The sequence below is a fragment of the Macaca nemestrina genome, chromosome 14, assembly GCF_043159975.1.
Source record: "Macaca nemestrina isolate mMacNem1 chromosome 14, mMacNem.hap1, whole genome shotgun sequence".
NCBI lineage: Eukaryota > Metazoa > Chordata > Mammalia > Primates > Cercopithecidae > Macaca > Macaca nemestrina.
In genome coordinates this window covers 64,282,171-65,363,729 of record NC_092138.1, presented here as the reverse complement: position 1 = coordinate 65,363,729, position 1,081,559 = coordinate 64,282,171, and the positions used below count along the sequence as shown (strand labels likewise).

Sequence of the window (1,081,559 nt, the reverse complement as noted above, 5' to 3'; positions counted from 1 at the left end):
GGCTGTGATTCAACTCCAGCATTTGCAGCTTCTGGAGAGAGCCATGGAGAGACTGGGAAACATTACTGACAGCCTCATGGAGATGGAGAATAGGTTTTGTTGTGAAAGACTCACCTTGAAAGGCCCCTCACTAAATGTTCTCCCTTCGGGATGGACTGTTAAAGGGCAGCACCATAAGAATAAGGGCAAATCAGAAGGAAACAGACATTTACCAATGCTGTAGTTCCGCTTCATATCTTCTCAAGCTCTGAAATTGAATTGAGGTGATACCAGAGTTTTGGTGCTCCCAAATGCCTCACAGAAGCAAACATAGATCCACTTTGGAGGAAGATAATATCACCCCAGTCTCTAAATCATTTCTACAAATAATTTTGCAAACACAACATCTGGCACACACTAAAAAAGAATAAGGCACACAAGGAGACAAGAAAACAAATCACAACTAACAGAAAAAAAATGACAATAGAAAATAAAGTGTCTCTTGGGGCATGTAGCAGCCAAGAGGATAGCTCTAGTGACACTTGCCGAGAGAATAAGCCCAGGCCACCTTCACACCTCTGGTGCCAAGGTCTCAACATTTGGTTGATCCTTTTATGCATCTGTGGCAGCAAGTAGTCCCCTATGCCCCATGGCCAAGTTGAATGAGAGTTCCGACTGAACCTCCCCTGTTCTTTTCATTCTCCATTGCCTGCGGCCAAGGCATTAACTTGTTCCTGAGACTCTTCACAGAACGTTGGGTCCTGCTCTGCTAGCTTTTTTTTTTTTTTTTTTTTTTTTTAATGGAAAGGTTAAATCACTCTTGATAAAAGATTCTCGGATTTTCCAAACTTTGGCCAGGCACCTGAACCTTCTTCTAGGTCCATCTGTGTACTTGCTTATAAAATTCAGTTTCAGCAAAAAGCCCTGCTAAGTCAGTTCAGCAAGAACCCCCCCTCCTCAATATCTGATCATCCTCAATATTTGATGAGGTTCCTCATCCTCCACCATCCCCAGGTAATGTCTGATTACCGTGTCCTCTCTTCAGCAAGAATTCTGTTAGGTACATTTAGCCACAATCCCCTTTACCCCCGATGTTTCTTCTTAGTAATTTTCCATCCACTGACCTCCAGCCCCCTCCTTGGCTAAAAATTCCCACTTGTGCCTGCTGTATTTGGAGTTGAGCCCAATTTCTCTCCCTTACTGAAAATTCCCATGGCAGTGGTCTCTATACCTTTTGAGATAGTCCTTAATAAAGTTGGATTTGCCATGCTTTAACAAGTGTTGATGAATCATTGTTTCCTCAACACTCCTCAGACTTCAAAGTGCTCCTCAAACTACTCGAACTATGATTTGTTCTGGACCAGTAAAAAACTTGTAGGCAACTGAACAATATGGTTTTATTAGCATTGTATCTAAAATACTTACGAACCTCCCAGATATCTATCTCTCCAAGAACACTCAGTAATCCAGCCCCCTCCTCTGCTGTTGCAGGGATGCTTCCTGCCTAATGAGCTCTGAGATACTCCTATGTTGGTGGTTAGCACATTACAGCTGTGACCAAGTCAGTGCCCTAATAATTCAGGTCAGGTTAACATTTATCTATTGAGCATCTACTTTGGGCCAGGCATAATTCTAGGTGCTGATAAAAAAGAAAAAAAGAGCTCAAATTCTAGTGGGGAAATAGTCATGCAAACAAATACTTTCATCATCATCATTATCATCATCATCATCATCACTATCATCATCATCATCATCAACCATAACAATTACTTGAATGCTAAGGATAACAGGTCTTAGGGTCTATTTAGTAATTGCTCCCTTTCTAATGCAGAAAGCCCCTTTCACATTCCTGATAGTCCTAAAACCTAGATTTGACTATCTGAATAATGTGAGGTTCTTTATCTTCTGGTAAAGCTCACTTCATTTTGAAGTAGTTACTCTGTGATATTGAGCTGAAATCTGCCTCCATGCAACTTCTACCTGACCTTGTCTTCTGGAGCCCCTAAAGGCAGTTAATCTCTCTTCCACAAAACTGCCTAAATATAGAGAAATAGCACGGCTTCAGCATGAAGATAAATAAGAATCAATCTCCCTTTCTCTCTTAAGGTCTTAAAAAAGTAGATGTATCTCCTAGAGGCAAAAGAATCATCCAGGAGCTCACTACAAAGGCTGACACTGAGAATGGTCCCTACGCTTGAGGATGACTGAGGTGTCCGAGACACACTGCCACTGCGACGTGTATGTTGGGCAGTGCATCTGTCCCCAGCTGGGTTTCTCACTGTAGGTTGATCAGCCAACACTCAAGAACTTGCATCAGATCATATGAAGAAAATATTCCCTCTACATCATCATTATCAGATCCAGAAACATGCTTATTATTATTGCCAGACTTTGTATCTAACTCTGAAGTGAGAAAGAGCCCAACAGTTTTTATCAAGAAAGTACAACCAATTGTGAGAAGAAGACTACTAGCTGTATGGTCCCTGGCAAGCGCCTATTTCCTCAGCATGATGACAGGGTGAGGCCAGATGAGCTCAGACATTCTTGCAGGTTGAGGAGGTCTATTTGATTTTGTGAGAATAATATCATACCAATGAAATGGCTTCACATCAGCCATCCTCAAGCCCCCATTCCATTACAATCAAGTCTGATGATAGAAATGTAACCAAGCTGTTGATTAATGGGTGAAAATATATGGTTGGATCAAAGGAATAAGACCTAGTGTTCAATAGATCAGGAGGGTGACTATAGTTTACAATAAGCTACTATACCTTTCAAGATAGCTAGAAGAGAATAATTCAAATATTTCTAGCATAAAGACAAATGTTTAAAGTGATGGATATCCCAACTACACTGACTTGATCCTTGCAAATTATATGAATGTATTAAATTATCACATGTACCTTAAAACCATGTATATCTATTATATATCAATAAGAAACTGTTTTTTAAAAAATAAATGTAGCCAATGCTAATGAAAATTGTGGAATTCCTTTCACCAAAACTTGCCCTTACCTTTATAAAAAAAACATCGTGAGCAAGAAGGATCAATTTTCCAACGGTTGGAAAGAGGCTATGTGTCAGAAACAGAAACACTGGGTCTGAATGCCAGGGTGAGGGCCCAGGGTGAGGGCCCAGGGTGAGGGCTCAGGACATGCGACAGGTGAAGGGTTCTTTCTGCTTCTCCTGCCTCATGTGCTTGGGGCACAATCTCCAAAGGACTGGCCATCACCCTTAGAAGATAATTTAAATTGCAATTTATTCTTTGGGACCACTGTAGTCCCTGAAGTCATTTAAAGTTTGGAAAGTGAGTTGTACTCAGTTTAGAAACTTTTTATCCTTCTGGGATAACATCCCCAAGAACCAATTATGTTGGCAGCACTGGAGGAAGTCAGCTGTCTGCTTCTTCTCCCCCTCCTTCTCTCCCTTCCTCTTTCTCTTCCTTCCTTGTCTCCTTTCTTTCTTTCTGAACATCATAATCCCATTAACAGGGTCCAACAACCTGTGGGTCAGTGATTCCGGGATTCATTCAAACCCCAAGTGCTTTCTCCTGTGCTGCAGCCAAGCCCCGTCATCCTCAGTCTATGCTTACGCAGTGGTTTGGGGCATCTGGGTGAAAGACCTATACTCTCCCTCTAAATGTTCATCTCATTGGATTAAACACCTTGAAGCAACCTGCTGTGTTCTGCCTCAATTCTTAGTGGGCACCCAAGTCACTGTCCTTTCAGCTTCTTGTCATCTGTGCATGTGCTCCCAGCCCTCATACGAGTCATGGACAGAATGTAACCCAGGACAGGGTTGAGTCTAGAGAATGGGCACATTCCTTTATTCAGCAAACAATTATTGAGCGTATGCTCCTTAAAAGGCAGAAATGTGTAGAGTAACCCAGGGTACCTGCCTTCTGGGAGTGCACCCTCTAGCGGCAAGAGGGAGGCACATGAAAAAAATACAGTTGACTCTCGAACAGCGCAGGAATTAGGGTGCTGATCCCCATTGCAGTTGAAAATCCATGTGTAACTGTTAACTCCTCCAAAACAACTACTAATAGCCTATTGTTAGACTGAACCCCTAACCGATAACATAAACAGTCGATAAACACATATTTTGTATGTTAAAGGTATTTTTATAGTGTATTCTTATAATAAAGTAAGCTAGAGAAAAGAAAATATTAAGAAAATCATACTGGGTGCAGTGGCTCATGCCTGTAATCCAGAACTTTGGGAAGCCGAGGTAGGCGGATCGCCTGAGTTCGGGAGTTGGAGACTAGCCTGGACAACAAAGTGAGACCCTGCCTCTATGAAAAATACAAAAATTATCCGGGTGTGGTGGCACGTGCCTGTGTCCCAGCTACTTTAGAGGCTGAGGACGGAGGATGGCTTAAGCCTGGGTGGCAGAGGTTGCAGTGAAACAAGATGATGCCACTGCACTCCAGCCTGGATGACAGAGCCAGACCCTGCCTGTCTCTCTCTCTCTCTCTCTCTCTCACACACACACACACACACACACAAATCACAAGAAAGACAAAACATGTTTACTGTTGGTTAAGTGGAGTGGGTCATCATAAAGGTGTTCATCCTCCTTGTCTTCACATTGAATAGGCTGAGGAGAAGGAGAAGGAGGAGGGGTTGGTCTTGCTGTCTGAGGAGGAAGAGGAGGAAGAGGTGGAGGAGGTAAAAGGGAGGCAGGACAGGCAGGCACACTCAGTGTAACTTTATAGAAATACATGGTAATTTCTGTATGATGTTTTAGCTTTTTCATTTCTCTAAAAATGTTTCTATCAGTACCAATTCTTCTACCATTTGCTTTAGTTTTAGTTTTATCAGAGAAGGGCCCATATCACAGAATAAGTCAACAGCAGCCTTGAATACTCAGAGCCCTTCTGCGCGATTGTCTAATGCCAATTCATTTCCTGGCACTGCTTCTTCTATGTCTTCTTCCTCATTGTCTGGCACTGGTTCTGAAGCACTCATGCCCGTCAAGTCATCTTCTGTTAATTTCTCCAATGTGGTGTCTATTAGATCTTGAATTTCTCCAAGATCCATATATTAAAATCTATCACTCCTGGCCTTTCTTCTGCCATCATCGCAATCTCTTTCATGATATCCTTGATTGGCTCTGTGAAGTCATGCACATCTGGACACAGTTTTTTTCCAGCATGAAATAATTGTTTTGGACTTGATGGCCTTCACAGCTTTTTCTGAAGTAACAATGACATCTTCCATGGTGCCTTTATGATGTTCTCTCTATTGGGGTTCTCTTCCACAGTGTTGACAATCCTTTTCATAGAGCACCATGTGTAATGAGCCTTACAGGTCCTTATGACCCCAGGAGCTAGAGGCTGAATTAGAGATGTGGGGGCGGGGGGGATGAGTAGACACTTCATTGCCTTCAGTGTTGAACTCGTGGGATTCTGGGTGGCCGGAGGCATCATCCAGTATCAAAAGAAATTTAAAAGGCAGACACTTAGTGGCAAGGAATTTCATGACTTCGGGGACAAAACAGAAACAGAACCAATCCAGAAGAAGGGTCTTCATTGTCCAGGCTTTCTTGTTGTGTTTATCTCTTCCCTTCAAGGATTAGGGGCTAGCAGCTTTATAGATAAGGGCAGCCCTGACCATAAACCTGACTGCATTTATACAAGGCAGTAGAGTTAGCTTACTCCTTCCTGACTTAAATCCTGGTGTTCACTTCTCTTTCTTACTAATAAATGTAACATTTTTTTCCCACCTCAATGATTTTCTTTCCTTTCTTTTAGAGACAGGGTCTTGCTCTGTTACCCAGGCTGCAGTGCAGTGGTGCGATCCTCATTGATTTTCCTAATGGCGTCTGGGAACTCGTCGGCTGCCTATTGGTCTGCAGAAGCTGCTTTTACTATTATCTTGATATATTTTTTTAAAGCCAAATCTCTTTCTAAAATTAGCAAATGGCCAGGCACGGTGGTTCACACCTGTAATTCCAGCGCTTTGGGAGGCTGATTTGGGAGGATTGCTTGAGCCCAGGAGTTTGATACCAGCCTGGGCATTTAGTGAGACCTCGTCTCTACAAAAAAATTTTTAAAAATCAGCTGAGTGTGGTGGTGCACGCTTGTAGTCCCAGCTACTAGGGAGGCTAAGGTGGGAGGATCCTTTGATCCCAGGAATTCAAGGTGGTGGTGAGCTATGATCACGCCACTGCACTCCAACCTGGGCAACAAAGTGAGATTCTTTAAATAAATAAATAAATAAATAAAATTAGCAAACCATCTTTTTTTGGCATTAAATTCTCCAGCTTTAGATCCTTCACCTTCTATTTGCCTTACGTTGTTATATAATGATTTCATTTTTTTCTTGAACATACTACATTCTATAGATATGCCTTTTGTATAGCAATCCTGCATCCACTTAAAAGCTGCATTTTCGGTATGAGATAAAAAGATATTTTGCAAAAAGTGTAGGGTTTTGGCTCTTGGCACAGCTGGAGCAACAGCTTCATGAATTTCCCTTTCTTTCTCTTTCTCTTCCTTCCTTCCCTTCCTTTCCCTTCTCCTTCCTTCCTTCTTTTTCCTTCCTTCCTTCCTTTCTTCTTCTTCTTCTTTTTTTTTTTTCCCCAGTGGTTCTTATACTGCATTCACTTATTTTGAAATGGCAGGCAGCCACAGATGCAGACCTCAATGTATGGCACATATCAAGCAATTCAACTTTTTTTTTTGGGAAGGTCATAACATTTTTCTACTTCTTGGGAGCACTTCCAGCATCACTAGTGACACCTTATATGAGTCCCATGGTGTTATTCAAGGTTTACTGTACTGTTACAGGAAGAGGGCCCCAATTCAGACCCTAAGAGAGAGTTCTTGGATCTTGCACAAGAAAGAATTCAGGGTGGGTCCATAAAGTGAAAGCAAGTTTATTAAGAAAGTAGAGAAATAAAAGAATGGCTACTCCACAGACAGAACAGCCCCAAGGGCTGCTGGTTGCCTATTTTTATTGTTATTTCTTGACAATATGCTAAACAAGGGGTGGATTATTCATGCCTCCCCTTTTTAGACCATATAGGATAACTTCCTGACATTGCCATGGCATTCGTAAACTGTCACGGCGCTGGTGAGAGTGTAACAGTCAGGATGCCCAGAGATCACTCTCATTGCCATCTTGGTTTTGGTGGGTTTTGGCTGGCTTCAGCTTCTTTACTGCAACCTGTTTTATCAGCAAGGTTTTTATGACCTGTATCTTGTGCCAACCTCCTATCTCATCCTGTGACTTAGAATGTCTTAACCTTCTGGGAATGCAGCCCAGTGGGTCTCAGCCTCATTTTACCCAGCCCCTACTCAAGATGGAGTTGCTGTGATTCACACGCCTCTAACAGTACCACACTATATGTGATAAAAAGTATCCAAGAGCTGCAAGAGATCACTTTTTACTGGGACACTCAATTTACTGGAGAGAAGAACTGCTCTCCTGGAGATGATTAGCATCACACAGCATTTTAAGCAGACATTTGAAATACCTAAGCTCACTGCAACAGCAGCAGGAGGTGGCTATAAAATTATTACAGTTGCACAGTGTATACGATAGTGAATTTTATGCAGTTGTGGTTTGATACTGCATCTTTACATTTGTTTATATTTCTCTCAACTGTGAATGGTGCCATGTATGATCTGTGTTTGTTTGCATAAGTTTTGATAAATTTTAAGTTTTTATAATAGATTTGTGTATATTTTATGGCAATAGATGATAAAATAGATGAGCATGTACATGTGCTTTATGCATTCATGACATACCTAACTTTTTCTTAATTTTTTTTTGATATTTCTAGGCTACACAGTTTGTCTGTGAGTGTTTTCAAGTTGTCGCAAATCTCCAAAAAATTTTTTCCAATATACTTTTGGAAAACATCTGCTTCTAAGTGGACCCACACAGTTTAAACCTGTGTTGTTTGAGAGTCAACTGTAGTTACCGAGCCAGGAAGGCAGCACGGGAGCAGGTGAATTTCCAGGCTGCGGTGAAAGCCCAGAGGGAGGCAGGGGTTAACCTTCCCAGAAAAGTGATCTCAAGGCCTGCAGTGTGCTAGAGCACTGGCCCATCAACTAGCACATCTCCCAATTCCCATTCGGTAACTTCATGGGTAGCTGCAGTGAGAGTATTTACACCACAGAAATCAGGAAGTGCTACAGATCAGGGCTTTTTTGACCTGCAAAGTTAGTTGTTAAACTTCACTAGCACATCATGGGAATGGATGAATGATACTTTGCCTGATAAAAGGAAGTGAGGAAGCATCCCAGGCAGAAAGGGCTGTGTAAACAAAGGTACAGAAATGAGAAAGAGCCAGGAGTAGGGAGAGACCAGCAGTGCAGTGTTGCTGGCTCATAAAGGGGGCAGGTGCTGCTGATGGAGAGGAAGGCAGGCGCCAGACCTGGGGGTGGTCTCTTTGGGCATCCTAAGAAGTTATAATAGAACTTTCTCCCAGGGGAGTAGAAGGCACTGAGGGGTTTTAACTAAAGGCCCAGTGAAATACCATTTGCATTTTAGGTTGATCATTTTGGGCACAGTGTTGGGGGAATATTGGGAGCAGAAGGATAGGAACTAAAGAGATGGTTCTTGAAGGCAGGGGAAGATGAGGATATGAACTGGAGAGTTACAGAGGGATGGCTAAGGCAGGAAGATTCAAGACATATTTAATAGATGAAAATATTTGAGTTTGGTTGTATATAGCAGGCAGGGGAGGGGAGAGTCAATATTATTAGCTCAAATGATGGAAAAATGAGGGTAGTACCACCAACATAGAGAATATCGGCCAAATTGCTGGTTTTAGAAGAGAAGATAAATTCAGCTTGAGGCGTGATATGTTTGAGGGGCCTGTGGAACATCCAGGTAGGGATGGAGATGTCCGAGCTGGAGATAAAGGTTTGTCACTCATCAGCTTACACATCATGTGAGGAGAGTGGCTGGAGCCCTGGAGATGTTGGAAATGCTTGGCTGTCTCTCAGTGTGACTCCAACGGCATCGCTACTGGAAATTTTTGGAGGCCTCCTGAAATGCAGATTCCTATCTGTAGGATTTTCTTGACCTCTGGGCCACTAAGGCCCCAGCTGCTCTGTTACAAGAATCCTCTGAGGCAGCAGATCCTGGGGATATAAAGGAGGTTCCTTGCTGACAAGGGAGACACACTCCAGAGATCAGGGACCCAGAGGATGTCAGCAGAGGTGTGGGCAGTCAAGGGTCAAGGGTTAGGGGTTGGAGGCAAAGAAGGAGTGAAAGAGCAGCAAAGTAACAGGCAGTTACTCCAATCACTTATAAAAAATATCCTTCCTTCACTTGTGGTACCCTACCTTGTTTTAACCTGAACTGACTCTCCCTTAGCTAAGAGAGCCAGACAGACTCCATATTGGCTCCTTCACTCGCAGCCCCCTACCCACTCCCCTTCCTCAAGGACTTAACTTGTGCAAGCTGACTCCCAGCACATCCAAGAATGCAATTAACTGATAAGATATTGTGGCAAGCTATATCGGCAGTTCCCAGGAATTCGCCCAGTTAGTAGCGCCCAGAGCCCCTGTGTTTGTGTCCGTGTTTGTGTCCGGTTGATAACGCCCAAAGCCCCGTGCCTATCACCTTGTGATAGATTTAAAGCCTCTGCACCTGGAACTGTTTGCTTTCCTGTAACCATTTATCCTTTTAACTTTTTGCCTGCTTTACTTCTGTAAGACTGTTTTAACTAGACTCCCCCGCTCCCCTTTCTATACCAAAGCATAAAAGAAAATCTAGCCCCTTCTTCAGGGCCGAGAGAATTTTGAGTGCTAGCCATCTCTCAGTCACCAGCTAATAAAGGACTCCTGAATTCGTCTCAGAGTGTGGCGTTTCTCGGTAACTCACTCGGTTACATTTGGAGGCGCCAGCAAGATTTCACCACCGGGTGAGTGCCGGACTCACTCTGGGATCCCCTGGACAGATGGTGGGCTTATAGGGGAGGCACCACCTGAGATGTTCCAGGGCCCTGTAGGCCACTGTCTTCTGGAGGGGAACGGATCAACAGCCGGTGTGTGCCCACCAAAATCAACTCCTGAGTCCTCCGTCTCTGGTCCCAGGAAGGTAAGTCAGATCTGACTCTGTTTCTCTAGGAGGGCAGCGGCCCTGATGAGGGCACCCCTCTGACTCTGTCCATATTCCAGGACGCTACAGGACAGAGTCCTGGTTTCTGGTTTCTGTCTGATTCTGTTTCTCTGGGAGGGAAGCAGCCTTGAACCAGGGCATCCCATATTCCAGGATGCTGGAGGACAGAGTCCTGGTTTCTGTCAGGTCTCTCTGTAAGACTAGTCACTCTTTCTCTATCTCTTCTTCTCTTGTTCAGTTCTCCTGGAGACCTCTGTTTTAGAGTGGGAATAAGAAAATTGTAATAAACTCTGTGTGAATGAGTGTGTGAATGTGGAGTTCAAGGGCTTGCACTTGAATTTCCAGTTTGTAGCCCTACGACGAAAGTTACGGAGTTCGAGTGGGCCCTCACCTGTGGTTCTGTGGCGACCTCATAAGGCTTAAGGCAGCATCGGGCATAGCTCAGTCCGAGCTGGGGGTTTATACCGGCCTGCCAATGCCAAGAGGAGCCTAAGTCCCCTCTGGGGAAGCGGCCAGGTGGGCATCTGACTGATCCCGTCACAGGACTCCCTCCCCTTGTCTGTCTATAAAAATTGTCATAATTGTTTATATACCCCAGTGTCTCTTGTCCTATCTGGTGTCTAAGTTTCATATGTCAGGTCATCAATATTGCCCAAGACGACTGGGCAAGGACTTCTTCAAAGTCCTGAGTGCAGATTTTCTAACACAGGAGGTCAAATTTCTCATCAGTCGTTTGGGCTGGCCTTCCCAGTCCTGCCTTTTCTGTTAGAAACAAATCAGGTGGTGTTATGGGGAGGGGTGTGGGAAACATTCGTCCATGTGAGATTTCTGGCACCACAAAGGTTGCTGGCATTTGGATTGTCATACCCCACACCCCAACAACGGGTCCACCTTCTCCATAGACCAGTGGTGGATCCAAAATAGCCGCCCCGCTGACCTCCTTGCTCACCTTTTCTGTCATCCCGTAATTTTTCCCGTGCCCTTGGATAAGGCACTGTGCAGAGAAACCTACGCCCGTGCTGCTTTACTCCGTCTGGACTCTTATTCTATTCCTCTGTGGCTACTCTCCTACCTTAGGAATGATCCGAGTGGCCCCTTTCCTCTTCATCCCCATCCCTTACCCTGCACATCTCGTTTTCCTGTGTCGCAGCAGGCCCAGCGCATCCAGGACTTGGTTTATGTCCTCTCTTCTCAAACCCTTACAAGAAATGGCCAAGTTTGAACTTTTTGCCTTCGAGTCATGGAGACACCAACAATATTTGGGCTGTAAGTTAAAAAGGAGGGGGAAATCACATAAGTCCCACTGGCCTCGGATACGCCTCTTGTCCTCTCCCTAGATCTCAAAGCTTGAGGAGACAGGCCGTATGTGGCAAGAAGCATTGGCTATAGTCATCTTCCTACTCCTTCTAGTTATACTATTTCTGTTCTTCCGATACACAGCCCCCCGAGGCTGTGAATTTCTCTGTCCGTGCTGGGTTTAACAATTCAGCTCAAACCTTGTTAATTGTCTCCAGAATGGGAAATTCTTCTTCCCAGCCCCGTAAAGATTGGAGCCCTCTCCAATGTATGTTACAGAATTTCTCTCTGGGCTTCTCAGATGATTATGGAGTCCGCCTTAAAAAAGGCAAACTCCGGACACTCTGTGAATTAGAATGGCCAAAGTTTGGAACCGGGTGGCCCCCAGAAGGGTCACTAAACCTCACAGCTGTTCAGGTTGTATGGTGGGTTGTTGCTGGAACTCCTGGTCACCCCGATCAGTTTCCCTATGTTGATCAATGGCTGAGCTTGGTCTGGAGCCCTCCCTCTTGGCTCCGCTCATGTGCCATTCATGATCCCACCTCCAAGGTCCTTTTAATCCAGACCACCCTTTTGTCCCGATCCTCAGCTCCCTCAGCTCCTCCTGTATTGCCTCCCTCCGAAGAAGAGGAAAGTTTTTCTCACACAGTTCTGCCACCTTGTAACCCTCCTGCTCCCTCAGAATCTTCCCTAGTCTCCTCAACTACATCCCCTGTGGGCTCTCCGCCTATAGCCTCCCGATTGTGGCAGTGGCAGGAGGAGGTAGCCCCCCTCCTCCCGCTAACAGAGGCACAAATCCCTCCAGGTGATGAGCGCTCAGCCCCATTCTTGGTTTATGTCCCCTTCCCTACTTCTGACCTGTACATCTGGAAGGCTCATAATCCCCCTTCTCTGAAAAGCCCCAGGTTCTGACCTCACTGATGGAGTCCATGCTCTGGACTCACCGGCCCACCTGTGATGATTGTCAGCAACTCCTTTTAACCCTCTTCACCTCTGAAGAGAGGGATCGTATCTGAAGAGAAGCCAGAAAGTATTTCCTTACATCAGCTGGTAGACCGGAGGGGAGAAGCCCAAAACCTCCTTGAGGAGGTTTTTCCCTCCACCTGGCCTAATTGGGATCCTAACTCCTCTGGTGGGAGGAGGGCTTTGGATGATTTTCACCGGTATCTCCTTGCGGGAATCAAGGGAGCTGCTCGAAAACCCATGAATCTGTTTAAGACAACTCAAGTTGTCCAGGGGCCCGATGAGTCGCCTGAAGTGTTTTTAGAACACCTCTAGGCCTATCGAACTTACATCCCTTTTGATCCGGCAGCTCCCAAGAATAGCTGTGCTATTAATTTGGTGTTTGTGGCTCAGGCACCTCCTGATATTAAAAGAAAATTACAAAAGCTGGAGGCATTTGCTGGAATGAACATTAGCCAGCTTTTAGAAGTAGCCCAGAAAGTTTTTGACAATAGAGAGTTTGAAAAGCAAAAACAAGTAGCTCAGGCAGCTGAAAGGGCTGCTGACAAAGCATCCGAAAGACAAGCGAAAATCTTAGTGGCGGCCATCCAGGAAGCCAGAAAGGAAGGGCCCCCATTACAAAGCACTAGCCAGGGGACCCCGGATCCACACCAGAAAGGCCAGAAAAGTGAGCGGGGTTCCCTGCAAAGAAACCAGTGTGCTAATTGTAAGCAGATAGGACACTGGAAGAAGGAATGCCCATTAAAGCCAGAGGAAAAACCAGAAAAAAGAGGTCCTCATCCTCCCCACAGCAGAGGAATCTGATGATTGACAGGGCGGGGGCTCCCTCTCACTTGGACCCTGGGAGCCCACGGTGACCACCACAGTAGAGGGGCATGGCGACATCCAGTAGCCTACTTGTCTAAGAGGCTAGACTCTGTGGCCTCCGGGTAGCCAAGTTGTCTGCGAACCGTAGTGGCAACAGCAAACTTAATCCAAGAGGCTAATAAACTGACTCTAGGCCAGAATTTAACCCTTACAGCTCCTCATGCTGTAGAGACATTGCTACAAAGTGCTTCTGGCAAATGCATGTCAAACGCTCGCATCCTGCAGTATCAGAGTTTACTGTTAGATCAACCTCGTTTAACTCTCTCTCCCACAAGGTGTTTAAATCCAGCTACTTTACTCCCTGATCCAGACTTCACTACACCTGTCCATGACTGCCAGGCACTGCTAGAGACTACGGAAACTGGCCAACCTGATCTCCAAGATGTGCCTTTAAAGGAAATGGACGCCACCGTGTTTCCAGATGGTAGCAGCTTCCTTGAACAAGGAATACGAAAGGCTGGTGCAGCTGTTACAACAGAGACAGAAATACTGTGGACTCAGGCATTGCCGGCAGATACCTCAGCACAAAAGGCTGAATTGGTTGCTGTCACTCAGGCTCTCCAATGGGGTAAGGACAAACGTATTAACATCTACACTGACAGCAGATAGGCTTTTGCTACTGTACATGTACACGGAGCCATCTACCAAGAGCGAGGACTACTCACCTCAGCAGGAAAGAGTATTAAAAACAAAGGAGAAATTCTGGCCCTGCTTGAAGCTGTTTGGCTTCCTCAACAGGTAGCTGTAATTTACTGCAAAGGACATCAAAAAGAAGACATGGCCGTTTCTCGTGCTAACCAAAGAGCAGACTCTGCAGCTCGGGGAGGCAGCTCGGCTTCCAGTCGCGCCTCTGACCCTGCTGCCTGCAGTGTCCTTTCCGCAACCTGACTTACCAGACCACCCAGAATACTCCTCAGAGGAAGAAAAACAAGCTTCAGATCTTCAGGTTAATAAGAATCAGGAAGGCTGGTGAATTCTTCCTGATTCCAGAATCTTCATGCCCCGGGCCCTCGGGGAAACTTCAGTCAGTCGTCTGCATTCTACCACCCATTTAGGAGGAGTAAAACTGTCCCAGCTTCTAAGGAGCTGTTTCAAGATCCCCACCTTCAAGACTTAGCTAACCAAGCAGCTCTCCGGTGCACGGCTTGTGCTCAGGTAAATGCCAAGCAAGGTCCTAAACCCAGCCCAGGTCACCACCTCTGGGGAGGCTTGCCAGGAGAAAGGTGGGACATTGATTTTACAGAGGTAAAAATCACACCAGGCAGGGTATAAATACGTCCTGGTACTAGTAGACACCTTTTCCAGATGGACTGAGGCATTTGCCACCAAAAACGAGACTGCCACCTTGGTAGGTAAACTTTTACTCAATGAAATCATCCCTCAACATGGGCTGCCTGCTGCCCATAGGGTCTGATAATGGACCGGCCTTCACCTCATCCACAGCTCAGTCAGTCAATAAGGCACTAAACGTTCAATGGAAACTCCATTGTGCCTAACGACCCCAGAGCTCTGGGCAGGTAAAACACATGAACCGCACCCTAAAAAGTACTCTTACAAAATTAATCCTAGAAACCGGTGAAAACTGGATTAAGCTCCTTCCTCTAGCCCTTCTGAAAGTAAGATGCACCCCTTACCGGGCTGGGTTTTCACCTTTTGAACCATGTATGGGAGGGCTCCGCCTATCTTGCCTAAGCTAAGGGATACCCATTTAGCAGAAATCTCACAAGCTAATTTATTATAGTACCTGCAGTCTCTCCAACAGGTACAAGACATCATCCAGCCACTGATCCGGGGAGCTCATCCCAACCCAGTTCCTGACCAGATGGGGCCGTGCCACTCTTTCCAGCCAGGTGACCTGGTGTATGTTAAAAACTTCCAGAAAGAAGGACTCACTCCTGCCTGAAAAGGACCTCATACTGTCATCCTTACCACACCAACGGCCCTGAAAGTGGACAGCATTCCGACTTGGATTCATCACTCTCGCATCAAAAAGGTCAACAGAGCCCAGCAAGAAACACGGGTCCCCAGGCCTGGGCCAGGCCCCTTAAAACAGAGCCTACGTCGAGTGAAGCCATCAGATTAATTCTTTTTATTTACCTCTGTTGTTTGTTTCTGCCTATTATGCCCTCTACTCCATCCTACTCTTTCCTCCGCACCTCTTTCATGACAGGACGTGTGTTTGCAAACACTACTTGGAGGGCAGGAACCTCCAAGGAAGTCTCTTTTGCAGTCGATTAATGTGCTTTGTTCCCAGAGCCTTCCTGTGCCCATGAAGAACAATGCAATCTGCCGGTCATGGGAGCGGGGAGTGTCGACCTTGCTGTGGGATTTGGACACTCCGGAAGAAACTCCAAAGGTGCAGAACAAGAACTTCAGAATGTTGACTTTTACCTCCTGGAAATCACCCTGACTCTAGTTGTTGAGATTCTTACCAGTTTTTCTGCCCTGACTGGACATGTGTAATCTTGGCCACCTACTCTGGGGGATCAACCCGATGTTCTACCCTTTCCACAGCTCGTGCTTCCTGACCTAAACTGTGTATTAAGAGAAATTGTAATCCCCTTACTATAACTATCCATAACCCTAATTTAGCTCAATGGTATTACATCATGTCATGGGGATTAAGGCTTTATATCTCAGGATTTGATGTCAGAACTATGTTCACCATCCAGAAGAAAATCCTGGTCTCATGGAGCCCTCCTAAGACAATCGGGCCTTTAACTGATTTAGGTGACCCTATGTTCCAAAAACACCCAGACAGGGTCGATTTAACTGTCCTGCTACCATTCCTGGTTCCCAAACCTCAGCTGCAATGACAGCACCTCCAACCCAGCCTGCTGTCCATTCTGGGCGGGGTACATCACCTCCTCAATCTTACCCAGCCTAAACTAGCCCAAGATTGTTGGTTGTGCCTAAAGGCCAAACCCCCATGTTATGTTGGATTAGGAGTGAAAGCCGCACTTAAAATTGGCTCTCTTTCTTGTCGTACACGCGCCCATGTCCTCACATTAGGAGACGTGTCCGGAAATGCTTCTTGTTTAATTAGCACCAGATATAACTTATCTGCTTCTCCCTTTCAGGCTACCTGTAATCAGTCTCTACTTACTTCCTTAAGTGCCGCAGTCTCCTACCAGGCACCTAACAATACCTGGTTAGCCTGCACTTCAGGTCTCACACGCTGCATCAGTGGGACTGAACCAGAACCTCTCCTGTGTGTGTTGGTTCATGTGCTCCCCCAGGTCAACGTGTATAGTGGGCCAGAAGGACAACTTCTCATCGCTCCCCCTGAATTACATTCCAGGTTTCGCCGAGCCGCCCCACTCCTCGTACCCCTTCTGACCAGCCTTAGCATAGCCGGATCACAGCCGCCCTGGTTCAGGGAGAAACTGGGCTAATGTCCCTGTCTCAACAAGTAGATGCTGATTTAAGCAATCTCTGATCAGCCATAAATATACTACATACCCAAGTAGAGTCTCTAGCTGAAGTAGCTCTTCAAAACCGCCAAGGCTTAGATCTGCTGTTTCTCTCCCAAGGAAGGTTATGTGCCACTCTGGGAGAGAGTTGTTGCTTCTACGCCAATCAGTCTGGGGTCATAAAAAATCCTCTCCAAAAAATTCAAAAAAATCTAGATAGACGCCAACAGGAATGGGAAAATAACACCCCCTGGTACCAAAGCATGTTTAACTGGAATCCGTGGCTAACTACTCTAATCACTGGGTTAGCTGGACCCCTTCCCTTCCTATTGTTAGGCTTAGTCTTTGGGCCTTGTATATTAAATTGGTTTCTTAACTTTATAAAGCAATTCTGTCAAGCTTATGTATCTTAAAACCCAATATAACCCCCTTGTTATAACTGAGGAATCAATGATTTTATTCCCCAAAAACACAAGTGGGGAATGTGGTACCTTACCTTGTTTTAACCTGAACTGACTCTCCTTTAGCTAAGAGAGCCAGACAGACTCCATATTGGCTCCTTCACTCGCAGCTCCCTACCCACTCCCCTTCCTCAAGGACTTGTGCAAGCTGACTCCCAGCACATCCAAGAATGTAATTAACTGATAAGATACTGTGGCAAGCTATATCCGCAGTTCCCAGGAATTCGCCCAGTTAGTAGCGCCCAGAGCCCCTGCATTTGTGTCCGTGTTTGTGTCCGGTTGATAACGCCCAAAGCCCCGCGCCTATCACCTTGTGACAGATTTAAAGCCTCTGCACCTGGAACTGTTTGCTTTCCTGTAACCATTTATCCTTTTAACTTTTTGCCTGCTTTACTTCTGTAAGATTGTTTTAACTAGACTCCCCCGCTCCCCTTTCTAAACCAAAGCATAAAAGAAAATCTAGCCCCTTCCTCAGGGCCGAGAGAATTTTGAGTGCTAGCCATCTCTCAGTCACCAGCTAATAAAGGACTCCTGAGTTTGTCTCAGAGTGTGGCGTTTCTCTGTAACTCACTCGGTTACAACACACTTAGATTCCTTGAAAGGAATAACTGGAACTCCAATCTTAAGAAAAGTCTGGTTAGATCAGTGCTTCCCAGACGTTAGTATGCCTCAGAATCTTCTGGAGGACTTATTAAAACAGACCGAACACACACACACAACACACACACATATACACTCACATGCACATATACACACACATACACATACATACACACACACACACACACACACACACACTGCATTGCCGGGCCCCATCCCAGTAGGTCCAGAGTGGGGCCCAATAATCTGCATAACTAACCAGTTTCCAAGTGATGCTGATGCTGATGCTGATGCTGATGCTGATGCTGCCTGTCTGTGGGTCACGTTTGAGTAGCTCGGGGCCGGATTTCTCACTCACTGTGTGAGGACTCCGGGTTTTGAGATTTGGGGTACTGCTAAAAATGTCTCTTCTTCTTTCTCCTTACTGCCTAGTGAAGTGAAGCCTCAGAGAGATCAGCCGTGGCATATTTGAGTTTTAATTGGTCAAGACAAAGCTTTGTGTGTCAGAAATCTCCGTATTCCGTGTGTGTGAGTGTTGGTATGTAAATGTGAGTCTGCCAAGGATGAGTGGAGCTGACCAAAGGTGTAGTCTGCACCCCAGCAACCCCAGCACATCCTGCAGAGACATCTGTGTTAATTGTGGCTTCCTCAGGTCAAATGTGGACCGCAGAATTCACACAGTCTTTGACCAGGTCCCTGGTCTAGGAGCTTTGACCCTCCTCAAAGACTTAGACATTCTGTTGGGAATCATGGGAAACAGACTGTCCTCAGTGGAGGAGGAAAAGAACCACCCCCATTTTGAGATGAAACCAGCACAGGAATCAGGTACTATAAGATCAGAGAAGCAGAACTTCTCTGAAGAGGGAAGAGGAAAGAGGAGGGAAGGAGCGGTTGTCTCCAGGCAAGGCGAGGAGGCCAAGCTTTGCCTCCTGGCGGGGAGACCGCTCCTGCAGGCAAGGAGTGAGTATAATTCCTGAAGTCCGAATGCTGGGCTGTCCAGACAAGCTGGTTTGTGGCTTCATTTCAGGAAGCCTCACTTACCTGATATCCCCACATTCTCCTTCTGAGAAGTTCTGGACATTGTTTCCATGCTCTGTACCATGAGGCACCCTGGTCACGAGGACCCACCTGACTGAGCCAGGTGGATGCCTGACCCAGGGGTAGTCAACACACAGGTTAGCCAGTGCCACGAGGTGGCCTGTGGACTTACCAAACCCCTCAGAGCTGCCTCTCAGTGAGCGTGAACTCATAACAGGGGGACACAGTCAGCAGTTGGTGTGAGGAGAGAAGGGAAGGAAAGAGAAGGCAGAGTAACATGAGGACAGAAGGCAGTGAGCAGAAGCCTGATCTGTGGTGGCTGAGGCCGCAGCATAAACAGGAAAGGAAGCAAGGCCAAGGTGGCTGAGTCTCCAAAATGGCAAAGCCCCTGAGATGGGGACACAAAGCCTTGCCACAGAGGAGCCAACAGGAGCCACTTGGATCCTGACTGACATTCCAGGGCCCGTTCAACTGTGCCGAGGCCCGACTGTACCGCTGTTCTTCCATGAACCCCACAGTATCCCCCAACTCTTAAGGAAATGTGGGTGGATGGAAGGGAGCTGCCTGGCACATAGAGGGCAGAGGTCAAATATGGTAGACATCATGAATGCTAGGTGCTCTAGCCCAGTGTGGGAGGTCACACAGTTGCTCACAATCCAAGTATCCTTCTACTTCTAGGATCTGTTTTTGCTCACAACACTTCTGACATGGAATGTGTGGGGTTTTCCCCACACCAATTAATTCTCCAACACTCCAGACCCCAGTTGGGTATCCTATCATTTAATTCTGATGCTAACTACCTAGAATTAGCACAGACCCCACAGGTTAAGGGCTCAGTTCCACAAGACTCCCCAACTTCCGATGCCCATCACAAGTCCAGGCCACCCATACTTTTGACCAACCAGCTATGAAGTTAGAGGTGTTCCCACAACCCCTCCCTTGGGTTCAATAATTTACTGAAAAGGCTAAAAAAACTTGGGAAAACACTTTACTTTCATTTACTTGTTTATTATTATATATACTGTTATTATATTACAATTCAGGAACAGCCAAATGGATGAGCTGCAAAGGGCAAGGAGTAGGGGAGGGGCGTGGAGCTTCCAGAGCCTCTCTGGGGTGCCACTCTCCCAGTGTTCACCAACTTGGAAGCTCCCTGTACCCCTTTAGTTTTGGGCTTTTTATAGTAGTTCCATTATGTAGGTACGATTGATTCAATCACTGACCATTGGTGATTGAATGCAATCTCCAGCCCTCTGTCTCCCTCCCTGAAGATTAGGGGTGAGGCTGAATGTTCCATCCCTTTAATCACATGATTGATTCCTCTAGTAACCAACCCCTATCCTGAGCTATCTAGGCACCCACCAAGAGTCACTTCATTTGCATACACTCAAGTATGATTGAAAGCGGCTTATGATGAGTAGTGAAAGATGCTCCCCTCACTCCTAGGAATAAGGAAATTCCAAGGGTTTTAGGAGCTCTGTGCTGGGAACTGAGAATGAAGACCAAATATATATATATATGTTCTATTGTATCACAATATCACACCCTCATACTTACGTCAGAGTTGTTGGGAGCCTTAGATAAGACAAGATTCGGAAAAGAGTTATTAATTAATGGCAACTCTTATTAATATTAATCCCTCACCATTATCTCAAATACAATAAATCCAATTGACTGTAAACTCCTCAACAGAAACTGTTTCTTAGTCATATCTTTATTCCTAGTAACCAGCCTAGAGCTAGGCGTGATAGATGTACAGGAACTGTACAGTGAAATGTCAGAAACAACCCCCTAGTCCCCCGACCCTGGCCCCTACAGGCTCCCCTCCTTACTCCATCACTGACTTTCTCCTAGCTTAAGATTTGGTGTGTAAGGGAGGAAAAATGTCTTTTCCTTCTACCCATCTTATTAGGTTCATTGGCTGGGGACCCTGTAAGAAAAGACAGATGAAGAAGAGAAAAGCAAACAAATGTATTCAATATAAGTTTTTCATGACACAGGAGCCTCCATAAGGAAATGTGGACCTGAAGAAAGTTAAATCTAAGTAATTTTTTTATTAGTGGGTTTGAATGGAAAGTAGTGAAGGATGTTAGGGCAGAAGAATGAGCTAAATGTAGCAAATGGAGGGAAATAGCCAGGCCTGTTGTTCAGATTGCTCTTGGCCTCCCTGTCTTTGGAGATAGGGATGGTTCCTTTGCTCTGGGTAGAGGGAGGGTGCCTCTCACATGAGGGTCTTATGACCTGCATCAGGGGAAGGTCAGAAAATCCTTCCTAGGTTTTATAACTTGCCTCAGGGGAGGAAAACAGGGAAAGGTCAGAGAGACCTCCCTGCACATACTGTTTCCCAAATTCCTTCAGCTTAAAATGTTCAATATGCCGGCCCAGCGCGGTGGCTCATGCCTGTAATCCTAGCACTTTGGGAGGGCAAGGCGGGCGGATCACAAGGTCAGGAGATCAAGACCATCCTAGCTAACATGGTGAAACCCTATCTCTACTAAAAATACAAAAAATGAGCCGGGCAGGGTGGTGAGCGCTTATAGTCCCAGCTATTTGGGAGGCTGAGGCAGGAGAATGGCGTGAACCCCAGAGGCGGAGCTTGTAGTGAGCGGAGATTGTGCCACTGCCCTCCAGCCTGGACGACAGAGTAAGACTCCGTCTCAAAAACAAAAACAAAAACAAAAACAAACAACAACAACAACAACAAACACCAAGGTGCTATATTTTCAGGTAGTATGCCCTGAATCCATCAGGTATCTTGGCCATTGTTGATTCTTCTCCCTCCTGTGTCTCCCACCTGAGATCTCTCTCTAAATCCTACAATTTCTTCCTTTTTCTTTTCTTTCTTCTTTCTTTCTTTTCCTTCCTTCCTTTCTTCTTTTTCCTTTCCTTTCCTTTCCTTCCTTTCTTTTTCTTTCTTTCCTGTCTCTCTCCCTTCCTTCCTTCCTTCCTTCCTTCCTTCCTTCCTTCCTTCCTTCCTTCCTTCCTTCCTTCCTTCCTTCCTTCCCCCCCCCCTCTCTGTCTCTCTCTCTCTCTCTTGACTTGACAGAGTCTCACTCTTTTGCCCAGGCTGGAGGGTAGTGGCGTGATCTTGGCTCACTGCAACCTCTGCCTCCTGGGTTCAAGCAATTCTTCTGCCTCAGCCTCCCAAATAGCTGGGATTACAGGCGCGTGCCACCATGCCCAGCTAATTTTTGTATTTTTAGTAGAGACGGGGTTTCACCATATTGGCCAGGCTGGTCTTGAACTCCTGACCTTGTGATCTGCCTGCCTCGGCCTCCCAAAGTGCTGGGATTATTACCAGCATGAGCCATTGCGCCTGGCCAATTCCTTCCTTCTAAATGTCTCCCAGTGCCACTCTCTTCTTCATTCATGTTATTTTCATCCTGGGCTAGTTCTGTACACTCCTCCAGTACCCAGCCTCCAGGGTGGCTTTGTGGCATTCTTAGTCCCGCCTTAGACTACAGACAGTTCCATTCTTCCTGGTATTCTCTGAAGACAAGCACCCATTTCTGGTCATTGTGTCCTCCCCATCCAACCACTCTTTGGTGCCTGGCACATGTGACATGTTTGTAGCATAGAGAGATTCAGAGTGAGGGGCAAGCCAGTAGCAGTGAGACAGAGAGAGAGGAGAGAGAGCTGTGTTACTGGGTGAAGGGGAGGAGATACCTGAGTGGCTGGGGAATCTATGTGACCCGAAGTTTCTGGGAATATCTGGATCACTGAGGCACAGCTCTTCTTGCCTTCTAGGCTCTTTGAGGGTCAGTGACAGTTACCTTGAACTAACTGCTGTGATCAAAGCCCAGGAGAATGCTGAGTACCTGGCACCAGCAAATGTTTTGAGCTGAGGTTTCCTGATAGAGGAGAATTTTGGGTAGATTTCCACAGTGTTGCCTAATTGGGTCTATCGGGTGAAGTCTAAACTCTGAGCCTCTTGCCAAACTTTAAATTGCTTCTGGGATAGGACCTGGCCCCAAAGCAACTGGTCCTAAATTCCCAAGACAGTCTCTATGGGACTCTCTGGAGAGAGTGTGGTGTACAGAGAAGAGAGGGAGCTGGGCCTGGTGCCTGGGCATGGCTTCCCAGCCCGCCCTGGGGTGCAGCCCCTCCAGGCTGGGGCTCCTGGCTGAGCCTCCAGTTTGAGAGCCAGCCTGTGTCTCCTTGTCTCACTGAGTCCCAAGGTCAGGCAAAGACTTCTGGGGCTGCAGTTGCACCTTAGAGCCCTCTACACCCAGGGCCATTTCGAGACACCAGGACAGGAGACAGCAGTTAAAGAGTACATGCCCAAGTCGAGAGTGTGCACCTGTGCTGCCAGGGCAGCTCTGAGAGACATGGCCTCTTGGCCTGCTTGGTTTTTGGCAGGGTAGCACTCAGAAGGACAGGTGAAACCAGAGCCAGTGACATGTCCTGACCTCGGTAAACTGGCAACCTCCCCACTCCACCGGCCTGCCTTCCTGCAAACAATAGATGCAGCCCAATAGGATCCCAGACTGGACCCTAAACTGGGTAAGTGCTAGGGGACCTCTATGGCCAGTTCTTCACCAGCTGGGGGAAAGAGGCATGTACAAAGAGGTCTGTGCAAGGGGAGGGCTAGGGGTAGAATTGGGTTTGGGGATGAAGCAACTAATTCCAAAGCTCTGAAGGCTGCAAGTGTGTCAAGGAATCAGGCAAGTCTAACAAGAAGAGCCCATAAGGTAGGCTTAGGATTAGTGGAGGAAGGGAAAAGTTAGAAAAAGGCAGATTTCAGGTCCCTGAAGAGCTCTAACCACCTGGGCTTTCTGACAATGACATTACCTTGAGCCCCTTGTTGTCCTAAATGTTTAAGCAGAGGCTGAGAAATCACGTATTGAAGAGAGGATCCTATGGCAGGTGGCTCAGGGGTGGGGACTGGATTGGTTTAATATCTGAAGATTCTGTCAAGCCTCAGATTCTGCACTTCCTGATACCGAATGGAGTTTTTCTCTAAAAATAGTTCCCCGTCCCTTAATTCCTAATATCCTGAGATAATCTTTTTTGGACATTGTATCATTACCATTTAGAACAAAGCACCCCCACTCCCCTTCTTCAGAGGCGTGTGCTGCTCACAAACATCTTCCCTGACCTCAGCTTCTCCACTTTTGAACTGAGAAGGGTTGAAACAGATTAGTGATTCCCAAGACCGGTATACATCAGAAGTACATGGGGGAGCTTTTATTTGAAAAGCAAAGCAATGAACAAAAACAGATTGCTAAGACAATCTGCCAAGGTAGGATCCAGAAATCTGTATTTCTAACCAGCACTTGGGTAGCTATGAGGCAGTTGGCTTTTTGTCATTTTGGGCACCCTGTGTCAGGACCTGATGACATCTGGTGTTCCAGATCTCTTTGGAGATGAAATTGTGGTGATAATCCACAGTGCAGATTTTTGTATTCTAGAAGCTGGAGTAGGTTTGTGTGTGAGCATATCTGCAGATCTTCCAAATGGCATTAATGGGATGGCGTTTCTCATTGAACTTGATGTGGGTGTGATTCAAGGCTTCACCCAACCCAGGCTGGGGGTGTGAATTATGAGTGGGTTCCCACAATCAGGCAAGGCAATATGCCACCAGTCTAGTCCTGGAACAGCAAAGAGGCAGGCAGGTCAGACATGGTTACTGGAGGAAACACATGATTCCTTCTCCCCAAACCAGAATTCTGAAGCCTTTGGAGGGGACTCCATGTTATAGGTTCCAGAAACTCTGTTTTGTCAGATTTTGTAGATCTGGTCAAGATCAGATGAATTGATTTATGCTAACTAAACTCACAAAAGATAGAACTGCAAAAAGATACTGAGTAACAAATAAAACTGTTAAAGAAATAAGAAGTTTTATGTTTTGAAGCCAGCACATTCTCTCCCTGTAAGACTGTCTGTATGAGAAGTTAAATTATAATAGAAACTTGCTGGGTGAGGGGGAGCCAGACACAGAGGAATGGGTCATGTGACCTCAAGGGCCAGGGTCACCAAGCCATGACAGCCTGAGGTCTCCAATTATATGGCAGAGGCAGAGTTGCTCAGAAGCCCCTGATTTCCTACAAAGTGCTACAGACAGCACATGCAGTCGTGTGATATTGCTTTTGGTATATTAATATCATTGTTTAGGCAGAAATGTCCTTCATTTTTTTCATTCAAAGTTTTATTAGATTTCCAAGGTCTATTCTTCCAACGCCTGCTACACAGCCTGGCTTTTAGATAACTTGGTTTTTTACAGTTGAGTCTAACAGGATAAGTTTGTTTATAATTTTAGAGACATCATACTGTAATTCCCATGAATTGACTCAAGCGAGCCGTCAAAAAATAAACATGTATTTTCTGCCTTCATTATTCCTAGGGATGAAAGAGAGAGTTTGAAATGGAAGTATCTAACCAGTCTTCTGTGACAGAATTTGTCTTGCTCGGCCTCTCTGCCCATCCAAAACTAGAGAAAACGTTCTCTGTGCTTATCCTGCTGACGTACCTGGTGATCCTGCTGGGCAACGGGGTCCTCATTCTGGTGACTGTGTCCGACTCCTGCCTGCACACGCCCATGTACTTCTTCATTGGGAACCTCTCCTTCCTGGACATCTGCTACACAACCTCCTCAGTCCCTCTGGTCCTGGACGGTTTCCTCACTCCCAGGAAAACCATCTCCTTCTCAGGCTGTGCAGTGCAGATGTTCCTCTCCTTTGCCATAGGAGCCACAGAGTGTGTTCTCCTGGGCATGATGGCGTTTGATCACTACATGGCCATCTGCAACCCCCTTAGGTACCCAGTAGTCATGAGCAAGGCTGCCTATGTGCCCATGGCTGCCAGCTCCTGGGTGGCTGGTGGAGCCAACTCCTTGGTGCAGATCTCTCTTGCAGTACAGTTACCCTTCTGTGGGGACAATGTCATCAACCATTTCATCTGTGAGATCCTGGCAGTTTTAAAGTTGGCTTGTGCTGACATCTCCATCAATGTGATCAGCATGGGGGTGGCCAACGTGATCTTCCTGGGGGTCCCAGTCCTGTTCATCTTTGTCTCCTACATCTTCATACTCACCACTATTTTAAAGATTCCCTCAGCTGAGGGGAGGAAAAAGGCTTTCTCCACCTGCTCTGCCCACGTTACTGTGGTGATTATCTTCTATGGAACCATCCTCTCAGTGTATGGGAAGCCCAAATCCAAGGATTCCCTAGGGGCAGACAAACAGACCTTTCAGACAAACTCATCTCCCTCTTCTATGGACTTTTGACTCCCATGCTGAACCCCATCATTTACAGTCTGAGGAACAAGGATGTTAAGACTGCTGTGAGAAGCCTGGTGGCTCAGAAATGCTTGACTCAGTGATGAGTTATATCCCATGATCCATGCACTCTGATGGCTCTCACTTGAGAATCTCAATTCCAAGCAAAGCTAGGTGAGGGGCAAGCTCAGTTTAGAGCCATGCTACTCACAATGTGGTCCATGGATCAGCAGTATCAGCATCACCTGGAAGCTTATGAGATGTACAGAGTCTTGGGACCCATTGCAGAACTCCTGAATTGAAATTTGCATTTTAACAAGTTCCCCCAGGTGATTTGTACGGATGTTAAACTTTGAGAAGTATCGGTTAAGGGTCTGTAGTGGATGCTGTGGTGTGCTGCCCGGATTCCTGTTCACTCCACCTAGCACTGAAGCACTCATGAGCCCTGTGAGTACTGATGGTCAACAGCATTCAATGGAGTCTCTCTGCAGGGTTGCCTTTGACTAAAGAGTACTACCTCACCCAAAGTCACATGCCCTTCTCAAGGTCAACTCATACACAATGATATCAATGTCAGTATAAAGACCCAGTCCTCCTTGCCTCAATGGGGTTATCTCTAAAGGGTCATCCCAGCTGGAGAGCTTTCCCATGGTAGTTCCAGCTCTCCCTCTGCCTATCCCTGCTTCTTCTATCTGCTCACATCCTGTACAGGTGTCGATCTTTTAAAATTTTTATTTATTTTAATTTTTATGAGTACATGGTAGGTGTAGATATTTATGGGGTACATGTGATATTTTGATACAGGTATACAATGCGTAATAATCACATCAGGGTAAATGGGGCACCCATCACCTCAAGCATTTATCTTTTCTTTGTGTTACAAACAATCCAATTATACTCTTCTAGTTATTTTTAAATGTATAATAAATTATTGTTGACTGTAGTCACCTTGTTGTGCTATCACATACTAGACCTAGTATCACATACTAGATCTTATTACTATATTTGTGTACCCATTAGCCATCCTCACTTCTCCTCCCCACCAACCTTCCCAGCCTCTGGTAACCAGTGTTCTACTCTCTATCTCCATGAGTTCAATCGTTTTGATTTTTTGCTCCCACAAATCAGTGAGAACATGCAAAGTTTGTCTTTCTGTCCCTGGCTTATTTCACTTTCATAATGACCTCCGGTTCCATCTATGTTGTTGTAAATGGCAGGATCTCATTTTTTTGATGATGAATAGTACTCTATTGTATATATGTGCTACATTTTCTTTATCCATTTGTCTGCTGATGGACATTTAGGTTGTGTCAAAATCTTGGCTACTGTGAATAATGCTGTAGTAATCATGGGAGTGTACATATCTCGAATATGCTGATTTCCTTTCTTTTGGGTATATACCTAGCACTGGGATTGCTGGATCATATGGTAGCTTTATTTTTAGTTGTTTTGAGGAACCTCCAAACTTCTCCATAATAGTTGTACTAACTTACATTTCCACCAACAGTGTACCAGGGTTCCCTTTTCTCCACATCTCCACCAGAATTTGTTATTGACTGCCTTTTGAATAAAAGCCATTTTAACTGGAGTGAGGTTGTATCTTATTGTAGTTTTTATTTGCATTTCTCTGATGATCAGTGATGTTGAACACCTTTTCATACACCTGTTTACCATTTGTATGTATTCTTTTGAGAAATGTCTAGTCAGATCTTTTGCCCATTTTTTCAGTCAGATTATAAAGCTTCTTTCCTACAGAGTTGTTTAAGCTCCTCATATATTCTGGTAATCAGTCCCTTGTCAGACAGGTAGTTTGCAAATATTTTCTTCCATTCTTTGGGTTGTATCCTCACTTTGTTGATTGTTTCTTTTGCTGAGCAAAAGCTTTTTAACTAGATGTGATCCATTTGTCCATTTTTGCTTTGATCCTGTGCTTGTGGGGTATTACTCAAGAAATCGTTACCCAGTCCAATGTCCTAGAGAGTTTTTGCAATGTTTTCGTTGAGCAGTTTCATAGCTTGAGGTCTTTGATTTAAGTCTTTCATTTTGATTTGATTTTTGCAGAGGGTGAGAGATAGGGGTCTAGTTTCCTTCTGTATATGGATATTCCGTTTTCTAAGCACAGAGGTTTTGATCTTAAAAGCACTTCTCAGTAAATGTTCTGCATGAAAATCTTCCCATCAGCACCAGCTTCCAGGGAACCCAACCAGTGACAGATAACAACAGTCAATCTCAGCACAGGTGTGTGAACCGTATGTATGTACACGCCCTTCTCAGGTGTTTTCTGTACTTCCAAGGACAGTAACTTCTTGAATTCTTTTTGTTTAAAAATACCAGTTGTTCCCTAAAATGTTTTTCATAAATTAAATTCCTCTAATTTTCATTTATATACATAAACTTGATTTGTGTTTACTATGTAAGTATTTTTACTCCTGAACAGAGGGTGCAGAGAGTAAACAGGGCTGTTTTAGCTACAGGGCAGGAGGGCTCAGTAGCCAGGTCTTTGACATTTTAATCAAGGACAAAGATGTTTGAGCTCTGGAAAACTTGTTAGTCCCTGACTACAACAAAACAAAACCAAACCTAAAAAAAAAATCTTAATTAATTATTTACATAAGAGAGAACATAATGTTCTCTCTACAGAAGGGAACATTATGTAATCTTCAATATTAAGTAAACTCTTTTATTCATGCATCATTATTTTAAAACAATCTGTGGATTAGACACTTCTACTTTGCAAGAATTCCTGCATTTTCATAGTTATTGTTGAGAAATCATAGAATTGTAAATTAAATGAGCCACTTATAAGACAAATAATTTTTAGAAGTAGAAAAATCATCTCAAATTTACCACAAAATTATACATAAAGTGGAATACATGTTCATTTTGACATGATGTGGGCTACGACCTCTAAAAGTAAGAGTGCCCAGGCCTGGAACAGCCATGAGGGGTACGCGATAGTTCCAGATCATATTTGTCTGCAGCACCTGGAGAAGTCATTAGCATACAAGTGCTTAAAAAGACACACAACTGTCTTTCCCCTAGTGTCTTTCAATCTCTCTTGCTCCTACTCTTGTGCTCAGAGACTTGTGGCATGTGTGACTGGTAGACTTCTACGGAGGGCTTAAGTGAGGGCTCAGATGGGTGAAACTTTTTCCTAAGAGAAAATCCAAAATATGCCAGTCTCTAGCTTAAGGTCTGGGGTAGTCTGTGGGCATGGGGACTCCAAACCAGGGAGCTTCAGAGCTTCTTTTCCTCAGTCTTCAGGGAAATGACAAAAGCATCAGTGGAGATGGCCACACCCACACATCGTAATGAGAACTCTGCGCATGTCCCCCTGCAGTGACGTGTGCAATGACATCTATAAGGATGCCAAAGATGGTCAAAGAACTCTGATACCAACTTCCTTTTCCTTCTTACCAAGGCATAAGTAGTACCCAGAGTCTTTTATTAGCAAATCATTCTGTATCGCTACATGGCCATCTGCAACCCCCTTATATACCCCAGGGTCAAAAGCAAGGCTGCCTACTGCCCATGGCTGTTGGCTCCTGGGTGGCTGGCAAAGCCAACTCCTTATTGCAGATCTCACTAGCCATACAATTACCCTTCTGTGGGGACAACATCGACTTCACTTTATTTATTTATTTTGAGATGGAGTTTTGCTCTTGTTGCCTAGGCTGGAGTGCAGTGGCACGATCTCAGCTCACTGCAACTTCCGCCTCCTGGGTTCAAGCGATTCTTCTGCCTCAGCCTCCCAAGTAGCTGGGATGACAGGTGCCTGCCACCACGCCCAGCTAACTTTTTGTATTTTTAGTAAAGATGGGGTTTCACCACATTGGCCAGGCTGGTCTCAAACTCCTGACCTCAGGTGATCCACCCACCTCGGCCTGCCAAAGTGCTGGGATTACAAGCATGAGCCACTGTAGCTGGCCTCAATTTCCCTTTAACACTAGTCTTTATTTTATGTTTTATTTTGTTTTTAATTGACATATAATAATTTTACATATTATATTCATATACTGGGGTACAGTGTAATGTTTCAATACATATATACATTATGTAATGATCAAATCAGGATGATTAACATATCTATCATGTTAAACACTTGTCATTTCTTTGTGGTAATAATATTCAAAAATTATCTTTTCTACACAATATATCCATTAACAAAATTACACTCGTACCCCACAAATTTATACAAAAAATGAACAACCACCCCAAATCCTCCCTTCCAACTATTTTGAAGTATACAATGCATTATTGTTGGCTATTGTCACTCTACTGTGTAATAGAACACCAGAACTTATTCCTCCTATCTGTAACTTTGTAACCATTCACCAACCACTCCCCATCCCTGGTGACCCCACTCTCCCCCCTAGCCTCTGGTAACCACTATTCTATTTTCTACTTCTATGAGATCAACTTTTTTAGATTTCACATATGAGTGACATTATGTGGGATTTTTTCTTCTGTGTTTGGCTTATTTCATTTAACATAATATCCTTTAGGTTTATCAATGCTGTCAAAAATGATAGGATTTCATTTTTTAAAGAGCTGAATGGGATTTCATCGTGTAAATATATCACATTTTCTTTATTCATTCATCCATTAATGAACACTCAGATTGATTCCATATCTTGGCTATTGTGAATAGTGCTGTGATAAACGTGGAAATGCTTTTATCGCTTTTAACATACTCATTTCGTTTCCTTTGGCTAAATGGCCAGTAGTGGGGTTGCTGGATCATATGGTAATTCTATTTTTAGTTTTTTGAGGAACCTCCACACTGCTGTCCATCATGACTGGACTACTTTGCATTCCCACCGACAGTATATTAAAGTTCTCTTTTCACCACATCCACACCAGCATTTGATATTTTTTATCTTTTTGATAATAGCCATCCTAACTGGGGTGAGATGATATCTCATTGTGGTTTTGATTTTCATTTCCCTGATGATTAGTGATGTTGAGCTTTTTTTCTTGTATGTCTTTCTTGAGGAATGTCTATTCAGATCTTTTGCCCATTTTTAAATCAGATTATTTGTGTTTTCTGGCTCTAGTGTTGTGTGAGTTTCCTATATATTCTGGATATTAACCCCGTGTCAGATGCTTTGTTTGCAAATATATTGATTGCTTTTGATAGAAATTAAGTTTCAACCCAAGGCTCATCACTTACACCCTCTCCCCTCATCCATCCTAAGAAAAACTTCACATCCTCAGGCCCTGCTAAGCAGGCACAGCCATATTCCATATTAACTGATTCTCATATCCCTGGCCCTATTTGAGGTGACTTGAAAGATTCTCTGCCCCTTGTTGTCGAAGATTCCTAACCAAACAGGCCTTAGCAAAATGCTAGTTACCTGCCTTGCCCGTGATACCAGAGCTGCTTCTATCTAAGGCTTGACCATGTTGCTCCCTCAGAGCTCTCTCTTGTCCTCATTTCCTCTGCTTCAATCTCTATGCTATCCTCTTGTAATAGGGAGGGTAGTGTCAATACCTCTGGCAGAAAGAGTCCCTTCCTAATTGGGATCCAAGCTGCAAATAAATTCCCCATCATCTAAAATTATGGATACCATGACACTTACTATAGGATACCATTTAATGTCCTCTCTGGTCGCACTGGCACAGGGCCTGGCCCTGTTTAATTAATTTGATTAGTTAATTAATTTGATTATTATTTGATGAATAATTTTTTAGTTGTAAGTGGTAAAAACCCAAAGTCGAACCAGCTTAGGCAAAAGGTTGAATTTATTGATTTATGTGACCAAACATTGGGAGGTAAGAGAGGAAGTAAGGTATAACAAGGGACTTGAATGCTGCCCAGACATTCTCTATATTCTCTTTTGTGTGTGTGTGAGCAGAAATTATTTATCCAGTTTTTTGTTTTTGTTTTTTTTTTTTGAGACGGAGTCTCACTCTGTCACCCAGGCTGGAGTGCAATGGTACAATCTCCGCTCACTGCAACTTTTGCCTCCCAGGTTCAAGCGATTCTCCTGCCTCAGTCTCCTGAGTAGCTGGGATTACAGGTGCGCGCCACCACATCTGGCTAATTTTTAATAGAGATGGGGTTTTGCCATGTTGGCCAGGCTGGTCTCGAACTCCTGACCTCATGATCTGCCCACCTCGGCCTCCCAAAGTGCTGGGATTACAGGTGTGAGCCACCGTGCCCGGCCAGATACTTTTAAAAAGACATCACAAGAGTAACCTTTAAATTTTTTTAATTGACAGGTAAATATTCTATGTATTTATGTTGTATAACATTGTATTTTTGTTTTCTTTTTTAAAGATAGAGTCTCGCTCTGTCACCCAGGCTGGAGTGCAGTGGGGCAATCATGGTTCACTGCAGCCTTGACCTCCCAGGTTCAAGTGACTCTCCTACCTCAGCCTCCTGAGTAGCTGGAACTATAGACACATGCCACCATGCCCAACTAATTTTTTAAAATTTTTATGTAGAGATGGGGTCTCGCTGTGTTGCCCAGGCTGGCCTCAAACTCCCGGGCTCAAGCAATCCTCCTGTATTGGCCTCCCAAAGAGTCAGGATTATAGACGTGAGCCAGTGTGCCCAGCTATAACACTATGTTTTGATATATGTATACATTGTGGAATGGCTAAATCAAGCTATTTAACATATGCATTACTTCACATACTTATTATTTTTTGTGGTGAGAACCCTTAAAATCTACTCTCTTAGCAACTTTTAAATATGTAATATATTATTATTAACTATAGTCACCATGTTGTACAATAGATCTCTTGAACTTGTTCCTTCTGTATAACTGAAATTTTGTGTCCTTTGACTAATATTTTCCTATTTCCCTCACCCCCTCCAGGCTCTGGTAACTACCACTCTCCTCTCTGTTTCTATAACAGAGTTTGACTTTTTTAGATTCCACATATAAGTGAGATCATGCAGTATTTGTCTTTCTGTGCCTGGCTTATTTCACTTAACATAATGTCCTCCAGTTTCACCCATGTTGTTGCAAATTTAGTATCTCATCTTCTGTTTCTTGCCTCCGTTTTGTTTTCTCATATAGGCATCTTCCACAAGGCTGGCAGTATGGTCTCCAACAATTTTGAAGCTCACCTGTTTTGCTTCAGTCCTGTCTACTTTCCAATGGATTTATAGAATTCCAAGTTAATAAATCCCAGAGGAGGTGTGTGATTGACTTGGCTTAGGATAGTTTCCAATCCTGGTCAATTAGAGTTACTGCAGGTTTTGGAGCAGTGGTATCTATTTAGGAAGTTACCTTCCATTTGTATAGTATAGTTTAAATAAGGGAAGGAACATTTCCTGAAAGAAGTACATATTTCACTGGGCACAGTTGTGCACACCTGTAGTCTCAGCTACTTGGGAGGCTGAGGAAGGAGGATCGCTTGAGCCTTGGGCAACATAACTAGACTCCATCTCTAAAAAATGAGTAAAAATTATTTTTGCCTGGGCACAGTGGCTCACACCTGTAAACCTAGCACTCTGGGAGGCCCAGGCAGGTGGATCACTTGAGGCCAGGAGTTTGAGACCAGCCTGGCCAATATAGCCAAACCCTGTCTCTACTAAAAAGAAAATACAAAAATTAGCCAGGTGAGGTCGTGCATGCCTGCACTCCCAACTACTCAGGAGGCTGAAGCATGAGAATTGCTTGAGCCTGGGAAGTGGATGTTGCCGTGAACCAAGATTACGCCACTGCACTCCAGCCTGGGTGACAGAGCGAGACTCCATCTCAAAAAAAGAAAAAAAAAATTTTTTTTTTAAAGTAAGTACATATTTCAAAAGCAGAAGAGTCCTTAGAGAGGAGAAAATATGTCTCTTACATGTTTTAGACCTAATGTCATTTACCCTGTCTGTATTTATATATATGGTCATTGCAACAATGGTTTCAAATCCCTCCCTGTGTCCAAATCACTGTCATGGAACTCTGCACTGCCCTCCCGTTTGGACTCTGGCTCAGCCAAGAGGCTTGCTTCAGGTCAATGAAATAATGGTGAGTGTGACACAACCAGAACCCATATTGGTGGTTGCTAGGGGCTGGGGGTGAGGAGAAATGGGCAAAAACTTCTTCCGGGTGCAGAGTTTGATTCTGGAGTAATGGAAAGGTCTGAAACTAGATAGAGATGGTAGTCACCCAACATCATCAATGTACAAAATGCCACTGAAGTATTCACTTCCGTGAATTTTATGTTATGTCAATAAAACCTCAATCATTTTTTAAAGAATCTAAAAAACAACCCAATTAAAAATGGGCAAAATATTTGAATAGACATTTCTCCAAAGAAGATATTCAAATGCCCAATAAGCACATGAAAATATGCTCAATAACATTAGTCATAAGGAAAATGCAAATCGAAACCACAGTTAGATGCCACTGATACCACTTCATTCTGATGAGAATGACTGTAATACAAAAGATGAACAATAACAAGTGTTGGCAAAGGTGTGAAGAGATGGGAACCTTTCTAAACTGCTGGTGGGAATGTAAAATGATGCAGCCACTTTGGAAGACAGTTTGGCAGTTTCTCAAAAAGTTAAACATAGAGTTAACCATATGATCCAGCAATTTCATTCATATATACATATACACACACATATACATCCAAGACAATTAAAAACACATAGTCACACAAAAACTTGCACACAAATGCTCATAGCAGCACTATACATAAAAGCCAAAAATGTAAACAGCTCAAATGTCCATTGACTTGTGAATGGATAAACAAAATGTGTGTGGTACAATGGAATACTATTCAGTAATGGAAAGAAATTAAGTACTGATACATGCATGGAGGAACTTTGAAAATGTTATGCTAAGTGAAAGGAGACATACACAAAGGACCATATATTGTATGATTCTGTTTGTATGAAATGTCTAGAATGGGCAAATCCATTGACAGTAGATTAGTGGCTACTGAGGACTGAAAGGAGGGGGAGTAAAAGGGAACAGTTGCTAGCTGGTACAGTGTTTGAAATTTGTTCAGATATTTTAAAATCCTGGAATTAGATTGTGGTGATGGTTGCATAACCTTGTGAATATACTAGAACCACCAATTGTCTATTTATTTTTCTTTTTTATTTTTTAGTGATACAGTCTTGCTCTGTCACCCAGGCTGGAGTGCAGTGGGACAATCATAGCTTACATATCATAGCCTCAAATCCCTGGGCTCAAGCAATCCTCTAACTTCAGCTAGATTACAGGTATGCACCACTAAGCCCAACTAATTGATTTTTGTTTTTTGCTTTGTAGAGATGGGGTCTCGCTCTATTTCCCAGCTTGGTCTTGAACTCCCTGGCCCAGCTGATCCTCCCGCCTCAGCCTCTCAAAACACTGGGATTACAAGTGTGTGCCACCATGCCCAGCCACTAACTGTATATTTTAAGAGTTAATTTTATGGTATTGAATTACATCTCACTTTTTTTTCAGTTCAAAACATTACAATGAGCTTGTTTTTAAGGTTTATTGAAGTATAATTCACATACGCATACACCCTTGGAGTGTAAAAGAAACCCACCTTTTTAAGGTATACAATTCAATGAGTTTTGATACATACTACAGTCATGTAACCATCACTGAAATCAAAAAATAAAATATTTCCTTTATCCTAAATGTTCCTACATGCCCTTTTGCAGTCAGTTCCCTCTCTACCTCTAGCTCCTGGAAACCACTGATCTGAATTCCACTCCTATAGTTTTCTCTTTTCCAGAAAGCCACATAATGAGTCATTCAGTATGTAGGCTTTTCTAAGTATCTTACAATGGACTTGGTTTTAATGGGACTTACCTTGACTACCATCCAGACCCAGCAGTCAAACAACAGGGCTACTTCTCTCTAGAATCCAAGGTTGCATACAAATAACAATCAAATCTAAGCACTTACTTTACAGAAGGCAATATATCATAGCAGTTAAAATCACAGTATGTAGAATTAGACCAACCTGGGTATATTAGTCTGTTTTCACACTGCTAATAAAGACATATATGACTGGGTAATTTATACAGGAAAAAGGTTTAATGGACTTATAGTTCCACATGGCTGGACAATCATGGCGGAAGGCCTCACAATCATGGTGGAAGGCCTCACAATCATGGCAGAAGGCCTCACGATCATGACAGAAGGTCTCACAATTATGGTGGAAGGCAAGGAGGAGCAAGTCACGTCTTACGTGTATGGCAGCAGGCAAAGAGAGAGCTTGTGCTGGGAAACTCCCCCTTATAAAATAATCAGATCAGCTGGGTATGGCGGCTCATGCCTGTAATCCCAGCACTTGGGGAGGCCGAGGTGGGCAGATTACCTGAGGTCAGGAGTTCAAGACCAGTCTGGCCAACTTGGTGAAACCCCATCTGTACTAAAAATATGAAAATTAGTTGGGCATGGTGGCACGCATCTGTAATCCCAGCTACTCGGGAGGCTGAGGCAGAAGAATTGCTTGAACCCGGGAGACGGAGGTTACAGTGAGCTGAGATTGTGCCACTGCACTCCAACCTGGGCAACAGAGCAAGACTCCTGTCAAAAAAAAAAAAAAATCATCAGATCTCATGAGACTTATTCACTGTCATGAGAACAGCATGAGAAAGACCTGCCCCCATGATTCAGTTTTCTCCCACTGGGTCCTTCCCACAACATGTGCAAATTCAAGATGAGATTTGGGTGGGGACACAGCCAAACCATATCACTGGGTTTGAATCACAGTTCTAAAATTTCCTGTTGTGATAAACTTCAAAAGTTTACTTAAACTCTCTAAGCCTTTTCCTGATTTCTACAATGTGAATAAAAATACCTATTTCATTGGGTTCTTGAGAAGATTCAATTAAAAAGAGAGAATGAATGTCCACACAATGCTCAGAACATAATAGGCAACTAACAAATAATATCTATTATTACTTTATTACTATTATGATTATTACTGATTGGCAGAAGGCATATGACCTGTAAGGACACTTAATTCCTTATTTTCACACAGTTGTCATGCCTTAGAGACTTCCCTAACTATCCCTCCAGCTTCAACTCGCCTGAGTACATGATTTTTGTTCTAGTCTTGTATATCTCATAGCTTCTAGGTTATTTCTATTTCACTAGAGACCTTGGGAAAGTTTATTAATCTCTCTAAGTTTTAGATTCCACATCTAAAACAAGGGATTGATAATATTACTTACCACATAAGGTTGTTGTGAGGTTTGAAAGAGGAAATGTACTTTACCTAGTGCTTGCTACTTAAGTAGAAGAGAAGCCCTCTTACCTGCTGTAGTCAGGGCCAACATTTGGATAGTTAATTTAATTAGTTTTTTCAAAGTTGATGAAGAGGGGGCAGTATTATCTATGTTTACATCTAGTCTTAAACCAATAGTTCTTAAAATGTGATCTAGGGACTCTGGAGAGTCCCTGACACACTTTGATGGCTCCATGAGGTCACAGCTATTTTTCTAATAATACTAAGATTTTATCTGCCTTTTTCACTGTCATTCTCCCACAAGAGTACAGTGGAGTTTCCCAGAAGCTACATGACAAGTGACAATGAAGCAGATTGACTGCAGAAGCAGATGTGAGAATCCAACTGTCTTCTCTTAAACCAGACATTAAAGAGACTGCAAAAAGTGTAAAACAATGCCACTCTTCTCACTAAATGTTTTGGAAAATATAGTTATTTTTAAAATATTTAAATGTTTTAATTTATATTAACGTTTAATGTGTTTATTATTGTTAATTTGAAACATAATAACAAATAATTTATCAGTTTTAATTTCTAACATGGTAAATATTGACAGATATAATCCACATAAATAAAAGTTCTTTGGAATGCTCAATAATTTCTAAGAAAGTAAAGGGGGGGTCTTTTGGTTTCTGGTCTGGCATGTCAGGAGCTTGAAAGTTGTCATTCCATTCTAATAACAAGTGAAAAGCTGAATCAACTGAAAAATCAACAACTCTTCTTAGATCTGTCAGGCAGACACAGAGAATTACAATTTACTGGAGCAGAGACCCACAGGCAAAACCTCCATTGGACAGTACCAGGGTGGGAAAACATGAACTGCAACTAACAAATTGCTGGAGGCTCAGTGTGGACAAGTCTCAGAGTTCAAAAGCCCTTGTGGGGGAGGGGGGGGTGCTCCCCATACTTTATAGTAACCATTTTGAAATACAACAAAGCTTTTTTTTTTTTTTTTTTTTTTTTGAGACAGTGTCGCTCTGTTGCCCAGGCTGTAGTGCAGTGGCACTATCTCTGCTCACTTCAACCTCTGCCCCTGCCTACTGGGTTCAAGTGATTCTCCTGCCTCAGCCTCCTGAGTAGCTGGGACTACAGGCATGTGCTACCACATCCAGCTAATATTTTGTATTTTGAGATGGGGTTTCACCATGTTGGTCAGGCTTGTTAAATACAGTAAAGTTCCTCTTCAAAGACACAGTATGTACAACTTTCTTGTTCTTTGTTCTGCAAGTAATCTTTCCTGCCTTTGCCGTGCTTAGACATGTCCACGCATGCCTTAGCTTTAGTCAGTCTATAACTCACGTCCCTTTCTTTATTTGGGAATGTGTTAGCTTCCTAGTTCCCCCAAAAGTGACCTCCTCCTTTCCTTTGTTCCTCCATTGCGCGTTTACCTATTTAGGAAAAGTTTAAGATCCTGGCCAGTTGGGATCAGTTTAGCATGTGTGGTCCAGTTCCAGCCAATGGAAGCAGGACACAGAAGTAGGGACAGTGTCAGGAATAAATACCCCTGCTTTCCTTTGTTCCTTGTGCTCTTGCAGCAACCAAGAGCATGAGCAGCACCCTTCAGCAGAAGTAAATTTGCCTTGTTGAGAAATCCTTTGTTTGAGTGCTCATTTTCTTTGTGACTCCAAGCAATTGTTTGCAACAGGCTGATCACGAACTCCTGACCTCAAGTGATCCACCTGTCTCAGCCTCCCAAAGTGCTGGGATTACAGGTGTGAGCCACCATGCCTGGCCCAGAGCATTCTTTTACCAAGGTCTAATCTACTGGGGTTTTATCAGAGCCTAACTGACCCAGCATAAGAGAAATGCCTAACTCTAGCAAGCTCCAGACCTTCTGTCCCATCTAAAGGGGAGAAAAAAACTAAGAGGCACTTGTACTGATCACATTCCAGTGACACAGGCTTCCTAAAAGACTGAGACCCAATCATGGGGTTATAGAACACTTCCCACCACCCATCTCTCCCCACCCTACCCTCTACCGCCACATTACAAAAGGCCCATTTACTGCGGGTCCTTTTACCCACTACCTCATCTCTGGCTTTCAACAAAAACTCACAAGGCATATTATAAGGCAAAAAACATAGTTTGATGACAGAACAAACATCAGAACCAGACTCAGATATGGCAGAGATGTTGGAATTATCAGACTAGGAATTTAAATAACTATTATTAATATGCTAATGATTCTCATGGAAAAAGCAGACAACATGCAAAAACCGATGGGTAATCTAAGCAGAGAGATGGAAATTCTGAGAGAGAATAAAAAAGGAATGCTAGGTATCAAAACCACTGTAACCGAAATGCAGAATGCTTTTGATGGGCACATTAATAGACCACATATGGCTGAACAAAGAATGTCTGAGCTTGAGAATCTGCAATAGTAACTCTCAAAACTGAAAGGCAAAGAGAAAAAAGACTGTGGGAAAAAAACCCAGAAAGAATATCCCAGAAGTGTGAGACAAATACAAAAACTGTAACATACGCAAAAGAAGAATAGAGAAAGGGACAAGAGAAATATCTGAAAAAAAAGGAGTCTTGAGATTAAGAAAAAGTTTGAGAATCACTACTTTAAACATTTTCGAGAAAACATACAACTGTATTTATTTTCCAATCTTTTGACACAGAGAGAGGATATTTTCTTGTGTGTGAGTCCACTAATTGGACTCTTAAATAAATCACACCCATGGCACATTGTCTACAATTTTCAATTTAAATTTCTTAAAGCAGAGTAAGAATTTGAAGATTTTTGCAGAAGAATTGTGGTGCGGGATCTGTCTCGATTTTAACAATTTTCTCCCTGACATCTAATATGACAGCAATTTATTTTACTATGAATCTATCCAAAGCATTCAACTTAATTTTCATAAAGACAACACTTTCCACTCTCTTTTTAGGTCAGTTTGTGTAATTTAAATTAACTTAATACAACTACAAGATTAACAATTGGCTTGAGTAGGCTGGGAAATAATCATAACTACCCTTGTGTAACTCCCAGCTACAGGGAGCAGGCATTTTGGGCAGCCAGGAACCTGACATGGGTGCTGGTCCCCACATTTTGCAGTGGGAATGGAGAGTATAAGTTAATCTCGGTAGCCAGGTAAAGGGAGATTGATTAAAAGCATTTTGCAAAACGTGGAAACCACTATTAATATTAGTGCCCGACTATTAACTCAAACCCTCCTTGCCCACTAATCCATAATCCTCAATTATAAGAAAGACTTCTTATTTTCATCCTTATCTTCAGTAACCATCACAGTGGGGATAACTTGGGGAATATTTTGATACCAAGTCTAAACAACCCTTCAGTCCCCAGTCCCCTATGCTAGTTTAAATATCCTCTCCTTTGTATCTCCTCTGTTTTTTTATTGTTGTTTTTGTTTTGTTTTGTCTTATTTCATTTTCTTTCTCTTTCTTGGTTTTAAAACCCTGCCCTTTGCTCAACCTTTCTCTTTATCCCTGATCTGTCCCTAAGCCCTGCAATGTCTTCTGCTGACAGGTCTCTTACACTGGACCCCCCTCATGCCCTTTTCCCTGACTTTCTTCCTCTGACTCTTCCCTGACCCCAGGCTCTCATATAAGTTAAGGGCACTTGGCAATTATCTCACAGAATGTAGCTGTCACCAGGAACATTCTGGAGGCCAGAGGCCCTATCCTTGTCATTTCGCTCTCTTTCTAGCATCTGGTGCTGGCCCATGGCACATGTCCCTTGCTTCCTGATTTCAAGGGCAGGGGCCAGGGCTGGTCAGCTCTGGATGTGTGCTGAGGGGCTGCAGGGGAGGCCATGCTCAGGGCACATGTAGATGACCAGTGTGTCTGTCTCAGCAGAGGCAAAGTTTTTCCCTCTTGTTTTGACAGTTAGGGTTGCAAAGGCAAGTGGCACAGCCTCCTCAGACAGACATAACATTGTGGCCAAAGCATGGTCAGAACTTAGTTATTGCCTCTACTTGCAGGAGTGCCAACAAGGACAGGATAAAAACTTTTTAATCCAAGGAACATTTCTTTTTTTTCTTTTTTTTTTTTTTTTTTTTTGAGACGGAGTCTCGCTCTGTCGCCCAGGCTGGAGTGCAGTGGCGTGATCTTGGCTCACTGCAAGCTCCGCCTCCCGGGTTCAGGAATCCAAGGAACATTTCTTTGCAGCGAGAGTTAAGATTTACATAGAGTTGTCCGCAACTTGTATAATTGGGTCTGTGGGACGCACACCCTAAACTCCTGTGAGGCCCTTCACCAAACTTTAAATTGCTTCTGGGATTAAAACTGGCTCCCAAACAACCAAGGCTCTAAACTGCTCCATGGCTCCCTGATAGAATCTCTGGAGAGCAGGTCTGGGTGAAGGCACAGGGTGCCCACCCTGAGCATGCAGGCAGGGCATGACTGCAGAATCAGCGGGAAGCAGCTCCTCGAGCTGTCCTTCCTCTTGGCATCTCACCAGGCATGGAGGTGAGGAAAGTTAGCAGGAAAGTTAGCAGCTAGAGCCCCTTCAGCTATGGCCAACCCCACATTCCCTTTACCTTGCTATGAAATTTGAAGAAATTGTTTAGTTCCAAGACAGCTAAATAGAATTTGCTATATGCTTCCAGGCACAGCCCCAACCGATGGGGCTAGCTGGAGATGGTCAATGTGGGCAGTTGGAACAATCACTTCTCAAGCCTGGAGACCTTCCAGCATCATCCCCTGCTATGAGACCTTTTGTCCAGGTAAGTGCCTGTCTCCATCATGGACTTGTCTCCACACTGGATGTAGACTGGGTTCTCTCTGTGGCTAAACCTTCTTCAGGTAGGTGAGCAGAAGAGCAAAGGTTGTGAGTGGGAACTTGGCCATAGCTTCCATAGGGTCTTTTATAAGGGAAAGGGAGCAGGCATGTTCTGGGAGTCTAGGCCTGTGTGGGGATGGGGCAGAGTAGGGGGAAGAATGGGGGATAACATTAGAAGGAAGCTTCTGCCCAGTGTAAGGAAAACCTTTCTAGCAATGGAGGCCATCCGACAAAGGAATGGGAGGTATGAGCTCTACCTACCTTAAGGTGTTCCAAACAAAAATTGGAAAATTGTGTTGCATGGAAGGTATTCGTGCAATGGAGGGAAGCGAGACAAGACCAGTTACTTTACAATATCTCCGCCAAGTCTAAGATTTTCCAGGCAGCAGTGCTAGTAACTCTAAAGACGGATCTCTTTTCCCCACATATTCCTGATGTTCACAGTCAATCTCCTCTGATAACTGCATGAGGATGGCTTCAAACTGGGCCCAGTTTCTCCCACCAGATCTTTTGCAGCCAGCAACAGTGTGATAGTTACAGATGGAATGTGTGGCTCCCAGGGACACCATCCACCCCCACCCAAGCCCTGACATGAGGCAGAGATCTCGGAGAAAGGTGTGATACCTCTACTCTTCATGAATATCCTAGGGAGAGAGGATAATCAAGACTTCATAGTCGATTCTTTAGTGCTTGGTAGTTCTACTCTGGCACAAATGGACCAGCAAGGATCTAATCAGAGTGGTAAGGGAAGGAGCCTTGGGGAGAAGGTGAGGAGCCACCTGGCCCTGTCCTTGCTGCCTATGCTCCTTTCTGAGCCTCAGCTTCCTCATCTTAACATGAGAAGTCAAGGCTTGAGGTTTTCTTTCTTTTTTTTTTTTTTTTCTTTTTGAGACAGAGTCTCGCTCTGTCACCCAGGCTGGAGTGCAGTGGCATGATCTTGGCTCACTGCAAGCTCCGCCTCCTGGGTTCACGTGATTCTCCTGCCTCAGCCACTCCAGTAGCTGGGACCACATGCGCCCGCCACCATGCCTGGCTAATTTTTTTGTATTTTTAGTAGAAACGGGGTTTCACCGTTTTAGCCAGAATGGTCTCGATCTCCTGACCTCATGATCTGCCCACCTCGGCCTCCCAAAGTGCTGGGATTACAAGCATGAGCCACTGCGCCCAGCCAAGGCTTGAGGTTTTCTCTAGTGTGCTGGATCTATAGGTCTGCGGTGCCACTTTCAGCCTCCTTTGAGCGATCCCTCTGTAAGCCTGGGTGGAATTGTCTGCTCTTCCGTGGAGAAACCATTACCATGACATTGCAGTGGTTTAATGGTCAGCTTGGATATAGAAAGCCCTGAGTTACGAGCTGTGACATAAAACTGCTCCCAAAGCACAGAATCTACCCACAAACTCACACTGGGAGGCATGAGGGACACTTGTCCTTGGATTCTATTCCTGCTCCTTCATGGGTCTGGAGCAGACTGGGAAACAGCAGTACTGGGAACAAAGGCTGGTTAGAGGGGATATGGAAGTGCTTCTGTTAGTGTCTCCAAGCTCTCTTGCTCAGAAACTCCTCATTGACAGGGCAGCCAAGGGAGATCCCCAACCAAACTCACGAGAAATGAACTAGAAACCAGGAATCAAGTAACAAATGTAAATGCTGGATAGACCCTAGTTTTCCCGATCTCTGCTCATCACATACTCCCTGGGAAGGACTGTATTTGGAGCTGAATTATCATCAGAGAATTAGAGCCAGGGGAGTGGGTGGGGTGATGTCAGTGGCCAGCATCACTGAGTGTGACAGCCTGAAGCCTCCAAGGACACTGCAGGGACAATTCAGGGACAAGCAGGGCTGGCCAGAGGAGCCCACTTCCCTGGTCAGTGTTGGAACCATGCAGCATGCCCTCAAAGGTCCTCTTTTATGGAGCTTATGCAGATCCTTCCTTGCATATCCATTCCTTCAAGTGTGTTAATACCACTGATCTGATGAAAATTCTTTCATTTATCATGGTTTGATTAGATTTCCAGGGTCTGCTTCTCCTACTTTTGATCTGACATGTCCTGACTTTTAAGGTAACTTCAGTAGGCAGTGAATTTTATCTGTTAGCTGCTGATATTACAGTTTGGCATCTCAAAGGGTAAATTTGATTATATGTTCTAGAAGCATCTCATTATAAATACCACATACTGATCTTTATAAACATGTTTGCTGTTCTCAGTTTCCCTAAATGGGGAAGAGAGAATTTAAAATGGAAGTGGCCAACCAATCCATTGTGGCAGAATTTGTCTTGCTCGGCCTGTCAGATCAGCCAAGGCTGGAGAAAACATTCTTTGTGCTCATCCTGCTGATGTACCTGGTGATCCTGCTGGGCAACGGGGTCCTCATTCTGGTGACTGTGTCCGACTCCCACCTACACATGTACTTAATGGTCCCACACAACATGTACTTCTTCCTCGGGAACCTCTCCTTCCTGGACATCTGCTACACAACCTCCTCCATTCCTCTGGTCCTGGACGGTTTCCTCACTCCCAGGAAAACCATCTCCTTCTCAGGCTGTGCAGTGCAGATGTTCCTCTCCTTTGCCATGGGAGCCACAGAGTGTGTGCTCCTGGGCATGATGGCGTTTGATCGCTATGTGGCCATCTGCAACCCCCTTAGGTACCCAGTAGTCATGAGCAAGGCTGCCTATGTGCCCATGGCTGCCAGCTCCTGGGTGGCTGGTGGAGCCAACTCCTTGGTGCAGATTTCTCTTGCAGTACAGTTACCCTTCTGTGGGGATAACATCGTTAATCATTTCACCTGTGAGATCCTGGCAGTTCTGAAGTTGGCCTGTGCTGACATCTCCATCAATGTGATCAGCATGGGGGTGGCCAACGTGATCTTCCTGGGGGTCCCAGTCCTGTTCATCTTTGTCTCCTACATCTTCATACTCACCACCATCCTGAGGATCCCCTCAGCTGAGGGACGGCGAAAGGCCTTCTCCACTTGCTCTGCACATCTTACTGTAGTGGTGATTTTCTATGGGACTATTCTTTTCATGTATGCAAAGTCCAAGTCTAAGGACCCCTGGGGGCAGACAAACAGGGTGTTTCAGACAAGCTCATCTCCCTCTTTTATGGAGTGTTGATCCCCATGCTCAACCCCATCATCTACAGCCTGAGGAACAAGGACGTGAAGGCTGCTGTGAGGAGCCTGGTAAGTTAGAAATGCTTCACCCAGCGATAGTGAGAGGAAGCGGTGTGTCTTTTGGTTCTGTTTACACAAGGGGTCTACTCAGTAAGCACAGACTTGCTTAATGGTCCCACACAACAGTTTCCAAACTGATGTTCATTGAGATGGGGCTTTCTTCGTGATGGAAGATGGAACACTAACTCTTTAGAATGTGCTAAATTACCTAGAACCGAGAATAAGTGACTATTAAATTTTCTTTGTATTTTTATTCTGAAAAAATAAGCAATAAAAATTAGAACTTTGTAAAACAAACACTTATTTCTTTGTTCATGTGCAGACCAGTTTCAATTTGTATGTGACAATTACGTTGTTTTCTGTTGTATTGTGTAATGGGGAGCATGACAGTGAGGAAAAGTCACTTTTTTTTTGAGAAAACCATTTTTATTATCATCACCACCCAGGTTATCTGTGCTAAGTTATGTGCCAAATGGCCAGATCTTCTAAAGAACAGCTACATAACATTTCTTTCATGTTTCAAGAGATGAAAATAACTGTACAAGATTAAGTACAAAAGTACACAAGACAGTAGACACGAAAAAGATCCATGTGTGAGATTTTTATCCCACCTACAGCTTTTATGTATTGAAAAGTAGAATTCATGATCTAAAAAATATTGTCCTTCTATAGTCCTGTCAAGTTTAGTGTAAGTGGGTTTAACCTGATTACAACACTAACACCAGTGTCACTTATCTGATATTTATAAAAATTCATATTTTTCAATAAATGAAAGTCAGTGTAACACCCATGCAAGCTAGAATGCTAGCTGTTTGGTGAACAAGGACCTGATATCAGAACAAGAAGTATATAAAGTCCCAAACTTTAAAGTATGATCTTTTTCAAACTGCATCCATTCCTCACATTGAAGATGTGAAACCCAAACCCATTCCTCTTTGTGTGTGGATTTGTGATCTTGCCTTTTCATACGGAGCATCTAAACTTCTAAATACTTCTTCCTATTGCTTCAGAGTCTTGTAACTTTCTTCATCAACTGAGCTACATCGAGCTTCATCTTCACTCTTAATACCCATCAATTTCCTAAATTTGACATTTTGGTCCTTGTTTCCAAAATTCAATTTTTCGCGTATTTCAGCAGATTAAGATTTGTCCTCTTCTTTCTTGCCCTGCCAAAGCATTTTCCTTTTTTTCTCTTGTTCAGCAAATTTCAATGGATTCACATGGAAATTCTGCTGGGTTATAGTAGCTAGGTACAGCTATTCCTGTCTCTGCCAAAGCTTTAGCTTGCAGGGCTGCCATTTGAGCTGTCATGGCTATCTGAGGTATTACTTGCATTCCTGATGCCAACAGGGCAGCAACATTGAGAACAGAACCCCCAGTAGCTGCAGCTGCTGCAGTTATTTCTTGTTGTTTTTGTTTTTCAACCATTTTCTTGTATCGCTGTTCTTATAATTTCTTTGCCCTTTCCAACCTCCTAGCTAAAGCTTCTTGTGTGTCTATTGCTGTGTTTCTGCTTCTGAAGGGAAGTGGACTCGGAGTCCAGCTTTAACTTCTGCTAAATCTTCTCGGTTTTTCAATTCTCTTTTTTCTATCTCGACTCCTACTCTTTGTTCTACTCCTGCTTCTAGTCCTATGCCTGTGTCTCGATCTTGAGCAGGAATGAGATCTGATATGCCCTTTTCTTTCCCTGCTTCTGGATCTTGATTTCTTCCCCTCTCTGCTTCTAGGTTGAGACTTCTTCCACTCCCCACTCCTGGATCGAGACTTCTGCTCCAGCCTGCTTCTACTACGATGGCGTCTTTCACGAGACCTAGATCTTGAGTGACTTCTGCCTCTTGATGACTTTCATTTTTTGCATTTGTGCTTGTCCTCACTATTTTCAGATTAATTTAGTTGCTCTCTTTCTTTATCAGAGGAATGTTCTTTGTCATTATGTTCCTCAGATTTGTGTTTCTTAGAGGATTTTTCTTTGGATTCATGTCTTCTTGCCTCTTTGCTTCTGTTCCAGCTCCTGTGTTTTCTTCCTTTATTACTTGACTTTCATTTTCTTTCTCTTGACCTTGATCGTGATCTTGAATAATGATGTTTTGAGGCTCCAGGAGGAACAGATACATCTGACTACTCTTTTTTCTTATCTCTATCTGGTGATGTCCTTTGTGGGGTTAGTCCATCTCATTCTGTATCACTAGCTGCCACAGTTCAGAGTCCTGGCTGCTAGGGCCGCACCTCCACTTGCTGCTTTCAGCAGTTGGAAAAGTCACTTCTTAATTGGCATCCAAATTGAAAACCAATCTGCTATTTTAGAAAATTGCCAATATCAAGATGCATCCTGAATGACATCATTTAACCCCTCTTTGACTATAGGAGCTCAGAGTGTTGTCTGTTTAATTATTTCCTGCTTAATATCCTAGAGAAAATTTTGGGTAACTCTTTTTCCTCTTAATATACATAGAGCATGTCTATTTTCTACCCAAAGTCACTGAAGAGTTTGCTGCAACACCACCAAACTAGATAATACAGCCCAAGAAGAGAATCTTTAGCAGTCTTCCTCTAGATAAATCATTACTACAATATGAAGTTTATATTCACAGTCCATTTCATTTCTTTATGATTTTAGATTGGATGCTGGCAATAATTTCCAAGCCTACTAATAATTACCCTTCTGGCTAAGAGCATAGACTTTGCAACCAGACTAACATGGAGTACCTCTGCCTGCACACTTCAGACCTGTTTAGAAAGAACTATTTAATCTTGTGGACCCTTAGTTTCCTCATTTGTAAGATGGAAATAATTAAACCAACTCCATAGAGGTGTTGTGAAGATCAGTATGTGTATATGTTAAAAATGCATAGCGGGATGGGGCGCCCAAGATGGCCGAATAGGAACAGCTCCAGCCTCCAGCTCCCAGCGTGAGCAACACAGAATATGGGTGATTTCTACATTTTCAACTGAGGTACTGGGTTAATCTCACTGGGGTGTGTTGGACAGTCAGTGCTGGTCAGTGGGTGCAGCCTGACCAGTGAGACCTGAAGCAGGGCAAGGCATCGCCTCACCTGGGAAGTGCAAGGGGGAAGGGAATTCCTTTTCCTAGCTAAAGGAAACTGAGACACACAACACCTGGAAAATCAGGTAACTCCCACCCTAATACCGCGCTTTACCAAGGATCTTAGCAAACGGCACACCAGGAGATTATATCCCACACCTGGCCCAGAGGGTCCCACGCCCACGGAGCCTCCCTCATTGCTAGCATAGCAGTCTGAGATCTAACTGCAAGGTGGCAGCGAGTCTGGGGGAGGGGAGCCTGCCATTGCTGAGGCTTAAGTAGGTAAACAAAGCCTCCAGGAAACTCGAATTGGGTGGAGCCCACTGCAGCTCAAGGAGGCCTGCCTGCCTCTGTAGACTTCACCTCTGGGGACAGGGCATAGTTAAACAAAAAGCAGCAGAAACCTCTGCAGATGTAAATATCCCTGTCTGACAGCTTTGAAGAGAGCAGTGGTTCTCCCAGCACAGAGGTTGAGATCTGAGAACGGACAGACTGCCTGCTCAAGTGGGTCCCTGACCCCTGAGTAGCCTAACTGGGAGACATCCCCTACTAGGTGCAGACTGACACCTCACACCTCACACGGCTGGGTACACCTCTGAGACGAAGCTTCCAGAGCAAGAATCAGACAGCAACATTCGCTGTTCAGCAATATTCTATCTTCTGCAGCTTCCGCTGCTGATACCCAGGCAAACAGCGTCTGGAGTGGACCTCAAGAAAACTCCAACAGACCTGCAGCTGAGGGTCCTGACTGTTAGAAGGAAAACTAACAAACAAAAAGGACACCCACACCAAAACCCCATCAGTACATCACCATCATAAAAGACCAAAGGCAGATAAAACCACAAAGATGGGGAAAAAGCAGTGCAGAAAAGCTGGAAATTCAAAAAATCAGAGTGCATCTCCCCCTCCAAAGGAATGCAGCTCTTCGCCAGCAATAGAACAAAGCTGGATGGAGAATGACTTTCACGAGTTAAGAGAAGAAGGCTTCAGTCGATCAAACTTCTCAGAGCTAACAGAGGAACTACATACCCAGTGCAAAGAAACTAAAAGCCTTGAAAAAAGAATGGATGAATGGATAACTAGAATAATCAATGCAGAGAAGACAATAAACGAGCTGACGGAGATGAAAACCATGACACAAGAACTACGTGACAAATGCACAAGCTTCAGTAACCAACTTGATCAACTGGAAGAAAGAGTATCAGCGATTGAAGATCAAATGAATGAAATGAAGCAAGAAGAGAAGTGTAGAGAAAAAAGAGTAAAAAGAAATGAACAAAGCCTCCAAGAAATATAAGATTATGTGAAAAGACCAAAACTACGTCTGATTGGTGTGCCTGAAAGTGACAGGGAAAATGGAACCAAGTTGGAAAACACTCTGCAGGATATCATCCAGGAGAACTTCCCCAACCTAGTAAGGCAGGCGAACATTCAAATCCAGGAAATACAGAGAATGCCACAAAGATATTCCTTGAGAAGAGCAACTCCAAGACAAATAATTGTCAGATTCACCAAAGTTGAAATGAAGGAAAAAATGTTAAGGGCAGCCAGACAGAAAAGTTGGGTTACCCACAAAGAGAAACCCATCTGACTAACAGCAGATCTCTCGGCAGAAACTCTACAAGCCAGAAGAGAGTTGGGGCCAATATTCAACATTCTTAAAGAAAAGAATTTTCAACCCAGAATTTCATATCCAGCCAAACTAAGTTTCATAAGTGAAGGAGAAATAAAATCCTTTACAGACAAGCAAATGCTTAGAGATTTTGTCATCACCAGGCCTGCCCTACAAGAGATCCTGAAGGAAGCACTAAACATGGAAAGGAACAACAGGTACCAGTCACTGCAAAAACATGCCAAAATGTAAAGTCCATCGATGCTAGGAAGAAACTGCATCAACTAACAAGCAAAATAACCAGCTAATATCATAATTACAGGATTAAGTTCACACATAACAATATTAACCTTAAATGTAAATGGACTAAATTGTCCAATTAAAAGACACAGACTGGCAAATTGGATAAAGAGTCAAGACCCATCAGTTTGCTGTATTCAGGAGATCCATCTCACATTCAGAGACACACATAGGCTCAAAATAAAGGGATGGAGGAAGATCTACCAAGCAAATGGAAAACAAAAAAAGCAGGAGTTGCAATCCTAGTCTCTGATAAAATAGACTTTAGACCATCAAAGATCAAAAGAGACAAAGAAGGCCATTATATAATGGTAAAGGGATCAATTAATCAGGAAGAGCTAGCTATCCTAAATATATGCACCCAATACAGGAGCATCCAGATTCATAAAGCAAGTCCTTAGAGACTTACAAAGAGACTTAGACTCCCATACAATAATAATGGGAGACTTTAACACCCCACTGTCAACATTAGACAGATCAATGAGACAGAAAGTTGACAAGGATATCCAGGAATTGAACTGAACTCTGCACCAAGTGGACCTAATAGACATCTACAGAACTCTCCACTCCAAATCAACAGAATATACATTGTTCTCAGCACCACATTGCACTTATTCCAAAATTGACCACGTAGTTGGAAGTAAAGCACTCCTCAGCAAATGTAAAAGAACAGAAATTATAACAAACTGTCTCTCAGAGCACAGTGCAATCAAACTAGAACTCAGGACTAAGAAACTCAATCAAAACTGCTCAACTACATGGAAACTGAACAACCTGCTCCTGAATGACTACTGGGTACATAACGAAATGAAGGCAGAAATAAAGATGCTCTTTGAAACCAATGAGAACAAAGATACAACATACCAGAATCTGTGGGATACATTTAAAGCAGTGTGTAGGGGGAAATTTATAGCACTAAATGCCCACAAGAGAAAGCAGGAAAGATCTAAAATTGACACCCTAACATCACAATTAAAAGAACTAGAGAAGCAAGAGCAAACACATTCAAAAGCTAGCAGAAGGCAAGAAATAACTAAGATCAGAGCAGAACTGAAGGAGATAGAGACACCAAAAACCCTCCAAAAAATCAATGAATCCAGGAGCTGTTTTTTTGAAAAGATCAAAAAAATTGATAGACCACTAGCAAGACTAATAAAGAAGAAAAGAGAGAAGAATCAAATAGACACAATAAAAAATGATAAAGGGGATATCACCACCGACCCCACAGAAATACAAACTACCATCAGAGAATACTATAAACACCTCTATGCAAATAAACTAAAAAACCTAGAAGAAATGGATAATTTCCTGGACACTTACACTCTCCAAAGACTAAACCAGGAAGAAGTTAAATCCCTGAATAGACCAATAGCAGGCTCTGAAATTGAGGCAATAATTAATAGCCTACCAACCAAAAAAAGTCCAGGACCAGACGAGTTCACAGCTGAATTCTACCAGAGGTACAAGGAGGAGCTGGTACCATTCCTTCTGAAACTATTCCAATCAATAGAAAAAGAGGGAATCCTCCCTAACTCATTTCATGAGGCCAACATCATCCTGATACCAAAGCCTGGCAGAGACACAACAAAAAAAGAGAATTTAAGACCAATATCCCTTATGAACATCGATGCTAAACTCCTCAATAAAATACTGGCAAACCGAATCCAGCAGCACATCAAAAAGCTTATCCACCACGATCAAGTGGGCTTCATCCCTGGGATGCAAGGCTGGTTCAACATACACAAATCAATAAACGTAATCCAACATATAAACAGAACCAAAGACAAAAACCACATGATTATCTCAATAGATACAGAAAAGGCCTTTGACAAAATTCAACAGCCCTTCATGCTAAAAACTCTCAATAAATTCGGTATTGATGGAACATATCTCAAAATAATAAGAGCTATTTATGACAAACCCACAGCCAATATCATACTGAATGGGCAAAAACTGGAAACATTCCCTTTGAAAACTGGCACAAGACAGGGGTGCCCTCTCTCACCACTCCTATTCAACATAGTGTTGGAAGTTCTGGCTAGGGCAATCAGGCAAGAGAAAGAAATAAAGGGTATTCAGTTAGGAAAAGAAGAAGTCAAATTGTCCCTGTTTGCAGATGACATGATTGTATATTTAGAAAACCCCATCGTCTCAGCCCCAAATCTCCTTAAGCTGAGAAGCAACTTCAGTAAAGTCTCAGGATACAAAATAAACATGCAAAAATCACAAGCATTCTTATACACCAGTAACAGACAAACAGAGAGCCAAATCATGAATGAACTCCCATTCACAATAGCTTCAAAGAGAATAAAATACCTAGGAATTCAACTTACAAGGGTTGTAAAGGACCTCTTCAAGGAGAACTACAGACCACTGCTCAGTGAAATAAAAGAGGACACAAACAAATGAAAGAACATACCATGCTCATGGATAGGAAGAATCAATATCGTGAAAATGGCCATACTGCCCAAGGTAATTTATAGATTCAATGTCATCCCCATTAAGCTACCAATGACTTTCTTCACAGAATTGGAAAAAACTGCTTTAAAGTTCATACGGAACCAAAAAAGAGCCTGCATTGCCAAGACAATCCTAAGCCAAAAGAACAAAGCTGGAGGCATCACGCTACCTGACTTCAAACTATACTACAAGGCTACAGTAACCAAAACAGCATGGTACTGGTATCAAAACAGGGATATAGACCAATGGAACAGAATAGAGCCCTCAGAAATAATACCACACATTTACAGCCATCTGATCTTTGACAAACCTGACAAAAACAAGAAATGGGGAAAGGATTCCCTATTTAATAAATGGTGCTGGGAAAATTGGCTAGCCATAAGTAGAAAGCTGAAACTGGATCCTTTCCTTACTCCTTATACGAAAATTAATTCAAGATGGATTACAGACTTAAATGTTAGACCTAAAACCATAAAAACCCTAGAAGAAAACCTAGGTAATACCATTCAGGACATAGGCATGGGCAAGGACTTCATGTCTAAAACACCAAAAGCAACGGCAACAAAAGCCACAATTGACAAATGGGATCTAATTAAACTAAAGAGCTTCTGCACAGCAAAAGAAACTACCATCAGAGTGAACAGGCAACCTACAGAATGGGAGAAAATTTTTGCAATCTACTCATCTGACAAAGGGCTAATATCCAGAACCTACAAAGAACTCAAACAAATTTGCAAGAAAAAAACAAACAACCCCATCAAAAAGTGGGCAAAGGATATGAACAGACACTTCTCAAAAGAAGACATTCATACAGCCAACAGACACATGAAAAAATGCTCATCATCACTCGCCATCAGAGAAATGCAAATCGAAACCACAATGAGATACCATCTCACACCAGTTAGAATGCAATCATTAAAAAGGTCACGAAACAACAGGTGCTGGAGAGGATGTGGAGAAATAGGAACACTTTTACACTGTTGGTGGGATTGTAAACTAGTTTAATCATTGTGGAAGACAGTGTGGCAATTCCTCAAGGATCTAGAACTAGAAATACCATTTGACCCAGCCATCCCATTACTGGGTATATACCCAAAGGATTATAAATCATGCTGCTATAAAGACACATGCACACGTATGTTTATTGCAGCACTATTCACAATAGCAAAGACTTGGAATCAACCCAAATGTCCATGAGTGACAGACTGGATTAAGAAAATGTGGCACATAAACACCATGGAATACTATGCAGCCATAAAAAAGGATGAGTTCGTGTCCTTGGATGCAGCTGGAAACCATCATTCTCAGCAAACCACCTCAAGATGGAAAACCAAACACTGCATGTTCTCACTCATAGGTGGGAATGGAACAATGAGATCACTTGGACACAGGAAGGGGAACATCACATACCAGGGCCTATTGTGAAGAGAGGGGAGGAGGGAGGGATAGCATTAGGAGATATACCTAATGTAAATGACGAGTTAATGGGTGCAGCACACCAACATGACACATGTATACATACGTAACAAACTTGCACGTTGTGCACATGTACCCTAGAACTTAAAGTATAACAATAAAAAAAAATGCACAGTGACTATCAAAAAGTAACCTCCCAATTAATACATTAACATTTTTATTATTAATGAAATATGTTAAACAACTCCCCAAAGGAAGCCTCATGACACTTGAAGACAGACTATAACACCACACTTAACTGAGTTAGTTCAGATTTATCACTGTAGCACATTCGGGGTGGCTTTCCAGTTTATGACCTAACCATCTGATTTCTCTGAGCATTTTCTCCAGCCATCCTTCTTCCCCATCCACAGAGTGAGTCACTCATGTTTGCTCTGAGTGACACTGACTCTCCCTAGAGCAATCAGATTCTTTCTGCCAGGTTTCGAGAATTGTCATTAGTACCAGAGAGTGAGTCATTGGATCCATAGCATGCAAACTTGGGAGCTGTGAGGTAATCATGTTTGACTATGTGGACTGGAGAGGTCAAGAGTAACCATGTCTGCAAAGAGAAAAGAGTAGCCAAAGAGAGAGAGAGGAGCAAAGTTGAGAGATGGTTAAGAGTATGGACTTTGCAGCCAGACTAACATGGAGTGCCTCTGCCTGTGTAACTTCAGGCCTGTTTTAAAAAAAACTGTTTAATCTTGTGGACCCTTAGTTTAGAGAATCCTCATGTGTTCCTATTTTTTCATTTCCATTTTTCCTAAAACCTGGCTACATTCACATTCCTGAACTTTTGTTTCTAATGGACAACCCTTTATAGTGGATTCTGGTTTTTGCTAATCTAAATTAAGTTGCTTTCTTAGGAGGGGGAGCAACAAAAGTCACAACTAATATAATTACTATCTACTAGCTTACGTAAAATATATATTCCTTTTCATAAGCCTCATGCACACAGTACCACGTTATCATGCCTGGCACAAGTCTTGGAGAAATCAGTTCTGAAACAATTATTCTGGACTCAACATGTAGTGCTTCTTGTAATCAAAGACTCCCTTCCTGCTACTGGGACTTTGCCATTTGTGGTTTCTATCACCTGTAAATCTGGAACATGTCCAGGGATTGATGTTATTCAAGAGGTCTAGTGTTCAAGTCCCTGCCCTCCCAACATAATGTTACAGGATCATTGAGGTGTTGCTTCACCAGGCAGCAACCTCTGTGGCCAGTGTTGCCTTTGCCCAAGTTTTGCTCAGGCCCACTGGGCCCACTTGGCCAGGCAGGCTGCACTCAGCTTACACTACCTGCCTGGATCCCCTGCCTGCCAGTGAGCCAAGTGGTGAGGGGTGAGCGAGCCGAGTGTAGGGTATGGCCTCTGCGTACATCCAGGCACGCTGACTGTGGCAGGGCAGACAGCTCCAGGTGCCAGCATGGGTGCCAGCTCCCTGCAAGTCTGCAGCTGGACCAGGCATACTGCAAGCAGCTTCCATGGCTGGCATTGGGGAACATGGTGGTGCCTGGAAGCTTGAAGATGCCAGGAATCACAGAACCCTAAAAAGGGTGTCACAGCCCTGGCTTGGGGAGCTCCTAAGTCTGGGTTCCCTGAAGGGCTGCAGCTCTTCTCTCCTTCTTGTCATTTGCAATGTGGCAAGCAAGGGGCATGTTTCAGCCCCTCCATTTGGTGGGTCTTGAGTTCTTGTCCTGCACCCTGGAAGAATGAGCTACATGGACAAGTGAAAGGTGAGCAAGGTGAAGAGGGGCTTTATTGAGTGATATAACAGCTCAGAGGAGACTCACAGTGGATAGCTCCTCTCCACAGTGAGGGTGTCCTGACAAGTGTTCATCCTTCAGCAGAGAGGAGACCCTGGAGTGGGTAGCTCCTCTCCATAGCCAGTTGTCCGGACATTTGCTCAGCTCTCAGCAGAGAGGAGACCCTGGAGTGGGTAGCTCCTCTCCACAGCTGGTCATCCCAACTTCTTCTCAGCTCTCAGAAGAGATGAGGCACTGGAGTGGGTAACTCCTCTCCACAGACAGGTCCTCCCATAGTCTCCTTGAGTCTGGCTGAGTCCTGGGTTTTTCTGGGCTTCAGAGGGGAGGAAGTGCATGCTGATTCGTCCATGGCTGGCTATGGCTGGGCCCAGAAAAAGCACCATAAGTTCCCATTCTGGTCTGTCAGCCTGGCTCCCCAGTTTCAGGTTGTCCCTAACTTGAAGATGGGGCTTCACTGGGGACCTACCCTTTCTGCCCAGGAACATCTCTGGCTCCTGCCATTACCCAGGCTGTTTGTGCTGAGGGACGCCTGCAGGCAAGCCCTGAGCTGCTCTCAGTGCTCCCACCTCAGCCTCCATCCTATGCTCATTGGTGCCTCAAGTCCAGAGAGGTGGCAGGAAGCTGGCATGTTGGTGCTGCCCCAAGTGTGTACACACCCAGATGGGTCACAACAGCACCCTGGCTCAGCCTCAACTCTGCTCCAAGACTGGAGTGGGCACCAGCAGAGGAGAGAGGCCAGGTAGTGGGAGCACACACCTCTAAGCCAGTAGGGGACAGATGCCGGGGTCCACAGCAAAATAGGTGTAACTGTGAGCTCACAGTCCTTCAATATACTGCACCATCCAGAAGCAACTGGCCCAAGAGAGTGACATAATGGCCGTTTGATAGCACAGCTAAGCCACCAGCTTAGAAATAATGCCAGGTGAGAAGGGGGCACCTTCCTCCAGAATGCAGTATGTACTCTAAATCAGTGATCATTTTATGGTGCTGTGCCCCAAATAAGTAAAATACAGGGTGGTAGAAAGAGTCACTCTGATTACCATCACTTCCAGGGACCTATTTGGGAAATGTGTGCTTCCCATCCCTGCAACTCTATCTAGGCTTTGCAGGTCTAAGGGTCCTATTTCAGTTCCCAGAGAACTGACTATATCAGGGGGACACAGAAAGAATCCAAATAAACATTTTTAGCATTTTATTGAGGTATATCTTATATACCCAAAAATTCATCCCTTGTACAAATCAATTATTTTTAATAAATGTATACAGTTATGCAATCATTACCACCAAATGATTTTAGAACATTTACATCACTTCAAAAACTTCCCCCATGCCCAATTGCAGTCAATCCCCACCAGAAGGCCTGGACAACTACCAACTTACTTATTTCTAGAAAGATTTGCTCTTTTACAAACTTCACATGTTCCCACTTATTTGTGGGAGCTAAAAGTTAAAACAATTGAACTCATGGAGATAGAGAACAGAATGATGGTTACCAGAGGCTGGGAAGGGTAGCCTTGGGGACCAGCCTCAACACCACCCGTAGGGTACCCAAAGTCCGGTGGTGACGAAGGAATGAGAAGAGACAGGTTAAGATTGCATAAAGAGTGGGGGCCAGGGGGCCAATTGCAAAATGGAGGCTGCAAAAGGCTCAGAGTCCTGGTCTCCACACTTTATTAAGTATAATCACTTAGATTTAAGAAGCAGACGTTCAGAGCAAAACGGTGAAAGGAAGGCAGTACGTCATACGCGTAACCTATAGCAACAGCGGTTTAAATGAATCTCCTTTGCGCTTAAACAGCATGTCTTTAACTTATTGGAGAGTAGCTGGTGGGAGCGGGCTTAACCAGGAGCCTGCACATCTGTCCACATTCCAATGCTTCAAAGGAGTATCTTTCTCCTTGAACACAGCGTTTACAGATAAGAGAGCAGTTCTTGCTCTGAGAATGGGAACATAATGGCGATAAGAAGGCTTTTCCTCCCCAGAGGCCTGTTGTGGCTTTTCACAACTTACTGTCCCATATTTTTATGACCAGTTTATTTAGACCTAAATAAATAAGGCACCCCATAAGCCTTTTTCCCAACAGGGAGTGGGTAGCGGGGTTGGGGGGAAGTAGGAATAGTTAATGGATACAAAAAATAGTTAGAAAGAATGAATAAGATCCAATATTTGATAGCACAACAGGGTGATTGCAGTCAATAATAATTTAATTGTACATTTAAAAATAACTAAAAAGGTATAATGGGATTGTTTGTAATATAAAGGATAAATGCTTGAGGTGATGGATACCCCATTTACCCTGATGTGATTATTACACATTGTGTGCCTGTATCAAAATATCCTATGGAATATTTTGGTATATATTATGGTATATAGCCATAAATATATACACCTACTGAGTACCCACAAAAATTATAAAATAAATAATTTTTTTGGAAAGGTTTGGTCTTTCTAGAGATTTCAAATAAATGGAATCCTATGCTATCTTTTCATCTGGTTTCTTTCGCTTGGTATATTTTTTGAGTCTCATCCAGTGGTAACATGTATCAGTAGCTTGCACTTTTTTTATTGTGAAACAATATTTATTTCATTGTATGGATATACCACTTTGTGCACATTGTGTTTATCTATTCACCCACTAATGGACATTTGTATTGTTCCCAGTTTGGGGTTATTATGGATAATGCTGCTATAAACATGCATGTACACAGTTTTGTATGGAGTTGGTGGGTCATATAGTAAGAATGTGTTTAACTCTAAGAAACTGCCAAACTGGTTTCCAAAGTGGCTGTATCATTTTTAATTCCCACAAGCATGTATGATAGTTTCTCCACATCCTCCCCAACCCTTGTATTATTAGTCTTTTAAATATAGCTCTTCTAGTGGATGCATAGTAGTATCTCATTGTAGTTTTAACTTGCATTTTTATGATGGCTATTTATATTGATTATCTTTACATGCTTTTATTAACCATTCATATATGTTTTATGGTGACAATATTTTAATTGTGTTGTCTTTTTGTTATTTAATTGCTTAGGAGAATTCTTTATGTATGATGGATACAAGCCCTTTATCATATATACAGTTTGCAAATACTTTCCCACAGTCCCTTTTTTTTTTTAATTTTCTTACAGTGCCATTTGAGGAACAAAATTTAAAATTTTATTGTCAAATTTATCAATTTTTCCTTTGATGAATTTTGCTTTTGGTGTCTTATCTAAGAAATCTTTATCTAAGCCAGAGTCACAAAGATTCTGTCCCATGGTTTTTTTTTTTTTTTTTTTTGAGACGGAGTCTCGCTCTGTCGCCCAGGCTGGAGTGCAGTGGCGCGATCTCGGCTCACTGCAAGCTCCGCCTCCCGGGTTCACGCCATTCTCCTGCCTCAGCCTCCTGAGTAGCTGGGACTACAGGCGCCCGCCACCTCGCCCGGCTAGTTTTTTGTATTTTTAGTAGAGATGGGGTTTCACAGTGTTAGCCAGGATGGTCTGGATCTCCTGAAGTCCTGATCTGCCTGCCTCGGCCTCCCAAAGTGCTGGGATTACAGGCGTGAGCCACTGCACCTGGCCCACTTTTTTTTTTTTTTTTTGTATGGTATGAGGTAAGGGTCTCATTTTCTTTACACATAAATATCCAATTGTTTTTAGCATATTTATGATAAAGTAAAGATAAAATACTTAGGAGTAAATTAAGTACGTACAAGTCCTCTACATTGAAAAGTACATATATTTAGACCTAAATAAATAAGAGATATATCATGTCCATTGATTGAAAGACTCTATAGGGACACATCATAGTAAAACTGCTGAACCCCCCCCTTTTAATCTATAGATTCAATGTAATGTTAATCATAATCCCAGTAGGCTTTTTTTTTGCAGAAAATAAAAATCTGATTCTAAAATTTACACAGAAATGTAAAAGAAATACAAAACAGTCTTAGAAAAGAAGAACAAAGTTGTACCTAACTTCAAGACTTAATATAAAGCTATAAGAATCAAGCCTGTATGATACTAGCAAAATAATGCAAACAGATCAAAGGAATGGAATAGATAAATAGATCTACATTTATACGGTCGTTTGATTTTTTGACAAAGGTACTAAAGCAATTCAATGGGGGAAAAGAAGTTCTTTTCAATAAATGACACTAAGACACCTAGATAACCACATTGGAAAAGATAAATTTTAATTGCATAAACAAAAATTAATTTACTGTAGATTGTAGACCTAAATAAAAGCTAAAACTATGAAACTTTTATAATAAAACACAGAAAAATATCTTTGTGACTGGGAGTAGGCAAAAGTTTCTTAGGGAGGATTTGGAAAATAATAACTAAAAAAGAAGGAAATTGATAGAGTTGATCAAAATTTAAAATCATCTGTTTAGCTCTCTCGCTGTGCCCCCCTCCCCTCATCATAAGAGGACACAGCAAAAGGCAGCTGTCCATAGCCTGGAAGATAGTGCCCACCAGGACCCGAACTGGCTGGCAGCTTGGACTTCCTAGCCTTCAGAACTGTGAAAAATAAATCTCTGCTTTTTTAAAATCTGCTTAGCAGAAAACACTATTAAGAAAATGAATATGCAAGCCATGGACTGGAAGAATATTCACAACATAATACCTGACAAAAGACTTGAATCCAAAATATATAATGAACTGCTACAACTCAATATTGAAAAAAATAAATAATAATAAATAATTTGAACAGATAATTCACAAAGAAGATAGATGAATGGTCAATGGGCATATGAAATAAAAGCATTCAATATCATTAGTTATCAGGAAAATACAAATTAAAACCACAATGAGAAACCACTACACATCAACCAGTGACTAAAATGAAAAAGACTGACGATATCAAATGTTGACAAGGATGTAGTGCAACTAGAGCTCTCACACATCATTGGCCATAGTGTAAAATGATACAAACATTTGGCAAAAAATCTGTCAGCTTCTTATAAAACTAAGCAAAACCTACGGCATGACCCAGCAATCAAATTCTCAGATTATTTAGCCAAGAAAAATGGAAATATACGTCTACAAAAAGACTTGTATGAGACTATTCATAATAGCTTTATTTATATCAGCCAAAACTGAAAAGAGCCCAGACGTTCATTAATAAGGAAAATGGATAAACAAACAGGATGTTCATACAATGGAATACTACTTAGTAATGAAAAGGAATTGTAGTGAATTCTTATAATTTTATGTTGCCTCAGCACCTGTTTTGAATATATATTTATCTTTTTCATACAAGAAACAGGGCTTAGCTCCTTAAAACACAGTTTCCAATTCTCTGCCTCTTCCCAGTTCTTTAATGTGGTCAATCCAGATATCTTCTTTATACAAATGCCTGCTAGTGACCACCTTCCTATGGGATAACTAGATATAGTCTACTTGACTTGCCCTACTGCCCCCCACACCCTGCGTGTACTACATAGAAATGCCACAGTGATCACATCTCAGTCACAGTGTGACTCCGTAGAACTTATGCTTGCTTTCTCTAAACCCATCAATTAGAATTCCGCGTGGGAAAACTGCATGGGAATAACCTGGATACCAACAGATCCCTCGCTTGGTCTCTCTTGCTTTCCACCCACTGGTTCAGTGTGCATGTCCCGGATGGCTGTCTCTCTTCCTGTTCACCTTGTGAGGCTTGCTGCCATCTCCTCTTTAGATCTGTAAGTAATACACTGCTTCTATTATTTCATGTGTTTTGCTGAGTTGCCTCCTCTGTGTCTCACCTTACCAACACACCCAAACCTAATTTCTTTCTAGGTCAAGACTCTCCTAAAGAATGGCTATCTTGGTAGGAACAAACTGGACATGGGTAAGACAAAACCCATAAAAATCTGCCAGTATAAACAAGTTTCCTGTGAGAGGGACACTTGGTCACAGGTTGGACACTTAGGCTTTAGGCCATCGGCCAGGATAAAGAAGTATCCCATGAAAGGTGCACTGTAAACATTCATGACTAAATCCCTAGAGCTAGGGCTATAGTTTATACCCTCACTCCTAAGAGAGACCTCAAGACCAAACTGGAGGAAAATACAACAGGGATATTCTGCTAAATCATGTAACAACATAGATGAATCTCAAAAACATTCTGAATCAAGACTCGCATGAAAGAATATGAATGATTCTATTAATATGATGTTTCTGAAAAGGTAGACATATATGAAGGTGAAAATATTATAACAATGGGGATGCTCTGGGCAGAGTGGTATTGGGGATGAACTGGGAAGGCACATGAGAAAACTCTTTGTGGTGATAGAAATATTCTGCGGCTGGATTGGGTTTGGATTACGTGGGTCTGTATATTTGTCTAAACTCATTGTATGATGCACTTAAGAATTGTGCATTTCACTGTAAGTAAATTTTATCCAAAATGTGAGTATCTATATGTCTATCTAAATGCAAAAACTTGTCATAATAACTGCCATTGGCAAGCCATACATTTGTCTAGTAAAATTTCTAGCAGTCTCAATACAAAATACAAAAGGACTTTTTTTTTGCTTGTTGCCTGTTCTTATATACGGTTACCTTGCTCCTAAATAGTAAACAGCTCCTCTCTCCAGTAGGTCACCTGAGGGTCCAAGATTCTTTGTGCCTCTTGGACTCATGGCAGAGATTGTTTTTCCAGGATGGCATCCAGTCATGATTTTATCATATATTTATTGTTACTATTTATATGTGCCACTGTCTCAATTGCTTTGAGAATTGATTAGCAATCATGACAGACAGTCTAAACTAGTACACAAGGGTAAAGAATATTTCCCAAAGTGTGTTTGGTCATTGGGATGTGCTTGAGTGGTGATGTGGCAGAACTTGGAGGACTCTTCATACTCCCTAGTGTACACCAGGCAGATGTCAAACACTGAATTCAGGAGGGAAGTCAATGAACCTGCTGCCCTGAAGGAAATGTTTCAGAGTTGGTAGAGTGTTCTAAGATTTCTGAGGCCAAATACAAAAGTAAAGATATAAAACTTCTTTGTGTAAAAGATAAGCAAAACTCCAGCTGATCTGTCAATATCTGACATACCTGTCCTAATTGGAACAAGCTTTTTACCAACTAAGGAAGCTTGCAGAGAACAATGATTTCTATAACTGTGGCTCCTAAGTGGAGAGAGAGAACACAAGGATGTTTCTCAAAGCTCCATTATTCTGCAGGGATCATCTAAGACATTAGAATTTACTGTGGACCCAAGGGGTATGATTCTAGAGACTCCCATGAGTAGCCACAGAATGAAAAAATGAAGTAAGGAAGAAGCTAACCATGACAACAAAGTGTTTTCAGTTCAAGAATGAGATACGGGGTGAGTCCGGGAAACTGAGCTCACTAGTCATCATTTTGATTCCTGCTCTTTGCCACTATGATCATAAGTCTAACTCTACTATGGAGAAATGAGGAACATAGTTGAAAGAACTATTGACAAATAATGTCACCACTGAGTTTCCATCCAGAATGAAAATAATGAATGCAGGTGAGTTCTGGAACATCAATTAGACAAACCAAGGGGGATTCAAACATCAAGATTCAAGTTCATGATTCACCAGGAAGCCTATTAGCATTTCATCTTGGAAATGGATACCACCAGATCCTTGAGGCTGAAGAGAAAAAGAGTTACAAAACCACCTATATGTGCATACACACATTAAGCATATGGATGTGTGAATAGAGCTATGCATATGGACACACCCAGAGAAAATGAATTATACAAGTTAATTTCCAGAGTTCAGAACAAAACTGGACATCCCAGGGAAGGAAGCTTTTAAAGTTTAGAGGAGAGAGAGTTCTGTGGGCAGAAATTGCCGTGGGAAATTTCCTGGAGAAGATGATTCTTTGCCAAGGTAAGCCAAAGGGATCTCTGACACATTGACAGAAACAGTGTTCATAGCAGGCAGTAGAAGGAGTAGTGTGCCTAGTTCAGGGCCGTATCTTCCGTGTAGCTGCACATATCTACAGTGATTTATTGTCTTTTTGTCTCTGAAGGGCTGATACACAAAAGAGGAAGTGATTATGTCCCATGTAGCCAAAGGCTAAGTTAACACCCAGGATAGAGGTGCAGGGAGATAAGCAGACTTTGACCCAGGATGAGAAAAAACTTGCTGAACACTGATGTCCTCTGGCAATAGGAAAGACTTTTGAGGAAGTAGAGGGCTCCCTTTCACTGAACCACTGTTTTCTAGATATTTTGCCTCTTTCTTTCCTTGGCTTCTTCCTCATAGTTCATAACCATCCTCTACATAATAGTTATTTATTATTGTGTAACAAACAACTTCAAAACTAAATGGCTTAAAATAACACACGTGCTGTCTCACAATTTCTGTGGGTCAAGATATGATTATAGATTAACTGGATCCTTTGCTTCAGGGTCTTTCACAAGGCTATAACTAAGGTTTTGACTAGGGGTGGGATCTCATTTGAAGGTTCAACTGGGGAAAAGTTTACTTCCAAGCTCACTTAAGTAGTTGGCAAGATTCAGTGCCTTGAGAGTTGTTGGGCTGAGGTCCTGAGTAAGTTGGCCAGAGACCTCTCTCAGTTCCTTGCCACATTTGTCTCTCCAATCTGGAAGTTGGTTTCACTAAAGCCAGCAAGTGAGTGTATTCTTTTGAAAATCAAGTTACTCCAGAGGAGAGGACGACACAAAGCCATGAATACTAGGAGACAAGAATCACTAAAGCCAAATTATATGCTGCTTGTCCTACTCCAGATTCTACCAACATAGAATGTCTTCCCTGGACTCTATGCTATCCCTCCTGTTCCATGAAGCTGTTCAAACAAATGCTTTGTTGAGGTTGTAGAAGAAAAAAGCAAGCCCAAGAGCTGTGCCAAGGTCTGTCTCCAAGATGGTCTTCTCCTTCCTCCCATCCCTTGCCTGTCTCTTCATGTGTAAATTCTCCCCCATTGTTCAAGGACTTTCCAGAGACTGAATCCCCAGTTCTCCCCAGGGCTTTATATAGAAGTTGCCCCAAAATGTCCACAGCCATGCCCCTGAGCACTTGATTTGGAATCATTGTGCCCACACCTGCTGGTCCCATAGTGCATGAACAGAAGGCATTCCTAAATAACATTTAGCTCTCCAGTTTCTTTTCAAGAATTTTTAGCATTTCAAAGTTTGCAGAAATTCAAAAAGGACATGAAAATGCTTTTTCTAACATCCCTCAATAGTCTAAGTGTGGAAAGTTCCAACAGGAAGAAAGGAAGGAGGAAAATAAGTCTTCCTAGAGTGCTTTTGGCATAATTGGATCTTGGGGACATTGTCTCAGAAGTATAAAAAGTTTCCTGACTTTGTACAATTCTACTTTCAAACTTTTAATCACTTCAGGGAGCATAATTGTCCCAATTGCAGCACTGATTTCAAATTGCCTTTTTCATGTTCTGGTTATTCATTTGGAAATTTTGCTTAAAACATAAAAACAAGACTGAGTAGGAAGAACTAGCTTTCACTCTTTTCTTCAAATCAGAGGTGGCCATCTCAACCTGAGTCTTTCAAGCTAGTGCTGCTATTTCTGGCCCACACACTATTCCTAAGCCATGGGCACATTTTCTTAGTAGGCTCCTGACAAAGGTAAGTGAGGGTTCTTACAAGAGTAATACTTAACCTTTTTATTAGCACAGTAACATTTCTAACTTCTGACTTGATATTTCAAAGGGGTTGGGACTTGAGAAGGGAAGGAATGAAGCGATTTCAGCGCTATCACAAAGATTGAGGCCCATGCAAAACTCTTTCTTCATGGGACAGAAAATCTAGATGGCAAGGAGCCTATGAAACTTTTCAGTCTTAGGTCATGGACTTGCCTAACTTTAGAGACTCCCCCAGAAATAAGATGGTCCTATGGTTTCAGAGCTTCTTCTGTTGACTTCACAAACTCAGGCAATTCCAGAAGGAGGTGAAACCACCATCACATGAATGAGAGAAACTCAGAAGGCTGCTGGCTTGGTTTAGAATAAAGAATGTTCTGACACTTCAGAGCTCTGTAAACAGGAAGCAAGCTGTTTGGGAATGTAGTGAGCTCTTCATCACTAGAAAAGATCAAGCTGAAAACCCATACATCAGTGTTCTGCAGAAGAAGATCTAGAATTGGACAGAGGGTGGGACTAGATTTATTTGGGGGGCATAATCAGTGTCAGGGTCTACATCTGGTTGACATATTTAGGTTCAAGAACTCTTGATTCCTGTGTAGACACTCACCCCGACTGCCTTAGTTACCAAAGAAAACTAGAGTTCCAGAAATTGTGAGCCACTATGCATTTCTGGGGCCAGCCTTCTATTTATCTTCATGAAATATCAGATTCAAATATTAGAGACATATTGAAATTTCCAGAGCATGAAGTTACCTTGGAACCATCTCCCCTTTCCCTTGCATCTCTCCATGTCCAGTCTCCTCTTTTCCTGAAAGACCCAGCTAGGGCTGGAGTTTCCCATGAGAAAGATCTCAGGCAACAACCGGAGTTTGTTTTACATAAAAATTGTCTAATGAGAAGAAATCGTTATAAGGTGAGGATTCAGAAGTAATCAAGTCACTAGTATTTGGCACAAAGTTGGGGGACCATAGAGCAAACTTTAAGTCACTTTTCTGATCAAAGTTTAACGAGGTAAATTGCCTTGTAGGATATAGCCCCCCTAAATGAATGCGTTATGTGTTTTTGTCACTGATCACGTGTTACATTATCAGAGTCATCATTTTAAACCTTGTGCATTTGCCCTGTGTCCCTCAAATAATTTTTTATTTTGTTGTCTCTTTTTTCTTGGAAATAAATAAATATTGTGGACTTTCAAAACTATTTTCTAATCTCTTAACCAGACTGGAACCCCAGTCCAGATGCACTGTTCCTATGCAAGGCAAGGAATGTTGAGTTTGGACCTCTAAGTATTTCCTTCAGTTGACAGAGATACACCATGGTAAGTGCCAACCAGACAGCCTCTGTGACAGAGTTTGTTCTCCTGGGCTTCTCTGCCTATCCAAACCTGGAGAAAACATTCTTTGTGCTCATCCTGCTGATGTACGTGGCAATCCTACTAGGCAATGGGGTTCTCATCCTGGTGACTGTGTCCAACTCCCACCTGCACACACCCATGTACTTCTTCCTGGGGAACCTCTCCTTCCTAGACATCTGCTATACAACATCCTCAGTCCCCCTCATCCTTGACAGCTTCTTGACTCCCAGGAAAACCATCTGCTTCTCAGCCTGTACAGTGCAGATGTTCCTCTCCTTTGCCATGGGAGCCACAGAGTGCGTCCTCCTGAGCTTGATGGCATTTGATCGCTACGTGGCCATCTGCAACCCCCTTAGGTACCCTGTGGTCATGAGCAAGGCTGCCTACGTGCCCATGGCTGCCGGCTCCTGGGTAGCTGGAAGCACTGCTTCCATGGTGCAGACATCCCTTGCAATGAGGCTGCCCTTCTGTGGAGACAACATCATCAACCACTTCACCTGTGAGATTCTGGCTGTCCTGAAGTTGACCTGTGCTGATATCTCTGTCAATGTGATCAGTATGGGAGTGACCAATGTGATCTTCCTGGGGGTCCCGGTTCTGTTCATCTCTTTCTCCTATGTCTTCATCATTGCCACCATCCTGAGGATCCCCTCAGCTGAGGGGAGGAAAAAGGCCTTCTCCACCTGCTCTGCCCACCTCACTGTCGTGATCGTCTTCTATGGGACCATCCTCTTCATGTATGGGAAGCCCAAGTCTAAGGCCCCTCTGGGGGAAGACAAGGAAGACCTTGCTGACAAACTCATTTCCCTTTTCTATGGGGTGGTGACCCCCATGCTCAACCCCATCATCTACAGCCTGAGGAACAAGGATGTGAAGGCTGCTGTGAGGAACCTGGTGTTTCAGAAACGCTTTGCCTTTTGATGTTTTGGGGGAACAGATGTCCCTGTAACTCTTTGCCTCTTGGCTGCTTTTACCCACAAATCTCAGAAGAGAATGTTCCCTAAAGAAGATACATGTGAAGAATGACTACCGGAAAATTGAAGTACTTATGTAACAGAGCACTTCAGCTGTGATTGGACCCAATTAAAATGTTGAAACCTAGAACCCAGGGGAAGTGTGGCTTGAGGGGATGGAAGCAGAATGCTGCTGAATATACAAGGAATGATTTTTCTGTTTCTCCATTGTTCAAGTCTGAATTCACCTTTGTGTGCAGATGTTTCCTCTGTTTTGGGAAAAACACCCTAGGGTACCTCTGTGTTACAAAAATGTAAAGCCAAGATTCTACTCTTGAAAGGAGGCACTGAAGACACCATGGGACAGAACTTCATGACCCTGCCCACCTCCCTAGCACAGTGCTTCCCAACCTATGTCTTGCCTTGGAGCACATAGAAAATAATGGGATGTGTAGGCACCCTGGGGTGAGTGGATGAATCTTTTCATGGCTGAAGGCAATTCACCTGGGGGCTTAGGTCACCACAGGTTCTGCTTAGTAATCCCAGGAGGATTCCGACCTTCGTAGGTCTGTAGCCTGTGGCACATTCACTGAAATGTTCTGCCTGAAGCAGAATGTGTCTTCCCTTAGCCCCTGCTGAGAGGACAGTCATGCTCTCTCCTTTGGCTACAGATAATTGGCGAGTTGACCCAAACTGGGCAAATCATATTTTCTCTCCAGGGAATTTGCAATTTGGACATAGAGACAGCTCATAGTTGGCACAAAGCTCTTGAACTGTTAGACCATGTAAAGAGGGCACGAATGTGGCCCTGTGTCTAGCAAAGAAGAGAAAGCTGGTCTGCAGAGAGAGATGATAAAGCAAATGCACAAAGAGGACCAGACCTACATGAAACAGAAATAAAGGCTGCAATATTTAGGCTAGGTATTGGAGAAGGTTTTTCTTTTATTTTATGGGAAAATTTAATCCTGTAGAAAGAATAACAGGTATTCATCTTCCAGATCCAAAGATGATCTGCTCATGGCTGGGGTGTGTGTGTGTGTGTGTGTGTGTGTGTGTGTGTGTGTGTGTGTGTGTGTGTGTGTGCAATTTTTAATTTTTAAAATTTTCCTGGGTACACGGTAGCTATATATATTTATGGAGTATATGGGATATTTTTATACAGGCATACAATGTGTAATAATCACATCAGGGTAAATGGGGTATCCATCACTTCAAGCATTTATCCTTTGTGTTACAAACAATCCAATTATACTCTTTTAATTATTTTTAAATGTACAATTAAATTATTTTTGACTATAGTCACCCTGTTGTGCTATCAAATACTAGTTCTTATTTATTCTATTTTTTGTACCCATAAGCCATCTCCACTTCCCCTCTACCCTCTCATCACCATTCCCAGCCTCTGATAACCATCATTCTACTCTCCATCTCCATGGGTTCAATTGTTCTTTTAGCTTCCACAAATAAGTGAGAATATGCAGTTTTTCTTTCTGTGCTGCTTATGGCCAATCTTGTTCTTCTGATAGCCCTGTAGATTATTTCTCCCTCTCCTCAATTATTCTAAAGCAAATCCCAGATGGTAATAACGTTCCATCTTGAAATATTTTGGTATTTATATCCATAAAAGATTAGTACTCTTGTAAAATTATAAAGTACCATTTAATATTTAACATATAAATCACCTAAAACTCAATAATTCCTTGATATCAACAATTATCCAGCATTTATATTTCCAGAAATGCCTTATAAGTTATTTATTTCAATTTTTAAATTGAACCAGGATCCAAATAACAACATACATTGTGATTTGTCTCTGATATGGTTTGGCTGTGTCGCCACCCAAATCTCACCTTGAACTGTAGTTCACATAATCTCCACGTGTTGTGGGATATCATGGGAGGGACCTGGTGTGAGGTAATTTAATCATGGGGGTGGTTACCCTCCTGCTGTTCTCATGATAGTGAATGAGTTCTCATGAGATCTGATTGTTTTATAAGGGCCTTTTCCCCCTTTTGCTTGGCACTTCTCCTTATTGCTGCCATGTGAAGAAGAACATGTTTGCTTCCCCTTCTGCCATGATCGTAAGTTTCCTGAAGTCTCCCCAGCCATGCTGAACTGTGAGTCAATTAAACCTCTTTCCTTTATAAATCACCCAGTCTCAGGTATGTCTTTATTAGCAGTGTGAGAATGGACCAGGACAGTCTCTTTCAATCTTCATTTCCCCCTCCCTTTTTCTATATTTCCCTCTATCTCTGTTCCTACCACCAGCACCCTGCTTTTAGGCTAGATTTTTTTGGGAAGGAATAGTTTCTCATTATAGGAAACTATAAAGTTTACCACAGTCTGATTTTGCTGATTGCAGTTCTGTGGTGTCTGTCTTTGTGTTTCCCATATATTGGTGATTAGATCTAGTTACTTAAGTTTTTTTTCTTTTTTTTTTTGGTGGAGTTATGAGCTCATGGCTCCTGAGACCTTTTGCATGACACTAGTATCTTTGATGACTTCCTGCTATCTGTATGTCAAGATATTACAAGCTCAATATTCACACTTCCTTCCCAGACCTGAAACAACTATTTTGTCTAAGGAGCTCCTTTTTTCCTTTAATGGGGAATGGTATTTAGAAGTCATAATCTGAGTGCTAGGGTTACTATTGAGTTTCCCATGGTTTCTAAATGTTTCAGTGGAAAGAGCTATGAAAAATATATATATAATAATTGAATTATATGTATGCATGATATATAAATATATATTTAGATTTAGATCAAATACATAAATCATACATACATACAATTCAAATTAAGAGCTATAGATTTTTTACCTAGCTTCATTGATTTTATACCTATATCGCCTTCTTCTATATACTGTCTCCTCATTCCAGAAATGTTTGGAGATGCCTTGAAGTTATACACACATAATGATGTCAGGAGTTAACATTGAGCACAGCTTCTGTAAAGGGCAGAATTCAATCAAGCTGTCCAGTGGTGTGTGTCTGGGAGTACCGGGGCTGATCATAACAGTTGAGGTGATGATGTGGGCTGTGGGCCCTTTTCTCTTGCTTGTTCCTGAGCTTCCTGCAGGAGATCTGAGTCTGGGAGTGAGGCACTGGGTGGCGGTGGGCTAGGAAATAGTTGCAAGATAAATTCAAGCCTGGAAAAACAGATTCCAGACTGGAACCTCAGGGCATCTTGCAGCTTGGGAATGACTTTCCTAAATCGTGATGAGGGCAGTCACAGGGCCCTGCTCACCAGGAGACTTTGGCAAAGAAGGGCACATGATGCAGTCAAGAAGGAAGCTGGCAGATCACCTCTAAATGGGGTCCAAAGTCCTGAATTCTGCATGCCTGCTCTGCTCAAAATAGACGTTTCCAATATGTAAGAGCCACTTAGAAAAAAGAAGTTTGTTAAACATTTGGAAGGATGGAGTCACAGTCAAAAACTACGTATCTGGGGTCCATGGTCTCCAAGATTTTAATATCATGCTTCCTTACAATTTAAACTGTATTTGTTTATTGATTTATAAAGTATATAGGTATTCTACTGTACCAATATGTTATGGACATTTACAACGTTTACAAAAATAGAAGTTCAAAAAGATAGGACAAATATAAAGTAATTTTTTTTAAAAAAAAGAGCAAACATTGGACAAAATCAGAGGAAAATGAGAGTAGGCCACACATTCATTCATTCATTTATTCAGCATCTATGTATTGAGAGTCAGTTGTGAGTGAGGCCCTATTTTTATACTAAGGAGACATCTGTGAATAATACAGAAAAAAACTTACCTCTGTAAAACTTATATTCTAACAGGAGAGAAATAAGCAATAAACAATTATGAAAATAAATAGGATGTTAGAAATTTTATGGACTCAAGACTGCATAAAGGATAACTGAACACATGCATCTAATTTCATTCCTCCTAAAACCCATAAAAACTATAGTCTTTCTTTCTTTCCAATAAAATCCACAAGGTTAGGAGAAGAAGTAAGACATCAACAGTGAGAACACTGTGAAAGTTAGGAATTGTGCTAATTGCCATAGCAGATCTGACAGAGCCAAATCCCAAGCCAGAAACTTGGAAAGGTAAGTGTCTTACTCCATTTTCTGCTGCTTTAATGGAATATCTGAGACTGGGTAATTTATAAATAATAGACATTTATTTGGCTCACAGTTCTGGAGGCTGTGAAGTCCAAGAGCATGACACTGGCATCTAGTGAAGGCCTTCATGTTGCATCATCCCACAGCAGAAGGTGAAAGAACAAGCAAGTATATGAAACAAGGAGAGAAAGGAGGCCAAACTCCTGCAGTAACTCACTCCTACAATAATGGCATTAATCCATTCATGAAGGCTGAGCCCTCTTGGCTTAATCACCTCTTAAAGGTCCCATCTCTCAGCCCTGTTACCATGGCAATTAAATTTCACCATGAGTTTTTGAGGGGGCATTCAAACCATAATAATTGGCAACAACTAGATTTGTAGCACAGAGTAACTCACTGCACCAAGTACCTCTAGGACCGGGGTGAAGGAAGCACTGCTAAAAAAGGAAGACTAGGTGACAAATATGTAAGAAACAGAGTCCCTACACCCCTTCATTCATTCCATGACATTAGTCAACTATCTCTTGCCCACCCCAACAAAAGTTTTATTCTCTATAGAGGGTAAAATCATGGCTCTCTGGACTGGCAGAAAACAGCCACAGTTGAGAGCATGGATTCTTTATTTTTTCATGGAGTAAAAAAAAATTAGCATAAAAGATCAAGAATCAAAATGGCTTCTGATTGCACCAGAATTACCTTCAAATTCAGAAGGAAGATGATTTCCAATAAGTTCCTAGAATTCCACACACTACTGTGATGATTAATTTCATGTGTCAACTTGACTGGTCATGGGGTGCCCAGATATTTGGTCAAATATTATTCTGGATATGTCTGTGAGGGAGCACCTGGATGAGATTAACATTTAAATGCATAGATTGAGTAAAGCAGATTGTCCTCCCTAATGTACTAAGCCTCATTAAATCAGTGAAAGGCTTGAATAGAACAAAAAGGATGAGTAAGAGGGAACTTTTCCTGCCTTTGAGCTGGGACATTAGTGTTTTCATCAGCTCTCCTGGCCAACCAGCCTGCTGACTACAAATCTTGGGACTTGTCAACCTCCATAATCAGATAAGCCAGTTCCTTACAACAAACACACACATACACACACACACACACACACACACACTATTAATACGATTCCTCTCGAGAACCCTGGTTAAGACACCCACCAAATTATCGGTCAGGAGGTTAAATAAAAATATGTTCAGACACATAAGATTTCAAAAATGTGTATACAATACACTTTTTCTCAAGAAGTTATTCAAGGCTTGGTGAGTGGCTCATGCTTGTAATCCCAGCACTTTGGGAGGCTGAGGTGGGTGGATCTTCTGAGGTCAGGAGTTCAGAACCAGCCTGGCGCCCATGGCAAAATCCCGTCTCTACTAAAAATACAAAACTTAGCCGGGTGTGGTGGCGTGCATCTGTAATCCCAGCTACTCAGAAGGCTGAGGCAGGAGAATCACTTGAACCAGGGAGGCAGAGGTTGCAGTGAGCCAAGACTGTGCCACTGCACTCCAGCCTGGGTGACAGAATGAGATTCCATTTCAAAAAAGAAAAAGAAAAAGAAGTTATTCAAGAAAGTGCTCTATCAAAATAAGAGATTAAACCAAGAAATAGAAAGAAATTGACAAAGGAAACAGAAGTTCCAACCCATAAGAGAGGTGTAAGGAGTCCCCGGGACAGTAAAAGGAGATCCTGGCATGACAGTTGTACACCCTGCAGAGAATGCATCCAGCCCAGAGGGCAGCCCTACGACTCCAGAGACTGGTATGTCAAGGGCTCTCATTCATAGACCCCTGCTGCCTATGGTGATTAACTTGAGGACAGAATGCCCCAGTCAGCCTGGCCCACATTCTTTCCTGCACTGGCCTTATCTTGGCCATGCATGTATAAAATGCCCTCTTCTCTCTCCGTGTCTCGCTGACTGGGTTAGCGGAGGACACTCATTCCACTCCAGAGAGTATTCTGCTTTGATCTATTCCCAAGAGTGGGAAGAGGGCCATACTCAGAGCTTAGAAGCAGGAAACATAAAACAATCCACTCTCTCTGATGATATTTCTGCCAGATGTCTGGTACCTGGCCACACTACAGTACTGTCTGACTTACGCAGAAGGGACTATTGAAACTGACAGCTTAGATTCTCCGGTGAGTCTTCCCCAAAATAGTGGCAATATTTTTTTCAATCAAAAAGCTAGATTTGTCAGCCAGAATGACTATTATTAAAAAGTCAAAAAATAACAGATGTTAGTGAGGATGTGAAAAAAGGGAAATATTTATATATTGTTGGTGGGAAGGCAAGTCAGTACAACCTCAATGGAAAACAGTATCGAGACTTCTCAAAGAACTAAAAATAGAACTACTGTTCAATCTACTTTTTTACACAATGATTTTTTTTTTTTTTTTTTTTGAGACAGAGTTTCGCTTTTATTGCCCAGGCTGTAGTGCAATGGTGCAATCTCGACTCACCGCAACCTCTGCCTCCTGGGTTCAAGTGATTCTCCTGCCTTAGTCTCCCGAGTAGCTGGCATTACAGGCATGCACCACCACACTCAGCTAATTTTTGTGTTAATTATGTAAAAAATTAATTATGTAAAAAAGATACCCGCATTGGTATATTTATTGCAGCATTATTCACAACAGCAAAGATGGAATCAATCTAAGCATCTATAGACAGATGATTGGATAAAGAAAATGTCATCTATATACAAAATGGAGTACTCTTTAGACATAGAAAAGAAGGAAACCATGTGTTTTGCACAACATGGATGGAACTGGCCATGTTGGATGGCCAGTCTTTTAAGTTATGCAGCCCGGAAACAGAAAGTCAAATACCAGTGTGTCCACATGGACATGAAGTGTGGAATAATTGACACTGAAGACTTGGAAGTGTGGGATGGTGACGGGGGCTGAGGGAGGAGAAATTACTTAACTGGCATAATGTACATTATTTTGGGTGATGGTTGCACTAAAAACCCAGACTTCACCATATTCAGTATATCTGTGTAACAAAACTTCACTTGTACCCCTTAAATGTATTGTTTTAAAAGCTAGGTTTGTAATTGTTACTCCATTTTTCAAAATGGAACAATCCATTGTATACTAGTACATTGTAGAAGGTCAAACTGTGAAGGAAATGAAGGGAATACATATTAGCTTTCTCTTGCTGCATAACAAACCACCCCACTATCAGCAGCGTGAAACACCTCATTAGTAGCTCACAGTTCCGGAAGTGAGAAGGTTGGGTGAGTTAGGCTGCGCTCTGAGAAAATGTCAGCTTTCAAGCTCATTGCTATTGGTGGCAAAATTCAATTCCTTGTGTTTTTTAGACTATGGTCCCGGTTTCCTTACTGGCCGTCGCCAGGGGTCATGCTTAGCTCCTTGTGGCAGCTCTCTGGTTCTTGTTCGAGGCTCCCTCCATCTCACAATCAAGAAACAGCATGTGGAATCCTTCCCACACTTTGAATCTGGCTTCTCCTTCTGCTACTAACCAGAGAAAATTATTTTTAAAGGGCTCACTTGATTAGGTCAGACCTTGCTGGACAATCTTCTGATCTTAAAGACAACTGATTTGGAACTTTAGTTACATTGACAAAATCCCTTCACAGCAGTACCTAGGTTAGTATTTGATCACCGCACGAAGGGAATTGTGTGATCATGTGGGGGATCACTAAGATTCTGCCTACCACAAAATGATTTCCATAGAAGTCAAAATAATGGTCACTTCTGGAAGGGAGGGAATAAGGAAATATAATTGGATAAGAAAATAAGAGGGGCTTCTGAGGTTCTGGAACATCCTAATTTTAACCTGAGTGGAGGAGGGGGACATGGTAGTATATTTTCTTATTTTTTCTTGAATGGTTTACATATGCTTTTTACTCTCTTTTGTATGTATATCTCACAAAAAGAAAAAAATTCAATGCAAGACAAAATGGCTTATGACTATGAATGTGGCATGTACTTGATTCTAGGAGTTTTAGAGCTGGAGTATAAGGCAGGCATGTTCATTTGTGAAAGAGGTGGTCAGGATTGCCCAAGCATTTTTGCTAAACTGGGCAGGCTCTTCTTGCACACCAAGAACATCTGTGGAATGAGAGCTCATCACATGTGCCACCTACCATCTCCGGTATTAGAATTAAATGGGAAAGGGAAAACTGGAATGTGATTAAGAAACTATAGTGTATCAGGAAACAGTGATCCACATTGAAGATGCTTCTGGTTGCTGCCTGGGCAGTCACAGCTCTCAGTTTTGGATCTCAGAAGTGGAGGTTACTAGATCCCAGTGATAAATCAGCACTGCTCTCACAAATGCACAGATATAGTATACTCATGCACACACACACACACACAGGAAAGGACTGAGCTGTTCGCAACAGGACACCACTTCTGTGATCAACTGCTTTTTTTCAAGTCCACAGCTGCCTTGCCTCTGAAACTCTCTGGTAGAAGCCATGACCAGATTCACTTATGACCCTTTAAAGGTCTGGTCTGGGTAGGAACTGCCTAACAGAACCTATTTGGTGGGATGCAGACAAGAGATCTTCTAGGTCACTGGCTTTCATCCAAACCTGAGATCCTAAACCCTTTGAATTTGTAAATGGCCAAGGGGACTAACCCACAAGGATTTGTCCTGTGTGGTTTCACATTCCCCCAGATCTATCATGGACTCTGGTGACAGTTCTCATGGACTGGGGGTTCTTGTTAATTTGGGGAGGGCTAGGGTGATCCTTTCTCTCTAATACTTTCCAATAGCCCAGCAAAATGGGTAGGAAGAGAGGGAAGAGAGAAGAAAGTATTTCTGGAGAAACTTCAGAGTAATTGGATCACAGGGACATAATCCCAGATGTATAAGAAGTTTCTTGACTTGGTAACTTGAATTTCCAAACTTTAAATGACTTCAGGGACTAGAATAATCCCAATAGCAGGATGGGATTTAAGTGGCTTTGTATGAGCAATGAATGGTTTCTGTGGATTTTACCAAAACACAGAACAAAGACAAGAAAACGTTCACCCATTTCAGGCACTAACTCATATGGCTGCTGCTTTCTGACCAGATTGGCTATGTCTGGCTTCTGGACTACTCTCAGAGCCCAGAGAAGTAAATTTGAATCAACACATTTGTTGAAAAGGTAAGTGAGCACTTTTAAAACAATATAGAAACTCTTGTGGGCCCAGCTCCATCCCCGGTGGCATACCTGGTGACTAAGTGGCACAGAGGGAATTTTGAAGGAAATAGAAAAGGATGTCCCCATGGTGCAGCAGTCCAAGAATGAGAAATCCATGAGACCATTTAGTCCCTGGGATGGAATATCTCTGATAATAATCTATTCCAAAGTAAGCGTCAGGAAATGAAGTTCCAGAGAAGAAAAAGAACTTCACGATTCCCGTGCATTGATTGGTTGGCAAATGCCAGTCCTGTTAATACGTGCTCCAGAAGAGTCTGGCAAGTGAGTGAGTGAATGGACAAATAGCCCAGGGCTCCGTAGATCTCGGAAGCGATCTAGAAAAGAGGAGGCAGAGAGCATCTTAAAGTGCTCACAGGCCGGGTGCCGTGGTTCACGCCTGTAATCCCAGCACTTTGGAGGCCAGGGTGGCAGGATTGCTTGAGTCCAGGAATTTAAGCCCAGCCTGGGCAACAAAGTGACACCTCGTCTTGACAAAAAATTAAAAATTAGCCAGGTGTGGTGGCCCAGGCATGTGGTCCCAGCTACCTGGGAGATTGAGGCAGGAGGATCGCTTGAGCCTGGAGGTTGTGGCTGCAATGAGCTGTATTTGCCCTACTGCACTCCAGCCTAGGTAATGGAGTGAGACTCTGTCTCAAATAATGATAATAATTTTAAAAAGTGCTCACAGAGCAGAATGGTCAGGGATTGGGGATGAGGCGTACCAGTTTTTTCTACCAGTCCTAGGTCTCAAGGGGAAAAAACATACAAATTGAATATAACATTTCTTGCCAAAATTGAGCAAAGTGAATCATCCACACCTGTAACTTGAAGTAAATGTGTGATGCCTGTCTTAAATATGATGAGGAAAATTAAATCTAATCAGGTGACATTTGAAACCTCTCTATGGGGTGGCCAAATACCACCAAGTAGATTTTGATCAAATTTCCTGCATTTTATTTAAAGCAATATAGAAAACCCTTTGAATTGTCAGAGATGTTCTCCAATTGCTCAGCAAGTCTGGGCTTCCTCACTGGCTGTCTGGGCACTTTAGGCATCAGAGAATCATGGAGCTGGCCCTCTGAGTTTGTGCAAGTGACATAGAGACACAATGGTCAGTTCCAATCAGACCTCCCCTGTGATGGCGTTTGTTCTCCTGGGCCTCTCTGCCCATCCAAAGTTGGAGAAGACATTCTTCATGCTCATCCTGCTGATGTACCTGGTGATCCTGCTGGGCAATGGGGTCCTCATCCTGGTGACCATCCTTGACTCCCGCCTGGACACACCCATGTACTTCTTCCTGGGGAACCTCTCCTTCCTGGACATCTGCTATACAACCTCCTCAGTCCCACTCACCCTTAATAGCTTCCTGACTCCCAGGAAAACCATCTCCTTCTCAGCCTGTGCAGTGCAGATGTTCCTCTCCTTTGCCATGGGAGCCACAGAGTGTGTTCTCCTGAGCGTGATGGCGTTTGATCGCTACGTGGCCATCTGCAACCCCCTTAGGTACTCTGAAGTCATGAGCAAAGCTACTTATGTGCCCATGGCTGCCAGCTCCTGGGTAGCTGGAAGCCTCACTGCCATGGTGCAGACATCCCTTGCAATGAGGCTGCCCTTCTGTGGAGACAACATCATCAACCACTTCACCTGTGAGATTCTGGCTGTCCTGAAGTTGACCTGTGCTGATATCTCTGTCAATGTGATCAGTATGGGAGTGACCAATGTGATCTTCCTGGGAGTCCCGGTTCTGCTCATCACTTTCTCCTATGTCTTCATCATTGCCACCATCCTGAGGATCCCCTCAGCTGAGGGGAGGAGAAAGGCCTTCTCCACCTGCTCTGCCCACCTCACTGTCATGATCGTCTTCTATGGGACCATCCTCTTCATGTATGGGAAGCCCAAGTCTAAGGACCTGCTGGGAGCAGACAAACAGGACCTTGCAGACAAACTCATTTCCCTTTTCTGTGGGGTGGTGACCCCCATGCTCAACCCCATCATCTACAGCCTGAGGAACAAGGACGTGAAGGGTGCTGTGAGAAGCCTGGTATTTCAGAAACGCTTCCCACAGTGATGGTGGAGGGGTCCTGATGGCTCTGTGCTTTCTGATTGCTCCCACCTGAGAGTCTCAGAGGACAAGGTGAAAGACCAAGTAGATCAAAGGTTACATAGGTAACCTCATTACACAGAATCTCATTACATAGAAGGGCTCTGTAGGAACAGGAAACATTTAATGCATCTCCACCAAAGTATGTTCTTGTTTGTCTAATCTTGTAGTTCTCATTCTCCGTGATAGATACCGAACGAATTGATGTCAAGCAAAAGTAACTCTTCACATTTTTATTGTTGGATGAATGAAAAGCTCTAGTCTGTAGGTCTTTGATTCAATTGCTCCATGGCTTCTTTCTTTGAACATATTTGAACATATTTGGCTGCTGCTTTCTGACCAGATTGGCTATTTTTGGCTTCTGGACTACTCCCAGATCCCAGAGAAGTAATTTGAATCAACACATTTATTGAAAAGATAAGCGAGCACTTTTAAAAGAATATAGAAACTCTTGTGGGTCCTTACTTTTATGTTACCTTTCAAGCTCTTCCTACTCCATATTAAATAATAGTTTTATTTTTCTCTTCATTGTTTTTTTTTCTCCTTGTCATATAAATTATTTAAACTGTTTGCTGAATTTTTCTGTCTCTGTATCTTCATAAATTAACCTGTAGCTTTGTCTCTCTCTCATCCTCACTCAGAGTCCTCACCAGAAAATCATTCATGGTCTTGGAGAAGAGAGGGGAGTAAGGAAGGTGTGGCAAAACTGATGCAAGGGTCAAGGGCACAGGCCTCTTTTCTTTTTCCTTTTGGAAGATATCATTCATCCCTGGGCTCTGTCCTAGATACCAGTGGCCTCTCATGAGCCATCAGAGTAATGCAAAAACCGAAAAAAGTCCAGGAGGATCAAATAAATTGTATTAACCACCTGACTTGGCTTAACCAAGCATGCAGCCAAGTGGCAGCCATCACTTGTTTTTCACTGAAGAATCCCTGAAGCCACATAGTAGTCAGAGGAAGATAGAAACAATGCCCACCAGGGGCATCTAAGAGTCACCCACATGATTGTGAGGAATTCCAAGTCGGCTCCAAATAGTGATCAGTCTAGAAGTCCAGTTAAAAGGATCAGCAGAACAGAAAATTTCTGACATAAACTTTTAACCCCATAGAAACAAACTGACAATTAAAATAAAGATCCTAGTACTTTGGGATGCCAAGGCGGGCAGATCATCTGAGGTCAGGAGTTCGAGACCAGCCTGGTCAACATGGTGAAACCCCTATCTCTACTAAAAATATAAAAATTAGCCGGGCGTGGTGGCGCATGCCTGTGATCTCAGCTACCTGGGAGGCTGAGACAGGAGAATCGCTGGAACCCGGGAGGCAGAGGCTGCAGTGAGCTGAGATCATGCCACTGCACTCCAGCCTGGGTGGCAGAGTGAGACTCCATCTCAAAAACATAAAAAAATAAACAGCCTTGGCTGGGCGCAGTGGCTCACGCCTGTAATCCTAGCACTTTGGGAGGCCGAGGAGGGCAGATCACGAGGTCAGGAGATTGAGACCATCCTGGCTAACACAGTGAAACCTCGTCTCTACTAAAAATACAAAAAATGAGCCAGGCGTGGTAGCGGGCGCCTGTGGTCCCAGCTACTCGGGAGGCTGAGGCAGGAGAATGGTGTAAACCTGGGGGGGATGGAGTTTGCAGTGAGCCAAGATTGCCCCACTGCACTCCAGCCTGGGCGACAGTGTGAGACTCCATCTCAAAAAAATAAATAAATAAAATAAATAAATAAATAAATAAACAAACGGCCTTTGCTGGAAATCAGTTAACGTGGGGAGATGGTGAAAATGTTAAAGAAAATTTTCAGTAGTTTTATCAATGGAATTAAAGAGGCTTTTGAATCAATAAAACAAGAGTTGTCTATAAAAAAAAGAGGCTAGGAGAAAAGATATCTGAGCAATAAGAACATTTTCTTGGAAAAAAAAAGTTCACAATTATTGAACAAATACAATTCAATAGATAGTATTTAAGACAAATCTTTTTTTTTTTTAAATTTATTTATTATTATTATACTTTAAGTTGTAGGGTACATGTGCATAACGTGCAGGTTTGTTACATATGTATACTTGTGCCTTGTTGGTGTGCTGCACCCATCAACTCGTCATTTACATCAGGTATAACTCCCAATGCAATCCCTCCCCCCTCCCCCCTCCCCCCTCCCCATGATAGGCCCCGGTGTGTGATGTTCCCCTTCCTGAGTCCAAGTGATCTCATTGTTCAGTTCCCACCTATGAGTGAGAACATGCGGTGTTTGGTTTTCTGTTCTTGTGATAGTTTGCTAAGAATGATGGTTTCCAGCTGCATCCATGTCCCTACAAAGGACAAAAACTCATCCTTTTTTATCGCTGCATAGTATTCTATGGTGTATATGTGCCACATTTTCTTAATCCAATCTGTCACTGATGGACATTTGGGTTGATTCCAAGACTTTGCTATTGTGAATAGTGCCGCAATAAACATACGTGTGCATGTGTCTTTATAGCAGCATAATTTATAATCCTTTGGGTATATACCCAGTAATGGGATGGCTGGGTCATATGGTACATCTAGTTCTAGATCCTTGAGGAATCGCCATACTGTTTTCCATAATGGTTGAACTAGTTTACAATCCCACCAACAGTGTAAAAGTGTTCCTATTTCTCCACATCCTCTCCAGCACCTGTTGTTTCCTGACTTTTTAATGATCGCCATTCTAACTGGTGTGAGATGGTATCTCATTGTGGTTTTGATTTGCATTTCTCTGATGGCCAGTGATGATGAGCATTTTTTCATGTGTCTGTTGGCTGTATGAATGTCTTCTTTTGAGAAATGTCTGTTCATATCCTTTGCCCACTTTTTGATGGGGTTGTTTGTTTTTTTCTTGTAAATTTGTTTGAGTTCTTTGTAGGTTCTGGATATTAGCCCTTTGTCAGATGAGTAGATTGCAAAAATTTTCTCCCATTCTGTAGGTTGCCTGTTCATTCTGATGGTAGTTTCTTTTGCTGTGCAGAAGCTCTTTAGTTTAATGAGATCCCATTTGTCAATTTTGGCTTTTGCTGCTGTTGCTTTTGGTGTTTTAGACATGAAGTCTTTGCCCATGCCTATGTCCTGAATGGTACTACCTAGGTTTTCCTCTAGGGTTTTTATGGTATTAGGTTAAGACAAATCTTAAAAGGAATTTTTAAATTAAAAATAACTTTTTGGCCAGGCCCGGTGGCTCAAGCCTGTAATCCCAGCACTTCGGGAGGCGGAGGCCGGAGGATCACGAGGTCAAGAGATCGAGACCATCCTGGCTAACACAGTGAAACCCCATCTCTGCTAAAAATACAAAAACTTAGCCGGGCGAGGTGGCGGGCGCCTGTAGTCCCAGCTACTCAGGAGTCTGAGGCAGGAGAATGGCGTGAACTCGGGAGGCGGAGCTTGCAGTGAGCCGAGATCGCGCCATTGTACTCCAGCCTGGGCAACAGAGCGAGATTTCATCTAAAAAAAAATTAAAATAAAAAAACAACTTTTTAAAAAGCTTTTATTTTAAGTTCAGGGGTACGTGTGCAGGATGTGCAAGTTTGTTACATAGGCTGCTCTCCTAGACTTAAAGGGGAAAAAAGGACAAGGAGGTTTAAATTGAGAAAAAATTAGAGGCATGGAAGACAGAGCAGAGGAACCCATTATGAAATTCATAAGAAGAAAACAGAGCAGATGAAAACAAATAATGTTTAAAACCAAAAAAGAAACATTTCCTCAAACAGATGTTTTAGGTCAAAGATACTTGCACACGCATGATTATAGCAGCACAATTCGCAATTGCAAAATTGTGGAACCAACCCAAATGCCCATCAATCAACGAGTGGATAAAGAAACTGTGATATATATACAATGGACTACTACTCGGCCATAAAAAGGAATGATTTAACGACATTCACAGCTACCTGGATGAGATTGGAGACTATTATTCTAAGTAAAGTAACTGGAAAACCAAACATCGTATGTTCTCACTGATATGTGGGAACTAAGCTATGAGGATGCAGAGGTATAAGAATGATACGATGGACTTTGGGGACTTGGGGGGAAGGGTGGGAGTGGGGTGAGGGATAAAAGACTACTAATAGGGTGCAGTGTCTACTGCTTTGGTGATGGGTGCACCAAAATCTCACAAATCACTAAAGAACTTACTCATGTAACCAAACGCCACCTGTACCCCAATAAACTATGGAAAAATTAAAGAAAAACAGAGAAGTTTTAGGTCTTTTGTTCATAAACGGTTCACCACCAGGTAAGAACTGTGGCAAAATAGATACCTTATCTAGATCCAAGGATATGTTTTGATTTCCATATGTAGCAGGATATTTCTAGACTTTTCCATAGAAGAAAACAGATTACCTAACAAGGAATAAGGATCTGACTGCCACTGGCCTTCTGCTCTTCAGTCCTGTATGTAGAAGTCAGTGGAACAATGTTCACAGAGCTCTGAGGGAAATGGGTTAAGGGTCAGAAGTTCTACACACAGACGACCATTGCACAGGCCTGAAGGTTAAAAAGACATTTGCCATTATGTGAAAACGAAGAAAGTACACACCTCTCTAATTTTGTTTTGAACAAGAAATTTGATTTAAGAAATTCAACAAAGAGTTAAAAATAAATGACTGCAAGAATGAGGGAGACACAGTGTATGTATACAATGCAGTGAAAAATAATGAACCGCAAAGACCCGTAAAGTCTAATTAATTCTTGATGCTGAATTGCTGATTCCATTACCCATGGAAAGTTGAAAAAATGGTCAAAAACATGACCCCAAACTTTCAAAGAATGGATGATTTCTGTGTTATCTGTGGTTTTCATAGGATAAAATAATATGGAGACCTTGCCAAATCATTTTCTGCATAACAGCTCCTTGAGGACAGTAATTACATCTGTCCTATTTATTTTTCTACTCTTCATAGCAATTACAGTGCTGGGTACACACTAAATACTCAGTAGGTATTTGCTGAGTATGGAATGAGTATTCTGACACCAAAATTTAATAAAGACAATGCAAAAAAATTGATATAAATGAAAACATTTTTAATGTGTATTAGCTGATGAAAGCCAATGTGTATTAAACAAATAACATACATTACCCACCGGCGTATTCTTAGGAATAGCACATGGCACAACATTAGAAGAAGTCTTATTTTTAATGTTTTTATAATGGAGAAGTTCAAACCTCTATATGAAAATTAGAAAGAATAGATCATTAACTTCAGGTATTTTTATCCAGATTCAGTAATCACCTTGTGGTATATCTTGTTCAGCCATGCACCTCCTCACTTCTCCTCACTTGCTTGAATTATGTTGAAGCAAATCCCAGATCACGATAGCATTTCTTTTTTTTTTTTTTTTTTTTTTTCCGAGATGGAGTCTCACCCTGTTGCCCAGACTGGAGGGCAATGGCGTGATCTCGGCTCACTGCAACCTCCACCTCCCAGGTTCAAATGATTCTCCTGTCTCAGCATCCCAAGTAGCTGGGATTACAGGTGCACACCACCATGCCAAGCTCATTTTTGTATTTTTAGTGGAGACGGGGTTTCAACATGTTGGCCAGGCTGGTCTCAAACTCCTGACCTTGTGATTCGCCCGACTCGGCCTCCCAAAGTGTTGCGATTACAGGCGTGAGCCACCACAGCCAGCAGCATTTCATTTTTAAATAGTTTAGTGTGTATCTATAATAAATGGTAGACACTCTCTTTTTCTCTTTTTTTCAAGATAAGGTCTCACTCAGTCACCCAGGCTGAAGCTTAGTGGCATGACCACAGCTAACTGCAGCCTCAAATTCCTTGGGCTCAGGTGATCCTCCCACCTCAGCCTCCCAAGTGGCTGGGACTACAGGTGTGCACTACCACACCCAGCAAATTTTAAAGTTTTTTTATAGAGACCAGATTTTGCTGTGGTGCCCAGGCTGGTCTCAAACTCCTGGACTTGAATGATCTGCCCACCTCAGCCTCCCACAGTGCTAGGATTACAGGCATGGTCTTTTAAGCAAATTAAATTACCAGCATCACACTTTTTAAATATTATGTTAATATCATACCACCAACTCTTCACTCACTATTCACATTTATCCAAATGTCCTTTTTTTTTTTTTTTTTTTTTGAGACAGAGTTTCACTCTGGGCAATAGCCCAGGTTAAAGTGTAATGACGTGATCTCAGCTCACTGCAACCTCCACCTCCTGGTTCAAGCGATTCTCCTGCCTCAGTCTCCCAAGTGATTGGAATTACAGGCATGCGCCACCATGCCCAGTTGCTTTTTTTGTATTTTTAGCAGAGGCGGGGTTTCACCATGTTGGTCAGTCTGGTCTCGAACTTTTGACCTCAGGTGATCCACCCGCCATGGCCTCCCAAAGTGCTGGGATTACAGGCGAGAGAGCCTCTGTGCCTGGCCCCAAATGTCTTTTAAATATATTTCTTTTTCAATTTGTTTAACTTAAGATCTTTAAAAGGTCCATTATAATTAGTGGATAAATCTCTTTTAATCTATTTTTCCCTTTATTGCCTTTGTTTCCTTACTGTGTGTGTCTGTGTAAGAAACTGAGTTGTTTGTGCTGGGGAATTCCCCACGGCCTGCATTTTACTGATTGCTTTCCTGTGATATGTGTCTCCTTTTCCTGCATACCAGAGGTTAGATGCAGAAACTTAACAGTTTTTTGTTTTGTTTTGAGACAGAGTCTCACTCTGTGACCCAGGCTGGAGTGCAATGCCACAATCTCAGCTCACTGCAACCTCCACCTGCTGGGTTCAAGTGGTTCTCCTGCCTCAGCCCCCCACGTAGCTGGGATTACAGGTGTGCACCACCACACCTGCTAATTTTTGTGTTTTTAGTAGAGATGGGGTTTCACCATGTTGGCCAGGCTGGTCTCAAACTCCTGGTCTCAAGGGATCCACCCTCCTTCCTCTCAAAGTGCTGGGATTACACGTGTGAGCCACCACACCTGGCCAAATGTTTTCTTTTAGCTGTAGCTAATGACTCATGATTCCTAAGTCCTTTTCACATGCCGCTAATAGTCTTTGATGGCTTCCTTGCTTTCTGGGATAAGAAGATGATTCAGGTTCAACTTTTCTGTTTCCTGTGCCAGCCTGGGAATCAGCGATTTCTCCAAGAGCTCTGGTTCTTTTATTGGAAAATGATGTTTAGATACCATAATCTGAGTGCTAGAGGTGTTCCTTGCTACTGAATTTGTCATCATTTCTAATCCCTTTTCATGGAAAATGTTAGAAAATATAGTTTTGTTCTTTTTTTTTTTTTTAAGGTAAACTATGACAATTTACACTGATACTTCCACCTTATATTCAGGTCTATAGTTTCCAGATAACCTCAATAAATATACATTTGTAGCTTCTCAATGTATCAAAAATCTTGATACTCAGTGACACTAACATAATTGATCATTTGATGTACTCCACAAATATATACACAAAATAATTTTGGAATAACAATACTAATACTACCTTCATCAATAGGAATACTAAAAAAAAAAGAAAAAGCTTAAGATTCTAAAGAACTTTTCCTCTTATTCTTGTTTTTTATTTTTTGTTTTGTTTTATATTCCTTTTCTCCTTAGGGTAGTTCCTGCTAGATATGTACAAATTATTGATTTTTAAAGTTAGTTGGGATAATTCCTCTCTTATAGTTATTTGGTTTATGTATTTCATTTTGCTTTTGAATTTTGCTTTTTTCCATCTTCTAATTATAAAAATGCATGGCTCTAAAGTCAAATCTAGTCGAGTGCGGAAGCTCATGCCAGTAATGGCAGCACTTTGGGAGGCTAGGTGGGAGGACCACTTGAGCCCAGAAGTTCAAAATCAGCCTGGGAAATATAGTGAGACTTTATCTGCATAAAAATTTAAAACTTAAGAAAAAATTCCTCAAGCATGGTGGCACATGCCTGTAGTCCCAGCTACTTGGGAGGCTGAGGTGGTAGGATTGCTTGAGTCCAGGAAGTGGAGGTTGCAGTGAGCCAAGATTGTACCACTGCACTCCAGCCTGGGCAACAGAGTAAAATCCTGTTTCCAAAAAAAAAAAAAGAAAGAAAGAAATAAAAAGAAAAAATAATTTTAAAAAATCAAAGTCAAATCTACAAGAGAAGGTATATTTAATGAAATCTAACATTTATCCTTGTCCCCTTTGTCCCGTTACCTTCCTCACTTACAGATAACCACTTCTCAAATTTAGTGGTTTATCTTTCCATGTAAAAAATATAATATATGGATATATTCATATTCTCCCACTTAAAAGATAGCACACAATACACGCTTTCTCCACATTGCCTTCTTCACTCAATGGTAATTCCTAATGATTACTCCATAGTTGTACATAGAGATGGAGAAGTCACATTTGAGTAAGTTTGGGGAATGTAATTACTACAATATATTATTCACCAACTCACTTTCTCTGCCCCAGCCCTTTTCACTTCAGTAGATTTGCTCCAGACTTCTAACATTAATAAATTGTGAATAGGTCCAAGATTTTATGAGAGGCAATATCAGAATAATTACGTTAGAAGTTAAGTTTGGATGCTGAGCCTGGCTCTTCCTCAAATGCCCTGCATTGTCCAGGGCAAGACCCTTCCTCCCTGACTCACAGTCTCCACAATTGTACAGTGATCTCAGATTATTCTCAGCTCTTAAATTATCTGATTCTCATACAATATCAATATTCTCTTCAACTATGGGAGAATCACCAAGCAGCAAGGGGTGGGGCTAAAGGAATTTGAGCCAAGTAATGTCTCGCTGTAAAACTGCAGCACAGACCACGCCTTCCTCCTCAACAGTCTATTTGCACACTGCACACTTTCCAGCAAGTCTGAGGTGTATCTTTGCCGACACTATGGCCACCACGGTGCTTACTTGGGCACAGACAAAACTGGGTTCTTGATGGTCTCATTATATTTGAAACAGGCAAAAGATGTAACTTCTGTCATCCGAAGTACTCACCCTCAGGGCCTCTGGAGGGAAACCTAGAGTCTTTAGCTGAACCTTTAAGATCTTCCAAAATCTTCATAGACCACTAAATTCCTTCTTACATCCTGTCCTCTAATTATACTACCCCAGACCTTATTATCTACATCAATGACCAACCATACATTTTCAAACACCTTGCCTTTGAGCTGTTTTGAGTTTAGAATGCCCTCTCCTTCTCCATTTATTACCAGTGAAAATGCTACTATTTGGAGATCAGCTTAAATATCACTTTTTCTGAGAAGACTTCCTTGACTCTAAGTGAGGGCTAATGACTCCTTCCTTTGCCTGCCTATAACATGTTGCTTCTAATGCAAAGTTAGCACTGACCTTACTCAGCCTTATTTGAATTATGGACATACCAGTCTCCTCCTCTAAACTATGAGCTCCTTAAAGACAGGCTACATGTCTGGTATACATCTATGCAATCGCCCCAGTTGCCCACCATAGAGCTTGGCACACAGTAAGAGCTCAACAAATGCTTATTAAAATGAAAGAAATGTATCTCAGAAATCCCAGTTCTTGCTATATAAGCAAGAGACATAAGGGTAAATTTCTACCAAAAAACACATACAAGAATGTTTATAACAGCTTTACTAATAGCCAGAAAATGGAAATAGCACAAAAGTCTATCAACAGTAGAATGAATACATAAATTCTATTATACTTATTTAATGGGATGCTGCACTACAATTAAAAAAACAAGCTACTGATTTCTGCAGCAAAACTTGCAGTACATATGAAAACGTGATACATCAACAACGTGAATGTATCTCACGTTATGATGTATAAAAAGATACACACAAAGGATTATATACTATATAATTCCATTCATATAAAATTTTAAAAAAGCAAAACTAATAGATGTTAACAGATGTCAGAATAGTGTTTTCCTCTAGGAGAGAGGGAAGAGAGGGGAATGTAATTGAGGAGGGAAGTAAGAGGGGTTTCTAAGGTACTAGAACATTCTAATTTTTGACCTGGGTAAGGGGTGCATGGTGTGTATTTTCATATTTTTCCTTGAATGGTATGCATATGCTTTTTTTTTTTTTTTTTTTTTTTTTTTGACAGTCTTGCTCTGCTGCCAGGTTGGAGTGCGGTGGTGCGATCTTGGCTCACTGTAACCTTCACCTCCCGAGTTCAAGCAATTCTCCTGCTTCAGCCTCCTGAGTAGTTGGGATTACAGGCATGCGCCACCACACCCAGCTAATTTTGTATTTTTACAAAACACAAACCATTCTGTTGGCCAGGATGGTCTCTATCTCTTGACCTTGTGATTCCGCCCGCCTCAGCCTCCCAAAGTGCTGGGATTACAGGCGTGAGCCATCGTGCCTGGCCTGCATTTGCTTTTTATACTCTTGTATATATAATATATCTTACAAAAAGAAAAAATTCAATGCAAGGCATAATGGCTTATGACCATGAATGTGGCATGTATTTGATTCTAGGACTTTTAGAGCTGGTGTACAAGGCAGGTGTATTCATTTGTGGAAGAGGTGGAAAGGATTGCCCAACTCTTATTTCTTGCTGACACTGGGCAGGCTCCTCTTGTACACCAAGGACATCTGTGGAATGAGAGCTCATCACAACAGCACCAGTATTAGAATTAAATGGGAAAGGGAAAACTGGAATGTGATTAAGAAACTATAGTGTATCAGAAAACAGTGATCCACATTGAAGATGCTTCTGGCTGCTGCCTGGGCAGTCACAGCTTTCAGCTTTGGATCTTAGAAGTGGAGGTTACCAGATCCCAGTGGTAAACCAGCAATACTCTCATGAATGCACAGATAGAGGATACTCACGCACACACACACAGGAGAAGACTCAGCTGTGCACAACAGGATGCCACTTCTGTGACTGACTGCTCTTTTTGAAGTCCACAGCTGCTGTGCCTCTGAAACTCTCTGGTAGGAGCCATGACCAGGTTTATTTATGACCCTTTAAAAGGCTGGCCTGGGTAACAGCTGCCTAATAGAACCTATTTGGTGGGATACAGACAAGAGATCATCTAGGTTGCTGGCTTTCATCCAACCCTAGGATCCTGAATTTGGAAATGGTCAAAGGGACTGAGCTACAAGGATTTTTCCTGTGTGGTGGGCTTCACAGTCTCCCAGATCTATCATGGACTCTAGTGAGAGTTCTCATTGACGGGGGTTCATGTTAATTTGGGCAAGGCCAGGATGATCCTTTCTCTCTAATGTTTTCCAACAGTACCACAGAATTGGTAGGAAGAGAGGGAGGGAGGGAAGAAACTATTTCTGGAGAGACTTCAGAATAATTGGATCATGGGGACATGATCCCAGATGTATAGGAAGTTTCTTAACTTTGTGACTTGAATTTATAAGCTTTAAATCACTTCAGAGACTAGAAAAGACCCCATTACAGAGTGGAATTTAAATTGCTTCATATATGCAATGTGTGGTCCTTTGTGGCTTTTGCCCAAACACAGAACAAAGACAAGAAATGTAACTTTCACCCATTTCAGGTGCTAACTCATCTGACTGCTGCTTTCAGACAAGATTGGATATTTATAGCCCCTTATCAACATGTTTTATGATAAAAACAAAGGGGGCAACTTTTTAAAGATTTGTAACTCTTTTTTGCTCATAATTCGAACTCTTCTTGACTCAGCCCCATCCCTGGCCTCAGATACAGTGGCACACGAGGAAGGACAAGAAAAAAAACACTTCTCAGTGTTGCAAAAGGAAGTCCAAGAGAGAAATGTATGAGAACATTTAGTTCCTGGGATGGAATATTCTGTAAAATAATCTATCCCAAAGTGAGCAATGTGGAAATTGGGGCCCAGAGAGGAAAAGGGACTTAATGATTTCCATGCATTGAGTGATTGGCAAATGCCAGTTTCCCCAGTGCCTAAGTCTGATATCTTCCTATTAACTTATAATCCTTGAGTGAAGCTGAACCATCATCACATTCACAAGGGCAAACCTAGAGATTTCCCTGCCTGTGTCAATATGAGGAAACACTTTCTGGCAGTCAGAACTGTGCAAAGAGAAAAGATGAACCTGGGCAGGCAATGAGATGCCTTCTCAGAAAGAGATCAAACAGATAATAGGAAGGCAAGTGGTGACAAGCTGGGATGTAGTCAGAGAGTCAGAATAAATGACAGGAGGTGCCTTCCCTGCAGATAAGACATGAGAAACAACTAGAAATAAATGAAAAGACATAAAGACAGATAAGTTCTCCTGGGAAAGAGCCAGCTCCAGGAACAGGTGACCAACATACTGCATTTACCCTGGATGAGAGGTGAGAAAAAACATTGCTCCAGGCACACAGAGGGCCAGACTCTCCCAAGGTGAGCTTTGCTGTCTTCTCAGGTGAGGCTACACATTATTATTACTCAGGCAGACCAACTCCAAACTGACAAGAATGGCACCTGTGGTTCCAGGAGATGACGGCAGCTTCCCATTCTTGTTTCTTCCCGTATAGCCCTTCCTGTCCTTCAAGTCATTCCCTGAAAAGACTTCCTGATCCCATTCACCACCCAAGTCACTGTATATAATCTTTTGGGTCACCCATCTCCCTCCCCAAGCACCTAGGAGCCTCCCACACTCTGGCCAGGTTGAAGCCATCTCAGTCCCTTACAAACACTGTCATGGCTCCACACACCAAGTGCTTCAGAAGAGTTGGCTGGTGAATAGACAAATGCTTAAATACTGCTGGGTTCTGTCTATATTGTGAGAGAGAACTGAGGAAGAAGAATAGTTCAGTATCTAAAAGTAACTGGAGCTAGTTGCAGTGGCTCATGCCTGTAATCCCAGCACTTTGGAAGGCCAAGGCAGGAGGATTGCTTGAGGTGAGGAGTTTGAGACCAGCCTGGGCAACATAGTGAGACCTCATCTCTACAAAAAATAAAAAATTAGGCAGGCACAGTGGCATGTGCCTATAGTCCCAGATACTCTGAAAGCTGAGGTGGGAGGATCACTTGAGCCCAGGAGGTCAAGGCTGCAGTGAGCTATGGTCTCACCACTCTACTCCATTCTGGGTGACAGAGTGAGACCCTGTCTATAAAAAATGAATGAATAAGTAAATAAATAAATAAGAAAAAAATAAAATCTCCTATTGAATGATAAAAGACAATTGATAGATGCTATTACTTAGAATTATCTGAGAATGATTTTTAAAGGAGTATAATAGAAATTCCTCAACAAACAATTATAAACATGTTTGGGACAAAAGAAAAAAAGAGAAAGTCTCAGCAAATAAATAGAAGATATAAAGAAAAAAGCAAATGGACATTTTAGAATTGAAAAAAATGCAACAACTTATTTTTAAAACTTAATAGATAGGCTCAACAACAGAATGGAGGGAAAGGATTAAAGAACCAGTGAACTTGAAGACAAAACTTTGGAAATTACCCCAATCCCAACAACACTGAAAAAATCCACTGATAAAAAAATGAAAGGAGCCATGAGACCTGTAGGATTATAACAAAAGATCTAATACATGTGTCATCATAATATGGAAAGGAGATGAGAAAAGTGGAGCTAAAACAGTATTTGAAAAAATAATGGCTGAAAATTTACCAAATTTTTCAAAATACATAAACCTCCCAGTCCAAACTCCAAATTGGATAAACCCAAAAAATCCACATCAAGATACATCACAGTCAAACTTCTGAAAACTAAAAGACAAAGAAAAAATATTGAAGCAGTGGAAGAGAAAGAACACTTCATCCACAGGGAAAAAACAATTTGAAGAACAATGAATTTCTCACAAGAAACGAAACAGGCTCAAAAGGAGTGGTGCAACATTTTTCAAGTACCGAAAATAAAGAACTGTCAACCCATAATTCTATGTCTAGTGATGTAAGAATTCAGTCCTTCAGGAATGAAAATGTAATGAAGACATTCTGTGATGAGGGAAAAGTAAGAGAATTTGTAATCAGCAACTCTACCCTAAACTAATGGCTAAACAAGTTCTCTAATAGAAAAAAAATTATAAAATAAAGTAACCTGAAGCACCAGGAAGAAAGAACAATGGAAAGAATAAAATATGAGTAAATGAAAATGAAATCAGTAAAGGAGCAGGATACAAAAATTAATACCCCAAAATCAGTAGTGTTTCTATAACACCAGTAACAAACTAGCTGAAAAAGAAATCAAGAATACAATTTTATTTACAATAGTCATACCAAAAATACCTAGAAATAAATTTAACTGAGTATGTAAAAGACCTCTACAAGGAAAATTATAAAATTACCACACTTACTCAACGTTGTACTGAAAGTCCTAGCCAGAACAAGCAGGTAAGAGAAAGAAATAAAGGACATTCAAGTTAGACAGGAGGAAGTAAAATTATTCTTGTTTATAGAAGAAGACATGACCTTATACAGAGAGGAACCTAAAGACTCCACCAGAAAAAAACCCACTTAGAACCAAAAAATGAAATCAGTAAAGTAGCAGGATACAAAAATTAATACACAAAAATCAGTAGTGTTTATATACGCCAATAACAACTAGCTGAAAAAGAAATCAAGAATGCAATTTTATTTACAATAGTCACACCAAAAATACCTAGAAAAAAAATTTAACTGAGGATGTAAAAGACCTCTACAAGGAAAATTATAAAATTCTGATGAAAGAAATTAAAGTGGGTCCAAAACAATAAAAAGACATCCCATGTTTATGGATTGGAAGAATTCATACTGTTAAAATGAATGATCATACTACCAAAAACAAACTACAGCTTCAATGAAATTCCTATCAAAATATCAATGACATTCTTCACAGAAATTTTTAAAAGTCCTAAAATTCTTATGGAGCTACAAAAGGCCCTGAATAGCCAAAGTAATCCTGAGCAAAAAAAAAAGTTGGAGATATCACACTATGTGACCTCCTACTGCAGCTATTGTGGCCAAAACAGTATGGCACTGGTGTAAGAAAAAATATATAGAACAATGAAACCAACTGGGTGGGGTGGCTCACGCCTGTAATCCCAGCACTTTGGAAGGCCAAGGCAGGAGGATCACCTGAGGTCAGGAGTTTGAGACCAGACTGGCCAATATGGTAAAAACCTGTCTCTACTAAAAATATGATAATTAGCCAGTTATGGTGGTGGGTGCCTGTAATCCCAGCTTCTCAGGAGGCTGAGGCAGGAGAATTGCTTGAACCCAGGAGGCGGAGGTTGCAGTGAGCTGAGATCACTCCATTGCACTCCAGGCTGGGTGACACAGTGAAATTCTATCTCAAAAAAAAAAAAAAAAGGGGGGAGGGCCAGGTGTGGTGGCTCATGCCTGTAATCCCAGCACTTTGGGAGGCCGAGGTGGGTGGATCACGAGGTCATGAGATCGAGACCATCCTGGCCAACATGGTTAAACCCCATCTCTACTAAAAATACAAAAATTAGCTGAGCGTGGTGGTGCATGCCTGTAGTCATAGCTACTTGGGAGGCTGAGGCAGGAGAATTGCTTGAACCCGGGAGGCGCAGGTTGCAGTGAGTCAAGATTGCACCACTGCACTACAGCCTGGTGACAGAGCAAGGCTCTGTCTAAAAAAAACAAAAAAACAAACAAAAAAAAACAGTGAAACAGAATACAGAACTCAGAAATAAATTCACATATTTATGGCCAACTGATTTTTGACAGAGATGCCAAAAACATTCATTGGGGAAAGGACGGTCTCTTCAAAAAATGGTGTTGGTAAAACTGGATACCTATATGCAGAACAATGAAACTAAGATACCCATCTCTCATCATATACAAAAATAAACTAAAGATGAATTAAAGACCCAAAGTTATGAAACTACTGGAAGAAAACATAGGGAAAACACTTTAGGACACTGGTCTGGGCAAATATTTTTATGAAGAATGCAGAGACAACAAAACCAAATGCACAGGCAACAAAACCAAAAATAAACAAAGAGGATTATATTACACTAAAAAGCTACTGCACTGCACAGGAAATGATCAACAGAGCGAAGAGACAATCTGCAGAATGGGAGAACATATTTATCTGACAAGGGATTAATATCCAGAATATACAAATAACTCAGTGGCCAAAAACAACAACAACAAAAACACAGTTGGCCCTTGAACAGCAGTTTGAACTGTACAGGTTCACTTATACATAATCTTTCTTCTATCTCTGCCACCTCTGAGACAGCAAGACAAACCCTCCCTTCTCTACTTCCGCCTCCGCCTACTCAACATGAAGACAATAAGGATGAAAACCTTTATGATGATCCACTTCTACTTAATGAATAGCAAATATATTTTCTCTTCCTCATGATTTTCTTCATAGCATTTTCCTTTTCTAACTTACTTTATTGTAAGAATAGAGTATATAATACATATAACATACAAAATATGTGTTAATTGAATGCTTATGACATTGGTAAAGCTTCCAGTCAAGAGTAGCCTATTAAGTTTTTGAGGAGTCAAAAGGTGTCATGGATTTTCAATTGTGCTGGGGGTTGAAGTCCCTAACCCTCACATTGTTCAAAGGTCAACTATAATATGATTTAAAAATTGACAGATGATCTGAATAGACATTTCTCAAAAGAAGACATGCAAATGACCAATGGGTATATGAAAAAATGCTCAATATCAGTAATCATCAGGGAAATGCAAATTGAAATTGCAATGAGACATCATCTCACCCTGGTTAGAATGACTATTATCAAAAGAGAAAAATAACAAATGTTAGCAAGGATGCAGAAAAAAAGAGAATGCACACATTGTTGTTGAAAATATAAATTACTGCAACTATTATGGAAAAGAGTATGGAGGTTCCTCAAAAAACTAAAAATAGAATTACCACATGATTCAGCAATCCCACTACTGGTTATATATCCAAAGGAAAAGAAATCAGCATGTTGAGGAGATATCTGCATGCCCATGTTTACTGCAGCACTATTGACAATAGCAAAGATATAGAATCAACCTAAGTGTCCATCAAGAGATGAATGGATGAAAAAAATGTGGTTTATATACAAAATAGAATACTATTTGTCCACAAAAAAGCATAAAACCTGTTATTTGCAGCAACATGGATGAGCCTGGAGGACATGTTAAGTGAAATAAGCCAGGCACAGAAAGATAGATATGACATGTTTTCACTAATATGTAGAAGTGAAATAAGTTGATCTCATAGAAGTAGAGAATAGAGTAGTGATGACTAGAGGCTGGGAAGTGGGGGTTGGGGAGGAGGGAGAATTTGGCTAATGCATGCAAAATTATAGCTAGAGAAAAGGAATAAGTTCTAGTGCTCTTTAGCCCTGTAGGGTAACTATAGTTATTAATAATTTATGCTATATTTTCAAATAACCAGAAGAGGGGTATTTTGAATGTTTCCAACAGAAAGAAATGCTCAATGTTCAAGTTGATGGATATGCTAAAAAAAAAAAACCTTGATTTTATCATTGTACATTGCATACAGATATTGAAATGTCACCTTGTACCCCAAGTGACAAATAAAAATTAACTCACAATGGATCACAGACTTAAATTTAAAGTGTAAAACTATAACTCTCCTAGCAAAAAATATAGGAGTGAAATCTTTGAAACATATAGCATGGTGGAGAGTTCTTAGGCATAACAACAAAAAAGCAAAATTCATAAAAAAAAGATAAATTTGGATGTCACTAAAACAACTTTTAAAATCTGACAGTATAAAACAACAATAATAATAATTCAATTAGAAAATGGGCAAAATACATGAAGAGACATCTTGTCCAAACAGGATAGACAGTGGCAAATAGCAACGAAAAGATGTTCAACATCACAAACCTTTATGGAGATGCAAATTAAGACCATAAAGTACCACTTCACACCTATTGGAACAGGTAGAATAAAACATGTTCACAGCACTGAAGTTGGCAAGGATTCAGAGAAACTAGATCTCTCACACATTATTGGTGGGAGGTGTATATGACACACCTACTCTGGAAAACAGGCAGTTCCTAAAAATCTAAACGTATGCTTACCATATAACTCAGCAATTACACTAAACTAAATAATGCTCTGGCATTTATCCCAGGAAATCAACATTTATGTCCACACACACACAAAAAGCTACTATACAATTGTTCACGGTAGCTTTATTTGCAATAGCCAAAAATTGGGACAACCAAAATGTCCTAAAATGGGTGAATGAATAAACAAACTTTGGTACATCCATGCCACAGAATATTACTCAGCAATAAACAGAAATTAACTACTGATACATTCAGCAACATGAATAGACCTCACAGCATTACACTGAGTGAGAGAAAGTCAGTATCAAAAGATTACATAGTGTATGATTCCATTTCTATAACATTCTCAAATGACCGAAGTTTGGGGATAGAAAACAAATTAGTGGCTGCCAGGGGTTATAGATGGTGTGGGAGGGAGTAGGGATGACTAAAAAGGGATAGCATAGGGGAGACCTTTGTGGTGACAGAATAATACCGTGTCTTGATTGCACTGGTGGTCGTATGAATCCACACATGCAATAAAATGAAATAGAACTATACACATACACATTGCACCAATGTTAATCTCCTGGTATGCTATTGCATATTGAATATTGTGTATTTAGGTAAGGTGTAACAAGCAGATGAAACTAGCAGAAGGATGCAAGAGACATATTTGTACTACCTTTGCCACTTTCTATGGATCTATAATTATTTCAAAGTTTAGAGGTTTTTAAAACAGGTAACAATAATTCAATGCCTTTTCATAATAAATATTCTTACCCAACGAGGAACAAAAGGGGAATATTCTTTTGAATGTTATCTATGAAAACCTCTGGCAAATATCATACTAAATGGTGAAAATAGTGAAAGTATTCTCTCTGAGATGGGAATGAGGTAAGGATGTTTGCTATTGCCACTTTTCATTCGGCGTTGAACTGGAGGAACCAGCTTGTGCAGCAAAGCAAGAAAAAGAGACAAGAAGTCTAAACTTTATGAAGCAAGAAAAACTGTCATTATTCACAGATGATATTACTGTGACCTACGAGAAAATTTAAAATAATTTACAGATATATTATAAGAATTGAAAAGAGTTTATGAGAATATATTGTGAGGACAGATTTTTTTAAATGAAAATACATTTTAAAAGAAATAGAAAATAAAAATTTCATTTTTTTTAAAATAGAAAAGAGAGTTTAGCCAGGTCACTAGACCCTAAATTAATAGTAAAAAGAAATCTACTGCATTTCTACATTCCAGCAAGAGATAATGACATTTTTTTAAAAGATACCAAGAAATATACACTAACTAAGGGTAAGCCTGGCAAACTGCTCCAAGATCTTTAGGCATGAAAGTATAAATTATAAAAAATTTTGAATAAATATTAAAATAAAGCAAAAACTAATTTATCAATCACAGGTGAGAAAACTCAATGTTATAAAGATGTTAGTTCTCTTCAGCTTCATCTATAGAGTCAATGCTATCCCAATTTTATTTATTTATTTATTTATTTATTTATTTATTTATTTTAAGACAGAGTCTCACTCTGTTGCCCAGGCTGGAGTATAGTGGCGCAATTTCAGCTCATTGCAGCCTCCACCTCCTGGGTTCAAGCGATTCTCCTGACTCAGCCACCTGAGTAGCTGGCATTACAGGCACACGCCACCATGCCTGGCTAATTTTTATATTTCTAGTAGATGGGGTTTCACCATGTTGGCCAGGCTTGTCTCGAACCCCTAACATCAAGTGATCCACCCGCCATGGCCTCCCAAACTGTTGGGATTACAGGTGTGAGCCACCGCCCTCAGCTCTATCCCAATTTTTAAATCATAGAAAGAAATATTGTAGAATTTAATAAGCTGGTTGTATAGTTTATGTAGAAGAACAAAAGGACTAACAACAGCTACGACATATTTGAAGAAGTATTGGGTGGAGATGAAAGGATGTACCCTACGAGAAATGAACACATACTGTAAAGCAATCAATGAGGGCAGTGTAGTGATGACACAGGAATAGACAAGTAAACCAATTGAAACAATTAGAAACGCCACACACAGATCCATTCCTATTAGGAGACCTGATGCATGGCAGAGATGGTATTGCAGATCAGTGGAGAAAGGATGGGTTGTAAATTCAATTAGGAAAATCAGGAATATGTATGTATACCAGGAGAAATGTACAACCCAATTATTCATCAAAGTAGAATGTATACATAAGCTGTGCTGCATTCATTTAATGGATTTTAACAATATAAATTAACAAAGTTAGCTACATTCATAAACATAGACGAATCTCACAAACATAACAATATTGAGTGAAGAAACAAGTCAAAAACAATACCTACGACTGATACCATTTATCCAGAGTTTAGAAAGAGGCAAGCCTAAATTATACTGTTTAAGGATGCATACATAGATGACAAAATTTAATAAAAGCAAGGAAATGGTTATAACTAAAACCAGGAGTGTAGTTATCTCTGGAAGGAGGGAAAGAGGACTAGGATCAGAAAGGGATACCCAGGGAGCCTCAAAGGTACTGGCAATGTTCTATCTCTTAAATTAGGTGGTAATTGCTAATATTCTCTAGATTAAAAATATGTTTTATATACTCATATTAATGTGTATATGTGTGCTATATTTCACATTTTAAATTATTACAAATACCAAAAGTTTCAAGTACCAAGTTTTAGATACTATAATGCCATATAATTTCCCACCTATCAGATTGGCTAAGACCAAAAAGCCCCAAAGGCCAACACACTATGTTGGCAGAGTGTGCAAAGGGAGAAACGTGTGAATTTGACAATCTCTATCAAAATTACAACTGAGCATAAAACAGATATATTTTCACCACATGTGCTAAATTATGACTATGCGATGGTATTTGTTGTAGCATTGATTGTAATAGCCCAAGGCTGGAAAATCAATGACCATCAGTGGCTGGGTGCAGTGGCTCAGCCTGTAATACCAGCACTTTGGGAGGCCAAGGCAGGTGGATCACTTGAGGTCAGGGGTTCAAGACCAGCCTGGCCAACATGGTGAAACTCCATCTCTACTAAAAAATACAAAAAATTAGCCGTGCATGGTGGCACATTCCTGTAATCCCAGCTACTTGGGAGGCTGAGGTGGGAGAATCACTGGAACCCAGGAGGCAGCAGTTGCAGTGAGCCAAGATTGCACCACTGCACTCCAGCCTCGGTGACAGAGTGAGACTCTGTCAAAAAAAATAAAATAAAATTAGCTGGCGTGGTGGTGCACATTGGTAATCTTGTAGACTGAGGCACGAGAAACGCTTGAACCCAGGAGGCAGAGGTTGCTGTGAGCCAAGATCTGTACTCCAGCCTGGGTGACAGACCAAGACTCCGTCTAAAACAACAAAAAAAAAGGCCACCAGTAGCCAACTGGCTAATTAAAAGATGGCACACCCATCCTTTAACATATACAATGGAGTATATGTAGCCATTTAAAAGAATGGGGCAGCAATTTTTTTTTTTTTTCAGGAAAACTCTCCAATGTATATTTTTAAATGAGAAAAGGAAGATAGTAAAACAAAGTATATTTCTGCTTAGTTTGTCTCAAAAATATCTATTAGTATAGAATATCTCTGGGGAAAAAAAAATCACAAGAAATTGCTAATATTGCTTGCCACAAGACAGAATGACTGGGTAATTGGAGAGTGAGGCTTAATTTTTAATATTTCCACTTCTGTATCTTAATTTTGTTCCAAGTCAAGTAATACCTACTAATAATGATGACAGTCGTGGTGATGACGATGATGACTACAAGTGATGAAAAAGAAAATCAGGTGTATCCAGACTGAAATCCCAGCTCTGCCACTCAGGAGTGATCATTGGTAAATTGCTTAACTTTTTGAAGACTGTCCCCGAAAACATCGGGGGATAATACGAATCTTCTGGGCCGACTGAAAGTAGGCGCTCAACACACATGCGTCACATGCATACCATGTATGTACGGTGTTTGTCGTGTGCCCGGCACATGGTGACACTCCATAGATGGAGCTTGCGCTGCTGCTGCTGCGTTTGGAAGGCATCTGTCTTGTCAACCATTCTGGATCTCTAGGACTTCAACTTGGGGACAAGGTGCTCTTCCCTGAAGCGAGCACCGTCTTTGCTCCTCTGACACCTGAGGGAAAGCTCAGGGGGGAGTCAGCATTTTTGAGGTCTCCTCTCCATGTCCAGTAGTCTGGGCCCCTGTCACCACCTCTAATTGGGATGGGGTGTGGTCCCTGGAGCTCCCAGGTATGCATCGACCTGTGTCCTGTGCACATGTGGCACTCCAAACTTTAAATTACTTGTGGGATTAGCAGGGCCCTGGAGTAACTAAGGTGTCAGGGGCCCCCTGGAGTCCGCGGTGCGGCTTGAGAATTTCTTCGGCTGCTGGGGAAAACCAACCTTCGGGATTTCTGGGCCTCAGGCCAGGATGCCAGATCCTCTTCATGAAGAGTCTGGAGCTGGGACACCAGCACAGCTGAAAGGAATGAAGTGTGAGAAACACCACCAGAGGCTAAAGTCCCCACACGATTTAGGAGGAAAAAGAAGAAAGAGGGTCTCCCAGGTAAGGCAGGGGCGTGACGGGGGTCTTTCTCTGGCACAGTGTCTGGCCGGAGGCTCAGGGAGGAACTGAGAATTGCGTGTGGGATCAGAAGACTCAGAAGCGGCCATCGCACAGGAAGCAGATGGGGAGAGCTGGGCTGGGGCGGTGGCAGAGATGGGGCCTTGCCTCTTGCAGGACGTTTCCCTCAGATGCGCTTTCCTCCTCGCCGGCCTCTGCTCCCAGAAACCTCCCAGCTGCCACTGGTCCTAAACAGCTGCTGCTGGCGCAGAGACGAGCTGCTGGGCTCCCAGTGCCCTCCAGGGACCCCTTGAACCAAGTCCCCTCCCTGTCCTTGCTGCTCTGTCCCCACACAAGCCGCAAGGGAGGCTGGCAGGGCTTCCATCCCACTCCACAGGTGAGGAAGGGAGGCTCAGAGGAAAAGCGGACTCCCTCAGGGTCAGGGGGCGAGAGGCAGGTGGGCCGGCACCAGCCCTGTCTCTAAGCCCACTCTACGGCTAGCGTTTTCCGTTTTTCTCACCCTCCTCTGAGAAATATTGAGATTTTTTCTGAATACAAAACAACTCGTACCATGGTATTCAGAGAAAATTTGGGAAGTACTGAAGAGACACCGAGGAAAGCCCTGCCCCTGTGGATTTTGCTATCTTTTCTTTCCAGTACCTTTTTTTTTTTTTTTTTTTTTTTTTTTTTGAGATGGAGTCTCTCTCTGTCACCCAGGCTGGAGTGCAGTGGCGCGATCTTGGCTCACTGCGACCTCCGCCTCCCGGGTTCAGCCTCCCAAGTAGCTGGGAATACAGGCACGCGCCACCATGCCCTGCTAACTTTTTTTGTATTTTTAGTAGAGACGGGGTTTCACCATGTTAACCAGGCTGGTCTTGAAATCCAGACATCAAGTGATCTGCCTGCCTCGGCCTCCCAAAGTGCTGGGATTACAAGCATGAACCACTGCGCCCGGCCTCCAGTCACTTTCTATCCACATGACTGTTTGCGTAATTGACATCATAATAGTGTGTGCAAGTTTGACCTTGCCCTTTTAATTTATCATTATGCTATAGTAATATTAGCATGGAGAAAATTACCAATAGGACTATAAGGTCTGTCTAATATTCCATTATGTGAAAAGCATGATTTACTTAAGCATTTATTGTTGGAGAGCTGTATTGTTTCCTATTTTCATTCACAAATACTGCTGTGATAAGTACCTTTATTGAGAGATCTTGGCCTCCAAGCTCACTGATTCTTTAAAACATTTCCTTGAGGGAGAATGGCTGAGGTGAGGAGTAGGCAGGCTTTCTGAATTTTTCCTTTTTCTAGGCAAAGTCTCCTCCAGAAAGGCTGCCTGACAGTGCATGGGGCTCTTTCTACAGCACCACGTTGCTTCCTGCTTCTCATCTGCCTGCTGGCTCCAGAACAGGTAGAGACAAGCCCATGAGCCAAGCCAGGTCCCTGGGACAAACTGAGGCTCCATGCCTGCAGGAAGCGGCCACCAAGCCCAAAGCTTCCCCTCTTCCGCTTGCTCTCCCTGGCTGTCTCCCACCTCCCCGCTTCTCTCCCTCCTCTTACGGGGCTGCAGGTACCAGACCTCTTTGTTTGCTTTCATTCTGAATCCCTTCCAAAACCTGGCATAGCTCGACTAACTGTTGAATGTTTCTTGATGGACAACCAGGAATTCAGATCTCCCCTTCACACAGACACACACAGACACATACAGACACATGCACACACACACACACACACACACACCTCACATTCATCACTGTGGGCAGCCACCTTCACCAAGGACTGCTCCCGGCTTGCAGAGGTTGGCGCTGGAGAGTCCATGACAACCCTCAGAGCTGGGATGCCCTGGGAAGCAATTATTCAGCCTTCTCATGGAGCACATGGGGAAACTGAGGCCAAGGGAGGAGAAGAGACTTGCTCCAGCTTGAGAGAATATCCATCACCCAGGTAGGGGTAGTTCTACTAGCTCTGATCTCAGAGTGCAGAGTCTTCCCAGCTCTACAGTTCATTTCAATTAAACAAGTGTACTCAGCAACTTTTCATGAAAGACAGAGGCTTCCACGAAGGCAGCTGTCAAGGAGGCCAAATCCCACGCATCATTCATGCCCACAGGATGTTATTCATAGATAGAAACTTCTGTGTGCATAGATTTATCTTGTGGGAATGGGCAGTGTGGCTTCCCTAACAGAAATCATTTTCCTTGGCCTCTGCAACCACAGCATCTGCTTGAATCTGGTTTGTGGCACTGAATGTAATGTTTGCTTTTCTTCATTTTCTGGAGTGGGTGACAGGTGCACTAGGAGGAACAGGAGATAAGCTGGGGTGGAAGTTCAGGGTGGGGCACTCAGAGGGTGTTGGCTTGCACTGAGCAACCAGGAACACCCTCCTGTGCGTGTGAAGGAATGGGAAGAGGGGAATTGGATTGCACAGGAAATACCTTGAGACCCATGGTTGTGTAATGGGGAAAGCTTCTTCTGGGTTAGACCAATGGTTCCCTCCTGAGTACAATTTTTCGCTGCCCCCCCAACCCCTGCCCTCCCCCCCCCACCCACCGTCTTTCCCCTGGAAGCATGTGGCAGCATCTGGAAACATTTTGGTTGTTACAACTCAGGGTAGAAGATGTTATTGGCAACTGATCAGTGGAGGCCAGAGACTCTGCTAAACATCCTACAATGCACAGGACAGCCCTCACACCAAAGGATTATCCAGCACAAAATGTCAATCGTAAAGAGTTTGAGAAACCCTGAGTTCCATTTAGGATGGGAGCTGCACTGCCTGACAACACATCTGACATAAACCCTCCCCATGACTGAAGAGAGTATTGGACAGACGGTGAGACTGGCCAGAGAATACACAGTGCTGACTGAGATCAAAGCAGTGTACAAGTTTGACTTTGTCCTTTTAATTTATCATTATGCTATAGTAATATTAGCACAGAGAAAATTATAAATAGGACTATCAAGTCTGTCTGATATTGGAGGGACAGAATCTTTTGCAAAGCTGTGCACCAAAAGAGAAAAGCAGCTGTTTCATGAAAGAAATCAGTACTAGGGCTTGGGATCCAACTCCAGCTCTGCCATTCAACCCCAAGGAGCAAATTTATCCTCTGAGCTCCAGTTACTTCACCTGTAAAACCTGAATGATAATATCTTCTCCATGAGCTGTTTCAATGAATATGGCACAGGGTAGATTCTCACTAATGTTAATATTAACCACTCATCTTCCATCATCCACCCACTCTTATACACACCCATAGAGCCACTGTCATTAAGAAGGAGCTATCAAAATATTATATATGAGTACTTTGAATTTAGAGTCAGGGAAATTGCAAGTAAGAGACTAGATATCCTCTACACAAAGGCATATAGGTCTTCCTAAAAGCCAACTGCTTGCATAGAACTCAAGAATGGAGTCAGAGAGTCAGAAGATAACACAAGAATAAAATGCAAACATAAAAGGACAAAGAAAAAATGTTCTTAGTCAATCACAGTTAGGAATTTCACAAGCATCCTAATGAGATGGGATCAGAAGTTAATGCCATATACTCTACTATCGATAACTGTAGTTAGAGTGTGGTTGTTAATATTGCATTAACTAATTGGTAAGCTGCACAGTGTTGTGAGTTCAGTCACTCCAACAAATCCATTTGTTGGCTTCATAAATTTCCCAGCTATAGGACCTCCCCATGTATAGAAATAAATCCATATTTCAAATAGGCAGATCTATTCTGTCAATGCTCAAGCCTGTGTCACTAGACTGAAGAAGTAATCCTCTTTATGGTTGAGTATTAACTAGGCTGGTTTCTGTGTGAATGCAGTTGAACAATTTTGCACAATTTCCTCCCACGTGTAATCAAAGTTCAAAGAAACTTAATCACTTTCTAGGTCCAAGAATTGCATCTTCTTGGGAATTTTCCTCTCTGAGAATCTAAGAAAGCCCAGATCAAATGAAATTGTTGTGGATTTACATTAAAGAGAAATAATTCATAGCATTTCCTAGTACTTAATTATAATGCAGAGGAAAAACCCACCTTGGGCCAGGGATATGCTCTGCTGGGTTCAAGTCTTGTCTCTGTCACCAACTTGCTCAGAAGATTTGGACAGGTCACTTCTCCTCCCTAGGCCTCTATTACCTTTGTGGACACCGAGAGGGTGCAGCAACATCAGAAAAATCCCTCAGGCACAACTGGACATTTGAGGCCCTCACCCACTACCTGTTCAGCTCTGACCTTCTGTCTTCTAAGATACCCCCTACTGTCTCTTTTCATCATTTTTCTCTTGCACAGGTATGTTCTTCTATTATGCAGTGGAACTTGACCACATATCAGATGCCTAGGACTCTTTCCAAAAAGCCTGATGTGCTGCTCAGTACTTTGCTGATGGCAGAGGGGATATCACATGGAAAGAGCCAATGAGACCTCCCCTGTGATGGGGTTCACTCTCCTGGGGCTCTCTGCCCACCCAGAGCTGGAAAAGACATTCTTCGTGCTCATCCTGCTAATGTACCTGGTGATCCTGCTGGGCAACGGGGTCCTCATCCTGGTGACCATCCTTGACTCCCGCCTGCACACACCCATGTACTTCTTCCTGGGGAACCTTTCCTTCCTGGACATCTGCTTCACTACCTCCTCAGTCCCACTGGTCCTGGACAGCTTTTTGACTCCCCAGGAAACCATCTCCTTCTCAGCCTGTGCTGTGCAGATGGCACTCTCCTTTGCCATGGCAGGAACAGAGTGCTTGCTCCTGAGTGTGATGGCGTTTGATCGCTATGTGGCCATCTGCAACCCCCTTAGGTACCCTGTGATCATGAGCAAGGCTGCCTATGTGCCCATGGCTGCCAGCTCCTGGGCTATTGGTGGTGCTGCTTCCGTGGTACACACATCCTTGGCAATTCAGCTGCCCTTCTGTGGGAACAACATCATCAACCACTTCACCTGTGAGATTCTGGCTGTTCTCAAGTTGGCCTGTGCTGACATTTCCATCAATGTGATCAGCATGGAGGTGACAAATGTGATCTTCCTGGGAGTCCCGGTTCTGTTCATCTCTTTCTCCTATGTCTTCATCATCGCCACCATCCTGAGGATCCCCTCAGCTGAGGGGAGGAGAAAGGCCTTCTCCACCTGCTCTGCCCACCTCACTGTGGTGATTGTCTTCTACGGGACCTTATTCTTCATGTATGGGAAGCCCAAGTCTAAGGACTCCATGGGAGCAGACAAAGAGGATCTTTCAGACAAACTCATCCCTCTTTTCTATGGGGTGGTGACCCCCATGCTCAACCCCATCATCTACAGCCTAAGGAACAAGGACGTGAAGGCCGCTGTGAGGAGCCTGCTGAGACCAAAAGGCTTCACTCAGTGATGGTGGAGGGGTCCTCTGTGATTGTCACCCACATGGAAGTAAGGAATCACAATCACATCAGCTGCCATTCAAAAGCCAAGTCATGTGGCATATAATGGTCTCTCACCCTAAGTCCATTTGCAGGAAATGTTAAACTTTTCAGATGATATCTCCTAAGTTTTAGTCCTGTGTCTGACAGCTTCAGCAGACACCAGACTCAATAAATAATCAACTGTGATGAAGGCACTCTGAACACATGGTAAAACCACACAAGAGAGCAGCCACGAAAGCATGATGCATGGCCCTTAGAGTATCTCAGCTCTAGATTTAGAACAGGGACGTGGGAAGGTTCTCACAGCAACTTACCAGCCCTACTGGATTCATCAGGGAAATCAGAGGAATAAGGAAGGAGTGGAAATTTTCATTGAGGCTTTAGTTTAATGCACTCAGTTTGCCTGAATGGCTAAGAAAAGATAAGTTCTTCACTTAGAGAGCTTCTGGTTGTGAATAATCTATTTTAATGACTGGATATCTTTTTAGCTATGAGAAAATTTAGGCTATTTTTTCTTGATGCACTGCAGATGATTAAACACCGCCTAGTAAATTAAATAAACTTCAAGGAGTAATGAGTTCAAATTTGACATTCTTACAGAATTTCACAACAGGAAAGCTTGTATTCTGATAGATGCCAAGTCATGTTCTACAAAAAAGATGATGATAAATAGATAGATATAGATAGAATTAGACAGATGGTGGCTATACATGTTTTGAAGACTTTGGGTCTAATTTTTTTTTTTTTTTTTTTTTTTGAGACAGAGTCTTGCTGTGTCGCCCAGACTAGAATACAGTGGTGCAATCTCGGCTCGCTGCAACCTCTGCCTCCCAGGTTCAAGCAAGTCTCGTCCCTCAGCTTCCTGAGTAGCTGGGACAAAGGCATACACCACCATGCCTGGCTAATTCTTGTATTTTTAGTAGAGACAGGGTTTCACCATTTTGGCCAGGCTGGTCTCAAACTGCTGGCCTCAAGTGATCCATCCGACTCAGCCTCCCAAAGTGCTGGGATTACAAGCGTGAGCCACAGTGTCCTAGTCTATGGGGCTAAATTTTCATAGGTTTCTTTGTTCTAAGACTTCTCAGAGCTTTTATTATGCAAAGGTCCACTGTGAATGTTCAACAGGGTATAAAGTTGTAGCATTTCCTGAGCCTCCAAAATTCAGCACAATAAAAATTGGAAAGCTTTTTTTTTTTTTTTTTTTTGAGACAGAGTCTTGCTCTGTCACCCAGGCTGGAGTGCAATGGTATGATCTCGGCTCACTGCAACCTCCACCTCCCAGGTTCAAGCGATTCTCCCACCTCAGCCTCCCGAGTAGCTGGGATTACAGGCACCCGCCATCATTCCCGGCTAATTTCTGTATTTTTGTAGAGGTGGGGTTTCACCATGTTGGCCAGGCTGGTCTTGAACTCCTGACCAAGTCCAAGGTGAACTCCTGACCAGGCAGAGGTGATCCGCCCACCTCAGCCTCCCAAAGTGCTGGGATTACAGGCGTGAGCCACCGCACCCAGCCAGCATTTTTTTTACTTAAGGGTTTGGACAAATTCCTTAACCTCTTTTGCCTGTCTATTCACAGACACAGAAGACAGACAAGAGGTTCAGAAATTGCTGTGGATGAAAAGCAGCAGTTTTATGGCAAGTTATATCAAAGTCTGAGAATATCGAAAGACTTATTTAAAAGGAAACTTTAGAAAGTGAATCCGATTTTAAGAATAGTTCTTGGAATATTTTTGCTTCAAGTGATATATTTAAGTTTTCTTATACTTGTTAAAAATGAATTGGATCACTCAAGCTCAGGAGTTCGAGACCAACCTGCGCAACGTAGTGAGACCTTATCTCTATTTAAAAAAAAAAAACATTGAATTGCATAAGATAAGGATGTATATTTTGCTAATAAAATTTCACTGTATTGTGTTAGTCTAAGGTTCTGATTTCTTTTTTTTTGAGACGGAGTCTCACTCTGTCGCCCAGGCTGGAGTGCAGTGGCCGGATCTTGGCTCACTGCAAGCTCTGCCTCCCGGGTTCACGCCATTCTCCTGCCTCAGCCTCCCGAGTAGCTGGGACTACAGGCGCCCGCCACCTCGCCCGGCTAGTTTTTTGTATTTTTTAGTAGAGATGGGGTTTCACCGTGTTAGCCAGGATGGTCTCGATCTCCTGACCTCGTGATCCACCCGTCTCGGCCTCCCAAAGTGCTGGGATTACAGGCTTGAGCCACCACGCCCGGCCTAAGGTTCTGATTTCTACTTGCCCTGGAAGAGAAACAATCTTGCTACTACAGATACACAGAGTGACATCTAGTGGCCACACAAGCCAACTTCAGACATTTACAAGCCGGGCGGTGTTTTTAGAAGCAGCTGTACAGGTCTCTTTCTTCATCCCTAACTGCATAGTTCATAGTTCCTCTCCAATATCCCTGACCCCACTCATCCAGCATCTGCTTGGATACCTCCAGTGATAGAGAATTAACACTTCCAGGTTCTAGCTGTTTCATTCAGCCCTACTAGCAAATTATTCCTTGAATTGTGCTAACATTAACATCTGTCTCTGATAGCATCTTCCAGTCCTAATTCAGCTTCGTGCCTTTACATGAAATACACCTTATCTCTTCTTTCTTCTGATATATAAAATTGATCTCCTGGTTCCTGGGTCTTTTTCCCTCAAGCATAAACAGCCCCCATACTTCCACCTGTGCCAAAATCACCCAGTTTACCCAACTGACAGGTACTAAATTGTGTCCGCAGTATCATCTGTTTAATTCCAGTGTGATATTTCTTTAAATACCTTGGGAATAATAATGATGGTGCTAAGCTAACTCTGTTTCCCCCGGGCAGTGGAGATCTGTCTGGCAGAGAGAGGTGCTTGAACAAGTCTGTCTTCTTGTGAGGTGTCCTCTACTCACTTTCTCTTCCTTGAGGGATGGCAGTCATATGCACTTATATTACAGATTACATTATTATAGTGTAACTGTTGAGTCAGAAATTACATCGCTTCCTCTAGGAACAGTGGCACCTTTCACTCCCACTCTCTTTTGGGTGTCAAGGGGAGACAAAACTATTATATTATTATACTTAATCATACAGACAAATGTATTACTTTTAAAATCACAGTTCTGGGTTAGTGGGTGCTTTAGGCTTTTGTTCTAGTGACCAAATCCTCTATGAAATCTTTTAAGTTAAAACTCCAAATATAAAGTATATCTACTTTGGTTTAAATGGAGGTGGGGAGCAGAATAGATGTGGGGGGCAGGGAAGGGAGTTGGGCTCCCTCTGCTCAGCCCAGTCTTCATCCCCATCCCCAGGGTCCCCAGTCCACAGGCACCACCAAACACTAATCTGATCCAAACCACTGGTGCCAAGAAAAGTAGACATTTTGTAAGGATATTTTGTTCCACTCCCAGAAAGAAATGTGAAAATTTTGGGGGGAAATTTATATTCTAAGAAAAAATAGATTACCCAATTAACCATTAAAAAGATAGACAACTTAAAATACCAATTACCTAAGAAGTTGAGAACTTGTCAGTTACCACCTTAAGATGTTCTGGGCCACCTGTTTCCACAGATGAGTGGTAATAAACATTCAAGGAACAAAAGGTTTTTAATACTGTTTAAACAATTTCAGAGAATAAAGTGAGAAAGATATCTTCCAAATTGCTTTAACCAAGCCAGCATAACATTGATACCATATCATTAAAAACATAACAAGGAAGTACAGGAAAGGAAAATACCACCTTTTCCTTTCCTATCTCACCTATTTACATATGTGTGTATGTATGTAGATGCATGCATACATATAAAATAGAATTCAGCAGCACATAGAAAGAATATTAAACCATAGCCTAATGGACTTATTTTTTAAAAATAAAGCTAGAATAATTTAAGGATATTTATTGGTACAATTCACTACGTTTATAGGTTAAAAGGGGAAAAATGATCATCTCAATAGATCCTCAAAATTATTTGAAAAAGTTGAAAATCAATTTCTTAGTTTTAAATTCCTTCTAATAAAATAGGAATGGATGTGTTCTTTAATAAAATTAAATTTATGTCTCTAATGAAAAGTATGTGTCATGCCTAATGATGAACTGAATCAAATCTGTTACACTTTAACACTTTTCTGGATATACCAACCATTTAATTAGAGAGTAGAGATAAATGAATAAAAGGTGAAACTAGAAGAAAGGTAAGGAATAATACTATTATTGTTACCTGATACACTCATAATTTTATACCTGGACAAAACAGTAAAATCAATCAAAAGGTAATTTTGCAAAACAGAAGGAGAATTCAAGACGGAAGCTGCATGCAAAATGAATATGCAAAACTCCAGGTTCTAGAGGGGAAAGGGGGTGAAAGAGGGAGAGGAGAGAGAGGGGAAGAGAAAAAAGACAGAGGAAGAGAGAGAGAGAGAAGGAGAAAGAGAGGGGAGGAGATTTGGGGGAAGAAAAAGGAGGAGAGAGAGGGAGAGACAAGGAAAGAAGAGAGGGCGAGGGAGAGAGAAGGAGAGAGACAGAGAAACCGGTTGTCTTGGACTCTTGAGCCTTCGGCAGCAGCCATCACCTTCCTCCCTACCAGCTAAACAGGGCCTTTTCTCATCTTCTGGCTTGAGGCAAAATCTGCCTTTTTCTCCACAGTGATGTCATAAGAAAAGATCACAGTCACAAAACTAGTCCCCTTTCCAGCAATAAGAACCTGCATATTTCTTTCGGGGGAAAGATATGGAAGAATTTTTATAGAGACTACGCAGCAAGATTTTGAAATAGAGATTTCAAGTGGTTTATCATAGACGGTATCTAGAACACAATCCTATAGGGATTTCATGGATCATTATCAATTCTCTCTCCGTCACTAATCAGATTAAACTGTGCTGTTGAGAGAAGGGGCGTATGGGTTATGCCACAGTATTTTGACAAAAGAAAATAAACAGGCACAAATTTATACTATTCCAAGTAATTCAATTAGAATGGGAAGAAATGGAAAAGAAACGAAACAGGAGCTCAAGGTTGGTTGATAACACTGATTGCTCTTGGTATAACTGAGATGGAGCAGGGACTCTTCCTAGGGACTTGAGGGCACCAAAGCATAGAAATAAAATAAAATCTTGAGTTCCTTTGAAGGAAATTCCAGGGACCTAGCTAGCCTTAAGAAGTGAATGAGCAACTCGATAAGCTAGAAGGTAATAGTAGCTTAAAACAATAGCCAAGGAAGTTAGAGTCAGGAGAACGTAGAGATAACATCTTAACATATGTCCCTGAGTTGTTTTTTTGAAACCCAGATTCTTACCAAAGGAATCCTGTGGCACACAGACCTCTGATAAGGTGGAACTGAGGACTGAACTCTACTGGCTGTCCTTTGTTCTAGATTTCTTCCTGAGAGGCCTGGAAGAGGTCAGACCCATGAGCCAGGGCTAACATTCTTTTCTGTTGATAACAAATTTTTAGACAAAGCCTCACTTCCTTAACCAAGTCAGAAAATCAGCAAATCGGCAGAACGCGGTGGCTCATGCCTGTAATCCCAGCACTTTGGGAGGCCAAGGCTGCAGGCAGAATCACCTCTGAGGTCAGGAGATAGAGACCAGCCTGGCTAACATGACAAAGCCCCGTCTCTACTAAAAATACAAAAATTAGCTGGGCGTGTTGGCACATGCCTATAATCCCAGTCACTCAGGAGGCTGAGACAGGAGAATCGCTTGAACTCGGGAGATGGAGGCTGCAGTGAGCAGAGATTGCACCACTGCACTCCAGCCTGGGTGACAGAGGGAGACTCTGTTTCAAAAAAAACACAAACAAAAAAGAAAATCTTCTAATCCTCCTATGACCTGTGGGCCCCTCCTAATCACCCCCTAACACACATACACAAGCTTTGAGATGTCCTGCCTTTTTAGGTTAAACCAATATATTGATTTATGACTTACCTGTAACCTGTGCCTCCTCACCTTTATTTTTTATTTTTTTATTTTTTTGAGATGTAGTTTCAGTCTTTTTGCCCAGGCTGGAGTATAGTGGCGCGATCTTGGCTCACTGCAACCTCTGCCTCCTGGGTTCAGGCGATTCTCCTGCCTCAGCTTCCCTAGTAGCCGGGATTACAGGTGCATGCCACCACACCTGGCTAATTTTTGTATTTTTAGTAGAAACAGGGTTTCACCATGTTGGCTAGGCTGGTTTTGAACTTCTGAGCTCAAGTGATCCGCCCGCCTTGGCCTCCCAAAGTGCTGGGATTACAGGTGTGAGCCAACGTACTCGGGTGGAAAAGTTTTTATTATTACAGTTTGGATGGTGCACATTTGAAAATGATCAATTTCCCTGCTTTCTTAAACAGAGCTTATTTGTTATAATGTTACATTGTGAGTGAGTCACAGTCAGCATTTATGATTACTGTAAGGTAATTGTGCAGGATAAAAGTGGCATCTCCCAAGGGACACACTCGGGGTCCAAAAGAGGCTACCTGGAATTGGCACCACTGGGGGTCAGGATGGCTAAGACGAACCCGTCTCAGTTCAGATGGTGGCTCTAGTTATACCAGCCTAGAACAGGATGGAGGAGAGGCTCCTCAGTGCCATCCTGCTGAAAAACAGAGTCCAAGAGTTAGCTCCCCTTCTCTGGGACAAGATAGTGTTTTGTCCTAAATAATAATAATAATTGCTTTGGAGAGATGTGCTTGCTCACAGATAACTTGAACGGTTACGATTCTTGCTGGTGGAATTGGGATCTATTCCTCACACTTCAGAGTTGACAGACTTGGGCAGAGGGGAGTCTCCATTAACTTTTGGGCAAAGCCTGAGCTCTGGAGTTTTCCACTGAGAGGCGGAAAGGATAGAGTTCCCAAAGTAAGGGATGTGTGGCTTCTGGGCATGTGACCTGCAGAGGAGCTGTTAGGAGCAGAAAGGGTGTGAGGAGGAGATAGAAAGAGGTCAGGAGAGAGGGAGCCTCCAAATGTCTCAGCCTGGAGTTTCCTCTCCTTAGCTGCTAAGACCAAGGTTCTCGTCCTTCCGCTGCTGTGCTCTGAGACACCCACCTGGCCCTTCCGTAATTCAGCTGGTCTAGGGAGACTGGGAAGCTTGAGACAGGAAGGTATTTGCCTCCTGATTGCCACAGGCTGAAATGGAATTCAGCATCAACCACCTTCTCTCCCCTCCTCCACTCACATTTTTAAAATATCTGTGGCAGTGCCACCCCTGAGCACTAGTGGCCATGGACAGGTGACATTCCAGGCCTATAAGACTGAGTGGCTTGTTCTTGATGGTTCTCAACCTCCCTGCTCTACACATTCACCCTACGACCTAGTAAAGATCACTTCCCAGGGCTGCGAGGGAGGGACTCACCTCCACGCCCACACTAGAGTACTATCTGTTCTCCGTTTCTGGTCTCCTCCCTCATTGTCAAGCTGTCAGCAGTACATTCCAACCTGTTTTTATTAAAAAGGAATGGGGACACTTATGTGGTTATTTTAATCATGATGAGACATTGCACAAACCCCAATTTTATAAAACACCTGGCCTGTATTCCTCAAAAATGTCAATATTATGAAAGACAAAGTATGGCTGAGGAACTGTTCCAGATTAAAGGAATCAAAGAGATGTGATGAAAACATGCAACATATCATCCTGGCCTGGATACTGTACTGGAAAGTGTTGCTATAACTATATTGACTGTAACTGTGGCAACCAATGTGAACTGTAGATAAGATAATCGTATTGTAATGACGCTGAATTTCCCGAGTTTGATCATTGTAGTGGAGTACAGTGAGAGAATATACTTGTTTTTATGGAATACACATGAGATACACAACCTACCTTGAAATCGTTCAGAAAAACTATGTATACATACACACAGAGAATAATAAAGCAAAGCAAATGTAGTAAAATGTTAACAAGTTGATAGACTGCATATGGGTTTTTTATATGATTATTGCAACTTTTCTTTAAGTTTGGAATTCTTTCAAAGAAAATGAATGTCAAAAAGAAAGTGAAGAAGAACTCCAAAAAAATCGTGGAAGGACTATTTAAATATCAGCAATTCAAATAAACATGAAAAAGCTCAACATCACTAATAACCCAAGTGGTGCAAAATGGTACTATTAAAAATCAAATCCTATTAACCTACTGCAGAAAAGGATAATGTAATATCCATCATGGATCAGTGACACAGGAGCCCTTGTCCTTGCTAGTAAGTGGACACTGTTTTTGAAAAACCATTTCAGACTTTAAAATGCTCTTATCAGGCCAAGTATGGTGGCTCACACCTGTAATCCCAATGCTTTATAAGGAGGTCAAGGTGGGAGGATCATTTGAAGCCAGGAGTTGGAGACCAGCCTGGGCAATATAGCAAGATGCCATCTCTTTAAAAAAAAAATTTTTTTTTAGGGCCGGGTGCAGTGGCTCATGCCTGTAATCCCAGCACTTTGGGAGGCGGAGGCAGGCAGTTCACTGGAGCCCAGGAGTTTAAGACAGCCTGGGCAACATGGCAAAACCCTGTCTCTACAAGAAAAAATAAAAGAAAAAAAATTAGCCAGATGTGATGGCAAGCACCTTTAGTTCCAGCTATTCAAGGGCCTGAAGTGGGAGGATCACTTGAACCCAGGAGTCTGAGGCTGCAGTGAGCCGTGATCATGTCACTGCATTCCAGCCTGGGTGACAGAGTGAGACTCTGTCTCATGAACAAATAAATAAAATGTTATTTTTCTTCTTCTTTTTGAGACAGGGTCTGGCTCTGTTGCCCAGGCTGGAGTCCATTGGTATGATAATGGCTCACAGCAGCTTTGACCTCCTGTGCTCAAGCAATCCTTCCACCTCAGCCTCTGGAGTAGCTGTAACTACAGGCGCACACCACCACGCCTGGCTAATAAAGTGCTCTTATACTTAGACCTCATAATGGAATTCTTAAAAATTTACCCTAAAGAAAAAAAAATCAGAGATGGAGATAGAGATTTTATGGCCAGGCGCGGTGGCCCAGCCCTGTGATCCCAGCACTTTGGAAGGCTGAGGCGGGCAGATCACAAGGTCAGGAGATCAAGACCATCCTGGCTAACACGGTGAAACCCCATCTCTACTAAAACATACCAAAAAATAGCTGGGCGTGGTGGCAGGTGCCTGTAGTCCCAGCTACTCGGGAGGCTGGGGCAGGAGAATGGCGTGAACCCAGAGGCAGAGCTTGCAGTGAGCCGAGATCACACCACTGCACTCCAGCCTGGGCGACAGAGCGAGACTCCGTCTCAAAAAGAAAAAAAGAATAATCTCTATGATGTGACTTACCATGGAGAAAAACAGCATAATCTAAATGTCCCAAAATAGCATAATGGTTAAATAGATGATAGTATACCTATACATGAAAAAAGCCAGTTTTTCATACAGACCCTTACCAAGAAGAAAATATAATAAGGAAAAAAGTGTTCCTCTATATTAGCAATAAAATGGAGGGAAAATGCCTTAGAATAAAGTTAAGAGTCCACAGTATGTACATAAATAAGAACTTAATACTCTATTGTGATAACTCGAAGAAATATTTTAACAAATTGAAAGATATAACCTGGATAAGAAATCTCAAGGCCAGGCATTGTGGCTCATGCCTGTAATCCCAGCACTTTGGGAGGCTGAGGTGGGCAGATCACTTGAGGCCAGGAGTTTGAGACCAGCCTGGACAAGATGATGAAACCCTGTCTCTACTAAAATTACAAAAATTAGCCGGATGTGGTGGCACGTGCTTGTAATCCCAGCTACTTGGGAGGCTGAGGCAGGAGAATTGCTTGAACCTGGAAGGCAGAAGTTCCAGTGAGCTGAGATCGCCATCTGGGTGACAGAGCAAGACTCTGTCTCCAGAAAGACAAAAAAAAAAAAAAAAAAAAAGAAAGCAAGAAAAGAAATCTCAAAAATGTAAACTTTTCAAGTCCTCTAAATTAATAGATAAATTCAATGCAACCTCAATCACTAACAAGCTAATTCTAATTCACATAAACAATTATATATAAATTAATTAATATAGAAAACTTGTTTTGGAAAATTATCAGGAGGGGAAAACTAGTCCCACTAGATATCAACATGTACAAAAGGTACAGTGATAAAAAGTTTGGTACTGGTAAAGAATAAATAGATCAATCATTGGTACAGAATAAAGTCTAGAACTAGACCCAAGGACATATGGCCATTTAATTTGTGATAAAGTTAATGCGCTAATCATTAAGCTATTGTCCCCCCCCCTTCTGAAGTATGCCTCTACACTCAATTCGTGACTTGACTGAGACTCAAAATCCATTTCTACTTTGACTCCCTGTAGACCGACCCACAGGGGGCGCAAGAGGGAGTGGGGAGGACCAGACGAGGGAAAAGATTCCTTTTTTCTCTCTCTCTTGGGAAAAGAGGGACGAGCTTCTTGCTCCTTCCGGTTTGCTTCCTGTTCCTGTCTGCTTAGCCCCGCAGTGTTCGTTGGTTGGTCCTCTATTCTGCTTTCTCCACACTCTCAGAACCAGGCTCATTGTTCAGGATCTCAGTTCCAGAATGCCCTTTCTCAAACACCAAAATGAATTCCAGAGAGACCAAAGATTAAAATATTAAAAAATATATTACAGATTCTAGACGAGAGGGGTAAGGAGGAGTCTGGGAAAATGGCAGTTTGTTCTATGACATCCACAATGCATCCCAACCCAGCTGCAGCCCAGCTGCTCTGTTCTCCTAAGCTAGGGAGCTGCTAAGGCTGAAAGGTGAGGGCAGTGCCAGTGGCTCGGGTGGGGGCATATAAGACAGGAGTGGAACAGGAATTTCTACCTCTGTGCCAGAGGAGATCCTGGAAACAAGCCTCAAAAAGTCTTGGGGCAAGAAAAAGGAGGAATACTGTGGTATCTAGGAGTCAATTTGAACAGGCCATGGGCCACAGAGGGGCAGGTCTGTGACTTCCATGTCAGTGTTGCTGAAAGAGCTGGAGGTCTGGGAGGATTCTCCCTGTCCTCAAGGAGGAGCTGAGTTGTCTCTGTCCCCCAGCAGGGAATGTCCTAGGTGTTAACAGCCCTTGCAACTCGGGGCCTATTAAAGAATTGATAACTGGCCAGTGGCTCACACCCCTATCCCCATGGACAGACTATGGTGTCTGCCTCTCTCTCAGGATAGCCGCTCCCTAAAGACCTCTAGCAGCTGGGAACCCAGCAGCCAGACACAAGAGCAAACAGAACCAGAGAAACATGTCTCCTAGTGTAATTGAACTGCTGGAGGAACCAGAACATGCCGAGAGCACTCAAGGAGCTCTAAGTCCAGTACAAAAAAAAAAAAGGCTCTCTGATAAGACAGCAGGTTGAACACTTGCATATAGTGAAGTTAGCTAAGAAGAGAAGACACTATGTGATGCAGTTCAAGGGGAATGCGAGGGCAGACGAGGACTTTCTTTGGGAAGTAGTCGTGCAGATAAGAAAGGCTTAAAAGTGTTCAGAGAAGGAAATGTGGGGATTTGAATCCAACTCTAACTCCAAAGCCCATGCCCTTTTGTCTCTGACAGCACTTTGCTAGGACCTGGTAGGGCCCAGAAACAAGTAAGAATAGAGCTTGCGCGGCTGGTATTTTAGAACAAACAGAGACAGAGCAAGCAGGTGAAGGTCAGTTATCCCATTCTTCTCCCAGAGGGGCTTTCACTGCCCAACACAGCTCAGGTCCTCCTTTCACAAAACAAACTCTCAGGTGGACTCTGGCTGGCAGAGGTATATCTCAGTCCTGTTCTTTAAAAGTCACTAAGTCAATAGCATTTCGGTAATACCTACAGCAACTTCGTGGAAGTACTAAAACTCTTCTCTACCCACACCCCATGTCCCTCAAGTCTGACTGAAAGAAAACAAGAGAGATTTGAGGCCCTGGGGCCCTTGGCAAAAAGCCTATGTGTGGCAGAGGTTCGTCTGCAGCTTCCCTGACTTTCGCCACACCTACTTCATAAAGACTTAACTCACTGTCTCAGAGTAAGACCCTAAGAAGAGAATTTGAGGTGTTGACTCTTTCTGACCCCTGTCATCTCAACTACATACTTATTCACATAATAACAGCTCAGTGACAACTTCTTGCCATTAGGGCTTTGAAAGCTTCTACTACATCCCAGACAAGGACTCCTTTTTCTCCCCCAAGTGTAACAATGTTTTTACCCAATGACATATGCTACAAGAATATTCTGACTTTCTGATTTCAGGCAAAGACACACTCACCAACTTATTACTTGACATAGCAAGTCCCAGTCAGAGAATATCATATGAAACAAATAGGAATTATTTGCAAGAATCCAAAACATAGGCTGCATCCCCAGCCCACCGCCATGGCCACCTACAAGTTAGTATTGATCAGGTGTGTTGACAGCACGTGGAACCTGGAGAATCACTTCAGCAGCTGGTATGATGCCAACCTAATCCCGGTAGGCCATGAGGAGGCAAAGCGCGGTGGGCAGGCTCTGCGAGATGCTAGCTATGAGTTTGACATCTGCTTTCCCTCTAGGGAAGAGAGCGATCAAACCCTCTGGACGGTGCTAGATGCCATTGATCAGATGCGGCTACCAGTATTGAGGACTTGGTGCCTCAAGGAGTGGCATTATGAGGGTCTGACTGACCTCAATAAAGCAGAAACTGCTGCGAAGCATGGCGAGGCCCAGGTGAAGATCTGGAGGCGCTCCTATGATGTCCCACCACCTCCGATGGAGCCCAACCATCTTTTCTACAGCAACAACAGTAAGAATTGCAGGTATGCAGACCTCACTGAAGATCAGCTATCCTCCGGTGAGAGTCTGAAGGAAATAGTTCCTCAGATCAAAGAGGGGAAATGGGTACTGACTGCAGCCCATGGCAACAGCCTTTGGGGCATTGTCAAGCATCTGGAGGGTCTCTCTGAAGAGGCTATCGTGGAGGTGAACCTGCCGACTGGTATTCGCATTGTCTATGAACTGGAAAAGAACTTGAAGCCCATCAAGCCCATGCAGTTCCTGGGGCATGAAGCTACTGTGCATAAAGCCATGGAAGCTGTGGCTGCCCAGGGCAAGGCTAAGAAGTGAAGGCCAGCAGGCATGCTACTGTCCCTGGGAACACCCTCCCTGGCCATCCCTTCCTCTGCCCCCTGCACATGTCACACTGACCACATCTGTAGGCATCTTAAGTTGTAGCTGCAGATGGGGACCAGTGGCTCACATTTTCATTTTAGCCATTTGTCTCCTGCACCCACTCCTTTCATACGATCTAGTCAGAATAGCACTTCTAGGGCACAGGTTCTCAGTCCAAGCTGAGGAAAAGCTCCCCTTGTCCAAGAGAGTTGAAAGGTAGTGACTTGGGTTTTTGCCAGTGCTTTGTTTACTAAGGACTTGTGGGGAGGAACCATGCTAAACCATGACCAATAAGGAGACACAAGAGCGCCTATCTGCCCCCAGGAGCCAGTTCTCTGCTCTTCTGCAGTCAGACCACTGCCTGGGGGCTCTAGTCATTCCAGTGGAAGATGAATGTAACTTGCACGGTGATGTGACAAACAACGTTTCCTCCCTGACCCCAGAGGAGCTGGCTCTAGAAGGTTGGGATCAGTCCTGAATTTAGTTTATGTGTTACATTTACTTTTACCAAAAAAAAAAGTATAGTATATGTAAATAATACAAAACAATAACCCTTGTGGTGTTTCTTGTGGTGGTTGAAATAGTCCCACATGTGGTCATCAGAAAATAAGCCATCCCTCACACCAAGATGGAATAAGCTCTGAGGGGTAGGAGTGCCTCCTGCTGTGTGTTTTAGAATCCTTCACCTGCCTTGTTTCGTGGCAGTGAAATGCCTCTTCGTCCTATCCAAGTGTGTCTTTCACTGACTGATTTCTGAATCATGTTCTAGTTGCTTGGCCCTGCCACAACAGCCCAGTGTTCATTTAAGCATAACTGTACGAAATCCTTTTTCTGCGCATGCCTGTAATTCCAGCTACTGGGGAGGCTGAGGCAGGAGAAACGCTTGAACCCAGGAGGCGGAGGTTGCAGTGAGCCAAGATTGCACCATTGCCCTCCAGCTTAGGCAACAAGAGCGAAACTCCGTCTTCCAAAAATAAAAATAAAAAATAAAGGAGTGATGTGCAATCCAATTTTTTAAAAAAGAATCCCAAACATATTGCCATGCAAGGGGGATGAAGAGATAGGCAGCATCTTCTGTGATATGTCACTGGGCTGTGCACGTGCACTATTTTTTACATTATTTGAAGCACAAACATACCTAGTTTTTGTTTTGTCCTACAAGTATTTTTTGTACTATGATATTATTTGTGGTGCCCTTTGAGTGCAAGATGATTATGAAGCCTCAAAATGTTGAAAAATTGTTGAAGAAAATAGTACAGAAAGAACACTGCACCTGCCAAAGAATGACCTCTCCAATCCCTTCTCTACCAGCCCACTCACATCTTTCTTCCTCCCTTGAGAGTAAAATGTGCTCCATTATAGTATCTTTCACATATAAATGCCTTTTACCTATGTACTTCGACCTATGTACTTTCTAATTATTGTTTCTTACATAGACTTGCTTTCATTGTTCAGTCAATAGATTTTTCTATATGTGAATATTGAGGATATCATTGGTCAGAATGAAATGCATCATATGTTTCCCGTTGAAATAAATGGAAATATTTTTCCATCTAATGATTTATTTTCCCCTGAGCAGCAGGGTTTTTCAGGAAAGAATTGACATCTTTAAGCAAAGGAAAGGTGTCTTATTTTTGTTTGTATATGTGATGCTCCCTACAGAGTAAAAGTGAAGTCACATTGCCCCCATGGAGCTCATGGCTACTATTTCCGGAATCAATTGAAGCAGCTGGAAAACTTAAGTCCCTGGAATGACTAGACATGTCCCTATTCCTTGCTGCAGGCAGGAAGACAGCATTCTCAACATGTTGCATTTGTGATCAGAGGGACCAAGATTTAGCCTCTCACCACTAAGAGGAAGTGACCTAGAGACCCACGGACTATGCCCCATGAAGTCAAGTTAACATAAGGGAAAAGGTGTGCATCAGCAAGGATTAGGCTTAACTGAAAATAATAGAGTCTCACAGAAGCACTGTTTAAACCAGATAGCAGTTTATTTCTCTGTCCTGTGTAAAGACTGAAGCAAAGGCAATCTGGGACTGTGGTAGCAGCTCTATTCCTTCAAGTCCTCAGGGTCTCAAACTCCTTCTAGCTTACTTCTTAATCATCCCTATGATGTGGTCCTTACCTCACAGTCTAAGAAGGCAGCAAGAGCTCCAGCTCTCACACCACATTTTAAGCAGTAGGATAGAAAGAGTGACAATGAGGAAGGGATGCAAAGGCCATATACCAGCTGTCCTTTAAGAAAGGTTGCTAGAAGCTACCATGCTTTAATTCTGCTTGTAACTCATTGGCCTGAACTTATTCATGTGGCCACAGAAGATGCAGTTCACTGCAGAAAATGCTGAAAAATAAAGCCTTCATTCTGGGCGACCATGTGTCTTAGTCAGCTTGGGCTGACTATAGGCTTAAACAACAGACACTTACTTCTCACCGTTCTGGAGGCCTAGGAAGTCCAAGATCAAGGTGCCAGCTGTTTCCATTTCTGGTGAGGGCTCTCTTCCTGGCTTGTAGATTTTGAGATTCTTGCTGCATGCCTTTCCTGGGTGTGCAGGTGTGAGAGGAGAAAGGGAAAGAATGGTCTTGATCGGAGAGAAAGAGCATGATCAGCTCATTCTTTACCCTTGAGTCTCACTCCGGTTCTGATGAAGTGGACAACATAATTGTAATTTGGATAATGGGTACTATTTCCTTATGTGCATCTGAAATAATAAATTATGTATTTATGTGTGGACTTGGATTCTTTCACTGTTTCCAGACAACGAGAATGCCTTTCATCTTTTGTGACATGTTCCCAAAAGTCATGACAATAAAATTCTCACTTTTATATCTCTCAGAGAAGATGAGATGTTTTTACGATTGTTTTCACAATTCTCTATCTTAGGAAATGGGCTTTCTAAGATCTCACTGTGTGTTGTTCTGCATCCAACATGCAGCCAGATGACCCACGGCCTTACAAATAAGGCAGTATGCTGGTTTCATCTCCTGTTCTGCAAGCTAAGGATCAACAGCTATGACATACATTTGCACATTCATGTTTCAACTCAGGCCCCAAAGCATCACTGCAGAATTCACACATTATTAATTTCCTAAAACCTAAACACATAACAAATTCCAGTGAGAGAAACAGTGCAGGTGCCAGTGGAAAGATACAGGCCGTCGTGACACAGACAGGGATGCATGACCAACACTCCGTAGCTAAAGTAGCCAGAGTTCTCAGAAAACCTGCGTACAACTAAGAACTGCCTTCCCTCACAACTCTGTCAGCCCTTTGAGGGACAAACTGCCTCTTTGCAGCTGATCAGTGCACTCAAGGACAAACAGACCATCTGGAGGTTGTTTTTTTTTTCAGATGGAGTTTCGCTCTTGTTGCCCAAGCCGGAGTGCAATGGCACGATCTCGGCTCGCTGAAACCTTGACCTCCTGGGTTCAAGAGATTCTCCTGCCTTAGTCTCCCGAGTAGCTGCAATTACAGGCACATGCCACCACGCCCGGCTAATTTTAGTAGAGACAGGGTTTCTCCATGTTGGTCAGGCTGGTCTCGAACTCCTGACCTCAGGTGATCCGCCCACCTCGGCCTCCCAAAGTGCTGTGATTACAGGCATGAGCCACTGTGCCCGGCCAGGTTTTGTTTTCATATACTCTGCCTTTACCTTTGTCCAAGGAGATGATCTATGAAACCCTTGTCTTCTCCGTACAGAAGTAAATCTTCAGCTGTACTCTAACTAAATGCCTGAGTTGCTTTCCTCCTCATAATGTTGCTATTGTAATAGCATAAAAAACACTTTGGAACAGAATCGATTTCACCACTAGTAAAACACTGGCATTCCTCCACTTCAGCAACCCTCACAAATAGTCTTCAAAGTGCACATTATGGCTCAACTGAATCTTCTGGTAGAAAATCCCGTTACAAGAGACAGCTGGGCCTGAGGCTTTAATTAACCCCATTTCACCAAACTCACTGGGTAAGGGTGCTACAGGAACTACCAAGTGGTGGTTTTTGCTTGGATCACACAACTATCATCTGCACAAACCACTCTCATATTTTTTATCACTGTGACAGTTAACCTGAACGATACAACTCCAGCAAAAACCCTGCAACATTAGGCCAGACAGCCACAGGCCCACATAATACACATGGTGGTACAAATCAACACCATCCATTTCAAAATACTGAGGATTGAGAAGAGGTTGACTCATCCCACAGGTGCTGAATGTCTGTAGTTATGGTCCACCAGCCTTACTAAGGGCTCCTATTCTATCTAGATTTACAATCCAGATTTAGTTTTAAAAGTCCCTAACCCTAAAGTACCTCCCTGATCTCTCCCAAATCCTCACCGCTAAGGGAACACAAAGTTCTCACCAAAAGTTTCCAGTGACTTCACCTTCCTGGACTGTAACAGGGATACTTGGGGGGCCAACCTCTGTTTCTCTTGGATGATCACAGGTTTTAATGCCCAAGTGACAGGCCCTGGAAAGTGCTGGGCCCTCCAAAATTCTTCTGTGGGTTGACCACACCTGGGATTTGACCTGTGGGGCAGGCAGACACTATGTTGCAACTGTAGGGGGAGACAATAGCCCTGGCCCTACGTGCATCTGAGCTGGGGGACCCTGGGGCATGAGCGCCGACAGCATCCTGCCCCTGCTTTTTACGGGAGCCGTTGATACACCTTGCTCATGTGTTCTGTTTTTAACCATTCTGAACTGAATGAAATTTAAGAAGTTTTTAATAGCCACCATCATCCTTGTTTAAATTAGTTTAAGGAAGTAGCTTTATAGTTTCATAGGATTTTTTTTTTTTTTAACTCAGAGGAGGTCATGCATAAAAACATTTTTTTTTTTTTTAAAGAATAACAGGATTTCAGATACATAATGAGAAAGTCACTTTATTTTCTGGCTAAAATTTTCAGACAGTTTAAAGGAAAACTTTCCATTTTGTGGGTTACATTGGAAACTGAGGCTTGGGAGGTTATCAGGTCGCCAGGGTCTTTTGTTTTGTTTGTTTGCTTGATTCTACACAGAGATTAGTCATAGGAAGAAACTTAATTTTGTTTGTTTGTTTGTTTTTTGTTTTGTTTTGTTTTGTTTGAGACGGAGTCTCGCTCTATCGCCCAGGCTGGAATGCAGTGGTGCAATCTCGGCTCACTGAAAGCTCCGCCTCCCGGGTTCACGCCATTCTCCTGCCTCAGCCTCCGAAGTAGCTGGGACTACAGACGCCCACAACCGCGCCCGGCTAATTTTTTTTTGTATTTTTAGTAGAGACGGGGTTTCACCGTGTTAGTCAGGAGGGTCTTGATCTTCTGGCCTCGTGATCCACCCGCCTTGACCTCCCAAAGTGGAAACTTAATTTTTTAAACAATTTTTCATCTTCCTAAATTTCGTAGTCTGGTTACATTGACATCTGGGGCCAAAGTAGACAGTCCAAGGCATGTAGGCTGCGCTGCTCCCCAAGACTTGGGCGCCTTCTTCTTTCTTCCTGCTCCACCCTCCCCTATAGTGTTGTCCTCATGCAGATGATTAAATCCAGCTCACCACTTCCCTTCAAACTGACCAGCCCAAAGAAAGGGGGACAGGGAAAGAATGGATAGTTTTTCCTGAGGACTTGACTTGGAAGTTGAATGCATTGTTTTTGCAAACATCTCATTACCCAGAAGTTAGTCATGTGGCCGTACCCAGATGCAAAGGATTGCAGGACATATCATGTCTATCTGTGAGGTCATGTGCTCAGCTAAAATGTAGAGGATTTTATTCGTGAAATGAGGAAGTGAAAAATGGATATTGAAAGATTAGTGGTCTCTGCCACAGTGACATTTGTTTCATGGATGATTGGTGGATCATGGCTAGTGGTTAACTTGGTGATTGGGAGAGCTTAGGGGAAGAGGTATGATCAGTTTTGGGGGAATTGATTACTTTGGAGGATGTAATGGTTTCTAGGGGTTTAATTAGGTTTAGGGCTGTGTGTTAGTCCATTTTTCATTGCCATAAAGGAATATCTGAGACTAGGTAATCTATTTTCAAAAGAGATTTATTTGCGTCGTGGTTCTGCAGGCTGTACAAGCTTGGTACCAGCATCTGCTCAGCTTCTGGTGAGGCCTCAGGAAGTTTCCACTCATGGCAGAAGACAAAGAGGGACAGGCATGTCACATGGCAGGACAGGGAGTGAGAGAGAGGGCATGGAGATGTCAGGCTCTTTAAACCAGCTCTCACGTGAACTGACACAGCGAGAACTCACTCATTGCCATGGGGATGGCACTAAGCCATTCAAAAAGGATATGCCCCCATGACCCAAACACTTCCCACTAGGCCCCACCTCCAACACTGGTGATCACATTTCAACCTGAAATTTGGAAAGGACAAAACATCTAAACCATATCAGGATGATTAGGCTTGAGGAGGGAACGACTGTTGAGTCTGGATTGAAAGTGATTGTATTAATATGTAGTGAGGCTGACTAAATTACATGATTATATTAGAATTTAAATAATATATATAACTCCTGGATTAATATCAAAATACAACAGAAAAGGTTCAGCTATAGTAAATTTGGTGATTTTGAGATACGACTTTTCGCTTTGCCAAATACTAAAACTTCTATGTAGAAGTTAGTTAAGTATAACAAATTAGTTTTTTTTTTTAATAAAAGTGTCTAATTCTCCTCCTTCTCCCTGTGCACTATACTGCAGGGTAAATGTTCATTCCATTTAAGGCCCATTTGGTCTCCTGGAAAGCTGGCCACAAATAGCTTTCAATAGCACCTCTGGGCATACACCAAAGAAGTAAATCTGACTCTCAGTAAAATCTTATAGCTTGCCAATATTTTCACCAGTTAGGAATTATAGGAATTCAGCCATAGAATTTGAAAATAAATTGAAGTCTCCTTTTAGCCATTTTTTGTTTTTAGTAGAGACTAAGATCCCATTCATTGCCAAACGTTTTCATAGGCATGAATGCTTGTGTTTGATCCAGGAATAATAAATGATTGACTGTTACCCAGCAGCAGGGTGGGGTGGGATTCCTGGCACTTTTTTTTTTTTAAGCAAAGGAAAAAACAACTGAGCAGACATTTGCTCTTTCAACAGCATGTTGTGAAAATGTAGATTAAAGAGACTAGCTTTTTAAAATTATTTCCATAATTACAAATGTGACTGTGGAAAGTCAAGGGCAACGCTGTTTTAAGTCAATATGAGTTATCTGACCTAGACGTCGCCATTAGGGCTGTCAGCTAACAAGGCATCTTTAGTTTGCTAACTTTTTTATCTTAATGAATTCTGAATTCAAGTGTTTTCTTTTTAAATATAAATATTTGCTTTTGCTAAAGGTGAGTTGAAATTCTTGAGTGTTGAGTATGTACAGAAAAGATCAGTTTCACTGCCAGTAACTGGGAAATCCATGGCTGGAATTTAAAAACAGCCAACATATTATACATCATTACATTTCATTGTACACATTCCTATAATATAGAATACAATTTAAAATTATTTTTGAATGAAATATTGATTCTAGGAATCACAAGAGAAAAGTTTGCCTCATTTAAGAAGTGCTCTAAACTAATAGCTCTCAAACATTTTGCCCTGCAGGTTAGCAAAAATGAAAGGACTAGTCAGACCTGATATTGCTAAGTGTATAAGAAAATAAGTAGAGTTATGCGTTGTTAGGCCGAGATACATTCTGAGAAATGTGTCATTAGACGATTTCATCATTGTGGGAATATCACAGACTGGACTTGCACAAACCTAGCCCAATATACACCTAAGCTATATAGTATGGCCTATGGCTGCTAAGCTAGAAACCTGACCAGCATGTTACTGTACTGGACACTGTAGGCAATTGTCACACAATGGTAAGTATTTGTGTATCTAAACATAGAAAAGGAGCAGTAAAAATATGGAATCATAAACTATGGACCATTGTCATATATGCAGACCACACATCATTGGCCAAAACATACATACTGATCAAAATATCATTGTGCAGTGCATGACTATACACAATATTTGGTGCTAATTTAAACTGGGCCAATTTTTAAAATATAATGCTATAATGTTAGATAGATACACAAGAAAAGCAGGCTGAATAAGGAAAACTCAACCATATTCCAAGAAAGAAAACTAAGAGCCTAAAGGCCAAATAGTCCTCAGTTTTACAAGTTGAATCACCATACATTTAATATATTTTTTAAATTTTTATTATTTATTTATGTATTTTTGTGTGTGTGTGTGTGTGTGTTTCTTTTCTTTTCTTTTCTTTTTTTGAGACAGAGTCTCGCTCTGTCTCCCAAGCTGGAGTGCAATGGCGCAATCTCGGCTCACTGCAACCTCCGCCACCCGGGTTCAAGTGATTCTCCCGCCTCAGCCTCCCAAGTAGCTGGGATTACAAGTACTCGCCATCATGCCTGGCTAATTTTTTGTATTTTTGTAGAGACGGGGTTTCATCATGTTGGCCAGGCTGGTCTCGAATTCCTGACCTTGTGATCCGCCCACCTCAGCTTCCCAAAGTGCTGGGATTACAGGCGTGAGCCACCACGCCCAGCCAAACAATACTTAGTATAAGCATGTCTATATACTTTGTGTCATAGCTATACTTTTAAAAAGTATTCATCGTTTATCTGAAATTCAGATTTTACTAAGCATCCTGTGTTTTCTCTGGCAACTCTAATTTAACATAAAACAATAATGATAACAAGATAGGAAAGTTTTATCTTAGATTGGTGGTAAAATTCCTGCCCCAAATCTCCTCTTTCACATTGTCCTTTACCCAGGGTATGATTTTCCCAGGTTGGAAAATCTGGCAATCTTGTTACTTTATCCTTATCCTTAGATCCATCTTACAATGTCCTCCAGTATCTCTTATTCATTTTTTTCTTTCTTTTTCAGTCATAAGTCTTTTCATTTTCAAGTTGCTGTTAATAGTTCCAGGTACATTCAGAGACAATTCTTTTACCCATCTCAAAACTAGGCATTACTCAATTTTCCTGGAGAAGAGTAAGAAGAAGCCAAATCCAGAACAGAGAGTACAAGTAATTAACAGGCTTAATCTTTGGAGGGTCTCAACTGCAAAGGAGCAACTGTTTCACTACCTACTCTTGTTGCTTTTACAGGTGAGCAGATAGGCTGGAACAGACAGGCAAGGAAAAGATTGTTGAAAAGATTGTTTCAAGTACATGAAATTTAACTGGAGTCCAATTTGTACAAATTCCATTTATCTTGGTTTCAAACTACCCCTCTCTACCACTCAGCTCTTTGGAAGCTTAAATGGCTAGTTACATTTTAAAAAATACAATCAAATAAAAAAACTATACAGGAATTTAGATACCAACTTGATAGTTAATTATACTACAGACTCATTGTGAAATGTTTTGGGGCATAAGAATGGTATTGTGGTTATGTTTTTAGTAAAAGCCTTTATCTTTTAGATACATCCTGAAATATTTGCAAATTAAATTATACTCCTGGAATTAGCTTTATAAGGTAGGGGATGGAGTGGATGGAAGTATAGATAAAGCGAGTTTATTGAAGCTGGAGAACGGGTATCTGGGAGCCCATTATACTATTCTCTGTGTTTTTATGTGTCTTTGAAATTTTCCATAATAATAATTTTTAAATAATTTTTTTAAAAATAAATTTTTAATAATTTTTAAAGTAAAAATTATTATATGTATACGATGGAATGTTATTCAGCCTTGAAAGGTAGAAAATTCTGACATATGCTACAACATGGATGAACCTTGAGGATTTTATGCTAAGTGAAATAAGCCAGGCACAAAACAGCAAATACTGTATGATTCCACCTATATGAGGTACCTGGAGTTTTCAAAATCATAGGAACAGAAAGTAGAATGGTGGTTACCAGGGGCTAGGGGGAGAGGGAAGTGAGGAATTATTACAGTATTTGGTTGATACAGAGTTTCACTTTGGGAAGATGAAGAAAGTTCTGGAGATAGGTAGTGGTGATGGCTGCACAACAGTGTGAATGGACTTAATGCCACTGAGCTATACACTGAAAGATGGTTAAGATGGTAAATGCTGCATTATGTATATTTTACCATGGTGAAAAAATATATCAATTTAATTTTATAAATAAAAAGTACTACTTTTATTATGGATAGCACAAATAAAAATGAAAAATAGCAATAAAATCTGAATACAGAGGATTAGAAACTAACTTTTATTCTTGAAGAAAAAGTACATATTCTTTTCAAAAATAAAAAAAAAAAAAAAAAAAAAAAAAAAGCTTATCCTCTTAGTCTTCCCTGATGGCAATTTTAGCTTTCTATATATTTATTTATTTATTTTTTTTTTTTTTTTTTTTTTGAGACATAGTTTTACTCTGTCACCCAGGCTGGAAGCACTGGCATGATCATGGCTCACTGCAGCCTCCACCTCCTGGGCTCAAGTGATCCTCCCACCTTAGCCTCCCAAGTAGCTAGGACAACAGGCATGCATCACCACACCTAGCTGATTTTTTTTTTTTTTTTTTTTTTTTTTGAGACAGAATTTCACTCTTGTTGCCCAGGCTGGACTGCAATGGCGCGATCTTGGCTCACCACAACTTCCGCCTCCTGGGTTCAAGTGATTCTCCTGCCTCAGCCTCCCAAGTAGCTGGGATTACAGGCATGTGCCCCTATACCCAGCTAATTTTGTATTTTTAGTAGAGACGGAGTTTCTCCATGTTGGTCAGGCTGGTCTCAAACTCCCAACCTCAGGTGATCCGCCCACCTCAGCCTGCCAAAGTGCTGGGACTACAGACGTGACCCACCACACCTATCCCTTTTTTTTTTTTTTTTTTTTTTGGTAGAGACAAGGTCTTCCTATTTTGCTCAGGCTCATTTTGAACTCCTGGCCTTAAGCAATTCTCCTGCCTTGGCCTCCCAAAGTGCTGGGATTACGGGCATGAGCCACCGTATCCCATCTTTAAGGTTTTTTGTTTGTTTGTTTGTTTGTTTTGAGATGGAGTCTCGCTCCGTGGCCCAGGCTGGAGTGCAGTGGAGCAATCTCGGCTCACTGCAAGCTCTGCCTCCCAGGTTCACACCATTCTCCTGCCTTAGCCTCCCCACTAGCTGGGACTACAGGCGCCCGCCACCACATCCAGCTAATTTTTTTGTACTTTTAGTAGAGACGGGGTTTCACCGTGTTAGCCAGGATGGTCTCGATCTCCTGACCTTGTGATCTGCCCACCTCGGCCTCCCAAAGTGCTAGGATTACAGGTGTGAGCCACCAAGCCTGGCTTAAGTTTCCTTTTAAATGTATTTTGTCTTTGAATTTACATAATAAAAAGAAAATAGAAAATGAATAAAGATTATCATAGAAAATACAGCAAGTACTACCATCAGACAACTTTTATTTGAACAGTTCAAGTGTGACAATTTCTGTAAGCCCACACGTCCTCCTGTTCCTAAGAACCAGATCACAAAAGCGGGCTGTGATTTTAGCAGGGCGCCCTCCACAGCACATTCCAGTTGGTTTTCTACACTCATCTGGCATCCTAGGGACCATTGCATGTAATTCCAGCCCCTTTGGCCAAATCCCAGAAGCTTTCCCGCAGGAAACAAAACCAGAAAGAGCATAAATTGACAGAGCAGCCACCCTTCAGCAATTCTAAGACAATCTAGGCTCGAAGTGCCCTAGGTGGGCTCATAAACATTAGACATGTCATGTTTACATTCACTGTTTTTTCTTTTCTATTGCCTTGAAAAATAACTGGCAATACTTGGTTACTTCTAAAATGTCAAACCCCATAGAAGTAACCTAATTCTTGCACTGTTTCCCATGCACCAACCCACCACATATATCTCTAACCCAAAGCAAGTACCATGGGCTAAGAACTGAGGATTCTATGGGTCCTCTGACCTGGGCCTCCCCGGGTACCAACCTTCCAGGGACCTCACCCTTATATAGTGACCTGGCCATACTGACAGCCAACCCCTTCTGCATTCATATACCTAAGGCAAATTGTCTGGTCAATGAGCTACACATAGCACTATATGTAGCAGGCAAGACCCTGACTCGATGGGGCTGTAGCCAAGAAAAGAAGGTGGACACTGAAGACATAAGTAACTGTCAGTGTGATGAGTCCCATGAAGGAGTGTAGAGATCACTTTAGAAGCTTAGCATAGGCTATGTACTCTAGCCTGGGGTGGCAGTGGTCAGGGAAGGCTTCTCTGACAAGACACAGAATAAGGGGATCAAAGTTACAGCTCATTGTGGAGAGGAATCTTTCAGTGAAATGGCCTGACTCAGAAGGTGTCCAGACAGAAGACAGAGCACACGTGGGGGATGCTGAGGAGGACATTTCCTGCCCTAGGTGGATTGGAAGGATGTAGAGGAGCAAAGTCATCAAGGGCACAGGCTCAGGGAACAAACAGCCCTCAGGTCCCTTTCACCTTCATCACTTACTAGCCACAGAAACAGACAAGTTGCTAGACCTCAACATTATGCATAGTTTTAAACATACATAAAAATAGAATAATTTGACTAACAACCACGTTCTATTCATCACTCATCAATGACCAACTCATAGCCAATCTTCTTCCATTTATAACCTTATCCAGCTTCTACAACTCCATCATTATTTTGAGGCAAATGGCAGACACTGCATCATTATACCCATAAATATTTTATTATACCCATTAAAAAGGTATTTCTAGAAGATAATGACTTCTTTTAACATATTGCACAATACTATTACCAAGTGTAAATGTTAGTAGTGTCTTATTGTCATCAAATACCTAGTCATTTCTAAATTTGAAAATTATAATTGTCTCATAATGTCCTAATGTTTTTTTTCTCTCTCTCTTAATGGTATCTTTGTTTGAATTAAGATCTAAATAAGGTCCTCTCATTGCATTTGGTGCTTTGCCTCTTTAAGCCTTAATTTCCTCATCTAACTGAAACCTCTTACCATACCCTTAATTTCAGAAGGGTAAGGCAGTAAAGACCATAACTAGAGAAGAGTGTCTGTCTGAGGATTAGCTAGGTAGTCACTTGCAAGAAGTTCAAGGATTCTTTCCTTGGGTTCCAGTTGCCTGTTGCAATGTCCATAGCATCCACCATAGAGGAAGGATTGGGGATGGGTCCTGTGCCCTATTGATGTTGCCCCTTATGTTCCTCAAAGGTCTTGGCAACCTTTGTTCTCAACCCTGGCTGGTGCCCAAGCAGTTGCCCCTCTTTCAGTCTACCTGGGAACCTCTTGACTCTAGCCTTCTTCCTTCACTACTAAGCTCCAGCCCTAAGCCTTGTGGGCTCTTTAAACTCTCCCCCCAACTCACCTTTTCCCACTGGGGCCTTCTCCTTCTCCCATGCATCTGTCCATGGTGGTCAGTCACTGGGTTCCATCTTGTTTTCTCCTGAATGGAGCCAGAGATGATTTCAAATAGGTGAACATGAAGGAGGAGATGAAAGAAAACAACCCAAGCCTCAAGCACCCAGAGACATTCAGACTCTTAGCACAACCCCAGTGATTGTCTCATAGTACGTCACTTAGATTTACACTATTATGCCCCCAGCATCTCTGTCTCTCTCTGAGCTTTGAGTTGTCTTACAGAAGGCAAACTTCTGTTATCCAAGCTTAGTGTGAATCTCACTCATCCCAAAAGCAGGAGTTGGTGTGCGTCAGGCCCTACAAAAGGGAAATTCTGCCACATAACAATGAATTTAATAACTCCACTACACAGGTAGATATTGGTGGAATTCGTGAATAAAATGAGTAAAAGGCATCAATCCTGACACTTGTGAATTTTCACTAAATATAACTATAAAACAAGTATTATTATCAGGTGATCGCTGAGGTCTCTCCCATCTAACTACCAAGCCCTAAGGCACGAAGGAGTCAAGACTGGGCTCACATGTCATGGACGCTGGAAGACTCACCTCCTAGGGGACCCTGGACACGAGCCCAAAAAAGCTGTGAACTTTGCTCCCCTTCAGTTTCCTTCCTGGACTAACTGTGCTCTTCAGGAAGCAGGACATCCTGGAACTCTGGGGCGGACACTTCACATTCCAAACTTTGAACTGCATCTGTGATCAGCCCCTTGACTGACATAACCACTGAATCTTTTCACCAACCCCAAGGGGGAGACAGGGCAGGATTCCTGTTCACATTTTGCAGGTGAGAAATCTGAGGCTTAGAGAAAGAATGGCATTCCCTCTGCTCAAAGCGGGAAGGAAGGCAAACCAGGACTGCAGGCCCAAATCCCAGGCCAAATCTAGTTCTATTTTCCAGTTTCTTTTTCATGGTCTTCAACCCAAATGCTGGATTTTTTTCAGAATACTAAATGATACATGCCCATGATAGGAAGATTGGACAAAATATAAGAAGGAATTCCATCCCTTGTGGTATAGCTCTAAACATTTTGAAGTCATTTACCTCTGTCTGGTCATTTTTATACATGTGTATTTTTATGTAATTGAGATCATACTATATGTGCACATTTATATCTTATGATTCATTTAATTTTCTATCATAACTATACCTACCATGTTACTAAAAACTTGTTGCCATCATTTTAATGTGTGAATAATTTTCCATTTTATCAATATGCCATAATTTTTTTTTTTTTTTTTTTTGAGATAGAATCTTCCTCTGTTGCCCAGGCTGGAGTACAGTGATGCGATCTCGGCTCATTGCAACTTCTGCCTCCTGGTTTCAAGCAATTCTTCTGCCTCAGCCTCCCGAGTAGCTGGGATTACAGGCACCTGCCACCATGCCTGGCTAATTTTTTGTATTTTTTAGTAGAGACAGGGTTTCGCCATGTTAGCCAGGCTGGTCTTGAACTCCTGACCTCAGGCGATCCGCTTGCCTTGGCCTCCCAAAGTGCTGGGATTACAGGCGTGAGCCACTACGCCCATCCTATGCCATAATTATTGATTCTACCATTTATTGGTGGTTACTCTGTTTCCAATGTTTGTTTTACAAATAATGATGAGATGAACATTTTTGTTGAGAAAATGATCCAGTCTTTGATTATTTCCTTAGGGTTGAATTCTAGAAAGAGACTGTTGGCTCAACAGGTATCTGTACCACAAAGCTCTTACCAGTGGATCCTCAAGGAAAGCTCTATCATGTTGATACAGCTGTCATTCAGAAACAAAGTGACTTCTAAACAAGCTAAGTAAATTCAATAGAAAATCATATTCTTTAACTTTTCAAAATATACTTTCTGTATTTTGAAATGTATTGGTCTAATGTCTGATAGTTTCAGTAGATGTAGAATTTAATAAATATTCCAGATGTAATGTAGTGAAGATATTAGGAGATCATGCTAAATTTCTAGGTGCCACTAGAATAAGTTAAATGGCTTCTATTGTATCTAAGCTGACCAGGCAGCAGAGATCCACAAGGATGGGTCTCATAGCAACTTTGCCAGCCCTAACCCATCCTTCTTAAGTTCAGACTTGAATAACCACCTGCCTATCTGACATCTGTAATTGGATGTGTCATAGAATCTTCCAATTTAATTTAATATTAATCCAAAACATTTACTCTTAGTTTCTCAAGTCTCCTCTTCTAATGTATTCCTTCCCAATTTTTCCCATGGAAGTAAATAAAAGCATCACCACTCACCTGGCTGCTCAGGACAAAACTCTGCAGAGCATTCTACATTCCCCCATTTTCTACATGTAATGCATCAGGTAGTCCTTTAACATATATCCTAACTGGGCTGGGCACGGTGGCTCACGCCTGTAATCCCAACACTTTGGGAGGCCAAGGGGAGAGGATGACCTGAGATTGGGAATTTGAGACCAGCCTGACCAACATGGAGAAACTCCATTTCTACTAAAAAAATACAAAATTAGTGGAACACAGTGGCACATACCTGTAATCCCAGCTACTCAGGAGGCTGAGGCAGGAGAATTGCTTGAATCCAGGAGGCACAGGTTGTGGTGAGCCAAGATCCTGCCATTGCACTCCAGCCTGGGCGACAAGAGCGAAACTCCATCTCAAATATATATATCTCCAAATTGAACTCATTCGGTCAGTGTACCTGCTTCCCTACAGGCCAGACTTCACATTTCATGGCATGTCTCTCCCCAGCTCAAAACCTTCCAGTGGTGTCCCATCACACTTGAGAATCAAATCCATACTCTCATATAATCTGCATCCTGTCCACCTCTTGAAATTATCTCCCACCCACTCACCCCACCTTCCCTGCCCTCCAGCCACACTGATGTCACTGCTGATTCTCAAATAGCCAAGCTCCTTTCTGCCACAAGACTTGGAATGTGCTTCCTCCAGTTCGTCACACTGTGGCGATCCTTCACATTGCCCAATTCTCTGCATGAGGGCTCCTTCTCATGTCCCTAAGATCGACATCCTCCCATTGCTTCCCAGCTCCTACTGTTTTATTCTTCCCCATAACACTCATTACCCCCGACAATCTATTTATTTATTTGTTTATTGACTAACGCCCCATTAGAATGTTCATTCCATGGGGGAAGGGGGTCCATCTGTTGTATTCGTACCTAACACACAGTGCCCAGCAGCACAGAGCACAGTTCTGTGCTTAACACATAATCATGCTCAGCAAATATTTTGTGAATAAATGAATGAGGTAGAAAGCCTTCACTATGAAGAATGTGCATTACATTCACTTTGGCTTATCACAGAGAAGGACAATGAGAAGGTCATTCTCTGCTACTTGAACTACCATTAAGGGGAAGTAAACTATAAGGGCCTTGTAAAGCATAAGTCTCTAGACAAATGGAAATTATTATCATTACATTAATGTGGTGGCATGCTAGATGCTCTGTGCTCTGTAAAAATGGACAGGACCAGGCCAGGAGTGGTGGCTCCCGCCTGTAATTCAGAACTTTGGGAGGCCGAGGCAGGAGGATCACGAAGTCAAGAGATCGAGACCATCCTGGCCAACAGGGTGAAACTCTGTCTCTACTAAAAGTACAAAAATACAAAAATTAGCCAGGCATGGTGGCGTGAACCTGCAGTCCCAGCTAGTTGGGAGGCTGACCTCTGGAGGCGAAGGTTGCAGTGAGCCAAAATCGTGCTACTACACTCCAGCCTGACAACAGAGGGAGACTCCATCTCAAAAAAAAAAAAAGAAAAAGAAAAAAAAAAAGGACAGGACCCAGTCTCTGCTCACGTGGATAAAGACATCAGACAGTTTAGATGCTCACAGAAGGCTTTTACCAGAGAAATAGTTCGTTGTAGGTACACTAAATTTCTGAGAATATTGGAGGATTATTTAAAGAGAGCGTTTAGAAAGGTCATCATTGCCATTTTGAGAATAGAACTTTGAAAATTAGTTTTGTTTTTAAATGCAGATAGAAAATTCATGTCTATCAAAAAGTATCTATATGTGCCTAAACTGAATACTTAGTCAATAAAGTTTAAGTTACTGTAAGCAAGTGGATCACATTACTGGTTTCTCTGATTTGTACCGTGAAATTATCTAGTTGCTATAAGTACACAAGAATGGCATCTAGTAGACACTCGAATGAACTACAAATCCTTGGAAGGTCAATTCAGACAAGCAAGTGTCATCTCGTCCATATTACCATATGGTTACCAGACTTCCGGATCTTACAGCCAGTGTAAATTTTAATGGAATTATATAGGATTGCCAAGATTTTATCTTGTCTAATTAGGATGTTAAACAATAATAGCTAATACCACCTACTACTAAAAAAAAAAGACATTATAACACCTCCTGAAATAGAAAGAACACAATCCTGGAATAAACAAAATGTACTTCAAATTGCAAATATTTAATTTTATTTTAAAAATGTACCACCACATTGCCTTTTTTTCTCATTTAGAAAATGAGTCCTGGATTTTTTTTTTTTTTTTTTTTTTTTTTTTTTTTGAGACAGCATATTGCTCTGTCACCCAGGCTGGAGTGCAGTGGCACAGTCACAGCTCACTGCAACCTTGACCTCCTGGGCTCAATTGATTCTCCTGCCTCAGCCTTCCAAGTAGCTGGGACCACACGTACACACCATCACACCTTGCTAATTTTTAAATTATTTGTGGAGACAGGGTCTCCCTATGTTGCCCAGGCTGGTAACTCCTGGGCTCAAGAGATCCTCCCACCTCAGCCTCCCAAAGTGCTGGGATTATAGGCATGAGCCACCGTGCCTGGCTGAGACCTGGAAAAATTTTATAGACAGGTAGGTACCAATACATAGGCTGGTATATGGGAACTGCTGCTCAGTTAATGATTCCTTCTGCATCCTTTGATTGAATATTCCCAGCAGTGGAGAGGTTCTATCAAAAAGCTACCTCCTTCCAGTTCTGATGGATAGGAGGTTTCTCTTTAATGTAGGGTAAAGTTGGCAGCCTCCACCTTTTGGTTCTGGTTTTGACCTAGAGCCCTCCATGAAGAAGGCTAAATCTTTTTTATTTACATGTGTAAAAGCAGCTCTCAAACCCAATCCCAACTCCTATAAGTTCTTCCTAGACTGAATCCCCAGTTCCTTCAGCCAGTTCCTAAACCATTCACTGGCAGAGCAGTAAGGTACATGTTCTAGCCTTTGAGTGGTCTGGTTCCTACAAACTAAAGATCATAGGCATAGAGGGTGGGCGCAGCGGCTCAGACCTGTAATCCCAGCACTTCAGGAGGCCAAGACAGGTGGATCGCTTGAGCTCAGGAGTTTGAGACCAGCCTGGGTAACATGGCAAAATTCTGTCTCTAGAAAAAATACAAAAATTAGCTGGGCACGATGGTGTGTGCCTGTAGTCCCAGCTACTCAGGAGGCTGAGGCGAGAGGATCGTTTGAGCCCAGGAGGCAGAGGTTGCAGTGAGCCGAGATTTCACCACTGCATTCCAGCCTGGGCGACGAGAGTGAAACCCAGTCTCGAAAAGAAAAGATCATAGTCATTTGTGAAAAGACCTTTGAATATTAAAAATCTGAAAACTTCTTTTACCAACTTAGAGCAGTATAAAAGCTTACTTATTTATCAGCCTTCTTGGCAGCTGGGAAGACAGGCATGCATGAAACCACAGCCTCTTCTATTCCAAATGTATCATCCATTATCACTAGATGCAGTTGCCTCCCCCACACCCTCTGAGTCACTGGGTAATGCTACGGTCTTTCATTTTCACCTTCACTACAAACCTTTCAAGGATTCTTGCTAGTGGCCTTTGCTTTATCTCATTCTATGAAATAGAATGAGTATTCCAGTGAAGTGGGCAGAGAAGTTTGGCTTTACGGATAAAAGAGGGCTGAAGAAAGCAGAAACAGGGAACAAAAAGCAGATTGGTCATTTCAAAGCTGCTTTGCTTATAGGGTTAAAGCAGAGGGCACTTATTATTGTGCTGATTCAGGGTGATTGGAATCTCCTGTGTTTTTGGAAAACTGCCTCATTTCAAAGTCCAGTTTGATGACTTGGCAGTTAGCACAGGTGACTCCGTTCTGGTTTGATCCGGTCTGCTGGGGCCAGTGTAGGAGGCTCGTCCAAAACAACGGCCTCTTCTAAACTATTTAACAGAATACAATGCATTGGTATGCTGTTTAATTTGTTTCAGCTCTGAGTGATAGAAAACCACATATCAATAGTGGTTTAAATAAGACTGTTTTGCTTTGGTATAAAAGCCTGGAAGAAGTCTGTATAGGACTGATATGGGCTCCCACAGTATCAGGAACCCAGGCCCCTTTTATCTTATTGTTCCCCCAAATGTGGCTTCTACTCCCAAGGCCACTCTGTTCCAATCTGACTTATGTGGCTCCAGCCATTATATCCACATTCTGGCCAGATGAAGGAGAAAAAACAAAGAAGAGTATTCCACCTCTATTTAAGGACATTTCCCAGAAGTCACACACCACTTCTATTGGCCATTCCTAGTTCCAAGAGGGCCTGTGTTGATGTTATTGTTGTTTTCTAATAAGGAAAAAGAGGAAAACTGAGGTTAGGAGGCAGGTAGCCCCCTGTGCACAGGGTCAGAGATAAAGTCAAATGATCACTGATGCAGCTCTGCTGATCAGCCCCTCTGAAAAATCACCAAACTTAACACCATATCCTAAGGACTCCAGACCTACAAGCCCCTAAAATGAAATCAATGAAAATGAGCAGTGGCCAAAATTGGGACCCGTGAGAATGTATCCAGTAGGATCATGATCAGTCAAGCAAATGGGTTTAACTTGGGTTTCCTGGATTTGTGTTTTGTTTTGCTTTGTTTGAGATGGAGTCTCCCTCTGTTGCCCAGGTTGGAGTACAGTGGCACAATCTTGACCCACAGCAACCTCCGCCTCCTGGGTTCAAGTGATTCTCCTGCCACAGCCTCCCGAGTAGCGAGTACTACAGGCGCGTGCCACCACGCCCAGCTAATTTTTGTCTTTTTAGTAGAGACAGGGTTTCACCATGTTGGCCAGGATGGTCTTGATCTATTGACCTCATGATCCGCCTGCCTCTGCCTCCCAAAGTGCTGGGATTACAGGCGTGAGCCACCGCTCCCGGCCGGATTTGTGTTTTTATGCAGGAATTCCTTCCCAGCATTTCTCGGAAATATTATGTTTTTCCAAATGTCAATTTCCGAGAAAAAGAAGATAGGTTTCTAGATAGGAACCTGGTAAAAGTGTTCTCGTGTGCTAATTAAAGCTTAGCAATCAACATGTTGAACTAGATGTGACTAGTTCAAAGGAATCCACTGACACCAAATCAAAAGCGAGAGTAGAAAATACTGAGGCACCCATCGGAAAGTTAAGTTCTGAATGGAACTGGGGAGTAGAGGAGAGAAAAGGCCATCATCTAATCAGTCTTCCGAATGCTGTTGCCTGGGTAGAGGCAGTGCTGGGCTAGAGCTGGCTCAGGAAGAGCCAGTTGTGTGCCGCTCTTCCCAGCTCTCAGTGACATCACCTCAGTACCTGGGCGTTGACCATCGTGGGAGCAGTTATGCCTCCCCTCAGAATCTGGCAAACCCTACATATCAGGGCTTTTTTTTTTTTTTCCAGGAGAGTCAGTTTACCAGCACACACTGGTTACAAGTGTGTGTTTGTGACCTAGTCTGCTTCTAATGGTAAGTCATTTTTGCAAATAAAACAAATATTGATAAGTTTGTACACATAGGATACTTATACAAGTCCTATGAGCAGTGTCGGAAAAAATAACAAATTTTGAAAGCAAAATAAGTCCTGAAATTGGCAAGTCCAACAAAGTGATTCTGTGAACTTTATTAGTGAGTCTGAATGTTAGTTATTTGAACACTTCCCAATAATGATTGATGGCATTTCCACGTGTTGAATATTCTCTATAGGCTAGAGTTCTTTGTAAATACTTTAACAGAAGAGATGCAAAAAGAAGACATTATTGCTGTTGTAGAACACTCCAAAAGGAAATCAGAAATTGCTCTAAAATATGAATTAGTAAGAGCAATATTGATCTCAATGGCAAAATCAAGACCAGAATAAGCAGACCAAAAAGTAAAAATAAAAATAAAGCATCATTTAAAAAGGAAATCAGCTTCTATGAAGCAACATGTACCCTAATGGCTAACTTGAAGACGTTAGGGGCACACTCAACCAACATCAATGAAAAATGAATAAAAAAAAGTTTTCTACATTTAGAATATTTGTCACAAAACAAAGATCAAAACTATCAGATGGAGCAATTAAAGTTTTGTGTTTTAAAAGTTCATTTTAAAAATAATAACTTTTAACATTAAATGTTTGTGCTATTATTTTTCCATTTTAAGTAATTTTTATCTGGCATTTATTTTGCAATAAGTTTCCCTCCTTTTTAATGTGTTCTATAGCCAGTGCCTATATCAGGTGGAGATAATTTTTACGTTATTGAAATAATCTTGTCACAACATATTGGTTCATAATAATAAACCACAAGGAAAAAGTCTGAAACTTTTAGCATCAATTTGTCACTGACAATTATTAACTGTTTATTATTCTGGTCACTCATTATTTAAAAGCATGTAAATATGTTATAGAAAATATGAGCCAGGCACAGTGACTCACACCTGTAATCCCAACACTTTGAAAGGCTGAAGCAGGAAGATAGCTTGAGGCCAGGAGTTCAAAACCAGCCTGGTCACATGGTAAGACCCTGTCTCTACAAAAGAAGAAAACAAAATAGCCAGGAGTACCCTAATGGCTAACATGAAGATGTTAGGGGCACACTCTACAGACATGTACCTATAGTCTCAGCTACTCGGGAGGCTGAGGAAGGAGGGTCACTTGAGCTCAGGAGTTCGAGGCTGCAGTGAGCTATGATGGTGCTACTATACTCCAGCCTGGGTGACAGAGTAAGATCCTGTCTCAAACAAACAAACAAAAAAATGTAGCGTATAATTTCAGGAATGCTCATGAATTCCCAGAAATTTCAATTTCTCATTCCTGAATACTGAACAGAAGTATTAGTTGGGAATTTGGAAACATTATTCTGGAGCTTTCAAACCTTTTAAAGCAGCAGACCCCTTTTTATCAAGCAAAATCTACCTGGGGAACAGAAGATATAAAAGAGGCAAAAAGGAGGCTCTGGCTGAAGGAGAGGGGAGAATAAGGTCCCGTGCTGAACTTCGCGACCGGTTTGTTGAGTGACTTGTGGTGGGTGCGTCACTTTTGCATCTCTAAGTCTCGGTTTCCTCATTTGTAAACTACGGTTAATTCAGCCTGCTCTACTGGGCCCCGAGCCTTGTTATGGGAGACAACTGAGAGATGCCTGGGAAAGAGCTTTGTAAACTTAGGACTCCCTGAAGGCCATTATGTGCCAGACAGATGTCAATGTCGCTATTCCGAAGCTCTGCACTGACCTCAGAGGGTTTGCAGCCTCACTGAGGAGAGGGGACGTCCACACACTGGATACAACCCTTGTTATAGGAGTCAGATGGGCAGAGCTGGGACTGGAGCCCTGAACTCCAGTGCCTCCTCCCGGCCGCTCTCCTGGGACCATCTCTCTGCCAGTGTTTGTCTCTTTTACAGGCTGGGGCTACAGGGTGTAAACAACACCTTGAGTTTAAAGTGCAGTCATTCTGTAAGTAGCCAGGATCAGGCTGTAAAACAGAAAATGTTATCCCTCACATAAAAATTATGGATTATGAAAAACGGAGTGTGAGTTTTGAGGAAGTTCAAAGTTCATTGAAATGGAGGCCAGAAAGTTATATTTTAGTCTGGAAGTGCCATAAAATGTAAAGGAATATGTCAGTTCCCCTTTCAGAACTTCAGCTCTCACCTCCGTAGAAGCCAGCAGGGCTTGAATGACTCCACTTTTCCACTCAGAAGATCCACAGCGTCTCATTCCCCAGATGAGCTCACGCAGAAAAAGAACTCAAGTTGGTCCATCTGTTTCCTGAGTGGCCTTGCTAAGTGAAGCTCTGGTCTCCCTCAACCCAGGGAGTCCTTTTTGCAAATAACAGTTGTTTGTCACAGAACAGGATAGTCAAGTTTGCTTTCTTAACCTGTACTATCTTAACATTTAAAAAGTTATTATGTGTTAAAATAGAAGGCCATTGATTTGAATTAGGCTCCTTTATTGAGCCCAGCAGACCAAACCAATATGAAGCCATCACGCTTAATGAAACTAATTATTTTAGGAATGTGTTCTTGCAAATGGTCGAGGTTCAGTAAGTCGCACAGCTGAACTTCATGAATTACAGTAGGTCAGCTGAGTTGAATAAGGTAAGATGTTTAGATAGAACTAATCAACCAATTAAGCTGTAACCAATTAAGCTGTCTCTGTAATTCACTTCTGTTCTCTATCTACAAATGTTGCCTAATCATGGTGTTGGCCGGAGTTCTCTGAACCTGTTTTGGTTCTGGGGCTGCCTGATTCCTAAATTGTTTTCTGTTTCTCTTTGTTTTGAATAATTTTAATTGCTCAAGTAGATTGTTGAACTTAATTAGTCTAAGGATTTTTCCTTTTAACATTGTAATTAAAAGGAACACATGCTTGTTCAAATAAGGTCGAACAGGACAGAAGGATGTGAAGTAAAACGTAAGCTTCCTCTTTCCTCCAAGCCTGTCCCCCAGAGGCCATCACATCCTTCCCGACGTTTTCCTAGGTTCACACAAACACATATGCATATGTGTAATTTAGGAGTTTTTTTTTGTTGTTCTTATTTTTGTTTTCTTGAGAAGGAAAAGTGTTTTTTGTTTCTGTTTTTGTTTTATGAGACCATTCTGTAACTTGCTGTGTTTTCTCTATGTATAGAAGGCAGTTTCCAAGTCAGTACATTTTTGTAATGGCTGCCTATTATTCCATTTTTTTGTGGCTGTATCATGATCTTTATATCTTTCCCAATTGATGAGTACTTGGATTTTTATAATGTTTTGCTAATAGAAACAATACTATAAGAACATCCTTGGACATACATGCTTGCACACTTGCACAGGTGCTTGTGTAGGGTAAGGATAAGGATGACTGGGTTTGCACATTGCCCGACACCTGGTACAGGGCCTGACAATTGCCACATTACCACTCTCATCCTACTCAGAAAGAAGTGTAATTTCCGACTCCCATCCCTGTCTCTAAAGTGGTCAGCCCACCCATACTCCAGACCCAACAGCCTTCTTCAGCTCTAAGACCTGACCCCCTCAGACGCCACCTTTCTCTTGTTTCTTGGTGGCCAGGAATAGATTTAACTAGAGGAGCTAATTCAAGGCTAAGTCTTTGTGAGCACTAATGGTTGAGCTAAGAATACTCTGTTGCTATAACAACTTAGCATAAATATAGTGGCTTAAAACAACACAAATGCATTATCTTATAGTTCTGGAGATCAGAGTCCAAAATAGGACTCACTAGGCTAAAATCAAGATGTTGGCAGGGCTATGTTCCCATCTGGAGGCAACTGGGGAGAATGCATTTCCTTGTCTTTTCCTTTCTGGTTTCTAGAGACTCACATTCTTTGGCTGGTGGCCTGCTTCTGTCTTCAGGTCTTTCTTTCATCACCTGCCCTGACTCCTCTGCCCCCCTCCTCCACAGTGAAGGGACATTTCTTACTGCAATGGGCTTGCCCAGATAATCTGGGATAATCTTATTTAAGGTCAACTGATTAGCAACTGTGATTTCATCTGCAATCTTAATTCCCCTTTGTGAACACATTTTCTCAGCTTCTAGGGATTAGGACATGGACATCTTTGAGGGACCATTATTATGCCTACCACAGATAGCGAACTCTGAAGGTGGGAACAGAGGCCCACCCAGTAGCCCTCTAAGGAGTTAGGTCTGTGTCCAAGAAAGAGCCGTCTGGCAGCTGGGTGGGCAGGGGTGAGGTGAGGCCAGGGAGGCCCCTGAGGAGATGACATGGTGAGGTCTGCGCAAGGACAGTGACAGTGGGGATGATGGAGGACATGGGGTGGGCCAGTTGACTGGCACCTGAAATAGGAGGCAGCCACCCCTTGCCTTGGGCCAGGCCCCACACCAGGGCTGTAGCTGTGCCTGTATCTCAGGAGGATGAGGACAGAGGGACCCTGTATGGGCCACCACAGCCCTGGCTTCCTAAGTGGGTCCATAAGCAGCTGACAAGGCCTCAGCCTGGAAGTCATAGGTGGTTGCCAGGAAGCCCCTCCCCAGCTGTGGACCCTACTGTCTCCCTCCACTGCTGGGATGGGGAAGAGTTGCCTTGGCAGGCTCCTTAGCCTTGCCGGAACGGGGACCCGGGATTAGGAGCCTTACCTGTTCCAGGAGGTGCAGGCTGGGTGTGGGTACAGCCAGGCCTCTCACTCAGGCTAGTGAGCCCCAGGCCGCTCCCTCTACTCTCCTCAGCCCACCCAACCTGCCCAGAAGCTCCAGCAACAACCCCAACTCCCAGAGTCCAGTGTTCCTGGAAACTTGGTATACCCCCATGCCCTGCAACTCCCCAGCCTTGCCTACCTCAGCCATGTGAATTAGGCAGAAGAGGGGTGCGTGTGCATGTCCTTATCATTGTATCTGTTCTGAGAAATTCATCTGCCCCCATTTTTGTGTCTGTGTCTGACTGTGTTTTTGTATCTCTATCTTAAATTGGAGTTGGTTTGTTTTATAATTTTTAAAATCATTTTTGTTCCTTTGTTAGGTTCTTGCTTTCTTATTCAAGAGCAAACCATTCATTATGAGAAATTCAGATAAACACAAAGGGAAAACATTTAAAATGCACAAATAGGCAAGGTGGCTCACGCCTGTAATCCCAGCACTTTGGGAGGCCGAGGTGGGCAGATCACCTGAGGTCAGTAGTTCGAGACCAGCCAACCAGGCCAACATGGTGAAACCCTGCCTCTACTAAAAACACAAAACTAGCCAGGTGTGTTGGTGCCTGCCTGTAATCCCAGCTACTCGGGAGGCTGAGGCAGGAGAATCACTTGAACCCAGGAGGCAGAGGATGCAGTGAGCCGAGATCGTGCCACTGCACTCCAGCCTGGGCAAAAAGAGCAAAATTCTATCTCAAAAAAAAGTAAGAAAATAAAAAATAAAATAAAATGCACAAACAATCCCACCCACCTAGAGACAATGGCCTATCAACACCTCGGCATACAGCTCCTCCACATCGTCTTCTATGCATCTAAGTGTGCAGCCACATTTATAGTCCTCTAATTTCCTTTTAATTTACCAATACATCATAAATGCCCTTTCAAGTTAATGAGTTTAGATTTACCTCATTGTTGTTACGCCTGCCTAGCGTTTGATTCTGTGGCTGTGCTGCGATTTGCCAGCCCAGCCTCCTGCTGTTGGTGTCGAGGTGATTTCTAACTTTTCACTATTACGAATATGCTGGATGGAGGCACTGGGCAGGGGGTGCAGGTCTCTGTCTTCAACTGAGTCTGCCTTTTCAAATGTCATGTCCTCAGGGAAATGGGGACCTGGCAAGGTACAATGACCCTCTTCTACTGCCTGGAAAAACTGGTTTCCTTTAAGGAAGGTACTTTTCCGGAAAACATGTTATTTCAAGGCCTCCTAGATTCCGGAATAAAGCCTGTCCCAGCGAGAAACGCCACCCGGGTTTCAGGTCCAGGAATGCAGAGAAAGAGCAGGGCGAGGGATGGAGGTGGAGGACGGGGGGCAGCGGGGCGGGGCGGACCTCTTTCCCTTGACCGCTCCTCACAGCTGTGTTCCCAGGATCTTCACTCTCACACATCCTCTAGACAAGCCAGGATGGGATTCTCATCTTCTCCATACAGCCAGGGAAACTGAAGCCCAGCAAATGAGTGGCAGAGGTGGGGCTTGGATTAGCCTTTCCACATCCCCGTGGGGGCTGGGATGGGACTGAGCAGGGTTCTCCCTGCCCTTTGCCCCATGTAGAGCTGACAGAAGCCCCAGGAGGTGAAGGGGAAGCAAGACCCGTTGCTCAGAGAGGCACGACCTGTATCTCTGCAGGTGCAAAGCCTTAGGAAGGCCTTAAGCAGGCTGGGTCAGGACTGATGTCTGTTAACCCTTAATTCCAGCCCACCACAGAAGTTTACTCTATGGGGGAGGCTTCCTGGACTGTCCATTAGAACTGTAGAGGGCAAAGACCTGCTTCTTCTTCAAGTCAAAGATGCAGACGGGGCCGGACGTGGTGGCTTACACCTGTAATCCAAGCATTTTGGGAGGCCAAGGCCAGTGGATCACTTGAGGCCAGGAGTTTGACACCAGCCTGGCCAACATGGTGAAATCCCGACTCTGCAAAAAAAAAAATACAAAATTAGCCAGGGGCGGTTGTGTGCACCTTTAATCCCAGCTACTCAGGAGGCTGAGGCACGAGAATCGCTGGAAACCCGGGAGGCAGAGGTTGCAGTGAGCTGAGATCGTACCATTGCACTACAGCCTGGGCGACAGAACCAGACTCTGTCTCAAAAAAAAAAAAAAAAGCAGATGGGTAGGTGCCAGCAAGGCTTTTGCTCAGGTGAACCTGGGGCAAATCAGATCCCCTGGCTCCCTTCCTCCTGAAGATATGAACAGGGCCCCTGAGAATTGGCTGGGTGCAGATATCACTTATGGAGGAAAATGACAGCTTAACATTGTTCTGCAGATTTGGTATTCGCCCAAAGTGGCTCACAGCCTGGGGGCTCGGTTCCCTCATCTGTAAAATGGAGGCGATGGAGTTGCTGTAAACACTCATGAGAGGACACAGAGGAAGCACGATGTGCCTGATGTGTCATAAAAGTCCAGTAAATGGGCCGGGCGCGGTGGTTCACGCCTGTAATCCCAGCACTTTGGCAGGCTGAGGCAGGAGGATCACGAGGTCAGGAGATCGAGATCATCCTGGCTAACACGGTGAAACCCTGTCTCTACTAATACAAAAAGTTAGCCGGGCGTGGTGGCGGGCGCCTGTAGTCCCAGCTACTCGGGAGGCTGAGGCAGGAGAATGGCGTGAACCCGGAGGTGGAGCTTGCAGTGAGCCGAGATCGCGCCACTGCACTCCAGCCTGGGCGACAGAGCCAGACTCTGTCTCAATAAATAAATAAATAAATAAATAAATAAATAAATAAATAAATCAGTCAGTCAGTCAGTCAGTCAGTCAGTCCAGTAAATGGAACCAGCAAGAGAAGTAGAATGAATGGAGAGAACGCTCGGTTTGGAAGCTAGGAGGCCTGAGTGCAAGTGTGGCTCCGCCCCCGATTCCAGGGTGACCTTGCACAGCCGCTTCCCTCACTGCCGCCAGATAAGCACTCCTGGCTTTGCTGCATGTTGGCGCCAGCCTCAGTCTTGTCCCTGCACGGCCACCTCCTGCCCTTGGGGACAGTAGAAGAGGCCACTGTCACAGAGAGAGGCTTCTGCTGCCCTGTTGCTGGGCCCCTCCCACTTCTTACACAGCAGGATGCACTGGGGAGAATGGCAGGAGTACCTGGGACCAACAGACACCACAGCATACAAAAATACACACACACTCACTACACACATACAGCTTACACACACACCACAGCATACAAAAATACACACACTCGCTACACAAATACAGCTTACACACACACCACAGCATACAAAAATACACACACACTACACACATACAGCTTACACACACACCACAGCATACAAAAATACACACACTCACTACACACATACAGCTTACACACACACCACAACATACAAAAATACACACACTCACTACACACATACAGCTTACACACACACCACAGCATACAAAAATATACACACTCACTACACACATACAGCTTACACACACACCACAGCATACAAAAATACACACACTCGCTACACACATACAGCTTACACACACACCACAGCATAAAAAAATACACACACACTCACACATACAGCTTACACACACACCACAGCATACAAAAATACACACACTCGCTACACACATACAGCTTACACACCACATACACATCATACACACTCAAAACACACTACACACATAGAACACACACATCTTACACATATATACCATATACACACTTATACCGTATACACACCACATACACTCACGCAAAACACACTAACATACAAAACACACACACTACACACATACACCTTACACACACACCACACATATCACATACACACCACACACACCACAACATGCACTCACACTACACACACTACACACAGTTTATGTACACACCACACACACACCCCACATGCACATCTGGTGTGAACGTGTGTAGGGGGCTGCCCACTTCCCTCCACTCAAAGTGTCCTCATCACCATCACCCCTCACGCTGCAAAGTGCAGGAGCCTCATCTCAGCTCTCCTGACCAGCCCCCTGTGCTCTTGCCCGGCGGGTCTGCCCTCTCCGAACCCTCTCCCCCTCCATAGGGTTGCCAGATAAAATGCAGGGTGCCCAGTTATACTTGAATTTCAGATAGACAATGAACAATGTTTTAGTGTAACTATGACCCAAATGTTGCATGGGACATATTTATACTAAAACGAATTCATTATCTGTCTGAAATTCCAATTTAACTGGATGTCCTGTCTTTTTATTTGCCAAATCTGGCAACCCCACACCCCCAGTTCTCTGCTCCCCACTCTCCCCACCTTCCTGTCTCAACTCCTGTTGCTTTTCCTCGGTCCCTCTCTTTGTCAGCCCATTCCAGGGTGCTGGCCTTGGCAACCCTCTTTTTTCAAACTCCTGCTTTCCTGGGACGGCTTCTTCCACCCCTTGGATCCACCTCCACATGGGGCTGGCCTCACTAGCATCCTCCGAGGACCTTCTCTCCAGCTCCGGATACAGGAGCCGCCCTCCCTGCAGCGACAGCATGTTGCCACACTGCAAGTGCCTCCAGAGGCTGGGCTTGCCAGCCTGGCGAGCAAGGCTGCGTCTCTGCTGCCTGCGTCATCCACTGTCCGGAAACATGCTGGCCAGATGTGGCCAGAAGCGCTTCCCCAGGAGCCGGCTCTTGTCCAGCCTCATCTCCTTGTGCCTGGCCAAGCTGAGCTGCTGACCTCCTTCCCCAACATGCGCTCAGAACCCCCATTCATGCTGTTCCTCCTGCCCGCAGTACCTCCCCCAAATTCTGCTTTCTGAAGTCCCCTCTCTTCTCCAAGTCCAGCTCACAAGGCCTCCTCCTCCCAGCTCCGCTTCCTTCCCCGAGCACCTATAGTGTGTTATCTGCAGGCTTATCTAGGTGTCCACGGGGTCCAAATGTCCAGTTGACCCCCACGTTCCCTTGGCAGGGCTGGGTACACAGTCAGTGCCCAGGCAGTGTTTACTGAATGGAGGAGTGAATGAATACGTGAATGAATGCATGGGTAAGTGAGGCGGCATCTACTCCAGGAGGAGACGGATGGGTGGGTGGATGGGTGGGCAGATGGGCCAGTGAACAAATGAAGAGCATGCCGGGCTTGGCAGACAGCATTCTCCTGCAGAGGGAAGCCAGGCTCCCTCCCCATGCCCACTTCATCAGCACTTTGTTTCCACGGCCCTGTGATTCCAGCCTGCAGACCCTCCCGGACCGACGTAGTGAGCGCTGTGACCACACAGTACAAGAGCAGAGCCCTGGGCCTGGCTCCTGGTGAAGGGTGCCTGAGCTGGAGCAGAGCTGACTCTGGCTGAGGAGAGGGGGAGACTGAGGCCCACTCTTCTCCCTTCCAGATCTTGCACAGCCGTCTCTCCCATCACGAATCTCCTGTGCCCAGGTTTTTCTTTGTGTCTGGACACACTCACCCACCTCTGACCAGTCCAGGTTCTTCCAAGAACAGGACCCCACTGAGTTCCTATGGAGATGTGCTGCCCAGGTCCCCTTTAAAGGAAGGACTTCGGCCAAATGCAATGGCTCACACCTGTAACCCCAACATTTTGGGAGGCCAAGGTGGGAGGATCACTTGAGGCCAGGACAGTTCGAGACCAGGTTTGGAAACATAGTGAAACCCCATCTCTACAAGAAAAGGATTTTTTAATTAGCTAGGCATGGTGGCATGCACCTATAGTCCCAACTACTCAGGAGGCTGATGTGGGAGGATTGATTGAGCCTGGAATTTGAGGCTGCAGTGAGCTATGATCACACCACTGCACTCTGGCCCAGGTGGCAGAGTGAGTGAGATCCCATCTCCTAAAATAAAATAAAAGAAATAATAATAATAAAATAGAAAGGAAGGACTTCGAGGCCTGCCTCAGCTGCAGAGAGCTGCCCTGGCTGAGGTTAGACCCTGGGGGAGGGGAGAAAGACTCAGAGATGGAGCAAAGCTGTGGAGATATTAATGACCTGCATCACAGTTTGACTTCTTCCTCTACCCAATCTTGCTTCTTCCTTCTTCCCCTTAAAGGTGATAAATATCTTGCACCCAAACTTTGTCTCACTGTTGCTTTTAGAGAACACAGCCCTCAAAAGTTCTCTTCCCTCCATCTCCAGGGCCTCCCCACACGTGCCAGTTCCCTTCTCTGTGCATCTCTGAGAGCCCTGTGTGCGGGGCTGGCGTCAGGAGTGTCCAGAACATGGTCCCAGGACCTCCTGGACCTGGGCTGAGCCCCGCCCACCATGCTCCTCCCCTTCCCTCTCTGTCAGCTTCACTCTCTCCCCGCCCCTTCCTGCCCCCCTCCCCCCGTCGTCCCAGCTCCCACACCTCTCCAGCTCCAAGCCACTCTCTCTGAGAGCCCTTCCCGTGGCAGCCACATGGCAAGGGCAGCCTGTCTGAACACCCTTAGAGGCCAGAGCCCCCCTAAAGCTCAGTCCTGCCCTCCTCAACAAACAGGTCCTGGGAGAGCCATCTATTCAGGGCTGGACACAGACATAAGAGCCAGGAGGCTCACAATTTTGCACCCTTCAAACCAAATTCCTTAAATATAGCACAGCATTTATTCCATGGCCACGGGAGAATGGGTTTTCTGTTAATAAAAACTGAATATCTCCTTATTTGTGATGAAAACAAGAGCTCTGAATGTAACATAACATTTTAACTTGTCTGGAATTATCTTTCGGTTCCTGATTTTTCTGTCACTCTGAAGTGACACAAGTCATTCACATTCTCTAAGAATAGAAGTGACCTGTTGGAATATAGCAATAAAGTCTCATTAAAAATATGTTTTAAAAATCTTATTTCTGGCTTTCCTGTCAATAAAACATATTGTACTTTCTGTGGCTCTTATTTTCTCTTCTGTTTCCTTTTGTGGTTTTTCAAATCAGATTTGGAAAGGCCCATAAAAGGATATACATTTTCAAATCTAAAGTAAATCACTTGTTCCCAGGAAGCACCTCTTTGGTTTCAGAATTTTAGGGCTGATTTCAGGCAACTGGCAGGGAGCAGGCCTCCAGGTTGGGTTCTGTGCAATGTGCAAAAGTAATCAATTGGGAGAGCAAGTAAGAAGCGGTTTCTAAAAATGGCCACTCGAGGGTGCTGCGTGCTCAGGTGGGAGTCATAGGCACACCGTTTACAATACATTCCAGTGATATTTCAGTGGCCGGTGTAGATCGCAAAGCCAGCCGACTGTGCAGTCCGGCGCTGTGTCTGTTCACTCACTCCTCAGACCCCTCCTAAGCCCCATCCTGTGGGTCGACCCTGGCTGGGCTGTCAGGGGTCCCAATAACAAGGATCCCCAAGCCTGGAGGGCAGAGAAGGCTGGAATGGGAGGAAACAGGAAGTTCACAGTACAGGAGGGGAAGGACAGGGAGAAGGCCCTTGGAGGAAGGGAAGGCCTAGGAAGGCCTGCTGAGGGGTGGGTGAGTCTGACCCATCAGCACAGCAAATCCTGGGGACTCAGGCCTCACATGAAGGTCCAGAAGTCCCGGGCACTCGGCACTGGCTGGGCATGGCGACCAGGCCCTGTGAAGAGAGAAGCCTCCTGGCGAAACGTGGCCACCGTGAAGCTGCGGCCAGGGCCCCCCTGAGGATCCTGGGCCCTCGAGTCACAGCTGAAGCAGCAGAGGACGCAGGTGATGGCCACAGTCACCACGAACAGCACCACCACCACCCCAATCACTGCCGTTTCCATGGCCCGCTGAGCAACCTTAGGTCCTCTCAGAGCCTTCGCTCCCATCCAGAACAGGAGGCTCTTGGCGATCACAGGTGCCCGGTGCTCCTCCAGCGGCTCTCCCTCTGTCTCCTAAGAAGATGCTGCTCCGAGTCCCTGGGTTGCTCCTGCTCCAGGCCATCGGCACCACCACGTGGCCCCACTGCTCAAATCTCAGATGATCTCTATTTTCTAAGCCTCAGGCCAGGCCTCCAAGAGCTATGGTCAGCTCCATGTCAGCTTCTAGAAGAAGCACTGTCCTGGAAGACGTGAGCACAGACTCCCTGGACACAGAGGAGGTGGAGAGGAGGGGTCAGAAGACGTCGCACAGAGACAGCCTAGCCAGCCCTGGCCCTCCCGTGACGCCTACGGATTTCAAGAGCAAGTTACACTCAGACCAAAGACAAAATACTCCCCCTACTGTGGATGCAGGAGTATCCCGGCTCCTCCCCAGGAGGGACCTTGGGCCAGTCCTTCAGTTGGCCTATCTGCTGCCTCCCCAGCCCGTGGGGGCAGGGACATGAGGAGGGAGGAAGGCATGCGCCAGCTCTGGGCAAGGCAGGGGACACTCACGGGTCACCCCAGGTGCCAGGGCCTTCAGCGGGGGCTGGAGGCAGGGGCAGGTTGCATTTGGCCTCCTTTTCTGCATGGCGCTGGGATCATGCAGTTTAGATAGAGTATCGTGTTCTTCCCCGGGAATCCCTGCCCTGTCCATGACTGTGGGGCTGTTTACCCAGAGGTCCCGGAAGAGCCTTCTTAGGTGCTGGCCTCACCCGCCCTCTTTGCTGCCTGCTCAGCCCGTTGCTCACACTCTTGTACTATGAAGACTTACCCTGGGCTTCCCAAGGGCCAGCCCTGGCTGTACCTGGTGCTGCGACCTCCTGGACTGGTGGCTGTCCCAGGGACCTTGGCGTCCCTCCCTGGGTGCTGCAGCCTCCGTCCTACTTGGAACTTGGCTCCAAGATGTCTGAGCAACTGTGAACACTTCCTGAATTCTTTCCTCCAATTGTGAGCGAGGGCCCAGGACCCGCACTGCAGCTGTCCAGCCCCCGCTCAGCAGTTATCCTGCCCCACCAGGCGCACCCCAGGCCATTTCCACCCTGCTCCCTGCCAGGAGGTCAGGGGAATAAGCTAGGCCCAGGCAACTGAGTTAGTCTGCCAGGTCAGAGCCCTTTCACACCCAACACCTCCTGAGACCCCCACCACTTCTAGAAAGGAGACTGGACTATTAGCCCCACTTTGTCCCTATTCTGGGAAACAGAGTCGTGAGAACAATAACTCCAGGCATGGGACCTCACCAGACATGATCTCATATAACCTCCCCAGCACCCCTGCATAGCGATAGCAATACAGCCTCCATTTTATAGATAAAGATCCTGTGGTCATAGAGGTTACATGACCTGCCTGTAGCCCATTCTGAATTAGCCATGTTAACAGAAGCAGCAGTGGCTGAGGAGGGACCGCCCTCCCTCCACTCCTAGCTCAGTGCACTTTCCAGTTACCGTCGCTCCACAGAGCGACCATCTGATTCTGTGATTTTACTGATCTGGGTGCAAAGTGCCAGAAAGGGCAGAGGGCTGGCCCAAGTTCACACAGCCTGGGGCCTTTTCAGTTTCTCCAAGGCCCAAGGGAACTTGCTTTAGAACCAGTATTAGGAAACTGGCACTTTGCACAGAATGGGAGAGCAGCTTTTCAGAGCAAGCGATGGCCTGTCGTATTCTCAATCTGTCCCTTTTCTGAGATGATGAGACCAGCTGGGCCGTGGGCTCCTCCTCCACATGGAGCAGGCTGTGGGCTGCAACAGGAAACCAGTTCCTTGGATTATTTGTATTAACTGGGATGGCCAGAAGGAAGGAGACGATGGGCAGATCTGCAGGGCCTGTGGTTTCAGATTGAGTTACCAACATCACCTCCTTAACTGGGGTGATAGAGGGCACCAGGGGACTATGCCTCAAGCTTGAACATATGTTCCTTTGACTTCTCATTGCCTGTTCTTCCTGTGTGCATGCAGCTGTAGGCCACCTGCAGATTGTCTGAGTGGTTCCTCATTTTTAAACTGGAATAAAGTCCGATTGCTCAGCAGGTTGTCTCCTGCCCTGCATAGGCTTCCTTTCCTGTTTCCGGCTTTCAGGGAACCTCCTCTCCATCTTTGATTCATCTGTGAAATCAGCCTGGAGATACTTGGGAAAGGGGCAGGGCTGCAGGGAGCAGCCAGAGGAGTCGTGGCAGGAATCCAGGAGGGGGATGAAGGGGGCTGGGCTAGGCAGGGCATGGGAATGGAGAAGGGGTTGGATTTGAAGGACACTGCAGAGAAAATCAACGCTGCACCGCAGCCTAGGGTCCACTTTCCCAACCCAGAAACCTAAGGTGGAGGAAATCAGTGTGAATTTGCCTCCTTCTCTCTCTCACACCCTCCTCCTCCAGCCCTCACAGAGAATCCACTGGGAAATAGAAAGGAAAGAGGACATTCTGTTCCCGTGAGTCACCAGGCCCCTGACTCTCTGGCTTGCTCTCCAGCCCCTCCCCACTGCCTCTCCTGGCCCCCAGTCCTCATCTCCCCCAACTTCCCACCTCATCTCACAGGCACAGGCTGAAGGCCTCAGAGCCAGACTTCCTCCCTCGCTGTGGATCCCACCAGTTGTTCACAGAGCATATTCCAACGAGCCTCCAGGCTTTGGCAAGGGGGCATCTCTGTTATCCAACCCATTGCAGAGAAGAGGACAGTGAGACCCCAGCATTCTCCCAAGGCCATCCAACACCCTGCACCCCAGCACCACAGACTCCACTTTAAAAAACTCCACTCGCTGCCTCCCAGCCCTCCCACCACGCACAGGCACCAACTGGGGCAGGATGGCTGAAGACACAAGGCTTGGAGAAGAAACCCTGACCCAGTTACCAAGGAAAGTGGATTCAAGGCAGCCAGTGGATGGGGCTTCCTCGAGTTTCAGAGCTCAGTCTGCCTCTGACATGGGCTGAAAAGAGTACGGGGCAGAGCCCTGGGAAGCGAGCCTCACAGTGGCTCCAACCTTCCTCTCCCCAAGGCCCTGAACTGTCCCATGGAAGGCCAGAGCCCTGCTAGTGCACACAGGACCTGCTGTGGACAGGGTTTTGTGCAAACCCTGAATCCTCCCTCAGAGCTCAGAAAGAGCCCACCCAATTCTTCCCACTCCACAACCAGCCCCTAAGACCCAGACAGAAGCCGCCTGCTCCAGGCACACACTTCCCATCAGAGAGGGAGGTCCCAGGGCAATGAGGACACAGGCCGGGCAGCTCCCTCCCTCCCGCTGCAATCAAGAGCCTCTTCACAAAAGCTTCTTAGTGGTTTTTATTTTCTTGGACTAAGGCACCGATGAATTGACTGTGCAGCCTCGTACTGCCTTCTCCAAACCAAAAGGACATTCTCAGGGCCTCTCCCAGTGCCCCGCCCGCCAGAGGCCTTTCAGCGGCCTGATGAGGAGGTCAAGACGGGCACTTCACATCCACTTGTGTGCTGGCTCTGCCAAGACACCCTTGTCACTTCTGGGGCTCACTGGTAGTTACAGTCACAAGGTGGGCTGTCCAGCCCCAAAAGAGCACCCTTACTCTCCACTCCCCAAACCCTTCAGCACTTCAGGCCCCAGTGTTCTTCAGTTCTCTGCGGCCGTAGTACACTGGGGCATAGCATGCAAATGCCGCCAGAGCAAGCCCCAGGCCATTGTTCCCCTCATTCACCCCAGAGACGCATCCTTCCACATGGAAACATGGGGTCCACTTGTCCTGGGAACGGATGGCAGGGCAGGGGCAGCTGCTGTCCACAGGCACCGGCGGCAGCAGCCTCAGCGAGCGTGGCGGGGGTGGTGGCGGTGGGGGTGGTGGTGGTGGTGGTGGTGGTGGAGGTGGTGAGGGGTGTGGCGGGGGTGGTGGTGGTGGAGGCCCACATTCGGCACGTGAGATACGTGGCCAGGATGATGGTGATGGTGGAAGATTCCCAGGTGGCCCCGCCGCCGGAAGGGCCAAGGCTGGGCCCGGCGGACTCGGTTTCCCCCTGCAGCTATACGGTTCCTCTCCACGTCACAGTCCTGCCGTCCATGGAAAAGGCAAGTGGCCAGCAGCAACAGTAGCAGCAGAACCGCCACAGCAGCGCCTGTGATCCATCCCACGAGGGCCGTGCTCCCCAGGAGGCCCAGCATCTGGGAGCCGGACAGTCCCTCTCTCCCCAGCAGCTCCTCACTCCTTTCTCCCCTTCAGCAGCCTCCGCTCAGCCCTCTCAGTCACTGAACTTTGTTGTCTCCGCTGCGGGCTGGAGAGCAGCCAGGGAATGTGGGCGAAGCCTGTTTGGACTTGCAACTGCTGGCCAAGAGTGAAGCCAGGCTGCTGTTAACTCTGAGGAGGCCTGGCAGGGAGGCCGGGTGGAGACAGAGGAGCTGTCAGGATGGATCTGGTTGAGGGAGGAGCCCTGAGTCTAGAGGAAAGAAACCCTCCTGGTCCCTGGCTCAGTGACTTTCCCTCTCCGGGTTTCAGTCTCCTCTCAGAGACTGTGTGGAACAGAGATGAACAACACGGGCTTTGGAGCCAGACAACTCACTTGCTGTGAGATTGTGCACAATTAACTTAACCTCTCTGTCCTCTGTTTCCTCTTCTGTAAAATGGCTGCTAACACTTCCGTCCTTAATAGGGCATTCTGAGAACTAAAGGAGTTGAGATGCATAAATCAGCAACACCAGCTCCTGCACACGTTTGCCATTGATATTACTGCAATGGACTCCATGGCTCAGGAGACATTGTCATCTGAGAGTCTGTGATTCCCTGTCCTGCAGCCTGCAGAACCCTCCGGGGCTGAGTCAGGCTCTGTCAGATGAGCCATCCTGAGCTCAGTGAGCTTGAGAAGCTCAGGGAGGCACCGCAGGCAGATTTTGCCATCCAGGGAGGTCCTCCATCCGGCTTGTGCTGGGAGGCAGGAGGGTCTGGGTGTCCGCCCAAGTTTGCTGGGAGGCAAGAAGGAGGCCACTGAGCTCAGAGAGGGCAGGCACAGGCCCAGCCTCCTGGTTCCCAGTTCAGCAGTCTCAACTGGCCATAAATGGCATGTTCCTTGCTCTGTCACACCCTCCCTGCCCAGCGGTGGTGAGTGCCATTCCTACCCAGTGGAGCATTTACAGAGCGGCAGGATCTGAGCAGTACTGACTCTCCCTCCAAGCCCACCCGCTAGGCCCAGATCCTCTGTGTTCCTCCTGGGAGGCGCCGCCCCATCCTGCTGACAGGCCTCAGCCACAGGTGCTCATTGTCTCTCTGGCAACCCTTTCTGCTGTGGGCATGCTGGGCTGTTCTCCAAGCTCTTCCTCACATGCAGCGGGGCTCCCCAAAGCCCCAGCTCTGTGTCTGGCTCTGCAGGGTCCCTCCAGGCTGAGTCCCCAGCCCCTCCCTCCAGGCTCACTTCCCCGCCGCCTGGAGGAATGTCAGCAGACACCGCAGGGCTGGTTCTCTGAGTTCTGGCGGCACCTCCACCCTGTGATGTTGGGCAAACCCCTCGCCCTGACCCAGCCTGTCTCCTCTGCAGAACTCCCAGGGCAAGAAGTGACCTCCAGGGACCCTTCCCCCTCTGACCTCAATCTGAGGTGAGTTCTCTCAGGGAGGCCTGAAACCCTTAATGAAAACCCTCAGCAGATGAAAAGGCTAAACATTCCCTTCAACCAAATTGGGCTCAGGGGGCAGCAGGTTTAATGAATCCTGGCACTTCTTTGGCCCTTGGGGGAGCCACTTGAACTTTTAATGATGCTGGAATAAGAACTCCTCCTGCAGACTCCTGGGGCCCTGGGAGCCTGGCTGCCTTCCCTAGGGAAGTTAAGCAGGGAAGTCTGCTGTGAGGAGGAGGAGGAAGCCAAACGGGATTTTCGTCCTCAGAACTTCTCCAAGAAGACTCCCACCCCACACCAGCCGCTGGCGGCGGGGCAGGACCTTACAACTATGAACCTGAAGAACTTCAATCAGCAAAAAGGGCCCCTTGGAATCACCCAGACCCAGCCTTCACTGACAGATGGAGAAACTGAGGCCAGAGAAGGGAAAGACTTCCCTAAGTTCCCCCGGCCTTGTGTGCTAATCTACACAGCAAGTACTCAACAGAGTACTGTCCCTGCAGTGAGGGAGCCGTCCAGAGTGAGAGCCTGAGATCAGCAGGGCCTTCCACAGAGACAGTGGGAAGATGAGGTGGAGATGCGAATAAACCTGGAGGGCGCAGGGGTTGGGGGGCCCCCTAACACATACACATACACATGACATCTGTTTCATTAGGTGCAGGCTCACTCCCCATCTGGGTAGTAGGATCCCAAAGTGAACATTTGATTAGATGCTTTGGGCACTCATGGGGGCAATGAGGGACAGCCATTGAGAATACAGTCCTCCGTGACTTAACCCATTTATGCCTAAGGTTGCAATTTTTTGAATTTTTGCAATCAGACCTTGGCAATGACCTTGATCAGTAGGATAAAAATAACTCCCACATGCTTAGCGTTCCAATAATGGAACACCAGGCATAAATGTTAAGAAGTGACACGGCCAGGTGCAGTAGCCTGTAATCACAGCATTTGGGGAGGCGGAGGGGGGTGAATCATTTGAGCCCAGGAGTTCAAGACCAGCCTGAGCAACATGGCAAAACCCTGTCTCTTTAAAAATTACAAAAGATTAGCTGAGCATGGTGGCACATGTCTATAATCCCAGCTATTCAGGAGGCTGAGGCAGGAGGATTGCTTGCGCCTGGGGAGTTGAGACAGCAGTGAACTGAGATCATACCACTGTGCTCCAGCCTGGGCAACAGAGCAAGACCCTGTCTCAAAAAAAAAAAAAAGTGACAGAGACCTTCTTGGAGGCTTGACTGTACACTGTACACAAGGGTTTGCAGGACTGATAACTTTAAGGACACTGTGGCTGTATTTCCAGATCCCCCGCCTCAGAAAAGCTTGTCATTGTATTTCTTCCCCAGGGTTGGGACTTCCTAGCCAAGGAACGGGAGTTCTAGACCACACAGCTGATGGGTAAGCTTTTCAAAACTCATATTATTTAGCTTCATGCCCATATTTCCAGGGTACACAGACTCATGCACATGCTTGTAAATCAACATTGCTCTGTAGGAAAACTCATACACCAATAATTGTGTGTGCACACACACATGTAAATATGCACAGGTGAATACAAGTTCCAGACAACTCAAACTTGTGCTTGTAGTAGCTGCAGGTGGTTCTTGGCAATCTAGCCATAGCAACCACATTGTTTTCACTAATTGGTGGCACCACCTAGTGGTGACACTGTAAATAAATCAGTTTTGTATTCTGACCTGTCAAAAGTTACAGTATCTGATGGTTGTTTATAGATCATAATTTGTACCCATGCATTTAAATCCTCTCTATTCCAAGTTCCTATTAAAATAGACAAAGAGGCAAAAGAGGGAAAATCCTATTCCACACCAGAAATCAATAAAAAAAATCAAATTATTGGCCCACAAACTTTAAGGAATTTCAACAAGATACAGTACAAATGGAACCAAGCTGATGGGTGTATTGACTAAAGAAGGACATTCCTGGGAAATAATGGAGGATACGCCCCAGGAGAGCCTCCCTAAAGCCCCATAGTAGACAGCCAGGACTAGGAACAAGGCTGAGATGGGCATAAGCGGGAAACAAATTGAGCAACCTTGGGAACTGCGAATGCCTACTCACAGAGAAGGTAGCGAAGGCTCAGCTCGTCTTTTGGTTTGCACAGAAAAGTAGGGACATTGGCCAGCAGGTTTCTAACCCAGGTGCTCGTGCCAGTTAGAGAAGGGGGGACATTCTTCCAGCCAACCTTGGACTACCTCAACAAATAGTGAAAACAAGTTGCAGAGCAGAACAGCAAATTTCTCTCCTGTTCTCAGAAGCTCTCCCTGCCCTAATCATGGTCGATGGGATCTCCCAATCTAGAAAACTAAACTATAAATATTCCATTTTTCTTCTTTTCCCATTGCCTGGAACCAACATGTTTGAAAATGATCTATATATCTTTCAGAGGGCCCATTTCAAATCTCAATTCCAAACATATGTAGATCTAGGTCCCTCCATAAAGTGAACAAATATGTAATAATATCTAGACATACAAAAAAAGATGTAAGTTATTGTATCTTTATCATTAGGGTAACTAGAATCTAAGAAACAAAAACAGTAAAATTCCGTAATGTATATTGTAAATACAATTCCAAAAGTCAGTCTATGTATGAATATGGAAAATATGCAAAAACAGGAAATTTATTTTCCAGTTAAAAACCAAATCTGGAAAGATTGCTTCGAGAACCTTCTGTATAACTCAGAAATAAATAAATAGATTAAAAGAGAGAGAAAGAAAAGAAAAACCCAGAAATCAAATACACCTATATAAGAGGCATTCCAGAAATAGAAAATAGAGCCCATGGAGAAACAATCATGAAAGAAATATAAAGAAAATTTCCTGACTTGAAGAATTAACTCCTTAGATCAAAAAGTGACTTAGTACTCAGCAAACTATCTATCTATCTACCTATCTATCTATTTAGAGACAGGGTCTCATTCTGTCACCCAGGCTGGAGGGCAGTGGCACAATCACAGTTGGCTCACTGCAGCCTCGACCTCCTGAGCTCAGGTGATCCTCCCACCTCAGCCTCTCAAGTAGCTGGGACTACAGGCGGATCCCATCATGCTGGCTAATTTTTTTTTAATTTTTTTGTGGAGACAGCGTTTTGCCATGTTGTCCAGGCTGGTCTTGAACTCCTGGGTTCAAGCAATCCTCCCAACTTGGCCTCCAAAGTGCTGCGATTATAGGTGTGAGCCACCACACCCCGCTTAAGGAAACTATTTAAAGAGGCCAGATCATCTAGTTATATCCAGGTAAAATTTTAACATTAAAACAATAAAGAGAAACCAAATGGTATAACCATCGTGGAAAACACTTTGAATTTTCATATAAAACTAAACACACTCTACCAGCTATTTACTGTTTCTAACTATTTACCAGCACTCACACTCCTTGGAATTTACCCAAATTAGCTGAAAACTTTTGTTCACACAGAAATCTGCATGTGGATGTTTATAGCAACTTTATTCATAATTGACAAAACTTGGAAGCAACTGAGATGGTGAATGGAAGCAGCAGGTGAATGGAAAAATAAACTGTGGTACACCAGACAATGGAACAGCATTCAGCACTAAAAAGAAATGAACTCTCAAGTCATGAAAAAACATGCAGGAAACTTAAATGCATATTGCTAAGTGAGAGAAGCCAATCTGAAAAGGCTACATATGTGTGATTCCGTCTATTTAACATTCTGGAAAAGGCAAAACTATGGAGACAGTAGAAAGATCAGTGGTTGCCAGGGGCTGGAAGGAGGCAGGAGGTAGAGCACAGGGAATTTTTTAAGGCAGTGAAACTATTCTATAAAACTCTATGATAGTGGATACATGTCATTTCGAAATTTGTCAAAATCCGTAGAATGTACAACACCAAGAGTGAACCCTAACGTGAACGATGGCCTTTGGGTGATGACGTGTCAACATAGAGTAGATTACAGCAAATGTACCTCTGTGTTGTGGAACGCTGGTAATAGCGGAGGGGGGATTCATATGGGAAATCTCTGTAGTCGCCACTCAAATTTCCTGTGAACCTAAAACTGCTCTAAAAAATAAAGTCTACTTTTTTAAAAAACAAAAGGAGTAAAGAAAATAATCCTACAAACCACAACAGGAGCTGTTTGAACTGTTTCAAAAAATAAAGAGACCATTTTTTATTTTTTAAATTCATATAACTTACTTTATAAAACTAGCGTAACCTGATACCAAGTATAAGAATCATATCACAAAAACACTACAAATCTCAGAATTTTTTTTTTTTTTTTTTTTTTTTTTTTTTTTTTTTTTAGATAGAATCTCGCTCTGTCGTCCAGACTGGAGTGCAGTGTCATGATCTTGGCTTACTGCAACCTCCGCCTCCCGGGTTCAAGCGATTCTCCTGCCTCAGTCTCCTGAGTAGCTGGGACTATAGGCACATGCCCCCACATCTGGCTAATTTTTTGTATTTTTAGTAGAGATGGGGTTTCGCTGTGTTAGCCAAGATGGTCTCAATCTCTTGACCTCGTGATCTGCCTACCTCAGCTTCCCAAAGTGCTGGGATTACAGGCGTGAGCCTCCGCACCTGTCCCAAATCTCAGAATTCTAACAAATTTATGTTATATCCCTAGCAGAACATTGGGAGACGAACACGCCATAAAATAAATTTATTCTAGGAATGTGAGGGTGGTTTCATATTTTAAAAATATGTTGCAATTAATTATATTAATAGGTTAAAAAAGTAAAACCATATGATCATCTCAACAGATGTCAAAAAGTAGTTAATAAAATTCACTATGCATTCCTGATAAATACAGGGATACCTCATTTTTATTGTGCTTCACAGATATTGCTTTCTTTTTTTTTTTTTTTTTTTTTCCTTTTAACGTATTGAAGGTTTGGGCTGGGCTCAGTGACTCATGCTTGTAATCCCAGCATTTTGGGAGGCCCAGGTGATGGATCACTTGAGGTCAGGAGTTTGAGGCCAGCCTGTCCAACATGGTGAGGCCAACCCCATCTCTACTAAAAATACAAAAATTAGCCAGGCATGGTGGCTTGCACCTGTAATCCCAACTACTCAGGAAGCTGAGGCACAATAATTGCTTGAACCCGGGAGGCAGAGATTGCAGTGAGCTGAGATTGCACCACTGCACTCCAACCTGGGTGACAGAGGGAGACTCTGTCTCAAAAATAAACAAAAACAAATTGAAGGTTTGTGGCAACCCACTTCGAGCAAGACTTTCGACACTATTTTCCAACAGCATGTGCTCACTTCATGTCCCTTTGTCACACATTTTAGTAATTCTCACCATATTTCAAATGTTTTCATCATTGTTATATCTGTTATGGTAGCCCGTGGTCAGTGATCTTTGATATTACTATTGTAATTGTTTTGGGGCACCATGAACTGTATCCATATAATATTATTCAATAAATGTTGTGTGTATTCTGGCTGCTTCACTGACTAGCCCTTCCTCCATCTCTCTTCCTCTCCTAGGGTTTTCCTATTCCCTAAGACACAACAATATCAAAATAAAGCCAATAAATAATCCTATAATGGCCTCTAAATGCTCAATGAAAGGAAAAGTCACGTCTCTCACTTCAAATCAAAAACTAGAAATTATTAACCTTAGTGAGGAAGGCATGTTGAATGCCAACACAGGCTGAAAGCAAAGCCTCTTGCGCCAAGCAGTTAGCCAACTTGTGATTGCAAAGACAAAGTTCCTGAAGGAAACTAAAAGTCCTACTCCAGTGAATACATGAGTGATAAGAAGGCGAAACAACCTTATTGCCGGTATGGAGAAAGTTTGAGTGGTCTGGATAAAAGGATAACCAGCCACAACATTCCCTGAAACCAAAGCCTAATCCAGAGCAATACCCTAACGCTCTTTATTTCTATGGAGGCTGAGAGAGGTGAGGACGCCGCAGAAGAAAAGTTCGATGCTAGCAGAGGCTTAAGGAAAGAAGCCATCTTGATAACATAAAAGTACAAGGTGAGGCAGCACTTGTACTTTTGTGATGTTGAAGCTACAGCAAGTTATCTAGAAGGTCTACCTAAAATACTCGATGAAGGTGGCTACACTAAATAACTGATTTTTAATGTAGATGAAGCAGTCTTCTATTGGAATAAGATGGTATCTAGGACTTTCACAGCTAGAGAGAAGTCAATGTCCGGCTTCAGAGCTTCAAAGGACAGGCTGACTCTCTTGTTAGGGGTTATTGCAGCTGATGACTTTATGTTGAAGCCAGTGCTCACTTACCATTCCCAAAATCCTAGGGCCCTTAAGAATTATGCTAAATCCACTCTATTGATTTATAGATGCCTGTGCTCTATAAAAGAAAAAACAAAGCCCAGATGACAGCACATCTGTTTACAGCATGGTTTACTGCATATGTTAAGCCCACTGTTGACACCTACTACTCAGAAAAGAAGATTCTTTTCCAAATATTACTGCTCATTGACAATGCACCTGGTCATTCAAGAGCTCTGATGGAGATGTATAAGGAGATAAATGTTGTTTCCATGCCTGCTAACACAACTTCCATAATGCAGTTTATGAATCAAGGAGTAATTTCAATTTTCAAGTTATCTTATTTAAGAAATGCATTTTGTAAGGCTATAGCTGCCATACAGAGTGATTCCTTTGATGAATCTGGGCAAAGTAATCTTTTGTGAAAGGAAGGCTCAATCGACATGGCAAAATTTATTAACAACTTATTTTTAAAAATTGCCACAGCCACCTCAACCTTCAGCAATCACCACCTTGGTCAGTCAGCAGCCATCCACGTGAAGGCAAAGCCCTCTACCAGTGAAAATATTACAAATCACTGAAGACTCAGGTGATCATTAGCATTTTTTAGCAATAAGGTTTTTGTTTGTTTGTTTTTTTGAGATGGAGTCTCACTCTGTTGCCCAGGCCAGAGTGCAATGGTGTGGTCTCGGCTCACTGCAACCTCTGCCTCCGGGGTTCAAATGATTCTCCTGCCTCAGCCTCTGGAGTAGCTGGGACTACAGGTGCATGCCACCACACCCGGCTAATTTTTTGTTGTTGTTGTATTTTTAGTAGAGACGGGGTTCCGCTATGTTGGCCAGGCTGGTCTCGAACTCCTGACCTCATGATCCACCCGCCTCAGCCTCCCAAAGTGCTGGGATTACAGGTGTGAGCGACTGCACCCAGCCAATAACGTATTTTTAAATTAAGATATGTACTTTTTAGACATAATGCTATTGCACACATAACAGACTACAGGATAGTGTAAGCATAATTTTTTATGCACTAGGAAACCAAAAAATTGATGTGACTCACTTTATTGCAGTGATTTGGAACTGAACCTGCAGTATCTCCAAGGTACTCCTGTGTTGCAAATGAGTAAAACAAAAAAAAAAAAGTGTACTATTAGGAGGATACTCTCTTAACATTATTAAAAGGAAAATATCTCAAACCAGTAGTCAACATCATGATTAATGGTAAAAAAAAAATAGGCCTGTAATCCCAGCACTTTGAGATTCCCAATGAAACCAGGAACAAGCTAGAATGCTTACTTCCACCATTTTTAGTTAGCTTAATACAATAACAACATATAATAAAAGGTAGAAATATTGGAGATGATCTGATTATGTATCTAGAAAACTTGAAATAATATGCTGGAGAACTATTAACACTAATAAGAGTTAATTTAAACATTCAAATTTTTAAATAAAACTTAATTTAAAATTTTTACCAAGAGCAGTGGCTTATGCCCACAATCTCAGCACTTTGGGAGGCTGAAGTGGGCAGATCACTTGACGCCAGGAGTTCAAGACCACCCTGGCCAACATGATGAAACCCCATCTCTAAATAATAATAATAATAAATTTAGATTCTAAAATTAAAAAAATACAAAATCAGTGATTTTCCTACATAACAGTAATAACTAATTCAAAAACAGAATGAAGGCATTACTGATATTTAAAACAAAAAATATAAAACTTCTAAAAACAAACAAGAATAAATTTAACAAGAGATGTGGAAGACCAACATGAACAAAAGAAAAAGCAGCTCTTCACTGGCAGCTATGAAAGAAGACCTAACTGAAGCGCCACACTGTGTGTCTGAAAGGGAGGAGCCCGTATTATAGTCCAGGCTACACTTCAGTGGATATGGCTCCTGTGAGACTTGCAAACAACCTGCCACAAGCATCTGTTAAATAAATTCTTATATGCTATAGAGGTAATATTTTTGAAAAGTATTAATATACTTTTTTTGAGATAGAATCTTGCTCTGTTGCCCAGGCTAGAGTGCAGTGGCATGATCAGAGCTCACTGCAGCCTCGACCTCCTGAGCACAAACAATCCTCCTGCCTCAGCCTCCCAAGTAGTTGGAACTCCAGTTGTGTGCCACCACGTCTGGCTAATTTTTTTATTCTTTGTAGAGAGGTGGTCTCGCTATGTTGCCTAGACTGATAACCTGCTTTTTAAAGTTACTTTTCCAAATATGTAAGTTTCTTCCTAGTTGTTGCAGAGCATTCGCCTGGAGAGAGAGTTGAATTATTACAAAAAGAATGTAAGGAGAAGGAGTTTAATATGCATGCAATCTTTGACCTTCAAAATTGGCCTTTGCCCTGCAAGTCAAGCCAGTTTCCTAAGAGGATTTTCCAAATTCTTTTTTCTCTCCTTTTCAACATACTGAATCAAGAACCAAATAAGGACCCAGCCCATGCAGATCTCCCATAATGTAGAAAGCTCCCCTATTCCACATGCGACAGCCATGTAGCTGAAGTTTGAAGCTCTAGGGTAGACGGAGGCCATGATATCCAGGCCTGGGAGAAGCCTGGTTCCTTCTGGCCCCAAGGGATGATGGGAAGGAGAGAGAAGAGAGGCATGAAGTACAAAATGTGTGTGGCAGCTACTAGGGAGCTTCAAAAATAAATGGAGAAGGCTACAGGAAGACAGGGCTACAGGTGAATACACTGAGGCACTGATGTTATTTGGATGGGGAGTATGGTCTACAAAATCTAGGTATTCATGAAAATGTGACCTCATTTGTACATGCAGGGCGGTTAGTGCTGGCAATGTTTGTGTTACACATATAAACACACACAGACAGAAGTCTGAAGAGCTACATGATGCAATCTTAACAGGGCTTCCTCTGAGCAGTGAGTTTGCAGGTGACTGCTTTTTATTTGGCATTTCTACATTTCTAAAACTTGCAACAATAAACATTTTACTTGTATAATAATGAAAGCAACAAAAGTTATAGCACCTTTAGAAAAATATTCAGAAAGCACGCCCACCAAGTAGAACAGGTCTGCATCCCAGCCAAGTGATCCACCCCATTCACCAGCAAAGAGAGCAGCTAGACCCCAGAATAATAAGCTTCATTGGTGTCATTTTAAAGATGCCGACCGGGCGCGGTGGCTCATGCCTGTAATTCCAGGACTTTGGGAGGCCGACGGGGGCGGATTGCCTGAGCTCAAGAGTTTGCAACCAGCCTGGGCAACACGGTGAAACCCCGTCTCTACTAAAATACCGAAAAATTAGCCAGGCGTGGCGGCGTGTGTCTGTGGTCTCAGCTACTCGGGAGCCTGAGGCAGGAGAATTGCTTGAACTCGGGAGGCAGAGGTTGCCGTGAGCCGAGATTGCGCCACTGCACTCCAGCCTGGGTGACAGGGAGAGACTCTGTCTCGAAAAAAAAGAAAAAAAAAAAGATGCCAACAAGTGGAAGAGGTGTCCTAGATTCGCTTTCCTTGGGGATGTGTGGGAGCTGATTAATGCGAGGGGACTGCTTCTCCCACCCTCCCTGGACAGCGTGTCCATGGGCTTTGAGACATGTACATACAGTAAATGCAGTGAACTTTCTTGAGCCTAAGTTTGCCCTCATGCACAAAGAAGGAAGAACTGGAGAGAGATTGAATCTGTGCAGTCTAAGGTTTATTGCTCTCTGGATTTTCAAGTCTCTGTAATTTTCTGAAATCATTATCTAAAGATAATTGTGACACTTAGAATTATATTCATTGATGTGACTAACATCTGTTGAACTAGACTCTGTGCCTGGTGCTGAGGCTGGGTAGAAAAAAGACAATCCATGCCTTCCAAGAGCTTTTTACCTAGGACTGGAGACAGAAATGTAAATTATTACAACACACTGCGTAAATTCTGGGACCTAAGTGTTCACAAAGAAAGCACAAAAGAAGTCATTTATAAGCAATAATCTCTTTTCCTTTTCCTCCCTATTTTAATAATTGCTAGAATAATTACACTTTCAAATGTATCTCATTTAAATCTCACAACAAACGTATTGTCCTGACATTACATAGGAGGCTTAGAGAGTTAAAGCTCTCACTGTTGCCGGGCACGGGGGCTCACACCTGTAATCCCAGCACTTTGGGAGGCCAAGGTGGGTGGATCACGTAACGTCAGGAATTCGAGACCAGCCTGACCAACATGGCGAAACTCCATTATCTACGAAAAATACAAAAGAATAGCCGGGTGTGGTGTCCGGCACCTGTAATCCCAACTACTTGGGAGGCGGAGGCAGGAGAATCGCTTGAACCTGGGAGGCAGAGGTTGCAGTGAACCAAGATCGCGACACTGCACTCCAGCTTGGAGGATACAGTGAGATTCTGTCTCCAAAAGTAAACAAATAAATAAATAAAGCACCCACTCTGGGTCACGCAGTAGTAAACGACAGAGCCAGAATCAAGTGCAGACCTGCCTGACCCCAAAGCCTGCCTCTAACCCAGAACAACATTGTGCTAGACTGAGAGATGTAACTGAACATGATGCTTCACTCAGAAAGCTTGCTCTCTGATGGGAAAAAAAAGTCATGTCTCTGAGAATCCACAGGAGAGAAAATCAAAACACAGGCATAAGAGGATAATAAAGAGGAAAAGGAGAGAAGCTTTCAAGTTCTTTTGTCCTGAAATTTGAAAAATCTCCTGATTAAACTTTTGTAGAACAATGTTCAAAGAGATAATAATTTCCTGAGTGGGTTTTCAACCTATCCTACACACACGTAAAAAGAAACACTTCTAAAAAGTAGACAATAATAAAAAAATGTTATGGGGAGATGGTTGGATAGACAAATTGATATGTGATAAATGTAGCAAGCAGTTAGCAATTGTAGAGACTAGTGTTAAGTATACGGCTATTCAACTGTACAATTCTTTCAACCTTTCTGTGTGTTTGAAATATGTTTGAACTTTTCCCTATGTTTCAACCTTTCTATATGTTTGAAATATGAAGAAAACACACAAAAAATATTGGGAGAAAAAAGTAGACAATAGTTGTGGGAGAAAGTAAGTGAACAGAGCTTTCTAGTGCTGTCCAATATGGTACCCACTAGCCACATGGCTATTGGTCACTTGAAATGTGGCTAGTCTGAGTTAAGATTTCTGTAAGTTCCAAGTCTTTGCTGTTGTGAATAGTGCTGCAATAAACATACGTGTGCATGTGTCTTTACAGCAGCATGATTTATAATTCTTTGGGTATGTACCCAGCAATGGGATGGCTGGGTTAAATGGTATTTCTAGTTCTAGATCCCTGAAATGCCAACAATGATAGACTGGATTAAGAAAAAGTGGCACATATGCACCATGGAATATTATGCAGCCATAAAAAATGATGAGTTCATGTCCTTTGTAGGGACATGGATGAAGCTGGAAACCATCCTTCTCAGCAAACTATCGCAAGGACAAAAAACCAAACACTGTATGTTCTCACTCATAGGTGGGAATTGAACAATGAGAACACTTGGACACAGGAAGGGAAACATCACACACCAGGGCCTGTTGTGGGGTGGGGGGAGGGGGGAGGGATAGCATTAGGAGATATACCTAAAGTAAATGACAAGTTAATGAGTGTAGCACACCAACATGGCACATGTATACATATGTAACAAACCTGCACGTTGTGCACATGTGTCCTAGAACTTAAAGTATAATAATAAAAAAAAAGATTTCTGTAAGTATAATATACACTCCAGGTTTCAAAGACTTAGTACACAAAAGAATGTAAAACACGTCATTAGTAACTTTTAAATCTTGTCTACATGTTAAAATAATCGTATTTTTGATATATTTAGTGAAATAAAATGTTATTGAAATTCATTTCACCTGTTTCGTTTCACTTTTCTAGTGTGGCTACTAGAAAATTTTAAATTCTGTTGCTTGCATTGTATTTCTACTGAACAGTGGCACACCTCACACCTAGATGAATCAAATGTAGACACTGATCTCAGAGAGCAGAAGGTCTAGGTCCTGTGGACAAAACAAGCCTAAAAATCATCAGATGACTTCAGCACACTGTAATCTCAGTGACTTTCTTGCTTGTGGATGTCCACTAGGTGTGTTTGGATTAGGCTTGGGGCATAACTACCTTCCTAGAGAATATTTGGAAATATGTGGGGGCATCTGGCGTTATTGGGATGACTGGGTAAGTATTTAGTGTGCAGGATCCAAGCATGACAAATATCCTACAATGAGTGTGATGGTCCCGTTGGAGGAAGACTTGTCCTGCCCAAAACATCAGTAGTGCATCTGCTGAGAAACCCAAAAGTAGAGGGAAAGTAACACTCCCCTTTCTTTCCTCTGGTTGAGGACTCTGAGGTCTGTTCTCCATCCCACATTGGGGCAATATTATTATTTCTTTTTATTTATTTATTTATTATTTTATTTTATTATTATTATTATTATTATTATTATTATTTTGAGATGGAGTCTCGCTCTGTCCTCCAGGCTGGAGTGCAGTGGTGCGATCTCGGCTCACTGCAACCTCCGCCTCCTGGGTTCAAGCGATTCTCCTGCCTCAGCCTCCCAAGTAGCTGGGATTACAGGCACCTGCCACCACACCTGGCTGACTTTTTTTGTATTTTTAGTAGGGATGGGGTTTCACTATGGTTGACCAGGCTGGTCTTGATCTCCTGACCTCAGGGGATCCACCCACCTTGGCCTCCCAAAGTACTAGTATAGCAGGCGTGAGCCACCGCACCTGGCCAGCAATATCATTATTTCTATGGAGTCAAGAACAAGGAACTTCTTGGGATACTGAGTCACATAATCCAATTCCATGCCTCCTTAAGGGTAAGAAAAACACCTGGGACAGTCAGGAACACCCAAGGGATTGACTTGCAGGAAACCTGTCTGATTATGGAGATTGCCAATAGCAAGTTTCAATTAACCCAGACTAATTGGGCTTCTGGGAGGCTGTCCCCAGAGCTCAGCATGCCAGCCTCCAGCATCAGACCCTAAAGTGCCACGGTGGCAGAGCATTTCTGGGGATGGTACCCAATGAAAATGAGTCACTTCTCTGGTCTAATCTCAGGAGCTGGAGCTATGGGAGTTGGAGAGTGTGTGGGTGTCCCGTGTAACTCAGGTTGAAGGACTTGGAGTTCCCAAACCTCAGGAAATCCCAGAAAGCTTTGGTTGGGGAACAAGTAAGGGTGTGAGGACTCAGACAGGAGAAGAGGATCATTGTCAGCTTGTGAAAGGATCAGAAATCCATTCCCAGGAGGAGGTTCAGAGGTCCAGGCAAGAGATGATGGATACCCATGTCACAGCAGTGGCAGAGAGAGCAGCAGGTGGAACAGATTTCAAATCCATATCTATTTTTGAGATGGAATTAAAAAGACTTTCTGAGTCATTTGATGAGGAGAACAGAAGCAAGAGCCAAGCATAATTCCTACGTATCTGGATTGGGCAACTGTGTGGTAAAACAGGCAGGAGTAACTTTTGGAGAAACTTGCCAGTGCAGGCGAAGAGAGAGATGAGGCAGCAGCTGAAAGAGAGAATTATGCCAAAGATTTTTACTGTAAAGGTAAAGAAGATTGAGCTTTATATTCTCAGTAGAGTCACCAGAGGAGAGGGTCAGGACTCGCAGAATGAGGTCCCCAGAGAAGGGAGAGGGATTAGAGTCAGGGAGAGGTGGAGTAGGATGTTTTGAGGTTGATGTTTTGTCTCAGTACCCAATGTCATGAGTCTCCTGTTCTCTAGAACCTTGACACGACCCTCCTTGGGCCTCACTTCTCTCTCTCTTTATACCCATATTAAATTTTTGTTTTCTTGAGACAGGGTCTTGCTGTGTCACCCAGGCTAAGTGCAGGGGCACGATCATGGCTCACTGCAGCCTTGACCTCCTGGGCTCAAGCAGTCCTCCCACCTCAGTCCCCCAAATAGCTGGGACTACAGATGTGTGCCACCATGCCTGGATGTGTGTGTGTATGTGTGTGTCTGTGTGTGTGTGTATGTGTAGATAGGGTTTCACCACATTGTCCAGGGTGGTCTCGAACTCCTGGGCTCAAGCAATCTGCCTGCCTCGACCTCCCAATGTGCTGGGTGGGATTACAGGCGTGAGCCACTGCACCTGGCCAAAAAAAAAAATTTCTAAGCCTATGTGCTATGTACTAGAAAAGTCTAAAACACAAGACTAGTTACAGAAAAGTGGAAAGCAAACGGATACAAAAGATATATAATGTAGGCTGAGTGCAGTGGCTCATGCCTGTCGTCCCAGGACGTTGGGAATCTGAGACAGGAAGATCACTTGAGGCCAGGAGTTTGAGACCAGCCTGGACAACATGCCAAGACCCTGTCTCTGCAAAAAAAAATTTTTAATTAGCCAGGCATAATGGCATATGCCTGTAGTCCCAGCTACTCAGGAGGCAGAGGTGGGAAGGTTGCTTGAACCCAGAAGGTCAAGGCTGCAGTGAGCCATCTTCATGTCCCTGTACTTTAGTCTGTGCAACAGAGCAAGACTCTGTCTCAAAAGAAAAAAAAAAAGGAAAGAAAAGAAAGAAAGAAAAAGAAAAAAGGAATATAGAGCAAATACTAATGAAAACTGGTATAATTATATTAATAACAAACAAAGTAAATTTTAAGGCCAAATGAGATAAAGAGAGTCTGTATGTAAATATAAAAGATAATTTTCACCAGGAAGCTATACCAATTCTAGTCTCATATGCACCGAAAACATAGTCTCAAAATATGTAAAGCAAACACTTATAGAACTATCAGGAGAATTTCACAAATTCACAATGAATAAAAAAATTCTAACACATATCTTTAAGTAATTCAGAACCAAAAAGTCAGTAGATATTTAGATTTAAACAAATTAATTATAAAGTTTGAACAAATGAACATATACACAAACATTACCCTCAACAAACAAGATACATTATTTTCAAGCACACAGAATATATTTATGAAAAATGACCAGAAATCAAGTCATTAAGCAAGAATAAAAATGTTTTTTCCTATTGCTGCTATAACCAATAACAGAAAGAAAAAAACTTTTTAAAGATGGTATCATACAAACCACATTCTCTGACCACAAGGAAATTACATTAGAAATTCAGCTAAAATCAATTTTAAAAAGTAAAAGGTTTACACAAAAATATTATTTGTTGAGAAATTAAGAAATAAACACTTCTGAAATAATTAAAAGAAGTAACAGCAGAAATTAGAAATTACTTGGAACCTGACAGAAACAAAATACTATATGTCAAGCTCATAAGATTAAATGAAATCATCATTTATATTGAGAAAAAAGAAAGTCTGGGATTTAATGAGTTTAAAAATTGAAAAAAGACAAACAGAATAAATACAGGAAAATAAAAGAAAGGAAATAATTAAAATAAGAGCAGTTAACAAAACCAAAAATTGATTCTTTGAAAAGACTAATAGAATTAAGAAAGTTCGGGAAATATTTATTAAGAAACAAAAAGAAACCAGGCACAGTGGCTCACATCGATAATACCAGCATCTTGGGAGATAGAGGTGGGAGAATCACTTGAGCCCAAGAGTTCAAGACCAGCCTAGGCAACACAGTGAGACTCCATCATCACAAAAAAAAATTTTTTTTAATTTTTTTAATTAGCTAGGCATGATGGCACCTGCCTGCTGTCCCAACTACTAGGGAGGCTGGGGCAGGAGGATCATTTGAGCCCAGGAGTTTGAGGTTGCAGTGAACTGTGATCATGCCACTGCACTACAGCCTGGGTGAGAGAGCAAGACCTTGTCTCAAAAGGAAGAAAATAAAATAAAATAAAGAAGGAAAGAAAATAAACAAAAAGAGTGAAAGCACAAATCAAATTTTTTTTTTTTTTTTTTTTTTTTTTTTTGAGACGGAGTCTCACGCTGTTGCCCAGGCTGGAGTGCAGTGGCGCGATCTCGGCTCACTGCAAGCTCCGCCTCCTGGGTTCACGCCATTCTCCTGCCTCAGCCTCCTGAGTAGCTGGGACTACAGGCGCCCGCCACCGCGCCCGGCTAATTTTTTTTTGTATTTTTAGTAGAGACGGGGTTTCACTGTGGTCTCGATCTCCTGACCTTGTGATCCGCCCACCTCGGCCTCCCAAAGTGCTGGGATTACAGGCTTGAGCCACCGCGCCCGGCCAAATTTTTTAAAAAGGATATCACAGATACTTCATATATTTTAAAACAAATGAAAAGATATAGCAAGAGGAAGGAAGGAAATAAACACTGGAGTAGAAACTGATGAAATAGAGAATAGAAAAACAATAGAGAAAATTAACAAAATCACAAGTTGGATTTTTTTTTCTTTTTCTTTTTTTCTTTTTCTTTTTTTTTTTTTTTTTTTTTTGAGACAGGGTCTTACTCTGTCACCCAGGCTGGAGTGCAGTGGCACAATCTCAGTTACTGTAACCTCCACCTCCCAGGCTCAAGTAATCCTCCCACCTCAACCTCCTGAGGAGCTGGGACTATAGGCCTACAACACCATGCCCAGCTAATTTTTGTATTTTTAGTAGAGACGGGGTTTCGCCATGTTGGCCAGGCTGGTCTCGAACTCCTGACCTCAGGTAATCCACCCACTTCAACCTCCCAAAGTGCTGGGGTTACAGGTATGAGTCACCGTGCCTGGCCAAGTTGGATATTTTTTAAAATTAACTAAATTTCAAATCTTTAGCTACATTAACCAAGAAAAAAAGAGAAAAGACTCAAATTACTAGAACCAGAAATGAGAGACATCACTACCAATCTTACAGATATAAAAAAAAAAATTATAAAAACACTATAACGATTGTGTACCAAAAAAAAGTAGATAACTTAGATGAAATGGACAACTTTCTAGGAAGGAAGAAATTACCAAAACTGACTCAAGAATAAATTAAAAATCTGAATAGACCTATAAAGGGTAATTTAAAAATTACTTTTAAAAGCTACCCTACAAAGAAAAGTACAGGCCTACATAACTTCACTGGTGAATTTTACCAAACATTTAAAGCATTAATATGAATGTTTCACAAACTCTTCAAAAAATTAGAAGCAGATACCAAGAACATTTAATGGAAAAAGAACAGTGTTTTCAAGAAATGGTGCTTGGACACCTGGATATCCAAATGCAAAGAATAAAGTTGGACACTTACCATACACCAAATACAAAAATAGAATGAAAGTCTAAATGTAATAGCTAAAACTATAAAATTCTGGGAATAAAACATAAGCTCAAATCTTTATGATCTTGACTTTGGCAATGGAATCTTAAATATGATACCGAATACACAAGCAATAAAAGAAAAACTAGATAAATTGGACTTCATTAAAAATAAAGTTTTGTGCTCCAAATACACTATTAAGAAGTGAGAAGAGGCCGGGCATGATGGCTCACATCTGTAATCCCAGCGAGGGATATTTCGGGAGGCCGAGGAAGATGGATCAACTGAGGTCAGGAGTTCAAGACCAGCCTGGGCAACATGGTGATCCCCCATCTCTATTAAAAATACAAAAATTAGCCAGCGAGGTGGCATGTGCCTGTAATCCCAGCTACTCGGGAGGCTGAGGCACAAGAATCGCTTGAACCCGGGAGGTGGAGATTGCAGTCAGCCAAGATCATGCCACTGCACTCCAGCCTGGGCAACAGAGCGAGACTCTGCCAACAAAAAAAGAAAAAAAAAAGTGAGAAGAGAATCCAAAGAATGGAAGAAAATATTTGCAAATAATATATCTGATAAGGGACTTATATGTGGAATATGTAACTGTTACAACTCATTAATAAGAAGACGAACAACCCAACTTAGAAACAGGCAAAGGATTTGAATAGACATTTCTTCAAAGAAGATATAAAAATGAACAATAAGCACATGAAAAGATGTTCGATGTCATTAAACATCAGGATGCAAATCAAAACCACAATGAGATACCACTTCACACCCATTAGGATGACTAAAATCAAAAAGTCAGGTGATAGTAAGTATTGACAAGGATGTGGACAAGTCAGAAACCTCATACTGTCCTGGTGAGAATGTAAAATTGTGCAGCTGCTTTGGAAAACAGCCTGGCAGTTCCTCAAAAGGTTAAACAGAGTTACCACATGACCCAACAATTCCACTCCTAGATATACACCCAAGAGAAATGAAAATCTGTGTTCACACAAAAACTTGTACACAAATATTTATAGCAGCACTATTTGTAATCGCTAAAAGTGGAGACAACCCAAATATCTATCAACTAATGAATAGATAAATAAAATGTAGTATAGCTGTACAATGAAATATTATTCAGCCATAAAAGGAATGAAGTATTGATACATGCTAGAACATAGATAAACCTTAAAAACAACATGCTAAGTGGAAAATCAGTTACAAAAAAACATATATTATATGATTACATTTATATGAAACTTGAAGAATCAGCAAATTTATAGGGCTAGAAAGTAGATTAGTGGTTGCTTAGGGATTGGAGGATGGGGGCACAGGAGGATAGCTACAGGGTACCAAATTTCTTTTTGAGGTGATGAAAATGTTCTAAAGTTGCTTGTGGTGATGGCAGTTCGACTCTGTGAATATACTAAAAATCTTTGAATTATACTCTTTATTTTATTTTATTTATTTATTTGTTTGTTTATTTTTGAGATGGGGTCTCACTCACTCTGTTGCCCAAGTTGGAGTGCAATGGCGCAATCTTGGCTCACTGCAACCTCCGCCTCCCGGGTTCAAGCGATTTTCCCACCTCAGCTTCCTGAATTGCTGGGATTACAGACCACCATACCTGGCTAATTTTTGTGTTTTTCTTTTTTTTTTTTTTTTTTTTTTGAGACGGAGTCTTGCTCTGTAGCCCGGGCTGGAGTGCAGTGGCCGGATCTCAGCTCACTGCAAGCTCCGCCTCCCGGGTTTACGCCATTCTCCTGGCTCAGCCTCACGAGTAGCTGGGACTACAGGCGCCCGCCACCTCGCCCGGCTAGTTTTTTGTATTTTTAGTAGAGACGGGGTTTCACGGTGTTAGCCAGGATGGTCTCGATCTCCTGACCTCGTGATCCGCCCGTCTCGGCCTCCCAAAGTGCTGGGATTACAGGCTTGAGCCACCGCGCCCGGCCATTTTTGTGTTTTTCATAGAGACAGGGTTTCACCATGTTGGCCAGGCTGGTCTCGAACTCCTGATCTCAGGTGATCTGCCCACCTCAGCCTCCCAAAGCGCTGGGATTACAGGTGTGAGCCACTGCAACAAGCCCTGAATTATACACTTAACATGGCTGAATTGTATGGTATATCTCAATAAAGTTTTTCCTCCCCAAAAAAAACAAAAAAGAAAATATAACAAATTAACTTGAAAACCTAGATGAAGTAGAAAAAGTCCTAAAAATACATAATTTGCCTAAACTGATTTGTGATATGACAGAAAACTTATAACCATTTAAAAAATTGTCAGTAGTTAAAATCCTCCCACAAGGTGAACACTAGTTGCAAATAGGTCCAACTTGCACAAACTATCCCAGTATAGAAAAATATTATAAGCTAGCATAACCTTGAAACCAAAACCTGACCAGACCCTATAGAAAAGGAAAATTATGAGACAACAGCCTTTATGAATATATATGTAAATCCTGAAAACATATTAACAAATTAAATCCAGGAGTGTATGGAAAACCTTATAAATCATGACAAAGACAGATTTCTTCCGGTAATACAAAGGTGTTAGAAAATCAATTAACATAATTCATCATATTAAAAAAAACAAAGAAGAAAGATTACATTATCATCCCAATAGATGTGAAAACTAGTGGACAAAATTTAACATTCATTTATGATTTTAAAACTCTTAGAGAAAAAAATAAAATGAAGAACAGTAATATATTATGTCTTCATTTGGGTGAAAAATAAAGGGAGAATGTGTGTGTGTGTGCGCGTGTGTGTGTGCGTGTGAGTGTGATGACTGTCGTTACAGTGTCCAGAGCGGAGAACTAGGTTATGAGGTGACCTGAGTGGAAGGGAGAGTTTGTCTACATATCCTTTTCTGCCTTTTGAATATTGCGTCGCAAAAATGAACAGACTATTAAAAATAAATTTTAACTTAACAATTAAATTACATTTGTAAAAAATGCTTAGCAAATTAGGAATTGAAAGAAACTGTCTTAACCTGATAAAGAATATCTAAATCAAACATCACTGATATTTGCAGCTGGGCATGCTGGCTCATGCCTGTAATCCCAGCACTTTGGGAGGCTGAGATGGAAGCATCCCTTGAACCCAGGAGTTCAAGACCAGCCTGGACAACATGATGATATCCTGTCTCTACCAAAAACATTTTTTTTTTAATTAGCGGGACTTGATAGTGTGTGTCTGTAGTCCCTGCTGCTACTCAGGAAGCTGAGACAGGAGGATCACTTGAGCCCGGGAAATCAAAGCTACAATGAACCATGATCATGCCACTGCACTCCAGCCTCGGTGACAGAGCAAGGCCCTGTGTCAAATAAATAAATAGACAGATAAATAGATAAATAAAAGATACTTGAAAGCATTAAAGATCAAGAGCAAGACAAAACTGTAATCCCAGCACTTTGGGAGGCTGAGACAGGCAGATCACCTGAGGTCAAGAGTTTGAGACCACCCTGGCCAACATGGTGAAACCCAGCTCTACCAAAAATACAAAAATTAGCCGTGTATGATGGCACATGCCTGTACTCCCAGCTACTCAGGAGGCTGAGAGGCAGGAGAATCGCTTGAACACGGGAGGCAGAGGTTGCATTGAGCCAAGATCACATCATTGCACTCCAGCCTGGGTGACAGAGACTCTGTCACACACACACAAAAAAAAAAAAAAAAAGCAAGACAAAGATGGCTGCTCTTACCACTTCTTTTCAACATTATTCTCAAAGATCTTAGCCAGCACAGAGGCATAATAAAATATGTAAAAAGGAATACGGATTGAAAAAGAAGAAACAAACCTGTCATTATTTGCAGATGATGTTTGTCTACAAGAATATCCAAAATAGATAAATTACTACAATTAATGTGATAGTGGAGCAATAATCCAGGTCTTAAAATCAATAAACAAAAATAACAAAAATTAATTGCATTCTAGTATAACAACAATAAACCCTGAAAATGTTATTTCTAAAATTGATCCTATTTACAATAACATTAAAATATAAAAAACAGCTGTTCCAAAAATAACAAATGTACAGAACCTTTTAATGAGAAAATTTTTTTAATTTAATGAAATACATTTAAAGAAAATGAAAGTAAAAGGAGCAATATACCATGTTTATGGACTGGAAGACTCAATATAAAAAAGATATAAGTTATCTCAAAATTGCTTTATAGATTCAAATCAATTCCAATCAAATTTCTGAAAAGTTTTTTTAGAATTTGTCAAGCTAATTTTAAAATTTGTAAGCAATCATCAAAGCATTCTTGTAAAGAGAATACGAAAGCAGGGATATTTGCCTTACCAGATAACAAGAATTATCCTAAAGCTCTTGTAATCAAGACGGTACAATATTGCTGCAATGATAGACAAATCGCCCACTTTAAACAAAGAACTCAAGGGCCAGGCCCTATTCTTTCCATTCTATCCGCTTGGAATTTCTATTATCTGGATTTGAAATGATGAATATATCTTTCACATTATCTAACATTTCTTTCCATATATTTCCCTTTTTATATCACATTTGGGAGTATTGGTCAACTTGACCTTCTGGCTTGATAATCTACTCCTCAAGTGAACACATTTGAGGAGTGTATTATCATTAGAGGAACTAATTCACTGAGGTTTTTTGTTTGTTTTTGCCTTTATTTCAACAATCAACAGAATCTCTAATTGGTTTTTGTTTTCATATGAACTTATTGTTCCATGGATGAAAAATCCTTTCTTGTCCTTCCAGTGGTATAAATCACACTTCTTTCAAAGTCTTGTTTACTTTATTCATGGTTTTCTTCAACGTTAGTTTCTCTTTGTTGGATTTGGTTTCTCACTTTTATGATGTTAGTTTTCCTTCGGCGTGTGCTTATTCTTATTGTCAGGTTTATCTTTTTATTTAACGTTCCATATTGGCCTGTCTGTGGATGTGGTTTTCATTGACTATCTTCAGAAATTATAAATGGGAGGATATTGTTTGTGCCCCTCATCCCTTCAGAGATTTCTCTGAGTTTCAAGTTCAAGCATTGGCAATGACTGACTCCGCTTAAGGGCAAATATCTGTCATGCTCACTGCTTCAACCTGCCCACTTGCTGCAAATTAGAGTCCCTAACCAGCCATCATGACGGTTGCCCCAGGTCCCTCCTTCTTTTCCTTGTAACTGTTGCCTCTGAACTAAGAACGCCTCCAGAACCACTCCCCTTATTGCAGTAATCCCTTCCTTACTCTGTTTGGCTGTGGTTTCTTCCAACATTTCAATCTCATCTGCTTACCATTTTTCAGGAATTCCTGAACATTTCTTGTTGGCTGGTAGCACTTTCTCTTGCTTTTCAGCACTGTTAAGAATTTATTTTCTAAAATACCTAGGAATAAATTTAGCCAAGAAGATGAAAGATCTCTGCAAGGAAAACTATTAACCATTGATGAAAGAAATTGAAGAGGACACACAAAAAATAGAAAAAAAACCTCATGTTCATGGATGGAAAGAATTAATATTGCAAAAATGACCATACTACCAAAGCGACCTACATATTAAATGCAATCCCTATCAAAATACCAGAGACGCAAGATCTTACTTTCTGGACCAAATTTGGGACATAAGTTTCTGATTTATAAGTTTACTGATATGAAAAGCCATCCAAATTCATAAAAGTGAAACGACATTTGAGGGTTTCCCCTCATTGAAAATGACATAAAGATAATTATAAAGCTTAGAGAAAGGGACAAGTCAGTGAATGGACTGCTGGATTCTGAGAGAGTAGATTCTTTTAACATACATATGGTCTCTTTCCTCAGGGTCTCCTAGCAAACAGAAACTAACAGAACCCACAGAGGCAAAACAGATGGTTACATAACTCGGGCACACAGATTTTATGTCTACCAGATTCCTAGATCTGTGATCCTGCTGCCATAGGGAACTCCCTGGGCCTGAGCCCTGGAGCCCAGGATTTCACAGCTATTCCAAACCCCATCCCCAAAGATCACAGAGAAGAGCCTGATGGCCACCAGGGGGAGCCCAGAAGCTGATCAGTTCACCTGAAATCAATCCAGCATCCATGCGTGACAAGAATAAAACATAGGAAAGAAGAAGGGTTTATCCCAGAAATAAAAAGATAATTCAACATTAGGGAAAAAAAAAAAACACGTTAATATAAATCACTTTATTAACATATTGAAAGGAGAGGAGCCATGTGGTCAGGACAAAATAAAAGACCTGAATTGATGGAAAGACAAAAGACAATGTTCTTGGATGAGAAAACTTGATTTTGTAGTGATGTCAATTCTGTCCCAAATTAGCCAATAAATTAAAAGCAAAATCCCAGGAGAATCTTTATGAAATGTGACAAGCTGATTGCAAAATTTATCTGAAAAAGAAAATGTGCAAGAACAGCCAAGAAATGATTCAAAAAGGCTGGTAAGAGAGGATTTGGCCTAGCAGATATCAATATAAAGCTATAAATCACTATAAAGCTATAGTAATTAAAACAGTGTGACATGAGGACAGAAAGAGACAATAAAATTTCTTTAGAACATAACACTGGGTCCAGAAAGAGACTAATAAATTTGTAAGAAATTCATATATGAGAAAGGTGGCATTTTTTAAATCAATGAGAAAAGAATGACCTTCATAATAAATTTTATTGTGGCAAGTAAATAAGCTTACTTATCCTACCTCAGTGACTCAATAAGTAAATTCAAGATAAAATAAAAGTTAAATTGAAAAGTAAAACTTTTAAATCATTAGAAGAAAATACAAAAAGGAGACTGTACTTAAAACCTTGGGGATATTACACAAGAGACAAAAATGAAAAAGAAATTTGCTACCCCAAATAATTAAACTTCTATATAACAAAAGATATCATACACAAATAAAAAAGGTAACTGAAATAAAATGTTTGCCACATATGTAATACACAAAGAAACACTATAGAGAATATATAAAGAACTTCTAGAAATCAATATTTTCAAAATTAGAAAAATGAGCATAAAATATGAAGAGATAATCAACAGAAGAAAAATGTTAATAGCAAAAAATGACAAATAGAATTATTCTTAACATTTTTAGTGATCAGGGAAATGTAAAATAAAACAGCAAGATATCCTTTTTCACCCATTGTAATACAAAATGTAAAAGACTGAGGCCGGGTAAGGTGGCTCAAACGTGTAATCCCAGCACTTTGGGAGGCTGAGGGGAGGAAAATCACTTGAGACCAGGCGTTCAAGACCAGCCTAGGCAAATAACAAGACTCCATCTCTACAAAAAAATTAAAATAATCATCAGGGTGCACTGGCAAGCTCCTGTAGTCCTACTTATCCTACTTACTCGGGAACTGAGACGAGCGGATCACTTGCGCCCAAGAGTTCAAGGTTACAGTGAGCTATGATTGCACCACTGTGCTACAGCCTGGGCAAAAAGGCAAAATTCTGTCTCCTTAAAAATTTGATTTAATTTAATTTAAATTTTAAAATAAAAAATAAAAGACTGATAACACCCAGTATCAGTCAGGATATGGAGAAATGGGTACTGTTGTATTCTTGGTGGAGATTTAAATTAAGACAGCATTTCTGAGGGCAATTTAGGGCATCTTTCAACAATTTTAATAAACATACCTTCAATCCAATAACTTGCTGTCAAAATATCTATCCTAGAGAAGTATTTGTACATGTGCCAAAGAGTCATGTAAAATGATATGATTTGCAGCATTGTTTGCATGGCCAAAGGAAACATTAGATATAACCTAAATGTCTAACAACAGGAAATACTCAAATAAGCTATAATATATTCACACAATAGAATATTACATGTAACTTTTTTCTGTTGCTTGTTTTTGAGACGGAGTCTCGCTCTGTCGCCCAGGCTGGAGTGCAGTGGCACAATCTCAGCTCACTGCAAGCTCTGCCTCCCAGGTTCACACCATTCTCCTGCCTCAGCCTCCCAAGTAGCTGGGACCACAGGTGCCCACTACCACGCTCGGCTAATTTTTTCTATTTTTCAGTAGAGACAGGGTTTCACCGTGCTAGCCAGGATGGTCTCGATCTCCTGATCTCATGATCCGCCCACCTCGGCCTCCCAAAGTGCTGGGATTACAGGCATGAGCCACCACACCTGGCCCTACATATAACTTTCAAAGAAACAATTACATAAAAATATCTACGGTCAGGTGCAGTGACCCACCCCTATAATCCCAGCACTTTGGGAGGCCGAGGCAGGTGGATCACCTGAGGTCAAGAGTTTGAGACCAGCCTGACCAGCATGGTGAAACCCCGTCTCTACTAAAAATACAAAAATTAACCAGGTGTGGCGGTGCATGCCTGTGGTTCCAGCTACTTGGGAGGCTGAGGAGAATTGCTTGAACCTGGGAGCCAGAGGTTGCAGTGAGCCGAGATCACACCACTGCACTCCAGCCTGGGTAGCAAGAGGGAAATTCCATCTCTCTCTCTCTCTCTCTCTCTCTCTCTCTCTCTCTCTCTCTATATATATATATATATATATATATATATATATATATATATAGTGTGTGTGTGTGTATGTGTATAAATATATATATATATAGAGAGAGAAAGTGTGTATGTATATATATACACAAGACATGGTATATTGTTAAAAGCAAGCCTCATATATTAAAGAAAGACACAGAGGATTTTAAAAGACTCAAAACTTTTAAAAATAAAAATATACGATTTTTGAAATTAAAAAAATCAAATGGATGAATGAATATGATATCCTGGATTGGATCCAGGAACAGAAAAAGGATGTTTGTGGGAAAACTGGGAAAATTTGAATAAGCCTATAGTTTAATTAATAGTGCCAATTATGTTTAGTTGTGCCACTGCTAATTTCTGAGTTTTGATAAACATTTCATGGCTATATAAGATGTTCACATTAGGAGAAGCTGGTTGAAAGTTATACAGGAAATCTACATCCTATCTTTAGAACTCTTCTGCCAATCTAAAATTATTTCAAAATTTAAAACAAATTTCAAATGTATTAGATGACATTAATAGCAGACTAGAACCTGCAGCAGAAAATATTAGTAAACTTGATACCATAGCAATATACATTAACCAAATAAAATAAAAATATATATAAATAAATAAAGTATCAGTGAGCTTTGGGACTTCAAGTAGCCTAATATATGTACAACTAGAATCTCAGGAAAAGAAGCAATGGACAGAAAAAAAAAAATGGGAAAAAAATGATCAAAATTTTTCCAAACTTAAAAAAAAAGCCTACGAAATCATAGATCCAAGAATCTCAACAAAGCCCAAGCAGAAGAGCATGAAGACAGCGACACCAAGGCAAATTATAATACGATTGCTTTAATCAGTGGTAAAGAGAACATCTTAAAAGCAATCATAGAAAAAGACACGTTATATACAGAAGAACAAACATAAGAATGACGGCAGTCATTGTCAGAAACAATGCAAGCCAGAAGACAGTGGTGCAGTAGCTTCAAAATGCTAAAAGGAAAATTCAGCTGTCAGAATTCTATACTGAGCAAAATACCTCTCAAAACCGATGTTAAATAAAAATATTTTCAGACATACAAAATTTGAAAGACTTTATTACCAACAGACCAGATCTATAAGAATATTAAAAAGAAGTCCTTCAGGTGGAAGAAAAATGTTATCAGAAGGAAATACCTATCTATACCAGGCAATAAAGAGCTCTAGAAATGGTAAATAGGTGAATAAATATAAAATATTTTTACTCTAATTTTTAAACCTTTTAAAACATAACTTGGATGTGGCCAATAAGAAGCTAATAAATTTTTTAAAGGAAGGAATATATAACATAGTTGACTATTGGAAGCAAAAGTAATAAGGTATTATAGAATTTTAACAGATGTGGAATTACAATATATAACAACAATAGCTCAAAACCCAGAAGAGGCAAAGTGAAAGTGCACTGTTGCAACATTTATATACTATAGGTGAGGTGGTATTATATTAATTAAAGGTAGATTAAAAGGGGAACAAATAACAGATGGAACAATAGAAAACAAACAGCAAGATGAAATATTTAAATCCAACTATATCCCTGGTCATTTTTAATGTAATTTGTGTAAGCATCTAAATTAAAGGACAGAGATTGTCTGATTAATTTTTTAAAGATCCAGCCAGTCACGGTGGCTCACGCTTGTAATCCCAGCACTTTGGGAGGCCAAGGAGGGCGGATCATGAGGTCAGGAAATCGAGACCATCCTGGCCAACATGGTGAAACCCCGTCTTTACTAAAAATACAAAAATTAGCTGGGCATGGTGGTGCATGCCTGTCATCCCAGCTACTCGGAAGGCTGAGATGGGAGAATCGCTTGAACCCAGGGTGGAGGTTGCAGTGAGCTGAGATCGCGCCACTGCACTCCAGCCTGGCGACATAGCAAGACTGCATCTCAAAAAAAAAAAAAAATTAAAGATCCAACTCTATATTAATAGCAAAGTAGATATTAGAGCAAAAATATTAACAGGGATAAAGAGGGTTAGTTGAAAATGACAAAGATGTCAATTCGTCAGGATAACGTAACAGTCCTAAAAGCTTATATATCTAATGACAGAGCCTCAAAATACATAAAGCAAGACCTGACAGAACTGAAAGGAGGAACAGACAAATCTGTAATTGCAGCCAAAGATTTCAACATCCCTGTCTCAGTAGTTGAAAAATAAGTAAACAGAAAATTAGTAAGAATATAGGAGACTTGAACAATACTTTCATCCAACTTAATTGATATTTATAAAACCCTTCACCCAACAACAGCAGAACACCATGGAAAAAGACAGCTAAGGAGAATTCTCCTGAGGTCAAAACAAACCTCAAAGACTGGCCTCAAAAATACTCCTGCCCAAATGTAATTGGATCAGACTGTGGTGCAATGTATTCCCCAGCACATGATCAAAAACAATAAAGCAATCAGATGACAATGTGTGGAGCCTAACACTGGGTGTGATACCAGCAGAAGTAGATACTTTTACAAATAGATCAGGAAAAGCGACAGTCAAATGGCTCTGCTAAAACCACTGTTATCCCAGGGTGAATGTGCACATATGCAAGGCTACAGTCTCTAAGGAAAGACAGAGGCTTCATGCTGTGGGATAATAGACTAAATTAAATAGTCTAGCCAAGTCAGTAGTAAAGAAGTAAAAAATAACAAAAGCAAGCTACAAAGAGGGGTGGAAGATCGATATCTAGAGTGGCTACCATATATTACCAAAAATATAAAGTTTCAACAAAAAAATTATGAGTCATGCAAAGGAACAAGAAAGTATGCACACATGAAGGGGGAACACAGGCAAGAGAAACTGCCAGCCAAAGGCCTCAAGTCATATTTAGCCAATGAAGATTTCAAGCATCCACTATAACTATATTCAAAGAATTAAAGGAATTCATGCTTAAAGAACTAAAGGATCTACATATTTAGTGCAACCCCTATCAAAATCCCAGTGATGTTTTTGCAGAAATAGAAACATCCATCCTAAGATTCGTATGGAATCTCAAGGGACCTTGAGTAGTCAAAACAGCTTTGAAAAATAACAAAGCTGAAGGACTCACACTTCCTGATTTCAAAACTTACTACAAAGCTACAGTAATCAAAACAGTGTGGTACTGGCATAAAGACAGACACATAGACCAATGGAATAGAATGAAAAGCCCAGAAGTAAACCCTCATATCAAGTGATTTTTGTCAAGAGAAATTAGACTATTTATTTAGGAAGGGACAGTTTTTTTCAATAAATCATGCTGGGAAAATTAGATATCCACATGCAAAAGAGATTCTTTTGTAGTGCCAAATACAAAAAAAAAAAAAAAAAAAAAAATCAAAATGGACAAAAGACCTACCAAAAACTATCAAACTTTTAGAAGAAGTCACAGGGCAAAAACTTCATGAATTTGAATTTGGCAATAATTTCTTGGATATGACTCCAAAGGCAGAGGCAAAAAAAGAGAAAACAATCAACAAATTAGACTTCATGAAAATATTAAAATGTTGTGCATCACAAGACTATGTCAACAGAGTAAGAAGGCAACTCACAGAATGGGAGAAAATATTTATAAATTATATATCTGATGAGGGATTCACATCCATAATATAGAGAGAACTCTTAAAACCCAAAACAACAACAACAAAAGAAAAACAGTGCTATTAATAAAAGGGCAAATAACTTAAATAGACATTTCTCCAAAAATCTATACAAATGGATAATAAGCACATGAACAAATGTTTATTACTAAATCATTAAGGCAATGCAATCAAAACTACAATGAGATAAGATAGTCCATCTCACCCATTAGAATGGCTGCTATAAAAAAAAAAAAAAAAAAAAAAAAAAACCAGAAAATAACAAGTGTTGGTGAGACTATGGAGAAATTGGAACCCTTGTGCACTGTTGGTGGAAATATAAAATGGAAAACAGTATGGCAGTTTCTCAAAAAATTAAAAATAAAATTACTATATGATCCAGCAATTCTACCTCTGGTGAGGGGTGGGGGAGTAAAGGAAGCTATGGTGACAATTTCTCATCAAATAGAGAATATTAATAAAGAGATAGAAACTATTTTGAATGGAAATTCCAAAATTAAATGTACAATAACCAAAATGAAAAATTCACTTAGAGGTGTTCAACAGTAGATTTGAATTGGCAAAAGAATCATCAAACTTGAAGATAGATTGATAGAGATTATATAATCTGAAGAACAGAAAGAAAAAGGGATAAAGAAAAATGAACATAGCCTTAGGGAAATGTGAAACACCCTTAAGTGTACTAACATATGAGTGAGATAGGATTACCAGGAGAGAAGAGAAAGAAATGAACAGAAAAAGTATTAGAAGATATAATGATTGAAAACTTCCCAAATTTGTTGAAAAACATTACACATTGAAAACTTCCCAAATTTGTTGAAAAACATTACACATCCAAGAAACTCTACAAACTCAAAGAAACCCACCCCAGACATATAATAGTAAAAGTGCTTGAAAGACAAAGAGAAAACATTGACAGCAGTAAGAGACAAATAACTCATCACATACAAGGGAATGATAATAAGATTAGCAGCTGACTTCCTATCAGAAACAGTGGAAGCCAAAAGACAGCAGGCTGACATATTCAAAGTACTGAAAGAAAAGCCTGCCAACCAAAAATATTAAAAACAGAAAAACTATCTTTCAAAAACCACGGCAAAATAAAGACATACCTACATAAACAAAAACTAAGAGAATTCATTGCTAGCAGACCCACTTTACAAGAAATACTAAAAGAAATCCTCTAGGCTGAAAGCAAGCAAATACAGATGGAAATTCAAATCCACGTGATAGAACAAAGAGCACTGATAAAGATAACTATATGATTATAAAAGGCAGTTTTAAGTGCATATTTCTTATTTCTTCTCCTATTTTTTAAAGAAATTATATAAAACATTATATATATAATTATATTCTTGGAGAAAATGTATACTCTAAAAATTACAAAATATTGTTGAAAGAAATTAAAGAAGATCCAATTGGCTCATCGGCACGGTCATGGCAGGTGTGCTGAGGAAGACCACTGGCCTTGTGGGATTGGCTGTATGCAAGAGTCCACACAAGACAAGCAGCTAAAATCAGTCTGCTAAAATGTAAGAGGCTAAGAATATTGTACACAAAGATCCTTGATGTTCTTAAGCGAACACCTAAAAAAGCAGCATATAGAAAGTATACAGAACAGATTGCAAATGAGAAGCTGGCTATAGTTAAAGCAGAACCAGACGTTAAACAATCAGAAGACCAACTTCAAGGTGTTCAAATAAAAGAGGTGATTCTTCAGGTTGAAAATGAACTAAGTCTGGCAAGAAAAATGATGCAGTGGAAACCATGGGAGATGTTCATGGAGGAGCCGCCTGCCAATCAATGGAAATGGCCAATGTAATTAATAAATGACTGATGGGTTGATGGGAAACTGAGATAATTAAATATTTTGTTATATTAAGAGCATATCCATATTATTGACATTTTATGATCAAGAAAAGAAATATAGAAAATATTTAAGAGACTTAAAATTGGTGATTATGGTAATACAGTCTTGTGAATCAATTTTTGATTTAAAAAGTATTCACACAAATTATTACAAAGGTGATATTTCTTAGAACAGAGAGGTCATGGAAAGATTTGAAAATTAATTTTTAAAAATCCTACAGATCTTCAGTGCAGAGGCCATAATCCAAAAGTAAAGTTTCTTTAGTAGTATCTTCAATACATCATTAATTTTTTTATCATCCTAAAGAAGAAAAGGTCCTTAATTATTATTGTCTAAACAAATTTATAGATCACTGTTTAAAGTAAATAGTAAGAGTGAATATTTTCAAATGTGATAAAATAGCACATAAAATTTGAAATTATAGTTAACCTCCTTAACTGTGATCTTACGTATGTAAAGTAAAATTTAAGTATATAATTAGGCCAAGTGCGGTGGCTCACACCAGTAATCCTAGCGTTTTGGGAGGCCAAGGCAGTTGGATCATTTGAGATCAGAAGTTCGAGACCAGCCTGACCAATATGGTGAAACCCCCATCTCTACCCAAAATACAAAAAAATTACCTGGGTATGATGGTGTGTGCTTGTGATCCCAGCTACTCGAGAGGCTGAGGTGGAAGGATCACTTGACCCCAAAAGGCAGAGGTTGCAGTGAGCCCAGATCACACTACTGCACCCTAGCCTGGGTATCAGAGCAAAACCCCATCTCAAAGAAAAAAAATTAAAATTAAAAATTAAAATTAAAATAGGCTAAAGAGCTGAATATACATTGCTCCAAAGAAGATATACAAATAGCCAATAAACACTTGAAAATATGTTCAACGTCATTAGCCATTAGAGAAATGCAAATCAAAATCACAATTAGATACCACTTCACTCTTACTATGACGGCTATACATATATAAATTTTTTTTTTGAGACAGGGTCTCACTCTGTCACCCAGGCTGGAGTAGGGTGGTATGAACATGGCTCACTGCAGCCCTCAACCTTCTGGGCTCAAGCTATTGTCCTGCCTCAGTCTCCCAAGTAGTGGGGACTACAGGCACATGCCACCACGCCCGGCTAATTTTTGTATTTTTTGTAGAGACGAGGTTTCACCATGTTGCCCAGGCTGGTCTTGAACTCCTGGTCTCAAGTGATCTGCCCACCTCAGCCTCCCAAAGTGCTGGGATTACAGGCGTGAGCCACCACATCCGGCCAAGACGGCTATAATTTAAAAAGCAAATAATAACAATTGTTGGTGAGGATGTGGAGAAATTGGAACCCTCATGTGTTGGGGAAATGTAAAATGGGAAAGTAAAATGATACTTTCCATTTTGGAAAATGGCAGTTCCCCAAAAATCTACACATAGAGTTTCTATATGACCCAGAAATTCCACTCCTAAGAAAATATTCAAGAAAGGCCGGGCACAGTGGCTCACGCCTGTAATCCCAGCACTCTGGGAGGCCGAGGCGGGCGGATCACAAGGTCAGGAGATCGAGACCACGGTGAAACCCCATCTCTACTAAAAATACAAAAAATTAGCCGGGCGCGGTGGCGGGTGCCTGTAGTCCCAGCTACTCAGGAGGCTGAGGCAGGAGAATGGCGTGAACCCAGGAGGCAGAGCTTGCAGTGAGTCGAAATCGCACCACTGCACTCCAGCCTGGGCGACTCTCAAAAAAAAAAAAGAAAATATCCAAGAAAAACGAAAATATACATCCACACAAAAACTTGTACACAAATGTTCGTAGCAGCACTATTCATAATAGTCAAAAAGTGGAATCAACCCAATGTCTATCAACTGATGAATGGGCAGATGAAATGTAGTATATCCATACAATTGAATATTACTTAGCAATAAAAAGAAATTAAGTCCTGATACATGCTACAATATAGATGAACCTTGAAAACATTAAGCTAAGTAAGAGAAACCAGTCACAAAGGGAAACATATTTTATAATTTCATTTATATAAAATGTCCAGAATAGGCAGCTCAATAGAGACAACAAGTAGATTTCCTAAGACTGGAGGAGGTTGAGGGGAAAAGAGGAGTGACTGCTAAACAGTATGGGCTTTCTTTTGAAAGTGATAAACATGTTCTAAAATCAACTGTGGTGATACTCAAAACTATTGCATTGTACATTTTAAATTCGCCCATTGTACACTTTAAACTCCCCCATTTAAAGTGTACAATGCAACAGTTTTGTATTTGAATTGTACATTTTAAACGGCGGAATTTAAATGGGCGGCTGCATGGTGTTTGAATTATAGCTCAATAAAGATGCTATTTTTAAAAAGAACTAACCATTGATTCGCACAACATGGATGACTCTCAAAATAATCACGCTGAGTGAAAGAAGCCAGATTTTAAAAAGAGTACATTCTGCATAATTCCCTTTATGTAAAATGCTAGAAAAGGAAAGTAATCTGCAGTTACAGAGAGCAAATCAGTGGTTGCCTGGTTGGGGAAGAAAGGAATGGATTACTAAGGAGCATGAGAAAAATTGTGGGTATATTAGATAAGTTCATTATCTTGATTGTGGTCATAGTTTCATGACTGTATACATTAAAACTAATCAAATTATATTATTTAAATATAGTTGTACATCAATCATCCTTCAATAAACCTGCAACAAAAAAGCATACTAAAAAGTCACAAGATTATTTATATGTATAGATATACATATATAATCACAAGACCTATTTCTATGTATAGATATACATATGCAAATGATCAGAAAAGTATCTGGATAGATATACACAAAACTAATAACAATAGTTACTTTTGGAAAAGTAAAAGTGTAAATTTATTTTGTGTAAATAAATAAAATTCTAATAAACTTCCTTTTACTTTTAAAATAGTGAAATAAAAATCTAACAACAATACCTAGTTCCAAAATAAAATGACCCTAATTTTTTTTTTTTAATTTATTTATTATTATTATACTTTAAGTTGTAGGGTACATGTGCATAACGTGCAGGATTGTTACATATGTATACTTGTGCCATGTTGGTGTGCTGCACCCATCAACTCGTCATTTACATCAGGTATAACTCCCAGTGCAATCCCTCCCCCCTCCCCCCTCCCCATGATAGGCCCCGGTGTGTGACGTTCCCCTTCCTGAGTCCAAGTGATCTCATTGTTCAGTTCCCACCTATGAGTGAGAACATGCGGTGTTTGGTTTTCTGTTCTTGTGATAGTTTGCTAAGAATGATGGTTTCCAGCTGCATCCATGTCCCTACAAAGGACACAAACTCATCCTTTTTTATGGCTGCATAGTATTCCATGGTGTATATGTGCCACATTTACTTAATCCAATCTGTCACTGATGGACATTTGGGTTGATTCCAAGTCTTTGCTATTGTGAATAGTGCTGCAATAAACATACGTGTGCATGTGTCTTTATAGCAGCATAATTTATAATCCTTTGGGCATATACCCAGTAATGGGATGGCTGGGTCATATGGTACATCTAGTTCTAGATCCTTGAGGAATCGCCATACTGTTTTCCATAATGGTTGAACTAGTTTACAATCCCACCAACAGTGTAAAAGTGTTCCTATTTCTCCACATCCTCTCCAGCACCTGTTGTTTCCTGACTTTTTAATGATCGCCATTCTAACTGGTGTGAGATGGTATCTCATTGTGGTTTTGATTTGCATTTCTTTGATGGCCAGTGATGATGAGCATTTTTTCATGTGTCTGTTGGCTGTATGAATGTCTTCTTTTGAGAAATGTCTGTTCATATCCTTTGCCCACTTTTTGATGGGGTTGTTTGTTTTTTTCTTGTAAATTTGTTTGAGTTCTTTGTAGGTTCTGGATATTAGCCCTTTGTCAGATGAGTAGATTGCAAAAATTTTCTCCCATTCTGTAGGTTGCCTGTTCGCTCTGATGGTAGTTTCTTTTGCTGTGCAGAAGCTCTTTAGTTTAATGAGATCCCATTTGTCAATTTTGGCTTTTGCTGCCGTTGCTTTTGGTGTTTTAGACATGAAGTCTTTGCCCATGCCTATGTCCTGAATGGTACTACCTAGGTTTTCCTCTAGGATTTTTATGGTATTAGGTCTAACATTTAAGTCTCTAATCCATCTTGAATTAATTTTCGTATAAGGAGTAAGGAAAGGATCCAGTTTCAGCTTTCTACTTATGGCTAGCCAATTTTCCCAGCACCATTTATTAAATAGGGAATCCTTTCCCCATTTCTTGTTTCTCTCAGGTTTGTCAAAGATCAGATGGCTGTAGATGTGTGGTATTATTTCTGAGGACTCTGTTCTGTTCCATTGGTCTATATCTCTGTTTTGGTACCAGTACCATGCTGTTTTGGTTACTGTAGCCTTGTAGTATAGTTTGAAGTCAGGTAGCGTGATGCCTCCAGCTTTGTTCTTTTGACTTAGGATTGTCTTGGAGATGCGGGCTCTTTTTTGGTTCCATATGAACTTTAAAGCAGTTTCTTCCAATTCTGTGAAGAAACTCGTTGGTAGCTTGATGGGGATGGCATTGAATCTATAAATTACCTTGGGCAGTATGGCCATTTTCACGATATTGATTCTTCCTATCCATGAGCATGGTATGTTCTTCCATTTGTTTGTGTCCTCTTTTATTTCACTGAGCAGTGGTTTGTAGTTCTCCTTGAAGAGGTCCTTTACATCCCTTGTAAGTTGGATTCCTAGGTATTTGATTCTCTTTGAAGCAATTGTGAATGGAAGTTCCTTCATGATTTGGCTCTCTGTTTGTCTGTTACTGGTATATAAGAATGCTTGTGATTTTTGCACATTAATTTTGTATCCTGAGACTCTGCTGAAGTTGCTTATCAGCTTAAGGAGATTTTGGGCTGAGACAATGGGGTTTTCTAAATATACAATCATGTCATCTGCAAACAGGGACAGTTTGACTTCTTCTTTTCCTAACTGAATACCCTTGATTTCTTTCTCTTGCCTAATTGCCCTAGCCAGAACTTCCAACACTATGTTGAATAGGAGTGGTGAGAGAGGGCATCCCTGTCTTGTGCCAGTTTTCAAAGGGAATTTTTCCAGTTTTTGCCCATTCAGTATGATATTGGCTGTGGGTTTGTCATAAATAGCTCTTATTATTTTGAGGTACGTTCCATCAATACCGAATTTATTGAGCGTTTTTAGCATGAAGGGCTGTTGAATTTTGTCAAAAGCCTTTTCTGCATCTATTGAGATAATCATGTGGTTCTTGTCTTTGGTTCTGTTTATATGCTGGATTATATTTATTGATTTGCAAATGTTGAACCAGCCTTGCATCCCAGGGATGAAGCCCACTTGATCATGGTGGATAAGCTTTTTGATGTGTTGCTGAATCCGGTTTGCCAGTATTTTATTGAGGATTTTTGCATCGATGTTCATCAGGGATATTGGTCTAAAATTCTCTTTTTTTGTTGTGTCTCTGCCAGGCTTTGGTATCAGGATGATGTTGGCCTCATAAAATGAGTTAGGGAGGATTCCCTCTTTTTCTATTGATTGGAATAGCTTCAGAAGGAATAGTACCAACTCCTCCTTGTATCTCTGGTAGAATTCAGCTGTGAATCCATCTGGTCCTGGACTTTTTTTGGTTGGTAGGCTATTAATTATTGCCTCAATTTCAGAGCCTGCTATTGGTCTATTCAGGGATTCAACTTCTTCCTGGTTTAGTCTTGGAAGAGTGTAAGTGTCCAGGAAATTATCCATTTCTTCTAGATTTTCCAGTTTATTTGCGTAGAGGTGTTTATAGTATTCTCTGATGGTAGTTTGTATTTCTGTGGGGTCGGTGGTGATATCCCCTTTATCATTTTTAATTGCGTCGATTTGATTCTTCTCTCTTTTCTTCTTTATTAGTCTTGCTAGTGGTCTGTCAATTTTGTTGATCTTTTCAAAAAACCAACTCCTGGATTCATTGACTTTTTGGAGAGTTTTTTGTGTCTCTATCTCCTTCAGTTCTGCTCTGATCTTAGTTATTTCTAGCCTTCTGCTAGCTTTCGAATGTGTTTGCTCTTGCTTCTCTAGTTCTTTTAATTGCGATGTTAGAGTGTCAATTTTAGATCTTTCCTGCTTTCTCTTGTGGGCATTTAGTGCTATAAATTTCCCTCTACACACTGCTTTAAATGTGTCCCAGAGATTCTGGTATGTTGTATCTTTGTTCTCATTGGTTTCAAAGAACATCTTTATTTCTGCCTTCATTTCGTTATGTACCCAGTAGTCATTCAGGAGCAGGTTGTTCAGTTTCCATGTAGTTGAGCGGTTTTGATTGAGTTTCTTAGTCCTGAGTTCTAGTTTGATTGCACTGTGGTCTGAGAGACAGTTTGTTATAATTTCTGTTCTTGTACATTTGCTGAGGAGTGCTTTACTTCCAATTACGTGGTCGATTTTGGAGTAAGTACGATGTGGTGCTGAGAAGAATGTATATTCTGTTGATTTGGGGTGGAGAGTTCTATAGATGTCTATTAGGTCTGCTTGCTGCAGAGATGAGTTCAATTCCTGGATATCCTTGTTAACTTTCTGTCTCGTTGATCTGTCTAATGTTGACAGTGGAGTGTTGAAGTCTCCCATTATTATTGTATGGGAGTCTAAGTCTCTTTGTAAGTCTCTAAGGACTTGCTTTATGAATCTGGGTGCTCCTGTATTGGGTGCATATATATTTAGGATAGTTAGCTCTTCTTGTTGAATTGATCCCTTTACCATTATGTAATGGCCTTCTTTGTCTCTTTTGATCTTTGATGGTTTAAAGTCTGTTTTATCAGAGACTAGTATTGCAACCCCCGCTTTTTTTTGTTCTCCATTTGCTTGGTAAATCTTCCTCCATCCCTTTATTTTGAGCCTATGTATGTCTCTGCGTGTGAGATGGGTCTCCTGAATACAGCAGACTGATGGGTCTTGACTCTTTATCCAGTTTGCCAGTCTGTGTCTTTTAATTGGAGCATTTAGTCCATTTACATTTAAGGTTAAGATTGTTATGTGTGAACTTGATCCTGCCATTATGATATTAACTGGTTATTTTGCTCGTTAGTTGATGCAGTTTCTTCCTAGCCTCGATGGTCTTTACATTTTGGCATGTTTTTGCAATGGCTGGTACCGGTTGTTCCTTTCCATGTTTAGTGCTTCCTTCAGGGTCTCTTGTAAGGCAGGTCTAGTGGTGACAAAATCTCTAAGCATTTGCTTATCTGTAAAGGATTTTATTTCTCCTTCACTTATGAAACTTAGTTTGGCTGGATATGAAATTCTGGGTTTAAAATTCTTTTCTTTAAGAATGTTGAATATTGGCCCCCACTCTCTTCTGGCTTGGAGAGTTTCTGCCGAGAGATCTGCTGTTAGTCTGATGGGTTTCCCTTTGTGGGTAACCCGACCTTTCTCTCTGGCTGCCCTTAAGATTTTTTCCTTCATTTCAACTTTGGTGAATCTGGCAATTATGTGTCTTGGAGTTGCTCTTCTCGAGGAGTATCTTTGTGGCGTTCTCTGTATTTCCTGGATTTGAATGTTGGCCTGCCCTACTAGGTTGGGGAAGTTCTCCTGGATGATATCCTGAAGAGTGTTTTCCAACTTGGTTCCATTTTCCCCCTCACTTTCAGGCACCCCAATCAGACGTAGATTTGGTCTTTTTACATAATCCCATACTTCTTGCAGGCTTTGTTCATTTCTTTTTCTTCTTTTTTCTTTTGGTTTCTCTTCTCGCTTCATTTCATTCATTTGATCCTCAATCGCAGATACTCTTTCTTCCAGTTGATCGAGTCGGTTACTGAAGCTTGTGCATTTGTCACGTATTTCTCGTGTCATGGTTTTCATCTCTTTCATTTCGTTTATGACCTTCTCTGCATTAATTACTCTAGCCATCAATTCTTCCACTTTTTTTTCAAGATTTTTAGTTTCTTTGCGCTGGGTACGTAATTCCTCCTTTAGCTCTGAGAAATTTGATGGACTGAAGCCTTCTTCTCTCATCTCGTCAAAGTCATTCTCCGTCCAGCTTTGATCCGTTGCTGGCGATGAGCTGCGCTCCTTTGCCGGGGGAGATGCGCTCTTATTTTTTGAATTTCCAGCTTTTCTGCCCTGCTTTTTCCCCATCTTTGTGGTTTTATCTGCCTCTGGTCTTTGATGATGGTGATGTACTGATGGGGTTTTGGTGTAGGTGTCCTTCCTGTTTGATAGTTTTCCTTCTAACAGTCAGGACCCTCAGCTGTAGGTCTGTTGGAGATTGCTTGAGGTCCACTCCAGATCCTGTTTGCCTGGGTATCAGCAGCAGAGGCTGCAGAAGATAGAATATTTCTGAACAGCGAGTGTACCTGTCTGATTCTTGCTTTGGAAGCTTCCTCTCAGGGGCGTACTCCACCCTGTGAGGTGTGGGGTGTCAGACTGCCCCTAGTGGGGGATGTCTCCCAGTTAGGCTACTCAGGGGTCAGGGACCCACTTGAGCAGGGAGTCTGTCCCTTCTCAGATCTCAACCTCCGTGTTGGGAGATCCACTGCTCTCTTCAAAGCTGTCAGACAGAGTCGTTTGCGTCTGCAGAGGTTTCGGCTGTGTTTGTTATTGCCCTGTCCCCAGAGGTGGAGTCTACAGAGACAGGCAGGTTTCCTTGAGCTGCTGTGAGCTCCACCCAGCTCGAGCTTCCCAGCAGCTTTGTTTACCTACTTAAGCCTCAGCAATGGCGGGCGCCCCTCCCCCAGCCTCACTGCTGCCTTGCCGGTAGATCACAGACTGCTGTGCTAGCAATGAGGGAGGCTCCGTGGGTGTGGGACCCTCCCTGCCAGGTGTGGGATATGATCTCCTGGTGTGCCTGTTTGCTTAAAGCGCAGTATTGGGGTGGGAGTTACCCGATTTTCCAGGTGTTGTGTGTCTCAGTTCCCCTGGCTAGGAAAAGGGATTCCCTTCCCCCTTGCGCTTCCCAGGTGAGGCAATGCCTCGCCCTGCTTCAGCTCCTGCTGGTCGGGCTGCAGCAGCTGACCAGCACCGATCGTCCGGCACTCCCCAGTGAGATGAACCCAGTACCTCAGTTGAAAATGCAGAAATCACTGGTCTTCTGTGTCGCTCGCGCTGGGAGTTGGAGACTGGAGCTGTTCCTATTCGGCCATCTTGCTCCGCCCCCCAATGACCCTAATTTTTAAAGAGCCCCTTGACTGGGCGCAGTGGCTGACACCTGTAATCCCAGCACTTTGGGAGGCCAAGGCGGGAAGATAACTTGAGGTCAGGAGTTCGAGACCAGCCTGGCCAACAGGTGAAACTGTGTCTCCACTAAAAATACAAAAGTTAGCCAGGTGTGGTGGCGCATGCCCGCATGCCTGTGGTCCTAGCTACTCGGGAGGCTGAGGCAGGAGAATCGCTTGAACCCAGGAGGCCGACGTTGTAGTGAGCTAAGAATATGCCTGGGCAACAGAGGGAGACTCTGTCTCAAACATAATAATAATAATAAATATAAATAAATAAGTAAATAAAGAGACCGTTAAACCTGCAGAGACATGGACTCTGAAAACTGTCGAGAACCTCATGGAGGAACCATCAAGATGGATGCTCTGAGCACAGGGAAGAGGGACCAACTGGAGGAACCCAGTCACTGGCTGCCTGGGCAGACAGGCTTTGCATTGACTGAGGGAGATAGGATTCAAGGGTGGACAAGTCAGTGTCAGAGTTAACCCAGGGCCATGCTCCTGCCTCACTAGGTGGTGCTGAGCTAACCCCTTCACCCCTCTAGGGCAGTTCTCCCCCTGGACAGTGAGCATGGGTTATGATAGCCTTTAAGCACTTTCCTGCTCTGATAGTCTGTAATTCTGCTGTGCTTCTTCATCCAGTTCAGTTCACTCCCCTATTCACTTTCCTAGATTTTGCACTTTTGTAAGATCCCTGTGAGAGTTGAGCCAAGACCTCTAGCTCCTCACCTGGAAAGCAAGTCTGCCTATCATTTGTTCACTCACTCATTCATTTATTTTTACATTTATTTATTCATTGAGAATTGCTTATGTGTTCATTTAATTGCTCATCATCCATTCACATATTCATTCTGTAAACATTCCTGGGTCAGCACTGGCTGGGGCCTGGCCTAAGAGGATGGTTCCTGTCCCTTAGCCACTTTCTCCGACTTTTCCACACCAATTAAGATTTCTAAATAGATTCTTTGTAATTGGGTCTTTGGGACATTATCCCTGAGGCACCCCAAAGTTTCTAAGCTGGGCACATTTCCTCTTTTCCCTCTAAATTTCCTCAGGGATTGCACAGTCCCTTGGTGCACAGAGTGCTTTGAAAGGTGCCACCTCCATATGGCTTGCCTGCTCCCCAGAAGCTGTCGGCTGAGATGGAGCTGGGCGCTACCAGGTCAGGGGGTCCCTGGCTGCCCACAGTAACCTACTGGCCTCTCCGTTTCCTAATTTTACCAAACCTGACACATTGCCAAGAAACCCACTGAATTCTAAGCAGTTTGTGTAATTCTGCCAAATTCCAAAAGTTCCGTTTAATTCTATCGAGTTGCAAACGCTTTGCTGAATTCTATGAAAGTTCAGGCATGTTTTCAGAGTTTGGAAAGCTGGGCTGGTGTGAAACTCCATGTCCTGTCCACCAGAATTCTCTATGTTTAGGAGGCTTGGGCTTCCTTCTTTGAACTGTGTCCCCCTGGCTCCAGAGAGAAAAGGTCCCTGGTCTCAAACCCTCTGAAACATCCTCCAGTGAGCCAAGGAAATGGATCCAGAGAGCCTGAAGGTGAGTGAGAAATGGGGATGTGAAGGCAGAGGAGGGAGTCAAGAGCCTGAGAAGAACAGGGGCCTTGGCTTCCCCCTCTGATCGACTGTGCAACACTGGGCAAGCTTCTTCGCCTCGCTGGGCCTCGGTTTCTCCATGTATAACAGGGGGGCAGTCCAGTTGATCTGTGAGACCCTTCCCAGCTCTGCCAAGGTGTCACCTAGGCAGGGACCAGCCCATGTTTGGCATCCAGCGGCTCACTCCCAGTTTGCCTTAGCCACAGAACATCACAGCAAGACAGGAAGTCAGCCGTGGCCCGGCTGGCAGTCTCAGCTTGGCCTTCAGAACCTGGGAGAGGAGAGGAAGGGTGACATCCCTGCAGGCTGGCTGGGATAGGAAGCAGATAAGAAGTGAGGGAGAAAGGTGGGCATTATCCAAGAGGTCCAAACATAGGGCCACAGAGTGAAAAGGAGAGAAGGCTCGGCGCAGCCTTAGGGAGGACACAGGAAGGCTCCCTGTGGAGGTGCCATTTGAACTGGTTTTTCCGTAGCATTCTGCCAGGAGGGAGGTGGGGGCAGAAAGAACATCATGGGCTCTGCAGACAAAGCTTTCTGGCCCTGCTTTGGGAACCAGAGTCCACAGCATCGGTCACGTTCCTCCTCCTCCCGCAGGCCCCACCCCCCGGCTGAAGGGCAGAAGGAAGAGCGGGGGGGCCCAAGTCTTTTGCGGCTTGCCCCTGCTCCTGGGCTGCCGTGTCCTTCTGGGTTGTTGTAGGCCGGGTTTGCTCCCTTCCCTCAGAGCTGCCCCTTCCTAGAGATGCCCCTGCTGCCCCTCCTGGCCGTGGTTTCCACACGCCTCCTCCAGGGACAAAGGCATCTGCCCAGCCCTCTGAAGCACCCTGGCCCCGGATTCAAGGGGATGCACTACTGGAGCTGGATATGTGTGTGCACACATATGTGTAAGAGACAGTGAGCGGTACCTAATGTGTGTACGCTCATATGAATGACAACACAGGTACACACATGAGCCTATGTGTGGCTTATACTCACAGGCACACATTTGTGCACCTGTATGTCACACAGGTATTTGTGCATTCTCCTGTAGGTGAGTGCACATGCGGTGGCCTGTATGTATATTCCAATAGGTAGCCAACACTGCAGATGCTTCCTTGTGACTTTTGGGAATAAACTGTAGTACCTGGAACCACGCAAAGAGGAAGTGGTGCCTAGCCAGCCACTGGGGCCTCATGATGCCATCTGTGTCGCACCCCAGCCCTGGCACAGTGCTTGTTTCTGTTTGTGCCCTATTAAATGGGGGTCCCTCTCCAGGAACCCAGCCTCAGAGTTTCCCTGCTGGAGACTCCAAAGTCTTGAAGGAAACTTGTGGCTCACATATACCTGGGCCCATGGTGAGTCTGGACACAGTCATGTGAGACAAGACTTTTTCTCTCAGGCCCTAGGACTGGATCAGAGATCTTGCTGAAAGGCACCCCCGAACTCCCTGAGGGAGGGCCTCCGTGTGTGGGGTTAAGCTCTGAACCCTACACTTACACTCTGGGAGAACGAGTAGCCATAGGGGCCACCCACCTGGAAACCTCATGAGTGGTGAAGGCCCAGTGAGACCCAGAGAGACTCCACTTGTGACCCTTCAAGTAGCCTGACAGCAGAAAGAAAGGAAGAAAAATATGTACAGGAGTAATGAGCTTCCTGTCACTAGAGGGAAGCAAACAGAAGCAGGATGAGGCTGGGTATGGGAGGTGGGGGGAGGGTGAGGCTGGGTATGGGAGGTGGGGGAAGGGTGAGGCTGGGTATGGGAGGGTGGGGGGAGAGTGAGGCTGGGTTTGGAGGTGTGGGGGGAGGGTGAGGCTGGGTATGGGAGAGTCAGGGAAGGGTGAGGCTAGGTATGAGAGAGTAGGGGGAGAGTGAGGCTGGGTATGGAAGAGTTGGGAGAGAGTGAGGCTGGGTATGGGGGAGTTGGGGGAGGGGGATGCTGGGTATGAGAGAGTGGGGGGAGAGTGAGGCTGGGTATGGAAGAGTTGGGGGAGGGAGAGGCTGGGTATAGGAGAGTCGGGGGAGGGGGAGGCTGGGTATGGAAGAGTGGGGGAGGGGGAGGGGGAGGCTGGGTATGGGAGTCGGGGGAGGGGAGGCTGGGTATGGGAGAGTTGGGGGAGGGGGAGGCTGGGTATGGAAGAGTTGGGGGAGGGGGGGCTGGGTATGGGAGTCGGGGGAGGGGAGGCTGGGTATGGGAGAGTTGGGGGTCCTCTCTGCCTAGGAAGGGTTTGCACTCAGCAGCCTGGGAGTACACCTGTCCTCGGTGGTCCCTCACATCTGGCACCACCTGGCATGTAGTAGGTCCTCAGTCACTTCCGGGTTCTGGGGTGAGTAAGTGAGGGAGGAATAAAAGATAGAAGTGGTCTCCTGTAAGGGAGGCACTGAGAGGAACTGTGCTCGGCCCAGGCTTTGGCATCATGTCCCATGGGAATTATGACACCATGCCAGATACCCTGGAACACTAAAGAGAGGTGACTCATGCTCTTTTGCTGGTGAGAGGATAGTGGCAGCATGTGGGGCACAGATATCCATCTAGAATAGTAAAAGAACAAGCATTGTTTGAAACCTAATAGAAGCATACACCCACTCTGAGCATGGTGTATGTTGGGAGGGCTGGATTCTAGCTTCACCTCACCAGAGACCTGTTGTGTGACCTCAGCATCCCCATCTATACAATGGGAGATCCAACAAGTTGGCCTCTGGGCATGTTCCATGCTAATACCCTTGGAGTTCATGAAGTCAAAGCAACCCTGGCTCTGGCCCACAGAACAGAGGGGTTTGGAGCTGAGCCAAGAGCTCCATCAGATTTTAGCTGGGATACCCACAGGAAGGCAGATTATGAAGGTCCAATCCACAGAGGGTAGCTAATGAAACAGGCCCTGGGCAGGGGGCAGGGGAACATGCCCACCAACAGCCTTCAAGGTCAGCAGCCCCTCTGACACACAGCATGGTGTATGCTTTGTTCATGGACACTACAGTAGGCCTGAAGAGACAGGTCAGACCACTGCAGGCCGAGGACATTCCAGACAGTGGGAATAGCAAATGCGATGGCTCAGAGGCTTCCTTAAAGCCAGGAGAATCTCCACCTGCTCAGAGACCATCTAGCCCAATAGTTCCTCAAAGTGTGGTACCTGCACCAGCAGCAGAAGCATCACCCAGACCCACTGAGTCAGAAACTGGGTTTGGGGCCCAACAATCTGTTTTAAGAAATTTTCCAGGTGATTCTGGTGCATGTTAAAGTTTGAGAACTGTTGATCTAGCCCACTGTTTCCCAGACTATGTTCATAGAACACTTATCTGCAGTAGGTTAACGGGTGTTCTGTAAAAGGGGATCCATGATCAAATAAGTCTGGGGTACACATGTTCTACATTGCTTTGTGGGAGTCATAGATCACATTAGCATTTAAAGGCTCTGAGAAGTCCTGCAGTAAAGAGCTTTATTTTTTATTAATCAAATGTTGTCTCAAATTGGTTTTTCAGATTGCTTACTAATATTCTGATTAACATTCAGGGAATGCTGATCTAAATCAATCCTCACTTTTCACATGGAGAAACTGAGGCCTAGAGAGGGTAAAGGGATTGCCCGACATCACAGAGAGCAAGTGTGGTAGTGCTGGAAAAGATCCTGACAGTCCATCTCGTCCCAGAAGGGGCTCTGTGAGCTTCCCCGCGCCCCGTACCCTCTCTCCTTTCATCCCAACTGTGGATCATCCCTTCAGAACTCTGCAGCATGCAGCCGCTCAATGGAACAGGGGTGTCCACATTCTTTCTGAAAGGATTTTCTGGCTACCCAGCCCTAGAGCACCTGCTCTTCCCTCTGTGCTCCGTCATGTACCTGGTGACCCTGCTGGGGAACACAGCCATTGTGGCAGTGAGCGTGCTAGATGTCCACCTGCACACGCCCATGTACTTCTTCCTGGGCAACCTATCCACCCTGGACATCTGCTACATGTCCACCTTTGTGCCCCTGATGCTGGTCCACCTCCTGTCATCCCGGAAGACCATCTCCTTTACTGGCTGTGCCATCCAGATGTGTCTGAGCCTGTCCACGGGCTCCACGGAGTGCCTGCTGCTGGCTATCATGGCCTACGACCGCTACCTGGCCATCTGCCAGCCACTCAGGTACCGCGTGCTCATGAACCACCGGCTCTGTGTGCTGCTGGTGGGAGCTGCCTGGGTCCTCTGCCTCCTCAAGTCGGTGACTGAGACAGTCATTGCCATGAGGCTGCCCTTCTGTGGCCACCACGTGGTCAGTCACTTCACCTGCGAGATCCTGGCGGTGCTGAAGCTGACGTGCGGTAACACATCGGTCAGCGAAGTCTTCCTGCTGGTGGGCTCCATCCTGCTGCTGCCTGTGCCCCTGGCATTCATTTGCCTGTCCTACTTGCTCATCCTGGCCACCATCCTGAGGGTGCCCTCGGCTGCTGGGTGCCGCAAAGCCTTCTCCACCTGCTCAGCACACCTGGCTGTGGTGCTGCTTTTCTACAGCACCATCATCTTCATGTACATGAAGCCCAAGAGCAAGGAAGCCCACATCTCTGATGAGGTCTTCACAGTCCTCTACGCCATGGTCACACCCATGTTGAACCCCATCATCTACAGCCTGAGGAGCAAGGAGGTGAAGGAGGCCACCAAGAAGGCGTGGGGCAGGAGCTGGACCTCCAGGTGAGGGACGGTGGGGCTCTGTACAGATGCAAGTTTCAGGTTAGTGGCTGAGGCCATCATATGCCAATGCCAGTGAGGATGTGGCAGGGCTAGGGCTACCGGTCTGGTATCTTCATCCCAGCAAGGCAGCACCAAGTCCCGCCGATCCTGCCACAGAACAGCCCTCAAATCACCCTCTGCTCCTGCCCCTGCCACTGCCATAGGTCAGCTCTCAGCATCACCCTGGCCTTCACACCCGCCTCCTGGCTGGTCCCAAGACTTCAGTCCTGTTCCTCCCTACAATCTTTCCTTCATGGGGCATCTTTTTGAAATGCACATGTGATTGTATCACTCTTCTCACTGAAATCCTTAGGTGGCTCCCCACTGTTCTCAGGACAAAGTGGAAGCTCTTCAGTGGGGCATTTGAGGCCCTCACAAGCTGGTCCTGCCTGACTGACTCCCCAGCCTTCCTCCCCTCCCACCCTATCTCCCTCCTCACAGCCTCACACACCAGCCAGATGTGACCCCCACATGCCCTGCACCGCCCAGCTCTGTGCTCTCCTTGGGTCCTCCCCACGAAGCAGCACCCCCTCCCCCATCCCCAGCACACTACTCCATATGTAAAAGGACTGACTGCCCGACCCTTCAGGCCCAGCTCAAACACCACCTCCACCAGGAAGCCACCCTGCCTTGCTCCTCTTGCTGTGCCTCTGTGTTTTCAGCATTACTCCAAGAGCAGGGAGTGTCAGATTCTTCCCTCTCCCAAGGCCCAGCCTTGCCCAACCCTAGGCCCTGCACAAGTGTCTTAGAGATATAAACATGTCAGTGTAGGGGTGACAATGGCAGAGCCTGGAGTTCTTCCCAAATCTGAGCAGAGCTGAGACGGAGTCCACAGATGACGGGAATGGCCTAGCCTCCCTGGCAGGTGAAAGTAGAGGCAGCGATGAGGCCTGTATTAGTCACGGTTCTCTTAGAGGGACAGAACTAATAGAAGATATGTATATATTGATATATATATATAAAGAGGAGTTTATTAAGTATTAACTTACATGATCACAAGGTTCCACAATAGGCTGTCTGTAAGCTGAGGAGCAAGGAAAGCCAGTCCAAGTCCCCAAACTGAAGAACTTGGAGTCCAATATTCAAGGGAAGGAAACATCCAGCACGGGAGAAAGATGTAGGCTGGGAGGCTAGGCCTGTCTCTCCTTTTTACAGTTTGCTGCCTGCTTTCTATTCACTGGAAACTGATTAGATAGTGCCCACCAGATTAGGGTGGATCTGCCTTCCCCAGCCCATTGACTCACATGTGAATCTCTTTTGGCAACACCCACACAGAACACACCCAGGATTCATACTTTGTATCCCACAATCCAATCAAGTTGACACTCAGTATTAACCAAAACAAGGCCCAAAGTCCAAGATTCCCAGACCTGTCAGGCCCTGGGACACCAATCATCCAGCCAGAGCCTGGAGCCTCACCATTCCTCCCACCTCACCCCGCCCAGCAGCAGCAGCAGCAGCTTCCAGTGCCCCCTTTCCTGGGATCCAGGCCTCACCTGACTTGAGGGGGCTTGTTCTACCCATCCTCACCTCATGCCCTGGGACCCTGCCATAGCTGTCCCTGCCTGGTGCTCAGCCTCTTCCAGCTTTCCTTCCTGATGACTCAGTGGACAGGCAGTGGACATTGACCCAGATTCACAGAGTATTTCCATTCCCTGCCCTGCCCTCGCCTCTATGGTACCATCTGTACAACAGGAGCAGTGGGGTTGGCCTGTGAGCAGCAGTACCTTTCCTGCCCCCGGCTATAGGTAAGCACAGCTCCTGCATGATTCCCCTCCCAGGGCTTTCTCCCTGCTTCCTCTGCTGGCCAGAACAGAGGCACAGAGAAGCACAGCTGGAGGAGTGAGAGACACCCAAGCCTGCCTGACCACGCATGAGAGAAGGTTGTCAGCAGCCATGCCAGTGGCCATGCCATTCTGCTGGGCCTTGCATACATGACAGGAGTTTGGGTTTTATTCTGTGGGCTCTGGGGGTTTACAATCAGATTGATTTTTAGCAAGGTCACTAATTAGATACCATTCCCTCTCTTGTGTAACACAATGTCCACTGTTAGGTACTGTGTAGTGAGGTAGGCAGTGTCATACACTGCTGGTGGAAATGGGGATAATTTAATATGAACTTCCTAGAAAGTAAGTTGGAAATATGAATCAAGGGCCTTTAAAACTTCCAGACCCCTTGACCCAACACCTCTACTTCTAGGAATCTAGTCTAAGTAAATAATAAAGGGCACAAAGATTTGGACATAAGGATATTAATAACAGCATTATTTGTAGTAACAAAAAAAAACTGTAATAATCTTAATGTTCAACCATAGAAGAATATTTAAACAAATCCTGGTGGAGTCCAGTGGTAGTATGTGATGGAGCCATTAAGCATCTTTTTTTTTTTTTTTTTTTTTTTCAAGACAGGGTCTCACTTGTTATCCAGGCTGGAATGCAGTGGTACAATCTTGGCTCACTGCAGCCTCAACTACCTGGGCCCAAGCAATTCTCCCACCTCAGCCATCTGAGGAGCTGGAACTACATGCATGCACCACCACGCCCAGCTAATTTATTTTTAATAGAAACAAGGTCTCACTATGTTGCCCAGGCTGGTCTTGAACTCCTAGGCTCAACTGATCCTCCCAGTTCAGTCTCCCAAAGTGCTGGGATTACAGGCGTGAACCACCATGCCTGGCCAGGAATCTTATTTTTTGAAGGGTATATGATAATGGGCAATGCTCATAATGTAACTAATAGAAAAAAAAAACAGAACACATAACACTGTATTTTAGTATGATCTCAATTTTAACTTTTTAAATATTTTTCTTACAGATCTCTGAATAAGTGGGTATCCAGGAAATACTGGAAAATGATGACCAAATATTAACTAACAGTTGTTTCCTTTGGGTGACAGGGTTACAGATAAATACTGGTTTTTAAATTATTATTTGTAATATTGTCCAATATTTCTATGATGACCATGACTTTGAACTTAAAAAATAATGGTATATGGAAGACCACCTTGCCCATACTACAGGACAGATGAGAAAGGCTTCCTCCTGAGGGCAGGGATGGGAGGAAGCTGCTGCAGGAAGCTGCTGCAGTCACCCAGTCCCTCAGTGAGGCCTGAGCCAGCTGGTCAGTAAAGGAGAGGGTGGCCCCAAGAAATATTGGGGAGATAGATATAGATGCAAAATAGTATTTGGGAGCTAGAGATACAATTTTTGGGATTACAGTTAACCCCTGAACAATACGGGAGTGAGGGGAGCCAACTCTCCTCATAGTAAAAAAAATCCATGTATAACTTTTGACTCCCCCAAATCTTAACTACTAATAGCTTACCGTTGACTGGAAGCCTTATCAATAATATAAAAAGTCGATTAACACATAATTTGTATGTTATATGTTTTATGTGCTGCATTCTTACAATACAGCTAGAGAAAAGAGAATGTTATTAAGAAAATCATAAGGAAGAGGAATAGATTTCCTATCTATTAAACGAAAGTGGATCATCATAAAAGTCTTCATCATTGTCAACATCACGTTGAGTAGGTGGAGGAGGAGGAGGAAGAGGAGGGGCTAGTCTTGCTGTCTCAGGGGTGGCGGTTCATCCGAAAGTTTTTTCAAACTGTAGCAAATCTCAAAAAAATTCCCAATATATTATTTGAAAAATACAAGTATAAGTGAGTTCATGTTGTTCAAATCAATGTTATTCAAGGGTCAGCTGTATATATGTGTAAAATACTATTTGGGAGAGATATTTGGGATTATAGAGGTGGAGGAGGAAGAGTGAGGACCGTAGGTTGGTCCCGGGTTTCTGATTTATTTGGGGTGGACTAAGACACTGAGTGGGGAGGATGAGCACAGTAGATGGGGGAAGTGGGGAGATGGTGAGTTTGTCTTTGACCTGCTGAGTTCAGGGTATCCATGGGGGCAGCAAGAGGACAATATACTATGAGCATATAGAAAATAAACAGTAACAACCTTTCCATTTTTTACTTCGACCTATGTTCTTGATAAAAAATCCAGAAGACAAATCATAGCATCATAGGAAACTTTGCAACTTCTTATTGAAGGATGACTTTTAGTCTCTAAGCTGTGTCAAGTTGTTATTGTTTATTGTGAAAGGACAGGAAGGGGAGGGAAGGGAATAGGAATAAAGAAATCTGTAAAAACTTCCCTGACCTAACAAAGTCCCTCGCCTGTACTTGGTGTCTCCTACCTTACAAAGCAATTTACTTTAAGCTTCGATGAATCCAGGTCCGTACGGCAATCCTGGAAGGAGACACCCCATTCTACAACCCAGACACCCAGGCCTAGTGAAGCCAGGCTCATGGGCCTGGAGCCTATGGCATCCAAGGGGCAGAACTGCAATGTGACCCAGTCTTCAGATTCTCTGTTCACTCTCTCTCCTCTGCCCACTTTACCTCAGCAGGGCCCTCCTGGGGCAGGCCAAGGAACCTGGAGTCTCTGAAGCCCAGGTCCCACAGCTGCCAAACCTGCACCTTTGTGTAGTTGCAGAGTTTGAACTTTAAATTGGACAGGGACCGTGAGTTCCCTGAGAGCAGGGAGCAAGCAGACTGTCTACGTGGCAGGGGAACAAGGGGCAGGTCTTGGGAGGCAGTGGCAGGGTGAGGTAGGGGGAACCTAGCCCATCCCAGCACCGTGCACTTGCTGGTAATGAACTCGGCACTTCCCAAACCTCAGCTCGCCTCACCTGGCTCCAGCTCCCTACAGACATTTAGGCCATGGCCAGTAGGTGGGAGGTAAGGAGAATTCATCTGACCCATTTCTTATTCTCATGAAATCATTTAAAACATTTAAAAGCCAAAATATTTGCTGGGGGACAGGGACAGGATGGGAATAATACCATCTACCGCTCACTGACTATTCACCAGTGCCAGGCTCTGTTCTAAGAGCTTTGCATGCTTCCTCTCACTGGATCCTTAAAACAAGCCCACAAGGAGATGCTGCCATCTCCATGGTACAGGTAAGGAAGCTGAGGCTGAGAACATTGTTAACAAGTGGAAGACCTGGGGCTTGGACCCTGGTCCTGTCTGACTCCAGGGCCATCCTCATCTTCTCTGCCACACAGCCAGAAAGCAGTGAAGCAGGAATCCCGGATCCAGGCTCTTCGGGGAAATTGTAACTGAAGCCTTCTTCTTATTATGCCCCTTTCTTTTCTTTTAAAATAATTTGTGAAGCCTAAAATAAGTATTAAGTGGTTAAAATTAGATTTACCAGACAATGAGACTGATATGACAGTTAGCTTGCAGAGTAACCCTGGGTCTATCAGACCTTAGGTTGGAAGTTGCTGGAAACATATGAGGAAATGTTTCAGAGATTACAGCATACCAGAGATCGCCTAATTGGCTCCACTTCTCAGAAGAGAAATCTGACCAAAGTCATACAGCAGAGGAGGAACAAAGGCCCCGATTCAAACCTGGGACCCGCCCTCCCAGTCCAGGGCTCATTCTAGGCATCACTCTGCCTCTTAAGAGACGTAAAACTGGGGAGTGAAACCAGGCAGTTATTTTCAGAGACACCCCAGGTCCTATCCCTCTGCGACTCTGATCTTCCAGGCCATGACCGAGCATGACACTGTGTGACACTGGTAGATGGCCGCTCGAGTAGCTTTCTGAGAGTCGTAAGACGCCATTGCACCCACACGCAGAGGGGCTGCTCAGCAGTAATTCTGGTTCTCTTCCTTCTGGGCAGGTGGTAGGATGTCACAGGGCCAGTGGGCTGTGGGCAGATATGACAAATGTCTCTTGTGGCTCAGAGCAGTGAACTGGTATGAGAGGCTCCAGTGTGTCCTTCCCCAGCCATAACCACTGGTGACGTCCCACAGGGTGGAGCCTTCATCTGCCAGCGGCTCTGAGAACTCTGAGCCACCTGGAAAGCCACAGTAGACATGTAGCATGAGAAATAAAACTTTGTCATGCTAGCCACTAAAATGACGAGGTTGTACGTTACTGTGACATAATTTAGCCCATCCCAACCCACCCACCAAGGGAACCAGCTCCTCTCTGATGTCCCAGCCTGTGCCCATGTTACAGGCAAAGCTGTTGGCAACGTGGTAAAATGGCATTTTCTGGACATAGAGTTATTTCCTTAGGGCCATAAGCCAATGGTTTCGTGTGCTGGTTCTAGTTTCCATGAATGTGTTACGATCAGACTCTTAAGTTGAGGAAAATCCACCATGTTACTGACGTAGCTCTTCAGAAAGAGCGGGTGTTTCTGCAAATAGGAGACTGGCACCCCCCAAAGCCCTTCTCCTAGCAATCACAATAGCTGCATCATTCTGTTGCGGTATATGTGTTGGAGGCGGAAGGGGGAATGGATTTTGAGGCAAGACCTTGGGTTCAGCATTCTTTGTTTGCTTTTTTAGAGAAAAGGACTCACTCTGTTGCCCAGGCTGGAGAGCAGTGGCATTATCATAGTTCACTGTAACCTCGAATTCCTGGGCTCAATCCTCCTCCCACCTCAGCCTTCTGAGTAGCTGGGTGCACAGGTGCAAACCACCATTTCTAGGATTGGGATTTTTGGCAGGACAACGCGGGATGTCAATAAACAGTTCAACTCAAATGGCAACCACTGACACCTCCTGGCTGCAGGTCACTGGAGGGTGACAGTGATGAAGGACACAGCCCTTTCACTGCAATAGCTCATAGTCTAGTCAGAGAGAGATATACAAGAAAAAGGAACTATAATGAAGGCAAAATGAATGTAAACTCTGCTAAAAGCTATGTGACCATCCTGTTGTCCGGGTAGTCAGTTTGTATGAAGCCATCTGAGAGAAGGCTGCGTGAGACAGTGGTGTGTGAACTGAGCCTTGAAGGATGAGTAGAAAAAAAAGGCACTCCAGCCTGAAGAAACTGCCCAAGAAGAAGGACGGGACTGGAGCACGCAGGCTTTGTCCAAAAGACGGGGAGTGGCCTGGTGAGGCTGCAGCAGTTGTGCGTGAGGGATGCAGTGGAGGCAAGGCAGGAGGATGGGCCACAGCCTACACACAAAAGCCCTCAAATGCCTCCGCCATGCCCACTTGGTCTTACTGTTAGAGGTGTGAGTGATGAAGAAAAATGCAGTCAGGTGGTTTCCCACCCTTCACCTGCTGGAAACCCCCACATCTGTGTCCATTGTCAGAATTTGAGATGAACATAGTTCTTTCTGTAACAACACACCCATCAAAAACAAAGATCTTACAGTTCTGCTTTCCAGATTTCAGGCTTTACTTTGTCTTTACATCCCAGACGCAGAGAGAATCTCAGAGATCTAAAGCCCGGAGAGAGGAGGGGAGGTGTCCAAAGTCACCGAGTGAGTAAATGAATGACTACAAATTCCACGAGGGCAGGAGCCAGGTCTGCCTCTGCTGTATTCCCAGTACATAGCCCAGGGCCTAACACATAGTAGGTGCTCAATAACTATTTGTTGAATGAGTGAATGAATGAGGCTTCACACTTGGGGAATTCTTTACTTTTTGCCAAGCCTCGCCAAGAAAAACCCTAACTATAGATGTTCACGTGGATCATAGTTAAAGGTCAGTTACTGACCAAGATTACCCAAGTGCCCCCTGTATGTTCCTGAAACTGTCCTTTAAGAATCACCCTGATTGACCGGGTGCAGTGGCTCACGCCTGTAATTCCAGCACTTTGGGAGGCCAAGGCGGGTGGATCACAAGGTCAGGAGATCTAGGCCATCCTGGCGAACACAGTGAAACTCCATTTCTACTAAAAATACAAAAAATTAGCCGGGCGTGGTGGCGGGCGCCTGTAGTCCCAGCTACTCGAGAGGCTGAGGCAGGAGAATGGTGTGAACCCAGGAGGTGGAGCTTGCAGTGAGCCGAGACCACGCCACTGTACTCCAGCCTGGGCGACACAGCCAGACTTTGTCTCAAAAAACAAAACAAAACAAAAAAAGAATCACCCTGATTCAGGGTAGAGGAAGGAAACCTGCACAGGTCCTGGAGAAAGCTGGTGTCATGGAGGACACTGGAGCCTTTGTCCAGGAGGTGGCTAGTACAGATGGAGCAGGCACCTGTAGCTGACGATGGATGCCGTCCTCCATCCAGCCTCAGTGACAGGTCATTGCACCCCCGGGGCAGCACCTTCAGGTGTATGTTTCCTCTGAGCTACACAGCATCCCAGTCTTCAAGGAGGAAGCTGAGTCTCAGAGAGGTCAAGTGTCTTGGTCAGTATCACACAGCTGGTCTGAGCTACAGCCAGGAGGCAAAGCTGGGTTTTGGAGTCATGCATTCACTATCTGTCAGGTGCCTGCAGTTCGCAGCACTTGCTGCGTGAGGTGCTGGTAGGAAGGAGGCAGACTCCTGACTTTAAGGTGTAGTAGGGAAGACAGGTGCACCACACAGCACACAATGACACGGAGGGATGGCCAAGGGCGGTGGGAGCACAAGATGGGAGCAGGTAACAGCAAGGGGAAGGAGGGGGAGGAAAAGAGACGGTGCAGCACTGGGCTCTGGAGAATGGGCAGAACACTCCCCACTGGGGATGGGAGGAAAGACATGCCTCCATCTAGGACAAAGGTGCGGAGCTGGGAAAAGAGATGATTTCTTCAGGAAAGGGTGAGCCCTGCAACTCGAAAAATGGTGGAAAAAACGAAACAGGAGGAATAAGAGAAAAAAGAAATCTAGCCCGGAAGGACAGACAAGGCTCCATCGCTGTCGCAAAGCATTGTCCTCACAACCAATCCAGGAGCGGGAGGGGAGAGGTGAATTATATCTTCTGAGTGATAGAAGTTCACACTCAGCTCCTATTTTTCCTTCAGACCAGGGACCACCTGGCCATAAGACGGTTTTCCAGTCCTAACAAGACTACTGTTCTCTGGGGACACCTGGGCTTCCTCCTATGAACACCTGACGCTGGCCTTTCCCGAGAAGTGAGAGCAGCTCTGCATGGCGATGGAGGTCACCTGGGAGAGACCACAGCCTCGCCCACTGCTCCCTTTGCAGAGCTGGTCACGACTGACCGCACCTCCACCAGATTCGTGTCTGGCTTCCCTCCTCGTGTGACATCATTGTATCATGTCTCCTACAAAGCAATATGGAAGCCAGAAAGTAAGTCACCTGGCTTTCATGACCAGAGTTCAATCCTGTGACCAGTAACTCTATTGAGACATGTATGTTCTTATGTGTCCTTTTAAAAAAAATTAATGAATAGTCCATGATTCCTTAAGGAGAGATGACCAGAAATCAAGCTTACATATCCTGTGGGGCTGAAATATTTGATCTTCATGGCCCAAAGGAACACTAGGTGAGCGTCATCCATTACCCACCTGCCTTCCGGAGCTCATCTCACTTGACTCAGGGAGTGGGGCAGCGCCTGTGACAGGTGTGGAATCCTTTTGTCCACTTATTTTCCTTACTGCTATAGCCCCAGCACCTGATACCTAGCATAGAATAGGTACTTAATATTTAGTGGATGGATAAATCTGAAATTCTATGGCCATAACTTGGTCATATGAAGCCGTAATGTAGAAAAGTTGCTTCCCGTTAATGGCCAAAAACACTTTGGATTCCAAAGGATCATTTTAAACATGAATCCTTCTCTGTTGTCTCCTCTGACCCCATCCTGGGGAGAGCGAGAGGAACCTAGGGAACTAGAATGTGCCCCATCCTCCCCTCAGTGATGTCCGCAGAACCGCAGCACTGAGAAGGCCAGCATGCAGATCTGAAGTCCAACTCCCTCATTATACAGATGGTGAAACTAAATTACGGAGAGGGAGGCTGACCTGCTGCAGCTCAGACATCAGGTCACTGGGCTCCCAGGCCACTTGCAGCTTTTTCCAAAAAGCTGGGTGGTCCAGATGGAAAAGGAGAGAGAATGAGATGAAGGGGGCAAACCAGACAGCTGTGACAGAATACGTCCTGCTGGGGCCACACAAGCACTGTAACCTGGAGGTGCTCCTGACTGTGTTCTGCCTGGGCATCGACTCCATGAATGTGCTGGGGAATGCCCTCCTCATAGGGCTGAATGTGCTGCACCCTCACCTGCACAACCCCACGTACTTCTTTCTCAGCAACCTCTCCCTCATGGACATCTGCGGCACCTCCTCCTTTGTGCCTCTCATGCTAGTCAACTTCCTGGAAACACAGAGGACTATCTCCTTCCCTGGCTGTGCCCTGCAGATGTACCTGACCCTGGCGCTGGGATCAACAGAGTGCCTGCTGCTGGCTGTGATGGCATATGACCATTATGTGGCTATCTGCCAGCCGCTTAGGTACCCAGAGCTCATGAGTGGGCAGACCTGCATGCGGATGGCAGTGCTGAGCTGGGGGACAGGCTTTGCCAACTCACTGCTACAGTCCATCCTTGTCTGGCGCCTCCCCTTCTGTGGCCACAACGTCATCAACCACTTCTTCTGTGAGATCTTGGCAGTGCTAAAACTGGCCTGTGGGGACATCTCCCTCAATGCGCTGGCATTAATGGTGGCCACAGCTGTCCTGACACTGGCCCCCCTCTTGCTCATCTGCCTGTCTTACCTTTTCATCCTGGTTGCCATCCTTAGGGTACCCTCTGCTGCAGGCCGGCACAAAGCCTTCTCCACCTGCTCAGCTCACCTCACAATGGTGGTGGTTTTTTATGGGACAATCTCCTTCATGTACTTCAAACCCAAGGCCAAGGACCCCAACATGGATAAGATTGTCACATTGTTCTATGGGGTTGTGATGCTCTCACTGAACCCCATCATCTATAGCCTGAGGAACGCAGAGGTGAAAACTGCTGTCCTAGCTCTGCTGAGAGGAGGTCTGCTCTCCAGGAAAGCATCCCACTGCTACTGCTGCCCTCTGCCCCTGTCAGCCGGCATAGGCTAGGTTGTGCTGTGGTCATGACCTCAAACCTTCAGAGGCTTAAAGCCATTAAGGTTTGTTTCTTGCTCCTGCTGCAGGTCCACCAGAGGCTGGTGGGGCTTCTGCTCCACATCATGGTCTTCACCCCTCTGAGACTCAAGATGACAAAGCAGCTACCATTGGGAACATTGCTGGTCACCATGACAAAAGGAAAAGGGAAAGTAACAAAGCCTGCACAGACTCTTAAAGCTTCTACTCAGAAGTGGGTGTGTTGCCTCCACCTACATTTCAGTGGCCAACACAATGGCAACAGGAAGGCACAGGACCACACCTATTGTGAAGGGGGAGAAGCACGCTATCGTGTCTGGACGGCAAAAGAGAGGGACAGAGAGATTTGTGAATGGCCTAATGACTACCACACCAGCTGACAGTGTCAACCCAAGAGCTATTGGAGGTTTGGTTTTCTTTATCCTGACCATCTATCCTTCACAGGTTGCTGCCAGGTTAATCATCCCAAGAAAGCTCTGGTTAGCTCACTTGTGGTAGCTTTATACTGAGTCAACCAAACTAGGTTAGAGGGTCTGGGTTAGTGTTAGCCACAGAGAAGTCTGCATGAGATTTGGAAGGCAAAAGTGGGCCAGCTGTGGTGGCTCATGCCTGTAATCCCAGCACTTTGGGAGACCGAGGTGGGCGGATCACCTGAGGCCAGGAGTTCGAGACCAGCCTGAGCAACATGATGAAACCCTGCCTCTACTAAAAATACAAAAAATTAGCCGGGTGTGGTGGTGCACCTGTAGTCCCAGCTACTACGCAGGATTGCCTGAACTTGGGAGGTGCAGGCTGCAGTGAGCTGAGATGCCGCCACTGCACACCAGCCTGGGTGACAGAGCAAGACTCCGTCTCAAAAAAAAAAAAAAAAAAAGAAAGAAAGAAAGAAAAAATGGAACAGCACCAGACACAGTGAGGGCACTCACATGTCGCTAATCTGCTGGCTCCCCGTTAGCACAGCCTGTCCAGTCCCCACCAGGACACTTCCTTCCACTGTGCTGAGTGCTGGACCAAGTGCAAGCTCCATGGCAAAGGTGCCAGCTTCTCCTGCAGGTCACCAGTCACTGAGATTGAAGGCACAAGGGCCAGGCACAGGTTCCAGTTTGTCCTCCTGGATTCTAGTGTGCCCTTACTGCCCCTCACTTCACACTCAGCCTTCTTTCCTAACTGCTGGCCCAGCTGAGCAGTAACAGCTTCAGGCCCAACACCAAATGCAGAGGTTAACAGTTTTGCACAGATTTCTCCAACTGCTCCCATGACTGTAAAGTTCTCGTGTTTTTATCACTCATAGTGGTTCTGTTACTTTGGTCAAACCCGGATTGATTCATCACTTTTCTGATCAAGGACTTTTGACAGCTCCCATTACCATTAAGTCCAAATTCTTCAGTTGAGTCCTCAAGGCCCTCCAGAATCTGCCCCCACCTGCTTCTTCAGCCTGATTTTCCACTACACCTTTCACATGGCTGTCCGCTCGCTACACTATCTGTACTGCCGCACCCCCATGTCTTTGTACCCTTGCACGTATTGTGCTGTTCTCTGATGATACCTGGGACTAGTTTTCAAAGCCAGGTTAGACATCATCTCTTTCATGCATCCTTTCCCATTGCACTTTAAGATCGTTCTCTTTACATCCTACAGCACTTTGTCAGATCTTCCACTTCACACTTGTCCCACCAACTCGCATTCATGACACTTCACCACCGTGTGAGCTCCTTCAGGGCAGGATTCAGTCGGGTCTGGCTCATCTCTGTAGCTCCCACAGCACGTTCCCTGTGGAAGGGTTGCGGGACTGAATCATCACTCAGAAGCCTTCAGAACATCACCCTGTGGGGATTGAGCCCTGTGCTGCTGAACATGCCCCAGGCAGCTGCAGGTGCTCAGAAGTCTCAGTCCAGTCGTATGTACAGATACGTGCAAGGGTGCAGCAATATCTGCCAGCCACAGCCCTGTATTCAAGGCAAGGAAGGGCTGTTTGAATCTTGGGATCTCTCCCACTGAGACAGGTCAGGAGACAACCAAGGATCCCCATTTTGGAAGCCTGGAGACAGGCCTGGTTCAGCAGCTACGTCCAGCACTGTCATATTGCTGGCCCCTTTCCCTCCGGGAATCCCACATGCACCTCAAACTGTCCAAAGTGGAGCTTATCGTCCCCCGACCCAAAGTGGTGTCACCATCTCAGGGAATGGCACCACCACCCCCAATCAGAATATTACCATCATCCTAGGCTCTCTCATACCTCACCGCCCCACACATCCAGTCACCAAGTCCTAAAGAGTCCCTTCCTTTCCACCGACATTGCATTAAGAAGGCTTCACCATTTCTCTCTCAAATGTTCCAATAGCTGTGTCACTGTACTTTGTCCTCCAAGGTCTCCCAAAGTCCATCCTCTGCCCCAGCCATCAAAACTCCAATCTGATCATGTTACTCTCCTGCTTAAATCTCTCCAGTGGCTCCTCATTTCCCATAGACTAAAGACTCAACCTCCACTTACCTATCCAACCACACCATTGGCTGCTTACCTCCACTATCCCACTCCACACACAAAAGCATGCGCACGTGCACCGGCCCAGGCACACTGAACTATTCAGTGCCCAGAGTAAATATCAGTCTTTCCTGCCTCTGCATGCCCTCTTGCTGTTCCCTCTCCATGTCCAAACACTTGGTGACCTTAAGCTAACATATGTTGGACCACATCACATACCAGACTAGGCACTATACAAGTGTTCTAAGAGCTTTACTGACTGAAGACCACATGGAATGATGAAAATCTCAGGGGAGGGATGCCATATGGACACTGGTGACCACAAAGAACACTCTTCCATTATCTTGGCATCATGGCAACTCAGTTAATCCTAGTTCAAATGTCCCTCTTCCAGGATGCCCCTTATGACCCCCCCTCACTGGGTGGGATGCACCCCAGCTCCATCTCCCACTTCAGAGCTTTCTGTACTCTCCCGACTCCGTCCAGAATCCCAGCTATATGGGTTCAAGCATCCCAGTGACGTGGCTCTATACATCTTAATGTGGTATTTCTGATGTAGGAACAGTATTTTCTAAAATAGGAACAGACACGTAGCTCATATCCCCTTACTGCTTCTCACTACTTACTTGGCCACACCATTCTCTGCTCAGTGCCCCATGGAAGAGATGTGATTGCAGAAAGCAGATAACAAAGGCATGTTTGCCTGGCTTTTGGGGTTCAAAAGCCTAGGTCCTGAAGGGAACAGAAAAGGCTTAAGGCATAAATAAAATATTCGGGCTAGGCCGGGCGCAATGGCTCACGACTGTAATCCCGGCACTTTGGGAGGCTAAGGCAGGAGGATCCCCTGAGGTCAGGAGTTCGAGAGCAGCCTGACCAACATGGAGAAACCCCATCTCTACTAAAAATACAAAAATTAGCTGAGCATGGTGGCGCATACCTCTAATCCCAGCTACTCGGGAGGCTGAGGCAGGAGAATCGCTTGAACCCGGGAGGCAGAGGTTGCAGTGAGCTGAGATCGGGCCATTGCACTCCAGCCTGGGCAATAAGAGCAAAACCTCTGTCTCAAAAAAAAAAAAAAAAAAAAAAAAAAAAAAAAAGATTCAGGAGAAAACATTAAGTAAGGCTTCCTCACCTCCAATATTAACAAAAGGGAGAAAGAAGAGAGAAGGGGAGAGAATGTAGTGAGAATACTGACACAGAGGGTACCAAAAGGGAGGGTCCCTGAGCCCCACATCCCAGGCTAAGATAGATTTGCAGGTTTTAAAAGATGCAGCAACTCATGCCTTGTGAAAACCCAGAACAGAAATGGCTTCAAGGCGTGTCTGCATAGCCAAGGCCTCAGACAACTTCACAGTTCTCCACATATGGCCCAGAAGTGGCAGAGAGAACCTTAGGACTGAGAGGGTTATGCAAATGGGAACAAGAAATCTCTCTGCATCCCAGATGAACTGTCTGGACCTCTGACTGGAGACCAGATGGAATGATGGAAATCTCAGGGATGGATGAAGTATGGACACTGGTGATCAGTAAGAATGCTCTCCCAACTTCTTGGCATTATGTAAGACCCTCAGAACTCAGCTATGACCCTCATGGGAAGAGAAGGAATCCCGAATAGACAAAAGATCTTTTCTGGCACTCAGGAAAAATGGGGGCTCAAAACAGAAGTCACATTCTTGTGATATTTCTTGCACACCTGAGATGTGTACCTGCTATTCCAATTTCCTGGGATCTCGGCTTCCTTCTGTGTTGGGTGTGGGCGTCATGAGGAAAGTCTGTCTCGCTGATTTAAACCATCTCAGCGTATGCATACACACACACACACACACACACACACACACACACACACACACCCCTCTCAGCTATTGCAAACTGGGCTCAATATGAATTGGGGAATGGACATTAGAAGGTGTTTAGAAATGAATGCAAGGCCCAGATGAGCGTGATCAGACTGTGTACATGGCATGACAAAAGCCTCCAGCAGTAGCTCCCATCAGCCCTGCTGATTCCCTGAGGGGCCCTCTTTCCCCCATTCCCCACACCCCTGACCCCAGGGGTAAAAAAGGCAGCACAGAACCATTCTGAACCAATCATTCATTGGAGACACACAGACTCCACCTGTATCAAACGAGGATACCAGCCACCCAGACAGCCCCAGTCCCAGCTTCATCCATCCTGCAATCCCTCCTCCGCAGCACAGCACAGCCCAGACGCTGCCTCTGGAAAGGGAGCCTGAGGCCAGAGTTGCTGAGCCTCTGGGAAAATCTGGAAATTTGGTTTCCCCAAGATAGACTCCACCTCCTCTGGAATGATCCGTGTTCCTGACAGGGGTTTGTCTCCCTGGGAAGGAATCCATGTCTTGGGAAGGCTCCATATCCCAGGAAAGGCTGCACACCTGCAGGAGGGACTCCTTGGTCCTGAGGGGCTCTGTGCCTGCATAGGCTCCAGTCCTTAAGAAGGACTCCATGATGCAGGGGGACTCCAGGCCCTCAGGAAGTTCTCCATGTCCTGGGAAGGGCTCCAGGTCCCTGGAAGAGTTCTGTGTCCTTGAGAAAGACTCCATGTCCTCAAGAAATACAGCCTGTCTCCTTCTAAGAGGGCTCCACGCCCCCAGAAAGAACTCTAGGAAGCGTCCATATCCCCCCAGGGCCAGGCCCAAAGCCCTTCTCAGCTGGCACAGATGCTGCTGACAGTGGCCCCTCCTGGGCCCACGAGGCCCAGCTCCTCCTGCTCGTTGATGCATAGCTGGTAACCACAGCCCCGGGCCCGGGCTCCAGAGGGGACCCGGTGGTCAGTCTTGGCACGAGGGGGCAGCAGGAAGCCCACACTGCCCGCAATGAGCATATGCCAAATGCTGTGAATGTAGAAGTAGTTGTCCCGGGTCTCCACAAAAGCATAAAGCAGGACGGCGCTGCCTGCAATAAGGCTGCCCGGGCACAAGTAGAAAAGCCAGCGGCGCCACGTGGGTGGGTAGCAGTGCCGGCGGCGGACGCTGCGTACTGTCTGGGGGAGACAGAGAAGTGGGGCTCAGGAATTCCAAGCCCTGGGACCCAAGCCACAGTTGGTCACTCTCAGGTTTCCTCTTTAGGTTGTGACCTAAAGACATCTTCTAAGACTGGAGCGGACACTGCCAGCAGCAGGTGATGATGACAGAGCTAAGCCCACCTTAAACTGGGGACCAGATACCTGGGGCCCCACACCCAAGTCCTGCTAGGACCCTCCCCCAACGTCCCTCCCCACCCTTACCCAGGCTGTGGCCAAGATCCCCAGGGCGAAGAGACTGGGTCCAAGCAGGTTCCAGAGTCCATGTCGGTCAAGCTGCAGAGCCATGGACAGCAGCATAGCTCCCAGCAAATACAGCACCTAGAGAAAGAGACTCCAGGGCTGGGCTAGGGCCAGGTGACAGACAGCACTCCAGGGGCTGGGTCAGAATCATGAGAGGCACTTGGAAATGCTCCCAGGGAGAGATCAGGAGTGGATTTCAAGAAGACTTGGCCATGGCTGTTCCCCAGGGCCCACTCTGGACTGACCTGCTTGACCACGGGCTGTAAACGAGCCATGGCAATGACAGTGACCCACACGGACATTAAGGAGCCCAGGAAATCACAGAACTGCAGCACATCGTAGTCCATGATGCAGAAAACCACAATGCCTGGCTGGTCACAGGCATGATAGAACTGAAGGAAGAAATGACAGGCATTGAGAGAACGTGAGGCAGAGGTCCAGGTCTACAAAACTGGAGGGGGTGGGCCCAGGGGTGGTGTGCTGCTGTCAGAGCAGCAGAGGTGAAAGGTCACAGATGAGAAGATCTGGGAAATGCCTGACTCCCCAAATCCTGAGAAGAATGTGGTAAGGAGGTCCAGTCTGCTGCATAGCTAGTATGTATCTGGCAGCCCTGACCCTGGTCCTGACCTTCCTAATCTTCCTGCTTCTGGAAGGTATTGTGGAGAGTGCCCTGCCAGGGGGTTCTGATATCCTCAAATTGAAGCCAGTCCTGTCCCCATCTCCTCATGCTCACCATGGATCCCACCTATAATCCCCATCCCTGGCCCAAGCTCTGGGCTACCCAGAATCCAAATCTCCCCGCTATGTCCCAGTTTCCCCTGATAGCTCAGACTCTGAACTGGGCTTCACTCTCAGGCCTTCCACCAACTGACCCTCTTCATCCCCTCCCAGCAAATGTGGGGAGTGTGTGGCAGGTAAGAAAAAAGGCAGTCCCTAAGGCCATGGAGAGAGGCATGGCACTTCACACCATGGGGAAGAACATGGAGAGGGGACAGTGTCCACCCATCCTACATTCTGGAGAACATAGTGAAGAGTAGACTATTGAGGAGGTTCAAAGGGGATGCAGGGAACAGAAGTGGAATTGGATCAAACTCGACTGGACATCCTAATTAAGGAACCAAGCAAAGTCTGCCACTAGCTCCCTTGTCTGTAGTCCTGACCCACGTCCAGATTGTCTCTCTGGACAATGCCATGGCTTCCAGCATTCTGTGTTTCCTTATTTGTGAAAAAAGTTTTCTAGGGATAACTCTTTAGTGGCAGAGATGCCACCAAAAGAACTGGAAAACATACTCAAAGTCAGTCGCTAGAGACAAAAGATGAAAAAGAAATCGTTGTTTCCTTTGACCCTACTGAAGATGTCATCCAGTCATTCAAATTGCAAAAATTACAACTCCAACAGACAAATATGGAAAGGAAGAAGCTAGGATCTAAGAAAAAGAAAACAAAATGAAGAAGAAAACCTGGGATATGAATTGGCATCGGGAAACTTTGGGTTTGATTCCTTTAAATTTTAAGCTGCAAGACTCAAGCTTGTCTATCTATCTTCTTTCTTTTCCTTCACTTTGGAGGTAAATAATTTTGTTCCTGCAAGAAGAGACTGCCTTAGGATGAACATGTTTTAAGTGAGTGTTCCAGGCTTTCAAAAGGGCTTGTTATTTTGGGGACATGGTTCCCTTTTAATATACTGTTAAATTGAAAAAGTGAGTTCTTACTGGGAAATTTTCAGAGACTTTTCATGTAGGTCCATATCAACATTAGAATTATTTTTTTTAGGTTGGATGCAGTGGCTCACGCCTATTAATCTCAGCATTTTGGGAGGATGAAGTGGGTGGATCACTTGAGCCCAGGAGCTCAAACCAGCCTGGGCAACATGGTGAAACCCCCATCTCTACAAAACATACAAAAATTAGCTGGGCATGGTGGCGTGTGCCTATAGTCCCAGCTACTTGGTGGGGAACAGGGAATTGGGGGTGGGGGCAGAAGGGGCTGAGGTGGGAGGATTGCTTGAGCCTAGAAGGTCAAGACTGCACTGAGCTATGATCATGCCACTGCACTTCACCCTGGGTGACAGAATGAGACCCTGTCTCAAAAATAAATAAATAAAAATGGTTAAGTAATTAATGTTTGAATATGTCTAAGAGACTGGCTTATTTTTCAACTATTTATATGTGCTGATTCATTGGCAGTTAATTTAGTTCCTAAACAAATCAATATTTTGGTCTTTTTCTATTTTAGTTATAGGACATTGATTATTCTCTGCCCCCAAGACCAGACATAAGTACTATAGGCCACTAAATTACCCCAATACTGTTTTATGACTTGGATTTTATTTTAAAGCACTAATTTTACATCCAGGCTTAACCAAACACTGGCTCCATATGCTTCACTTTCAAGTATATAGAAAGAAATGCCCAGAAGTTTCTGGAAGAGGGATTTGTACTATATTTCAGATAAAGGAAGATATATATCAGCAGAAAAAAGGCAAAGCTGAATCACTAAACACTGAAGACACATCTAGGGGAATAATTAAGGGCTGACTTTCTCCTAGGAGTTTGCACTAAAGGAATAAAGAAAAATGGAGATACTATCTCCAGAGTGGAGAGGATTTGAAGAAATCATCTCACGAATATTTTACGACTGATTATCTTCCAAGTATACTAAAAGGTCAAAGAGATTGTTTTAGGTTGTGAAAAATCCACAGGGATAGAGTTAAATTAAAATTGTAGCATGAGGGAATTAGTCCACTAAAAATTGTGGACTAATTTTTAGATTGGCATTTGTTTTGTCAACAGCAATAAAAAAGTAGAAGTGACACAGAAAAATCAGGGAATTTAAGAAAAAAAATTAGACTACAAACTAATCTAAGTTGATAACTTTCTCAGTTTTGGACATTATTTATGAAGCAATGTAGGGAAATTATCCTCACATTTTTTTCTGTGGAATTTTACTTTTTTTTTTTTTTTTTTTTTTTTTGAGACGGAGTCTCGCTCTGTCGCCCAGGCTGGAGTGCAGTGGCGCGATCTCGGCTCACTGCAAGCTCCGCCTCCCGGGTTCACGCCATTCTCCTGCCTCAGCCTCCCGAGTAGCTGGGACTACAGGCGCCCACAACCGCGCCCGGCTAATTTTTTGTATTTTTAGTAGAGACGGGGTTTCACCGTGGTCTCGATCTCCTGACCTTGTGATCCGCCCGCCTCGGCCTCCCAAAGTGCTGGGATTACAGGCGTGAGCCACCGCGCCCGGCCGGAATTTTACATTTTTATAACAGTACATCTAATGCTCCAAAATGGGCTATCCAGGTACTGCAGAATGTGGACTATAAATGCAAACATAGTTAATCCATACCAATACTGGGATATAACGGAACTCGCTATTACTCCCTTATTTCCTGTTTTCTGCTTTCATTTTCTCTTGGAAAGAGTTACGGGATTTTGCCAAGGGATACTGAGAATGACCTGGGATGGTCTGAGGGATGTAAAGGGTAATGAGAAGGTGGCCTTGTAGCCAGGATGTCGGCAATCAGCAAGGACACCTGCACAGCCCCAGAATGCCAGCTCTGTCTGGGTCTTCTGAGATCTAATTATAAGGATTCAAGGAACACTGTGACGGATACACAGTTTGAACAGTATGGGTTCAAATTGCACAGCTAAAATTTTTGATATCTTTGCCCTGATGGTTTCTTATATTTGGCTTAGTTATATTTTCAGATCTCTTGACTGGCTCCTATCTTTTAAGAATTTGGGGCCGGGCGCGGTGGCTCAAGCCTGTAATCCCAGCACTTTGGGAGGCCGAGACGGGCGGATCACGAGGTCGGGAGATCGAGACCATCCTGGTTAACACGGTGAAACCCCGTCTCTACTAAAAAATACAAAAAACTAGCCGGGCGAGGTGGCGGGCGCCTGTAGTCCCAGGCAGAGCTTGCAGTGAGCTGAGATCCGGCCACTGCACTCCAGCCTGGGCGACAGAGCAAGACTCCCTCTCAAAAAAACAAAACAAAACAAAGAATTTGGTGAGAACTACTAAACTGCGGCCATGCCTTTTTCTACATACTCCAGGCCTTAGGAGAAACTGAAGTCAGGTTAAAAGCATTTCAATGCATGCTCACTGCCCTAGTGCAAAGGGAGCAACATAGCTCATCTGTTACTTGCTAGGGATCTGGAGTCAGGCTCACCCAGATTCTAAGGTAGATACTCACCTTCTACCTCAGGCAAAATATTTAACTTTCCCTTATCTACAAAAAAAACGATGACAAGAATAAAAGCATGTATCAACTATTACAGTACTATTGTGAGGATTAAATTAGCAGTGTCTGAAACACAGCACATATTCAGTATATGTCATTTTGTTGTAAACATTACCTGAATTGTGTGCCTATATACAAAAATCAAATGCTAAGTTTGTGGCCTGTTTTTTTTTCAAAACATATTTTACATCTGTAAACTCCTGAATCCCTACTGTCTGCTCCTATGTCCCAGATAAGAATGAATTACTACTCCCAAGTGTAGACTGTCCTGGATTATTTGAAGACAAGGAAGATAACTGTCATCTCCTGTCCTAGTACTGACAACTGCAATTTGACCAATGGGCCCTTAAATGGACACTGCTGCAGAATGAAATAAGTCTAAGAATGGCAAGGAGGGACCACAGAGAACCTACAGGGAAAAGAGAAAACACAGCTTTATGTTCTGGGCCATGTGGAAAAGAACAGGAGTTAGAGCAGGGCTTTAGGCAACACCTCAAAGCCAGCAGCTTTTCCTTATTGCCTTACTTAAGAAAATGGGAGCTTTTGGCCCAGTGCAGTGGCTCACGCCTGTAATCCCAGCACTTTGGGAGGCCAAGACAGGTGGTTCATGAGGTCAGGAGACTGAGACCAACTTGGCCAACATGGTGAAATCCTGTCTCTACCAAAAATACAAAAATTAGCTAGGTGTGGTGGTGTGCACCTGTAGTCCCAGCTACTCAGGAGGCTGAGTCAGGAGAATCACTTGAACCTGGGAGGCGGAGGTTGCAGTGAGCTAAGATCGCGCCACTGCACTCCAGCCTGGGCGACAGTGAGACTCTGTCTCAAAAAAAAAAAAAAAAAAAAAAAAAAAAAAAAGGAAAGAAAGAAAGAAGGAAAGAAAGTGGGAGCTTTTTATGTGACTTGAGGCTCTCCCTGCTACAAGGAAGGTCTTTTCAGGTTGACAGACACTGTATCCAGATAAGGAAGAATCATCTAGCACTGAACACTCTGGAGCCAATCAGGATGCTTGTGTCAAGTCCAGAGAGTGAATATGCTCTCCCTACATGCTGCAGGCTCCTGACACACTTAGGTAGGCTTACTAATTATGAATCACATTCGATCTGCATGTAGCCGAGAGTGGGCTGGTGGAACAGCTGTTGCTGGAGGATTTGGTGAGCCACAGTAGAAAGGGCATCTGGCAATACGAAAGAGAAACAGTGTCTAATATAAAAATAGAATGAGGCACTGTGGGAGCAGGCCTAAAAAGGGGCCAATCAAGCAAAACTGGGGTATGTGCTTCTCACCCAGCTTAAAGAGCCAAGATCTCTCTCTGCAGCATGGCTGCAGCCTCTTCTTCCTCATCTCTGGATGAATCTCCAGCAGGACCCAGGCCCCTCAGTTTCAGCACATTTGCCCCTGCTTTCTCCCAGATGAGAGGTATGATTTTTCTAATTTAGACATATGTCTGACCTAGTAATGCTGGACGCCAGGAAGGCCCGTTTTGGTTTCTGTGATATCCTTGCTGCCAAGGCCTGAGAGTCTGAAACCATCTAAGAGTTTTTGCAGTGCTCACATGCATGTCACATGGTGTCAAGAGCCTAGAGATGAGTTGAAAAGATTCCCAGATGTGACACTTCAGGGGTTAAAAAGTCTACTTGGGGGTTAAGTCATATCAGCAGGCTCATTTCTCTACCTTTCCTTATAGTTTCTGGACACTTGCTTATAATGAACTTTTCTGATTATGGAGGAGTGGGGAAAACACAGGAAAGAGATTGTGGCGATTCTGCAATGGGAATGGAGGGGTTTTAAACTATATTAATTTTCATCAAAATGCACTCCTTTGAGCTGGGATGTGATATGATACTGCCACATCTGACAATGCCTCAGGACATAGTTGAGTCTGTAAAGCTTCTCAGGACTCTGAAAGTCAGACTGTCCTATAATCCCCCAATACAGAGATCCCCTCTATCTTTCCAAAGTTCCCATGAGAAATCAAGGTGGCACGGCGACTGAATGGGGACACCATTTCAGACCACAGGAACGAACGTGCTAACAGTGTAGAAGTCCCCAGTGTGATGGAGAAGGGGAGCTCAGAGTAGCTAGGTCTCACATCATGGAAGAATGTGGTGAAGATGAAGACACTCCATGCAGAGGTGTGGGGGAAAGCACAGATTTCCTGCCCCCATACACAGAACACGGTGACTGTGTAGACACAAATCCATACTGTAGGCCAGTTTCTTGGCCCATGTGTTGAGTAAAGGTCCCCTCAGCCTTCAGGGTGGACAGAGTGTGGAACAGCTGGAGGCCCAAACTTACTTTATTAAGTTGCGAACAGTTTTGTTCATTTCCTCCAATGTGCCTTACAAAAACGACCCTTTTCTATGCATGATAGGTTGGGAAGCACTGCTGTCTCTGTCTGTAGAAGACACAGTGAAGGCACGTACATTCCCAAACCTTTGGAGAACATGGTGGAAATACAGACTGTGACCCACCACCACTCACAAGCACCCAGTGATAAGATGCAGACACAGCCGCATACCGTGGAGAAGAACATGGTGAAGGTGTAGACAGCAGCTTCCAGCACATATCGACTCCGAATGGCCAGGACCACAGGTGGCAGAAACATGAGGTTGCTCAGGCAGAGCAGGAGTGTGGACAGCAGCTGGAATCCATAGGTGAGCGCATCTGCACTGTCGGTGCAGCCCCAGCCTCTCCACCCTGCGGTTGGGGAGGGAACAGGATGGAAGAGGACAGACGGCAGCCATGGGCCTATGCCACTGCCCGTGGAGGGTGGTCTCACCCTGGCTCTGCCAACGCCGTCCCCAGTTCAGGCTGTGCACTCCCCTACTCCCGCCGCCTGCCCACAGGCCCACAGGTCCACCTCCAGTCCACCGCAGCCCGCTCACCGGCCTTGCACTCGCAGGCTGCATACAGATAGTTGTGTGTGCGCAGCAGCTTGCACTGGCCATAGGGCCCGCAGTCGTCCACGCATGGGGACAGGAAGGTGCGCATCCGCACCTCGGCCGTCGCGTTGCGGCACCGCACGAACCTGCGCACACACTCGCAGTCACCTGGGGCCCCGGGCCACCCCCGCCGAGTCCCGGTCCCAGCCCTGGCCCTGCCCCTCCCCGCTCACCGAGGCCCCACCCCGCACAGGGAGCGAAGGGCCAGGAACCAGGTCCCCGTCTGCGGGAATGGGATTCGCAGCCTGGCAACCCTGGTAGTGGCACTGACGGAGAGGAGGAAGCCGGCCAGGGACTCTGAAGGGAGAAGGAAGGGGTCAGTGAGAGGAAGGAGGGGTCAGGACCCAAGAACCCTCACCCACCTGCCCCCACTTCCCGGAACCCTGGCCTACCATTCCTCCACTCCATCCCTCCCCGCCTTCACCTCTGCCCGCCACCACCACCACCACCCCTACCACACTGCAGCTTCCTCTCCTCCCCCATTCCTCACCCCACCTTTGGAACAGGTCACTGCTGCATCCCCCAGACTCAAGGGCACCTCGTGGGTCAAGCATCCAAACACCGTCACGTTTTCCTGGCGCACGGAGCTCTGGGGAGGGTAGGTATGGAGGTGAGGCCGCCACATCCTCCAGCTCCACCCACAGCCACCCTCGAACTCCCACCCCTGTTAACCCACACCTTCCAAGGACAGCCCATTCCTGCCGGCGCTCTGCACGCCAAAGCTGCCCTCTCACCTCCATTCTCAGAACAGAAAAACTGAAAAACAACAGATCCTCCACAGCAGAAATCTTTCAAGGACTGATGAGACGACAAGGCCCAATTCTGAATCTGTTCTTTGGGCAGAAGTGTTTCAATTCTGTCCGAGCAAGAGAGAACACCCTCTTTTTCAGTCCTATCTAGCTCATTGAGGGGAAGGAGGGCTGTTGCCAGTTATAGAAACTAATTGTGGACAAAGGCAATTGTAAGGTTTTCCATCATCTTCACCTGGACCCCAAGACAGGCAGAGCATGAAGACACTCACTCCAATTCAGGTGAAATGATCCTAGGTACTGAACGGTGGTAACAGAATGCCCAAGAGATTAAATGTAGCAACATGGCTGGGATTAAAAGAAACCAGATAATCTGCAAGAGTAAATGTAAGGGGTTGTCTACAAGAATAAAGGTAACAGGATGCCATAAGCTCACCTCATTCAAGAAGGATTTGAGGCAGCTTACATAAAATAGAATACAATAAATGCCTGAGGGAAACTTAAAAATCAGGATAGGAAAATAAAGTCTGTCCCTAATGTAGGCCATATATTTGATACTGACTTCCAAGCAACCAAAGCAAAGGAAGTATAATGAGTTACCAGATTTGCAACTACATAATATAAAAGCTAATCAGAGTCTCTGGAGAATCACAGCATCCAAAGGGGAAGTTCTGAGATAAATTCTCATCAAAGCAGCACTGTGTGTTGTCATGCATCCTGTCCTCAGCCACAAGAGTGAGTTTCATACAACTTGCTTATATAACTTCCTTCAATGCAAGCCCGGGGCAATATGCCAAAGTATTACTCAGTGAAAGTCTTTCTAGGAGGGAGCCAAAGAAAAAAGTATATGCAGTTCTCTGATCCAAATGTCCAGTTCTTGATCCAAGGGGAGAAAAAAAATCAAAATATTTGAAGGAAATACCTTTCAGAATAAACAGAACAGGCTGAGGTGGGTAGCACGTGTCATAGAATGCAGATGATGGAATGTAAACAGATGCTCATTAAAGTGAATGGATGGGAATGCAGAGAGGGAAAGGGCTAGGCTTCTATTCTCAGGGTACTGAGGAAGAAACAACAAGTATGGGCAAGGCTGTCCTCTAATTCAGGGTCTACAGTTTCAAGGTCTAATCAAGATCTCACTGTCATTGCCCAGAGGCATGGCAATAAGCAAACACAAAATACATACAGTCTTAGCGAGAACAAAGAGAGAATTTGATTATTTAAATGAGAAATATATTCAGGGTGAATAAATGACTCTAACAGGACCACTAGAAAGTTCTAAGCCATGTCCCATAAAAGGCCACATGAAGCCACAGACCAGGCCTCAGGTTGGCTGATGGGAAAGTGGTCCCTGCCCTCAGAGCTGGAGGATAGTAGAGTTAAAAGGATCCCTGGCTGGGGGAACAGTATGTAAGTTATTGGATCAAAGCTAAGCTGAAGATATTCTCTAATGGGCCAGCATAGGGCTCCGCCCTCATCTCAGTCTTAATGCTGACAGTAATGACTAAGAAGTACAAAAAGTTGGCTTTGCAAGTGTGTGAATTACACAAAGTGGAGAAGGCCCGAGTCCCAAACCAGTATTAGACAATGCCTCAAGGAGGGACATAAATTCTTCCATTCAGGTTCAAAAATTCACTGCAAAAATACAATATGCGAATTGGCACCAAAATGTGTATGCCCCTTGATTACAACTAGAGAAACAAAGCAATTAATGGGGAAAAGAAATGGGAGGACATAAACCAAAAACAGCAGTGGGCCAGGCACAGTGGCTCACACTTGTAATCCCAACATGTTGGGAGGCCAAGGCAGGCAGATCAGCTGAGTCCAGGAGTTTGAGACCAGCCTGGGCAACATGGTGAAACCCAGTCTCTACTAAAAATACAAAACATTAGCTGGGTGTGGTGGTGCACTCCTGTAATCCCAGCTACTCTGGAGGCTGAGGCACAAGAATCGCTTGAACCCGGGAAGCAGAGGTTGCAGTGAGCCAAGATCACACCCCTACACTCCAACCTGGGCAACAGAGTGAGACTCTGTCTCAAAAAAAAAGTTAAACAGTTGCATTAGGGAGATATTTTCCCCTATTTTCCAAAGTTTGTATGTGATCCTATTACTCTTATAATTTAAAAAAAAAAAATGTGTACAACTGGTTTGAAGAAAATACAAAGGAAGGAAAAAGACCCAGGGATCTCAATTCACCACAAGCCCTAGGTGATCCCACAGTGTAATGCAGCTGCTGAAAAAAGTAACTCAATCTCAGGCAGCACAAATGCAAGTCTTGTTACCTGCCACCTCGATCAGACCACCTCAGATCACTTATTTCAGAGACACAGTGACTGCTAGAAGTATACCAGGTGAAACAGTGAAGGAAGGGGAGAGATCCAAATACCAAGACCCCAAAGACACTGAGGTTCTTCAGCTTTTGGGAGGTTGGAGGTAACATCTGAAGGGCTGTAAAAATAGGACTGGGATGCAATAAATGTATCATACTAATGTAAGATATTAATAATAGGGAAAACGTGAGAGAGTGGGTATATGAGGACTTTGTGCTTTCTGTTCAACCTAAAACTGCTCTAAAAAAAATTAAGTCTATTGCTTTAAAAAAGAACAAGACAGAGACAGATTTACTGGAAATGGCTTCTGGATATGGCTTTTACCCACTGAATCAAAGATGAGTGGGTAAAAAATTCATGGAGACAGATTTTGATGGGATGTCAGGAATGCCTCTGGCAATCAGCACTATCCAAACATGAACTGCGTGGCCTCAAGAGGTGGTAAACTCCCCATCAAAAGAGATTTGCAAGAAAAGGTTAACAACTGCCATAGTGAAAGGCCAGTAATGAGCAGGAGGTGAGCCTACAAAACTGGGAAACCCCAGACACTGAGTCGACCTGGTTGACCTGCCCATCTGTAGCAGAGTCAATACTGCGAACATGTTTGTTGACCAGAATTGGGCTAAGTCATGGTCTCTAATTGTCAGGATGGGAGGGAGCAACCTGGATAGGCTTTTACCTCCTGGAGGAGGTAAAGACCCCAACACCCCTGGCACCTTTCCCTGCAAGCTCCCCGGGAGAGCAACCTCCCCACTCTCCATAAAGAGTACCGCGTTGAGCTGGAGCTCCAGGCTGAGGACGCCTCCACTGTCCAGCACTGGCAACAGCCTCATGGCGAACACGGCTGGGCGCTCAGGGGGAAGGGCCACACTGGGGCCAAAGAAGATGTAGAAGTGGACAGAGAAGGTGTCCAGCTCGTTGCGCAGAGTCGGGCGCACTGGCCAGCAGTGCTCGGGTGGGGATGTGGTCCCAGGCCCCTCCGCAGGGGTTCCAAGGGATGGTGGCTCTGGGGGCAGTGGCTGGTTGCCCAGTGACTGGGGCATGTTCATGGCAGCTCCAGGGACCAGGGCTCGAAGCAGGCCGGGCTGTGGGCACTCTGTGGGGCAGAGGAAACCAGAGCTTGGGCCTGCAGCCTTTACAGTCCTGAACTTACTCATAAACAGATCTGAGCTAGACAGGATTTCACAAAGATTGGGGAAGGATGAGAACTAGAATGCAATGTCCCTTGGGAGTGTGGGGCATCCAGGGTCATAGGGGTTTCCTAATGGTGACAGCTAACACAATACCACACTGGAGGGAACCGAGGTCATCTATCCCTCCCTAAAGGCAGTGAAGATGCTATTGAAACAGATATTAAGTATGACAGCCTGTCTCACTGACTTGCAAGGGCTTCGGCAAGGACAGTGTCCCAGAGGTCCTGGATGTCTCTGCCTACCCCAGGAAACTGAGAGATTAAATCAAAGAAAGTAATGAGGTCTTTTAGTTGTCTCAAGTCAGATGCAAAAAAAAAAGTTATCTAAAAGCCTTCCAATAACTTGGAGCTCCAAGCGGGATGGCTTCAGGGAGTGTGAAGGAGCCTGGGTGGGGAAGGGGAAGTTGCAGGGATGTGGCAGAGGGCCACTGAACAGAGCCACCCCAAGTCACGTCCCAGCCACGGATATCTGCACAGACTAGGGCAAATGCAGGGGTTCTGACCTTGCAACCGCACACACAGCTGGAAGCGGATGGTCCTACCAGGGCCCCGGGATGATGTTTCCACACGCACGTAGACCCAGTGCCCCCAGGGAGGCAGTGCCAGCTCCAGCTGGCATCCCGAGGCACCTCCACAGGACACAGAGCTTGAGTTGTGCAGGGGTGGGGCTTTGGGACGCAGACGCAGTGACAGGGGGCAGGCAGATACCCCGCGGCCCCCCACACACGCCAGCTGTGCTGAAACCCTGTAAGTGAAGCTGGGCACAAAGACCCTGGGCAGAGGAGAGGTTGGGGGTAAGAAGGCAAAAACAGAGACGAGAGGAACACAGGGCAAGGGAAGCACTAGGAAGGAGGGGGCGTGGGGTGGGAAGGAGGCCTGTTCAGGTCTCCCGCTCTGTTCTGGGAGGGAGGGAGGCAGGGATCCCACCCAGGGACCAGGCAGGTAGGCGGAGAAGAGAGAACCCTGCAGCCTATTTGAGGCCAGAGAAGTGGGAAAGGACCAGGTGTGGGGAGTCTTTGACTTACTTGTAGAGTGCTGAGCGATTGTGTGGGGAGAGGGTTTGCTCTGAGGGCCGGCCAGGAACCAGTACAGCAACGTCCAGCAAACGCCGGACAATCAGCTGGGGCTGAAGGAGGTACTGACACTCATCCTGGAGACCCTGGGACAAAAGCAGGGGTAGCAGGAGAGGGAGAGACAGCAGGGGCGTGACTAAACCAAGGCAAACAGAACCTGCTGGGTGGGCCAGGGAGAAACCCCCACCCTGGCCACCACTCCCAGGACTCTAACCCAGGTCTCTCTAAACTCTAGGTCCTTCTTGCCTGAGCAGTCATTTCTGGTCATCTCTGTCCCACCTCAGTCTGCAAGGTCTGCTGGGATCCTCAGCACTGGCTAAGGTTTTGGGATTCAAACCCAGGCCCTCCTGACAATCAGGCCTGGCTTGCCCCTTCTCCCAAGCTAACCTCTCCCCCTGAGCATTCTGGGCCAGCCCAGCAGCACTGTGATCTCCAACCAGCCCATTCCCGACCAGGCTCAGGAACTTAGAACACTGGCTCTTTTAGGCAAAGTGGGGTGGGGTGGAAAGCTCCTTCAAGGCCTCCAATCCAACCCCCTCACTCTCCCCGCCACCAATCTCAACCTTTAATTTCCTCTAGTCCCCACCCTGCCCCACTCCCACATGCTTGTCCAGCCTCTGCTTTCACACTCATTACACCCAGGCAATGAGCAGCCCTGCATAGGTAATGAGTGCTGGGCCACTCATTACCTTCCAGGCAACCTCAGACTATAAGCAGCTTGAGAACAGGAACTCTGTCCTATTTGATTTTTGTTCCTCTAGACACAGGGCCTCACATAGAGTGCATACCTCACAGATAAATGTTTGCTGAATTAACGAATCAGTAAATGGATCACAACATCTGGGGGAAGTGCTGACCTTGCTAAAGCCAAATCCTGTCATTTTTGATGCCCCTGCCCCAACTCTGCCTTCAGGAGACCCACTAGTCTGGTCCCTCAGCCTCAGACTGTGTTTCTTCTGCTGCTAAAGGATATCAACCATGTCTCCCCCAGTTTCGCTTCTGGAGAAAATCCCCAGCTCCTTCTCTGTTGACACCCCCTGGCCCGCACAGCCTCATCACTCTCCAGTGAGCACAGTCCCGTTTGTCGCAGTTCCTCTTCTGCAGCACGTGCAGCTATATGAGCCCTACAGATCTCACAGTTAAGGGGAAGTGGGGGCTCCTAATTAGGTCATACCTTCAAACTCTGTTCTGTGACAAAAGTTCCAGGCCCTGACATCCCACTGAGTTCCATGGCTCAGAACAAGCCAGTCAAGGCACTGACTTCCAGCAAAACTCGACAAGGCTAGAAGGTCTGTGCCTTTTGCATCCCCAGTGTCTAGTACACCATCTGGCACATACTAGGTGCTAAAATAGCTGTTAAAGAATGGGTGTCAAAAAGGGGGTCCCTTCAGAGAGCTCCTGAACCAACCTAGATGTTCAGGTTTGGTGTCAAACCCTAAGAACCAAAAGACTCTCACAAGTCACTGCATTGACCCCACCTCCTAAGGCAAGAATTACCACCATAATAATCTTGTAGTGAATGAGTCCCAAGGGTGGGGGCTCATGCTCCAGTGGTGGCCCATTTCCTTGCTAGACAGTCCAGGAACGCTTTGCTCCACGTTTTGGAGTTTTGCTTGTGTTTGATTCAATGAAAGATCAGTGGACATGACCTGTTTGGTTAAGATGTGCTCCTTCCTTCAACTGTGTAACGTGCCAGTCCCCCCTCTTCATGCGGAGGGAGTGTTTAGTCAGTGGAGACCAGGGGAGATGCAGGGAACCGTCACCCAGTGATGGGGCCAGAGAAAGAGCACCAGAAGTCAGGTCCTCAAGAGCTGCCAGGGCAGATGCCAAGTGAGAGTGTCCCAACTGAGCCAAGAGGCCAGAAGAACATCAGCAGTCGGGGAGGCCCAGGGCCCAGGCAAGGAAGCTCGAGAAATTAGGAGAGGCAAAAGTGAGACATAGATGGGCTACAGGCTGAAAGATGCTGGAGTGGAAGGCATGGTAGGTAGATTCCTAGAATGTCCTCATACGTATGGGCTGAGTTTCTTCAGAAAGACCTGAGCGGGGTGGCCAGTGCCAGACTCTGGGTGGGGCTTGCAGACTGAAGATGCCCAAAGACACTTAGTGTTCTCTGCGGGAATAGCGAGTGCACAGCTGAGCCCATGCCCACAGTCAGAAAGCACCCAATCAGTGTAGAAGCAAACGAGTGTTCAACAGACTTCAGGGGGCAAGGGTGAAAGCAGGAAGACCATTTATGAGGCTACTGTGGTAGCCCTGCAGAAAGCAGAGAAACTGTGCTGGAAGTGGAAATGAAGAACTGTAGATGCGTTCAGGGCATGCCTCAGAAGTAGTGTCAACAAGACTTTTTCTTTACAGATTGGTTGTGAGGAATCAGAAGAAAAGAAAAATCAAGGATTTGGGGCACTTAATTTGGGGCTTGAGCAATGGGTGGATGACAGTGCAATTTCCTGAGGAAGATCACAATAACTACAGAAAGCAGCAGCATGGACTGGGAGCAGTGAAATAGAAATTAAGGAGTTTTATAGTTTTAGCTTCACTTTGATTTGGTTTTATTAAATACTCTTTGAGACATTTCTTAGGCATCCAATTGGAGATGTCAAGTAAGCAGTGGGATATAAAGTCTGGGATTCAAAGAAATTAGGACTGGATGAATACTCTTGGAAGCATTAACATACAGACGGTATTTTAAACTATTGTGCTGGAACACCACGCAAGAGAATAGAAAAGTAAAAAAGGAGCTGTTCCAGGACCAAGCATTGGGCCACTACAACATGGAGATCAAGCAGAGGAGAGGCCAGGAAAGGAGACAGAGGAGTGGGCAGTGGGAAAACCATGACAGTTCTGTAAAGTCACAGAGGCCAAGAAGGGAAGGTGTTTCAAAAAGGAAAGAGTAATATAGGGAACTAGTTAACAGCTAGTTACTAGTTAACTCTGGGGAGGGGAATTGGAGACTGAAAGAAGGGAAGAGGAAAACTTACTTTCCACTGTATGTCTTTTGTACCTTTTGAATGTTGTACCAGGTGCACAGATTGCCTATTCAAACTATAAATAAAATAATTTAGGAGGAAGAGGAAAAGCAGCCGCACTATTAGCAGATTCTAACCACCTCTGCTGAGATATTGAGTCACGTGTGGTCCTAGTTGGTGGATTCAACAGAATCCTTTCTCCTGTACAACTGACTTCTTCACTTTCCTTGTAGTTGCTTTCATTATTTTACCTACTTTTTCAAATCTTAGACACAGGAAGAGGAAGGATAAGAAGAGAACCTGTGCTCTAAAGACATTTAGGAGTACTTTCCCCTTATGAGCCATTTGGGTGCCAAATGGTATCCACAACCCAAAGGCCAGCCCCTCAGAGCAGACTGGCAACTGGGCACCTTAGAATGAACACAGGATCCAAAACAGGAAAGGCAAGGAGATGGAGGCCAGGGACAGGACAGAAGTGGCTGGTAGGAAGAAGGTGACAGGGAAAGGTGGTGAAACAGCATCATGTGCCAGACTCTGCACTGAAGGCTAGGAATACATAGTAAATAACACAGACACAGGGTCTGGCAGAAGTGTGGGACTAGAGCTCATGAGGGTGGCCCAGATCAGGTAAGTCACTTCTTTTTCACAACCTTTCAGGGCTCCCTATCACACTCAGGATACAGTTCCAATGTCAAGGCCCTTCATGATCTGGCCTCTGCTCATCCCTCTACCTTCCTCACCACCCCAAAACCAGCCCACACTGAACCACTTCAGTTCCTTCTAAACTTTGGGCCATGCTACTCCCACCACCTGGTATGCCCTTCCCTACCTTCTCAACCTCAGGCCTCGCCACTTAACAGTTTCCAATACCACCTCCACCACGCTAAGTTAGCCATCTCCCCTTTATCCTCCTAAAACATCTCCTGTATCTAACATGCATCTTATTTATTTCTGTGTCCCCAGCACACAACCCAAGGCCTGGCACAAAGCAGGTACTAAAGGACTGAGGCTAAAGGGAGATCTGAGTTCATCCCCAAAGCTGAGAAGGGCCCTAGAAACCACTGCCTTCTTATCGCTGGGACTCTTCAGTTCCCACCAAAGGATATCCTTAAACCCACATAAATTCCTGTGTTCGCCAAGCCTCACAGGAAGCATACCATAGTAGCAGGAGGAAACAAGTTGAGAAGATGGAGGAATGCTCTAGACAATGAACCCACAGGCTGGAATCCTGGAAATTAACCAGGATCTGGAGAGCTGAAGAACCCTTAGAGGACCATATAAGATTACAGAAGTTAATCTAATTCTTAGAAGGACCGACATAAGATCCTTGCCCCATCAACCTCTCAAACAGGCCTGGCGGAAGCACTACATCTCTCATGGCATCCAGACCCACTGCTGCTTGTGGGCAGAGCGGGATGGTCCTCTTCTGTCTAGCCTCACCACATACCTGGGGGAGCTCTGACCAGGATTCCAGTTCGGTACCAAGTTCCCCAGGCCCCACTTCCCATGTCTAGATGCAAATGTACTTGTCAGGCCTAGTTCTTTTCTCACTGCCCAGCTCCCCCTTGGTCTGGGTACTTGAATCACCCTTTAGGGTCTGATCAGCTTTTCTCTGCACTACTATCTCCGTTCCCCACTGTCCCAATCTGATAGCCATAAGCAATCCTGACCACTTCTAACTGGGCCTCAGCTCCCACAATCCCAGCCCAGGCCTAGGCCCTAGGTTCCTGCTTACCTAGAAAGGTTTTTGGATAACTACAGCCAGGCTTCAGGAGGATTTTCCCTGTGAGTTCTCACAAAGTGGGTCAAGGATCAGAGTTAGGATAAGGAACATCCCTGTTGGGATTTTGCCAAAGACCTACGAAGAAGTTCCTTCTAACAGAAGAACCCTCAGTTCTGATGAGAGTCAAGGCCTACCTAGAACCTAGGGCCCCTTCCAAGCTAGCTCCCAACATGCTGTCTTTCAGCAGGCTCGCAGGCCTTGATGGGGAGTTCTTTTGCACATCCACATCAGTCTCAGGAAAAATGGCCGTCACTGAGGCCTAGAGACACTACCTCAGCCCTACTTCCCATCTCTGACAATAGCAGTTCCAGCACCCTTGTCCTTATGTGAGTCTCAGCTCATTCAAAGGCACTATTCACCACATTTCTGAGTGCTAGAGTCCTGTTCTTTAAATCCTCGCTCTGTTCTTGCTCATTTATTCACCCTCACCACAGGCCCCATGCACATGGTCATCCCACGCTGACAACAGCCAGCTCAGTACACCCCCTGCTCCTCCTCCAGTGAACAGGAGTAGGAGACCTGTCTGGCCTAATCCATGAGAGTGGCAGGAAAACATTGTGGCATTTCCTTTCACTCCAAACCAGAGAGGCGTCTGACCTTTGAACCTGCCCTTCAGTCTTTAACAACCTCTGTGAAATAAGTGCTTGGGGTGGCTGATATTTGGAGAAAAGTGAGGCAAAGGCCAGGATGGACACCAGCTGCCCAAAGCCTCCTTTTAGCAGGAAAGAGCTTCTCTTGTGGTCTTCTGAAGGGTGTAGGAAGCTGTCTGAAATTATGATGCAAGAGGAATGCATTCTCCCAGATGGATTAAAGGCTGGGCCGTGGGCTAAGAGAGTCTTCAGGGCTATTGTCAATCAAGATGTAGAATAAAACCAGTCCTGGGTGTGTGCAGCAGATTGGACCAGCCCATAGTTGGCTTCTGCTCACCTTGATGAACACTTGTGCCTTCCACTAGGAAGCGGCACTGCTCCCCCATGCCAGAGCCTCTGACTCCAGATTCTCAACTTTCCCTTCAGCTTACCTGGACCCAGCATGTCCTCCTGGGTCTCCCAAGTTGCCTCCTCCAGATCATGGCCTCTGACCCACTAGGTGACCTGCTGGCCTTTAGCCATGCCCCACCCCAGCCACCCTTGTGCTGCTGCCCACCCTGACACAAGGCTGGCATGCCAGGGAGCCTGTGGGGGGAGTTCAGCAAAGATGGAAGGGCAGTTCTAGACCCCCAAGCCTGGGCAACATTAACCCACCTTGACAGAGATGTGGCCATGGGCCTGGGGAAGGTGGGCAGCCAAGAACCAGTCCCCAGGTAAGGGGCTGCTGACGTTAAAGATGCCTGAGGTGCGGTTGGGCAGTGTCCAGCTGAGGGTCAGTGAGAAAACCCCAGGCACAGCTGTGTCCCCTGGGAAGTGTGTATGCAGGGGATTGATGACAGGGGGTGCCCCGGACCGGAAATACCTGGGGGACCAGAATTAGGAGAGGAGAAAAGCAGGCAATGGGGTGGGAGGCAGGAAATGGAAGAAAGAAAGAACTGTCACTCATTACCGGTAAAACAAATAGATTCCCTATACTGACACATTCAACAAAGTGGTTCCAGGTCAGGGGCCACGGGTGAGAGATCAGCTCAAGCACTCGCACAGTCATACAGTAGTCCGGAAGTGGTCATGTGACAGAGGTCATGGCCCTCACTCAGTCACACTTCAATCTGGACACGGGTTGGGGTCAGGGTCAGTTAAAATCACACTTTAGTCTGGAAAGTGGTCAGGGGTTGGAAGTGGGGTTGGGAAATTAACTCAGACACTCACACAGTCACACTTTGGTCTGGGCAGTGGTCCCCAAAGGTTCCCCCTTGCTCCTTGAAGATGATGAGGTTCCAAACAGCCAGGAATGTGTCCTCGGGAACATGGAAGTGGAAGAGCTCGGTGCTGGCAAAGGAGCGGAAAGGACTCAGCTTGCGGGGTGAGCAGGTGGAGTAATCAGTCAGGAAAAGGCCTCCTGGGAAGCAGGAGAGAGAGAAAGGAGCAGGGCAGGACAGAGGGCATTTCCATTAAGCAACAGGCATGCCAGTCCTCCTCACTGATAGCATCAACTCCACAAATGCTCTCCTCTGAACCAGGAACTAGGTTTCAGGCTGCAGATCTGAAACCTAGCCATCATCTGGTTTAATCCTTACCTTAATCTTATTTAAAAAAAAACCCTCCTTTTACAGATAAGGAAACTGAGGCTCAGACCTAGATCAAACTGAGGATGCAAATCTAGCTCTCTCTAAATCCAAAACTAAGACCCTTTCTTTGATTTCACAGCTGCCCCTCACTTAGGAGCCATTTTCTCCACTTACCAAACTTAAAAAAAAACAGATGTGGGGAAGGGGTGTGTGTGTGTGTGTGTGTGTGTGTGTGTGTGTGTGTGTGTGTGTGTGTGTATCTTGGCATGGGCTCTTAAGCCACTAAGCAGGCTGGAACTCCACCTGTGGGGCTTGGGAGTCAGCATGGAACTGTGTAACTTCCTTGTTGATTTTCTTCCCTTCTCTGTTCCCCTGTGGTTAGGAGCAGTAAAAACCCTCAGCAGCCTCACAAGCGCTGCCTGTATACTGGCTCAGGGCAGGAGAGGGGAGGGGAAAGTGTGGTACGGCTGCCAGGGGCCTGCTTGGGTGGCAGAAGGACAGGAGTTGGCAGGCCACCATGAGAGTCCCCAGGAAAGGAGACTCATCAGGCCTCCCGGGTCAGAATGTACAGCTAGTAGGTGGGGGCGGGGGGAATGTTCTCCCAAAGGGAGGCCCAGTGAGGCAGTAAGTTGGTGACCCAGTGGATTTCAAGCCCCTTGGGAATCTTCAGAGCAGGCTGAGTTGGCAGGTGGGGAGGAAGTGGTCATCTCTCATTAAAATGCCAAGATACCTGATCATGATTGTCAGGAGCAGAGCCAAGGTAAGCAGAAGTCGTGTCAGCAGCTAGCCAGGCAAGGGACTAGAAGAGCTGTCACAGTGGAGGCAACCCAGTAGCAGACAGGGGAAGAGGGTCCCAAATGGCAGGCAAGGTCTCTCAGAGTAAACCTTTGGGGAATCTGACTGCTCTGGAGACTTCGGACCAGCCTGAAAAGAAGCCCAAGATGACACCTCTAGGACAGGTGAGAAGGTGGGGAACTCAGCAGCTTCAGGACACACCCGGGGCTGGGGTACCGACTACTCTGGAGGGGCATTTTCAGCCAAGCAGGAAATACCCTTAGGGCTAACCTAGTCCAATTATCTCCCTCTCTGGAGATGGGAGAGATTAACTCCAAAAATGAGGTGTTTTTGAAATAAAAAAGAAAGGGAAAGGGAGGCTGCTGAAGGAGGAACGCTGAACCAGAGCAATCCCAGGAGTCACCCCAGAGAGCTGCCCTACATAGGTGGGGGCCATTGGAGGTCATGGTTACACTCAAGGACTAGTCTGTCCAGTTCAGACCACATGATCAGTTTCAACTGTCAAGAAGGAAAGCCTGCCACCTTGCAAGCTAAGCACTGCCCAGGAACCCAGAGAGGCTACCAGTGCAGCATTCAGAGAGTGACAGAGATGCATCCGAGAGGGATAAAGGTTACGGAACCCACTGATGGGGGAGACAGGTTTCCTAGGAACCCTCGCTGTGCTAAGTAGGAGGCAGAAGGCTAAGAGGTGAACAGCCTGGATACTATTGTTAGAAGAAATCAGAACTCTAGCACGCCTTCTGATGGGGTTAGGGAGGGGCTGTTCCTCCTCAAAGCTGGTACCAGGGATGGGTCATCTGATCAACCATTGCTACTGTTAGGAGAAATGTTGGTCAGTCTCTCAGTGCAGACCCTCAGAGGGCTAGTGGTGAAAAGTTTAATGACCTCTGGGAAACATGGACAGACAAGCACAAAGATGCTTGTAATTCAAAGGACCACGGTATGGCCTGGAGAACTGGGGAACTAGCTAAGCCATCCCCACGTGGCCAGGGGCTACAGAGGTCACAGAATAGGCCTGTGAGATAAAGGAGTGAGCAGCAGCTGGGAATGCTAGGAGGAACTTGGAAGAAGTTCTGAGGGCAGATGCTTGAAAAGGGTCCACAGCCCCATTCACTCCAAACTTTGGTTTGTGGTTTGAACAGGGCCTTTCAGAGCTATGTCCAGAGGAAGCATGAGTAAGGCCCTTACCGAGTTCGGATGAACTTATTCCAGGTTCCCCAATATTTCTATGATGAAGCTAGGGTGATTCCGACCATCACCCACACCACACACGCACACCCCACACAACACATAGGCTGAGGCTAGCCCTGCTAGTAACAGCACTAGGTAGAATAAAAGCCCATTGTTTTTTGACTAGCAAGGCATGTGTGGGTCCTCAACTAAGCCCAAGGAAAAGATCCAAGGATCAGGAATGGGACCACTAGACCTAAGAGATAACTTCCATTCCTGAAATGAAACCGAAGCAACCAATAAGCACTATGCAGTCCTGTGCCATGATGATCCTATGACCCTGCCAGCCTCTTCTCAGACAAAACCCATCGCGACCATTAGGTCACAGAGCACCCTGCACTTAGGTCCAAAATTGCCAAGGCATTCACTATTAACAGCACTAAAGGCAGCCCTGCCTCCCTTTGGGTGGACTGGTACTCCTTTCCAACTTCATTACAATTCTCCCCAAAGCACCTGAACCCGCTTCTGGGCAACAGTATTTTTATCCACAACTTTCAGCTGTATATGCTCTGTGGCCATCAGTCACCCTGCTCTCCTCACCCGCCCAATGCTTGCTCAATGGCGCATGAAGCAGCCATGATGGCAGGGGATAGAAGCTAGGAACTTGGCTCAACAGCATAAACTCCCCGTTACCAAAACTGAAAACCTGACTGGCTACTGCATCTGCCCAGTGCCCAACTTGACAGCAGCAATAATCAACACTGAGTGCCTCCACGGCTCCTTCCTTCAAGGGGACTGGCTGGGGGTGGATGGATAACTTATATTCGTTCCGGGAGGCACCCAACACTGCCCTCACCCTTGGAACTGTTGAGAAAGGGTCTCCAGCCCCATTCACAACTTTAGTGATCTGCTCATATGACGAGCAGGCAGAGCTGAAGAGGAATGTACATGGGCCACAACATGTCCCCTCCCCTTCATACCGTAACACAGGCGCTCAGAAGATACACTGGCTCACATGCACCCCGCACACATGCATGTGTCTACACTCACCAACACACAAGCATGTACACACGCTGCCAGCCTTCCCACAATCCCTCAGTTACACACATAGACACGTAAGTGACCAGACATCTCTGCAGGGGCTGTGACCTTTCATGTGCATTCATCTCCTTAAGTTTGTACACTGAACCAGGCCCCCAGAGCTCACTCATACCCACTCTCCACCCCTAGCTGCTCTGTTGGCTGTTATTTCCTAAGACTCCATCAGGCACATCTCCATCCTAGAGTGACACACACCAGAGGTGGCTATGGACTTGGGCCATGAAGACTAGAGTCATTTCATGATGTAGCCATCTTCATGGCACATCCCCTAGACCAAGACACCCCCTCCTCCTCCCACATTCCACCCATTAAAATATTGGACCTCTCTCCTGTCCAAGTCACTTCCCCACTGGAGGGTGGCCCTTGACTGATGCCCAGCAAATAAGGAACAGTTTGTGGATAAAGCCCCCTTGTGGGCAGACTGGGGAGAAGGGAGGTTACGCTTTGAGCCTTTCCCCACTTGGGTCTGTTTTTCTATTAAGTATACATTGCAGTGGAGAGAAAAAAAAAAAAAAAAAACCCACTAGTATGAGATAGGAATTAGGAAACCTTTTTTCTAGCCCCAGCATGCAGCCTATCACAAGCTACCTGAACTTGGACAAACTGCTCCCTCCCTGAGCCTCAGTTTCCCCATCTGTAAAATGGCCTCCGAGTTTCAGCCCTGCTCTAAAAGTATCAGGAATTATTCCTAGGCAAATCAATCTTCTTTGGAACAAGAATCATTACAAGAAGAAAACTCATTATAATGGCAATTAATCCATATTCATCTGTTTGCTATATATTATCTTTAAAACTCTTCTTCATGCTGTTTGAATGCATTCCCAATATCTCAAAGGTTTAGGCTATATATTCCCAGACTGCACTAGGGGCTTCTGGTGTGGGACTGTCTCTCCCCCATCAAACTTTGTGAGCAGGGGCAAAGCCCACAAGATTTCCCTGGAAAAGCATGAGTCAAAGTGGGGTCAGGACAGACACCAGAAAATATCTTGGAGTCTCTGTCCTAGAAACTGTAAGCCACCTGCTGAGCCTCAAACCCAATTAATTACCACTCTTTTGACCCTGCCAATCCCTCTGTTCTGTAAGACTTCTCTCCTCTCTATTTCTCCCACTTGCTCCCCAGTGATCTAGTTCCCCAGGTCCCACCACTCCTGAATCTCTCCAGCCCACCCCTCCCTGCCGGAACCCCATTCCTGCCTCAATCTTCCCTGCTTCTGCACTCACCAGCCCCCGGGCCAAGGACAGAGAACAGCAACAGCAGCAATAGGGCTGGCGGCAGCTGAAACCCAGACTTGAGTCTAGGCTGGGAGAGGGGCAGAGTATAAGAGATGGGGGGGACTAGCGGGAGAGACTTGGGTAAACACAGAGATGAGGGCAAAAGCTGAGATAATGGGTTGGGCTGGGCTGGACACTGGGGCTTGAACAAGGGCAGGGAGTGGGATGGAAGGAGGGGCTGTGATGGGGACTGCAGCAAGGGACGGGGTTGAGCCAGGGCCTTAAGCAAACACTGGGAATGGGGTTGGGACAGGCCCTGGGCTGAGATTTGTGACAGGGGGTGGAACGAGGGCCGAGGCCGGGATGGGGGCCAGGCCAGGGGCAGGGACTGGAAGGGGGTCCTGGATGGAGACCCAGGCAGGGGTTGGGGCCGATTTGGGAAGCGGGGCGAGGGCGGGACTGGGGGCCAAGGCGGGGATCGGGATAGGACGAGGGGCCGGGACAAGGGCTGGGCCATGGCCCGGGGCGGGGGCGGGGCCGGACAGGCCAGCGCGGGGCGCTCGCAGAGCTGACCCGCGGCTCCGCTCCCCACCCCCGGGGGGTGACCTCCGGTGTCCTCACGGGCCCGGAGTGGGGGCCGGGGATCTGGGTGGGAGTTCAGGCCTGGGCGACTCCGGGCTGCGCTGAACCGGCGATAACCAGGCCCCGCGGCGGCGGCCTCGGCTTGACGTCAGCATGACGCCCCGCCCCCCCGGCCGGCTCAATTGGTCCCTGTCAGTAAAGCCCGCCCCCGCCCTACTCTATTGGTCTCCAACTTAGTCCTGCCGGGCTTCGAGGACACACAGACTCCGCCCCCGCCCCGCTACCCAAGACCCTGCCTTTCTCACCCAAGCACAGAGCCCGAGGTCCCCTCAGATCCTCACAGCCCCCAACGACCGGCCCACAGATGTCTCAAAGGAAACCTATCCTCACAATCCCAGACTCCCCCGGATATACGCACAGATCTCCGCAGATCCTACCCAGACACTCGCTCACAGAGATCCCGCAACACACACCCCACTTTTCAGAAGTAAACCCCCTGGGCTCGCCCCCTCGAGGCCCAATGCAAGCTCCTCAGGAGACCGCACCCACCGGGGAAGTGACTAGACCGCCGTTGCCACGGAGACTACTAGGCGTTCCAGTTGCCCTGGTGACCTGTGCCTACTCTCCCGGCCCGGGTTCCGGAGGCTTCAGTCAAGCCCCTCCCTCATTGGCCCTGGACCCCTTGTCCCTACCCACTTCCCCAGGTCATGCCAGAGCTCCTTTGCGAAGTTCTGCAGATAGCCAAGTCCCCTCCCCAGATAGCAGACTTTCAGGCAAGGCATTTCAACACGCAGGGCCTGCAGCTGGGGCACGTCCACAACCAAGAGCTTTCCCTCCCTGAGGATCAACACCTCCCCCTGTCATCCTAAGGCAAGGTCTTGACCTAAGGACTGGTAACAACCAAGCCAAAACCCAGAGGTAGGTAATTTCTCCAACAGCCCTCCCCCTCCTCCCCCTAAGACCTCTGTCTCTCTCCCACCCCTCAGTCCCTTCACATTCTGTACTTCTTGTTGTCGTTTGTTGTTGTTGTTGTTGTTGTTGTTTGAGACAAAGTCTCGCTCTGTCCCCCAGGCTGGAATGCAGTGGTGTGATCTGGGCTCACTGCAACCTCCACCTCCCAGGTTCAAGTGATTTGCTTGCTTCAGCCTCCCCAGTAGCTGGGACTACAGGCACGGGCCACCATGCCCGGCTAATTTTTGTATTTTTCGTAGGGACGGGGTTTCACCATGTTGGCCAGGCTGGTCTCGAACTCCTGACCTCAAGTGATCCACCCGCCTTGGCCTCCCAAAGTTCTGGGATTACTGGCATGAGCCACCATGCCTGGCCCACATTCTGTACTTTTCATCCTTACTCTCCTCCTCCACCCAATTTCCTCCTCCCCTTCTCTTTCCCCTTCCTCACCTTCCATCCTCTGGTTCTCCACCCTTAGGCCCCTTTACTCTCTAGCTGACTCTGGTCATCTTCCTCCCCATAATCCTACCTCTGCCCCTAATTCCCTTCCCAAACGTCCACTTCAAAAAGGCTCTGATTAGTTTAAGGAGTGATATATCTAGTCTCTCTGGAACATGGGGGGAAATTAGGGAGCATGGAAATTTAAGGCAGGAATCCTCAGGCTGTGTTGAAAATGATGACAGGCCTTGAATGCCAGGGCCAAGAAATTTGGACTTAATCCTTTAGACTGAGTCATGGAATGTTTTTAAGCCACAAAGTGCCAGTGTTGGGTTTGCACTTTAGAAAGATCCTGACTGGGTCAGGAAGGAGGACTACATCCTTACAGGATAAATTAGGTATATCCCCCTCCCCACAGTATCCTAGGCTCACCCCAGCACAACATCAATTTATTTGTATTGCCATTGTTGGTTATTCGGTCTTTCTCTCAGACTCAGCTCAATCTAGAGCTTAGCACAGTGGCTCAGTAAAAGCATCAGATTAGGCTCTTTGTAAAAGTATAAGTTACATAAATCCATGAAAGAATGGGTGAATGGATTAAAATGCTGTGGATGGAAGTAGAGGGGCAAAGTTGTCACACAAAGGCTGAAGATGATGAGAACTTGAATAAAATTGGAAGGGAGAGGAGAGAATGCATTTGGGGAATATTTAGAAGATAGGAAATACAGTTATTGGTGCCTGTTTGAAGATGGAGTCTAAGGGAAAAGGAGAAGACTAGGATAATTCCCAAAGTTCAGTTTTGATGCCTGTGGAAACACTCAGTTAGAAATGCCCAGCAGGGGCCAAGCATGGTGGCTCACTCCTGTAATCTCAGCACTTTGGGAGGCCAAGCAGGGCAGATCACCTGAGGTCAGGAGTTCAAGACCAGCCTGACCAACATGGTGAAACCCCGTCTCTACTAAAAATACAAACTTTAGCCGGGCATGGTGGCACATGCTTGTAATTCCAGTTACTCGTGAGGCTGAGGCAGGACAATCACTTGAACCCAGGAGGAGGAGGTTGCAGTGAACTGAGATTGCGCCACTGCTCTCCAGTCTGGGCAACAGAGCGAGACTCCATCACAAAAGAAAAGAGAAGGGAAGGGAAGGGGGAAGAGAGAGGGGGAGGGCAGGGGAGGGGACAGGAGGGGACGGGAGGGGAGGGAAGGGAAGGGAAGGGAAGGCCAGCAGACAGGTGGATATGAGTGTGAAGTACAGAGGTTGAAAGAGGTCTGAGCTAGAAATTTGAATTTAGGAGTCATTGGTACACAACTGGAAGTAGTTGAAGCTTTGAACATGAATGACATCATTAAGGGAGGAAGATGTGTGTGGTGCTTAGACAAAACCAGGCTGCATGCAGAGTCTTGCCTTATGCGACATAGCATTCCCCTGCACTCTCAGGAGCCAACCCCAACTTTGGCTTGGTATTGCCAGTCTCTAAAACTCCATGGTCTGACCTCCAGGGTTTTACGAAATGCCAAGGACCCTGCTCTTGGACTGGCCAAGTGGCGGTGTTCAGACTCCCTCCTGGGACATGGTTCTCTGCTACCATCTACTGATGAGATTCTAACTACTTCAGTCTTTCAATCTTTAAATTCCACCTCCCTAACAAGCCACAGCAGCATGCCATATGAGGTCTGGACACATGGGTGAACCTCCTGGCATCACACTCTAAGACCCAGAGTTCATGTTGTTTCCCTCTGATATCTCAGGTGCACTGAGAATCTTATCCAAATTCCATAATGCACTGCGAACCCTGGGCTGTGCCCTGACTTACAGGCCCTCTATTTCCAAACTAATGAAGCCTGTACCCTGTTCTACCACTAGATGGAAGCAGATGAGATCACAGAAGAGCCTCATACCACCATGGATGCAGAGGAGCACCCCCTTTCAAAGGACCCCTCTGCTGAGGACTTACAGGAGAACCGTATCTCTGAAAGCTTCTTGGAGCCTTCCACCTCTGAGACCCCCTTAGAGCCCCATACCTCTGAATCCCCTTTGGTGCCATCCCCTTCCCAGATCCCCGTAGAGGCCTATTCCCCTGAAATCCATCAGGAGCCTTCCATCTCTGAGACTCCTTCAGGGACCCCTACCTATGAGGCTTCATTGGATAGTCCCATCTCAGTGGTACCAGAGAAACACCTTACTCTTCCTCCCCAATCACGAAACTATGTCTCTCTGTCTTCCTCTGATACTTTGAAGGAAGACCTCTCCTCTGAGTTTTCTTCCAATGAGGTCCCATGGACAAGGAGGTCTACCCATTTCTCTGAATCTGAGAGCCTTCCAGAACACTCTCCTTCAGGCCCTTCAGCCCAGGTCCAAATGGACGCATCTGAAAAGCAGGAGGAAGAAGCAGGAGAGGTTGAAAAGGGAGTAGATGCCAGTGACAGCACTGATCACACAGCCCAACCTGGACACCAACTAGGCAAGAAGAAGAAGAAGAAAGGAGTTAGCTGTAATTGCACCTGTCCTCTCCCCTGTCCTGTTCTCACTACTGTTCACTGTTCTTGACTTGCCCCAGGAGGAGGAGACTGGGTTACTCTTGGACACGGCCCCTTCTCTTAGTTTTAGGGCCTTCTCACTTCCCCCTGGTTACTCATCCCCTCCCATCCTAGGTTACACAGCCCGCCCAGTGGTCCCTGCTAAGCAGACAGAGCTGGTGGAAGTGGCTAAGGCAATGCATAGAGAGGAGTTTGGTGCTCAGGTGAACAATCTTTTCCAGTGGGAGAAGGATGCAGCCCTGAATGCCATCCAGACAGGTGAGCCCATGTGGCCTTACCGAGGCCTGTGACAGGCCCATGGGCATCCTCTAATCCAAAAGATCTGGGAACCTGAACATTCAGCAGATAGCTGCCCCTTTTGGAAATGGCAGTACCACCTGTGTGGAAAAGAAGCAGGCAAGTGGGCCAAGGAATACAAGGGTGGATGCAGACAAAAAGTGGGGAGATTCATATAAAGCCCAGGTAGAAACAGGTAGCTGAACTAAAATTATTAAAAACAGAAGGGTCATGGGCCCACCCCAGATATAGGGCCTAGAGAGCCTACAGACCCTAAAGCAGAGATGGCCCAGGACCCTGGACAGTCCCCAGGAGACTTGCTGTTCTGACATGACAAAGACCTTAGTCCCTTTGGTGGAACTCCATTAAAAGGCTGACACCCCTGCATGCCAGGCCCATGCTGGGTGCCCAAAAGCTTTGAGTTCTGTTACCAAAGGGGAGAGCTGTGTCCTCTGGCCCTGCTGATTCCAAGCCACAGCCTACGATTAGTCCTCCTGAAAGTCCTGTTAGTGGCATGCTGCGTACAGATGAACTTGTAAAAACATGCCATCCTGTGCATGAGCATGTCTACCTGTGTTATGGAAATTCGTATCTATAGGGATTACCTTCAGTAAGAGGGCCACCCTGACCTGCTATAAGGATTCAGGTCTTTCTAGACTGAATTCAATAGATGTTATGACATTTATTTCGGTCCTTCATACTTCCTTTCCCTTTATGATGGGAACAGAGCTCTGATGACAGGCCTAAAATATAAAGACAACCAAGTAATTCTAAATGCTTATCCCTCCTCCGTGAAATTTACTTTCCCCTTTCCCATGCAGGAACCCTCCACCTCCCTGCCCTTGCCCCCCCACCCCCACCCCGCCCTGCCACCGAGCCAAGAAAGTCATAGTGATCTCATTTGTTTCCCAGTCTCAATTCAGGCATTGAAATGGCTTTGTTTGCTATATTAACATATTCGGTTACTCTTATTTTCTTGCAAATTCTGGCTGGCAAGGTTGCTTACATCTGTAATCCCAAAACTTTGGGAGGCTGAGCCAGGAGGCTCACTTAATTGCCCAGGAGTTAAAGACCAGCCAGGATAAGATAGTGAGACCCCATCTCTACAAAAATAAAATAAAATAATCCAGGCATAATGGTGCACACCTGTAGCCCCAGCTACTTAGTAGGCTGAGGTGGGCGGATTACTTGAGCCCAGGAGGTCAAGGCTGCAGTGAGCCGTGATTGTGCCAGTATATTCCAGCCTGGGTGACAGAATGTCTCAAAAAAAAAAAAAAAAAAAAATGCAGGATGTGTTCAGTTCTCTCATTCCCCTTCTTAGAACCTCCTGTCTACTCCCCACTCCTCAAGGCCACTGTATTTCTTTTTCTTCTTCAAATTGAACTTCTTCATCTTCCTGTTAAACAGGAAGTTTTATAAAGAAATTCGTGTCATTCAACCCTGAACAATTATATTCGAGGTCCCCTCCTAATAGTGGGGATGTTGAGTCCTGGGTAGTCCATAACAGTATATGTGATGTGTACAGAAATATCAAGTGTAACCTTTGTTTTTATTCATTCAACAAACATTTATTGAGCACCAACTATGTGCCAGGCATTGAGCTAGCTATGGAAGTGGTAATGCTGGTGGGGGTTCAAAGCCAAAATACTTGGCACTCTAATGAGAGATACCAATAAGTATAAGGACAATTATAATTCACTCTAATAATTGCTATAATCAAGGTTATCCTAGACTGCTGCGTGAGCAGGAAAAAAGGGGCATCTTATCTGGAGTGCTTGAGGAATAATAAGCCTTGGAAGGAATGACTTCTCAGCTGATATCTGTAAGATGAGTAAGAAGAGGTGGCCAAGTAAAGAGTGCTGTAAGATGAGACATGATAGGGTAAGGCACAGCAGGAATCTACAGCAATGCACTATGCCTGATGCATAGAGTGGTGGGGGAGAAGAGCCAGCTCTGCTCTAGAAGGGCAGAATTCTGTAGGCATTTCTGTGCCAAGCTAAAAGCTAGAATTATATCCTGAGGGCAACTGAGAGTCACTAGAAGGTTTTAAGTAGGACAATAACATGAGCGAATTTCTGTTTCTGAAAGATCACTCTGGCAATAGGCTAGACCGGAGAAAGACAAGACTGGAGTTGTGAGGCTAAGAGAGGAGGTATGGAAAGGCAAGTGAATACATTGTGAGGCACTGGTCATAACCAGGTAAGAAGTAGATGGGCTTAGGAAGTAGACAGGTTCAAGAAATGCTAACAGGCTGAGCATGGTGGCTTGCACCTGTAATCCCAGCACTTTGGGAAGCCAAGGTGGGTGGATCATCTGAGGCCAGGAGTTTGAGACCAGCCTGGACAACATGGTGAAACCCTGTCTCTACTAAAAATACAAAAAATTAGCCAGGCATGGTGGTGGGCACCTGTAATGCCAGCTACTTGGGAGGCTGAGGCAGGAGAATTGCTTGAACCCGGGAGGTGGAGGTTGCAGTGAGCTGAGGTTGTACCATTGCACTCCAGCCTGGGCAACAGAGCAAGACTCTGTCAAAAAAGAAAGAAAAGAGAAAAGAAAAGAAAAGCTAACAAAGTGAAACTGACCATTGGAACACTGGATGTATAGGATAAGAGAGAGGGAAATGCCTGGAATGCCACCTAAGTTTTGGCATAAGTAAGTGGTAGGATGATGGTGCCATTAACTGACTGCCTGGAAAAGGGTAGATGCTTGGTAGGCATGTGTTGGATGAACAGAGGACAAAGGATGAAAGCCAGGTTTGGAGGGAATAATTGGGCATAAGACATTTGAAGCGCTTATGAAACATGCTGGCCCAAGAATCTAGTAGACAGCTGGCCATACGGGTCTGAAGCTCGGGAGAAAGGGCTAGGCTGGAGACATTGTTCCTGTAAAGACAGCTGTGTGTTTTATGGAGCCATACTATGCATAAAGAGATGTCATCATGCAAATGTGATTATGTGATTGTGGAACTGGACTGTGTTAGACAGAATCAAAACGGCATCCCAAACAATGTCTCCTCCTCCGCCAGGCCTTGTCCACCCACAACAGGAAGGGAGTTTGGAATCAAGACAGAGAGTAGAGGGTCCCACTGGAATCCACAGCCACCTTCCAATTGTCCCACTTTAAGAGCACTAACACTTGTAACAGAATCTGAAGTATAGTCACCAGTCTCCCTGTTCAAACTCCAGTCTTCTTCATCTGAATGCTGGGCACTGATTCCTACACTAGTGCTTGGACTTGACTCCCCCTCCCCGGGTACTCCGAGCAGGCCTTGATCTATGGGCCTCACCTCCTGTTTTTTTAATGTATCCTGCTACTCCAGACAGAATTCAGAACTCCTCTAGTGGAATCCTGGCTCCCGCCCACCCGCATTGTGACTGCCTATACCCTGCTCTCTCAACAAAGCCTCCCTGGTGTAAGGGGGCAGTGGCACTACAGGCAATCAGCATCGAGACAGAAGCAGCAAAGCCAAAAGCCACATCTAGACAGGCTTTAGATCCTGACAGACTATGGGTAAGACAAGAAAACTTAATCTGAGGCACGGAATTGTGAATTGTGGCCCTGACCAGAGTCAAAGACCAGACGATGCCACTCTTCTTATTCGTGTTACGGAGCCTCAGGGTTATGCCTGAATACTGGCTCTCTCTTCCTCTTGAAGGAATGAGCTCATTTGTTTAATCAGGCGATCTACATTCTCTCAGCAACCATTTTGTGCCAGGCCCTGTACTAGGATTAGAGATATGGGTGAAAAGACAGCTCCCTTGGAGAACTCATGGATTAATAGGAATACAAAGGAATGGTCTATTATAATGCACTGTACTGCGATGGGAGTAGCACAAGGAGCTACGGATGGCAAGAGGAGGAGCCCAGACAGACAGGGGAAGTCAGGGACACCTTTTTAGTGGAGGTGACATTTCAGTTGAGCCTTTAATTGGGACTAAGAATCCTACACCTGGAGGTCCACTCCATGGGGCCTCATACAGGATTCTTGGCTAGAAGTTGGGGTACTCTCAGCTCTCATGGAGAATGAGAAAATCTGAATGGTGAGGAGCACCACCCTCACCTCAAGACTGGTCACGAAGTCAGGGATTCAGACCTCACTGCTGAACACCAGCTCTCAAGGGTTGTGACCTCTTACTGGTGCCTACTCTCAGGGACACTTCTTAGCCTCACTTTCCTTTCCACGCCTCCTTGCTTAGCCTCACAACGTATAATTTTTGGTCTTCACCGCTCATGACTGCTACCTACCCCTTTCTCCTGACCCTTGAAGAACCTTTGGCAGCCCTTCTTAGGTACATAGAGGGCACTGGGACAATAGCACCAGGAACACAGAGGGAGGTATTAAGGTACCAACCTGGAGACTTGAGAGGAAACCCTCCACCTACCTTCCAGCACCAGGGCTATCCAACCTCCTCCTCCTCTTCGGGACCTAGGAGCCAATCCCATTGTCCATACATCTGGCCAATCATCTTCCCTTTCCCTCACCTTAGACACTTCAAGAAAACAAAGCAAAGTTCAATCCCATTGTCTGTACACTTGGCCAATCATCTTCCCTTTCCCTCACCTTAGACACTTCAAGAAAACAAAGCAAAGTTGGGCTTTAGTGGGATCAGGAGAGGAGATGAGAATCCCTGTGGTCACAGAGAACTCAGTGAGATTCATGTTCAGCCTCAAACAAAATTTCATCTATAATCTTCCTGCTCAGAAACCAAAGACTCTCTTGAGTCATCTCTGGCAGGCTGACAGAGATGGAGTGGATCCTGTGTAGAAAGAGAACTGAAGACACTTGTGGGGTAATGAGAAAATCCCAAGGAAAAAGAAAATCTAAGGGGTAGAGGTGAGGACTTTCAGGTGGAGATAAAGATACCTGGGGGTGGGAGAGGTAAGTTCCCCCCACCCCCTCACCCCCATCAAGGGATAGGTAAGAACACTTTGGGGGAGCTTAGAATTTTTTTACTTCTCACTTTTCCTTATTAATCCTGCATACCTAGGTCTCTACATTGGCTGGCGCTGCCCCCATTACCTATGGGACTGTTTCCGGATTGGGGATGAGTCCAGATGCTTTTGTGGACACTTGTTGAGAGAGCACCGGATCATCTCAGGTAAGGGAGAACTGACCAGCCCCTCTTGAGTGTGGAGGAATAACTGTACTCTGTCATGTCTTGGGAAGTATGAGAGAGAGCATGTGGCTGGGCGCAGTGGCTCACCCCTGTAATCCCAGCACTTTGGGAGGCGGAAGCAGGCAGATCACAAGGTCAGGAGATCAAGACCATCCTGGCTAATATGATGAAACCCCGTCTCTACTAAAAAAAAATAATAATAATACAAAAAATTAGCTGGGCATGGTGGCACGTGCCTGTAGTCCCAGCTACTCAGGAGGCTGAGGCAGGAGAGTCACTTGAAGCCAGGAGGTGGAAGTTGCAGTGAACTGAGATCATGCCACTGCACTCCAGCCTGGGTGACAGAGCAAAACTCTGTCTCAAAAAAAAAAAAAAAAAGCATGTTTGAGTGCATGGGGGTGGCGGGGATGGAGGATGGGGTTGGCACAAGAAGGCAAGGTCCTATCAGATACTGGTCTAACCCTACCATCCATCCCCAATCCCACAGACATATCCGTGCCCTGCAAGGTGAGCAAGTGCCGCTGCCTCATGTTCTGCTTTATCCCATCACGCCCAGAGGAGGTGGGTGAGTTCTGGCTCAAGAGACGGGCCACCTTTGACCCCAAGGCCTGGAGGGCCCAATGTCGCTGCAAACACAGCCACGAAGAACATGCAGCCACTGGGCCCCATCCCTGCAGGCATCATGGTAACTTCTAGGGCAAGAGGCATATTGGGAACAGGGTAGGTGGGGATAGGATGCAGTCTGGGGATAATGATGGGGAGCGAGTATGAGAGCCTTGGGCATGCGGTCACTGAGGAAGAGATGAGAATGTGATCAGCTCCTGGGGATACCACCATTTCCTAAACTCTTCTTGGTTGCAATTTTGCCCCAGGCTGTTGCTGCGGCTGTTTTGAGTCTAATTTCCTCTGTGCGGCCTGTGACCGGCGCTGGGAGGAACACGGGACTTTCTTTGAGACCCAGAGGACCCGGCGACGAGGAGGGAGACCTCACGGTGAGGCAGAAACCTGGGACAGGGGGCCATTCCGGGGTCTGTAGTCAGAAGGCCAGGCAGGAAGGCACTCCCATCCTCGACCATCCCCTCCAGAACTAGTGCGCTCCCTCAGCCCACCTCCCCACCCCCCACCTACCTGCATCCCACATCTGCACTGGTTTTCACCCCCAGGAGCAGACTATGTACCTTTTGCAGAGATGTCTGTGCTCCGAGAAGCCATCCTCAGCAACTCTGACTTCGAGGCCCTGCCGATACAGGGGCCCTCTGGCCTTCCCAGCTCCCACCCTAGTTCCCCGGGACTCCCTGCCTCACACAACCTCCAGCCTGGCCTTCCTTCTGACCCCCATACCTGACCCTTTCACCTCTGCTCTTCCCTCCTCCAGGGACAGACACTGTCAGCAACTGGCACAGGCCTTTGTGAGTCTGGCCCAGATCAGCAATAAAAGAGGAGTCACTGGAACCTGACTTGGCTCCATATGGGGCAGGTAGATCCCAGCCCAGGGAGAGACTGCCTAATAACTTAGAGTTGACACCTATTAGGCACAGGAGAAAGCCTGGATCTGGCCATCTGCCTCCATCACACCCACATTTAAGCTGCCTGCTTGAAGGAAAGTGGCTTCAAGGAAGCCAAAAGGGAGGAAGTTTCAAGAAGGATAGAGTGGGAAGTGATGTTAGATGCAGTTGGGGCACCAATAAGATAAAGACTGAAAAGTATCCATTGGGTTTTGCAGTTAGAAGATCTCTGGGAGCTTCAGAGAGTGCAGTTTCACACTGGTGCAGTGGAGGCAGGAGTCAAACAGCAGTGAGTTTCAAGGAGTCTCTTAAAGAAGCTTAAGTCAGACAATATCCAGAGGGAGTTGTGGAGTCAAGGAAGCACTTTCATAGACAGGAAAAGGGAAAGAGGCCAGTAAACTAAAGGACCTTGAAGGACCCAGAAGAGAGAGAAGAGATGCCTGGTGAGACAAGATCCCAGAGATGGAGGAAAGGGATGAGGTCAAAGCAGAGGTAAAGGGATTTGCTCTGGACAGGAGAAACACTACTTCCTATGACCAAGAGGAAGGAAGAGGATGGAGCCTTCCCAGAGTTTCAGGGAACAAGAACCTGTGGAAGTTCCCCTCTGATGGCTTCTATATGCCCTGTGAAGTAGGAGATAAGGCCAATGGCTGGGGGTCCAGGGGGAGAGGGATAAGAGTAGGGAGTAGGAGACAAGAGAAGAAAGGGGAAGGTTTGGGAAGGCTAATGTAGGGAACTGGAGAAAAACCTGATCAGTGGGTAGTTTAGGATTTGGGCACAGTTGGAAGTGAGAACCTAGTTAGAGGAGCAGAGAAGCCAAATATTTAATGGGTTGATGATGTGAGGATATCAGGGAGGATGATCAGGAAAACTAAGCAAAAGAAGGCGTGAGGATGTGAAGGGAGCATACGGTACCAACAGGGAAAGAAAGTGATGCCAGGAGGCAAATGTCAGATTGAAAAAGGGAGCAGTCGGCCGGGCGCGGTGGCTCAAGCCTGTAATCCCAGCACTTTGGGAGGCCAAGACGGGCGGATCACGAGGTCAGGAGATCGAGACCATCCTGGCTAACACAATGAAACCCCGTCTCCACTAAAAATACAAAAAAATTAGCCGGGCGTGGTGGCGGCGCCTGTAGTCCCAGCTACTCGGGAGGCTGAGGCAGGAGAATGGCGGGAACCCGGGAGGCGGAGCTTGCAGTGAGCCGAGATCGCGCCACTGCACTCCAGCCTGGGCGACAGAGCGAGACTCCGCCTCAAAAAAAAAAAAAAAAAAAAAAAAGAAAAAGGGAGCAGTCAAAGGAAGAGAAGTCTCTAATGAGGTACAGTAGCAGATACAGGGGCAGGGGTTGAAGTACAGGAGACAGTGTTCAGAGGCTGCAGAGCATAACATCTTTCAGACGAGGGCAACTGTAGGTGATAAGTGCTTGGAGTAGAGAAGACTGTGGGCCAGGGATCAAAATCAGTGAATGTGGGAAGTGACTAGGAAGTCCATAGATTCTTATGGGAGTAGGAGATTCTAACACTAATAGGCTCTGTGACCCCACGCAAGTCACTGTCCCTCTTTAGGCTGAGTTTCTGAACCTGTAAAATAGGAATAACCTCTATGTTGCCTGCTTTCTATGAGAACCAAAGAAATAACTAATTTCAAAGTGCTTTGTATCCACCTATCCTCCAGACTGGCTTCCTTCCTCTTCCTAGATCCCAGATCCACTTATCTCTTGCCCTTCTCCAGGACAATTCTAGGGTCTCCCAGTGTCCCAGAGGCACCACAGAGAACTGCAACCTCTGGGGCCCAGAAAAGAGGCCATTCTACATTTCCTCACAATTAGGGGGGCCATCTGTTCCTCCAAAGGAAGGAATGTAATCTGGACTGCTAGGATCCCTGGGGAAAATCACAGAATCAAATGTCTGCCCTTTGGAGGAGAAAGGACTTTCTAACAATAATACAGCTATACAAAAGAGATTGTACTATCTCTAGAAGAGAGTTCGCGACAGTAGTTATAAGCGCCATGATAACCATTCACCTAAAACTAATTCAACTAATAGTCAACAATAGAGTTAGGATTACTCTATTAATACTCTATGATAAACTCATTGAAGGAAATAACAAGCAGCTAATACAAACTATATTTACATAGACTGTACAAATATGAAAAATTGATTACACATGGGTTAGTATCATATGCAATACATAGTATTACATATTGTGAAAAAATGACAGGAAACACCAGATGTTATTCATTCAACAACTACTGAGCACCTATATGTATCAGGCCATGTGTTAAAAAAAAAAAAGAAAAGAAAAAAAGAAAAACCAAAGAAACACAGTGGTAACTTGTTCTATGTGATGTCATACTAAAACTTACTTAGTGTCTGAGAACATTAGTATTTTGTGACCCCCACGTTTCTTATGTCAAAAATATATATTCCAGCAGTGCAAACCTGACTCATTGAAAACGCCAGGCACCGGCCGGGTGCGGTGGCTCACACCTGTAATCCCAGCACTTTGGGAGGCCGAGGCGGGAGGATCACGAGGTCAGGAGATGGAGACCATCCTGGCTAACATGGTGAAACCTCGTCTCTACTAAAAATACAAAAAAATTAGCCAGGCGTGTTGGCGGGCTCCAGTAGTCCCAGCTACTGGGGAGGCTAAGGCAGGAGAATGGCGTGAACCCGGAAAGCGGAGCTTGCAGTGAGCCGAGATCGCGTCACTGCACTCCAGCCTGGGCGACAGAGCAAGACTCCGTCTCAAAAAAAAAAAAAAAAAAAAAAAGCCAGGCACCGAGCTAACTGTATCACACACCTTTTCTGATTAGAAAAGAACAATGAATACATACTCCTTTGCTTATTATAATACTTGTGCGGCAAGATAGGACACTCCTATCTCCGCCTGCTCAAAAAAAAACAAATGCAAAAACCACAGAATTTTTAACCTATAGAGTGAATGCGTTAACAAGAACATAGAATTAAGGAAGAATTTCCCTTAGATAAGTACATTAAAATCTCCAAAATGCTCAAGGGACTAAAACTGCCCTTGTGGAGAAAATGCTGCGCATCAGCCCCGCCAGTTAAAACAAATAAGCAAAAACAAAAAAACACACCTCATCCCCGTTCACCTTTAGCCCCATCCCGGGTGGTTCTTGGAGCCAATAAGCGCCGGATGTCCCCAGAGCCCCGCCCTCCTCCTGGCCAAAGCAGCGAGAGGGTCTAAAATAGCCCTTTCTGCAGCAGGTGACGGAGCCACGCCCCCTTCCTCCCCGCGCACCAATAGGAACCAGACCTGAAGAGGACGAACCAAGAACGAAAAGCCCCACCCACTCGGGAGCCGCAACCTAGAAGCCAGGGTTGTGTATCAAATCCAACTAGGAGAAAATCCCACCTCCAGGCTCCTTAATCCTTCCAATGGAGCGGAAGTTTCGCTCACAGCGAAACTAGTTAGGGGATCCAATGGGAAAAGAACGTTCACACGGACTACAAGACGAAGCCAATGGAATGGAAAATTGTCCTCGCGTTGGTAGAAGCAGCCAATGAGATGAAAAGAGCCCGCCTCCAAAGTGGCTGCAGAGCCAATGGGACGAATCGTGCCCAGGGGCGCGCTCCAATGGGGTAGCAGGGCTCGCCCGGCCGCCGCTACCGCGCTTCCCCGCTCCCGGACTCCCCACCCCCGGCCGGCCGCGGAGCCGAGTGCTGACCCGGGTGAGAGATTCCCGCGGCTCCGGGAAGATGGCGGCAGTCGTGGTGCTGGCCACCGGGTTGCGCGCGGCGCGCAGAGCCGTGGCGGCCACGGGGGCGCGCGGGGGGCAGGTGAGAAGTGGCGCGGGAGCGAGTAGGGGGTCCTGCGGGCTCCGAAGCCATCCGGGGCCAGGGCTCCCGAAGGCGCGCAGAGCCGCGCAGAGGTCCTGCCTGTGGCCTCTGCCCCTCCGAGGCACAAGCTCCGGGGCTGTGCGGTGAGGTCGAACTGGTGGCTGCAGAGAACGAACTAGTGATGATCCCCGCCCTGCGCAGGCCCGGTCGCCGAGGTCGGGACAGGGTCACTGCAGCGGCTGCCGCCTTCTTTCCACTGCCTGCAGCCCAGCTGGCCCGGTGCCCCCTGCAGGAAATGAGCTTTCTCTTCATGGAGCCAGTGCTCTGCCCTCCTCAGGCCTCTGGCCTCCTAATGAGCACTAGTGTTAACTTCTCTTCTGCACTTGCCAGAAGTGGCTGGGAGGTCAGAGAATTCATTCCCTCCCATTCTCCCCCAACGTGATGCACTGACGTCAGCCTTCTCTGAATCCCCTGGAAACTGGGACTGCCTTACCCGCAGTCCCCTGGGGCTAGGGAAGCAGAGATCACTTAGCTGAACTCTTACCTCCACTCATTCAAGGGACAAGAGTTAAAATTCAGAGTCACATGTGACACCCAGATGAGGGGTCAACTAGTGTCAAACAGGGCGATTGCATTAAAACCTAAATAAAACAGGCGACAAGGCTTAAAGATCAGAAAACAACGGAAATAAGTGGAAATGTACTAACAAGGTGAGAGTGGAAAGAGATTCAAGCCATCGTAAGAGATTATGGAAACCACCCCTTTATTTTAGAAGCTGAGAGAAGGAATTTATCTGAGGTAATTCAGTGGTGTGGTAAGATAGGAACTGAGACCAAAATCCCCAGTATCTCATTCTAGATCCTTTCCCTAAACAGTGCTATATTTCATAGACATGTGAGCAGGAATCAACTGCACTGCTGAATCCTGGATAATAATACTGCCTGTTATCTAACCAGGTCCAGCACCATCTGGCCCTACCCTTTGCTGCTGGTGCTCTGAAATTCAGGAATTTTCCTCCTGGGTGGGAACCACAAATAGGTTCTTAGAAGGACGAAGTTAACAAAACCAGATCACAGGTTCTGCCAGCTCCCTCCTTTGAATATGGTCGATCTACCTTCAGGTCCGAGGAGCTGCAGGTGTGACTGATGGGAATGAAGTGGCCAAGGCCCAACAGGCAACTCCTGGGGGAGCAGCCCCAACCATCTTCTCCCGGATCCTGGACAGGAGCCTCCCAGCTGACATTCTTTATGAGGACCAGCAGGTGGGGTGCTCTTAGGACCCATCCCCTTAGGAATGTTGTCGATACCATCCACCCTGTTGAACTAATGTGGCCTCTGGCCTGTCACTGCCCCCAGTGTCTTGTATTCCGTGATGTGGCCCCTCAGGCTCCTGTGCACTTCCTGGTCATTCCTAAGAAGCCCATTCCTCGGATTAGCCAGGCTGAAGAAGACGACCAGCAGGTGGGAAGAACAGGGCCAGGGTTTGACTGGGAAGAGCCCTGGACCCAGCTAGAGGTCTTGCTCCCTATGAATGAAGCCACCTATGTCCCTCTGCTCTCCCTATAGCTTCTAGGACACCTACTCCTTGTGGCCAAGAAGATAGCAAAGGCTGAGGGCCTGGGAGATGGATACCGACTTGGTGAGTGACTTTTGGCCCTTGGTCCCTCACCTATGAATTCTCATTCCTACTTCTCAATATGATCTTCATTCTTTGACCTCTGCCGTGATCCTGACTCCCTAACCCTAAGCTCAATTTCAGTGATCAACGATGGGAAGCTGGGTGCACAATCTGTGTATCATCTGCACATTCATGTACTTGGGGGCCGGCAGCTCCAGTGGCCTCCAGGTTGAACCTGCCAATTGACCAAAGGACACCAGACTCTGGATGCTTGGATGGAAAGGGAAAAATTGACCCTGTGATACTAATAAAACTGTTATCCTTTAATTATGCTCTTTTGTCTTTAATATAAAATTTTATACCACAAAGGGGAAAGAAAACTGATTCAGGGCTATGATGCCCCTTGACTGGTCTGAGTGAAAGACACTGAGGAGGGTCCAACCTGTGGTTAAAGGTTGCCTGCAGATATGTAAGTCTTCTTGACAAGTGGTCCACCCTAGGTCAAGCTTCTAGAAAAGTTAACAGTAGGAATGAGCCTAAATGAGTAGGAAGAAACTGAAAGCCAGAAGAAACTGAAAGCCCATCCTGGCCCTTCTTCATAGGTCAAACCAGGTTCTAAGGGGGCTTAGGAGGAGGGCTGTCAATATGAGGATCTTTTATTAGAGGAGGAGTAATCACCCAAACAAAAAGCGGCTGCCTTTTCACTATTCCATGTCTCCCATTTTGCTCAAGCTAGTTTATTTTCAACCTTAACATTTGTTAAAGACCCTACTCACTTTTGAGAATGAACTAAGCAAACTAAAGGAAAGCTACTGTTGCGTCTCTGCAAACACCAAGTAGGCTGTTACCTAATGCCACAGGCCTGTGCCTGTTTACAACATATCCCCATAAAGCATCACCTTAGAAAACCGCAAAGACTGTTCTGTTCGGGCGTGGAGGGGGAGGTCTTAAGCCAGCGGAACCCTAAAACCCAGTCTGAGGCGGATTGCCGCCGGGACCGGAAAGCGGTCCTCCCTGACAGCACTAGGCTGAAGACTTCCGCCCCGCAGAGGACTTGTCTCCACCCCCACCTGCAAGTCCGCCTAGCTCTACTTCTGCGCAGGCTCCAGGAGTTGTTTGCTGTCTCTATGGCAACCCGGTAGCTGGAGTCTGAAGATGGAGACCAACGAGTCTACCGAGGGATCGCGGTCGCGGTGAGAGCCGCAGCTCTGGCTGCAGGCAGAAGGGGACGAGCAAGGTCAGCGGACTTCCTCTGCTGCGCTTTTGACAGCCTTGTCGTGTTTGCTTTCTTTCAGATCTTTAGACATACAGCCCAGCTCCGAAGGACTGGGGCCCACTTCGGAACCGTTTCCTTCTTCAGATGACAGTCCTAGGTCGGCCCTGGCAGCTGCAACCGCAGCAGCTGCAGCGGCTGCATCAGCTGCTGCAGCTACCGCAGCCTTCACCACCACCAAAGCAGCTGCATTATCTACAAAGACCCCAGCGCCCTGCTCTGAGTTCATGGAGCCATCCTCTGACCCCAGCCTTCTTGGGGAGCCCTGTGCGGGACCCAGCTTTACCCACAATATAGCCCATGGGAGTCTTGGCTTTGAGCCCGGCTATGTTTCCTGTATTGCTCAGGACCCTTGCACTACAACCGACCATAGTTCTAACTCTGACCTTGTTCCAGGCTCTAGCTCTGGGCCTGTTCTTGGCTCCAGCTCAGATGCTGGTCATGGCTCTGGCTCTGGCTCTGGTCCTGGTCATGGCTCTGTCCCTGGCTCTGGCTCTGGCTCTGGTCCTGGCTGTGGCTCTGTCCCTGTCTCTGGCTCTGGTCCTGGTCATGGCTCTGGCTCTCATCCTGGTCCTGCCTCTGGGCCTGGTCCAGGCACTGGCCCTGACTCTGAGCTCAGCCCCTCTATTCCTCCAGGGTTCAGAAACCTGGGGGCAGATCGAGTCCCTAACTATACCTCCGGGAGTCAGCACTGCCCCTGGGAGCCCCAGAAACAACCACCTTGGGAATTTTTGCAAGTTTTAGAACCGGGTACCCGAGGACTATGGAAACCCCCAGACATTAAAGGGAAGCCTACGATTCACTATGAAACATTGCCACGGGGCCAGTGCCTCCTCTACAACTGGGAGGAAGAGGTATTAAAGTTTTGGCCTGCTCCCTTTTCTTGAAGGCTGCCCTCAGTTTCTTAGGGGAGGCAGTAGTTCACATAAGGGTGGGTACCAGAAGGGATATTATAGTCATTCAACTTGGGATCCACAGAGAGCCACCAACCACCTGGATCAAGTCCCAAGCATGCAGGATGGCTCTGAGAGTTTTTTCTTCCGACACGGACACCGGGGACTGCTGACTATGCAACTAAAGTCACCCATGCCCCGCAGCACCACCCAGAAAGACTCCTACCAGCCACCAGGAAATGTCTATTGGCCACTTCGAGGTGTGAAATGTGAAAGAGTGTAGGCCAGAACGAGTCCAATAGTCAGAGGGAAAAAGAGGAAGGAATTTCTGGTGGGGCTGTGGATTGTCCAATGGATATAAGGGCAGAACCCCCAAGGTCTTTCTTCCTTTTCTCAAGTTAGTTTCTTCTGGGCCTCCTTCTTAACCAGACCCCACCCTGCCCACCCCCCACCCTCTCACAGGGAAGCGTGAAGCCATGCTGGAGATGCTTCTGCAGCATCAGATCCGGTAAGGGATTGGGTAAAAGGGAAGAGGGAGGGGGAGGAGAAAAATTGGGTGAGAATGGCCTTGACACCTCTCGGGCTACATAGTAAAGAGGTACAGGCAGAACAGGAACCCACAAGGAAGCTCTTTGAGGTCGAGTCTGTGACACACCATGACTACCGAATGGAGCTGGTGCAATCAGGGACTCCTGCCCCAGCAAAGGTGAGAACCCACTCCCCACCCCCTGCCACTTGCACAGCTGGGCTCTGACAGGCTGTGGTCAATTACCGGGCCCAGAGGTTGAGAGAGAGGGCTGAAGGCCAGGAGTTACTCAGTACCCTCCCTCACAGCCTCACGACTACCGCCAGGAGCAGCCTGAGACCTTCTGGATACAGAGGGCACCACAGCTACCGGTGTGTGAGGGTGACTAGGTATTGGGGGCAGAGCGGGGCAGGAAAGGTAGGGCAGAGTTGTTTTGTTCTGGCTTGGGGAAAGCGAGATCCATCCTCATCCTGGCACTCCTCCAGGGTGTCAGTAACATCAGGACATTGGATACACCTTTCCGGAAGAACTGCAGCTTCTCAACACCAGTACCCTTGTCTCTGGGGCAACTTTTGCCCTATGAACCTGAGAATTACCCCCACCAACTGGGAGAAATCTCTTCCCTTCCCTGTCAGAGAGGAAGGCTGGGTGGTGGAGGGGGTGAATGACTCCTGTCAGGGGTGAGGAGGGAAGTGGGATATGGAATATGGAATCTATTTCTGTCTGCACTAGAGAGGTCAGGAGGAAGTTAATTCTCACTGTACTTGAAGAGGCTTTACATAAAGGGTTCTCTCTCATCCCAAGACTGCTAATTTAGTGATTCTGTGAGTCACTGCGTGCATACCCCACAACCTTTCCTTGGGATTGCCCCATCCCACACTATGACATCAGAACTTTTTTTATTATTGTTTTATATTTGACCAAAATATTCTGGTTTAGATACAGATATTTACAGAAAGTAGGGAGGAAGGGGACCAAGCCAGAGAGGGACAGGTATATGTACAGGGCTGAGCTGCAGAGGGCTACAACTTCCATATAAGGTAGGTTTTTTGTGGCTGTTTTCCATTACATATGAAAATGTCCATTTCTGGTGTGGGCAGACATGGTGGCCACTGCCCACCCAGGTACCAGCAGCAGGAGACTGTCTGACTTGGGAAGAATGGGGGTTTACAGGAGTCCAGGAGGTCCTTTCCGCTCTCCTAAGAGCCAGTATGTTCGCATCTTTCCTTTTCCCTGGAAGTGGGAGAGTGGACAGGATTCAGATGCTTCAGCGTTAGTCCCTTTGTCTCCCTCTCTTTCCCCATGATTCCCATAATCACTTTCACCCCCCTTTCCCATGCCTCCCTCCCCATGGCCTGCTGTCACCTTCATTTCCACATCCCCCCGTAGCTCTAGCTGGAAGCATCCTAGCTCATCTAGGGCATCCTTGGTGGTAGAGGAGACATGGATCTTCAGCGCTGGGGTGGGTGGGATAGGGAGGATGATGGAAAAAGGAATCAAAGAAAAGGCAAAGAATTGGTGATACTGTATAGCACCGTGCCCGACCAACCATTCCAGGGAAGCTCCCAGACCTCCCAATGCATATCTATTAGAACCAAAATATGCCCAAGGATGCAACACTAAGGAACGGTGGTCTCTCAGATTAAGAGATTGGAGGAACTATGAAAAGAAGAAAAGGGCAAGATAAATTGAGGCCAACAGTGGGGTTGAGGGCTAGTGTCTTACCTTGACCATTAGACTCCATTCGAGAAGCAGTGTTCACTGTGTCTCCAAAAAGACAATAACGGGGCATCTTCAGGCCAACAACCCCAGCACAGACTGGCCCTATGAGAAGAAACAGGTTGGGAGAGTCTGGGAAAGGTGGAGATTAGGGCTGGAGTGAGACTCAGCCTTACCAGTATGGACCCCTATGCGTAGCCTCAGCTGGTCATGGGGTCGGTGGCGGATGCGAAAGGAAGAAACTGCATCTAGTAATGCTAGGGCCATACGAGCAATTTCTGGTGCATGCCGTTGACCATTTCGGCCTGGGAGGCCAGATACCACCATGTAAGCATCCCCAATCGTCTCCACCTGATTGAGAGGGGGATTAAAAGGTCACCTCTATTTGTATCCATGGGGATGGGAAAGAGTAGAGGGAGACAAGCTGGACATCATCCTGACATCCTGGAGGCCAGAATATTGACTAGAAAATAAGTGCCATGGTCCTGAGAGTCTAGGGGAGACGAGATGTCAAGGGAGTCTTTAAGTCCTCTTTCTCCACCCAGCACCTGGTGAATACTCAGTACACATTTGCTGAATGAATGAACACCCTGTCTGCAGCAGGACATGGACAAATAGGCTCTGCCATCAGGAAATGGGAAGCAAGACAACAGGCTAAACTCAAGAGGACAGAGGCTGGTAAGGAGGTAAAGCAGGCCCAATGAAATGACCAGACAGCCCAAACTGTCAGGAAGAAAGCAGGCATTTGATGCTGGTAATTGTACCAAAGGTATGTAAGAGAATGAATGTCATTGTTCTGCCACATGCCAAACAATGTTAGGCACTTTCTATACAACAAATCTATTATTCCCATCTTACAGATAAAACAACTGAGGCTCAGGATGATTCTGTTACTTACCTATAAGGCCACATAGTAACAAGCCAATATTCAAATTCAGATGATTTTTACTCCCAAAGACAATAAATCCAACTCAATGACTTCAACAAAAAGTTTTACTTTTTAAAATATATTTTCCCTCACCCCACTAAATCAGTCTGGACCCACATCCTATATGATTCTTCCATGTCTGGAGAGGACTGGAGAGAAATGTTGGATTGGCTGCATTTATACTCCAGGGAGATAGGAGCTAAATCTCATGATGGTTCTAATTAGGGAAGCCAAAGGATTCACAAGAAATTCGACTGGAGTGTACAATGACAGTGCTGGAGCTACATCTGTTTACAAAGTACACTCCAGCACCAGGATGCTGGGACCCCTGGAGGGAAAGCTGATCATGGGGTGGGTAAGGTGTGTGGGGTTCAGGGAGACTGGCTTTCAAAGGGGGTCTCTATTAAAGAGTCTTCTATTGAAGAGCCACCCCAGCTCTCACCTTGTAGACATCAAAGTTGTCAATTATGGCATCAAAGCAGGTATACAGGTCATTAAGAAGTGTCACTACCTAAAAGGGATAGAAAAGCAGAGGCCCTGAAACTTGTACCCAACTTTCTAAGAATTCTTAACCCACGAGCCATCACAAGATGTGGGAACTCTAGAACAAACTCATCTTCCCTGTTATCAATGAGGCTTCCCCAGGTCCCTACCCACCCGACCCCACCCACTACCTCTCACCCATGGCTCTCACCTGCATGGGGGTGCTCTCTGCTGACAATGCTGTGAAGCCAACAATGTCACTGAAGTAGATGGTAACACTGTCAAAGGCCTCAGCCTGTACAGTCTCTCCCCGTTTTAACTGCTCTGCCACTGAACTAGGAAGCAAGGGTGCTGTGTGAGCCAAACTCCAAGAGAGTAGGAGCAGAAGAGAGAGGGAAGGTGCATGTGGCTGCAGCAGATATGAGCTGAAACAAGAAAGCTGGGCTTTGCAAGTGGGAGGGAGGAAAGTGGCTGGGAAGACATTACAGTCAAATGCAAGGTAAGGCGCACAAGTGGCAGGGGCTTTTGAGGAGATTCCTGTGCATGGGAGCTGTCTCAAGTTGGGACTGTTTTACATACACTTGCTGAAGCAAGGGCATGGTAGAGCAGTGTTGTAAGAAGGGATGGGAAGCCAGTAAGAAGGCAGCACAGCTGATGCAAAGACAGAATGACAGCAAAAAATCTATAGCCAGGGGGACTCCCTGTGGCCAGCAGCGTTCTGAGGGTCGGGAGGCAAGTTTGCAGGTGCCTGATGAGGCAGAGCCCAACAGAGCAGAATCCCAAAGGAAAATTCAGGAAGGGGGACAAAGTCTCACTGGGGTAGAATTTGGTAGAGCAAAGCCTCAGCCTTGCGTTTTTCCTCCAGATAGGCCTGTGTGCGTTCCTCCACCAGCTTCTCCAGGTTATTGGCATACTGTTCCATGCGCAGCAGGAGATTGTCCAATATGCTGGTGCCACCCTCCCTGTGGGGAGGCCAGGATATGGCACTTGCTCTAAGATTCTGAAGACTCCCAGGACTTCCTATCCAACCCACCCTCTGGTCCCACCTGCCCCACTTCATGCACTAGGACTAATGAGGCTTCTATCCCTGGGAAGCCCCTGCCCTATAATGCCCTCTCACTTGTTAAAGCGTCGAATGAAGCCCTTAATCTGTCCAAAGTCTGGCCGCTCAGCTGGGTCCTGAGCCCAACATCGCTCCATCAGCAAAACTAGCTCTTCATTCAGCTGGGTCCGGTCAATGCTTGGTCGGAAATATGGCCGCTGACCATTTCGTACCTTCTGGACAATCTCTGAGGGTGATCAAAGGTTTGGATGAGGAACTGAGTTCCCCCAGGAAGAAGAGGCTGTGGGTAGTGGATTGACTCTTACCTTTGGGGCTGAGGTCCAGGCCCTCCAAGTAGAAAGGACCACTGCGAAGTGCTATCTCCTGCAGGATGATCCCAAAGCTATAGACATCAGCCTTCTGCATGCCTGTGGTTGGCAAGGGGTTCCCACTGAGCAGTTCTGGGGCAGTCCACAGCTTCTCTGAAAAGAGGAAACAGGCTGGCCAGGTCCCCCAAAATGGGGTACCCCCAAGCCCACCTGGGCTCATCCCTATATTACTGTCACTCCACCTCCCTCTCCCACCATCCCTAGGTGGAAAGAGCAGCAATATATAAAGTGGGTTGTGGGGGTGGGCCTCACTGGCATAGAGGGCATGGCTGTCATCAGGTTCAGCAGTTGATCGGAAGCTGGCCAGGCCATAGTCTGTGATTTTGAGCACAAAACGACTATCCACCACACAGTTGGAGGACTTGAGACTCCCATGCGATGAAATAATGCTGTTGTGGAGAAAGGCCATGCCCTGCAAGGTACAGATCAAGTCATGGGACTAGATCATATCTGGCTTAGAATACCCTCTCTCCATGAGATGGGCGCTGGCTAGCTGTCTACAGATCTTAGGTCCACAAAAATAATAAGCTGATTTTGGAAGGCATCCTTTGCAGCTTCCTTTATCACCAAGGAAGCAGGAAGAACAGAAGAGTCATCTCTTCCTGGTATCATAAGCAGGACACAGGCACCCAGCCACCAGGGACAGGGAAAATGCTTAAAAAGATGGATAAGTGGAGCTACCAGTGACTACCCTGGAAAGGGCAGTCAATCTTGATTAGTGAAGAGAACAGAACTTGGGTGAAGACCAAAATGATATGACACCCATGGTGGCCTCAGATACCTGGCTACTAATTAGAAAGACATGACTTGAGACCCAGGTATCAAGAGTAGCTGGATATACCAAGGAAGACCAGTTGTAAACTTTAATGCATAACCATGTGTAGGTGGGCAAGTCCGGGTAGAGGAGGAATAAGATCTACTAGAGGGAATGCTGGATCAGAGAGAAAGTACAGAACATCATAAATCAGAAAAACCTGGAAAATGGACAAAATCTGCTAAGCCAGTGCAGAAGTCTAAAACTGCTGGCTCCGTGGGTCCACAGAGGGAAGAACATTTGCCTCTGAAGAGCTGAAAGACGGCCTTAAAGGCCAGGCTCAGTGGCTCATGCCTGTAATCCCAGCACTTTGGGAGGCCAAGGCTGGCAGATTGCTTGAGCCCAGCAGTTCAAGACGAGCCTGGGCAACATGGTGAAACCCCATCTCTACCAAAAATACAAAACTGAGCTGGGCACGGCAGCACACGCTGTGTTTCCAGCTACTCAGGAGGCTAAGGTGGGAGAATCACTTGAGCCCAGGAGGTCAAGGCTGCAGTGAGCAGTGATCTAGCCACTACACTGTAGCCTGGGCAACAGAATAAGACCCAGTCTCAGGAAAAAAAAAAAAAAAAAAAAGTCTTAATGATGCTCCCCAAAAATGAAACCCTAGGAGCCACCCAAGTCAGTTCAGGTGAGACAGAAAGAGGATACAAGGTTCAATATGCTAATGAAAAACATTTTTGTCTAAATGTTTAGCTCTGGACTTAATTCATAACTCTAATGTCTAATCTCTAATCTCTATGAACTCTTCCTTTTTATTTCTTTTGGTATCAACAAAACTTTTGGGAATCTCTGAAGTTGTGAATTTACTTGTGTGGAAACTGTGCAAAGGATGCCTTCAAAAATCACAGGATTAGGCTTCTGGCTTTGTTGTAAATCACTTTTCCACCAAATCACTATTCTCTCAAGAGTCATGTTTTTCTTATATTTATCATCACTCCTCTAGTTGAGCATGACATTGGCTTTACTAATATTTTATCTCTCACTTGATAGCAAATTTTCACACACAAAAAAATACTTTTTAAATAATTTCATGAGAAGTTAGCAGAAAACCAAAGCTAGCTTCAAATACAGCATGGGGTGATCCACTGGGATGCTCACTGGCTATGAGACTTATTTCAGAAAACCTGTCCAACTCATGCAAGATTCTATTTTATGTTCCACAAATCCATGAGCCTCTGAGTCATTTGAATATAGCTGAAACCTAGTATAACAGAAGAGTACCAAAGGTTTTTAATACACTCTTCCTTGGTTTCTCTTAGTTCTACTAGTAAAAGTTCCTTTTTAAAATTTCAGTTTTCTGAACAAAAGGGCAGACATGCCCAAATATTGGTCAGAGAGTAAAATAATGAGAGGAAATATAGGAGATAAATATGTTCAGAGACCCCACTCATTTTATGAGCTCTTCGAGGTAAAAGAGATGATGGAAAGAGACCTGAGATATTTAAGACAGAAAGACAGAAACTCTCTACAGGGACAGGACTCCTTGTGGCAGGTAAAACTCACTCTCCCAGTTATGAGTCCCAGACTCCTTATTTACCCATTATTACCCCCCCCCCATGGGAATAAGGGGAGATGAGAGAACAGGACTTTCAGAGGACTAGAAGGAGAAAAACCACAATCAAAGAACAGTGGAAGTGATTTAAAAGTGGATGAACTTTTAAGGAGTGGGGAAGACTCACCTTAACAAGGTCATTAATGAGTGAATAACGAAACATCCAGTCCAAGTTGATGCTGTCATTTTCTAGAATATCCTGGTAAGTGACATGGAATAGATTGTCTGTCCTGGTCCCACTAGCTATCACCTGACATAGAGTCAGTATAATTTTGGGTCTATCCTCCCCACCCCTGCCATAATCTCCTACACCTATCTCTCACCTGTAAACTCCCACGAGGACAATATTCAGTGACAATGCAAATGTTAGGAGGGTCTATGCAGGCGCCAATGAAGCGAGTGAGGTGGTTGAACTGAACATCTCTCATCTGGCAGAAAAAAACAATGGGAAGGATAAGAACATTGGAAGAGTTAAAAATTAGATACAGAAACTTACCACTACATACGAGGACCTTTCTCTTAGTTGTATCTACAATTTTAAAATCATTTATAAATCAACCCCTTGCCCGTCCAGCCAATTTTACTATTTCGTAGTTTTCCCCACTCCTCTTCCCCATCCCTGTTTACCCCTCACCCTCAACCCATCCTCCGTTACATACATGTTTGAGTTCGAACAGAACCTGCCGGGTTAGCTCAATGCGCTTCTTATTCACGTGTTTGATGGCGACAACATTTCCCTGATGGTGGGAGTGAAAGGGGAAAGGAAAATGAATATCGGAAGTTCTGGGTGCAAGGAAATGCTAGAGAGCAGTGGAAGCATCCAGGAGCTCAGCTGGGCACAGAGAGGGGGGTATGAGGGGCAGAGGTGCAGGGGCAGAGGTGGCAGATGGGGATGAGAAAGGATGAAATGGTGGGGACCAGAACAAGCAGATGACTGTTCACCTTGAAGTGACCGGTGTTGGCAAAGATCTGGTATTTCCCATGGGCTGTCATGAGCGAGCCGTAACTGGATCCCCGCTGGGGCCAAGGGCAACATGGAGGCGGAAGGATGAAAGGAACATTAGATGATGGTGGTAGTGCAGGGGCTATCATTACAAGCCAATGTGCTGGGAGAGATCCAGGGTAAGAAGGGACAGGAACTCAGAGGGAGGCAGAGGGACAGCTGAGACAAGGGCTCACCAGCGACAGTGTGAGTCGACTGCCTGCACCTTTGTGATAACGCTCTGAGTTGCCAAACTGCAGTTCTTCCCAGCGAATGCGCCACAACATGCTAGCCAGCTCCTTCTCCAGCATCAGCTTTCTGTAAGGACTGCACACCTCAGTTGACTGGCAAGCCAAATCCTGCCACCCCCAAGCCAACAGCGGGGTTGCAGGGGCTTCCCTGCAGCTCCTGAAGCTGCAACTGTTACACCTAAGAGATAGGGCTGGAAGATGAGGCTGCATTCTCGGCATATCTGGCACATGCCCTATGCTCACTAACAAACACAGAGATTGGGGGTGAAAGTTCTTTCCTAAAAGAAGACCAATGGAAAATTCACCTTTGATCTTAACCCCACTGAAAAACACTAGTTAGTATATCCAGTCTAGAACCAAAAGTGGAACAAACACCTAGGCTAAAAGACAACTAAAGAGAGAGGCTAGAGAGGAAGACACTGTTGGATCTAAGAAACAACCAGCAAATTAAGAAACCTGCTACCCTATCCCACATTATAGTGACCACCTGGCTTCAGCCAGAGGCTGTGTGGCAGTGGGGGTAGGGAGTAGGTCAGCGGGAAACACAGAACTCACCGGAAAATTAGGAAGCTGGAAACACCAAACATGATGAAGGTGATTCCTGTGCCCAGAGCCACAATTGCCAGAGTTGAAAGTGGAGCTGAAGGGGAGATAGAGACCCTGAGGAAGACTGTGTGTGGACTTGGCAGAATGGAGAATGGGGTGCATAGGTGCATAGACAGATTCCTTGGGAGTAGGAAGAAATGAGGGAGGGATGCAGACGTAAAGGCAGAAGCACAGTTAAGAGTGGAGGGTCAGTGAGGGTGGAGACCACGAATGGAAAGCAAAGGGAGGAAGGTTGCTCCCAGTCCCTGCACACACCCACTTTTATCACAGGATGGGTCGTCCAAGTCAAAGGCACAGGGGGGATTGTCCGAGGGAGGAGCCCCCTTCACCCAGGGAATAGGCCGTCCCGTCCACCAAATCTGCTTCTCAGCTCCCGAGTAGTGGGCTGCAGGCTGTAAGGAAGCAAAAAGCTGGGCCCACAGGCCTACTCCCACCAGCCTCCTCCCCAGACCCCAGCTGTTTTGCTGCTTTTCTCCCCAGCCTACCACCCAGCCAGGATGCAGCACCAGCAGATAAAACAAGTCCCTCCTCTAGTACTTTTGGTTCTGCCCCCACTGAACCCTTGAAAGCTGAATTTTGCAAGGCCACACTCTCTTCCCTGCCTCCTCCCCCATCACCTGAAAGTCCCCAGAATCCAGGTCTCCCATGGCCCACAGGACAAAGTCAGTCTCCCGGTCATTGTTCTTGTCCATGACAACCAGTCCAGTTACACCTAAGATAGAAAAGAGTGTCCTTACTGTGAGTTCTACCCTGGGCTCCTCTCCCACTCACCCATGCCTACGGCTCCCTCAGAGTCTGCCCCTCCCTGATCTTGAGGTGTGGGCACCTCTGCCACATTCACTAACCCCCACTAAAGCTGTGGTGACCCTGACATCTGTTTCATCTTCAGCCCACTCTATTCCTGACGTCAGCCCTCAGACCCCCATCGACCCCTCTTCATTACCATGGTATCTTCGTCCCTGCATCTTCTCCACAATTCGAAGTCCATCCTCCCGGGTGCCTCCTTCCTGTATTGTCTCGTTCAGGACTTCAGCATATAGCAGGATCCCATCATAGAAACAGCCAGCGATGAGGTTCATCTGGGGGTGGCAACTTCAGCAGTACTCTCCAAATGTCCTGCAAGGCCCCTTGCCCACTCTCTGGGGTCTCCCTTCTACCTAGTCTCTCTACTGGTTTGCTTTCTTCCCTCCTCTCATTCCTAAAGTGCCATCCCTTCCTAACTACTCCCTAGAGCAGAAGGAAAAATCCTGGATGGAAGTGGATACCCCCCAAAGTTGGGCTTGCTCCACAGCCAAGACTTGATGCTGAGTTTGGGAGAGAAGCCCTTCCCCAAAGCCTGGTCTGACTCTCAGGAAGGGAGAGATCTACTTACCAGGGAAGGGCCCAGCTCCACACCAAAGTCTTCCCGGGCTCTTATCAGCAGACGATTCTGGAATTCCTGATACTCAGGATTTGGGGGTTCTCGGTATGTGATCACCAATACAGTCTGTACCAGCAGCATATGGGGAAGAGTGAACAGGATTCAAGATAGGCATTAGGGGAAGAGAAGATGCAGGACAGGGAAACTTGGTAAAATATACACAATATAAAATATACACGGGTGTGTCTGAAGGCTTTGAAAGGGCTACTAACCTCTGTGTGTGTGTGTGTGTGTGTGTGTGTGTGTGTGTGTGTGTGTGTGTGTGTGTGTGTTGTGTTTCATACATCTGGGAAGAGGGAGTGGCACTCCTCCTGAAAGGTAGATAGGACTGGTTCTGGGAAGGTGGAAACTGGCAAATAATAGTCAACCCCATCCCCAAAGCCCAGCCCAACATCTTCCAGAGCTCCCTTCCAGCATCCACGTTCCCGCCAGGCCACCACAGCTCACATTGCTCCTCTGTCCCATGTTTTCTGGGTATCTGCTCATGACTAAGGACAACACCCACCAACAGCTCCTCTCTGAGGTGTTAATCACTGTTAATGTCATCAGTAAAATACTGACATTGTCATTGGGCCACTTGAACACAGTGTCTCTGCCCAGTGAATTAAGAGAGATTTCAGGCCCTATGACAACTGAGGGAGATCCTTTGAGACAGTTATTCCACCTGTGAAGAGCTGTGTGCTCATCCATTTAACATGTGTGGAACACCTACCACAAACAGCACTGTCCTGCTCACTGAGTAACAGATGTGTCACAGTCACATGCCCACACACATTTCACAGGTAAGCAAATGACACGTGATCTCAGCCATGCACACATCTCACTGGAGCATGAGTCAGCATCTCTGTCTCTCACCGAAGTGCCTGCTTGGCTCCCATTAGTCTCACACGTTTCTCCTGCCTGAGCTGCTGGACCTCCCAGCCTCAGGCCCTGCCTCAGGCCACATAGTCACTGAGACCAACCTCTGCTCCAACAGGAAACTGGCATCACAACTTCAAGGAAAGACTTCAGTTCAATATATTTTGTGAAACGTGACTTTGTGAAATGATAATTTAAAATCTGGTCATTTATCCCAGTTTTGTTTATTCTTGTCGTAGAAAGTACACATGGACCATAGAGGTACGCTGCACTAGACACATCACATATGGCCTATTATGTATCAATTCATTTCAGATAGGAAATAATAAAGTCTATTTCTAATATGCATTCATTACATTAGACTGCAGCTTGCCTCAAGATATCATTATTCTTACTAGAGCATTTGGCTCCCTGATTACACACTTCTAATATTCTCCCAGTCTCAGGTAGAAATTTTTTAAAAAGACAAGGGAGGCCGGGCACAGTGGCTCACGCCTGTAATCCCAGCACTTTGGGAGGCTGAGGCGGGCGGATCACCTGAGGTCGGGAGTTCGAGACCAGCCTGACCAACATGGAGAAACTCCGTCTCTACTAAAAATACAAAAATTAGCCGGGAGTGGTGGCACATGCCTGTAATCCCAGTTACTCGGGAGGTTGAGGCAGGAGAATCACTTGAACCTGGGGGGCGGAGGTTGTGGTGAGCCGAGATCATGCCGTTACACTCCAGCCTGGGCAACAAGAGCGAAAAAAAAAAAAAAAAAGACAAGGGAACTGAGGAAAGGGTTGAAACAGTTCATTCAGTAGCACCTGTTCCAAGAATTAAAGAAAGAGGTAGAATATTTTTGACAAGCAATATAAAACGTTAGGAAAAGGCAGGGCGCGGTGCCTCACGTCTATAATCCCAGCACTTTGGGAGGCCAAGGTGGGCAGATCACGAGGTCAGGAGATCGAGATCATCCTGGCTAACACGGTGAAACCCCATCTCTACTAAAAATACAAAAAATTAGCTGGGCATGGTGGCGGGCGCCTGTAGTCCCAGCTACTTGGGAGACTGAGGCACAAGAATGGTGTGAACCCGGGAGGCAGAGCTTGCAGTGACCCAAGATCGCGCCACTGCACTCCAGCCTGCGCGACAGCGAGAGTCCATATCAAAAAAAAAAAAAAAAAGTCAGGAAAAGAGCGAGAAAAGATCAGGTTCAACACAATTTATATTTCAATAAAGGCCGATGAAAAGTTTTTAACATATTTTTAACACAATTCTCTAGGTTGGCTGGTTTGCTAGGCTAGCAGTTATCAAACTTTTTGGTCTCATAATCACTTTGCACTCTTAAAAATTATTAAGGACCCCCAAATAAAGTTTATTTATGTGGACTATATCAGTATTGACCATCTTAGAAATTAAAACTGATAAATTTTGAAAATGCAAGAACACACAAGTACACCTTCTATAGCTGTCCAAGTGATGACATCATCATGCCATGTAACTTCTGGAAAACTTCACTACACAATCACAAAAGAACAAGCATGACAGGCAGATAAGATCTTAGTATTATTTTTAAATAGTTTTGACCCCATGGTCCCCCTAAACTGCTATGCTAGAACTGTTTTTGCTGTGGTTACTAGTTATAGTTGTAGTACCAAAAGACAAAAATGAAAAACAAACCAAAAAACCCCAACCTCAAACAGTTTCTGGGCTTGCTCAGGGGCTTGAGATTGTTTAGATTGTTTAGGATAATTGTGTCTCATTTCACAGTGGACCCCAGGTGGAAAAAACAAGCAAAGGCCACCACAAATGGGTGCAGTAGTGGGTGGGTGCCAGCAACACACCTAGGAAATGTACACCATCAGGAGGCACCTGCCTCTACCTGCGGACCCGCCCACTGAGACCTGCCCTGGCAACGGTAGGAGGGTGGTCAACGGTGGCCTGACAAGACGAGTGATCTCCAAGCCCTTGGTTTGGTGCTTTCTTCCATTCTTGCCACTGGTGCTCCCTGCATGTAACCCAATCTCATGCTGGTCATGTAGGTTATGACCTATGCCTGGGTTTCTAACCCTGCAGCCCTCCATTGACCAGCCTGGGCCTCTGGATCCTCAGAGCCTGGTCATTGCTTATTTAGTTCCACTCAATCTTTTCTTCCCTATCCTGGTTGATCACCTAGTTTACATTACTTGCCAGCTCTACTCCTGTCTAGATGAATCCCTCATCCTATCCCCCTCTCCCCAACACACACCTAATTCAATTCAGCAAATATGTGTTAAACACCTACTACATACTAGACATATGGAATATGAAGATGAGCATGATCCCTGCCCTGGAGCAGCTAGCTCTAAATGGGACAGAAAAATCATATCAACATACTTGATTTCAGAGCTCTCTCCCCAGTAGCCAGTATCAATACAGCATGAGCTAGGGCCTTTCCTTGAGCATGATACCCTCCTGGAAAAGCTGTGGGCATCTGTGTCAAGGCCTCCTTTCCTCTATTGCCACCTTTTCCAGGCTGGCCTGGTCTGGGACCTCAGAGGGCCAGTGTCTCTGGGAGAAGGGCTCTTGCTTGGCTGGAGCTAACTGCCCAACTTCCCTCAGCCCCTCCCCTGCTTCCACACTGGAAGGTGGGGGGGAGAGGCGGGGCACCTCATCACCCCTCAGCCCCACCTACCCAAAGCCTTGACCTTCCTGTCAGCATATTCCTGGCTGCCTAGTTCCCTTCGCTTGTGTTGCAGCAAAGGCTCCCTCTTTATTTCTGTCTGAATAATGCCCACAGTGAGGGGGAGAACTGAGAGTTAATTGATATAACTGATTATTGGATGACTAGATCCCTCCTCTCCCTACCCTTAATGCTGGGGACCCTTGGCTGGCCAATAATTCTCACAGAAGAAAGCGAGGCTTTTCTTCCACAAATAGAATACAGCCAGCAAGGCGCAGTGGCTCACGCCTGTAATCCCAGCACTTTGAGAGGCCAAGGCAAGAAGATCATTTGAGCCCAGGAATTTGAGACCAGCCTGGGCAATATGACAAGACCCCATCTCCACAAAAAATAAAAAATTAGATGGGCGTGGTGGCATATGACTGTAGTCCCAGCAACTCGGGAGGCTGAGGTGGGAGGATTGCTTCAGGCTGGAAGGTCAAGACTGCAGTGAGCAGCTGTGATCACACCACTGAACTCCAACCTGGGCAACGGAGTTGACTCAAAAAGAAAAAGGATATCACCAGGAAGGTTATGGAGTGCTCCCATCTGAGAGGGCCACAGATCTTCTGAAGTCCACACCAGCTGAGGTATAATCCCCTCGTTCTTCTCTTCATAGCACTCTATTCCTTTCCCCTTTATGTTTTAGTAACACATCACAATATGTTTCTACATTTGTATTTATTTTCTTACTTGTTTACTGCCTGCCCATCCTACCAAATGTAAACTCCAAAAAGGCAGGAGCTAAGTCTGGTATGCTCTCCCTTGTATGCCAGTACCTAGCACAGTGACTGGACATGATAGGTGCTCAGTAAATACTAATGAAATGAGTCAGCCTTCAAATAAATCAAACACTGACTGAATAATATGGTTAGTTCTATCATAGATGGAGTTAAGCAAAAGAGTAGGAAATTCAGTCCCACTTAGGGATTCTGGGATCATTTCCTAGAAGGGAAAATAACTGGTATGAATCTTAAAGAATATGGAAGCATTACCCAGACAAAGGTGAGAAGATTGTTTTAGGAAAACATTATAGCATAAACAAAACCTGTCCTGCCACTGCCCATATTCAAGTGTGACGATCACAGACTCATTCTCAGGCATGTAAACAGCTATGTCATCCACAGTCAGACACACACACTCGTCAGTCGCAACCAAATATATAATCACAGCCACATAAAACCTTACTCACTGGAGAAGAATGGCCACCCAGGTCCAGCCCTTATACACAGCTACTTAGGACCAAATAATCCCAGAGTTTAAAGGACCTTAAGGTTATCCCATAAGCCACCTCCCATCCTTCTTGGTAAAAAGGAGGGATATGGATAAATACATGGGAAACACTTATATGAGGGAAGGAAGAGCATTCCAGACAAAAGGAAAAAGAACATAAAGGCATAGGAGCAGGAAGGCCCTGGGGTTGGGGGAACTCAGAGAGGCCTGGTGGTTTGCAATTCTCAGCATGAGGGTACCAGGAGGTAAAACTGAAAAAGTGGTTTCAGAACAGACTGCAGAAGGTCTTAAATGTCACAATAAGGAGTCGGGATTTTATTCTCTAGAACACAAGTCACTGAAAGTTTTGAGCAGGAGTGAAATGAACAGAGTCATGCCAACATTCCCCACAAATTTTCTGAAATCTGAAATGCATTTCTTTCCATTCCTGCTATCATCACACTAGTTCAAGCATATCACCTCACCCCCTTCTAACCTGTTACAATTGGTCTCACTGCCCCAGGTCTCCCTCTCTTCTAATCCTGAATTCTGTCACTACTGTATATTTATCTCCACACACACACACACACACACAAAAAGTCAAGGACCCCAAATTCAAGTCCTAGTGCATTAAGACTTAGAGGTCTCCTTAATCTGATTATACCTTTGCAACTTTATTTCCTGTATCTTCTTTAAGTGAACCCCTCATTCTTGTCAGGTCAGTATCTTCCTGCTCTCTCAAACACGCCCATTCCTATCTTTTTCTCTTTGCTCAGGATGCCTGGATCTCCTCTCCCACTCTAACTATGAATATGACATCTATCATTAAAGTCACAATAGGGTCTCACTTTCTGTATAAAAGTTTTCCCTAAACACAGCCCACATTGACTCTTCCTCCTCTGAGCCACTAAAGTTCTTAGTGTCTGTTCCAGGACACATAATCATACCCTTTCTCAAACTTTGTCTAACTGTACCAGAACGATGCCTCACCTCTCCATAAAGAGTGGAAGCCCACCCAAGGGTTAGGATCAAATCTTTTCCTGAACTTTTCTCCCCCACAATATAGCCTACTACTGGCACTTAGGAAAGTCAGTGTTTTAGGATTTTGGAGGCAGCCAAAGTCAGTCTTGGCAGCAAGCACACTAAGGGTCACAAAAGTAGAGAAGTAAGAAAGGGTGACACTAGACTCAGAACGCCTCTGTTCATTTTACTCCTGTGGCTCACAATTCCTCCCTGGTTCGTAGGGTTTCTGTGGGGTCTTGTGAGAGATAGGGAATTTCCAACGAAGCACCTCTTCCCCCTCCTCCTTCAGATTTGGCTCAAATGATACCTGAAAGGCCTCTCTGAGGGCCTGGGCCTGTTCCCGGGTGCGATTGTCCTGCCAGGGCCGGCCTGTAGCACGTGTGGGGCCTGCACGGAGACTCTCCCCAAAGACATCCAGGTAAAAGAAGACATAATCCCCATTGGTCAGATTCTCCCTCTGGGCCTGAAGCAGGATCTCATGCAGCATCTCCAGAGGGCCGCAGATATACACAACTGGGAGCAGGTACATGACAGAGGAGCACCCTGAGAAAGTATCCAGGTCCCCCACACAGCCCCCTCTCTGAATCACTGGGATGTCCCTCTTCAGCAAGAAAGAGAGTGCCCTAACCTATCAACCCCAAAGCAGATGCTCCACAGCCTGTACCCCTTGGAGTCCACCATAAGTACCCTGGGACCATATGGACCATCTGGCAGAAGTCAGAGCCTGTCCAGACCCCAGAGGAAGGGAGCTGTCACTCTCAAGCCCCTCCCTTTCCCAGAGCTTCCCTTGCTGCTCCCCACCCAACCTGCCTCACTCCCTGACTCTTCCCTGCCCTTCCCTGGGCTCAAAGGCACTGACAGCACAGATTTCTCAGTATGAGCTTTACCTGTCTTTCCCAAATCTGCTGAGCCTTGAGCCCGTTCATGGAGCCCTCATTATTTTTACACCACCAAGGGGTCTTGGCGCCCAGTCTGGGTGGTAGCTCTGATCACAGACAGGGCACATTTCAGAGTGGCCATCAATCACATTCACTACTCTAGGGCGCACACATTGCTCCTGAAACTTAATATCCCCTCATTTTCACATTCCACCTTGATACAAGCTTCACCCCTCATGCTCTCTTTTGCCTTGTTTGCATCTGCTTAGGGTGTTCACGAGCTCCCATCATGAAGCCTTGGCCCTCTCACAGGTGCTCTGTCCATGTGTGCTTCTTGATCCCAACCACCACATACAGCTGCTCAATGCTTATCTCCATCTACAGTTCCCCAGTGCTGAGCTTTAAGGACACAGCGACCCTCCTCCCCTGACCCTAAAATAGCCCGGGCCACACTCACTGCGCCCGTTGGCCCGGATGAAGTGGGTGGCCTGCTCAGGGCCCCCTGGCTCTCGGGCATACACCTGGTGCTGCACACTGAGGTTGCTGCCCTGCAGGGCCTCAAAGACGCCCTCGATGGTGAAGTAGTGAGGCCGGTCATCTGTGCGAGCATCCAGGTACAGCAAGGCAGCACGGGCAGTCCAATTGAAGTGCCCGTGCAGTGTCACCACAAACTCACCCAGCTTGGGAGCAGAGGGGCCAGTGCGAACCAGGGTACGATAATGGTCATTCTTAGCCGAAAAACCAGAGGCCACAGCACCCGCAGTCAGCAAGGGAAGGCGCCAATGGGAGGCAAAGCGGGCCACAGAGGCAGCAGGGTACACGCAACCAGGGCCTAACAGCAGGTCGGGGTCATGGTACAGCTTGAGGTCCACAGCGCTCAGTGGTGCCAGGTACTCAGAGCAGGCGCCTTCCAGTTCGGAGCTGACAAACCGCAGGTCCACGGGCAGTGCCCGGCCCAGCGCCTCCACAGCTAGTGCCACAGCGGGTCCCACCCGTGGCCAGGCCCAGGCATAGCTCAGGTTGTGTTCTGGCAGCACCACCGCCAGCGTCAAGTTCCGCGCCCCGGGAGGACGCACCCCACCTGCCAGGGCTGCCACCAACAGCAGGAGTGATGGCAGCGCCATGGGGATAAAGCAGCAGCCCCACCGCCCCCAGAACTTGGGGCTGCTCTGGCCTACAGGGGAGACACGAACACCCCCCAGCCTGGAGCCTGGGGAAGAAGGCCAGGAAGAGAAGGAGGAGTAGGCTAGGTAGGCTGGGATGCAAAAGGTGCTGGGGGCCAGGGAGAGGATAGAGAGATGGGAGGAAGGCGGGGGGCGGGCAAGGAGTGGGCTACCAGCCTAAGGCAAGGACTGAGGACTGAGAGCGGGGTGGCAGGGGGAGGGAGGCGCCGAGGGGTCCTGCGGCCGGGATGGGGACAGTGCGAGGTGAAGTAGCCTGATGAATCCAAAGCTGAGAAGGAAAAGGGGATCTGGGACTGGGATGGGGTGGGGGTGGGAGGCGGGTGGTTCAAAGAAACGGCCTGGGGGAACCTCACAGCTGAAAGGGCCGGGAGGGCAGGAGGACGCTGCGACACATAGGACCAAGGGGGTAAGGTGGGAGGGTGCCCGCGCCGCGGAAGGACGGACTGGGATCATGGGCAGGCGGGGAGCGAAGCGAGGCCTGGGCCGGAGGGCAGGGGAAGGCAGGGGTAAATCTCCCTGTGAAGACTTCTTCCGAAGCTCCTGCTTGGACTAACGGGCCCGGGCGCTGGTCCCATCCGGAGCTACGGCGGCCCCGCCCGTGTCCCCGCTCCTCTCTGCTCCGCTTCTCCTGGGCCCCGGTGGCCGGCCCTGCCCGGCGCTTCCTCCCGCCCCCCGCCTGGGCCCCGCGCGCGCCGCTCGTCCGGGTCAGGTCGCCTCGGCCCGGCCCGTCTCCGCTCGCTGCGCCGGCGGCCGAGTGCGACTCCCCCGGGCAGGCCGCCCGCCCCCGCCCCTCCCCCGCTGCCCCTCCTCCTCCCTCCCGGCCCCACCCTCCGGCGCCGGCTGCCTTCCCCCACCCCCCACCCGGGCGCTCGGGACCGCCAGGTCCCAAACCCACCCCGGTGAGCACTTGGGGGCTCCGCACCAAGGCCTCGCCGACCAGCAGGATTCCCGGGCGCTCCCTCACTCTCAGGGCCTACCCCGGTCTCCCCCACGCCCCTGGTCCCCCCGCCGCCTCTCCTTCCATCTCACACACGCCGGCGACCCCAGGGTTTGTCCTCTTCCCCTCGCTTAGCCCGCTCTTCTTGGGTCTCCCCTGTGAACTCCCTGAGTCCCTCAGTGGCTCCAGTCTCCAGGAAGCAGTCGAGGATCCCCAGACGTGTGGTGTCCTCACCAGCCCCCCCACCTAGCAAACCATAGCGCCCTCCCGACGGCAGTGCCGCTTACTCCACCGAGGACCATGCCCGCTCCCTGGACGGGCCCCTCCAGCAGCCAGGGGCCCCTGCGCTACACTTCCCACCAGTCCTTAGAAAGTCCACGAGGCTCCTTCTTGCTTAGGACTCAACCCTAGGCCCCCCGCTGTCTCCATGACCCCCTGCCCTCCCCGTGTCCTCAGAGGCCCACCGCAGCCCGACCGGCTTCCTCCACACCATCTGCTCAGTCAGGGCCTCGATTTTCTTTTGTCTCCTGCACAGCGCGGGCTGGCGCCTGGGGAAAGCCTGTAACGGACGGGCGGGACACCCCCCCGCAGTGGAAGCCCATCCACCCTCTCCTGGGGTTCCACCTTGCTCCCAGGCTTCCAGCCTTAGGAAGCTCTCCCCGGGGCCCCCATATCTGGAGTGCCAATCTGACCCCAAGAACAGCTTGTGAGGGATGATCTCATGGTGGCTGAGAGGGACTGCTATGGGACCTTGGGGATTTTCCTCCAACTGTCATAAAGGACATGCACATAAGCCCATTCTCTGCCCGCGCTGAGAGCCACGGTTTCTCTCCCCCTTCAAGCTATTTCTCCAGAAATCACCAAGAGCGCTCTTGGAGCCCTGGAGTGGGGTGGGAGTGTATAGGGCGAGGATGGGCATGGTTTCCCTGAGATGAAGGCGACACCTAGTGGTTTGGGGGGGGAAATTAAGGACAATGCTACTTTATCCTTAGGCACGGTATTTATTGAACACAGGCTGCCTAGCACAAGCTGTAACTGTGAATACAAAGAAAGCCGAATGATACAGCCCTTACCTTTGAGGAACATACATTTGCAATCCCTGGGGCAAGAGGCCAAGAGCAGACCGCCCCTGACAATGTTCTTGCCTCAAGCCCAGTAGAGAAGCCTCAGGACAGCTCCTTCTTTAACTCAGAGGGGTGGTAACTCTAGTTCCAGGCTCCCAATACTGTAGTGAAAAGGAATTTGTCCTATCTGGCCAAGGCAAAAAAAAAGGAACGGTCAAAAGAATGACGAGACAACATGAGAAATACTTTAGACCAAGTCAACCAAATGGAATAATTGATTTTTAAGCAACTACTCACTGTTTTATGAGACAAGCAAATCCAAAATGACAAAATTCCTGAAAGAATTACAGAATGGCAGGGCTAGGAGGAATCATATAACTATATTGTTTAGCCCTCTCATTTAAAGATAATTGAAAACCAAATCCCAGAGAGGAAAGTCGCAGTGTCCTTACTTGCTCCTCTCCCCCAATCCCATATGGCTTTTTAGTTGCAAAAGAGAGACTAAAATGCAGGTTTCATGGTCTCCAAGGAGAGGCTCTTTACAGATATTTTGCTGACTCATGGAACTTACCACAGAAAGCTGTGCTTACAGTATAATAGCTACCAAATACCCAGGTGAGCCTCTCTGGAACACCTGCAGCCCTCAGTGAGGATCAGCCACCACTACCACTGTCACCCCGACTCCTAAGCAAGTACAAGTGCATGATATGTCATTATTCTGAACATTAAGGACAATTCATTATGTTAGGGATTAAACATTCAAGCATCTTGCCTTTCCCTCTTCCTTCCAGTTGGCCACTTAACTAGAAAGTAGGAAGGGGCCAGGTGCAGTGGCTCTTGCCTGTAATGCCTATAATCTCTATTAAAAACCAAACAAATCAATCGGATATGGTGGCATGAACCTGTGGCCCCAGCTACTTGGGAGGCTAAGGTGGGGTGATCGCTTGAGCCCAGAGGATAGAGGCAGCCTGAGTGACAGCAAGATCCTGTCTCCAAAAAAAAAAAAAAAAAAAAAAAAAAAAGGAAGTGGAAGGAGCCTGGTGCAGTGGCTCACACCTATAATCCCAGCATTTTGGGAGGCCAAGGTGGGAGGATCGTTTGAGGTCAGGAGTTCAAGACTAGCCTGGCCAACAAGGTGAAACCTCATCTCTACTAAAAATAGAAAAATTAGCTGGGCACGGTGGCGGGCACCTGTAATCCCAGCTACTTGGGAGGCTGGGGCAGGAGAATCGCTTGAATCTGGGAGGCAGAGGTTGCAGTGAGCAGAGATCACACCAGTGTGCAACGGAGCAAGACTCCATCTCAAAAAAAAAAAAAGGAAAAAAAAGAAAGAAAGAAAAAGAAAACACAAGTAAAAACTAAAAATCAATTTTAAAAGACAAAAGGGAAGTGGGAAGGAGTGGGGACATAAAAGATAAATCACCTAATGAGGTTTTTTATTAACATACAGTGAAAGGCTTTTGGTATTTATTTTTTCATGTTTGAGGGGAAGCTGAAAATATTAGATAAATGAGACCTTCGGTTATGTATATATCCCACTATCCAAGCTATCACTGCTCTCATTGATATGGACAATAATATTTTGGCTGTATTTGGTGACCCTGCTGCAATACATAGAAAACCTGGGAAATTTAGATTCTACTGGCCTAAGCAGCAACCAGCTAGGGTCCAACTTTCTCTTTGTAGCACTGTCATGGCCTTCTTCTACTTCACAGACAGATACCAGCTATAATTTCTTCTGGATAGGGTCAGTCAACACCTTACCTCTTTTTTTTTTTTTTTCTTTTTTTTGAGACGGAGTCTCACTCTGTTACCCAGGCTGGAATGCAGTGGCACAATCTCGGCTCACTGCAACCTCCACCTCCCAGGTTCAAGTGATTCTCCCGCCTCAGTCTCCCAAGTAGCTGGAATTACAGGCACCCGCCACCATGCCTGGCTAATTTTTGTTTTTATTAGAGACAGTGTTTCACCATGTTGGCCAGCTGGTCTCAAACTCCTGACCTCAAGTGATCCACTCGCCTCAGATTCCCAAAGTGCTGGGATTACAGGTGTAAGCCACCATGCCCAGCCCCAAACACCTTATTTCTGATGCAGAACTAAACTGCAGAGCATCAAATTGGCCAGCTGCTAGAATCTCCTATGGTTTCCAAGCTGCCCTGTTCCTTCTTCAAAAGAAATCCTAATTCTGGTTTCACTCAGGCCAAAGGTGCCTTAAGACCCTAGCTGAGCTCTGCAACCACCATGGGATTCAGGCTCATGCTAATCTTCATGACAGGCTCTGATGCCCCAAACTGACAGCATTAAACGTTTTATAACTGACCTATATGTGCAGCTGAATCTGGATCCTCAGGTTTATTCTACACCAGATCATGCCTCCTAGGCCTACAGAAATCCAGAAAACAAAATATCTTCCAGACTTCTCTCTGCTGACCTGACTAGCAGAAATGGGCTTTGACTCCATGCAGTTTTCCCCTGCACACAGACAGACAGGTCCAAGAGAACCTGCCAACAGAGGGCAGAGAACAGCCATGGAAAGGTAGATCGAATAACGCAGGAAAGATACACTTCACAACACATCTCAATAGGAAAAGGAGAAAGTAATGTAGAAAAAGAAATGTCGTAAAGTATATAGAAAGCAAATACAGACTTTATTCAAATTCTGCATTCTTTACTTTAGCCCCATAAGGGAGAGACAGAATCCTGAAATCAGGTCAAACCTCTAGTTCCCCTCCAACTCCTACTTCCCTCCCAGCCATGCAGCAGTGCACAGTATGGTTGGAGATCTAAGATCCAGTTCATCTTCTCACAGATATTCAACAGCCTCAAAAGGCTGCTGTGGGCCAGGTGTGGTGGTTCATGCCTGTAATCCCAGCACTTTGAGAGGCCAAGGCAGGCAGATCACCTGAGGTCAGGAGTTCAAGATCAGCCTGGCCAACATGGCAAAAACCCATCTCTACTAAAAATACAAACTCCAGGCGTGGTGGCGTGCACCTGTAATCCCAGCTACTCAGGAGGCTGAGGCAGGAGAATTGCTTGAACCCAGGAGGTGGAGGTTGCAGTGAGCTGAGATCGCACCTCTGCACTCCAGCCTGGGGGACAGAGCAAGTCTCTGTCTCAAAAAAAAAAAAAAAAAAAAAAAAAAAAAAGCAGGGGGATGGCACTGCTGTGATTGTTTAAAGGGTCAAGGGTTTTTACTTTGAATTCATACACATCTTTGTAAGTTCAAAATGTTTTCAAATCAGATCCCAGCTTCCAACTTACCTGAATAGATATATGTTTTAAAAGACAAATAGGTATCATATTCTAAGGACCAGAAATATCAGCTTTGTGAAAATAAAGTCCAAACAAGTCATTTTCCCATGGAAATTGTTTCATAGACAGCCAATGATTCCTTAGAGAGGAATTTGAGAATCGTCAGGAGAAGCAACCACAAACATTTATTTTCTTGATGATTCAAGCTCCAGGTGAACCATATTTCACCTGTCTGCTCCATCCGGGCCTGGACCGGCACCTCTGTGAGTCTCCAGGAAGGCCCTGGTGGTCTTCTCTGCCGTCTCACACTTGGCCCATCTTCCTAGGTATATAGATTGTTTCCCTATTTTCCTATTCCACCCTTTGTCATTATTACCAACCCCAATAGTTATTTACGACCCCTTGGGAGCGTCCGATAGCATGAAGTCTCAAATATAATATTCCCTGAAATAATCTCCTCCCCACTCAATTTGAAATTCCACTTCACAAAATCTTTCACTGAAGAAAAAGTGTTAAGAGGCAAGTGGCAAGAGGGAAAGGTGTCCCCTTGCCTTTTAAGTCCTGCTAACTCCACAAATATCTGGCATAAAAAGAGGCAAAGGAAACATGGTTGTCACTGCTTCTAGAGACTGGAAATGCACTAGTCACTATTTTAATCTTCTGCTCTGTGTAGAATTTTCTATGGAAGCCAAAGACTGGGAAGAAGAGAAGAAATCTGAAGTAAAAATGGACAAAACTGTACTGCAATATGTCATGAAGAACAAAGAGAAGCTAAGCAGTAGTGATGTAAGATTGGTGGGCAGACAGACTGAAAGCAAGAAGAACCGTGAAGAGGTTCCTGGAGAAACCCAAGCCTGAAATGCTAAGTGCCTAATCTAGGATGATGGGATAGTAATGGAGAGAGGAACAAATCTAAGGTAATTAGAGGAAAGAAACAACAGGATTAGGTGGCCAACTGGATATCCAAGACGAAAAACAGTCAAAGGCAGGGGTTGCAAAGGCAAAGGTGGTCATAGGCCAGGCAGGAAATGCAAATGGGAGAAGGAGCTGAGTGGAGACTGGCAAGCCATGAACCCTGGCTCCATCTAAAGTGGATGCTGGCCCTGGGATGGAGCCCAGAGTGGCCAGTTCTTACTCCGTGTTCTCTCTGGGTCTCCAGTCTCACTTCCCTCCAGTCCAGCCTCCACGATATGTTCAGGTGCCAAGGCGACCTTTTGAAACAAAAACCTAATTATGTCATGTCACTGCTTAAAATCTTTAAATGGTCCCCCTTGGAGGCTATGTTTTTCACACTGTTATTTTTAGCAGCAAAACTATTCCTTCAGATGAAAACGTACACGTAAAACAGAAAAAAGAAAAAAAAAAAACCCCAGCTGCTCCAGATGAAACAGTGGGGGTGGGCCCAGAAACCCTTCGCCTTCACCTCATTCTCAAACAGAACCCCTGAGGCACCTTCAGGGAACCTCTGGGCAGCAGCCTTCAAACAGTGGTAGCACAAAAAGGCTTTCCAGGGACTATGTTTGTGCAGATAGCTTTAAGGGAATCCATCTCCAGACCCTGAACTTCCTTATGTACTCAGTCCCAAAACTGATCTGCCTGAGAATGACCTGTGCTCACAACAGTTGTGCTGACAACAACCCTCCCAGTTTACAACAGAAAGGCATGTCCCTCCCCTAAGCCAAATTTTATTATGATGAATTATTCTAGGGTGTAAAAACTTTTGGAGCACCAAGAAAAAGGATATATACATCAAGTATTGGTCTAGGGAAATTTGTGAAGATGAATCAAAGTGCCTTCAATGAATGGGGCTTCCTGTCTTTCCCCACCATATCCATGTTCTGTGAAGAGTAAAGCTTGGCATTAAAATGGGGTGTTTTCAACTGAGCGGGGTGGTGTGTGCCTGTAGTTTCAGCTACTCAGGAGGCTAAGGCAGGAGGATCTCATGAGACTAGGAGTTCAAGTTTAGCTTGGGCAACATAGTGAGACCCTGTCTTCTGTTTTAAAAATATATAGAGATAAGGCAGGGCACGGTGGCTCACACCTGTAATCCCAGCACTTTGGGAGGCCGAGGCAGGTAGATCACAAGATCAGGAGTTCAAGACTAGCCTGGCCAAGAGACCAGCCTGGCCAATATGGTGAAACCCCGTCTCTACTAAAAATACAAAAATTACCCAGGTGTGGTGACAGGCACCTGTAATCCCAGCTACTTGGGAGGCTGAGGGAGGAGGAGAATCACTTGAACCCAAGAGGCAGAGGTTGCAGTGAGCCGAAATAGTGCCATTGCACTCCAGCTTGGGTGACAAGAGCAAAACTCTGTCTCTAAATAAATAAATATATAAACATCCTATCTCTCACCACTTACAAAAGTCAACTCAAAATGAATTAAAGACAAATGTAAGGACTGAAAACCATGAAAGCACTAGAAAAAATTTCAGGAAAAACCCTTTATGACATTGTACTGGGCAAGGATTTTTTGGATAAGATTTCAAAGGCACAGGCAACCAAAGCAAAAATGACAAACGGGATTGGATTGCATCATATTAAAAAGCTTCTTCACAGCAAAGGAAACGGTCAACAAAATGAAGAGGCAAGCTACAGAATGGAAGACAATATTTGCAACCTATACATCTAAACGGTTAATACCTAGACTATATAAGGAACTCAACAACTCAATAGCCAAAAAAAAAAAAAAAAAAATCCCAAATAATATGATTTTTAAAATGGGCAAAATAGACATTTCTCAAAAGGACGCATACAAATGGCCAACAGGTATATGAAAAAATGCTCAATATCACTAATCATCAGGGAAATGCAAATCAAAACCTCAATTAGATATCATCTCATCCCAGTTGGAATGGCTATTATCAAAAAGACAAAAAGTAACAAATGCTCATAAGGATGTGGAGAAAGGAGAACTTTTATACTAGTGGGAACATAAATTAGTATAGTCATAATGAAAAACAGTATAGAGGTTTCTCAAAAAATTAAAAACAGAACTACCATATTATCCAGTAATCCCACTAGTGGGTATTTATGCAAAGGAAATAGTATGCTGAAGAAATGTCTGCACTCCCATGTTTATTGCAGCTCTATTCACAGTAGCCAAGATATGGTATCAACCCAAGTGTCCATCAACAGATGAATGGATAAAGATAATGTGGTATATTTACACAATGGAATACTATTCAGCCATAAAAAAAAAGAATGAATTCCTGTCATTTGCAGCAGCATAGATGAGCCTGGAGGACATTAAGTTAAGTAAAATAAGCCAGAAAGACAAACACCACAGGATCTCACTCATATGTGGAATCAAAAAAAAACAAACAAACAAACAAACAAAAAAAAAAAAAAAAAAACCTGATCTCTTAGAAGTAAAGAGTAGAATAATTGTTACCAGAGGTTTGGAAGCATAGGTAGGAGGGGTGGATGGGTTGAGGTGGGCCAACTAGTACAAAGTCACAGATAGACAGGGGGAGTAAGTTCCAGTGTTCCATTGCACAATAGGGTGACTTTGGTTAACAATATTATTGTATTTTTCAAAATAGCTAGAAGAGAGGATTTTGAATGTTCCTACCACAAAGAAATGATAAATTTTTGAGCTACTAATTGCCTTAATTTGATAATTAAACACTATACATGTATCAAAACATCACATTGTATTTCATAAGTATATATAATTATTGTCAATTAAAAATAAAATAAAAAGAGAAAATTAAACTGAAAAGTTTTACAAGCCACAAAAATACTTCAGCTACATTGAATAAAATCCATGAATAAAAAAATTAAGGGCTGGGCCGGGCGCGGTGGCTCAAGCCTGTAATCCCAGCACTTTGGGAGGCCGAGACGGGCGGATCACGAGGTCAGGAGATCGAGACCATCCTGGCTAACACGGTGAAACCCCGTCTCTACTAAAAAATACAAAAAACTAGCTGGGCGAGGTGGCGGGCGCCTGTAGTCCCAGGTACTCGGGAGGCTGAGGCAGGAGAATGGCGTGAACCCAGGAGGCGGAGCTTGCAGTGAGCTGAGATCTGGCCACTGCACTCCAGCCTAGGCAAGAGAGCCAGACTCCGCCTCAAAAAAAAAAAAAAAAAAAAAATTAAGGGCTGGGCGCAGTGGCTCACACCCGTAATCCCAGCACTTTGGGAGGCTGAGGCCAGCAGATCATGAGGTCAGGAGATCGAGAACATCCTGGCTAACATGGTGAAACCCCGTCTCTACTAAAAATACAGAAAATTAGCCGAGCAAGGTGGCGGGCGCCTGTAGTCCCAGCTACTTGGGAGGCTGAGGCGGGAGAATGGTGTGAATCCGGGAGGCGGAGCTTGCAGTGAGCCAAGATTGCACCACTGTACTCCAGCCTGGGGGACAGAGTGAGACTCCGTCTCAAAACAAAATTAAGTAACTAGCCAGGCATGGTGGCTCACGCCTGTAATCCCAGCACTTTGGGAGGCTGAGGTGGGTGGATTACCTGAGGTCAGGAGTTCGAGACCAGCCTGACCAACATGGAGAAACCCCGTCTCTACTAATAATACGAAAATTAGCCAGGCGTGGTGGCGCATTCCTGTAATCACAGCTACTTGGGAGGTGAGACACAAGAATTGCTTGAACCTGGGAGGGGGAGGTTGCAATGAGCCGAGATCCACCATTGCACTCCAGCCTGGGCAACAAGAGAAAAACTCCATCTCAAAAAAAAAAAAAAATTAACTTATTTCATAGTTGGTGTACTTTATTCAATAAAATAGTTAAAAGTCTACCTTATCTGGCCTGGCGCAGTGGCTCACACCTGTAATTCCAGCACTTTGGGAGGCTGAGGAGGGTGGATCACCTGAGGTCAGGAGTTTGAGACCAGCCTGACCAACATGGAGAAACCCCATCTCTACTAAAAATACAAAAAGTAGCCAGGCGTGGTGGCACATACCTGTGATCCCAGCTACTCGGGAGGCCGAAGCAGGAGAATCACTTGATTCCAGGAGGTAGAGATTGCAGTGAGCCGAGGTTGCGCCACTGCACTCCAGCCTGGGCAACAAAGCGAGACTCCGTCTCGAAAAACAAAAACAAAAACAAAAAATCTTGTAATAATAAAGTTAGATTTCAATTTAAAATTGTGTGAGTGGGTTATTATTTTAAGGAGCTCATGAACAAAAATGTTTGAGCTCTACAGCTCAAAATAACACTTTGAAAATCAGTGACTAAACAATGACTCTTGATGCTACCAAACCTAAATCTTCCTTCTAATAATTATTTTCTAACGGCACCTTTACTAACTTAAAATAAAATGCATAGATAATACAACCTATCTCTACACATAATTTCAAAACATCAATAAAATGTCCTAACTGTAATATAGAAGAGAAATAATAGCCAGGCATGGTGGCAGACGCCTGTAATCTCAGCTACTCGGGAGGCTGAGGCACAAGAATCCCTTGAACCTGGGAGGTGGAGGTTGCAGTGAGCCGAGATCACGCCACTGCACTCCAGCCTAGGCAACAGAGTGAGACTCTATCTCAAAAAAAAAAATAAAACTAGAGAAATAAAAGACAATAACTTATTTTTAAAAATAGGTATTTCAATATGTAAATGGTTGCATATAACTGTGATAGAACACCAAAGGAGGCACTCAACTAATTGTAATTAGATGCTTCCATCATCTAATTACAAGGAATGAACAAATTTTGATTTAAGAGATCAGAAGCCACTCCATAAAGAAAGATACGGCATTAAACACCAGTGTTAGGATAAGCAATAATAGACCAGATGTGTTTATATATAACACCCTACACAACTGTTTGGTGCAATATTTGAAGACTCTGCAGAACTCAGGATCTCTAAATCATGCCGAATGCAGGACATTTATTTGACACCTAAAAGGTATTGCCAGTGTCAAGGTACAAGGATTAACAACCAAAACAAGATAAAATTCCTTCTCTCATGGAATACATTCTTAATTATGTGGAACTGTCCTCACATTGCAGAGTCTAACATCTGTGGCCTCCAACTACTACAATGCCAGTAGCACCCACTCTCATCACTATAGCAACCAAGAAAATGCCCCCTTCCTCCCCACCAGCTCCCGCCTGCCCTCCTCCCTCCTCCCCCCTGCCCCCACTACCTCCTGCACACCCACCACCTGCCAAAGTGCCCCTCCAGGAAAAGTACTACTGCTGTTCAGAGCCACTAGCCTGCAGGGTGGAGAACAAGAATCTCAGCCCACCAGGTGGTCCTGGCTCCATCTTCCTCTCCAGCCTCCTCTGCAGCCACATATGCCTTCTAAACATATAGAACTATCTATAATCCTCTAAGTGGGCCACGTTATTCCGGCCCATGGGTTTTCTGTCAGCCTGAAATGTTTTCTCTTCCCTTGCGTTCTAATTACTCTTCTTTGAGGCTTAATCAGGCCACTTTTCAATTTAATTTAATACATTGGTTTTAAAGTAGGTACTTTCTACCCCATTAGATTGTGCATTCCATGAGAAGGAATTTTATTGTCCTTAATCTTTGTACCTCACATTGGCAACACATTTTAGAATTCAAATAAATGTTTTCTTAATGGATATATGAGTATGGATGAAGGGATTCACTTTATTTTTATTTTTTTATTTGTATTTTGAGATGGAGTCTCACTCTGTCACCCAGGCTGGAGTGCAGTGGTGCCATCTTGGCTCATTGCAACCTCCATCCCCCGAGACTCAAGCAATCCTCCCACTTCAGCCTCCCAAGTAGCTGGGACCACAGACACACACCACCACACCTGGTTGCTTTCTTTTTTTTTTTTTTTTTTTTTTTTGTATTTTTGTATTTTTGGTAGAGATGGAGTTTCACTACGTTGCCCAGGCTGATCTTGAACTCCTGAGCTCAAGTGATCCACCCTCCTCAGCCTCCCAAAGTGCTGGGATCACAGGTGTGAGCCACTGTGCCCAGCCAGGAATTCACTTTAAAAGAAAAAGAAATTCCTCTGAGACTTCAGGGAAAGGTGGGACAATGGATTCAGGGATAGATTTAGTGATGGATAAATTGAACTTATCTGTTGAGCATTGAGCTTGGTCAGGTATAAACATAACCTGCCACTCATCACAGTCTTCATCTGTGCCATGACAAATGTCTCTTTTGTACCTCTTCACAACATCATGGTCAGAGTCCATAACACTCTGCTCCCTTTTGGTTATTTAAAAACTCAGTCCAATATGGCTTAAAACTCCAGTCTCAGGTCCAATGCAGAACTCATCGTAAGCCATGGCTTAAGGAACCTGCGGTGGAGAGGAGAATATGATCCCTTCTATTGATTCTGCTCCTCCTCTTCTAGTTCTCTGGAAGGTTCTCCTGAAGGGTTTTAGCTCCTTGGTGGTTGGGAACTAAGACGAGGGAAGGGAGGAAAAGAACAACTCTCTTTTTATTTAACAAGCTAGTTATCACAAACCACTGTTTGCTGACAGTCCATGCCAAACTGCTGTTTGGCAGATGTCAAAATGCTATCTTTCTTGGGCACGGTGGTTCATGCCTGTAATCCCAAGGCATTGGAAGGCTGAGGCAGGAGGATCACTTGAGCCCACGAGTTTGAGACCAGCCTGTGCAACATAGGGAGACCCTGTCTCTAAAACAATTTTTTTTTTTTAATTAGCCAAATGTGGTGGCACATGCCTGCAGTCCCAGATACTCGGGAGGCTGAGGCAGGAGGATCACTTGTGCCCAAGAGATTCGGGCTGCAATGAGCCATGATCACAACACTACACTCCAGCCTGGGCAACAGACCCCATCTTTAAAAAGGCCCCCAAAGTTCTGGCTTCTAAGTTACCCTGACCCTTGCACTTCCCCCACTTCCCGCAGCCTAGGGATGACAGAAAGTTCCTAAGGTTGCTAATCTTCCCCCGCATTGCCTCACCTTCCCTTGAAAGGCTTCTCAGCTCTTCCACCACATTCACAGCCAGCTAATTCTCTGGATTAAATGCCCTCTGGTTTAAATGCTCAGAGTGAGTTCTGTTTTCCTGTTTGGACTCTAAATCTGGCAGCTAAATAAATAAAAAAAAAAAAAAAAAAAAAAAATGAATTTACTGCACTGAGAGCAAAGACTCTGGCTCCAAAACTGCCAAGTTCAAGGTTCACTGCTATCAGTGTGGGTCCATCCAGATGGAGTAATATAGAAGAGTGAAGAGACAGATCTAATTTCCCTTTTCTCCCAAAGGAACACAGGAGAGAAAATGAATTTGGAGAAAAGAGAGAGAAAAGGGCATTATAAATTTCCTGCTTCCCAATCCTCGGGACAATATGGGGAGGGGGTTACTTAAAAAGACAAGGATGTGACTGAAGCCCCCACCACCAAAAGTTGGGATGAGTCAAAGAGGGGAATTGACCTATATAAAAACCAAAAACACTAAAAAGATTATAGTACTCCCTTCCTCCAAACAAGAAATAAAAATAAAATCAATAAATTCAAATTTCCCCATAGCAACTACTTCCTTGTTTTTTGTTTGTTTTGTTTTGTTTTGTGTTTTTTGGTGGTTTGTTTGTTTGTTTTTTGAGAAGGAGTCTCGCTCTGTCGCTCAGGCTGGAGTGCAGCGGCCCGATCTCGGCTCACTGCAAGCTCCGCCTCCCGGGTTCACGCCATTCTCCTGCCTCAGCCTCCCGAGAGAGGGAGTCTCACCATGTTAGCCAGGATGGTCTTGATCTCCTGACCTCGTGATCCGCCCGCCTTGGCCTCCCAAAGTGCTGGGATTACAGGCGTGAGCCACTGTGCCCGGCCAACTACTTCCACGTTTTTAAAAACACATCAACATCCTTTCCTGGGCCGGGCGCGGTGGCTCACGCCTGTAATCCCAGCACTTTGGGAGGCCGAGGCGGGCGGATCACAAGGTCAGGAGATCGAGACCACGGTGAAACCCCGTCTCTACTAAAAATACAAAAAATTAGCCGGGTGCAGTTGTGGGCGCCTGTAGTCCCAGCTACTCGGGAGGCTGAGGCAGGAGAATGGCGTGAGCCCGGGAGGCGGAGCTTGCAGTGAGCCAAGATCGTGCCACTGCACTCCAGCCTGGGCGACAGAGCGAGACTCCGTCTCAAAACAAACAAACAAACAAACAAACAAACAAAAATATTCTTTCCTCCAAATCTATTTAGTACCACTGCTTTGCTGAGCCCCTAAAGGCACACACTTAGTCTGCCTACCGGGTCATCCAGCAAAAGGCCTGTGCAGCCTGCCCTGACCAGAACTCAGCACAATCAGTCTCTCAGGGAGGGAGGCGTTTGCTGCCAAGGGGGAGTAAGGTGCTGAAGCTAAGTCTCCTGAGGACCCAGCAGTGTTAGAACTGGGGTATGACCCCTTCAGAGTCCCATGTCCATTCAACCAAAACCAGAATAACCCAGATTAACCATTCACTTCATTCAACCAAATTATAATAATTTTTTACTGTTTTAATGAAATTTATCATCAAAGAATAAAGTTTTTGCACCAATACACATGTTTTTAAAGTGGCTTTAAAACTGAAATAACAATGGACTACTTTTTCACATTAAAAAAAGATCTTCAGAAATAATAATATGGGCCAGGCGTGGTGGCTCACACCTGCAACCCCAACATTGGGAGTCCAAGGCAGGAGGATTGCTTGAGCCCAGGAGTTCAAGACCAGCCTGGGCAAATAGCAAGACCCCGTCTCTTTTATTTATTTTAAAAATTAAATAAATAAATAATTTTTAAAAAGAAACCTGGGGTTGGGCTTGGTGGCTCACTCCTGTAATCCCAGCATTTTGGGGGGCCGAGGTGGATGGATCACCTGAGGTCAGGAGTCCAAGACCAGCCTGGCCAACATGGTGAAATCCCATCTCTACTAAACACACAAAAATTAACCAGGCCTGGTCCTCCCAGCAACTTGGGAGGCTGCGGCAGAAGAATCGCTTGAATCCAGGATGCAGAGGTTATAGTGAGCCAAGATAGCACCACTGCATTCCAGCCTGGGTGACAGAGCAAGCCTCCATCTCAAAAAAAAGAAAAAGGAAACCTGGAACAGTATAAATCAAAACGTTCAGAGTGACTGTCTCTTTAGGAACAGTATGTGCTAGAATATATATATATATATATATATATATATATATATATATATATATATATATTTATTTATTTTCTTTTCTTTTCTTTCTTTTTACTTAAGACAGGGTCTCGCTCTGTCACCCAGGCTGAGGGGCAGTAGTGCGATCTCGGCTCACTGCAGGCTCAACCTCCTGGGCTCAGGCAATCCTCTGTCTCAGCCTCCCGAGTAGCTGGGACTATGGGCATTCACCATCACACCTGGCTATTTGTTTTTTATTTTTTGTAGAGACAAGGTCTCACTATGTTGCCCAGGTTGGTCTTGAACTCCTGGGCTCCAGTGATCCTCCTGCCTCAGCCTCCCAAAGTGCTGGGATTACAGGTGTTAGCCACCATGCCTGGCTGTATTTTTCAATAATTATGTATTACTTTTGTAATAAGAAGCTACATGTGGGTTTTTTAAGGTACCACAAGGATGAAAGAATACCAAAGGAGTTTTTGTGAATGTCACTGAAATAGGTCTGTAGTCTCCACTTACCGAATACACCAGTAAAGTCTGAGAGTTTTACATATAAATTTGCAGCATATTTGTTTATAAAGAAATATCACTTTAGGCCGGGCGTGGTGGCTCAAGCCTGTAATCCTAGCACTTTGGGAGGCCGAGACGGGCGGATCACGAGGTCAGGAGATCGAGACCATCCTGGCTAAAACGGTGAAACCCCGTCTCTACTAAAAAATAGAAAAAACTAGCCGGGTGAGGCGGCAGGTGCCTGTAGTCCCAGCTACTCGGGAGGCTGAGGCAGGAGAATGGCCTGAACCCGGGAGGCGGAGCTTGCAGTGAGCTGAGATCCGGCCACTGCGCTCCAGCCTGGGGGACAGAGCAAGACTCCGTCTCAAAAAAAAAAAAAAAAAAAAAGAAATATCACTTTAAAACACAACTTTATAGCTCTTTTATACAACCCCACCACAGTTAGTATGCAGCTCAAAAAATATTTGTTGAGTAGAATTGAGTAGTCTAGTATAAAATTTTTACAAATGATCTAGCTGAAGAAGAATACAGTGGAGTTGTTAGTTTGCATATGACAGTAAGTTCCTCCAGTTACACATCAGTCACATTTGATGTTACTGTCATCTACTTAAAACTCTTACCATGGTTTCTATAATAGCTCATACTCGTAGTCATCCTTCCATCTCAATATCCAGCTGATGTCTCCCCATGATGAAGATCCTCTTCTTCCTCTGAGCTCGAAGCTCCCAATCTCCAGGCTCTAGTCCTCAGATTTCTGCATTCTTCTTTCCACACTCATTTCCTTGGTGAGTTAATCCATAACCATGCCATCACCCGTCACCTTGATGCATATAACTGACAGTAGAAAATGACCTTGTTTCACTGGGTGTGGGCATATGTGTCATTGTCACTACATATGTAAGGTATCTCAAAATTGCACAACCGTAATTAATAGAATTTTGTAGTACAACTCCCCAAGGAAAAGACTGCTTGGAAGATTTGAGGAAGAGTTGTTGGCACAAATGGCAACTCCTGCCTCCCCTCCCCCAAAAGCAAATCAAATAAAAATAATACATAAATAGAAAAAAAGTGAGCAAAGTATGGGTTTAAAATTCTCAGGTTAATGGTGTTATACCTTGTTTGGGGAAGGAAGGAAGGAACTATGTAAATGCAATAATTGGCCAATGGAAGGTAGAGAAAAAAGGTCTTAGAGTCTACATTTTTAAAACTCACTTACATGAACAAAGTACCCATTTTTATCAATCACATCTTTGTTTTTTAATTTTTCTAGCAGTCAGTCCCAGCCAGCTGATCAGATTACTCTCGTGTACTCAGCTTTAAGGCAAACCTAACTGCCTCCCTTCTCTTCCAATCAGATTTCTCCCCTTAAGCTTCTCCTACATATAAATTACAAGCCACCACTTAAACCCAGGGTATGTTAAATTTAGGTCCTGAAATAAGCTAAGAGCTAGCCTCAGACCCAATTCATAGAACATAAAGATTATAGATTTTTGGAATTAGAAGACAGCAATTTTGGGCTAATTTTTCATCAATCTTAACTGAAGGGTAGAACTACTAACCTTAACATCTAGCTAATAAATATGTTTCAGACAAGCAATACAGGAGAGAAGGAGATGGTTAAGGAGAACAGAACTTCCAAGGCTCAGAACCACTAACACCTCCAGAAGGGGTAAAGGAAGCATCTAATCATATCTAGGCCAATAAAGCTGGGCTGTGTTCTGGGATGACTGCTTTTTAGGGCAGTGCGTAAGGACACAGATTCCGGGACTTGCCAGCCAAGCAGAGGAGTTACTGTAAATATTTGTTATGGAAGTTACTCCTCAGAAAAGGGGTGCTAGCCAAACTAAACCAAGATCAAGAGCCAAGGAGAATCAACTGGGCTAGAGAATCAGAGGGGCAAAGATAGAGGCACAGACACAGAAAAAAGTAAGGTCAGCTTCTAGGAAGTGATAAGAGGGCAACAAAATGAATGGGATGCTTCAGATCCAGAGACTGAAATTCATTCTGATCCTACCAAACCTCACCAGGTTAAAGGTTTACCTTGAAGGTATAATACACCTGTGTGAGCACCTGCTCTTTCCTCTGAACCCCTGCTACTTCCTGGAGTTCAGGTTTTCTTCTGATTTGACAGGCAGAAGGTTGCTGTGTTTATTAGGGAGAGGCTTAGGGGAGGCTGGGAGCTCCAGGTGTGCTCCTCTGATCCTCTGTAGCCTACCCACTCATTCAATTATTATAAGTAACCTGAGCATCTCCAGGAGTGCAGCCAAACACTCTGACACTCCCCTACAGCTGACTGTAGTGGTACACCCTCCATGACACCACACTGTCCAGGTTTTTTCCAACCACCTGGCAGCTGTTTCTCAGTCTCTTACCGATTCTTCCTTCTCTACCTGCCCCTGGGTTGATTGATGATCCTCAGGGATCTATTCTAGATTTTTTTTCCACTCAACTCTCTCTGTCTACGGTAATACCTAGGCCTGTTGCTCCAATAACCAATTTCTGTATGCCAAGAATGAATCGCTAGTCCATTTCTATCAGCTTTCAAATCATATATCTAATTGTCCACAGGATATCTTCACTTGATGTCTTGCAAGAACTTCGAACTCAACATCCAAACAAGACACATGATTTCCCTCCAAAATATATTCCCACCCAATGTTTTCCTACTCAGCAAAGGACACTATCATCCACATAGGTGCTCAGCCAAAAACCTCAATTATCCTTGAATTCTCCATCTCCCTCACTACTCTCCACATCTAAGCCTTGCTGGACATACCTCCAAAATATGCCCCAAATCTATCTTCTCTACTACCTCTACCCTATGCAGTTCAAACCACCATCATCCTTCATCTGGACTAATGTAACAATACCTTAACTTGTCTCCCAGCATCTAGTGTTGATCCACTCCAATCCACACTATAAACATTCAAAATGCAGTGCTGGTAAGAATCTTAGGCAGAGAAACTGAAGCAATCCCTGCCCCGAGGCTTGGCAGTGAAGGAGCTGAAATGAACCAGACATGCAGATTTGAACTATATTAAAATTTTTTAAATTCTTTTTTTTAAAATGCAATGCTGGCAGTCACTCCTCTGCATAAAACCCTTGAATAGCTTCCCATTGTGCTTAGGATGAAATATAAACAACTGATCCTGAATTTCAAGGTGCCCCATGGTCAGGTCCCTGCCTCTCTTCAGCCTCGTCTCACGTCACATCCCTCTTCCTCACCCTCTATACTCTAGACACACTGAACTTTCGTTCCTTTCTCTCTCATCTTTGCACATGTTGTTCCCTCTGCCTGAAACTTTCTTTGCACTTTTCATCTGATTACCTCAAAATCATTCTCAGGTCACAGCACAAACCTCCCTACTTCCTTTACAAATTATGTTCCCCCAAAAATGTGTACTCCAATAAGACTCTGTATTTTCTCAGTAACATTTCTGAAGCTTAATATTGTTCAAACTTCATTGTATTCGTGTGTGTTTATTCCCTTACCTCTACAAAATACTGTGTCCTCAGTCCCCAGCACAGTGTATGGCATAACAGACTCAATAACAGAATGAGTGAATGAGAAAAAAAAAAAAAAAAACGAATGACAAAATCAGGATGGGTTGAGCTCCTCAGGGTGAGGAGAGATAACAGTTGGATGCTGATGGAAACAGCATCAAGGACAACAAGACAAGAACCTGTCTTCCCAAGTCTGACAGGGCCAGGTACAGTAGATGTGTTTCAACCACATGGTTCTTTCTTCCTTGGCAATGGGTGCAGCCAGGGCTGTGACACTGGTGGTGCTGAGGCAGGTACACATGGGCACGCAGTGCCCCTGCAGCTGAGTGCACCTAGCTCCCTGCTCAGCTAGGCCGCTTGCTACCTAACTTACCTCAAATGGACCCAATCAGTCCCCGTTGGACACTGTAAACAGGCATGCCTCATTCCACATTCAGTCCTGTCTCACTTTATCGAAAGTGGTGGGTGAGCTGAGGGCACCCTCTACTCACATGAAGGTCTTGTGCATCTTCACAATTGCCTACATTGTCCCTCATAAGCCCCAAACCAGTTTAACATAGTCCTATCTGATCAGTTAATGTCTTTTTAGGTACTGCTCAGACTCTCTTGAATAAAAATTGCTCAGTCTCTCAGATAGCAACCCCTCTCCTGCTTATCTACCTGAGATGGATCTGGATATATCAGGGGAAGGGGACTTCATAGCAGCAGGAAAAAGTTGCAACCCTTGAGGAAGTGCTCCTCCAGCTTCTTAAGATCTCCAGGCCAATGTTCCTTTGCCCCTGTTTGCTGCTTACTCTGCAGGCAACCATGGTCCAACTCTGTGCTAGTATAACTCTAGGGTCTCTCTCAGCCTGGAGACAGCCTGAGTGGTACCCTCTGGCAGAATAAATTGCACTGTCTTCCCCGGAACTATTTTTTCTGAGTGCGGTTGTGATCCTATTGCACCCCTCAGACGCATGCAACAGAAACCCTTCATAGTCTCTGCGCCAAGGGCTTCCCTGTTGCACATACGGAATGCCCCACATCTTCACCTCCAGGGTCAGATATCTCCATAAAATCTCACTGATGTCTCTTTCAAAATAACCTCTCCACGGTCAGGCACAGTGGCTCATGTCTAATCCCAGCACTCTTGGAGTCCAAGGTGGGTGGATCGCTTGAGCTCAGGAGTTCAAGATCAGCCTGGGCATCATGGTGAAACCTCATCTCTACAAAAAAGACAAAAATTAGCCAGGAGTGGTGGCACATGCTTGTGGTCCCAGCTACTTGGGAGAGTGAGGTGGGAGGATGCAGTGAGCCATTGCACTCCAACTTGGGCGACAGAGCCAGACCTTGTCTGAAAAAAGAAAAAAAAAAAATTCTGGCCAGGCACAGTGGCTCATGCATGTAATCCCAGCAATTTGGGAGGCTGAAGCGGGCAGATCACCTGAGGTCAGGAGTTGGAGACCAGTCTGGCCAATATAGCGAAACCCTGTCTCTACTAAAAATACAAAAACTTAGCCGGGTGTAGTGGTGGACGCCTATAATCCCAGCTACTCAGGCTGAGGCACAAGAATTGCTTAAACCTGGTAGGCGGAGATGGCAGTGAGCTGAGATTGTGCCACTGCACTCCAGCCTGGGCGACGGAGTGCAAAACAACAACAACAACAACAACAAATGTCCACTTAATGTCTACGTTTCTTTTCCTATCATCTAGTTCTAGTCTTACCAGGCTATGTCCACGCTCAGCAAGAAAGAATGCCATGATGAATTTAATGATGTCTGTTAAGGACAGATGATAAAGGAGTCAAGCCATGAATAGTGTATTTGCTGATATCATCTGTTTCCTCAAATCCATCAATATAAATTAATCTGCCCTCTTTATTTGTATCTACTAAAATCCTACTCATCATCCAAGACTAGGTCATACAGCTCATCCTGCTCTGACTTAACACCATTTATTATTTGGCTATTTAATACTGGTATTAGTTTATAAAGGTTAATAGTAAATAGAACTTATTTTTAATACTTGAAATGGCTTGAAGAATGGTGGTATCACTAACACAAAGTATGACTTGTTTTAAGGAATACATGAATGGCTAATTATAGAAGGTGTCTGGTCCTCTGGCTATCAGAAAAGAGATCTAAGAGTTCTCCAAAGATAGTATTAATGAACTCTTCTGGAAAAAAAAATAAAATAAAATAAAACCAATTCACTTAAACCAAAGAAAAGAGCATTAAGTCTGGTCATTACACCTCAATAGTAACAGGAACATGAGATCATTTGATATGATTCTGCATCCAGTACTGCTCTACCACATGACACATTATATTACAGTTGGTTGTATGCAGCCCAAGATTCCCTTTTCTCTGCAGATCAGTGACTCTTCATGGAAAGAGGTTCATGCTCTATCACACAATAATATTAAGAAGATTACCATCGGCCGGGCGCGGTGGCTCAAGCCTGTAATCCTAGCACTTTGGGAGGCCGAGACGGGCGGATCACAAGGTCAGGGGATCGAGACCATCCTGGCTAACATGGTGGAACCCCGTCTCTACTAAAAAATACAAAAAATTAGCCAGGCGAGGTGGCAGGCGCCTGTAGTCCCAGCTACTCGGGAGGCTGAGGCAGGAGAATGGCGTGAACCCGGGAGGAGGAGCTTGCAGTGAGCCGAGATCTGGCCACTGCACTCCAGCCTGGGCGACAGAGCAAGACTCCGTCTCAAAAAAAAAAAAAAAAAAAGAAGATTACCAACAATGCTTCCTTCAATTGAGGATTTGAGAAACCACAGAGAGGCAACAACATTTTTCTTGACTTTAACATATATACAATGGATGCTCGTTATAATAAAAACACAATTTTAGGCCGGGCGCGGTGGCTCAAGCCTGTAATCCCAGCACTTTGGGAGGCCGAGACGGGCGGATCACGAGGTCAGGAGATCGAGACCATCCTGGCTAACACGGTGAAACCCCGTCTCTACTAAAAAGTACAAAAAACTAGCCGGGCGAGGTGGCGAGCGCCTGTAGTCCCAGCTACTCGGGAGGCTGAGCCAGGAGAATGGCGTAAACCCAGGAGGCGGAGCTTGCAGTGAGCAGAGATCCGGCCACCGCACTCCAGCCTGGGTGACAGAGCGAGACTCCGTCTCAAAAAAAAATAAAATTAAATTAAATTTAAAAAAATAAAAACACAATTTTGCCCACTCCAATAAAAACTCCAAGGGAGCAAGGACATCGTCCAGTGTTTTCATTACTGTAACTCCAGTGCCTGACTCATAGTAGGTAATCTATATATATTTTACTACTGAACAGTTACTACTTAATAAATATTAGATGAAGATAATACACAGAACAAAAGTTTAATATTTCTATTCTACAACCTGTCTGTCATTTGAAAGAGGCAGTCATCTTTATTCCAGATTCTTCCTTTCCTACTGTGTCTTTTGTGCAGTGAGAACAAAATTAAGCATGCAATCAAAATGGATCATAGACATAAAAGACCTAAATGTAAAAGCTGAAATCATAAAACTTTTAGATATATGAGAAAATGTAGGAAAAAAAAATCTCTGTGACCTGGTATAAGGGAAGATTTCTTATGCAGGATACAAAAAACACTAGCCATACAAGAAAAAAGCAAAAAATTAGACTTCACCAAAATTTAAAACTTCCGCTCCTCAAAAGACACTATAAAGAAAACAAAACGGCAAGCCACCAAGTGGGGGAAAATATCTTTAATTCATATACTCACAAAGGACTTGTATCCAGAATATATAAAGAACTCTTAAAACTCAGTAACAAGAAGCCAAACATTCCAGTTTTTTAAATGGGCAAATAATTTGAATAGATTTCACCAAATATGAGATACTGATGACAAAAAAGCACATAAAAAGATGCTCCAAGTCATTAAACATTAGGAAAATGCAAGTTAAAACCACAATGAGGCAGCACTACACATCTACTAGAGTGATTTTTTTTTTTTTTTTTTTTTTTTTTTGATAAACTGACGATACTAAGGCCGGGTGCAGTGGCTCACGCCTGTAATCCCAGCACTCTGGGAGGCCAAGGCAGGCGGATCATGAGGTCAGAAGATCAAGACCCTCCTGGCTAACACAGTGAAACCCCGTCTCTACTAAAAATACAAAAAATTAGCCAGGTGTGGTGGCGGGCGCCCATAGTCCCAGCTACTCAGGAGGCTGAGGCAGGAGAATGGCCTGAACCCGGGAGGTGGAGTTTGCAGTGAGCTGAGATCATGACACTGCACTCCAGCCTGGGCGACAGAGCGAGACTCTGTCTCATAAAAAAATTAAAAAGAAACTGACAATACTAAGTGCGGGCAGGGATGCAAAGCAACCAGAACTCCCATATAATGCTAGTAAGTGGAAAACTGTACAGATGCTTTGGAAAACAGAATGGCACTTCTCTTTTTAAAAAACGTATCTTATTTTATTAATAAATTAGTAACTTTTTTTTTTTTTTTTTTTTTGAGACAGGGTCATGCTCTGTTACCCAGGCTGGAGTACAGCAGCAAGATCATGACTCACTGCAACCTCCGCCTTGTAGACACAGGTGATCCTCCCACTTCAGCTTCCCGAGTAGCTGGGACTACAGGCCTGGGCCACCACACCCAGCTAATTTTTGTATTTTTTGTAGAGATGGGGTTTCGCCATGTTGTCCAAGCTGGTCTCAAACTCCTGGACTCAAGCAATCTGCCTGCCTTGGCCTTCCAAAGTGCTGGGATTACAGGCATGAGCCACTGCACCAAACTGGCAATTTTTATTTATCAAGTAAAACATTCACTTACAACAGGACCTAAGATTTCACTTCTAGGCATTGATCTTAAAAAATGCAAACATATGTCCACAAAGACTTCAATGTGAGTGTTCATAACAGCTTCCAAAAAAGTGGAAAACAGCCCAAATATCCATAATCAGATGAATGAATAAACTGCTGTATGTCCATACAATGAATTATTGCTCAGCAGTAAAAATGGACAATTTTTTTTTTTTTTTTTTTTGAGACAGAGTCTTGCTGTGTTGCCAGGCTGGAGTGCAGTGGCGCCATCTTGGCTCACTGCAACCTGTCTCCTGAGTTCAAGAGATCCTCCTCCCTCAGCCTCCTGAGTAGCTGGGACTACAGGCGTACACCATCACGCCCAGCTAGTTTTTGTATTTTTAGTCAAGACAGATTTTCACCATGTTGGCCAGGCTGGTCTCAAACTCCTGACCTTCCATGATCCGCCCACCTCGGCATCCCAAAGTGCTGGGATTACAGGAGTGAGCCATCGTGCCTGGCCAAACTATTAATATACATAAAAACATGAATAAATATCAAATACAGTGTGCTGAGTTAAAGAAGCCAAATGCAGCCGGGCGCGGTGGCTCAAGCCTGTAATCCCAGCACTTTGGGAGGCCGAGACGGGCGGATCACGAGGTCAGGAAATCGAGACCATCCTGGCTAACACGGTGAAACCCCGTCTCTACTAAAGAAATACAAAAAACTAGCCGGGCGAGGCCGGGGGCGGTGGCTCAAGCCTGTAATCCCAGCACTTTGGGAGGCCGAGGCGGGTGGATCACGAGGTCAGGAGATCGAGACTATCCTGGCTAACATGGTGAAACCCCGTCTCTACTAAAAATACAAAAAACTAGCCGGGCGTGGTGGCGGGCGCCTGTAGTCTCAGCTACTTGGGAGGCTGAGGCGGGAGAATGGAGTGAACCCGGGAGGCGGAGCTTGCAGTGAGCCGAGATCACGCCACTGCACTCCAGCCTGGGAGACACAGCGAGACTCCGTCTCAAAAAAAAAAAACAACAACAACAACAACAAAAAACTAGCCGGGCGAGGTGGCGGGCGCCTGTAGTCCCAGCTACTCTGGAGGCTGAGGCCGGAGAATGGCGTGAACCCGGGAGGCGGAGCTTGCAGTGAGCTGAAATCCGGCCACTGCACTCCAGCCTGGGCTACAGAGCGAGACTCCGTCTCAAAAAAAAAAAAAAAAAAAAGAAGCCAAATGCAGAATGCAAAATACATACTCTGTGACTCCATTTACATGAAACTCTACAAATCTACAGTGATAGAAACCAGATCAGTGTGGATTGCAATGAGTGGGGAGTAAATGCAAAGGGTAATAAGGAAATTTGGGGGCAGTGGTGGGGTGGTGACAGAGATGTTCTATATCTTGATTGGGAAGATGATTACACAGGTATATACATCTGTTAAAACTCACTGAATTGTACATTTTAAATGGGTACATCTTCTTGTATATAAATTATATTTCAATAAAGTTGAAAAAAGTATTTTGAAACGGTTATTTAAAAGTATTTTTTGTTATCAATAGTAGCTGGCCAACAAATCATTATAGAGATTAAGCAGCCCATTGGTAATATAAGGTTATCCTTGCTCCATTAGCCTTCTGAAACATACCAGAAGAACGAGTTCTCTATCAGTGGAAATGGAGGTTAATTTCTTATTCAATTCACAGAAGTTAAAGAGTGTGAATATGCACACTTCTCATCATTAGCTTAAGTCAAATTTTAAAAAATCAGACCAAGCAATAAGAATTAAAATTAACCTTTTTCCATTGAGGGAAAACTAAACACTTTTCTTCTTTTCTTTTTTCTTCTTTCTTCTTCTTTTCATTTTATTTTATTTTATTTTATTTTTGAGACAGAGTCTCACTGTTTCCCAGGCTGAGTGTGGTGGCATGATCATGGCTCACTATAGCCTCAAGCTCCTAGCCTCAAGCCGTCCTCCCACCTCAGCCTCCTGAGTAAAAAAAGGAAGTCTCTCTTCCTCACCTCCTCTCCTTTCTCAATCTCTCTTATCAGTTAATGTCTGTCATCAGTCTGATGTGTTTTCTCTTTTTTTTTTTTTTTTTTTGAGATGGAGTCTTGCTCTGTTGCCCAAACTAGAGTGCAGTGGCAAGATCTTGACTCACTGCAATCTCCATCTCCCAGGTTCAAGCAATTCTCCTGCCTCAGCCTCCCAAGCAGCTAGGATAACAGGCATACACCAACACACTCGGCTAATTTTTGCATTTTTAGTAGAGACAGGGTTTCGCCATGTTGGCCAGGCTGGTCTCAAACTCCTGACCTCAGGTGATCTGTTTGCCTTGGCCTCCCAACGTGCTGGGATTACAGGCATGAGCCACTGCGCCCAGCCTAATGTGTTTTCTTCCAGGCAATTTCTATATATTCATTCTTGTTTTAAAAAATGCATGCATGTGAGATATAAATAGGATTATATTATTGGTATTATTATGTAACTTGCTTTTTATAGGCTGTGATTTTCTATTTCTTTTGTATCTTCTTGTCATGCCTGATTAAAACCGTACACATGAAAATCCTGCCAAAGGTGAAGTCTAGGAATAGGGAGGAACTCAGTTAATCTCACTATTATATAGCCCATTAATTACTCATAATAGGATGGATTTAGGCTCACATTCAGCTGAACAATGAGGATCCTAAAGAATGCTAACACAAGGCTAGCCTGAAAAGTTCTTATAAGAGATAGGGAGAAGGTTCTTAAACAGGGAAATCTCAGGATGAAAACAATGTTACAAGAAGAATAAAATGGCAACAGTATATATAAAATAGAATTGAATTAGACAGCAAGGAGACTAGTTAAGTGGCTAATACAGAATAGTAGATTAGAAGAAATGAGATTCTGGATTACAGTGGTGGCCAGTAGAATGGAGAGAAGCTTTTACTGAATTCTAACAAGGCAGACTTGTAGAGCGGAGGAAACAAAAGATTTGAACTAGAACAGCTAGATTTGAGTCCCAGCTCTGAAATTTACTAGCTGTGTGACCTTTGGCAAGACCCTTCTTCCATATCTCAGTTTCCCTGTCAATAAAAGGAACATCTTGAAATATCAGAGCCTTTAACTTTTTTTTTTCTTTAACAGCAGAACTATTTTTTTTTTTTCAGTTAAAAAGAAAATCTTCAAGGAAGCCAGTACATTTAATTTGTAAAACAAATAAAAGCAAGATTGTTCTGGTTGAAGCATAGGTAAAGGGCTCAGAGCCTCAGCTAGCCTTCATTTCAACCTTGTCAGCCACTTCTGAGGCATCCTTCAGAAATCTCCAGAGGGCTGAGGAACAAAGTTTGAGAAATCTCTAAAGACTTTACTATCAACTCTATTATCACTTACTTAAGGGGGTAAAATTGACAGAGGTGCCTAGAAAAGTAACAATGAATTTAATAGTGCCACAGAATCACATGACAGAAAGGGCGAATTGACTTTTCCTAAATCTGCCTGCTTCTTCTTGCAGGTTGAACCCAATTTAATGTCTAAAACCTTATCTAACCCTTGTGCAAACAGTCATCTAACCCGTATATAAACAATATGGACACAATTTACTGCCTAACAATTCAGCTCATTCCACTTCGGGGTCCGCAAATGAGTCAGAAGTTCTCCTTATCAAGCCAAAGCTTGTCCCCCATCACTAAATAAGTTCTTTATCTTCTGGAACTAAACCAAGTAAATCTAATCGCTTCTTCATCATGACAGTCCTTCAATTGTTTGAGGAGAGCTATCACATCTGCCTTATTTCCCTGTATTCTCCCTTGCTCTGGCATGGCATGAATGTCCCAGGGAGGCAGCCTGCTCCTGTTTTGGATCAAGTCGGATTTTTTTTTTTTTTTAAACAGAATCTCACACTGATCTCAGCTCACTGCAACCTCCATCTCAGGTTCAAGTGATTCTCCTGCATCAGCTGGGATTACAGGCATGTGCCACCATGTCTGGTTACTTTTTTGTATTTTTGGTAGAGATGGGGGTTTCACCATGTTGACCAGGCTGGTCTCGAACTCTTGACCCCAAGTGATCTGCCTGCCTTGGCTTCCCAAAGTGCTAGGATTACAGGTGTGAGCCACCACGCCCAGCCTGAGTCAGTATTTTTAAGCATCTAAGCGCAAGTAGGTTTTCATTTATTCATGGCTTTAAAGAGACTTAATTAATCAAGCCAGATGATCCTCCTTTAAAAAATGACTAGCTGGCTGGGCACGGTGGCTCAAGCCTGTTAATCCCAGCACTTTGGGAGGCCGAGACGGGCGGATCACGAGGTCAGGAGATCGAGACCATCCTGGCTAACAAGGTGAAACCCCGTCTCTACTAAAAAATACAAAAAACTAGCCAGGCGAGGTGGCGGGTGCCTGTAGTCCCAGCTACTCGGGAGGCTGAGGCAAGAGAATGGCGTAAACCCAGGAGGCGGAGCTTGCAGTGAGCTAAGATCCGGCCACTGCACTCCAGCCTGGGCGACAAAGCGAGACTCCGTCTCAAAAAAAAAAAAAAAAAAAAAAAAAAAAGACTACCTTTGATAAGTGTAAACAGAACCCAAATTCATTATTTGTTTTTGTTGTTGTTGTTGCTGTTGTTGTTTAGACAGGGTCTTGCTCTGTCACCCAGGCTGAAGTGTAGTGGCACAATCATGGCCCACTGCAGCACTGACCTCCCAGGCTCAAGTGATTCTCTCACCTGAGGCTCCCGAGTAGCTGAGACTACAGGAGTGCACCACCACACCTGGCTAATTTCTGTATTCTTTTTTGTAAAGACAGGGTTTTGTCATGTTACCCAGGCAGGTCTTGAACTCCTGGACTCAAGCAATCCACCTGCCTCATGTTCCCAAAGTGCTGGGATTACAGGCATGAACCACTGCACCTGGCCCTAAAAATATTGTTTTCTTGCTAAACATTAGCTGCTTCCAGTGTATTAGAAGTAGATTGCCAAACCTTTTGGCCCAAAGCAAATTGTAAAGAAATTTAGCTAGGGATGCAAAAACATCTAAGACTCAAGGTCCAGTGAAGTAGGCATAAATAACATAAATAAAGAGAAGCATCCTGATTTCAAAGCTTGCATCTAACAACCAACTCCCAGGGAAATGTAGTTCTCATGATTACAAATTCAGTTATCACCAAAATGCCATGAAATATCAATGCTAGAAGGAAAGCTTCATTCACCATTCCCTATCCCACCCACCCCATAAATCTACTACCAGGTCTGTGAAATCAGGATCTGTGGCTTGGGCCTCAGTATCTGCCAGTCTGGGTAGTTTGGGGGATAGGGAAAAGGAAGTATGACTGAGTCCCTAAGGAGAAAGCAAGCCAGCATAGCCACAGTCCGTGATGCCTGTGGGAACACTGAGCCTTTACGGTTTCCTGTGCTCCAGTTGTCTTGGTAACCTGAGGCCTCCTTATTTGTGTTGGCATCATGGGGCCAAAAGCGGAAGCAAAGCTGGAACACCAGGAAGACTTGCAGGGAAAAAAAATGTAGATAATGCAGCAGTTATGCCATAGGAGGGTCAAGCCTAGGGCAGAAGAATTACCTGGTTGGGGGTGGGAAGGTAGTGTCTTGTAAAAATCAGATCTGGGTTCTACCTTCAGCATTTCTGATTCAGTAGGTCTAGGATACGCTCAGGAACCTGCAATTTTAAGAAGCTACCACCTACCAAGTAAGTCAAAGACCACACTTTTAAAACTCCAGCTACAAATCAGCAGTTAGGAAGAGAAAGTATAACCATTTAATCAATTTCAAAAAGCTGATATTCTAGCACAGTAATTCTCAACACTCGGGTAGAGGGCATATTTTGTCTTCCAGGAACATTTGGCAGGATTTGGAGACATTTTGGTTGTCACAACTGAGATAGTATCACTGGCATCTACTGAGTAGCTGCTGAGCATCCTACAATGCGCACAGGACAGCACCCCACAACGAAGGATTATCCTCCAAAATGTTAACAGTGTCACAGCTGAGAAACTCTGTGCATGAGAATATTCCACTCTCCCAACAACCACCCCCTCCCCTCGCCCATTAGCCTCAATCTATTGGAAATCAATGCTACACAGTTTAGGTCACAATGCAGAGACTTATGTGAGATCCCCTGAAAAACTTTTGAGACCCCAGAAATCTTTTTCAAAATAGTGAATTTCATTAAACAGATAGATATGGAGAAGATTAGAACAGACAATAAAGGAAAGTAAGTACGGGAAACAAGGGTGAACCAAAAAAAGAATCAAGAGAGGCTGAGGCACTGGGTGACAGCAGCGGGAAATCAATGCTGCCCCTCAGTGAATGCAGCCCATTTGTAAAGAGATGATAAACCCATGAAAAATAACATAGGCACAAAAAAGGAAAAATGGATAAAGGAACTGTGTAGAAGTAGCTTTAGGATTTGTCAAGTGTAAATCTGGATGAAAAAAGGACATTAGAGATTCTTCTGCAAAAGAATGCTTAAATAAAAATTCTACGGCAAAGACAACAGGACTTCTAGAAGGAGGTCAAGAATTATATCAGAAAGGAAAAAAATTCTAGGTATTTACAACCCTCTACTCCTAATCACCCCCAAGATAGGTGGATTCAGAAACTGCACCTTGGTTTTACTGAGCAGAGATCATGAGAGGGAAGGGAAAGTGGAGAAGCAATTGCATATCAAAGAATTTTTTTTTTTTTTTTTTTCTGGAGACAGGGTCTCACTCTGTCACCCAGGCTGAAGTGCAGTGCAGTGGTGCAATCTTGGCTCACTGGAGCCTCAGCCTCCTAGGTTTCAGTGATTCTCCCATCCCAGCCTCCGGAATAGCTGGGATTACAGGCATGCGCCACCACGCCCAGTTAATTTTTGTATTTTTAGAGACAGGGTTTCACCATGTTGGCCTGGCTGGTCTTGTACTCCTGGTCTCAAGCAATCTGCCTGCCTTGGCCTCCCCAAGTGTTGGGATTACAGGTGTGAGCCACTGTGCCCGGCCCATCATCTATTGTCTGTAATAATTTAGAAAACTGGCACCAGGATTATGAAATTAACTATACAGTGTCTGGCATAACACCAAGCTTAAATGGTCACTCAGTAGACTTCACAATAATGGCCACTTTATGCTTCTGGATGCAAAACGTTGGGAGAGTTTGAAGTGGATATGAATTTGAGAATGTGTTTTATTGTAGGAAAAGTAATGGAAACATAAGCATCTTTTTCTAATCACAGGAAAGTTTAAGGTTTTGGTGAAAGCAAGCATAACTGAGTTTAAAAACAGTCTAGAATAAGAAAAGGGTAATAGAAGAGGAAGGAAGGCAGAAGTGGACCATACAGAATAAACAATCAAGCCTAGCTTTTAAAAAAATCTGAGGTCTTACTAAAGAGAAAGGAGGAAAAGGGAGGATTTCAACATAAGAGTGTTAAAGGTGGAAAAGAGCCAGAAAGGACTGTGGGGCTTTAAAAAAAAAATCAGTGAAGCAGTAATGGTGTATGTTGGCGAAGAGAAGTGTAGAGTTGAGAGAAGGGAGAGAATTTATAGTAGAGGAAGTTAGTGTGAAGTTTTCCTCTCAAGATGCCCAGCAGAGCAAAGAAGGAATGAAGGCAAAGGCCACTGGGAATAGGGTAGGGCTGGGGCTAAAACAGCATGGGAGAAAGCAACAGGGCCCAAAGCAAGACATTTTTCTTTTTTTTTTTTTGTTATTATTAATTGACCCAGATTTGCTTGTTTGGGACCAAAGGCAATGCAGAGTTTAAGGTTCTTTATAATTTATAAAGTAATCGCCTTTGGCCCAACACAGATCATAAGGATCATGACAGAATTAGTGTCTCTGAGACAAATACAAAATACCATTTTAGTGTTGATTTTAGAAGAGAAGTCAGGCTAATAAATTGCTGTGTTGTAGAAATACTATGGTGAATTAAACAGCTTTAACTTTTTCTGTCAGCCACAGGATAAATACAGAAACTGTATAGTTACATACACATCCACAGAAGATAGTAGCCTAACATATATGCTAAAACTGTGAGTTGTTTGTCTTTGTATACTGTAGTCCAAGGCTCCCATTCCAAGAAATGTTTTACTTGGTTCAAAATGTATAGGGCCTGTTAGAGGGCTACACAGAAAAAAGGTTAAAAATAAAGACAGTAAAATGAGGGAGAGGAAAAGTGGAAGTGCAGCACTACTGATCCAGAAAAACTGAGGCATCAGTCACAAAGAATTCAATCAAGTCAGTGAGGGGAAAATGGCAGAAAAGTCAAACAAGAAAAAGGCTCAACACCATATTATTAATCTGAGAGCCTCACTTTGGGTTTTAAGTCAAATATTGAATTAGATTGTGCAACTCTTCTATTTTTATTTTTAAATTTTTTATTTTTTAAAAATCCAAAATTACCTAAATCGTTTGACAAATAGAGTCATACAATTTTAAATGACTATAAAAATGTGCAGATCAGTGCCAAATTTTTTGGCAAAGGCTGAATGGCAGACAGTAATCCAAGACGCAGACAACCTTGCTTTTAAACCATCCGTTACACGAGACCAGCAGGCTCCCTTCTACCTATGAGACCAAATAATCCCAAAATGTACCCAAATAATCATAACTCCCCCTACCCCCTAAAACCTACCCTTCACTGTCTACGCCAGCCTCTGGACAGACCTGATGCCTGGGGTTTAGCCATTTCCACCTTCCCACCTGATGTTGGTCTCCCTCCTCCCTCCTCAGGTCCCTCAGTTCTCCCAGGCCTAACTTGGCGTGTTTCCTTCCTCTGTCACCCCAATCAACCCGGCTCCCCTGCCCTTTCTGGGCCTCGCCATCTGCCGGTTTCCCCTTTCCTCCTCGGGGGCTCCTCCTTGCCCTGGGGTCTGCTCTCGGTCCGCCAAGTTCTCCCAAGGGATCCCTCCCCACCTGCCTCCATTCAGTCAGACTGTGTTCAGTGTCCGTTTCGCGCCCGTAGCGACATCAGGACAGAAGCCCACTAAGGGACCCTCTGCTCCCAGAAACCCTCCGGGGCTCTGGCCCGCAGCTCCCCTCCCTCCGGCGGCGGGGGTCGGCGGTGACTCACCGGAGGGCCGCCGGGGTTGGGGGTGGGGCCGGAATACTCTCACTTCCTCGCCGCGCACCTGCCCCGAGGCTGGAGCGCCGCCCGGCCGGGCCTCCGGCGGATGTTTTCCTTGTCCCCATGCGTGCGGTGCTCGCCAGCCGCCCCCTCCGGGCCCTGCGCGCCAGCCACCGAGCCCCGGGGACCCAGCGGGCCTGGTCCTCAACGACTCACCCCCTCCCCATCAGGCATGCATGCGGGCTCGACCCACACCTCTGCGCCGCCCCCCAACTTCTGGGAGAGGACTCCTGGCTCAGCCCAGCCTCTAGCTTTCCAGAAGCCCCTGTATGCCTACCTCATCTTCGTTACAGGCGATGAACCCTCACTTCTGTCCCCGTTTCTGCACACGCACCAATCCCCACTAGGGCTCCCTTCCCCTTCAGCATCACCCCCACCTTCATGCGCCCCTGCTACCCACTCACGTCCGCCCCCTATTGGGCTGGCTCTAGCTTGCAGAAGATGGCCCACAGTCCAGCCTCCTTCCAAGGTGTCCACTGGACCCCCTCTCTGGGAAAGGCGGCAGAGCTACTGGCCACTGACAAGACCTTTGGGTCCTCGTGCTAGACAGGCCTTCGAATCCACCTGCTCCCGCCCAGAGAGCAGGCCCAGGCCGTGCCTCCCACACTGCAGCCGACCTCACAGCACCCTGCTGTGCAACTGTGAGTTTTTTCTTGGCACTCCTCTGAAACAGAAAGGGCATCAGTCCTGACTAGGGCGAACGTGAGGTCCATTCTGCATCTCCATCCACCTTAGCTGTCTCCTTGGAAGAGGACAGGAAGGCAGTATGAGGTGCACTGACACAGTCATTTCTGAACAATGAAGAGATGACAGGTAGGGCGGCCCCCCTTGAAAAGTCAGCGGGAAGTTGTATCTGATGCACTAGGTGGCAGGAAGTGAGTCTTGGAGTAAACGGGACTGAAAACTTAGAAAAATCAAATAAACGCCAAAGAAATTGTCCTTATGGGGAATACGTGGAACATGGGTCTTTGAAGTATGGAAAATGAAAGAAATCCAGTTTGACCAGGGCCTTTAGTGCCAAAGAGATGGCTAGCAGGAGAGTGGTGAGAAAGAACTGGAGAGTTCACATGAGCAGAGATGGGAAGAAATGGATCCGAATCCCAGTGAGAAAAAGCAGGAGACTTAAAAGGACACCTTGTCCCATGGTAGAGATAAGGGTGCAGATCTGGGGGAAGAAGGCTTATTGGGAACAGTTTTTCAAACTAGACATTCAGAAGTCAATACAAGGGCCAAAACCAAAATGCTCCTGGAGGTACCTGTTTTTGAAAGAGGTGGGAAAGGTGACATGGAGCAGGGGTCTCCATCCCCCAGGTCACAGACCAGTACCAGTCTGTGGCCTGTTAGGAAGCGGGAGCACAAAGCAGGACATGGTCCACGAACGAGTGAGCATTACCGCCTGAGCTCCTCCTCCCGGCAGATCAGCAGGGGCATTAGATTCTCAGAGAAGTGCAAACCCCACTGTGAACTCCACATGCAAGGGATCTAGGCTGCCCGCTCCTTATGAGAATCTAATGCCTGATGATCTGAGGTGGAACAGTTTCACCCCAAAATCATCCCCTCACTGCTATCCCCCTCTATCCACTGCTGGAAAAATTGTTTTCCACAAAACCGGTCCCTGGTACCAAAAAGGTTGGGGACTGCTAACATGGAGCATGAGTGTGAAAGGGGCAGAGGTCTATGCCAGGAGACAGCCATCCCCAACAGAAGCCCTCAGCTATGCACAAACTGCTTAATGTCATTCAAAGAAAAGGATGTCACCCATTTTGCCTCTGAGCTTTAACCCCAATCACAGCAACTGCTATTTCCTGATGCTTACGTACCAGAGATGGTGATAAGAGCACTGCATGCATTATCTCATTTAATCCTCATAACAGCCCGATGAGTTGGCATTACTATCCCCAATTTATAGATGAGGAAACAGGCTCAGAGAGGTGAAGTAATCTGACCAGGTTACATAGCTAAGTAGAGTCAGGATCTGAATCCAAGAAGATTGTCTCTGCAGCCTATGCTCTCAATCATGCATCCTGGGCTCCTCCAGAACCTGTGGGAAACTCAGAGGATGCCAAATGATAAATTCCTAAAAACCACACTTATTACATATGGGAGGAAAGAGAGGACACCTCTGTGAACCTGGAGTGATTCATCCTATCAGGGCACATAGCGATGTTCCTTTTTGAAAGGGGGAAAGAACCATCCCTAGAGGTGGGGTGATCCCACATCTGCTGTATGTTTGAGGGTGATAAGCAATGGACAGTTCACCTCTGGAATGCCTGAGGAAAAGAGACCCTCCCCACCATCTCTGAGGGGCAGCCCTATTTCTTGGATACATTAGGGAAACCCTGCCCCAGGATCTGAGAGAAACACAGTCTCCATTCCAGGTGCCTGCTCACTCTCCTGGAGCCTCTGGCCGTCGCACCCTATTGCAGCTCCTGGGTTTGGCTGGGGCACAGGATTAACCATCCCCAGGAAATGCCTCCCTCCGGTCCAGGCAGGGATCCCAGCGTACACACCCCTGGTGGTGGCAGTGGGGGAGAAAGGGGGAAGGTGGAATGCTTCCTTCTCTCCAGGTCAGGGAAGAGATCTGGGGACCACCTGGGGGCCCTCACCCCTCCTGCCTCCTTGCTGGGGAAGTGCCCAGTCCAGTGCCCGCTCCATGGCCACCTCCCTCCCTCTAGCTGTGCCGGGGCATGAATCAGCTCTCACAGCTTGTTAAAGCTAGACCTCTTGTTTTCATGCCCTCACCTCAGGAAACAGAGTTACAGCTTTTCCAGCTCTACTCAGCAGGGGGCCAGGGTCCTCACTTTATAAACATCCCCAGCCTGTGAGAGCAGAGGGCAGGGAGATAGTGTGAGACAGGAGCCCAGGGGAGAAAGAAAGAAACTAAGACTCAAGGAGCAACGCAAAGCAAAGTCAAGGAGTCAAGACCAGAGTAGCTGAGCAGAGGCCAAGAAGGGTCCGAGAGGGCTGTGCAGCAGTAATGGCCCTGAGGATGCTCTGGGCTGGACAGGCCAAGGGGATCCTAGGAGGCTGGGGGATCGTCTGCTTGGTGATGTCTCTACTCCTCCAGCACCCAGGAGTCTACAGCAAGTGCTACTTCCAAGCTCAAGGTAAAGTGGGGTGAGGCATTAGGAATGAAGGAGCAGCAGAGAGGGCACAGGGAGGACGGGGCCTTAGAGATGATCCCATGTCAAAATACCCAGGCTCCCTTCAGCTGTGAAAGAGGAAAGACAAACTAAATACGGATATAGTATGTACTTACCGTCTCCACCCCAGACCTGAAGAGACTCTGCCCACTCCTACACCCACTAACATTTTCCGTTCTTCCCTAGCCCCCTGTCACTATGAGGGGAAATATTTCACCCTGGGTGAGTCTTGGCTCCGCAAGGACTGTTTCCATTGCACCTGTCTGCATCCTGTTGGTGTGGGCTGCTGTGACACGTGAGTGACCAAAGATAGCCAGAGAGAATGACTCTGATGTGAATGACTGAGGGATGACCAGGGAGGGACTAGATTGCTGTGATGTAAGAATGAAGAGAAGAGCAGTACAAGATGGGCCGAACATGAAGGGCCCAACACTAGTGTGAAAGATAAGGCCTCAGGCTATAAATCAGGGGAGGTTGGGGTGTACCTGGAGAGAAAATACTCCTGTTATAAAACAAAAAGGCCCACATATGGTAGGTGAGAGCTTAGGAGGACCAAGGGGCCACTGAAAGGGGCTCTAGTGGAGAAAGCTGTGAGAGAGGGAACATGTGGGCAGGGATAAAGGCAGCCTTTCACTGTGCTGATTCCTTCCCCCATCCTTGGTTTCCCAGGTCCCAGCATCCCATCGACTTTCCGGCTGGGTGTGAGGTACGTCAGGAGGCAGGAACCTGCCAGTTCTCCTTGGTGCAAAAATCTGACCCTCGGCTGCCCTGCAAAGGGGGAGGGCCTGACCCAGAATGGGGCTCAGCCAACACCCCTGTTCCTGGGGCTCCTGCTCCCCACTCCAGCTAAACTCAACTGATCACCCATCTGCTGACTGCTCACTGCTGCTGCCACTTCCAGGGAAACCACTAGCAGCTGCCAATGTATTCTGAATAAATAAATTAATGCTATAGCTGAAAGCCTGACTCTCACTGTCCACGACATTGGACCCCAGGTGGAAAAAGTGGGTTCCACTAGAGTCCAGGTGCTGAGTTCTCAGTATTCGCAAGGAACTAGCGCCAGGGTGGGCCAGTTTCAGATGGTTATGGTGCTGGTGCTAGGGCCTGGGGCAGCATATGAGGCCAGGGTGGGGCTGGTAGGCAGCACCTTGATGGGGAGGTCCCAGCTGAAGGTGTCTACAGGTACTTGTTCAGGACCTGTCCAGGTGGTAGGTTCGGGCTGTTCCACAGGGGGTAGGAGTACCAATCCTGGTTCTCGGGACGTTACAAATTCAAAATGCAATCTCCACTTCAAGGACACTACGGAAGAAAAAGATTAAGGTACAAGCATTAGAAGCCAGCGGGAGTAAAGGCCAATGACAGGATATAGTTAGTGAATGAGAAAAAAACAATCTGTATTCAGGAAGACAGGCAAAAGTCACAGAGCAGGGAGCTGTGATTAAGGGTTTTTCTGAAGCAATTGGGTAGTCCCATAGATGTCAGCTGAAGATAGCAGAATGAAAAGAATACCTAACATAGCAGAATAGAATACCTAACAACCCAAGAGTGAGGCAGTGAAGTCTAGGTAGTGTGAAGTAATCAAAAATCAGTGTATCACAAGCTCCCAGTAGGTAGGCATTGGGAAGGAGTTCTATCAAGCTGTTAGGAGTTTAGGGGTCAGTGCATCTAAGAAACGGGAAGAGGCTGAAGGTCTGAGAAACTGTTCAAGGTCAGAGGCTAGATGTGGGTATGTCTGGGAGTGTGTATAAGGAATCAGGATGCATTACACCCCCCCTTAGCACAGCATTTTACTGTCCCCTTCTCCCTTCTCCAGTAACAGTGAGGGTCTCACCAATGGCTGTACAGAAGCCTGGGGTGGAGCTGAGAGGGATTGGGAGGGAGAAGCTGGTTCTGGTTGTATGCAGGCAGGATTCCTGGTGCCGGGCATGAGTCACATGTGACACAGAGGGGACACCCCCTGCCCCACGTCGCCGCTGGTACTCAGGCTGTACACGCTCCTCGGTCTGTAAGCTGACTGAAAACTGGGAGCAAGAGATGTGTGCTAACAGGAAGTGCTGTCTGTAGGTGAGAGGACAGCCCAACCTCAAGCTGTTTTACAAAGGGACCCTGGATGACCCCACTATCCCCTTCTACATGCCACCCCTCTTTCTACAGGCCTTCCACCCTAGCCCTTCAACTCCAGCACCCAGCGGATAAGAAGCTCTGTTCCCTTCTTACCTGCAAACAAGCTACAGTTCCTTCCCCTAAGTTTAAGGTCCCCACCACGTCCTCGCCAAGTCTGTACACAGATTTGAAGATGCCAAACGTCCCAACTTTCCCTCGGCCATCACTGATATTATATAGATCTGGGGAGAATAGGACACTATAAGCCTGGAGTCTACACACTGGGGAACGTCTAGGACTGGGCACCACAGGCCAAAAGGTGGGGCTTTTCTTTATAATTGGAGGTGTGAGGTATCAGTGGATCCACAGAAGTGTGTGGTGGTTAGGAGACTGTCTGAGATGGGAATACAATGAGGGGAAGGATGGGGTAGGACAATTCTGAAAGAATTCTCACGGAGGCTGCGGCAGGATGTGGCAGCCATTAGGCGCTCCCCAGCCAGCTCAGCTAGCCATGAATCCTTCTTCCCACCTTCATCCTCCTCCAAGAATGGACTGGATGGGGCTACAGCCTCATCCTGGGGAAACCGGACATCCTGAAGGCCTAGAGAAAGAATGAGTGGAGAGGTAACGCTGAGAGGGAACAGAGATGACAGTAGAGGTTAGGGTTTTACATTCCAACGTGAGACGGCTGAAGGTAAGGGGCGCCAGAGCTGAGGTGTACATCTCTATCTCCAGAACCCTCCCTTCCTTCCCAACTCCCGAGCACCATCACTGAGACCAGGAACTTTCCCTGCAGCCCCTCTTGCAAGTCCTCTAAGACAATTTCTGCTTTGACAAGGTCCTTCCCCAGCCCTTCCCTCCAGGAGCCCTTGCTTACCAGTCAGCACAAGAACCCTCAGAGGGACTCTGAGTAACGTGATGGGGGAGTTGACACGCTGGCAGCCAATGGTCAGTTTGTAGACGTACTTGACTGACTGACCCCGAAAGGAGGGTGGTCCCTCTATGGGCAGCACTTCACTGTAGGAGTCTGGTTGGGAAGTAGTTGTCAGGGCAGCCAGAGGCACCAGAGGAGTTCTCCCTCCAGGAGGCTTAGAAGGCAATTCAGGGATGGGGACAATCACTCACATGATTTGGACTCTCCAGGATCTAGCCTCAGGTCACAGAATAGAATTTTTGGTGGAGTAGAAAGGATACACTGACCCCTCTCACCTGAAAAAGGTAAGAATGACTAATTTAATGACCCATTGTCCAGTACTGAACAAGACTAGCATGGCAAGTGGAGACAGTGAAAAGCTGCCAGGCCCTCTTTCCCTGCTGTGAAATGAGAATAGTCTTCTACCCCTACAGAAATAGTCATGCTCCCCAACATTCCCAGCACAACAGGGACTATAAGAACAAGAACAATTAACAACTTCACCCATGGGTGACAATGCCTCCACACACACCCCCCACACCCCACCTCTCCCAGGCAAATGCCCCTCTCTAACCTCGGTGTGGCAGAAAGACGGTCTGGCTGTCCGGCTGGACATCTGGCTGACTAGAGTCAGGGGGAGGCAGTGCTACTCGACTCTCACTGGCATGGAACTGGCAGTGGATTTGAGCACTGGCCCAGGCCAGGGCCTCACTGTGGGAAGAGGAAAAGGAGGTATTCGAGGTAGTTCCCGACCTCACAAATGCTTTTCCAAGCTCCCTATCGCACTGTCTTAACCAACAAGGTTAGATGACTGTCCTAGTGATCAGGAAATCCAGAACTCCAAAGAGAAACCATAAAGAGTAGTAAACTGTGGGTAAAACGGGGAAAGGGGGAGGGGAAGGAAAGCGCACAGCTATGTCATCCACATCTTCTGTTAAAGAGCCCTCTCCTACAATGAGAGCACAATGAGCAAAAGGAGGTAGTGTCGCTACAGGACAACCTGAGCTCTGCCTCAGCCCCAGAGATAATTCTGGCTTCTTCCCAGAAGGGCCACCACCTTCAGTGCCAGCATCCCCACCTGGATGCAGAAGTGGCCGTGGGGGGAAGGGGGTTGGTGACGGTCACTACACACTCCAGCGCCTCCCCAGCCAAAAATACAGGACCCCGGCTCAGCTCTGCTACCACTTCAATCATGGCAGCTCCGGAATCAGATCTAGAAGGAAACAAGGTGGGGCGGAGGTCAGCACCGTGACAGGGAGGAGCGTTGCGGTGAGCACCTAGGGCTGAGGACAGGGGTGGTCAGCACCGTGGTGCCCGAGGGAGCGCCTGGATATAGGAAGGGTAAGCGGGTGGCAGGGAGGCGGCTGAAGACTCAGTACTGCCCGGGGGAGGACGTCGCTCTGGGCCCTGGACCCCCGCCCCTGTGCGCCGGGTTCTTCTCCCTGGGCACCCCCGCGGAGTTGCCAAACTGGCCTCCGCTCCTCCTTTCCTCAAAGTTCCACGTCCCAGCCCAAGATCACGGCCGCCCGTCACCTCGCATAGTCGACACTAGGGATCAGGACCCCCAGGCCTCACCTGCCCGCCCCTCTGGGTCCCGGTTAGGTGCGCGGCAGCGGCGGCGGCGACGTTGGCGGCAGCGTCCGGGGGGCGGTAGAGGCGGGACTTCCCTTCGGTCCTCCACCCTCCGCGGAGTCCCTTCCGGCCGGAAGCGCCCGGCTGGCCAGACCGGAAAGGGCTCGGGTTGTCCCGGCGCCCAGGGTCACCTTCCCACGGGCTGGCACCTGGGCGCGGGCGCTGCCCCGGAGCCGGCCTGCGGGACCTGGCGCCCAATCCTGGGGGACCCGGTGCCGTGGCCCAGGGGCCGGGCCGAGGTCCTGGGGGCGGTGCCTTCCGGGCCCGTCCCGGGGCGGTGCCTGGTGGGCTGGCCCCGCGGCTCCTCCCCTCTCTGCGGGCCCAGTCGCCCTTTGGCCGGGCGAGCTGATCATCGCGGCTCAATGACGACGAGGCCCGACCCTTCCCGTCCAGGACCTACAGAGACAACCGAAGGAGAGCCCAAGGCGGCTTCATTGCTGTCGCCGCCGCCACTGAAGCAAGAGCTCCCCGGCTCCACTGAAACACCAGCTCATCTAAGCTTTCCCCAACGCCCGGCCCTCCGGGACGATACCTAACAACCACCGGCGCCCACATTTGGAATAGGCTGGCCAGATACTTAGTATCCGAGGGCTCGGAACTTGGGGCCATCGAGGTCATGGGGACCCAGGATCCAGGAAACATGGGAACTGGCGTCCCAGCCTCGGAGCAGATAAGCTGTGCCAAAGAGGATCCACAGGTTTATTGCCCTGAAGAGACTGTAGGCACCAAGGATGTGCAGGTTACAGACTGCAAGAGTCCCGAAGACAACCGACCCCAAAAAGAGACGGGCTGCTGCAATCCGGAGGACTCTGGGCAGCTGATGGCTTCCTATGAGGGTAAAGCTATGGGCTACCAGGTGCCTCCCTTTGGCTGGCGCATCTGTCTGGCTCATGAGTTTACAGAGAAGAGGAAACCCTTTCAAGCTAACAATGTCTCCCTAAGGAACATGATAAAGCATATAGGCATGGGCTTGAGGTGAGTAGACCCCATTGCCTAGAATGCCTTTGGCTTCACTTTGTTCCAGCTCAAAACTAGCAGAGGTGGGAAAGGGCAAGAAAGCAGTTGGGCTTCTTGTCCCAGTGAAGCGGCCCTTATCCCTGGCATATTTTAGGCCTATGGTTTTGGACCATGAGACCAGGTCCCATCTCTTTGCAACACCATTCCCTCCCAGTGTTTTGTCTTTTCAGAAGGAAACAGTAGGAACATTTGGTCATGCAGTCAGCCTTTCCCATTCAGGCTCCTTCTCACATACTGGTTTCCAATGACTTCCCTTTGGGATTAGCTATACTTTGTGGCAAGGTAGGAAAGGATAATCTGGCTGCTGTGATACTAACACAATGTTGTTTTATTTGGGGGTGGGGAGTCTCAACCCCTTACTTCCTGCAAACAGCTGGGGCATTCTCTGTACCTCTTCAGGCACATTGTTAGAGTCCCAACACTACTGCTTCTTTCCTCAAGCTTTAGCTCCAGGGAGTAGGTAAGAGCCTCCCTGCCCTCAACTCTGAAGTGATGAAAAGGTGCCGTCATTCTATTCTGGGAGAGAGAGCTCTTGATATTAAGTCATTTATCAGAGAGGCACTGCCATAGATGTAGAACCCGTCTAGATCCCCACTGAGTTCAAAGGCTAGTGATGAGGAGCCAGACCCACTAACAGGAACAGGTGGATGTGAGGACAGAAAGCATCACCCTGAGGTCATCCTGACTCAGTCTACACAATAAACACAGAACTGTGGAGGGAGGCATAAAGCTTGGGAAATCCTGCCCTGACAGCTTCTAGAGTAGGAGACCCTTCATTTCCCCAGTAAGTGCTGTGGGGCTGTGATGGGGAGGTCAGTTATCTAACCCCAGCCCTGGGGAGTGGGAAGGGCCTGACGCTGCCTGCACATCTGGCTTTGCTGGTGCCTGTGGGTGGCCTGCAGCAGAGAAGAATCATCCCTCCAGGCTGCTTCTGAAATCAATTCAGTCCAAGTTTGACCCCAAAAGCTTTTGGGTCAAAATAGGATCTAGTGTACAGAGAGAAGTACACTGAGTTGCATGTGGTGGGAACAATGAGATCAAGAAAAGATGGGCATCCTAGCCTCTTAGCCCTTAAATATGAACTGAGTCATAGAGGCCTGAAGCTGTGCTCAACCCCCTGGACCCTGGCTCCCCATTCCAGGATAGAGTAGGGGGGACTGATACAAGGTTTTTGGAATAGGATGAGTTCCTGTGAGGAGAAAGCACAGGTGAGACAAGAATTCTAAGTGATAACTCTTGAGGTTGAAATTGTGGAGAAGGCCAAATAGGTCAGGAATGGCCAGCTACCATATTAAGGGAGTGAGAGAGCTCCTAAGACGGAGCTGAACTGGGGACACTCTGACCAGGAGCTCCAGCAAGACAGAGTTCTCTGGGCCTTACCTCGGTAAGAATTCAATTTCAATTGTTCTCCCTTCCAGCCAGAGTCCACTCATTCAATAAATATTTATTGAGTGCTTCTTCCGTGCCAGATAGTCCTTTGTTCTGCCTATCCTCATAGATTGCAGTTACTCTCCCTGGTTGCCCTAATCCTCGGCCGCACCCTCCCTCTACCAGTCCTTTCTGGCCTCTAGTTTCAAAGTCCAATTTTCTCTAAGCTGGCAGAGAGGATTCTCTGCCTTCTTGTCATCCCATCCTTTGTCTTCCTTCCCTCTTCTTTCCACCCCTAGAATGTGCTGTCCCTTTTTTTTTTTTTTTTTTTTGAGACAGTCTTGCTTTTGTCACCCAGGCTGGAGTGCAATGGTGCGATCTCAGCTCACTGCAACCTCTGTCTCCTGGGTTCAAGCTATTCTCCTGCCTCAGCCTCCCAAGTAGCTGGGATTGCAGGTGCCCGCCACCACATCCGGCTAATTTTTTTGTATTTTTAGTAGAGACGGGGTTTCACCATGTTGGCCAGGCTGGTCTTGAACTCCTGACCTCAGGTAATCCGCCCACCTCGGCCTCCCAAAGTGCTGGGATTACAGGTGTGAGCCACACTGCACCTGGCCGCTGTCCCTATTCTTTAATCACATTTCTCCTCCTCTGCTCCAGTCTGTCTGTTATCTCTCTTGTGCCCCATCATTTGTATGTTCATTCATTTGTAAATTTGGCAAATATGCATTGACTGCAGACCATATGTCCTGCCCGGTGCTTGGACCTGAGGGTAATATTCAACTAGTCTTTGTCATTGTCTCTTTCCCCAAGGAACTTAAAAATATGTCAGCCTCACATGAGGAACACTGAAATAACAAGGCAATGTCTGATTAGGAATTGAGATAGCAGTTTGTATATATGAGTAATAATCATACCTGTACTTTATGGCTTTCTTATCTATTATGTCATTTGATCTTTCAACCATTTTATTAGGTAGCTAGAGCAGGTGGTATCCTCATTTTGTAGATGAAGAAACTGGGACTTAGGGGTTACTTACCCAATTATTTGGCTAGAAGTGGTGTGACTGAACAGTAGGCATAATGTGGTTAGGTAGGGAGGACAGTGGAAATGGGAAAGAGCCTGGCAAGGCAGGGGCTACTTGGTGAGGACCCATCTGGAATGAGAATTTGTAGGAAATAAGATTAGAAGATAGGCTGGGACAGATGTCAGAGCCTTGAAAACAGAATCATTTGCCTACTGAAAACAGCCTCAATCATTTGCCTCTTGGATACAGGGCTGTAGCAAGCCCAGGAAAATGTTGGGATTTTTTGAAGGCTTTACCGAGAGCAAAATCAGAAAGCTTCACGGTTTAAATGCTGAATTAAAAAAAAAAAAAAAAAAAAAAGACTTGAGAGGAAATGCCCAGAAATAAATATAAACACTGATTGTCTGTGGGTGAGATGGTTTTTTCCCCCTTTCACCTTTCACAATTAGAAAGAAAAATGATCATTTTAAAAAGAAGAAAGGCCACAAGCGGTAGCTCACGCCTCTAATCCCAGCACTTTGGGAGACCGAGGCAGGCAGATCACCTGAGGTCAGGAGTTCAAGACCAGCCTGGCTAACATGGTGAAACCCCATCTCTACTAAAAATACAAAAAAAAAAAAAAAAAAATGTGCCAGGCATGGTAGTGGACGCCTGTAATCCCAGCTACTTGGGAGGCTGAGGCAGGAGAATTGCTTGAACACAGGAGGCGGAGTTTGCAGTAAGCCAAGACTGCGCGTCACTGCACTCTAGCTTGGACAACAAAGAATGAAACTCTATCTCAAAAAAAAATAAATAAATAATAAAAATAAAAATAAGAAAGTTATCCCCAGCAGTCTATGCCTGTTTTGGAGGTAGGGGATTGGGGGTGGAGGCTGTAGGCCAAGAAACCATAAACGGTCCTTTCAGCACCTCAGACAGAAGCTCCTGATGTTGGAAGTAAAGCAGTGGTGGTGGCACTAGAGAGATAAGGAGAGATCAGAAAGCCCCTTCTGAGGAGAAAAAAGGAGAGAAACAAAGCCACTCCTACACTTTAGCTGGGGTGACTGGGAAGATGAAGGGACCTTGAACTGTATAGAAATCAAGAGGAAGAGAGATTTGAAAGCAGATGTCCTTGGGACATTTAATGGGAGGTCACAGAGACAGGCAGGTGACAGCCTGTGAACAACTGCCCACCTGCCCCCTTCCACTCACATTGCCTCTTGCTCCTCAGGTACCTGCAGTGGTGGTACCGGAAGACCCAGGTGGAAAAGAAGACACCTTTCATCGACATGATCAATTCTGTACCCCTAAGACAGATTTATGGTGAGCCTCACCCCATCTGTGCTCTGCTCAGAAAAGGCCCAGCCTCCAGGTCTACCACAGTTAGGCAGAGGCTTCCAGTTTATGCAAATTGCACTGTTCCATTCCCTAGGTTTTCAGAAGAACCAGGCTTTATAGTCTAGAAAGTTAGAAATATGCTTATTTTCCTCTCCCAATACCCCACTAACCATCCTGATTTCTCTAGGTTGTCCCTTGGGTGGCATCGGGGGAGGCACTATTACCCGTGGCTGGAGAGGCCAGTTCTGTCGTTGGCAGCTTAACCCTGGAATGTATCAGCACCGGACAGTCATCGCTGACCAAGTAAGAGCCAGGAGGTGGAGAGGCCAGGACAGTACCTCCCCAGGCCAAGAAGGAAGGACCTCTTGGCTAGTGTAGGAGGTAGCAGTTAGATGTGAATATGATTCAATCCAGTAAGTACTCTCAGGATGCTTCCTGTGTGCCCAGCCCTGTGCTAGGATATACTGTAGGAATAAGACACACACAGAGCACACATTCCTTGAAAGAGTAAACAGACTTGGCATTTCTCTAGCAAATGCCTCCTGTCTACCTCACTGGCCCAACCCAACTAGCTGAGGCAGCCCCCAACCACAAAGAATGCAGAGAATTCCCAAATCACTTAACCTGGCTAAAAGAAGATTTGGTAGGACTGGAAGGGAGAAGAAAACCCAAAGTCTATAAACTCATGGGAAAAAAAGACATGTAGTACAAGGTTCCTCACCCTGATTGAGGAACCTTCACCAAAGTTCAGCTCCTCTGCTGATCACTTCCCTGGAGGTCTCTCTGGCTTAGGATCTAAAAAGCTCCTTCTCTCCCAGGCTTAGATCTCTAGCCTTCTTCCCTCTTCTGAAGCTTCACTTTTTTCCTTTTGCTCCTGCATCACATCTGGGCCTTAAATTGCCAGAAGTATGTGGCCTGCCTTTCATCATATCTCTCTAGTTGACCACCCCTTTAGAGTTGTCTAGGAAGTTCCTCTTTCCTGGCTCCAGCATTCAGCCTCATCTTCAAAGGAAAAATGACTAGCAAATCTTTAGTCCAATTAATGACAATGCCCTTCCTGGTTCAGGTTTACCAGCCCTGCCCATGTTCCAAGATCCCTCTCTGCCTCATCCCTTAGGTATCCTGAGGGGAATGGCTTCTAGAATTGTGACTCTACAATTAAAGTAATTATTGCATGCTTAACATGTGCTAGACACTGTTCTAGGCTCTTTGTATACTGTTTAATACTAAAAACAATCCTACAAGGGAAGTACCACTATTATGCTCATTTTGCAGATGAGGACACTAAGATCCAGAGAGGTTTAGTAACATGCGCAAGGTCACAAGGTTGGTAAACGGAAAGGTTGGGATTCAGAACCATTTCTTTCTGTGGTGAAGAGCTTGTGGTCTTAACCATTATGTACCATTCCAACAAAATGAAAAAGTATTTTATATAGTTGTCCCTCAGTATCCATTGGGGGTTGGGCCCAGGACCCACTATCCGAGGATGCTCAGTCTTTGATTTGAAGTGGCATATAGTATTTGCAAATAACCATTGCACATCCTCCTATATACTTTAAATCATCTGTAGATTACTTATAATACCTCATACATTGTTACATAAACCCTTGTCATACCGTACAAGAAATAAAGTGTGTGCATATTCGGTACAGATGCAACTTTTTTTCCGCATATTTTAGATTTGGTTGGTTGAATCCACTGATGCGGAACTCACAGATACGGAGAGCCGACTGTATACAATAAAAATATTTGGCATAGTTTGAACCAGGGAAAGGGATATTAATCCCTCATAGCTCCTACCCTCCAAGAGCTAAAACTTTTTTTGAGAAAACAAGACTTAGGGGAAATGGAGACAGAGACCACATCAGTGCTAAAAGAAGAGAGGTGGATAGTATACTGCGGAAAAAGGGACGGCGCTGCAGATTTCACTCATTCCCTCCACATACACACCAACTCTGAAGAATGGTGCATCAGTGAATTAGAAAATGTACCTACCCTCAGAAGAACCCATAGAGCAGTCAGGGACACAGAATGGTCAGTCAATACATTATAAGATAATACACCAAATGCTAGAATAGAGCGGGAGGGGGGCACATATAATGACTCACTGCTGGAGGAAGGAGAGGAAGAGGAAGAGATGGCTTTTGACCTAGGCTTTGAAGGATGAAAGGTTTCACCAGATAGCGAATAAGTATGAGCACAGGCATGGAGGAGGGAATGTAGTGTGCTCAAGGAACAGTGAGTATTTTTATATGAGCAGAATATAGGTGCTTGAAGAGGTGATGAGTCTGATGGTCAGGGAGAGGCCAGCTCAAGAAGGGCCTTGAAAGCCAGGCAAGAGTTGAGACTTTAGCCTGAGGGCCATGGGGAGTCACTGAAACATTCTAACCAAGGACGACATATCTAGATTTGCCTGTGAGAAAGATCACTCTGCTACCCAGATGAAAAAGGCCACAGAAAAAGCAGGAGATTGTTTGGGCTTAAATGAGATGCTAACACCACCATAGTGGAGAAGGGAGAGAAAGCTTGGGAGATAGATGGACGAGGAGGTAGCAGGACTTGGTGATTCACTGAGCCTGGGGGATGACTTGAAGCTGATGGTGCAGTGGTAACAGCTGCAGGCTCTGAAAGGGGAGGAGCTGATTTGAGGAGAGGGAAGACTTAGTTTGTGGTGCCTGTGGCTTACCCCGTTCCAGCTTATCTGCCCTCTTTAAGTTCACAGTGTGCCTACGCCGGGAAGGGCAGACTGTGTACCAGCAAGTCCTGTCCCTGGAGCGCCCAAGTGTCCTCCGCAGCTGGAACTGGGGCCTGTGTGGGTACTTTGCTTTCTACCACGCCCTCTATCCCCGAGCCTGGACTGTCTATCAGCTTCCTGGCCAGGATGTCACCCTCACCTGCCGTCAGATCACACCCATCTTGCCCCATGACTACCAGGTGAGGCCCCCATGTCTGTATTTTCCATTGCCCTCCCTTCCCCAGGACCTTGCCTCTGCTAGAAACTGCATGGCCTGCCAGGCTCCACGGTGGCTCACGCCTGTAATCCCAACACTTTGGGAGGCCGAGGCAGGCGGATCACGAGGTCAGGAGATGGAAATCATCCTGGCTAACGCATGAAACCCTGTCTCTACTAAAAATACAAAAAAAATTAGCGGGGCATTGTGGCGGGCGCCTGTAATCCCAGCTACTCGGGAGGCTGAGGCAGGAGAATGGCGTGAACCCAGGAGGTGGAGCTTGCAGTGAGCCAAGATCATGCCACTGCACTCCAGCCTGGGTGACAGAGCAAGACTCCGTCTCAAAAAAAAAAAAAAAAAAAGGAAAAGAAACTGCATGACCTGTGAAAGGGAGATTGAAGCCATCACACTGGCTTCCCAGAACCACCGCCCGATTGGTTCTGGTCTTCTATGTCCCGATAGGCAGCTTGCCTGGGAATACAGGGAGATGCAAGTGGACAAAAGAAGAGTATACTGAGGAGTATTTGAGTCAGGTCCTGTGTGCGCCCAGGACTGATCCTAGGAGAGTGGGGTCAGGAGGGGCTCTACTGGGACCGTCTGAGTCTAATGTTCTGCCCCCAGGACAGCAGCCTGCCTGTAGGAGTCTTTGTGTGGGATGTGGAAAATGAAGGGGACGAAGCTCTAGATGTGTCCATCATGTTCTCCATGCGGAATGGACTGGGGGGTGGAGATGATGCCCCAGGGGGTTTGTGGAATGAGCCCTTCTGTCTGGAGCATGGCGGGGAAACTGTCCAGGGGCTGCTGCTGCATCATCCAACCCTTCCAAACCCCTACACAATGGCTGTGGCCGCACGAGTCACGGTAAGGAAAGAGCCTGCCCTATACCTTAGCCCCTGAACCCCATCTCCACCCCACCATGGTCTCTTCATCCACCCTCATCATACTCCCGTAAGCCCCTAGGTCTGGGTAAGAGGAGCTGGGGAGCTAGCCGGGACCCAGTGTACTCGTGCCTGCCCTCACAGTCCCTGGCCCCTTCACAGGCAGATACCACGGTAACCCACATCACAGCCTTTGACCCTGACAGCACGGGGCAGCAGGTGTGGCAGGATCTACTTCAGGATGGACAGCTGGACTCTCCTGCTGGTGATGGGGGGTCTGACTGGGAGATGGTGGGAAGAGAGGTTGTCCCTGTCTTGGGACCAAGGGTGGGAGGCCTGGCAATAAGTAGGCCTTGTTTCCCTGTTAGGGATCCCTATCCCTGGGGTTGCAGGGGCTCCTGTCCTGAATTCTCTTGTGCTTCTCTCAGGCCAAAGCACCCCTACGCAGAAAGGAGTAGGCATTGCTGGAGCTGTGTGTGTTTCCAGCAAGTTGCGACCTCGAGGCCAGGGCCGCCTGGAGTTTTCACTGGCCTGGGACATGCCCAGGATCCTGTTTGGAGCTAAAGGCCAAGTCCACTACAGGTGAGGGGAGCAAGAAAGTGTAAGGATCCAAAGCTCTGACCTGGGGCTTGTGTTCATCCTTCCCCTTCCCACCCCAGGCGGTATACAAGGTTCTTTGGCCAGGATGGAGATGCAGCACCTGCCCTCAGCCACTATGCACTGTGCCGATACGCAGAGTGGGAAGAGAGGATCTCAGCTTGGCAGAGCCCGGTATTGGATGACAGGTGCCAGTGGGGCCCATCTCTTGCCTTTCTCCTAGGCACTCACTCCGAATGGGACTCCTCGATTTACTCTCCACCCACCAAAGTCAGTAGACTTGCACTGGGATTAATTTGATGCTTCTACTCTGCTGAACCCCCAAATCCTTTCCATCTTGGGAGATGCATGTTCCTTAAACCATTTCCTCCTCCTCACTTCCCAGATCACTGCCTGCCTGGTACAAATCTGCACTGTTCAATGAACTATACTTCCTGGCTGATGGAGGCACAGTATGGCTGGAAGTTCGTGAGGACTCCCTACCAGAGGAGCTGGGCAGAAACATGTGTCACCTCTGCCCCACCCTACGGGACTACGGTCGATTTGGCTACCTTGAGGGTACAAGATGCTGGTGGGCTGGGATATGGCAGGCCATGCCTAAGCCAGGATGATAGATTTGCCTACCCCAGGATATTGGTTAGGGTGAGGGGGTGATGGATGTGGACTAGTGACAGTGCCCCACTTCCAAATCTAGAGGACAAGCTACAGAGGGGTTTGAAGGGGAAGCAGGAATTCTGGCAACAGTGTTTCTCATTCATTCCTCCAGGCCAGGAGTACCGCATGTACAACACATATGATGTCCACTTTTATGCCTCCTTTGCCCTCATCATGCTATGGCCCAAACTTGAGCTCAGCCTACAGTATGACATGGGTGAGGATCTCTTTTGTGCCTCTTCTGCCCTCTTGGCTCCCCATACCCCTGAACTTCTGTGGTCCCTCAGATTGTCTCTTCTTTCCCTTCCCTTTATACATATCTGCATGCTGCTTACTGGTTCCCCACTGCGGTCACACACATAGCTCTGTGCCCCTCCTCAAGCATGCCCATTCCCTGCCTCCCTTCTGTGTCTGCTCCCGCAGCTCTGGCCACTCTCAGGGAGGACCTGACACGGCGACAGTACCTGATGAGTGGGGTGATGGCACCTGTGAAAAGGAGGAACGTCATCCCCCATGATATTGGGGACCCAGGTAAAAGTCCACCCCAAGGTCAGCTTCCCTCCCTCAACTTTTGTACCCTCTACCCTACCCACCAATGCAAATGACCCAGGTCCCCGCCTCTCCCACAGATGATGAACCATGGCTCCGGGTCAATGCATATTTGATCCACGATACTGCTGACTGGAAGGACCTGAACCTGAAGTTTGTGCTGCAGGTTTATCGGGACTATTACCTGACGGGTGATCAAAACTTCCTGAAGGACATGTGGCCTGTGTGTCTAGTAAGGGATGCACATGCAGTGACCAGTGTGCCAGGGGTATGGCTGGTGTCTGGGAAGAGCCTAGCTGGTTGTTGCCTTTCCTCGGTACCTAGGTCTTCAGCATCTTGGTCCCCTCTCTAGGCTGTGATGGAGTCTGAAATGAAGTTTGACAAGGATCATGATGGACTCATTGAAAATGGAGGCTACGCAGACCAGACCTATGATGGATGGGTGACCACAGGCCCCAGGTTAGTGGGTAGGGGTTTCCAGGAGGCCTGAGGTGGGAAACTGGGCACCAAGGGATTGTAGGGCTCAAGAAAAAATGACTCATTGTCTGTTACACTGCATGGGAGTAGCTGGAGCTGCCAGTCTGACCCCCAAACCCATGTCCCTGATCAGTGCTTACTGTGGAGGGCTGTGGCTGGCAGCTGTGGCTGTGATGGTCCAGATGGCTGCTCTGTGTGGGGCACAGGACATTCAGGATAAGTTTTCTTCCATCCTCCACCGGGGCCAAGAAGCCTATGAGAGACTGCTGTGGAATGGTGAGTTCGGGGAGCCTAAGTAGTCTTAAAGCAGCTGAAGGGACACCAGGAGCCTTATTTTCTCTTCCTCGACTCCAGGCCGCTATTACAACTATGACAGCAGCTCTCAGCCTCAGTCTCGTAGTGTTATGTCTGACCAGTGTGCTGGACAGTGGTTCCTGAAGGCCTGTGGCCTAGGAGAAGGAGAGACTGAGGTGAGACTAGGAGGAGGAGCCAGAGAGAAAACTGGGTTTTCCCTGAAGGTGGGAAGTAAGTATATGAGACTATGTTCCTGCCATTGCCCCTCCAGGTGTTTCCTACCCCACATGTGGTCCGTGCTCTCCAAACTATCTTTGAGCTGAACGTCCAGGCCTTTGCAGGAGGGGCCATGGGGGCTGTGAATGGGATGCAGCCCCATGGTGTCCCTGATAAATCCAGTGTGCAGTCTGATGAAGTCTGGGTGGGTGTGGTCTACGGATTGGCAGCTACCATGATCCAAGAGGTAATACACTCCCTTTCCCATCTCTCTACCATCTGTATCCTGGCCCAGAAAACTTCCTCAGCCACCAAATTTCTTTAAGGCATAATCCAATGCCATCTTATCCATCTATAAAGCCTCCCGCTTTTCCCTGGTATGCATTCTAGCTCCTGCCTTCAGGCTTGCCTGTGGGTCACAGTTACCTCCTCTACTTCCTTCCCGCTCCTTGAAGGCAAAGACTATACTGCCTCCATCTATCCAGTGGAAATGGCTATTCAGAGGGTGCAAGTTAGTATGTATGACTGTCATCTCTCCCAACAGGGCCTGACTTGGGAGGGCTTCCAGACAGCTGAAGGCTGCTACCGTACCGTGTGGGAGCGCCTGGGTCTGGCCTTCCAGACCCCAGAGGCATACTGCCAGCAGCGGGTGTTCCGCTCACTGGCCTACATGCGGCCACTGAGCATCTGGGCCATGCAGCTAGCCCTGCAACAGCAGCAGCACAAAAAGGCCTCCAGGCCAAAAGTTGAACAGGGCACAGGACTAAGGACAGGGCCTGTGTTTGGACCAAAGGAAGCCATGGCAAACGTGAGCCCAGAGTGAACCGTCTGAACTGTGGGAGGAAAGCACTAATAGCCCAGCCTCCAGCCTGGCCTTTCCTCCTTCCCCTCTGAACCTTCTGCAACCCTGAGCCATCAGGACAATCATACCCCTTCCCTTCTCCCCACCCAGTTGTGCCAGTAAATGGGGGTTGAGGGTGACCTAGGCAGCATTAGAATCACTTATTTATTTCTTTCCTCACCCGTTCCCTCACTGCATGAAATGTTCAGGGAGGTCAGTTGATTTCCCCAGGTACATTCATGGGGTGAGACACATGGGTACAAATAAAAGACCCAGAAAGCCAGTAAGTGTGGTGTGTTTGAGCCCTCAGTCCTCCTGATAGGGCATAGGAGCTGCAGCCAGCCCTCGCCCACCCCTTTTTATTTGGACACAGATGGGGAGCCCCACAAGCTCTTGCTGAGACCCCCCCACATATCCTCATATCTAGCCTGAGTATCTGTCCTGCAAGATGACAGAGGGGCTACCGGTAGGAAGCCATCCCCCCTTCCTTGTGAGATTTGCCTGCAGGGGGAGGATGGGACCTCGGCAGAGAGGCTCTGAGAAGAGGTCAGGGAATGGCCACTCCAGGGGAGGCTCTGCACTGGGAGCCTGAGGCATGTAGTACAGTAGGCAGGAAGAGTTGCCAGGGGCCTGGAGTACGTGGTCTGAGCTGTCCAGCCACTGGTGTGTGCTGTCTTTTGGCACCTCTGACTGCAGGGCAGGCAACTCCAGCTGGTACGGGTTCTCACTGGGGAGGGCACGAAGCTGGCGGGACAACACTGAGGAGACAAAGAATCTTCAGAGGCCAACCCAGGCCTCTCCCCTTGCCCATGTCTGAGAGCTATCCTTAAGCCTCTTACCTCCATGCTCAGCTGGCAGGCTCCCCCTTGTGTCAGAGGAGTACATAGCAGGTACAAGGAGGAGGCAGAAGGAGACTAGTAGGACCTACAGCAGAGGAAAAAGGAGATGAAGAAGGGCTCTGGATTGCACAACTGTCCCCAGCAACTGAGAAAAGAATTTCTCCCCTCATCACTATCCTCACCAAGATGCAGGTGCTGCTACTGCTCGTTTTGTTTGATATCTCAATCACCATGGCCTGGAGTTTCCTCAGTTGATGTAGAAGGGACCTAGAGGAAGAGAGGGGCCAATGGTGAGCATCCCCTGGCCTAGCACCCTGAGACACAATGAAACTCCTGTTCAGGCCACCTCCTCCATCTCTGCACTGGATCCTCTCTCTTACTTTTCATTCTATTTTTGCAAACGACTTCTTCCACTCTGGAAAAAATGCCTGAAGTTCCTCATTAAAACAAACAAAAAAAGCAAAAACAAAACAAAACAAACACTTCCAGGACTTAACCTCCTTTGCAAATATCATCAGTAGTTCCCCATTGTCTGATCAGCTATGCACATAATCCTCACCGGGCATTCTCTACGTTCTCTACCTTCTGTCCCAGCTCACATGTGTTCCAGCCCAAGAGGACTATGCTGGGCTAATCCTCTTGCCTAGGATGCTTTCTCTCTGCCTAGAATGCTTTCCCAACCCAACCCCAGAATCCTATGAAAGCCCATGAGGTCTTTCTTACCCCCTTTCTTTTTCTAGGTACTTAGCTTATTCTTAATTACTTATAAATATATTCCCCACTACTGTGAGCTTCTTAGAATCAGAGACCTAGTGAAGGCAGCCACCCTGTTAGAAATCAAATGTAGGGCAGGGGAAAGAGTGAGAAAACATTAAATGAGGAGCGTAGGAAGGGAATGGTTTGGAGGGATACTTACAAATTCTGTTCCTCCAGAAGCTGTACTTTGTTCTGAAGCTCCATATTCTGGGCTGTGTATTTCAAGACCCTGGGGGAAATAACAAAGATATGGGGATATGGCCTGTGTCCTCCCTTCAAAAACCTAACACTTAAAACTGAGTCCCTCTCCCTTTCATACCTGCTCTCTAAACCCCCAACATACACCTTCTTTTTCCTGCGGCTCTCTTGAGCAGATCTTTTATTTCGAATCTTCCTCCGCACACGTTTCAGAATTTGTTCTTCCATCTGAAAGGAAACAAGGAAAGGGGTATCATTAGAGGGACTCTAGAACAAGAAGTTGAAAGGCAACTGAGATCCATCTCTTTCCAATACAGAAATCCCTTCTACAGCTTCCCTGACCAATAGGCATTCACATTCTTTCTGAATGCCTCCACGGACCAGGTGTTAACCCTAACAAGCCAGACCATTTTAAACTATTAAAAAAAAAATTGGTCAGGCAATATTCAAGTGACATGGCTCATGCCTGTAATCCCAACACTTTGGGGAGCTAAGGCAGGACGACCGCTTGAGCCCAGGAGTTTAAGACCAGCCTGAGCAACACAGTGAGACCTTGTCTCTACTAAAAATAAATTAGCCGGGTGTGGTGGCACATGCCTGTGGTCCCTGCTCCTCAGGAGGCTGAGGAAGGACAATCGCTTGAGCCTGAGAGGTCGAAGCTGTAGTGAGCCATGATCTCACCACTATTCTCCAACCTGGGCAGTAAAGCAAGAATCTGTCTTCAAACAAAAACTTCCTTATCCTGAACCAACAGCTGTCTCCTTATAATTTCTATACGTTGGACTTACCTAGTATCTCTGGGGCCAAATAGAATGAACCCTGTTTAGCTATTTTCAGGCATTTGACATTTCCTCAGAGAAAAAAAGTTCAAGAAAAAAACAGCTTAGACAAAAATTTTAACTCATCTTCTTAGGATAGACTGCATCTTCTTAGTATCTGTCAAAGATGTGCTCTAGCCAGTATAAAGGAAAGCAAGATAGTGACTTGTGGAGACAATAACTCTTGCTACAGTTTCCAAATCCCATTAACTTTCCTAGTAGCCACATCGCACTGCTAACTCATCTTGTACTTTGAAGGAATTAAAATTCTTTACTTTTGGAGGCCAAGGTGGGTAGATCACTTGAGCACAGGCGTTCAAGACCAGCCTGGCAACAAGGCAAAACCCCATCTCTACTAAAAACACCAAAAAAAAATTTGCCGGGCAGGGTGGTGTGCACCTGTAGTCTCAGCTACTCAGGAGGCTGAGGTGGGAGAATCACCTAAGTCCAGAAATTCAAGGCTGCAGTGTGCCATGATCACATCACTGCACTCCAGCCTGTGCAACAGAACAAGACCTTGTCAAAAAAAAAAAAAAAATTCCTGGAACCTTTCTATTAATGAGCACTGATTTCATCATAGTATCCCAGTACTCTGCTTGTGAAGTTGCCACTGATTGCTTAAAACTGGAAACTAAGGATTTTGCATTTATTCATGTACTGCTTAGTCCAATCGTGTTGAACTCTCTAAACAGTTCTACCATTCAGCAAGAGGTGGATTACTATGAAGCCAATGAAGTGTCAAGGCCCTTCACTTACACAGTCCTTTCCAAGGGCCAATACTAATGTTGCACTGATAATTTTGAGGGTTTTTTTTGTTTTTTAACAGAACACCAAAATTTGTGTAAGCCCAACGAAAATGAGGATCTGCCTTGCATCTAGCATATTGGGTACCTGCCTCAACTTCCTATTAGCAATAAATCTGCTAAGTTTCTCACCTCAATCCTTTTTTAAAGTTATTGATATAAAGTTAACAGAATTGGCCTACTTGAGACTTTTAATCCCTTTTCAGCCTTTGCTCAACTAACGAGAGTCTTACCTTAGTGAGAGGAAGTGTCTCAGGCAGAATAAGCCCCTCCTTCTCCAGTAGACTCTTCTCCTCATCTGTCAGTACCAGCCTAACAATATCCTAGGGTAACCAGAAAGTGGGCGGCAGTTGCATGGGGATGTCACAGAGGAATGGGGAATCCTGCCCCCACCTGAGGAATGTGAGAGTAATCTTCCTGAAAATCAAGTCAAGTACCTGCTCTGCCAGCTCCTCCATATGCTGTGGAGTCATCTGGGTCCCCTCTTTTCTACAGCTCTCACTCTCTGCAAAAGGGAAAGTATGAATAGCCAGGCCCATGAACCCTGTCCTCCCCGCAAACTTATTTCAGACTCACCTAGATCCATAGAGACAGGTTCTCGTGGGAGAGAGTAGGTGTGGTCATGGTGGACAAGGCAGGGGTTGGAGTTGCTGAGAACGTTCAACGACGACGCTGGGGGACTCAGCAGGGAGCTCAGCAAATCATCTACCTCCCAGTCGCTCGGTACCTGCGCAGGGTTCCAGTGAACAGGCCTTGACCTATCACCATCCCCTGACCTCATGGACATCCCACGCTTTCCCCAGTCAGAACCCCAACGCACCTCAGAAAGCGGCAGCTCCCAGTCCAGTGGGGCCCTCACGGACTCATCGGGCGCCGTCCTCAAATCTCCACTTTCCTCTAGCAGGAAGCCCAGTAGGTCTTGGTCACCAGCGTCCAATTCCAGCTCCATTTGGGACAACTACGGAAAGGGTGGGCTACCGGGCCCCAACGTCCGAAGCCCAGACACGAGCCCCAGGCCAGCTGTAGGCCTCGGGCACCTATCCACTGTCCCTCTACGGCCGGGTTTCCCGGCCGGGGGCTTTCCGTAGCCCTCTCCGGACCCGCCTCCCAGGCTCAATTCTCCTCAGCCTCCAACGCAGCGAAAGTGACGCACCCCACCCCGTGGCACTGTGGGACTTGGAGTTCCCTCCAACTGAGAAGAGCCCTGGGTGCCGCGCCACGTCCCAGGGGCTATGCAAATGTAGGGGACGGCCCTGCTGCCGCCTCGCACCCCGAGGGCGGGGGTTCCGGGGCTCCGGCTCCGCCTTCTCCCCCAAGCTAGAAAAAGGAAGAGTTCTGGCCTGAAAGGGAACTCGGGCGTCGTCTTGGCGTTCTCTCCGGATTGCGCCGCACCCTCGCTTCCTGCCAGGGAGGGGCTGCCGGCCTTTGGCGGCCCCCGAGCATCGAGAACGCGGCCAGAGCAGCTTCCTGCCTGCCCCCCGCGACCATAGAGCGCTGCCCCAGGGCGCCGCCCGCGGGTGGGGGACGTTCCCAGGACGGAAGTGGCCGAGAGAGTGTCGAAGGGAGGGCGAGGCCGGAGCCCGAGGGCGACCCGAGAAGCGGCAGGGCAGCGGGCCGGCGGGCCGGCAGGCGGGGCGCAGAGCCGGGCAGCGCAGGTAGGCCATACCGGGCCGGGCGGGGGCCTTAGGGTGGGGCCGCGGAGCCTGGCCCCGGGGGCGGGCGGGGCCCTGCCTCTCCTGCGTGTCCGGTTCGGGTCCTGTTAGTTGGAGAGGTCAGCGTCCAGCGCATCTCAACTTGGGCTCATCGTGAAGTAGGCCGTCTTAGGGGAGACAGGCCTCTCCTGGGGGCAGTCCTCTGCCTGGGATAGGCTTTAGGGAGCGTGAGGAGTCGGGTGGCAGCGGGGCGCAGGACGGGGACGGGCTTTGGTGTTATCTGATAGCGGCCATGTGGGTAGGAAAGCTTTGGGTGAGTTGGGGATTAGGTGGGGTCCGTTTACGAATCAAGGGTCGCTATAGGAGTTAAAAGCTGGGGTTAAAACTTAAGAGTTAGTAGTGTGAGTCAGGTCCGTTTTAGGTAGGTAAGGTTTAGATTAAGGTCATTATTTTGTTTGCTGGGATGGCCATCATACGTCATAATTTGAGTTCAGGGTCGGGTTAAGGGTCAACAACAGGAATCAGGTTAGAGCCTGTTTGAGGGATTAAAGAATGTTGACATGGTCGGTATTAAGGATAAACAGTGAAAGCGTGAGTTAGGAATCAAGTTACAAATGAACTTTAGGCTTAGGGGTCAACATTTAGGGTTAACATCAGGCGATTTGGTGCTAAAGGTAAAACTTAGATCAGTATCAGGGATCAGGGATTGGATATGAGTCTCTGCTGGGAAAGGGATGAATGTCCAAGCCGGTAGTGGGAATCAGGAAACAAATTAGAGGTGGGGTTAATGTTAGGAATTTGGGGCAACTTTAGGGGTTGTAATTGAGGCTAGCATAGTTGGCCTTGAGCAGATGAAATTTAAGAGGTTGGCAGTAGGTAAATGCCCTTCTTTTGTAGGGAAGTCCTTTATTCCTGTGTAGTTACAGGGGCTTCTTTTCACCCAGAGAGATAACAAACTAATTTCAGGCTAGTGTTCTGGCTTATTGCAGGCATCTGGGATTCCAGCATCTTTATTCCATTCTCTAAGCCTAAGGCCCTTGCTGTGGCCACCACAGTTAGGGGACAGAGATTCTGGACTATGTTGTTTACATACAACATAGGTGGGAAATAGGGACCCAGGATGTACAAGGCCTAGTCACAAGTTGGAGACTGCCTAGGGAAGAAGGAGCTGTTGACTATGGGGGAAGCTGACCAAGGAATCACTGTTGCCACGGGAGAAGGGAATAACTGAATCCCCTGAAAGTTTAGCTTTGCTGTCTCCCACTTCACTTGTTCTCTAGGTATTAAGGCCTCCTCTCCAACTCTCATCCCTGACTCTGCATTTCACATCCATCCTGACTATCCCCTTACAAAATACTTCCCTTGCCTTTAACTGTCCCATGCTCATCTTATCATCCGTTCCCATCCTCAGTTCTACCTCCCTCACCAACCCTTAATCCGCACATCCTACCTGAATTTAGCCTCATCATAACCTGAGCTTTCCCATCATTTTAAATTACTCTCCTACCATTTTCACCCAGTCATGTACCTACATTCCACCTGGTCATCAGCTGAATACCCTACTCCCAGCCCCTGCTGTGTGCCACCCCCTAGATCTAAGCCTCTTTTAATTTCTTGGACCATTTGTAGATCCCCTTCCCCCACTCCCCAACAGAAAAGAGGAAACGAGACCCAAAGAGGAAACTGGGTCTTGCTGATCCCACGCCCAGCCAGGCCACTGACCACACCCCCATTTCACTCCCAGCCTGACCCTGCCACTGACCACAGCACTGTCCTCTACTCAGCCTGACCCAGCCACTGGCTATACCCTATCCCCCATCCCCCATCCCAGCTCCAGTTTACTTAGACATTGACAATGTCCTTTCACTTTCCCACCCCCACCCCAGTCTAATTTAGCCACTGACCACAGGCCTATCTCTTCTCAACCTCCTATAGCCTGACCTGGCCTCTGACCTCACCCCATCATTCCCTGACTTAGCCACCATCTATGTAATCATTCCCCTTCCCCCAACCTGATCCAATGACTGGTCATATATGTATCTTATGTATAGGTATTTTTCCCAACACCGTCATCACCAGCATCCTTTTTCTACACCCTGTCTTCCCATCCTTTTTCTACATCCTGTCTTCCCTATTCCCAGCCCGATGCAGTCACTAACCCAACCCCATCTGCCCCTAGTGGCTACTAATCATATACTCATCGGCTTTTTCCCACAGCCTAACCACATCCCCTAACCATAGCCTCATCCTCACATTCTCTGCCCAACCTGATCCTTTCCTCTCTTCCCAGTTCCTCACCTAAACTCAAGCTGCCCCAGCCACTAAAGTGGCTGCTGATGATAGGAAGCTATGGGACCCTAACCTGACTACCTTAGTAGATATCAGGTCCTGTCAATTCTACCTCCCCAAACTTCTTCTGAGTGACATCTTCCTCAATGCCATTCTAACTCTGGCTTGGTTACCTTTATTTTGTACTAATACAGTATCCTTCTAACTAATCTCCAAGGTAACTGCCGGAGTTATTTTTCTAAAATCCAGTTCTGGTTATGTCTCTTCTCTGCTCAAAGACTCCCTTGGCCTCCTTTTGTCCTCCAATAAGTAAAATTCCTCATACCCCTCTCTAGCTTTCCTCTGCCTTTCCATCCTAACCCTGACTTCCCCACCACTGCTCCCTTGCAGGTACCCTGTGCTTCAACCAGCCTGCCTGCTCACTTCCCTGAATGCTCCTCCACAATTTACTGCTTCTCCATCTTTGCTTATACTATTTCTCTGCCTGGAGTGAAAACTGCCCCTGACACATCTCCAGCTGGCTGGCGTAGTGGAGAGAGCTTGGGTTTTGCAGTCAGAAACCTGGGTTCGGATCCTGGCTTCACAACTTATTACTTGGAGAAGTATTTGAACAAGTATTTAACATCTTTGAGTTCTGTTTTCTGATCTGTAAAAATGGAAATAATGGCACCTACTGTAAGGATTAAATGAAATTATGTATACAGTGCAAGTGACATAGAGTCAATAAATGGCAGATCACTATTATTTTTTATTATCTCTATTTTTTAAAATTCTAACTTCAGATGATACCTATCATGGAGACTTTTTGGTTCCCCTTCCCTAACCTAAAGGGATCTCTCTGAGCACACACTTTTTGGCTCTTACCACATCCTGCCCTCTGTTGTGATTCTGTACTTGGCTTATTCACTCACCTCATGGACTGGGAGCCCTTTGAACACAAAGGCTAGGTCTTACTGATCTTGGTCCCCAGCCGCTGAAAGTTTGGCCCAGGGTCTTCCCCACAACTGGCCCTCAAGGAATGCTTGCTGGGTGAATGGAGAATGTCTACGTAATAGGAGGAGAGACTTTGGGTGCCGGGTGTGCTTGTTATGGAGGTTATCTATGCGAACGCCGTGTGCGTAGGATGGGCTCCCTAGAAGAAGGTAACGCAGTCCTGATGGGATCTGTGTAGGGGCTGTGTGATTGAGATAATGTGTATGTAGAGACAGTAAGGTAGCTTTGTGGGAAAGAGCTCTACATAGGCTGGGGTGCATTTGGGGAGAATGAGTGTGCATGTGGGTGTGGAGGGGCTATACTGGGGGAAGTTCTGTGCAGCCCTTCAACTAGCTGCCCAGTCCAGCTTTAAATGAGCCTCCAGCAGCCTGAGGCCGGATATGTCAGTCTCACCCACAGCCCTCCCCCGCTGCCAGTGGTTGCGGACTCAGAGGCCAAATTTGGTAACAGACTGAGTGTTACTCCCCCATCCCTCTTATATTCTGACTGTCTTAGGCTCTTTCCTTTTGTCCCTCTTTTTGTAACTCCCTATCTTTCTCCAATTCCCCTTGTGGGTATCTGCTCTGCCTGTATTCTCCAAGTACCCCAACTTTCTTAGCCCCAATACCCTTACATTCCATTCCTTGCTGGGATTTGACCTCCTGTCCTCCATTCCCCCTCTCCAATTGCCCAACTCCTTTGGAATGCATCTCAGGAATGTATTGAGGGAGGAGGAGTTCCCTGGGAGGGGGACACTGCAGTGGGGAGTTGCTGTTCCATAAAACACGATGGAAAGGGGAGCAAAGTTCTCAGGCCAAAGCAGGAATGAGCTAGCTTCTACTCATACTTGTAGCAGCCTTGTTATTTGCCACCATCACCTCCAATTCACTGATCAGTTCTTCACGTCCGCTCACCCTCTTGTAGCTGTGTGAATATCTACTCTAGACCAGCTCGGGAGTAAGGGTGGGCATGACTCAGCTCCCTTATCGGGGTCTCACCAGAGGCTTCCGTGCTTGAGGAAGAAGGGGTGTGTAAGTGTCCGGAGGAAATGGGGGGAGACATGCAGTTTCAGCTTGGTATGAAGGGTCCCTTCAGTCCTGCTTCTCGGCTCCACAGACTCCTCCAGCTTCTCGGATCCTCCAGCCCAGCCCTCATTCTTTCATGGTCAGCAACCCCATAGCCAGGTCTGTCCAGCTGGGACACCAAAGCGGATAGTAATAAGGTTGGGCAAAGTGCCCCAGGAGTGGGGAGGGGGGCAGAGAGCTGGAACTGGGGAGACTGGGAGGGTCCTCACTTATTTGGGAGTAAAGACAGAGAGCTGTGGTTCTTCTGAGACTCTGGACTGCTTGTAAGGTCAGAAATTGTCTATCTGCCGCTCGGTACCAGACCCCTGATCTACACCTTTTTCACACCTGTGTCCTGTCTCTTGTTTCTACTTAGATTTTCATTTCTCCTCATCCCATCTCTCCTAACTTCTTTACCCTCTACCCCTTAACTTCCCTGGCTTTCAAATGCCTTCTGTATCCTAACACCCCCATCTCTGCTTTCCAGCCTTCCCCTCTCACCCTGCTTTTCCCCACTTGAGGCTTGTAGTTTGCCAGAAGGGGAATGGGCAGCTTGTATTTGCTCATTCTTTTAGTTAAGAGGCACCCAATCCCTGTACCAAGCTGGGGCACATCATCAGCTGCTGGGCAGACTTGTCCCCTTGCAGCCTGTGCGCCGCCTGCTGCCTCCAGTGTCTCCTCTAGCCGCTGAGAGGGGGTGCCAGGAGGGTGGAACAAGGTAGGGTAGGACTAGTATTCTGAGCTGCACTGAAAATACTGTCAGGGGAAGTGGGTGAGACAGAGCAGAATTTGAGACAGACTTGCTGAAGAGGAGAAATAGGAGGAGTTGCAGGACTGAGTATTGGTGACTTGGAACAAGCAAGGACTGAGTTACAGGAACTGGGGACTTTCTCTGGCCTGCCTTGAAAATGTTTCCTGGCCACCCAGAGTCTATTTCCCCTTCTCCAAAACACAAGAGTTGATCAGATAACTTCTGAGATAGACCCTTTTGAGTTAGAGAATCACATTTCTAGCTTGACTGCCTGGGAAGCCCAGTACAGGGCTAGGCTCCTTGAGAAGGCCCTCAGCATCTCAGGTTAGAGAAAAGCTGGGGCAAGAGCGGACCTCTGGATGGCTTGAGCAACCAGTATTTGGTCTCCCTGACAGGGAGCCCTAGGGAATTATAACATCTTCATTTTGCAGAGAAGGCAGCTAAAGCCATGAGAAGGAAGGTCACGTGGTGAGAAGAGAGCTCGGAAAATCCCAGACAGGGAAGAGCCAGCAGGACACAGCAGGAGACAAAGAGAGAAAAATACTGAACCAGGCAAAAATGAAAACAAGCAGGAGTAGGGCTAAGAAAGGTGATCAGGGACAAGGGGCAAGAGAGACACTTGGATGAAAGTAGGGAGGTACAAGTTCCAGTGGTGGGGCAGGGCAGTGTCCTCAGGTAGCACTGCATTTCAGACCTGCTGTTGTACCTTGCAGACCAGCTTCTCCTTTCCCTCAGACGTCTTAAATTGTCAGGACTCGGCCAGGCGCAGTGGCTTATGCCTGTAATCCCAGCACTTTGGGAGGCCAAGGTGGGTGGATCACGAGGTCAGGAGTTAGAGACCATCCTGGCTAACACGGTGAAACCCCGTCTCTACTAAAAATACAAAAAATTAGCTGGGCGTGGCAGCAGGCACCTGTAGTCCCAGCTACTCGGGAGGCTGAGGCAGGAGAATGGCGTGAACCCAGGAGGTGGAGCTTGCAGTGAGCCGAGATCGCGCCACTGTACTCTAGCCTGGGCAACGGAACGAAACTCTGTCTCCAAAAAAAAAAATTGTCAGGATTCATTCTTTTGATGTAAATAATTTTTCACTCTTTAAAATTATTAAATACAGTGAAAACAACCTTATTACTATCTACTTTGGTGAGTCCCTTTCAAAAACACTCTTCCCTGGGACTCCACCATCTGGGGGGCCTCTTCTCCCACCAGAAGAGTGTATTCTAATGCCCTGATGCCATGGGCCAGGTATAGCCAGGCTGGAGAAAAGCTGCCACCATGGTTGCACTTTCGCTGAAGATCAGCATTGGGAATGTGGTGAAGACGATGCAGTTTGAGCCGTCTACCATGGTGTACGACGCCTGTCGCATCATTCGTGAGCGGATCCCAGAGGCCCCGGCTGGTCCTCGTGAGTCTGACTCCCCAGGTGGCTGGAGTGGGAGTCTTCAGTCCCTTCTTGTTCCCAGGCTCTCGGCCTTGAGAGTTGACCCCTTTGTCCCCTAAGACTACTCACCCCTCAGGTCTGTGTTCCCTCCTTCTTTAGGCCTAAGTTCATGGGAGAAATAGGGGCAACATGGTACAAGCTGTTCAGCCACATTGGAGTCTTCATAAGCCTAAGGTGATCCATCCTCTCTTTTAGCCAGCGACTTTGGGCTCTTTCTGTCAGATGATGACCCCAAAAAGGGTATATGGCTGGAGGCTGGGAAAGCTTTGGACTACTACATGCTCCGAAATGGGGTAAGTATCCCTTCATCAAGGACCACTACATCCCCTTCCATCAGCTTCTCCCTGTTCCACCTCCTGTTTTCAGCACCCACATCTGTTGTCTCTTAGCCCTCCCCATGCTTTCTTCCTATTAACAGACAGTCATAATTCCCTGCTTTTGAATGAACCACCATAGTCTTCCTTTCAGTGCTCCACTCTCTCCCCTCAGGCTGTGTAAAGAGGAAATAATATCCTTAGCTCAGAGTAGGCCCCTGTCTCTTCTTCCTACCCTAACAGGACACTATGGAGTACAGGAAGAAACAGAGACCCCTGAAGATCCGTATGCTGGATGGAACTGTGAAGACGATCATGGTGGATGACTCTAAGACTGTCACTGACATGCTCATGACCATCTGTGCCCGCATTGGTAAGGGGCCCCAGTACAGTTGAAGGCCTGGGCCAGAAGGCCTCAGCTCTCTCAAAAGGCATTGATGTAGTACCTGGGAAGCTAACAAGCCATCTCCTTCCCCAGGCATCACCAACCATGATGAATATTCATTGGTTCGAGAGCTGATGGAAGAGAAAAAGGAGGAAGTGACAGGGACCTTAAGAAAAGACAAGACATTGCTGCGAGATGAAAAGAAGATGGAGAAACTAAAGCAGAAATTACACACAGATGACGAGTGTAAGCAGAACCAGAAAAAAGAGGGCTTTTGAAATGGGAAGGGTGGGAAGGGGCTTTAGCCTTCTGTGCTTCTGCCAGGCACTGTTTTACACCCTGGGGATACGTCAGTAAGAAAACAAAGTCCTACATTCACAGAACTTACATTTAAGTAAGGAGAGGTAGGAAGTGGAGAAGTAAACAGAGACCAGACAACACAGGGGCCATGGCGGTTTGGCACTGAGGGGACTGTCTGTATCCCAGTGAACTGGCTGGACCATGGCCGGACACTGAGGGAGCAGGGTGTAGAGGAGCATGAGACGCTGCTGCTGCGGAGGAAGTTCTTTTACTCAGACCAGAATGTGGATTCCCGGGACCCCGTACAGCTGAACCTCCTGTATGTGCAGGTATGCAGAGGACTTGGCTGGGGTGGGGCAGGAATAAGGAGGGGTCGGAAGCACAGTGTGCCTGTCCCTGCACCCACACACAACATTTGCCTCCTTGCCCTGTGCTCTCCAGGCACGAGATGACATCCTGAATGGCTCCCACCCTGTCTCCTTTGACAAGGCCTGTGAGTTTGCTGGCTTCCAATGCCAGATCCAGTTTGGGCCCCACAATGAGCAGAAACACAAGGCTGGCTTCCTCGAGTGAGTGACCCATATCCTACACCCTCTCAGGGCCCAGCACTCCCTGCCATTGTGACCCCAGTGGGCCTGTCTCCATTCCAAGCCTGCTCCCCCTGTTTCTTCTTCCGAGGTACCAGGGTTTGACTGACATAGGTACCCTTTTAGTTGCCATCATCCACTGTCTCTTCTCTACCTCTGGAATATGAATGTAGTTCAGTATCTCTGCCCCTACCCCCATCTCTGAAGCAAGCATGTCACTTTTTTTTGAGATTGTCTGAAGAATTTTGCTGCAGTAGCCAGAGGGAAACAGGGTAAAATTTTCCCTATAGGGAACGTGGGTTAAAAGTCTCACAAGCCTCATCTGCTGGTGTTTCTTGGAATGCAGAGTTTGGCGTGGCTTTCTCAGCTTCCTAAGTGCATGGTCATCCTTCTGGAAAGCTCTTTCTCGTCTTGATTCCCTAAAATGGTGCTCTAGACCCACTTTCCCTCAGGGACTGAGCCTCTAACTTAATTTTCCTCAGTCCCTTTCCCTACAGGGAGAGACACAGGTTACGTTAAGAATTCATACTGGCCAGGCGCAGTGGCTCGTGCCTGTAATCCCAGCACTTTGGGAGACCGAGGCGGGCAGATCACCTGAGGTCGGGAGTTTGAGACCAGCCTGATCAACATGGAGAAACCCCATCTCTACTAAAAATACAAAATTAGCTGTGTGTGGTGGTGCATGACTGTAATCCCAGCTACTCAGGAGGCTGAGGCAGGAGATTCACTTGAACCTGGGAGGCAGAGGTTTTGGTGAGATGAGATCATACTATTGCTCTCTAGCCTGGGCAACAAGAGCGAAACTCCATCTCAAAAAAAAAAAAGAAGAGTTTACACTAAGTCACCTCTATTTCAGAAGATAATCTAGACTCTATTCCCTAAGAGTCTGTTTTCTCCCCAAAGATAACACTGTCGTAGGTATTTCCTCATACCCCCAGGCCCACAGTTCATGGCCCACATGTCCCCTGATGCTGTCTACCACATGCTGACCCTCCCTTTTCTGGTGTAGCCTGAAGGACTTCCTGCCCAAGGAGTATGTGAAGCAGAAGGGAGAGCGTAAGATCTTCCAGGTGAATGTGGGTAGGGGAAAGTATTTGGGATGACCGCGGAGCTTTGCTGCTTAATCTTACTGACTAAATGGCCCCCCGCCTCCTCCCTGTCTCCCCTAACTCAGCTTTCACCCACCAGACTGTTATCCCACCTCACCTCTGCCAAGAAAGAAGATAACCTGGGCTTTTAGTCTCAGCTCCATCCCTGCTTTTGCTGTGCAATTCAGTTCAATATTCTTGTATTCTTTTATTTCTCTCTAATTTGGGATAACAGTATTTGCCCTGTGTAGGACTGATAGGAGGATCAAATGAGGTAGCATAATCTGAAATTACTGTGGAAGAGTACAGTCTTTGTCCATGTATAAGATGTTACCCCCTACTCTGAATACTCAGCCCAAAAGGCCTTCTCTTTGCCCTTCTGCTTCCGAACTCTGTTCATATCTCCAGAATGTCTACAAGTTCCTTGACTGTATCCCTCGACTCATTGCTTCTGCATAGCCCTTATCAGTCTCCATCCCGTTGCGGTCTCATTCTCATATCTTGCACTCCTCAACCTTTCCAGTCTCCCCATAATTCTCTCTTGTTGTAATTAGCATCCAACCTTAATTCCTTAGCTGTGATGTTAAACTATTTGCTAAATTCTTCCCCGTTTTATGCTCAGGCACACAAGAATTGTGGGCAGATGAGTGAGATTGAGGCCAAGGTCCGCTACGTGAAGCTAGCCCGTTCTCTCAAGACTTACGGTGTCTCCTTCTTCCTGGTGAAGGTAGGTTATAGACCCTTTTCACTGCCCTCCTTGTTTCCCACTCTTGCCCTTTTCTGTCTCTGAAAGTCTCTGACCTTGCCCTCAGTCACATTTCCCACCATTCCCTAAGATTCCTCATTCTCTTCCTTGCTCTGACCTCATGAAAACCTGCCTGTCATCAGCCCTCCACCACCATTTCCCTCCCTACTCTGCATTTTCCCTTGTCCATTAGCCCTCCGGGCCACCTCAACATCCCCTATGGCTGCAAGCTGATCTGATCATTCATCTCTCATTTGACCTCTGACCTGTAACACCAGCACCAACCTCTGCCTCATAGGAAAAAATGAAAGGGAAGAACAAGCTAGTGCCCAGGCTTCTGGGCATCACCAAGGAGTGTGTGATGCGAGTGGATGAGAAAACCAAGGAAGTGATCCAGGAGTGGAACCTCACCAACATCAAACGCTGGGCTGCCTCTCCCAAAAGCTTCACCCTGGTGAGTCTGGGGACTCCAACAAGGAAGTGCTTTGGGAGTTTCAGAAAAGGGGCAGCTGCAGAGGTCTTTTCCCTCTCTTGGGGTAAGTATACTGAGTATTACTCCAGAAAAAAAGGAGGTTAGAGTAGATAGAGAATCTTCCTCTGGGAGAGTGTGAGGCTTAAATGAAATGGGTGACGGACTTATTCTTTAAAATCAGCAGAACAAAAATCTCATCAGCAAACTGAGATCACTGGAATTCTTAGGGGGTTGGTGAAAGGAAAAATGTGATAACCTCCCTGTTGCAGCAGCAGCTATGTACAGTGAATTTTTGACTTTATATTATAGGGTTATGAATTGAAAACTGATACCAACTTGATGAAGTACCCCAATGACAGAAATAGAAATTATAGGAAATGCTGTTTTTTCCCTTTTGGATACTGCAGCCAACCTTAAAGTGTGGCCATTTAATGCCAAATATTATATCCTCCCAATTTTATCATCAGAGCAAAAATAAGAGACTTCCTAAATATGTATTTGAAACCATGTAGTGTAGAGGCCACTCCTCAGAAGTAAAAAATTTCCCTCCAAGGAGGAAAATAAAGAGGAGGTTCAAGAAAGGTGGGCATCTTCCAAGAGGGCTGTTGCACGGGAAGGCATCTCATCAGCTCAACCTTGGGCCTCCCATCCTAGCCATTTCCATCCTGGATAGATTAGAGCTTTGCCACTGAGTCCGCCACCTTGTCACCCTAGGATTTTGGAGATTACCAAGATGGCTACTACTCAGTACAGACAACTGAAGGGGAACAGATTGCACAGCTCATTGCTGGCTACATTGATATCATCCTGAAGAAGGTGAGCACTGCCTGCCCCAGCCTTCCCCTTATCTCCCCTTGCCCTCTCCACAAGCCAGTCCTTTAGAAATGGGCACTCAGAATGCTTGAACCTGGGAGGCGAAGGTTGCAATAAGCCGAGATCATACCTCTGCACTTCAGCCTGGGTGACAGAGCCCTTTTTTGTCAAAAAAACAAAAAATGAAATGGGCACGTAGCTTCTGGAAAATGGCTGGTTGTAGAAACAAGAGGCTGCCTTTTCTCCACTTCCCTCTTCTTTAAGTATCCCAACTCTTGTTCCTTTTTTCTTCCTACAGAAAAAAAGCAAGGATCACTTTGGGCTGGAAGGAGATGAGGAGTCTACTATGCTGGAGGACTCAGTGTCCCCCAAAAAGTACGAAGGGAGTTGGGCTGATCCCATTTCCCAGGGGTAGAGAAGGCAAGGCCTGACTCTAAGGACTCTTGGGAGGTGGGGAGTCCTTAAAATGGTTATTTAACTAGTTGCAGGCTGTAGTGAAACCTCACACACCTGCAAAGGTCGTGTAACCGGGTGGGAGGGGTAGAGATGAGGAGTCCTCTGTGAGCTCAATAGTTCACCCCTCTACAGGTCAACAGTCCTGCAGCAGCAGTACAACCGGGTAGGGAAAGTGGAGCATGGCTCTGTGGCCCTGCCTGCCATCATGCGCTCTGGAGCCTCTGGTCCTGAGAATTTCCAGGTGGGCAGCATGCCCCCTGCCCAGCAGCAGATTACCAGCGGCCAGATGCACCGAGGACACATGCCTCCTCTGGTAAGTGTCCTATGTCTACCATGGTGCCAGGGCCCTTCTCTCACCCTCAGCTGGGCTGAGCCAGGAGTTAGGCAGTCTTTTCCCAGGTCCCTATTTGTATTCTCTCCCTAGCCCATGGTTCTCTTTTACCTTCTCTTTTCTCCAAACATCCATTCCAGTCCCTGTTTCTCCCCATTTGTCTTTAGACTTCGGCCCAGCAGGCACTCACTGGAACCATTAACTCCAGCATGCAGGCCGTGCAGGCTGCCCAGGCCACCCTGGATGACTTTGACACTCTGCCACCTCTTGGCCAGGATGCTGTAAGTATGGGATGGAGGAGAGGCCCGTGGTACTGAAGCTGAGACTCCAAGGAATAGGGATGAGGTGAACCAAACCAGGGCAGATCCTGAGGTCTTTTCCTCTCTCTTTCAGGCCTCTAAGGCCTGGCGTAAGAACAAGATGGATGAATCAAAGCATGAGATCCACTCTCAGGTAGATGCCATCACAGCTGGTACTGCGTCTGTGGTGAACCTGACAGCAGGTAGGCCGGATGCTAGCTTCCGGGTGTGTGATGGGGAGAGAGGATGCGAGTGTGCACAGGCATGCATGTGACTGGCTGTGTATGACTGTGCCTTGACTCATTGTGGAAGGGACTGTGTGTGTGCGTCTCTCCGTGGACGTGTGTGTGACTAACTGGGTGTGACTTTGCTCCTTCCCCAGCCCTTTGTCTGGCCTGCCCGTCTCTCATGTTCCTCTTTCTCCTTTTCCCCTTAGGGGACCCTGCTGAGACAGACTATACCGCAGTGGGCTGTGCAGTCACCACAATCTCCTCCAACCTGACGGAGATGTCCCGTGGGGTGAAGCTGCTGGCTGCCTTGCTGGAGGACGAAGGCAGCAGTGGCCGGCCGCTGTTGCAGGCAGCAAAGGGCCTTGCGGGGGCAGTGTCAGAACTGCTGCGCAGTGCGCAACCAGCCAGTGCTGAGGTCAGGGGCCACAGGGTTGGGCTAGGGCGGAGACAGGGTTCAAGCCCAAAGAGAAGGGACAATCCAAGCCACAGGATGGAAACCTGGGTCCCATGGGCCTGTGAGATGTACAGGCATGTGGGCAGGGATTGGGCAGCTTCTGACTGGTGTTCACTCTCCACAGCCCCGTCAGAACCTGCTGCAAGCAGCTGGGAACGTGGGCCAGGCCAGTGGGGAGCTGTTGCAACAAATTGGGGAAAGTGATACTGACCCCCACTTCCAGGTTGGTGACTTACCCAACCCCCCAGAACCCCAGAATCTAGGAAGTAACTTCTGCTCCTGAATCTAGTTCCTAGTCCTGGCTTCTATGAATTGACCCCTAAAAACCAATATGATCCTCTATTTCCGGGGGATGATACTGGTAACTTCTGATCTCTTTTAGGGGTTAGAATTCAGAACCTCTGAATCCAAACTTAACCTGCTGGTTTACTATTGGCCCTCATTTATTCTTTAGCCCCTTGTCATCTTTTCCCTCTCTTCCCCATACATAGCCCTTGCCCCAACTTGAGGACCCCCACAATGCTATAGACCATGCCACCCTGAGGATAGTGTTCCTCTAGCTCTCCCCCTTCCCACTCCATGCCAATATCCTCAGCTGACTTTTCACCCTGGATTTCCCGTGCAGATATGTGCATCCGGAGGGGCTGGGGTTCGATCTCCCCCCGATTCCCCTACGGTAACAGCCTCTGGCCTGGGCCTTCCCAGCTTTGTCCTCTCTGAGCCGCATACACTCGTTTCTGTACTTCTCCCTCAGCCTCCTAGGGGACCAGAACTTGGTGGGAGATGAAGAGGCCTGGCGAAGGCAGGCTTTGGGAAATGGGATCAGGTAGGGTAGTACAGGGACTTGCTCCCAAGATTCCAGGATGACCACTTCCAATCCAAGATCAAGAAGTGGAGTAAAGAAGCTGGGGGTGAAGGGATCCCAGGAGATACCTCCTCTCCTCACCCCATCGTAACAGCGCCACCCCGTTCTTTCCCCATCATCATCGAGTGTATCCGCCTCATGTGTGTCTCCATTTGGTGTAGGCTGTATTTCTCTCGGTGTGGGTTTGTTCTTCAGTGGAGGTTCTGTCATGCTGGGTGCTCAGGGCAGTGGCTCGGGGTAGATTCTGATTGCTTCTGCGTGTGCTCTCCTTTGATTGGATTAATGGGAATAATGAAGCAGCTTACGCCTCTGAGAAGTGTCTGTGAATCCCAAGCCTGATCTCAGGTCATGCTAACTGCTGTTTTCTTACAGGATGTGCTAATGCAGCTTGCCAAAGCTGTGGCAAGTGCTGCAGCTGCCCTGGTCCTCAAGGCCAAGAGTGTGGCCCAGCGGACAGAGGACTCGGGACTTCAGACCCAAGTTATTGCTGCAGCAACACAGTGTGCCCTGTCCACTTCCCAACTAGTGGCCTGTACTAAGGTGAGCCCCAAAGGTTGCTCTAGTCTGTGCTGAGGGGTGATACTACCACACACATGTGAGCCTCTCATTTTATTTCTTTGGCTCTGGAGGCCTCCTCACTCATCCCAGTTACTGCTATGAGCAGCACACTCTACTTCCTTTCCCTTGCCTACATCTCTGACATTCACTTTACCTACAGGTGGTGGCACCTACAATCAGCTCACCTGTCTGCCAAGAACAACTGGTGGAGGCTGGACGACTGGTAGCCAAAGCCGTGGAGGGCTGTGTGTCTGCTTCCCAGGCAGCTACAGAGGATGGGCAACTGTTGCGAGGGGTAGGAGCAGCAGCCACAGCTGTCACCCAGGCCCTGAATGAGCTGCTGCAGCATGTGAAGGCCCATGCCACAGGGGCTGGGCCTGCTGGCCGTTATGACCAGGCCACTGACACCATCCTTACTGTCACTGAGAACATCTTTAGCTCCATGGGTGATGCTGGTAAGACACCCACCCCCAGGAAAACAAAAAACCCCACCAGGGTTCCCTAAGCCCACTGGACATCATCCCCTTGCGGACCCAACCACTTTACCCCAAGAAACTCAGCACAGTGTGGGCTTGCCAGCCACACAACCATAGGCTCATCATTAAAGCTCTCTGAACCCTCTGCTTCCTCTTCTGTAAAAGGAATATTAGGCCGGGCGCGGTGGCTCAAGCCTGTAATCCCAGCACTTTGGGAGGCCAAGACGGGCAGATCACGAGGTCAGGAGATCGAGACCATCCTGGCTAACACGGTGAAACCCCGTCTCTACTAAAAATACAAAAAAAACTAGCCGGGCGAGGTGGCGGGCGCCTGTAGTCCCAGCTACTTGGGAGGCTGAGGCAGGAGAATGGCGTGAACCTGGGAGGCGGAGCTTGCAGTGAGCTGAGATCCGGCCACTACACTCCAGCCTGGGCGACACAGCGAGACTCCGTCTCAAAAAAAAAAAAAAAAAAAGGAATATTAAGTTCTCTACCTTCCCTGGAGCATTTAAAGAATATACCAAAGTATGCACAAAAATATATAGAAAGTGGCATGAAAGTGGTATAGCCTTCCCTACTGTACCCCTGACCCCAAAAGTTTTCAGAGAGTGTCTCGTCTTCTCAAGGCTACTGACTGAAAATACCCATTGGAGACTGTCCTCCCATAAGAACCCACTGGAGAATCTGTTTTTCTCAAGATCCTAAACGCAGAAAAAAACCCCAAAGAAATCATGCAAGAGCTTTTGGCAGTCTCTTTTCTGTCCCTAAAGCCCCCGTCTACCTTGTCTACACCACTTTTCCCCACCTTTGTCCCCACCCCTGACACCTCAGTATCTCTGGCTTCCTTGCCTGACTATGCCCTGTGCTCTCAGGGGAGATGGTGCGACAGGCCCGCATCCTGGCCCAAGCCACATCTGACTTGGTCAATGCCATCAAGGCTGATGCTGAGGGGGAAAGTGATCTGGAGAACTCCCGCAAGCTCTTAAGTGCTGCCAAGATCCTAGCTGATGCCACAGCCAAGATGGTAGAGGCTGCCAAGGTACAAAGTCTTCTGTGCACACCCCCAGACTGGGCCCTGGAGGGAAGTACAGAGGTCCAGATGGTCACCCTCATCTGATAGGGGAGACCCAGGAAAAGCAGAAAATACAAGAGGACAAGTAGAGGAGCACTCAGGAAGTGAATGAGCCCTAAGGCTGCGGGTGAGCCATGGCCCAGGTTTTTTTTTTTTTTTTTTTTTTTAAAGAGGTAGTCTCACTATGTTGCCCAGGCTTGTCTCAAACTCTTGGACTCAAGTGATCCTCCCACCTTGGCCTCCCAAAGTGTTGGGATTACAGGCGTGAGCCACCGCACCTGGCCTAAAATTATTTTTTAATTGACATAATTTTACATATTCATGAGGTATACAGTGACATTTAAATACATACATAGTAATCAGATCAGAGTAATTAACATAGCCATATTTATCCAAATATTTATCATTTGTGTTGGGAACATTCAGTATTCTCCAACTATTTGAGACTATATAATATATTATTCTTAATTTTAGTCATCCTACAGTAGTGTAGAACACTAGAACTTACTCCTATCTAGCTGTAATTTTGTGTCCTTTAATAAATCTCTCCCATTCCTCTGTAGTAGGCAACCGGATCCTTTTTCTTTAAGTCCAAGGTCTTCTATTCCTATTTTTACCTTCTTTGCTGCTAGCCTGCCTGGGATTCCTCTCCTTCTTGGTCTCCCCTGTGAATACACATAGGCATTCAGTCTCCGGGGCCTCTGCTGCCAGCCGTACAGAGAAAGACAAGGCAGTAGGACACTGAGACACCAGGATGCAGAGAACCATCAGAAAGAAGCCCAGATGATTCCTAGGCCCCCTGGGCTCTGGGGCTTTTCAGTTGGCAGGAGTAAGCAGGTCCCCTGCTTTAGTATTCCTGAGATGCCTGCTCTAAACTGAGTCCTCCTTTGCCCAGGGAGCCCCCCTACTCACCTCACTCATGTGTGGTATTCCCCAAGGAGGGGAAGGCAAAACAATTCCACCTTAAGAAAGGATTTCAGCATCCAGTGGGAATCCTAGCCCCCTGAGATTTCCCACTGACCTTCATGAGGCAGCTCCTCTCAAAGGTGATTGTTTTTTGGTGGGGCCAGTTAGAGATGACTTCAGGAAAATACGTGAATTTTAAACCGAGTCTAGAGAAGTGAGAGAGGAGCTTCTTTAGGATCCACAGGAGAGCTGGGTGATGACTCTCTTTCCACCTCTCCCACAGGGAGCAGCCGCCTACCCTGACAGTGAGGAGCAGCAGCAGCGGCTGCGGGAGGCAGCTGAGGGGCTGCGCATGGCCACCAATGCAGCCGCGCAGAATGCCATCAAGAAAAAGCTGGTGCAGCGCCTGGAGGTGAGGCTGGGAGTTTCACCAGGAGCAAGAGAGAGTGTGGGTGCTGTGGGAGGCATTAGCTGGAAGGGAGGTGCGGAGAGTAAGTTCATATGTCCTTGGGGCATAGTCTGGGCAAGGTAGGCCAGGGACTGGGCATGGATATCCATGGGCTTGGTCTGACTACTCTGTCTTCACAGCATGCAGCCAAGCAGGCTGCAGCCTCAGCCACACAGACCATCGCTGCAGCTCAGCATGCAGCCTCTACCCCCAAGGCCTCTGCCGGCCCCCAGCCCCTGCTGGTGCAGAGCTGCAAGGTAAAACTCTAGGAAGCATGTGGGAGTGGGAAGAGGGAGACTTGTGCGTCTCTTATGACATTTTTCACCTACAGGCAGTGGCAGAGCAGATTCCGCTGCTGGTGCAGGGCGTCCGAGGAAGCCAAGCCCAGCCTGACAGCCCCAGCACTCAGCTTGCCCTCATTGCTGCCAGCCAGAGCTTCCTGCAGGCAAGGCACCCTCTCCGCACTTCTCTGACCTGACCTTCCCACCTTTCTAAGCCTCCATCTCCCATAGTTTGAATCTCTGCCAACAGCCTCTTTCCCAATACCAAGCCCCAGTGTTCCCTACGTCTTGATCATCATCAGTCCTTGTACCCAAGCCCAGAGGGAGGATGGCACGCTTCATCCACCTGCCTATTCCCCAACAGCCAGGTGGGAAGATGGTGGCAGCTGCAAAGGCCTCAGTGCCAACGATTCAGGACCAGGCTTCAGCCATGCAGCTGAGTCAGTGTGCCAAGAACCTGGGCACCGCGCTGGCTGAACTCCGGACAGCTGCCCAGAAGGTATGGAAGCTGGTTGTGGCTTTGGAAGATGAGGCTGGAGTCCTGTAATGAGAGGAAATCTGTGCAGAATAACCCGATACGTGGATAATTGTGTGATCAGAGGCATTGGTGAGACACAGCAGGACCTCCTACACCCAAAACCCCTTTCTTATAGGCTCAGGAAGCATGTGGACCTTTGGAGATGGATTCTGCCCTGAGTTTGGTACAGAATCTAGAGAAAGATCTACAGGAAGTGAAGGCAGCGGCTCGAGATGGCAAGCTTAAACCCTTACCTGGGGAGACAGTAAGTATGTTTAAGACCTCATTCTTACTCAAATCCTAACGTCTTCCTTCCCCTCCGTGCCCCAGAGCTGCTCAAAACCTTTCCTCCCTCCCTCCCTCCCTTCCTTCCTTTCTTCCTTCCTTCCTTTTTTATATTCTTTCTTTCTGTCGTTTCTTTTTCTTTTCTCTTTCTCTCCTTCCTTCCTTCCTTCTCTTTCTTTCTTTCTCTTTCTCTTGTTTCTCCTTCCTTCCTTGTTTCTTCCTTCCTTTCTTTCTTCCTTCCTCTCTTTTTCATTTCCTTTCCTTTCCCTTCTTTCCTTTCCTCTTTCCTTTTCTCTTTTCTTTTTCTTTCTTTTATTTCTTTTTTTTTTCTTGATGGAGTCTCGCTCTGTCGCCTAAACTGTAGTGCAGTTGTGCAATCTCAGCTCACTGCAACCTCCACCTCCTGGGTTCAAGCCATTCTCCTGCCTTAGCCTCTTGAGTAGCTGGGATTACAGGCATGCGCCACCATGCCTGGCTAATTTTTGTATTTTTAGTAGAGATAGGGTTTCGCCATGTTGCCCAGGCTGGTCTTGAACTCCTGACCTCAGCTGATCCACCTGCCTCGGCCTCCCAAAGTGCTAGGATTATAGGTGTGGGCCATCGCACCCAGCCCAAAACCTTTATTTAAATTGCCACCTGTCCCCAAGTACCTTCTCAGGTTCCTTCTCACCTCCTCCTTTCTCAAGTCCAGTTCTTCCCCCTTCATCCTTAGATGGAGAAGTGTGCCCAGGACCTGGGCAACAGCACCAAAGCCGTGAGCTCCGCCATCGCCCAGCTACTGGGAGAGGTTGCCCAGGGCAATGAGAATTATGCAGGTATGTGGGCAGAGGGCCAGGCATGGGGCATATTGTGAGGGAGGTAGGAAAATGGGAGCTGGATGAGGGATGGGACTGACAGAGGAAACCACTGGAATCAGGGCCTGGCAATGAAGGCACCTTCCCTTCCCTCTTCTCCTCATCTCCCCAGGTATTGCAGCTCGGGATGTGGCAGGTGGGCTTCGGTCACTGGCCCAGGCCGCTAGGGGAGTTGCTGCACTGACGTCAGATCCTGCAGTGCAGGCCATTGTACTTGACACGGCCAGTGATGTGCTGGACAAAGCTAGCAGCCTTATTGAGGAGGCGAAAAAGGCAGCTGGCCATCCAGGGGACCCTGAGAGCCAGCAGCGGCTTGCCCAGGTCAGGTATTGGGGAGGGGCCGCTCCCTCCCTCTCCCTCTCCCCCAGGTTCCTTCATAAGGCCCACCCTGATTGAGGCCAAAGCTTCTAAGCCTCGTCCACACTGACAGAGCGATGTCTTCTCGTGTCTGCTCTTGAGAGCCCCTCTGTGGATTCCACCCTTATGTTCTCTTGGTCTTTTATTTTTTTTATTTTATTTTATTTTTTGAGATGGAGTTTCGCTCTTGCCCAGGCTGGAGTGCAATGGCGCAATCTTGGCTCACTTCAATCTCCACCTCCTGGGTTCAAGTGATTCTCCTGCCTCAGCCTCCCTAGTAGCTGGGACTGCAGGCACGTACCACCACACCCAGCTAATTTTTGTATTTTTTTTAGTAGAGAAAGGGCTTCACCATGTTGGTCAGAATGGTCTCGATCTCTTGACCTCGTGATCCGCCCGCCTCGACCTCACATAGTGCTGGGATTACAGGCGTCAGCCACCGTGCCCAGCCCTCTTGGTCTTGTAGAAGTGTCTCAGTTGGATTCAGTCATGGGCCAAGCTAAACACCAAGTTTGGGGAAGTTTAATTACTGTCACTTGAAAGCCTTACCTCAGCCTGTTCACCTACAATGCTTTTTTCACTTTCAGAGGCAGTAGAGCTAGTCATCTCCCAGGTCGCATGAATGGAGGCGATCACTCAAATTTTTTTCACTTGGGTAACCCTGTCTCCTTTCTCACCCCAGGTGGCTAAAGCAGTGACCCAGGCTCTGAACCGCTGTGTCAGCTGCCTACCTGGCCAGCGCGATGTGGATAATGCCCTGAGGGCAGTTGGAGATGCCAGCAAGCGACTCCTGAGTGACTCGGTAGGAGGACAGTAGGGGGTGGGGGAACGTAGGAGTCAAAGAATGCCAGGCCTCTCCTTCTTCCCTCTCGGTTGTCCTTTGACCCTGACTTCCCAGATCTGTCCCCTGTCATTACTCCCAGGCTATGTGCCCACCTTTTCAGCCCTCCTTTACGAAACTTCTCCCTGCATCATTCCCCATTCTTCTCTCTGACTTCCCCTCTCATCCTGCAGCTTCCTCCTAGCACTGGGACATTTCAAGAAGCTCAGAGCCGGTTGAATGAAGCGGCTGCTGGGCTGAATCAGGCAGCCACAGAACTGGTGCAGGCCTCTCGGGGAACCCCTCAGGACCTGGCTCGAGCCTCAGGCCGATTTGGACAGGACTTCAGCACCTTCCTGGAAGCGGGTGTGGAGATGGCAGGCCAGGCTCCGGTATGAAGAGGCAGAGGGTCTGGTTGAATGGTTCCCACTAAGGGTTAGATAGGAGGCAGTTGGGTGACCAGTCCTGACTTGCTCCTGGCTCCCTTCCCTCCCCAGTCTCTAGCACTACTTGAGTGTCTGGGAAAGAAGATCCCTTTTAGAGACAGATAAGAAAGGACAGGACAATGCATTGACCTTGTCAACTTCAACAGAGCCAGGAGGACCGAGCCCAAGTTGTGTCCAACTTGAAGGGCATCTCCATGTCTTCAAGCAAACTTCTTCTGGCTGCCAAGGCCCTGTCCACGGACCCTGCTGCCCCTAACCTCAAGAGTCAGCTGGCTGCAGCTGCCAGGTAAATAGTTACTGACATGCCCAGCCCTGGACTGTGTGAGAGACACTGGGGAGCAGGCAGTTCATGAGAGCTTCCCAGCTTAAGAGTGGCTATAGGCAAAAGATAAATACTTATATAGGACCCAGAAATGATGACCTATTCACGTATTCACTCAACTTTCTGTCCCTCCCAGGGCAGTAACTGACAGTATCAATCAGCTCATCACTATGTGCACCCAGCAGGCACCCGGCCAGAAGGAGTGTGATAATGCCCTGCGGGAATTGGAGGTAGGCACATGGCAGGCTGATGGCATTGAGGTTGAGGGAAGTGTTCTGGTTTTGGGTCTGAGGGAGGTGTCTTGGATCTCACTTTGCCCTCCCCCTACACAGACAGTCCGGGAACTCCTGGAGAACCCAGTCCAGCCCATCAATGACATGTCCTACTTTGGTTGCCTGGACAGTGTAATGGAGAACTCAAAGGTCAGCACAGCCAGGAACTCGGAGGAGAGAGGGCAGTAGGATGGAGCTAACCAGATGCTGCCCTGGGGTTCTGAGAACACGCTGTGACTCCCCTGATGTCCTGTTCCTCAGGTGCTGGGCGAGGCTATGACTGGCATCTCCCAAAATGCCAAGAATGGAAATCTGCCAGAGTTTGGAGAGGCCATTTCCACAGCCTCAAAGGCACTTTGTGGCTTCACAGAGGCAGCTGCACAGGTTATTTTCCTGAGATGGGTTCCTTGAATGGCCCCTACTTTCTTTACCCTGTCTCCTCTCAGCCTGACATATCTGTAGATAAATCAAGAAGTTTATGTTTGCAAAGCCAGCTCTGTGGTATCTGGGTTGTCCTTCTGAAGTGGAGACACTTGTCAGCAATTACTGAACATCAACAGTTCTGATTGCTGTAATTCCTGAACCCTGGTACTTTGGTTAGGATTACACTGCCCAACCATGAGGCCTTTTCCAGCTGGCTTTCTCAAAATATACTAATTAGCTTATACAAACCATTTTTTCATCTAATTACTACTTTTTTTTTTTTTTTTGAGATGGAGTCTCGCTCTGTTGCCCAGGCTGGAGTGCAGTGGCCGTGATCTCCGCCCACTGCAAGCTCTGCCTCCCGGGTTCATGCCATTCTCCTGCCCCAGCTTCCTGAGTAGCTGGGACTACAGGCACTTGCCACCACGCCTGGCTAATTTTTTGTATTTTTTTTTTTTAGTGGAGACGGGGTTTCACCATGTCAGCCAGGATGGTTTCAATCTCCTGACCTCATGCTCTGCCTGCCTCGGTCTCCCAAAGTGCTGGGATTACAGGCGTGAGCCACCGTGCCCGGCTGTAATGACTACTTTCTTAAAATAGTACTAGTGACAAAATTTCTAGTTACTTGAGTCATCACTTAACTTTGCCTTTTTCCACATTATCAAGTATAAAACTACCTATTAACTCTAAAGTATTTTGCTTTAGTATATGAATCCTTAAAACAAACTGGCATGAGAGTTCGCCTCAGACTGTTTTCCCTGAAAGCCTACCATCCTAGCCCTCCATCTCCACCACCTCCCTGTGCCCTGTCAGAATGGGTCCCTTGCTCTAAGTGGCTTGAGTTTTTTTTTTGGTTTTTTTTTTTGGTTTTTTGTTTGTTTGTTTTTGTTTGTTTGCTTTTTGAGATGGAGTCTCACTCTGTCGCCAGGCTGGAGTGCAGAGGCACAATCTCGGCTCACTGCAACCTCCGCCTCCCGGGTTCAAGAGATTCTCCTACCTCAGCCTCCCAAGTAGTTGGGACTACAGGTGTGCACCACCACACCCGCCTAATTTTTGTATTTTTAGTAAGAGGGGGTTTCACTAAACCTCTTTGTTGTTTGTTTGTTTGTTTTTTCCCCCAACTTGTGAAAATGCATAGAGGAAAAAGCAAAGCTAATGTGTATTGATTGAAGTATGAATCAAACATTAAGATGTTGTTTCCATCATAAAAACGGCTTTTTAATCCCTCCCTTCCCTTTCCAAAAATACCTGCTGCATGGAGGTGCTGTAAATGTGAATTAGCCTAATAATCTTCATCAGTTTTGAACTGTCTTTAAAAGAGGCTTTGCTTGTGTGCATGAAGGTGTATATTTGTATTTCACTCTTAAACTTTTTACTGCTACTTAAAGTAAGCCATACTTTTTACTCTAAGACCCAGCATACACAAACATATCTAAATAGAGATTTGATAAAAACCCTTGCTATATAGTTTTCCTTTTGATTAACTTTTTTAATCTTCTGAAATGCTTGAATATACTTAATGAAACAGGAGAGTATTTTTTTTCTTCTTTACAGTATAACCATAGTTTGCTAATGTATCTCCACTCATGGAGAACTCTGAAAAATAAGCCCTGTTCTCTAAACTTACCTCTGCTCTCTTTTGTCCCTGCTATCACTATTCATTTCCCACCTGCAATCTTTATTCCTCACCCCAACCCCCTTTTCTCTTCCTAGGCTGCATATCTGGTTGGTGTCTCTGACCCCAATAGTCAAGCTGGACAGCAAGGGCTGGTGGAGCCCACACAGTTTGCCCGTGCAAACCAGGCAATTCAGATGGCCTGCCACAGTTTGGGAGAGCCTGGCTGTACCCAGGCCCAGGTAACTCAAGGGAATAGGGACCACAGGCAAGTCTGGGAAAGGGCAGACCAACCCCGTGGAGTAGAGGGAGGTGAGGCATGTGGGAAAGAAGGCAGGGACCCATCTCTGACCTTGCACACACGGCTTCTCTTTGAGTAACTATCTTTTTCTGCCATGGGTCTCATCATTTTTCAGTTACTGCTAAATTCACAACTTCTCTGTAGATGTTCGAGCTTACTCTCCCACCAGCCCTCTTATGGCTTCTCCGTTAGTATGTCTTTCCTCTCCCATGCCCAGTTCATCTTTGAGTGTCTCTGTCTCCTAGATCTTGACTTTTCAGGTGACTCTGTTTTTCCTGTTTTGACTCCCCAGGGTATTGCTCTCCATCCTCTGACCCTAAAATGGCTCCTCCTTGGGTATGTACACCTCCTTCCTGCCCTCATTGTGGCTCTTCCACGTGTCTCCTCAGGTGCTCTCCGCAGCCACCATTGTGGCCAAACACACCTCTGCACTGTGTAACAGCTGTCGCCTGGCTTCTGCCCGTACCGCCAATCCTACTGCCAAGCGCCAGTTTGTACAGTCAGCCAAGGAGGTGGCCAACAGCACAGCTAATCTTGTCAAGACCATCAAGGTTCCCAGTGCTTGAATTCCCAGCCTCTCCCTGACCTGTCCGATCTTCTCTCCCGAGTCCCCCAGTTATTCTCTGAGGCCTTCTACCAAATCCCCTCTGCCTGAGCCCAAACTCTTTCTATCCAGACTGACCCCCTAGCCTCTCCCCAAATCCTTTAAGTCCTGGGAAGGAGACCTGGACTTCACTTCCTATACCCCCTATGCCTGCATCCCAAGTCCTGAGAGCCTCTCTGTCACTTCTAGGCGCTAGATGGGGCCTTCACAGAGGAGAACCGTGCCCAGTGCCGAGCAGCAACAGCCCCTCTGCTGGAGGCTGTGGACAATCTGAGTGCCTTTGCGTCCAACCCTGAGTTCTCCAGCATTCCTGCCCAGATCAGCCCTGAGGTGAGGCGATGTGAAGGGGGACCTGACAGGCCAGCTTATCACCTCATCTTCCAGGGAATCCTGAGACTTACCTTCCTGCCTCCCCTCTCCCCAGGGTCGGGCTGCCATGGAGCCCATTGTGATATCTGCCAAGACAATGTTAGAGAGTGCTGGGGGACTCATCCAGACAGCCCGGGCCCTCGCAGTCAATCCCCGGGACCCCCCGAGCTGGTCAGTGCTGGCCGGCCACTCCCGTACTGTCTCAGACTCCATCAAGAAGCTAATTACAAGCATGAGGTACTGAGGGGTGGAGAACCAGTGTGGCTGGGGGGCACACATTGTGGCAGAATGGAGGATGGGCACTTAAGTGCAATTAGATGGGATGGTGTTGGGAGGATATAGGGGAAGGATAGGCTGGCCTTGCACTAGGGGATGTTCTTGGTGTTGGAGCCCCTGATGTGTCTGCAGGGACAAGGCTCCAGGGCAGCTGGAGTGTGAAGCGGCCATTGCAGGTCTGAACAGTTGTCTACGGGACCTAGACCAGGCTTCCCTCGCTGCAGTCAGCCAGCAGCTTGCTCCCCGTGAGGGAATCTCTCAAGAGGTGAGGGGGAGAGGGTTATCTGGAAAGATGTGTCTAGGAAGAGAAATGTCAGACTCAAAGAAGCTGGGGGATCATGGAGTGGCTTCTTAGGGACATCAAAGGGCTAGGATGTGCCAAGGAGGGTTAGGGTATTCAGTATGAAAGGAAGAGCAGTCCTGTGTAGCCAGAGGGTCCTATTGCAGGTCACGATCAGGGCTAAAGTCCACTTCCTCCCCAGGCCTTGCACACTCAGATGCTCACTGCAGTACAAGAGATCTCCCATCTCATTGAGCCACTGGCCAATGCTGCCCGGGCTGAAGCCTCCCAGCTGGGACACAAGGTACCTATGGAGACTCATGGGAAATCCCAGGGAGTAGGGTGAGAAAGAGGGGACCTGACCCCTAGTCCAACCCCTTGCCTCAGGTGTCCCAGATGGCCCAGTACTTTGAGCCGCTCACCCTGGCTGCAGTGGGTGCTGCCTCCAAGACCCTGAGCCACCCGCAGCAGATGGCGCTCCTGGACCAGACTAAAACATTGGCAGAATCTGCCCTGCAGTTGCTATACACTGCCAAGGAGGCTGGTGGTAACCCAAAGGTATTGAGGGTTGGGAGGGAGGAGCTGTTACTAGCAAGAGGCTGGAGAAACAGGAACAACAGAGCTCTTCTTCTCTCCCCACAGCAAGCAGCTCACACCCAGGAAGCCCTGGAGGAGGCTGTGCAGATGATGACAGAGGCTGTAGAGGACCTGACAACAACTCTCAACGAGGCAGCCAGTGCTGCCGGGGTCGTGGGTGGCATGGTGGACTCCATCACCCAGGCCATCAACCAGGTTAGAGTCTTGGGGTGCCTGTAGACACTGAGGCTACCCTGGGCCAGAGCCTCCAAGCACAGTGGCAGAGACCTTAACAGTCTTTCCCTGTCCCTGTCCTCCCCCTTCAGCTAGATGAAGGACCAATGGGTGAACCAGAAGGTTCCTTCGTGGATTACCAAACAACTATGGTGCGGACAGCCAAGGCCATTGCAGTGACCGTTCAGGAGATGGTGAGTTTGGGCGAGTGCCAGAGGACTGCCCTCGGAGAGCTGACTTTGGATATAACTTCACTCCTTCCATTATCACCAGGTTACCAAGTCAAACACCAGCCCAGAGGAGCTGGGCCCTCTTGCTAACCAGCTGACCAGTGACTATGGCCGTCTGGCCTCGGAGGCCAAGCCTGCAGCGGTGGCTGCTGAAAATGAAGAGGTAAACATGGAGGCAGCTCTGCCCTGCCCCCTGCCCCTTGTTCCTGATGTGTCAGCGTCTAGGGCTGTCCTACCCCCACCCTCTCTGGTCTTTCATAGAAAGGGGAACAGCCTCAGGGCCACTCTGCTGAACACTAGTGAGGCTCTGGGTAGGGACAGAGGATCAAAGCCTTCTTCAGTCACGGGTACAAAGGAGACAGCTCAGAATCTGGAGCCTTCCTGGACCTGCCTCTTTGGCTTCTGCTGACCCTCATCTGGGCCTACAGCTGCTTCTGTGCTGTGCTGCCAGTCCATGTTCTTGTTCTTTCTTGCTGCAAGGCCATGAAGCTCTTCCTTACCTAAGCCTCTAGCTTTCCAAGAAACCAAGTAATTGGATCTTAGTAGGACACATGTAATCCCCATCCTCAAAACCCTCCATAACCCCATACAGGCCACATGGTAATCCATGGCCCTCTGATTCTAACACTCAAGCATAAAGTGCTCCTCCCCTCCTCCCCACTGTGCTTAACACAATCCTCACCACTTAGTGCCTGCATGCTACTATTTTCCATGTGTAGGAGGTTACCTCCTGTCTAAAGGACATGAAACCAGAAACGTCCTTGTGCTGGGAACTTTCTCTCTCTGCTGCTTTAATCTACGATGCATGTTTTTTCTATGTCCTTAGTGACTTTTCCAAGCACTTTAACCCTGAGTGCCCCTTGTAAAATCTCTCTCTCTTTCCCTCGGCTCACAGATAGGTTCCCATATCAAACACCGGGTACAGGAGCTGGGCCATGGCTGTGCCGCTCTGGTCACCAAGGCAGGCGCCCTGCAGTGCAGCCCCAGTGATGCCTACACCAAGAAGGAGCTCATAGAATGTGCCCGGAGAGTTTCTGAGAAGGTGACAATGCTCATCCCTGCAGATGGTGGGACTGCCTCCAAACTCTGTAGCCTTTGCCATCCTCCTCCAGCCCTCTCAGCCCTCTCCTCTTGTCACTTCTCCCAGGCATGGGCAACCTTTCCATTTCACATGGCACCTTCCACAGTCACCACGTGACTTTCCCTACCCCAGGTCTCTCACGTCCTAGCTGCGCTCCAGGCTGGGAATCGTGGCACCCAGGCCTGCATCACAGCGGCCAGCGCTGTGTCTGGTATCATTGCTGACCTCGACACCACCATCATGTTCGCCACTGCTGGCACGCTCAATCGCGAGGGTACTGAAACTTTTGCTGACCACCGGTAAGACAGGACCTGGGCCTAAGGGAGGCAGACAGGTCAGGGCATGGGGCTGGAAGAGGCAGGATATCATTTGCTGGAATAGGGAAGACCTGGACCAGGCACCTTGGACAGGTTAGAGTGGGTAGGGGAGATCTGACTAAGCTGGGCCCTCCTTCAGGGAGGGCATCCTGAAGACTGCGAAGGTGCTGGTGGAGGACACCAAGGTCCTGGTGCAAAACGCAGCCGGGAGCCAGGAGAAGTTGGCGCAGGCTGCCCAGTCCTCCGTGGCGACCATCACCCGCCTCACTGATGTGGTCAAGCTGGGTGCAGCCAGCCTGGGAGCTGAGGACCCTGAGACCCAGGTAGCAACCTGATGCCCCTAATTCCAGCTGGAACCACTTCCTGTCCCGCTTCTTCCTCCCATAGACCAGAGCCAACCCTCTCCCATACAGGTGGTACTAATCAACGCAGTGAAAGATGTAGCCAAGGCCCTGGGAGACCTCATCAGTGCAACGAAGGCTGCAGCTGGCAAAGTTGGAGATGACCCTGCTGTGTGGCAGCTAAAGAACTCTGCCAAGGTTGGAGAGAATGAGAGCAACATCAGGAGGGGCACTGGATTAATGTACTTCCCCCTGTTCCTTAAAATCATTCCTCTACACTCCTCTGATACCTCCAGGTGATGGTGACCAATGTGACATCATTGCTTAAGACAGTAAAAGCCGTGGAAGATGAGGCCACCAAAGGCACTCGGGCCCTGGAGGCAACCACCGAACACATACGGCAGGAACTGGCGGTGAGTGAGAGTCTGGGGCATCAGGGACTAGGGTCAGAGAGAGGGATCCTGAAAGCCTGTGAACCTGTGCCACACATATACTCACAGACGGAGTCACACACAGTCTTCTCTCTCATCTATCGCCAGACTTTTTTTTTTTTTTTGAGAAGGGTCTCGCTCTGTAGCCATCCTCCTCCAGCCTTCTCAGCCCTCTCCTCTTGTCACTTCTCCCAGGTGTGGGTAACCTTTCCATTTCACATGGCATCTTCCTCAATCACCATGTGACTTTCCCTACACCAGGTCTCCCACGCCCTCCTTCTGGAGTGCAGTGGCGTGATCTCGGCTCACTGCAACCTCCACCTCCCAGGTTCCAGCAATTCTCATGCCTCAGCTTTCTGAGTCACTGGGACTACAGGTGCATACCATGCTGGCTAGTTTTTGTATTTTTAGTAGAGATGGGGTTTCACCATGTTGACCAGGCTGGTCTCGAACTCCTGGCCTCAAGTGATCCTCCCGCCTTGGCCTCCCAAAGTGCTGGGATTACACTCATGAGCCACTGTGCCAGTGAGCTACACTCATGTCTGTCCCCTACCCACTTGTTTATTCTTTAGCATTTGACAACTGTCTTTTCACCACCCTTCCTCTTTCTCCAGTCACTAGTGGCCTCTTAATTGCCACATTCAGTGGCCACTTCTTGGCCTTCATCCTCTTCAAACATTTCCAAAGCATCTGACTCTGTTAACAAGCCTCTCTTTGAAATTCTTTCTTCCGCCAGGCACGGTGGCTCATGTCTGTAATTCCCAGCACTTTGCGAGGTTGAGGCAGGTGCATTACAAGGTCAGGAGTTCGAGACCAGCCTGGCCAACATGGCGAAACCCCGTCTCTACTAAAAATACAAAAATTAGCTGGGCATAGTGGTGTGCGCCTGTAGTCTCAGCTGCTTGGGAGGCTAAGGCAGGAGAATCGCTAGAACCCAGGAGGCGGAGGTATCAGTGAGCCAAGATGGCGCCACTGCACTCCAGCCTGGGCGACAGAGCGAGACTCCATCTCAAAAAAAGAAAAAAAAAGAAGTTCTTTTTTCCCTTGGCCTAGATACTGGCTTTTCTCTTGTTTCTCAAACATCATTGAATCACCTTTAACCTAGTAAATGTAGAGGTCTTCCCAGGGTTGTACAAATAGCCTTCTTTCTCTCTTGTCTTCTTTGGCAAGTTTAACCACTTTCATTATTATTCTGTAAGAAGCAGACATCCAGTTCTGAGTTGAGTTATTTTCAACTGCCTGTTTGACATCACCACCTAGACACAGTGCCTCTGAATCATGACATGGTCCTCCTAATGGTGGGAACACCCTTGCACTCATGAAGATTCCACCTCAGTCATCTTTGACTTCACCATCTTAGCCACTATATCCAGGCTATTGCCATGTTCTTTCATTCTTCCTCCCTGGTGCCCTGTCCGCACTCTGGTTCACACTTCCATACTCTACTGCACTTTGGCTGTGGCACCAGCTTTCTCCCTGGTCTCCCTGATTCCGGTCCCTGCCACTCTCCTCTCTCCCTAGTCACCTTTCTGATTTCTAAATTCATCTTTCTAAGGTTCTGTTTTCACCTTTACTTGAAGATGTCCAAGTTGGAACTCTTGACTCTTTGCCTGCCATACCTGGTCCTTTCCTGGTCTTCCACCATTTCAGTAAATGGCACCTTATAGTAACTCGGTTCCTAAAGCCAGAAACCCAGCTTCAATATATTAGACTTCTCTCTTTCTCTCATTCCCCACATCTAAGTTTTGTTAGTGCCCCTTCCAAATACAGCTCATTTTCTCTTTTTATCTCCCACCACTACCACACTGTCCAAACCATCATCAGTCCTTAATTGGATTTATACAGTAGTCTCTATCCAATCACCGTGCTTCAACACTTGCCCCCTTCTTTGTACACAGTAGCCAGAATTATGTTTTTAAAATATAAATTAGAGCTGGACATGGTGGCTGATGCCTGTAAAATCCCAGCGCTTTGGGAGACTGAGATGGTAGGATCACTTCAGTGAGTTCAAGACTAGTCTGTACAACATAGCAAGATACTGTCTCTACAAAAAAATTTAAAGATTAGCTAGGCAAGGTGGCCCACGACTGTCCCAGCTACTCATGAGTCTGGAGGCAGGAGGATCCCTCACGTCCAGGGGTTCAAGGCTACAGTGAACTATGATCACTCCAGGGCACTCCAGCCTGGGTGACAGAGCAAGACCCTGTCTTAAATATATATTAGATTATGTCACCTCACTACTTAAAACCCATCAGTGATGACCCTGCTTGCTTCTCCAATCTCATCCTACTTTCCTCCTTTTTGTGCCCCATCCCCCTGCCCTATTAGTTCTGAGAACATGCCAGGCTCTCACCTGTTGCAGGCTCTTCCACTCACTTTTCTCCAGCTTTTTAAACGCTGTGCTCCTTCCAGTTCCTCAGGCTTCAGCTTCAGTGTCACCTCCTCAGAGGGCCCTTCCTTGTCCACCTATCTGAAATAGTTCTCATCACAGCACTCTTTTTAAATTCTCTCATAATCCAAATCACAGTCCTCAGTTTTACTGCTTGTTTACTTATTTATTACCTGTGTCCAAAACCAGAATGTAAGCTCCGTGAGAACAAGGAGCATCCCTAGCCCCTTGCATAGAATCTGCCACCTAGCTGATCTTTAATAAATGTTTGTAGATTGAACCCATACATCAAAATATTTTATGACTTTCACATATTATGTAAAATTCCACGTTCCTCAGTGTGATACTCAAGGCCCCAATAACCTTTTCTTCACCATTCCTATATTCCAGAACATTCCTTGATACTTTCCCACTTGACATCTTGGTTGTTCATGCCCTACCATTTACCTAAAATGCCCTCCTATCATCTTTTATGTATATCTTTTACGGCCCAGCTCTGCCTCTCACCCCTTCAAGGGTTCTCTCTCTTTTGGGAATGAAAACCCAGCCAAAAGCCACTTTTGTAATTACTTTTGTGATTTCAAACAAACAAACAAACTCCCCAGTTGCTTCAGTCAGAAATGATAACCAGCTGCCTTCTGTTACATTCACTGTGATATGTGAATGTCTGCACCAAATCACATGCACACAGAGTTCTACACTGTCTCATAGTCTCAGCCACTGTAAAATCTTTCTTCTTCTGCCCCCACAGGTTTTCTGTTCCCCAGAGCCACCTGCCAAGACCTCTACCCCAGAAGACTTCATCCGAATGACCAAGGGTATCACCATGGCAACAGCCAAGGCCGTTGCCGCTGGCAATTCCTGTCGCCAAGAAGATGTCATTGCCACAGCCAATCTGAGCCGCCGTGCTATTGCAGATATGCTTCGGGCTTGCAAGGTAGAAATCCTTGAGGCATTTCTGTGAGGCAGCTTTTGGGGCAGAACATAGTGGGAAAGAAACTGTAGGGATCTGGGATCCTAAAACTAACATATTACTCTGGGGACAGGAAGCAGCTTACCACCCGGAAGTGGCCCCTGATGTGCGGCTTCGAGCCCTGCACTATGGCCGGGAGTGTGCCAATGGCTACCTGGAACTGCTGGACCATGTGCTGCTGGTAAGGGAGGGCGTAGCTTGTTCCTCATACCAGCTTCTCTGAATACACAGGCCTCTCTTCCTGCAGGCCTCACACCCTGCTCTCTGTTTTGCTCAGATCTCCTCCCTACCCCACCTTCTGTTTCCCAAATCTGTTCTCCTTTCCAAGTCTCCCTTTCTCCCAGGCCCTATCCTTCTTATCATCTTTGGTTCTCCCAGTCACCTCTTCCTCTTCCTCTTTTTTCTCCTCCCTTCCCACCTGATCACCCCCATCTCTACCTTCGTCATCTTTTTCATCTCATCATTCTCCTTGCTCCTTGCAGCCGGTGAGTGACACAGCCCCACTGTCTCCATCATGTGTGAGGTGTGATGCATGATGTGTGCTTGGATAGGCAGCGTGGTGTTTGAGGGCTGTGGTGTGGAGTGCTCTAGGGATAGGGGTGAGGGGGCCATGGTCTGCCCTATTTCATAGATCAGGGTAGACCCTAAGATGTGATGCTCTTTGTCCCCTGCCTGCTTCTTGCCCAGACCCTGCAGAAGCCAAGCCCAGAACTGAAGCAGCAGTTGACAGGACATTCAAAGCGTGTGGCTGGTTCCGTCACTGAGCTCATCCAGGCTGCTGAAGCCATGAAGGGTGAGGGGTGACCAGGGACAGGGATGGATGGAAAACCCTTATCATGGTGTGATCTCTGCTTCCTGGCTGGATAGCTCTGTGCTAGCCTCTGCCCATAGTCCCTACAGGTGCCAGGGCCTGATGATACTAACCATGCTCTCTGGTGCTTTTGACCTCTCCACTCTGCCTCAGCCTCTTTCCTCTTCCCTCATCCCACTAGGAACAGAATGGGTGGACCCAGAGGACCCCACAGTCATTGCTGAGAATGAGCTCCTGGGAGCTGCAGCCGCCATTGAGGCTGCAGCTAAAAAGCTAGAGCAGCTGAAGCCCCGGGCCAAACCCAAGGTCAGTCCTGCTCCCTTCCTCTTCCACCCTCACCATGGCAGGTGTCCCCACCTTCCGCCCCATCTCTGACTTTACATCTCTCTCTGCAACCTTTGCTTATTGCAGGAGGCAGATGAGTCCTTGAACTTTGAGGAACAGATACTAGAAGCTGCCAAGTCCATTGCAGCAGCCACCAGTGCACTGGTAAAGGCTGCATCGGCTGCCCAGAGAGAACTAGTGGCCCAAGGGAAGGTGAGTGTTTAAATACCCACAAGAATGGGGAGGGGTCGGCACTTTGATGTCCACACCCACATCCATAGCCAACGAGTCTTTGAAGTGAGGAAAATGGAGGTCTAAGCAGGCTCTTCTCCTTCCTGCAGGTGGGTGCCATTCCAGCCAATGCACTGGACGATGGACAGTGGTCTCAGGGCCTCATTTCTGCTGTAAGTGTGCAATACCCGCTAGGTCTCTTTCAGTTTGAGAGACTTCAAAAGGCTGGAGTGGGGATGGACCAGGGCAAGGGACATATTTTTAAGCAAACTCTCCCTGCTTTAGGCCCGGATGGTGGCTGCGGCCACCAACAATCTGTGTGAGGCAGCCAATGCAGCTGTGCAAGGCCACGCTAGCCAGGAGAAGCTCATCTCATCAGCCAAGCAGGTAGCTGCCTCCACAGCCCAGCTCCTTGTGGCCTGCAAGGTCAAGGCTGACCAGGACTCGGAGGCAATGAAACGACTTCAGGTGAGAACCCTGAGCCATCCCATTGTCCCTTGGGCTATACTGCTTCAAACTGTCACTCCCGAGATGTATGTTTCTATGAGAGAATTGAGGGACTGTCTCAACTGGGACCCCCTACCTGAGTTCTCAACTTAGGCCACTTTCTCTCTGCCCAGGCTGCTGGCAACGCAGTGAAGCGAGCCTCAGATAACCTGGTGAAAGCAGCACAAAAGGCTGCAGCCTTCGAAGAGCAGGAGAATGAGACAGTGGTGGTGAAAGAGAAGATGGTCGGCGGCATTGCCCAGGTGAGCTTCACCCCAGACACTGAGGGATGCTGTCAGGAGGGCAGTCATGTTGTCTGTACTGGTCCCAACTTCCCTATGCCCCTGCTGTGCATCCTCACTGAACTAAGTCCCTGATCTCCACCCTCAGATCATCGCAGCACAGGAAGAGATGCTTCGGAAGGAACGAGAGCTAGAAGAGGCGCGGAAGAAACTGGCCCAGATCCGGCAGCAGCAGTATAAGTTCCTGCCTTCAGAGCTTCGAGATGAGCACTAGAGAAGCCGCTTCTATTTAACGCAGACCCAGCCCAGAGACTCTTGCCTGCCACTACCAAAGCCTTCTGGGCTGTCAGGGCCCAATCTGCCCAACCCCAGCACTCCCCAAAGTGCCTGCCAAACCCCAGGGCCTGGCCCCGCCCAATCCCGCAGCACATCCCCTTTCCCCTCCCTAACCCCAAGTGCCTTCATGCCCTAGGGCCCCCCAAGTGCCTGCCCCTCCCCAGAGTATTAACGCTCCAAGAGTATTATTAACGCTGCTGTACCTCGATCTGAACCTGCCAGGGCCCCAGCCCACTCCACCCTGCCAGCAGCTTCCAGCCAGTCCCCACAGCCTCATCAGCTCTCTTCATCGTTTTTTGATACTATCTTCCCCCACCCCCAGCTACCCATGGGGGCTGCAGAGTTGTAAGCCCCAAACAGGTCATGTTCCAATAAAAATGATTCTACCTACAACCTCTGCCTGGCTTCAAGGGAGACAGAAGATTTCTCCCAGGGCAGTAGGGGAGAGAGTGGGGTTGAGTTCTGTCACCCTCCTTGATCCGGCTTGAAATGGGAGAGAAGACTGGCAGTCTGCCCCTGAGGTCGCTTCATCCTTGCACCCAGACCCCTAAAGTTATCCATTGGGGAAGCTGTGCCTGAGAAGTCATACTCCTGTTATCCTCACCTCACTGGCCAGCACTTAAGCCTCACAAAGTGTTGTTCTGCTGCTGCTGAGACAGCAGCTACTACAGCTCCTTGTGGCTACCAGGACATTCTGTTCTTCATGACTACTCAGGGTATGTCAACAAATCCAGTCCTTGACCAAATTCAAATTTTCAAAAGAAGCTTTGCTAAAAATAATAAGCCTGTAAGTGTCTGAGCCTAAGAGAACTATGGCCACAAAATTGATTGAAGCCATTAGCAAACAAAAAAATCCCAACTTGAGGCTGCCTCGGGTAGGCACCACTCTTGATTGGGTTGGGGCACTCCTGCCTAGAGAATCACTAAAAGGGAAAAGCTTGACCCAGGTGTGAGAATTTATTGTTAGAGGGGCAGAGCTCCCCTAGTGGCCAGGCAGGTGCTAGCAGCCCTGTTCCAGCCGCCCTGCTAATCTGGTGGGTCAGTGGAAGGAGCCAGTCCGGAAGATGGATGCTGTGTGCTTCCATGTCCTCATCCACCCACACTGCCCATAATGCATGGACTCTCTGACAGTCATCTCAGGTTGGCCTCTATTTTCATGCATGATTCTTTAGTCAACACTACCGCCTAGTACATTATTTCCTCAAGTAGAACACAAACACCACCCATCTGCTACTAACACCTTCTACTCCCACCACATTAGGGAAAGCTTGAAGTAGATGGAATGTAGCTGGTACGGTGGCTCGAGCCTCTAATCCCAGCTACTTAAAAGGCTGAGGCAGGAGGACTGCTTGAGACCAGGAGTTCAAGGCTGCAGTGAGCTATGGTGGTGCCACTATGCGCCGGCCTGGGTGATGGAGTGAGAGCCCTTCTCTAAGAAATAAAGTAGATGAAACTCTAGGACAGCCCATTAGAGATGGTGCCAACTTCCTACCGTCACTCCTATCACCTGTGATTCATTCATTTAATATTTACTAAGCCATGCTTGTGCTAAGCACTGGAAAATTTAGATGTATTATCACTTCTCTGACGCAGAGGACTGGCAACTCCAGTACATACTGCAGGGGCTCCCTAATCCTAGATTCAATGTCATAGTATGAGTTGAGGGCCTTGGAGATCAAATCCCTTCTACAACCTCCCCGACAAGTGGTAGTCCAGACTCTGAACTCCAGCTATGAGCCCAGGACAACTGCTTACTCCTGTTATCATTTCCTTGTCATGTCCTCAGGAACTGGGACCAATCACATACTTCTCACTAGTGATACCTTGGGAGCCATCTGGGGAGAGGCTTTAAAACCCATTAGACCAGCAACTCTTCAAATGTGGTCCTCAGACCCCTAGGGTTCCCTAAGACCTTTTCAGGGGTCCATAGGTCAAAATTATTTTCATAACAATACCAAGACATTATTTTCCTTAGCTGGGGATGGTGGCGCACACATGTAATCCCAGCTACTCGGGAGGCTGAAGCACCAGAATTGCTTGAACCTGGGACACAGAGTTGCAGTGAGCTGAGATCACGCCACTGCACTCCAGCCTGGGCAACAGAGAAAGACTCAAAAAAAATGTACTTGATGAAGTAAAAAAAATTTTTTTTTTTTTTTTTTTGAGACGGAGTCTTGGTCTGTAGCCCAGGCTGGAGTGTAGTGGCATGATCTCGGCTCACTGCAACCTCCACCTCCTGGGTCCCCATTCAAGAAATTCTGCCTCAGCCTCCTGAGAAGCTGGGATTACAGGCACATGCCACCATGCCCAGCTAATTTTTGTATTTTTAGTAGAGATGGGGTTTCACCATGTTGGCCAGACTGGTCTTAAACTCCTGACCTTGTGATCTGCCTGCCTCAGCCTCCCAAAGTGCTGGGATAACAGGCGTGAGCCACCACGCCCAGCCTAAATGTATTAATTTAATTAAACCTTAATCCTGCAGGAAAAGTCTTTTCAACATTCTGTCTGATAAAGTGGGAAGTATGCATAAGGCATTTTGCATACCAAGGTATGATGGTTTTCAGGAGAAAATAACTTAGACCATTCTTTGAGTTCCGAGCTGAACTAGCTGCTTGTTTGTGGAATGCCACGTTTACTCAAAAGAATGACCGACAAACTGGTTATCAGACTTAGGTAGCTGGCAGAACTTTTATAAAAAGGAACAAAGTAAGTCTGTCACACGGCCGGGCGCGGTGGCTCAAGCCTGTAATCCCAGCACTTTGGGAGGCCGAGACGGGCGGATCACGAGGTCAGGAGATCGAGACCATCCTGGCTAAAACGGTGAAACCCCGTCTCTACTAAAAAATACAAAAAACTAGCCGGGCGAGGTGGCGGGCGCCTGTAGTCCCAGCTACTCGGGAGGCTGAGGCAGGAGAATGGCGTAAACCCGGGAGGCGGAGCTTGCAGTGAGCCGAGATCACGCCACTGCACTCCAGCCTGGGTGACAGAGCCAGACTCCGTCTCAAAAAAAAAAAAAAAAAAGTAAGTCTGTCACTTCAGGGAAAAATCTGGCAGTGTTTGTTGCCAATGATACAGTTCAGGCTTTCAAGTGAAAAATAGAATTTTCGAATACTTGTATTTGCTACATGAGCTTCACAGCTTTCCAAAATTTAAAACTTAAAGACTTTACTGTTCTCCAGTATAATACTATGAAGAAAAACAAAGACTTTACTGTTGAAACCTATTGTGATTTTTTATTTTATTTTTATTTATTTATTTATTTATTTATTTAAGACAGAGTCTTACTCTGTTGCCCAGGCTGGAATGCAGTGGTGCAATCTCAGCTCACTGCAACCTCCACCTCCTGGGTTCAAGCAATTCTCCTGCCTCAGCCTCCTGAGTAGCTGGGACTACAGGCGCCCGCCACGACACCCAGCTAACTTTTTGTATTTTTAGTAGAGACAGGGTTTTGCCATGTTGCCCAGGCTGGTCTCGAACTCCTGAGCTCAGGCAATCCACCCACCTCGGCCTCCTAAAGTGCTGGGATTAAAGGCATAAGCCACTGCGCCTGGCCTGAAACCTATTGTGATTTTTTAAATAATGAAACATTAATATTTGGAAGATTTGCATAGCTCAGTGAATCAATTATTTTTCATATGACCAATGCACGATGTTACAAAATCATGCATGGGTAAAAGATCCAATCAAGGTGCAGTTCAGGAAAACGGATTTTTTTTTTTTTTTTTTTTTTTTTTTTTGAGACAGAGTCTTGCTCTGTCACCCAGGCTGGAGTGCAGTGGTGCAATCTCGGCTCACTGCAACCTTCACCTCGCAGGTTCAAGTGATTCCCCTGCCTCAGCCTCCCGAGTAGCTGGGATTACAGGCATGTGCCACCACCACACCCGACTAATTTTTGTAGGTTTAGTAGAGACAGGGTTTCACCATGTTGGCCAGGGTGGTCTCAAACTCCTGATCTCAGGTGATCCACCCACCTCGGCCTCCCACAGTGCTGGGATTACAGGCGTGAGCTGCCGCACTCGGCCAAAACAATGGATTTTAGTTTAACAGTACAAAAAGGTCATTGATATTGTTTCAGGTTCTACATGGCAACTGCCCCTTAAGAAACTGCCAATTATCAGCCAGGCACAGTGGCTCAGGCCTGTAATTCCAGCACTTTGGGAGACTGAGGCAGGAGGGTAGCTTGAGCCTAGGAGTTTGAGACCAACCTAGGCAACATAGTGGGACACCATCTCTATTTAAAAAAATAAAATAAAATAAAAGGCCAGGCATGATGGTGCACATGTGTAGTCCCAGCTACTGGAGGAGACTGAGTCGGAGAGAACACTTGAGCCCAGAAGGTCAAGGCTGCAGTGAGCCAAGCCGTGATTGTGTCACTGCACTACAGCCTGGGTGATAGAGCCAGACCTTGTCTCAAAAAAATCATAAATAGGCCAGGCCTGGCATGGTGGCTCACACCTGTAATCCCAGCACTTTGGGAGGCCAAGGCAAGCAGATTACTTGAGTTCAGGAGTTCGAGACCAGCCTAGCTAACACAGTGAAACCCCATCTCTACTAAAAATATAAAAAATTATCCGGGAATGGTGGCTGATGGCTGTAGTCCCAGTTACTCGGGAGGCTGAGGCAGGAGAATGGTGTGAACCTGGGAGGCGGAGGTTGCAGTAAGCCGAGATTGTGTCACTGCACTCCAGCCTGGGCGACAGAGCGAGACTCTGTCTCAAAAAAACAAAACAAACAAACAAAAAAATACAACAGTTAGCTGGGTGCGGTGGCTTATGCCTGTAGTCCCAGCTACTCAGGAGGCTGAGGCAGGAGAATCACTTGAATCTCGGAGGCAGAGGTTGCAGTGAGCTGAGATCGCCCCGCTGCACTCCAGCCTGGGTGACAGCACAAGACTGTCTCAAAAAAATAAAAAACAAATAATAATAATCATAATAATAAATAGACAAGGCTTGGTGGTTCACGCCTGTAATCCTAGCACTTTGGGAGGCCAAGTCAGACGGATCACTTGAGGTCAGGAGTTCGAGACCAGCCTGGCCAACACGGTGAAAGCCTGTTTCTACTAAAAATACAAAAATTAGTTAGGCATGGTGGTGCATGCCTGTAGTCCCAGCTACTCAGGAGGCTGAGATAGGAGAATTGCTTGAACCTGGGAGGCGGAGGTTGCAGTGAGCCAAGATCGCACCACTGCACTCCAGCCTGGGCAACCAAGCGAGACTCTGTCTCAAAATAAATTAAATAAATAAATAAATAAATAAATCTTTCCAATTGCTTACCTGTTGTGAGACCAGATTTTCTTCATATGTCTCAGTAACCAACATAAAGCAACAGATCAAATATGAAGGAGATATTGAGAATCCAGCTGTCCCCTTGGAAGCCGGAGAGTAAAGAGATTTGTAAAAATGTAAAATAATTTCCATACTCTCATTAATTCGGAGAATGAGAATATAGTTATCTTTCATTTAGAACATTATGTTAACATGGTTAATGTGTAATGAGTTTATTTTTGTTATTTTTAACGAATTGATACATATTTAAAAGTTTTCTCAAGTTTCATTTTAATATGGCAACTATTGGTAGATATAACCCACTTCAACAAAAAAGCTGTTTGGGGGTCTTCAATAATTTTTAAGAGTGTGAAGGGTTCTAAGACCAAAAGACCCACACCATATTAGTGTATTTGAAAAGTACCCAGAACCTGGTACATAAAAAACTCATCTGGCAAATGTTCATGAAGTGCCAACTCTATGCCTGGTGCTGTGCTAGGCCTTGGGGATTCAGAATTGAGAACAATCGTTTCTGTTGAGGACTCACAGACCGGCGGAGGCGCCAAACCGGTATAAGAACAGTTATACCATGGGCCTAGGATGAGGGTGAGAGCCCGCACCAAGTACACGCACCTATTAGGTGAGGCGGTGGGAAGAGTAGTGGCCAGGGAAGGCTTCCCAGAAAAGCTGACATTTGATCTGAGTCTTAAAGGCCACTAGGAATCAGCCAAGGGGAAGGGCATTTTAGGGAGAGGGAACAGAATGCATAAACTGTGGAAGCTTTAAGAAAAGTATGGCTATTTCCAGCTCCTGCACGTAGCTCATTACGAATGCAGCATGAGGTACAAGTCTGAATACTGGGGGTGAGGTTGGGCATGGAAGGAGATGAGGCCGGAGAGGCAGGCAAGAGCCAAAACAGCAGGGCTTCTATACCATATTAAGAAATGTGGATTCTTTTTTTTCTCCTCAAAACAGGCAGGGTGCCCGCACGCCTGTAATCCCAGCTACTCAGGAGGCCGAGTCGGGAGGACCACTTGAGCCCATAAATTCAAGACCAGCCTGGGCAATCTAGCAAGCTCCCGTCTCAAAAAAGGTGGGGGAACAGGGATTAGGGAGGGGTTTGGAGGATTTTAGATAATATTCGCATTAACTTTTAAAAAGATATTTGACAACAATGTCATGGGACAGTCAAATGAATGAATGAATGGAGGAACCAGAAGTAAAACTACAAAACACTTAGACTGGAGAATGCATAAGGAGCGGCCAGAAGCCAGCCCAGACCGACCCGAGGAGGAACCTCATTGGTAGAAGCAGCCTCTCCAGGATTAGGGGGATGTGAGACGCGAAGGGCAGGGGAAACCCAGTGGTCCAGCATAGGCTACTGGTGGATGAGGGGTCTTCCATGGAGTTAGAGGAACACTGCCAGGTCAGGCCAGGGTTGCTCTCCGTGTGGCTAGCAGGCAGCTAAACAGATCTGAATGCATTTCCACGCCTCCTCCCTACCGCCCCGGCCCGCAGCCTCGGGTTCCCACGGTCCCCAGTCCACTGCAAAATCCAGGCTTCCCGCCCCTCTACGACTGGAGGGTAGGGGCGAGGCTAGCAGCTCCCTCCCGGCTTCCTCCGCTTGTTCTCTCCTCCCCTTCCCCCTCCTCCGGGCGGCTCTCCACTTCCTCTCCCCTCACCCCACCCCAGGGAAAAACGAAAACAAACACCCTTGCGCCCCGCACCTCCGACTCCCGCACCCCACGACCCGGCTCCGGAACTGCTTTGGCGGCCTGGGTCGGAGAAGGCACCTCGCCCCGGACCCCCTACGCCCCGCAGCTCAGTGACTCTTCGCCTCGCCCTACGCCTTCCCCGCCCCAGCCCGACTCCGCCTCCCAATGGGGAAACATCCCAAAAAAGGGCAGAAAAGAAATTTCAGCATAAAGTTGGCCCACTGGGAAAGAGGGGAGCGTCCGCGGGGAGCGGGGGAAGAGAGGGAGGGCGCGCGGAGGGGAGTGGGGCCAGGCGAGCCGGGGGCGCGGAGCGGAGGGGTTCGTTACCCGTCCGGGTGGGAGCGGGGGCGGGGAACGCGCGGTGACCAGCCCAGCCGCAACCGCGTGGAAAATATGCGGGACACGTGGGGGGCTGGGCGGGGAGCTGGGTCCTGAGCCGCCGGGCGCTCGCAGGAAGGGCCTGGCTCCAGGGGCTGGGGCTGGGAGGGGAGGCGAGGGGATGAGAGGTCAGGCCGGTCCCGGGGGCAGCAAGCCCGGACACACTCCGCACCGCGACCGGGGCTCTGGGCTCGCCTCCTGCCTCAGTTTCCCCAAGCCCCCGATGAGACTCCGCTACTACCACCACGTCGATAACGCAAACTTAGAGGGACTCTGGGTAAACTGAGGCACTCAAATTGCCGAGGAGCTCCGCCTCCCAAGAGACATTTAATCCAGGGGGATTTGCAGGAAACTTCTAAATTAAGGGTAGCGGCTGCTGCAGCTGAGGGGGGGCACGCCGGTCGCTGCGCCTGGGCAGCTGCCGTGAGCTCACGCCCCGAAATAGCCCCAGGGGCCCCAGCCGCAGCTGCCACTGGGTCCGGCTGTCACTCAGAGGAAGCACGGAGCCCCCAGCCCAAAGGTCCCCTCCCCTCCGCAGCGCCGGAGTTTTTCCAGCCGACCTTCTGCTACTTTTTCCTCCGACGGCTGGCGGGGAAGAGGGGAATGGGGGCGGGACCCCAAGGGAGGCGGTCCCCAGTGGGTGGGCGAAGGGGGCGGGCGCGCCCCCCGGCCGGGCCGTACTTCTGCCCCTACAAGGTTTGGGCCGAGGTGGGGGAGGGTCCTGGTTGCCGGCCCCGCCCGGTCCCTCCCTGCCTTTTAGGCGCCCGCGCGGCCGGGACGTCCCAGCTCCGCTTGGTCCTCCTCGCCTGTCACCCGTGCACCCAGTCCGCTCAGCCAGCCCAGTCCGTCCAGTCCTCACCGCCTGCCGGCCTGCCCACCCCCCACCGCAGCCATGGACGCCATCAAGAAGAAGATGCAGATGCTGAAGCTGGACAAGGAGAACGCCATCGACCGCGCCGAGCAGGCCGAAGCCGACAAGAAACAAGCTGAGGACCGCTGCAAGCAGGTTAGGGCCGGGCCCAATGCAGCCTGCTCTCCCCCGCGCCAAGGGCAGGGGTGGGCTGCTGCCATGGGTCCCCCAGCCCTGGGCCTGCCCACCAGGGCTCTCTCCCACCCAGTGTGTGGGCTGGGCCTTCACATTACCCTCAGGGCCTTCGCCAGAGCCGCTTATCTCCCCTACCCATAGCCTGGGGAAGCCTCAGGACCCTGATTTCCACTCCTGCCCTTGCTGAGCGTGGTTGGTCCTGCTCCTTGGAGCTTGAAGTTTTTTCTCTGTACAAGTCCCACCAGCACCCTTGACTGGACTGTCCCTCTTCTGTTATTCGCTTCCATCTCAGTAGCCTCCAAATCTTAGTAGGGCCCCTACACGCACCGTGTCTCCATTCTGGGCCTGGGCCCCCTCCCAGCCTGGCTGACCAAGTCCCCTCTGTCCCAGCTGGAGGAGGAGCAGCAGGCCCTCCAGAAGAAGCTGAAGGGGACAGAGGATGAGGTGGAAAAGTATTCTGAATCCGTGAAGGAGGCCCAGGAGAAACTGGAGCAGGCCGAGAAGAAGGCCACTGATGTGAGTGTGGACTTGGGGGACAATGGGAGGAGTTAGGGCACTAGGGAGGGGCCCCCCAGGTATGGGAATAAGGGGATTAGGGGCACCTTATCCCCTTGTGTCCCCAGCACCAGGAAATAAATGGTTTCATCTCAGTAACCAGGGTTAGGGTAACCTTACACAAGTAATCCAAGACAGTGGATAAATCAAAACCACCTACCACTCCCCCCAGAGGACTTAGCCCTGTAATTCTGTTTGGTTCCAGCTTTTAGAATGTACAGTGATCAAGCAGTGAGTCATTGTGGGGGTGGAAGGTATAAGAATTTACCATCTACCTCAATTAATCCTCCAGCTGAAATTGGAGAGGAGACTGCAGCCATTTGGGGGTGGGGGGATGTGGGTGTGAGGTACTAGCAGGCAGGAGGAGGGAGAGGGATCCAGAGATGAGGCCTCACTTGAGTTACAACCCTAAGGGGCCATTAGAAATTCCCTGGCCTTGACCTCTGGCTTCTACAGCCCTGCTGTGCCCTGGGGCCCCAGCGGCTCAGTTTCTAATGGCTCCTCATTTACCCTCATTAAGCTGTCAGCCTGGAGACCACGCCAGGCCACAGGGCAGAGGGACAGGGCCACAGATGCCAAAGCAGCTACCTGGACAGGTTATTTACCCTGAGATTTCTCTGCCCACCCACAACCCCAACCAGACTTCACTTCCTGCCATTCCCAACCCCCTCCTTAAGGTAGGAGAATGGCCATATGGCTTTGGACATGGTAGTTTCCCCATTTTCTGCCTCAGTTTCCCCATCTTCCTTCCACCCAGGATTGTTTTAAGATGAACCTATGGTTAGATTAGCATAAAGCATGGTCTGAACATCAGAGATGACATTGCTGTTTGTGTCGACTGCTCATGTTCCCAGCCCCCCAGGGTTGGGCTTCTGTGACCTCCAGCCTCCAGTTTTGGTTCTCCACCAGTCCTGGCACTTGGGAGGGAGCTGACCTGCAGCTGCTAGCACAGACGACCCTGGGCATCTGACACTCTATAAATAACCAAGGCCCAGTGCAGCTGGAGGCAGGATTGGAAACCCAAGGAGCTGGTTGGGGCTGGAGGGGCGGGGGGGACAGGGACAGAGGTGGGGAGGCAGAGCCACGGCACCAGAAGCAGATAGGAAAGACTGCCCAAGCTTATTGGTGACCTTGAACACAGCACTCAACTTACATGGTGCCTCAGTTTCTCCCTCTCTCTTGCTTCCCATTTTTCTAATGGGGACAGTAGTGCCTGTCCTGTGGCTAGAGAGCAGCCCCTGTAACTGGGAAGAGCTTGAGGGGCAGGAAATGGCACATATCAGTCCCATGATGAGGACTTCAGGACCTTCCCAAACTTTCCAGTCTTTTGTCACTCCACCATCATGAAGAGTTTTTCTTTTACAGTCTCACCTCTCTCTAGGGTAGTCCTCCAATGTTCCCCACAGTGATTCTTCCCAACCCCCAATGCTGTCCCCAGAATCCTTCCACACTGAGTCATCCGGCCCTGTGCCCATGATGGGCCCTTGTCACTCTAGGTGGCCAAGCTCCAGGTGCCTTCAGCACCTGGAAGACAAGCTACCATCTACTCTCTATATGTGGTGCTGTTTCTCCTGCCCTACAGTCCTACCAAGGACCTGCTTCCTATGCTGTGTCCAAGTGCTGCCCCCAGCCCCTCCCTCCACCTCCTTCCCCTACACAGGTCCTCTCTCCTCTCCACTCTGAAATCTCAGGGTCTCTGTGTCCTTGTTTGTGACAGAGAAAGGGGATAATCTAATATTTATGGAATATGGACCCTGTGCAGGCAATGTATTCAGTGCTTTCTGCATGTTATTTTACGATTTCCCAAACTTGGTATATCATCAAAATCACTAGGGGGCTTTAAAAAAAAGAGAAGATTCCCAAGCCCCCACCCTACACATCCCAATTCAGTGAATGTAGCATGGAGTAAGAGAACCTGTTTAGTTTGATGGACCTCACTGGGGGTCCTGTTGATTAATTGAGTATCAGAAACACTGGATTATCTCAGAACAGCCTTAAGAAGAAGGAACTGTTATTGTTAACTCCAACTTGTGAAGGAGGAAACTGAGGCTTAGAGAGGCTAAATAAGTTGCCCACAGTTACACAAGTGTTGAGTGGCTGAGCTGTGGCTCAAAGACAAGTCTGACTCAGAGCTGATGCTCTTAACACCAGGCTGCGCTGCTCCTCTCATTTTCCTTTATTGGCACTTGCCTTGCTCTGCCCTTTTTCTCAGTGTTTGAGCAGTTTTTATGAATTTTTTCCAAAACCTCCATGGTTTTGCCTCCTACTGCAAGCCCAGGGGCTGAGTAGACATCTCTCACACTGCCCCTGCATTGCCCCCAGCTCTCTGCTGGCCTTGGCAGGGAGCCCCTTGCTACAGCCATGGGTGTCCCTTATAGGCCTGCTCTTGGGCTTCTTGCTGGGAGTCTGCCTTGCAGCTGATAACAGATTACATCACTGAGCTTGATTCTTTTTTTTTTTTTTTTTTGAGATGGGATCTTGCTATGTTGCCCAGGCTGGGCTCCTAGGGTCAAGCTGAACTCCCGCCTTAGGCTCCAGAGTAGCTGGGATGACAGGCGTGCACCACCATGCCCAGCATCACTGAGCTTGATTCTGTGACGGGCTATTCTTAGCAGCAGTGACGTCTGGTTGGCCTGATTCTTTCCCCATCCCCTTACCTGGGCCAGGCTTTGCTGTGTAGGAATCAGAGCTGCATCAGACCTGGCCCCAGCACTTGAAGTGCTCTCACAGGGAACAGGAGGACTCGTGTGCAGGTGACCTTTGGGAAACTAACTGTGCACGGTGCAGGAGAGGCCCTGCAGCAGGGGAGCGGAGCTCGTCAAGCAAGGAATGCATGTTTTTTTGAGACGGAGTTTCGTTCTTTTTACCCAGGCTGGAGTGCAGTGGCACGACCTCAGCTCACTGCAACTCTTCCGCCTCCTGGATTCAAGTGATTCTTGTGCCTCAGCCTCCCAAGTAGCTGGAATTACAGGTGCCCACCACCATGCCTGGCTAATTTTTTATTTTTAATAGAGACAGGGTTTCACCATGTTGGCCAGGTGGCTCTCAAACTCCTGACCTCAGGTGATCCACCCGCCTTGGCCTCCCAGAGTGCGGGGATTACAGGCGTGAGCCACCATGCCCGGCCTGAATGCGCTTTTTTTTTTTTTTTTTTTTTTTTTTGAGACGGAGTCTCGCTCTGTTGCCCAGGCTGGAGTGCAGTGGCCAGATTTCAGCTCACTGCAAGCCCCGCCTCCCGGGTTTACGCCATTCTCCTGCCTCAGCCTCCCGAGTAGCTGGGACTACAGGCACCCGCCACTTCGCCCGGCTAGTTTTTTGTATTTTTTTTTTTTTTTTTTGAGACGGAGTCTCGCTCTGTCGCCCAGGCTGGAGTGCAGTGGCCGGATCTCAGCTCGCTGCAAGCTCCGCCTCCCGAGTTTACGCCATTCTCCTGCCTCAGCCTCCCGAGTAGCTGGGACTACAGGCGCCCGCCACCGCGCCCGGCTAGTTTTTTGTATTTTTTTAGTAGAGACGGGGTTTCATCGTGTTAGCCAGGATGGTCTCGATCTCCTGACCTCGTGATCCGCCCGTCTCGGCCTCCCAAAGTGCTGGGATTACAGGCTTGAGCCACCGCGCCCGGCCGTTTTTTGTATTTTTTTAGTAAAGACGGGGTTTCACCGTGTTAGCCAGGCTGGTCTCGATCTCCGGACCTCGTGATCCACCCGTCCCGGCTTCCCAAAGTGCTGGGATTACAGGCGTGAGCCACCGCACCCGGCCAAATGCACATTTTTACTGGAGCACAGTCTGGGGAGAAGATGATTGGTTGGGAAAAAATTACATAGAATGTCTAGAAACCAGGAAGCCTCAGTTCTTTCTGAGAAGAATCTTGCCATCCTCTGGAGCCTCTCTGATCCTTATCCAAGGCTAACGAGGCTTTTTTGACACCTGACCTCTGACCCACAGGCTGAGGCAGATGTGGCCTCTCTGAACCGCCGCATTCAGCTGGTTGAGGAGGAGCTGGACCGGGCCCAGGAGCGCCTGGCTACAGCCCTGCAGAAGCTGGAGGAGGCCGAGAAGGCGGCTGATGAGAGCGAGAGGTGGTTGGGGCCTTGGAGAGGATGGTCCGGGAAGGAGGAGGGAGCCTGTCTCTGCTAATCCTGACCCCACGCTCACCCTCTCCCTGTCTTTCAGAGGAATGAAGGTCATTGAAAACCGGGCCATGAAGGACGAGGAGAAGATGGAGCTGCAGGAGATGCAGCTGAAGGAGGCCAAGCACATCGCTGAGGATTCAGACCGCAAATACGAAGAGGTGACAGCCTTGCCCCTCTGCCTGCTCGCTGCCCAGCCTGCAACATGCCCAGTCCTTCTCCACTGATCTACCCTCTCTTTCTCACTTCCCTCAGGTGGCCAGGAAGCTGGTGATCCTGGAAGGAGAGCTGGAGCGCTCGGAGGAGAGAGCTGAGGTGGCTGAGAGGTAAAGATACCCTGGGGTGGCAAGTGGGCCCATTGGCCCTGGGGCCTTCCACATAGTGGGGAGGTAGCGTCCTAGGCTTGGGGCTATAGGGACAGGCCCTGTTCTCTGACCCCTGCCCGCTGCCCCCAGCCGAGCCAGACAGCTGGAGGAGGAACTTCGAACCATGGACCAGGCCCTCAAGTCCCTGATGGCCTCAGAGGAGGAGGTAGCGACCCCTCTGAACCTTTCTGGGCAATGGCGCCTTCTCTCAGCTCACCTTCCCTCCGTCTCAGCACTGCAGACTGCTCTTTCTCAGCTGCTGGGGATCAGGAAGGGCCTGGGGCTTCTGAGCCCTGCCTGCTATCACTCTCACAACTTTGCTCTTCTCTTCTCTCCTCCACCCATCCCCCGCTGTGCCATCTCCACTGTCTGGCTTCGCTGTGCCCTCACACCCCGCCCCCCCCGCCACACACCCCCTGCAGTAAATGTGGGGACCTAGAGGAGGAGCTGAAAATTGTTACCAACAACTTGAAATCCCTGGAGGCCCAGGCGGACAAGGTAGACGGGAGCAGAGGGGCAGTGAGGATGGGGTCCCACAGGGGAGGGAGGTGAGAGGCCCAAGGCAGGGAGGGGCTGGGTGTTCAACAGAGGCAAGATGGCCAGGAGCCTACGGGGTACAATGGAGAAATGAAGGATCTGTGGTGGTGCTGTACTGATGGCCGGTGTGTGTCCCCAAAAGTATTCCACCAAAGAAGATAAATATGAAGAGGAGATCAAACTGTTGGAGGAGAAGCTGAAGGAGGTGAGAGTCCTCTTCCAGTTCCCAGTCTCCCCTCAAGCCACCCTAGTCCTTGCCAGAGACAGCCTGTGGCAGGACACTTGAGGGTTGGGATGGGCAAGAAGCTTGACTTAGGCAGTAGTCTGTGGGAGGGCCTAATTCTTTGCCATTTCTCCCACCCTGCCTTTACCCCCAGGCTGAGACCCGAGCAGAGTTTGCTGAGAGGTCTGTGGCAAAGTTGGAGAAAACCATTGATGACCTAGAAGGTAAAAGAAGCCTTTATAAGTAGGTCCACACCTGCCGTGATTATCAGTCTGTCCCATACCTTCTCATCCCATTTTATTTGCTACCAGTAAACTAGGATTGGACCACCTAGGACCCTACCAACTCCCCAGCTCTGTGGGCCACGTCTACAATTCAAGTAATTGTAGTAATTGTAGCTGCACAACAACTCCAGTGCTTCTCAAACTTCAGCATGCATGAGAATCACTGGGAGATTTTTAAAAACAGATTTCTTGGCTCTGCCCCAAAGAGATTGCTGACTTTGGGCTGGAGGATTTACATTTCTAGCTAGTTCTCTGGTACTGCCGATGCTGCTGGTCCTCATGCCACACTCTGAGTGGCACCCATATAGACAATTGCGTCCCCGAGTGTAACGCAGTAGAGTTCTAGCTCAGAGACTGGCTTATTAACTAGAGAGCTATTGGACTGAACATCTAGGTCTGCATGACAACACTCATAGAAAACACTGTTTTAAGCTAGATTTGGCAAAAGCAAACATCCAGATATTTGTGAGTCTGGCTCTTTCTATTGTTAATGGTGTTGTGGCTCAAGTTGCCTTTCCTTTTATTCTGTGATAACCCTTTCACTTTCCCACTTCTCTCGCCTCCAGCCTTCTCAGGCAGCTGCAGTTTTACCTCCGGCTTTAGGAGGTTTGCGCTTTCTGGCTCCAGCACCCTCCCTCTCCTGCAAAGCAAGCACTTCTGCTTGTGGAGAGCACTGTGCCCACAGCTCCCTGGGGAGACAGGAGCTTCTGTGGGTAGAGCCAATTTGGGGTACAGAGAAGGACAGAAAAGAGATGGGGTAGAGATGGGGAGAAGGAGTTCCCGACAGCCGTCCAACCTGTTCCCTGGCCTCCCTCTTTCACTCTGTCTTTGTGCACCTCTGATTCTGTTTTTCTTTCCATTGCCCTCTCTCCTTCCTCTTTCCCTCCACTCCCTTTCCCACACTCCCACCTGTTTGCCTCCCTGGACCCCCCCAGATGAAGTCTATGCCCAGAAGATGAAGTACAAGGCCATTAGCGAGGAACTGGACAACGCACTCAATGACATCACCTCCCTCTGAGCCCCACGCCAGCGTGGCCACCTCAGCCCTCTTCTCTCCTCTCCTTTCTATTCTCTCTATGGGGAGGGGAGCAGGCAGGAGGAGCAGAAATTGCCAACATTGCACAGCCAGGCTGGGAGCAGCCTAGGGAGAGCCCCTATCATGCCCACCACCCACTCTGGCACTGGCTTCATCCTTTACCTGTCCCCTCCACCCCCCTTTGCTGCTTAATAAACTCTGAACTTGGTCTCCATGCTGTTTTCCTGCCCTCCAGAGAGCACCTCTATCGCCACCACGGAGCACTGGTTCACTCCTGACACCCTGACTCTTACTGACACCCCCAGCCCCTGCACTGAGCCCACCCACAAAACACCATGGCCCACACTGAAACCCCTCTGCATAGGCACTCCCTGGCTGTCGCTCTCTGACTCACCGCTGCATGTGGACACGTGTAGCCCCGTCAAACCATGACCCCCTCTGGTGCCAATCACTGACCTCAGAGCACTTAGCTGGGGTTCCAGGATCAAACAGAGTGACTGGAAAGGAAGTAGGGTGGTGAGGTGCAGGACAGGGCAAGAAGGTTGCAAAAGGTCTGGAATGGAGCTTGGAAAAAATGTTGGATATCTGCAACATGGGGCTTTCACTGCAGCGGCAGGTCTGTTTTCTACCTCAAGTCTGTCTGGCCCTTCCTTTCCTGGCGCAGTCTTTGTCTTACCTTCTGTCTCCAACTTTCTTAAACCTTCTAAAGAGGAGGATAAAGTAGTTTATGACTCAGGCCTCCCCACCCCACCTCCATGACCCTAAGGCCTTGAGTGAGGCATCCATGTCCGTCTTGTTGCTCTCATCCTGGTCAGTCCATCCATTTGTCCCTGCCATGGGGCCCTGAGGTCCCTGAATGCATGTATCTTCCTGTGTCTCCTGACCCACTCAATGTTTATAGGTCACCTTCCCCTGGCCCTGCCCCCCTACGTCTCCCCCTTGTGTCTCCCTCCTCCCTCACCTGCTGCTTCCCCTCACAGAGACCTTGGCCAGTGCCAAGGAGGAGAACGTCGAGATTCACCAGACCTTGGACCAGACCCTGCTGGAACTCAACAACCTGTGAGGGCCCGCCCCACCCACAGCCAGGCTGTGGCTGCTGCCCCAACCCAATAAAACTGATGATACCAGCTTCTCAAGGCCCTTTAAGCCTTTCTTTGGTGTTGGCAATGGAGTTTGAAGGACCCCTGAATGAGCAGGGCCTGGGTCCTTGCTCTGCATTAGGACTTCCTTTTCAGGGGAAACTGGGATGGGGGGCCTGGGCTCATTGAGGAGGGGCTGTGAACAGGCTGTGTGAAGCAGGAAGTCTGACAAAACTGGGGGACATCGTAGGCCTTGTGCCCTACAGCCTGAGGAGCTGCCATCCATAGCACCGCCCTGTTCCAGCAGCCAGCTGGGCCAGACAGCACATCCTGAAGCAAAAACTGCAAGAGGTGACACATTTTCTTTGAGCAAGGTGAAAACCCAAAAGCCTGAGTGTGATGTTAAGCCTTGGGCTGCTGTCTGCCCTACCCCTCAACACATACACTGCACACACACATACACACAGCCATCCCAACAGTATCAGTCATTTCTGTCCTCTTCCTGATAGCATCTGTGGTAGGCAGAATATTCCCCTTCTCCAAAATGTCCATGTTCTAATCCTGTGCATTGTTCTTACCTTACATGGGAAGAAACTTGGTGATTAAGATTTTGAGATGGGGTGATTATCCTTGATTATCTAGATAGGCCCAGTGTAATCCCAAGGGTTCTTAAGGAGACAAGGAGGTCAAGTGTAGAGGTAGGAGTTGTGACAATGGGAGCAAGAGATTGGAGTGATGTGTGGAAGTGGCTGGGAGCCAAGGAATGCAGGTGGTTCCTGGAATCTGAAAAGGGCAAGGAAACATTCTACTTTTAGAGCATCCAGGACGAGCAAGCCCTACTGACATCTGACTGCTGACCTCCGAACTGTAAGATAATAAATGCATTACCACTAAGTTCGTGCTAATAATAATAGGAAATTCAAATACCATCCTTCTGATTTGGGGAAAAAAGGTGACGAACACATATTTTATTATAAATATTTACTTTAAAAAATTACTTGGCAGTTAAAAGGAAGTAGTGGCATAATGAGCAGGACAGGACAGTTACCGGCTCCCCCTCAGATGCCTCTGGCTGGCTTCTCACATTCTCGAAGATCCAGCCTCTAGGCTCCAGTCTCGGCTACCTCTGCTGGGTGGTAGCTCACACCCCCTTTGGTTCCCCTTCTGTGTGTACACAACAGGGAAGACTAATCAGAAAACGGGCCCCGGAGCAGCTCATTTGCATGCACTTTTTATGAAGCGACTCCACACAGGGTTGGGGAAGGGTGTGCCTGAGGAAAGGGTCAGTGTAATACCTGTGTTGCCTTCTCATCTGCACAAGGAAGGCGACGCTGGTGACAGCAAAAAGGAGGCCAAAAACCAGGGCTAGGATGTCACCTGGAATGGAGAGCAGAGAGGGCTGCTTTGGGAAGGAAGAGGGGTCTGCAGAGTTCCTCAACACCTGCCTCAGTGCACTCCACCACCCCTGCCCCAAGTTCTCAGGCAGCCCCCAGTGCCTCCGTCTCCAGAAGAGGCCAGCCAAGGGATGAGGGTGGATACACAAGAAGGGGCAAGATAAGCACCGTTTTTCCTTCCTAAAAGCCAAGTAAAAGGGCTGTTTGGGGCCAGGCACAGTGGCTCATGCCTACAGTCCCAGTGGTTTTTTTTTTTTTTTTTTTTTTTTTTTTTTTTTTTTGAGACGGAGTCTCGCTCTGTCGCCCAGGCTGGAGTGCAGTGGCGCGATCTCGGCTCACTGCAAGCTCCGCCTCCCAGGTTCACGCCATTCTCCTGGCTCAGCCTCCCGAGTAGCTGGGACTACAGGCGCCCACAACCGCGCCCGGCTAATTTTTTGTATTTTTAGTAGAGACGGGGTTTCACCGTGGTCTCGATCTCCTGACCTTGTGATCCACCCGCCTCGGCCTCCCAAAGCGCTGGGATTACAGGCGTGAGCCACCGCGCCCGGCCAGTCCCAGTGTTTTGAGATGCTTAGGTGAAAGGATTGCCTGAGCCTAGGAGTTCGAGGCTGCAGTGAGCTATGATCATGCCACAACACCCCAGCCTGGACAAGAGTGAGACCCTGTCTTTAAAAAAAGGGGGGCGGGGGTTGGGGAGAGGGATGCTAGGAGATTTCTCAAGCTTCATTCTAATCAATTAGGCCCTGGGGACAATGGGGAAATCCCCATCATGATCTGCCTCTAATATTGGGATTGGGGTCTGTTCTGCAGAAAAGGAGAGGGAGCAGATGCGGTCCTGAGCAGCCCTGAGGCTGAATGGTGCTGAGGAGTCTCCTGGCATCAGGACCAAGAGGAGGGGCACAGACTCACCAGCAGCCAGGCAGGAATTCAGCTGGACTGGAGAGAAAAAGGGAGATGTGAGAGGCGGGCTGTGACAACCAATGACAGACACTGGCACACACATGGGAGGATAAGGGACCCCCGGCTGGGGGGACGCCAGACAAAGCTGTACCTGGCTCAGCAGCCCGAGGACTGCTGTCCACTCCAGCAGGGAAGGAGGCCTCAATCACTCGCCCATTCAAAGGCTGCGTCACTCGGAAGTTCAGCTGTAGCCGAGAGTCACCAGGTCCCCACAGGGCGTCAGAGAGGGCGTGGAGCTAGGGAGGTCAGTAGACAGTGTGGATGGGTTCATGGCATGACAGGAAACAAGGGTCCCAGGACAGCTCACAACCAGCACCTCAGGGCTCCATCCTCCATCTCCTGTATTCCCCACCCGGCCCCTTGGTATCTTTTATAAATAAATTAACGTATCCTAAAGATGGTAGGCAGCGGTGGGATCACATAGCTCACTGCAGCCTCAAACTCCTGGACTCAAGCGATCTTCCAACCTCAGCCTCCTGAGTAGCTGGGACTAGGCGCACACCACCATGCCCCGCTAATTTTGGTTTTGTTGGGGTTTTTTTGGTAGAGATGGGGTCACACTATGTTTCCCTGCCTTGTCTTGAACTCCTGGGCTCAAACCATTCTCCCACCTCAGCCTCCCAACGTGCTGGGATTATAGGCGAGAGCCACAGAGCCCAGCCTTGATTTCTTTCTTCTCCTCTTTCTCATCTTACATCCTCCTTCCCCCACACCCACTGTGTCCACACACACACCCCAGGCCCACCTGCTTAGCACTCAGCATCACTGTCTGGTTAAACACAGTCCAGATGACACCCTGGGCACAGGGCGGTGTAGTCAGAGACCCCTCATATCGGAAGTAGCGGCTGAGGTCAGAGGGCAGGAGTGCAGATACGTCCAGTCCTGGGACCTGAGTCTCTGAGCCTGTGAAGAGGATCTATGTTGGGGTCTCACCTACACTGCACTCCCTTAAAGCTTCAGGGTATAGACATACAGTTTCACCTCCCAGAAGCCAAGGTAACTCAACTCTCTGAGACCACTTCTTCACTAAGTGCAGGCCCTTCCCATAAGACATAACTCAAAAAAAGTACTGGGCATTGGGGCAACTGGAAGAGGCCTGAGGGAGCGAGAGAGGGAGAAAGAAAGGAAGGAGAGAAGGGAACGCAGGAGGGAAGGGAGGAAGGAAGAGAAGGAAAGAAGAAAGACCATCTGAGTCTACACTCTTAACTCTGTGTACCATCATAAAGTGCTGGGTCACAAGTTTAAGCCCAGAGCGAATTAAAAATAAAAAAATGAATCCCAGCACTTTGAGAGGCCGAGGCGTGTGGATCACAAGGTCAGGAGTTTGAGACCAGCCTAGCCAATATGGTGAAACTCTGTCCCTACTAAAAATACAAAAAAATAAAAAATAAAATAAAATAAAAAATGATCTGAATAACTTGTAAATAAATATGAATATTGATACAAAACAGACACAAGAAATGCAAAGGCAGAGTTCTACCTAGTCTAGCAGAAACCTAAAAGTCTAGTAGAGTGAGATTTAAAATGGCCCAAGAGTGACTAAGAAGGGAAAGATTTCCAACAAAAGTATTTACAAAGTTAAAGCATTTGATGCTTATTAAAGATAAACAGTCCTCAGAAAAAGTTTAGCTCTCCAGACTTGACCTTGACAATTCCAAACACCATTTTTTGGTCTTGTTTCTTTTGTTTTTTGTGGTTTTTTTGTCTCATTTTTTTAGACAGAGTCTCGCTCTGTCACCCAGGCTGGAGTGCAGTGGCGCGATCTTGGCTCACTGCAACTTCTGCCTCCCGGGTTCATGCCATTCTTCTGCCTCAGCCTCCTGAGTAGCTGGGACTACAGGCACCCACCATGCCCAGCTATTTTTTTGTATTTTTAGTAGAGATGGGGTTTCACCATGTTGGCCGGTATGGTCTCGATCTCTTGACCTCGTGATCCACCCGCCTCGGCCTCCCAACGTGCTGGGGTTACAGGCGTAAGCCACTGCACCTGGCGGTTTTTGCTTGGTTTTCAATCTGTAGGCAGCCGTTTGCAGGTAACTGCGTCTGTCAGCTTCATGGTTATTATCAAGATGAGCACTGGCTCATGCTTCAATCCCTCCTGCACTGGAGAGAGCCCATCTCCAGCCTCAGACCTGAAGCTCCCAAGGGTGATTCTTTATGAACTAGGCCACAGAGATTAGTGGCCAGACCAACAAACTGACCTTCCTCAGCGATTTCTTCCAAGTGAGACAGCAACTGCTCATAGGCACTGTTTTCTTCCGGGCCCTCCTGGGGGATGACATTGTAAGGCAGATGAGTGCATGTATCAAGGACCATAGCTGAAGGCCAGAACATCATGGGGGTTCCCATGGTCCTCTCCCATTCCTCAGCTCTGAAAATGCTGAGGGAACGTAAAATTGTAATGGTAGTTGATTTTTGTTGTTGTTGTTTTTGGGACAGGGTCTCCCTCTTAAAATCTTATGTATTAGTACTCAAACTCTATGTACTCTTGCTGTGCGAACCAACAAGCTTGGTGGACTGGTTTTCAATGACAAGCTGGAGAGGGAGGGAGAGAGGCCACTTTACAAGGATACTAGGCTCTCAGTGACCTGGGTCCTTCTAATGTTTGCAGTCTCACTCACTGCTGCCTCCATACATAACCCCCACAGGAAACCATATATACACCTTTGTGTTGGTGTCACCTCTGCCTTCACCTTCATCATTCTGTGTTTGGCTTTTCAGGAGAGGTCCTGACATGCCACTTCTTTTATTTATTATTCTTTTTTATTTTGCTTATGAACCTAATGTTAAGAACATTATAAACCTAAGAGTATGAACATATTGACATGCTATGTCAGAGGCATTTCTCTGAACTTTGCGTTGTGTGGCTGGTGTTAAAGAATCAGTGAGAAGGCCGGGCGCGGTGGCTCAAGCCTGTAATCCCAGCACTTTGGGAGGCCGAGACGGGTGGATCACAAGGTCAGGAGATCGAGACCATCCTGGCTAACATGGTGAAACCCCGTCTCTACTAAAAATACAAAAAACTAGCCGGGCGAGGTGGCGGGCGCCTGTAGTCCCAGCTACTCCGGAGGCTGAGGCAGGAGAATGGCGTGAACCCGGGAGGCGGAGCTTGCAGTGAGCTGAGACCCGGCCACTGCACTCCAGCCTGGGCGACAGAGCGAGACTCCGTCTCAAAAAAAAAAAAAAAAAAAAAAAAGAATCAGTGAGTGGCCGGGCGCGGTGGCTCAAGCCTGTAATCCCAGCACTTTGGGAGGCCGAGGCGGGTGGATCACGAGGTCAGGAAATCGAGACAATCCTGGCTAACATGATGAAACCCCATCTCTACTAAAAATACAAAAAACTAGCCGGGCGTGGTGGCGGGCGCCTGTAGTCCCAGCTACTCGGAGGCTGAGGTGGGAGAATGGCGTGAACCCGGGAGGTGGAGCTTGCAGTGAGCCGATATCGCGCCACTGCACTCCAGCCTGGGCGACAGAGGGAGACTCCGTCTCAAAAAAAAAAAAAAAGAATCAGTGAGTGTGGCTGGGCACGGTGGCTCATGCTTGTAATCCTAGCACTTTGGGAGGCTGAGGCAGGCGGATCACTTGAGGCCAGGAGTTTGACACCAGCCTGACCAACATGGTGAAACCCCGTCTACTAAAAATACAAAAAAAAAAAATTAGCTGGGCTTGGTGGCACAAACCTGTAATCCCAGCTACTCAGGAGGCTGAGGCAGGAGGAAACCCGGGAGACGGAGGCTGCAGTGCCCCAAGATCACACCACTGCACTCCAGCCTGGGCGACAGAGAGAGACTCTGTCCAAAAAACAAAAATCAGTGAATGAGTGAACCTAGCAGGCATCTCACCATCCCTTCCCTTTACTGGCCTCCTCTAATTATGGTGGATGTAGCCTTGATTATTATGGGTCCAAAGAGGTCACTAAACACTGCATTTCACAAAGGGGAAATGATGGGTCATTGGAGTATTAGAGAAATTACTCTTCCTGATATCTAATGCACTGCAGGAGCCATTCCCTAAATAGGCCATATTCTGAGACTTTGCACATTATGTTCCCTCTGCAATGAACACTTCCTTTTCTTTCCTACTAGTGAAGGCTTTAAGTGTCACTTCCTCTGTGACCACCATTTTTACTATGTCCTTTCTATGTGTCTGTCATGTCAGCCTCCCCCACTGGCTGTGGGCTCCTTAGAGGCAAGGACCTACAGCTTCAGAATCCTTGTTGTGGACTGGTGCCTGGTTCACAGTGGGTGTTAAATGAACGAACAGTGCGTGAAAGAGTTTGTCAGCCAGGGGCCAGGGTGAGCATGCTGTGATGGGGTCTCTGGCACCACCATACAGAGTCCGGGAGGGAGCATGGGATGGGAAAGCGAGGAGTAGGGGGTGTCCAGGATCTGGTACCTCCAGAAAAGCGGCCAACACGGCCAGGCCTCCGGGGCGCCCCAAGGCCTCCTCAACTCTGGCATAGGCGGTGCTGATGTGAACCACGTGGATCTGGAGAGGACACGAGGGTAGCAGAGAGCCACGTCTCTGGCCTGGCCCCGCCCCGCCCCGCTCCTTTGCCCCTTCTCGGCCAGCTCCGCGCTCACCTCGGCAGGGAAACGGTGGCCTTCCACAGTGTGCTCCGAGCCCGGACGACCTACAGCACCCCAGTGCAGATGCAGCTGCAGAGCCCGGTACTCCCGCCCGGGACCCAGAGCCATCTCTAGCCCGGAAGGCAGGGTCAGTTGCACTGCGTAGGGAGAGGCAAGTAAACCGGCCCCGCCCGGGAGGGCCAGCCCAATCCCCGGGCAGGCATTGCAGCGAAGGTTCCCTTTCCTGCGCCCCGCCCCATCCCCAAGTCTTGGCGGGGAGACCCCCTCACCACTGTGGCCATTGTTGCGCAGGCGCAGTTCTGGGAGCAGCGGGAGCTCGAAGCCCAGGAGTTCCAGGGGTCGCAGGGCGGGGCAGAAGGCGGCGAGCTGGGGGCGGATATCTACCGGGGACTGGAAGCGGCCCGCGCAGGCTGGGGACACCTGGGGCCAGGGCGGGTCGCCTGGGGTGGAAGAGTTTAGTGAGGAAGTCTGACGCCTAGGTCAGGAACTCAGGGAGCCCGGGTAGAAAAGGTGAGGGGATGGGACGGCAGGCGGCGGGTGGGACGGGAGATCCATAGAGCTGGGTTCCCAGATTGGGTCTGTGCAGCAGGTGGGTGTCTCACCTCCATAGCGCCAGTGTCTCTGGTTATCCCCTGTATAAATGAAAAGGATGAACCGCCCAAGCTTAGGGCCCAATCCCTTCCTGGCGGCCAAAACGATGTCACAAACTCAGATGCCTTACAGGGGCATTACCGGTAACAAATGCCTTAAGCGGGCCAGGTGCAAAGCTTGAGACCGCACTCAAACTCATCACCGCAACTGGGTGGGCCAAACAGCTATCCTACCAGTTTGCAGTCATTGTCTTAGGGTCTGTAAAAGTGAGTGGCTGCTTCAGGCCAGGCGCTGTGGCTTACGCCTGTAATCCCAGCACTTTGGGAGGCCAGGGCGGGTGGATCATCTGAGATCAGGAGTTGGAGACCAGCCTGACCAACATAGTGAAACCCCGTCTCTACTAATAGCCGGGCGTGGTGGCGCATGCCAGTAATCCCAGCTACTTGGCAAGAGGCTGAGGCAGGAGAATTGCTTGAACCCATGAGGTGGAGGTTGCAGTGAGCCGAGATCACGCCATTGCACTCCAGCCTGGGCAACAAAAGTGAAAGTTCGTCTCAAAAAAAAAAAAAAAAAAAAGTGAGTGGGCACTTCAGTCCTGAGTCCCAAATGAGTGAGTACACCATCTTTCCTTTCTCCCTTCTTTCTTCTCCCAACTCATCCCTCTGCCTTGTCTAGTCTCCAACCCCTTTCCCCAAATTCCTGGCTTGGGAGTCAAGACGCCATGTTTCTCTACCTGCTGTGTCCTTCTTCCTAGGCCTCAATTTCCTCATTGTAGACTGAAGATGAGATGACTTCTACAAGCTCTTCTTGCTTGTCCTCTGGCACCCATTTCACCTCCTTTTCTCTTCCCCTCAAACTCTCTGGCTCTCCTTCTTCACCTATTTTTTCTCTGCACATTTTTTCTCTCATCTGCACTTCTCATCCCTTTCTCTTCTCCAGCCTCCCCCTTCTCTCCCATCTTATCCAACTCACTTCTCTCCTTTTGCGCCCTTTTTATTTTCTCTCCACATCTGTCCCTTTCTACCTCCGAGAGTGGGGATGGGGATATTGGTATGGGACCTATGGAAGGGCTTCTGTGGGAGTACAGGCTCCCCTCCTTCGCTAAGTGACCAGAGCCTAGGCTGGGGTATGGGAGGGGAGGCATGAACCTCCTGAAACCTGGATTTGGAGACTGGTGACCACTTACCTTCTTTGTCCCTGTGGGCATTATTCTGGGGTTCTTGAGGATCTCCAGGAGCCTCAACAGTAGGTAGATCCTCTAACTTCAGGGAGCCCTCTTCTTCTGATTTAGGCTTAACTTCAGGTAGATCCTCCTCTCTGGGTGGATCCTCCTCTCTGGGTGGATCCTCTTCACTGGGCAGATCCTCCTCATGCAGTGGGTCATCTTCCCCAGAAGAGCCTCCTCCCAGCGGGGAATCCTCCTGCATCCGGGGCAGCCTCTGGGGATGGGCAGGCACCAGAAGCAGCAGTGACAGCAGCAGTTGCACAGTGAGGCCTGGAGCAGGGGCTGGGATCAACAGAGGGAGCCAGGGGCTGGGGCACAGGGGAGCCATGCGGCTGACTGTGGGGTGTCCCAGCACACGGTGTGTACGGGCTGTACGTGCATTGGAAACAAGAGCTGGGTGGGGGAGGAGCAAGCCTGGAGGGGAGCAGGCTGACTCACAGAGTGCCCTTTTGCAGAGATGGAGCCAAAGTCTCACAGGTTTGTCTGGCCCTGTGCCCCCTCCCCCATACCAAAGCCAGGATGGGGGTGGAGTGAGGGGCAGGTGTGTGCACAGGCAGAAGGTTATCGGGGCCATGGACTCAGCTTGGAACCCAAGGCACCACCTGGCACTATGCAGGCTCTCCCTGGCACCACCCAGCTGCTTGCCAGCCAGCCTCAGCTAACCCTGGCCTGCTTCCCAGCTCCAGGCACAGAAGGGGAAAGGCAGGGGAGCTGGGGCCCCCGTGTCCTCTGGCTGAGAGGGAAAGCAGCTTATGTATACATCCCTGACTCCACTAGGAAGCAGGTAAAGGGGTAGGGCAGGCTGCTAGGGGAGCCCGAGGGTGAGTTAAGTAATGGGTATGTGGGAGACAAATTTGAGCTTGAATCAAAAGCAAGTGTATGTGTCAGAGGGGCTCTGATAGGTTTAACCTATATTTATTTTTCATCACGTTACTCAACTGCTCAAAAGTCTTCATTGGCTCCCCAGTACCTACCACAATATGCACATTGTGTACTTCTGACTTCCAAGTCCCTTCAAAGCCTTGCCCAAGAGACCTTTCCGCCTTGTCTCCTACTACTCTCCCTCATACTCTAGCCAAATTAAACTATTATTTTTTTCTCCAAACCTTTTACCACCTTTGTTAATCTAGTTCTTGCTCCCTGAAATGCTATTTACTATTGCATCCAACAAATATGTATTTAGTACCACCACAGGTCCAGCACTGGGCTATGGACTAAGGACATGGAAATGAATAAGACACAGTCCCTCATTTTGGGAGGCTGAGGTAGGTGGATTGCTTGAGTCCAGGAGTTTGGACCAGCCCGGGCAACATGGCCAAACCCTGTCTCTACTAGAAATACAAAAAATTAGCCAGGTGTAATGGCATGTGCCCGTAGTCCCAGCTACTCAGGAGGCTGAAATGGGATGATTGCTTGAGCCGAGGCAGTTGAGGCTGCAGTGAGCTGAGATTGTACCACTGCACTCTGGCCTGGGTGACAGAGCAAGACCCTGTCTCAAAAAAAAAAAAAAAGAAACAAAAAACCAACTGCCTGCCCTGAGGAGCTCGCAGTCTAGTGAGTGAGGGCAAACCCTGTCAATATCATAATATTGAGGGAAGAGAGATGAATTCTGCTTTAGAAGATAATATAGAAGTAGGCAAATCTGTTTATATCCTTGAAGAAATACCAGTTCAATTGGTAAAAACAATAGGGAGAATGATATTCTGGGTGAAGGGGAGGCATAAAATATTATGAGCAGGAGAGCGACAGAATCCAATTCTCATACTAGGTCATGTTGAGGGCTTGAAGGCTAGTATGGAGCAGAGATTGCAGGGGAAGACTGGGTGCAAGGAGATGGGGTAGAAGAGTGTGAGGACCCCAAGGATGGGCTTAGGCCTCCCAGGTTTTTTTCTTTTCTTTCCTTTTTTCTTTTTTCTTTCTTTTTTTTTTTTTTTTGACAGAGTCTCACTCTGCTGCCCAGGCTGGAGTGCAGTGGTGTGATCTCAGCTCACTGCAATCTCCACCTCCCAGGTTCAAGCGATTCTCCTGCCTCAGCCTCCCCAATAGCTGGGACTACAGGTGCGTGCCACCACGCCCAGCTAAATTTTGTATTTTTGGTAGAGATTGGGTTTCGCCATGTTGGCCAGGCTAGTCTTGAACTCCTGACCTCAGGTGATCTGCCCACCTTGCTCTCCCAAAGTGCTGGGATTACAGGCTGTTTTTTTTTCTAATTAATTATTTTTAAAATTTATTTTCGAGATGGGATCTCACTATGTTGCCCAGGCTGGAGGGCAGTGCCTATTTACAGGTGCGACCCTGCTACTGATCAGCACTGGAGTTTTGACCTGCTCCAGTTTGCACCTGGGTCAGTTCAACTATCCTTAGGCAACCAGGTTGATGCAGAACTTAGTGCAGACACCTGACTGGTATACTACACTACAGCCCGGAACTCCTGGGATCAAGTGATCCTCCTGCCTCAGCCTCCCAAGTAGCTGGGACTACAGGCACGTGCCATCACCGCTGGCTAGTCTGCCCTTTTAACAATTTATTAAGCCTTCTCTAGTCCTCCAGGTGCTGTTCTAGGCCCTACAGATGCAACATTGAATAGAGAACAGCTCTACTGTTTTGTAGCTCACATTCTAGTAAGGCTCCATTGGCTTCAATAAACCACAAGAGAATAAGGCCATTTCGGGTCCATCTAGGGCTAATATTCAGTAGGCACACACCAATATGGTTGAGTAGCTTAATTAAATATATTAAGATATTTCTAATCCTGTTGGCATATAGCCATGGCCCCTAGCTCCAGGGTGCCCCTGCTACCCTAGCTCTTCCTTAGGGACCCTCTAGACCTCCTGATCCCTTATCTAAAGAGGTATTGCCTGGCATAACAGAGTCCCCAGGAGCCCACTTGAGTGCCTCAGCCACCTTCAACTCTGATGGGTCAGTGCTTGTGCACTTGCTGCTGTGTTGCAAATAGTTTTACTGGCTGGGTGCAGTGACTTATGCCTCTAATACCAGCACTTTGGGAGGCCAAGACAGGCAGATCACCTGAGGTCAGGAGTTTGAGACCAGCCTGGCCAACATGGCGAAACCCCATCTCTACTAAAAATACAAAAATTATCTGGGCATGGTGGCAGGCACCTGTAATGTCAGCTACTCAGGAGGCTGAGGCAGGAGAATCACTTGAACCTGGGAGGCGGAGATAGCAGTGAGCCGAGATCGCACCACTGCAATCCAGCCTGGTGGACAGAGTGAGACTCTGTCTCAAAAAAATAAATAAATAAAAATAATTTTTAAAAAAATCCTGGCTAACACAGTGAAACCCCGTGTCTACTGAAAATACAAAAAAAAAAAAAAAAAAATTAGCTGGGTGTGCTGGCAGGCACCTGTAGTCCCAGCTACTCGGAGGCTGAGGCAGGAGAATGGTGTGAACCCGGGAGGCGGAGCTTGCAGTGAGCTGAGATCGCACCACTGCACTGCAACCTGGACGACAAAGGGAGACTCCGTCTCAAAAAAAAAAAAAAAAAGTTTTACTGTTCTCCCTGTCTAATCCCTTCTATTCTTTGAGACTCAGATGAAAGGCCACCTCCTTCAGGAAACTCCTTAACCAACCCTCTACCATTAGTCTGGAAAAGATCCCTGTCATCTTTGAGCCAACCCAGTTCTTTGCCTGCCCTCAATAATAACCTTGTCCACCATCTAACTCATATAAGGGTGATTTATGACATTTTTTTTGTTGTTGTTTGTTTTTTTTTGAGACTGAGTCTCGCTCTGTCGCCCAGGCTGCAGTGCAGTGACCGGATCGCAGCTCACTGCAAGCTCCGCCTCCCGGGTTTACGCCATTCTCCTGCCTCAGCCTCCCAAGTAGCTGGGACTACAGGCGCCCGCCACCTCGCCCGGCTAGTTTTTCGTATTTTCAGTAGAGACGGGGTTTCACCGTGTTAGCCAGGATGGTCTCGATCTCCTGACCTCGTGATCCGCCCGTCTCAGCCTCCCATAGTGCTGGGATTACAGGCTTGAGCCACCGCGCCCGGCCTGATTTATGACATTTTATCTGCTCTAACGGCCTTCAGCTCCATAAGGGCGGGGCTCAGTACTTGATTGAGTCCGTCTTTTATTCAACAGCCATTATTGAGCATTTTCTGTTTGTAGATTACCTTGCCAGGTGCTTGAGAAATACCAAATTGACTAAGATATAGTCTCTGCCCTCAAGGAGCTCATTGTCAATGACCTGTGCATGTCAAACCACAGCTATTCCATAAACAGGACATAACTTTTTACATTATTATTATTTTTGAGACAAGGTCTTACTCTGTCACCCAGACTGGAGTATAGTGGGGTCATCATAGCTCACTGCAGGTTCAGTCTCCCAGGCTCAAGTGATCCCCCCACCTCAGCCTCCTGAGTAGCTAGGACCACAGGCACAAGCCACCACCCCTGGCTAATTTTTTTAATTTGTTTTGTAGAGACAGGGTTTTGCTATATTGCCCAGGTTGGTCTTGAACTCTTGACCTCAAGTGATCCTCTGACCTCAAGTGATCCTCCCACCTCAGCCTACAAAAGTTTGGGATTATAGGCGTAAGCCACCATGCCTGGCCTCACACCACATTTTTGTGGCACTCCAAATCATCTGTGTTGTCAGATGACTGTCATATTGTACACCAAAATATATATGGCTGAATAACAGTTGTCCTCCAAATGGTCATCCTCAGATGTAGTCAGCCTAAGATTCTAGGGTGCCATTTCTGGAGCCAAATTCAGAGCTCTCCATGGCAGTGTTGTTCAGTGTACACTCTGAATGGCCAGCTGATTGTCTTGGTCAGCTCTGTCTTTGGCTTGGACCTTGCTTGGCTCCTGACACATGGAAGTACATGGTAATATCTGAATTGGACAGGCCTATACAAGACAGAATGTGGTAAAGACTAATTCAGCTCTCTGTTACAGCTCACTCATTTTCCAAATGCAATTCCCTATGGCTCCGTTTCTCTCCTTGTCTCTCTCGTCTCTGATCTGAGTGGAGAATGTGGACTCTGATCCTGGATCATGCTGGGAGTCTGCCAAACCCTAAAACAGGTTTGAGTTATTGTTTCCTGAGTCTCCCCAGGTTGGGACAGAGTGTACTCAGGACTTACTGATGAGGGCACCCCACACCTGGATCAGGACCTCTCTGATCCAGGTTATTATAGGTCAAGTGTTTGTTCATGAGGGTTTGTGTTTTAAAACACTGAAGGGTCATGTTACTAAAACATGTCTCTGCCTATCCCAGCGTGGCAGAGGAGGAAACTATTCACTGGTTGGGTAGAAGGGAAAATGGTCCCTCTCCCAAGTCATGGCTCGGGGGCAAAGACTGATCAAATTCCTTATAGAACCTTGAGGCTAACTTGTAGTTCTGGCCACCTCCCCATCTTTATTCATTTCCAAGGGCTGCTGTAACAAATTACCACCAACTGGGTGGCTTAAAACAACAGAAATGGATTTTTTCACAGTTCTGGAGGCCAGAAGTCTGAAATCAAGGTTTTGGCAGGGCTGGACTCTCTCTGAAGGCTCTGGGAAAGAATCCTTCCTTGCCTCTTCTAACTTCTGGCGGCTCCAGGCATTCCTTGACTTGTAGCTGCATTACTCCATGTCTGCCTCCAACTTCGCATGGCCTTCTCTTGCCCCTGTGTCTCCACTGGGTGTTTCTCATTGAGACACTTGTCATTGGATTTAGGGCCCACCAACATAATCCAGAATGATCTCATCTCAAGATCCTCAACTATTGGGAGGCGGAGGTGGACGGATCATGAGGTCAGGAGGTCGAGACCAGCCTGGCTAACACGGTGAAACCCCATCTCTACTAAAAATACAAAAAATTAGCTGGGCATGGTGGTGGGCGCCTGTAGTCCCAGCTACTTGGGAGGCTGAGGCAAGAGAATGGCGTGAACCCGGAATGTGGAGCTTGCAGTGAGCCGAGATTGCGCCACTGCACTCCAGCCTGGGCGACAGAGCAACTCCATCTCAAAAAAAAAAAAAAAAAAAAAAAAGATCCTTAACTAATTATGTCTGCAAAGACACTTTTTCCAAACAAGGTCACATATGCAGGTCTTGAGGATTAGGACATGGACGTGTCTTTATGGGGCCACCATTTAGTCCACCATCAGTACGGTGGAACTGAAGTGGATGCACAGGATGAGAAGGGATGAGTTCATATTGAAGACTCTCATGCTTTTGCCCTTATCCTGCTCCTTATCTTTGCAAGGCAGTGTCATCCACTCCCATGGCTCCTATAAATTGATGACACCCAAGTATTCCCAGGCTGGACTCTCTCCCCATGTCAGACCCATAACCATCTGCCTAATAGACAAGACCCAAGACATCTCCACTTGAATGTCCCACAAGTATTTCAAGTTTAACAGGCCCCAGGTTGAATTTGTCTTCCCCACAAACCTCCTCTTCATCCTCCTTCAGTAAATAGCACCACCCTCTGCCTAGAAGCCAGAAACCTGGTACCATCTCTACTTTCATCTTTTCCTTCACCCTAGCATTCAATAACCATGCCCTATAGATTCTATCTTCTAAATTTTTCATCCACATTTTTCATCTTTGCTCACACTTACATCAGCTTTTACCTGGATGACTGCAACTGCCTCCTGATAGGTCTTGCTGAGTCCAGCTAACCAGAGTGATGTTTCTAAAATGGCACATCTCATTATCTCACTCCCTGTTTAAGGCCTTTCAATGGTTTCCCATTGCTCTTAGGATAAGGTTCACAGTAACTGACGTGGCCTTCAGCGTGCCACTATTGCCCTGGTTTCCATGGCGGGCTTGTGACCTAGGGGAGTAAAGCTCTCTGTCTGAAGTATTTGATGGCTAAGGGAACCAAGTCTGTGGACAACACATAAAGAAGCACACAGTCATTGTAACTGTGGGCAGCCACCTTGTATCCACAATGGAAGCCAGCCTTAAGATGAAGGTAAAACCATGGAAGGCACGGTGGAGTGGTAGAAAGAGGTCCTTGGTAACATGATTGAGCTGCTGGATTAGGCCAACACTAGGGCCCACCTGCTTCTGGACTTTTCAGTTGCATGAATTAATAAATTATCTTAATGTTTAGCCACTTTAAATTTATTATTACTTATATCACAATTTTACTGATATAAATTCCTTCTAAGTTTGGCCTCTGTCTACCTCTCCAGTCTCCTTTGTCATCACTGTCTCCCTTGCAGTCTATGCTCTCATCTTATAGAACGTCTACCAGTTCCTTAAATTCATCGTATGCTTGTGTATGTGTGTGTCCAGGCCTTTGTCCGTGCTGTTTGACTCTTTTTTCCACTTCCCCTGCTGCCAGCACCCAGCTCTGCCTAGCCAGGTTTTATTCATCCTTCAGGTCATCAGTTCACATATTACTTCCTTTGAGAAGCCTTCCCTGACTCCTACACTAGGATCAGTCCCTTCACTGCATGATTGTGTAGAAGCCTAAATGTCCCTTGTAATGTTTCCTCATTTTATGGTGACTCCTTACTGTATCTGCCATGCTGGAGTGTAAGCTGCCTATGGGCAGGAGTCATATTTCTCTTGTCCACCATTTCATCTTCATGCCTAGCACAGGACCTGGCACATGATTGGCATTTAATTTTTTTTTTTTCTGAGACGGAGTTTCGCTCTTGTTGCTCAGGCTGGAGTGCAATGGCACAATCTCAGCTCACTGAAACCTCTGCCTCCCGGGTTCAAGAGATTCTCCTGCCTCAGCCTCCCAAGTAGCTGGGATTACAGGCATGTGCCACCATGCCCGGTTAATTTTGTATTTTTAGTAGAGACAGGGTTTCACAATGTTGGTCAGGCTGGTTTCCAACAACACATAAAGAAGCACACAGCCATTGTAACTGTAACTACCGACCTCAGGTGATCTGCCTACCTCGGCCTCCCAAAGTGCTGGGATTACAGGTGTGAACCACCGCACTCAGCCTAATTTTGTTGAATGACTGATGACTGTTGTTCAAAGCATCCCTAGGATGCTTCTCCAGCATCCATCAGGTTGAATGCAAAATTTGAGGATAAAGAATAAAGGGGTTATTGACTACCCTCTGAACCTCCTCCTGTTGGCCCCTCCTATCTTTGGCTGTGGGAGCAGAGCTTAGCAGCTGTTCCAGGTAGAGTGTGGTATGCCTGACTTGCTCTGTGATTGACTTGGTCCCCAGGGAATTAGTTGTCGCCAACTGTTTTCAGTGTGTCCTCTCGGCTTTGCCCTCTTCCCCAACCGATGCTTATAGGAGGCTCTATTCTCCACCCCCTGCCACCCACCCAAAGCACTAACACACACTGGCAGCATTCACAAACATACCCATCACCAACTGCACCCCAGGTGTTGTGGTCTACTCTCATCACCTGGGCTCACAGTGACACCAATTACCACGGGATTATCTGTCCTCTTCTATGTTCGAGCTCTTAGTGTGTGGACTGTCCCACATTCACTTGAGACAGTATAACCAGTCCTCTACCTATTTGGTATCACTACCAGTTTCCTTGGGACATGAGCCCAAGGTACAGTCTGATCCAAACTCTCCCCTTCCTTCAACCAAGCGCTTCAAGTTATTCCTCCCTGGTCTAAGCCCAGCATTATTTCTTTCTTAGAATTCTTAGAATGTCAGAGCTGGTGGGGAGGTGGTGGGGACCTCAGAACCTTGACAATCCCCTGGTTCTTGGCTTGGGGTCCAGATTCCTAGGAGTCCAAATCAGTAGGGAGGGGGCCTAAAGTTTCTGACATTTTTTTTTTTTTTTTTTTTTTTTGAGACGGAGTCTCGCTCTGCTGCCCAGGCTGGAGTGCAGTGGCCAGATCTCGGCTCACTGCAAGCTCTGCCTCCCGGGTTCACGCCATTCTCCTGCCTCAGCCTCCTGAGTAGCTGGGACTACAGGCGCCCGCCACCTCGCCCGGCTAGTTTTTTGTATTTTTTAGTAAGAGACGGGGTTTCACCGTGTCAGCCAGGATGGTCTCAATCTCCTGACCTCGTGATCCGCCCGTCTCGGCCTCCCAAAGTGCTGGGATTACAGGCTTGAGCCACCGCGCCCGGCCGACATTTTGTTTTTTTTATAACATTTTTTTTTCTAACTACAAAGTAATGCATGCTTAATGTAGAAAACTTGGGAAAGGCAGAAGTATACGAGAATTTAAAAAATCGCCCTGTCTGTCCCGTTCATCCCTTTAGCTTCAGTGATCCAGTGCCTGGCACAGATACAGATTAGGTACTTAATACACATTTGTTAAACAAATTATCTTCAATTCCATTACCCAGAGATAAAAACCACAGTTAACTTTTTTTTTTCTTTCTTTTTTTTTTTTTTTTGGAGAGATGGAGTCTCGAACTCCTGGGCTCAGGCGATGCTCCCGCCTCTGCCTCCCACAGTGCTGGAATTACAGGTGTGAGCTCTCGTGCCGGCCACACAGTTAGCTTTTGCTTGTTTCGCCTTCAAACCTTTTGTATGTATTTTATACAAAGGGGATTATATTATACACCTTCGTAGCCTGCTTTTTTCCTCTCAGCAATATACTTACTATGTGTGTTTTCCCATATTAATAGCTTCTTCACAACACCATTTATAATATTTAATACTTTCATATCATTCCTTCAAATGGCTATACCTTTTCCTAGCCAATTCTGGGAACAACCGACCCCCTGGCATTCGGCATGGGCTCGGGACAGAATGTGTACTGTAATGATCGCGCCCCACCCCCATCCAATTCTCCAGATAGGACGCTAAGTTCCTGCCAGCATCTGCAGCCCGTCTCCTGACTGAAAGTTCAGGCTGCTGCTCCAACATAGTGCCACTCAGAGGAGGGCCCCACACCTGCCCCACCCCGCCCTGCCCCTGCCGGCGCCGCGCACCTGAGGCGCCTCCCTGGCGGTGGGGCAGGACGAAAGAGACCCTGCGCGGTCCTGCCGGCCGCCGCGCATGCTCCTTCCTGCGCGCTGCTCTCCCCGGCCCCGCCTCCGCGGCTCCCGCCCTAGAGCGGTTAGGATTTGAATCTGTCGCGGGTTGCAGCCGGAAGTGTCGATCCCCTAGCCAGGCATGGAGATCCACTACCCGGGTGTGCGGTCCCCGGTGCAAGAGCAGCGTGCCCGCTGGGAGCGGAAACGCGCTTGCACCGCCCGGGAGCTGCTAGAGACTGAGCGGCGCTACCAAGAACAGCTGGGGCTGGTGGCCACGGTGCGGGACCTGGCACACACTCCCATTATGGAACAGGGACCCCAGGGTGTGGGAGGGTCTCTGCGAGGTCGGTAACCCGGAATAGGGTGGTCTTGGACTATCCCTCTGCATGCAGGGAGCCTGGGCAGACTTCTGCGGTTTCTGGGGTAGCCTGGCGTTAGCCTCCTCTTCCTCCAGGCTAGGAACCAATATTCTCTCCTTCCGCAGTACTTTTTGGGGATCCTGAAAGCCAAGGGGACCCTGCGACCACCTGAGCGCCAGGCCCTGTTTGGCTCCTGGGAGCTCATCTACGGCGCCAGCCAGTAAGTGGAAGGGGCACAGAGAGAGGAAAGGAGGGAGAGTCCTGGCCTGTGGCCGTGCACAGAGCTTGGAGTCAGAGACTCAGGTTGTATCAGGTTCTATTTGGAGTCCGCCAGTTACCTCACCTGTGGCCTTGGCCCAGTGCCTTTAGCATGCCCTTGTTCTCCATCTGTACAATGGGGTAATAGCACTACTATTAGTGCTATTAATTCTCATGAGAACTAAATGAGGTGGTGCTTGAGTGGCTCTAGAGCTGCCCTTTTGCTGTCCTCGCCCACACAGGGAGCTGCTTCCCTACCTGGAAGGAGGATGCTGGGGCCAAGGGCTGGAGGGCTTCTGCCGCCACTTGGAGCTCTATAACCAATTTGCTGCCAACTCAGAGAGATCCCAGACCACCCTGCAGGTAACCTGGAGATGACCTCAAATCTTGCCCCTTACCTTTCCCCTTCATCTGGAGACCCAAACTTTATACATTTCCTGCATTTATAGAGCCCTCTGGGTGCTCAGCTCTGTGGTAAGTTCTCTGTAGGGAGACAGGGTTTCTCTTAGGAGCGCACAGCTTACTGAAGGCTGGGAATGTGGATACAGATGAATGCAATATAAGGAGTGGCTTGTCTCCCTGCTTCCAATCCTTTCTCCCTCACTCCAGGAGCAGCTAAAGAAAAATAAAGGTTTCCGGAGGTTTGTGCGGCTTCAGGAAAGCCGCCCTGAGTTTGGGGGCCTTCAGCTCCAGGACCTACTCCCTCTGCCTCTGCAGCGGCTCCAGCAGTGAGTGAACTTCCCTTGATTCCAGCCGCCTCTCTCTTTGAGATTGTATGACTGCAGCCCTCAGCTTTGTGGGATGTCTTGGGGTCGATCCCAAAGCCCTGCCTCAACCCTGAGCCAAATTGCTTCTAAAAACCTTTTGCAAGAGTAAATGTGAACCCATTGGAGTACTGAGGGTCTGCAGCCTGAGGCCCTCAGCTGGAACTGTGGGACTTTACATTGAAGTGAGGGGGCCTCTACCAGGGCCTGAGGCACGGTTTCTGGAAAAGTTTCAGATGAGGGGCTGGCCTGGCTTAGAATTTCTGTCTCTGGGTTAAGCCTGAGTTAAGGGCTATAGTCAGGCTGTCTGTAGCATCCTCCTTGGGTTGATAAACTTTCATCTTCCAGTCTGGCCTCCTGAACTATGGCTAGTCTGCCACTGACTCTTCAGTGCGGGATGGAAGAGGGCTGTGTGGTGTGAGCCCTGGTTCTGAGTCCTACATGAAAGAAGGGGATACAGTAGCCAGAAGCAGATCTTTCCTGGCCTTGCAATTGAAGTATGGGTAGAGGGTGATCTGCACATCAGGCAGGGGGAGTTTTGCCTGGCTGTGCTTCCCCTCAGACTTCCCACTGTTGAATTCCAGGTATGAGAATCTCGTCGTTGCTTTGGCTGAAAACACAGGTCCCAACAGCCCTGACCATCAACAGCTCACACGTAGGTTCTTGCTCCTCTGCAATGCAGGCTGGAGGCTTCCTTTCCTGTGTCCCTTTCTGACTCTGACCTCCAACAATGTCTGGTATGACCCTATCTTCCACTGACATGTATACAGTATCCCTACTGCTCTGCCTTTTCTTCAAGAAGTCAGACCCTGACCCTGGTCCCCTCCAGAATAGCCTCTTTCACAACCATGCCACCCAAAGTCAAAGTTATTTGGGGAGTAAGGTGTGGGAGATGTTATTCCAGGGGCTGCCCGACTGATAAGTGAGACTGCCCAGAGAGTCCACACTATTGGTCAGAAACAGAAGAATGACCAGCACCTTCGGCGTGTCCAGGCTCTGCTCAGTGGACGCCAGGCAAAGGGGCTGACCTCAGGTAGCCTGCCTACTTCCCCCTCAAACCTCAACTGCCCCGTCTTTTATTTTTATCTAACTCTCCAAGTGCCAACCAGCTGCTCTTTTCTTACTCACCCTTCTTCCGGTATTGACCCAGCACATAACCCCTGTTTTCTTAGCTTCCCTTTCCTCTTATTCCCATGGATCCTGAAGCTGCCCTAGAATAACAGCGCTCCCATCCCCCAGGGCGCTGGTTCCTACGCCAGGGCTGGCTGTTGGTGGTGCCTCCCCATGGGGAGCCTCGGCCCCGCATGTTCTTCCTCTTCACTGATGTGCTGCTCATGGCCAAGCCTCGACCTCCACTGCACCTGCTGCAGAGTGGCACCTTTGCCTGCAAGGCCCTCTACCCCATGGCCCAGTGTCAACTCAGCAGGGTCTTTGGCCACTCAGGAGGCCCTTGTGGTGGGTTGCTCAGTGTAAGTAATAGGTGGGAACCCTAGACCCAAAATATGTCTCAGATGCTTATAGGCTGGTTTATCTTCCTGGTGTGGGTCCCTTTTCATAGGAACAGCACCATCTACATTGAGAGAGGATAGCTGGGGCTCAGGCTTCATACCTAGTAATTGTCTCATCCCCGAATTAGCTCCATGGAAACAGCAAGGGCTTCAGCTTTAGCCTGGACCTTTCTGAGCCATGCGCTAAGAGGTGCTCTCTCTCTAGCTGTCCTTCCCTCATGAGAAGCTACTGCTTATGTCCACAGACCAGGAGGAGCTGTCACGCTGGTACCACAGTCTGACTTGGACTATCAGGTAAGTTGTGTCTTCCCCCAGGAAGGGCGCTGTGATGAGGCCCACAAGCAGGAAATAAGCAGTTCCTGTCTCGTGCCCTACATTGGTCTGGCACGCCCCAGCCACCAACCCCACAGATGATTTTGTCTGAAAAGAGCACTCATGCCAGTGCCTGAACTGACTGTCTTCTCTCCACAGCAGCCAGAAAAACTAGAGGAATCTTACAGATTCCAGAACTCAGGATACCTCAGGGATAGGTCACAGCCAGGAGTACAAAGGAATCTTCTTCAGTACTGAACAAAACAGAACCCTTCATGATTTGACAAAGGTCACTTTGTGTTTACCTGGACCAAGCTACTCAAGATCACCTGACCAACTCTTAAAAATCACGACCAGGCACAGTGGCTCATGCCTGTAATCCCAGCACTTTGGGAAGCAGAGGTGGGAGGATCGTTTGAGCCCAGGAGTTCAAGACCAGCCTGGGCAACACAGTGAGTGAGACCCTGTCTCTATTTAAGAAAAAATAATTAAGAAATTTTATTAAAAAAGAATCAGGAAACCAAGTCTGACCCAACTGAACCAGCCCCTAACACAGATGAGGGGATTTGGGACTGGTAAGCTCCGTGCTGTGTCCATGGCCCATCATTTATCAAGGCTGCAGCTTTGTAAATGTGGCTATTTTTATGTTGTGTATAGTTTCTATCATTTATTTTTCCACTGGATTTGAGTAAAGTTTTTTCTTTTTTTGGGGAAAGACCCTTCTGTCTCAGTTTTGCTATGAGAAAAGGGATTTTTGGGCCCTGAACACGGGTATGCTGGTAGCCTCAAGAATACAAGGAAAAGAGCTGGAGCTCCCTCTATCTTTTCTGCTGTCACACTGGAAGGCAGCCTCTTTTTGTCCTAATAAGGACAGCTCTTCAAGAAGGCCCAGTTGTCCTTAGGCACCTAGTATGGGTGTGTACAACCAGCTAGGATGGAAAAAACACACAGGAGCACCCCATCACAAAAACAGACTTTGTTTTACTCAACCTTCAGCTATCGTCCCTCCTTCCCAGCCGGGGCTGTGACTGGGGCCCTCTGCCACAGTCTGGCTGCACCTTCTCCGTAGCCCCCGCTCCACCTCCCAGGAAGTAGATAGGTTCCATGTCTCTGTGGTCCAGTTTGTGGGCTCCTCCCAGTCCTGACTGTCACCAACCTCCTCCTCGTCCTGCTTTAAATAAAAGTCCTCAGGAAGAGGTCTGCTGGTCTCTGTGGGGAGAGATCAGGAATGTTCCAGTTTCAGAGACTTTGTCTCCACCTCCAGCAGACTCGCCTCCCAAGCCTTCACCTGGTTCTGAAGCCTCCATACCCTTGTCCGGCTTGCTGTCTTGCAGCAGCTCGTGGATGGTCCGTAGCTTCATGTTCAGAAGTTCCTGCTGGGCTCCAGCCAGAGTAGTCACACTGAAGAAATGTCCACTCAGTGGCTCCCAACCTATGTCCCCATTCCTCCCTCCTGCCACAAATTCCCCCAAAATTAACAGAATCATTGCTCTCCTCACCGCTCAAAAAGGGGGTCCAGCTGGGCCATCAGGTTGTTCAGGTGCTGCTCTGTCTGGGCCAGCTGTTGTGTCAACTGGGCCAGCTGTTGCTCTGGGGATAAGGCAAAAAAGGGGGGCAGAAGTGGTTACGTATCTTCTGCTGTCCCCTAATCTCCCTCTACCCAGCACAGACTTCTGCTAAACCCACCTGACTGCAGTGGCTGCTGCTTGCTTGCCTCCTTGTGGAGAACTGCAGTTTCATCTTTCCCCTGTTGTGGAAGGAAAGGGCAGAACTGAAGCAACAAGGTTCTGCTCCATCACCTCAGTCTCCAGAGCCAGCCAGGAGAGAGTGCAATTTGAGGTGGAGACGGTGATTGGGTTTTTAGCTCAGAGAATAGCAATTCTAGTCTATGTAGCTCCTCACCCAGCACATGAAGCAACATGTCCTATGTCCCACACACGGTCATTCAGTTTGCTGAAAAACACCTCCAGGAATGAGCAACTCTCTCCGGTTTGAATATAGCTCTGGTGGCTGGGCGCGGTGGCTCACACCTGTAATCCCAGCACTTTGGAAGGCCGAGGTGGGTGGATCACCTGAGGTCAGGAGTTTGAGACCAGCCTGGCCAACATGGTGAAACCCCGTCTCTACTAAAAATACAAAAATTAGCCAGCATGGTGGCAGATGCCTGTAATCCCAGCTACTTGAGAGGCTGAGGCAGGAGAATCGCTGGAACTGGGAGCCGGAGGTTGCAGTGAGCTGAGATCGCGCTGCTGCACTCCAGCCTGGGTGACACAAGGAGACTCCGTCTCAAAAAACAAAAACCCTGGTTGTTAGACAGTTCGTGCATAAAGCCAAAATTTGTCCTTTATGTATATTCTTTCCATAGTGCTTACTGGAGCCTTCCAAAATAATGTCTCCTCAATGTGACAGCCCCTCAGGAATTTGAAGACAATGGCCACACCCTCACCCCCTTTCCTGAGTCTTTTCTGTTTTTTTTTTTTCTTTCTTTCTTTTTTTTTTGAGACGGAGTCTCACTCTGTCACCCAGGCTGGAGTGCAGTGGCCGGATCTCAGCTCACTGCAAGCTCCGCCTCCCGGGTTTACGCCATTCTCCTGCCTCAGCCTCCCCAGTAGCTGGGACTACAGGCGCCCGCCGCCTCGCCCGGCTAGTTTTTTTTTGTATTTTTTTTTTAGTAGAGACGGGGTTTCACCGGGTTAGCCAGGATGGTCTCGATCTCCTGACCTCGTGATCCGCCCGTCTCGGCCTCCCAAAGGCCTGCTGGGATTACAGGCTTGAGCCACCGCGCCTGGCCTCTTTTGTGGTTTAATAACTTCAGTCTTTACAGTCAGTGCTCACTGACGGTGGTTTTCTCTGGTGGTTTACTGAACATGTAGTGCTCTTAAAGCAGTGCCCTGAGGCGAATACAATTCTCCAGGGGCATTCTGATCAACAGGTGAAGCACAGTGCCATGTTCCCAGCACTGATTTGGGAAGTGGCTTGTCACATCCCACAGTGAACTCAGTCAACTGGAATGCCTAAATCTCTTTCGTAAGAGTTGCTGCTACTTTATGTTTCTTCCAGACTACTCAGGTCCAAGAATAGAATTTACTAGTCTGTCCTCAAAGTTCATCATTAAATTCAGTCATTCATCCTAGCCTGTCACATCTACCTGGGGTCATTATTAGCTATCTCTTCTAGTTTCATGCATCTAAACTGGTTCCATCGGTTCTATTTTATAATGCAACTATGTAAGAGGGTCAGGGCTAAAGACACAGCCCTGGAAGGTACTACTTTTCAAAATGTACTGTCAACCCACATTTCAGGGCCTCCTTCCCAAGGACAACATAAGACCACTTCATATCTGGAACTCTAGAAACACACTGCAGCAATCAACCTCCTGTGCCAAGGTGGCCCCACTCTTGTAGCATGGACACTGCTAGCTGGGTTCAAATCCCAGCTCCAGTAGTTGCCAGCGCTGGGTGACCTCGAGCAAGTGACTACTCTTCACTAGATTGTGGGAGAACTAAATGTGATGGTCATTATTTATTTACAGCTCACCACACGCTCTTCACATCCGTTACCTCCCTGGATCCTCAAAATAACCTCATAATATTGGAAGGCCAACGGACCATTTGTCTTTATTTTACAGACAGGGAAGCTGTGTCTTGCTCTTGGTACCCTGGCGCCCCCATGGGAGATTCGGGCTCAGGGCATCCCCACCCCCGGCGGTCCCGCACCTGCAAACACTTGTACAGCACAAAAGCCACGACGGCCGCGGTGTAAAGCGCCCCCAGAGGCAGCGACCCGGCCCGGGCCCGCTCGCGCTGGTCCTTGAGCGGTGGTCGCCGTCGGGGTTCCGTGGCCCCAGAGCCGGGGTGGGCTGCGTTCCCTGCGGAGGGAGGACACAGGCAAGTCAGCCGAGCTGGGTGGGGCCTGGGACCGGTGCGCAGTCCCGGCCCTCCGCCAGCAGCCCTCGCTGATACCTGGGTGTGCCCGGAGGTCGGGACTGGCGCGGTCTCCTAGGACCCCGGGCAGCGCAGACACAAGCAGCAGCCCCACCATACCGAAGAGCGAAACTGGGCCCGCCATTGCCAGCCCACGGGTGGAGGGATGGGGCGGGCTGTCCCGAAGCAGTCCGGCGTTGATCGGCCGCCGCAGTGCGCACGCGCACGCGCAAGCGAGCAGGCCCGCTACGGGCCTCCCGGGGAGGCCACGCCCACTCCTCGTAGGGCGGGGCCAGACCATATTTGCATAAGATGGTGTCATTCCAGCTTTCCTGCATTTGCTCATTCCTTATCTATTAAGCTATTCTGCTAGCCACAATGCTCTGGAAACCTATAGTCTTAGAAAGTTATGCCCAAAAACGGTTTGTTTTTCTCTGACGCCACCAACTTTCTCACCCTAATCTAAAAATAAAGTCTTTTTTAGGGCTATAAAGTAATACACTATGACAACAGCTATGCAAGTCGTGCTGAAGGCCTGTAACCTAGGCTACAAACTGGGGACTATGTTCCTCCCCCCCTGCCTAGGGGAAAGTCCCCGGACCTCCGGCAGAGAGTGCCACGTGCATAAGCACGTAGACATTTCCCCTTCCCACTGTAAAGTCCGCCAAGAAGCGTGGCCCGCTGAGCGGCGTGGTGCGGGGTAGTCGTCCGTCAGCTCTTCTAGTTACGCAGGCAGTGCGTCTTGGCGCACTAACCACACGGGGCTCATTCTCAGCGCGGCTGATTTTGTTCAGCCCACTGTCGCGACTAACTGCAGCCTCGATCCCTCACCTCAGGCTCCCAAGTAGTTGTGACTGCGGGCGCGCGCCATCATGGCCGGCTAAACTGTTATTTTTTTGTAGAGATGGATTTTTCTCTTGTTGTCCAGGCTGGTCTCGAACTCCAGGTGTCAAGCGATCAGTCCACCTCGCCCTCCCAAAGTGCTGGGATTACAGGCGTGACACCGCGCCCGGTCACCGCGGCTGCTTTTTATGCGCGGCCATCTTTACTCTGTTCTTGGCCTTGCTATGAAGTGCGCTCATTACTCTTCAAATATGGAGCATTCCTGAAAAAGGAATGCCTCCTCTTCTACTTCCCTCTCCATCTGGCAAACGCTTTAGTAGCCACCATTCATTGTGTAGCTGGTACACAACTTACGGACTCTGCTTGGGCTAGAATCCTGGCTCCTGTACTCAAGAGCGGTGACCTTGGGAAACTTACTTCTGTCTCTCCGTACCTTCTTTTCCACTCTGAGGAATGAAGATAAGCACTTACTTCAAGAGCTATGATGATTAAATGGAATCACTCAAGCAAAATACTCAGAACCGTGCTTACATATTAGTGATTCTTTTTTTCTTTCTTTTTTTTTTTTTGAACGGCGGGTCGCTCTCTTGTCTAGGCTGGTCTTAAACTCCTGGGCTCAAGGGATCCGCCCGCTTCAGCCTCGGGGTAGCTGACATTACAGGCACATGCCACCACGACGGACTCTAGTGATTTTTTAACCTGAGCGGCTACTACTATAAACCAGACAGTTGAAATTACATTGACTCTCTCCCTGATACGCTGCTGCATTCCCTTTCTGCATAGCTGGGTTCTTTTTTTTTTTTTTTTTTTGAGACGGAGTCTCACGCTGTTGCCCAGGCTGGAGTGCAGTGGCGCGATCTCGGCTCACTGCAAGCTCCGCCTCCCGGGTTCCCGCCATTCTCCTGCCTCAGCCTCCTGAGCTGGGACTACAGGCGCCCGCCACCGCGCCCGGCTAATTTTTTGTATTTTTAGTAGAGACGGGGTTTCACTGTGGTCTCGATCTCCTGACCTTGTGATCCGCCCGCCTCGGCCTCCCAAAGTGCTGGGATTACAGGCTTGAGCCACCGCGCCCGGCCATAGCTGGGTTCTACACAACCTTCAGGTCTCAGCTCAAGTGTGTTCCATCATTCAGAACCCTTAATTCAACTTCTAATTTATTTTTTAGTGCCACTATTTCACTTTCTTCAATACCACTAGACAAGCAGTCCCCAATTGACCTTTTTGGCATCAGGGACAGGTTTCGTGGAAGACAATTTTTCCACGGACGAAGCGGGGTGGAGGGATGATTTCCGGATGAAACTGTTCCACCTCAGATCATCACGCATTAGATTCCCACGAGGAGCACGCAACCTAGATCCCTCCCATGCGCAGTTCACAATATGGTTCGCGCACCTATGAGAATCTAATGCCGTGCTCATCTGACAGGAGGCGGAGCTCAGGCGGTAATGATTGCTGGCCTCACTGCCCACCTCGTGCTATGTGGCCCGGAGCCTAACAGGCCATAGGCTGGTGCTGACCTGTGGCCGGGGGTTGGAGACCCTTGAGCTAGGCTGGTCCTAAATTCCACAAGGGCCAGAGCCACCTCTCTTTTTTCTTTATCATTTTGCTTCCAGAACCGAGCACAGCACGTGGCACCCGGCGATAACAGGCACTCAATGAATCATTGTTGAATGAAATTAATGAATAGTTGAAATGACCCAAAAGGGTAATATAATTAAGCTCTTTCAAAGAATGAGGAAACTGCAATTCAGGAAGGTTAAGTATGTTATTAATAGGTAAGAGGCAGGGTGGAGATTTCACCAGTTTTCAGCTGCTCTCTATACCTTCTGTTGAACAGCCTTTCCCCATCCTTGTCTTCCATGACTTCACCAGGCAGGCAGGTATTCCTCCTGTTCCACAGTCTCTTAATGTTCCACAGAGCCTTTCATGGTCTCTTAATTGGGATACACTGGGTAGTCTGTCTAGTTAGATCAAGAGCTGCCAGACAGGAAACCATGTTCCATTCATCGCATTTTCATCTCCAGAGCCTGGCATACAAACAGGCAATCAGTACATCATGTGTGTTAAATAAATGAATGAAGCCAAGATCAGTGGCTCATGACTGTAATCCCAGCACTTTGGGAGGCTGAGGTGGGCGGATCACCTAAGGTCAAGAGTTGGAGACCAGCCTGGCCAACATGGCTAAACCTTGTCTCTATTAAAAATAGAAAAATTAGCCAGGTGTGGTGGCGGGCGCCTGCAGTCCCAGCTATTTGGGAGGCTGAGACAGGAGAATCACTGGAACCTGGGAAGTGGAGGTTGCAGTGAGCCGAGATTGTGCCACTGCACTCCAGCCTGGGCAAACAGGCAAGACACTGCCTCAAAACAAAACAAAACAAAAACAAAAACAAAAATTAGCCAGGTGTGGTAGCCAGCACCTGTAATCCCAGCTACTCAGGAGGCTGAGGCATGAGAATAGCTTCAACCTGGGAGGCGGAGGTTGCAGTGAGCAGAGATCGCGCCACCGCACTCCAGCCTCAGTGACAGAGCAAGACTCCATCTCAAAATAAATAAATAAATAAATAAATAAATAAATAAATAAATAAATAAAATATGGGTGTGTCTTCTTGTTTTTCCTGAAAGGAGGGGGAAGGACAGGACAGGGAGAAACCCTCACCAAGGGGAGTTGTCATAGTGTAGTTCAAGGGTCCCCAGCACTACTGGTCCATGGCCTGTTAGGAACTGGGCCACACAGCAGGTGAGCAGCGGAGGAGTAAGGGTGAGCGGCAGAGTATGGAGGGAAGCTTCATTTGTATTTACAGCCACTCTCCATCCTGGCATTACCACTTGAGCTCCACCTCCTGTCAGATCAGTGCGGTGTTAGATTCTCATAGGACCACAAACCCTATTGTGAATTGTGCATGCACATGATATAGGTTGTGGGCTCCTTATGAGAATCTAGGCCAGGCACAGTGGCTGATGCCTGTAATCCCAGCACTTTGGGAGGCCAAGGTGGGCGGATCTCTTGAGGCCAGGAGTTCAAGACCAGCCTGGCCAACATGGTTAAAAAAAAAAAAAAAAAAAACTTCTCTACTAAAAGTACAAAAATTAGCTGGGCATGGTGGTGCGTGCCTGTAATCCTAGCTACTTGGGAGGCTGAAGCATGAGAACTGCTTGAACCCAGGAGGCAGAGGTTGCAGTTAGCTAAGATCGCGCCACTGCACTCTAGCCTAGGTGACAGAGCAAGACCCTGTCAAAAAAAAAAAAGACAAAACAAAAAAACCACAATGCCTGATGATCTGAGGTGGAACAGTTTCATCCCCAAACCATCCCCTTCTCCCACACTCCTGTGCATGGAAAAACTGTCTTCCACAAAACCTGTCCCTGGTGCCAAAACGGCTGGGGTCCATTGGTCTAGCTGACGACTCAGTGACAGTCTGGGTACACAGAGCAGGGTTATAGAAACCTTGAATCTAAGCCAGTTGGCACAGTCGGTGTAAATAAGGGGTTCAGGCTAGATATAATAATGATAAGCGGTCCCCAACTGATTATTGCCTTTAGAGAACTCAGGGCACTATTGCCAGATCTTTTTTCAAAGGAATCAACAAATCAGGATTTTAAACATTTGAAATCTCCCAATTTTTAACTGTTGACAAGGAATCAGTGGCATACTTAGCATATTTGACACTAAGTGGATGTGTGTGTGTGTTTCAGACAGGGTCTCCCTCTGCTGCCCAGTCAGGAGTGCTCACTGCAGCCTCAACCTTCTTGGATCAGCCTCCTGAGTACCTGGGACTGCAGATACACACCACCATGCCCGGCTAATTTGTGTTTTTTGTTTTGTTTTGTTTTGTTTTTGTAGAGTGTTGCCCAGGCTGGTCTTGAACTTCTGGCCTCAAGGAATCTGCCTGCCTCACCCTCCCAAAGTGCTAGGATTACAAGTGTGAGCCACCTTGCCTGTCCTGGATCATTTAAAAAACATTTTTCTTTCTTTTCTCTTTTTTTTTTTTTGAAACAATGTCTCACTCTGTTGCCCAGGCTGGAGTGGTGCAGTGGTGCAATCATGGCTTACTGCTGCCTCTATCTCCCAGGCTCAAACAATCTTCCCACTGCAGCCTCTTAAGTAGTTGTGACTACAGGCACACATGCCCCCATGCCTTGCTAATTTTTTAATTTTTTGCAGAGATGGGAATCTCACTATGTTGGTTAGGCTGGTCTCAAACTCCTGGGCCCAAGCCATCCTCCCACCTCAGCCTCTCAAAGTGCTGTGATTACAGGTGTGAGCCATCGCACCTGGCCCAAATTTTTCTTTCTTTTCTTTTTTTTTTTTTGAGATGGAGTCTTGCTCTGTCGCCCAGGCTGGAGTGCAGTGGTGCGATCTTGGCTCACTGCAGCTTCCACCTCCTGGGTTTAAGCAATTCTCGTGCCTCAGCCTCCAGAGTAGCTGGGATTACAGACACGCACTACCACGCCCGGCTAATGTTTGTATTTTTAGTAGAGATGAGGTTTCACCATGTTGACCAGGCTGCTCTCAAACTCGTGATCTCAGGTGATCTGCCCACCTCAGCATCCCAAAGTGCTGGGATTACAGGCGTGAACCACCATGCCCAGACCCAAATTTTTCTTGTTTTCTTTCTTTTTTGGGGGGTGGGGGCAGGGTCTCATTCTGTTGCCCAGGCTGGAGTGCAGAGGCTTGATCTTGGCTCACTGAAACCTCTACCTCCTATCTTCAAGCAATCCTCCCACTCAGCCTCTTGAGTAACTGGGACCACAGACGTGTACCATCACACCTGGCTAATTTTTTGTATTTTTGGTAAAGACGGTATTTTGCCATGTTGCCCAAGCTGGTCCCGAACTCCTGGGCTCAAGCGATCCTCTTGCCTCACCCTCCCAACGTGCTGGGATTGCAGGCGTGAGCCACCACGCCTGAAACACATTTTTATTTTTCAAGTGGATCATTTAAAAAAATGCTTTATGGCCGGGCACACCACTGCTCTCCAGCCTGGGCAAGTGAGCAGAGATTGTGCCACTGCAGTCTGGTCTGAGTGACAGAGGGAGACTCCATCTCAAATAAATAAATTAAATTAAAACAAATTTTAAAATTATATGACAGAATTATTTTCAATGATAATTATAAAATGAATAATAAGGGCCAGAAAATAAACTCAGACAGTGAACATTTTCTTTCCTTGAACTTTGTAAATATAATCATGTCAGCCTAAAAAGTCATGCATTGCTGGCCGGGCGCGGTGGCTCAAGCCTGTAATCCCAGCACTTTGGGAGGCCGAGACAGGTGGATCACGAGGTCAGGAAATGGAGACCATCCTGGCTAACACGGTGAAACCCCGTCTCTACTAAAAAATACAAAAAACTAGCTGGGCGAGGTGGCGGGCACCTGTAGTCCCAGCTACTCGGGAGGCTGAGGCAGGAGAATGGCGTGAACCCGGGAGGCGGAGCTTGCAGTGAGCTGAGATCCGGCCACTGCACTCCAGCCTGGGCGACAGAGCCAGACTCCGTCTCAAAAAAAAAAAAAAAAAAAAAAAAAAAAAGTCATGCATTGCTTAACAACAGGGATATGTTCTGCGAAATGAGTCACCAGGCAATTCTGTCATTGTGCAAATGTCATAGAGTGTATTTTCACAAACCTAGATGGTGTAGCTTATTACCCACCTAGGCTATATGGTATAGCCTGGTGCTCCTAAGCTCCAATGCTTACAGCATGTTACTGTACTGAATACCATAGGCAGTTGTAAGACAATGGTATTTGTGTATCTAATGTAGAGAAAGGGTCTCTCCCTCTATCATCCAGGCTGGAGTGCAGTGGAACAATTGTAGCTCCTTGCAGCCTCCAACTCCTGGGATCAAGTGATCCTCCCACCTCAGTCTCCAAAGTAGCTAGGACTACAGGCTTGTGTCACCAGGCTTGTCTCCTGTTTTTGTTTGTTTTTTTGGTAAAGATGGAGAGTCTCACTATATTGCGCAGACTGGTTTTGAACTCCTAGCCTCAAGCAGTCCTCCTGCTGCCTTGGCCTCCAAAGTGCTGGTATTACAGGAATGAGTCACTGCACCTGGTCAACCACAGCAATTTAAAAGTTAGATCTGGGCCGGGCGCGGTGGCTCAAGCCTGTAATCCCAGCACTTTGGGAGGCCGAGACGGGCGGATCACGAGGCCAGGAGATCGAGACCATCCTGGCTAACACGGTGAAACCCCGTCTCTACTAAAAAATACAAAAAAAACTAGCTGGGCGCGGTGGCAGGCGCCTGTAGTCCCAACTACTCGGGAGGCTGAGGCAGGAGAATGGCGTGAACCCGGGAGGCGGAGCTTGCAGTGAGCTGAGATCCGGCCACTGCACTCCAGCCTGGGCGGCAGAGCGAGACTCCGTCTCAAAAAAAAAAAAAAAAAAAAAAAAAGTTAGATCTGGGCTGGGCGCAGTGGCTCATGCCTGTAATTCCAGCACTTTGGGAGACCGAGGTGGGCAGGTTGCCTGAGGCCAGGAATTGAGACCAGCCTGGCAACACAGGGAGACCTCATCTCAAAATAAATGAACAAGATTAGCTGGGTGTGGTGGCACATGCCTGTAGTCCTAGCTGCTCAAGGGGCTGAGATGGGAGGATCCCTTGGGCCCGGGAGGTTGTCAAGGTTGCAGCGAGCTGAGATTGTGTTACTGTATTCCAACCTGGGAGACAAAGTAAGACCCTGTCTCAAAAAATAAAATAAAACTTAGATCTACAAAATATTTTGCAGGGAGGATAATTTTATCACTGATTTTTTTTTCAGAATTTCTGGAACATGGTGATAAGAAGAGGACTGATTTTTATTTTTAAAATTATCTACAGACAAGGCACCCCCTTATTGCCTGCAACTCAAGGGGCAGGACTTCTGCCATCCCCATTGTTGGCATGCCACTGCACTGATTTTAAACATTTAAAAAATGTTGTATGGGCTAGATAAAACACATCTCTGACTTCTGGTCTCAGGTTTATATTTGCAACTTCAAATCCCTCTTCGTACATCAACAGCCTTGCACGTGATGGAGTTATCTCTAGGTACGGCAGGTACTACACCCCCGGAAGTGAACATGTGCAAAGACAGGGCTCAGCTTCCCAGGACAGTCGTACGGCAAAGAGTTTTAAAATGCAATTAATTATTGAGAGTGACAGTTCTTACGGACAGTTTGGATGAAGTGGGTTGAAAGGGGAGGTTTGGGGGTGTCCCCCAAGTTATAATGCCCCCAATGAAACAATAACAAGCATCACCTATACATATATCCTCTCAGATCAGCCTTAGGGTGTGATGGGATCAGAGGTACCAGGAGGCTCCCCCGACCCTTCCACTTTATATCATATTCATTGAGGAATACATCTTTCTTCCGGGACCAGAGTCAGGGAGGAAGGTGGGCATCCTGGAGCAGAAGGGGCGTTCCTGTTCTTGTTAGTCCTGCTTCACACCACTTCTGCCCACCCACGCCCCGCCCCTGGAGTCCTCAGGGACTCAACTGCCCGTGGCACATTACTCACAGGCCTGCTTCTCTTCTCAAGGGGGGCACAGGGCCCCGGGCAGCGAGGGTGGGGGAAGCTCAGAAGCTGCAGGAGTGGCGCAGGTGCAGGCACAGGGCGGGGTCTTTGTTCTTTTTCTCATCCCTCCCCTCCCCCTTCCTCCCCGGAAACCAGAGACTTTGCCACCACCAGCATTGGGGATGCTGAGCTGTGGGGTACAGGCCTGAGGAGGGGTGGGAGTAAGAAGGGCTGTGGAAGCTGTCAGGCCATGAACCAGGCTGACCCTCGGCTCAGAGCAGTGTGCTTGTGGACTCTCACATCAGCAGCCATGAGCAGAGGTGACAACTGCACGGATCTACTCACACTGGGTGAGCTGGGCGTGGCAGGGGCTGGTGGGGGAGGGGTCATGTGGCCCCAGGTCCCACCTGCTGGGCCCTGGGGGTTGGGCGGGGCAGTTATACCCCCCTTCCTTTCACATCCACAGGAATCCCCTCCATAACCCAGGCCTGGGGACTGTGGGTCCTCTTCGGAGCTGTGACGCTGCTGTTTCTCATCTCGCTGGCTGCACACTTGTCCCAGTGGATCAGGGGCCGGAGCAGGAGCCATCCGGGGCAGGGACGGTGGGTAACAGACAACAGGGATGGGTTGACTGAGAGTTCTTTCTTACCGAGAAGTCCCCACTCATCCCCTGAACTCTGTGTTGCAGCTCTGGAGGGTCTGTGGAAGAGGTTCCGCTGTATGGGAACCTGCATTATCTACAGACAGGTAGGGAGCTGGCAGAGAGGAGGGGCACAGAGGCCAGGTCCTGGGTGGCTGGAATGGGGGTGTGCAGGAGCAGGGACAAGTTGCTGACCAGATTCCTGTTCCCTGTCCCAGGACGGCTGTCTCAAGACCCAGGACCAGACCAGCAGGATCCAACTCCTGGAGGCCCTGCCAGGGTGAGTCAGCTGTGGCTGGAGAAAAGGGGGAGGGAAGGAAGTGGGGGGCTTTTCGGGCTTTTCCAAGGGTCCAGTGAACTTCTAACAGCCTTGCATCTCCAGGCTGCAGAGGAAGTGATGTGCTACACCAGCCTACAGCTGCGGCCTCCTCAGGGTCGGATCCCAGGCCCTGGGACCCCCATCAAGTACTCAGAGGTGGTGCTGGACTCTGAGCCAAAGTCCCAGGCCTTGGGCCCCGAGCCGGAGCTCTATGCCTCAGTATGTGCCCAGACCCGCAGGGCCCGAGCCTCCTTCCCCGATCAGGCCTATGCCAACAGCCAGCCTGCAGCCAGCTGAGATGGAGGGCCTGGCACAGCGGGGCATGCAGTGCCCCAGCCCCCTGTAGCAGGGGCATGACTGTTTCCCAACCAGCACCCAAAGACGGGCGCCATTGCCAAGTCACAGGATGTGATCTACCCTGGACTTCCTATCTGAGCGTCGAGGGAGACATCTCGGCAAAGCTTTTGTGATGGAGGAGGCAAAGACAGTAGCCCCCTCCTCATTTCTTTTTTCTATCTGTTCCTCTTAGCCCCCAAACTCCCAGGTTCTCACTTCCTTCTTCTGGAGTTTAACCAGATCCTCCCCACCCCCGCTCCCTCATAGTCTACCCCCACGCCTCAGTGTCTCCTCAGGCACAGGAAGTAGGCGGTGGGGGAGGAGTAAGGGCCTGACAGTGGGTGGGTGGGTATATTCCTCGGGAGCTCACAGACTGGAGCAGACCTGGAACTTAGAGACGGGAAGGACCCGAGCCTGGCTTTTGACCCAAGAACCCTGGCAGGAGAATACAGTCTCCATCCTGCTGTCTCTGCCCTGTCCCCAAGTTTTCAAATAAAACTTTCCAAAAAGTGTTTAGATTTTAACCTAGAAGGCTGAAGACTTGCAAAGGGCCCCGCAGATGGGGGTGAGTTTGCTGTCTGCACAGAGCTCTTTCTGGGGGTGCCTAGCTGGAGATGAGGGGCCAAGAGGGGCTGCAGCATCAACAGGGCAGAGGTGGGCGCCGGGGTGGAGGGCCGGAGCTCAGCTCCTCAGCTGCTCTTGCTGCTGCTAGAACATCCCCGGGATCTGCACTCAGAGCCACTGCATTCCCCCTGGGGGCTGCAAGCTCACAGTCCTGAGCTACTCTTCCCTTGACCTCTATGACTGCCAGCACCTCCACAACCTGCCAGCCTGATTCCTTCATCAAGTCCCCCAACCTGACCTTCCCCATCTGCTATGAGTCCCACCTATACCCCTGTTTTGACATCAGTAGCCTTATCTGCACTTAGTCACCGTATACCCCCAGAGGCCCTCTCCTTACCCCATCACTGTGGCAGGGGTCCATCTCCACTCACTCTCTCCCACCCTGGCCTCCCAAAGTGCTGGGATTACAGGCACGAGCCACCGTGCCCGGCCTTCACTCTCTCAGTTGTCACCTGCAGTCTTGGCAACAGTTTTGCTTGTCACCACTTTCATTTTAATCCCCATCTAATTTGTCCTGCCTGTCCACCCATTTACCTCCTGATTCTTAACCCCAGCCTCCTGCCCCATATAGTATGATACATCAGCCAGTTGGCACAGAGGTTAGGACTCTGGGCTCGGGAGCCCATCTGTCTGCATTCAAATTCCATGTCTACCACTTACCAGCTGTGTGTTCTTGGGCAACTGTGCCTCGGTTTCTGAATCTGTAAGATTGAGAGGATATTAATGGTGTTTACTTCAAAAAAAGGTGGTTGTGAGGCAAAACGAGTTACCATTTGTAAAGCACTTAGACAATAAATGCTCAACAATGCTACACATTATTAAAATAAGAGAAATATAGGCTCCTCTATGGAAGCTCACAGGTGAAGTGACTTCTAGGTAGAGACATGACACATAGTAGGAATCTGCCAGGAGAGGCAAAGGACAGAAAATGCTTCAAGGCAGAGGGAACCACAGGCAAAGGAGAGGCTTATTCAGAGGACCTGGCAGAAGTGCATTAGGCACAGCCGGAGGGTAGAGTGAGATGGGGGCAATGGTAAGATGAGGCTGGAGGAGCAGACAGAGCCAGACCACACTGCGCCCGTAAGTCATGCCAAGAAGCTTGGGCTTTATCCTGCAGGGGAGGTGAAAGGGAGTCACTGAAGGTTTTAAGCGAGGGATGAACACAGTGAGCTAAAGGCTCTAACTGCAGTGGTTGCTGTGCTGAGCTAGTGGTCAGCAGTCTGGAGTCAGGCAGCATCTTTCAGAGGCTGTTGCAAGATTTAAGCGAGAGGGGATAGTGGCAGTGGCGGTGGGGATGCAGAAGAGGGATGGATTACAAAGAGATGTTTAGGGTTTTAAAAAAAAGCCCCACCTATCACATCTTCCAGCTTTCTGGTTAGAGCCTGTAACATCCGCCAACCCAAATCCTCATTATAATAATACAGCATAGCTCCAAGTTGGTTTCAGCTCTTCACCTTCCTCACCTGGCAATCTCTCTCTCTCTCTCTCTCTCTCTCACACACACACACACACACACCCTCCACCCCTTAAGCTCATCTGTGATCCATCTCTCTAGCAAAAGCTCCAACCTGTTAAACCTTTTCTAGGCTATTTCAAGGTCTAGGCCATCTCCCCAGGGCCTCTGTAGAGGCCGGACGCGCTTGACAGATCTTTCTGAGGCTTGAGGGGCTGAAGAAAGGAGAAGCTGAGGCTTTCACTTCCAAGCTTCTCTTCTTCCCACTTGGAGTGCCACAGGAAGCCACAGAGGAGGAAGCCGTGCGCCTGATTCCGTCCTGGTGATCCCAATTTGAAGGGGAACACCCTTCCCTAAAGCCCACGCCCCTACACACGCCACAAATGCCCCTGGGTCCCCGGACCTCTGAGGACCCCATCCTGGGCCTCCCCAAGAGAGGCCCAGGTCGCGGTTAAGGGCAGATAGCTGGGCCTGCGGGGGAGGGAGGGAGGCTTCGGGGGCGGACACCGGATGCGGGGAACCACCGGCAGCGTGATGTGGGGTTCTGAGGGCTGCGGTGCTTCTGAAGATGGCTCAGCGTCGCGCCAGGTGGACGTGAGAGCTTTACTCTGGAGGAGGCGGGGGTTGGGGTCCCGGCTACCCACCCGGACAAGCCAAGGGCTCAAACGCCCCCAACCCAGCCCACAGATATCGCCGAAGCCGGCCCAGACCCACCCGGCTCGCTGCCTCCGCCCGCTTAGGACTGAGCCCGCAGCGCCGCCGCCTGGTAAGGGGCGGAGTTGCCAACCACATCTGCGCAGGCGGGATGCAGCCTGGCCCGCGGCATCCTGGGAGTTGTAGTCCTGACGCTTCGGGGCCGCCCCAGCGTCTGGTCCCTGACGGCGCGCAGTGAGGACCCCGCGGCTCCCCCCGCAGTCGCCTCCCAAGTTCGCGGAACGCAGCTGACCGACTCCCTCTGGACTAGGTGACATGACTGCTCCCAAGCAGTCGTCTGTAAACTGAGTTTCTGTAAAACATTTTGTTTTATTTTATTTTATTTTTATTTTTTATTTTTTATTTTTTTTTGAGACGGAGTCTTGCTCTGTCACCCAGGCTGGAGTGCAGTGGCGCGATCTCGGCTCACTACAAGCTCCGCCTCCCGGGTTCACGCCATTCTCCTGCCTCAGCCTCCCGAGTGGCTGGGACTACAGGCGCCCGCTACCACTCCCGGCTAATTTTTTTTTTTTTTTGGTATTTTTAGTAGAGACGGGGTTTTACCGTGTTAGCCAGGATGGTCTCGATCTCCTGACCTTGTGATCCGCCCGTCTCGGCCTCCCAAAGTGCTGGGATTACAGGCTTGAGCCACCGCGCCCGGCCCATTTTATTTTTCATGTGTGATTGTAGCGGGGTACGATTTGAACTTTTTGTTTTCCGTCCCTTAGCCCGGGTCCACTGTCTTCTCTCTCCTGTACCGTCCGTTTTCTTACCTTCTTACCTCATCTCCATCACCGAGGCCCTCAGCCCTGAACACTTGGACTGGGCAGCTTCTCTATTGATTCCTGAACCTGGAATTTAAGACACCTTCCGAGGGCCCCCCTCGCCACACCCTCTAGTTGATCAACTCACAAATACCTGTGATTTCTCTCTCCGTCTCCTTGGCCAGGTACTTCCCTAGTGGACTCCTTTCCCTCACTGGTGTAGCATTCCAGCCAGAAGGAGTGCCTGTCCCCCAGCGCCCCATTCCCAGGGACAGACCCTCATGGGGAGCCCCTAGGGCCCCAGCTGCCCCCACTCTTTCTTAAAGCCCAGCTAGGAGGATAGGGACACACTGAAAACGGAAGAGGAAGGGTCTCCGGGACAGTCAAAGGTTCAACAGCAGGAAGTTCTTTTTTTCTTTTTCCTTTTTTTTTTTGAAACGAAGTCTTGCTCTTGTCGCCCAGGCTGGAGTGCAATGGCAGGATCTCGGCTCACTGCAATCTCCGCCTCCTAGGTTCTAGCGATTGTCCTGCCTCAGCCTCCTGAGTAGCTGGGAATACAGGCGCCCACCAACACGCCCGGCTAATTATTTTTGTATTTTTAGTAGAGACGGGGTTTAGCCATGTTGGCCAGGCTGGTGAACTCCTGACCTCAGGTGATCCGCGCACCTAGCCCTCCCAGAGTGCTGGGATTACAGGCATGAGGCACCGCTCCCACCCGCCCGGCCAGGAAGTTCTTAAGAACTTACTTCTAGGTGGGGAGGGTCTTTGGAAGCCAGCCGGCCAGGGCCCCTCCATCTTTGGCCCTGCTCTGCGGTCTCTCAAAGATGGGTTTAAACTTCCAGCTTGGTTTTATTACAAGGAGGGAAACAGAGCTGGGATGTGGAGAAAGACCAAGTCTTCTTTAATTCTTAATTTTTATGGATACATAGTAGGTGTATGTATTTTTTATTTTTTTTTGAGACGGAGTCTTGCTCTGTCACCCAGGCTGGAGTGCTGTGGCCAGATCTCCGCTCACTGCAAGCTCCGCCTCCCAGGTTCACGCCATTCTCCTGTCTCAGCCTCCCGAGTAGCTGGGACTACAGGCACCCGCCACCTCGCCCGGCTAGTTTTTTGTATTTTTTAGTAGAGACGGGGTTTCACCGTGTTAGCCAGGATGGTCTCGGCCTCCCAAAGTGCTGGGATTACAGGCTTGAGCCACCGCGCCCGGCCAGTAGGTGTATGTATTTATAGAGTACATGAGATTTTTTTTTTTTTTTTTTTTTTTTTTTTGAGACGGAGTCTCGCTCTGTCGCCCAGGCTGGAGTGCAGTGGCCAGATCTCAGTTCACTGCAAGCTCCGCCTCCCGGGTTCCCGCCATTCTGCCTCAGCCTCCCGAGTAGCTGGGACCACAGGCGCCGCCACCTCGCCCGGCTAATTTTTTGTGTTTTTAGTAGAGACGGGGTTTCGCCGTGTTAGCCAGGATGGTCTCGATCTCCTGACCTTGTGATCCGCCCGTCTCGGCCTCCCAAAGTGCTGGGATTACAGGCTTGAGCCACCGCGCCCGGCGAGATATTTTGATATAGGCATACAATGCATAATACAGACCAAGTTTTTTTTTTTTTTTTTTTTTTTTTCTTTGAGACGGAGTGTTGCTCTGTTGCCCATGCTGGAGTGCAGTGGAACAACCTCGGCTCACCGCAACCTCCGCCTCCCAGGTTCAAGCGATTCTCCTGCCTCAGCCTCCCTAGTAGCTGGGATTACAGGTGTGCACCACCATACCCGGCTAATTTTTTTTTTTTTTTTTTTGAGACGGAGTCTGGCTCTGTCGCCCAGGCTGAAGTGCAATGGCGGGATCTCGGCTCACTGCAAGCTCCGCCTCCTGGTTTCACGTCATTCTCCTGCCTCAGCCTCTGGAGTAGCTGGGATTACAGACACCTGCCACCACGCCCAGCTAATTTTTTGTATTTTTAGTAGAGATGGGGTTTCACCGTGTTAGCCAGGATGGTCTCGATTTCCTGACCTCGTGATCCGCCCGCCTCGGCCTCCCAAAGTGCTGGGATTACAGGCCTGAGCCACCATGCCCAGGAATTTTTGTATTTTTAATGGAGACGGGGTTTCACCATGTTGGCCAGGCTGGTCTCCAACTCCTGACCTCAAGTGATCCGCCCGTTGGGATTACAGGCGTGAGCCACCCAGACCAAGTCTTAATGACTTCATTTGAAACCTTGAATCTAGACATGCTCAGAGCTAGATTTGCCTTCTGAACTTTTTGGCTATGTAAGCTAATGAATTCCTTTAATTTTTTTTTTTTTTTTTTTTTTTTTTTTTTTTGAGACGGAGTCTCACGCTGTTGCCCAGGCTGGAGTGCAGTGGCGCGATCTCGGCTCACTGCAAGCTCCGCCTCCCGGGTTCCCGCCATTCTCCTGCCTCAGCCTCCTGAGTAGCTGGGACTACAGGCGCCCGCCACCGCGCCCGGCTAATTTTTTGTATTTTTAGTAGAGACGGGGTTTCACTGTGGTCTCGATCTCCTGACCTTGTGATCCGCCCGCCTCGGCCTCCCAAAGTGCTGGGATTACAGGCTTGAGCCACCGCGCCCGGCCTCCTTTAATTTTTTTTTGAGACGGAATTCCTTTAATTTTTTTTTCACTCTTGTTACCCAGGCTGGAGTGCAATGGTGAGATCTCGGCTCACGGCAACCTCCGCCTCCCAGCTTCAAGCGATTGTCCTGCCTCAGCCTCCAGAGTAGCTGGGAATACAGGCATGCTCCACCACCCTCAGCTGATTTTGTATTTTTAGTAAACGGGGTTTCTCCATCTTGGTCAGGCTGGTCTCGAACTCCCGACCTCAGATGATCTGTCCACCTTGGCCTCCCAGAGTGCTGGGATTACAGGCGTGAGCCACCGCACCTGGCCTTTTTTTTTTTTTCCTTAAGTCAAAGTTATGTTTTCTATCTCTTGCAACCATGAGTTCTGACTAATTCTGTGGGGGAAAGACCAACAGATCAGAGTCAGCTGAAGATGTTGAACCTCTGATGTCTTCACTTATTGCCCAATTCCTCCATGAGCCAACCTCCTCTGACTTAAATGTATTGTCATGCCATTTGGCCCTAAGATATTTCTGCTTAACGTGTGAGTTAATCAGATCTCTTGTCTAGCTTATACATTTCTAGAATCACATAGCCAAAAGGAGGCTGACAGATCTGGCCCAAAGTTACACCCACTGCAGGAACTGCCCTATGAGTATCTTCTTGAACACTTCCAGAAGCTGAACCTCTCCTTGGTAACGACCTCACTACCCTTCCAAGGACTCTCTTCCAATCTTTCTTATTGATAGAACTTTTAAAATTTGGAACCAAAGTCGGCTTCCTTGTTCCTTGTCTCACTGGTTCTGCCAATACTGGTCTGACAGCCCTGGAGGAATTGGGAGCTAGTCCTTACAAATGACCTAGGTTTTTTTTTTTTTTTTTTTTTTTTTTTGAGATAGAGTTTTGCTCTTGTCGCCCAGGCTGGAGTACAGTGGTGTGATCTTGGCTCACTGTAACCTCCACCCCACCCCTGGTTTCAAGCGATTCTCCTGGCTTAGCCTCCAGAGTAGTTGGGACTACAGGCGCCTGCCACCATGCCTAGCTAATTTTTTGTATTTTTAGTAGAGACGGGGTTTCACCACGTTGGCCAGGCTGGTCTTGAATGCCTGACCTCAGATGATCCGCCTGCCTCAGCCTCCAAAAGTGTTGGGATTACAGGCATGAGTCACTGAGCCTGACTCCTTCTACAGTTCTTTTACAGACTTTATTTGCAGCCTACTCATCGCCCCCTTTCGGCTTGATCCTTAAAGTGTGGCACTAAGAAGTGAAACTAGTACTGGGAACACAAAGTGAGGGGTCATCTCTGACTGGGCGTGCTAAGTCTACCAGGCCTTTGTTTGTAAGGAATCAACTGTTTAAGTGAAGCGGTGTTTATTGTAAGAAGACACGGGGCAATCAGGAGGTCTAAATGGAATGGGAATCCCAGAACAGTGGCTATGGTGTGAGTAGACCTCTGCATGGTGAGTAGACCTCTGCAGACTGTTATTGGATCTCAGATCTCTGCAGTGCTGGGGACTGTCACGCGCGTCTGTGATGGTCCAGGGGGCTTCCGAGGTGATTGGGCAGTGTCAGTCTTCAGCTACTAAGCTGAGGAGATGTGGGAAGGAGTCGACCAAGGAACACTGGGTTTGAGCTCCAGGAGCTTTAGGAACGGTGGCGATGTGAGCTGGACAGTCCGACCTCCAGTGGGGGCCCACACAGACAAGGCACGGCCTAGGAGGAATCCCGGGCTGCGGGCATTCCGAGGCCCAGTGGCCAGGCTTTTGGCATTTGAAGCAAGGTCCATGAGGAGGTTTTGAAGGAGCCCCTGGGAACTGTGGCTTGGATGTTCTGAAGTTTTTGTATGCTGGAGACATGGTTGTGGGTTGTCTTACAGCGGAGGCAAGGAGCTGTAACTCAGAGATGTGTTGTCGCTTGGCTGCCTCTTCTCTTTTATTGTACACCTTGAAGGCAAGGTTAATTAAGTCCTGTTGTGGGGTTTGAGGGCCGGAATCCAATTTTTGGAGTTGTTTCCTAATGTCAGGAGCGGATTGGGTGATAAAATGCATATTAAGAATAAGGCGGCCTTCTGGCCCGTTTGGGTCTAGGGCAGTAAAGTGTCTAAGGGTTGCTGCTAAGCAGGCCATGAACTGGGCTGGGTTTTCATCTTTACCTTGGGTAGTTTCCTTTAGTTTGCCATAATTAACAGCTTTGTATGCTGTCTTTTGAAGCCCTTCAACTAGGCAGGAAATCATGTAATCTCGCCTAGCTATACCTGGGGAATCTGCCTGATAGTTCCATTGGGGGTCCTCTTAGGGAACTGCTCTAATGCCTTTCTGGAGGCCTGGCTCATGAAGCCGGCGTTTGTCAGTGTGAGATTGGGCTAGAGAAAAAACTCTTTCCCGTTCATCTGGGGAGAGGGTAGAAGTTAGCTGACGTTCAAGTCACTCCAGGTTAAATTGTAGGACAGAGTTAGATATCGGAATTCCTGTATATATTTACTGGGATCTGATGAGAAAGAGCCTAAACGCTGGCTGATTTGGGAAAGGTCTGATAGAGAAAAAGGCACATGTACCCAAACTATGCCTTCAGCTCCAGCCACCTCTCTAAGAAGAAACTGTTGGCCAGGTGGGGGAGAGCTAGTCGCAGAATGAAACTGTAAGCCACACTGGGTGAGGGGAGGGGAGGTAATAGAAAGGTTATAGGGTGGGGGAGCGGAGACTGAAGAAGAGCTGCAGCCTGATTCAGCCTGGCGGGGAGCGACCTGAGGAGGAGCAGTCTGGGGAGGAGGGGAAAGGTCCGATGGGTTGGTAGAAAAGGAAGATTCAAAAGACTCAGTGACACTTGGGGTTGGGACTGAAGGGACAGGCGGGAAGGAAAGAAGGAGGATTTGGGACAAGTCGGATTGGGAACAGAGACTAGGGAGGGAATGAAGTGTGAAAAATGCCTGGAAGTACGGCACCTCAGACCATTTGCCCATTTTTCGACAAAAATTATCTAGGTCTTGTAGGATAGACAAATCGAAAGTGCCATTCTTTGGCCACTTGGAACTATTGTCGCGTTTGTATTGGGGCCAAGCGGTGTTGCAGAAGAAAATAAGGCGTTTAGGTTTTAGGTCAGGTGTGAGTTGAAGGGGTTTTAGGTTTTTAAGAACACAGGCTAAGGGAGAAGACGGGGGAATGGAGGGTGGAAGGTTGCCCATAGTGAAGGAGGTAAGTTCGAAGAGAAAGGTAGAGACACGGCACAGGGGGTGGTGAGCAGCCCTGGGCTGCAATGTGGGTGAGCAGCCAAAGCAGGCATCCCTGCAATTGACTTGCCACCAAGGGAATGTGGGTGAATGACCAAGGCAGGCATCCCCGTGGCGATCAGATACCAATGAAATGTGGGTGAATAATCAGGCAGGTGTCCCCGCAGTGATTAGACACCAAGGTAAGTCTGTCTTCTCGAGTCTGTGACCAGCGCCAGAGTTTTGGGTCCACGGACAAAAATGTGTCTCCTTTGTCTCTACTAGAGAGGAAAAAGAACTGGAATTGGAAGGACAGGGAGATTGAAGGGTAGCAAGAGAGGGAGATTGAAGGGTAGCGAGAGAGGCTGGAGAAGAGAGTGAAAAGACCACTTACCCAATTTGAAATTGGTGAGATGTTCCTTGGGTTGGTTGGTTTGAGGACCCGAGGTTGTAGGTGGATCTTCTCACAGAGTGAGGGTGAGGACAGGGGCCCCGTCTCCCGAAGGAGTCCTCCTATCCTGGGTCTTCGGCACCAAATGTCATGCACGTCCGTGTGAAGAGACCACCAAACAGGCTCTGTGTGAGCAACACGGCTGTTTATTTCACCTGGGTGCAGTCGGGCTGACTCTGAAAAGAGAGTCAGCAAAGGGTGGTGGGATTATCATTAGTTCTTATAGGTTTGGGATAGGCTGTGGAGTTAGGAGTAATTTTTTTGTGGGCAGCAGGTAGATCTTCTTACAAAGTAGAATATTACAAAGTACTTTCTTAAGGGTGGGGAGGCTGTATTGTACCAAGTACATTCACAAGGATAGGGGAATATCACAAAGTACATTATCTCAAGGGCAGGGAGGGTGTATTGCCATAAAGTCAATTGATCAGTTAGGGTGGGCAGGAACAAATCACAATGGTGGAATGTCATCAGTTAAGGCAGGGACTGGCTATTTTAACTTGTTTTGTGGATTTTCAGTTGCTTCAGGCCATCTGGATGTATACATGCAGGTCATAGGGGAAATGATGGCTTAGCTTGGACTCAGAGGCCTGACAGGGACCTCAGTGACAGGAGTATGTGGGACTTCAGGATCCTGCTTCTCTAGTTCCAAGACTGAGATACCCTCTTCATTTCTGACCTTGTGATCCACCCACCTAGACCTCCCAGAGTACTGGGATTACAGGCATGAGGCACCGTGCCGGCCAGGAAGTTCTTAAGAAATTACTTATAGGTGGGGAGGGTCTTTGAAAGCCATGCAGCCAGGGCCCCTCCATCTTTGGCCCTGCTCTGCAGTCTCTCAAAGATGGGTTTAAACTTCCAGCCTAGTTTTGTTACAAGGAGGGAACAGATTTAAGCAATTCTCATTTCTTCATTTCTACTTCTTTTATTTATATTCAATTTCTTCCCACTTTGCTAACTTGCTTCCCTGTCCTTTACTGTATATTCTCTCTTAGTTGTTCTGCTTCCTTTTAACAGCTTCACATTTCCTCTTCTGTCTTGTGACCTCAGTTAAATGTTTAATTATAGAAATAACGTGCACGTGGTAAAAAAAAAAAACCCAAATAGAACCAAAGGCTACACAACAGTGGTTCTCAACCAGGGGTGACTTTGCTCCCCACCCCCTCCAGGAAACATTTAGGGCATGTCTGGAAACATTTTTGGTTGTCACAACTGGGGAGGGGGTGGTAGTGGGAAGGGGTCAAGGATGCTGTTAAACAACCTACAAAACTCAGGTCAACTACCCACAATAAGGAATTTCTCACCCAAAATTTATAATGCTGAGGGTGAGAAATCCTACCGTAGGGGAAAAAATAAAAGTAAAAGGCTCTCTTCCCCCATCCCCGTTCCTACTCCAAGTCATAGTTCCCAGAGGTAACTCCTTTTAACGCTTCCTGGCTTTAAGTGTGTTGGTGATTTGGTGTTTGTTAATAGTAATACTTAGACTTCTCACAGCAAGGGAATTCTAGGAAACTCTAGTGAGTTTCTCTATTCCACACCTCCTCTGACAACTCCAGCTATAGGTGACAAACTTTAAGTGGGCTCCTCTGGGCTCCAAGCAGAGAGAATTCCTTGCAGACAAGGTCTGGAAAATAGCCTCAGAGCCAGAAACAAGGACTTTCAGGAAGAAAGCGAGTCTCAGAGACAGCCTGCTTCTCAAGGACAATCATAACTCTTCTGGGTCTTAACTCTCAGCAAAACTAATGGTGGATTTAATTTCTCAGCCCTTGAGGCTGGGAGAATGCAGAAAAAGCAGAGGGCAGAGGAACCTGCTGACAGAGACAGCTGAATCCCTGACAGAAAAAATGAGAGCCTGGAAGAGATACGTGTGAAGCTCAAACACAAAAGATTTCCTTGAACTAGAAAATGTGATCGCAGAACTAAAAAATTCCATTGATAAATCAAAGGAGAGGACAGTCATTGCTGAAACCCCAAAAATAGGTCTAGAAAATTAAATAGAGAAAAATGTCTCAACATCTAGCACAAAAATATAGAATTGCAAATATGTGGTAGAAGGTAGGAGCCTGGAACAGATACAGTAGACTTAACCTGCAAATGCTGTGGGTTCCAGGAGAAAAAGGAACAAGAGAGGAGAGGTCATAATTAAATAATAGATGAAATTTCTCTAAGCTGAAGAAAGACTGAAGTTGCAGCTCCAGTTGAAACAAAAAGACACACACTCAGCTACATATGGCAAAAATTCCAAAACTCTAAGAATATAGGAAATCTTACATGCTTTCAGGCAAAAAGCAAGTTCTTTTTTCTCATCTGCAACCCTGAAAGTTAAAAGACCCCCAAATGGAATGTGGGCTAATGAAAGAAAAGGCCTGCAACCCATACCCAGCCAAGGAAGAAAAAAAGATTTGCAAAATTCACTGAGTACTTCATCTGAGAAATATTTTTGAGAAGAGACTCTAATAAACAACAAATGAATCCTAACAGAGACTTCAAGACAGGGGAAGAGAAGAGGCAAGAAACCAGTGGGGAGCAACGAACCATGTCTGTTTATGAGGTGTAACATATATGCTAAATAAGGACTCTTGAAACAGATGGAACACTATAAGGGAAATTCTAATAAGGACTAAATTATCTCATTAAAACTGTGGAGTCAGGCGTTGGGGATAAGGGGAAGGTAAAAGTGTTCCAGAAGTCTAAGGCAGGGAGAGGTGGGGAGGAAAAAGGGGAGAAAGGAAGGGAAGTGAAAGTAATCTAAAGATCACATTTTGGCCAGACGTGGTGTCTCACGCCTGTAATCCCAGCACTTTTGGAGGCCGAGGCGGGCGGATCACCTGAGGTCAGGAGTTCAAAACCAGCCTGGCCAACATGGCGAAACCCCATCTCTACTAAAAATACACAAATTAGCTGGGCGTGGTGGCGGGCACCTGTAATCCCACTACTTGGGAGGCTGAGTCAGGAGAATCGCTTGAACCCAGGAGGTGGAGGTTGCAGTGAGCCAAGATCGTGCCACTGCACTCTAGCCTGGGGAACAAGAGTGAGATTCCATCTCAAAAAAAATAAAAAATAAAAAAGATTACATTTTATTGGGATGGGGAGGAAGTAGAAGATAATTAAAGTGTTCTGGAAATAGCAGCTGTAGAAATAGAAGAGTCATGTGTATCTATCTGAGAGCATTCTATTAATAGAATGACAAACTCCAAATTAATGAGGAGAAAGAATGAATGAGTAGTAATTTAATCTAGCAAAGATTTAAAAAAGAAGAGTTAACAATAATATAAAAAGCTTTAAAACAAGTAAGATGGAAATAAGAAAATCAAATACATCACTCATTACAGTAAATACAAGTGGACTGAAATCTACCATCGAAAGACTGTCAGATTTTGTTGTAAATCAAATTTAGGTACACATTACTTAAGAGAAACACACTTAGGATGGGTGTGGTGGCTCACGCCTGTAATCCCAGCACTTTGGGAGGCTGAGGTGAGTGGATCACGAGGTCAGGAGATCGAGACCATCCTGGCTAACATGGTGAAACCCTGTCTCTACTAAAAATACAAAAAATTAGCCAGGCACGGTGGTGGGTGCCTGTAGTCCCAGCTACTCAGGAGGCTGAGGCAAAAGAATGGTGTGAACCCAGGAGGCAGAGCTGGCAGCTAGCCGAGATAGCACCACTGCACTCCAGTCTGGGCGAAAGAGCAAGGCTCTGTCTCAAAAAAAAAAAAAAAAAAAAAAAAAAAGAGAAACACACTTAAAGTGATAAAGTTTTAAAATAAAGACATGGAAAGAGATACCAGGCAAATATTAAATGTTATTTTGAAAACCAGAGGCTATATACAATCCCTGACTTACAATGGTTTAACTTAGGATTCTTTGACTTTACGATGGGTTTATCAGGGTATTAAATATATTTTCAACTAACATTACTTTCTACTTATGATGGGTTTTTGGAACATAGTCCCATCCTAAGTCAAGGAACATCTGTACTGATATCAAACAAGAGAAATTTAAGTTACGGGCTCGGGGAGGTGGGAGAAGAGTGCCTGCAAAGGGATAGGAGGATTTGGGGAGAGATAGGAATGTTTTGTATCTTAATTGTGGTAATTACACAACTGAATACGCTTGTCAAAACTCATAGGCTTGTACACTTGAAACAGATCAATCTGTTGTATATAAATTACAATGCAATAAAACTGGTTTAAAAAAAAGAATGAAAATCCCATGTTCGCAAAATAAAAATGTGAAATGAGAAAACAGCATAACATGAGAAACCCTCTCAATTACCCTGTATCATATATTTCACTGTCAAAAAGATAGCAAGCTTTAAACAACATATGCACAGGAAAAATAAAGAGAGCACTTATTTCAAGAAATTATGAAAAGAGTAAGAAAAGAAATCAAATCAGAAAATAATAACTAAAGCTAACACTAATTAAATGAAAAAAAAAAAAAAAAAACTAAAAAGGCCCAGGCACAGTGGCTCATGCCTGTAATCCCAGCACTTTGGGTAGCCGAGGCGGGAGAATCACTTGAGCTTAGGAGTTCGAAACCAGCCTGGGCAACATGGTGAAACCCCATCTCTGGGGAAAAAAAAAAAAAAAATTACAAAAATTAGCCAGGTGTGGTGGTGTATGCCTGTAGTTCCAGCTACTTGGGAGGCTGAGATGGGAGGGTAGCTTGAGCCCAGGAGGTGGAGGTTGCAGTGAGCTGAGATTGCACCACTGCACTCCAGCCTGGGCAACAGAGCCACACCCTGTCTCAAACAAACAAACAAAAAAACAAAAAAAAAACCTAAAAAGGATAAATCAATCCAAAAAAATTGTCTTTTAAAAGAGCTATTAAGGTTGGGCACAGTGGCTCATGCCTGAAATCCCAGCACTTTGGTAGGCCAAGGCAGGCGGATCACCTGAGGTCAGGTGTTGAGACCAGCCTGACCAACATGGTAAAAACCTGTCTCTCCTAAAAAATACAAAAATTAGCAGGGTGCGGTGGCAGACACTTGTCACCCCAGCTACTTGGGAGGCTGAGGCAGGAGAATCGCTTGAACCCAGGAGGTAGAGGTTGCAGTGAGCCGAGATGGTGCCACTGCACTCCAGCCTGGGCGACAGAGTAAGGCTCTGCCTCGAAAAAAAAAAAAAAAGAGCTAATAAAATAAACCTCTTGCAAGCCAAATTAAGGGGGGAAAAGAAAGATTAAATAGACAAGATTAGTTATGAGAAAGAAAACATTCTTACAAATAGAGGAGAAAATTGAAGAATTATAAAACAGTACAACTGAAAATCAACCAATTTGAAAATAGAGGAAATGGATATCTTTCAAGAAATATACAAATTACCAAGAAAATTGACCCAGGAGAAAGAGGAAAGCTTGAATAGCCCAACTTATTTTAGAAAAGACTGCCACAGGAAGGTGATGAGAGACTCCTTTTGGGAAATACTGCATTCACATGGCACCAGATATGAGTTTTTTCTAACCTTAAATAATTTCTATGCCAATGCCATTTATTTATATATGTATATATTTTTAGTGGAGTCTGGCTGTGTTGCCCAGGCTGGAGTGCAGTGAGTGGCACGATCTCGGCTCACTGCAAGCTTGGCATCCCAGGTTCATGCCATTCTCCTGCCTCAGCCTCCAGAGTAGCTGGGACTACAGGTGCCCGCCACCATGCCTGGCTAATTTTTTTTTTGTATTTTTAGTAGAGACAGGTTTTCACCGTGTCAGCCAGGACGGTCTCGATCTCCTGACCTGGTGATCCGCCCACCTTGGCCTCCCAAAGTGCTGGGATTACAGGTGTGAGCCACCGCACCCAGCCGTTCTATGCCATTTAAACTAGTCAAGAGTGAGGTGGAGCTTGCAGTGAGCCGAGATCGCGCCACTGCACTCCAGCCTGGGCGACACAGTGAGACTCCGTCTCAAAAAAAAAAAAAAAAAAAAAAAGAAAACGAAGAAATGCTCCCAGATTTAATGTGTAAAGCTACTACAACTTGATACTATTCCCAATAAAAACTCTAAGTAAAAAAGAAAAAGAGGAAAACTGCTTAAATATAATGAAGACTAGTTATTAAAACCTAAAAGCAAATATGGTTCTAAATGGTGAAACACTGAACCACTTCAATTAAAATAAAAATTTAGACAGAGCTGCCTGCTATTATCCTTATTATTTGACATATCTTGGAAGTTTTACCAAATTTGGTAAAACAAGACAATGAATTGTTACACTCATCTGAAAAGAAATTATAATATTATCTTTTTTGCTGCTGACATGATTGTACCAGAAAAACCAAAAGACTAGTTAAAAAAAAAAAAAAACCATGGTAAAAAACAATATAATTTGGTGGGCTGACTGTATACAAGATAAATATAATGAAAATAAATTGTTTTACTCTAGCAATAAGCATATTGAATTGAAAATGGAGTGGCTGGGCGCGGTGGCTCAAGCCTGTAGTCCTAGCACTTTGGGAGGCTGAGACGGGCAGATCACGAGGTCAGGAGATCGAGACCATCCTGGCTGACACGGTGAAACCCCGTCTCTACTAAAAAATACAAAAAAACTAGCCGGGCGAGGTGGCGGGCGCCTGTAGTTCCAGCTACTCTGGAGGCTGAGGCAGGGGAATGGCGTAAACCCGGGAGGCGGAGCTTTCAGTGAGCTGAGATCCGGCCACTGCACTCCAGCCTGGGCGACTGAGCAAGACTCCGTCTAAAAAAAAAAAAAAAAGAAAATGGAAGCAGTTTCAATTTAGAGTTACAAAGTTATAAAATTCTTAGGAAAATATATAGATGATGAAGCTACTCAGAAAAAAAAAATTCTTGGGATAATAATGATAGCCACCATAATGCCATGAACTATTCTTGGCACTTTGTATCAACTCAATCAAGCCTCACAACATCCTCTTGAAACAGATTACTATTATTATTATTATTATTATTATTTTGTATTTTTTTTGTAGAGATGGGTGTTTTGCCATGTTGCACAGGTTGATCTCGAACTCCTGGGCTTAAGTGATCCACGTGCCTAGGCCTCTCAAAGTGCCAGGATGCAGTGTGAGCCACTGCGTCCAGCCACTATTATTATTCTTATTTTATAGAAGAGAACACTGAGGAACACACAGATTAAGTGATTTAGCCCCAGATTACTATTAATAGCTGGTAAAATCTCAGAGCTGGGATTTTGAACCCGGGCAGTTTAGCAGATACTTCCCTTGTAACAACTATGATGTAGTACGTATATTTACTTATATTTAACCAAGAAACACGTAAGTATTCATATGAATAAAGTTATACAGTAAAATATTATTAAACACTATAAAGCAAGATGGGAACAAACAAAAAATTAACCATATCCTTTTGGGAAGAGAAAAAATCATAAAAAGTGTCAGTTCTCCAAAAATTAAAGTGTGTAATTCCAATTAGTAAAACAAAGAACAAGCAAAGAAAAAAATATTTTTTAAAAATACAAAGATTTTGATAGGAAAATAGTGAGAAAAAAATAGTGAGAGAAATTCACTTTACTGGCCAGATGCGGTGGCTCACGCCTATAATCCCAGCACTTTGGGAGGCTGAGGCAGGTGGATCACCTGAGGTCAGGAGTTCAAGACCAGCCTGGCCAACATGGCGAAACCCCTTCTCTACAAAAATACAAAAATTAGCCAGGCGTGATGGCACATGCCTGTAAGTCCAGCTACTCGGGAGGCTGAGGTAGGAGAATAGCTTGAACCTGGGAGGTGGAGGTTGCAGTGAGCTGAGACATGCCACTGTACTCCAGCCTGGGCGGCGAAAGGGCAAGGCTCCCATCTCAAAAAAAAAAAAAAAAAAAAAAAAAAAAAGAAAAGAAATTCACTTTCCCAAATATGATAACATATTATAAGGCCACTTAATCAAATGAATAAAGCAAAGGGAAAAAATTAGTCAATGGAATAAAACAGAGAATCTCATACAAGGTGATTGTGTATACAAAAACATGACAGTTCGGCCGGGCGCGGTGGCTCACGCCTGTAATCCCAGCACTTTGGGAGGCCGAGGCGGGCGGATCACAAGGTCAGGAGATCGAGACCACGGTGAAACCCCGTCTCTACTAAAAATACAAAAAATTAGCCGGGCGCGGTTGTGGGTGCCTGTAGTCCCAGCTACTCGGGAGGCTGAGGCAGGAGAATGGCGTGAACCCGGGAGGTGGAGCTTGCAGTGAGCCGAGATCGCGCCACTGCACTCCAGCCTGGGCGACAGAGCGAGACTCCGTCTCAAAAAAAAAACAAAAAACAAACAAACAAAAAAAAAACATGACAGTTCAACTCATTGGGGAAAGTGGGCTGACATAATCAATGGAACTGGAACATCCAGCTCTCCTTACTGAGTGCTACCATGTGCTGGGACTGTGCACTAGGAGGGCTTGCATACCCGTGTAGCAGCAGAGCATGATGGGTAAAAGCATACCTTCTGTGGCAGGACATTCGCGTCATCAAAGGTGGAGGCGGGGAGAGACTGACTTGGGTTCCAGTCTATCCTCATGGGTTCTGGCTTATCCTTGCTGTCTCCCACTTTTGCCCATATTCCCTTCCCCACTGCCAGGCCTGCAGAATCCAAGCTCCAGCAGCAGAAGCAAAGACAACACCTTTCAGAGACTGTTGAGTTTGCTCCCACAACTGCATAATTGAGCAATTCTGTGTGCCAAATAAGAGCAATTCTGTGTACCAGATCGCTTAATTGAAAAAATATGTATGTGTGTGTATGTATATATAAATATCCATACATACATATGCATATGCTAGTGGTTTTGCTTCTCTGATGGGCCTTGACTGACATACTAAATGAAGGATATACAAGTGTTCGTGGTATTCTTTCAACTTTTCCTTTAAGTTTAAAATGTTTCAAAATAAAATTCTGGGGGGATAGAAAAATATACACAAAGGATTCTAACCTCAGTTGAAGAGCTAATCCAACTGGTTAAGAAACATGAAAATATGCTCAAGTTCATTACGAATCAGGGACATGCAGCTTAAAGTAAAAATGAGATGCCTGCCAGGCACGGTGGCTCATGTCTGTAATCCCAATATTTTGGGAGGCCCAGGCAGGAAGACTGCTTGAGCCCAGGAGTTTGAGACCAGCCTGGGCAACTAGAGAGACCCCCTCTCTTGAAAAAAACAAACAAACACAAAACTTTTAAAAAAATTAGCCAGCCATTGTGGTGCATGCCTTTAGTCCCAGCTACTTGGGAGGCTAAACTGGGAGGATGACTTGAGCCCAGCAGGTTGAGGCTGCAGTGAGCAGTGATCATGCCACTGCACTCCAGCCTGGGCAACAGAGCAAGATCCTGTCTCAAAAAAACAAAAAACAGAAAAAGATACCACTTATATGCATGGTGAAAAACTGGGGCGTAAAACCAGTGGGGAACTCTGAGAGCCAGTGTGGAACATGTGCCCTCAAAGTTACTCTCCCACTCCCGGGGTAAGGTTGCTGGTGTATTTATAACACCAGTTCCCACCAGTCATTGTTTGAGAGCTGCTTTGTGGAGGGAGGCAAGGACTCTCCAGCACTCCTGGCCCTCTGCTCCGGCTCTCCCATCAGACAAAAGTTTCAGGCAAGGAGCTGCAGGCCTGCCGTTAGCCTCAGGGCTTATGTGCAGCCAGCGGGTGAGGCCTGAGGAGAAATGGCTGAGGCACTGACAGTATCTGCTGAGCAGCGAGCAGCAATCAGATCTGCTCATGTCTTGTGTTAAATTCATGCTGTCACTTTTTCTTCATGTCATAGTTTCCTTCCTTCCTTCCTTCCTTCCTTCCTTCCTTCCTTCCTTCCTTCCTTCCTTCCTTCCTTCCTTCCTTCCTCCCTCCCTCCCTCCCTCCCTCCCTCCCTCCCTCTCTCTCTCTCTTTCTCTCTTTCTTTCTTCTTTCTTTCTTTCGAGACAGAGTCTGGCTCTGTCGCCCAGGCTGGAGTGCAGTGTCTCGATCTTGGCTCACTGCAAGCTCCGCCTCCCGGGTTCTTGCCATTCTCCTGCCTCAGCTTCCCGAGTAGCTGGGACTACAGGTGCCTGCCACCACACCCAGCTAATTTTTTTGTATTTTTTAGTAGAGACAGGGTTGCACCGTGTTAGCCAGGATGGTCTCGATCTCCTGACCTCGTGATCCACAAGCCTCAGCCTCCCAAAGTGCTGGGATTACAGGCGTGAGCCACCGCGCCCAGCGCAGGTCATAGTTTATTTATTTATTTATTTATTTATTTATTTATTTATTTTTTTGAGACGGAGTCTCGCTCTGCCGCCCAGGCTGGAGTGCAGTGGCCGGATCTCAGCTCACTGCAAGCTCCGCCTCCCGGGTTCACGCAATTCTCCTGCCTCAGCCTCCCCAGTAGCTGGGACTACAGGCGCCCGCCACCTCGCCCGGCTAATTTTTTGTATTTTTTAGTAGAGACGGGGTTTCACCGTGTCAGCCAGGATGGTCTCGATCTCCTGACCTCGTGATCCGCCCGCCTCGGCCTCCCAAAGTGCTGGGATTACAGGCTTGAGCCACCGCGCCCGGCCCATAGTTTTTTTAAAAAGAAGGAGGAAGAAGAGGAATAAGCTGGCCCCGGTAGCATGTGCCTGTCATCCCAGATACTTGGGAGGCCAAGGCAGGAGGATTGCTGGAGCCCAGGAGTTCAAGTCCAGCCTGGGCAACATAACAAGACCCCTGTCTCTTTAAAAAAAAAAGAAAAAGCAAGGCAGAGTGAGTCATGCCTGTAATTTCAGTACTTTGGGAGGCTGAGGCAGGAGTATTGCTTAAGGCCAGGCGTTCAAGGCCAGCCTGGTTGACATAGCAAAGCCTTGAATCTACAACAACAGCAAAATTAGTCTGGTGTGATGGTGAGTGCCTGTGGTCCTAGTTACTTGGGAGGCTAAGGTGGGAGGGTCACTTGAACTCAGGAGTTTGAGGCTACAGTGATCTATGGTCGAACCACTGCACTCCAGCCTGGGTGACAGAGTGAGACACTGACTCTGATTAAAAAAGAAAAAAAAAAAAAAAGAGGTACAAACACTTATCATAGGAGCATCAGTGGGACAAGCTAAAATCCCCAATGCTGTGGTTGGTTCTGAGACTGCAACTGACATTCTTCATTTTCCTTCTCCTCCATCCACACTAGACTCCCCTCACTGAAGCAGTACTTCTTACTGGACTGAATTGCTTGCCCAGTGGGTGAGCCAGACCTTCATTTCTGAGCGTTCTGATAACTGGGTTCTTTCCAGGCTGTGGTGGTTAAAGTTGCCCAATATATCACTGAGCATAGAACACCCAAGGGGCACCCATGAATCCCCTGACCTGAAGATACAGGCATACTTCAGAGATATTGTGGGTTCAGGTTTGAGATCACTGCAATGATCACAGGATTTTTTTTTTTGTTTCCCAATGCATATAAAAGTTATGTTCAGCCGGGCGCAGTGGCTCTCGCCCGTAATCTTAGCACTTTGGGAGGCCGAGGTGGGTGAATTGCCTGAGCTCAGGAGTTTGAGACCAGCCTGGAGAACACAGTGAAACCCTGTCTCTACTAAAAATACAAAAAAAAAAAAAAAAAAAAAAATTAGCCAGGCGTGGTGGTGCATGCCTGTAATCCCAGCTACTTGGAAGGGTGAGACAGGAAAATCGCTTGAACCCGGGAGGTAGAGGTTGCAGTGAGCTGAGATTGTGCCATTGCACTCCGGCCTGGGCAACAGAGTGAGACTCCATCTCAAAAAATAAATAAAAAAATAAAAAAAAAAAAAGCTGGGCACGGTGGCTGACGCCTGTAATCCCAGCACTTTGGGAGGCCGAGGCAGGCAGATCATGAGGTCAGGAGATCGAGACCATCCTGGCTAATGCAGTGAAACCCCATCTCTACTAAAAATACAAAAAGATTAGTCAGGCGTGGTGGCCAGCACCTGTAGTCCCAGCTACTTGGGAGGCTGAGGCAGGAGAATGGCATGAACCCAGGAGGTGGAGCTTGCAGTGAGCCATGATCACGCCACTTTTAATTACTTGAACACCTCCAAGTCATCCATGAGGGTTGAAATCAACTTCTTCCAAACTCCTGTTAATGTTGATATTTTGACTCCCTGCCATGAATCATGAATGTTTTTAATGGTATCTAGAATGGCGAATCCTTTTCAGAAGGTTCTCAGTTTACTTTGCCCAGATCCATGAGAGGAATCCCTATGGCAGCTGTAGCCTTACAAAATGTATTTCTTAAATAAGGTCAAAATTACTCCTTGACCCATGGGCTACAGAATGGAAGTTTGTTAGGCATGAAAACAACATTAATCTCCATCAGAGATCTTGGGTGATTACATACATTGCCAATGAACAGTAATATCTTGAAAGGAATCTTCTTTCTGAGCAGTAGGTGTCAACGGTGGGCTTAAAATATCCACTAAACCATGCTGTGAACACATGTGCTGTCATCCAGGCTTTGTTCTTCCATGTATAGAGCATAGGAAGGATAGATTTACCATAATTCTTAAGGGCCCTAGGATTCCGAGAATGGTAAATGAGCACTGGCTTCAACTTAAAGCCACGAGCTACATTAGCCTCTAGCAAGAGAGTCAGCCTGTCCTTTGAAGATTTGAAGCCAGGCACTGACTTTTCTTCTCCAGCTATGAAAGTCCTAGATGGCCTCTTCTCCAATAAAAGGCTGTTTAGTTTGCATTGAAAATCTGTTGTTTAGTGTAGCCACCTTCATCAATGATCTTAGTTAGATCTTCTGGATAACTTGCTGCAGCATCTACATCAGCACTTGCTGCTTCATCTTGCACTTTTATGTTATAGAGATGGCTTCTTTCCTTAAACCTCATGAACCAACCTCTGCTGGCTTCAGATTTTTCTTCTTCAGCCTCCTCAATTCTCTCAGCCTCCAGAGAATTGAAGAGAGTTAGGGTCTTGCTCTGGATTAGGCTTTGGCTTAAGAGAATGTTATAGCTGGTTTGATCTTCTATCCAGACCACTCAAACTCTCTTCATATCAGCAATAAGACTGTTTTGCTTTCTTACCATTTATGTGTTCACTGGAGTAGCTCTTTTAATTTCCTTCAAGAACTTTTCCTTTGCATTCGCAGCTTGGCTAACTGGCATAAGAGGCCTAGCTTTTGGCCTATCTTGGCTTTGGACATGCCCTTCTCACTAACCTTAATCCTTTCTGCTTTTGATGTAAAGTGAGAGATGTGCAACTCTTCCTTTCACTTGTACACTTAGAGACCATTGTAGGGTTATTAATTGGCCTAATTTTAATATTGTTTTGTCTCAGGGAATAGAGAGACCCAAGGAGAGGGAGTGAGACAGGGAACAGCCAGTCAGTGGAGCAGTCAGAACACACACAACTTTTATTAAGTTCAGTGTCTCATAGGTATGGTTCGTGGTGCTCCAAAACAATGACAATATTAATATCAAAACTCACTGACCACAGATCTCCATAACAGATACAATCATAATGAAAAAAATTTGAAATATTTTAAGAATTACCAAAATGTGATGACACAGAGACATGAAGTGAGCATGTACTGTTGGAAAATGGCACCAGTAGACTTGCTTGCCACAGGGTAGCCATAAACTTTCAACCTGTAAAAAAACTCAGTATCGGCCGGGCGCGGTGGCTCAAGCCTGTAATCCCAGCACTTTGGGAGGCCGAGACGGGCGGATCACGAGGTCAGGAGATCGAGACCATCCTGGCTGACACGGTGAAACCCCATCTCTACTAAAAAATACAAAAAAACTAGCTGGGCGAGGTGGCGGGCGCCTGTAGTCCCAGCTACTCGGGAGGCTGAGGCAGGAGAATGGCATGAACCCGAGAGGCGGAGCTTGCAGTGAGCCAAGATCACGCCATTGCACTCCAGCCTGGGCGACAGAGCGAGACTCCGTCTCAAAAAAAAAAAAAACAAAAAAACTCAGTATCTGTGAAGTGTAGTAAGTGCAATAAAATGAGGTGTGCCTGGACATTCCTACAGTATGTAGCAGCAGCCCTAACCCCTCATGATAATCAGGCAATCAGGTTCAGTCGCCTCTGCCAGGGTAATCGCTCCCCACTAAGTATGTGAGCGAGGAGTAGCCAGGGACGATCACTAGATATGGAGAACTTTGTGGGTCAAGGTAGATGCTCTCTACACATCCTTTCATCTTTAACTCCCACTGCCAACTCAGCGGTCATCTCCATATTTTCCCACTTAAATTCCTGAAAATGAACATTTGATAAACTGATCCTGATGTCCAGGCCACTGGCTTGTCTATGGACTGGTCAGCCTTAGGCAGAGGCTCATTTGCTCATTTTATATTTTTATTAAATTAAATTAATTATTATTATTATTATTATTTTTTTTTTTGAGACAGAGTCTCCCTTTGTCACCCAGGCTAGAGTGCAGTAGTAGTAGTATCTCGGCTCACTGCAACCTCCGCCTCCCAGGTTCAAGCGATTCTCCTGCCTCAGCCTCCTGAGTAGCTGGGATTACAGGCATGTGCCACCATGCCCAGCTAATTTTTGTATTTTCAGTAGAGATGGGGTTTCGCCATGTTGGTCAGGCTGGTCGTGATCCACCCGCCTCAGCCTCCCAAAGTGCTGGGATTACAGGCATGAGCCATTGTGCCTGACTTTGCTGTTATTATTATTATTATTATTATTATTATTATTTTGAGACAGAGTCTTGCTCTGTTGCCCAGGCTGGAGTGCAGTGGCTCCATCTTGGCTCACTGCAACCTCCGCCTCCCAGGTTCAAGCGATTCTTTTGCTTCAGCCTCTTGGGTAGCTGGGATACAGGCGCGTGCCACTGTGCCCAGCTAATTTTTGTATTATTAGTAGAGACGGGGTTTCACCATATTGGCCAGACTGGTCTCGAACTCCTGACCTCATGATCTGCACGCCTTGGCCTTCCAAGGGATAACAGGCATGACCCACCACACCCAGCCTGCTGTTATTATTTTTATGACATTTCATTCTGTGGTTTGGAGCCATCATTTTGCCTTGTTGCAAGGCTTGAATCTTGAGTTGGCCTTTTGATGTATTTGCTTTTCTTTTCAGCTCTGTGCCATTAGTACAGAGAATGTGCTTTCTGTGTCACCATTTGAGGCAGGACCAAGGAGAGGCCTAGGGCAAGTCACCGAAGACCTATCTGTACTCTTTGGCTTCAGTGATCAAAGAAATCCAAGTCTCCCTCATGGTGCAATCGGGTGGCCCATTTTTCTCCCTCCTGACTCTGAAGCCTTTGTGACAGACTTTTAAAGAGGCCTTTGTAAAGTCCACACCTAGTGTGTCTCCAGCAATCATACTCTTGATTGAGGTCAGACTATCTTGTATTTTACATATGGAAAATTGTGACTTGCCCAAAGTCACATACTGTGGCAAGGCTGGTCTCTTTAACCAGAGTCTCCCTGTTCTTTCTATTACATCATGCTTCCTCCACAGTTCAGGAAACTGCTGCTGCTCTAATAAATTACATACTTGGTGGCTTAAACAATACAAATTTATTATCTTACAGTTGTGGAGATCAAGTCAACACAGGTCTCACTGGGCTAAAGTCAAAGTGTCTGCAGGGTTGGTTCCTTTCTGGATGCTGAAGGGGAAAATCTGCTTCCTTGCCTTTTCCAGCTCTCAGAGGCTGCCTGCATTCCTTGGCTCATGGTCCTTTTCCTCTATCTTCAAAATCAGGACCTATGGGTTGAGTGTTTCTCCTGTGGCATCTCTCTGGCCCTCCTTCCCTCACCGAATCTCTTTCTTCCCATGATGGGAAAGGTTCTCCCTTTCAAGGACTCATATGATCAGAGTGTGCCTACCAAGATAAAACAGAATAATCTCTCCATCTAAAGGGCCTTAATTAACAGTCACATCTACATTTTGTCAGGTAAAGTGACGTATGTCATAGGTTCTGGGGATTCAGGTGTGAATATTTTTGGGAGGCCATTATTTTGGCTACCACACCCTGTCAGTAAACTAGGGCTTCCTGGAGGCCAGTAGGTTAAAGTAATGAAGACAGATATAGCCTGACTTTCAGAGTCTTAGGAGATGCTCCTGATGTCCTGACATAGACTGTATCAATGACACAAAGTTGATCAGGTGAGCTTCCTTCCACATGGCAAATTCTATCTGATGCCCTTATGGTTGGGCCCCCTCCTCTTGTCAACTGTAAACACCCATTCCCTGTAATGAGTAGTGGGGAGGCCAAGAGAGGCAAAACATGGGTGTTGGTGTCTGCCCTCCAGGCTCTCAGATGATGATATTACAGTTCTGAAAAAGCTGAAATGTACAGCACTGACCCCTCAGCTCTTAAAAGTTCCCTGATATTTGGGCAGTAGAGGTACAGCTTGGAGTTACAGGTATCTTTTCTGATGTCCAGTCTCTAAAGGTAATGTGTGATACACATGGGGAAGGGGAAGGATCCCACTCTCTTACTGTGTTCACAAAGGAAGGCTACAAGCTGGTCTAAGATTAGAAGCGAATGTGGCCTATGATCAAAAGATACGTAACCATTACCAAAAGAGCTAAAGAGGAGAAAAATATAGAACAAGCCTGGTTAAGACATTCAAGACAATGGGGTGTGCAGTTCCATCTGGGGATTCCCTTCTTCTTCTTCCTTTTATTCTTTTTATTCTTTTTTTTTTTTTTTTTGGAGACAGAGTCCCACTCTGTAGCCCAGGCTGGGCACAATCTTGGCTCACTGCAGCCTCTGCCTCCCGGGTTCAAGCAATTCTCCTGCCTCAGCCTCCCTAGTAGCTGGAATTACAGGCACATGCCACCATTCCTAGCTAATTTTTGTATTTTTAGTATAGACGGGATTTCACCATGTTTGCCAGGCTGGTCTCAAATTCTTGACCTCAGGTGATCTGCCCACCTCAGCCTCCCAAAGTGCTGGGATTATAGGTGTGAGCCACCACGCCTGGCCAGGAGATCCCCTTCTTAAGCCTCTCCACAGTCAAGTTAGGCAGCAAGCCCATGTATTCCTTTTTTTTTTTTTTTTTTTGAGATGGCGCTTTGCTCTTGTTGCCCAGGCTAGAGTGCAATGGTGCAATCTTGGCTCACTGCAACCTCCACTTCCTGGGTTCAAGTGATTCTCCTGCCTCAGCCTCCTGACTAGCTGGGACTACAGGTTTCAGCCACCACACCTGGCTAATTTTTTTTGTGTTTTTAGTAGAGACAGGGTTTCTTTTTTTTTTTTTTTTTTTTTTTTTTGAGACAGAGTCTCGCTTAGTCGCCCAGGCTGGAGTGCAGTGGCGCCATCTCAGCTCACTGCAAGCTCCGCCTCCCGGGTTCACGCCATTCTCCTGCCTCAGCCTCCCGAGTAGCTGGGACTACAGGCGCCCACCGCCTCGCCCGGCTAATTTTTTGCATTTTTAGTAGAGACGGGTTTTCACAGTGTTAGCCAGGATGGTCTCGATCTCCTGACCTTGTGATCCGCCCGCCTCGGCCTCCCAAAGTGCTGGGATTACAGGCGTGAGCCACCGCGCCCGGCCGAGACAGGGTTTCACTATGTTGGCCACGGATTCCTTTTTGAGTGCAGACTAGAAGCTTGATTTTGGCATTTTACCTGGCATCTACATCATGTTCACCCGTGTATTGGATCTGAAAACTGGGACATTCTACAGTCTGTGGAACTCCTGTAAATTTTCCTGCAATTGATTTACTCACACACTGCCCACACCCACCCCCTGTACACCACAGGTTCAAGTATTTGACTCTTCCCACCCCACCCACCCCTGCCACCAGCTGCTCTACACCCTCCCACTCACTCTCAGGGCCCCTGAGGCCCCCAGGGAGTCACCACCACACACCACTGTCTGTATCTGGGGGAAGGTCTGGGTTGTTGGAAACTTTAATCAAGCAAGGACCGTTAACAGCTGCAGAGGCACCTTAGGAAACAGTGAGCCTCAAGAAGGAAATACTTGTAGGATCTCTTGTGATGACCTTTGAAGACTTTTCTGAAAATGACCCGTCATTCCCTGCCGTGGAAAATAACAGTGATCGCAGGCAGCCTTCAGCCCACAGAAGGCTTCCTCCTCCAGGCAGGCTCTGACATAGCTGCTCACCTCACAGATGCCCCAACAGACTGCAAAGTCCTGGGAACATGCGTGTCCATGCACGTACATGCACACATGTGCCTCTCTACAGGTACATTTTTGAAGTGACAGCTTTGCCTCAGTGGCCACTTCCTCTAGGGGTGGCTGGGCGGAGCTATTGGCAGAGCTCTAGGTGTGTGTCCTGCCACACACCACCAATCATCCAAGCTGTTGGCATGCGGTGAGGACCTTTCTCCCCTTCCTTTTTCCTCCCCACAGCTGTAGGAGAGGGGGTTTCTGCGGGGCGGATGTCACTTTGCTAGGGGCTAGGTCTTCCCACCCCCACACTACATCTTGTTCCAGCTCCTTCCTATCCTGGATGTAGGCCATTTTGGGGTTCCTATTAGGGGTCACATCCTGGTAAAAGAACATTAGGGAGCGCCTTTGGGCACCCCTGCTCAGCTGCCCCCTTCTCCCCCAACTGGTTCCCTGTCTCCTCCATCAGCCAGGCCCCCAACACCTATGAAGGCCTGGCAGTCCCTGGGTCCTCCACCACAAATGCCCCCTTTTTCCTTGGGGCTGTGTGTGAAGGGACAGCTTTGGGACTTTTTTTTTTTTTTTTTTTTTTTGAGATGGAGTCTCGCTCTGTCGCCCAGGCTGGAGTACAGTGGCCGGATCTCAGCTCACTGCAAGCTCCGCCTCCCAGGTTCACGCCATTCTCCTGCCTCAGCCTCCCGAGTAGCTGGGACTACAGGCGCCCACCACCTCGCCCGGCTAATTTTTTTGTATTTTTTAGTAGAGACAGGGTTTCACCGTGTTAGCCAGGATGGTCTCGATCTCCTGACCTCGTGATCCGCCCATCTCGGCCTCCCAAAGTGCTGGGATTACAGGCGTGAGCCACCGCGCCCAGCCAGCTTTGGGACTTTTTAAAGGAAGAACTTTGCTGTGAAAATAAGAGAAAAACCAAAACCAAACCAAGAAAATGTCAAAACCTCTGCTGGTCCAGAATCTGTGCTCGGCCTCTGGCTCTGCTCCTGCCTTGCCTCTGCCTAGGAAGCTGCAGTCCTTCTTAAGCCCTCTGCAACTCCCATGCTCACCTGCTCCCTGGCTCCCCATGAGGATGCATGGGGGGCAGTGCTGCCGCATGCCTTTCCAGAGGTGCTGCAGCCATGGCTGTTCCTTACCTTCACCCCTGGCCCGGACCTGTTCCTGAACGCCCAGTTACTGGAAACCCCAGGATGATGAGGAGTGAGGGATGCAAACCAGGAACCCCCAGTCTCATGGGGAGAATGGAGCCTCACCCTGGAGCTGGGGAGATCATCTGAGTCAGTGCAGCTGCAGCTACACATCATAAGCCCCAGTGGACAAGGCAGCCAGGAGGAGGGCGGGGCAGATCAGGGCAGATAACCAGGAGGACCGAGTTTGGGGTCCAGTATGGCCCACATGGGTCTAAGATGCATGGAGAGGAAGCACAGGGAGGACATGGGGACAGGCCCAGTCCCTACCCCTGTGCTCTGGACCTCAGCGTCCCCTCCGTGGCCCCTCTGGCCCTGGCCCAGGGATGCCTTCTGCTTCATTGAGCCCATCTGTTTGAGACTTGCTAACACCTTCCTCTTTTGTGACTGGAAGTCACAGGGCCAGGTGATAAACCGTGCAGTCACAGAGGGAACACAGAGCCTAGTTGTAAAGGGACAGAGAAAAGAGGAGCAAGGGAGGACGGTGGATGACAGGGAAGACGAGTTGGGGCAGAGCTGCTCGGGACCATGGCTGAGGCCATCACCTATGCAGATCTGAGGTTTGTGAAGGCACCCCTGAAGAAGAGCATCTCCAGCCGGTTAGGACAGGGTAAGGGGGATGAGGCCTCCCCTTGGTCCTGCATCCCCACTCCCCACCCCACAGATCCTATTCCCGACTCCCACCTTGGTCCCTCTTCTCTTCTCTCCAGACCCAGGGGCTGATGATGATGGGGAACTCACCTATGAGAATGTTCAAGTGCCCCCAGTCCCAGGGGGACCCTCAAGCTTGGCTTCTTCTGGACTAGGCGACAAAGCAGGTCTGGAGAGCCTGGGGGATGTGTGTTTGTTGAGGGGCTGTGTCTTGAGCCGGGGAGTCCACAATGTTTTTGTTGTTGTTGAGACAGGGTCTTGCTCTGTCACACAGGCTGGAGTGCAGTGGTGTGATCATGGCTCATTGCAGCCTCGAGCTCCTGGGCTCAAGTGATCCTCCTGCCCTGGCCTCCTAAAGTGTTGGGATTGCAGGCGTGCACCCCCACGCCATGGCCCACAATATTCTTGAGAGCACAATACCCTGGGGAAAGGAGGAGGGCGGTTCTTAGGAAACGGAAGAATAGGAACAGGATAAATGGGAGCCAGGGGAGGAAGAAAGATTCCTCCGGCAAGGTGGAGACCCCAGTGAGGGAGATAAGGGCTGCGGAGGGATAGGGCAGCCCTGTGGGGGATGAGTTCTAATGGGAAATGGGGAGCCATGGGAGGGAAAAGGGGGGATGGGAGTTGGATGAGAGCAAAGGGGGAGAGGGTTTGGGGCCGACAGATAAGGGGCCCCTGAGGAAGCGATAAAGGAAGAACTACGAGAGATGAGGGGGTCCGGGAAAAGATACGGTGAGACCCAGGAGGGAGCCGAGAGAGTCCCAGGCAGAGGAGGAACTCAGTAGAGTGACAGGGTGTACCAGAGCAACCCTAGCGGGCAACGTGGGGCAGACTGGAGTTTCCCAGTGGCGAGGGCGAAGCGGGTGCACCGGAGGAGAAGGGGCAATACTCGGGGCTTCCCGTCTCAAACTCAATGCTCCCCTCGACAGCGGTCAAGTCGGAGCAGTCAACTGCGTCCTGGAGCGCCGTGACGTCACTAGCCGTCGGGCGGATTCTCCCCTGTGAGTGAGTGTGCGGTGCGGCCGCGGGGGCACGTGCTCGCGCCTGTCCCGGCTGCGGATGGCGCTGGGCCCCGCGGGGTGCAGCTCTTCCCAGGATGAGTCCGGGCGCAGCCCTTCCGACCGCCCCGGCTGCCCTGCCCCGTTGACCTACATCGGGTGCGTCTGAATCCGACGTGCACCGCCCCCCTGCGGATGGTCCCAATTCGCCTTCCTGCCCCCCTTCTCCTTTCTCCCTCTCTCGGTCTGATATTTCCTTCCCCTTCTCCCAGGTTATGCCCCTGAGTCCTTACCAGCTCTGATTCTGGAACACCCTCTCCCCTACCTGCGAAACACCCCGCTACCCAACAGAAACCACCATGGTTGCCCCCTCAGCTCTGCACCTCCCTCCTCTTAGGGATGCCTTCCCCAGGGGTCTCCTCCGCGGACCTGTCCCCTCGTCTCTACATTCTTTCCGGGGGCTGACTGCCCGCATCCATCCCACTGTCCCCCTAAGGCCGCACAGCCTGCCTGCGATACTTCCTGCTCGGCCTGCTCCTCACCTGCCTGCTGTTAGGAGTAGCCGTCATCTGCCTGGGAATGCGCTGTGAGTAAGGCTGTCCCCACTTCCCACTTACACGGAACGACTTTCGTCCTGACTTTCCCCGCAAAGCTGACCTTCCTCAGCAGGGCTCATAGTCACTACCACCACATCCTTAGCTTTGGGTTTGGTTTTCTGCCAGGGCTGTTGTCTTCCTGAATTGTCCTCACCTAATCCAGTACCTCCTTACACTTTAGGCAGTCAAATCTTGTATTTCAGCCTGTGATGCAAAAAGTTGCAAGAAGGAGAAAAAGGGCTGATGCTGCAGTCTCAGGGCACTAGGGCAGGGCTGGAGAAGACATCCACCAAATCTCTGTGGCCAAACAGATCTGCAGGTGTCTCAGCAGCTCCAGCAGATGAATAGGGTTCTGGAAGCCACTAACAGCAGCCTGAGGCAGCAGCTCCACCTGAAGATAAGGCAGCTGGGACAGAGCGCAGAGGATCTGCAGGGGTCCAGGAGAGAGCTGGCGCAGAGTCAGGAAGCACTAGAGGTGGAACAGAGGGCTCATCAGGCGGCCGAAGGGCAGCTACAGGCCTGCCAGACAGACAGCGAGAAGAGGAAGGAGACCTTGCAAAGTGAGGAGCAACAGAGGAGGGCCTTGGAGCAGAAGCTGAGCAACATGGAGAACAGACTGAAGCCCTTCTTCACATGCCGCTCATCAGGTGTCCGCTCTGGGGAGAGGAGAGAAGGGAGGGATGGATTGGAGCAAGGAGATACTAGTGGAAGGGGTCTGTCACCCAGGGGCCTGTGAGGTGTTCAGGAAAGGGGCAGTGAACCAGAGTGGTGGCTGACATGAGCTGTTCAGCTTTGGCCAACAGAGAGAAGGACCAAGCTGCATACTGGATTTAGGGGGACCCACCGAGCTCCAAGGCTCATCCTGTGGGGTAGAGGAGGATGGCAGCCAGCAGTCCAAATCACACTGTCCAAGGTTTCTTCCTGTTGATATCAGTGACAAAGATCTGGAACGCCCCCAAATTTGGATGTGAACTTGGCAGTTTGCACATCTTTCTAAAGACAGGGTCCTCAATTTTCATTAATTTTCATTATAGCTGAGATCTCCCCAAAGGGTAAGACTAACTGACTGACATGGAGTGCAACCTGGTGGTGGGGCAAGGCAGTGAGGCTCTCAGTACTCACAGTGAGGTGGAGCCTGGAGTTGTGGTGTAGGGAACTAGGATGGGGTGTCCATTCATTTTGAAAGCAGGACCCCAGCCAGTAGGTGGAGATGGGGAAAGGGACACATAAAAGAGGCAAGGCTGTGTCAAAACAGGCTGAGGGTCTAGGCAAGGTGCCAGGCCCAAGGGGACTGGGGTGTTTTTGGGCTATGATCAGGTTTAGGCTCTGTCTAGCTTGGGGTCATCTGGTCGATCTCCCCAGGCATAAGACAGCAAGATTATGTGCAGACGCCCCTTGCCCTCATTTCCTTAACCTGAACCTCTGTGACCATCAGTTCCATGCCAGGGCTGCCCATTCTCTTAGCAGCACCTTAGACCTCTACATCCCAAACTGCTCTTCTGGCAAAAGGATGGTTTCAGACTTCCACTCTGATCACAGCTGCCCACCACTCCTCCAGGTTTTCCCCAAACTTTTTTATCTCATTGAGGCCTCCAATTTGCTGACTCCCCTTTTTCTCCCTTCCCATCAGCTGTCTCCTGTCCACACTTCTCTCCCTACCTATCATGGGTTTGGAGCCCATCACTTTTACTACTCACTTTTTTTTTTTTTTTTTTTTTTAATAGAGACAAGGTCTCACTATGTTTCCCTGGCTGGTATCGAACTCCTGGGCTCAAGCGATCCTCCTGTCTCAGCCTCCCAAAGTGCTGAGATTACAATCGTGAGCCACCGCACATGGCTCACTCACTTCTTTGTTCCGCTATCCTTCTAGTGCACCTGATGGGCAAAATTTCAACTCTGGATGAAACCAACTGCCCACAGTCAGCACCAAGGTGTGACAAATTGTGGAATCATTTTGCTCAGTGCCACTGAGACTCTAGTCTCTCAGCACTGCCTGGCAACCTCTGCAGTGGTTAGCTTGCTCTCCATAATAACTCCTTCTCCCTCACTTTCAGCACATGCCCTCACCTTCCATTCTGAGAGGAATTCCCTCCACTTCCCATCACCAAGTCTATAAATCCATTTGGATTTTTGCCCATCCTCATCTTTTGCAAGGATAGCTGCAACAACTTTCTAAATGTTTTTCCTACTCACTCCTCTCCCCGCAGTCCATTCTTCATATTGGAGCCAGGGTAATTCTTTACAAAAATCTGATCATGTCATCCCAATCTAGAGCATTCCAGTTAATTGATTACATAAACAGTTATGGAATACATAACAGATAATATGTTCTAGCACTGTGCCCAGGCACTTGGGATATAGCTAGTGAACAAAATTCCTCTGTGTAAAATCCTACACTGACTTTCTCTTTCTCATAATATAAAAATAAAAAATCCTTAACATAGCTTCCAACACCCCTGCCTACCTTTCAGTGTTCCACTTATCCCCTCACTTTCTTCCATTTGGCCATACGGATTTCTTTTCTTTTCTGTTCTGTTCTTTTTTTTTTTTTTTTTTTTTTTTTTTTTTTTTTTTTGAGGTGGAGTCTCACTCTGTGAGACTGAAGTGCACTCCCAGGCTGGAGTGCAGTGGTGTGATCTTGGCTCACTGCAATCTCTGCCTCCTGGGTTCAAGCGATCCTTTTGCCTCAGCCTCCCGAGTAGCTGGAATTATAGGTGTGCACCATAGTGCCTGGGTATTTTTTGGTATTTTTAGTAGAGGTGGGGTTTCACCATGTTGACCAGGCTGCTCTTTAACTCCTGACCTCAGGTGATCCATCCCGCCTTGGCCTCCCAAAGTGCTGGGATTATAGATGTGAGCCGTTGTGCCCAGCAGGGATTTCTTTTTATTCCTTTAAGTTGCCATAGGACAGTAACTCAAGGGAGTAGCAGGGTGGGGACATGAGATCATGTAGAGAGAGGAGAGGGAGCTAGTGGGGAGCGAATGATTTTTGAATGATGAAGGTAGGACTGATGGAACAAAGCAATGGAGAGAGGTGGTCTGGGGATCAGAAGTGCAGATTGGGATGTAGGATGTTGAAGAAAGAGGGATATTTATTTCTTATGGATAGTCAGGAAAAGAAGAACAGAGAAGAGAAATTTTGAGGGCAATGGAGAGAGCTGTTTCTGCAAAACAGGACCCAACATTTTCGGCTTGTAGGAAATTGGAGAGGGAAGGAGGGGGCCAGTGCTGGAGGAGTGGAAGTCTTGGATGTGCAGTGGGGGGTGCTTTAGGGAGTGGAGGAGATGGGCCCAAGAGATGTTAGGTAAAGTGTCAGGGTGGACTGCAGTTGTCCAGAAATTGGGGTAATAAAATTAGCCCTATTAAGACAAACCTCCTAGATTGCTAAGAAGTAATGTTGTTGAATGTTAAAGTCTTTTTACTAAGTAAGGACAGGTACGGTGTTTCCAGGGGATGCAAAAGAAAGAAAGATTGCAAAGATCATAGAAGTCCATGAAGGTGCTGAGATTAGCCCTAGGAGAATATTGTTAGCAAAAGACTGCTGAGTAGTTACTTTCATCCCAACTGTTGCTGCTATCACACTCTTTCTGCTTTTTAGACACCTGCTGTCCGACGGGATGGACAATGCATCAGAAAAGCTGCTTTTACATCTCACCTACTTCGAAAACTTGGCAGGAGAGCCAAAAACATTGTGAAACTCTGTCTTCCAAGCTGGTCATATTCAGTGAAATTTATCAACAATCAGTAAGCATATCCTTACTCACAGACTGTGGTGGGTACTATTTGGTAAAGGGACATATGTCATCAAGTCAGGAATGGCAGTGCATACATGGCTGGGGTGGCCATTCCTTTTCCGTGGAAGAAACTGAGAATCACAATACTCTTGACCTCTGAGCTTGGAAACAACCTCTGCATCTTCTCAGCACAGTGGTCCAGGCAGCCCCTACTAACTGATTAGAGTTGGCATTAGAGTAGAAACTTAGGAACCATATCTACATTTTTTTTTTTTTTTGAGACAGAGTCTCACTCTGTCACCCAGGCTGGAGTGCAATTCCGTAATCTCAGCTCACTGCAACCTCTGCCTCCTAGGTTCAAGCAATTCTCCTGTCTCAGTTTCCCGAGTAGCTGGGACTACAGTCACACACCACCACGCCCAGCTAATTTTTGTATTTTTTTTTTTTTTTTTTTTTTTTGAGACGGAGTCTCGCTGTGTCTCCCAGGCTGGAGTGCAGTGGCGTGATCTCGGCTCACTGCAAGCTCCGCCTCCCGGGTTCACGCCACTCTCCCGCCTCAGCCTCCCAAGTAGCTGAGACTACAGGCGCCCGCCACCACGCCCGGCTAGTTTTTTGTATTTTTAGTAGAGACGGGGTTTCACCATGTTAGCCAGGATAGTCTCGATCTCCTGACCTCGTGATCCACCCGCCTCGGCCTCCCAAAGTGCTGGGATTACAGGCTTGAGCCACCGCGCCCGGCCAATTTTTGTATTTTTAATAGAGACGGGGTTTCACCATATTGGTCAGGCTGGTCTCTAATTCCTGACCTCAGGTGATTCACCTGCCTCAGCCTCCCAAAGTGCTGGGATTACAGGTGTGAGCCACTGCACCTGGCCTCTACTTTAATCTGTATCTCATCTCAGCTTGCTAGTCAGCTCCCTGGGCTGCTTGACAGGTTCCTTGACTCTTGTGGCCTCTCAGGCAGAGAGGTCCCACACCTGGTGGGCTGGATTGTAGGGATTAGTTCCTTGGGGCCAGAACAGCACACACAATGACTCCCCTCCAAAGGCTGGCAGAGATTCTTACTCAGCTGGAAGGCAAATTGAGCACTGAGCCTGCATCTGCAGGGTGGCACTTGGTGGATTCAGGGACCAGTTACCAAAGAGGTGTCATATATACAGCCCCCTTGCCGAAGCTGAGGCCTCCCTAGGGCATGCATTTTCTTCTGTATTTCTCATCACTCTCCACATATCTCCGGTCTCTCTGAATCTCCCCTTAGCGTTCTTACTTCGTCTTAAATTGGCTGTTGCCAAATGGTGGTTCAGGGAATTCATACTGGACTGGCCTCAGGTCTAACAAGGATGGGAAGTTGACTGATGATACACAACACACTAGGTAAGTTTGTTAGGACTCTGGGTATTTTCAACTTCATAATCCCCTCCATAAAGACATGGTAATCAGATTTCCTCCCCACCTGCTTCCCTCAGAACTCTCCCATAAATCAACACTGTAATTGCCTATTTGTCTGTTTTCTCTATTTGATTAATAACTTCTTAAGGCAATCTTATTCTCCATTCTATTTCCACCTAGAAGTCCCTGGCACATGCTTTTTTGTTTCAGTAACTACTAGGTTGGGACCTATGCTAGCTTTTAGGGGGAGACATTAAGGATTTAGTTAAGGCTCCACAGCTGATGACAGCAGCATTTCTCCATCCTTTGACAAGGCCACCCAAACTGAGGTTGTACTTTCTCAGTAGCAGCCACTCGAGGCACTAGAGCTGCCTCAGTGAAGTAAGCAAGGGAGCAGTGGGGGTACCATCGAAGCTCCACTTCACTGTGATCAAGGGAGCAGTGGGGTACCATTGAGGATCAACCCTAGGGACCCTAAAACAGGGTGACAGCCTCCTTATGTTCCCTAATTGGCCTTCCCATCTTTTTTTTTTTTTTGAGACAGAGTCTCGCTCTGTCGCCCAGGCTGGAGTGCAGTTGTGCAATCTCGGCTCACTGCAAGCTCCGCCTCCTGGGTTCACACCATTCTCCTGCCTCAGCCTCCCCACGCCCGGCTAATTTTTTTTTACTTTTAGTAGAGATGGGGTTTCACCGTGTTAGCCAGGATGGTCTCGATCTCCTGACCTCGTAACCCGCCCGCCTTGGCCTCCCACAAGTGCTGGGATTACAGGCATGAGCCACCGAGCCCGGCCTGGCCTTCCCATCTTTATGACCTGGAGTGATTTTTCCCTCTGCTGGTTCTAAAGCCTGTTTTAGTTGAACTCCAGACATCTGTCCTGAACCATGCCCAGATGTGGCCTTAGGCAGGCAAAGCGAGTTAGGACTTAGGTTTTATGCAGGGAAAGGGGAGACAAGGGAGGGTGGGATAGGAGGGGTCCAGAGCATATCCCAGCTCTACCTTATTACTTTTTAGGGTTTATGTTCAAAGTTCAAAATGTACCAAGGTACAAAAAAATTGGTCATGGTATTGGACAATGGAGACAGAGGCATGTGGAAGTTCTCTTCCCTTCATCTGTGAGATGACAGCTTTCAGATTTCCAGATTAGGACAGCCCTTTACACTGATTCGGTAAGAGTGAGGGATGGGGCCAAGGCATGGGGAGTCCAGGGGCAGAGGGACTCAGAGCAGGGACCCAGGGGCCCGAGGGAAAACTTGTACCTGGGATGAAAGTTCCTCCACAGCCTCCATTGCTTGGTCTGCTTATGTTAGGATGGGCTGGGCAGGCAGAGGGACAGGTAAGGCCTAGAACTTAAGGGAGGCTGGTGATGTGGCTGTCGAGAACTGAGGGGGAGATGGGGTGAGCGGGATGAGGGTTCAGTTAAGTCAACCATGGAGCTCACAGATACTTTACTCTTCCAGACACTCATGCCAAGAAGAAACTGTGCCCCTCCTTCCTAACCTGAGGCCTGCGGGTCCTCAGACCATATCCTCCCTGTGTTCCCTCATTCTGGGCAGTGTCCAGCCACCAGCTGATCCACACCTGACACTTCCAGCCAGCCTGCTGCCTGCTCCCTCTTCCTGAAACTGGACTGTTCTTGGGAAAAGGGTGAAGCCACCTCTAGAAGGGACTTTGGCCTCCCCACAAGAACTTCCCATGGTAGAATGGGGTGGGGGAGGAGGGCGCACGGGTTGAGTGGATAGGGGCGGCCCGGAGCCAGCCAGGCAGTTTTATTGAAATCTTTTTAAATAATTGCACGTGTTAGTCTCATGTGTCAGCAATGCTGTGTCTGGTTCAGTGATCCCCATGGGAACACGAGCCGGGGATCGAACTGGAAGTGCTCTGTCCCTCGAGTCCATGCTGGGGCTCCCCTACACAGGGAGAAGAGCCGGTCAGCCCATCTGGAACTGGCACTGTCCAGCAAGTGTGCTCTGTTCTTACAGGGTGTCCTGAAGGCCAAAGTTGGAGGACTGAGACCACAGGCTCCAGTGCTAAGAGCGTGCCCCAGGCAGCTGCAGGCTGGGTGTGGGTGGCTTGGCATGGTGCCCTCGGTGGCAGAGGAGACTGCCCGCCTCACAGTTCAGGTTGCGGTAGCGGGCAACAGCTGGTGTGGGGCGGGGGCACATGGACAGGAAGCCAAAGCTGAAGGGGCCGAGGCAGCAGCCAGGACACGGCAGCCCCTCATCAGGCTCCCGGGGAGCTGAAGGGGGTGGCGAGGGTTCTGTCCGCTCCAGGGCTGCCGCCCGGGGCAGGCTATGCTGGGCCCGGTTCCAGGGCTCCCCAGCCCAGCCTTGTGGGGAGTTCACCACCACAGCTGGGGGATTGTTATTGAGGACAGGTCCTGATCTAGGGGACCAGGGTTGGGAGGCCGAGGAACAGGTGCTGATGAAGTTGTCTGTGGCCACAGCCAGAGGCAGCTGGGGCGCTGGTCCTGGAGGTTCCGGCTCAGGGCTGCTGCCCTCACACTCCATCTTCTCTTCAGCCGAGGGGCCCACGGGGGGAGGGCCAGGACCTGGAAGTGCTGTCTCCATACGGCGGGGGAGCTCAGGGGATGAAGGTAGTGAGCGGCAGCGGCGGGCAGGTGTTCCAGGCTGGACCAGCGTCTCCGGGGTGGTCACCAAGGGCAGCTGAGTGGAGGGGAATGGTGATGGTGGCACAAGAGGCAGGACTGGCTTGCTGGGTGTGTCCAAAAGCTTGATCTTGCCACCCCTGAGGTCTTCCCGTAGTGAGAAGGGGTTGACTCGAGTCAGATTGTCCCCCCAGTTTGGGGGTGATTCTGGTGATGGGGGTAGGAAGAGGTCTGACCGGCTTCGGGAAAGCCGGGGGTCTGGCCTAGGAAGCGTGGCAGAGGGACCCCCTCTTGGAACAGAGCCTGTAGACAGAGAAGTCTGGAATCACTGTCCTCAGCATTTGATCACAGCTCCTTGAGGGCCTCACTATTCTCCAGGATGCTGGTGGGACTAGAGCTTGAAAAAGGGAGTCCCACCTGGTTCTTTGGAAAGGGGCGATGTCATCTCCAGGCCCCTTTTACTTGTTCCCCTCCCCTTCCTCAAGCTTTAGCATTAGGAAACTGTCTTCTCTGAGATGTCCTCCCACCCTACCCCAGCCCGACTGCCAGTCTTTTCAACTAATAAATATATTTAGCCTCCTCCATGTCATCTCTGAGTTTTAAGGATGAGAAAGGCCAAAGGACTTAAGCTGGGTCAAGGTCATGCTCACTTACCCTGATTGTGTGTCAGGGGAGTCCTGGTGAGTGGGGCTGGCTCAGGCAGCTGCTCCAGGATCCATTCCAGGTGCTGGGTGATTTCGGTGAAGGGGGCACGGGTGCTGGGTTCCAGCTGATGGGTAGAGACGGGAATGGCTTCACTCAGTGCTCCGAAAGAGGGTCTCTGAGTTTCCTCCCATCACCTGGGTCCCATAGGGCAGCCATGGCAGCTTATAGATGGGGGCAGGGTGGAGCGGAAGGGCTGTGAGGCTCTTACGCTGCAGCAGTGGATGGCCAGAAGCAGGAAAGGCAGTGGACAGTCATCCCCCACTAGAGTTCGGAAGGCAGGCACATCCAGGCCAAAGTCCTGTGGGGACAGAAGGAGGGACCTCCAAGTCAGCTTTTCTTGGGTTCTCCTTCTGCTCCCTAGTCAGAACCTCAACCTCTAGGGAATCCTCCTTGGTTATGAGCCGGCTAGTCTGGAGTTCTTCATTTGCAAACCTGGAGACATTCACCTCAGTGCGTGGTAGGTAGTCAGGGTCTGCAGGTACTCGGGCGATGAGCTCACAGAGGACAATTCCGAAGGCAAAGACATCAGCCTGGGGGTCAGAGATAACAGTGTCGTGGAAGAATTAACAGTTTTCATTTCAGAATTTTGACAGAATATAGCTGAATTTGGTTGAGGGTGGGGGATCTTGACAGTTTTCATGTGTTGGAAGGGTGCCTGTGAGGGGCAAAGGGATCTTGGGGACTCCTGAAGATCTGGTAGGGTTGTTTTGGGGATGGATGGGGCTTTATGAGAAAACCTCAAGGGTCTCGGAAGGCCTTGGGGATCTGAAGGGTTGATGTCTCACCTTCTCATCATACAGCTCACCCCGTAACACCTCTGGAGCCATCCAGTATGGGGAGCCCACCACAGCCAATGGCTCCTTTCTTGCCCCCTCCCTGCAGGGGCAGGGGCAGGGTGGTCAGAAACATCCTACTCAGGCATCTCCCCCAGGGAAAAGGGGATGAGGTGAACTCCCTTCTCTCCCCAAGGGAAACATCGCTGGGGCTCTGGGGACAGCAGATAGGGGCACTCTGGGAGATTTGGGGGGAACAGGGACATTCACCTCACCTATACACAGGAATCTTTTCAGCCAGCCCGAAGTCACCCACGACAGCGGTGAAGCCTCGATCTTCCCGTCGGACTAGACAGTTCTGACACACACACACATAGTATCCCCAAGCACTCATCACCTTCTGCCCTCTGGCCTCCCAATGTATAACCCAAAGCCCTGTCACTCCAGCATAACCCCAACCCTCTCTGCTCTCCCAGTTTTTCAAGGCACTTCAATATTGCAACATCACCCAACACTCCAAACACAGGGTGCTATTCAGTCCCTCCGAGCACTCTCCTCACCCTGGTCCCCCAATATTCTCCAATGCCTCGCCACTCCAACATCCTAATATATCTGTTATCCACATTCCAATGTCCACAGGACAGTTACAACCTAATAGTCTCAAACCCTCTTTCATGCCTCCACCCACCCCACTAGCCTACCTTGGATGTAAGGTCCCGGTGAAATACACCTTTGGAGTGCAGGTACCGCAGGCCTCGGGCAATGTCCAGGGCCAGGCGGAGCCTGACAGGCCAGGATAGGGGTTCAGGGGAGCTGAGCAGCTGTTCCAAGGTCCCCCCATTCATATACTGGTGCATAGGAGGAGAATGGGAATGGATGTCAGACTTCAGTCTGTATTCTAGGTCCCCCACTTATAAGCTAGGGGACACTCCGGAGGATCACAGAGGTCAGAGGGGTAAGATTGTGCTGTAGGACCCTCCATCCATGTTCTAGGGTTGCCCTGTTCAACTCAGTAGCCATTAGCCATGTGCAACAACTTAAATAATTTAAAATTTTTAAAATTTAATCAAGTTGACCCACAAAAAAAATCTAAACAATTAACATAATTTAAATTTAACCACATGTGGCTAGTGGCTACTGTATAGGACAGCACAGATAGAGAACATTTCCATCACTGAAAAAATTCTATTGGACAGCACTATTCTAGGGGATACAGAGAATAAGATCAGCTGAGGCCTTTTATACGTGGTTTGCCTAAAGGGAAGTTCAGGAAAGCCTCCCCTGGGAGGAGATCCTATTGCCTCTCACTAGTCCTCCGTAGATCCACCAGGCCTGTTCACTGCCTTTATCCTTGGGGGTGAAGGGGGGGTGGGGATCCCTCCTTCCTGGTCTATCCTCACCTCTGTAAGAGCGTGCAGCTGTCCCTGGTGCACACAGACCCCCATGAACCTGCAAGAGAAGGGGGAAGATAGAAGGGTAGGCTGTTAAGGGCCTCAGCTCCTCCTCAGTTCCACGTTTCCCGCGGGATCTTTCCTTTTCTCTCCCGCCCAGCAAGCTGCCCAGAGACTGGGGCCGCTCACCTTAGGATGTTGGGGTGCCTGAGCCGGTTCATCAGTTGCACTTCTCGTAGTGTGTTGCCCCGGTTACTGGGGAGCTTGTTCATTTTCAGCACCATGACTTGCCCTGACTGTCGGTGCCGAACCTGGGGGCGGGGGCGGCCGGCGAGGGTCGGGCAGGTCGGGAGGGTCGCCCGAGTCTGGACCCTCTTCCCCGCACTCCCGGCCCCCTAGTTGCAGCCTCTGGTTGAAGGCTCGGTCCCGCCCCTCTGCCCTCTCGGCCGGTCCTACCTTGTAGACCTCAGAGAAGAAGCCGGCCCCGATCTTCTCCGCGCAGTGAAAATCGTCCACACGGGCCAGGCTAGACACGGCGCTGCGGAGAGCCCGGTAGGAGGAGGGGCGGCCGCGGCCCGGGCCTCCGCCCGCGCCCCCCGGCCCCGGGGGCCCCTCCCCCGGCACCTCTCCAGGCCCGGGCCCAGGGCCCCGCAGTGGGGGCCGTTCCCCGGCCATGGCCGGGCCCCCAGCCCGGGCCTGCCTCACATGGCAGGGTCCCCGGGGCCCGGGCAGGCCGCGCTTGCCATGGGCGCGGGCCCAGCCAGATCCTGGGCGCCCGGACTCCCGCTCCCGCCTTGAGAATGAAGATCAGCCGAAGATCCTGGACCCGCCCCCGCCGCGCCGGCTAGCTGGGCCCGGGTGGACGCCGCGCCGCTCCGCTCTGCGTAGGCCTGGGCTTGGGCCTGGACCGGGCAGTGGCGGTGACGGTGGCGGCGACGGTGGCGGCAGCGCTCCCGGGCGCCGGCGGGCTAGCTCGCCGCGGGCGGAGGCGGGCGGGCGGGCGGGCGGGCGGCGGCTGCTCCGCTTAGCCGCCGGGGCTCAGGCTCCGCGGCCTGCCGGGGGCGGGGCTGGGCCGGGCCTCCGCTTAACTCCTTCCAGCCCGGCCTCCCGGCAGCGGCCACGCCCCCTCAGGTGCTCACCCCCGCCTCCCCGCTCTCCGGCCGCGAGGCCCTGGGCCGCCCGGGTCAAATAAGCTTAGGCCTGAACTTGAATAACGAAAGGGAATTAAGGGCTGATGGTGCGCATGCGAAGCTTAGCTGCCCAGGGAGTCCCCTGTCCTCCCTGGGACTGTCCGTTGTGGGTCGGGCTCAGAAACCTGCCGGATTCCTGGGCTCCAGGGACCAACGGGGCAGAAACGTAGGCCCCTCAGGCCCAGTCGCAATCCGAGGCAGCCCAGCAACCTGTCCACCTTCCTGGCCTGCGCCGCGGCCCAGCCTGCCCATTTCCCAGGTCTCTTCGACTCCGACACCTTGAACCTCTGGCCTCCCTAACACCTTCTACCTTCACGGGAGGTTGTGATACCTCGGGGCTATAGGGAGCCTTTGGCCGGCCCATACCCAGCTTAGCCCCGACTCCTCACTTCATCCTGCCGTCTCCCAATAAAGAAGAGAGTCCAGGTCCTCCGCCCTGTGACTACCCAGCCGGGATCTCCCTCTTATTACTTTGTCCAAATGACTCTAAGAGAGAAGTCACCACCTGCAGGGAAGCCCCTCCTTCCGCAAGATCCCACCCCCTCAAAGAACGCTTTCTCTCGGAGACACCTCCCTTTCGGGAGCACTTTTCCCCAGTGTGGCACTGCCACCGTCAGTGTGTGTCAGAACCCCTCAGTGCTGCACCCCCTTACTCTGTGTTCCTCCCACGCAGTGAGACCCCACCTCCGAGTGACTCCACTAAGTCATTGTGACCCCTCCTCTCAAGGTGACTCCTCCCCTCAGTGTGACCCAGCCCTCCTCAGTGTGAGGGTTCCGCCCTCCACGTAGGAACACGGTCTGTCCCCTCAGGCCAGAGGAGGGGCTGCAACTGGCCTCTTTAAGTCGGCGCGGTGCCCGGGTGCGCATGCAGTCTGCGGACTCTGTGCACTTGCCGTACCAGATACTTCCGGTTCTGCCGCTGGCTCCGCCTCCGGCCTCGGCAAAATAGCCAATCATCGCCAGGGTTGGGTGGTGACACGCGATCCCGGCAGGCCACTCCGGAGCAAACGGTTTAAATGGGCGTCGTTGAGCCGCTTGCCCCCTAGCGGCGGAACGGTAGGCGGCGGGAGTGAAAGCTGCGGTACCGGGTGCGGAGGCCGGCTGAGAGAGCTGAGGAAGCGAGGCTGCGTCCGTCAGGAATTCTCAAGTACTGTATTAATATTTCTGTAGTAACCTTAAAAGAAAATTAATACAAGCACAGTCCGTATCGCGTGGGGTTACCGTCTTCCAATGGAGTCTGGTTACACGTTTATGAGAGTTGGAGCCAAGAAGTACTACTCAGTTGTCGAGGGCTACTGAGAAAAGAATAAAGACGGTCATAAATGATACATGATGCCTTAGAGTCAAGAGAAGGCCAGATGCTGTCTTGGTGCGCCGTACAAGGGAAGGTATTGCACAAGTTTGGAGCGAGAGGAAGGGAGACGTTCGCAATCCTTCCACAGCCGGTGGAGGCAGGCCAGCCTCAGAATTGCCCAGGGCACATGCATCCTGTTCTTTTTTCTGGAGGCGTTTGGTCTCAGCACACGCTCATTCATCATATTTAATGCTAACATCTACAACTATTTGTGAATTTGCTTTCTATTGTTGTATGACATCTGTAAACACTAGGAATTTATGCCTCATTTTGTTTAAGTAATATCATAGATCTTTTAACCGATATTGGGTTCTGGCCCTTTATCATGTTTGAGAATTACTGTAATAGTAATGGTAATTCCAAGCCAAAGAGCCAGATGCCTATTTTGGAAAGATGATTGCGGTGGTTGTATGGAGGCAGGGAGACTGATTAGGAAGGAGGCTGTGACTGTGGTTTAATCAGGAGAGGATGAGACCAGCCTGGCCAACACTGATTAGGAAGGAGGCTGTGTCTGTGGTTCAATCAGGAGAAGATGAGACCAGCCTGGCCAACATAGTGAAACCCCGTCTCTACTAAAAATACAAAAAAATTAGCGTGACGAGGTGGCGGGCACCTGTAATCCCAGCTACTTGGGAGTCTGAGGCAGGTGAATCGCCTAAACCCGGGAGGCGGAGATTGCAGTGAGCCAAGATCGCGCCATTACACTCCAGTCTAGGCGACAAGAGCGGGACTCTGTCTCAAAAAAAACCTTTTGTTGTTGTTTTTCAGACTTTTTATGATGGAAAATGTCTTAACACATACACACACGCAGAATAGAATAATGAATGTTTATTTACGTTGGATTAGTAAGACCATTTTGTTGGAAACCCATAGTGCAAAATTGGTTTGCCTTTGCCTCAGTTGTACTGTTGTCATATTTGACCTGGCCTAGGTGAAAGTACCGCTTTCATTTACCCTTCTATACCAGTGATTCTCCAATGAGCAATTCATGGCCAATCTTGTTTCATCTATACCCGTGCCCTCTTCCTCACTCCGTATTTGTGTATATTTCTGACATATCATTTCATCCTGTAAACTTTTCAGTATGTTATCTCTAAATGATAAGGATTCTTCTTTAAAACCAAATCACAGTATTGTCACACCAAAAAATAACGATAGTTCCTTCATATCATCAAGCATCCAGTTGTTTACATTTCCCCCACTGTCTTACGTTTGATTTTTAAAAATTGTTTATTTGAATCAAAATCCATTAGGCCTGTACTTTACAGGTGATATGTCTGTCTGTCTCTCTCTCTTTTTTTTTTTTTTTTTTTTTTGTGAGACAGGGTCTGGCTCTATCACCCAGGATGGAGTGCAGTGGGTTGATCTTGGCTCACAGCAACCTCCACTTCCGAGGCTCAAGCAATCCTTCTGTCTCAGCCTTCTGAGTAGCTGGGACTACAGGTGGGCACCACCACACCTGTCTAATTTTTGTATTTTTGTAGAGATGGAGTTTGCCACGTTGCCCAGGCTGGTCTCAACTCCTGGGCTCAAGCATTCCATCTGCCTTGGCCTCCCAAAGTGCTGGGATTATAGGTGTGAGCCACCACACCCAGCCATGTTTCTTAAGTCTTTGCAGATCTATGCTTATTCTCCATCTTTTTTTCTACTTGTTTTAAACTAGTTCATTTGTCCTGTAGGGTTTCTTAGAGTCTTGATTTCTGTTGTAATTTAGCATGTTCTTCCATCCTCTGTATTTGATATAAATTGGTAACTTAATCAAATTTAGATTTATTTTGGCAAAACTAATTTGTAGGTGGTTTTAGCACTTCTATCTGGAGGTATACAATGGTGGTCTTTTTGTGATGTTAATAACTGATATTTGTTTCTCAACCGTGGCACTATTGATATTTTGGAATGGAAAATTCTTTATTGTAGGGGGCTGTCCTGTGCATTGTAGGATGTTTAGCAGCATCCCTGGCCTCTACCTAATGGATGCCAGTGGCACCTCCTCCCAACTATAACAATAGAAAAATGTGTCTAGACATTGCTAGTTGTCCTCTGGGGGACAAAATTGACCCTGATTAAGAACCACTGGTCCAGGTTCATTAATAGAGGAGTTAAAGCTGGGCATAGTGGCACATGACTGTAGTCCCAACTACTTGGGAAGTTGAGCCAAGAGGGTTACTTGAGCCCAGGAGTTCGAGTCCATCCTGGGCATCAGAGCAAGACCCTGTCTCAAATAAAAAGTTAGAAAATAATATTATCATTCCTTCTTTGAATGAATTCCTATAGAAGTATTAGGTAGAATATTTCTATAAGGAGAAACTTTTCCACATTAACTATTTGTTACACAGAGATATATTTCCTAGGAAAGGCAGAATAAATACTTGATTGTTTCTCACTTATTTTACCAGCTTTCAAAGTAATGAATTGGTTCCCCAGCATCTTCCAAAGTTGACCAGTGAGATTTTTCTTAAGTACCGTTATGAACTCATAATTTAACGCATATATGATGTACTCAATTATTGCTAGTTATCTTTTATTTCTTTTTGAGACAGGGTCTCTTTTTCAGGCTGGAGTGCAGCGGCACAAAGCTCACTGCAACCTTGACCTCCTGGACTCAAGTGATTCTCTCATCTCATCCTCCCAAGTAACTAGGACTATAAGCATGTGCCATCACAGCAGGCTAATTTTTAATTTTTTTGTAGAGACACGGTCTCACCATGTTGCCCAGGCTGGTCTCAAACTCCTGGCCTCAAGTGATCCTCCTGCCTTGGCCTCCCAAGGTGCTGGGATTACAGACATGAGCAACTGCACCCAGCCCAGTTATTTATTTATTTATTTATTTATTTATTTATTTATTTATTTATTTAGATGGAGTCTTGCTCTGTCACCCAGGCTGGCGTGCAGTGGTGTGATCTCGGCTCACTGCAACCTCTGCTTCCCAGGTTCAAGCAATTCCCCTGCCTCAGCCTCCTGAGTAGTTGGGATTACAGACACCTGCCACCACACCCGGCTGATTTTTGTATTTTTAGTAGAGACAGAATTTCACCATGTTGGCCAGGCTGGTCTCAAACTCCTGACCTCAGGTGATCCACCTGCCTTGGCCTCCCAAAGTGCTGGGATTATAGGTGTGAGCCACTGTGCCCAGTTATCATTTTTGATGCTTGTCCTGTTGTTAGGGGATCTTTGGGGTGTCCTTTTTCTGGCCTGAAACTTCTGTGGCTGGTGGCGCCTTTGCCCCAGTTTTGCACCCAGCCTGGCAGCCTATGCTTGGCTCATGCTACCAGCCTGGGTCCCATGCCTGCCAAGGGTGAGACAGGCGTGGAACAGTTAGGGGTATGTGAGTGAGCATTGGGTCCAGCCACTGTGCATGGTCAGACATTCCGGGTGCTGCAGTGGGGCGGGCAGTTCCAGGTGCCAGCATGGCACCAGCTCCCTGCGAGCCTGCAGCCAGACCAGGCACATGGCAAGCAGCTTCCACAGCTGGCACTGGGGAACATATTGGTGCCTGGAACTTGGAGATACCAGGAACAGCGGGGCCTCAAAGAGGGAGTCACAGCCCTGGCTTGGGGAGCTCCCAGGGCTACGCTCCCCAAAGGGCTGCAGCTCTTCTTGCCTTCACCCACAACATGGCAAGCAAGGGTCATGTCTCACCCCTGTTTGTGTTACAGCTCTTTTAACCCCACCATTTGGTGGGTCCTGAGTTCTTGTCCTGAGACAGGAAGAATGAGGTATGCAGACAAGTGAAGGGTGAGCAAGACAAACAGTAGCTTTATTGAGCAATAGAACAGCTCAAAGGAAACCTGCAGGGGGCAGCTCCTTTCCCTAGCAAGGGTGTCCTGAGGAGTGTTCAGCTCCTAGCAGAGAGGGTAGCTCCTCTCTGCTAGGCAAGTTGTCCTGACAAGTGTTCAGCTATCAGCAGGGAGGGTAGCTCCTCTCTGCAGCTGGTTGTCCTGTCATCTGTGCAGCTCTCAGCAGAGGGGAGGCCCTAGAGTGGGTGGCGTCTCTCTGCAGGCATGTCATCCCGTAGTCTCTGCAGAGGCCCGAAAGTTGGTTGCTCCTCTCTGCAGCTGGTTGTCCCAACATCTGCAGCTCCCACAGAGGAGGCCTTGGTGTGGGTAGCTCCTCTCTGCAGCTGATTGTCCTGACATCTGCTCAGAGCCTGGGCTTTTATGGGCCTTAGAGGGGAGGAAGTGCATGCCAGTTGGTCCATGGGCAGCCATGGGTGGGCCTGGAAGGGTCACCACAAGTTCCCACTCCCATAGTGGGATGGGCAGCCCGGTCCCCAGCCTCAGGCCCTCCCTGGCCTGAAAGTGGGGCCTTACCAGGGACCTGCCCCATCCACCCAGGAGCCTGTCTGCCTCCTGCTGCCATTCATGGTGCCCAGGCTGTAGGTGCCAAGAGGTGCCTGCAGGCCAGTGCTGAGCTGCCTTCAGACCCCAGTTGGCTTCCCTCCTATGCTCATTGGCATCCAAAATCTGTAGGGGACTGAAGCAGCAGGGGACTGGTGTGTCAGCTCTGCCCCGAGTATGTGCACACTCGGCTAGGCTGTGACAGTGCCCAGGCTCTGCTCTGACTTTGCTCTGAGATTGGAGTAGGCATCAACAGCAGGGAGAAGCCAGTCAGTGGGAGCAGGAATTTCTGAGTCTGTGAGGCCCTCTAGGGCCCCAAGAGGACAGGGATTCCTGAGTCTGCAGCCACTCTTTGAGTTACACCTGGGAAGGCGGGGCTCCTGCCTGCTCCCGGCCCTGAAAGTACAGGGATGCCCGGGTCCACAGACGTGGCTTGGGCGGCTGCAGCGGCACCCAGGGAGCTCCCACCCCAACTTGGAAGGGACAAGGATCCCTCTTGTCCCTAGCTCCTGTTGGCTCCATGGAATGTGCAGCCCTGGCCATACCTCCCTGCTGCAGCTGGTGTGATGGCAGCAGCCACTGCAGACAGCCTGCTGCTGCCATCACTATTTTGTTCCCACTGGCCAAAATAGGACAGTTTTGGCCAGTGGGAACTTATTCAAGTTAGTTCCTGAGTCCTTCTGACGTAAATTTCCAGTTTTCTTGCTATTTAATATAAAATGTTCTGGGCTCATTTTGTGCATATCTAGACCAGAGCTGGTATCAGCTACTTTTTTTTTTTTTTCCAGCGATTCATGGTCTTTTTTAGTGGGAAATGGTGTTTGGATACCACAACCTGGGTATTAGAGGAATATAAAGTTATTGACCTTAAAAACAGTTAAATGAATGTGGTTTATTACTCATTATTCTCAAAATAGTATCCCCAGGTTGGGCATGGTGGCTCATGCCTGTAATCCCAGCACTTTGGGAGGCTGAAGCAGGAGGATCACTTGAGCCCAGGAGTTTGAGACAAAGCTGGGCAATGAAGTGAGGCCCCCATGTCTACAAAACATCAAAAAATTAGCCAGGAGTGGTGGTGCATGCCTGTGGTCCCAGCTACATGGGAGGCTGGGGTAGGAGGAATCCTTGAGCCCAAGAGGTTGAAGCTGCAGTAAGCCATAATGGTGCCACTGCACTCCAGCCCAGGTGACAGAGCAAGACCCTGTCTCAAACCCTCAAAAACAATCACCCTAATCTCTTTATTGTGAAAACAGTCAAACATGCAGAGAAGTTGAAGGAATGCATAGTGAACACCTGTACGTCATTCATCTAAATGCAACAATTGTTAACATTTTGTCCTATTAGTTCTCTCTAATATAGGCTAGGTATAATATATAATAGTAATAATACAATATAGTTTTTTTTTTTTTTTTTTGAGACGGAGTCTTGCTCTGTTGCCCAGGCTGGAATGCAGTGGCACGATCTCGGCTCACCACAACCTCTGCCTCCTGGGTTCAAGTGATTCTTCTGCCTCAGCCTCCCAAGTAGCTGGGACTACAGGTGCCGCGCCGCTGTGCCTGGCTAATTTTTGTACATTTACTGGAGATGGAGTTTCACTATGTTGGCCAGGCTGGTCTCAAATTCCTGACCTCGTGATCTGCCCGTCTCAGCCTCCCAAAGTGTTGGGATTACAAGTGTGAGTCACCGCACCTAGCCTATAATATAAATCTTATTGTACCATTTGAAAATATGTTGAGGCTGGGCACGGTGGCTCACGCCTGTAATCCCAGTTACTCCGGAGGCTGAGGCAGGGAATTGCTTGAGCCCGGGAGCCCGAGGTTGCAGCGAGCCGAGATTGTGCCACTGCACTCCAGCCTGGGAGACAGAACAAGACTCCACCTAAACAAAACAAAACAAAACAAAACGTCGAAGGTGTCATCTTCATTTCAAAATCATTAGCAGTGTCTCCTAAGGTCATTTTCTATGAAAACATAATACCATATCTTGAATCACTTTCTTCATTTGGTTTCTTGATTCTCCTCATATTTCACTGGCTCCTTCTCCCAGGTCTCTTGCTGGGCTTCCCGACTTCTACACAGTGGAATACACAGGGCTCTGTGATTGGACCTCTTCTCTTCTCCCTCTACATACACACTGTGGGTCATTTCATTAACTCTAAGGCCTTAAATACTATCTACTTGCTGAAGACTTCCATTTTCTCTCCCTTGCCCAAACCTTTCCTCTGAATTCTAGATTCCTATATTCAGTGGCTTACTCATTTTCTCTTTTTCTTCTCTTTTTGAGATGGGGTCTCGCTCTGTTGTCCAGGCTGGAGTGCAGTGATGCGACCTCAGCTTGCTGCAACCTCTGCCTCCTTGGTTCAAGTGATTTTCCTGCCTCAGCCTGCTGAGTAGCTGGGATTACAGGGGCTTGCCATCATGCCCAGCTAATTTTTTTTTGTTGTTAGTAGAGACGGGCTTTCACCATGTTGGCAGTCTGGTTTTGAACTCCTGACCTTAAGTGATCTGCCCTCCTTAGCCTCCCAAAGTGCTAGGATTACAGGCATGAGCCACCGTGCCCGGCCATCATTTTCACTTGGATATCTAACTGACTTTTCAAAATCAGTGGGTACAAAACAATTCTTTTTTTTTTTTTTTTTTTTTTTTTTACATTTTCGGAGATGGGTCTTACTTTGTTGTCCAGGCTGGAGTGCAGTGGTACAGTCACAGCTCACTGCAGCCTTGCCCTTGTGGGCTCAAGCAATTCTCCCACCTTAACCTCCCAAGAGGTGGGACTACATGCATATGCCATCATGCCTGGCTAATTTTTAAATTTTTGGTAGAGACGGGTCTCCCTATTGTTGCCCAGGTAGGTCCTAAACTCCTGGGCTCAAGTGACCCTCCTGCCTCGGCCTCCCAAAGTGCTGGGATTATAAGCATGAGCCATTGCAACCGGCCCAGAACAGAACTCTCAATTCCTGCCCCTCTTCTCCATCATTTTCTCTGTCTTCCCTATCTCAATAAATCCAATGTAGCGCTGGGCACGGTGCCTCACTCCTGTAACCCCAGCACTTAGGGAGGCCGATGCAGGAGGATCTCCTGAGGTCAGGAGTTCAAGACCAGCCTGGCCACGCCATGGTAAAACCCCATCTCTACTAAAAATACAAAAAATTAGCTGGGTGTGTTGGCGGGCACCTGTAAATCCCAGCTACTCGGGAGGCTGAGGCAGGAGAATCACTTGAACTTGGGAGGTGGAGGTTGCAGTGAGCTGAGATTGCACCATTGCACTCCAGCCTAGGTAACAAGAGTGAGACTCTGCCTCAAACCACCCCCCTCAAAAAATAAATAAATCCAATGTATTAGATGCTCAGAATTACCCTTGACTCTTTTCTTTCTATCCCATAGCCAGCCCATCAGTAAAGCATATAGCTGTACCTTTGGAATCTATGCAGAACTTGACTACTTCTGACATTTCCACTACCTCTGACCCAATCTAAGCCATCATGTCTTTTGCCTGGATTGTTGCAGTAGCCTCCTTTCTGGTCTTCCTGTTTATGCCTTTGCCCCCATTCATCCTATTTTCTACGGAGCAGTCAGAATACTCTTTTAAACATGTAAGTCAGATCATTTTACCTCTGCTCAAAACCCTCTGCCATCACACATTACAGTTGTTACGTGTAAATTACTGTAATTTTATTTCTTTCATTCTAATTTTTATACCTTTAATATCCATTTCCTTGCCTAAGATCTTCAATATAATTTTGAGTGAATGCGGCAATAAATATTCTTATCTTGTTACATTTTGAGACAGGGTCTTGCTCTGTCACCCAGGCTGGAGTACATTGGCATGATCTCAGCTCACTGCAACCTCCACTTCCCAGGCTCAAGTGATCCTTCTACCTCAGCCTTTCAAGTAACTGGGACTATAGGTGTGTACTACATGCCTGGCTTTTTTTTTTTTTTTTGCTGGAGAGAGGTTTTTACTGTTTTGCTCAGGTTGGTCTCGAACTCCTGGGCTCAAGTCATCCACCTGCCTCAGCCTCCCAAAGTGTTGGGATTACAGGCATGAGCCACTGTGCCCAGCCAAATAATGTTTTTAGTGGTTTACTATTAAGTATGATGTTTACTGTTTCTTGGTTGCTACGTATGCCAATTAACTATTACCACAAGAATGCCATGTAACTAACCATAGCAAAACTCAGTTGGACAGGTGCAACGGCTCATGCCTGTAATCCCAGCACTTTGGGAGGCCAAGGCTGGTGGATCACTTGAGTTCAGGAGTTCAAGACCAGCCTGGCCAACATGGTGAAACCCGGTCTCTAATACAAAAAAAAAAAAAAAAAAGTAAAAATTAGCTGGGCATGGTGGTGCATTCCTGTAATCCCAGCTGCTTGGGAGGTAGAATGCTCAGGAGAATCACCTGAACCTGGGAGGTAGAGGTTGCAGTGGGCCGAGATCATGCCACTGCATTCCAGCCTGGGCAATAGAGTGAGGCTCTGTTTCAAAAACAAAACAAAACAAAACAAAACAAAACAAACTGAGTAACATGAAACAACAATCATCTATTCTTATAAATCTGTGGATTGACTGGAGTTCCCATTCTAAATGAGAATTGGCTAGAGAGGTTTTGCTCTGCTCCACCTGTCTGTCATCCTCTTCCTGGAACCAGTAGGATAGCTGGGAATGATCTTCTGGTGATAGAAGAAGGGGAAGAAAATAAGCACAGTTGTGCAACTGCTTTTCATGTTTTTGGGTCACATCATGCCTGCCACCATTCCAATGATCAAAGCGAGTCATGTGGCCAAGCCCGAAGTATACTCTATCTATAAAGGTGTTGGAAGGGAGAAAGTATTTCTAAACTATGGTACATTACATTTTCTCAATATACATCTTTTTATGTTGCCTATCTGTTAGCAGGTTGCTGTAGTTATTATTTTGGATAGATGGGTCTTTTAGTCCTCTGAAGGGGTGGCCAGCCCCTCCACACCTGTGGATGTTTCTAGTCAGGTGGAACGTGAGACTTGAGAAAAGAAATAAGAGACAAAGTATAGAGAAAGAAAAGTGGGCCCAGGGGACTGGCGCTCAGCATATGGAGGACCCTCAGGACCCTCGCCAGCACTGGTCTGAGTTCCCTCAGTATTCATTGATCATTATCTCTACCATCTCAGAGAGGGGGTATGTGGCAGGACAATAGGGTAATAGTGGGGAGAGGGTCAGCAGGAAAACATGTGAGCAAAGGTCTCTGTGTCATAAATAAGTTTAAAGAAAGGTGCTGTGCTTTGATGTGCACTACACAAACATCTTGGTGCATTAAAGAGCAGTATTGCCACTAGCATGTCTCACCTCCAGCCCTAAGGCGGTTTTCTCCTATCTCAGTAAATAGAATATACAGTTGGGTTTTACACCAAGACATTCTATTCCCAGGCCAGCAGGAGACAGATGCCTTCCTCTTATCTCAACTGCAAAGAGGCCTTCCTCTTTCACTAATCCTCCTCAGCACAGACCCTTTATGGGTCTTTCCCTTCCCACAAGGCCATATCTCAGGCTATCACATGGGGAGAAACCTTGGAAAATACCTGGCTTTCCTAGGCAGAGGTCTCAGCAGGCTTCCGCAGTGTATTGTGTCCCTGGGTACTTGAGATTAGAGAATGGTGATGACTTTTAACAAGCATACTGCCTTCAAGCACTTTTTTTAACAAAGCACATCCTGCACAGCCCTAAATCCATTAAACCTTGAGTCAACACAGCACAGGTCTCTGCAAGCACAGGGTTGGGGCTAGGGTTACAGATTAACAGCATCTTAAGGCTGAAGAATTTTTCTTAGTACAGAACAAAATGGAGTCTCTTATGTCTACTTCTTTCTACATAGACACCGTAACAGTCTGATCTCTCTTTTCCCCACAGTCTTCCTACTAGAGATATGAATGGATTATACATCACAATTATGAATTATGATATTAAAGTTTGGTTTTTTTTTGAGACAGAATCTTAACTCTGTTGCCCAGGCTGGAGTGCAGTAGCACAATCTCGGCTCACTGCAACCTCCCCTCCTGGGTTCAAGCGATTCTCCTGCTTCAGCCTCCCAAGTAGCTGGGATTACAGGTGCATGTCACCACGCCCAGCTAATTTTTGTATTTTTAGTGGAGTCAGGGTTTCACCGTGTTGGCCAGGCTGGTCTTGAGCTCCTGGACTCAAGTGATCTGCCCACCTCGGTCTCCCAAAGTGCTGGGATTACAGGAGTGAGCCACCATGCCTGGCCACAATGTTGAAGTATTCTGAATGTATCTATGTACTGACTTTTACCAGTGAGTTTTATGACTTCAAATGTTTTCTTTTTGCATGTTAGTTATCCTTTTCTTTCAGATTGAAGAATTCCCTTTTCTTTTTTTTTTTTTTTTTTTTTTTTGAGACGGAGTCTCACGCTGTTGCCCAGGCTGGAGTGCAGTGGCGCGATCTCGGCTCACTGCAAGCTCCGCCTCCCGGGTTCCCGCCATTCTCCTGCCTCAGCCTCCTGAGTAGCTGGGACTACAGGCGCCCGCCACCGCGCCCGGCTAATTTTTTGTATTTTTAGTAGAGACAGGGTTTCACTGTGGTCTCGATCTCCTGACCTTGTGATCCGCCCGCCTCGGCCTCCCAAAGTGCTGGGATTACAGGCTTGAGCCACCGCGCCCGGCCTCCCTTTTCTTTCAGATTGAAGAATTCTCTTTTAGCATTTCTTGTAAGATGGAACTAATAGTGATGAATTCTCTCAGCTTTTGTTTATCTCATATCTGAAGGAAAGTTTTGCTGGGCATAGTATTCTTGGTTGACAGGTTTTTTTTTTTTTTTCCTCTTAAGCACTCTGAATGTGTTATCCACTCCCTCCTGGCTTGTATGGTTTCCTCTATGCACCTGGGTATATCTTTCTCTAGGTTTGGCAAGTTTTGTGTTATCATTTCTTTGAATAAGCTTTCTACCCCTTGCTCTTTTTAAACTCCCTTTTGAACACCAATGACTCTGAGATTTGCACTTTTGAGGTTATTCCTTATATTCTGTAGGTGTTCATTGTTCCTTTTCATGCTTTTTTCTTTTTTCTGTCTTGTGTATTTTCAAATAGTCTGCCTTCAAGCTCAATTATTTTTTTTCCTCTGCGTATCCATTCTTCTGTTGAGAACCTCTAATGCCGCTTTCAGTTCAGCAAATATATTAGTCAGTTCCAGGATTTCTGTTTAATTTTTTTTTTTTTTTTTGAGACAGAGTTTCGCTCTTTTTGTGCAGATTGGAGTGCGGTGGTGTGATCTTGGCTCACTGCAGCCTCCACCTCCCAGGTTCAAGTAATTCTCCTGCCTCAGCCTCCCAAGTAGCTGGGATTACAGGCATCTGCCACCATGCCTGGCTAATTTTTTTGTATTTAGTAGACATGGAGTTTCACCATGTTGGTCAGGGTGGTCTCCAACTCTGGCCCGCCTTGGCCTCCCAAAGTGCTGGGATTACAGGTGTGAGCTACCATGCCCAGCCTCAGTTTAATATTTTAAAAAGTATTTGTTTTTTCAAATCTTTATTTCATGTACAAAGAATTATCATGGTCTTTCATTGAGTAGATGCCTTGGATAATCCTTTGAAGGAAGATCATTCAGTCCAACTTAATGAAACCGATATACTTTGCATGCTGAGGGAAACTCTGGCGGCACATATTGAGGCCGTATTTCCAGATCAGACCGTGCCGATTTGAACAGATGCGACAAGAGCGAGAACCCTGGCTGAATTTTCGCGGGTGGCTCCAGTATAGCTGCTGGTGACCCATCTTGCTCTCAGGAGTGCAATGAGATAAAAGGTTAAAAAATATTTCTGTCTCATAAGTTTCTCTGATAAATATCTGAATGGTTCTTCTGTGTTACCTTAGAGTTCACTGAGTTTCCTTAAAACTGCTGTTTTTAATTCTTGATCTGAGAGTTCAACATTGCTATCTCCTTAGGGTTGGTCACTGGCTCCTTTCTTTGGGGAGCTAGGGGTTCCCTGTTGGCTGCCTTTTTTTTTTTTTTTTTTGTGGATGTACATCTATGGCTTTGCATAGATGGATTGTGATTTATTCTAGTCTTCACTGGTTGACTTGTTTAGGTCTTTCTAGGGTATATTTGCTTAGACATTCTTTTTTTTTTTTTTGAAACGGAGTCTCGCTGTGTGGCCCAGGCTGGAGTGCAGTGGCGCGATCTCGGCTCACTGCAAGCTCCGCCTCCCGGGTTCACGCCATTCTCCTGCCTCAGTTTTTTGTATTTTTTAGTAGAGACGGGGTTTCACCGGGTTAGCCAGGATGGTCTTGATCTCCTGACCTCGTGATCCGCCCATCTCAGCCTCCCAAAGTGCTGGGATTACAGGCTTGAGCCACCGCGCCCGGCCTGCTTAGACATTCTTTGCAGTTGCCCTGTGAGTCCCCTTATTCCTAGATCACCATCTCCTTTTTGGTAATAGATGATGCCTTAAGCCCAGGTTTGCCTTGGCTCTTGTGAACATTCAGAGCACTGCCCATCTCAAATGGGGTTGTGGGGGGAGGTGGGGAGATCCCAAAGGGGATACTCTGGCTATGTGGGAAGGCTGGCTAGATGTTTGTGACCAGAAAACTTGTGGAGTATTTCTCTCACAGTGTGGAGCTACTGAGAAGTCACTTTAATTTGGCATCTCCTTTGGCTGAGATGAACAGAGTTACATGGGCTAGGGTTGCTAGTCCTATCTCCTCTCTTTGTTTCTAGCTGTTTTGGGGGATTTTTCTTCTTACAGGCACTGGTGATACCTCCTGTGGGTTGAGGCAGGAATGGTTTTCCTGCAAGGGAATGCAAGATGATGGGAAAGCTGGTTGTCTACCTCAATCTCACATTTTCTGGTGTAGAAACTGTGAACCCAGGAGCAATTTTCCATGTGTGGTGCCTGGAAAACTGAGTGAGGGTTGTCACAGAGAGGTCTGTTTCTCTTATTGTCTGCTCAGAGTTTTTCCACTTCTGTGTGGAAATCCTGGGGATTGTCTCAGCCTCATATTAGAGTTCTGGGATATTGCTGATGGTAATTTTGGTCCTGGATATTTGATTTTAGTTTTCTGTGAGAGGGAGTGAAGCCAGATTACTCTGCCATTTTGGTGGCATCAGTCTTCTACATTAATTAATTTTCTGTTAAACCTACATTGCATTTATAGGATAAATATATTGTTATATATATTTAATAACTTTCTTAGTGGTTGCTGTAGGGATTACAATAATAATCACTGGGTCGGGTAGCTCATGCCTATAATCCCAGCACTTTGGGAGGCTCAGATGGGAGGATTGCCTGAACCCCAGAGTTCAAGACCAGCCTGGGCAGTGAGAGTGGGACCCCCAACTCTATGAAGCTTAAAAATTAGCCAGGTGTAGTGGCATGCACCTGTAGTCCCAGCTCCTCAGAAGTTTGAGGTGTGAGGATTGCTGGAGCCCAGAAATTTTAGGCTGCAGTGAGTTATGATCCTGCCACTGCACTCCAGTTTAGGTGACAAAGCGAGACCCTGTCTCTAAAAATTAAAAAAAAAAAAACAAAACAGGTAAATAAAAATTAAAAGCAATCAGTCAGACAGTTGAATTACAAGGTTTCTTTTTTTTTTTTTTTTTTTTTTTTTTTGTCAAAATGGGGTTGTTCCATGTTTCCCAGGCTGGTCTTGAACTCCTGGGCTCAAACGGTCCACCTGCCTCAGCCTCTCAAAATGCTGGAATTACAGGCATGAACCACTGCACCTGACCAAAGATAAGATCTTGAAAGTAGCAAAAGAATAATGACTTATGATGTACAGGGGAACAACAATATGATTAATGTCTGACTTCTCAGGCCAAAAGGCATGTATGTGTAACTTTTTGATTGAATATCAAACTCCTTTTTTGTTCACTTAGTTTCAATTTCTGTTGTTTATTTTTATTTATTTTTTATTTCAATAGATTTTTGGGGAACAGGTGGTTTTTTTGTTACACGGATAAGTTCTTTAGTGGTGATTTCTGAGATTTTGGTGCACCCATCACCTGAGCAGTGTACACTGTATCCAATGTGTAGTCTTTTATCCCTTGCCACCCCCCTACCCTTTCCCCTGAGTCCCCAAAATCCAAAGTATCATTCTTATGCCTTTGCATCTTCATAGCTTGGCTCCCACATGTAAGTGAGAACACAGGATGTTTGGTTTTTCATTCCTGAGTTACTTCACTTAAAATAATAGTCTTCATTTCCATCCAGGTGGCTGTGAATGGCATTATTTCATTTCTTTTAATGGCTGAGTAGCATTCCATGGTGTATGTATATACATACACACATATATACACATATACATACATACATACACATATACATATATATGTATATATAGGTGTTGATCAATCGTTGATTGATGGGCATTTGGGCTGGTTCCGTATTTTTGCAATTGCAAATTGTGCTGCTAAACATGCATGTGCAAGTAACTTTTTCATATAATGACTTATTTTCCTCTAGGTAGATACCTAGTAATGGGATTGCTGGATTAAATAGTAGTTCTACTTTTAGTTCTTTAAGGAATCTCCGTACTGTTATCCATAGTGGTTGTACTAGTTTACATTCCCACCGACAGTGTAAAAGTGTTCTCATTTCACTGCATCCACGCCAACATCTAATTATTATTATTATTATTATTATTATTATTATTGAGATGTTTTGCTCTCGTCACCCAGGCTGGAGTGTAATGGCATGATCTCGGCTCACTGCACCCTCCACCAGCCTGGTTCAAGTGATTCTCCTGCCTTAGGCTCCCAAGTAGCTGGGATTACAGGTGCCCACCACCAAGTCCAGGTAATTTTTGTATTTTTAGTAGAGATGGGGTTTCACCATGTTGGCCAGGCTAGTCTCGAACTCCTGACCTCAGGTGATCCGCTTGCTTCAGCCTCCCAAAGTGCTGGGATTACAGCCACCACACCTGGCCCACATCTATTATTTTTTGATTTTTTAATTATGGCCATTCTTGCAGGAGTGAGATGGTATTGCACTGTGGTTTTAATTTACATTTCTCTGATACTTAATGGTGTTGAGCATTTTTCCCTATGCTTGTTTGCCATTTGTATATCTTCTTTTGAGAACTGTCTATTCATGTTCTTAGCCCACCTTTTGATGGGATTGTTTTTTCCTTTTCTTTTTTCTTTTTCTTTCTTTCTTTTTTTTTTTTTTTGAGACAGAGTCTTGCTCTTTCACCCAGGCTCAAGTGCAGTGGCATAGTCGGCTCACTGCAACCTCTGCCTCCTGGGTTCAAGCCATTCTCCTGCCTCAGCCTCCCCAGTAACTGGGATTACAGGCCCACGCACTACTACGCCCAGCCAATTTTTGTATTTTAGTAGAGATGGGGTTTCATCATGTTGGCCAGGCTGGTCTCAAACTCCTGACCTTGTGATCTGCCCGCCTTGGCCTCCCAAAGTGCTGGGATTCCAAGTGTGAGCCACCGTGCCGAACCCTGGGATTTTTAAATTATTATTATTTTTGATGATTTGAGTTCTTTGTAGATTCTGGATATTAGTCCTATGTCAAATGTATAGATTGTGAAAAATTTTTCCCACTCTGTGGGTTGTCTGTTTACTCTGCTGATTATTTCTTTTGCTGTGCAGAAGTTTTTTAGCTTAATTAAGTCCCATCTATTTATCTTTATTTTTGTTACATTTGCTTTTGGGTTCTTGGTCATGAAGAACCCAAAGATAACTGATGTTATCTTCTAGAATCTTTATGGTTTCAGGTCTTAGATTTAAGTCTTTTATCCATCTTAAGTTTTTTGTATAATGCGATTTTTGTATAACATGAGAGATGAGAATGTAGTTTCATTCTTCTACAATTTGGCTTGCCAACTATCCCAGCGTCATTTGTTGGTATACGATCATATCATCAGTAACAGAGACACTTCGACTTCCTCTTTACTAGTTTGGATGCCTTTTCTTTCTTTCGCTTTTCTGATTACTCTGGCTAGCACTTCCAGTAGTACTATGTTTAATAGAAGTTGTGAAAGTGGCCATCCTTGTCTTGTTCCAGTTCTCAGGTGGAATGCTTTCAACTTTTCTCCATTCAGTGTCATGTTGGTTGTGGGTTTGTTGTAGATGGCTTTTATTGCCTTAAGGTATGTCCCTTCTGTGCCAGTTTTGCCAAGGGTTTTAATCATAAAAGGATGCTGGATTTTGTCAAATACTTTTTCTGTATCTATTGAGATGATCATGTGATTTTTGTTTTTAATTCTGCTTATGTGGTATATCACATTTATTGACTTGCATATGTTAAATGTTAAATCATTCCTGCAACCCTGTTATGAAGTCCACTTGATCATGGTGGATTATCCTTTCAATATGCTTTTGGATTCAGTTCACTAGTATTTTGTTGAGGATTTTTGCATCTGTGTTCATCAGGGATATTGGTATGTAGTTTCCTTTTTTTGTTACGTCCTTCCCTCGTTTTCCTATTAGGTGATACTGGCTTCATAGAATGATTTAAGGAAGATTCCTTCTTTCTCTATCTTTTGGAATAGTGTCAATAGGTTTGGTACCAGTTCTTCTTTGAATATTTGATAGAATTCAGCTGTGAATCTGTCTGGTCCTGGACTTTTTTTTGTTGGCAGTTTTTTTTTTTGGACGGAGTCTCGCTCTGTCGCCCAGGTTGGAGTGCAGTGGTGCGATCTTGGCTCACTACAACTTGCGCCTCCCAGGTTCAAGCTATTTTCCTGCTTCAGCCTCCTGAGTAGCTGGGGCTACAGGCACCCACCACCATGCCCAACTAATTTTTGTCCTTTTAGTAGAGACGGTGTTTGGCCTTGTTGGCCGGGCTGGTCTCGAACTCCTGACCTCAGGTGATCTGCCCACCTCAACCTCCCGAAGTGCTGGGATTACAGGTGTGAGCCACTGTGCCTGGCCATGTTGGCAGTTTTTTAAAATTACCATTTCAGTCTCGCTGCTTGTTTTTGGTCTGTTCAGAGATTCTATATCTTCCTGGTTTAATCTAGGAGGGTTATATGTTTCCAGATTTATATTTCTAGAAATTTTTTCTTCTAAGTTTTCTAGTTTATGCATGTAAACGTGTTCATAGTAGCCTTGAATAATCTTTTGTATTTCTGCGGTATCAGTTGTAATATCTTCCATTTCATTTCTAATTGAGCTTATTTGAATCTTTTTTTGGTTAATCTCGCTTATAGTCTATCAATTTTATCTTTTCAAAGAACCAGCTTTTTGTTTCATTTATCTTTTGTATTGTTGTTGTTATTTCAGTTTAATTTAGTTCTGCTCCAATCTTCATTGTTTCTTTTCTTCCATTGAGTTTGGGTTTAGATTGTTCTTGTTTCTCCAGTTCCATAAAGTGTGATCTTAGATTGTCTATTTTGTGCTCTTTCAGACTTTTTGATCTAGGCTTTTAATGCTATGAACTTTCTTCTTAGCACTGCTTTTCCTAGAGGTTTTGATAGGTTGTGTCACTATTATCGTTCGATTCAAAGAATTTTTAAATTTCCATCTTATTTTCATTGTTGACCCAACGATCATTCAGGAGCAGGTTATTTAATTTCCATATATTTGCCTGGTTTTGAGGATTCCTTTTGGAGTTGATCTCCAATTTTATTCCAGTGTGGTCTGAGAGAGTACTTGATATAATTTTGATTTTCTTAAATTCACTGAGACTTATTTTGTGGCCAATCATATGGTCTGTCTTGGAGAATGTTCCACGGGCTCATGAATAGAATGTGTATTCTGCAGTTGTTGGGTAGAATGTTTTGTAAGTATCTGTTAAGTCCACTTGTTGTAAGATATAGTTTAAGTCCCTTGATTCTTTGTTGACTTTCTGTCTTGATGACCTGTCTAGTGCTGTTGGTGGAGTATGGAAGTCCCCTACTATTGCTGTGTTGCCATCTATCTCATTTCTTAGATCTAGTAGTAATTGTTTTGTAAATTTGGGAACTCCAGTGTTAGGTGCATATATATTTAGAATTGTGATATTTCCTGTTGGGCTAGTTCTTTTATCATTATATAATGTCTCTCTTTGTCTTTTTAAACTGCTGTTGCTTTAAAGTTTGTTTTGTCTGATATAAGAATAGCTATTCCTCCTGCTTGCTTTTGGTGTCCATTTGCATGGAATATCTTTTTCCACCCCTTTACCTTAAGTTTATGTGAATCCTGTGTGCTAGGTGAGTCTCCTGAAGACAGCAGAAATTTGGTTGATTAATTCTTATCCATTCTGGCATTCTGTATCTTTTAAGTGGAGCATTTGGGCCATTTACATTCAATGTTAGTATTGAGATATGAGGTACTATTCTATTCATCATGCCCTTTTGCCTGAATACCTTTTTTTATTGTGTTATTGTCATATAGGTCTTGTGAGGTTTATGCTTTAAGGAGGTTCTATTTTGGTGTATTTTAAGGATTTGTTTCAAGATTTAGAGACCCCTTTAGCAGTTCTTGTAGTGCTGGCTTGGTAGTGGTGAATTCTCTCAGCATTTGTTTGTCTGGAAAAGACTATCTTTCCTTCATTTATGAAGCTTAGTTTTGCTGAATACAGAATTCTTGGCTGATAATTGTTTTGTTTAAGGAGACTAAAAAATAGGACCCAAATCCCTTCTAGATTGTAGGGGTTTCTGCTGAGAAATCTGCTGTTAATCTAATAGGTTTTCTTTTATAGTTTACCTGATGCTATTGCCTCACAGCTCTTAAGATTCTTTCCTTTGTCTTGACTTTAGATAACCTGATGACTATGTGCCTAGGTGATAGTCTTCATGTGATGAGTTTCCCAGGTATTCCTTGAGCTTCTTGTATTTGGATGTCTAGATCTTTAGCAAGGCCAGGGAAGTTTTCCTCGATTATTCCCTCCAATATGTTTTCTGAACTTGTGGTTTTTTTGTTTTGTTTTGTTTTTGAGACGGAGGTTTGCTCTTGTTGCCCAGGCTGGAGTGCAATGGTGCAATCTTGACTCACTGCAACCTCTGCATCCCAGGTTCAAGCAGTTGTCCTGCCTCAGCCTCCCGGATAGCTGGGATTACAGGCATGCACCACCACACCCAGCTAATTTTGTATTTTTAGTAGAGACGGTTTTACCATGTTGGTCAGGTGGTCTCGAACTCCTGACCTCAGGTGATCCACTCGTTTTGGCCTCCCAAAGTGCTGAGATAACAGATGTGAGCCACCACGCCTGGTCTCTAGAGGGTATTTAAATCCCAGAAAATTCTGTAAGTGATGCTCTTGAGCCACTTGCTTGGGCCCACTCCTACCCTATGGGGCATACTTTTATTTAAAGTAAGTCTCTGCTTTTACTGCCTTGCTTTGTTTGTGTATTTTGTCTGATTCTTTGTTCAAAACGCCAAGAACCTGAACAACTACCCTCAACCAGTAACACTATTGCTCCTTTATTTCTGGTGTTCTTGGGTCTTATGGGGTTATAGACTGTGTGACTCCTGGAGGGGAAAGGGTGGCCAACATATGGTCACCTCTGCTTCATGTTTTTGATATACAAGGGAAAGCTACTCTTAAAAGAACAGGTGACTCCTCAGGGGGTCAGGAGTGGTTACGGGGCATGACTTCTTCCCACTCATGGCCACAAACAAAAACAAGCCCATTTAGAGCACAAACAGGGACCCCACAGGGTGTGATGCCTACCCTTTGCTGCCAAGTTGTGTCTCTAGAGATATTTTTCCCTGTTCTAATTGGGGTGGTTGAACAATCTTTGTTTTCCAAAAGGGGAGGGAGGTACTCCCACCTTCCCAGACTATATAGTTGTTTTTTCTCCCATGTATTCCTTTTTTTTTTTTTTTCTCCTGTATGTTCTGATCCAGGAGAAGGAACCGTAGGTGGTCTTGTTGCTTACAAGTTCTATCCCATTTACTTTGCTGTGGTGTTGGGAACTTGGCAACTAAGGTTGGATCAGAGCATTGCAGGAAACTTGACTTTTGTGTCATTAACACAACACTGGGTGCAAAAGATAGAATCATTAGTGCACTAGAAGTGTAGATACCCAACTTTCCAGGTCCACATAATAGCAATGAGGGGGTTCAGGTGGAACCCATTAAGTCGGGGAGAGTTCCACCTAACAAGTCTGGGGAGATGGCCGTGAGATTTTCCAGGTAGGCCAGAAGATGGAACTTTCTATCCTGGGGATGTTGATGACAAATCTAGCAACTGTGAAGATGATTCTCTGATGTTATAAATTTTGAAATGTTTAGTATAGAGTTTTGTTCCCACCCACACTGGATCAGATGGTAGAAAAGAAGTATTACAATCAGGAAGAAAAGAAAAATTAAAACTGCTGTTTCCACCTACAGCATCACATTACCACTTCTGGGTGAGTGTTGATTATTTTAAGTAGCTAGCAGAAGTCTTCCAAAGGTTTATAGATGTAGGTCAGGATGTCTTCCCTTTGTGCCAGTGACTCAGGAAACAGGTTTAATCCTTGATAGGTATACTCAAGTAGTTATTTCTTGACTTTTAACAGTGGTGGGAGTATTTAATATCCAGTGGGGGCCCTTTCATTTTGGTTGTAATTGATCCTTGGGAGATTTCTCTTTTTAAGTTTTTAGTAAGACTTAAGTCTTCTGGTTAAGAGGGACTATATTTTCCTTTGTGGAGGAAGGGCATTTTTTTTTTTATATTGCAGGGCCTTTTGAAACTGGCCTAAACTTCAAAGGGCAGGGGGAGGGTTTGGATAGCTAATTATGACAAGCTAAGACCACAGCAGCTCAACACACAGAATCCATAGACAAGTTTTATAATCCCACTTCTTGACTCCTAGTCCTTGGCTCCCACACTGCTCAAAAGGAATTCAAAGGACAATTAATGCACTCCCATCTCTACTTTTGTCCAGCCCAGAACACCCAACCGGCTACAAGTCCTCTAACTCCAAGTCTTCTGGCCACTGGGGTACCACTGAAGGACACAGTGGACCCAGGGTAGGCAGCGCACCTTCAGCATTGGTACAGGACAAAATAGAAGCTTGGCTATCAACACTACATCCTGCACACCCTGATAAAAAGGGGGAATACAAACCAAAAACCAAAATGCAAGCTGGGTGTGGTGGCTCATGCCTGTAATCCCAACACTTTGGGAGGCTAAGGTGTGTAGATCACTTGAGGCCAGGAGTTTGAGACCAGCCTGGCAAACATGGCAAACCCTGTCTCTACTAAAAATACAAAAATTAGCCGGGCACGGTGGCTCATGCCTGTAATCCCAGCACTTTGGGAGGCCGAGGCGGGCGGATCACGAGTTCAGGAGATCGAGACCATCCTGGCTAAAACGGTGAAACCCCATCTCTACTAAAAATACAAAAAATTAGCCAGGCGTGGTGGTGCGTGCCTGTAGTCCCAGCTACTTGGAGGCTGAGGCAGGAGAATGGCGTGAACCTGGGAGGCAGAGTTTGCAGTGAGCCGAGATCGCGCCACTGCACTCCAGCCTGGGCGACAAAGCGAGACTCAGTCTCAAAAAAAAAAAAAAAAAAAAAAAATACAAACATTAGCTGGGCATGGCAGTGCATGCCTGCCAAGACCAGCTCGGTCATGGAGACTAACCCAGTGGCACTAGAGGAATTAAAGACACACACGCAGAAATATATAGTGTGGAGTGGGAAATCAGGGGACTCACAGCCTTCAGAGCTCACAGCCGCGAACAGAGTTTGACCCACATATTTATTGACAGCAAGCCAGTGATAAGCATTATTTCTAGAGATTATAGATAAGCTAAAAGTATTCCTTATGGGAAACAAAGAGATGGGCTAAAACAAAGGGATGGGCTCTGGCTAGTTGTCTGCAGCAGGAACATGTCCTTAAGGCACAGATTGCTATTGTTTGTGGTTTAGGAATGCCTTTAAACAGTTTTCCACCCTGGGTGGGCCAGGTGTTCCTTGCCCTCATTCCAGTAAACCCACAGCCTTCAGCATGGGCATCATGGCCATCACGAACATGTCACAGTGCAGCAGAGATTTTGTTTATGGCCAGTTTTGGGGCCAGTTTATGGCCAGATTTGGGGGCCTGTTCCCAACATGTCCCTCTTTTTTGTTTTGCAAAGCAATAAAAGCAAAGGCAGCTTTGTCACAGTGAGCTACTTCTTGCAGGAGCTGGGATCCGCATCTGCAGACTATACAAAGACAGACAACACAGATTAAAAGCACAATCATCATTGAAATCACCAAGCCTCCAAGTGTCTTGATCCATTTTAATGGGTTAATAGCTGCTAATCTGTCTGCAGCTCCTTCAAGCACTCCAGTTCCTGGCATTAAGGTCAGGTGTGCCTGGGATGCTTTAAATATTTGTTCTTTTAATTTTGCAACATCCAAAGACAAGTTTGCAGAGTGTCCTTCTAGATGCTTTTTTATTCTTTCCCTAATTTTGATCTTATTAAGAGCCATTAATAGTTTCCACAAATCCTTATGTTTAGCTCCTAGAGCGGGCCATATCATTTAAGGTTGAGGTGCCACTATACTGCCCTGTTTCCAGATAATAGGAACTCTTGCAGTATTTCTTACCATTTCTACCGTCTGACCATTTTGTTTAGACCAGCTGAACACAGTGTGGCTGTGGCATGCAGACTGAGAGGTGCAATTTAAGTTAAACGTCCCCTTAGGAGACCAATCAATAATGATTCCATAGGAATCACTGCGCAGCACCTCTGCCTGCTCTGCAGTGCAATCTTCCCAAACAAGTACGTTCATTATTTCTGGCCAGGTCCAATTCTGTTTACAAATAGGTTTTTGGGGACGATATGCCTCAATTATAGGAGCAGATTTATTATGGTAAATACTGAGATCAGAAAGCATGTGTAATTATGTCATAGAGTGATTACATCCAGGCATTATTGCCAGCCAAGATTGATAAATATGCCCAATAAGTATAATTGTTCTCTGTGTCAGCCCTTGATGAAGGATTATTCATGTCTGTGATGATAACTGCTATCATAGCTATTGTTAAATTACTCATTGTGACTGGTTGTCCTGCTTTCCTCAGGTTTTCTTCCGCCATCTGTGACAGCTTCTTGATCTGTCCCTAGGTAGGTGGCTGTGTTTGACAGGTGTTCCCGTGACAGTTGGGGTCCTCCTCAGTGTCAGTCTTGACATGGCTGCAATGGGAGGGAGGGGTCCTCGGGATCCTGGAATCTCTTCCTTGGCATCTGGCTCATGATAAGGTTTCAGGTGTCTTGATGGTATCCAAACTGGCTGTTGGTTCTGGCCTGGAGAAACAAGCATAACCTCTATCCCAAGTTATTATTTTACCTATTTCCCAACTTTTTGTTATCGGATCTCTCCACCAAACCAGTTATTCTGCTTCTGTCCTTGCAGCTGGTTTCTGTAGATGCTGTTCAGCTGCTGATAACATCTGGCCTTTAGGCAGGCTCAAAAAATTTAAAGTCAATAATGCTAGATTCAGTTGCATATGGGGTGTCCCATAGTCCCTATTTCTCCCCTTTTTTGTTTTTGCAACTGCTGTTTCAGGGAGAGATTCATTCTTTCCATTATGGCTTGTTCTTGAGAATTATATGGGATGCCAGTAATATGTTTAATATTCCATATAGAAAAAGTAGCTAGAGCTTGGCTAGTATAGCCTGGGGCATTATTTGGTTTTTTTTTTTTTTTTTTTTTTTTTTTGAGACGGAGTCTCGCTCTGTTGCCCAGGCTGGAGTGCAGTGGCCGGATCTCAGCTCACTGCAAGCTCCGCCTCCCGGGTTCACGCCATTCTCGTGCCTCAGCCTCCCGAGTAGCTGGGACTACAGGCGCCCACCACCTCGCCCGGCTATTTTTTTGTATTTTTTTAGTAGAGACGGGGTTTCACCGTGTTAGCCAGGATGGTCTCGATCTCCTGACCTCGTGATCCACCCGTCTCGGCCTCCCAAAGTGCTGGGATTACAGGCTTGAGCCACCGCGCCCGGCCTATTTGTTTTAATAGAAGCTGGAATGCCCACCACTGCAAAACACTGCAAAAGGTGACGTTTAACACAGGCAGAAGACTCTCCTGATTGGCATGTAGCCTAGACAAAGTGAGAAAAGGTGTCTACACATACATGTACATAAGGTAGTCTCCCAAACGAGGGAACATGTGTGACATCCATTTGCCAAAGAGAATTAGGTTCTAATCCTCAAGGATTAACTCCTCCTGTAAAAGATGAGGAATGCACCATTTAGCTTCTTTCCAGGTAATGCTGTATCTGCATGTGAGACCAGAGGCATTAACATGGGTTAAATTGTGAAAGTGTCTGGCACTAAATATCGCAGTGACAACTAGGTGATCAGCCATTTGATTCTCTGCAGTCAAAGGTCCTGGAAGAGGTGTATGCGCCTTAATATGAGTAATGTAAAAAGGGTGCATTCTACTCCTAACTTCTGTTTGCAGTTGGGTAAATAAAGTCATCAGTTGTTCATCTGTATGAAATTGTAACTGAACATTTTCAGTTAATTGTGTGGAATGAACCACATATGAAGAATCAGAAATCACATTACTAGGCATGTTAAAAGCAGTTAATACCTCAATTACAGCTACAAGTTCTGCTCTTTGAGCTGAAGTATAGGGCATCTGAAAAACTTCACTTTTCGAGCCAGAATAAGAAGCTTTACCATTACTACTAGCTTTACCATTAGTAATGTAATGGTACCATTACCATTACATTACTAATGTTCTTTAGTAATTTTTGAAAGTCATTTAATGTTTTCAATTGATCTCTACATATGGTTACTTTGTGGCACAATTGTAGTGTCATTTACTAAGGTCCCCAAGTAGGAGTAAGGAGTAGTCTGAAACTTGTCAGGAGCTGTAATTAAACTGGCATGAAAAATTGAGTTTTGCAAGTGATGATAACATTGGAGTAATATTTCTGGAGTAAAAACATTCTCAGTAAAAACATTCTCAGAACCTTCAATTGGTTTAAATTTAGTTATTTTTAGGGAGAATCTAATTTCAAAAATTGAAATAATTTTGTTTTAGGAAAATGGTTATTGAGAATACCCACAAAAGTCAGCTAAATGGGTTCGCCAAGTAAGAAAAGCTTGCTGTACTTGTGCCTTCATGAGAGGGACAATAATTTTTCCAGGATCATATCTGTGTAATTTAACAATCCGAGTTCTCCCGTTTCCTATCATAGCAGCGATTTGATCCAAATAAGGAGTTAGAGTCTGTGAATTAGTATGTGGAAGAAAAAGCCACTCTACTAAGTCCTGCTCTTAGACAATAACACCAATAGGAGAAAGCTGAGTTGGAAAAATTAGCAAATCTAGAGTCTTCTGTCGATCTGTTCTATTTATTTGAGCCTCATGGACTTGCTTTTCAATCAGCTGTAACTCCGCCTCAGCCTCCTTTGTTAATTGTTGAGGTCTAGTAAGCCTAGGATTTCCTCTAAAGATAGAAAATAGATTACTCATGGCATAGGTAGGAATGCCTAGAGCAGATTGTATCCAATTAATGTTCTTTAGTAATTTTTGAAAGTCATTTAATGTTTTCAATTGATCTCCACATATGGTTACTTTCTGTGGCACAATTGTAGTGTCATTCACTAAGGTCCCCAAGTAGGAGTAAGGAGTAGTCTGAAATTTATCAGGAGCTGTAATTAAACTGGCATGAAAAATTGAGTTTTGCAAGTGATCATAACATTGGAGTAATATTTCTGGAGTGGGGGCAGCACAAATTATATTGTCTATGTAATGAGTAATGTAACACTCTGAAAATTTTTTACGAGTAGGTTCAATTGCTTGCCTTACATACGTCTGGCAAATTGTTGGACTGTTTAACATGCCTTGAGGCAACACTTTCCAATGAAAATGCTTAGCAGGCTGCAGGTTGTTTACTGCAAGAATTGTAAATGCAAACTGTTCAGTCTTGCTCAGTTAAGGGGATAGTAAAGAAACAGTCTTTTAAATCTGTGACTATTAAAGACCAATTTTTTGGAATCATAGCAGGAGAAGGCAGTCCTGTCTGTAATGTCCCCATAGGTTGTATAATTGAATTAATGGCCCTTAAGTCAGTTAACATTCTCCATTTACCTGATTTTTTCTTAATTATAAAAACTGGCCGGGCGCGGTGGCTCAAGCCTGTAATCCCAGCACTTTGGGAGGCCGAGACGGGCGGATCACGAGGTCAGGAGATCGAGACCATCCTGGCGAACACCGTGAAACCCCGTCTCTACTAAAAAATACAAAAAAAAAACTAGCCGGGCGAGGTGGCGGGCGCTTGTAGTCCCAGCTACTCGGGAGGCTGAGGCAGGAGAATGGCGTAAACCCGGGAGGCGGAGCTTGCAGTGAGCTGAGGTCCGGCCACTGCACTCCAGCCTGGGTGACAGAGCGAGACTCCGTCTCAAAAAAAAAAAAAAAATAAAAATAAAAACAAAAAAATAAAAACTGGAGAATTACAAGGGGAAAATATTGATGTGTTCTTTTTCCAATTGTTCAGTAACTAAGTCCTCTAAAGCCTCCAGTTTCTCTTTACTCAGTGGCCATTGTTCTATCCAAATTGGCTTATTTGTTAACCATTTTAAAGGTGTAGGTTCTGGAGGCTTAAAAATGTCTGCCATCAAAAATGATATACTAAACCTTGGCGGGAACTTTGTCTTTCCGCTTGAGGCGGTTCCTTTAAACTTTGCAAATTTTTTCCTAGTCCCATACCAGGAACATACCCCATTTTATGCATCATATGTTGACTTTGAGGGCTGTATAATTGCTCTGGAATTAGAACTTGTGCTCCCCATTGTTGTAATAAATCTCTCCCTCATAAATTTACAGGTACAGAAGTTATAATTGGTTGAATAGTCCCAGGTTATCCATTGGGCCCTTCACAATGCAAAATATAACTACCTTGATATACTTCAGGGGCTTTACCAACTCCAACTATGTTAAATTGAACAGGCTGAATTGGCCACGTGGATGGCCAGTGCTGTAGAGAAATGATTGAAATGTCTGCTCCTGTATCTTCCAAATGTTTAAATTTCTTTCCCTGAATAGTTATTTCACAGGTAGGATGTTTATCGGTAATTTGATTCACCCAATAAACTGCTTTGCCTTGTTTATTTGTGCTTCCAAATCCTCCTGTTCATTTAATTTCACTTTTCCCCATTTCCACATATGGCACAATCAGGAGTTGTGCTATATGTTCTCCTGGCTCTGCTTTCCAGGCAACAGAAGTACATATAACAATTTGAATTTCCCCATTGTAATCTGAGCCAATGACTCCTGTTTGTACTTTCACTCCTTTTAAATTTAAACTAGACCTGCCTAGAAGTAATCCTATCGTCCCTGCTGGCAAGGGTCCACAGAGCCCTGTTGGAACTTTTTGCGAGGGTTCCCTAGGCAGAAGGCTCACAGCTTTTGTGCAGCATAAATCTACTGCGGCACTACTGGCCGTGGTAGGGGCCAGACATTGTATAGGGGTGAGGGAATGGCCTGAGCTGGAAATGCCCTGGTTTGGAATGGGGCCCGGAATGGGCCCCTCATGGCATTTCCTGAAATCGGGTTTCCATCCTTATTAAATTTAGAATGATACTGATTGGCCCAATGTTTTCCTTGTTTACACTTTGGGTATACACCTGGTTCATACTGATTGATAGCCTGTTTAAACTCTTTAAGTATTTTAAAGGGAAAAGGCTCAAATATAGCTATAACATTTCCCTGTTGTTCTGGGGGGGTATATCCTAATAAGGAACTGCCAAGCTTCTATATCACCCTCTCTTCTAGCTTGCTGGATTCCTGCCTGAAGAGAACTGAGAGAAGTTGCTCGAAGAGCTGCTCAAACAGTCACTGGGGCAACTACTTTTCACCCAGTGTCCTGAAAAGAAAGATCTGGAGGGTCAGGTCACACTTTTTCTTCAAAATAAGGAGGGAGTGCAGAAGGGTAGGGATGAACCTCTTCCTCCTTTGCCTCTTTAAGTGGCAAACAAACCTGCTCTGTTACCTCTTCTGTTACTTTGTTATGCTCTCCTTACTCCTCATCATCAGTGTGAAAAGGTTCCAAGGTGGAACGAACCAGAGCCCACACTTGTCCCATTGTTACTCTGATGCTTCTGAGCTCCCCTTCTTACTCACTATGGGGATTGCTTAAGAGTACTCGGGTGTCCTCCAGTTTAGTTCCATGTTCTCCAGCCATTGCTCTAGCAACCCTTTGACCCGGGTACGAGCCCCACTTGTTGAGACCAGCTCTGTCTTGGAGACCCTAACCCAGCGGTGCTAGAGGAATTAAAGACACACACACACAGATATATAGTGTAGAGTGGGAAGTCAGGGGGCTCACAGCCTGCAGAACTGAGAGCCCCGAACAGAGTTTGACCACATATTTATCGACAGCAAGCCAGTGATAAGCATTATTTCTATAGATTATAGATTAATTAAAAGTATTCCTTACAGGAAACAGAGGGATGGGCTCTGGCTAGTTATCTGCAGCAGGAACATGTCCTTAAGACACAGATTGCTCATGCTATTGTTTGTGGTTTAGGAACACCTTTATGTGGTTTTCCGCCCTGTGTGGGCTAGGTGTTCCTTGCCCTCATTCCAGTAAACCCACAACCTTCAGCGTGGGTGTCATGGCCATCAAGAACATGTCACAGGGCTGCAGAGATTTTGTTTATGGCCAGTTTTGGGGCCAGTTTATGGCCAGATTTTGGGGGCCAGTTCCCAACACATGCCTGTAATCCCAGCTACTCAGGTGGCTGAGGCACGAGAATCACTTGAACCTGGGAAGAAGAGGTTACAGTGAGCCAAGACTGCACCACTGCACTTTAGCCTGGGCAACAGAACAAGACTCTGCCAAAAAAAAAAAAAAAAAAAAAAGAATTCCTGAGACTGGGTAATTTGTAAAGAAGAGAGTTCAATTGACTCACAGTTCCACATGGGTGGGGAAGCCTTAGCCTTAGAAAACTTACAATCGTGGCAGAAGGTGAAGGGGAAATAAGGCACATCTTACATGGCAGGAGAGAGAGTGAGGGAAGAAGTGCTACACACTTTTAAATCATCAGATTTCATGAGAACTCACTATCATGAGAACAGCCTGGGGGAAATCCACCCCCATGATTCAACCATGTTTCTCCCCCAACATTGGAAATTATAATTCAGTATGAGATTTGGGTGGAGATGTAGAGCCAAACCATATTATTTGCCCTGGCCCCTCCCAAATCTCATGTCCTTCTCACATTTCAAAACACAATCATGCCTTCCCAATAGTCCCCCAGAGTCCTAACTCATTCTAGCATTAACCCAAAAGTTCAAGTCCAAAGTCTCATCTGAGACAAGGCAAGTCTGTTCTGCCTATGATCCTGTAAAATAAAAAGTTCGTTCCAAGATACAATAGGGTTACAGGCATTGGGTAAATGCTCTTATTCCAAATGGTAGAAATTAGCCAAAACAGCCGAGTGCAGTGGCTCACACCTGTAATCCTAGCACTTTTGGAGGCCAAGGTGGGTAGATCACTTGAGTCAGGAGTTTGAGACCAGCCTGGCCAACATGGTAAAACCCTGTTTCTACTAAAAATACAAAAATTAGCCAGGACTGTTGGCACATACCTGTAGTCCTAGCTACTTGGGAGGCTCAGGCAGGAGGATCACTTGAACCTGGGAGGTAGAGGTGGCAGTGACCCAAGATCATGCCAGTGGACTCCAGCCTGGGTGACAGAGTGAGACTCTGTCTCAAAACAACAACAATAACAACAACAACAACAAACAAAAGAAAGGGACTACAGCCGGGCGCGGTGGCTCACGCCTGTAATCCCAGCACTTTGGGAGGCCGAGACGGGTGGATCACGAGGTCAGGAGATCGAGACCATCCTGGCTAACACGGTGAAACCCCGTCTCTACTAAAAAGAAGTACAAAAAACTAGCCGGGCGAGGTGGCGGGCGCCTGTAGTCCCAGCTACTCGGGAGGCTGAGGCGGGAGAATGGCGTAAACCCGGGAGGCGGAGCTTGCAGTGAGCGGAGATCCGGCTACTGCGCTCCAGCCTGGGCGACAGAGCAAGACTCCGTCTCAAAAAAAAAAAAAAAAAAAAAAAAAAAAAAAAAAAGAAAGGGACTACAGGCCCCATGCAAATCCAAAATCCAGCAGAGCAATCATTAAATCTTAAAGCCCCCAAATAATTTCTTTTGACCCCACGTCTCACATCCAGGGCACACTGATGCAAAAGGTGGTCTCCCAAGACCTTCAGCAGCAGCTCCACCCCTATGGCTCTGTAGGGTACAGCCCCCTTGGGGGCTTTCATGGGCTGGCATTGAGTGCCTGTGACTTTTCCAGGCACATGGTTCAAGCTGTCAGTGGATCTATCATTCTGGGGTCTGGGGGACAGTGGCCCTCTTCTCACAGCTCCACTAGGCATTGCCCCAGTGTGGACTCTGTGGGGGCGCTCCAACTTCACATTTCCTCTCCACACTGCCCTAGTAGTGATTCTCCATGAGTGCCCTCCCACTGCAGCAGAATTCTGCCTTGACATCCAAGCATTTCCATACATCTTCTGAAAACTAGGTGGTGGCTTTCAAACTCTTGCCTTCTGTGCACCCACAGGTGCAACACCACATGGAAGTCACCAAGGCTTGGGGCTTGCACCCTCTGAGGTCACAGCCTGAGCTGTACCTTGGCCTCTTTGAGCCATGGCTGGAGCTGAAGTGGCAGGGTACCATGTCCTGAGGCTGCACTGAGCAATGGGGCCCTAGGCCCAGCCCATGAAACCATTTTTTCCTCTAGACCTCCGGGCCTGTGATGAGAGAGGCTGCTGTGAAGATCTCAGAAATATCCTGGAGGCATTTTCCCCGTTGTCTCAGTGATTAACATTTGGCTCTGCTTTACTTACGCAAATTTCTGCAGCCAGCAGCTTGAATTTCTCCCAAGAAAATGGGTTTTTCTTTTCTACCACATAATCAGGCTGCAAATTTTCTAAACTTTTATGCTCTGCTTCCCTTTTAAACATAAGTTCCAATTTCAGACCATCTCTTTGTGAACACATATGACTGTACACTGTTAGGAGCAGCCAGGCCACATCTTGAACACTTTCCTGCTTAGAAATTTCTTACACAAGATACCCTAAATCATCTCTCTCAAGTTCAGAGTTCCACAGACTCCCTAGAGCAGGGGCACAATGCCACCAGTCTCTTTGCTAAAGCATAGCAAGAGTGACCTTTGCTCCAGTTCCCAATACATTCCTCATCTCCATCTGATCATCTCCATCTGAGATTACCATCTCAGATTTCATTGTCCATATCACTATCAGCATTTTGGTCAAAACCAACAAATCTCTAGGAAGTTGCAAACTTTTCCCACACTTCCGTGTCATCTTCTGAGACCTCCGGACTGTTCCAACCTCTGCCCATTACCCAGTTTTAAGTCACTTCCACATTTTCAGTTATCTTTATAGCAGTACCCTACTCTTGGTACCAATTTTCTGTAGTCTGTTTTCACAGTACTATAAAGAAACTATACTGGGTAATTTATAAAGAAAAGAGATTTAATTGACTCACAGTTCCACATGGCTAGGGAGCCCTTGGGAAACTTACAATCATGGTGGAAGGCAAAGGGGAAGCAAGACACATCTTACAATGGTGGCATAAGAGTGAGTGAGTGAAGTGGGGAAGTGCTACACACTTTTAAACCACCAGATCTTGTGAGAACTCAGTCACTATCGTGAGAACAGTATGGGGGAAATCCGCCCTCATGATTCAGTCAGTCACTATCATGAGAAGAGCATGGGGGAAATCCGCCCTCATGATTCAGTCACCTCCCATCAGGCTCCCCTCCCAATATTGGAAATTACAATTCAACCTGAGATTTGGGTGGGGACACAGAGTCAAACCATATCAGAAGGGTAGTGGGGAACTGATGGGGGAGGGTGGGGGTGGTGAATATGTACAAAAATAGTTAGAATGAATTAGGCCTATTATTTGATAACCCAATGGGGCGACTATAGTCAATAATTGTATATTTTAAAATTAAAGAGTATAATTGGATTGTTTGTAGCTCAAAGGATGCTTGAGGGGATGGGGACCCCATTCTCTATGATGTGCTTATTTCACATGGCATGCCTCTATCAAAACATATCATGTACCCCAGAAATATATACACCTACTATGTACCCACAGAAGTTAAAAAGAAATTCTGAAATGCCCACCAGACAGTGGCATTCAATAGATGAGAACCATTCCACCATTTTAGGATTTTAAACCTCACATTAAGCTCACTATTTAAGCATGTATTCCACTCATATATACTTAACCTTTTTACTTTTAACAATTGTATCTAGCCCACCTCCCAGAACCAAGATACCATGCAAAGATAGTCACCATTTAAAGCCATTTTAACCATTTTAAAGCCTATGAACGTCAGTGATTTACCTATGTAAAAAATTCTTAAATTTTAGAGGATATAACATTCTCTTCAAACTAATAAGCTTAGTCTTATTTATGAGTGCTCTTTTATTTATAAGCCAATTTGATAGCATGCTAGACACAACGCACATCACGATACCTGTATATACACCTAAACAAACACGTTAAATAAAATGACTTATATAAGACAACTGGATTCAAGTTATTTACACAATTGGAACCCATCTACCTAGCCAAATTTTGTTTGCCCAGATAGGTTTGGAAGACAGGAAGAGGCAGGGAAGGGGATCCTATAGCATCAAATAAGGAAGGGACAGTGTAATCTGCATTGCTCAAGGGGAGATTCTGGAGTCCCTGAGCTGCTGGAGAGCTCACCCAGCAGCCAAGACACCAGAGAAAAATGTTTGGGCAGCCACTTATCTGCCACTGTGGGAAGCTGTCAGGCCAAGGGGCTGAGAACTTCAGTAACCTTACTTGAGCAAGCAGCTTGTTGGGGCTAGTGGAAGAAGTTAGCTATGCTATTGATAGGGAACCTTTTCCTCTCTCACCAGGGATGCTTAGGATGCTGTGATTGTCAGTGGCCCTTTTGCTTATAGTAGGCACACTGATTCTGGCCCAGGGGCCAGTGAGTCGAGGGATATTTCTGGGCATCCCAGATGCCAATCTCACAACGCTTTCTTGGGATGGGTAATTCTGAGATGGCAGGGGGCTTAAAACAACTGTTAACAATTGCACTTTTTGGCTATTTCTTTCTTTCTTTTCTTTTTTTTTAACCTCTTTTGCTCCATACCTATTGTCATAAACTTTAAAGGCCAAATTTAAGTTGGTTCATAGGAATTTAAGGTCCCATTGCTGCTTTCTGTAGCTTCCTCCTAATGTCAGGGGCAGATTGAGTAATAAAATGTAACACAGGAAAGCTTGCCCTTCGGTGGCGTCTGAATCTGCATTAGTATATTTCCTGAGTGCCTCAACAAAATGACCCTGAAACAGAGTGGGATTTTTATCTTTTCCCTGAGTTATTTTTCTAACCTTGTCATCATTAGCTGGTTTAACCACATACTTTTTTCTCCACATTTTTTTTCCCCCATGGCACAACAAGCAGACAACAATACTTGCAAGTCATGACAAATTAAATCAAAGAACATGGTCAACTTAAACTCCTCTGAAAACTGGCCAAAGTTCTCCTGTATAAAGCCAAATTACACATAAAAAATGGCACATGCACTCCAGGTGTTCCCCCATTTCCATGGGCTACCTCCCACAGTGGACACAGTTTGACTTTAGGGGCAGCCCCACTCCTGGTGGTACTGGTTGGGCTTACTTTCTTGGGCGGTTGGGGGTATAGGCTGAGACTAGTTGGAAAAGGGGGAGAGGTGCCTGATGACCTTGGGATGGAATCCTTTGTTAGAAAACTGATGGACCCCCCCCTCACAATTGGGGGACTGAGGAGATTCTGGGGAGGGCATAGAGCTTCTAGGGGGAGCAGCTAGAAGAAGATCCCTTAGGTATGGCTTTCTGGTACCTTAACTAATGTGAGTCAGTAAAGGGTCATAATAGCCCTTTACTGTACATAAGGGACCTCTTCCCATTTTCCTTCTTTTTTGCAGAATAAGTCCAATTGTAAAATATCATTATAACATATAGAACCATGTTTAGGCCATATCTGTTGGTTTTATACTTTGTATTGAACCCAAATGGTGTTGCAATAGAAAATGAATTTTTCTTTAAGCTGAATTAGCCTGAAGGGCATCCTAGTGGTGAGTTATCTGGAATACTCATCATTGTCCCCATGACTAACAAAGATTTTTACTGGCACAAATTTTTCTAAGCAAGAGAGAAAGTAACTAGACCCTTGTTATTTTTCCCTTTTAGATTCCCACTCCCTGCAGAGAAGGTGTAAGTATAGGTAGGAAGGCATTACAAAAGTGGATTACAAGCCACAAATGGGCAGTAGAATGTTAAGCTTAAATTCCACAAAGAGTGAGGGTTGTTCAGAGAAGGTGGCTAAACACATGGAGACTGTGGACGATAGGAAGGGAAGGGGATAAACAGCACTGCCCAAAGAGAGACCGTAGAGTCCCTGACTTGCCAGAGACCCTTCCCCGTATTGTTGTCTGCTTGTTGTGCCATGGGGGAAAAAAATGTGGAGAAAAAAGTATGTGGTTAAACCAGCTAATGATGACAAGGTTAGAAAAATAACTCAGGGAAAAGATAAAAATCCCACTCTGTTTCAGGGTCATTTTGTTGAGGCACTCAGGAAATATACTAATGCAGATTCAGACGCCACCGAAGGGCAAGCTTTCCTGTGTTACATTTTATTACTCAATCTGCCCCTGACATTAGGAGGAAGCTACAGAAAGCAGCAATGGGACCTTAAATTCCTATGAACCAACTTAAATTTGGCCTTTAAAGTTTATGACAATAGGTATGGAGCAAAAGAGGTTAAAAAAAAAGAAAAGAAAGAAAGAAATAGCCAAAAAGTGCAATTGTTAACAGTTGTTTTAAGCCCCCTGCCATCTCAGAATTACCCATCCCAAGAAAGCGTTGTGAGATTGGCATCTGGGATGCCCAGAAATATCCTAATAAACCTGCAGAGGTATTGGTCCTTGTAGAGGAGGGCTATCCCACAGGCAGTATGCTCAGAGCGGCAGCTCAACGGCAGTGCTGCATTCAGATTTATACCCACTTTAAATTATATGCAAATTAAGGGGGGATTATGCAATAATTTCTGTATGTAAAGGGTGGTAACTTCCAGGTCATTGGGTCATTGCCGTGGAAAGGGGTGGTAACTTCTGGGTGTTGCCATGGCAATGGTAAACTGACATGGCACACTGGTGGCTGTGTCATATGGAAAACCACTTCTGCCCCATCCCTGTTTTAGCTAGTCCTCAATTTGGTCCAGTGCTGAGCCCTGCCTCTGGAGGTAGCCCCACCTCCTACCTCATTATCTTGATAGTATTTCAGACTACTCAGGTAGAGTGAATTCCATCTGCAAATCACGCATGAGCCAACTTGTAGTTATTAATTTTTAGGGGAAATATGTCCCCCTTTTCCACTTGGTACCAAGTTTTGAGATACGCAATTTTCTTTGTAGTCCCCTGAGGAAAGAGTTGGGGGTCAGATTGATTTCTAGTTCACTTTAAGACTAAAGGGGCGGCCGGGCGCGGTGGCTCAAGCCTGTAATCCCAGCACTTTGGGAGGCCGAGACGGGCGAATCACGAGGTCAGGAGATCGAGACCATCCTGGCTAACACGGTGAAACCCCGTCTCTACTAAAAAATACAAAAACTAGCCGGGCGAGGTGGCGGGCGCCTGTAGTCCCAGCTACTCGGGAGGCTGAGGCAGGAGAATGGCGTAAACCCGGGAGGCGGAGCTTGCAGTGAGCTGAGATCCGGCCACTGTACTCCAGCCTGGACGACAGAGCCAGACTCCGTCTCAAAAAAAAAAAAAAAAAAAAAGACTAAAGGGGCAAGGCGGGGTGCGGTGACTCATGGGTGTAATCCCAGCACTTTGGGAGGCCAAGACAGGTGGGTCACTTGAGGTCAGGAGTTTGAGACCAGCCTGGCCAACATGGTGAAAGTCTCTACTAAAGTAAATAACAAAAATTAGCCAGGTATGGTGGCGGATGCATGTAATCCCAGCTACTCAGGTGGCTGAAGCATGAGAATTGCTTGACCCCAGGAGGTGGAGGTTGCAGTGAGTCAAGATCATGCCACTGCCCTCCAGTCTGGGTGACAGAACGAGACTCCATCTCAAAGAAAAAAAAAGACTAAAGGGTCATAACTTTACGCATGCCAGTCTTATGCAGGAAAAGTTTTCTGTTAGACTCTCCATCTTGGGTGGTCACTGAGTTTTATCTCCTTTTCTCTGTACTTCATGAACCTGTGAAAATGAACTCTCAAGTTCACGTGGCTTGGCAAAGGCCATTACGTCAAAAGTGCCTTCTGTCCTTTGCCTAGTTTTTGGCCTCTGATTATTTCCCTTTTTTAAAAATCACTCTATTGACATACAAAAAGTTGTATAGCAGGTTCTCAAATAATGTTTCACTCACTGTTGTTTCTTTATAATATTGATAGAAAAAAATATTCTATTTTTATAATTTTTTTAACTTTTTATTTTTACAGAGACAGGGTTTCTGTCACCCCGACTGGAATGTGGTGGTGTGATCATAGCTCACTACAGCCTTAGACTCCTGGGCTCAAACGGTCCTCCCACCTCAGCCTCCTGAGTAGCTGGGACTACAGTTGTGTACCACCTTTCCCCGCTAATTAGCCCAGATAATTAATTTTAATTAAATGAATTTTTTAAATTTAATTTTTAGTTTTGTAGATACGGGGTCTCCCCATCTTGCCTAGGTTAGTCTTGAACTCCTGGGCTCAAGTGATCCTTCCACTTCAGCCTCCCAAAGTACTGGGATTACAGGCCAGGGCAAAAAAAAAAAGTTGATTCAGGCCAGGACCACTGTCTATGTGGAGTTTGCATGCTTTCCTAATGTACGGTAAAATTGGTTTTGGTATACATCATTTCATTGAAAGTTGCAGTTTCCAAGAACCTATTGACAATATTGAGGACTTACAATACATATTTAGTGTATACAGCTTGAACTTGGAGGTAAGTATAGAAACCAGCACTGTAATCAATGCCGTAAACATATCCATCATCTCCAAAAGTTTCCTGCTGCCCAATTTATTTAGTGATAAGAACATTTAATATAAGATCTACCATCTTTTGGTTTGTTAGTATCTTAGAAGAGCATAATGGAAAAAAAAATCTGCCCTGTTAGCAAATTTTTAGGTATACATTTTTCAATATAATTAAAAAAAATAAGCCGGGCGCGGTGGCTCAAGCCTGTAATCCCAGCACTTTGGGAGGCCGAGACGGGTGGATCACGAGGTCAGGAGATCGAGACCATCCTGGCTAACAAGGTGAAACCCCGTCTCTACTAAAAAATACAAAAAACTAGCCGGGCGAGGTGGCGGGCATCTGTAGTCCCAGCTACTCTGGAGGCTGAGGCAGGAGAATGGTGTAAACCCGGGAGGCGGAGCTTGCAGCGAGCTGAGATCCGGCCACTGCACTCCAGCCTGGGCGACAGAGCGAGACTCCGTCTCAAAACAAAACAAAACAAATTTTATAATAATACAATATTATTAACTATAGGCTCTAGGCATGATGTTGTACAGTAGATGTCTAGGACCTACTCCTCTTGCATAACCAAAACTTTGTACCCTTTGACGAATACCTCCCCCTTTCTGTCTCTCCATAGCTTCTGGTCATGGCCATTCTGTTCTGCTTCCATGAGTTTGACCTTTTTTTTTTTTTCCCTTTGAGACAGTGTCTCACTCTGTCACCCAGGCTGGAGTGCAGTGGCATGGTTTCAGCTCACTGCAACTTCCGCCTCCCAGGTTCACGCAGTTCTCCTGCGTCACCCTCCCCAGTAGCTGAGATTATAGACATGTGCCACCACCCCCAGCTAATTTTTGCATTTTTAGTAGAGACAGGGTTTCCCAGTTTCACCATGTTGGCCAGGCTGGTCTTGAACTCCTGACCTCAAATGTTCTGCCTGCCTTTGCTTTCCAAGGTGCTGGGATTACAGGCGTGAGCCACTATGCCCGGCCTTACATTTTATTGTTTTTGTTTTGTGTTGTTATTTTTGAGGGGAAGGTATGTTCTTGAAGACTCCTTTCTTTGTGAGAGCTGCAACGCCTCACGTGACCTGTGTAGTGTATAGTTGATTGCTACAGATAATCTTCAGAACTATTCTGCCATAATGCTGGAAGTGGGAGTCCTCCAATGTGTCCTCTAACTGGTAATGCTGCCTAATAAAGCTATTGATATTTGAATATATTTTTCAAGTAATAAGCATCTTACAGTACTCTTTTTTTCTTCTTTTTTTTTTTTATTTAAGTTCTAGGGTACATGTGCACAATGTGCAGGTTTGTTACACATGTATACATGTGCCATGTTGGTGTGCTGCACCCATTAACTCGTCATTTACATTAGGTATATCTCCTAATGCTATCCCTCCCCCTACCTGCTCCCCACAATAGGACCCGGTGTGTGATGCTCCCCTTCCTGTGTCCAGGTGATCTCCTTGTTCAGTTCCCACCTGTGAGTGAGAACATGCGGTATTTGGTTTTCTGTTCTTGCGATAGTTTGCTGAGAATGATGGTTTCTAGCTGCATCCACGTCCCTACAAAGGACATGAACTCATCCTTTTTTATGGCTGCATAGTATTCCATGGTGTATATGTGCCACATTTTCTTAATCCAGTCTGTCACTGATGGACATTTGGGTTGATTCCAAGTCTTTGCTATTGTGAATAGTGCCCCAGTAAACATACGTGTGCATGTGTCTTTGTAGCAGCATGACTTATAATCCTTTGGGTATATCCCCAGTAGTGGAATGGCTGGGTCAAATGGTATTTCTAGTTCTAGATCCTTGAGGAATTGCTACACTGTTTTCCATAATGGTTGAACTAATTTACAGTCCCACCAACAGTGTAAAAGTGTTCCTATTTCTCCACATCCTCTCCAGCACCTGTTGTTTCCTGATTTTTTTATTGAGTGCCATTCTAACTGGTGTGAGATGGTATCTCATTGTGGTTTTGATTTGCATTTCTCCCATGGCGAGTGATGATGCGCATACAGTACTCTTATTAGTTCTCATTGTGCTTCAGTTGCTTCTCAGGATTTTGTAGTTAGGCCAATGATAATTCTTTTCTTTCTTTCTGATATTTATGGTTCTTATTAGTTATTTTTGTTTTATGCATTGTCTATAATAACTTTGAATAGTAAAGGTGATAATGAGCATTCTTGTCTTGGTTCTGACTTTTATAAAGTGAAGGACTATGAATCCAACATGCTAACATTCATCTTATGACCATGGCAAACATAGTTAATCCTTCTTAGTACCTTTTCCTGCTAAGCTATGACCCTATTTCAGAAGCTCCCCAGTGACATTCCCATAAGTGACTATAGCCGATTTGATTTGGTACAACAGATAAGATTTATTTCTCAGTCCTGGCTCTCGTGTTTCTCCTGGATGTAGTTTGATATTGGCTATTCATTTCAAATATTCTTTATCATGTTTATATTCCTGGTTTACTAAAAGTCCTTTTTAAGAAGAATCACAAGTGGATGTTTAGTTTTATAAAATACCTTTCCAATATCTGCCAGGGTGATCAAATGGCTTTTATATCCTTTGGTTTATCATGTTAATTGCACTAAGAGATTTTCTAGTTTAATCACTGTGGTAGGTCTGGAATAAATCCTACTAGTCTTTTTTTTTTTTTTTTTTTTTTTTTTTTTTAGAGTCTCGCTCTGTTGCCCAAACTGGAGTGCAGTGGCACAATCATGGCTCACTGCAGCTTTTACCTCCTGGGCTCAAGCAGTCCTCCCACCTCAGTCAGCCCCCTGAGGAGCTGGAACTACAGGAATGCACCACCACGTCTGGCTAATTTTTTATTTTTAGTAGAGATGAGGTCTCACTGTGTTGCCCAGGCTGGTCTCAAATTCCTGGGCTCAAGTGATCCTCCTGCCTTGGCCTCCCAAAGTGCTAAGATTACGGGCATGAGCTACCACACCTGGCTCTACTAGTCTTAATGTATATTATTCTTTTACAATATTACTAGACTTGTGTAGTTCATACTGTGTGCCAGACACTTGTGCTTGATGCTGAGGATATAATCATGAACAAGATAGACAGACATGGTTTCTGCCCTTATTGAGCTGTCAGTCAATTCAAGGGTGATTAAGAGCAGAACATTTGCCCCCACTCCCCTCATCTGAACCTTTGGCAGAAATCACTCAAAACATGCTGTCTTGTAGGATCTTAGAAGATCTCAGAAAGGGGACTGGGATCCTTTGTTGGCATCTGCTATAAATTGGAGGAAAGAAGACAGTGATAGTAAGCATCCTGCTTTTTTTGCTGTTGCTAGTTTGATGTTTTGTTTGGTGGAATTTTTTTTATCTGTAGAACTTGTGTGAGGTTTGTTAGGTATTGAATTTGTTGTTTTGAATTAAGTTCTTGCTAATTTTATAAATCAAGTGGAGTAGGGGTCTTTTGGTACGGGCATCTACTTGACCACTTTTTCCATTCTTTCTTTTTCTTTTTGAGACAGGGGCTTACTCTGTCACGCAGACTAGAGTGCAGTGATGCAATCTTGGCTCACTGCAGCCTCAGCTATCTGGGCTGAGGTGATTTTCCCACCTCAGCATCCCAAGTAGCTGGGACTACATGCCACCATGCCTGGCTGAATTTTAAAAATTTTTTGTAGAGTTGAGGTCTTACTATGTTGCCCAGGCTGGTCTAGAACTTGCGGGCTCAAGCAGTCCTCCCACCTTGGCCTCCGAAAATGCTGGAATTACAGATGTGAGTCACTGCACCTGGCCCAATTCTATTGTTATTTTATTCAGATGCTCCATCATTTTGAGTTGATTTCAATTTATATTTTCCAAGACAATATTCAATCTTATTGACATTTTCTAGTTTAATTATATAGAGTTTCACTTAGTATTCTTTTGTAATTAAAATATGAATTCCTGGCTGGGCACGGTGGCTCACACCTGTAATCCCAGCACTTTGGGAGGCCAAGTCAGGCGGATCACGAGGTCAAGAGATTGAGACCATCTTGGCCAACATAGTGAAACCCTGTCTCTACTAAAAACACAAAAGTTAGCTGGGTGTGGTGGTGCACGCCTGTAGTCCCAGCTACTTGGGAGGCTGAGGCAGGAGAATTGCATGAACCAGGAAGGTGGAGGTTGCAGTGAGCCGAGATTGCACCATTGCACTCCAGCCTGGTGACAGAGTGAGACACAAACCCCACAAATTCCCGTGTGCCTGTTTTTAGCCACTTCCTCAATCCATTAGGGGAGTTTTATAGTCTTTCCCTTGGCTAACTTTGCCAGCGGTTTGTTTATTTTGTTGTTGTTTTAAACAGCTCTTATAACAGTTCAATCGTTTTTCTGTTTTCTGATTTATTGGTTTCTATCAGTTTCATGCTCCTGTATTTGTTAACTTCATGATGTTCTTCTTTTTCTAGCTTCTTGAATTGACTGCTTAGTTATTAGCTAGTTAATTTAGTTAGCTGGCTAGTTGCTTTTAGACTCGTTTGCCTGGCTAGTCTGTCTGCAGCCTGTCCGGCCGAAGCCATCATGGTCTGCACACGTGCCCTCCCTCCCTCCCGAGCTGCCTGGTGGCCTCTTCGTCTGCAGTGAGGCCAGGCTGAGAGAGATGAGTGAGGTCCGGATGACGATGCTCACCTGTGTCTGTTTCTCCTTCCTTCTGGGATGCATGGGAGACTATACTTCTGAGTTGCAAAATGTGAACAACTGGTAAGTCTAGGTAAAAGTTACATTTGTCTTGCAACTTTTCTATAGGTTTGATATAGAAACTCTGGGTAATTCTGCAGCACACTCTGCTTAAGAAATCACTATTGTAGAGATGATGGGGGATGTGGGGTGTAGAGATTTCCTGATGAACACATGCATACCAGAGTTATGAGGGAGTAGAAAGGAATAGTGACAAATCCATTTGGAAAAGGGAGCGAGAGAGACAGAGACAGACAGAGTTGAGCAGACGTGCAGAGAGAAGCATGTGGCCCCAGGGTGAGAGTGAAAATAGCTGCCTCAGCTCCTGTTCACTTTCAAGTTCTCAATTCCAGTTCCATGAGGCCTAGCTATATGGCAGGCTGTACAGTTCCTTCCTTGGATACCCCGGAAATCTATCCATCCTTAAGATATCCTCTCTTCCTTCCATTCTTGGCTCTCTCCTTTTACTTGGACCAGCCAAAGTAGACAATTGTTTCTTAGAGCAGCTCCCAGTAGAACATTTGTTAGTAATGATATTGACAGTTTATCAGGTGGCAGCAACTATTATGCTTTATTGTACCATTTAAGTTAATCCTTACACTATTAGCATTCTCATTTTATAGAGGAGGGAAAAGAGATACAGAGAGGTTTGCTAACTTGCCCAAGGTTGTACAGCTCATAAGTGATGGAGCCAGGATCAAGCCTATATTCATTTTTTTAAAATTATTTATTTATTTGTTTATTTTTTGAGACGGAGTCTCACTGTGTCACCCAGGCTGGAGTGCAGTGGTGCGATCTCGGCTCACTGCAAGCTCCGCCTTCCAGGTTCATGCCATTCTCCTGCCTCAGCCTCCCGAGTAGCTGGGACTACAGGTGCCTGCCACCATGCCCGGCTAATTTTTTATATTTTTAGTAGAGATGGGGTTTCACCGTGCTAGCCAGGATGGGCTTGATCTGACCTCGTGATCCGCCCGCCTCGTCCTCCCAAACTGCTGGGATTGTAGGCTTGAGCCACTGCGCCCGGCCGGATCAAGCCTATATTCTTAATCATGAGGCCAGTATGTGTTTGAGGCTAAAAATTGCCTCTGAATTCATCTTTGATTGAATTCTCATTTATTTTTAAAGGATCGTGTATAACTGAATTTTTTTCTTTGCCCCAAGGGTTAAGGTGTTTTTTGTTTGTTTGTTTGTTTGTTTTTAATTTTTATTTCTTTAAGAGACAGGCTCTCGCTATGTTGCCTGGGCTGGAGTGCAGTGGCTATTCACAGGTGTGTGATCATAGCGCCACCCTACAGCTTCAGATTTCTGGGCTCAAGCCATCCTCCCACCTCAGCTTCCCAAGCAGCTGGGATTACAGGAATGCACCACCAAGCCTAGCTCAAGGGAGTATTTTTAAATGTCTAAATGTTAGGTTTTTGTTGGTTTAGCCTATTTTAAAATTTTAAAATTGTGTTTGTGTGAGGAAATGTGGTTTATTTGTGCTTCTTGGAATTTTTGAGATTTTTCTTCATGGCCTATTATAAGGTCAGTTGTTTTTGTTTAAATCTTCATTGTGGTATTTATTTTATTCTGCCTTTCTCTGTACCTCTGTCTCTTCTTTAAAGTGGTTCAATTACTGAGGTCAGGCATTGTCTGTATTGATCTATAAGGCAACTGTCTAGTAGAAATATTTAATAAGTAGGCTGAATAAATGGATATTGATCGTTGTGGATTTGAAGAATGTTATATACATAAAAAATCCAGGCCAGGCTCACGCCTGTAATTCCAGCACTTTGGGAGGCTGAGGAGGGCGGATCGCTTTATCCCAGGAGTTCAAGACCAGCTTGGACATGGTGAAACCCCATCTCTATAAAAAAAAAAAAAAAATACAAAAACTAGCTGGGTGTGGTGGCATGCACCTGTAGTCCCAGCTACTCTAGAGGCTGAGGTGGGAGGATCACTTGAGCCCAGGAAGTGAAGGTTGCATTGAGCTGAGATCATGCCACTGCACTCCAGCTTAGGTGATAGAGTGAGACCCTATCTCAAAGAAAGAAAGAAAAAGGTAGAATAGAGACCAGGCCATTTCCTTTCCTTTGATCCCTCCAAATACCACAATTCCTTGTCATTTCTACTTGGATTCCCTCCACCACACCTCTTTGGACCTCAAAAGCATAGATTTCAATCATCATAATCTTTGGTTTGACACATTCTCATCATTAGTTCATACTTTATTATATTATAATGTATGCATTATAAGTATTTTTTTTTTTTTTTTTTTTTTGATACAGAGTCATGCTCTGTCACCCAGGCTGGAGTGCAGTGGCGCGATCTCAGCTCACTGCAACCTCTGTCTCCTGGTTTAAGTGATTCTCCTGCCTCAGCCTCCCAAGTAGCTGGGATTACAGGTGCATGCCACTACATCCGGTTACTTTTTGTATGTTTAGTAGAGATGGGGTTTTGCCATATTGGCCAGGCTGGTCTTGAATTCCTGACTTCAAGTAATCCACCCACCTCAGCCTCCCCAAGTGTTGGGATTACAGGCATAAGCCACCACACCCAGCCCATTATAAGTATTTTTGAAAACACCATCCCAAACAAAAACTGAAACTTTGACAGTAACATACATCTAACTATGTGGTTCCCCCTTTCCCACCCCTTTTGTTTCCCACCATCTGAGGTGAGCATTTGAAACCCATGTTTATCATTCCCTTGCTTTCCTTTTATGCAGTTTTATGCTTCTGCATGTATTTTTTAAACTAAAAAAGGTTTTGTGTTGCATGTAATATTTTGGAGTTTATTCTTTTCAATTCTTGTTTCAATTTTGGTGGACTGTTGATTTCAGGAATTTTTTCAAAGGTCCTATGATTTTCTTTTTATTCATCTTTGCAGAGGGGATTTATGCTTGCCTAGGGTTGACATACAATCAAGTGATTGATTTGGGATCTGTGTGAAATTGTATAGCAATTCCTGGTCAGAATCAAAGGCAGAACAGAAAGCTGTAGGCTGCCATTGTGGGGACCCAGCAGGCTGTGTGGACGGAGTGGGGCGCTGTCCTGGTGTTCCTTAATGGACCTTCATAATCTCCAATTAAATATTTCTCTCCACTGCCACATCCAGCACTGGCCACTGGGTGTGGCAGCTCCCATCAGAGCAAGTTGTGGTCGTGTTACTGTGATGCCTGTTCCTGGAAGGAGGCACAGAGGCAGCAAGCATTCCTGTGGTGCCTCAGCTGGCCCTGTCACTCCTTTCTCAGATAACACCCTTCAGGGATCTAGAAATACTCTTTATTCAGATGGAAACAATCATAGTAACAGGCCGTTCTACCAAGGGGATAGGGCTGTTTCTTCATAAGCCATAAACCTAAGACTAATCCTAATATGTTTCCTAACTTATGTTTTAACTCATACCTGGATTCTAACCGCCATGGTCTTTTCTGCAGAATGTGTTCTAGTCCCTACATCCTAATGTATACCGCAACTTCCATTCAAACCTTTTCCTTTTTCATTTTTATGAACTCTTTCCCCTGAATCTCTAATATCTGTGCTCCCAGCTCTTTTCCTTCCTCCCATTCCTGCCAAATGCTAACCATGAACTGCTATTTAGTTAGTGCTTACTGTAAGCTGGACGCTGGGGTCATTGCTCATTATGTATCATCTCAGCTAGCTGATATCCTACTCTATGAGATGGTAACATTAGTTTTTCCATTTTACAGATGAGAAAACTGAGGCTCAATGAGATGAATTTGGACAAAGTCCATATCTCTGGTGAAGCTAGGATTTGATCTAGTGGTGTTTTTTGTTTCCTTTTGTTTTGAGATGGAGTCTCACTCTGTCACCCGGGCTGGAGTGCAGTGTGTGATCTCAGCTCACTGCAAGCTCCATCTCCTGGATTCATGTGACTCTCCTGCCTCAACCTCCTGAGTAGCTGGTACTACAGGTGCCCACCACCATGCCTGGCTAATTTTTGTATTTTAGTAGAGATGGGTTTTCACTGTGTTGGCCAGGCTGGTCTCAAACTCCTGACCTTGCGATCCTCCCACCTCGGCTTCCCAAAGTGCTGGGATTAAGGGTGTGAGCTACCGTGCCTGACTGTTTTGTTTTTTAAAGCTATGATGCCTTTGGCTCTAAGTGAAAGAAAACTTAAAGTGGCCTTAATATGAAATTTACTATTTCACATAAAAAGGCTGGTTAATTCCATGGCTCTACATTACCCTCAGGACCCTGGCCTTTCTCCTCCACCATCCATCCTTGATGTGCCCAGGACTTGTCTCCAGGTTAGCTTTCCACAAGCCTTCCACATGCCTGCCAGCGTTCCAGCCTCATGTCCCCCAAAAGTCTAGGAGTAGGAATGGACATCGTTTTGTCTGGTGCATCTCTGTCTCTCTCACTTGCTCTAATTTAATGTGAACCTTTTCTTTAAGAACAAAGAAACTTTTCCCAGGACGCTCCCCTGCCCCAGCAGATTTCCCCTCATATTATCCAGAATGCCAGAAGCCCGTGCCTAAGCAGTCATGGAGGAAGGATCATGGGACCACGCTTAGACTAATCCAGCTCATTCCTCCAGGCTGGCTCTCCAAGCCTCCCTGATGAAGTTTCTGGCTCCTCAGAAGAAAGGAGATGGGGGTCAGGAATTAGGTATAAGCTGTGATAGTGTCTGTCACAGAATCCCAAGTCTGGCTGTTAAGCTTGACACGCTGCTGCTATTCCGGGCTTGCCCCTCAGCTCCCACCCTCACTCTAAGTCCCCACAACTCTAAATGACACATTCTAAGGCCGTCCTTGGCAGAACAGTGAGGAACATGAAATGTGTGCCTTGGGGCCCAGTGCTTTTGTGCAATTCCCCTGGGGTGTCAGTGCCGTCCTTGGGCAGCGCAGGCATGGTCACTGGAGGTGGAGAGGAGCAGAGCTCTGCCTCAAACGTGGGCCCTGAGCCCTCAGCCTGGCCCTGACCCAACCTCAGACCCAACACTGTGAGTGTAGCTGCACCCGGCCCAGAGTTGGGTTTTAATCATGTTTCCCCCTCCTCTGAGATCTCATCTTCCTGGTCTGTGCTTTTTCTTCTCTTAGAATCGGAATCTTTTTTTTTCTTTTTTAAACAAATTCTAACTTGCCCCGTAGTCTTACCGCCCACCCCTACAACAACTTTATCCTGTTTCCTTCCCTCAACCCCCAGCAGCTTTTCTGGCTCCCATGGAGTGCACACTCGGCCACCGTGGCCGGAGCCTCGCAGAGCCTGGCTCATTTGTTGAATGGATGACTCTGATTATAGCAGGTATTCAGTAAGCCACTCTTGTTAAATTAGTGAAAATAAACGATGTTACTCTTTAGAGGTGTCTAGGTTCCTTTTTTTCCCCCATCACCTGTCCTCTTTCACCTCTCTGGGCCCTGGCTTCCCTTAGAGACCCTCTTTCTCAAGGTCCCAGACTCACGAGGAGTGCAGTGTCCACATCTCACGCAGGCGCTCAGGAAGGAAGGAAGTCACTGAGACAGAGCTCAGTGGCCCAAATGGTTTCTGCTCCCTCACCTCACACCTCCCACCTCAGGGCTTCCTTCGGTTCCGGCCCTGCCCCACGAGGCAGGACCACCTTTGTGCTGGACAGACAGACCTGCTAGCCTCTGCTCTACAGTTCTGCCGACCTTGGCCCTGGCTGTCCTCACACGAGTGCCCCCTCCCTTCTCTCCTCCCTTAGCCCCGCCTCCTTCCTCTAGCCCCATAGCCCTGGACACGGTACACACAGACCAGAGCCTTGGCTCAAAGGCAAACAAAAGGAACTGCCTGGCTCTCCATGGCTGTGGCCAGCACCTTCATACCAGGGCTCAACCCTCAGAATGCTCATTATATCCCGGGGTAAGACTCCCACCCAGAACTCCCCACTTGCTGCTGGGAGTAGGGGTATAAGGTGGAGGAATTAAGCTACTTAGAGCGTGGGGCCAAGCGGACAGCTTGGTTCGGGAGGCTGAGGTCTCTATGGTGTTGGATGGAAAACGAGAAGCAAGGGACGAGTGAGACCCCAGATCTGCCCCGAAGCTTTGTGTTGTTCTCTCCATGGGAACAGGGTAACAGCAGAGAGGAATGGTCGAAAGCCCAGGCAGAGAACTTAGAAATGCCTGCTCCAAATGTATACACTGCTGAGTCCAGAAAGACCAGGGCTCCAGAGGTCTCTGCTTCTGCCTCTGGGGATGGCGGGGCAGGACAATTCTGGTGAGTGGGTGAGTCTGTGCTGCAGGTACACTGGACACTGCCCACTACTTCGGTTCAGCATGGGCCAGACCTATGGGCAGGTGACTGGTCAGCTACTTCGAGACCCTCCTGGGCTAGCCTGGCCCCCTGTCCACCGCACACTTCTGCCTCCCATTCGGCCTCCAAGATCTCCTGAGGTTCCCAGGGAGAGCCTACCTCTCAGGCATGGGCATAAAAGGCTCAGCTCCAGCATGATCCCTGGGTACACAGGTTTGTACACAGGTATGCCCAGGTGCCCCTCCCAGGAGCACGTGTTCCAAACACTAATGAGTCTTCCTTGTCCCCGCATGCCCAGGTTTTGTACCCCGGGCACAGTTCATCTTTGCCAAGAATTGCAGCCAGGTCTGGGCCGAGGCTCTGAGTGACTTTACTCACTTGCATGGAAAGCAAGGGAGTGAAGAGCTGCCAAAGGAGGCCAAGGGAAGAAAGGACACAGAGAAGGACCAGGTACCAGAGCCAGAGGGGCAGCTGGAGGAGCAGCCAGCACTGGAGGTGGTGGAACAAGTGAGACCAAGAAGCTGGTGGGGAGTGTGGAGGGGTGGGAGTGGGGGCCTTACTGTGTGTCGGGCAGTGGTGGGGATGGTGGGGGCAGCCATGAGTAGTGTGGCTGTGGGTTCAGGGGATGTGCGCTTGACTGTCAGCTCCGCCTCCCTGGGAGATTGTGTGAGAGCACAGGGGCTTCTCTCACAGGCTTCTCCCTACTCCATGGATGACAGGGATCCTCGCAAGTTCATGTCAGGTGAGAGCTGGGGGTTAGGATCAGAGGCGTGGGGAGGCCCCAGGATGCCTTGGCTCAGTGTCCCCATCCCCAGGCTTCACCGGCTGTGTGCCCCGCGCCCGCTTCCTCTTCGGCTCCAGCTTTCCTGTGCTCAGCAACCAGGCACTGCAGGAATCTGGGCAGAAGCACTTACCAGGCAGTGCCCAGAAGGACCCCAAATATCTCCCCCCACTTCCCAGGACATACCCTCAGAACCTGGGTCTTTTACCTAACTATGGGGGCTATGTGCCAGGTGAGAAGAGCCCCCAGGCAGGCTTTGGGGACTGGAATGTTTGGGTATGGGGGTGGGGTGGTTTGTGGGGGTTGGAACTAATAGATATGGGAGGGCTCAGATCATGTGGTTCAGCTTTATCATTAGGCAGAAAAGGAAACTGAGGTAGCTACCCAGTGAGGAGTTCAGATTTTAGAGGGTCGTTTGGAGGTCTAGCCAACTGGCTGAGAATTAAATGGCTTTGCCATGCCACTGGCTACACATGACACTCTCTTGGCCACACAGGGTATAAGTTCCAGTTTGGCCACACATTTGGCCATCTCACCCATGATGCTCTGGGCCTCAGCACCTTCCAGAAGCAGCTCTTGGCTTAGGCCCCTGGATATCAAGTTCCCTTCCCTTTTCATCCTATCCCAGCCATCCTTTTGGAAGGGAGAAAGGTGGGTTGGGAGGAGCATAAAGAGAAAATGGTCTGGAGGCTGAGCACCTTTTTTATTAATAGGTATAATAAATAAATAAATAAATACATAAACAGACGTCTGGGCTCCTCCTCCCTCTTCTGATGACCAGGCACTGGCCATAGCCTATTTACAGCTGGGGGGCTTAGGGATCTGGCCCCAATACTGTTACCCATCCTCATCTCCACCTCAGAGGGCCTCCTCAGAGGCAGGGCAGGCCTCAGCCCCCTCCACTACTCCCTCTCGGGGTGGTGGAGCCTGGGGAGGCCCCCCACCTCCTGCCCCTTTCTTTTTCTCACTGCTGCTATTGCTGCTACCACGAGGGAACCTGGAACCCTCAGTGGAGCCATCAATGTAGACCTGGGAGCTCTGCATGAGCTGGTACCACCAGCCGGCCTGCCCACCTCGGGTCCACCTGGCCTAGGGAACCCTGTAGATGGCTTTCTAGGCCACCTGCCTCCAGGGGGACTTGCTTGTCTTCACCCATGGAAAGGTTGACCCAGACGGGCCAGGGAAATCCTGGCAGCCCAGTGCTGCGTCCTGTCCCTCCTTTCCTGGGTGGAGGTCTGGACGAGGCCACTGGGGCAGTTAAGGGGGCGTAATTAATACTGAGCACAGGGAGCAGGTGCCAGCACAGGGATACATGGCCCCAGCTCTCAGTCTACTCTGCAGCCAAGCCAATGGCTTGGGAAGGGCTCTCAGGCTCTGAGTCTGGGGGTTATGAGGGTCCCTGAGGCCACCAGCATGCACAGGGCCTCAGTTTTGGCTGCTTCCAGGGGTTGGACTTGGAGTTGGGGTCAATGTCACGTAGGCCAGGGGCACCAGGCCAGAGTCAGGGCCACGGCTGCAGCGCAGCCAGTCTCCTCCAGCTTGCCCCAGCACTCGTAGGATGTCTCCTTTGTGGAAGCTCAGCTGTCCAGGGCCGGTGGCCAGGTGGTGGCACAGTGCCTGCACCTCACTGGGGAAACAGCACATGGAGGTCAGAGAAACCCCATCAAAAGCCAACTGCAGTCCCTCAGCCCTTCCATTTCCCCAGGCTCACCATGGAGGACTGGAGGGCAGGCCTGGAGAGTGTGGCTCCTGCAGGCTCTCCTTGGGCTCTGGCTCCCGGCGGGCACCCACTGTCTGTGCCACTAGTTGGAACATGGACTTGTCCAGGCTCAGCCAGTCCGAGGGGAGCCTAGGGACAGCAGCTGGACTCAGGCTCTGCCCATGCTCTGGCTTACAGCAGGCTCCCTACTGCCTCCATCCCTACCATGGGCAGGCTCTTACCTGTTTGTGGGCCGGGCCTCCCGCTGGGCTTTTCGGGAGCCAAAGAGGTGTCCCCACTTGATGCCTCCAGGTGAAGGCTCTGAGGCCCCTTCCTCATTTTCTGCTGGTGGGGCAGCAGGCCCTTCCCTCTCCCGACTGCGCCTCAGCTCAGCCAGCACAGAGTCAGGGGGGCTCCCCATCCAGAAGGGCCAGCCCCTTTCCCGGCCCAGGGCCTCCTCAGAGGCAGGGCAGGCCTCAGCCCCCTCCACTACTCCCTCTCGGGGTGGTGGAGCCTGGGGAGGCCCCCCACCTCCTGCCCCTTTCTTTTTCTCACTGCTGCTATTGCTGCTACCACGAGGGAACCTGGAACCCTCAGTGGAGCCATCAATGTAGACCTGGGAGCTCTGCATGAGCTGGTACCACCAGCCGGCCTGCCCACCTCGGGCCCACCTGCCACGCCCTGAGCCCCCGGCTGCCTCTGCCACCTCTTCTGTCTCTTCTTCTTCCTCTTCCTCTTCTCCACCTTCTGAGGCACCCACGCCCTTCACCCGCTCCCCTTGGGCTGCCCTGTCCATGTCTCCAGGGCCCTCCTGGCCCCGGGCCCGGGCCAGCTGCAGCGTGGAGTGGGCAGACAGCAGCAGGTCCTGGGACACCCGCAGCAGTTCCTTGTGCTGCCGCTGCTGCTGCCCACTTTGCAGCAGCCGGTGCTGGAATAGCAAGTCGAGGCTGAAGGGCAGCAGGGCCAGGGGCTGTAGCAGCAGCAGCAGCTCCTCAAAGAGGCTGGGACACACGGTATGAGCTGCACTCAGGAAGCCCCAGGGCTGGTAGTGGGTCTGGATGATGTCTAGGGGAAAAGAGAGAGGGACTGATCCACACAGAGAAGCAGAGCCTGGCCCAAGTGGGACTTTGAAAGACAGCCTGGGCAGAGCTGTGGCAGACAGCGGCGCAGGCTGTGCACCAGTCAACTTGCATGTACTAAGTGTAAACGCTGCCACCCACAGCTGTGCAGTGCCTAAACCCTCCAACCCCAGGCGGTGGCCCTGAGTTTAGAGGAGTGAGATGCTGGGATTCCTGGCTACCCTGACTCCCAGATTGCTGGAGTATCCTGCTGGCTCCAAGGTTTTTTGTTTTGTTTTTGAGACCGAGTCTCACTCTGCCCAAGCTGCAGTGCAATGGTGTGATCTCGGCTCACTGCAACCTCTGCCTCTCAGGTTCAAGCAATTCTCGTGCCTCAGCCTCCTGAGTAGCTGGGACTACAGGCATGTGCCACCACAGCCAGCTAATTTTTGTATTTTTAGTAGAGATGGGGTTTCACCATGTTGCCCAGGCTGATCTCGAACTCTTGACTTCAGGTGATCCACCTGCCTCGGCCTCCCAAAGTGCTGGGATTACAGGCCTGAGCCACGGTGCCTGGCCCAAGGTTTTAACTCAAGCAGAGGCTGGGGAAGGCCTTGGGTGGAAGCCTGAGGCTCTGAGGATGAACGCTTGTGTCGTCCCCCTCCCCACCTCCAGCAATGAAAAGAGCTCTTCCTTTTTTGTGCCTCTGAATTCTGACCCATTGAGTTTGACCTGCAGGGTTCTGGGCATTACCTTCATGGTTATAGAGGTGATTAAACCAGAACTCCAGGGACCGGATGCTGTAGGGAGACAGGTGAAGACAGTTGAGTCTTATGTGAATACAGCCAGATAAGGAGACAGATCCAGGGGGTCAGGCACAGGAAGAATAGGTGAACGCACCCTTCCATGGCACGATTCATTTCACCTAATTCCAGAGAGTCAGTGGGGATGTGTGGAGGGAGATGGACATGTGATTTACAAGCCAATTGCTTCCCCCTGGAGTGAAGTCAGCCTGCAGTAGACCTAAGAAATCAAGGTGGCTACTGTGTGAAAGTACAGGCAGCTCAGGGCCAAAGGAGATGGCCTGGGCCCATACCTGAGAAAGCATGTTACTAGGATGTGGGTCCCAAGGTGGACTTAGGGTCAAGCAGGATTTGGAAGTGGTGCTGGAATGGAGAGGATCAGGGTTTACAAGGTCCAGAGAAATTAAGAAACCCGACTAATTTCCAAATAAGTCAGATTACAGATTTGTAAAAGCAGCCCACGCTGGTGACCAGTGTCAGAGTCATGGGCACAGTGGGAAGGCAGTGACTTACTGAGAGGTCATAGCAGACTGGGAGGACCCTCCAGATCCACCCTTTCTGTCTGTCCAGGGAGTTGGTTCCTTGGCACAGGCAGAGCCCGGGGGTCGGGGGCAGAGCAAGTTGTTTAGGGGATCTTGCCGCTCTGTGCACTCACTTGAGCAGGCCGAGGATGAAGGCGTTGAAGCGCATGGTATGACTGGTGAGCTCTGGGAATTGGCTGACTTTGTTGTAGAGGCCATGCAGGACCTTGGTGGATGGGCCTGGGAGGAAGCCAGGGTTGCAGGTCACATGACCAATTTCTGGAACCCTAAATTCAGCCCCGGGTCCCCGTCTTGGCACCCAGCACCTACCTAGCTGTGTGGAAGCCTCAACCACACTCCATGGCATGTTCTTACGCTGCCCGATGATGACGTCCAGTACAAAGGCCTTGAGCCCATCCTCCAGCACAGCGCGGACAGCAGGGCACAAGTACTTCAGAACCAGGTGGCCCACATTGGGGCTCACAGAACTGTTTCCCAGCTTTGCCTGTAGGTGTGGTAGGGAAGTGCAGTAAACTGCCTCAGGCCTGACTGTGGTCCTCTCATAGCAGGCCCTCATGGTTCCCCTCTTGCCATCCCCATTCCTAAGTACCCAACCCTGGGCTCTAAATGCAAGACAGCAAGGGAAGGTGGTAGCGCAGGACAGGTAAGGGCGTGCAGGCAGAGCTCAGCTCTTCACATTTCCTCGCCTACCTTCACCCCGGGATCCCGGCTTGTGCCAAAATGGGCCACAATGAGGTCCACAGCGGTGTTAACAGCTTTTACCAGCCCTGCAAGGAAGAATGTGATATGACAGGTCCCTGAGCAAGTCCTTAGCCAACTCAGCTGGGGCTGAAACTTCAGCGGGGGTGGGAAAGGGCTCCCACACTTACTCAGTCTCCACATCTGCATGTGGGTCTCATCAGAACATTCAGGCCTGGCCCTTTTCTGGTTCTACCCAGTTCTTAAGCTCTTCCTGTCTACTTCCCAGCCTGGAGCCACCTCAATGATGCCATTGTCAAGCCTCCCAACGTCCTCACCTCTCAGTCCTCTTATTCCAATCCTGGCTCAGGCCAACTATCAGTTTTCTCCACTCTGAGAAACCAGGCCACTGACCTGAAGAAAACCCAAGTCCCTCACACCAGTGCCAGACAAGGGCGATTCTTTGATACGTGCCTTGTCAGCACTCCCTGCCATACCCTCAAGTTGCCATGTGAAATCGACACCACTCCTCTCAAGCCCTTGGTTCTGCTTCAGAGAACAGGGGCCCCTAGTTATAAACTCTTTTAACTTCCCTCTGCCTCCAAAATTCGTAACAATCTCATATGTACACCCCCCACTCCCCTGCCCACTTGCATCCCCTTCATGTCCTGGAGGAAGGTGGCTGTTTCCCTTCTTGCCCGGGTTCTTTCTCCCTGAGCTCTGATTCTCCCCTTCTGCCTTTGCAGGGAACTTAAGCTCTCTTCACAGGCTCATCTTCAGCCCACAATTATGCTCAGTTCTCTCCATCTCCCTAAAAATGTTCTTAGAGTGGGTCTTGTCAGTCTTCATCTTACTAGATGTCACCAACACGCTTACCCAAGCTGCCAGGCCCTCTAGTACCTTCACCTGCCCCTCCAAGAGCACTGAGGCATTTTTTTGATGACATGGAAGCCTCCTCATGAGACTTTGCTCACTGCAGGAAGGGACTGGAGCCCGACTCCGAAAGCCTCTGATGAATGACCCTTGCTCAGTCATATGCACTCATGATACACAGCTTTCTCCTCCGACCCTAGAGCCTGGAGATTTGTTTCTGTTTTTTTTTTTTCAAATGGAGTTTTCACTTCTGTTGCCCAGGCTGGAGTGCAATGGTGTGATCTCAGCTCACTGCAACCTCCACCTCCTGGGTTCAAATGATTCTCCTGCCTCAGCCTCCCGAGTAGCTGGGATTACAGGCGCCCACCACCACGCCCAGCAAATTTTTTTTGTATTTTTAGTAGAGATGGGGTTTCACCATGTTGGCCAGGCTGGTCTCGAACTCCTGACCTCATGATCCACCTGCCTTGGCCTCCCAAAGTGCTGTGATTACAGGCTTGAGCCACCGGGCCCGGCCAGCACTTAGAGATTTAAGACTGGCTAGGTAGTAGGGCAAGTGTGAGGAGGTAGTGACAGCAGAGTCCCTGGCCTGAGCTGGGGGTTATATGTACCTTTTTTCTGAAGCAGGTCAATGGAAATGGCCTCTGAGCTGCCATCTGGGGACAGACAAAACTCAGCTGGAGGCTTCTCCGTCAAGGAAAAGGGGTCCTGGAAGTCAGGGCAGGTCAGTGGAAACGGCTTCACTGCTTGGCCTGGAAAGAAGAGAAAAGTCAATCCTGAGCAACTCTCGGTGCAGGAGTTCCAGCCCAGTTCAGTGCCTTGTACTGTCTGAGACATGTTCCTTTGGGACTGACCCCTTCTCTAGCCCTTCCCAGCCATGGCAGAGCCTGCCCCGGGTGTACTGGGGACCCTGCTCACACACCATTCAGCCGGCAGTTCAGATGGCTGGCAGCACTGAGGGAGCCAGGGAACTCAAAGATAGGGTTTCTTCGGGCCAGCCGAGCTTCTTGTGATCTTCGGTCTAGGATCCCTGACAAACCCGGTGGCCCTAGTGGGTTCTTCCTCCTGTATTCCCGCCACTTAAGGGCTTGAGGGGATAGGTGGTTGGCTGGAAGCAGACAGATGAGCAGAAAGACAAGAGTTGGCAGGAGACAGTGAGACAGTTTGACACCCACCCAGCGGCCCGCATGAAACACTAGGTTATTATCTACAGATGCTGAGGAAGGACGCAGACATCCTAACCTCTGGCCCCAGGCGAGACTGTAAGCAGCCACTCAAAGGGGAGGTGGTGGAGGTGCTTGTGTGAGGTGGCGGGTTGGGGAGGGAGATACTGGAGCTCCTACCATTACTGGGCCTGGTGGCCATGCTGCCCTCACCACCTCCCCGGGCCAGGCTCTCTGCTCGGCTGAGGCCAGATCGCCAGGAGCCCAGAGGCGGCAAGCTTCCTGTTCCATGGAGCCGGTACTCAGTCAAGGTCAGTATCTTCTGATCCTCCTTCTGCGGCTGCTGGGAGGTGGCAGGCCGGACAGCAGGAGGACAGGAGTGGCTCCATGGGGGCAGGCTTTCTGTGGCTGTGGGCTGCTCTGGAGGAGGGGAGCACGAAGTGGAGGCAGAAGAGTCAGTGCTGGGCCCAAAGGGGCCAACACTCCGGATGGGGGAGTAGCTTCCCAGGGGCGATGGCCGAGAGGTCTCTGGCTCAGACCCAGCTTTCCTGGCACCTCTGCCAGTGGCTCGGAGAGTGGATGCCTGCGGCTCCCCTGAGGGAGCTGGGACTGAGACTTGAGCAGCAGGGGCAGCCAGTGGGGCAGGCTGCTGTGTACGGCTGCAGCCTGAGAGGCTGTAGAGCTGGGAAAGGCTGTGGAGGGCCCGGGCCTTAGCCAGCTGCTTGGGGAAGTGGTGCTGGAACACGAAGGGCTGGATGGGTAGCGTGGTTGGCCTCTGTTCCTTGCTGTAGCGAAGGACTGGTCGGCTCTCAGTGCCACCCCCTGTAGCAAAGGGATGGAGAAGAAATCAGTAGACAGACACTGAAACCCATATGAGAGAAAACCCAGAAGCAGAGATGGGAGAGGGGAGAGGGTCAGGGACCTGACTGGCAGGAATTGAATGGGGTAGAAGTTTGTGGACTGGGACACTGCTCCCCTCTTTTGTAAAACGTTTCCTATTGTTTTTTATGGTGCTGGACTGTCTTGTACCTCTCTGCTGTTCAGTCCCTCTTCATTTTCATGACTCCAAAGGTGAGTGTATCTTAAGGCTCAACTCTTACATATCACCTTATGCCTTCTTTCTTACACAGTTTGAGTTCAGACTGCCACAGGATGACTCCCAAACCCACAGCTTTAGCCTGGACCTTCCTCTTGATCTCCAGATCATTCTTCTTTATAGTTCTGCTTTCATTTAAAATGTGCTATAGCAGCTCATCCATTACCTTTCTCGTTTTTTCCGATACAGAACCATTTTCTTGGTTTCTAAGTCTTGGAGTCACAGTCACACATTTTCAGTGATGAAAATATTTCAGATGTTATTGATTTCAAGCTTTTGTTCATTATCCCATCTCCAATCATGCCAGCACATCTCATTCTTGAGCATATCTAACCATAGTAAGATATTTCTTTACTTGCAGCCTTCCTGTTACCCGTATCTACCCCTACTCCCCACTCTTTTCACGATCCTGGTATTGGAACCTCAGAGTCCACATTTGCACCCCCTGAACGGAGGTATGTTCCCCAAGGCTGGGCCTCTCCTGTTCTTTCAGGCAGTCTTCAGGTCAATGTCCCTCAAAATACGGTGCTCAGAACTAAACACAAAACTCCAGGACACTGGAGTGGGACAGTGGATGGACTGTACTTCCAACAAAACACTGTAGATCTCCGAATAAACGCAAGATGGCACTATAAGCACGCACCTGGCCTAAAGCCCTGGTGAAAGCTCACCAGCAGGGGGGCTATCTCTGTGAGGCGGGAATTAGTTCTCTTGACAGATTAGGAAATGTGAAATGTAGACAGATTAAAACACTTGCTCAAGGTCAAACAACTAGGAAGTGGCAGAGCTAGAATTCTGCCTAACCCAGAGTCTGATTTCGGAGCCACTGTTCTTTTTACCACATTGGTACTACATGTGAAATTGTATCAGGCCAGGTTTTCCTATCTCTCATCTTATTTACATCAAAGAGTCAGAGGGGATGGGGACCACAGTCCCATTAGGGAGGTGCTTCTGAATCACTCCCAGGGGACACTTGCAAGCTCCACCCTCCTGCTATCCCCAGTCAGTGCTTACACAAACTCTGCATTCTCCCTGGCTCACTGTGCTCCAGCCACACTTCCCCGTCCTTAAACATACCAGGTGCATGAACATCTCGGGGCCTTTTGCACCTGCTTTTCTTTCTGCCTGAATCTTCTCACCATTCAGGCATCAGCTCAAATACCACCCCCTCAATAAGACCTTCTCTGACTACCTCAGCCCCTCTGGCAAGTTGCTCTCTATCTCATTATCTTGTTTCATTTTCTTTTCAGCACTGTTGAACTTTCCAGCAATTAAAAGTTGTCCTTTTAGTGTGTTTATTGTCCATTACTACTCATAAGAGCTCCAGAAAAGTGGGATTTTATATTGTTCACTGCTGGATCCATAATGCCTGGAACAGAGGCTGGCACACAGTATGCAGTGAATAATCTGTTAAATGAGGGAATCTCCACAGTCACTCTTGATTCAAGCCAGTCTCACTGGCTTGAACCAGAAGCTTCTTACATACACCAACTAGCTTCTGAGATACAAATTTTATCTTCCAGAATAAAGTCTAATTTTCTCAGCGAGCTAGGTGCCCACACCTGCTACAAGCTAGGCTGCTCTCCCCTCAGACTTCCACACCTGCCCCCACTGACCCTACTCTTCCCGGTACATCCCTGTCATAAAGCACACTGCTTTTCCCATTGGGAATGTGTTCTTCCTTTCCGCCTGTTTATCAGTTTTCAAGGCTGAGCTGACTCTGGCTATCGGATTAGGTCATCCCAACCACAGCTTTCTTATACCCCCTATATAAAATATGTCTGAATTAGACTGCTTATTCCTACCCTTTTAAAACTCCTCTCTGCTAAGTTCCCAGGATACAGTTTGAGGCAGAGGAATAAGATCAGGTAAGAAGGGGGTCCCTGTGGGGAATGGGTCTTAGTTCTACCCTCAGGGAATACACAGAATAAGTTTTCTTACTTTTCTATGTGACATTCATTAAGAAAACCAGAGACAGAGACTGTATTCACCCGAGTCAGTTTTTCTCTAGGTCAAATAGCCCCAGTCCCCCGGTTCCTTCTTAAAATGTGGTGCCCAGAACTCAATGGAATACCACTGAGCACTCACTGGTTCGGAGGAGTGAGAGACTATCCACTCTTTCTTTCTGGAGTCTATGAATGAATCCACTCATCTTAACTTTTTGGAAGCTCTACCAACTGCTGACTCATTCTGAGTTTGCAATCAAGTATCCCAAATCAACTCAAGTGCAGGTTACATATCAAATTTCACATTGGTCTCTGCTTTATTAGTTTTGTTCTTTCAAGATTCAGTAAGATCCCTTTAAATCTTGATTCTGCTGCTCAGTATCTCAAAGAGCCGTCTCAGCTGCCCTTTTTTTTTTTTAAATTTACTTTTTTTTGAGACAGAGTCTCACTCTGTCACCCATGCTGGAGCGCAGTGGTGCGATCTCAGCTTACTGCAACCTCCGCCTCCCAGGTTCAAGTGATTCTTGTGCCTCAGCCTCCCAGGTAGCTGGGACTACAGGCGTGCGCCACCATGCCTGGCTAATTTTTGTATTTTTAGTAGAGATGGGGTTTCTCCATGTTGGCCAGGCTGGTCTCGAACTCCTGGCCTCAAATGATTTGCCCACCTCAGCCTCCCAAAGTGCTGGGATTACAGGTGTGAGCCACCACACCTGGCCTACTTTAATTTTTTTTAGAGACAGGATCTCACTTTTTGCCCAGGCTGGAATGCAGTGGTGGGATCATAGCTCACTGTGCCTCAAAATCCTGGGCTCAGGCGATCCTCCCGCCTCAGCCTCCTGAGTAGCTAGGACTACAGGCGTGTGCCACCACTCCCAGCTATTTTTAATTTTTTTTTTCTGGTGACACAGGGTCTCACTATATAGCCCAGGCTGGTTTCAAACCCCTGGCTTCAAGTGATCCTCCTGTCTCAGCCTCCCAAAGTGCTGGGATTATAGGTGTGAGCCACCTTGCCCAGCCGACCTTCTCAGCTTTCTATACTGTCATTCCTAGATTGGATCTACTGGTCCCTTCTTTTGTCATTCAAAGCTTGATGAATTGTCATTTGTTTTTGATTTAGAAAAAAGCTGTACAGAATCAAGAGAAGACTGGAGACTTATGGAACAGAGCAGCATCTTGATATGAAAAGTCTTAATCTGATAGAGAAAACACTTTTTAACTCCTCTCCTCACATCTCTGACCAGGATATTTCTTGCCCTCAGAACGCCAGTCATAGTATCCCATGAGATGCACCCAGCACACAGACACTGCACTCTAAGAAGGGAGTGGGTTCAAAGGACCCACTCGATCCTTGCTGTTTCTGATCCTGCCTTTTCCCTAGAGATCTCCCTCCTGTGCCCACCCCAAGGACAGCTCTTCAGCGTATGTTAGGAGCAAGAGGTCTTCTGATGGACTGTGATCTCCCTGACAGCACAGATACTATTTATGGCTTTTAAACATTTTCTTTTGCAAAGCCAACAGACCCAACCTAAGGCTACAGGACTGCTATCCCTGCTTCACCTCCCTTTCCTTCTAAACCCTCTGAGATTTGGCTTCCACTCTCACTACTCCCGAATGTTGCCTTCAGGATTCTTCATTATCTTAGGTGATTTCTCTTTAGAACTCTTTTGGTTCAAACTCTTTTTTTAAACTTTCTCCTCCTTTGGTTCCTGTGACTTCACTCTCTCCTGGTTTTTCTTTTCTTTTTGAGATGGACTTTCACTTTGTCACCCAGGATGGAGTGCAGTGGCATAATCTTGGCTCACTGCAACCTCTGCCTCCCAGGTTCAAGCAATTCTGCCTCAGCGTGTGTAGCTGGAACTACAGGCACCCGCCACCACACCCAGCTGATTTTTGTATTTTTAGTAGAGACGGGGTTTTACCATGTTGGTCAGGCTGGTCTTGAACTCCTGACCTCAGGTGACCCGCCCACCTCAGCCTCCCAAAGGGCTGGGATTACAGGCATGAGCCACCATGCCTGACCTCTCCTGCTTTTTCTTCTATTGTCCTAATTCTTTTCAGTCTCTTTTAAGGCTGCTGCTCATCCCTTAAGTCACAGTATCCCCTTCTTCCCTTTATAACTCCACATATTCTCCCTGGATCCTCTCTCAGCCACAAGCATAGCTTTAGCTACTACTTTTGTTTTTTATTTTTGAGACAGAGTCTCACTCTGTTTCCCAGGCTGGAGTGCAGTGGCATGATCTAGGCTCACTGCAACCTCTGCGTCCTGGGTTCAAGCGATTCTCCTGCCTCAGCCTTCCACATAGCTGGGATTACAGGTGTGCACCACCACACCCAGCTAATTTTTGTATTTTTAGTAGAGATGGGGTTTCACCATGTTGGCCATGCTGGTCTTGGACTCCTGAACTCAGGTGATCTGCCTGCGTTGGCCTCCCAAAGTGCTGGGATTACAGGTGTGAGTCACCATGTCTAGCGAGTGCCAGCTACCACTTTTATTCCAATGACTTTCCAATCTGCACAGTGCTTTCTCCTGACTTCAGGGAAGACATCCCTTCCAGTCCATCTTCTACCCAAACAACCAGTGATCCAATTACTTTTTTTTTTTTTTGAGACGGAGTCTCGCTCTGTCGCCCAGGCTGGAGTGCAGTGGCGTGATCTCAGCTCACTGCAAGCTCTGCCTCCCGGGTTTACGCCATTCTCCTGCCTCAGCCTCCTGAGTAGCTGGGACTACAGGCACCCGCCACCTCGCCCAGCTAGTTTTTTGTATTTTTTAGTAGAGATGGGGTTTCACCGTGTTAGCCAGGATGGTCTCGATCTCCTGACCTTGTGATCCGCCCGTCTCGGCCTCCCAAAGTGCTGGGATTACAGGCATGAGCCACTGTGCCCAGCCCAATTACTTTTTTTTTTTAAACAAGGCCTGAAGGAGCAAACAACCATGATCTTTCTAAAATGCAAATCAAAACATACAATTAAGCAGACAGAAAAACCAAACCAAACAAAAACAAACAAATGCCAAAAGCCATTTCTCTGACTAAAATCTTTCAGTGGTTCCACCTGTTTTCCACTATGGCTACACCAAATTATATGCAGTTCCTAGAAAGGGTCAAGCTATTCTGTACCTTTGTGGTTTTGTACAGACTATCCTGTGAGCCTAGAACATTCTTCTTACAAGTCTTCACAAAGACTAATCCTAATCATCTTTCTAGATTGGCCTTAAATGTAAACTGCATTAGCAGTTCCTCCGACATTTCAGTCTGATCTAGATACCCCTCTCACTGGCCAGTATGCAACACTGCCATCTCTGCATTTTAATGATCGACTACATTTTCTGTTTCCATCCTTAGCTGGAATCCTTGAAAACAGTCATCCCTCTCATCTCTCTGTCACCAGCACCCCCTTAACACACTAGTATAAAATATATATTTAAAATGTAACAAAATAAATAGGGAAAGAGCTGGCCTAGGGAGGCCACTGTGTTCCGGCCGGGGCGAAAGAGCAAGACTCCGTCTCAAAAAGAAAAAAAAAAACCTGACGCTCAGTGTGTGTTGTTGTTAGACGTATCCCTTGGTTGCCCCTTAGGCACCGCAAATTCCTAAATGTCCAAACCTAACTGATGTCTTATCCCTCTTCCAGGAAATCTCCTGTGATTACAGCCCCTTATCCATGGCCTCATCTTTCCCATCATCCAGGTTCAGAATCAGTCTTCTGAATCCTTCATTTCCCAATCAGCCTCTAAGTCCTGCTGATTTTATCTCCTCAGTGTATTTTTTCTTTTTCTTTTTTTTTTGAGACAGAGTCTCACCCTGTCTGCTCAGGCTGGAGTGCATTGGTGTGATCTCGGCTCAGTGCAACCTCCGCCTCCTGGGTTTAAGCGATTCACCTGCCTCAGCCCCCTGAGTAGCTGGGATTACAGGCGGGTGCCACCACTCCTGGCAAATTTTATTTTTTAGTAGAGATGGGGTTTCATTATGTTGGTCAGGCTGGTCTCAAACTCCTGACCTCAAGTGATTCGCCCGCCTCGGCCTCCCAAAGGGCTGGGATCACAGGCGTGAGTCACTGCGCCGGGTCTGCTCAGTGTATTTTTGAGTCCTCTGTCTTTCCTCAGTGAGCCCACTCCACTGTAGCTGTGGGACCTGCCCTGGCCTGGAGGGATAACAGATCTAGGATGTGGAACCTCTGGTGGTATGGACAGGGTGGTTTGGCGGGGACCCGTCACGGAGGTGGCCATGCATATCCTGCTGGTGAATAGCCACATATTCGCTAACCCTTAGGCTTCTTACCATCAGCTCTAGCTCTTGCATCCCTCTGGGTATGGCTGTTGGCTGGGCTCCCCGGGAGAGCAGTCCCTGGATCCATCAGCTGAGCCAGGGGGCCTTGCCCCGCAGCTCTAAGGCCAGCAGGAGGCATCTCACTGGAGTGGGGTCCCTGACAGACCTGGGTGGACCAGGGTGGACTTGGCTTTGGGCCAAGTAAGTCCATGCCTGGCCCCAAGGGCATGGGTGGCAGGCTGTGGCTACAGCGAGTGCCCTCATCCAGTGGGGCCCCCCGATCTTGCTGGGCTTCTCGGATGGGTGAGAACTCCTGGGAGGAGTCCCCAACACTCACACGAAGTGGGGGCGAGCCAGAGCCTCCAGTTTTCTTCCGGCCCTTGGCCAGCTCGGCAAAGGAGGTGACCCTCCTGGGTGGGGAGCTAGGCCCGGCTATGGCTGCAGGGCCCTCACTTAAGCGCACTGGGCAACTCAACATGCGTTCCAGTGAGCCCAGGCGGACAGGAGGGCTGCGCTCCAGGCTGCGATCATAGCTGCGGGAGCGCTGACGTCCAGTGCTGAGGTTGGGGGGTGAAGTATTCGTGTATACTTGCCCCTCAAGCACAGTGGGGCCCACAGCAGCTGCTGCCTCGCTGGAGGAACTCACTGCTTCTTGTTCCTCTGGCTGGACTTCTGGCTTCTGGAATAGGTAATACTCAGAGGGCTGGCTGGGGCCTGGGTCTGGGCCAGGGCCTGGTGGGGGACTTATCTTGGTGTGTTCCTCAGAGCAGCTGGTGATGGAAGAGCCAGCAGGGCTTGGGGATGATTGGGAGGACAGGTCACAGGTGACAAGTTTATAGTAATTTTGTGTGGCCACAACAAGACGGGCCTGGCTTTGGAAGCAGGCTGTGAGGTCAGCCACTGCTGGGCATGGCTCACAGTGTGGGCGGTAGGAGTTGCAGTTGGCATCAAGCTCAGGAGATGAGGCATGAGGGCAACCATAGCCCCCTTCCCTTCCTCCACTTTCAGGGTGATGGGACTCATAAGACATCTTAGACTCAGCTGGGGAGGGCTGCAGATCCAGGTAGAAGGCGCCAGGGTCTGAGTGGCTGCAGAAGGAAGAGTCGCTGCAGGACTGTGGGGCAGAGTTGAGATTGGCACGGGGAGTGCCATGCATCTTGTTGTAGAGGGTGCTGAAGGTGACCAGCACACCATCTGAACTGTTGCAGGAAGAGTCGCTCACGTAGCCCATGGACTGGTCAGCTGCCTCGGACTGACTGGATGTGCTACTGCAGCGGCAGTGCTGGGCCCCTGAGCCAGAGCATCCAGGGTTCCTTGGGGATTCATCTGAACTAAGCTTCCATTCCTGGTCAAAGGAAAAGCCAGAGGTATCGCTGGCTCCACCCCCGCTGCCACTCCCACCAGGTCCCCCACACTCATCCAGCTCCATAGTGTCTGCTTCCAGCTCTGGCCGGCAGCAGTGGCTGGCGCTGCACTGCTGGGTATCCAAGGTCGTCACTGGCTCCTGTTCCTGCCCTTCCACCACTCCAGCCCGACTGCGTGTTGCCCCCCATGGCCTGCCCACTCCGGGGCCAGATGGTGGCAGCTGGAAAGAGGATAGATGAAAGGTGGGCTGGCTAGTGCCATGCAGGTGGAAGGACTGCTGGGTGGCACTGTCACCAATGCTGTCATCATACAGGTCACCAAGTCCTGGCTCACCCACACCCTCCTGCAGCAAGAAGGGGTTGTGTCGTTTGGGGGCTCCAGGGCCTCTTCCATCCCGACTCCTACTCTTGGTGCTGTCTATAGACCGTGCAGTTCCTCCTGGAGCAGAGTGCAGGCTGCTGAACAGCAGAGAGTCAGCTTGTCCTAGGTCTTGATCAGGCTGGGTGATGCCCAGCTCAGGTGGGCAGAAGGGATTAGGTCTTGTGCTCCCACTACCTCCACCTGCTCCTCCACAGCACTGCCTGTCTGGGACCTGGCAGTGCACCAGGGGGATGTGATGAACGATGAGGGTCTCTCCAGTCAGCTTTGGGGGACTATCCATTCTGGAAAGTTCGAATAAGGGCTTCAACAGCACCAGACACTGTCCCTGGAGCCCAGTGGGGCAGAACACATTTCATCAGGAGAGCTTGGCACCTGGAGAGAGAGGGAAAGAAAGGGAACCTAATGTCACCTCCCTGGAAGTCAGGGGCATGCCCTTCCCTACAGCATTTTCAGATGGAGAAGAGCCCAGGAAGAGAAAAGGCTTGAGTCAAGATGGAGCTTGACCACACAGCCCAATAGGTGGGTGGGGACCTAACCATGCTTTCTGCATTGCACAGGTGCAGCACCTGAGGTCCCCCTTAATTTTAAGGTCACCATGCATCAAATTATGACAAAAGGCCAAGTCCTTCTAATGCCACATATGAAGGTTTGGGCAGTACTTTCCCCTTCTCTTTCAAGGACTATGTCCTTGGCAGTAACCAATGACTAGTCCTTAGCACAAAACAACTATGAATAATGACACAATTAAGAAAAAAACATCTAGGACGTCTAAGGCTTAGACACAGCTACAGCACACAAGTTTACAGATGAGGGAAAATCATGAATAATATGAACTCATAGCAATAAGCTGTAATTTTGCAAGAAGCATATTTTAAAATATACGGTATGATCTGACCAAGTGACTGTTATCTCTGATCCCCTTTCTCGTCCTATGAGCCCCAGAATATTTGTCCCTCTCTGATGACCGTGGGCTAAGTATCCTTACTATCCTCACTGCTGTACTAGAACTTCTTGAATGCAGAGACTGAGTTGGGCATTAGGGTGACTGCAAGTTATGACTGATGTCAACCTCTTCCTCCTCAATGGGGGTGGGGGGACCTAGTTTTATGTCTTTTGTATCATTCTAACACATCATAAGATAAACATGAAAGGCATAATACACTCTTAACATGTGTCTAGCTCAGGATAGACATCCTGAAGTGCCCAAATGCTGCCCAGTTTTAGCTTAGAACCTTCACTAATGGGATCCACTGGAAAGTCTTCTCATCCCAGTTTTACCTCTTATAGGCTAAAGCAAAGTTTTCTCTTGTTCAAGGTCTCCTGGTGCCAAGGACACAGAACCCATCCTGAGCTTCTCTGGTCTCTTGGCTGCACCATGGCAGTGTGGCCTGCTCAAGTTCTAGTTTGCTGTGTTTCCACGTTCAGGTTGCAACAGTCTTCATTCCCTTCGACTCCTCACATGTAATGTTCCAAATTCATTCATTTCCCTTCTTTTTTTATTCCTATTATTTCCTTTTCACTCACCTTGAGTCTAAATCCCCCAATGCCTTTCTCTTCATCATTTAACTGAATCCTTGACACCATCAATCTCTTAAAATTTAACTCATTTAGACCACAGGGTCCCAGCTCATGTGGAATGTGGTAAGGGCTGAGGCAAGTCACATATACTCAAGGACATGAACAAACAATGCATAAAAAATATGGCTAAGTATATGTATGAGGGACAAGGTATTAATATACAATTGTGTTAAATTTAAGCAGCAATTATTATTTACAATCTTGCTTCCTCCCCTCTTCTGAGAGGAAGGCAGGCTCCTCTGTTGAGCTTCCAAGCCTTTGTGTGTTTATTGGGCTAATGGGTAGAGATGTAGAAGGGCAGACATTAAGACAGTCTGAGCTACAAGATTAAGGGTTATAGAAGAAAACATAGGAGTAAATCTTTGTTATCTTGGATTAGGTGATGGTTTCTTAGATATGACACCAAAGGCACAAGTGACAAAAGAAAAAACATAAATTGGACTCGGTAAGAACCAAAACCTTTTGTGCTTCAAAGGATACCACCAAGAAAGTGAAAAGACAATCCATAAAATGGGAGAAAATATTTGCAACTCATACACCTGATAAAAGACTTCTAATCAGAATATATAAAGAACTCTTACAACTCAACAATAAGAAGACATTTGAAGCTGGGCACGGTGGCTCATGCCTGTAATCCTAACGCTTTGGGAGGAGGCGGGAGGATCACGAGGTCAGGAGATCGAGACTACCCTGGCCGACATGGTGAAATCCCGTCTTTACTAAAAATATAAAAATTAGCTGGGTGTGGTAGTGCATGCCTGTAATCCCAGCTACTTGGGAGGCTGAGGCAGGATAATCGCTTGAACCAGAGAGTCGGAGGTTGCAGTGAGCTGAGATCATGCCACAGCGCTCCAACCTGGCGAGAGAGTGAGACTCTGTCTCAAAAAGAAAAGAAGACATATGATCCAGTTTAAAACAGGGCAAACAGTATGAATAGGCATTTCTCTGAAGAAGACATACAAGTGGCTAACCAGCACATGAAAAGATGTTCAACATCATTAGTCATTAGAGTAATAAAAATTGCAACAAGATACTACTTCTCTCCATCTGGGATGGGTAAAATCACTGTTGAGTGATTTGGATTTTTAATTTTATTCTTTTTGCTTTAGCTGTATTTTCTAATTTGTACATAATAAATACCCATTTTTTGCAATTTTTAAGCAATTTTAAAAATTTAAGCAAATTTTTTTTTTTTTGAGACAGGTTCTCACTCCCAGGCTGGAGTGCAGTGGTGCGATCATGGCTCACTGCAGCCTCACCGTAGCCTCAGCCTCCTGAGTAGCTAGGACCACAGGCGTGTGCCACCACACCTGGCTAATTTTTGTATTTTTTGTAGAGATATGGTTTCTCCATGTTGCCAAGGCTGGTCTCGAACTCTTGGGCTCAAGTGATCCACCTGCCTTGGCCTTCCAAAGTGCTAGGATTACAGGTGTGAGCCACCATGCCGGGCCTAAACAATTTTTTTTCTTTGAGGGGGTTTCTCCTTTCATACATACTAGGTTTCCCCTGGAGTCCTGGCCATAATCTCGAAGCCTGGACTAAAAGGAGTATAGAGAACTTTCTTACGTACATAGCAGTAATTTTAGGGGTACTTATGGGTTGCAGCCATCACTGACCTTCAATGAGTACCTTTTCTTCCTTTTTAAAGCATTTTCAAGAGGCATTCACAAGTATCACATAAAAGAATGTATGATTCTGCCCACAAAACCATTACTAGGACATACATGCATTAATATGGAAAACCTGATGCACAGATACAGATTGCAGAAAGCTGACTCTAAATCAGAGATGAAGGACACATGAGCATGGGAGATGACGGAGCCCTTGGCTGGAGGGCACTAACAGTTGTAATGTAATGTTGACATATCTATCTCCCAGACTGGAGCACAGTTCCGAGGCTGGAGACTGCAATACAGTGAACTCTGTGCTTGAACACAGTAGGTGCCTGGTTATTTGTTGACTACTTCTCCCATTAAAAGAACCTGAGTTGTTAGTCTTTTTATGATTGAATTATAGGAGTTTTAACATTCTGGATACAAGTCCTCTGTCAAATAATATGTCTCATGAACATTTTCTCTCAGCCTGTGGCTTGTCTGTTTTCTTAACTGTGTTTTTTGATAGTTTTTAATTTATCAAATTTAAATTGACCAATTTATCAGTTTGTTTCTCTATGGTTAAATCTTTCTGTATCCTAAGAAATCTTTACCTGTCCTAAGATCATAAAGAAATGTACCTATGGTTTTCTTCTAAAAGCTGTATAGTTTTAGCTTTTACATTTAGGTTGTATTGAATCCTACTTTAACTGTCAAGCTCTTTCACTGATTGATTTCATTTTATTTTATACTTCTGTATCTCAGAGAAGATCTTATTCCTTTTTGATCTCCACACAACCAAGGGAAATGCCCAGCAATGGCTCCTCCATAGACGATTCCAATTCAGCCATCTAAGGGGAAGTTCTCCAGGCATCTCATGAGATTTTGTACTCATGCTTTGCCCACCCGGTTCACATTTACTTACAAGGCACTTTTTATGTATGTCATATCTTACTGATCCTTACATAAACTTACCAAAGGAGGCGGAGCCATCTTCATTTTCAAAAATAAGGAAATTTACACTCAGAAAAATGAAATGACTTGCCCAAGACCACTCAGTGAATAAATAACAGAATTAAGATGAGACTCAGGAATCCTAACTTTTGACCTTTTTTCTTGATCAGTTAAGAATATAATGAGAGTAGACCCAGCATGGGGGCTCACGCCTGTAATCCCAGCACTTTGGGAGGCCGAGGCAGGCGGACCATGAGGTCAAGAGATTGAGAACATCCTGGCCAACATGGTGAAACCCCGTCTCTACTACAAATACAAAAATTAGCTGGGTGTGGTGGCACGCTCCTGTAATCCCAGCTACTTGGGAGGTTGAGGCAGGAGAATCACTTGAACCCAAGAGGTGGAGTTTGCAGTGAGCTGAGATCGTGCCACTGCACTCCAACCTGGGTGACAGAGCGAGACTCCATCTTAAAAAAAAAAGAAAAAAAGAGTAAACTGTACATATGACACCACAGAGAACATTTACTGAGAGTGTATCTCAGGCTCCTTTCCTGGGAGTGACTTTTTCTACATCAAGACAAGTGGCCCATCCCCTCTAATGAAGGTGAAGAGAAAACACTGAGCTGGAAGAGCTCATTTCAGACTTTTTCTGCCCTGACTAAATGGAGAGACATGGAAGATGCGGATGGGGAAGAAACAGAGGATCCAGAATAAGAAGAAAGTTCTACGAGAGCCTCTTTCCTGGCCCTTGTCCCAAATGGGTATCTCTTGTCCTATTATAATACTATAAATGATCATTTATTCAATACTTATATGCCATTAATTTACATACATCATCTTTAAATGTACTGTAACATTTTTAAGTAGGCATAATCCTTCCCATTGTAAAGATGAGAAAACCAAAGCTTAGAGTGTATAAGTAGTTTGCCCATATTTACACATCTGAGATGGGATTCATTCCCAGGTCTGCCCAATTTGTAATTATTTCCACTACAATGGCCTTCCACAGAAAATGATTGGGGCCACACCCTCTTCCTAAAGTCCTTGCAATTACTCTGCTCCCAGAGCAGCTGCACCCTACCTGTCCTGGGTAGACCCACATTTCAGCCTCCATTTACGCAGGTTATGTCTATCTGCCTCTCTATTCTATGAACCTACAATCCCTTTCATACTGTCCCCAGGCTGTGATCACACTTGTCAATCTCACCTCCTGCCCCAGTTCCCAGCCCTCATCTCCCTGCCCCATACATAGTCTCAAGTCTCATTTTTCCCTGCTCTGTGGTTCACATTCCTAGACACTTCCTGGGAACAAATACACTCCCATAACTATCCAGTGTATTCCTCAACTATATATTTGCACAACATGGCACTACTGTCTCCTATTATCCTATGTTTTTGAACCCTCTACCAAGGTAGTTATTAGAAGTGGGAATTTTTTTACAATTATTTTTTACAGACAGAGTCTAGCTTTGTTGCTTAGGCTAGAGTGCAGTGATGCGATCATAGCTCACTGCACCTTGAACTCCTGGGCTCAAGTGATCCTCCCACCTCAGCCTCCTTAGTAGCTGGGACTACAGGTGCACACCACAATGCCTGGCTAATTTTTAAATTTTTTGTAGAGACAGGGTTTCACCATGTTGCCCAGGCTGGTCTCAACTCCTAGGCTCAAGTGATCCTCCCACCCCAGCCTCTCAAAGTGCTGGGATTACAGGTGTGGAAATGGGAATTTAGGGAACTCTTCCTACCTGCTCAGCAATGGAGCAACTCTGGGCAGGAAAACCCCAGAAAAAAGATTTCCTCTAGCTTTGGTCATCAATGTCTTTCTGCCAGTCATAGAACCCTTCCCTCTTTTTTGGCCTTCTGAATAAAGACGGGAAAGACAATGGTCTTCAATTGCTCTTCTCTAGCAATCTGACCTTGACTTGAGATCCTGATAAGATGCCTCTGTAGGGCTGATAACCCTTTTCCTGACTGGTCCTCTCCTGGGTAGGATCAAAGGGAGAAGGGCGGGAGGGTAGATTTGGGAGTGTTAGCTTACGCTTAGGTCTCTTCTTGAAGGCTTATTGTAACAGGTCAGGTGCCCTAGGCATTACAATGACTGTCCCTACCCCTGCCACACACTGTGGGGCACCCTGTTTTCTTACTCCATCCTTACCTGGAGCCTGGTGGCTCCCATAGCACCAGAAGATATGGTATGTGTGTCTATGTGCATGTATAGCTATGTGCATGTATGTATGTATGTATGTGTGTGTGGACAGAAAGGCTTCCCAGCCCCTTCTCTTGAAAGCTGCATGGATCCTTGCATGTTCTCCATCATAAACTTACAGTAGCTATAGGGGTGTCTCCTCCCATTAAGCCTTTGTTTCTAGATCTGACTCCCCCATCCCTGACCCATACTAGAAGCTTCATTAGAAATGCCCCAAAAGGAAGGATGCGATCTGCTTCTTGACAAAATAGCATAAATGGCATTAGCCCAAGCCTTGGCTTTTCCCCATCTCTGCACCATAGCCCAAATGTATGCATGGATGAGCTCGTCTAATGCTGTGCTCCCGCACATTCCCTTTATCCCCCCAGCACCGTCCCCCTCTCCCTTTTGGAAAGACAAAGCCAACCCTCAGAAGCCAGGGCCCAAATGTGCTGATCAGTATCCTAGCATCTCTGCCCTGCCCCTCCCCCAGCTCCCTGAGCCATACCTTTGTCAGGAGCCTTGAGCTGGACCCCTGATGTGTCTGTCCCTTTTGCACTCCGACCAAGCTCTACCTCGACAGTTCCAGCTGAGACACTGTTCCACGGGACCACACAGGGGAACTGGACCGATTTCCTAAGATCTGATTTCTGCTAATACAATGGCATCGTTGCTAATGCAGGGAGGCTGCGCAATCCCAGCCCCAGTCTCCGTGCTGCTGCCGCGGCTGCTGGTGATGCGGTGACGTTGCTGCTAAGGGAAGGGGGAAGGGAAAGGAGCAGGCAGGCCCACAGCACAGCCACTCAGCCTCCCTCCCTTCCAGTCCCTGTGGGCCCTTTAGCCTAGGGAAGGGGGAGGGTAGAGAAAGGAGCCAGCCACAGAGGGCAGTCAGTGCTGGAAGATGGAGAACTCTCAAGACAGCAAAGGAAAAATGGGGAGAGTTGTGTCTAGCTCCTCTTTTGTCCTTAGGCGTCTCAGGGAAGATGTCTGGGCAGAGCCTTGGAGCTTCCTTCCTTCTTTAGGCTCCTCCTTTTATATCTTAACCAGAAACCTCTCCCTCCTCTTTTTGCCCATTGTGAATGACTCTGTTTTCCAGCTTTTTCCTCTAACCAGGATTCCAGACTAGCCTCAGGGTGGGGCAGTCAGCCTGGGAGGGGATTCCTGAAGCCCAGAAGGGAGGCTGCAGGGACCAGTCACCATTCTGCCAGCAGTAACTTGAACTCAGTCCTGGTGGATGGCCCACGAGTCTTAGCACTGGCCTTCCTAGAGAGACAGGGTGCTAGGCAGGCTTCTGTACACTGGGGTGGTAAGTCTTAAGGACCTGGAGGCTGCAGGCCCTCTTCCTAACACGGTATTCAATTCAGTTCCCTGGGTCTTCAGAGGTCTACTCGCTGTGGCTGAAGTAGAACTGGCCCCTCTCACATACATCGGTTCTCAGTCAGTGCTCAGCTGGGTCCAGCTGGGTTTGTGTGGAGGCAGAATCCCTCTAGCTGGGCTGAGAGGCCAGGAAGCCTATCTTCCCAGGGAAAGGAAGGCAGGGGACAGTGGTCTCTCCTAGGCCAGAGAGAAATCTCAGTTCTGCTTGGAGACCTACAGAGTCCTCTGCTCCTTCCCTGCTCCACCCTCCTCAGGTTCTGGGCCAATTCTGTGGGAATAAGGAAAAAAGGAAGAAACTGCAGCTAGAGCCAGTTGTACAGGAAGTTGCGGTGAGGTCTCTGTCCACTTTGTGTCACTGCTCCCTGCTGCTACGCTTGAATACAGAGATAGTCTCAAGCAGGGGTTGGTCCCCAAACACTAGCCCTGCCTAGGGCTCCTCCCAAGGTGACTACTATCTGGACTCCACAGCCATGCCCTCGGATTTCAGGGCCTGAGAAAGAAGCCTTTGGAGAAACCACTGGCCAAGACCATAACAGCTATCCCTCAGGATCCGGAAGAGATGTAACTTCTTTTCCTTTCTTGTTTCTCCTATTCCCTATGACACCCATGTGTCCACTGACACCATGCTCAGCTGAGTCAATTGTAGAGAGAACAAAAACACACAAAGACACAAAGATCCATCTCCAGCCTTGACTTGTTTGAGCAGCCATGGCCCCTTGATCCTATAAAGCAGGGAACAGTGAGGAAGGGAAGGAAGGAGGGAGACTGCTGTTCCTAGCCAGCCACTGAAAGGTGAGGAAATGGTGTCACTCTGCCTTCCTCTTGCCTAGCTGATACAGAACACAAAGCACGGTTGGATAAGCATCTGTAGGTTAGGGCAAAGTTAATCTTCATGACCAAGCATTTGGAGTTCAAGCTTCTTACCATGAGAGCTCTGGGCCCAGGGTCTTTGACTCTGAAATTTCTGTGAGGCTAAGTCATGCATTGTGCTGGACAGCCAGTGTTTCCAGTTGCCTATGGAAGGTGGCAGCTCTCAGACCTCTAGTGCCTGGCTTAATTCACTACATCACAGACAACCTTGCCACTTACTTCCTAACCACTACTGCCAAAGATCTAGGGCTTTTGAGGAAAGATCAAATTATTTTCCACCCAGAAACAAAACACAAATACTGTTACATTATAAACCTCAACCACCTCCTAACTAGTCTCCCCACTTGTAATTTACTTTTTAGTACTACCAGATTCATCTCCCTAAAGCACCACCTTTCTTCAACATGCCACTCCTCCTGGCCATTTTAATGGTTTCTCATTACCCAGAGAATCAAGTTGAGCCTCCTCATTTTGGCTTTAGAGGTCATCCATCTCAGCTATCTACTCTTTTTTTTTTTTTTTTGAGTTTCACTCTTGTCATCCAGGCTGGAGTGCAGTGGCGTGATCTTGGCTCACTGCAACCTCCGTCTCCCGGGATCAAGTGATTCTCCTGTCTCAGCCTCCTGAGTAGCTGGGATTACAGGCACCCACCACCATGACCCGGCTAAGGTTTATATTTTTAGAAGAGATGGGGTTTTGCCATGTTGGCCAGGCTGGTTTTGAACTCCTGACCTCAGGTGATCCACGTGCCTCGGCCTCCCAAAGTACTGGGATTACAGGTGTGAGCCACCGTGCCCACCCTCGGCTGTCTACTCCACTCAACCTTGGTTTCCCATCATGCAATCCTTGAAACATGTTTCAGAAGATCATTTCCACTCTGCTGCATTTGTTCATTCAGACTCTCCTTCCTGTTACACTTGGCCCTGTTCAAAATTATCCAAACCTACCAGGCCCAGAGCAACTCCTCCATCAAGTCTCCTCTGATTACCCCAGAGCCAGAAATAATCTGTCCTCTGAACCAGTGGTTGCAGGTGGTTGATTTTACAGACAAGAAAACAACTTCCACAAAAAACAGGTGGATCAATATTGGATTGCCAACTTCTTTTTTTTTTTTTTTTGAGACGGAGTCTCGCTCTGTCGCCCAGGCTGGAGTGCAGTGGCCGGATCTCAGCTCACTGCAAGGCCAACTTCTTATATTGTCAAGTAGCATCATTACAAAACTTTACATCAATGATCATAACTTTATAAGAAAGAGCATACTGTACTTTTCTCATTGCATTGCATATTAATGGCGAACTTCATCAGCAACTAGAATCAGTCCCTGAGAAGTTTTGATTAAGTAAATCATGTCACTTAACATGGTTATTGTTCTTTTTTGCCTATCTGCCTTAACATCTCTTCTAGACTGCAAAGTTGGAGTTATAGTCATCTGTGCATCTCCATTATCCAGTATATAAGACAATATCATTTTTATTTTGTGTTTCCCATAAAACCTAGCATAGTGCTTGGCATTCAGAAGGTGTCTTATGCTTGGCATATGGAAGTCTTGTTGAACAAGAATAATCTAAAAAGAGATGCTCCTTGTGTGTAAATCAGAATAAGTGGTGGGTAGACTTGACTAAATAAGCTTGGAAGAGAAGACTGTTTTTCATGTGGGGAAAAAAAAATCTATTAAAAAGAAGCTTAGGCGGCCGGGCACAGTGGCTCACGCCTGTAATCCCAGCACTTTGGGAGGCCGAAGTGGCCCGATCACCTGAGGTCAGGAGTTCAAGACCAGCCTGGCCAACATGGTGAAACCTTATCTCTACTAAAAATACAAAAATTAGCTGGGTGTGGTGGTGGGCACCTGTAACCCCAGCTATTCGGGAGGCTGAGGCAGGAGAATCACTTGAACCCAGGAGGCGGAGGTTGCAGTGAGCCGAGATTGCACCACTGCACCTCAGCCTGGACAACAAGGGCGAGACTCCATATCTAAAAAAAAGAAGCTTAGGCAACAAAGAAGTAATTCTTCGTAACCTAGAGTTAGGCAACACATTCTTAGACATGATATAAAATATATAAGTGACAAAAGAAAAAAACAGAAAAACTTTGACTTCCTGCTGGCAAAATGAGAAAACAGAACAATAAATAAACTAGACTTCATAAAAATTTAAAACTTTTGTTCTTCAAAGGACACAATCAAGAGAGTCAAGGCCGGGCGCGGTGGCTCAAGCCTGTAATCCCAGCACTTTGGGAGGCCGAGACGGGCGGATCATGAGGTCAGGAGATCGAGACCATCCTGGCTAACAAGGTGAAACCCCGTCTCTACTAAAAAATACAAAAAACTAGCCAGGCGAGGTGACGGGCGCCTGTAGTCCCAGCTACTCAGGAGGCTGAGGCAGGAGAATGGCCTAAACCCGGGAGGCGGAGCTTGCAGTGAGCTGAGATCCGGCCACTGCACTCCAGCCAGGGCAACAGAGTTAGACTCCGTCTCAAAAAAAAAAAAAAAAAAAAAAAGTCAAAAGACAACCCACAGAATGTGAGAAAATTTGCAGATCATATATCTGATAAGGGACTTCTGTCCAGAATATAATTCAAAACACTTACAACTCAGTTGTAAAAAGACAAATAATCAAATTTTTAAATCGGGAAAGGGGGCCGGGCATGGTGGCTCACACTTGTAATCCCAGAGCTTTGGGAGGCCAAGGCAGGCAGATCACTTGAGGTCAGGAGTTCAAGACCAGCTTGGCGAACGTTGTGAAACCCGTAAAAATTAGCTGGGTGTGATGGTGCATACCTGTAATCCTAGCTACTTGGGAGGCTAAGGCACAAGAGGTGCTTGAACCTGGGAGGCAGAGGTTGCAGTGAGCTAAGATTGCACTCCTGCACTCCAGCCTGGGTGACAGAGTGAGAACCTGTCTCAAAAAAATAAATAAGTAAATAAATAAAAATGGGCAAAGGATTTGTGTGTATGTGTGTGTATTATTTGTAGAGATGGGGGTCTCACTATGTTGCCCAGACTGGTCCAAAACTCCTGAGCTCAAGTGATCCTCCTGCTTCGGCCTCCCAAAGTACTGGGATTACAGGCATGAGCCACCATGCCTGGCTGGGCAAAGGATTTGAATAAACATTTCCCCGAAGAAGACACACAAATGGTCAACAAGTACTTATATAAACAAATGCTTAACATCATTAATCATTAGGCAGTACAAATCAAAACTAAAGTGAGATACTACTTGACCCCACTAGAATGGCTAAAATAAAAAAAGGCAAGCAGTCACACATGTTGACAATGATGTGTAGAAATTGAACTCTCACACATTGCTGAGGGCACTGTAAAATGGCGCAACCACTTTGGAAAACAGTTCTGGCAGTTTCTCAAAAAGTTAAAGAGTTACCATATGACCCCAGCAATTCTGCTTCTAGGTGTATACCTACAAGAAACAAAAAACATCCACACAGAAGCTTGTATATGAGTATTCCTAGTAGTATTATTCGTAATAGTCAAAAACTAGGAGCAAAGCAACCAAAATGTTCATCAACAGAAGGGATAAATAAAAGGTGGTACACACAATGAATTAATTCAACAATAAAAGGGAATGAAGTCCTGATAAGTGCTCCAACATGGATGAACCTTGAAAACATGCTTGGTGAAAGAAGAAACACAGAAAGTCACATATTGTTTCATTCCATTTACATGATATGTCCAGACAAGGCAAATCTATAGAGACGAAAAGTAGATCAGTGGCTGCCAGAGGCTGGAGAGGCAGAGAGATGGGGAGTGCCTGCTAATGGGTGTGGGGTTTCTTTTGGGAATGATGAAATGTTCCAAAATTAGACTACAGTCATAGTTGCACAACTCTGTGAATATACTAAAACAATTGAATTGTATACTTTAAATGGTGAAATGTAGATATGTCAATTATATTTCAATAAAGCTGTTAAAAACAGTGGCAGCTGCTGTAGGAGCTTGAGTGGTATTGCTCAGATCCACAGAGGCCAAAGTCTTTGAGAACCCCATAACGGGGTATGGGTGAGAGGTGGAATGTCAGGGTACCAGAAAGCAGAGGATATCACTGCACGTCAATCCAAGGACATCAGAGTCAGATAGTCCTCTCTTTCTTTTTTCAACACCAAATTCTTTTTTTTTTTTTTTTTTTTTTTTGAGTCTCGCTCTGTCACCCAGGCTGGAGTGCAGTGGCGTGATCTCGGCTCACTGCAACCTCCGCCTCCTGGGTTCAAGCGATTCTCGTGCCTCAGCCTCTTGAGTAGCTGGAATTACAGGCATGCGCCACTATGCTTGGCTATTTTTTGTATTTTTTAGTAGAGATGGGGTTTCGCCATGTTGCCCAGGCTGGTCTCGAACTCCTGAGCTTAAGCAATCTGCTTGCCTAGGCTTCCCAAAGTGCTAGGATTACAGGTGTGAGCCACCACACCCAGCCTTGACACCAAAATTCCTTAACAAATGGACTCTTAAAATTCTCTCTCTACTCTCTCCTTCATCGTTTCTTAACCACCAGAAATCTTTTTTCTTACAACATTTGAGCTGTGTGAAGCAGTTATAATTTTTTAACTTATAATATTGGAATCATCTGACACTATCAGCAGTCATCCTTTCCTATTCAACTCCTCTTTCCCTTTGGCTTTTCTTTTCTTTTGAGACATTTAAGACAGTTTCGCTCTGTCACCCAGGCTGGAGTGCAGTGGCTGATCCTGGTTCACTGTAACCTCCACCTCCCAGGTTAAAGTGATTCTCGTTCCTCAGCCTCCCAAGTAGCTGGCATTACAGGTGCATACCACCACAGCCAGCTATATTTTTGTGGTTTTGGTAGAGACAGGGTTTCTTATAACATTTAAACATTATCCTTCATGAATGAGATATCTGAGATTATAGGCACGTGCCATCATGCCGGCCCCTTTTGGCTTCTGTAAACCAATCCTCCTAGTTCTGCTTCTTAGATAATTCCTTCTTCGTTGTTTAGTAAAACAATACCGGGCCCATATTTATTTTTATTATTATTATTATTATTTTTTTTGAGACGGAGTCTCGCGCTGTCACCCAGGCTGGAGTGCAGTGGCCGGATCTCAGCTCACTGCAAGCTCCGCCTCCCGGGTTCACGCCATTCTCCTGCCTCCGCCTCCCGAGAAGCTGGGACTACAGGCGTCTGCCACCTCGGCCGGCTAGTTTTTTGTATTTTTTTAGTAGAGACGGGGTTTCACCGTGTTAACCAGGATGGTCTCGATCTCCTGACCTCGTGATCCGCCCGTCTCGGCCTCCCAAAGTGCTGGGATTACAGGCTTGAGCCACCGCGCCCGGCCTCCGGGCCCATATTTAAATGCAAATTTACAGCAAGGTTCAGATCTGAAGTCTTTTCAATCTGAACAGTCTTTAGTATTTCCCATTATCTTTGCTGTTGATTTCCAAATCTTATATTCTTCCTGAACTTCCAGAATCAAATCTCCAATAGGCTATCAGATACTCACTATTACCTCAAATTCAACACATCTAAAACCAAATCAATTTTTAAAATTTCAAATTAGGTCTCTTTGGACTGCCTGTACTTGAAAATAAAAGAGTCATCTGGACTCTCTTTACATTCAGACAATTACCAAGTCATGCTGAGTCTTCCTTCCAATATTTCGGGCATTAACTTAATAATTTCTTTCTTTTTTTTTTTTTTTTTGAGACAGAGTCTTGCTCTGTTGCCCAGGCTGGAGTGCAGTGGCACGATCTCTGCTCACTGCAAGCTCCTTCTCCTGGGTTCACGCCATTCTCCTGCCTCAGCCTCCTGAGTAGCTGGGACTACAGGCGCCCGCCACCACACCTGGCTAATTTTTTTGTATTTTAGTAGAGACGGGGTTTCACTGTGTTAGCCAGGATGGTCTTGATCGCCTGACCTCATGATCCACCCGCCTTGGCCTCCCAAAATGCTGGGATTACAGGCATGAGCCACCATGCCCGGCCCAATAATTTCTTGTTTTTACTATGTTTCCACTACTATGCTAAACACTTAGTTACATTATCTCATTTAATCCATATAACCACTCTCTAAGCTAGGTGTTATTATTCTTCATGAATGAGAAATCTGAGGCTCAGGGATATTAAATAATCTTCCCAATGTAACTCAGTCAGTAAATGTCTAAGCTGGGACTCAGATAAAGACCTGTATGATTCCAGAGTCAGTATTCTTAACCACTTCCTCTATTGCCTCTCCAGTTCATATCCCTACTCTATCCTCCAAATTCAGGCCTGTATTACCTCTCCTCTGAGTTATATAGTCTTCTAACTTAGTTTTCTTACCTTCATTGTCTCTTGGTTCCCAGCTATCACATATACAGACACAAGAGTAATCTCCTCAACTTCCTTCAACAAGTCACTCTACTACTAAAATATCTTCAGTGGCTCCCTACTGTCTACAGGATAAATCCAAATTCTTTTTTTTTTTTTTTGGAGACCGAGTCTTGCTCTGTCGCCCAGGCTAGAGTGCAGTGGTGCAATCTCAGCTCACTGCAAGCTCTGCCTCCCAGGTTCATGCCATTCTCCTGCCTCAGCCTCCAGAGTAGCTGGGACTACAGGCGCCCAACACCACGCTTGACTAATTTTTTTGTATTTTTTAGTGGAGACGGGGTTTCACCGTGTTAGCCGGGATGGTCTAGATCTCCTGACCTTGTGATCCCTCTGCCTCAGCCTCCCAAAGTGCTGGGATTACAGGCGTGAGCCACTGTGCCCAGCCCCAAATTCTTTAATGTGGCGTTCAAAGTTCCTTTCTACCGGCCAGGTGCAGTGGCTCACACCTGTAATCCCAGCACTTTGGGAGGCTAAGGCAGACAGATCACTTGAGGTCAGGAGTTCGAGACCAGCCTGGCCAACATGGTGAAACCCTGTCTCTACAAAACACAAAAATTAGCCAGGCGTGGTGGTGTGTGCGTGTAATCCCAGCTGCTTGGAAGGCTGAGGCAGGAGAATCGCCATGAACCCAGGAGGCGGAGGTTGCAGCGAGCAGAGATTGTGCCACTGTACTCCAGCCTGGGTGACAGAGTGAGACTCAGTCTCAGAAAAAAACAAAAATAAAAAACAACCAAAACCCCCAAAAGTTCCTTTCTACCTATCCAACCACATTCCCGTCACATGCCGAATATACCCTGAGTTTTGGCTTACTCACTGGGAAGGTATCTGGAATGTTCTCCCCATTCCCTCCCACCCTTCATTTTAAGGATGTGGCTCAAATTCTACCATATCTGGAAGCACTTTTCTTTCTCATGGAAATCATTCTCCTAAACTACTTCAATACCAATTATATGTACAATTCATTTGGTATCAAGACTTGGCCATTTTATTATCTCTTAATGACAGTACACTTCTAGATGGTGGAACTGTGTCTTATACATTGATAGGTAATTCTGAGCAAAGGGCCTTGGTACATAGTGGAGGACCAATGATGTCTGATAAAGCTACTGAATGGCTGGCTGGGTGGGGTGGCTCACACCTGTAATCCCAGCATTTTGGGAGGCTGAGGTGGGCGGATTGCTTGAGCTTATGAGTCAAGACCAGCCTGGGCAACGTGGTGAAACCCCATCTCTATAAAAAATACAAAAATCAGCTGGGTTTGCTGGTATGCACCTGTAGTCCTAGCTACTTGGGAGACTGAGGTGGGAGGAAGGCTTGAGCTCGGGAGGTAGAAGTTGCGGTGAGTGGAGACTGTGCCACTGCCCTCAAGCCTGGACAACAGAACAAGGCCCAGTCTCAAAAACAAACAAAAACAAAGCTACTGAATGGATGGCAAGCACAGCAGGTGAAATGGAGCCCAGCTGGCTTTGAGAAGGTCAGCCTCTTCTGAGAATGGCATATTTGATGAAGAAGAAGAAGGGTAAGGAAGAAGAAAAACTGAAAGCCAAGCCATAGTAAAGTGCTTAGTAAATAAATATTTAATGCAGAGATCTTAAACCCTTCATTACACTCCATGCTCATTCTGAGAATGGAAACATGACTGAGCAGCTATGTCTTCAGTCAGTACATTCCCTCCCATTTATATCCACAGTCATGACCCTGGAGCAAAGGCTGTAAAGGTTGCAAAGTGCCAGCCTGACTATCACATCTAGTGTGTCAATAGGTTTATGTGGCTTGCACAGTAAAAATGCCATCATAAACATTAGCAAAGGCTGCAAAGTGACAGCCTGACTGTCACATCTAGTATGTCAATAGGTTTTATGTGCTTTGTGTAGTAAAAATGCCACCATAAACATTTTGGAAATTTCTAGAAAAAAGTCTAGATTTCCATCTTATCTTGCTTGAAAAAAAAAAAGAACTGGCTATACTAAGCCCTCATTCCTACATGATAACAATCAGCTGGAGCTGAGAAGTGGCTCCCCTCAATAGATGAGTATGTGACCTTCAGTTTGCCACATTCCCACCACTCCTCATGGCAGCTTCACTGGTTCATTTTACTTATTTGCATTGTCTGGCTCCTATAAGGCATCTGAGTTTGCAACTCTTGCCCCAGAATAACAGTTATCCATTTTCTTTATATCTCTACCCTCCTCGATTTGCCTCATATTTCCCCAATGATGTTCACTGCAATATTAGCTGCAACAGAGAAAAATTGAGAATATTCTAAGTATCCAATGAAAAAATGGCTAGTGAGCTAACCATGTAATGGAATATGATAGAACCATTAAAATTGTGTATACAAGGTATACACAATGGTATCGAAAAAGCCTTTTAAGCTAATTTATTTATTTTTTTCTTTTTTAAACTTAAAAAAAATTTTTTTTTTTAAATTTATGTTTTTAGAGATGGGGGGGTCTCATTATGTCAGCCAGGTCTGTCTCGAATTCCTGGCCTCAAGTGAGCCTCCCATTTTGGTCTCCCCAACTGCTGGGATTACAGGTATGAGCCACCATGCCCGGCCCTTTTAAGCTAATTTAAAAAGTAAAATATCAGTGCTTTGAGAGACTGAGGAGGGAAGACTGCTTGAGCCTAGAAGTTCAAGACCAGCCTGGGCAATAAAGCGAGACACTGTCAACACAAAAATTTAAAAATTGGCTGGATGTGGTGGCACATGCCTATGGTCCTAGCTACTTGGGAGGCTAAGGTAGGAGGCTGACTTGAACCCAAGAGTTTTGGGCTCCAGTGAGCTATGATAGCATCATTGCACTCCAGCCTGGGTGACAGAGCAAGACTCCATCTCAAAAAAAAAAGGATACCAAATCACATAAAGAGAATTCTGCTTCCCACATTATGGTAATCAAGACATTACAGGGCCCCTTTCACTGCAAAATATGTGAAATACGAGATCCTATATAATATATATATATATATATGTATTTTTTAAGGGAATAGGGTCTCACTCTGTCACCCAGGCTGGAGTGCAGTGGCCCAATCATAGCCCGCTGCAACCTTGAGCTGGGCTCAAGCAACTCTCCTGCCTCAGCTCCCACAAGTAGGTGGGACTACAAGCATATGCCACCATGCCTGGCTAATGTTTAAATTTTTTGTAGAGATGGCATCTTGCTATGTTGCCCAGGCTGATCTTGAACTTCCAGCCTCAAGGAATCCTCCTGCCTCAGCCTTCCAAAGCGCTGGGATTATAGGCATGAGCCACAGTGCCTGGGCAATATATACTTTTAAAAGCATTTCAGGTCTCTCAGTATATAGGAGACATCTCTGTGACTACCCAATTCCCCAAAAAGAGAAAAATTCATGAGCTATGCAGTAAGCAATGGGGAGGACCAGGGTTCCCTGTGGGCCAATTCCCAGAGCATCACTGCAGCCAAGATGATAAGACTTGCGCCACTGGAAGACTTAGCCCCCTCAAGGGTGAGGGGGCTAAACCTGAGAGTTCTGCATTAAGCAGAAACAGGGAAGCCTGAGGAAGTTCATCATGATCCACGGTAGGTGGTGTTCCACGGCTTTTGGTAGAAGCAGATATGAATTTTCTCTGGGGGAATATATTTCCCAACCTAAGTCAACAGAATTCTCAAAATTAAAGAGCAACAAAAATTAGAATTAATGATCACAAAGATGCCATGAGCACATAACAGAGAAAACAATAAATAATATATTTAGATTGCAAGAACTTCAGATACCAAAAATGTCAGTTACAGAATATAAATCAGCTATGTGTGAAATGTTTTAAAAGATAAATCTCAAAGGTAAGTGAGTGGCAATGAATTATTAGAAATAACCAGGCAGATCTGAAAAAGAATGAAATATGTTTAGAAGTTAGAAAAATAATTATTAAAATAAAAACTCAGCCAGGTACAGTGACTTATACCTGTAATCCCAGCACTTTGGGAGGCTGAGGCAGGAGGATCACTTGAGGCCAGGAATTTGGTAAGAGCCTGGGCACCATAGCAAGACTCTGTCACTAGATACATACACATGTACATACATATGCAAGCAAGCAAGCAGAGTGTGGTGGTGTACACCTGTAGTCCCAGCTACTTAGAAGGCTGTAGTTAGAAGACTGCTTGAGCCTGGGAGATTGAGGCTAAAGTGAGCCATGAAAGTACCACTGCACTCCAGCCTGGGTGACACAGCGAGACCTTGTCTCAAAAAAGAAAAAAACAAAACAAAACAAAATGAAAGGACAAATTTAACAGCAGAAAAGACGAAGTTGAAGTGAGAATTAGTGAACTGGAAGATCAATCTGAAGAAATCACATAGAACACAGCACGAAAAAACAGAGAACAGAAAAGTGAATGAGAAGTTAAGAGATAAGACAGAATGAAAATGTTTAATATATTTAGAATCTTTGGTAGAGAATCAAGGAGAGGTAATATTTGAAGAGATAATGACAGATAATATTTCAGAAGTTATTAGAAAACATGAATCCATGAATTCAGGAAGTAAAACTATCTCAGGATAAAGAATATCAGTAACAAGTATCTAAACTGTACATCAGTAAAAATTTTTTGTGTGGCTTTTATTTTGTTTTGAGACAGGGTCTCTCTTTCTTTTGCCCAGGCTGCAGTGGCACCATCCTAGCTTACTGCAACCTTGAACTCCTGGGCTTAAGTGATCTTCCTGCCTCAGCCCCCCAAAGCTCTGGAATTACAGGCATGAGCCACTGTACTCCGCCAAGTAAAATCTGAATGCAATAAATTTAACAGTTACAAAATGCGGTAATATCTGTTTGAGTGTTGTATGATCCTAGGCCTGTTATCTTGCCTTTCCCTGCCCCCATTTCCTGTAGAATGGTGATAAAAATACCACCAACTACATTAAGTGAATTAATATTATCAAGCACTTAAATTGTGCCTGACATATAGTAAATACCCAGTAAGTATAATACTATTATTAAGTGATAAGATGTTGGTTAATATCCAAAACCCCCACAAAGGAGATTACACAACTGTGACCAAAATAGGTCGGTAACCTTAGAGAAACATGAAAAGACTGGATATGGATACCTTTCCCCACTCCTCAATCCCAGCATCCTCCAGAACTCAGTAGTGATCTGGGCAGCTTTCCTAAGCAATAGAGAGATCCAGGAGTGCTCAAAATAAAGCAGGCATGAATATAAACATTGGTTACTGAGTCTTCCTGTGCCTGGACCAGGCTACTTTATGGGGAGTTGAAGGCTAGGGGGAAACATGCCCCCTACTATAGATCTGAACAGTGGTCTATTCAAAACAGTACGTGAAAATGCTCTGTCAACTGACCATTTTATAGAAATATAAAGCACTGTTATTACTCCGAAAAATGCTAGGAACTCACTCTGCATGGCCACCACCCAAGTAGCTGGGACTACAGGCACGTGCCATCACACCCAGCTAATTTTTGTATTTCTTTTCTTTTTTTTGGTAGATAAGGTTTCATCATGTTGACCAGGCTAGTCTCAAACTCCCGGGCTCAAGCAATTTGCCCACCTAGACCTCCCAAAGTGCTGGGGTTACAGGCAGAAGCCACCACACCTGGCCTAAAAAATATGTTCAAAAGCTGGCTGAGGCTTGCTGAAGTGCAGTGATGCGATCTCAGCTCACTGCAACCTCCACCTCCCGGGTTCAAGCAATTCTCCTGTCTTAGCCGCCCGAGTAGCTGCGACTGCATGAGTGCGCCACCACGCCAGGCAGATTTTGGTATTTTTAGTAGAGACGGGGTTTTGCCGTGTAGGCCAGGCTGGTCTTGAACTTGTGGCCTCAGGTGATCCGCCTGCCTCGGCCTCCCAAAGTGCTGGGATTACAGGCATGAGCCACCATGCTCGACCAAAAATTCTTTTTCAAGGAAAAAAAAAAAATTGGGATGTTGGTTAAAGTTTGTGGAAGAAGTAATTAGACTCCCAGTCCCCACCAACAACCCCATACTGTCAGGAGACCACTGGTCTCCTGCTCTTCAAGATTACTGGAGATTTATTTCTGGAGAAACTTGAGTGGAACTGCATTCGACTCAGGAAAACAAGGCATGGAAGAAAGCAGGATGAGGGGCCAATCTGAAAACTGGGGGGTTAAGTGAAAATCTCCAAAGAATTGCTAGACTTCTTTCTTCTGTTTCAGGATAATACCAACAGCCAGACTTATTTATCCCACTCTAACCCTGGTAGATTATTCCTCTGCAGAAACCCCCCTCAGAGAAAAGAATGTCAAATTCTCTGGGGGTTTCCCCACACACAAAAAGGCCAGCCTGTTGCACCTGCCCACCAGACAAGTTTGCCAGTTGATATATCTTTCCACTCTCACAGAACCTCCAGTGTTTTTAAATGGCTCATTTTTAAATCAGTAGCCAAGGGATTACCAGACTTTTGAGGACAGCCTCCAACAGAAAACAAAGAGTACAACAAAAACATAAAATAGGAGTCTAGGAGAAACACAACGCAGAACAAAACAAGACAAAACCCAACACATGAGGTCATTTTGTCACTTTATTGATGATGCTACTTTTGAATTAGCCCTTCGTTAAGATAGTATCTGTCAGGTTTCTCCATTGTAAAGTGATTTTCTCATCTAATTAATAAGCAATCTATGGAGAGATTACTCTTAGATTAGGTAAATAACCTGTTCCCCATCAAACTTTCATCCAATCATTTTAGCATCCATTGATGAGTTTCATCTGAATCAGATATTTACTATGATGGCTGAAAAGTGACAGGTTTGTTTTGTTTTGTTTTGTTTTTTTGAGGCAGAGGCACACCCTGTTGCCCAGGCTGGAGTGCAGTGGTGCAATCTTGGCTCACTGCAACCTCCGTCTCCCACAGCCTTCCGAGTAGCTGGGATTACAGGCGTGTGCCCCACGCCTAGCTAATTTTTTGTATTTTTAGCAGAGACAGGGTTTCACCATGTTGGCCAGGCTGGTCTCAAACTTCTGGCCTCAAGTGATCCACCCACCTCAGCCTCCCAAAGGGCTGGGATTACAGGCATGAGCCACTGTACCTGGCCAAAAAATGACAATTTTCTATTATTCCTTCTACATTTATTAATTGGCATTCTAACATAAAAAAGATTTCCCGGCTGGGCTCGGTGGTTCACGCCTGTAATCCCAGCACTTTGTGAGGCCAAGGTGGGCGGATCACGAGGTCAGGAGATCGAGACCATCCTGGCTAACACGGTGAAACCCTATCTCTACTAAAAATACAAAAAATTAGCCCGGCGAGGTGGCTGGCGCCTGTGGTCCCAGCTACCTGGGAGGCTGAGGCAGGAGAATGGAGTGAACCCAGGAGGCGGAGCTTGCAGTGAGCTGAGATTGCGTCACTGCACTCCAGCCTGGGTGAGAGCGAGACTCCATCTCAAAAAAAAAAAAAAAAAAAAAAAAGCCGGGCACGGTGGCTCAAGCCTGTAATCCCAGCACTTTGGGAGGCCGAGACGGGTGGATCACGAGGTCAGGAGATGGAGACCATCCTGGCTAACACGGTGAAACCCCGTCTCTACTAAGAAATACAAAAAACTAGCCGGGCGAGGTGGCGGGCGCCTGTAGTCCCAGCTACTTGGGAGGCTGAGGCCGGAGAATGGCGTGAACCCGGGAGGCGGAGCTTGCAGTGAGCTGAGATCCGGCCACTGCACTCCAGCCTGGGCTACAGAGTGAGACTCCGTCTCAAAAAAAAAAAAAAAGATTTCCCTTTTCCTTCCTTTCTTAATTTATTGATTTAGTATAAATATGGACTTCTGGATTTTAAAAAAGTCAGTGGGTTATAATTCATTACTGATTTTGACGTTCAGACTGCCCCAGATTTGGCACTATTTGGCTTAATTTTTTATTTAATTTTTTTTTTTTTTTGAGATGGAGTCTCCCTCTGTTGCCCAGGCTGGAATGCAGTGGCCCTATCTCGGCTCACTGCAACCTCCACTTCCCGGGCTCAAGCCATCCTTCCACCTCAGCCTCCTGAGTAGCTGGGACTACAGGCACACACCAACATGCCTGGCTAATTTTTGTATTTTTTGTAGAGACAAGGTTTCACCATGTTGCCCAGGCTGGTCTCAAACTCCTAGGCTCAAGGATCCAGCCACCTCAGCCTCCCAAAGTGCTGGGATTTTAAGCATGAGCCACCACGCCCAGCCACTATTTGGCTTTTTTTTTTTTTTTTTTTCATTGTGAAGACCTTTATTGCTGTGTGTGAATTTTTAAAAGCTAACTACTTATTTTGGAATAATTTAGATTTATAAAAAGTTGAAAAGATAGTTCAGAGTTCCTGTACGTCCTTCAACCATTTCCCCTAATGTTACCATCTTACATAATCAAGGTACATTTGTTAAAGCAATTAACATTGAGAACATTACAATTAACTGAACTTACAGACTTTATTTGAATGTGGCTGGTTTTTTCATGTATGTCCTGTTATTTAGCTTTATAAAAAACAAAACATTATAATTTTATAAAACATATAAGCTAATTGAAAACAAAGTCACCCTCACAAAAGATATGCAGATATATACTGCAGGCTGCAGATAAACAGTTCAGGCCGGGCGCGGTGGCTCACGTCTGTAATCCCAGCACTTTGGGAGGCTGAGGCGGGCGGATCATGAGGTCAGGAGATCGAGACCATCCTGGCTAACACGGTGAAACCCCGTCTCTACTAAAAATACAAAAAATTAGCTGGGCGTGGTGGCGGGCGCCTGTAGTCCCAGCTGCTCAGGAGGCTGAGGCAGGAGAATGGCGTAAACCCGGGAGGCGGAGCTTGCAGTGAGCTGAGATCGCGCCACCGCACTCCAGCCTGGGCGACAAAGCAAGACTCCGTCTCAAAAAACAACAACAACAACAACAAAAAAAAACAGTTTAGATGCTGTTAATAAGTATAGCTTAGCAGAGAAAAGTTTTGCATTTCCCACAATCAAGACAATGAGTAGTTTTGGGAACTGTCCAAGAAGGTAATTTTTAGCAAAAGTAAGCAGTATTAAACAACAGACAGGACTGTATGATTTTAGTACACTTTTGTGGCTGGTCTTCCCAATAATCACTCTGCTGACCTTTCACCTCTGTACACTAGGGACAGAGGTGGACTGAAATCATACAAATCTTTGGAAATCAACAGAAGGTACTTTTGTTTGTGCTGACTTACTTGGGTATCCTCTCCAACAGCGACAACCTCAGTTAGGGTAATTCCTTTTGGCTAAATTTTCACCTCAGACTGTGTGATTGATTCCAGTAGCAAAGGTTGGAAATGCTCAAACCATAACAAATCAAAGTAAATTCTTGCATACTGTACTCTATTCTCTGATCTAGAATTATCCTGAGGCTATCAATTAATATCATCTTGAGGCAATTAATCAAGCAAGTAATCCAACCACAAGCATCTACTGTACTCTTCCGGTGTATAAGGAGCTATGCTGGATGTTCAGGGGTAACAGCCCAATTTGAGGGGCTCATAATTTCGTTATGATTGCCAGTATGCCTCTGGAGAAGGCCGAAACAGTAAAAAGAAAGTTTCAGGATGTAAGGGTTAGAGCAATGCTTTTAATTTTTCAGCCCCAATACATAAAACAGCTACCCTGGTTGAAGCAGAGGAGGCCTAATGCCCCATGCACTCCAATTCCCTCTCCTCACTGTGGGGGCCCCTAAAGGCACCTCCAGGGGACCCTAGGCAAAGGCAGAACTGACCATGGTTTGTTGGGAGTTAGAGATAATGGGGAGTTAAATAAATAATTAACTGACAGAAACATCTCTCTTTTTTCATGCCTCCCAAATCAAATATTTGTAAATAGATGTTGATTAACTTCACCAATAGCAAACCTAACTTCCCAGAACAGAAATAAAACTTTGTACATGAATTTGGAAAGTCAGCTTGCATAACTACCCTCCACCCCTGCCATAAGATTAGATGGAGGCTCTGAGTTTCCTACAAGACAAGTACTTCTCTGTGAAATGTGTGACAGAGGCTCAAAGAATTTGGAGATTTCAGAACTGGTGGTAACAGTGATTCCTGTGGGTATCTAGGACTGAACTGTAAAGAGAGAATAAACAAGTTGTTAGATGCTGAGAGCACCTGGCTATGGCATCAGGAGTCTGATTCCATAAATGGAATAGCAGCCAACGCCCAGAAGGTCATGTCTTTCCTCCAAGTAGAGTGTAGCTGCTGCTAGCTGAGGAGGCCGCTGTTTCTAACTCGTATCATGTTATTTTGGACTCCAAGTGAGGCCAGACAGCATGCTGGGAGTGTGTTGGAAGGGGCCTAGCCTGAAGGGCTGTCCCAGACACACCAGTTGCTGCCTTATTAGGCTTCCTTAATATAGAGTCCTCTTTCGAAGCACAGAACTTGGTTTGCTTTTGGCTTCTCACATATGTTGTAGAAAAGTTCAGCTAAATGTCCACCCCCAAAAGTCAAAGACAAACATTCCAGAAGAGGCTTGGCTCTGAAGTAGAATGGGCTTAGCAGCCTAAAAGGTAAAAGGCCCCAAGCACCCAAGGCCCCAGTTCAATAAATGCAGACTGCAGCATTCGGAACGTATACCCAAGAAAAGAATACGCTGAAGCCACTGAACCTCACTGAGCTGAAAGGGTTGCTTTTCTTTATTCCATAAAAATCTGATGATAATAAGCCTAGCTTTGCCCCTAGGGTCTCTCTATGCTCAAAAGGGATTCAATCTAGAAAACAAAAAATTATTTTCTTCTGCTGATCCAGCCAGCAAAAGTATATACCTTTCTCCATTAGGCCAACCATTTGATTCCCTCCTTAACTCAACCTGTAGCACCTGTTTGGAAGCAGTGGGCTCAATCAGATGACCTCTTAAGGTCCTTTTCAGGTCTAATTATAACCTAAGCCAAATTAAAATCTGGAGCCCAAGGGAAGGTTCCTATGCAGTGTGTTAAAAAAAAAAAACAAAAACAAAACCTCCTGCATTCCAACATGAATACAAATACACATAAACACCCCTATACTCCCAGGTGCCTGGCTTCTAACTGCTAGCTGTAAGTATCTAGAGATTGGGATTTTGTTGTAAACCCTATTTCTTTTGAGGATGTATTAGGGGGAGAGAGGAAGACTACAGGGAATTAGGAAAGATTTGGTTCCTACCTTGATAGACCGAGTTCTTCAGATGAGGCGATGGAGAATGCAGCAGTGAGTAAGGCCCACAGGCTAAAGCCTCCCAATGCTAGGTGTAGGTGAGCAGCAAGGGAGCCACCAAGACCAGAGACAGTGTACAAGGGGTGGATGCTGAAAGCCTCAGCACAGACTGCTTTGCTTGGAGGATGGCTCTCAAGCGTGTATTTGCAGGAGCAAGTTTGCTGGAACAAAAAAGGCCCCTATGCTGCTCTTTGATTGCCCAGTGTGGTCAGTCCTTTGGCTATGTGGGCAGCCCTCTGGCTATTCTTTTTAGCTCCTGGGCTAAAAGGAAGCAAAATCAGAGTGTACTGTGCTCCCCCACCCCACAGGCAATGGACTGAAGCATGCCAGCTAGGAAGCTGCTATCCAATCAGAATGCCCAAAGCTGTAAATAAAAGGCCACATATGCACAGTAAAGTAGGCTATGAGAAGAATCTAGATTGAATTACAGAAGCCAGTTGTGGGGCCAGGGTGGAGGAGGTTGGAAAAAGAGAGGGGGGAAGCCTAGTTGTCCTTCAAGGAATCTTTTTATTCAAATACACCCCCCTCCCTCAGCGTGACTGCCAGAGCCATCAAAGCCTTGTTCCCCTGGGGAACCAGGTTCCAATCTGGCCGTGTTCTCCACAGAGGAGTCATGGTCTGAGACTCCTCAGGCAGGGTCAAAGCCTTTCCCCGGAGGCATCTCATCTTCCAGGAGGCTTGCCCTGCTAGTCTCTGGAGTCCAGCTCACCGTGCACGGTAAGCTCACTCGCAGGTGGCAGCAAAAACCATTTCTGTGTACCAGTAACTGTTGCTTTAGTTGTAGGGCTAAAGTGAGAGTAACTTATATATTTTTGTTTACTTAAGCCCCCAAATTTAAAAAGCAGGTAGCCGAAGCCTGGCCTGGGTCCTGAGTATTCAGCAGCCTAGGTTCTATAATGATTCACAACATGGATTTTGGTGTTAAGACAAGTCTGGGTCCAACTCTGACACATTACTTGCCAGCTGTGGAATTCTGGGTGGTCACTCAACCTCACTAAACTTCACCTTCCTCATTTGTAAGACTGTCATATTTTCCCTGAAAAGCTTGAAGTAAAAATAAGACATTGTACATAAAGTACCCAACACATGGTAGATGCTTAGTAATAAGTCATTATTATTACTATATCTTTGGCAGATGACCAGTGGAGCTCTTTCCTCTCTCCTGTTCCAATTTCCCAGAAAATCTAAAGGCTTCAGGTCAGGGAAGTGGCAGGCAAAATCTCTACAAGAGCCAAAGGAAATGGAAGGGTCACATTCCTTTTTTTCCTCCCCTATGCTAGGACAGACTCAGTCATCCTGTCTGTGCCCATCATACTCTAGGCTGGTAGGCTGGCCCTGGGAGCCTCAGGGCTCTCCAAAACCAAAGATACTAATCCACCTCTAGTATTACCTGTTGCAGGGCATGCTCCTACACTGATGGTGCTTCTCCTGGGGCCCCAGATCATATCCCAGTAGGTGAAGGGGAGAGAGTGTGATCCCAAGTTGGCAGGATAGGTTTTGTCCAGGCTGTTGTCTGACCATCACAGCTGCCTGTGAGGCCTATGGGTTAATAATAGCAACTGTGATGCCAATGGATTAAGACAGAACTGTAGGAGGTGTTTATTTTTACACTCTGGCGTCAGTATCAAGTTCTACTGGTTACTGCCCAAATCTAGGGCAGCTTCCTGCTCCAGGAGTGGCCTCAGGCTTCTCCAGGTTGCTAAGTTGGATTCTATAGGAAGCAAGTCTTGTTGAAAACAGTTCAGCATTAAACAGGACAGGGAAGATGAAAGGGAACAAACAGAGCTTTCATATGTCCAGCTGTCTAGCACCAAACCTCTGGGACCAGGTGGACCTCAAGTTGAAAGCTGTTGCTCATAGTACTCTCTTGAGACAGGCAGGCCCTGTTGTTCTGGACAGGGTACACACATACACACACACAAATTGGCTGCATTGAAAGAATCTGAATAAAAACAAAGAAAGACTGTCACTCAGCTACCCAGAAGCTCAGCCTTATCAGTCATAAGTCCCGAACTAGAGCATTGAGTGCTGACGTTGTAAAGAAAAAGAGAAAGCCTATTTGGGAGGGTTTTATAGGAATTTGAGACAGAGGTTGGGTTAGGCCAGTCCTCAACCAATTTGTATGGTTTTTAGCATGTACATCAAATTTCTTGAAGATCTGCCATCAGAGATTTTTTCCTAGACATGACACACTAGGATAGAAATCTCATTGGGCCAGGAGCTGTGCCTAGATAATCTCCTGAAAGCTTCTTCATCCCTGCAAGACCTAGAGACTGGGGTTGCAGGGACTTTATACTTTGACTACAGTATCTGGAACTCTGTGGACATCCCACTAACCTCCCTGAAAGGCAGCTCCTGCCAGAGTGTCTACTTGCCCCCTCAGGCAGACAGGAGCATGAGGAGGCTGACAGCTGGAAAGCTGATGTAAATAGATGTAGACTAGCTTACTCTGGAGTCAGGAGCAGAGCAGACTGCTGTGGAACGACAAAAATGTACCACTCACCAGGTAGGAATGCCGAAGTGCAAACAAAACAGCCAAGCAGCCAAGCACACAGGAACAGTGACTCCGTCATCTTCCTGCAATCGTAGGTCATCGTCAGTGACACAACATGTTAATACCTTAAGAAGCCAGGGTGCTGGCAAAAAGGTAGGCTGGTGAGGGACTCATTTAATACATTTTTTCCCTGTCATTCAAGGATGATCCACTCGGTCATCAGAACAACAGTGCAGCCTTAGAAACAACCAGATTTGATCACTAGTGATAAAGGAGTTTGATCTTAGCTCCATCTGGAAACTACTCATGCCTAGGATAGTGGTAGGATGCCCAAAGACAGGAACACTGCTTTCATTCTTGGGTTTTCCTCCAACTTGCTAGGTCATCTGGGGCAGGGTACCTGTTCTCTCAAAGCTCTGTATTTGCCATCTAGTAAAAGGACTAACTGTATCCATCTTCTGGTGTGTGGTAGGAAAAAATATTTGAAAAATAAAAAGAATAAGGGAAATGTAAATGCTGTAGTCTTTGGACTAAAGTATTTCAGAAATATAATGGTCATCCATGCATGCAGGTAGAACGCCCTGGCCTTCTCCTGTGTCCTCCCTCTTCTAGGGTCACAGTGGCCGCATTAGGAAGTGGGCCTGGTCTGTGCCCAGAGATGCAGTGCCCTTCTTTCAGGCCTATAATCCCCACCTATGGTTTGAGGAACAGATGAAATAGGAATATGCTTACCTAGATGTAAGGTATTAATTTCCACTAACTTATAATAAGGAATTTAGAAATATGCAAGCAAAAGAAACAATTTCACTTACTCCCTTGTCTATCTAGGAGCCACAAAGCTAATTCTCCCCTGTTTGTGGGCCCAGGACACTGATCTGGGGCCTGTATCCCACTGATGTGGCATTCAGCAGCAGGACTCACTGGAATGTAGCCTAAAAGGCCTGAGAGAGCAACATTAATGAGGGATGTATTCTACTGCTCAGTTAGAACAAAGGCGATACTGTATTCTAAACCCAACACAAGACTTCACTCTTTCTAGCCCAGCAATCCCTCAGTATTGGGTTAGTTTGCCAGGTCTCCGGAACTCCTGAAGAGGAGAACTAGAAATCTATTCTTTGTTGATGGTGACACCTCTTTTTCTGTAAGTCTCTACCCTGGGATTTAAAACAGATGTTCAAACCTCCTGCAGCCTCTGGTGAGACCCACTTCCTTTCAGAGAAGGGGCCTCAAAATCAGGGATCAGCAAAATCTTTCTGTAAAGATTTCGGCTTTGTGGGCCGTATAGTACTGCCACATCTTTGTAAAACTTTTTTTCTTGTAAATTTACAATTTATAATTGTATATATCTATGGAGCACAAAGTGATACTATGATTTATGAATATCATGTGGAATAATTAAATTAAATTAAATTAAGCTAATTAACATATCCATTGCCTCAAATACTTATCTTCTTTTGGTGAGAATACTTGAAATTTACTTTCTTAGCAATTCCCTTTTAAAAAAACAAACAAACAACAACTCTTTAAAAATGTAAAAGCCATTCTCAGCTTGTGGACCATACAAAAACACCCTGGCAGAGACCATAATTTGCTGATTGACTCCTACTCTAGACCTTAAAGGCCTCTCTATTCAAGGTCTATATCTTAAAATTCTGACCCTGGTGGGCCTGCCTAGAGATCCTCTTTCCATGGGGCTGACACAGTTCTCAGAGGCAACTCCCCTCTGAGGAGCCACTGAGGAATGTGAAGGAAGAATCCTGAGGTTATTTGTATTGGAGCTGACAGACTGGCTAATTTCCCTCACATAAAACACTTCAAAAGCATCTATAGGATTTAGCTTATTGCATTATCATTCTGGAGTGTAGAATGAACCATAAACCATCTTTATCTTTCTGTTTCTGCTTAATACTATCCCATGCCTCTATGAGGCCTTTTTTTTTTTCCCTTCTCCCAGGTTCCAAATCCACACTTGAATTGGCTCAGGCCTGAACTCACTCCCCATTCTATATGTGGTATGGCTGTGGATAGCAAGGAAACTATCAACAGACAGATGGATTTGGACACAGTAAATATGGATGAGAGGCATGAGAGTAGGGGTGAGTTCATTTTGAGCAAAGATTTAGGGCTGACTTTAATCTAGGCACCATCACAAATAGTTACAGGTTCTATAAACAGGTGGCAAACTGCTATAGAAGCATCCTAAGAATGATGTAGAAATGGTTAGGAATCTTTGTAGTTATACCTCCCCGCACACCAGAAGCTAGAAGAAACGAGTTATTGCTAAATTGTAATTCTTCTAATATTATTAGCGATTATTTATTATCTACTATGTTACTCACCATGCTAGATGTTTGTCATAAGAGCATTTCCTTTTTTTTTTTTTTTTTTTTTTTGAGACAAGAATCTCGTTCTGTCGCTCAGGCTAGAATGTGGTGGTGTGATCTCGGCTCACCGCAACCTCTGCCTCCCATGTTCAAGTGATACTCGTGCCTCAGCTACCCAAGTAGCTGAGATTAGAGGTGTGAGCCACCACACCCAGCTAATTTTTGAAGTTTTAGTAGAGATGGAGTTTCCCCATGTTGGCCAGGCTGTTCTCAAACTCCTGGCCTCAAGTGATCCTTCCACCTCAGCCTCCCAAAGTGCTGGAATTATAGGTGTGAATCACTATGTCCAGCCCAAAAATGCATTTCTAATCCTCATGATAACCGTGCAAAGTAGATATTATCATCTCTATTTTACAGTTGAGGAAACTGAGGATCTTGCAGAGATAAACTTTATCTAAGATCACAGAGCCAGAAAGTAGAGGAGTTGGGCTTGCAATTTTTGTCTGACTCAATCCAAAGCCCTTGCTCTTTCTACTATAATATACTGCTAATATCCTTGATAGAGAAAAACAATAAGCAAATCCCTTAATTTGGGTCTTGTTTGACTTTGTTCCAAACAGCAGCAATTGATGATGTTAGCTGTGGGCTTGAAAAAAAAAAAAATAGCAGCAATCTATTGGTCTGCCTTTTTCTATACTCTGAATATTAATGAATGACAAAGTAGTAAAAATCACAAGTATGACACTTTTACATGGTAGTGATTCAGGTCAAATGAATACAGCTATATTCCAATCAAAACTGGAGATGTACATGAGCTAACACTTGGTTATTCTTTACAAGAAAACAGGATTATTTTTAATGTTAAATCTTTGCTTCGTAGCCAAGTAAGTCTCTTTTCAACAGTGGTATTGTGTATCTTTGTGTGAACTATTATTTTGTAAATAATTTAGCTGAATTAAATTAGTTCCCCACCTTCCCAGGTCCCAGATTATTAGTTGCCAATCAAATATCTGTTCTCCCTTTATCTTTCAAATTAACAGAACCCTGATATTTGGCTGGGTACAATGCTGTCCAAGTAAAATTCCACATTTCTCCCTCCCTTGCAAGTAAGGGTGACCATTTGACCAAGTTATGGTGGAATTGCTGTGTGCAACTTCTGGGTAGTCTCTTTATGATGAACAGGGTGCATCCTTCTTCCTCCTTTCCTCCATCCTGCTGCTAGGAAGGTAGGTGTGATGACTAGAGCTATAGTAGGTCATCTTGTGCCATAAGGATGGCCTAGAGATAGCTGAGCAAAAAACTGGAAAGGGTGTGGGTCTCTAATGACTGTGGAGCTGCCATACTAGCCCAGGACTGTCTACCTCTGTACTTCAGTTGTTGATGAGAGGGAAAAAACCCTCCATCTTATTTAAGTCACCAATGGTGGGTTTCTGTTACTCATATCTATTGCTACTTTATACATCCTACCACATTCTCCATCCCTACTGCTACTAAAGACCAACCTATATTTATCACTTATCTAAGTTCCTACATCAACCTCTAACCTGGTTTTCCTTCCTAGAATCATCTTAATAGACATCAAATGAAGTGTACTTATATCACTCTTATGCTGAAAAACCCGTCGAAGGCTTTCCATAAAATCCAGATTCCCTAAAGGTATATTCTAGCTTTGATAAATCACCTCTTCACTCTCATCTTTTGCCCTGTAGTCATACTGTCAACTCAGATCAGCTCGGTACTGATTGGAACACTGCCCCTCCATTTGTCTAACTCCTAATCATCCTTTAGGTTTTTAGCTAAAATATTCCGAATCCAATGTCCCTTCCCAGACTACTGGCTATATTTTCTCAAAGCACCTTGCACTTCTCTATATTGTGCTTTATACTTGTTCATTTGGCTTCTAACACTAGGCAGCAAGTTTCACGGGGCAGGAACCCTGTCTACCATTATTTGTTGGTGTACACTTAGAACCTAGCAGTGTCTGGGATACATAGATTAATATTTTCAAATGAATTAATGAAATTTTCAAGAGGGCAGCCAAGCAGTATGTAGCAAAATTTGAAATAAGCATACTCTCTAGTCTACTTCTATCAAATATATTTAAAAGAAGTAACATTATAAAGACACATAAAGTTATATATGTATGAATGTTTGTTGAAGCACTATTTACAAAAGCAAAAAAAAATTATTTAAAACAATTTTTTATAGAGACAGGGTCTTGCTATGTTGCCCAGACTAGTCTCAAACTCCTGGGCTCAAGCAATCCTCCCAACTTGGCCTCTCAAATTGCTGGGATTACAGGCATGAGCCACTGCACCTGGCCAAAATTTAAAAATATTTTTAAAATCCCCTCAGTAAAAAATTGGTTAAATAAATTACGATGTAATCCATGCAATGAAGTATTCTACAGAACACAAAAAGATGTGTCAGATTTGTTGTCAAGATGAAACTATGCTCATGATAGAGTTTTTTTTTTTTTTTCCTTTTTCTTTTAAATAAGCAATTTACAAAGTACAACTCTCAGGTTGGGTGCAGTGGCTCACCCCTGTAATCCTAGGAGGATTGGGGAGGCTGAGGCAGGTGGATCACTTGAGGTCAGGAGTTCGAGACCAGTCTGGCCAACATGGTGAAACCCCATCTCTACTAAAAATACAAAAATTAGCTCGGCATGGTGGCACTTGTCTGTAATCCCAGCTGCTCGGGAGGCTGAGGCATGAGAATCACTTGAACCTGGGAGGCAGAGGTTGCAGTGAGCTGAGATCGTGTCACTGTACTCCAGCCTGGATGACAGAGCAAGACTCTGTCTCAAACAACAACAATAACAAAAAAACAAAGTATAATTCTCAAGTCCAGAATCCATGGTTGGAAACCTAAGAATGGCTGCTCAATCAGTTCCCTTTGATTTGTGCTTCTGCTTCTTGGCAGTCATCATCATTATCATCCTAGTAGTAGCAGTAGCAATTAACATTCATAGTCATTAGTGAGTACCTCACTGACAGACATTGTGATAACTGCATGTGCATCATGTCATTTAACGCTGACAAAACTATACAAGGCGGGAACTGTTAGGGTGATGTGAAATGGTCAATATGCATTTTTTTAACCTGCAAAAATGCCCATTTCATAAGGTTAAACTTAATGTTATTATTTCCCAGGGGCCCAGAGATTTTACCAAAATTGTCCATGTTTTTATAACTGGGGAGTGGCAGAGCTGAGCTTCATACCCAGGTGTGTTTGGTACCACAGTAGCTGTGCTCTTTTGCCTGATGTATAAAAGAGGCAGGGGAGGAGGAAGGAAAAAACAAAACAAAGTATAACTCATGGTATGATCCCATTTTTATTTTTAAAAATGCATACACATCTTCTTTTTGCTTATCTGTATTTTCTGGCAATAAGTGGGATGATGGACTCTTTTGGGCCATCTGGGATCCTCACAGGCCTGAAAGCCTGGATCTCATGAAACATCAGCACAGGAGACAAAGAGGGACTACCCACTTACAGCCTTAAAGAGGACAGCTACCTGTACTGGGAGAACAAGTATCTAATGAGTGCCCACTAAATGCCTAATACCTTAATTCAGAGAAGAAATAAAAGCTACAGGCATGCATAGGGCAAATTATAATTCATTGAGAAAGCTAAATGTTGTTTTAAAAGATTCAAATTATATTCAAAGTTCTAAAATGCCTTATATTAGCTTCAGAAAATTATGAAAATAAAAACCAAAAATTAGATGAAAATATTCTTGAAACTTGTGCTTGCCCCCTTCATGAGAAACTTGTAAAAGAAGAGTTATACCTGAAGAGATTTTCCTATTTTTTTTCTTTTTTTGAAATGGAAGTCTTGTTCTGTCGTCCAGGCTGGAGTGCAGCAGCGCGATCTCAGCTCACTGCAACCTCCGCCTCCTGGGTTCACGCCATTCTCCTGCCTCAGCCTCCCACGTAGCTGGGACTACAGGCACCTGCCACCACACCCAGCTAATTTTTTGTATTTTTAGTAGACAGGGTTTCACCATATTAGCCAGGATGGTCTCGATCTCCTGACCTCGTGATCCGCCCGCCCTGGCCTCCCAAAGTGCTGGGATTACAGGTGTGAGCCACCGCACCCGGCTGAGATTGTCCTGTATTTTTATCTTGAATTAGCACATTAGTTCACAGGTAGATAACATAAACCTGATATATATCTTTCAGAAGAGTTAAAAATACAAGAATTACAAAAAGTACTACGGATTATAAAGCAAGGAAGTATATTATAACCATTTATATGCATTTCCTATTTCCTTCTTGGTTGCATGCTAAGGACAGAGGCTATCTTCACCTTTGTAGTCACTTAACCTAGCCTCAAGTCTGGCACAGGGTATATAATTAAAATGTTCACTGAGTTGAACTAAGGAGGAACCGAAATCATCATCAAACTGGAAACATTTCTTCAGAGCAGAATTTGGCTCATTACAGATACGGACATATTTACACATACTTAGTTCTAGCCCTTTTTAGGGTGTGGGGTGCTGAAACGGATCTAGGGAATCCAGTGATGAGCTTCTGGAATATGCAGGGGGAGTATCCTTGCAACAGCTCCTCTCTTAGAGTTTCCTTCACACCTGGCAATGCGCTCCCTCTACTGCTAGTGGGAGCCACAGCCGGGGACCCAGAACAGCAGGTTCCAGACACAATGACAGACATCCTGCCCTCCCTTTCTCCCCCTTTAACCTCACAGTCTTCAACTCTGTCTTATTAGCTGCTTCCAATGGGGACTGCTGAGTAGCTAGGAAAGAATGCAGGATATGTTTCAAAAGTCCAGCACTAGCTGAGGAACAGTTTGTTTTTTTCCTAAAAAGGGCAGTCTATAAAGTTACATAAGACCCAGCTCTGCTCGCTGGGAGCTTTTCCAGCTACATCTGAAGAGACTCCTCAAGCTATTTGAAGTTTCAGGAAAAGGGTTTGGAATTTCCTGCTTGGCCAACCTATACTGGAGCTATCTCTGGGTAGATGTTGGGAGGTTCCAGTAGGAAAAGTAATAACTCTGTGCTCCTATTGTCGGCTGCTGCCCCATTGGGTTCAGCGGGGACAGCAAATCGCATAGTCCATTTATAGTCAAAATCTCAGAATAAGAACAAGCCCTTTGCCAAAAACACAGCCCATCTGGCATCAAGCCCTATGGGCCCACCCAAAGGAGGCAGGACCTGGGAAATCTAACAGCCCAACCCAGTAGTACACAACAGTGGTCTAGAAGAGTTTCCTTCTCTGCTTTGGGCAAACGTTTGAAGGAATCTGTGGCCCTGAGAACCTTAAATGCCAAAGTCTCACCCAAGGACGAAAGGAATTACTCAATAAATCTTAACTGAGCACCTCCAAAGTGCCAGACACTGTAGTGTGAAAGAAACAAACCTGATGCCTGCCTTCATGGAGTTTACAGTTCACCCAGGGAGACCAAACAAATAAATAACTATGATATATACTCAATTAAATAGGCCTTTGGAATGTGCTGCATTCAAAGGAAAGATAGTTAAATCACCAAAGCCAGGCCAATTAGCATATTTGTTAATCAGGGTCCAGTTTACACTGTATTGGCAACTAAAATTATGTTTTTTCTTTTTAAAATTTTTTTGTAGAGACGGGGTCTCACTATGTTGGCGAGGCTGGTCTTGAACTCCTGGGCTCAAGTGATCCTCCCACCTCGGTCTCCCAAAGTTCTGGAATTACAGGTGTGAGCCACCACGTGCCCAGCCAATTACTTATGTCTGAATTGAAAACTCTTGAAAAGTCACTGGAATCTATCAATAACATACTCTTGGTTAAGCTCCACTTTTATTCCCATTCATTTTGTGGGAGTTCAGTAACTATTTTTATATTACATATTTTTATTTAAGGCATAGGAACTCCCTTCAACTAACAAACTATTGTCCATTACACTGGAGAAATAGAACCCTGATTTGCTCTTTCCAGCATCAGGCCATTCATTTTTGTTTCTTTCTGGTCAGTGTAAAGAGCTAAGAAAAGGTAGGTATAGAACTCTGCTCCTCAGGACTAATTCTGTAGCACCTGGCAAGTTATTTGATTCCCTTCAGCCTCTGTTTCATTTTAAAATGGGGATAATACCTTTCCTACAGGGTGGTGGTAGGAGTTAGAGAGAAGATATATAAGACATCTAGGACAGTGACTGGTATTTAGGGAGGGCTCAATAAATGACAACTATAATAAATGTGAATCAGGAATCTCCTCTTTTCTTTAACCTGAATCCCTCCTATTGCCTTGAGACTGTACTACTGTTCAATTTACCAGTTTACAACAGGGAACCATGTCATGGTCATAGCCAGTGTTTTCTTTTCAATAGGAATACTACCTCAAATTCTTTAACTTTTCTTCATGGCTCTGTTCTTTGTCCCCCTGTAAGTTGTAAAGCAAAGCAGCTCTAACCTAGGCAACATCTCAGGAAAATATATAGAAAGGAGGTTAGAGTGAATTTATGTTTTCTGTAAGTCAAGAGTTTCCTACCCAATGAACGCAGCTAGGTACAGGTCTACTTGAATTGCTCACTGTCACCAGAACACAGTAAAAACAAGTCTTCCATGTAAACTCATGGGCTTACAAGATTATCCTTAAAAGATCTAATTATTTCCAGACATGTACACCACATGACCCTCTGTAAGTTCCACAGCTTCTGCTTTAGAAAAGTTTCTCTGGACAAGGTGGTATGCCTCTGGGGCTCAAGTGATCCTACTGCCTCAGCATCCTGAGTAGCTGGGACTACAGGTGTGCACCACCACACTTGGCTAATTTTTAATTTTTTTTTTAAGAGATGAGGGTCTTGAACTCTTAGCTTCAAGCGATCTGGCCTCAGCCTCCCAAAGTGCTGGGATTATAGGTGAGAGCCACTGTGACCAGCCTCATTCTGATTCTGATTCCTGATATTTTTATAACGTTTTTTTAAAAGAACAGTTTAGGAATTTATCTATATCCTTGGTTTTCCAAATTTTCAAGATGAAGGACCCTGAGATAAGTTATTTTTGTTTGTTATGTTGGGTGCTCAGTGGACTCTTTCAATTTGTAGACTCATATTCTTCAGTTCTGGGAAATGTACTTGTATTCTTTCTGTCTTTTCCTTTTGTTTTTGTCCCCACTGATGTGAAAGGTTAAGAAAAGAGATTAAATGATGGAATAACATACCTGAGAAGCTGTAGTGGCTCCAGAATTTCGCTATAGGTTGAATTTAGGAGCAGCAAACATTAAAAGGGATAGGTGGGAGTGGAGTAGCATCAGGGAATTGTCATAAAGTTCCATTTGTATAGCAACCACAGTGTTTGTACTTGGAATATTTTATTTGGGGTAGCTTAAAGTATACTATTTTGGTATGATATCCTCTGCATATGAATGACAGTAATCTCAGAGTGGCTTAAACAACAGAGGAAATTTATTGTCACACATATCAAGTAGACCAGAGGCACAGAGACTGCCAGGTTAGTGAATTCAGAGGTTCAACATGTCATTTAAACCTGCCATCCTTAGGGCAAAGCATGGCTCCAGTAGTCATCTCAAACATTACACTGAGATATGTTAACATTCACAGGCATGTGTGGAGAAAGGTGGATATCTAAACAAACTGTTACAATTCAAAGGAGGAATGGAGAAGTCATTGCTGCGTAAGCAACCAATTGTGATCAAGTAGGAGGGTATGCAATCCAGAGCACCAGGGAGGGATTACTTAGCTTTTGTTAGGAGGTGGAATATTTCCTCGAACTAGAGAGGAGAGGATGGCTGTAGACATGTTTGCAGATTGGTGGTAGGAAGTAAGAGAGTTCACATATGATGGCTTCCTTTTTCCTTCTGAAATATGAGTCAAGACTACCAACAGCATAGGGAAGGAGAAAGGGAGAGTGAGAGGTAGAAGAGAGTAATGAAGGGATGAAATATTTGTTGCAAAGAGTAGAGTAGGATACTTGTTGGAGAAATATAGTAAGACTGCTGCCAATATTAACTTTGGTAATGATTAATTTTTAAAATTTTTTGGAACATAAACTCAAGATTTTATTGTCTTCATAACAAAAGATGACACTTAAAACTGGATCACTTGACCTTTTCACTTATCTCCTCCCAGTTCAAAATGCTTGCATTTCTTAATAGCTGCATTTTCTTAGATCTGAAGTTGAGCTCAACACACTCAAGTCTTAGCACAATCTTTTTTGTAGTTTTAGCTTTTTTTCTGGAAAATCGGCTTACTCTGCCCACGATAGCCACTGTGCTTCCTGTCATAATGCCGCTTTCCCTAGGCATATAAGAGAATCCCTGCCCTTCTTGGACTATGTCACTTTGTGGAGTTGGTGCTTGCGATACTTCTTACAGAAAGTTCAGTGGGTTTTAGGAACATTAACCATGTTTGCTGGAGCGCTATCAGCTGGTAATGATGAATTTAGAGTGATGCTAAATATGCTGGGCTGTACAATTTTCTCCAGCAAAGCTTAGCTATTTGAGTATAGACATGGAGAAGGTAAGGCGTTATATTCATTCAGAGTTGGGGTTTTATCAGGCAAGTATACTTTTAAAAGAATGTAGTATCAGTGAAGTTTTATTGAAGTTAAAGGACTACTAGTGAGGATACTTCAACAAGTGAATGGAATACACTAAGCTATAAATCATAAAGTCTACATGGCAACATGGATAAATGCTTAGGAACTAAATTAAAATAAAGCAGAATATAAAATAATTTTAATGCTATAATTACATCCATGCAAAATTTATATATGCATGTAAACAGAAAGGATAGGAAAGTGGGATTGTAGGTGATTTAAATTTATTTTGTGATGATTATTTTTCTTTTTTTTTCTTGAGATAGGGTCTCCGTCTGTTGCCCAGGCCAGACTGCAGTGGTGTGATCACAGCTCACTGCAGCCTCACCCTCCTAGGCTCAAATGATCCTCCCACCTCAGCCTCCCAAGTAGCTGGGACTACAGGCGTGCACCACCACACTCAGATAATTAAAAAAAATTTTTTGTTTCACTATGTTGCTCAGGCTAGTCTCGAACCCCTAAGCTTAAGTGATCCTCCTGCCTTGGGCTCCCAAAGGTTCTAGGATTGATTACAGGTGTGAGCCACCATGCCTGTCCCATTTTTATATATTTATTTTGATTTTTAAAATTCCTACTTAGATGCTTTAGATCATGTTCAGCTTGGATCACAGATTTTTTTGTATGAGCTTTATCTAGTCTATCAGTCAGCACTGACCACTCTGTCTTCTGTACTTCTTTAAAACTTGTTCATAGGGCTAAAATCATACTCATCCTGGGGGCTAGGCTATAATCTCTGTGAATGTTACTAAATTAATCAGATCTTTTGTGAAAGCAAAGCAACCTAAGAAATGTAACAGATTTGCTGAGCTAGGCTTAATGTCAGTTCAACCCCTGTAATTCATTCATTCATTCTCTATTCATTCTACCAATGTTTACTGAGCTTATACCATTTGTCAGGCATTGTGTTAGGCACCAGAAATATATAGTGGAAAATAAAGCCTATCACGAATTGTGGGGAAGGGGGACAGGAAGATCTCAGGCCCAAGCCTGATACTTACAAAGGACTTCAAATTTAGCTTTTCATCCTTATATTCAAAGTTATAAGTATATTTTTAAAATAACAGCTTTATTAACATGTAATTCATATAGTATAAAATTCACCTTTTTAATGTATACAATTTAGTGTGTTCACAGAGTTGTGCAACTCTTGACCACAATCTAACTTTGAAATATTTTCATCACTCCTAAAAGCGAGCCCATCCCCATTGATCTTGTATCCTACAATCTTACTGAACTAGTTTATTAGTTATGATAGTTTTTATGGATTCCTTAAGATTTCTATATATAAGATCGTATCATCTGCATATAGCAATAGTTATATTTCTTCCTTTCCAATCTGGATACCTTTTATTTTTCTTGCCTAATTGTTATGACGAGAATTTCCAGTACAATATTGAATAGAAGTGTTAAGAATGGACATCCTTCTTTTATTCCTGATCTTAGAGAGAAAGTTTTCAATCTTTCACCTTAAGAACAATGTTAGCTGTGGGTTTTTTGTAGATGCCCTTTATCAGGTTGAGGAAGTTAGATGCTATTCCTAGTTGAGTGTTTTTATCATAAACTTGCCAAATGTGTTTTCTGCATCCACTGAGATGATCATATTGTTTTTGTCCTAAGTACAATCATTACAGTATTAAAATTAATTTGTTAATGTAAATATTTAAAATATACTAAAATTATTACAATAGTGGTTTGGATTTCAATCATTTTCAATATATGAAGAATTTCATGTATTAAATGAAAAAGGCCAATTTCTCTCTAGATCTCTGAGAGATCCTGGATTCAAAGACTCTATTCTTGTCCTCATGGAGTTTATGGTCATATAAAATAATTTGTTAATTGTTACAATGGAGCTCCAGACAAGGTCAAATGAAGGCATAGTGGAAATCATACCCAAGTTTGCATGAGGTAATCAAGAAAGGTTTCAGGAGGGTCAATGACTGAACTGTTAGAGGAGTAGAAATATGTGGCAGGGTCGGGGGCTAAGGAAGGGATTTCAGTTAGAACCATGTGCATACAAAGAGTTCCTCAGAAAGACCTGAGCTCCACAGTCCCAGACTCAAGACATAGACTCCCAGGGCATTTGCTGAAAGAAGGAGTAATGAAATTACAAAAGAAAACTGAAGACTTAACCATGTAGATTTTATGAAATTCTGTATGTCAAAAATCACAAAAATTAAAAGGCAAGCAAATATTTGCTATAATTATAACAAAAGGCATATATCTTTAATGTGTAAAGAACTTGTGTGAATAACTAAAAACTGAGATTAAAAAAAATTGTGGTGAAAACACATAAGATCTAACCTCCTAACAAGTGTTTAAGTGTACAGCACGTATTGTTAACTAACTATAAGCATAGCATTGTACAGCAGATCTCTAGAACTTATTCAGCTTGTATAACTGAAACTTTATACCCATGAAAGAGCAAATCCCTAGTCCCCCCGAGAACCCCCACCCCAGGCTTTGGCCACCACCATTCCTTCTGTTTTTGCTTCTGTGATTTTAACTATTTTGGTAACTAATACAAGTGGAATCATGCTATATTTGTCCTGTGACTTTCTTATTTCACTTAAAACTAAGATCTTGTCTGGGTATGGTGGCTCATGCCTATAATCCCAGCACTTCGGGAGGCCAAGGCGGGGGGGATCACCTGAGGTCAGGGGTTTGAAACCAGCCTGGCCAACGTGGCAAAACCCCATATCTACTAAAAATACAAAATTAGCCGGGCATGGTGGTGCATGCCTGTAATACTAGCTACTTGGGAGGCTGAGGCAGGGGAATCGCTTGAACCCGGGAGGTGGAGATTGCGGTGAGCCGAGATTGTGCCACTGCACTCCAGCCTGGGCAACAAAAGCGAAACTCCGTCTCAAAAAAAAAAAAAAAAAAAAAAAAACACCAAAAACTAAGATCTTAATAGAAAAATTGGCAGGATATGAACAAACATTTCATAGAAGAGGAAATAAAATATACTTAATGAACATACAAAAAGTTTGAACTTTAAAACAATAAATTACCACCTTTTGGCTGCCAATTATCAGACAAAATAATAATAGTTAATTCTGGTGAAGGCAAGTGTAACAGGCATATTCATCCATTGCCAGTGTGTATATATTTTGGTACAATCTTCATGAGCTCAGAAAAATATATATCTCAAGCCTTAAAACTGTTCAAATCATTTAACTCAGTAACTCCACCTCTAGAATTCTATCCTAAGGAAATTATCAGAGATGTGGACAAAGATTTTTTCATAAAGTTAATAATTAAAAAGTATAAAAATGGCCAGTAGCAGTGGCTCACGCCTGTAAACCTAACACTTTGGCAGGCCGACGCGGGCAGATCACTTGAGGCCAGGAGTTCAAGACCACCCTGGGAAACATGGCAAAACCCTGTCTCTACCAAAAATACAAAAATTAGCTGGGCATGGTGGCATGCGCCTATAATCCCAGCTACTCAGGTGGCTGAGTCACGAGAATTGCTTGAACCTGGGAGGTGGAGGTTGCAGTGAGCCAAGATTGTGCCACTGCACTCCAGCCTGGATGACAGAGTGAAACTCTGTCTCAAAAAAGAAAAAAAAGAAAAAAAATAATAGATGTTGTTGCTGCGGATGTGGTGAAAAGGGAACACTTATACACTGCTATTGGGATGCTATTGGGAATGTAAACTAGTACAACCACTATGGAAAACAGTATGGTGATTCCTTTAAGAACTAAAAGTAGAACTACCATTTGACCCAGCAATCCCACTACTGGGTATCTACCCAAAGGAAAAGAAGTCATTATATGAAAAAGACACATGTATACACATGTTTATAGCAGCACAATTGGCAATTGCAAAAATATGGAAGCAACCTACACGGCCATCAACCAAGTGGATAAAGAAAATATGGTATATATACACCATGCAATACTACTCAGTCATAAAATGGAATAAAATAATGGTCTTTTTAGCAACTTGGATGGAGCTGGAGGCCACTATTGTAAGTGAAGTAACTGAGAAATAGAAAACCAAATATCTTATGTTCTCACTCATAGTAGGAGCTAAACTATGAGGATTTAAAGGCGTAAGAATGATATAATAGACTCTGGGGACTAGAGGAGTAAGGGCGGAGTGGGGCTGGTGAGGGATAAAAGACTATATTTGGGCATAGTGTACACTGCTCAGGTGATGGTGTACCAAAATCTCAGAAGTCACCACTAAAGAACTTATCTGGCTGGGTGCAGTGGCTCACGCCTGTAATCCCTGCACTCTGGGAAGCCAAGGCAGGTGGATTACCTAAGGACAGGAGTTCAAGACCAGCCTGGCCAACAGGTTGAAACCCCATCTCTACTAAAAATACAAAACATTAGTTGGGTATGGTGGTGTGTGCCTGTAATCCCAGCTACTCAGGAGGGTAAGGCAGGAGAATCGCTTGAACCTGGGAGGTGGAGGTTGCAGTGAGACGAGCTTGCACCACTGCACTTCAGACTGGGCAGCAAGAGCAAAACTACATCTTAAAAAAAAAAAAAAAAAAAAAGAACTTATTCAAGTAACCAAAAAACCACCTGTATCCCAAAAACTGTTGAAATTTTTTTAAAAAAATACTATAAAACCACAAATGTCCATTTGGGGTAAGTAAATTCATTTCTGGTTCCATGAAACTCATTAAGGCTAAGGATTTCACATAGGAATTTGGAGACGGTATGTATGCAGTACATATTTTGGTTACATGTCTCTTGAACCATGGTTGGCTACTACTGGTGCATGGTCAGTTGAAGATTATATATATCCCAAACTCAACCATTTATCTTTATCTCTTTCTACCTTGAAGTCATAACTCAGTAGGAGAAATATCTGTATCAGTGACATTTCTTTTGATATGGAGTCTCACTCTGTCACCCAGGCAGGAGTGCAGTGGCACGGTCTTGGCTCACTGCAACCTCTGCCTCCCAGGTTCAAGCGATTCTTGTGCCTCAGCCTCAGGAGGAGCTGGAACTATAGGTGCCCCCCACCACGCCTGGCTAATTTTTTAATTTTTGGTAGAGATGGGGGTTTCTCCATGTCGCCAAGGCTAGTTTCAAACTCCTGAGCTCAGGCAATCCACCTGCCTTGGCCTCCCAAAGTGCTGGGATTCCAGGTGTGAGCCACTGCACCGGGCCTGTATCAATGACTTCTGAACTATTCTTTACAGAGTTCCTTCAGGGGACTTTGAAAAGGAAGTGAAGGGGATGTAGACGAAAAGAGGGAAACCTGAACAGGTTAGACTCTACTTCTCCCAACTCCATGCATTCAACCAAAACAGCCCAACTTTTCTCTTTTTGAGTCCCTTTCCTGTAGAATATATTTGAACAAAAGTCTGTTTTAAAAAAAGTTTGAAATTCTTTATTTTCTACTACAGATTCTCACAGGCCAATAAAAAACCACAGCTGTTTTTTCCTCATAAGATAAATGCTCCTTGTTAGCTATTCATCACCATCACCTGGTTGTCAGAAAGGACTCACAAATGTATAATGAGGCAGGTGATCCTGCTTCCAGCCCTCCTTTCTCCAGCCACTGTCATTAAGGATGAATAAACTAATACAGTTGCAGGCTGCTGCATTGGATATCAGGCAAAGAACATTATATAAATCATCATATAAACTGAAAGAGACATTATGCTATCTAAGAAGTTAACTATAGCTATAAATATAAAACTAAAGAGAGTGATATTTTAAAGTAGAATAGCTCTTGTATCACCAAATAAGATGTGTCCTTCAAAGTGGTCACATTGGTTATGAGGGAATAATTGGCAAGAGCAAATAATCTTTAAAACTTCGAAAAACAAAGTAGCCACCTTGAGAAATTTAACTCATTCCAGTAGTGCTCCTAGTAAAAGCATTCTTAGAACTCTTTTTAGAAGTACAAAAAACACCAGCCCACCCACAAAATTGTGAAATATAATCAATTGTTGTTTTAAGTCACTAAGTTTTGGGGTGTTTTGTTATACAGTAATAGATAAGTGATATGGTCTGGCTGTGTCTGTGTCCCCAGCCAAATCTCATCTCGAATTCCCACGTGTTGTGAGAGGGACCTGGTGGGAGGTACTTGAATCATGGGGGCATGTCTTTCCCATGCTGTTCTTGTGATTGTGAATAAGTCTTATAAGATCTGATAGTTTTATAAGGGGGAGTTTCCCTGCACAAGCTTTCTCTCTTTGCCTGTCATCCATGTAAGATGTGACTTGCTCCTCCTTGCCTTTAAGTCCTTTAAACCTCTTTCTTTTGTAAATTGCCCAGTCTTGGGTATATCTTTATCAGCAGCATAAAAAGAGACTAATACGGTAACACAGAAATGTCTGAATCACTAGGCTTTGGGAGATGTTTAAAAGGAAATCATTAGTCTTATAGAAAAAATCTAGCTATCCAGAACTCTAGAAAAATAAGCTGTTCTGTTTGGCTATAACTTTAAATAAATAGAATACAGCCAACTTTAACAAAGTTTGACTCTATCTTTAAAAAGAAATAAACAACTTTCAAAAAACAAGTAACATTTTGGAAGAGAAACAACTCCAGGATGAATGGGACTAGTAGTAGGTTCCCAACTTTCTCCCCTGCAGTTTTTGCTTTTTACCTTGGGTTCATCTAAATCCTATCTATGCTGCCTTTAGGAGAACTTTGCTCTTTTTCTTTTGCCTGGGCGTGGATAAAAATAAATGTCCATTTTCCCTAAGTATACTAAATACAAGGGTGCATTTTCTTTTTTTAAAAGAATTACACAGGAAAAGAAAGGAAGCGCAAAGTATAAAAACAGGTAAGTTAAATATAGATTTTTTTGGATCCTAAGATAAACAAGTTAAGTTTAGACTTTTGATCCTAAGATAATTAAATTTTAGCCAGAAGTTGGCTGGCCCTATTTTTCTTTACACCCAGTTATCAGTCTATTGTCCTTGTCTGCAGGAACTCACACAAGAAGCCAAAAATACAACACATACCTCAGAGTTTACCATCTCATCTTCTTGAAGATAAAAGACTTTTATTAAAACAAGAATTCCAAGGAAAAGAGGGTTTCTTCCTAAAGTATCAAAATCAATTTTTAAAAAACTTTGTTTTGGTAGAAGTTTTTAAAATGTATTATGTAGGCTATAATTTAACTTTTCTTGAGGACTACTATTTTTGTTGTTATTTTTGTTTTTGAGACACAGTTTCACTCTGTCGCCCTGGCTGGAGTACAGTGGCACAATCTCAACTCATTACAGACTCTGCCACCTGGGTTCAAGCAATTCTTGTGCCTCAGCCTCCCAAGTAGCTGAGATTACATATGCATGCAATCACGCCAGCTAATTTTTGTATTTTTAGTAGAGCTGGGGTTTCACCATGTTGCCCAGGCTGGTCTTGAACTCCTGGCCTCAAGTGATCTGCCTGCCTCGGCTTCCAAAGTGCTGGGATTACAGGCGTAAGCTGCCATGCCCGGTCTCACTACTGTTAACATTAATAATATACTAGGCTAAAATAATGTTTTCAGTGTCTATTAAGGACTTGCATATCAAATTAACAATCGCATAAGGATTGTGTGTTAAGAGAAATGGTTCACTTTTGCCATTTCTCTTTTTTGTTGTTGTTTTTTGAGACGTAGTCTTGCTCTGTCACCAGGCTGGAATGCAGTGGCGCAATCTTGGCTCACTGCAACCTCTGCCTCCTGGGTTCAAGTGATTCCCTTGCCTCAGCCTCCTGAGTAGCTGGGACTACAGGCACGTGCCACCACACCCGGCTTTTTTTTTTTTTTTAAATTTTAGTAGAGACGGGGTTTCACCATGTTTGCCAGGATGGTCTTGATCTCCTGACCTCGTGATCCACCCACCTCAGCCTCCTAAAGAGCTGGGATCACAGGCATGAGCCACCGTGCCTGGCTTTTTTTTTTTTCCCCTTTGAGATGGAGTCTCGCTCTGTCTTCCAGGCTCGAGTGCAATGGCATGATCTCAGCTCAGTGGCATGATCTCGGCTCACTGCAACCTCTGCCTCCCGGGTTCAAGCAATTCTCCTGCCTCAGCTACCCAAGTAGCTGGGATTACAAGAAGGCGCCAAGATGTCTGGCTAATTTTTGTATTTTCAGTAGAGACAGGGTATCGCCATGTTGGCCGGGCTGGTCTCGAACTCCTGACCTCACATGATCTGCCTGCCTCAGCCTCCCAAAGTGCTGAGATCACAGGCATGAGCCACCAAACCTGGCATTCTTTTGCCATTTCTATTTAATGGTACTAGAAGGCTTAGCCTGAGCAATTAGGTAAGAAAAAGAAATGAAAGGCATCCAAATTGGGAAAAAAAAAAAAAAAGTAAAATTATCTCTGTTCCAAGATTACATGATCTTGTATGGAGAACACCCTAAAGATGCCACAAAAACATTAGAACTAATAATGATTAGTTGCAAATACACTAATCATTTATTAGTGTCAGCAATGCTGCAGGGTACAAAGTCAACACATAGAAATTAGGTGTTTTTTTTTTTTAATTTAATTGGCTGAGAATATAGGCAAAGTTGTTCTTCAGTCCTGCAGTACATGTATAATTTTCCTATGGCAGTTACAACAAGAGATAGGAGAAACAACGTTTGGTCTAAGTGTGACAGATGTAGATACATATTTTTCACAATGTTCCACAGGGACAGAGAAGTGATAAATCCTGCACCCAAGGAGTGAAAGAGACAGAATTTGCATGCCCAATGATCTCATGTTTAGTAGCCTCTACATCTACTAATGGGCCCACTGCCAATGCAAGAGGGTCAGTTAAGTGGACATGAGTGTGCATATCATTAATAATATCAATGTCTTTAATGTCCGCAGTTAATGTTTTAATCACCCTAGGTCTGGAGATCTTCTTGGGGTATGATGAAGATCTTGTCGTCCTGAGATAGCTTCCCACGGATGTGTTTATTAGGACATACAATCTGCTGCTGACTTGAGGAGAAGTAGCATACAGTATTTGGGTATATGGCTGGTAATACATACTTGTGATATTATACATGGCCAGGGTATAGAGAGTTGTTGACCCATGGAACAAATTCTACCCAAATGGGTTTGCAACGCCAAAACAAAACAGTTCTCCAGTTTACTAACCCAATTAAGTTCTTTTCATTCACAACGTGCTCAACAAATGGGGTCATATCAGTAAGGGGTTGTACAGTGAGGATCTGCAAGAAAAGACTGAATGTTGCTTCTCAGTGATGACTGCACTATCAATTAATGGAGTCAACATATCCACAATGTACTGCTGTGGTGTATTTCTCTTCCCTCAATAAGAAATCATCACGACAACTTGGCCAGATGCATCTGAACAGTCTACACCGAACCTGTCATCTAGAAACGTGTACTCACTATCTAAGGGGAAGGACAGGTGCAGATTGTCAAATTTTACATGGGTTGGGTGCTCAAGTACTTGCCCGTTAAAAATGCTTGACTGTGTAGTCACTATTCATTTTGGGAGGATTAAATGATAACTTGGTGCCAGATTCAAGTATATACACTCCTAGTTTAATCTCGGCTATGCCACGTGTGCTCAGTATAAGTGGGGAAGATGAGCAATAAAGACAATTTTAACCTTAGCATCCTCTAGGCAAAAACATAACTGTCTTTTGTACAGCTGTCAAGTGAGTGGCCATATGTCAGGGCCATTTCCACAATACCACCATGAAGTGCATGGATCTGTTACATATTGTTTTACTATAGTACATCCAGCTTGATCAGGTGCAGGGCGATAGTTGAAGGAGCACTCCTGGAAAATGCCCAAGATATGTAAGTCTCTAGGATCTTGCACCTTCTGATGGTTGCATGGAATTCTTCAGAGGAATCATCAGTGGTAGTAACTTTACATGTTACATTCATGACAACTCTTGTGGGAAATTTAGGATATTCAAATAGGACAACACCAGGAGTTGACGTATCACAGAACTTGGCTCACAATTGTCTGAGCATGGATCCCATGCATTACCTTCAGCAGGAGGAGCAGATGGGCTGGCCAAGTGCAAGCTTGATAGATCAGGATAAGTGACTGCAGGTGCAGGAGACATAGCATCTCTAAGGTTAGCCAACCCTTGGGGAGCCTTTGTAGAAACAAAAGAAGATTTAATGCACCGAGTTTTGTTTCTGTGGAGATGAGCCTATTATTTATGGCTCAATTGGTGATACTGCCTGACTTAATTTTAAGTCGAGTTTCTCTAGAGACTCCTGTTTCCTGTTGATTCTCTGTGATCCTCTCTGAGAGCTTCCTGAGAACCTGCTCGATTGAGGTTTGGCTCTCTCATGCCTCAACCTCTGCAGCCTTGAGGTAGGTCCCCACTTGTTGCATGCTCTCATTCAGACTCTGTCTAGATCTAAGCCCTCCTCCTCCGTTGCTAACTCAACCACTGACTCGAGAGTTTCTCTGGTTACTAGCTCGCTCATCACTCTCTGATGGTTCTTTTGCTTTGGTTTTGGAGCAACTTTGTCTAATCACAGCTGTATTCCTAAAAACTAACAATGAACAATCTGAAATGGAAATTAAAACAATACAGTAACATCAGAAAGAATAAAATACTTAGGAATGAACTTAACCATGGAAGTGAAAGACTTGTACACTGAGAAATACAAAACACTGCTGGAAGAAATTAGACATAAATAAATGGAAAAACATCTGGTTGATCATGAATTGGAAAACTTGCTATCATTAGAGGTGTCAGTATTACCCAAAGTCAGCTAGAGATTCAATACAATCCCTACCAAAATCCCAACAATGTTTTTTGCATAAATAGAAAAATCCATCCTAAAATTCATATAGAATCTCAAGGGATCCTGAACAACCAAAACAATCTTGAAAAAGAAAAACAAAGTTGGAGGACTTACATTCTTGATTTTCCAAATTTACTACAAAGCTACAGTAATCAAAACAGTGTTTTATCAGCATAAAGATGGACATAAAGACCAACGGAAGAGACTAGAGAGCCCAGAAATAAACCCTCACATATCTGGTCAGATGAGTTTTGACAAGGGAGCCGATACCATTCAGTGGGGAAAGGTTAGTCTTTTCAACAAATGGTTTTTCGAAAAACTGGATATCCAGAAGCAAACAAATGAAATTAGACCCTTATCTTACATCACATACAAAAATTAACTCAAAATGGATCAAAGACCTAAAGAGCTAAAACTATATATATATATATAGTTTTATGTATATAAATACATAAATATATATATACATAAAACTATATATATATATATATACATAAAACAAGAAAACAGAGGGAAAACTTCATGTCACTTAATTTGGCAATGATTCTTGGGTAAATGCACAGGTAACAAAAGAAAAATAAGATTAATTAGATTTCAAATTTAAAAACTTTTGTGCATCAAAGGACACTGTCAACAGAGTGAAAGGCAATCCATGGAATAGGAGAAAATATTTGCAAATCATACATCTGAGAATGGATTAATGTCCAAAATGTATTAAAAAACTCTTACAACTCAACAACAACCAACCCAATTCAAAAATCGGCAGGCCGGGCAAGGTGGCTCAAGCCTGTAATCCCAGCACTTTGGGAGGCCGAGACGGGCGGATCACGAGGTCAGGAGATCGAGACCATCCTGGCTAACACAGTGAAACCCCGTCTCTACTAAAAATACAAAAACTTAGCCGGGCGAGGTGGCAGGCGCCTGTAGTCCCAGCTACTCGGGAGGCTGAGGCAGGAGAATGGCGTGAACCTGGGAGGCGGAGCTTGCAGTGAGCTGAGATCCGGCCACTGCACTCCAGCCTGGGTGACAGAGCGAGACTCCGTCTCAAAAAAAAAAAAAAAAAAAAAAAAAAAAAAAAAAAAAAATCGGCAAAGGACTTGAATAGGCATTTCTCCAAAGATATACAAATGGCCGATAGATATCAAATACATGAAAAAATGCTCAATATCTTTTCCTTAGAGAAATATGAATCAAAATCATGAGCTATCACTTCACACTACTTAGGATGGTTATATTATTATTATTTTGAGATGCAGTTTTGCTGTGTCACTCAAGCTGGAGTGCAGTGGCATGAGCTCAGCTCACTGCAACCTTAGCCTCCTGGTTCAAGTCATTCTCCTGCCTCAGCCTCCTGCCTCAGGGATTATAGGTGTGCGCCACCATGCCTGGCTAGTTTTTGTATTTTCAGTAGAAATAGAGTTTTACCATGTTGGCCAGGCTGGTCTTGAACTCCTGACCTCAGGTGATCCACCCACCTCGGCCTCCCAAAGTGTTGGGATTACAGGCATAAGTCACCATGCCCAGCCTAGGATGGTTGTTATTTAAAAAAAAGAAAACAAGTGTTGCCAAGGATGTGGAAAAATTGGAGCCCTTGTGCATTGCTGATGAGAACATAAAATGCTATAGCCACTGTGGAAAACAGTGGTTCCTCAAAAATAAAATAAAATAAATAAACAAACATAAAATTACCATACAATCCAGCAACCCCACTTCTGGGTATATACCCACAAAAACTAAAAGCAGGGACTCAAACATATCTGTACACTCATGTTCACAGCAGCATTTTTCATAATAGCCAAAAGATAGATGCAACCAAAGTATCAGAGCGAGACTCCGTCTCAAAAAAAAAAAAAAAAAAAAGAAAAGATAACTATTGGGTACCAGGCTTAATACCTGGGTGATGAAATAATCTGTACAATAAACCCCTGTGAAACAAGTTAATCTATATAACAAACCCTCACATGTACCCCCGAACCTAAAATAAGTTTTTTAAAAACCCAAAAAAACAAAAAAGACATTATGCTAACCGAAATAAACCTGTCACGAAGGGACAAATAGTGCATGATTCCACTTATATGAGGTACCCACAGTAGTCAAATTCAAAGATAGAAAGTAGAATGGTGGTTGCCTCGGGCTGAGTAGGGAGAAATGGGGATTTAGTGTCTTACTGGTACGGAGTTTTAGTCTGGGAAGATGAAAAAAAGTTCTGGAGATTGATGTCAGTAATGGTCGTACAATAATGTGAATATATTTAATGCCACTTGAGAATGATTACAATGGTAAATTCTATGTTATATATATATTTATTTTACCACAATAAAGAGTAAATATGGTACAGCACAAGTTCTGCTATGAGTTATTTTGTTGCTGTTAAAATTCCCTTCTACCCCATCACCTAGCTCTCTCAGAGCAATGTTGACATCTGGCTACTCAAAATAATGCGCTCGTTTTATATGATGAACTCATTTGACAAAAATTATATTAAATGCCAGTGTCTGAATGGGTGTTTTTTTCCTGGGTAACTTCAATACTGATCAATCAGACCATCTCTAGATAGCCCGCCCTTACCCTAACATGAAGTGAACCATCTCTTCAGTCAAGTGACTTTTAGCAGGGTGCATAGTCATTGTGTATGAGTAACAGGAAGAAAAGGGTGAGCTATTATCCTAAATTTGCAGATAAGCCCCAGAGAGAAAAATAGAACATATAAGCCCTTCCCATGAACTTGCCAGATTTAGCAAGTAAAAATACAGGACTCCCTGTTGTTTATCTGAAATTCAAATTTAACTGGGCACCCTGTGTTTTATCTGGCAACACTGAAGTATTGGAGGTGAGGAAAAAATAACCCAGGGTGTTCTGGGGTAACTGAGGTCTTAACAGGGAGCCTAGACAAGAAAAAGTAGAAAAGGCCATTAAAAAGATACTGTTAAAAAAAAATTGTATTGCTTAATCCATCCAGCTCAGGAGCCCCTCCCCATGCTGTGATCCAAGGCTTTTATTTTGAGACGGAGCGTCGCTGTCACCCAGACTAGAGCGCAGTGGCAGGATCTCAGCTCACTGCAACATCTGCCTCCCAGGTTCAAGTGATTCTCCTGCCTCAGCCTCTTGAGTTGCTGGGACTACATGTGCACACCACCATGCCCGGTAATTTTCGTAATTTTAGTAGAGATGGAGTTTCATCATGTCGGCCAAGCTGGTCTTGAACTTCTGACCTCTAGTGATCCGCCCACCTGGGCCTCCCAAAGTGCTGGGATTACAGGTTGAGCCACCATGCCTGGCCTGATCCAAGACTTTATAAAGACATATCAGAGGGTGGGAGACAGAAAGTGGAAAAGGATAAATCAAAACTAGAAATGGGTGAATGAGAACATGCCCAGCCTCTAGTTAAGGCAACTGTGGCTTCAAAAAGGAACCTTAAACACCAGCATAGAAATCAGAGGGATCCTAATCTGGCTCAAAACAGAAGAGAAACAGTGGCTGGCCACACAGCAGGAGGGGCATAAGTAACAGAATACCAGGCATACAGTTTGGATCTGCTCTTCCTTCCATTAAGCCATCCACCACTACTTAATATCTAAGGGGCCGGCTAAGAAAATCCAGTCACTACTTTTATTTGCTAATACTTTGAGCCCCAGTTACAATAATGCCAGTACTAATTAGGTAACTACTTTCTAGCTTATCAACTCCTGCAGCTTTCCAGCCATTGTTCATCCCTCAGCGATACCACCTGCTTCCCCACGGAACCCAAACCCTGATACCCTCAGGTCACCCTGCTCAGGTCACCCACCTAGGAATAAACAAAAACAGGTTTCAGGGCCCTTTGTCCTTTGAAAATTCCGCCTTTTAAAAAATTAAAAATTTTTTTTGAGGCCTGTGTTATCACGGACACTGTTCACATAGTGGTAATCCTTGCCTGACTCTGGTCTACTCGTTCCTGCGTTTCATTCCTCCGCTCGCTGTTCAATTCTTTGTTCAAAACGCCAAGGACAACTGGTAGTGAAGACCCTCCACTGGCAACACTACCATGTGCCAGGCACCGTGCTGGGGACTGGGGATGCAAAGATGAGTGGTGTACCGTCCTTGCCCCCAGGACAGTTCCCCGTGTCCGCAGGGCCGGCCAGGAGGGCCGCAGCCAACCGTGGCTAACAGGATCACAGTGCCCTTCGCAGCAAGTGAGTGCAGTAGTAGGGGACGGGTACTGCCAAGCCAAAGGTTTTCTCCAGATAAAACTGGATGGCAGAGGGACGGAGACTGAAGCGACGCCGACGCCGGGCAGGTAATAACGGGAGGCAGAGACTAAAGGGGTGGAGGGAGCAGAGGACCCGCCCGGGAACTGGCAGTAGGGAGGACCCCGATGCAGTGGCGGGCCTGGGTGCCGGGCGGCCGCGCTTCGCCAAAGCCGTCACAGGGTCTTGGGGTACCAAGGTGACTACTGGGCGCGAGTCGTTTTGTGGGGGAGGGTGTCCCCAAGGGGGCAATTTGAGGAGACGGTTGGGGATGCATCTGGGGTAGCGCCTAAAGGGACGGTGGGTGGTGGGTGTTTGAAGGTCCCGTGGACGCAGGGCTGAAGGGTCAGGAGAAGGCCGAGGGTCAGAAGGGCTGGGGACGAGGTCTGTCCAGGGGGTCGGGGCGGACGCAGAGGGCGGGTGCAGCCGAGGGGGAAGGGCTGAAGGGAAGGGCGGGCGCTGAGAGCACATAGGTGGGCAGACAGGCCCTCCCCGAAGGGAGTCCTTGGAACGCGGGGCAGTGGGTCTGTGGGACCCTGCTCGCCTCCGGAGAGGCGTTCCTACCTCGTTTCTCGCCTCAGCCTCGTCCTTCCGCGCCGGTGGCGGCAGCGGCGGCGGCGTGTCGCGCCCTCCAGGGGTCGCGTTGCAGGCTAGAGGCGCCGGCGGCCCCTCCGGGCGGGTTGGAAACGCCGGCCCCTGTCGGCCTGGCGCGATGGTCCGATCTGGATTGCCCTCAGACCGCCCCTCCGGGCGGCGAGTTGGTTCGGTCCGCCCGGCCTAAGGTGCTCGCCCCCTCCCTGGCTCCCGCAGCGATGGGCGAAGCCGAGTCACGCGCAGAGCTTTCCCGCTAGGGGAGCGGCGAGGCTTCCGCCGTGGCCCCGCCTTCTGCAGCCCGCGCCCGCCCCCGCGGGGTGGTGCCTGGCGACGCGCGGCTCTCGGGTACTGAAAACCAGGGAAACCTAGGGCGCGGGTCCGCGGGCCTCCATGGCCGGTGGGTGTGGGCGCGCAGCTTCGCCTGAGGCGGCGGTTCTCAACGTTGGCTTTCCTAGTAGAACCTAGTGTGGAAACTAACCAAACAACGACAAACGGAGGCCTGACTTCACACGACCGACTCAGAACCACTGGAGTAGAGTGGGGTGGGGTGAGGTGGGGTTGGCCTCCCGTGCATAGCCAGGGTTCGGAAGCCCTGGTGAAACATAGAACCCATGCGCCCCCTGCCCTTCATGGCCGGATGTGTGTGTGACTCTTGCTGTTTACAGCCAGAGGAGGATGGGGCAGGCAATCCTGCAAATGTTATGGGAAACCCACTGTATTAGTCCGTTCTCACATTGCTATGAAGAAATACTACGAAGGAAAGAGGTTTGACTCACAGTTCCGCATTGTTGGGGAGGCCTCAGGAAGCTTACAATCATGGCAGAAGGCAAAGGAGAAGTAGCCATCTTTTTCACAGGGTGGCAGGACAGAGCGAGTGCAAGCAAGGGAAATGCCAGACGCTTATAAAATCATCAGATCTTGTGAGACTCACTCACTATCACGAGAAGGGCACGGGGGAAACCAGCCCCATGATCCAATTACCTCCACCTGGTCCTGACCTTGATACATGGGGATTATGGGGATTACAATTCAAGATGAGATTTTGGGTGGGGACACAGCCAAACTCTTACAGGTAGTTAGGCATGAGCGGGGCGGGAGAGGGTTCTCCCCTGCTACCCACTAGGGATGTCGGGTGATGGTTCTGAGGCAGGACAATAGGGACTGGAGGCAGGGAACCTAAGACTGGTTCACGCCAACTTCCTGGAACTAAATTGAAAGGAAAACCCTAACTTTCCACACCTAAGTAACAAAACCCCCCACCTTTTCTGCCCAGCAGATGGGAAATTGGCTATCTGCAACCAATTAGACTGATTGTAGGCGAGTCTAACTTTTCATAGAAGTATAACTTTGTAACTTCACCCTAGCCTCTGATTGGTTGGTTTTTGAAACCAATCAGATGTTTGCACAGGGATGTGACCTTTGTAACTTCACGTCAGCCTCTGCTTGGCTGCTTTCTGCAACCAAGCAGACTGATTGTGAGCTACCACTTCATTTACATGAGGTGAGCATGAAGTGGCCAATGGAAAACTTCTAGCGGGTATTTGGACCCAGGAAGATTGTTTCCTGGCCCTTGAGCCGCTGCTTGCGCTGCTCCCACACTTTGGAGTGTGCTTTCGTTTTCAATAAATCCCTGCTTTCCCTCTTTTGTTGCTTCATTCTTTCTTTGCTGGGCGTTTTGTCCAATTCTTTGTGCAAAACGCCAAGAACCTGGACAACTTGCAGTCAGACCCTCTACCGGTGACAATTCCATAATTATCTCATTGCTTCTTTAAAAAGGATAATTCGGCAGCACAGGAAGAGGCCATTTCTTGATGGTCCACACCTGTTAACATCAAAATGCTAATTGAATGCAGGCCTCAGGGAGAAGCAACTTTCCAGGCATGCGTGTTAAGAGACAAAAATGGTAACGTATGATCTTCTGGGGGCACCCTCCACCGGAATAGGGGAAGGAAAGCACTGCACATTCGGGAAGTCCACTCTAAGGAAAGAATCATGGGAAAGAGGCGAGCCTGTAAAAGTCCCAGGATGACGGTTAGGCACTTGACCTCTCTTTAACCTTCACGTGCCCGCTTGGGTCTCTTCCAAGGGCACTTTCTTTCCTGTTCTAAGGCCTTTTTAAATAAACTTCCTTTCCTACTCTGGAACTTGCCTTGGTCTCTTTTTCTGATTTATGCCCCACAGTTGAATTCTTCCTTCTAATGAAGCAAGGACCAAAGTTGCTACAGACCCATAAGGATAGGCTGCAGGTAACTTGGGGTAACTCACATCTCTTCCACCACTAACAAAACCATATCACCCATTGAGAAGACTGTTCGGCTGGACGCAGTGCCTCACGCCTATAATCCCAGCACTTTGGGAGGCTGAGGCGGGTGGATCACTTGAGGTCAGGAGTTCGAGACCACTAACATGGTAAAACCCCGTTTCTACTCAAAATACAAAAATTAGCCCGGTGTGGTGGTGCATGCCCGTAATCCCAGCTACTCGGGAAGCTGAGGCAGGAGAATCACTTGAATCCGGGGGATGGAGGTTGCAGTGAGCCGAGATTGCACCATTGCACTCCAGCTTAGGCAACAGAGCGAGACTCTGTCTCCAAAAAAAAAAAAAAAAAAAAAGACTGTTCTAGGTTCCATATTCACTGAAAGAGAGACGGGGGTCACAGTCAAGGAAGCAGATAAATGTCAGGATGTATAGTGCATCTTTAGGCTTCACAAAAGTAGTGTGAATTGAATATTGAAGAATGAGTGGGAGGTAAAGGGAGAATTACCATGTGCAAACCAACTGAGGGGCAAAAAGACCGATGTAATTGAGAAGTGTGGGAGGCAATGGAGAGAGTTGAGGAGAGCCTGTCAGGGTTTGGTGATGAAGGGCCTATGACAACTAAGGAATTGGGAGAGACACAAGGGCTTTATTGCAGAGGCAGGAATGACAAGATCAAATATGAATGTTAGAAATAAAGTTCTGAGGGCTTAAATAAGGGTGACGTGGAGAGGGCTAGCATTGCCAGTGGGGAACCAGTGAGGAATCGCATGCTTGTACAGTGTGATCCTCCAGTTAAATAGTCTGGGTTGGGGACTTAAGCCAAACCAGACCAATTAGAATTACTTCTCTGAGAATTTGGAATTGGGAGACAAAGAGCTACATATCTGCTCAGACTTAAATTGGACTTAAGGGTAATTTGGGAGCGATGCGGTAGCTATCTTCTACTTGCCCGTTTGGCCTGAGCAGCATTGAAAACCAGTTTGCTGAGAAGGAAGATCAACTGGTTGCACATAGAGAAGCAAGTCTAGACACAAAGAGACTACTCCCTAGGTTCTTGGGACCTTCCAGCAGCTGGTTCCACTTCTTTATGAGGCCCAGCTGGATTCCTTCCCCAGGATCATGATGCATCCTTGTATCCATTCATAGGAATCTCATTGTTCCTTCAGCTACTGTGGGTTACTTCCTGTTGTTTATATTAAAGAGTAACTTTCAAAAAGGTAAAATAATGAGCCTTATGCAAGTATTTTTATTTTTTATTTTTTGAGACAGGTTCTGTGTTACCCGGCTGGAGTGCAGTGGTGCAATCATGGCTCACTGCAGCCTCGACTTCCCGGGTTTCAGCGATCCTCCCACCTCAGCCTCCAGAGTAGCTGGGACTACAGGTATTTTTTGCATTTTTGGTAGAGACAGGGTTTCGCCATGTTGCCCAGGCTGATCTTGAGCTCCTGAGCTCAAGCAATCCACCTGCCACCACCTCCTAAAGTGCTGGGATTACAGACATGAGCCACTGCACCTGGCAGAGCCTTATACAAATATACAATGAACATATTTCAAATGTTTTATTAAACTAACTAATGAGAGAACCAGTAAGATATTAAAACCAGTTCAAATGAAGATTTGACTTAGAAATGTCTGTTCTCTAATGGACAAAATTCATTTGCATCACCCAGAACAGGAATCATTTGCATTGTTATGGGCAGAAAATCTTTTGCATTATTTATTATCAGTATTCTGAAGTTAACTTCTAACTCCAACGAGTTAGAAAATAGCTTACTTGTAAAATAGGAACCTAGTCAAAGGAAATCAAAGCCTCTCACCACTAATATAATCAAATAATTCCCAAGGATCCTTAACAGCACCCAACATTCCGTTAAAAGGACACCCATTTCAAAGTATTTCTTAAGTTTTCCAGAAACTTGCAAATCAAAGAATATACAAAAACACAGGGACATAAGAAAGGGACATGATGCTGGCCGGGCACGGTGTCTCACACCTGGAATCCCAGCACTTTAGGGGGCCAAGGCAGGCAAATCACCTGAGGTCAGGAGTTCAAGACCAGCCTGGCCAACATGGTGAAACCCCATCTCTACTAAAAATACAAAAATTAGGTTGGGCATGCTGGTGGGTGCCTGTAATCCCAGCTACTCAGGAGGCTGAGGCAGGAGAATCGCTTGAACCCGGGAGGTGGAGGTTGCAGTGAGCCGAGATCGCACTGTTGCACTCCAGCCTGGGCAACAAGAGTATAACTCCATCTCAAAAACAAACAAACGAAGAGGCTGGGTGCTGTGGCTCATGCGTGTAACCCCAGCACTTTGGGAGGCAGAGGTGGGCGGATCACCTGAGGTCAGGAGTTCAAAACCAGCCTGACCAACATGGTGAAACCCCCTCTCTACTAAAAATACAAAATTAGCCAGGCATGGTGGCACATGCCTGTAATCCCAGCTACTTGGGAGGCTGAGGCAGGAGAATTGCTTGAACCTGGGAGGTGGTGGTTGCAGTGAACTGAGATCACACCATTGCACTCCAATCTGGGCAACAAGAGCGAAACTCTGTCTCAGAAAACAAAAAACAAAGAAAGCAAGCATGATGCTTTAGGGAAACTCAAGTAGTATGGGCATAGTTAAGCATGGGCAAAGTGTAGGAGGGAGGCAGCAGCAAGATTAAGAAGGGCCTTGTATGTATGTTTGGGAGTTTGGATTTTATTTTCTTGAGATGGAGTCTCACTCTGTCACCCCACGTGGAGTGCAGTGGTGTGATCTTGGCTCACTGCAACCTCTGCCTCCCGGGTTCAAGTGATTCTCCTGTCTCAGCCTCCTGAGTAGCTGGGATTACAGGTGCCCACCACCACGCCTAGTTAATTTTGGATTTTTAGTAGAGACGGGGTTTCACCATGTTGGCCAGGCTGGTCTTGGACTTCTGACCTCAGGTGATCTACCTGCCTCAGCCTCCCAAAGTGCTGGGATTACAGGCATAAGCCACCGCACCTGGCTGAGTTTGGATTGTATTCTGAAGGCTACTGGCACTATTATTTCATGCAGGGGAGTGATGTGAACAGATCTGAGCTTTAGAAATTTCACTTTAGTAGGAGTGTGGATATTGAATTACAGGAAGGTAAAGAGACCAGTTAGGAGATTGATCATTATTATGAGAACTGAGAGAGTCTGAATTAAGGCAGTGGCTGAAGGCTTAGATAAGAGGAGATAGATTCAAGGATGATTTAGGGTATAGAAATCTGTAGAATTTAGTGATTAATTGAATGTGTCATGGGGGTGGGCGGGATAAGGTAAAGCAAATAGTCTTGAATGACTCCCTGGATCCTCCAAATGATGTGTATTTTCCAAAATGCTTTGCATGAATCTTAGAAGATTTGGTAGACGATTTGGAGCTGGAATCACGGGTATATGTTGGGGCCAGGACAGTGTTCCTTCTTCATTTCTTTGGGGCACCATGAACTACGCCCATAGAAGATGCCAAACTTAATAAATGCCTGTTCTGACTGCTCCACCAACCGGTCATTCCCATCTTTCCCTCTCCTTAGGCCTCCCTATTCCCTGAGACACAACAATATTGTAATCAGGCCAATTAATAACCCCAAATGGCCTCTAAGTGTTCAAGTGAAAGGAAGAGTCACATATCTCTCACTTGAAATAAAAAGTCAGAAACGATTAAGATTATTGAGGAAGGCATGTCGAAAGCCAAGACAGGCTGAAAGTCAGGCCTCTTACACCAGTTAGCCAAGCTGTGAATGCAAAGGAAAAGTTCTTGAAGGAAATTAAAAGTGCTATTACAGTGAACACACGAATAAGAAAGCCAAACAGCGTTATTGCAGATACAGAGAAGGTTTGAGTGGTCTGTATAGAAGCTGAAACCAGCCACAATATTCCCTTAAGCCAAAACCTAATCCAGAGCAAGGCCCTAACTCTCTTCAATTCTATGAAGGCTGGGGAGGAAATTACAGAAGAAAAGTTGGATGCCAACAGAGGTTGGTTCATGAAGTTTACAGAAAGAAGTCATCTCTATAACATGAAAGTACAAGGTGAAGGAACAAGTGCTGATGCGAAATATACTTAGTGAATGGTCCTTTTTAGTGGCAACCAGTACTTGTCACTTTAAGTTTCACTTTAATAGTTAAAGTGATTTAATGAAATAATTTTTTAAAACTTCAACCTTTACAATTATGCTTTTCCTTATCTTTCAGCTTGGCTGTTGCACGTGGCCAGGTTCAGTGGGCTTTGTAGATGTCTGTTTTTCTACTTACCTCTCCTCCCTCCCTTAGCTTCCTAATTCTTTTTTCTCCGGGGCTTGAGCAGGACAGGAGAGAGAAGACATGAAGAAGGTCTTTACTTGACTAATACAGTCATAAACTAATTTTAAGGCTTGGCAGATAAGTTAGGCATGGCGGCTCATGCCTGTAATCCCAGCATTTTGGGAGTCTGAGGTGGGTGAATCACCTGAGGTCAGGAATTTGAAACCAGCCTGGCCAACATGGTGAAACCCCATCTCTACTAAAAATACAAAAATTAGCCAGGTGTGGTGGTGTATGCCTGTAATCTCAGCTACTCAGGAGGCCGAGGCACAAGAATTGCTTGAACCCAGGAGGCAGAGGTTGCAGCGGGCTGAGATTGTACCACTGCACTCCAGCCTGGGTGACAGAGTGAGACTCTATCTCCAAAAAAAATAATAATCAATAAATAAATAATCTAGGTGCTAGCATTTTGGTGGTTGATGGGAATAAAAAAGTGACACAAAATTCTTGTCTTCAAGATTATTCATGGCCTAGCAGAGAAGACAGAGAATTAAGACATAATCAAAATGAGCATGTGAGTGATAATATAGTCAAATATTGGGACAGGAAAATAAGAGAAAGATACAAGGTGCTCTCATGCAAGGAGGAGGCATCCAACTCAGAACTGGAGGTTGTGTTCTCAGGAAAGGCTCCTAAATGAAGTGACGCAAGCTAAGAATTAAGAGCAGACATTATCTAGACAAAGGAAAGAGGGAGAAAAACCTCAACAAACAGAAAAAGCTCGGAGAAAAACCGAGCTAGAGGAAGAGGTATGGGATGATTCTCATCGTCTGGGCTCGGGTAACTCAGATGGTAGTGGTGGCATCCTGGAGTAAAACTGGGAGGGAAAATGATTAGTACAGGTTTAGTGTAAGTTTCTGGAGGTGTGACAAAGTGAAAGGTCTGGGAGCCAGTTTAATATATGGATCTGGACCTTAGCAGGGAGATCTGGGCTAGAGACTGTGAATCTTCTTTCTGTGGGTAAATGAAGTCGAGAGTTTGGATGAAGTCACCCAGGAAAAGGGTACAGAGAAAGATAAGCAAAGAACCTAAGAAATAATACTTAACATATGCAAAGAGGATAGAGTCATATTGGTAAAAGATGTGATCATAGTGAGGCCAAATTAGAGTTTAGCAAGAGGGGGCAGAAAAGCGAAGTAGAGCTGAAAAAGGAGAAAAAGAAGAGGGGAAAAGGGGAAGTATTGGTCTAATTTGAAGGGGGAGGTTGATGAGAGTCTGGACCAAAGGTATTGCTCAGATTATATTTTTGTCACTGGGGTCCCAATAGACCATACAAATCTCTCTGCTCCAAAATAAGCAATTTATTGTTCCAACTCTAAACTCCTTAGAAACAATTTTCCAAGTACATACAATTTCTTCTCAAAATAATTTTATGGAATAAGGACATATGCTCACCAATTATGGCTTACGTCCCCTCAAGAAAAGAATATTTAAAATCTCCTGCAGTATCCCTTTCTCAGTTCTGAGGCCTGAGCAGGTATCAGTTCTTGAGTCAGAGAAGTCACAGCGGGCAGAAGGGAAAACCTTGAATTGTCCTATCCAGGCAGGAGCCACCTTCATTTCTTTTTATTTATGGTCCAGAAACCCTCTTTCAGCTTTTTAAGACCAATTCCTCACAGCTGCCTCTTTCTTTTGCTACCCAACGCCAACAAAAGACTTACTCTGAATCTCCCAGATAAACCTGAGAACAATGCCTAGATGGGGATATGTTCGTGTAGGGCCCTGGGAAGGTTATGCTTGCTCTGAGTATAGGAGATAGGGCCCAGAGTAAAATCCTTTTTAGTCCAATCATCCTTTCCCTTCCCCATACTGTCCCTTGTCACCCCCTACCTCTACATATGCTTATGCTTGTCTGGATTAAAACTTGCAAGAGACGGTGGGAGGCAGGCCTGAGGTTACTTTTTTTGTTTTTCTTTTTTTCCTTTTTCTTTTTCTATTGAAATGCTGCAACTCTGGCAGACATCTGGGGGCTCTTTCCTTACCTCTCCTTGCCTTACCTGGGCATAGCCTTCTGGACAATTAGGAGGCTTAGTCCCTAGTGAGAATGAAGGAGCAGGTTTATGCTGGCTTCCCAGGGACTCTAATTCTTCCTAAGTTTCATGAATACGAGGGAGGAAGAGCACTGACTGCCTCCTTTGGAATTTCCCTAGGGCCTCTATCTTTTTGAAAAAAGGGTGTTTTTCTTGGACATCCTGGACTTCATTGTCTGGCCAGAAGTGATGAGGGCCCCAAAGCCATGTTTATGGGAGAATGCATAGGCAGAACGTCGAGTGCTTGAGTGTTTCAGTTTGGTCCGGACTGGGGACTGCCGTGGAAGTCTCCTGCACTCTTGAATTCTGTCAAAAACCTACAGCCAGAGCATGGGGGATAGGGTTTTCATCCACAGAGGCAAAGGCAAAAGAAGGCCATGAATTATATCTGGGTAGATTTTCTGTTCCACTCACCTTGTCTACGCTGATAGGCCAGAATAGTGGTTTAAGAAATTGGTACCCAATCACAGGCAACATACAGAGGACCACGCTGAGGATAATGCTCAGAAGCATTTGCGGCTGGTTCAGAGCATTCCTGACCACACCTGTAAACAGTGAGCCAGGAGGGGGAAGGCTGAAACAGAGCCTGGAGGACAGGGGTGGGACCAGGGGTAGGAGTTACCAGCCAGAACGTAGACACTTCTCTAGTCCAAAGAAGGAAGTTATTGATTTGGAGTTAGTTTAGGCTCCTGAGAAATAATATAAACACAAAAGAATTGCAGTTGGGTCCTTTGCGCAGCCAAAGTCACTGTGAATTCATGCGCCTCTCTCTCCCTCTACAGGCAGGGCAGGGTAGGGCAGGATAGGAGAGCAGGGGTAGGTTATGAGGGAATCCTAGAGCACTGGCCTGCATCCAAAAATGGGAAAGAAAGCTTTGGAGGAGGAAAAAACAAACAAATAAAAATAAAAAAGGTAAAAAAATTTAAAAAAGAAAAGGTTTGAAGGAGAAAAATGAGTTAGTGGCCTGACAAAAGGTGAGAGCCAGGTGTGGTGGCTCACGCTTGTAATCCCAGCACTTTGGGAGTCCCAGGTGGGCAGATTGCTTGAAGCCAGGAGTTTGAGGCCAGCCTGGCCAACATGGCAAAAGCACATCTCTACCAAAAATACAAAAAATTTAGCAGTGCATGGTGGTGCACGACTGTAGTCCCAGCTAGTGGGGAGGCTGAGGCATGAGAATCGCTTAAACCCGGGAGGCAGAGGTTGCAGTGAGCCAAGATTGCACCACTGCACTCCAGCAGGGGTGACAGAGATAGAGGAACAGAATCTCAAAAAGTTAAAAATAAAAACAAAAAGATGGGAGCCAACTATGTCTACATATCTACTCTCTGTATTTTGTCTTCAGCAGAGTGGAGATGAGAGAGAGGGAAAAATTTTGGGAGACAATAAGGCAATATGCCACAGCATAAAGGACTTTGAACTGGAACCAAGAAGCCTAGATGTGAGTCCTTTAATTCAAAAACACCCCTCCAGGGTCTAAAATGACTCTAGAAATTGTTGCTGATAAAGCGCAAATCTCATAAGACGTTTGAAAATACCTTGGAAACTCGAATAAGGTAACTTATTTCCCTAGCTACATTTTGAGCCCTTTTAGGACAGAGACCATGTCTTATTTATATCTCTACCCTAGCACATAGTAATGGCTTCTTGGTAAACATTTATTAAATAAATATACCTGGTTCCCCACCCTGCGCCCACTGGGCAGGGCCTTACCTAGGAATTGGAAGACGTCAGGGAATGCTAGGCACAAGCCATCACTGTACAGGAGGAACGACATGCAAAAGTAGAAACCCAGGCTACCCCAGATGACGACATGGCTTATCATTGTCCAGTAGGTTGTCTTCAGGACGATCTGAAAAGTACCCTCTTATGGGACCTGTAATCTGGGACCTGTCAGCTACCTCCCTCCTCCAATTATGTAATGAAGGTTGCTCCCTTCCCACACTCCCTCCCTCTATTCCTCCCACTCTTTCAGAGAGACCCCCACCCAATCCCCTTACCCCCACCACCACTGGCCACACCTGTATTGTGACCACCCAGATCAAGGAGGTCTGCACCACCAGGGAGAAGGACTGGTAGTCGGAGATGTCCTTCCCATCATTTCGTTCTGCATTGTAAAGAGTCCCCATGGGGACAAAGAACAACACGAAGGAACTGTAGATCCCATGCATTAAACACTTCACAAATTCCTTTTTGTTGAAATAGAGGTTGTGCTGGCCTGGCTCATACAGCTCTGGGAAAAGGAGGCTCCATGTCTCATTCACATCCTGGAAGCATCAGAGGGTAAGGAGGGAGGCTCAGGGTCTCTCCATAGACGGTCCCATCTTCATCAGAGGAGAGGCTTCTCCCCTCACCAGGTCTACTGCCAGGCTGCCTAGGAGCTTCCTTATGGATTACTTAAGAAGTGGAACCAGAGAACACAGCAGTGACCACAGACCCTTCCTGAAGTCCTACTCTCTAGGCCAGGATCTGGGTAGTGTTTGGGAGAAGGTCAGGATGATGGGAAGGACTTGGAGGGAGTTAGAATTGGGGGCAACTAGGCTTGTGGGTAGCTGGGAGGGAGGACTGGAGCTTGAGATGGGGGAGGCAGCTGGGACATAAGTCCCAGGTGTAAGTGTTCTTTCAGTTGAATATATATATATATATATATATATATACACTTTTTTTTTTTTTTTTTGAGATGGAGTCTTGCTCTATCACCCAGTCTGGAGTGCAGTGGCACCATCTTGGCTTACTGCAACCTCCACTTCTCAGGTTCAAGCAATTCTCTTGCCTCAGCCTCCTGAGTAGCTGAGATTACAGGCGCCCGCCACCACACCTGGCTAATTTTTATATTTTTAGTAGAAACGGGGTTTTGCCATGTTGGCCAGCTGGTCTCAAACTCCTGACCTCAAGTGATCCGCCTGCCTCGGCCTCCCAAAGTGCTGGGGTTACAAGTGTGAAACACTGTGCCCGGGCATAGTTGAATATTTTTTATGTCAAAAGTCAATGTGGGAGAAAGGGACATTAATGGAGACCAGTTAGTCTTTTAGAGGTATTCTTGTTCTGTGATGTGGCTCCCACTCCCATAGCTACTGGTGAACTGAAGGTGAAAAAAATTACTCTAAATGGATGACATTAGATCATCTTCATCTCCTAAATCTGAAACTTTGGATACAAAGCTTGGGGCTTTGTATCCAAAGTTTCAGATTTAGGAGATGAAGATGGCTTCAGAGATGGATCCCTAGAATTAGGCCACTGAAGCTGGATGGACTGTTGAGTAATACAACCCATCCCTCTTGTTGTTCTGAGGTTAGCAGTTACTTCCTGGAGAATTTCCTTTAGAGCTGTTTCCCATGGAGACCAGGAGCCATGATCCCATGATGTCCTATTTCAGCTACTTTATTCCTTTTTGGAGACTCATTTTCTACTCCATGTGCCCAGGACTAGAGGTTGGGGCAGAAGACAAGGGAGAGGTGGGGTAGCAGGACCCTCAATGCCCAGGGAATTTCTGACAGGGACAGATGGTATCCCTTAGTCTGGCTCCTTATGATATAAACTATCACACCCATACTCCTATGCCTGGCCTTCAGGACTCCCACCCAGGCCTTCCTGCATTGGCTTGTCTCATCCTCATTCTCCCTGAAGGAGTCTTTTTTGAAGTCCCATACGTTACCCAGTCCTATCCCAGTAATTCTATTTTCTTTTCTTTATTTTTTCAATTCATATTCTGCTTATGTTACTCCATTTTTTCCTTATTTTTTTCCATGTATATTTTAATTACTTTGATATATACTCAATTTACTGTACAGCACAATTTCCATGTTTCTCTCTACAAAGACAAAATTGATACAGGAAAACTTGGCGTTCTAAAACTGAGGATTATTCTCTGTTGTGGAGGATTTTTTACTTTATCTCATGATACCTATCTAGGTGATGAGCTCCTTTCCCCGCTCTGGAAATTATTCCCTTTACACTGGATTTTGTAGAGCCCAGCTCCTGCTGTATTCTTCATTCTTAGGGATATTCCTCAAGGGCCCAGGGGCTTCAACTCTGACCAGGAGCTTGCTGCTGGATCTTACCTGATCAAACAGACTCATGCCCAGGACAGGGAGGGAAGTGTAGACCAGATTGTAGCACGTGATAAACCAGGTCTCATAAACTGTCTGGAAGAATACCAAGGAGATTTCATAGGCTCCTCTCTTCTCTACAGTCCCAGCTCCACCTTCCAGGTCCAAGATAGCCACCTTTATCCCTTGACCCCTGCCCCCCGCCGCCCCCCCGCCCAACCACATTAACCTACTGCAGGAGAAACCTGACTGAGATTGTTGACTCCAGTCTCTACTTGATCCTACTTGTTAGAACCCTGAGTCCTAGGATACAGTAAGGCCACACCAAGCTTTCAAGGTGGATCCGGACCAATCCCACCGTAACCTATACAGCCCCTCACTGCACAGGAAGGACCCAGAGTGATTGCTAGTGATGCTAGCTGTACCCCTGCACTCTTAGGCATGTAAACCTTTGTACTTTTTTTTTTTTTGGAGATGGAGTCTTGCTCTGTCACCCAGGTTGGAGTGCAGTGGTGTAATCTTGGCTCACTGCAGCCTCTGCCTCCTGGGTTCAAGCAATTCTCCTGCCTCAGCCTCCTGACTAGCTGGGACTACAGGCGCCCGCCACCACACCCAGCTAATTTTTGTATTTTTTGTAGAGACAGGGTTTTGCCATGTTGCCCATGCTGGTCTCGAACTCCTGACCTCAGGTGATCCACCTGCCTTGGCCTCCCAAAGTGTTGGAATTACAGGCGTGAGCCACTTTGCCCAGTCTTTGGACTCTTTACTTGCTTAGTGGCATTCAGTGGCTTTTGTAGCACTGCATACCTCCTAATATTGGCAAGCAGAATAGACCCATGACCCTTCCCAAGCTGAGTGCTCCACCCTGGGGCCTAGAGAGGGCTTTTTCTCTATTAGCCACAAGAGGTCAGCAGCAACACATGCATACACATACACCTCCCACAAAGCAGACTGGCTTTGCTAGGGCTTGGGCGAATTCAAATGTGCTACTATTTGCTGACTGGCCTGTTATTCCTGGAGTCTATGGCAACAAAAGTAGGGCTCCCAAGATAATTGTTTCTGAGGGTGTTTCTCTTGGGAATCCTTGAGATGTTTCTGAAAAAATTCTCATAGGAAAAGGGACTCCTCTTAGAACATCAAAATCCAGGCGTCGCTTCTCCCCACTAAGGTGGGGGAGGTTTCACATTCAAACATGGAATTAATTCATCAAAATAACAATTGTGTGTGTGTTGGGGTCAGGAGTACAGGCAGTCTGAGTGGGGAAGGAGAAGCAAAGGGAAGCTGTATTTCCAAGTATGGCTACAGGTGAACATGTCGTATCTGGCCTATCTGGCATGACCCAGAGCTGAGCTCCTTGAGGCTTAGCCTGTTCCAAAAAGATGACTTTGGATGCTAAGAAAACTCCAAGGTCCAGGAATTTGTTCCCATTACATATGTTTGGAAATTCTAAGTCTCAACATCAGTGAAAACAGCTTAAAGGAAAGTTTAAGCCAGGTGGCTTATGCCTGTAATCCTAGGACTCTGGGAGGCTGAGGCAGGCAGATCACTCGAGCCCAGGAGTTCAAGACCACCTTGGGCAACATGGTGAAACCTCATTTCTACCAAAACTACAAAAAATTAGGGTGTCGTGGTGCACACCTGTAGTCCCAGCTACTCGGGAGGCTGAGGTAGGAGAATCATCTGAGCCCAGGAAGTCAAGGCTGCAGTGGGCCATGTTCATGCCACTGCACTCCAGCCTGAGCAACAGAGCAAGACCTTGTCTGAACATAAGTAGATACATAAATAAAAAGAAAGTTTAAAAGTAGAAGTCAAGACCAAATCAGAGCCAGGCCAGAACAGTTATGGCTTGGAAATCTAAGGTTTGTGTAGGTTTAGGAGATGGAATCAGCATGCGGTGAAGGGCTTCATGAATGGATGGCAGCATGTCATACATTCATTGGTCTCTAGAGGTGAAAAAAGATCGGAGCTAGCTGAAGTGAGAGATGACTACAGAAAACCCAGTTGACCAGAGTGGAGATTGCCACTGATCACCTACCTGTGCGGAGAATCCATTAAAGAAGGCATACCAGAAGTGCACCAGGGTGAAGGTGAAGTTCTTATAAAAGAAGTAGCTGAGAAACTTGCACATGCGATTATAAGACCAGCGGCCATGGACCAAGAGTAGACGCTGAAGATACTGGAACTGGGAGAAGGCGAAGTCACTGTTGAGCATGGCCTGCACTCCCTCCTGGCCACTGATGCCAACCCCAATGTGGGCAGCTGCAATAAAATCCCAGAAACTTCTCAGACAGAAAGCTTGTTTGCTGGGCTCCCAGCCTGGGAAGTGTAAAGGGAAAGCTGAGATGATGTTGTACAAACCCCTTTATTTTACATTTGGAAAATGCTTTTAGGCTCAGTGCAAACTGTCTCTTACCTAGTGGAGTCTTTTCTCCTTAGTGGATTGCCCCTCCCTCACAAACTGGAAAACAGCTCCCTTTTCTGCACCTTTTTGTTTTGTTTTTACAGAGACACCATCTCCCTGTGTTGCCCAAGCTGGTCTCAAACTCCTGGACTCAGGCGATCCTCTCACCTCAGCCTCCCAAAGTGTTGGGACTACAGGTGTGAGCCACTGTGCTAGCCCCGTCTTCTGTAGTTTGTTTTGGACACTGCCACTCTAGAATGCCTGGCATGGCCAGTACTAGAAGCTGTCCTGAATGCTCTTTGCCACTACTCTAGCCTTCTGGGCTCTTTCCTACTGTCCAGATACTGAAGTTAAAATTTCTTGTTGTTTCTGGAACCCACTTAATTCAAGATGCAGGGTGGATGCCAATCTAATACAGTATTTAATTACCTAAGTTTACCTAAGGGGCTAAAATCTAACTGTATGTGATGTACATACTTTGTTAGTGAGAAACAAGTTCTTCAGGAGGCCTAAGGTGACTTTTTCTGGATAAAGCAATTATATTTGATGGAAGAGAAAGACTGAAGTTCCTAAAAGTTTTAATTAGTTTGTGGTAGTTTGCCATTTTTCTGGCATATACCAAATTCACTGGTCTGGAATACGCCTACTGCACTGCTTGATGGGATAATTCAAACCTCTAAACTCCTAAATATCCCTAGGGTCTAGAAACTGGGGAAGAGAGCAAGAATACTTCCTAGTATTAAAGCTGAAGCTGGAATATCTGCTAGAGTTCCTTGTATGGGCAGAGAAGTTGGACTAGAGGACCTCTAGATTTGTCCATATCTCACAGACCTACATGTTGCTGGAGGCTGGTAGGTCAACATTCACCTGAAATTGAAACCAGTAAATTTGGCCAGGTGTGGTGGCTCATGCCTGTGATCCTAGCACTTTGAAACTGAGATGGTGGGGATCATTTGAGGCCAGAAGTTTGAGACCAGCCTGGGAAAAATAGTGAGGCCTCACCTCTACTAATAATTAAAAGATAGCTGGGCATGGTGGTGTGTGCCTGTAGTCCCAGCTACTCAGGAGGTGGAGGCAGGGGGATTGCTTGAGACCAGGAGTTCAAGGCTGCAGTGAGTTATGATCATGCCACTGCCCTCCAGCCTGGGTGACAGAGCAAGACCTTGTCTCAAAACAAAACAAAACAAAACAAACCCTAGTAAATGTCAGCCATTTGCTTCTACTGGTCCAAAGTGATCAATAAGTCACCTATTCTCCTCCAGCCAGGGGAGCAGGGCAAGCTCTTGGGAACATAGACTTGGGAAAGAAAAGATCTCTGAATTGGGCATCACAGCCTACAGCCTTCAAAAAAGAAACAGACTATGACTCCTGCCCAGGGGTCCTTTCTGTGGACCTTGAGTCATCTCAGAAAGAAGGTGTGGTAGTTGCACAGCCTGTTCTGTGAATGTAAGCATGTGTTCTTGTGGGAGCCATGTGTATCTGTGTGTGTGCTTACACTCATAGTGTAAATGCATGAATTTGAATGTGTGTGCATACCTGTGGATATGGGCTGATGCCTGCATGTATCAATAAATGGGAGTGCAGGGATAGAGGAGTATGAATGGAGTTGCAAAACCATATAAATGTGTAACACATATGAGAGGCAGGAGTGTGAGCCAGCAACAGAGTACCACTCAGATCAGTTTTGCCCATGGAGGAAGGAAGGGGCAAGCCCATGGCTGGAAGCTAACTGTCCCCCTCCCCTCACATGCCTTTGATCATGCTGACGTCATTGGCCCCATCCCCGATGGCCAGTGTCACCACCTTCTTGTACCTCTTCATCAGCTCTACCACCTGGGCCTTCTGAAGGGGTGTCATCCGGCAGCAGATCACCCCCTTGCACATGCACGCTGTTCGCAGCAGTTCCAACTCCAGGTTCCCTTCTAGAGCATAGGCCTGTAGCACCAGGACACACTCACTCTTCAGGTTGCCCAAAAAAGCTCTCAGAGTATGACCTTCCCAAATGGTTCCCTTTCCCTCCACACCCTCCTATCCTTCACAGGGCAGGCATAGCTGCTTCCAAGGCACTCCACCCCCAAGGGAGGCCAAGCCCCCAAGTCAGTTCTAGGCATCCTCACATCTGACTCAGCCTCCAATGGGAAACTAGTCGGGACCTCTCATTGGGCCAAATCTGTTGATGGGGCTAAGAGCTCAAGTGACTTCTTGGGGGACCTGTTTCTGCTTGCTTCCCTCTTCCCTTAAGTGACAGGCCACATCAGTAGAGAAGGATTTGAATTTGGATAAGGAAGAAATATGCCCTTCTCTTTCCTTATTTACTTCTTCCTAGAGAAGCCTAGGGAAAGGAGTCTTTCAGGCAAGGGCACCTGAAGGGAAGGGGAATAGGGTGACTCATGGAAGAGGAAAGGGAGTCTTGAAATTTCCCTGAAGTGTTGGACCTAGGAAGAGGGTTCCTTGGAAGAAGACAATAGAGTGTAGCTCTGTGTTGCCCACCAGACTGTAGCCATTGATGATCAAGCCATAGTTGCCATTGGCCACCTCCTCGGGTATTTCAAAAGGCAGTTTGGGCTTCGTGGTGAGGTAAATGTTTATGGGGTCTGAATCCAGGAGAGACTCAGGTTTCATCTTGTTCCTTGCTGTCCTGAAAGCAAAGAGTAGTGGTCAGAGCCTGACCTGAAGTCTCAGAATTTAGGAGGGAAAATGTGTCCCCAGATGAAAGTGGGCAAAGGGGATACAGGAACTCTGCAAAGCACCAGCCAAGACCTCAGACTTGACAGCCTCTCAAGACCTGCCACTGCCATAGGTCCCTGACCATTCACATGCTACACTTCTCCATCCCCCATATTCCAGCCCCATTTAGCCCAAATGCTGCTTTACAAAATTTTTTCAAATATTTTAGTTTTTTTTTTTTTTCCCTCCTCCATGTCTCATCTGTTCCTTCCGGTTGTGTGGGAGCCACACTAAGGGAAGAGATAGGTGGGAAATTTTGGGTCCAGAGACTGGCTGTGGCTAATCCCCCATCTATACCTGAGTTCTTTCCGAATAGTCTCATCATCCCTGCCTTCCACGATGAACACCTCATCCATTTCATCCTCAAACAGATTACAGGAATAGGCAATGTTCACAGCAGTCTCTGTAGCGAAGGGGGAGCACAAGTCTCATTTTGGCTGGTGTTTAAGACAGGGACAGGATCTTTATAATGTACACGTACACAGGCTCTAATATTGGGCTGCAGAGCCCATTCATCCACATTTGCCATGGATGCAATCAAAGTGCATTTTTAAAGAATCAGTGGAGATCATGTTCAAACATCCACAGATGATTGTCTACCTGTACAGACTTGTGGGTTACTTATCAATAACTATGGTCATTCTGGCCTTCTCTAGAAAGCCTTACCCTATTTCTTAGAACAATTTCAGTCTTTATCTACCTCTCCAGGCAATCAGGATGTGTTTCTTTGAACAGCACTGTGCCCATCTCTATGCTAGATTTTATGCCCCCATAAAATAGTCTGGAATTTGGAATAAATTCATACTAAGAAAAAAATCAAGCCCTGAATCCTGGCTACACGTGGTATCAGAATTCAGAGGAGAGATTGCAATTGTCACAGAAAATTTCTTGAAGGAAGTCCTTGGAGGATGAATAAGACTTGAAGGAAAAGGCATTTTAAGTGGGGAAACAACCCAAACCAAGACCTTAGAGTAGGAATTGGTTTCTTTGCGGGGCATATTTAAGATAATGGTAACATTAGGATGCAGATAAGGATGTGAAGAGCAATAGATTATCAAAGTTTTGAGGGCCAGATAGAGGAGTTCAACCTTTACAACATGGAGTCACTGTAGGTCCCTGAACAGAGGAGTAACATCATAAAATTAGTATATTTGAGGAAGATTAAACTGATGGTTGTATGTTGGCTGTACTGAAATTAATAAGGGCAAGAGACAGAGAGATGAGTTCAGAAGTTTGTGTTAAGTACAGCCAAAGAAAATAGGTTGAACTGGGAGGGTAACATAGGAGGATTTTCAGACAAATTTGTGGAATATAGTAGGAGAGTGATTCTATGGGACAATAGGGTACAGTCAAAGACAATTTTAAAGTTTAGCTTGTGAGTTCCTGGGTGACAGGTCATGTCTGATTGATTCATCTGTCTTCAATGACTAATATATCATCTGGCATAAAGTATATGCTCAGCAAATTGTATACAAGATTGAGAATAAAGGTGTCCTCTGAGGACTTGATTTGACTTACAAGATACTTGTCAAAAAATGGCTAAGAAAAAAAGGAAAGAGGAAGAAAAGAAATGGCTAAGGTGGATAGGGAAGAGGATCAGTCAGTCTAGGGGTTTTACCTTGCTTATCTCCAGTTAAAACCCATAGTCTAATTTTGGCTTTGTTCAGGATGATGATTGTCTCAGGTACTCCATCTTGTAGCTTGTCTTCTATGGCTGTGACCCCTAACAGCTTTGAAAAGATGTATCAGTGAATGAGGAAAAGGGTAAGAGGCTTTTCCCCTTTTATTAAAAATAATTAATTATTTTTAATTTAGTGCTACCCAACGACTGAACTGGCACCTCAGTACTCTAGTGAGCCGGCTCTGTCCTGGAGTGAGGATCTCAGTGGTATAAAAATCAGCACATTCTGCCTCACAACATACACAGCTTTTCAACTAGATTACTTAGCTTCTGTGAACAGCTTTGGAATTAGAAACACTGCCAGAAAGATTAAAAATTACAACCAGTGCATTCTTCCATTATGGATTGAGAAGGTCCAGGATATACTGAATCAGCTGGAAGTCCAGTATCCAGCCTCCCTGGCACAAAGCTATGGGGCTCGCCTGCCAAGACTTCCTATCTTTCCTCCCAGAGAGAGCCTGCATCTGTCAATCCTCTGGGAGCCACTTTCAGAGCCCTTGCTCAGTCTGCTGACTGCCAGGCCCCATCACTGCCCCCAGTCTATCCCTGGCTTCCTCACTAACCATCAAGTCTTTTTCGACTTCTTCATAGATACTTGATAATCTGCTTTCCCGATTCTCCAAAGACAAGCAGGCTTCATTATGCCTCTTGCTCCAGTCCTGAAAGAATGCTTCATCCAACTCTCGGTAGGCCACCATTAGGGTGCGAAGGCCTTCACTGGCATAATCCTGGAAGACATACACGTGTGTGCGCTGAGTGGGCCTGGGCTGGATTAAGGCTGAGTTAAGGGAGCGGCAGACCAACCCCACAGGCTTCATTTGCCTGCAAAATAGGGTTTAATAATTAGTAATATGGGGCTAGTTCCTAGCCTAAGCAGAAAGCAACTGATGTGCTTTTTCAGCAAAACGTCCCAAAGATGGGGGCCAGCATAGCTGGAAGGTTGATAGTAATTCTGAAGGATAGAAGGTTCTAGCTTTTACTTGTGGTTAGGTAATTTGCTGTTTGACTCTGGGAAAAACCAAGTCTAGATCTCTTACTTGTAAAATTGGGATGATAATGTACCCTCTACAGAGAGGATAATGATGACTATGATATGAGAATGAAGGGAATAATAAAGTAAAAAGAAGCAGTTATAAAAAATAATCAAAGGTGTTACTAGTTTTTACAAGCACACATTCACTTCCATTTTCCTCTCTCCCTTCCTTCCTCAAATATTCATTGGGCATCTTACACAGCACATACTTGTGTATTTGTCTATAGTTGGTTGGTTCAGTTGATTAGCCATAGCCGGCATGTTAATGAGGGCACCACTGAAATGCTCTTTGGGTGAGTTAGCATCGTTTTGCTCCTTAACCGCTGACATACCCTAACTAACCACAGCTAACCATCTTGCAGGAATAAACTCTTGGTCATAGGAGGGCTGGGTGAGAGTGTGGGTGGTTTAGGGGAGAATTCATATCCATCTAAGGGTGGGTTAGAAACAGATTTTGAATATCGAGAACTGCACATGACAACAATTCTACACGATCATTGCTATAGTGAGTGGCAAACTAATTCACTTTGGCATTATAAGAGCAAGAGAAACAGAATTTACTCTCAGTTCCCTGTGTAACGCCGAAGTGTTTGATGCTAGCTGTCAGGTGAAATTAACATAAGACAATATATGGATGGAATGTCATCTCTTAAACCTCTATGATGTTGGCAGTCTAGGAAGCCCCAGAAAAGATTTCAGGAGAGTTTCTAAGAAGGAAGTGACAATGGCAGAAACTAGTTTTGTATAGGACACAGATAAAATAACTTGACAAGCTTAACAATACAATGACAATTTCATTAATCCATTCAACAAATAACTTTGTGGTATGTGTTAACATTATCTTTTATCCCTACTTGTGTGTTTTTTCTCTTAGAGCTGGTATGAGGCAAACTAGGGCCTGGGAGCCAAATCTTGCCCGCTACCTGTATGTGCATGACCTGTTTGCTGATCCCTGTCTCAGAGGGCCTGGAGTTCTGCTTTTGCGTGAGTGGGTTGTTACAGCTTGACTCTTACAGATTTGCCATCAGTGGTGAATACACTGTAGTACAGTCAGGCTTCACTGTAAGTGTCTGTTGAGGATGGTAAGCAGGAAGCATGTCAAAAGATCTGAAACAGTTTTCTGGCTTCCTTTGAGGCTAGTCTGTGGAAATGCTTTCAGAAAAGGTACCCTAATTCACATGTTCTGAAAGGTTAAAAGATAAAAGTCTAGTCCATAAAAAATACTATGGCCTCTGGGAACCAGTATAAGGCATAAGAGCTGTCTTGTGTGGGACATTTCACTGACTTAAAAAAAAAAAACTTGAGATATAATTCATATACTATAAATTTCATCCTTTTAAAGTATACAAGTCAATGGCCTTTTAAAAGTCTATTCACAAAATTTGTGCACCCATTACTAATGTGTAATTTCAGAATATTTTAATTATCCCAAGCTGAAACCCTGTATCCATTAGCAGTCATTCCCCATTCCATTTTCCCCTAGCCCTATGATGGCCACTAATTTACTTTCTGATTCTATAGATTTGCCTAGTCTGGACATTTCATATACATGGAATCTTTGTGGCCTTTTGTGACTGGCTTCTTCACATAGCATAATGTTTTCAAGGTTCATCTCTGCTGTAGCATTTATCAGTACTTCACTCGTTTTTATTGCTAAATAACATTCCATTGTACAGATAAACCACATTTTATTTATCCAATCATCTGTTGATGGACATTAGGCTTATGTCACTTTTTTGGCCATTATGAACAATGCAGCTTAGAATATTTGGGTACACTTTTTTAAAAAATTTTTAATTTTTGTGGGTACATAGTAGGGGTATATATTTACGGGAAATATGCGATATTTTGATACAGGCACATAATCATCACATCAGGGTAAATGGGGTATCTATCACCTCAAGCATTTATCGTTTGTGTTACAAACAATCCAATTATACTCTTTTAGTTACTTAAAAATGTACAATTAAATTATTAACTATAGTCACCCTGTTGTGCCACCAAATACTAGATCTTATTCATTCTTTCTATTTTTCAATACCCATTTGCCATCCTCACTTCCCTCCCTCTGCCCCACTACTCTTCCCAGCCTCTGGTAACCATCATTCTACTCTCTGTCTCCATGAGTTCAATTGTTTTAATTTTTAGCTCCAACTAATTGAGAACATGCAAAGTTCGCCTTTCTGTGCCTGGCTTATTTCACTTATTAATAACATAATGATCTCCAGTTCCATCCATGTTGTTGCAAATGACAGGATCTCATTCTTTTTTTATAACTGAAGAGTACTCCTTGTGTATATGTGTCACATTTTCTTTATTCATTTGTCTGTTGATGGACACTTAACTTTTTGCCTCCAAATCTTGGCTATTGTGAATATTGCTGCAATAAACATGGAAGTGACCATATCTATTCAATACACTGGTTTCCTTTCTTTTGGGTATATACCTAGCAGTGGGATTTCTAGATCATATGGTAGCTCTATTTTCAGTTTTTTGAGGAAACTCCAAACTGTTCTCCATAGTGTCTGTACTAATTTACATTCCCAACAGCAGTGTACAAAGGTTCTCTTTTATCCATATCCTAGCTAACATTTGTTATTGCCTGTCTTTTGGATAAAAGCCATTTTAACTGGGGTGAGATGATATTTCATTGTAATTTTGATTTGCATTTCTGTGATGATCAATGATGTTGAGCACCTTTTTATATGCCTGTTTATTATTTGCATGTCTTCTTTTGAGAAATGTCTCTTCAGATCTTTTGCCCATTGTTAAATTGGATTATTAGGTTTTTTTCCTATAGAGTTGTTTGAGTTCCTTATATATTCTGGTTATTAATCCTTTGTCAGATGAGTAGTTTGCAGATATTTTCTTCCATTCTGTGGGTTGTCTCTTTACTTTGTTGATTGTTTCCTTTGCTGTGCAGAGCTTTTAAACTTAATGTGATCCCATTTGTCCATTTTTGCTTTGATTGCCTGTGCTTGTGGGGTATTACTGAATATATTTTTTGCCCAGACCAATGTGCTGGAGAGTTTCCCCAGTGTTTTCATTTAGTAGTTACATAATTTGAGGTCTTAGATTCAAGTCGTTAATCTATTTTGATTTGATATTTATGGTGAGACATAGGGGTCTGTTTTCATTCTCCTTTACATTTTTTTTTTTTAATTTACTTAAAAAAATAGAGTCAGGGTTGTGCTTTGTTGCCCAGGCTGGTCTCGAGCTCCTGGGCTCAAGTGATCTTCCTGCCTCAACTTCCCAAAGTGTTGGGATTACAGGCATGAGCCACAATGCCCGTCCTGGTTTAATTATTCTGCATATGAATAATATTGTTTTCCCAGCATCATTTATTGATGAGACTGTCTTTTCCCCAGGGTATGTTCTTGGCAACTTTGTCCAAAATTAGTTTACTGTATGTGTATGAATTTGTTTCTGGGTTCTCTATTCTGTTACATTGGTCTGTGTGTCTGTTTTTATGCCATTGCCATACTGTTTTGGTTACTATAGCTCTATAGTATAATTTAAACTCAGGTAATGTGATTCCTCCAGTTTTGTTATTTTTGCTCAGGATAGCTTTGGCTATTCTGGGTCTTTTATGGTTCCATATAAACTTTAGGATTGTTTTTTCTATTTCTGTGAAGGATGTCATTGATATTTTGATAGAGATTGCGCTGAATCTGTAGATTGCTTTGGGTAGTACGGACGTTTTAACAATATTTACTCTTCCAACTCATGGAGTATCTTTTCATTTTTTTGTGTCCTCTTCAATTTATTTCATCAATGTTTTATAGTTTTCATTGTAGAGATCTTTCACTTCTTTGGTAAAGTTAATTCTGAGGTATTTAATTCTCCCTGTAGCTACTGTAAATGGGATTACTTTCTTGATATCTTTTTCAGATTGCTTGCTGTTGGCATATAGAAATGCTATTGATTTTTGTATATTGAGTATGTATCCTGCAACATTACTGAATTTGCTTATCAGTTCTAACAGTTTTTTTGGTGGAATCTTTAGGTTTTTCCAAATATAAGATCATATCAACTGCAAATTGGGTGTCCTTTATTACTTTCTGTTGTCTGATTGCTCTAGCTAGGACTTCCAGTACTATACTGAATAACAGTGCTGAAAGTGGGTATCCTTGTTGTGTTCCAGATCTTGGAGGAAAGACTTTCAGTTTTTCTCCATTCAATGTGATACTAGGGACTTGGGTGTTGTGATCTAAGTCGTGTCTGCATTAGGAGGCACCCCAAGCCCAGGAACACTGTCATTTTTGCAGACTTGTAGCAGTACAAGTGGTCTTGGATAAGATGGTGGTCTTGGATAAAATCTGGAAGAATTATCTGGATTACTAGGCAAAGACTCTTATTTTCTTCCTTTATATTCTCCCAACCAAATGGAGTCTCTCTCTCTCTCTATGCTGAACTGCCTCGGCTGGGACACAAGCAACCCTGTGACCACCACTGTGACTGTGGTGGCTCAGACCTGAAGCCAGCACAACTCTGGGTCTTGCCCAATGCCCTCTGTAACCACTACCTGGTTACCACCTATGTTCACTCAAGGGCCTAGAGCTCTACAATCAGCAGGTGGTGAAGCCAGCCACTCTTGTGTCCTTCACTTCAGGGTGGTGATTCTCCAAGGCTCCAGCCTGGTCCAGAGATGTCATTTGGGATCCAGGACCCAGAGTCATAAACCCAAAAAATCCACTTGGTGCTTTATTCCACTGCAGTTAAGTTGGCATTGAAACCACAAGACAATGGTTTTTCCCACTCTTCCCTCCCTTCTCTCCCTTTTTCCCAGGTAGTGGAGTTTCTCCCTGTGTCCACCATCATGACAGGCTTATGGGGAGTACTGCCAGGGTACTGATGATGTTCACTTAAGGCCCCAAAGTTCTTCAATCAGCCTGTGGTAAATGCTTCCAGGCTTGGAACTCCCCCTTCAGGGCAATGGGCTATCTTCTGGCCAAGGGTAGGTTTAGAAATCCATCTAAGAGCCAACGCTTGGAATTGGGGGCCCCTGGAGCCTGCTTGTGCTGTGGCCAAGCTGGTAGCTGAGCTGCAAGATAAAGTCCTCTTTATTTTTCCCTCTCCTTTTTTCAAATAGAAGGGGTCTCTCCTTGTAGTCACTACAGTGTGAATATGCTGAGTGACACCTGAAACCAGCACATCTCACAGTCTCACCCAAGGCCCATGGCATGTATTACCTGGTTAGTGCTATTGATTATTCAGGACCCTAGGGCTCTCAGGTCTGGAGGTGATAAATCCTGCCAGGACTGGGTTCCCTTCAAGGTAGTGGGTTCCCTTTGGCCCAGGGCATGTCTAAAAATCTCACCTAAGAGCTAGGGCCTGGAATGGGGGCCTCATGACTTTGCCTAGTGCCCTGTCCTACTGTGGCTGAGCTGGTGTCCAAGTTGCAAAACAAAATCCTTTTTATTATTCCCTCTCCTCTCCTCAAATGGAAGGAAGGGGTCTCTTTTGGAGGTATGTGTTGTGCTGCCTGGGGTTGGGGTAGGGGTAGGGGTGGCACTCCCTTAGCCACCCAGACTAGTGTCTCACTGGGTCTCATGACCCTCCAAGTCCAGTGGCTGTGAACCCAGTACAGGAGTAGGACTTGGCTAGGAGTTGCAGTCCTTGTGGCCTTGACAGCCTGTCAAGTTTATTTAGAACCCAAGAGCACTTTAACCTGTGATGGTGAAGCTTGCAGAAACTCAAGGTCTTTTTTTGAGACAGAGTTTCACTCTTGTTGCCCAGGCTGGAGTGCAGTGGCACTGTCTCAGGTCACTGCGACCTCCACCTCCCGGGTTGAAGCAAATCTCCTACCTTAGCCTCCCAAGTAGCTGGAATTACAGGCATGCACCACCATGTCTGGCTAATTTTTTGTATTTTTAGTAGAGATAGGTTTCTCCATGGTGGTCAGACTGGTTTCAAACTCCAGACCTCAGGTGATCTGCCCACCTTGGCCTCCCAAAGTGTTGGGATTACAGGCGTGAGCCACCGTGCCCAGCCAGAAACTTAAGTTCTGACTGTTGGGATGGGTGATTCCCCTCTGGCTAGGGCTAGTCTAAATGCTCCCTCTGTGGGCACTGGTTGTGTTTTGACGGGCTGAGTTCCCATAATTGCTGCACTCTCCCTCCCCCAAATTCACAGATACTCTGCACAATGTGGCCACTGCTAGGGGATGCAGGAGGGCTGACGCTAGTGATTCAAGACTGTCTTTCCTACCCTCTTCAGTACACCTTTCAGTGATATGAAGTTAACATCAGATACTCTGATTGCTCATCTGTTTTTGGTTCTTTGAGGGTGATTTTTAATGTAGATAGTTGTCAAATATGGTGTTCCTGTGGGGAAAATGATCAGTGAAGGATTCTATTTATCCATCTTGCTCCCATCCCTCCACCTGTGTACATGTTTTTGTATGGGTGTATATTTTCATTTCTCTAGGAAATATACCTTGGAGTGGAATTGCTAGGTTATATGATCACTTTATGCTTAACTTTTTAAGGAAATGCCAGACTGTTTTCCAAAATGGCTGTGCTATTTTACTTTCCCATCAGCAATGTAGAGGGGTTACAATTTCTCTGCATCCTTGTCAATGCTTATTATTGTCTGGTTATCTTTCTTTTTCCTTCAAATATTTGATTTTAGCCATCCTAGTGGGTGTAACGTGGATTTTGTGGGTTTGATTTTTGTATTTCTCTAATGACTAATGATGTTGAATTAGCTCTTCATGAGCTTATTGGCCATTTGTTCTCTGGCTTCTGGCTGTGTGTTAATGGAGAGTCAAGTTGAGGTGACTTAATAAAATAGAATATTCTCTGATTTATCAAACATTTTTGTGATCTATCTTCATTCTTATTCTGTCCCTTGTTCTCTCCCTAGTCCCCCAACCCTTTGCATATACAGATTTAGAGGTGAAAACCTCAAAGAGTATGGATCTGGTTTTCCTTTCTTGTGCCCGATGGCTGGAGCTACTCTCTCTTTTCGATACATCCCAAATCCTAGAGTGTAGAAGTAAGGTAGGGTAGGGTAGAGAAGGTGCCTTTGATGATTCCAATCCTGTAGACAACAGAGAGAGGTATCGAACAGTCCAGGCCTGATGTTTTCTATTCTAGGTAGTCTGTTCTCATCATAGCTGGGGGGGTAGGGCCTCCCATAACAACAGGTCCTATTCTTTTTATTATTATTATACTTTAAGTTCTGGGATACATGTGCAGAATGTGCAGGTTTGTTACATAGGTATACACGTGCCATGGTGGTTTGCTGCACCCATCAACCTGTCATCTACATTAGGTATTTCTCCTAATGCTATCCTTCCCCTAGTCCCCCACCCCAACAGGCCCTGGTGTGTTATGTTCCCCTTCCTATGTCCATGTGTTCTCATTGTTCAACTCCCACTTGTGAGTGTGGTGTTTGGTTTTCTGTTCCTGTGTTAGTTTGCTGAGAATGATGATTTCCAGCTTCATCCATGTTCCCGCAAAGGACATTAACTCATCATTTTTTATGGCTGCATAGTATTCCATGGTGTATATGTGTCACATTTTCTTTATCCAGTCTATCACTGATGGGCATTTGGGTTGGTTCCAAGTCTCTGTTATTGTGAATAGTGCTGCAATAAACATACGTGTGCATGTGTCTTTATAGTAGAATCATTTATAATCATTTGGGTATATACCTAGTAATGGGACTGCTTGGTCAAATGGTATTTCTGGTTCTAGATCCTTGAGGAATCACCACACTATCTTCCACAATGGCTGAACTAATTTACACTCCCACTAACAGTGTAAAAGTGTTCTTATTTCTCCATATCCTCTCTAGCATCTGTTGTTTCCTGACTTTTTAATGATCGCCATTCTTTTTTTTGTTTTGTTTTGTTTTTTTGAGATGGAGTCTTGCTCTGTCGCCCAGGCTGGAGTGCAGTGGCGCGATCTTGGCTCACTGCAAGCTCTGCCTCCTGGGTTCACACCATTCTCCTGCCTCCCGAGTAGCTGGGACTACAGGCGCCTGCCACCACGCCCAGCTAGTTTTGTGTATTTTTAGTAGAGACGGGGTTTCACCATGTTAGCCAAGATGATCTCAATCTCCTGACCTCTGATCCACCCGCCCCAGCCTCCCAAAGTATTGGGATTACAGGCGTGAGCCACTGCCCCCAGCCTAATGATCGCCATTCTAACTGGCGTGAGATGGTATCTCATTGTGGTTTTGATTTGCATTTCTCTGATGACCAGCGATGATAAGCTTTTTTTCATATGTTTGTTGGCCACATAAATGTCTTCTTTTGAGAAGCATCTGTTCATATCCTTTGCCCACTTTTTGATGGGGTTGTTTTCTTCTTGTAAATTTGTTTAAGTTCCTTACAGATTCTGGATATTACCCCTTTGTCAGATGGATAGATTGCAAAAAATTTTCTCCCATTCTGTAGGTTGCCTGTTCACTCTGATGATAGTTTCTTTTGCTGTGCAGAAGCTCTTTAGTTTAATTAGATCCCATTTATCAATTTTGACTTTTGTTGCCATTGCTTTTGGTGTTTTAGTCATGAAGTCTTTGCCCATGCCTATGTCCTGAAGGGTATTGCCTAGGTTTTCTTGTAGGGTTTTTATGGTTTTAGGTCTTACATTTAAGTCTTTAATCCATCTTGAGTTGATTTTTGTATAAGGTGTAAGGAAGGGGTCCAGTTTCTGTTTTCTGCATATGGCTAGCCAGTTTTCCCAACACCATTTATTAAATAGAGAATCCTTTCCCCATTGCTTGTTTTTGTCAGGTTTGTCAAAGATCAGATGGTTGTAGATGTGTGCCATTATTTCTGAGGCCTCTGTTCTGTTCCATTGGTCTATATATCTGTTTTAGTACCAGTACCATGCTGTTTTGGTTACTGTAGCCTTGTAGTGTAGTTTCAAGTCAGGTAGCGTGATGCCTCCAGCTTTGTTCTTTTTGCTTAGGATTGTCTTGGCTATACAGGCTCGTTTTTGGTTCCATATGAAATTTAAAGTAGTTTTTTTTTTTTTTTCTAATTCTGTGAAGAAAGTCAGTGGTAGCTTGATGGGGATAGCATTGAATCTATAAATTAATTTGGGCAGTATGGCCATTTTCACAATATTGATTCTTCCTATCCATGAGCATGGAATGTTTTTCCATTTGTTTGTGTCCTCTCTTATTTCCTTGAAAAGTGGTTTGTAGTTCTTGAAGAGGTCCTTCACATCCCTTGTAAGTTGTATTCCTAGGTATTTTATTCTCTTTGCAGCAATCGTGAATGGGAGTTCACTCATGATTTAGTTCTCTGTTATTGGTGTATAGGAATGCTTGTGATTTTTGCACATTGATTTTGTATCCTGAGACTTTGCTGAAGTTGCTTATCAGCTTAAGGAGATTTTCGGCTGAGACAATGGGGTTTTCTAAATATACAATCATGTCATCTGGAAATGGAGACAATTTGACTTCCTCTCTTCCTATTTGAATACCAATGTGAAAATCCTCAAGAAAATACTGGCAAACAGAATCCAGCAGCACACCAAAAAGCTTATCCACCACGATCAAGTCGGCTTCATCCCTGGGATGCAAGGCTGGTTCTACATATGCAAATCAATAAATGTAATCCATCACATAAACAGAACCAATGACAAAAGCAAACCACATGATTATCTCAATGGATGCAGAAAAGGCCTTCAATAAAATTCAATACCCCTTCATGCCAAAAACTCTCAATAAATTAGGTACTGATGGAATGTATCTCAAAATAGTAAGAGCTATCTATGACAAACCCACAGCCAATATCATACTGAATGGGCAAAAGCTAGAAGCATTCCCTTTGAAAACTGGCACAAGACAAGGATGCCCTAGCTCACTATTCCTATTCGACATAGTATTGGAAGTTCTGGCCAGGGCAATCAGGCAAGAGAAAGAAACAACAGGTCCTATTCTAAAGCAAACTCCAGGTCAGACTATGGAAACTCCTGAATCAAGAATCAGAGAACTATTCTGATTGTTGTAATACTCCCATGGACACAATCCTCATCATGCCTCTGGGGTACTGTCACACTCAACTCTTTGATATAGAAGTTGGCAATGTGGTCGGCGAAAATCCCACAAAATAAGATAGTTTTATTCTTCTACCAATTAAAGAGACACAGACATCATTATATAGCCATATAGAAACATGATGGCCCAGGGACACATACGTGGCTACATATCCAGATACAGAGAACTACCCGCACCTTCCTTCTCCTGTAGCCTAAACACTTACATCTAAATGTTCCATGGTCACATCACAGAGGGAACTACAGGATGGATGAAGCAGTTCACAGATGATGGTGTCTGCACCCTTGCAAAACAACATTATCCGATCTTCAGGTGTCCGCACTAAAGATAAGCAAATTAAGCAAAGTAACTATCAGTCTCTTATTATAACTTATCTGAGCCAATGAGGGATAATAGGAGGCTATTCCCCATGACACTGTTTCTCCCTTTAATGCAGGCTAAGTACTCAGTGAGTGGTCACACAGGATAAATGATGTGGCAAGGGCTGCTAAAAGTGAGAGAGGAACTTACAGAACCAGTTCTTCCATGGGTTCAGTGCTACCCATGGAAGAGTCTGATGTAGAATCACATTTAGTATCTCCAAGTCCCAGACCAAGGCTCATATCTAGTAATGCCACGGGTGAAAAATGACCTTCCTTTTTAGTATGAGGGGCTCAAACTAACTGAAAGAGACAGTATGAATTTTCCCTTACTGTCTGCTCCCATCTCTTATTCCATGTTCAGGCTTTATAAATTTATTATTTGCCCTCACCGTGGCTTTGAGGGTGCTGACAAGCCACTGCTCAGGAACACTAGGGACTTAGTGTGGACTTAGCATATGGTAGCAAGCCCACATATGTGTGTAAGAGAAAAGTTAAAGGATATGTGAGAAAATAGGGATGGCTGCATGTTTGTATTTGAGGCACATACCTATGAGAAGGTATGTGAGTGGGAGAAAGCATGTACGTGTAGATAAAAAAGAAAGGCAATGTGTGAATAGGTATGAAGGACAAAGAAGGGGAGAAGGCCAACTAGGAAGGGCACCCACCAATAACAGACATCCTCTTGCGCACATTGTTGAAGTCCAAAATAGTCAGCAGTTGGTAGACTCTGGTTTTCCCCATTTCGACCAGTATGACTGTCTCAGACGTGCGGGAACGGAACACAAAGCCAAAGTTCCTGGCAGCAGTGACCAGGGCACCTTCATCTGGTGACTGAGCCTGGTACACCAGCATGCCTGACAGGAGAGAAGAGGGCAACCAGAGCCCACAGAGATGAGTAGCTGAAGTCCACCCAGAAGTGACACTGTCTTCTAAGTGGTTTATATAAAGATAGAGCCCAGAGAGGGGCATGTTTCTTTAAAACTACCTGACAAGTCTGGCTCTACAAGGCCAGATTGCATAGAACATATCAGTGTTTTCTCCTTTCCTTTTTTTAATTTTTAATTTTTATTTTTTTGAGACAGGGTCTCACTCTGTCACCCAGGCTGGAGTGCAAGTGGTGTGATCACAGCTCACTGAAGACTCAACCTCCCAGGCTCAAGCAGTCCTCCCACCTTGCTCTCCCAAGGAGCTGTGACCACAGGTATGCACCACAACTGGCTTTTTTTTTTTTTTTTTAAAGATGGGGTCTCCCTATGTTGCCCAGGCTGGTATCGAACTTCTGGGCTCAAGTGATCCTCCCTTCTCGGCATCCCAAAGTGCTGAGATTATGGGCATGAGCCACCACACCTGGCCTTCATTTCCATTATTTTCAACTTACTTTACAGAGGTATATGGAACATACAATGTATACAAACAAACTGAACAGGCAGTTATTCTTTGACTTTAGTGAGTAAAGATGGCTCAGGAAGCTTGTTAAAAATGCTAGTTCCTGGATCTCTCCCAAACTTAACTGAATCCATAATCACAAAATCTGGGAGGAGGGCCTAAGAAAATGAATTTTTAACAAATCTCCTGGGTGATTCTCATGCAGGTGGTCCTGCATAAGTGCTCCTGAATAAGACTAACCACGCTTTTAAAAACACTGCTGTAAGAAAATAAGATTGATGATTTAGTAAACTATATATATATAGTTTATATATATAGAGAGATATATATATACGCAAGTGTTGTCATCTTTGAAAGTCACCCTGGGAAGCTAAATGACTCACCTTATTGAATCAGTCTTTCAATCTGATATTCTTCAAGATATTTCTGCAACTCCTTTGTTAGAATATTATCACAACTTCAGGTATATTTTAGATTATTTCTCTTCTGAAGGTTGATTTGATTTTTAAAACAGTTATGCATCATTAGAGTCTTATGCTTGTGAATATGGTAGGTGGGGAATATAATTTTCAGATATAAGATATATCTACTGAACAATCGAGATTATTTTCTTGTGCATTTCCTGCTCTGTTACTTGGGGCAGTAAACAAGGCTAAGGCCAAATATGCTTCAAATAATAGCAGCTTGTTGGAATAGCAGCAGGTCAGAGAAGCATGCGGTGAACGTGACATTGGGTTTTTATCTCTGCTCTTCTTAGCTATAGGATTTTAGGCAAGTAACTTAAGCTCCCTTAGCATCAGTTTCCATTTTTCTTGTTCTGCCTACCTCAGAGGGCTGATGTGAAGACTATATGAGATAATACAAATGAAAGCAATTTGTAAAACTGTAAAGTGATATACAAATATAGGGTGTCACTACTGGTAGTATTAAGAGTACATTGACTTTAAAGGATGTGATTCATTTGGTTGTCTAAATTCTTTTTTTTTTTTTTTTTAATTTGAGATGGAGTCTCGCTCTGTCACCCAGGCTGGAGTGTAGTGGCACAATCTTGGCTCACTGCAACTTCCGCCTCTCGGGTTCAACTAATTCTTCTGTCCTCAGCCTCCCAAGCAGCTAGGACTACAGGTGTGCGCAACCATGCCTGGCTAATTTTTGTATTTTTAGTAGAAACGGGGTTTCACCATATTGGCCAGGCTGGTCTTGAACTTTGGACCTTGTGATCTGCCCGCCTCAGGCTCCCAAAGTGCTGGGATTACAAGCGTGAGCCACTGCGCCTGGCCTGGTTATATAAATTCTTATTTGTTAAGGAAAAAAAGTCTTCTTAATTAATTTATTTATTTTTTGGGACAGGGTCTTGCTCTATCACCCATACTGAAGTGCACTGGCATGATCTTGGCTCACTGCAACTTCTGCTTCCAGGGCTCAGGTGATCTGCCCACCTCAGCCTCCTGAGTAGCTGGGACTACAGGTGCACACCACCACACTTGACTAATTGTTTTTTTTTGTTTTTTTTGTTTTTTTTTACTTTTTGTAGAGACAGAGTTTCATTATGTTGCCCAGGCTGGTCTCGAATTCCTGGAGTCATACAATCCACCTGCTCAGCCTCCTGCTACTGGCATGAGCCACTGCACCCTGCCAAGTCTTAATTTATAATCAATTATTTCTCATTCATTGTTTCTAAAGAGGTTTGGATAAATTAATGGATGACATAGCCAGATCTGGTTACTAAAAAAAGCTAGGATAGGGGAGATATCTTCAAATTGTGAAGCAACAAGAGGATGACAACTCATCTTTTAGGAGGCCTTGTCAGAGACAGTGGGGCTGATCTGGAGGGCAGAACATCACAGAGTTTCAAGATCAGAAGTTCCCACGGCTATGCTTTCAGGGACCATTCTTTTTTCTTTTTCCTACCACCCTCCTCAGGATAATTTTTTTTTCCTAGAGCTAGGGTCTCTCTGCCACCCAAGCTGGAGTACAGTGGCACGATCATAGCTCATTGCAACCTCAAACTCCTACCCTCAAGCCATCCTCCTGCCTTAGCCTCCCAAGTAAGTGGGATTACAGGCCTGCAGCACCATAGCTGGCTAATTTTTTTTCTTTTTTTTTCCTTTCCTTTTCTTTTCTTTCTTTCTTTTTGTGACAGAGTCTTGCTCTATCGCCAGGCTGGAGTGCAATGTCACTATCTCGGCTCACTGCAACCTCCAACTCCCTGGTTCAAGCAATTCTCCTGGCTCAGCTCCCTGAGTAGCGGGGATTACAGGCATGCGCCACCACACCCAGCTAATTTTTGCATTTTTAGTAGAGATGGGGGTTTCACCATGTTGGTCAGGATGGTCTTGATCTCCTGACCTCATGATCCGCCCGCCTCGGCCTCCCAAAGTGCTGGGATTACAGGCGTGAGTCACTGCGCCTGGCACCTGGCTAATTTTTTTATTTATTTAAAAATTTTTTTTTGTAGAGATAGGGGTGGACAGGGGGAATCTCACTTTGTTGTCCAGGCTAGTCTCAAACTCCTGGCTTCAAGCAATCCTCCTGCCTTGGCCTTCCAAAATGCTGGGATTATAAGCATGAGCCACTGCTCTCAGCCTCAGGGATCATTCTATAGTTAGTTACCAGAAAAGTTTCTCTGAAAATGTAGAGCACCATAAAAAATTAAAAGAAATGAAAATAATCTGAAGCTCCCAGACAGCACCAAGTTTGACTCCTACTGAATGAATGAATCTTCTTTTAAACCAAGAGTTTGTTTTCTACTTGAATACCTCTGGTATTAACAGGAGCTAACACTTATCTTGACTATCCATTCCATTGCCAGACAAAGCTACCTAATAGAAAGTTCTTTCTTAGATTAGGCCATTGCAAAGCATATCAAATCACCCCTACCTCCAGCCTAGACTCCATGACATATTCTCAGTCCATGAAGCTACCTTAGGCCTCTCCTCACCTTTTACTTTTTCTTCTGACATCACGGTATGACACAATGAGAGTGAGCGGAAAAACAAGTGCACCCAGTGATCTCCCTTTTTCACTGCTTCCACCAAAGTCTTGTCATAAAATGAAAACTTAGGATCAGCCAGTTTGTTGTAGGAGAAGTCAACCTTTTCTTTCTGGAACACATAAGCCAGAACAAACTTCTCAGCAGCAGCTTGATACTTTTCAGATCAATTTGGAGGCAGTTTCTGGAATGTAATGAGAACTCCTAGGAGGATGGCAAGGAAAAGCAAGATAAATGAAGGAGATCCTGTGCTGGTTTCTAAGGCCCCTGTAGCTCTGACCTGGATCATCTATTTATTGGGCCAGAAAACATCCTTCCTTCAGGAGACAAGCTGGGCACTGCTCAGCAGACCCCTCTTGGGCTCATTCACTCCAGCTATTCTGAATGGTTAATGGCTATCTTCAAACTCTGCTCTTCTAGGTCCCAAATCTATGATAATCATACCTGAGAATAATCGAAACAGAGGGAGTAATTGCTCTGTATTTGTAGGTGGTGTCTGGAAAGAGCATTGTTTCTGGTTGTCCGTTGCCTGATTTTGGGAACTGAGTATGGAGTAGAGTCCTACATACAGTGGTATCATTGTGTTACACTATTCCTCTCTGGCCCCACCAGAGTTAAAAGGAGGCTAGGGAAGAATTTTGCAAGATAGAGCAAGGCCACATGACAAGGAAGCTTCAGTATGTGCTTGTTGTTCACAGACTTAATTCCTGCTTGACTTGTCAGCATACCTGATTCTTCCTGCCTCTAACCCTCATGATCACTGACTTTGCTGCTTGTGTTACTATTTCAATCCTTCCTTCAATCTTGTGCATAGTCACTAATCATTTTCCTGGCTATGACCTTGGCTCCTTTAGCCCTTGACTCTGATTCTCCATTTCAGCTAGGCAGCTTGTAGCCACCTTGGGCAAACATTTTTTTCTGGCTCAGCTTGGCCCTAAGACTTTCTTTCTCTTTTTCTTTCTTTTTTGTTGTTGTTGTTTTGTTGTTATTGTTGAAACAGAGTCTCAGTCACCCAGGCTGGAGTGCAGTGGTGCAATCTTGGCTCACCACAACCTCCACTTCCTGGGTTCAAGCAATTCTCGTGCCTCAGCCTTCCAAGTAGCTGGAATTACAGGCGTGTGCTACCACGCCCAACTAATTTTTGTATTTTTAGTACAGACAGAGTTTCACCACGTTGGCCAGGCTGGTCTCAAACTCCTGGCCTCAAGTGGTCCACCCACCTCAGCCCCCGCAAAGTGCTGGGATTACAGGCATTAGTGATTGCGCCCAGCAGGCCCTAAGACTTTCTTTTCTCCACTCTGGAGTACAATGTTATGAACACATTTCTCCAGCTCATACCAGAACTCTCAAGGATCTTTCTCCAGTTCTCTGTATATGTGGCGTTACTTGGGCTGGGCCCTACTATGTCAAGTACAGACACAATTTTGTTGCTTGGTGCTATGTTGGGAAAAAGGAAGTTTGTAGTGAGGTATATTGGCTCTTTTCTATATCTTACTTAGAGGGAGTTTGTCAGAGCAGCAAGGAGGTATGCTCAGGTCCAGAACCAAGCCCTAGACTTGGCCAACAATAGAGTCATAAGCTCGGGGAAGTTCATGGTTTCAGCAATTTAAGATGGCCCATTATATAGCACATGTATCCTAAGGCTTTTCTAGAATTGAGACCTTACAGTGGCACATTCTTTGAAACTAGAGGCTAGTGAGTAAGGAGAGACAAGGATGGAAAGGAAGGCATGAGCCAGATCCTACATTACTATCTTATTACCAATAAGGTGTCATAGTGGTTTTCCACCAAAAGTGATGTGGATTCCTGTCAGAGAAAGTCCTCTGGTAGCAGCATGAAGAATATATTGGAACTAGCAAGATGAGAAGCAGGGAGACCAGTTAGGAGACCACTTAGTGATTCACAAGATAAATGATGAAGTAGTGACAATAAATATTAAATTAAGGGGATGGATTTGAAAATATAGAGAGTTAGAATTGATAGGACATGGATATAAGGAGTAAAAGAGAAGAAGAGTTAAGAATAATTTTATATTCCCTAATTGGGCCCCTGGATAGATAGTGAGACCATTCACTGAGATAGAATACCGAGCAGGAGAAGATTTTTTGACAGACTGAATTGGAGATCCTGAAGACATACAGGTAGTAATGAAGGCAGGCAGTTGTACATATAGTTTTGAAGCTCAGGAAAGATATATGAGCTAGTTTATGATCTCCCCTTTCAGATAAGTAATGTTTGAGAATAATGAACCCGTCTGGGTTCAGAACTGAGGCAGGACTGGCTGAGAGTTGCAGAACAGCATGATCTGAGAGGCAGCACTCAGGGATAACTCTGAAATTGAAAGCAAGACAACCAGTCAAACAATGCTGAAAAGCAAGTCCAAGTAGTAGACAAAAGGACGGAAACTGAGGATGATACCTGAGAGGAAGTGGATTCAGAATGGAGGGTAGAAGGTAGCAACTGAGGAAACTCTTGAACTGTTGTGGTATAGCTATAACACAGTTTTTAATAGGATGTCTTTAGCTTTGGCCATGGATGGGAGGGAGTTATTCAGGTTTCCTTGGTTACATGGATTTGGAGGTTATCAGTACATAGGTAGTAGTTAAAGCCATGTAAATATATAAGATTACATGAAGAGACTATACAGATGGAGAAGAGGTTAAATAATAGAGCCCTGAGGGAACATCAGCACCCAATGCAATGAGATGAGAAGAAGCAATCAGAAAAGAAGGAAAAACAAGAAGAAATTGTTATTCAACGCAAGTTAAGGGACAAGAGAGCGTTAAGAAAAAGGGGAGTTTAAGAGTGCTAAAATCCACAGAGAAGTTGGGTCAGGATTTAATAACAAGGTAGTCATTCATGACCTTGGCTAGGATAGTTTCAGTGAATATGATAGGACAGAGTCTGAATACATAAAGCAGGCTGAAGAATGAATGAAAGGTGAGGAATTAGAGACTCCTATAATTGCCTGTTTACTTCTGTGACTCCTCCTCTAGGATGCCACCTCCGAAGGTAGGAATCAAGTCTGTTTTGTTTTCCCTGAACGTTTTGTACTTACTCAGGGTCTGACATATGGTAGACACTCAATAAATATTTTGGACTGACCGATGGAGACAGATAATGGCTAGAGGGAAATTCAAGAACAAGGTAAGGTTATAAGTATTTTTAAAAATAGAATACAAAAAAAATATTAAAAATGTATTGTTAGTGGTTACTTCTGGTTAACAAGCTGTGGCTTTTAAAAGCCCATTTATTTCATTTAAAATTATTATTATTATTTTGAGACAGAGTCTCACTGTGTTTGAGACAGAGTCACTGGAGAGCAGTGGTACACTCTCAGCTCACTGCAGCCTCTGCCTCCCAGGTTCAGGTGATGATTGTGCCTCAGCCTCCTAAGTAGCTAGGATTACAGGCATGGCCACCATACCCAGCTAATCTTTGTATTTTTAGTAGAGAAGGGGTTTCACCATGTTAGCCAGGCTGGTCTCAAACTCCTGGCCTCAAGTGATCTGCCCACCTTGGCCTCCCAAAGTGCTGGGATTACAGGCATGAACCACCATGCCTGGCCTAATACTCTTTTTTTTAAGAACAGTTTTAGGTTTACAAAAAAACTAAGCAAAGTACAGAGAGTTCCTGCATACTCCCTCTCTCACCTCCACCCTACAGTTTTCCCTATCAACATGTTGCATTATTGTGGTACATTTGTTACAACTGATAACCAATATTGCTACATTATTATAAACTGATGGCCATAGTTTGCATCATCTTTGACTCTGTGTTGTGTTTCATGGGTTTGACAAGCACATAATGTCATGAATCCACCATGACAACATCATACAGAATAGTTTCACTGCCCCAAACATCCCCTGTGCTCCACTGCTTTATCCCTCTCCCCTCTCTCTCCAAACCCCTGGTAACCACAGATCTTTTTGTTTTTACTGCCTTTATTGTTTTCCTTTTTGCAAAATGTCACATATTTGAAATCACACAGTATGTAACCTTTTCAGATTGGCTTCTTTCACCTAACAATATGAACTTAAAGTTCCTCTGTGGTGTGTGTGTGTGTGTGTAGCTTGATAGCACACTTCTTTTTATTGCTGAATAATATTCCATTGTATGGACATACTAATGTAAACAATTGAGCTGAGGCCAGGCATGGTGGCTCATGTCTGTAATCCCAGAACTTTGGGAGGCCAAGGTGGGCAGATCACTTGAGGCCAGGAGTTTGAGACCAGCCTGGCCAACATGGTGAAACCCCTTCTCTACTAAAAATACAAAGATTAGCTGGGTATGGTGGCCATGCCTGTAATCCCAGCTACTTAGAAGGCTGAGGCACAATCATCACCTGAACCTAGGAGGCGGAGGCTGCAGTGAGTTGAGATCGTGCCACTGCACTCCAGCCGGGCGATGGAGCCAGACTCTGTGAAGAAAAAAAAAAAAGAAAAGAAAAGAAAAGAAAAGAAAAAAGACAAGCTGAGGGGAAAGAATCATATAAGGGGATATTCAGATATTAAGAAAGAGAGAATACAGGATTGACTGAGGTTCCTGAAGAAGTAGGAAGGGATGGAATCTAGAATATATAGATTAGTACTGAAGGAAAAAGTTATACCTTTTTTGAGACTGAAGGAAAGGAGGTAAAGGTGGGTTAAAATATATGTACAGAGGAGGATATTTAGCTGATAGTTTGGATTTTTCTCAGTAAAATAGAAGGGAATATCATTTGCTACATACTGGGGAGCGAGGGGAGCGTGGTAGAAGGCCTGAGAATGGTGATTGTTTAGAAAAGCTGATACGGAGAATAAAATATGAAGCCAATTACAAAATGGTGAAAATTTTGCCAAGTAGCACTGGGACAGAGGACAGTGGAGTCTCTGATTTTGTAATGGTTTTATGATCTCCAAAATAGTGCTCAACACTCTCAGATTAGAAACAGAGCAGGGTCGATGGCTTGGTTAATTCAAGGTTGAGATTTGTTTAGTGATCAAAGAGAAGAAAAGGAGAACTAGTAAGGTACTGAGGATGCTTATGATCTCAGGGTACAGATAGGCAAGCTAGGAAAGGAAGTAAAGTTGTAAGGAATTGCTAGAGTGGAGAAAAAGGAAAGCCAAGGGTTTATAAATCTCCATGAGATAAAAAGCAGGAATACTTAAAAAAAATCTCGAGTACTGAGCCATGTACTGATAATATGGAGGAATAAGGTTTGTGATCTAAGATTGTGAAAAGAAAGTTTATAATTCCACAGTAGTACAACTCTGGACAATGACATGGTAATATGGAAATGGGTGATACAGAGAGATCATCTGAAGGATTCTTTCAGATACCTGAAAGAGTCCACAGTGATAGGTCGTCCAATAAAGATGACAATACCCCCCAAAACACTAGCAGTGATTGGGACGGGAGGGAGAAGTTTCAGAGCCCTCAGTGAATGGGGTGTAGAAGCCAGAAGTTTCCTAGATAGCAACAACAAGAAGAGTTAAAGATGATTATAGCCAGAGGCATAAGCATCACAGGAAGAAAGACCGTGTAGGAGAGAAAACCTAATGGTTAAACATGGCACAGGATAATGAGGGCAACACCTTTGGGCTTATCGTATCCAGAGTTTATGGTATGCAGAGTATGAGAGAGATGGAAGAAAAAGAAATGTTCTCAGGGAAAACCATGTTTCAATTAATGAAGGGATTGAGGCTACAGGTAAGTTTGTTTATAAGAGAACAAAGAGTCCAGTGATTTAGTGAAAAATGTGTTATGGTCAATCAATCGTGGACAGAAGAGGGACAGGAAAGAAACTCCAGGAGGGATTTACTCCCTAGAAGCTATAACTTTGCCTATATTGCCAAGGTCATTAGCCGAACCCTGGAAGATGATTTAAGGCAAATCATTGAATTTCCTTCCCCTTCCCAATCTCTTTGGATGGATAGGGGTAAGAACTAGAGTCAGATGTTTGGTATATAAGTCAAGTGGCCAAGAGTTTGGAATTGGGTCTAGCAAGACAGGGATAAGGTGAGAAATACCCTGAAGGCAACAGAGGAACCCCTATGAAGGGATACTTAAAAACAAACCCATAAACAAAAGCTGGGTCCAATACTAGAGAAAACAGTAAAAATTAACCAGCTAGAGATAAGAAAAATTAATAGGAAGACATTTTTATAATTTTATAAAGACTGTTGAATATGTCACAAATCCTTAAGTTATAAAGGAAAATGACTGATAGATTTGATTACATGACTTAAAAACTTCTACACAAAATATTATTTAACAAATTAAAAACCAAAAGACAACATGGGAAAAATAACTGTAACATATGCACCAGACAAAGGAAGAGCTGCTATTTTTACTGTATAAAGAGCATTTTCAAATAAGAAAAAAAGGCCGAAGAATATGAATAGACAGTTCACAAAGTAAGTGTAAATGGGCAATAAAGAGATGATAAGGGGAAGAAAAATAAGCACATAAAAATGATTCAATCTAATTAGTAATCAAAAAAGGTAAATTAAATAATTAGATACTATTTTTCATCAATTAAATTTCAACAGATTAAAAATTGTTAATACCAGTTCTGACAAGCATATGGGGGGAAAGAAATTGTCATATATTTTTGGTGGGATTATAAAGTTATGCAAATCTACCTGGAGGGCAATATGGCACTCTCTAATGTATTAAAACATGGCTACATTTTGACCAACAAATTTTACTTCTAGGACTTTATTCTAAAGAAATAATTATCAGAAAAGTAGACAAAATGTATGTGCCATAATGATTACCAAAATGTCATTTGTAATCACAAAAGAAAATGGAATAAAAATAAGAAATTAAATAAATTAAGGTACACTGATAGAATTGAATAGTAGACACCCATTCAAAATGATGATGTAAACCTAGACCTACTGACATGGAAAGATGATGACAATAATAGTGTCAAGTGAACAAAAGGAAACTGGAAATAATATGCATACTATGATTTTGTCTTCTCCATCTTCTAGATCTAGAGGTACATATGTGTCTGTGTATATACATATGAAAAGCATAAGATATACTCCCTAACTTTACATTGGCTATCTAAATGGGATGGAATACTTTTAACTTTCTTCACACATTTCTGTATTGTTTAAATTTTTTTTACAATGAGCATGGATTATTTTTTAAAGAGAAAAAGCCAATAAAGCTATTTTTGTTTAAAAAGAACAAACGAAGATCTTCAGAATTAAACATAGGTCATTTACATAATGCTTTCTGATATTTCTGATATTACAGGGCCAATAAAAGCTTTAATATTTCAGTGGCTAAGGGAGTCTCAATTTGTGCTTCTCTGAAGCACAGCCTCACTTAGCTCCCACATGCATTTCCCATGGAGCTGTAATCACTCACCTCAGAGACTGTCACCCTCTGTCCATCCTTGTCATAAGTATCACCTGTTGGTAAGTGAACACAGCAGAGATTTGGCAAGGGTTTTAAAGGAGGGTTTGAATTTCTTTAAATTATGGTTAAAAAAATATATATATATATCACATAAAACTTGCCATTTTAACTATTTTAAATGTAAAATGCAATGACATTAATTATATTCACAATGTTGTGCAACAATCATCACTATATGTTTTCAACATTTTTTCAGCACCCCAAACAGAAACTTCCCATTTCTTCCCACCACCAGCCCCTAGTAACCTCTAATCTATTTTCTGTCTCTATGAATTTGCCTATTCTAGATAGTTCACATAAGTAGAATCATAAAATTTTTGTCTTTTTGTGTTTAGCTTACATCATTTAGCGTAATGCTTTCAAGGTTCATCCATGTTGTAGCATGTATCAAATTTCATTACTTTTTAATGGATGATTAACATTCCATTGTATGTATATGCTGTACCACATTTTCTTTATCCATTCATATGTGGATGGACATGTGGGTTATTTCTACCTCTGGACTTACGTGAATAATGTCACAATGAACGTTGGTATACATGTATCCGAGTTCTTGTTTTCAAGTTTTGGGGGTATATACCTAGGAATCAAATTGCTGGGTCATATGGTGATTTAAAGGAGGGGCCTTAAAAGCTTATTTATTCTGATCCCTTCATCCTAGACTTGCAGTCAAGCTGCCCCCAGTCTCCTCAGGCCACCTAGCTCCCAGTGCCCAGTAAGCTCCTTTCCCTAACCCAATGGTAAGAAGAGTTTTGCTTGGGCCTCAACTCTTCCCTCCTAAGTGAGAATAAGATGAAGCTAGAAGTGAAACGCTTCACACCTCAGAAAGCTCTCCAATCATAAGAGTTACCCAGAAGAGATGTGGACTTAGTTTTAGAGTGTTTGGGATTCTTGACCAGTGGATGACAGACAGAATTGGGGTAGAAGACATGTCTGATGCCAAGCATGGAAACACTCATGGTCCTTTTCAACTTTACCCAGTATATGGTCAGGTCTTAAAATGAGCCAGAGAATTAAAAGGCTCACCCAAATCAACTCATCCAAAAATAAGCCTTCAGAGTTTATATAAATGAAAGTTTGTTTGACATGGTTACCAAACAAATAATAAGAAATATAGGAAATAATAGGAAATATTAGAGTGCTCTAGTTTTTGTTTTGTTTTGTTTTTGTTTTTGTTTTTTTTTTTAGACAGGAGTTTCATTCTTGTCATCCAGGCTGGAATGTAGTGGCGTGATCTTGGCTCACTGCAAACTTCACCTCCCGGGTTCAAGTAATTCTCCCACCTCAGCCTCCCAAATGGCTGGGATTACAGGTGTGTGCCATCATGCCTGCTAATATTTTTGTATTTTTAGTTGAGATGGGGTTTCACCATGTTGGCCAGGCTCGTCTCGAACTCCTGACCTCAGGTGATCCGCCTGCCTCAGCCTTCCAAAGTATTGAAATTACAGGCATGAGCTAACGCTCCCGGCCTAGCTTTTTTTAAATTCAAAAATTTCAATTATTTATTGATATGAAATTTACTTAACATATAATTATCCATTTTAATGTGTACAATTTAGAGGCATTTAGTGCATTTATAATGTGCAACTACCACCTCTCTCTAGTTTAAAAACCTTTTTATCACCCCAGAAAGATTATCCCATGTGTTCTAGTTTTTTAGATGTGATTACCTTCTTCTGTTAGCTAGGACACTGGGTATGAGTGTTCACACACATGAAGACTTTATCACAAAAACAAGCTTATGCTTAAGGCATAAGATAAATAAGGGACTGGGCCTGGGAGACACTGATCAAACTCTGACTACCCTTTGATGGTTTCTCTTAATAATATTTATTGTTCTAAAGGGGAATCAGGAAATTAGCAGCTTCAGTAATACATTGACTGCTCCATTTATTTATTTTTAATTTTATTATTAATTGACAAATAATTGTATATATTTATGGATACAATGTGATGTTTTCATATATGTATACACCATGGAATGATTATATCAAGCTAACTAACATATTCATCATCTTGCAAACTTATTTTTTTATAGTGAGAACACTTAAAACTCTTAGCAATTCTGAAATATGCAATGCATTATTACTAACTAGGATCAACATGCTGTGCAATGGATCTTGAAGACTCACTCCTCCCGCCTAACTGAAACTTTGTACCCTTTGACCAACATCCATCTGATTTAAAATGGGAGTGAAACTGAGTATATAGACATTAGGAACTCCTTGAGGACAGAGACTAAGTCTTGTACATCTTGGTATTCTCCATGCCCAACACAATAGATTGTACCTATAAGATGCTAAATAAATGCTTTTTGGTTAGAACTGTTTGGGCTGGGTGGTCTTTGCTTAGAGAATAGAGACAGTTGTGAGAATAAGAGGTAAATGTGAATTCCAGAGGCTTATAGATTTAGAGCTAGATTCGTCTTGAAAACAATTTGCAAAGTAAAAATTCCCCAGGACTTGGGGAAAGCAGGAAGACATGCATACCATAGAGCTTCCCATTAATAGAACATTTGTTGAAAATCATAATGTTCTGAGTCAGAGTCCCTGTTTTGTCAGAGAACACGTATTTGACTTGGCCGAGCTCCTCATTAAGGGTGGTAGTACGAGCCTGTGCTGGTTTGTTCCTTGGTGCATAAAACATCTTCCGATCCCAGTTGATATATAAACTGTTGCCCAATCTTATTATTTCAACACTAAGGAGAAAGAAAAAGAATGGTTCTGCCTCAGAACAGGACAAGCAAATATAACATCCTGGTTTCTTTCTTAGCAGTCCTGTGGTAGATCAGGGCCAGCATCTGAAAATCAGGGTGTCTTCTTGGGATTCTACCCTTCTGAAGTACCCTTCCCACCAGCCAACCCATGGTAATGCTGACTTTGGCCATTATCACTCAAGGCTTTACCACCTGTACCCAGATACATTTGATTAACTTTTTTGAGTCATACCTGTCTTTTATTCTTTTTTTTTTTTTTCTAAAATGTATCCAGGAAAAGTTACAGTTTTGGAATGTCTGCAGTAATGCAAGGTGTGATAGAGTAACAGTTAACTTATAAAAGGCTGTGTTGGCCCAACTGGAGGATTATTGCTCCTGTCACATGGGGAAGACAGAGGAACTCAACACACTCGAGTTTATTTCAGAAGAAGGAAAGAAGTTATGGAAATTAGGAATAGTTTATGGACTGAACCTCTGATAAATTTCCAGGCAGAGCCAGCCTGCCTGTGGTGTGCTTCCTTCCACAACAACCTCTTCTCATTTTATATGAGTTTTCCCTATTGCCTTTGTCATACTCCTCTTCTGCTCCAAATAGCATCCATTATAGATTCTTTATGGCTAATAAGCATGTTCATTTTAAAAGAGTGAAGACTTTTAAGGGGTCTCCTTCTTATCATCATTCATACTTAATGTGTTGTTTTTTTTTTTTTTTTTTGAGACGGAGTCTCGCTCTGTCACCCAGGCTGGAGTGCAGTGGCCGGATCTCAGCTCACTGCAAGCTCCGCCTCCCGGGTTCACGCCATTCTCCTGCCTCAGCCTCCCGAGTAGCTGGGACTACAGGCGCCCACCACCTCGCCCGGCTAGTTTTTTGTATTTTTTAGTAGAGACGGGGTTTCACCATGTTAACCAGGATGGTCTCGATCTCCCGACCTCGTGATCTGCCCGTCTCGGCCTCCCAAAGTGCTGGGATTACAGGCTTGAGCCACCGCGCCCGGCCATACTTAATGTGTTTTAATCTGCTTTATTATAAGGGTGATTATTAGTGATCCCTGTCTGAGACAGCTGCACTGAGAGATGGGGATTTTTTTCCTTTGAGGTAAAGAAGGGAAGTGCTCAGGTCCTCATCATCGACTGATTACTGATAATCTCTATGCCTGGAGTTGGGACTCCTCCCATCCTTTACCATATCCAGCAACCACAGCAATCTCTCTCAACCTTAGCACATAGTAGATACTCAATAAATATTACTAAATAAGGTAATCTAGTTACGTAGGGTACTTTTTTTTAATTGCCAAAAAGCCCCGGTACAGGGTTTAGAAGCCTGGAAAGGAGGAAACTAAAATGTATTTGGGTGTATGTATGTGTAAGGAAATGCAGAACCTAGAAAAGGATGATCAGAGTAAGGTAAATACTTTTCTCCACTATTTCAAATTTTCATTCAAGGTGCTTATGAAAAAGAGTAAGAAAAACCCTTCTTCTTCTCTTCTACAACTTTTAGGAATTGAACTTAGGTCAAAATTACACCTATCTACCATCTGTCACACTGTTTCTGTGGGAAAATGCATTCTGAATTCTGATTAATTGACTTACAAGTGAATGTTTGGACCTATCTCATTGGTAAACTATGGGCTGCCTGGCCTATCTTCCTGGGGAACCTACCCATGTGTTAGCATCACCAAATTTGTCTGTATGATTTCTAGTTATTTCATGTGTTTGTATGTCTTATTTAGTCACTTACTTTTTAAGTTATTTGAGGGCAGGGATAATTTTCTTTTTGTATAAACCACACAGTGTCTTCCTAGCACAGTATTCTGGACATGGAAGGCATTTATGCAATCTCTAGATATATCTCAGAGCATTTTGTACACCAGGTACTGTGGAGAGTAAGGGGTTAAAGAGCACAAGTGTATGCTTTTTAAAAGTTCACACTCTGGTTGGGGAATTAAGTAGACAGTATGAAGTCAGCTCCTCCCCCACACCCCAAAGTGATCAAAGAAGCCTACCTGACATAGAGGGAAATGGGCACCATGGTGTTGAGAATAATGAAGTAGGACCAGAATATGAGGATGGCAGAGACAGCTGATGAAGAGACATATTTTTCCCATGGCAGAAAAATCTGGAAGTGGTAGCCTTTCTTGTTCTGCCAAATGCCATGCCCAACTGCTAGGACAAAACATATGATGCCTAAACCCAGGAAAATCTATAAATGAAAAAAAAAGAATTAAATGAACATTTCATCCAAGATATGTACTGCTTCAGTTCTACAGTCTAGAGCCTTCTCTCTCAACAAAGCGACCCTCTCCTAGGAGGGCGGGGAGGCCCTATAGTTCACAGGCTCTAGGCAGCAGTACACAGGACAGAAAAGAAACTCCAGTAGAAGCTCTCCTTGGACATATTATTTAATATTTACAATAATCCTCTTTTAATAATAGATGAGGAACTTAAGAGTGAGAAAGAATTTTGTCTAAAGTCACTCAGCTACTGAGTAGAAGAAACAGGTTTTGAACCAGTTCCAGAACCCAAGCACTTAATCATTCCATTATTGAAGCTGCTTTAATAGAAGTCTAAAATGTGTGGGGCTTAGCAGTTAGGGGGTGGGCGATAAGGAAACTGATATAAAAGGCTGAAAATATGGTAGTCATGTTAACATTAAAGAATTTGGTAAAACTGAAAGGTAGACCATATGCCTACTGAACCTGCAGCTCTAAGAGAAATGGTTAGAAAGAATCAAAATATTGTGTACTGGCTGCCTTTGAAAGGTATTGAAAGAAAGAGTTGGCTGTGTGCAGTGACTCATGCATGCCATCCTAGGATTTTGGAAAGACCAGACAGGAGGATTGCTTGGGGCCAGGAATTTGTGACCAGCCTGGGCAATATACTGAGACCCCATCTTTACTAAAAAAATTTTTTTTAAAGTTAAACGAGGGAAAGAATTAGCCAATTTGTAGGCAGAAATGAGAAGATACAGAAACATGGGGCATCAAAGAACTATGACTTCTAGACATTAAACAGGAAGAGATAAGATTGAAACCTTAAGCAAAAAAGGCCCAATAATTATTTTCAACTGAATAAAGTGACTCAGCCTTTAGGCAAAGTTCAGGTTAAAGGTGATACCTTCTTACCCATGACTATTATTCCACATAGCCTCAACTTTCTTGCCATTAAGTTGAAAGAGAAGGGCATGGAGGGGCAAGGAAGCGAAGAAATAGGACAAACTCAAAAACTATGTCTAGGAAAGAATTTTCGGGGGCGGGGGGTTACTGACACATGAAACTAATTGGAAGCAAACAGATGAGAAGTCTTATGGGTTTTGGAGGAATGGTATTACTAGGTAACTATAAGCCTGGTCTAAAAAAGCCTGTGACTGTTTGGAAATCCTTAAAACCACACTGGGCAGGAAGCAGGTTATAAAAACTGCAGTCCCTAAGAAGAGTATACTCCCAAACATCCACTTCAGGGTTGGTCAGCAAGGATAAAGAATGAGGGAAAACTTCTCAGAAGTGGAGCCAGAAATCACTGAGAGCAATGAATAAAGGAGATCCTCTCACATCTCCAGACCAAGAGGAACCTCATTTAGATCTGATGGAGAGAACTGTGCATCAGTGAGAGATCTTGGATTCTGAGTTGGATGCAGTGACTGGGTAGGATTTGGGGGAGATGATGAGGGTGTTCCATATGTGGGAGGAAAAATGAAATGGATATGATGATCAGAAGGGTAGATTGTGGCAGTGATAATCATATGTATTCATTAAATTCTATTTTTTTTCCTTCTGAGCACATATCTAGAGCACATTTCCCAAGCTCTCTTGCAGTTATATGTAACTCTGTTCTAGCCAGCGCAATGTTGATGGAAGTGATTATGCTACTTACACGCTTGGCCCTAAAATGCTATCACGTGTGGCCAGGTGCAGTGGCTCACGCCTGTAATCCCAACACTTTGGGAGGCCGAGGTGGGCGGATCACGAGGTCAAGAGATTGAGACCATCCTGGTCAACATGGTGAAACCCCATCTCTACTAAAAATACAAAAATTAGTGGGGTGTGGTGGCGTGCACCTGTAGTCCCAGCTAGTCAGGAGGCTGAGGCAAGAGAATCACTTGAACCCAGGAGGCAGAAGTTGCAGTGATCCAAGATCACGCCACTGCACTCCAGCCTGGGCAACAGTGCGAGACTCCATCTCAAAAAAAAAAAAAAAAAAAAATCATGTGTGAGTCTTCCTATTCTCTCTTCTTCCCCATTTGCTAGTTGAATGCAGGGAATCCAGTAGAAGATCCTGAAATCCAAGAGGTTGGTGGGGCCATTAGCTAGAATGGCTAGAGTATTTTTTTTTTTTTTTTTTTTTTTTTTTTAGACGGAGTCTCGCTCTGCCGCCCAGGCTGGAGTGCAGTGGCCGGATCTCAGCTCACTGCAAGCTCCGCCTCCCGGGTTCCCGCCATTCTCCTGCCTCAGCCTCCCGAGTAGCTGGGACTACAGGCGCCGCCACCACGCCCGGCTAGTTTTTTTTTTTGTATTTTTTAGTAGAGACGGGGTTTCACCGTGTTCGCCAGGATGGTCTCGATCTCCTGACCTCGTGATCCGCCGGTCTCGGCCTCCCAAAGTGCTGGGATTACAGGCTTGAGCCACCGCGCCCGGCCGGCTAGAGTATTCTTGAGTTATTGGTGGAGCAAGTTGCCCCTCCCCAAAAAAACCTTCATTGTATTGTCACATATCTGTGAGATTTTAAGGCTGTTTTTTATTTTGGTTATCTTACTTTGACTAATACAACTATACTACTCATGGTTCCAGATTAATCTGATGCCCTCTATTTTTCATTATTTAACATTTAATTGTTAACACACATAAAGACATATGCAGAAATCACAGATATATGTTGATGAATTTTCCCAAAGTAATCACACTAATGGAACAAACACCCAGAACAAATAAATAGAACATTCTCAGCACCCAGAAACAACCCTATGTCCCATTTCAGTCACTATCCCCCTAAAGTTGCACATATTTGAAGTATACAACTATACACTAGACATACACACACACACGCATATACACACATATCTGTGAAACCATCACCATACTCAAGTTAATGAAATATTCATTATTCCTAGGTTTCTCGTGCCCTTTGTAATTCCTCCTTCCCACTTCTCCCTTCCCCTGGTCCTCAGGCAACCACTAGTCTGCTTTCTGACACTTTAGAATATTTGAAATTTTTAGATTTTATACAAATGGAATCATATAGTATATATTCTTTTTTCTGGCTTCTACTACTTAGCATAATGACTTTGGGATTCATCCATGTTTTTGCATCTATCAATCGTTCATTTCTTTTTAATACTGAGTAGTGTTCTATTGTATTGATATTGCACAATTTGTGTACTAATTTTTCTTTTATTGAACATTTGGTTTTTTCCAGTTTTTGGCTATTACAAACAAGGCTGTATGAAACATCTGTGTACAAGTCTTTTCATGGACATAAGCTTTCATTTCCTTTGTACATATCTAGGAGTAGAATCACTGGATCCTATAGCAAATTTATCTTTAACTTTTTAAGAAACTGCCAAATGTTTTCCAAAGTTATTATGCCATTTTACATTCCTACCAGCCCGATATGTCCACATGCCTCTAGAGACAACATGATGTTATTGAACCACCTCGAAGTCTACCCAACAGTCTTTACATCTACCCAACGGTCTTCACATCTGTGACCTTGGTCACAAAGTATGGCTGGCTCAAAGCAACCCATCCCCATTGCTAGGTAATGGAAGGGCTCATCTTTGTGCCACTGATGGGCAGGTCTTTGAAGACAAGACTAGAAAAGTAGGAGGAACAGGTCTAACTGGGACCATTCCTAGACACTGAGATTTTAAATTATTTTTTATTATGGAAAATTTAAAACACCAATTAAAGTATATAAATAGGACAACAAACCCCCATGCACCCATGTACCCATCACCCAGCTTCAACAATTGTCAATTCATAGCCAGTCTAATTTCATCCAAACCTCCTCTTCCCCTGCCTTCCCAGAACAAATCTGTCACATTATGCAATTTCATCTGTAAATAATTTAATATATAGCTCTAAAGGGTAAAGATCTTATTTTAAAACATAATCAAAACCAGTATTACTTAAAAATTAACACTAAACACTTAATATTCAATATCAAAAACTGGTATTTGAGAGTTGAGTGAGGGGCCGGGGAACAATAAAACAAAGGAGAATTGGGACAAAACATATAAAATCTGCTTTTATTCCTAGCCAAATCCAGATTCATGCTGAGTAGCTCAGCTTTTTGTGATGAGGGTTTCTCTGGGGCCATGCAATCTTTCCTTCTCAATCTTATTCCCACTTCTTTATCTTTCTCTTCAATTAATCATGTGAAAACAAAGCTATTCGCATGGTTCAGATAAAGCCTCAGTGAGTTACTGATCTGAGTTTGAGTTCTACTGCGCACACTAAGCCACCAGAAAGGAAGACCACTTCTCATCAGCCCAAGCCCCAGAAAGCAGGGCTTCCCCCACAGCCTGAATCCTGAAGGTGTAGGGCACAGTGTTTTCTTTCTTCATTGCTAGAGCTTTTCCTGCCATCATGAGGCCTTCAAAGCCCTTGCAGATGTTCTACATTTCTTTTTATTGTGGTAGGGATTTTTGGTACTTAGTCTTTAAAGCTTCACTTTACTTCCTTTCTATAAGGAGAAAGAAACAAGGAATCATTAGTTTGTTTGGTTATTGCTACAGACCCTAGAGATAATACCAGACCTAGTCAGACCAAAGAAGTGCAGACAGCCTCCCATTTAGCAAAACGTGGCTTCAATAAAGAGTGAAATAAATAATTTTGTCACTCTTGACAAAACTGACCTAGAACCAAGGCCACTGGTCTCATAAAGGTGCTCCCTGGCCTCTTAGGCAGCCTGTCAAAAGAAAGCACTCCTTGGGGCCTTTGACCCTTCACATCTGTGCTTTACATTGTGCCTTACCCCAGAAGGAGATCCTGGATCTCTGGCACCATTTCAATTTCATGCACTTTGCTCATTTGTCTCACAAATACACTCCTAGTTAATAGATCATGATTTAGAAGGCATTGTCACTGGGAGTTCTGGTCACTGGGGAGAGAGAACGGATCTAACCCCCAGCTCAGCTGTGGGCTCATCAGGAAGCAGCTTTGCTAAACGTGCTTCCTGTGTCTGTCAGATTTTCTTCTAAGAGGCATTTCTAAAAAATGGGGGAAAATGAAGTATTTAAATCAGGAAGGATTTCTGGTTCAGCTTACTTCAAGAAATGGAAGTGTTTTACATATCACTACATCGGCAATGTCCTGGCACAAATACCACAGAAACAAAACTGCTGAGCTGATAAGAACCTAGCTAATTCAAGGACATTTCTTCATTTAATAATTCAATAGAGATTTACTAAGAACTACTTTGTGCAAGGCACTTCCAAAAATATGAAGATGAATATGGTGTAATTTCTACTGTAGAGGCTCATAATCTGGTGGCTAAGACGTTCATTCATTTTTTTCACTCACTCAACAAATAATAATGAAGCTCCCGTTATATGTCAAGGATAGTTCCAGGGACTTAGGGACACAGTAGTGAAAAAAGACAACATCCTTATGGAGAGAGGTAGACAACAAACAAGAAATGAAAAAAATATCATTTAGTGATAAATGCTGTGAGGAAAATAAAACAGGTTAATAGAATAGAGGGTCTTGGTGGGGGTGTTAGAGCCCTTTTATCTGAAAAGGTAGCATTAAATGATGAAAAAGAAGCAAGCCATGCAAAGACTTGGGGGCAGACATTGCCAGCAAGGGTAAAAGTCCTAGGGTAGGAACAAGTTTGCTCTCTTACTTGACTTGTAGTTTTTCTGGGTACAGATTTCTAGGTCAAAATATGTTTCACTAAGCACTTTGAAGGTATGACCCTACTGGTTTCTAGGACCCAATGGTGCTTTTGAGAAATCTGATACCAATCTAAGTCTAATTTTTGTTAATATCTTATTTTTATCTCTATGAGAATTTTAAAGGGATTTCTCTTTATAACTAAATCTTTCTAGTTTGACCCTCTGTTTAAAAACAAATTATTTCTCTCATATTTTCTATCTCTGTGTCTTTTTGTTTTATGGTCCAGGAGAGATTTTAATCCTTTAATGGGTTTTTAAAAAAAAATAGCAATCCCATTTTTGCTCCCCCAAATTCTATTTTGTTGTTGTTCTTAGATGTTTTTCTTCTTTCCCCCTTTTAAAGCAACCTATTCTTACTTTAGATATGTAATTGCTTCTTTTCTCTGAGAATAGTCATAAAAATGTTTTAAAGTTCTTTTCTTTTCTCTTCCCTGAAATATAATTGTTTATTCTAGGTTCAGGTATTTTTTTTTTAAGATGGGATATTGCTATGTTGCCAAGGGTAGAGTGCAGTGGCTATTCTCAGGTGCAGTAATGGTGCACTATAGCCTTGAACTCATGGCTCAAGTGATCTTCTTGCCTCAGCCTCCTAAGTAGCTGGGAACCACACCCAGCTTCCAGAGTCAGTTATTCTATTTGTTCATCCTCATCCACCTTTTTATGCTACTTGTTTCCCTCTAGTCCGCTTAAAAATATAAGTAAAATAATAGTTTGATTATTATAGGTTGCTGGAGTAGATTTCATTTCTTTTGGTTAATTTTGTTTTCCTAACAGGCTACTCCTCTGAATGGGAAACCATGAGTTCTGTGTAGGTAGAAAGAATATGTTGTTTAACAAATTTCACCCTAGGGTGTACAAGAAACTTGCAGGCAAACTCAAGCCCCCCAAATTTTAAATTAAGTGGGTTTTACTCTAAGGGCTGACACTCACATTTACAAGCCTTAGTTCTCTGCAGGTAGGTTGTTAAATTTATTTCAAAAGCAGTTCTTTTGTTTGGGACTGGTTATTAATCCTTTGTCAGACGGACAGTTTGCAGATATTTTCTCCCATTCTGCAGGTTGTCTCTTCACTTTGCTAATTGTTTCTTTTGCTGTGCAGAAGATTTTAAACTTAATGTGATACCATTTTGTCAATTTTTGCGTTGGTTGCCTGTATGCTGGGATTATAAGAGGCTCAAATAACTCTATAGGAAAAAACCTGATAGTCCAATTTAACAATGGACAAAAGATCTGAATAGATATTTCTCAAAAGAAGACATACAGATGGCAAACAGGCATATGACAAGGTGCTCAACATCACTGATCATCAGAGAAATGCAAATCAAAACTATAATGAAGCCAAGCATGGTGGCTGATTTCTTATTGCTCAACGTCCTTTTCTTTCTAGTTGAAGGACTCTCTTCAGCATTTTTTTGTAGGACAAGTATGATATTAATGAAACTGCTCAACTTTTGTTTGTCTGGAAAAGTCTTTCTTTTTCCTTCATGTTTGAAAGATATTTTCACTAGATATACTAGTCTAGGTAAAGTTTTTCCCCTTCAGCATTTTAAATATGTCATGCCACTCTTTCCTGTTAGATATGAGTTCTAAATTTCTTTTTAAAGAATTAATATGTCAGTATGTTCAGTTCTTTCTCTTCTACTTTTAAACTTAACTTCCTCGTAAAGCAACCTTTTTTGATTACCTACTCCACCCTGACTCATTCCAATTACCTACTCTACCCTGACTCATTCTGATCACCTGCTCCACCCTAACTCATTCCAATTACCTGCTACCTGCTCTGCCCTGACTCCCGCCAAAGCACTCACCCCATCATTCTTTTTAAATTAGCCATTCGGAATTAGTTTAGCCTATGTGGTCTAACCCTAGCCAATAGGGGAATGACACAGCAGCAGGGACCACGTGCGCCAGGGATAAGAACCCTTTTCCCTCCCTTGTCCAAGTGTGAGCTCACCATTGTTCCATCTGTAAGGGTGCACCCTTCCATATAGAAGTAACTTGCCTTGCTGAGAATTAAAAAGAAAATTTTATATTCGAGTGCTATTTCTTTTGTGGCACCGAAACTTTATATATATAACAATTTGGGGGACTCATCCGGGATTACATTCCCCTCCGGGATGGTCTCTGGTTCTCTCTCGTGAGGAGGTGCACCCTGCCCTATTGTGGTGGCCTCAGGGGTGAGAAATCTAGACCCATCCAGTGTGAGGAATAACCTGAGCTCTCAGCAACACGGGGGGTGCAGGGGGTACTGGCCAGCAACCTAGCTTAAAGGATCCTCACATACTGCAGCAATGACTTTGTGCACAGACCAAGGAAGGAGATGTCACGGGAGCCAGTAAAGTACTTCCTTGGTGGTCAAATTCTGGAGGGCTAAATGTGTATGCGCGTGAATGATCACCAACAACCCTGCTTGCGGTGTTGTTCGTGTGGATGGTAACTGTCAGGCCTCTGAGCCCAAGCTAAGCCATCATATCCCCAGTTACTTGCACGTATACATCCACATGGCCTGAAGCAACTGAAGATCCACAGAAGTGACAATAGCTTAACTGATGACATTCCACCATTGTGATTTGTTTCTGCCGCACCCTAACTGATCAATGTTCTTTATAATCTCCCCCACCCTTAAGAAGTTTCTTTGTAATTCTCTCCACCCTTGAGAATGTACTTTGTGAGATCCATCGCCTATCCCAAAACCTGTAAGAACTAATGATAATCCCACCACCCTTTGCTGACTCCTTTTTTGGACTCAGCCCGCCTCCACCCAGGTGAAATAAACAGCCATGTTGCTCACACAAAGCCTGTTGGTGGACTCTTCACACGGACGCATGAAACAGTGACAAGTCCTACTGCTGGAAGGAGTGAGTGGGTCCTCTCTGTGGTTCCGTAGCTACCTCATATGGCTTAGGGCGGATCCTGCTGTAGGATTTACACTGGCATGCCAACACTAAGAAGGTCCTGATTCTACCTTGGGGGAGTGGCGAGAGAAAAGCACGAGTAGGAAGTGTGCAAAGGACCTTCAGAGGGGGAAAAGGGGAGAAACAGGTCAACCTTCCAAGACAGGCAAGACACCCCCTGGTTTGAGGGGTTGAGCCTTCCCGGGCATGCAAGGCAAGATGCCCCCTGGTTTGAGGGGTTGAGCCTTCCAGGACAGGCAAGACACCCCCTGGTTTGAGGGGTTGAGCCTTCCAGGACAGGCAAGGTGAGACATCCCTGGTGTTGAGGGGTTGAGCCTTCTGCTAATTTCAAGGGTTGAATCTGACACAACACCCCCATCCCCCCCCCGGCCCCCGCCGCTGCCGCCCTTTCCTTTCTTCTTGGGGAAAGAGAGAGCAGCTCCACTCCTGCAGGTCCCTACCCTAGGGGAAGAGAGAGAGATAGACAGAGAGGAGAGAGGGAAAGAGAGGCAGAGAGAGAGAGAGAGGGAAAGAGGTGGGCGGGGGGAAAGAGGCAGACAGAGGGGAAAGAGAAGCAGGGCCGGGGGAAGAGGCAGAGAGACAAAGGAGGGAGTCAAAGAGAGAGAAAGAAAGAGAAAAATAGAAGTAGTAAAGAAAAAACAGTGTACCTATTGTCAGGCCTCTGAGCCCAAGCCAAGCCGTCGCATCCCCTGTGACTTGCACGTATATATACGCCCAGGTGGCCTGAAGTAACTGAAGAATCACAAAAGAAGTGAAAATGCCCTGCCCCGCCTTAACTGATGACATTCCACCACAAAAGAAGTGAAAATGGCTGGTCCTTGCCTTAAGCGATGACATTATCTTGTGCCTGGCTCAGAAAGCTCCCCCACTGAGCACCTTGTGACCCCCACTCCTGCCCGCCAGAGAACAAGCCCCCTTTGACTGGAATTTTCCTTTACCTACCCAAATCCTATAAACGGCCCCACACTTATCTCCCTTCGCTGACACTCTTTTCGGACTCAGCCCGCCTGCACCCAGGTGATTAAAAAGCTTTATTGCTCACACAAAGCCTGTTTGGTGGTCTCTTCACACAGACGCGCGTGACACCTATTCCCTTAAAAGCCAGGGTAAATTTAAAACCTGTAGTTGATAATTGAAGGTCTTCTCCTTGACCCTATAACACTCCAATACCACCTTGTTGTCAGCGTAAACAAGGGTGTAGCCCAAAAGCACTGAGGCCACTGACAACCTGTAGCCTTTCTATCACAAATCCGTAACCCAGTAACCAGTGGGTGGCCCAAATGCATTTAGTGTGTAGCGGCAACTCCTTTGCTAACAGAAGAAACCAGAAAAAGAACTTTTAGAGGAAACCTCATTGTGAGCACACCTCACCAGTTCAGAACTATCCTGTCAAAAAGCAAAAAGGTAGCTTACTAACTCAAAAATCTTAAAGTATAGGGTTATTCTGTTAGAAAAAGATGATTTATCATTAACCACTGAAAATTCCCTTAACCCAGTAGGTTTCCTAACCAGGGATTTAAATCTTAATTACCATACAAAGGTCTGACCAGACCTAGGAAGAACTCCCTTCAGGACGGTACTATAAATGGTTCCCCCCTGAGTGATTGGGGTGGGGGGGAAACAAACCACAGTGGGTATTCAGTAATTGACAGGGAAACTCTTGTAGAAGCAGAGTTAGGAAAATTGCCTGATAACTGGTCTGCTCAAACCTGCAAGTTGTTTGCACTCAGCCAAGCCTTATAGTACTCCCAGAACCAGGAAGGAACCATCTATACCAATTCTAAGTTAATTTAGACTAAACAAGGGCTTATTAACAGCAAAGGAGAATTGAAATCCCAAACTTAGAAGGTTTTCTTTTTTTTTTTTTTTTTTTTTTGAGACAGAGTCTTGCTCTGTCGCCCAGGCTGGGGTGCAGTGGCCGGATCTCAGCTCACTGCAAGCTCCGCCTCCCGGGTTTAGACCATTCTCCTGCCTCAGCCTCCCGAGTAGCTGGGACTACAGGCGCCCGCCACCTCGCCCAGCTAGTTTTTTGTATTTTTTAGTAGAGACGGGGTTTCACCGTGTTAGCCAGGATGGTCTCGATCTCCTGACCTCGTGATCCGCCCGTCTCGGCCTCCCAAAGTGCTGGGATTACAGGCTTGAGCCACCGCGCCCGGCCGAAGGTTTTCAACAAAAGTAAAGTTTGCTAAAAGTTAACAGTGTAACATGTATTATCCTAACTTCTAATCTTGTGGCCTTAGGCAGTCTAGTCCACAGACATGAAGGAAGTTCGCTTCAGAAAAGAATGGTTATCATCTTTAGGAAAATTAAAGAAAAAAGAAAAAAAGGAGGGGGGAGAGTTAAAGATTAAAGAGTTTAATTTTTAAAGAGTTAAAAATTAAAGAAAAAAGAATGTTATATGGTAAATTCTTGTCCTAAAATAAATTAACTAATTGTTTTTTTAAAAAAAGGATATTTACAACAAGTCAGAAAGTTGAGGCATGTCAAAGAATTATCTGTGAAAGTCGTGGGGAAAAAAAAGGTTATAAAAGGAAATTTATGCAAGAGATGTTGTATAATTTAAAAGTAATTAGGCCTCCTAAATATAAAACTATTGAAGAAACAGTATATGTGCAAAGTGTGTAAGGAAAGTAAAATATACTTTTGGTAAAAAGATTATAAGGAGGCATAAGAATGTGAATTTTTACTACATTAAAAGGTTAAAAATACATTTTTTTGTTTTAAAGGTCTAAGCAAGTTTTAAAATGTTAATTGTAAAGGAAATTCTGTATGTAAACATATTAGCTAAAGTTAAAGAGGTATACAGTTTTTCTGTGAACTGAACATTAAAATAAAAGTACAACAAGTTTTTCTTAAAGCACTAACCTGCGCTTTAACAAAAATTATAAAAAAGGTTAAAAAGAGTCTATAAAAACCTTACCTTATGGTCAGACATTAAAAATTGGATAAATATGTCTACAAGGTTGTATTAAAATTAAGTTTAACATTAACAACCCACTAATATAAAGGTGAAATTTAGCTTACCTGGTATAAAAATCATACAGGAAGCATTATTAAATACAAAACGGTGTTTGGCTTTCTTTGGTCTAAAAACTAATAAAAATAGGTGCTACAGGAAATTTCTCAGTAAGAAGGGCACCAAAGACTATAAAGTCCACTGCTGATGTCCCCACATTTAAAACAAAAGGTCAATTTCTTAGAAATTATATACTTGGTTTATCTTCCACTTTTCCTTTCCCTCAAAACTAAAAGACTTTTAGCACAGGTACCATCCCTAGAATTTCCAGTAAACCAGCACCAGCCTGAAGATCACATTCTCATCAAAAGGTGGAAAGAAGGAAAACTCGAGCCAGCCTAGGAAGGACCCTACCTTGTGCTGCTAACTACTGAGACTATTGTTCGTACAGCGAAAAAGGGATGGACTCATCACACACGAGTCAAAGCGCCATCCCCCCCAAGAGTCATGGACCACAATCCCAGGGGAAAACCCTACCAAACTAAAGCTAAGAAAAATTTAACTCTTTTATCTATTCTATTCCTTTTATTCTTTCCTCGCTCTATTGCTGACCATCTAGTTATTAACATAACCAAGTCAATTTTGCCTCAAACTATTGCATTTAAAGATTGCCTTGTTATACCCTGTGGGGACTTGCCAAGTCAAAGACAGAAAAGTACCTCTGTCTCTCCTGACTCTCCTCAGAATGGGCATTAGTAAATTGGGACCATTTAATCTGGGGAGATTTCAATAAAGACCCCAGTGTCAATCAGGAGTCTTGCCCCCCAATGTATAACTTTTATGCGTAGTTGATTTAACGTTCTGTGGACCACTAAAGAGCAAGGATAGACTGCCCCAACCCGTTTTTGCAATTTCCTAAAACCATACATTCATTTTACTAAAGGGACAGCCCCCCTGTCAGCTAAACCAGTGCAACCCTCTACAGGCTATTATTTCAAGCCCCCAAAGTTCTCCCCTTTTCTAAGCTGGTTCCCTTCTTTAAGCCGGTTTTATGGTATGGGTGCTGAGGTTTCAGGGAGAGACCCTATTGGATTCTTTAAAATGCATTTCTTTGATCCCCTGCCGCCTGCACCTGCCTCTAAGCCTTTTTCCAAAACCTCTCACATCGGAACCATTGATCCTCCTCCATCTAATGACAAGGCCAAGAGAGTGATGGTAGAAGTTAAAGACTTAAAACAAACTTTGGCAATTGAGACAGGATACCAAGATGTAAATGCCTGGTTGAAATGGATCAAATATTCTGTCGGCACATTAAACAAAAGCAATTGTTATGCTTGTGTGCACAGCAGGCCAGAGGCTCAGATTGTCCCCTTTGCACTTGGTCTTCCAGTCAACCAGGCGTGGGCTGCATAGTAGCTTTTTTCCAAGATTCTACAGCCTGGGGTAACAAGTCATGCCAAGCTCTCACTCTGCTATATCCCGAAATCCGGAACCTTGCAGGTCAGCCCCCGAAGGCCATCCAGCTTCCATTTCCTAACACTAAGTTCACTTCCTGTCTCTCACGACAGGAAGGAAACTTAGCGTTCCTTGGAGACCTGAAGGGATGCAATGAGCTTAAGAATTTTCAAGAGCTTATCCAGCTGGGTGACAGAGAGAGACTCCGTCTCAAAAAAAAAAAAAAAAAAAAAAAAAAAGAGCTTATCAGTCAGCCTTTGTTCATCCCCAAGCAGATGTGTGGTGGTATTGTGATGGACCTTTACTGGACATTCTGCCAAATAACTGGAGTGGCACTTGGGCTTTAGTCCAATTGGCTATCCCTTTCACCCTGGCATTTCATTAACCAGAGAAAGGAAAAATAAGATATTGTAAAGCTAGAGAAGCCCATTATAGGTCTTTCAACTCTTACGTCTATTTAGACACAATTAAAGTCCCACAGGGAATACCAGATCAACTTAAAGCCCAAAATCAAATAGTTGCAGGATTTGAGTCAATATTTTGGTGGGTGACAATTAATAAAAATGTAGATTGGCTAAACTATGTCTATTACAATCAACAGCGATTTATTAACTACACTAGAGATGCTGTTAAAGGAATAGCTGAGCAATTAGGGGTTACTAGCCAGATGGCTTGGGAAAATAGGATAGCCTTAGACATGATATTAGCAGAAAGAGGAGGAGTTTGCGTCATGATTAAAACTCAATGTTACAGGTTCACCCCAAACACCACCCCTAATAAAAGTATAACAAAAGCATTGCAAGGTCTGACTGCTCTATCCAATGAGTTAGCCAGCAACTCAGGGGTAAATGACCCCTTTACAGGATGGCTAAAAAAAATGTTCGGCAAGGCCGGGCGCGGTGGCTCAAGCCTGTAATCCCAGCACTTTGGGAGGCCGAGACGGGCGGATCACAAGGTCAGGAGATCGAGACCATCCTGGCGAACACGGTGAAACCCCATCTCTACTAAAAAAACAAAAAACTAGCCGGGCGAGGCGGCGGGCGCCTGTAGTCCCAGCTACTCGGGAGGCTGAGGCAGGAGAATGGCGTAAACCCGGGAGGCGGAGCTTGCAGTGAGCTGAGATCTGGCCACTGCACTCCAGCCTGGGCGACAGAGCAAGACTCCGTCTCAAAAAAAAAAAAAAAAAAAAAAAAATGTTCGGCAAATGGAAAGGAATAATAGCCTCAATACCTCCTTCGCAGCCGTAATAGGTGTATTTATTCTTGTCAGGTGCTGTGTCATACCATGCATCCATAAGTAGATGCAGAGGCTCATAAAAATGGCACTTACTAAAACCTCCCTTAACTATCCTCCACCTTATCCAGAGAAGCTTCTTCTTTTACAAAATCAAGCGAAACAACTAAGCCAAGACATGTTTTAAAAAAAAGTTTGAAAAGAAAGTTGTAAGGAAATACAAGGGGAGGGATTATTAGATATGAGTTCTAAATTTCTTTTCTTTTTTTTTTTTTTTTTTGAGACGGAGTCTGGCTCTGTCGCCCGGGCTAGAGTGCAGTGGCCGGATCTCAGCTCACTGCAAGCTCCGCCCCCCGGGTTTACGCCATTCTCCTGCCTCAGCCTCCCGAGTAGCTAGGACTACAGGTGCCTGCCGCCTCGCCCGGCTAGTTTTTTGTATTTTTTAGTAGAGACGGGGTTTCACCGTGTTCGCCAGGATGGTCTCGATCTCCTGACCTCGTGATCCGCCTGTCTCGGCCTCCCAAAGTGCTGGGATTACAGGCTTGAGCCACCGCGCCCGGCCCTAAATTTCTTTTCAAAGAATTAATATGTTCATATGTTCAATTCTTTGCCTTCTACTTTTAAACTTCCTCGTTAAGCAAACTTTTTCGATTACCTACTCCACCCTGACTCATTCTGATCACCTGTTCCACCCTACATTCCAATCACCTACTCCACCCTAACTCATTCCAATTTCCTGTTACCTGCTCTGCCCTGACTCCTGCCAAAGCACTCACCCCATCATTCTCTTTAAATTAGGCAATCAGAATTAGTTTAGCCTGTGCGGTCTAACCCTAGCCAATAGGGGAACAACACAGCAGCAAGGGCCACGTGAGCCAGGGATAAGAACCCCTTCCCCTCCCTTGTCCAAGTGTGCGCTCACCATTGTTCCATCTGTAAGGGCGCACCCTTCTATATAGAAGTAACTTGCCTTGCTGAGAATCAAAAAGAAAATTTTATATTCGAGTGCTATTTCTTTTGTAGTACTGAAACTTTATATATAACACTCCTGAGCTGTAATGTTTCCACTCAAAAGTCAGCTGCCAGGAGTATTGGAGCTCCATTGTATGTTATCTGGTGCTTTTCTCTTGCTGCTTTTAGAATCCTTTGTTTATCCTTGACCTTTGGGAGTTTGATTATTAAATGTCTGAGGTAGTCTTTTTTGGGTTAAATTTGCTAGGTGTTCTATAACCTTCTTATACTCGGATATTAATATATTCTATGTTTGGGAAGTTCCCTGTTATCCCTTTGAATAAACTTTCTACCCATATCTCTTTCTGTATCTCCTGTTTAAGGCCAAAAACTCTTAGATTTGCCCTTTTTTTTTTTTTTTTGAGATGGAGTCTCGCTCTGTCACCCGGGCTGGCGTGCAGTGGTGCAACCTCCGCTCACTGCAAGCTCCGCCTCCCAGGTTCATGCCATTCTCCTGTCTCAGCCTCCCAAGTAGCTGGGACTGCAGGCGCCTGCCACCACGCCCAGCTAATTTTTTGTATTTTTAGTAGAGACGGGGTTTCACCGTGTTAGCCAGGACGGTCTTGAGCTCTTGACCTCGTGATCTGCCCACCTCAGCCTCCCAAAGTGCTAGGATTACAGGCATGAGCCACTGCACCCAGCCAGATTTGCCCTTTTAAGGTTATTATCTAGATCTTGTATGAGGGCTTCATTTTTTTTTCTTTTATCTTCTCTGTTTATCTTCAAATAGCCTGTCTTCAAGCTCACTAATTCTTTCTTCTGCTTGATCAATTCTACTATTAAAATACTCTGATGCATTCTTCAATATGTCAATTGTATTTTTCAACTCTAGAATTTGTTTCTTTTTAACTATTTCAGCCTCTTTGTTAAATTTACGTGATATAATTCTGAATTCCTTCTTTGTGTTATCTTGAATTTCTTTGCGTTTCCTCAAAACAGCTATTTTGAATTATCTGTCTGAAAGGTGACATATCTGTTTCTCCATGATTGGTCCCTGGTGCCTTATTTAGTTTGTTTGGTGAGGTCATGTTTTCCTGAATGGTCTTGATGCTTGTGGATGCTTGTTGGTGTCTGGGCACTGAAGAGTTAGATATTAATTGTTTCTATAGTCTCTGTAGTCTGGTCTTCTTTTTACCTTTCTTGGGAAGGCTTTACAGGTATTTGAAAGGACTTGGGTGTTGTGATCTAAGCCATATCTGCATTAGAGGGCACCCAAAACCCAGTAATGCTGCAGTTCTTGGAGACTGATAGAAGTATCACCTTGGTGGTCTTGAATAAATCTGGAAAAATTCTCTGGATTACCAGGCAGAAACTCTTGTTCTCTTTCTTTTCTCTCTAACGGATTTAGTCTATCTCTGTGCCAAGCCACCTAGAGCTGGGTGTGGAATGCCACAAGCAACTCTGAGGCTACTACTACTGGGACTGTGCTGGAATCACACCTGAAGTCAGCACAGCACTGAGTCTCACCCAAGGCCTGCTGTGACCACTACCTGGCTACTGCCTATGTTCACTTCAAGCCCCAGGGTTCCACAATCAGCAGATGGTGAAGCCAGCCAGGCTTATGTCCTTTCCTATAGTGCTGTGAATTTCCTCAGCCCCCAGCATGTCCAGAGATGCAGTCTGGGAGCCAGGGACTGAAGTCAAAAACCTTAGAAGTCTACCTGGTATTCTATTCTACTATGGCTGACCTGACCCTCAAACCATAAGACAAAGTCCTTCCCACTCTTCCCTCCCATTTCCACAGGCAGAGGAGCCAGTCCCCATGGCCACCATCAAAGACCTATGGAGGGTACTGCCAGGCTACTGCCAATGTTCACTTAAGGCCCAAGGGCTTAGTCAGCTTGTGTTGAATACTGTCAGTCTTGGGACTCACCCTTCAGGGAAGTGGGCTACCCTCTGGCTCAAGGCAGGTCCAGAAATGCCATCCAAGAGCCAAGGCTGGAATCAGGGGCACCAAGGGCCCACGTGCTGTTCTACCCCACTGTGGCTGAGCTGGTACCTAAGCTGTAAGACAAAGTCCTTTTTACCGTTCCCTATGCTTTTCCCAAGCAGAAGTCTCTCACCATAGTCACCATGGCTGGGAATGTGCTGGGTTTCACCTGAAGCCAGCACATCTAGATGCTGCCACTCTACAGTCTCACCCAAGGCTCATAATGTACTACCTGGGTACTGCTGCTGGTCCTTCAGGGCCCAAGGGCTCTTTAGTCAGCAGGTGATGACCCTGCCAGGACTGGGTCCTTCCCTTCAAGACAGCAGGTTCCCTTCTGGTCCAGGGTATATCTAGATATGCTGTCTGGGAGCTAGGGCCTAGAATAGGGGCCTCATGACTCTGTCCACTGCCCTATGGTACTGTGGTTGACCTGGTCTCCAATTTGCAAGACAAAGGCCTCTTTACTCTTCCATCTCCTCATGCAGAAGAAAGGAGTCACTTTTGTTACTGTAAGCTGTGCTGCCTGGGGTTGTGGGAGTGGTAGCATTAACATTACCTTCTCTGCTCTGGTTGGTGTTTCACTAGGTTTTGTGCACCTGCCCCCCCACCCCATGTCTACTGGCTCTGAGTTCAGTAAAGTATTATGGCTTGCCTAGGAATGGTAGTCTTTGTGGCCTAGACTGCCTTCAAGCTTATTTAGGACCCCAGAGCACTTTCGCCCAAGGTGGTAAGGCTTGACAAAACTGAAGTTCTGACTGCTGGGATGGGCGATTCCCTTCTGGCTAGGGTTGGTCTAAATGCTCCCTCTATGGGTGGGTGTCAGTGGAGTTCAACTTGGTTTTGCTTTCTGCTATGACAGAACAGCACTGAGTTCAATGCAGGGTTCCACAATTGCTGTGCTCTCCCTCCCCAAAGCTTACAAGTTCTTTGCACCATGCATGGCCACCAGGAGATGGGGGAATGGTGGCATCAGTAATTCAAGATTGTCTTCAATGCTTCTTTCAGTGATATGATGTTAAAACCAGGTATTGTGATTGTTCACCTCATTTTTGTTTCTTATGTAGGTACTTTTATATGTGGATAGTTGTTAAATTTGGTGTTTCTGTGGGGGTGTGGGGGGGTGATTAATAAAGACTTCTATTCAGCCATCTTGTTCCACCTGTGTTTTTGTGTTTTGTTGTTGTTTTTTATAGAGATGGGGTCTCGCTGTTTCCCAGGCTGCTCTCAAACTTCTGGGCTTGAACAATCCTCCTGTCTCGGCCTCCCAACCTGCTGGGATTACAGGTGTGGGCCATCACACCCATTTGAAGACATCCTGTTTTGAAGACAAGCCTAGGCTAAATGACCTAGCCTACTGTCTAATGATATATGTTGCTAATGTTGTCAAAAGCATATTTGCCCATGTTACCTTCCTGAATTCTTGACCATGATTGTCTTCCTCATTAAGAAACTAGGAAATGGAACTTTGATCAACTGCTGAAAACTACTTACTCAATAGTAGAAAGAGAAGTATAATGAATACTAGTTTTTGAACGAACCTTCCTAATTTTCTAAAATCCCTTTTGCTAGATCCAAAGGATTTTGTAAAGGATCTGGGATGTTTCCCATAATGAAGAAGAAAAGGCAGTTTATAATTCAAATATTAATGATAAGAATATACAAAGAAAAGGTATTTTTTGAGTTTTCAGAGTCTAAACAATACAGTAAAAATAAATTGAAAAGTTATGAGATCAAGTGTAGGCATTACAGGAACTGTTCAGCTATGCAAAGAAGCTGTTTGAGAGAGGAAATTAATCTGTCTATATCTAGGAAGAATGAAGTCAGCTTATATCAGATAGCAGAAATAATTTATTTATTAGTCTTCAACTTAAACATCTCTTATCAAAGCTGATTGTTATATATTGTAGTGCTTTTCAAATTTCACTTCTTAGTAGAACACCCTCTATTTTTACAACTGAAATTGTATAAAATAGATAAACATGAAGTTGTTCTTTTTAAAGCAAGAACTTCAAAATGAGGAGGCTAGAATAATATCCACTTGATCTCCCCTATTCCCACTGCACCAGACCTTAAGACTCCTCTAAGAAAAGAGTTTGAAAATCTTCAGTTTAAATTAGGTGTTTTATTAGTCTAAGTAAGGTTTTATTAAAGTGGTCATGAATAAAACTGATTATAAGAAAATAAAAATATGTCTTAATTTCTAAACTGGGTCCTTGATCCATTCTTGTACACTAATCAAAGCATAATATCTTTTTAAATACTTTGTGACTATTCTTTCTAACAGAGGTATAAGCTAGACTCTCTTGTAACTTGTCTGTTCTTTTCTGCCTCAGATCTTAATCTCTGGGATCCTAAGACTGCTTGAGACTTTCAAACAGCTAAATTCTGAACTGGAAATGCCATTTCTTCTGTGAAAGGAAGGGAAGTATGTCTATTTGTAAAGAAACAAAGAAAAAAAAAGTATTTAACTTACCCAGAGTACAAGGACATTCATGAGATGGTCTATCTGTGTTCGTTTAAAAGTGGACTTTCCACTGTTCTGCATTAATTTGGTGTCTGGCCCTAAATAAAACAGGAAGATATCAGATATTAGAATCACTGAACATACTCAGAGGCTTGGAATTGGTTGAACTGTATCTTTATGATAATCTAACCTAACCACTTTCCAATGCTAGAGGATAAAGTCCTAGAGAAGGGCTCACAGTTTTCAATAACTCAAAAAACGGAAAATTTTTTCTAAGGATAGTTCCAATGACTTCTTTAAAGTACACTCATGCAGATCCCTCTCTTTGTAGCTCCTCAGACAGTCTCAACTTTCATGGATGAGTTAAATTAGAAGAGGAGTCGCAAGCTTCTCTCTTATCACCATCTGGTTTATTTAGCTTAGGGAAAGAATTTTCTGATAAAGAGATCCCCATCATCTTTTGAGGAAGCCCACTGCTGGCTCAGGCTATATTGAAAGTTTCTAACTGGGAATGGAAGAAACAAAAAGGCAATGGCAGTGATTTCTTCTGAGGTGGAAGCAGGGGAGCTGAGACTCCTCTGGAGCTGAGAGACAGAGATTCCATGTTTCTTCACGACAGGGCAGATGGTACGCAGAAGTAAGGAGCTTTTAATGGCCAATGGGACTAGAGCTGGAAATTACTAACTTGAGCTATGGCTCCAGAGAAAATGTAAGAGGTTTAGAAGAAACTGTAAGCAGCAATTTTTCTGGCCTTTCACCATCTGACCATTATTCCAACATGTGTTCTGATAAAGGACAGGTAAAGGAATTTCATCAATGTTTACACATGGGGAGCTGGGACATCTCTGATATGTGGACAAATGGTGGGAGTGCAGAGCATAAGCTATGCCATTCTTTCCTCTTAAACATTCCTCAAAGGGCTTCAAGACATGAGAAGTTTGGCTTACAGCCTGGAAGCTACAGGTACCATATCTTCTAAGGGTCCTTAGACTGACTTGCCCCAGGCTTCAGGAAGAAGGTAGAAATCATCATAGAACTTGGACATCATGTAGCAGGAACAGCAACTCAATTCCATACAAATACCTCAAAATGCTGGCATTAGTCTCTGCTCAGAGCTTCCCAAAGATACTACAATGTAACCAACCTTGGGAAAACTTAACTACATTTGTGCTGGTTGGCAGCCTCACTGTTATTGCTTTCAGGAAAGAAAAACATTTTGCTGAAAAATGAACATTTTATGAGTGGCAATTGTGTGTGAGTAGTTGCTGAAGTATATACAGTAAAGAAAATAAGTCTAATTTAAGTCTTTTGAGTTTGGGAATTAGGTAGCCTCGTCATTGCCACTCTAAATCAAGAACCAATGAAAGAAGTTCCACCAGGGCCTCCCTAGACTCTTAAGCTTCTCCCTAGGGATTTGGTCTCATTAGTTTTCACAGAAGCAAGGAGTGTAGAAGACTCATGTCTAGGAGTAGATGCTCTAGAAGGGGAGCTCTGGGAATCTGAGTTGAATAATATTCACTGTGGTAAATCTTTCTTGATATTTCCTACTATGGTTGTTGTCACTGAGGGACTGGGGTCGCACAGAGGCTTCCTCCATTTTCCTGAACCACATCATAACCCAAGAAAATCTCTTACTAAATATAATGAATTGTGGTTCTAAATGACATCTCAAGAGGGGCCACTATTAATGATCCATATGTGACTTTTCTCTGGCATGAACTTTTTACATTATATTTTTCTCTGTAATAAGCATTGTATCCATCCTCTCTTCATGGGAATAGTTCACATGTATACTCTCCCCCTTCACGTGGTAATTCTATTGTACTTCCTCTGTATGTATACCCTCTCCTGTGTCCAGATCTGGTCAAAGAGACTCATGAATGCCCTGTGGTTTTGGAACGCAATGCTTTCCTCTAACAAAGGTAGAACCGATATGTTGGAATTTCATTGCTTGGAAACAGAAGTCACTTTTTTTCCCCTCAGAAACAAGGTTGTTTTCCCACAAATCTCCCGTCCATCCATCCATCCATCCATCCATCCATCCATCCATCCATCCACCCACCCACCTATCTATCTCAAAGCCATAGTGTTCTGATATATATCCAAGTGTCATATCCATATCCTGAAAACTAAGTACCATAGCTCAGCCATGAATGGAATTTAGTCTGGGGGCCAAGGGAAACGTACCAGTGTAGATCACCAAGCCATAGCACCAGTCTGTATTCCTGATGATGCAGCCTCGGAGTAGCAGCTTGTCATGGTCCAGGAAGTAGTTTTTCCCTTTATAGGTCAGTATTCCTGAGAATCTGTCCAGTTTGTTATTGGGAGCCTCACATCTCACTTCTCCTGCAGACAAATGAAGGTATAAGAGTTCTGCATCTGTAATCTCAGGCTTTTCCTAAGGATGGAAGGAGACTTAATAGAAAGGAGGAAATAAAATCCTTCTTTCAAAATACATACACATCTTTTTCCTAGCCTTTCTCAGTTACTGCGCATTTCTCACCAGCTCCTTCAAGAAAGGCAGACAAAGGTTTTCTCAGCACTAAAGAAGAATAACTCTGTATGTGACATGGATCATCCAGACAGAGAGAAAACCCCACATGATGGTGACATCAGTACTGCCAGATCATATGAGCTCTGAATCTGAAGAAACTCAAAAATGACTTAAAGCAAACCTAGTATTTTTTTCAAAATGGAAACAATTTGACCTTTTCCTGATTAGTAAAGTAAATATGCCCTTTGTAAGTGTTTAAGTAATACTAAAATGGTAAAGAAGGAAGTAAAATTCATTCAGTGTCTTGAGAAAAGTGCTATTTACCTTTTGAAGTACATCCTTCTATGTTTTTTCTATATAAGTACTCATAAACATACCCATGTTTCCAAAAACAGGTTTATGTTATATACAGCATGCAGTCTTTTATAAATTGTATTTTTCTTTTAATTACATGTTATATTTTTTATTTTTCAATAAATATCAACTTGCATATTGTTGTAATAAGTTGTATAGAAATCACTATGGATGTAGCATACTTTATTTAACCAGTCCTCTACTGATGAAAATTTAGGTAGGAAAACCCATTTCCTAACTCACCATTAAAGGCAGACAGAAGCTCCAGATGATCTTCCATGTCACTGGTAACTGAGATGGCCTGCTTCACTTTCAGGTTGGTTTCACTAGAGTAAAAGACAAGTGACCAGAGTACAGGACACAAACAGGACTGTTGCACAGGTGCAGTATCTCCTACTTTTTCATGGGGTTTTAGAAAATAGATGTTACCAGTAAAGCCTGGGCTTTGAGTCTGAGCTGTAAAAGTCACTCCCACTGCTCCTCTCTCAGTATTGAGGTGAGATGGCTCTTCAAGGAAGCTGAGTGTTAGCCATTCACTCCCGTCTCTTTCCTCTGACTCCCTGCAACACACTGCCACTACTTAACTCATGAGATCTAGCTGGTCAGGTGCTCTAGAGGCTGAAGAAACATTGTAAATAACCTGGAGATAGTATCTGCTCCCTGCAAGAATAAGGAGTATGCCTGTAATCCCAGCACTTTGGGAGGCCAGGACGGGCAGATCACGAAGTCAGGAGATCAAGACCATCCTGGCTAACACGATGAAACCCCATCTCTACTAAAAATACAAAAAATTAGCTGGGTGTGGTGGCGGGCGCCTGTAGTCCCAGCTACTTGGGAGGCTGAGGCAGGAGAATGGCGTGAACCCAGGAGGTGGAGCTTGCAGTGAGCCAAGATCGCGCCACTGTACTCCAGCCTGGGCAACAGAGTGAGACTCCATCTCAAAAAAAAAAACAAAAACAAAATAAACAAACAACAAGGAGTTTGGCCAGGCATGGTCGCTCATGCCTGTGATCCTAGCACTTTGGCAGGCAGAAGTGGGAGGATCACTTGAGCTCAGGAGTTCAATGCCAGCCTGGACAACACAGTGAGACCCTGTCTCTATTTTTTAAATTAAATTAAAAATTTTAAAAAAGAATAAGGAGCAGATCCTGGTAAAAACTTGCACATACCTCCAAGGAAACATACTCCACACCTCATAAATATTTATGGAGCCCATGACAGGCTTTTAAGTAACTGCTTGCTGGAATGCATAGACAAAAAGAAAAATGGAATCCATGTTTCAAAAAATCGTGTGCATCAAGAAGTACAGTTGTAGGAATGAAGATCAATACAAAACTCCCAGGACAAGCTTTCTGCAGATGGCTCTATCCTCTTAAGACCTTAGCTTTTGGATGTTAATAAATTTCTACCTTAAATCCTTTATAGAACATGGCATTTTATCAGTGAATAGATACTTTTATTTTATTTTATTTTATTTTATTTTATTTTATTTTATTTTATTTTATTTTTTTTGAGACGGAGTCTCGCTCTGCCGCCCAGGCTGGAGTGCAGTGGCGGGATCTCAGCTCACTGCAGGCTCCGCCTCCCGGGTTCACGCAATTCTCCTGCCTCAGCCTCCCCAGTAGCTGGGACTACAGGCGCCCGCCACCTCGCCCGGCTAGTTTTTTTTTTGTATTTTTTAGTAGAGACGGGGTTTCACCGTGTCAGCCAGGATGGTCTCGATCTCCTGACCTCGTGATCCGCCCGCCTCGGCCTCCCAAAGTGCTGGGATTACAGGCTTGAGCCACCGTGCCCGGCCGATACTTTTATATTCAAAATTTTTCCCTTGGAAACTTTGAAACTGTACTCTGAAATGTTACAGTTCTGTTATCCTCTTTCCCGCTACTCAGCATTATAGAATATGGCCAGAGTGTCTCTAATTTAGAGATGGAGAATGTGGGGTTTATTTGCCCTATTCTGTGCCCAGTGAATGCTCAATTGTTCCTGTCAAGAGCTCAGTCTTAGACTTGAGGGTCCCAAGGATGTGGTGTCCATCTTCTCTTATCTGGATATTTCTAGGCTCTCTGGCTCATATATTCAATATTCCATCTGAGAATAAAATTAATTCCCTGCCTAATGCTACCCCTCAGTGAGAGACCACTCTAAGCTGGCTAAATCATCTTAATGGAGCGTCAGCAGGGAACACTTACCCATCCAGGTCTGCTGTCTCTATGTATGTCAGACTATATGGCTCACTGCTAGAGAGTAATAGTATATCTGCCTGTGGTCAGAAAAGTCAAAGAAAGTCAGGAAAGCAGGAAGGTGGGCTCTTAACATTATAGTGTGACAAAAGCAGTCACCTTAGGAACAGATGTTCACCCTAAGCATTTTACAGACACTGATTTACTTTCTTTGTCTAGGATCTATCACTGCTATCATACACCCTCTCCCAAAGCTACTCACACTTTCCCTGTAACTAAAGTGAGAAATAGGCAAGGACAAGCTTCTTACTGCAAGAGCTATTGATTTCTGATGCAAAATGAGGCAACGAAGGTCATCAAAAGGAGTGGTAGCAGAAGTGCTCCAAGAGTCCCTGGTTACCCACTCAATCCAAAAAAGAACAAGTCACAGCCAAAAGAGGTACTCACCGTGACAGGTTGATTATTTTCTAGTTTTATTATATCTCCCACTTGAACATTCATCCATTTGTCCTCCTTCATCCTATAAGAAAATAACCTTTGAATATCTGCTCTGAGAATTTCCCCAAAGCTCTGCTTTGACAATCAAGATGATTTCCCCAACCTCCAAAAGAGGCTGAAAGGAATAAAGACAAGGCTCGAACTGGTCTGTGATGCATCCTTGCTGCAATCAAGAGTGGGACCCATTTCTCTTGACTTCAGGCTGTAAGGGTTCTAAAGCCCTACAAACGTTATCTGTAGACATACATGCACATACATTTATTTTATTTTTATTTTTATTTTTATTTTTTTTAGCCAGGTGTGGTGGCTCATTCCTGTAATCCTAGCACTTTGGGAGGCTGAGTTGGGAGGACTGCTTGAGGCCAGCAGTTCAAGACCACTCGAGCAATACAGCAAGGCCCTTCCTCAAAAATATTTAAAAAAAAAAAAAAAGGTTTTTAAAGTAAAATAATTCCAATGGTAAAGTGTGTAAAAGGAAAATATTAAAGTCTTCTCTGTTACCAGTCTTTAGTTTTGCTCCCCAAGGATAGCCACGGTTAATAATATTTTTATATTTATTTCTAGAAAATATCAATCCATGTAATCACATATAACACACATGTAAATCACATTTAAAAGCCACACACCAGATACATAATTTTCTGCACTTTGCATTTTTCATTTAACAGTCCATCTTGGAGAGCATTTATAGAAGATGTAGCTCATTCTTTTTGATGACTTAAATGTGTTCTATCATAAGGTCACATCAATTTTATCTACTTTTGTTTTGTTTTGTTTTGTTTTGAGACAGAGTCTCACTCTGTCTCCCAGGCTGGAGTACAGTGGCATGATCTCGGCTCGCTGCACCCTCCGCCTCCCAGGTTCAAGCGATTCTTCTGCCTCAGCCTCCCGAATAACTGGGACTACAGGCTTGGGTCACTACGCCCGGCTAGTTTTTGTATTTTTAGTAGAGACGAGGTTTCACCATATTGGCCAGGCTGGTCTCAAACTCCTGACCTCATGATCCGCCTGCCTCGGCCTCCCAAAGTGCTGGGATTACAGGTGTGAGCCACTGCGCCCGGCCTTTATCTACTTATGTTAAAATTAGATTATCTTTGATCTTCACATCCCTACTTTCCATAAAAGGCAGCCTGGCAGTATGAGCAGATTCTACAATAATAGTGGTTTGCTGCCCTCCTCTTTTTTTTTTTTTTCAACCTCAATTTCCCCAAATAAACAGGGTCCATAAATCCTTCCTCCCTGAGAAAAGACTAAGAAGAATGTACATATTGCCACAAGCATTTTGGAAACATGAGCTATATCCTTGCAACAGTTATATTATACCAAGCACCCAAAGAGCGGGAAAAAGAGTCTACAGGACACTGTCTGTTTTGTCTCTGAATGCAGGATTGTTATCTTCAGGGCATGACATACATCACCACTTTGCCAGCTACGCATAGGCATGGGTATTCCTAGAACACCTTTCCTAAGAAGACAGCTGCTTTGAGGAGGGCCAACTTTTCCAAAAAAAGTCCTTTTATATAAATCCACTGTTTCTTTTAAATACTTTTCTGACAGTACTGTAGAGCAGTAGCTACAAGCCTTGGAGACAGACGTCTGGGTGTTTGTTTTATTTTGTCTTGACTTGACATTCACTGTTACTCTGGCATTCTATCTTCCATGGTTGTCACCAGTAAAACATAAAGAGGAACAAGTGCTGTCACATTCTGGCTTCTCCTGGAGATATAAAAATTTATAATTTCTTACATAAGGAGCTGCCAAACTATTACCAGTTTGTTCCTGGACATTATAACAATCATGTGTCCCAGATCTGGGAGAGGTGAAGACATTCCTTACTGATTTAAAATACTCAATCTTGTAATCCAAAACAGTAAGCATGTTCTGAAGCTGTTCTTGCCCTGGGTTGGGGAAGGATTGCCAGTTTTAATAATCTAATAATTTGAATTTCAGTTTCTCCCACCAGAGGGACAAGAGATAAAGCCTTATGATTTTGAGAGTCAGTGAGTTAAAACTAAGTATTTCTCATAAAGTCAGGACCCTTGAAGGACAACACTATTAGTGAAAGAGCGATCTAAAAAAAAAAAATTGGCTCGCTGGCAAGAAAGTTTGTCTATCTTAGTCTGGAGGGTTGCGGGCGTTAGTGAGTGGAGGACTCTTCCCTGAAAATCTGTAACCTCATATTGGATGGGGCTCAAATTTATACTTCTTTCAAATTAGGTATCAGCAGGTAATACCCTTGAGTCAACTGGCAGAAACAAACACAAACCCTCATAAAGGGATACAACCTCACCTCCAGCCACATAGAATTCCCTTAAAGATGGTTCTACTAACGATGTGTTTGTAAACAAAATTATTGAGAAATGAAAAATGACAAAAATTAGCCGGGCGCGGTGGCTCAAGCCTGTAATCCCAGCACTTTGGGAGGCCGAGACGGGTGGATCACGAGGTCAGGAGATCGAGACCATCCTGGCTAACACCGTGAAACCCCGTCTCTACTAAAAATACAAAAAACTAGCCGGGCGAGGTGGCGGGCGCCTGTAGTCCCAGCTACTCCGGAGGCTGAGGCAGGAGAATGGCATAAACCCGGGAGGCGGAGCTTGCAGTGAGCTGAGATCCGGCCACTGTACTCCAGCCTGGGCAACAGCGTGAGACTCCGTCTCAAAAAAAAAAAAAAAAAAAAAAAAAAAAAAGAAAAATGACAAAAATTACAACTTATAAAACAGACAAACGTTTAAAATAGCAGCTCTGTTTAGACCCATGTGTTCTAGAAAAAGAAAGCTGTTTTCTGGAACGTAGACTATTTCAACAACCAACCTCACCTCTGCATATTAAACTAATCAGTTACTCGGTAGCTTACAGAGTCTAACCAGGGTCTTGTCTGTTAAATCCCACCTTAAAATCCCTCTATGAAAAATTCTTCAATAATCTTATAAAACCCAAGTGCTCAAGCTACTTGGGTGAGTTGATTTGACTAAATCCTTTTGGTCAGCAATTCTTAATATATTCAGTTTTGTCTTTTCTTTTCTTTTTATTTCTATTTCCCTTCTTTTCTTTTTAACTACAACTGACTTTTTTGGTGGTATCTTATGCGACATTTCAACAGGTCAAAACTCTTGCGGAAACAATCCATCATGAGTAAGAATCAGCAGACACAATACACAACAGGATTAGCTGCCCAAGCTCTTGAGATGATAGAATTATATGATAAATATTACAGCTATTGTGTGTTCGATAAGGCCACCATAATAAAGGCTGGACCTCAATCCTGAACTCCTTCAGGTTTGCACTTTCTTGCAATCATGTTTCTGCTCACACTGGTCCCTTTTCCTTTCACACAGTCTCTACTTGTCGAATTCTTCCCCTTCCCTTAAGGCCTAGTACAAACACCACACCGCTTCCAGAAAGTCTTCCTTGATTCCTTTAACCAGTTATAATTGCTTATTTTTTATTAATTTCTATAGTAACTTTTTGTACCTCTTAGGACAGTCTTCATATTTTGCCTTACATAGGAATATGCCTTCCTTTTTCCATTCCTGCAACACTTTAGATAGCTATGACCAAACACTACAGCAGTGGGGCCAACTTCAATACTCTGTTTGGATTGCTAACACAAAAGATGACCTGACCAAAGGCTATAGTAGAATGGACAAAAACCATGTCAGAATCCATTAATGTTCTAAAGACAGATGTTTCCATGCTATCACACTAATAATATCACTTGCATAGTAATACCATAAAATATTGATTACTTTAATATATATTATTTTATTTCTATTTTCACAAGCACCCTCTAAGGTAGAGAATATTATTTCTATTTTATAGAAAAGAAAAATGAGGCCCACACAGTTATCTGAGGTGACATGACAAATTCAGGGCATGCTAGATCTAGAAACAAATTATTTCTATGTCTGAGGTTCTTTTCAGTGTCCTGAACTAAGCCCAACCCTTTCTCAGGACTGATTCTACCTAAACTAGCTTCCCTAGAAGAACTTACTTGCCATTCACCAGTAGCAGAACAGGCAGGTTGTTGACTCGATCGTCACTTTGATGCCTTTTCTAAAATCACACAAGAAAATGTTCAGGAAATAGACCTATAACAAACTGCATATAGAAGATTAACATTTGAAATATTACACAATGTAGTTCTCTTCTTTGTAATTCTCCTTTTCTCCTATCCCAAGCCCTTCTCTCCTTAAAACCAGGCCAAGAGGTTGATTATCTCTGGGAAGCTGGGAAGAGAGGGCAGGAAAAGAATCCAGGGAGAAGAAAGAGGCAAAATCTTGGTTTTAAATATCAAAAGCAAAAAACCTGGGGGAATGAGAATAACATATCAAAAGCTGCAGAGGACACAATTCAAATGATGCGCAGGGCTACAGAATCCCATGTGCCTGGGTAGGTGCGGGGAAAGCTGAGTATTCTCAAGCAGACTCCTACCTTACCTCCAACCATGGTTGACATACAAAGGCTTCTACAGTGGCTGAGGAAAGAGGCCAATATTTAAAGACCAAATAGAAGGGAAACAAATAGAGGCTATGTCCTGATGCCAGGATTCACATAAATCTCTTCCTTCCAGTTGAGATTATTCCCTGAGTAAAGGGTAGGACTGGGAGTGGGGCAGAGAGAATCCTGAATTTGTCAGAATTCAAAATTGTCCAGATATTTATCATAAAGAGACTGAATTCTAAACCAGAAGTAATTGGGTTACAGTGAATTGGCAAATTAATTTTTGGTTCTCATTGGAGAGAGTTAAGATGGGGTATGCATTTGGTTATAAGCTAAACTGAGTTCAGTTATAGAGAAATAAAGTTATATTTTTATACATCAAAGTTGTGTGACTGAAAGGTAAACCACAACATGCTAATCCTGGGTTTATAGAGATAAAGTGCTGAGGAAACAAGGTGTTCTCAAACTAGGCTAAAAATCTATTCTGGCAAAATCAGAAAGACCCTCTTAGGGAAACTGCAAGCAGGTCTATAGGACTGGCTTTCCAAATCCCACTAGTAGGCATGGTACTGGGTCCTTACTCTCACCCCTCTATGCTAGGCCTGCTGTAAGAGGCAAAGAGGAAGCCATGCAGCACTCACTGTCAGCTAGTTTCTCTTTCAAGGCCAGGACAGAGGGTTCCTAGCTATGCACACTTAACAGAATTGAAAGTTGGAAAGGAAAATAGAGTTGCAGAGGAGACAGGAAATGTGGAGACATAACAAGAAAGAGAAAGAATAGGAGAGATGAAGCAGGGGCAGATGGATGAAGGGACAGGGAATATAGAGTAGGAGGAGGAGCAGAGGAAAAACGATGAGAACAAAGCTAGAAAAAACTAAGAGAGGAGTAAAGAAAGAGTGGGTTATTAAAGATGGAAGGAAGCTTGGGAGAGGGGCTAAAAGTGGTGGTAGTAGGAAGACAGAGAAAGACCTTGTTTTGCCCTTTTCTGGCCATACATAGACCACCAATCTTGGGCCTAAAGGTACTGCATATTACTCTGGGATGGATAAGGAAAGGAGAAAGGAAAATATCTCTTTCCATTCAGGGTTTCTTGTTAGCACTAGGTAGTTCTGGGAAGCCCTTCATGCCCACAATCTGACTAGGGGCAGTGAGGAACTAGAGGCCGAGGAAGCCACTTCACCAGATCGTCGATGGCATCTTTCACAGCTGTTATGGACAGCACCACCATCAGGGGTGTCATAGTTGTATACCATGTCAAGGAGGAGATCTGGGGAATCAACTAAGAGAGGGAAAGGGAGAGAATCTTGGGTCAGAAAACTCAAAGGATAATATATTCCCCCCCGCCACCACATCCCTCACCCTCAACATCATTTTCACCTCCATTTGTTCATACAAATTCCAACTATCCTAGTTGCTTTCCACTGTGGTATCTTTCATATAACCCCCCAAATATAAGCAAACATTTCCCAAGGGAGGAGAAAAGAATAAAAGGCTCTAAGTTGCTACCTATCTATACTGAACCCCACAACCTTTGTGTTGATGGCAAAGAGTCATTTCTCCTTTGACAGTGAAAAGTAATGGGTGTGGAGAGTGGGTAAGAGTAGATACAGAAAAACTACATGCTCTCCCACACCCTTCAGTACAAGGAGGAGTGAGATGATCTGTCCCTCTCTCCCAATTTGGGCCTACCCTGCCCTGCTTCCTGTTCTTATGCTGGCACTCATATTCTAAACCATCCTAAACCTTCTTTAGCACTCCCACATGTTGATTTTATGTCAGGGAGGCTGGGACAAGAAGGAGGAATAGAGTTGGAGTTGTGGTTGGGGTGAAGAATCTGTAGCCCCCTATGGTCATGCTGAACTGTGGCAATGCAGCCATGATGAGGAGCTCCCCTTCCTTAGAATGTGGTGACCTTGTCCCTTTCCTTGTATAGAGGCTTGCTATACACTAGCTGATCCTGACCACAGCTATTCTAAGGGACTGGTCTGAGACTCCAGTCATCCATGTTCCTGTTGTCTAAAGACAGAAGACATTTCCCAGTTTAGGGAGGAAAAAAACTGATTATACAGCCTGACCCCAGAGAGATTCGTAAAATACTCTGTGAAAAAGGCCCCCAAAAGGAATACCTGTAAAAATAGCAAAATGAGGAAATATGCATTTGCAAGTCTCTGGAACTGTTCAAATAGGTTCAGAGGCAGGAAATTAAAGACACTATATTTTGAGGTCTTGATGGTATTGTTCTGTGAGTAAACAAACAAACAAGAAATACACAATTAGACAAAAGACAGCTCAAAACTGGGTTAATAAGCAGCTGCCACTACCTCCCAGTCTACCCTTCCCCTACAAAAAAGACCAAAACCACTGAGTGAAATGAGAAAAAGCCACCAAAGCACCCCGACTCCAACCACCAGCATGGGGAGGGAGAGAGAGAAGGAATCTCTAATTTCCCCCTTTTTCTTGAGGCCTAGAGAGGCCTAGAGGGTAGAAAAAAGGCAAGGCTGCTCTATATGATACTTGGGGGAATGTATCTCTGCCCTGATAGAGTTCTTGTTTATTCATATTATTGATAGTAATAATGATAATCAAATCAACAGCAATAAAAACTTACATTTATTGAGTACTTACTACGTGAAAGGCACTTTCTAGCATTTTATATGTAGCAACTCATTTACTCCTTACAACTACCCTATGAGGGGGGTACTTTTGAGGATGAGGAAATTGAGGTACTGCATCCAGAGCTCTCTAACAAAGCTTTCCTTAGCCAGGCAAACTCAGTCTGGTGTGCCTTTCTGTGCTTTTTGCAATGTTGAAGGATGTCAGATGCTAAGAGCAAAATACTGTCTTTCAACCCTAGCCCACTGAAGGTTTCGATAGGGGTCACTATCAGCATTGGAGAATCATTTGGCCCTTAATTGTCCTAAGAGGATTTAAAGAGTTTTGGCTTATATCTAAGCTATTATTTTGCTGAGTGAAAATGGGAACTTGTCTACTTCCTCGATTCTGAGCTCAAGATGTTCACAGGACCATCTTACTTTCTACCTTGGAGTCTTAAATCATTTGTCCTAAGATGGATGTCAGAGCTCAAATCTAAGAGCTCTAAAAGCAGGAGAATAAGACCAAATAATTCTCTAAGTTCAAGGCTTATCTCCTACCTCTTCCATTTAAAAGGACAGAACAAAAGAATAAAAATAACTAATGGATACTAGGCTTAATACCTGACTGATAAAATAATCTGTACAAAAAATCCCCATGACACAGGCTTACCTATGTAACAATCCTGCACATCCTGCACATGTGCCCCTGAACTTACAGTTTTTTTTTTAAAAAGAAGAACCTACCTGCTGGCCTAGAGTACAGATACCGCTCAAGCATGAAGAATTCTTTTTTTTTTCTTTTTTTTTGAGACGGAGTCTCGCTCTGTCGCCCAGGCTGGAGTGTAGTGGCCGGATCTCACCTCGCCCAGCTAGTTTTTTTATTTTTTATTTTTTTAGTAGAGACGGGGTTTCACCGTGTTAGCCAGGATGGTCTCAATCTCCTGACCTCGTGATCCACCCGTCTCGGCCTCCCAAAGTGCTGGGATTACAGGCTTGAGCCACCGCGCCCGGCCAAGCATGAAGAATTCTTGCTAGGCCTTGCCTTAGGAGGGCATCAAAGTCTTTCTCTCAGAGAATTAAAACCATTCAGTGCTAAGACTAAAACCTGAATCTTGTGTTCCTACCCAGAAAGTTAGATAGGCTATCCAGGCAAGCATTGCCCAAGGTCTATTTCCTCAGGGAGGAGAAGCGGTCAAATAACTTAGCACTTAGGAGTTTAAAGATCCAAGCCAAAACCAAGATTTCCTTGGTGTTCTCTCCATGATTTTCTAAATAATAATCAATCAGACACTATAGCATTTCTCAAGTCTTGCTCTGTTCACAGTCCTATGCTGGACTATACTAGTGGAGGCTGAAAAATAATTAGACAGGGTCTCTTCTGGAGAAGCTCATGGTCTGTCTCCAACAAAGTTCTAGTGAAATGATCTCTAAGGGCTCTTCTTGTCATGAGAGTATATAATTCTAACATGGAAATAGCTTTCTTTGATCATAAGATACTTTGAATTTCTCAGTGTCTAAGTCCAGATGGCTGTGATACTTGGACCCAAAGATCTTCTGAGAGGTGGCCTTACTGATGTAGCTAGCCTTCACTGTTGATTTTCCATTTGATTTTATAGTCATTTAATATATTTCAGGTTTCTACTCACGTAGGTAGCATTCTGCCTCAAGATAGAAGTACAGGTATTTGTTTACTAACTTGGCAACTAGAGTGTTTCATTTTGCTCTTAAATGTAAAACCAGAAGCAATATCCTAGTAACATCTCCTTAACTATGAAGTTCCTCAGAGTTTAGTCCTTTTGGCAGAGGTGATAAAATTTAAACATGATAGAGGTGGTTAATTTTGGTTTGGTTATTTTTTTCTTTGGGCAGTGATATGGGACTGAAGGTTAACTGGGAAAATAGAAGAGAATAAAAGGCCAAGGATATAATGAGAATCAGTAGTTAGGAGTTGGGAAGATGACAAGGAGTCACAGTGGAAGAAGGCAGAGAAATAGGAAAATGAGCAATGCTCAGGGCCAGGGAAATGAAATGGTGTTAAATATATCAGAATCAGTCAAATCTGTTCATTCACTCATTAAATATTCAATATATATTTATTGAATGTTGGCTGTGTGCATAACATTGTGATAGAAACTGTATCACAGATATACTCTGTATGCAGAGATAAATGAGATACCCTTTTTCCGAGGGCTAATTATTGGAGAAACAGAACTAACATTTTCAGAACCATACTTAACTCCTATGACCACCATGCAAGGTGAACATTATTATGCCCATTTTACAGATGAAAGAACTGAAGATCAGAGAAGTTAACAAACTTATCTAAGATATTAAGGTTGGCCGGGCGCGGTGGCTCACGCCTGTAATCCCAGCACTTTGGGAGGCCGAGACGGGCGGATCACAAGGTCAGGAGATCGAGACCATCCTGGCTAACACGGTGAAACCCCGTCTCTACTAAAAGTACAAAAAACTAGCCGGGCGAGGTGGCAGGCGTCTGTAGTCCCAGCTACTCGGGAGGCTGAGGCAGGAGAATGGCGTAAACAGGAGGCGGAGCTTGTAGTGAGCCGAGTTCGCGCCACTGCACTCCAGCCTGGGCGACAGAGCAAAGACTCCGTTTCAAAAAAAAAAAAAAAAAAAAAAAAAAAAAAGATATTAAGGTTAGTAAAGGCTGAGCTATATTCAAGCTCAGATCTGTCTGATGCCCAAACCTAGATTTACTGTCCCCACTGCTTGTTATGTAGGTCTAGAAGATACAGAAGAGAAAAACCTGCTCTCATGGTCATATCTTGGATACTATTATTATCCAGAACCATTTGATACGGTTTGGCTCTGTGTCCCCCACCCAAATCTCATGTTTAATTGTAATTCCCAGTGTTGGGGAGGGACCTGGTGGGGGGTGATTGAATCATGGAGGTGGATTTCCCCCATGATATTCTTGTGTTCTCACAAGATCTGATGATTTAAAAGTGTAGGATCCCCTTCACTCTCTCTCTGTCTTTCCTGCCACCACGTGAAGAAGGTGCTTGCTTCCCCTTTGTCTTCTGCCATGATTGAAAGTTTCCTGAGGCCTCCCAGTCATGCTTCCAGTTATGCCTGAGGAACTGTGAGTCAATTAAACCTCTTTTCTTCATACATTACCCAGTCTCAGGTAGTTATTTATAGCAGTGTGAGATTGGACTAATATGCCACTCTTACTCAGAAATCATAAACTAATATCCCACAGAGACCACAAACATATATTTTTATATAATTATAGCTATGTATATGTATACATAGCTACACATGCATGTAATTATATTATGTATAAAACCATTGCTTGTGATCATAGAAGACTGAAAACAACCCAAATGTCCATTTAAAAGGAACTGATTAAATAAAATATGTTAAATCTGCAGAGCAAATACTATATATTATAGCTGAAGAAGGAAAAAAAAGAAAAAAACTATGATAAAATTATGATGATGAAAACATCTCCAGGATACAGTGTTAAGGTTCAGAATAGTGTAAAAATAGGAAAATAAGACTATATATTTGTATTTGCTTTATTTGCACAAAGAGACACTAATCTGATTAATACACACAAGAAAACTAACAGTGTTTCCCTCAGGGGAGCAGATATGGACAAGGATGGGGTATTGGAGCACGCCTTTTCAATATATATCTTTTCATGAATTACTTAGTCATAGATACATAAATAAGTGAAAAATGAACAATCCAATAGAAAGTGAGCAAAGATCATTAATAGGTATTTTCCAGAAAAAGAAATACAAAAGGCTAATTAACATGAATGTCATTTTCATCTAAGAGCTGGCAAAGATGAAAAAGATTGATAATAGCGAGTTTGATAGGAATGTGGAGAAACGGGCAGTCTCTACTTTAAGTAGAAACATAAATGGATATAATTCTTTTTGGGGGCAATCTGGCCTCTGATAATTTTAAATTTTTAGTGTGTTTTTCTTTTGGCACAGCCAATTTACTTTTAGGAAACTTTCACAAGATACAGTCACACAAATGTGCCAAAATATATGTATAATGGTGTTCATTCAGCACCATTTAGCATAGCAAAACACTGGAGACATTTAAATGTTCATCAATAGAAGACTGACTAAATAAATCAAGGTTTATCAATATAATGAAAAACAATGTCACTATTAAATAAATGAGGGATATCTATATGTATTGTCATAGATAAATGTCTAAGTGAAAAAATAAAATTGTAGTACTATGCTTTCATTTGCGCAAGAAAATCTACAGTATTTATTTTCTGGGAGTTACATATAAACCTGAAATCTGAGACATTCTCTCCCTAGCTTATGTCACTGGATTAATTTTGGCTTCTGAGCCTTCATTGCACCACTCATTGTTTAGGAGCTTGAAAGAAAGTGTAATAGAATCTGTGTTATATAGGATCTACATCTACAAAGAATTTCATGCTCCCCCAACAAAGAAGAATATTATAGAATACTGACCCCCTTCTGAAACAGCCAGAGGGAAGACACTCACCGGATATACAAAAATACTGTTGAATTCTTTGTTGTTGGCTTGCAGATATCTCTCATGTTCTGAAAAAAGATGGGATAAACGATGAGATGGATGCCCTTGTGTATATCGGACTGGGATGTTGGCTGCTAGTGAAGACTTCACTAGATCCCCACACTTTCTTGCTGAAGATATCTATTTAAGGATGGGAGTTTGTTTCTTTAATAAAAATAATCAAGAAATGTAATAAAAATAAAAATATTCAAGTATTGAAGCTTTCTGGAGGCAACAGGACAAGTAACTCCTGAGGAGTTCTCCACCATCAATGCTTCTAGTACTTCCTAGATTATGTCTCCACAGACAACAAGATGGTCTGCATCAATTTTAGTGCCAAACACAGAAACCCAGCCTTCCCTCATAAGTCAATTTTAGCACTCTGTCTTAATATATCTGAGGCTGTTTTCCAAGTCAGCTTGTCCTAAACTTGCTTAACTAAATTTAAATTAATAAATCATGACTGAGCATCTATTGCACAGAGGCCAGTGTACTGGATGCCATGGAGGGATAAAACGATGAGTAAGACAGTCTCTGACTTCAAGGACTTTAGTATAGTAGAAGCCTGATAACTACTTGACAAAATTATCACATCAAAACATAGAGGTGTTTGTTACAAACTATTACAAATAGTGAGCCTGTTACCATGCTATGAACAAACAAATATATATATGTGTGTGTGTATATATATATTTCTTATATGTGTGTGTGTGTATATATATAATCAATAGATCTTTCTCCCCTGAATGAAATATTCCTATAGTCTCTTTGGTTCTCCCTTGGTTCAGCAAGCATTTGCTGAGTTCTTGGCAGGTTCAGGCCCTGTGCTAGGTCCTAGGGTTATGAGATGAGGAAAACGTCATCCCTGACCATCTTGGTACTCCTATTCCTAGTAGGAAAGAGAAATACAAAATAAAATTTCAATCTAATGCAAGGGCAGAGATACAGATTGGAGGTGCACAGAAGAGGGGATGGAAGTCAGGGAAAGGAGGACATAGAGGTATTCCTGGAGGAGAAGATGCTTTGGTTATTTGGATGATATGGATTAAGTGCTTCCCAGTTCTCTTAAGCCTATGTATTATACCAAGCAATCTAGAATTTAGCCTGAAGGCTGACAGTGCTCCTAAGCTTTCTACCCTTTTTTTTTTTGAGACGGAGTTTCGCTCTTTTTGCCCAGGCTGGAGTGCAATGGCGCGATCTCGGCTCACTGCAACCTCCGCCTCCCAGGTTCAAACAATTCTCCTGCCTCAGCCTCCCGAGTAGCTGGGATTAGAGGCATGCGCCACCACCCCGGCTAATTTTGTATTTTTAGTGGAGACAGGGTTTCTCCATGTTGGTCAGGCTGGCCTTGAACTCCCGACCTCAGGTGATCCACCTGCCTTGGCCTCCCGAAGTGCTGGGATTACAGGTGTGAGCCACCGCACCCGGCAGCTTTCTACCCTTAATGCTTCTGGTAATTCCTAGGTAATGTCTCCATAGAATTTGCCCCCTCAGAGAGTGGGCCGTAGCAACCCCTCTGCCTCTGAGTTGTATTGAATATCTACTTTAAAGCTCTTCTGGCCCCCTAAGGTCCTCCTTGGCCCATGGCTCACAAGATTAAAAAGAAACTTCCTTCCTTGGCCCTCAAAAATTCTATCCTAGGCTATCAACTCCTACTCTGATCTTGAGCTACTTGATTCACTCCTCCAAGAGGAGTCTCTGGCTCCAGGTCCTAGAAACCCAACCCTGCAATTGTTCAAGTTTTGTTTTTTTTTTTTTTTTTTTTTTTTTTTTTTTTAGCTATGATTCATATAATATAAAATTCACACCCTGAAAGTGTACAATTGAGTGGCTTTTAGTATATTCACGGTTATGCAACCATCGTCGTTAATTCCAGAACATAGTCATCATCCCCCAAAGACACCTCATACATGTACTCTCAATCTCACCTCTCCTCTCAGTCCCTGGTGGACACTAATCTACTCTCTGTCTCTGTGGATTTGTGTATTCTGGACATTTTACATAAATAGAAGCAATAAAATATGTGGTCTTTTGAAACCGGCTTCTTTCACTTAGAATAATGTTTCCAAGGTTCATTCATGTTGTAGTATGTATCAGTACTTCATTCCTTTTTACATCTGAACAATATGTCAATGTTTGGATGTACCACATTTTACTTATCTATTCATCCATATTTGGGCATTTGGTTTGTTTCCACCTTTTGGCTACTGTGAAGAATACGGCTATGAATATCCATGCATAAGTTTTTGTGTAAACATGTTTTCATTCCTCTTGAGTATATACCTAGGGGTAGAATCAATAGGTCGAATGGTAACTTTATGTTTAATTTTTTGAGGAACTGCTTAACAGTTTTCCACAGTATCTGTACTATTTTACATTCCCTCCTCACAATGTATGAGTGTCCCAATTTCTCCAAATTCTCTCCAGCACTTGTTATTGCTCATGCTTTTTACTTTGGTAATTTTAAAGGCTGTGAAATAGTATCTCACTGTGGTTTTGATTAGCATTTCCCTAATGACTAATGATGATGTTGAGTATCTTTTCATGTGCTTATTAGCTATTTGTATATTTTTCCTTTGAAGAAATGTCTATTCAGATTATTTGACCATTTTTAAAAATTTTCAACTTTTGTTTTACATACAGGGGGTACACATGCAGTTTTGTGGCACACGTATATTGCATCCGCAACCCCTCCCCCTCTAGTAGTCCACAGTGTCTACTGTTCCCGTTAATGTCTTTGACCATTTTTAAATTGTGTTGTCTCTTTATCACTGAACTGTAAGAGTTCTTTATATATTCTGGATAGAAGGCCCTTATCAAATATATGATTTGCGAATATTTTGTACCATTCTGAGTTGTCTTTTCATTTTCTTGAAAGTTTGCTTTGAAGCAACAAAATTTTTTATTTTGATGAAGTCCTATTTATTTTTTCTTTGGTCATTTGTGTTTTTGGTGTCATAGTTAAGAAACCATTCCTAATCCAAGGTCATTAGAATTTACTCCTATTTCTTTTTCTAAAAGTTTTATAGCCCAGATGCAGTGACTCGCACCTGTAATCCCAGCACTTTGGGAGGTTAAGGCAGGACAATTGCTTGAGCCCAGGAGTTCAAGACAAATCTGGGCAACATAGTGAGATCCCATCTCTACAAAAACTAAAATTAGGCATGATGGTGCAGCCTGTGATCCCAGCTATTCAGGAGGCTGAGGTGGGATGATCACTTGAGGCCAGGATTGAGGCTGGCCAATGAGCCATGATTGCACCACCACACTCCAGTCTGGGCAGCAGAGCAAGACTCCAAAAATAAATAAATAAACAAAATTAAAAAGAGTTGTATAGTTTTAGCTCTTACATTTAAGTCTTTGATCTATTTTGCAGTAATTCTTGTATATGGTGTGAAGTAGGGGTCCATTTTTATTTTTATGTTTTTGTATGTGTATATCCAGTTCTACCAGCACCATTTGTTGAAAAGACTATTCATTTCCCAATGAACAGTTTTAACACCCTTTTGAAAATCAATTGACCGTATGCGTTTTCTGTATCTACTGAGATAATGCGGTTTTTATTCTTCACTCTGTTGATGTGGTATATCACATTGATTAATTTGCATATGTTAAGTGATCTTTGTGTCCTAGAGATAAGACCCACTTGGTCAGGATATATGATTCTTTTACTGTGATAATGGATTTATTTGCTAGTATTTTGTTGAGGATTTTTGCATCTATCAGAAGTATTGGCCAATACTTTTCTTTTCTTGTAGTGTCTTTGGCTTTGGTATCAGAGTAATGCTGGCATGATAAAATGAGTTTGAAAGTGTTCTCTCTTTTTCAATGTTAGGAAGACTTTAAGAAGGACTAATGTTAATTCTTTTTTAAATGTTTGATAGAATTAACCTGTGAAGCCATCTGGTTAACTGCCTGCCTTGACCTCCCAAAATGCTGGGATTACAGGCGTGGGCCACTGCCCCCGGCCTGCTGGGAGGTTTTTGATTACTAATTCGATCTCCTTACTTATTAGTCTGTTCAGACTTTTCCTTTGTTAATCAGGCTTGGCAGGTTGCACGTCTCTAGGAATTTATCCATTTCTTCTAGGTTATTCAATTTGTTGGCGTATAACTTTATAATAGTCTCTTGTGATCCCTTTTATTTTTGTGGCATCAGTTGTAATCTTTTCTCTTTCATTTTGGATTTTAGAGTCTTCTCTTTTAAAAATAAAAGTTTACTTAAGGGTTTGTCAATTGGGTTTATCTTTTCAATAAACCAATTCTTAGTTTCATTAATTTTTCTATTCTCCATTTTATTTATTTTTACTCTCATTCCTTCCTTCTGCTAACTTTGGGCTTAATTTGTTCTTTTCCTAGTTCCTTAAGGTATAAAGGTAGGTTGTTTAATTGAGATCTTTCTCTTTTTTTCCTTAATGTAGGCATTTATTGCAATAAACTTCTCTCTTAGAACAACTTTTGCTGCATCCCATAAGTTTTGTTATGTTTCCTTTATATAAAGGTATTTTTACTCCACCTTTTTGATTTCTTTTTTCATCCATTGGTTATTCTAGTTTCATACCATGTGGTTAGGAAAGATACTTAATATACTCCCAATCTTTTTACATTTGTTAAGACATGTTTTGTGGCCCAACATATGATTTATACTGGGAAAAGAACAACATATTCTGCTGTTTGGGGATGGAATGTTCTGTATATATCTGCTAGGTCCCTTTGGTCACAGTGTTATTCAAGTCTACTGTTTCCTTGATTCTGTTTCTGAATGATTCTATTGTTGAAAGTGGATTAATGAGGTTCTCTATTATTACTGTACTGCTGTCTATTTCTCCCTTCAGTTCTGTTTATCTTTGCCTTATATATTTAAAGTAATTATAGATAGGTAAGTATTTACTATTGCCATTTTGTTAATTGTTTTCTGAGTGTTTTGTAGTTCCTTTGTTCCTCTCTTGCTGTCTTCCTTTGGCCTTATACATTTAAGTGCTTTGTTGCTGGATGCATTTATACTCACTAGTGTTATATCCTATTTATGAATTGGCCCTTTTATCATTAAATAATGAACTTTTTGTCTTTTATGACAGATTTGTCTGACATAAGTATAGCCATCCTTGCCCTCTTTCAGTTACCATTTGCACAGAATATCTTTTTACATCCCTTCACTTTCAGCCTATGTATGTCCTTAAAGCTAAAGTGACTCTCTTGTGGGTAGTATATTGTTAGATCTTGTTTTTTGTTTGTTTGTTTTGTTTTTTCATTCAACAATTCTAGTCAGTCTTTTGATGGAAGAATTCAATCTATTTACATTTAAAGTAATTATAGATAGGTATTTACTATTGCCATTTTGTTGTTTTCTGAGTGTTTTGTAGTTCCTTTGTTCTTCTCTTGCTGTCTACCTTTGTGATCTGATGACTTTTGTAGTGGTGTGCTTTGATTCCTATCTTTCTCTTTTCTATATCTACTAGAGGCTTTTTCTTTGTGGTTACCATTTGTACAAATTGTTACCAAGATGAAACTGGGATGTTCAGCTAGGCTTACCCAAGGATTTGAGAGTAAATAGATTTAGATTATACACACTAATTTGGACAGAGTAGACATTTTTGCAATATTAGTCCCCTATCTGGTAACGTGCTATATTCCTGTGAGAGAGACAGAGAGATAGCTGTTGGCGTCCTCCTGGGATGCCACTCCTTTGTGCATGATGATCATGTCTATATAGTCAGCTTACCAGCAATACATAAGCAAATGGCTATGAGTCTTCTCTGGACTATGCTTACAACCCAGCTATGCAGCTCGTAGTTCATTCTACTGGACTAGTACATTTCTTCCTTGTTATATTTTATTCTTGTGATTATTAGGATGAATGGTTACTGGATGATTACTAGCTGAATAAACATGGGAGAAGTTTTATACTTACGTGAGATGGGATTGATATATTTTGTTGAGCTTTATTTTGACTGGTTAGTGGCATATTTACAACTGCATGATACAAGGGCTTCTGCTAATCATTGAAGCTTAGCTTCTCCAAAGCAGTGTAATATACATAGCTCAGAAAATTTAGTCCCATCTAGGATTTAGAGCTGGTGTATGGCCTATGCCCTTTGTGCAGGGACTTTCTCAGGGGGCACAGATAGCTACCTGATTAAGGCAGGGCACTAGAGAAGTATTGGTGTTTCTATTTGTGCTGAGATTCTCCAGTCCCTGGACAGGCTATGTTCATACTCAATATATTAATGGATTAGTTAATAAAATCAGTTTCTCCCATGCCATTTATCCCTTCAGACCAGTAAAACCTATTTGTTTAAAAATATTATTTTATAACTCTTGATAGAGTTATAATATTTTCTTACTGGATTTTACATTTCTTATTAAATTTAATCCTAAATATCCCTGATTATTTTTTAACCTAATGAGGGTCTAACAGCCTCTGCCAGTAATTTATCTGGGTGCAACAGGCCATTCTTTCACTAGTTCTGAAGGATACCTGGGGTTCAGGCTCTACACAACAACTGAATACTGAACACATATCTCCCTCTTTGAGTTGAAGAGTAAAGTAAAGCAGTAGATTCCAAGATTCAGAGCCTGAGTTGCTAAAGACAGATTGAGACTCCAAAGTAGGGGCAGGATTAACCTTCATCTTGTTCTGGCTCTTTGATGACAGACCCGCCATGAAGAAAGAAGGAGAAAGGAAAGTAGGATTTTCATCAGAAGAAGAGGAATTGGGGGCTAGAAAGTCAGATTTCCTAAGAGGTCTATGATGAAGGAAAAAAAGGAATGATGAGAAAAGTGGTTAAAATATCACTTTGCACAACCATCTAAGAGAATAAACTAAATGTATGAGAGAGAAAAAAGGCAGACTGTAAGGAAAGAAAGTAACCAGCCTTGTTTGAGATCATAAAGGCAGGAAGAAAGTTTTCAGACTGGATAATAAAGATTAATTTAAGATTCCCTGGGGCATGTAAATACTGGGAGAGAAGACTGGGTGACTAAGTGTCTTCCCCATTACTTGTTAATTCAAAGGTTTTTCCTGTTTGGCTGAAACAAGAATGACAAAATGTGAATTATGAGTGAGAGGTTAGAATGACAGAAGGTCGGAAATTAGTTGAGACAAGGAGAGTCTAGGAAATGGTTTAGTTGAAGAAGTCCTAGCTATGGAACTCAAGGGGACAAACACCTACTTCTAGCCACTAGTGACTGTGGAAAATTCATTCTCCATTAGGAACTGAGGGTTGAGTCTACAGCCTATTCAGTCAAAGACTGGTTTCAAAGGACCTGTCCTAAAAGCTGGCCTGGGCATGGTTAAATAATTGAACTAAAAGGGCCAGACATCTTGGTGAAGTGAGGCAACCTGGTGTTATAAAATGTGCCGTAGACTTAAAGTTTAAAAATATAGCAAGCTCCCATAGCGGTTAAGAACACAGACAATTGAGTCAGGCTGTCAGGGTTCAAATCTTAGTCTTCTACTTCAGAGCTTGAGTTGGTGAAGACAGATTGAGACTCCAAAGTCAGGGCAGGATTAACCTTCACCTTATTTTGGTTCTTTGATGACAGACCTGCCATGAAGAAAGAAGGAAAAAGGAGAGTAGGATTTTCACCAGGAGGAGAAGAGGAATTGGGAGCTAGAAAGCCAGATTTCTTAGCCTTGAGAAAGTAACTTAACCTGAGACTCATTTTATTCTTCTGTAAGATGGAAATGACAATAATATCTACTCATAAGGTTATTGGGAGGATTAATGAGTTAAGGCATACAAAATATTTGAGAACAATTCCTAATAATTGAAAATGCTCAGGACATTTTAGCTATTCTAGACTGGACTCTGCAACTAAATTGTTAAGTGACCTAGGGCAAGGCACTTTTCGTTTCTTGGCTTTAGTTTCTTCATGTGTAAAATGGGGTAGTAAAACCTACTGTATATGCTAATAGGGCTAAATGAGATGATAAATGTAAAGTGCCTATCTGATTCCTGACAAATCGAAAGTACACATTTTTAACTTGAGAAAGGCGAATGAAAAATAAATAAAAAATAAGAACCACACAAAAGTACACATTAGGCTGTGTGCAATGGCTCATGCCTGTAATCCCAACACTTTGGGAGGCCAAGGAGGGAGGCTCACTTGAGGCCAGGAGTTCAAGACCAGCCTGGTCAAGGTAGCGAGACCCTGTCTCTACAAAAAAAAAAAAAAAAAAAATTTAATGTAGCTGGGCATGGTGCCACACACCTGTAGTCCTAGCTACATGGGAGGCTAAGGTGGAAGAATTGCTTGAGCCCAGGAGTTGGAGGCTGCAGGGAGCTTGATCATGCCACTGCACTTCAGCCTGAGTGATAGAGGGAGACCCTGCCTCTAACAACAACCAAAAAAAAAAAAAAAAGTACACATTAAATGTTATATTCTGTTATTTATCTTATAATATGTCAAGGAGATTCCATATGCATCACTGATATAGTTGTCTGTGCCCAAAATAGATTTTGAACTTTCAGCTACCTTCTGTGGATGCACTAGGCCAATCCAGGTAGTGGAAAAGGAAGTGTACAAAAGCCATACTCTAGTGAGGAGAATTCTCAGTCTACCTGTTAAAAAGGTAGTAGAAGTCTCAAAATAGAAGAAGCCTCTGTTTAAGGATATAATGCTTAGAGTTTTGACTCAAATGCCAGGGTGAAAGACTTAGCTCTTATGCAATATATGTAATACAACCTCAGGTTTTAGGGGTTAAAGCTACAGAAGATTGGCAATTATCCTAGACAAGGAAATGGCAGAAACTAAAATGGAAAATGAGCTCTGTAAGATGAAACAAAAGAAAGTAGCACACTGAAATATAAGTAACCAGGAAAAGAAGGGGGAGGGCAGAAAAGGAATGAAGACCAGTTAGTCAGGTGAAAATCAGGCTTAGGAGATTCTGAACAAATAGTTCCTTGTTCACAATGGGGAATTGATCACAAATGGGATTTTCCAGCTAATGCAAGAACAATGAGATGATCTTCTGGAGTGCAAGTCTCTAACTACTGGATTAGTCAAGGCTTACTCTCCACATACTACTGTACTCACAGTTCCATTAAACCCAGGTGCTGGCAGGGCAAATTTAACAATGACCCCTTACTGTAGTTCTAGATTAGCAGGCCTAGGTGATTTCAGCCAAGTCATTTAATGGGTGTCATAGAAATTTCCTTTTCCTGTCTCTAAAAATAAGTGAAGATAGCTGCAAGGGGAAGGATAAAGGGCTAATTTCAGGTCAGATTAGTTGGAGACAGTTATGATTTGGCTGTGATCCCAGCCAAAATCTCATCTTAAATTGTAATCCCATAATCCCCACGTGTCAAGGGTGGGACCACGTGGAGGTAATCGGATCACAGGTGTCGTTTCCCCCATGCTGTTCTCATGATAGTGAATGAGTCTCATGAGACCTGATGGTTTTAAAAGTCTCTGGCATTTCCCCTGCTTGCACTCATTCTCTCTCCTGCTGCCCTGCAAGAAGTGCCTTCTGCCATGATTGTAAGTTTCCTGAGGCCTTCCCAGTCATGTGGAAACTGTGAGTCAATTAAACCTCTTTTCTTTATAAATTACCCAGTCTTGGATATTTCCTTATAGCAGCTTGAGAATGAACTAATACAGAGTCAGTTTGCATTAAGAATACTGGAATGTCTCAGACAGATTCCAAATGATCACAATTTATCCTATGGTAGTCAAATAACAATCTAAAACATTACAGCTATCAGAAGATTTTAGCTAACCATATGGCTTAAAGTCTTGAATATACATGAAAATTTATTTTTCATCTCTCCAGACTTCATTTCTGAGAAAACTGGAGCATAACCACCAGATATTTCCATGTAAGGAATAGTAAAATGACTGGGCATGGTGGCTTACACCTGTAATCCCAGCATTTTGGGAGGCTGAAGGGGGAGGATTGCTTGAGCCCAGGAGTTCAAGACCAGTCTGGGCAACATAGCAAGACACCATCTCTTAAAAAAAAATGTATGGTAAGAAGAAGAGCTAAGTGATGTAGCAGAGAATCATCACAGAAAAGGCCAGTATCCACGGCCCTGCAGAAAGGGCAGTAACTAATTTGCTTTCTCACCACCATTTCATTGCATGTTTCTGGTTCAGTCTACCCACAGCTACATCCCATGGTTTATATTTAACTTACTTATCACACTTACTTACAATACCAGCATTCTCCCACTAAACAAAGATCTCCTTATAGGTACAGGTCATGAGATCAGCTTTTTTAGATGCCACATATGAGTCAGATCATGCAGTATTTGTCTTTCTGTGTCTGGTTTATTCACTTAACATAATGTTCTCCAGATTCATCCATGTTGTTGCAAAATGACTGGATTTATCTCTTTTTTATGGCTGGATAGCATGGTGGTTACCAGGGCCTGGGAGGCTGATGAGGGAGAAGTTTGGGAAATGTTGATCAAAGGTTACAAATTTCAGTTAGATAGGAAGAATAAGTTCCAGAGATCTATTGTACAACATGGTGACTATAATAAATAACAATACATTGTATTCTTGAAAAATTCAGAGTAGATTTTAAGCGCTCTCACCATAAAAATGACAACTATGTGAGGTAATGTATATGTTAATTAGCTTGATTTAACCATTCTGGAAGGGGTTTTGTGTGTGTGTGTGCATTTCAAAACATGTTGTACACAATAAATATATATAATTTCGTGTTAATTAAAAAACCATTAAAATATTTCAGTAGCTTTTGAGGTACAAGTGATTTTGGCTACATGGATGCATTATACAGTGGTGAATTCTGAGATTTTGGTGCACCCATCACCCAAGCAATGTACACTGTACTCAATATGTAGTTTTTTATCCCTAACTCCATTTGCACCCTCCCCCTTCTGAGTCTCCAAAGTCCATTTTACCACTTTGTATGCCTTTGTGTACTCCTAGCTTAGCTCTCACTTATAAGTGAGAACATACAGTAGCTAGTCTTCCATTCCTGAGTTACTTCACTTAGAATAATGTCCTCCAGCTCCACCCACGTTACTGCAAAAGACATTATTTCATTCCTTTTTATGGCTGAGTAGTATTCCATGGTGTATATATACAACATTTTCTTTATCCACTCATTGGTTGGTGCGTACTTAGGTTGGTTCTGTACCTTTGCAACTGTGACCTGTGCTTCAATAAACATGTGTGCATGTGTCTTTTTCACATAATTATTTCTTTTCTTTTGAGTAGATATCCGGCAGTAGGACTGCTGAATCAAACAGAAGATCTATTTTTAGTTCTTTAAGGAATTTCCATACTGTTTTCCATAGAGATTGTACTAATTTACATTCCCACCAGCAGTGTATTAGAAAAATACTTACAACCACGTCCTTCTCTTTTCACCATATCCATACCAATATCTATTGTTTTTTGGCTATTCTTGTAGGAGCAGGGTGGTATATCATTGCAGTTTTAATTTGCATTTCCCTGATGATTAATAATGCTGAGCATTTTTTTCATGTTTGTTGGACATTTGTATCTCTTCTTTTGAGAAATGTCTATTCATGTCATTGGCTCACTTTTTGATGGGATTATTAGTTTTTTTCTTGCTGATTTGTTTGAGTTTCTTGTAGATTCTGGATATTAGTCCTTTGATGGACGCCGGGTTTACAAATATTTTCCCCCATTCTGTAGGTTATCTGTTTACTCTGATGATTATTTCTTTTGCTGTGCATAAGCTTTTTAGTTTAATTAGGTCTCATTTATTTGTTTTTGTTGCATTAGCTTCTGGGGTTTTAGTCATGAATTCTTTGCCAAGGCCAATGTTCAAGAGAGTTTTTCCAAGGTTATCTTCTAGAATTTTTATGGTTTCAGGTGTTGGATTTAAGTCTTGATCCATTTTGAGTTGACTTTTGTATATGGTGAGAGATTGGGATCTAGCTTCACTCTTCTACACATGGCTAACCAGTTTTCCCAGCACCATTTATGAAATAGGGTGTCCTTTCCACAGTTCATGTTTTTGTATGCTTTGTCAAAGATCCGTTGGTTGTAAGTACTTGGCTTTATTTCTGTGTTCTCTATTGCATTCCATTGGTCTGTGTTTCTACTTTTATACCAGTACTATGCTGTTTTGGTAACTATAGCCTTGTAGGATAATTTGAAGTCTGGTAATGTGATGCCTCCAGGTTTGTTCTTTTTACTTATAGACTGCTTTGGCTATTCAGGGTCTTTTTTGGTTCCATATGTAGAATTGTTTTTCCTAATTTTGTGAAAAATTATGCTGGCATTTTGATAGGACTTGCATTGAATCTGTAGATTGCTTTGGGCACTGTGGTCATTTTCACAGTATTGATTCTTCTAATCCATGAGCATGGGATGTGTTTCCATTTGTTTCTATCATCTATAATTTCTTTCAGCATTGTTTTATAGTTCTCCTTGTAGAGATCGTTCACCTCCTTAGTTAAATATATTCCTAGGTATTTTATATTTTTTGCAGCTGTTTTAAAAGAGATTGAGTGTTCCCGATGCGAGTCTTAGCTTGGTGTTTGTTGGTGTATAGTAGTGCTACTGATTTGTGTACATTGATTTTGTAACTTGAGACTTTTCAAAATTTGCTTATTAAATCTAGGAGTCTTCTGGAGCAGTCTTTAGGGTCTTTTAGGTATATGACCATATCTCCAGTGAACAGAGACAGTTTGATTTCCTCTTTCCAACTGAGATGCCCGTTATTTCTTTCTCTTGCCTGATTGCTCTGGCTAGGACTTCCTAATGGACTACGTTGAATAGAAATGGTGAAAGTGGGCATCCTTGTCTTGTTCGAGTTCTCAGGGGGAATACTTTCAACTTTTCCCATTCAGCAGGATGTTGACTGTGGGTTTGTTATATATAGGTTTTATTATTTTGAGGCAAGTCCCCTTCTATACCTAGTTTATTGACAGTCTTTATCACAAAGCGATGCTGGATTTTATCAAATGCTTTTTCTGCATCTATTGAGATGATCATACTTTTTTTTTTCTTTTTTTTTTGAGACGGAGTCTTGCTCTGTTGCCCAGGCTGGAGTGCAGTGGCACGATCGTGGCTCACCACAACCTCCGTCTCCCAGGTTCAAGTGATTCTCCTGCCTCAGCCTTCTGAGTAGCTGGGACTACAGATGCATGCCACCATGCCTGGCTAATTTTTGTATTTTTAGTAGAGACAGGATTTCACAATGTTGGTCAGGCTAGCCTTGAACTCCTGACCTTGTGATCCACTAGCCTCAGCCTCCCAAAGTGCTATATTACAGGAGTGAGCCACTGTGCCCGGCCAATCATATGTTTTTAATTCTGTTTACGTGATGTGTCACAATTATTGACTTCCATATGTTAAACCATCCCTGAATCCCTGGGATGAAACCCACTTGATTATGGCAGGTTTGAACAGCCCACTTGATCTTTCTGATGTGCTGTTCGATTTGGTTAGCTAGTATTTTGTTGAGGATTTTTGCATCTATGTTTATCAGGGATATTGGTCTGTAGTTTTGTTTTTCTTTTTTAAATGTCCTTTCCTGGTTTTGGTTTCAGGGTGATACTGGCTTCATAGAATGTTTTAGGGAGGATTACCTCTTTCTCAGTCTTTTGAAATATTTCAGTAGAATTGGTACCAATTCTTCTCTTAATGTCTGGTAGAATTCACATTAGAATCCATCTGGCCCTGGGCTTTTTTATTGCTAGCAATTTTTTTAAATTACCCATTCAATCTCACTGCTTGTTATTAGTCTGTTCAGGGGACCTATTTCCTCCTGACTTAATCTAGGAGAGCTGTATGTTTCCAGGAATTTATCCATTTCCTCCAGATTTTCTAGTTTGTGTGCATAGAGGTGTTGTTGGTAGTCTCAAATGATCTTTTATATTTCTGTGTGTCAACTGTAATATCTCCAGTTTTATTTCTAATTGAATTTATTTGAATTTTCTCTCTTTTCTTGGTTGATCTAGCTAATAGTCCATCAATTTTGTTTATCTTTTCAGAGAACCAGCTTTTTGTTTCATTTATCTTTTGCATTTTTTTGTTTCAATTTCATTGAGTTCTGCTCTGATCTTTATTATTTCTTTTCTTATGCTAGCTTTGGGTTTAGTTTGTTCTTGTTTCTCCAGTTCCCTGAGGTGTGATATTAGATTGTCAACTTGTGATCTTTCCAACTTTTTGATGCAGGTATTTAGCACTATAAACTTTCCCATTAGCACTTTTTTTGCCGTATCTCAGAGGTTTTAATGATCTGTGTCACTATTGTCATTCATTTAAAAGAATTTTTAAATTTCCATCTTGAGTTCATTGTTAACCCAAAAACAATTCAGGAGGAGATTGTTTAATTTCCATGTATTTGTATAGTTTTGAGCATTTCTTTTGCAGTTAATTTCTACTTTTATTCCACTGTGGTCTGAGAAAATACTTGATCTAATTTTGATGTTTATAAATTTATTAAGACTTGTTTTGTGGCCTATCATATGGTCTATCTTGGAGAATGTTAAATATATTGATGAGAAGAATGCATATTGTGCATATCTTGGGTAGAACATTTTATAAATATCTGTTAGGTCCATTTGTTCCAGAGTGCCATTTAAAGTCCATTTTGTTGTTGTTGTTGTTGACTTTGTCTTGATGACCTCTCTAGTACTGTCAGTGGAATACTGAAGTTCCCCACTATTATGATGTTGCTATCCATCTCATTTAGTAAGTCTAGTGGTAACTGTTTTATGAATCTGGGAGCTCCAGTGTTAGGTGCATATAAATTTAGGATTGTAATACCTTCTTGTAATTGAGCCTTATATCATTGTATAATGACCTTGTCTTTTTTTCACTGTTGTTGCTTTAAGGTCTATTTTATTTTAGATAAGAATAGCCACTCCTGCTTGCTTTTGATTTCCATTTGCATGGAGTATCTTTTTCTACCCCTTTACCTTGAGTTTATATAAATCCTTACATGTTAGGTGAATCTCTTGCAGACAGTAGATATTTGGTTTGTGATTTTTTAAATCCATTCTGCCAATCTGTATCATTTAAGTGGAGCATTTAAGCAATTTATAGTTAACATTAATATTGAGATGTGAGGTACTGTTCCATCTATCATGTTGTTACCTAGATACTTTGTATTTTTCATTGTGTTATTGTTTCATAGGCCTTGTGAGTTTTATGCTTTCAAGAGGTTCTATTTTGCTGCCTATCGAGCTTTGTTTCAAGATTTAGAACTTCTTTTAGCATTTCTTGTAGGATTGGTATGGTAGTGACAAATTCCCTCAGCATTTGTCTGAAAATGACTTTATTTTTCCTTCATTTATGAAACTTAATTTTGCTAGATACAAAATCCTTGGCTGACAGTTATTCTGTTTAAGGAGGCTAAAGATAGGACCCTAATCCCTTCTGGCTTATAAGGTTTCTGCTGAGAAGTCTTCTGTTAGTCTGATGGGTTTTCCTTTACAGGTTAACTGATGGTTTTGTCTCACTGCTCTTAGAATTCTTTCCTTCACATTGACTTTAGATAGCCTGATTACTATATGCTTGGTGATGTCTTTTTGCAAGAAAGCTCCCAGTATTTTTTTATGCTTCCTGTATTTGGATATCTAAATCTCTAGCAAGGTCAGAGAAGTTTTCCTCATTTATTCCTTCAAATAAGTTTTCCAAACTTTTTACTTTTTCTTCTCCTTCAGGAACATCAATTATTCTTAGGTTTGGCCATTTTACGTAATTCCATATTTTTGGAGACTTTGTTCATTTATTTTTATTCTTTTTTTTTTTCTGATTGGGTTAATTTGAAAGCCTTGTCTTCAAGCTCTGAAATTCTTTCTTCTAGTTGTTCTAGTCTATTTTTAAATCTTTCCACTGCATTTTGTAATTCCCTAAATATGTCTTTCATTTCTGAAAGTTCTGATTAGCTATTCTTCAAGATCTCTATCTCTTTAGAAAAATTTTCATTCATATTCTGAATTTTTTTTTTTTTTTTAAATTTCTTTGTGTTGGCTTTCACCTTTCTCTGGTATCTCCTTGAACTCAAGAAAATAACCAAAGCTTAATAATCAACCATTTGAATTCTTTATCTGGTATTTCAAAGATTTCATTTTGGCTGGGTGTGGTGGCTCATGCCTGTAATCCCAGCACTTTGGGAGGCCGAGGTGGGTGGATCACCTGAGGTCAAGAGTTCGAGATCAGTCTGGCCAACATGGTGAAACCTCATCTCTACTAAAAATACACACAAAAAATAGCTGGGCGTGGTGGCACACACCTGTAGTCCCAGCTACTTGGGGAGGCTGAGGCAGAAGAATCACTTGAACCCAGGAGGTGGAGGTTGCAGTGAGCCAGGATCGTGCCACTGCACTCTAGCTTGGGTGACAGAGGGAGATCTCATCACAAAAAAAAAAAAAAAAAAAAAAAATGATTTCACCTTTGTTTGGATCCATCGCTGGAGAGCTAATCTTTCGGGGGTGCTACAGAACCCTGTTTTGCCATATTACCAGAATTATTTTTCTGGTTCCTTCTCTTTTGGGTAGACCATTTCTTCTAGTTACTATAGAATTTATTTTTATTTTATTGTGTTTTTAAAAAATTTCTTTTTACCCCCTTAAGGATCTGACTTTAATGTTTACTGTAGTCTAATTTGGCTCTTGGTGCTTTCAGGGGTGAAGATTCTATGTAAGCTCCTTGGTTATCGGGAGTCTTTGTATGATGGCCTTCTCAGATGCTAGTTTGTAGTAACAATGTGCACGGTGTATGAGCAAGTTTACTGTCTCACACGGGGTTGGAACGGCAGAGTCTTTTTGAAACTTACTTATTTCATTCCCCTGTGGTATACACCTTTTTGTTTACTTATTTTTCCCTAGTATTTTATTTACTGGGTTGAACAGTCTGGGCTTCAGGCCAGCAGAGGAGGTATCCCTGTGTAGAAACCAGTTGTGGCTGAAGCAGGTGGGTAAATGCAGTACCCAATGGTGGGCAGAGGTCCTAACTTTGTCAGAGGTGGCTGGGGGAGCTCTCACTGAGAAACACTGAGGTTTTATCAGGGGGAAGGGTGGGAGCCACCTCAGCTCCCCTGCCAGGCCAGCAGGAAAGCTATCTACCTCCCAGACACACTCCTGACCATGTTCTAGCTGTTCAGATCAGAAAGGTACCTTTTTTCATCTGCAGGAATGTTGATGTTCCAAGTAAGAAAGAATCGTGACTCTACCTCTTGTGCAAGCCTGAACCTGGAGAGTGCTCCTCCTATGGAGATACAGTCACCCTGAAGTGTTCCAGAAAGGCTATGCATAGATGCACTCACACCAAGCTCCCACGGGAGAAGCCCCAGCTGCGTCTGCAATGGTGGATGAGGGGGAAAAGAAGTTCCCTTCTCTCAGACTCTTCACCAGCAGCAGGCTTGGTGCCTGGATGTTGGAGTAGAGCTGCAGACTTTCCCTGCTAAGCCCAGGACTGCAACTGTGCCTCTGCTGAAAGAAACTTCCACCAGCAGAAAGATCTGGGACTCAGGGCCTGCCATCCAGAGTCTTTTGTCCCATGGGATATTCCCTTGACGTAGTATACTCCCCTTTCCCCTAGAAGTAGGAGTCCCTGAGAGCCAGACTACTGTGAATTCTGTTGCTCTTCTGGATCTAGCCACCTAGCGGGGCTGCCACACTCCAGGCAGGTACTAGGGAATGTCTGCAAGGGATCTAGTTATGTGACCTGTCCTCAAGTTTCCCAGAAGCAGGTACTAGCACTGGCTCTGATGGGCGTTGCAGGGAAGTGACATAGACTCTATGAGAGTCCTTGGTTATAGATAGCCTTAGTGTGTTGGTTTTCTCAAATGCCAGTGGTAGTAAGTAATGACCCGGTCACATAAACAGACTCAGGACCTCCTGGTCGGCCAGGGTGGTGCAGACAATGGTGATAGCTGAGATCAGGCACAAGTTTCCTCCTTCCTGGGTAGTGTTACTCTACCTGGAGGTGCTGTAATGGACTATGTTGGCCTCTAGCCACGAGGTGGCACTTGGAAAAGAGCACCAGCTGTGGTAGCAGTGGTGGGATTTGTGCTTGCCTTATATTCTCAAGGGAGGGTATTCTGGTTTCTCAGGCAATGGGTAGGGCCATAAAGCTCCCAAAAGTTTCTGTCCTTTGTGTTAAGCTACCAGGGCGGGTGGAGGGGCAAAGCCAGGTGGAGGCTGAATAAGGCAGGTCTGTGCTCTGGCTCTCCACATGTAGGGCAAGCAGCAGCCCCTGTGGAGCTCGAGGGGCAGCTCTCGGGCCACTGGGATATTATACCAAGGAGAAGCATAGCTGTTTCTACTGTACAGAAGAGTTTGCACAAGGAGTGAGGAGTAGCAGGTGGCAGTAAGCCCCACCCAGCTCCCATTAACATGACAAAACAGATCTGACACTCCTAGTAATCCACTAGCAGCAGCAAGCTAAGGTCCAGGCCATCGTGCTCAGAACTAAAAATTGCCCCAGGTCATAAGCCTTCCCTGCAGAGATACTATGTGAGGTACTGCATATGTTAATTAGCTTAATATAACCATTGTAGAAGGTATGCATATATTTCAAAACATCATGTTGTACACAATAAATATATACAATTTCAAGTCAATTTTTTAAAAAAATGTACAGACCATATTTTTTCTTTTCTTTAAATTTCTGTAGCCTACTGCTTGGCTCAGCATTAGGCTCTGGATTTAATAAAGATTTATTGAATGAACAAGCACACAAGTGAAAAATGCTTAGAAACATGTTCTGCTAAATTGGGGTCAGATTGCTGTCCAAATTCCTCCAATAGAGGACAATCACCTCCTTCTTATGGGAAGATCTATATAATCACAAAACAGCTGGACTCAAAGAGGAGCCTCAGCTAAGGCTAATGGTTTGTTGATACTTCTATGCAAAGGTCAGCAAACCAGAGGATATTCAGCATGGCTGAAGAGGGTGTGCAGAGTGCAGTGTTAAGAAGAGCTTTGAGAGGAAGTTCACTCAAGTCTGGAGTGTCATGAAAAGTCCAGCTCCTGAGCTGCTACTGATCTCCTGCACCTCTAAGTCTGACCATCCCCTACAGCTTCATTAATTCTTCTGAGTTAAGCAAAAACAAGTCTAAAATTGTTCAAAAGATCAGAGCCTAAAGAAAATCAAAATAACCATAAAAGCAAAAAAAATTTCCAATTTATTAACTAGGGTCCATAGAAGGCTGGTTTGGCTGGCACAATTTAGGACATGCTCAAAAACCAAAGGCCTTATTCCCTACTCCCCTTACAGACCTTTGGCTTCTCCCTTTCTGTAGGGCAGAAGCTGACAGGAACATCCAGGCGGATGGAAATTGGGAGTTGTGCTTTTCTACTCTGACCACATTTGGAATCTGGGACCAATGATTTCTCATCAATGCAGTAAAGGTAAAGTCAGTCTTGTTTGATTGAACTGCTAGACATTACTTTCAGTGCTTCTCAATCATAAAACCTTTCCTGGGATAGGAGACAAAGGTTTGGGAGTTATATGAAAAGCCATCAGAAACAAAATGCCTTGGTGATGCTAAAAAAGCAATTTAAATCTAAAAGATTCAAACCTTAACCCCTTCTGTTTAGGGCTGCCAGATTTAGCAAATAAAACATTCAGATACAAGATAAGTATATTCCAAATACCAGATGGGACACACATACTAAAAAGTTATTTGTTTATGCAGTGACATGATCACAGCTCACTGCAACCTCTGCCTCCTGGGTTCAAGCGATTCTGCTGCCTCAGCCTCCCAAGAAGCTGGGATTACAAGCGCCTGCCACCACGCCTGGCTAATTTTTGTATTTTTACTAGAGACAGGGTTTCACCATGTTGGCTAGTCTGGTCATGAACTCCTGACCTCAAGTGATCTACCCACCTTGTCTTCCCAAAGTGCTGGGATTACAGGTGTGAGCCACCGCACCCGGCCACTGGGAACTTTTGATCTGTCTTTTCTAAGCAACTTTATGAGATAAAATTTATAAACCATACAATTCACCTATTGAAAGTGTAAAAATTAGTGGTTTTTAGTATGTTCACAGAGTTGTGCAACCTAAATGTCTACTTTTGTGCTTATTTAAATGCTCTTTTGTAAAGCATTCTGTTACTAAGATTCCGATTAACTTTCCTCTCTACATGCCACAATATCTATGCCCTCTTCCTTCCTGGAGTTCTTTTTCTTTTTTTCCTTTTCTGTCCTTTCTTTTTAGTTTCTCTTAGTTATTTTCCATTTGTGATTATACTTTTTTCTTTTTATTAATTTTAAGAATTACCCAAAGTAATATAAAAATACATTTTCACTGTAAAAGATTCAAAAGCAAAAATATATACAGAAAAAATTTAAAGTTTCCTTTCCTGTGCCTTCCACTCCTTCTTTTCCTAAGGAAACCACTCTAAATAGATTGGTGTATATCCTTTGGGTCCCTTCCATTTCAAGGATTTTATATACAAATATTTATGTATATACACACATCTCTCTCTATATATATATTTTTAATGAGATCCTACTAAATGTATTGCTCTGCAAGTTACCTTTTTCTTTTTACACTATGTATTGGTCATCTTCCCATGTCAATACATATAGATTTACTCCAATCTTTTGAATTACTACCTAGTATTATTTAGTTACCTCTCAATAATTGTTGATACTTTTTATTGTTGTTTTGTGGTGTTGGTGGTGAAGATGGTATTTGCAGGAGTGTGTGGAAGGTAAAGGAAAGGGAAAGGAGAAATACAATAATGGGACAGTCTTGCAAACTCTCTAGGACAGAGAGAACTCTGTAGGCACTATGCTAGGCAGACAATCTAGCGGAATCACACAATACAGATGTAAAACAGAAAAGCATGTCAAGGCAGGGTATACATAAGATGTTAAATGAATGGCAGAGACCCAAGATAATTAAAATTATATGTCCACACAAAAACTTGTACACATATGTTTACCACAACATTATTCATAATACCCAAAAAATGGAAACAATTCAAATGCCTATCACCTGATGAAGAGATAAACAAATTGTGGTATATCCAAACACTGGAATAGTATTCTGCCATAAAAAGGATACATGCTACAATAAGGATGGACCTTGAAAACATAAGTGAAGGAAGCCAGTAACAAAAGGCCACATTTTATATGATTCTATTTATATGTCAAGTCCAGAAAAAGTACAAAAATTAGCTGGGTGTGGTTGCATGTGCCTTTAGCCCCAGCTACTTGGGAGGCTAAGGTGGGAGGATCACTTGAGCCCAGGAGGCTCAAGCAATGAGCCTCAAGTTGCAATGAGCCAGCACACCACTTCACTCTAGTCTGGGTGACAAAGAGAAACTCTGTCTCAAACAAACAAAAACTGTAGAACCCAAACATTACAGGAATTCAGGAAGGAGAGATAAAGGGGGGCAGGGCAGAATTGTTGGAAAGGGCTTCATGGAGAAGGACTTGCACTAAACTCAAGAGATGAACACAGGTTAATTAGGTAGAGATGCAGGGGACAGTTTTGTAAGCAGGAAAAAGGACTTAATGAAAGGCTTGGCATTGAGACTAGACAAGTTCTATGATAGTACAGTAAGTATGAAAATCTGAAGGAGGCAGAAAACAAGAACTTCAAGTCAGGACTTTAACATTAGGATAATGATAACAGAGTGCAGACAGAAAGACCACTTAAAAGATGGCTGTAATAGTCAACACTTAAAATGATGAAAGGCTGAACTACGAAGTGATAGAAAATAGAAAGGAGAGGCCCGGCATGGTGGCTCATGCTTGTAATCCCAGAACTTTGGGAGGCCAAGGCAAGTGGACCATTTGAGGTCAGGAGTTCAAGACCGGCCTGGCCAATATGGTGAAACCCCGTCTCTACTAAAAACACAAAAATGCTGGGCATGGTGGTGTGTGCCTGTAATCCAGCTACTCGGGAGGCTGAGGCAGGAGAATGGCGTAAAAACCCGGGAGGCGGAGCTTGCAATGAGCTGAGATCCGGCCACTGCACTCCAGCCTGGGCAACACAGCAAGACTCCATCTCAAAAAAAAAAAAAAAAAAAAAAAAAAAAAAAAAAAGAATCACTTGAACCGGGAGGCGGAGGTTGCAGTGAGCTGAGCTCGTGCCACTCCACTCCAGCTTAGGCAACAGAGCTAGACTGTCTCAAAAAACAAAAAAAAAAAAAAAAGAAAAGAAAACAGAAAGGAGAGGGTAGACAAGCAAGATGTTAGAACTGGCCAGTATTTATGTACCGTAAAATTTCCAACCAGAATAGGCCTGAAGATTCTGAATATTCAAAATAGTGTTACCTGCCAAATTATTGGGTTTAGCACTGTTGTTTTGTAAATTCAGGGCAATAGGCCAAAATCTTGGGTAAACCAGTATTAATTGCTTACTGCTCAAAATGACAGAAGCAGTAACTCTATCTGCAATATGTAGTCCTAGCCTACCTATAGTGATTTATAACAGGAAAACTGGTTTCAATTCTTTTTCCTTGGTAAAGTGTTTGGCTTTTGAAATAACACACATTTATAAATGTTCTTAATTATCTTTCTGATTGAAAGTGTCAAGCTCTTATAGATTAGTTTTTACACATTTACCAGTGTTTATCATGTGGCAGATACTGTCCTAAATGCTTTATAAATATTACCTAATTTAATCCTTACAGCAACCTTATGTGGTAGGACTTATATTATTATCCCCATTTTACAGAAGAGGAACTGTAGCACAGAGAAATTAAGAGATTTGCCCAAGATAATGTGGTAAGTGGTGGAGCTAGGATTCAGACCTAGACAGTATGACTCCAGAATTCATGCTCTTGACTACTGTGCTTCCCATATGGTATTTATTTCACTGCATTTATGGCAGATATTTGATATTTATTGGTGCTATTAAATATGCTGTTAAGTAATTAATAAGTTTCCATTCTGTCTAGTTTTGTTGCCATTGTATTGCCATACCTAGCACAGTGGCTGGCACTTATTTAGTAATCAATAAATATTTGTCGAATGAACTGATTAGTCTTTATTGATGATTATTACATTTTTCATTTGCCTGGAACTTACCACTCCCTAAAGTATTCTGCTCTCCATATTTTCTGTTCATAAGAATATGCAGAGCAGTTGATTATCTTTTGGGTTCTTCAGCCCTTTAGCTCTCCTGAGGGTAGCAGAGGACTCCCTGGTTCTCCTTTGGATGGAAGCTTCCTGACTTTCTCCTTCTGGAACTAGGGCCAATGTCCTTGACATGGGTTTCTTCCATGAAGAAACTGTACAATTGCCCAATGACAGCAAGTAAATAAAGTACACTCACCTGTAATCTCAGCACTTTGGGAGGCCTAGGTGGGCAGATCATGAGGTCAGATCGAGACCAGCCTGGCTAACATTTTTATGAAACCCCGTCTCTACTAAAAAAAAATACAAAAAAGTAGCTGGGCGTGGTGGGCACCTGTAGTCCCAGCTACTCGGGAGGCTGAGGCAGGAGAATGGTGTGAACCTGGGAGGTGGAGCTTGCAGTGAGCCGAGATCACGCCACTGTACTCCAGCCTGGGCAACAGAGCAAGACTCTGTCTTAAGGAAAAAAAAAAAAAAAGAAAGAAAGAAAGTACACTGTGACCTTTAATCAGTGAACTGATTTCATTCTGCACCTTCTCCATTCCTCAAAAGGAAGCCTAAATCTAAATCTTTCTTTTTCAAAATTTCATGTTAGAAATAATTTATTGTTGTTGTTCTTACAAAACAGGCAGTTCCATTCTTTCAGAATGGAAGATGGCTGGAGTGTGATTACTCCTGCCCCCTTTAGGAATTTTTTTTTTTTTTTTTAAGATAGAGTTTCCCTCTGTCACCCAGGTTGGACTGCAATAGCACAATCTTGGCTCACTGCAACCACCACCTCCCAGGCTCACATGATTCTTGTCCCTCAACCTCCCAAGTAGCTGGGACTACAGGCATGCGCCACCATGCCTGGCTAATTTATTTATTTATTTATTTTATTTTTAGTAGAGACAGGTTTTGCCATGTTGGCCAAGCTGGTCTTGAACTCCTGGCCTCAAGTGATCTGCTGGCCTTGGACTCCCACAGTGCTGGGATCATAGGTGTGAGACACTACACTTGGCCTCCCTTTAGGATCTTGATTCACCAAAGGAAAGCACAGAAGTGGTATGGAAATCCTCCCTTACAGAGACAGATCCATTTGTTCTGTCCACAAAAAGGTTGTAAAGGAGGACCTTATCTGCCTCAACAGCCTTTTTTCACACTGATCACCTCTTTTTAGCAGGAGGCAGTTATGAAGAATGGGGGAGAGAAGGAAAGGTACACAAGCTTTACTGGTGAATTTCCAAATATAAAAGTTAAGAGAGTACTCAAATTAGGATTTTCAGATGATAAAACAGTGGAGCTTATACTTGTAAGTACAAAGTATTTACTTTTGAAAAATATATTTCCTTTCCTGATCAGTTGTTTGGTAGGTTAACAATCTAATTGGCAGGTTGATCTGTCATATGTGCATGTACACACACATACACGCACACACACACACACACACACACACACATACTCTTCAAAGGTAATGACAGTGACATACTCAGATACATTTTCCTGAGTTTACCTATGTTCATCTTGTCTGTCCTCACTTTGGCTTTCAAATAGAGACATTGCAGAGTAGACCAACTATAATTCCATGGAATTTCTATAAAGGAAATAAAGATTCAGAATATGAGAATTTCTCATGCTGATACCGTGTCATTCAAACACATTCTTAAGAAACTTGGAACTTGATCCCTGAAGTCCAAAATGATCTATCTCTAAGACACATATGGTAATTTGGAATTCACTTTATTTATCTTCATCATAAAGTTATAGTTTCAAAGCTTGGGAAACAGATTTCATTTCCTGACAACCGAGTTGAAACTGATGACTACAGTTGTCAGAAAAATCATCTGAAACCTAGAAACAGGTGAAAGAAATTATTGGGTGATCTTTTAGTACAGTTTTGGGTTTATATCTTTGATTAGTTTTCTATTGACTAGACTATTTTATAACTGGTTAGGGCAGAGGTTAACTTACAGATTTTTATCTAGTAGTGATAAGAATGTTTTATGTCTGGTGGAAAAGATGACTCCAAAGTTTATGACTTATTGCACTTTAGGACATTAATTAGTTTTGTATATAATTCAGAAATCATATTTTAACATTCCTTTATTAAATTGCCTATAAATACTTAGCTCTTAATTTTTCATTTGAACTTATCTTAATATCTTACTGGTTACCTCATTAATTAATAAATTAAATAAAATATTTGAGACCTATTCATTTCGTATTTATATAAAAGTCAAATTTTTTAATACTTGGAAAAATTATACTTTATGAAACTCCATGATTTGCTATACAGACATATCCTTCTTTGCCTCCTGTTTTTCTCTCCATTCTTAACCCAACTCAGAAAAGGCCAATAAAGTATATGTATTTTAATCAATTTATTTCAGGTCCCCTAAAGTACAGATGAGTCAAGACTAGAAAACTTTATAGGTATTTTCACCTCAATTATCCCAGACATCCCAACATAGGGGGGAAAGTCATAATCTTGAGAGAGGTGTAAAGTCGAAGTAAAATGGTGTTCCCAGCCATGATATATTCAACAGCTAGAAAAAAAAATAACCTTGACAATTGTGATCACTTTGGAAAGATAATACATCTTCTAGTTCTGCCCTCAGTGAGTCTCAAGTGACCTCATTATGAATACAATTCGAATTTCAGGAATCTAGGCAGAGTTGCATCCTAAACCTTTAGAAGCTAGAAAGTTAACAGCAGTTAGATATAAAACTACAGGAAATGAAGTACTGGGCATTGTGACAAATTGGTAAACAAATGCTTCCTATAAAAGTATCCAGATTTTTTTTTAAAGAAAATTAAATGCTGTGCAGGCCAAACAAAATTTACTTGTGAGTTTGTGGGCTACAAATTTTGTACCCCCACTTCAGGTCTGTCTCTTCTATCCACAGAATCTGTGTTCTCCTAAACAATATCACCATTTTCAGTTCCAATATCACCATTTTCTGGGCACCCAGACCTACTCCCAGTTGCCTGTACTCCCAGAGCTGGGGTTCCTACCACTGCTGAAAAAGGAAAGCCAAGGATGGGATGGCCTGAAGTTCTGGAGGCTCTCCCACCCCTTCAGGGCCACTAACAGCTTTGAGAGGGTAGTCTGGCCAAATCCCTATAAGCAGCACCCTTGAAATGTGAAATGGGTATAAGGCATATACCAGCCAACTAGGGGCCTGAGTAATGACTGTTCCAGTTGGAACCAGGTGCTTATCAATCTTGTGACGTTTTCTGCACACACATCATGTCACATGGCAGCCAACTGGAAAGTATATTTAAGCTGTTAAACTCAGAGAAAGCATGGAAGAATGTGAAAGGAAAGGAGGAAGAACTGAGGTGTAGAAGGAAGAAGGGAAGAGATGCAGCAAAAAACAGATTAGAGGGTCTCTTTGAACCTATTCTAGTTCAGAGGGCTGCTTGATTCACAAATTGTTCTAAAAAGTTAAATTATAAAAAGTGGACTAGGAGCCAGAAAATTGGGTTTTAGTTGAAAGTCTGCTACTAATTAACAACAATGTGACTTGGGACAAATTATTAACAACTTTCTGTCTCAGATTTCTTCTAAAATAAATTTTTAAAAGTAAATAACTTAGATACAGGGTAGAGAAAGGCCAGTTAATAAATTTGTCAGAAAGAGGTTTAGGGGTACTCACGTATTTAGAATGAAGTATATAGCATTAGTCTTCATTATGGGGCTAAGATAGAAGAGTTGTGAGAGAAATTAATTAATGGATGAAATTGCCTGCCACAGTGCTTGGCACAAAGTAGTCAATCAATAAATAGCAATGGTTAAATATTTTAACATACATACCCATCATATTAGTAAAACAATTTAAAGTCTAATAATATTGTGTTACAGAAAAAATTGAACCACTAGAACATCTATATATTGGTGGTGGTATTAAAAGTTGGACAACCACTTTAGAAAACAATTTGGCCTTATCTAAAAGGTTGATCAAGCATGTACTCCCTATCTTACCATGTCCATTTTTAGGTGTATATCCTAATGAAACTCTTATAACATGTCATGCACAAGGATGTATGAAATAGCACTGCTTATAACAGCAAAACTGAAAACCAACAAATGGTTATTAACAATAAGATCAGTAAGTATCTTCTAGTATGGTCATACAATGGAAAGCTCTACAGCAGTGAAAATGAGTGAATGACATCAACATTGATAAATCTCAGGAGTATAATATTTAGGGAAAAAATCTGCAGAAGAAGACATACAGTATTATATCATTTACATACATAAAGTTAAAGATCAAGGTAAACCTATAAATAAAAGTAAGAAAATAAAAAATAGAAAATTCAGGATAGAGGTTAGAGAGAGGGAAAGAGATAAGATAGAGAATACTGGGAGCTTCAGGCTATACTTGTGCTTCTGTTATTGCTAACTCTTTACAACTACACATTTGTTGTAAACCTTATATCTATTCAATATATAATAATAAAAAGCTGAAAAAAATTAAGTGAATTCACCAACTATAGGAAAATACTCTTCCTATCTTATTCAGGAGAGTAATTTTCAAAATAATCTTTACTGAAATAGTATGTCCAATTTGGGGCACTAAATTTTAAAAAACGTTCGGAGATTTTAAATTTACAGAGAATTGCAAAAATAATACAAAGAATTTCTATATACCTTTCACCCATACTTTATCCTTATATTAGTATCTCACAAACCATAGAATAATTAACAAACAATTTAACCTTGGCATAATACTATTAACTAACGTATCGAATTTAATATTTTAGGCCGAGTGCAGTGGCTCATGACTGTAATCCCAGCATTTTGGGAGGCCGAGGTGGGCGGATCACAACGTCAGGAGAGCGAGACCATCCTGGCTAACACAGTGAAACCCCGTCTCTATTAAAAATACAAAAAAACTAGCTGGGCATGGTGGCAGGCACCTGTAGTCCCAGCTACTCAGGAGGCTGAGGCAGGAGAATGGTGTGAGCCAGGGAGGCGGGGCTTCAGTGAGCCGAGATTGCACTACTGCACTCCAGCCTGGGCGACACAGTAAGACTCTGTCTCAAAAAAAAAAAAAAAAGAATTTAATATTTTACCATTTTTTCCCACAATTATCTTTTTTTGTTCCAAGAACCAACCCAGGATCCCATATGGCATTTAGTTGTTATGTCCCTTTAATCTCCTCCAACCTGTTACTGTTCCTCATTCTTTCCTTGCTTTTTATGACCTTGATACTTTTGAAGGGTACTGGCCAGTTTTTCTGTAGAATATGCCTAAACTTGGATTTGTGTGATGTGCCCTTCTCAGTGCATGATATCATGAGGAAACATGCTGTTGCTATGTATTCTTGGTGGTGTGAATCTAGATCACTCGGCTAAGATAGTGCCTTCCAGACTTTCTGCTGTAAACTTACTATTTTTTCCCTTTGTAATTACTAAATATCTGGGGACACAATCATGACATGTTAAAAAGCATGTTGAAAAACCTAAGAGTAATAAAAGAGGTGCCAAACAGAATTTAAGGAATAGCACTAGCCTCTATAAGACATAGTTGTAGAAACTAAAGTTCTTTCACTTAGACAGGAGAATCCAAAGGTAGAAATAACCTGTCCAACCTTGAGTTGATAGTCTCCAAGCTTCCTAAACTGTAGATGAAATTGCATAACATAGATGGCTGAAACTAGGGGTTGGGAATAGGGTGCTGACCTATTAGCCTACAGTCTTCCCGTTGGCATTATACTACAAACCGACTTCAAGTTCCCCTAAGCCACAGTTGTGATTCTGTGCTGCCAGCATCCTGCATCCACCACACTTACTTGTACACAAAAGGCTGGTGAATATATTAAGCATAAAATACTTAATATTTTGTATTGGGGGCAGACTTTAATCACAAGTCTTTGTTTATATTTAGCTCAGTCTGAAAACCACATAAAATATAGCAAACACAATGAAACATAGAAATGACATAACTGTGACACCAGCATAGCCAGACTCTTAGGACTAAAATAACCTAGACTGTGTCCAAAGAAGTCATAATGAACACTCAATGAATAAATCTGTCTTCTGGAGAAAAACATCTCATCAACAAAAAAACCAGCACAGGGCCAGGCACAGTGGCTCATGCCTGTAATTCCAACACTCTGGGAGGCTGGGGTGGAAGGACTGCTTGAGGCCAGGAGTTCAAGACCAGCTTGGGCAATGTAGTGAGACCCCCATCTCTCTATATATATCTTTTAAATTAGCCAAGCATGGTGGCTCACGCCTGTAGTCCCAGCTACTTGGGAGGCTGACGTGGGAGGATCACTTGAGCCCAGGAGTTTGAGCTTACAGTGAGCTAATGAAGACACTACTGCACTCCAGCCTGGGCAACAGAGTGAGACCCTGTCTTTTAACAGCAACAACAACAAACAGAACAAAAAATATCAGAGGAGATTACACATGAACAGAATCCTGGTTGACTTAAATGCTTTTGAGAACCTGAGGAAAGGGCTCTCACAGAAGCAGATATGCCTATCATTCCCTAAAATAAAAGCTACATTTTCCCCAAACTGTTGTATAAAATTACAAAAACTTCTAATCTACTCTGTCCGAGTTTCTCTGAATTAGCTATTACACCCAATGCACAAATCCCCAGTTATTCCAGAAATCAAGGTTCCCCAACCTGATTCCCAGCACATGAATCTCAGCAAAGCTAACAATTACAGAAGAAAACAAAAGGTTTTTTTTTTTTTTCCCTAATGCTATGGAAGAACATATACAAAAAAAAAAAAAAAAAAAAAAGGGGGAGGGGGGAATAGAAAGCAAGTCTTATCCCAAAATGCATTTAAAAGGCACAGTCCCAAAACTACCAGCACTCCACAGGACACTTCTCAGTTAAACTCCCTGTCTTGTCCCCTCCTCATTTCAACTACAATGTCTTTTTCACAGCAAAACACTCTAGGAAAACCTTCTAAACTTAGGAACTTTAAAATTCTGGGAGTGGTGGGAAGATGTTCAAACAGCTACTAGTCTATGATGCCATTTAGATGACTAGATCTCCTTCAGTTTATTACTTCTGGTTCCCAACTTTTGAGAATTTGCCAAATTCTTTTATTGTAGGTTTTTTTTTTTTTTCTGTTTCCTCTACTGAAGGAAAATGAGTGAGTCTCAAAATCCTCATTTACAACTTTCTCCTTCCCAAAGTGGTTCATGGACCCCCTGATAACTTTTCAATAAACTTAGCTTTGGTTTCAAATAGTTTAAAGCAAAGAGCTGAAGATGAATATAAAATAATATTTAAACACAAAATGGAATGGCGAGGAATCTTCAAAACACTAGTTTCTTAGCTACCACCTTTTTCTATTTCCAACCTCACAGTCTCCCTCGGGAGTTCTCAGTCTATAAGGCAGGCTTTATAAAGTAACTGTGTGCTATAAATACCCCTCTGTCTAGAGTTTTCACTTGGGTCTGAACAAATATTGGAGGTCACACCATGTCCTTCTGGCACTTGTAACTTCTCAGTCTCACAAAGTAAACTCCTTATTAGGTATCATAATACTGATCCTTTGGGATGGCTTATCTTCTATTTCTTTCGGTCTATAAAAATGACTGAATGTTTACTGAGCTAGTCTTAACTATTTTGCACATAGTAGGTATTTAACAATGTTTGTTGGCTGGGTGTGGTGGTGGCTCATTCCTGTAATCCCAGCACTTTGGGAGACCGAGGCAGGCGGATCACCCGAGGTCAGGAGTTCGAGACCAGCCTGGCCAACATGGTGAAACCCTGCCTCTACTAAAAATACAAAAATTAGCCGAGCATGGTAACATATGCCTGTAATTCCAGCTACTCAGGAGGCTGAAGCAGGAGAATCACTTGCACCCAGGATGTGGAGGTTGCAGTGAGCCGAAATAGAGCCACTGCACTCCAGCCTGGCTGACACAGTGAGACTCTTTCTCAAAAAAAAAGTTTGTTGAAGAGCATCTTAGAAACCAAGTGTTGTGCTTTCCTTTAAACAAGTGTTACTGGTTTTAAAATCAGGAGCAAGGGTGAGATAAAAAAAATAAACAAACAACAACAAAAAAACTCCAACAGGAAGTTTGGAAAACTCAGTTCTGTTTCTTAGCTTGGAATCCTAAATCATTTATACCTAAAACAAATGATTCATTCCCAGTTTTCTAGCTTTTCTTATCTACAATAAAAGGCAATACCTGTCACTTTCTTTCCTTACTCAAGAAAATAATGTAAAGCAGGGGTTTTCAAAAGGAGTTTTGAAAGGGGAGGTTTCTCAGAGGCTGGAGTTAAGTGTGAAGAGGAGAAGGAAGAGCAAGAGGGCACTTTCGCTCAACTTGAATAACTGCTTTTATCTGGAATATTCCATATATTTTCCACTGAAAAGGTAGAAATGGGGTCTGCTTTTTCTCAGTGGCAGGAGGGAAACTAATAGTCTGGTTCAAAAAACAAGAGACAAAAATAAAGTGCTTTTATGATTGGTTCTTATGGGTCCCATTTATTCGGTGTTCTAGTTATATTCATGTTTGGAAGGATTTATAACAAATTAGTAACAGTAAAGTAACTAAGTAATTGGGAGGCAGAACACTAGGGGTAGAAGGGAGACTCAATTTTCACTCTATATCCTTTTGGCTACTTAAGGTTTTGTAAGACAACTTTGTGCGTGAATTGTTTTTTCAAAAAATGTGAAGACTGCAACTTCCTGTAAACAACATTCAGTGCAGGGATGATATATGTCTCTTTAGAGAAACAGAACCAATAGAAATCATCTATCTATATATAGAGAAAGAGATATATTTATATATACATATATAAAGTCTACATAGACAGATTAAAATATACATCTCAGGAAACTCAGGTAGGACTTTTAGAGTCTTGAGGCAGGATTTCTTCCTCTTTGGTAAACCCCAGTTTTTGCCTTTAATTCCTTCATCAGATGAGGCTCACTCACATTATAGAGGGTAACCTCCTTTACATAAAGTCAACTGACTGTAGATGTTAAGCACACTTACAAAATACCTTAACAGAAAAAACTAAAATTTTTATTTTTATTTATGTTTTGGGGATGGAGTCTTGCTCTGTTGCCCAGGCTGGAGTGCAGTGGCACCATCTTGGCTCACTGTAACCTCCACCTCCTGGGTTCAAGTGATCCTCCCACCTCAGTCTCCCAAGTAGCTGGGATTACAAGCCTGCACTACCACGCCTGGCTATTTTTTTTTTTTTTTTTTTTTTTTGAGATGGAGTCTCGCTCTGTCGCCCAAGCTAGAGTGCAGTGTGGCGCAATCTCGGCTCACTGCCAGCTCCACCTCCCAGGTTCACGCCATTCTCCTGTCTCAGCCTCCTGAGTAGCTGGGACTACAGGCGCCTGCCACCACGCCAGGCTAATTTTTTGTATTTTTAGTAGAGACGGGGTTTCACCATGTTAGCCAGGATGGTCTCGATCTCCTGACCTTGTGATCCGCCCGCCTCGGCCTCCCAAAATGCTGGGATTACAGGTATGAGTCACCAAACCTGGCCATGCCAGACTAATTTTTGTATTTTTGGTAGAGATGGGGTTTCACCATGTTGGCCAGGCTGGTCTTGACTCTTGACCTCAAGTGATCCACCCACCTCGGCCTCCCAAAGTTCTGGGATTACAGGTGTGGACCACCGCACCCAGCCGGAAAAACCTAAATTAGTGTTTGATTAAATAGTACTATGGCCCATAGATGCTGAAAATAAATAAATAAATAAATAAATAAATAAATAAATAAATAGTAATACTGTCAGAGGTGTTTAAATACCTCCATCTTGAATAGAGCCTTGGTAAAATAAGGCTGAAACCTACTGGGCTGCATTGTCAGACAGTCAGGCATTCTAAGTCACAGGATGAGATAGAAGGTCGGCACAAGATACAGATCATAAAGACCTTACTGACAAAACAGGTTGCAGTGAAGAAGCCAGCTAAATCCCACCAAAACCAAGTTGGTGATGAGAGTGACCTCTGGTCGTCCTCACTGCTACACTCCCAACAGTGCCATGACAGTTTACAAATGCCATGGCAATGTCAAGAATGCCTATATAGTCTAAAAAGGGGAGGCATAAATATTCCACCCCTTGTTTAGCATATAATAAAAAACCCCATAAAAATGGGCAACCAGGCCGGGCGCGGTGGCTCAAGCCTGTAATCCCAGCACTTTGGGAGGCCGAGACGGGCGGATCACGAGGTCAGGAGATCGAGACCATCCTGGCTAACACGGTGAAACCCCGTCTCTACTAAAAAATACAAAAAACTAGCTGGGCGAGGTGGCGGGCGCCTGTAGTCCCAGCTACTTGGGAGGCTAAGGCAGGAGAATGACGTAAACCCGGGAGGCGGAGCTTGCAGTGAGCTGAGATCCGGCCACTGCACTCCAGCCTGGGCGACAGAGCAAGACTCCGTCGCAAAAAAAAAAAAAAAAAAAAAAAAAGGGCAACCAGCAGCCCTCTGGGCTGCTTTGCCTATGAAGTAGCCATTCTTTCATTCCTTTACTTTCTTAATAAACTTGCGTTCACTTTGCTGTATGAATTTGCCTCAAATTCTTTCTTGCGCAAGATCCGAAAACCCTCTCTTGGGCTTTTCTGTAGAGACAGGGTCTCGTTATGTTGTCCAGGCTGGTCTTGAATTCCTGACCTCAGGCGATCCTCCCACCTCAGCTTCCCCAAGTGTTGAGAGGCGTGAGCCCCTGTACCTGGCCTTACGGATATGCCTTGTCAGGCAGTCCTTCTTACAAAGTTGTCTCTAGCTGGGCTCTGGTACCAACACTTCCCACCTTTCCCCTGTAGGTCTAGAAGTGCTACTGATTCACCACTGTTGCTAGTCTGTTTCACCATTCCTTGTTAGTCTCCTTAATATTGATCATACCTCTATATGGGTTCTTTTCAGTTCAACCATTTTAAATATCAACTGTTTTTCTGCCAGGACCGTGATACACTAGAAAAATAATAAATGGCATATTTTCTTTTCCTTTATACTTCCATTCATTCACGTCCCAATATTTGCAAGAAAATCTCCTCTTTTTCCTCTAATTCAAAGCTTCCCATCCTCCCAAGTCCAACAAGTCTCTCTAAATACTCCATTACCTACAGAGCAACACTGTTGTTACCACTCTTGTGTGGGACCTAGTGTGACATCAGCATTCTTGTCCTTCTAGTTCTATGACTGTTCAGCTTTGCCAGTCTGGTTATCACAGCAGGGCAATAAGCTCCTTAGGGGTAGGGAACTTTAGCAATTAGAATCGCAAGTGATAAGCATATTTTAGCTGGAAAGAGCCTTAGAGGTTACCTTGTTTTACAGATGAGGAAGTTCAGGCTCATACAGGGAAAAAGTCTTTCTCACACAGCTATATAGTGGCAGAGTTAAATCTAGAATCCAGATTCTTCCTACTACTTCACCATGCTTTGGCGCTGCACTGGGTAATGAGTAGGCACTTAACATGCTGATGACTCACTTTTAAATTTATAAGGGGTTTTTGTCTCTTTTTGTTCAATGCTAGGCCTCATGCCTAGATGAATACCTGGCACATAGTAAGCGCTCAAAAAATATCTGTTGCATTTGAACCCAGTAACAAGCAAGACAAATTCCTTGGAAGTTAATTAGAACTCAGAGGATCATTTATAATAATCCCCTATACACTTAAAGAAAATGTATAGTTTTCAATGTGCTTTCATATATATGAGCCCATTTGATCCCTCTGAGGTAGACATGGCAGGAATTATTAGTCCTAGATGACAGATGCAAGTTATTGAGGCTCTGAGAAGTTAAACGTCATCTCCTGACTAGAATGTAGCAGAACTGGGCCCAGTCTTCTGACTCCTACTTCAATACCATCTCCACTATTTGCTGCTTTTTCAACTTTGCCTGTCTGCTTCTGGAGTTGGGTGGATCATTCAGGGAGTTAGTCCGAATATTCACAATGAATATGTCGGCGACAACTTAAGCTGAAAGATGTGATTTTTCTTTCTTAAAAGCCCACTGTTAAACGTACTTCTGTTCTAATTCTGATTAGATATAGCCTACAGAAATCAGTGGCTAATTCAAATCTGAAAGCTTGCTGAAGCCATGGGTAGCCAGCCAGAGTTTGACTCTTGCCTCTAGAGTAGGTATCCTATGCCGAAGAGTGGGAGGGAATGATAGCAAAAGTGCTACTTCAGATCAAGTATGGGACAAGGATTATGACTTCTTAGAGAATCTGCATAGCGCTGGAAAAGTGGAAAACTCCCTGAGTTAACAAGAATGTGCAATTACTGGAGGTTTGGGGGTATCTGCTTCATAACTGGAAAAATGTGTGCCCTTTAGGAGTTATATGGGGGATAAAGCCCTCCTTTCTTAGATAATCTCGACAAATATGTCCTCTGTGGGAGTGTCTGGAAAACCAGTATACTCGAATATGGGGAGTGGTCTCAAGAAAGTATGAGGATGGACAGCTACTGGAAATACTGATGGGATAGTCTCTCTCCAAGGAATATTGGGAGGGAGAAGGCGATAACCTCTACTCGGGCGCCCCCTTTGGGCTCCTCTTGCTCACCGTCACCGCCCAGCCTCCGACTCCAGCGACTGCCATCTTAACGCACCTTCCTGCGCAGGAGCCCTAGAGCCCCAGGTTCCGGCTTAGAGCAGAGCCCCGCCCACAAACCACGCCCACCTCCCATGAGCCCGCCCCTGGCCACACCCCTGTCCTCAGGTGCCGACCCATTATGTTTCTCCAAGGAGGGGGCCCCTAGCTGCCGATTTGGCTTTGAAGTACCCGAACTATGCTGACCGTTGAGGGAATGGAGATGAAACACTCAGATCCTGCCTTTGGGTAGGTCACCGGCTGACGAGGGGAGAGGGACAAGTAAATTATAACAATGTAGAGTGCTGTGGAGAGGCGTCCGGATATCAGAACCTAGAAAGCAGTGGAAAGGGCTGGCTGACTTTCCAGCAAAGGGAGCAGCATGTGCAGGCACGGACTGGTAGGAGCGCATGGTGCGTGTCGGGGACCTGCCGGGGCAGTGCTTTAGAATAGCTGCAGGATAGCGGCAAGGGGGGCGGTGCCGGCTGCACATATATTGAAGGGTCCTGGAGTTTCAGCCTGGAGGCTATCGGTGATCACTGAATAGTTTAATAGGAGAAGGACTTTATATTAGAGTGTGTGAAGAGAACAGGGTAAGAACGGAAGCAGGGGATTATCACAGTAACTCAGGCATGAGGACGTAAAAGCTGCCACGACTCTTGTGGTAGTCGTGGGAATTTGAGGCGACCCAATGGATTCAACAGGTAATTTTGAGGCAGAAATGTTAAGTGGTTGGCTTGGGAGAGGAGCAGGGAGGAGGAAATTTTTAAATGAGCAACTGAACTCTAAGGATTTATTTAGCAAGCAGTGGAGACGGAGCAACCCCGCCTGGTGCCCCGTTAGTCCCTGCCTCACAAGTAGTGATGGTGCAGGTTGAGAGAGTAGGTGAACACTATCTTTCTTGTTTCAGCTTTTCCCATTTCCATGCCAGGAGGCCCTTTACCTTATTTCTTCCCCTTTGGGAGTAGGCATTCTACTGCAGCTCTTCTTCCTTGAATAGAGCCTGAATGAAAGGCCAAGGTACAGTCCTAAGCCTAATCTTCTGTCCTATCTGTGGCAGCCTCACTCCTCTGCCAAGATGGGCAGGCACACCTCTCCCCAGTGGGCCCCTGCCTTGTCCTCACAACCCAGGCTGTGATCTGTCCTAGCGATTCTAGACAAAAGGAAGAGAAGCATGGACGAGTTTGCACCAGACTACCTCTACTGCTACTCTTTTGGACCTTTTGCCTTATGTCCCATGACTCTCTTAATTAGATTGGTGGTCTCAGCTCTAGGACAGGATGTTAGCCCAGTGGTGCTTATCCAGAACCACTTTAGGCTTCACCCACTGGCTGTCAGGCATGGGGGTGGAGAAGTGTGAAGCAGCAAAGGACCATTAGGCCAAAATCTACCATTATAGAGGACAGTCATTTCCATGGCTTTCCACACATTAGCAGAATTACCAAACCCCAAAGGCTGCTATAAGATAATTTATTACAGACTAGCCTATAATCTGTAACAATGGCACATATAATAATTAACAACAGCAAAGATGCTTGGTTTCTTGTTTCATGTAATGGCCAGTACATCTGTGGACAATGTCGAGTCCTCAGGAAGTCCAGGAGGCTGCTACAGAGGAAATCCAAGAACCATGTCATATCTCTGAGCAAGTCTTGGGAAGTCCATCTGACTCTCTGAAAGTTTGTCTCTGACCTCCCAGGGAATGTTGAGGGCCCCCTCCATCCAGCCTGTACAGAGGGATCAGAGTCCAGGCTCCTTCTACAGGGTTGAATATCTGAGGGGAATAGCAAATGACCCAGATGAAAGAGAGAGACTGAGACCAAAGTCTAGATTCTCTCTGCAAGGTGGAGGATGGCTAGAAGGCAGTGGACACAGATGAGCAGGACTTTTTCTAGACTGGTTTCTATTTGGCTTTGTTCAGGGCCTACCCAAGAAGAAAATACTCCTGGATCCTTCAACTACCCCTCAGGTAGATACATGTTAGAACAGCCTGTCACGTCCTCAAGCATCACTCCCCTGCCTAGACGAGTGAGGCAGGGAGACTCCCAGGCAGGTGGCCCCTAGTGCCTGGGGTCCAAAGAAATATTCTTCTCAGGGCTTTGAAGCACCACGTGAACCTGGTCCTACTCATGATACAATCTGGGGAAAGGGATTAGCACAGTTCATTTCTAGAAGGTATCTTGTTCAGTTTCAAAGCCTTGTTCTCATTGGAGCCACAGAAAATCAGTGGATTCTGCTCAAGGGACAGTCTAAATTCTATTCTGTGTACTCCTGCCCTGGCCATACTCCAATCCAGACCACAGGGCTCAGCAACAGGCTCAACTGACTACCCAGCCAGCCAGGCACAAGTTCCACACCCTCTACACTTGTTTTTCTAATGATTGGTGTGTATGTGTCTAACTGGATAAGCTGTGGCATGGAGATGGTAGAGGTGGAATGAGGAGTGGAGGGGTGTCTACCAAGAATGGCTGACACTCTCAGAAATGTTTGTCCTTCTCTCTTTATGGGAAATTTCTCCATATGGTAACCCCACATACCAGCCCCTAGTACCACAGTCCTGCTGGGTCAGGGCTTCATGACCCTTTCTGTGAAAAGCAATATTATCACCACCCCAAATTTTTCCTTAAATATCTTTAACTGAAGGGGTCAGCCTCTTGACTGCAAAGATCCTAAGCTGATTACACAGCTAACTCCCACTGGCTCTGATTTGCGAAATTGCTGCTGCCTGATTGGAACAGGAGTCGAAGGTGTTCAGCTCCCCTCCTCTGTGGAACGAGACTCTGATTTGAGTTTCACAAATTCTCGGGCCACCTCATCATTGCTCCTCTGAGACAAAATCCGGAGAATGGTCAGGCCTGTCTCATCCATGTGGATCTTCCGGCCCAAGGGGCACCAGCAGGCACAGCTGCCCTTGGCTGTGACATCCCTCAGAGGCATCACAGCCAGCCCTAGCACGCGATCTTCCCGGGCAAAGCAGTAATCCTTCACGCATATCTGCAACTCATAGGACTCGGGCCCCTCTTCATTTCCCAGGAGGCTGTGAGCACAGGATAGAAGTTAATGAGGCCAGAGTTGAGAGTCTTCAGCTGATTTCACCCTAGTCTGCCATCTCCCAGGGCCCTCCTCCCCACCCACCCCTCAAGTTTTACCCCCATCCCAGAGTACTGCAGGTCCCCCACCCTGTAACTTACAAGTGGAATGTCTCATTGTACTTGGGGGCCCAGTTGTTGCTTTTGGACTTGGTTGTGAACTTCCTCTTCTTATCACTTTGGTGTGGGCCAACCATGGTCACCTCCACGAAAGGCCGGAACATACCCGCTGTCTGCCACTTGAGGTCATTGGCAGCCACCACTGCCCAAACAAGGGAAACCTGTGAGGGATCCCACCAGGAATTCCCAGTTCTTGAACCCCACGTGACCTTCCCCTTGGAGAAGGGCTGAGATGAGCCCCTGCTTTTGAGTGATGAGTGAGGCCACTGGGCAAGGAAAGGGCAGACCTGTAAGTCCATCACTCACCTTTCACTGTGACCTTGTGCTCCCCAGTACCCGGGTGTGTAAACAAGTCCACCTGAATAGAGACTTCTCCCACAGGATCGTCCACACCAGACCCTGAGGGACAAATGGAGAGATGATCCCCCATTGGAGAACACTAGGAGGTAAAACTGAGGGGTGAGGAGGCCACCGCCCTATACCCAAAAGCAAGAAGCAATCACCACAGTAACCATGGGAAGTAAGCAATAGAAGAAGGGAAAGAAATGGGATAAAGAACAAGGCTGTGTCTTGTAACACAAGTTAAGCTGACAGCATCTTAGGCACAACATTTTCCAAAAATGCACTAAGACTCTCTCTCAAGGATCCCCAAAACTATCTCCTAGGCTGAAGGATTTTTCATTAAAAGATGTTGGGGTAGGACAGTGCCATCGCCTTATATCTGTGTCTGGGAATTATGTTGACTTGGTGGTGTCTCTTAATGGAAAAATGTGGGTCTTCTCTAGCCAAAAGCAGCAACCTTCCACCTATGCCCAGGATTCCTAGAGGTCCCTGCTTGGGAGGCTGCAGGATTCCTAGAGGTCCGTGCTTGGGAGGCTGCAGGATTCCTAGAGGTCCGTGCTTGGGAGGCTGCAGGATTCCTAGAGGTCCCCGCTTGGGTGGCTGCTGTGCTCTGAAAGACTTCATCCCCCTCAAACCTGGGCCCCTCTATAGAATGAACTCCCCAGTTCCAATCTCTGAAAAGAGCCAATCTATAGGCTCCCCTTAGCAGAGACCCCACCCTATTTTAAGCAAACACTGGGCCAGGTGTGGTGGCTCATGCCTGTAATCCCACCACTTTGGGAGGCCAAGGCGGGTGGATCATGAGGTCGGGAGATCGAGACCATCGTGGCTAACACGGTGAAACCCTGTCTCTACTAAAAATACAAAAAAAATTAGCTGGGTGTGGTGGTGGGCACCTGTAGTCCCAGCTACTCAGGAGGCTGAGGCAGGAGAATGGCATGAACCTGGGAGGCGGAGCTTGCAGTGAGCAGAAATCGTGCCACTGCACTCCAGCCTGGGCGACAGAGTGAGACTCTGTCTCAAAAAAAAAAAAAAAAAAAAGGAAAAGAAAAGAAAAAAAAAAACACCACAATCTTACACACCAGAGAAAATCCTTCTTTGTCCTGAGGCAGAGGGGTGGGAGAATGTTGAGAACACAGACAGGGATCAACAACAGAACCCCTTCCTGGGCTATATGAAGGCATTGCCCATCTCTAAGACTTGGGATAGAGCTCCTAAACTTTGACAGCTGGTTCCCCCACCCCCAGCACAAGTTGCTCATTCTAGCTCCCAGGGGTCAGTGTTAGCCCATGTTAGATCCATATTTGCATGGTGTACAACATACCCTTTTCCGGCCGAATGTCCTCATTAGCAGTAAATCTAATACCTTTCCCATCATGCACTGAATGAGGACAGGCAAGTCAGAGGTAGTAGCAGCAGCAGAACAGAGAAAGAAGAATTCGTTAGCAGTCTAAGGAGTTAACAGCCATTCAAAGCAGCTCTACACATATTCTGAGGGAGCACAGAGGTGGGGCAGAGTGGAGAAAGAAGTGAAAGAGCTGGAGTGAGTGTGTGAATGCTCCAAATTAGACTTCATGGGTCAGAGACCAACCAAATCATAGGCAGAAACAGTAGAAAAAGACAGGAGGTATCTGAGACCAGCAGGACAAGAGAGAGGCTGGAGGCTCTAATTTCTTAGACCCTTAAACGATAAAGCAATGGGTAGAAAATGCACACACATACATAGGGATTCTTCCTGCAGTCTCCAACCTTGCTCTCACCATATGTGTGCTCATTCCAGGCTCTCCTCATCTTTTATCAAGCTTAAAGCCTAATGCTTCTAAAAAGCCTTTCTGGATTAACTCAGATCTTCTTTGATGGTGTGTGCCTGCACATGTACCCAGCTCTGTAAAAGTTCTCCCTGTCCACTTAAGTAAGACTCACAGCTCTTCTTTGCTCTCTATTCTTCCCTCCCTGGATTGGAAATGAGAACAGATGGGGAACAGAGCAGTACTTTAGGTCCCTTCCATTTTCTGACCTCCCATCACCAGTCTACCTGCTTAAACCCCTCACCCCTCTAGGTCAGCCCTGTGCCCCAGATTCACACACAGCTCAGTAATGCCTAAGTGTCAACTTCTGCCACCAGTTTCGCTCCCCCAGGCAGCCTGCTCAGGTTTCCTAGGAACAAGCAGTAAGAAATGTGCCTGAGGTGCCTCTGGGGAGGGCTATGCTCCAGCATCAGAATTTCAACCTGAGCTACATCTATGCAGATGTGTTTTGTTTTGGACAGGCCACGCGAAAGGTAGGAAGGGTTTCTGAGCACTGAAAATCACTGGGAGAAAGCCGGCTTCCTGGGTCCCCTGTGCATAAGCAGCACCCCTGAGACTGGAACTACAGCTATGCACAGGGCCCCGGGATCCACACCCTCCCTCCAGCAGCTGCCATGGTTTGCCTCTCTTCCTTGTCTCCCTATGCATGCTGCAGAGTCTGGAAAGTCTTTTGCCTTCTCTCCCCAGGACAACTCCCAGCAAAGCTCCCCACACTACGAGCCTTCATATTTCTCATGGCTTTCATTCATGCTCAAGTCTTCCTCACAGATTTTTCCTTCTTGCCGCTTACCAGTCAGGGTGTACTCCTTGAGCTCAATAAACATGCATGGGCCAGGCAATGTCTGGGAAAAGAAATCTTAGACATATCTCCCAGGCCTCTGTGATTCTCCTGCCTGGTAATGGGTGTGGGGTGGATATAAGTACTGAGATCAAGCAATCAAGATCTGAATTTGAAGGGCTCTCTGAAGAAGTACCTGGATCTGCCCCCAAGGGCATGAAGATACAGACTCCCTAGGGGAAGATGTGTATCAGAGAGGAGAGGTGGAAACCCAAAGCCCTCAGGGCCTTACCTTGGGTGGTCTGCGAGCGCACAAAGGTCTTGATGAGAGTGTCAGTAGTCTGTGTGTACAGAGACAGGGCATAGCGTAAAGACTGTAGATCTGGACTCTTCTCCAGGAAGGTTTTCTTCAGCCCATTGCCTCCTGCATGGAAGTATTGCTGCAAGATAAAAGAGCACCTGTGACTGCTTCATCTCCTTACAGAAAGCAGCTCCCCAACATTGTCCTCAGAGAAGCAAGAAGAGGGCTGTGAGAACAGGCTGTTCAGGAACACCCACAGAACCAGAGTCATAGGCTCCTGGGTGAAGAGTATTATTTGGGTATTTGGCAGGATTGGTAGGGGATGGCCACAGTCTTGGAGGTGGGGTGGTGTTTGAAGGATGGGTCTTTCTGGACAGGCAAAGAAATGGAATAGAAGCATTTCAGGCAAGGAGAAGGACCAAAAGTGCTCTTTTACCCATCTGAACCTTAGAGAACTTGAGACCTATGACATACCTCTCCTAGGTGCCTTGAAGCACAGTTCATATGTTCCTGCCTTATATCACCTTACCAATGATAAGCATCTTGAACTTAGGAACCGTATCTGATTCTCTTTGTATCCTTGGCAGTACATAGTAACTCTCTTCTGGATGTGGAGTGCTAGGAGCTGGAGGGACACCTGGTCTAGGAGAGTGGAATGCCAGGGCCAAGTGAGTGTGGTAGTAAGGCTGTCTGAAAAAGGGGGGGCCTCCACCTTGATGGTGTCCAGGGCGAGGTCAAGGACTGCACACTGCTTTGGAGTGAGATTCCGTGTTTCCTCTCGCACCATGTGATCCTGTTCAGAGAAATTAGCAGCATCAGGACAGCTCAGAGCAGTCACGCACCCACCTGCCAGCCCACAGTGCATATTCATCTCCTCCTTTTCCTCTTCAGTCTCCAAAGCTCCAATTTCCTTCCCCCCAGCCACCCTCTCTCCATGACTTCAGAAGGACCACACCTGCCAGGAGGACCCCACACCCAGAGTACCTTGAGTTTGGAAAGATGGCTCAGCTCCTTGGCAGCAGTGAAGATCAGCTGGGTGCCCTGGGCAGAGAGGGAATCAGTCAAAAGCAGAGGACCCCAACTCCATCAGGAAGCAGGGAGTGAGGGGAAGGGAGACAGCAGGAGGAAGTGGAAGGAGGTGTCCTTACCGTCTGGTCAGTGAGTGGGGGCAGAACAATCATCCTCTCCATTGTGTTCATCACCACGCGCCAGAGCTCCTTCAGTACACGCTTCAGAACCGTCTTCTCACACACAGTGGCAAAGAGGGTGAGGCTGCAAGTCCAGGCAACAGGTGAGGCCAGGGTGAGAGTTTGAGAACCCCTCTTCCCAAGGAGCTCCCCTGCCAGATGGCATCTGCTTTGCTCATCCCCACAGGATAGTCCTGAATGCTGTACTCACTTGCCATCCAGGAAGTCCATGAGAGGCCGGAGCACGCTATCTGCATCCTGAGTCGCTGAGGCCCTGGCGTCTGGAGATGCATTCCCTGTGCCCCGAACCTGGCCCAGGATGTCGGCCATTTGTCGAACACACTCATCAATCCGTACCTGGAAACTACACACGTGCCCACAGTGTAGCCTTCCCCTCCCCAAACACATGCTGTCCCTGGAGCGGCACCAGCTATTTGGTCCCATTCCCATATGCTCATGGTGCAGTTCCAGCAGGGACAGTCAGCAGGAGTACAGGGAAGATCCGCACACCTGCAGCTATATGGAGAGGTGTGGGGCAAGGGCTCTGGGATTGGCTAGGGACCACATCTGGCTCTGAGGGCCTTGTATTGTGGGGTCACTGACCTGTTTCCAAACACCATGCTGAGCTCATCCAGAACCGTATTCAGTTTCACCTGCAGCTCCTTCAGACTGTCTGCAGCTTCAAGGTCCAGCTATATTCACAGGAGGTAAGCCTGGCTAGGCTGCTTTTCTTACCCTCTTCTACCCTGCCACACCCTTACTACTCCCTTGCAGGACCCTACCCCAGTGCCTATTCCTCCCTCGCAGGGCCCTACCCCAGTGCCTATTCCTCCCTCGCAGGGCCCTACCCCAATGCCTATTCCTCCCTCACAGGGCATTACCCCAATGCCTCTCTCAGATTAAGCCAGCCCAGACCCCAAGCTGAATTCCTGGCCTACACCTAGTAAAGAGAGGGTAGAGTTCTGTGGCCAAGGAGCTCAGGAATAAAGGGAAAATACAGTGACTCCCAAACCCTAAGACCTACCTCCTTGCCTCCCATGGCCTCAAACATTTTCTCCAGCTGGACCCTCAGTTGCTGCATGTTGTTCATCAGGATGCAGGGCTTTGGGGACAGATGTAGCTGTTGAGTCTTGGCTCCTTTCAGCATAGGGCCCATTAGCCTAGGGTCCCTCCCTCTCTCACAAAAGCCACAGGGACTTCACACATTACATAGGTTTCTCCCTAAGCACGAAGAGCTGGGGCCAGTTCAGAGAATTCTCCTTGACTAAAAGCAAATGTTTTCATTTTAAAGCTGGGTGGTAGGTACTCAAGTATTAATGTATTATCCTTTAGAACTCGTTGAATATCTTAAGTTTATATATAAAAGACTAAACAAAGGTCTAGCTTAGCAGAGGATAATGTAGCAAATGAGACTCACAGGAACTCTGTCAAGTTCTCATAATTTTGTGGCATGGATCTGAAGCAAAGCCATGGTGGGAATCAGGCATCAGGAGTGTCACCCCAACCCTCAATTCTGAGGACAGCTTCAAAAGCAAGGATTCAAATGTCATTCACTCTCTTTCTCTAAGAGTCCCAGGGCCTGAACCTACCAGTTTCTCCTTTGTGCAATAGGCTGGGAAGTCCTTTGACAAGATGTCTGCATATTGCATCAGCACCTTCCCAATGGTCTGAGAAGAGAAGAAAAGGAAAGAAAAGGAAAGGGAACTCTTAGCTCTTCTATGGGGATCTTGCCTAAGGTGGCACTTCTCATCACAGAACAGTAACAGCAGGGAGGTAAAGGGGGAATCACAGTACGGGACAAAGCTCCCTCTCAATCACAGAACAGCACTAAGACAGAACCATCTGTCTGCCCCAGAAACAAGCAAAGGAGAATGGGGGTCACAGGAGGCTCTACCTGGAGGCCACAATGGAGAAGTGCTGAGCTCAGGCCTGTGATGAGACTGTGAGTGTGGTGGTGGTAAGGGGGAGGGAGTAGGAAGGGTTATGGTCACCTTAGCAAACCTCCTCATGTAGTGGGCAAGGATGCTGGGGTCTGGGCATTCCAGCTTCCGGATGATCTCAAAGCTCTGATTGAGTTGTGTGAAGACATCCACCACAGAGCAGGAAAAGAGTGCATGCTCTGATGTCTGCTGGAACTAAGGAAGACCACACACAGGGTCACCATCCACAGCTTCTATCTTTTCCCAAGCTTGTAGAGTTTGAAAAGGCTCTGACCCAGCAAGGGTGGCTAGTGGCCCTCAACAGCCCTCCTGTGAACTCCACAGGACAGGCATAGCCATCCTGGCTAAAGCCCAGTAACTTCTGCCGATAGCTAATTGCTGGGAGACCTGGCCTGGACCCTGTGCAGCCAAAGCCCCTGACTTACTCCATCCTTCTTATCTCGCTCCAGGGCCCCATGCAGGAATTCCAGGGATACATCCTCATTCTCATCCAGCCATTGTAGCACAAACTGCTCAAACCACCTGCAGTCAGAGCAGGAGAACAGGGGGTTAGAACTCGTGGTTGGAATATGCCATTTCCTGACAGCTCCACTAGACTGGGATCCTCTGGATGGCAGGGCACAGTTTAACACTTTTCTCTGTCTACAGTGGTACCTGGAACAGGCAGTACCCAAGACTGGCTTGTTGAAATGAATTGGGGATACTAGCCCTGCCCACCCAGAGGGCCATCTTCCCTTCCCTGTGTAGTGCCCACATGATGACTCACGCTGGGTACTCAGGCACCTGCCCCTGGAGGACAGGCAGATCCCGCACGTATTCATTGTGGAGCCATTTCACCTTGAAGTGCAGGTTCATGTAGTCAGCACTCTTACACAGGCGGTCTTTCTCATGCTCTAGTGGTAGGGAGAAAGGTTGGGTCAGGTCCCAGCAGTAGAGTCCATGGTTCCTGAGCCTTCCCAAGGCAGCAGATCTGGTCAGGCAACTCCATCAGATGTCCTAAGACAAGGGTGACTCCAAACCTCCTTCTCACAGCCATCTCTCCCCACCAGTGTTCTGCTGAGCAACTCTCCACAAGCTTGGCCCAAATCTTCCTCTAGAAAGACTAAGCCAGACTCCCAGATAAAGCCTGCAGTCTTTTTGTTCTAGCATTTGGAAGTGGTCTTTTTGCTCTAGCATCTGGCCTCTGGTGAAGAGGACGAGAAAGGGCCATGAGTGCTGATGCTGATTAGTAGGGAGACTGCCCATGACTGTAGAGGGCAATGGTTTTCCAGGGCCTTTCTGATCATGGTAGTTGAGTCATCCTTCAGACAGGCTTAAAGGCAGAGATGAGCAGGTGTACATGGCATGAATGGGTCAATGACAACTACAGAGACAAGGAAAATCAAACTGGGCCAAGTTGACAGAGCAGTTGGGCAGCCATGGTGTAATGGAATCTTGAGGCAAACTGAAGGGCTCTAGGGCAGAGCTGAGACACTGAAAAAATGAATTCTCAGGGAAGTATGCAAATATGAATAGTCAGTTTGGAAACTATGGAAACACAGCCAGATGAAAGGACGTATCATGCTGCAGAAAATGGGGCACTTATTATGAACTTGAAAAGTCATCTTGCTGAATCTCCAGAGCCTTCTGGAAAATCTAGGACAAAGATAACTCACAATTTGCTCAGAGTCTGGAGCACTGGCCACACCCATAGGTTCTCTTCATCTACCCCCTTTATAGTTGAAGCACTAATTTAAATAATAAAAATCAATTGTATGCTGACACATCAACATAATGGTAAAAGCCACCTGCAGTCAGATGTGGGAGCAGGACTAAGCAGCAGAGAAGAGAAGGCCACTGTCCTTGGGGACTTTGTTGCTCAACTTTGAGTTGCCATGGGCGATGCTCCTCCAAGTTAAGGTGGAACATTCAGGCTGCGGCAGCTGGCCCTTGTGAACTAGTGCAGCAGACACCGAAGGAGGAAATGGAAGCCTGGGATTAAGCCTCAAAGGGCATCAAGTCCCAGGAATTTCATTCCCTGGCACTGCAGGCAGTACTGTCTCAACCTAAAGTTGCATTTGCAGTCTCTTCTATGAAGCAGTGAGCAGGAGAAGAGGGAAAAGGTATAAGACTAGGGGCAAAAGGACACTAAAAGTTCTTACCACCCAGAAAGAGGACTTTTCGTATACGAATAACAGTGGTTGCTTGTGACAGAGCAGAGACACCAATAAGCAACAAAGAGAGTAAAAAAATCAGGGACATCAGAGAGACCCTCTCCTCCATCCCCCTCCCCTGCTGTTCTTGAACCAGTCTAAGAACCTAGAAACATCAGGAGGGCCCTCCTCCTTCCTTTTCAAGCAGGGCTGCCCATCACTCCGTAACTCCCTAACTCTTTCTTTTAGGGACTTTCAAGTTACCGCTTTTACATATAATTTTCACTTTCTCTGTCAATTCATTATCTGCACTCTGGCCCCTATCCCTAATTTCTGTATTAACTTCTCTGGTGTAAAAACTAACTGACAAGTTCTGAAACACCGGCCACACTTTAAACTATTCTAACAAGTCCCATGGAGTCATGCTCCAGTAAAGTTGTTTGAGGTGGGGTAGTCTGTCAGAAGGGCCAATCCATAACCTCCTGCCCCTGACTTCCACCTAACTCCCTCCTTTCCTCCTGGAGAGCTCGTCCAACCTCAAGATTTCAACTACCCAGTTTGCTGGTATCTCCCCCTAATCTCTCTTCGGTTCTGGTAGTGTCTATATACACTTCTTATTTTTTTTGAGATGGAGTCTCGCTCTGTCGCCCAGGGTGGAGTGCAGTGGTGCTCTCTCTGCTCACTGCAACCTCTGCCTCCTGGGTTCAAGCAATTCTCCTGCCTCAGGCTCCTGAGTAGCTGGGATTACAGACTTGTGCCAGCACACCTGGCTAATTTTTGTAGTTTTAGTAGAGTTGGGGTTCCACCATGTTGGCCAGGCTGGTCATGAACTCCTGAACTCAGGTGATCCACTCACCTCAGCCCCGCAAAGTGCTGGGATTACAGGTGTAAGCCACTGCACCTAGCCCATATAAGCTTCGGATAGAACATTTCATCATGCCTGGATTTAACTTGCCCCCATCTCTCACCATCTTAAAATCTCCAGCTGAAGTGGAACAGAGTACACCAACTAATCTTATCCTCTTGTTCAATGCTGAGTTTTATCCTCAAATCTTCCTTCTACCTCTTTATTCATACCCAGTTAAATCACCAGCTCCTGATTTCACCTCCAAATGTCTCTGGAATCTATCCATTCCTTCTAGCCACACTATTACCTGCCTATGTCTCATTACCACCATCTCTAACCTGGATTACTACAATAGCCTCCAGACTGGTCATTCTGCCTCCCAATCCATTCTCCACACTGTAGACAGAGCGAGTGGCCTTTCTACATAATAATCTGATCACATCAATCCCTTGCTTAACATATGTCAGTGGCTCCCAACTACCTCAAGATAGAGTCCAAAAGTCAGCTGGGTGCGGTGGCTCACACCTGTAATCCCAGCACTTTGAGAGGCTGAGCGAGGCAGATCACTTGAAGCTACGGGTTCAAGACCAGACTGGCCAACATGGTGAAACCCTGTCTCTACTAAAAATACAAAAATTAGCTGTGTGTGGTGGTGCACGCTTGTAATCCCAGCTACTCAGGTGGCTGAGGCAAGAGAATCGCTTAAATCCAGGAGGTGGAGGTTGCAGTGAGCCAAGATCAGCCCACTGCACTCCAGCCTGGGCAACACAGCAAGGCTCAAAAAAAAAAAAAAAAAAAAGAGAGAGAGTGAGAGAGTCCAAAAGCCTAGACATGGCTTACAACCTCCTTCACAATCTGACTCTGTCACACCTCTCCACCTTCAGGTCTTACTTATCTCTTCCCCTACCCTCTGAAGTGCTAGTCACACTGAACTGCTGCTTCCAGTTCTCCAAGCATGCCAGCTCTCTTTAGACCCCAGGTCTTGGATATGCTGTAGCCTCTGCATGAAATGTTCTGTGTCTCCCTATCTTGTCACTACCACCCTCACAGCTAAATCTTATTACCCTTCAGGTTTCAGCTTGTACATCGCCTCCCCCAGGAAGCCTTCCCAGGTCCTCAGAGTCTGGGTTACATGGTTCTCCTGTGTGCTCTCAGCACCCTATACTTACTCCTCTTGTGGCATTATAACTTTGTGGGTTTTTTTGTTTGTTGTTTTTTTTTTTTGAGACGGAGTCTCATTCTGTTACCCAGGTTGGAGTGCAGTGGCATGATCTTGGCTCACTGCAACCTCCGCCTCCCAGGTTCACACGATTCTCCTGCCTCAGCCTCCTGAGTAGCTGGGATTACAGGCACACACCACCACACCTGGCTAATTTTTTGTGTATTTTTAGTAGAGACAGGGTTTCACTATGTTGGCCAGACTGGTCTCGAACTCCTGACCTCGTGATCCGCCCGCCTCAGCCTCCCAAAGTGCTGGGATTACAGGTGTGAGCCACTGTGCCCAGCCATAACTCTGTGTTGTAACTGCCAATTTATATGACTGTTTTCTAGACTGCTTTGTGAGCTTCTTAAGGGATGGTACTATGCCTCGTTCATCTCATTGGGTTCCAATAACCAGCACAGTGCCTGGCACAGAGAAAATATTCAATAAACATTTGGTGAATGGACTGGGGATTTACTGTAAAGTGGCAAGAAGGAACTTTTGTTTCATATTTTAATTGGGAGAGTTGTTACACAGTTGGGCTTATTTGTCAAAACTCATTAAATTGTATTCTTAAAGTGGTCTTACTGTATCGTCTATAAATTATACCTTAATAATGTTGACTTACAAAATATTTGGCGAAGAACAGCATTTTCAACTTTCCTTTTATAGTCGGAGTCAATGCCACTCTCCTATCATCCAGGCCCCCAAACTCCTCCCCTTCTCTTGCCCTCCATATTCTGACCATCACAAAGTCCTGTTCTGGCTTCCTTCCAATGTCTATCAAAGCCCATTTTCCTCTCTCCACTTCTCTTCTCTAATCCCAGCGCCCTCCATCCCTAAATTATTTCAACAGCTCGTCATTATCTGTGTTCTCTGATTCTAGTCTCTCCCTGTTCTAGCTGCCCTCATCTCCCACTGAGGTAGGTCTTATTAAAATACTACTGGGTTCACATTGCATCTCTGCTCATGAGCCTGCAATGGTTTCTTATTGTTCTTAAGAACTAAGATTTAGTCAGTGCTGAGTAAGTGCCAGACAGTATGCTAAATACATCTCAGTATTTCATCAAAGAAATAGATGTTATCATCACTCCCATTTTACGGATGAGAAAATGGGAGCTCATAAAAATTAAGTCGTTTGGACCAAATTCACACTGCTACATAGGCAGTGAAATTGATGTTTGAAATCAGGCCAACATTAATTCTTTCTCTTAAAGTAGAAGTTTTCAATACTTCTGTGTTTTATACATTAGCAGAACTCTCCTTTCAAAAGAAGTCTCACCTAGAATTCCATGTAAGAATGATAAAAGCAGAGCTGGCTGAGCTGACATCACCCTAAGGGGTTTTCCCTCAACTTAGCTCCTAAGATACTTCTGTTTGAAAACCTCTGCCCCACCTTACACTACTTCTCTTGTGGAGTTGATTCACTTTTCACAAGTATTTTCTCTTTTCCCCCAAACCCACTGGAACCAGAGTTCTTCAAGAACTGAGACTGTACTCCCCATCAGGCTCACTAAGTGGCATCTGGAGGGAGAGACCAGTGACCTCCTCCCTGGCCTGACAGCAGGCAGCCCTGCTCTGGGCTTGTATTACAGAATGTACGCGTGTAGTCTGTAGCTGGCTCAAATGTAACACAGATCTTCAAGATTTCTTTCAATCTCAAGACTCACTGATTCTAAACCTCACACATTCAAGAGTCTGAGGGTGGCCCATCTGCCCTGCCATCCCACCCAAATAACAGATCCGGACTCTGCTTCGTCCCTGCCCAGATGGCCCCTCCTCCTAGATGGGCTTTCACAGAATGAGGAGACAGACTACCACACCTAAATAGGCAGGAAAGGCTGCTGAATAGGTGAGTACAGATGGGTACAGATGGGAAGGTCTGATACAGGTATGGAATGATATCTTTGTGGACCAAGGTAGGAAATGAATAAAAGAACAAGCTGAATGAGTAAGATGAATAATAATTTGCCTGTGGCCCTGCTCTATAGGAGAAGTGAGGGAAGAAGTATCTTCCTGGCATTGTCATACTAAACCAGAGCAGCTTTCAAGAAAAGCCAGGCCAGAGAGTCCCCAACATAAGAAAACAATTACATCTATCTGTATATTTAAGGTTCTGATTATTTAAAACTGAAGTTTCACAAGACCATTCTCCAGGAAGTGGATAACCTCAGAACACCCACCATGGGAGAAGTTCATCTCTGGGCTGGGAAGATCTTGAACAGGCAGTTGCTCCAAAGCTGGAAGGAGGAACCTACAGCCACACAGCCATTTTCATATTTGCTTTGGCTGCAACTTTGCCTACCAAGGTCTCCTGGGGCCTACCTCCCACCAGGCCTAAAATTCCTTTAGTTTCTCACTATACCACTCACCAAACAACTACAAGTTGTTGTAGTTGTCCGGAAGAGGAAAGGGACAGTGAATGAGGAGCTTGGGCTAGGAGCCTGGCAGCCCACCGATTTGGACAGATCCTTACCCTCCAATGCATATTTCATGTCTTGGGCAAACAGATGCCACATCACTTCTGCGCTGACTTTTCCCACATTCAACTCCTGAGGAAACCTGGATGACAGAAGAAACCACAGTCAGAGAATAAGGCAAGAGTCATTTGATTTGATTCATTTCAAGGCGAAAGTGCCTAGTTCTTGGAAGTCATATTGGAGAAAGGAGAAGCTTAGAGTACAGGGCTAGGTCCAATCTGGAGAAAAGGGGCCCAGGGGCCAGTGGGAGGACACGTGGGGGCAGAAGGGATCCCCATAGGCAAGATGGGCCTGGGGGCAGAAGATGCCCAGAAGGCAGGCAATTGGGAGGCAGAGACTCTCCAGGCAGTGGCTGGAAAGCAGGCGCAGGCTAAATAAGATGGAGGAGAAAGGGCAAGGGAGGGGTGGGCTATAAGAAGGCCCACTTCATTCACAGTGGACAGACACATACACACATGGTCTCTGGATCCCCTGGGGCTCCTATGGCAGCCACAGTCCCAGAAGCCTCTCACTCCAGGGAGGCTGGCTCAGTCTGGGCAGGGACCCCCATTATGTTTCCACACCTGTCTCCAGAAACAGTTACCCAGACAGATACAAGGGACAGAGGGACAGATGGACGGACAGGAAGAAGAGGTGGCACTGCAAACATACAGAGACAGGCAAGAAAGAGGTTGTTAGACAGATGGACAGACCAATCACCAACAGACAGGGCCAAAGAGGGTGATACTCACTGGTTCAGAACAGGTGTGTAGGAATTCTTATCTTCCTCTATGATTGACACGATAAGTGTGATGAGCTTGGGCCAGAAATCCAGGTTCCGAATGCTGGGCCCTTGTTCCTCTGGAGGTAGCTCCTGCTTCTTGATCCAGAGGACACAGTGAGAGAGAGGGAGAGAGAGTCAGAGTAGAATGTAAAGGGTGTCTCCAATGATCCTCTTTCTCTTCCCCTCCCTATACCTCTTCCTCTAGAATCAAGGACCTTTCCTCTCCTAGAGCCTGTCTTCCACAAGACTATCCCTGTTCTGTAAGAATGACTATTGTGAGATCCCAGAACACAGGGAGCCTGTCGCTGAGAAGTTCTGTCCTCAGCCCCAGGGCACTGCTCTGATAAACTTGGTCAGTCCAAGAGATATAAAGATGCCCATCCTCCTTCTTCCTTCTCTCAGTTGCTACGGGCAGAGTAACTCCCTGGCTAAAGGAAACAGTCCTTCCAGCCTCACTAACAGGTCTAGTTCTATGCGGCCCCTACAGGCAGGTAGCCCTCCTCTTCTGGTGGTGTTCCTCTACTGACACCACGCCACGACCACACACATACACATCTCAGTTCTGAGCTCTTTCAACTTCTGCAGGAGCTACTGAACAGATCTAGGGTGCATTTCAGCCTTTCAGTGGAGTAGGACTTCCCTTGACCCCCTGAAGTTATTAGGGGGAAGAACTGCATTTAGGAAGCTATTTGCCTAGCTGGATAAGAAAGGGCCTTACTTGGGAAGAGGCAAGCCTGAAAGCTTTACCTGAAATATAGAATAAAAAATCACTCTATAGTCACAGCCCAGAAAAGTGAGGTAGGAGTCACCACAGGAAGCCTGGAACACATATTGTGTTTATGTGGGATGTCACATGCCACTGGAAAGCTTCCACAGTCCTTAATAAGCCTGCATTATCAAGAAGTTACTAGAAACCAGGACAGAATCTTTAATATCACTTAAATACATCTCTTCCTTTTATTTTTCTGTCATTGTCCTGGCTCAGGCTCTTATCATTCAAGGATTTCTGAACTGGTCTTTGATCTTCAATCCAATCCCTCCTCCTTGCAGCTATCAGTGATCTTTCTACAAAGAAAATCTCAGCGTGTTACTCCTCTGCTTAAAGCCCTTCAACGGCATTCAATACAGTTTAAATTCCTTAGTTTATATCTTCCAGAATATGACTCTCTCTCAACCTCATACAACTCTTTTTGTTCCAGCTTATGTGCCACACACTCTGCTAAGACCTTTATACACATTATCCTATCTAATCCTCACAACGACTCCATTGAGTAGAAATTATTATCACCTTCATTTACAGATGAGGAGAGAGAAGGGCAGCAAGGTTATATGACTTGTGCGGAGTCAAGAGCAGAACTAAGATTTGATCCCAGAGAGCTGAATCCCACAGCCTGATGCTGTAAGTACCCTAAATTGCCATACTTCTTTTATTTTTATTTTGTGTTTTTGAGATGGAGTCTCACTCTGTCGCCCAGGCTGGAGTGCAGCGGCATGATCTCGGCTCACTGCAACCTCTGCCTCCTGGGTTCAAGCAATTCTCCTGTCTCAGCTTCCCAAGTAGCTGGGATTCCAAGCGCCCACCACCATGCCTGGCTAATTTTTGTATTTTTAGTAGAGATGGGGTTTCACCATATTGGCCAGGCTACTTTCAAACTCCTGACCTCAAGTGATCCACCCGCCCCGGCTTCCCAAAGTTCTAGAATTACAGGTGTGAGCCACTGCGCCTGCCCTGCTTATATTTCTTTAAATTAACATGCTTATACATAATTCTGTGCCTCTAAGCATTCTATTTGCTCTCCGTGGTATGCCCCTTCCCTCCAGCCCCTTTCTTTAGTTAATTCCTACTCCTTCCTCAAAATTCAGATTGAACTTTGCCTCTTCTGAGAGGTTTTCCTGACATCCCTGTTATGGGCTCCCAGAGCACGCTCGCTGAACCTTTGGTGTAGATGTATCAGAAAACTACAACTACAGTAAAACATAGTAACAACAAAATAACAACAACAAAAAATAAATGTAGTAATTTGCTCTGACCTCCACTAAACAATGAGATCCCCAAAGACTGAAATGCCTCTTACTCAACTTTGCCTCTAATGCTCTGTTAAGTGAATGGATGGACGAATAAACCAATGACTGAAGGTCAACAGACAGAAATTTTAAAAGACATGAAGAGTTTATGCCAGTGTAAATATGGAATAAGGAAAAAATGAAATTGAAAGAAAGTAAAAAGCAGATACCAAAACACAAAGGCTAAAGAGTATCCCTGAATAGTTTATGAACTCTCTTTCAAAGTCTAGTTCATTCTCATGCTGGGGAATAGAGACCAAATATTCAACCAGACCTCTGCATAGTTGAAAGACCAAACCTGAGAACAGTGTCTTGCCTTGACCAGAGAGACTTCATACACGGATGATAGAATGTGTCAAGTAAAACAAAGTCCTCAGGAAAACCTCCCATGGACTTCAGAACCAATAGAAGGCTTTATAAACCTTAAAAGGAAGAAGGCTTAAATACATGGCTGGCACAGAAAGTACACTTGGGAATGAGAAGAGGCAGTAGGAACAAGATCTTAGTCTTTATGAGGGTGCTCCTAGGAAGCTTTACAAATTGGATTTACCTAAAGATAAGTGTCCAAGACATTTAGGTTGTCCTGCCATCATTGGTTGTCCAAATCCCACTGCCTTTTAAGGTGTATCTCAAATGTTCCTTATTTTATGTAGCTTTTTCCGGTATCTGATCAAGAATGGGAAAAGACTCTTTCTCCTTGGGATTCCTTTAATTTTATCCCTTTTTCAAGGCCCTTCAACCAGACTCCTTTGATTAGAGTTATATATATGTTTATGAGACTGCAAACTTACGGAAGGAGCACTGTGCTCTCCTCAGACGTGGCCTAGAACAAACATTCAATATATATTTGTTGTACTGAAGGGAATCCACTCTGCAAATGTATGGTCAGCAAGAAACTCCTAAAACTGGAACTGTAATGAGTAATTGGAGCTAGAAGTTCTGGCTTTGAAATAAGTTGGGAGCATGGATCGGGGATACTATTAGAAGGATCTGAGAAAACGCACTAAGTCACCAGGTACTGACTTAGGGTGCCAGGCTAAAACAAGTGAAGTAGTTCAGCCTCACAGAAGGATAGGGTCAGCCTTGATAGCCAGTGGATGAATACGGCCCAGAAGAACCACACATTTCAGAGAGAAGTAATCAGAGGGAAAAGTAAACCTTCCAGGAGTCAGCAGCTCAGACACCACTTCAGATTCCAGAGGAAGGAAGCCCAGAACTTACAAGAGTCTGCAAGAGTCAGAATAAAGTTAAACTTGAGGGAGAAAAAAGACTCTGGGATGGACTGAGAATTCACCTACTCAACCCCTGAACCCCATGAATTTAGGTTTACTTTCTTCAACATCATTATTGTTGCCATTGCCCAGGGGTCTCTTTCCATCCACATATCTCATGGTCCACATGGTTCATACTCCACAATTCACTTACCGTTAAGAACATCAAGTACTTTGTCCTGAGCGCCTTTCCACCACCATTGTGAAGGAAAGCTGAGGCTCTAGAGAGCCACTGATAGCTGGCCCCACCTGATCCCGAACCTCTTACCAGCTGGTACTGGTGGCTGTATAAGTCGTGGCAGTTGTTGAAGATATATTCATATGTGGAGTTCAAACAGGCCTTCACACAATCCTTTACCACCTGGCTGGCTCTTGGAGGGCTTTGCAGTTCTTGTACCTGCCAATTAAAAGAAGAAATATGGGCCCAAGGTCCTGCTCACCTGGGTGGGATATTCTCCTAGCACTACCCCAAACCTACTCTAGATTCTTTCATCCCTCTCTGGGTCCCTAGACCTTTCCCTGTGATGAAATTGCCAGGATAGCTGACAGGGAAAACTTCCAGCCCATCCTCATGGATTTATAGTCCTTGTGCTCTCTCAGAAGTAACCCAGGGAACAGGTACACAGAAATGTAAGCTTAGAGGTGATGAATCCTGTGGCTTCAGACTCTGCCCAGTGATTCTTATTTTTCATGTTCCTGTAGCCAGGTCTCCAGCCCAGAACCACCCAAACCCAGTCCATTTCTTACCTTCATTCTGAAGAAAGTAATGCTGGTCAGCAAATCCACTGTGGATTTTAAGTCCTGAAGCCGTTCAGGACTCCCAGCAGGGAAATTATTCTGTTGCAAATCAAGCAAATGTAAGAAAGGAACAGAGGACTATGAAAACCTTCCCTGCCAAAAGTGATGATATCAAAAGCTTCCCTAATTGCTACCTACTGGGTTTTTCTCTAGTCGAGCTGGCCAAAAACACTGCAATGTTACAGGTCTCCTTCTCTTTTTTCTATTGATGCAAACAGGCTCTTGCCAAAAGCAGGGGTTAATACTCTCCACCCTAGAAAGCAACACACCCTCCCTCCAGTCCTCCTTCCCATGCAATGTTTAAGAACTTGTACAAAGGAACACACAGGCGCACACACACTTACACACATGCTTTTCTTGGATGAAGATTCTTACACACCAACAGTGACTTCTTCAAAAGTTACAATCTAACTGTATATCCTGGAATATAAGTGGAGCCACACTACAGGCCAAACTGAGGTCCAGGACCTGTACTTTTTGTACAGTAGACCCCAGCTCTTCTACTGTTCTGCAGCCAGCAGATGGCAGATCTCTGAGCAGAACTGCTTTTGGAGTGAGTTCCTTAGGAATTTCCAGCCATCCTTACTTCATTCACTTTGACATGAGTCTTAGGAGGGAGCTGCTATGAAGAGCTGAAGGGAGATGCTGAGCCTGTCTTCACATTAATGGTCAGTTTTTAAACCTTCAAATGGCTACTTATATGCCAAATATAAGACATACAGTCAGTTGTCCATTATTTGTGCAAATGGAGGGCACTCGAGCAGACAATTAAAACCTCACTTCTTTTTAACTTTAAGGTTGTTGTTATACTTACTTTTTAATGTGCGTATATTGCCTGTTCTGAAAATTCACAGCACTTTAAAGCAAGTAATGAAGCCATTCTAAGATCTAACATAGGAGGAAATGAGAAACTGCCCATTTCCTTATCCTGTCCTGTCCCAGGTACCCATCCTCCTACTACACCTATTTCCTCCCTTTATACTACAAATGGACATGCTCTCTGATACAAATTACTTGCAAAAGTCAAGCTACTCTCTCTCCTCCTAGCCAGATTCTCACACCTCCCCTGGAAAACGAGGAGAGTATGGAAAAATGCAAAAGAGAAATGTAATTAGGTATCTAATTTTTTAAAAGGGTACTCCTGGAAGAGATTATTCTCAGGAAACTCCCTAATGAGAATGTCACCAGAGAGTTTAGTAGAGTGTTAACAGTGAGGTTGGAAAGCCAACTGTCCATAAAAAGTAACCATACCTGCTGCTATTTATACACCACATGGTCCCTGGAGTTAAAAGAACCACAGGTGTCAGTAGCATTGGCCATTTGCGTGGATGTGATGACACAGACCAGTTTTCCCTGGCCTCAATCTTTACAGCCAAGATTGGCCTACAGTCTCTCTGGGACTGTGCTTGATATCTATTATCCTGCCCACAGCCATGTCTTCACTCACCCTGTATGTAGAGAGGTCGATCCTCAGTGAGTTGTGTAGCTGGTCCAGCAGTTTTACAAATCTCTCTTTCTGAGGGTGAGAAACAAATAATGGGGAAGAAAAAGAGAACCTGTGTCTCAGTCCCCTAAACTACAACAGAAACAGAACCACCTCTGGATGAGTAGAAAGAGTTGGGAGGCATTGGGCTGGAGACACATCCCTGCCCATGGGAAGAACAACAAACAGTGTAATGAGATAGATAGTCCCTGTTCTATCTCTTTGCAGCTCTGTCCCAATCTGGGAAATCTCACACTGGCAAGGAAAAAGCCAAGTCCCTGGGAGGAGAAAAGGCTCCTTGGATTATCCAAGAGTCAATAGGGCACGACCAGTGCATCTCTATCCCTTTGGGACTGTAACTTATCTCAGTTAGATAAGAAGAAACTCCAAACACATTCTCTCTTGAGTCTGAGGTCTCCTGACTTATCTCGGGGTAGTACATAACAGTTATACAGCCACAGCCTAGCAGTGATGATGGGAGAGAGAAACTGATGCATTTGAAAGATAACAGGGCAGGCCTGAAGGGGTCTCTCTTTAAACCACATTCCACACACACTTCCCATAGTGTATACTTTTTAAATGTTAAAATATCTAACATATACTATTTTAATAGCTGATTTTCATAGAAAAAATATAATTAAACATGGAATCATATGCCTGCAGGATGTTGGCATCCCACTCCTAGAACTCATATATTGATTATATGAGTAGATATTGATTAAGTCAATACATAATGAGATGAGGCAAAATGGAACAAATATTTGACTGGCTTAATACATTACACATCTACAGAAAGACTCTTATCAACAACAAAAAATTCATTAGTACCAAAAAATCAGGGCTCACAGACTCAGTGAATTGGGGTGATACCAGTAACTTTATCCCAAAATGGTCATTTTTGTGTTGGGTCAGAATGATTTTATCTAGTTTATACTGAATTAATGTCAGGTGATATTTTGAGTAATGACTCAACTTCTCAGGTACCTTAACCCAGGAAGGGCACACCCTGGATAGGGAAAACAGTCCAGACACTAGAAAAGGGACAGGTTCAAGTGCACACTGGCATCGTTGCTTAGACATCAGTCTCATATAAACTCAAGTAATATGAATCCGTCACAGACAGATTGAACAAGATTTTTAAAAGTCCATTTGTGGACCTGCAAGACTGAAGAATATGGACTATGGTAACTCAACCAAGTTGTTGGCCCAGAGAGATTCTGGCCAAGCCCAGGTGGTACCACCCCCAACCACCTTCTCTTCTTTGTGTCTGTGGAGAGGCTATTAGTATAGTCTGCATACCCATAAGGAAACAAGATTCGTCTATCAAAATGGTAGCTACCTGAATTTTAAGCACATCAAGCAACTCTACAGGACCAGCCAAGAAAAATCAAACTTGGCCGAGTGCAGTGGCTCAAGCCTGTAATCCCAGCACTTGTGGGAGGCCAGGTTGGGTGCATCACAAGGTCAGAAGTTCGAGATCAGTCTGACCAAACATGGTGAAACACCGTCTCTGCTTTAAAAAAAAAAAAAAATTAGCCAGGTGTGGTGGCATGTGCCTGTAATTCCAGCTACTCAGGAGGCTGAGGCAGGAGAATTGCTTGAACCCAGGAGGTGGAGGTTGCAGTGAGCCAAGATCGCGCCACTGCACTCCAGCCTGGGCAACAGAGCGAGACTCTGTCTCGAAAAAAAAAAAAAAGAAAATCAAACTTTATTAATTGGTAACCAATGCAGACATATGTGTTTACATGATACTTACCCCAAAGTTGGAGGCTGCGAAGCGATCGGAGGCAGAGACATTGGTAGAGGCAGTTGTGTGGGCATAGTAGGCATTGATGTTGGCCAGTAAGGTGCTCATCACTGCTGGCACACCAGGACACATGTACTTGGATGATAAACATGCAAAGTGCCTGAAAAACACAGCACCCTCAGCCTCAAAGACTCTTCAGGGCTTGCAGCAAAAGCCAAGCAGGAACTCATTAAAAGTTTATGGGCTAAGTGAAGCACAGTCAGGGCAATTGCTGCCCTCTGCTTGCCTAGGGCTGCTTTCTGTGCACAGCTCTAGGGGCAGCATCACTAACAGAAAGGCTACTCTGCTTCTCATAGCAATTTGGAATTCCCATTTAAAGAGTCCTGATCGACTCCACACACAGCTGCTTTCCCTGCAGTTTAGTGTCCTCTTTGACCCCCAGGCCAGTCTAGGCCAGACCGGCTATCACACACATGTACATGAGCACACATATCCTGTCTGCTCAGGCCTGTGATGTCTAGGCAGATTTGTCCTTGCATACTCTCACATGCCTTTTTCCCTGCAGAGTTCCCTCAACTCTGAGGCAGTTACTGACAAAACATTCCCTTTTCTGTGAGTTACTGACAAAACATTCCCTTTCTACGTATACCCTTCTTGCCTTGGGGTACAGAACTATCCCACCCAGCTCAGAGAGGAAAGGAAAGGAATCACTGCATGCTAACCCACTAAGGACCTGCCCACCATGTCAGTGTGCCTTAGTTAGACACCCCAGTGATTAGTAGCCACTTCCCAGCGCCCCAGCAGAGACTCACGTCATGGCCTGATATATGGACTCAATGCCATAACGCATGGCAAATTCATCCACAATTTCTTGGGCTGTCTCATCAAAGTACACCTTCCAGGCATCGTCTCCTCGAGCTTCAGGGATGCGGACTCCTCCACTGCCCTGAATGTCTGTGAGGTAATGGAAAAGGTTCTGCAGAAGACAGAGCAGAGAAAGGGAATGGGTTAAATACATATGAAAAACAAAACCAAACTTGGTGGTAAAGCCCAGGAGAATGTGAATAAGGAAGGTTCCACAGAAATTCTGTCCTTCCAGTCATTGCTCAGTTCCTCCTATGGCCCCAGTAGGCTGTTCTGACATTAGTGGAAGAGAATGTAGTCTGGGTTCAATCACTTGGGCTCTCCAGGGTAGCAGAGTGAGTCAAGGATAAAATTTAAAACGGGCCTCGGATCTCCAACCACCTAGCAATCCTACTTATGGCCAAAGGCCTCTCCCAGCACTGCTTTCTGATCCCCCACCTACCAAGGGCTGGCTCACCTCATGGAGACACGTATACTGCACGTGGTATGGGGCTACTTTCTCCTCCCCCTTGATCTCCACACTGATTTGTAGTCGGATAGCCCCTGAGACGGCTGATTTGTCTGTCCTCTTCTCTAGGAAGTAAAGAAGACTGGAGATTGACACCAATGCAACTAGACAGCATAGATAGTTCCATTCTGGCTTAACCCAAGGAAAAGAAGGGGCCAACCCAAGGACTCACCATATAGGGTGAATCATTCCAGTGACCATATATTCCACAAATAACCCTTGAACTAGCTGGGTAGGAGAACAGGAGTGTGGAGGGGCGACAAAGGCACTAGTATGAAGAATAAAGGGCCTTCTGAAACCCAGAGAACGTTCAGCCAGAGTGAGTTGCAGCCACTGCCACTCCTCTGTCCCCCATCCCTCCCCATAGTCAGTTCTTTGCAGGTAAGACGGGCTCTGTATAGAGATATGCTTTGGGGACAAATGGTGGTTTTGGTAGAAGGACTATTCCTAGGTCCCCTTCATGCTCTCCCTTCCAAGCAACTTTCTTGGGTCCAGTTTCCTCACCCAAGTTGTACCAGACGTCCATCTCGCCACTTAGGGTCCGAACCTCAATGATGGTTTGGCCGAGGAAATCATCGGACTCTCGCTTTAGGCGTTGCTTTACTCTTGACTTGATGTCATCATCCTCATCCCACACACGCACCTTAATGCGGTCAGAGGAGTTGTGGCACTCACTGTGAGAGAATTAGGCAGGCTCTGTTAGGGGCAGACCCAGTAGCGCCAAATCCTGTTACTTCCTATTCCCTCCCAAAAGCTCTGACAGCTGCACTTGAGGGCCTGGAAGTGGAGAAGTCAGAGGACACCAGTACTAAAGTTCCAAAAAAGTTGGGCTATCCCAGCAAATGACTCTTCATTCCTCGGCCTGGGTGGCTCTATCTACTACTGTACAGTTCTTATTGTCCTAGAACAAAGGGCAAGGGGTGGAGGGAAGAGTAATTCAGGTCAATTCTGACTTCCTATACAGCTAGCTGTATCAGCAACACCAAGAGGAAAACAGCTAGATATGCCACGGAGCTCCAGGAAGCAACTGCTAGCTCCATCCTCAGAGCCTAAGACATGAACTCAGTAAAGATGCTACACATGTCCATGGTAGGCCCATATAGTTATAACTGTTTAGCTTTCTATCTAACTCCCCCATCTGCCTAACTATGTGCTTGGTGAGCTTCTATATTATCCTATCATATCCCATTGAAATGTCATCTCCTCTATCAGGTTTGCTTTGGAGAAAGGAGTTTTCCCAGGTCTTCTCTCAAGCTGTCCTCTCCAACTGTTGCTTTCTGGGTTCTGTTCTTTCACCCAAAAGTTGTAACTGGCAAAATTTGCTGTTCCTTTCCCTATGTTCTTATGACATCTTTCCACATTCCATTAAAATATTACAGTATAACCACCACTCTGTGGGAAGATAATAGACACATGAACAATGAGCTTCTTGAAGCCAGGGATTGTTCTATTCATTTTTAGATACAGTATTTTATGTATAGTGTCTTGTACAGAAAATGAGCTTAAAAAACTGTTTACTAAAAGTGGGCAAAAATGACCAAGAGCTAGTTGATTTTAAATTAGTCATAAGAAGAATTCAAGCAGGAACTATTCAGATTCTCAAACAGGTGCTTCTCCTAGTAGCTATTAATATTATCTCTGGATTAGAGATTAATTTTACTATATCCTAATCCTTTTTTTTTTTTTTTTTTTTTTTGAGATGGAGTCTCACTCTGTCGCCAGGCTGGAGTGCAGTGGCATGATCTTGGTGCACTGCAACGTCCACCTCCCAGGTTCAGGGGATTCTCTTCCCTCAGCCTCCCGAGTAAGCTGGGACTATAGGTGCCTGCCACCATGCCCAGTTCATTTTTGTATTTTTAGTAGATATGGGGTTTTGCCACGTTGGCTAGTCTGGTCTGGAACTCCTGACCTCAGGTGATCTGCCTGCCTTGGCCTCCCAAAGTGCTGGGATTACAGTGTGAGCCACCGTGCTGGCCCTAATCCCTCTCTACATGAATCTTCTGAGGACCCAACAGAAGGAGGCCTCTACATAGCCAGCCTGCTTGGCTGATTCAAATCCAAAATCTGGACCCTAGTCCTTATTGGGGAGTGACAAAGCATGTTGATTCTCCAGATATTAGTTTGTCATTTTTCAATAACCATCCTTTACTGTCATAAGAAATAGTTTATAAGAAAGTGAGATAATAAAAAAATCAGTGAGGGTAGAAGCTGAGGCAGGAAGAAACACTACCTTTATGGGAAACAGCAACTTCAGGACCCAGATTTCCACTTTCAAGCCAGAATTACCCAGTTTTAGGACAAGGACACTCCCTCCCCACTCTGTATAACAGCCTTCCTTACGAGAGCCTAACCCTACTGTACCTTCCTAGGCAAGGGTAGGAGGTACAATAAGGCAGTCAGTCCCTGGTTCTGTCACTGAGCAGTAAAGTAGTAAAATCTTTCTACTGCTAGAAAAAGCAGGATGGGGTGCCCTAGGGCCCCTTTAATAGCCCTGGTGAAGACAGGGCATGGGCATAGTAACCCTGACACAACAGGTCATGAGAAGAAAACCGGAGAAAGAATGGCTGATGGCTGAGCAAAGCATGTGAGAAATGGATTTTTCTCCCCTGCCTTTGCCCAATCTTCAAGTTCAAGCCCAGAATGGCAGGATGTGATCCTGCTCCCCCAATACACACAGTCCCAGGTAAGACAAAGCTCTCTGTGACTTACAAATGGAACTTTTCCTCCCAAACAGGATTCAAGTTTCCAAAAATGGTCTTGGTACGCTTCTTGGTTTTGCCGACTTGCACAGTCACGTAAGGGTCACTGGATCCTGTTTTGTCCTTGGCTTGTAGGCCCTGGGCACACACCACTGCAACCCAAGCATGTACAGGAGGTTTCAGAGTCCGTCAGAAGCCCTCCACAGCACTACTCATATGCTCTCCATCTTAAAGCAGTCTATGCTCCTTGCACAGATACCATAATCCCATTCCTCCATATTTATTTTTCTTACTGGGCCACGAGCCTTTCCTTTAAAGCCCAAGCATCCCATCTCCCTACCCAACCCCTAACTGACCACTTGTCTCTACACTGGTCCTTATACCCTCTGATATATACATGCTTCAGCCCCACCCAGTTAGCAAACCACTGGTTAACTACTCCCTGGTCCCCTGACTTTCCCCTTCCCCCTCCCCCCACCTCTTGTAATATCAAACTGTTAGCCAATCTACAGTGTTAGGTTGTTAGCAAATCCTTGTATTATGGTTCATATTGTTTGCAGATAGCAGTCTTGCCTCTCCGGCACCAGGGTCTAGGTAAGGAGGACTGATGAATAATGAGGACTTTCCTTCCCAGTGATTTCCTTTTTCTTTCTTCCCAATCCCTTGCTCCCTCATGCTCAGGATGCTTCTTCCCCAGGCTCCTTCCCATAGCCCAGGCCTTCCTGTCCCCTCAGACTGTGGCCTGCTCACCAGTAATGGTGATCTTGGCCGACCATTTGGAGGTGCCATCCAGTACACTCTGCTTCACTGTTTTCATCTGCTGCACATGGGCAGCTTTGCTCACTGTGAAGACGTCCCGTATAACTTCAAAGATCTCTGGCTTATTTCGCTCTCGGATCTTCATGCGGTCCTTCATGGCCATGATAATGTTCTGGGTCCGGTCCTCAGCTCCATGTTTACAGCTCTTTTCTGCAGCCCCTGAACGTGGCCAGGAACAGAAATTAGGATTAAGCAACAGGTCACCTACCAGACCAAGGGTTGAGCTGAGGAATGGGGCCCAGGAGAGGCTGCAGAGCAGCGGAGAAACTATGCAGCCAGCCTGGTTGCTACTTCTTAGCAATTAAGGCAAAGGCCCTCTGGAACCTGCACTTGCCACCTCTTCATGATGGGTTTTGGCCAAGTCATTACTAGCATTTGTCTTCAGGCAGTCTTTTCAGAGCCCATCTCTTCTGCTGACTCTGTCCTACCTGTCTCTTCATGTCTAACTTAGCCATGCCACTGGCACCAATTTGAGGCTCTTCAAAGGACATTTTCCACGAATAATTTCTCAAGGCCTCTCCCTGGTCCCCTTTTATATGTCATAGCTGTCTTTGGGATAATGAAGTACTTGTGGGTCTGTCTAGAGGTGACCTTCCCTTCTCCTAGCACAATCCTTAAAGCTTTCAGTGCTACAGCCTGGCTTGTCGGTAATACCTGGGAGGTCTGGAGAGCAGGAAAATAGTTTCCACTTCCTTCACCCCTGCTTTTCCTGGGGTCCAGCCACAGTGAGTGCAAGCAAAGCAGGAGGGTAGCAAGGAGATATGAACTTTGACCCCTACCATTTTCTCTGACAAGAACTTGTTGCTTTTCCTGCTCCTATTCTCCCCACTCCATCATGGCAGGACAAGTCATATATTTAGCCAAGGCTGTGGGGGTCTGGCATACTCTCCTCTTGGACGTCTGTCAGATTCATTTGACACTTTTATTTCTGGCACTATTGTCTAAAAACAAGCAATGAATGCTGCCTTCCCTGAGTCCTAGATTCCAGGCTTCGGGAGGTTCCTCTGTGGGGCCTGGAACCCCACAAAACTCTATTTCTTTCCTCTCATTAGTCTCAGATCCTGATGCTTTCGTCATTTGGACTATAAGGGTGCTGTGCTGTATACACTGCAAAGCTCAGTCTCTGGGATCAACTGAATCCTAGAAGAGATTCTAGCTACATTAGAAGGCCACAGAAAGCTCGAAGAATTTTTCCTAAAGGTGCTTAAGAAGGTAGTGTAAGACCTGCTATTTGGAAAGGCAAGGCTCCTTGATTCAGAATCCTACCTTCTCTGAAATGGATAGGGTTTCAGAATCAGGTGGACTGGGGGAATGATTGGTTCAGCCATCCCAGCTCTTTGCCACAGACTATTTTGGAGAGCCCCTCCAGAGCCCCTACTGCCCCACTCCCTGCCCCTCACTCCACAGGGCACTCACGCTGCAGGCAGTCAGCATTGAGCAGGTCCTGGCACTTCTCATGGCACTTGACTCCACATTCACTGCAGCGCATGCCCTGACGGGCAATGCCCCAGAGGAGGCCTTCACACTCATAGCAGTAGGTTGGGGTAGTGGCTGTCCAGACCTCAAAGTTGTGAGGAGTGGTGCACGAAATGGGGTAGATTAAGGCCTGCAGGGTTTTCTTATACACGTGGGATTTCTGAAAGATACATACCCCATCCCATGATTTTTGTTTTTTGTTTGCTTTGAGACAGAGTCTTGCTCTGTTGCTCACGCTGGAGTGCAGTGCTGCGATCTCAGCTCACTGCAACCTCCACCTCCCAGGTTCAAGCAATTCTCATGCTGCAGCCCCCGAGTAGCTGGGATCACATGCACATGCTACCACGCCTGGCTAATTTTTGTATTTTTAGTAGAGATGGGGTTTCACCATGTTGGTCAGGCTTGTCGAACTCCTGACCTCAAGTGATCCACCTGCCTCGGTCTCCCAAAGTGCTGGGATCACAGGCGTAAGCCACCATGGCTGTTCCCCATGACTTTTGGATTCTGCAGGGAGATACCAGAACTGAGACCCTGTGGGACAATCAGGACCGTGATTTCATGTCTCCTCTGGCAATGAAGAAGATGCTCTATCCTGGCCCAGCCCATAGCCCAGCCTAGCAGAATGAGGCCCACAATATAGTGTGCTCCTGGTTGTCCAACACAGGTTGGACCTGATGCTGAATCTGAGCCTTGTTCCAGCATTTACACTTTCTAAGAAAACAGAAGGTACTTGGTCCATCATAAAACCCTGAGTTCAGCGGTCACACCCTTCAACATGAGACTTGGGCTTACCCTCTGATCTAGACTCGCTTAGAGCCTTACCCAGTGTGGAAAACTAACACCTGATGCTATCTGTCTTTTTCATCAGCAATGTGTGCCCAGCACTCTTGAATTCCCAGAATTCCCAGTTATTAATTGTATGACTACAGAGATGATCACCAGTCCTGAGGCCAGTGGACTTATGAAAGCACATGGGTTACTTACCAGCTCTTCATCCTTAAGAGAAGTGCGTGTAGCCATTGCAGAAGTGATTCCTGCCTTCCGAGACTGGACCAGTGACTGTGAGGGAAGATCTGCTGTTAGCCCTGACCACCACCAAGGGCTGGCAAAGTCCTGGGAAGGGAGCTTCAGTGACCAAAGTCACTTGACTATAGCTTACTACAGTACTTTCTATTTTTATTGTCACTCACAGCAACGGCCCTAACAGGTGACAAGTGTCCCGGGTTAAGATGCAAAACCCAAGGCCCTCAGGGGGCTTCTCTAACTATGTTAGAACAGCACTTTCTTCAGGGTATCTATCATCCAAAGAGTTTCTTTTTCCCTCACTCTTCTTAGTGTCCTACCCCACAGAAACTCCTTGTTTATGGGAAGGAAAAGGAAAATGAAAAGCTTAAAACTATAGCAGAAAAAAGGTAATTAAGAATAACAGAGACACACAACTCTGTCAAAGTCACATTCAAGAGCCATCATGGAGAAAAATGATTCCATGGTAACCTCTATACCTTGGCACCTCCCCAAGCCCATATAATCCCTGGGAGGCTGCAGAGGCCAGCAGGTCTACATGTAGGGCACTTGGCAAGTGAAAGGGGCATTGAAGCCTCAGTCAAATCAAGCAGGACAGAGAGTTAAGTCTGAGAGCTTGGGTTACCTTGCTAGCCACGCTCTTGCATAGGGGGCCCCATGTATCTGCCAAGCCCAAGCTTTAGGGGCAGCCCCTGGAGAGGCACATGGTTTCCTAAAGGCAGAGGACACTGAGAAGACAGAAGTCAAAATATCAGCCTGAGCAGGAGGAACAGTGGGAAGGGCCCAAGTGATTTGAGATGCGGACTTTTTTTGTTCGTTTTGAGACGGAGTCTTGCACTGTCACCCAGGCTGGGGTACAGTGGTGCGATCTCAGCTCATTGCACCCTCCGCCTCCCAGGTTCAAGCGATTCTCCTGCCTCAGCCTCACGAGTAGCTAAGATTAAAGGCACCCGCCACCACTGCCAGCTAATTTTTTTGTATTTTTAGTAGAGACAGGGTTTCACTATGTTGGTCAGGCTGGTCTCGAACTCCTGACCTCATGATCCATCCACCTCAGCCTCCCAAAGTGTTGGGATTACAGGCGTGAACCACTGCACCCAGCCAGGGATGCAGACTTTTAAAGAGGTTGGGAAAGGGCTCTGGAGACACTCACCATAGCCTGTGTAGAGGACAGCAGAGAAAGGAACAACATGATATTAAAGACCCGAAAAGGCATGAAAACTTTCAGAGGCAACTGAGAGGTTCTTCTGTATAGTGCAAAGCATTTCCCAATCCACTCTGCTTCTGTCCACTAAAAACTGTCTTCAATCCAGACTACTGGCTAGGACCCAAAGCCTAGAGTACCTACTCTAAGGAGTATTATGCCATAAAGCCAAAGATAGGGCAAAAGACAGAGAGGGAGAGCAAGAAATAAACTGGATACTTGCTTGTGGGCAAAGAGTGAGAAAGGATGAGGAAAAAAAGTAGGAAGAAAAGGAAGAGAAAAAAGAGGAGATGAGAGACATTAAGGAAAGGAAAATGGTATTGAAGAAGAGACGGCATCAGAATTTATCTTCAACCAGCTAGATGAAGAGCTGGTAGAAGAAGTACATTAGAAAGGAGGAGTCGGGCATGGTGGCTCATGCCTGTAACCCAGCACTTTGGGAAGCTGAGGCGGGAGGATCACTTGAGCCTGGGAGTTTGAGGCCAGCCTGGGCAACACAGTGGGATGCTGTCTCAAGAAAGAAAAAGAAAGAAAGAAAGAAAAGAAAGAAAAGAAAGGAAGACAGAAAGACAGAAAGACAGAAAGAAAGAAAGAAAGAAGGAAGGAAGGAAGGAAGGAAGGAGAAAGAGAGAAAGAGAGAGAAAGGAGAAGATGAACAAATGGTAAGAAATAATGGAAGGGAAGAAAAATGATGAAGAGAAAATGGCAGATGATACTTTCAGTCAACTAAGGAGGGAGAAACTAGTGGAGCAGGAAATGGGGAAGAGGGAAGAGGAGTGGATAGGAAAAACAATAGATAGAATAGAGAGCAAAAAAGAAAACAGAAACAGAAAATGGTAATAAGGGAAAAGGGTTCATGTTTAACCGAACCCTTACACCCTATTTCTGGCTTTAGAGCTCTGAGAGAGCCTGGACCTCACTTCACCCCCAACTACCCACAAGGCTACAGAAAATTCCTTGGGCTGTTTGTGCCTCACAAGGTATGACCCAGAATGGGGCTTCTGGTCATCCTGGGAGGATGGGAGGAGGTCCTGGAATCAGCTTTAACTCTTAAGCCTGTTTCAATTCAATTCCACAAATTTTTATCATTGCCTCTCAGCGCCTGACACTAGGTTACAGAGATAGTCTCGAAAGCCTATGTCTTGAGAAGAACTTTTGCTTGACTTCCAAGAAGGCATCAAGCTCTAGTCATGCTCATCCCATACCAAGCTCAATGATCTAGGTCAAGGGCTGGAGGCAGTTTCCATTACAGGTAATCAAAGAAGGCTGTAGAGATACCTGTAAGAGCTAGATGCCTATAGGAAGACACAAAATCCTAACTTTGAGAGCCCAAGCCACAAATATTCCAGATAGGAGCTTGAGCTAATAAATTCAGGACTCCGACTAGGGAGTGAGGTAGAACACAGTCCCTGTGAAGCCATTGCTAAGTCTCAGAAGGCTTTAAATGATTGATCATCAGACCAATTTGAGTCATTAAATGGACGACTTCCAATCCTGACAGCTTGTCAAGGCCCAATGGGGGATACCCCAAGGCTACTGCCTATGCCTGCACAAAAGTCTTCACTCACCAGATCACTGACAAGTGGCAGTGGCTTCTTTCTGCGTAAATCTGGCATGCTGTCAATGCCATAGAGCCCTCCGGCTGGCCTGAGGAGAGAAGGAAATATGTCAGGACCTTCAGTCTTGCTTTGAGTTAACTGGTGTTCAGTGTTCCATTCACCTTGCTCTCCCTCTCCCCAGAGGAAGATGAACTGACCTCTATCATGTGCCTTTGAGACCGGAAGGGAAGACAGAAAGTCAGGGAAATAAAGCCATGGAAGAGTGAGCAATAGAATCTGTTCTCACAGTACCCCTCAGTGTTTCTTACAGTTTCAGCTGAGGACTGAGCCTCTTTTATCCCACAGTGATAGTTGAAGGCATTTCAGTTTATCTGAAGGCACTTTTGTGCTCCATAAGGCAAGGTAGTAATTGGCACTCAAGAGGGCTTCTCCCCAAACTCAAGGCAAAGACACTGCTCCTCAAAGATAAGTCTTGCCAAGCCTGTGCTAGAACAGAACCCACAGGGTGGCTCTACGGCAAGAGTCTAGGTGAGTAAGACTACTAGATAATGGCACATAGAAGGACACCATCTCCAACCAAGAGTAAAAGAGTCACCAGTTCTGTCTATCTAGGCCTCCTGAAGAAAAGCCTTCTCCGTGGAGAAAGGAGCCCTCATAATCAAGTGGAAGCAGGGGAGGTGGTATGGGAGACTTCCAACAGACCACTTAAGGGAAAAAAAAAAAAAAAACAAAAAACACCATTTAGGAAGGAAACAGCAAAGGGACTCTGTGAGTGTGGCCTAGCCCTATGGACACATCAATAGAGCCTGGGGAAAAATTACAGCTACAGCAGCTGGATATTTCTAAAACTTTTATACCTTTTCTATACTGATTAATTTTATTGTTCTTTTATAACAATATGCAATAAAAACAGAAAATGTACCCAAAAGAAATTACACTGAGATAACCTGGATTTTAACTCCAGTTCTTCTATTAATGTACTATGTCTTCTCCCAAAATTTCTTCATCACTTTAGGCCTTGGTGATACTTCTATAAAATGAGATGGATGAGCAACAAAAAACTCTCTGGCCTTAATGAAAATAACTCATATACCCGGTTTTAATGAGAGCAAAGACATTGGGAAAGTTGGGTAGCTGGGCTGTATACCACGGCTGGTCTAAAGACAGAAATATTCCAACAGAAAAAGTAGGTACTTGTAGCTATCTAGGCAAAGAATGGAACCACAAATTGGGTCAAGTCCAGAAGTTGAAACAGGCCATTCAATATGCTGATTTCTAATAAACTAACTCCCTGAACATAGGCAGAGAGCTTTGTTTTTAATGAGATTACCAGACCGAGGGAAGTTCTATACTTAGGACAGCTTCTAAGAACTAAGGTGAAACAAAAGGAAGAAAGACAATAGGGAATTATTTAGAAAACTACTGCATGGCTACATTTAAAAATAGTCTGGATATGTCCCATTGACATGTATGTAATTTACGATTATTAGAAGGAAAAAAAACTAAAGATCATTGAAGCAACTGGTGCCACAACTTTGTAGCTAATTCTAGAAACTACAATATGTATCTTTTAATCAAGAAATTTTTTTTTAACATAAACAATCTTTCAATAAAAGAAGGCAGTAGCTCATTCAATGATTCACTCTTGATTAAAAGAAGACAAACTAAAAAAAAAAAATGCTGACAAAACTGCAGAGAAAAGAGAACACTTATGCACTGTTGGTAGGAGTGTAAATTAATTCAACCATTGTGGAAAGCAGTGTGGCGATTCCTCAAAAAACTAAAACAGAACCACCATTCGACTCAGCAATCCCATTATTGGGTATATACCGGAAGGAAGGAATATAAAGTGTTCTACCATAAAGACAGATGGATAAGTATGTTTGCTGCAGCATTATTCACAATAGCAAAGACATGGAATCAAGCTAAATGCCCATCAATGGCAGACTGCATAAAGAAAATATAGTACATATACACCGCAGAATACTATGCAGCCATAAAAAAGAACAAGATCATGTCCTTTGCAGGAACATGGCTGGAGTTGGAGGCCACTATTCTCAGCAAACTAATGCAGGAACAGAAAACCAAACACTGCATGCTCTTTCTTGTAAGTGGGAGCTAAATGATGAGAACACATGGACACAAAGAGGGTGACAACAGACATGGGCCTACTTGAGGGTGAAGGGTAGGAAGAGGGAGAGGAGCAGAAAAAATAACTATTGTTATAGTACTTGGGTGATGAAATAATCTGTGCAACAAATCCCTGTAACACGAGTTTAACTATATAACAAACCTGCACATGTACCCCGATCCTAAAACAAAAGTTAAAAAAAAATTTTTTTTTAAAGACAACAAATTGCAAGGGAAAGGAGCATGTAAAAATACAGTAGACCATCTACCTGATCTTTCTTCTTCCCTGGCCACAAGAGGAAGCAACTACTGAAAATTCTGATGTTAGAAGCCTTCGTAGGAAAAAGGGAAAAGGTACAGATAAGTAATTGGTGATATTTGTGGGAAGGAGTGGGGAATGGGAAGGTACTTGAACTCTCTTCTCTCTTTAATAACACATTGAGCAGCTTAAAATGACTCTGGTACAATCACATGGGTCTGAAACTCCCAAACAAGAAGCACAGACAGAACATATACAGAGCTCAGAAAGGGATGTTTTACTTATGTCCTGACTACAGTGGAATGGAATAAGTAGATGACTCACAACAGCTGGAACAGGACCAAGCCTAGGGAGTAACTTAATCAGCCACACCATCAACAGTGGAATGGACAGAATGAATAATGTCTAGTATCTGATAGCACAGCAGGGTGACTACAGTCAACAACAATCTATTGCACATTTTAAAATAACAGAGTATAAGTGGATGGTAACACAAAGAAAGGATAACTGCTTGAGTGATGGATACCCCATTTACCCTGATGTGAGTATTACACACTGTATGCCTGTATCAAAATATCTAATGTAACTCATAAATAGACACACACACATAGACTACTATGCACTCACAAAAATTAAAAAACAAAAGAAATGGAAATAACATGTTTCCAAATGCAGATATTTTTCTAATTTCTCTCTGCTCTACCTAAAGGGTATATCACCACTATGAAAAGATGGACCAGAAATTACAGAGGCAAGGATGAGAAGGCCCCAAAGCTCCCTTCCCTGCCCCAGCGTAACCATTCTGCAAAGATCCCTCTTCTGCGTCCGAGGAATCCGTCAGCAGAGTTCTCTCCTCTGCCTCAGAGAAGCAACCAACCTATAGTGGAACCTTTTCCTTCCCCAGGATGCAGCTTATGAAGCTGTTTCCCCTGCTTCTCAGGGGAAAAGCTAAAAGCGTCAAGAGATACTGAATACAATCCACAGAAATCTTGCAGGGAATCACTTACCCTTCCGGGAGCCACTGAGGCAGAGAGGGGTCACCATCATCTGGAATCTTTAAAAAGAGATAAGAAACAAGTTAGATCCTGGGAAAGATGGGAGATTGCCTGTAACCCAAGCAGTGAGCAGTAGAATACAAGCCCAGAGCAGTGTAAGTCACATTCACTATGTGGTGACAGCCTGTCTGACATCTAAACCAATGTCCTGATCAGCCAGGGCAACAAAGCAGGCTGCCGAAATGAGTGGTATACCTGTCTCCTTGGTGAATAGGACATAAGGGAGCTTTGGCTCACTGAGGTCCCAGGACTAAAGTCTACTGGAATGGCAGAACTCATATGACTCTTATATGAGCCATTGGTATAGACAGTAGTAAACCAAGCACAGGAGAAGGGCCTATGTAGGCTTCCAGCCCTCACTAAAGCAAAAGAACACCTTCATATACAGTCCAGTCTTCTTCCAGCTATGTTCCTAAACTCCCTTAATGTCCCAGAGTCAGACCTGGTCTCTCTGGATTCCTATCTCATTTTGTGGTTGGATTTAGTTTGGGTGCCTTGAACCCCTGACTCACTGACACTGAGTATATTCTCTCCATTTAATAAATTCTATATAACAACAGAACCCAGGGTAGACACTTGGATTATCATTCTAGTTAATTCTATAGGCCCTAGAATGAGAAGTCAAAACTTGAGGCACCAAATAATTCAAGGAAGGGAACAGTTCAAAAATCACCTTTTAAAGGTTTCTGTACCAAAAGAAAACACAAACAAAAGCAAATCCTTCAAGCGGCATGCAGAGAGTTCCAAAGCTGCCAGAGTGCTCCAGAGATCCAATAGCACATGCTTTTTTCAGGCTAACAGGTCTGGGGCTTCCTGCCCCTCCTTGTTTTCTTCCACCCCCAACAACTTCCCTGCCTCCTAACTATCCTGGAGCAAATGAGCTCCAGAAGGGAGGCAAAATTAAGGTGCTTAGCTTTGAACAGTGAGTGATGTTTTGGAGAGCTAAAGTGGGGAGAAGTTATGGATAGAATGAGGCAATACAAAGGAAAACAGGGACAGACAGGACAGAGCTAACGGTGATGGAAAAGTGAGGGAGAATTACCTGGGTCAGCAGTAGGCTCACATGAATTTTGGATTTAAGACTCCTCTTAGGTTGTCTATGTTTTAACCAAGCCTATCTCCCTAATGCCCAGAGCCCCCATTCCACCCCATCTGCCTCCTATCCTTTCTATAGGTAGGATGATATTGGTAATGGGAGGGCCAGGTCCAAAAGGCAGCCAGAAGTGGCTGAAGCAAAAGACAATGAGGATAGTATAGAAGAAACAACAGTAGGTGGGAAGTAACAGAAAAACTGCAAGTCTTCTAAGGTTGCTTATGGAAGGGGTAAGGGTTGAGTGTGGGGGAGCCAATCCCTAAATCCCCAGATCTTCCCAACCAGAACTTATCTTCCCTCTGGCAATAGCTACCACACTCAGCAGATTCTTATTTCCTACTTAGAGTGAGATATTTGCCAGAAACCACCGAGCTTAAGGAAACAAAGTCACAAAAAGTCTTTGAGAGCCTGAGATCATGCACATTTCCTGTGCTCAGAGGGGATAACAATATGTCTGCAAAAGCCTGCACACACAGCACATACAACTTGTGTCTGAAGGAAACACATGGTGAGCATGGATCCTAGGCTTATGGCTTCAGAATACAAGCTTCAGAGTATACAGTGATCTGCAGAAACTCATCTGAGGAGGATTCACAGTGTTTACTATGGCCCAAATCACAGGCAAAGCAAATCCTCATGGTCTTCAAAAGCCAGTGCCTGCAAGCACAGGACATTAGTATACTATGCATTCATATGGTTTGGGGAAACCACACAACAGGTCTACAGAAGCTTGTGCTCAACAGAGAGGTCAGGAAGCCTGTTCAGAGCACAAGTACCTTCACACTGAGGGCCTCAGGCAAGAGGCACGAAATGCCTGCAGCAAAGCCTGCTCTCAAATACAAAGTACACATGCGTGCTAGGCTCAGCCAAGGTTTTACAGCATACGCCAGAGTTTGCAGCAACAGGTAGAAAATGGACACACACTGAGCAGAGTAGGAGAAAAGGAGGGTAATCAGTGTCTGGGGGAGACAAACTGGGTATAAGTATAAGCACACACATGCTACACTGAATGCACATCCATGCTGGTACACACACATTCTCACAATGTGCTCCAGGGATATCTGCAGGAGCACACACAAGCAAGGAGCATGCACACAAACTGCTTTTCAGAAAAATAGACTGCATGAGCCAAAGCTCAGAGGCACAGATCATGCACGCACATGTGCATGTACACACACACACACACACATACACACACACATACAGTGCTCGGGAAGGAGGGGAGGGAAATAGACAAAAAAGGACCCAAAGGGTCATAGGCACAACCTGAAGGCCTCCTCGCTTTCCTTCTGCAAGGAGAGAAAGAGCAGAAAAAAAGGGCAGAAAGGTTAGTAGATTCAGTCCTATAAGGAACCCAAAGAAAATGCCAGCTAAACTCCAACGGACATGGAAGAGAGGGAGAGGTCCTCGGGACAACTAGGCAGTTCACAGAGCCCAGCTGACTGGCTTCCAGAATCCTTTCTACCTGTATTTGCTGGCCCAGGCTTTTTAGTTTGGAACATCCTTGGAGCTACTTAAATCAAGGGACAAAATCTACCCAGGGGTTCCAGTCATCCTTTTCCCCTTTCCAAAGTAGCCTGTATCAAGGGTCAGGGCTGCCAAGGCTGCAAGACCAGCTTTGTTACCAAGGACCACTTCAACAGGCTATCTAAGCTGGCTGAGCACAGAGTGATTTCCTTCCTCAGAAGCCACATGAGCTTATTCTAGATCTGGTATAAGTCCTCAAACTCCAAAGGCCCTGGTGGCTGAGCCTTTTCCATTTTGCAGTGCAGGCTTGGCCACGCATTCACCCAATGAGCTTTGGCCCGTTTCTCAGACCCAAACTTAAGTTGGGCCAGGGTAGGGCCTGGAGTTAAGTCCAGAACCAGGATGCTGAATGGCTACAGGCCTGGGGGCACTGACTGGCTGCTTTCCTAATGGAAATCACAGTGATCTAGATGATAAAACCATGACTGCAATCCCAAATCTGATTATTTATCAAACCCAGGACAATACTCTAAAGGAAACTGACATTTCCAGAAGGGTCCAATAAAGCCATAACAGGATAAAAATAAAGATTACTCCTTTCCTATTCATCAGAGTCTATACTGCCTTCTAGGCCATACATGGATAGGCCCACAGGCTTCCTTCTGTAAGGAAAGTCCACTCACCTCGGTCCATTAGTGCCCCACCACATTCTTTTCTCTTTTAAAGGCCCATTGATATTACATCACAAGTAGAGGGGAGGATTCAAGAATCGAATTCACAGGTTCCCAATTTTTCAAGCTATTTCTGCCTACTTAATGGGTCACCTGTCCTGGACTAGGTGACCAGGAATCCTCCAAAACAGTACAGCTCCAGGAAGGTGGGAAAGATGAGAAAGACACTTCCTGGAATGGGGACATACCTCTTCCATATCTACATCCCAACCCCCCAGGATAATGTGCTCCCTTTGAGTAAGAAAATTAGGCAAACAATCCTTTAACTGACCCCATGACTCAAAATGGAAATGTACCTCTCCCCCTCCACTATCTTAAATACATTCTACAACCATGTCAAAGTTGATTGTGTCCTTCTGTTCCCCACAGATCTCCCCATAATGCCTAAAGACTAAAATCCAATCAATCCATTGACAGAATAATCAAGGCTCTCCATGATCTGACCCAAATCCCCAAATTCCTCTTCTCTGCCTCTTTCCTGACCCCATATACATTCCTAGAATGTAATTGTCTTGTTTCACAAAGAAGTCACATACTCAAAACCCCACATATTTATTTACTCATTCTGTTCCATTAGCCTGAAATAGCATCTCACACCACCTTTCCATAGAGGAAAATTCAACTCTTCCTCCAAAACACAGTTCTGGGAAGCCTTCTCTGATGCCCACCCAAGCAAGAGTTAATAAGGCCATCCTAGTGCACCTAAGTTACATTCATCCTTCTCATGGTATTTAACATACAATGCCTTGACAAGTCCCACCATTGTACAGATGAGAACCAGAGCAAATAGATGCAGATTTTTAACTTCAACTGGGCCCTCTGTGTCACTTGGTAAGTCTCTCCATTCCATTAGTCAGGTCCTTCTTCCACTTCTCAAAGGAGTTATACCTAACCTTCAGATACCTACTTTATCACAACACATTAACCACTGTTTAGTGTGTATCACCTAGATATTGCATGCTTAGCTCAAATTCAACATATCCAAACACTAAACTTGTATCTTCCATCTCTAAACTTCTCTTCCTGTCCCCAGCCAGACAATGGATCTCCCCCTCTCTGCACTCTGTCCCTATCCAATCACTCAGCTCTGTACCTTCTATCTCCTAAATATCTCTGGCATCCACTCCTGCCTTTCCATTTCACACTGCCATTATCATCTTCTCTTAACTGGGCTATAACAGGAGACTCCAAGCTGACCTCTCTGCCACTAGACTTGCTCCTCTCCAATCCATACTCCACATTTCCCATTTCAAAATTCTGATGGCATTTTTTTCTTTGCTTAATTCCATCAATTCTCCCTGTTGCTTACTGTAGCACATAAAGTGCTTCAAGATTTGTACTTTCCCTACAGTTCTAGCTTACTTTCCTTCTGCTCCTTACATGTCCTGTATTCAAGTCTTACTGAACATTGTCTATCACATCTGAGACTTTTCACACCTCCCTCCCACACCCAGCCTACTGGGTGGACTCAGGCATATTCCTTAAGACTTAGTTCAAATACTAATGACTCTGTGAAATTTCTTTATCTGCTTTCCTTCCCAAGGTAGTATTAGGTGCCTCTCCACTAGCTGCCCCAGTCTCCACCATTCTATGTCCATACTTCTAAGGCAGTATGTCGTTAATACTGTTTTGTAGTAGCGTATATTGTAGATGTCTGTATAAACATCTTCCTTTATACTATTTCTCACTTTATACTACTTCTTCAGAAAAAAAAAAGGATTATATATTATTTCACCTTTGTAGCCTGAGGGCTTAGCACATCGCCTATCATTTGTATGTAGTAAAAGAAAACTATAACTTTCAGTACTTAGAAAACAACAGCTATTCTAAGAAGTGTCACCTGCCCAACCAGAGAGGGTATAAGTCTCTTAACCAGTAGCCTGTACCATTTCCAGACCCTGAGGAACTGCTATACTGGCTGTTCAGTTTGTCCCACCCATTGGACAAACATTAAAAAACAATTTTTTTTCTTGTTGAGAATCAAACTTTCTGTGCTTCCTAACTCCCTAAAATGCCTTAGGATTTTTCTACTTAGATTTGTTTGCAGGTTAAGTTATAAATGTCTACAAAACAACTGCTTTGCAGGAAAACCCCTGACCCCCTAAGAATAATCTCTGTCACTCTTTCAGACAGTCTATTTTATAAGGAAGTGACATTCCTCCTCACCAGCCCTCCCCTCAGTATACCCAATAATACAATCTTAACTCTATTATTGAGAGTCAAAAGACTTGAGATGCTCAACTTATTTGAGCCTACATTTCCTTACCTATAAAAAGATAGGTATAAGAACAACTACCTCTCAGCGTTATTGCAAGGATTCATTTCTTAAGAACCTATTATACTAAGGACTGGTCATGGTGGCTCATGCCTATAATCCCAACACTTTGGGAGACTAAGGCAGGAGGAAGGATAACTTGAAGCCAGGAGTTCAAGAACAACCTGGGTAACAAAGTGAGACTCCATCTCTACAAAACATGAAAAAATTAGCTGGGTGTGGTGGCATATGCCTATAGTGGTGGCATGTGCCTGCATGTGCAGTGCAGCTACTTGAGACTGGGTTGGGAGGATCCACTGAGCCCAGGAGATCAAGGCTGCAGTGAGCTCTGATCACTCCACTGCACTCCAGCCGGGGTGACAGACTGAGACTCTGTCTTTAAAAAAAAATTTAACTAAAAAAATTTTAAAAGAACCTAATGTGCACACTAGGCACTGTTCTCAGTCAGTGCTGGTGATGTGGCAATGAATGAAACAAACTCCCTGATCCTGAGAGGCTTTTATTCTTGTAAGAGGAGCAGATAATAAACAATGATGAAGATGATGATAGTAGCTGATACTAATCAAATACTTACTTTGTATCTGGCATTTTATTTGGGTAAGCTCATTTATTTCTCACAACTCCACACTGGGTAAATGCCATTATTACCCCCACTTCTTTGATAATTAAATTGAAGATCAGAGAGGTTAAGAAAGATGCCAGCAAGTGGCAAAGCCAAAATTCATTAACAGGCATTCTTGTTCCAGGGTCTGCTTTCCATAAGAAATAACAATATACTATGTCACATGTGATAGGAACTCTGCTGAAAAATTCAGATAAGGGAAAAAGATAATGCCCCCCGATGATGGAGGTAGAGTTGTTATTAAAAGTCTAAAAACAGGTTGTTAGGGTGGCCTCATTGACAGGTGGTATCAAAGCAGACACTTGAAAGAAATTAGTAAAGAAGTCATTTGGAGTTCTGGGAAAAAGTATTTTCAGAAGAACATATAGCAAATGCAAAGCCTGAGGTGAGAGCATAATTGGTGTGGAGAAACAGCAAGTTTGCAATAAAGTACCAGTTCAAATAGGGCTCTACAGACCTTTGTAAGAATGCTGGTGTCTATTCTGAGTGAGACAGGAAATCATTGAGCAGAGAAGTGATATAACCTGACTCATGCTCTATGGGGATTACTCTGATTGTTGTGAGAACAGACTGTAGAGGAACAAGATTCTAGAAGCAGGGAGACTAGTGAGACCATTGCAGTAATCTAGATGAGAGAAAATAGTGGCTTAAACAAGGATGACAGTAGTGGAAGTAGAAATAGTGGCAAGATTCAAGATATTTTTTAAAGCTGGAAGAAGTGGAATTTACTAATGGACTGAATACAGGTTGTGAGAGAAAAGGGGGAGTCAAGAATGACTCTATGGATTGGGCCTGAGTAGCTGCAAGAATACAGATGCCACAGATGGGTAAGAAAGACAATAGGAAAGGCAGGTTTGGCAGGAGCTTGGGAAGAAGGATCAGGAGTTTGGTTTTGGATATGTCAAATGAGATGCCTTTTTACATCCATATGGAGGTGTTAGGTGGATTTGGAGTCTGGTGTTCATGGAAGATGTCTGGGCTGGAGATGTAAACCTGGGAATGCTTATGAAACTCATGGGATTGAAAGATTATCATCTAGGAAGTAAGTACAGGAAGTCAAGATTGAATCCTAGGATGCTACAAGGTTGGGGAGAGGAAGAGCAAAGATAATTAAGAAGGAATGGCCAGTAATGCTGAGGGAAAAGGGGAAACCAAGACAGAGAGGTGTTCTGGAAGCCAAATGAAGAAAGTGTTTCAAAAAGAAGGAATTGAGCACAAAGACAGACTGAATATCAATAGAATAAAATTGAGTCCAGACATAAACTCTTACATTTATAGTCATTGATTTTTGATAAGAGTGCTAAGACTATTCAATGAAAAAAGAGTAATCTTTTCAACAAATCATTCTGGGACAACTAGATATCCATATGTACAAGAATAAAGCATATGAATAAAGCACAAGAATAAAGCATACTCCTACCTCATACTATGCACAAAAATTAACTCAAAACTGGCTGGGTGCGGTGGCTCAAGCCTGTAATCCCAGAACTTTGGGAAGCCAAGGCAGGAAGGTCACTTCAGGTCAGGAGTTCGAGACCAGCCTGGCCAACATAGTGAAACCTCCTCTTTACTAAAAGTACAAAAAATTAACCAGGCTGGGTGGTGGATGCCTGTAATCCCAGCTACTCTACTCAGGAGGCTGAGGCAGAAGAATTGCTCAAACTCAGGAGGCAGAGGTTGCTGTGAGCCGAGATCACGCCACTGCACTCCAGCCTGGGCGACAGAGCGAAACTCCGTCTCAAACAAAACAAAACAAAAACAAAACAAAACTCTTAAAAAAAACATAGAAGCAAATCATTCTGACTTCAGATTAACCAATGATTTCTCAGCTGTGACACCAAAAGCACAATCAAAACAAGAAAAAAATAGATAAACTGCACTTCATCAAAATTTAAAACTTTTGTGCTCTACTTCATACTCATTACAATGGCTATTACTTAAAACAAAAACAAAAACAAAAAAACAGAAAATAACAAGTGTTGAAGAAAATGTAGAGAAATTGGAAGGAACCCTTGTGCCCTGATGGTGGGAATGTAAAACAGTGCAGCCACCATGGAAAATGGTATGGGGATTCTTCAAAAAGTTAGAATTACCATATAATTCGATCAATTCACTTTGGGGTACATAGCCAAAAGATATCAAAGCAGGGACTCAAAAAGATATTTGTATACCCCTGTTTAGAACAGCATTGTTTACAATAGCCAAAAGGTGGAGCAATGTGTGTCCTGATGAGTGAACAGATAAATAAAATGTGATATATGTGTATAATGGGATACAACGCAGCCTTAAAAAGGAGTGAAATTCTGACACATTACAACATGGATGAACCTTGAGGACATTATGCTAAGTGGAATAAGCCAGTCAAAAAAGGACAAATGTTATTTGATTCCACTTACATGAGGTACTTAGAGTAGTCAAATTCATAGAGACAGAAAGTAGAGTGGCAGTTACCAGGGACTGGGGTGAGATGAGGTGAGGAGTTATTATTTAATAGGTACAGAGTTTCAGCTTTGCAAGATGAGAAGCATTCTGGAGATGAACGGTAGTGATGGTTGCAGAACAATATGAATGTACTTGATGTTATGGAACTATACATTTTTAAATGGTTAAAATGTTCCACATAACATTCAGAAAAAAATATGGTTTAAATAATAAATTTTATGTTATGTATATTTTAGCACAAAAAATTGTTTTTTGATTTTTAGTAAAGACAAGGTCTCACTATGTTGGCCAGGCTGGTCTCAAATTTCTGGGCTCAAGTGATCCTCTCGCCTTGGCCTCCCAAAGTGCTGGGATTACAGACATGAGCCACCAGACCTGGCCAACAGGATTTTTGAAAAAACAAAACAATAAAAAAATTTATGCTTCAAAGGACACTGTTAAGAAAGTGAAAAGACAACCCACAGAATGAGAGAAAATATTTACAAATAATATATCTGATAAGGGACTTACATTCAGAATATATAAATAATTATTACAGCTCAGAAACAAAAGGAAAGAAAACTCAATTTAAAAGTGGGCAAAGGCTTAAATAGACATTACTTCAAAGAAGACAGAAAAATGGCCAATGAGCACATGAAAAGATGTTCAACATCATTAGTCACTAGACAAACACAAATCAAAACCACAATGAGATACCACTTCATATCCACTAGGATGGCTATAATAAAAAAGATAACAAGTGTTGCCAAGGATGTAGAGAAATTAGAACCTTCATCTGTTACGGGTGGGAATGTAAATAGTACAGTACTTTGGAAAACAGTCTGGCAGTTCCTCAAATCGTAAACAGAATTACCATATGACCCAGCAATTTTACTTCTAGGTAAATACCCAAGAGAACTGAAAATATAGTTCCATAGAAAAACTTGTATACAAATGTTCATAGCAGCATTATTCATAATAGGCAAGAAGTGGTAACCATAACTCAAATGTCCAACAACTGATGGATTAAAAAAATATCCATCAATAAATATTGTTCAGCCAGAAAAAGAAATGAAGTACTGATACATGCTACAACATCCTTAAAAACATTATGCCAGACACAAAAGGGCACATATTTTATAAATCCATTTATATGAAATGTCCATAATAGGCAAATTCATAGAAACAGGAAGTAAATTAATGGTTGCCAGAGGCTGGGGGGCAAAGAGAATTGGTGAGTGACTGCCAATGGGTAAGAGGTTTCTTATGGGGTGATGGAAATGTTGTGAAATTAGATAGTGGTGATGTCTGCATAACTATGAATAAACTAAAAACCATTCAATTCTATACTTTTTAAGTGACTTTAAGGTGAATTTTATGGCACATGAATTATAACTCAATAAAGCTGTTATAATAAAAAGAAGGAAGTGATTATCAACTGTGTCAAATTGCTGACTGATAAAAAGAAGACTGAAAATGAACCATTACTTTGTCAATATGATGGACATCTAATGGCCCTGACCAAAGCTATTTTGGTTGAGTGACAGGAATAAAAGAATTGAATTTTATACAATACACCTGAGAGTATTTAAAACAGTACCTGGCACATACCAAGGAAAAAAAGATGAAAACTAACTCAAATTAATCATAAGCTATAACTAGTAAGTTTAGGCCCTAAAAGATCCCAGGCAGAACAGTAAAGAAAGCAGAGTTTTCAAATGCTTCGTTATCCTGGTAGTCTCTGTGATACTGAATCGGTTTACTAGCTTAGGGGACTGCTCCAGTGAAGTCTATTTGGTGAGAGTCTGGCCTGTGTGCTTGTCCTGCTCTATGCATGGGAGTGCTGGAGCACCCTGTCCATGATTCTCTCTGCAGCCCTCAGGCCAGACAGAGTCTTGGATAGGACCCAGAACTGTGGCTTGCTTTCTTATTGGTGCTTTAGAAAACCTTCTATTCATCACGACTGCTGCTACTACCACCTGCCTACCACGGCACCAAAAGTTTCTGCATTGCCTAGAAGGATGCAGCCCAGAAAGGAAACTCTGCAAGCTGAAGAGTTAGACACACGTGTCCTCATCACTGGTGCTCATGCTAACATCAACTCCACCAATATTTAAAGAGTTTGTAAGAAGTATTGCTTTGATATTTGTTGTTTCTATTGTTGCTGTACTGAAATAATTTCTCAGTGCCTGGGAAGAAGAAGAGACTGCAAAGTTATGTAGAGAGAGAAATCCCTTACAGCTGAGGAACTACTGCCTCAGAAAGCTTCCTGGAGGAGGCGATATATGTTGAAGAATAGGTGAATTCTGCTAGGTCGAAATGGCAAACAGCATTTTATGTTAGAAGGAAGCATGTATATATGAATATGCTAAGAATAGAAAGTGCAAGGCAAATTTGTATGACAGCAAAGCTTCCTTTTGAAAGACTTATGGTGGGACAAAGGGAGATAAGCCTGGAAATATAAACTAGAGACGAATGGCAGTGACCTTGGATGCAAAGTGAAGGAATTTAGACTCTTTTTGATAAGTTCTAAGAAGAAGCTCTAGGGAAATTTGAAAAGAGAATGACATAATTTTCATTTTTAAATGTAACTTTATGGCTTAGTATTATATTCATATGATTCAAATTCTAAAAATTAAAAGAAGGCACACAGAGAAAAATCTCCCTCCCATTCCATTAGTTCACCTAATACATTTCCCCATGGGCAACAATGTACCCGTTTCTTACATATCTTTCATTAGATATTCTATACACATACAAGCAGACATTGTAAGTAAGTGTATTGTATTTTTCCCTCTTTTCATACAAATGAAAGCATCTTATACATACTGCTCTGCACTTCGCTTTTTTTTTTTTTTTGTATGTCAATATATCTTAGATAACTTTCCATTTCAGGAGAGCTACCTCTTTCTTTTTATAGCTACACAGTACTATATCCCATTGTTTGGACATGTCAATAATTTATTTAACCAGTATTTCCTGATGAATGTTTAGGTTATTTTTAATTTTTGCTATTAAAAGCAATGCTTCAAAAATAGCCTTGTACATATGTCACTTCCACATGTGAAAATATGTCTGCAGGATACATTCCTGTAAATGGTGTTGAGGACTTAAAGGGTATATATATTTGTAATTTTGATAAATTTTGCCAATTGCCTTCCTTAGAGATTATGCCAATTTATACTCCCATCCCACCAGCAATGTACAAGTGCATATTCCCTCACACCTTTGCCAACACAATATGCCTCATAATTTAGATGTTGCCTTAGGAAGATTAATCAGGTTACATGCATAAGAGGACAACCCCATTTAAATTTAAAACTGGATGAATATAGCATATGCTCTTTGGATAAATTTAATTTTGATTGGGAGGAGTAATTTTAAAGCTACATATCTCCATACTGCCTAGAAAAATGTTCTCTTACTTCTTGTAGTCAAAAAACATTCCATTCGCCAGCTCTCAGGTGAATAGCTTTTAGGGGGAGATGGAAGAAAGGGAATAAGACTGGTGGAGGGCAACGCTGGGCTCTAGGGCTAGGTCAGCACTATAAGTAGCTCCTAGATGCCCCAAATCAGAAATAAGGTTCTGTGTCAGCAAGTCAGGTACTAGGAAGAGACAGGATGGGGTAGGGGAAATTCCCACAGAAGCCTATGAGAGAAGCCTCATCAGCTACCGGGGAAATGGCAATCTTATCTCAGCAAAAAACCCACGGAGAAGAATTTTTAAATGCAACACAGGATTCTTTCTCAGCTGTTCTAGTGCCTGTGAGCAAGTATGTCTCATCCCCAACTCCTGCCTTTCACTCCCACCCCTTCTTTACATCTGATATCCTAAAAGCTCTGCAGCTGCAAACTACTTCCGCTCCAGATGCTCCTCCCTCTTTTGAACACGTATAGCACCCCAACAAGAGATTGGAAGCTCCCTAAGGACAGCTTCCTCTTGCTTGAGAACCCTCTTTCACTCCAATTTCCACAGGATTAGCTTAAGCTCTCTACTTGAGTAATTTAGCCTGATTCAAGCTATGCACATCAATCAACACCTTATTAAACTTGCCACCACACCAGGTCTCATGCTGGCCAGATGGAGGCCATACTTTAGCCAGCTGGGACCCTGTTACATAGGGACTCAGAATACCTGAGTGCATGTCTTCTACTGAGAGACGGTTTGCCTTCTGTACTAGCTCGTGCAAAAGTTTTTTCTGCCTTAGTCTTTTCTCTCTTAGAACATTCTTAAAATTGTTGATGCACTTGTTGAGATAAATGGTCTCTGTACACACTTGCTCTAGGCTCAGTCTGCCCTGTTTGGGAGATTCAGGCCTGGAACAAGTCTCACTTCCCAGACATGGAGCCAGAGCAAAACTTGGCAATGAGTTATTAGAAGCAAGAGAGAAGTTGCTTGGATCCTGAGGGGTTTGCTCTCCCTGTGTGGAGATGCCAACTCCACCAGAGACCACACTGAGCAAGCTTTCACTCCCCTGACTCCCAGGACTCTCCAGTGAGCAATCCTGGGCACCCCCTGAACTCACTGTCCCAAGAAGTCGATCACTGTTCTCTGACTGGGAACCACTCTCATTGCTTTCCAGGTCCTCAGGACTGATGGACCCACTGTTCTCCAGCTTCTGAAACACACCCTGCAGAGCAGAACGAAAGTGGTGAATTGCTCGGCCCAGTTTACTGGTATAAAACTTGATTTCCACATCCTCATCCTCCTGAGAGCCACCCAGAACACAAGAAGACTTGTCAAAGACATCCTTAAGGACGTGAGCAGCACACTCCTCCTCTTCATTCAGGTCAATATGAATCATGTCACTGAAAGTCTCAGGCCCTATGATAATTTCCTCCATCATGCTGTCGCAGCTCAGAGCTGCAAGCCTTCTGGACTTGTCTGCCAAAAGGTCCTCTAGTTCCTTTGAGCTCAGAATATCGAGTCCAGCTTCACAGCCCAGGAGCTTGTCCTCCGCGTTTATTCTCTCTGTCTTCAGCAACCCAGACAGTGACAGGCAGCTGCTGGCCTCACTTTTATCGTGGCAGTCATTTTCTGGTTTTCCTACTTTATATGCTTCACCTTCGTGGTTGTACTGTTTGAAAAACTGCGACTTCCCAGAATCCTCCTCTTTTGAGATTAATACTAGGGCAGGTTCCTCAAATTGATGGGGGGTAGACAGAGAAGGCTTTTTCTCTGACAGTTCATCACAGCTGCCACTGATAACTTGAGATGTTCTTGATGTTCCTTTTATTTCATCCCCTAGCTTGGGCACATCACTTTCCTTTGATAAATTGTTCTGGAGTAGAAAGCAAGGGCCTTGCTGCTCAGGGGCCTGGTGCTCTCTCTGTTGATCCTGAGCCTTCATCTGATATGTTCCTGTTATGGGTCCCCTGTCCCCTGTTTCCATCTGAAGAACTGGTTCATCCTGGTTTAAAGAAGTCCGACTATAATCCTGATGTTGTTGTTGAAAAAATGATATAGACTCCTTTTGGGGATTCTTACAAGCCTGTGGGCAGCTTGGTTCTTCTCTGGTGGCAATTCGGACTCCCATATTCTGCAAGAGGATGGATTTCTGCAAGATGAAGTCTCTATGCTCTAGATGGGCAAGCTTCACAACAGTGGGTCTAGGGGAAGGGGATGTGCCTGCCCTGTAAGCCTTTTTAATGTACCTGTTGCACTGCATGCCATTAACGCAAAGGTGCTTGGCTAGAAAGCTTTCCACCAGTTCCATAGTATTTTCTCCATCTTGTTCAGGAAGGCCATACAAATACAGAATGGCTTCCTCACTGGGTCTGTCCACATGGGGTTCCTGGGCCTTTTCCCCCTCACACACCTTGGCCAGGGAACAGCTGCTCACCTGTAAGCCTTCTATTTCACTCAGTACTGAGTCTACACAGCTAGAGACTTCATCCACGGAGCCCCGGACTTGGCTCAAGTGCTGCCGCAGCTCAGCAATCTCAGTTTGGAGACGGCTGATGCCTTGCAGCTCTCTGATGATGTATTCTACTACATCCCCCAAAGGTTCCCGCTGTTCACGGCTACAGCCTTGGCCATGGCCTCTGGACAAAAGGGTCTTGGCTTGGTTCCTCTCTGGGAGCTCATGACAGCTTGTGGTTATGCTGACAGATGAGGGATCCTGAGAACCAGACCCTGAAACATAGGCAGTGGAGCCCAGAGAACGCTGGCTGTTGTTCTGCTGCCCAAAGCTGCAAAGCTGGGCCAGGTCCCCATCTCTATCTCCAGCAATGGCTAAGGCTGCTGACCCACAGCATGGGGGCAGGGAGTTGTCCTCTGGTAAGGATCCAGCAGGGCCAGAGGATTTGCTCTTGGTGCTACACATGGTCTCTGCCTTAGCCTTATCTGGGGAAAGCCTGGAGGAGGGTCCCAAGGTAACCATGATTTCTTCCTCTGACTCTTGCAACAATCGCTTCATTTTCTCCCTCAGGGTCTGAGGGGTTCTCTGCTTCTTCCTCTTATTTCTGGTCAGGATGCTTAATAGAGATTACCTTGGAAGGCAACAGCCTGTCCTGTTCTTTTCATTTTGTTTCTAGCAATTATTGCTGGCTGATGCTTTGGGCTTAGCCCACAGTGCTGCCTGGAATGGCCCCATGTGTAGCCTCCAAACCTGGCACATGCCCCTGGATCCTGGCTTGATTTATCCTGTAGCTAGTGAAAAAGGAAAATAGTGCACTCAGGTCAGAAAGTAGCAGGATGATTTTAGTTTGAATCAAGTTGTCAAGCAGGAATAAAAACATTATCTTCTAAGACTATAGGAATCAACCCTGACCTGCCTCCCAACCCCAGCCTTAAAGGCTATGGGCAGTCAGTTCATTCTCATTAGCTTCCCATTAGAGTATCAGTGTAAAATTAAAATAAAGTCCTGGTGTTCTAGGCAAGTATCCAAAGTCAACGGTATTGAGACAAGCTGCTGGGAGGTAGATGAGGTAAGGTCAATGAGTAACTCCTTATTTGAACTTTCACAAAATTCAGTACTAGGAGTCTGGCTCAGAAATAAACAAACAAATGCTTAACCACCAAGGCTCGAATCACATACATAGTAAAAGACAAGACAAGGAATGTTTCTTTCTTTCTTTTCCAGTTTGTTCTGGTGAAGACTCCACTTACTCAAAAGTTTACCCCTGCCTGTGCTTATAGCACAAAGTATTTTCCCTTTGTTTAGTGATGGCAACCATTAATATGGAGAAAGGAATATGGCAAGTATTTTAAACTTACCGGGAAAAATATTTCTTTACCTAACTCTAGAATAAAGTGGCACAGTATGCACACACTGTCCAGATGTAGGTGGCATTTAGCATGTTTAAATCTAGAGAGGCAGGTAGCCAAAGACACAGGTATCATGAACTCACAACGGGGAATGAAGGAGGTTTAGGCTTAGCTTGGTGCTCCTGAGCTCCACTTAATACTCTCTAAGGGCTTGCTGCAGCTAATCAATATCTGGGTTTGGCTTTCCTGGCCCACAGAGGATCTTTCAGAGCACCACAATAAGTGATTGTCCAGCACACTGTCCACTGCTCAAGTATTAATAACAAAGGGTTAATCTAACCCTCTGCCTGGCCGAGAGAGAATATCACATGGGACACGTGGGGGAGGGTTACCTCACAGAGGGCTCCAGGGTGCTTTACTCTTCTCCAATAAGGTAAAGACAGACTTGCCACCAGTCTAGTCCCTACACCCTAAGCTATTGGTGACTGCATTACAGAGGCAGAGATGATGATTACCTCATGTGAAGTGAGAATACATTCCCTTTTTACCGAGAATGTGGAGAGTGGATGGAAGCAGTAGAGTGAAAAGTATAAGGGAGAAAGCAGAGATCCAGGAGGCACAGGGGCTAATACTCCAGTCCTGCTAGGTCTCCTGGGAGGGAAAGATGGATTGGTGGGAGACATGCTACTCTTCATGTTCTTTGACCAGGGATGCTTTCCCCATTTTCTAGATTTGATGGAGATTTCTAAATCTTCTAAACTCCGCCTCCTTTTATTTTCCCAGTACTGAAGTTAACCCTAAAAGTGGGAAAATGCCTTAAAGAACACAGGCAGACTGCTCTCATGGCAACCCATTTTCAGGAAAGGCCACCACCTACATCTTGTCTGTGGGCCTGGAATTTAAAAGCATTGTGCTTCCCCAGACTAGGAGGAACCAGAAGGACGAGTCAGAAGACTTGAGATAAAGATGAAGCTGATTCTTTTTACTAGAAATAACTAAGCCAAGAACCAAGAGACAAACTGCATGTATTCCCATTTCACATCTCTCCTCTTCTTTCCAGCTTATCTAACAACTCTAATTCATTGAGGAATTCTTCATCTAAGAACCCTATCCATCGTGTGAGGCATTACTGCTTCATCTCAAGGTCTCATGGGGCCAGGACCAGCCACGCCCCTAATCTGGCCAACTGAGTGTAGCCTGCAAAGATGCACTACGTGCACAACCAGAATTTCTGGGTCTTGGGCTTGGTGCCCAGCTGCCTAGGTAGACTATGCTCCCAAGTCTAGCGGATGTCAAAGTCTTCCTTCTCTCTTCCCACAAGGACAAAATCTGAATTTCCAAAGATAATCTTTTTTTCTTTTTTTTTTTTTTCTCTCCCCAACCATGTAGGGATTGGGTATCCCTGATTTGCTCTTGGTATTAGCCCTGAACAATGTTCCTGGCTCTACAACGGCTGGAGCTGCAAGTGGCCTTTCAAGTTTGTCTTTAAAAAAGAAGTACTGCGGCCAGGCGCAGTGGCTCATGCCTGTAATCTCAGCACTTTGGGAGGTCAAGGCAGACAGATCACAAGGTCAGGAGTTTGAGACCAGCCTGGCCAATATGGTGAAACCCCCTCTCTACTAAAAATACAAAAATTAGGTGGGTGTGATGGCGGGTACCTGTAATCCCAGCTACTCAGGAGGCTGAGGCAGGAGAATTGCTTGAACCCAGGAGGCAGAGGTTGCAGTGAGCCAAGACTGCACCACTGCACTCCAGCCTGGGCAACAGAGCAAGACTCTGTCTCAAAAAAAAAAAAAAAAAAAAAAATTAGAATTGTTTAGTAAGCTTAGTAAACCAAGATGGAAGCTCTGTATACAACTACATGAAGTCATGAGCAAGTGCTACTGGACTGACAATCAAGAGACTTAAGTTTGGGTCTTGTTCCACCAGTGACCTTGGATTAAACACTTGACCTCTTTGTGAATTAGTTTCCTCATCTGTAAAATGGGGAAGATAATTACAGGAATGTTATTATATAAAGCTAAAATGAGAGATCCATACTTTGTAAAGCACTGTCCTGTTGTTATTGCTACTGATATGGCAAGTACCTGAGTCAACAAAGTAGGGAAACCCATATCTAAAGCAAGCATCCAACCACCTAAATGGCACAATTTGAGTGAGCCATGACTTTTACTTCTGCCCCAGACTCCTGCCTTTCCCAGTCCCTTCTAATGGTCTGCAGCAGTGCCTGGAATCCTGCGAGGAGAGTGTCACCCTTAAAGTTAGTCCTGTTTTCTCCTAGAAGTTTTCTTTTTAAGGTAAGGAGAAGGAAGAGTAAATAATTCAGTTCCCAACACCCCATTCAAGTGTCAGGAGGCTGGCCATCTCTCAGATACCCTGAAAGCATGAGGAAGGGACAAATGGCTATAGGAGCCAAGCTTTATCTTTCCAATGCTGGTGAGGCCCAGAATTCATTGCCAGGTCTTCTAAGGCCAGCCTCACTTTGGTCCAGATAAGGCAGTTTGTCGGGAACAATAATGAAGCTGACTTGCCTGCTACTGATTCAGTGTAGACCAGGCTAACCTGAGGCCTATCTGCTTCTGCCCCTCAGATCAATACTGCAGACATACTTTTTTTTTTTTTTTTTTTAGTAGAGATGGGGTTTCTCCATGTTGGTCAGGCTGGTCTCGAACTCCCGACCTCAGGTGATCCGTCCATCTCGCCTCCCAAGTGCTAGGATTACATGTGTGAGCCACTGTGCCCAGCCCTGCAGACAAATTGGCCTCATTTCCTGGACATCTTACAAGGTATTCCCTCCCAAACTGCAGTACTTACAACACTGGCTGGCCAGCCACACAGAGGGCAAATGGCATAGCCACTGGGTTTAGAGTCCTTTCCTGTGGCCTCCTGAAGACTGAAGGCAGAGCTGCCTGGTTCCCCATGTTACTGACAAATAGGAAATTTTCAACTAGAGCTGCCATAGCAACTTCTCCCAGCCTCAAACAAAGATGCTTGCTTCCATATTAAACAAACAAAACCCTCCACACCTTCTGAGTTGGTAGCCACTGCCCTGGGATGAACTTTGAACTCAAGAATCTCTTCTGGTGATACAGAAGGGGCACCAAACTCACTTAGTAATGCAGTCTTTGGGCTTTGAAGCAGGGGATGGAGCTCGATGTGATGCTCAGAGGACCAACCAGTCACTGTGCTGAGCTCAACTGAATATCAGAAGCCAGAATGGGCTGAAAGGGCAACCCTCAGGGACACGAGGCCCAATTCACCTCCTTCCCAGCCTCTCTTTGCTACTACTGTCCACAGAAGTGAAATGACAAGGAGCAAACTGTAAGAAGGACCATTTGATCTCTAAGTCAGTTGAACTGCATGAGTACTTACTGTGTGTGCCAGGGAGATAAGATGCAGTCCCTGCTCTCTAATATATTAAGATTTGGAGAGAAAGATATATATATGATCACAATATAAAGTGATACATATTATAATAAAAGTTATAATAAAAGTAAGCATTTAGCTGGGCACAGTGGCTCACGCCTATAATCACAACACTTTGGGAGCCCAAAGCAGGAAGATCCTTTGAACTCAGGAGTTAAGAGACCAGCATGGGCAAGGTAGGGAGATCACATCTCTACAAAAAAATAAAAAATTAGCTGGGCATGGTGGCATGTGCCTGTGGTCCCAGCTGCTTGGGAGGCTGAAGTGGGAGGATCGCTTGAGCACAGGAGGTTGAGGCTGTACTCCAGCTTGGGTGACAGAACAAGACCCTGTCTAAAAAAAAAAAAAAGAGAAAAAAAAAGAAAAACAAATTAAGATTTAATTCAGGAGTTGGGAATGGAAAGGAGGTGAGAGGCCCAGCAAAATGAGGCAGACAAGGCCACAGAAAAGTAATGTTTGAGCTGGGATGGGGGAAGTAGGCTCTGGAATCCACCTAGCCTTGGAGTTTCCTTTAAGGCACCCAATGTTATCACTCCGCCCTACCTTGTGGGCCTATTGACTCTAGACAACTCTCCAAATTTCATACACACACAATCCGGAAAAAACCATACCTTTCTGTGCTCTTTTCCTAAGGACTGCCTAAGGCTGGGAAAAATAAGGCAGCCCTTTCAAGGAATATCTGCATTTGAAAAGGTAGCACATCAAAACAAAATGATTTAATCAAAAAGATTAAAGCTTTAATGATGGAAAGCTAATAAATACTGCAGGGAGTAGACCCCTTAAGCCACATTGCATCACCACCAGCCTACCAACAAAAAAGCGAAAATAAAACACCTCAGTTTTTTGAAATGGCTGATTCTTTTATCCTTCTCTCTGACTTGTCAAATAAATGTAATTAGGAATGTAACTATTCCTTGTAAAAATTGCTTCTGACCCAAATCTGGCTTAGAGGAAACAACCAGGGGGCCTCTGGGAACAGACCAGGGCTCGATGTACATATATCAAGCAGCTTCTCAGTTAGTGTGAAACAATCCTAGCAAGCAGAAATTCAAGAGCTCTGAGCCCCCCAACAGAGGACAGAGCATTTCTGGGTCATATGTCAATTATGCTGTATGGCTAATATGGGCTAAGAGGAATGGATTTCTAGGGCCACAGCAGGTATGGGGATTCTCAGGATGTTAATCATCAAAATGATCAGGGCACGAGATACGGCAAGGGAGATTAGGCAAAGGGAATGGGAAATGCCCTAGATCAAAGGCTTAGCAAGGTCCCAGTATTGCAGTTCCTAGGACTTGCCATCCCTCCTCATCAGCATTAAAAACAGCCCCATTTATAGGCCAGAAGCTAGACATATACAAGGGAAAGAAAACTTCAAGCCTCTATATCCAAGAAGGGAGACAATCTCAGGTAACATACAGTTAAAAGACAGTGGCATGAGGGCGGACCTAGCCTTCAGAGGGCGGGCATATCAATACCTCATAATGGAGCCTGAATGCCAGGCAGGGGAGCAGGGTATTCTGTGCCCTGCCCAGGGCTCTCTTTCAGCAGTAGCAAGGTTTATTATACCAAGGAGTATAACAAACCATACAACAAATACAATCACACCCAGAATCTAACCCATGACAAAGAATCTTCTTTGTCCAAACATGAGTCGGGCTCCTCTGAGTCGTCTTTCTGAGTAGGCCCCTGACATTGGTCCATTTAGTCCAGTTTTAACAAGAATCCAGCTAGGTCATTTTAGTGAAAATTCCCACCCTTGATTTCTGATCAAATTCCTCATCTTTCACCCTTAGTATCTGTCTATGCTTGATATCTGACCAAATTTCTTATCCCCTACCCCTGATATCTTACCACCTTGGTCTGCCTTCAGCAAAAATCCTGTCAAGTAACTTTAGCCAAAATCCCCTTTGATACTTCATCTTAGTAATTTCCATCCACTGATCCCCCACCCTGCTCCTTGGCTAAATTCCCACTTTTCCTTATATTTGGAGTTGAGCTCAATCGTTCACCCCTACTACAAAATCCCAGTGTTGTCGTCCCCCCACATAAAGTCTGTCTTACCATATTTAACAAGCGTCAAAATAATTTTTTGTTTAACACTCACATGCCCTCTTTTTCCTTACTACCTTCTGCTCTTGTGAGTAGACTGAAAAAGATATGAGCGCAGGAGAATCTACTCACTGAACACCCCACCACAAAAAAACCCATCTCTATCCTCGTACTCTAGAATTTCCTTCACAGAACTTATTCCCATCTGATAGATAATATATTTGTTTGCTTCTTCATTATCTGTCTCTGTCCCCGACCTCTGCATCCTACAACATGAGCAGGGACTTTGTTTTGTTCATAACTGTATCCTCAGCACCTAAAATAGTGCCTGTGCTCAAAACAAACAAACAAACAAACAAACAAAAAACCAAAACGAACCAACCCTGTCATTGAATAAAAGAAACCAGAATATAGTTGGACGAACCCTTTAGAGGGTATCTAGGCCTGGAATCTCATATTACATTGTGATCTAGGCTATGGAGTAGTCTTATCATCATAGTGCTTTCCTAAATTTTGAATTTGAAAGTCTTTAGGCAGGGCAGGTACTCTAGCTTCTCAAAAGCCCTACTGCCCTTGACCTAGAATGAGACCCTTGTTGTCATTAATCTGTTTTGCTGTGGCAGACTACTAAATGGGAGGCTCCTATTCAAAGACCCACAGCGGGTGTGAACTCCATTACATTGGAAGCTGTGTCTTATTTGTTTCTGAATTTCCAGGGCCTAGAACAGGGCATTACTATGCCTGTCACACAGTGATAATTCATTGCCATGGAAAGAAAAATGAACTGATGGCAGAGCTGAATTAGAATCCAGGTCTCCTAATTTTCTCATCCATTTCTGTTTCCATGACAATATGCTGCATTCAAGTTCTAGGTTTCCTTCTAGATTGATGGCTTACAATCCTCTTTCATTGTCAAACTAAGGTGGAAATATTCCCCCAATTGTACTTAAAATTCTCTGGGAACTCACTCAGGACAAAAAAAGAAAAAAGAGGAAAAAAGAGGGTGGGGACATGGCAGCACTGGTCTCTGCCAGACTGTCAATTAGCTGGTATCTCTCCAGTGTATGAGACTGGCAGGGAGAGGCCCTGCCATGGTTCCTGTTATCCCAGGGATGCTGTGACGGGGCTCCCATCCCCCACCCCGAGTTGGAGAAGCTGCCCCAATCCTTGTGCTAGTGATGGGTGAGTCTAGAGTAGCACTGACTAAAAGAAATATAATGTGAACCACATGTGTCATTTTAAAATTTCAAATAGTCTCATAAAAAAGAAACAGGTAGAATTTTAATATATTTTATCTAACCCAATAGCCAAAGTATTATGTCAACATGTAATCAATATAAAAAATTATTAATCATATACTTGCATTTGTTTCCAATACTAAGTTCTTGAAATCTGGTATGTATCTTATGTTTAGAATACATCTCAAATTAGACTAGCCACATTTCAAGTACTCAGCAGTCACATGTGGATAGTAGCTACCACATTGGACAGCACGGGTCTAGAATTCCGGGGTGGGAAATACTCCGGAGAGCCTCCCAAAGCTGGCAGTAGAAGCTCACTGTAAAGGGTACACTGTCATCCCAGAGGCAGTCGAATGTTACATTCTTTCACTCATCTTTTCACCTGCTCACTTTGATCCTGGCTGGAAGCAGCCCATTTCCATTTTGTGTGAGGTTCAATCCTCCTCAAGGCTACAAAGAACAAAGTATCAAGGCCCCAACCTGCAGAAGATGAGAGCTTTTCTCCCTCTCAACCTGACCCTTTCATGGTACCCTGCTTCTTTCCAACACTCTGCAGAAAACCACAGGATAAACCTGGTTACCTCAACAGAAGCTTCCCCTTCACATAGAAGGCTTAGCAACCTCTCACAGACAAGAACATAATTTCAGTGCAACTGGACCAAGAGTATGCTGTCCTATCCAACTCATACTAGAGGGACACATAGTAGTAAGAGATTATATCTGTTTAGAATTTTCAGTTTATATGATTCCTATTTTATCATCACAACAACCCTGTGAGGCAGGAGGGTTGTTATCGTTCTGATTATACTGATTTCATAGATGAGAAAAATGAAGCTCAGAGAGGCTAAATGACTTGACCAAGGTCACTGAGTATAGCTAGGACTTAAAAGTGAGCCTTCAATCTGCAAAGTTAGTGCTCTTTTATCATACATGCAAGACAGAAGTGGACACACTGTTTATTGCGCATGTGTGCACACATTCAAGACTGAGAAAACTCAAGATGACTTTTCTATTTATATGGCATATGCACACATGAAAGGGATGAATTAATACATTAGGATGGTGGTTTTTCCTCTTTCTCTCTGTCTCTCGCTCTCTCACATACGCACACACAGGAAGGGTGGAAAGGATACAGAATATATTCAAGAACAGAAAGGTTACTTGAGTACATGCATACACACAGGAGATGAAGGGATGGATTATATATGTATGTGCAAGTAGGGAGAGAAGAATTTTGCATATTCATATATGCAAGCTGAATGAATGAGTTGTCTATACATATGCACATGCAGGAGAGGAATGGACAGGTCATTTATTCATTAACACATATGGACACATCAAAAGGGTGAAACAGATTATTTGTATATGAGTATGCACACATCCAGAGGGTGGCTGGGTTATCTATATACATAAAGTACCACAGAGGAATGGATGGTCAGATTATCAGCACACAAACACATGCATGTGAAGATTCTACCCCAGGGCCGCATATGCTACTTTTCACTCATTATAATGACCCCCCTCACCAGCAAGTTGACTCAAGCAGTTATGTAATTAATGTAGCTGCTCCATATTCCACCCACAATTGCTTTCCTTTTGTCCCTGCTTGTCGTTCAGTCAGTCATACACACTCGGTACCACTTACCTTGCTGCTGCAACCAAAATAAGGGTTAAAGAAATTTAAAAAAAAAACCACACACATTAAAATCATGAATTCTCAAGTTTTAGAATGCAAATGCTGTCTTTAAGAGGAAATCCATCCAGGAGCACTCCTTGGTTTGACAGAGAAGCCACAGGATGAACTTTCTGAGCCAAAACTCCACTGCTTGCCCAACCGACAAACAGAGCCAAGGAGCTATTATTCTCAGTTGTACCCAGCTGGCTGGCTCCACGGTACAAAGTTGATGATAGAAACAATGCCCTGCAAAAAAAACCCTCAGTGAAGGGCTGGGCAGGAGTCTCACTGGCTGCAAACGTAGAAATCTAATCTGGTCCACCTCTCTGGCAAGGGGATTCTGAGATCAGCCTGCTGAAGGCAACAGCAGCCAAACTTCAACTGGATGTGAATTCTAACTCAATCGATTCTGGGCTTTGAGACTGAGGCAGAAAGCAGGGCAGCTCCTGCTCCTGCTGCTGCTCCTCCTCCTCTCCAGCTGCTTCCTGCCTGCAACCTCCCATAGGGCACCAGCCCTCCTCACACGTTCCTGGCGCACACACCCCCTTCCCAGCACACTCACGCACACACAACCCTTGCCAGCAAGCTCACTCACACACCCTTGGTAAGTGTCTCTCCCTTTCGCTAAATATAGATCTTACTCTCTCCCTTCCTCCATTTCCTTCCCTCGTTCTTCTCCTCCCTCCTTTCTTTTCCCCTATCTACCTCTCACATCTGGGCTATAGGATATAAACAGACACAGATGGCGACCTATACTTTCAGGAGCTCCTAGTCTCAGAGGGAAGCCAGAATGCAGCATGCCAGCCGTGGAAATGCTGGAGCACAATATAAAGGGACTCTTCCCTTCTACTGAGACGAGCTCTAAGTTGGTTGGTTGGTTGGTTGGTTTCGTGTGTATATAATCTGTTGTCAGCATTTGGCAAAGCTGAAGAATAGGTACAGTGATCAAGTGCAGTTAAAATCACACAATGCCATGTTCTTGGAGTAGACATCTAGTCCAGTTCTTACTGAACAGCCGGCACAAGAGAACCAACTGGAAAGTAAGAGCTCCCTCAGGCTATGCCAAAGCAACACCCAGGGAGAAGGAGGGGAAGTTAGGTGAGCTGAGATGAACTCTGTACTGCAGAAGCCTAGACCAAAGATGGTTTTGGAATCCAGAATTAGGAACAAAGTAACCTAAAATGATACCACAGTGACCACAAAGCTGCCTAAGGTACAGGGCCCTTTTTTGACCCCAAATTTCATAACTCTTCTTTGCCAATGGATGCCCTATCTCCCTGGAGACTCACTAGCCAGGTGGCTCTCATGTGACTCTAATTCCCAATAATTCAACAATTCTAGTTAGGACTCACTGGGAAATTGAATGTCCTTATCTTCAAAGAACACTCAAGTTGTTCACTGCAACATAATGTCCGGGCACAAGCCAGGACCCCTTGAAACTCTGGAGAATAAAATCCAAAACACATGAAACATGATATCCCCTTTCCACTCTGCAACCACAGGACATGAAAAACATCGCTTAACAAACCTAGATAACCTCAGAATCCTTCTCAATATAGAGCTCTGATCCGCCAGTAACAATCCAGTGAAGTCATTCCTCTTCTGTCTCCCCTGAGATTGATCTAATGAGAAAAGGCCCTCCTCCTCCTTAGGCCAACAGTAGGTGGGCAAGTTTAATTTACCCAGCATGTTCAAATCAGGTTCTCAAACCTTGTGACTTCTGCCGCCCTGCAACATTCCTCATGGCAATCCACAATACAGTATGGCCTCTTTAGCCCATAAATCAGGTACTCAGTCTATGGGGGCCATCCTAGGATCTGTCATTGCAGAACCCGCAGCCCTTTATGGTAGATAAAACAAGCTTTTAAATTAAGGATGATTTATTTGGCTTATCCAAGATCCTGAGAAGAAAGGGTTGATTTCAGAGCCAACATTTGCCTCCCTACTGCCTTCTTCCAATAACATTGCTTCCCCCTCAACCAAGGAAGAAAATTTAGATTCCAAGAGATGCTAAACAACCCATTTCTTAGCCATCCACCTCATTATGCAGCCAACACTGACAGCAGAGCACATACCTCCTAACCTAGTTGGGAGCTGGCTAGATGACAGAAGAGATAAGGGCTGACAGCACAACTATAACCACATCTAAATACAGAGGAAAAAAATAACTTGAAAACTGTCAAGTTTCTGTGGAAGTCACAGCCAATTTACTGTGGAGTTTCCCATCCTTCAGCCAGAAGAAGGAGGTAAAAGGTTTAAAACAAGAAATATAGGAAGACTGATTAAATTAGAATGCCCTCCCCCAAATCTGCAGCCACTCGTAAAAAGCCCAGAACAGTGGCTGTCATTATCAGGTTTGGTTGGGCTTCCTAGGCTAAGAAGAAGCTCAAACTTTCAAGAGTGGGAAAGATTCCCCAGAGGTAGGACCCTGCCGAAAGAACCTACTTCTTCCTGCCTAATTGACAAAGTGTCCCCAAGCCCTGGCTAAGGTCTCCAGATGGCATTCCTGAGGCTAATGGAACCCTGTCTTGTCACCCAAACACATTCAGCCCATTTTTCTAAGCAGCTTGGGCTTCCCAGAAAAACAAAGGCTCAGGCAATAGAAGACGTGGTTAGCATATGAGGCACAACAAATCTGCTATCTCCAGTTATAATCTTCAAACTTCACAGGAGAGCTCATATAGCTTTGACCACAAATTACCTTTGTATCCTTCCACCTTCCCACGTTCCAGCAAAAGCAAGAAACAGAGTAAGTGGGGAAGTGGTAAACAGTCAGTGAAAGCTCTTGTAAAAGAGCATGGCCACTTCTGCCACTGCTCTACACGGCCCACAGAGTGCCAGACACCACATGGCCAAAGGACATCAGGACTCCTCAGTAGACAAGCTCTTTGGGACAAGCAGGCAATTTGTTTTGTGAGCCACATGAACAACAATGCAGCCCCCTCGTCACAGTGGATCTGGCCCTGGGGAAGCCTGAGTAGGCCGAAAGGATGGGGTGCTTTTTAGAGTTAAGAAATAGCACAGCACCCACCTCAGTTGGGGAGCTTCCTCAAAGTAGGCTGCTCAGGAGCTAGCTGGGCAGAACTGGAAAAACAGATTGGGTTAAGAAGGAAAAGGCATTTATCCAGAAGCTGTGAAATGCTCTAAACAGACATTCTCAAGGTCTGGTTCCCAATTTAAATCCTTGCAGGGATCTTCGCCTAGAGACAGATGAGTCAAGATGGAAATTCAACATGATACACTGACACTCACGCAGAGTTGTGGGAAGGTTCAGACCTGCAGGAGTTCTAAAGGGGAGCCGAATGGGTGGGTTAGTCAGAAAACCACCTGGCATACAAAATTCATCTTCAGCTAAAGCAACTGAGTGGTGTCACAGGAATACTGGAGGAGGGCCTCACCAATCACAATTCTCCCCACTCACACAAACCAGTCTAAGTCTCCCTGACGCCAGATACAACTGGTCCAGAAGCAAAGAATATGCCTGCTCCAAACCTGGCCTGCCTTTTCAGGTGTCAATGCTAGAGACAGGCTGGGTCAGGACCAGCAGGTGCTTACCTTATTTCCCAATAACAACACAGATGCGAGGTACAAAGGATGGGTGCGGCCAATGTCTATATCATGCAGGAGTCAGCTTGTGACTGTTTTCCTTCTCTACTGCTAAGGAAAGCCAGAAGCAACATGAAAAGCCTGACATATAGTCACACAGCTGGGATTTATTTCATGAGGAGGATGGTTCTTCTGGTGGCTAAGAAAAGTCATTTTTCCCCCTGTAGAATGATGCCCTCCCTACACCGTGGAGAAACCATATGCAGCAGAGAATGATGGGCAACGTGAGGTAATCCTCCTCCTTCCCTGAGGAGCATGCCTTCCTAGGGGAGTGACGAGCCTGGCAGAGATGTGCTGACTTTACTGATGCACTAAGACATAGCTGCTTTGTTACCTAATCAGACCCGACAAGCTGCAGGGCAGGCCCTAAGAGTCATAAATTGCTGACAAGTCTTAGTCCTACAATCAGGTCAAGGACCATCCCTGATTAGCAGAAACTTGAACATAAGGAGCTGATAAACTTCTTGGAACTGCCCAGCTAACCAGTTAGGTTTTCAGCCTGTCTCTCCAAAGGCTGTGGCCCCACATCTATTTCAGGATCAAATAATTAACAATTCGTGATCATAAGAAACCTAAATGTCTAACTGCTCTCTCACATAAACCTGAACAATAGTCACAGCTCCCAGATTTAGGACTAATGCCGGTCCTAAAGTAGTATTTGTTTATATATATATCTCCCAGCCCAAGCCACAGAGTGCATTGGCCCTGCCTCAATCTCTATACCTGAAGGAAACAAAGAGGCCATATACTGAGGATCCTCTAAAAGGAATCCAAAGTTTGAAATCCCAGGGAGAAACAAACCTCTTGTACTAAGTGGAAACTAACTGGGTTCATATTGATCAAATATCCCCTCAGTTCTTTGTGGCTTGTTCTAAGATATATCTAAGAATAAGATACAGGGCAAACCCAAATCTGGAGAATTCTCTTGGCTTAGGCCCCTGTTTCTACAGTCTTGTGGAAATACGTCCCTAGCCAGCAGATGAGTTTCAAGTGTCTTGAGATTCAACGAAGAGACCCCAGAGAGGTGGGTTTTTCCCTATAGGACTCTCCAAATGTTCAAAAATATCTGATATGAGGTACTGAGCTACAGGAAGGTAGCTAATGTACAAAGGGGAAAAGAAGACTTAATGGAGACGTATCCTCCACTGGGGATCTCTGACAGTAAGAGGGAAGCATGGTGGAAAGAAAGGGAAGCACTCAACTAGATAAGTCAGAAGAGAGAACTACGTGTTTAGAGCCCTAGGCTGCCAGCTCACCCATATCAACTCCATGCAGAGATTATTCTCTGCTCAGATGCTGGATCATTGGAGTTCATATATTCTAATTCTTTACCCAGTGAGAGAAGCCCCTGCAAAGCCCTTTGTGCCTCTGTTGTAATCTATTTTACCTTCTTATCTATCGATGTCTCCTCTGCAATCTTTAGTCCAGGCTTATTTCTCACTTCAACTACTGCAAAATATTCATTCTCCCTAGTCTCCACTCCTTCAGAACCACCTCCCACTCACTCCTCTTTACCCTTGATCCATGATGCATAATTTGCTAGGGGGATATTTCTAAGATGTACATAAGTTTTTGTCACTCATTTTCTTAAAAATCCATGAGTGACTGTGCTAAAAAAAAAAAAAAAAAAAAAAAAGTCCTAGTTTTTTGCCATGTTATCAAAGTTCTTTCTTGACCTGCCCACGTCTAGAGGAATTTGGCTTCCCAATACCCTAACTTTAGTCAAAGCAAACCCCTTGAACTCACTTAATGTGCCATCTCATCCTTTCTGTTTCCAGATGGCCCTATCTAGAGTGCCATCAGAGAGTAAACATCAGGATGGTGAGAAGGTAGGAACCTTTCCAAGTGCTTTGTCAGAAGATAAGATGTGTAAATAAACATGAAAAACTACTTTGGTACCTGTTATGGGCTGAATTGCCTGAACGTCTGTGTCACTCCAAAATTCATATGTTAAAATCCTAACTCCCAAGGTGATGGTATTAGGAGGTGAGCCTTTGGGGAGGTGAATAGATCATGAAGGCAGAGCCCTAATGAATGGGATTAGTGCCTTTATAAAAGAGGCCCACAGGAGCTCTTTTGCCCCTTCCACCATGAAGATGCAGTGAGAAGGTGCTGCCTATGAACCAGAACATAGGCCCTCACTAGACACTGAATCTGCCAGTGCTTTGATCTTGAATTTCCCAGCCTCCAGAAATGTGAGAAATGAATTGGTGTTGTTTATAAATTAGCCGGTTTATAAGTATTTTGTTAAAGCAGCCCAAATGAACAAAGATAAATTTTGTTCTCCCAAATTTCAGAGGTTGAAGTCCTAACCCCCAGCACCTCAGAATGTGGCCTTATTTGGAGATGGGGCCTTTAAAGAGGCAATCACATTAAAACGAAGTCATTAGTGTGGGCCCTAATCCAATACCATATAAAAAGGGGAAATTTAAACATAGGGATACACAGAGGGAAGAATATGTGAAAAGAAATAGGGAGAAGATGGTCATCTACAAGTCAATAAGGACTATAAAGATCCTTCCCTTACAGCCCTCCACAGGAACCAACCCCACCAACACCTTAATTTTGGACTTCTAGCTTCCAAAACTATGAGACAGAAATTTCTCATTTAAACAACCCAGTCTGTGGTACATTGTTATGGTAGCCCTAGCAAGCTAATATAGTGCCTTTCAGAATTACTACTACAATTCCACATAAAAATATCTTACAAAGTTAATAAATAAACACCTAGTACACCTGTAGTCCCATACTTGGGAGACTGAGGTGGGAGGATAACCTAAGCCCAGGGCGTCAAGGTGGCAGTAAGCCATGATCACACCACTGAACTCCAACCTGGGTGACGAGAGCGAGACCCTTTCTCAAAAAAATAAAATAAATAAAAAACAAAAAATAAATGAACACCTATTAAGTAACAACATCTTGTTAACAGGCATAATGAAAAGATACAATCCTTGCCCTTAAGAAGTTCATAATCTAACAGGGGAAATGTTATATTATGAGGCATTGTTAAACCCATGTTATATATTCTGAGGGAGAGGAGTGTTAGATTTTATGTTTGATGGGTTAGTAAGAAAGGATATATAGAAGAGGAAGTAAAGAAAAAAAAAGATAATGAGTACAGTTTGAACACAATGTATGAAGTGCCTATGAACATTCAGGTGACAATATCCACAGGCAGCTGGATAAAAAAGTCTGGAGCTCATGAAAGAGGACTGAGGTAGAGACAGTAATTTGGGATTTATCAGTTACAGGTTAGGACATGGATAAGACTAACTAGAGAAGAAAATGAGGTAGAAAACAAAGCCTGGGAATGATCAAGTTTTTAAGGGGCAAGCAGAGAAAGAGAAATGCTATGAAGAAACCAAAGGTGGGGCCAGGCACAGTGACTCAGGCCTGTAATCCCATCACTTATGGAGGCTGAAGCAGAAGGACTGTTTGAGGCCAGGAATACAAGACCAGCCTGGGCAACATGGGGAGGACCCCATCTCTACAAAAAAAATTTTAAAATTAGCCAGGCCTGCTGGCACGTCCTTGTAGTCCTAGCTATTCTAATCCCAGCTACTTGGAGGCTGAGGCAGGAGGTCTGTCTGAGCCCAGGAGTTTGAGGTTACAATAAGCCATGATTGTGCCACTGCACTCCAGCTTGAGTGACAGAGTGAGACCCTGTCTCTTAAAAAAAAAAAAAAAAAAAAGAGCCAAGAAGAAGAATATTTTAGAGAGAAATCAGTCAACGGTTTTATCTCATCTGTCATTAACAAATGCTCCAGGAGGTTGATTTTCACCTAAAATGATCTTCCTAACTTGTCTTCTTTGGCTGTTTAAGTCTGAGTGTTCTCAGGTGAGGACTGAATAACACATTTCCTTAGCATGCTTGAAGGTGACAACCAGCAAAGAGAAGAAGAAGTTTAAGGAATGGGCTACAACTTACCTCTTCCCTTTGGCTTCAGGAAGTTTTACTGAAGTCTTACAATATGACTGCACTTCAGGGCACAGTGGCAGCTGCATTGTCCACAGGAAGAACACAACATGCCACTTGCAAGAGGCCACGGATCTCCCCATGACATACGCTTGCAAACACAGGAAGCAAGTTATCCCTTGATTTCCATCTTTAGAAGCTCATGTTATTTTATTTCTTGGCCATTTCCTGATACTTAACTGCTAACTTAGTATCCTCTTGGAATTCCTCTGAGAAGACGTCTCTGATCAGCCTAATCCAAAGGGCTTGTTCCTTAAAGTCCTGTGGCAACTATTTTTAGTTAAGAGTTAATCATTTCTTTTGCAACCAATTATTTAGGGCCTTGTAACACCACTTAATTCTTTTTTTTTTTTTTTTTGAGACGGAGTCTCACTCTTGTCACCCAGGCTGGAATGCAGTGGTGTAATCTTGGCTCACTGCAACCTCCACCTCCTGGGTTCAAGCGATTCTCCTCTCAGCCTCCTAAGTAGCTGGGATTACAGGCGCCCGCCACCATGCCCGGATAATTTTTGTACTTTTAGTAGAGATGAGGATTTCGGTTGGCCAGGCTGGTCTGGAACTTCTGACCTCAGGTAATCCACTTATCTCGGCCTCCCAAAGTGCTGGGATTACAGGCGTGAGCCGACGCGTCTGGCCACTTAATATTTTTAAGTGTTCATTCCATAAATCTTTGCTGAGTTTTTAATAAGTATCAGGAGGAATTGATGCTAAGAATTGGTGATCAGTTCTTGACCTCAAGTACTATCTAGCAAAGGATTTAAAGCCTGTATGTATGCAAGGAAAACACATGTAGAAAGCCGAAATAATAAGAAAATAAGCGGCCAGGAACAGGGTCTTCCCTGAACTGTTTTTCTACCTACGTGCACTAGGGATATTAGGCAGAGAAGATACTCCAGGTGAATGTCTACTCTTAATTCCTAAGACTTTAGACTCAAACATCTGCATGGCCTTTTACCTTGATAAGCCAAGCTGGACCAACTTTAACAGAAGAGGTTTTAACCAATTCAAAAGGCAGGTCAAACAGTCTGCAACTTAAACTCTCGCCCCTGGGCCCATATTTTTTAATAGACATCTGAATTTCTCCCAGTGTAAGGGGAGGTAGAAAAACGAATATCAGGCCTAAGTGCAGTGGCTCATGCCTGTAATCCCAGCACTCTGGGAGGCCAGAGAGGGCAGATCACCTGAGGTCAGGAGTTCAAGACCAGCCTGGCCAACATGGTAAAACCGTGTCTCTACTAAAAATATAAAAGTTAGCCAGTTGTGGTGGCAGGCACCTGTAATCCCAGCTACTTGTGAGGCTGAGGCAGGAGAATCACTTGAACCTAGGAGGAAGAGGCTGCAGTGAGCCAAGATCACGCCACTGCACTCCAGCCTGGGCAACAAGAGCAAGACTCCATCTCAAAAAACAAAACAAAACAAAAAACAAAACAAAAAAATGAATATCAAAAGTCCAAAGCAGTTTTCTCAACCTACCTTTTCATTCCCAAGTTTGTTCCAAATGACAGAGCTCCTGCCTCCAGCATATTAGCCCAATTAGAGTGCTTATTCTTCTTTGGGCCTGAAATGTGAGGGCAGCCTTCAGCAAGGTTAGAGTGACTAATATGTATCATAAGGGACACAGATAAAATGCACAAGAATTTGAGAGAGGAAAATATTTCCAGCATTAGAAATGCTGGCTTGGATGTGAATCAGAGAAGGCTCTGTGAAGAGCATGGTATCTGAGCTTGATCCAAAGAATGGATAATATTTGGATATGTAGAAACTAAGAGGAAAGGAAATTTAAGGCAGAGGATAAAGCATGGGTTATGAGATGAAAGGGAGAAGGAGGAAGGTGTGGAAAGAAAAGGATATTAACATTTATTGAATGCCAGCAACACACCAGGCCCTGCTCTACATGTATGATATTATTATCCATCCACTGAGGCAGCTATGATATTCAGAGATGGAAAAATTATGTTTCCAAAGGGCTGGGTTACTTGCCTAAGCCTAAGGTTACATAGGCCAGAAGTGGTGGAGCCAAATTTCAAACTCAGGCTCTGTTGAGACTATAATTTAATTACCAATGCAAAGAAAAATTAATTTTTTTAAAGATAAACTTTCATTCACTTCTTTATTCACTCACTCACTGACTCATCTACAAAGAGTTTAGTGGGTGCCAGGCATCAGGGATATAGAGTTAGACATTTTCTCTATTCTGTATTTTAATGCTATTTTTCACTTAGCTTTTATTTAAACTTTTTATTGAATTATAATATACTTATAATTATAACATAAACAAGTCAAAAGTGTACTTTTACATCCATGTAAACAGGATCTAGATCAAGAAAACAATGTAAACAGAACTCCAGAAGCCCCCTGTGCTCATGTCTAATCACTACAAATTCCACCCTCAAAGGTAATCACTATCCTGATGTCTGACACCACAGGTTACTTTTGCCTGTTTCTGAACTTAATACAAAAAGAATCATACAAAGTATATTATTTTAAGAAATATATAATCTTGAGGGCAAATGCTCACATAATTCCAGGACAATGTGATTAACATCAAAGCTGATTACATATGAAATGCTATAGAAAGATAAAAAATGAGAATCTAACTTGGCCTGGGCACGTTGGGAAAGGCTTCAGAGAATGTGACATCCAAGTTGAGCCCTTAGTATAAAAGGTAGCCATGACTCACGCTCTATTTCAGAAAGATAAATCTGGCAGTAATATATACAATGGCTTCTAAGAAAAATAAAAGCAAGGAAACCATCAGAAGACTAATACTATAGTCTAAGCAATAAAGAGAACCTGAACACAAAGGGAAACAGAGAAGAGACAGAGACTGATCAAAGAAACCACAAAGAAAAAAAGAGCAAGATCTGGCAAATGATCTAAGTGGGAGGCAAGAGACAATGAAGAATAAAAAGTGACACCATGAGGCCGGGCGCGGTGGCTCAAGCCTGTAATCCCAGTACTTTGGGAGGCCGAGGCGGGTGGATCACGAAGTCAGGAGATCGAGACCATCCTGGCTAACATGGTGAAACCCCGTCTCTACTAAAAATACAAAAAACTAGCCGGGTGTGGTGGCGGGCGCCTGTAGTCCCAGCTACTCGGAGGCTGAGGCAGGAGAATGGCGTAAACCCGGGAGGCGGAGCTTGCAGTGAGCCGAGATCGGGCCACTGCACTCCAGCCTGGGTGACACAGCGAGACTCCGTCTCAAAAAAAAAAAAAAAAAAAAAAAGTGACACCATGATTTTGAGTGGGTGACTAGTAGAATGATGGTGACTTTAATATAAATAGAGAACAAAGGAAGAGGAATAGGCTCAAGAGGGAAGTTTTAAACATTGGGAAATTACAGTGAAAATAACTAGTAGATAACTAGACAGGAAGAATAGAGCCTAAGGAAAAAGGGAAGGCTTAGATTTGGGAGCATTTGCTTACAAAGGCTAGTTGGGAGGCTGGGTGTAGTGGCTCAAGCCTGTAATCCCAGCACTTTGGGAGGCTGAGGCAGGTGGATTACTTGAGGTCAGGCGTTGGAGACCAGCCTGGCCAACATGGTGTAACCCCATCTCTACTAAAAATACAAAACAAATTAGCCAAGCGTGGTGACTAACGCATGTAGTCCCAGCCACTTGGGAGGCTAAAGCAGGAGAATTGCTTGATCCTGGTAAGTGGAGGTTGAAGTGAGCTGAGATCGCACCATTGCACTCCAGCCTGGGCAAGAGCAAGACTCCATCTAAAAATAAACAAACAAACAAACAAACAAACAAACATAGTTGGAAGCCTACTGGCTACCTAGCACAGTAGGTAGGACCAAGCACACTACCTTCCATATAGTAGTTGCTTAATTAAAGATTATTGATTAGAGGCTGAAGAGATGCAGCTTTGAGACTGAAAGAGAAGCTTGAGGGAAGACTGTAGCAAGAAATGAAGCAGGAGCTAAGGAAGGAAGAGAATTGGGAGAAACTAAGAATAACAGAAGAAAAGAAAATAGGAAACCAAAAAAGGGAGTTTTAAAAACATTATGGAAAGCTTCACAGAAATAAGGATGAGGAAAAAGTGACTGAGAGAAAAAAGTATTTAAATACTTAACTGTTAATTATTTCTACCTCCCTTCTGGCCTATAAGCTCTTGGAGAATAGGAAAATGTCTTACAAATAGCCCCAACAGTACCCAAAAGTATCCACTTATTAGGGGCTTGATTTATAACTGAAAAATTGCTGGGCACAGTGGCACATGCCTGTAATACCAGCACTTTAGGAGGCCAAGGCGGGCAGATCACTTGAGGCCAGGAGTTCAAGACCAGCTTAGCCAAGATGGCGAAACCACATCTCTACTAAAAATACAAATTTAGCCAGGAGTGGTGATGCACACCTATAATCCCAGCTACATGGGAGGCTAAGGCATAAGAATCACTTGAATCTGGGAGGCAGAAGTTGCAGTGAGCCGAGATCACGGCACTACACTGCAGCCTGGGTGACGGAGAGGGACCTTGTCTCAAAAAACAAACAAACAAACAAACAAAAAACAACAAAAAAAAACCCTGAATAATTACTTAAGTTGCATCCTTTTGGGTAACTTTGGCAAAAGGATTTTTTCTCACAGAGGAACAGAGGAACAGCCATCAATGAATATTCTCATTGGTTGGATGGTCAAAAAAAGCAGCAGGAATCAGAGAAGGTGGTGGTAGAGAGTGAGAAAGGGTGCTTTGCTTATTACTTGGAAGCGAGTAATTTTGTATAAGAATCTGACTTATTCCATAAGATTTAACTATGTACCTCCCTTTATAGATACTACGCCTAACAGCTGGAGCTAAGGCCTGCAGCCAGTATCTGATACCCTTCACTAACTCTGGACAGGTTGATGATACTATGGCATCCCTTCGAAATGTTCTGTGTGCTCCTTGGAAACCAGAGCCAAATTCACCCCTCCAAACAATCCACTGCCCCAAATCCAAGTCCAGGTGTGATATCCTGTAATTCACCAGGCTTAGTAACAGCCCAGAACCAGAAGGTTTATAGAAGATCGACCACTGATGAACATCCAGATCCAGACCATAAATGTGTACAGAATATTTCAGAGGTAAAACAAATAAACAAACAAAAAAATCAGTATTGCTCCTGACAAGTACATGAAAGCTGCTCTTTGAAAATGTTCCCACATTGCACAGGTCAGCTTTTGGCTTCCATTGACTTCTCCCTCTTCTTTGGTGGTCCCAGAGAAGCATCAACATACCAGATAGCCTAGTTGGAGTCATCCATAGATAAGTTACCCTAGGAATCCTGTTACCACAGGGGAGACCTGGTGGCCTAGATCTCTATAAAAGCCTGAAATCCTATGGTATTGGCTGCTTGCCACATTAGCCAAAAAAGCAGCAGTGTCAATGGATCCTTACTTAGCAGCAAAGGTTCCAGCCATGGTCAGCAATGACCTTTGACAGGTCATTCAGTTGCCTCAGGTCTAGGCTACAAAGGTCATGACAGATCCCTGAAAGCCAACAGTTCTGGAAGGTACTAGAAGCTTGGCTAGAGACTCTTAAGCAAATGCTTGTAGAGCTTTGTACTCAAAAATTCATTTTTCTATAATTTCACCAGAACCCTGTGAGAGAGAACAAGTCACTGTCCCCTAATTTTATAATTGAGAAGAACAATAAATATGAATGTTAGTTCTTTCAGATTTTAAGGGTGAGCTAATACAAAAACTCAGTTCTTTGCACTTCTATCCATCCCTAAATTTTGTTAGTAACAATTTAACAGTAAACGGATACAAAAGATACAATATTGTGAATGGGCTCTTGGGCTCTGTGTCTACCAGTCTGGAAACCCCATTTCCCACCAAGTGGACCTCAGGAAACAAAGATTTACAGGCGAGAAATACTGAGGCTTGTGCCACCTTCTCTCTTCTGTCATGGGAGGTATATTAGTTTTCTAGGGCTGCCAAAACAAAGTAGCACAGTCTGGGTGGCTTAACCAACAAAAATTTATTTTGGACCAGGCATGGTGTAATCCCAGCACTTTGGGAGGCCAAGGTGGGCGGATCGCTTGAGCTTGGGAGTTCGAGACCAGTCTGGGCAACATAGCGAAATCTCATCTCTACAAAAAAATCTAAAAAATTAGCTGGGCATAGTGGCATGTACCTGTGGTCCCAGCTACTTGGGAGGCTGGGATGGGAGGATCACTTGAGCCTAGGAGGTGGAGGTTGCAGTGAGCCAAGATCATGCCACTGCACTCCAGCCTGGGCAACAGAGTGAGACCCTATCTCAAAAAAAAAAAAAAAAAATCTCACAATGCTGGATGTTAGAAATCCAAGATTAAGATGCCAAGAAGGTTGATTTCTCCCAAGGCCTCTTTCCTTGGCTTGTCAATGGCCAACTTCTCTCTCTTCAAACGGTCTTTCCTCTCTGTGTCTGTGTCCTCATTTCTGCTTCTTCCAAGGACATTAGTCATAATGGAGTAAAGCCCACCCATATGACCTCAGTTTATATTAATTACCCACTTAACGGCCCTATCTCCAAATAATGTCACATTCTAAGATACCTGGGGTTAAGACTTCAACATTATGAATTTTGAGGTGGGAGTGGGGACAAACTCAGCCCACAAGGGGAGGAAAAGGTGAAATCAGGAACTCAGTGGTATCTGATATTTAAAAGGCAGGGGAAGAAAAGGGACAATTCGGGGCCGGGCATGGTGGCTCACGAGGTCAGGAGATCGAGACCATCTTGGCTAACATGGTGAAACCCCGTCTCTACTAAAAATACAAAAGAAATTTAGCTGGGCGTCGTGGCGGGCGCCTGTAGTCCCAACTACTTGGGAGGCTGAGGCAGGAGAATGGCGTGAACCCAGGAGGCGGAGCTTGCAGTAAGTGGAGATCAGGTCACTGCACTCCAGCCTGGGCAACAGAGTGAGACTCGGTCTTTAAAAAAAAAAAAAAAGTAAAAGAAAAGAAAATTTGAAGCTTTATTCCTAAAGAAATCACTGTTGTCATCTACTTAGCTTCATCTTTTGAATTCTTTTCTACTGACAACTTTAGTCTTTACCTAAATGGTTGAATTCCAAGGACGGAGCTAGATGTGTATATTAGAGAAGCAGGAAAGGAGGGACTGAGACCATCAGGATGCTACATGAGCTGGCAGCTCCAGAACATGCTTTCATGGCTGTGATGCTCCATAACATGCTTTCATTGACTGTAATGGTTAATATTAGGTGTCAACCTGACTGGAGGGATGCCTAGATGGCTGGGGAAGTACTGTTTCTGGTGTTGTGAGGGCATTGCCACAGAAGACTGAAATCTGAGTTGGTGGACTGGGAGAGGAAGACCCACCCTCAATGTGGGTGGGCACAATCCAATCAGTTGCCAGTGCAGCTATAACTAAACAGGTGGAAGAAGGTGGAATAAATTTGCTTGCTGAGGTTTCTGGCTCTCTTTTTTCTTCCCATGTGGACATTTGCTTCCTCTCCTGCCCTTGAACAGGTTCTTTGGCCTTTGGACTCTGGGACTTGCACCAGAGGCTTCCTGGGGTCCCTCAGGTCTTCAGCTGCAGACTAAAGGCTGCACTGTCAGCTTTCCTGGTTTTGAGGCTTTCAGACTTAGACTGAGCCTCTACTTGTTCCTCTCTTTCTCCAGCTTGCAGACAGCCTATCATGGGACTTCACCGTGTAATCACATAAGCCAATTCTCTTTAATAAACTCTCTTTCATATATACATATATCCTATTGGTTCTCTCCCACTGGAGAACCCTAATAATACACTGACCAACTAGGCAAGCTACTTCCACACTCTAAAAAAAACAGCTCTTCTTTATTGCTTCAGAGGCCTGGCTGCTGTGGCCAATTTACCCAGAGACAGGCAAGAGAAAGAGAAGAAAGGTTGCACGTTAAGGCATCATTAAGGCAAAACATGGCAAATTCAAAAGAGGTTTGAAAAAATTAAAAAGGAACAGGAGTAGGAGAAAATATTTGCAAATCATAAGTTTGATAAGGGACTTCTATCCAAAATATGTAAAGAATTCTTACAACTCAACAACTAAAGTCAAATAACCCAATTTAAAAATGAGCAGAGGATTTGAATAGACATTATGGTAGTCCCTACTTAGCCACTGTTTTGCTTACCTGCAAAATTACCTGCTGTACAATACATTGAGAGATATATTATTTAATTATATATAATTAAATATAATTATATAATTAAAGGTATATCCACATACCTTTAATTACAGTATATGGTTATAACTGTTTTATTTTATTATTAGTTATTGTTGTTAATCTCTTATTGTGCCTAATATATAAATTAAACATTGGCTGGGCACAGTGGTTCACACCTGTTATCCCAGTGCTTTGGGAGACCAAGGCATAAGGATCACTTGAGCCCAGGAGTTGAAGACCAGCCTGGGCAACACAGCTCTTGTCTCTACAAAACACTAAAAAATAAAAACTTAGGCAGGTGTAGTGGTGCATGCCTATAGTGCAAGCTACTCTGGACTGAGGCTGAGGTGGAAGGATTGCTTGAGCCCAGGATTCGAGGCTGCAGTGCACCACTGCACTCCACCCTGGAGGACAGAGTGAGACTGTCTCTAAAATTAATAAATTAAACCTTATCATACATATGTATAGGAAAAAACATAGTATATGTGAAGTTTGGTACTATCCACAGTTTCAGGTACCCATTTGGGGTCTGGGAAGTATCCTCTATGTTTAAGAGGAGACTGCTAAACTCCAAAGAAGATATAAAAATGGCCAATAAGCACATGAAAAGATACTCAACATCATTAGTTACTAAGGAAATGCAAATCAAAATCACAAGTTAGCACTTCACACCCACTAGGATGGCTATAATAAAAAAAGACAAACAATAAGTGCTGGCAAAGATGGGGAGAAAATGAAACCCTCATACATTGCTGATGGGAAGGTAAAATAGCACAATCACTTCAAAAAACAGTCTGGCAGTTTCTCAAAATGTTAAACAATGTTATCATGTGACCCAGCGGTTCCATTCCTAAGTGTATACCCAAAAAACCTGAAAACTTATGTTCACACAAGAACTTGTACATGAATGTTCACAGCTGCATTATTCATAATAGCCAAAAGTACCAATCCATGCTACAACATGGATGAACCTTAACATTAAGCTACATAAAAGAATCCAGACACAGTAGGCCACATATGATAAGAATCCATTGATATGAAATGTCCAGACAATCTACAGAGACAGAAAGTAACTTCGTGGTGCTACAGGCTGGTGGAAAAGGGAATAGGGAGTAATCCCTAATGGGTACGGGATTTCTTTTTGAGGTGATGAAAATGTTCTGGAATTAGGTAGTGGTGAGGGTTGTGCTTAATTGTATACTTTAAAATGGTTTTATGTTATGTTAATTATATCTGAATTTTAAAATATTTGTTACTAAAAACAAAGGAACAATAATCTGTTGTCAAGCCACTGAGGGGAAATGGTATGAAAGTAGGACTGAATGAGAAGGCTGCAAGAGTACAACGGCAGTGTATCCTTGTCTCTATGTCACTTAGAATAGTAAAAGGAAGTGGAGGCAAGCTGTGTTAGCCGAGGGAAGAGCCATGGGTAGCAGGTAAAAGATAAAATTTGGAAATAAAAAATTTTTTTTCTCAACCAAAAGTGAGAATAGGCAAGTATGGATATGAACCTCTCCTTTTCTAGAGATTTTTAGGCAAGAAAACCCACCTCATTCCTCTTCACAACTCCACTGCCCAGAATGCAAAAGAACAAGCTTCCTTACTCTACATCCTGTTCATTCATCCTGCCAACAGATATTTATGGAGTACTTTTTATGTGCATAAGATAGTTACCTCATCCTTCTCTCCCTCTGAGGATAAGTGAAACTCCAGTTCCTCATTCTTCTACATCTTAGAAAGAATGTCTTTGCTTTCTCTTATCTCTCAGGAGCCCAATCACTTCTAGTGGGTTCAGGGTTGATTTGGGAAGCACGGAAACAAAATGCAGAACATAAAACAGGTTTTAGAGAGATGATGTCTTTTGATTGGGACAAGCTGAATTTGAGATGCTGATGGGACAAGTGAGTATCCAAGAAGTAGTTAGAAATATGGGTTTAGGGTCTGGGCTAGATAAGAGAGCAACCCACATATAGGTGATAGGTGACATAATAAATGATATTTCAAAAGAAAAATGTATAGATTTATATGAAAAGAGCATTGAGGAAAGAACTCTGGAAAGAACAACATTTAAGAAATGAGCAAACAGAGAAATCAGAAAAGAGACTGAAGACAGATCAAAGAGGAGAGTTGGAGATGGTTTCTTAGATGTTAAAACAGGAGGGACTGTTCAGAAGTGTCAAATACTGCAGAGAGGTTCAATAAGATAAAGACTGAAAAGCAACCACTAAGTTATCAGTTAAGAGCTCACTGATGACCTTCACAAATACAGTTTTAACGAAATGACAATGGAATCTCTGACACAGACTTTTCGCAAATATATTCCTTGGAAAACTAGTCCCACATAATGTGTCTCTAGAAGAGTGTTTCATGGTCAAATAAGTCTGCAATAAAGCTGTGCATATTATATTCCCTTCTTAAATAATCACAATAAGCCTAAGTATATTCAAGTTTCTGAAAAGTCCTAAGATATAAGGCAATCCATTGGCTTTGTGCTCTGTTGGATTCTGTGTTTCCCAAATTTCTTTGACATAGAACCCTGTATAATATGATACCTATTAATGACTCTAGAAATTGGAGTCCTGTGGAATATGCTTTGGAAAGTAGGGTTCTAAGATTACTGTTAAAAAGACAAGCTCTGAAGTTAAATAGATCTAGATTTGAATTTTACTAGCTGGGTGATCCTGAACAAGTTTCTATCTTCCTAAACACTCAGTTTCTTAATCTATAAAGTGGGCCTAATAACATAAGCCTAATTCACAGAATTATTTTTACCAAATTCATTAGGTAATGCATGTAAAGATATAGTGCCTAGACATAATGGTATTCAATAAATGTGGTTACTATAATGATATTATTATTATTATTATTATTATTATTGCAAGAGTTGAGATTAAAAAGGAAAACTGTGATGCAGGTACTAAATGGGGAACAAATGGGGAATTATGGGAAATGAATAAATGGGGAATTATGGGAAAGTTGCAATCTAATTGCAACAACGAAGGTGGCTGTAGAAACAGGTTAGGCAAGGATCTAGTAATGGCTTGGAAGTGGCAGAGGGAGCCAGAGAACACCAAACCTCACTTCTAACCCAGTAATGCACAGGGCATATAAAAGGCATAGTCTCTATCAAAGAGGGCTTCAGGGAACAGCCAGGTCCAGTCAAGGTCACAAGGTAGAGAATATGGTGGTTCTGGTCTCATATCAGGTAAGGACACTGCAGTTTCCCAGAGGGCAAAAACGGTCTATTGAGAACAAGGGTTGTCTCGCAGCATTCAGAGGAGCAGCTAGGGCCAGGGAAGGTCACTCTGGTTTGTGAAGCAATAGTAAGGCCTGTTCTTGGGTAGGGCTTACCATGAAGTTTGAAGAGGGGTCTCAAAAGCTGTGGCTAAGATAAGTCTTGAAGTATTCAGGCTCATGTACAGGATTTGTATTGCAACTACATTACAAACAACCTAAAGATCCATCAGTAGGGGACAGAGTATATAAATTATAACACATCTACAGAAAGAAATACCATACAGCTATTTACAAAGCAGTAGCTCTATTTATACTAACAGAAAAACCATGCAGCTGTTAATAGAGCATGAACTCTATTTATACTAATAAGGAAAAAAATCTCCAAGATAGAGCAATAAATGAAAAAAGCAAGGTGTAGGACAATGTGTGCAAAATACACATACAAGTTTGGGGGCACACACATGCTCATAAATGGATGGATTAACTCTGGACTGATTCATGAGACACAAATAACAATAAGACGGGGAAAAGGAGATGGGGGGGGGCCTGGGAATCTGAAGTAGGGAAACTGTGCATTATATATTTATAAATACATATCTATATGTAATATCCTTTTCAATTTTATATTTTACATTTATTACTTATTCAAAACATTCTTCCATTTTAAAAAAAATGTCAGAATGGCAATGGCTAGGGCAAGGGATGCAAAGTTGTAAGGAAAAGGAGGGATTGGAAATTGGTAGTCTCCATGAGGGCAAAGAGTTGAGAAGATAGGCAGACGTGATCAGAAAAAATTCCAGAGTTTAAGATTATGGAAAGAGCATTTCCCTGGTGCAATTAAGTCTAAATGGTGCGGTTCTCAAAAGCCTTCTCCTTCAGCCTCATTATTTTTCCCCAAGGGACCCATTTTTGAGGCTTCAATCATAGAACAAGAAGGAAGTCACTTTTCTTGGGAGGGAGTAACAAGTGAGAATGGAACTTTGCAGAAGAGTTTCGGTTTGTTCTCTGTCTTAATGATTGCCCCTAAGAACATGCTGATCTACCTCTCAGGCTGGCAGCTGTAATCTTACCTCTCCTGAGACTGCTCCATTTAAACCCAGGCCTCCTATCTATTTGCTCAGTTCTGTCCCTACTTACCAAGGCTCTCCTTCCTCAGCTTTCTTCAACAACCCAAGAGCTCCTGTCAAGTTTTCTTCCTGGCCTATCTCCATGCCTTCTCCTGAACTGTCCCTTCCACCTGGAACACCCACCCACCTGCTGCCACCGCAATCTCCATTTCTAGAGCTAAAGTCTCACCTCCTCCCCCAGATTTTTCTGCAGCTAAGCCAAATAAGGTACAGATTCATATCCACTCCCACTCACACTACCAACATTACTGCCTCATCAGCAACAGCAATGTCATCAAACACTTATTAAGTACATATGGCCATGTACTCAATTATGTTCATGTACTCAGCCAGCCCAGAAGACACAGAGATGACTCTATATAACCTCTTCCCTCAAGTGGCTGACAATCTTATAGGAATAGCATAAGTGTAGCTAGGTTTCTATGATTCTCAAAGTCTCTTTGATGTAATACTAGCTGAAGAAGTATAAGTGACCTATAAACTTAGGAGAAATATTCAAATCACAAATAATCAAAGAAATGCAAATTAAACAATGCTATACCATTCTTCTGTCAAATTGGCAAAAATTTTCTAAAATTAGAATACTTAATGTTGGTAGAGCACATTCAAATACTGAAAGTACAAACCGGAAAAGCTTTTCTGAAAATAAATCAAGAAGTTTGTCAGAAGTCTTAATATAGATATATATATATATAGATATACACCCCTGAGGCCGAGTGTGATGGCTCATACCAGTAATCATGGCATTGCAAGAGGCCCACACAGGATGATCACCTGAGGCCAAGAGTTCAAGAACAGCCTGGGCAACGTAGCAAGCCCTGATCTCTATTTAAAAAATAAAATTTAAAATAAAAATAAAATTTAAATTAAAAAAATTATACCCTTCAACTCAGCAATTTAATCTATTTTAAGTTAAAGAAATAATCAGAAATGAAAACAGATGTATGCACAATGATGCTCATCACAGCATTATTCATAATAGTAACAAGAGGGGCCAGGTATGATGGCTCATGCCTGTAATCCCAGCATTTTGGGAGGTTGAGACAGGAAAATTGCTTGAGCCCAGGAGTTCAAGACCAGGCTGGGCAACAGAGGAAGACTCCATCTCTACAATAAATAAATCAGCCAGGCGTGGTGGCACACACCTGTAGTCCCCCCTACTTGGGAGGCTGAGGCGGGAGGATCACTTGAGCCTGGAAGGTCAAGGCTGCAGTGAGCTGTGATTGTACCACTGCACTCCAGCCTGGGCAAGACTCTGTCTCAAAAGAAAAGAAGAGAAAAGAAAAGAAAGAAACAAGAGGAATATTATAAAATATCTATACGACAGAATATTAATCTATTAATAAAGTCATTAAATCATGTTTTCAAAAATATTTAATAACCCAGAATAAAGCTCACAAAAACAAAGTGAGAAAAAAATGTTTAAATCCACACACACTATGATCTAAATTCAGTAATTTATGTTCATGTATATAAAGCTTATATAAGAAAATTTAGCTAATGTTAATAGTTAATATTCTGCTATTATTGACTTTAAGTGCTGGGCCTTGGGGATAATTACAAATAGTATTAATTAGAAGATAAAGATGCACATGGAGACTTCTGTGGAAATGATGTGGGGCATCTCTGGCTGGTTAGGCATCCACAAAAGGTTAGCTAAACACCTTTTGCCAGATTCCATACTGGGCTCTAGAATATCAGCCTTAAAAAGCTCAGCCTGACATTAAAGGATCTTACAAGAAGTACACAGAAAAGTAAGACATAGCAGTAAAGAAGTAACTCCGTTACATCATCATGCAGTAGAAAAAAATATGCAAAGATTCTAGAAACTTTACCCCATAACTGACATGTGACTGGGTTTTAAAAGATGTGAATGAAAAGTTAGCTATGTTAATTAAGAGAAAGAGCATTCTAAGCATGGGAAACAGCAAATATAAAGTCTCTGAGAATTTCTGAAATATAAGTAATTCTATATGTTGGAAGCATCTCACCTAAACAGGGTAGCAAAAAGAGCCTAGCAGATAAGTGAAAATCCAAAAGTTTGATACATTACTGATGGGTTAGGAAAGAGAAAACCACTCTTAAGACATCACTAGTAGGAGTATAAATTGCTACACTCCCTATAGGAAGCATATACTTTTGGGAGTAGGCATTAAAGCCACTGACAAATATCCTTCTCTATCTCTTTAAAAGTATGTCATACTGCTCCACTTTAATTAAAACAGAACTAGCATTCAACCCAGTAATCCCATTACTGGGTATATAATGAAAAGAAAACAAATCGTTCTACCAAAGAGACACATGCACTCATATATTCATCACAGCATTATTCACAATAGCAGAGACATCGAATCAACCTAGGTACCCATCAACAGTGGACTGGATAAAGAAAATGTGGTACATATGCATCATGGAATACTATGCGGTCATAAAAAACAGTGAAATGTCCTTTACAACAACATGGATGCAGTTAGAGGCCGTAATTTTAAGCAAATTAACGCAGGAACAGAAAACCAAATATCGCATATTCTCACGTATAAACGGGAGCCAGGGGCCAGGCCTATAATCATGCCTGTAATCCCAGCACTTTGGGAGCCCGAGAGAAGAGGATTGCTTGAGGCCAGGAATTCAAGACCAGCCTAGGCAACATAGTGAGACCCTATCTCTACACAAAAATTTTTTAATTTGCTGGGCATAGTGGCACATGCCTGTGGTCCCAGCTACTTGGGAGGCTGAGGTGAAGGGTTGCTTGAGCCCAGGAGTTCAAGGTTGCAGTGAGCTGTGATCATGCCAGTGCACTCCAGCCTGGGTGGCAGAGTGAGACCCCATCTCAAAAAAATAAAACTAAAAAAAAGTTTTAAAAAATGAGTGGCATCTAAATATTGGGTACTCATAAAGATGGGAACAACAGACACTGCGGACTACTAGAGGGAGGAAGGGGGAAGGTGGTAGGGATCGAAAAACTACCTGAGTACCATGTTCACTATGTGGGTGACAGGATCTATACCCCAAATCTCAGCATCATGCAAAATACCTATGTTAACAAACCTGCACAGGTATCCCCTGTATCTAATTTTTTTTTTTTTTTTTTTTTGAGATAGGGTCTTACTCTGTCACCCAGGTTGGAGTGCAGTGGCATGATCTTGGCCCACTGCAACCTCCACTTCCTGGGTTCAGGCAATTCTCCTGCCTCAGCCTCCCAAGTAGCTGGGATTACAGGTATGCACCACCACACTCAGCTAATTTTTGTATTTTTGGTGGAGATGGGAGTCACCATGTTGGCCAGGCTGGTCTCAAACTCCTGCTGGGATTATAGACATAAGCCACTGCACCCAGCCCTCTGTATCTAAAATATTAATAGAAGTTGAAATTATTTTTAAAAAGTTAAATTTGGTTTCATGATTTTCTTTAGCTAGGAAAATGTGAGCAAAAGCGATATTAATAACTTCTGGGTAGAAGTTTTAAGAGCCAAAGTACAACTTGCTATATTTTCTTTCACTTGTTATCTTTCCCTTCTTTTTATCATTGTGACTGGCAGTGTTCCAGGTGTTGGTTGCTCCGTCAGCCTGGACTGCAGAGAGAAGACAACTTTAAAGCAAAACTCCTTGACATGGAATATGAGCAAGAAACAAGCCCTTGTTATTTTAAGCCACAGACAAATGGAGGGCAATTTGGCAATAATTATCAAAATTATAAATGCATATCCCCTTGGTATACTTGCAGACATGCAAAATGATGTATGTACAAGGTTACTCATTTGTAACATGGTTAACAGCAAATGACTGGAAACAACGAAATGAACATCAACAAAGGACTCACTACTTGCAGAACAAATACTTCATTCAACAGAATATTACTCAGTTATAAAAAATAATGAAAAATTTTCCTCTTTCTGGTATGGAAGGATCTCCAAATAGAAAATCAAGATATTCTCGGTATGTATAATATACCATCTTTTGTATAAAAAGGGGTAAAGAAGCATTAGTATATTCATATTTGCTTGTACCTGCAGACAGATATTCTAGAATGATAAATAGGAAACTAACAAAAAAGATTATCTCGAGTGGAGGGTGAAGGAGTGATTAGGTGGAACTTCCAATTACTTGGGGCAGGGGGGTGGTGGCGGGGCAAAAAAATCCTTGGTGTTGTGCTTAACTTCTTTCTCTCCCATAACTTAAACCAATATGCTACTAAATCTCATCTTAAGTATAAATAGTATATTTCTGCTTCAATCTTAAACTGTTATCAGAACCCTCTTTCAACTCTGACTTGTTTCTCCTCTTGGACATTTCTAATCAGTTGCCAGTTACTTTACCTGTGTTAAGAATATCTTTACTATTGTTCTCTTATTCAGTTAAGTTCTTAGTTACTCTTAGGTAAACCATGCCTCTGTCTATATGATTCCAAGCTTTGGCAACTGTTTTCAGCTAGTCTTTTTGAGAGACTCTGAATTATGATACTTCTGAAAAAGAAAAGGCCATAACTTAAACTGTGTCTTCTCCAATATATTCTTATTTTTCTAATTCAGAGCTTTCCTTTTACATGGAGAACGTTAATTACTTTGCTTTGCTTTATAGGAAGAATTACAAGGCCCTTACTTTTAAAAAAAATTAGAAATAAAAAATCAGTAAGTATTACGACATTCATTCCATAAATGTTCATTTTAAATGCTTGTTTAGGCCAGGCGTGGTGGCTCATGCCTGTAATCCCAGCATTTTGGGAGGCTGAGCCAGGTGGATCACCTGAGGTCAGGAGTTTGAGACCAGCCTGGCCAAAATGGTGAAACCCCATCTCTACTAAAAATACAAAAAATAAATTAGCTAGGCATGGTGGTCCACGCTTGTAGTCCCAGCTACCAGGGAGGCTGAGACATGAGAACTGCTTGAACTCAGGAGGCGGAAATTACAGTGAGCTACAATCATACCACTGCATTCCAGCTTGGGCAACAGAGTGAGGTTCCGTCAAAAAAAAAAAGCTTGTTTAGCCAGATGCAGTGGCTCATGCCTATAATCATAGCACTTTAGGAGGCTGAGACAGGAGAATCGCTCGAGCTCAGAAGTTCAAGACCAGCCTGGGCAACACAGTGAAATTCCATCTCTACAAAGCATTAAAAAAAATTAGCTGGGTGTGGTAGTGTGTACCTGTAGTCCTAGCTACTCGGGAAGCTGAGGTGGGAGGATCACTTGAGCCCAGGAAGTTGAGGCTGCAGTGAGCTATGATCATGTCACTGCACTCCAGCCTAAGTGACAGAGTGAGACCCTGTCTCAATAAATAAACAAACAAATATTTGTTTGCCTCATGTCAGTCTATATCAACAGACAGTGTTTGCAATTAGGCAGCCCTACCCATGGAAAATTTTTTTAGCATGAACCTCTCAACATATGTACATTTATTCATTTAAAAATTATATAGATGTATAGCTACATTAATATACATTATAAAATTTAAAATGTGAAAAGCATAACAAATTTAAAATTTTTTAAATGTTTATTAATAACAAAACATTTTTTGCTGTAACTAAAAATATTCACAGTGATACATTTTTTTAAAACAATGTGATATAATATGCCTAATTGTTTCCTAAATCTTATTTTAATATTTCGTTATAAAATGACTTTAAGGTCTGATTGTACATTCAATTACTTCAATACATGGTTTTCATAGCTGTCATAGCTGAAAAAGATAATGATATATCAAATCTAATGAAAGAAGAGCAATTGGTTCCAACATACTAATTATTCAGAGATTTTGTTAAACTTTAGTAATTTTTCCTCTTCTCTGATGTCAGTCAGCTGTTCTTGCAAAATCGTGAGAAATATTTTCACATTTTTAACAAATAAGTTCAAAACTCATTGGAAATTGTCATTAGAAAGTTTTTTAATATGTTAATAGTCTCCAAGATTTTAGAGAATGCAGTTATGAGTTTTTATCAGTAACATTGTTTCTGATAAAAGAACACACACACACACACACATATATACACACAAATAGTAGCATTTTCAAATATCTGTATTCAAAATACTTTTTCCAAGCAGCTATCTTTTCAGTAATTACTAAAACATTATCTTCTCCCTGAAGGGTCAAATTAAGAGTGCTCATATGAAGCCAGAACAATTTGAGCACTAAAATAAATGACAGTAATGGATTATAACTCATGTAGTAAGTTAGAAATGTAAGAGTCATAATGCAATATTGACATAAATAAATTAATGAGAGAAAAGGGAAATCTCTTCCTAAAAATAGAATGCCAACTAATTTTTTTTTTTAAATTTATTTATTATTATTATACTTTAAGTTGTAGGGTACATGTGCATAACGTGCAGGTTTGTTACATATGTATACTTGTGCCATGTTGCTGTGCTGCACCCATCAACTCGTCATTTACATCAGGTATAACTCCCAATGCAATCCCTCCCCCCTGCCCCCTCCCCATGATAGGCCCCGGTGTGTGATGTTCCCCTTCCTGAGTCCGAGTGATCTCATTGTTCAGTTCCCACCTATGAGTGAGAACATGCGGTGTTTGGTTTTCTGTTCTTGTGATAGTTTGTTAAGAATGATGGATTCCAGCTGCATCCAAGTCCCTACAAAGGACTCAAACTCATCCTTTTTTATGGCTGCATAGTATTCCATGGTGTATATGTGCCACATTTTCTTAATCCAATCTGTCACTGATGGACATTTGGGTTGATTCCAAGTCTTTGCTATTGTGAATAGTGCAATAAACATACGTGTACATGTGTTGTCTTTATAGCAGCATAATTTATAATCCTTTGGGTATATACCCAGTAATGGGATGGCTGGGTCATATGGTACATCTAGTTCTAGATCCTTGAGGAATCGCCATACTGTTTTCCATAATGGTTGAACTAGTTTACAATCCCACCAACAGTGTAAAAGTGTTCCTATTTCTCCACATCCTCTCCAGCACCTGTTGTTTCCTGACTTTTTAATGATTGCCATTCTAACTGGTGTGAGATGGTATCTCATTGTGGTTTTGATTTGCATTTCTCTGATGAGAATGCCAACTAATTAATATAGAAAGAATAATAGAAACACAAAGTTACCAATTGGCAAGCACCATTAGTGGTGGTAGATTCAGACAGGAGACGGCTACTTAGCTGGTAGGTAGAGATTTGATGAGGAAAGAGATACCAGCGTATCCTCAGAGTACTGCACCACAAGGCACTTAACAATTACAAAGGGAAAAATGGTGCTTTGACAGTGGAGAAACCTGGCCAATACAAACTTAACCAAGTGATCAAGGCTAACATTATAAATGGTAGGACACATTGACATCAGGTACTTTCTGACGCAATGCTCTGAAAACAGCACAGCATCATTTTATTGTGTAATTCCTGCCATGAAAGGATGGCCTCAGTCCGGACACGAGGAAACACTGAATGGGCCCAAATTGAAGAATATGCTACAAAATGAAAAGCCTATACCATTTAAAACTGCTGAGGATGGGAAACACTGAAGGAGGCTAAAGAGATATCATGACTAAATGCAACGTGTCATCCTGGAATGGATTCTGGATTAGAAAGGAAAAAGGGACATTGTCGGGATGGCTGGCAAAATATGCATAGGGTCTTGATAATAGTGTTGTTATTGTTGTTTGGCAGATGTGAATGGTTATATTGTGGTTATACAGGACAGTAGCCTTGTTTACAGGGAAATACAAAGGAAGATTTAGAAATGACAGAATATCATGTCTCCAACTTTCTCTCAAATGATTCAGAAAAAAGATTGATCATAATGGAGGGAAGGAAATGAAGTAAATGTGAAATGTGAATAGTTGGAGCATCTGGGTGAGGAGACATAGTAGTTCTTTACTGTTTTTGCAACTTTTCCTTAAGTTTGAAATTGCTTCAAAATAAATTAAATTTTAAAGTACATGTGCACATATGTGAGCATGATTGCACTTTTAATATCTGCCAGATATTATACTACCGACAGCCAATTGTCATTAAACATGTAACTTCAATAAATCGTTATATCAAAAAGATACCTGCACCCATATGTTTATTGTAGCACTATTCACAGTAGCAAAAATATCATGGGCTGAGTATAGTGGCTCACACCTGTACTCTCAGCACTTTGGAAGGCCAAAGCGGGAGGATCGCTTGAGGCCAGGAGTTCAAGACCAGCCTGGGCAATACAGCAAGACCCTGCCTCTACAAAAAAAAAAAAAATTTTTTTTTTTTTTAATTAGCCAGGCATGGTGGTGCTTGCCTGTAGACCCAGCTACTAAAGAGGCACAGGTAGGAGGATTGCTCGAGCCTAGGAGTTCAAAGCTGCAGTGATCATGCCACTGAACTCAGGTTGGGCAGAAGAGCAAGACCTCAACTCAAAAAAAAAAAAAAAAAAAAGGAAAAAGATATAGAATCAACCTAAGTGTTCATCAACAGATGTCTGACTTTTAAAAATGTGGTATATACATACACACACACACACACACACACACACACACACACACACACACACCATGGGATACTGCATGGTCTCACTTATAAGTGGGAACTAAATAATGTGTACACATGGATTTATAGACACTGTGGAATAACAGACACTGGAGACTTAGAAGGGTGCAAGCAGGTAAGTAAAGAGAAATTACTTAATGGGGATAATGTACACTATTCGGATGATGGCTATACCCAAAGCCCAGACTTCACCACTATGCAATATATCCATGTATCAAACTTGCACTTGTACCTCCTAAACTTATATGGAAAAAAAAAAAGCACCTTCTGCCTAAAGACTGCCTACCTCCTGACACACAGATAAAGACACTTTAAACTTGTAACACTGAAAATGAAAAATATTTATCTTTGTTTTTACATTTTTTTATGTTGTTTCAGATCTTAGTGTGTTCATGCTTTGGTACTTCAACTGGCAAATTCCATAGATATTTTTGTACCCTGTTTTGGCCCCTACAGATTAGCCAGTATGAACTGGCTAGGTAAGGGAGACAACTATCCTAAGGGGCTTGAAATCTTCTTTTGCCCTAAATGCAAACTGCTTCAAAGAGACAATGAACAGTACTTGAAAAATAAGCATCTAACTTTATGGTCAGGCTCTCAGCCCACTAGGTCTATTTAATTTCCATTCATCAGCACAGAAGAAAGCCACTGGCCGCTTCCCATCCCTTAAAGCTCTGGCTTAATTGTCATGCATTCCCAGAAGCACACTGTAAGAAGATGACTAATCACTGATTGCTTCTCCAGCACCATATGTCTCCCAATTTCAAAGGAAAAATTGTCCCAACCAGTACTAGAACAGATTTCCTACCTCCTGCAGCTGGAGTCGAACCTTGGTAACTGCTCGGATCCAATGTGCTCTGGCTTGGGTAAATGGTGAAGATACATTCTCCTCAGGAAAACTTGTAACAGAGAAAAAGTACACTTCTTAAAAACAGCCAAGGCCACAAGGTGACACTGCTCAAGGCAAGACTGCCAAATGTCTAAAATAAAATGGTTTGTACTCATGCCTACACTTATTTAGTGATTCAGGTTACTAAAACAGCATAGTACTGAATATCCAATGTGAAAACAATTCCTCTCTAAAACGATAACTCCTTTTGGCTTCTCATCTGTTCCCTCTTTTATTTATTTATTTACTTTTTTGAGACAGGGTCTCAAAAAAGGCCCCTGCCCAGGCTGAAGTGCAGTGGCATGATCATGGCACTCTAAAATGACAATTCCTTTTAGCTTTTCATCTGTTTCCTTCTTTCCTACTCCTTTTTTTCATTTACCCAATTTGGTGGCTTCCTGGAACACTCTGGGATCAGGACTCTAGAGGCAACGGCAAGAGCCTTGAGTCAATAGTAGTATAGAAACCATGCAGAGAGGGGTAGAATAAGCCCTTCAATCCCTTTCACTGCACTTCTTAAAACAATCAGTTCCCTTGGGGGTTTTGCATAGCATCCTCAGGGCAGAATTTTGTTCCTGCAAACCTTTCCTGCTCCAATAAGTATTTTAGAAGTCTTACCCATTCCTTTTTACATGAAAAGTGCCAAGAAAAAAAAAAAAAAAACAGCCCTTCTACTGCCATGATCTTGTTCCTTGAGCTACTTCTAGAACACCCTCAGTAAAATGAACAATACACATAACAAAATACCTTTGAGACAGAAACACTACCCTGCATTAGAACAATTCATTATCCACACTAACTAGAATAGTGGTTAATCTTGGCAACAATGTTTCTCCTTTCTCTCTTTGAGGTCTACAGTCAATTCAGCAGACAAGTGTCCACCATCTAGACATGTAAAACATATGGTTGGTTCCGATGCCAACTAAGTGTGTCAACTGTTCTAAAACATTTGTGGGTACTTCTGGCCAAGGTAGAACTGGATTTCACTCTCACAGATAGGACCTGAGAGGACACAACCAGTAGAGGAGGACAAGGACTTGGGCTGGGCACTTCTGCTTCTCCATAAGGAGCTCTGCCCTGATAATAGTGACTGCCAAGTCTAAGGTCTATGGAGAGCCAGAGTCAGTTTTTCAGTGGGTCATCAACCCAATAAGAAGCCTGATCCGCAGCTCACCTCCTGGATGTCCCATCTATTAGATGAGCTACCAGAGATGACTAAAAATCAAAAAAGGGAAGAAGAGAGAAAATAAGTTAATATCTTCAGAAAAGTTTGCGACTCATCTATTAATCCAGTAGTAAAGTAGAAGCATCAGCCACTCCCTAATTTTTACCATGTAATCCGCATTCAGTGCTCTGGTCTTTCAGTGAGAGGCTTTATTATTAGATCTTGAAATTTGAAAGTCTACGTCATACCCATCCCTTATCACTCTACCCCAGTGGGCAACTGTCCCTCCAGGGGAAATCTGTCAGGAGACAGTTTTAGTTGTCACAGCTGAGGGTTGCGAGGATTGCTACTGGCATCTAGTGTGTAGAGGCTAGTGACGCTTTTAAACATCCTATAATATACACAACAAAGAATCACCTGGCCCAAAATGTCTCGAGTGCCGAGCCTGAGAACTCTGGCTCTGCTCCAACCTATTGGCTAGTCTAACCAATTTAGCTAGTAATAACATTCAGACTCCGTACTCGGCTTCATTATGAGATGTTAAAGAGGACACATTTTAAATTTTTCTTCCCATGGATATGAACTGGCAGACACATTGCTAGGCCCTGAGGAGGCCGAGGGGTGGGTTACATCTGACTTCTAGATCAATTCTTTCTTAACTCTGTCCTGGGTTTTTCAGCCAGGGAAAAGCAAAACAAAATGTTCACCAAAAAAAGTTACAACAGAAATCACTGTTATTTTCCAATGGGATTTTCCCTGAAGTTCCTCCTAATTACCTGGTATTTTCAGGCTGATTTCTCATCCTCTAGCCCATACCAGCAGAATAGGTACCAGGTCACTGTTCTGAGCAGTTCAACACACATACACATATACCTGTACATAAGTACATGCACACACTGACCCGGACCAACCCCTTTGAACAAGTTTGGGCCAGAGGCCAAAGTAGCATTCTTAATAGGTTAGGAAGTCAGCCAAAGTACGCACAACAGCCCCAGTGGATGAAATAACCTGGCTCAAGTCAGTTCCTGACTCAGAGGCTGCCATATACAAGGTCAACTAGTAAGCTATGAACTGCAAACTCAAGAAGTCCTGGTACACTGCATCTCACTAACGACAAAGAACCCAAATGCTGGCCAGGTGCAGTGGCACACACCTGTAATCCCAGCACTTTGGGAGTTTGAGGCAGGTGGATTGCTTGAGCTCAGGAGTTCAAGACCAGCCTGGGCAACATGGTGAAACCTTGTCTCTACAAAAAATACCATTAGCCAGGTGTGGTGGTGCACAGCTAGTAGTCCCAGGGACTCAGGAGGCTGAGGTGGGAGAATTGCTTGAGACCAGGCTGTCGAGGCTGCAGTGAGCCAAGATCGAGCCAGCCTGGGCAACAGAGTGAGACTCTATCTCAAAAACAAACAAAAACCCAAATATTCAGAGATCTCCAAAATATCTTGGAAAGTACACCATAAATCAAAGGAAGCAATATAGAGTTGAGCTTAGGTGTGTTAACTACCACCATACCCAGCTGCAGGGAAACAAATGACAATCACTTATTTTCAACAATACCACAGGGCAGGTACTGAGGAAGCCATGTGAGCTCCTCAAGGGAGCTGTTGCCTACCTTTCCTGAGGACCTAGGAAGTGGTCTTTGTGCAGCATCAGATCTGGGGGAGGGTAGGTTGTGGCATCTTCTTTCGTCTCCTTGGGTTCACACGCTGCCTCCTTCTCTGCTTGAACTGTCACCTCCAAGGGTTTCTCTTGTTCTCTGAAACCTGCTTGGCCATCTCTGGACAGGCTGTTAGAGCTGTGGCAAGAATGAATTGAGTCCCTCTCCCGATGGTCGTCATCTTGCTCATGATACTGGTCTAGCTCACTTAGCTGAGAGCTTCCTTGACTCACATTACAGGAGGAGCCATACCTACTGCTGCTGGTGGGGCTGTGAGAATGACAGAAAGACAGAAAAGTAAATAAATGCAATCAAGGACCAGGACAAAAGCATGGAGACATCCAGGAAATAATGACTATATCAGTAGCAAGAATCAAATAGGAGGTTCCTGGGAAGAGAGGACCAAACTTCATAATCTAGAATAGTCTCTATTCAGCAAAAACACAACAGGAAAACAACACAACATGCTGGGTTCTCCAACGACACTTAACCTCAGCCCAGTACTTGACTTTGAAGGATATTTTATCTTAATAGGCTATTTGTGAGTAGGATTAAAAATTATTAAAATGGCCTGTTACTTGTTCCTAAAATTCTTTATTCAGTCTTCTGAAGAAGCTTGTCCAGTGGCTGTGATTAAATTTTTTTAAATTTCCACACAGTAAAATGGAATGAATGAACTCCACTCTTTTTCTATTACTTATTACACTGAGGTCATTATTTCTTCCTCTACAATTGTAAATGTGTATTCTTGTACCTTAGGATGAGCAAAGGAGAGTAGATATGTTCCTTCAATTATCATCTCAGTTTCCTCATCTGCAAGATGAGTTAATAGAACCCATTAGAAGATGGAGGCCAGGACCAAGAGATTCCACAAAGGAATGGACTCATCAACGTAAGTGCTACAATGATATCCCTGGCAGCATAGGAAGTGTCCCAAAGATGAACATCTGTAACTGAGCTTCTTTCAGGGCAAGGCTCAGTTTTGGAAAGAGTGGACAAAGTCCAACTCCAGGATCTGGGTCAGAGCTGTATTCATGCATCTCTGTATCTGAAGGCCAGCAAGCCAATCTTTTCTCAATCACCTGTATTCCCATGTCCAGAAAGTTATGAGAGAAAGCAGTTGTAGCAGAGAAAGTGACAGTGGCAAGAAGGGCAGAGTGGTGGAAAGAAGAGCAGTACCTAGAAGTTACTTCCTTGAGTTTTATGGCCGTATCATCTAAGGGCTTCAGTTCTTTTGAAGAATTTTCTTACCACAGAGTCAAGCCTTTAAACTAAAGGGCTTGTGTTTACCCTTGGTCAAAGAAGAGAAATCACTGTTATTTTCCAATGGGATTTTCCCTAAAGTTCCTCCTAATTACCTGGTATTTTCAGGCTGATTTCTGATCCTCTAGCCCATGCCAGCAGAATAGGTACTAGGTCACTGCTCTGAGTAGTTCAACACACATACAAAAATTCTTGTACATAAGTACACACACACACACACACACACACACACACTGACCCTGACCAACCCCTTTGAACAAGTCTGGGCCAGAGGTCAAGGTAGCATTCTTAATCTGTGATGTATGGTACTGCTTCTTAGGGGAAATAATAGTACCCTCTGCAGATGGATCCAGCACACTGCTCGAGACTGAAGAACTACAGCAAAGGACACCTCTGAGTTCCTGTGAGATTTTACTCAAAGCATTTATCAGACATCAGCCTTGAGGGTAGTAAAAGGCAGAGATGATACCCTGGAAGAAGTTATGTAAATCTGTATGGAATAGGATATGGGAATACAGACTATCCCAAGGCATCCTTTGCACTTTGTATTTAACTTAAAACACTCATTGCCACTGGAGAAAGCATCTTAGAAGACTTGAAAAAACAAAGCAAAATAGGTCTATCCCCATCTCCTACAAGATATAAGTGCCTCAGGCCCAAGGAAGCATCCTAGCCTATCATGTAGTTGTAGTTAATATACTACCAACTACTTGCTACCTCTTCCTGCCCTCCTTTCTCCATTTCGCATTATACAAGGCAGAGCAAACCAGAGTGAGTAAATCTCCAGGCCCAGCCTTTGCTTTAAGCAGGAAGCTCCTTGTTCCAACAAATGAATTACAATTGGCATAGAGAGAAGAGGAGGATGAAAATACCCACACATTGAGTTCTTGTTATTTAACCCCTAATTAACATGAAGCTCGGGTACTAGGAAAGACACAGGAAGGATAAAAAGTAAGCTATGATTAATCTACCACTAAGTCACTTGCATCATAAATGGTCGATTCTTTAAAGCCATTTATGATGCTTGAGTTAAGAACAGGCCTTTTGTTGGTCATTGGCTCCATGATGTCATTCAGAGTGACTGGCTGCTGTACATTCAAATCAGAGTCAGTACTAGCAGGCACTGCCTCCTCTTCCTGTTTTTCTGGCTGGTGAAATATCTCAGAGACAGTGGAGGGTTCTTCCTCATGTTTCCCTGAAGGACAGGTGGGGCTACAGAGGTTGCCTTTGGTATCCCAGTGTTCTCCGGATGCTGAGATTTCCTGCTGGTTTCCCCCTTCTCCAGGTCCTGAAAGCCCCTGAGCACAGACCTCTGGCCTGGCCGCCAGCTGCTCAGAGGTCCCAGAGGGCTGAGTGTAGACTTTATCTGGCTGAGCACTGGCCCCAGATATCTGAGAAGACTCCAAAGCTTTGTTAGTCTCACTGGAGTAAAGGTCCTGATCACTACTAGTAACTAAAACCGGAGGGGAAGATTCTGTAGGCATTTGCTCAGGGCCCCATTTGTTCTCTTTTGGCCACGGAAATGAAAGATCCACCTTTCCAAACCCTAGTTTTGAATCACTTGCTGGTACACTTCCTTTCCCCTCACCATTTCCCTCAAAGAAAGTTGACAACTTCTTAAAACTGGACATTAAACCAGTCTCTGCTGCTCTATTGCCAGAGGGGAGAGATGAGGAAAAGAAAGAGCTCAGTGGTTTCCCGTGGTTAGTAGCAGAGGATGGCAAACGAAGCTTTGGCCAACTGGTCACATTTGGGATCTCAAAACGTGGTCTTGACTGCTCTGTTTCCTGGGGGACTGCAGGTGGATCTTTCTTGGCATGAATTATCTCACAACTGTCTTTGGCAGGAAGCACAGAGTCCTCCAGCAGAGGATGAGAAAAGCGCCCTTCAGTTTCCAGTGTGGTGCTCTGGCTCACACTTGCATCACTGAACAGTGTAGTATCAGTTTCTAGTGAACTGGCTGGATGCAGCTCCAGTAAGTCTTGGTTTGTGGAGGCAGTTTGAATAGCTGGCTCTGGCTCAAGAGGAAGAGGTGGCTGAATTGGAGGAAGCTCTTCGGCAATGCAGGTAGGATCTGATTGCAACTGTGTTGGCAGCGCAATGTTCTCTGCTTCTAATGATGCCTCTGTGTCTGTAGCTTGCAATATCCCCATGTCTCCTTCATCACTCAGAGACAATACTCCTTGCCCAGTATCATCGCCTGAGAAAGAAGATGTATTAATTGTTTCAGAACGTTGAAGTTCCAGAATATTTTCAGGAGTATTATTGTCTTCCATTTTGGTTGTTAGCTTAGGATCATCTGTCAAGATATCTGATTCTGGCTTTGCACTAACCACAGTCATTCTACAGTCACTGAGAGTAGATTCTGAATTGGGTGCTGTAAAGGCAGCTTCTCTCCTTTCTGGAGGTGCTGATCCTACAGCATCTCTGGAACAACCATTCTGAAGCCATGTAGTAGCTGGGAGAGATGATTCTCGTTTGTATGACTCTGGCTTGGGACTTTTGAAAATTCCAAATAATTCATCTTTGAGGGGCTGAGATGATGCATCAGAAGCAAGAGAGAAAAAGGAGTTTTTCTTTGGAGATTTAGCAGAGGAGAAAAGTCCAGAGAGTGTTTTGGGAGGTTCAATTAAGCTCCCAGAGAAAGATTTCACTTTGGTCACAAACCCTGAAAGCATGTCTACTGAAGATCCCAATGCAGATTTGTCTTCCTCTTTATCTGCATCTTGGTTCTGAAGGTTCCCTGCACACCCTGGCTCCGGAGAGGAAGAGGCTGGCCCCAGGATCTGTGGTAAGACCTCATCGGGGGCCTTTTCTAATGGCAAGTTCACTGGTTCAGTAGTAAATTTCTCATTTTGGTGGTAGTTCGTACAACTCTCTAAGTCATTGAATTTTTCAGTTAACTGTTTAGCAAGTGAAAAAGAGTTGGACAGTGAGTCACTGGGGAAGGCTTTGTGGTTGAAAGCCTCTTCTTCATGGGGAACTATCCCAAGGTTCTCTGGGCCAATGAGGAATGTTTCAGCCTGTGCCTGAAATTCTGGTGAAGGAGGAACAATGTCTTTTTGCAACTCATTCATCTGGAAATCCACTGATGTTCGTGGTCCAGTATTGGAACTCAGTTTTTCCTCACAGTCCCTCTTCTCTACACTGAGCTTATCTGCAAGGGAGGTAACCTCAACTGTGTTGTTAATGGAAATACAAGGTGCCATTCGCTGTTCATGAACTACTTCTTGGGCTATGCTATCTCTATGACCACTGGAACTTTCTCTGGTCATTGTGCTACCACTGTCTACAAAAACATTTGACTTCTTACAGGGCTGGGAGGTCACTGGAACAACAGTTGAAATGCTTTGTTTTTCCCCAGAGGTCTCCTTATTTTGATCCAAAAAGGGCAAGCTGAAGAAACTAAAAGTAGAGCTACTATGAGAGGTATCCTTCTTAATGCTTGAGCTAGCAGTGGAAAAAAAGGAAGGAAGTGTGAATAGCCCTTCTGCTTGAGATTTGGCTCTTGGTAGACTAGCAGAGGCTCTGTTCTCAGATTTTTCAGATCCAGTCAGAAAAGAAAATATACTCTTTTTGGTTGGTAACTCTGGTTGAGGTGAAGATGTTGTAGCCATGGAGAAACTCCAGTCTTTGTCAGAAAAATGATATTGTTCATTTGAATTTCTCTTGCTCAGGGTATCAAAGGATATTTCATTACTTTTTGAAGCTTCTGTCACTGTAGTCACACCACTAGTTTCTACTGAAGAATCCCTGGAAGACTCTTTGAGACTACTTGTTGAAAAAGATGAATTAGGTGACTGCTGGATTAGGTGGTCTCTGAATGGTACCTCTTTTTCAGTCAAATCATTACCCTGGATCCCTCTAGTTGATGGTTCCTTTAACCTACTGTCATCAATAGTAGTCTGTTTGTTCAGTCTTCTAACTCTAGCCTTCCCTTTAGAGGAAATTGGTGCAGCAGGAAAGTTCCCAGCACCCTGGCTAGCTAGCTCTATAGGAGTAGGACTTGACCTGACCTCATCCTTATTAGTCACTGAAGAAACAGACATATTTTCAGTTGTCTGTATAGGAGATACATTGGCTTTAAAGAAATCTCCAAGGGTACCCCAAAAATTTGAAACACCAGAAGATTCTTTCTTTTCCTGAGGTGATATCTTGACATTTGTATCACCAGTCTTTTCTAAGTTTGGTGATCCTTCTTTATTCACCTGAGTTTTAAAAAGGTTCAAAAATCCAGATGACTGTTTTTCATTTGCTGTCATACTAACTGAAGATTCTCTACTGAAGAGTTTCAATGCAGTTTTAAATAATGTTTCCTCAGACTCTCTGGACGACTGGTCCTGGGGAAGCTCACAATTCTCATGCTCATCCCTACTATGCTGAGGTGCAGGAGAAACTGAAATAGAGTCCATTGTAGTGATTTCATCATCTTTTACACCTAATTTAGCCTGAGGAGTTGTTTGGCTTAACTGGAAACCAGATTTTAACAAACTTTGCTTTTTCACATGAATGTTTTTATTTAAAGAGAATTCTTGCCTTATATTTTTGGTCAATTCTGGATGCTGAACATTGGATACTATCTGTCTTTCTGAATCCTTGAGAAGACTTTTTTCCTCATTTGGGGAGTTACCCTCTAATTGCTTACTCATGATTAATGACTGAAAGCCATCATTTGTGAGCTCTGCTAAATCTGACTGCTGACTGACTTTCTGCATGGCCAAAGACTCTAAGGATTCACTCTTATCAAAATTCAAAGTACTTCCAACTGAGGCACCCAAAACAGAAAATACTGAAGTCACTTTGTTCACTAATGATGTCTCTTCCGCTTGTTGTGAGCCTTTAGTCATATTTTCAGGATGAACCAAAGAGGCAACTTCTTCAACAGAAGGCTGAAGCCAATGGAAACTGGAAAGCTGAACTGATGAATCTTTAGTTAGAGGTTGGTTTTTATCTCTCTCTATAATTTGATCTCTGTTTAAGACATGATTACTAATAGTTTGGGGCTGACTTCTGAGATCTAATGTACATTCAGGATCTTCAGAACCACATGGCCTTTCCTTGAAAGATCTAAAATCTCCTTTAAACTTTTGACGATTATAGCCTGAAAAATCTAGTGGCTGATCGCTTTGGTCATAACTTGACTCTTTAAGTACTTGTGAAAAGGTTTCTAAATTTAGATACAAGGGTTCTTCACTTCTTGGCAAAGCTAAAGATAAATCAAGAGGGTCATCAATTGGTTCCTCTTCAACATACCACAATATTTCGTCTTCCTCATCAAGTACTTTAAAACTACAGGCAGAAATAATGCTGTTATCCAACATAATACTTGATAGACCATTTGTCTGTAAATCACAATCCAAATAATCTTGATAAGAATCAGGTATAAATAAATATGCATACTGCCCAGTAGAATCAGTGAGAAGAGAATAGATATATTGACCATCATGAAACATATAATATCCATAATCCCCATCCTCTGATGGCCACCACACTCCATGTTCAAGACATGACAACCATTCCTGGTACTCATAACCAAAACTTGAAAAAACAAAATTTTCATCCATCCTTAATGATTTTTGATCAACTATGGGGCATCTAGTCTTTTCATGATCTGATGAAGAACTTAAGTCAATCGGTAATTCTTCTAGTGAATTATTAGCCTCATTAATTGGAAGAGGACCAGAGTTTCCATATAATGAGTTAGCTGCCCACACATCACCTCTTAATAAGTAATCTTCATTAAATGCTAACTGATTGAATGATTCATATGGTAAGTCACACCAAATGACACTGTTTGGATTTGTTCTCCACTCCAAGATATTTGCATTTTGATCTTTTTGGCAAAAATTTATCACTGAGTTTTCTGAGTCAAGCCACAAGAAAGCATCTGCTGATGGAAATCTATTTTGATTTAACATATAATAAACTGGCTGAAGTTTTCTGGAATTTTTAGACAAATCTTTTATGTCAGAGTCCCATTCAAAACAGAAAGGACTGTTCATCTCTTCAAAAGCCTGATAATTGTTTGATTTATTGAGAATGTTAGTATTTAGTACAGGTGAATTTAACTTCTTTGAATTTTCATGTAGTTTTGCCTCAAGAACATGGTTTGGCATTTGCCTCTTAGCCATAGATTTATCCAAAAAACCTAGCTGAGCACTTGGAGCACAGTGAAGTACAGTATTCTCAGAGGAGGGACGATGCTTTTCACTTTGCTGATTTTTCCCTGTAGGAGAACAATGATGATTATCAACCCCAGCATCAGATAATGGTATGTTTTCTTTAGGTAACAAGGAGGCTTCTACGAAGCCAGGAGTTTCATGTTTTTCAACATAGTTCTTCGGGTTCTCAGACGTCACACATGAAGTAGCAGGGACCTCATCCAAAGATAAATGCATATCTCCATTCAAACTCTTCGTGTTGCCTAAAGACACGAACTTTGCTTCCTCCGGTTTATGATCAGTCATACTGCTATTTGATAGCAGGTTAAATATTCCAGAGATTAAACCTGGGGTATCATTCTTGTGATGGGAGTCATCATTTTTCAAATTTAATTCTTGACTAGACAAATTTTCAGCAGAAGAAAACCTATTAAACAGGCCAGAAAGGAAGCTTCCTTGGGTTCTTTTCTTGGAAGTCTTATCTATAACCTTATCTTCATTAATTTCATTAACCAAAGTGGATTTCGAAGTGGCAGAAATACACTCTAATGAAGAGTCTGATGCTACTGAAGATGTTGCTTGTATTAGACTCTTACCTTCTCTTAAAGGATCTGAAGTTATATATTTTTTGGGCACAACTCCAGGGATGGCTAATCCATCTCTTTCAAAATTCTCTCCTGCTGTGTGGTCACTTGGATTTAATTCCTCTATACTCCCAAATTTCCCCGGATCATTATTAATATTTGTAACTGAATCAGACTGTATTATATTAAATTTGGCATCTTCAGGACTATTTCTTTGGTCATTCTGATTAAATTCCTCTGTACTGTCAAATTGCCCTAGATTATTATGAATATTTGGAACTGAACTAGATTTTATTGAACTAAGTTTGGCATCTTCAGGACAATTTACTTGGTCACTCTTATTAAATTCCTTTGTACTGTCAAACTTCTCTAGATCATCAGGAATATTTGGAACTGAACTAGATTTTATTGAATTAAGTTTGGCATCTTCAGGACAATTTATTTGGTCATTCTTTTTAAATTCCTCTGTGCTGTCAAATTTTCCTAGATCACTATGAATATTTGGAACATAACTAGATTTTACTGAACTATGTTTGGTATCTTCATGGCAATTTTTTTTGCTCTCCTCATCAGTGGTTACTGCTGAGCCATCATTAACAGTAACCTTGCTGTCAGTGAAAGAAAATTTAAACAAAGGAAAAATGCTTCCTTTCTCTTTTAACTCCTGTTGCTTTTCAGAATGACCAAGACCTCTAAAAAATGGAAGATTTAGTTTTCCACTAAAGGAAAAGGAACGACCATCTTTCTTAGAGCCCCTTTCCAATCCATCTTCCTCCACCTGGTGAATTTTCACAGATTCTGACAAACTTTCCTTTGAACAAGTCTCAGGGGAAGTGAGCAAAAACTGGCTAAATGATTTTCTGAGTGGCTCAAGGAAATCATCATTACCAGTAACTTTGTCTTCCTCTAATGGCTTTGAAGATACCTCTTTACTTGCAGTTCTACTGCCAGCTATACAAGGATGTCCTGGAGTATCTTTGGCACATATTTTTTGTTGATCTGGTAACACAGACACATCTATACAGGGTTTTCCCTCCAATAGACTCTCAATGTCATCATTTTTACTTGCAGAACTAGCTAAGTTTGAAGGTTCACTAGTTACTTGGGAGGACAACAAATTCTCACTTGTGGGCATCTGGAACCAGCCCGTAGTTTCTTCATCACTACTATTTAATGCAATGATGCTACTACTGTGATTGTCAAGAGTGCCTTCCCTTTTATTTAACTCCAAACCACACTCAACAAAGCTTTCTTTTCTCGGTGGCTTACTCTGGTCATCATCTTTTTTTGTTTCCTCCTTTTCTGAAAAGATCTTCAATGGATTTAACCTGCTGAAAACCGACTTTATAACCGAACTCTGACTCTGTAGAGACGAGTCCTTTGCAATACTTTCTGTTGCATTCTCAAAGTATAAGCTCCCAGTTTTATTGCCCATGTGCTCATTTTCAGAGGTTTTTCCATGTCTGCCTATATTCACATTATCATCTCTTTGAGAAGATAATGGAGATTGCATGGAAAGATCCTTTTCCAATACTGCCATGGCTCTGGGTTTAGATCCCAAATTAATCGCCTCTATTTGATTAAGAGTTTCTGCTTTTTCTGGAACTAAGGAAACCAACTTTTCCACAGAGTTTGTTAGATGCTTTGTACCTGAACCCACTTTTTCTGTGAGTGAACTAAACAAAGAACCAACAGCACATTTTACTCCAGTCAACTCAGGGAAAGAGATGGCCGTGTCCTTGTCATTCTTGACAATAGTTACAGGTGGTATTTCATCCCCAGGCGTTCTCTGTTCTGCATCAACAGTACTATTTTGTTTATGTGATTTTTTAGTTTTTGAAAGTGAACCAAATCTATTAATCTCCTCTTCCTTCTCTGCTAAATATTCTGACACAGTTTCTACCAAACACTGAAGCTCATCCATTGTATCAATATGGTCCTCCTTGGGCTCCTCAATAGAGGAAGGGGTTATCTCTTCTGTAGAGCACCCAGACAGATCTCCAAGTGTTTTTGCATCACAATTCATCCTTTGTAATGGCAATGCTGAATTTGCTACATAATATTCTTCAGGAAAATCTCCAAGATGGTGGACACTGGATGAATGCCATGTTGGTGACTGTAAATTTTCCTGCTTATCAGAAATGGGGGAACCCAGAAGTTCATCAGAAGTACTACTAGTAGAATCTTCAAGAATATCTAATGAGGTAAAATTAGTGACATGCTGGTTTGAGCCAGATGACTTTTCACAGTGTCTTAAACAACTGCACAGATGATAATCATGACTTTCCAACTTAATGCGCTGCAGGCCACTCTTAACCACAAATCCATTTTTGTAGGGGTACAAAACTGGGTACCCCATATTTTGTTTCTTATTTTCAGTATGGCAAAGGGTACAATTTTCAGTATTAGAATATGTACTTTTGTAGTTAGTCTTAGTTTCAGATCTCTCATCATAATGCCTTCTTTCAGTGTCTTCAAAATAATTGTATAAGGGTTTCTTTTTTCTTCGTCTATCTAGTGTATCATATTTTTGAGGATACCTGGAGAAAACAGATGCTTCAACCTTAAATTCAGTAGAGAATTCTGTTTGTTGGCTCTGAGGTGGTGACTTTTTCCTGTTCTTATACTTTGGTTGTTTCTGTTGGCTGTAGTATTTATCCATTTTTGAAAGGGTTCTAATTTCTTTTACCTCTGCTTCCTTCAAGTTTATGTTATTATTTTCTAGACACTCTTGTGATATTTTCCCCTCTATCTCCTTATGTATATCTTCTTGCTCTTCATAGTCAACATCAGAGAAGGCTGAAATAATCCTAATTTTTTCATCTTTAGCCCGTGAGCCTTGTCTGATGTGAAGGGATAAAATTGGAGGAACAATAAAGCAAAGAAAAAGGAAGAGACAGGGAAAAGGAAGAAAGAAGTTATAAGATTTAATACATGTTCAATGAGAAGACTAGAATAATAAAATTGCCAATGTGACAAAAAGCATTCAGACTAAAAAAATATGAAAAAGAAATCCACATGTTCTTAAATATTATATCAATGTAGCCAAAATAGCTTATTCCATATCAGAAAAAGAACAGTTATAATATCAATTTTTAAATGCTTCAACTTGCAAATTTTCATTGGTGAGCTTTTTAGAATTCTTTTATTTTTCTAAGAAACAAACAAAAAAATTAAACATGTTGTACCAATATCTAGAATGTATTTGCAATATTAAAGTATACCATAAAAACATATCAAGGAATTTCAAGAAACCGAAATTTGCTGATAAATTTTTAGTCTAAAAAGAAGTCAAGCTGTTAACTTTCTGAAAGTTATATTTGAGGATGTACAGCCAAGAATACAGTCAAACATATTTCTTTTAATAAGAAAAAAATACATATAAAACATTTTTTTACTATCAGCAGAAGTCAAACTTTGTTATACTACAAAAAATAACAAATCATTTAAGGCATTATAATTTTTTTTTGAGACGGAGTTTCGCTCTTGTTGCCCAAGCTGAGTGCAATGGCACAATCTCAGCTCACTGCAACCTCCGCCTCCTGGGTTCAAGCAATTCTCCTGCCTCAGCCTCCTGAGTAGGTGGGATTACAGGTTCCCACCACCAGGCCCAGCTAATTTTTGTATTTTTAGCAGAGGTGGGTTTTCACCATGTTGGCCAGGCTGGTCTCGAACTCCTGACTTCAGGTGACCCACCCGCCTCAGCCTCCCAAACTACTGGGATTACAGGTGTGAGCCACCACGCCCAGCCTAAGGCATTACAATTTGCTGTTTGTGAAATCTAAAAGCTATATGCATTGAGGATCACAGTAAAAAGAAAATCTTTCCCTATACTGATTATAGCAGCAGAAGCTACATGTGAGACTTATGAATACTGAAGACAGTCTGACCTTTCTTTCAGTTAGGTTGCAGACTGCCTTCTTCTATGTACCAAGGTAGTGATGGAGAAAGAATCTACAGGCTAGGAGCTTATTAGGTCAGTGTGTTCTTTATAGATCTAACATCCAAAGCATTCATTTAGGAAACAGGAGCAAGATCAAAGCAGACACTTAGTCACTAAAAATCTTCCAGAAGGCCAGGTGCAATGGCTCACACCTGTAATCCAAGCACTTTGGGAGGCTGAGGCAGGAGGATCACTTGAGTGTAGGAATTCAAGACCAAACTGAGCAACAACGCAAGACCCTGTCTCTAAACTCACCATGTAGCAGTTTGGTGAGGTGGGCAAGAAAAGGAGATCATCCTATGGTCTGGTGAATTTTTTATTGATTGACTGACACAGAGTCTTGCTCTGTCATCCAGGCTGGAGTGCAGTGGTGCAATCTTGGCATACTATAGCTTCAACCTCCCAGACTCAAGCAATCTCTCCCAACTCAGCCTCCCAAGTAGCTAGGACTATAGGCATGCGCCACCAAGTCCAGCTAATTTTGTTTATTTTTTGTAGAGATGTGGTTTCACTATATTTCTCAGGCTGGTCTCAAGCTCTTGGACTCAAGTGATCCTCCTGCCTTGCCTCCCAAAGTGCTGGGATTATAGGCATCAGCCACTGCACCTAGCCAGTCTAGTGAATTTTAGAAACTAAAAGGATAAGCTAAATTGGAATGATTTTTTGAAAACTAACCTCCAATCAATAAAATAACTGATTCAGGCAAGGATCAATGGATGCTAAGATCATTGATTAAAAGACTATTGGGGAAACAGAGTATTGATACAGTCTCAGGTATCACTTTAGATATTATTAATTATGAAGGAGAAGAGGTAACTTTATACTGGAGAAATACAGCATATACCAAATTTCTTAACCATGAGATCAAACTAAACATCACCAATAATAAGACAAAGTATGTGCTTCCTGAATGCATGTGAAGGAAACATCCACCATTTTTGCCAAAAATGTTTAACCTGATTCTAAACATGAAGAAACAATCAGACAAAAACAAACTAAGGGGCATTCTCAAAACAACTGGCCTGCACTTTTCAAAAAAAAAAAAAAAAAGTGTCTTAGGCTAGGCACGGCGGCTCACGCCTGTAATTCCATTTGGGAAGCAGAGGAAGGCAGATCGTTTGAGGCCAGGAGATGGAGAGCAGCTTGACCAACATGGTGAAACCCCATCTCTAACAAAAATACAAAAATTAGCCGGGCATGGTGGCATGCACCTGTAGTCTCAGCTACTCGGGAGGCTGAGGCAAGAGAATCACTTGAACAGGGAATGCTGAGGTTGCAGTGAGCCAAGATCACCCCATTGCACCCCAGCCTGGGAGACAGAGTGTGACTCTGTCTCAAAAAGAAAAAGAAAAAGAAAAAGAAAAAAGCTTCTTAAAAGACCAAAAAAACAAAAAGTAATGAAATTTTTGGTAAATTAAAGGAGGCTAAGGAAACATGAAAACCAAATGCAATGCACCACAGTTCTGGATTGGATCCTGGACCAGAAAGGAACAAATATACATACAGAACATTATGGAGATAACTGGGGAAATTTAAATATGGTCTAAACATTAGATAATAACATTGCATCATTAAACTTCTTGAATGTGATCATGATATTGAGGTTATATAAGAGAAAGTTCTTTTTCTTAGGAGTAACATGCTGAAATACTTTCTGATGAAGTAATACAATATCTGCAACTTATTTTTAAGTGGTTCAGAGAAAATGTATGTGTATATGAATACATATTAGGGAGAATGAGATAAAGTAAATGTGGTAAAATGTTAACACAACTGGTAAATCTAGGCAACATGAATATGGGTGTTCACTGAATTACTGCTCTAAATTTTCTTTAAGTCTGAAATTTTTTTTTAATCGGGGCAGGGGAGAGCACATATGTATGTATTTGCTTTTATACTCATAAATATATGACAATAGTCTAAGGAAGGATACATAAGAAACAACAGTAGGAAGGGAATTATGAAACAGGAAGAAGATGGGGTACAGGAAGGTAAGTGTGGGTGGGAAACTCTTTATGCTGTATTGTACCTTAACATTTTTTAAACCACACAATTGTTTTATATATTTTAGAAATAAAATAAAATTAAAATAAAGTTCCAGTAAAAATACTTTTTTTTTTTTTGAGACGGAATCTTGCTCCGTTGCCCAGGCTGGAGTGCAGTGGCCGGATCTCAGCTCACCACAATCTCCGCCTCCCAGGTTTACGCCATTCTCCTGCCTCAGCCTCCCACGTAGCTGGGACTACAGACGCCCGCCACCTCGCCCAGCTAGTTTTTTGTATATTTTAGTAGAGACGGGGTTTCATCATGTTAGCCAGGATGGTCTCGATCTCCTGACCTCATGATCCGCCTGTCTTGGCCTCCCAAAGTGCTGGGATTACAGGCTTGAGCCACCGCGTCCGGCCTCCAGTAAAAATACTTAATCTGCTATAAGAAATCATATTGGTTTTCTTCTAAAGTTCCCAGGGAAATATTTAGGCAAGAAGGACTATCCAATCTGTGATTTTTCTGTTTTTAATCTTGGCGAAGGGTATAGCAAACTCACTGAGTCAGGAAGTGGGGCAGATACACCCCAAGTGGGCCTGCCCTGATCAGTTGAGAATCACTGATCATAAAAATAAGTATTCCTTATGGCAATGTATAAACATTCCTTATGGCAATGTATAAACATGTGGAAGAGAAAAAAAAACTAATAATCTACACAAAATGACTGTAGTTTGGCCTGTGATACTGCTACCCTTCCGCTACCTCTTAAGGTTAAAGCATCCAAATTCTTGTTTCCAATTGCATCATGAGACCTGGATATTACGAAGAGAAAGTACTTTGTGCCCAATACCCACCTGATGGCCCGCCGCTCAGGATAATCGAAGTCATAACTTTGCATAGAATCATTACAAGAGTCCCGGGAACTGCCTTGAAGTAGCAGCTGCTGCGGTAATCCCACCGGCACAGGGAACTGGTGCACAGAAGCGTTGGGCTGGGAAGTTGTATGGTAAGGAGGTGGGATGCTGTTGCTGGTCTCACTGCGATAGTCACTATCTCGGTCATCGACGGCACTATCAGGGTCTTCAAAAGCTATGGAATAAGCACATTCAATGAAAGCACCCCAGCTTTATTTAGTTCTTCAGAATTATTTCTGCTTCTAACTTAGTAGTAACAAGTCTGGACCTTGAGAACAAAAGCAAGCTAAGCTTCACGTGACCCCAGTGACCTCAGAGCCATGAGCAGAACGGTCTCAATTGATACCCACAAGTCTCTCTTCTTTATCACAGGAGAAAGTATACTTAGTTTAATTTTAGTGCTTATTCTTAGAGGAGTTCCAGGTTGCATTTTCCCACTGCAGAATTCTTTGGAATTCTGCTTCTCCAACTATCATAACCATAATTAAAAACTGCTTTTAAATGTCACAAATACAGTCTGGTCCTCTGTTATTAAAGAAAGGGGAAGGGAGCAGAGGTTTAAAAAATTAGCTTTTCAGCCAGGCGTGGCGGCTCCCACCTGTAATCCTAGCACTTTGGGAGGCTGAGGCAGGTGGATCACTTGAGGTCAGGAGTTCAAAACGAGCCTGGCCAACATGATGAAACCTTGTCTCTACCAAAAATACAAAAAATTATCTGGGCGTGGTGGTGTTCACCTGTAATCCCAGCTACTCGGGAGGCTGAGGCAGGAGAATTGCTTGAACCCAGGAGTCAGAGGTTGCAGTGAGCCAAGATCGCGCCACTGCACTCCAGCCTGGGTGACAGAGCAAGACTCCGTCTCCAAAAAAAAAATTAGCTTTTCATATCTTGGGAAAATAAACGACAAAACTTTTGTTTAATGTCTTGGTGTTTTCAGACTTTTAAACATACAGACTGTACCAAATAAGGTCCAACATCAGAAGCTGGTCCTGGAAATCAGGAGGGTCAAAGCCAAGGCTTGGAAATCAAGTCAAAGGCTCTAGATGCAGCTGAGAACAGTAGCACTCTTATGGTGCTGCTGCAGTGTTGGGTTTTTCTAACAATTCCTGTCAAGCACCTACACCCTAGGCTCAGAATTCCCATCCAGAGGATGGGCTGAGAAAAGAAAAAACATATGTGCTGCCCATGGGATCTTGCTGACAATGCAGCCAAGTTTATCTAATAGCAGTGACTACAATTTCATAGAATTATTTCTGCCTTTCAGACCAGCACCTGACTGGCTACAGTTTTTTTCTTAAAATTAGCTAAAAAGACCACACTTACAACTCACCGCTGTGCTTGGAAAGGGAGCTCAACCTAAGAGTGCTTTGCAGCCTATTTTACAAAGAGGAAGTCGTATCTGACACCATACCCTTACGTGTATGATCAACAGGGTTCCACATGTCCTTTCTTGACAAGTTCCTATTTGGTTCACAATGAGGAAAAGGAATGTTCACCATCTCAAAATGGAGATACTTTTAGCAGAAAATGAACTCATGTTATTAATTTTAAAAGATGATCTTGGCCAGGCGCAGTGGCTCACGCCTGTAATCCCAGCACTTTGGGAGGCCGAGCGGGTGGATCATCTGAGGTCAGGAGTTCGAGACCAGCCTGGCCAACATGAAATCTCTGCAAAAATACAAAAATTAGCCAGGCATGATGGCAGGTGCCTGTAATCCTAGCTACTCAGGAGGCTGAGGCGGAAGAATCACTTGAACCCAGGAGGTGGAGGTTGCAATGAGCCAAGATTGTGCCGCACTCCAGCCTGGGTGACAGAGCAAGGCTCTGTCTCACAAAAAAAAAAAAAAAAAAAAAAGATAATCTTGTAGCAATGTGGGCAGTGGAAGCCTCCTGAAGACCGTAAGGTTAGGCTTTTACAATTGCTCAGGCAGGAAATAAGGACTTGCATCTATACAGTGGAAACAGAAAAGAGTTAAAACTAGAAACAGAAAATTCCAGACAGAATTGTAAAACATAGGGCCATATGGAAGATAATAGGGAAATGACCCATTGGCTTCTGTTAGACAACCCGGTAGGATAAGAGTTCCAGTAAAAGAGACAGAGCACAAACATGTGGGTTTTATAGATAAGGAAGAAAATCTGAGCATTGGACTCTCGATAATATTTCTGGGTACAGATGGGAGATGGGGTAAGATGATCTTATGAGCTTTTCCTATTTCAGTTTATGGTTACATGTGAACATAAAAAAAGGAGAGGAGAGGGATTAGAACCCCAGGAGGAAAAATATCAACATGAGAAAGAAGCTAATGTTCAAATGGTCAGGAACAATTATTAGTAATACTTGACATTTGGAGCAAGTAGTCCACTGACCAGGGCAGGAGTAGTAAAGCTTGAAAACAAAAGCAAACAACAGGGATGCAAAGCATTCTGCTTACAAAGCATTCTGATGACATACGAGGAAAAAGAGACTTTGGAAGCACTGGTTTTAGCCCTTGATGCATCTGTTGTTCTGAAGACAAGAAAAATAGGACCCAGAGACAAAACCATATGCCACTCAGACTTAATTCTTTCTGAACCCACAGAAAGAGCAAGTCTGTAGAAGTCAGTGCTGGACTATTCATGCATACAGATGAGGGGGCAGAGGCAACAAAGGAGACAAAACCAGAGTTCTACTAAACTCTGGCAGAAAAAGTATTAGCACACAACCCAGAGAACCAAGATTCAGTCTCCAAGGAGGCAACCGCGACAGACAATCCTATTGCTTTTGAGGCCGGAGAGTGCAGCTCAGCCAGAGTTAGAAGCCCATGACCCAAATCCATAGGTTTTACTTTCTCCCTGCATGTGACCCATTACTCCTAAATAATGCTCTGCTTTTTGTTTATTTTGCTAGGCTAAACAGAGGAATACTCTACAACTTAACTAAAGGCTAACAACATTTCTACACTAAAGAAATAAAGGGCAAATATTAAGAAACAAAGCATCCATGGAAAGAAGAGGTTGGGAGTATAAGGTATTATGAAAAGCAGGAGAGGGCAGGAGAGAGAAAATACTAAGGAATAAAGTGAGACAAAGGAGAGAAACAGAAAAAAGCAGTGACAGGCAATCACCTCCAGTTTTCCTAAAAAGTAAAACCTCCTGGCACCAAGCCTGATTAGAAACTAAAAATGGAAATTCAGGAAAATGTGTAACACTTCAATTTGAATTAAATAACTGTGTTTTTAATGTGTCACTGACAATCTCTTACTGACTCCACAATTTACCCCACAGCACCATGTCGACTAGACAAGAAAAGCCCTGGCTTTACAGAGAGAAACTGAGTGCAGGTTTGGTTGGCTTAGCCTAAGAAGGAACTAGAAAGCCAGTTTGAGGGTAAAAGTTGAAAAGCCCCTGGTAAAGTCTATTTGAAAGATGGAAAATTAAAAGGCTGGGAACACCTGTTCACTCAACTATTCACTAAGTGCCCACACATGCAAGACTAAACAACACAGAAGACTCAGAATATAGAGTCAGTCTAGTAGGAGACAGACTATATAGATACAAATATTGAATTGCTATACAAGGCATTTAGTACCATGAAAATAGCACAAACCAAGTGCTATGAGTTAAAAGTAAAATCACTTCCTGATAGGGTAAGTAAGGAAGCTTTACGGAGGAGATGGCTTTGAAGAACTGGTTCGTTTTTAATAGGTGAAGATTAGAGGCAGAGGGGAACTATCTTCTAGAATTTGGATAAAAGCAGTGGCATGATTAAAGGCCCAGTGGTGGGAAAGGCTATACATTTTTGAGAAACTGTTTTGTAGTTCATTTGATAGGTAAATAAAAGGACACACAGGAAATGATGGAAAATTAAAACCTGCAAAAGTAGGCTGGGAAGGTCATCTAACCTGGGGCAAACAAAGATGGGCCTCTGAGCACACAGCAGGCACTCAAACAAAATCCAGTGAAATACAGAACAATGAGGCCCTCTAGTATGTGGTATTCCTGGATTGAGTCCTGGATTGGTCTTTCAATCCACAGCACACCTATTAATAGAACTTCAGCAACCAAAGAAAGGAAAGAAAATTCATTCACATTTTTTTCATGGCTTAGTTGCTTTTTCTACTTGAAAACCTTAACTGAGCTCTGTTAACCCGTTTATGCCTGAGGTCACCTACTCTTGGGGATGACCTTGAGCAGTAGGATATAAATAACTCTCACATGCTTAGCATTCCACTAATGGAACACCAGGCATAAATGGATCAAGCTGCTTTTGAGTAGTTTCCTAATAGCAGAAATACTCAGGATTCAAATCACAGAAAGCACAGACCTCATGAGAAATTCCACTGACAGGACAAACTTTGGCCCCTCTTAATACCTACTGGATATCTAATCACTGAGACTCAACCAGATCCCGTGAGATGGGTAACACAACCAGTAATGTCAGCCTAGGGCTACATGTTTTGCCACAAAGAACTGGCTGCCCACTCTCTAAGCTCTACAACAAAGGTGGCCTAGCTGGGCTGCTTCAAGGAAAGCCAAGCCATGTCCTCAGCCTCTTGTTTCCTTAACAAAAGCAGGTTTTTGGCTGAAATGGCATTCACAATTTGCTAGACCAATAAACCCGAGACAGCAGTCTGTTCTGCATATCCTCCTAGTCAAGAAAACCAGCCAAATCAGAATGCATACCAATTACCCTGACTCTAGTTCATTCTAGAATGAGCCTTCTCCTTCTGTCCACTGCACTCCTTAACCAAAGGAGAAAGCTACACTAGTGGGCTGATGCTACTACTTGCCTCTGGGGAATAAAAATTAGGAGATCTTGTCAGGATTATGACTGGGACTTTGGTTTGAAATTTGTAACACACATAAACACACACAAAGTTGTCTTGACAACCAGCCTGAAAGGATATAACATTCCACCACAGGTAACTGTCTCCTAAGATTTAAGTAGGAGAGGAGAGGGAAATGGAAGTCAATGCATGAATATCCAGCTTCACAGTTCAGAGGGAGTATGTACTTTGTGGGTAAGATCAAGAAAATGATAAGGAATTTCAATTCTTACGTACTCTGTTGCTCTCCCCAGCCCAAATAGGTCCAGTGACCTAAGAAAACCACAAAGAAGCAGCAGATAATTTTTGAAAATACTTTTTGAAGGAATTCAAAAGTCATTTCCCCATCCCAGCAATTATTATGTGCCTTACCTTACTTGAGCCTACCTCACTTGTATTCTATTAACTTTACATAACATACAGAGTTTCTGCCTTCTACCAAACGTGAGACAAATCTACATTCTTGCTCTCTGCCATTCACTATAGAGAGACTAACAACAACCAAAAAAACCCCCAAAACAACAACAACAAAAAATTACTTCTTCCATATTGCTTTAAGCCCTCTTCTGGTCCAGGTCTCTCTCAGAACATTATCATTTAGGAGTTCATATGTCTTTCCTTTGTCAAAATAAGAAAAATTAGATCTCTGTCTCTAAGAAACCCTTCCCTGTCTGTGTTCACCAAACCCGAGCCCATCACAATAGATCCGTGAGAAGCTAAGCCCTGACACCATGGGTAAGGGAGTAGTTCCCTTGTCTGGGAGCGAAGATATTCAATTTTGCTACTCTCTACTGAAAATTAAAAGGTCAAAGAATGGCAATGTTTATCTCTTAAGAAATTAATCTTCTAATTAAGTTCCCAGACAAGGGAACTACTCCCTTACTCATGGTATCAGGGCTTAGCTTCTCATAGATATATTGTGACCAGAAGGGGGCTTAAAACAATATGTAATAAACTAGCCTATTGGGTCCTCAAAAAGAGCCACTTCTTCTGAATTACCTATGAATTGTTAATAAAATCCAGTAAAACACAGAAGCTTTGAAGGACAAGGGAAAATTGAAAATATTTTTTATTCATTTTTCAAAATCAAAAATCCAATATTAATTAAGTCCTATTCCACACCCAAATTGAATTTCAGGGAACTAATTGTGACAAAGAAATCACTAAAACTAGGCCTTTAAACTCAAGAAACAAGAAGTAAATAGCTCCATAATTAAGAATATGAGTTTTTTTATTTTTTTATTTTTTGAGACAGAGTCTCGCTCTGTCACCCAGGCTGGAGTGTGGTGACGTGATCTCAGCTCACTGCAACCTCTGTCCCTGGGTTCAAGTGATTCTCATGCCTCAGCCTCCCAAGAACCTGGGATTACAGGTGCCTATCAACACGCCTGGCTAATTTTTGTATTTTCAGTAAAGACAGGGTTTCACCTTGTTGGCCAGGTTGGCCTTGAACTCCTAACCTCCAGTGATCCATTCGCCTTAGCCTCCCAAAATGCTGGGATTACAGGAGTGACCCACCACACTCAGCCGAGAATATGGGTTTTAAAGTCAATGTTTAGTTCTTCTGGCTCTGCGATTTACTAGCTATATGATCTTGAGAAAGTTATTATGGATATTTCCTCATCTGTAATATGAGAATAATAATAACATAAGTGTCACTGGGTTATTGTAAAGATCATACAGGAAAAAACATGTAAAATGCCAGGCACAGTCCCCGGATGATGGTAAGCAACTAGCATTTGTTGTTATTTTGTCATGTTGCCAGGTTTTTGCTTGCGTTATGGAATCCTAATAAATAAGAAGCAGAAAAAAACCACAACTCCTAGAATTGCACCCTCTGACAGTCCCAAGGTCTGCTAAGGAATCTTCAGTGTGGAGTCCAAAAGGCCCTCAAACTGGTTCTGAGTGTGTGACTCCCTTGAAAGTCGACAGAAAGACTCGAAATTCTAGCAGCATCAGATGATGCCAACCCAGGCTGTTTTCAGTACTTGAGCTAATCCTCAATCCTGGGCATACGGGACTACTAATCAATCACAGACTTTAATTTAGTGACACCCTGACAGCCAGTTTTCTTCCTATGTACTTACTTTATTCCAACCACCTATGTCTCTTCTTCTCACCTCTCAGAAAGGATATGTTGGCTTAGTGTGCCATTTTAAAATTGTAATAATTTATTTAACTTTCTAACCATGGGGGAAGGGGAGGCAGGAAAAAAAACTCTCCTATAGAAGAGTTGCCATAGCAACTGCTAGAGTATAATTTACTTCATTTCTTTTAAAAAGAAAATGGAAAAAAACAATGATCACATAGCACCTCAGAATATGTCTATCAACCTAGATCGCTCCAGGCAAGTGACTACTGTTTCTCATCACAACTGTGAGCCCAAAGAAGCCTTTCTCTGCAGGACACTGCCACTCATCTTTGAGCACTCCACAGCACTCCACAGCAGTTTCTTATACATAAAAGTTCTCAGCAAATCTCTACTGTACCAATAAATTGAATGAGTAATCTGATCCCATCTACTGGGCCCATCTCTAACCTATGAAAAAACAAGTCACGTTCTCTGACAAGCCAGTTCCATACTCTCACCACTTTAGCTCAGAACCATCATAAGATAAATTACACCAGTTTAAATAAGCAAGTTTCCTTCCCTACCCCAAAAATGCATTAAAACACATAACTAGCCAGCAGAACAATTACTGAGGATAGTTAGGTTTTGCTAGGCATTAGTACTGAGAAAAGGAAGGAGAAAATGTCCCAGGAAAAGGAAATTATGCATGCAAAGGCATGTTCAGTGAGCTGAAAATAGTTCCAGAATATCTAGAGTGAGAGGCTACAGAATTATGAAAGAATCTAATGACTATGGGTCTTAGGTAATGTTTAGAAATTAAGTAATATGAAGGATTTGGAATTACCTGGAGGGCAACACAGAGCTATCAGAGCTTTTAAGAGGGGAAAGACAGGATCAGATTTGCCATTTTAGAAAGAGAACAGTGGAACAGTGTGGCCAATGGTGGTTGGTAGGGTAGAAAGGACTGGTGATTCGTAGGGAGGAGGTATCAGGGAGGCTCGTAAGGAGAATGGTGCACTCATCTGTTGAAAGCCTGGACTAGGGAAGTGGCAGAGTGGGTAGAGAGAAGGGGATACATTCATGAGATATTCTGGAGGGAAAATCAATAGCATTTAATGAGTAAATAAATGTGGAAAGTGAGGAGAATAAGGATTAAATAATATTGCTTAGGTGTTTAGCTTGAGCTACTGGATGAGTGTGACAACATTCACTGAGAAAAGAATACAACATGGGGGCAGGCTGAAGGAGATGATTAATGCAGGGTTAGGTATATTGACTCTGAGATATCTGTGGAACATCTCAAATGAACATGGCCAGTAGACAGCTAGATATAGGGGTGTGGATGTGGAAAGAGATGTGGAACAGACTTGGAAGTTTTCAGACTATACATTCCAATAAGGGCAGGGATTTTTCTGCTTTGTTCTTTTGCTGTATCCTCAGCACCTGATAATGCATGGCACAATGTAAAAGTTCAACAAATATTTATAAATTAGCATAAATAAAAATGCAAGTAAATAAAAACACTAAGGCAAGAGTGCAGGCCAAGAAAAAAAAGACTATATGAAGCGGGGGAACCCTAAGGAACAACCACATTTAAAAAGCAAACAGAAATTGTAGAAAGAAGAAGAAAAAGAGTAAGAGAAGGAGGAGGAGGAAGAGGAACAATCGACAGTCCAAAGCATCGGTGAGGCTGTGGAGCAACTGGAACTCTTGTACATTGTTAGCAAGAATACACAGTGAAGTCAGGCATGGTGGCTCTTGCTTGTAATCCCAGCACTTTGGGAGGCTGAGGTGGGCAGATCACCTGAGGTCAGGAGTTTGATACTAGCCTGGCCAACATGGTTAAACCCATCTCTACTAAAAATACAAAAATTAGCCAGGTGTGGAGATGGGCACCTGTAATCCCAGCTACTCAAGAGACTGAGGCAGGAGAATCACTTGAACCCAGGAGTGGTGGTTGCAGTGAGCCAAGATCATGCCAATGCACTCCAGCCTAGGCGACAGAGTAAGACTCCAACTCAAAAAAAAAAAAAAAAAAAAAAAAAAGAAGAAGAAGAAGAAGAAAAGAAAGAAAAAGAAACGAAACTAGCTCCAAAGGAATGATAGAATTCAATTTATAACAAGTTCAAAAACAGGCAAAACCAAAAAGTTAGCTGGGCATGGTGGTGCATGCCTGTGGTTCCAGCTACATGGGAGGCTGAGGCAGGACAACTCACAGAATTCAAGAAAACATTTTACTTATGTTTACCGATCTATGATAGAGGATATTACAAAGGACATATTTGAACGGCCACATGAAGAAATACACAGAGAAGGGTCCTGGGCACAGGAGCTTCTGCCCTGTGGATTTGGGATGCACCACCCTCCAAATACATGGATGTGTTTGCCAATACAGAGGCTCCATAAATCCATAGTTTTGGGATTTTTATGGAGGCTTTATCATATAGGCACAATCAATAGTAGTATTAGCGGTATTATTTTTTGTAGAAACAGAGTCTCACTATGTTGCCCAGGCTGGTCTCAAGCTTCTGGAGTGATCCTCCTGCTTCAGCCTCCCAAAGTGCTGGGATTACAGACATGAGCCACTGTGACTGGCCTGGCATGATCAATTGTTAACTCAATCTCCAGTTCCTCTCCCTTTCCTGAAGGAAATGGAATGGGGCTAAAAGTTCCAAGCTTCTTGGGAGGCCGAGGTGGGTGGATCATTTGAGGTCAGGAGTTCGAGAGCAGCCTGGCCAACATGGTAAAACCTTTTCTCTACTAAAAATACAAAAATTAGCCAAGCATGGTGGCAGGCACCTGTAATTCCAGCTACTTGGGAGGCTAAGGCAGGAGAATCGCTTGAACCCGGGAGGCGGAGGTTGCAGTGAGCCGAGATCACAGCCACTGCACTCCAGCCTGGGTGACAGAGTGAGACTCCATCTCAAAAAAAAAAAAAAAAAAAAAGAGTTCCAAACTTCCAAACATGGCTTGGTCTTTCTGATAACTGGCTCCTATGCGAAAGCCCATCAAGAGTCCCTCATTAGAACAACAGACATTCCTAGCATCCATAAAATTCCAAGGGATTAGGAGCTCTGTGTCAGGAACCAGAGACAAAGACCAAAATATATGTTTCTTATTATAAAATCACAGTATCACAGCCCCCAGTGGTAATGGCATTGTATTTACAACGTTAAAAATTCTCTAGAGATATGGGAGTATAGCAAATACACCTCAAGTCCAAAACCACTGAACTCCCAATACTTTGAAATCAGAAACCACAGGACCATTCTTAAAATTTCTCTTTACTTTATTCCCCATGTCCAATCAGTCAACAAACTTAGTAGTTAATTCTGCTGAAATCTCCCTCCTCTTGTGCTTTCCTCAAAGATTTAACTGTCCTTATCAAGAAACTTATTACCTTAAGAATTATTAGAGATTATAGAATGATTCTGAATTATTACAGATATTTGACTGGACTTCTTAAAAATTTGTTTTAGAAACCGGGTCTTGCCCTATCACCCATGCTGGAGTGCAGTGACAATCATGGCTCATTGCAGCCTCAACCAATCCTCCTACCCTAGCCTCCTGAGAAGCTGGGACTACAGGCACATGCCATCACACTCGGCTAATTTTTATATTTCCTGTGGAGATGGGGTCTCACCATGTTGCCCAGGCTGGTCTCGAACTCCTAAGCTCAAGCAATCCACCTGCCTCAGGCTCCCAAAGTGCTGGGATTACAGGAGTGAACCATGTGCCTGGCCATTTTTTAATTTTAATAAGAATTACTTGAGGCTCTTGTTTAGAATGTAAATTTTAAACTCTACTCACAGAGATTCTAACTCAAATGGCTTAGAGTAGCTTAGGAATCCGCCATTTTTGTTATTGTTGGAATCTATCTTTTTAACAAGAAACCTGGTGACTCTCATGCCAATGATTCTTGAATTACATTGCAAAAAACACAGCTATGGAATTTCCTATTTGAAAAAGCCATTAGTACTCCTGTGCTAATGGAGGAAGAAGGCAGCCAGACCCACCATCCTACCGAGCCTGAAGAAAAGTTCAATGTGATCATACAGTGAAAAAATTCTAGCAGTTCTAAGACCAAAGTACATCCTCTTTCCTAGAAGGTAAACCTCTGCACTTATCCCCATCCCCTAGGCTGGGTGACTAGGCTATAGCAACACACTCACAGGCTTCTCCTTCTGCACATTTTATCTTGTTTCTAGTGGAAAATGTAAGAAATCAGAAATAGTCACATTAAAAAATGAGGTCTATGATTATCAAAACACTCCCAGGCAACTGTTACACCACGCATTAGTAGTCCAGTACTGGCTAATTTTTCCATGACATTAAAATGATGGAATACTTAAGCCCCAGACTCCATGTGAACAGCCATCTGTTCAGGGAATGACAGGAACTCACCTATCAACTACTAAATTGTAGTAATTACCAGGTAGCTCATAAGGACCATAAACTCTAACACTAGAAATTATTCTCTTCCCTTTTTCTAGACAGTTGATTAGGTAAGTACTGTAGAACTTCTCTTTCTAAGGAAAACAGTAGTAAAGAAGCTATAATTAAGGAAAACACTTCAAATCTAACATTGGAGAATAACAGAAAGAAAAACTATTCACCAACCTTACTTGTGATATAGATAGAAAAATCCAAAATGAAATACAAGCAAATCAAACCTAGCATTATAATAAAAGAATAATTCACCATAACCAAGTAGGTTATATTTTAGAAAGGCAAAGATGATTTATTAATAGAAACTGATCAATGCATTCATTATATTAATAAGTCAAAGAAAAATACCCATGAATAATTGGTTAAGTACTATTAAGGCATTTTGAAATGTTCAACATCCACTAATATTTTTAAATATAAAAGCTCTACTGAAGTATAAGATAGAGAAAAATACACAAATCATAACTGTACTGCTCAACATTTTTGTTTTTATTTTTTTGAGACAGAGTCTTGCTCTGTCAACCAGGCTGGAGTGCAGGGCCAAGATCTTGGTTCACTGTAACCTCTGCCTCCCGGGTTCAGACGATTCTCCTGCCTCAGCCTCTCAAGTAGCTGGACTGCAGGCGTCCGCCACCATGCCTGGCTAATTTTTTTATTTTTAGTAGAGATGGGATTTCACCATGTTGGCCAGACTGGTCTCAAACTCCTGACCTCAAGTGATCCCCCGGCCTTGGCCTCCCAAAGTGCTGGGATTACAGGTGTGAGCCACCATGCCCAGCCTGTACTACTCAATAAATACTGTGAACACACTCAGGTAACCAGCACACAGACCAAGAAACAGCATTCCCAGAAACCAGCAAAACTCTTCCTACTCCTTTTTCAGTAGCTACCAGCTTTTGAACTAGCTGTTCACACTGCCTATCACACTCTTTCCCCAGAGAGTCACATGTTAATTCCCTCACCTATTTCAAGTCTATTCAAATGTCACCTTTTCATGTGGCCAATACTCAGAATTTTATTTAAAATTGCAACTCAACTCCAATTCTAGCATTACCAACTGCTTTTCACTCTTTTATGGGTCCACTCTCTAACATCTTATATTTCCTTATTATGTTCATTGTCTATCTCTTCCCACCCAGGATCTTTGTTTTGCTCTCTGATATATCCCAAACACCTAGAACAAAACCTGGAATGTAAGTGTCAAAAACATGTTTGTAGAAGGAAGTAACAAAAGGAAAAGATGGGAGGGGGAGAAGGGGCGGGTGGGGGGGCACGGTGTTGTTGAGTGGGCCAGTGAGGCTAAATGTGAAAATAAGTACCAGCAGCAGAAATATAAATAGGTAAAATATTTTTAGAGTACAATTTGACAGTATCTAACAAAATTGTATGATTCCAATTATAGAAATGCATTTATTCAACTAATATTTATTGGGCAAAGGTACTATGGATACACAGATAAGCATATTAATAAATCAAAGGAAAATACCTATGAACAATGGGTATGCTCATGAAATGTACGGCCAAAGAAGGAAACAAATATTAATCAAATAATCACATGAACGGAGTAAGTGCTATAGAGGAAAGATACATAATATGTAATAGGGGATGGGAGACTCATTTGCACATGTTTATTAAAAAAAGTGTATAAAGTTGCTCACTATAGTATTGTGTTTTAGTAGCAAAAACTGAGGAGCAATCCAAATGTCTACAAATAGGGGAAAAAATTTTAAATTATAGTACATTCAAACTATGCAATATGTCACACTTGAATATCATCAATCTTTTATGTGCAACTACAATTTACAGGAAATACAAAAGACGGAAGAGTGTGTTAAGCTAAACTATGGGAATGTTTTGAGCAAAATCTGGAATGTAAAAAACTCTGTAAGTCAAACAAAACCATATAGTCAAATGGCCTGATTTCTTCAATAAACAAATTGTAAGGAAAAAAAGTAGGAGATGGAGGGGGAACCCATAGAATAAAAAAGAATTGTAAGACAGGGTCAGGAATAGTGGCTCACACCTGTAATCCCATCACTTTAGGAGGCTGAGGCAGGCAGATCACCTGAGGTCAGGAGTTCAAGACCAGCCTGGCCAACATGGTGAAATCCTGTCTCCACTAAATATACAAAAAAAATTATCCGGTTGTGGTGGCATGTGCCTGTAGTCCTAGCTACTCAGGAGGCTAAAGCAGGATAATCTCTTGATCCCAGGAGGCAGAGGTTGCAGTGAGCTGAGATCATAGCCACTGCACTCCAGCCTAGGTGACAGAGTGAGACTATCTCAAAAACAAAACAAAACAAAACAAAACAAACAAACAAAAATATTGTAAGACATATCAAAAAGAGAAAACAAGCAAAAATAAACTGCAGCATTTAAAGATACATACTTGGGTGATAATATATATAGAACAAGAAGGGAGTAATTATCACAAAAGTTGGGATAGCAGGCACTTTTAGGGAATGAGGGTTGTGATTGGGAAGAGGCATATGGAGGCTTTCTGGGGTGGTTGGCAAAGGTCTATCTTTTGCCTACCTTATACTAATACATTTAAACATCTGTTTTATAAAGTTGTCTATACACCTGTGTTATATTCTACCATTAAAAAGATTTTTAATGCAGCAAACTGCTCACATCACTATAATCACTGCTATCTAATTGTTTCATTCTTCTGCAGAAAATCATTAAAGGCTCCCCCTTGCCTTCAAGATAAAATATAAACAGTTTGCTATGGCATTCAAGCCCTTCATGATATGAGTTCTCAGTGTCTCTCTGGCCTCATCTGACCCTTTCCCACTCTTCTTATTCCCTCCCCTGGAGCCATCAAGAATTTTCAACTTGCAGTACCCCAAGGTACCTTAAGTCATGCTTTTTCATCTTAGTGTCCTTGTACTATGAACTCTTTTCTCCTTCTTCACTTAACTATCTGCTACTCATCCTTCAAGACTCAATTTATGCCAAGGATTTGGGGGAGAGGTAGAAATGAATAGGTAAACTACAGAGATTGTTAGGGCAGTGAAACTATACTATACTATAAGGGTGGATATGTGTCATTACACATTTGTCAAAATCCATAGAATGTACAACACAAAGAGAGAACCATAATGTAAACCACAGACTTTGTTTGAGGTATTTCCTCTAGGAAGCAGTTCCTAATCATCCCAAATTTGTATTACATTTTCTTTCTCTGTATTCCTTGAATATCAAGTACTTACCTTTCCCAAAATGGTACTACTTATGTTTCTTCCTCTCTGGACTTGAGCTCCCTGAGGTCAGGGACTTTCATTTCTTTTTTTTTTTTTTTGAGACAGTCTCTCACTCCCAGGCTCGAGTGCAGTGGTGTGATCTCAGCTCACTGCAACATCTGACCCCAGGGTTCAAGCAATTCTCCTACCTCTGCCTCTTGAGTAGCTGCGATTACAGGAGCACACCACCATGCCCAGCTAATTTTTTTTTTTTTTTTGAGATGGAGTCTTGCTCTGTAACCAGGCTGGAATGCAGTGGCATGATCTTGGCTCACCACAACCTCCGTCTCCCAGGTTCAAGCGATTCCCCTGCCTCAGCCTCCTGAGTAGCTGGGACTACAGGTGCGCACCACCACACCCAGCTAATTTTTTGTATTTTTTAGTAGAGACGGGGTTTCACCATGTTGGCGAGGATGGTCTCGATCTCCTGACCTCGTGATCCACCCACCTCAGCCTCCCAGTGAAACCTATAACAAGAAGCCATCAGATGACCATGATTTTATGGTAATAACTGACCTGTATGCATATACAACACACACTGTACTCAGCATAGACACGTAAGTGTTGATAGCAAATGAAACTTGGATACATTAATCTGACATTTTTAACATGGTTAATTGTGTGTAATTGTAATTGAACATAAATGATAATAAGTTGATGTAATGACTGCAATTAACCACCTCAAATTTCCTTTTGGAGGAAGGCAGGATAGAAATAAATAAATGAGTCAGAAGACTAAAATTAACAATATTTTTATCAGCCAAACCATATTGTAATAGTTTCTCTTTTCTTTGTTAGTTTGCCAGCACCTATAATTAGCATCAATATCAGCTGCTTCCACTGATACCACATATCTAGTGTAAAACTCATCACCCACCCTTACTGACAGTCCTAGACCCATTGCACTGCCCTACCACTAAAATAATACTCCCTGTGCACTCACTCTAAGGAGTCCATAACTAGTATATTTTTTTGTCTCTCATAGTCTTAGTCCTAGACTGGAGGTACCAGAAGCTGTAGACTGGCTGATCCTTTACTCCCCACTCCCCAATGGGATAAGGTAGTAGGGAAAAAGAATGTTCCAGCCAGTAAGAGATTCCTTGACCAGGACTTGGGGAGTGGGGTGAGGTGGAGTATGTTACCTTTTGAACCCTTTCTTCCTACTTTTCATTTATTCTACTATGAATAATGTCTCCTTTCAAACAGTACATTCCAAATAACTTCAAAGGTCATCTCTAAACTCATCTTTTCTAGAATGCCTTCCTGAACGAACTTTATGCCATTCTCAACCATTTACTTCTTCTTCTGTCACCTCAGCACTTTCCTCTCTACTTCCACAATATTATTATTGAAAATGAAATCAAAGGATTACCCAAAATGACATGTAAGCAGAAAGACAGAAGTTAAACCACAGGAAGAACTTTGACGAGGACACTAAACAAAAGACCCAGTTATCAAGACCACTTTTTGGGGAATCAGAAAATCAAGGACCCAGATGGTAGAGGAGAAAAAGATAGGCTAAGCAGGCAAGCAGAAAGGAGACTCAGTGAATCATGGCACAGGAACTGTTTGCTTATGGCTATCCTCAGTGTGCTATCTCTGCAATATAACTTGTAGGAAGGGTGACTATCCCTAAAAGCTAAGGGAAGATAAAGCACTCTCATACTTTGCTAATGGGAATATAAATAGTACAGCGTCCATAGTGGGCAATTTTGTAATATATTTCAAAATTCAAACGCATTGTTAAATGTACAATGCTTTGGCCCAGCAATCCTACTTCTAGCTATTCATCCAACAGAGATATTCACACATGTATAAAATTATGTATGTAAAATATCAATTTCAGTATTGTAACTGCAAATACTGGAAGCAAGTTAAATGTACATTAATAGCAATTCTAATCCTAGTATATACCCAAAAGAATTGAAAATAGTTATTCAAATACTTGTATACTATTGTTCATAGCAGCACTATTCATAATAGCCAAAAGTGGTTAAAAAAAACCATATTTCATCAACTATGAATGGATAAACAAAATATGGTATATCCGTACAATGAATTAGTATTCAGCCATAAGATGGGATAAAGGACTGATACATGCCACAATGGTGAATGAACCTCAAAAACATTATGCTGCTAAATAAACCAGTCACAAAAGGTCTACTACTATATGATTCCATTTATGTGAAATATCGAGAATGGGTAAATCCATAGAGACAGAAAGTAGATCAGTGGTTGCCAGGGTTGAGGGGTGGAGAGAATGGAGAGTGACAGTTTAATGGGTACGAGGTCTCCTTTGAGGGGGATAAAAATGTTTTGGAACTAGATAGGTAATGGTTCTAGAATTTATGAATATACTAAACGTCACTAAATTATATATTTAAAATGGTTTATTTTATGCTACATGAATTTCAACTCAATTTTTAAAATATCCATTATTATGAACATGTTCCCTACATGTAGTCATACATATATGAAAAAAAGCAAGACACTAAACACAGTTCATAGCATACTACCATTCGTGGGGATGGGGAATATATACTTATATGTTTATGAATGCATAAACTTTTTCTAGAGAAATCCACAGTAAATGGTAGTAGTGGTTACCTCTGGGTAGAAACTATATGGCTAAAGGACACGGTACAGAAAAAAAGATGTTTTTCATAGCATACATTTTTATATCGAATTTTGTACCTTACGCACATGGTTCCTTTCAAAAAATAAAATAAAATGGGGAAAATATCCTACTTATAAGATAAACAAGAATCAGCTACCTACAGAACTCCAGAATGATTGGGATGCTTTAATGCAATAGCCAATATAGGAGGCTCAGAAAAAAAAAAAAAAAAAAAAGTGGCAAAAAGGTAGAACAAAGGTGGCAAAAGAAGTATATGACCTGGGGACCTATGCCTTCTGGGATTTTAAAAATGAGAAGGAGAAATAGAGGACATTGAAGAAGTGGATGAATCTGCAGAGTGGAGGCCAGCTGGTAATGCAATCCTATTTTCCTGCAGGGCATGTGGTCCTGGGTAAATAAGTAAAAAGTAATCATAAGGCTCTTCTGCTTCCAGTGTTCACAGAAACAGGTCTTCCGTCACAGCAACAAAATTTTAGCCACCAAAATATTAAGTGGCCAAAACTTTCAATTTCTACGATGCATTTAAACAGAGAGAAGCTCATAGATGACAATGAGGACTCTAGGTATCTGGAGTGAAAGAAAGAAAAAGCTCCCAAAGAAATGAATCTGCCAAACTGGGCGAGCCCTGTACATCTTGGCTTTCTGCAGGCCAGCAACAACAGGGGGATTCATTTCCTCTGGCAGATCAGCAAGCACAACTATGACATCACTGTACTGTAAGTCAGTGTGTCCTGCATCTTTGTAATCCTCTCCTCCTTCTTTTCATTTATACTACTGTGAACAACCTTTCATTTCAATGAACACATTTTGATTAGTTCTTTCAAAAGTAATTTCTAAACATATATTTCTGGAAAGCCTTCTTGAACAAACTTTATGCCATTCTTAACCATTTATTTATTCCTTTGCCACCTCGGGACTTTCCTTCTTTCCATGGTATTACTGTATTCCCATTGAGTATACAGTATACTTTCCATGGTATTACTGGGTACACACTGTGAATATGTAATTATAAATTACATATTCAAGTTGCTGTCTTTGTACAATTACCTCTTCTGACTTGAGTCTAGGTTGTGATTCAGATCTTTTTATTGTTTTTGCATTCTCCCATTAATTATTTCCTGGCCTCTGCAAATATACTCCCTGGTTTACGTAGCTACTCACTAAGAACAAGAACTCCCCCAAGAAAATATAAAAGCCTTTGCAAAGGAGAAAATGAAAAGCTCTATAATGGATAAGCTCCTTTGTACTCAAGGGCTTTGGATTTCTTTTCTGTAATGCTGGAGTCTCAAAGCTTCATGGGAAAAATTAAGAAAAGTATGACAGTTCTCTGTCTGGCATCTGCTTCAATGTCATTTCTACTAGGGATACCCGTGAGCATTTTAATGCTTATAAATTACCTTACAATATAGCCAACAAAGCATTAGTTATTGCCAACCTCAAGTCTCAATTGCTGAATATGAGTCTAATAGTCATAATTACAGAAGCATCCTAGCAATCTACAAGCTCTGGAGAAAGTAAATTTCCAACCTGAAGAAAAAGGATGCCATCTTCCAGAAAATACTGCAAATTACACTCTCTTTCAACGATCATTGTTTTTTGTTTTTTTGTTTTTTCCTCCTTTATTTTTCCTCTAAAGGCTAAATTGTCTTCCCCTAAAACCTGGATGGGATGAGGTTCCTCAGGGGAAAACAACCAAGCATCACTCCCTGAGTGCCTAACACATCAGACAGCAAAACTAAGAAACCAAAGACTGTGTCCCTACCCTTGCAATTCACCAGTCTCATATGAGGGAAAACACGATCGCTCAGGGAGCAATGATAAATCTAAGAAAATGTTTTGAGTACATTACTAAACTATACTAAAGGATAATGATGAGTGGTAGGCTAATGGGTATTAGTTCCATTATTATGCTCTAAAACTTTTTTATTTTACATTTATTCTTTCATAATTCAGACAAAAAGAACAATTTGGCCTCTGTGGGAGGGAAAACAATTATCATTGAAAGACATTGCATAACTAAAATTTTGACTCAGTTTTTAAAAATAAAAATTAAAATGTTAGGGGAATATACACGAAACTGTGAAGAGTAGTTATCCCGGAGTGGAATAGAGGTGGGAAATTGAAGAGTACTTTCACTTTCTATATTACACATTTCTGAATCATTTGAAGACTTTTATAGTACACACGTTACATATTTCTATTTTTAAAAAAGTTTAAGAAAGGGACTCAGTACGTTGGAAGAGGAAAAAAATAACTCTTCACAACACCACAAAAAGTGACCACTACAAATTCAAAATTAGTGAGGAAACTAACACATTCTATGGACATAAACTGCAGAAGTTCTTGACCCAGGAACAAATGTGTGAAAGTCATTCTAGGAGAGTGAGTGCAGACAGAGGAAACATTTCTATCGTATTCAAGGCCAGGATTTTGGGAAACAGATCTTTGCTATGGAAAGCAATGGGGAAAATAAAATAAACCATCTATTTATTCACTTTTTTTTTTTTTTTTTTCCCTGAGACAGGCTCTCACTCTGTCACCCAGGCTGGAGTGCAGTGGCATTATCTTGGCTCACTGCAGTCTCAACTTCCTGGGCTCAAGTGATCCTCCCACTTCAGACTCCCAAGTAGCTGGGACTACAAGCACACACCACCACATCAGGCTAATTTTTGTATTTTTTGTAGAGAGAGGGTTTCATCATGTTGCTCAGGCTGGTCTCGAACTCCTGAGCTCAAGCAGCCTACCCACCCTAGCCTCCCGAAGTACTGGGATTACAGACACAAGCCACTGCACCTAGCCCCTGTGGCTTTTAAATAAATCCTTAGAACATAGTGAGAACCCAAAAAGGACACTGATCAAGAAGTATTCAAATCTCAACTATAAGTTAGCTGTGGACATTTTATTGTAGTATATGGTACTCTAAAACCAATTCAGGCCAGGCACAGTGGCTCACACCTGTAATCCCAGCACTTTGGGAGGCTGAAGCAGGCAGATGATTTGATGTCAGGAGTTGAAGACCAGCCTAGCCAACATCACGAAACCCTGTCTCTATTAAAACTACAAAAATTAGCCTGGCGTGGTTCTGGGTGCCTGTAATCCCAGCTACTCGGGAGATTGAGGAAGGGGAATCACTTGAACCCAGGAGGCGGAGGTCACAGTGAGCCGAGATCACACTACTACACACACCCCAACCTGGGCAACAAAGTGAGACTCCATCTCAGAATGAATGAATGAATGAATGAGTAAATAAAACCAATTCAAAGGATGGAAAGAATAATCAAAAGATCTCTCTGATGTATATACCTGTATATTCAAACAGCAGTAAAACTTCTCAGATGATTCACAAGAAAATGCTAATGATGATTACCTCTGGGGAGAAGACTCAAGTGGCTGGAGAATAGGAACAGGAGGGAGACCTTTTATTATACTCCCTTTAATATTTTAAAACGTTTATACCAAGTATATTAGCTACTCAATAAATGAATTAATTTTAATTAAAGCAAAGGGCAGTAGCCACATAAGAAAAGCACATGTTTCTGAATGGCAAATTATATCCCATGAGATTTTTGCCATCACAGGGTGGTGGTACAGCAGAAAGAACACAGACATTTGAGTCAAGCCGACCAAAGTTTTAACCCTAGTTCACCCATTTCCTAGAAACAAGTGATGCAGAAAAAGATAACTGGTTGGGAGACTTGGGAGAAGAAAAGACTCTGAGCTGCTCTTCACAATACCATGCAAAGTGGCCATTAAGAATTCATAACTTGGCCGGGCGCGGTGGCTCAAGCCTGTAATCCCAGCACTTTGGGAGGCCGAGATGGGTGGATCACGAGGTCAGGAGATCGAGACCATCCTGGCTAACACGGTGAAACCTCATCTCTACTAAAAATACAAAAAAATTAGCTGGGCGTGGTGGCAGGCACCTGTAGTCGCAGCTACTCGGAGGCTGAGGCAGGAAAATGGCGTGAACCCGGGAGGTGGAGCTTGCAGTGAGCCAAGATAGTGCCACTGCACTCCAGCCTGGGCAACAGAGCAAGACTCTGCCTCAAAAAAAAAAAAAAAAAAAAAAAAAGAATTCATAACTTTATCCAGCCAAGGTAAAGAAAAGAAAAAAAAAAAGAATTCAAAACTAACAAGAAAACCAATACATTCTACAACTTTAAATCACAAATGACTTGAGAACACAGAATTTTAACCCAGAGGACACTGAACAAAATGCTCCAAACCCATGATATCTATTGAAGTATGATTTTACAGTATGACAAAAAATGATTGGGAAATTATGGAGCTGGACATCTTTTTTATGAGAGAGCACTGCAATTTGGATGCAGCCAAAGGCCAGCTGGTGTAGGGACTAAATAGCCCACTCATAGGGCCCTAAATTTAAGTGAATAGCATACATATTATATTATGGCTTCAAGAAGTGGATGCATTTACAATTAAACCCAAGGTAGCAATGTCCCAGAGGAACCTGGGCATCAGGAGAGAGTTCAATAATCTCTCAGGTCTCCCAGGATTATCTTTGGCATCTGTCCCCCAAATTTCATTGTGGGGCATTCTTTATGAAGGCTGTCAGAAGTCCTAGCAGGCCGTGCTAATGTCTTCAGAGGGCCTGCCACAGAATAGGAACATGTCATTACAAGGGGATACAGAGGACAGATTTTCTGAGTTCTGTGCCTTCAAAATTCAGTTACAGTGAGAGATTCTGGTTCTCTTTAAGGCATTATTAGGAACATGGATTAATCTACTATACACTCTTGAATCTGTAAGACATGCAAATTCTTGACTGGGTGAGGTGGCTCACACCTGTAATCCCAGCAGTTTGGGAGGCTAAGGCAGGAGGATCACTTGAGGCCTGGAGTTTGAGACCAGCCTGGGCAACATAGTGAGACCCCCATTTCTACAAAAAAAGAAAAGAAAAGAAAAAAAGAATGCTAGTATTAGTTGAGAGTGCGAGGCCACAAAGCTGTCTAAGAGATACGTCTCTAAGAGATACGTCTCCTGATAGGCAGGGGTTATCAGCATGGTGCCTACTGTCATATGGAAAATAAGTAATACAGATACAGATTTCTAGCCAGGCTTCTTTTTTACTTGGAGCTGTGTGAGGTAGTTAGGTCTGATCGTCAGGAAGCACTAGATCCTCTCAAGATGGTGTCCTCTGGCATGAAATAGTGGAGTGATAGTCCCATACTCTACATGACCAAGCTTTGACACAGTAATTGCCACTTGGGTCAGCTCCCTCTGGCTGTGGTGGGTCCAGAATAAAAGAAAGGTATCCTGGACCAAAAACAAGTGGATAACATTTCCTGTTCTACTGGAAGTCCATAAGACCCAACTAGGAAAGCAAGTCCTAGCCTCCATTGAGAGGCAGCCAACACAGCCCACAGGCCTAAAGCTAGTCTTGTTTCTGGTAGGTGTGAAAATGAGACTAAGGGAAGCACTGGCAGTACCTGCCTAGAGTTTTGTTTGTGGTTGATTTTAGTTGGGGATTATACCATCATCACTTGTAGAGCAGGCAGGAACCTAATCTTTCAAGTGGGGAATACCTAGTTACATATACAGTATGACCTATTTCTCTGCCTCCCCAAACAGGCAGAATATTAGAAATAAGACAGGTAATAGAGTGGCAGTGAACAGTTTTAGATGGAGACCAAGAACAATAAGAGGCTATAAGAGGAGTATTTGAATATGGTGCACACTAGGGATATAAGTATCAGGTCCAATGGCTGAAAAGTAGTGGAAAGCATTGAAAACCTACTGCTTCCCATCTAACAATCAACAAATATCAATGCAATGGACACTAGGACCAGGACATTTGACAGTAAGAGTTGAAAATGAGGAAGGGTAAGTAATTTTATTAAACATGCCTCTTTTGGGTATGCTGGTAAAAGAAATTCTTTTGAAGTTTGTGGTGGTCAAATAATTTGTCACAACCCAACAACTAAGCAGTACATTACTGGCAATGCTTCTGAATGTTTGGTCACTTGTTATTCATGATGTGACTCACATCCAACTGTTCTGAACTGATTCATTCTTCAAGAAAATTTTTAAACAATATGTTGGGTTATGCCCTGTTTTACTAATTTAAAAGAATGATTCATACTCAGGATATTTTGGTTTATGATTTGTATAGATCACTAATTATAGGCAATACTGTAACAAAACCAGTGAAACAAACCCTTAACAGATAACCAGAAAAATCTCTTTGAAACTCCAAGGTGGGCTATATCTCAAGCAAAAGTTCAAGCTATCTTTGAGATCATAATATATATAGAAATAACACAGATCCCAGAAGCTTTTTGTTTCAGACATGGTAACCACTTACCATGGGAGGCTTTAGGGATATCATCAATAAAAGGTACATCACAACTCTAAAAGCTACTTAGAATTTTCAATGAAGGAATCACTGGTATTGTTGAACTAAACTATGTCAATCTCCACAATAAATTATCATTCAACTAAGTCTCAAATTCAAATTTAAAAAGTGAATCTATGATAACTTCCTTCTGTATTGTCCGGTTTGGGTCATTTTAAAATATTTATCCCTTTTAAAATTGTCATAAAATAAATGCATGTTCTTTGGAGGAAATCTGGAAAGTACAATAAAGTATAAAGAAAAAATAAAACAGGTCAGGCGTGGTGGCTCACGCCTATAATCCCAGCACTTTGGGAGGCCAAGGCGGGTGGATCACTTGAGGTCAGGAGTTTGAGGCCAGCCTGGTCAACACAGTGAAACCCTGTCTCTACTAAAAACACAAAAATTAGCCACGTGTGATGGTAGGCGCCTGTAATCCCAGCTACTCAGGAGGCTGAGGCAGGAGAATCGCTTGAACCTGGGAGGCAGAGATTGCAGTGACCTGAGATTGTGCCACTGCACTCCAGCCTGGGTGATAGAGTGAGACTCCATCTCAAAAAAAAAAAAAAAAAAAGAAACAAAAGCTTACTTATAATCCTACCACTGAAAGCCATTATTAAAACTATATTTCCTTGTGGTTTTTCTATGTATATATGTATATAATTTATTTTTTAGATAACTGAGATCATCTTAATCAGGTTAGGATCCTATTTTTAAAAACTGATACATATATTTCCTATATCTTAAAAAATTATGTAAAAGTATACAATTCCATCATATGGAAATACCATAATTATCCATACTTCCTTTCTTTGTAATTTTTCACCATTATAAATAAAACCTATACATAAATCTTCCTTTGTACCTCTAGTTATTTTCCTTGAACCCTTCCTAGAAGCAAAATCACTGAGTTAGAAAGGTTGTACTAATTTACATACCCTAGCAGTATAAGTAGTCATCTCACCAAACCCTCATCAGATGCTAAATCACTTTTGAATCAATTCTCAATTGTAGCCAGTGATACTGTCATTAATACAGTGGGTGGGCAAAGCAGACATGTATAAAAACTGAAAAGAGCAGAAAGTTGTTGAACTTAGCAGTAGTCAGACTGTTTGGTATGGCAACATGGTGTGTTGCTACATTATTTGACAAGATATAGGTAGAAATATTATCCTTATTGAAGAGTGAAGTGTGAATACCTTAGAAAGTTTAGGTATGTTTGGAAAAGGAACAGACCAGTTTATCTCTCTAGCTCAACTTCTGACCATTTAGCCTTGTAGCTAAATGTTTATATTATACTGATACCATTTGTTGCAAGATTTGTATCAAATATGCAAATCAGATTGCACAGCCTCAGAACAGCTCTATAAATTGAGGGGCAATAAGACCTGCAAAAGTAAACATGATGTACTGAGGCTCAAGCATGCAAAAAGCCGCGTGCATCTCTTGGTATCTGCTACCAACTCCCAGCTGAGGCCACATCTGAAGAACATATCCTAAAAGAAAGTATATCCACCTTCTAACGTGAATATATAAAATCTAACCTGCTAAAAGGAAGGAAAGTAATAGGAATTTGTGGTGGTAAAAGAATGATTTTAACAGAGATGCAAAGGCAATTTAAGCGGGGCCGGGGGTGTGTCTGTCTGTTTTTTTTTTTTTTTTTTTGAGATGGAGTCTCACTCTGTCACCCAGGTGGAGTGCAGTGGCATGATCTCAGCTCACTAAAACCTCCACCTCCCAGGTTCAAGTGATTCTCCTGTCTCAGCCTCCTAAGCAGCTGGGATTACAGGCGCCCGCCACCACACCCAGCTAACTTTTGTATTTTTAGTAGAGATGGGGTTTCACCATGTTTGCCAGGATGATCTCCATCTCCTTGACCTCGTGATTCACCCGCCTTGGCCTCCCAAAGTGCTAGAATTACAGGCATGAGCCACTACACTAGGCCAAAAATGCCTTTTTAACACATGGTCTTAGAACAACTGGAAATCCACATGCAGAAAGATGATCTTCACTCAAATCATAGCACATACAAATGCAATATGTGAACCTTGATTAACTTCTACAATGGTACAAAAAGGACAAGAAAGTTTGGGGGAAAACTGGGGATATTTGAATATAGGATAGATATCAATGACATTATAAAATTTTGTTAAATTCTTGGTGTGTTGGTAGTTTTGTAATCTTATGTGAGTTTATATTCTAAGGTTAAAAAAAAAACTTTCAAGAATCTTAAAGACTGTTGTCTTATTGTTGGTAATAGCACTGGGTATATTAATCCTAAAATTTGCTTGTGTATATTACTGGACACAGCAAATGAATAAATAATTTGGTGTTCTTGGGAATAGAGGTTCTCATTGGAAGATATATATGTATGTGTGTGTGTATATACATGTGTGTATATATATATGTGTATATATGTGCATAATACACACACACACACACACATATATATATTTATATGAGAGAGAGAGAGCAAGAGAGAGAGAATGAAAAAAGACCAGGAAAACCTTGTGATAAGGGTGTTAATTGGTGATACCAGTATGAACGTAGTGTGTTTCCTAGTTCCATCCAAAGAGCCAAGAAGCAAGAGCCCTCCTGTAGCAAAGAGCAAAACTAGTGCCAAGATCTTGATTTCTAAATACCATTCCCCACTAAAAATAACCAGGCTCATTGGAGAAACGACTTATTCTAGGACTGAGGAGGCAAAGTACAAGATGAACTTGGAATATTTTGTACTAAGGAAGGAAGGAAGTGGTCAAAGAATGATAGGGCCATGTCAAAATGACACAGGATCCAGTTAAAAGGAATACTCACAGGTCAAATTCAGGACAATTTGAGCATCAAAGAAAATGGCAGAACAGGATTACAAAACACTGGGTAAAAAAAAAAATCATGTGTCCATAGTGATACTCATTTTAAAAGAGGGATAGGGGCCGGGCGCGGTGGCTCAAGCCTGTAATCCCAGCACTTTGGGAGGCCGAGACGGGTGGATCACGAGGTCAGGAGATGGAGACCATCCTGGCTAACACGGTGAAACCCCATCTCTACAAAAAAATACAAAAAACTAGCCGGGTGAGGTGGCGGGCGCCTGTAGTCCCAGCTACTTGGGAGGCTGAGGCAGGAGAATGGCGTGAACCCGGGAGGCAGAGCTTGCAGTGAGCTGAGATCCGGCCACTGCACTCCAGCCTGGGCGACAGAGCAAGACTCCGTCTCAAAAAAAAAAAAAAAAAGAGGGATAGGGAGTATGAGAAGAGCGAAAGCTCTTCTTTACAAAAGACTGACAACTACTCAGTATAATAAAACTGTGACAGTGACACAATAAGAAATAAATATTTGGTCTCTGACCCCAGTTCTTGGCACACAGCTTCTAAAACCCTTTTAACTCCTTGATAGGGATAAGAAGACTGTCTTTTGTTATTCATAATAAGCCCCTTTCAATCATACCTGAGTTAGTGCTAATATGATAACTCTTGGAGGATAGAGGCTAGTTGCCACAAGAACCAACTTTGTGATTAGAGGGTTAGAACTTTCAGTCCCACGCCACTAACTCCAGGGAGAAAAGAGGAGCTGAAGGTTGAGCTAATTAATCACCAATGATCAATGATTTAACCAATCATACTTACATATGATGTGTCCATAAAAACCCCAGTCAAAGGCGTTCAGAAAGTTTCCACACTGGTGAACAAAAATGCACCCACAAGCAGGGAGAGTAGTGCACCCAAAACTCCACAGGGACAGAAGCTCCTGTGCTCAGACCCTTCCAGACTTCCCCCAGTGTATCTCTTCATCTGGCTATTTGTTTGTATCCTTTAAAATATCCTTTTAATCAATCGGTAATACCAAATTAACTGTTTGCCTGGGTTCTGTGAGCCATTCTAGCAAATTATCGAACGTGAGGAGGGGTTTGTGGGAACTCCAGTTTATAGCCAGTTGGTCAGTAGTTCAGGCAGTAACCTGGGATGTATGACTGGTGCCTAAAGTGGAGGGCAGTCTTGTGGGACTGAGCCCTTAACCTGTAGGGTGTGCACTAACTCCACATCTCTAGTGTCAGAATTAAGTCATGGGACACTCAGTTGATGTCAGCAGAGAATTGCTTGGTATGGAAAACATACTTGGTGTCAGAATTGTGCAAATATAGAGAAACCGTTTTTTCCTTTTAAAAAGGAATGACAGAATTAGAAAATCATCATTTTGCAACCACAGTGTAATAATAAATTTAGGCAATGATCATAATACATCCTAAAACTAATGCATGGAAGTTTGTTTAAATAAAAGCAGTGTACACACAGTCTCAAAGTATCACTGCCACTACAGAGTTACAAAGGAGAAAAATACCTTTGCAACAAAGAGATCCAGAAAACATCATCTGAACTAATAATTAACATCAGCATCACAAATAAAGGGACAAACTGACATCACCTGTGCAGTAACCTGAATCTAATTATGAGGAAATAATCAGACAAATCTAGATTTTAGGAAATTTTTTTGAGATGGAGTCTCGCTCTGTCACCCAGGTTGGAGTGCAGTGGTGCAATCTTGGGCTCACTGCAACCTCCGTCTCACAGGTTCAAGCAATTCTCCTGCCTCAGCCTCCCGAGTAGCTAGGATTACAGGCGCCCACCACCACACCTGGCTAATTGGCTAATTTTTTGTATTTTTAGTAGAGATAGGGTTTCACTGTGTTAGCCAGGATGGTCTCAATCTCCTGACCTTGTGATCCGACCGCCTCAGCCTCCCAAAGTGCTAGGATTACAGGCATGAGCCACCGCACCGGCCAGGAAATTTTGTTAGGACAATTTAACTAGATCCTTGTCAGCTGTCTTGCACAATGTCTATGTCAATGTGGGATCCAGAAACCTTTGGGAGAGCAACTGTTGGTGAAGAAAGGTTACTCCTTCCCCTCTGCACCTCCTGGGGAGGGGAAAAATGAATATTTCTCTGCTCTGAATCCAAGTGAGGAGGAGCTTCACAATTCACAAAGGTTAGGGATGCCTACAAGAATGGGAGTGGAGCCAGAGAGGCTGGATGTCTGTTTGGACAGGAGACTTGCTGATGTGAAATGTGTACCTATCTAAGCAGCCAAAGAGGACAGAGGAGGCAGGGCTGGGAGACGGAGAAGAGAATGGAACTGCTTGCCTATATCCTTTGTTTCTCAGGGCAAGAATAAGTGAGTTCCCATGGGTCATATGAATTCTGTGGAATGTGGGTGAGTCTGAGTTATCTTGATATTTCCCCATTCAAGAAGCCTCTAACTAACTGGATACCGCAGCAACAAGCTAAGTACATCTTTTGGTAGTAGTCAATAGCAGGACAAAAGAAGTTAATCCAGAGCAATCACTCACATAAGACCCCAGGGAGTCCCCAAAAGTAACATTTGGAGACTCACACATGCACCCCAATGAGAAAGCCAGCACTTACCTACTCCTCAGAGGGGAGGAACAACCAAGCAATATCAGCCAGAGAGGCAACAATCACCAACAAAGAGATCAATGTCTCCTAGGAAAACTAATGTTATCACTCTTAGAACACATCTTCATCCTTCAGTCTCAACGTAAGTCTTGCCCCTGTCCCATGAAGACTGCACTGAATACTGACACAGCATGTGAATAAGACACTGCAGTGTTTCTGCACATGTAACCCAGAACTTAAAGTATAATAATAATTTTGAAAAAGACACTGCAGTGAAGTGACTGCCCATGGCATGGATATGTCTTTGTGAACTGGCATTCATCAACACAGTCCAGGTCTCCTCCAGTCCTTAGTCACTAGGACACACAGAACACTTCTGAGAGAGACATCTCTTATTCCTGCCCAAGTGGTTCCAATAGGACCAGAGGCTCACTTTCCCACTTTTAGAAAGCCCAAGACTCATTTTGGAGCAGGTGCAACTTGGAGCATAGGAATCTCTTTGTGATGGTCCATCTGCCTAAGACACAACACCTAGCCATCCCCTCTTTGACTCCTACTGCTTCACCAGTGCCCTAACACAGAAAGTAGACACAAGGTCCCAATGTATCTACCCTGGTCACTTACTTACTTTCTTTCCTCATTCTCCTTGCATTTCTCTCTCCTCCCATTCAAGTCAAAAGAAGCTCTTCTTAGTTAGAAATTGGGAGATTCAGGTGAAACTCTGTTCCCTCTCATAATAGTTGTCCAGAACATTTTGTATATTCTCCTAAAATCTTAGGCTTTGCAAAGTTAAAACCACAAAGATCATTTCTTCTGCTCTCTGCCTTTCCTGTCTTTCAACAAATGGGCACAAGTCAGCCTAAATGCTAGAACTGGTAATAATATGGGGGATAGAAAACAAATGGACATAATAAATCACAATAATTACCCTACAACATTTTAAAATAAATATATCACAGTTAACAAACGAGACAAAAACTTCACAGAATAAAAGTGAGTGCAGAATATTGTTACTGAATGTTAAAAGAGAAAGGTTTGACTTGAGACAAAATATTCGGGAAAAGCAGACAGTCTGCCTCAATACTTTTAAAGAATTCCATCACCTTTAAGAGTATATACAAATAACTGGGTATAGAGTCACACCTTTTTTCAATTTTTTAACTTATTTATTTTTAAATAGAGACGGGGTCTCGCGATGTCGCCCAGGCTGGTTTCAAACTCCTGGCCTCAAGTGATTCTCCTGCCTTGGCCTCCCAAAGTGCTGGAATTACAGGCATGAGCCACCACTTCCAGCCAGAGTAACTCTTGTATCAAAGGGAGAGTTTCTCTAGAGCAGTAGCCCAGTGATTTCTGAAAATACTTTGGAAACATCTTATAAATGGCTGCAGAGGATTGATCCTAACACACTGGGTAGTGGAGGGGCCATCCATGTGAAGGAATCTGAGGACTAGGAAGCAATAGAATCACATGATGCTACAGCTAGAAAAGTCCTAGAGATCATCTAGAACACCGCCTCCATTTATTACTTCAAGAAACTGAAGTTGACAGTGGGATGACTTCCAAAGTCAGAGAGAGACAGCAGCAAACCCAGGTTAAGAACAAGGACTCAACTGGGCTTAGTGGCTCAATGCCTATAATCCCAGCACTTTTGGAGACCAAGGCAGGCAGATCACTTGAGGTCAGGAGTTCAAGACCAGCCTGGCCAACAAAAATACAAAAATGGGCCCGGTGTGGTGACACATGACTGTAGTCCCAGCTACTCAGAGGCTGAGGCAGGAGAATCACTTGAACCAGGGAGACGGAGGTTGCAGTGAGCCAAGATTGCGCCACTGTACTCCAGCCTGGCTGACAGAGTGAGAGAGACTCCATCTCAAAAAAAAAGAAAAAGAATGAACAAGGACTCAATTACTTTTCTTAATAATAACTTTGTTTTTAATTGTAGAGATGGGGGTCTCACTCTGTTGCTTGGACTAGTCTTGAACTTCAGCCTTAAGCCATCCTCCCGCTGCAGCCTCCCAAAATGCTGAAATTACAAGCATGAGCCACTGTGCCTGGTCAAAAATAACTTTCAACTATTAAGAACATTTAAGGCCACAATCCCATATCCTAGAGACAAATTTGGTTAGTATTTTGATAATTATTTTCCTAATAATTTTTCTTATATTATATAGATGCATTTACAGAAGTGTATACATGTGCTCAGGCTGCCATAACAAAATAACATAGGCTGGGGAGCTTAAACAACAGAAATTTATTTTCTCACAGTCTGAGGCTGGAAAGCCCAAGGTCAATATTCCCACAAGGTTTGGTTTCGGTGAACATCTCTTCCTGGCTTGCAGATGGTCACCTTTTTGCTGTGTCCTCACATGGTGGAGAAAGCAAGTTCTCATGTCTCTTCTTCTTAAATGGGCCCCAGCCCTATTAGATTAGGGCTCCATCCTAATGACTTCATTTAACCTTTATCACCTCCTCCCAAGGCCTATGTCCAAATACAGTCAAATTGGGAATTAGGGCTTCAGCATACGAATTTGGAGGGGACACAATCAAGTTCATAGAATTCTGCCCTAGCCTCCCATAATTCATGTCTTTATCACACGCAAGATACATTCATTCCATCCCAACAGCCCCAAAAGTCTTAACTTGTTCAATTTCCACTTCAAAGTCTAAAGTCCCAAGTCTTACCTAATTATCATCTAAATAAGACTTGAGTGATCTTGAGTAAAGAGTCATCCTAAAGCAAAATGCCTTTCCAGCTATGAACCTGTGAAACCAGACAAGTTATGTGCTTCCAAAATAAATGGTAGGGCAGACATAGGCTAGACATTCCCATCTCAAAAGAGAGAAACAGGGAAGAAAGGAAGGGGTGACAGGTCCTAAGCAAGTTCAAAGCCTACCAAAGTGAATTCCATTAGATCTAAGACTCAAGAATAATTATCTTTGGCTTGATATATCTATCTCCTTGGCTTTTCAGGAGCTGCCTCGCTGTGATAGGCCTGCCCTCTTACATAATGAAGTAAATGACCTTGCCCCCAGGTCCGTGCTGAGGGTGGCAGCCCTGATGACCTCTGTCACTTTGAGGGTAATTCTTTCCTTTCCCTGGAAAACAGCACAGATTCACAGTCAAATAGCTCTATGGTCCAGTCTTCTAGAACCTAAGAAGTCCAGCAGTCTTCCTTCACTCATTTCTCTCCTCTTGCATTTTACCATAAGCAGTAAGGGAGAGCCACATCACATCTTCAAAACATTGCTTAGAAATTTCTCCTGCTAGATATGCAATTTAATTGCTCTCAGGTTCTACTTTCTACAAAACACTAGAACACAAGTCAGCCAAGTTCTTTGCCACCTTATAACAAGGATCATCCTTCTTCCAGTTATTTCCTTATTAACTGTTTCTGAGACCTCACAAAAATTGCCCTTAAAATCTACACTCATACCAACATTCTGATCAGGATTAATTATACATTCTCTAAGATGGAAGTTTTCTCTGTAGCTCTCCTCTTTTCTTTCTAAGCCCTCACCAGAATCACCTTTCATGCCCATATTTCTAACAATAACCCCTTTATGGAAATCTCAGTTTTTTCTAGCATGCACCTCAAAACTCTTCCAGCCTCTACCCATCACCCAGTTCCAAAGCTACTTGCGAATTTTTTGGTATTTGTTTCACCAACGATCCATCTCTTAGTACCAAAATCTGCAGCAGTTTTCTTGGACTGCCTTAACAAAATACCTTAGACTGGGTATCTTAAGCAACAGAAATTTATTTCTCACAGTTCTGGAGGCTAGAAAGTCCAAGATCAAGGGGCCAGCTGATTCAATTCCTGGTGAGGGCTTTCTTCCTGGCTTACAGATGGCTACCTTCTTACTGTATCCTCACTTGGTAGGGACAGAGTTCTGCTATCTCTTCTTCTTATGAGGGCACCAGCCCTATCAGATTATGACTTCACTTAACCTTTATCACCTCCTCACAGGCCCTATCTCCAAATATAATAATATTGGGGGTTAAGGCTTCAATATATGAATGGGGGGTAGACACAATTAAGTTCACAGCAATGAGTCTTAAATTGCTTATGTATATATATACATCTATACACACACACTGAGGGTTTTAAGTTGACCCTTAAACAACATAAGCTTGAACTACATGGGTCCTCATATGGATATTTTTCAATGAGACACAGATAGAAAATGCAGGATGTGAAACCCGCATATACAGTGGGCCAAGTTTTCATATAGGTGGGTTCCTAAGGGCCAAGTGAGGAACTTGATTATGCACAGATTTTGGTACATGCAGGGGTCCTGGAACCAATCCCCCAAGTATACTGAGGGATAACTGTAATACATTTTTTTTTTTTTACCAAGTTTCACGAAAATGTTCCTATTATTCAAAGCATGATTTTTAATAAATGCATAATATTCTACCTTAATGACTACTATTTTTTACTGCTGTTTAACTATTAAGTCATTTTCAAATTCTGCTACTTAAATAATTCTGCAGTGAACATCTTTGTACATATATCTTTGTCTGCTGTGATGACTGAGGATAAATTTCCAGAAATTCAGCTGCTGAGTCAAAGTCTATTACTATTCAAAGACTTGGTACATATTGATAAACTGCTTCCCAGAAACCTGTAAGAATGTATACCCCCACCTGAACACAGATTATAATTAGAATAAACTTTTTTTATAAATAAAAAAAGATCTATGTCATAAATGACCAAAAAGGCACAGATTTTTTTTTTTTTTTTTTTTTTTTTTTTTTTTTTTTTTTTTTTTGGTGAGACAGAGTCTCACTCTGTTACCCAGGCTGGGGTGCAATGGCATGATCACGGCTCACTGCAGCCTCCATCTCCCCAGGCTCAGGTGATCCTCCTGGCTCTGTCTCCCAAGTAGCTGGGACTATAGGTATGCAACACCATGCCTGGCTAATTTTTGTATTTTTTTGTAGATATGAGGTTTTGCCATGTTGCCCAGGTTGGTCTAGAACTCCTGGGCTCAAGTGATCCACCCATCTCCACCTTGCAGAGTCCTAGGATTACAGGAGTGAGTCACAGTGCCTGGCCAGATTTTTTTATTATTATATTAAAGATTTGCCCAGGCGTGGTGGCTCATGTCTGTAATCCTAGCACTTTTGGAGGCTGAGGTGGGCAGATCACTGGAGGTCAGGAGTTCAAGAACAGCCTGGCCAACATAGTGAAACCCTGTCTCTACTAAAAATACAAAAAAACTTAGCTGGGAGTGGTGGCATGGCCTGTAGTCCCAGCTACTTGGGAGGCTGAGGCATGAGAATTGCTTGAACCCGGTAGGCAAAGCTTACAATGAGCCAAGATCATGACACTGCACTCCAGCCTGGATGATGGAGCAAGACTCCTTCTCAAGAAAGGAAAGAAAGAAAAAAGAGAAAAGAGAAAAGTGAAAACAGAAAAGGATAGGAAAAGGAAAGGAGAAGAAAAAAGGAAAAGGAAGGGAAAGGAAAGGAAAGAAGGAAGGAAAGAAAAGAACAAAGAAAAGAAAAGAGGGAAGGAAGAAAAGAAGGTAGGTTAAAGAGGACAATAAATGAAATGTATGGTTATTGATTAGATCATGGCGGGGGAGGGCTATAAAAGTATATCAAAGAGATATCTGCGCTCCTATGTTTGTTGCAGCACTGTTCACAACAGGCAAGATTTGGAAGCAGCCTAAGCTTCCATCAGCAGATGAATGGAAAAGGAAAATGTGGTACATAAACACAATGGAGTACTATTTATCCATAAAAAAGATGAGATCCTGTCATTTGCAACAATATGGATGGAACTGGAGGACATTATGTTGAATGAAATAAGTCAGGCAGAGAAAGACAAACTTCACATGTTCTCACTCATTTGTGGGAGCTAAAAATTAAAACAATTGAATTCGTGGAGACAGAGAATAGAAAGATAATTACCAGAGGCTGGGAAGGGGAGTTAGGGGTGGGAGGAGATTAGGGATGGTTAATGGGTATAAAATATTGTTACCTAGAATGAGTAAGATCTAGTATTTGCTAGCACAATAGGGTGACTATGGTCAACAATAATTTATTACACATTTTTAAATAACTAAAAGAGTATAACCGGAATATTTGTAACACAAAGAAATGATAAATGCTTGAGGTGATGGATACCCCATTTACCTCGATGTGATTATTACACATTGTATGCCTGTATCAAAATACTCATGTATTCCATAAATACCTACTAGGTATCCATAAAAATTAAAAATTAAATAAAATTTTTTAAAATACAAAAAAAGCTTTCAAAATATTTTGGGGGACAATTAGGGAGTTCTTAATATAGACTGTACTATAGACAATATTACTGTATCAGTCTTAAATTTCTTGATTGTGATCATGGTATTTCAGTTATGTTGACTTTCCTAGCTCTTAGCAGAAACATACTGATGTGTTATAGCGTGTGCAGCTTATATTCAAATGATTCATAAAATACTTGTATTTTTGTGTATGTATGTATGGAGACAGAGACAGAGCAACATGAGAGAAAAATAAGAGGGGGATGAAGGAAAGAGCAAATCTGGTAAAATGCTTGTCACTGAACCTAGTAAAGGGTAATGAGTGCTCTTGGTACTGTTCTTTCAACTTTTCTATAGGTTTTATTTCTCAAAATAAAAATATATGAGGAAGCAGGCAAAAGACAAGAATGGCTTATTCATAGAAAAATAATATAGCCTGTAAACATATGAAAAATATATGGGAATAAAGTTGCTTGATTATTTAAGGTTTTTTATTTCCTCCTGCCCTCTTGGCATTTGTGCTTTAATCACTTCAATTGCATTTCATCAATGAGACCTGGAAGGAGTAGGAAGTGAAATCTCAATCATTACATTTTGCTTCTCATCAGCAGTCCTGGAAAAAGGTTTAAAAGATTAAATCAATCAAAATGAACTCATTACAATGAGTTTTGAAAAGGACCTGTAAACCTGAAAACCTGGTTTTCAATTCAGATTCTTCTGACCTTTTGGCCCTAAATAGCAAAAAACAAAAGTTAGTAATAAATCATATGAAAAATAGGTTTTCTTTAAATAAAGAAAAAAAAATGTTCACCTCTACCATTGGCCTTTACTTTTATCAGGAAAGTGGGCCTATAGAATGTACCAAATTGAAGGCAACCAACGGATTCACAAACTATGGACAGAGGTTTTCCTTTTCAGAAACAATATGAAGGAAGCAATATAACACAGTGGTTCACACAGAGGTAGGGGCTACTAAGTCAGGTTTTCTGTGTTTGAATATTTACTTCACCAGTTACTAGCTATGTGATTTGTGGCGAATTACTCAATCTATTTATGCTTCAGTTTCCTGATCTCAAAAATGGGAACAACAGTAAAATCTGTCTTAGGGGTGTTGTGAAGTTTAAAAAAGTTAGAATACTTAAGGTCTCAGAATGGCATCTGGCATACTGTAAGACCTCAATAGTGTTAGCTGCTATGATTTGTTTGTTTTGAAACACGGTCTTGCTCTGTTGCCCAGGCTGCAGTGCAGTGGCACAATCATGGCTCACCACAGCCTCGATTTCCCAGGCTCAAGTCATCCTCCCACTTCAGCCTCCCAAGTATCTGGGACTACAGGCACATGCCACCACACCTGGTTAATTTTTTTTTTTTTTTTCTGTAGAAATGAGATCTCAGTATGATGCCAAGGCTGGTCTCAAACTCCTGGGCTCAAGCAATCCTCCTGCCTCAGCCTCCCAAAGTGCTGGGAACCATGCCTAGCCTACAGTTCTTATTATTGCTAATATTACAACAACAAATGATACAATCATTACCATCATCTTCAACTTATAGTTGATGGAGTTTGGCATGAGATTCAGAAAAAACAGAGTAACATAAAAGTATCACAATCCCCCCCCCCCCCACACACACACACACACATACACACATGTACACACATCACAGGTTGGAAAAGTGAAATAGATCAGACTCTAAGTCAGTCCTTCAGTGTCCCAAGCTGTTTTGAGGGAAACTGAGGAGAAGGTAACAATATACCAAAAATGTATGGCGCATTTCAAGACGTAATCTGTGTGATCTTAACAAATCAATCTCAGGAGAAATAAGTCAATCATTTATCAAATTTTATTGAGGTATACTATGCATCAGGTGTTGAGTCAAATGCAAAGAACAGAAAATGGAACAATGTCTGTGTCTTTTAAAACTTTGTGTTCATGTCAAAGAAATATATATATGTCATATGATGGATGTGCACACGGAAAAATGGAAGCACACAGGAGAGACCTAAGTTAGACTTGGGGGAAGCAGAAAACAGCACAAAGATTACCCACAGTGATGATATTTAAGCTGAGCCTTAAAGAATAACAACAGGTAAACAGGGATAGAGGGGGTCAAATCATTCCTTCAGGGGTAGAAGCTAGCAAATGTAGAAAAAAAGATGAACCCTATTCCCCTGCCTATAGCCATACAAAACCAAAAAACTTCTGCCTAAAGCTAAAAGACAGACAGCCATCAGAGGAAGGCACCTGAACAGATGTGCTTCAGGAATATCTTCTGCTTACACACATGACATCCCCACCCTCCCCAGCTCAGAATAACCCATATTCGGAGAAGCAACAGAAAGCTACAATTAAGAGATTTGTAGACAAGTTTCTCACTTACAACACTGGGCGGCAGCAGTGGGCAATGGCTTCCTCTGGCTTTCTTCTTGACTAGAATACTAGAAGCAGAAAGGAGAAAATAAATAAATAAATACAATCAGAAGCCCAAGTAAGAGAGGGAAAAAATCACAGCTACCTATAAAAAAGTTTAGTGTTTGGAGACAAAATTTTTATTGAACAGAAACAGAACATCCTGCTCCTATTTTCTCTGTGTGATCCTGACATATAGGCCAGACTATTGGTTATGGCCCTGGCCAAGTGAGACAGGCTAAATACAGCAGGATAATGAAGAACTGTCCTGACAAAGGGCACCTGGGCACCCACTCAGCTCTGCCAGGCAGCTGTAGAAGGTTTGGCCTTAGAATCCTTAGAATACTTCACAGTCCTCTGAGTTTTCCTGGAGCTAATGTATAGGAGATTTCCCTATTCAGGTGATGCAAGTGACAATCTATCTGGGGTTGTTTTCTCATTTTTAAATAATAGTGCTTCTTTGCTCATAAGGTCACATGGGAAGCAAGTGGAACTGCTTACCTAAGCATGTGGTGCAGTATCTGGTATCTACAAGAGTTCCTCTCCCACTAGCACTGTAACCTCTGCCATCCCACTCACCATGACCACCACAAAAACAAGTACATGGTACTGAAGACATAAGAAAATGTTCCATAAAAGGAAAATAATTATGTCCAAATCTTGAGGATGGGCCCGATTTAGAAGGCAAAACAGAAAGAGAAAGGCACAAACAAATCAACAGAGTCTGGAAGACAGTGAGGATAGTCTGGTTCAGAGTCCATTGGAGAATTAGAAAAATATATCTTCAGCCGGGCACGGTGGCTCATGCCTGTAATACTAGCACTTTGGGAGGCCAAGGCAGGTGGATCACCTGAGGTCAGGAGTTCGAGACCAGCCTGACCAACATGGAGAAACCCCGTCTCTACTAAAAATACGAAATTAGCCAGGTGTGGTGGCACATGCCTGTAATCCCAGCTACTAGGGAGGCTGAGGCAGAAGAATCGCTTGAACCTGGGAGGCGGAGGTTGCCGTGAGCCGAGATCATGCCATTGCACTCCAGCCTGGGCAACAAGAGCGAGACGCTGTCCCAGAAAAAAAAGAAGAAAAGAAAAATGTATCTTGGCCAGCAACTTGCAAACATGAGATTTGGAGTTCTCATCCTGACCTGGTCACTTATTCATAAGCTATGAGATCCAAGGCAAGTCAGAGCTTCTCTAAAACTATCAATGAACGAGTTACTTACTAACTCAACAAATATTGATTGAGTATCCACTATGTGCAAAGCCTTGTTCTAGGCACTGGGAAAACAGAATTTGTAAATCATGGTAAGAATTCGAACTTTTCTAGTGTGCTGAGAAGCCCTTTTGGGTTTTAAGCATGAGAAGATTATGATTTGATTATACTTTTAAAAGATCTGGCTGCTGTATGAGATGAACTGTAGGGAACACGAGGGGAAATAGAGTAATTATTGCAACAATCCGGACAAAAGTTAATGGTGTTGTACAAAACATTATGAGTATCAGTAGTTAAGAGCATTTCAAATGGTTGGGATCCAAAATACAAAACACTTTTTGTATATAAATATACTTTATAAGCAATAAAGTATGGTACAAATGTCAGAGGTAGATAGTTATTACTAATTTCCACGGAGAATAAGAAAAGTCAAGCACAGTGTAAACAATATGATAGCACTAGCAAAACTGCGAATCACAAAAATGTTCAAAACATCTTTTTTTAGACAGATTCTTGCTCTTTCGCCCAGGCTGGAGCGCTGTGGAGTTATTTTGGCTCACTGCAACCTTTAAAGCATACTTTAAAACTTATAAAGCAGTCCCCTTTGATTTGCCATTGATTTTGGTAGATACTCTTCATTAGATTAAGGAAATTCTATTTTCTTTTTTATTCTCTAAATATTTTTGTCATGAAAAAGTATGGGGTTTTATCAAATCTTTTTCTGCATCTATTAGATCACATAGTTTTTCTCCTTTGATCTGTTTAATATGGTGAATTACATGAGTAGATTTTCAGATATTGAACTGGCCTAGCATTTAATATTCACCTGGACAGGATATATGTACATTTATATGCTAACATACATACGTATGCACACATATACATACATATTCACATATGAATATTACACACACTTATATGACAGATTTGGCCTCGTAATCTATTAATTAGGATTTTTGTCTCTATATTCATAACTGAAATTGGTCTATAATTTTCCTTTCTTCTACTATCCTTGTCTGTTTTTTGTAGACAGATTTTGTAGCTTTTTTCTTAGCCATCTTAACATTATTAATTATACTCTAGTTGGACTTAAGCTTTCTGTTTTGGGCCTGGAACAGATTCATTAAATATAGCTTCTGAAAATGTCTACTCTGATCTCTTAGGTCTGAATTCTTCTTAATACTTAAAATTTTGGGATTCCTCATGGTTATGTCTATGTACTGTTTATAAAAATCATAATTATTTGTAGTGGTTATTATTTATAACCAAGTTCTTTTGTTACTTTGGAGTGGATGTTTGACCTTCAAGATGTTTTGAACTTGGCTGGGCACAGTGGTTCACACCTGTAATCCCAGCACTTTCGGAGGCCGAAGCAGGCGGATCACCTGAGGTCAGGAGTTCGGACAAGGCTCTCCACTCTTACAATGTTAAAAATTATACTAGATGTCTTAGTCATTGAATGTTTTAAACAAAAGGTCATGAGAAACAAGAAAAGTCTGAGAAAATATCACAACCAAGAGAAGCCTAAGGAGACATGACAACTAAGTGTAATGCAATATCCTGGATGAGATCCAATAACAAAAACAAAAGAGACACAAGGTAAAAACTAAGGAAATCTGAATAAACTATGGAATTTTAGCTATTTTTTAGCTAACAATAAAACAAATAAAAAATACTCTTTAGCTAATAATAATGTATCAATATTAGTTCATTAACTGTAACAAATGTATCATACTAATGAAACTGCCTTTGCAAAAATCATAACTAAGGAAAGTATGACAGAGAAAGAAATCAGACCTAACCAGTTCCATCTTGCTTCTAATCTTTAAGCTGTCCTTGTTCATTCCTGGGCATAGGCTGAACTAACTTGATAATAGCCCTTTTCCAAAAAGAACCCCTTCTTGCCTGGGGACCACTCTGCCTTTGCAGGACTAACAAATTAGCTACAAGATTAGAAATCACTTTAGGGGTCATGCAGCCTCTGGCTCCAAGAGTGTCCAAGAGTCTGAACCTCGCCAAATTGCTCCTGGGAATAACATCACTATTATAAAACCTAAGATCAGTGCTTGGGATATCTTGCAGACCCTGCACTAGATGGATCAGCTGACACTACCCGTCTGGCCCAACCAGTTCTGCCATCCCACCCAGGAACAGAAGACAGCAAGAAAAACTCACTTCTACCTGCTATCATTCCATCTCCAACCTAACCAATCAGCATTCCCCACTTCCCAAACCCCTACCTGCCAAATTATCTTTAAAAACTCTGATGCCTGAATGCCCCAGGAGACTGATTTCAGTAATAATAAAACTGCAGTCTCCTGCACAGCTGGCTCTGGGTGAATTACTCTTTCTCCACTACACCTCCCCTGTCTTCATAAATCACTTCTGTCTAGGCAGCACATAAGGTGAACCCGTTGGGCAGTTACACTAATGTAAGATGTTAATAATAAGGGAAATTATAAGATGGGGTGGGGGAGGGGATGAATATCTGCTCAACATTTCTGTAAATCTAAAACGTCTAAAAAATGAAGTCTGTTAATAAAAATATATGTATAAACAGGCCTGGCACAATGGCTCATACCTGTAATCCCAGCACTTTGGGAGGTCAAGGTGGGCAGATCACCTGAGGTCAGAAGTTCAAGACCAGCCTGGTCAACATGGTGAAACCCCATCTCTATTGAAAATACAAAAATTAGCCAGGCATGGTAGCACATGCCTGTAACCCCAGCTACTTGGGAGGCTGAGGCAGGAGAATCGCTTGAGCCCAGGAAGTGGAGACTGCAGTGAGCCAAGATCGTGCCACTGCACTCCAGCCTGGGTGAAAGAGTAAGAATCTGTCTAAGAAAAAAATATATATTTTATATATATTTATATAAAATGTATAAACAATTCAAACACGTAGAAACAAAGCGTAAGGACTGCAAGGAGAATAAAAACTGTAATTTAAAGATGCAAAACCTAGTTACATAGAAAATCTAAGGGAATCTCTAAACTATTAGAACTATTAGGGGTTGATAAGTAAGATCAATACTTTAAAAAGATGAGTAGCAAAGCATTTACTTATAATAGTAATGTGATAACCAACTAGATAGTGTAATTTTTAGAATGTACCATTTGCAACAATTAGGAAAAAAAAAATCTAACAAAAGTAGTATAACACTTACGTGGAGAAAAAATATCTTCCCCCCTGCTATAGTCTGAAAATTTGTATCCCACCACCCCTGTCCCCACCAAAAATTCACCTGTGTGATGATACTAGGAGGTAGGGCCTTTGGGAGATGATTAGGTCATGAGGGTGGAGCCTTCATGAATGGCATAAGCACCCTTATAAAAGAGGCTCCAGAGAGCATGCTTCCATCACATGAGAATACAGCAAGCTGCTGTCTATGAACCAGGAAATGGGCCCTCACCGGACAATGAATGTGCCAGTGCCTTGATCTTGGACTTCCCAGTCTCCAGAACTATAAGAAATAAGTCTCTGTTGTTTATAACCTATCCAGTTTGCATTTTTATAGCAATCCAAATAGACTAAGACATCCCCTATAGCACTTCTCAGCTTCTAACACTCAACTATATTTATTATATTTCTTGCTTACTGTCTGATTCTGCCTATGTGATCCATGAGGGCAGGGATCTTCAACCTCTGATGTATATTAAACACAGAATAGTGCACGGTACATGGTGCTTAATAATTGGTTTGGTGAATGAATAAATCTCACCAATAAACAGGGAAATACAAATTAAAACAATTTCTATACTCATTAGATTAACAAAAATTTACAATATGATAACACCAAGTATCAGTAAGGAAACAGTGAAACAGGAAAAGGGTAAATGTAAATTGTACAATCACTTTAGAGAGCAATTTAGTAGTATCTAGTAAGGTTGAACACAGCATATCCTACAACCAAGCAACTATCATTCCAGGTAAACACCCAGAGACTCTCTCAGATATAAGCATAGAGAAACAGGTTCAGAAACGTTCACTGCAGCATGCATTTATAACAGTGAAAACCTAATTGCCCATAAGTAGCAAAAGTAATACAATGTGGTACCATCCAACTCTGTAAAGTGGTAGATGCCCAAGTCAGTCTTGATTAGCGCCTCTAGGCCCACCAGGTGTATGGGAAATGTCATACACTGTAGAATAAAAAAGTTAGACTCTATATTGTATTTTAAAAATGATTTTGCAGCAAGTGTGATGAAATCTTAATAATTATTGAATCTTAGGGATGGGTATACACATGGGTTTCCTTTTATTTTTCCTATATTTGTATGTATACTTAAATGTTTTTCATGATAAAAATAGAAAAAGAGAAGAGACAGAAGCCAACTTGAAGAAACTCCCATTGACCAAAGATGAGATCATTTTAGTATCAAAAACAATGTCCAGCCTGGGCAACATAGTAAGACCCCATCTCCACAAAAAATTTAAAAACTAGCTAGGTGTTTTTAAACCTGAGTCTCCTGTAGTCTCTGCTACTTGGGAGGCTGAACCGGGAGGATCACTTGAACCTAGAAATTTGAGGATGTAGTTAGCTATGATTGTGCCACTGCACTCCAGCCTGGACAACAGAGCAAGACCCTGTCTCCAAAAAAGAATGATTGCAATGGGTCGAAATACATGATCGAATATACCCAAATTTATAAATACATAGTAATATTCCATTTAAAAAAGAAAACAACTTACTGGTCACCTTGAGAAGTTGCTGAGGCAAAAGTTCATTATTCTAAAAATAGATAAGAGAATGTTTTTCTTATAAAGACTGTATTTCAGTGAACCAAATAGCTAGCTGGTAAGAGAAAATATTTTTTTATAGACAAATCATAGCTAATAAATGCTGAAGGGATAATATAATTAGACTATCAGGCCAGTCACAGTGGCTTCTGCCTGAAATCTCAGCACTTTGGGAGGCCGAGGTGGGCAGACCTTTAGAGGCAGGAGTTCGAGACCAGCCTGGGCAACAAGGTGAAACCCTGTCACCACTAAAAAATACAAAAATTAGCCGGGCATGGTGGTGCATGCCTGTAATCTCAGCTACTCAGGAGGCTGAGAAACTCAGGAGGCGGAGGCTGCAGCGCCACTCCAGCCTGGGCGACAGAGTAAGGCTGTCTCAAAAAAATAAAAAGAAAAGAAAGAAAGAAAACCATCATTTTTCAGACTCTAACATAATCATCATCATTTGCAGCTAAAACCACTAGCTAAGAGGCTGATGGAAAAATATCATAATGAATGAAATGGGCTGACGATACTTGAATCCACTGTTGAATTTTAACATCATGCCTATCAAAAGTGAACTACAACTTAGTCTTCAAACTAATAGATGCACTTTTCAGTTTAAAGGAAGTAAGAGAGATAAAGGAACACGGTAAATAAAACCTGGGGACACAATCAGCAAAATCCACAATGTGCAGAATTCTACAAAACAGATGAGGGTAAGTGAATGATTTTACAACTAAAATGATTTAAAGAGCTGAGCTTGGTGTCTCATGCTTGTAAACCCAGCACTTTGGGAGGCTGAGGTGGGCAGATTGCTTGAGCCCAGAAGTTTGAGATCAGCCTGGGCAAATGATGAAACACCATCTCTACAAAAAAATACAAAAATAAAATAAAGTAAAATGACTGAAGAGACATGATAGCCAAATGGGCACACCTTATCTGGCTCTTGAAATGAAAAAATCAACTATGAAAAAACATCTTCTAGATAATAAAGGAAATTGAAAAAACTAGGTATTGGATGACACTAAGAAATTGCTAAGTTCAACATGATAATGGCATTGTGTTTTTTTTAAAAAAGCATTACCTGTTAGAGATCTATACTGATATATTTATGGGTGAGACAAGATAATACCTAGGCTTGTTTTTTGTTTTTGATACGGAATCTTGCTCTATCACTCAGACTGGAGTGCAGTGATGTGATCTTGGCTCACTGTAGCCTCTGCCTCCCGGGTTCAAGCGATTCTCCTGCCTCAGCCTCCTAAGTAGGTGGGATTACAGGTGCCCGCCACCACGCCCAGCTGATTTTTGTATTTTTAGTAGAGATGGGTTTTCACCATGTTGGTCAGGCTGGTCTTGAACTCCTGACCTCAAGTGATCTGCCCACCTTGGCCTCCCAAAGTGCTGGGATTACTGGCATGAGCCACCACACCTGGCCAGATTGGTTTTAAAATACTCCAGCAAAAAAAGGGAAGAGTATATTTTTTCATGTTTCAAAATTTCCATAATAAAAAAGTTTTTAAATGGAAAAGCAACCAAAATGAGATAACACTTCATACATGCTAAGAATGGAAGAATGGATATAATAAAAAAGATAATAACAAGTGTTGACATGGATATGAAGAAACTGAAACCTTTATACACTGCTGGTAAGAGTATAAAATGTCACAGCCACTTTGGAAAATAGTCTGGCAGTCTATCAGTTAAATACAGAGTTACCATGTGATCTAGCAATTCTGCTCCCAGGTCATACCCAAGAGAAGTGAAAAGATATGTCCACACAGAATTTTGTATGTAAATGTTCAAAGTAGCATTATCCATAACAGCTAACAAGTAGAAACAACCCAACTGTCCATCAACTAATGAATGAATTTAAAATATACTACATCCATATGATGGAATGTTATTTGGCAATAAAAAGGAATTTATTTACATGCTAAAACATGAATGAAACCTTGAAAACATTATGCTTGAAAACATTATGCTAAGTGAAAGAAAACAAACGACCACATGTTACATAATTTCATTTATCAGAAATGTGCAGAATAGGTCCATAGAGACAGAAGGCTGATTAGTGGGTAGATAGGGCTGAGGAGGATAGGGAAGAATGGAGACTGATGGCTAAAGGCACAGGGTTTCTTTATGGGGCAATGAAAATATTCCAAATTGTGGTGATATCCATGGGCACAACTATGAAGCTAGTAAAAGCCACTGAATTGTAAGCTTTAAATGAGTGAACTGTATGGTATATACAAATTATATTTCAATGAAGCTGCTAAAAAGATAAACAGCATAGTGGAAGAAGGATGAAAGATAAAAACTTAGTGCCATACACTAGAATAAAAACAGAAGGCAAAAATCTGATTTGGAGTTGTGGTGACATCCATAGGGCACAACTATGAAGATACTAAAAGCCACTGTATTGTAAGTTTTATATGAGTGAACTGTACAGTATATACAAATTATATTTCAATAAAACTGCTAAAAAGATAAACTGCACAGTGGAAGAGAGGATGAAAGATGAAAACTTAGTGAATGTCACACCCTACAATAAAAACAGAAAGCAAAAATCTGATACGCAGTTGGGAACCACAGACCAAGAACTATTAATAGAACTTATAAAATTCCACAATTTTTGTATAAGTTATATTTGGTTTTTAAATTGTTTTAGTCCCTTCTTCTGATTCTGCATAATGACACACAGTAAAGCCTATAAAACAAAAAAAGTACAACATGCTTCTTTATCGGGAAAACAAGGATGATGGCAGTCTGAAAGGTACCACTCCACAGCCAGGCTTCAGATGAACAAAAACACAAAGTAATGTAGATGCAAAAAAAGCAGAAATGCTCAGAGTTACTAAGTGGAGAAGGAGGACTGGAGCTTTCAACAACAAAGAAAAGTTGGGATGCTGGTGTGGGCATGAGAAGAGTTATACAGTTTAATAACAGAAAGCCTACCAAGAATAAAAGAGGTAAGGGAAAACCCTGAAAAGAGTAGATGTTGCTTGTCCCAAATGCCATTTCTTCATCTTTCATTTAACTCACTGTGGGTTGAACTATGTCCTAAAAGATATGTTAGACTTCTAACCCTAAGTATCTGTGAATATGACCTTACTTTGAAACAAAGTCTCTGCAGACATAATCAAATTAATTCAATGACTAGCATCCTTATAAGAAAAATGGAAATTTAGACACAGACACACAGAGACAGGAGAATGCATTGTGAAGACACAGACAGACACACAGGGAGGCACGTGACAACGAAGGCAGAGATCAGAATGATATATCTACAAGCTAAGGAACAGCAAGGACTGCCAGCAGCCATCAGAGGTAGAAGGGTATAGGATGCTTCCTCCTTCAGAGCCTCCAGAATGGAGCTGAACTGATCTTGCTGACGGCCTAATTTCAGACTTCCAGTCTCCAGAACTGTGTGAAAACAAATTTTGGTTGTTGAAAGTCACCTAGTTTGTAGAACTTTGTTATGGCAGCTGTAGGAAACAAATACAGTCATCAAACCACTGCATTTCCCTTTATGTACTAGTCTATGGATGTGTACTCGTCATCAATCACCAAATCCAATAGCTCTATTTCATAATTCACTTGTTTTAACATGGGATACTGTCAAGAATTTCTGCCTTGGATCTGTTTTTTCCTTTGTTCCATGAATCTTTCCTGGTTATGTTATTCTCGCTCTTTAAGGTTGCCCTTTCTCAGTCTCTTTTGTTTCTCAGAATTCTATGTTTAAGGTTTCCCAAGACTTTGTTCTTGAATACTGTCTCCATATGCTCTACCTGAGGAAGTTTTTCCATTCCTATGACTTCAATTGTTTCTCATATATTAATGAAGCTCTATGCCTACAGCTCCCTACCCCATTCAAACCTCAGCTTCCGATTATCTCATGAAATTGTTTATCAAAAATTTCTGCTGAAATATCCTCTGGCACTCAAAGTATATCTTACAATCAGACCCATTTTTTAGTAGCCCACGTGTCCAAAATAAACAAATTTATCATCTTTTCTCTCCCTCAGCAAGAACAAAAACATTCTCCAATCCTGATGCCCCAGGTTGAGCTGAATGTGTTCTCTTATACACACCAGCCTCATCTCTGGAGGTAAGTTAGGACTGGCAAGACCAAACAATGCAACAGTCTAAACATCCTCAAAAACAGGACACAAATAAGAATAATATCCAAAAATCTGGGAGACAGTAGAAGCAAAAGAAATGCCTCCAACTCACACACAAAAGAGGACAGATTCCCTGGTGCAAGCTCCTTCCCTAACAGTCCAGAGCCAGACTAGTACCACAGAATGGGAGAATGGGAAGAATAGAATAAATGGGAGATGGGACCTTCTAGTGACATTTCAGGAAATCTTCTAGCTGTCTTTTTTCTTTAACGCAATTTAAATGATTTCATTCTCAGGACAACATGCTCTTGGACCCCTTCCTGGGCAACCTATAAAGAGTATTGGAGATTTCCCCCTATCCCTCTATACTGCAAATAAGGCTGCTCCTACCTCATTGTCAGCTCCCAAGGCATTGATTTGCTCCCATTTGTAGGTCCAATATCTGGCTTCCTCCTCTGGGATATCTATCATTAAAAAAAAAGAAGAAGAAGAAGAAGAAAAAGAAAAGAAATCACATCAGCAGGTAATAAATCATCAGCAGATAATACTTTATTCAGTCTAATGACTGAAGTCAGAGGCTAGTAGTGATGCACAAGTTTTAACTGGTGGTTTGGTTCTTGTCATGAACATTATCTTTACTCTTCACAAAAACCAATATAATGTACGTTATTCCCATTGTTGTTTTGTAGATGAAGAAGCTGAAGTTCAGAGCGGTAAAATAATCTGGCCAGGGTGACAGTTTATAAAGAGATGAGCCATGATTCAAACCATGGTTTGTATGATTCCAAAAACTACATTCTTTCTATGTAACCGTACTACCTTCCCCTCAGTAAGACTAAAACCATCCAAAGGATTAGCTTAGAAGAAAAGTCACATGCTGAGATATTGAGATGCTCAAAATTCAAAGGTTTTCTCCCAAAAAAATTAAAAGTAGAATTACCATGTGACACAGTTCTCCCACTTTGGATTATATATATGAAAGAGGTGAAAGCAGGATCTCAAAGAGATATTTGCACACCCAAGTTCCTAGTAGCATTATTCACAATAACCTAGAGTTGAAGCAACCCAAGTGTCCACTAATGGATGAAAGGATTAACAAAATGAGAGACTTGCATACGGAGCATTATTCAGCCTTAAAAGGAAGAAAATCCTGCCACATGCCATAACATGGATAAACTTTGAGGACATTACACTAAATAAAATAAGTCCATCACAAAAAAAGACAAATACTGTATGATTTCACTTATGTAAGGTAACTAAAGTAGTCAAATTCACAGAAAAGAAAGAATGGTGGTTGCCAGTGGCTGTGGGGAGGGGGAAATGAGAAGTTGTTTGATGGGGACAGAGTTTTAGTTTTGCAAGGTGAAAAAGTTCTGGATATCTGCTGCACAACAATGTGAATGTACTTAACACTAGTGAACTGTACACTTAAAAATGGTTAAGATGCTAAATGTTCAGTTATGTCTCTTACCACAATTAAAAAATTTTTAAAAAGAAGCTATTAAAAAATACTCCATAGGTTTTATGCCTGGAAAGTATTAGATGATCAAATATTTGCTAAGTGAGTCACTAACTGAAAATATTTGAATTCTTAAAAAATAATGGTATAATGGTATATCCTCATTTCTAAATATTTCAAATTGACTGTAACAACTTATCTCCAAAACTCACCTTTTAAAAACATCAAGTATGACCATATTACCAGCAGTAAAGAGAAACACTCAGGCAATATATGGATCATATCAACTTCAGAGACATTTAAACAGATACACTTTCTAGTAGCCCACATGAATAAAGCAAATATAGCCCTTTCCTTTCTCCTTTGTTCCACCTGTCCAAAACTTCAGTTCCTTCCCTTCAACTAGCTCTTTAACAATTGGTAGCAATATTTCAAAGTCTTATTTAAAAACACACACACTCACCTTCAAATAGTCTACAACGTAATTTGTATAGTGCTTTCTCATACATATGGTACATCCATAAAATGGTATACTATGCACCTGTTACAAAGAAGGAGAGTGGGAGGTGCAAGGTGGAAGAGGAGCTGCTGCTGCTGCTGGTCTATATGCTCTGATGTGGGATGATTTACCAAGATATATTAAATGCAAAACAGCAAGGCACAGGGAATGTGTTAGAATATGCTATTTGCGTTTTAAAAAGAAGATGGTGGGGGGTGTGTGTGTGTGTGTGTGCTTATATTCAGAAACTGACTCTGGAAAGATACACAAGAAAGTATTAATAGTGGTAACCTATAGGAAGAAAATGGATTTCTGAAGGGACTTTTCACTGGATAACTTCTTAAACCATTGTAAATTTATTCCTGCCTCACTCCACAAAAATAGTTTTAAGGAGAAAAAATATAGAGAGATACAAGCATGTTTATCGCAGTGCTATTTATAACAGTATAAACTTCAAACAATCAAAATACCCAACAAGAAGTAGTTAAATGTATTATACAAATAGTTAAAATTAAAAGCCCCAGCTCTAGAGTCAGACCATGGCCAAAATACTTAAATACTCTCTGTCTTAGTTTGCTTATCTCTAAAGTGGGGAATAATAGTTGGGTCTGCCTCAAAGGACTGAAATGAGGATTAACTGAGCTAACATATGTGAATACTTAGTGACATGTCCACCAGCACACAATAATTCACCATAAATGTTATTTTGTTATTATTGAATCTTTTTTTTTTTTTTTTTTTTTTTTTTTTTTTTGAGACAGAGTCTCACTCTATCGCCCAGGCTGGAGTGCAGTGGCGCAATCTCGGCTCACTGCAACCTCCATGCCTCCCGGGTTCAAGCGATTCTCCTGCCTCAGCCTCCTGAGTAGCTTAGATTACAGGCGCACGATACCACCCCCAGCTAATTTTTTCTATTTTTAGTAGAGATGGGGTTTCGCCATGTTGGTCAGACTGGTCTCAAACTCCTGACCTCATGATCCGCCCACCTCAGCATCCCAAAATGTTGGGATTACAGGTGTGAGTCACTGTGCCCGGCCCTGGTTTTTAAATAAAATCAACCACTAAAAGTAGAAGAATAATGTCTATTTTATATAATATTTGTAACTATGTAATTAGTGAGTGAAATCAGTCAAAAAGTAATACAACATTAAAAATACAACCATTTAAAGTCTCTGGAAATGGTCCTAAGTGCATACATCAAACAAAAAAACATTTATTCAAGACTATCTACTAAAATTTGGTGAAAATGGACAGTATCTGTGGTATTTGAACCAACACCCACTCCCTCCAGTTGATTTTCCCTTCACTTGCAGCTTGGTCTACGTCCCACAAGAAAGACTTCCTTTCTATTTTTCTGAAATAATAGTTGTTCTGAGTTTAGTTCTTTCTGAGTTAGCTGGAAAATCATGTCATTTTTGCTTAAATAACCATAGGATACAAGATACAAATACACTGAGATCATAAAACAACAGCAATAACAACAGGATATGCAAATATCAATAATATGAATGGTAAAAAATTAAAATAAAACTAACGGAAATCAACTAAACTAAAACAAGACACCATACAAAATAATCAAATAAAGATTAATTGGGAAATACAAAAGACTGCCAAGGATGTGCAGAAACAGGCACTCCTCAGATATAATTTATAAGAGTATAAATTGGTATAACCTTTTGGACAAGGAACTTAGTAGATTCCATAAAAAGTAATTGTGTACATACCCTTTGATCCAGCAATTCTACTTTAAGAAATTTATTCTAGACTCAAAATGGGCAAAGATATACAGAGTTGTTAGTTAGCAGTATATAACATCAAAAAAAACTGAAAAAACCTACATGTCAATCAATAAAGGAGTACTTAAATAAATTATGGTAGGCCGGGCGTGGTGGCTCACACTTGTAATTCCAGCACTTTAGAAAGCCAGGGTGGGCGGATCATTTGAGGTCAGGAGTTCGAGACCAGCCTGAACAACATGGTGAAACCCTGTCTCTACTAAAAAATACAAAAAATTAACCAGATGTGGTAGCAAAAGCCTGTAATCTCAGTGACTCGGGAAGCTGAGGCATGAGAATTACTTGAACCCAGAAGGCAGAGGTTGCAGTGAGCCAAGATCGTGCTGCTGCCCTAAAGCCTAGGCAGAGCACGACTCCATCTCAAAAAAATGAAAAAAAACAAAAACAAAAAACAAAAACACAAAAACAAAAAAAAAGATAAATTATGGTAGAGGCATCTGTTCAAATGAACAAGATAGATCTTAAAGTATAACATGGAGCGATGTCCAGGATAAATGTCTAAGTAGTTTGTAAAACACTATATATCAGTATATACATATTATATAGAGTATGATCCAAATTTTGCCAAAATAAGTTTTTAGAAAATAAGTATCATGTGTCTAAACCAAAATACAAGAATGTTAACAGTGATTTCACACTGGGAAATGCAAAGAAGGTTAAAGGAACTGGGAAAATAAACTTTTAACTTTATCCATGTACATTTTCTTACTATTTGAATTTTTATCATGAGCATGTATTGTGATTTAATTTACATTTTAAATTGTTATTCTATTTATCAGTGCTAGTTCTTAAATTAACAAATCAGAAGGTATATATAGTCACTTCAAGACAATAAATGTTTATTTTCAAAATAATAAATCTAACAAGCAAATATTTCGTAAGTCATTATAATAAATAGTCACAGAAAATTAGATGAGTTGAAGAGAATGCTTTTTAGTGTAGATTCTTTAAAGCGCACCATTCTATATTCTACTTTGCACCATTCCCTGGGTGAAGTGTTAAAAGAAAGAGAGTGAATGAAGACAGAATATCCTCAAAAGAGATGGCTGAGGTGACAAAATATACATTAATGAAACAACTAGCAAACAATTCCAAACAATATGGTAAAAATTATTAAATAGTTTTAAAATTTTAATCAAATCGACTCACCAAAAGGCAACTCAAATCTTGTATCAAGCAAAATTTTATGAGGAGTTGGGTTTCTAGTTCCACAGATCTCATCATCTTTCATTAACGTCTCTGCCTCCAATGTGGACCATTCCCCAGGCCCTTCCTAGGACACAAAGATCTAAGATTAAAGTTTAATCTTTCTTGGCTCCCTCTTAGTTCAAGAGTCAGGTTTTTTTCTCTGAAGTTCCGTGCTTGAGCTTCTGAGGGCCATTCACATCCTGATAAGGCAAACACACCACTGTCACCACCTGCCTCCACTGCATGTGGCTTCCGTTTTCCCTCTTTGGTGGGGAAGCAGCTTTCAGTGCTCAGCTCTGCAGGTCTAACGAGGACAAAATGTCTCGAGTAGCATACTCTAAAACTAAGCACCTCTGTGGATCAATATTTAACCTGCACAGTTCTTAATGACTGTGTCACTGTTTCTAGTCAGTAAAAAGCTACTAACATTGCTGGCTAAATAGGACTGAACTGGGGTTGCAATGAAAATGAACTGCCCATCTGCCTGGGGGAGTAGAGACTTAGCTAGAACTAAAAGAAATACAGAAAATAGATGCAACTTCAACTTCCCCACTCCCAGAGAAAACTCATGGTCCATGTTAACACCAAATAGGAATATAACAGATTTTGTCCAGGTGCAAAGTGGGGAAATGATGCTCAGTTATGGTCTAGTCTAGGAAAGTGAGGCAAGAGTTCAATCCTAGAAAAAATGTATAGACAGTGTGAATATAAATTGCCAAACCTGGTAGTTCCTTAAACTCTGTTAGGGTTACATGCAGAAGAAGGGCACTGAAAATCAGTTCCTTGGAGATTGGTAACTCAAAGAAACAAAGCAGAGAATAGCCAGCCAGCTGGCTAAGGAAGTTTAATGGGACTCCTCCCAGGGCAGCGACTTAGAGGAGAACACAGAAACCACAAGTACCCTAAGTAAACACACACACACAGACACACACATACCTCAGAAGGGACTATCTACCTGATAAGGCTGAAGAGGTGCTCTGGAGCCTGTGAGTTCAGTCACAGGACACAGGGTAGGCCAGACTTAAATAAAATCATCTGAACCTTCAGGTGAAGTTAGGAACAGGCAGGTTGCATGCCCTCTAATTAGAAAGGGGGAAGAATAATCCAAGATGCATGGATGAATATTAGCTAAAGTGGAGCTAGCATGGGGAGAAGCAAGGGCTGGGAACCATACTTCCAAACAGGCAATGCAATGACTGACCTCATCCGACTGACGAATAGTCTTCAGTGCAATCCACACAGTCCCCACCATGGTGTCCCAGATCAGTCCTTTGTTCCATACCTCCACACTCAGACCCAGGTCCAGGCGACTAATCTCACTAAGAGAAAGAGGAAAGCCCTTTGAGGAAAGCTAGACAATATGAAAGAAACAACTACATCTCCTGTTTTGCTAAACTTTGAATGCTTTCTCACCAGGATCCTGTCTTCAGGGAAAATCAAAATTTCCCAGAATGCGGTGACCATTTTTAGGCTCCAAGAAACCTATGTAAGGTGTCCACAGAAAACTGCCTTTGTTACAGTTAAATAAGTTCCAGAGACCTGCTGCTGTACCACATAGTGCCTCCAGTTAACAATAAGGTATTGTGCAACTCAAAATTTAAGAGGGTAGATTTCATATTAAATGTTCTTAACACACGCATACAACAAAAAAAGGAGACACAAGTAAACTTTTAGAGTTGATAAATATATTTATTATCTTGATTATGGTGATGGTAACACAAGTATATACATGTCTAAATTGTACACATTAATTATGTACAGTTTTTTATATACCATTTAAACCTCAGTGGGGATGGGGGAAAAAAAGAAAGAAAAATGCCTTTGTCTATCCATTCTTTCCACTTTGGAGATACAATCATGATTAGACTAATGCAGTTTCACACAATATGAGGCCAAGTAATGAGGACATTACTGCCAGGCCTGCCTGCCAATTTCCACCCATAGGCAACAGTTTCATATGTTTTATTGTCAACTAACACTGCTTCAACTTAAACTACACATTGTATACAGGAAACTTTTAGGAAAGGTAAGTCTACTTTACAAGATTTATGAGGCTAGGCATGGTGGCTCAAGCCTGTAATCCCAGCACTTTGGGAGGCGCACGGATCACCTGAGGTCAAGAGTTTGAGACCAGCTTGGCCAACGTGGCAAAATGCTGTCTCTACTAAAAATACAAAAAATTAGCTGGGCATGGGGGCGCACGCCTGTAATCCCAGCTACTTGGGAGGCTAAGACACAAGAATCACTTGAACCCAGGAGGCAGAGCCAAGATCATGCCATTGCACTCCAGCCTGGGTGACAGAGCCAGACTCCATCCCCACCAAAAAAGCTGGGGGGAAAGGGGGATTTATGAAAGGGAGTCCAGGTAGAAGTAGGGTCCCTGAGAACACGTCAGTTTGATAGGAACATGTGGTCACAGGCAAGTGAGGGGTGCTAGAGTGTGCTAGTTCACACCACTCAGTCCCTGGAGACTCATTAATCATTATTAAGCTAGGCATTGTCACTTACAAGCAAAATTATTACCATGGGATAATGATAAATATAATGATTTTCCTATAATAATAACCAGGGGGGAAAAAATTGAAAAGAAATCATTCCATAAAGAGCCAGATAAGCACTATTTAAAAGCAGTGTCATACATGGTTGAGTATCTGTTTGGAAGGACTTACTCAAACATAATCCCAGTCTTAAACTAGAATATGCAAATAGTACTTGTGTTAATGCTAAAAATGTTCTCCAGAAAGCTCTTATTGAAACACAAGGCTACTTGAGGGGTAGTCCAAGAAAGATGAGAAAAGACCAATTCCAGCAGAGAGAGCAGAAAAGCATTCTCAGGAAAACAACAGCTATTTATCACAAGTAGAAGTTTCAAGTTTGTACTTGGGTTCCCTGTTGGGCTATAAAATAAATGTTCTCAGATTCACAAGTTTGAGATATAGAATGACAGCCATAGAATTAATGTCAGGTGTTGAAAATGAATAAAGCAAAGAAAATTTATCCCTTTTATATAAATATAATACAGCATAGAATGTACTGAGTTAATTTATTCATTTAATTATCATTTCCTGAGCACTTACAAGACATATGACTAGGTGCTTTGGAGAAGAAACATAATATAGGACTCAATATTTTTGTGTGTCCAAAAACTTCTAAGCTATCTGGAGAGCTGTTCAGAGCCACAAAGTAGATGAATAAGCCTAGCCACTAAGTTACAGTGTTCACAGTGGAGAAACTAAGCTTTCTGTCACATCATTTAATTCAGCCTAATTAACCAATTAGTCTTGGAAAATATAGGTGACATCCTCAAATCCATTGGACTTATCCGTCATTTGAATATGGAATCAAAAAATTGCTTGGGCCAGGTGCAATGGCTCATGCCTGTAATCCCAGTATGTTGGGAGGCTGAGGTGGGAAGATCACTTGAGCCCAGGAGTTCAAGACCAGCCTGGGCAACATGGCAAAACCTAGTGTCTCCAAAAAAAATTTTTTTTTTTTTTTTTTTTTTTGAGACAGAGTCTCGCTCTGTCACCCAGGCTGGAGTGCAGTGGCCGGATCTCAGCTCACTACAAGCTCTGCCTCCTAGGTTTACGCTATTCTCCTGCCTCAGCCTCCCAAATAGCTGGGACTACAGGCGCCCGCCACCTCGCCCGGCTAGTTTTTTGTATTTTTAGTAGAGACGGGGTTTCACCATGTTAGCCAGGCTGGTCTCGATCTCCTGACCTCGTGATCCTCCCGTCTCGGCCTCCCAAAGTGCTGGGATTACAGGCTTGAGCCACCGTGCCCGGCCTTTTTTTTTTTTTTTTTTTTTTAAGTAGAGACGGGGTTTCACCATGTTAGCCAGGATGGTCTCGATCTCCTGACCTCGTGATCCGCCCATCTCGGCCTCCCAAAGTGCTGGGATTACAGGCTTGAGCCACCGCGCCCGGCCAAAAAAATTTTTTTAATTAGCTAGATACGGTGGCGTGTGTCTGTAGTCCCAGCTACTCAGGAGGCTGAAGCTGGAAAATCACTTGAGCCCAGGCAATCAAGGCTGCAGTGAGCCAAGATGGTGCCACTGCACTCCAGCCTGGTCAACAGAGTGAGATCCTGTCTCACAAGATAAAGAAAAAAAGAAAAATTGCTTGGGGATACATATATAATATTCCCAAATCAACTCCCAAATAGTATCTCAGCCAACAGACAGAAGAAATAGCCAGAGGTCTTTAACAGCTTGACTTGAACAGATAAAGAAGAAAATCTGTTCTTCAGAGAACTCTCTGGGGAGAAGGCCCAAACAGTGAGTATATATTCTGTAAGAAGCTTCTCATCTCACCTACATTTGCTCAGCAGGTCCAGCTAAGAGAGGTCTGAGAGCTCTACTTATGCTTCATACCCAGGACCCTAGGGAAGTTTCTTTTCTGTTAATAATTCAATCAACAATAGTATAGAAGACTTTGGGATACACGAATTCATACAAATAGTGAAGATGCCCACCTTACCCTTAAGAAATGAACAATCTAGTCCTAAAAACAAGATATGAAAAATGTTAAAAACAAATAATATAAGAAATACCAAAATGGATATTAGATACTGCCACATAATACATCATGGAGAAGGAAAAAGGAGAATGGGAGAGAGGAAACCAACACTGGAGTTTCCAGTGACAAAAGGACAGAGTAGTAGACTAAATTCTGCAAGGAGTGAACCAAAAAAAATAAATAAGTAAATAAATAAAATAGGACAGGATAGGAAGAATAAGGAGTAGGAAGAGCAGAAAAGTAGAGAAAGTAGCTAATAAAACCCACGTGTAAAAGAAGAGATGGCAAAATTCACACAGCATCTCAATGTGGGAGACAGGAAGAAAATTCACACACATCACAGCAGGGTAGAAAGGGGAAGTGCTATGGGAAACTGGAAAATAAACACATAAGAATAATGCTAGCTATGCTGATGAGAGGCTGCAGAAGATCACTGTGCCTCACATAATGGGAACAGTTATAACTGGAAGTGATGGTTATAGCCAACTGGAAGTGCTAGGTTTATAAACCATAGCGAGGATTATGGCTAACACACTGGTATGGAAAGAGACTTGCATAAACCATTTGTAGCTGACTCTGTACACTGCATGTGTAAAGAAGGAAACAGGTGCTCTCAGTCTCATATCACTGTCACTGTAAGAGGGAATAAATGAGGCTTATATAATCTTGAGAGAGAGGCAACCAGTGAGAAAGAAACATGACACTATTGGCCTCCTTCTGTTTGAAGCCCAGTTCTCCCTCAGCTTCCAAGACACCATTATATCCTGGCTCTTCTACCTCTCTGTTTAATCCTTTTTTGTCCCCTCATTTAAATGCTGCCACTCTCCAGCTTCTACCCCAGTCCCTTTTCTCACCATACACATCTTATCCCTAAGCATTCTCCTCTTCACCTATGGCTTCAACTGACCAAAATATTTCTCCAAAGCAGACTTCTTCCCTGAGTGCCGGCTTCAGGTTTCTAACTATCTTCTGTACCTCTCCTCCTTCCTATCTGTCCTATAAGAATCTCAAATATAAGACTGTCCATAACTTATATTAACCCTCATCCTACTGAATCGCATACCACCCACCCCATCGTCCAAGCAAATCTTTTGGTTCTACTTCCTGAACACCCTCTATTCATCCTTTTCTATGTCTTCTGCTATTGTCCTAGCCCCAAACCTCATAATCTTTGCCTTTAACTATCACAATAATGGTCCTATAGGAAGCAATATAGGCTGAGTGCAGTGGCTCACACCTGTAATCCCACAACTTTGGGAGGCCAAGGCAGGAAGACTGCTTGAGCCTAGGAGTTTGAGATTAGCCTGGGCAACATAGCGAAAACCCCATCTTTACAAAAAACAAAAACATTAACCAAGGTGTGGTGGTACATGCTTGTAGTTTCCACTACTCAGGAGGCTAAGGCAAGAAGATCGCTCGAGCCCAGGAGTTAGAGGCTGCAGTAAACTATGATCATACCACCATGCTCCAGCATGGTTGACAAAGTGAGATCCTGCCTCAAAAAAAAAAAAAAAAAAAGGAAGCAATATACTAAGAGCCCAGAGGATTGGAAATGTCTCCCCATAAAAATAATAACCATCCCTATGTCCCTCTGAGCTGCACTATAAAACATGCAAATCGATTTCAGTTCCGTTTCAAATTTCACAGCAAATTTCAGTACGTTTTCTCATTCAGCCCCTTCATGTCCACCTCTACCTTCCAAAAAAACAAGCATAATCTTCTGAGAAAGGAAGACCTTTATAGATAAGGAAACTAGTGCCCTATGAAGCTAAATGATTTGCCTAGTCCTTGAATATATTCTATACTTTTCTCCCCTTTTCTAGAACAGGAACACAAAATTCCTGAAACTTAAGGAGACAAAAGAAAGAAATATCAAGTTTTTAAAGCCAAAGTTTAATTAAAATCATAATACACTAAACTTTGTCATACACGAGAAACTCTACTAATATTTATTCATTTTAATTAATTGAATATAGGACATTTTACTCCATAAAGCAAAAGGATTATAAGCACAGAAATCTTCAGCCTCTAAAACAGATGACTTAGGCACACACGAAGATACAGTCTCTCACATGCATGGCCACATTCCTTCAAAGAGCCTTCTGAGAATCAAAGAAAGATGAAGTTTAATGTCATGCTAAGTCTGCTGTACTCTATTCTAATTCTGGCCATTGAGAAAATCTGCCTATGTAGTATTTGCATCAACACAAATCAATTGGGAGTTTACCTGCATTATCATTCATCTCCAGGAACAAATTACAAATCCATGAGAAAACAAAACTGCACTTGTGCTTCACGTACCATGAACCTCACTTATTTCTGTAACTCCTCAGTTTTCAAAAGAGTATTTAACAGTGCCAGTACATTTTATAAATCTCAAAAATACACAAAATCTTCTAATTGTTTCATCCAATGCAATTTCCTTTAAAAGATTATGAAATATGTAGGCACACTGCTGCTGCAAAATACTTACAACATGAAATCCTGTTCCCAGGAAGGCTGATCACCACGAACTGCTACAGTTGTGCTCTTCACATTCTGTACTTTCAGGGTCACATATGTGTTAAATTTATCTTTGAAAAAATACAAAATGGAGACAGAATACTTAGTGCTCAGATTGTTACCCAATCTCACAAAGTCCTTGGAATTAAGCAATATAGAAATTAAAGTATTACATGTGCAGGAAAAAAATAAGCTATATATTGTATAATATAGCTTCATTCAAGACACAGTAGAGTTGCCAAAATTATAAAACTACATACTATCTTCAAGAGCATAATCTAAAATACTGTTTTTTAAATTTTAAGAAATTTTATGTATGACCCAACAAATATGCATACACACACACTCAAACTGAAACAGATTCATGAATGTGAAGATATGATACATTGATATTTCCTATTCTAATTTATTTAATCTATTACAATGTTAATCCTAACCTACTAAGTTAATTACATAGCCTACTTGCCGTCTGGGGGGAAAAATCCAAATCTAATTGATCTGCTAGGAAAGATAAGGTACATAAATTTAATAAAATGTAGAAAGAGATAAGTACCACAAGGAAAAAAGAAAAAAGTGATAAAGAACTGCAGAGCTGTTAATAAGGACAAAATTTAAGGAAAAATCTTCACAAAAAAATTAGATTTCAATCTCGATCTATTCAGTTTGGCCTAAAGCACAAATTGCATAAAAAGAAATCTCTTCTTTTTTTTTTTTTTTTTTTTTTGAGACAGAGTCTTGCTGTGTCACCCAAACTGGAGTGCAGTGGCATGATCTTGGCTCACTGCAACCTCCACCTACCAGGTTCAAGCAATTCTCATGCCTCAGCTACCCAAATAGCTGGGATTATAGGTGTGCGCCACCATGCCCAGCTTTTTTATTTTTTGTAGAGACAAGGTTTCACCACGTTGGCCAGGCTGGTCTCGAACGCCTGACCTCAAGTGATCTACCCATCTCGGCCTCCAAAAGTGCTGGGATTACAAGGATGAGCCACCGCGCCCAGTCAAAAAAAGAAATATTATCAGAGTTGAGAAAAGGAAATTCTCTAACCTGAGAGTTGAGTACTAAACAAGTTGATTACTAAACAAAGGTGGTGGCCTGAAACTTCAGACTCAGGCATCTCACCTAATTCTTACTACAGCACATTTGGCACTCGCCTCACTACATCCACATCAGCCATGATTGGGGCACTGAATTGAGGGTTTGCTTTTCTATGTAAGAAATTAATCCTAATTTTAGACAATGAAAAAATAGCAAACTATCACTTTGACTCATCGAACTGGCAAACATTGCTTAACATGATTACCTAATGTTAGAGAAAATATAAGAAAATGGGACCCATTATACACTTTCAGCTGAAGGTAAATCTTTCTTTTAATATCATTTAAAATGGTGTAGTTTTATACTTATCAACATGGAAAATTTACAATTATATTAAAGATATATGAGGATAAAAGCCTATACAAGGAGAATCTCCATCCATATCTACTAGTGGTAGTGCAGTAGGCCACTGAGCTATGTTTTATATCACATTATTTTGTACTCCACCCCAACATCCAATCACACATAGCTGACCAGACCAAGATTAAATAACCCAAGAGCAGCCAATCCATAAGCTGGCCAAAAGCTGAAACAAACCTGATTCCCTCTCAAAAGATATTAAATAGGGTAAAAGGATAAATACTGACAACTGGTGGTTGGTGCTGAAGCTAAAAGGAAGAGGTATAAATTCCATTGAGGCAGCTATTACGGGTGCAAGATGGGTAAGCATAGACAACCAGCTGGGAGAGAAACAACAGAGCAGATTCTCAGAAAAAAAGAGCCAGCAGACAGAGAAAGATAACAACCTTTAAAACAAGAAACTGCTCAGAAACTGCTTTCATTACTGTTGTACCCAAGGTCCAGTTTTTCAGGTTTTCCTGGGTTCTCAAGCATATTCACACATTTCCAGTAATCCTCCAGCTCCCCTCCCTTCTTCCCCAGCAGTAACCAGAGGAAATCTTCCTAATATGACAATCAAAATTGAGGAAATGCATATTAAAATAAGGAAATACCATTTTAAATCTTCAGACAAAGATTTTAAAGTTTCATATCGAATGTTGATAAGAATTTGGGAAAATAAATGTTCATAAACTTTTGGTCTCAGTATATATAGTAAAAACTTGCAGAAGAAAAATTTGGCAGGAGTTATCAAATTTTAAAAATATATATATATACTTTTGACCCAGCAATTCTACTTCTGAATCTAGTACATAGACACATTTGCAAAAGCAAACAATGAGAAGTGCACATGAACATTTATTCTTTATAATGGCAAAAAGTTGGGAACCTAAATATTAATCAAGTATTAATCAATCAGGGACCTATTAATCCGGGTACAAATCTACAACAAAATTCTGTACAGCACCTTAAAAGAATGAACCAGACACACACATACATACATATACACACACACACACACACACACACACACTCTCTTTCATGATGTGTTGCTGGGAGGGAAAAGCAGGTTGCATAAGATATGTTTCACATAGTCTATTTGTATATTTTAAATTTTATATGACCCAATAGATACATATACACACACTCTTTTTTTTTTTTTTTGAGTCGGAGTCTCGCTCTGTCGCCCAGGCTGGAGTGCAGTGGCGCGATCTCGGCTCACTGCAAGCTCCGCCTCCCGGGTTCCCACCATTCTCCTGGCTCAGCCTCCCGAGTAGCTGGGACTACAGGTGCCCGCAACCGCGCCCGGCTAATTTTTTGTATTTTTAGTAGAGACGGGGTTTCACTGTGGTCTCGATCTCCTGACCTTGTGATCCGCCCGCCTCGGCCTCCCAAAGTGCTGGGATTACAGGCGTGAGCCACCGCGCCCAGCTACACACACTCTTAAGCTGAAACAGGTTCATGAACTGCAAGACATGATACACTGATATTTCAATATTTATCCATTACACACCAGGGCCTGTCGTGGGGTGGTGGGCTGGGGGAGGGATAGCATTAGGAGAAATATCAAATGTAAATGACGAGTTAATGGGTGCAGCAAACCAACATGGTACATGTATACCTATGTAACAAACCTGCACGTTGTGCACATGTACCCTAGAACTTAAAGTATAAAAAAAATTTTTTTCCACTAATTGTCAATATTTATCCTTTTATACTATTCGGACTTTTTTCTGAGAAAAAGTCAGAAAAGGTATATCAAAACCTCTAAATATATAATTATTATTGAGAGGTAGAATTGGGTTAGCCAAGAGGTAAGAAAACTAATTTTTCACTAGATTAATGATTTCATGAATTAATTTAGTGAAGTAATGAATTAAATTACTGAATTTGATCAATGAATTAATAACTTTTTTAAATTGCTTTGAAATAACAGCAAATACAAGAGGAAAAGACATAATAGAAGGCTGGCCTTACCTGGTGAACCCTGGAATTTGGCCCTTTTAACTGCAAGAGAAAAAAGAGGATACCATGAAGAATGTTTCCAAGTTCATTTTACTTAAGCAACATTTATTAGGCATTATGTACCAATGTTCAAGTTAGGTTTAGATTGTTAAATCTAAAACTGGAGAAAAAAAGCTAAGACTTCTGATTAAAGCTTGAAAGGCAGAGAGTCAGACGAGCCCTTAAAAGTCTATCTAATCTCATATCCAATGCAAAAATCTCTGTTCCAGGTTCCTAACAACAAGGTGGAGAGATCTAAGTTACTCCTGCGGAGGCAGCCATTTCATGTGAGGTGTCCTCTGAAGGTTTAAGTTACAAATGTTCCTTATTTAAAACCCATCACCTTACACCTGTGCTTTGCCAGGGGCTCTTGGGCCTTTGACCACAGACTGAAGGCTGCACTGTCGGCTTCTCTACTTTTGAGGTTTTGGAACTCGGACTGGCTTCCTGGCTCTGGCCTAGTGTGGGACACCTTGTGATGATATGAGTCAATTCTCCTAAAAAACTCTCCTACACACACACACACACACACACACACACACACCCTCTCCTATCAGTTCTGTCCCTTTAGAGAACCTTGTGATGATATGAGTCAATTCTCCTAAAAAACTCTCCTACACACACACACACACACACACACACACACACACACACACACACACACACACACACACACACACACACACACACACACACACACACACACACACACACACACACACACACACACACCCTCTCCTATCAGTTCTGTCCCTTTAGAGAACCTTGACTAGTTCTTTCTGGGGCAGGGGGAACCTTGTAATCTACCAAGGCAGTGGTATTTCAAGCTTGAACATACATTAAAATCACCTGAGGGTTGTTAAAGCACAGAAAGCTGGGCCACATCACCTTGGTTTCTAGACTCAGTGGAGTGCAGCAGGACCTGTGAAACTGTATTTCTAACAGGTTCCCATGTGATGTTACTGGCATTTACCGGCTAAAGAACAGGGATGCTGGTAAACATTCTACAGTCTGCAGGACAGTTCTCCAGAGCAAAACCTAGCCTATCCTGCCACCAGTGCCACCCATCACTGCATGCCACCTGGAGGTCTAGAGACTAGCCTATCAAGCCTGCTGCCACCACTAAAAGCCACACATGCTGCTGAGTGGTGCAAGGACTGACACACCACTGCTACCACTGTCAACTCCTCACACGTCACCCAGGGGATCCAAGGACCCATCCACTTGGTCGGCCACTGGCACTGCCAGCACCCAAGCATACCACCTGGAGGCCCAAGGGAGCCCAAAGACTGGCATTCCTAAAATGCCACTGCTACTACTGATTCCAGAGGACCAGCCCATCTGGCATATCAGTCCCCAGCAAAGTCTTGTCACAGCCTCCACTAACAATTGCAGCCTACACCACTGAAGAGCCAGGAAACTAGTCTGAATAAAAGTGAAGAAATCATACAGAGACTACACTACTGCACCCACCCAGAAAGCCAAAGCACCTTCTCCCAGCAACAATATAGATACATCTACAGAAAAAAAAGCCTTTCCCTAAAAAAGCCAATCCATAACATTAAAAGAAGGAATTATTACAACACATACACAAATATCAATATAAGAAGAAACATTCAGCCGGGCATGGTGGCTCACACCTGTAATCCCAGCACTTTGGGAGGCCAAGGTGGGTGGATCACTTAAGGAGTTCGAGACCATGCTGGCCAACATGGGAAACTCCATCTTTACTAAAAATACAAAAATTAGCTGGGTGTAGTGGCGCATGCCTGTCATCCTAGCTACTTGGGAGGCTGGGGTGAGAGACTCGCTTGAGCCCGGGAGGCAGAGGTTGAAGTGAGCTGAGATAGCACCACTGCACTCCAGCCTGGGTGACAGAGTGAGACCTGTCTCAAAACATCAACAATAATAAAAAACAAGAACACAAGAAACTTGGGCTCTTCTTGTCTTTTTCCAGTTCTTAGAGGAAAAGCTTTCAGCTTTTCCCCATTCAGGAGGATGTAAGCCATGGGTTTGTCACATATGGTCTTTACTATGTTGAGGTATGTTCCTTTAATGTGTAATTTTTTGAGAGTTTTTTTTTTTTATGATGAAGGGATGCTGAATTTTATCAAATGCCTTTTCTATGTCTGTTGAGATGATCTTACAGTTTTTGTCCTTCATTCTGTTGAGGTGATGTATTCGTATTTATTGATTTGTATATGTGGAACCATCATTGCATCCCTGGGATAAATCCCACTTGATCATGGTATATTATCTTTTTGATATATTACTTGATTTGGTTTGCTAGTATTTTGTTGACGATTTTTGCATCTGTGTTTATCAGAAGTATTTGCCTGTAGTTTTTTTTTTTTTTTTTTTTTGCTCTGCCATTGTCTGGCTTAGTAGAAATGTCCCACTCTCACGACTCTCATTCAACTTAGTACTGGGAGTCCTAGCCAAAGCAATCAGGCAAGAGAAAGAAATCCAAGGCAACCACACTGGAAAAGAGAAAGCCAAATTGTCCCTCTTTGCACATGACATGATCTTATATATAGAAAAACCTAAAGACTCCAATGTGTGTTTTTAACTCTTAGATCTGATCAATAAATTCAGTGAAGTTGAATACAAAATCAACTACAAAAATCAGTAATAATAACTAGCTGAAAAATAAATCAAAAAAGTAATCACATTTACAATTGTTACAAAAAATATTCAATACCTGGGAATAAATTTAACCAAGGGTGAAAGACCTCTACAACAAAAATGACAAAACACTGATGACAGAAATTGAAGAGAACACAAACAAATAGAAAACATACTATGCAAATAGGTTCTAAGAATATTGTTAAAATGACTGTATTATCCAAAGCAATCTACAGCTTAAATGTAATCCCTATCAAAATACCAATGCTATTCTTCACATAAATAGAAACAACAATCCTAAAATTCACATAAACCACAAAAGACCCTGGATAGCCAAAGTAATACTGAGTAAAATGGACAAAGCTGGAGGTATCATGCTATCTGACTTCAAAATACACCATAAAGCTATAGTAACCAAAACAGGTTACTACTGGTATAAAAACTGAGACACAAGCCAATGGAATAGAATAGAGAACCCAGAAATAAATCCATGTATTTACAGCCAACTGATTTTTCAACACAAGTACCAGAAAAACACAGAGGAAAGAATAATATCTTCAATAAATGGTGTTAGGAAAACTGAATATTACAGAAGAATGAAACTGGGCACCTATCACAAAAATCAACTGAAAATGAATTCGAGAGTTAAACATAAGACCCAAAACATTAAAACTACTAGAAGAAAACATAAGGGAAACACTTCAGGGCATTAGTCTGGGCAAAGATTTTATGGCTAAGACTTCAAATGCATAGAAATAAATAAAAATAGGCAAATGGGACCCTATAAAACTAAAAAGCCTTTGTACAGCAAAAGTAACAATCAATAAAGAGACGACCTACAGAATGGGAGACAATATTTGCAAACTATTCATCCAACAAGGGACTAATATGCAGAATATATAAGGAACTCAAATCAAGAGCAAAAAAAAATCCCATTAAAAAGTGGACAAAGGATCTGAAGAGACATTTCTCAAAAGAATGGCCAACATATATATGAAAAAAATGCTCAGAGTACTAATCATCAGGAAAATTGAAATCAAAACCACAGTGAGCTATCATCTCACCCCAATTAGAATGGCCATCACCAAAACCACAAAATATGACATATGCTGGCATGAATGGAGAGAAAAGAGAACTCACATACACTGTGGACAGGAATGTAAATTAGTACAGCCCTTATGGAAACCAGTATGGAGGTTTCCCAAAAAAAACTAAAAACAGGCCGGGCGCAGTGGCTGAAGCCTGTAATCCCAGCACTTTGGGAGGCCGAGATGGGTGGATCACGAGGTCAGGATATCAAGACCATCCTGGCTAACACGGTGAAACCCCATCTCTACTAAAAAATACAAAAAACTAGCTGGGCGAGGTTGCGGGCGCCTGTAGTCCCAGCTACACAGGAGGCTGAGGCAGGAGAATGGCGTAAACCCGGGAGGCGGAGCTTGCAGTGAGCTGAGATCCGGCCACTGCACTCCAGCCCAGGCGACAAAGAGAGACTCCCTCTCAAAAAAAAAAAACCACTAAAAACAGAACTACCATGTGATCCAGCAATCCCATCACTGGATATTTATCCAAAGGAAAGGATGTCAGTATATCAAAGGGATATTAGCATCCCCATGTTTACTGCAGCACTATTCATGATAGCCAAGATATAGAATCAACCTAAGTGTCAGAATGAAGAAAATTTGGTATATACACACAATGGAATACTATTCAACCATTAAAAAAAGAATGAAACCCTGTCATTTGCAGCAACATGGATGGAACTGGACAGCATCATGTTAAGTGAAATAAGCTAGGCATAGAAAGACAAATTTTGCATGTTCTCACTCATGTGAGAGCTAAAATAAAGGAGATCTCCTAGAGGCAGAGAGTAGAATGATGGCTACCAGATGCTGGGAAGGGGGAGAAGGGCGGTGAAGAGAGGTTGGTTAATGCGTACATACAGTCATATTGAAGGAATACATTGTAGTGTGTGATCACAGACTGGGGTGATTATAGTTATCAATAATTTGCATATTTCAAAATAGCTAGAAGAAAAGATTTGAAATGTTCCCAACACAAAGAAGTGATAAATATTTTAGGTGATGGATATCCTAAATACCCTGGGTTGAGCATTATACATTGTATGCAGGTACAGAAATATCACATGTACCTCATAAATATGTACAGTTATTATGTATCCAAAAAATGGCCTTCCCATCTGGCCCCCAAAAGATGGTATAGAAGCATGAACCATCTTATCCTTCTCTGAGTATTTATATCTTGCTTGACTCCCATGTGCACATGTGCATGTAATAACAATATTTATATGTATTTTTTCCTGTTTAAAAAATGCTATTTACAACAGCATCCCCCCAAAATATTAAATTATTGGAATAGATTTAACAGAAGAAATGTAAAGCCTGTAAGTTAAAAACTACAAACACTGAGGAGAGAAATCAAAGAACTAACTAAATGAAGAGATATACCATGGTCAATGTTTGGAAGACTCACTATTGTTAAAATGACAATTCTCCCCATATTAATCTACATATTCAAGACAAACCCAATCAAAATTCTAGCAGACATTTTTTTTTTAGATACTGACAAGCTGGTTTTAAAATTTATATGAAAACGCAAAGGAACAGAAGAGCCAAAAAACATTTTGGGGGAAAAAGGATGTTGCAGTAATTATATTACCTGATCTCAAGTTATATTATAAAGACACAGGAATTAAGACAGTGTGGTAGTGGCATAAAAAGACATAATGATCAATGAAAGAAAATATAAAGTTCAGAAACAGACCCACACACATATGGGTCAACTGATTTTCAACAAAATTGTCAAGGCAATTCAACTGAGGGAAAAGATAATCTTTTTAACAATGGTACTGAAAAATTTGATATTCATATGCAAGTGCATATACATATTTGCTTATTTTATCCTTACTGTACACAATATGCAAAACTTGAAATGAGGAATAGGAATAGAACTAAATGTGAGAGATACAACTATCAAATATCTGGAAGAAGACATAGGAGAAAACCTTAGTGACCCTGGGTTAGATTTCTTAAATTGTATGCAAAATGCATGAAGTTTAAAAGAAAAAAAATTGTACAAACTAGTGCTATGATTTGAATGTGCTATGATCTGAATACCCCATGACAATCAAAACGAAAATGGACTAATGGGATCACATCAAGTTAAATATCTTCAGCACAGCAAAGGAAACAATCAACAAAGTGAAGAAACAACCAACAGAATGGGAAAAAGTAATTTGCAAACTATTCTTCTGACAAGTGATTAATAACCAGAATATATAAGGAGCTCAAACAAGTCAATAGGAAAAAAATCTAATAATCCAATTTAAAAACAGACAAAAGACTTGAATAGATATTTCTCAAAACAAGATGGACAGGCCAGGCATGGTGGCTCATGCCTGTAATCCCAGCACTATGAGAGGCCGAGGAAGGTGGATTGCTTGAGCTCAGGAATTCCAGACCAGCCTGGGCAATGTGGTGAAACCTCGTCTCTACCAAAAATACACAAAATTAGCCGGGTGAAGTGGCATGCACCTGTGGTCCCAGCTACTCAGGAGGCTGACGTGGGAGGATCACTTGAGACTGGGAGGCAGAGGTTGCAGTGAGCTGAATTTGCTCCACTGCACTCCAGCCTGGGTGACAGAGTAAGATTCTGTCTCAAAATAAATAAATAAGTAAATAAAAATTTAAAAGACAGACACACAAATGGCAAACAAGTACATGAAAAGGTGTTAAACATCAATGATCATCAGTGAAATGCAAATCAAAACTACAATGAGGTATCATCTCACCCCAGTTAAAATGGCTTTTACCCAAAAGACAAGCAATAAGAAATGCTGGCAAAGATGTGGAGAAAGGGAACCCTTGTACATGGTTGGTAGGAATATAATTATTAGAGCCACTATAGAGAACAGCTGGAGGTTTCTCAAAAGACTAAAAATAGACCTACCATATGATCCAGCAATACCAATGCTAAGTATATACCCCAAAAAAGGAAATCAGTAAATCTGCACTCCCATGTTTACTGAAGCACCATTTAACAATAGCCAAGATTTGGAAGCAACTTAAGTGTTCATAACAAAAATGTGCTATATATACACAATGGAGTACTATTCAGCCATAAAAAAGAATGACATCCTGTCACTTGCAACAACATGGATGGAACTGGAGGTCATTGTGTTATGTGAACTACACCAGGCACAGAAAGACAAACCACATGTTCTCGCTTATTTGTGGGAGCTAAAAATTAAAACTATTGAACTCATGGAAACAGCAGAACTACCGATAACAGAAGCTACTGGAAAGAGTAGTTGGGGGGGAAGTGGGGATGATTAATGGGTATAAAAATATAGTTAGAATAAATAAGATCTAGTATGTGACAGCACAACACGGGGACTACAGTCAATAATAATTTATTGTACATTTTAAAATAACTAAAAGTATATAATTAGATTGTTTGTTAAACAAATAAAGGATAAATGGTTGAGGTGCTAGATACCCCATTTACCCTGATGTGATAAAGCACTGTATACTTTTATCAAAATATCTCATGTACCCTATAAGTATATACAAGTATTATGTACCCTAAAATTAAAAATTAAAGAATACAAAGGGGAGAACGAATAAAAATATATATTCAAATTTGCTTATACCTGCATAAACAAACTCTGCTAAAGACAAAACTAGTAATGATGAGTTATTTATACAAAAAGACAAAATTAAGCCCTTACCTCATGCTAACACGATTATGAATTATAAATGGATTAAATATCTAAATGTGACACTAAAGCTTTAAAACATTCAAAAAAATAAGAGAATGAATATCTGCACGATAGACAAATAGACAAATACACACATTTTAGAATAATAATAATCCTAAAAGGAAGGAATGCACACCAACTTTGAGAGTGACTACAACTTGGGAGAGATTGAGACAATAAAGAAAATTTCAACTTTATCCACTGTATGCTATTTTTTAAAATCTTGATTAATGTAACAAATCATTAACATTTGTTAAATCAAGGTGGCAAGTACATGAGTATGCAATATATTATTCTCTGTTCTTTTTAATAAGTTTGAAAATTTAAAGAAAACAATGTCTTCACTTTTTTTTTTTTTTTTTTTGGAGACAGGGTCTTGCTCTGTCACCCAGGCTGGCATGCAGTGGTACAATCATGGCTCACTGCAGCCTTGACCGCCAGGGTTCAAGCAATCCTCCCGCCTTAGCCTCCCAAGTAGCTAGGACCACAGGTGTATGACACCACACCTGGCTAATTTACTACATCTTAATGTCTTAATTTAATACTTAATTTAGGAGAGCTAAATAATTAAACATGAGGCCAAAGTACATAAGAAAGTGGCAGCCTTTTATTGCAAATATGCACACACTCTCAGGCGAGGTTCTCCGGTCCTCAGGTATGGGGCCAGGGAAGTCATGCTGGCCTCTGCCGGCGGCGGACCTTTATGCATTAGTACTGGAAGCTGGGGGGGGGGGAAGGGCGGGATAAGGGCGTGATAGGGGCGTCTCCGTAGGCCTGGCCGGGTAAGTTTCGGTTTTCTCAGATCGACGTCACATGGCACATGCTTGGTTGGTCTGCACTTTCCGAGGTGCCGGAAAGTTGGTGATGAAGAACCCGGAAGCAACAGGAACTGTGCCATCTTGTTCACCTTCCTCCATCTTGTCCCTTCTCCCTCACCCAAACACTTAATATTCAAATACCCACTGTTAGAAAACAATTTTTGTCTATACCTTACTGTTTATACACTGGTTTTCTACAAATGTAGCAAGGTACTGAAACTGGTGTGCTATCTGCCAGCCATGAGTCAAATGGCTTCTACTAATGGTGAAAGCGGGGAACAACCAGGGCAAAGGCTCTGCACTCAAGGGACCAAAGAAGGGACCTCCATATGGTACCACTAGCCACTCTGCTGCCAATGAGGTTTCTCCCCAATGTCGAGTGTACAGAAATCTAAGGCCATCAGCCTAACACACACTAAATATATTTGTTCTATAGAATTTTTTTAATTTAACCATGAAGAAAAATCTAAACTCTCCTCCAGATTTTGATTCTCACTCAGTTCCCTGACGCTATGAAAAATAAACACGAATACTGGCTGGGCATGGTGGCTCACACCTGTAATCCCAGCACTTTGGGAGGCTGAGGCAAGCATATTACCTGAGGTCGGGAGTTTGAGGCCAGCCTGACCAATGTGGGGAAAAGAAAAGGAAGATCAGACTGTTACTGTGTCTATATAGAAAGTAGACATAAGAGACTCCATTTTGTTCTGTATTTGAGATGCTGTTAATCTGTGACCCTACCCCCAACCTTGTCCTTGCAAGAAACATGTGCTGTAGTGACTCAAGGTTTAACGGATTTTGGGCTGTGCAGGGTGTGCTTTGTTAAACAAGTGCCTGAAGGCAGTATGCTTGTGAAAAGTCATCACCATTCTCTTAATCTCAAGTACCCAGGGACATGTACAATGCCAAAGGTCGCAGGGACCTCTGCCTAGGAAAGCTAGGTATTGTCCAAGGTTTCTCCCCATGTGATAGTCTGAAATATGGCCTCATGGGAAGGGAAAGACCTGATCGTCCCCCAGCCTGACACCCGTGAAGGGTCTATGCTGAGGAGGACTAGTGTAAGAGGAAAGAAGCCTCTTGGCAGTTGAGATAGAGAAAAGCGTCTGTCTCCTGCCCGTCCCTGGGCAATGGAACATCTCGGTGTAAAACCCGATTGTATGTTCTGTTTACTGAGAAAGGAGAAAACCTATTTAGGGCAAAAGGTGGGACTTGCTAGCGCAATGCTGCTCTTTATGCACTAAAAAGGTTTATGGAGATGTTTCCATATGCATATCAAGGCACAGCACTTTTCCTTAAACTTATGTCACAGAGATCTTTATTCATATGTCTTACTGCTGACCTTCTCCCTACGATGATCCTATTATCCTACCACATCCCTTTTTCTAAGATGGTAAAGATAATTATCAATAAATACTAAGGGAACTCAGAGATCGGAGCCGGCATGGGTCCTCTGTATGCTGAGCGCCGGTCCCCTAGGCCCACTTTTTTTTTCTCTATACTCTCTCTGTGTCTCATTTCTTTTCTCAAAAGTCTCTCGTTCTACCTAACGAGAAACACCCACAGGTGTGGAGGGACAAGCCACCCCTTCAGACCAACATGGAGAAACCCCGTCTCTACTAAAAATACAAAATTAGCCAGGCGTGGTGGTGCATGCCTGTAATCCCAGCTACTCAGGAGACTGAGATAGGAGAATCACTTGAACCTGGGAAGCGGAGGCTGCAGTGAGCCAAGATCACACCATTGCACTCCAGCCTGGGCAACAAAAGCAAACCTCCGTTTCAAAAAAAAAAGAAAGAAAGAAAGAAAGAAAAAGAAGAACAAAACAAACACGAACATTAACTCTGTACATTTCTAAACTGACCACTTAACCAGACGTGGTGGCTTACGCCTATAATCCCAATACTTTCCAAGGTCAAGGTGGGAGAACTCCTTCAGGCCAGGAGCCTGAGATGAGCCTGGGAAACATAGTGAGGCCCTGTCTCTACAAATAAACAAATAAATAAATATTAATTAATTTTAAATAAATAAATAAATAAATAAATAAAAATGGAGCCTGGGAGGCAGAGGTTGCAGTGAGCCTTGATCACGCCACTGCACTCTAGTCTAGGTGACAGAGCCAGACTCTCTCTCAAAATTAATAAATAAATGTATTGAGCTGTATGAATCAGATCAGCTTGGACACCCAATATGTCCTTTTTCACAGGTGACCTTCTAACAGATCTAGACTCACACAAATAAGAGTTTTGAAGAGTCAAATTAAAATAATAATAATAAAATAATAATAGTAGCTGCCTGTCAACTACAATCCTATGTTGCTTCTTGCCATCCCATGAAGTATATTTTTCATTGATAAGTCTTCTAGTCTTCTAGTGTGTGGACATGTTACCGTTTTCGTTACTTCTTTGGCCTTGGCTCTTAGGACTAGAAATCATCTATTTCAGAGAAAACCTGGTAAGAGAAAGAGCCTATCTCACAATATATAACAGAAAGTAAAAATGCCAGATACTCAGATACTCATTGCCCAGACTCCCTTACAGATTATAATTTTTTCTTTCTTTCCATACCTAAAATCTTTTTTTTTTTTTTTTTTTTTTTTTTTTTTGAGGATCTCGCTGTGTCACCCAGGCTGAAGCGCAGTGGTGCAAACACAGCTCACTGCAGCCTCCACCTCCAGGGCTCAGGCTCCTGAGTAGCTAAGACTAAGTACCTGCCACCACGCCTGGCTAATTTTTTTATTTTTTATAGAAACAAGGTCTCATTATATTGCTCAGGCTGGTCTCAAACTTTCAAGCTCAAGTGATCCTCCCTTCTCAGCCTCCAAAAGTGCTGGGATCACAGGTGTGAGCCACTGCACCCAGCCTTAACTATTTTCTGATCTTATTGCATAGGCTAGGACTGTCTGTAAACTATTGAATGTAAGTAATGATAGTAGGCATCCTTGTATTGTTCCTGACTTTAAAGAAAATACTTTTAATAAATCAATATTAACTATGATGTTTGCTATGTTTCTTTAAAGCTTATTTTGAAATAATCAGAGAGAGTTGCAAAAATAGTACAGAGAGGTCCTACGAACCCTTCACCTAGTTCCCACCAATAGTTAAGTCTTACATAACTATAGTACAATATCAAAAAGAAAAAACCTGATATATGTGCATAGTGTCTGTGCTATTTACCACATATGTAGACCCATGTTACTATTGCCACAATCAAGATGTAAAATATTCCACCACGAAGATCTCCCGCCTGCTACCACTTTATAGTCATACCTACACCCTCCCTCATCATCCCGAACCACTGGAACCATTAATCTGTTCTCCATCTCCATCATTTTGTCATTTGCAAAATATTATACACATAGAATCATACAGAATATGACCTTATGAGATTGGTTTTTTTTCCACTCAGCATAATGCCAAGTTGTTGAATGTGTGTCACTCACGTAGTTGGATTATGTTTTTATATCCACTCTGCCAATTATCTTTAAATTTTTGTGTTTTGACTATTTACATTTAACGTAATTATTAAAATATTAGGGCTTAAGTCTGACATTTTATTTTCCACTTTCTTTTCCTTGCCTTCCTGTGGATTAAATATTTTTCAAATTTCTAGTTTATCTATCATTAATAGCGGCTAACGGGAATTAGTAAAGGGGAGGAGCCATGGTCTTTCTATGGCATGTGGCTAGAGTAGAGTGGTTATTGTCCAAAAGTTTCTGTCTTGCTAGGTTTCCTCTTTCCCCATCTTTTAAAGAGAAAAGGCTGTTCTTGGCTTTCTTGGGGTGTATATTCCCATTGTCATTTCTGACTAAGTTGCCAGTTGATCCAACACCCATGATATATGAGGCAAACAAACAAGCAAGCAAGCCCAGGGAACTCACTGCTATGTCATTCCATGGGTTGTGAAACCCCTAGCTGGTCTGTCGTCTTCTCTTTACCTTTCAAACTCTTCTTGTGTTTGTTTTACGTACAGTGTCCAGGGTTTTGAGCTATACTTAGCAGGAGCAATACAGAACAATCCATCCTGGTCCAGAAAAGAAAGCTCCCTTTTGAATTTACCATGAATTTTTATCATGAATGCTGACTGAATTTTATCAAATGCTTTTTCTGCATCTGTTGAGATGATCCCAGGATGTTTCCTCTTTAGTCTGTTAATGTTATGGATTTTAGATGATTAATAGATGCATTAACAGATTTTCAGATGATAAACCACTCTTATTCCTAAAATCAACTTAACTTGATAATGCTGTATTATTGGTTTATATAAAGCTAGATACATTTTAACAATGTCTTTAAGACTTTTGGTCCTTTATTTAGGCTTGAAAATGGCCTTAGTATTTCTTTACAAAAATATTATTGTCTGGTGATAGTAATATTAAATTACTATCATCATAAAATAAGTCAGGTAAAGTTCCCTCTATTACTATTAAAACTCAGGCTCACAGACACCAGGAATCAGAAGATGCTAACAGGCAAATGCTGACTTTAGCACCTGCTCATCTGTTTTCTTATTGTTTCTGGCCTTCCAAGAATTCAACTATGTAGGAAAAAAATTGTTTCATTTTGTCCCTGTCAATAGTGTATTCAGGTGTAGTAGAATGAGAATAGTCTCCTCAGAAAACTAGCTTGTCATAGTCCAGAAAATAAAAACCCTACCCTTGAAATTATTACATCTGAATTTTAACTAAACCACATCTCTAAATTCTTCCCAGAAAAAAAAAAACACAACCTTAGACTACTTTAACTACAATCTCTACTTTCTGCTTTACATCCTATTGTTGTCAGGAACTTTATTTTCATCTTGCTTGTAAAACTGTAATATATTAGACACAATTAAAATTATAGTAGTTTTATAAAGTATATTTATTTATCTTTTGGTTTGTTTTTGCGACAGTCTCACGCTGTCACCCAGGCTGGAGTACAGTGGTGAGACCATGGCTAACTGCAGTCTTGACCTCCTGGGCTCAAATAATCCTCCCACCTCAGACTCCCCAGTAGCTGGGATTACAGGCGTGTGCCACCACACCTAGCTAATATTTAAAATTTTTTGTAGAAACAGGGTCTCACTATGTTGCCCAGGCTGGTCTCAAACTCTTGATCTCAAGCGATCCTCCCACCCCAGCCTTCCAAAGTGTTGGGATGATAGGCATGAGCCACCATTAAAGTACATTTCTTTACATTTACTCATGTTTAACAACTGTTTTACTCAATAGTCTTTCTTGTATCTCAATCCTTCCTTCTCATTTCAATTTCCCTCTTCCAGAAGCAACTGTGATAGACTGTTCAAAATTTTTCACTTATTCAACAAATACTTACTAAATGCCTACTATGTGTCAAGGATTGTTCAAGTTACTAGAGATAGAGCAGTGGAGAAACAAAAATCCCTTTCATCATTGAGCTTATATTCCCACATTTTTGTCTGAAATGTCTATTTTACTTTCAATTTTGAATAATTTAGCTAGTAAAAAATTTCTAGATAGACAGTAATTTCTCTCAGGATCTCTATTGTTACTATTACAGTCTTAAATCAATCTGTCATTCCTTTGTGGATAATCTGTCTTTTCTTCTAATTAACTTTACGAAGTCCAGCCATTTCTCATTAAATATTGCCTCTCCTCTCTTCTCCTTTTTCTCTCCCTAAAGAACTTCTATTAACTATGTTGGACTTTCTCATTTTATCTGCAATGTCACTCAGCCTCTCTCTTTCTCCCTCTATTATATAATGGGCAATTTCTTTCTAGTATACATTCAAAAATTCAGTAATACTCTTAACTTGTTTAACTTTTCCCTTGAGTTTTTAACTTTAATGACATTTTTTCTATTACTATTTTTTCTTTTTAGTTCTTTTCCAAATATACCTAGGTTTTTTTGTTTTGTTTTGTTGTTGTTTGTTTGTCTGTTTTGAGACAGAGTCTTGTTCTGTTGCCTAGGCTGGAGTACAGTGGTGCGATCTCTACTCACTGCAACCTCTGCCTCCTAGGTTCAAGTGATTCTCCTGCCTCAGCCTCCTCAGTAGCTGGGATTACAGGCATGCACCACCACGCCCAGTTAATTTTTGTATTTTTAGAAGAAAGGGGGTTTTATTGTGTTGGTCAGGCTGGTCACGAACTACTGACCTCAGGTGATTCACCCATCTCCACCTCCCGAAGTGCTGAGATTATATGCATCAGCCACCGTGCCCAGCTCGTCCTTTTTCTAAATATAGTATCCTTACGTTTTCAATTCCTTTTTAAACGTCTATAATCATTTCATACTCATTTTGATTTATATGCAGCTGGCTATCACCAGTTAATGAAGGTCTGATTATGTTCTATGTCATGTATCATGGCACTCTGGTTGATTTTTTTTTTGTAGGTTTTATAATTTTGCATTATGAACTCATATAAAGTATAGCTCTATCCACAGAAATTTGTGTAACCTGATGTGAGAGTGTGGCCCAAAGTTGTTTTCTAGCTTTGGACTGTCTTTTTGGGGTAGCTTCTTGGCTTAGGGATTGCTGAACCATGTAAATCAAACAAATTTGAATCTCAGACTTTCATAAGAACAAGTCTATGGTTATGAATACTCAAGTCAGACATTTTTCCCCCATCCACCCAGAACTCAGACTACAATGAATAAACTTGCTTTTCATCTTCCTGTGAATATCTTCTAGGCCAGGCTTTAACTGAGCATATGACCCTTTGAGAATCCTAGCTTTATGGAAACAAGGATCTTATTTTCAGCTATCTGACTCATTACCTTGTCTCTTGTTACCAGGAAGCCATTATAACCTATGTCTTTATGGTAAGAATGCCTTTGCTGCCTTATGTATTAGGTCAGGCTGCCTTAATAAGACAACATAGATTGAATGGCTTAAACAACAAGAATTTACTTCTCGCAGTTCTGGGGGCTGTAAAGTCCAAGATCAAGATGCCAGCCCATTTTGTCCCTCAGTAAGGGCTCATACTTCCTGGCTTGCAGATGGCTGCCCTCTCACTGTGTCCCGATACCAGATGCAGGGGAGACAGGGAAAGGAGTACAAAAGGCCTGGTGCTGTTCTTATAAGGGCACTAACCCCATCATGAAGGCCCTACCCTCATGATCTCATCTAAACCAAATGACCTCCAAAAGGCCTCATCTACAAATACCATAACATTGGGAGCTGGGGCTTCAACATAGGGATGTGGTGGAGGGCATCACAATTCAGTCCAGCTTATGAAGAGAAGTGAATGTATACATACCACTTAGGGCACTGCCCTGGAACACAGCACTCAATATATAGTGTGTTATTTCCATTTAACTTAACCTATACAGCCACTAGAAAAGGTGGGTACTATCATTTCCCCATTTTGCAGGTGAGAAACCTGGAATGCAAAGAGGCCTTACCCAAGGTCCCACAGCTCAAGGTCTGGAACTCAAATCTAGGTGTAACGGCATAAATTAGCTGGGCTATTTCTTAGGGGGTGGGAGGCTATTCCACTAGGAGTAACAGGTCATTAACAACTGCTCCTCCACCATCTCCCATGTTCTTAAAGCATTAGTTCTTTAATTCTTTTCCATTTTAGCCCACAGGAGAGCTGCCTTACTTCCTTGGGAGCTAAATTATATCCTTGATGGGATATTTAATATATTTGATTAGTATCTCTAAGCTTTTGCAGTACAAAGATTTGAGGTCATGTAGTTTATAATATTCTGCCTTTCATGCTTTCATATCTCATGTGGCTTTATTCTTAACTATTTTATTTTTTTGAGACAAAGTCTCACTGTGTCACCCAGGATGGAGAGCAGTGGCACAATCTCAGGTCACTGCAATCTCCACCTCCTGGGTTGAAGCGATTTTTGTGCCTCAGCCTCCTGAGTGGCTGGGACTATAGGCACACACAAAAAATTAAAAATAATTTTTGTATTTTTAGTGGAGACAGGTTTTCACCATGTTGGCGAGGCTAGTCTCCAACTCCTAGCCTCAAGTGATCCGCTAGCCTCCGCCTCTCAAAGTGCTGGGATTACAGGCGTGAGCCAGCATGCCTGGCCTATTCTTAGATATTTTATACTTCTGTGCTACTGTGGATGGGATATTTTTTTTCTCTCACTTTTTGTGACAACTTATTACTAATGCATAGAAGTTATTCTTACAGATTGCTCTGATTACCTTAGGGTCTAACTTCATGCAAAAGTGAAGCAGTCTTCCAACTAAGCTCAGGTTTTTTAGTACATGTTAGCTCAGATATTTTTATCCAAAGTATACAGATAAGGTTTTAACTCAGAATAGCTATACTCAAAGCTCTTAATTTATTTCCATTATAGAAAGTACATTACTGGCTGGGTACAGTGGCTGATGCCTGTAATCCCCCCACTTGAGAGGCCAAGGCAGAAGGATCACTTGAGCCCCGGAGTTCAAGGCCAGCCTGGGCAACATAGTGCAGCCTCAACCTCCCAGGCTCAAGCCATCCTTCCACCTCAGCCTCTGGAGTAGCTGGGACTTCAGACATGCACTACCACACCCAGCCAAAATTTAATAAAATAAACTTTTTATTACAATCTTTAATAATACTGCTCTACAATGAGTTTTATGATAAACTGTAATGATGAAGGACAGAGAAACAGACATTCTCATACACTGCAGGTAAACGTGTAATTTGGAAGTCTCTAGGGAGGGCAATTTGGCAGAATCTATCAAAAGTCCTAAAAAGCACTGACCTGTGCTCTCCCAGTACTACTACTCACATTGCTATACTTGCACATTTGCAAAAAATAAAGATACTCATTGTAATCTATTTGGCAATAGTAAAATGTTAGAATCAGCCTAAATATTCAATAGAAGATGAGTAGATAAGTTAAAATACACCTACATAATGACATACTATGCAATAAAAATAAGGCAGATTTACGAGTACCCACATGGAATAATTTCCAAAATACATTAATGTAAAAACACAAATCATACAGACTTAAGACCTGACACACACACACATGATAAAAGGTGTGCATAGGATGCTACCACTTACATTTTCCAAAGTGAAGACAGGCACACATATGCTTATAAGATAAAAACTCTAGAAGAACATATAAAGAACCTTGTTTCAGTACATGCCTCTCTCCAAGGACAACTGAGAGGAAGACATGAGAAGATTTACTTTTCACTGTATATCCTTTATTCTTGCTTAAAATTATCATGTGAATATATTATGTGTTTAAAACATAAATGGGATGCTGACTTAAAATATTTCAGCTTAAAATGACTTTTATATTTGCCACACAAAACTGCTAAAAACAATTTTAAAACTTCTCCCAAGCACAGTATTACACTCCTGTAGTCCCAGCTACTTGGAAGGCTGAGGCAGGAGGATTCATTGAGCCCAGGAGTCAGTACAGCCTAAGCAACATAGAGAGACTCCATCTCTTCAAACAAACAAACAAACAAACAAAACACTTCTATGGGGCATTGCAAGATTTCTGCAACAATGACCACTAACAAGAGTCCATCAAAGGTAAGTTTATACGCCAGATGCAGTGGCTCACAGCTGTAATCCCGGCGCTTTGGGAGGCCCGTGTGGGCAGATCACTTGAGGTCAGGAGTTCAACACCAGCCTGGCCAACATGGTAAAACCCCATCTCTACTAAAAATACAAAAATTAGCCAGGCATGGTGGCACATGCCTGTAGTCCCAGCTACTCGAGAGGCTAAGGCATGAGAATTGCTTGAACCCAGGAAGCAGAGGCTGCAGTGAGCTGAGATCGTGCCACTACACTCCAGCCTGGGTGACATAGTAAGACTCTGTCTCAAAAAAAAAAAAAAGATAAGTTTGTAAAACAAGGAATGGTTTACAATAATTTCAAATGTCAGCCCCACGAGTAGGAATAAGTCAAACAGTGTAGCAGTGCCAGTAAATAAAACTTTCTGTGATGATGAAGGAATTCTGTGTCTGCACTGTCAACTATAGTACCCACCAGATTTATATGGCTAATGAGTATGTGAAATGTGGCTAGTGTAACCGAGAAAATGAATTTTTAAATTCATTTAATTTTAACAAATTTACATTTAAATACCCACATGTAGCTAGTGAAAACTATACTGGACAGGAAACTATATACAAATTGAGTTGAGGAAATGGTAAGCAAGTGTGCATGGATATAAGTCAATTGCTCAAAATATGGAATAAGGTCAATTTTAAACGTTTATTAGGAAGTACTTGTTCTTGAAATGCATAAGGTAACCAAATGCTTTTCAGAGGAAAAAAAAAAATTTTTTTTTAGCAACTGAGTCTTACTTTGTTGCCCAAGCTGGTCTTGAACTCCTGGGCTCAAGCGATCCACCCACCTTGGCCTCCCAAAGTGGTGAGATTACAGACATGAGCCACCATGACTGGCTGAGAAAACTGTTCTTATTGCCGTGTGCTTAAAGGAAGGGTAAGGTACCTAAGGAAAGTATTAGTCCACTAGAAGGGAAAGATAACACTAAAAATAAGGTTTTCTTACTGTTAGCTCAAATGTTAGTCTGGGAATAATTAAATAAGTAACAAAATTTGTCATGTAAAATGGAAATAGAATGAAGAATGATGTAGGGAAAAGAAGCGGGTAGAAAAGGGAATAAAAACAGCAGCAATGTATAGAACTGCCAAGTTTTCTCAAGATTCCTCATTTGGCTGGGCATGTGGCCCATGCCTAAAATCCCAACACTTTGGAAGGCCGAGGTAGGTGGATCACTTGAAGTCAGGAGTTCAAGACCAGCCGGGCCAACATGGTGAAACCCCATCTCTACTAAAAATGCAAAAATTAGCCAGGTGTGGTGGTGCATACCTGTAACTCCAGCTGTTCCTGAGGCTGAGGCAGGAGAACTGCTTGAATCTGGGAGGTGGAGGCTGCAGTGAGCCAAAATCACACCACTGCACTCCAACCTGGGCGACAGAGCAAGACTCTATTTAGAAAATAATAATAATAACTAAAGTGGAAGGGAGGCTGGGCATGGTAGCTCATGCCTGTAATCCCAGCACTTTGGGAGACTGAGGCAGGCAGATCACTTGAGGTCAGGAGATCAAGACCAGCTTGGCCAACATGGTAAAACCCCGTCTCTACTAAAAATACAAAAATTAGCCGGATGCGGTGGTATATGTCCATAATCCCAGCTACTCAGGAGGCTGAGGCAGGAGAATCGTTTGAACCCATGAGGCGGAGACTGCAGTGAGCCCAGTTTGCACCACTGCACTCCAGCCTGGGTAATGCAACAAGACCCTGTCTCAAATAAACAAACAAACAAACAAACAAAGTAAAGTATAATGTCAGGGAGACATACTGTTAAGTGAGAAAGTTATAGATAATTTTCATCATTTTGTGAAATATGACACTTTTATTAATCGCAAGGTGGATAAACAGTGAGAAACAGATTTTGTAAGAGAATTCCAAGTAGTAAAGTCAGTAAGGATCATAAATTGGAAAGTCAACGAAAAGCAACAAAAATATTCCTTGAAACTATCAGTGATATGGTTTGGATTTGTGTACCCACCCAAATCTCGTGTCTAATTGCAATCCCCATTGTTGGAGGTGGGGCCTGGTGGGAGGTGACTGGATCATGGGGGTGGAGTTCTCATGAAAGCTTTAGCCTTTAGCACCATCCCCTTGGTGCCATTCTGGTGATGGCAAGTGAGTGAGGAGTTATGAAATCTGGTTGTTTTAAAAGTGTGTAGCACCTCCCAACTCTTGCTCTTGCTCCTGCCATGTAAGATGTGTCTGCTTCCCTTTCACCTTCCACCATGATTGTAAGTTTCCTGGGGCCTTCCCAGAAGCAGAAGTGCCACCATGCTTCCTGTACAGCCTGCAGAACTGTGAGCCAATTAAACCTCTTTTCTTTATAAATTACCCAGTCTCAGGTATTTCTTTATAGCAGTACGAGAACAGACTAATACACAGAGTAAGAGTCTCAAGAGTATGAAAGGGCAGATCTATTTCAGATTGTGCCCCTCCCTAGTTGCATTTTATTATATGAATTCCAAGGAGTAACTGAATGTTCCAAGAAGGGTATTATTTCATCTCAAAATTAGATGGGTGCCTTATTAAAATGGAATAAACATTTATAAAATGGAATAAAACAGAATAAAGAACAAACAGCAGGGATGGCAGGTACACTTGCAGGAGTCTTGTTCCAGAAAGGGGAGTTTACAAATTGGCAAAGTGACACCCTATTTTATCCACAGACTTAAAAACGACAGTTATCTATGGGCTGACAGAGATATCCAAGACATATTTTAAGTAAAAATGCATAATACATTTTGTAAAAGCAAACCAAAAACCTCAAATCACATACAAAAATTAACTTTAAAATGTATCAAAGACCTAACTATAATAGCTGAAAGTATACAAACTCTTGCAATGGTTTCTTAGCTATAATGATGAAGACACAAGCAACAAAAGAAAAAATATGTAGATAAATTAGGCTTCATCAAAATTAAAACTTTTGCACTTTAAAAGATACTATTAAGAAAGAGAAAAGCACAGAATGGGAGACAATGCTTGCAAATAATATATCTAATAAAAGTTTTGTATCTAGCATATATATAAAGAACTCATACGATTCAATAAAAAGACAAATAATCCAATTTTTAAATGGGCAAAGTATCTGAATAAATATTTCCTCAAAGAAGATATACAAATGGCCAATGAGGCCGGACATAGTGGCTTACACCTGTAATCCCAGCACTTTGGGTGGCCTAGGCAGGAGGATCACTTGGGCCCAGGAGTTTGTGACTAGCCTGGGTAACACAGGGAGATCCCCATCTCCATCAAAAAAAAAAAAAAAGTTTCTTCTCTGCAGAGTTCATAGAAAAAAAAATTATATATATAAAATTATATATATAATTTTTTTTTTTTTGGAGTCTCACTCTGTCACCCAGGCTGGAGTGCAGTGGCGTGATCTCGGCTCACTGTAAACTCCGCCTCCTGGGTTCAAGTGATTCCCCTGCTTCAGCCCCCCCGAGTAGATGGGACTACAGGTGTGCACCACTACACCGGCTAATTATTGTACTTTTAGTAGAGACGGGGTTTCACCATGTTGGCCAGGCTGGTCTTGATCTCTTGACCTCATGATCTGCCCGCCTCAGCCTCCCAAAGTGCTGCGATTACAGGTGTAAGCCACTGCGCCGCGCCCAGCCTACGCTATGGTATTACTCAGCCATTAAAAACAATGACATAGGCCGGGCGCGGTGGCTCAAGCCTGTAATCCCAGCACTTTGGGAGGCCGAGGCGGGCGGATCACAAGGTCAGGAGATCGAGACCACAGTGAAACCCCGTCTCTACTAAAAATATAAAAAATTAGCCGGGCGCGGTGGCGGGCGCCTGTAGTCCCAGCTACTCAGGAGGCTGAGCCAGGAGAATGGCGGGAACCCGGGAGGCGGAGCTTGCAGTGAGCCGAGAGCGCGCCACTGCACTCCAGCCTGGGCAACAGCATGAGACTCCGTCTCAAAAAAAAAAAAAAAAAAAAAAAAAAAGAATGACATACTGATACATACCACCATATGGATGAACCCTAAAACATTATGCTAAGTGAAAAAAGCCAGTCACAAGAACCATAAATTATATGATACCTTTTATATGATATATCCAAAACTGCAAAATCCATAGAGACAGAAGACAGATTAGTGGTTACCAGGGGATAGAGGGAGAGGGAGCAATTATTTAATGTGTATGGGTATTTTTCTTGGGATGAAAAAATTTTGGAAGTAGAGAGACACAGTAATTGCACTACACTGTGAACATACTAAAAGCCACTGAACTGCACACTTTCAAATAGTTAATTGTGTGTTATGTGAATATCACCTCAATTTTTAATTTTTTTTAATTTTTATTTTTGAGACAGGGTCTCCCTCTGTCGCCCACTCAAGCCTGGACAACAGAGGGAGTGGCACAATCTCAGCTCACTGCAACCTCTGCCTCCCAGGCTTAGTGATCTTCCTACCTCCCAGCCTCCAAGTAGCTGGGATTAGAGGCATGCGCCACTACGCCCAGCTAATTTTTGCATTTTTTTTTGAGATGGGGGTTTCACCATGTTGTCCAACCTGGTCTCAAACTCCTGGGCTCAAGCAATCCATCCACCTCAGCCTCCCAAAGTACTGAGATTACAAGCATGAGTCACTGTGCCTAGCCTAACCTCAAGTCTTTAAAAGTCTACACAAAATCTTATACACAAGTGTTCATACCAGCATTATTCATTACAGTCCAAAAGTGGAAACAACCCAAATGTCCATCAACTGATGAATGAATAAACAAATTATAGTATACCCATACAATAGAATATTATTCAGGCATAAAAAGGAACAATGTACTGATACACACTACAACTTGGATGAACCTAAAAAACGTTATGTTAAGTGAAAGAAAGCAGCTACAAAAGACTACATATTGTATTATTCCATTCATAAAAAATGTCCAGAATGGGTAATTCTACAAAGACACAAAGCAGATTCGTGGTTTCCTAGTTGGAGGAACCTCCCTAGTGGGAGGTTGGAGAAAATGGAAATGATTGCTAGTGGGTAAGAGGTTTCTCTTTTACAGTGATAATAATATTCTAAAATTTATTGTGGTGACAGTTACACAACTCTGTGAATACATTAAAAACCACTGGATTGGCCGGGCGCGGTGGCTCAAGCCTGTAATCCCAGCACTTTGGGAGGCCGAGACGGGTGGATCATGAGGTCAGGAGATCGAGACCATCCTGGCTAACATGGTGAAACCCCGGCTCTACTAAAAAATACAAAAAACTAGCCAGGCGAGGTGGCGGGCACCTGTAGTCCCAGCTACTCGGGAGGCTGAGGCAGGAGAATGGCGTAAACCCAGGAGGCGGAGCTTGCAGAGAGCTGAGATCTGGCCACTGCACTCCAGCCCGGGCGACAGAGTGAGACTCCGTCTCAAAAAAAAAAAAAAAAAAAACCACTGGATTTATACTTTAAAGGGAAGAATTGCATGGTATGTAAACTACACCTCAATAAAGCTATTTTTTTTTTTATTTAAACCAAAAGGGCATGTATATATGTGTGTGTGTTCGTGTATGTGTATTAGTCCATTCTTACATTGCCATAAATACCTGAAACTTGGTGATTTATTTTTAAAAAGAGGTTTAATTGGCTCACAGTTCCACAGGCTATACAGGAAGCACAGCTGGGGAAAGCCTCAGGAAACTTACAATCAAGGTAGAAGGTGAAGGGAGATATAGCACTTTACATAGCCAGAGCAGGAAGAAGAGAGTGAGGGGTGAAGTGTTACACACTTTTAAATAACCAGATCTCATGGGAACTATCACAAGAATAGCACCAAGGGATGGTGCTAACCCATTCATTATCCATCACCTCCCATTAGGCCCCACCTCCAACACTGGGGATTACAATTCAACATGAGATTTGTGGGAGGCATAGAGACAAACCATATAATTCTGCCCCTGGCCTCTCCAAATCTCATGTCCTTCTCACATTGCAAAATACAATCATGCCTTCCCAACAGTCTCCCAAAGTCTTAAAACATTCCAACATTAACTCAAAGGTCCAAAATCCAAAGTGTCATCTGAGACAAGGCAAGTCCCTTCCAGCTATGAGACTGTAAAATCAAATATGTTAGTTACTTTCAAGATACAATGAGGGTACAGGCATTGGGTAAATACTCCACTTTGAAAGGAAGAAATTGGGCAAAAGAAAAGGGTGATAGGCCTTATGCGAGTCCCAAACCCAGTAGGCAGTCATTAAATCTTAAATCTCCAAAATAATCTCCTTTGACTCCATGTCTCACATCCAGGGCACACTGATGCAAGGAGTGGGCTCCCAAGGCCTTGGGCAGTTCCAAACCTTTTCAGGGTTCAGCCTTCAGAGTTACTCTCACAGGCTGGTGTTGAATGCCTGTGGCTTTTCCAGGCACAGTGTGCAAGTTGCCAGTGGATCTACCATTCTAGGGTCTCGAGGACAGTGGCCCTCTTCTCACAGCTCCACTAGGCAGTGCCCCAGTGCAGACTCTGTGTGGGGGCTCCCACCCCACATTTCCACTCTGCACTGCCCTAGTAGAGGTTCTCTGTGAGGGCTTGACCCCTGCAGTAGGCTTCTGCCTGGACATCCAGGCTTTTCCATACATCCTCTGAAATCCAGATGGAGGCTCCCAAGCCTCAACTCCTACACTCTGCATCCACAGGCTTAACACCACATGGAAACTACCAAGGCTTATAGTTTACACTCTCTGAAGCAACAGCCCAAGCTGTACCTGGGCCCTTTTGAGCCCAGCTGGAGCTGGAGATGCCAGGATGCAGGTAGCAGTGTTCCAAGGCTGTGCAGTGCAGCAAGGCCCTGGGCCTGGCCCAGGAAACCATTCTTCCTTCCTAGGCCTCTGGGCCTGTGATGGGAGAGGCGGCCACAAAGTTCTCTGAAATGCCTTCAAGGCCTTTTCCCCATTGTCTTGAAAATTAGCACTTGGCTCCTCTTTACTTAGGCAGATTTCTGTAGCCTGATTGAATTCCTCCACTGAAAATGGGGTTTTTCTTTTCTACCACATGGCTAGGCTGCAAATTTCCCAAACTTTTATGCTCTGCTTCCCTTTTAAATAAGTTCCAGTTTCAGGTCATTTCCTTGCTAATGCATATGAGTGCAGGCTGTTAGAAGCAGCCAGGCAATATCTTGAACATTCTGCTGCTTAGAAATTTCTTCCACCATATACCCTAAATCATCTCTCTCAAGTTCGAAGTTCCACAGATCCCTAGGGCAGAGATACAATGCCTCCAACCTCTTTGCTAACACATAACAAAACTGACTTTGCTCCAGTTCCCAATAAGTTCCTCATCTCCATTTGAGAACTCCTCAGCCTGGCCTTCACTGTCCATATCACTATCAACATTTTGGTCACAACAATTTAATAAGTCTCTAAGATGTTCCAATTTTTCCCTCATCTTCCCATCTTCTTCTGAGCCCTCCACACTCGTCCAACCTCTGCCCATTACCCAGTTCCGAAGTCACTGTCACATTTTCAGGTATCTTTATAGCCATGCTTTACTCCTTGATACCAATTTTCTGTTTTAGTCTGTTCTCATACTGCTATAAAGAAACACCTGAGACTACATACTGTATAAAGAAAAGAGATTTAATCAGCCCACAGTTCTGCAGGCTGTACAGGAAGCATGACAGCATCTGCTTCAGGAAACTTATGATCATGGCAGAAGGCCAAGGAGAAGCAGGCACATATTACATGGCCAGAGCAAGAGGAACAGAGAATGGGAGAAGATACCACACACCTTGAAAAAATAAGATCTAGCCGGGCGCGGTGGCTCAAGCCTGTAATCCCAGCACTTTGGGAGGCCGAGACGGGTGGATCACGAGGTCAGGAGATGGAGACCATCCTGGCTAACACGGTGAAACCCCATCTCTACTAAAAAATACAAAAAACTAGCCAGGCGAGGTGGCGGGCGTCTGTAGTCCCAGCTACTCGGGAGGCTGAGGCAGGAGAATGGTGTAAACCCGGGAGGCGGAGCTTGCAGTGAGCTGAGATCCGGCCACTGCACTCCAGCCTGGGCGGCAGAGCGAGACTCCGTCTCAAAAAAAAAAAAAAAAAAAAAGAAAAAAAGAAAAAATAAGATCTCCAAAGAACTTACTTACTCACTAACAGGAGAAAAGCACCAAGGGGATGGTGCTGACCTATTCATGAGAACTCTGCTCCCATGATCCAATCACCTACCACCAGGCTCCACCTCCAAAACTGGGGATTACAATTTGACATGAGATTTGGTAGAGACACAGATCCGAACCATATCAATATGCTTGTACATTTGTTATGAATAGGAAGATAAGTATGGAAAGATACACACCAAGTGGGGTGTTAACATTATTACCTTAATTGATAAGATCAAGACAGATGTGTAGATATATTTTTTAAAGTTTTTAAATCCTTATACATCTTCTAATGGCTCGCATATTGTATTAGTCTGTTCTCACATTGCTATAAAGAACTACCTGAGACTGAGTAATTTATTTTAAAAAGAGGTTTCACTGGCTCACAGTTCCACAGGCTGTACAGGAAGCATGACAGGGGATGCCTCAGAAAACTTATGATCATGGCGGAAGGCGAAGGGGAAGCAAGCACATCTTACATGGGTGGAGCAGGAGGCAGAGAAGGTGGGAGAGGTGCTACACATTTAAACAACGAGATCTCATGAGAACTCATTCACTGTCACAAGAATAGCAATGGGGAAGTTCGCCCCCATGGTCCATCACCTCCCACCAGGCCCCTCCTCCAACGTTAGGGATTACAATACAATTCAGCATGAGATTTGGATGGGGACACAAATCCAAACCACATCACATATTAAAACAAGCAGGTGTTTTGAAAAATGGCTGAGTGTAGTGGCTCTGGCCTGTAATCCCAGCACTTTGGGAGGCTGAGGCAGATCACTTGAGGCCAGGAGTTCAAAACCAGCCTGGCCAACACAGCGAAACCCCATCTCTACTAAAAATACAAAAACTAGCCGGGCGTGGTGGCACACACCTGTAGTTCCAGCTACTCAGGAGACTGAGGCGGGAGGATCGCTTGAACCTGGAAGACAGAGGCTGTAGTAAGCCAAGATCACACCACTGCCCTCCAGCCTAGGCGAGAGAGCGAGACTCTGTCTTAAAAATAAAAAATAAAAAAATTAAATATTTAAATAAGAAAGCACTATATTGCTCAATCAATATCAACAACTTCCTCAAGACTGTTAAAAAAATACCAGATTGAATAAACTTGATATTCATCTAATTATGAAGCTAATTTAAAAGAAATATTTAGGCCATGTTCAGTAGCTTAAGCCTGTAATCACAACATTTTGGGAGACTGAGGCAGGAGGAATGCTTGAGCACAGGAGCTCAAGACCAGCCTGAGCAACATAGGGAGATCCTGTCTCTACAAAAAAATTGAAAATTAGCTGGGCACAGTGGCACATGCCTGCAGTCTCAGCTTCTCTGGAGGCTGAGGTGGGAGGATTGCTTGAGCCTAGGAGGTCAAGGATGCAGTGAGCCATGATCGTGCCACTGCCTGGGCAACAGAGCAAGACCATGCCTCAAAAAAAGAAAATAAATAAATAAATAAATAGATTTTTTTAAAGTAGTATTTTTAGAGTCAAAGCTGGGAGGTACTTTAGCACACAATTCCTACCTCATCCATATTACTACTATAATATGTAAAAAACGAAAAGATGTGTAGAAAAGAAGTATTCATTACAAAACACTGAGGTTCTTATAAAACTCCAGCCAATATGAAAACCCTGGAAGTCAGGGCTAAAAAGAAAATGTCTGGGCAGCGCATTCTCCCCAAGATCCTTACAAGTAAAGACAGAAATAGGAGAACATACAAGAACTGTACCTAACCCTCAAAAAAATTTGTAACTTCAGCTCCTGAGTCTCTCTGACCTTGATATAGAACCAAAGCTACAACAGGCACCCTTGAGATTATGGGAAATAATCCTATTCACACTGACTCTGCAGCCAGTGACCTGGTTCCTCAGGCACAGGGAATGGCTAACTTGCCTTGTTCTAGCCAGTTCTATGCATGGAACAATTTCCAAAGCATTGTGGCACTAGTTCCTGTGTTTGTAACCCATTTATTTCAGAATCTAGAAGTAAAAAGGGGTGTCACCTCCCAAATACAATAACCACCATTTCTTATGTAAAACTTAACATTTTAAAAGATAGAAATGAAAAAAACAAAAGATAGGAATAATACATAATCACACTGCCCTGTATATATATGTATGCATATATATGTGTATATGCATTAGCATGGTTACAATAATTAATTTGCATATTCAGCTATATTTTTACATTTGTCAAATATTTGGACATAAAAATGGACCGTGACATCCAACTGACCAGTTGACTCAGCTGTTCTGACTGCCTAGCAAGATGTTCATGAAGGAGGAGCAAGAAAAAAAACAACTCTAACAAAGCTGAATATTCCGTCTGCGCAGACAGATCTAGCTTTTTAAAACAGAATCCCCAAGACAAACTTTAAAAAGTATTTTTCAGGGCCAGTATGGCCCTCTGAGAATTATGAAAAAGTGTATCTGAGACCTTATGAACGCCCTTTTCTTGGAAAGAAAAGGCTAAAATCATAAATAAGATAAAAAAGGCTAAAATCTGCCGGGCGCGGTGGCTCAAGTCTGTAATCCCAGCACTTTGGGAGGCCGAGGCGGGTGGATCACGAGGTCAGGAGATCGAGACCATCCTGGCTAACATGGTGAAACCCCGTCTCTACTAAAAATACAAAAAACTAGCCGGGCGTGGTGGCGGGCGCCTGTAGTCCCAGCTACTCGGAGGCTGAGGCGGGAGAATGGCGTGAACCCGGGAGGCAGAGCTTGCAGTGAGCCGAGATCGCGCCACTGCACTCCAGCCTGGGCGACACAGCGAGACTCCGTCTCAAAAAAAAAAAAAAAAAAAAAGGCTAAAATCAGGGACAAGATTTAACAAAATATAACCCATGAGGATGTAAACAAAAAAGTATCTGAGACAGATCTCAATCAATTTAGAGGTTACTTTTGCCAAGGTTAAGGACCATGGCCTGTGACACAGCCTCAGGAAGTCCTAAGAACATGTGCCCAAGGTGATTGGGTTACAGATTGGTTTTATACATTTTAAGGCAAGGACAAAAATTGATACATATTAAGTATAAGTTGGTTTGGCCCGGAAAGGGGGCACATTGATACAGGAGTTAGGAAGAAATTACTTAGGCAGATAGTAAGGGTACAGAAGTCCTTAGTAAGGTTTTGTTTTTAATAAGAAACAGCCCCAAATCATTTTTTAACAAAGAACAGCCTGTAAAATCAAGCTGCAGACATAGATGCTGGCAGGTGTGCCAATCATGTTCAAAATAGTGGCTCCATCTTCCCTTCTCTGCCAGCCATGTGTATAGAAAGGAGCAAACAAAATGGCATCAGCCAAGGGGAAAGTTCATTTGCACAAAAAGATTAGGGTGGGGTGGCCAGTACTATGTAAATGTCATACCTGATTGAACCAATTTGTGAGCCCGATGTAAATCAGACACTGCCTCCTTAAGACAAAAGGCACCACCAGCCCGCCTTTTGCTCTCAGAAGTCCCCTCTCTTCCACTAGAGAGAGAGCTGTTTTCCTTTCTCTTTTTCTCTTACCTATTAAACCTGCATTCCCAAACTCCTCATATGTGTCCATGTCCTAAATCTTCCTGGCACGAGATGACGGACCCTGGGTATTTACCCTAGACCATGTAGCCAATTCATATCAGGGCGCTCACTCAGGATACCAAGGTACAACATTCACCAAAATGGTGAGTAGAGGAGTAGACTCCAACTCTGTCCTTTCATTTTGGGGCTGTTGATCTCCATTTTAGAACTAAATCAAATCAATAATGGGCATCTGTTAGCCAGTTAAAAACACGGTTAGCATGGCTGCCATTCTTAAGGACTCGGATGTGAGATTTACTGGGAAGAACATGGAGAATCCCCCAGCACCCATGGGTTGCTAGGCATGTTGGTCATGTTGGTCACGTTTGAACCAGCTTCCTTTCATGGAGGACTTAGCCACTGTGTGGTGCTGTAAGAGGTTCTAGAGCAACTGAGGATTTCTGGCCGGGGCTACCTTCAGGTGTTATCCAAAGGCTTCTGGACTGATCCCAGCCTCCGACCGCCTGATGGGGTATTGGCAACAGGATCTCCAACTTTTCTATCATAATTTCCTCCTTTCCTGTCTGCGACTGTCGTACCTCCTATTCTCTCTGTGTATGCTATATGAGGGAAGTTTTAAAGTTCAGTTAAGTAATCTTGTTTGGCAAGATCAGGAAATGTTGCAGGGGATATAGCTCAAGGGAAGGTACCTTTGTGATTTTCTAGAAACAGAGGGTTCCCCCCAACAGTGAGCATCACTCTCTGTCCTCGGTCTGAAGAGCATATGGCATTTGCAGGTCTCTCTCTGCCTTTGGTCTAGAGAGCAAATGCAACTTCCAGGTCACTCTGCCCTTGGTCTGGAGAGCACATGGCATTTCCAGGTCTCTCTCTGACCTAGGACTGGAGAGGACATGGCATGTCAAGGTCACTCTGCCCTTGGTCTGGAGAGCACATGGCATTTCAAGGTCAACAGCACCATCTAGTGGAATAGGGATCCTCTCCATGAGGCATATTGTCAGTCCTTTACCAAAAACAGCCTAGCTTCCCAATTCTCTTCCCTTTTTGAGCCTCTCTCCTACAAACCAGGCTTCATGCTGTTTCTGTAAAAGGGAAAATTCTGGCTTCAACAACTAGGAATAAAATATCCTCTGAAGCCAAATTTTATTCTTGATACTGCCCCATCAACATGAAAACAGCCATTTAGTCCCTACAATCCTTTTTTTTTTTTTTTTTGAAACGGATTCTCACTCTGTCACCCAGGCTGGAGTGCAATGGCGCAATCTCGGCTCAATGCAACCTCCGCCTCCTGGGTTCAAGTGATTCTCCTGCCTCAGCCTCCTCAGTAGCTGGGATTACAGACACAGGTGGATTACATGCTACCACGCCCAGCTAATTTTCATATTTTTAGTATTGACAGGGTTTCACCATGTTGGTCAGGCTGGTCTCGAACTCCTCACCTCATGAACCACCTGCCTCAGCCTACCAAAGTGCTGGGATTACAGGCATGAGCCACCACACCCAGCCCCTATGATCTTTTAAGGAACCTATTCTGCCTCCAATCAGAATAGTACTTAATTAGTAAGGGGATTTTTAAGTTCAGAAGTTAACCAGAACCATTCTCTGAGGATAAACACTTTAGCATGGACTGTAACAGCATGATATAGAGCTCAAACCAGCACACTTTCTCGATTAAGGAGGGAAGTGCAACAGTTGCCCAAATGCAGCTGTCACATAGTCTCTCCCAAGATCCATTTTTCAGAGAGCCAGGCAGGTCACACAAGTCAGGAAGTCAAAGGGAAATCACAGGCAGAGGACTTGAGTTGCATGAATGAGCGTGACTAATCCCAATCACTTAGTTCCTCTGCTTCCATGGCTGGGGGTCACACCTGCAACTATGGGTGGAACATTCAACAAGGTGCCAGGACCCGGAAACCATGGAGGGAAAACAGCAGGAGGAACGTCCTCACTGTTTTCCTCTCCACCCCGGGTCATACCAAAAGGAAGGTGAAAACAAGAGATGCCTTTTTTATTGCTTCTCTTTCTAGATGGGTAACAGATCATCTTCAGCTTGCACCCCTCTGGAGTGCATTCTGAAGCACAAGGACTCCTTTGACTCTAATAATTTAAAGAAAAATCAGCTCTTTTTTTTTTTTTTTTTTTTTTTTTTTTTTTTTTTGCACAAGGGCATGACCTTACTAGACCTTTGCAGGTGTTACAAAATCAACCCAGCTCTTTTAGTAGTCATATCAGGCGGGCCCATAGCAAATGATTCTCCAAAGTTAGAGAAGTAACTTCCAGGGGAACAATCTAAGGATCTCCCCCTTATTCAGGGGCCCTTCAAGTTCCCTTTTCATTATAGTACTTTAGGCAAACAAAGGGAGTCTTAGGCCAAGCCTCCAATGACCTGATAGGTATATAGAAACTTTCTGAAATTTAACTCAGGTGTTTGACCTCTCATGAAGGGATGTTATGCTGCTTCTAAGCCAAACCCTAACTGCAGCTGAAAAACAGGCAGTTCTGCAGGAGGCAGAGAATTTGGGAGATGCATGTCTCCTACAATAAGCAAAAAGGGAAAAGAGAAAATAGAGAAGGTAAAGAAATAGAGGAAACACCATTGTCAATAGGAAGGGAAGTAGTACCTCTTATAACTCTAATTGGAACCCCCAGACTTTTCTACGGTATTTTTCCTTCTTTTACAGCTTAAAATGGCTTCTATATGCTTTTATAATGTTCTTCCAACCTGGGAAAAGTGAATTTTCCAAACCTTAAAAATGCTTGGCTTAGAGGTTAGCTGGGGGAAGGGAACTAGAAGCCTGACATCCTGGCAAAAGGGTAAAATTTTCTTACCAGTCAGGCTTTTGGCTTCTCTCTCCCTGTCCAAACTGGCAAAAAGAATAAGGATTATTGTTTATATTTGTGCTAAAGTTTTAATCAATGAAAAAGGATTTGTGAGGTTGGTCTTAAACTGTAGACAATCTGGTGTGCTTCGTGTGTCTTTCTGAATGGTTCTGTCCAAAGAAAGGGTACTTTAGGTTAAGATGCAGACCCAGGACTCTATAAGCCTGCTGTTCAAGCCAGTCGAACAAAATGGTCAGTAACAAACTTGGCTACAGGCCTCCATCTTGTTTCATGTACCTGGAAACCTGACCTGTAACCACGTGGCAATACTTTGTGTTAGTCTCTGCCATTTTACAATGGTGGCTGTCTTCTTGTGCTAAGTCAGTTCCTGGGGGTGGGCCACAAAATCAGATAAGCCAGTTTATCAATCTAGGCAGGGCCAGCAGATCCATCAAGGACAGAGTTCTCACGCCTGTAATCCCAGCACTTTGGGAGGCCAAGGCGGGTGGATCATGAGGTCAGGAGATCGAGACCATCCTGGCTAACACGGTGAAACCCCGTCTCTACTAAAAATACAAAAAAAAATTAGCCAGGCTTGGTGGCGGGGGCCTGTAGTCCCAGCTACTCAGGAGGCTGAGGCAGGAGAATGGCGTGAACCCGGGAGGCGGAGCTTGCAGTGAGCCGAGATCACGCCACTGCACTCCAGCCTGGGAGACAGAGCAAGACTCTGTCTCAAAAAAAAAAAAAAAAAAAAAAATCTTAAATACTGATCTTGAGCAGTTAAGGAAGGGTAAAATCTTGTAGCCTCCAGCTGTGTGACTCCTAAGCCATGGTTTCTCATTCTGTGGCTAGTTTCTTGGTCTGGTCCCCAGGCAAGAGGGAAGTATATCTTAGGAAGGGGCTGTTACCACCTTTGTTTTGGGCTATAAACTGTAAACCAGACACCTCCCAAAGTTGGTTCAGCCTATGCCCAGGGATGAGCGAGGACAGCTTAGGGGCTAAAAACAAAATGGAGTTGGTTGGGTCTGATCTCTTTCACTGTGTCAGTCACAATTTTGCAATAAGAGTTTCAAAAGTTGCTTATCACCCCTTTGAAAATACCTCATACCTGGCAGATGTGGTGGCTCACACCTGTAATCCCAGCACTTTGGGAGGTAGAGATCACCCGAGGTCAGGAGTTTGAGACCAGCCTGACCAACATGGTGAAAACCCATCTCTACTAAAACTACAAAAATTAGCTGTGTGTGGTGGCAGGTACCTGTAGTCCCAGCTACTTGGGAGGCTGAGGCAGGAGAATCACTGGAACCCAGGAGGTGGGAGTTGCAGTGAGCTGAGATGGTGCCATTGCACGCCAGCCTGGGCAACAGAGTGAGACTCCGTCTCAAAAAAAAAAAAAAAAAGAAAAAGAAAAGAAAAAAAGAAGAAAAAAGAAAATACCTTGTACACTGGTGGTTAAGTCATAACGTAAATAAGGCTTGTTGGTCTCACCTGTGAGGTTACTTTTCGTGACGTTCAAAAGCTGAAAATCTTAACTGCTCGGCGTGGCTAAAGTTTAGTAACAAGGGATTTAAAAGGATTTTCTTAAAGAGTGTTCAGCTTAATTAAAAGTGGACATCCCAGTTACAGGTATACTTAAAAGGCTATTTTGTTTTTCTCTTCTTGGATCATATTTTTCTGGAAAAAGGCTTTTTTCTTTTTAGTTGACTGAATTATTTTTCTCCATTTTTTGTCTTGCCACTCTTAATGCACATATGACAGGCCCTAAGATAATTTGTGGTAGCCTGGGACTCCTTGGGAAAAATAGAGGAGGCACTAGAGACCCTGTTCTGGGGGAAAAAAAAAACCAACTGTTTTCCTCATGAAACCCTAGAAATTAAAAGCAGATCGTTTCCTCTCAAACTCAAGGGCTCTGTTTTGCATTGTGTTACCTGACAGTTTTGAGTTTTGGGGATGTCAAATTACTTCACATTATGAGAGAGCTTTGGTGTGTAATAACTAGGTAGGAAATATACTTTAAGGGATGGCTAATCGTAGTTATGGAGGGATACTTAACGCTTTGCACATTTGAATCAGAGAAGCCATGCTCTTGGCCACCTAAAAGATATGGAAACATCCCCACCCCCTACTGAGAGATGAGACTCCCATGAGGGATGGGCCAATTACAAAATAAGCCAATTGGCTTTGGGTTGCCTTGAAATGAAATGCACAGTAGAAGCACTGCACTGTCTTCTTCCACAGTATCTCCCTCCTTTGGGGGATCAAGATCCAGTATAAAATGGCACCATTAATTTTGCGGATCTGTCTTTGCCTTCAGCTGTGCCTGCTTCTTAGGCCCTAAAAGGCATGCTATCCTGGCGCTGTTCCCCAAAGGCTCCATCCTAAAACCAGTAATCCAATTAAGAAACTGGCAGGCCAAACGTGGTGGCTCATGCCTATAATCCCAGCACTTTGGGAGGCCAAGGTGGGCGGATCACCTGAGGTTGGGAGTTCAAGACCATCCTGACCAACATGGAGAAACCCCGTCTCTACTAAAAATATAAAAAAGTAGCCAGGCATGGTGGTGCATGCCTGTAATCCCAGCTACTCAGGAGGCTGAGGCAGGAGAATCGCTTGAACCCAGGAGGCGGAGGTTGCAGTGAGCCGAGATCGCGTCATTGCACTCCAGCCTAGGCAACAAGAGTGAAACTCCATCTCAAAAAACAGAAGAAACGAAACTGGCAAATGAAAAATATTACAAGTGCTGAATCTTCTATTTGTGTCGCTATATACGTGTTGTGTGTAATGTCTATAAAAAGAGCTCTAATTGATTGGCTTAAAGAAAAATAAGCACTTAAATATTTTTTAGTTCACATGACTGTAATCTTTAAGAAATAAAAATAGTCTGAAGGAATATTGGTAAAATGCAATATAAGTGTCGTCAAAATGCAACTAGATGGTCTAAATCATACAACTTAGATACTAGGTTTGCTAAATGTTCCAAATTGCCTGCTTTACAGATAGGTAAGTCCTGGGACACATGAAAGTTAGATGCTGAAGAGACACCTGATCTGCACTTCTGTCTGGGTCCTAGGCTCCACACCTGGTACATAATTAAAATCACTTACTAAATAGGTTTTTCACCAAAAGTAAAAGTTGCTAAGAGTTAACAGTGCAACACATATTTGAGGTCACTAAACAGTTTTACATGCAAGGCATATAAAAACAGTAAAATGTGTTTTTTAGTAAAAGATTACAAGAATGCATGGAAATGTAAATTTTGCCCAGGGATGAGGGATTATCTTAAATTTGATAAGATAAAGCTAGAGGTTTAAGCAAGTTACAGAAAGACTGTAAAAGTTAATCTTGCAAACAATGTGTAAACATTAAATTCAAAAGGCCATTATACGGTCTTTTCATAAATTGAATATTGAAATAAAAGCATAGCAAGGTTGTCTAAAGATGCTAATCTGCCCTTTATTAAAAGGGTTTACAAAAGGTTTGTAAAGATTTCACCTCATGGTCAAATTGGTTAAAATTAGATGGAATCATCTATAAGGTTTCATTTAAACAAATTGGGGTTAACATTAATAAACTAATGCAAGGGTAAATTTTGGCTTTGAATAGGATTTTCATGTAATAGTGAAGGTTAATAAAAGGTTTTTGCCTTTTGAGTCATTTTGGCAAATAAGTAATTTACGGCAACCTGAAATTCTATTTCATAACATCAAGTATTTTAAACCTCGGACAATTAACGGGTGTCCCAAAATCAAACTTCAAGTTTCAGAATTGTCTTTCCTGATGCCTGGCTTTCTGGATGGTTCAGAGGGCCCGTGAAAAATCCAGAGAAGAGGTAAACAGGATTATTTGGCATGTTTAGTCACATAAGATTGTCAAAATGATGTCCAATTTTCTTAAGTTATATTTTGGTGAATACTAATATATGTTCCAAAATTGCATGTGACTTCTAAAATTCTAATGTCTAAGTATATGCTATCAATTATAATTATGGTTAGAGTTATTGTAAATCACAGAGATAACTAAACTTCTTTGTCAGTCATGTTTTTAACTATAACTACCCTGGAAATTTTGTCATTTTCAGACAATTGTTGTCTTGCTTTATTCTTTCTCAAAAGATGGTTTATAATAAAGCTATAGGACTTTAACAGGTGTTCTCAAATGTGGGTTTTTAATAGCTTTAAAAATTATAACATGGAATAAAGAAAAAAAGTATAGGGCTACAAAGAACTAAACTGTTCACGTATATCAAGCAAAGTAAGAGTTAACTTATTGGAATGCACTCACAAAGCTAAAGCAACCTTTCTGACTTTTGCTTGGAATATTGCTCATCCTTGTTTTTTCAGAGTCAATGAAACTTATTTTGAACTATTTATGGCCTTTAATAATTAAGTAAGATATACTCTTGTGAACAAAATTTGGAGCATGTTTGTTTCTCTCTGCCTAGTTCCTCTAGAATTTGGAAACTATTTAAGGAGTCAATCTAGACTTGCAAAGCCAATAAAAGCCCCATGAGAGGAACTGGCCTCATACCCTTACCTACACAGTCCCCATACAGGGTTCCTGACCTGTAGTCAGTAAAGAATGTCACTGTCTAACAGATCCAGGAGCTCCACGTTTATCTTGGGACCTTAAAAGGAGGGGATCACCCAACTCACAGGTATTTGAGGATATAAACCCATAGCTGGACTCAGCTCTAAGAGGTTTTACCTAAAATTCCTTGTGGAACAGAGTTCCATCAAAGCCAATTCAAAAGGCCTATGTAGAAATTATTCTTTCTGCACCTTATGCAAATTATCAGGCCAAGTATAAGACTAAAGTCTATCGTACAAACAACACGGTCCTATCATAATTTGTTTTTGCCTAAAATAAAGCCTGGAGAGAGAAAAATTATGCCCCAAAGCTTATCATCCATTTGTCACTAAATTCTTGTCTCAACGATTATTTTTTAAGTTTTTTTGACTACATTTTAGACTAATCCTGCTTATTCCTGTGAATCAAGTGGTGATCTCCTGAGGCTTGGAAGAAACAAAAAGGGATGGGTAATATAAAAAGCTGCATCAATATGCTAGTTCTGGGCAATTATCCTGCAACATCTGCCAGGTAATGAAAGTGAATAGGGTGCCCATAACCCAGATGTTTCTTTGTTTGGGAAAATGAAACCAGGGAACTTCATAGATCCCCAAAGGGAAATTCTACATACTGGCAAGTAAAATTTTAGATGGAAATTATCTACTACACCACACTTGCAGGAATTGCTATACTCACTCTACTATTTGCAGTAAGACTATAGATGGTAGCATCTTCTAACTGGAATATTAAACAGAGAATTTCCATTGCTGTAGTATTTTGCTTAATTATTATCCTAATAGCAGAGATAATAGTTCCCAACAAAAAGGAAGCATGAAAGTTTTACTATCACTGAGTCTGCTAAAACTTCTTACTGGGTTTGGCAATATGTCACACCCTGGCTATGCAAAGAAGGTTATAAAGGAAAGAGTTTTTATATAAGAAAGCATCTTGTGGCCGGGCGCAGTGTTTCCTTCTCTGCCAGCCATGTGTACAGTAAGGAGCAGACAAGATGGCACCAGCCAAGGGGAAAGTTCATTTGCATAATAAGATTAGGGTGGGGTGGCCAGCGTTCCCCACGTGCTATGTAAACATCATACTTGATTGAACCAATCTGTGAGCCCTATGTAAATCAGACACCACCTCCTCAAGACTGACTAAAATCCATCACATCTGCCACCAGTTGGCTTTTTCCTCTTGGAAGTCCCCTCTCTCACACTAGAGAGAGAACTGTTTTCCTTTCTCTTTGTTTCTTTTTCTCTTGCCTATTAAATTCTGCTGCTAAACTCGTGTGTATCTGTGTCCTAAATTTTCCTGGTGCAAGATGACAAACCCCAGGTATTCACCCCAGACAACACGGATTCTTCAACATCTCAAAGTGGGACAGGGGTGGGAGGACCTTCCAGGTCATAAGTGGATTGAAAGATTTCCTGGTTGACAAATGGTTGGAAGTTAAGCCCTATCTGAGGAGTTGAATTCAGCATAAAGAAAATGCTTGAGTTTAGATAAGGGAGCTGTGAAAGCCAAGATTGTCATCATGTAGATGAAACCTCCAGGTAGCAGGCTTCAGAGAGAATAGATGAATGTCTCTTATCAGACCTTAAGAGATGTCAGATCTAGTAGGGTCTACACGTAGTAGGATGCTACAAGGAGTCATGTTTTGTCAGTCTTAAGATCTCTATTTTAATGTTAATGCTGGTCAGTTGTGTCTAAACTCCAAAGGGAACACTGTATGATGAGGCATATCAGATGCCCCTTCTCATGCCCTGAAGTAGTTTTTCAGGTTTCTTTGGGTTTCCCTTGGCCAAGGGGGAGGTCCATTCAGCCGGCTGGAGGGCTTAGAGTTTTATTTTATTGTTTTTTTTTTTTTTCTTTTTTTGAGACAGAGTCTTGCTCTGTCGCCCAGGCTGGAGTACAGTGGCATGATCTCAGCTCACTGCAACCTCCACATCTAGGGCTTAAGCAATCCTTCCTCCTCAGCCTCCCAAGTAGCTGAGAATACAGGCATGTGCCACCATACCCAGCTAATTTTTTTTTTTTTTTTTTTTTGTATTTTAATAGAGAGGGGGTTTCATCATGTTAGGCCAGGCTGGTCTCGAACTCCTGGCCTCAAGTAATCTCTGCCCACCTCGGCCTCCCAAAGTGCTGGGATTATAGGCATGAGCCAGCATGCCCAGGGTAGAATTTTATTTTCAGATTATAGAGAGTTCTTTTAACAGTTGCAAACTAGCAGGATTTGAGAAAAGCTGTGGCAAGAGCCCAAAGTGAAGCTCGGGGTTGGAAGAACATTCTTGCTAAATAAATCAGGAGGATTCTCTTCGGATGCAATGAGGTGCAACACCCAGAGAACAACTTGGCAGAATTTGAGAGCAACTGTCCTGCAAGACATAGGACATAGCAGTTGGTTGCACTAGTGGCAGACCATTTTCTAGTGTACCAAAGGAAGCTACACAGAGCTGACACATACTCTAGGAGGAAGCAGGACTATTCTAGTGCAAGGGAACGATGTGGCCACACCAGATCTTAACTTGGCATAGCATCTTAGCCAACTACAAATAATATCCTCCATAAAGAGAAGTTTCTCTAAAAGGGTCATTTGTAGCCAGGACTTCCTCCTCATTGTCCTGAGGCACTTAACTGGAAATCTGAGCCCTTTTTGTTAAAATCTAAGAGGATCCTTCTTGCTACAACAAAAGTACCTTAGGAAAAGTAAATAAATAAAATCTAAGAGGAGGCTTCTAATAGGAAACAGAAAGTGAGATCATCTAAGAATACTCAATATGTTTGAGGTGGGAGGAAGGGAACCCCCATATGAAGGAATATCTTATTATTCATGGGAGGAAAAAATATTTTATTGTTTTGAAGACCAAGAAAAGATTATAAAACAATGTAAAAACATAGGACTCAAAGGTAAAGAAACACTTTTAAAATTTTGTGTTACAAAAATAAATTTTAATCAGCATTGGTTTCACAGCTTCTAAATTTTAAAAAGAGGGGGGTCACAGAAGCAAAAGATGAAAAGCAGAAGACTAAGGAACACTGCTGAGAGGCAGATAAAAATCAAAAGGAAGCTCCATGAGAAAGAACATTAACTTAAACATGAGAAAAAGTATAAAAATGCACTAGAAGCAGCAATAGAGTCAACTTTCAAGAAAACTGGTAATTTTATAATTTTTAAAGGGGAGAAGTAGGAAGATATAATGAGAGTTAGCAGAGCTCTAACACACAGATTTTGGAGTTACTGAAAATGATATAGGAACAAATGGAAAAGAAGTAGTATTCAAAAATAAAGGCCAGTAGGGCTGGTAATCCTATAATCACTCCATAGGTTCTTCCTGCCCACTGCACAAACAAAACCAGTTCACCAAGACCATGGCATTGCAGTAAAGAAAGAGTTTAACTGATGCAGGTTCAGCCATCCACACAGGAGATGGAGTTATTACTAAAATCAACCTCTCCAACAACTCAGAATTTAGGGTTTTTCAAGGATAGTTTGGTGGGCAGATCTATCTTTATTTTTATGTATTTTATTGTTTGTTTGTTTGTTTGAGACAGACTGTCACCCAGGTTAGAGTGCAGTGGCCGATCTGACCTCACTGCAACCTCCACCTCCCAGGTTCAAGCAGTTCTCCTGCCTCAGCCTCCTGAGTAGCTGGGACTATAGGCTTTTAGTAAAGACAGGGTTTCACCATGTTGGCCAGGCTGGTCTTGAACTCCTGACCTCAAATGGTCCACCCACCTCGGCCTCCCAAAGTGCTGGTATTAGAGGCATGAGCCACTGCACCTGGCCAAATCGATCTTCACTGACATAAAAAGTTGTCCAGGCCAGGCGTGGTGGCTCATGCCTATAATTCCAGCAATTTGGGAAGCCAAGGAAGGAGGATCACTTCAGGCCAGGAGTTCAAGACCAGCCAAAGCAACATAATGAGACTCTGTCTCTACAAAAAATACAAAAATTAGCTGGGCATGGTGGCACAGGCCTGTAGTCCCGGCTGCTGAGTAGACTAAGGTGGAAGGATTGCTTGAGCCTGGGAAGTGGAGGCTACAGTGGTCTGTGATCACGCCACTGCACTTCAGCCTTGGCAACAGAGTGAGATCCTGTCTCAAAATAAAACAGAAAATAAAAGTTGTCCAAAGCTAAGTGAAAAATCAAGAAAAGGCCGGGCGTGGTGGCTCAAGCCTGTAATCCCAGCACTTTGGGAGGCCGAGACGGGCGGATCACGAGGTCAGGAGATCGAGACCATCCTGGCTAACATGGTGAAACCCCGTCTCTACTAAAAAATACAAAAAACTAGCCAGGCGATGTGGCAGGCGCCTGCAGTCCCAGCTACTCGGGAGGCTGAGGCAGGAGAATGGCATAAACCCAGGAGGCGGAGCTTGCAGCGAGCTGAGATCCTGCCACTGCACTTCAGCCTGGGCGACAGAGTGAGACTCCGTCTCAAAAAAAAGAAAATCAAGAAAAGCACATATATCATTTATGTTTTATATATGTTTGTTGACATGTATAGAAAGCTGTCAGATAAGGGAGCTAAACTTTTCTGCATGATAAATAATAAGAAGTATATATTTACTGAGTGCTTCTATTGGCAAGGTCCCATCCTAAGTGTGTTATATGTGTTTTGTCATTTATTCCTTATTAGGAATATTAGTACCTATAAGATAGGTACTAATACTATCTCCATTTTATAGGTGAGAAACATGAGGAACAGATTGAATAAATTCCAGGTCACATCTAAGTTACTATATGTCAATAAAACACAGCTTCTAAATCACTGAGACAGAGCAATACCAAAAGACATTAACTCAATTTTTTTAGAAAACAGAATCCAACAACTTGCTCTAACAGACTTGCTTAAAATCATGAAACAGAAAAACAAAGATAAAGGATTTTAAGATTAGTTACATCCATGAAATAAGAAAAATAAGGGTCCCTATCAAGGCACTAGAGAAAATTTTTTGAATGAAAATAAAAGAGAAAAAGTCAGGACACTAATATGGAAAGAAATGCCTATTATATTTTTTTTAATTAAGTCTTGTTTTTGTTTTTGTGTTTTGTTTTGTTTTGTTTTTTGAGACAGCGTCTCACTCTGTTGCCCAGGCTGGAGTGCAGTGGTGTGATCATGCCTCACTGCAGCCTTCACTTTCCAGGCTCAAGTGATCCTCCCATCTCAGCCTCCTGAGTAGCTGGGACTACAGGTACCTGCCAAAACAGATCCAGCTTTTTTTTTTTTTAAAGACAGTGTCTCAATATGCTTACCAGGCTGGTCTGGAACTCCTGGGTTCAAGCAATCCCACCTTGGCTTCCCAAAGTCCTGGGATTATAGGTGTAAACCACTCTGCCTGGCCAAAACTCTGTATTTTTTCCCCTAAGGCTGGTCACCCACTTAATTGATTTCAGATCTAATGAACAAAAGCAAAAACAAAAACAAAAACTGCTACAATTTTTAAAAACACTGTTGTAGAGTGTGTAATTTACGATTTACAGATTAAAACTCAGAAAGGCTAAGTACCCCAAGTCTGGCTTACTTAAACAGTGCAGTATGAAATTGAAACATATTCAAAAGCCCATAATTTTTTAAGTCCACAGCTCTTTCCCTGCAGTACTGATACCAAATTCACACTGACTGAAATAACTAATGCTCCAATTTATGCTCACATGAACTAAGTAAAAATAAATAAATAAATAAATAAATAAATAAATTTTTATTAAAATATGGTGGTATGGATAGAATAATAAGCAAAACTAAACTTGCAAAGCAGCCATATATCTTTAGTTTCATTCATTCACAAACATTTCTCAAAACTCTTAGATATCACTGCTGGGCTTCCACTTTACTTCACAGCGACTTATCACAACTTAAAAAGAATACAGATGAAATATACATAAATATGCTACCCTGTCCTTGAAAAAAAATAACTTAATTTCTCCAAGAATCAATAAAATTTACTCCCTATAAGGTCTCTCTCAAACCAAGAGACAAACAAGTACTTACGTCAAACCTCATCTAACAAAACCAATGACTAATTATAAAGTAAACACAGTTCAGGTTATAATTGAGCATGTACAAGTGTTCAAGTGTATCTTTTTAAATGTTTTCTAAATAAATAAACCTCAATTGGAATAGAGTTTACATTAATACACAGATTTCTATGGTTACTGTTTATCAGAAATAACCCAAGTTTGATTATACACAGACAGGACAAGGTCATTTTAGCCACCCATCTACCTAATTCCTACATTAGGCAACTGACTCTTACAGTCTATAGTGAAGTGTAAAGGAAAACCAGGATGTTACCCAATTAACTCAACTTAATGCTTTAACTTTACCTAGAACTAAAACCATTAAAGTATGCCTCTATTTTTTTTTTCTTCTCTTTTTTTTTGAAACAGAATCTCACTCTGTCCCCCAGGCTGGGCTAGAGCACAGTGGTGTGATCACAGCTCACTGCAGCCTCAACCTCCCAGGCTCAAGCAATCCTCCCACCTCAGCCTTCCAAAAAGCTGGGACTGCAGGCATGCACCACCACACCCAGCTAATTTTTATATTTTTTGTAGAGATAGGGTTTCATCATGTTGCCCAGGCTGGTCTCAAAATCCTGGGCTCAAGCTATGCACATGCCTCAGCCTTCCAAAGTGCTGGGATTACAGGCGTGAGCCACTGTACCTGGCCAGAAGATGATTCTCAGTGAAGATGATTCTTAGTGAAGTTAAGAAACTTACTTCTAGACACAATTTTAGTCACTACCTAGTGAGATTCAAAACAGAGTTCTCTGGAATCCCAAATTTTCCATTATATCACACTCCCTCCCAAGAAAAAAAAGGGACTTTATTAAACTCCCTTTATTTATTTTTTTTTAAATATTAAACTAGAGCCATAATGAACTCTCCAGTCTATGAAACACCTGCTATAATGCTGTCCATGAACATATCCTAAGCAAACAGAAACCACAGCTATAGTGGGACTCTGATTCACAGCCAACAATGCATAATAGCCATCTTTCCCTAAATACTTTTATTTAAAAAAAAAAAGATTTTATTCATGTTCCAAAGCACTACCCTGTATAATTAATTTGGTATTGTACAGTTAAGAGTAAAGCAAAAAAAGTAAATTCACCTTTTCAGTATGTAAAAGGACAAACTTCGGTAGGCCAGTGCCCTCATTTATAAAATGAGGATAACAAGGTTATTACAAGAATTAAATGATTAATCCTTACCTGCTTATTAGCAAAAGCTTGGCAAAGAGTAAAGACTCACTAAATGTTAGCTTCAGTATTTCATTGATTCTAAGATGGTGAGACATTGTCTTTTTTTTTTTTTTTTTTTTTTTTTGGAGATAGTCTCACTCTGACACCCAGGCTGGAGTACAGTGATGCAATCTTAGTTCACTGCAACCTCTGCCTCCCGAGGTCAAGCAATTCTGTCTCAGCCTTCAGAGTAGTTGGGAATCCAGGCATGCACCACCACACCCAGTTAATTTTAGTATTTTTAGTAGAGACAGGGTTTCACCATGTTGGCCATGCTGGTCTCAAACTCCTAACCTCAAGTGATCCACACGCCTCAGCCTCCCAAAGTGCTGGGATTACATGTGTGAGCCATTACATCTGGCCTATTTTCTCATATTTAACCAATCTGAAATTGAAATGAATCTTACAATCAATGACATGTCATAGAGCAATCAACTGTGTGTGTGTGTGTGTGTATATATATATGTGTGTGTGTGTGTATATATATATATATATATTTTGTTTGTTTGTTTTGAAACAGGATCTTGCTCTGTCCTCCAGACTGGAGTGCAGTGGTGGATCTCAGCTCACTGCAACCTCTGCGTCACGGGTTAAGCAATCCTCCCACCTCAGCCTCCCAAGTATTAGAGACTACAGGCATGTGCCACCATGCCTGACTAATTTTTGTAGAGACAGGGTTTTGCCATTTTGCCCAGACTGGTCTTGAACCCCTGGACTCAAGTGATCTACCTGTCTTGGCCTCCCAGTAGTGCTGAGATTACAGGCATGAGCCACTGTGGCCAGCAATAGTATTTTTTAAATGATATAAAAGAATGATGTCTCTTACAATCCATGGCATCATATAGTGGAGGAAATGGAGTTTATTATAATGATGATGCTGAGTATATGTTTATCCTGTCACCATGCCTCCACACAACAGATCCACAAAGAACAGACCAAATCTACTCTAACCCTGATCTCCCGAGTCATGTTTCCAACCTTAACACAAGGACTGCCAACTCTTCAAATTCAACACATCCAATACCCAAAACATCTCCCCAGAAGCTGTTATTCTTTCTATGCTTCCTATCCCAATTAATGAGTGACATCATGATGGAAAACTTGACTTTTTCTACAGTTCTTCCCTGTCCCTCAGTTGAAATTTCTATAATCCATTATATTTTTCTGTTTTAGAAATTATCCATTTGTGTCTTGTATCATGCTTAGTTGTACACATGGTTGTCACCCCTTCTTTGCCCTCAATTTCTTGAGGGCAAGGCCCACTTCTTACTCATTTTTATATACCCAGGGTGACTAGTTCAATGCCTCACCCATAGTTAAGTGCTCAATAAATGTTTATGGAAGTGATCACATCCTGTTTGTTTATAAGTTTCAAAACAGTTAAGTCTCTATAAACAAGAGATAAAAAGGACTGAGAGTAAAAGTTACTATACAATAGAATTTCAAACACATGATCTTAGAGTTTAATTATCATCAACTTTATGAAGGTACATGGGGCAGATATTAACACTTCCATTTTAAAATTGTGGCTTGGTAGTCAAGAGGCTTGCCAAAAGCTTTCACTGGTAGAAAAAGAATTCAAACAAATCTAAGTACAAACCCAGTGCTTTCAGTTTATAAACTTCTATACTTCTGCCCCTTCCTTGGTCTTATTCCCGCTAACTTTCCACCTTATGTTGCCTACAAGGCCCTATAGTTTTGGTTTTTTGTTGTTTTTTTTGTTTTGTTTTTGAGACGGAGTTTCACTCTTTCACCCAGGCTGGAGTGAGATGGCGCAATCTTGGCTCACTGAAACCTCCGCCCCCTGGGTTCAAGATATTCTCCTGTCTCAGCAGGATCCTGAGTAGCTGGGATTATAGGCACCCACCACCATGTCCGGCTATTTTTATTTTTTTATTTTTACTAGAGACGGAGTTTCGCCATGTTGGCCAGGCTGCACTGTGGCTCACAGCTGTAATTCTAGCACTTTGGGAGGCCGAGGCGGGTGGATCACCTGAGATCAGGAGCCCCAGCTTCATCTTAATCCACGTTTTCCCTTTCTCTTGGAATATCAGTTATACTTGCCTTCTCTCAGATCCTTCTCCCACTGCAAGGCCTTTGCACAAACTATTTCCTCTGCCTAGAATATTCTTCTCCTTTTCTCGATAGTGTTCTCTTCTTCTAGATCTCAGTTCAATCTTCACTTCATTTGGAGGACCTCTCTGATCTGTGTAGGTAACTTTCCTTAACACATGTTCTCATAACAACATATACTCTCATTTATAGCACAAATCAGTTGTACTTTTTCCTACTCACAATTTTATATTAATTTGTATGATTCTTCCTTGTTTAATGTCTAACTCCTCCGTAGTCCTACTAGTCTATATAAACTTCCAAGAGGGAAAGGGATTTTTTCCTTACTATTCCTCCCAAGTGACTAGCACAATTGTGGGGTTTTTTTTGTTTTTGTTTGTTGGTTTGTTTGTTTGAGACAGAGTCTTGCTCTGTCTCCCAGGCTGGAGTGCAGTGATGCGATTTCAGCTCACTGCAACCTCTGCCTCCTGGGTTCAAGCAATTCTCATGCCTCAGAGTCCTGAGTAGCTGGGATTATAGGTGCCCACCACCACGCCCAGCTAATTTTTATATTTTTAGTAGAGACAGGATTTTGCCACGTTAGCCACGCTCTTCTCAAACTCCTAACTTCAAGTGATCTGCCCCTGCCCGCCTCAGCATCCCAAAGTGCTGGGATTACAGATGTGAGCCACGACACCCGGCCCAATAGTTGTTGAAAGAATAAATGAATGAAACCTTTGCACTTTCCTGAAGCTCTCTAAATCATCCCCACCACCTCACTACCAGCTGATAATTTTGCATCCTACTTTACAAAGAAATCAGTTATCTCTTCCTTCCCCATCTTGACTTTCCCCTTCTTACACATTCCTTCCCTTCAAGCTACAAATACTCAAATTTCTTCTTAAGACTACTTTTTTTTTTTTTTTTTTGAGACGGAGTCTTACTTTGTCTGTCACCCAGGTTGGAGTGCAATGGTGTGATCTTGGCTCACTGCAACCTCTGCTTTCTGGGTTCAAGCGATTCTCCTACCTTGGCCTCCCAAATAGCTGGGATTATAGGCATGCACCACAATGCCTGGCTAATTTTTTTTTTTTTTTTTTTTTTTTTGTATTTTTAGTAGAGACGGGATTTCACCATGTTGGCCAGGCTGGCCTGTAACTCTTGACCTCAAGTGATCCACCCGCCTTGGCCTCCCAAAGTGCTGGGAGATTACAGGTGTTAGCCACCACGCCTGGCCTATAAGACTACTCTTAACCCTTCTCTTCGCTACAGAACTTCTGAATGTGTAGCCTACACTTGCTCATTCCCCTTCTTTACTGCCCAAATACTCATCAACTACTATAATACACTGCCTGCCCTCACATTACCCGAATGAAACTGTTCTTGTTTTCAAATCCAATGATCTCTTCATTTTTCCTAATTCTCATCGAGTCTCCTTCACCTCTATCATCTGATCATTCCTTCTTGAAACTCCCTCTACTCTAGGCTACAGACCCTAACACAACATTCTCCATTTTTCTGCAGTTCTGACCACATCTGTCAACTCCTCTTCTGCCCATTCCTATACACTGGAGTTCCTCGGCTGGACCATCAGCCCCTTTTTCTCCTTTCTGACCCTCCATAAGCATTTTAATTCAAGCTAATGTCTTTATTACCAAATACCTGCAACTTCCAAATATTTATCTCTAACAGATTTCTCTACTAACCTACAAACCTACATTTGGGGTACCATTTTCTTTTTTTTTATTTTTGTCTTTTGTTTTTTTCCTTTTTGTGGAGAACAGGGTCTTGCTATATTACCCAGGCAGGTCTCGAACTCCTGGGCTCAAGCTATCCTCCCGCCTCTGCCTCCCTGAGAGCTGGGATTACAGGCGTGAGCCACCGCGCCCAGTAAGGGGTACCATTTTCAAGGATCATCTGCAATGAGACTGATACATTCAATTCATTATATCTCACATGCAACTTATCTCACAGATCCCATAAACTCAACTGAACCCAACTTTCCTCCCTCTTTGTATTTTCTTCCTCAATTGAGAAGTCTAGGCTGGACACAGGCGCTCATGCCTGTAATCCCAGCACTTTGAGAGGCTGAAGCAGACAGATTGCTTGAGTCCCAGGAGTTCGAGACGAGCCTCAGCCACATGGCAAAACCTTGTCTCTACAAAAATGGTGGGGCACGGTGGCTCATGCCTATAATCCCAGCACTTTGGGAGGCTGAGGCGTGTGGATCACCTGAGGTCAGGAGTTCAAAACCAGCCTGGCCAACATGGTGAAACCCCATCTCTACTAAAAATACAAGAAATTAGCCAAGCATGGTGGCACACACCTGTAGTCCCAGTTATTTGGGAGGCTGACGCAAAAGAATCGCTTGAACCCGGGAGGCAGAAGTTGCAGTGAGCCAAGATCGCACCACTGCACTACAGCCTGGGCACTACAGCCTGGGGGACAGAGGGAGACCCTGCCCAAAAAAAAAAAAAAAAACAATTAGCTGAATGTAGTGGCACATACCTGTAGTCCCAGGTACTCAGGAAGCTAAGGTAGGAGAATCACCTGAGCCCTGGAAGTTGAGGCTGCAGTGAGCTGTGATCAAATCACTACACTCCAGTTTGGGAAACAGAGTGAGAATGTCTCAAAAAAAGGTGAGATCCTGTCTCAAAAAAAGAGAGAGAGATCTAGGAAGACTTTCAGCTCCCTGTCTTAGATGAATAGATATCATAAAGCTGGATGAAGAATATTAATACTGTTTTATATTAAAATAAGCACTCATTCTATGTCTTCTATGTCTGGGACAGTGCTAATCACTTTCACAACAATTATGTCAGCAATACTTTGCTATAGGTATTTTCACCATCACTGGTACTATTACCCTAACAAATATATGAATTTTAAAGATGTGGAAATTAAGGGTCAATGAGATGAAGTAACATATGGAAAGGCAGACAACTCATAGTATTGGAGCTGATATATTCACCAAGCCCTGTCTGTCTAAAACCAAAGCTTTTAACATCTAGCTTATATCACAGTGGTTAAAGCACAGCAAGAGTAAAAGCTGTAAAAGAATACGATCAGATAGATTCTGGCCAGGCGCAGTGGCTCATGCCTGTAATTCTAACACTTTGGGAGGCTGAGGCGGGCGGATCACCTGAGCTCAAGAGTTTGAGACCAGCCTGGGCAACATGGCGAAACCCCATCTCTACCAAAAATAAAAAAATTAGCTGGGCATGATGGTGAGTGCCTGTAATCCCAACTACTTGAGAGGCTGAGGCACGAGAATCGCTTGAACCAGGGAGGTGGAGGTTGCAGTGAGCCGAGATCGCGCCACCACACTCCAGCCTGAGCTATAAAGTGAGACTCTGTCTCAAGAAAAAAGATAGATTCTGAAGATTAAGATTACAAAAGGAGAGCACCATTCCAAAGAATGACATGCTCTCTGGTATAATTGTGGGAATGGAGGGCTGAAGTGAAGTAGACATACAGGTTTATATCTATCATTTACCCTCCTTTTCTTGGCAAGGAGATTTCCTCTATCCTTTTGCAGACAAAGTCTCTAAAATTTGCTTCATAACTAATTTGGCTCATGTAAGTAATCTAGCCTTTTGAATCATCTTTGCCCTAACTCTAATTATATAAAAGCAATTATCTTCCCACTGTCCAACTGCCAGCCCCTTCTTGGTTGCTAGGCAGATCTCCCTCCCTGCCCTCTAACCTCTTCTCAACATCATTTACAATGAAACGCTATAGAAATCAATAAAGCAAACAGCTGCAAGAGAAAATTAACAGCCCAACACAGTCCACAGGCCTGTCTTCTACAGCTCTAAAGAAGTACTTACTATGACAAAAGAGAGAATCGAGCAGCAACAGGAAAGCAACACTCTTCTTTCTGGAAACCTATATTCCTAATGACTAAGAATTGCTTCTCCCTATTTATAGGATAAAAGTAGTTCACACAAATACACCTTAGCACAAACTTCCTCTTGTCACATTGTTACCACATATTTTATCACTGCAGGATTCATCAGCACAAAAAAAAAAGACTTCATGATTCTTTTTCCTTTGATTCTATTGGCCTTTCTCACACACCCAGTGGATAATTATTTCTGGACATCACACTTGAGAAAGTACATTTCATTTTTACTAAAGATAACGAAAGAATTATTTTAATATACTTTATAAAGCTGAACACATTTTAACCATATGCTTACATTTTTATTCCATTTCCCAATAATCAAAGAAAAGACTGCAACAAAACAGGAAATGCAAAGCTGCTTATCTAACCTTCCTCATCCAGAACACTTACACCTTAGTATACGAAAGGAAACAGGAGAAGGAGGATTAAGAAAGGTTGATTAAAGATTACAAAAATACAGTTGGATAAATGGAATAAGATCTAGTATTCGATAGTTCAGTAGGATGATTATAGTTAATGAAAATCTATTGTACATTTCCAAATAGCCAGAAGAGAATTTCAGTGTTCCCAGTATGAAAGATGCTTGAGGTGACAGATATCCTAATTGCCCTGAATTGATCATTACACATTATATGAATTTATCTAAATATGACATATATCTCCAAAATACGTACATCTATGACATATCAATTAAAAGAAAAAAAAACAAAGGGGCCAGGCATGGTAGCTCACACCTGTAATCCCAGCACTTTGGGAAGCAGAGGCAGGAAGAGGCCTTGAGTCCAGGAGTTTGAGAACTGCCTGGACAGCGTAGTGAGATCCCATCTCTACAAAAAAAAATTAATAAATAAAATTTTAAATGAAGGAAATAGGGCTTATTTTTGAAGAGCCCTAGAAAAATAAATTTCACAGTTTTTCTGTGGCAGTTCAAATTTCATCAAGAAATTTTAATTTCTATGTAATCTAAATCACTCCTGCTATAATTCAAGTGCCTACAATTTCTCCCCTACATAATCTAATCTACACTGTCATGAGATTAAGAAATACATTAAATAAATAATGGTGTATTCATCTAACAAGATACTACATAGCAACGAAAATCAATGAACTACCTGCCACACACATCAAGTGGCAGAATCTGACAAACATGTTAATCAAAATAAACTAGCCTGGGGTGGGGAACAGTGGCTCATGTGTGTCACCTCAGAACTTTGGGAGTCCTGGAGAGAAGGAATGCTTGAAGCCAAGAGTTTGATACCAGCGTGGGCAACATAGGGAGACCCATCCCTACAAAAAACTTTCCAAAAATTAGCCAGGTGTGGGGGCACATGCTTGTAGTCCCAACTACTTGGGAGACTGAAACAGGAGGATCTCTTGAGTTGAGGAGTTTGAGGATACAGTGAGCTATGATCACATCACTGCACTCCAGTCCGGTCAACAGAGTGAGACTTCTTTCTTTAAAAAACTATACTTGAGACCAGGCATGGTGGCTCACACCTGTAATCCCAGCACTTTGGGAGGCTGAGGTGGGTGGATCACCTGAGGTCAGGAGTTTGAGACCAGCCTGGCCAACATGGTGAAACCCTGTCTCTACTGAAAATACAAAAATTAGCTGGGCATGGTGGTGGGTGCCTGTAATCCCAGCTACTCGGGAGGCTGAAGCAGGCGAATCTCTTGAACCTGGGAGATGGAGGGTACAGTAGGCCAAGATTGAGCCACTGCACTCCAGCCTGGGTAAAAGAATGAGACTCCATCTCAAAAAAAAGGAGCCAGGCACGGTGGTTCATGCCTGTAAACCCAGCACTTTGGGAGGCTGAGGCGGGCAGACCACTTGACCTTACAGGTTCAAGATTAACCTGGGTAAAGTGACAAAACCCTGTCTCTACAAAAACTACAAAAATTAGCCAGGCGTGGTGGCACAAGCATACAGTCCCAGCTACTCAGGAGACTAAGGTGGAAGAATCAGCTGAGCGCAGCAAGATTGAGGCTGCAGTGAGCCCTGATTAGCACCATGGCACTCCAGCCTGAGCAACAGAATGAGACCCTCTCTCAAAAAAAAAAGAAGGTATATATAGAATACTCCCCAAACTCAAAAACTCTTACTTTAAATGCTAAAGATGGTGGCTCATGATTATAATCCCAGCATTTTAGGAGGCTGAGGCAGAAGGATTGCTTGAGCCCAAGAGTTCAAGACCAGCCTGGGCAACATAGCAAGAACCCATCTCTAAAAAAAAAAAATTTTTTTTTTAATTAGCCAAGCATGGTAGTTCATGCCTATAGTCCCAGGTACTCAGAAGGCTGAAATGAGCATACCACTTGATCCCAGGAGGTCGAGGCTGCAGAGAGCCATGTTTGCACCATTGTACTCCAGCCTGGGCAACAAAGCAAGATCCAGTCTCAAAAAACTAATAATAGGGCCGGGCGCAGTGGCTCAAGCCTGTAATCCCAGCACTTTGGGAGGCCGAGACGGGCGGATCAAGAGGTCAGGAGATCGAGACCATCCTGGCTAACATGGTGAAACCCCGTCTCTACTAAAATACAGAAAAAATTAGCCGGGCGAGGTGGCGGGCGCCTGTACTCCCAGCTACTCGGGAGGCTGAGGCAGGAGAATGGCGTGAACTCGGGAGGCAGGGCTTGCAGTGAGCTGAGATCCGGCCACTGCACTCCAGCCTGGGCAACAGAGCCGGACTCCGTCTCAAAAAAAAAAACAAAAAAAAAAACTAATAATAAGGCTGGGCATGGTGGCTCACACCTGTAATCCCAACACTTTGGGAGGCCAAGGTGGGCAGATCACTTGAGGTCAGGAGTTAGAGACCAGCCTGGCCAACACGGTGAAACCCCGTCTCTACTAAAAATATAAAAATTAGCCAGGAGTGGAGGTGGATGCCTGTAGTCCCAGCTACTCAGGAGACTGAGGCAGGAGAATCGCTTGAACCTGGGAGGCAGAGGTTGCAAGTGAGCTGAGATTGCACCACTGCACTCCAGCCTGGGCAACAGAACGAGACTCTATCTCAAAAACAAAACAAAACAAAAAAACAGTAATAATAATAATAACAATGTGAAAATAAATGTTAGAACAAGACAGTGCAGTTATTTCCCTACTCAAGGAAGAACTTAATTTATCCTGCTTATTCCCAATCATACCTAATAATCCTAATGGATTCTTTCAGTTTATATAAGAACACTGTATAACAGACATTTTAAAACCTATCTAGATTCCATGGCCTCTTATCTACAATACAGATTTGTGTCATAAACATGCATAGAGAAAGTATTCAACAAATATTTACTAATGATACACAGCCCAAACTTTAAACAAACTCATTAAAGTCTGAAATACACAGCACAGGTAAATAGGATACAAATTAAGCTTATTGGCCTAAAGAGCCCAACTATTAGAAACCACACTTTTAGAAACTAAATTACAGAATACACTACTTATAAGGAACAGAACAGTTTATAACAATAGCATAGCAGAGGAAATTGCTCCTTTCCCCCATCACTGCCTGGCTCACACAAAGCATAGTCAACTTCCTGAGGCCCTAAGTGAAGGGAACACAGCCACAACTCTGCTCTAAGGGCAGGGACTACTAGAACCATGATCGATGGAAGCCCAGCAAAAAGGAGTTAGCTGAGGCAGATGACAATAACATTCAGAGGCAGGTAGCGCGTGGGGAAGGAGATGAGAAGTATCTGACCAACCTATCCTTATGTCTGCAAACTCTAATATCATTACCATTCCTACTTTCCACAATGGCTGTAAACCGAAATATATTTTTGGACTCTCCCTAGAGTAGAATCAATGCACAATCAACGTGTCTAGTTAGATGGATGATTAATGATAAGCCATGAACTTTTTTTTTGAGATGGCTCTGTCACCCAGGATAGAGTGCAGTGGCATGAACGTGGCTCACTACACCCTTACCTCTTGGACTCAAGTCATCCTCCTGCCTCGCCTCCCAAGTAGCTGAGACTACTGGCATGCATCCACACATACAGCTAATTTTTGAATATTTTTTTGGTAGGAATGGGGTCTTGTTATGTTGCCCAGGCTGGTCTCAAACTCCTGGACGGAAGTGATTCTCTTGACTCAGCCTCCCAAAGTACTGGAATTACAGGTATGAGCCGCCTCACCTGTGCAGTAACGAGTTTTTTAAAGGGCAAATCACAATATAAATCAACTTGGTCCTGTTACCATCACCAGTGACATTGTTTTGTTCTGTTTTAAAAATGCAGTCGGGCACAGTGGCTCACACCTGTTAATCTCAACACTTTGGGAGGCTGAGACAGGCAGATTGCTTGAGCCCAGGAGTTCAAGACCACCCTGGGAAATATAGCAAAACCCTGTCTCTACAAGAAAGCCTGTAGTTCTAGCTACTCAGGGGTCTAAGGTGAGAGCATCACCTGAGCCCAGGGAGGTCAAGGCTGCACCGCCACTGCACTCCAGCCTGGGCAACAGAGCGAGACCGTGTATCAAAAAAAAAAAAAAAAAAGCAAGTAATACATGTTCGTATGGAAAATAAAATACAAATAAGAAAGAAAAGTACATGGAAATCACAGGTCAAACTTACTTACAAGAGCAGAGTCTTTGGTCGTTTCAATAGGCATAGAAAAATATTACCTGTTGATGAAGGATCTGCCTTTAATAGAGGATGTTGATCTGAGACACGGAGGCATCTGGTTCAACTGAGTATAATTATATGCCAAAGAAAACAACAACGAGCAAATCACACACAAAGTCCAGGTGGAAAGCTAACTGGAGATCTCCAAACATATATCAAAAACTATCTATGCAGTGGGAGGAGAGTAAGGACTGAAAACTACCTATTTGGGTATTATGCTGATCACTGGGTGACAAAATTATCTGCATATCAAACCCCTGCAATATGGCACAATGCAATTTACCCATGTAACAAACCTGCATATGCACCCTTTGAACTTAAAATAAAAAAGTTGGAAAGAGAAAAATTAATAATAAAAAAAAAGGTCAGGTGCAGTGGCTCACACCTGTAATCCTAGCATTTTGGGAGGCTGAGGTGAGCAGATCACTTGAGTGCAGAAGTTCAAGACCAGCCTGGGCAAAATAGGGAAATTCCACCCTACAAAAAGCAGAAAAATTAGTCAGGCATGGTGGCATGCACTTGTAGTCCCAGCTACTCAGGAGGCTGAGATGGGAGGATAGATTGAGCCCAGGAGTTTGAGGATGCAGTGAGCCATGATTGTACTACTGTACTCCAGCCTAGGTGACAGTGCAAGACCCTGTCTCAAAAACAAAAACAAATGTTTAAAACCCATCTACAGGCTGGGCGTGGTGGCTCACACCTGTAATCCCAGCACTTTGGGAGGCTGAGGAGGGCAGATCACAAGGTCAGGAGTTCAACACCAGCCTGGCCAACCTAGTGAAACCCCTTCTCTACTAAAAATACAAAAAAAAAAAAAAAAAAAAATTAGCCAGGCATGGTGGCAGGTGCCTGTAATCCCAGCTACTCAGAAGGCTGAGGCAGGAGAATTGCTTGAACCCAGAATGTGGAGGTTGCAGCGAGTGGAGATGGCGCCACTGCATGCCACCCTGAGCGACAGTGTGAGACTCCATTTCAAAAAAAAAAAAAAAAAAAAATCTACAAAGATGTTCATTGTAGCACTGTTTGTAATGGTGAAAAGAAAAACATCCTGAATATCATCAATATAAAACTGTTTAAATTATGTATGCTTATATAACAGAATACTCTGCAGCCACTCAAAAGAATGGTATAGACCAGGGTGTCCAACCTTTTGGCTTCCCTGGGCCACATGGGAAGAAGAATAATTATCTTGGGCCATGCATAAAACACACTAACACTGGCCAGGCACCGTGGCTCAAGCCTGTAATCCCAGCACTCTGGGAGGCCGAGGCGGGCGGATCACGAGGTCAGGAGATCGAGACCATCCTGGCTAACACGGTGAAACCCCATCTCTACTAAAAAAAATACAAAAAACTAGCCGGGTGAGGTGGCGGGCGCCTGTAGTCCCAGCTATTCGGGAGGCTGAGGCAGGAGAATGGCGTAAACCCGGGAGGCGGAGCTTGCAGTGAGCTGAGATCCGGCCACTGCACTCCAGCCTGGGCGACAGAGCGAGACTCCATCTCAAAAAAAAAAAAAAAAAAAGAAAAAAGAAAATTTCCAGAAGGATAGGTAAGAGACAGTAAACGGTAGTTAGCTCTGGGAAGTAAGAATACAGAATGGGGACAGGAGAACTTTTCCTTCTACTTCACACTCTAAACTGTTTCAACTTCTTATCTGCATATTTATCACCTTATAATAAAAACAAAATGAAAACAATGAATTAAAAAGTTAACAATAGTTGGGTGTGGTGTTATGTTCCTTGTAGTCCCAGTTACTTGTGATGCGGACAAGAGTCACTTGAGCCCAAGAGTTCAAATCCAGCCTAGGCAACATAGTGAGATCCCATCTTTAAAAAAAAAAATTAAATTATAAAAAGTTAGCAATGGTATTGGCAGGTGGTGGGCCCATGAAAATTTTTCTTTTTTTGTACTTTTCTGCATTTTCTTTATTTTCTATAATTAGCAACGTATTACCATATACATTTTTTTTTTTGATACAGAGTCCTGCTTTGTCACCCAAAGCGTGCAGTGGTGTGATCTCGCCTCACTGTAACCTCTGCCTCCTGGGTTCAAACAATTCTCACGCCTCAGCCTCCCAAGTAGCTAGGATTACAGGTGCGCACCAGCATACCTGGCTAATTTTTGTATTTTTAGTAGAGACAGGGTTTCATCATGTTGGCCAGGCTGTTCTCAAACTCCTGGCCTCAAGTGATCCTCCCATCTCAGCCTTCCAAAGTGCTAGGATTACAGGTAAGAGCCACCACGCCTGGCCTGCATGTATTACTTTTGGGGGGAAAAACCCCATAAATTATCTAACTAAGCACTGTTATAAACACTGGGAATTACAAAGAAATACTATGGAAAGATCTGATTCTAAAAATGCTTTATAATTTGCTCGGAGAAACTTGGTCATGAATACCAAGACAATAAAAGTCAAACAAAACCCTTCATTTAGTTTATTGGAGTTGTTCATGTGGCACTGGTTCCTATGAAAGCCCAAAAAAAGTATCAGTGTTATAAGTAAAGCTGTGCCAAAACATGTTAAAGACTTATATTTCTTTATACTTAAGGAAATATTTAAAGAAAGACTAAGTGAATTATATAAAAGAGTGGTTTCTTAAAAATTCAAGTCTAGGCCAGTTGCAGTGGCCCACGCCTGTAATCCCAGCACTTTGGGAGGCCAAGGTGGGCAGATCACGAGGTCAGGCGTTTGAGGCCAGCCTGGCCAACATGGTGAAACCCCGTCTCTACTAAAAATACAAAAAATTAGCCGGGCATGGTGGCAGGTGCCTGTAATTCCAGCTACCCCAGAAGCTGAGGCAGGAGAATTGCTTGAACCTGGGAGGCAGAGGTTGCAGTGAGCTGAGATCATGCCACTGCACTCCAACCTGGGCAACAGAGCGAGACTCTGTCTCAAAAAATTTAAAAAAAAAAAAAAAAAGTTCAAGTCAAATCTCCCACTCAATGGTCAATATCCCATTTAGAACATTCTTACCACTCATTCAATTTCTGTTTAGTGTCAAAAAATCTAACTAGCCCATTCCATTTGTTATGAACAACCCAACTGTTCTTATGTTAAGCTAAAATCCAATTTCCTGTCATTTTCAACCACTGATCCACACTTGTCCCAGTTCTGTCCTCTGGAATGACAAAAAAAAGATGATATAACTTCTACAAGACAGTTTTTTAAAGTCTTCATGTACTATTATGATCCTCTTCCTCTTAAATCTTCTAGAACTAAATTTCCCATATTCTTCAAATGGTTCAGTTCCTATGTGTTTCATTATTCTAATCATTCCCCTCTTAAGATAATCTAGCTTCGGCCGGGCGCGGTGGCTCAAGCCTGTAATCCCAGCACTTTGGGAGGCCGAGGCGGGCGGATCACAAGGTCAGGAGATCGAGACCACAGTGAAACCCCGTCTCTACTAAAAATACAAAAAATTAGCCGGGCGCGGTGGCGGGCGCCTGTAGTCCCAGCTACTCAGGAGGCTGAGGCAGGAGAATGGCGGGAACCCGGGAGGCGGAGCTTGCAGTGAGCTGAGATCGCGCCACTGCACTCCAGCCTGGGCAACAGCGTGAGACTCCGTTTCAAAAAAAAAAAAAAAAAAAGATAATCTAGCTTCTCAATATGCCTCTTAGAAGGAAATACCACAGCTGAACACAAAATTCCAGATCTGATCTGACCAATGCTGTTACTTCCTTTGTCTGGGTCACCATAAGCACCACAATACAAGACCAGTTGCAGGCAGCATATGATTCATTTCCAAATTAGTGGCACTGTTCAGACCACAAGTGCTCTGAGGGTTTAAAGGAAAAAGAGATCACTGTGGACTGGGGACCTCAAGAAATTTTCAACAACAAAAAAGTAAACTGTTAGCTGGGAAAGGAAGAATACATTTTAGATAAGCAGAAAATACAGAACGAGTATTTCAGGGGGCACAAGTGCAGAACAGAGCAGAGAGGAATAAACAGAGTTAGTGCTAGAGCAAAGTCTGCATACAGATAGGCAAGAATAGAAGGCCATTTTTTTTAAGGAGGGCTGGCGTCAGAGTATTGAGAGCCTTAAAACCTGCAGGCAATAAGGCATGATTAAAAGGTAAGACAAAAGAACTGACTTCTTGAATGAAATGCTTAGGAATGATTAAATCAATACCAGTTTGCCAATTTCTATATCAAGTTAACTACTTTTTGAACTCTGACTGCATAGGAAGTTTCTAATTGATTCTACTCCAAGATAAATTGAAATTGAGTTGTAATAAATATCACTACATAGGCTGCTTTCAGAATATAACATTCCTACTGCCAAAATATAATGCAAGGAATGTCATTTTAGAAAGATGTATTTTGTGCTGGGTGCGGTGGCTTATGCCTCTAATCCCAGCACTTTGGGAGGCCGAGACAGGTGGATCACTTGAGGTCAGGAGTTCAAGACCAGCCTAGCCAACATAGTGAAACCCTGTCTCTACAAAAAATACAAAAATTAGCTGGGCCTGGTGGTTCATGCCTGTAATCCCAGCTGCTCGGGAGGCTGAGCCATGAGAATCGCTTGAACCCAGGAGGCGGAGGTTGCAGTGAGCCGAGATCGCGCCCCTGCACTCCAGCCTGGGTGACAGAGTGAGACTCTGTCTCAAAAAAAGAAAAAGAAATGAAAAGAAAGATGTATTTCAATTCATTTCTGTAAGTTTTCCCAGAATGAATACCTTGCCATTCATTATGAATATCTGCATATAAGGTACCTGTTTGTTTCAGTAATTAAAATCTTCTGGATCTCTATTCAAAAAGACAATGACCTGCTCATCTCTGTTTATCCAGATTCAAAATAGAAGAAACTCCACTAATGTAACATTAAAAAGGAAAGAAGTTAGCTAAATAGCAGAATTTCTACACAATGAAACCTGTCTGCTATTAAAACAAATGAAAACACCAGTAGTAATTTAAATTCAGTCAAATAGGAATTTCTGATTTACAAGTGCTCCCGCCTAAAGGGTCTTTCATAAGGACCAGCTCTGTAATACAGCACGGCAGTAGAGAATTAAACTGTCAAAGAGACACAGCAAAGCCCAACCTCTCCCAAATCCTGCTACTCAGCAGCAGAGATCTAAAGGAATAAATACATTCCCAGCTGCTGAGAGAAATGTCTTACTAAAAGCAAAGCAAAATTCTCATTAATGAAAAATCAACCATGAAAAACTGTATGTCTCATAATCCCCGGAAATGGCCAAATCCATTTTGGGTTAATGCAGATTTAACAGAACAGTGGAAGAGAACAGAGCAAAGCAGTTCCATTTGCCAGCAGCTGGGGGAAACACCGTTACTGAAGAAATCACAAACAACAACAATGCTTCTAATCTGTAGAGCCAAAAGAAATATGAACTCTATCCAGTAAAAGGTACCAGGAAAAGGCTCTAGTGAAGGCTCTAGTTGATAAATGCTCTCATTTACAATCAAGACACATCAGATATGATAGGCTGTAACTTGAATTTCCCGAGATCAAATTAAATGGCTAATCCAAACCCTGTGTTTTTCTGATCAGATAATCTCTCTGAAGTCACAGTACTTGCATTCATTCAAAACCAGCATTAAGCTTCTACTACGTCAGACACTAGGAATACAAAAACTAATAAGAAACAGTCTCTACCCACATGGAGCTTAGTTTGCATACCATGCCTCATCTTAAACCCCAAAGCTCTTGCTTTAAGATATCTTCTTAGATGGGTCAAGTGTCCTCAGGGGAAAAGCAATAATGGCCCTTCACCTTGAGCTACTGTGAGGCAAGCTAAAATAAAAATAAAAATAAAAATAAATCATACCTCTTATCCTCAAAAGCAGTCACCACATCCTCCCAAGTGGAACAGAATAATCATCTTAGCCTATACTACAGGTTAGTGTTCAGGGAAGTGGCAAGGCACAAGACAAGCAATAGAAGGGATGTGACAGCTGTACCACTAACGCATTCAAAGTGTGATAAAAAGAATCTGCTACTAAGCATACTGTAGTGTTACGGTGCAAGGAGGAGGAGGAAAAGAATGAGAGGCGGCCCACCATTCACAGGCACCAACCATCCGCGGTCTCCTAACTCGTCCACTCTCACTAGAGAACCTCAGTCACTGTTTAATAGGATCTGAGCCTGCCGGCCAACAACGTTGTCACATGGCTACCAGAATGGGGAAATAATCTTCCCTTGCAGGAACGTGGGGGAAAACAAGAAAGAGTGGAAAGAACTCAAGCGTTTATAAGTGATTGTCAACATAATCGTCCCCCAAAGCACGGACGGGATGTAAAGTTTGGGAGAGACGGTCACCGGACGCCCACTGGAAGGGTGCGGGGACCTCTACGCCGACACCCCGCCTCCCGCCCCAGTCCGCGCACTCACCGCGCACGCATAGCAGTGACATGGCCGAGGCGCCGGCAAGCCTCTACCGCGCCCCAGCCGCGCCGCGGCGCCGGGCCGCTCCCTCTTTCCGCTCAGCAGGTGCCGCGACTGCTCCCGTTACCGGCCCTCCGGGTCTGGCGGCTCCTCATGGTCCCGGTCGCAGGTAGCGTCCCGCCGCTGCCTCGGACCCGCCCCAAATCTCACCGTCTGAGCGACCTCCGGGTAGCGGTGAGTACCGACTGGCAGGCTGGGGACTGGGCGCGGCACCGCGACGCCATCGCTGGGAGGTACAAGCGGCCGGGACTCCCTCCCGTCATTCCACCCGGGATCCGCGCGAGCGCCTAGGCAGAGCCAATCCGTGGCGCCCCGCCCCCCAGCCAATTAACTCACGCCCAGTCCACCGACCCCGCCCCCACCCCGCGAGCACGTAGGAGGCGGGGTTCCCTTCCTCTTTTTGAGATCCTGAAGTCAGCTGCGCCCACTAATCAGGCTTACAGTAGGGAGCAAGGGGCTGACCCTCACCTGTGTGAGGCGGGAATGGAAGCCCTCTGTTCCTCCTGCATGGGCGGGGCTTCCACCCAAGAACAGATTCTTTTCATTGAAGGATTTCCACTGGACTTTCTTAGCTGACAGGCTGTAATTTTAAGTTAATGAGGTCGCACTGCACCGCAAAGTAAGTTTTAATTAGCAACTATGGCAAAAGACAAAACTGAGTGGGTGTGAAGTATGTCTGGAGACCTGTTCTTATCTAGACCGTTTTTCATGCTCATCATTGTATGTCCAATGTCTGGAATAGTGCCTAATGTATGGTAACCAGTCCGTAAATATTTACTGAATGAAGTGTCTCACGTGACCGTGTGAAGAGACCACCAAACAGGCTTTGTGTGAGCAACATGGCTGTTTATCATGGGGACATGATGGCTTAGCTTGGGCTCAGAAGCCTGACATGAAGGATGGTTACCACGGAGGGATTCTGAGTGGAGATACCTCTGATCTTTGACAAATCTTCTATCGGTGCTTGGTACCAACATGAGCTAACTTCATGGCTCAAACCAACAGACAATTTGCTAAGGTCTGGGAGCACCCCCTCCAGAGAATCCCTGACCTCCCAAAATGTGGTCAAGATCTAAAGTTTATTTTGTTGTACAGCTCCCTTTTATTATTATTATTATTATTATTATTATTATTATTATGGAGTTTTACTTGCTTCCAACAAGGAAGGCAAATTTTCCTGCTTCCATGATGAAAGAAGGCAGGTAACTCCTTTATGGAGTTTGAGCTCACTCCCAACAGGGAAGATGAGGGTTTTTTTTTTTTTTCCTGTTTCTAGGATGGTAGAGAGCCATTTTCAGCCTGAGACTCACTCCTAGATAAGTAGCTGAATAGGGATTTTGTCTTAGCTAAAATTAACAACCAGCTGGTCTTAATTTCTCCTTACCATTAGAGTGCTCAGTGATCATATTGTTGGGTTTTTTTGTTTTTGTCTTTTTCCACTGACCAACACTGCCTCACTTGGTCAAATCCAAGTGAGAATTCCAAATTATGGGTAACAAAGCCTCTCTAATTTGACAAAAATTCCTCACAGCTGCAAAAGAAAAAAGAAACAGAAAACAAAAAACCGTGTATTTGGTTTCTGTGTTTGCTTCCTGGTCTTAAAAATTCACCTGTTCTTAGGCTGGGCACGGTGGCTCACTCCTGTAATCCCAGCACCTTGGGAGGCTAAGGTTCATAAGGATCATGAGGTCAGGAATTCAACACCAGCCTGGTCAACACAGTGAAACCCTGTCTCTACTGAAAATACAAAAAAAAATTAGCTGGGCATGGTGGTGGGTGCCTGTAATCCCAGCTACTAGGGAGGCTGAGGCAGGAGAATCGCTTGAACCAGGAGGCGGAGGTTGCAGTGAGTGGAGATCGTGCCACTGCACTCCAGTCAGGGCGACAGTGTGAGACTCTGTCTCAAATTTAAAAAAAAAAAAAAAATTCAACCGTTCTTTTGTTTACTTTTCTTCCACCCTATACCTCCTTCACCCTTTGCCATCTGCATTGCCAAAAAATCGTGACATGGCTTCTAATGACTTGAACCTCCTTATAGAATTTAGAACAAAGGTGCCACTCATCCCCTTTTGGGGTGTTCTCTTGTCTTTGTGGGCGGATTTTTTTTTTTTTTTTTTTTTTTTTTTTTTTTGAGATGGAGTCTCCCTCTGTCACCCAGGCTGGAGTGTAGTTGCGCGATCTGGGCTCACTGCAAGCTCCACCTCTCGGGTTCATCCCATTCTCCTGCCTCAGCCTCCCGAATAGCTGGGACTACAGGTGCCTGCCACCATGCCCGGCTAATTTTTTTGTATTTGTAGTAGAGACGGGGTTTCACTGTGTTAGCCAGGATGGTCCTGATCTCCTGACCTCGTGATCCACCCACCTTGGCCTCCCAAAGTGCTGGGATTACAGGCATGAGCCACCACGCCCAGCCGGGCAGATTCCCTTAGGTCTAAAGCTCTGTTTTCCTCTATTGCATGACATGACCTCTTTGGCTTTGGGTGCCAGAGATGACCTTGCACTGTAAGAGGATTTGACCTTGGTGTGTATAATGTTGTACAAAAGCTACAAAGTTACCAGAGGCTAAGCACAGTGCAGTGGTTCACGCCTGTAATCCCAGCACTTTGGGAGGCTGAGGCGAGTGGACCACTTGACCCCACAAGTTCAAGATTAGCCAGGCGTGGTGGTGTGCACTTGTAATCCCAGCTACTTGGAAGGCTGAGGTAGGGCAATTGCTTGAACCAGGGAGGTGGAGGTTGCATTGTGCCAAGATCACACCACTGCACTCCAGCCTGGGCAACAGAGCAAGACTCTATCTCAAAAAAAAAAAAAAAAAAAAAAGAATCCTAATTCTAGTTTGGAGATGCATTCTGAAGGATCCTCTCTATTGCTTTTTCTCCCAACATTAATCTCAATTCCATTTGTCTGTGTGTATTTGCGTGAGGAACTGAACTGTTGCTTTCATAGGTATATGAGAGACTGAATTTTCTCAGCTCCAAAAAGAAAGGGCGTTCGCTTCTTCCAGCTGATAGGTGCTCCTGAGTGACTGGGGACTTTATGGGAGTGTCTGGAAGTTTGACCCCCTATGATGTGCAGCAAGCAGTCCTGCAGGGAAATCCACAACAAAAATTAATTTAGGCCAGGTGCAGTCACACACATGTAATCCTAGCATTTCGGGAGGCCAAGGCAGGCAGATCACTTGAGGTCACGAGTTCAAGACCAAGCCTGACAAACATAACAAAACCCCATCTCTTCTAATAATACAAAAATTATTCAGGTGTAGTGGTGTGTGCCTGTAACTCCAGTTACTTAGGAGACTGAGATGTAAGAATTTCCCGAACTCAGGAAGTGGAGGTTGCAGTGAACCAAGATTATGCCACTGCACTCCAGCCTGGGCAACAGAGTAAGACCCTGTCTCAAAAAAAAAAAAAATTTTTTTAATTTAAAAACTGGCTCATCCAGGAAACACATTGAAGGGCTGATCACCCAGTGTTTTGAGCCCTCTCAGAAGTCATAAACCTCTGGAGAGAGAAACTGAGACATGTAAGAGGGTGGAAGCAATTCAGTGGTGGCACATTGTGGAGTCCTGCCCACAAGCAGCACACAATAATCCACCACACAAAAACTCTAGGCCAAGTTCAGTTTCTCCTTTTAAGAAAAAAAGAAGTGGAAAACAAATAATCTAAGAATGAGAGCCGGGCGCGGTGGCTCAAGCCTGTAATCCCAGCACTTTGGGAGGCCGAGGCGGGTGGATCACGAGGTCAGGAGATCAAGACCATCCTGGCTAACATGGTGAAACCCCGTCTCTACTAAAAATACAAAAAACTAGCCGGGCATGGTGGCGGGCGCCTGTAGTCCCAGCTACTCGGAGGCTGAGGCAGGAGAATGGCGTAAACCCGGGAGGCAGAGCTTGCAGTGAGCCGAGATCACGCCACTGCACTCCAGCCTGGGTGACACAGCGAGACTCTGTCTCAAAAAAAAAAAAAAAAAAAAAAAGAATGAGAAGAAAACAAGGAGAATGACCCTCTTTTGAGCACTCTGTAGGTTTTATGGCACCTCTACTTCCAAAGTTTATGTAGAATGGAAATAATATGGTCTTTGTGCACATTTACTTTAAGGAAAAAGAGCCTTAAGGTCGACCTACAAACTATAGAGTTCCTAAGACCTCTTTTCTCTATTCTTCTTTTCTGCCTGCTCTAAATCTGCCATTATTTTCTATTAAGATAAAAACCACAGTTTTGATCCAACAAGTTCTTTTTGCAAACCGGTAAATTTGTATTTATCTCATGACTAAAAGTGCTGAAGGAAAAGCTATAGGTTGTGTGTGTGTTTGTGTGTGTGTGTGTATTTAAAAGGCTTTTATGATTTCTATAATTTTATGTTTAATTGGCAATTAAATCTGTTTTAATTTCCTTCTAGCACACCAGACTTTTTCTGTCCACACTTTATAATGTAAATTTTGCTATTTGGAGTTCACCTGAGTTGTTTTCTTTAATATGCAAATTTAAGGCTATTTAGCTGACAACTTCCTAGGGTTGTGAAACAGGTTATCAAGAATCTGAAAGTAGGGGGGAGTGGGGAGGGGAAAAAGAAGAATCTGAAAGCCTAAGGGAAAAAAAAGTTTTTTATGAATCTATAAGAGTTACCTCTAGGCCAGGTGCGGTGGCTCACACCTGTAATCACAACACTTTAGGAGGCCGAGGTGGGCAGATCACCTAAGGTCATGAGTTTGAGACCAGCCTGACCAACACGGTGAAATCTGTCTCTACTAAAAATACAAAAATAACCAGGTGTGGTGGCACGTGCCTGTAGTCCCAGCTACTCGGGAGGCTGAGGTAGAAGTATCACTTGAACCCAGGGGTGGAGGTTGCAGTGAGCTGAGCTCATGCCATTGCAATCCAGCCTGGGTAACAAGAGAAACCCTCTGGCTAAAAAAAAAAAAAAAAAAAAAAAAGATGTACCTCTATCAGCATGCCTAATGTGTCTATGTATTTATGTGTTGTGTACACAATGTTTCAATACTGAAAATATATAAAAGAGCTCTAATTAATTGGCTTAAGAAAATAAAACTGCTTAAATCAAACACTTAATCAGGAAAAAATAAAATAGTCAAATACTTTTTCAAGTTTACATAAGTAAAATCTTTACTAATGTTGATGGAAAGAGTCAAACTCTGTAAAATATTTGAAGAGATTTATTCTGAGCCAAACATGAGTAACCATGGCCCATGACACAGCGTTCAGGAGGTCTTGAGAACATGTGCCCCAGGTGGTTGGGGTGCAGCTTGGTTTCATACATTTCTGGGAGGCATGAGACATCAACCAAATACATTTAAGAAATACATTGGTTTGGGCCGGGCGTGGTGGCGCAAGCCTGTAATCCCAGCACTTTGGGAGGCCAAGACGGGCGGATCACGAGGTCAGGAGATCGAGACCATCCTGGCTAACACGGTGAAACCCCGTCTCTACTAAAAAATACAAAAAACTAGCCGTGTGAGGTGGCGGGCGCCTGTAGTCCCAGCTACTCGGGAGGCTGAGGCAGGAGAATGGCGTAAACCCGGGAGGTGGAGCTTGCAGTGAGCTGAGATCCGGCCACTGCACTCCAGCCTAGGCGACAGAGCAAGACTCTGTCTCAAAAAAAAAAAGAAATACATTGGTTTGGTCCAGAAAGATGGAACAACTCAAAGGGGGGCTTCCAGGTTATAGATAAATTGAAACATTTTCTGGTTGAAAATTGGTTGAGTTTGTCTAAAGACCAGGGATCATAGAAAAGAAATGTTTAGGTTAAGAAAAAACACTGTAGAGACCAAGGTTCTTTTGAAGTCTTATAGTGGCTGCCCTTAGAGACAACAGCGTCAAATATTTCCAGTTCAGATCTTCAAAGGGTGCTAGACTTTTAGTTAATCTCTTTAGGATTGGGAGGGCCTGGAAGAAAAAGATCTAGCTATGTTAATAGAGATTCTTTACATATGCACATTTTCGCCCACAAAGGACACCTTTGCAGGGCCATTTCAATAAATGGCAAAGAAACATGATTTAAGGTAAAATATTTTGTTTTGCTTCCTTGTCTCATAATGTTATGCCAGAGTCAGGTTGGAAAGTAAGTCACAATATATAGGGTTAAGTAAAAACCAATTTATTATTTGTAGGGCACGACTACCCAGACCCCTTACATAGGAATTTGAGCAAGATATAAAATCAGAATTTAGTCCTCACTAAGCCAGGTTTAAAATTATCGGTATGTTAATGTTAGAAATGTCTTAGGAATTGCCAGCATTAATTTTTGTTTGTGTCAGGCCTCTGAGCCCAAGCCTGCACGTGTACATCCAGGTGGCCTGAGGCAACTGAAGAACCACAAAAAAAGTGAAAATGGTCAGTTCCTGCCTTGACTGATGACATTACCTTGTGAAATTCCTTCTCCTGGACAATGAGTCTCAGAACCTTCCCCACTGAGCATCTTGTGACCCCCGCCCCTGCCCACAAGAGAATAACCCCCTTTGACTGTAATTTTCCACTACCTACCGAAATCCTGAAAAACTGCCCCACCCCTAACTCCCTTTGCTAACTCTCTTTTTGGACTCAGCCTGCCTGCACCCAGGTAATTAAAAAGCTTTATTGCTCACAGAAAGCCTGTTTGTTGGTCTCTTCACACGGACACACTTGACATTTGGTGCTGAAGACGTGGGACAGGGGACTCCTTCGGAAGACTGGTCCCCTGTCCTCGCCATCACTCTGTGAGGAGATCCACCTAACACCTCAGGTCCTCAGACCAGCCCAAGGAACATCTCACCAACTTCAAATCGGGTAAGCGGTCTTTTCGCTCTCTTCTCCAGCCTCTCTCTACCCTTCAATCTCCCTCTCTTGCTACCCTTCAATCTCCCTGTCCTTCCAATTCCGGTTCTTTTTCCTCTCTAGTAGAGACAAAGGAGACACATTTTATGCATGAACCCAAAACACTGATGCTGGTCACAGACTCGGGAAGACAGTCTTCTTTTGGTGTTTGATCATCGCAGGGACGCTTGCCCTGATCATTCACCCACATTCCATTGGTGTCTGATTACTGCGGGAATGCCTGCTTTGGTCATTCACCCACATTCCCTTGGTGGCAAGTCAATTTTAGGGATGCCTGCTTTGGCTGCTCACCCACATTACAATCCAGGGCTGCTCACCCCCTCACCCCACTTCTCTGAGTCTCTACCTTTCTGTGGGCAACATTCTGCCCTCCATTCCCCCTTCTCCCTTAGCCTGTGTTCTAAAGAACTTAAAACCTCTTCAACTCACACCTGACCTAAAAACCTATGCGCCTTATTTTCTTCTGCAATACCACTTGGCCCCAATACAAACTCAACAATGGTTCTAAATGGCCAGAAAACGACAGTTTCAATTTCTCCATCCTACAAGATCTAGATAATTTTTGTTGTAAAATTAGGCAAATGGTCTGAGGTGCCTGACGTCCAGGCATTCTTTTAGACATCAGTCCCTCCCTAGTCTGTGCTCCCAATGTGACTCGTCCCAAATCTTTCTTCTTTCTCTCCTGTCTGTTCCTTCAGTCTCCACCCCAGCTCTAAGTCCTTTAAATCCTCCTTTTCTACGGACCCATCTGACCTCTCCCCTTCTCTCCCCTCCTCTCCAGGCTGTTCCTCGCCAGGCTGAGCCAGGTCCCAATTCTTCCTCAGCCTCCACTCCCTGACCCTATAATCCTTCTATCACCTCCCCTTCTGACACCCAGCCCGGCTTACAGTTTTGTTCCACAACTAGCCTTCCCCCACCTGCCCAGCAATTTCCTCTCAGAGGGGTGGCTGGAGCTGAAGGCATAGTCAAGGTTAATGCTCCTTTTTCTTAGCTGACCTCTCCCAAATCAGTTAGCATTTAGGCTGTTTTTCATCAAATATAAAAACCCAGCCCAGTTCATGGCCCGTTTGGCAAAAACCCTTAGATGCTTTACTGCCTTAGACCCAGAGGGGCCAGAAGGCCGTCTTATTCTCAATATGCATTTTATTACCCAATCCACTCCTGACATTAGAAAAAGCTCCAAAAATTAGATTCTGGCCCTTAAACCCCACAACAGTACTTAATTAACCTTGCCTTCCTGGTGTACAATAATAGAAAAGAGTTGCAGTTACTTGCCTCCACTGTGAAAGAAACCTCAGTCACATCTCCAGCACACAAGAACTTCAAAGAACCTAAACTGCAGAGGCCAGGCCTTACTATAGGACCTCCTCCCTCAGGATCTTGCTTCAAGTGCTGGAAATCTGGCCACTGGGCCAAGGAATGCCCGCAGACTGGGATTTCTCCTAAGCCATGTCCCATCTGTGCGAGACCCCACTGGAAATTGGACTGTCCAACTTGCCCGGCAGCCACTCCCAGAGCCCCTGGAACTCTGGCCCAAGGCTCTCTGACTGACTCCTTCCCAGATCTTCTCAGCTTAGCAGCTGAAGACTGACGCTGCCCGATTGCCTCATAAGCCCCCTGGTCCGTCACAGGCACTTTGGGTAACTCTTATAGTGAAGGGTAAGTCCATCCCCTTCTTAATCAATACAGAGGCTACCCACTCCACATTACCTTCTTTTCAAGGGCCTGTTTCCCTTGCCTCCATAACTGTTGTGGGTATTGACGGCCAGGCTTCTAAACCTCTTAAAACTCCCCAACTCTGGTGCCAACTTGGACAATATTCTTTCATGTACTCCTTAGTTATCCCCACCTGCACAACTCCCTTATTAGGCTGAGACATTTTTACTAAATTATCTGCTTCCCTGACTATTCCTAGGCTACAGCCATACCTCATTGCCACCCTTTTCCCCAGTTCAAAGCCTCTCTTTGCTTTCACTTGGGCTGACCCTGACACCCATCAGTCTCAGCAACTTACCTGGGCTGTACTGCTGCAAGGCTTCATGGACAGCCCCCATTACTTCAGTCAAGCCCTTTCTCATTATATACTTTCTTTCCATCCATCTGCTTCTCACCTTATTGAATATTTTGACGACCTTCTATGTTATAGCCTCTCCTACAAATCTTCCCAACAGGACACCCTCCTGCTCCTCCAACATCTATTCTCAAAAGGACATCGTGCATTCCCCTCCAAAGCCCAAATTTCTTCCTCATCTGTTACCTATCTTGACATAATTCTTCATAAAAACACACATGTTCTCCCTGCTGATCATGTCTGGCTGATCTCCCAAACCCCAACCCCTTCTACAAAGCAACAACTCCTTTCCTTCCTAGGCATGATTAGGTGCTTTCGCCTTTGGGTACCTGATTTTGCCATCCTTACTAAGCCATTATATAAACTCACAAAAGAAAACCTAGCTGACCCAATAGATCCTAAATCCTTTCCCCACTCCTCTTTCCGTTCCTTAAAAACAGCCCTAGAAGCTGCTCCCATGCTAGCTCTCCCTAACTCATCCCAACCCTTTTTGATTACACACAGCCAAAGTGCAGAGCTGTGTGGTTGGAATTCTTACACAAGGACTGGCACTGTGCCCTGTAGCTCCTCTATCACTCCCAACTATTCTTCTTATGAAAACCTGCTGTACCAGGTTTCATAATTTTTGTTTTACTTTGTGGAAAATCCATTCTGCCTGCCTCACAAGCCCAGTCTATTCTCTCTTCCCTTCATGATCATTTCCATGTAGGATATAAGCCTCTGGCTCACCTCCTACAACCCCTCATTTCCTTCCCATCATGGAAATCCATCCTTAAAACCATCACCTCTCAATGCTCTACCTGCCATGCCGCCAACCCCCAAGGTTTTCTCAGGACTCCTCCTTTTACTATGCATCAGGCTCGTGGATTTACTCCAACACAAGATTGGCAGATTGACTTTACTCATATGCCCTGTGTCCGTCGGACAGCCAGCCTGATCTCTCCTCTTCCTCCTAGAAGTCACAGGTACTCTCCCCTACTTCCCTTAAACTCAATTGCATTTCTGAAGAACAGTAATAACACTTATGAGCCTAATACATCCCTTCATTCTATTAGGACTATTCATCGTTATTCTACTTTTTGCAACAGGGCTTTATGCAATCACCCCCACTACTTGAACTGTGCCCAAAAAACTTGTCATCCCTGCTATCTTCTATCTAGTCATACTCCTATTCACCATTCTCAACTACTTATAAATGCCCTGCTCTTGTTTACACTGCCAGTTTACACTGTTTCTCCAAGATATCACAGCTGATATCTCCTGGTGCTATCCCCAAACCACCACTCTTGATTCCTTCTTGGAGTGAATAGATGATCTTTGCTGGCAGGACACCTTCCAATACTTTCACCCTGATGAAGTTCTATTCTTTACTTTTGTACTCACTCTTATTCTCATTCCCATTCTTATGCTACCCTCTACCTCTCCCCAGCTATCTCCACCACACTATCAGTTTCACTCATTCTCTCCTAGCCATTTCTAATCCTTCTTTAACAAACAATTGCTGGCTTTGCATTTCTGTTTCCTCCAAAACCACTCAGGCCTTGACTTACTCACTGCTGAAAAAGGAGGACTCTGCATATTTCTAAATGAAGAATATTGTTTTTACCTAAATCAATCTGGCCTGGTATATGACAACATTAAAAAAAAAAGAAAAAAGAAAAACTCAAGGATAGAGCCCAAAACTCGCCAACCAAGCAAATAATCACGCTGAACCCCCTTGGGTACTCTCTAACTGGATGTCCCGGATTCTCCCAATTGTTAGTCCTTTAATACCTGTTTTTCTCCTTCTCTAATTCGGACCTTGTGTCTTCCGTTTAATTTCTCAATTCACAGAAAACCGCATCCAGGCCATCACCAATCATTCTATACGACAAATGCTCCTTCTAACAACCCCACAGTTATCAGCTCTTGGCCCAAAATCTTTCTTCAATTTAATTTCTCCCACTCTAGGTTCCCACACTGCCCCTAATCCTGCTCAAAGCAGCCCTGAGAAATATCGCCCATTATCCCTCCATACCACCCCCAAAAATTTTCACCACTATTTTGTGTTTTTTTTCTTTTTTTTTTTTTTTTTTTTTTTTTGAGACGGAGTCTCGCTCTGCCGCCCAGGCTGGAGTGCAGTGCCGGATCTCAGCTCACTGCAAGCTCCGCCTCCCGGGTTCATGCCATTCTCCTGCCTCAGCCTCCCGAGTAGTTGGGACTACAGGCGCCCGCCACCGCGCCGGGCTAGTTTTTTGTATTTTTTAGTAGAGACGGGGTTTCACCGTGTTAGCCAGGATGGTCTCGATCTCCTGACCTCGTGATCCGCCCGTCTCGGCCTCCCAAAGTGCTGGGATTACAGGCTTGAGCCACCGCGCCCGGCCCTTGTTTTTCTTATTAATATAAAAAGACAGGAATGTCAGGCCTCTGAGCCCAAGCCTGCACCTGTACATCCAGATGGCCTGAGGCAGCTAAAGAACCACAAAAATAGTGAAAATGGTCAGTTCCTGCCTTAACTGATGACATTACCTTGTGAAATTCCTTCTCCTGGACAATGAGTCTCAGAACCTCCCCCACTGAGCACCTTGTGACCCCCGCCCCTGCCCACAAGAGAATAACCCCCTTTGACTGTAATTTTCCACTACCTACCCAAATCCTGTAAAACTGCCCCACCCCTAACTCCCTTTGCTAACTCTCTTTTCGGACTCAGCCCGCCTGCACCCAGGTGATTAGAAAGCTTTATTGCTCACACAAAGCCTGTTTGGTGGTCTCTTCACAGTGACGCACTTGACAGTTTGCATTTATTAATCAAGGAATTTCAGACTTATCCCTGCCAAATACTGTAAAGTGTCAAAATTTGGCATAGGGGTTACAAAAGTATAAACCTAGCCCAAAATAGAATAATCTTTGCTTCTGTGGCCAGGCACGGTGGCTCGTGCCTATAATCGCAGCACTTGGGGAGGCTGAGGTGGGTGGATCACCTGAGGTCAGAAATTCGAGACCAGCTTTGCCAATATAGCAAAACTCCATCTCTACTTAAAATACAAAACTTAGCCAGGCTTGGTAGTGGGTGCCTGTAATCCCAGCTACTTGGGAAGCTGAAGTAGGAGAATCTCTTGAACCCAGGTTGTGGATGTTGCAGTCAGTCGAGATTGAGATTGAGATTGAGCAGTGCTTGTAAAGCTGGACCCCTTGCTCTGCAGCTGTGGTTTGGGCAGCTGCAGCAGACTGGGGAGCTCCCATCCCAGCTCAGAAGGTCAGGGCTCCCACTGGCTCCATGGAATGTGCAGCCCCAGCCGTGCTTCCTTGCTGCAGCCAGCATGATGGCAGCAGCCACTGCCATCATTCCCCGCTCTGAAGAGGTACACCTAACTGCTGTTAGTAGAGGGACGATGGTCACTCTTAACCGCTTCATGCTGAGAAGGGATGTTGTTTTGGGAAAATGACAGTCAGTTCTCTCTCTCAGAGGCCTATCTAAGGGTCCCCAGTACAAAGGAGTCATTGTCCGAGGCTCCATTTTTATGACCGTTTGGAGTTTGATGACCCATCCCTTGTTTCTTCTGAGCTAGTCCGAGATCACTGGTTGGTTCACCCTACAATTGTTAAAAGCTACAAATAGTTCAAAAGAAAAATTTCCTTGATTATGAAAAACAGAACATAAAAATCAGCAGTGTTCCAAGCAAAAAGCAAAAAGTCAAAAAAGATCAGTCTTCCATTAGTACGGTTCACCCAGTCAATTTCCGATCACAATCTCCGTTATCAGAAACCTGCACTCGAGGGTTATAATCCATCTTTTAAAGAGGATCAAACAAAACAATTATCTATGAATGTCAGAATATCCTGGGGTAATTACAGTCAAAAACACAATTGACAAAAAAAAATTTGGTCACCTCTGTGATTTATAATAATCTAATACAATAACCCTAATTATGATTGATAACACAAACTGAGACATCAGAACTCTAGAAATCCCATACAATATTGGAACACGCATTTAACATTTTTCACTAAAATATAACCTGAAGATCAACCATCACCTTATTTCAACAATCCTTTGTAACAAAACAACAAAACGTCAAATAATCCTGTTTACCTCTCCTCTGGATGCTCCAGGGGCCTCTGTAGTATCCAAAAGTCAGGGATTAGGAGAGACAATTTTGAAGCTATAAAGGCTTAAAACACTTAATAGAAGTTCCAGTTGCCATAAGTCATCCATTTAAATAACTCAATTTTTTTTTAAGCAAAAGACTTTACTCAAGTGTGAAGATATAGTTTTCCAAACAATCTGTCCCTTGTCCTTCACCTATTTTTTCAATAGTTTATTCACAAGCCAAACAAAAATCTTTTTCAAGAGAGAGAAAGCCAAATTTCACCCTTGCATTACTCTACTTTTTTTTTTTTTTTTTCCAGACGGAGTCTCTGTTACCCAGGCTGGAGTCCAGTGGCATGATCTCAGCTCACTGCAAGCTCCGCCTCCCAGGTTCACACCATTCTCCTGCCTAAGCCTCCAAAGTAGCTGGGACTACAGGTGCCCGCCACCACGCCCAGCTGATTTTTTGTATTTTTAGTAGGGACGGGGATTTCACTGTATTAGCCAGGATGGTCTTGATCTCCTGACCTCATGATCTGCCCACCTCGGCCTCCCAACCAAAGTGCTGGGATTATAGGTGTGAGCCACCATGCCTGGACTATTTTTTTTTTTTTTTTTTAATGATGGAGTCTCGTTCTGTCACCAAGCTGGAGTGCAGTGGCATGATCTTGGCTCACTGCAACCTCCACCTCCCAGGTTCAAGCAATTCTCCTACCTCAGCCTCCCTAGTAGCTGGGACTACAGGCACGTGCCACCACGTCCAGCTAATTTTTGTATTTTTAGTAGAGACAGGGTTTCACCATGTTGGCCAGGATGGTCTTGATCTCTTGACCTCATGATCCGCCCGACTCGGCCTCCCAAAGTGCTGGAATTACAGGCGTGAGCCACTGTGCCCGGCCTACAAATTTTTGTTAAAGAGCATGTCAGTGCTTCAAGAAAACCATGTTGTGCTTTTATTCCAGTGTTCAATTTATGGAAAAACCAAATAATACCCCTTTGAATTTAGTCAATATGTTCACATACAAGATGCCTTTTACAAGATTAATTTTTATAAACCTTCCATAACTTGTTTGAACTTTTAGCTTTATCTTATCTAACTTAAACAATTATTTAACCCTTTAAACTAAGCAAAAATTTACATTCCCATGCCTTCTTATATTCTTTTACTAAAGACACATTTTACTTTCCTTACACCTTGGATGCAAATCTATTTTCAGTAGTCTCCATTACATGTTATAATGGCAGACAAATATAAAATCTAGAAAAAATGTATGCTGACAATTTTGAAAGACTTCTCTAATTTATGAGCCCTCTTTTACTTAAATCCTTATAACAAATAAGTGTATATACAAATAAACACATCTAGACAAGTATTTACACATACAAACTAAGATTCAATAGCTTAGTTTGGATCCGTGGAACCCTAGCCATGAGATAGCAATACAAGCTCACCAGTTTTACTTTGTTTGCCCTAGTAGATAATCCAATGAAAGCTGTGAACCAAAATTTCGGGTAAAGCAGTTTCCATGGCAATTTGATTTAAAGGCCAAACCTCCCCAGACTCCAAAGAACGCTGGGGCCAAACAGCACCAAAGAACATCACACTTTAACCAGGCCCCCTGCTTAGAACAACGGCACAAAAACCCGGATACATACAATGCCATCCCACTTTCCCATTCAACAGTAACGTTCAGATTCCATACAATACTGGGGGCCAAGCAGTATTGCAACTGTGAGAGAAAAGTCTAAGGAGGATTCAGTACTAGACCTCAGAATCTCTACGAAGGGCATCCTCTTTGGAGAGGTTGACGTCTGGAGGATCCCCTGGGGCATCCCCCTTTGGGATCCAATCTTGGAGTGTCAAATATCTCTGACCTTAGGTGGGCACTAGTGCTACTTTATGTTTTCCCCCCAGAGGCAATGGCCTAACTATGAGCCTTACAAGGCCACACTTTCCCATGCTTTCCATTCCGCTAGAGTGATAGCCATGAACTAAAAGGCATTACAGCTTTACTATTCTTTCAAAATATTTGATCTAAGTGCTATTTTTCTTTCTTTCTTTCTTTCTTTCTTTCTTTCTTTCTTTCTTTCTTTCTTTCTTTCTTTCTTTCTTTCTTTCTTTCTTTTTTTGAGACAGAGTCTCACTCTGTCACTCAGGGTGGAGTGCGGTGGCACAATCTCGGCTCACTGCAACCTCTGCCTTATGGATTCAAGTGATTCTCATGTGTCAGCCTCCCAAGTAGCTGGTACTACAGGCATAAGCCACCACACTTAGCTAATTTTTTGTATCTTTGGTAGAGACAGGGTTTCACCATGTTGGCCAGGCTTGTCTTGAACTCCTGACCTCAGGTGATCTGTTCGCCTCAGCCTCCCAGTGTTGGGATTACAGGCGTGAGCCACAGTACCAAGCCTAAACACTATTTTTTTTTTTTTTTTTTTTTGAGACAGAGTCTCACTTTGTCACCCAGGCTGGAGTGCAGTGCCATGATCTGGCTCACTGCAACCTCTGCCTCCTGGGTTCAAGTGATTCTCATGCCTCAGCCTCCCGACTAGCTGGGAGTACAGGTGTGAGCCACCACACCCGGCTAATTTTTTGTATTTTTAGTAGAGACGGGGTTTCACCATGTTGGCCAGGCTGGTCTCAAACTCCTGACCTCAGGTGATCCACCCGCCTCAGCCTCCCAAAATGTTGGGAGTACAGGCATGAACCATTGTGCCCAACAGTACTATTTTTCTTTAAGCCAATCAGTTAGAGATCTTTTATATAAACATCACACCTGATGCATGTATATCTACACAGACAAACAGATGGAGATCCAGTAGGTATAAGATTTTTCATATGCCAATCTGTTTTGTTGTTTTGTTGTTGTTTTTGTTTTGTTTTGTTTTTTTGAGACGGAGTCTCACTCTGTCACCCAGGCTACAGCGCAGTGGCGTGATCTCGGCTTACTGCAAGCTCCGCCTCCTGGGCTCACACCATTCTCCTGCCTCAGCCTCCCAAGTAACTGGGACTGCAGGCACCCACCACCATGCCTGGCTAATTTTTTTGTATTTTTAGTAGAGACGGGGTTTCACCGTGTTAGCCAGGATGGTCTCGATCTCTTGACCTTGTGATCCACCCGCCTTAGCCTCCCAAAGTGCTGGGATTATAGGCATGAGCCACCATGGCTGGCCTCATGTGCCAATCTCTTAATTGCATTGCTGGCCCTGGGGTGGAGCCCTTCAAGAACCAGGGCCAGGAAAACATATAGTTTCTATGGTCTAATAAGTAGGCATATATGGAAGATAAAAAAACAATGTTGAGAGGGATCCATCCACCTCTAATCTCTGAGGCTCCATGAGGAAAACAGAGGTTTTTCCCAAAAACAGGTCAGTGGCACCTCCTCCATTTTCCCAAGGAGTCCCAGGCCATCAGAGGTTAAGTTGGGGCCTCTCAGATTGCACGTAAAGAGTGGCAAGACACATATGGTGAATTGAGTCAACTGAGAAGAAAAAACCTTTTCCTGAAATCAAGATCCACGAAGAGAAAAGACATAAAGGCCTTTTACATATACCTATAGCTCGGATATCCATGGACATCTACTTTTAATTAAGCTGACTTAACTAACACTCCTTTCTTAAGAAGTCCTAAGTCTCTTATTACCCAACTTCAGCCCTTCCAAAATGGCTAATAATTCTGGCTTTTGAACTCATGGAGAGGTAGATAATATAGTGATTTTTATCATTCCTGCAACCAGTTTGCACACAGAGAAGCCAGAAGTCTAACTGGTAAGAATTTTTACTCTCTTGCCAGCATTCAGACTTCTGGGTTCCCTTCCCCCAAGCCATGGAGCCCTATTGACGCTGGAGTCTTGTTCAGTGATTTAGTATGCACCTGAGGAGTGCAGGCTGAAAATGATTGGTTGGTTACCCATCTGGAAAGCAGGGGAAAAGGCATCCCTTTGTTCCTCTCTCTATCTAGTGAATACCCAGGTTATGTGACACAGAGCAGAAAAGGCATTCCTCTTTCTTTTTTTTTTTTTTTTTTTTTTTTTTGAGACGGAGTCTTGCTCTGTCGCCCAAGCTGGAGTGCAGTGGCGCGATCCTGGCTCACTGCAAGCTCCGCCTCCTGGGTTCACGCCATTCTCCTGCCCCAGCCTCCCGAGTAGCTGGGACTACAGGCGCCCGCCACTGCGCCCGGCTCATTTTTTGTATTTTTAGTAGAGACGGGGTTTCACCGTGGTCTCGATCTCCTGACCTTGTGATCCGCCCGCCTCGGCCTCCCAAAGTGCTGGGATTACAGGCGTGAGCCACCGCGCCCGGCCTCCTCTTTCTTTTTCCAAGCTTATGTACCCGAGTCCTGGCAACCTGTTCAGGTGCCAACCATGGGTGCGAGTGTGACCTACATCCATGAAGCGGGAGGCATAGCCAACAGGAATATTCATACTCACTTGAGCAGAGCCTAAGCCTTCCACTGTCAGTAACCTTTGAGTTCCCTGGACCTTATCTATGCCATGGATGTGAGCATGACCTTCATCCATGAAGTGGGAGGACCTAACTGGCAAGAATTAGCCATACTCACCTGCACTGTGCCCCTCAACTCCCACTGTCATCTACCTCAGGTCTAGTGTTCCATTCCAGGGTTTCAAACTGAAGCTTGGGACAAAAAGGTGCCTCAGGAGGGTAGATGAATCCTTTAAATTAGTCCCAGATGGTCCTCACCAAATTGCAGCTAGCAACTGCTACGGGCTGCTCCTCTGTTGCCTCCCTATCAAGAGCAGGTGAAGCTGTGGGGCCAGGTCCTCCTCAAACAAGGGAGATAAAGGGAGTCCCAGGAATTAGGGGCCTAGCCTAAGAAGGTGAAAATTAAGAGGCTGGGCTTTTCCTGAGATGACCCTCACTGTCATGCTAACAGAGGAGGGGGCCTAGATTGGAGAAGAGAACTGAATGGCTTGCTCAAGTCCAGGAGGAAGTCCATCCTCCCTCCCTCAATCCCCCAAATCACCCAGGGCTCCAGGATGGCAATAGCAGTGTGAATCACCAAAGCAAGGGAAAGGAACCCTGGGACCCATCAGCCCTATTGTACCATTTGGGAGACCAGCCCTGGACCTGGCAGCCCATGTCTCAGGGACAGCTAGCCCTCCAGTGATTTACATTTACAGCAGTCAACAGGTACAGCTTAGGAATTCTGGGATTTGTGCAAGGTGGCTATTAGAGCCTTTGCCTTTTTCTTGTGTCTTCTTGCTCTCTCTTGGGCTTCCTGATCTCTATTATAAAAGACCAAGGTGGCCACCTTCAGGAGGTCCTCTAAAGTATTACCTGGTCTTATGGCCTTTTCTGCAGTTTCCTCCTGCTATCAGGGGCTGCATAAGTAATAAACTTATCCCCTAGGACCAGCTGTCACCCTGTTGAATCAAGAGATAGGTGTGTTTTACCAAGACCCCTCTTAGCCTTTCTAGGGAGGCAGTGGGACTCCCATCCAATCCTTGATCTACCATGGATAGTAAAGTGCAATTGAGAGGCCTAGGCTCATTCCCAGGCAAGCCCACCAATATGCACGCCTGAAAGGGTTTCTTCCTCCGTTCTCCCATTTCATCATCAGGATCCCATTTAGGGTCCTCCAATGCTACTGCTATTCTTCCAACTAGATAAGGCTCCTCCCCTTCTCTGGCCATATACAAGATGTAAAACTCATTCCCAAAATTTTTTGCCACTTACCAAGAATGGCCTGCTTTTCAGCATTGGTCAGGGTTTGATTGAAAAGTAACATGGTGATCCTTGCAGGAGAGCTCAAATACTTGGGTTAAGCTCTGGAAGGCCTATATATACCCTTAAGGGCCATCTGAAATCCTGCCAAGATCCCCCTTAATTTGCAATAAGTCCTGAAAAGAAAGGGGGACTTGGATCTTAATGGGGCCATATTCACCAGGCATCTGTTGCCGGAGCAGTTAAGACTGGGACCTGCCTAAAACCAAGATTCCTAGGCTGGGGTAAGCTTGAGAGAACCTGGATAGGAAGGAGTGGACGGGGTTGATGCCCCTGCTGGTGGTAACTTTGGGGTTTTCTTCCCCAGTTCCCTGGGATTACCCCTTGCAGTCTCTCCTAAAATGGCCACTAGGAGGGCTGAATCAATGCTACAATGTTGGTAAAAGTCTGGGTTACCTTGCAAGGGAAAGAAGGTCTGCACATAAGGGACCTTGAATCATTTGCCCTCGTGTTTACAGAAAAGCTTCCTTCCTAAGGCAATGCTTCTTTTCTGTGCCTCAAGGTGCTAAGTTGGCAACCAAGTAAATTACAAGAACATTTTCACCTCAAATTTACTTACAGATACTAAGGCACACTTTGCTTCATCTGTGCTACTCTAAACCTTCCACTTTATACTTTTGGTGACTAAGCAAAATGTTCATTCTGCCCAGTAATATTTCTGGTTTGCAACATTTTAAACATTTAACATTGTGTATAAAATAGGAACCCCCAAAGAAAGAAAGAATGATAGGAAAGACTGGAGGTCCCAGTGCCAACACCTAATGGGTGGTCAGGGACTGGAGTTAGTCCAGGAGCGTTTGGATAACACCGAGGTGTAGCCTCAGCCAGATACCCTCAGTTGCCCCCACGGCCTCCTTCTGGTCCCACACAACAGCTAGACCTCTGTGAAGGGAAACTATGTTGTAATAAAAGCCAACATTCCCACGTCTGAAGGTGATGGGGGATTGACAGTGTCCTCCCCAGCAAGCCTGTCCTCCATGTCTTAAATCCATCAGCCACACTAGTCACTTTTAAGTGACTGACAGAGGCCCAGTATTTTTCTTTCATTTTGACTATTGTGGAGTTTAGAGACTCCAAAAAAAAGAACAGAAAGATTTGCTTTTATTCACCCATCTGCAGACCCCAGACAGCCCCCAAAATTTTACAGAAACTCTAGGGTATCAATTTTTCTGGCTGGAAAGTCTTTGGCTGTGGTGTCTTTGCCTGAGTTCTTGTCCTGCATACAGAAAGAATGAGGTATACAGATAAGTGAAGGGTGAATAAGAAGAAGAGTTTTATTTAGTGTTGGAACAGCTCAGAGGAATGAGTAGCTGCTCTCTATAGGCAGGTCGTCCTGACGAATGTTCAGCTCTCAGCAAAGGCGAGGCCCTGGAACAGGTGGTTCCTCTTTGCAGGCAAGCCATTTGGATGTCTCTGAAAGTCTCTGAAGCTCTCATCAGAGACAGTAGCTGCTCTCTGCAGCAGGTTCTCCCATCCTATTGTCTCTCTGCCCTCTCTGTCCTCTGGCAGTCCTCTACCCTGCTCTGGCTGAACCCAGGGCTTTTATGGACCTCAGAGGGGAGGAAATGCCTGCCAATTGGTCCATAGGTGACCATGAGCGGCCATGGCTGGCCCAGAAATGGCACCATGTGTCCCCCCTCTGGTCTGTGGGACTGGTGGCATGGCCCCCAGTTTTCAGGTTCTCCCTGGTCAGAAGGTAGGGCCTTACTGGGGACCTGTCCCCTTCCACTCAGTTATCAATCTGCCTCCCACTACCATTCATGGACCCAGGGCTCGACCCCAACCCCCACTCTGAGATGGGAGCAGGCACCGGGAGGGGAGAGAGGCCAGGAAATGGCAGCAGAAATCCCCGAACCCACAAAGATGGGGGTCCTCCCTGGGGCCCCCGACGGTGCAGACTACAGAGACATCCAGGTCCTCTGCCTGGGAGGGCAGCAACAGCCACACCGGGAGCTCGTGCCCTGCCCACTTGGAAGGGCAGAGCTCCCACTAGTCGCCAGCTCCTGCCTGCTTCTTGGAACAGGAGGCCCAGGTCTGCAGCCCCGGGTGCAATGGCTACAGCTGCACCAGCGAGGGCCAATCCTGCCTATTACCGCCACCCCCAAGAGCACAGGAATGCTCAGATCCACAGCGGCAGTTTGGGTGGCTGTAGCCCCGCCCAGAAGGGCGTGACTCCTGCCTGCGCCATAGAACAGGAGGCCTGGCTCTGCAGCTGTGGTTTGGACGGCTGCAGCAGACCAGACCAGGGCGCGGTGGCTCACGCCTGTAATCCCAGCACTTTGGGAGGCCGAGGCAGATGGATCACGAGGTCAGGAGATTGAGACCATCCTGACTAACACAGTGAAACCCCGCCTCTATTAAAAATATAAAAAATCAGCTGGGCGTGGTGGCATGCGCCTGTAGTCCCAGCTACTGAGGAGGATGAGACAGGAAAATCGTTTGAGCCCAGGAGGCGGAGGTTGCCGTGAGCCAAGATCATGCGACTGCACTCCAGCCTTGGCGACAGAGGGAGACTCTGTCTCAAAAAAAAAAAAAAAAGAAGAGGCAGGGCTCCCACTGGCTCCACAGAGTGTGCAGCCCCAGCCGCTGTGCTTCCCTGCTGCAGCCAGCATGATGGCACCAGCCACTGCCATCACCTGCTACTAAGGATGGTGAGGCAGGAGGATGCTTGAGCCCAGGAAGTTGAGAATACAGTGAACTGTGATCATGCCACTGCACTCCAGCCTGGGTGACAGAGCAAGACCCTGTCTCAAAAAAAAAAAGACTGCTCTGTCTACGGATTAGCCATTCTTTTATTCCTCTACTTTCTTAATAAACTTGCTTTCACTTTGCACTGCATACTCACTCTGAACTCTTTCTTGCACGAGATGCAAGAACCCTCTCTTGGGGTCTGGATCGGGACCCCCTTCCAGTAACATACTTCTGGTGACCACAGAGGGGACTATAGTGCAGAAACCGTGATCCAAGGGCTACCTTTGGGTAAATGTTGGCGTCCTGTGACAGCTTTCCGGTGAACCACAAAAGGGACAATACTGAGGAGACCCCCAACCCAAAGGAAATAGACTGCAACACTGATTGGATGACTTTGGCTATGTGGTGGAGTACCACGGTAAAGAATAGGTTTGAGTTAGAGGCTCAACTTAGAGGAGTTAGAGTCTCTTCTCGGACAGAGTGGGTTAGAGGCCCCTCTTAATAAAAAGCAAGGATTCTTGACCAACCTCGGGTTAGAAGACCGATTTAGGAGGGTTAGAGTCCCTTCTAAGATTTAAGGGGTTAGAGGCCCCTCTCGGTAAAGTCTCTCTCGGCACTATGGGATGTTAACTGCTATTCTCTTTGGATTAATCTGCCTTGCACTTTTTGCTGGTGGCTGTGGGTGACAGGGTTAGGCATGTACAGGATTGTGGGACATGCAGAGCTTTTTGCTGTCCTTCACAACAGCAGCCACAGCCACCTGAACTTTTCAGTGTTGCTGCAGTGGGTGGGTCTTTCTCCGGCCTCCCTGAGCATTTCGCCTTCCCCACCAATCCACCAACAAAGCCTTTCTCTCTCTCCTTTCCCTTTCATATCTTTTCTGTTACTCAGGGCAACCATCTTGCCCAGAGACCACATGTTGAAACTCCAAGTCGGGAATTGGATTCAAGATGATGGGGCCCATCTAGGGGCACACTTAAGCCTTGCCAGTTTGATATTGGGTGCTAAGCAGAGTGGCCAAAGTCTATGTTTTATCACTCGTATTTTGCTCTAGCCAGATTTAAAAAAAATATATTTCCTTTATGATGCAACTTGGCCCCAGGGCAATGGCATCCCAAGCTAAATCACTAGGGCCGCTCAGAGAAAGGGAATCCAGAAGCCTGGCATGCCGGCAAAAGGGTAAGAATTTCTTAACAGTCAGATTTCTGGCTTCTCTCTCTGTGTAGACTGTCGAATGAATGGTTAAAAAAAAATGCAGGGCCGGGTGCGGTGGTTCACACCTGTAATCCCAGCAATTTGGGAGGCCAAGGCGGATGGATCACGAGATCAGGAGATCGAGACCATCCTGCCTAACACAATGAAACCCTGTCTCCACTAAAAATACAAACAATTAGCTGGGCATGGTGGCACGTGCCTGTAGTCTCAGCTACTCGGGAGGCTGAGGCAGGAGAATTGCTTGAACCTGGGAGGCAGAGGTTGCAGTGAGCCAAGATAGTGCCATTGCACTCCAGCCTGGGCAACTGAGCAAGACTCCATCTCAAAAAAAAAAAAAAAATCAGTGTTTATCTCCTCTGTAAAGTTTGGATTAATGGAAAAAAGAATTATAAGGCTAATCTTAAGCTGGTGTATTTTGTGCTATAAATTCGTTTTTCTGTGTCAAGGGGTACTTTAGGATAAAACACAGGCTTAAAATTCATCTTTTCAAGATGAGCCAGCAAGCTGGTCAGTAACACACTTAGCTGCAGTTCCCTGAAACAAATAAAAAACTGGATGAAGTCTTCACCCTGTCTTATGTCCTTGGGAGCTTGACCTTTTAACCACGTGGTGATACTTTCTTTTGGTTTCCACCTTCAGGGAGCAAGAATTTTAGGGTTCATGTCATAGCCCTAAAAATCATATTAAATAGTCAAAAGCCTTTGCAAGTTCAAAATTAACTACTGTAGGCTTCTTCTGGGAAAGAAAGTGGTCACTGCCTCTTTATGTAGCTCAGTGGTCAAGATTTTGCACTTTCATAGTGGCAGTCTGGGTTCAGTTCCCCACCTAGGAAGTAAGTCATTTCTGTTTTAATATCTGCATGACCTTGTCTATTCTCTTCTCTTCCGTGGACTCTCAAATTTTCCCTTCTGTAAGTACCTACGAGGTTACTTTTGGTAAAGTTAAGAAGCTAGAAATATCAGCTCACTGCATCCTCTGCCTCCTGAGTTCAAGTGATTCTACTGCCTCAGAGCCCTGAGTAGCTGGGATTACAGGCTTGTGCCATTACATCTGGCTAATTTTTGTATTTTTAGTAGAGTCAGGGTTTAACCATGTTAGCCAGGCTGGTCTGGTCCTCAAGTGATCCACCTGCCTAGGCCTCCCAAAGTGCTAGGATTACACATGTGAGCCCCCACACTCAACCACATTTTAAAAAATAAATAGAGATGGGGTCTCACTACATTGTTCAGGCTGGTCTCCAATACCTGGTCTTGAGTTTTCTTAGGCAAGCACTTTAAGAGGGGATAGGGTTATCCTAAGGATGTGGCCTTGAGCTGTTAGAAATTATGTTATTGCCTGTAATCCTAATACTTTGGGAGGCTGAGGCAGGAGGATTGCTTGAACCCAGGAGTTTAACACCAGCACCAGCAGCATAGCAAGATGCTGTCAAAAAATATATATGCATATACAAAAATAAAACAAAAATTAGCTAGGTGTGGTGGTACATGCCTTTAGTACCAGCTACTTGGGAGGCTGCAATGGGAGGACAGCTACAGCCCAGGAGGTCGAGGCTGCAGTGAGCCATGATTGTGCTTCTGCACTCCAGCCTGGGTGACAGAATGAGACCCTGTTTCTAAAAAACAAAACAACAACAACAACAACAAAAAACAGCAGATATGAAAGCATGAATGATGAAACGCTTCACAAACAATATCCTTGGAACCTGAGCACAAACTCACGATAGAGGCAGGAGGCAAATATGATGTGTAGTCTGGGTTCTGTCAGTCATCTTCCTATAGCACACTTCTTATCTTGGTCTAGCCACACTGACATGATTTATTTTCCTCAAAAGTATGAATCCATTTCCCCCCCAAAATGAGTCCTGCTTTTTTTCCTCCCCAAAAATGAGTCCTGCTCTGTCGCCCAGGCTGGAATGCAGTGATGCAATCTCTTCTCACTGCAACCTCCACCTCCCAGGTTCAAGCAATTCTCTTACCTCAGTCTCCCGAGTAGCTGGGATTACAGGTGCCCACCACCACACCCGGCTAATTTTTGTATTTTTAGTAGAGACGGGGTTTTCCCATGTTAGCCAGGCTGGTCTCTAATACCTGACCTTGTTATCCACCCACCTCGGCCTCCCAAAGTGCTGGGATTATAGGCGTGAGCCACTGCACCTGGCCCCATTCCTGCTTTTAAGATCTCTGCACTTATTATTCCCAATGCTGGAAAAGTTTGCCCCAAGATCTTTGCCCATCTGGCTTCTATCATTCAGGTTAAACTCTCAGGTACCTCCTCAGTAATGCCCTCCCTGGCCATCCAAACTAATTGGGTCCCCGTTACTCTCTCTCACATTATCTTGTTTTCATTAAGGCACGCCCTGAGTTATCTATTAATTTATCCATTTTTGTTTATTGCCTGGCTCCCTCATCCAGAACTGCAACCTCTGCCTCCTGGGTTCAAGTGATTCTCCTGCCTCAGCCTCCCAAGTAGCTGGGACCAGAGGTGTACACCACCACAGCCGGCTACTTTTTGTATTTTCAGTAGAGACAGGTTTCACCATGTTGGTCAGGCCAGTCTTGAAGTCCTGGCCGCAAGTGATCCGCCTGCCTTGGCCTTAGGGGCATGAGCTACTACGCCCAGCCTGGAATGTTATCAATTTTTAAATTGTTTCCTCTCTTGTTATATAAATTTGAAATTTGTTTCCTCTCTTGTTATATAACTACCTACATAATAATGTGCCCCTGACAGAGCCTGAGGAAGTCTGGATGACATGTGCCCAAGGTGGTCAGGGCACAGCTTGGTTTTATATATTTTAGGGAAACATGAGAAAGGTGAGGACAACTCGAAGCAGGGAGAGGGCTAGCAGATCATAGGTACATGAGAGAAAAGTGGTTGCATTCTTATGAGTTTCTGATGAGCCTTTCCAAAGGTGACAATCAGAATATGTATCTATTTCAGTGAGCAGAGGGATGACTTTGAACAGAATGGGAGGTGGATTTGCCCTGAGCAGTTCCCAACCAGAATTTTTCCTTTAGCTTAGTGATTTTGGGTGCCCAAGATATTTTCCTTTCACATTTCCCCACTTTTCTTTTTAAGAATCTTTTGGAGAAAGCATTTTAAAAGAAAATGAGTGTCTGCTCTTAGGTTTCTACTGAATAGGATAGTTTATTTCTAGACAGGTAGATCCCAAAAGCTCATTTTTAGCAGGTTTTGAAGACTCGTATCCTATGAAAAGAAAATAGGCAGAGAAAGGGAGAAAAAGAGCAATCGTGCAAAATCAATATAGGTCACATTTCTCTTAAGTCTATACATCAGTAGGCAGATATGAAAGAGGCTTATGTATGTAAGTAATTGCTGTTATTTTCTTCTGAAGTTTAAGTTGTCTGGTTTCAGTTCACAGGGCTTTAAGAAAGCACAGCTTAGTTTTCAGTGACTCCAGATTAGAAAAAATATGGGGAAAAAAAGAAGGAAAAAACAAGAAAAATTGAAAACATTATTATGAAGATTTGTAGAAATTTTGAAGAAAAAATTAGAATTCAACCCCAACTGTAGAAAATTATAAAAAGTGAAAAACATTAGGCAAGACTAGACTCTAACAACAGATGTATTATAGTTTTTGAAACATAATTTTTCTCTCTCTCATTTTCTAATTTTACTAAGGACAAATTATGATAGGACTGATTTGCTTTATTATACTTGGCCAGATTATTTGTATAAAATGCAGCAGGAATAATTATTTTTCACATAGGCTTGTTCTTTTAATTGGCTTTGATGGAACTTTGTTTCGTAGAAGGAAACTCAGATAAGACTTTTTTTGAAGCTGAGCCCAGTCATGGATTTGTGCCATCAAATACCTATGAATTTGGTGATCCTCTCCTCTTGAGGTTCCAAGATAAACCTGGGGCTCCCTGGCCTGTTAGAAAGTGACAAAGTTTACCTATCACAGGTTAGGAACCCTGTACAGGGAAGGTGTGGGGCCAGTTTCACCATGGGGCTTTATTTGCTCCATAAGTCAAGTTTAGTTCCTTAAAGGAAAGCACACCACTCCAGTCAAAGCCCTGGTGAAATAACCAGTTCCTCCCATTACATCCTGTTACAAATGAAAACAGATTCTTTTTTTTCTTTCTTTCTTTTTTTTTTTTTTTTGAAATGGAGTCTCACTCTATTACCCAGGCTGGATTGCAGTGGCATGATATTGGCTCACTGCAAGCTCCACTTCCTGGGTTCACGCCATTCTCCTGCCTCAGCCTCCCAAGTAGCTGGGACTACAGGTGCCTACCACCATGCCCAGCTAATTTTTTTTGTATTTTCAGTGCAGACGGGGTTTCACCGTGTTAGCCAGGATGGTCTCAATCTCCTGACTTCGTGATCGCCTGTCTCCATCTCCCAAAGTACTGGGATTACAGGCGAGAGCCACTGCGCCTGGCAAAAAACAGATTCTTTTTTTTTTTTTTTTTTTTTTTTTGAGACGGAGGCTTGCTCTGTCGCCCAAGCTGGAGTGCAGTGGCGCAATCTCGGCTCACTGCAAGCTCCACCTCCCGGGTTCACGCCATTCTCCTGCCTCAGCCTCCCGAGTAGCTGGGACTACAGGCGCCCGCCACTGCGCCCAGCTAATTTTTTCTATTTTTAGTAGAGACGGGGTTTCACCATGGTCTCGATCTCCTGACCTTGTGATCCCCCCGCCTCGGCCTTCCAAAGTGCTGGGATTACAGGCGTGAGCCACCGCGCCCGGCCCAAAAACAGATTCTTATTGTAATTACGCAAATAACTGCATTGCCATAAGTTAAGAATACTCACAAATAGTTTCCAAATTTTGGAGAAATCAGGTAGAGAGAAATATATATGCTCCAAATTTTGTTCACAGGAGTACACTAAATTGTTAAAAGCTGTTAATAGCTCAAAAGAAAAGTTCCAAGTCTCTGAAAAACAAAACAAAGGATTAGCAACATTTAAAGCAAAGGTTAGAAAGATTACTTCAGTTTTTTATCAGTTCAGTTTATGCAATTAACTCCTGTTCTGTGTTCTGCTTGCTATTTGTTAACATTTTAGCTCTCCATCCATGAGAATCTTAAAGGTTTTTCCCCTCTATTCTAATGTCACAATCTCCAAAGGTATCAGAAATCGACATTTAAGAACTCCTGTTAGAGTTCTGTGGCTGATTACAGAACCACCTTCTAAAGAGGACCAAAACAAGACAACAATTGTCCATGAATGACAGAAAGGTTTTGGGCAGCCATTGTCAAAGACAGAATTGACAAGGAAATTTGTTACCTCATAGCATACAATAATTTAACATAATAATTATAATTATTACTAATAATGTACACTAAGTTATATCAGAATTATAGGAGTTTCCCTTAATTTTGGAACACATATCAATTAGATATTTATACAAATACAGCCCAAAGAAAACCAAACACCCTTTCATATTTGACAATATTTCCTGTATAATTTTTGTACCAAATAAGCCAAATTATGTCATATTTATACTTTAGGAAACTTATATCTTAAAGGATTAATTAGGTCAGAAAAAAACATAATTTATAATTTGATTTTGGAAAGTGTGTCAAATATCAAAGGTTTTAAACACTTGCTATTACAAAATAGGATCACAAGTTATTGTAAAATAAGTCATTCATTTAACCAAAGTGATAACTCAAGGATTTTTTTTAAAGGTGAAACCGTTCATTCTTTGAGAGAGGAGATTTACTTTTCCAAACAATAAGCCCTAATAAAAAATTGAATGAAGCCAATTAAATTTGTTTTTCAAAGTTTTGTAAACAATCTATAAAATTTTAACCTTGACCATAAGATATAGCTTCCATAAGCCTTTTATAACCTTTGTAACTATTATTAAGGAGTCAGTTAATGCTTTAAGAAAAGCTTGTTAATCTGACACAGTGGCCCATACACTAGTCTTGCATCTGTGTGCCTTTGATGTTAATGATTAATTTATAGAGAAACTGAAATTATTTTATCTTTCAAAATCAGCCCTTACAATTTTATGTGCCCACCTTTTCCGTGATAGTCCTTGGGCCTTGAGTTGAAGAGCCTTCATTTCTTACCCTGTGTCTTAGGAATGCAGTTTATTTTGATTGGCATCTTCTACAGGGCATGAAGATGAGGCTTTAATTGCTGTCAGTGTTTAAGATTTAGCAGGACTTAGTGTCCTTTTTAGGCCCAGGAGTGAAAGCCCTGTAACCCAATGTCACAAGGACTTTAAAAGAACATACAGGAAGATACATAGATGTAATAACCTTAAATTTTTTTTTTTTTTTTTTTTGAGACGGAGTCTAGCTCTGTTGCCCAGGCTGGAGTGCAATGGCCGGATCTCAGCTCACTGCAAGCCCCGCCTCCTGGGTTCACGCCATTCTCCTGCCTCAGCCTCCCGAGTAGCTGGGAGTACAGACGCCCGCCACCTCTTCCGGCTAATTTTTTTTGTATTTTAGTAGAGACGGGGTTTCACCGTGTTAGCCAGGATGGTCTCGATCTCCTGACCTCGTGATCCGCCCGTCTCGGCCTCCCAAAGTGCTGGGATTACAGGCTTGAGCCACCGCGCCCGGCCTCCTTAATTTTTTAAAAAACATTTTTCTTAGTTTTTTTTCCCTAAGCAAACCAATACTTACTATGACAACTTGAACATATAAAAGTTTTTTTTTTAAATAAAAATCCTCTTATTGTGACTTATACTGACCGTTCATGACATGCTTGGACTTTCTGGGTTGTCCTGAACATCCCTCCTTAAACAACCAGTCATTTTATTTTAGGACTAAATTTACCATACAAGATTCTTTCTCATATAAAATTATTTCTCTTTAAGCTTTCTTACAAAAAACAAAGCAAAACAAAACAAAAACAAAAACAAAAAAATCACCTTTTTATGTTTATAACTTTCTTTTTTTTTTTTTTTTTTTTTTTGAGACAGAGTCTCACGCTGTTGCCCAGGCTGGAGTGCAGTGGCGCGATCTCGGCTCACTGCAAGCTCCGCCTCGCGGGTTCCCGCCATTCTCCTGCCTCAGCCTCCTGAGTAGCTGGGACTACAGGCGCCCGCCACCGCGCCCGGCTAATTTTTTGTATTTTTAGTAGAGACGGGGTTTCACTGTGGTCTCGATCTCCTGACCTTGTGATCCGCCCGCCTCGGCCTCCCAAAGTGCTGGGATTACAGGCTTGAGCCACCGCGCCCGGCCGTTTATAACTTTCTTTATGTCTCTTTTATTTCCTGGTTCCTTTTACCTTGTTCTATACATAACCTTTAAGTAAGCTTTGAATTAGACAAAACTTGTTCATCTTTTTTAAAAAGGACACACTTTTTTTTTTTTTTTGGCAAGAATTTTTTTTTTTTTTTTTTTTTTTTTTGAGACGGAGTCTCGCTCTGTTGCCCAGGCTGGAGTGCAGTGGCGCTATCTCGGCTCACTGCAAGCTCCGCCTCCCGGGTTTACGCCATTCTCCTGCCTCAGCCTCCCGAGTAGCTGGGACTACAGGCGCCCGCCACCTTGCCTGGCTAATTTTTTTGTATTTTTAGTAGAGACGGGGTTTCATTGTGTTAGCCAGGATGGTCTCGATCTCCTGACCTCGTGATCCGCCCGTCTTGGCCTCCCAAAGTGCTGGGATTACAGGCTTGAGCCACCGCGCCCGGCCGAGAATGTTTTCTTACAATATGTATTTATTGGAAAATACCCAAATAATGAAATATCTATTATTTAATTATTTTTTGTTTAGACGGAGTTTCACTTGTTGCCCAGGCTGGACTGCAATGGCACTACCTCGGCTCACTGCAACTTCTGCCTCCCAGGTTCAAGCGATTCTTCTGCCTCAGCCTCCCGAGTAGCTGGGATTACAGGTGCCCACAACCACGCCAACGAATTGTTTGTATTTTTAGTAGAGACGGAGTTTCACCATGTTAGCCAGGCTGGTCTCTAACTCCTGACCTCAGGTGATCCACCCACCTCAGCCTCCCAGAGTGCTGGGATTACAAGTGTTATAAGTTTGAGCCACTGTGCCTGGCCTATTATTTAATTTAATATAACTTAAGATTCTAAATTATGACAAGTTTGTTTACAAGTGTTCATTCCATTACATTCACCTAATTATTTTAATTGTTTACTTAGATTATTTATGAAAACTACAATAGTCATGATTTAAAGTTATGAAATCACCATTGCAAAATTATGACTGAGACAGTGAAAAAGATATGACCTAGATGACTCCATCTTGCTTCTAATCTCCAAGCTGTCCTTGTGCATTCCTGGACTTTGGGAGGAACTTAATTTTTAGTTTAGGTTTGAAACAAGGGTAGTTACAGTCCTTTCCCAAAACAAACGTCCTTAAGGCCCGCAGACTAGACTGCCTAAAAGCAGAAGATTAGAAGTTATGGTAATTTTACTAAATAATTCAAGATGTAGTTATTTTCATTAAACCAATATTAATGTTTTATTAAAAGTTATACAAGCAAAAACATAGATCATTCTCTTTTGAGCTGGGTTTATAGTTTTGTAACCCCTATGCCAAATTTTGACACCTTATAGTATTTGGTAGGGATAAGTTTTGCTTGAAATTGCTTGATTCATAAATGCAAACAAAAATGTATCCTGGCCATTCTTAAGACATTTCTAATATTACTTTACCAATAATTTTAAAGCTAGCTTATTTATTAAAGATTTTATTTAAGTTACATAAACTTGAAAAAGCATTTGACCTGTCTTTTTTTTCCTGATAATGCATTTGATTTAGGCACTTTTATTTTTCTTTAAGCCAATTAATTAGAGCTCTTTATACATTTTTAGTAGTGAAACATTGTGTATGTGACACATAAATACATAGACATATTTATAGCTTCATAAAGACCCTCTTTTTTTCTATCTTAGACTTGCAGGTTTTTGATTACCTGTTTCACAACCCTAAGCAGTTGTCAGCTAAATAGTCTTAAATTTGCATATTAAAGAAAACAACTTAGGTGAAAATTAAATAGCAAAATTTACATCATAAAATCCAGAGAGAAAACGTCTAGTGGTGCTAGAGGGAGACACTTTTATTTTTCTTTGAGCCAGCTGAAACATAAAATTATGAAAATTTATCATAAGATTGTCTAAGGAGACCAATTTTATTTAGATAGGGACTACCTATCTTTTAACTGAATCTCTGAGCCCCCAGCAGAGTCCACACTCAAACCTGGTTCTCTAATAAAAGGGAGAAAACTCTGTTGCAACTATTTTAGTAAAAAAAAAAACAAAAAAAAATCAGGTGAAAACAGAATTCAGTCAACTGAGAAGAAAGAAAGAAAAAAAAAACTTCTGCTCAAAAAAAAAAAAAAAATAATGACAAGGTCCTAGGAGAGAAAAACAAATAAGAAGCAAACAAACAAAAACATAAAGGCCTTTTAAATACAAACAGGCACACATGCACACACATTTTGGATGTTAACCTTTTAATTAAGCTGACTTTTAACCACTGAGCTCCTTAAAAAAAGTTTTTTAAATTTTATTACCATAGTTCATCTAGGACATAATGCTGCTATTTCAGAAGTACAGCCATTACTCTTTCAGTTTGGTCTGGCTGGCAAGAAAGGTTGCCTCATTATGTAAATAAAGCCCCTTTAGTAGTCAACATTAAAAATCTTTCCTCTTTTTTTTTTTTTTTTTTTTTGAGACGGAGTCTCACTCTGCTGCCCAGGCTAGAGTGCAGTGGCCGGATCTCAGCTCACTGCAAGCTCCGCCTCCCGGGTTTACGCCATTCTCCTGCCTCAGCCTCCCGAGTAGCTGGGACTACAGGCGCCCGCCACGTCGCCCGGCTAGTTTTTTTTTTTTTGTATTTTTTTAGTAGAGACGGGGTTTCACCGTGTTAGCCAGGATGGTCTCGATCTCCCGACCTCGTGATCCGCCCGTCTCGGCCTCCCAAAGTGCTGGGATTACAGGCTTGAGCCACCGCGCCCGGCCCTCTTTTTTTTTTTTTTTTTTTTTTTCCTTTTGTTGGCTCTTTTCTTCCCACTTCAGAGGCCTTGTTCCCCATAGTTTAGAGTTGATTTGACCAAGTCGGGATGTGTGTCAGATCCAAAATGTGCTGCTTGCAGGCCTAGCTTTTCAGGGCCCTTACCCCCTGAACCAGTTCAGTCCACCCGGGTCACAGCTACCTGGCCCAGTGTGTCAAGGGCTCAAGGTTTGGGAGAGGTCAGCTCCTTATATGCACCTGCTGGCTGAGATTAGACCCTAAGCATGTTCTTCTGAACGGGAAACATTTAGAGCCGCTACACCTCTTAGGGAGTATTCCTCCTAGACACCCTCACATGGTCCTCAGTTGCCTGAGAATGCCCTGAAAGGCTGAGGGGAGCAAGGTGCTCTTATTTCTTCAGCGTGGAAGATTCCACACTCATTAGTTAGAAGGTTTGGAGTTAGTCCAATTCAATAAGGGAAAGGACCAAAACACACACACACACACACCCCCAACAAGACATAAACAAACAACAAAACAGTTAAGCAAAACTAACAATGATCACAAAAATTATATGATTTCTTTTTTTTTTTTTTTTTTTTTTTTTTTTGAGACGGAGTCTCGCTTTGTTGCCCAGGCTGGAGTGCAGTGGCGCGATCTCGGCTCACTGCAAGCTCCGCCTCCCGGGTTCACGCCATTCTCCTGCCTCAGCCTCCGAGTAGCTGGGACTACAGGCGTGCACCACCACACCCGGCTAATTTTTGGTATTTTTAGTAGAGATGGGGTTTCACCGTGTTAGCCAGGATGGTCTCAATCTCCTGACCTCGTGATCCGCCCGCCTCGGCCTCCCAAAGTGCTGGGATTACAGGCGTGAGCCACCGCGCCTGGCCAAATTATATGATTTCTGAGCGCTCTAAGTGTAAGCAGAAATTAACACCAACTGGTTGTTAATGCTAACTTTAGTTTTTTAAAAAGAATTTGCAAGACAGAATCCTAAATCAGTTATCTCACATAGTGATGGGGCCCAAGCTGAAAACTGCTCTCTGCCAGTGGAGAAACAGGCAGGCTCATCTTCCTTGATGGAAGTGAGTCGAAACTCCCTCCAAAAAAGTTGATTTTATTAATGGCAATTAAATCTCAGACCCCCAGCTGAAAAACGTTGGAAGATCAGGGATTCCTGGAGGAAAGGGGTCCCAGACTTCAGCAATCGTCCTATCAGTTTGGGCTAAAAGGTGCCCAAGCGAGTACCAAGCACCAGTAGGCAAGCTGCTGCAGGCTGGGTCACCTTCACTCAGGATCCCTCTGTGGCTACCAGATGTCAATTGAGAATAACGATGAGACAAGTCCTACTCATTTTAGGAGGTTTATTTGCCAATGTTAAGGACATGTTCCCATGACAGAGCTCAGGAAGTCCTGACGACATATGCCCAGGGTGGTCAGAACACAGCTTGGTTTTATACATTTTAAGGAGATGTGAGACATCAATCAATATACATAAGAAGTACACTGGTTCTGTCTAGAAAGGTGGGGACAACTTGAAGCAGGGAGAGGGCTTCCAGGTCACAGGTAGGTGAGACAAAAATGGTTGCATTCTTTTGAGTTTCTGATGAACCTTTCCAAAGGAGGCAAACAGAATATGTGTCTATCTCAGTGAGCAAAGGGATGACTTTGAATAGAGTGGGAGGCAGATTTGCCCTGAGCAGTTCCCAGCTGGAAATTTTCCTTTAGCTTAGTGATTTTGGGGGTCCAAGGTATTTTCCTTTCACAACATTAAACACATTACAATTTAAGAAGCCTTGCAAATTTTTTGAACCAAAAATTTTTCTGCTCTGCATATATTTTGCCACCATCAGTTGTAACACAATTTAATAGATTCCACTTCTGGTTGTACTGAACTAGTGTTTTCTCAACTTCTTTGAAAATATTTTCACCTGTAATTGTTTCATGCAGACTACTCAGAGGATAATTTACTTACTTCATATTCATCACTGAATTGTTGAATAAAAAACAACTGAATAGTACTGGTAACATGCATTCATCAAGAGCAAGGAAATCCACTTCAGATCATTTGCTTTTTTTTTTTTTTTTTTTGAGATGGAGTGTCGCTCACTCTATCACCCAAGTTGAAGTGCAATCGCAGGATTTCAGCTCACTGCAACCTCCACCTCCTGGATTCAAGCGATTCTCCTGCCTCAGCCTCCTGAGTAGCTGGGATTACAGGTGCCCACCGCCATGCCTGGCTAATTTTTGTATTTTTAGTAGAGACAGGGTTTCACCATGTTGGCCAGGCTGGTCTCGCACTCCTGACCTCAAGTGATCCACCTGTCTCAGCCTCCCAAAGTGCTGGGATTACAGGTGCCTTCTTTTTTAATGAACAATTGTGTTGCTCTTGGGGAAATGAAATAATCTTGCCGCGAGAAGATTCTTCCCTGTCAATATAAATGAGTAAGAGAATGTAATTTCTTATTGACTAAGCAATAACAGGTTACATATATGTAAGGTAGCCTGAAAATGACTACAAGGTTAAGACAAAATTGCACATAACTTATACAGCAAAGCAGAAGAGCGAGCAATATCTCCTGAAGGGACAAAAGGCTACGCCTCCTGAAAATCTCCTGTACGTCCTTCCAGAGACTTTTGTTTACATATCTAGAGGTCATTTGGCACACAACCTTGGAGTTACATCCGTATTGTAAAAGCTGGAGTCTAGGTTTAATCCCCAGGGAAATTCCAAATATTAAAGTAAGGACCCAAATTTATTTTGTATCCAAGGAGTAACTCTAAGAACTCTAAGGGAGGAGTCTGAGTGCAGTAGCTCAGGCCTGTAATCCCAACACTTTGGGAGACTGAGCCCAGGAGTTTGAGACCAGTCCTGGGCAACATGGTGAGACCCCATCTCTACAATTTTTTTTTTTTTTCTGAGATGAAGTCTCGGTCTGTTACCCAGGCTAGAGTGTAGTGGTACGATCGCAGCTCACTGCAACCTCCGCCTCCTGGGTTCAAGTGAGTCCCCTGCCTCAGCCTCCCAAGTAGCTGTGATTACAGGCACGCACCATCATGCCCAGCTAATTTTTGTATTTTTAGTAGAGATGGGGTTTTACCATGTTAGTCAGGCTGGTCTCAAACTCCTGATTTCAAGTGATCTGCCTGCCTTGGCCTCCCAAAGTGTTGCTATTATAGGCAGGAACCACTGCACCCAGCCAAAAAAAAATATATATATATTGTATATATATTTATTGTATATAAATATATATATATATATATGTATATATATATATTTTTTTTAATTAGCTGGGTGTAGTAGCACAGGGCTATCATCCCAGTTATTCAGGAAGCCAAGCCAAGTGGATCCCTTGAACCTGGGAGGTCGAGGCTGCAATAAGCCATGATTGTGCCACTGCACTCCAGTCTGGATGACAGAGCAGTACCCTGTCTCAAAAAAAAAAAAAAAAAAAAAAAAAGGAAAAAAGAAAGAAAAGGAGAAAAAAATGAAAGAGGGTAAATGGTTTACTTGCCCTTTATAAATGGAGAAAATAACTTGTTTATCCTTACACTCCCAGTGTCCTCAGCTCTGCAAGCAACTGTTATCACCAAAAGGCAAATTGTCTTAAGCAAGCTTATTTTCCTTGGACACATTTTTTTGGCTGCTACAATCAATAATGTATTTGGGGCTGGGGTACCAACAAACATTAAGATGGGATTCTTCAATTGCTCAAATCATTCTGGATGCTACACTGGTGTTCACTGGGGTTTGGAATGAACAGATACAAAGGGTATGCTTGTACTTTGCAGCCTGGTGCCTGTAGGCTAGTGGCCTGTAATTCCAAATCATGGGAGGGTGCAACAGGGCAGGTATCAGGTGTTCTCATGCCTTTTGCAGCCTCTCCTGAGGCAAAATTGAGGCCTCTCCTTAGTGACATACATTTATAATTCTGCTCCATTTGAAATACAGCCTCCCAAGTAGATGGGACTACAAGGCAGGCAACTATGCAGCTAATTTTTAAAATTTTTTATAGAGACGAGGTCTCACTATATTGCCCAAGCTGGTCTCAAACTCCTGGGTTCAGGTGACCCTCCCACTTCAGCCTCCCAAAGTGCTAGGATTACAGGCATGAACCACCCTGCCCAGCAAAAGTGACCCTTTTTGATATGCAAATATAACTCCTAGAAGAGATGTGTGTGGAGAAATTACTTGGTGTGACTAAGTACTGGGAATAGAGAGATGTGGGTGAGAATAATAAGAAAAGGGGTAAAAAATATTAAAACTGCCTTTGCAAAATTATGATATACATTGAAAGAGATCGAACTTAACCAACTCCATCTTGCTTCTAACCTCCAAGCCGTCCTTGTTCATTCCTGGGTGTAGGCTGAATTACCTTTGAGAAAAACTTAGTCTATAGTTTAAAACAAAGACGATAACAGCCCTTTCCCAAAGCAGACCTCCTTCTTGCCTGGGGACTAGATTGCCTCTGTAGGACTAACATTAGCCACAAGATTAGAAATTATGGTTTAGGAGTCATGCGGCTGGAGGTTAAAAGATTCTGACACCCCCTAAACTGCTCCTAAGATCAGTGCTTGAGATATTTTGCAGACCCTGCACTTGATGGATCAGCTGGCACCACCCAGATGGATAAACTGGCTCATCTGATCTTGTGGCCCCACCCAGGAACTGACTCAGTGCAAGAAGACAGCTTTGACTCCCTGTGATTTCATCCCTGACCAGTTAGCACTCCCGGCTCACTGGCTTCCCCCACCCACCAAGTTATCCTTAAAACTCTGCTCCCAGAACGTTGGGGAGACTGATTTGAATAATAATAAAACTCCAGTCTCCCACACAGCTGGCTCTGTGTGAATTACTCTTTCTCTATTGCAGTTCCCCTGTTTTGAGAAATCCACTCTGTCTAGGCAGCGAGCAAGGTGAACCTCTTGGGCAGTTATAATATTATGGGATGGCTGAAGGACTTTTTGAAATATTTAAAGAGGCTGGGCGCCATGGCTCATGCCTATAATCCCAGCACCTTGGGAGGCCAAGGCAGGCGGATCATGAGGTCAGGAGTTCGAGACCAACCTGGCTAACATGGTGAAACCCTGTCTCTATTAAAAATACAAAAAGTAGGTGGGCGTGGTGGCAGGCACCTGTAATCCCAGCTACTTGGGAGGCGGAGGCAGAAGAATTGCTTGAACCCAGGAGCCGGAGGTTGCAGTGAACCTAGATCATGCCACTGTACTCCAGCCTGGGTGACAGAGTGAGACTGTCTCGGAAAACAAACAAACAAACAAACAAATAAAAAATATTCAAAAAATGGCCGAGTGCAATGGCTTACGCCTGTAATCCTAGCACTTTGAGAGGTCGAGGTGGGCAGATCACTTGAGGTCAGGAGTTCGAGACCAGCCTGGCCAACATGGCAAAACCCCATCTCTGCTAAAAATACAAAAAATTAGCCAGGTGTGGTGGTGTGCACCTGTAATCCCATCTACTCGGAAGGCTGAGGCAGGAGAATCACTTGAACCCAGAAGGCGGAGGTTGCAGCAAGCTGGACTGCACTCCAACCTAGGCACTCCAACCTAGGCAACAGAGCATGACTCTGTCTCAAAAGAAAAATGTGTTTTTTATATATATATACACACACACATATTTAAAGAACATTGCTGTCCAAATATTCAATTTTGAGTTGTTTATATAGGTATATTTTTTCCTTATATTACCCCCAAATATTCGGTAATGCCCGCTACTCATACAGATGCCTTCCATAAGAAGTTTGGGGAGGATAGGAAATAAAGAAATAATTCTATTTCTAGGTTAGAGAGAGAGAAAAAAGAAAGAGGCCAGGTGTAGTGGCTCACACCTGTCATCTCAGCATTTGGGTAGGCAGAGGCAAGAGCATCATTTGTGGCCAGGAGTTCAAGACCAGCTTAGCCAATATAGTGAGACCTCATTTATACAAAAAAACAGAAAAACTTAGCAGGGCATGATGGTACATGTCTGTTATCCCACCTAGTTGGGAGGTGGTGGTGGGAAGATCACTTGAGCCCAGGAATTCAAGGCTGTGGTGAGCCATGATTGTGCCACTGCACTCCAGCCTAGGTGACAGAGCAAGACCCTGACTCAAAAAATCAAAAAGAAAGAGAGAAAGAACAGCTGCACGGGGTGAAACCAGTGAGTCATAAATTCAGCAAGGGCCAGCAAGAATGGTCAACAGTCAAGAGGAATCAAGCTCCTTCTCAATCCTAGAATTCACAAAAGGATCTATGATGACACTGGACTTCCCATTTAATGTGAGGTAAAACATATGCAATTTTATTTAATCTCAAAAAGAAAGGGTGACCCCAACTGACATTTTAGTTACAATATGTGAAAATAAGTAATTCAAAATCTAAGTGTCTCACACATCCGTGTGAAGAGACCACCAAACAGGCTTTGTGTGAGTAACAAGGCTGTTTATTTCACCTGGGTGCAGGCGGGCTGAGTCCGAAAGAAAAAAGAGTCAGCAAAGGGTGGTGGGATTATCATTAGTTCTTTTTTTTTTTTTTTTTTTTTTTTTTGAGACGGAGTCTGGCTCTGTTGCCCAGGCTGGAGTGCAATGGCACGATCTCAGCTCACTGCAAGCTCCGCCTCCCGGGTTTACGCCATTCTCCTGCCTCAGCCTCCCGAGTAGCTGGGACTACAGGCGCCCGCCACCTTGCCCGGCTAGTTTTTTGTATTTTTTAGTAGAGACGGGGTTTCACCGGGTTAGCCAGGATGGTCTCGATCTTCTGACCTCGTGATCCGCCCGTCTCGGCCTCCCAAAGTGCTGGGATTACAGGCTTGAGCCACCGCGCCCAGCCTATCATTAGTTTTTATAGATTTTGGGATAGGCGGTGGAGTTAGGAGCAAGGTTTTGCGGGCAGAGGGTGGATCTCACAGAGTACATTCTTAAGGGTGGGGGAGATTACAAAGAACCTTCTTAAGGGTGGGGGAGATTACAAAGTACATAGATCAATTAGGGTGGGGCAGAAACAAATTACAATGGTGGAATGTCATCAGTTAAGGTTATTTTCACTTCTTTGTGGATCTTCAGTTGCTTCAGGCAATCTGGATGTATAAATGCAGGTCACAGGGGATATGATGGCTTAGCTTGGGCTCAGAGGCCTAACAGTAACAATCTCTTTGGAAAACATATTGGCAATATCTACTGAAGCTAAACATACACATGACTAGGAGTTCAGCAATTCAATTCCCAGGTATATACCCAGTAGAAATACATGTACATCAATCAGAGTTGTTGGTTTTTGTTTGTTTTTGTTTTGTTTTGTTTTTGAGACGAAGTCTCGCTCTTGTCCACCAGGCTGGAGTGCGATGGTGCGATTTCGGCTCACTGCAACCTCTGCCTCCTGGGTTCAAGCAATTCTCCTGCCTTGGCCCCGCCTCCCAGAGTAGCTGGGATTACAGGCGCCTGTCACCACACCCGGCTAATTTTTGTATTTATTTCAGTAGAGGTGGGGTTTCACCATGTTGACCAGGCTGGTCTAGAACTACTGACCTCCGGTGATCCACCCACCTCGGCCTCCCAAAGTGCTGGGATTATAGGCGTGAGCCACCGTGCCTGGCCTAGTTTTCTTTTTTAATAGGAAAAATAAATACCATTTTGGGATAGTGGTCAACTCTGGGAACAAAAGGGAATGAGATTAGGGAGGAGTATGTAAGGGCTATAACTATTTGAAATACTAATTTCTTTAACAGAGAACTTGAAGCAAATGTAAAATATTAAGATTTGCTCGCCGGGCGCGGTGGCTCACGCCTGTAATCCCAGCACTTTGGGAGGCCGAGGCGGACGGATCACAAGGTCAGGAGATCGAGACCACAGTGAAACCCCGTCTCTATTAAAAATACAAAAAATTAGCCGGGCACGGTGGCGGGTCCTGTAGTCCCAGCTGCTCAGGAGGCTGAGGCAGGAGAATGGCGTGAACCCGAGAAGCGGAGCTTGCAGCGAGCCAAGATCGTGCCACTGCACTCCAGCCTGGGCTACAGAGCGAGACTCCGTCTCAAAAAAAAAAAAAAAAAAAAAAAAAAAAGATTTGCTAAAGCTATGTGATAAAAGTGTGGTTTTTCTGTTTTTTTTTTTTTTTTTTTTTTTTTTTTTTGGAAACAGGGTCTCGCTCTGTTACCCAGGCTGGAGTGCAGTGGAGCAATCTCGGTTCACAGCAATTTCTGCCTCCCAGGCTTAACCAATTCTCGCACCTCAGCCTCCCGAGTAGCTGGGACTACAGGGATGTATCACGACACCCAGCTAATTTTTGTCTTTTTAGTAGAGATGGGGTTTCACCATGTTGGCCAGGCTGGTCTCAAACTCCTGACCACAAGTGATCCACCTGCCAGATGGATATTTGTTATGATATTCTTTAGAGCTTCCTGTATGCCTCAAGTATTTCATAAAGAAGTTCTAAAAATCTTGTAGAAAAATAAAGACTCAGGCTGCCTAGGTACCACTGTTGTTGTTTTTTTTTTTAAACTGCAATATGAGGCCAGGTGCTCTGGCTCACGCTTGTAGCCAAAAAAACAAAAAACAAACAAAAAAAACGCCGGGCACAGTGGCTCATGCCTGTAATCCCAACAGTTTGGGAGGCCGAGGCGGGTGGGTCACAAGGTCAGAATATCAAGACCATCCTGGGCAACATGGTGAAACCCTGTCTCTACTAAAAATACAAAAATTAGCTAGGCATGGTGGCATGAGCCTGTAGTCCCATCTATTCAGGAGAATTGCTTGAACTCAGGAGGCAGAAGTTGCAGTGAGCCGAGATAGCACCACTGCACTCCAGCCTGGGCAAAAGAGCAAGACTCTGTCTCAAAGTAAAACAAAACAAAACAAAAACTGTTAAGGTCATCAAAAACAAGGAAGTTTGAGAAACTGTCACAGCCAAGAGGAGCCAAAGGAGACATAATGTCTAAATGTAATGTGCCAGCTTGAATCAGATCTTGGAACAGAAAAAGGACATAAGGGAAAAACTAAGAAAATCAGAATAGGCTGGGCGCAGTGGCTCATGCCTCTAATTCCAGCATTTTGAGAGGCTGAGGCGGGCAGATCACCTGAGGTCGGGAGTTCGAGACCAGCCTGACCAACAACGAGAAACCTCATCTCTACTAAAAATACAAAATTAGCCAGGGGTGATGGCACATGCCTGTAATCCCAGCTACTCAGGAGGCTGAGGCAGGAGAATCTCTTGCAACCAGAAGGCAGCGGTTGCAGTGAGCCGAGATCACACCACTGCACTCCAGCCTGGGTGAAAGAGCGACAACTCCGTCTCAAAAAAACAAAAGGAAAATCAGAATAAAGTGTGGATTTTAGTTATTGTTAATGTATCAATATTGGCTCATTAATTGTAATAAATGAACCATATAAGGAAACATGTTAATAATAGGAGAAACTAGGTATAGTGTACATCTGAAAACTCTCTGCACTATTTTTACAAGTTTTCTGTAAATCTAAAATTGTTCTACAATTAATTTTTTTAAAGTCAAGTAATTTACCCAAATCTATACAGCTAGTAAATACTCAAAGGTATGAGACAAACTCATAAGTTGAACCCATAAGTTGAAGTTTGAAGTTTAAGTTGAAGAAGTTTAGATGACTTCAAACTCTGTGCTTTTCCCACTACACAAAACCTTTCTTAGTTTACCCTTCTGGGATTATGTAGGCATTTGTATCACTGTCTAAACAATACGTTCCTTATGGGCAGAGAAAATACTTTGTTCTTTCTTTTTTTTGCGCCTTCCACACCATTGACGTTGAGTAAACCAGTTTAAGTTAACTACTGGCATAAAGTCACAGAGCCTTGAGAATCTTTGTCCACCAGGCTGGAGTGCGATGGTGCGATCTCAGCTCACTGCAGCCTCTGCCTCCTGGATTCAAGCGATTCTCCTGCCTTGGCACCCCCCCCTACCCCCGCCCCCGCCCCCGCCAGAGTAGCTGGGATTACAGGCGCCTGTAATTTGGCGGGTGCTGTGGCTCACGCCAGTAATCCCAGCACTTTGGGCACCGAGGAGGGTGGATCGCTTGAGATCAGGAGTTTGAGACCAGCCTGGCCAACATGGTGAAACCTGGCTCTACCAAAAATACGAAAATTATTCCAGCCTAGTGGCGCACGACTGTAATCCCAGCTACTCCGAAGGCTGAGGCAGGAAAATTGCTTGAACCCAGTAGGCGGAGGCTGCAGTGACCGAGATCGCACCACTGCACTCCAGTTTGGGCGAAAGAGCGAGACGCGGTCTCAAAACAAATAAAAAAGAATGTGACTTTTGGAGAACTTGATCAAATCAGACCCAAACGGTCTGCTCCTCAGAGAGGCCACAGATTGGCGCTGAGCTGGGCTCTCTCAGTTCTGCAAGTGTCCTGTACTGCCATCTACCGGTGTCTGGAAAGCGTCGCCCACCCTTATTGTATCTCATGGGGAGAGGCTGGAGAGAAGAGACTCAAGCGCCACTTAAATTGCAGAACATATGTAACTGTACTGCAGTTCATTCGACACCTGTACAAGGGAAAGGCCTCACTTTTCTCCAGCAATTGCAGGCCATCCTAACTCCATATTAACACTCATCTCGTAAAATTCACAGATCTCCTCGCTGACCTGCCTCAATAGGTACAGATCTGACTCCATACCAACACTCATCTCGTAAAATTCACAGATCTCCTCGCTGACGTGCCTCAATAGGTACAGATCTGACTCCTACTGTCCATCCCAGAACCCACACCCGCCTGCACAGCGTAGGCTTCAGAAACTGCTCAACCTCGCAAACCTGAACCCCATCGCCCAGATTCCCTTATTTTCACAGACCCCTGAGATTCCTTGCACTACCTTGCAAACCCTACGGACCTCCCCTATTAGTGCAAATGCACGCGCCAACCCAGACATCCCTACAAAGAGGCTCGAGTTTCGCAGGCAGCTCACACCGGCGCGAAAGCAGCGAGAGAGCCCCAACCCGGCTCAGAGCCCTCAGGCTTGTGGCTTTGGCCCTGGCTCCGGGTTCCCACCCTTCCCTGATCCGCTCCGCTCAGGCTAGCAGCCTGTCGACCGAAGCCCCGCCCCTCTAGACCTGTCATCACAGAAGCCGCACGTGGCCGGGGTGGGACCTCAGGCGACCTGCGGCCATCACTTTGTCTCCTCCGTCATCCATTGGGGCTGCCACCGCCAATCAGAGCCAGCGGATCCTGGTTGGATCGCGACCGCCCGGGTGAGGCGTGAGGGAGAAGGGGCGGAAGGAGGAGAGGCTCTGAGATGGGAGGGGGATCGTGGTGGAAGGGGGCCTGGCGCGACTTCTGCCAGGCTGGAATCCGAGGGGGCGGGTCCCGGTGAAAGGCGGAGAGACCAAGAGAAGGCGGGGATCGCGGGTGGGGCCTGGGAAAAGCTGAGGATCCTGGGGAAATGCAAAGAAAACGCGAAAGAGGCGCGGGGACAGAAGGGGGCGGGGCCCGGGCTACAGGGGAGGAGCTCGAGAAATTAAACGAGGAAAGGGACAAGTCCGGAGAAGGTGGAAGGTGGGACAAGGGAGACGGTGGGCCTGGGCGTTGCGGGGGCGGGGCTCGAACCGAAGGGGCGAGGTTTGCAGGCCGAGACTACAGATAGGACTGCTCAGTAACTGTCCCAACCACTACCACCTACCCGAGTGCAACGGGATCCACGGAACTACAGGTGTGGGGCGGGGTGAGCGTGGAAGAAGGGACGCGGATGGGGGTGCGCTTTGCAGACAATCTGGAGACTGCTGTATGTTGAGGGAAGACACGGAGTCGGGGGAGCAGTTGGGGACTCAATGTGTGGGCAACAAGGTGCATTCTCTAGGGGCCTCTATGGAGGAAGGGCAGGAGCGCTTTGTTGTGGGTGGGGGGGTGTTGCGAGGTACACCGTGAGGGGGCTGTGTCGCTGTCTGATGTGGGGGGTTGGAGGAGGTACATGAGGGGGAGGGGACTTGGAGGCGCTTTGACGGAAGGGGGACTGTTTAATGGAGAAGGGCTGGTGGTCCAGAGTGTAGCGGTGTCGGAGGGTCTGTGGGCACTATCTAGGGGAAGGGGTTGTAGGCCCCAGTTGAGGCGGGAGAACAGAACCCCCAGTACTTTGAGAAAGTAACAGTTTAGGGCATTGTAGTAACTCCAGGAAGATATTGTGTTCTGGGTTCTAGGAGCAAGGGTGATGGAGTTAGTTGGGTGAAGAGGCCAATCTGTTGCACTCCTGTCTGCTCAGTTTTTAACTTCACCTCCTGGCCTGAGCACTCAGAGAGGAGTCGGACCCTGCTTGTCACCAGGGCTTGTGTGACTGTCTCCTCAGTCTCTTTTGGATCTGTCCAGCTGAGACTGGGGTTTCTTCCCCTAGCTGATGTCCTGGGGGACCCTTCCCCCACTGGGTTCCTGTCAACCCCCCATCCTAGTTCCTGTTCCTCCCAGAGCCAGCCTTGTCTCTGTCTCCCCCTCCCCCTCCCTGCCCTGCCCTTACGCTCTGGGTGTGCTCATTTCCCACTTCCTTCCTTGCCCCAGGGCCTGGCCTGGCCCTTGCCCATGTAGGAGCCATGCCCTGCCTGGGACTTTGTGCTCAATGACCAGAGACCATGGTAACCAGCAGCAGGGCTCAGACCCCACTCCCACCACTACCACCCAGGTCTCTCGCATAGACCCCCAAGTGACTGGTAGCCACATTTAACCACTTGACACAAACTGATTTTCCCCACCCTTGTCCTTCCCCTGGGTGGGGAACCCTAGGGCTTCTGTGGGAGGGGGGAAGTGGTGAGGAGTATTGAGGATCTTCCGTCTGTTTTGAGAGGTGGGCTATGACTGTAAGCTGAACCCAGTAAGGGTTGTGAGGTTCCAGCCTCAGGGAAGGAAAAGGGAGTAGCTCCCCACACTCCAGGCTTGGAAGCACTATCAGAACCGAGACTAGGACCTAGTTCTCTTGAGGGCTCCTCTGCTTCCCTGAGGGGATTTGATGGAGTGCTAGAGTTCCTTTTGCCCCTAGGCTGGCTGGGAGAGGGTGGGAAAGGCTTGAGTTCCACACAGTGGCTGAATGAGTGTGACAGTGTTGCTAAAAGGGGCCCCAAGCCAGCCTCCTCACACAACCACCCAGGAGCTGAGAGACTGGCTGGGGAGGGGGGGATTGTGCTGAGGACAGACAAAGCCCTGGGGTAGGGTGGGGTAAAAAAGGGCAGGCTGAAGCCTTTTGAGGAGGAGCCGATTGCTATGGCAACACTGCTTCCCAGACAGTCTCTCAGAGAGGGCGGGCCTAGGGCAGACTCTCTCTAGCTTCCTCAGGACTGGGGAGGTTTGTGTGAGTGGGTGGGGCATGAAGAGAAAGGGCATCAGTTTGCTGTGCTGAGACTGGAGGATATAGCCTTTCTGCTTTGGTACAAGGCAGCAGGGCGTTCGAATGCCTGGAGCTATCCTCTGATATGGATATGAGTGAACAACAGTCATTAGAATTATAGAGCTGCAGAGGCCCTCAGCAGTCATTGTTTATACAAACCCCTTATTTTACAGTTTTGGAAATTTATGGCTAAAGAGACTGTGATTCCCCAGATGTCACAGTGAAAGGGCAGAAGATAGGATCCAGATCGCCTGATTGCTGTTCACTCAGCCCAGGGCCTGTTGTTTTCTTCAGTCAATGTTTATTGAACATTGCCAGGGACTCACGTTGGCTCTGTGAATATGAGCACAAATGAAACAAAGTTGCTGCTCTCATGGAGCTTCCATTCTAATAAGGGGAGAAATAAATTATATAGGGGGAGGGAGAAGTCAGGTAGTGATAACTGCTATTAAAAAAAAAAAAAAAAGCATGGTAAATTTAGGGCAGGAAGGTAAGGCCTCTTTTTTTTTTTTTTTTGAGAGACAGTCTCAGTCTGTCGCCCAGGCTGGAGTACAGTGGCATGATCTCAGCTCACTGCAACCTCCGCCTCCTGGGTTCAAGCGATTCTCCTGCCTCAGCCTCCTGAGTAGCTGGGATTACAGTTGCGCGCCACCACACCCAGCTAATTTTTGTATTTTTAGTAGACATGGGGTTTCACCATGTTAGTCAGGCTGGTCTCGAACTCCTGACTTTGTGATCTACCCACCTTGGCCTCCCAAAGTGCTGGGATTACAGGCATGAGCCACCGTGCCCAGTAGTAAGGCCTCTTGGTTGTACCCTGCTGCTTTCCCAGGGTATATTGAGGCCTGGAACATCTTTGATCCTTCACCCTGAACTATTGTCCTCTGACCTTTGTAGGTAACTAAGGCCTGGCCTATGGTAGTGGCAGAAAGATAGGATAAGGTGGGGTTGCTAAGGGATATTTTTTTTCCTAGTGTTCTATGTCTCTGTTTTCCTAGTAAGTTTTTATTAAGGCAAGTAGGCTCTTACATTGATACACTGTAATTTTGACAAGGGCATTGAAAATTTCCTTAATCCTGTTCCTTACACTAGGGAACCAGCAAAGAAGTCAGTCCTCTTGAAAAAGGTGGTCTAGGGTGAGGTAAAGAGAAGGGAGCTTAGAGGGACTGTTACTTGCTTGTGTCTCCTAAGTCTAGGAATGAGGGACTAGGGGGAAGAGGAAGGAGCCTCTTTTTACCATCTAGTGATAGAATCTCAGGACCCTGGGGGGTCCACAACACAGGCAAGGCAGAAACAAGGACCTTGGGCTCTCTGTAGCCTCTGAACTGCAGAAGAATGGACTTTCCCTCTTTGGCTCTGATGTTTGCCTCCTACTTCTGTGAAGGACCGGGAGAAAAAGCTTCCTAAGACCCAAATTGTCTGACTTGCTGACAAGTGCAGAGGGCAGGGGAGACAGGACTATTGATTTTCTTAGGTTGCCTCTAGAGTACCCTCTAGAAAGTGTCTTTGAATGCTCAATCCTTGCAAAGCTTTCCATCCTGGTCATTTAAAGAGTAGGAGGACAAGGGTTAGGAATGCTGGTTCTGCTGCCATTTGATTTGACTGGGTCTGAACTGGGCTGGGGCCCAGTGACTCAGTGGGAGGGTGGATAGTTTTGAGGGAGCTGTGAGTCATGGGGTTAAGCTCCATCACAAAAGTTGGGCTCATTTCCCACATTCTGGGCAGAAGCCCTCCTATCCCACTTCCCTGTGTGCTCTGTCTCTTTGAACATGGGCCTGTGAGTAGAAAGAGTGCTAGCAGAAGGGATGGGGCAGCCTGATCTCAGAAAGGGAGTTTACAGGCACAAAGAATAATGTCCCTGAAATTAAAATGTATCCCTATCTTAGGAATCCGGGGGCTCCTCTAAAGAAGGCAAAAGAACATCAATTTAAGAGTAAGAGTGGGAAAAATACCACTTCTTAGCATGGAAGGAGATAGGGTCCCACCTCAGGCCTTTTTCTTCTCTGGCATGAAGGAAGCTTCCTGGGCTTCACTAGTTCTCCAGCTCTTAAGCTCTGGTTTGGAAGGTGGGGAAAGACAAATGGGAGTGAGGATATTTGGGGTCTGAGGTCTGGTATAGACAGCAGGCAGACTTTGAGGGTTGTCAAACTGTGTCTTTAAAGCCCTCGGGCTTCCTATTAATCGGCCTGGAAGGAGGAAGGGCGGGGGAGTAGGGTGGAGCGGTGAGATGTGGGAGGCCTACGCCTTTGAAAGGGTTAAATGGCAGGGCAGGGTGTTGCTTTGGACTCCAGCAGCTGACGGGTTAAAGAGACAGGCGGAGCGACCTTGGGTAGGCCTACCCCCTTGTGGACCAATAGGCGTATGCCTCTTGGAGGGGGCGTGCCTCGCACTTGAGGTCGCGAGGAGGCTGGCTTCCTATAGACCAATGAGCATGGTCGCTTTCCAGGGAGGGCGTAGCCTAAGGGGGGCGTGGCGGCCGTGGCTGCCGCGGCGCGGGTGGTGGGGCGCTGGGCGGGGCGGGCGGCCCCATCAGCTGGTAGGAAATGGCCTGTGAGTCAGAGGGGCAGCGGAGTCGGCGGCGCGGAGCCGGGGCGGCCCCGGGGAGGGACTGTCGCAGGGAGGGGCGCGGCAGCGGCTGGGGGTCTGCGGGCGCCAGGGCCCGCTAGTGTTGCACACGAAGCTGAGCAGCGAAGCGCCTAGCAGAGCAGGGCTCAGCCTGAGCCACCCTTTGTCTGGGTTGGGGGCCCGTGGAAGGGAGGACCGGGGATCCAAGGGGAGGGACCGGGACGGGACGGAAGGGCCCGGAGCAGCGGCCACCTCAGCGGAGCCGATTTGGGAGCGGGGTGAGTGTGCCAGAGGGAAAGAGCAAATCTCCGAAGCTCCAGTACAGTATGGGGCCTGTCCCAGGCTGTGGGGAGGAGAGGAGTGAGAAAGGACCTGGGAGGCTGCGCAGGGGGTAAGGGATCGTCCAGAACAAGGAGTCCAAGAGTCAGGTGAGTCTGCCCGGCTTAGTTTAGAGAAGCTGCTAAGGTCTCCTCCCTCCCCTCTGAGGGTAGAGGGCTCTAGGCTGGGGGCCGAGGGGTTGCTAAGAGAATAGGTCGACCTTCCTACCCACAGTGGTGGCCCGTGGGAACAGCCCCCCTAGCTTGTGTGGATGTATGTAGGGACAAAATAGCAGCTGGCAGCAGTTCTCTCCGCACAGGATGAGGGTGGAAAGCACATGGATAGGAATTCTTCCTGTCACTCTCCTTGATCATAGCATGGTAGAAATTGAAATCTTTAATACTGAAGGGAAGGGGAGAATGAGCCTCGAAGTTGATACCTATACCAATATCCACCTCACCCACCTCCCAGGCCTCAAAAGTGTCTGAAGGTACAGACGTATTCTGGGACTTGTTGTTTTTGCTGGCCTTGCTCCCTTGGCATGTTGGGAGCTGTAGTCCTTGCCAGCCACAGCCTGGCACAGCTGTTTGATGCCAGTTGCTGCCCACCCCCTGCACAAAGAGTGAGGTTTGGCTTAGTCTGCCCTGCCCCCCTCCCCTGCAGTCTTGCCCCATGAGTCAGCTTGAAGCCATGGTCTAGAGCCAGACTGGCTGGGTGGCAGGGGAGTGAATCTTAGAGCGTCTTGTTGACAGGGTGGGAACTGAGAGAGCTCTGGGGTTAATGAGCAGATGCCAGGTATGCTGGGGTCAAGTAGGGCATCATGTCATCCCCTGGCTTCCTCAGGGCAAGGGGTCAAGAGGGCAACTGGGATGACCTGGAAGTGGTGGTGCTAAGGAAAAGGCCCTTCCTGAATCTGTGTGACTTGGGTGGAGGAAAGAAGGGGTAGAAATTAGTGCAGGTTGTACCTTCTGACAAAGTTGGTTGCAGATAGGTTAGTGCAGGTTGCCATTGGTGTTCTGCGCTTTCCAGCCATCCCACCCACCACAGGGAACCAGGATTTTCTTGGGGATCCCAATTCTTAGGAGAATTTGGTGAAATGGGATAGTGGGGTACAATGATGGGAACTTGGTGTAGGAGAGCTTTTCAGTCCCTGGGTACAAATCTCTCCTTTCTGCCTGCCCTCCCCCCCTGCCCCCACCGCACCTCCACCTCTCTTCCTGATTCTCCCTTGTACAATTAATTCTCTATTTCTCTCATCTGGGAAATTTTTCTCTCCAGTGTCAGGACTGCTGCCCAGATTTCTGGGACTTACATTCTACTTTTTTTGAGCCCTGCTGTGTGCTTACCCCTGTACTTGGGGTTGGATGGAGGGGTGAGACACAGATCTGTCCTCAGGAACTCTATGATCAGTCTAGAAAATGCCTTACCCACAGGAGTGAGCAGAACTGTTATTGAGTTTATAGGAAGTAGTAACACTGCCATAGGTGAGGTCTCAGAGGAGGGAGAGATGCTTATGGTCTGGGGTAGACAGAGCAGACTTTCTGGAGGAGATGGCATTTGGCCTATCCAAGGACGAAGAGTCTTGGATAGGCATTCAAAGGGTACTCCTTGAAGGGGAAAGGGCTCTGTGAATGTCAGACAACACAGGCTAATGTGCAAAGGAGAAGGCGACCCTGGGGGCAGTTGGCTTTCAACTTGACATTCCCCTCACCCTAGTATGGGCTGGAATAGTTAGTGAAGACCATGTTATGCACCAGTGGTTTGGGGTTTCGGTGTTGGGTGTGTGAGCACTGGGGGAGGGGCGTGGAGAGGTACTCCCTAGTTGCTTCCAGCTGACTGACTGCTGAGGCCTTATCTCTAGTTTGCAGGGCCTTGCAGGAGGGCCCTGGAAAGTGCCTTCTGGCAGTGACCCATTCCCCTTCCCCCTCTTGTTTTTGGTCGGATTTGTTGCCTCTTGTTAAAGAGACAGGCTACTTGCTGGAGGTAATTTGGAGTTCAGGGCTGAAGGGCCAGCTTTGAACTGACTTGAGGTTTGTACCTCTGAGGACTGCTGATGGGGTGTAACTGTGTGTGAGACCTCTGCCCTTAGTGCCCTAGGATGGCACTTGTCTCTTTGGAGATAGACATATAAGAAGCAATTGTGCAATTTGGTGGCTTTGAGTACGACAGCTGAATTCCTCCCCTGGCCACCTCTTAGCTGGCATGGTCTTTTGGATCTTGGGGGTCTCTCATCCCTTCCTCCATGTAGGGCAGGAGTCCCCAAATGGTGGCCCTGACAAGTAGTTATTCTACATCAACTCACTTGTCACATCCTTATTATACTGAGCCAAGACCTGCCTCTCTGACTCCTTAGGTAGCCCAACTCTGCCATCTGGGCCCTGGACCCCAAACTTACCCTTTCTGTTCCTGAAGAGCCTCTCACATGGGAGAAGGATGTCCTGGGGTATACTATATTAGCCTATAATTGGTGATAGGCCTTACTGCTGGCTCCAGTGATCCTGGCTTATGTCTGTTCTTCCCTCCTCAGGGTCCTGCTGAGCTCAGGAGCTGCACGGAATGGTGGCAGTCACCTTGCCAGTGCAGCAGGCATGGATCAGACTGCAAGCTAGGGGCACAAGGCATCAGTTGGGAAGAGGGAACGCACAGCTAGGCTCGAGGCCTCTTCATCGGGGTAAGTACCAGGGAGAAGGTGGGGAAGAAGCCTGAGCTAAACCTGTCACCCTCTCAGGAGTTCTGAGAGTGGTCTCTATATTCCATTAGTCCATCCAGGGATTTGTACACATTCATCCCTGGGAACCCATCAAAGTCACCCCTTCAGGCAAGGAGAGGGTCTGAAACTCAGCTGGAAGGAAGAATACTCATTGATTCCCTGACCACCTTTTCTTCTCTTCTCTTACACAGATGTCCCCAGCCCAGGCCCAGCATAAAGGCCGTGTTGGGGGGCCCCCCTGACCCAAGGGGGGCTTCATGCGCCACGTGCAGGCGGAGCCGTCTCCATCCTCAGAGCCAGAGGCTGGCCCTTCACAGCCTCCAGTCAGGCAGGGGGCCCTCCAGGGTGGCCTGCTCATGGGCTACAGCCCAGCAGGGGGGGCGACATCCCCCGGGGTCTACCAGGTATCCATCTTTTCCCCTCCGGCTGGTACCTCTGAGCCTCACAGGGCCCTGAAACGACAAGCCCCACCCACTGAGGGTCCCCGGGAGCTGAAGAGAGGCCCTGGGCTGGGGGCCAGAGAGGGACTACCCCCTGAAGAACCATCTACTGTGGGGCTTTTGGGCCCAGAGGGACTGGGGCTGGGACTAGGTGTGGCCAGCCAGCATTTCTCCCACCGTGGCCTCTGTGTTGTGGAACAGAGAAGTAGTGTCACCTCATCTTGGACTTCAGGGACCTGGAGTCCCCCCTGCCCCCCATCAAATGCTTCCTGCAATACTTTGCACACCAGAGACTGGGCCTCCCCAGATCCAGGGGGACACGGGTCCCTGGGGGAGTCCCCAGGGCCAGCCCCTCCAGGCCAGCTGCACACACTTGACACTGATTTGCACAGTCTTGCACAAATAGGGGGTAAGAGCCCAGTGGCTGGGGTGGGCAATGGGGGTAGCCTCTGGCCTAGGGAGTCCCCTGGCACTGCCAATGGGCACAGTCCCGAGCACACACCCCCTGGCCCTGGACCTCCAGGCCCCTGCCCCACCAAGCGAAGGCTGCTTCCTGCTGGAGAAGCCCCAGATGTCAGCTCTGAGGAAGAGGGGCCAGCCCCCCGGAGGCGCCGGGGATCCCTGGGCCACCCTACTGCTGCCAACAGTTCTGATGCCAAAGCCACATCCTTCTGGAGCCACCTGCTGCCTGGGCCCAAAGAGCCTGTTTTGGTAAGCCAATAAAGGAGTTCATTTACTTTTTTTTTTTTTTTTTTTTTTGACATGGGGTCTCTCTCCATCATTGCTGGAGTGCAGTGGCACAATCTCAGCTCAATCTCAGCTCACTGCAACCTCCTTCTCCCAGGCTCAAGCAATCCTCCAACTTCAGCTTCTCGAATATTTGGGACCACAGGCACATGACATTGCACCCAGCTAATTTTTGGTATTTTTGGTAGAAATGGGGTTTCGCCATGTTGCCCAGGCTGGTCTCAAACTCCTGAGCTCAAGTGATCCACCCACCTCGGCCTTCCAAAGTACTGTGATTACAGGTGTGAGCCACTGCGCCTGTCCTTCATGTACTCTTACGTGGATATTTGTGTGGGTAAAGGTGGAGGCCCAGGGGGCGGGGTGTTCCTTTGAGAGTCTGTGATGAGCTTCTGCCCCAAAACATACGTGGCTTTCACCCTGTCTCTTTTCCCAATCATTCCTCTCCATAGGACCCAACAGACTGCAGTCCCATGGGGCGGAGGCTGAAAGGAGCCCGTCGCCTGAAGCTGTAAGTGACCGGCTTTTTGCTCTACCCTGTCCCTGAGAATGGGGACAGAAGTCTGTAATCTTTCCAGCATCGGAGTAGGGGACCCCAGGGCAGAAGCCCTAGATAGTGGCAAAGGGTGGAGTTCAAGGACATGAGCAGGAATCCCAGAATACCTCAAGCCAACCCCCTGTGTGTCCCTTCCTCTACCAGGAGCCCCCTTCGAAGCCTCCGGAAGGGGCCAGGCCTGCTGAGCCCCCCCAGTGCCTCCCCTGTTCCTACCCCTGCTGTCAGCCGTACCCTGCTGGGCAACTTTGAGGTAGCTCCCCTCAGGCTTTGTGATTGTGGGGGTCCTGGGAGAGGTGGGATGGTGGAACGTGGCTTGGGTGGATAAGGAAAAGAATTGGCATCTCTCTCATAATATGTTTTCCCTACCCTGATCCCAGGAATCATTGCTGCGAGGACGTTTCGCACCATCTGGCCACATTGAGGGCTTCACAGCAGAAATTGGAGCTAGTGGGTCATACTGCCCCCAGCATGTCACGCTGCCTGTCACTGTCACATTCTTTGATGTTTCTGAGCAAAATGCCCCGGCTCCCTTCCTGGTATGCCTTGACTCCAACTCCAAAGTCAGCCCATCAGGAGGATAAGGAATTGGGGCGGGGCTGGGGGCAAGAGGTATTTTTTACTTATTCCTCACCTAGGAGTGAGTCAGGGCCAGGTGAGGAGAACTCTAGTGTAGGGCAGGGGCAGGTTCAGGGTGAGAGACTGTGGAGAGGGACATGTATTTAGGGCTCAGAGTTTTCCTAGTCCCCACCTTGACTGATGGCTCCCTGGCCTTCCCAGGGCATCGTGGATCTGAACCCCCTGGGGAGGAAGGGTTACAGCGTGCCCAAGGTGGGCACCGTCCAAGTGGTGAGTTTGCCCTGAGGGAGTGGGAGTGGGGAGAGAGGAAAGCAGCCCTCAGGCTGTACCAACCTTGACTGTCCTGTCCCCAGACCTTATTTAACCCCAACCAGACTGTGGTAAAGATGTTCCTCGTGACCTTTGACTTCTCGGACATGCCTGCTGCCCACATGACCTTCCTTCGCCATCGCCTCTTTTTGGTGCCTGTGGGTGAGGAGGGAAATGCTAACCCCACCCACCGCCTCCTCTGCTACTTGCTGCACCTCAGGTGAGGAGAGGGCCCAGGGACGGCTGGGGAGGCCCAGGTATCCCTTCCCTGAAGAGGATCTCTCCTTGCTTCGATACTGTTTGGATTCTTGCTTGGTTTATTTTTAAATTTTTATGTATGTGTGTATGTGTGTGTGTGTGTGTGTGTATATATATATATATATATATATATATATATATATATATATATTTATTTATTTATTTTTAGAGACAGAGTCTTGCTATGTTGCTCAGGCTGGTCTCCAACTCCTGGGCTCAAGCAGTCCTCCCACCTGGACCTCCCAAAGCACTGGAATTACAGGCATGAGCTACTGCGACCAGCCTGGATTCTTAATTTGATAACATTGTCCTCCTCAGGTTCCGGAGCTCCCGCTCAGGCCGCTTAAGCCTGCATGGAGATATCCGCCTGCTTTTTTCCCGCCGGAGCCTGGAGCTGGACACAGGGCTCCCTTACGAACTGCAGGCTGTGACCGAGGCCCCTCATAATCCACGTTATTCACCTTTGCCCTGATTGCCAGCACTCTGAATCCATGCGGCCTAACGACCTGCCCATCCTGCTCCATCTTAGAGAACTTCTATGGAGAGACAGCAAGAGACCCTTCAGGCTTGAATTAAAGCCCTCACCATGCTCTTGCCCAAATGGATTATTTGGGTGTTTAAAGCTTCTGATCCTTACTACACCCTGCCCTACTCGGGTACTCCATGTGCCTGTCCCCTCCCTTGGGTTTCCCAGGCCAGCTTAGGTAGGGAGGAACCGGAGCTACCCTGAGGTTGTCCCAAGTTCCCAGGCAAGTTATGCCAGCGTTGCCTCCCCATCCTGGGCAGGGGCCACTTATTATTTTATTTATTTTTAATTTATAATTTATTCAAATTGGATTGCCTTGGTAACCTCCCACACCTGATAATTGGCATCACTCCCCCCCCTTCCCACTCTCAGATATTGCTCCAACCTCAAGAGTTGAAGAGGCTTACGCCGGGGGTAGGAGGAGAACTGCTCTCCCTCAGCTGAGGGAAGAGGGGCTATTCCAGAGGGACTGAGTCAGTAGCCAAAGACTCAGCTTCCCCTGCCCTTCCCCTAGTCCCTTCACTTCCCCTACCCTCTGACCTATCTCTGAAAGCCAAGTTAGGCGTTTGTGTGTGTACACGAGCTTGTCTTTGTGTGGTGTGTGTGTGTGAGAGAGTGTACATGTATGCACACACACAGGGGTTAACCACCCCTCACCTAGGGCTCCAGACTCCAGTTGTCCCTCTCCTCCTGCCTGTCTCCTTGCTTTGGGGTCCTGACTGAAGAAGGTGTCCGGGGGCAGAGTCAGGGCCAAGCACTGGGGTGCCTCCACTCACCTGGCCAGACTCTGACCCACCTACCTCAGCTGGGGTGAGGGGCACCCCTCAAACTCAGTCATGTGGTTCCAAACTACCCCATTCCCCACTCCAGACTCTGACCCAGCCTCAGTCCTGACTCCTGAGGCTGGGCTGAGGGGAACAAGCATTTGCTGAAACTTGAAAAAACAAAGCAAATCAGAAACAGGAAAAAATTGTACCTGGTACTTTTTTTTAGAAAAAAAAAAGATTAAAAAAGAAAGAATAAATTCTTGTTTGGAAACTTGAACTAAGCTCTACTTTTGTTGTTGTTGTTGTTGGGGAGAGGGTGCGAAGGGGGATAGAGGGCCTTCCTGGAGCTGGGACTCAGCCCTTTCTACCAGAGAGGAGGCAACAGGCCTGGGCCCATGAGGTCTTAGGCTAGTCCCTGCTGATTCCTGGGGCCTGGTCTTGCTCCTTTCGGAGGGGTTGGTGGGTAAAGTTGAGTCCTAGAAGCTGAATTCTGAATTGTAGATCAGGATTCTGATACTGGTTCTGTTAATGACTTTAGCCCTTCAGAACTTCAGTGCCCTCATATGTAAAATGGAGGTGACTACGGAGGTCTCTTGACTACCAGAACATCAGGGATGTGTGCAAGGTGACGTGCTCCAGACAAGGTTGAACATTGAGGCTGTTTGCCGGACTCGGTATTTAAGACCGGGCATAACAAACCTTGCTTGGAAAGAGAGGGAAGGAGCTGTAGTGTCTTTGAGGAAAGAGGGGAGGGGAAAATCTCGTCCCAATCGCCAGGCAATGTTAGGCCCAGTTTCCATGGCAACGGGATTGGGGTCAGTCCCCAGTGGGAGTCCTGGGCACAACACCGCGGGACTACTATAGAATGTCACTATGGCAACCATGGCAACGAGTCAGCTCAATCCACTCGTCGCTATGGTGACGGATGGGGGCGATTCTACGCTCTGGTGGGCAAACTGAGTCTCGGGTGAGGGTGAAGAATTCAGTGCGTGGTGTCTGAGTGATATGCACGCGAAAAATAATTTGGCCATCAGGCCGGGGATCTTGGTCGCGAACAGCTAAACCCAGAACAACGGCAGCCTTCGGCCTTCTCTTGAAGGTCTGCGTTTCCCAGGGAACAACCTGATGCGCCGTTCGACCAAGTAACGCTGATTGGGTGACTGTTGAAGGGAGTAGGGAACGGCCGGAAGTACATTCGGGGGAGCGGAACTGCAAGAGGAAAGGCTCGGGTAGGCTTCTGAGAGCGACCGCTCCGCTCGTCTCGTTGGTTCCGGAGGTCGCTGCGGCGGTGGGAAATGCTGGCGCGCGCGGCGCGGGGCACTGGGGCCCTTTTGCTGAGGGTGAGAGCGAGGCAACCTATCCAGAGGGTCGGGACAGAGATCACCTGGGTCCTCCGCTGGGAAAGAGCGAACTTCCAACTTTCGGAGAGGACTGGGGTCAGAGGTCATGGTCCCCATGTGATTCTCTCTCCGAGGATCCTGAGGGTCGTGGTTTATGGAGATACCTTCAGGACCGAGGGGCGGCGTGTTTGGCCAGATGAGATCTCTGCTCACCCTCTTCTTTCTTTCAGGGCTCTCTGCAGGCTTCTGGTCGCGCTCCGCGCCGCGCCTCCTCTGGATTGCCCCGAAACACCGTGGTACTGTTCGTGCCGCAGCAGGAGGCCTGGGTGGTGGAGCGAATGGGCCGATTCCACCGGATCCTGGAGCCTGTGAGAACCTCTTCTGCCCATCCTGGGCCAGCCAGATGACCAATCCCTCACGACATGGAGTGTCGGGAGGACCTCTTTTGGGCCTGCCCGCACTGTTAGCTCCCGACTCTGTAGGCCAGACCTGACAGGGCCGAGGCTGCTGACCATCATCCCCATGTTACCACCTTTTCCTATGCATCTCACAGTCCCCATTCTTGGGAATCTCCTCTGCCCACTCTCTCAGCCCTACCTCTCAGTCTGCATTGAGATGGCTATTCTGCCGGCTCCGATTCTCATGACTCTCCCTTCCATTCAGGGGCCTAGTCTTGCATTCCTATTCTCTTGGGTTTTCTTACCAGTGACACTTCAGCCTTATGAGGACTTATTTCTTGGTAGCAGCTGCTGCTTTTCTGGGCATGTTCCATGTGTTGACTCCCTACATACTCCAGGACTAGCTTAGGTCTCAACCCAATAGTTCCCATCCTTCTGAGGACCCATGACTCCTCTTCCCAGGGTTTGAACATCCTCATCCCTGTGTTAGACCGGATCCGATATGTGCAGAGTCTCAAGGAAATTGTCATCAACGTGCCTGAGCAGTCGGCTGTGACTCTCGGTGAGGGGTTCAGGGTGACATGGGTGCTCTGAGGCTATTAGGATGTGGTTGCTGTAGATCCACAGCTTAGGAGAGAGAACTGGTTGGGACCTAGAGGCCTGACTTTCCTCCTTTTCTCTCCTGGTTCTACAGACAATGTAACTCTGCAAATTGATGGAGTCCTTTACCTGCGCATCATGGACCCTTACAAGGTATCTGCCCCCTACTTTATCTAGCCTTTTCAGTTGCCCTCTTCACTAAAATCTTGTGCCCAAGCTTCTTACACTATCCGTGTCCGTTTCAGGCAAGCTATGGTGTGGAGGACCCTGAGTATGCCGTCACCCAGCTAGCTCAAACAACCATGAGATCAGAGCTCGGCAAACTCTCTCTGGACAAAGTCTTCCGGGTAAGCAGATCTGAGCCAGAGTTAGGGTTTGAAGACACAAACCTGACACTCAATCTTTTCTGAAGGTCAAGATCAGTCCCAGGCCCTTCTCAGTGTAGGCCCTTGATAGGTAAGTTGAAGCTGTGGGGCTTATGCCTCTCTTTTTCCAGGAACGGGAGTCCCTGAATGCCAGCATTGTGGATGCTATCAACCAAGCTGCTGACTGCTGGGGTATCCGCTGCCTCCGTTATGAGATCAAGGATATCCATGTGCCACCCCGGGTGAAAGAGTCTATGCAGATGCAGGTGGGAGCCAAGGAGGGGTAGGAAAAGGACCTCAGGGTGCTCCAGTCCCAGGAGGATCCAGACTTCCCTCCTGTTATGATGGGTAGAGTTGCAGGTCTGTATAACTTTCCCTTGGCTTGTTGATTGGGATTGTTGCGGGCTTCCAGGTGGAGGCAGAGCGGCGGAAACGGGCCACAGTTCTAGAGTCTGAGGGGACCCGAGAGTCGGCCATCAATGTGGCAGAGGGGAAGAAACAGGCCCAGATCCTGGCCTCCGAAGCAGAAAAGGCTGAACAGATAAATCAGGCAGCAGGTCAGGAGAGGGTAGAGGCTGAGGGAGGAGCAAGGCATGGGCCTTTGAAGATTGGTGCTGGGGCAGAATCTTTGGGTACTTTGACTTCATGGGTCAAGCAAGCTCTGTCCCTTCTCTTGCAGGAGAGGCCAGTGCAGTTCTAGCCAAGGCCAAGGCTAAAGCTGAAGCTATTCGAATCCTGGCTGCAGCTCTGACACAACATGTGAGAGGCCCCTGGGTGGGAATGGGGGACAGGAATTGACAGTGGAAGGGGTTCTCTTATCTATGCTTAAGGAGAGTTCCTGCCTCTGTGGGCTCTGTTGAACCAGATTACATAGTCCTTTTTATTGTGAACTGCTTTCTTTATTCCCCATCCACCCCTTCTTCTCCGTATCTATAATCTCTGATTTTTATCCCCCTGTGGTCACAGAATGGAGATGCAGCAGCTTCACTGACTGTGGCCGAGCAGTATGTCAGCGCGTTCTCCAAACTGGCCAAGGACTCCAACACTATCCTACTGCCCTCCAATCCCGGCGATGTCACCAGCATGGTGGCTCAGGTTAGAGCTCTCTGAGGACCCAGCACAGAGCACCTGTGCCAGGGACCGAACTGAGACCCCACCACCGTCATCAACACTTAGATACCATAAAGGTCTTCAGAATGCCTTGGCCCTAGACATCCCTTCATTCTTTGTAGAGACGGAATCTAAGAATGAAACATCTCCACTCAGTCCTGCAAATATGGAAGTTCTTGAGATACCTTTTTTTGGTAGATACCTGTGCTGGTATTCTGAGAGTCACTTTACTCTGATGGCTTGTAAGATTCCTAAAATCAACCCCAGAGCTTACAAGACAGGTTTGAGAGAGGGAGAAAGGAAAACTAATTCACTGGCCTCCATGCCATCTTTTCCCTTTTAGCCATTGGTGGGCTGGGCTGCACCTCTGTCAAGTGTCCTCATGGTACTCTCTCTGTTCCTCTCCTCAGGCCATGGGTGTCTATGGAGCCCTCACCAAACCCCCAGTGCCAGGGACTCCAGACTCGGTCTCCAGTGGGAACAGCAGAGATGTCCAGGGTACAGATGCAAGTCTTGATGAGGAACTTGATCGAGTCAAGATGAGTTAGTGGAGCTGGGCTTGGCCAGGGAGTCTGGGGATAAGGAAGCAGATTTTCCTGATTCTGGCTCTAGCTTCCCTGCCAAGATTTTGTTTTTTATTTTTTTATTTGAACTTTAGTCATGTAATAAACTCACCAGTGGCAAACCAAAACCTGTCCTCTTTGATTGGGGAATGAAGTTGGTAAAGTCACTAGCATTTTCCTTGGATCCAGTCCTGTCAGCATGATGCCTCCATGAACAAGAGTGAACTTCTTGTGAAGTGAAACTATATTTTTTGTCTTCAAGAGAAACTGTGGGATAGGGTGGAAGAGTTAAACCACATGTTCACTGAACTGCTGGCTGGGAAGTGAAGTCCCCTTACTGCTAAGTGTGGGGCTGTACATTTGAGGCAGGTGTGTGGGGTTTTTTCATGGGAAAGTACTACCCTGCACTGGCATACTTAAAGGGTTTTCAGGGACTGAGGGTACTCCTCATTCATTTATTCAAAAACATTAAATGTCTACCAAGTGCCAAGCTCATTACTAGACACTGGATTACAAAAATACCTGAAACCCAGTGGTCCCTGCTTTCACAGAATAGAAGGTCAGGTAGGGAAGACAGACAGGAAGCAGACAGTGATAGAAAGTGATAAATGTGGCCGGGCGCAGTGGCTCACTCACGCCTGTAATCCCAGCACTTTGGGAGGCCAAGGTGGGCGGATCATGAGGTCAGGAGATTGAGACCATCCTGGCCAACATGGTGAAACCCTGTCTACTAAAAATACAAAAATTAGCTGGGCATGGTAGCATGTGCCTGTAGTTTCAGCTGCTTGGGAGGCTGAGGCAGGAGAATTGCGTGAACCTGGGAGGTGGAGGCTGCCGTGAGCCGAGATCATGCCATTGCAGTCCAGCCTGGCGACAAAGTGAGACTCTCAAAAAAAAAAAAAAAAAAAGGCGTGGTGGCTCACACCTGTAATCCCAGCACTTTGGGAGGCCGAGGCGGGCGGATCACAAGGTCAGGAGATCAAGACTGCGGTGAAACCCTTTCTCTACTAAAAAAAAAAAATACAAAAAATTAGCCGGGTGCGGTAGGGGGCGCCTGTAGTCCCAGCTACTCAGGAGGCTGAGGCAGGAGAATGGCGTGAACCCGGGAGGCGGAGTTTGCAGTGAGCCGAAATCATGCCACTGCACTCCAGCCTGGGGGACAGAGCGAGACTCCGTCCAAAAAATAAAAAAAAGTGATAAATGCTGTGGTAGAGGAAAGTTCTGGCTGAGGGATCTTGGTGGGAGGAGCATATCAGCTTATGAATAGCAGCGTTGCTGACTGCCATTGAGCTCAGGCTGGAAGAGTTAGCAAGTTTTCACCAAGTCAGGTCCTTGACTATATACAAAGGCTCACTGCTTGAAGAAGTTGGCTGAAGGGTATAGTGCTAAGGGGGATGTGACTACATGGCTAGGGCCAAGTCACAAGGAGCAAGATTCTTGTTGAAGGGGTTGGACATTATCCCCAGGGTAATAGGTTTTTTTTGTTTTGTTTTTTGAAACAGTGTCTTCCTCTGTTGTCCAGGCTGGAGTGAATTGGCGCGATCTTGGCTCACTGCCACCTCTGCCTCCCGGGTTCAAACGATTCTCCTGCCTCAGTCTCCTGAGTAGCTGGGATTACAGGCACGTGCCACCATGCCCGGCTAATTTTTGTATTTTTTGTAGAGACGGTGTTTCACCATATTGGTCAGGCTGATCTCGAACTCCTGACCTCGTGATCTGCCCGCCTGAGCCTCCCAAAGTGCTGGGATTATAGGCATGAGCCACTGTGCCCAGCCTATGAAGGGTTTTTTTCCCCTTCCCATGAAGAATTTTAAGATAAAACATCACATTGGCCAGGCACAGAGACTCATACCTGTGATCCCAGCACTTTGGGAGGCTGAGGTGGGAGGATCACTTGAGCCCTGGAGCTGGAGACCAGCCTGGGCAACATAGTAAGAACCTATCTCTACAAAAAAGAAAAAAAGAAAAGTAATCACATCAATGTTTTAGTTAGAGCTGTCTTGCTGCAATGTAGAGAAGGGGTAGTAGGGAGAGAGAGGAGGCTGGGAGGACACTGAGAAGGCTGCCTCAGTGATCCTGGAGAAGGGATGAGGCCTGAACTGAGATAAGGGGCTGTGGGGATGAAGGTGGAAGAATAACTCAACATTTTTTTGAATTAACGTATTCCTTTATTCATTTGGTCAGTATCTGAACCTCAAATCTATGCTAGGTGCTGAGGATATAGTAATGAAGAAAACAAAATTCCCTGACTTCAATGAGCTCACATTCTACTTGGAGGGGACAAACCATAAATATGTGTAGAATTTCAGATGCTGATGCGTTGTGCTATGGAAGGAATTAAGGAAGTGAGAGGGGAAATTTTTCCAGAGGTTGTGGTGGTGGGGGGTGCTGTACTAGTAAAGTAGGGGATTCCAGGAAGCCTCCCCGATGTTACAGTTGAGCTTCAATATTAAGGTGATGGAGATCTATTTCGGCATTGGGAATTGAAGCTGACAGAGGAGATGGCAAATGCAAAGGCCCTGAGGCAGAGCTGCTACGGATGGAACAGAGTGAGTGAAGCAAAGAAGTGGCAGCTAGATGAATCAGAAGGGGAAGAGGCAGATAGTGTGCAGGCCCATGTAGAGCCAATGCAAGAACTTTTACTCTGAGATGAGAAACCAGTGGACAGGCTTTGTTTCATTTTGAGACGGCGTCTCGCTCTGTCGCCTAGGCTGAAGTGCAGTGGCATGATCTCGGCTCACTGCAGCCTCTGCCTCCTGGCTTCAAGCAATTCTCCTGCCTCAGCCTCCTGAGTAGCTGGGACTACAGGTACATACCACCACACCTGGCTAAATTTTTGTAATTTTTAGTAGAGTTGGGGTTTTACCATGTTGGCCAGGCTGATCTCCAGTCCCTGACTTCAACTGATTCTCCAGCCTCAGTCTCCCAAAGTGCTGGGCTTGCAGGTGTGAGTCATCGTGCCTGGCTTTTTTTTTTTTTTTTTTTTTTTTTTGAGAGGGAGTCTTGCTCTGTTGCCCAGGGTGGAGTGTAGTGGCACAATCTTGGCTCACTGCAACCTCCGCCTCCTAGGTTCAAGTGATTCTCCTGCCTCAAACTCCTGAGTAGTTGGGATTATAGGCATCCGCCACCATGCCCAGCTAATTTTTGTATTTTTAGTAGAGACGGGTTTTCATCATGTTGACCAGGCTGGTCTTGAACTCCTGACCTCAGGTGATCTGCCCACCTCGGCCTCCCAAAGTCCTGGGATTATAGGCATGAGCCACTGTGCCTGGCTGGCCTTTTAAGACAGGGCCTCACTCTGGTGCCCAGACTGGAGTGCAGTGGCCTGATCAAGGCTCACTGTAGTCTCTACCTCCCAGATTAAGCCATCATCCATCTCAGCCTCTGGTGTAGCTGGAACTACAGGCTCCTGCCACCATGTCCACCTAAATTTTGTATTTTTTTGTAGAGATGGTATTTCACTACTTTGGCCTGACTGGTCCTGAACTGCTGGACTCAGGGGATCTACCTGCTTTGGCCTCCCAAAGTGCTGGGAGTCCGTTTTGTTTTTTAATAGTGGGTTTATTGAAATATTCACACATCAGGCTGGGCATGGTGGCTCATGCCTGTAATCCCAGCACTTTGGGAGGCTGAGTCTGGAAGGTTGAGCCCAGGAGTTCGAGATATAACTCACACATCATACAACTCATTCATTTAAAATATAAACGTAGTAACCTTTAGTATATTCACAGAATTGTGCTACCACCATGATTTTAATTTTAGACTGCTTCACAGCCCCCCTCCACAATATTCCATTGTATGAATACACCATTTTTTATTTTTCCATTTGTCAGTAATGGACATTTGGGTTTCCACCTTTTGGTTATTATAAGGCTACTATTTTATTTACTTATTTTTTGAGACAGGGTCTCACTCTGTCACCCAGGTTGGAGTGCAGTGGTGAGATCACAGCTCGCTGCAGCCTTGACCTCCCCAGGCTCAGGTGATCCTCCCACCTCAGCCTCCTGAGTAGCTGGTACTACAGGCACATGCCAGCACACCGGGGTAAATTTTGTGCTGGGATAACAGGTGTGAGCCATTTACCCAGCCACGAATAAGGCTACTATGAACATTCATGTACAAGTTTTTGTTTGGACATAAGTATTAATTCCTCTTGGGTTTATACCTAGGACTGAAATTGTTGGGTCATTTGATAATTATGTTTATCGTTTTGAATTATCTGTTTTTACAATCCACCAGCAGTGTATGAGGGTTCCAATTCCTCCTCCTCATTGTCAACACTTGTTGATTATAGCCATACTGGTGGGTTCAAAGCAGTATCTCCAGCATTTCCTGGTGGCTTATAATAAGCCTCTCTCCATGTGTCTATTGGCTATTTGTATATTTTCTTTGGAGAAATGTCTAGTCAAATCCTTTGCCCATTAATTGGATTGTTTTTCCCTCCTCCACTCATTTTTTTTTTTTTTTTTTTTTGAGACAAGGTCTCACTTTGTCGCTGAGGCTGGAATGCAGTGGTGCAATCTCGGCTCACTGCAACCTCTGCCTCCCGGGGTCGAGTGATTCTCCTGCCTCAGCCTCCCAGGTAGCTGGGATCACAGGCGCCTGCCACCACGCCCGGGTAACTTTTGTATTTTCAGTAGAGACGGTGTTTCGTCATGTTGGTTGGGCTGGTCTCGAACTCCTGACCTTAGGTGATCCACCTGCCTTGGCCTTCCAAATTGCTGGGATTACAGGTGTAAGCCACTGGCGCCCAGCCTCCCCTCCTCCACTCCGAAGGATTATTTGCTTAATTATCCAGTTGTAAGATTCAGAGGCTTTGAGAGGAGAATGAAATCTCAGTTGGACTTAGCTAAGCAAAAAGGGAAAAATAAGTATTATCTCCATTTTACAGATGAGGTAATGCCTAATAATGACAATATGTGCGGCCGAGCTAGGATTCAAGTCAAGTTTGACTCCAGCAGCCGTGCTCTTAGTCGTAACCATGAATGGACAGTGGTTCCGTGAACTCTCCGGCTTGGTCCCCTGTTCCCAATTTTCAATTATTAAATCTCCCATCAAACTCTCTGGCCAGCCCCACGCTCCTGGCCAAACTTCCACCGAGATGCCGGCAGATGGCGATGGAGCCACTGGCGGGCCTCTCTGGCGCGCGCTTCTCTGTGGTGCCAGGCCGCAGGCACCGCCGCCGCCGGACTTCCGGGTGCCATTGCAGGTGAGCCAGGGTCTGCCGAGAACCTCAACCCCACGTAGTCCCCTCACCCTGAAACAAGGGAGTCTTCCTCTTTCCCTTAGCTCCCAACCAAGGGTGGTTAGTACCGCGGCTAGGGTGCCCAGCGGGAGGCTGGGTAGCTACCGGAGGAGGCAGAGCCGGTCGCACACCTGGGTTCCAGCGAGGCCCAACCGACTCTCGACCCGCGCCCCAGCCTCGTTGCGTGGCGAAGGTCATGCTTCAGGTCTCCTGGCGAACCTAGCCTCCCGGAAGCGGAGCGTGACTCCTCCCCTTCGTCCCCTCGGTGCCCGCCAGGCGGCGTCGTTGGCTGGGCCCGGGTTTCCCTGCGGCTTTGATCCCTTTCCACCCTAGTGGGTGTTGAGATTGGCGAGGGGAGAGGTGCAGAAACGGCCTGTAGGAGAGCCTGGCTACCAATTGGAATAACTTTCCCTCGTGACTGTGTTTTCAGCATTAGCATTTCCTGCGTGTACATGTGAACATTCCTATGCTCTACCCCTCGAAGATCCTGATTCAGTAGATCTGGGGTGGGGCCTGGAAATAGCATTTTTGTTTTTCTGAGACGGCGTCTCCCTCTGTTGTCCAGACTAGAGTGCAGTGGCGCAGTCTCTGCTCACTGCAACCTCCGCCTCCCCGATTCAAGCAATTGTCCTGTCTCAGTCTCCCCTATAGCTGGGACTACAGGTGCCCGCCACCAATTTTTGTATTTTTAGTAGGGACGGGGTTTCACCATGTTGGCCAGGCTGGTCTCGAACTCCTGACCTCAGGTGATCCGCCCGCCTCTGCCTCCCAAAGTGCTGGGATTACAGGCGTGAGCCACCACGCCCAGCCTGGAAATAGCAGGAGAGTAATATTGCGAGGAGTTGGCTATGGGACAGTTTATCTCCAGGAAAGTCCGGGAGGAAGTGATTCTAGCTGGGTTTGTATTCAGGGACTAGAATATCCACTGGTTCTTTGCCCCACAGTAATGAATTTCCTTCCCCACCCCTATCAGGATGCAGAAAGCCTCAGTGCTGCTCTTCCTGGCCTGGGTCTGCTTCGTCTTCTACGCTGGCATTGCCCTCTTCACCAGTGGCTTCCTGCTCACCCGTTTGGAGCTCACCAACTATAGCAGCTGCCAAGAGCCCCCAGGCCCTGGGTCCCTGCCATGGGGGAGCCAAGGGAAACCTGGGGCCTGCTGGATGGCTTCCCGATTTTCGCGGGTTGTGTTGGTGCTAGTAGATGCTCTGCGATTTGACTTCGCCCAGCCCCAGCACTCACATGTGCCTGGAGAGCCTCCTGTCTCCCTACCCTTCCTGGGCAAACTAAGCTCCTTGCAGAGGATCCTGGAGATTCAGCCCCACCATGCCCGGCTCTACCGATCTCAGGTTGACCCTCCTACCACCACCATGCAGCGCCTCAAGGCCCTCACCACTGGCTCACTGCCTACCTTTATTGATGCTGGTAGTAACTTTGCCAGCCACGCCATAGTGGAAGACAATCTCATTAAGCAGCTCACCAGTGCAGGTCAGTGTGGGCCACTTTGAAGGCCAGAAGTACCCTGGCAAATTTCTTCAAAATTCGAAGTCAGGGAGTCAGACCTTTGGGTGCCCAGATGCACACTTGACTATGGTGTAGGGGAACAGAGGAGAAGAAAGAGGCCAGGGCCCTGCTTGTGGGGAGCTCAGTTTGGGGGACAGAGGAAAAGGGATCTGGGCTTTGGTCCTATGAAGCTTCTAATCTGAATGGAGTGCAAGTTTTATTCTTGGGGACCTCTCAGTAAAAGGGAGAAGGGAAGAAGAGAAGATGTGGATCTTGGCTTACAAGTGTGGAGAAGAAAGCAGAGAAATACAGGCCCTGTTCATTCATTGGCTTGGAAGAAGCAGGATACACCCAGGAAAAACAAATCAGTAGAGATACCCAGATACAGAACTAGCAGAGCATTTTGTAGGAAGGGTGTGAGGTCTGGGTGGAGTATGGTTATCAGGGAAAGCTTCCTGGTGGAAAATGTTAGGCCCTGAAAGATAAAGATTGCTGTATGGAATTGCTGTACTTCTTAGGTTACATGTTTGGAACTTCTGATGGGTCTTTCAAGGGCCTCTTTTCCTGTTTTCTCCTGACCCTGATGTTTGCTCAGGCTCTGACCTCTCTTTCATGTCCCTGCAGGAAGGCGTGTAGTCTTCATGGGAGATGATACCTGGAAGGACCTTTTCCCTGGTGCTTTCTCCAAAGCTTTCTTCTTCCCATCCTTCAATGTCAGAGACCTAGACACAGTGGACAATGGCATCCTGGAACAGCTCTACCCCACCAGTGAGCATGGGGCCAGAGCACGTAGTTCTAAGACTGGGAGCTGGGGAGGACTGCTTTAGTCCACAAATTCCGAGCCTCCAATGGGTGTAACAGCCTGGGCTTGTATCCCTGGACATAGAGGAGTGTCAAAGCCTGGCTGGGGTTGAGGAGTGGGTCTTAGTCTTCTGTGCTCATTGTTCTCCCCTTCACAGTGGACAGTGGTGAATGGGACGTGCTGATTGCTCACTTCCTGGGTGTGGACCACTGTGGCCACAAGCATGGCCCTCACCACCCTGAAATGGCCAAGAAACTTAGCCAGATGGACCAGGTCATCCAGTGAGTGTGGGGCATTGGCTGGGGGAGTGGGTTTGTATCTGAGAATCTCAGGATATGTGGTCCCAGGAGAAGCTCTTAGAGCTTCTTTCCTGGCTGAATTCTGTCTTCTCTAGGCCTTCTGCTAAAGCTAGAGGCCCCATCCATCTTGATTAACTCAATGTGTAGCTTTGTGCATCAGGATCATGGCTGAAGACCTGTCTCTTTGCCAAAGGTCTAGGCCTTACTAATGGAGTTATAGCTGGGGATGAACAGGCCCCTGAGAAAAATCTTTTTTCTTTTTGAGGAAAATATTTATTTGTTTCTACTCCTGACACATTTCTTGGCCCCCAGGGGACTTGTGGAGCGTCTGGAGAATGACACACTGCTGGTAGTGGCTGGGGACCATGGGATGACCACAAATGGAGACCATGGAGGGGACAGTGAGCTGGAGGTCTCAGCTGCACTCTTTCTGTATAGCCCCACAGCACTCTTCCCCAGCACCCCACCAGAGGTGAGGCCTGGGATGTTCCTCATCTGTTTTCCCAGTAATCAGCCCATGTTACCATCACAGCATCCTCATGAATACCTCTATTATAGGCCCCCAAATCCATTATCCTGGGTATCCTCCACTCTCATTTCTTACCTAGGCCCCTATGTCTCCCATCCCAAACATTGACTTCAGCTTTATAATGAATCTGTCGACCACTGTCATTTCCCTTTAGGAGCCAGAGGTGATTCCTCAAGTTAGCCTTGTGCCCACACTGGCCCTGCTGCTGGGCCTGCCCATCCCATTTGGAAACATTGGGGAAGTGATGGCTGAGCTATTCTCAGGGGGTGAGGACTCCCAGCCCCACTCCTCTGCTTTAGCCCAAGCCTCAGCTCTCCATCTCAATGCTCAGCAGGTAGGTAAGTGGGCTGGGTGTCCAGGTGACAGAGCGAGGGTGGGCATGAAAGAAGCATAATGAACCACTCTATTGTCCTTTGACTAGTCTTAGTCCCACCTTCCATACCTATCCCTCTTCTATTATCCCTCCCTTCCCCCACCCTGGGCAAAGTTTGGGTCTTTGACTTCCACGTACCCCCTTTTGTAATACCTGTTCTTGCCTCTGCCCCAATTTATGTCTCTGACCTGTTCCCCTGGGCCTCTGACCTTTTCTCTGCCAGGTGTCCCGATTTCTTCGTACCTACTCTGCTGCTACTCAGGACCTTCAAGCTAAGGAGCTTCATCAGCTGCAGAACCTCTTCTCCAAGGCCTCTGCTGACTACCAGTGGCTTCTGCAGAGCCCCAACGGGGCTGAGGCGACACTGCCGACTGTGATTGCTGAGCTGCAGCAGTTCCTGCGGGGAGCTCGGGCCATGTGCATCGAGTCTTGGGCTCGTTTCTCTCTGGTCCGCATGGCGGGGGGTGCTGCTCTCTTGGTTGCTGCCTGCTTTATCTGCCTGCTGGCATCTCAGTGGGCAATATCCCCAGACTTTCCATTCCGCCCTCTACTTCTGATACCCGTGGCCTGGGGCCTTGTTGGGACCATAGCGTATGCTGGACTCCTGGGAATTATTGAGCTGAAGCTAGACCTAGTGCTTCTAGGGGCTGTGGCTGCAGTGAGCTCATCCCTGCCTTTTCTGTGGAAAGCCTGGGCTGGCTGGGGGTCCAAGAGACCTCTGGCAACCCTGTTTCCGATCCCTGGGCCCGTCCTGTTACTCCTGCTCTTTCGCTTGGCTGTATTCTTCTCTGATAGTTTTGTTGTAGCTGAGGCCAGGGCCACCCCCTTCCTTTTGGGCTCATTCATCCTGCTCCTGGTTGTCCAGCTTCACTGGGAGGGCCAGCTGCTTCCACCTAAGCTGCTCACAATGCCCCGCCTTGGCACTTCGGCCACAACAAACCCCCCACGGCACAGTGGTGCATATGCCCTGAGGCTTGGAATTGGGTTGCTTTTATGTACAAGGCTAGCTGGGCTTTTTCATCGTTGCCCTGAAGAGACACCTGCTTGCCACTCCTCTCCCTGGCTGAGTCCTCTGGCATCTATGGTGGGTGGTCGAGCCAAGAATTTGTGGTATGGAGCTTGCGTGGCAGCACTGTTGGCCCTGTTAGCTGCTGTGCGCTTGTGGCTTTGCCACTATGGTAATCTCAAGAGCCCCGAGCCACCCATGCTCTTTGTGCGCTGGGGACTGCCCCTAATGGCATTGGGTACTGCTGCCTACTGGGCATTGGCGTCAGGGGCAGATGAGGCTCCCCCCCGTCTCCGGGCCCTGGTCTCTGGGGCATCCATGGTGCTGCCTCGGGCTGTAGCGGGGCTGGCTGCTTCAGGGCTCGCGCTGCTGCTTTGGAAGCCTGTGACGGTGCTGGTGAAGGCTGGGGCAGGCGCTCCAAGGACCAGGACTGTCCTCACTCCCTTCTCAGGCCCCCCCACTTCTCAAGCTGACCTGGATTATGTGGTCCCTCAAATCTACCGACACATGCAGGAGGAGTTCCGGGGCCGGCTAGAGAGGACCAAATCTCAGGGTCCCCTGACTGTGGCTGCTTATCAGTTGGGGAGTGTCTACTCAGCTGCTATGGTCACAGCCCTCACCCTGTTGGCCTTCCCACTTCTGCTGTTGCATGCGGAGCGCATCAGCCTTGTGTTCCTGCTTCTGTTTCTGCAGAGCTTCCTTCTTCTACATCTGCTTGCTGCTGGGATACCCATCACCACCCCTGGTAAATATCTCAGCTCTGATTCACCTAAAGACAATAGTGATGTGAGTTCGGCCCCTCTTGTTTTCAAGGAGGTGTTGTTCCTGATGTTCCTGAGCTTGACAGAGGGTCCCATACCCCACACAGCTGGGAAGGTCTTGGTGTCCTCTCTCTTATCTGCCATAGCCAAGTGAATCGATCCCTCCTGTTGGTTCCCAGGGTTCATGGAGAGGGGAGACAAGGAGTCCTCTAAGATTCCTTGTGGAAATGCTGCATCCTTATGAGCACATTTCTTGATTTTCCAGTGATAGAAGTAGTGAATTGTGAATATATAATGGCACAGTGAGCTGTAGGTGTTTGAGAGAAAGAAAGAGATTGACCACAGCAGGGTTCAGATAAGCGTGATGGCGCTTTTGTACCACAGAGAGAATTAGAATAATTAGAGTGTGGACTGTGAGGATGTTGGGCTGGTGGGCATGTGAGTGTGTATGAGAATTGATACTGAAGTAGTAGGAGTATATGACTATGGAGCAGTAGCCTATGGATTAGGGAATAAGAAGTGACTGTAAAGTGGCATATCTTTTCTTCCAGGTCCTTTTACTGTGCCATGGCGGGCAGTCTCGGCCTGGACCCTCATGGCCACACAGACCTTCTACTCCACGGGCCACCAGCCTGTCTTTCCAGCCATCCATTGGCATGCAGCCTTCGTGGGATTCCCAGAGGGTCATGGCTCCTGTACTTGGCTGCCTGCTTTGCTAGTGGGAGCCAACACTTTTGCCTCCCACCTCCTCTTTGCAGGTACCCACTTCTCCTTCACTTGCTTCCTTTATTTACTCTGGCTTTGTGGAAAGAGAGGAAACCCCTGGATTTGAATGGAGAGATGTGGGTTTGTTGGATCTTTGGCACCCCTTGGCGTAGGCTAGTTGGAACCTGAGCCAGCCAGGGTGACCCATTGATTCCAGCCATACCCTCTCCCGAGGCAGTAGGTTGCCCACTGCTCCTGCTCTGGCCTTTCCTGTGTGAGAGTCAAGGGCTGCGGAAGAGACAGCAGCCCCCAGGGAATGAAGCTGAAGCCAGAGTCAGACCCGAGGAGGAAGAGGAGCCACTGATGGAGATGCGGCTCCGGGATGCGCCTCACCACTTCTATGCAGCACTGCTGCAGCTGGGCCTCAAGTACCTCTTTATCCTTGGTGTTCAGGTGGGTGTAGGAGAGAGATCAGGAAGTGGTGTTCTTTCTCCATGGATGTGTATCAGTTTCTTTCAGACCTTCAAAACCGTGGGAGAGAGCCTTGACTGAGGTACACATAAGTGAAGTGGTTGCTCAAGCCCAGTGGCCTCAAATGGCAACTCTGAGACTTGAACCTGGGTCTCCTTAATCCTAGTCCTGGATTGTTTCCTCTCTACAACCTAGATCTGGACCCTGCTAGTTACATTTGAGGATTACTCTTATCAGTGGACAGACTGGAAAAACTGAGGTGATAGCCAGGATTTTCTTCCCAAACTGTGGTCATGGATCCTCCTCCTTTCCTCTAGAAGCAGATGTGGCACTGGTATCTTCCTCCACCCTGGGGCCAGAGCCTGAGTATTAGCATTACAGATGGATAATGACTTGCCCAAAGTCACATAGTGAGTCAGTGCTTGGGGCAGGATGGGAAGTAGGTCTCCTAACTCCTAGCCCAGGACATGCACTATTTTTTCCACTGACATGCACTATTCTCCTATTTCCATTTTTTACAGGGGCCTATAGCAACTCTCCCTTTGCCCTGCTTCCTCCTCCCCTTCACAAGTAACATGGCCCCTCCTCTCCTCCTCTAGATTCTGGCCTGTGCCTTGGCAGCCTCCATCCTTCGCAGGCATCTCATGGTCTGGAAAGTGTTTGCCCCTAAGTGAGTAGATTTGCTTGAGAAGTAGAGGTGGTGGGGAGGGAGAAACTTGGAACAAAGTATGAAGATCCTAAACATCCAGGATGGCCAAGTTTTTGCCTCTACAGGGAAAAGGCAGTAGACCTACTCTGTTCCCTGAGATTCTCCACCTTTCTTTGCAGGTTCATTTTTGAGGCTGTGGGCTTCATTGTGAGCAGCGTGGGACTTCTCCTGGGCATAGCTTTGGTGATGAGAGTGGATGGTGCTGTGAGCTCCTGGTTCAGGCAGCTATTTCTGGCCCAGCAGAGGTAGCCTAGGCTGTGGTTACTGGCACATGGCTACAGAGAGTGCTGGAGAACAGTGTAGCCTGGCCTGTACAGGTACTGGATGATCTGCAAGACAGGCTCAGCCATACCTCTTACTACCATGCAGCCAGCCAGGGGCTGCTGACTTCTAGGACTTCATTATTCTATAATTCAGGACCACAGTGGAGTATGATCCCTAACTCCTGATTTGGATGCATCTGAGGGACAAGGCGGGTGGTCTCTAAAAGTGGAATAAAATAGGCTGGGCGTGGTGGCTTACCCCTGTAATCCCAGCACTTTAGGAGGCAGAGGCGGGAGGATTGCTTGGTCGCAGGAGTTCAAGACCAGCCTGTGGAACATAGCAAGACCCCGTCTCTACTATTTAAAAAAAGTGGAATAAAATGATAATACAATTATATGTGTCTGAGATGTGGGGGAGCCCCACTGTTCTACAGGGGTTGTGAGGAGGATCAGTCTCTCTTCCCACCAGGCACAGATGAGATCAGTCATCAGGTGCCTGGCTGTGCCTGAGAACCTTTAGGAAGTGGTTGGAGTTGTCTGAATTCACTGCCTCCACCTCTTCCCAAATCAATCCTATTATCCCACCACGATTTTCCTTTGCCATGCAACACATTTTGTTAAGTTCCTGTTCTTTGTCTGATAAAGAGAGAAGACTGAGAAGACAAGCCCAGGCATCATGCAGCACTGACTTTAACTGTCTGAGGTCCCAAATAGTGCTATGCCCCCACTCCACTGGGCCTTTTCACTATAGAGCACCCTTTGCCCTTCCCTTCTATGGAAGCCTCCCTTGTTTCCCAACCTGTGCCACTCTTTATCAGATCTACATGCCCATCTTATGTAGCATTCCACCTTGTCCCATTCATTATTCCTGACTTGAAGTCAAAATTGTGTGAATCCACTGGTTCTCTTCTCGTGTATGTTTTGTGCCCTCTGTTCACCCCACCACTCCTTTCATGTTTGAAATGCTGGCATGAAATCCTCCTAGAGATGTCCATCAAAAGAGCTGGGTAGAGGCCCTGGAGAGAAGCGTCAGGACTGAGATTTGAGGTTTGACCATACCTAGAACAGGAGGAGCTGATACCACTGAAAAACAGAACAGATGTTAAAACCATGGGATAGCACCTACTTTTAATTGGTAGAAAGTAGAGAAGCTGAGTAGTAATGGTTGTGAAGTATAAACGTTCACTGCTGTGGTAGGTAGCTAAGGGAAGAATTGAAATTATTTTTAATGTTATTATAATTTTAAAGACATATTTTTGCTCTGTTGCCCAGGCTGGAGGGCGGTGGTGCAATCATAGCTCCCTGTAGTTTCAAACTCCTGGGCTCAAGTAATCCATCTTAGCCTCCTCAGTATCTGGGATCATGCCTGGCTAACTTTTTAATTTTTGTAGAGATGGTCTAGCTACATTGCCCAGGCTGTTTGTAAACTCCTGGCCTCAAGCGATCCTTCCACCTTGGCCTCTCAAAGCACTAGGATTGCAGGTGTGAGCCACAGCACCTGGCTAAGTTCAAATTATTAATGGCCAATGGTCCCTAGTGTTACAGATGCCAAATAGTAAGATGATGAAAAAAGTATGTTTCAGCGGGGCATGGTGCCTCATGCCTGTAATCCCAGCGCTTTGGGAAGCCAAGGTGGGTGGATCACCTGAGGTCAGGAGTTTGAGACCAGCCTGGCCAACATGGCGAAAACCCATCTCTACTAAAAATACAAAAATTAGCTGGTGTGGTGGCAGGCACCTGTAATTCCAGCTACTTGGGAGGCTGAGGCAGGAGAATCGCTTGAACCTGGGAGGCAGAAGTTGCAGTGAGCCAAGATCACGCTACTGCACTCCAGCCTGGGTGACAGAGCCAGACTCCCTCTCAAAAAACAGAGAAAAAGGATAGCTTGTTGTTTACCGTGGTAGAAAGAGGTTTAATAATGCAAGGGGGTGAAGTTGGCCCCAGCTGGCCTGTAAGATGAATTAGAAAAACGCCTCTTCCCAAGTCTGGTGGACACAACTCCCAAGCATGGTTCGGTGAGCAAATAGTGTCTTTGCGAGAAAGGCGAAAACAAAACAAAACAAAACAAAAAAAGCCCCTTTCCTCCATCCCTAGTACCCATGGAAGGATTTTAGGCCCTAGTTCCTCCACTTCTTAGCCAGGTGCCCTGCACTTTTTGCAGTAGCACTAATTTGCTCATCTGCCAACCACTGTCTATTCTTTCTCCTGGTATATCTATAAGATAAAGACATTAGTACATTGATTTAAACTATTAAAAATTCTTTCTAGCCAGGCACTATGGCATGCCCCTATAGTCCCAGCTACTTGGGAGGTAGAGGCAGGAGGATCACTTGAGGATAGCAAGACTCCATCTCTACAAAAATAAAAAAAATAGCCAGGCATGGTCCCAGCTATGTAGGAGGCTGAGGTGGATCACTTGAGCCCAGGAGTTTGAGGCCGTAGTGCACAATGAATACACCTGTGAATAGCCACTGCACTCTAGCCTGAGAACATAGTGAGACCCTCTCTCTCTTAGAAAGAAAAATTATTTCTTATCCTTGCCTTTTCCTTGAAATCAGAGTCTATTCCACACTAACTCAATGATTCTTTTTTTTTTCCTTTAATTTTTTGTAGAGATGACATCTTGCTGTCTTGTCTAGGCTGGTCTTGAACTGGCCTCAAGCCATCCTCCTGCCTCAACCTCCTAAAGTGTTGGGATTACAGGTGTGAGCCACTGCACCCAGCCCTGATTCTTTTTTAAAAAAACTTTATTGAAATACAATTTACCATAAAATTTACCCATGTAAGGTGTAAGATTTAATGGTTTTTGTGTATTTACAGAATTGTACAACCATCACCAGAATCAATTTTAGAACATTTTCATCAACCCCAAAAGAAAATCTACTCTTTAGGTATCACCCTCCAACCCTCCCTAACCCCTGGCTATACTAATCTGCTTTCTGTCTCTCCATATATTTGCCCATTTTGGATATTTCACAGAAATGGGATCATAATAATATGTGGTCTTTTGTGACTGGCATCTTCCAGTTAGCATAATGTTTTCCGGTTTCATCTATATAGCAGCACACAGCAGTACTTCATTCTTTTTCTTTTTTAAAATTGAAGTAAAATTCATATAAAATTAACCATTTTAAAGTGTATAATTTAGTGGCCATTAGTATATTCACAACGTTGTGCAATCATCATCACTATCAATTCCAGAATGTTTTCGTTACCCCAAAAAGAAACCCTATACCCTTAAGCAGTCATTCCTTCTCTTCTCCCCCTTAACTCCTGGTACCACTCATTTGTTTTCTGTCTGTATAGATTTGCCTGTTCTGGACATTTCATATAAATGGGCTCATACAGTAGTGCCTTTTTCTGTGTTATTTTCCTTTACTCAGCCTACTGTTTTCAGAGTTCATCCATGTTGTAGCATGTATTGGTACTTCATTCCTCTTTATGGCCAAATAATACTTCATTGCATGGATATACCACATTTTGTTTTCCGTTCATCCATTGAAAGCCATTTGGGTTTACACATTTTGGTTATTATGTAATGCTGCTATAAACATTTGTGTATAAGTTTTTGTTGAGACGTATGTTTTAATTTCTCTTGAGTGTATACCTAACTGTACACTGAGCAACTGCTGGGTCATAAGGTAACTCTGTTTAATCTTTCAAGGAGCTGCCAGCTGGTTTTCCAAAGTTGCTATATCGTTTTACAGTCCTACCAGAAGTATATATGGGTAACGATTTCTCCACATCCATGTCAACACTTGTTACTATCTGTCTTTGATTCTAACCATCCTAGTGGGTGTGAAGTAATATCTCATTGTGGTTCTGGTGTGCATTTCCTTAATGATTAATGATGCTGAGCTGAGCATCTTTTCTTGTGCTTATTGGAAAAATGCCCATTCAGATTCTTTGACTATTTTTAATTGGATTATTATTATTATTATTCTTGGACCAGGGTCTTGCTGTCACCCAAGCTGTAGTGCAGTGGCATGATCATGGCTCACTGAAGCCAGAACCTCCTGGGTTCAAGCAATCCTCCTGTCTCAGCTTCCTGAGTAACTGGGACTACAGGTGTGTACCACCATGGCCGACTAATATTTTATGTTTTTGTAGAGACAGGGCCCCACTCTGTTGCCCAGGCTGGTCTTGAACTCTTGGGCTAAGGCAATCCTCCTGCTTCAGCCTCCCAAAGTGCTGGGATTACAGGTGTAAGCCAGTGTGCCTGGCCAGCATTTTTTTTTTTTTTTTTTTTGAGAAGGAGTCTTGCTCTGTTGCCTAGGCTGGAGTGCAGTGGTGCGATCTCCGCTCACTGCAAGCTCTGCCTCCCTGGTTCACACCATTCTCCTGCCTCAGCCTCCCAAGTAGCTGGGACTACAGGCACCCACCACCATGCCCAGCTAATTTTTTGTATTTTTAGTAGAGACGGGGTTTCACCGTGTTAGCTAGGATGGTATCGATCTCCTGACCTCGTGATCCGCCCACCTCGGCCTCCCAAAGTTCTGGGATTACAGGCGTGAGCCACTGCACCCAGCCCTGGCCAGCATTCTTTATACATGCTAGATACAGGTCCCTTAACAGATATATGATATGATATATGATTTACAAATATTTTCTCCATTCTGTGGGTTGTCTTTTCATTTTCTTGATAATATCCTTCAATGCACAAAAATTCTTTTTTTTTTTTTTTTTTTTTGTGATGGAGTCTCGCTCTGTCGCCCAGGCTGGAGTGCAGTGGCAATGTCTCGGCTCACTGCAACCTCCGCCTCCCGGGTTCAAGTGATTCTCCTGCTTCAGCCTCCCAAGTAGCTGGGACTACAGGCGCACGCCACCATACCCAGCTAAATTTTGTATTTTTAGTAGAGACGGGATTTCACCATGTTGGCCAGGATGGTCTCAATCTCTTGACTTTATGATCCACCCACCTTGGCCTCCCAAAGTGCTGGGATTACAGGCGTGAGCCACTGCGCCCGGCCTACACAAAAATTCTTAATTTTGAGAAAGTCCAATTTATCCTTTTTTTTTCTTTCATTGCTTATGTTTTTGGTGTCATATGAAATAAGTTATTGCAAAATGCCACAACTTAATTTTAGAACATTTCTATCACCCCCCTAAAATTCCCTACATTGATTCTCTAATCCCACCCCAGACCAATGATCTGTTTTCGGTCTTTTATTTATTTATTTATTTATTTATTTATTTATTTATTTTTTTTTTTTGAGACGGAGTCTGGCTCTGTCGCCCAGGCTGGAGTACAGTGGCCGGATCTCAGCTCACTGCAAGCTCCACCTCCCGGGTTCACGCCATTCTCCTGCCTCAGCCTCCCGCGTAGCTGGGACTACAGGCGCCCACCACCTCGCCCGGCTAATTTTTTTTTGTATTTTTTAGTAGAGACGGGGTTTCACTGGGTTATCCAGGATGGTCTCGATCTCCTGACCTCATGATCCGCCTGTCTCGGCCTCCCAAAGTGCTGGGATTACAGGCTTGAGCCACCGCGCCCGGCCTTATTTATTTATTTATTTATTTATTTATTTATTTATTTAGAGATGGAGTTTCACTCTGTTGCCCAGGCTGGAGTGCAGTGGCATGATTTCTGCTCACTGCAGCCTCTGCCTCCTGGGTTCAAGTGGTTCTCCTGCCTCAGCCTCCCAAGTAGCTGGGACTATAGGCACATGCCACCACATCTGGCTATTTTTTGTATTTTTAGTGGAGATGGGGTTTCACAATGTTAGCCAGGCTGGTTTCCTGCCCTCAGGTGATCCGCCCGCCTCAGTCTCCCAAAGTGCTGGGATTACAGGCATGAGCCACTACGCCTGGCCTGTTTTCAGTCTTTTTTTTTTTTTTTTTTTTTTTTTTCCTTTTTTGTTTTTGAGACAGAGTCTCTGTTGCCCAGGCTGGAGTGCAGTGGCGCGATCTCGGCTCACTGCAACCTCTGCCTCCCAGGTTCAAGGGATTCTCCTGCCTCAGCCTCCCGAGTAGCTGGGATTACAGGTGCACCATGCCCAGCTAATTTTTGTATTTTTAGTAGAGACGAGGTTTCACCATGTTGGTCAGGATGGTCTCAATGTCTTGACATCGTGATCCGCCCACCCTGGCCTCCCAAAAAGCTAGGATTACAGGCATAAGCCACAGCACCCGGCCTGTTTTCAGTCTTTATAAGTTTGTAATCCCAGCATTTTGGAAGGCTGAGGCCAGTGGATTGCCTGAGCTCAGGAGTTCAAGACCAGCCTGGGCAACGTGGTGAAACCCCGTCTCTACTAAAACACAAAAAAATTAGCTGGGCGTGGTGGTGTGCGCCTGTGATCCCAGTTACTTGGGAGGCTGAGGCAGGAGAATTGCTTGAACCCAGGAGGCAGAGGTTTCAGTGAGCTGAGATCATGCCACTGCACTCCAGCCTGAGCAACAGAGCGAGACTCCGTCTCAAAAAAAAAAAAGTTTGTTGGTGCACTGTTTTGCCCCTTTTTATTGCTAAATCATTGGCTTTGACCAACTGATGGACATTTTGATTGTTTTCAGTTTTTAGCTATTATGAACATTTTTAGCTACAATGAATATTTGCAACAAATCTCAGTGTGGACGTATGTTTTCATTTCTCTTGGGAGTATTCTTTGGAGTGGAATTGCTGGGTTTTATGGTAAATTTATGATTGACTTTTTTTTTTTTTTTTTTTGAGATGGAGTCTCACTCTGTCACCCAGGCTGGAGGGCAGCAATGGGGTCTTGGCTCACTGCAAGCTCTGCTTCCCAGGTTCATGGCATTCTCCTGCCTCAGCCTCCCAAGTAGCTGGGACTACAGGTGCATGCCACCATGCCTGGCTATTTTTTTGTATTTTTAGTAGAGACAGGGTTTCACCGTGTTAGCCAGGATGATTTCGATAACCTAACCTCGTGATCCACCTGCCTTGGCCTCCCAAAGTGCTGGGATTACAGTCATGAGCCACCATGCCCAGCCTATGATTAACTTTTTAAGAAACTGCCAAACTTTTCCAAAGTGAGTGTACTATTTTATATTCCCACCAGCAGTGTATGAGTGTTCCTTATACACATCCTCACCAACACTTGGTGTAATCTGTTTTTATTGTAGTCATTTTATGTACGTATGTGTGTAGTGTTTTTATTTTTATTTACTTATTTTTGAGACAGAGTCTCACTCTGTCACCCAGGCTGGAGTGTAGTGGCACGGTCTCAGCTCACTGCAACCTCTGTTTCCCAGATTCAAGTGATTCTCGTGCCTCAGCCTCCCGAGTAGCTGGGATTACAGGTGTCTGCCACCATGCCCAGCTAATTTTTGTATTTTCAGTAGAGACAGGGTTTTGCCCTATTGGCTTGGCTGGTCTCAAACTCCTGGCCTCAAGTGATCCACCTGCCTCAGCCTCCCAAAGTGCTGGAATTAAAGGTGTAAGCCACCACGCCCAGCTGTGTATAGCGGTTTTTTGTTTTTTGAGATGAAGTCTCGCAGTGTCGCCCAGGCTAGAGTACAGTGGCGTGATCTCAGCTTACTGCAACCTCCACCTTCCGGGTTCAAGCCATTCTCTCGCCTCAGCTTCCCAAGTAGCTGGGATTACAGGCATGCGCCACCATGCCGGGCTAATTTTTGTATTTTTAGTAGAGACGGGGTTTCACCATGTTGGCCATGCTGGCCTCCAACTCCTGACCTCAAGTGATCCACCCACCTCGGCCTCCCAAAGGGCTGGGATTACAGGTGTAACATGGCCCAGCCCTGGCCATGTTTTAAACTGCCTTTCTCTAATAGCTAATAATGCTGAGCATCTTTTTATGTGTTTCTTAGCCATTAGTGTATCTTTTTTGGTAAAATGTCTGGGTTTTTTTTTTGGTCCATCTTAAAATTGTTTTTAGTTTTGTTTTGAGAGAGGTTCTCACTTTGTTGCCCAGGCTAGAGTGCAGTAGCACAATCATGGCTCACTGCAGCTTCGACCTCCCTGGGCTCAGGTGATCCTCCCACCTCAGTGTCCTGAGTAGATGGGACTATAGGCATGTGTCACCATGCCCAGCTAATTTTTGTATTTTTTTGTAGAGGTGGGGTTTTGCTATGTTGCCCAGGCTGGTCTTGAACTTCTGAGGCTCAAATGATCCACGTCAGCCTCCCAAAGTGCTGGGATAACAGGCGTGAACCACCACACCCAGCTAAAATTGTTTTAAAAATCTTTTTCTTGAGTTTTGAGAGTTTTTATGTGTTAGGGATACCAGTCCCTTATGAGGTATATAATTAGCAAGTAGTTTCTCCCAGTCTGTGACTGTGACCTTTCTTTTTTTGAGGCAGGGTCTCACTCTGTTACTTAGGCTGGAGTGCAGTGGTGTGATCATGGTTCACTGCAACCTGGAACTCCTAGGCTCAAGGGCTTCTCCCACCTCAGCCTCCCAAGTAGCTGGGTCTACAGGTGTGTTATTGTGCCAGGGTTAATGTTTTGCATTTTTTGTAGAGATAATGTCTCTACAAAAGACACCATCTTTGTTGCTGAATTCCTGGCTTCAAGGAATCCTCCAGCCTCAGCCTCCCAAAGTGCTGAGATTACAGCATGAGCCACATCCAGCCTATGACTTTTCTTTTCTTTTCTTTTTTTTTTTTTTTTTTGAGACGGAGTCTCACTCTGTCGCCCAGGCTGGAGTGCAGTGGCGCGATCTCCACTCACTGCAAGCTCTGCCTCCCAGGTTCACGCCATTCTCCTGCCTCAGCCTCCCGAGTAGCCAGGACTACAGGCGCCCGCCACCGCATCTGGCTAATTTTTGTATTTTTAGTAGAGACGGGGTTTCACCGTGTTAGCCAGGATGGTCTTGATCTCCTGACCTCGTGATCCGCCCGTCTCGGCCTCCCAAAGTGCTGGGATTACAGGCGTGAGCCACCGCGCCCCGCCAACTTTTCTTTTTTTTTTTTTTTTTTTTTTTTTGAGACGGAGTCTCGCTGTGTCTCCCAGGCTGGAGTGCAGTGGCCTGATCTCGGCTCACTGCAAGCTCCGCCTCCCGGGTTCACGCCATTCTCCCGCCTCAGCCTCCCAAGTAGCTGAGACTACAGGCGCCCGCCACCACGCCCGGCTAGTTTTTTGTATTTTTAGTAGAGACGGGGTTTCACCATGTTAGCCAGGATAGTCTCGATCTCCTGACCTCGTGATCCACCCGCCTCGGCCTCCCAAAGTGCTGGGATTACAGGCTTGAGCCACCGCGCCCGGCCCCGCCAACTTTTCTTAATGATACCTTTGTAGTAAAAGAGTTTTTAATTTTAATAAAGTTAACTTTTTTGTTTTATTGTTCAAGCTTCTAGTGCTGTGTCTTAAGAACTCGTTGCCATAAAGCTGTTCTCTTATCTTTTTTTTTTTTTTTTTTTTGAGATGGAGTCTCACTGTGTCACCCATGTTGGAGTGCAATGGCACGATCTCGGCTGACTGCAACCTCTACCACCTTGGTTCAAACGATTCTTCCGCCTCAGCTTCCTAGGTAGCTGGGATTACAGGCGCACGAACCACGCCCGGCTAATTTTTGTATTTTTGTGAAGACGGTTTCACCATGTTGGCTTGGCTGGTTTACGTTTTCTTTTAGAAGTTTTATATTTTTGGCTCTTATATTTAGTTTGTGATCCATTGAGTTGATGTTATGTATGTATGTATGGTAGCGTTCTTTCCTGTCTTTTTTCTTTCTTTTTGCATATGAATATTCAATTCTAGCTCCATTTAATTTGAAAGGATTGGGCAGGTACCTTTGAGCAGTGCAAGTACAGAGCGGCACTTCCAGCAGTCAGACTACACGCGGTAGAGAGCCGACCGTGGTGAGCATGTTGGTGCTCGACAGTGAGCAGAGAAACGATGGACGATTACGGAGCGCGCTCGTCTCCAGTCACCGTTTTCTGGAAACACCGTCCGCCAGGGCTGGGCTGTTCCACGCTAGGGGCGGCGGTGGGGGGGTTGTTCCACGCCGGGGCGGGGCTCTTCCACGCCGGGGCGGTACTACGACTCCCAGCATGCACCTCGCGGCCGGCCCTCAGTGGAAGCGGGAACCCAGGCGGACCTGGGAGTGTGGCAGCGAGGAAGGGGCAAGCCACGGACTGTGGAGCCGAGACTCGCTCCCGCCACCCTTTCTCGAGGCTGTGGCCTCCGCGAGGGCCGAGCGGGCCGCACCGCCGGCCGTGCGACTGCCCCAGACACGGCCCCCGCTTCTAGCCAGCCTAAGCCTACCTGTCGGGGGTTGCTGACTCGTTTCCTCCCCGAGTTTCCCGCGGGAACTAACGCTTGAAGAGGACCAACCGCAGCCCAGAGCTTCGCAGACCCTGCCAACCACAGGCGAGGTTGAGAGCCGGGCGGGCCGCGCTGAGAGAGCGTCCCATCTGTCCTGGAAAGCCTGGGCGGGTGAATTGGGACCCCGAGGGAAGCAGAGGAGTTCGGCGGGGTGCGGAAGTGCCCAGGCCCCTCCCCGCTGGGGTTGAGAGCTTGGGCGTGCCAGCTTCACCCTTCCCAAGTTCGCTTCAGGTGTCTGGGCCCAGCCTCGGCCACCATGTCCCGCCAGACCACCTCTGTGGGCTCCAGCTGCCTGGACCTGTGGAGGGAAAAGAATGACCGGCTCGTTCGACAGGCCAAGGTAACACGGTTGGTGGCACCCTCGGTTTGCAGCCCCAAGATCCCTGAAAGCGGGTTTGCAGTGGATTTACCCCAACCGATGGGGAGGGGCTGAGCTTGACCAAAGAGCCAGAAATGACTGGAGAATGCATCCCTTGCCACTGCTGCAAGGGGAGAAAAAAGGATTGATCCTCAATGACAACCCCTCCCTCATGTGGCAGGTGGCTCAGAACTCCGGTCTGACTCTGAGGCGACAGCAGTTGGCTCAGGATGCACTGGAAGGGCTCAGAGGGCTCCTCCATAGTCTGCAAGGTAAGCAGGTCCTCCCCTTACCTGCTTACCTTGCAGACTATGGAGGTCAGGTAAGCAGGTAAGGGGAGTTCCCCTCCTCCATAGCCAGAGACTCATCTGCTCCTGCATTTCTGGCATCGACAAAATTACTTAGGGGGCAGGGAGTCCTGTTTAAGGCACAGAGGGGGCTGGAGTGAATCATCTTTGTACAGGCAAATCCCTCTCTTCCTTACGCACAGAGTGGCATTTGAAAAATGATTTCCAGGATGGTCTGATCTGGATAACTTTTTTGCATTTTCCAGACTCTCTGTCCAAAGGTTGGGTTCTTTTTTTTAATCCTTAGCTAATCGGCTGGAGGGTGGGTTCTTTATTTTGGCCATTTTTGGTTGGAGGGGGGTGATCTCTGGGTTGGTATCTTATTTGGAGGATCTTCCATGGGGGAGCAGTCTGTACGACCAACTTTGTTGCTCCAGGGCTCCCTGCCGCAGTTCCTGTTCTTCCCTTGGAGCTGACTGTCATCTGCAACTTCATTATCCTGAGGGCAAGCTTGGCCCAGGGTTTCACAGAGGATCAGGCCCAGGATATCCAGCGGGGCCTAGAGAGAGGTGAGGGCCAGAGATTGTTCCCAATTCCCCTGCCAGCTTCAGTCTGGGTTTAAGTTATTGCAGGGGGATGGGAGGATCAACAACATCTGTCACCTCCATGGAGAGAGGTGCCCTTCTCTGTGCTCCTCAGACCAGGTTGAGGTATTATTGTGACCTTTGGGGTCCTGCAGGAGAGGAAAGCCAGAGTGTGTGGGGAGACGGAGGATGAGGTCCTACCTTAGCTGTGTGTGTGTCTGTGTGTGTGTGTATACTCTACAGTGCTGGAGACACAGGAGCAGCGGGGGCCCAGGTTGGAACAGGGGCTCAGGGAGCTGTGGGACTCTGCCCTTCGTGCTTCCTGCCTTCTGCCAGAGCTGCTGTCTGCCCTGCACCGCCTGGCTGGCCTGCAGGCTGCCCTCTGGTTGAGCGCTGACCGTCTTGGGGACTTGGCCTTGTTGCTAGAGACCCTGAATGACAGCCAGGTAATAGGGAAAGTGACCTGAAGCTGAGGGTCTCCTCCTTCCTTCCTCCTCCTTTCTCTCCAGCTGCAGTAGCATCATCATGTACCGGACAGGCGGCTGGGTTGGTGGTCAGAAAATCTGGATTCTCTCTGGGACTCTTGGGTGACCTTGCCCTGGTTGGTCTCTCATTGTGGGGATTCTCTTAGGAGTGTTTTTTAAAAATGGGTCAAGCATGGTGGCTCATACCTGTAATCTCAACACTTCAGGAGGCTGAGGTAGGAGGATCACTTGAACCCAAGAGGTGGAGGCAACAGTGAACTGTGAGCTATGATCACGCCACGGCACTCCAGCCCTCTAGCCTGGGTGACAGAGGGAGACCCTGTCTCAAAAAAAATAAAATTTTTTTGGGGGGGATAGGGATAGGGCTCTAGTGATCTTGCTGAAGTCACCTCTCAGCCTTAGTCTCCTTACTGGTAACTCAAATATGGTCCTTGCCCTGAGTGAGGAGCCATGCTAGAACAGATCATCACTGCCCCAGGTTTTTCTTTCTTTTTTAAATCCTTGCCTCATAGCTGTCTATCTCTTAGAATTGGGGGAAACCACAGGCATTATGCATAGCTTCTTGCTTTGTAAGGGGAGCTGAGGCCTGTGTCCTCAAGGATCAAGAGGACCCTTGAGCTCAAGGTCTAGCCATGATGGGGATAGGAGAAGACAGGGAGGTTGTAGGCTTGGAACTTCTGGTTGTCCTTCTTTCCCCAGAGTGGAGCCTCTGAGGATCTGCTGTTACTTCTGAAAACTTGGAGTCCTCCAGCTGAGGAATTAGATGCTCCGTTGACCCTGCAGGATGCCCAGGGATTGAAGGATGTCCTCCTGACAGCATTTGCCTACCGCCGAGGTCAGCTAGCAACCTGACTCATCTCTTCCTCTCTTAAGTGGTCCTCCAGACTCATGCCTTCTCTCATATCATTCAGTTCCATGGGCTTCTTAGACCCTTGTCCCCCATCATGACCCCTGCTCTATAGGCCTCTCCAAGCTCACACCCTGATTGTCCTCAGGTCTCCAGGAGTTGATCACAGGGAACCCAGAGAAGGCACTAAGCAGCCTTCATGAAGTGGCCTCAGGCCTGTGTCCACGGCCTGTGTTGGTCCAGGTGTACACAGCACTGGGGTCCTGTCACCGTAAGATGGTAAAGACAGTCCTAGGGTGGATTGGGGAAACCACAAGCATTATATATAGCTTTTTGCTTTGTAAGGGTAGCTGAGGCCCGTGTCCTCCTATCCCTCTAGGGAAATCCACAGAGAGCACTGTTGTACTTGGTTGCAGCCCTGAAAGAGGGATCAGCCTGGGGTCCTCCGCTTCTGGAGGCCTCTAGACTCTATCAGCAACTGGGGGACACAACAGCAGAGCTGGAAAGTCTGGAGCTGCTAGTTGAGGTAGGGAATTGCCAGATGAAGATATAGGGTGGAGAATTCCTGAGGTGCTTGTGTTGGGGTAACTTGATTAGTCAAGATCCAAGTATAAGGAAGTATGGTTCCCAAAGATTATAGATACAATTTTTTTCTTTCTCTTTTAGGCCTTAAATGTCCCTTACAGTTCCAAAGCCCCACCGTTTCTCATTGAGGTAGAATTACTACTGCCACCACCTGACCTAGCCTCACCCCTTCATTGTGGCACTCAGAGCCAGGCCAAGCACGTACTAGCAAGCAGGTGCCTACAGACGGGGAGGTGAGGTTCCCCTTGCTCACCTGAGCTTCTCTTCCCACTTCTGATGCCTCCCCTGGGGTGTGACTCTGCTTTTGTTCTTGTGACTTGGGGGATGAATGAGGCAGTGGGAGGACATAGGTCACCACTACTCAGCCTCCTACCTTGCTTCTAGACCTGAACGGAGGACTCTTCACTAAGACATTAACCCCCACTATCTTTGACACTCTGAAGTCTCTTCCCCAGTCAATTCTGTAACAGGTAGATCTATACTGAGCCAGAATTGGAGCCCTAAGACCTTCCCTTCCCCTCTCCTCCTCAGGGCCCATGAGCATCCCTCTGTTAGCTAAGAGAGAACATTCTCAGGACCCTTGCAGGGCCCTGCTAGGGCCTAGGATGAGGCTTATGGGCTCTTACTCCTTAGGGCAGAAGACGCTGCAGAGCATTACTTGGACCTGCTGGCCCTGTTGCTGGATAGCTCGGAGCCAAGGGTGAGTGTGTCTTCAAGCTTCTCTGCAGTGGGGTAGAAGGGTTGGTGTCCCCTTTGGAATAGAGGGGGATTTTGTTTTCCCCCCCTTTTTTTTTTTTTTTTTTTTTTTGCAATTTTTTGTTTTTCCCTCTTTTCTGTCTGTCCAGTCTGGGGGCCCAGGACTCTGCATAGTACCAGAGCCTGGTGAAGAGGTTGGGGATGGTGGCTTATGCCTTTGAAGACACTGCCTCTTCTTCCCACTCCAGTTCTCCCCGCCCCCCTCCCCTCCAGGGCCCTGTATGCCTGAGGTGTTTTTGGAAGCAGCGGTAGCACTGATCCAGGCAGGCAGAGCCCAAGATGCCTTGACTCTATGTGAGGAGTTGCTCAGCCGCACATCGTCTCTGCTACCCAAGATGTCCCGGCTGTGGGAAAATGCCAGAAAAGGAACCAAGGAACTGCCATACTGCCCACTCTGGGTCTCTGCCACCCACCTGCTTCAGGGCCAGGCCTGGGTACAACTGGGTGCCCAAAAAGTGGCAATTAGTGAATTTAGCAGGTGAGCCCGGGGTCCTAGAAGGGATGTGGAGGGATGATTTTCTGATTGGGACCTGAGTTGGTGAGCTCCATGTTCACCTACTCACCCTAGAGTTTCTGAAATTGATTCCTCTTCACCCCTGTTCCGTGTCCTACTTCAGGTGTCTTGAGCTGCTCTTCCGGACCACACCTGAGGAAAAAGAACAAGGTGATCTAGACTTTCAGTTTTCCTCTTACCTCCTGGAAGTGGTAGTGGTGGAAGTGGGTTCGCTTTAAGGTGTCCCAGCCCACCAGGAGACTTAAGAGAAAGGGACTGTGGACACAAGAAGAAATAGAGGAGGATTTAGGGTTTTGGTGACTGAGGCTGGGAAGACACTTCTTGATTTTGGGAGTGGTCCCCAGGGGCAGCTTCCAACGGTGAGCAGGGATGTAAGTCAGATGTGGCACTGCAGCAGCTTCGGGCAGCCGCCCTAATTAGTCGTGGACTGGAATGGGTAGCCAGCGGCCAGGATACCAAAGCCTTACAGGACTTCCTCCTCGGTGTGCAGATGTGCCCAGGTACGTATACTTGCATGACATCAGCTATGCGTAGATGTGCAAGGACAGAGAAGCCCATGGGAAATACTTGGGCATAAGTGTACGAGTGATGTTCTCAGACAGGAGGGGTGATTTGATATATCCAGGTGTTCAAACATACACTGTATATGCAGGGCTCCCAAGAGTTCCCTGGTTTCCCCAATATCCTCAGACACAAAGACCATGACTCTGCTGGGGTGGGTTGCACAGAAGTAGGGGGCAGATGATGGACACTGGGATGGGAATGGTTGTGAATGATCTGCCCCTGCTTCTATATGTGAGTGTAGGCAAGATACTTCCTCTCTCTAGGCCTCAGTTTCCCTTTTTATAAAACAATGCCTAAGATTATGTTAAGTTCTAAGATTCTGTACTCTGGGCTGGGGCTACAGGTAATCGAGACACTTACTTTCACCTGCTTCAGACTCTGAAGAGGCTAGATCGGAGGGATGAGGCCACTGCACTCTGGTGGAGGCTGGAGGCCCAAACTAAGGGGCCACAGGAAGATGCTACGTGGTGAGGCTCAGGCCTGCTGGCTTGGGGCTGAGGGGCAGTTGGTGTCCTAGAGTCCTTGGACCTATTGTGGGTGGTGAACACTGAAAGAGGGGGCATGACTGCCCAGCTTTCTGCCAATGTTTCACCCTTAGGCATCATCCTTCTTGCTCTCCAGGTCTCTCCCCCTGTACCTAGAAAGCTATTTGAGCTGGATCCGCCCCTCTGATCGTGATGCCTTCCTTGAAGAGTTTCGGACATCTCTGCCAAAGTCTTGTGACCTGTAGCTGCCACGTTTCCAAGAGCTTGAGCTGGGGCCCCATTGGGCTGTCTCTCTGTGGGGAGGGCTTTCTGCTTCACCATCGTTAGGAATGTGACCATTCCTATATAATTCCTGGACTGGTGAGGTTGGTGGTAGGCCTGTGAAATTTGCCCTAATTACTACCATTCTGGTTTTGGAGGAAACAATCTCTGCCACCACCAAGTCATTGGCTTCACTCGAGGCACCTTTCTTCCTGTTTCCCCTTTTCTTTTGTCGAGTAAAATTTCATATTTATCTCTTGTCTGCCTACTACATATACTTGGGTGGGAAGGCTCATGACCGTCTAGGTCAGTGCTAGTTGTCTATGATGCCCTTTCCTGACATCGTCTACCTTACAAACTTGAAGCCTGGGTATGAGGAAAGGGCTACAATAATCCTTACTTAGGAGGCAGTGGCTTTAGTCCTTCACATTGCCTAAATGCAGAGCCCCAAAGTCCAGGACAGTGACAATGAGTTGGGTCTGAAGGGTGGTCTAGATAGGCTTCTCAGTACAAGAGCAGGTAGCTGATAGTTAGAGACAGGCAGATTTCTCTCAGAGTGACTCTCATTCCCTTCCTAATTCCAAATTCTAGAAATTGGACTCATCTCAGTCAAATGTGTCTCTGTGGCTAGAAGGTGAAAGGTGAATTGAGTTGGCATACCACCAACAGCTGCCTGTTGACTGCAAACAGGGACCCCTGTTATTTGGGGCTTAAGGATTTTCAAGTCCCAACATACGCAGTTTTCTTGCTAATTTGGGTTCTACTGAATTGGCTGTGTGTTCTGTGGTTGTCCTTTGACTTCTCTGGATTTGAGTGCCTTATTATAATGTATTAACATTAACGACGGGAGGAAGAAAGGCACAAGCGCTGAGAAACTGCAAAGGTATGGGATTGGGGTTACCAGAGGGTGCAATGACAATGGGGTAGGAGTGGGGTGCTAGTCAGAAAGTTCAGAGTAGGGGTGGTTGGAGGCAGCGTTGGAAAGGAGCAAGAAGGGTCAGGGTGGTGATGGCATCTTAGAGGATCCCCAGGTTTTGGGAAAAGATGGATGTATAGGTTACCACAACTGGACTAGACTAATACAAGGGTTCAGTCTATTGTGCCACGTTCTTCTAGGAGGATAAACTCCGGAGCCAATGAACTGGAGCCAAGTGGGAGAGTCCGCCTCTAAGGGATTAAAGGGTCTCCTTTCACAAGTCGATCTCGCCCTATTCCTTCCGTTGATTGGCTGAGAATTCCAATCCGTCGAGGAAGCGTAGCGTTGCAGCCAATTGACGTGGCGTTACTAGGCGTGTCGCATCACTGAGGCGGGAGCCAGGCCGCAAGCGAATTTCCTGATTGGTTGCGGTCTGCGGGTTGCTGGGGAGAGGCACGGAGAGGCGGGCGAGAGTCCGCAGGGCAGACGCTGATTGGCTGAGGTGGGAGCAGCTTCCCTTCCGATGATTCGGCTCTTCTCGGCTCAGTCTCAGCGAAGCGTCTGCGGCCGTCGTTTGAGTCGTCGCTGCCGGTGCCACTGCCACCTCGCGGATCAGGAGCCAGCGTTGTTCGCCTGACGCCTCGCTGCCGGTGGGAGGAAGCGAGAGGGAAGCCGCTTGCGGGTTTGTCGCCGCTGCTTGCCCACCGCCTGGGAGAGCCGAGCCCCGGCCCAGTCGGTCGCTTGCCACCGCTCGTAGCCGTTACCCGCGGGCCGCCACAGCCGCCGGCCGGGAGAGGCGCGCGCCATGGCTTCTGGAGCCGAGTGAGTGTGCGCGCGCCGTCCGCTTGCTGCGGCGGCGCGCGCCGGGACCCGCGGCGCTGGGTAGGCCCGGCGGGGCCTGGCCGTGGGCGCGTCAGAGAGGTGGAGACCAGGAAAGAGGGAAGGGGAACTAGGGAGCGAGTGAGGGGCCGTGGACCCGGCAGGCCCGGCTGGGCCAGCTGCGCACCCGCGCGCCCCCTAGGCGGGGCTTGCGCTGGGCCCGGGTCGGAGCCTGGGGCCGGATCGTGCTGTGTCATGCAGGCCCCGGCCCGCCCGATTGGCTCCCTTGGAATGGCCGTCCGGGCCTGACGAGGTCTTCCGGCCCACACCGCCGGCGCGGAACCCCGGGGCCTTGGGGCGCCAGTCTGCCGTCCGGCCTACCACCCGCCGAAGGCCTTTGGTCCCTGGAGAGAGCAGGCCCCACGAGCCCGAGGCCCCAACCGGGCCCGGTGGGCGTGGACTTTGCGCCATGTGAAGGCCTCAGGAGCCCTGCCACCGAGGCAGAGGCCGGGGTCGGGGAAGGCCGGGCGAGCTCAGGGAAGCTCACAGCCGCCTTTTTGGAGCCGGGTCGGCCGGTACAAGGTGGGCATCCTCTGTGTGTGATCTGAGTAGTGAGGGACTGTTAGGGAGAGGGCGAGCCCTACCTTTCGCTTCTGGTGTTCTTACTTTAGGCCTGTTGTTCATATTAGAATGTTTGAGCTAGTTTTCCTTAATGTTATGATTCGTGGGTGGGGAGAAAAGAATTTTTCTTTAACGTTTTAGGTTCTTGGTAAAGTTGGAATCTCAGTTCGTGTTTTGTGCGCCTTTCCATATTTCCAGCTTTCGTGGTGTGCAGTTTAGAGTTGCACTAACTTCTCAAAAACAAACGTGCGCGCACCGCTTTACCCAGGTAGCTGTATTGAGAAATTATCCGGGCTATGGGGCTTTCTGACACCACTTCCATCTTTCAAGAAAGCGTCAGATAAAACTTGGCTACCTACCTCAGCCCATTCAATTTAGAATAGAGCTTTTAGAGGCTGAAAAAAACAAAACAAAACAGCCAGCCCAAGGAAACTCTTCTGTGCAAATTACCTTCCTTCCTTGAAGAGAGTAGTTTTTTGAGGTGTGTTCCTTTTTCTCAAGTTTCTGAATTGGGATAAAGTATTACTCAGTTGCTTATTTAAAAGGGTCCCTTACTCTGAAAGTGTTCTTTTGGTTTATATGCAGTCAGCCTTTTATTTTCAAAAGTAAAAATCTAAAATTTTTGGAACCTGGAATCATCAGCTGTTTCTAACTTCTTGGTCACCTTGATGACTCTTAGCTGAACCCCCTCCAAGTCCCTTGGAGTCCCCTGTGCAGTTCTGGAAAGGGATTGACTCATACAGAAGACAGTGGAGAATGGCCCCAAAGAGTGTCCAGAACTGCTGTTGGCCCATGGTCAGGCTGAATTCACTCTTTTAGAGATTAACACCTCTGATCTCACTAGATAGATGGGGAATTAGAGGCTTTACCTTAAGAAAAGGGCATACCACTCATCTCCAGAGCCAGAGTCCTGGCTATCGCCATCCTACCGGGATGGTAGGCAGAATGGAGGTTTTCCTAGGATGCAGCTTTGAGATTAAAATACAAACTGTTGGCTGGTCACAGTATCTCAGGCCTGTAATCCCAGCATTTTGGGAGGCCGAGGCAGGCAGATCACCTGAGGTCGGGAGTTCAAGACCAGCCCGGGCAACAAGGAGAAACCCCATCTCTATTAAAATGCAAAAATTAGCCAGGCGTGGTGGTGGCGCACACCTGTAGTCCCAGCCACTCTGGAGGCTGAGGCAGGAGAATCACTCGAACCCAGGGAGGCAGAGGTTACAGTGAGGGAGATCGCACCACTGCACTCCAGCCTGGGCAACAGGGAGACTCCGTTTCAAAAAATAAAAAACTATGACGACTAGAGGCATCTGGCATTTTATTTTTCTCCAGTCCCAGTTCTATAAGTCAAGCAAGAAGATGGCAACCCCTGAAAGAGTATTTTGATGGGACAGGAGTGGGAGAGCTCATGGGTTTACATTGCTCTCAGCTGTCGCATTGAGCATGCTTGGCCTCCAGTGTGTTGATAAGCATTGGGAAAGTCTGCCTACTCAGCAGCATCGTGCCTAGAGTGGCACACTTTTGGAATGGGGGAAGCAAATTTGAGCAGAGGAAACTGTCATTAGAAACTGTCATTAGAAACTAGTTTAGAGGCAGTGGTTAAAAATGCAGCCTATGTGTGAGGGTTAGCAGAAGGCCTACCATTTTGTTCGATGAATGGGGTTTGTTTTTCTCTTGGGTGTATCAGGACCCAGAGATGTAAGAACCCCACAGCTTCCTAGCTGAGCACAGTGTCTTTTCTCTGTCTTTTGGAAATTGTGAGGATATTTCCAATGGGAATACTATTTTGTGTTGTTTTGTTGACTGCAGTATCCCCAGCCCTTAGAACAATGCCTGGCACATAATTGACACTCATGAATTTGTTGAATGAAGAAATTCCTTTTAAAAATTTATTTTCTTTGGCTTCCTTCATTGTCTAGCCTTCCTACTTTGGTTAATGCTTATGTTTTCCTGAGCCTTACTAACAGGAGGCAGCTCTTAAAAAAGAGAGAGAGAGTGCTGGATACGGTGGCTCATGCCTGTAGTCCCAGCACTTTGGGAGGCCGAGGTGGGCAGATCACCTGAGGTCAGGAGTTCGAGACCAGCCTGACCAACATGGTGAGACCCCATCTCTAGTAAAAATGCAGAATTAGCTGGGCGTGGTGGCGCATGCCTGTAATCCCAGCTACTGGGAAGGCTGAGGCGGGAGAATCACTTGAACCTGGGAGGCGGAGCAGAGGTTGCAGTTAGCTGAGATCCCTTCATTGCATTCCAGCCTGTACAACAAGAGCGAAACTCCATCTCAAGAAAAAAAAAAAAAAGAGAGAGAGAGAGAACTTGAGTCTACTAAGTGACAGCTGGAGATGGGCTAGGTAATAAGTTGGTGTCACTGTCTGGTGAATGACCCTGTCTTGTAGGAAATAACAAACTGAGTATAGACCCAGTCAACTTTGATTTGGATGAGAGGGATTTGTATTTGCACAGTGTTTCAGCATTTCTTGGTTTTGGTTTTTTGAGCCAACTTTATGGAATTGTGTGCTTTTGCAGAAATTACTGTGAAGTTCCTTTTGACCTTGAGCCTCTTTCTGGCAGTTTCATGTCTGTTAGTGTTGTTTCCAAATATGATGGAAACCATATGATGATTTTTATGCTTGGCATTCCTTTGGTACTATGGAATGCCCTGGCATCAGTAGGTTTAGCCTATAAGGAGGGTAGCGCCAATAATTCTGCTTCATTGTCCCCAGGCTTGCTTGGTAGGACTTGAGAGCTCCCTGAGCCTCAAGGGAAATTGTCTGGCTTACTTCATTCCCTGGAAAGTTAGCTTATGCTTTATACTGTTAATCATGGTGACTGTTATTACCATGTGCCAGCTATTATGTTAAGCATTTTACATTCATTATCTCCCTTAAGACAATAAGCCTCTGAGGTAAGTATTATAGTCTCTCTCTTATAGAGGAAGACATCAAAGTTCAGAGGTTAGGTAACTTGCCCAAGATCACAGTTAAGTAGTGGCAGAATTGGAATTCAGACCCAATGGGTCTGACTATTATGGAGTTCCTGCTCTTAACCACTCTTCTATAAGTCTAAGACTATTTTTATTTCTCTAATAACTCTTCAGTCTCCATTTCTATTATGTCTTCTTGGGGCAGGATCACTCACTTGGAGCCTTATAGCTGGGACACTGATGCTCAAAATACCAGGAGCTGCCGGAATGGGTATTGTAATATGTATGCTAGATACTGCTCCTCGTGACCTTGGCTGCCTTTCCTTCATCCGCGCTCTCTGGTCTAGGGACAGCTTCATCTATTCACTGTTTCCTAAGTATGAGTTTTAGAGACTGGTGAGGCCCTTGGGGCAGGAGTATCTACTGGGACTGACTCCATTTCCTGCTTCTAGTTCAAAAGGTGATGACCTATCAACAGCCATTCTCAAACAGAAGAACCGTCCCAATCGGTTAATTGTTGATGAAGCCATCAATGAGGACAACAGTGTGGTGTCCTTGTCCCAGGTAAGCTGGGGCCACAGACCAGTCTTTCCTTACTGCACTTACTTGAGGGATTTGCCCAGGTTTCTTTTCTCATTTTGCAGATATTTCTATTTGCAGACTGCAGATAGAGTGGGGTTTACTGGGAATCCCAATCTCGAGGGCTGTTGCTTACTCCCCTTCTGCCCAGTGACCCAAAGGCCTTAACTTTCTTTCCTCAGCCCAAGATGGATGAATTGCAGTTGTTCCGAGGTGACACAGTGTTGCTGAAAGGAAAGAAGAGACGAGAAGCTGTTTGCATCGTCCTTTCTGATGACACTTGTTCTGATGAGAAGATTCGGATGAATAGAGTTGTTCGGAATAACCTTCGTGTACGCCTAGGGGATGTCATCAGGTGTGTGGGGTTTTTGGCTCCACAGGGATGGGAGGCCAGAGATAGCCTGCATTACAGGCAGTACCCATGTATTACAGGCAGGACCAAGTTCTTGGAACCTGTCGATGCAGGTCATGGGAAGACTTATGCTTCAGGATTGTCTTTAGGTTTTGGTTCTGCCTTCCTGGGACTTCAAAATCCATTTCTGCAGGTCGCTTGAGACAAATTGGCATTCCTGTAACTTTCTTGGTGCCTTTATTTTTTCCTACTAGAAGTGTAATTTATCATACTTATAGCCTAGCTTAGGATACCACTCGAGGGTGTGTATGTATCTGCCAAATAACCTCCTCACTACTCTCACTAGTATGTCCAATTAATGGCTTGCGTTGGGGTTGGAATGAGGTGGGGATATGGACATGGAAGGTGAGCTGCTAGCAGGCCTTTTAAGCCCCTAAGTGAACCCGGGAGAGAGGAATAGTTGGAGCCAGACCCAGGATAGTTCTCAATGTGAGTGATTTTGCTTGTTCTTGCATAATTTTAGGCAAGAGGTTGCCCCATCTTGGAGTCATCTCTAGCCACTCTTACCCAACCAACCATCACCTGGCCAGGATCATCTCAGGCTTTTGATTCTTTTGATGGAGTCTAAGTTTCATGTAGCTTTCTTCTTGGGGGTGCTTAGTCACTTCCTCAAGGTGTTCTGAACACCTGGCTGAGATAATTTTGTTTTTTTCACTTCTGTTTCACTGACCCTGACAGTTGTTAGCTTAAGACCTTCCCTTGTAATATTGGGTCACCAATATTAGCTAGAAGGGGATCATCCTTGGATATCTCACTGAAGACCTTGCATATCTTTGTGGGGTTTCTAAATGTGTGGCTCTTGATTTTGGCTCACTGATTAGAAGTGAGTGGGGCTGTTCCTTTGCCCTCACTTCCACGGTGTTCTCCTTCCTCTCTTCACCTAAAGCCATCCTGCCTTTTCTTTTTCACTTACTATCAGCTATCTGTGCCAGGCCCTTTTGGACACCCAGTGCTTGGGCCCGAAGTGTGGTTGGTAATATGGAGTCTGCTTGTCATCCTCAGCATCCAGCCATGCCCTGATGTGAAGTACGGCAAACGTATCCACGTGCTGCCCATTGATGACACGGTGGAAGGCATTACTGGTAATCTCTTTGAGGTATACCTTAAGCCGTACTTCCTGGAAGCTTATCGACCCATCCGGAAAGGTGAGAGCTAATTCTGAGTTTAAGGATTATTGACTGTAGTTAATAAACCTTGGAACATCTTCGTCTCGTTTTCTTTTTTTTTTTTTTAATCTTTTATGCTTTTCTCCTGTATTTATTTATTTATTTTTTAAGAGATGGGGTCAGCTGGGCACCGTGGCTCATACCTATAACCCCAGTGATTTGGGAGGCTGAGGCGGGTGGATCACTTGAGGCCAGGAGTTCGAGACCAGCCTGGCCAACATGGCAGAACCACATTGTGGGCACCTGTAATCCCAACGACCTGGGGGGCTGAGGCACGAGAATTGCTTGAACCCAAGAGGTGGAGGTTGCAGTGAGCCAAGACCAGGCCACTGTACTCCAGCCTGGGTGACAGAGCAAGACTCTGTCTCAAAAAAAAAAAGAAATGGGGTCTCACTATGATGCCCACGCTGGTCTCAAACTGCTGGGCTCAAGTGACCCACCTGCCATGGCCTCCCAAAGTGCTGGGATTACAGGCATGAGCCGTCATGCCTAGTCTCATTTTCTTTTTTTTTTTTTTGAGACAGAGTCTTACTCTGTCCCCCAGGCTGGAGTGCAGTGGTCCAATCTCAGCTCACTGCAACCTCCTCCTCCTGGGTTCAAGCAGTTCTCCTGCCTCAGCCTCCTGAGTAGCTGGGCTTATAGGCGTCTGCCACCACGCTCGGCTAATTTTTGTATTTTTAGTAGAGATGGGGTGTCACTGTGTTGGTCAGGCTGGTCTTGAACTCGACCTCAGGTGAGCCACCGTGCCTGGCCGCTAGACTCATTTTCATATATTTGTATACACATGCATGCAAACCTTGCACACATATTCATATGTCTTACCCTGCTCCTTTCCTCCATCCTTCCCTGGCTCCCATCTCTCCCCTTCTCTGTTCCGGGAGAGTAAGCTATCTTTATGGATCTCTGAAGGAGAAGGTGGTCCATTTTGGCTGGGTCAGGGTCCAGAGTGCACAGTTCTATCATTGGTGGTTGTAGTGAAAACTTGGGCTACTTACATGGCAGAAGTCAGAACTTGATAGTCTTCTGACATGTCAGGTTTTCTTGACTGACCTCTTGAGCGTCAGAGGGACTCTTCACAGTTTACCTTTCTCCTCTTACCTGCTGCTTATTAAGACAGGTGGAGTTGGGGAGAAATAGGACAATATCTAATGAGTTTGGCATTTTGACCCCAGGGTCTGATGAGTTCTCACTTTGTCTTGTAGTTGACGCCCCTAACTGTGCTTGTACTGCTTGCTCTCCTAGGAGACATTTTTCTTGTCCGTGGTGGGATGCGTGCTGTGGAGTTCAAAGTGGTGGAAACAGATCCTAGCCCTTATTGCATTGTTGCTCCAGACACAGTGATCCACTGCGAAGGGGAGCCTATCAAACGAGAGGTGAGTTTTCTCCCTGATTCCAGTATCCAATTTCATGATTACTCAGTGTGGCATCATGTGGTAACTGTCAAGACTGGGTGCTCGGCCGGCTGTGGTGGCTCACACCTGTAATCCCAGTACTTTGGGAGGCTGAGGTGGGCAGATCACTTGAGGTCAGGTGTTCGAGACCAGCCTGGGCAACATGGTGATACCCCGTCTCTACTAAAAATACAAAAATTAGCCAGGCCTGGTGGTGAACATCTGGAATCCCAGCTACTCGGCAGACTGAGGCAGGAGAATCGGTTGAACCCAGGAGTTGGAGGTTGCAGTGAGCTGAGTTTGTGCCACTTCTCTCCAGCCTGGTTGACAAAAAAAAAAAAAAAAGAGACTGGGTGTTCTTTGGAGAACTAACCATCTTTCAGGGATGAGAAACCTGCCAGCTATTCATTTCTGGGCCTAATTGTTTGTTGGATGTACCTAATGTCAGGAATTTCAAAAACCTAGACTGAATCCAAAATATATAAGTGATTGAAACCATTTTTGAAGTAAAGCTGATGGTGGCTTCAGGCCTCTGCCCATTCCCAGGGTTTCCAGCTTCAGGTTTTAGAGACCCTTTCTCAGTAAGACTACGAGTAATGTGAGAGGCAAGGACTGTGCTGGAAATCTTTGCCTTGGGATTTTTGTGGTGGTTCTTTGAGGCTGGATCCCTTTAGAGGAGAATCTTCTTTTTTAAATTTAATTTAATTTTTAATGAGATGGGATCTTGCTGTATTGCCCAGGAACAACTGGACTCAAGCAGTCCTTCCACCTCTGCCTTCCAAAGTGCTAGGATTACAGATGTGAGCCACCGTGCCGGGTTGATAATCTTATTATACTCATACGCTAGGTTTTTGCATACTAGGTAGTGGAATGATTTAGAGAAACTCAACTTTTGCTGATATAATATTCTTGCCTTCTCCTTTCTCTCTTCCACATTCAGGATGAGGAAGAGTCCTTGAATGAAGTAGGGTATGATGACATTGGTGGCTGCAGGAAGCAGCTAGCTCAGATAAAGGAGATGGTGGAACTGCCCCTGAGACATCCTGCCCTCTTTAAGGCAATTGGTGTGAAGGTGAGCATCCTGGGCTCTGGGATCAAGTCTAAAGTGGTGATTAATATCCAGTGTCTAATCCTGGGACTGTTTTCATACATGGCTTTCATTATTGCCTTGGATTAGAGAGGCAATAATATATCCTTTAGTTTACCTAAGGCTCTAAATTCATTAGAGCTGATGGTCTAGACCAGAGTAGGCTAATTAAATTGTCTGTCGTGTGTATGTGCGCACAAAACACACACACATATATGGGTTTTTTCCCACAACTCTTAGAATATAAAAGCCATTATTGTATCAATGGACCCCGTAAAAACAAATCTCACAATAGTTTGCCAGCCTGTCTAGAGCAGTGTCACCCAATAGAAGTAAGGAAGTTAAGGAAATTTTCAGAGTGTTAAAGGGTTTTGAGTCTAAAACATTTGAGAACTATTGGTCTAGAGTGTAGCTTCCCAATCTTTTCTATATCATGGAACACACTGAAGATGAAGTTACTCATTTTCCTAGTAGGTATCACACAAATTCATCTTCTATGTGGACAGTTTACATGTTCTGCTTGTGGATAGGGCCATAGAAAGGGTAGTGTCAAAGAAGAAAATTGATGATTGTAAGAAACACCATTCCAGTGTGATAAATTCTGGAGGGCGTGGTTATTGGAGTGAGTGATTCTCTGGCAATGAAGAAAATAGACCCTGCTCTCTTAAATGGCTTAGCTAGTCTTTGGCCCTTGGTCTGTCTGAAATCGAGCCCTTTGTGTAATGGCCTCTTGCCTTTGCCTAGTCATGTATCTTCAAATACATTTGGACTAGAGTTTCTCTGCCCTTAGTCTCCTATGCAAGTTACAATCATAAATATTGCCCACTTTCTAGCACTATTTTCCCTGCTAGTAATAGAAATGTTTGTGGCCTAAAGTAAATTGTCTGCTTAGCATTTACTACTGAGGGCTTATTCTTAATATTGTCGGGGTTGAAGCCTGGTTCTCCCCGTCTCTGGAGCCCTAGTTAAGCCATTTTAGGGTTTGGGAGAAGGTGGGAACGTAATCACACTCTGCATTGGTCCACAGCCTCCTAGAGGAATCCTGCTTTACGGACCTCCTGGAACAGGAAAGACCCTGATTGCTCGAGCTGTAGCAAATGAGACTGGAGCCTTTTTCTTCTTGATAAATGGTAAGATACTGTCTGGCTAGACCCAATTTGAACTGGGCTCATGAGCTGGAGCACTCATGGACACATCCTTTTTGCACCCATGCCCTCCTGCACCTTTATAGCATATTTCTTCTGCTTGGGTATGTTACAGACAGATGAGCAATAGAGGGAAGATATTTTACACTGGTGCTCCCTGTCCTGCCCCCGTTGAAAAAGATTGTGGACAGACTGAAGAGCAGGAGCAAGCTAGAACAAGAAATCAAAGGGCGAATGCTTAGTGATTTGAGAGAGTTTGGGGAAAATGAACTTCGATCACTGGCTCTTGGAGAATGCTATTTAGTGGTGTGCCATCTCTCCTGCTCTGGCTAGAGCATTTGTTGTCACATTTATACTTCTAGTTCAACTGTGAGAAGAGTATACTGAGTCCCTGGGCTTCTCTCCAGCCTTGCCTGGTGGCTGTCCTGGGATAATGGCTGGTAGAGGATCTGAGAAGTAGGCATAGGTTACCACCTTCTCACCCAGGACCTGTCTCTGGGCCAAACAAGCAAGATAACTGATTTTTGGGGGCAATTGGGAAAGACTGTCATTTTGTTATTGCCTCCATTTTGTATCCTTTCAGGTCCTGAGATCATGAGCAAATTGGCTGGTGAGTCTGAGAGCAACCTTCGTAAAGCCTTCGAGGAGGCTGAGAAGAATGCTCCTGCCATCATCTTCATTGATGAGCTGGATGCCATCGCTCCCAAAAGAGAGAAAGTAGGAGCTTACCTGAGGGGATAGTGGGGGGTTGAAAGGCCCTGACTTCACTTCTGACCAGACATCCTGTTCTGGCAGACTCATGGTGAGGTGGAGCGGCGCATCGTATCACAGTTGTTGACCCTCATGGATGGCCTAAAGCAGAGAGCACATGTGATTGTCATGGCAGCAACCAACAGACCCAACAGCATTGACCCAGCTCTACGGCGATTTGGTAAGGACTCCAGATACTTTTGACCATGTCCTTGCTTAGGTCCTACCTCTCTCCTTCATCTAAGTCACCTAATCCTCTTGAAGCCCTTCACAGTGATTGGATCTGGGTTTCTTTTTCCTTTATCCTACGTCCTGTCTAGAGTGACCATCCACCCTGGTTTTCCTGAGACTGAAAGGTTTCCCAGGGTTGAGACTTTTTCATTGCTAACATTAGGACAATCCTGTGCTAGCTGAGATGGTTGGTCACCCTAGGCCTGTCTCTTACCTCTGGACTAGAAACGAGCCCTGTCTATGTTCATGCACTGTCCCACAGGTCGCTTTGACAGGGAGGTAGATATTGGAATTCCTGATGCTACGGGACGCTTAGAGATTCTTCAGATCCATACCAAGAACATGAAGCTGGCAGATGATGTGGACCTGGAACAGGTGAAGTGATGATGAGGGCTGACCAGGCGTTACAATATCTCTAGGCAGTTGCTGGGAACTGGCTAGAGACATAAGGTTTTTTTTTTTTTTTTTTTTTTTTCTTCCGAGACGGAGTCTCGCTCTGTCGCCGGGGCTGGAGCGCAGTGGCCGGATCTCAGCTCACTGCAAGCTCCGCCTCCCGGGTTTACGCCATTCTCCTGCCTCAGCCTCCTGTGCAGCTGGGACTACAGGCGCCCGCCACCTCGCCCGGCTAGTTTTTTGTATTTTTTTGGTAGAGACGGGGTTTCACCGTGTTCGCCAGGATGGTCTCGATCTCCTGACCTCGTGATCCGCCCGTCTCGGCCTCCCAAAGTGCTGGGATTACAGGCTTGAGCCACCGCGCCCGGCCGAGACATAAGGTTTTGATGTGAGGAGATGGGTTTTTATTTCGGGACAGGGGAAAGGAGGTAATCTGAGATTAAATCCAGGAAATTGGAGTTGGCATTTTTCTCACTTGACGCTGCATTTAGAGTAAATCAGAATTGTTGGAGCAGCTTTATTTCTAGGTCCCGAGTCCAGGATTAAGTACTTAAAACCCAGCCCATAAAGGTATTGCTAGTATATGTATTCAAGGAAATTAGAGGACGCAGGGATAGCAGTCAGGGGAAGCATTCTATTATCTCTGAGCCTCCTGCGGCAGCTGGGTCTTTGAGGCAGCACAGTAAATAGATCTTTCTCTGCAGGTAGCCAATGAGACTCACGGGCATGTGGGTGCTGACTTAGCAGCCCTGTGCTCAGAGGCTGCTCTGCAAGCCATCCGCAAGAAGATGGATCTCATTGACCTAGAGGATGAGACCATTGATGCCGAGGTCATGAACTCTTTAGCAGTTACTATGGATGACTTCCGGGTAAGGACCACACCCCTGCCTCAGGTACACACATATGTGCTTTGACCCCTCCCCTGGTAAGTCTCATCCCCAGTTTTCCCTCCTTTTCTAGTGGGCCTTGAGCCAGAGTAACCCATCAGCACTGCGGGAAACCGTGGTAGAGGTGCCACAGGTAACCTGGGAAGACATCGGGGGCCTAGAGGATGTCAAACGTGAGCTTCAGGAGCTGGTCCAGGTAGGGTAACTTGGTCCAGGGTGAGTCACTGCCTCAATACATTGTAATTGACCTTGGTGATCTTAGGGTGTCAACACGTTTGCTGCAAGAGATGTGAGAGCACGACTTAGGAACCTATTTTTCTTAGATTTGAGGCACTAAGGAGTCTGCTTCTAGAGAACCTGGATCTGATACCATTGGGTACACCATGAAGTAATGGAGGGCATGCTTCTGTTTAGTTAGGTTTCTTTCACAAGGTGGAGGTAACCTTGAACCCTCTTTCCTTTTCCTCCTAGTATCCTGTGGAACACCCAGACAAATTCCTGAAGTTTGGCATGACACCCTCCAAGGGAGTTCTGTTCTATGGACCTCCTGGCTGTGGGAAAACTTTGTTGGCCAAAGCCATTGCTAATGAATGCCAGGCCAACTTCATCTCCATCAAAGGTCCTGAGCTGCTCACCATGTGGTTTGGGGAGTCTGAGGCCAATGTCAGAGAAATCTTTGACAAGGTGAGCTACAATAGGCTGAGCTATCTATTGATTTGCCTTGGGACAAGGAATAGAGGCTGTTTTTCTTTAAGACGGTTGAAACATTCTTATTACTGGCTGCTCAACTGGACAGCAAGTCACTTGATTTTCTGAGGTGTGAGAGAGCTGTTTTTTTTTTTTTTTTTTTTTTTTTTCTTAAATTGAGACAGGGTCTGGCTCTGTTGCCCAGGCTGGAGGGCAGTGGTACAGTCATAGTTCACAGTAACCTTGAAACCTGGGCTTAAGCCATTCTACTGCAGACTCCTGAGTAGCTGGGACTACAGGCATGCGTCACCACATCTGGCTAATTTTTTATTTTTTGTAGAGATGAAGTCTCAGTATGTTGCCCATGCTGGTTTTGGATTTCTGGCCTCAAGTGATCCTCCCACCTTGGCCTTCCAAAGTGCTGGGAATACAGGTGTGAGCCACCACGTTTGGCCGAGAGATCTAGTTTTGTTAATGCTTGAATCCATTCCTCCTACAGGCCCGCCAAGCTGCTCCATGTGTGCTATTCTTTGATGAGCTGGATTCAATTGCCAAGGCTCGTGGAGGTAACATTGGAGATGGTGGTGGGGCTGCTGACCGAGTCATCAACCAGATCCTGACAGAAATGGATGGCATGTCTACAAAAAAAAATGTGTTCATCATTGGCGCTACCAACCGGCCTGACATCATTGATCCTGCCATCCTCAGACCTGGCCGTCTCGATCAGCTCATCTACATCCCACTTCCTGATGAAAAGTCACGTGTTGCCATCCTCAAGGCTAACCTGCGCAAGTCCCCAGTTGCCAAGGCAGGTGCAGGATCATGGGCTGTGGGAGACTTGTATGAGTGCTCAGTCTGGTATAGAGTGCTCTTTGGGTTCTGGACAAGATTGCTTTGGGGTTAGGGTTGGTCTAAAGGGAAGGTAGAATTTTTGAGGGTATTAAGATAATCCAGAATCAGGAATAAAATGGGGTGGCCAAAGAAGGGGCAAACTAGTTGGGAGTGCTTGGATGGCCCAAAGATCTGTGTATCTCAAGAGAGAAGAGGCTAAATGCTAAGGTAGCTCTGCTGCTTCTTTTAGGATGTGGACTTGGAGTTCCTGGCTAAAATGACTAATGGCTTCTCTGGAGCTGACCTTACAGAGATTTGCCAGCGTGCTTGCAAGCTGGCCATCCGTGAATCCATCGAAAGTGAGATTAGGCGAGAACGAGAGAGGCAGACAAACCCATCAGCCATGGTGAGTCTGTATCCTTTCCCCAGATGTGCCAGTCATGGGGAGCCAGGCAGCAGCCACCACCATGCCCTAGAGTTGAGAGTAGAAGTTGTTGAAAAGATCATCTGAGAAGAATGTTAATAGGGCATCAAAGATAAAGAATACTGAGGTGAATCCATTCAATTTGGAATAAGGCCGAGAAGAGATGGGCAGGCTCCATTCTCAGTCTAAACCAAGCTCCATGAGGGAAATCAAAGTATGAGAGTGCACCAAACAGCGCAAGGTTTTTGTTCTTGTTTTTGTTTTTTTTGAGACGAAGTCTTGCTCTGTTGCCCAGACCGAAGTGCAGTGGCGCGATCTCGGCTCACTGCAACCTCCACCTCCCAGGTGCAAGCCATTCTCCTGCCTCAGCCTCCCGAGTAGCTGGGACTACAGGTGCATGCCACCACGCCCGGCTAGTTTTTTGTATTTTTTTTTAGTAGAGACGGGGTTTCACTGTGTTAGCCAGGTTGGTCTCGATCTTCTGACCTTGTGATCCGCCCGCCTTGGGCTTTCAAAGTGCTGGGATTACAGGCGTGAGCTGCAGAGCAAGGTTTTGAACTGAGATGAGACCCATATACCTGTCCCTGATGGTTGGGGAAGGGATGGGGTCCACAGTCCTCCCAAAATGAAAAGACAAATTCATGTGTGTGTAAGCTCCATAAAGGTAGGATCTCTGTCATCTCACTTGTTTTCCACTATGTCCTGTGTTACCCTTAATTAATTCATTAAGTTCCAAACATGGGACTTAATGAATGAGCAAATAAATGGCTTTCTTTCTGTTTTGAAGGGTCTGTGACCTTCTCTCTCCCATAAAAGCTTAAAACTACTTATGAACTAATCCTAGGAAGCAGTCTCATAAGTCACAGCAATTGGCCTCTCAATGGAAGAGATAGGTTTTGAGCTGGGCTGTGAAGAGAGTATAATTTGAATAAAGGGAATAAGCAGCCCAAATAATGTGCTCTAGTAGTAGGATTGCAATCATTGGGAAACCCTGGGTATATTTAAGAGTATATATGTCACTGAAAGTGAGACCACTGGGTAGGATGTAATCCAAATGTGGTAAACACTGAAAACTATTGGCGTTTTAAAGTATTAAGCCCTAGTGATCTGTGTTTACCAACTATAGGAGGTAGAAGAGGATGATCCAGTGCCTGAGATCCGTCGAGATCACTTTGAAGAAGCCATGCGCTTTGCGCGCCGTTCTGTCAGTGACAATGACATTCGGAAGTACGAGATGTTCGCCCAGACCCTTCAGCAGAGTCGGGGCTTTGGCAGCTTCAGGTAACTTGGTTGGGAGCCTTAGACAGTGCTTAAGTTACTTTGGGGACCTACACCAAAAAGGGAATGGGAGTCCTAAGGAAGCTAGAGGGGTAGTTGTGGAAATCTTACACAGGCTCTGTCCTAACCGTCTTTTTTGGCTTTGCTCTCGTACACAGATTCCCTTCAGGGAACCAGGGTGGAGCTGGCCCCAGTCAGGGCAGTGGAGGCGGCACAGGTGGCAGTGTATACACAGAAGACAATGACGATGACCTGTATGGCTAAGTGGTGGTGGCCAGCATGCAGTGAGCTGGCCTGCCCGGACCTTGTTCCCTGGGGGTGGGGGCGCTTGCCCAGGAGAGGGACCAGGGGTGCGCCCACAGCCTGCTCCATTCTTCAGTCTGAACAGTTCAGCTACAGTCTGACTCTGGACAGGGGGTTTCTGTTGCAAAAATACAAAACAAAAGCGAAAAAATAAAAGCGATTTTCATTTGGTAGGTGGAGAGTGAATTACCAACAGGGAATTGGGCCTTGGGCCTATGCCATTTCTGTTGTAGTTTGGGGCAGTGCAGGGGACCTGTGTGGGGTGTGAACCAAGGCACTACTGCCACCTGCCACAGTAAAGCATCTGCACTTGACTCAATGCTGCCCGAGCCCTCCCTTCCCCCTATCCAACCTGGGTAGGTGGGTAGGGGCCACAGTTGCTGGGTGTTTATATAGAGAGTAGGTTGATTTATTTTACATGCTTTTGAGTTAATGTTGGAAAACTAATCACAAGCAGTTTCTAAACCAAAAAATGACATGTTGTAAAAGGACAATAAACGTTGGGTCAAAATGGAGCCTGAGTCCTGGGCCCTGTGCCTGCTTCTTTTCCTGGGAAGAGCTTTGGGCTACCCACCACTCCCAAGGCATTCTTCCAAATGTGAAATCCTGGAAGTAAGATTGCACCTTCTTCCTTTCCTGATCAACATCAGTATGATGTCTCCTGTTGCCTCACCCTGTGTGTGCAGTATCACTGGATAGGACTGGTGGAAAGGGAGCAGCCTGACAGAGCTCCAAATGTGGAGAATATGGCATCCCTCCACCTATATTTGATGTGAACGGTAAGGCTAGGCCTGCAGAATCCCTTATCCTGACCAAAGACTGTGTTTAGGAGCCATTTGAAAATCATAGGGTTGCAAAAAAATACAATCTTATTTGCAGGTGGATATTCTCTATACTCCCTTTTAATGCATCTAAAAATCCCAAACATCCCCTGGTTGGTGATCACTTAGCGTTGTGCCCACCTTTATTTTATGTACTTTGTTTGATTTAAAAAAAAAAAAAAAAAAAAAAGCTTTTTGTTAATATAAGATTTTAGTATTGAATTTTTTTTTCCAAACAGAAAATAGACTGTCCTCTTCAATCACTTAGTGCTTCTGGGGTCAGTACAATGATGCCTCACCCAGAGGGAGAGTAGTGCAGAGAAAATAAATTACTAAATATATGTTGATTGGGTTTGGGACATAAAAGACAGTCCTGAACACCATAATTTTGAATAAAATACTGTAGTCTCCAAAGATCAAAATCCCTAAAGTCTAAAATTCTGAAAATCACAATCCCAAAAGGTCAAAATCCCAAAATACAATTCTGGAAGAAATGCTAAACATTCTTCGAAAATTTACTTACATTTAAAAAAGCATATTTATTTGAGAAACAACACGACAGAACATTTCATAGGCTACTTTACACGATAAAATAGGGAATAGTAACGTTTTTGCAAGGTAAACACTCAGGTATACCAACAACAGTTGCACAGATATAACGGTGATGAGCAGATGAAACATATTTATAAAGAAATAGGTCAGAAAGTGAAATGTATAAATGCTTGTCACTATGCTTGGTAATTGTGGGCATCTAGCTTTATAACTGTGGTCAACTGTAATACTGTGACAGAAAACCTAAGTCTTGATGAGATGGTTCAGAAACTGTTACGGTAACCACTGCATTGTCTCCCAAAGAGACGGGGTCTTGAGAACGATTTATTCTTCACAAATGCACGTGTACAAAAAACAGATGTCTCTTCATTTATTGAGGAACTTTCTTTTTTTTTTTCTTTTTTTTTGAGACGGAGTCTCGCTCTGTCGCCCGGGGTGGAGTGCAGTGGCCGGATCTCAGCTCACTGCAAGCTCCGCCTCCCAGGTTTACGCCATTCTCCTGCCTCAGCCTCCCGAGTAGCTGGGACTACAGGCGCCCGCCACCTCGCCCGGCTAGTTTTTTGTATTTTTTAGTAGAGACGGGGTTTCACGGTGTTAGCCAGGATGGTCTCGATCTCCTGACCTCGTGATCCGCCCATCTCGGCCTCCCAAAGTGCTGGGATTACAGGCTTGAGCCACCGCGCCCGGCCTATTGAGGAACTTTCAACATTTTTATGCACACATACAATGCTCACACACAGAGTCAACATTGTGGTCATGGAGTCAAATTTTTAATGTCCAAGGCACCAGAAGAAAAATCTGTCCTAGTCTGGACGCGGTGGCTCGTGCCTGTAATCCCAACACTTTGGGAGGCTGAGGCGGGCGGATCACCTGAGGTCAGGAGTTTGAGACCAGCCTGACCAACGTGGAGAAACCCCATCTCCACTAAAAGTACAAAATTAGCCAGGCGTGGTGGCGCATGCCTGTACTCCCAGCTACTTGGGAGACTGAGGCAGAGAATAGCTTGAACCCAGGACACGGAGGTTGCGGTGAGCTGAGATCGCGCCATTGCACCCCAGACTGGGCAACAAGAGTGAAACTCCACCTTACGAAGAAAAATCTATCCTAGCTCTTACAGACCAATTGCCTTCCGTATTTGTTCTCTCTGGGACCCCGCCTGTTGGATGGTACCCAACAACATCGAAGGCAGGTCTTCCCCACTGAGCCCACTCAGACTTACAAACTAATCTCCAGAAACAACCTCACAGACACACCCAGATAATGCTTTGCCAGATTTCTAAATACTTAATCCAGTAAAACTGACACCTAAAATTAAGTCCACAATTCTGCTCATTGGCAACTTGGCACCCTGATGTGTCTCTTTAAACGATACTTAAGACAATAACAAGGTAATAGTTCTGTATAGCATGATGCAACTATCTTGTTTACAATCAAAAACGTACTAATCCCTTCCCCAGAATTTGAAATTTTATGTTGTCCAGCTTGTGATTTTAGGGATTTTGATCTTTTGGGACTTCAACATTTGGGATTATGGTGTTTGGGATTGTGTCCTTCAGAATTATGATCAACACTGGTATTAGTCATCCTAGACTTTATACGAGGCAAGACCAGGCTCCCTTTTGGTCTACATAGAAAATCTTTAAGGATGCATGATACTTATATTGGTTGATTAAACTGGAGCAGCTCTGGAACTCATGCTGCGAAATGGATATTTTTGCACTTTTGGTATTTTTTATTTCAGTAGATTTTTAGGGAACAAGTGGTGGTTGGTTACATAAATTCTTTAGTGGTGATTTCTAAGGTTTTGGTGCACCTGTCATTTGAGCAGTGTACACCATACTCAATGTGTAGTCTTTTATCCCTCACCCCCCTCCCACCTTTTCCCTGAGTCCCCAAAGTCCATTGTGTCATTCTTATGCCTTTGCATTCTCATAGCTTAGCTCCCATTTACAAGTGAGAACATACGATATTTGGTTTTCCATTCCTGAGTTACTTCACGTAGAATAATGATATTCTGGTTGCTGCAAATGCCATTATTTCGTTCCTTATGGCTGAGTAATATTCCCTGGTATGTATATATACCACAAATTTTTTTTTTTTTTTTAAAAACGGAATCTCCCTCTGTCACCCAGGCTGGAGTGCAGTGGCATGATCTCGGCTCACTGCAACCTCTGCCTCCCGAGTTCAAGCCATTCTCCTGCCTCAGCCTCCCATGTAGGTGGGATTATAGGCACATGCCACCACACCCAGCTAGTTTTTGTATTTTTAGTAGAGACAGGGCTTCGCCGTGTTGGCCAGGCTAGTCTTGAGCTCCTGACCTCAGTTATACCACAATTCAATTTATCCACTCATTGATGGGCATTTGGGCTGGTTCCATTAGTTTTACAATTGCAAATTGTGCTGCTATAAACGTGCGTTTACAAGTATCTTTTTTATATAATGACTTATTTTCCTCTGGGTAGATACCTAGTATTGGGATTGCTGGAATAAATGGTAGTTCTACTTTTAGTTCTTTAAGGACTCTCCACACTGTTTTCCATAGTGGTTGTACTAGTTTACATTCCCACCAGCAGTGTAAAGTGTTCCTGATCACCACATCCACACCAACATCTTTTATTTTTTGACTTTGATTATGGCCATTCTTACAGGAGTAAGGTGTTATCACATTGTGGGTTTGATTTGCATTTCTGTGATCATTAGTGATGTTGAGCATTTTTTAATATGTTTGTTGGCCATTTGTGTATCTTCTTTTGAGAATTGTCTATTCATGTCCTTAGAGCACTTTTTGATAGGATCGTTTTTTTCTTGCTGATTTGTTTGAGTTTCTTGTAGATCCTGGATATTAGTCTTTTTTGGGTGTATAGGTTGCAAAGATTTTCTCCCACTCTGTGGGTTGTCTTTTTACTCTGCTGATTGTTTCTTTTGCTGTGCAGAAGCTTTTTAATTTAATTGAGTTCCATCTATTTATCTTTGTTTTTGTTGCATTTACTTTTGGATTCTTGGGTCGTGAAGTCTTTGCTTAAGCCAATGTTTAGAAGGGTTTTTCTGATGTTCTAGAATTTTTATGGTTTCAGGTTTTAGATTTAAGTCTTTGAACCATCTGGAGTTGATTTTTTTTTTTTTTTGAGACGGAGTCTCCCTCCGTCACCCAGCCTAGGAGTACTCCATCTCAGCTCAGTGCAACCTCTGCCTCCCGGGCTCAAGTGATTCTCCTGCTTCAAGCCTCCCAAGTAGCTGGGATTGCAGGCATGCACCACCATGCCTCTGGCTAATTTTTGTATTTTTAGTAGAGACGGGGTTTCACCCGTGTTGGCCAGGCTGGTCTCAAACTCCTGACCTCAGGTGATCCTCCCACCTCGGCCTCCCAAAGTGCTGGGATTTCAGGCATGAGCTGCTGCACCAGGCCTCGAGTTGATTTTTGTATAAGGTGAGAGATAAGGATCCAGTTTCATTCTTCTACATGTGAGTTGCCAGTTATACCTGTATAGCTGTGAACAAGGTGATAGCTCTTTTGGGGCCTCAAGTTTCTTAGTCTGATAAAATGATTGAAAAATGCTTTCTAAACTGCAGAAACCTGCATACTTAAACCAAGAGGCAAATTGTGTAGGCAGTCCATCTTTCCCCTCACATTATTCCTAGAAAGAAATTGGAATGTGATCTTACTGTAGCTGATCACTTTATAGAGGGTAAACACTGCGATTAGAGGTTGGATTTCTGACCAAGAATATGGTATCAAATAGAGGACCAGCAGTATGCCATAGAGGCAAAAACAAAGATGGAACAGTATACCTCGTATCTTAAAACATGTTTACGTCTGGCCAGGCGCTGTGGCTCACACCTGTAATCCCAGCACTTTGGGAGGCCGAGGCGGGTGGACCACTAACTAGGTCAGGAGATTGAGACCATTCTGGATAACACAATGAAACCCTGTCTCCACTAAAAGTACAAAAAATTAGCCGGGTGTGGTGGTGGACACCTGTAATCCCAGCTACTCGGGAGGAGAATGGCATGAACCCGGGAGGCGAAGCTTGCAGTGAGTCTAGGCGACAGAGCAAGACTCCGTCTCAAAAAAAAAAAAAAAAAAAAAAAAAAAAAGCTATCTGTCTATCTATACGTATATATAGATAGATCGATCTAAGGTACTGATGCTACAAATTCCCCTGAAAGTCCAGTGGACACAGTGCCCATGAAGGATGCAGGTCTTCCATTTCAGCTGAACTGTGGCAAATGTCAAGTGCTTTGCTAACCCTTGCTTAGCCCTACAACCCACTAAGGGCTTTAAAATACTTAATATAGGATTTGGATTTTTTTTTATATAAAGCTACTCAGAGAAGTATGGACTCACGTTCCCATGTAAAATGGAAATTCAGAATTGCATTGTCTTTGGAGATCATAGTAGTCGGAGAGGGAAAGTACCTTTAGTTCCACCCTTGGCCAGCAGGTGGTGAGTTTTGGACTCAGACCCTATAGACAGGTTTGGGCTAAATAAAGCTTTGTAACAGAACAGTGACACAAGGAAGCAGCATGTACCTTCTGACTGGTTGATTCTCAACCAAATATACAGACTAGAGAGAATATGATAGAGTGGAAAGAACACTCAATTGAGAATTTGGGCTTGACCTCAGAGAACCTCATGTTAAAGCCTTACTATCAGGAAACAGGAGTTGTCAACAAGGCACACAGTGTTTCAGTGGGACTGCAGGGAAGGCAGTACCATATAAAATACGGTTTCTAGGCCTTAAAGGAAGGTGGGAAACTTGACGTGGAGAAGTGGAGGAGAAGAGTTTGAGGCACAGGTCAGAAAGTACAGCACTTGCTCATAAAGCTTAAAGTTAGACTAGCAAGAGAGTCTGTGGTAAATTTGGAGAGATCAGGAACTATGTTGTGAAGACCCTCAAATGCCAGGACTGAACTTTCCTACAGGTGTGGGTCATCTGGAGGATTCAGGCAAGAAAGTGACTTAGATTTCGGTGTTAAAACAATTCAATTTCTTTCTTGTGGCAAAAAAAAAAAAAAACCAAGTAAGTCATCCAACAGTTTCCAAGTGTACAATACAATATTATCAATCACATGCACATGGTTATGCATAGACAATTTACATTAAATAACTTTTTATTTTTATAGAAGTAGTAATGTGCATTGTAGAAATTTAGAAAAATAGGCCAGGGCATGGTGACTCACACTGGTAATCCCAGCATTTTGGGATGCCGAGGTGAGCAGATCGCTTTAGCTTAGGAGTTCGAGACCAGACTGGGCAACTTGGTAAGATCTCATCTCTACAAAAAATACAAAAATTAGCTGGGTATGGTAGTGTGTGCTGGTAGTCCTAGCTACTTGGGAGGCTGAGGTGGGAAGATCACTTGAGCTCAGGAGGTAGAGGCCACAGTGAACAGTGATCATACCACTGCACTCCAGCCTGGGTGACAGAATGAGACCCTGTCTAAGAAAGAAATTGATTATAAGCAAAATTTAAAAAATATTTCCAATATCCGCAGGTCATCACTATTTTAATAACTTTAGTGCATATGTTTCTGGATCTTTTTTGTGTATGTGTCTATACATGTGGTATTTTTAAACCAAATTGAGATCAAACTGCATTATAACTTTTTGGTTTTGGTCAGTATCTTCTTTTTTTTTTTTTTTTTTTTTTTTTTTTGAGACAGAGTCTCCCTCTGTCGCCCAGGCTGGAGTCCAGTGGCGTGATCTCAGCTCACTGCAAGCTCTGCCTCCCAGGTTCACACCATTCTCCTGCCTCAGCCTCCCAAGTAGCTGGGACTACAGGCACCCGCCACCACGCCCGGCTAATTTATTTGTATTTTTAGTAGAGATGGGGTTTCACCGTGTTAGCCAAGATGGTCTCGATCTCCTGACCTTGTGATCCGCCCACTTCAGCCTCCCAAAGTGCTAGGATTACAGGCGTGAGCCACCGCCCCTGGTCTTGGTCAGTATCTTTACCTTTCCCTTTATGTAAATGTTCTTGGTTGAGCATGGTAGTGGTGGCTCATGCCTAAATCCCAGCATTTTGGGAGGTCGAGGCAGAAGGAAGTTCACTGGGCATGGTGGTACACAGCTGTAGTCCTAGCTACTCAGGAGGCTGAGGCAGGAGGATCACTGAAGCCCAGGAGTTAGAGGCTGCAGTGAATTGTGATCACACCACTGCACCCTAGCCTGGGTGACAGAGCATGACCCTTTCTCTAAAAGCAAAATTCTAGAGGTCAAGAACCAATCTAGATACCCATACCATATTCAGAGTTTCCCCCAACAGACCCAAATGTCATTCACAGCTATTTGGACCAAACCAATATCCAACTTAGGTCCACAAGTTGGTATCTGTTAGGTTCCTTTATTCAAACTTTAAAAAATTAGAGGATTTTGTTCTGTTGCTCAGGCTAGAGTGTAGTGGCTATTTACGGGTGCTATACCACTACTGATCTGTACAGGAATTTTATCTGCTCTGTTTCCTACCTGGGCCAGTTCACCCCTACTTAGGCACTAGTGGTCTCCCACTTCTGGAAGGTCACCATATTGATGCCAAACTTAGCATCAGTCCGTTTACAATCGGCATAGCACACTACATCCTAGGCTCAAGGGATTCTCCTGCCTCAGCCTCCCAAGTAGCTGGGATTTAGCGTGTACCACTACTCCTAGCCTTTTACTCAAACTTTTATGACACTTGTTGAAGAGATCGGGGCAGTTGATCTCCAGAGAATTGTAGCCATGTGCAGGATGGATTAGAAGGAATAGAGCAACCAATTTACTGAGAAATAATGACTAAGACAATAGTGATGGTGGAAATGGAGAGGAGAAGATGGATTTGAAATACATTTCATAGGAATAATTGACAAGTTTTTTTTTTTTTTGAGATGGAGTCTTGCTTTGTTGTCCAGGCTAGAGTACAGTGGCATGATCTCAGCTCACTGCATCCTCCACCTGCTGGTTCAAGTGATTCTTCTGCCTCAGCCTCCCAAGTAGCTAGGATTACAGGTGCACACCACCACCACACCTGGCTAATTTTTGTGTTTTTAATAGAGATGGGGTATCACATAGGGTGGTATCGATCTCCTGACCTCAAATGATCCCCCTGCCTCAGCCTGCCAAAGTGCTGGTATTACAGGCATGAACCACTGAGCCTGGCTGACAAGATTTGATGATGGATTAGATCAGGGAGAGGAGTCAAAGCTTAAGTATTTAGATGGATGTCATGCCTTTTGATAGGAATGGGCATGTTGGAGGAAAAGGTTAAAGGGAAAATATGTTTTTGGACAAGTCAAATATGAGATGATGTCTGGTATGCTGTTGGATATGGGGACCTGAAGCCTAGAGATGCTTAGAAATGACTCATGTTTTTACAGTACACCATATTTAATGGAATGGGCTCAAGACATTCTATTTTTTAAAAATGGTATTGGTAAATTGGACATGATTTGGGGGAAGGTTAGATTATCACTTCATACCGTAAAAATCAGTAATCTAAAACATAAATATGCAAAATTATCAAAGTGCCAGGAGAAAATGTTTTAGAAGTCATGAAGTAAAATGTTGGTAGATTTAACTACATAAAAAAAATTAACTTTGATACAGTAGAAGTCACCATAAAATTAGACAGTAAGCTACAGATTGGAAGAAAATATTTGGAACATACATAACAGATTGGGTTAGTATCTCTGTAGGCAGGATCATGGCCCTCAAGATGCCCACATCGTAATCCTTGGAACCTATGTATATATTATTTCACATGGAAAGAGGGCATTAAGGTTCCAGATGGAATTAAGGTTGCTAATCAACTGACTTTATTCATTTATTTATTTAGAGACAGGGTCTTGGCTGTGTCGTCAAGGCTGGAGTGCAGTGGCATGATCTTGGCAACCTCCGCCTCCTGAGTTCAAGCGATTCTCCTGCCTAAGCCCCCGGAGTAGCTGGGATTACAGGCACACACACTATGCCTGGCTAATTTTTATGTTTTTAGTAGAGATGGGGTTTTGCCATGTTGGCCAGACTGGTCTTGAACTCCTGGCCGCAAATGATCCACCTGCCGTGGCCTCTTGAAGTGCTGGGACTGTTACAGGCATGAGCCACTGCTGCGCCTGGCCATCAACTGACTTTAAATTGGAAGTGTCCTGGAGTATTCAGCTTTGCCTAGTGTAATCATAAGGGTTCTTAAAAGTGGAAGAGGTAAGGTTGGGCGTGGTGGCTCACGCCTGTAATCCCAGCACTTTGGGAGGCCGGGGTGGGTGGATCACCTGAGGTCAGGAGTTCGAGACTAGCCTGACCAAAATGGAGAAACCCCCATCTCTACTAAAAATACAAAATTAGCCAGGTGTGGTGGTGCATCCCTGTAATCCCAGCTACTCGGGAGGCTGAAGCAGGAGAATCACTTGAACACAGGAGGCAGAGGTTGCAGTGAGCCGAGATTGTGCCATTGCACTGCAGCTTGGGTGATAAGAGTGAAACTCCGTCTCAAAAAAAAAAAAGGTGGAAGAGGGAGGCAGAAGAGGTCAGAGTGATATACTGTGAGAATAACTTGACTTGCCTTTGCTAGCTTTAAAGATAGAAGAAGGGGATCAGTAACCAAGGAACGTGGGCAGCCTCTAGAAACTGGGAAAGGCAAGGAGTGAATCCTACCCAGAGCCTAGAGAAAAGGATGCAGCCCGGCCAACCCCTTGATTTTAGCCCTGTGAGGAATGTGTCAGACTTTTTTTTTGCCGAGAGGAGACAGGGTCTGTTGCCCAGGCTGGAATGTAGTGGTGCAGTGGCTCACTGTAGCCTTGACTTCTCTGGTTCAGATCATCCTCCCACTTCACCTTGCCGAGTAGCTGGGACTATAGGCGTGCACCGCCATGCCCAGCTAATTTTTTTTTTCTTCTTTTGTAGAGACAGTGGTTTGCCATGTTGCCCAGGCTGGTCTTAAACTTCTGGGCTCAAGCTATCAGCCCATCTCGGCTTCCCAAAGCATTGGGATTACAGATGTGAGCCACTGCACCCAGGCTCTGTGTCAGACTTCTGACAAAATAAATTTGTTTTGTGGTAATTTGTTATAGCAGCCGTAGAAAAGTGTAATACGTTGACTAATACAATATCCAACAAATAGTGCGTTAGAAAATGGGTAGAGGATATGACCAGGTGATTATAGAAATCCAGATGGTTACTAGACATATTAAAAGGCACTTGTTTTCATGGCCTTGGAGATGGATGAGCTGATCCAGGGAGAGAAAAGAGCAGAGGGCTGAGAAGAAATGGTCAGAAAGATACGTGGAAAACTTATGGGTCAAGTGGATGAAGAAGAGAATACCCAAGACCAAGCACAGTTGCCTAGACTCAGGCTACCTGTGCTCATGTGAATGGATGTAGTTTTTTGTCCACATGCTGTGAAGTCGTTCCCTCTCAAGGGCGGCTCTGGTTTATGCTGACCTGGCCTTGTAGCCTCACCCCGTAGAGTAGGGATGTGTGGACTCCAGATGTGATCATCTGTGAAGATCCATAAAAGAGAGTTAAGCCTGCAGAATCCTGAGTGCTATACTTCTGGGACTTGAACCTGAGGGGATATGGCTGCAGCAGAATTGGGAAGTGACATTTTCAGTACCCTGGATTCCAAAGAAGACATGAATGGGATTTGTCTAATTCAGCTAGTTTATTAGAATTTCCATTTCTTGTCTCCACATCCCCACCATCCCCCTGGTTTGGCTTCAGGTCTTGGCATACCAAGTGCCAGTATTACCAGCCTTTTCTCTACTGACTAGATTTGGTGGGTAGGGGTCGATGGTTACCCAGGCATTTGGCTAACACCTTTTGGAAACCCCTGGCAAGGGAAGCCTTGAGGGTAGGGGAGGAGAGATGCTTCTCCATGTGGGCCCAAGGACAGTGCTTACAGTGGTGAGGAGTCAGGATGTCACTTGCTCTCAGACCTGCCTCTGGCTGATCCTGGGGACCCGAAGCTTTGGGGAGAAGCAGCTGGGGAAAAGCAGTGTGTTGAGAGCTCTGGCCCCTGTGTTGATACCTTTGAGGAAATGTGCTTACAGGGGCCTCTACTAGGCTTCTGGCCTGGGCGGGGTGGTTCTTCCCTGTGACTGTGGATAACCCCAACCTTGCAGTCCCTCCTCTATGGTCTCCTGCTTTGGGTTTTCTAGGGTGCTCTCCTTTTTTGGCTGAGGATATGGCTGAAGCCTTGTCCTTTCTCTTGTCTGAGACCAGAACCTTAGAGTTTGAGGGTTCTCCTGGGCCCGGAGATGGATAGTTCACACCAGCCTCCATGTGTACAAATGACCCTTGGAATGGGACCTGGCTCACCATCTTCCCCTTCATTTTCTCCCCTCTTTGAGATCCTTGTTCTGCCCTGCCAGACTCCTGTGACTGAATCTGGGAAGAGGATTGGGAGTGATGACAGTGGGAGGACTGGACAGGCTGAGGTACTGTGCCCTGAACTTTTTGAGGATGACAACTTGAAGAGTGGGGGCATGGATTAGGGGGATAAATCTGCTGTGGTGGGCGGGAAGGGAGTCCCCAGGAGTCTGGAATTGTGGAGCTCAGAATAGGGGAGCTGCAAAATGATTGACTTGGTCCAAGGGCTCTGGAGGCAGAGCTCTGCTGCAGTTTCTTCAGCCTGAGTTTCAACTCTCTACTCCACTGCCAGGCATGGATCCTAGGATGGGTGAGCACCTCTGGGACAGTCCCTCTCTGGGAGTGTGGGACCTCTGCCTTAACCCCTGGGCACGTCTGTCCCTTGGGTAGACCAGGATGAGTGCGCTCAATCTTCACAGCTTCAGCTAGGGTGGGAGGCCAGGGCACTGGGTGTAGGGGATCCACTGCCAGAGGGCTGGGGCCTTGGGGAACTTCTCTTTGTTGCACATTTCTCCACACAAATTCAAGGTCAATGTGTGGCTCTGGTAGAGGAGTACAGAGTGACCTGGGGGCTGGGAGCTCAGTGGCCCAGTGGTTCGTTCTTTGCTCCACTGCTTCCCCATCAGGCTTACAGTTGCTTTGGTCTGCAATAGGCTCACTTATGTGGGACTTTGAAACAGAGTTTGAGGATGGATTGGAGCCCCCACCTGGGAACACAGGAACACAGTTTTCTTTTTGCTCCATTTCCCCTACAGTAGACTGAGAATCAGACAAGACTCCCAGAGGGCTGACTCCATGCAGGTCTTGGGGTGAGTTACAAACTGGGTGCTTAGAGGCCCAGGAGTTCTTTCTCTTTCGTATGTTTCCATATCTAGCTTCAGAATCAGACAGGACCCCCATGGATCTAACTCTGAGTGGCTCCAGTGCAAGAGCTGGGAGTGGGCTGAGGGCCAGAGATGGAGACCTAGAAACCCAGGAATTCCTGGAATGCTCAGTGTCTTTCCACGTAGCTTCTGATGTAGTGAGGCCTTCCCCAGGAATAACTCTGTGTGGCTCCATAAGGGAAGTTGGAGATGCGCTATGAACAGGGTCTGGGGAATCAGATGCCCAGAGGTTCTCTTTCTGCCCCATGGTCTCCCACAAAGTTTTGGATTCAGACAGGACTCCCTGGAGGCCCATTACTAGAGACTCCAGGAGAGGGACTGAGCGAAGGCCGGGAGGTGAAACTGGGTCTGCAGGGACCCAAGTATTTTCTCTACTCTGCATGCCCTTCCATGGTGTGTCAGATCTTGGTGGGACACATTCAGGGCTGGTTCCAGAGAGCCCTGGATTGAGGTCCAAGGCTGGAGACTCAAAAGCCCAGAGGTTTCCTGAGTTTTCTGTGCATTCCCACTGGGGCTTATATCTGGATGGATTTTCCAGGGAACTCTCTCCCTGGAGTTCTGGCAGGGAGTCCAGGGAAGGGCAAGGGACTGGCAGTGAAGACTCAGAGGCCTGAGGTTTCTCTTTGTATCCCATGGTTCCCAAGAAGTCCTTAGATGTAGTAAGTCCTCCTTCAGGGCTAACTTCTTTGGGTTCTGACAGAGAAGCTGGGAATTGGCAGGGGGGTGGCATCGGAGGCTCAAAAGCTTGGGGCATCTTTTTGTGTCTTGTGGTTTCCAACTGAGTCTCATATCCAGGGAGAACTTCCAGGGGACTGGTTCCAGGGGACTGTGTGGGTGCCTCAGCGCCAGATAAAACTCCCTTGTGGTCTACAGGGAAGGACCTCAGATGGAGGGGTAGTGATGAGACAGAAGGAGAAGATGGAGGTGGAAGCAGCTGAGGATCGGGGGCCATCCCTTCTAGATCTTCCATAGTATGGGCCTCATGGGTAGAAAACTGGGCTGAGGAGTGATACTGGGGAAGCAACAGGTTGGACCTAGGTAGGAAGGCAAGCTTGTTGAAGAAGACAGAAGAACAAACAGACAACTTCAGAGGAGAGGGGCCACCTGAGCTCAGGAAGATGGCCTCCAAGGACTCGCTATGCAGAGAGGGGAGACCCCAGAAGAGCTGGCTTTTTCTCTGCTGCCGGTGGTTGCCTGATGCTATCTTGTGCCTCACAGGAAAGCTGGTCAGAATCTGGAAGATGGGGAAGGATCTTGAAGGGCTCACGGGCTGCGTGACTGTTTGCTCTGGTATCCCTGTGGCCTTGAGGAGGCCCTCAGAACCACAGGATGGCTGGGGTGGGGCTAGAGTGGCTTGCTCTCCAGTGGGAGCTTCTTTGGTAGGAGAACATGGCTTCAGTGGATCCAGAGATGCCTCGTCTTCCACCTCTTCCTCCTCCTCTTCCCCTTCCTCCACTTCTGATTTCTGCTTGCACAGGCGATCAAGGAAGGCCACATGGTGCAGAAGTGGTAGGTCCTGGGAAGTAGAGAAAGATACTCTCAGGCATGAAGCCTATTTGGATACACAGGGTTTGTTACGAGGCACTCAGTCTACTCCATACCCAGAGTGGACAGTTACTCACCAATCCCACATGTGTGGTCAGTCACCTACACAGCTGCTCATCTAGTATTAATGGTCATTACCCAGTCCTCATTTGGATCAGTATTCCCTCATATAGCTGTACATCTAGAGTCCATGGTCACTCACCTGGCTTCAAATCTAATGTCAGTGGTTATTCACCCAGCCTCACATCTAGGGCTTATAGTCACTCACCTGGGCCCACATTCATACCAATGACCTCACATGTGGTGTCAGCAGTCATTCATCCAGCTGTACAGTCACAGGTCACCCACCTTGCCTTGCACCATATTCCCAGAGCACCAGGGATGAAGCTGTCGCAACCTCCCAAGCTGCCACCATCTCCGAATCTGCCAAACCATGAATAAGAATAGTGTCACCAGATTTCCTGGACTCTGGAAGCAGCTGCTGCCGCAGTGTCTGCAGGCTAGGGTATGGGTCAGTTGGCCCCAGAGAAGCCCCATATCCCCCTTAGCCCTGAGCAGGTCCTCCAGCAGCCATTCCATTTCCCTTAGCCTTGTGGCAGTTTACCCTGAGGTCATCACTGCATCACAGAACAAAGAACTCCCATCCCCCACAGAGGCCTGGGCTTAACAGCCTTCTTCCTGAATTTAGAACGAAAAAAATTTCCTCCATCAGGCAATTCCTGCCTCACTCAGTGAAATGTGGGTGATCCCCTTTTGATTGCCCAGTTCAGAATTATGCTTCAGGCATTGTGGTTAAGTACATGGATTCTAGCACCTAACTGCCTTATTCAAATCATAGCTCTGTCATTTCCTACCTGTGAAAACTCAAAACTACTTAATCTTTTCAGTGCCTCATTTTTCTTATCTGTATAGCTAGATAAGAAAAATGAGGCACTGAAAAGATTAAGTAGTTTGATAAGATATCATTATCTTTATTTTATAGATATTTATTATTACCGTTATTTTGAGACAGCATCTCCCTGTGTCACCCAGACTGGAGTGCAGTGGTGTGATCACAACTCACTGCAGCCTCAACCTCCTGGGCTCAAGTGCTCCTCCTGCCTCAGCCTCCTGAGTAGCTGGGACCACAGGCATGTGCCACCATGCCCAGCTCATTTTTATATTTTTTATTTTTGTAGAGACAGGATCTCTCCATATTGCCCAGGCTGGTCTCTACTCCTGAGCTCTAGGGATCCTCCTGCCTTGGCCTCCCAAAGTGGTGGGATTATAGGCGTGAGCCATCTTGCCTGGCATGTTATTTTTAGAGGCAGGGTCTCACTGTATTGCCCCAGCTGGTCTTGACCTCCTGAGTTCAAGAGAGCCTCCTATCTCAGCCTCCAAGAAGCTGGGATTACACGCATGGGCCACTGTACCCAGCACAATAATATTATTACTTACTACATAGGGTTGTTTTGAGGATGGAAAAAGTAAAGTAATGGTTCCTTTTCAAAGACTTTCCTCTCCGTCTAATTAGGAATAAATAGTAACTTCTCTTAGAAGCAAAATTTATTCAAATACTTGTGCTAACATTCTTGAATATCTCCTAGCCATAATAAAGAAATCAATGTAGTTTCCACAATTTAGCCTAAATATTTGCCCTGGCATGCTTATATTGGTCCAAGCAAGCATTAGGTCATAGCCTGTTCCTCTTCTGTATTTGAAGGTGTTTTTACCTTTCTCAGCATTCCACAAGTTAACTTCTTCCTTCCTTTGTTCTCCTCTGCCTTTGCCTCTTTTTAAAAAGTTCTAAGTTGCTAGCCAGTCAGGACAAATACAGAATGTGAGGTCCCGTTCCAGCCAATGGAAACCGGACACAGCAGTAGGGTGGATGCGTCAGGCTGTAAATGACCCTGCCTCCTTTGTTCCGTATACTCTTCGTGGCAAAACTGCTGGCGAGTGTACCCTTTCTGCAGAAAGTAAAAATGACCTTGCTGAGGAAATTTAATTTATATTCAAGTGCTATTTCTTTATGGCACCGGGGAACAAACATTTCTAACAAGGATTAAATGAATAAATGTGAATGCTTAGAATAATGCCTGGTACATAATGTATGCTGTATTAAATTTCTATTTAAAGTTTCTGATTATAAGCTTCATTCTGTCTTTAATGGTTGGAATCTATCCCCTCTTTTTTATGCTTGTGTCAGCTGTGAACTGTGAAGCATTCATGTTAAGGATGACAAATAAATGTGCTTTGCCTTTCTTATTTCCTCCATTTTCCCCTAAAACCACCACTTTGTTCCATATCGGCCCTTCTTTTCAGGGCCACACTTCAATCCCTGTCCTCATTAAAAGCTGATTTGTTCTGGTGGAAAGTGTGCTGAGCTGAAAGTGAGGAGACTTGGGTTCTCTAGCTCCGTCACTGATCCACCACATGATCTTGAGAAACCAAGAGAGGTTTCTCCTTTGGTACCATGAGTTCGACTAGACTGATTCATTCATTCATGCAGCATTTGTTGAATGCCTATTATGGACCAGGTATTGTGCTCAGACTTGAAACTGCAGAAGTAAGATAGAGTCTCTGCACTAAACTAGGTCCCTTTTCATTGGGGGATCAGTGAAGCAATAGATAATGAAAATAGAGATATGCACAGAGTATTATGGGGCCAGAGAACAGATACCCACCAGTCCGAAGAAGGAGGTTGATGGTGAGGGTGCTTCCCAGAGGAGATGATTCATGCTTGATTTGAGGAACCAAGAAAGTGAGGATGTAGTGTAGGGAGTGAGAGGACAATCAGGCAGTAGGAACAGCCTATGTAAATGTGCTAGGGCAGAGAAACTATGACCCATTCTGGAAATTGAAGGTATTGCAGTGTGGCTGTAGTTTTGTTTGGGGGTTGGGGAAACGGTAGGAGATGAACCTAGAAAGACAAGATCACAAAGCCCCTGAACACCAGGCTAAGAAGTTGGAACTCTGTCACTTTTCAATGTGAAACCACTGAAAAGTTTTAAACAGGGAAGTGAGAAGATGAAGTTTGTGTCTTGGAAATAACATTCTAGTGAGGGTAAAGACACGAAAGGCAAGAGGTTAGGTGAGTCTTGCTTTAGTTAAAGAAAAACTAAAGTGAGGCTGGAACCATGGCAGTGATGGTGGGCATGGGGAATATGGATTCAAGTAGAATTCCAGAGATAAAATTGATTAGACTTGTTTACCAATAGGATGAGTTGGGGGAGAGAGTAAATTGAGGGTGACTCCAAGATTTCTGACTTGGGAAACTGGATGTTTGTTGGTGCATTTTCACTGAGATAAGAAACAAAGACCTGGGAACCAAGTTAGGGTGGTTGGGGGGTGGTGATGGGTTCCATTTTAGATATTTGAATTTGACGTTCTGATGTCACCTCAAGGTAAAGCTAGGCAAGGGACAGATACATGGATCTGAAGCTTGGGAGAACAGTCTATGGGGAGGGGTGGCTGTAGATTTGACATCTAGCAGCATATATGTAGCAGCTGAAACCATTGAAGGGCATCAAGATGAGCTACTTATGTGTAACATTTGGCCCAGACAGTGCTTTTTAACTGTGACCAATGGTGTTTTTTAAGAAAAACCTGAATGAGTAGCCACTATTGTAAATCAGTAGATTGTATATAATATTATTTCCAACTTAAAATCTGGCAACACTGGACTTATGTTCCCACAAAGTAAAGGCTATTTGGAGCTAAGTAGCAATTGGTCCCTTTGGAATGAACTTGTGCTCTCCAGTTCACTGCAGTTCTCACCCTGTTCTTAGAGTAAATGCCAAGACTGGGTATGGTGACTACTCACACCTGTAATCCCAGCACTTTGGAAGGCCAAGGCAAGAGGATTGCCTGAGACCAGGAGTTCAAGGCTACAGTGAGCTATGATCATGCCACTGCACTCCAGTCAGGGCAACAGAGTGAGATCATGTCTCAAAAAAAAAAAAAAAGTTTAATGCCAAGACTAAGGGCTAGTTACTGTTGATCATTGTGCCTATGATTTTGTTTTCTTCCACTTGTCTATTTTTACTAATTTATATTATCTGTGTGGTATTTGAATTTGCAACCACTAGATGAAGAAGGTAAATTGAGTCCTGATGGAAGACAGAGAAGGTAATACTCAACTTATTCTGTGCTTGTTAATTTACATTATGGCAAGATAATTTACCAGTTTCTGTATCCTACTCCTTGCCAGATGGGATGACTAGTAGGATAAAAAGATAACTTTGCTCACTTTTCTTCCAGGAATACTGGATTTCTTGTCTCATATGATTGTTTTTTTGGGACGGGGTCTCACTGTCACCCAGGCTGGAATGCGGTGGCGTGATCTCAGCTCACTGCACCCTTGATCTTCCAGGCTCAAGTGATCCTCCCATCTCAGCCTCGAGTAGCTAGGACTACAGGCACACATACCACCACACCTGGCTAATGTTTGTATTTTCTTGTAGATAGTGTTTTGCATTGTTGCCCAGGCTGGTCTCGAACTCCTGGGCTTAAGTGATCCACCTGCCTGGGCCTCCCAGTGTTGGGATTACAAGCATGAGCCTCCACACCTGTCCTGTCTCATGGGATTGTTGGTGGATTTTGTGTTTCCAAACCAAAAAAAAAAAACGCCCTAGCTAAACTAAATTCCCCTTCACACAGAATCTGGATAAAGTTGTATAACAGTGGAGCAATCTCAGCTCACTGCAAACTTTGCCTACCGGGTTCAAGTGATTCTTCTGCTTCAGCCTCCCAAGTATCTGGGATTACAGGTGCCTGCCAACATGCCTGGCTAATTTTTGTATATTTATTAGAGATAGCATTTCACCATGTTGTCCAAGCTGGTCTTGAACTCCTGACCTCAAGTGATCTGCCCACCTCAGCCTCCCAAAGTGCTGGGATTACAGGCGTGAGGACACCACGCCTGGCCATGACTTCTGATAGGGAGTGCTGATTTAATGGCTTTGGGACTAAGCATCTAGCACTTTGTCTTGGGAACTACAGAGATCTAGTGTGCATACTTGGCAGAGATGCTATGGATCTGCCTGCCTTTGAATGGACCATCGTATGGATTTAGACAATGGTCATCCCAGGAACGACCATGACAGACTGAAGACCAGAGGCTCTTTTTTTTTTTCCTTCCCTCTCTCCCTCCCTCCTTCCTTCTCTCTCTTTCTTTCTTTTCTTTTCTTTTCTTTTCTTTTCTTTTCTTTTCTTTTCTTTTCTTTTCTTTTCTTTTCTTTTCTTTTCTTTTCTTTTTTTAAAAGATGCAGTCTCTCTGTGTTGCCCAGGCTGGTCTCCAACTCCTGGGCTCAAGTGATCCTCCCTCCTCAGCTTCCCAAAGTTCAGGGATTACAGGCCTGAGCCACTACACCTGGCCCAGAGGCTGTTTTCTAAGTGTTTTTTTTTTTTTTTTTTTTTGTCAGTGTCCAACATGCTAAAGAGGGAAATGGGGCCCAATAAATGGTTGATACTGGTTGTCTTTACACCCTAGTAAATGGGGTTGTGAGCCAGATCCAATTTAATTTAGAAAAAATAAATAATGCAATTTTTTTTGCTCCTCCGTGATGTGGAACACATTTATACTCTAACATTTACTATCTGATTTAACCTTTTTTTCTTTTTTTTTTTTTTGGCTTAAACAACAAGCACTTATTTCTCATAATTCTGGAGGCTGGGAAGTCCAAGATCAAGGCCCCTCAACTTCTTTTCCCCTCCACCCCCAGCAGCCAGCAGGTCTCAGAGTAACCAGAAGACGTCAGATGGTAACTTTTCATCATCAAAAACCATCGCATCCGTTCTACTTCTGTCCTGCTACTGTGGCTGGTGCCCCTCTGGAGACCTCCCTTGACTCTCCCAAGCCGCAATGAGTGCCCTTATCATTGCTTCCCCAACCCCCCACACAGCGCTTTCCACAGTAGGTTGTAACTTGTGGCTTAAATATGTCTTTTCAGACGGAAGGAACCTGGTACCCAGTTCACTGCCCCAACGTCAGTAACTTGCGCTTAGTTTCTGGTTAGGACTCAGCACCCTCTGGGTGAATGAACAAACTATGAGCGTGGTTTCTGGGAGAGGCTCCGCCCAGTCTGCCCAGGCACGGAGCCTATCTTGGGACAGGGCCGCCAGTGGGCGCTCTCAGGCTTCCTAACAGCGGCCTCCCCTGGTATCTCCTCAGGAGGCTGAAGGTGCCTTCGCTTCCTTGATATGAGAGCTGGGCATTTAAGCTCACAACTGAGATTCGGGCGGAGAGCCCAAGAGGCCTTTCCGCTGCAGGACCCGCCCCCACCTCCCCGGCCCTCGGGCTTCTGGTACCCGCGCCGGATCTCCAGCGTCCTGGTGCGCAGCCACAGCCTCCGTCGGAACCCGCGCCGGATCTCCAGCGTCCGATGCGCAGCCACAGCCTCCATCGGAACTCGCGGTTTCTTCCTCTCCACCGCCCCCTCTGCCTTTCCCTTCTCCTGCTACTCCTCTCTCCTGTTCCGCCCTCTCCGTAGGGATGTAGTGTTAAGGGCCCGGCCAACAACCCAGCTCCAGTTGCCACCTGGGCTTGGACCGGTCTCATAGAGTGTCTGAGAGGCCCAGCGTTCTGGCGGTGGCAGGACTGGTCAGGACAGTGAGATCTCACGGAGCCGTCCCTCCGTGAGGGGTCAGTTTCTTAAACTCTGCTTGTGGGGCCGACGTCCACTGGAGGGATAATGCCCACGGTCCTGGGGGAATTGTTTCCTAGGGGATGAGGGAGTTGTGAGGCCGCAGTGCCCCTGGTGGTCCGGTGGGAATGGGGAGTAGGAGCCCCAAAAAGGCCCATGGGGCAGAGTGTCCGCGGCCAGAGGTGAAATGGAGTCCCGAGGGGCAGAAGCTGAACCTGCCCTGCCGGCCCAGGATGGCATCTCGGAGGCCGAGCCATGGTGAGGCCTCTGGCAGACAGGAGAGACTTCAGGCTTCTAGAAGGGAGGAGCCTCTACAGCAGCTGCCTTCACATCTAGGTATTGGCACATGACTGCGTTTTGTGAGGGGCTCCTGTGTGTCAGGTCCTGTGTTTGATAGGAGCTCTAGCTATGTCCCGCTAGAGGTGGTAGGAAATGTTGTTTCTTTTAAAATTTTCTCCATTATGATAACATTATATACTGAATTTGGAAGATGTGAGAAGGTAGAAGGAAGAATTTCATCAATCTCAAGTTTCTATATTTGTCGTTTGTCGTTTCTATAGCAATTTGATGTATTTATTTCCAGACTTTGTTACTCTCGCTCTCTCTTTTTTTTTTTTTTTTAAGATGGAGTCTCCCTCTATTGCCCAGGATGGAGAACAATGGCGCAGTCTCGACTCACTGCAACCTCCGCCTCCCGGGTTCAAGTGATTCTCCTGCTGCAGCCTCCCTAATAGCTGGGCGCGCCACCATGCCCAGCTAGTTTTTTTGTATTTTTAGTAGAGATGGGGTTTCACCATATTGGCCAGGCTGGTCTCAAACTCCTGACCTTATGATTTGCCAGCCTCAGCCTCCCAAAGTGTTGGAATTACAGACGTGAGCCTCTGCGCCTGGACTTTGTTACTCTTATTTTTATATTGTTTAAATCCTATGTAGTGTTTATTTATTTTATTTTATTTTTGAGACAGAGTCTTGCTCTATCGCCCAGGCTGGAGTGCAGTGACTCGATCTTGGCTCACTGCAACCTCCCTCTCCAGGGTTCAAGCAATTCTCCTGCATCAGCCTCCCAAGTAGCTGGGATTACAGGTGTCCCCCACCGCGCCTGGCTACATTTTTTTTTTTTTTTTTTTTTTGAGATGGGAGTCTCGCTCTGTCGCCCAGGCTGGAGTGCAGTAGCACGATCTTGGCTCACTGCAACCTCTGCCTCCCTGGTTCAAGCGATTCTTCTGCCTCAGCCTCCTGAGTAGCTGGGATTACAGGTGCACATCACCACGCCAGGCTAATTTTTGTAGTTTTAGTAGAGACGTGGTTTCATCATGTTGGCCAGTCTGGTCTTGAACTCCTGACCTCGTGATCTGCCCACCTTGGCCTCCCAAAGTGCTGGGATTACAGGCACGAGCCACCGCGCCCAGCAACACCTGGCTAATTTTTGTATTTTTAGTAGAGACGAGGTTTCACCATCTTGGCCAGGCTGGTCTCAAACTCCTGACCTCGTGATCTACCTGCCTTGGCCTCCCAAAGTGTTGGGATTACAGGCGTGAGCCACTGCGCCCAGCCCGTAGTGTTTTTTAAAGGTAGGAAAGCAGTTAACATTTTATTATAAACCTTTTCTACACTCTGTAAACTTCCTAAACTTTTTTTTTTTTTTTTGAGACGGAGTCTCGCTCTGTGGCCCAGGATGGAGTGCAGTGGCGGGATCTCAGCTCACTGCAAGCTCCGCCTCCCGGGTTCATGCCATTCTCCTGCCTCAGCCTCCCGAGTAGCTGGGACTACAGGCGCCCGCCACCTCGCTCGGCTAGTTTTTTGTGTTTTTTAGTAGAGACGGGGTTTCACCGTGTTAGCCAGGATGGTCTCGATCTCCTGACCTCGTGATCCACCCGTCTCGGCCTCCCAAAGTGCTGGGATTACAGGCTTGAGCCACCGCGCCCGGCCTTTTTTTTTTTTTTTTTTTTTGAGACAAAGTCTTGCTCTGTTGCCCAGGCTGGAGTGCAATGGTGCAATCTTGGCTCACTGCAACCTTCGCCTCCCAGGTTCAAGCAATTCTCCTGCCTCAGGCTCCTGAGTAGCTGGGATTACAGGCATGCACCACCAAACCTGGCTAATTTTTGTTTGTTTCTTTAGACAGAGTTTTGCTCTTGTCGCCCAGGCTGGAGTGCAGTGGCACAATCTCAGCTCACTGCAACCTCTGCCTCCTGGGTTCAAGCAACTTTCCTGCCTCTGCCTCCCAAGTAGCTGGAATTACAGGTGTCCACCACCATACCCAGCTAATTTTTGTATTTTTAGTAGAGACAGGGTTTTGCCATATTGTGCAGGCTGGTCTCAAACTCCTGATCTCAGGTGATCCACCTGCTTCGGCCTCCCAAAGTGCTAGGATTACAGGCTTGAGCCACCATACCTGGCCTAATTTTTATATTTTTAGTAGAGATGGGGTTTTCCATGTTGGCCAGGCTGGTCTCAAACTCCTGGGCTCAAGCTATCAGCACGCCTCAGCCTCCCAAAGTGCTGGGATTACAGGTGTGAGCCACTGGCGTCTGGCCTAAACATCATTTTTAATGAGTACAATATTTTTCCAAAGGGATATACTGTAATAATTAACCATTCTATTTTATTTTATTTTTTTTTTACTTTTAGATGGTTTCCAACTTTTGATACTGTAAGACTTGCTTAATATCTATACATAATTTATATTTTGCTTATGAGCATTTTTTAAAAACTTATAAAATTTGTCATGAACTTCAGATTATTTCCTAATCTTGAATTCCACACTTGGATCGCTGTGCTTCTGTCTCTCCTTAGGTGAATTAGCCACTTTTGTAGTTAATTATTTCAGCATTGACTTCTCATATGAGCTTCAATCTCATAAATCCAGTTGCTTAATAAACATCTCTAAGCTTGATTCCCCATAAGTACTCAGACCTAACATCTTCATTATTTAGGGCATTATCATCTGTCCCAACCTGCTCTTCCTGTTGTATTCCCCAAATCAATTAATATCACCTAGTCACCCAAGCAAGAAACACAGGAACCATTCTATGCTGCTTCCCCTTCATCCTTCCCAAAAGTAGTCACCAGATTTTGCTAATTTTAGCTGCAGTTTCTCAAATCTGCCTCTCCTCCTACCCTTACAGTCACTCTGGTAGTTCAGACCCTCATCATTTCTCCTGTAACCTGTGCAGCAGTTGATCTGTAGCTAATCCTAGCTGATCTCTGTTCCTCCAGCTTTGCCCATCTTAAATCCTTTTCCCTCACTACTAACAAAGCAGTCTACCAAAAACAAAACTGACCATGTTATTCCCCTCCTTAAAATCCTTCAGTGAGGCCCTACTTCCTACGTATGTTATACAAAACCATCTACCTCCTGATATCCTACTTCTTCAGCTTCTCTTGCTCTTTCCTGCTCTGCATTTCTCACTCTAGTAACAGAGGATGCTTGAAGTTTTCCCTGAGTCCCCCATGCTGTTCAGTGTGTCCCCCATGCTGTTCAGTGTGTCCATGTCTTTGCTTATGATTTTGATTTCTTGGTGTGGAATGCCCCACCACTTTTTTCCACCTAATTTTTTTTTTTCATATCCTGATTGCATTATATCTTGACTAATTCTCTTTTTTTTTTTTTTTTTTTTTTTTTGAGACGGAGTCTCGCTCTGTCACCCAGGCTGGAGTGCAGTGGCCGGATCTCGGCTCACTGCAAGCTCTGCCTCCCGGGTTTACGCCATTCTCCTGCCTCAGCCTCCCGAGTAGCTGGGACTACAGGCGCCCGCCACCTCGCTCGGCTAGTTTTTTCTATTTTTTAGTAGAGACGGGGTTTCACCGTGTTAGTCAGGATGGTCTCGATCTCCTGACCTCGTGACCCGCCCGTCTCGGCCTCCCAAAGTGCTGGGATTACAGGCGTGAGCCACCGCGCCCGGCCTATCTTGACTAATTCTTAATTGTCCTTCTAGCTTAACTCAAGCATCATATCCTCAGGGAACTTACCCTGAAGGTCCAGGTTGACCTAAATGTCCCTTCTTTCTGCTTTACATTCTGCTTATCTCTGCCTTTCAGTTAAAACACTTTAAACGTATTTACTTCGTATACTATTTTTTATCATTTTAATATCTGCAGTCTGCGTATGTCTTACTTTTCAGTTTGTAGTCTCTCTTGACTCTACTCGTGGTTGTCTGTTTCCTTGTATGTTTGATATTTTATTAGGAATTGATGTTTGGTTAAACTTTAACTTTGGGAATCCTGAGAGGTCTGGGTTGAGATGATTTGTCCTGGTTTCTTCTGTGTGCTAGGGAACACTATCTTTTATTTATTTATTTTTATTTTTATTTTTATTTTTATTTTTTGAAACAGAGTCTTGCTCTGCCACCCAGATTACAGTGCGGTGGCGCTATCTCGGCTCACTGCAGCCTCTGCCTCCTGAGTTCAAGCAGTTCTCCTGCCTCAGCCTCCTGAGTTGCTGGGATTACAGGCACCTGTCACCACATCCAGCTAATTTTTGTATTTTTAGTAAAGACGGGATTTCACTCTGTTGTCCAGGCTGGTCTCGAATTCCTGACCTCAAGTGATCTTCCTACCTCGGCCTCCCAAAGTATAGAGATTACCATGCCCAGCTGGGAGCACTATCAACCTAGGACTATATTTCTACTTATTTCTTGAATTGGGGTTTATCAGACTCTTGAGTGTGGTGTACATTCAAATACTGGAACTGCATAAGACTAGGGCTATGATTATAAATGGTTAGGGAAAATGATTAATGTTATTAGTCCTTTCCACCCAGTTTTGCCATTTTTGTCTATTTCTCAAATGTGTCTCTCCTCCCCATTCTTACTATTACCAGAGACAGACTGGTTTTCTTGTTGATTCGTTGCCAGTATACAAATTTTTCTCTTCACCTCATCAACAGATGATAAAGCCCATTTGGGTGCCTGGCTTTCTGTACAGTTCTTAGATTCAGCTCCTCTACTTTATTAAGTCTAAATGCTATTCCTCAGTGATGCTGATACCCAGCAAAGTTTTAGTTTCTATGTTGGGCATGTTTTTAGGGCAGCCCTGTAAGGATGTGCTCCATGGTACAATGACTTCATGAGTGCAAATCTTAAGTGGATCCTAAGATAGGATCTTGGATCCTGAAGATAGTTCAGAATATTTGCAGGAAAGCAGAGTCCCTCAACACCCATTCCTCAGTCACCTTCCCTTCTGAGGTGTCTGTGGGTCAAATGTTTCCTTTGTAGTTGAGCTACATCTGGAGAGCAATGCTAAAATGTTAGAGTTTAAGTAAGCTCTGTACCCAGGGGATAAAATCTTACTGGACAGAGCATACATGTATCTGTTGGAGTGAGATTCTTTGCTCTTTTCAGTAAAGGACTACTGACTGAAAATCAATTGAAGATCACATACTGGAAAACTTTGAGGTTTTTTTTTTTTCTTCCTCAAATCATGGGAGAGATTTTCAAAGAAGAAAAAATAGAAAAATTTTCAATGCACTTTAAAAATAAATTTCAGGTTTGTCTGCACCATCTATCAGGTAAAAAAAAAATGAATTTTGAGGAAAGAGCACAGATGTTTATTAATTCAATGTAGAAGTTATATTATCGGCTGGGCCGGGCACAGTGGCTCACGTCTGTAATCCCAGCACTTTGGGAGGTCAAGGCAGATGGATCACGAGGTCATGAGTTCAAAACCAGCCTGGCCAGGATGGTGAAACCCGATCTCTACTAAAAATACAAAAATTAGCCAGGTGCAGTGGCGGCGCCTGTAATCCCAGCTACTCTGGAGGCTGAGGCAGGAGAATCGCTTGAACCTGGGAAGTGAAGGTTGCAGTGAGCCAAGACCACACCATTGCACTCCAGCCTGGGTGACAGAGTGAGACTCCGTCTCAAAAAAAAAAAAAAAAAGAAAGAAATTATATTACTGGCTGGGAGCAGTGGCTTACACTTATAATCCCAGCACTCTGAGAGGCTCAGGCAGAGGATTGCTTGAGGCCAGGAGTTTGTTACCAGCCTGGGCAACATAGTGAGGCCCTGTCTCTACAAAAAAAAAAAAAATTAAAAGATTATCCAGGTGTGGTAGTGTGTGCCTGTAGTTCAGCTACTCAGGAGGCTGAGGTGGGAGGTGACATAGCAAGATCCTGTCAAAGAAAGAAAGAGAGAGAGAAAAGGAAGGAAGGAAGGGAAGGAGGAAGGGAGGGAGAGAGGGAGGGAGGGAGGGAGGGAGGAAGGAAGGAAGGAAGGAAGGAAGGAAGGAAGGAAGGAAGGAAGGAAGGAAGGAAGATATTAATTTATTTATAATGAATGTCTGCCTTAGTTTATTTAGTGTTGCTATAAGGAATACCTGAGGCTGGGTATTTATAAGGAAAAGAGGTTTATTTGGCTCATGGTTCTGCAGCATCTGCTTCTGGTGAAAGCCTCAGGCTGCTTCCACTGTGGTGGAAGGTGAAGTGGAGTTGGCATGTGCAGAGATCACATGGTGAGAGAGGAAGAGAATGGGGGAAGTGAGGTGCCAAGCTCTTTTTAATAACCAGCTTTCACTGAACTAATAGAGTAAGTTCTCTTACTTCAAGGGTGGCACCAAGCCATTGGTAAGGGATCTGCCTCCATGATCCAAACAGCTCCCATTAAGCCCCACCTCCAACACTGGGGATCAAATTTCAACATGAGATTTGGGTAAAGGATGTTCCAGTAAAGGACTACTGACTAAAAATCAGTTGAGGATCACAAACAGTGACAGATTTGGATGTTTGGGACAAACAAGCATGCTGCCCCTGGCCTTCCAAATCTCATGTCCTTCCATACAAAATACAATCATTCCATCCCAATAGTCTCCAAAAGTCTTAACTTGTTCTAGCATCAACTTATAAGTCCAAAGTCTCACCTGAGACTTAAGGCAAGTTTCTCAAAGCTACGAGCCTTTAAAATAAAAATCAAGTTATTTACATACGAGATATAATGGTTGTACAGTGACTGGGTAAACGTTCCCATTCCAAAAGGGAGAAATTGGCCCAAGAAAGGGGTAACAGGCCCAGGCATAGTGGGTCACACCTGTAATCCCAACACTTTGGGATGCTGAGGTGGGAGGATCACTTGAGGCCAGGAGTTGGAGACAGGCCTGGACAACATAATGAGATAGGTCTCTACAAACATTTTAAAAATTAACTGGGTGTGGTGGCATGTGCCTGTAGTCTCAGCTACTTGGGAGGATGAGGTGGGAGGACTGCTTGAGCTCAGGAGTTTGATGATGTAGTAAGCTATAATGGTGCCACTGGACTCCAGCCTGGGAGACAGAATGAACTATGATCGTGCTACTGCACCTATATATATAGGTGTGTGTGTGTAATGGACCTTATGCAAATCCAAAACCCAGCAGAGCAGACATTAAATCTTAAAGTTCCAAAACAATCTCCTTTGACTTCATGATCTGCATCCTAGGCACACTGGTGTGAGGGATGGACCTCAAAGGCCTCAGACAGCCCCACCCCCATGGTTTTGCTCAGTCCATGTGGCTGCTCTCATGGGTTAGGTTGAATGCCTGCAGCTTTTCCAGGCTGAGGTTGCACACTGCCAGTGGCTCTATAATTCTGGGGTCTGGAGCACAATGGCCCTGCTTCCACAGCTCCACTGGGCATTGCCCTAATACCGGTCTCTATGGGGGCTGCAATCTCACGTTCCTGACTGTCATTACCTTAGTAGAGGCTCTTTGTGGTAGCTCTGCCCCTTCAGCAGGCTTCTGCCTGGACACCTAGGCTTTCTGATGCTTCCTCTGAAATCTAGGTGGAAGCCACCACGACTTCTCCACCACTCTTGCATTCTGGGTGCCTGCAGACTTAACCATGTGATAGCTGATAAGACTTATGGCACTCCAGAGCAGCATCCTGAGCAGTACCTGAGGTTCTTTGAGCTGTGGCTGGAGCCAGAGTGGCTGGGATGTGGGAGCAGCATCCCTAGGCAGTACAGGGCACAGAGCCCTGAGCCTGTCATCCAAAAAGCATTCTGTCCTCCTGGACCTCTCAGCTTGTGATGGGAGACGCTGCCTATTTTCTGAAGTGCCTTTGGGGACTTTTCCCCATTGCCTTAACTATCAGCATAATTAACTTTTAGTCATGCTCTCTTGCAAGTCATTTCTCTTGCAAATGGTTGCTCCACAGCACCCTTGGATTCCTCTCCTGAAAATGCTTTTTCCTTTTGTATTACATGGCCAGACTACAAATATTTCAAATTTTTATACTCTGCGTCCCTTTTTTTTTTTTTTTTTTTTTTTTTTTTTTTTTTTTTTTTTTTTTTTGAGACGGAGTCTCGCTGTGTCTCCCAGGCTGGAGTGCAGTGGTGTGATCTCGGCTCACTGCAAGCTCCGCCTCCCGGGTTCACGCCATTCTCCCGCCTCAGCCTCCCAAGTAGCTGAGACTACAGGCGCCCGCCACCACGCCCGGCTAGTTTTTTTTTGTATTTTTAGTAGAGACGGGGTTTCACCATGTTAGCCAGGATAGTCTCGATCTCCTGACCTCGTGATCCACCCGCCTCGGCCTCCCAAAGTGCTGGGATTACAGGCTTGAGCCACTGCGCCCGGCCTCTGCGTCCCTTTTAATTATAAATTCCACCTTTAGATCTGTGATCTCAGACCTCAAAATCACAAATCCAAGGGGAAAGTCAAGCTGGGAACTATGTCAGGAAAACCTGCCTCTCATTTTATTTGTACAGAAGATAGCTACAAAGATTTAAAAATAAATAAATAAATAAATAAAAAAAATAAATAAAGCTACATACCTCCCTTACAATTTGCCCACAGCAATTTCTTGTGGGCCTCAAGATCTTTCCTCTAAAACAGTTTTGTTGAATTTCACCCTGGCAATGTAAACTGATAGCTTATTTTCACAGGTGTGACACAGGAAGTCATTCCTCTGAGACAAATGCATATCTGATTGCTTCCTCTGTCCTACTGTTTATATAAAAATGCAGATTCACTGAGCCAGACTAAATTGTGTATTCAGTGAAAGGCTGATCAAGGACTCAAAATAATGAAATCTTTTGTTTCTTATCTACCTACGACCTGGAAGCCCCCACTCCCCCGACTTCGAGTTGTCCTGGCTTTCCAGACTGAACCCATGTACATCTTATACATATTGATTGATGCCTCATGTCTCCCTAAAATGTATAAAATCAAGCTGTACCCCAACTGCCTTGGGTACCTGTCTTCAAGGCTTCCTGAGGCTGTGTTATGGGTGTGTCCTTAACTTTGGCAAAATAAACTAGAAAAATTGATTGAGACCTGACTCAGATATTTTGGGAACCACGAAGGGATTCTGAGTGGAGGTTCTCCTGATCTTTGACGAATCTCCTTTTGGTGCTTGGTACTAGCTTGAGCTATTCTTATGACTCAAACCAATAGAACAATTTGCTGATGCCTGGGAGCTCCCTTCCTCCAGAGAATCCCTGGTCTCTCCAAATTTGGTTGAGATACAATGTTTGTTTTGCTGTACAACTTTTCTGGAGTTTTACTTGCTTCCAACAAGGAGGGCAAGTTTTCCTGCTTCCATGCTGATGGCAGCAGGTAACTTCTTTCTAGAGTTTCAGCTCTCTTCCAAGAGGGAGGATGAGTTTGAGCTTTTTCTCGCTTCTAGGATGGTAGAGAGCAGTCTTCAGTTTGAGCCACATTCCTTGGTAAGTAGCTGAATTGAGTTTTTGTCTTGGCTAAAGTTAGGATTAACAACCAGCTAGTCTTAATTTCCCCTTATTATTAGAGTGCTCAGTAATTGTATAAATTGTGCAATCATTTGTTTGTTTTGCTTAACTGTTTTTTGTTTTGATTTTTTTTGTTTCTGTTTTTGTTGTTGTTTGGTCTCTTTTTGCGGAGTCCTAATTAGGGAAAAGGAGTCAAGCTGGCAAGATCAGAGGAAAGCAAAGAGATAAAGCAGATAAGCTGTAATAGGTCTGCCTTTCTTTGTGGCCCAGGACATAGAGCCCTCCTTTGCAGATAATGTACAACTCACAGTCTTCCTGCTTATCATCAAATGGTTCCATTTATCATCAAACACCTTGGCTGACAGAAAAATTGCAAATTAGCTTCTCTGCAACCTTGTCGTTATCAGTACTGCATGTAGCACTCTGCAGCCCAAGAATCAGCTTATAAAATCTCCAGCAATCCTTTATTTCCTTGCAGTCAGCTCCTCTCTTGCTGATTCTGTTACTAGAAAGGGGTCCCAATCCAAACCCCAAGAGAGGGTTATTGGATCTCACGCAAGAAAGAATTCAGGGCGAGTCCATAAAGTGAAAGTAAGTTTATTAGCAAAGTAGAGGAAGAAAGAATGGCTACTCCACAGGCAGAGCAAGCCCTGAGGGCTGCTGGTTGCCCATTTTTATGGCTATTTCTTGATTATATGCTAAACAAGGGGTGGATTTTTCATGCCTCCCCCTTTTAGGCCATATAGGTTAACTTCTTGATGTTACTATGTCATTTTTAAACTGCCATGGCCCTGGTGGT

At 44.8% G+C, this 1,081,559-nt stretch overlaps 35 protein-coding genes, 5 long non-coding RNA genes and 4 pseudogenes across 130 annotated transcripts; 28 read left to right on the top strand and 16 right to left on the bottom strand.

Moving 5' to 3' along the window:
* Positions 1-25,052: 25,052 nt before the first annotated feature.
* Positions 25,053-26,226, top strand: LOC105485758 (olfactory receptor 13C7-like; annotated as a pseudogene).
* Positions 26,227-44,047: 17,821 nt separating this feature from the next.
* LOC105485757 (olfactory receptor 13C7-like) lies at positions 44,048-45,069 on the top strand (annotated as a pseudogene).
* Positions 45,070-46,010: 941 nt separating this feature from the next.
* LOC105485787 (arginine/serine-rich coiled-coil protein 2-like) lies at positions 46,011-55,329 on the bottom strand (annotated as a pseudogene).
* An 11,162-nt stretch (positions 55,330-66,491) lies between these two features.
* LOC105485756 (olfactory receptor 13C7) lies at positions 66,492-67,522 on the top strand. The gene has a single exon (XM_011748219.3). It carries the CDS (start codon positions 66,563-66,565, stop codon positions 67,520-67,522), a length of 960 nt encoding a protein of 319 aa, XP_011746521.1. The 5' UTR covers positions 66,492-66,562.
* A 2,083-nt stretch (positions 67,523-69,605) lies between these two features.
* LOC105485755 (uncharacterized) lies at positions 69,606-74,986 on the top strand. Its single transcript, XR_989780.2, has 3 exons — positions 69,606-69,635; positions 71,522-71,633; positions 74,975-74,986. It is a non-coding gene; the product is annotated as an uncharacterized lncRNA (long non-coding RNA).
* Positions 74,987-77,918: 2,932 nt separating this feature from the next.
* LOC105485754 (olfactory receptor 13C7-like) lies at positions 77,919-79,222 on the top strand. The gene has a single exon (XM_011748218.2). The coding sequence runs from the start codon at positions 77,919-77,921 to the stop codon at positions 78,876-78,878; it is 960 nt and encodes a 319-aa protein (XP_011746520.2). The 3' UTR covers positions 78,879-79,222.
* Positions 79,223-105,464: 26,242 nt separating this feature from the next.
* Positions 105,465-106,743, top strand: LOC105485753 (olfactory receptor family 2 subfamily S member 2). Its single transcript, XM_011748217.2, has one exon. It carries the CDS (start codon positions 105,759-105,761, stop codon positions 106,716-106,718), a length of 960 nt encoding a protein of 319 aa, XP_011746519.1. The 5' UTR covers positions 105,465-105,758; the 3' UTR covers positions 106,719-106,743.
* Positions 106,744-118,829: 12,086 nt separating this feature from the next.
* Positions 118,830-119,746, top strand: LOC105485751 (phosphoglycerate mutase 1-like). The gene has a single exon (XM_071078880.1). It carries the CDS (start codon positions 118,958-118,960, stop codon positions 119,744-119,746), a length of 789 nt encoding a protein of 262 aa, XP_070934981.1. The 5' UTR covers positions 118,830-118,957.
* Positions 119,747-151,885: 32,139 nt separating this feature from the next.
* On the bottom strand, positions 151,886-199,011 carry LOC112427406 (small regulatory polypeptide of amino acid response). 3 transcript variants are annotated; one of them, XM_071077994.1, is made up of 2 exons: positions 198,924-199,011; positions 151,886-153,334 (listed from the first exon to the last, which is right to left on the bottom strand). In XM_071077994.1, the coding sequence occupies exon 2, from the start codon at positions 153,075-153,077 to the stop codon at positions 152,805-152,807; it is 273 nt and encodes a 90-aa protein (XP_070934095.1). In that variant the 5' UTR covers positions 153,078-153,334; positions 198,924-199,011; the 3' UTR covers positions 151,886-152,804. The 3 variants fall into 3 exon arrangements, with proteins under 3 accessions (XP_070934095.1, XP_024649819.1, XP_024649818.1); XM_024794051.2 differs by lacking the exon at positions 198,924-199,011 and adding an exon at positions 153,916-154,196; XM_024794050.2 differs by lacking the exon at positions 198,924-199,011 and adding an exon at positions 153,883-154,181.
* Positions 156,361-157,853, bottom strand: LOC105485750 (histidine rich carboxyl terminus 1). The gene has a single exon (XM_011748216.3). The coding sequence runs from the start codon at positions 157,217-157,219 to the stop codon at positions 156,866-156,868; it is 354 nt and encodes a 117-aa protein (XP_011746518.1). The 5' UTR covers positions 157,220-157,853; the 3' UTR covers positions 156,361-156,865.
* LOC139358163 (uncharacterized) lies at positions 158,932-162,113 on the top strand. Its single transcript, XR_011612703.1, has 3 exons — positions 158,932-159,135; positions 160,003-160,054; positions 162,093-162,113. It is a non-coding gene; the product is annotated as an uncharacterized lncRNA (long non-coding RNA).
* Positions 164,386-189,866, top strand: LOC139358051 (NADH dehydrogenase [ubiquinone] 1 alpha subcomplex subunit 5 pseudogene; annotated as a pseudogene).
* A 5,271-nt stretch (positions 199,012-204,282) lies between the features above and the next one.
* On the top strand, positions 204,283-205,319 carry LOC105485748 (olfactory receptor family 13 subfamily J member 1). The gene has a single exon (XM_011748214.3). The coding sequence runs from the start codon at positions 204,381-204,383 to the stop codon at positions 205,317-205,319; it is 939 nt and encodes a 312-aa protein (XP_011746516.2). The 5' UTR covers positions 204,283-204,380.
* A 3,407-nt stretch (positions 205,320-208,726) lies between these two features.
* On the bottom strand, positions 208,727-246,401 carry LOC105485743 (transmembrane protein 8B). Of its 5 annotated transcripts, XM_071077985.1 has the most exons (14): positions 246,239-246,401; positions 245,675-245,753; positions 241,029-241,218; positions 240,474-240,681; positions 234,433-234,566; positions 233,911-234,179; positions 232,986-233,311; positions 229,632-229,725; positions 229,310-229,433; positions 229,080-229,222; positions 228,713-228,891; positions 222,200-222,346; positions 221,916-222,032; positions 220,749-221,668 (listed from the first exon to the last, which is right to left on the bottom strand). In XM_071077985.1, the coding sequence occupies exons 7-14, from the start codon at positions 233,262-233,264 to the stop codon at positions 221,261-221,263; spliced, it is 1,491 nt and encodes a 496-aa protein (XP_070934086.1). In that variant the 5' UTR covers positions 233,265-233,311; positions 233,911-234,179; positions 234,433-234,566; positions 240,474-240,681; positions 241,029-241,218; positions 245,675-245,753; positions 246,239-246,401; the 3' UTR covers positions 220,749-221,260. The 5 variants fall into 5 exon arrangements, with proteins under 5 accessions (XP_070934085.1, XP_070934086.1, XP_011746506.1 ...); XM_071077984.1 differs by lacking the exons at positions 220,749-221,668; positions 246,239-246,401 and adding an exon at positions 208,727-211,080 and having other exon boundaries at positions 245,675-246,217; XM_011748204.3 differs by lacking the exon at positions 246,239-246,401 and having other exon boundaries at positions 245,675-246,216.
* A 148-nt stretch (positions 246,402-246,549) lies between these two features.
* LOC105485745 (family with sequence similarity 221 member B) lies at positions 246,550-257,025 on the top strand. 7 transcript variants are annotated; one of them, XM_071077991.1, is made up of 7 exons: positions 246,552-247,165; positions 249,502-250,129; positions 250,290-250,433; positions 255,440-255,550; positions 256,056-256,075; positions 256,441-256,560; positions 256,944-257,025. In XM_071077991.1, the coding sequence occupies exons 2-7, from the start codon at positions 249,502-249,504 to the stop codon at positions 257,001-257,003; spliced, it is 1,083 nt and encodes a 360-aa protein (XP_070934092.1). In that variant the 5' UTR covers positions 246,552-247,165; the 3' UTR covers positions 257,004-257,025. The 7 variants fall into 7 exon arrangements, with proteins under 7 accessions (XP_070934093.1, XP_070934092.1, XP_024649815.1 ...); XM_024794047.2 differs by having other exon boundaries at positions 246,675-247,165; positions 249,502-250,099; positions 256,056-256,253; positions 256,732-257,025; XM_011748206.3 differs by having other exon boundaries at positions 246,677-247,165; positions 256,056-256,253; positions 256,732-257,025.
* On the top strand, positions 257,022-262,820 carry LOC105485746 (histidine triad nucleotide binding protein 2). Of its 2 annotated transcripts, none has more exons than XM_071077993.1 (5): positions 257,022-257,045; positions 261,997-262,137; positions 262,232-262,336; positions 262,442-262,514; positions 262,635-262,820. In XM_071077993.1, exons 1-5 carry the CDS (start codon positions 257,037-257,039, stop codon positions 262,724-262,726), a joined length of 420 nt encoding a protein of 139 aa, XP_070934094.1. In that variant the 5' UTR covers positions 257,022-257,036; the 3' UTR covers positions 262,727-262,820. The 2 variants fall into 2 exon arrangements, with proteins under 2 accessions (XP_070934094.1, XP_011746514.2); XM_011748212.3 differs by lacking the exon at positions 257,022-257,045 and adding an exon at positions 260,732-260,876.
* A 707-nt stretch (positions 262,821-263,527) lies between these two features.
* Positions 263,528-265,982, top strand: LOC105485739 (sperm associated antigen 8). 5 transcript variants are annotated; one of them, XM_011748191.3, is made up of 7 exons: positions 263,528-263,686; positions 263,789-264,620; positions 264,745-264,919; positions 265,122-265,167; positions 265,251-265,365; positions 265,512-265,556; positions 265,671-265,982. In XM_011748191.3, exons 1-7 carry the CDS (start codon positions 263,649-263,651, stop codon positions 265,851-265,853), a joined length of 1,434 nt encoding a protein of 477 aa, XP_011746493.2. In that variant the 5' UTR covers positions 263,528-263,648; the 3' UTR covers positions 265,854-265,982. The 5 variants fall into 5 exon arrangements, with proteins under 5 accessions (XP_011746493.2, XP_011746492.2, XP_070934091.1 ...); XM_011748190.3 differs by having other exon boundaries at positions 265,494-265,556; XM_071077990.1 differs by having other exon boundaries at positions 265,512-265,574; positions 265,671-265,806.
* Positions 265,983-266,066: 84 nt separating this feature from the next.
* On the bottom strand, positions 266,067-283,978 carry LOC105485740 (natriuretic peptide receptor 2). 6 transcript variants are annotated; one of them, XM_011748194.3, is made up of 22 exons: positions 282,487-283,978; positions 281,459-281,664; positions 275,327-275,440; positions 274,898-275,033; positions 274,572-274,666; positions 274,214-274,346; positions 273,904-273,988; positions 273,295-273,424; positions 273,058-273,132; positions 272,775-272,852; positions 272,439-272,543; positions 272,243-272,314; positions 269,999-270,158; positions 269,684-269,839; positions 269,436-269,604; positions 269,131-269,277; positions 268,527-268,650; positions 268,275-268,343; positions 267,081-267,255; positions 266,911-267,009; positions 266,551-266,642; positions 266,067-266,418 (listed from the first exon to the last, which is right to left on the bottom strand). In XM_011748194.3, exons 1-22 carry the CDS (start codon positions 283,151-283,153, stop codon positions 266,353-266,355), a joined length of 3,153 nt encoding a protein of 1,050 aa, XP_011746496.1. In that variant the 5' UTR covers positions 283,154-283,978; the 3' UTR covers positions 266,067-266,352. The 6 variants fall into 6 exon arrangements, 5 of the variants coding, with proteins under 5 accessions (XP_011746496.1, XP_011746497.1, XP_011746498.1 ...); XM_011748195.3 differs by having other exon boundaries at positions 273,295-273,415; XM_011748199.3 differs by having other exon boundaries at positions 266,113-266,418; positions 282,706-283,856.
* Positions 283,979-309,322: 25,344 nt separating this feature from the next.
* Positions 309,323-324,191, bottom strand: LOC105485742 (RGP1 homolog, RAB6A GEF complex partner 1). 3 transcript variants are annotated; one of them, XM_011748201.3, is made up of 9 exons: positions 324,065-324,191; positions 323,568-323,702; positions 323,064-323,200; positions 322,702-322,785; positions 322,454-322,603; positions 322,031-322,177; positions 321,691-321,818; positions 321,305-321,494; positions 309,323-320,772 (listed from the first exon to the last, which is right to left on the bottom strand). In XM_011748201.3, the coding sequence occupies exons 2-9, from the start codon at positions 323,681-323,683 to the stop codon at positions 320,549-320,551; spliced, it is 1,176 nt and encodes a 391-aa protein (XP_011746503.1). In that variant the 5' UTR covers positions 323,684-323,702; positions 324,065-324,191; the 3' UTR covers positions 309,323-320,548. The 3 variants fall into 3 exon arrangements, with proteins under 3 accessions (XP_011746503.1, XP_011746505.1, XP_011746504.1); XM_011748203.2 differs by lacking the exons at positions 322,702-322,785; positions 323,568-323,702 and having other exon boundaries at positions 322,454-322,664; positions 324,065-324,178; XM_011748202.2 differs by lacking the exons at positions 322,702-322,785; positions 324,065-324,191 and having other exon boundaries at positions 322,454-322,664; positions 323,568-323,701.
* On the top strand, positions 319,308-320,357 carry MSM (microseminoprotein, prostate associated). The gene is made up of 3 exons (XM_011748200.3): positions 319,308-319,437; positions 319,660-319,768; positions 320,143-320,357. The coding sequence occupies exons 1-3, from the start codon at positions 319,308-319,310 to the stop codon at positions 320,321-320,323; spliced, it is 420 nt and encodes a 139-aa protein (XP_011746502.1). The 3' UTR covers positions 320,324-320,357.
* Positions 324,192-324,210: 19 nt separating the features above from the next.
* LOC105485735 (glucosylceramidase beta 2) lies at positions 324,211-336,590 on the top strand. 4 transcript variants are annotated; one of them, XM_011748180.2, is made up of 17 exons: positions 324,211-325,096; positions 328,744-328,835; positions 329,038-329,153; positions 331,566-331,784; positions 332,423-332,662; positions 332,842-332,944; positions 333,108-333,261; positions 333,339-333,464; positions 333,662-333,834; positions 334,043-334,147; positions 334,354-334,461; positions 334,560-334,711; positions 334,832-334,938; positions 335,090-335,232; positions 335,311-335,426; positions 335,522-335,713; positions 336,011-336,590. In XM_011748180.2, the coding sequence occupies exons 1-17, from the start codon at positions 324,738-324,740 to the stop codon at positions 336,287-336,289; spliced, it is 2,784 nt and encodes a 927-aa protein (XP_011746482.2). In that variant the 5' UTR covers positions 324,211-324,737; the 3' UTR covers positions 336,290-336,590. The 4 variants fall into 4 exon arrangements, with proteins under 4 accessions (XP_011746482.2, XP_070934089.1, XP_070934088.1 ...); XM_071077987.1 differs by having other exon boundaries at positions 324,438-325,096; positions 334,560-334,747; XM_071077989.1 differs by having other exon boundaries at positions 325,076-325,096; positions 332,428-332,662; positions 334,560-334,747.
* On the bottom strand, positions 336,454-340,947 carry LOC105485736 (cAMP responsive element binding protein 3). Its single transcript, XM_011748182.3, has 9 exons — positions 340,542-340,947; positions 340,298-340,448; positions 340,159-340,226; positions 339,955-340,044; positions 338,222-338,328; positions 338,063-338,131; positions 337,329-337,413; positions 337,147-337,231; positions 336,454-337,065 (listed from the first exon to the last, which is right to left on the bottom strand). The coding sequence occupies exons 1-9, from the start codon at positions 340,668-340,670 to the stop codon at positions 336,731-336,733; spliced, it is 1,119 nt and encodes a 372-aa protein (XP_011746484.1). The 5' UTR covers positions 340,671-340,947; the 3' UTR covers positions 336,454-336,730.
* A 197-nt stretch (positions 340,948-341,144) lies between these two features.
* LOC105485738 (talin 1) lies at positions 341,145-376,107 on the top strand. 4 transcript variants are annotated; one of them, XM_071077982.1, is made up of 59 exons: positions 341,145-341,376; positions 346,881-347,038; positions 347,692-347,851; positions 348,083-348,180; positions 348,445-348,574; positions 348,680-348,832; positions 349,073-349,215; positions 349,328-349,455; positions 350,483-350,543; positions 351,184-351,288; positions 351,605-351,760; positions 352,493-352,594; positions 352,890-352,966; positions 353,180-353,360; positions 353,546-353,659; positions 353,772-353,880; positions 354,114-354,322; positions 354,486-354,584; positions 354,987-355,037; positions 355,599-355,766; positions 355,945-356,239; positions 357,133-357,299; positions 358,522-358,650; positions 358,827-358,943; positions 359,018-359,131; positions 359,332-359,466; positions 359,621-359,749; positions 360,482-360,584; positions 360,736-360,944; positions 361,663-361,782; positions 361,995-362,192; positions 362,393-362,532; positions 362,705-362,798; positions 362,901-362,990; positions 363,102-363,224; positions 364,977-365,120; positions 365,569-365,730; positions 365,973-366,113; positions 366,208-366,389; positions 366,561-366,693; positions 366,911-367,012; positions 367,096-367,266; positions 367,351-367,500; positions 367,611-367,712; positions 367,792-367,911; positions 368,644-368,790; positions 368,962-369,128; positions 369,286-369,469; positions 369,560-369,685; positions 369,784-369,900; positions 373,059-373,244; positions 373,354-373,461; positions 373,968-374,073; positions 374,273-374,397; positions 374,503-374,628; positions 374,757-374,819; positions 374,932-375,114; positions 375,267-375,395; positions 375,523-376,107. In XM_071077982.1, the coding sequence occupies exons 3-59, from the start codon at positions 347,722-347,724 to the stop codon at positions 375,646-375,648; spliced, it is 7,677 nt and encodes a 2,558-aa protein (XP_070934083.1). In that variant the 5' UTR covers positions 341,145-341,376; positions 346,881-347,038; positions 347,692-347,721; the 3' UTR covers positions 375,649-376,107. The 4 variants fall into 4 exon arrangements, with proteins under 4 accessions (XP_070934083.1, XP_011746488.2, XP_011746491.2 ...); XM_011748186.3 differs by lacking the exon at positions 346,881-347,038; XM_071077983.1 differs by lacking the exons at positions 341,145-341,376; positions 346,881-347,038 and adding an exon at positions 345,711-345,818.
* A 7,612-nt stretch (positions 376,108-383,719) lies between these two features.
* On the top strand, positions 383,720-392,371 carry LOC105485734 (tropomyosin 2). 5 transcript variants are annotated; one of them, XM_011748178.2, is made up of 9 exons: positions 383,720-384,073; positions 384,503-384,628; positions 388,610-388,743; positions 388,838-388,955; positions 389,050-389,120; positions 389,250-389,325; positions 389,839-389,901; positions 390,074-390,143; positions 392,220-392,371. In XM_011748178.2, the coding sequence occupies exons 1-9, from the start codon at positions 383,960-383,962 to the stop codon at positions 392,300-392,302; spliced, it is 855 nt and encodes a 284-aa protein (XP_011746480.1). In that variant the 5' UTR covers positions 383,720-383,959; the 3' UTR covers positions 392,303-392,371. The 5 variants fall into 5 exon arrangements, 4 of the variants coding, with proteins under 4 accessions (XP_011746480.1, XP_011746478.1, XP_070934082.1 ...); XM_011748176.2 differs by lacking the exon at positions 389,250-389,325 and adding an exon at positions 389,582-389,657 and having other exon boundaries at positions 383,801-384,073; XM_071077981.1 differs by lacking the exon at positions 392,220-392,371 and adding an exon at positions 391,139-391,453 and having other exon boundaries at positions 383,802-384,073.
* Positions 392,372-393,243: 872 nt separating this feature from the next.
* LOC105485731 (carbonic anhydrase 9) lies at positions 393,244-401,452 on the bottom strand. 2 transcript variants are annotated; one of them, XM_011748165.3, is made up of 11 exons: positions 401,038-401,447; positions 399,863-399,892; positions 399,530-399,700; positions 399,255-399,397; positions 399,067-399,159; positions 396,874-396,940; positions 395,418-395,575; positions 394,764-394,908; positions 394,622-394,648; positions 393,614-393,695; positions 393,248-393,482 (listed from the first exon to the last, which is right to left on the bottom strand). In XM_011748165.3, exons 1-11 carry the CDS (start codon positions 401,402-401,404, stop codon positions 393,422-393,424), a joined length of 1,344 nt encoding a protein of 447 aa, XP_011746467.3. In that variant the 5' UTR covers positions 401,405-401,447; the 3' UTR covers positions 393,248-393,421. The 2 variants fall into 2 exon arrangements, with proteins under 2 accessions (XP_011746469.3, XP_011746467.3); XM_011748167.3 differs by lacking the exon at positions 399,067-399,159 and having other exon boundaries at positions 393,244-393,482; positions 401,038-401,452.
* Positions 399,299-425,803, top strand: LOC105485732 (Rho guanine nucleotide exchange factor 39). 10 transcript variants are annotated; one of them, XM_071077978.1, is made up of 11 exons: positions 399,636-399,770; positions 400,259-400,461; positions 406,000-406,128; positions 411,445-411,539; positions 411,820-411,940; positions 412,187-412,305; positions 412,926-412,996; positions 413,246-413,374; positions 413,581-413,810; positions 414,055-414,143; positions 414,321-414,876. In XM_071077978.1, the coding sequence occupies exons 3-11, from the start codon at positions 406,099-406,101 to the stop codon at positions 414,334-414,336; spliced, it is 900 nt and encodes a 299-aa protein (XP_070934079.1). In that variant the 5' UTR covers positions 399,636-399,770; positions 400,259-400,461; positions 406,000-406,098; the 3' UTR covers positions 414,337-414,876. The 10 variants fall into 10 exon arrangements, 6 of the variants coding, with proteins under 6 accessions (XP_070934080.1, XP_011746472.2, XP_070934079.1 ...); XM_071077979.1 differs by lacking the exons at positions 399,636-399,770; positions 400,259-400,461 and adding an exon at positions 399,299-399,411; XM_011748170.2 differs by lacking the exon at positions 400,259-400,461 and having other exon boundaries at positions 399,628-399,770.
* LOC105485730 (coiled-coil domain containing 107) lies at positions 415,123-418,315 on the bottom strand. Of its 2 annotated transcripts, none has more exons than XM_011748163.2 (6): positions 418,124-418,315; positions 417,878-418,029; positions 415,848-415,908; positions 415,661-415,751; positions 415,450-415,562; positions 415,123-415,370 (listed from the first exon to the last, which is right to left on the bottom strand). In XM_011748163.2, the coding sequence occupies exons 1-6, from the start codon at positions 418,227-418,229 to the stop codon at positions 415,147-415,149; spliced, it is 747 nt and encodes a 248-aa protein (XP_011746465.1). In that variant the 5' UTR covers positions 418,230-418,315; the 3' UTR covers positions 415,123-415,146. The 2 variants fall into 2 exon arrangements, with proteins under 2 accessions (XP_011746465.1, XP_011746466.1); XM_011748164.2 differs by having other exon boundaries at positions 415,471-415,562.
* Positions 425,804-426,547: 744 nt separating the features above from the next.
* Positions 426,548-428,240, top strand: LOC105485729 (signaling threshold regulating transmembrane adaptor 1). Its single transcript, XM_011748162.3, has 5 exons — positions 426,548-426,771; positions 426,888-427,023; positions 427,110-427,168; positions 427,280-427,341; positions 427,444-428,240. The coding sequence occupies exons 1-5, from the start codon at positions 426,672-426,674 to the stop codon at positions 427,675-427,677; spliced, it is 591 nt and encodes a 196-aa protein (XP_011746464.1). The 5' UTR covers positions 426,548-426,671; the 3' UTR covers positions 427,678-428,240.
* A 6,664-nt stretch (positions 428,241-434,904) lies between these two features.
* LOC105485725 (CD72 molecule) lies at positions 434,905-465,614 on the top strand. 3 transcript variants are annotated; one of them, XM_011748159.3, is made up of 9 exons: positions 434,905-435,273; positions 457,371-457,478; positions 458,241-458,312; positions 458,806-458,895; positions 459,217-459,552; positions 462,504-462,649; positions 463,898-464,013; positions 465,041-465,195; positions 465,487-465,614. In XM_011748159.3, the coding sequence occupies exons 1-8, from the start codon at positions 435,222-435,224 to the stop codon at positions 465,171-465,173; spliced, it is 1,053 nt and encodes a 350-aa protein (XP_011746461.2). In that variant the 5' UTR covers positions 434,905-435,221; the 3' UTR covers positions 465,174-465,195; positions 465,487-465,614. The 3 variants fall into 3 exon arrangements, with proteins under 3 accessions (XP_011746461.2, XP_011746458.2, XP_011746460.2); XM_011748156.3 differs by lacking the exon at positions 434,905-435,273 and adding an exon at positions 457,055-457,270; XM_011748158.3 differs by lacking the exon at positions 434,905-435,273 and adding an exon at positions 457,055-457,270 and having other exon boundaries at positions 462,504-462,655; positions 463,907-464,013.
* Positions 465,615-465,756: 142 nt separating this feature from the next.
* LOC105485727 (testis associated actin remodelling kinase 1) lies at positions 465,757-470,592 on the bottom strand. Its single transcript, XM_011748160.3, has 10 exons — positions 469,960-470,592; positions 469,693-469,814; positions 469,513-469,561; positions 468,814-468,960; positions 468,388-468,470; positions 468,125-468,215; positions 467,786-467,869; positions 467,548-467,637; positions 467,289-467,403; positions 465,757-466,937 (listed from the first exon to the last, which is right to left on the bottom strand). Exons 1-10 carry the CDS (start codon positions 470,176-470,178, stop codon positions 466,057-466,059), a joined length of 1,881 nt encoding a protein of 626 aa, XP_011746462.2. The 5' UTR covers positions 470,179-470,592; the 3' UTR covers positions 465,757-466,056.
* An 891-nt stretch (positions 470,593-471,483) lies between these two features.
* On the top strand, positions 471,484-521,550 carry CIMIP2B (ciliary microtubule inner protein 2B). 4 transcript variants are annotated; one of them, XM_071077976.1, is made up of 10 exons: positions 471,484-471,840; positions 495,306-495,348; positions 500,009-512,531; positions 513,667-513,958; positions 516,202-519,759; positions 520,139-520,362; positions 520,448-520,656; positions 520,843-520,891; positions 520,965-521,162; positions 521,427-521,550. In XM_071077976.1, the coding sequence occupies exons 5-10, from the start codon at positions 519,698-519,700 to the stop codon at positions 521,513-521,515; spliced, it is 831 nt and encodes a 276-aa protein (XP_070934077.1). In that variant the 5' UTR covers positions 471,484-471,840; positions 495,306-495,348; positions 500,009-512,531; positions 513,667-513,958; positions 516,202-519,697; the 3' UTR covers positions 521,516-521,550. The 4 variants fall into 4 exon arrangements, with proteins under 4 accessions (XP_070934077.1, XP_070934074.1, XP_070934075.1 ...); XM_071077973.1 differs by having other exon boundaries at positions 516,202-520,362; XM_071077974.1 differs by lacking the exon at positions 495,306-495,348 and having other exon boundaries at positions 512,453-512,531; positions 516,202-520,362.
* On the bottom strand, positions 483,975-484,145 carry LOC139358160 (small ribosomal subunit protein uS14-like). The gene has a single exon (XM_071077977.1). It carries the CDS (start codon positions 484,143-484,145, stop codon positions 483,975-483,977), a length of 171 nt encoding a protein of 56 aa, XP_070934078.1.
* A 62-nt stretch (positions 521,551-521,612) lies between the features above and the next one.
* Positions 521,613-591,848, bottom strand: LOC105485721 (RUN and SH3 domain containing 2). 3 transcript variants are annotated; one of them, XM_071077972.1, is made up of 14 exons: positions 591,706-591,832; positions 586,140-586,251; positions 535,066-537,171; positions 527,927-528,568; positions 527,506-527,691; positions 527,195-527,335; positions 525,723-525,799; positions 525,342-525,516; positions 525,146-525,251; positions 524,441-524,487; positions 522,872-523,694; positions 522,642-522,779; positions 522,015-522,557; positions 521,613-521,787 (listed from the first exon to the last, which is right to left on the bottom strand). In XM_071077972.1, exons 3-13 carry the CDS (start codon positions 537,077-537,079, stop codon positions 522,356-522,358), a joined length of 4,551 nt encoding a protein of 1,516 aa, XP_070934073.1. In that variant the 5' UTR covers positions 537,080-537,171; positions 586,140-586,251; positions 591,706-591,832; the 3' UTR covers positions 521,613-521,787; positions 522,015-522,355. The 3 variants fall into 3 exon arrangements, with proteins under 3 accessions (XP_070934073.1, XP_070934072.1, XP_070934071.1); XM_071077971.1 differs by lacking the exon at positions 586,140-586,251 and having other exon boundaries at positions 591,706-591,848; XM_071077970.1 differs by lacking the exons at positions 586,140-586,251; positions 591,706-591,832 and adding an exon at positions 543,617-544,753.
* Positions 587,984-661,141, top strand: LOC139358161 (uncharacterized). Its single transcript, XR_011612697.1, has 3 exons — positions 587,984-591,191; positions 623,683-623,801; positions 657,694-661,141. It is a non-coding gene; the product is annotated as an uncharacterized lncRNA (long non-coding RNA).
* Positions 600,397-711,632, bottom strand: LOC105485722 (phospholipid-transporting ATPase FetA-like). Of its 5 annotated transcripts, none has more exons than XM_011748135.3 (29): positions 711,551-711,626; positions 702,697-702,738; positions 700,551-700,631; positions 676,031-676,089; positions 671,060-671,173; positions 670,114-670,212; positions 668,485-668,546; positions 664,440-664,512; positions 664,002-664,072; positions 662,056-662,138; positions 661,152-661,310; positions 658,974-659,062; positions 639,114-639,310; positions 636,884-637,092; positions 634,344-634,387; positions 626,928-627,090; positions 623,266-623,454; positions 622,444-622,559; positions 611,749-611,913; positions 611,123-611,234; positions 609,802-609,907; positions 609,268-609,415; positions 608,529-608,712; positions 606,412-606,635; positions 604,389-604,472; positions 602,349-602,594; positions 602,041-602,179; positions 600,745-600,875; positions 600,397-600,647 (listed from the first exon to the last, which is right to left on the bottom strand). In XM_011748135.3, the coding sequence occupies exons 3-29, from the start codon at positions 700,558-700,560 to the stop codon at positions 600,456-600,458; spliced, it is 3,468 nt and encodes a 1,155-aa protein (XP_011746437.1). In that variant the 5' UTR covers positions 700,561-700,631; positions 702,697-702,738; positions 711,551-711,626; the 3' UTR covers positions 600,397-600,455. The 5 variants fall into 5 exon arrangements, with proteins under 5 accessions (XP_011746437.1, XP_011746438.1, XP_011746441.1 ...); XM_011748136.3 differs by lacking the exon at positions 711,551-711,626 and adding an exon at positions 709,888-710,643; XM_011748139.3 differs by lacking the exon at positions 702,697-702,738 and having other exon boundaries at positions 711,551-711,632.
* Positions 711,633-713,033: 1,401 nt separating this feature from the next.
* LOC105485723 (unc-13 homolog B) lies at positions 713,034-945,193 on the bottom strand. 10 transcript variants are annotated; one of them, XM_011748144.3, is made up of 41 exons: positions 944,839-945,193; positions 883,919-883,948; positions 880,476-880,575; positions 874,687-874,804; positions 873,447-873,570; positions 868,934-869,007; positions 858,462-858,519; positions 820,793-821,027; positions 808,306-816,852; positions 805,957-806,271; positions 803,096-803,186; positions 749,477-749,523; positions 746,090-746,168; positions 743,279-743,353; positions 742,235-742,454; positions 740,750-740,977; positions 740,010-740,151; positions 737,805-737,974; positions 737,250-737,365; positions 736,741-736,904; positions 735,938-736,088; positions 734,146-734,214; positions 732,648-732,737; positions 732,169-732,297; positions 728,534-728,661; positions 727,799-727,884; positions 721,909-722,035; positions 721,568-721,664; positions 721,194-721,337; positions 720,792-720,869; positions 720,227-720,304; positions 719,806-719,894; positions 719,414-719,566; positions 719,164-719,287; positions 719,000-719,056; positions 718,728-718,808; positions 718,007-718,154; positions 716,453-716,509; positions 715,093-715,185; positions 714,769-714,928; positions 713,034-714,614 (listed from the first exon to the last, which is right to left on the bottom strand). In XM_011748144.3, the coding sequence occupies exons 1-41, from the start codon at positions 944,858-944,860 to the stop codon at positions 714,329-714,331; spliced, it is 13,380 nt and encodes a 4,459-aa protein (XP_011746446.2). In that variant the 5' UTR covers positions 944,861-945,193; the 3' UTR covers positions 713,034-714,328. The 10 variants fall into 10 exon arrangements, with proteins under 10 accessions (XP_011746446.2, XP_011746455.2, XP_070934065.1 ...); XM_011748153.3 differs by lacking the exon at positions 808,306-816,852 and having other exon boundaries at positions 944,839-945,175; XM_071077964.1 differs by lacking the exon at positions 944,839-945,193 and having other exon boundaries at positions 728,534-728,658.
* Positions 812,128-884,483, top strand: LOC105485724 (uncharacterized). 2 transcript variants are annotated; one of them, XR_989772.3, is made up of 4 exons: positions 812,128-812,203; positions 869,233-869,315; positions 874,902-875,063; positions 884,176-884,483. It is a non-coding gene; the product is annotated as an uncharacterized lncRNA (long non-coding RNA). The 2 variants fall into 2 exon arrangements; XR_011612696.1 differs by having other exon boundaries at positions 883,878-884,483.
* A 43,301-nt stretch (positions 945,194-988,494) lies between the features above and the next one.
* ATOSB (atos homolog B) lies at positions 988,495-1,000,782 on the top strand. 8 transcript variants are annotated; one of them, XM_011748127.3, is made up of 10 exons: positions 988,933-989,080; positions 996,147-996,290; positions 996,521-997,178; positions 997,293-997,480; positions 997,966-998,024; positions 998,214-998,319; positions 998,447-998,605; positions 998,847-998,915; positions 998,999-999,174; positions 999,531-1,000,782. In XM_011748127.3, exons 3-10 carry the CDS (start codon positions 996,587-996,589, stop codon positions 999,682-999,684), a joined length of 1,503 nt encoding a protein of 500 aa, XP_011746429.2. In that variant the 5' UTR covers positions 988,933-989,080; positions 996,147-996,290; positions 996,521-996,586; the 3' UTR covers positions 999,685-1,000,782. The 8 variants fall into 8 exon arrangements, with proteins under 8 accessions (XP_011746423.2, XP_011746424.2, XP_011746429.2 ...); XM_011748121.3 differs by lacking the exon at positions 988,933-989,080 and adding an exon at positions 988,495-988,622 and having other exon boundaries at positions 996,521-997,480; XM_011748122.3 differs by lacking the exon at positions 988,933-989,080 and adding an exon at positions 988,863-988,926 and having other exon boundaries at positions 996,521-997,480.
* Positions 1,000,783-1,001,700: 918 nt separating this feature from the next.
* Positions 1,001,701-1,005,009, top strand: LOC105485716 (stomatin like 2). Of its 2 annotated transcripts, none has more exons than XM_011748116.2 (10): positions 1,001,701-1,001,734; positions 1,002,076-1,002,213; positions 1,002,706-1,002,805; positions 1,002,938-1,002,996; positions 1,003,089-1,003,190; positions 1,003,340-1,003,474; positions 1,003,621-1,003,765; positions 1,003,888-1,003,967; positions 1,004,175-1,004,303; positions 1,004,729-1,005,009. In XM_011748116.2, the coding sequence occupies exons 2-10, from the start codon at positions 1,002,184-1,002,186 to the stop codon at positions 1,004,864-1,004,866; spliced, it is 918 nt and encodes a 305-aa protein (XP_011746418.1). In that variant the 5' UTR covers positions 1,001,701-1,001,734; positions 1,002,076-1,002,183; the 3' UTR covers positions 1,004,867-1,005,009. The 2 variants fall into 2 exon arrangements, with proteins under 2 accessions (XP_011746418.1, XP_011746417.1); XM_011748115.2 differs by having other exon boundaries at positions 1,001,724-1,001,845.
* A 5,041-nt stretch (positions 1,005,010-1,010,050) lies between these two features.
* On the top strand, positions 1,010,051-1,021,289 carry LOC105485715 (phosphatidylinositol glycan anchor biosynthesis class O). Of its 6 annotated transcripts, XM_011748113.3 has the most exons (12): positions 1,010,051-1,010,090; positions 1,011,100-1,011,611; positions 1,012,251-1,012,394; positions 1,012,586-1,012,709; positions 1,013,040-1,013,199; positions 1,013,411-1,013,590; positions 1,013,853-1,014,077; positions 1,015,329-1,015,380; positions 1,015,948-1,016,154; positions 1,016,340-1,016,554; positions 1,017,172-1,017,242; positions 1,017,401-1,021,289. In XM_011748113.3, exons 2-12 carry the CDS (start codon positions 1,011,101-1,011,103, stop codon positions 1,017,528-1,017,530), a joined length of 2,019 nt encoding a protein of 672 aa, XP_011746415.1. In that variant the 5' UTR covers positions 1,010,051-1,010,090; position 1,011,100; the 3' UTR covers positions 1,017,531-1,021,289. The 6 variants fall into 6 exon arrangements, with proteins under 6 accessions (XP_011746415.1, XP_011746410.2, XP_011746412.2 ...); XM_011748108.3 differs by having other exon boundaries at positions 1,013,853-1,015,380; XM_011748110.2 differs by having other exon boundaries at positions 1,010,060-1,010,501; positions 1,013,853-1,015,380.
* A 6,652-nt stretch (positions 1,021,290-1,027,941) lies between these two features.
* LOC139358159 (uncharacterized) lies at positions 1,027,942-1,034,706 on the bottom strand. Its single transcript, XR_011612695.1, has 3 exons — positions 1,034,569-1,034,706; positions 1,032,247-1,032,329; positions 1,027,942-1,028,079 (listed from the first exon to the last, which is right to left on the bottom strand). It is a non-coding gene; the product is annotated as an uncharacterized lncRNA (long non-coding RNA).
* On the top strand, positions 1,027,990-1,033,760 carry LOC105485712 (FA complementation group G). Of its 11 annotated transcripts, none has more exons than XR_011612694.1 (15): positions 1,027,990-1,028,121; positions 1,028,321-1,028,411; positions 1,028,630-1,028,707; positions 1,028,864-1,028,995; positions 1,029,254-1,029,456; positions 1,030,195-1,030,330; positions 1,030,491-1,030,621; positions 1,030,722-1,030,868; positions 1,031,009-1,031,160; positions 1,031,561-1,031,627; positions 1,031,872-1,032,161; positions 1,032,301-1,032,347; positions 1,032,542-1,032,697; positions 1,033,137-1,033,225; positions 1,033,383-1,033,760. XR_011612694.1 is itself a non-coding variant. In XM_071077961.1 (15 exons), exons 1-15 carry the CDS (start codon positions 1,028,038-1,028,040, stop codon positions 1,033,489-1,033,491), a joined length of 1,929 nt encoding a protein of 642 aa, XP_070934062.1. In that variant the 5' UTR covers positions 1,027,990-1,028,037; the 3' UTR covers positions 1,033,492-1,033,760. The 11 variants fall into 11 exon arrangements, 8 of the variants coding, with proteins under 8 accessions (XP_070934062.1, XP_070934061.1, XP_070934060.1 ...); XR_011612693.1 differs by having other exon boundaries at positions 1,033,137-1,033,228; XR_011612692.1 differs by having other exon boundaries at positions 1,033,105-1,033,294; positions 1,033,383-1,033,471.
* A 110-nt stretch (positions 1,034,707-1,034,816) lies between the features above and the next one.
* On the top strand, positions 1,034,817-1,050,862 carry VC (valosin containing protein). Of its 2 annotated transcripts, none has more exons than XM_071077956.1 (17): positions 1,034,817-1,035,245; positions 1,039,236-1,039,347; positions 1,039,545-1,039,717; positions 1,040,777-1,040,919; positions 1,042,183-1,042,313; positions 1,043,272-1,043,403; positions 1,044,446-1,044,548; positions 1,045,147-1,045,280; positions 1,045,359-1,045,494; positions 1,045,807-1,045,919; positions 1,046,642-1,046,806; positions 1,046,898-1,047,020; positions 1,047,296-1,047,508; positions 1,048,011-1,048,319; positions 1,048,593-1,048,748; positions 1,049,893-1,050,047; positions 1,050,203-1,050,862. In XM_071077956.1, the coding sequence occupies exons 1-17, from the start codon at positions 1,035,229-1,035,231 to the stop codon at positions 1,050,306-1,050,308; spliced, it is 2,421 nt and encodes an 806-aa protein (XP_070934057.1). In that variant the 5' UTR covers positions 1,034,817-1,035,228; the 3' UTR covers positions 1,050,309-1,050,862. The 2 variants fall into 2 exon arrangements, with proteins under 2 accessions (XP_070934057.1, XP_070934059.1); XM_071077958.1 differs by lacking the exon at positions 1,034,817-1,035,245 and adding an exon at positions 1,035,669-1,035,824.
* A 10,493-nt stretch (positions 1,050,863-1,061,355) lies between these two features.
* SPATA31G1 (SPATA31 subfamily G member 1) lies at positions 1,061,356-1,065,076 on the bottom strand. The gene is made up of 2 exons (XM_011748100.3): positions 1,064,833-1,065,076; positions 1,061,356-1,064,455 (listed from the first exon to the last, which is right to left on the bottom strand). The coding sequence occupies exons 1-2, from the start codon at positions 1,065,061-1,065,063 to the stop codon at positions 1,061,447-1,061,449; spliced, it is 3,240 nt and encodes a 1,079-aa protein (XP_011746402.2). The 5' UTR covers positions 1,065,064-1,065,076; the 3' UTR covers positions 1,061,356-1,061,446.
* Between the last annotated feature and the right edge of the window lie 16,483 nt (positions 1,065,077-1,081,559).

Coding starts and splice junctions, on each gene's coding strand:
- LOC105485756 (XM_011748219.3), top strand. CDS start 66,563: ATGGTAAGTGCCAACCAGACAGCCTCTGTGACAGAGTTTGTTCTCCTG.
- LOC105485754 (XM_011748218.2), top strand. CDS start 77,919: ATGGTCAGTTCCAATCAGACCTCCCCTGTGATGGCGTTTGTTCTCCTG.
- LOC105485753 (XM_011748217.2), top strand. CDS start 105,759: ATGGAAAGAGCCAATGAGACCTCCCCTGTGATGGGGTTCACTCTCCTG.
- LOC105485751 (XM_071078880.1), top strand. CDS start 118,958: ATGAAACAAATAGGAATTATTTGCAAGAATCCAAAACATAGGCTGCAT.
- LOC112427406 (XM_071077994.1), bottom strand. CDS start 153,077: ATGGGAGCGAAGGCTCTGAGAGGACCTAAGGTTGCTCAGCGGGCCATG.
- LOC105485750 (XM_011748216.3), bottom strand. CDS start 157,219: ATGCTGGGCCTCCTGGGGAGCACGGCCCTCGTGGGATGGATCACAGGC.
- LOC105485748 (XM_011748214.3), top strand. CDS start 204,381: ATGCAGCCGCTCAATGGAACAGGGGTGTCCACATTCTTTCTGAAAGGA.
- LOC105485743 (XM_011748204.3), bottom strand. CDS start 246,182: ATGGCCCAGCCCTTGTCCCGGCCCCTCGTCCTATCCCGATCCCCGCCT. Junction 222,347..228,712: donor TCACCATGTTCTTCTCCACG/GTATGCGGCTGT, acceptor TTCTTCCTTCAG/TTCTATCATGCCTGTGACCA. Junction 221,669..221,915: donor GGATCTTGGCCACAGCCTGG/GTAAGGGTGGGG, acceptor TCCCCCAGACAG/TACGCAGCGTCCGCCGCCGG.
- LOC105485745 (XM_011748206.3), top strand. CDS start 249,502: ATGGAAGCAGATGAGATCACAGAAGAGCCTCATACCACCATGGATGCA. Junction 250,130..250,289: donor GAAGAAGAAAGGAGTTAGCT/GTAATTGCACCT, acceptor CTCCCATCCTAG/GTTACACAGCCCGCCCAGTG. Junction 256,254..256,440: donor CCATCCCTGCAGGCATCATG/GTAACTTCTAGG, acceptor ATTTTGCCCCAG/GCTGTTGCTGCGGCTGTTTT.
- LOC105485746 (XM_011748212.3), top strand. CDS start 260,796: ATGGCGGCAGTCGTGGTGCTGGCCACCGGGTTGCGCGCGGCGCGCAGA. Junction 262,337..262,441: donor CTGAAGAAGACGACCAGCAG/GTGGGAAGAACA, acceptor CTCTCCCTATAG/CTTCTAGGACACCTACTCCT. Junction 262,515..262,634: donor GGGAGATGGATACCGACTTG/GTGAGTGACTTT, acceptor GCTCAATTTCAG/TGATCAACGATGGGAAGCTG.
- LOC105485739 (XM_011748190.3), top strand. CDS start 263,649: ATGGAGACCAACGAGTCTACCGAGGGATCGCGGTCGCG. Junction 264,621..264,744: donor TCTACAACTGGGAGGAAGAG/GTATTAAAGTTT, acceptor TGGGATCCACAG/AGAGCCACCAACCACCTGGA. Junction 264,920..265,121: donor TGTCTATTGGCCACTTCGAG/GTGTGAAATGTG, acceptor ACCCTCTCACAG/GGAAGCGTGAAGCCATGCTG.
- LOC105485740 (XM_011748194.3), bottom strand. CDS start 283,153: ATGGCGCTGCCATCACTCCTGCTGTTGGTGGCAGCCCTGGCAGGTGGG. Junction 269,278..269,435: donor TTCATTCGACGCTTTAACAA/GTGAGAGGGCAT, acceptor GCCTCCCCACAG/GGAGGGTGGCACCAGCATAT. Junction 267,256..268,274: donor ACAACTTTGATGTCTACAAG/GTGAGAGCTGGG, acceptor CCTCTCAATCAG/GTGGAGACGATTGGGGATGC.
- MSM (XM_011748200.3), top strand. CDS start 319,308: ATGGCCCTGAGGATGCTCTGGGCTGGACAGGCCAAGGGGATCCTAGGA. Junction 319,438..319,659: donor GTGCTACTTCCAAGCTCAAG/GTAAAGTGGGGT, acceptor GTTCTTCCCTAG/CCCCCTGTCACTATGAGGGG. Junction 319,769..320,142: donor GGTGTGGGCTGCTGTGACAC/GTGAGTGACCAA, acceptor TTGGTTTCCCAG/GTCCCAGCATCCCATCGACT.
- LOC105485742 (XM_011748201.3), bottom strand. CDS start 323,683: ATGATTGAAGTGGTAGCAGAGCTGAGCCGGGGTCCTGTATTTTTGGCT. Junction 321,819..322,030: donor CACATCCTGCCGCAGCCTCC/GTGAGAATTCTT, acceptor TATTCTCCCCAG/ATCTATATAATATCAGTGAT. Junction 320,773..321,304: donor AGGCTTCTGTACAGCCATTG/GTGAGACCCTCA, acceptor TTTCTTCCGTAG/TGTCCTTGAAGTGGAGATTG.
- LOC105485735 (XM_071077987.1), top strand. CDS start 324,738: ATGGGGACCCAGGATCCAGGAAACATGGGAACTGGCGTCCCAGCCTCG. Junction 325,097..328,743: donor CATATAGGCATGGGCTTGAG/GTGAGTAGACCC, acceptor CTTGCTCCTCAG/GTACCTGCAGTGGTGGTACC. Junction 331,785..332,422: donor TCTTGCCCCATGACTACCAG/GTGAGGCCCCCA, acceptor TTCTGCCCCCAG/GACAGCAGCCTGCCTGTAGG.
- LOC105485736 (XM_011748182.3), bottom strand. CDS start 340,670: ATGGAGCTGGAATTGGACGCTGGTGACCAAGACCTACTGGGCTTCCTG. Junction 338,329..339,954: donor AGACACTTCCTCTCACTAAG/GTAAGACTCTCG, acceptor GTTTCCTTTCAG/ATGGAAGAACAAATTCTGAA. Junction 338,132..338,221: donor GTTGGGGGTTTAGAGAGCAG/GTATGAAAGGGA, acceptor TATTTCCCCCAG/GGTCTTGAAATACACAGCCC.
- LOC105485738 (XM_011748186.3), top strand. CDS start 347,722: ATGGTTGCACTTTCGCTGAAGATCAGCATTGGGAATGTGGTGAAGACG. Junction 363,225..364,976: donor TCACAGAGGCAGCTGCACAG/GTTATTTTCCTG, acceptor TTCTCTTCCTAG/GCTGCATATCTGGTTGGTGT. Junction 365,731..365,972: donor ATCTTGTCAAGACCATCAAG/GTTCCCAGTGCT, acceptor TGTCACTTCTAG/GCGCTAGATGGGGCCTTCAC.
- LOC105485734 (XM_011748178.2), top strand. CDS start 383,960: ATGGACGCCATCAAGAAGAAGATGCAGATGCTGAAGCTGGACAAGGAG. Junction 388,956..389,049: donor CAGACCGCAAATACGAAGAG/GTGACAGCCTTG, acceptor CACTTCCCTCAG/GTGGCCAGGAAGCTGGTGAT. Junction 389,121..389,249: donor AGAGCTGAGGTGGCTGAGAG/GTAAAGATACCC, acceptor CGCTGCCCCCAG/CCGAGCCAGACAGCTGGAGG.
- LOC105485731 (XM_011748165.3), bottom strand. CDS start 401,404: ATGGCTCCCCTGTGCCCCAGCCCCTGGCTCCCTCTGTTGATCCCAGCC. Junction 396,941..399,066: donor TGTTGGCCGCTTTTCTGGAG/GTACCAGATCCT, acceptor GTCATCCCCCAG/GAGGGCCCGGAAGAAAACAG. Junction 393,483..393,613: donor CAGATGAGAAGGCAACACAG/GTATTACACTGA, acceptor GTGTACACACAG/AAGGGGAACCAAAGGGGGTG.
- LOC105485732 (XM_011748168.3), top strand. CDS start 411,100: ATGGAGATCCACTACCCGGGTGTGCGGTCCCCGGTGCAAGAGCAGCGT. Junction 412,997..413,245: donor TGACCATCAACAGCTCACAC/GTAGGTTCTTGC, acceptor ATGTTATTCCAG/GGGCTGCCCGACTGATAAGT. Junction 413,375..413,580: donor GGCAAAGGGGCTGACCTCAG/GTAGCCTGCCTA, acceptor CCCATCCCCCAG/GGCGCTGGTTCCTACGCCAG.
- LOC105485730 (XM_011748163.2), bottom strand. CDS start 418,229: ATGGCGGGCCCAGTTTCGCTCTTCGGTATGGTGGGGCTGCTGCTTGTG. Junction 418,030..418,123: donor CGACCTCCGGGCACACCCAG/GTATCAGCGAGG, acceptor CTCCCTCCGCAG/GGAACGCAGCCCACCCCGGC. Junction 415,371..415,449: donor TATGGAGGCTTCAGAACCAG/GTGAAGGCTTGG, acceptor CTCTCCCCACAG/AGACCAGCAGACCTCTTCCT.
- LOC105485729 (XM_011748162.3), top strand. CDS start 426,672: ATGAACCAGGCTGACCCTCGGCTCAGAGCAGTGTGCTTGTGGACTCTC. Junction 426,772..426,887: donor CACGGATCTACTCACACTGG/GTGAGCTGGGCG, acceptor TCACATCCACAG/GAATCCCCTCCATAACCCAG. Junction 427,169..427,279: donor CCTGCATTATCTACAGACAG/GTAGGGAGCTGG, acceptor TCCCTGTCCCAG/GACGGCTGTCTCAAGACCCA.
- LOC105485725 (XM_011748156.3), top strand. CDS start 457,189: ATGGCTGAGGCCATCACCTATGCAGATCTGAGGTTTGTGAAGGCACCC. Junction 459,553..462,503: donor CTTCACATGCCGCTCATCAG/GTGTCCGCTCTG, acceptor TCTGCTTTTTAG/ACACCTGCTGTCCGACGGGA. Junction 462,650..463,897: donor GTGAAATTTATCAACAATCA/GTAAGCATATCC, acceptor ATCTCCCCTTAG/CGTTCTTACTTCGTCTTAAA.
- LOC105485727 (XM_011748160.3), bottom strand. CDS start 470,178: ATGGCCGGGGAACGGCCCCCACTGCGGGGCCCTGGGCCCGGGCCTGGA. Junction 469,562..469,692: donor AGGCACCCCAACATCCTAAG/GTGAGCGGCCCC, acceptor CTTCTCTTGCAG/GTTCATGGGGGTCTGTGTGC. Junction 468,471..468,813: donor ACCGGGACCTTACATCCAAG/GTAGGCTAGTGG, acceptor TGTGTGTGTCAG/AACTGTCTAGTCCGACGGGA.
- LOC139358160 (XM_071077977.1), bottom strand. CDS start 484,145: ATGGGTCACCAGCAGCTATACTGGAGCCACCCGCGAAAATTCAGCCAG.
- CIMIP2B (XM_024794032.2), top strand. CDS start 520,029: ATGTATACACTGCTGAGTCCAGAAAGACCAGGGCTCCAGAGGTCTCTG. Junction 520,363..520,447: donor CATGATCCCTGGGTACACAG/GTTTGTACACAG, acceptor CCGCATGCCCAG/GTTTTGTACCCCGGGCACAG. Junction 520,892..520,964: donor TCCTCGCAAGTTCATGTCAG/GTGAGAGCTGGG, acceptor CCCCATCCCCAG/GCTTCACCGGCTGTGTGCCC.
- LOC105485721 (XM_071077971.1), bottom strand. CDS start 537,079: ATGGATAGTCCCCCAAAGCTGACTGGAGAGACCCTCATCGTTCATCAC. Junction 527,692..527,926: donor GGCCACCAGGCCCAGTAATG/GTAGGAGCTCCA, acceptor GTCTGCTTCCAG/CCAACCACCTATCCCCTCAA. Junction 525,800..527,194: donor TGACCTGCTTCAGAAAAAAG/GTACATATAACC, acceptor TCTTCCTTGCAG/GGCTGGTAAAAGCTGTTAAC.
- LOC105485722 (XM_011748139.3), bottom strand. Junction 664,513..668,484: donor CTGCTACTGGTGAATGGCAA/GTAAGTTCTTCT, acceptor ATTTTCTTATAG/GATGAAGGAGGACAAATGGA. Junction 611,914..622,443: donor TGACCATGGAACATTTAGAT/GTAAGTGTTTAG, acceptor TATGTCTTCCAG/GATTATGCCAGTGAAGGCCT.
- LOC105485723 (XM_011748144.3), bottom strand. CDS start 944,860: ATGTCACTGCTATGCGTGCGCG. Junction 719,057..719,163: donor CCCCACTCACTGACCAGACG/GTAAGGACACCT, acceptor CTCTCTGCCCAG/GGCACCCAGCTGATCTTCAC. Junction 716,510..718,006: donor GCGCTCGCAGACCACCCAAG/GTAAGGCCCTGA, acceptor GTCCTCATTCAG/TGCATGATGGGAAAGGTATT.
- ATOSB (XM_011748121.3), top strand. CDS start 996,587: ATGCGCCACGTGCAGGCGGAGCCGTCTCCATCCTCAGAGCCAGAGGCT. Junction 998,025..998,213: donor GGAGCCCGTCGCCTGAAGCT/GTAAGTGACCGG, acceptor TTCCTCTACCAG/GAGCCCCCTTCGAAGCCTCC. Junction 998,916..998,998: donor AGGTGGGCACCGTCCAAGTG/GTGAGTTTGCCC, acceptor TCCTGTCCCCAG/ACCTTATTTAACCCCAACCA.
- LOC105485716 (XM_011748115.2), top strand. CDS start 1,001,801: ATGCTGGCGCGCGCGGCGCGGGGCACTGGGGCCCTTTTGCTGAGG. Junction 1,002,806..1,002,937: donor GCAGTCGGCTGTGACTCTCG/GTGAGGGGTTCA, acceptor CTGGTTCTACAG/ACAATGTAACTCTGCAAATT. Junction 1,002,997..1,003,088: donor GCATCATGGACCCTTACAAG/GTATCTGCCCCC, acceptor TGTCCGTTTCAG/GCAAGCTATGGTGTGGAGGA.
- LOC105485715 (XM_011748108.3), top strand. CDS start 1,011,101: ATGCAGAAAGCCTCAGTGCTGCTCTTCCTGGCCTGGGTCTGCTTCGTC. Junction 1,012,395..1,012,585: donor GGAACAGCTCTACCCCACCA/GTGAGCATGGGG, acceptor TCCCCTTCACAG/TGGACAGTGGTGAATGGGAC. Junction 1,017,243..1,017,400: donor TGGAAAGTGTTTGCCCCTAA/GTGAGTAGATTT, acceptor CTTTCTTTGCAG/GTTCATTTTTGAGGCTGTGG.
- LOC105485712 (XM_071077959.1), top strand. CDS start 1,028,038: ATGTCCCGCCAGACCACCTCTGTGGGCTCCAGCTGCCTGGACCTGTGG. Junction 1,028,412..1,028,629: donor GCTCCTCCATAGTCTGCAAG/GTAAGCAGGTCC, acceptor CCTTACGCACAG/AGTGGCATTTGAAAAATGAT. Junction 1,031,628..1,031,871: donor TGGATAGCTCGGAGCCAAGG/GTGAGTGTGTCT, acceptor TTCCCACTCCAG/TTCTCCCCGCCCCCCTCCCC.
- VC (XM_071077956.1), top strand. Junction 1,042,314..1,043,271: donor GGGAGCCTATCAAACGAGAG/GTGAGTTTTCTC, acceptor TTCCACATTCAG/GATGAGGAAGAGTCCTTGAA. Junction 1,045,281..1,045,358: donor TCGCTCCCAAAAGAGAGAAA/GTAGGAGCTTAC, acceptor CTGTTCTGGCAG/ACTCATGGTGAGGTGGAGCG.
- SPATA31G1 (XM_011748100.3), bottom strand. CDS start 1,065,063: ATGGAATGGCTGCTGGAGGACCTGCTCAGGGCTAAGGGGGATATGGGG. Junction 1,064,456..1,064,832: donor GGAATATGGTGCAAGGCAAG/GTGGGTGACCTG, acceptor TCTACTTCCCAG/GACCTACCACTTCTGCACCA.